The sequence below is a fragment of the Balaenoptera ricei genome, chromosome 2 (genome assembly GCF_028023285.1).
Source record: "Balaenoptera ricei isolate mBalRic1 chromosome 2, mBalRic1.hap2, whole genome shotgun sequence".
NCBI classification, from domain to species: domain Eukaryota; kingdom Metazoa; phylum Chordata; class Mammalia; order Artiodactyla; family Balaenopteridae; genus Balaenoptera; species Balaenoptera ricei.
In genome coordinates, this window is record NC_082640.1 from 15,604,040 (window position 1) to 16,556,683 (window position 952,644).

General features: G+C 36.4%; 2 protein-coding genes and 1 pseudogene across 2 annotated transcripts; 1 reads left to right on the plus strand and 2 right to left on the minus strand.

The window, feature by feature from the left end:
• Window positions 1-26,665: 26,665 nt before the first annotated feature.
• On the minus strand, window positions 26,666-627,114 carry MALRD1 (MAM and LDL receptor class A domain containing 1). The gene is made up of 40 exons (XM_059909182.1): window positions 626,751-627,114; window positions 615,224-615,364; window positions 597,704-597,798; window positions 597,454-597,615; window positions 575,180-575,276; window positions 563,364-563,465; window positions 562,560-562,706; window positions 558,853-559,019; window positions 553,639-553,731; window positions 550,857-551,064; window positions 542,090-542,239; window positions 528,387-528,484; window positions 520,534-520,707; window positions 512,609-512,729; window positions 473,943-474,095; window positions 472,943-473,048; window positions 472,097-472,464; window positions 468,075-468,487; window positions 441,011-441,098; window positions 427,334-427,510; window positions 424,680-424,842; window positions 391,185-391,341; window positions 387,254-387,364; window positions 383,265-383,478; window positions 349,221-349,468; window positions 345,384-345,675; window positions 288,165-288,410; window positions 286,425-286,582; window positions 233,962-234,145; window positions 202,040-202,168; window positions 193,431-193,592; window positions 174,191-174,348; window positions 147,407-147,608; window positions 131,710-131,973; window positions 122,913-123,038; window positions 116,143-116,209; window positions 56,762-56,841; window positions 56,573-56,669; window positions 29,791-29,866; window positions 26,666-27,073 (listed from the first exon to the last, which is right to left on the minus strand). The coding sequence occupies exons 1-40, from the start codon at window positions 627,112-627,114 to the stop codon at window positions 26,993-26,995; spliced, it is 6,639 nt and encodes a 2,212-aa protein (XP_059765165.1). The 3' UTR covers window positions 26,666-26,992.
• Window positions 627,115-850,329: 223,215 nt separating this feature from the next.
• Window positions 850,330-851,245, plus strand: LOC132360259 (zinc finger protein 771-like; annotated as a pseudogene).
• Window positions 851,246-923,740: 72,495 nt separating this feature from the next.
• Window positions 923,741-946,086, minus strand: ARL5B (ADP ribosylation factor like GTPase 5B). The gene is made up of 6 exons (XM_059915306.1): window positions 945,774-946,086; window positions 933,779-933,839; window positions 932,062-932,209; window positions 929,505-929,588; window positions 928,030-928,181; window positions 923,741-925,840 (listed from the first exon to the last, which is right to left on the minus strand). Exons 1-6 carry the CDS (start codon window positions 945,820-945,822, stop codon window positions 925,792-925,794), a joined length of 543 nt encoding a protein of 180 aa, XP_059771289.1. The 5' UTR covers window positions 945,823-946,086; the 3' UTR covers window positions 923,741-925,791.
• Between the last annotated feature and the right edge of the window lie 6,558 nt (window positions 946,087-952,644).

The following is a 952,644-nucleotide window of genomic DNA, read 5'->3' on the forward strand; positions in this document are numbered from 1 at the left end:
CTGGTTTTGAAACGAAGAATAGCTCAGTCAATAGAAAAATTTAAATACGTCTTTCTGATAACTGAAGAATGTTGCCATTTATATGTACTTTATCCCAAAGAAACCTGAAAATATTTTTTACCTTGACTTATTAATATTGAATCTGTCTTGATACATACAGTTAATTACACTACACAAATACATTTTTATACTTGCCAATGCAGAATATTTAAATTATGTTGATTATTCCTATTTTACAGAGGTGACCAAACTTGTCATACAACTGTTTCAAAATATCCATTGATTAGAAGGAAAGGAATAAAAGTCTCATAAATATCTATGAGCTCCTTTTCCCTCATCTACAAAAGAAAAAGGTGGTGAGAGAATTCTGACATTACATCCTGTGAGAAAGTTTTGTATCATGAATTTCTCAAGGCATAACCCAATCCCATCAGTTTTCAGTGTTTTTGGATTTTCCTTGAAAAAACAAAAACTACGGCTGCAGGCACACACAAGGCTAACTGCAATAGCTCCTTCTCAGGGAAGAATTTGTTAAAGGAAATAGATTCTAATGAAGGCATGGTCCTTCTGCTTGTTCCCCCTATATCCCTTTCCTTCCTTGCTTCTCAAGGACTTTTCTTCTACAATTATATTCTCTCAATTGACAAAAATGTCCACTAGTTTTCTCCTACAAGTGACTAAATGTTTAAATTCTAATTATTTAACCAAGGTGTTTAAGGTCAGCATTAATAATGGTGCCTACTTGTGTGTGTGTGTGGAAGGAGGGGGTGGAGTGGGGGGGGGCTGGGGACATGGGAGAGAGGGATGTAGACTTGGCAACTGGGGGACAGAGACGGGAGAGGGCTTCTCACTGTTTATCTTTTAAATGCTTTTTGGTCTTTGAAGCACATAAGTATAGACCCTTAACAATCAATCAAGCAGTCCATCAATCAATAATACCTAGTAACAGCAACAATAACAACATAACTGGAAATTTTTAAAAAATTGTTCTCCAATCTCTGTAGGATTATTAGAGCAGAGCTATGTAAGAGTTGTAACATGTAGCACAAGTTGCTGGTTAAATCTGTGTAAATCAGACACGAAACTTCAATTGTGGACTTTTTCCATAAAATATTCAGTGTCTGCATTTTTAAAATTTGTTCTTATCATGTTTTTAAATATTCACTAATCTGCCACGTTAACACCATCGGCCATCTTTCCCCACGGGAAACACCTCAACCCTAATGCCGTCACCCTTTGAGTGAAGAGCACCAACCCAACTCCTCACAGCTTCAACTATGAAGGCTGCTGCATTAGCTCAATGTATTGCAATAACTTACCGCTCTGCATACTAAACTGGTGTCTGGACGCAGGTGGAGGCGCCGGAGCGGTGCAAGGGACTCGTCGCAACCAGAGGGGACCCGGAGGAGAAGAGGGACGTGCGTGGGCAACCGGCCACGGCTCAGGCTCCTAGGACCGTCAGGCTTTGAAGACACGAGGCTCCCTGCGTCCATGAGGAAGAGCGACTGCTCCGGCAGCCCTGCCTTTTCCATGGTACTGGAGGCCAAGAGCCTCAGGCCACGGCAGTACGCGCAGGTGACTTCAAAGGGTGGCCTGCTCCTCTCAACCCGCATCCAGGCCTTGGACGCGCCAAGAGACGGGCCCTTCTACGGATCTGCCGGGACGGAGCGAAGGGGGAGAGCTTGCGGTCTCTGCAGGCTGCACCGGCCCGCTGGGCCCAGTGCACGAGAGCTGTCCAGAAAGGTGGCTCTCCTCGTCCACCACCAGCTACTGGAGCTCTGCCACACGGTGTTTGTGGCGGAGAAGTGGCCCAGACCCTCACAGGCGGTTTGAAAACCCCAGGGCCTCGCACAAAGGAGCAGACATTCTGCTGCGACCAGGCCCGCTTCCAGCTCTTCACGCCACTGGCCGCCATCTTCGCTGGCAGGGCCGGGGCGGGGCGCGGGCTACTTCCGGCTCCGCCTCCGCCTCGAGGCCAGGGGCTCACGCCTCACCCTAGACCTCTTCACCGCTTACAGCCTCTGACGCCGCTTACAGCCTCTGACGCCGCTTACAAGCCTCTGACGCCAGTCTCCTTCCGCTGCCAAGTCCAGCTGTGCTCCGAGTGGGGAAAGTGCGCTGAAGAGCCCGGACATGCATGGCTTCGAGGCACCCAGCTCAGCTCGCTGGCGTCTGGACTCCTGAAGAAGGCGGCGGCGGAGGAGACGCCATGAGAAGGCCGGGCTGGCAGGGGCAGAGGCAGCTGGTGATGCCCTGGCGTTTGGAAGGACGGAAACTGCTTGACCCTTCCTGCGTGGCTAGAACGCTTCTTAGGCCGAAAGATGCCAAGCAGAGCCTATTTTGTGACCCTGTGTGAAGATATTTTCAGGTATTTTTGCGCACCGTTGTACATAAGGAGGGCAGATGGACGTGGTCGTGAGCTTCCGACGGAGCAGGTACCCAGATCTCATTCTAAGGTCCATTTGGCCCCTTCCAGGCCAGCAGGTGTGGCCACAGGTGAGATGAGGGTGCCCATCAGGCGGGGAAGTTACACAAGCCTCTTGCGCTTCTCTGCACCGCAGGCTTGACACCTTCTGTAAATTGCACCGCATTTCAAAAACCCACCCCAATGAATAAAAGGAGACCTTGCTGGGGAAAAAAAAAGTGTTCAAAGTCAACAGCATCCATACATCAGTCAGGCATGATTTTGCATATGATAATTCACAAAAATCAACATTTTTCAAGCGTTTTCTGTTTTAGAAAAGCTCTGTTTCAATGATTTCTTAAAGAAGAGTCCTTTTCATCGTCTTATTACATATTGTTTTTCTAGTGAAGAAAATATTTTAAGAACTTTTGCCATTTCTAAGGTCGAAGAAGAGTGCTAGATAAAAAGCACTGGGTTGGTTATTGTGGCTGCTATAATGCCTCACATCTCTAGAAAGTCTTCCATATGAAACTTCAAATACGTCACATTTATAGTGCTATAGTACAATCTTTATTTAATGAATGGAGGAAAAAAGGCTCAGGAGGCTGAGGGGCTCATCCACGATCACAGAGTCAATAGGAAAATAAATTCTCAGAGTGAACCCTTACTGATGCACTATGCTGATGACATCTGACCACAGGGTAGAGAGAATGGCTTCTCCAAGTGTGGAAATGAGTTCATGTATAAAGGGTTAATCAGTGATCTTACTATTGGAGAGGTTTTCCAACTCAAATATACATCTTTCCAGAGCCTCTGTTCAAACTGAATCCTGTGGCTTGTATGCCTTCTCCTTAGGCATCATTTTCCATTAGGCACCACAGGAACAGTGCTTGGTGACTGTGCGTTTCCCAAAAGTCTAAAAATGTCAATGGAAAAAAGATATTATACTAAATATAAGAAAAAATAATCACAAAATTGAATTAATAAACATTTCATTTGTTGTCCAAAATGTGGCCTTACAGCATCTTCAAATACAATCCAACTCATATGATTATGTATAAATTATAAAGTACACTTTAGTGTCTGATATGGTCACATTTTAAAAGTGTTTGATGTGACATTAAGTACTTCAAAGAGTATCTAGAATTTACAGAGAACCTCTTCCCCAGGCCTACCTGGAGACAACTATTCAACTGTCAAATGCCAGCTTAAGTGCCACTTTCTCTGAGAGGCTGTTTATTATTCTGCATTTCTGCTTCCTCTAGGCTAAAGAGCTAAGAATTTATTTCTCTGTGCCCTGATGATAATTTGTTCATATTATTAGTAGTTTATTATAGTTTTTGATTGTTTGCTGGTTTGTTGGTTGGTTGGTGTGCTTTAACATACTGCCTGGATTCAGGGACCAGGAATTACTCATCTCTGTATTCCCAGGATCAGGAACAGCACAGGTAATATGGTAGGTCCCATAGTTGTTTACTGATTTAAATTCCTTTTCTGTGCAGATGTCAGAGCATCTGAAATTCTACCATTACAATTATACTTTTTGGGGGGGGGGGGCCAAGTATGCTTATCATAAAATGCACATAATGTTCGGATTTATATTGGAGTGTTTTCCCCATATCTTTTTGAAAACCTAATAGTTTTTCCTAGGACTGGGTAGACATAGAATGTTAGAAGCATATTTGACCATTTAACTTTTCCTCAAAGGATGACAGCTAGCCTGAAATTCCCCCAAAATGCTCTTTGCCTCCATTTTCTTTTTCTGTTTCTTCTATCCATCATAATATTTTTTTCCCTCTTTACTCTTTCCATTTTGGACCTATCAATAAAGGTTTTAGCTAGAACCAATTTTCCTGAAGGTTATTTTTATGACAACTCTGAAGACTCAAGCTTTTCTTTTATATAAAACTTTTCTTAATTTATTGATACTTTCAGGAGGTTTGTTTTCTCTTTTAGTGGAAGGGGAAAAAAAACAAGAGACAGAGCATGCTTATCCTCATACTTAATATTTTTACACTTACCCATTCTTAATTAATTACAATGATATGCTGCAGATGTCCAACATAAACTGGATCATTTAATGCATAATTATACCTTTTAGATGAATCTCAGATCTATTGCTGTTATTTTCCATGGGCTGGAGCTGTTATGTGCCTGAACAGAATTAAGTTCCCATCATCCTGTGCCACGGAAGATGAGAGTGAAAAAGAAACTAGCTTGAGGAGAAACTGTTCTTATAATAGCAAAAGTAGCAGTTGAGGTTCCTGGAAGACAGCAAACTTCCAAATGCCACTATTAATTCATGTAAAAAATAAATTCCGTTTTACAGATGATGAAACTGACTGTTCACATGGTAACGAATAATGCCACTAAAAGAGTAGGTTTTCAAGAAATGTTGTATCATACACTTGGTAACAAAATACTGTTCCTATGCTTAACTTTCTTCATATAACAGGAGTACCTATCTTTTAAACCTAAGAAAAAAATTTAGTGTTGAACGGATAAAAGGGTAAAAACAAAAAGTCTTATAGCACTTTTTTTTTTTTTTTTTTTTGCTTCATTTTAAACTTTATCATATGGCATAGAGTTAACAAGATGTGTGTTTTCCTGTAAGGGTAAGTATTATTCAAGACAGCACTGAATATGTATGGCTAAATTTTTAGAGATAACAGTAACCTTTTAAAATTTTGATTGATTTAATGCCATAACAGCATCAGAATTTCAACACTGACTCTGCAAAAAATCAACATCACCTATATCTCCAAAATATTTAATTGAATTGTGCACTTGACAGCTTAATTTGGTTGTAGTTTATGAACCTTTGTCTCCCTCTTGGAGATTTCTTTTTTTAACAGGGGTGATAAACTACTGATGTGCTTTCAAGATCAAAAAGCTTGTTTATTAGGGCTGCCTTCCAAATACAGTATTTCACAGAGCTATTTTATTGAGGTCCAGGGCAAGTTCCACAGTAAGAGGATGAATGTTGAGCCACTGAGTGGCAGATTTTATGTGGGAGAGATGTAGGCAAAGAGTCAGAAGCCAGGCTTGCAATATCAGTTTCATAACTATTCTTTGTGGCTGATCTTAGGCAGGTTAAGTCATAAGCCTTATAAAATTGAGATGATAATATCTGCTTCAAAGGATGACTTTTTTGAGTTTGATGCTACACGGGAAGGCACTTTGAAAAGTGCAAAATTACACAACTTTTAAGCTCTAGATTTTCTCTTGATCTGCTATCCAAAGTATCAAACTTAACCTGAAGTTGGAGTATTTTGCTAACCCACAGAAAATGTACCTTGAAACACTTCTTTGGACTTAATTTCAGATACATTACGTACTCCCTCTGGATGATTTAATTCATATCTGTTAATCCAAATAACTTCAAAAATAAATAGCAACAGAGCTGTCATTTATTGAGGCACTGTGTATATCTCATTTAATTACCCACTACAAACTTTATGAGGTAACTAGTATTATCTGCATTCTAAAAATGAAATTTAAATAACTTGTTTAAGAAAACCAGTATGTAAATTTTCTGTTTTCATCTTCACATTGTCCTGGAGCTGGAGACCCATATTACCTACTGTTTATTAGACTCTTCACTGGGATATCTAGGTTACTCAAATTTAACATGTTCAAATCTAAACTCATTATTTTCTTTCCCAGATCAGTTTCTTTCTATTGCATTCCTAATTTAGTTAATTATATCAATATCTACTTAGCTTCCCAAGTCAGAAGCCAAGGATCATTTTACATTCCTTCGTTTCCCTAACCTACTGTAGCCTAATAATCATGAACTTGCCAATTATACCATAAAGGTGAGTCTTAAAAATTTTCTATCTACAGAGCCATGTTTTTACTCCAAATCCAAATAATTGTTGGTACATATGACAGCCTTTACATTGGTCTCACTGCCCTATCCAAAACCATCTACCACACTGAAACCAGAGTTATTTTCCTAAAATAATAATTTTCGAAAAAGTGTGGTTATGCCACTTCCTTGCTAAAATAACCACCACAGGTATTCTGGCCGATATAGGCTAGAATCCAAACTCCTTATCAAGACACAGTATCCTTTATTAATTTGCCTTGACTTATGTTTCTGGTCTTATTTCCTGCCTCTGTATTGTGTATTTCATGCCTCACACTCATTCCACTCTCCTAGAAATTACAGTGTTTTTCTATTTCTGCACTTTTGTTCTGGCTTTTACCTTACTATACTTTCCCAGTACTTCTTGCTTTAAAAACTCTTGTTCATTCTTCAGACTTAGCTCTTGCTATCACCTTTATTAAGTCTTAAAAATTTTTAAGTTCTCTATCTTCTTCTGTCCAGCCCCATTCATGGAACAGAGACTCTACCTTGGTGCAGCATGCTTAAATGGGACTCTCATCTCTCTTGCCCTGACAAAGTGGTGGTTTCACACTAGAAGAGGAAGGCAAGAGGACCCCACCCACTGAACTCTGGGTTTCTAGAGCAGGATGTCATTCAGAAGATTGCAATTGTCCCCAGCCCTAACTCCAGAACATTGGCTCAGAGATTTTGCCTGGGGGGAGAAACAGGCCAAAAAAACAAATCATTACTAATTTATTTCCAAGGAATTGCCTTCACTTGCAACAGAGTAAAGAAATTCCAGCCTAAAGGCACTCTCAAGAAGAGTTCGGGTTGTGGTGAAGGCAATTGGGAGAAGATTCCAGCTTCAGGCTAAACTGTAGGTCAGATAATTTGAAGGAGAGAAGTAGGAAATAATACAGCTGGGTTGAGTCCTCCTGGTTTCAGAACAAAAATCCAGCTGTTCATATCAGAAACTAGTCCTTCAAAGGGGACACATGTTATTAGATTGGTTTAATAATGCCCCAAGGCATTATTTTAAAATGATAGAGCAATCAGCTGGTAATTAGTATAGTTTAATAGTTAGGGGTAGTCAGGGAAAAGACGTGAAAAGAATCCTACCAGTGCCACTGTCATCCCAGTGTGTTGTGGGCATACCCAAAGTTATACCACCCTGAGGAACAATGTCAGAGGCTGACACTGAGGGTGGGGGGAAATCAACTTCAGTGAAATGAACCAATCAGTTACTAGACAAATAAATAATAATAATGAGGTAGTACTGAAAGTTGCTACAATATATTATATAAAATGTCCAGTTTCCAACAAAAAAAAATTGTGAGACATGTAAAGAAACAGGAAAATATAACCGATACACTGGAAAAATATTCAGGTAATAGAAATTGCATATGAGAGAGATCAAATATCAAATATATCAGAAAAAGACTACAAAGTAGCCATTACAAACATGTTCACAGAACTAAATGAAACCATGATTAAAGAAGTAAAACAAGGTATGCCACATAAAATATATAATAAAAATAGAGATAGAAATTATAAAAAAGAAGCAAATGGATATTATGAAATTGCCAAGTACAGTAATTAGAACATTCACTGGAGGGGCTCAATATTAGATTTGCTTAACAGGCAGAAGAAAGAATAAGGAAACTAGAATATAGGTCAATAGAAGTTATGCAAGCTGAAGAACAAGAAATGAGGAAAAATGATGAAAGAATCAGAGAAATGTGGGAGGCTATTAAGTATACCAACAAACATGTAGTGGAAGTACCAGAATGAGAGGAGAGAGAGAAAGGAGCAGAAAAATATATGCAAAAAGATTAATAATAATGGATGAAAACTCCCCAACTTTATTGAAAAACAATATTATACACCTTTAGGAAGGTCAATGAACTCCAAGAAGGATAAACCCAAAGAGAGCCACAAACAGACATGTCATAGTAAAAATGATGAAAGTTGAAGACGAGGAGAAAATCTTGAAAGTAGCAAGAGAAAAACTACTCACTACTTAAAAAGGAACCCCAATGAGATTAAAAACAGACTTTATGGTAGAAACAAGAGAGACCAAAGTGCAGTGGCATAACATATTCAAAGTACTCAAAGAAAAAAACTGTCAACCAAGAATACTATATCCAGAAAAACTATCTTTCAAAAATGAAGTCCAAATAAAGACTTTACCAAATAAACAAAAACTGAGATGATCTGTTTCAGGCAAACCTACCTTCTAAGAAATACTAAAGGTACTTCTTCAGGCCAAAAGCCAGTGACTCTAGGTGGTAATTTGAATACATGAGAAAAAACAAAGAGTACCAGAGAACATAATTATGTCATTGTAAAAGACAATAGATATACATATTTTTTTCTCTTAAATGATTTCAAAAGCAATTGTATAAAATATGTGCATAATGTAATCTTGGGCTTATAACATAAATAAATGTGCCAATAACAGCACAAAGGAGGTGAGTGGGAGAAACAGTGTTTTGGGCTAAGGAAATGACTAGATTGTAGAGTAATAATTGTAGCAGTGTATTGTTGGGTCTGTAATATTAACAGATATAATAAGTATAAAAATAGTACCTCAAAAAAGGGAAAGAGAACAGAGCTATATAGGAGTAGTATTTAGATATATATGGTAAGCCCTGAGCAACTACTAGAAAAACAACCAACTAAAAAATGTAGTGAAAAAAAAAAACCATTAGAGAACTTAAAATTGCTACATTTGAAAATATTCACTTAATGTTTAAAAAAGTCATAAAGGAGGAATAGAAGAAAAAAGAGGTGAGATATATAAAAAACAAACAGAAAAATGGAAGATGTAAATCTATCATACTAGTAATTACATTAAATGCAAATGAATTAAACTCTCCAATTAAAGGTAGGAATTTTTCAGATTTGATTTAAGAAACTGCCACAGTGAACATTCAAAAATGCAAACATATTGAAAGAAAAAAGATAAAAAAGATGTATCAAACAAACAGCAACCACAAAAAAGCTGGGGTGGCTATACTGATATCAAGCATAATAGACTTTAAAATAAAAGAAGATACTAGAGATAAAGAGGGATGTTTTATACTGATGAAAGGGTCAATCCATCAGGATGATATAATGATTTTATATGCACTCCATGACACTTCACTAAAATACATGAAACAATACTGACAGAAATTAAGGGAGAAATAGACAATTCAACAATAATCATCTGAAACTTGAATATCTGATTTTAAATAATGGATAGAAAAACTAGACAGAAGATCAGCAAATAAACAGAAGATTTGAACCACACTATAGACCAACTAGACCTAACAGACATTTATAGAACACTCCCAAATAACACAATATACATTCTTCTCAAGTGTACGTGGACAGTTCTCCAGGATAGGCCATATGCTAGGCTATAAAACAAACCTCAATAACTTTAAAAGAACAGAAATTATACGAAGTATGTTCTTTGGCCACAATGGAATGAAATTAGAAATCAGTAGCAGGAAAAATTGGGGAACTCATAAATATTTGGAAATTAAACAACACACTCCTAAATAACCAATGGGTCAGAGAAGAAATCAAAAAGGAAATAAGAACATATTTTGATATACATAAAAATGAAGACAATGTACTGAAACTTATTAGATGAGACTAAAGCAGTGCTTAGAGGTAAATTTATAGTAGTAAATGCCTATAATAGGAAGAAAGATTGCAAATCAATAGCCTAAACTTTCACCTTTAGACACTGAAAAAGAAAAGCAAAGTAAACCCAAAGCAAGCAGAAATAATAAAGAATAGAGCAGAAATGAATGAAATAGGGAATAGACAAACAATAGATAATAATCAAAACCAAAAGCTGGTTCTTTGAAAAGATCAATAAAATTGACAAATCTTTAGCTAGATTGACCAAGAAAAAAAGAGAGAAGACTCAAGTTACTAGAATCAGAAATGAAAGAGGAGACATTACCATTGCCTTATAGAAATAAAAAGGATTTAAAGAGAATACTATATACACTTGTATGCCAACAACTTAGATAATTTAGATGAAATGGACAAAATTTTTAAAATGTGTGAACTACTGAAATTGACTCCAAAAAATAAAAGGCAATCTGACTGGACCCTATAACATAAAGAGACTGAGGAAATAGTTTATTTAAAAATCCAACAAAAAAGCCCAGACTCAGATGGCTTTGCCACTAAATTCTACCATACATTTAAAGAAAAATGGAAAACAGTTATTCACAACTTCTTCTTAAAATTAGAAGAGGAGAAAACACTTCCCAACTCTTTGTATGAGTCCAGTATTACCCTGATATCAAAATCAGACAAAAACATTTTAAGAAAAGAAAAACACAGACCAGTATCTCTTATGAACATAGGTTCAAAAAGCTTCAACAAAATACTAGTAAACCAAATCCAGCAACATAAAAAATGAATTATACACCATGACAATGGGATTTATCCCAGGAATGCAAGGCAGGTTCAACATTTGAAAATAATACATTACATCAATGTAGTAAAAAATAAAAGTCACATAGTCATCTCATTAGATGCCAAAAATGCATTTGACAGGATCTAATACCTTTTGATAATAAAGACACTCAACAAATTAGGAATAGAAGGGATCATTCTCAACTTGACAAAGGGCATCTATTGAAAAATCACAGCTAATATCATAGTTACTGATAAAAAGCTGGATATCCCCTAAGATCAAAAAAACATAAAGATATCCTTCCTCACTGTTTCTATTCAACATTGTAGTGGAGGTTTTAGTAAGGGCAATTAGGCAGGCAAAGGAAATAAAAGTCATCCAGATTGGAGAGGAAGAAGTAAAACTATCTCTATTTGTAGATGACATAACCTTATGTATAGAAAATCCTGACGAATTCACTAAAAAGAATTAGAACTAATAAATAACAAGACAAACAAGTGAACTGAAAGAAACAATTAGAATAAACAAGTTCAGTTAAGTTTGCAGGATACGTTATCAATATACGAACATCAATTTTATTTATATTGACTTGCAATGAACAATCCAAGAATGAAATTTTAAAAATCTTTTTATGATAGTGTCAGAGAGAATTAAATACTTAGGAATGAATTTAATAAAAGAAATATAAATCTTATACTCTGAAAATTACAAAGCAATAGTAAAATAAATTAAAGAAGATGTAATAATTGGAAAAGTTCCTTGTTCATGGATCAGAATACTTAATATTTTATGATGGCAATACTTCCCAAACTTATCTACAGATGCAACACAAACCTCATAAAAATTGCAGCTGACTTCTTTATAGAAATTAACAAGCTGACTCCAAAATTCATATGGAATTTCAAGTCACCCAGAATAGCCAAAATAATTTTGAAACAGAATACCAAAGTTAGAAGATGCATACTTCCCTATTTCAGAAGCTACTGCAAAGTTTGAGTAACCAACACAGTGTGGTATTGGACCAAGGATAGACATATAGATCAGTAGAATAGAATTCAGAGTTCAGATATAAACCTATGGTTTATAGGTTTATAAACCTATATATGGTCAACTACTTTTCAACAAGGGTGCCAGCACCATTCAATGGGAAAACAATCACCTTTTCAATAAAAATGGCTAAGACAACTGGATATCCATTTGCAAAAGAATGAATTTGGTCCCCTTCCTCACACCATATACAATAATTTACACAAAATGGATTAGTCTAAATGTAAAAGCTAAAACCATAAAAGTCTTAGAAGAAAACATAGAGATAATGTTAATGACCTTGGTTTTGGCAGTGGATTCTCAGATATGACTGCTCCAAAAGCAGGTGCAACAAGACAAAAAATAAATAAATTGAACTTCTTGAAAATTAAAACTTTTGTGCTTCTAAGGGCACCATCTAGAAAGTGAAAAGACACCCGCCAAGATGGCAGAAGATATTTGTAAATCATGCTGATATTGTTGACCATGAAGGTGGAGCAAGAATACGGAGAACTTCTGGCACCTTTGTTCCCATTCTAAGCATGAGGTAATGATAACCAACTGCTATATGTGTTTGAAGTCTGTGGGAAAAGGTTAGGAGAGCAGCAACAAAACCCAAAACAAGCCAAGTCCTGATTAGAATAACAACCCCACACAATAGAAGCATGACAAAAGAAGAGGTATGCTCATTTTCAGGCATAAATACTATTTACTTTAGTCTCTGCTATTCTACATATGATATCCAGCATTCAATGCAAAATTATCAGACAAAAAAGCAAGAAAAGCCAATCCATAATCGAGGTAATCAGAAGATCCAGTTTCAAAATGACAGAGATGTTAATCTGATAAGAGAATTTAAAATAACTATAATTAGTATAAATCTTGCTGAAAAAGTTGATAACATGTATGAACAGATGCAAGATTCAGCAGGCTGAAAGAAACTATTTTAAATCTCAAATGAGAATACTAAAAATAAAACATACAATGTCAGAGATGGAGAATTCCTTTAATGGTATCATCAGCAGACCAAACACAGCTGAGAAAATAACTAAATTTGCAGGTACATCAATAGAAATTATCCAAAGAGAAACTCAGAGATAAAAACTGGGGGAAAAAAATAACTCAAAACAGAACAGAGCACCCAAGAACTTCAGGACAATATCAAATGGTCTAACATACATGAAATTTGAATCTCGAAAGAAGAGAGAAAGAATGAGATAGAATAAGAGAATGAAGAGATAATGGCCAGGAAATTTTTCAAAATTTATGAAAAAAAGCCACAGATCCATGAATCCCAAAGAACCTCTAAAAGGATAAATTCCCCAAAACACACCTACACACATTAGAGTCAAACAGCTAAAACTCAATGATAAAAAGAAAAATATGGAAAGCAAACAGAAAAAACAAACAAAAAAATACATTACATAAAGAGGAACAAAGATAATAATGTCACCGCTCTTTTCATTAGAAACTATACAGCCTAGAAGAATATGGAATGGCATCTTCTTCACTCTTCTTCAAAGTAATGATAGAAAAATCTCTCAACACAGACTTTGATACTCAGCAAAAATATCTTTTAAAAAGTGAATGCAAAATAGAGACTTTTTTCAGGGAATCAAAAGCTGAGAGAACTTATGGCCATCAGGCCTGTGTTAAAAGGAATGTTATAGAAAGTTATTTAGACAGAGAAGTATGATGTCGGATGGAAATTGAGACCTACCTAGAGAAATAGTGGAGTGGAAAGGGTAAAAATAATGGTAACTTACAGTAGTTTTTTTCATAATTTTAGTTGCTTTAAAAGATAATGCAGAAGAATTAACAGTGCATTGTGTAGTTTTGACATATATAGATGTAAAAATTATGACAAAAATAGCATATAGGATTAAGAGGGAGGGAATGGAAGAATACTATTGTAGGGTTCTTACACTATACATGAAATTATATTTCAAGGTTGACGTACATTCTAAACTCTACAGCAATCACTTAAAAATAATATAATAATTTACCTATGTAATACAGGAAATCTCTTGAATAAAAAGTGCTATACTTTAAAAAAATCTTGTTAATTAATGAAGACTGATGCCCTCTTATAAAGCATTTGCTATAAATTGAAAGAACAAATATATTTTAAGTGTTTAATCCTAAAGTCAGTAAACTTTATCTTTTTTCTCTTTACAAATACAAATATAAAATAACTGGGATTAATATAGTAAAGACAAGGACAAGGTAGACAATATTTTGTTCTATATATACTTTCAGCACTATGGAACACAGTAGTGGAAGTTTAAAAGTATTTTATTCTAAGCAACAAGCAATAAGATGAAATGTTCCACTTTCTATTCCTTACCATGGTAGGAAAAATAATAAACTTGCATTATAAAATCACCTTCCAGCGTATCATGTTTCAAAATATACCAGACAGTGTGAAGAGCCCAAGACAATAAGAGGAATTTTAAATGTAGAGCTTTTATTGGAAATAACATTGTTTATTTGTTCCTAATACGTTTTACTTCATTTTCATTTATGCTGATATTTTGGATCCAAAAGCATAGGGAAAATAGAATATTTGTATTTTGAGTTGCCATAAAACACATTTCCATTCCAACAAAACAAAACAAAAACACTTGAGCTTTTAATCCTAATATAAACCTTCCTATTTTTTCAACTTCCAAATTATAGTTATTGCTGTAATATGATTGATAGAAACACATCAAGCACTGGCCGTTTTCTTGCATTAATTGAACTACATTCATTCTAATCTTTGGGTTGCTAATGGTTTATGCTCTGCATCAGAATGAGCAGTCACTGGGCTAGTTTTCTGAAATTCCCATCCCCCTTTCTTTCTTTTCAGTTCTGCTTTTAGATGCTGCAGTAGATCAAAGCTTTTCAAAAGCAGCAACATGCTCATTGTCTTTCGAGTCATGGTATGATAGAGAGTGACGAAGAGGAACAAGAGTGTTTGGAACAGCTACAATAGTATCCATTATGCATCAATCATAGAAGGACGAGCTGGATTGTGCGGAATTGATATGTGCCTATTGTCGAAGCTTTTTCTGTAACATCAGCTAGAAATAATCATTCCGAGGCAGGCTTTCCTGGGAAAGATATCCTCTCTCTTTTGGACGTGTATTTTCAGTATGGTAGGCGGTGCTGCGGTTAATGTAAGGCACATCAAATGAGTAATCCAGTTTCAAAGAATTGGTTTTAATTGCGGTGGCAATGCTAAATGACCAAGCATTGGAATGTATAATACCAAGCATGGAACTGGCACTCCTTTGAATTAGAAATTGTCTATTTTCATATTTCTATCTGGCAAGCACCTTAAGTATGGAGAAATGCAAATGCTTCAGGGAGCTGCAAATGGGGATCTGCCAAATAGGTATCCATTAAGAGCAAAATGTCTAGCATTCTTGAGAGTCTTGAAATTCGTTTTCAGAAATCTCTAGATCATGAAAATCCTACCTGGCACAGGCCTAATTTGTCTTGTCTTTATACTTAGGGCACTGGATACTTCACACCATTTTCTCCTGCTAACATTTATAATTTTAATTGATAATGTTCAATATTTTATTCTACTTAATTTTACAATATAATATCTCTGATTATGCTGTACTTCATCGAATGTGCTTCAAAAAGTGAAATTCCAAAGTCTTTTTCAATAAAAATTTCCCAGGGGATTCGTTTTGTAGAAAGATGTAAAAATTTATTAAAAACTAGGGGGATTTTTATAGTTTTATAGGCACTACAAAAAACCCATAAATTTTCTGATAGGCACATTATTAAAAATGTAAGTCAACCGATTTTAAGTTTATAGCTTCTCTGTAAGTTCCCTAATGTTTTTTACACGGAGGGGAAGATCTGCCTCCAGTCTGTTGCAGCGGATTTTCTTGAGGAACAGAGCCCCCTGAACCCAAGAACTGTGCAGACAGAGAGGAGGTCACCTAAGAATTTGACCACTAGAAGCACTCCCTGTCTTGGCTCAGCTGGGCAGGTGTGGAGAGGTGACTTCTTTCCATGATGGCCATGGTAAAGCTGTCTTAGATTTGGATAAAGTAGAGAAGGTAGCAAAAGAAAGGATTAAGGCCTCAATCTTATGATTTGACACAAACCAGAGTGATATGATCTCTCTCTCTCTCTCTGTATATACACACACACATCTATATACACCCATCTGTATTTGTATCTATAGCTATCTACATCTATCTCTATCTCTATCTCTACATTGTTCTTAAGAGCCTAACTTGCATCAATAGTTTGTTTGCTCCATCATTGCAAATCTATTGAATTGCATGTTGTCTGGACTGAGGACGGTTCCTTTCTCTCCATACAATGTAACACCTATGTACAGACACAGGATAGAATTATTCATGGGCCTGAGTATGCTACTTACCTACCTGGACAGAATTAATCTCATTTAAATGAATACATTTCCTACTTAGTACACTGGGAAATCATTACTAAATTGTGGACACACTTAAATAAATTATTATCATCCTTGATACTAACGTCATTATAATGTCAAGTTCTATCATAAGTCTGCTTTAATTTAGCACTAAATACCCTCCACTTCTTGAAAATTGTTGCCATGTGAAGATTAATAATGAATATTGAGACCTTTATTTTATTTATCTTGTTTCCAAGTTTAATACAATTCAGTACTTAAAATGTTTACATCTGAAATAAAAGTAAGGCCGTGTAAATTGATTTCTGAGTAATAATATATTTCCTAATCTTCACCACGAAATGTTTATTAGGAAAGTCAGAGTTAAGTGGAATTGTGTTCATTGGGAACAAATACAATTTGGCAAAGTTAAGAGGACTTGTGTTCTACTATATCAAATCTATGAAAAATTTGGCAAATAAATATTTTTTGTGATTCTTCATGACTTAAAGAATTTCAAAAATTTCACTCAGTGTTAATTAACCTTCTATGAGTTTTCATTTTTAAAAGTTTCTAAAACTGAAGTTTCTAAAAGTTAACCATCCTGCTCTTGCAGTCTGTTCTCATATCACAGAATGCTTTCTGAAAATCTATAAAAATAATATTTTTATATTACTTTAATGATATTTTTATTAAAACAACTTTTCATTGATATGATTAATCCCTAATAATGGACAATATACAGACTGTATCTGTAAAAAGGAATGAAGGAATTACTAGAAAGCTGAAGGGATAGATTTTGTAATCCATTCTTGGTCTACAATCACAGGTCACTGTCTAAATGAAGATCTGAACTTTACATTCTTATTCTATTATTTTCTCAGCCAATTCTTAATATGTTTCCCACACCTATGATCTATGAAAAATGTAACAAAAAACCATTGCAGGTCCCATGTAACAGCACTGTTATGGACTGAAAGTTTGTATTCTCCAAAATTCACATGTCAAAACACTAACCATAATGTGATGGTATTTGGAGATAAGGCTTTGCGAAAGTAATTAGGTTAAGATGAGGTCATGAGGGTGGGGCCTCATGATAGGATTAATGCCTGGAAAAGAAAAGGCACAAGGAGAGTTTATTTCTCCTTGTCTCTGCCCTAACACAAGGAAGAGGTTGTGTGAGCACACAGATAGAAGGCAGCTGCCTATAATCCAAGGGAAGAGACCTCAGAATGAAACCTACATTGCTGGCACCTTGATCTTGGACTTCCCAGACTCTAGAACTGTAAGAAATAAATTTTTGTTGTTTAAGCCACCCAGTCTAAAATATTTTTTGTTACAGCAGCTCAAGCTGACGAAGGCAAGCCCCAATTTATGCTTCAGTTGGTTTTCTTTGGTTGTTAACAACAGAAACTTACCCTGACTAACTTAAGCAAGACAAAGGTATATTGCTTAATAGACTAATTCCCATCAGAAAAAAATCAATTAGCCTGCCTGAGAGTTGGTTAAATTTAATCCAGGACTTTGGTATCAATTTTTATAACTAACATGAGTCAAAATTATATTTTTCTTTGCTATTTGCTATTTGTGATCTCTTGAATCAATTTTTATAATTGGCATTTCCCTAGAAAATTATTAATTTTATCCAGGTTTTCAAATTCATTAATATTCACTAATACAAATTACTTTATAAAAATTATATTTTTTACACTTTTATTAAAATATAATTGACATAAGACATTGTATTAAAGTGTATTACATAATGATTTGCTGTATGTGTGTACTGTGAAATGCTAACCACAATAAGTTTAGTTAGCATCTGTCACCACACATAGTTACAGTTTTTTTTCTTGTGATGAGAACTTTTAAGATCTACTCCCTTAGCACGTTTCAAATATGCAATACAGTGTTATTAACTATACTCACCATACTGTACATTATATCCTCAGAACTTACTTATAACTGGAAGTTTGTGCCTTTTGACCACTTTTACCTATTTCCCCTACCTCCCACTCCAGCCTCTGGCAACCATCAAACTGTTCTCTGTATCTATAAGTTCACTTTTGTTTTGTTTTATTTTGTTTTTAGATTCCACATGTAAGTGAGATCATACAGTATTTGTCTTTCTCTGGCTGACTTATTTCACCTAGGTCACAAACAACCAGAGGAGAAAAAAAAAAAAAGAAGATATACAATGGCCAGTAAGCACATAAAAAGATGCCCAACATTATTAGTTATTAAGGAAATCCAAATCAAAACCATAAGATACCTCTTCATAAAAACTAGGGTAGCTATAAAAAATATATGGACAATAACAAATCTTCGTGAAAATGTGGAGATACTGGGACCCTAAACATTGCTGGTAGAAGTGTAAAATGATGTAGCAATTATAGAAAACTGTTTGGCTGTACCTGAAAAAGTAAACATAGAGTTAATTTATGATCCACAATTTCACTCTTTGGTATATACAAAAGAGAGCTGAAATCATATGTTCACATAAAAACTTGTACATGAATGTTCATAGCAGTTCTACTCAGAAAAGCCAAAAAGTGGAAACAATCCTGATGTCCATCAATTGATGAATGGATAAAAAAATGTGGTATATCCATTCAATGGAATATAAATCAAAAATGAAAAGTAATGAAGTACTTACACATGCTGCATGATGGATAATCTTGAAAACATTATTCTACGTGAAAGAAGTCAGACATAAAAAAGTCACATATTGTATGATTCCATTTCTATTAAGTATCCAGGTCAAATCTGCAGAGACTGAAAGTAGATAAGTGATTGCCAGGGGATTTGAGGAGCCGGGAATTGGGAATGACTGCTAAAAAGCATACAATTTCTTTTGTGGGGGGTGATAGAAATATTCTGGAATTAGTGAGCGATGATGAATGCATAGTAGTTGAATATACTAAAGACCTTTGAATTTTACGATTTAAAATAGTAAATTTTATGGTATATGAATTATATCTCAAAAACATTTAAAAATGCATAGTTCATGAATTATCACAAAGATCATACTTGTGTAACAGCACCTAAGTCAAAAAGAGTAGGGCATTGCCAATATTGCATATCTCCTTTCATGTTTTACCTTCTGGACTTTCACACCTAAATACTGTTCCTAATATATATGATATTTTTGCATCTACCCTATTTTACTCAACATTATGCTCGTGTGATTCACCACTGTTGTTGCAAGTACCTGTAGTTTGTTCACTTTCATTGTTATATATTTTTCTAGCTTATTAATATGCTACACTTTATTTAATATATGTATATACAATGGACAGATATTTGGAATTTTCCCTATTACAAATAATGCAAGAATCATCATTTCTTAATGCACATACGTATGCAATTTTGTTGATTGCACATTTTATTGGATGCATATATTTATTGGATTCACATATGTATGCAATTCCTGAAGAGGGTGAATTGCTGGGTTATGGGGTATGCATATGCTCAGCCTTAGTAGATAATTACAAACAAATTTACACCATCCCCAGCAAGTATGAAGGGTTCAGTTGCTTCATTTCCTTGTCATTGTATACTTTGTATAGGCAGCATCCTTGGTATTTGCTCACTGTCTTAGTTAACTCAGGCTGTCATAACGAAATACCATAGACTGGGTGGCTTAAACAATAAACATTTATTTCTCACATTTCTGAAAGCTGGGAAGTCCAAGATCAAGGTGCCAGCAAGGCAGGTTTCATTCTGAGGCCTCTTCTCTTAGCTTGTAGGCACCCACCATTTTACTTCGTGCTCACATGATCTCTTCTTTGTATGCTTATGGGAGGAGAGAGAGCGGGCAAGCTCTCAGGTTTCTTGTCTTATAAAGTCACTAATCCCATCATGAGGGCCCCCCACTCATGACCTCATACTAAATTGCGGGAGAGGGGCACAGATATTCAGTCCGCAACAGCAACATTTGGTATTGTCAGTCTTAAAACTTCAGCCATTCTATCTTGCATATAGCAATCTATATTAGCCTAACATCTAGTGTTACCTAGTGGCACATTTAGTTTGGATTTGCCTGATGACTTATAAGGTTAAGGATTTATTCATATGTTTATAGACTCATTTTCTTTTGTAGACTTCCTATTCAAGTGGCTTGTCAATTTTTCTTTTTCTTTTTTTTTTGATTTATAATGTTTTAAAACATATTAGACATATAAGTTCTTTTTTTGGGCTTATGGGCTGCAAATAACTTCTCACACCTTGTGTTTCATTCTTCACTGTCTCAATTTTGTTGAGCAGAAGTTTCTAAATATAATGTCATCCAATTTATTGATTGTTAATTATGGTTAATTTTTTGGTTGTTTAAGAAGTCCTTCCCTTCTTGGAGATAATAATCACATTTTTCTATATATTATATTCTAGGTCAGTCTGGGAGGTTAATTGTTGTGCCTTTTACCTTTACATATACAGTAAAATCCACCTAGAGACGATTTTCATGTAAAGTTTATAGTGGGAGTCAGATTGCCCTTATTTTTCTAAATTGAAACAGAAGTTCGAGCCTATCATTGAAAATGTCCTCCTTTTTGCACTGTTCCACAATGCCACATGGGTAAGTCAGGTACCCATATATATAGTATTTGTTTCTGGGATCTCTATTCTGTGTCATTGGTCGATTTGGTTATCTTTATGCCAACACCACAATGCACTAATTATTCTAACTCTGTATATGATATACAGTAAAGAACTCCTCAGACCATATTCTTTCAGAGTTTCCTGGCTAAATTTGGCCCACTGTGTTTCCATATAAATTTGAGTCAGCTTCTCAGGTCTTAACCATCTGACAGGAATTTGATGGGGATTTTATTGACTTTACAGATTAATTTGGAAAAATCAAATATTGTATCTATTTATAGGCCTATTTTAGTATCTCTCAATATTTTAGGCCATATATGTCTTTTGTAAGATTTATTATTCCAATGTATTTAAAATTTATTATAATAGTTTCATTTAAAATAATTTGTTTTCTGTTTGTTCAAGATATATATTCAATTGAAAATTATATATTATTCTTGTATCTAACAAACTTGTTATACTATCTCTAATGACAATATATTTTTTCCTTTCCAATACTTATATATATATTTTTTTCTTTTTTCATGTCTTATTTTCTCACTAGGATCACCAGTAAACAGTTCAAATATTTTAAAAGAAGCAGTAATAGTGGCCATTCTTGGCTCATTCCTAATACCAAATTGAAATCAACATCCCACCATTAAGTATAGTTGTGAGTATTTTTGTAGCCGCTTTTTATCACATTAGGAAAATTCTCTTTTTAGTCTTCTAAGATATTTTTTATTATGAACAGATGTTGTAGTGACCAAATGCTTTTTATGCATATATTAAAATGATCATGTGCTTTTTTTCTCATTCTGTTAATGATTGATTTTTAAAGTTAAACTTAGATTCATGGAATAAATATGAAAACAGTAATATATTATATTCATAACAAAAAATATATATTTAGTACTTCACATCTGTTTTTATGAGTAACACTGACCTAAAATTTTCCTTTATTGTGATGTCTTTGTCAGAGTTTGTATCGAAATTTTGCTGTCCTCATAAAATGTGTTAGAAAGCATTATCTCTTTTCCTGTTCTCTTGAAGTGTTTATATGTCTGGCATTATTTATTTTTTTGAAGTATTATAATATTTGCTAGTGAATCTTATGAACCGAGAGTTTCTGAAGGAAGATTAAGTATGGATCAGTTACCTTAACTGGTATAGGATTACTTAGGTCTTCTATTTCTTAAGTTTGTTTTAGAAATTTGTAATTTTCCAGGAATTTGTTTATTTCCTCTAGAGCTTGATATTTTTATATTTTTGGTTGTAAAGTTCTTTTGTCTTTTTTTTTTTTTTTTTTTACAATAGTGTCATTACCCTCTTATTTCTAGTATCTGTAATGATTTTATCATTTCCATTTCTGACACTGGCTATTTGTACATTATCTTTTTTCTTTGATTTGTTTCCTAAGGGCTTTTTCATTTTATGCTTTATTTCCCCAAAGTTTCATCAGGGGGTTATTACTCTTCTTAAAGAAACAACACAATTTTATTGATCCACTTCGTTTTATATATGTTTTCTATTTTATTAATTTCTTACCTTAGATATTTGAAGAAACTGGGGTGCTAACAATGTAGAGAAGAGTTATGAGATCAGCATCGAGGGGAGGATAGAAGTCCCAGATGGGATGAATCCACATTATATAGAGTGTTTGTTACTTACCTCTCCTCTCACTGTCTCACTGCCTTGTCTCACTTCTTTCACTGTAAATATTTCTTTACAGATATTTGTTGAACAAATTAATGACAATATAGTTATCCTACAGTGACTAGTTTTTTTCTTTAGCCATTAGTTTATGGTTAGTGATAGACTAATTGTCTGTTATTAAAAATAAAAAATAAAAAGCTAGATAGAGAAACAAGGTTTCTTATTCCTGATCTCTTATGCTGACATTTCTTTTATTGGCCCCAAATTATATACTGACTGCAGATAATTATGCTAATTTCCTCAGCTGATTTCTTAGTACCACAACTCTGGGAAAATATTATAAAACTCTGAGGAAGTTGTCTTGAAAGGGGCAAGAACCACGCCTAAATAAATAAACATTTAAAAAATTAGAATAAAAAGCTCTTTATTATTGCTTCCACATTCTAGAGAAGAGAATGTGTTCTTTACTCTCTCAGAATGTTTAATGACATGTATCAGTGTGAATTTTTAAGTGGATCTTTAAGTATCATAGTCATTCATTCATTCTTTTATTTATTTGCATGCATACTTTGATTCATAGTTAATGAGTTCTTTAATTCAAGATATTTCATGTAACCAGTTTCACTGAAATTTCACAAAGTGGGTGCTTGTAGAAAGTGGTGTCTTTTCACCTCTAATTATTTAAAGAGCAAGGTCTTGAATTTGATGATTACTTATTTTAGACATTAACCCTTGAACTGGTTTTCTAGATACAACAGCAAAGAAATCCCAAGCGTTCTGCAAGTTGATACAAAGAAAAGCAGAATAACTACTTTTAAGACTCACAAAGCTGTCATTGTTCAGACAGTGAAATATATACTTGAAATCTTATTTTTTAAAAGGCTTTTTGGAAAAAAATTCAGAGTCCTTTTATGGATGTTCCCTGGTTTTTATTTTTAAGAATAAAGTTTAAGACTACTTATTGCGAAAGACATTGCCATGAATATAGTAGTTGGTTTACCTAAAGTACATGCCCTTAGATGCAAAATACAAGGCGGTTATTATTTAAAGGAGTCATGAATCTTCAGTTCTTGGTGTGATAAATGTGAAAAATGACAGTCATGAAGATGAAAAGGGAAAAGCAAATTTTTACACAATTCTTTCAAAATGCCATCTAAATGTAGAAAAAAGTAGGCAAAGATGATATGGGTATAACAGAATGATATGTTATATTTATATGCCAAGAAAGCACTATTAAAATATGCTTCTTTATCGCATATGTTTGCTAGTTTGCTTACAGCTAAACATGCTTTGTCTTATTTATAACATTACTATGCTAAAATTTGGATGATTCTAGTTAAAATATACATACTGGGAAATATTTTTAGTGCTTATTAGATTTATAGAGATTACTGCTGTGCTATTTACAGGAAAATATTTCAATATTGTTCTAAGCCAGTGCTCTCGGAGAGAACTTTATGTGATGATGGAAATGTTCTCTGTGTTGTGAAATACAGTGGCCACAAGCCACATGGGGCTACTGAGCACTTGGAATGTGGCTAGTACAACTAAAGAAATGCATTTTAAAATTTTATTTAATTTTAGCTAATTTAAATTTCATATTAAATATCCACATGTGGGTAACATAATATACAGCACATTATTTCCATGTATGTGAGTTAAAACACATAAACTACTTTGAACAGTATTTGGCAGACAATTAGTACTTATTAGCTTGTTATTAATGTTGCTATTGTTATTAATATGCTTAAAGTATATTTTGGGAAAGAGCAGGTTGGTCACGTGAATCCAGTTAACGATAAGATATTGTCTTAAGTATTTGTGCACTCAAAGTCCTAAGAATCTGTCAGCACTACTCATTAGTATCTGTTCTCCTTACATCCACCAGCTTAAAAAAAAAATTGTTTTCAATAGATTCTCTGTCCATTGTGAATTCTGAGATGTTTTTATGACTTAAAGCTGAGTTATATAATTTGTGGACTCTGTATACTTCCTGTTGTCCCTTCCTCTATTTTTCTTCTTCCTTTGCCTATTTTAAAAATCACAATGGTGCAAATCTGGACTTATATCAAAAAGTTTTCAGAGGAAGAAATATGCAAATAAAAATAAATTTTTTTCTAAATCTTACATTAAATTATGAAAACAACATAAGCATCTACCTCTTCTACTTATTGGAAAAGCAAAATCAATTTTATTCTTTTAGTATCATAGAATTGCCATATTTGATTTAAATATTTTAGAGCACATTTAACTTGCTCCCGAAGAAAATTTTGAACACTTTTAAGAGTATCTTAATTTTTAGGCTCTGTAGATTTTCTGTCATTAGTCTCAATCAGGAGCTACATATGTTATGAATTCCCTCAATATTCCTATAAAACAAGTCAATTTAAGTTGGATAATCATTTTTATTATCTCTTTTGCACTTTCTCTACATTTTTCATGCAGTAGCTTTGAGGTCTTTACTAAAACCATACCTGAATTTTAATTCACTGCTTCTTTAAGAGGTTAGGCAAAGATCCTGATTATATTTGTTTTGTTTTTAACAAATTTATTGGAGTATAATTGCTTTACAGTGTTGTGTTAGTTTCTGTTGTATAACAAACAAAATGAATCAGCTATATGTATACATATATCCCCATATCTCCTCCCTCTTGCATCTCCCTCCCACCCTCCCTATCCCACCCCTTCCCACTAGCTATCTATTTTACATTTGGTAGTATATATACGTCAGTGCTACTCTCTCACTTCGTCCCAGCTTACCCTTCCCCCTCCCTGTGTCCTCAAGTCCATTCTCTACGTCTGAGTCTTTATTCCTGTCCTGCCCTTAGGTTCATCAGAACATTTTTTTTTTTTAGATTCCATATAGATGTGTTAGCACGCAGTATTTGTTTTTCTCTTTCTGACTTACTTCACTCTGTATGACAGACTCCAGGTCCATGCACCTCAGTACATACAACTCAATTTCGTTCCTTTTTATGGCTGAGTAATATTCCATTGTATATATGTGCCACATCTTCTTTATCCATTCATCTGTTGATGGACACTTAGGTTGCTTCCGTGTCCTGGCTATTATAAATAGAGCATTGTGGTACATGACTCTTTTTGAATTATGGTTTTCTCAGGGTATATGCCCAGTAGTGGAATTGCTGGGTCATATGGTAGTTCTATTTTTAGTTTTTTAAGGAACTTCCATACTGTTCTCCATAGTGGCTGTATCAATTTACATTCCCACCAACAGTGCAAGAGGGCTCCCTTTTCTCCACACCCTCTCCAGCATTTATTGTTTGTAGATTTTTTGATGATGGCCATTCTGACCCGTGTGAGGTGATACCTCATTGTGGTTTTGCTTTGCATTTCTCTAATGATTAGTGATGTTGAGCATCCTTTCATGTGCCTGTTGGCCATCTGTATATCTTCTTCGGAAAAATGTCTATTCAGATCTTCTGCCCATTGTTTAATCGGGTTTTTTTTTTTTTTTTTTGATATTGAGTGGTATGAGCTGTTTATATATCTTGGATATGGATATTAACCCCTTATTGGTCATGTCATTTGCAAATATTTTTTCCCGTTCAGTAAGTTGTCTTTTCATTGTGTGAATGGTTTCCTTTGCTGTGCAAAAGTTAAGTTTAATTACGACCCATTTGTTTACTTTTGCTTTTTGTTCCTTTTGCCTTAGGAGACAGATCCAAAAAATCTTGCTACAATTTACGTAGAGTGCTCTGCCTACATTTTCTTCTAGAAGTTTTATGGTTTCAGGTCTTACATTTATTTCTTTAATCCATTTTGAGTTTATTTTTGTCGATGGTGTGAGAAAATGTTCTAACTCCATTCTTTTACATGTAGCTGTCCAGTTTTCCCAGAACCACTTACTGAAGAGAATGTCTTTTCTTCATTGTATATTTTTGCTTCCTTTGTTGTTGATTAATTGACCAGAAGTGTGTGGGTTTATTTCTGGGCTATTAGGTTCAGAACAACAAAGCTTCTTAACATATATTTTAGCAATATTTTTTATATCTATGTAAGGATAGATGTTAAATGATTATTTGAATGAAAGGAAGTTTAGGATGATAATTTATCACATTTTTTCCAAAATGCAGAAATAAATTTTACTCATGGTTATGTTGTTAGGATTACTATGATTTGTCCACCCACTCCTGCTAGTTAGTTTGTATACTAAGTCAGTTCAACTTTGTTTCTAAGGTCAATGGCATATAAATAAGCATTTTAAAACTTCTTTATATTCAGGATCTGAAACAATTTGATTCATCCTTTAAAAAAATAACCATAATAAAATGAAAGGAAAACAAGAAACTTACGTGGAACATTTTATTAAAATATTCACATATATAATGAAGATAAGGTTCTGATTCAGATTCCATGAAAACATTCAATATATTCCATAAGAAAATTTATTTGTAAATGTAATAATTAGAGTAGTATTCTGAATCCCTCCTATTTTTACTACTGCATGAGTTTCTATCAGATTTCATGGACTGGAATACAAGATCATACTTGATCTTTTTTTTGTTTGTTGGTTGGTTGGTTGGTTTTTCTTTTTCTTGCCATACCATGCAGCACGTGGGATCTTGGTTCCCCAACCAGGGATCAAACCTGCGCCCCCTGCAATGGAAGCGCAGAGTCTTAACCACTGGACCACCAGGGAAGTCCCAAGCATACTTGATCTTGATGGTACTATTTGAGATGATTAGATACAGTCTCCAGGCTTCCTGATGTTGTGTCATATAACGGATTTGAGAAGGAGTATATAGAACTCTAAAGAAAAACACATTGAAAAAAGTTACGATTTTAGGCGTTAAAATAAGAGACTTCTTTCCAGATCATGCAGATTGAGGTGAATTTTTAATGGATTTTCACTGCAGTAATAACTAGAGCATCGCCAGCTCCTACTTCAGTACCTCCAGTCCACACTGCCTGAACCACTGACACAGGCCTAGTCTTGGTGTATGCCCAGCGTCCTCTGGTGGCATAGGAGCCACTGCCTCATCCTCACCTCTGGTGGGATGGGGGAATGTAGTGGCCAGGATCTTGACTGCTTCTTTCTATGGTGCTGGTTTCTCTAAGTCTGCTGTTTTGATTATAGTTAGGTTAAACAAAACAAAACAAAAAATTTTTAAAAAACAACAACCAACAGCTTTCAGCTCAGAGAATTATATTTTGCAGTGTATATTAGAAAATCTAAAACATGGAAAGTTGTATAGGACAAACAACCTCATTTCTTCAACAAATAAACTGCAAGGGGGAAATAAGAGAGAGAAAATGAAACCTAGAGATTAAAAGAGACTTAAGAGACATGTCTACCAATTTGGATGCATATACCTTATATGGATCATGATTTTAAAAATATAGCAACAATAACAAAGTATAAAACCCCCTACTTACTTATGAGACAATTGGGGTAGGTGGAACACTGATTGAATATTTGATTGTGTCAAGGAATTATTATTAAATGTTTAAGCGTGTTACTGTGGTTACATATTTTTTATGTTCTTATCCTGGTACAACTGAAGTCTGTACAGGTAAAATTAAATGATATCTGGAATTTGCTTAAAAACACTCTGGTTGACACCAAGAGTGAACCATAATGTAAACTATGGACTCTGGGTGATAATGACATATCAGTGTAGGTTCATCAATTGTAAGAAATCTACCCCTCTGGTGGTGGATGTTGATAATGGGGGAGGCTATGCATGGGTGGGGGCAGGGAGTATATGGAAAGTTTTAGGTTCTGCCCTGAACCTAAAACTGCTCTAAAGAAAATTTAGTCTATTTTAAAAAATATCACCACCATTCTGGTGGGTGAAGGGAATAGATGGCAGTAGAGGTGAAACAAGAATGACCACAGGTTGATAATTGTTGACGTTGGCTGATGGGTATGTGGTTTTCATTATACTATTCTCTCAATTTCTATATCAGAATATGAGAATTTTCTCTAAGAATGTTCAGAAGAGTATTTTCGGGGAAGTCTATTTTTCTGTTACAATGTCAGGGAAGGTGCACTTAGTTTAATTAATACAAAGTCATTTGTTTCTGAAACAATAGAAATCAAAATAGCAACAAAAGTCTAGAGCTATGACAGGATTTCTTCCTTAGCCATTCTTAATGGAAAGAAAAAAACATGAAAGAGGAATGATAAATATAAAAATGTCAAATTTAAAACACATTTTAATTCCTTACATCATTTGTAAATTTCAGATACTAAAAGTTAAACTAAGCTAAAGATTAAAAAGATTAAGTTTTCTTTTCTTTAGTAAAAATGAAAATAGGTTTATATTACACCTTCCTACTTTGTCAAGAAGATGTATTACATTTTGTTTCTTAAATATTCATTTATTTATTTGCTTATTATCCATTAAGTAGGGCTACATTTTCATTTTTAGTCTATGACTTGACTGACTTGGCAAATCATCCAAATTAATTCTCTCTGTGTTCTGGGAAATATCTTACTTCTTCCTTTCATTCCTAACAAAACAATACTAAAAGTGTATATGACATCATTATTGAAGATGCAATGTGCTTAATTTCTCCTTTCCTCTTTTTAAGTTATCAGGTAACAGAAATAAAAAAGTCAAGGGTTGTGTTAGACTTCAACCACATCACTCAAAATACTAGAAACCACCTGATCTGAAACCTTTGCTACTCGGTTTCAGCAACAGTAACAACTGTTTTATGGAGGATTTTCATTAAAAGAATAATAGGAGAAAATGAAAGCTGGCTTTCTACCTGTTCACTTTCACAAGAGAATGAATTTGATACAATATTTCTAAAATCAGATGTAAGGAAGCTTTCATACAGAAGAAGTGATGTGTTATGCCTAATCCTGTTTTATACCCAGATGGATGCTCATATTACCTATTTAAGAAAGGGATGAGAGAGATTTTATTATACTTGCCATTTTCTCTCTAGCCTACTTCATATTGCACTGATAAGGAGTAGCCCTAAAAAAGGCCAAGAAAGATGTAACACACTTCACTTTCTCCTTTCTCTTTCTAAGTTATCAGGTAACGACCCTCACAGCCCACACCTGAATTTCAATTTCAAAGAGAGCACAGAACGCTATTTTCCCTTTTGTGTTTGGGAATAAAATATGAAGAACAGTCAATGAAGAGTTACTGTGAGTAGATGACTAATACTTTGTGGGTTAAACTGATATTTTCCAGATTTGTCAGCTCTATTTGGGTATGAACAGTGACCACAAAGCCATTTAACAGTGAACTGATTCTACAAGCAGATTGAAACCATCCTGAAATGGAAAATTCTCATTGCATATTTAGAGAGACTGAAACTCCTTCCCATCCCACCTCTTTAGTGGAGAAATAACTCCACTAAAACACATCTTTTAACCATGATATGGGAACATGTCCAGACAACACTGTGTGTGTGTGTGTGTGTGTGTGTGTGTGTGTGTGTGTGTGTGCGCATGTGCAGGCTTGTTTCCCCGTTCTGAAACAATACAGTTCATTACCACTTACCTCTGTTTTCTCTGGGTTGCTCCAGTTCCCATAAATTGGATTAACAAGTGCACAGTTAACACTTCTTTTCGTTTTCCTTAAAGCACCCAGGGCCACAAAAAGAAAAGTAAGTATTAAAATGCACCACAGGACATTTTCAGGCTATTATCTGATAGAAATCTTTGGGAGACACATTATCTAGCCAGTGTACTTATTTTTATGAAGGTATTTCCATAAGTAAAGACTTTTTTGCAGGATGCCAAGGCAAACACATTCTTGAAAGTAAATGTAATTTGACCTCTGAATATTTAAATCCAAAAAAACCCAAGCACATAAAAAAAAGTTGTTCTTAAAATTGATTGCTTAAATATTATTCAAGTAATACCAAGGTATACAAGATTAGAAAGAACAATGTTATATAAAGTTGAATTGGTTATAAGGAAAGGCCACCTTGAAGTCCCATCGACTCCAAAAGTTGCCAAACCCACCACATCCTGAGGACTATTTTCCATGACAGTGTCTGTCATAGAGATTTGTATGTAGTGCATGTCATAGTATTTAACATTTTAAACAGCAAATTTAAATATGAGCATTTTGAAGAGATCTTTATGTTAGTATTTCCTTTCATGGATCATAGAGGCATGTCCTTGGTAATCTCACATACTGGTCTAGATCTGCATAATTTACTCTGATTAACTGAGCTCCTAAATGATCATTTCCTTTTTATACTTCAGTTACTTAAGAGTCAATAGACTTATCAGAAGACAACTAGCCCTGGTATAGCTGGTCACAACTGATGAAGAAAAAATGCTCATCACAGGAAAGAAATAAATATAACCAGATAACTAAATACATCCTATTGAAGATATAAGGAAAATCCCAAATATGCACACACACATACACATGCATGCATACACACACACACACGTACACATACACATAGTGGAGAATGGAAGACCGATTCCAGGATGATTGCCAGTGTCTTGAGGAGGCAACCAGGAAGAAAAAATATATAATGCATGACTATTTTTGACCAATCAGAGTATAATGACAATAAATGTTTGTCAGTAATGTACCCTTAAATCCTAAAAGAAAAGATAATAAAGAGGAAGTCTTACTGATTTACTCTTTGAAAAGAAATTGTCAGAGGTATGACCTCTTATTTCATCTACCAAACCGCATGGTCCTCTTCTAAAAAATAACAGTGTTCATGAGCCCAATAGCATAATCAGGGTAATTGTGTTTGGCTGACAATACATTCTCCCTGTGGATTCAGTGTCTTCTAAGCTTCCTGACCTCCGCTGTTTCTATGTATTTGGCTTAAATATTCAGTAGTTTAACCAGTTCACCTTCATTGCATCTACATTTTGGTTATTGATGAAGAGGGCCATAGCAGCCATTTTTTGTGAGTTATTTTGTGAAAAAAAAAAATCATAGATATACTCTTAAATGGTGAGGCAACAAGTTAATTCCTTAACCACTAATTGAAAACTTATGAGTTGCTCTAATTAAATTGAATGAGTGGTGCTTGATTCTTTGCCTTTTCTCTCTCCAAGATTAGTCAATGTTACGTTCTCAGAGTAGTAAGCTCAATAATTGGCATAGTTAGAGCAAGAGCCTAGACAGTGCTGCTCTCAAAACTGAGACTGGGTGGGACATGAAGTGGTGTTTTGAAATATGTCAAAATGTGAAAGCAAAGGCTGGTACAGGAGAAACAACATGCAGAGAGGGAGGATTAGAACAAAATGGAAATTAGGAACTAGGTAAAGACGGGACAGCCACAAACACCGACAGCTCAGAAAAATTATTCTTGGCTGAAATCAGGCATGAAGTCGGGAAACAGGAGGAAACCCAAACCATAAGACTAGACAGGACAGATGGTCCAAAGACTGGGCAGGCAACCAGGAACTGGAGGGACAGGCTCGGCTGTCAGGTGGATAGAATTGAGGCACATGCAACACAAAAGATTTCGAGATGAGGTGATTATTTTTGGCTTTGAACTGCTGAGACCCCAGATGACCTAAACCAATATTGGCAGGCAGAAGCCAAGTAAATTGATCAATTTTCCAACCCTATTGATTCAGCTATTGAAGCTACTTTTCTTCTGAAGGATTTTAAGTCTTAAATAATTTTCTATTAAAATTAAGTGGCCAGCCTTTGGGGATTGGGTGACTATAAAGAAAGAAGGGTGATACATAAGTGTCAGGATACGGAGTTGTAATAAAACAAGAAAGGGTCACAGTAGGAGTAGTGGAAGGTGAGCAAATTTGTTTACTTCAAATTATGTTTATTAGTAATCTCAAACTTTTATTTTTCCTAGATCAAGTGTATGTCTCCCAACATTGGATATCCCTGAATTGTTGGGCTTAATTCTTAATGTCTTTCCTATTTAAAAGGTAAAATATTACCCACTGCCCATAGATACTTCCATTAAGAAAAATTTTAAATGTCAGCTCCATATATTTACCATTTCAAGTTCTATGATATAATTTTCCACCTTCATCAATTATATAAATTCAAACATAAACAATTTTACTTAAAATGATGGATCCTGATATGAGGAAAACAAAATGTTTGACTATGAAGTTTTCTACCACTTCTAACACTGTATGCTGCAATGATAGTCTGCATTAGGATAAAAAATGCTTGTTTAACTTACTGTATCTGTCATTAGGCAGACAGCTCTTTAAGAGCTGAGGTCTCAAAGAATGGAGCGACCTCTAGGAACCAGCAAGGCATTGACTTAGAAGCTTAGAGTAGAGGAAAGGAAGCTGCATGCATCACATGAGTTTTCCTCCCCTAACTTGTGATGAATTCACTTAAATCATTATTAAGCTCTGGCTACATCCAATATGTGCAGGCACTGTATAAGGTGGCATTGTGAGGGGGCTAAACAGAGAAAATGTTTCTGATGCAAGTTTCCAATTTAAATTTAGTGAGCATATGAACACCTCTAAAGGAATTGACTTCATGGCTTATTAACTAACAAAATTGTTTTAGTGTTGATTAAAAACATGAAAGTATTTAAAATAGATACCTGAAATCACTGTAGATGGGCAATGAAGAAAAACAAAAAATAAAACGAAACTTATCTATGTTGCATCCAGTAAACATGACTTTCACACACCATACACTTCACCCATTTAAAGAATATAATTCAAGTTTTTTAATAAAATTAATTTTATTAATTTAAAAAACTGTAAAATATATATAACAAAATTTGCCATTTTACCCACTTTTTAAAAGTGTACAATTCAGTGGCATTCACTGCATTCACAGTGTTGTGCAACCATTACCATTACCTATTTCTAAAACATTTTCATCAGTAGAAAAGGAAATTCTATAGCCATTAAACAATAAAAACTGTTCTCCTCTTCTTCCAGCCCCTGGTAACCTCTAACTTACTTTATGCCTCTATGAATTTACCTAGTCTAGGTACTTCATATGAGTGGAATCATACAATATTTATCCTTTTGTCTGACTTATTTCACTTAGCATAATGTTTTCAAGGTTAATCCATACTGTAGCATGTATAAGAACTGCAATAATTTTTATGGCTGAATAGTATTCCATTGTATGCATATGCTACATTTTGTTTATTCATTCAACTGATGATAGACACTTGAGATGTTTCCACCTTTTGACTATTGTGAATAATGCTGCTTTGAACATTGGCGTATAAGTATCTGGGCCCCATTTCAACTCCTTTGGGTATATAACTAGGAGTGGAATTGCTGGGTCATATGGTAATTCTATTTTAAGTTATGAGGAGGCACCGAACTGTCTTCCATAGCAGTTGTACCATTTTACATTTCCACAAATAATGTATGCAGGTTTCTATTTCTCCACATCCTCACGAACACTTGTTATTTTCTATTTTATTATTACTATTATTGCCGTCCCAAAAGGTATGAAGTGGTATCTAATTATAGATTTGATTCACATTTCCCTAATGACTAATGATGTTGAGCATCTTTTCATATGGTTATTGGCCATTTGTATATCTTCTTTGAAGAAATGTCTATTCAAGTATGCTTATTTTTTTTAATTGGGTTGTCTGTCGATTTGTTGAGTTGTAGGAGTTTTTATATATTCTGTGTATTAAACTCTTATCATATATATGATTTCAAATATTCCCATTCTGTAGGCTGTCTTTTCACTTTCTTAAGACGCTTTGATGCATGAAAGTTTTTGATGAAGTCCAATTTATTTTTTTCTTTTGTTTCTTATACTTTTGGTGTCATATATAACAATGCATTGCCAAATCCCAGGTTATGAAGATTTACTCCTATGATTTCTTCTAAATGTTTTATGGTTTTAGCTCTTATATTGAAGTCTTTGATCTGTTTTGAGTTAATTTTTGTGTGTGGTATGAGGTAGGGGTCCAATTTCATTCCTTTGCATGTAGAAATCCAGTTGTCCCAGCAACACCTGTTGAAGAGACTGTTCTTTCCTTATTGAATGGACTTGTCAAAAATCAACTGGTCATAGATGTATGGGTTTATATTTGGATTCTTAATTATAACCCATTAGTCTCTATGTATATTCATATGCCAATACCATATTGTTTTGTTTGCTGTGGCTTTGTGGTAAGTTTTGAAATCAGGAAGTGTGAGCCCTCCAACTTGATCCTTTAACAAGACTGCTTTGGCTTTTTGGTGCCCTTGCAATTCCATATGAATTTGAGGATCAATTTTCCATTTCTGCAAAAAAGGCTGTTGGAGTTTTAATAGGCACTGTGTTGAATCTGTAGATTGCTTTGGGCAGTATTGACATCGTGACAATATTGCCTTCCTATCCATAAACTCGAAATGTCTTTCCACTTATTTAGGTTTTCTTTAATTTTTTTCAGTAATGCTTTGTAATTTTAAGTGTAGAAATCTTTCACCTCCCTGGTTAAATTTATTCCCAGGTATTTTATCCTTTTAGATGCTATTCTCAAAAGTGATTGCATTCTTAATTTTTTTTTCTGATTGTTTATTGCTGGTATTTAGGAGCACACCTGATTTTTGTGTGTTGATTTTGTATATTGCAACTTTGCTGAATTCATTTATTAGCTCTAGTAGCTTTTTGGTGGATTCTTTGGGATTTTCTGTATATGCATGATCATGTCATTTGTAATAGATTTATTTATTCCTTTCTAATTTGGATAGCTTTTTTTTTTCTTTTTCTTGTCTAATTGCTCTGGTTAAGGTTCCTTATTGGTAAACACATTTATCTCTAGCTTAGTGGTGCTATAAAACCTTCATTAATATAAAAATAAATTGTAATGCTAGTGTATGAGGCAAAGTATTATGGCAACGTTTGGACAGTTTTGGGTAGAGTCTGATTGTCACTTAATGTGAAACCTTTAGACTGGATAAGTGAATAAACCTTTATCTAGGTTGAAAGAAAAACAAGGTGACAGTGAGCATAGGTGTCACTCTGCATGTTGAAGAATGGCTATCAGGAGGGTTACAAAGAAAGAATGACAAGACAATGCCTGAATTGTTTTTATTGACAAGTCTATACTTCAAAAGAAACATCAATTTACACATATTTTAAGTTTATTAATTAATAATTTTAATCAGCTTTTATAATTTGTCTTACTGAGTATGTCTTATTAATTATTAATTTTATTTACTAAATTAATTGTTGTTTTGGTTATCAATCAGTGGTTTACTTTCTTTCTGTTAAGAACAGACATGTTTTTCTCCAATTTACTGGTATGTCATTTCGTGTGTCTGAGAAACTACTCACACTTCTTAGTCAAATCCACCAAACACCAAGTGGTAGTCCCCACTACCATCTCATGGGAGTAAATCTGTCACAATGTATTCGTATTTAAAAATAGGCTTAGAAAATATTCAGATGAGCTCAAAACTTTAGCACAAATTATAAAAGTAAGGTGGTATGCCATTTAAGATGGCCATGCATGATGATTCCTGTTACATCCAGGTGGATTGCATTATAAAACTCTACTGTAAAAACCTGTCTACTAAAAAGTATGGAGAACAACACTTTCTGAAATTGGGTAATCCTAATGCAGCTATCAAGGTGATTTGAAGAGATAAACATGATAATTTATTTACCAAAAGATATTTGCTGTGCATGTGTGTGTGGAGGAATTTGCTCTCATGCTTCCACTAAAGAAATGATTTCTATATTTGTTTCTAAATGCTGAAGAACATTCTAAGATCCAAGAAATAACTGTCCTGAGTTAAGGGCCTGAAGGAAAATGATGTCTATAATGTGGTGACTCACTCCTTAAGGTGGTGAAATGCTAGAATGCTGATTATGTTATTTATCATCTTTCATGTTTATTTAAATTTATCCAACATTTCTAGGACACATACTATTTATCAAACACTGTGTTAGGTCCTATACTTACGAAGTTGATCATTATTTGTTCCTGCCTGTAGAATTTCTTTTGGAGGGTGGCAGCTTGCTAGATTTCTGTCTCTTAGATTAAATTACATTTATAAAATGCCTACCACAAGTAGATGCCCACTAACAGTCCAGTGCTATTCTTTTACCTTCTTTTCTTAATCACAGCACCTAATACAGTACCTAGTGCGGCAGGAATCAACTGAATGTTTATAGAAAGGATACCTTAATGAATGCACATAGTCCGAAGGCTTAATGATGGAAAAAAAGCCACTAACCAGCTCTCTACTCTGTTCTTCCATGCCTACTCCCAGCAATATACATCATCAATACTCAGAGAGAAAAGACATTCATTTTTACTATTGTTACCATGGAGTCACATTTGTATTTAGATTTCTGTTCCACTTAGCCCAAGACTTTAAGTGGGCCAGGAGCCTACTTTTGACCTCTGTCTCTTTCCATTTTTGTTTTTTTTTTTTCAGCTGGTTAAGTGCCAGCCCAGAGGAGCAGCCTGGGGGCTTTCCTGAAGATGAGCAGAGTATAATAGAATAGGGATGGTCCTTCTATCTATTTCATTACATGGAAACTGAAAAAGTCATATTATTGGAGAAAAATTAATTTGGTACAAGTAACTCATTTTACAATATTTGAAAAATAAAGGTCTGTGTCCCTTATATCTCATATATATCTCTGAAAAATAAGAGGTATGAAATATCCATGTATAAATATCAGGGGTTGATGTGAGTTTTCAGGCTATGAAGTATTTGATTTGTTACTGCTGGGGAAAAATGTTTTCTAACCATAAAAGTACATGTGACATATTTTTTTAAAAAAGGGCCCATCTAAATTATGAAATACAATCATTTCACTGGTGGAAATGGAATCCATTTATTCTGGGAGTCATGCCTATTATATTAAATTTTGCTTAGCCTGATAAATGGTGAATCTGGAGTGTCTCAGAGAAGTAAATCTCAATTCTACTCTACTCATTTCCACCTATGTCATTTTAAACTCTTCAATTAGGTTTTTCCAGATATTTCCAGTCCTAAAACTTTCTATGAAGTCTTTCTGAGTGTGCTGATCTTTCACATAAAGGGAAAATACATTATAAAATCCTAACAAAAATAATATATTTCTGGTCCCCACTTTTACTCATACCTATTTTTAATGTTCATTAAACATATTTCTGTCAAGAAGAGATCTTTTTAGAAATGTTTGTTTCTTTGGGTACTAATAATTTTTTTTTCTCTGTCTCATTATAAAAATTAATGAGTAATGCTCTAATTTTTGCTTCCTGATTTTAGAACCTGTAAAAATGAGTTATTCTTTTTTTTTGGTTTGTTCATTTTTAACTTGTAGTAATAGGAGGAGATTGGTGCACTGCATTTCCTGTGCAATTATCGGTGCCAAACGATTCACATACATCATCTTTCTTTTCTCAAAACCTTAGACAAGTTTTATTTTATACCTGGTCTCTGACTGTTTCCAGTCCAAATTTTAGCCTGTCTGAATAGACTGTTTTTAAGGAGAGGTATCACACATTTTTTAATTTAGACACTACTTTGTCCTTTTTGTAATGAGAGCAACTTTATGGCAGTTTGCAAAGATAAGCACAATAGAAGAATATAAACCAAATGAGAAGGGACTTCCCTGGTGGTGCAGTGGTTAAGAATCCGCCTGCCAATGCAGGGGACATGGCTTCAAGCCCTGGTCTGGGAAGATCCCACATGCTGCGGAGCAACTAAGCCCATGCACCACAACTACTGAGCCTGCATTCTAGAGCCCGTGCTCTGCAACAAGAGAAGCCACTGCAATGAGAAGCCTGGGTACCACAACCGAAGAGTAGCCCCCGCTTGCCACAATTAGAGGAAGCCCACATGCAGCAATGAAGACCCAACACAGCCAAAAATAGATAAATTAAAGAAAAAATGAGAAACAGATAGGAAGTGGAGAAAAGAATTCTTAGAACTGGAAAATAGAGTTGAGCCAGAGGGAAAGAGATGGGGACAGTATATGACATCGGTATGGTAAGAGTCTATTTACTTACTTAATGTAGGATACAAATTTGACTTTAAGATTCTCCAATTAAAATTTAAGCAGGACAAAAGAATCAATCACATAGGTCACACTTTCAAAAACCAAACAAACAAACAAGAAAAAAAAACCCGTTGCTTAGAAGCACATCTTCACCAACTCAGGAGAGAAGACTTTTATGGTATGCATCCTGTCACTATACTCTAGGCTAAAAAGGTAACAAGTGCCCATAACATTATTTTAGGAAGACCAGCAATGGGTTTCGCTAGGTTGTTTCAATAAATATCTTTCAAAATATCAGACTGAGACTATGACAAAGTGTGCCTCAGTAAAACTATCTAGGAGAGGGTGGTAGCAAGAAGGGAGAGGGATTAAATGGAACACTTGAAGCACAACAGTGTGTTACAGAATTTGATTTGGGGAGCATTTTTTTTTTTGGCTGCACTGTGCAGCATGTCGGGTCTTACTTCCCTGACCAGGGATGGAACCCAGCCCTTGGCAGTAAGAGGAAGGAGTCCTAATGACTGGACAGCCAGGGAATTCCCATGAGGGGCATCTTAATATGGTTGTGTTTATCATAAAAAAGCCAGCACCAAGATTACAATTTGTAGTGTGTAATTACAGTGTGGCACATTAAATCTGTTATAAGATTCTATAGATAGTAAAACTGTCACTGTCTGCAGATGACATGATACTTTACATAGAGAATCCTAAAGATGCTACCAGAAAACTACTAGAGCTAATCAATGAATTTGGTAAAGTAGCAGGATACAAAATTAATGCACAGAAAGCTCTTGCATTCCTAAACACTAACGACAAAAAATCTGAAAGAGAAATTAAGGAAACACTTCTGTTTACCATTGCAACAAAAAGAATAAAACACCTAGGAATAGACCTACCTAAGGAGACAAAAGACCTGTATGCAGAAAACTATAAGACACTGATGAAAGAAATTAAAGATGATACAAACAGATGCAGAGATATACCATGATCTTGGATTGGAAGAATCAACATTGTGAAAATGACTATACTACCCAAAGCAATCAACAAATTCAGTGCAATCCCTATCAAACTACCAATGGCATTTTTCACAGAACTAGAACAAAAACTTTTACAATTTGTATGAAAACACAAAAGACCCCGAATAGCCAAAGCAGTCTTGAGAAAGAAAAACAGAGCTGGAGGAATCAGACTCCCTGACTTCAGACTACACTACAAAGCTATGTAATCAGGACAGATTGGTACTGGCACAAAAACAGAAATATAGATCAATGGAACAGGATAGAAATCCCAGAGATAAACCCATGCACATATGGTCACCTTATCTTTGATAAAGGAGGCAAGAATATACAATGGAGAAAAGACAGCCTCTTCATTAAGTGGTGCTGGGAAAACTGGACAGCTACATGTAAAAGAATGAAATTAGAACACTCCCTAACACCATACACAAAAACAAACTCAAAATGGATTAAAGACCTAAATGTAGGGCCAGACACTATAAAACTCTTAGAAGAAAACATAGGCAGAACACTGTATGACATAAATCACAACAAGATCCTTTTTGACCCACCTCCTATAGAAATGAAAATAAAAACAAAAATAAACAAATGGGACCTAATGAAACTTCAAAGCTTTTGCAGAGCAAAGGAAACCATAAACAAGATGAAAAGACAACCCTCAGAATAGGAGAAAATATTTGCAAATGAAGTAACTGACAAAGGATTAATCTCCAAAATATACAAGCAGCTCATGCAGCTCAATATCAAAAAAACAAGCAACCCAATCCAAAAATGGGTGGAAGACCTAAATAGACATTTCTCCAAAGAAGATATACAGATTGTCAACAAACACATGAAAGGATGCTCAATATCACTAATCATTAGAGAAATGCAAATCAAAACTACAATGAGGTATCACCTCACACTGGCCAGAGTAGCCATCATCAAAAAGTCTACAAACAATAAATGCTGGAGAGGGTGTGGAGAAAATTGAACCCTCTTGCACTGTTGGTGGGAATGTAAATTGATATAGCCACTATGGAGAACAGTATGGAGGTTCCTTAAAAAACTAAAAATAGAACTACCATACGACCCAGCAATCCCACTACTGGGCATATACCCTGAGAAAACCATAATTCAAAAAGAGACATGTATCACAATGTTCACAGAAGCACTATTTACAATAGCCAGGACATGGAAGCAACCTAAATGTCCATTGACAGGTGAATGGATAAAGAAGATGTGGCACATATATACAATGGAATATTACTCAGCCATAAAAAGAAACGAAACTGAGTTATTTGTAGTGAGGTGGATGGACTTAGAGTCTGTCATACAGAGTGAAGTAAGTCAGACAGAGAAACACAAATACCATATGCTAACACATATATATGGAATCTAAAAAAAAATGGTTCTGATGATCCTAGGGGCAGGACAGGAATAAAGATGCAGATGTAGAGAATGGACTTAAGGACACGGGGAGGGGGACGGGTAAGCTGGGATGAAGTGAGAGAGTAGCATTGACAAATAAACACTACCAAATGTAAAATAGATAGCTAGTGGGAAGCAGCTGCATAGCACAGAGAGATCAGCTCGGTGCTTTGTGACCACCTAGAGGGGTGGGATAGGGAGGGTGGGAGGGAGACGCAAGAGGGAGGGGATATGGGGATATATATATACATAGAGCTGATTCACTTTGTTACACAGCAGAAACAAACACAACATTGTAAAGCAATTATACTCCAGTAAAGATGTTAAAAAAAAAAAAAAAGACTACTGTACTCACTTTGAATGGTGACAGGTGGTAACTAGACTTATGGTGGAGATCATATTTTAATGTGTAAAAGTATCAAATCAGGTGTGTTTTACACCTGAAACTAATATAATACTGTGTGTCACTTATAATTAAATTAAATTTAAAAATAAAAAGGACAGTTAAAAAAAAAGAATCTATAGATAGAATAAAATTGCACATCATAAAGCATTATAAGAAAGAATAAACTGAGTCTATAAATCATCCTTTTCTCATTGAATGTATACTCCTGTAAAATACTGTATTACCTGACCACTGCTAAAGAAAAAAGGGAAGACATCATGGGAGTAGTAAACAAAAATATTCACCTATATAATGGTCTCTACCTTTGGCAAGATGATGACATTTTTTTAAAAAAAGAATTACAACATCAATCTGTAACACAGGACAGAAAGAAAGAAAAGAAGCAAGTCAATTTGAAAAAGCAGGGATAATTTAGGGGGGATGTCCATGAGCTCAAGTTTTCATTTCCCAGTCCTTAAGGAAGAAGCTGAACCCAATGTTTTGGGTGAAAAAGTTCAGAAAGAATTGGGCTTGGAAATATAACCAGAAATGCCCCAAAAGGGAGAGGAAAGGATTAATCATCCGGGGTCACAAACCACTGGGACACCAAAGTTTGCTAAACTCATTCACATGATACAGCAGCTGCCATATTTTTCTCCTACTCTTTTGAGGCAGGAAATAAATATCACTAACCACAAAACATGTCACTGTTTAATACGATCTTGCTGTGGCAGAGTGCTTCCATGGGAACATGCCCAGGAACATGGAAGCAATTAGTATGAATAAAGCTGACCCAGGTTCCTGTAGCTTAACCCTAAGGAGACCCCATGTTGCCAACGGGAGGGCAGTCTCCACTGACTTCTAGCACATGCACAACCACCTAACATGAACCGGACACACAGTGGAACACAGATTTTCAAGATGAAAGGTGCATGTACATGTGTGCACATTGATAAAAGTTTGGAAGAAGACACATCAAAATGGTAACAATCTCTATCTCTGGGTAGTGACATTCAATGTAATTTTTAATTCTTTTCTGGCACTTTGTTGTATTTTCCAAATTCTAATCATTAGGCTGCTGTATATCAGAATCTTGGGAGTGGGGTGGTGATTTTACAATTTGGAAAAGATCATGAGGTGTTTCCCCTGCACGAGCTCCTCGCCTCCACCCTGCCCTGGCTCCTTGTAAATCATTTGCCTGAAAGGTAAGATCCCTACCGCAATCTTTCCTGGCTCCTCTGTTTTCAGCATTTCTTCTCAACATCTACCTGCCGTCCCTGCTGCACTTCTTAGGGGTTTTAAGTAGGTCATAATTCCTGTTTTTGCTCTTAAATACCCTCCTCACTGGCTAGAGCCTTTGCCAGCTCTGGAGCCAGATAAACCGTTTCTCTTCTTTGTACTCCTCTGTGCAGTGTGCATTTTACTATCAGGATATATGGTATTTTTGTTAATTGGAATGAAATATTTTTCCCTGTAAATTGCTCCATATGAAAACTCACTCTAATTTCCTTATTGAATTCCCTTAGACACGTAATCTCTTTGCTTAAAAACCGATTGCAGTATTGAAGTTAATTATCAGTCTTTGTGATTTTCCCTATTAATCACCTAGTGACTGGCTTCTTTCTAAATCTTTTGACAATTTAAAGTTGACAACGCTATGTAAGAATCTGTCTACAAAAATGAACTTAGTTGCATTTATCTATTTACATTACTGTCTCTCCCACTTGAATGCTAACTTCCTATGGGCAGAGATAAAATCTTTATTTTCCAATTTATCTCAGAAACGTTACTTGAGTCCCAAATATGTGCCATGTACTCTACTGCAGAGCTACTCAGAGTGTGATTTATGTATGGTAATGGTCTTATTCTGTTTATGGTTCCGTGATGAGATAAATACAAAAATTGAGGATAGGTGTTTAGAAATGTTTGTAGCTATTTGACAGAGTAAATTTATGTCTGTTGAGGCTCAGAATAAGAAATTTAGACTAGTATTTTGTGTGTCTTTTAATTTCACTTTTCCAATACTTCTTACAAAAGCATTGGTATGTGATGGATTGAAAACAAAACAAAGCAAAACACATCCGGTCCTTCATCACACAGTTTTGCTGGCTCTGTTCTACTAACACTGGGTGTTCAAATATGAGTAAATACACATTTGCCTGGCTAACTTTTTGCTAGCTACCTCTTCTGAAAATATTTTCTCTTCCTTTCTCTTTGAATGAATGTGATACCTCAAAGTCCCACAGTTGGAAAGGGCCAAGTACTATATAACTTTCTTCGATCAGAATGAAATATTTTTTCATGTAAATTGCTCTATATGAAAACACCCTCCAATTCTCTTATTGAATTCCCATAGACACATAATCTGTTTGATTGAAACTGATTGCAATGTTGAAGTTAATTATCAGTCTTCGTGATTTCCCTTAGCAGTCACCTAGCAACTTGCTTCTTTCTAAATCATTTTAGACAATCTAAAGTTGACAACACGATATGACAATCTATCTAGAAAAACTTACTTATTTCATTATGACTTACAAATACCTACAAATTCCTTTAAATATACCCTATTTTGGATTTATTAATACATTTACTTAAAACTCTCTTTGGTCTATGAATTAGTTCAGCTTATAATACTTAAAATTTGAAAAAAGCAATAAAATTGCATTTTCTTGTAGTTATTTTAGAACAACTTATTTTTAAAACATAAAGAGAAATTATAAGTACACAAGCACATGATTAGCATTCTATACAGATTTCTTAAAAATAGTCTATCCCTGTTGTTTCTCAGTAAATTTCCTATCATTTTTCCTTACCTGACCTATGTTTTATTCACACTAACCACACCATTCTCCATTACAGCTTGTGCCTTGACACAAGCTGTTCTGTCTGCTCTTCCTCATTTTCATCTTGGGGATTTCAATCCATGAATTCAGACTTGAGTGATGCAGCATATACTCACTAAATCCTTCCTCAATTTCCCCACCGTATTATTTTCACCTCTGAAAGAGACTTGGCCTCTCTTTTACCTGTGTTTCTCCAGAGCTTTGTAGGAAGCAACTGCATGTGTTTCATATATGCTTGTTGAAGAATTGACATTATTTGCTTTTCTATATGCTGTCTCCACCAGAGTGTAAATTATCATTTATTTCTATATTCCCAGCGACTAGCACAGTGCCCAGCACATAATAGATGCTTAATAAAATTTTGCCAACAAGTACATAAATGAATCGCTGAGAGTTTCTGATATATGTGTTTCTTGTCACAAAGACAAAAATAAGCTGGTCTTTCAGGTTCTCTTGTCATTCTGTCCTTTGATTCATTAGTGAACTAGAAATTCCAACACAGTAAACAGATTGTTGAACTTGTAAGAGTGTCCCTAAGGATGCTGTTAAGGAGAAATTGTGTGAAACATAATTGAAAGCAGAAAAGAGTCTATCAGGAGGATGGCAAAGCAGTTATGAAGAAAAATTATGAAGCTGATCCCATCTTCCCCTCTTTGAAATTCCCTACCCTCTAGTAACATTAATAAAGAACAACATTTAGAATTCTGATTCTCCAGCAAAAGGAACGAAATGTATTTGCTACATGCCATAGCAGAGCTAAATGATTTGCTAATAGCACGCTTTTCTTTACTGCCTGCCTGTCCTTCCTCATTTAAACAGGTTACGTCTTTCAAGGAGCAACTCTGATTTCCTACAACACATTCTTCTACTCTGATTGCTTGGATATGAAGAAACACATGCAACACTGAAATATTTCAGGACTGAAATGCTGTCTTCCTGCTAATGTAAGATTTATAGTGAACAGAGAGAAGACGCTGAAAAGGGCCTTGAATCCTGCCCTGGGGACTATTTCTGCCAAATAGTCACCTGTATTAAAATGGCAAAATAGCTATCTTCAGATCAAATAATTAGAACATGGGGCTATTATACAGTAAAGTGCTCTTTATATTTTTTACACAGAATTTATTTCTTAGACTATTTGGAGTCTGTATCCAATGACAATAGATTTGAAACAACTTGGGAGAGTTTGCAGTGACAACACACACACGTACACACCAACGAAGCTTGCATTATTCCAGACTTATATTCCTGACACATTGCATGTAAGCTGATTTTGCATAGTCAAATAATATAATAAATGACCAGGGAACTGGTTATTTAAAGAGCTACTACTTATTTAGTAAAAATAGCAAATCATTTTGAAATTCATGTGAAATTTCTAATTTTGTTCATTTGATAAATATGAATATTACTTTAAGAGTTAATCTGTGTACTCACGAAAGAAAGTAGAATGAGAGTAATAATATCCTTATAAATAAAACTGGTAATTAGATTACCAGTTATATTGATTAGATTCGATTGTCAGATGCCAGGCACTGTTTTCAGAAACTTCAGGGTGAAATCTGTCACACATATAGATATCCAAATTAAATGGTATAGTGTGAGGACAATATTGAGAGGAGTGAATATCGTCACTTTTTAAAGTAAATTGAATTTCCTGCCTCCCTGACATGCCCAGGTGTTTTGATGCCCAGTTTCTTCCATAGATTATGAATGTTCCTACTTGTAGGTTTTTGGTATTCTCTAATGTCCTTCATTAATATTCTAGGATGTAAGCTTCTGACTATGGGCTGATTTTGTAGCCCATCATGGACCCCAATAATGATTTTGCTAAGGGTACATGTAGAGCCATACATGTAGGGCTCATTTGGGATTCCTTTATTTGCTTTCAGCTTCTGTAGAATGGCATGAAGGTCAATCAAGTTAGATTGAAATTCTTCAAGAATACCGAACAATGATATCCTAACTTTAAGAGTCATCTGTGAGTATTCTAGTAGGAATAAATCCTGGAGCATTGAGGCTGAGTAAAATATTTCTTGGAAAATAAAATGTTCATTTGGGCTCAAACATCCTACTGGAAACAGGCTGAGACATTTGATTTAACAGATATTTTCTACGATGAATTTCTAAGGAATATCAATATAAATAGGACAAGGACCCTACCACTAAGAGGCTCACAATCTGTTATGGGAGACATCAAATCAAAAGTCAATGTGACGAGGGAAAAACAAGGCTGAGAACAAAGCGCTTTGGAAGCTCAGAGGTAGGAGTGCTTACTTTTTGTCCAACATGACTTCGGAAAATTCGCAGATGACACAACTTCTGTGGTTAGCCTTTGCGAAAGTTTTCCCTTTTTATGTTTTATTTTTATGGCAAAGGAAGAAGTAAGCCTAGCACTTCTGAAAATTTGTTCTATCTTCCTTTGATCAACAAGTTCTTCTTGGCCATTAGAGTCTGGAAAGAGGCAGCTGGCACCACTCATTCAATGTCTTGGGCATAATCAGCCCTTAGAGCCTGAATTCCAAGACTTTGATGTATTACTGCAAATCTACAGATCCTAGCCATCTTATTTTTCATCTGCCCTACATGTTACTTATGAAATGCACACTGTGTGTTAGGCAAGGAGCAGAGTAAACAGACACTGCTGTCTCTGCTTCCCAGAGATTTTATCAGTGGATAGAATTATAACCGAGTCCCAGATATTGCTGTTTTTAACCATCAGTCAGTTGCATGGTCAAGACCACCATACAGAAAGATTTGCCAAGTGCCTGGTTTAATATCGTAAGTTAGATACTTTAAAATTTTTAAAAAATAAGCATTAACTCTCTCAGAATGCAAAGATAAAGGTAGGACACTACTCAGTCAGGTAAAAGGCACTCTAATAGCTGAAAGGCTTAATGCAGTTACATTACAACTAGGGAATACTCAGGGCCCAAAGGACCAAACTCTTAAGTCTATTTAAAGATAAGTAAATAAATAAAAAGAATAGTAAACATAATATATAGTCATGCCCTAAATTGTGGAGGTGGCCTATATACATGACACACATTTGGGAAAAATTTAGTTCAACTTCCTCATTTTATGTATAAGAAAATACAGAATGTCAGAATAGTTTTCTTCCCTGTTGCCCAACCTGTTTTTCTTCCTGGATTTTTGGATCTCTGTTAGTGGCATTACCAACTGTGCAGTTGCCTAGACATGACATCCTCGGATCAACTTTGACCCCTGCTTTTTCCTCACCTCCTATGTTAGGTCAGTCATCACTGCTCAAGTTCAAGTTCTCACTGTCTCTCATCTAACCTCTCAAACAGGCTTATGTCCTCTAGACTGCAGATTGCTCTCTTAATCTTTTCCTAATCTGTTCTCATGCTCTGCATTCATTTTTTTAAGCATAGATATGATCTTGTCATTCTTCTTACATTCTTAAAACACTTCTTGTCATTCTTAAAACACTTCCCTGGCTTGCATCAGTTAAGGCCCTAGCAGGAAATAGCTGACATACTCAAACTGGGAAATTTGAGGAGCGTTTGATCAAGTGACAGTTTGCAAAGGTTTGGCCAGAATATAAAGAAACCAGTAGCAATGGTGCAGTAGGCTGGGCCAATGACATCATGCCTGTTACCACCCTAGGCTGGAAGGAGGCAGACTGAGAAGGGTACAGCTGTGGAATGCATAGGGGCTCCTCATGGACCTGTCACTGCCAGCAGCCACCTGGAACCATGCTGCAGGCAGGAGCCAGGGTTATGAATACACAGCCCCCTCTCTCTTTCCTCCCTCAAGGTGCTCCACTTTGGCCAAACATATTATAAATTCAGATGAATATAAATTCAGCCCGTTAATGCAGTGCATAGAGGTCAGGTCTCCAGATCCACCTTCTACCCTCTCCATCCTGTTTGGTGGAGAAGTGTAGAGGGTGGACTTGGGGGGACAGACAGAAGATAGCCAGCACTCAGCCCAATTTTTTTAAATAAGTTGAAATCTCCTTAAAATAGGCATTCAAAACTTTTAACCACCTCTCTACCATATCCTTTTCTAAGTGTAATCTAATTTGTTCTCCCACCCCCATTCTATAGCAATGTCAGCCAATTTGAAAACCATAAGTTTCCACATTCTCTTTTATTTTCAGGAACCCTCTTTCTTCATCTCTGCCTGGCTTCTCCATCCTTCAAGTCTTTATACGATTGCTACCTTCCCTTTGCAGCCCTCTTCATCCATCTGAATTGCTGGCTCCCCAGAATATATCACCTCTATGTGATATGCCAAGGCTTGCCCCGGTGCACTACTCACTCCACTCTGAATAAGAGGAGTTCTGACTTCATGAAATTCCCGGCCACAGGGTAGGGAATGGGACTCTTCTGAGAGGAGCAGAGATGTGATCACTTTGGGACAAAGACTCTTTTTTCCTCTGAGGCCTCTTTTATGGGCCTGTTCTACCATTTCAGGATAAAATAACAAACAAACAAAGGTGAGGATGAAGGGAAAAGTATAAAAGAATAGGCTGCATAAGATTCTTATTTAAAAAAAAAGAGAGAGAAGAAAAAGAAGGAGGAAGAGGAGAAATCATCATTATCACACATGGTCCAATCCCGTTTTTAAGGGGAAGATTTCGAAACCCTGCTCTCCATTTGGCTTTTCTAGCTCAAAGTAAACATTTAGCAGGGTTTGGCGGAGCATGGCCAATGTATGCACAAAGGACTGAGACTGGGGAGTTCGGTTCGTGGATCTTAACAGCTGTACTTCTTGAGGGCAAATGCACATGTGGAGAGAGCAAATGTTCGCAAGCGTTATGAGACGACCTTGGTCATTGCCGCTAGTGGAATTCCAGTTTGCTAAGACTAAGTATTCATTTCAGGGACCAAGGACAGGCTCACTAGTGACATTCTAGCTGCAAGAGCAGCTGAATGCCTTGAGGCAGAGAGTAAGTAAGGTTTTGATTTTGACTAAGAATAAATACCCATCGCTGGGTCCAGGTTAGATCTATGCCAGGATCTCACACTGGAAGAGAAGCAAAACTTCTCCCTCCAAAGAGCCACATTATCATACAGGGTGTCAGCAGTGGGAAAGGGTCTGGGAGAAAGAATAATATTATAGAGATAGATATTTTATTTGGAAGTCAGGGCCACTTATTCATAAATCTCAAACAAGAACACCTGTAATCCTCATGGGCAGCTGGTATAGCTTTTGGGATCCTAATAACCTTCTTTCTTATCAGAAATATAAACAACAGTCATTCTTTTGATCCTTCTTTCCTTCCATTTTACCCCCAAAGTATTTTGTTTTACATTTCTACCATTACACATGCCATAGTCAAATACATATTATAATGGAGTTATGAGTCAGAAAGCATATAAGATGATAATCTTATATACCTTTGAGCTTTCTCAAGACTAGCACATGTTTGTGGCATTGAATAATGAGGCATTCCCAAGATCACATTCAGGTCTTATAATTTCCTAATCAGCAATCTTTTTACTGTTGCACATACATACAATCCTATGAAATTATTTAGAAAATTTTTAGAAAAGACATAGACATATCTTATTTCTCAGCATAACTGAATGAAATAGGTTTGTTAATTTTTAACTTTGGTTAGTGTATTTATTAAATTAACACAATTCTTTAGAAGTAAGTACAACAATGCAGCATAATAAACAGCAACTTATTGCATATTTTCCCCCAGGCAAAGATGATATAATCCAAAATAGGAAAGCTGTGGGTGTTATGTGGCTTCAGCAAATTAAGAATAAATAGTCCACTATTTATTTTGTATCCTTTAATCTAGATTTCTAGGTGTAGGCTGGATTGTCACATCTACTTTGTATGAACCACAAACAGCTCTAGAAGGCTGCTACATTTGTTGCTTCCTCTAAAGTGTCATGAGTAAAATTCTGGTGGATTTTGGACCATGGGGACAGGTGTAGTGGATACCTTTATACCTTTCAGAGGCCTTTCATGATGACCCCCCCCAACCCAGCAGCCATGTTTGTACTATTGATCCTGCCCCATAGCTCACCCACAGTTGATTTGACCAGAAATGGGATCTTGACCCAAGTGGGCTAATCAGAGGGTTATCCTTTGGAATATGGAACGGAGACGTAAAAACAAAGATATAGTCTCTCCACAGATCTGGGGACATAATGAGTAACAAACATCCATTCTCTAGTCCACACCTTTTTCTTATATAGACAGAGAGAAAAGGAAGTATGTCTTCAGAGAGAGAACCAACAAGAATGAAGCAAAAAGCAGCAGAGATGAGAGGCAGATGAAGAATACTGCTGGGTCCAGGCCTTCCTGAGGTCTGATCTCTTTATTCCTACCCTTGTGCTCTGGAAGACATGTGCATTGTTACACTAAATTCTTTATTTTGATTAAGGTGCTTGAGATGCTTTCTTCCCCTGCAATCAGAGTGTCCTCACTAATACATTCAATGGCAAGTAGCTAACAGAAAGGTCAGAGAATGTATAATAAAATCCAAGAACTGCATCTCTAAAAACAACTTTAAGAGTCTCGTTGCTGTGCTTAGCATTGTCTGAGCATGCAGTGCTCCATCCTATGTTTTTAAGAAATTAATACAAAAACGTTTCTTTCAAGTCACTGTAGGGCCTCTTATGCTACAGATTCTTTTTATAAAATCTGATGAAAAATCTTAAGGTTAAGGTTTATTTAGAAAGGATGATGAATTTCCTGCTTACATTAATTCCTGCCTATCTCAAAGTTTTGGTATTATTTTCAAGGTGAGTCATTTTTATCATTTAGCCATCTCTTGGCCAAGCATTCTAACTTGCTTTAGGGCTTAAAAGATTTCATGCAAAAAGACATTTTTTTTTTTTTTCAAAAAGACATTTTTTAAAAGTTAACGTGCAACATTTTAATTTAAAAGTAATTAGTAGACAGGAGCAATGTTTTTGGTGATGGTCAGAAGTATGGATAATGTTCAATAAAGTATAGATAGCCTTCAGTGGGCGTGTATTGGGTATCAGTTATGCATACAATGCTAGAAACTGGGGATGTAAAGATAAGAACTGGTTAATATGGAAATAGTTTAGTAGTAACACTACATAATGGAGCTATAACTGTCTTCTTTAGGATAACATGCTGACAACTCAATGACTAACCCTGAAGGGATGCCAGGATATTTTTGCTTAATATCAAAAATACATGAGTTTGTATAGCTCCACCAGGCAGAGGGTGTGAAAAGCCATGCACTTTGGGGAAATGGTGAGACTTTTCCCAAGGCTAGGGTGTATGTGGAGGGTGCAGATGGTGGAAAATTAAACTTGGTGGGGTGGTCTTTGAACCCTGCCACTTGAGTTTTCCCTAAAATAATTTAGAAAAATACGCATCTCCTTTTACATTTTCATGTTAATATCTAAAGTTTTTATGATAAGTTTAGTGGTTGCAAAGAATATAATTTCTGAAATATTTTATATTGAGTTCTTTAAAATTATGGAATTTGTCTGCCATCTCATCTAAATGACAAAGCCAGTCCTGCTAACTATCCAATCAACCAAATCAAACTTAATTTTCAGAAAAAGACTGACTTCATTGTTAAACTCAGATGCATATGTTAAAATGTGTCCCAGGGAATCTAAAAGAAAATGGTACAAATGGACTTATTTAGAAAACAGAAACAGACTCACAGACATAGAAAATAAACCAAAGAGGAAAGGGTGGAGGGAAGGGATAAATTAGGAGTTTGGGATTAACAGATACACACTAGTGTATACAAAATACTGTACTGTACTACTGTATGGCACAGGGAACTATATTTGATACCTTGTAAAAACCTATAATGGAAAAATCTGAAAAAGAATATATGTAATATGCACATATAACTGAATCACTTTGCTGTACACCAGAAACTAACACAACATTGTAAAACAATATACCTCAATTAAAAGAAATCATGATTTCAAAATCTAAGTGGGAAAGGAGAGAAAGAGGAAGAGAGACAGAGAAAGATTGGGAAACTGAGAAGATAAATTTGGCAAAGATTCATCTCCTGTTCCCCTTTCAATATTGCTTATCTCAAATCTCTTTTGCTACAGGGATCTCTTTTTGGTGAGTTTCAGGATAAGTGTAAGGTAATGAGGACATCTGGGAAAGAAGCAACAAGAGAGGCAATGCCCTGGGGCCAAATGCACCTTTCTTAGCCAGAAGAGAACCTCTGAAGTTTGAGCATCTGTAAATTGACTCCCTGAAACTATTTGTGCCACAAATCCTTGAGAAGTCTCTGAGGCCTCAGGGTAAACCTCCCCCAGTCCAAAGGACTGGCAGAGGGATCGTGGTAGCTCTGGGTTGGGTCTTCCCCACCTTTGGGCCGAGGCAGGTCCAAAGTAGGAACTTCCTCACTGTGGCCTCTGGGGCAGGGTGTGCAGTGAACAATTCAGGAGATCACTTACAAGAGAAAAACAAATATCACTGTCTGGAGTGATATTTGTTTGGGGGAGTTATAGGGAATAAAAGCACTGTCTTGAGATTTTGGAAATCAGAAGAGAAGGTACTAGTGAGAGAGAAGAGGGCAGGGCGGTAACTCAGCAGTGAGGAGCAAAGAGGAAGAGAAAGTGTAAACTTACAGAAGAATGACAGAAATGGAAGAGAGAAAGGAGAGGCGGCTCTGTCAGGCTGGGCTGTGCTGCCACCAACGTTTGCCTGAGAGGTCTCTCCCTAGCCCTGACGGTACAGGCTGTCCAATAGGAATCTGGAGAAGGTGTGAAATTTAGGGTTGTTTCTGAGGACTCCCACTGGTTGTGTTAATATGACAGCTTATTTATATACTGCAATGATTAATTTTATGTGTCTACCTGGCTAGGCTATGGAGCTCAGCTGTTTGCTCAAACACTAGTCTAGATGTTGCTGAGAAGGAATTTGCAGATGTGATTAGCATTTACAGTCAGCAAACTTTAAGCAGATTACCCTCCGTAATGTGGGTGGGCCTCATTCACTTATTTGAAGGCTTTATGAGAAAAGACTGAGATTTCTTGAAGAAGAAAGAATTCTGCCTCAAGCCTGCAGCAGAAAATCCTACCTGTGTTTCCAGTCTGATAGCTTGTCTGGCAGATTTTGGACTCAAGCCTGCACCATCAACTCTTACTTGAATTTCCAGCTTGCAGGCCTGTCCTGCAAGTTTCAGGCTTGCCAGTCCCCACTATTACAGGAGCAAATTCCTTGAAATAAATCCCTCTCTCTTAATATATTACATTATTAATTTTCTTATTAATACAATTAAAATATTGATTAATTATTTCATTAATATTAATATAATTTATGTAACTAATATTACATAAATGTAATATATGAATATGTAATTCTTTATATAGAGATATATGTTAATTTGAGATATCTTTATATATTATATATTATATACTGATATATTTAAACATGATAAGACAATATAGTAATATAACAATAACCAATGTATTAATGATATATACTGCATAATATATTATGTTTATACATTAAGTATATATTATGTATTTGATATTTAAAGATATATATATACACAGAGAGAAAGAGAAAAACAATAGGATATCTAACCAGCTACCTAGCTTTCTATCTATCTATCTATCTATCTTATCTTTCTGTTTCTCTGGAGAATGCTAATACATGTATTTCCTAGCACAAAACCAGTATTTCACTTAGTAGCTTTGTTTCTGTTTTTCCCCACTACGTTAAGTCCAGACTGATTTTCATTCATATTTGTATCCACACTGTCTGACATATTTTAGGCACATAAGAAAGCACTAAAAAATTAATAGGGGTCTTCCCTGGTGGCGCAGTGGTTAAGAATCCGCCTGCTAATGCAGGGGACACGGGTTCAATCCCTGGTCCTTGAAGATCCCATGTGCCATGGTGCAACTAAGCCCAGTGTGCCACAACTACTGAGCCTGTGCTCTAGAGCCCGCAAGCCACAACTACTGAGCCCACGCACAGCAACTACTGAAGCCTGCGCATTCTAGGGCCCGTGCTCCACAACAAGAGAAGTCACCACAATGAGAAGCCCGCGTACCACAACAAAGAGTAGCCACCGCTCAGCACAACTAGAGAAAGCCCGTGTGCAGCAACGAAGACCCAACGTAGACACAAATAAATTAAAAAAAAAAAAAAAGAATTAATAGATGAGTAAGATCTTCTTAATAGTAATGGATTAAAATGTTGTATTTTTTTTCTAATGAACACTATAATTCTATAATAAATTTGCCTTAATTGATGATATCAAGATTGGTGTCTGCTAATTAACATGATTGCAGACTGGACATCTGAGGAGAATTCAAGTGGGAGCACATACAAGTTGGCACCAACGAAAATGCAGTTATCCAGTGCTCTGTGACACAGTGATCTGCAGCAAATCTAAATCTCTGACCACAAACTCAGGTGTGCAAGAGATGATGCATTTAAAGGAGGCAAGGACATACAATGGAGAAAAAACAGCCTCTTCAGTAAGTGGTGCTGGGAAAACTGGACAGCTACATGTAAAAGAATGAAATTAGAACACTACCTAACACCATACATAAAAATAAACTCCAAATGGATTAAAGACCTAAATGTAAGACCAGACACTATAAAACTCTTAGAGGAAAACATAGGAAAAACACTCTTTGACATAAACCACAGCAAGATCTTTTTTGACCCACCTCCTAGAGTAATGGAAATATAAACAAATGGGACCTAATGAAACTTCAAAGCTTTTGCACAGCAAAGGAAACCATAAACAAGACGAAAAGACAACCCTCAGAATGGGAGAAAATATCTGCAAATGAAACAGTGGACAAAGGATTAATCTCCAAAATATACAAAGAGCTCATGGAGCTCAATATCAAAAAAACAGTTCAGGGCTTCCCTGGTGGCGCAGTGGTTGGGAATCTGTCTGCCAATGCAGGGGACACGGGTTCGAGCCCTGGTCTGGGAAGATTCCACATGCTGCGGAGCAACTGGGCCCGTGAGCTACAATTACTGAGCCTGCGCGTCTGGAGCCTGTGCTCCTCAACAAGAGAGGCCGCGATAGTGAGAGGCCCGCGCACAGCGATGAAGAGTGGCCCCCGCCTGCCACAACTAGAGAAAGCCCTCGCACAGAAACGAAGACCCAACACAGCCATAAGTAAATAAATAAATTAAAAAAAAAACAAACAAAAAACAGTTCAATTAAAAAATGGGCAGAAGACCTAAATAGACATTTCACCAAAGAAGACATACAGATGGCCAACATGCACATGAAAAGATGCTCAACATCACTAATTATTAGAGACATGCAAATCAAAACTACAGTGAGGTATCACCTCACACCAGTCAGAATGGCCATTATCAAAAAATCTAGAAACCATAAATACTGGAAAGGGTGTGGTGAAAAAGGAACCCTCCTGCACTGTTGGTGGGAATGTAAATTGATACAACCACTATGGAGGTTCCTTAAAAAACTAAAAATAGAACTACCATATGACCCAGCAATCCCACTACTGGGCATATACCCTGAGAAAACCATAATTCAAAAAGAGTCATGTACCACAATGTTCATTGCAACACTATTTACAATAGCCAGGACATGGAAGCAACCTAAGTGTCCATTGACAGATGAATGGATAAAGAAGATGTGGCACATATATACAATGGAATATTACTCAGCCATAAAAAGAAGTGAAATTGAGTTATTTGTAGTGAGGTGGATGGACCTAGAGTCTGCAATAGAGTGAAGTAAGTCACAAAGAGAAAGACAAATACCGTATGCTAACACATGTATATGGAATCTAAAAAAAAAAAAAAAATGGTACTGATGAACCTAGGGGCAGGACAGGAATAAAGACACAGACGTAGAGAATGGACTTGAGGACATGGAGCGGGGGAAGGGTAAGCTGGGACAAAGTGAGAGAGTAGCATTGACATATATACACTACCAAATGTAAAATAGATAGCTAGTGGGAAGCAGCAGCATAGCACAGGGAGATGAGCTCGGTGCTTTGCAATGACCTAGAGACGTGGGATAGGGAGGGTGGGAGGGAGGCTCGAGAGGGAGGGGATATGGGGATATATGTATGCATATGGCTGATTCATTTTGTTGTACAACAGAAACTAACACAGTATTGTGAAGCATTTATACTCCAATAAAGATCCATTAAAAAATTTCATTAAATCTTATTCTTAGCCCTTACCTTGTTCAGGTTATGGGAAAGTCAATCGCTTTCATTATTGGGATGATGTGTTTCCCATACAGGTGATGGGAAGATGGGTATTGGGTAGGAAGCCCCAGGGTCCTGAAGGGCACTGTAGGTTGTGAGGTCTTAGTTATGCATGAGCCCAGCCCACAGAGGTCCTCCAGGTGCAGCAGCTCTTGGCCTCTGTTCTGTATGTTGGCTAGAACATGGGAGTCTTGGTCTGGAACACTGGTGCTTAGAGCCAGCCTCCCTAAGCAAGTCAAGAAAGGATCCCTTTGGCAGTTCTGCTGCCTTCCCCAGGGGCTACCAGAGAGTGGGACATCCATCGCCTCATGCCTTTTTAATTTGGGGAGAATGTCGGATTCTGTTTTCTGGTGTCATCAAAAATGTTCCTAATATAATTGGAAAAGTAAACTTAATGCTTCTTATTTAAAACAAGAGTGATTATCATTAAGTAGCTCTTGCTTTCTACCCAGAAAAATAAATCCATAAAGTATGGAAAACTAAAGTTACCAGTATGTAATATGGGGTGAAAGAAAATATAGCAAATGAAATGTTTCAGAAAATTGGTCTGCCACAGCAATCAAAGGCATCACTTACCTTACTGGTACTTTTCTCTTGGCAAGAAAACACAAGACCACTACTGTTATATGAGTCGTCAGGAAAGCTAATCCAATACCCAGGAGGGTCCATATATCTGGAATTTCAAACCAATGAAAAATGTAAATATTCAGTGAAAAATATTAGAGACTCCAAAACTCAAGTGACTGTGGTCACAATGTAACCTACTGTTCTGAGTGTCCGTGAAATCAGCAATGGGAGGGTTAACCTTGATATGGCAACGATTTCCCTTCCATCCTTGTCCACATCTGGAAATGAGATAAAATGTAATAGTTGGCAAAAAAAGAAGTGGAAACATATTTTAGCAGTATTGTCATGGAATAAAATGATGAATGTCAATAAACAGTGAGATACCAGGAATGTGGGTAACTTTGATACGAAACCAAAAATGTTAAACCAAAGCAAAAAGATAATTAAATTGTATTCTTACATTATTGTGTAAGATGATTTTTTTAAAATATTTATTCCCTTCTTAACTTTATCTGTAAGGTGGGGACTTGATTTCTTTATCTATAAGGTGAGAACAAGGCTAATTTCTTGTTTTCAAGAATTGACTTCACTTTTCACCAGTGTCAAATATTACTTTACTTTTTCATTTGACTCAAACTCAAAAGCTAGCACATTTTTCAACAGTGAATGGATTTCAGTTCTTTCAGATACCAATAGAGAATATTCAAATTATAGATTAACATAAATATAAATCAGTATTTTTATTTCTCATTACAAGGGGATGATCCTTCAAGTTCATAGATTTGGAATCAGGTTATGGGTCAAATTGGATATACCATCAGTCCTAGAGGATTTCACTACCTCTGCTATATTTAGGGACATACATGATGAAACTTGTAACACTAGGGACATCTCCTCTGATATGGATGGCCTTCAGAAAGTTCAGAATTGGAGACTAGCTTGTGCCTCAAAGGGAGACGAGGTTTATTTCTAAGCAGTGAATGTGTCAGAATTTCTCTGGCAGAATGTGTTTGCATATTAGTGTGAAAGCTCATGTATACATTCTTGTTTACCAAAAATAACAGGATACAAATTAAGAAGGGTTTGGTTGAATTTCCTGCCAAATTCATGGTACAGGCTATAAAATAGGATTAAAAACTAGCTTTTGAATGTGTGTGCTTAGAAGTGGTGTGTTAGAAGCAATGCTTCTTCAGCACACAGTTAATTTTTTTTTCTCAGTCTCTCTTTTGAATTTGAAAATCTGAATGACCAATAGCAATTTCTTCAAAAAAGCAATAGCTTGTCTAAATATAAAAAGCTTAGTGGTTCAAGGAGGCCCATAAGAATGCCTTCTTTCCTTCGTAAATACTCTTTAAAAAGTAGAAATTTAAGATAATTTGATTGTTTTTGATGTCTCTGACATTCAAATTAAAATAAATTAGAATGTTTAAGATTGGAGTATTTGTTTTTTATTCTCATAAACCTTAATATGTATTCCTTATCAGTTCTCAGGTTGGCAATGTGAATCTGCATGTAAGTCCTTCACATTTTGCCTGGACTCCCTTAAAATCTTCCTGAATGGGGTGGGTCCTCAGTGCTTGTCTTGGAACACGGAGACCTGCAGTGATGGTATGCTAGAATTGGCACACTGAAGTTCCTTTCGCTTTGACCAATGGCAGTGAAAGGAGTTTCTCTGGTCCCATCTCCCTGAGGACTGCAAGCTAGAAGTGAAAATTGAGCATCCTGTCTGCTCTACAGTTTGGTGGACTCATCTCCTCCAAGGTGACCACAGATCTGTATTAAAGATCACTGAGACGTTTTAAAAAGAAAAGGCTAGTCATCTTCTCTATTACTTTTCACAGGCAATCTGGGTAGGGAAGCGTAGACATTTCACTCAACTATTTATTTCTCCTTAGCAAATCAGCAATATTAGCATACCAAAGGAAAAATAAGAGACTGACTTTTCCTGAAGAGATAACGCAAAGATTGTTGTTTTTAGTAGTAGCGTGTTGGGTAATATTATAGTTGTTGGGGGTGAAGGGCGAAGGCTCTTGTGGGGAGAAATCAGATAGGGTAAGTGGATGAGATATTGGGAAGAACTGGGTGTGCTTTGGCTAAGTGGACGCCAGCCAACCAGAGCAGACCAGTCTCAGTGGCCATTCCAGCCACAGCAGTGGGAAAGCTGGGTGGCTGTTAGAGTCCGGTGGGTGTGGGGAGTGCTGCATAATTGGTGCCAAGAATGAGGTCCCTAAAAGAATGGGGCAATGAGATTCACCTTATTTGCTTGACAATTAAGGACTAGATAGCGCTTTTTAGGTAATGTTTTAGCTATTTTATGAGTAAACAAGATCAAATGCAATGGTGATTCCACCTCTTGTGTAATCCAAAAGGATCCATAAGGACGATAAACATTTTATAATATTTGTGCTAAAGACTAGGATACCTCAGTCTAAATTAGAATGCATGTTCGTTTTGTTTTAATGTCAGGAAAAAAGAAATGTTAGATGTGATGAAATTATTTTGCAGGTCTTTTTCATAATGAGTCATAAGAACGGTTTAATGAAAAAAAATTAACTGATAGCTTGACAAAAGGGAAGAAAATGACTTGTTTTTATTCAGAAAGCACCCATAAGAGAAAGCTTTTAAGGAAAATTTGATTTATTCTGAGCTAATCTGAGGCTGTGTGTTTTATCACTTATTTCATATACCTGATGAGTGTAAGTCTAACACTGGAGAATTTCAGCCTTATTTTTAGAATGATGGAAGTTCACACTACCACTTAATTATCCCCCAGATTCATTTAACCACCCACGCTCCTTCCCTTCCCTCCACCAAATCATAAGCATTTCTATGGTTTGGTTGGGATGGAACCACAACCTGACCTCTAGAGTTAATCTCATTTTTCTTGGTGTAGCCTTTTGCCTCAGGACCCTGTCCAATGCATTCCTAATCAACAGTGATTGGTTCATAGAGAGACATGGACGTAAGTTTGTCCAGTAAGAATTTTGTCACCAGTGGGTACATATTGATGGATATTTGTGGTAAGAAATATCCTCTGCCCAACTCTGATGTGAAAAAGGAAGAGTATAGCCCTGTGAAGCTACCATTTTGTTACAAAAGCAAGCCTGAGGATAAAACAAACAGGAAGACAGAGCCTAGGAAATCATGGAGAAATGGAGGAACAAACTTAATGGCATTGAAAACTTTTCAATCCATTCCTGTTTCAAGCCTGCTCTGGGTTTAGACTTTTTAGATACATGAGTCAATAAATTCTTTAATTGTCTGAGCCAGTTTGAGTTTGGTCTTCTATTACGAGCACACACACAAAACCAGTTTTCCTACTCTTTCATTTTGATCCCTGAAGTTCTCCTCATTAAATCAATAATCCTTTATTCAAAAAATATTTATTGAATGTCTACTATGTACAAGGTAGTCTGCTAGATATAAAAAGGATGGGCAAGACATGCTTGAGAATTTGTAGGAGCATAAACTTGGGAGATAAAAAGCACATTTAAAAATAAGTAAGAGACAAAGCAGAAAATAAAATATATGAAGTATAAGAAAGGTAAAGAAAAGTGCTAAAGAAGAAGATGAAAAAAATAGCTTCAAGAATCTATTTTTCCAGAGCCAGAAAGTGAAAAAATGTGTAGTCTCAACTAGACATGAACGGAACAGGTGATATATTAAGTTATATTTATTCCAAAGCATTATAAATTTATGTATGTATTATATAACAATGTTTCAGAGAAAAATGGTCATCTAAGTATACAGAAATCATCTATGACTGATGGGATCTCGAGAGATATGTTTGAATTATGTTCAGATTATTAATGGGATGCTAAACTAACCTCTGGATTTCCCAATTCTTTACTGCAGTATATTTTTTAAGCCATACTTACTCTAATTTTATAGTTTTTTATGTCTGTAGAAGGAAAATCCCTTCATAAGGAGCATGCATTTTGAATATAGTCCAGATTAGATTTATCATTTAGCATTAGAGCAGTAGACTTGTTTTTCTTTTTATTAGGCATGTTTACAGCAACACGTTATGATTATTAAAATCATGAATATCATTTTTGTTTATAGAAACCAATATCATCCTACAATGACATTCATGCTTCAGAAAACTACAATATACTAAGCCCCATAGAGATTGAATTGAACACCTGCTGTGTGCTAAACAATATTCTAAATGCTTTAATGTATTACTTGTGAAACACTAATGTTACAAGATACGAGTTATTTCCCCATTTCATAGTTGAGGAAATAAAGGCCCAGAGTGGTTGAGCAGTAAGTCACCAGAGGTACACTCTGAACTAGACTTTAAACTACATCTCTGGCTCTCGTGTTATGCTCTGTTCACTACACGGTTTTGCTTCCCATGGTCTTCCTAAAGTTGGAATATAGTTGTTTATAATAGCAGTCAACTTCGCAATTTTTGTCTGTTAGGAGAGAAACAGTGGGGATATTCCTGAGCCTCATGGTCTGAAAACTCCCATTTATCACATTAAGCTTTACCTTGGAAACATCTAGGTGTAGGGGAGGCAGATGTAGAGCTGGGAAAAGAGTAAGTAATGAGAGTCAGGGCACCTGGATTTCAGGCTAGACTCTGCCACTTTCTAGCTATGTGGCTTTAGGAGAGTCAAATCACTTCAGTTTCCTATTTATAAACAGTAAGAATTACAACTTACCTAACAAGATGTGTAGGAGAATTAAATAAAACAATGCATGTGAAAGTACATTGTTAACTGTAAAGTGTTATCTGTGTCAGGCTCTTTGATACCCAGCCTTTTGCTTTCTGGTGTAAATCATGGTCCTGACCATTCCCTGCCCTAACATACTGGCCCTCCAGGGAGCTGACCTTTGACAACTGCCCTGTCTCCATCCCTGCCTGAGCATCAGTAAGACTTAGGGAGCAGTGAAAAGACATTGCCACAGCTTCTGTTTTCATGACTTATTAATTATGCCATTTAAAAAGCATTTTTACATCTGAATATGCCTGGAGGTTCTTGAGCCAGTTATACAGGGAGGGGAAGGAAAAGCAGGTGTTTAGGATGCTCGCTGCTTGTGATGAACATTTCTTCCCCCCACCCCGCCCCGCCCCATCCTCTGTGGTTTCTACCCGTCGGAAGTACTCCAAGGGGGAGAAAGCCGTGCCATCCCAACTTTGCATGAAAGCATCAGCTCAGACCGAGTACTTTCTGATCCTTAGGCTGAGCCTGTGCCAGCAGAAGGGGAGTGGGACAACTGAGGTAGCCCCTAATGGGCCATCCTTGTTGTCATGGATGAATTCATTTTAACAGAAAACAAGAAAGCAGGAGAAGCCACTAAATAATCTCTGAGTCACAAAGCAAGCACTGAAATTCCACATTGAGTACCAGTGATTAATTTGCTTGGACTAATTTCCTCCTTGACTAATTAGCTGCAGCATATTTTATAACATATAGAAGTATTAGATAGAGCCCTCTTGAAAGAGAAAGATAAACTTCCCACTCTATCCATGCATAAGGGCCTGTTTTCTTAACACAAACAGGAGAAAGGGAGAAATAAAATGTGATTAGACTCTTTCAGCCAGAGCCAACACCCTAATCTTTCCTAACTTCTAACAGGTCTTCTGCTACTAGTAGGTAATAAGTGAGGATTTATAATAAAATAACAACTTATTTCTGGGTGTGCTTGGGAACACCCATTCATTACTAACACCTGGAACAAAAAGATCTCCCATCCTTTCTGTCATTTGTGTGCAGGTCCCAGTTCATCTGTCTCATTGCCAGGAAAAACAAATGAGGAGCCACACATTTTCTAAGAATGTGTTCATGGATTAATTTGGTGGGAACCAGCAGAGGGTTTACTCTGTCCTTTTTAAACTACTTGAATTGTTCAAATAAGTGTAAAGTAACAAAAGACAAATTTTATTTGTCAGTTATTTCATAGCATGTTGATATTTGAATATTTAACTTTAGATTTTAATTAGCTGACCTCATCCAATACTTTTTACTGATTCAGGATAATGGGGAGAACACATTGGATTTTTTTCTCTTTTTTTTTTTTTTTTTTTTTTTTTTTTATTTCTGAACTTGAATTTTTTTTTTTTTTACAGTGTTCATGTATTACAACTATTCAAGAGAAATAAAAAGTACAGTTTTTTAAAATGTCATACATTGATAGTTTTGAAAAGAATTATTTTTGCATATATTGGATTTTAATTAGCTGACCTGATCCAATACTTTTTACTGATTCAGGATAATGGGGAGAACACACTGGATTGCATTTTTCCTAACAATTATGAAACCCTTTAAAGGGAATCTTAATCTTATTTTGAAATATGACATTCCAAGCATCAGAAAGAGATAAGAATTTTATGTTTAAAAAAAAAAAGATGTATAAGTTTAAAAGTTTCTGAATCCCCATATCCATTCTCCACTTCATCATCTCAATCACCAAAATTTCATCAATTTACCTGCTAGACATCTCATACATACATCCTCCTGCCCCATCCTGCTTTGGCCACATGGCCAAAGGCCCTCATGGCTCCAGTGCTGTAACAGGTCCGTAACTGGGTTTCCTGCCTACAGACTGATGTCACATCATGTAACTTCCCTGATTCTACGCCTTCACTGCGTTTACACAGCTGTGAGAATCCTGTCTAGATGAAGTGGTTTCATACAGAGGCTCTACTCCAATAGGGCCTCTTGATGGCACAGCAGGTTCGATCTCAATTCTCCCTTTGCTCACACACCCTTTACTCTTATTTGAAACCCCTTCACTTAAGATACTCTTTCACACTCCTAGGACTTTCTAGGACACCCATTCTCATTAGCTGGAAGATGGCTTCACTTCTTATCAATCTAGCCAACTCATGTTTATCCTTAAGGACACAGACCAAATAACATGTCCCCCTGGAAGCCTTCTTTATGCTCCTGCCTAACTTAAATGGACCATCTTTGGTTCTGGGACACTCTGCAAACTCCCATGACAGCACTTAACACACAGTACTGTTAATTGTCGGTTTCCTTACAAATTTTTCTAGACTATAAATTTTTCTAAGGTAAAGACTATACCTGTTATACTCTTGTATGCTCCAATGAGCACAATCCTGCTCATAGATATTTACTGAAAATATTCACAGTCATCACAATAATGGCAGTTAAGTGGATAAAGTGTTACAGTTATCAAAGCACTTTCATTTTAATTAAAGTCCAAATAGTCCAAATGGTATCTTGTTTAACCATGGTAACAGTCATTTACAACTTTAGTATGTAACAGAATCACCTGGAATGTTTGCTAAAACAGATTGCTGGCCCATCCACAGAGTTTCTGATTCAGTAAGTCTGAGGTGACTCCAGAATTCCATTTCTAACAATTTTTTAGGTGACACTGACTCTGCTGGTCTGAGGCCACACTTTGAGAACCACTGCCTTAGAACACCCCTTGAGGTTAAGTGTTATTGTTCTCAGTGTACAGAGAGGAAATGGAAGCTCAGAGAGCAATGGTTTTGTAAGTGGTGAATTCAGGTTCTCGAAACTGCTTTGCCTATGTTCTTGTCATTGCACCATATGAATATTTGTAAAATTCTTACTATATTCCATTTCCTAACAAAAAAAGCAGCGTATATATGATCAGATTTTGTCCTTAGGGGATGATTACTTGAAAATACAAATCACATGCTCCTGTGTGTCTTTTACGGCTATTTCCACTTGGATTGGTAGTCAAGTTGCACAGAATTGCAAATGTAGGAAGGAAGCACATTCATGTTATTTCAAATGATTACAATAGAAACAACTTTAACTACTTCAGAGATGAAATAAAGCAGATAAAAATTGTCCTTCTTTTTCCCTTTTGCTCATACAGATAGCTGATGTGACACTAAAAAACCCCCAGAAAACTCCCGAAATTGATGTTTTGAGCTTCCCACTTCTGCTTTTTTTCGCAACTGTTATGAAGCATTATTTCCCTGGAATTGGATGGAAGGGGGCAAAAAGGAAGAAGAAATAGAAAAGAAACTAAATAATTCACAAACTGGGCAACTGAAAATGGCTGCAAGTCAATAGAAACCAGTCTTGTTCTAAGATGAAGAAGATAAAGGCATTAAAGTTTTGCTGTGGAGTGTAAACTAGCAAGAAATAGGTTTCTGAACTTTTTCTCCTGTCATCCTATGAAGTGTGAAAGAATTTTCCTTTAAAACATAGATTGTGACTTAATTCCAGCAAGGCTTTATTCTTGTTTTCTCTCCTTCATTGAATATATGTGCTTTGAAATACATACGAAAACACACAAGATGGTAAGGCTGAAAATTAGAAAGAACAAACAATGAATTGTCAGCCACTGGAAGGAATGTCCACTAACCAGAGTACTCACAAAGCCCAGGGTGAGAATCCACGGGTGTTTAGGACTCACTTTGACCTTTTGGTGAAGTAACAAGGCCCTCTACTTGCTCAGTACAAAACAAAGAATCTTCTAATGACTTTCCAGTCAACTGAGAAAAAAGTCTAAACCCTGCACTCTTTGCTCAGTGAGTAATTATTGAACACCTTCTGTATGCTAGGCCTTGTTCTAGGTGCATCATAATCTATTAGACCACATGTTGTCTGGTAATGCTCTTCCCTAAACACACTAAGCTTGTTCTTGCCTCGGGGACTTCATGTTTTCTGCTTTTCCTGACAGTTAAGTAGTGTGCCCAAATCTTGGAATAGCTTGAACTTTCATGGAATTGTGATCTTGACTCAAATTACACCTTCTCAGAGGGGCCTTAATCAGCAAGTTTATCTAAAATACATCACTGCCATCATCCCTTCCCCGTCCCTTCCTAGCAACCTGCTTACCCTAATGATTTTTCTTCATTGCACTTGTTACTATTCAAATTTAATGCACACATGCACACACAAGCATATATATTATACATGTGTGTATATTTAACATATATTTGTAAGTGTAAATATATATAGATTATATATAATGTATATAAAATAAATTTATTTATGTATTATGTGTATATACATACATATTTATATACTAAGCTCTATAAACAGAAACTTGAAAACCTCAATGAAATGAATGATTTTGCAATGATACTATAAATTATACAATTAATGTAAGCAGTAGAAATCTAGAGTAGTTCAATAACACATACGATATTGAAAAAGCCTTAAAAACTGCTTCAAGACCAGGCTATTTGGCTGTTTTGTCCTCTCCAAGTTTCGAGAAAAGGTAATTCTCATGCTTTATGTGCCGTTTCAGAGAATAAAAAGCTACCCAATTTACTTCAGAGATCTAATGCTTGTCTGGTAACAGAACCTCAAAAAATATTATACACAGAAGAAAACCTGGGAGCAATGTCACTTATAGATGCCAAAATCCTAAATAAATTACCAGCAATCTGAATATAAGAGTACATTGTGCTGTAAGATTTATTAAACACTTGCTTTTCACTGGGTATGTAGTTTTAACTCATGGGTAAAAGGCAAATCAATCTGTACAAGAAGCAGAGGACCCTGTGAGAGAGAAGTAAAAATAGTAGAAGAACCTATTGTTCTAAATTATCCACAGGTTCCTTTCAATAAAATTTCTATCTCTGAATCACTATACTGATGAACTTTCTAAAGTTGTTAATGAATAAATAATCCTCATGTTATATAAACTCTTCTAAACATAGAAAATGGATAATAACAATAGAACCATTCTGTTATTAATGAAAAATCTCCTAACATAGTTCCTGGTTTAGATCAATTTACTGGTGAATTCTCTCAAATGTTTAATAAACAGATAATTCCCAGCTAATTATCTCTGCCAATTACTTACCCTCAAATTTCTTTATAAGATTTGTAATTAGAAATTTATAAAATTTCTAATTCCCTTCTAAACATATGAAAAAGGAAGGTTAACTAATTTGTTCCATAAAGTTACATATCTCTGCTACATAAATCAAGTATAGCACACCCACAAAATCATAGATCGATCTCACTCAAAGATATGCAAAAATCCCCAAATACAATACAGAAAAAAATTATTACACAAACACATATATTTCCATTGTTTATATATCTTTGTTGTTAGAGTATGTGATGATCTCTTAAAACTTCACACCCTTAGACATAATGAAGAATGTTGGTCCTTCATGTGTAACACCTGGTGAGGATGGAGCTCTGGATGACCGCCTCTGTGGGCGGAACCTCTGAATAAGAATAGGGTGGTGCAGCTGGCAACGGAAGAAAAATGACTCTGTTAGAGGCTATTTCACCTTGTGAAAATCTCATAAATTTTAAGGATAATAGGTCGTTAACCACCTGGCTTGGGATACTCTAGGTACATAGCAGGAGAAAGAAATTGGAAAAAAGAAAAAGTCAGGGCAAGAACAAGCTGGTGATGTTGATGGATCTTTACCAAAGAGATGTTGCCTCGTCTCTCCTTAGGTTTCAGCAGTTTCTGTTACAATAAATCCTGATATTAGATGATTTTGTGACACCCCATCCACAGAGCAATAAGCATTTCCCGTTAAATTTAAAAAATATATATAGTTTAAATTATTTCTGAGCACGTTACTACATTTGCAAGGAAATAAACATGCACTAAAAATGGAATTTTTAAGCAATTAGAACTGACATGTAGCATGTATTGGTTGTGATTACGTTACTAAATATTTAACTATTTTAGTAGGATGTTTTATTTATATATATATAATATAAACACAGATTAGTGCAAAATAATTAAATATGTCTTTTCATTTGATTTGCATTGCATATTTGTATTAAATCAAATGTTTTTTAAAAAAGTATTCAAGTAACTGTCACGCTGTATGTCCAATATTGTGTACCATATATTATGCACTAAAATCTTTTTAAAAATCATTGTGTTGTTTTGAAACAAAGATTTGATACTTAATTCATTTGTTTGAAGATATTTATTGAGGGCCAGGTGCTATGTCCAAAGTGTTGGGATAGCAGCATAAAAGCCAAAGTCCTGCCCTCACAAAGTGTACATTTTATTGAGGGAGGGGGTTGTAGAGAAAGACAATAAGCAAATATATCAGTAACTACGTTTATGGTGGAATTAGAAAGGTTGCAGTGCCAATGGTTGCAGTGCCAATGGAAGGACCAAGTTGGAGACAGTGAGCGTGGACACCACTTTGAAGAGGATAAGATGGATTTATTGGGAGCTGGAATAGCAAGTGGGAACAAGTGAGGGTTGTGTTGTCTTCTCTTTTATAAGGGTATAGCTACAGAGCATGTTTGTTGATAATTCAGTAGATATGGAGAGGTTTCTGTCTGATAGAGAGAGAGGGGGTGATGAAATTCTTGGGGTGTCGAGAAGGAATGGGCTCCAGAGCCCATGGGGAACAGGGTCTTTTCTGAGAGAGGATATGGATAAGAATGGGTCATTTGCTGATGGAAAGACTTGGGAGTTCTCCGCTAACAAATCTTATAAAGAAATTTGAGGGTAACTAATTGGCAGAGATGGTACTTTGGGGTGGGGGGCTTGAGGAAGAGAGGAAAATGCGTGAAACTGGAGTAATTTCTGACTCAAAAAGCACTCAATCTAGAAACATATAACAGCATGTTCAAGCAGTGCTGAGTGCTCATTTGAGGTCATAAATATGACCTCAAACAGTTGGGGTTACGGTTAGGGTTAGTGTGTGTATATGTGTGTGTGTGTGTGTGTGTGTGTGTGAGATCAGGGGGATTTTGTTATATTTATATTTTCATTACAGTATTGCATGCATATGGTTCAAAAACTCAAGTTGCACTAAAAGTCTTAAGCTCCTAAGACAAATACTTTCAATCTCCTTAACTGTTTCTTCTAGTGTGAACCTCTATTTTTATTAATGATACACATATGTGGTGGTTTTTATCTATTTTATTGTTATAGCTAAAAATTTCATTGTGTTATAAAACCAGCAGCTCCTTACTCACTGCCTCTTAGAGCCCTCCCTCCACCACTCCATATAATTAAATCCATATTCAGGGTTTATAATATTATTACTACATAAATATTGCTGTTAACTGCTGAGCCAATAGTGTATGAAAATTAACCATCCGTTTACTTTTTTTTTTTTTTTGCTTTTTTCCTGGAGCTAATTATCCAATTTATTTTAATTTGCTAAGTTTTCTAGGCTTTATGGCTGATCCTTAATCTCTCCAATAACTTCTAAATACAATTTTCCACTAGATTAAAATATCAGACAGACTATTAATACACTATTTCTTTTGGAGACTTCCAAAGTCCCCTTTGGGTTGATTCTTTGGGCCAACCTGGACTGCTTACTCTCTAGACCTGCTTTCTAGGGACTTTCCTGGGACTTCTCTTGAACATCACCCCGGTGTCCTGGATCCCATTTCCTCCTCTTCCTTGGTTTCCTCCTTCATTTTTGCAAGGGCACAGACTATGTGGGATGTTCATTTTTTGAGATCTTTTGTTTGAAATACTACACTCATATTCAATTTTTACTTTGGAACTCAGTTTTGAACATCATGTTACCTAATAAATAAGCCAGAAGATGTATTGTCTTCTGGATCCCTCCATTCTCTTCTAGTTTCCAGTGTGTCTCGGATTATTCCTCATTCTTTGTATGTGAACTGTGACATTCATGGAGAGTGTTGTCATCCCCAGGTTTTCTGAACTTCCCCCATGGAGAGTCTTTGTAGGGTTCTTTTTTCACTCACTGTACCTGACACTTCATCAATCTGGGGAAGTTTTTGCATTATTTCTTTTACAATTCTCTTCCTACTTTATTTTCTCTGCTCTTTCTTTCTGAAACTCTTATTTTTTAGATACTAACCTTCTGAATTGATCCTTAAATTTTCTTATTTTTATCACATATTTTCTTTGTCTTTATATTCTATTTTTTAGGAGAATTCTCTGCCTTTATCTGCCAACATTTTTATTAATGTTTTAAAATTCTGAGAGATATTTTAAATTTCTTTAAGCTCTTTTTTCTCTAATTATTTATTTTTTATAGACACCGGGTATAATATATTTCCTAACTCTCTGAGCACATTAAATGGAATTAAACATTTTTCTTTAGATTCCCCACACTGTTTCTGTTTCATATGAATTCCATTTTTCTACTTGAATCTTTTGATTTCTTAGTTTTATCTGTCTTTTATATTAGCATCTTTCCTCTACATTTGGTTATCCTTAGCTTTCTAGGTGTTAAGAGTAAAGCCCTGAAAAGATCATCACTGGGTCTCTAGCATGGGCTGAACTGGTTGACTAATGGGCTACATTTTAAGGCAACAAGCCTCCTTTTCTCGGCACTGCCCTATTATAGAATTTGTACGTCTTTTTTCTGGTGTCATTTAGCCTCTCAATTGAGCGAGACTTCAGTCTTTCACTGTGTGGTGGTGGTGGAAGTTTGGCATGGGGAAGATATAAAATTAACTGCTGGAGTTTTGGGGGCTGTGAAGGAAAAGGAAAAGAAAAACAAGGCCTTCATCATTAAAAATGCAAACTGGCAATTCTTGAAGCAGCAGCTCATGCCTGTTCTCTGCTGAACCTACTCTTCTTGCATCCAGGGTGACACAATTTCTCCAGAGAATACATCTCCTGAATGGGTGGGTACAGCTGGGGTTTGGATATCTAACAACTCCTTACAGGCTTTCAACAAGTTATTTTCCAACGTAGTGCTCCATTCTACCATTGAGGTACTCAGTTCTCCAACTGTTGGGCCCTGTTGGGTGTCTATGGGGTAAATGCACTTATGCCTCATTGGAAGCCCCTTCTGCAGGTGCTTAGGCTTCAGCTTGTTCCACTCAGATAAGTCATCCTTCACCTACGTTTCCCTTTTAAAATGTTATCAACTTCTCCTATCTTTTGTTGTCTATTCATCACTGCCTCTCCTTGTGGATTTATATGGCTTTTATTCTTTGTTGATATTTTGGTGATTATTTTTTTCTCCCTAGGACTTAGAACAGTATGTGCTAATTATACTCTTTCATATTAAAGTAGTCTGTGATTGTATTAACAGATGCTACATTTTTAAGATACATTTTCTTTTAAAGGAAATAATGAAGGAATGGATGTTACATTGAATCCATCTGTAGGTTGGAAAGTTATTTCAAAACCTCAAATTTTCTATCTGAAGCACCTGTTTTGTCTATTGTGGTGCCAGCCATGGTACCACAGTGGTATATGCACTGTTTCTCACAATAGAAAGTGAGGCTGTCTCCCTTGGTTTGCTCACTGTGATTACATTGTTGTTAATATCAATCTGTCATTTGTTTTCCTTTCTACCAAAGAAAAATTGTGTGTTAGGAATGATGGCATTGGAATAACTGATGTTATCTACCACCTCCTCCCACATGGAAACAAAAGAACCTGGGGAAAGATAGTTTAACAAGAAAGTCCAATTGTAAAACAGTTCTTTAAAGAACTATGATCACTGTAGCTAATTAGTTTCCTTTTTTAGGAAAACGTAGGGAAGTAGAAAAACCTTCTAGAATTAATGCCACTATTTTCATAGCATGCTATTTTGTTTGATTGGGAGCTTATGGGAGAAAATATTTGATGCTTTCAAGTGATTACAATTACTGTGAACTCTCAAAAGCAAAGCAAACCAAAGAAAAAACAGAACTGTTTTTTTCAAATAGAGAAAGGTGAAGGTAGCTTATAAAATAATTTGGGCATTTTGAAATGATACCTGACTTCGGTAAATACACCTGGTATCCTCTTCTTCCATTTTCATACCCTCATCACGAATACGTAATAACTAGTTAAGAGCGTCTTTTCCCTCCCCGCCTCCAAGGCCCAGGATGGCAGCAGTAATGACTGTCTTGTTCACTGCTTTATCTGCAGCCTGGGACAAGAGGTGCTTTGTGGTCACTCAGTACCCACATTTTGAATTAAACTATGCTGAATGCTTATAACTTCTTGTATGGATATCTCTGATGACCCCCTAAAAGAAGAAAACTCAGAAATCCCAAACTAAAATTGATAGTCCACCTGTTGCCAGAGACTGGGAGAAATTTCTTCAAATAACAATTCAGGCAGATTACAACAAACATACCCAAGCTTCGACATCTTGTGTAAGCAGACTTTAATTGTAAGCTTAGTCTGTGCCTAGCAGAGAACAAGGAGTCATTTTATTACTGCCAAGGTGTGCTTTCATCTCTCTATGTCTTTTCAGTGGAGGGAACCCCCAGAAAGTACCATGACCCAAAGATACTGATTTTGGGGCACATTATGTCCTGTGAGATAAAGCCCTCACAGCAAGTCACAGAAGGTGACTATGGAATTAGGTAGAAAATCCTCCAATAGCTCAGGCTATGCTGTGCGTTGTATCTTAAACAATTCAGCATCAAGTCAGCAACACATTCATCAAGTCGGCAGATCCAAGGGCCAGTTAGCATCATGAAGGAGAGCTGAAAATGGGTTGGCTTGTGCTCATCACCAAACTCCCCATTTGATTGGAGACGGGCTTCATATCACCCAGGCAGAAGGGGAGTGGGGACGTGGGCGCCTGATATACTCTGTTTACTGACCTCAGTCCACAAGGAAAAATAAATATGCCACCTTAAATATTATGTTAGGAAAAGGTGAAAGGAACATTATCCTAAAGATCCAGAGAATGATCTACTGTAAGAAGAAATGGCTTCTATGAAGCAGACAAGTGGTGGAGAGAGAAGAAAATGAAATAAGTATGAACAGGGATAAGATAAGGAAGAGTATGTGGAAATTTAAAACAAAAGAGTTAAAAAATTAAAATTAAATTATATGTTGGAGGTAATGAATATAGAAATAGGCATTTCAAAAAATAGTTTATTGATAAAGAAAATAAATTTGAGAATCTCATCCAGTATGTAGAAGATAAAGATAATTACTTAATTTGTGCTTCAGTTTCCTCATCTGTAAAATACATAAACATAATAACACCTATATACCTTAGGGCTTGACTCACTTAATATATGTCAAAGTGCTTATAATTGTACTTGATACATATTAAGCATTCTGTGAATGTTAGCTATTATCATAAACAAATATTTTATTGAGCTCCTAATATATGCAGTGTGCAGGGCTAATTATTAGAAATATAAAGGCTAAAGCAACTGACATATTGATGAAAAGTTAATCAAACGACTAGCAGAGCAAATATCAAAAGACTGAAATAGATAGGAAAGAGCTCCCTATCCTAACATGACACTGATGGCTAAAGAGTAAAAAGTAGGAAAATACACAGACGAGTCGTTGTTATAGTCAGTTCAGCAAACAGGCAGATTTCTGCTTTGCCAATTAAAACACTTACAAGATATCAAACCATTTGTCTTCCAGAGTAAACATTTAGCTCAATTGATTTTTCATTTGTTCTTTAAAAAAATCATGATTGTTTTTAACGGCATTCCTCTAACAAAGCAGTGCAGCAATATGATTACTTACACAGGTAAACTACCAAGAGACATGTAGAGTTTTTTCACGTGTGGTCAACATGACAGTGAAAAATAACTGGTATGAAATTAGAGGCTGTGCCGTGTACCATGGTGGGTAAATAGGAGAGGGCGGTAAAAATCCGCACTGGAAGGGCCCTTATTGCTCTTCTGGTCCAAGTTGCTGTCCCCGTTCCCATTTATATATAAGGAAATTGGAGATCAGAGAAGTGAATTAACTGCGTAGAAATGACCCAGTTGGGACTACAGCCATCACAGCCCACAACTCTTGACCCTCAATATCAAGATCTCTATCTACATTATTTTGTCAAGTTCTCAAAATAGCCCTATGAAGCAGTCAAGACGAACACTGTCATCCCATTTTAAAGATGGAGAAATGAGTGTTTATAGAAGTCTCACAAGCAATAATAGCAGAAGACAAGTGTCACCTAAACTCTTAGTGAGGGGGATCATGAAGGTTTTTAATGATTCATGATGTGTACATTTTGAAAGTAGTGGTATATTTAACCGATTGTTGAATAAATGTGTATGTAATCTGTAATATTGATTCCTCTCTCTTAATTCCTTTATTTCTAAAGGAAACAAACAAAAACAGCTCTTCATTTGTCCTTGCAGTCATTTCTTGGTGACTGAAATGACTAGGTATTTCAATCACCAAGGTGGGGCTTGGTGGGGCTTCACCTTGACTAGGTATCTGGACCACCAGTACAGAGGTCCCGGATGTGGACACTGGAAAATGCTTTCATTGGGTTTTCTGGAGAAGCCACCCTGAACTCTGCATTCTCAAGAAAGAGAGAAGCAAAGGTCTGAGGATTGTGTGGGAGAATGCACATTGTTAGGATGTGGAAGAGGGAATGAATTCAATGAAAAATAAAAATCCAATTAGTGCAAAGGCCAAATCAGTCAACAAAGCAAAAGTTGAAGACAGGTTAAAGAGAAAAAGGATTGGATTAGATGATCAAGGGTGGTTGAACAACTGTGCCAGCACACCAAAAGACATGGGGTAAAGGTATGAAAAGATTGGGAGGGAATGAGGATAGCAGGTTGAATGTACAAATGGAGAAATTTGGTGACGGAAGGTAGGAGATACATAAAAACATCACTAACCATTTTGGCCAAACATTGTTTGATCCATATCTATACTAGTATTATATATTGATTCAGCAGCAACTATTCTCTTAGATCCTATAAATTAAAAAAAGCCTGAAGAGATAGTTCACAATAGAATAGAACTCCAAGTGTTTGTAAGCAGATTGAGGAAAACCAACTGAGCGAAAAAGATTGAGGATGTCATACAGAGAAGAGTCCCAAAGGAAAATGGTTCATGAAGACAAGGTCAAGAACAGTATTGGGCAATCTGATGGACAACCCTAATGAATACATTGTTGTCTGCTGTAAAATCATCATGCTACACATAAAGCAGGTATATAGCTTAGAAACATTTCCTAGAATGCCAATTTTCTATCTATTTGGGAAGCTTTTATAAGATTACATGGAGGTTACAGATAAACAAATGCATGAGGCTGGAGGTTAGTTCTGAGTCAGACAGAAAAAACAAAGTTGGTGTGTGAAACATTGCCAGAGTTCCCTAGATCACAAGAGCAAAAGGAATACAGAGAATGAATGGTGGCAATTCAGCAAGAAGAAATTTGCCATTAATAGTATTTTAAATTCTATTTAATAAAGAAAAACATTTATTTATAGAATAGTAAATTGGAACTTTAGGTGAATCTGTTTCATTATTGTCTCAAAAAATATTAACTATAAAAGCTATATATTGGCCTTTGTGGACAATACCAAATAAAGCATTCTAAAAGAATTGATCTATTATAGATATTTTTTTCAAATATGAGATGATAAATGGTTAGCACAATTAAACATAAAAATGACCTGGGATGCTTAGACACTCCAATATATATGAGGTTTAATATTTGGGTCAAGACGTCAGATACTCTGATTTTTGATAAGCTCTGTTAAAGGACAGAGTTTTTTCTTAGTGCCAATCTACCAAATAATTATAATAGCTGCAAGAATCCAGCACTACCTATGTACTTGGCATTGTTTCAGATGTTCTATCAGTATTAGCCCAGTTAACCTTTATACCTACATGATGAGGTAGGTGCTGTAACAATCTACAATTTACACATGAAAATAGTGAAGAGAGAGTAATTAACTTGTCCAAACTCCTGCAGCCAGCTAGTATCAGAGCCAAGATATCAACTCAGACACCCTGAACCTTAAATTCTATACACTTAATCATGACACTGTACTGTCTCAAATCAAGTTCACACACAATTAAGGTAAGTGGCCCTCTAGTGGAGCAGACGTGTGCAGAAAACTGTAAGAAGGGAAATCAGAAAGGCGGTAACAGGTCTTCCTACTAGAGTCACTACCTACCTTAAAAAATTGCCTTATCCTACTGGTGTTATTTTCAGCAATGGGTATGACATATGTCTAGATATATCTCACAGAGCAATCATTTTATCGCAGTTAGGTATAATGGGAATAATTGTGGATAAAACTATTGTCTTATCTCCACAAATGCACGTGCCATCTTGGGATCTCTAGGTTCTGTGATATCAAGTGTATCTTCAAATCATCAACAGTTACATTGAAGAAAGTCAGGCTCAGAGTAGTAAATATATGGACAAATCAAGGCCAGAAATGGTTTATAAAATCACTTCCCTCTTCCTGCATACAAAGGTCAAAATCCTAGAAACAGACCCTTCCAAGTCTTACTGCAGAAATTTAAAAGTCCTTCAATTTGCATTTCATTTTTAGAATTAATTTGACCAGAAGACTGAGGGAGAAGTATAACAACAAACCCCCAAACTGAGGCACATGTTTCTTTTTGATCTCAGATGCAGCTTCTGTAACTTTTGCAGCATTATTCTGTCTACAAATTCCCACTATTTGTAATTTTTATCCCACACAACAGGGCAAAATATTGACCAACTATGTCATGTTCTTTGTTCTTTAAAATGAGTCTTCAGATTCACATAAATTCTGTGATTATTGTAAAGTTATTACCAGTGGAGGACTGATTTTTTTCTGTTAAATAAACAGGAAAAAAGTTGCAGTTCTTTACGTTCTACCAAAGCCAAATACCTCAAATCTTCATAAGACTTTCGTGTAGCAGGTGGGGCAGGAAGCTGAAACAGTCCATAAATATTCAAGCCCTCAGTCCCAGCACACACTGCTGTGTCTATCTTTTACATTTCTTGCTTGCATCTAATTCTCTTGATAGTCACTTCCTGATTTCCTCTCTGTATGAGGATATTTTCAGCTTCAATTTTCATCCTGCCTCATTTTCTCTTTTACTGTATTCAACGACAGAGGTAGTTTCTTTTGGGAACTTTGTTCCCTAACCTCTTTTTACTTTAAGAACACTGAATTTTAGATTCATCTGAAAGTTATTTGTTTGCAATTGGGAGTAAGTGAAAGCATACAAATGTAGCCATTTATTACAACAAAGGTTTCCTTTCCAAAATATAGTGAGAACAAGAAACTGCACTATTTAATATGATTCTCCTTTTGGGTTCACCTACGTAGAAATATGGATAATGGTCATTTGTCCCAGCCAAAGACAGCCTTTATATCTGTTTTCCCTGGTGCTTACCATATAAACCAGCAAAGCATGAATAACATGAAACAGGCCTTCACTTAAAGGCTTGAACGATGACTGTGCTTGGTGAAATGTGTTATGCTACACATCTTGCTAATAAGATGCATAAAAAAAAAACTCCCCATTTTTTGATGAAATTTTTTTCTTTCCCTTTTCTTAATCTTGGTTTAGTCTTTTATCCATCAAAATTGTTTCTTCCCACCGGAGGGAGCATGCAAGGGGAAACATTACTCCTGCCAGGTGGATGGCAGTGCATATGGGAGGTGATAAATCATTTTGTCATTTTGAGGAAATCACAAATTCATCTGCCCCACAGGAGACAGTATTATGCTGTAAAGTCTATGGCTGCCTATTCTTAATGCTGTACATGTCAGGAAGCCACTCAGTATATCCATGATAACCTTGCTCATTGTTAACAAAAATATTCATTAAACTGTTAACATGAGATTATGGTCCCACTTGGATTTACCCATCTGGGTGACTGTTGGAATCAAGGATCGTTTCTCAGCAACAAAGACATGTTCAAATCTCTCTCCATCAAGGATTCAAAAAAAAAATAGAGGAAGGAGAAAAGACCTATATGATATTTTAGGATCCTTTCTATAATCTATACACGTCTTTCTCTGTATTTCTATTATCCTGTTTCATTCGTTATAAAGTTAGTTAATTAATTTATTGGCTAATTAAACCCTGGACTGTGAGAGCTGTAATGGTGAAAAAAAGTCACATTTATCTTCATGGTTAGCTGCTACGTCAGTGAATTGAGAGGCACCTGGGTTTAAGGGAATGACGCTCGTAATTTGTAGAATATCCAAAGGGTGCCACAGCAAACGAAACTAGCTAAAGTCTTTAGACAACTGAAAACTTTATCCTGCATACATTTGCATATATATTCATAATGATAATTAGGAGCCACCAGCAATGTTGTGGAATTCAAAAGTTTTTTTATTATTAATGGAAAAACTGTATTAAAATGGATCACCATGGACCACCAAAGAATAACCTAGATATTATTCTGAAGTGTAGACAGACTGTTCAGAAGTTACCTTTGAATTATCTGCATAGAGGTAAAGAAGAACAAAGTCTTCTTAAAGTACAAAGAAAAAGAAAAGAAATTAACAAAGGTAAACATGAATAGAGGAGGGCAAATGAACTTTAAACTCTTACCCAAGGATTCTTCTCTGCTATCTTTTCTTCCCCATTTTTAAACCTACAGAAAAATGCAACTTTGAGGAAAAATCATATTTAGTAATTGTTTAGGTTTATTCTTGCTAGGGATCAGAGGATTCTTTGCATTTTTAAACTGAAAGTAATTTTCATTTTTAAGAAGTGTCATTAGCTTCTAATATTTACCCCATATGTTTTATTTTTGAAACACTTGTCAGGTCTATATCTCATGTACCTTCCCAATTCACTGAGCCTGCTCTACGTAAGGTGGCTGGTAGCATTCTAGTTGTTCACAAGTGGACGATTTCTAGGCTTTATCTTACTGGGCTCTTCACCATTTGACAGTTCAGACAACACTGGTTGAAATTCTCTAAGATTCTCTGGTTGAATCCTCCCTAGGACTTCATGACATCAACCCTCCCAGATATCGTCCTTACTCAGATTCTTCCTTATATTCTTTTCTGCATTCTGCCCATCCTTTGTGTTTATGTACTGATGATTCCAAAATTAAAACCTCTAGTTCTAAGTGTTGAGAACTACCTGCACATCATGATTGATACACATTATCTTGTTCTTTATATATATGAACCCTAGAGGTAGAAATTATTCTCATTTTATCATTGAAAACCTGAGGTTCAGAGAGGGTAAGTCACTTGCCTAGGTCATACACCTAGACAATTAGTAGAGTGATAACATTTTTTAATTACTAGAGTGGTAACTCAAACCAAAGACAGTTTGTCCAAAAGCTTCAGCCCCAGCCATCACACCACACTGCTTCTGATCAAGAATCTCATCTAAGTGCCAGACGCTCATACTGAATTCCTAGAGGATCCCTCCATATAGATATTCCACAGGTGCTTCAGAATCAGCATATCCAAGGTGGAATTCAACAACATCCTGCAAAACCTTCTAATGCACTTGCCTTTCTTAGTTCAGAGACTCTTATTCCTTGCAACCTAGTTCTAGAAATCTGAGTGTTATCTTTTTTTTTTTTTTTTAGCCACACCATAGGCATGTGGGATCTTAGTTCCACAACCAGGGATCAAACCTGTGTCCCCTGCAGTGGAAGTGTGGAATCTTAACCACTGGACAGCCAGGGAAGTCCTCTGAGTGTTATCTTAAGCTATTCATTTTCACTCATCCCTATATCTGATCAGTTTTCAAGTCTCGCTGATTTCTCTTTTACATATTTTTATTTTTGTAGCTTCCTCTTTGTTCTCAGAGCCATAGCCATCATCCAGGCCCTCATCTTTCCCCACCTGAATTTAATTCAGTGGCCTCCTAACTGATACTTCTTGCTTCAGTGTACCACTGACACACACTCTATTCCCAGAGCAACCCCTATTGTGCATAGGGATTTGTGTAACATTCAAATCCAAGAATGTCCCTTCCCATTTCTCCCAGGCTTACCCTCCTATGTGGCACACAGGAACCTTCGTGATCTGGATACTGTCTGCCTTTAGAAGTTTAGCTCCCACGCCTTTCTCACATGGGCCACGTACTTGATCAGCACATTGAGTAAATACGTCTTTACACATTTGCTCCCTTCTTCTTAGAATATGTAACTCCTTGCCTGTTTAGTAAACATCGATTTATTTTTCAAGATTCACCTCAAAGGCACTTCATATAAGAAGTGAGAGGCACAGCACACATCCCACATCCCATTATAGAAATTGAACACTCCAGACTTTTGCTTTTCCAGTTTCCATGGCAGCTAAGATGTCAAATCCTGGCTTTGTTTGCTGCTAATGTTGTGACTTCTTTCAATGTTCTCATCCATAAAATGAGGATATCTATAGTATTACCCCACAGAGGAGTTTTGAGAATCAGTTGAGATAATGCATAAAAAGTGCCCAGCAAAATGCCTGGCACTGAAAAACTCTAAAAAAAAAAAATCATACCATCTAAATCATATGGATAACCTCCAGGAAAACAAAAATGGGTCTGCTTTCTGAAAATAAAAACCTATATTATCAGAACTGTATTTTAAAAAAACTCATGTAGAAAGGATTCTTGTCACTCTTAATGCAGCATTAATAATAAGAGTGCTTATTCTAAATGGAAGGCTCACTATTTAGAAAGAGCTATGACAAAATCCCGGTTGGCAATAAACCAACAGAATATGTTGGCAGAATATAACTAGGAATGCACAAGGATATTCACCATCTACTTATATTGTCCATTTTATAAAAAATAGAAACGTAAATTAAACCTTAACTTTAATTAGCCTGACTAGAGGATTTTGGGTTTTATGGATCTTTGCAAAGAGCCATCTTTTCATTGATTTTCCCTATTGTTCTGTTTTCAAATTCATTGATTTCTGCTCTAATTCTTATTATTTCTTTTCTTCTACTTACTTTGGTTTTAATTTGCTCTTCTTTTTAGTTTTCTAAGATAGAAACAGATTATTAATTTCAGATCTTCCTCTTTTCTAATATATTCATTCAATGCTATAATTCTCTCTAAGCACTGCATCCCGCAAATTTTGATGTTATATTTTTTTCACTGCATCCCACAAATTTTGATGTTATATTTTTGTTTTCATTTAGTTCAAAATACTTTCCAATTTCCCTTGAGTTTCCTTCTTCGACCCATGTGTTATTTAGAAGCACATTGTTTAATGTCCATGTATTCTGGGATTTTCCAGTTATCTTTCTGTTACTGATTTCTGTTCTTTCAAATTTAAGGTGTGTTTTATGACCCAGAATGTGGTCTATCTTGTTGAATGTTCCATGTGAGCTTGAGAAGAATGTGTTCTGCTATTGTTGGATGAAGTAGTCTATAAATGTCAATTAGATCTAGTTGATTGATGGTGTTGTTGAGTTCAAATATGCCCTTCTGATTTTCCTCTTGCTATATCTGTCCATTTCTGATAGAGGGGTATTGAAGTCTCCAACTATAATAATGGATTTACCTGTTTCTCCTTGCAGCTCAATCAGTTTTTGCTTCATGTATTTTAACACTCTATTGTTAGGTGCATAATAATTAAGGATTGTTATGTCTTCTTGGAGAATTCACGCCTTTATCAATATGAAATTCCTTTCTTTATCCCTGATAATTCTCCTTGCTCTGAATGAAGTCTGTTGTGTCAGAAATTAACATAGCTACTCCTGCTTTCTTTTGATTAGTGTTAGCATGGTATGCTTTTCTCTATTCATTTACTTTTAATCTATATGTGTTTTTATATTTAAAGTGGGTTTCTTGTAGAAAACATATAGTTGGGTCTCCTTTTTGATCCACTCTGACAATCTCTATCTTTTAATTGGTTCATATAGACCATTCATGTTCAAAGTGATTATTGATAGTATTGGAATAATATCTACCATATTTGTTACTGTTTTCTATTTGTTGCCCTTATTCTTTGTTTCCCTATTTTTTCTTCTACACTTCTGCCTTTTTAATTAAACATTTAAATAACTGAGTTTTCTCTCCTTTCTTAGCATATTGGTTATACTCTTTTAAAATTCTTTTTAGTGGTTGCCCTACAGTTGGCAGTATATATTTGCAGTTAATCTAAGTCCACTTTCGAATAACAGTAAGTGGTAACTTCACGAGTAGTGTGAGTATCTTTTAATAACAAAATAATCCTAATTCTCTTTCCTGCCCCTTGTATCATTGCTGTTATCTATTTCACTTATATATAAACATATATAATCAAATATATTGTTGCTATTATTTTCAACTGTCATCTGTTAGATTAAGAATAAGAAAAATAAAAGTTTTTATTTTAGTTTCACTTATTCCTCCTTTGATGCTGTTCCTTATTTTGTGTAAGACCCTAGTTTCTAACGTATATTATTTTCCTTCTCTCTAAAGGACTTTTAACATTTCTTATAAGGCATGTCTTCTGGAAACAAATTTCCTCAATTTTTGTTTGTCTGAGAAAGTCATTATTTCTCCTTCACTTTTGAAGAATAAATTCATGGGACCCAGAATTCTAGGTTGGTGATTTTTTTCTCTCAACACTCTATTTCATTCCACTCTCTTCTTACTTGTGTGGTTTCTGCGAAGTCAGATGTAATTCTTATCTTTGTTCCTCTATAGGTAAGGTATTTTTTTTTTCCCCTGACTTCTTTCAGAATTCTTTATCTTTGATTTTCTGTAGTTTGAAAGTGATATGCCTAGGTGTAGTTTGAAAGTGATATGCCTAGGTGTAGTTTTGGGGGCATCTATTCTGCTTAGGGTTCTCTGAGCTTCCTGGATCTATGGTTTGGTGTCTGGCATTAATTTTAGGAAATTCTCAACCATTTGTTTTTTTCAAATGTTTCTTCTGTTCCTTTCTTTGAGTATTTGAGAATTCCCATTATGCATATGTTACACCTTTTGTAGTTGTTGCATAGTCCTTGGATATTCTGTTCTGTTTTTTTTGAGTCTGTCCTCTTTGCTTTTTGATTTTTGAGGATTCTTATGATATATATTCTAGCTCAGACATTCTTTCCTCATCGGTTTCCAGTCTGCTAATGAGCCCATCAAAGGCATTCTCCACTTCTGTTACAGTGTTGTTTTTATTTTTTCTAGCATTTCTTTTGGTTCTTTCTTAGAATTTCCATTGCTCTACTTACATTGCCCATCTCTTCTTGCATATTGTTTGCTTTATGCATTAGAGCCATTAGCACATTAATCATAGTTGTTTTAAATTCCAAGTGTGATAATTCCAACATCTCTGCCATTTCTGGCTCTGATGCTTGCTATGTCTCTTCACATTGTGATTTTTGCCTTTTGGTATGCCTCGTAATTTTTTTGTTGATAGCCAGGCATAATACACAGTAAAAGGAACTGCTATAAATGAGCCTTTAGTAATGTGGTAGTAAGGTGTGGGGGGATGGGAAGCATTCTATAGGTCTATGATTAGGTCTCAGTCTTTCAGTGAATCTATACCTCTGGACTGTGAACTTCACAAGTGTTTTTCAGGTGTTTTTTTTTTTCTCCCCCAGGTGAGACAGGATAGCTAGAACTGGCTGGAGTTAGCTATTTCCCTTCATCCTGGTCAGTTAGGCTCTGGTTAACTAGTTTCCCCTGAGGGCAGGCCTTATTAAGAAGGACTGAGTGCTCTGGAGTATTCAAAATAGTTCCTTTTCCCCTCCCTCTGCTGGAAGCATGTGTGGATTTTTCTCTGACATTTATTGTGGGAAACTTGTTGAGCTCCTGGAGATAAATCTCACAATATTGTGGGGGCTCCCTGTGACTGAGTCCCTCTGGAGTTTTCAACTCTCAGACAGGTCCACACTGAGTCTCTGAAAATCTGTCAATTAAAATTCAGGCTTTCCTACCCCAGCACTGGTTCCTGCAGTGGTTTCTGCTTGCTAAACCTCGACTGCCTGTATTTGCCTGTCTCTGCAATCTTGGGAGCATCAGTTTGCCTTGTCCTCCCCTCTTTTAAGCTCCAAAAAGAGTTGTTGACTCTTCAGTCTGTTGAGCATTTTACTTGTTGTTATTATCTAGTCCATCTCGAATTTTTAACTTAGTATAGGTTCCAAATGTCTGTTCTGCAGTTGTTGGGTATAGCATTCTATAAATATCATTTAGGTTAAGTCGATTGATAGTGTAGTTCAAATAATCTTTATACTTATTAAATTTTTGTCAACTTGTTCTATCATTTACGGAGTGTGAATTTATCTATTTCTCACTTTAGTTTAGCCACTGTTGGCTTCATGAATTCTGAAGCTCTGTATTAGTTGTACATGTATTTAGATAATTAAATCTTCTTAGTTAATCCCCCTCTTATCATTATAAATGTGTTTCTTTATTATAGTATTTTTTGTCTTGAAGTCTATTTTATCTGATATTAATAGAACCAAGCTTTCTCATTCTTACTGTCTGTATAGTACATCTTTTCCAATTCTGTTACTTTCAATCTATTTGTGTCTTTTAAATTACTGAGTATCACCTGTAGACAGGATACAGTTGGGTCTTGATTTTCCATCCAATCTGAGAATCTTCCTTCTAATTTGAATGTTTAGTCCATTTACATTTAATGTAATTTTTTTTTTTATTAATTAATTAATTAATTTTTGGCTGCATTGGGTCTTCGTTGCTGCACACAGGCCCTCCTTAGTTGTGGTGAGTGGGGGCCACTCCTTGCCATGGTGTGTGGGACTCTCACTGTGGTGGTCTCTCCTGTTGCAGAGCATGGGCTCCAGGCGCACAGGCCTCAGCAGTTGTGGCACGTGGGCTCCAGAGTGCAGGCTCAGCAGCCATGGCACATGGGCCCAGCTGCTCTGCGGCATGTGGGATCCTTCCGGACCAGGGCTTGAACCCACGTCCCCTGCATTGGCAGGCAGACTCTCAACCACTGCGCCACCAGGGAAGCCCCATTTAATGTAATTTAATGTGACTATTGATAATGTTATTTGTTTCCCATTTGTTCCTTCTTTTTGTTTTGTTTTTGGTTCTTTTAATGCTTCATCCCTACTTTTGCCTCCTCTGAATTAATTGAATATTTTTTGGTAGTCCATTTTAGTTCTTCTATTGACTTTTTAGCTATACCTTTTTAAAAAAATTGTTTTAGTAGTTGTTTAGGGCTACAAATATGCATCCTTAACTTATCAATTTCTAATTAGGGATACTTCAACTTCCACTTCTCAATTAAATTTCCTATTTCCATTTCACAAATGTAATAAACTCACAACTCCGTTTACCTGCCTCACCTGGTCCTTTTGCTATTGTTATTTACCTCACTGTATATCTCTTATTTCCTAACTTATAATCTTACTGTTTTGCTTTAAACAGTCAGTTATCTTTTAAAGAAAAATGAGGTGGGGGGGAAACTTTGTCTTTTATATATACTACTTAGTTGCCACTCCTAATGCCCTTATTTTTTCCCCATAGATGCAAGTTTCCATCTCATATTATTTCTCTTCAGCCTGAATGATATTTTTTTGCATTTCTTATAGTACATAGCTGCTGATGACAGATCTTCTTAGTTTTTGTTTATCTGACAATATACTGTATTTCACCTTTGTTTTGAATGGTATTTTTACTGAACTGTTTCTTTTTCTTTCATTACTTTAGATTTTGGTTCATTGTCTTACTGCTTCTGTTGCTTCTGACAGGAAGTCAACCTTCATTTGTTTCTTTGTTTCTCTGTATATAATGCATACTTTATTTTTCTCTAGCAGCTTTTAAGATTTTTCTTTTTTTTTTTTAATTTATTTATTTTTGGCTGTGTTGGGTCTTCATTGCTGCACCTGGGTTTCCTCTAGTTGGGGCGAGTGGGGGCCACTCTTCATTGCGATGCGTGGGCCCCTCACTGCAGTGGCCTCTCTTGTTGCAGAGTGCAGGCTCTAGGTGCACGGGCTTCAGCAGTTGTGGCACACGGGCTCAGTAGTTGTGGCCTGCAGGCTGTAGAGCGCAGGCTCAGTAGTTGTGGCTCATGGGCCTAGTTGCTCTGCGGCATGTGGGATCTTCCCAGACCAGGGCTTGAACCTGTGTCTCCTGCATTGGCAGGCAGACTCCTAACCACTGAGCCACCAGGGAAGCCCCTAAGATTTTTCTCTTTAAGTTTGATTTTCAGCAGTTTTACTATAATGTGTTTAAATGTGGGCTTCTTCATATTCATCTTGCTTGGGGTTTGCTGAGTTTCTTGAATCTATAAGTTGATGGTTTTCACTAAATTTGGCAATTTTTTGGTCTTATGTCCTTAAATATTTTTATGGACAATTCTCATGCTCTTTTTCTGGGGCTCTTCTTATAAATATGTTAGATAATTTCATATGTTATACTATTTAACACATCCCTAAGGTTCTGTTCACTTTAGTTGTCAATCTTTTTTTCTCCGCATTTTTCAGATAGGATAATTTCTATACTCCAGGTGACTGAATATTTCTTATGCCACCTCTAATCTCTTAATCTTATCCAGGGAATTTTTTATTCCAGATATTGGACTTTTACATTCTGTAATTTCCATTCTGTTCTTTTTTATATTCTCTGCTGAGATGCCATGTCTGCTTACAAATTAAGACCATATTTTCCTTTAATTCCTTGAACTTATTTATAATAGCTGCATTAAAGTCTTTGTTAAATGCAAAAGTCTTTGTTAAATGGAGTATTTGGGGGTTGGTTTCTGTTGACTAACTTTTCCCTTGATTGTGAGTTACCTTTTTCTTCATCTCTGCATATCTGTATACTGGGTGTTGCTGATTATATATTGATGAGACTCTGGTCATCTCCCTCTGAAGAGTATTGTTTGCTTTTTTTTTCCTAGTAGACAGCTCAATTATTAATTGATTACCTTGAAACTCATTAAGTCTTGATTTTAAGCTGTGTTATATTTTATGGTTGATCTGTGGGAAACCTAAGGAGTTCCCCAAGCTCCTCTAACTTGGCATGACTCAACCTTCAACTTTCTCTCCTTGGCACATTTGTCAAGGTTTGGTTTTAGGCCCTGTTGGGATGGTTTAGATTAGGCCTTATTCTGAGATATGGTCCTTAATGCTAAAATGAGGCTTTATCTCATGTCTGATTTTACGTATCTCAGATGAATAACAGTGGTGTTAACAAGGTGTTAATAAGGTCTTTCCACTGTGACTGAATTGGACTCCCAACACCCCACCCTTGACTTCTAGAATTTCTTTTCCATTTTTGACCTCATAACAGTTGTTCTCTGGTAATCCTTGAGTAGTTTCACACTGTGCATGTAGAGCCCAACCTTCACAGACTTCCGGACCTCTCATCTTCATAGCTTCCTTCTAACTGGTGCCTTGCTTTGTAAATTCCAGTAGCCTCAGTTGCCCTAATCATCATGATCTGCTTAAACACCTGCTTTCTGTGCCACAGTTGGGAAATTATGTCCAGGCAGAGAGTCTATGAAATTGTGAGCCTTGCCTCAAGAGTGTCCCTTCTCTCAGGGTTTGCAGACTTGTGCTGCCTATTAGTCCAATGTTTGAAAATATTTGCATCATGTATTTTACCCAGTTTTGTCATTGTTTACAACAAGATGGTTAGTCTGGTATCAGTTACTCCATAATAGCTAGAAGCAAAAGTCCTAATATTTTATATTGTTGATTAAAATATTCTATTTAGTATATTTCTGCAGTATTTTTTTTTTTTTTTCTGCAGTATTTTTGATACATAAGGTATCTATATCCCAGGCTAAATCCTCTTGCTTTACCAGTTGCCCAATTTACTTTGAATTTCCATATATAAATTAGATTACTCTATGTCCTGGTGTGATACAGTAAGAAATATGTATTTTGGTCTTTGTCCTTAGTTTCTGACACAGAGTTTCTAAAACCTTTGGAGTTGCCTTAGTAACAGGGTTGACAGGAGCATCTTTTGATATTCATAACAACTCCTTTTGACCACATCTGAGTTTATGCTAATGAGGTGACTCCTGGTGGGCCCCTAGATAGCGTCAGCATTCGGTGTGGTTGCCAGAGGAACCAACCACTGGATTAGATGGTTGGAACTTTCAGCCCTACCCCTGGACCTCAGGAAGGGGAGAGGAGCTGCAGATTTGAGTTCAAACACCAATGGCTAATGATTTAATCAACCATGCCTAGGTATTAGAACCTCGATAAAAACCCCTAAATGGTGGCGTTTGGAGAGCTTCCAGGTTGGTGAACATATGGAGGTGCTGCAAGGGTGGCATGCCCAGAGAGAGATGGATACTCCATGTCCTTCTCCCATACCTTGTCTAAGACATGCATTCTATTTGGCTGCTCCTGAGCGGTATCCTTTGTAATAAACTGGTTATAGTAAGTAAAGCGGTTTCCCAAGTTCTGTGAACTGCTGTAAGAAATGATTGAATTTGAGGAGGACATTGTGGGAAGCCCCAATTTATAGCTGGTTGGTCAGAAGTATGGGAGGCCCAGCACTTGTGATTGGTACCTGGAGTGGGGGCTGTCTTGTGGGACTGAGACCTTTAACTTGTAGGATCTGGTGCTAATTCCAGGTAGATGGTATTAGAATTGAATTGAATTGTTGGACACACAGTTGGTCTCTTGAGAGTTGGAGAAGTGGTTGGTGTCAGGAAAATACAACAGCTGGTGTCAGAAGTGTTGTGAATGAAGACAGTTCAGACCTGATTTACCTGGAGCAGTCTTAGCTAATTTATCCTGCTTAAATTGTGCCCACTTTCACATTCCAACATGTTCCAGTTATGAGAATACATTATATGGTCACCTTACTTACCACCTATACATCCCTGCTCAGGTACAGCCAATCCATAATAGTGACTTTCCTATGGAAAGTTAAATTGCCATGTACTCCTAAGGAGAATGGGCACGTGAAACTCCTTTAGGTTGGTATAATAGTGGTGTGCTAAGGAGAACACAAAACATGATAGAAATGCTATACCTAATTTTATGGGCATCAATTATACTAAAATAATCTTGAAAAACATTGCTGTGTATATGGAAATAGAGATATACCATGTATGCATCTCAAATTTTGCTAACTTTTTAAAGATAAAGCAGCAGACTATCAGAAAATGTCACATTTGCAGTAAGCTTCTACAGGCTGTACTCCTAAACTTCTCCAGGGATATGCTTTTGTTTCTTTCTGCTACTAGGGCTTTTTTGATGAAAAATTTGAGGAACACTTACCTCTAGGTCACCTGAGGACATTTTTCAAACCTTATCCAGCTGTTAAAAATCTTGTCTGTGCCTTTCCCCTGTCTGCCCGTAGGTCTTTTATCACTCAGTGCTCAGCACGGTTCTTATAAGTTTTCTGTTAAGAACTACATATATGGGGCTTCCCTGGTGGTCCAGTGGCTGGGGCTCCACACTCCCAATGCAGGGGGCCAGGGTTCGCTCCCTGGTCAGGGAACGAAATCCCACATGCTACAACTAAGAGTTTGCATGCTGCATGCCACAACTGAGGATCCCGCACACCGCAACTAAAGATCCCGTATGCTGCAATGAAGATTCTGCGTGCCGCAACTAAGACCCAGCTGAACAAAATAAAAAAAAAAAAAAAAAAAAAAGAACTACATATATATCCAGCACATTTTATGTCTTAAACAATAAAGCAGCACACACTTCTGTCCTTTTTTACTCCTGAACCAGGACAAGTGAAAGGCCGTACATAGGTAACCCCATTCAACAAACCAATGGCTTTATGAAAAAAATGTATTATCATTTGCTTTATTATTTTTTTAAAGCATGCATGTGCCAACAGTGCCCTGAGTGCCAGGGACACAGACATAAACAGTACTTAGCTCTGTAACTGAGAAAATAACAGAGGGAAGCTTTAAAACCTACTTTAAACCTAAAATATTTTATATTCTACAAATATGTTGGGCCATTGGTTAACCAAAAGTTGGAAACAATGTAGTAGCTGAGACGTGGAATGAGCTTTCCTATTAATAATCCCAGCCAGCGGCCACATGCCAGCAGCCTCCCTAATGAACTGCTGAAAAAGGAAATGCTAACCTTTGGATGTGTCTCAGAGAAAATAAACAAAAGAAGAAACTGTCGTTTTTTAAGAAGAAAAGAAAAGAAAATTGGTGAAAACTGGATCCATATTTAACTTCGCAAAACTTTGCTTTTCCTTGTTTACATGAGCTACAAAATTTGCATTTTAGTCAACAAAGAAAACGCCAATAAAGGAAAACCAGAATTTGTTTTCGTAGGAAAAAAGATACACCATTGTTTAATGTACTATTTGGGAGCTAAGAAAATAATTTGCTTCCTACCCATTTTTTAATATACTGAATTCAGAGATCATTGTTTAAGATTTTACAAGATATAATGGCACCGTTAAACAAGAAAAAAGGAGGAAAATTATCTGATAATGTCCTTCAATTAGAACTGATACATAGTTTATTCCAAGTTATAATCAGTACAAGATAATTATTTATATATTGTTATCAAAATACAATTTTTACTTATCCCCAAAGACAACGTATAGCTTTATAAATGGTTGCTTTTCTACATATGCACCAGAAGGCTAATTATAAGGGTTAAGGGTTAGGAGACTATTATTTATAGTCAGAATGGGTTTACTTTCTGTTGCTTGTTAGCTGCATGACTTTGGGGAAGACACTAAATGTGTTCGATCCTCAGGTTCATCATCTGAAAACAACACCCTCATGGACTTTCTATTCTTAAAATTAAAAGAGACAGTGGTACCTGACCCATAGTATTCAAAAGTGATGGCCATTTATATTATTAAATGATAATATGTATCCACTAACACAACTGTTTTGGTCTTGTCCTGAGCTCTTGTCATGAGATAAGACCTTGCTAAGTGCTAATTTTTAAGGTGATCCTCACTTAAGAACTCTGTTTTATTACATAGAATCAGATGCTGTCTTGCCTGTAAACATAAAGGCCATATATTTACATAGAGCCCACCCCCCTCCCCCATCACCGCACATGATCCAGTTGAATGAACTGCTCTGATGTCCACAAGCAGAGCAATTGGAAGGGTAAGTTCCCTTCAACACAGCAGATTGATAGGCAGTTGTGGTGAGCATCTCCTAAGCCTTATCTCTTTCAAATGAATAACAATGGGGTTTCTTTATTAGATCACTTACCTAAAGTGAGCTCAGAAGATAGTATCCCACAGGATCCCTGGTTCGTGTACTTCCAGGACCTAAAAGCCTACAGAGCACTACCTTTGAGTCTTCTCCCCCTTTAAAATCAAGATTTGGGAAGGGAAGTGTTCGGTTAGGCTTTTGGCCGAAAACAGATGACATAGCCCTTTCGGTTCACTGAAGAGAGTTTAGTAAAGGGATATTTTACAAAAATGAAGGCAAGGCTTAGGCAAAGCCACAGGGATAGAGCTGTATATCAGGACAATTAACAGTAGGAAGCTGAAGGGACAAGAGGAGAGAGCTCTTTCCTGAGCTCAGAAATAGAACTGTAGCAGAGGAGGGTTCCTGGTCAGAAGCTATGTCTTAGAAGGTACAGCCAGCCTGCAACAACCCAGGAGGTAGGGGTCCAGGAAAATAATCTCATTCTCCTTCTGCTCTCCGCTCTCTACCAGTGCATCCCCACAGCTGAATTCAATTAGAAGCCAAAGGGCAAGGGAGCCTGTTGACACAGTCCAGGAAGGTCAGCATTGCCGGAACAGAGCGTGGGAACAGGGAGTGGAGAATAGATATGGGGGCAAGTGGAATACGTGCTGCAATGAGGGGACAGAATATGCAAGTATTCCTGGTCTTGACACTGCATACTAATAAATACGCCTCTTTTCAAAAAATCCTAATGTCAAACATTTAATTTGATCTGTTAGTGGAGTCAGGGGCCAAAATAAGAAGAATGGGTGCTGATTTTCCCCCTCTATTAACAGAATTCATATGAGATTACATTAAAAAGTATGTTAAATTTATTGGACAATTTAATCAAGTACAATTTTGGTTAACTGAAGAAATAATATGCACAGTCTTATTCACATAAACTTACATCATTTTATCTTACCCAAACGACTAATAATTACCATACTAGTTGGTATGCAAAATTTTTCCTACAAAGGAGAGAATATACAAAAGAAATGCAAAGGCAAACTAGACTTGACCATTACCCACAAGGAGATGATAAGAAGCTATGTTCAAACTAACTACAAAATTCTTACAGCTACTAAGTCACAATATGAATCAAGTTCAGTGAGAGCCTGAAGAGACAGCTTTCCGGAGGCAATGGCAATGGCTTTGTTTGCATAACTCTGAGACCACTCCTTGAAAGCTCCCTCTAACCTCACAGCCATATCCCCTTGCTGAGTAATACATGGGTGCCAATTATCTTTAGTTCTTCCACTCTAGACTCTCAAACTTGAGGCATCTAACCGAGGACTTCAAATTTTAAAAGGCCCAGATCTTCGCATAGGAATGTTACCTAAATTGAACTTGAGGATTTCTGTGCAGATTATATATTTTTTGTTCTTAGCTCTTTCTAAATTACTCAGACTATTGCACCTAGCCTTAGAAATAGGTTTGTTCAGTTGGATTATATGTGTATTTACAGTACTGATTATTTTGATCTTTTTCCCCTGCCATTCTATTCAATAAACTTCTTCTAGCTTGTTTTTATATTGTTTATTTTACCTTTGTTTCTTTTTTTGTTTTTTTTGTTTTTTTACTTTTACTGAAAAATTGGAAGTAACAATGTAGGAGAGTCAACTACGTAGGTAGGTAGAGTTTTAAATAAAAAAAAAAAAAACCCTCAATATGTTTGGTTGCTTAGATTAGCTCTTTATAAGTAATTTCTATACCTCTAAATGGATTTCAAAAGAAGCGGCACCAAGCCCCACTCAAAAATGTATCCATTTTGCTAACTCTGAAGATCACAGAGTTCAATATACCTTCACAGAAGAGTGATAAGATTAGCCACTAAGACAGTCCAATAGATTTTCTGAAATAGTCTGTTATCCTGTTTCTACAATGATTCAAGCCAATATAGGGAGATGCATAAATATACAAACAAAAACATTGTTTTGCTGGCCTAACCCTTAAAAACAAAGTATGTGGTAAAGTTTCAATAAATTTAGTCTGGGGTTGAGTTTGACATATATCATTCAAAAATATCTTAAAACTGTGCCACAAATGATGACAATTAGTTTTAATTTTAAGGAAAAGTATGCATTAACCTTTATTCACTCAAAGATAATCTCCAGTTCCTACCAGTATGGGCTTACTTGTTATTATCAATAACAAAAGGACAGGGTTTAGATGTATGGACTGTAATACAACTTGGGTCATTTAATATATGTTGAATTTACAGTTTAACTCAGAGGAAGTCATGTCTAGTGGTTGGGAAATATTTTGTATATATACTTGTAATAAAATTTTGTACCAGGCATTAAAAATCAACTGATGAGCTTGCATAAGAGACAGGCAAACTCACATTAGATTGTAAGGTAGCTACAATGCTCATTCTCTCCTAACAAAGTATTTTCACTCCAAGAATATAACAAATGGTTTCTATCATTCCTTAAAGGTCTTACTTTTTCCATAATTTGTCTGTTGGATCCTATAAGTAATCTGTAATGGAGAATTAGAGCCCCACAAACAAAAGTTCTAAACAAAGTCTAATACTGTACTGGGGAAAAAACATTTGGTCAAAAAGTAAAACAAAACTATTAATGTCTTAAGATGCTGCCTTTGCTTGTAAGACCATACTCTTTTATAAAGTATTATCCACTGCCATTTCCTTTCTGTATTTCAGAATTCACTTTTCCCTGTGAATGTAAAGCCTTTGATGATCAAAAAGCAATGGGTGTACATATAATTATTGCTTGGTACTGCAATACATATAGTTTATTTATAATATCTTTAGTGGTATTCATTATTCACTTCAACCATTTTATCTAACAATAAGATTTTGAATGTTAATTCTAGAATATCCTTATGTATTACTTGCTGTTTATAAGATTCATCATACTATATATGCTATCATATAAAAATATAACCCACCATCATAGGATTTATACTACATTAAACATACCTTTGGGATGTTTAAATCTGATCATTTTCTCTTTTTTTCTCTTATTTAAACCTATTTTTATCTTCCTTTGGGACCATTAGTAAAAATGAATGTCTAAGATAAAAAACACAGATGGCATTAAGATGATAATATGAGTAGAAAGCAATTCCTAAATGATTTCTAGTTGGATATGAAAATAAAATGAAAACCACATAGCACTATTTTTTTTTTCAAAGACAAAACTCCATTATTCTGACAAATTCCTTCTTCATCTTTTTTCCTTTTCATATGAAAAACAAAAAATTATTATAGAATTTCCACATCTCAGCTCTTTTGCTGTGTAATACCATGAATACAGTTATTTCTGGATTGTGTAGAAAGGGGAAAGGGGGAAACTAGATAAGTTCAAGAAACAAAATGACAGGAACTTTTTAACCACAGAGTAACAGTGACCCAGAGAGATACAAATTAGAATTAGATGCTGTTGGATACCACATTTTCCAAAATAGTCTAGTGTTATGAGAATCCATAAAGTATCAGAATATTTTAAGTACAGAATATGGTTAGGGTAGAAAGGAACATTAATAATATGTTGAGTGTTAAGTTTCAATTGTGGTTTTTGAAAGACCCTATAGACGTTTATCTATTTAAAAAATTAAAACAGACTTTCTTTTTCTCCTTCTTCTTTCTCAGGATTGGAGACACCCTTGGATACCGCAACAGGACTTCAGGAAATAGCAGCTGAGGAGTAGGACACAATGAAGCAGTACCCCCTGGTGGGCATCATACTCAATGGGGGAATTACTGCAGTACTTTCAAGTTGAGGGGAGGGGAGGTGACTTGCGCTAGTTTCATTTAATTTGCCCAGCTCTACTGTGAAAATCACCTCCATCTCTACTACCATCACTCCTAAAAAACATCCTATATATTCTGATATATGTGATATATAGACACAAAACCACACATTGACTCTTTAGGGCAATAGCAACTCTGAGGTTTATTTAATGGTGACTCAAACTATATCCTACCCTGCTAAGCTAAAAACATACAAATTATCTGTATTCTGAAAGTAATATGGTGGTTAGCTGCTGGCCAGATGTGTATACATTGCAAATATGATCAGAGAAAATGTTAATGTTCGATGGTTGTATATTCATACTCTTATTTAATGCCTTCTGCCAATGAAATAATTTGTATCTGCCATTTCTCACACTGATTTTATGGTGGAAGACTAGAGCTGTATGCTCAGGCTCCTGTGCACTCAAGGAATGGAACACTGAGATGTCAGTGACCCTTTCAGGTATACTGTGGAGGATCAAACTCGATTTTGAAGTGTTATTTATTTACTTATTTTTGCGTATTTCCCAAACGTATGGTGTGAGCTGGGGAAAAGTTGCTTTAAAGGGTATGGGAACCTCCATGTGTGATGGGCAGAGTTATTTTACAGGATTCTTGTGGGGATCAAAGACAAGTGCCTGTTGAATTTGAACTACTTCATTTCAGCCATTTTTCTATTCAAGGGCATGTAAAGATGACTACATCCTGCCAGCATCCTAGAGACAAATAAGCACATGAGTTTCATCCATCTATGTAGGATTGAACTCTATTTGGTGATGCCATGGATGCTTTTTCTAAAATAAAAGTGCAGTATCAAGATTAAATGTTTTTCTTTGCTATACAATTTTTAAAAGGAGAATAACACTGTATATTTTTGACACTGTATTTGTTTCTATGTTTGAACTTCTGGACCATTCCTCACTTCGACATCCTAACTTTTACTTTCTGTATAGTTGTGTACCTTATGGAGCTCTGAGCTATTTCTTTTTTTTTTTTTTTTTTCCCCCTCAGATAAAGCAAAGTTTAAGAATTTAGTTTTCATGAGGCTTCAATTAAGAAGAAAAAACCCTAGCCTTCCTGTTACTGTGGTCACCCACATGACAAAAAGGAAGTTAAACTGTTTGCTGACATGTCTCTTATGGTTTGAGTCTGGGCTTCCTTCTCTAGGACTCTTGCCAAACACTCAGCTTCCACAGACAATCTTTTGTGGGAGGTGACCTCATTGGAATCTAAGAGCAAAGGCTAAAAAAAATGCCATAATAATTGCAAACAAACCCTAGTTCTGGGGAGGGATTGGTTGGTTCACATTCCTGAAGTAGCTGGAAATATACTTTCTGAAGATTTAATAGAACAGTAGGTCTCTTCTCCTGAAAACAACTCTTCTAGACTCTCAGGTTCCTGTTTACAGTACCACCACTTTCCAAGTTGTTAAAAAGGGTTAGGGTAATCTTTCATTCTTCCTTCTTCTTTATCATCTATCTCTCATATTTAATTAATTAGTAAGTTCTAAAATCTCTTTTCCAAAATTAATTTTCTGCTACTCCCTTAATGCAGTATCACTTTACTTTTAGGCGAATGGTGTGCCTGTAACTTTTATGATTAATTTCAGTCTCTTTAAGCATTCTCTCCACTTTCATCCCCACCTAACTTTTTGTCCTGTGCCTTTAACACACTTCACATGTTTTCATAGTCCATGGAGAGAAATCAATAGAGGAAAACATGTGTCCACTGGCATATGACCTTATTCACTGCCTTTGTTTAAACATTTAGCTTTAAATATCCTTGGCTTTCCTTTTGTTGATCTTTAGGACTAAAACTTTTGCCTTCTCTCCTGAATTCTTTGATCTGTTATGTGATGCTGTCTTTCTCATACTGAGTGGTTCCTCTCTGGGAAAGTGATCCCAAATTTGTTTTGGAGATTACATCTTGGCATACTAGTATTGTGACTTAACCCCACGTGCCCATCCCAGCATGTGGCTGGTATGTTTGCTGATTCATTTCTTATTTCTGTAAATAAAATGGGACATTAACCTTCCTAAAACAGAACTTTGACCATATGACTAATGTGGTTATAAACCATCAATGACTTCCCTTTGACTCTGGATCTGGAACCAGGTAGACCCGATATCCAGTTTTGTCATGCACTAGCACAGTGGCAATCTCCTGAACCTCACTAGGAATAAGTTACTTTATCTAGTAACAATTGATAAATTCAGTTTATGAGTATTTCACTTTTGATTTTTGCCTTTGTGTTTAGAAGTAAACGTGCTCTACGCTTCCTCTGATTTGTCCTTATCCATCATTGGTATCAATATTATCCTAAGTCTCATAAAGTAAATAGGATGGTTTTTCTATTTCCTTTTATTTTTCTGAAGTCATTAGTATAAAATAGGGATAATTTTTCCATGAAATTTTGGTAAAGCTCATTTTTAAAACCATCAGATATGGGAATCTGCTTTGTAATTGTTTTTTAAATTAACATATGTTTTCTTCAATTTTCTAAATATACGATATATTTCACATTAAAAGAGGAAAGAAAAAAACTTGTCTGGTTTCAGTGGCCACTTGATGGGAATACCTTTGGTTTATTTGATTTATCTAAGGTGATTATTTTTGTTTCTTCGTAAGTCATTTTTGGAAATTTAATTTTTTGAGATAAATCCCAATTTTATGTATTTTTAAAAAGGTATTAGCAATGCAACATAGTAATCTCATACTCTAAAAAATTAATTCAATCATGGAAATGAAGTTTCCTTGTAACTTGATCAATTTTTGCTATATGTATTTTGATGCTGTCTTGTTATGTGCATTTAGGTTCATGAGGAATTATTCTTTTATTCACCTTTATTCCTATATAATACTTTTTTCCCTTTTCATTCCTATTTTAATTTTTTGCCTCATTTTTATTTAGTTTACTTCTATAGCAGCTTTATTTTTATTATTTTTTTCCTGGGTGTGTTTTACATCCCCCCTTTTTCTCTTCAAACTTTTTGTATATATCCCCTTAAGTAGCACGTAATTGGATATTTTTTAAACCAATAATATAATTGATACCATTAAATAGTCAATTTTCATCTGTTTAAATGTATTGTGATTACTGATGTTTCAATATTTTTATTATTTTATTTTGTGTTTCCTGTTTAGTATTGCTTTTATTTGTTTCATTTTTTTCTCCTCTTATGGTTTTTGTTGGTTGGTAGACTGCCATTTATTTTCTTCTATCTTTTTCTTGGAAGTACACATTTTATTTTTATTCTTTGCTGGCTATCTTTATATTTTAAAATATATTCATAGTTTGAAAGCAGGAACTCTAACAGATATTTATATACCCATGTTAACAGCAGTGTTATTCACAACAGCCAAAAGGTATAAGAAACCCAAGGGTCCATTGATGGATGAATGGATAAACAAAATGTGGTAGGTATATCCATATAATGGGATATTATTCAGCTTTAAAAATGAAGGGAATTGAGACACATGTTACAACATAGACGAACTTTGAGGGCATTGTGCTAAGTGAAATAAGCCAGTGGACAAATACAATATGATTCCACTTATATGAGGCACCTAGAGTAGTCAAATATATAAGAGACAGAAAGTAGAATGGAGGTTGCCAAGGGATGGGGTTAGAATGGAAGTTATTGTTTAATGGGTACAGAATTTCAGTTTTATAAGATGAAAAGTGTTCTGCAGATGGATGGTAGTGATGGTTGCACAACAATGTGAATATACTTAATACTACTTAACTCTACACCTAAAAATTGGTTAAATTTTATGTTATGTATATTTACCACAATAAAACTATGAAAAAATATATTCATAACTAATATTTCTCAAGCAAATCCTAAAGTAATTTGGAATGTTTATCTTCTTCTGAAATGAAAAAAGAATTTAGCCCATATAACTACCTTCTGAACTCTCTCTTTCCTCTTTAATGTTATTCCTTTCCAGATTTTAGCTCTGACTTTTAAAAACAGTATTATTTTTAGAGTTAATAGTTAATAAATTTATAGAAGGGTTTACCAACTTCTTTAATCACCATTGTTTTGTGAATCTACACTTTTCCTTTGGGATAAAGTTTTCTCTTTGTTTAAGTACTTACCAAGGAATTGTTTCTTTTACTGGAAAGTCTATGGGTAATAAATATTCCTGATCTTCATATGACTGACACTGTCTTTATTTCACTCATGGCTTATTTTAAAGAGTTTACTAGGGCATGAAATTCTAGTTTGACAGTTATGTTCCCTCGGCATTTTCCATCTGTTGTCATTTGGCATCCTTAGTCTTGAGAGAAATCCATGGTCAATTTAATTGCTAAAGATTTATAAGTACTTTGTATCTTTTCTTCCAAATGCTTTTATCAATAAACTATTCTCTTTCCCCTGATATCCTGCAATTTTTCTATGACTCATTAAGGAGTGGATTTTCTTTTTTTGTGTTGTTTTTCATATTGTGTAGTACTTCATGTGTTAAATTTGAAGTCAATTTTACTCAAATGAAAAATATTCTTAGCATTTTTACTCTTTCAATATTGCTTTTCTAATATTCTATTTTTCTATGTTTCTAGAAATCATAGTGGTGTATATTGAAGCTCATCAATCTGTCCTTCATATATCACAACTATTCTTTCATATCTTTAATCTTTTTGTTTTTCTGTGTTGTATTGAGTTAATTTGTTAATAATATCTTCCAATTTACTTATTCTCTCTTCAACTGTGTTCAACTTAGAATTGGATTTTATTTTAAATTTCCATGACTAGTTTTCAGTTCATTTTTTGTTGAATCATAGTAGCCTTTTTACTTGAAAAAAATTATTTTGCTTTTTTGTGGGTCATACTTCTTCCTTTAGGTTTTTGAGGCTCTTTAACATACCTATTTAAAATTTATTTTAAATTGCTTTTTTATTTCACCAGGAGTATATTTCCAAATTGTTGATTTTCCTTACTCTCTCTCTTATGATTAGGTTTTCTTATTGCCTTAGAGTGTTATTTGGTGAGCTCATCATGAATTAGAGTTCTCTCTCATGATTCTCCCCTGTGTAGTGGTTTTAGGTTACTTTTCTTAGGTTGCCTTTCATTCTCCTATCAAGTCTTATTGTTTCAAGGCTACTGTGCTGTCATGATACCAGAGATCTCAAATTTGTAGTTCTTGCTCCCATAGGTGGCTTGGCCCAAGTACTAGATGCAAGGCAATCTGTGCTCTTTGCTGTGATAGGCATTCAGCTTTATAAAAGGTGCAGATCAAAGCCACAACTGCAATTTTCTTTTATCCTAATTTCATGAGTGCAGAATCTTGCTTTCATATCTCATTTCATATATTCTTCCACCAAACTGGAAGTATTTCTGGTACTGATTCTTCTTCAGGAGTTAAATGTCCAGTCAATTTTGCCCATTTTATAGCACTTTTTATTTGGCTCTCACCAAATAAGTCTCTGGAACCAAACTCTTCTTACTAAATTTTTATAGTTTACTTGCCTTTTAATAGCATATTATTTCTCATAGCTGTGCAGTCATATTTGAGGACCCTGAGTCTAGTTCATCCTGTTCAATCTGCATATGAGTTCTATAGAAGAAACTTCTGGGCACCATATCTGTTCTCTCCTCATTCCAAAGCAAACAAACAAAGAAACAAAACCCTGAAAAATGCCCAACTGAAAACTAGTAAACCTGTGCATTGCACAAGCATGGCTTTTGGAATATAATAAAAATAAAATCCATTTTGTCTTCCATGGTCTTTAAATCTAGTACAGGTAAATAAAAATTCCAGTAGCCCTCATGACTTTCCTACTCACTTTAGGTAAATCAATAATGTGATGGTCACTTTCAGTGCCTTGTTTTGGTGATTTGAATGCTTAATCTTATGTAATAATCAAAACCCCAAACTTAAACTTGTGTTTCTTCCCCTCCCTTAGCAGGGGCCAGCTTTAAGAGGGCTGCCCCACTGGAGAAAAGGTGAACTGGCATTTTCTTTCTCCCTCAGCTCCTCCTCTCCCAGCTGCTTCTGGTCTACCTGGCATGGGAGTCTGGGGAAGGCCAGGGGAAAACAGATAAAGTATATTCTTACTTGAGTTGTTCTTCCAGTTCTCTGGGCCTGGCAAGTGTTTAAAGAATCTGGATTTTTCAGAAGGCTGTTTTGCAGTCCTTTCTCTTTGGGGTCCCCTCAGCTTCTGGCAAAACCACCTTGAGGAAACCATTTTTAGAACCACTAGGCTGACATTACTAACATGAGTAGAACATTCTGTCTCCAGGATTTGTATACTTTTGACTTACTTATAAGAGGAGGAATGCAGCTGTTTTCCGATGTCCCCTCTACTGCTTCACTCTGCCCTGACACTGTAGGACAACAGCCACTACCAACCACCTGTAGGTATCTCATGTGCCTGACAAACTCCAGTCTATGAGCTCTTAAACGATAGGAAACATATCAGTGCTCTCCAAGAGGTCTCTTTGAAGCCAATTTCACTGTGCTTTGCCTTGAGGGATGGAGTGGGACTCAGCATAGCCAAGAAATCTTCATAAATCCACTCCTTCAAAATTCCCCTCTCAACAATTTTAATAGCCTCAGTGTTGCACAAGGTGTCTAAAAGAATCACAATATCTTAACAACTTGATAATCTTACTGACCTTTACCCCTTAATCTAAACTGCCACTGAATATCTTGTCACTGGTCATTTCTTTGGAAAATGAGACAGATGTGGAAATTGTTAGGTGGGGCTTCTGGTTAAGCCTCTTTTCCCCGTCTGTCCTATCTTTTTTTGAGTTGTCTGGAAAGGGGTCATGATGGAGGACCAGGCCCAGAATGTAAGGTCAGAAGAATCATAGATTTGCTTTTGGCATCTTTGAAGAAGTGAAACAATGCCAGTAGTTATTTATCTCCAGGATTTTTATTATTAAAAAATATTTTTTGTCCTTAGGTTTTTAAGTCACTGTAGTCAGATCTGTATTAGTAGAAACTGGATGGGCTTTCTAATTGATACATATACTATTGTTACTGAGTCTAAGCTCGTACTGCTTGCCGTATGACAGGCCAATAATCGAGAGATGAGTTGTCGGGGCAAGGAATAACGACTTTATTTGGAAAGCCAGCAAACCGAAAAAACAGTGGGCTCATGCCCGAAAGAACCATCTTGCCTGAATTAGAATTCAGGCTCCTTTTATGCTAAAAGGGGAGTGAATCAAACACTTCCTGCTTCCCATCAGCCTCCAGAGGAGATGTGTTCATTTCCTTCTCCCTGCAGTCATTCACAGGCGGGCCTGGTCAGGATGTTTCTTGTGAGCTAAACAAAGATATTTTAGCTTAATGTTCATTACCTGGGAGTCAGGGTTCCCAGAGATGGGCCATTATGTATAATTTAAGCTTATAGGCAACATTCCTTTAGTAATTAGCTTGTTAATAGAATACTACAAAAGGTTCTCCCTTATTACACTATGATAGAGAGAGGTTAAAAGATTTACCGAGGTCACTCTACAGGTCACTCCCTTCTACGTCCTTATCTGTGGCCTGGGATAAGAACCACTATGGGTTACTTCCTTATCTATGGTCCCTGGTTGGCTTTCTGTTGGGTTTAGCCAAGGGGAGACAGAAGTTGGAGTTTGAAGGGCAGGAGAAGAGAGAATTTGCATATGTTTTATCTGTTTCCTCCAGCTTCTCTGCCAAGGCAGTTGCTTCCACAACTCCCACTCCTGCTACAAGGCCCCCTCCCCACAGTTCCAGCTCTCACCAGGAACTGGGTATCTACGACCTACTCCTTGTTCCCTCAGTGTAGCCTTTCTACTGTTGTTAGTCTCTTGGAGTCTCAACATCACTTGTCATTTCTTAAACCTTGCCTATACCTTCATTAAAGTAAGTATTCTTGAAAGTTTTGTTATTTCAGCCATCTGGAGTGAATTGTCTTTTCTGATAGACTCCTGACTAATACTGCTATAAAATTATTAATTGTAGTCAAGGCAGATCTTCTAATTATAAGTCCACTCTTTCTTCTCTTATACCTCACAATATTTCATATACTTGACATTGAATAAATGACTAAGTTTTATGTATTGTGATGTTTTACCATAAAAATAAATTTAAAAAATAGGAAAATACTTGTCAACATGGATATATATTTGTTCCCTAGGGTGATTTATCCTAGTGAAAAATATACCATAAAAAGAATATATTATATATCATCTATCAACATATACCTTTTTTTGTATAGAGCTTGTGTCCCTCCATAACCAATAGGAAAAGACAATGCATTATAACTTACATCGCTACAGAGAAAATTCTTGTAGTATCATTTTAAATTCCAACAAAATGGAAAAGAATAGTATATGTAAAGCCTTGTTTCCTTTATTGAAGTCTTTAGTCAAACTAAACACATTCTCATTCTGACATTCTAACAAGAGAATAGTGTTTTTCAGTTTTATCTACAAAATGAAGAAAGCAATTATTAGAAAATATTCTTACTCCAAAATTAGAATTCCCCATATATATTCAGAAAGCATGTCACTTTAGTCCTCTACATTGTCAGATAGTGGTGACACTAAAACGAAAGTTTTGCTGTGAAGGGATCTTATATGTTTTCATTCTGGATCCCCAAGCAATAAATTCAAAAGGGATACACTTCTCTTTAATACCAAAATGCCTGTTCTCTCTTTTATCTTTTTTTTTGCTACTCCTTTGGTATTTACTCCAGTGTATTTGTGTGGTCAGTCATTGCCCACATAGAGAATGAAAAGGCAAGAATGTCTACAAACACTATCATACTTTCCATAAAATTATTTGTTCCGTATTGTGTGTTACTTTTTCTAGTTTTCATATATCTGACTCTCACAAGTTTTTACGTATCAATACATAGTAAACAGAAGGATAATATGGACCTATAGACTTACAGCTTATATAAAATCTAGCCACTGATAATGAGTAGTGATAATTTAATCCTAAACTTAGAGACATAAACAAGTTCCGTTACCTCCTTCTTCCTCCTGGCAAAAATAAGGAAAATAAACAAAGTCTTTCTCTGAAGAATACAAAGGGATGCCCTACATCTCAGAGTTACAGATGGACAGCAGATTAAGGCAATGGCAAACATAAACTAGGGCTTTCAGAGGATGAGAAAAGTCCCACGGGGGTTTCAAAATTAAAATGCATTGAACTACTTAGATGTGTCAACATTTCACTAGAAAGAGGGAGAAGTTCAAAAAGTTCTACCTCATTTGCTAGATTTTGCTTCTGTAAGGCAGAGATCAGCCACCTAGCAACACCACAAAAGATTCTACTCTGACATAGTTTAACTCATGCTGGCTGAGCAGGAAGAAAAGCTATGTAGGATCAGGGCAGAACTGGATGGCCTGTAGTTCCAGTGCCACTAGGGAGTCTGGTTTGGGAAATTGTGAAATTCAGTCTGAGGAATGACTTTTTGTCAGCATTCTTCGAAGTTCACGTCTCTGAGCACCTCTGCTGGGCTCTTTCTCTCCCATTCAATAGACTGCATTGGAAACACACACACACACACACACACACACACACACACACACGCATCACGCAGGGTGAAGAAAGAAAAGATGTCATTTCCAATCAATGACTACCCCATTAAGGTTCAATTGTGCATATGCTAGGAAAAGTGATAAAGTAAAAACTGTGTCGATTAACAGGAAACATTTTCCTATGCAGCTATTTTAGGATTGGTGAAGTACTGAGCTTTCCCAAGTTCCTGATCTTCACAACATAGACAGCTATCTCTTGTTCTCTCTTTTAAAGCCAGTCCGTTGGCATTAGATCCTGCCCCAGAAATAACCCACCACTTTTCTTCCAGGAGAAGAGAAATATCTACTTAACAGTCAGGTCATACCAGAGACTTTGGAAAATATCTGGATCACAAATCCCTGTCAGCAACGACCAGTGAACGAAATCTGGGCCATGTCCTTCCTTGGAGGATGTCCTCCCTGGATGAGTCCACAGGTCATTCAAGAGGCACTTGCATCAGATTGTCAAAGCAATGCCGTTTTCAGCTGTGAAAGCTTACGGCTGGCACGGAAAGTCTAAAAACAATTGGACAGTTAAGTGTACCAACACATCACGAGGCTTCCTTTCTGGGAAAGGGTCAGAGAAGGAAAATTAGGTATTACTGTGCTTTTGATTTTCATGACTCTCTGGGCGTATGTGAGCGGAGAAGAATCCAGCTCTGGGAGTGAGGCAGGGAGGGAGGCTTGGGGAGAGAGGTTATTTGCTTCATCTTCAATCGCATTCCTGGCCTGCCTGGCTTGTCTGACTCTGCACGAGGCACAAAGTGTGTAATGCTTTCTGACAACAGGGGAGGAAAACCGAGGGACAGGCACATTTCATCTCAGAGCCGCTGCTGAAAGCAGCCAGCTGGCTCTGCCTCTTACTGTAAGAGGTGTTGTTATTTTTTAAATATTGTAACCGTTTTAAAGATCTTTTTGGAAAAAAAAAGTTCTTGTTAAAATACAAATGCAGAAACTAAAATATGAAACTGCCCTTTCCTCCAGAGCCAGCCTCCTTCTAGACAGGTCACTGACAACTCTGAATACTTTGAGGTGTATGCTGTTAAACTTGTTTTGCATTTTCACATACTTTCTGTCCCCTGCATAGTATTTTAATACGCATATTATTTTGGAATTTGCACATTTCACCTAACAACACAGACACATTCCTATGTCGGGATTTATATCTCCATTAAAAAAACTGTTACATAGTATCCTACATTTAAATTTGTTTTCCACATAGTACTGCACAATATCAAAATCAACACATTTATCTGCATATTTCTTGTTAATATGACAGTAGGCTAGATTCCTAGGATTGAGGTGGCTGAGTTTAAGAGTATGAATATTAAAAATCTTGAATGGATATTGCCACTTTGTCTTTCCTACAAGTTTCTTTTCCTAAATGTTGTATGTTTAGTTTCCTAAATATACGGGTTATATTCTTATAATCTGTGTAAAAGTGGGTCAGTGTTTCTACATTCTCACAAATAGTAGATATTACTCAACTTTTTTTTTGTCACTTTGATAGGTTAAACCAAGGTTTCAAAGGTTTAACTTTGCACTTATTTATTAAAGAGGGTTGAATTGTTTTAGATATGTGTTGACCATTTATATTCCTTCTTCTGTGAATAATCTTTGTCTATCATTTATTGTATAATTTTTATTGTTTTGAGGGAACACTACATAGTATAGCTAATCCCCATCTGTAGTATATACGGTATATCTTTCTTGTGGCCTGTAACTGTGTTTTTAAAAAATTTTGTTTATGGTGTCTTTCACCATTACTGCAGTTTTATTTTTGTTTAGAAACCATCCATGTGGTCAAATTTCCAAAGCTGTTCATCTTTTCTTTTATGGCTGCTAGTAAGCTTATAAATGACTTCCATTTGTCAAGATTTTAAGCTATTCCCTTATTGTATATTTTCTCTAAGAATTTTTGTAAGATTTCCCTATTTATACCTTTAATAAATCTGGGATTAATTCCTTGGGTATAATGTCAATAACAATTTATATTTTAAATAAATGGCTAACCAACTGTCCTAACACCAATTATTACATAGTTCAACCCATCCACTCTCATCAACTTGAAATGTCACCTATTTTACATTAATTTCACATAGCTACATCAACCTATTAGTAGACTCTTTACCTGTTCCAATAGTCTCTTTGTCTCTTTCTGTCCCAGCTCCACAATATTTATTACCATGACTTTATGACAAGCTTTACTATGAAGTACAGCAAATACCAATCCTTAATTTTGTCTTTAAATATTATATTTATTTTTCTGGTGAACATTAAGACCCATTGGTCTATTTCAAAAAATAAATAAAACTCTAAAACACTAAAAATGTCCTTTGTTAACTGTCATTTGTACACTACTGAATATGGTTAATTCTAGAAAGTAAGTTCATTTGCTTCTTTCTTATCCATTTGATCAGGTCTTTGAGTGTCCTTCATTTGTACCTTCAGTTTTCTTTATGTGGGTCTTAAACATTTACAGTTAAGTGTAGGCCTGTATATATTATAATAACACAGCTATTTCAGAATGGAGCTCTTTTCTAATTATCTTGCTCAATTATTTTTCCTACTGATGAAAAGGAAATTTACTTAGTCTTGCATATTATCTTGTATCCATCTACCTTGCTGAACCTTTTTTTATCATTCTAATAGTGTCACAGTTAATTTGCTTGAATTTCCTAGACTGTGAATATCTGCAATAATATTTGTCTTTCTTCTTTTTCAATATGTCTCACTCTTACTTCTTCTTCCTTATTCCTTTGGTTAAAACCTCTTGAGTAAATAGAATAATCTCAGTGGCAGCAGATCCTTTTTTTCTTATTCCTGGATTTAAGGGAAAATACTTTCAGTTTTTTAAAATAGATTCACAATTGGAAGAGAGGGACTACATCTTTGCCTTTTAAAATTTCTATTGTGTCATTTAAGCTACTCAACTTTAATACCTCTGCTTGGGCCAATTTTGGTAATTTATATTTTCCCATAAAATTGTTTCTTCCATGTGTTGGATATGAAAAAACTACAACCACATGGCCTCTTAAGCTTACTACACAAAAGATATCTAAATGCCCTCCTCTTTAAATTGACTTCTTGAAACTTTGAAATAATTTTCATTTACAGAACATTCAAGTGTTATTATAAATATATTTGTTAGTCCTTAGCACTTGAGTACTATGTTTGAAAAAAATAAACAGAGGCCATGACGTTAAATTTTGATCATTTGTTCTGTATTCCACCAGTAAAGAACTATTGTTGGTTGCTATGGAGATGATTTCAACAATGTTAAATAAGAAACTGGCAAACGGATTACTAGTGCTTCCCACTTAGATACATTTTAAAAAGTGTTCTTAAGTAAATAAAATGATTATGAATTACACATTTCAGCAGTACAAAAGCTCTTTTCAATTCACAGCTCCATCATGGCGGAGAATGTTGGTTTCTTAGTGAATGTTCATTTTCCCCTCCTCCTTATAAAAAGGTTAGGTAATTTATTCAAAGTCATGGAGTTAGTAAATGGTGGTTGGAGTTCATACCCAAACCCAGGTTTACGTGGTTTTAGGGTCATATCCCTGTCCTCTTTTGTATACTGCATACAGGATACGGCTCATATGCATGTGGGTTCAGGAAAATAGAGAGGAGGTTCTACACAAGTTGGGACATAAAAGATAAATCTGGAGTTTTTCAGGTAGTCAAGGTGAGAAAGAGTAATATGGGCAAAAAGGAACAACATGAACACTCATAAGAATACTAGAAGTGCACAGTATGTTAAAGAACAGAAAACAGCCAAATGCAAATAAAGCTTAGTTCTAGAATTTCTTCAGGCATTTGATTCAAATCTATACTCATTGAATCTTGCAATCATAGAATCACGAGCCACCTAGTCAAATCCCCAAAGAGGCAAAATACCACGATGGTTCATAACTTAGGAGTACAGACACTGGCCAGAAGACTGAGGTTTAAACCTGAACTCCACCACCTTTCTTGCTCTTTGTCTTTGGTAAAATTACTTAATTTCATGGTCTCATCTCCTTACCTGCCAAATTAGACACCATATCATCTGCTCTGTAGGTTTATGTGAAGGCCAAAGGCATACCAAACACTTAAGAGGTGCCTGATGTGTGCCAGTAACATACCTCAGATTTTTAACATTTGTGTCAAATGAAAGAAAAGCCATAGGGTGGTTCTAGCAACTATGACTACATATTTTCATTTTCCTTTAGCCTGCCCCAGGCAACACCTGCCCCACACCTGGTAGAAGGGACACTCCTTAACTGTTCCACATTCCAATTGTACTCTGTTGTGTGGGTGTACCATAGTTTATTCAGCCACTCTCTTATATGTGGGCATTTAGGTTGTTTCCAATATTTTGAAATTATAAAAATGCTTACAGCGAGTAACCTTGTGGACATTCATTCTCATAGTGCTGGAATTGTACCAACAGTATAAATTCTAGAAGTGGAATTGTTAGGTTCAAAAAGTAAATGAATACGTAGTTTTTTTAGATGTTGCCAAATTCATTTCCATAAAAATTATACCAGTTTGCATTTCTACTAGCAAAGTGCTTGTTTCTTTATATCCTTACCAACAGAATACGTTGCTCATCAGAGAGGTGGGGAATAGCATCTTAGTATGGTTTTAATTTGTCTTTATCTCATGAATGAAGTAGAATTATTTTCATATGTTTAAGCATAATTTTACATATTTTTAAACTAATCATTGTCCATTTTCTTAATGTGATGTTTGGACTTCCCCATATTTTAAAACAGCTCCTTAAGTATTAGGGACATTTTCATTTTTCTGAGATATATAATAATACAAGCATTTTCTTTCAGATTGCCAGCTGCCTTTTGATGTTGCATATTGCATATTTTGTGCCAAGCAAAAGATTCTTTCTAACCAAACTTCTATGTAGTCAAATTTATTAGTATTATATTTGATTGCATTTGGACTTGAGTCATTGAAAAAACCTTTATTCTTACATCCAGATTATAGAGGAATTCACCATGTATGTAAATGGTTTTAAATTCACCCTAGCATGTATAGTTTCACTTTGAATTCTGATCTACCTGAAGTTTATTTTTATGTGTGTATGGCGTGAGGTATGGTTCTAATTTTTATCTTTTTCCAAATAGCTAACTAGTTGCCCCAACACTGCTTGAAAGTCTATCTTGTTCAGTGACTTAAGATGCCATCTTTACCATTTACTAAATTTTCATGTGCAATTGGATATATTTCTAGAAGTTTTACTCTATTCTGTTAGTCTGAAATGTCTATAATGCCTATTGAAGTTCCTGTACCACACTGCTTTAATAATAAGGACTTAATTCTGTTTATACTAGTTGGGCTACTCAGCCTCTAGTAGCTTGTCTTTTTCAGTGTTTAACCAGTTAATTCCATGTTTATTTTTCCATAGGAACTTTAGTACCAAATTGTTTACCCCAATTTGTGGGTATTTTTGTAGGGATTGTGTTAAATTTATAGATTAACCTAGGGAGAACCAAGGTCCTTAAGATGTTGCATCAGCTACCCAGAAAAGGAAAATGTCTTTCTACTTGTTTAAGACTTTTGGGATTGTTTTTAAACATACAGGTTTGCTTTTATTTTTTAAATTTATTCCTAAATATTTTATCTTTTTATTTTTGTTGTGAGTAGGGCTTCCTTTTCCACTTTTTCCTCTAGTTTTGTGTATACAGACTATTGATTTCTGAATGCTAATTTTATATCCTCCAAACTTATTGAACTGATTTTAACTTTTGAATTAATATTTATGATTATTTTCTAAGGTTTTCCAGGTATACTATCATGATAATTTAACTTCTTTCCTAATTTTTATGCATCTTTTTTTGTTTTTTTGTCTTGTTTTGTTTTTGGTCAAATTGTGTTGATTACTATCTCTCATAAAAATGTTAAATATCAGTGAAGATAGTGGTCATATGTGCCTTGTTCCTAACATCTTCATGGAAATGCCTTTTGTGACTCTCTATTAAGATACTGAATTTAGGAATAATGAATTTATATTTTATAATATTAAGGAAGCATCAATTGGATATCAATTCCTATTTTCCTTAATGCTTTTTTTGAAAAGACTTAAGATTTTTTTTTAAAACCCTGGAGAAAATCATAATAGGTTTCTTTGTCTCTCTGCTTTCAGAAGTCTAATGCTTGACTAATCCCTTTTCCTTATTATTTGGTCTTTTTCCCTAGAGGTCATGAGGATGTTTTTCTTTGGTTTAGAGCTTAATATTTTTACTAGGCTATATCTTGGAGTTGCTAGGTTTGTGTCAAATTTCCCAGGTAACTTTTGGCCCTTTCATTATGTAAATTCAGGTTTTCTTTCATTGCTGAAAGTTTTCTTGGATTATAGTTTTAAATATTAATTCTGTTCCCTTGTTTGGTTTTTCCTTTTTAGGGACTCAAACTGCAGTTGATCTTTGAACAACTTGGGGTTTAAGGACTCCAACTCCTGCACAGTTGAAAATCCATGCATAACTTTACAGTCGGCCCTCTGTATCTGAAGTTCCACATTCTGAGATCCAAGCATTCATGAAACGTGTTGTACTGTAGTGCATATTTTTTTGGAAAAAAATCTGCATGTAAGTGGACTTATAATCTGCATATAAGTTGTGTGCAGTTCAAATCCATGTTGTACAAGGGTCAACTGTACATCCATATTCTTTGTCTTCCACTTCAAATACTTTCTCTTTGATTCTTTTTACTTTATCTCATTTTCATTCCCTTGGTTATTTCCCCACCTTTGTTCACAATTCCTTAATAAATTTAATTTGAATATGTCCTCCCTTGGGAGAACTGTAATTTAGTGTTTCTTTCTTTTTTATTTAATTTCTTTCCTGAGTTTCATTGATTCTTATTCGATTCTTACTGTTTTGTTGTCCATTTGTACTTAGACTTTGAATTTCTCAATTAAGAATTTTTTTCCAATATCCCTAAATGTTTTTTCTGACAATATTTAATTCACTTTGGAGTTGGGATCTTAGAGTATTTTCTTTTTTGCTTCATCTTTATTTCTTTCTTTCCTTCTTTCTTCCTTCTTCTCTTTCTTTCTTTCTTTCTTTTTTTGGTGGGGGAAGGAGAGTGTTCATAAGCTAAATTTTATTTTAAACAGTGGTTTTGTAGAGATGGAAATTGCATTTATTCTTCATTTCAAGCCTAGGGCTGTAGATTTGAGGTAGTTTACAAGATTCCTAGTTTAAGAGCACCCTCTTCTGTCATTGTAGAATTCCCAGAGTTTCTTTAATGGGTGACAATTTTCTTTTTTGGTGTCCATGCTGTCCTACAAACTGGAGAGTAATTTCTTTTTAGTATAATGAGCACATCATAGGCTCACTCAATATATTGGGTTGGCCAAAAGATTAGTTTGGGTTTCTCCGTAAGATGTTATGGAAAAACCCAAATGAACTTTATGGCCAACCCAATACTTTTTGCAGCACACATAGAAAGTACCCAATAGTTCCTCTGTGGTTGATAGTTTGGGTTATGGTGAGGCCATACGCTCATATCAATAATTTAAGAACATATTTAAAAGTATTGATATTTTTTCCTTGAAACTTCAGAACTTTCTATTTGTATTCATTTGTTCATCCTTCATTCAATATATCATTCAAATGGTTCTTACAATGTCAGGTATGAATTTGGTACTAGTCATGAAAAGGTATGGAAAACATACCTTTTGAAGACAATGGTCTTCAGAATGTTTGCCCACACACCCCAAAAGAGTTTTTGAAAAAACTTTGTAGTCCCTTTAATTTTAAGTCAAAGTTAAATTTTTTTCATCTTAACTTTAAGAAATTGCAAAGGATGCACTCTCCAGGCTACTATAAATAAAACTCTTAGACCGCTCAAATGTAGACACTGAAATGTAAATACAATGGTGATTGGATACACATCATCTTCCAACAAAAAATACATGAAGACATTTGCCTTTAATATTTAGAATTTTTAATAGTTCCTTTTCCTCCTTAAACTCGTATTTTGATTTCCCTTTCCAACTGATTTTTATCCTTCATATCATAGATTATTTTTTTAAATTTTCAGTGAGCATAACTGTCTAGAGTTTATCCTTACATATAGAACTAGTAAAAATTGGGAAAAACAAATTTTGATAGTCATAAAAAATAAAATTGCATTGGAAATATATTTCTTAATAGGATAGGTAGGGCAGGTTTTAAATAGGTAATTTTGTAAAACAAACACTTGTAAAAAAACATAATGAGGGAAGCAAGAGCGGAGCCCAGAAGGAGCAATGAGCCATTCTTCCTGGTTGGATGGGAAATGATTCCCAGAGAAAATGCCATTTATATTGGATCTTAAGCATTAAAAGGCATCCTTTGGGAAAATAAGGTAGAAAAAGAAAACTCTAGGCGAGGGGACAGTGTGTGCAAAGCTTGGAGAAAGAGGAGAAGACGGCCTGTCAAGGCAAAAGATCTTTTTGGACATGTTAAATGTGTGATGCCTATTAGATATCCAGATGCGATCTGGTGTCTTTTGGGGAACTGAATTTAAGAATGTGGAATTTAGTGGAATAGGTTTGGGCTGCTGATAAATTATATTCAAAGCCAATAAATTAACACAAGCTTAGATGAAATCATATAGTAAGTGAGGGTAGGAAGAAAAGAGAAGAATTTCAAGCACTGAGGATTGGAGCACTACAGTATTGCAGGAAAGAGAAGGAACAAGTAAAGAAAAGTGAGTGATGGCCAGTGATATCCCCAAAATCAGGTAAAGGAAAAGGGTAATTCACTCTCAAATACTCCCATGTAGAGAAGGTAAGAAATGAGAAATTACCATTTTTATTGCCTTTTAAATTCCAGGTTAAAGTGCCATTCTAATATAAGGGCCTCCTAGAAATGGTATTTAAAATTTCCAAAAGGTATTTTTTTTTTTGTCACCCGTCTATTTTTTATTTCTTTTGGATATCTAGGAATTTTTGCTTTCTGTATTTTGTTACTATGTCATTTGATACATAGAGATTTTTGCCTGTTGTAACTTTTTAGAGTGTATCACTTTAATTTAACGATATAGCCTTTTAAAAATGTGCTTATACTATAATTCTGTGGGGTTTTTGATATTAATAAGGTCATTACTGTGTATTTTTATTTTTATTAGCCAAATCAATTTTTCTTACCTTTTGTTTCAGTTCTTCTAGATATATTTCTTGTTTAAAATGAAATCATGCATGAAATATAAATATAATATAAAATGTTTATGTAATAAGAATATATATGAAATAAATATATATAGTAAAATTCTATATATGTATGTAATTATATATGTATTTTAAATCTGATGTTGCTTCCTATGTCTCTCTTTTAGCCTGGCTAACTTGATTTTCTTTTCTTTCTTGGAACCTCTTTCCTGCCCTCCATATTAATTTGGAATTTATATTACATAGCTCACTCTATTTTTCTAATAAACATATTGGTATAATTGAAATAATGATCGAGCCTCCTTAAGTGAGGAATAATTTACCTCTTTCGGCTCACGGTTTACGTCTTCAGCCCTCAAACATGCCAAGCTGTTAATGTTTCTCAAGTAATGGAAAACCATGGTTCGCCTAGTAGTTTCTACTCTTGTGGATAATTACAAGCTCCTAGCAACACAAATGACCTTATAAAGTCTCTCTCCTCTGGATTATAGATAAAACCTTAGATTCCAAGAGGAAATCCAAAGGTTTTTGTGAGAGGCTTCCGCAGGAAACCATGAAATTCTTGTATTCACAATGGCCTGGATGAGAGGTGGGCTTTGGCCTTCTGTCCTTACTTCTTTGGGTGACAAAAACAATGAATTCCCACTCTTGGGAATAAGAGAATAGGGCTTGACATAAAGCTAATACCTTTCCACAGTGCCCCATAGTTACTCTAAAACTATATTCTAAAGCTGTCTTCACTTAACCTTAAATCCAAAAATGACTACCTGTATGTGACAAATGAACTGGACACCAAATTTAACTGGAAATGAATCTGACACTAAGTGCAATTAGAAATAATTTCATTGTTATTTGGCATTTCAGTAAGACACATTATGCTTAAAGTAAGGAATTGTGCAAGGACAAGTCAAAGGATGGGTATTGCAAGATACTGTGAAACAAAATATTTAAGAACCAAATGACCAGGACTTCCCTGGTGGCGCAGTGGTTAAGAGTCCGCCTGCCAATGCAGAGGACACGGGTTCCATCCCTGGTCTGCGAAGATCCCACATGCCGCAGAGCAACTAAGCCCATGCGCCACAACTACTGAACCTGCACTCCAGAGCCCACGAGCCACAACTACGGAGCCTGCGTGCTGCAACTACTGAAGCCCACGAGCCTACAGCCTGTGCTCTACAACAAGAGAAGCCACCGCAGTGAGAAGCCTGCGCACTGCAACAAAGAGTAGCCCCTGCTCGCCGCAACTAGAGAAAGCCTGCGCACAGCAACGAGGACCCAACGCAGCCAAAAATAAATAAATAAATAAATTTATTAAAAAAAAATAAGAACCAAATAACCTGTAGTAGGATTAATGGGGTTAATTAAATGATGACAAGCCCATATATTAAATACCGTATACTACACAGCCTAAAACAGTGGCATAGTAATACTGATGGCTAGCATTCCTATAATGTCTTTTATGTGTCAGGCTCTGTGCAGAATGTCTTACATATATTAACCCCTTTAAGTCTCATAACTGCTGTATGAGGTAAGTGCTGTTATTTTCTCCATTTTACCAAAGAAGAAGCAGAAACACAGTCAGATTGAGGGATTTACCCAATATTAGACAGCTGGTAAGTAGTGGATCTAGAGTCATGTCTACTGACGTGGAAGAACAGCATGATATTTCATGAAGAGATTAAAAAAAAACACAGCACAAAGTATATTGCAAAGTGTAATTCACATTTTGGTAAGAAATAAATGTGTGCTCGTGTGTGCATGTTTGTGAAAGGAAAGCCATATGGATATAAGCCATACTACTCAAGAGTAGGATTTAGGTGTTGGGATTTCTACTTTTTGCCTCATACACTATTTTATGCTTTTAAAAAATTTTATTGCAATACACATGTATCACTTTTGCAGTTCACAATTTAAAGAAATAAAAATCTGAATGAAGAGACTACCATATTATACTATGAAAAAAATGTTCAAAAGTCTTTTTTTTTCACCCCTACATAGCGGATAGCACTCAGTCCAGACAGTTATTTTGATGGTAATTACAGTTATTTAGCTATTTGCAAAGTATTATTTACTATCAAAAGTAACATATTAAAATACTTCATTAGCTTTTTGGTTAGTGAATTCCTTTATACATTTTGCTGCATTAATTTCCTTTCTTTGGTCCATCTCTCTGTCAATCCTCCTGTCACATCTTCTCCCCACATTAGAGTTTTCTCACTTGAGAGAAAGAAGTTTCGAACATCACCATCTGGATTTCAATTTTTAAAGTTTATTTAAGTACATGAGGACGTTGCCAAGAACGCAAAACTCTTTGCTTGCTCAGCTGAGACTAAGTACAGTTGGGAGCTTTCTTGTCTAACCATCAGGGTTAGAGAAGACAAAAATTCAAACGTCCTTACTGTAAACAGCTGACATTACCACTCAGTTGATGTTTAATAAACATTTACGCCATCATTCTCAATTTCTTCCAGGAGATTTTTAGCAATTAATATTACTTATTCTGTATTTCCATCAAGTTGTAGTTTGTACTAAGTTAATTTCCATGGAAACCAATACAGGGAAAAGTATAATTTTGCTAAGATGTTGTGAGATAAATTATGTAGTGCATTTGAGAGCCAAATACTTTGAGAAATCCATTAATATTTCCATTTCAGCAATGTTAAAACAGTGTTACATTTCATCATAAAATTTTTTGTTATTGTTTTACTTGGTAGAGGTTTTTGCTTTTTTTAGGGATAAACAACTTTTCCTAAAATATGAGTGTTGACTCAGAAGGATATAAGAATCTAAACAACTATTAATCAGTTTTTTTCCAGATACTTCTGTGTGCTTTGTTATGACTTGAGTATCAACCTGAAACCATTTGTCTAATAAGCAAGGTAATATATCCATCGGTCTGTTAGATTAACAAGTCATAAACACTAATATAATGGAATATGCATCATTTCCTTTAGAATTTATGAAACAGTTTGCACAATTTCCTAAAGGGTGAGGGAAAAAAAAAATCAAGCCATCTTTGATATGCAATATAAATAATTCCCAGAAGAAATCACAGGGACTGTTTTTGTTTATTTTTGCTTTAAGTATGCAAGTACATTCCTTATCTGTACCTTAACTTTAGCTACTCATAAGCATCCATGGAAAAAAATGGAAAAAGGTTTTATTTATGAATTAATTTTATCCTTGTTAGAAAAGAAAAATATGGAATTTGAAATAAAAAGGGAGATAGGAAATACAGACACTAAGCTCATCTGAAATAGGATGATACCCAGATAAAACATTTTTATAACCTGATGTAAATATTAAAAAAAGGAATAATGAGTACTATTAAAGCCATATATCCCATACAATATAAAATGCTGAGAGACATAAAATCATGTGAAATAATTGATATTTTTCTAAAATACACTCACATCTTTCTTTCTCTTATTGAGACAGATAAGTGTAAATGGTGTCATTATCCACTCTTTTTACCTTAATAACCACATGTTCATTCATTAGATCAGCCTCAAGAAAAATAAGACGACAACAATACATGTTAAAAAAAAAAAAGGCAATGGTTCTTACCGACACACAGGACCATTTTTCTCCACTACACAAGTCCCACCATTTCTGCAGTAACCTCTTGGACACTCTAAAACAAAGCATTTGAAAACCCACAGTTAATTATAAATATTACTAGGAAGAAGGAGAATGTATTACTGTTAGTCGTTGCATTAAATCTAATCATGGAGAGTCAATTGCTTCTAGTAGCTAAAAGCACAGAATTCTTTTAGGTTACTTTCCTGTACCCCCCAAATTTGTTCGATGCCGCCTGCTGTCCTGGACGTGTTCATTCTCTTTACATGCGCAGTGCTTGACCACAAGAGACTTTTTTTCTCCCGTGGATTAGGTACAATCTACTTATTTAGAATGTCTGCATGACATATTTGCGATTACACTGAAATGTTTTCTTTACTGAAACATTTCTTCAGCTACACACTGCAGTCACTGTACCACGGCAGACAAATGCTTTGCATGGGTGACTGTCATTTTGACAAGATGTCACTTGTGTGCACACTCTTGTCCTAGCTCCACGTCCGTGACAGATGTCAGCACAGCTCAAATGGATCCTCGATGCCCTGGCCCTGCTTATTTTGCTGCTCGTATATTTCTGAGTTTTAGGTTAGCATGAACATTTATTTTCAAAGGTGGTTTGTTTATAGGTTAAAAAGAAGCTAAATAGTTTCACGTAGTCACGGTTGTAGAAGTGATTAGTGATTTCAGCTCTTTCCTTTACACTGTCTCCTTGTATTGTCACTACAAAATCCTGATCCATTAAGACCTGTCAATTTCCTTACTTAATCCCCTTGTTACTCTTCTTGGCTTTTTTAATACCTCCTCTCTTGTAGGAGACCATTCTTCCCTGGTTGGGCTACCATAACTCTAATACTTGATGGAAACCTACACTGCCTTTAATTTGTAATTCAACACATCTATTCTGAGTCCCTGTTCAATGTCTGGCACTTGGCTAGGCACTGGATATGGAATGATAAATAATATAGGAAGCTTACACAGCTGTTAAGGCTGCGGGCACTGGAGCCAGACCACCTGAGTTGAAATTTCAGCTCAATTTATTAGCTGTGTAATACCGAGTAAGGTAACTAATCTCTCTGTGCCTCAGGTTTCTCTCTGTTAAACAGGGTTAAAAACAGTACCTATCTCACAGGGCTGTTGAGAATGTTAGAACACTAGGCTCATAGTATGTGTTTAAGAAATGTTGATCTAGAAATGATATAGGCACAGTCTCTGCTCTCATTGACCTTCCACCTTCATGGAGGATGCAAAAAAGTGACGAGGGGATTAAAATACAGTATTAAAAGTAGTCTAATTTGGGATGAATGTAACAAGGGTAATGGGAACACCAAGGAGAGCACATAAGTCAAATTTGGGGAATAAGGAAAAGCTTTCCAGAAAAACGTTTATTTGGGCAGGTGTGTGTGTGTGTGTATGTGCGTACCTGTGTGTAAAGGTAAGCATAGAGACACAGAGGCATGAGAAGAGAGTGTGGTGTACTTGAGAAACTGAGGGAAGTTCAGCCTGGTTGGATTGTTGGCAATATGAAGTATAGTAAGTATGAGAGAAGGTCAGAGACACACAGGGGCCAGATCATCTGGGTTCAGTGAAGAGTTTAAACTTTATCCTAGGAGACCAGGATTTTAAGAAGGGAAGTAGTATGCTTTGTGCTTTAGAAAGATAATTCTGGCTACAGAGTTTACAGTCAACAGAAGGGCCAAGAGTAAAATCTGAGAACACAGTTAAGTCTTTGGTAGCAATCCAGGAATGCCTGAATGAAAGGAATGGGGTGGGAGCATTCAGAGTTGTGGGAATTTATAAGATATTTAAATGTTGGGATTGAAACATCTTGGTGATTATTTGGGAAAGTCAAGGATGATGTTCACATTTCTGACCGGGCTACTGGTTAATTGATGGTTTGATTCCTTGAGTTGGGGGATTTATGGGAAAGGAAGATTTTAAAGGGAAAGATGCTGTGTTGTAGGTGCCTAAGGGACATCCAAGTGGAAGTATTCGGTGGGCAGGATTTGTAGGTCTGAAGCCAAGATGAAATATTAACACACAGAGAGAAGCCATTTACTTGGGTAGAGGAAGAATGATGATCGTGAGGCATAGTAGGAAAGTAAAGAGGAGAAATAGAAACATTATGTAGGCAATATTCATTGAAGGAAAACGTGGGAGGATAGGGCGTCTCGAGAGAGTCAGATTGTCATGCCAGTCTCTGAATGTTCAGAAGGGGATAGAAGAGGCATTAGGAAAGAGGAAAATAGGGAAGGAGGGAGGGTGCATTTTGGGAAGAAACTTGAAATATACCATGTGTTTGGTATCTTGTTTGCTTCAAAAGTTTTCAGTGTTTTGCTTTCCCAGGGGTGTATTTCCCATCTTGCCTTCCTCAAATCTTCCCATTTAACTGTAAGAGGGGAGTGCAGTGCTGGAGATGAGTGTAAAGACCTACAGCCCTCAGGCTTCGGGGGCAGACTCAGCTGAACAGAGCAGATGGGAAACTGCCTTCATAAACGAGAAATTAGCTGGTCTGACTAAAAATAGCCCATCAATTTGATAAAGCATAAATAGATACATACCTTGTTAGAGAAACCATTTTATGGTTATTTTGGGTCTTAGGTACAATTTTAATCTTCCTCAAATAAGAGTTGTGTTTTAGAAAAAAATCACGTTTAGAGTGTCTGATACTGCACCACATCAAAATATACACAGCTGCACATTTTTTTCTGGGGTCATTAAAATTTGCTTTGATGCTTGCTTTACATCAGAATGATTCTGTGGGAATCTAAATATGTATTTTCTTGCACGAGATAGTGGAGCACAGTGGAAAGAACACAGGCATTGGCTGCAATAAAGAGTGAATCCTGGTGTGTGGGTGGACAGAAGATTTGTAGATTATCTCTGCGAGAAGTTTTTCTAAGTTTCTGCCTTAGACCCAGGTTCTTTATCCAGAAGATGGAAAGACACAGTACAAGTATTTTCATCTTTAATTTACTCAAAACAATTTACAGCAGAGAGCAGATGAAATGGGGAAAGACATGGGTACACTAGCTAATAATGAAGAGATTAAATATTTTCAGTAGATAATAGTTGGGACCTAGAAATCCATAAGTGTAATATTAGAATTAGCACTATTATTGTCTCACTGCCTTGTACCCTCTTGAATTGGTTATTATGACCATGTGTCTGGAAGCCAATAGGACTCACAGTAAACTACGTGGAAATATCATTCTGTAAAGGATTCACATTCAATCCCACTCTGGTGTGTTACTTTGGATGAGCAGAAAAACACATATAAGCTGGACAAGTGATCAGTATAAAAACAAAAGTAACTTTTAAGCTTAAATCTAAATAATTTGCAGTTAGGCACATACACAAACGTATATATTTTATTTTTTTTCCTTCTAGATTGCATGGAGACTAGGGAAGTGATGGCTATTCCATGTTGGACTGTTGGGAAGACTGATAATCATGTGAGTCCTGGTTTTTCCCCCTGTGATACTCGGTTTAGTTAATGAGTTATGTGTTGTCGTTGGGCTAGGTATTTTAGGTATAATGTTCATCATGTTTAAAGTGAGGGTGACCTTTTTTATAGGACTGTTGGGAGGATAAAATTAAATTTATTTATAACAATTTTACACTAGTGAATGGTATGCATAAAGTATTAAATGATTGTTCTCATCCATCTCTCTATATTTGGAGGTCCTTTGAGCTTGCCATGAAACCTAATTTCTATTACCACTGCTCTCTCTCCAAATTCTTCTCTTTCTTTTATTTTCCCTCTTCTATCATCATGATCACCATCACCACTACTGTTTACTGAAGACTTGCTCTATGTCAGAGACTGTCCCAAGAGTTTTACTGGTGTTACTTCATTTATTCCTCACAACATTATGTGGTATATCCCATACTTACCCTTTTTTTTTTTTTTTTAAACAGAGGAAGAAACTGGTCAATAATATAATTTGCTCAAGTTAATAGCAAGGGAACACCAGATATTCAACTAAATTCTGGTCCTCTAATTTTAAAGCCTGTTAGTATAAAAATGTCAAATAATTATTCAGTTCAGAATTTCTATCACCCCTTGTGTTTCTTGATATTATGGGATCAAGAACCCCTTTGAATTGTATGGTATTTATGCATTGTCATGGATTAAATATATATATATACACAATAAACTGCATGTCGTTTCAGGAGCTCTAAGGATTACAAGAGTTCACCAGAAGCTTGTGAAGCAAACCAAATTCCTCGTGGGCACGGACTATTTCTTTATCTTGAAATCCCAGCACAAGGACTGCAGGAGGGATTAACCATATTTCAGAAACTTGAAGTAGCTTCACAGTACTTGTATGAGAAGTTTTGTGTTATGTTTTGGTTTGGTTTTCAAAAACTTCTGGGGCTTCCCTGGTGGCACAGTGGTTGAGAATCCGCCTGCCAATGCAGGGGACACGGGCTCGAGCCCTGGTCTGGGAAGATCCCACATGCCGCGGAGCAACTAGGCCCGTGAGCCACAACTGCTGAGCCTGCGCGTCTGCAGCCTGTGCTCCGCAACAAGAGAGGCCGCGATAGTGAGAGGCCCGCGCACTGCGATGAAGAGTGGCCCCCGCTCGCCGCAACTAGAGAAAGCCCTCGCACAGAAACAAAGACTCAACACAGCCATAAATAAATAAAAATAAATAAATTTAAAACTGACACTGTTTAAAAAAGAAAACAAAAATCTTCTGAAACATTGTTAAGCTATATTGTTATTATTCATATATTAAGTTAATAATATCTCATCCTATAATTGTATATTTTTAGTGCCTTTCCCTAATTCTCCTTCAAATAGGTGATTATCATAATTATAGTATCACCTTAACATAACCTTTATTAACCTCTACTACTGCAAATGACTGGAAAAAGACTTTCAATTTACATGAACTCGGATGTATCCTGTTCAATAGTTTTCTGTTGCCTAAGCAACCAAAAGTTGCAAATAATATGCCTTTTTAATGTAATTTGGGAATAGATAGGACTCATTGAAATATACTTAACCTGCAACACTCATGCAACGCCTGAGCTTGATGTTTTTGTTAATGACTTAAACCTTGAGGTGAGGAGAGACCAGATGCTCACCATCTGTTGTGTGACCACTGGGAGAATTACTGGATGCTATAAGGACTGGCCTCATAAATGTCTATGAAATGCTGACCTTAAAAGAATATGATGCTTGAAAAGAGAGAGGAAGGTGGAATGTGCCTGGGCACAGCATGGATGAGACTTAAAGGCTTTCTTAAAAACAGTGACTTTATCATATTTGATTGACAAACTAAAAAGCATAGAAAATATAAATAAGAGAATGCATAATGTAATATGGATCTTATTTCTGAGAACTGTTTCACTAGTTCTTTATTTCATTTTAACCCAATAGCTGTGGCAATATGACCTATACTTTGTAAATGAACTAAATGAATTGGTGAGTGACAGAAATGATGGACAACAAAAATGTGTTCTATATTATTAACTACAGGTTGTCTATCACGCAGGATGAATGACAGGTCTTCTGTTTTCTGTTTCTTCGTATTTTTAAATATAGAACATGTCAAAGCAGACAATGAACCGTAATATGTTCTAATACATTTGTTCTCATATAGGTCTATCCTGAAGAAAATCTCATTTTTATGTAAATACATTTGGGTACTGGACATAAGTGCTGTGTCTTAATAGTTTCAAATAATGGAATTATCTCATTAATATCTTTCTTACTCTCTGAAGAGAGTAACAGAATTCCTTTCTGGTATCTAATCTGATGTATAAGCATGCATAGTAGAGAAGTAATGCCAAAGAGATTCATCTTCACATACTTTATGGAATCAGATTTGTGCACTTCTTGATTTCCCCTTGTACTCATAAAATTCAGTGCTGCACAAGTACTCATTTTTAGTAGCATAAAAAAAAAAGATATTTTTTGCACTATGATTTTATTTGAATTATCATGCTTTTGTCACTTATAACATTCTTCTATCTTGAAAGATACAAAAAATATATTCTTTCCTAGTTTTGATATGAAATATCCCTAATTTTTTTAGAAAATATGACTGAATACATCTTTTATCACCAATTTATATTATTGTTTAGTTGTGATGTTTACATTGCCCCTAACTATCTTTTATTTTATATATCTCCTGCATGAAATAAAAATTCAATTACTCAGGAGAGATGTTAACAATGGACTATAATAAATTGAGACTATTAAAGCAGTTTTGATAAAAGTATAATCACAAAAACACATTATCAGATCTTATAAATGTTCTACGGTCAGAAGAAAGAAAAATGTTTAAAAGTTAGTCTGAAGTTAAATAAATTGACTTTTAAGCATGACTAGATCATGCAAATAGGGAGCTCTTATGAAGAAGTGAGAAAAAATTACAATTTAAAAAAATTAATAACATATTAGATCATGTAGGGGTTTCCCTATTATAGAAACCAGCAATTTGCATAGAAGAGATTATTAAATGCTAATGATGTTAAGTTATATTATATTAAATTAAAATGGTTTGATTTTTATTTCATGAGCATGGTTTATGTACAGTATACATGAATTCATTATATTATATACTTGTACATTTTTTATAAATGTAGCAAATTAATGTTAACATTCTTCCTCACCCCAAACCAATAACAGTAATTCAATTATTCCATGCTTGATATTATTTAGAATTTCAAGTTTTAATATTTTTATTGTGGGCAGGTTAAGTTATTGGCTTATATTACAAAGAATTTTAATGGATATACAGTACCTAAGCAGCTGGACTCATCAGGTTGGAAATCCATGCAGTCGGCAAAACCATCACAGCGCTTGTGTACTGGGATACAGCTGTTAGAAGAGGCACACATCAAAGCTCCATCAGAACAGTTTTCATTGGCTGAAAAAAAGAACAATAATTATCACTGTTTTTAAAAAACAAATTTCTTCTAATAAAATAATAAGACAGTTTATTGTTTTACCCCTCATTTTTCTAGCTCTACATTTAAACTATGTATTAGAGCTCTTGGTGAAGAAAACTTCAATTTATTAAATTGAAATTTATTAAGTTAAAAATTTCTTCACAAAATGTTTGTCAATAGAATCATCTCCCAGTTGTGCATTATGTAGTATTATTCATGTATGTGTGTATAAAATGCATTGTGTGTACTATATAGTCCAAACTGATTTTAGACTAGAGTCAACTTTAATATCAAGGCAGATCTCTTCGTACTTCTGTTGCTCCCCTAACATCTCTATATTACGTGCAACTGAACTAACAGAGACTGTAATTTGTTTGAATGTTCATCCTTTTCCAATTGGGTTATAAGTCATGGGTAGTCACTGGGTATCTGTTAGATCTGGGTAGTGATGTAGATCACTGTAGCCCAAGGTAATATGAGTATGTGCCTTTATAGCATTGTCAATGCATGATGTAGGTATTTTACTAATTTCAGAGTCTCTTGCTGGCTTGATTTCAAGGGACAAGCATACGTCTTGTGCATAGCACTTTGGTTGTTTTAGAAAATTGTCCTTATCAATGAACCCATCAATGATACTGACAGTTCAATGGCAATCTAGTTCTGCAACGTACTTGACCTCCCTTGGATGCTACTCTTAGTCCTGTAACTGTTTTCTTGTGTTCCTCCCTCTTGCTCTCTAGTCTCTTCAGGATTACAACTTCCTGTAAGGCAGTGGACTGTTCTACACTCCTTTTACGAGTTAGGGCTAAACCAGAACCCTTCATTCCAGGCCACCATCATGCATCTCCAGTCTCCTGTTTGCTTCAGAACCTGCAAACCAGCAAGCCTGGTTCTATTCCAGTTTTGTTCCAGCCCTATATTAATCATGTCCCTGAGCCTTTTTAGGGTCATTTCTTCTATCTAGCATTGTTATGTGTTTGGAGTAGAGGGAAAGTGTCAAAGAATGAACCTACTGCACCATCTTGTCAGGATTTCTGGATCGATTTCAAAAGCACTAAATAATAATGATACTGATCTAAGCTGCATTTCTATTCCTGTTTCTTTGAGCCCTGGGGTTCTGCAGAGATATGTGGAAGGCAGCAGTGAAGAGCCAGGGCTTTCTGGCACTTACCCCAAGTTCAACAAGAATAGTTCTGCTTCTCTCTGATGTACTTAATGGTTTCATATACAATATCTTATTTGAATATTTTAACCCAAACCTATTGCCAAAAATTTAAAAAGGATTGATCTGGAAAGTTACTTCTACTAGAATAAAGACAATTAAGTTCAAATGTCTCAAGCTAAATTGATAGTTTAGAAGACTCAGGAGTAAATATCCCCATGCATGGGTCTTGCACAGATTTTGTCAGTTATGTCACAAATTTTTCTTTTTTTTAAGTATATTTATGGGCTGGAAGGAGTTGTTTATTTGAGTTATCATAGGTTACTGACAAAGTTCAGTTTGAGAACTGCCTATCAAAATTTATTGTCAAGTGGAACATAAAAATGTTTTTTAAGGCACCCCAATGTATATTGCAGCACTATTTATAATACCCAGGACATGAAAGCAAGCTAAATGTCCATCAACAGAGGAATGGATAAAGATGTGGTACATATATACAGTGGAATATTACTCAGCCATAAAAGGAACAAAATAATGCCATTTGCAGCAACATAGATGGACCTAGAGATTGTCATACTGAGTGAAGTAGGTCAGACACAGAAAGCCAAATATCATATGATATCGCTTATATGTGGAATCTTAAAAAAGGATATAAATGAACTTATTTACAAAACAGAAGTAGAGTCACAGATATAGAAAACAAACTTATGGTTACCAGAGGATAAGGAGGGGGAGGGATAAACTGGGAGATTGGGATGACATATACACACTACTATATATAAAATAGATAACTAATAGGAACCTACTGTATAGCACAGGGAACTCTACTCAATACTCTATAATGGCCTATATGGGAAAAGAATCTAAAAAAAGAGTGGATATATGTATATGTATAACTGATTCACTTTGCTGTACACCTGAAACCAACAGAACACTGTAAATCAGCTATACTCCAATAAAAATTTTTAAAAAAAGTGTATGTATTTCCATTGACTAAAAACGCTGGATCTGAAAAATTAAAGTGTTACTCTTCATTGAGCAATTCTTCCTGCTAGAACATTAATTCACACCAAAAAATTTCATTGAGGTGCCACTATAAGTAGGACATTATGCTTAGCACTTCCACTAGTGAGTGCAGGAGAGAAATTTTTAAAAACAGTAACCAAAACATATACAGCAACAAAACCAAGATAACAATACAAGAATGATTAATGGTTCAAAATAATAATAAGAGAAATGTCATACAGCCAGACTTAGTTAGAAAAGCATTGGTATAGATAAGTATGATAAAAATAAGAGATTCCTTTAGTATAGGGAAGTCTGTAAAGGGTGAAAGTAAGAATAGAGTCTTGAGGTATGTTTTAAATTTTAATGTTTCCAGAGAAAAGCCATTTAGCAGAGTGGGAATCAAGTCTACAGATTGGGAATCAATAAGTTTGATACTGGAACAGTGAGTAAAAGCAGTTTGCCTTGGACTGGGGAGTCTGTGTGAAGAGGTAGGACAGACAAATATAAAAAATGAGGCTGAAACCGGATTGTAGAAATGGCTAAGGTGCCAGGAGAATAGATGACCTTTAAGCTTTTCCAAAGGGTGACATAATTTTAGGATATGTAATACATCAACAAGATAAATAATATTCCAAACCAAGTAAACTAAGAAATAGAATAATTTTCCAACTCCTATAAGATGAAGAGATGTTTGTAAAAAATGAATGTGTGAATATATACATGTCTCAGTATATCCATGTATGTGTATGTATTCATATTTTTTTATCATTGTTTTTCATTGAAAGGAGCTGAGGGACCATACAAGATAATAGTTTTATGGTTTTAAACAATATAATGTGTTGAAATTTGTATACAAAGATGATAGATACTCATCTACTTGTAAAGCATTATTTTGGACCCTTCTTCTCTCAGAAATACTAATCCAATCCATATTCCTTAACCTAATTTCCAGTGTGACTGACAGTTTATTTTCAAGTTGACTGTACAATGAAGAGTTCTAACTTGTAAGCGGTATAAATGCTCAACTATGGCCCAAACAGCATTGAAACACATAAAAAGTGTATAAGAAAATAAATGGTTTCATTTGTAGAAAGTTTTACTTTTTCCTTTTTATCGACAGTTTAGTTTAGATAGTTAAAAATTGGCCTTTCACTTTATGAAATTTGAAACTAAAAGCTTAGTTTCTGTGGCATTTTAAATGGTATAACATTAAAGTTAGTATTTATTAATTTCCTCTTAAAAGTGGGTTGAAAATAAATTATGTATGCAATTAATACTTATTGACACCTATACAGCAAAGGACTGAACGCAGCAAAGCAAATGGAATCATTAGTTTCTTTTTATCCTCCATTATTAACACATATACAACAAAAACATTTTCCAAAATTAGTCCAAACCAGTTATAAATAAAATTTATAGGAAGCTCAGGTTTCAAAACGTTGCCCTGGACAATACCTACTTTTGCCACATTCTCTTTCAAACATTATGGTTTAATGTCTATAAAAATACTTATTTCAATCTGTCATCATCCTAGAGGTTCATACTCTTTCTAATCGAAATAAGCCAAGTAACACAGAGAATTTTATGGCTTTTAGCTCATTCACTCAGGTAGATGATACATTAAAGATAAACAATTCATGAATGGCTCATTGGAGTTACTTCCGTAAAGCAAAATCCCTTTTGAAGATTATAGTTGCTGCATAAGAAATATACACAAAAGTAAGGCACGTATGACTATGGGTGTGTATCCATTTACTACTAAAATGAAACTCATGTATGTAGCAGATTAACGTTTCTAACAGCAAAGAAACTATGATCTTGGCCGTGGGAATAAAGGCTACAAGCCCTTCAAGGCAGACACACACCTAGCATGGAACAGGATGGAAATGTATTCTATCCCTGAACTAAAATCAATCACTACTCTTATTGAAATATCTTAGCAGCTTAAATAATTTTAATAGAACTATAAATATAATTTAAAGTGGAAAGGATAATAATTTATTATGTTTGTATTATGCACTTTACCATATTAATTCATTTAATTCTCCAATACCTCTGTAAAAAAGACTTAATCTCTATGATTTTAATGTTGAGTAAACTGAGGAACACTTTAGTTAGAAGCTGTCAAATGCAGAGGATGATCTTTACAGTGTGATGGAGAAGCACCAAAGGATGCTGAGATCATAGCTAACAAATTGAAAGGCCAATAATAAAACTGTTGATGATAAAGGCTGATCCACAAGTCTTAGGAGCATGATCCATTCCCAATCTTCAGAAGTGACACTCAACTTGATAAGACGTATCAACTACTATTGGAACATAAAGTTAGACAATAGGAAAACTATCCACTTCTCCAACTGTTTTTCCCAGTTATCTCTATTATTGATGGATAATGTGCCTCTCCTGAGCCATTCTCCATCTTCTCTCCCTGCTCTGAGCCCTGGGAGGTTGAACTCTAAGGGTACATCAACGTGCTTCTTTGCCTTCTAGCTTTGGTTGGGTTTGGTTGATAGGTAGCACCAGCAAGAGGTTGATGCAGAGAGAAGAGACTGTGAGATCACCACTGGTTAGCTGCTCCGTAACCAAATGCCACGCCTTTTATCAAGTAGCTCTCCTTGACTCTAGATTCAGGCAACTGATCCCTCCTCTCACATCCTTTGCTCTACGGATGATAAAAGGCCCCGCTGTTACTATTCCTTATGGTTTCCCTATGCATATTATTTCCCTAATAAATAATCCCTTTATTAAAACAATCTCAAATTATATAATATCCGCGTGCCATCCATTTCTTGCTAGGATATTGACCGATACATCTGATGAAATCAAAATCTTCTTGGTGAACAGGAATATCAATGAGAAGAATGCTCCTGGTTTTGCATTATTTTCCCATATAATTAAACCATACTTATTTTTCCATTTATTTTAGGGAAAGGAAATATTTTTGGTAAAAGTATCACTTCAGTTTATAAAAAAACATGTTTCCAGTGGAAAGACAACATTAAATATGAATTATTTTAAAATTTGGACTCATCACATGCTTTGTTTAAGCATTCTGATCACTAAACATGTATTTTTGCAAGAATAAAAGGATTTCAAATATCAATTGCTATCGATTTTCCTGCACAGAATTGCAAACTTTTCAGAATTCTATTCCTACAACATTTAAACATGTGCAAGCCTCACAAAACAAACAAACCAAAGAACCAAACCTCTTATTTTATCCTATATCCCACTCGAAATGCCAGCTTCTTGAAGTTTTCTGTAGTCTGTTTCCCTCTGCCATTTCCCATCTTCTCCACAAAAGACTGACATCACAATTCTGCCCTATCACTCTAAGCATGTTCTTGCTCCAAGACCACCAGCAACCATTTTTGCTATTTCCCAGTCTGTATTTTTTAGTCCTAATCTTACATGATCTCTCAGAAACATTTGAACCTTTGAATATTCTCTGATACATAGGCTTTCTTTCTACCTTTGATTTAAGATCATCACTCTCTTTTGTTTGCCCTCCTATGTCTATGACCACATCTCCGTGTCTTTCGATGTTTGGTTTTTCTTAACTGTCCTTTAGGTGTTCCTTAGGATTCTGTCTGCCACCTTACCTTTTCCCGCTCTCCATTATCTCACCTATACCTGCAGCTTGAATCATCGTATGCTGATAGCTATGTATCTTTTTATATCTTCCTTTAGCTCATTCCTGAGCTCCAGACATCCATTTATAAACACATCCTGAACGTTCCACGTGGATGTGTCACAGATACCATAAAAACAACATGTTTAAAAATGAAGCCGCATTCTTACCCTAAGAGGTCCTTCTCCTCCTATTTTTCCCAGCTCAAGGAATGGCTGATTAGCTGTCTTGTTGCCCACATCAGAAACTTGGAAACTATTCTCGATTACTTTCTCCTCCTCTTCACTTGAATGTCTCTTAAATCTATTCATAATCTTCATACCTCATGCCATTAATCTACTCAATCCCTTTATATTTCCACTGTACCAGCTCCTAACCAGTCCCCCGTCCTCACTGCAATCCATTCCATTTACTACTTAAACACTTCTTCCTGGCATGATGGGGTGGACTCTTCAAGACCTAGTCCCTGCTTATCTCTCCCAACCTATTTCTGCAAAAGTCCCTGTACTACAAACTCCACTCTAGTTATATGAAATATGTTTCAATCAAACAACTTTTTCTCTATTCTTGGAACATTCTCCACTGGAATCAAGCATCTCTACTTGCCTAATGAGTACCTGTCTTTCCAAATTTGGCTCTGCAATCATTTTTCTTGTTAAAATTTATAGACTCCCTGGCACCATAGCTAGGGAGTACCCTATGTTATTCAATAACACTGTTTTTATCTCTGTCACAGAACTTATCACATGGTATTCCAACTATCACTAATCTCCTTCACTAATATGTAATGTATCTGACAACCTGAGCTTGTACCATGTCATGTCCAACTGGATCGTCCATGTCCAATACAACATGTGGCATAAAATACATCCTTAATTAAGATTTGTGAATGAATGAAGGAAGGAAGGAAGGAAGGAGAGTTTACAAAATACCATTCTAAATAAATAGGTGAGCCCAGAGGGGGGGGAAAAAACTGTTATGCTTTCAATTGTTTGGTAAATTGTCACCATCAGATGCTTTTATTCTGTAATTTTGCTCTAGCATTTTGTCCATGGTTTATTTTCATGCAATTTTCCCTACAGAGTCCTAACTCAATAAATATTTTGGACACGGAGAGAAGCAATTCTTTTACAATGCCATCTATTCCTAATGTGGACTTATTTCTCCTTAGGAGCAGAATTTCGTATATTACTATCCCATCAAACACCAATTTTCCAACATATGTCTAAAAGTATAAGGATACAGTACCTTCCTAAGCTTCTCTTTACATAGCATTGTTATTTGAAGTCAAATACCGTATGACTATATTGAACTTAATCTGATGTCTATAAGCCAAATTCCATTAGAGCCTTGATGGGAACAGGGGATAAGTAACTTGGCTTCCTCTTCCTCATTCACCTCCATTTGTTTGACTTGCTCCTAAGAAAATATTATAATACCTCACAAATCGGCTTTATTATAGAAAGAATATACAAGTAGGAAATAACAGGGAGATAGAAAGCCAATCTGCAAACCTAAACCAGCAAAAGAAATTCACTGATTTAAGGTTAAAACCTTCAAAAATCCAAAAGTCATCTTCCTTTTCCTTTATTCATCTTCACATCTTTTCCAATAGTTATCATAATTCTGGATGCCCACACAAAACAGGGCACTGAAATACCCTTCTATTTCTCCCAATATCCCCCTCTTACAGTTACCTTCCAAACTTTACTGCTCCCCCCCCCCCAAACAGTGGCCACTAACATAGGGCTTATGGAGCTCTATCATTGCAGCCCAAATACAGTATGATATAATGTGAAACCAAGCAAACAAGTAATTAAATAAAACGTTAGTGATGCTTTGACTCCACCATGATTATGTGCTCACCTTAAAGATTTGTGTACTTTGTATAATTACTTAATTAACACTCTTCCTTCCCTATCTGACATAGGCTAATTATAATAAAGACAGAAGTTGACGGATGCAGGACTGGGAATTTTACATGCATTCTCTCAAATCTTCACAGCCGTGTAAGTTAGGTATTACATGGATGGTAAGACTGACTCAAATAATGTTGCAGATTGTACAGGTAGTAAGTGATAAGGATAAGGTCAACCCTAATGTCCCACGGATTTACTTCTGCATTAACTCTTTCTGTTTTTTGTTTTTTTTAAATTTATTTATCTTTGGCTGCGCTGGGTCCCCGCCGCTGCGCGACGGCCCCCGCCACCCCCGACCGCGGCGAACCCCGCTGCCGTGGAGCACGGGCTCCAGGCGCACGGGCCCCAGCAGCTGTGGCACGCAGGCTCCGGAGCCGTGGCGCACGGGCCAAGCTGCTCCGCGGCATGCGGGATCCTCCCGGACCAGGGCCCGAACCCGCGTCCCCCGCACTGGCAGGCGGACCCCCATCTGCATTAACTCTAATGACATAACATCTACCCAGGCCCAGGTCCATCCCCTAGCTACATCTATCCACTACAATGGATATTTGCCCATTTGCTCGAGCCATCTTCATGAACATTTAGGGTGGGAAGAAATTATAATTACACGTCTTCAATCCATTCCCACAAACATTTGTTAAAAAGATAATGGATACATAAGAGCATCCCCTATATGAATGACCCAGTTGTAAATAAAAAAGGAAATCAGACATATTTAACGGAGATTAGTGTGACTACAAACAAAATGTTCCCAGAAATGCTAAGCAAGGACAATATGCTTTGTTTAGCAATATAACACAAACAACTATGTTACTGATGACACAATCATGGTAACACTCTAGAGAACTCTGTTTTATCTGTCATGCTCTCTCTATCATTTCCAAACAGCATTTCCCCCCTGGCACACTGGGTGAATGAAAATAACTCACAGCAGCCGGATTCGTCTTCATTAAAGCGACAGTCAGGCACGCCATCACATAGCAGGAGGGAGGGGACACACTCGTTGGCAGAGCACTGGAACTTCATTTGACCGCAGAGCTGAGGAGGGGGGCTGAGGAAACAATCCATTTCATCAGATCCATCCATGCAGTCTTCCTGTCCGTTACATTTCCCTGAGAGGGGCACACACTGGAGCGTGTAGATGCAAGAAAACTGATCAGCTTCACACGGTGACGGCTGTATTGTGACAGGACCTAAAAAGAGAGCCAGTCATTTTCACGTTAGGGGAGTTCTCTCTCTGTCTAGTGTTGAAACATAGGATACTCTCATCTCGCATAAACATGAAACATTTAGCTAATTTAAGTAAATCAATTTTCTATTAGGAGTAATATGAACTCTAACAAAACAGGCCAACATGATTAGAGAATACACCTTATCTTAACCTCAGAAACATTTATATAAAGGGCATCATTACTGTGAAAAAATGACACTTTCAAATTAAAGAAGAAATTTTGATTCATGCTCTTAAATTTGATCATCAGATTTTCCTTGAGGAGTAAAGATACTTTTATACAGTAAGTTAGGCACTTTGAAAAGTTGCAATCACAATTTAAAAATTTAAGTAAATTGGCATTATGTCATTATATCAGTATACAGTTTAGTAACAGTTTCTTAGTGGCCTCAGCTAGGGGAATTTGGTTCCTGAGAACCTGGGGAGGACTGAGTCACAGACCTGAGGTCTGCTACGGTTTTGTCACACTGCTCTTTGCCCTTGAGTCTTGATCACATTTCAAAGGTCTAAAAAGTGCAGATATGTGTAGCCATATCTAAAGTGCAGATGCAATCATAGTTTAAGCTAAGATATTACACTAGTGAGAATCCTCAGGATAATGTGATTCACATCCAACCAACCCATTTTATAGATGAGGATACTGAGGCTCATAAATTTTTAGCGTCCAAAGACATGATGTAAATTTAATGAGATTTTATCATGTGAAACTATTCCATAGCAATGGTTTAAGTCAACACTTAAAGCATGAGCGAAGAGTGTTGACTTGCTGCTGTTTCTAGAGGTCAGGGGATATCTGTGAACATACAGGATTGCACTAATTTGCTGGAACATTGTTATACTTCGTATTGTGGAACAGTATTCGTATTAGTGGAACAGTTCTTATACTTCATATTGTCTCTGGGACAGATGTTGACGGGCTCATCAGTATTTTAAGGGAAAAGAAAATCAAAAGAAGTGGGGACCAGTTCAGGAATACCTTATTTTGTGTTTTTTACATTTTAAAACTACTATTATTTATGGATAATATAAGAATGATTTGTTTTATACATAAGGATGGTGGTGTGAATTCATTTTAGAAATGAAATTTAAAAGTTACTCTCCTTTACCACTCACTCAGTAGTGGTGACATATCTAGAATATATTTAAATTCAAACTCTGTGATGAAAGTCATGTATCTAAGACAATCTTTGTTCATGGAAATAAGCATATTTAAGCGGGAGAGGGATAAATGTATGACTTTGAGACATTTGTGTCATACTCTTATTTAACTACCTAAGTCATAGCAGTGCATGCAATTGCAGTGTTCCAATGGAAACATTCTGAATTCAAACTTAGAAAGTAAATTGGATTTCAATTTTTATAAATTTACATGTATAACTATATATATCTTTTGATATTTAACTATTTAACCATGGTCAAATAGTTTCTCTTCATTGTTTTTATTAATCTCACATTGAAGACAGGGCAGACATCCTTACTTTCGTTTTTTTCTCATATATTTTATGGACTAAACTTTCATCTTTATATACTCACCTCAAGGCTGAACGTCAACTGTAGGTTGAAAAGGCTGAATAAACGTTTTGCATGTGATGAAAATCTTGAACCAACCTTAGTAATACACCTATTACTTAGCTAAGCTAAGGTACCAACCTTTTGTGACAAAACACAAGGGAATAATTTTCTCTATTTCAAGACAAGCTTCTCGCCTTATTCAAAATGAGTTGCATGTGTGTGTTCCTTTATATTTTTGCTTACATCAGATATGCAAAATAAAGTTCTCTTTTATTTGGAGGCAGTAATTCTGTTAAATTCTAGAATCATTTATATCAAAAGATATTCAAACTCACTTGTTCTAGGTCCTTCTTTACAAGAAACCTGGTGGGCTTTATTGTCTGTAGTGGATTCTGTCTTGCATTGTCTGGAGTTTTTTATCAAGATCAAGGCCCTCATGCCCCCAGCTGCTGGGAGGTTACCAGATGACAGCTCACAGCTGAGTCTACCTCTAGGATTTTCCCTCTAAAGTCACACAGCCTCCCAGGATCGGCTCCCTTCGTTGGCGAATTGGGGAAGATGGTCCAGCCCCTAGGCATCAGTTTGGGACCAACGCAGCTCCCAAGCTCCCCACGGCATCAGCGTGAGACCCCCTATGGCACCTGTATCAGCATTCAACCCTCCCTCTGCCCAGTCCTGCTTCCTTCACTTCACAGGGGTTGTTCCTGGGACAATTTCCAATAAACCTTTTGCATAGGAATCAGGGCCTCAGAGTTCACTTCCCTGGGAACCTAAGATACTATCCCACCATCAAAATGCATCTTGTTTTAAATTAAACGCCCTCCCCACACTGCCGAATCACTTCTCAAATTTTCCGTGGAAATACTTTTGATGCAAGAGGAATTTGAACTTGCACTCGTAAAGGGAGTCTAGGTAGACCCTTAGCCAGAAGTAGTTCTCCATAAGCTCAACATTTCTTTTAAGTCTCTTGTTTTATCTGATGAAAATTCTACATTCTACGACATAGGACGTTCAAGCTTTTTCACTATAAAAGACTGCCTCCAGGAATTCAAATAAAATGAATACTCTTGGAAGATGTACTATGTATAGCTTCCGAATTGAATGCCTTCTACTGCATACCCTCTTTGAGAAGTTAAGAAGGTTTCCCTAAAATTTTAATATTAACGTGTTTATTCTTGGGTATCACCCATGGAGTTACCTAATTAAGACAGTTAATGTCTTTCTCATATAATTCTATAAAAAATGAACGATATTAATTGTTCTCTTTTATAACCTGAAAAAGGTTAGCACCACCTTAAATGCATATTACTAAGTGAAAACAGTCAATCTTAAAAGCCTACATATTATCTGACTCCAGCTATATAATATTCTGGAAAAGGCAAAACAGTGGATATTGTAAAATGGTCGTTGGTTATCCAGAGATGGTAGAAAGGAAGGGAGGAACAAGGGGGGATTTTTAGAGCTGTAAAACTCTTCTTCATGGCTCTGTAATGGTGGATACATGCCATGGCACAGACTGAATGTTTACATCCCCCCCAAATTTCGTATGTTGAGACATAATTCCCAATGTGATGACATTTGGAGGTGGGGTTTTGGGAGCTGATTAGGTCATGAGAGTGGAGCCCTCATGAATGCAATTAGTGCTCTTATTAAAACTGGCTCTTGCCCTTTCCACTTTGTGAGGACCCAGCAAGAAGGCACTGTTTAGGAAATAGTTTTGCACCAGACACCAAATCTGCCAGCATATTCGTCTTGGACTTTCTAGCCTCCAAAACTATGAGAAAGAAATATTTGTTGTTTGTAGGCATCCAAGTCTATGATATTCCGTTACAGCATTCTGAACAGATTAAGACATGCCGTTATACATTTGTCAAAACTCATAGAAATTGTAATACCAAGAGTGAATGCTAATGTAAACTATGGGCTTTGGATGACAGGGATGTGTCAATGTTGATTAGTCAGCTGTAATAAACATAACATTATGGTGCTGGAAGGTTGATTATGGGGGAGGCAGGTATACCCAAACTCTCTGTAATTTACACCTAATTTTGCTGTGAACTGAAAACTGTTTTAAAAAATAAAATGTGTATGTGTATGAATCTCAGCACCAATATCCCTCAGAATCTACATTCTAGCCCAAGCTCTTCACTAGTGATGGAAAGGGCGGAGGAGAGACACAGGGCAGTGGATGTTGGGTTACCTACAACATGAAGCTGTGATGGCGCTTGCTCTCTCCCCCAACGCACAGAGGCTGCAGACTCGAAAGAAAATCAAGAATATATTTTCCGTGCTAGGGAAAATCAAGAGCTGAAGAAGCAGAACACATTAAGAGGCCCCCAAAGAGTTATCATTGTTACTCAGCATCAATATTTGCCACAATGATAGTGAATTCCTTCCTAACTATGAATAGTGATACCACTGCAAATGTCTGAAATTGCATAAATGAAGAATTTTCTGCCTTCATATAACCTCAAATAATCTAAAACATACATGAATGTGGAAACATATACAAAAATATGAAATGTTAGAGCAGTTGCTGGTCATTTCCTTCTTGTCATGAGGCCTGGAACCCAGAGAGACCCCAGAGAATAAGAGATACATTCCTCTTTTATCATCTCCAGATGGTCCTACACTATATTTCCTGGTCTGACATATCTGTGCTGGTATGGCCTCTTTTATACGCAATGTTGGGCCAGGTTATGTACTTGACCTAATTTAATGCTATTGTTCACTGATAGCTCTATTCCATATTAACTGAACTTTATTTAATAGTCAAAGAATTCCCCAAATGTTAAACTCTTAACTTCTACTTTAGGGCCAATATTATTAAATAATTCCCCTTTTAATTCCTGCTTCACATTACTTCCAAAATACATTTCCCAAAGGAAGAATCCTGTTCAAAACTGGTTCCCCAATGCCTCACAGGGTGAAGTGCGCTGTCCTTACCAGATTAAGGTCCACTGTCCTGTGGTTATTCAATGACCAAACTCCTGACTCAGCCTCACCTACATTCTCCCAACAAAGCCTAAAATTGCAGAGGAAATCATGACTATTTCAATTATGACTGTATTGTACTCTTTGCTGGCTGGGATGGGGCAGGAAGGAGAACGCTGTTGTCATTCCTGTGAGTGGGAAGGTTTTCACTTACAGATATCATGAGTGGGTGTTTTGGCACCTATGATTACATCTTTGTCTCAGTGTAGAAGGCTTGAGATGGAGAGTGGGAAGCTGTCTCTTCATCACACACCACAAATATACACAATTGAAGGAAATCTAAGAGTCTTAGGCAATCTGTCTGTGAGGGAATATTGCCGAATTTCAAGTACACTTTGGGGACACCTGTTTTACATGTCTCAGGCAGGTCAAAGGAGAGAGAGGCAGGTACTGAGATGGAGATATCGAGGTGGGCAGTAGAGAAGACCACTCAGGAGTTAGACATGGTGGTCTCTCAGAGATCTCCCAGCTGTATTGTCTCGACTGCCTCGATGAAAGAGAAACTAGAGAAAGTGGCTGTGATACCTCATAACTTCCAGTTAACAGGGCATTGGCACTAAACACAAAGACAAATACATACAACTATGTTTAACTTAATATTAACTTCTGAGGAATATGAATAAGTAGCTTTACCTAAAGTTTGGAGTGTTCTACATGATTGAATTAGTTTTATTTTTAAAACCACATAATTTTAAGACTAATTTCTGCCTTTCTAATAAAATAATATAAAATGTACAGCTGTATAGCTGAAACTAACACAATACTGTAAATCAACTATACTCCAATAAAAATTGAAAAAAGGAAAAATACACTTGAAGTCAAAAAGAACTACTAGAAATAGTAGTTCGTTCATTGCTTAATAATAAACAAAAATTGATTTATTGAGAAGATAAAAAAATGATTAATGTGTGTTGGGTTATCTTGCCCCATATGAAACCCTACATGAGGCATACCCAACTAACGTTACCTTAATTACATTGTAATCAGAAAGAGCAGAAAGGGCAAAATGCAAGATCTGGATATTTTAGCACTTGAACTGACCTCTTAATTGATCAATCATCTGCTCCATCGGGCAGAGAAGACCAACCATGGGCCTGTCATTCCTTTAGACCCCTTTTTATTAAAAACTGGTTATTTCTCTAAACTCATGCTTTCTATTTTGACCAAGTTTATATTAGTGAAAATGATAACTCATACATATAAACCTATGTATTTACTCTTTGTTAAGCCAAGAAACTTGGTTTTTGTTTTCTATTTTCCCATTTCCAACTATTTCCACAAAGAGTAACTGGTCTTTTCTGGGTAAAATGTTCTCATATGCCAATAAGATGCTATCAGAAAAACTGGTCATTCTGTTGAAGTCACTTGTTTTCAATGAAAAAAAAAAACTTTTCTTAAAACAGATTTTTTTAGTGAAGCAGTGTCACTTTCTTATTTTATTTCTTAGGCAACAAACAAACAAGCTTGTTTTCATAAAGTCTGAATGTTTTCCAGATAACAACATATGTGTTCCAGGGAATCAGGAAACCCATAATAGAAGTAGACTTTAATAGCCCAAGAGAACAAAACAGGCCCAGATTGACCTTGGCTATTGAAAAACAACCAGAATCCCTCAGACACACTTGGTCTGGTAAAACACTGGCCTGCTGAATATTTCCAAGTAAAAAGAAAAGAGTCAGCAAAGGTTATGATAATTTTCAAAAATGACTATACGGTAGAGAAATGACTAACTCACCATACCATATTTTATTTTAAATATACATGTATATTTATATACTATGGATACATAAATATATATGATTATGTGGTAAACATCATTGTTCATATAAAAGCATTCACCTTTAAGACAGTGTTGGGACAGTGAACTGTGGTTTATCTTCACATTCAATATGAGGAACTTGTCAAACCCAGGCTAATGGAGTATGGTTCCTACTGGGACTGATTTGTCCATGGTTGTCATTTAGATTTCTTCCCCCTAATTCAATAAAATTCCTTCCAGCCTGAAGATCAGCAGGAAACCCAATAAGAACCACCTCACAGTATAACAGACAAGCTCCACCAAATGTAGTTAAGAGGGAATCTAGATCTTACTCCCATAAGCCTGTTTGGTATTAGCTTTTAATGCCATTTTCCAGTTCTTGTGTTTTTTCCTTCTAATCTAATGTCCCTTCCAGGAATAAAGGGGAATTATCCCATCATTTGACAAACTGGGAGGACTTCATGACCTGCAATAATAGATTTAAAACCTAATAATATTCTATAAGCCGATAAGCGAATCAGGATTGACTGATAATCATTTTCATTCAGCTTTTTGTACATTCATCACTATTTGTTTAAAAATTAGGCCCAGGAATCACTAACTGAATCAAAATTATAAAAATGACCCATGCATTAAAACCATGTTCTAAATCATTTATCTACAGTGCTATAATATCTCTTCCGATATAAAATGGATATCTACTCTATATCATACACTTATTTCAAATTTATATTTTTATCAATCAACCTAAAGTTAAAGATACTCATACTCACTAAAATTTTCTTTAAAAGACAAGATAATGACAATGGAGATTTTTCAATGGAGAGGAACTGAAAATGACAGAAAACAAGCTACACATATCACAAAATACCATGTAAGATATATTACAGGAGAGCTGCAAACTTAAGGCCTTAACAATCTGGAACAGAGTTTGGTTTCCTGCTGGGAATATTAAGGATAAATTCATGAAGAAGGTGGCTTTTGCTCTGCCCTTGAAAGTGAAAAAAGGATTTACACAAGAGGAGATAAAGGGCAGGGCATCTCCAGCCTGAGAGCAGTAAGATTAAAGTCAATGAGATGAGAGGACAGAATATGGGACATGACTAGAGAAAGGCAAGAGGTCCTATTTTAAGGGATCATTTCATAACCAGAATCAGAGAGATAAGACAGGAGCTGCGACAAAGGATAAGAAACATATTCAGTAGGCAATTGAGAGCCTCTAAGCATTTTTCTTCTTTATAACTTGTATGAATTTATGTATTTTGATTAGTCTCAGTTTTATTTCATCTCTCACCATTGGAGTATAGATAGAAAATTTATTGTTTCTGGTCAGCTTTGTAAATTGGTCCAAATGGTTGCAGAATATTCAAGCTCGATTATGATTTTTTAAAAAAGAAGAGGAATGGTCGTCATCCAGAGGTGGCTGATGTGGAAATTAGAAATGAAAGTGTAACTTACAAGACTCTGAAGTGTAGACATATGACTTGGGCTTGGTCAACAGTATGCTTCCAACCAGCTCCTTTAATTTTGAGGGAGTGACAAAGGGACGATTAGAGATTACTCATAATGGTGGCAGGAAAGTAGACAGCCCAGCTCTGAAGGAAGTATTCATAGGCAGTGGACTTAGGTAGTTTCAACCTCTGGTTTACTCAGTCTTACTCACTTCCCACTTATTTTTCTGTCTTAGATTCTTAGTTTTACATTTAATTTTTGGAGCAATCCAATATTCTTTCAATAAACTTATTTTCTGCCTTTAAGTTAGCCCGAGTCAGGTTCTGTTGCTTGCAATAAAAAATTCTTTTTGTTATCGTGGTGAATAAGAAAAATGCAAGGTCTACTATTCTGGAACTTACACTATAGTAGGGGCTAGAAGATTAAGTCGGTAGTTACATGTGTGTGTAAATTAGATAAATCTGTTATGCAGACGTAACAGGGATTCCGATGAGTAATAAGAAGGCCTTGAAGTAGAGTTTGAGCTGTAAAGTGGAACTGAGGGGGAAACAAGAAGGCAGAATCTCTGGTTTCAAAGTGGATATTAAGAAAAAGATAAAGCACTAAAAAATTGATGACATCTCTTTATGGTTCATAACCAAGAGGTTTTTGAGCCTTTTTAAAAAAATATCAACTCATACAAATGGTACAAATATCCTTATTATGAGATGTTTTCATTAGCAAACTCTTCATCCATTATGAGAAGTAAATGTGCTCATTCTTTGCCCTGGACCACAGCCATAGTTTTCACTCCTCTGTCCAGCTGGGAGGAAGGGAGCATCATTAACCCTGAGGCTCCTTCCTCTGACGTGTGTGTATGGCAGCCGGTTGTACTGCTTCACCAAAGCTGACTGTGTGCTTTTCTTCTCAAATACACCTTCAGTGAGGTCATACTGGCAACCTGAAATTAACCATGCTGGGGTATTTAACCAAGGAAATAGGGAAATGCTACACATCAGGGATTTTTTCCCCCTTGAGAGCTAGTCTACCAACACACCACTGAATATTTCTCATGAATATTCATTGATGGGGCTTCCCTGGTGGCGCAATGGTTAAGAATCCATCTGCCAATGCAGGGGACACGGGTTCGAGCCCTGGTCCGGGAATATCCCACGTGCCACGGAGCAACTAAGCCTGTGTGTCACAACTACTGAGCCTGCGCTCTACAGCCCGTGCGCCACAACTACTGAAGCCTGCGCACCTAGAGCCCATGCTCCACAACAAGAGAAGCCACCGCAATGAGAAGCCCGAACACCGCAATGAAGAGTAGCCCCCGCTCACCGCAACCAGAGAAAGCCCGCGCACAGCAACAAAGACCCAACACAGCCAAAAATAAATAAATAAATTTATTAAAAAAAAAATCTATATATTCATTGATGGCTCAATAAGTTACTTCCATATACTTGATGCTGCCTTCAAGTCAAATGAAATCATTTTAGAACTATAGTTTTAGAGCTGGAGAGTTTCAAACGCACTTTATAATATTTTAAGCTTCCACGTATGCATCATTATCCCAATATGTCCTTAGTTTGTAAATTCCTGGAGAGCTGGCGATAATATTATAGGCACATATGTCCTTCCAATCTAAATCCAGGGCAGCACACAGTAGATTCTCAACTTTGACTAAATGAAGGGCAGACTTACTCAAGTTCACAAATACAGCAAGCAGCAAGAAGTCTTCTGTGTCTTCCTGCAATGACATTTCTGCCATAACCCTAGATCCCTTTGAACTCCCTCCTCATTCTCTCTGGACTCTCTTCTTTTCTAGGTCATTCTCTATGCCTTCCTTCTGCCTTCCTGATCCTCTTTTACAAACCAAGTCCCATGTGATCATAAGATGGTAGACCTGAAAGGGACTTAAGAGATTGTCTATATCATGTCCCTGATGACAAAACATGGTCTAAGGAGTTTAAATTAGTTTCTTAAAATTATACAAGTATTTAGTGATACAGTCATGATTTAGACTCATGTCTCCAAATTTTTAGTATAGTTGTCATCTTTCTATCACTCAATATAGCCACACAGAATCTACTGGATTCTCTCTGTGTCTCTCTTTGTCTCTGTCTCTGTCTCTCTTACCTCCCAAACAAGGGTTTGAAAATAAGACTGGAGGCAGAGTTCATTGGTGGTAGTGAAAGGAGGTACCATATGTTGATAAATTCAGTTGATGACTTTTACTTATTCATCTACTCATTTGACATATTTCTTTATTCATAGGACATGTTTACTGAGTATCTCCTATATAACAGGACTCTTCTAGGCATGTAGAATACATCACTGAAGATGATATAAATGATGAAGATGATGAAAACAGACAAATGTCTCCATCTTTAAATAATTTGCATTCAAGAGAATATATCTGTCCTGGAAATGCTCCAGAATAATACTTGCTGCTCAAATTCAGAGATGTGAAACAAGAATGAAAATCTCTATTCCAGAATGATGTGAGAGCCACTGTCGTTTAGCAGTGATAATATAAACAAGGAGAACTTGTGGCGGCTTATTCCCCTTGAATGCCTTATGAATTTCATTATTTGTTTGGCACCTTGCTAGTTGCTGTCATTTTATATTTACCAAGTCAATTTAAAAAAGGATGCCCTAGGATAATATTTCTTTTCTTTGGAATTACATTCACTTCCTGAAGATCATTTTCTTTCAATTTAACAAAAAAATCTAGTTGGAAAGTTTGTTCATAAAGTTAATTCCTAAAACTGGAGTTTTCTTAGATTTAAAATCCATAGCGGCGTCCCTTGTTATTTACTGTGTATTTAAATAATGGAGCATCAGACTCAGTGCATTTCAATTAGGAATGTTAATTAGTAGAAGACAATATGTTGCAGAATTATTCTTAGGTTTTTTTTTTTTGACTGAAGTAGTTAATGCTTCACAAAACAGAAGTAAAGTCATGGATGTAGAAAACAAACTTATGGTTACCAGGGGATAAGTGGGGGGAGGGATAAATTGGGAGATTGGGATTGACATATACACACTACTATATATAAAATAGATAACGAATAAGAACCTGCTGTATAGCACAGGGAACTCTACTCAATACTCTATAATGGTCTGTGTGGGAAGAGAACCTAAAAAAAGAAGAGTGGATATATGTATATGTATAACTGATTCACTTTGCTGTACACCTGAAGCTAACACAACACTGTTAATCAACTACACTCCAATAAAAATTAAAAAAAAAAAATTACTGCAACTCTTTTCAGGAAAGGCACATTTCCTAAATCTTGATAATTATTTCATGGATAAGAAAAATGGGGTCAAATGGCTAGTAAGTGTTTTAATGACCATTTGAACCCAGTTCTTGGTTATAAAGTAGACATCAGTGTTCCCAGTTGTATTAGTTTCCTAGGGCTGCCATAACAAAGTACCACAAACTGGATGGCTTAAAATGATAGACATTTATTCTCTCACAGTTGCATAGGCCAGAAGTCTGAAATTCAAGGTGCTGACAGAGACACTATCTCTGAAGGCTCTAGGGGAGAACCCAGTCCATTCCTTTCTCTTAGCTTCTGGTTTTCCTGGCCATCCTTGTCATGCCTTTACTCAGAGATGCATCACTTCAATCTCTGCCTCCTTCATCACATGATGTTCTTCCTGTGTGTCTGTTGCTGTGTCCCTTCTCCTCTCCTTAGAATGACACCAGTCATATTATATTAAGGGCCAACCCTACTCCAGTATGACCTCATCTTAACTCGCATCTTAATTACATCTGCAAAGACCTTACATCCAAATAAGCTCACATTTTGAGGACCTGGGAAGGCCATGGATTTGGAGGAGGACACTATTCAACCCAGAACACCAAAATAATCTGCTTCCTACCTATCATTCCCCTTCCAGCTGTGTCTACTGGTATTTGCCCCCTTATTAGACTCCTGAAAAAAATTCTGTAGATATGCACCATATCTTCAAGTATGCTACATTTCCTCACTCACTCTTACTTCAAATACTGTACAATGTCTTGTATAGTTTTAAATGCAGCAATGTCCTACCAGCCCTGTAAAATGTTTCTTCACCAGGGAGAAAAACGTGTTCCTTCTTGTTTCAAATTATAGAACAAAAATAGAAAACACCTTCCACCCTTGGAAACTCACATGGTTAAAAAAACCAGACTCTATGCAAATAAATGCATTTCTCTGCTGACTCAGAATTGCTGGAGATGCTTTATTGCATCAAGGATGTCTCCATTTAGAAAATGTTTCCCTGGGAAACCTGAAGTAATTAAAGGAAGGATAGAGAAGTAATAACGCAGAAACTAAAGATCTGTGGGGTAGGGGAGGGGTCGCTATTATAGGGCAATCTTCTAAATGGAAAGAAAACTACAGGTAACTTATGGTGACAAATGCTGTAGTTCTACATCCCTTCATATTATGGGAGAGTGTATGTTATTGGGGATGTGTGGGGAGAATGGTCAAAACAACCAAAAAACCTAATATGAGGTTGAAATGAAGTTGAGAGTTTTTAATCTTAGGATGCTGTTTTTAATCTTAGGATGTTAATCTGGACATCAGAAAATGTAATATGCTAAATGTAAAAATCTGGATGTCTTATTATAGATTTGGAGAATATTATCTAAGTCAATTTAGCTTGCTTAGTTCATTTGAATCGAGACTGAGCTAATTAAGGAAAGATGGAAGCAGCAAGTATTCCATAGTTTTGATGGTAGAGTATTTTTCACATTCTCTGAGAGCTGAATGAAGAAGGACACACATAGATGAATACTGGAAACATTTCTCTAATCTTTCTCTTGCTTTGTTCAACAAATATTCATTGTAGAAGGCCCTGTACCATCTGAATTTTCACATTTTTTTACAACTATATTCCATTGGAAAACTGTGTCCCATCCTGGGCATTTTCATTCAATAAAAATAGAATATTTGGAGGGAACTTCATTGAAATTTGATCAGTTTTAAATTTTATGTGATAATAATGCTTCCTTTATACAGCATTACTAGGAAATGAAGTTTTCCCTGCTAAGTGCTAACACTTAAAAGACCATTTTTACCAAACGTTTCTGAGGCATAAATATATAATTGCTATCTTTTTCTTCTTAAAAAAACCTTTAAAAATTCCGTGTGAGGAGAGTGACATCAGAAAGATGGTAGAATAGGAGGTCCCTAGCTCATATCCCTCCAACCCCAAACAACAAACTAGCAGTCATCCATGGACAAAAGTGCCTTCGTGGGAGCTTTAGGATCCTGGCAGGAGTTGTGAAACTCTGGTGAAGCCCAAGACCAAGGAGAGCTGCTTTGAGAAGGGAGGCCCATGCTCTGGTGGCAGGTTCACTGAAAGTGGTCCTGGATACAGACCAAAAGTAGCCCCATTTCCCAGTGGACTCAGCTACAGCCATGCTTGGCCACAGTTCTACAACCAGCCCAACCTGCCAAGAGATGTGGGAGGAACCATGCCTGTCTGTGCCCCATTAAGAGGCCGGCTGACCTTGGACTTGACTGCAGATCCTGCAGCAGTCCTATGACCCAGTTCCAGCCCTGCTCTACTGCATTCCAGGAGTTAGTCTTGCCTACACACATTTGTGCCCCTGGAAGCAGGCCCGCTGACGTCAGTCCTGGCTGTGGACCCTGGAGCTGTCCTGTGACTCAGGTCCAACCCTGTTCTGCCACGGTTCAGTTCCTGCTCACTCAGGAACCAGGAGGAGCACAGTGTGTGCTCCCAGTAACAGGCCTGCTGGCTTCAATCTGACTATGGTCCCTGAGGCAGCCTAGTGACCTGGCTTGAATCCTGTATCATGTGATTTCCAGAGAACAAGAGAGAAAGAGAAAAAGGCAGAAAGTTTACCTAGAGAAATAATGACCAAAAACGTGCTAAATCTTGGAAAGGATATAGAAATCCAGACTCATGAAGCTCAAAAGTGCCCAAACAGGATCAACTCAAAGAAGTCTAGCCAGATACACATTATAATTAAATCATTAAGAGTCAAAGAAAAGAAAGAATTTTGAAAGCAGCAAGAGCAAAGTAACTTGCCACATACAAAAGAACCTCCATAAGGCTATCAGCAGATTTCTCAGCAGGATTTTTCAAGGGTTTTTTCCTGAGACGAATGGTGACAAAAATAATTTGGTTGCAGATACAGGCACATTTGGAGGAGGGAAAGAGAAAATTAAGGAAGTTCGTTATAAATGGGCTCTATTTTCTGTTCAAAGGATATAAGAACATTGGCAGAGTGAAGAAAGTTCAAGGAAGAGATGAGGATTTGAGGATTGTTGTAGAAAAGTAGTGCCAGGCAATGGTCCTAAACGTGCATCTAGGACTGTTGAGAGTCCAGCTAAAGTGATAAGTTGAAATTTTTAGTGGTCCCAATGAGTATGACCAGTAGCAGTTTGGAAAATGCAAATGGCTATGGCTACTGTAAGTCAATTTCAAAGACTGATAAACCCATTATGACAGAACATGAGCTAGATACTTGTATCTATTCTACAGGAATGGTCTGATAAATAAATGTGTTAATACTTGCAAAGTATTTAGCAGAGTTCCTGGCACATAATTAGGACCCAAATTTATGTTAAAATGAAAAAACATGGGACAGAATTCAAAGTGCTTGATAAAGAATGGAATTGAGGTGTTAGATCATTAAATCTGAGACCATTAGGGGAACAGTATAAAGAGGTCGTTTTATGGAAAAAAACAGGAAACATTGCAAATCTAGAGTTGTATTTTTTCTTATTACTTACGTTGGAAAACAGGTTTAGGAGGAGTAATCAAAAAGTAGAAGACATAATAATTAGATTATATTTTTCAACCCTAAATTTTCAGAGGGGATGATAAAGTTCATAATATAACTATGGGAGTTGGTTAATGAGGAAAAATATTTATGAAAGTGACTAGAATTTAAGAGGTCAATGTTTCACACAGTTTGATTCACCTGGAGGTTGAGATTGCCCAGGATTTAGAATCCAGTGGAAAACCATGAGAAAAAGAAGAACCCAGATGTGTGGCTTTAAAAGAGAAGAAAATTTTGGATAAAGCCTGTAAGAACAGAATTTTGAAAGAGGCATGGAGTAGTCTGAAAGGCAATCACCCTACTCTCTAATGTTGATAACGTGAAGAATTTATAAGAGAACAAATAGCCACTTAAGTGGAAGCATCTTAAACATTAGAAATTCAGATTTCAGGTAAGGGGATGATTTCTAAGAAAAGGAGTTACTGACACGATTTTTTTTTTTCTTTATGCAATAGAATAAGAGTTCTAGATTGTAGTGTAGAAACAGAAGGGGAATGGCCCAGGGAAAGGGAAAAGCTAATATGGATGGAAAAGACAGTCTGGAAGATGACAGGTGAACAGAGGAATCTTTACCTCATGCAGTTGCTGTGAACCTTTGGAAATAAAGAAAGTAGACAATAAAGCTATATTGATGGAACTAAATTTTCTCTGGGTTTCTTAAAAAATTTTAGTCAAAGCTATTTTGTTGCCTAGAGGATATGAAAATTTCATGATAAAGTTTCATGGGGAGAAAAACTTTACCTCCTACAGTATATACTGTTCTTTCTACAATGTATGAGTAGGACTGGACGTGAAAAGAAATGCAATGTCTCAGAAATTCCCCATTCTTCTATATTCAGATATTTAAAACAATCCTTGCACATCCCATTTTCTGAAGGGATGGCTTACCTCCAAATATACATTCTGGGGTAAAGGAGATGTCATCAAGGGCAATAAAGATGTTCTCTTTTCCACTCAGATCAGCTTCAAATGCCACCTTAAATGGACTGTTACTGGAGAGAGGTACATGTCCATACATCCAACCGGTTCTTTTACTGCCAATCACTGACCACACCAGGATGTTTAGTCCAGATTCCTCTATAGTATACACCTAAAAATGGGGAAGAAAAAGAAACAAACAGAGAAAAATCAACTCTTCATTGTTTGGATGTTAGAGGCGTATGGGCATCCAGGTTGTTGATGAAAGAATGGAATCTAGCAATGCAACAGCTCAATAATAATACTTTTAATCATACTTGATGTACAATCTGTTCTGTAACATAGTGGACAAGATCCAGCTTATACTCAGGCAAGTTGTGGTTATAAAGTGAGACTATGGATGTTATATTTCCTTTGGTGACTTAGACCTTTGTTTAGTTTTGACATATCGATTTCTGTGTACCAAATTAGACATGGCCCCAAACTGTAACTATCTCAAGTATCTAAAAAGCTGGTGGAGGTGTACAACTAGAATTTTTCACCACTTAAAAAAACTTCATCCATCTCGACTAAGGTGTGTTACTGTAGAAAATCCTCATAGTAAATGAATATGAGAGTAAACAAGTCATTTCAGAAACCAATCTGTGGAAAATATTTAACATTTTGACAGACAGAAAAAATCTACGTGAATTAACTAACGTCAATATTCAGGACTTTTTAAAGTATAAGGACTAACAGATTCAAAAGGAAGAGAAATAGAAAGAGAGCTTGTTTTGAAACCAACCACCATGACAAGTTCTGATCTTTTTTTAAACAATAAAAACAATTCAGAACAAAACAAAAACAGACATTTCCTAGTGCTCTTCAAAAAAAATCTATTTAAACAACAAAAAATAAAGTTGAAAAGATACTTTCCTACATTTTTTTGCACCAAAATTTTATGACTACCATTTCCTTAGTTCTATACATATGTATAATATATACATATATATTATACATATATAATGTAGTTTTAAGGTACTTCAGCAATCACTTATACAATCCTTTCTTTTACGTGGGAAAAATAAGACTCAGAGTAAAGAAAACTCATGGATGGTAATTTTCTTCTATTGCAATATTCTTTTTCTTCAATGACATTTCCCTTTACTGAAAAATCTTACTTCCTCACTTTTTTCTTAGTGTCAAAATTTATCTACAGATAATTTATCCTATAAAAATCTATGCAAAATTTATACTATTAGAAGGCGAGGACAATATCACTCATTCTGTTACACATGATATTATACTGACATTCTAGGAGTCTTACCAAAAACCACCAAATAATTCAGACCAGAAATTAAGCATATTGCCAATGTGCACCACTACAAAAAGTCTAAGGTCAAGTCAGAAATCCAACTCTTAATGGACATTAAACATAATAGCAAAAATAAATCAAGATGACAGACTAAAAAAAAAAAAAGAAAAAGAAAAAGAAAAACTTGCCTGAAGCTTGGAAACCTGAAAAGTGAGACTTTAACACCAACATTTTGGAAAAGCAGACAGTTCTTAAGTAAAAATTACCTTTCATATTTGATTTCTTGAAAAATAAAATAAGCTAAGATTCAATATGAAAGGAATTTGGGTCAGTTGACTGTTTCCCGTCTCACACATAAGCAAACACTCACTCCAAAGAGTCTTCAGTTCCAAGATTTAGTGAATACTTAGTTTTCAAATTCATACAAATCTTCCCCATTTTTTAAAAGTTAAAAATAAATATGTATGAAGCTTCTGACTGACCTTGATAACAGGACAACTCTACAAAATCAAACTAAATTGAGCCCTCCTTTTGCATAAATCCTGGATTACATCACAGAGATTTAAAAAGAAATAGCTTTATTTTATTTATTTTATAACTCTTTTTCTGGGAAAATCATTTCAGAAAACCAAATTTCATGAAAATATAACACAACCTTTTCTGGTTTTATCCAAAACTCTAGCATACGTGTGTTTTATTTATTAATGTATCATTTTTATTGTTTTAACACTTCATTTTATTCTCTGCTTTCAGTCTTTTTAATCTTCAATCGATCCTACATGCTCTTGACAAATTCCCTTTCCTTCCATTCTCCTTTTACTCTACTTCTCAAAACCCCACCATGACATCTCCTGGCCATCTCTCTTGTACCCTCTCATCATGAGCATTAACTCTCCAATATATGTCAACCTATTTTTATCCCATTATTTCATCCTACTACAGTCCAAATTAATTATGGTCGAGTTTACTAACTCATGACTTAATTTCAACAAAACTTTTTGACAAGTTCATTAGTTGTTTCAATAGTAATATATATTTATGGAACCATCAGTGTATTAAATTGAACAACTGCATGTCATGTAAAGTGATTTTTGTAGCCACAATGGCCAATGGAAAAACTAGAAGAATCATTTATGGACTCCTTTTAATGCTGGACTTTATTTATGGCCAATGGGACACCCACTAAAGACTAAAATTATGGTATATATTTTTTGCCTTTCAACAGAAATAATACTCACTGTCCCCTGAGATTTTTTTTGTGTGTATGTGTATGATAATGCTCAGCAAAGTATTTATTTTAAAAAACTTTTAAACAACTATCACTTTGAAAAATTAAAGTGGCTAATATCTTCAAAACTAATTAATTCTAAGTTCGTTTGTTTCTAATTTTGTATTTTATTACACAGATTTTACTGAAAAGCAATTCATGTTGCAATAATAACATTATTTGAAATAGCTTTCTAAAAATCAACTGCTAGATAAATAATCTGGTTACTTCTATTTTGATAGTCTACATTTTGGTTGAACACTCACCATTAATATAATAATTGTTAACATTATATACTTAAAACAACCATTGTTACCCTGATTTTTATTATAAAAGCAAAATGTATTCAAATAATATATAAAGATATAATTAAGTTTATATATTGATATTATAATCAAGTTTATATTATATTCAAAGGTGATATTATAATCCAAGTTTATAATGTAGGGCAGGAAAAACTTAAAGAGAACTTGCTAAATCAAAAACATAGATAGTCAGAATAAAATAATATTATACCATTTAAATACAAATATTATAATATTAACCAGTTAAATTTATGTCAAGGATTTGAGAAGCAACTCCTCAGCATTTATTTAGAATGAACATTCCTCTGGAGGAAAACACTCAGCAACAGGTAATAGAAAATATGGGAGATGATGATTAAATTCCGGAAGGTCTTAGAGACCAGCTTCCTCAACAATATCCATGTATCTAGGTTGTCCAGGTAAAGAATTAAAAGAACTCGACCAGTAGCTTTTCCTAAAGTTCCTCTCCTTCAACTAGTCAGTCTCCAGGTTCCTGAAACATTGAAGGCAGGTCCCAGTGCTGATTTAGAGACTCTGAATGGACACTTTTGGATAACGGAAACATTTATCCATTTCATCACATACTTAGCTCACTAAAGTTAGGGTGTAAAATGCATCAGTGAGAGGAAACCTTGGCTTTACTTGGCCCTCAGTTACTCTCAGCTGTTCTGCTAGGTGTCTGCTCTTTAATCACTACTGATAGGCCAAAGCAATGAACTGAACTGTGCTTAATCCTTAGCAGTGCACAATTTCTCATGGTTTCATTTGAAAACACTCAAATTTTATATGAGAGGAAAGAAAATAATCAAAAGTAATGAAAAGGGAAATTTCCCTCAAAAGGGAGGTTATAGGCTTTACATTCATTTAATAAAGGATAGAAATAACAATAATATTGCCCATATTAATAAAATTTAGAACATTCACATATGTTATGTTATATGAACACTACCACATGTGTAGATGTAGGGTAAGACTATTAACTTCCCTTTACAGATCTGGGGTTAGAAATGTAGAGAGAGGTTAAACAACTCATTACATGTGTACAGCACAGACCTCTAGTCTCCAGGACAGCCATGTAAGGAGCTTGGAAATTGTTACTCTAGTCCTCACGACAAGAGAAAAGCTGAATAAACTGAAAATCAACAACTCTTCTTAAATTCTTCAGTGAATTGAGGTCACAGAGCAATCATAACTGCTGCCTCCAAAATTGGAGGGAGAGACAGGTAGATGCTGAGATCACAACTTACTAAAGCAGAAACCAAGGGACAGAAACCCCTGTGGGGACCAGTAATGAGGTCAAAAAGCCTAAACTGTAGTTGATGAATTGCTGGAGACTCACTGTGGACAAGTTTGAAAGTTAAAAAATCTTGGGTGGCAGGGGGCAGTGGGGAGGATCTCCAAACTTTTGTGTTAGACCTCCAGGAGTCCTATCAGGTCCTCACAGGCAAAAATCACAGAAAAATTTCCCTCAATTTTTTGGCAGGAGGAGGGGAAAATATACCCAGAAATATACTTAGAGCATTCTGTTCTTCTCAGCAAGGCTTACCCTCAAGACAAATTATTTAAAAAGAGCTTAACTGACTAGGTTCATCGGAGCCTAACCAAATTGGGGAAAAGAAAATACCCAACTCCAGTCCCTGGTAGTTTTCCATGCAGGGGGAAATTACCAATTCAGCTCCCTCTAGTCTTCCTGTATAACCTAACGAGTGAAAAAAGCAAAAATCTGAGGGGAAATTATAAAGAATAAAACCCAGGGGTAGTAAAGGACTCACTAAAAGACTGAGACCTAATCGTAGCCCTACAGAGAGCTTTCTCTCACCCCACAACTTACCAACATATACGTAGGGCTTCTATGTAATAATAGGGGGATTCAACTTAAGGAACAGTACATTGTAGACCTTATTAGAAAGAAATCTCTCTGGAAACCCAAAGACAGCAGAGGAGACAAAAACAAGGACAAAAGGGAAAATTAGAGCCCTGATCCTACGGTTAGAGCAAACAGCAAACACAGCTTAACCTCTAGCCAGATGAACATAAAACCTCATACTAAAGGCCTAATTTTTACCCAGTACATCATGTCAGGCTGTCAAGGCACAGACTAAGCATCAGAACCAGATTTAAGTATGGTGGAGATGTTGAAATTATCAGACAGGAAATTTAATACAAGCATGATTAATAAGCTAAGGGCTCTAATGGAAAAAGTGGACAACATGGAAGAACAGATGGACAATGTAAGCAGAGAACTGGAAACTCTAAGAAAGAATCAAAAGGAAATGCTAGAAATTAAAAAAAAAAAACACTCTAACAGAAATGAAGCATGCTTCTGATAGGTTCATCAACAGACTGGACACAGCAGAGGAAAGAATCACTGAGCTTGAAAATACATCAATAGACAATTCCAAATCTGAAATGCAAAAAACAAACAAACAAAAGAATGGAACAGACTATCCAAGAATTGTTGAATGGTTATAAAAGGTATAACATGCATAATGTGAATACCAGTAGGAGAAGAACGAAAGAACAGAAAAAATATTTAAAGTGATAATAAATGATATTTTCCCAAACTTAATGATAGACAACAAACCACGGGTCCTGGAAGATCTGAGAACATCAACACGATAAATACCAGCACTAGAATTTATCTACACTGAGGCACATGATATTCAAACTGCAGAGAATCAAAGGTTAGAGAAAATCTATCTAATGAAAGAAGCCAGAGGGAGAAAACAACTTATAGAGCAGCAAGGATAAGAATTACATCAGACTTCTCTTCAGAAACCATGCCAACAAGAAGACAGTGAAACAAAATATTTAGAGTGATGAAAGAAAAACTCCAACCTGGAATTCCACATCCAGTGAAATTATCCTTCAAAATAAAGGAGAAAGAAAGATTTTCTCAGACAAATAAAAATTGAGGAAATTTTTTGCTAGTAGATCTGCCTTGCAAGTAAAGTTAAAAGAAGTTCCTTAGAGAAAAGGAAAATGATATGGTCAGAAAATCAGATTACATAAAAAAAAAAGAAAAGTGTTAGAGAAGGAATAAATAAAGGTAAATAAAATATTTTACTTTTCTTATTATTAATTGATGTAACAGATAATAGTTTAGTCAAAATAATAATAACAAGAATGTATTCAGTGATTTTAGCTTTGGGGCAAGTGAAATGTATGGCAGCACATTATGAGAAGGGAGGGAGGAATTGAGAATACTGTGTACTTGCACTACTCATGAAGTGGTATAATGTTATTTGAAAGTGGACTTGGATTATTAGTAAATGCATGTTGCAAACTCATGGGCAAACAACAAAAAAAGGTTTAAAAAGAAGACATGCTAAGAGAAGAGAAAAAAGGACTCATAAAAAATGCTCATTTAAAACAAAGGAGGCAAAAAAGAGTATAAGACACGTGCACACAAAAAGAACAAAGTTAACAAATGTAAAACAGTAACAGATATGCTAGGTATTGACTCAACTATCAATAATCACTTTAAATGTCAGTTTTCTAAATATACCAATTAAAAGACAGAGATTGTCAGAGTGGATTAAAAAGCAAGACTCAACTATGTATTGTCTATAAGAAACTTAAGTTAAATATAAAGACACAGGTAGATTAGAAGTAACAGGATGGAGAAAGATATACCATGCTAATAATAATGAACAGAAAGCTGGAAAAGCTATATCAATTTTGGGCAAAACAGACCTCAGAGAAAGAAAACTATTATGGATGAAGAGGGCATTACACAATGAGAAAGTGGTCAATTCTCTAAGAAGACAACAATCCCGAATGTGTATGCACCCAACAACAGAACATCAAATACTTGAGAAAGTACAACTTGAAAAGTGGTACAACTGCAAGGAGAAGTAGATGAAGCCACTCTTACAGTTGAAGACTTCAACATCCCTCTATAAGTAACTGACAGAGCGGGAGGCATTAAATCAGTAAGGACATAGTTGAACTGAATAACATCAATCAACTGGATCTAATTCATTGGTAGACTACGTCATCCAGAAACAGCAGAATACACATTCTTCTCAGACTCATAGGGAACACTCACCAAGATTGAAGACATCTGGGCCATAAAACACACTATAGCAAATTTAAAAGAATAGAATCATACAATGTATCCTTTCAGATCACAGTGGAGTTTAACTAGAAATAAGTAACAGGAAAATAGCTGAAGAAAAATGCCAAATACTTTGAGATTATACAACACGCTTCTCAATAAAACATGGGCTAAAGAAGGAGTCACAAGAAAAACTAAAAGTATTTCAAACCAAATGAAAATGGAAATATAATTAATCAAAGTTTGTGGGATAGTGAAGCCGTGTTTACAGGGAAATTTCATAGAATTAAATTCATAAAGTAGAAAGTAAGAAAGATCTAAAATCAATAATCTAAACTGGTTCTTGGAAGGGAACAATAAAACTGATAAACTTCTAGCTAGGTTACCTAAGGAAAAAAAGAGAGAAGATACAAATATAAATATCCGAAATGAAAGAGTAGCCATCATCATTGATCCCCTGAAAGAATAATAAAGGGTTATTAATTATTAACAACTCCATGCCCACAAATTTGATAATCTAGATGAAATTGATCAATTCCTTGAAAAGCACATCTATGAAAACTCACACAAGAAAAACAGATAATGTGAATAGGCCTTTATCTATTAATGAAATTGATTCAATCATTAATAAACATTCCAAAAGAGAAAGCAATAAGCCCAGATGGGTTTGACGGTGAATTCTACCAAAATTTTAAGGAAGAAATGGTATTAACTCTCTACAGTTGTATCCAGAAAATAGAAGCAGAGGAAACATTTCCAAATTCATTCTATGAGACCAGCTTTACCCTAATACCAAAATCAGACAAAGAGACTACTAGAAAAGAAAACTATAGGCCAATATCTTCCATGAACATAAATGCAAAAATCCTCTCCAAAATATTAGCAGAATGAATCCAACAATGTATAAATGAATTATACACAACCATGAGGTAGAATTTATTTCAGGTATGTTAAATTGGTAAACATTAGAAAATCGATTAATGTAATCTATCATATCAGCAAGCTAAAGAAGAAAAATCATATAATTTTATCAATAGATGCAGAAAAATCATATGACAAATTTTAACATCCATTCATGATAACAACTCTTAAGAAGCTAGGAATAGAGGGGAACTTCCTCAACTTGGTAAAGAACATCCTACAAAGAACCTATAGCTAATCTCATTCTTATTTTTATGTCACCAGTTTTTATTTTTATTTTTTAATGAAGAACATAGATGTTTTATGTTCTGAGTCCTGTTTTTCATTGTCATCACACATTCATTTACCATTTCATTCATTCAGTTAATAAATATTTACTGAGTTTTGGCTAAGTACCATGCATTGTTTCACGTACAGCAGAAAAATCTTAGCTCAGTCTTACAGTCTTACCATAGTAGTTAATTTGTGCTATCCAACTTACTTATAAGCTTCTTTTTCAATATATTTAAAGTTAAATATATTTTTTTTCAATATGTGTCTGAAATTGGAGTTCTTTAAATCACTTTTGCCTGGTATATGCTGAGAAACTGGAGACTTTCCTGTTCAGATCAGGAACAAAGAAGAATGTCTGCTTTCACTGTTTCTATTAAACATTGTACTGAAAAACCGACATAATGCGATAAGAGAAGAAAAGGAAATAAGAGGTATACTGATTATAAAGAAATAAAAATACCTTTGCTTGCATGTGACATGACTGTCTATGTAGAAAATTTCAAAGATGCAACAACAATGAAAAAACTCCTGAAACTAATAAGCAATTATAGCAAGGTTGTAGGATACAAGGTTAATGTACAAAAGTCAATTATTTTCTTATATTCCAGCAATGAACAGTTGGATTTGACATTAAAAACATAATACCATTTATATTAGCACTGAAAAAAGAAATATAAATGTAAAAATGTAACAATAAAGTACATGGTCTATATGAAGAACACTACAAAACTGATGAAAAAACTATCTAAGTAAATGGATGATATTCCATGAGGAAGACTCAACATTGTCCAGATGTAAGTTCTTCCCTACTTGATGTATAGATTGAATTCAATCCCAGCCAAAATCTCAGCAAGTTATTTCAGGGCTATTGACAAATTCATTCTAAAGTTTATAAGGAAAGTCAAAATACTTAGAATAGCCAACACAATATTGAAGGAGAAGAACAAAGTCGGAGGACTGACACTACCTGACTGCAAGACTTTCTATAGAGGCACGTTAATTAAGACAGTGTGGTATTGGTGAAAGAACAGACAAATTGATCAAAGGAACTGACTATAGAGCCCAAAACAGACCCACATAAATATGGTCAACTGATCTTTGGCAAAGGAACAAAGGCAATTCAATGAGGAAGGTTAGTGTTTTCAACACATGGTATTAGAACAACTAGATCCACGTGCAAAAAAGTGAATCTAGATTCAGAGCGTCCATGTTTCACCAAAATTAACTCGAAATGGTTCACAGACCTCGATGTCAGCTGCAAACTATAAAACATCTAGAAGATAACATAAAAGAAACTATAGGTGATCTTGAGTTTTGCAATGACTTTTTAGATAGAAAACCAAAATCATGAACCATGAGTGAAAAAATTGGTAATTGGACCTCAATGAAATTAAAAGTTTCTGCTCTGTGAAAGACACTGTTATGGGTATGAAAAGATGACCCAGAGATTGGAGAAAATACCTTAAAACACATATCTGATAAAGGACTATTACAAAATATATAAAGTACTTTTAAAACTCAAAAATAAGAAAACAAACAACCCAATTTAAGAATACACAAAATGTCCAACAGATACCTCACTAAAGAAGCAATACAGGTGGCAAATAGGCATAGGATAAAATGTTCAATGTCATACGTCATCAGAGAAATACAAATTAAAACAATTATAACACATATTAGAATGGCTAAAATCCAAATCACTGAAAATACCAAATTTTCTCAAGGAGCAACTGGAACTCTTTTTCATTGATGGTGGAAATGCAAACTGGTACAACCACTCTAGAACACAGTTTGGCAGTTTCTCACAAAACTACACACATCCTTACCACATGATCCAGCAATTGCGCTCCTTGATATTTACCCAAAGGATTTGAAAACTTATATCCACACAAAAACCTCCATATTAATGTGTATCGCAGCTTTATTTATAATTGTCAAAACTTGGAAGCAACCAACAGGGTTTTCAACAGATGAATAGTTAAACTTTGGTATATCCATACACTGGAATCTTATTCAGTGATAAAAGAGAAGTGAGCTATCAAGCCACAAAAAAGACATGGATAAACGCATATCTCTAAGTGAAAGAAGCCAATCTATAAGGGCTACATACTGTATGATTTTAACTATATGAATTTCTGGAAAGGATAAAACTGTGGACACAGTAAAAAATGATCAATGGTTGCCAGAGGTGTGGGAGAGGTAGGGAAGGATGAGTAGATTGAGCACAGGGGAATTTTAGGGCAGTGAAACTATTCTGTATGAAACTGTGGGTACACATCATTATACATTTGTGAAAACCCATGGACTGTACAGCATGAAGAGTGAACCCTAATGTAAACTATGGACTTTAGTTAATAATAAAGAGCTAATTTTGGCTCATCGACTGTAACAGATATACTAGAGTAATGCAAGATGTTAATAATAGTGAAAACTTGGAGCTGGGGGTAGTGAGAGTGGGTACTGTATACAGGAACCGTCTGGGCATTCTGCTCAATTTTTCTGTAAACCTAAAACTGCTAAAAGAAATAAAGTCTATGAATCTAAAGAATATTTTTAAAAACCCCAAATATACACAGTAGAGAATGACAGAGCTAGTGTGGAATTTTCCTGATTTGCTTTGATTCACTCAATTGCCTATTCTGTTGGAAAAACACAATTGCCTCATCCATTTCAATGCCAATTAAAGCAATTATTCAAATGGTCACTTGGTCCTCTAAACACATTTATTCACCCTCTTTTTCCTCCCTACCCTCTTTCCATCACACTTTCTATTTCCAATTTTGGACATTTAAAAAAGTCAGGTGGCACATCACCTCTAAGCTTGCCAATGTCAGCTCCTTTTCCCAACTCCCTCTTTAAGACCAAGCTCCTTTGCCTGATCAGAGGCAAGAATTATCAAAGTACCAGGTATATTAAGCTATCAAAGGAGGCACTTAAGAACTCAGTAATAGCAACTTTCTAGAACTGGGTCCCACAACAAAGGTAATAAAAATGTCCTTGCAATGGTATAAAAGTTTTTTCAAGACCTCTCCCCATTCCCCTTCCTCTGTGTCTCCTTACTCTCTCCTCCCTCCCTGTGCTGTAGCCACAAGACTCCCTTGCCCAGCTCCCTAAACCCCACGAACACGCCTGACTTGGGTCTTTGCACTGTTTTTTTCTCTCTGTCTGTTCTCCCACTCTGGGCCCTGTATCTGCGTGGCTCACAGCCTCACCTCCTTCAAGCGTTTGCTCTAAGCTTACACCCTTAAAGCGGCTCACTCTGACCATGCCCAGCCCCACCAATCCTCTTACACTGCTTTACTTTGTCACAGAGTCTTGAAAAAGACTACTCAGCTTACTCACTGATCCCATTTCCTGCTGTTTAATGGCAGTTTCCCCATTATGACATAAATTCTACGAGGGGATTGTCAGTTTTGTTTATTTATGTATGCCTTGAACACTGCCAGGTTCATAATAGGGGCTCAGTAAACATTTGCTAAAGAATGAAAGAATAAAAAAGCTAAAGATTTAAGAACTTTGGAGTTGGACAGGATCTTGGAGATCGTCTAGTCAAAAACTTTACAGGGACTAGAGACCAAGTAACTCGCTGACCAGTGGTGGAAGTAGAAGCCAGCATTCTCATTGTTTCTCACTGCACAAGTTCTACCTTGGCAAATTCATCATTTTATCTGATAAAGAAAACGTATCTACTTATAAAAACCAGGATTATTCAGGTACTGCCATGAGAGCTAGCAATACCCTAATCACTATTTTTTACAAATAGTTCCTTGTTCGCACTAAAACATCACCACAATTTTCTTTCTGGGTTAGGCGCTCAGTGAGTTATAAATAAGCTATGGTGTCTTAAAATTTAAAAATACACCATAGGTAAGTAGGGGAATGGATGATTTAAAAAAAAAAAAAAAACCTTAGAACAATCAGAATTTGAACTGCAGAACAATCTACATTTCAGCTCTGTCCCTAAAGGCTGAGGAAATAGATCACTCTTTTTTTCTTTGCCTTTCTCATTGGAGATGAGAAAAAGGGAATCCAGTTTGTTCTGTAACATCTCAGAGCAAATTAAATGAGTTCACTGACATGAAAACCCTGTTCAAACTATAAAGGACCAGCCAAATTGGCTGGTGAATATTTGTGGTAAAAGGAGGCATTTCTGGTCCCTCTATCATATTTAAAAAGCATATAACTTTCCTTCAGGGTTTTACCTACTTATAAATAAGAAGGCTGAACAGTGTTATGGTCAGGGGCTAGGACCCAGATTCTAATTCTGGCTCTGCCAATGTTAACTGGATGTCCTAGGCTAAATTATGTAATCTTTTCAAGCTTTGATTTCTCTTTTGTTAAATGGAAGAAATATTGATATCTTCCTGATATGTCTGTTATTAGGTTTAAGTTAAAATAATGTATATAAAGTAAGTACCAAGACTAAATACATTTCCTTTTTATTATTATTCAAGAGCTTGCTATTACATATCATATATCATCCATTCAGAAAAAAAGAGTTAATATAGTAGGATGAGTCATGTTAATAAGAAAGTTAACTAGGCAATTTCACCATAACGAGCTGACAGATTCATGGGATTTTAAAAAATGATTTCAGGGCACAATTTCAGGTTTTTCAGATTTTTTACAAATGCATCACTAGGGTGCTTGTAAATAAGGAGAATGAGAACCAGAGAGCTTTATAAACTCTCTAAGTTTCTAGTCATTAGCAACTTAGAAAGCTGGGTCTAGGACATAGGTTTCCAGTCGATTGCCTTTCCTGAACATCACTTGTTTGCAATAAACATCACTGGCTGTATCAGAGGAAGAAGAGCTGAGAAAAATTACAGCTACTATGCATGTGGAAATTGAAGTGGCTGATTTGTATTTAGCTCTACAACATTAACTTCACATTCTTTGAAAGAGACAGACTATTTAGGAGTAATCAGAAATAAAGCACCAACCAAATGTTTCTCAATAGTAGAAATGACCTGTGTAGCATTCAGTGTTAGCCTGATACCTCCATGTTTTTTCTCCCAACTAATCACTGTACAGATTACCTTCAAAATGCCTTCAAAACATCTTCTCTCAAAATGAAGGAAATTTTGGACTGTAAAACAGCAAACAGAAAAAAAAAAAGGGAGTTTACTTTTTTAGTGTATTCTGCAAAATTGTAAATATTTGGAAAAATGGTTCCTGGTTCTGACGGCTAACTGAAAACATATGTTTACTTATACACCTCAAGAATGTTCCACTGCAAAGACAGGAAAAATACTGAAAGAAATCCACAGAAGCACAGGAAAATTAGGAGCACATCTACCAACATACAAAAATAGTAAGGACTTTCTGGAAGTTTTAAACCGAGTGGAAACTGTTGGTTGAAATTACATAAACAAAACTGAGGAACTTGCAAACATCTACAGGTGAAAAAAAGACCAACAAAAAAGTGACTGTTCCCAGTGGAATTCTGGAATAACTCTAAGAGGTGGACAGAATAGAGAAGAAGCTATGCATGTGTCACTAGCTCATAATTAATCAAAGAACTCCATAAAAAGCCAGATCAGTCCTTATGCTAGGAGTTACTGATGCAGGCATTCATACCTAGGACACACAGGGTGGATAAATACTGCTGGCGTTAAAAAGAAATGAAATGGAGGTATTTGTAATGAGGTGGATGGAGTTAGAGTCTGTCATACAGAGTGAAGTAAGTCAGAAAGAGAAAAACAAATACAGTATGCTAACACATATATATGGAATCTAAGGAAAAAAAAAAAAAAGGCCATGAAGAACCTAGTGGCAAGACGGGAATAAAGACACAGACCTACTAGAGAATGGACTTGAGGATATGGGGAGGGGGAGGGGTGAGATGTGACAGGGTGAGAGAGTGGCATGGACATACATACACTACCAAATGTAAAATAGATAGCTAGTGGGAAGCAGCCGCATAGCACAGGGAGATCAGCTCGGTGCTCTGTGACCACCTAGAGGGGTGGGATAGGGAGGGTGGGAGGGAGGGAGATGCAAGAGGGAAGAGATATGGGAACATATGCATATGTATAACTGATTCACTTTGTTATAAAGCAGAAACTAACACACCATTGTAAAGCAATTATACTTCAATAAAGATGTTTAAAAAAAAAAATACTGCTGGCGTGGGAGATCTGACACAGGAGTTTTCACGAAAGGGCACTGAGACCAAAGAAGTGAGGTGGTAGCCTTGTGACTGCCACAAAGTACTTGTACCTCCCTTAACAAATAAACAAGCCAGCAGTACATCAGAAATGTAAGTCCACTAGAAAATGCATCTCCTTTTTTACACCAGAGCAACAAAACTGGAGATCTTGAATTAGAATGCATATTCACTGCTAGGAAAATAAAATTTCTTACTTGGTCTGATGCAATGAAATACACATGGTAATATTATCCAATCTAGACTCATCCACATATAGGAATAGAAAACCAATAGTAAGTAACCTGACAGTTGAGGAAAATTCTGAAAGACAGGAATTAAATTGAGACCAGTACTGACCACCACGAGAACAACTGCTAATAGAATAAATGGGGAAATATATAAAGAAATGTAATTAATTCCCTTGAGAGATTGAAGTGTCCATCATATCTATAAAATAGAACAAACTAATATGAAAAAGAAGCATTCAGAGTTCTTGGAAATTAATGAAATGATTGTTAAAGTAAAGCCCCCAGAGATGAACTGCATAGCAGAATCGATACAGATTAAATTTCACAAAGTGAACTGGAAAACTGAATCAAGTGATCCTCCCAAGACCACAGTGTCAGAGGACCAAGAGATGAAAATTTTGAGAATATATGATAGGGGATAGCAAGGATAGATCCAGAAGTTTCCACATCAGTCTAATAGATGTTTTTAGAAGGAAATAATTAAATAAATTACAGATGAAAACCTCCCGGAGGTGAAAAATGATGAGAGCCCATCAAATTCCCAGGAGAATTTATCAACTCCAAGGATTAAAAGAATATTTTACCCACTTCCTGCGAGAAAAGTAGGACATGTGAAAATCCTGGAGGAGAAATAATCAGTCAGATAGCTGTCTTCTACATGGCAGATAGATACTGGACATTAGAATACAATGCAGGAATGCCTTCAATTACTTAAGGAAAAATAATTTTGAACCTAGAAGTTCATACCCAAACTATCTTTCCAGTATGGATCCATGATATGTTTCTTTCAGTCAATCAGGAACTCAAAAAGCTTACCAGCCATGCACTGTTTCTGAAATACCTATGAATAAAACATGCTATGGGCTGCATGTGACCCTCCAAATTTCATATGTTGAAACCCTAAACCCCAGTACTTTAAAATGTGACTGTATTTGGAGATAGAGCTTTTAAAGAGGTAATTAAATTAAAAGGAGGCCATTAAGGTGAACCCTAATCCAATCTTGCTGGTGTCCTAATAAGAAGAGGAAATTTGTACATTGGAGGAGTTATTAAAATGCACCCACATAGAGGAAAGACCAGGACATGGTGAGAAAGCAACCGTCTGCAAGCCAAGGAAAGAGGACTCAGAAGAAATCAAAACTGCCGACTCCTTGATCTTGGACCACCAGCTTCCAGAACTGTGAGGAAATAAATGTCTCCTGTTTAAGCTACCCAGTTTGTGATATTTTGTTATGGCAGCCCCGATCAAACTGATATACATATCAAACAAAAAGAATCCAATATAGTGGACTGCAGAGGAATTAATAAAGAGTAGTGAGCAAAGGTAACTGTAAAATATATTGTTTTACTTGATAATTATATACCGGTGAGGTCTAAGGCATTTTAAAGAATACAATTGCCAGGAGAGTAGATGAATCATTTACACCATGAATCTAATGTTCCAACAAATTTTAGTAAGTCACAGAGCTGTTTGGGAGGATGAGTCAGGTCAGTAAAATTTTGCCAAAGGTCTTCTTTTATTTGAGGGGTGGGTAGGTTAGAAGTATGCAATTAATTTTCAATAAAAATGGATAAATATTTTGAATAGATTTACTAAAAATTAAATGTCCACCTTAGAAAAAAGATACAGCAATTAAAACGTACAAACACTGGGAATAAGGAGGAATAAAGGAAATACAATCACTCTAATTAAAGGCAGAGGTAAAGGGGAAAATAATGAAAGAAGAAAAAGACTAATGGAAAACATACACGAAAAATGTTTTGTACATATGTGAAAGGACTGAATTGATTTATTAAAAAAAAAACAGAAGCTCAGATTATGGAAAAATATAATCCAGCCATATGCTGTTTATAACTGACATAACTAAAGTCAAGAGTCATGGGATTGTTAAAAATAAAGGGATGAGTAAGATGTTAAGGCATTTATTTATTTTTTATTTTTTATTTTTTTTTAACATCTTTATTGGAGTATAATTGCTTTACAATGGTGTGTTAGTTTCTGCTTTATAACAAAGTGAATCAGCTATACATATACATATAACCCCATATCTCTTCCCTCTTGCATCTCCCTCGCTCCCACCCTCCCTATCCCACCCCTCTAGGTGGTCACAGAGCACCAAGCTGATTTCCCTCAGCTATGCAGCTGCTTCCCACTAGCCATCTATTTTACATTTGGTAGTGTATATATGTCCAGAGCATTTATTTTTTAAATGGTAAGAATGTCCATATTATTAACAGACAAAATAAGATTTCAGGAAAATATAAAGGAGGTATTTAATACTGATGAAAGTTATAATTCCTTGAGCACCTATAACTGTCTTGAATCTTCATGCATTCAACCATATGGCTTTGAAATATAAGGGCTGAGACCAGTAAGAACAGAAAGACAAACTGAGACTTTATACTGGAGGAACTTAAAATACCTTTTTTTCCCTAAATTGACAAATTAAGTAGATAACAGTGAGTAAGGATGTAGAGGATTATGATTCAATTTATCTCTGTGTTTCTATCATCTCTCTGTGCATCTATCTTTGCATCCAAAGATGAAACAATCATTCTTTCATACATCTGTAGAAAATTTACACATGCATATATGAACTTAACATATTATGAAAGCATGTCAAATCAACAGGGGGAGGACACAGTATTGAATCAGGGATGTTGGAAGAATGAGCTTCCTATTTGGAAAGAAAATCATGAATTTCTAACTTCTCACCATACATATGCAAAATCAATTATAAGTGGATGAATGAGTTAAATCTAAAAAATCAGAATTATGAGATAACTTAAAAAAAAAGAGAATATTTTATTTTATGACAGGAAAGGGCTTCCTAAGCAAAGCATTAAGGACAAAATCTACAAAGAAAATAGAGACTGACAGATTTCACAAAATAAAAATGTAAAAGAAAGGTTGCTTTAACTATGAATCTGTTAAATGTTTTTTTTTTTTTTTTTTGGTTTGGTTTGGTTTTTTTTTAAGAAGCAATATTCAGCTTGGGACCCAGACTTCTAAGCGAAGCTGACTTTTGGTTCTTTCTCAAGGTGACTTTGCACCTAGCCTGCTTGTAGGCAGGTGTAAGAAATACCTTCTTTTGCAAATTCCCATGTCTCTGTCCTAAAACTGTGACTTGATTTTAATTTTTAGCAGCATAACTCTTCAACTTGAGGTCACTTTCCTTTTCCTGCTTTTATTATATTCTAAAGGGAAAGTCTAATTTGAAGGTCATATTCGATTAGCTCCTTCTCCTGAGTGTCACCCTTTGCATTTCACGTAGTGCCATCCCAGCCTGATAATTTATACTTTAATAGAAACTTGCAGCAGTGTTTTTTACCATTCTGAGGTTTATTTTTCTATTATCTACAATAAAAGATACACAGCACATGTTAGCATCGTTTCCTCTATCTGTCCTATCCAAGTATCTTTGCTGTCAAGGTCTGTGTGCCCACCTTTGCTAAGTTAACATAAGCTCATGATTCTCACTACGTGATGGATGATATGTTGTGTTTGACACACTATCCTTGGTGTCCCTCATCACAGGGTCCTGAGGGTCATGCAAACTGCTTGACAAAATGCCTGACACATCAGATACAACCTTACCTTTCTTCTCTTCTATTCAATAAGACCTGTCAGATTAAATACAGCATACTGATAAAATATAGGAAGAATCTTGAATCTACACTCAAAAAGGGAGGAAATCACTAAAAAGTACTTGGGTTTATTTTAACTACTGTTCTTGAGTATTACCTGTGTCACATCTTACAAATGACTGCAACACAGCAGTGTGTGTGACACATTGAGAATTACTGCCCTAGTACATTACTAGCCATGTTTATGCTAAATTAGTATGAAATGCTCAAATGTACGGTATAATCTAGAGCTTCGACAAGTCTGTTTAGAGGGCAGAAATGTGCTAAGTATGCTCAATGACTCCAACACATACTTCCAACCTTTTATGCCTGGGGATATCTGCATATATTATTGTTTCTGCTTTTAAACACTATCTAACGTTGTTCTCAAAAGCTGCCTATGATAAGCAGTGTACCACCACCTGTGGAAATAATGACCATGAGGTTTAGCATGTAACAGGAATGAGAGAGAACTGGTTAGTCTGGGACAGTTAAAATGCATATAAAAAAGGAATAAAATTATTGACCGAATACTGATAGTGCCTCTCAACAATTTTCACAATAACATAACATCATTAAAAATGCATTGTTAAATTAAGCACTAATAATAAAGAAAAGGATTAAACAAAAAAATCTGATGTGTAAATTGTCTTAAGCATATGCCATACAAACTAGTAGCTATTTAATTTTGTATATATATTTCTATATGAATACAAGTACATATTCAACTTTTTAAAATATATTTTTTCCTTTTTGAAACTTAACATTTTTCTCCTTTCTTTTTTTACTCAACATATCACTGGAAGAATTTCTAGAGCACTAGTGATAATTAAGAAATGGGCCAGGTCGTCATCTATGTGGTAACATCTCATGGTAATAACCAGAACCTTTGGGGCAAGTCATTAACACAGGTTACCATTTTGTAAATTATTACTTCATTGCACTAAGTGGTAACCCAGTGCCCTGATTAAGTGAATGTAAATCTAAAATGCATTTCCTTTGTTAACTAGGAACTGTTCATACACAATATTTCATTGATTCATTATTCAATTATTTCTGATTATATTATTATATATAGTGATAAGGGTAGTTGCTGATTGAGGCATCAGAGGTCCCTTCCAGCATATCTCGTAGTACCTGGCCCTCGCTGGTGCATTGTGCCTCTGCACCATCCCCCAGAGGGCCCAAGGTCATCCTGCATTTAAGAAACAAGGCTGAATTGAAGTGAGACTATTTTCCTTCTCTGCTAAACTTCCTATTCTGAAGTTCATGAGCCTGGAAGCATCACAGGGAATAAACAGAAGTTCCTCCTGCATTTATCCTAGAAAATGGGTCCCTGAAAGGTCCAACTCTTCTAAAAGGACAGCTATAGGTCTAATGACAAACCCAAGAGGACTCTGAAACTGACCAGAGGAGGCCTGGATCAGTTTGACAAAGAGGATGTATGTCTTCTGGTAGCTCTTATCCGTGGTGAACGGCTCATTCACAAGTTAATCATCAAAAGCAGCAGCACGAAAGGATTAAATGGTATGTCACACAGCCAATTATAGGAAAAAGAAATACCGATAGCATGTCCCACACCACCTCACACACACTACACATTTAGGGAGCACATTTAGGAGGACGATTTAAATAACTGTTACACTAATTTTTTTTGTTTTTTGTTACATTTGTAATTCAAATCAAATTTATACTGAAAACTACAATATGTAGAACCAGAAATATGCAAAGCACCTTTTAAAGAACCAGATTTCAGTAACTATTGGTAGAAAATAAAAGATGATTTTGAATAATAAAATATGGAAAATAAAATACGCCATAAAAAACCCATCTAGTTCTGAGAGGCAGTAAGCATAGTAATTAAAAGCATATGCTGGAGCCATTTTGTAAATAGCTCTGTGACCTTGAACAAGTTCCTGAAGCTTTCTGTACCTCATTTTCCTCATCTGTTAAAATGTAGGTAGGTAATGTCATTACTTGCCTCATGGAAGGTGTGAGGATTAGATCAATCAATACATGTAAACGACTTCAGTGTATGGCATACAGTAACCCTCCTATATTATTCTCAGCTTTTTTCTTTTTTTTTTCCTCTGATCTTACTAGCTTCCTAAATATCACATTAAAACAAAACAAAGCAGAATTCACAAGCATGCGGCCACCGCAATAATGGCTTCCCTAATGGAATATTTACATGCTAAATTCCATAGGTTTTAGCAGAATTCATGTAGTTCTAAAACTCAACTTTAAAATAAAGACCACTTCAACCTGGTGGCTAACTGTTCTGATATATGAACAATAGCCTTCTAGAAGCCCATTTAGATATATTAACCCATCTGTTAACACTGAAAGAAGTTTTAGGGAATAGTTCACTTTTTCCCCCCTGAGCAATTAGAAATTTCTATAAATTACAAAAAGTATTATGAAAAGTATTAATTATAAAAGTTCACTTCCTTTTTGTGTCTTTAAAAAATGAATCTGGAGTAATAAAAGGATATTAGTCATTTGCAGAGACATTCTCTTGTCTTGTGTCAAACTTTACCTCTTTCCATAGATATTAAATAACTCACCTGAGCTAGCATTAAATATCAGAACAAGCCAGAAGCTAGAAAGATGAACTACTGAAACTAAATAATCTCATGGGAAATTAATTTGGTTTCACTTAGGGCTCTTTTGGCAATGTGAATCAGAAAGAGACCAGAACCATTTTAAAGAGTGCTTTTAATTTAATATGTAGGTAGGTAACTGAAAGACACAAAGAAACTGACCTAGAAAATAAAGTATGTGGTAGCATTGTTCCATAATTCGTGAGCCTGTGAATCAAGGGATACTGACGCCTGTATAGATATCTTATTATTCTGAATATTATTCATTCACTATCCTGAATATTATTCACTTATTATACTACCAGGCTTTCCAGTTCCTGTAAAACATTTCCTCCATCATGCAGCACTCTACTTTACAGGTGGGATAAAACTGAATTGTTTGGCTTTTTACCCTAAAAAGTAATAGGGACATCATAATTGAATTTCACTTTGATCTCATCAACTGTATGTCTTCTTTGACTGCACTAGCTTTATATGATGTCCTTCACTAATATACTAATAAAATTAAAGTGTGCTTTATTTAGAAAATAATCTTAATATGCCAGTGAAGATCTAAGTCTTGTTCATTATTTGTAGCAATTGTTTTCCAGTTTATCCTTATACTCCACTTTAATCCAAGCCATATCTTCTCTGCTGGAGACCCCTGGAAATCATCTTCTAACTTGTCTCCCTGTTTCACTTCCACTTTCTGGCCTCCTCCTACCCCCAGGTCCTGTCCTTTTTCCCCTCAGCAGCCAGACAGATCTTCTAAATTTTCAAATGAGCTGTTATTATCCCTCAGTTTTAAACTCTCTGCTATGGACTTAATGAGTCCCCTCAAATTCATATTGAAGCCCTAATTCCCAATGTTTTGGTTTTGGGAGGTAGGGTCTTTGGGAGGTTATTAGCTCATGAGGGTGAGGTCCCTGTGAATGAGATTAGTGTCCTTATAAGAAGAGACACAGAGAGATGATCTCTTTCTGACAGGTGAGCACACAGTGAAAAGTCAGGAAGAGGGTTCACAACAGGAACCAAATTGGCCCATACCTTGATCTTGAACTCCTCAACCTCCAGAACTGTGAGACATAAACTTCTGTTGTTTCAGCGATCTAGTCCATGTTAATTTGTTATAGCAGGCTAAGCTAAGAGACTCTCCAATGACTTCCCGTGATTCTTACAATAAAATCTAATCTCTTTACCATCCTTACAAGGCCCGAAGGAGCTGTTTCCTACCTATCTCTTAGCGTCTCTCGCTCTCTTGCTTATTTTGTGCCAGCTATACTGGCCTTCAGATACCTCCCACTTTTGAGCTTTTCCATTAGCTTGTTTCCTCTGCCTAGAACATTCTTACTTCAGTTATTCACAAGAATGGATCTTTCTGGTTTTTCAAATCTAAATTCAAACTTCATATTTTTCAGAGAGACTTTCTTACCATTCAATATAAAATAACTCTCTCAGCAGACCATGAGTAATTATTTATAACAGAAAACAGTTTACTTTGCTCCAGAGTATTGTATCACATATTGAAGTTTTCATATTTGTGTTTTTTAAATTTCTGTCCCCCCCCTACTAAACAGTAAGTTTTTAATAAGTTAATGTAAGGAGGACAAGTTTAAACTGAATGAAGCTCACTCAAAATTTTTCATTGTTTTATCAGTTAATGTCTTCAAAAGATTTGTGTTTTCATTTGGGTGGGCACTTAGACAGGGCTGAGTTAGAAAATATAAACTAACATATTTCAAATAGAGGAACTTTAATATAGGGAATGGGTACAAAGTTTATGGAAGAGATGAGAAACTACCAAGGAAATTATGAGGCAACCTCTAGATTAGTATGTACGGGAAGATGTCTCCAACCCGAAAACTAGAGGGTCAAAGGGAGGGAGTAGTGAAGCTAAGTTGCTGGAAGAAGATGGCATTTGGCAGGCATCCTTGGTGGGAGCCAGAGCCAGGGAAGCAGGGACTCTCTAGGGGAACTGAGTCACAGATGAGATGCAGCAGAAACTCAGCCAGAGAGACAGAGACAGAGACAGAGACAGATATAGAGACAGACAGAGAGAGAGAGAGACAGAGAGACAGAGAGAAGGAGAGGGAGAGAGACAGAGAGAGGAGGAAGGCTTGTCTCCTCTTTCTGCCCTCAGATCTTTGGCCAGTACCTTCCGTTGGCCAAATTTATTCAGGAATGCAGACAGCAAAGGACTCGGGAAAGTATAGTTCTCTGGGATACAGAACAGAGCACAGAAGGGCAAGGAATACATAGCACTTAATACAATTTCATAAAATTTGTGCTGACAAGAAAGCACTCTCACACAATCTGCAAGTTGAAATTTCTTTTAGGAATACTTTGTTATTTTTATGGCCTCATAGATGCTCTATCATGAAACTTCACTTTAGGTATTTTCTTTGCCATATCCTTTCTAAAGGATTTATGTAATCAGTGTAAGAAATAGTTTCAGATTAGCACAGTTATAATCTACCATATACTCCAGAATTGTATTTGCTATTTATTAACTCAAGAAGTCACCTATTTATGGCATATCCTAGAGCAGTGTCTTTCAACCTTTTCAAACATGAAGACCCTTTAGAAATATATATTTTTCTCATTAGAAAGGTAATACATGTTTAATGTAGAAAAATTATAAAATAAGAGTAAAAGTAATGAAAAAAATATTTTCATTTCACCATGTAGATAATTACTTTTACCATTTCAGTGTCTATCCTTCCATATATTTTTCATATATATATATATATATATATATATATATATATATATATATACACACACACACACATACACAGATACAGATATTTATTAAATTAATATATAGATATAGATATTCATATGTTAACATATACAAAATTAGATATATTTTTATATGGCATTCTAAAATACATATTTGTTAATTTGGTTACTTTGGTTATTAATGAATCATAAATACCTCTCTTTATCATTAATTATTCATTCATAGAATTAATTTCTCCATAGTATTTCATTGTAAGAGTGAATGTACTATATTTCACCAATTCTTAATATTTGACATACAGGTGGTTTCAAATATTTCCTACTATAAACAACAGTGAGATGAAGAACCTTATAAATAAAACATCATGCATATCTATCTTTATTTCTTTAGAAATATTTATAGATGTGGAATGTTTTGGTAGGTAGTATAAAAATTATAAAGCTTTTAATTTCCAAAATGCTCTTTATAATTGCATATTGATAGCAATGACTATCTATTTCTCCACATCCATGCCCTCAGTGGATATTATCATTTATTTTATTCTTTAAAAATTTCTTTTTAATATGAAAAAGAGGAGGTTCTTCCTCACCACAAATCCAGATAATATTAGCTGGACTTCTGGTTAATTTAGAAAATACATGCAGAAAGTTGGGTTCTCAGACCTTTTGTAAGAAGCTATCTGTCCATCAGACTTGCCAATGCTGTAACTACAGATGGTTCTTTCAAATGCAACACATCAGTGGAAAAACCCCACCATAGAAAATGTTGTAAAATGTGACACTGTTATACCCAAATTAGAGATGAAAAGAAAGAATTAACTTGCATGTGAACAAACAGCATGTTGCTGGAAAGCCTTGATTTAAAGGGTAAAAAGAACGGGTTTCCACTTAATCGATTCACTCACATATAAAAATATGGCATACTCAGGAAGTTTTTCAGTCTGGGAATAACTCAAGATTAAAAGCAATAGTTGAGAAAGAGACTTGCCACAGGAACTGTGGTCAGCCAGACATAAGGACACGTTAGGAAAACAGTTTCTCCCTGGGTGTTTGTCACAGTTAGGAATTTTTCAATAGCAAGTAACAAAAAGAATTTTACTGGCTCAGGTAAAGTAGGCTCCAGGATTTAAACAAAGCAGGCACAATTCTGTTTCCTCCTTTTTTTTTTTAGTCCTACGTCTCTCTGTGTGTTAGCTTCTTTCTCACACAATCTCTCTCCCCATATTGGGAAAGATGGCTTCCAATAGCCCCAGATTTAGCCTACTTCCTTGTGACTTGCAACACAGAAGAAAGAGAAAGCCTCTTATAAACATTGCATCAAATACTGTAAATGACTATGATTGGCCCCGCTTGGGTCATCTACGGAAGCGGTAAAAAAAAAAAAAAAAAAAAAGCCATGGTGACAGTCAAACCTACCAAGACAATCTGGAGTAGGGTAGGGCAGTTCCTCTACAAAACCTGGGTGTCAGCCTGACTACCGTTGGCCTCCACTGTTCTTTCCAGTAGACCTCTCTGAAGGCAGCCCAGAGTAGAAAAGCATTGCTACACTTAACTGCTGGCCTCCAGTGAGAAAAACCTGTACTCACCAAAAGCAAGCTATCAGAAATCAAGACTTGAGGCTAACGTTTCCATTTCAAAGGTTATTTGTAGAAGCATGGATTAAAGCAGTGGGCTGTTTAACTAGGTAACTGAACTAGTTGACTGTCTTAGTTAGACTTTAACATTTGAATTTTGGGAGACAAAAACATTCAGTCTACAGCACTGAATGACCAGCTGGTGAAGAGCTAAAGGATATACGGACACTGTTTTTGAATTGAGGCAGCAACATTTTGTTAGAAAGTGACTGGAATCTGCATGCATTCCATTGAATGGTTCATTGGCCTTTCCATTTCTTATTTGCTTCCGTGTGTAACAAATAACCCTTGACTAGTGTCCTCTTCAATTGCAGCATCGATGTTTTAAAATGTTGGTAAAAACAACATGTTAGAGAGTCTTTTTTAAGATCAGTAGTTATAAATTACCCTGGACAAAATTTAGCATAAGCAAAAGGCTAATCTACTGAATATTCACATACTGTATGTAAAAACAATGAAAAAAAATGCAAAGTTTTCTCATGATCTACATAGACTCACATGTATTGAAACTGTTAAAAATGAATCTCTTTTTCTGTTGTTTTTACTGGCTTCTCTTTAGGAAAATGGACATTTAAATAGAATCTGTATAACTCCTCCACTTTCTTTGCATGTTTTTATTTTTACCTGATAAGAGCTCTCTTTCCTATCAATGGCTAGAATTGATAAGGCCATTTATTCTTTCTTTCCCTCATGTTTCTCCTTAGACATCTCTGAATACTGCAGAAAATCTGAGAAACAATGCTGGATAAATGATGTCAGACCTTTGAAATCAGATTTTTGGCTAGTTGTGTAATCATGGAAAAATTATTAAGCCACTTTGAGTTTCAGTTTCTTTACTGAAAATTTGGGAAAAAGATACTACCTCATCAGGTGAATGTGAGAATTAAAACTGATAACACATATAAAGTTAAAATGAACAGCCAGAAAGATAGGAATCACTTAATAATAGCTGTTATTATTTATAAGGGACAATGTTTGAGATAAAGACAAAAATTCCAAATTGTATATATCCCAATAATAAATGACTGTATAATTTCAAAGCAATAACACTACATGTTGTGTTCTGATATACAATCTTTTAATTAGAAATTAAGATTTCAAAATTGGTTCCTAATGAATGAAAAGCTCATTCATTGATCTCTCATGCAATAAGAAGTATAAATGCAGCAACTTGTTTCTTTAAAAACATTTGCATTTGGTGCAGATTCTTATATTAAATTAGTTAAAAATGAAGCAGGTATGTTGTTTTTAGTGTGAGCTGATATATATTTATAATCTTAAGTGTGCTTTGCCTTTACTTTGTGGAAGAAAATTCTCTCCATTATTATCCTTCTCATCACATTTCTTCATTGTCCCTATCTAAGTTATTAGAAGATATATGTAGAATCTGCCCATTATCTTTTATCTCTAGATAGTCTTTTAAATAGCATGAGCCATAATTGAGTTCAGGTGGCAGCCATGAATGAGATAAATCTTGAATGAGATTAAGATGAATGACAGCACTGCTTGCCAAAGTCCCATCGCCCCAGAAAGAAATGAGAAGTTAATAGAATCAGGATGGGTGTTGTCTGACTACTAAAAAAAAAAAAATGTTTAAACACATGCTCTGAATATTTCAGTGAAAGACAAATCTCTATCTTCCTTTTGTACCTTTAATACTCCCATGCTCCTGGGATCGACCATGTAGAACCAGAACCGAACAGTACACATTCCGAGGCTTGCGGGGAAGCATTGAGAAGTAGTGATTCTTGCAGTGTATCCTTCTTTGGGGCCAGATGAGTTGACATACAGGAAGTGCTGGCCACTACCTTGTAACAGATGAATATATTTTTTATTTAGTGAACTATGTTTTATAGCATGAGGCAGAATATATTTAAATCAAGTACAGATTTCATTTTTTCCCCAAACACACACACACACACACACAGAGAAAATTAAACACAACTCATTTTCTTTTTGTCAGTTATAGATCAATAATATTTAATTCTTTGAACCAATATTAAAAAGAGTGTCACTATGATTATGTGATTCATAAAATTCACCTTGGTATGCGACTTGTGCATAAAGTGATCAAATAGTTGTGTTGACTCTGAAAGTGTATTCCTTTTCTCCTAGTTTGCTCAAACCTGTCTGTCAGTTTCAAGTACATAAAATATTTTGTATGCTGTATGTAGAGCAGGTTCAGAGGCTGCTGGGGCTGATTGATATTGTATCTCATTTTTGGTTGTTCCGATTCCCACACTGACCAAAGTAACAGTGAATGGTAGGCAAGAACTGCAAAGTGAAATGTAATTCTGAAAGTCACCACGTTATTTTTCTGAGCAATAGATAACTTCTGTTCTTCTCAACTGCATTAGTGTGTGAAAGATCTCTCCATTTAAACACAATTGGATTTTATTTTTCTGCCGAAAAATTTTATTTTTCATCAAAATTCATCATAGTTATTATTCCCTCTGTGGCATTTACTGGGGGAGAATGAAAAAATATATATATATATACACTTTCTTATGTTAAATATTTATTTGTAGTTCTAAACTAAGGCTATTAACATATTTTCTAATTAAAAATATTTTTTTCCTGTGGTATTTATTATTGTTACTGAGATATATGCTCTTAAATCATAAATTGTGAGTTAACAGTATGCCTTTTCCAGAGTGTCATATAGTTGGAATCATACAGTACATAGCCTTTTTAGATTAGCTTCTTTCAGTTAGCAATATGTATCATTTAAGGCTCTTCCATGTCTTTCTGTGGCTTGATAGCTCATTTATTTTTATCACTGAATAACATTCCCTTGTATGGATGTACCACAGTTTGCTTATCCATTCACCTATGAAGAACATCTTGGTTTCTTCTAAGCTTTAGCAAATATGACTAAAGCTTGTGTAAGCATCAGTGTGTTAAGCTTTTGTGTAGACAGACGTTTTCAACTCATTTGTGAGTATACCAAGGTGCACAACAGCTGGATCTTATAGTAAGACTATGTTTAGTTTTGTATGAAACTGACAACCTGTCTTCCAAAGCTGGCTGTCCCATTTTGCAGTCCCATCAGCAATGAATGAGAGTTCCTGTTTCTTCTCATTCTCATCCACATTTGGTGTTATCAGTGATTTGGATTTAGCTATTGCAATAGCCAATACTTATTGGTGTTCTCTCTTGAGGGCAGGTCTTGTTATTAAGAACACATTGTTCTGGGTAAATTTCAAAATGGCTACTTTTCCCCTCCACCAGCTCAAAGCAGAGAGGAGGTCTCTATCTTCACTGTGAGAAATGGCAGGACTCCTGAAGTTAAAACTCACAGAAGTGTGGAGCCCCCTAACACTGAATCCCCTGGGATTTTTTAATCTCTCAAATGTGTGCACATTGAGCCTGCAACAATTCATCAGTTATAGTTTAGGATTTCCTACCCCAGTTCTGATTCCTGCAGAGGTTTCTCTTCATAAGCTTCTGCCCCAGGAAGCTGTGATTCTGTTTCTCCTGTTTGTCTCCAATTTGGAGGCAGTGGTTTGCCTTTGGCCTCAATTCTCTAACAGATCAGGAAGAGTTGTTGATTTTTAGTTTATTCAGCTTTTTGTCTTGTTATGGGAATGGGAATAATGACTTCCAAATGACTTACATGTCAGATGAGAAACTGAAAGTGACTCGTATCTATTTTTTAAAACATGTTCCTTACTGAAAATATTTCTCTCGCTAAAAACCCTTAGAATGTCTGGCAAAATAAAGGAAAAAATCTTAATCAAGAAAAATAACCAAGGAACATGACATGTGAATTATTATAGCAAGATTTTCCTCAATATAAAAGAGTGGTAGTGGAAATAATTTGAAAAGTTGAAAAGTCTCCCTATTGCATCAGTGAACAGTCTTCTATCTTCATTGTCCTATGAAATATATTTTATGTGCTAGCAAACATTGGATTAGGAAAATTGTACACACTATTTTAATTCAGCAATGAAACAGTTTTCTAAGTTTTCTTTCACATTTCTTTGCAAGGATGTCACTTGTTTGTTTTCTTGTTTGGAAAATGAAGACATATATGTGGCATGCACAACCAAGATACACCTACACTCCATCTGTCAAACCTACCAAGAACCGTGGCTTATTCATTAAGAACATTCTTTAAATCCATGCTATTTTTTAAAATTTAATTTAATTAATTTATTTTTTATACAGCAGGTTCTTATTAGTTACCTATTTTATACATATCAGTGTATATCTGTCAATCCCAATCACCCAATTCATCACACCACCACCATCACCCTCATCACCTTCCCCCCTTGTAAACCCATGCTATTTTGATTAAACAAGAACATCTTAGTATTCGTTCATTTTATTACTTTTTACACTCTTGATGACTTCCAGTACATTTAGACTACACTTTATGAAACATGCTTTAAAACATTACCCTGAATGAGGAAATATAATACAATTAGCTATAATAATTACTTTTTTATATAGTTAAGACTTTATTGAAAATATGGAATCTATTCAACCTATACTGGATGTAAAGAAATAGCCTTGATCTAGTTCCAAACAAGGTAAATTAATGTTCACTATGTTTGTATGAAACTATTCCACATTTAGTAGCTCAGCTCTTAAACAGTATGGCATACATAATGAGACTGATGAACTTCTAACTCAAAAGCAGATTATGTTTAAATCAGACAGCAAATATATTTCATTCTATGCTTTACTGCTAACCTGATGCTGAAGATCAAATATTTAGGGCAGTGGGAAAAAAGTAATTGTGTTCACTGACACAAATTTAATCTGTTTTACAAAGTTAGGAATTCTGATTTAAAACCCTGTATTTCAGTAAATTTATTCCTCTAACTACAAAAATACATTAAAACGTCACTAATTTGGATGTTTCTCTTGAATGATTTTCATCAAAAATATTTAGTTTTAAAAGGTAAATTTTAAGTTTGCCCAGCAACCTGAGTTCAGTCGAACCAAGTTCTCCATTCTTAGTCATTGCCTATAGGCTCCCAGAGTGACTTAGATCACAGCATCCTTAGTGTCCAATACCTTTTTCACAGCAGCCCAGGTGGGGAGCAATACTGCAGTTTTGTTCATTAAGTATTTAAGTCCAAAGAAATTAATGCTTATTGGTATTCCAACAATATTACAGGCATCTAAAAACTAAAACACACAAACTGAAAACAAATTACTTCATTCTTAATTAGCCACAATTACTTTCTATTGGAATGTGTGCCTACTGGGCACACATTATCAAACCTTGAAATCAGATCGAACACCCTCACCTTCATTCCCTATTTCACATTTACCTTCCCCAGTACTTACTTTTTCTTACAGCGACTACTGAAAAGCAGTTTAGCAAAGATACATCACTGAAAAGAACGTGGGACAATCTGATGTTTCTATTTTAGCGCTATATCATGGAACTCAGTGTAAAAAAAAAAAACAGCGAAAAAACTATAGGTCACTGGGGATGATAATTATCCATCATTTCACTGCAGTATACTTATTTCAGTACAAGACAAACAATGTTATATTTGGCGAAACATCAAAGTTAGCAATTCCAATCATTAGTTAGGGGACTCGGGGTGAGTTTCCAAAGCACACCCCACCTGGCCTCTTCTGATTTGCATATTCAATTTTGGTCTTACAAAATCCCACAGTCAAACACAAAAATTAGAAAGTCAATTCCTGTGTGATGTATTAGTGCATGTAAATGTAAAGTTTTATCCATTAAAAAATTTAAGATTGCAAAACCGTGCACGGCAATTTAGAAGCCACCATTGCAAATTTGGTCTTTGGGGATTTTAAATTCTAGAACTCAAGCATATGTAAGTCTGACTTTGTAAATGGAATAGACTTGTTGCAATGTCATATTTTTCTGGAGAATCATCAAGGTGAAAAGTTGCTTAGCCTCTTAAAATTATTAATAGAAATTTATGAATTATCCAGGAACTATGTACTGTATCACAACATTATAAAACCTTACAATGAATTATATTTTCAGAAATAGACTCGTTCTTTATCTAGTAAGCTCAGACTAGACCTGCTTTCGAACATTTATAAACTTTCAGTTGCTTCATTGAGAATTACCTATTTATATCTAGCAAAATCCTTGGGGAAGGTCAATCTAGCCTCCCACACAAAGTTCAGAACTTGTTAAAGCAGATAATAAAACTGAAAAGTCTCAACTGCCACAACATAGTTAGAATTTAATGATAAATCATTAAACCAGCTTTATTTAAATGTAACTATATGGAATGATCGACAACATTCATTCGTGGGACAGATTTCTACAGAAGCAGAATTTTTTGTTTGTTGGTTTGACTTTGGACTGTTTCACAGCTTTCTACTGGGCATTTAAAATGTTACTTAACTCTCATATATTAGACAGTATGCATTCAATTAAGTTTGTAAAATCTATCATACTTTAATTAAACACTACTAGATGTAATACTCTAGAACATAGGCATTCACTAAATATTGTCTGAATTTTACCTCTCCCCATACTTTCTGCCTCCTGACATTTTCTGTAAATTTTCAGATTAATACTTCAATTTTGCTTGTACAGGTGTAATGATTACAAGTTCTTAAGATTCTTAGGGTATAGCTTTTATATTTCACATCTTATTTAGTTAAAATAAGAACTGGATAGAAATTTCTCATTAATGTTCAATTTTTTACCTTAAAAACTTCAAAGAATTGGACATGTTTTCAAAAATTGACTTAGTGTCAAATAGGGCAAATTCAGCATCAAAGTGTACTTTGTTCAAATCACTACTGTTTCTTGACATTAGAGGCCAAAATATATTAGCCACATTCAGAATCCATCACCATGCTTCATGGACATTCTTTTTTAACTTTGGTGTCTGTAGAGAGTAAAGATTCTAATTTGTCTTTTAGATGTTATTAGCTACAATCTTGAGTTTTCAAAAATGTTTCATTGAGTTATTATGCCATAAGGTAATAAATTTGACATGTCTTTTTAAAATAGACAGTTAATACTTTTAAAAGAAAGCTGTATTTTAAAGTGCCCTCAGTAGAATCATACTCGTTTGCACTAGGGTCAAATCATAAAAGACAATTTCCCACTTCAAGTGATCTGAATTCATTCCCTGTTTTAAATTGTAGGCAATTTTCATCTTTTTTTTTCTTGCTCATAAAATAAAGTTGCCTAATGTTTTTTTTTAAAATGCGATGCAATATGTCTCTCTTTCAAGATAGCAATTCTCCCTTCCTCAGAGTCAGACTTACTTAGCTGGGCTCTACATTCTCTATAATTTCTACCTGTCTCTCACTCTAAACTAGAAGGGTGCATAATGACTATCAGTTGAAATGCCCTCAGTCTCTTTTTTTACTTTCATTCCCCCCGCCCCCAGATTTTCAAGGTGCTGGCTATTTGCATCTGCAAGTTTTACAGCCTGTGAAATGTAAACATACTCAGAGAACAAAAGTTTCCTCTAAGTTGTCAAAATGGCAACCACAGATACAGCACCTCTCAAGTCAAATGAAATTTTCTCATGGTATTTGACAGACATTGTCTGTCATTATATCACTTCTACTTGCTTTTTGTAGAGCTGTGCAATGAATAGATTTGGCACTTCTTTATTTTTACCCTTTCCAACAGTTTATTCTATAGACATTATTCTCTTGAGAGTCATTATTACCTATTTTTTAAAACACGCTTTTCAGCTGAATGTCTCATTTCAGTACTATTTACTATTACCAAATTTGGTGCTGCAAGTTTTTCCCCTCAGTATGCAGTGTTCTGATATAAAAGTGAAGCTTCTAGTTGTGACATGCCAACACAGGGTAGATTCATCTTATTTTGAAAGCTTCTAATTTGCTCAGAAGCAAGAATGTCTCAATCACACGAAGATGAAATATGAATGGAATTGGCTGGTTCTTCCTATAAGTAGGAATTTCAAAGGACTCTGTAGTTCTTAATTCTTATACTAAAAGAACACTGAACAACATCTTTATGTGTCTTTTCTTGTCAAGATGCCTTTGGAAATATTATTGGCTTAATAGCATTTCTGTAACTTGATTTCATTTGCCAAGTTGAGATTAAAAAGTAAAATAAAAATATAAATCATAAACCCTTTTCTTTAGGTAAGTGAGATATGGTAAGAACTTTGATTTTGTTTGATCTATTACATGGAAAGCAAATAAGAAGAGAATATTTATTTTTATGGAAACAGAAAACAGGATTACCATATTCTTTTAATAAAAAAATAGCAGAAACTCTGGGCTGGATATTCCACTAGTTAAGCCTGCAGGTACTGGAGGCTTTGATTCAAATCCTGACTCTTCCACTTATTAGGTATGTGACCTTGGGCAGCCTATTTAAATTCTCTAGGACTCAGAAGCAATAAGATAATTATAGTAGATACTTTAGCCTCATGGGGTTGCAGTAAAGATTAAACAATACACTACATGTAAAGTGCTTAGAACACAGCTGCAAATTATTGTTACTCTCATGAAAAATTTAAAGAATAGATATAAATATGATTTTAGCAGTGGAAATAATCATTTAATAATTGATTAAATAATCAATCACAAGTTACTGATTGGATAACTGTTATATAGAAGACACCATGTCTTGCATTTGGATGTTAGGGAGATGGACAAGTTATGACTGGGAAAATATGAAACATATCCAAAAGACTCTAAGAATAAAAGCTAACAATATGTACTATTTAGAAGATAAGCTCTGGGTCAGACTAGCTGGGTTCTAATCCAAACTCTGATACTTGTGAGCTTTATGACTTTGGGTAAAACACTAAATTCCCACTGTCTCTCATATTCATCATCTGTCAAATGGGGATGATAATAATAATAATAATAACAATGATATACAGCTCATTGGGGTTACTGTGAGCATATAATACCAAGTATTGATGTAGATCATAATTGTTATGCAGTTCAACAGATAAAAGATGGCTTAAATTTGGTGGATATAGAAAGACTTCATAAAAGATGGTAGATTATATTAGGATATTAAAGAATACAGTGGAGATGAAGTAGGCAAAGAAAGTTGTATAGGAGTGGGAAAAGATTATTCTAAAAAAAACAACGGGGGAAGACTTCTGGTTTCCAGTCCGGCATGTAAGGAGCTTCGAAAGCATCCGTTTCATCTTCACAGCAACAAAAACTCAAAAAACTCTTCTTAGATCCTTCAGAGAATAGAGATCACAGGGGAAACTTCTGCCCCAAAACTGAAGAGACAACAGGCAGATATAGACAGTGATAACTTAGCAAAACAGAAACCTGGGGAAAGGAACGGTGGCTGGAGCCTGTACTGGGTGAGGAAAAGGTAAACTGTAATTAACAAACTGCTGGAAGCTCAGTGTGGGAAAGCTGGAGGGATATGAACTCCAGGGGGATCAGTCTTAGGGGCACCCCAACAATGTTACTTCCAGGAGCCCTACCAAGTTCTCACGGTGAAGACTGGAGAGAAAAATCTCCTCTGTTTCTTACAGGGAGAGGGGAAAAAGTAGCCATTTGGAAGTGTGCCTAATTTTCTTGGCAAATTCTAGATTTCCTATCTCACCTAAGGGGTCTGGGGTGGGGTGGGGTCGGGTAGAGTGAGAGTAGTCACAGTGAAAGGACGCAGACTCACTAGAAGACTGAGCTCAAACCGTAGGACTGTAGAATGCGTCCATTCCCCTGACCTTACACTCAGCACCTTTCCACCCCATCATCACATCTGTAGGGCTCCGACATACTAACAGGGAACTGTACTGAAAGAGCATCATCTCTTAGACCTTATTTAAGAAGTTTGGGGCACGAAGATACAAGGGAGACAAAAACAAGGACACCAGAGGAAACTTTACCTTCTGTCATCTACGGCTGCAGTAACTAGTAAACACAACCTTACTCCTAGCCAGATAAACAAAAAACCTTATACTACAGGCCTGCTTACCTTGATTCCTTCAAACCAGTTCATCATGTTCACCACTGACACAAAATTACAGGTCATACTAAAAAAATGATATGGCCCAAAGTTGACATTTATAATACCCAAAGCATATTTGAGGGACAAGAACACAGTTTGTAGAAGAATAATAGATGAAATCAGAAATGCAATTTGGGAAAGGACATAGGAAGACTTTAAAGCCAGTTAAAAGGCAATGAAGAGCTTCTGATGATTTGGAGACCAGGAGTCATTATTTAGGGATATTAACCCTGCATCAATGTGAAGAGTGGCCTGGTTTAGGAGAATATTTGCATGGAGATGAGTTGCCTTGACATGTGCAATAGCCCAGGAGTTAACTAAGATGACAGAGGTGGAGATGCAAAGAAAGAAAAGGATATAAGTCGAGAATGAAGAGGTGACAATTTGCAATTCAGAGAGAATTAACTGTGTTGATGATAATGTCAATAACTGCAATAATAAAATCAGGAGTAGGAGATTCTTTCTTTTTTTTCTTTTAAACATCTTTATTGGAGTATAATTGCTTTACAATGGTGTGTTAGTTTCTGCTCTATAACAAAGTGAATCAGCTATACATATACATATATCCCCATATCTCCTCCCTCTTGCGTCTCCCTCCCACCCTCCCTATCCCACCCCTCTAGGTGGTCACAAAGCACCGAGCTGATCTCCCTGTGCTATGCGGCTGCTTCCCACTAGCTATCTATTTTACATTTGGTAGTGTATATATGTCCATGCCACTCTCTTACTTCGTCCCAGCTTACCCTTCCCCCTCCCCGTGTCCTAAAGTCCATTCTCTACATGAGTCTTTATTCCTGTCCTGCCCCTAGGTTCTTCAGAACCTTTTTTTTTTTTTTTTTTTTTTAGATTCCATATATATGTGTTAGCATATGGTATTTGTTTTTCTCTTTCTGACTTACTTCACTCTGTATGACAGACTCTAGGTCCATCTACCTCACTACAAATAACTCAATTTCATTTATTTTATGGGAGATTCTTTCTTAAAGGAAGGTAAGTATGAGTCTGAATATGTGACTTGGAGATACTGGCAATTGAAAATATGGGACGAGGTTGTGGAAATAAGGGCTACATAAATGGAGGAATGAGCAAATTTTGAGCACTGAGAGAATAAAACCTCTAAGTAAGAGAAATATGTAGGAAAAGACATAAAAAGATCAAAGTCAGAATATTGGGTGAGACTCACAATTAGGTCTTAGAAGGAGAAAGAAAAAGCACAAAATATGAATATAACATTAGGGGAAAAACCACAGTCCACTGTACTGAAAACACAGGTGAACACTTCAAGAAGGCGTGGCTTGATCAAACGCAGCATTAGAAGAATCAGGTCATTATGATTCTGAAATCAATAAAGTCCTCAAAGACAGCTAGAATACAAGCTCCATGAGGGTCAGGAATGTCTTTGATAAACAATTATCTCTACAGTTTTACATCAGTGACCAAAAGTCAGTGACCAATAACTATATGCTGAAGAAATAATATTTTTGCAGAAGACAGATTGTAGGGAGTCAAAGAAATGTGTGTAGTGAGGTAGGGGATACAAACAATGTGTGGGAAATGGTAATTGCAGATTAAAAAAATAAAAAACAATAATACTTAGATGGGAAACAAAGTTAAGGTGAGGTAGTTAGGTATTTCATTTTGTTTGTTTTTTAAGGTAAGAGAGAATTGTGATGTTTGAAGGCACAAAGTAGTGATAAAGAGGCAATTTAAGGACACACAAAAAAGGAAGTAAATACAAGGAGGCAAGGTTCTGAGAAGATAGAAAGGGATAAGCTTATGGTTCATTATTTTATTGAGAAATAAAGTCTGTAAATAAATATGCACTTAGTAAATTCCTTTTAGAGAAACTATGATTCCTGGATACTTGTAAAATGATAACTAACCTGAAAGATTTTCAGATTATTTATTCAGGGTTTAATCTTGCCCTACAGGATTCTAAAAGAATTGCTTCATTCACATGCCTTTCACTGAACACCATGTCTCACAGATGATACCTCCTGGCATTTCAAAAAAAAGAAAGCATCATCTGGGTCCTACCTGAAACAATTATTAAGTATTGCTGGAAGTATTTTCAGTGAACACAGACAAAACAAAGACAAAGAAAAGAAAAACAGAAATTAAGATTCTGTTTCTCCCCAGAGGCAGAAAAACATGATATAAATTGGTTGGGGTATTGATTCAAATGGTACATGTGGGGACTTCCCTGGTGGCGCAGTGGTTAAGAATCTGCCTGCCAATGAAGGGGACACAGTTTCGAGCCCTGGTCTGGGAAGATCCCACATGCCGCAGAGCAACTAAGCCCGTGTGCCACAACTACTGAGCTTGCGCTCTAGAGCCCACATGCCACAACTACTGAAGCCTGCATGCCTAGAGCCGTGCTTCGCAACTAGAGAAGCCACCGCAATGAGAAGCCCATGCACCACAACGAAGAGTAGCTCCGCTCACCGCAATTAGAGGAAGCCCACGCGCAGCAACAAAGACCCAACGCAGCCATAAATCAATCAATCAATCAATCAATCAATCAATCAATAAAACACAAATGGTACATGTGGATGATTGGTAGTGGTTCAGGTTTGACACCAGCATTGCTTTTTGGCAACAAAATGGAAATCACTGTCAGATCATGAGAGTTTTTGAAGACACACAGAGGACTTATAGATGATCTGGGCTTGTTCTTGCTGTCTAAACATCACCAAAGTCAAGTTTACCCTTTGTCTCAGAGTAAAATAAGGAAAAGAGGAATAACCCTGGCTTAACCACTCACTTCATGAAGAGAACTGCCCTTGTTCTCTCACTTCATGAAGGTGAAGTGAGAAAGAGAATTGCCTTTATTCTAACTCTGGTTAACAAACAAATGATGAGTGTCATTTATTGCCTTTTTGCAGTGGTTTAGAGAAATTTAAACCTGCAAGACATATTCTGAGATTTATCAGCCAAAAAAGTCTCCTGGTTTTTTTTCCTTGGCGTTGCTGTATATTTGGAGTGGAATGTTTGTAGTTCTAAACAGTAACACAAGACAAAGAGAGTAGAAATGATACTGAATTGTGGTAAGAAAATGGCAACTAGAGTAAATAAGAAATATAGAAAAAAATACTTGTTTGAGCTATTTTATACTGATAAAATGCCATCTTCCAACATTTTTGCGTTTTAGAAGAGAAACTACTGAGTATTCTTCACTTATCTGATCAACACATTTTACATTTCAGGAAGTTTTGAGAATGTCATGTTAAGCCTTAGAGACTAAGGGTTACAAATGTAGGCTTTTGCTTTAGAGAGACATGGGTCCCAGTGCTGGATTCCACAAGTGTCTTCTGTGTGGCTGGGGGCAAGTTATTTATTCTCCCTGTGCACCCATTTCCTCTGCTGTAAAACTTCAAGGTATTGTGAGGATTAAACAAGAAAGCCAGAAGAAAGCCAGGGACCTGGTGATCGGCACTCAGTGAATACCAGCTACATAGACACAACAATTTTTGACAACAAGACTTGTTCTATTTAGGTACATTTAACAATTATCAATTTTTAGTAGTAAAAAGAAATAAATGATAACAATAAAAAACCTCTCTTCATCTGTACTGTATGAAAGTAGACTCTTTAGTACTCTTTCATTCTAAAGTATATAATTACTGAATTAATACATTTTTAGAAAATATCAGAGCCAAACTACCTTTACAAGATGATATTAAAGGTTACCAAAAGTTATAATTAAGTCAGAAAAATATGTTATGCTATTTATTATTACTCATTTTATCCTAATATTCTATGTCTCCTTTTACCTAATGCTTATATGTTTTGGGGGCATCACGAGAGAAAAGTAAAGGGGAAAGAAAAAGGAGGTACAAATAGCAGGAAATGAGAAAAAAATACTAATATTCATAATTTACTTACATTCTATAATGCATAACTTGAGCATAAAGAAAAAATATTGACAACGAAAGAAAGTTAGAATAACTACATAAATATTTTGTAGTTATGCTAAACATAAAGGGATCTGTCTAGGCCAAGTCAAAGAAACAGCTCTAAAATTAAGTAGAACAGAGAAAGCTTTCAAAAGAATCTGAGATAAATTCAGAGATCCCACATGATACCAGATCCAGTTATGGGGATAATGCCGTCTAATTCATTGTTAAAGCAGAGCATACAAAGGAAATCAATTTATACGACCCGTAAAGGCCCAGGTGGCGGCGCTGGCCATGCTGATGATCACGCTGGTGGTCACAGTTGTGGTGATGGTTGTAGTGGTGGTGGCGTTTGAGATTCATGATGCAGTGATTGCCACTATTTTCAACTCAATTCTGTAGTAAGACCAAGTTCTTCCTATTCAAGAAGCTTCAGAATATGGCTGTCTAGTAGTGAAAACCTAGTGTTGATCCTGTGCAGCCCCATGTATGACCCTGTCTCTTTTTCAGGATCTAATTATCTCATGATAATCCTTTCCCAGGCAGGCAGATGCCCAGTTTTCTTTAGATGACAGTACTCTGATTTTATCCTGGGAGAAAAAGCTACTTCTGTGAGCAGTTGTGTTTGAAACACTGGTCCTGGCAGGGAAATACAAAGGGTGGGGCCAGGTTCCCAGCTCAGCCAGGTGTTCTGAGTGCTGTTCCTCAGTCAGTTACTCTCAACAATTCTTCATAACATTTCTCGGTATTTGTAGTAGCTCGGGCTGACATAACAAAATACCACAGACTGGGTGCTTAAACAATAGAAAGTTATTTTCTCACTGTTCTAGAGGCTCAAAGTCCAAAATCAAGGTGCTGGCAGGGTTGGTTTCTCCTGAGGCCTCTCTGCTTGCTTGCAAATGGCCACCTTCACTGTGGGTTCTCACAGGGCCTTTACGCTATGTAGGTGCCTCCTGGTGTCTCTTCCTCTTTTTATAAGGGCACAAGTTCTACTGGATGAAGGCCCCAAATTTACGACCTCACTTGACCTTAAAACCTCTTTAAAGGCCCTTTCTCCAAATGCAGTCACATTGGGGGTTAGGGCCTCAACATCTGAATTTGGGGGGGGGGGGACACAATTCTGTCCAGGACAGTGCTTTTGATTTTAATCTTAGAATATTTGTGTAGCTTCCTTGGGAAGATCTACAGTGGACCATGTTTCCCTAGGATGGGATTTCTGCTGTTTTTACTCCATTCTTTCTGATCCCATCAGCTTTTTTTTATTCCCTTCTGGAATACCTCAAACATTTCTTGTCCAAGGATTGGAATTTTTAAAAATGTGTTACAGTACAGTTATTATCTCTTTCTGCATGTGTATGTATGTGTGCATGAGTGTGTGTGGACATGATCAAAGTGAGTGGTCTGATAAACATGTGATCGAGGGCTGGTTTTTGTGTATAACACACCATATCCCTGACCAAGCCTCCACCCTCCCTACTCTATCAGAGACCAGGGTGAGATGCCGATATAATTCTAGAAGGAATAGAGGTTAAGTGGCCCCAGATACGGATGTTAAGGAGATTCAGACAGAGCTGTATAAGGATGAAGGAAGATAGTGATGTCCTGGGAATGGGCTTGGATGAGGCTCCAAACACCAGGGGTTCATTTCTGGCTTGGCTCCTCAGTATACAGGCTCAGAGAAGACCTTTAACTGCTCTTGTTCCTCATCTCTAGTGTAGGAATAATAATATCTGTCCTGTCTGTCCAATAGGAATCACAGTTATCACCCGTTAGCCTGCAGGGCTCTGTCAACCAAGTACCAACTAAGTTCTGTTTGTTGAACACTTAATACTTTAAACTGCTGTCATACACATTAGAGCACTAGTGTCACTAAGATTGTTTGTGGGTACTTTTTGACCCTGGGCTGTGAACACAGAATTGCACAACAGTAAGCATGTGCGTTATATCAGGCAGCATATTCCATTCCAGTTACCTTCCAAACATTTACTTAATTCAGTTCCCAACACATTGTGTGTGGTGTTTAGTAGGCACTCAGGAAATATACGTTGCCTTAATTAATCCAAAATATTTGCAATAAATACAGAAGGAGATAGATCCAGGTCACATGAGGCCTACACAAGTATTCATCAAGTGCTATTCAAGTTTAAATGCTGGAGAGAATATAAAAATAGCAAAAGATGTGACTTCTGCCCTACCGGAGTTTACAACCTAATTGTGGAGATGGTTAATTTATTATAATATTAAAAAGAAAATAAAGTTATGAGGGAAGGGAATAAAAAAGAGACAGCAGCCTTTTGAATTTTACCTCTGTTAATTCATGTCACGCAAATGTCATTCCTGCCATTAAATCCCGTATATACTAAGCCCAAACACTATTTATTCACGTGCAGACTGGAGAGTGGATTAATGCTTGTAGTTTCTCTCTACAACTTTGGCAATGGCTCCAAAAAGACTCATAAATAGGCCTGTGATGGGCACTGAAAATGTCCTCCTTATGTATCTAATGCTTCATCTTGGTAACAATAAGTGAAAAGAGCCATAAATGCAGCTTTAATTAACAGCGATGTTGTGATGCTTAGAAACAGACGGTAGGCTCTTTGAATCTGCTGGCCTTCTCATAAAGAATTTTGTTTTTCCCAGAGGATCAACATTAATTAATGTCCTTATAATCTATTTAGCAGCCCATTGTCTCAGTGATGCCTAAACAAGTTTAGTGAGCCGTAGTGGTGTAGCCAGGATGATATAATCAGAGTGCTTTGAAAAGAGCACTCTGCAAAAATATACTGTCTTGTGTAGTGATTAACAGGGAGGATAATAAAGTATTCTGTCAGAATGATTAGTTTTCCTTATCTGTGGATGACATTACTTGTATACCATATTGCATAAATAACCAGATGGAAAACTTTTCATGTGGTCTTTAATGAACTCACACAAGCTATAAAAGTTCAAAAAAAGAAAATAAACACAACTATTAATAGTCCTTAATTGTTGCATTAAAAGGTATCGATAGATTACTCATGTTTGTCTTTTGGGACAATGTGTGGAAACTTTCTCATGTCCATCTATTATACTTCTACTTTTTTTTAAACTGAGCCTACAATACTTTTTGTCCCATTAGTAGTATTATACAAGCAGACATGCTCGGTAATTTTCAAATATTGTCTTAAGAGAAGGAAAGATTGCTGCAGATGTTATCAAAAGAACCCACCAGCATTTGTTATCTAGATGTTACTGTCTGGATCTTAGTAGGAAATAAATATTGGTTTATTTCTTACAGTTTCTCAAGGAACAGAAACTAATATTTATCCTCAGGGACTATCAGAAAAGTAAAAAAAGTTCCATCTAAATGTATATTGATTACTGTGATGTTTAATATTAGGAAATAATTTAAGAATTTACCATTAGATAATTTTATAAATTATGGTATATCCAACAAGTAGAATACTATGATATAATAAAAACTATGTTGCTAAACATATTTCATAACATAAACTTGTTCACACTATGTTTTTTAAATTACTAAATCAAGTAGAAACTTTCTTTTTATTGGCCAATATGTGCATTAAGAAAGAATGGCAGGATACACAAATATGAAGCTTAAAGGTGGTTATATTACTCTACTGGAACAACTAGAGTTTTCTTTTTTCTGGTTATTTATATTTTTAAAATTTTAGAAAAAGATGTATTACTCAGTAATGTAAAATTGGTGAAAAGAAATACTGAAGAAAAAAATAAATATTAAAAGAGTGAAATACAATAGTTCAGGCTTTTTAAGGAGTAAAACTTAAAAATATCCACCACATTCTCCACACACACATAAATGTGCTACCATCATGTACGTTAGAGTTTCTTTTGAGGTGTGATTCCTGGTTTCAATTATTTTCTTTTATTTTTGGATTTATTCCTCCTCTCCTCTCCTCCAACCTTATCACCCATCCAAGTAATTCATGTTAATAAATGAGTATGTATCCTTTTTCATCCTCTTTTCCACGTTCACGTAGTTATTCTGGAAATATCTAGGTATGGAGTTATACATATGCACAGATGGGAGGGCAGTCATTGTTTGTTTTAGAAATATTAGATCACACCATATAATCATTTTGCATGTTGCTTTACTCCTTTTAGAATATCTTTTGGAAATCCCTGCAAATCAGCTGTATGGCACTAAACTCTCTTTTTAGTGGCTGCATGATATTGTGTGTTGTGGATGTAACCAGTTATGTTGGCTGTTCCTCTAGGTTCTCAATTTTGGCCCCTTGGGGATAGTTGTCAATTTCTGAAGCCATCTTGAGTTGTCAGCACCCGGGAGAGGAGTGATGCTGGTATCAAGTGGGTAGAGGCCAGGGATACTGCCAAGCATCACGCAGTGCACAGGGCAGCCGCACAACAATTAATTAGATTACCCGGAACACCACTAGTGTCCAGGCTGAGTCACCCACCAGGCACACTCTGATCTCAGGGTGTTTGGCACTGGCTGTCCCTGGGGCTGGAACACTCTTTCCTTAGGTACCTACCTGTATCACTCTCTCACTTCCGTCAAGTCATTTTTCGAATGGCATTTTCTCAGTGCAGCCTATTCTGACCAGCTTATTTAAATTGCCATCCTCCCCCAACCCATCCCCTGGCCTTCCCGATCCTACTTCCTCTATTCTTTCTTTCCTCTAACTTCTAACAGGCCATATAACTTATTTACTTATTATGTTTATTTATTATTGTTTCCCTCTGTCTAGAATGTGAACTCCACTGGGGCAGTGATTTTTGTCTGTTTTATTCACTAATGTATCCCCAGGACCTAGAACAGTGCCTGGCACTTAATAAATGAACAAATAAAAGAACAAAGGAATGAATAAATGATTGTATGAATGATGCATGTTCATTTTATTTCTCATTTTTTTCAACTGCAAACAATGCTGACGTAAATATCCTTACACACGTGTACTTATGTCTTGGTCCTTGTATTTCTATGTGGCCAGAATGCTTTCCAAAACAGAAAATTTCCCATAACCATCAATGAGTACCCTTCTGTTCCCCCAACTCCATCTCTCAATCATCTGTAAGTGGCTTTTGAAAATCTCTTCCCATCTGATTATTTTAATTTGCATTTTTCTGATGAGTTGTGAACTTGAGCATCATTTAATATATTTGTTGATTATCTGAATTTGATCATCTGTGAACTGGCTAGGCAAATCTTTCCTGGTTGTTAAAATTGCCATTTCTAATAAGTTTGTGAGAGTTATCTGTATATATAGTCTACCTGTACCATGTAAAGAAAAAAACTTCAAATCTATTATATGCCTGTTGATTTTGTTTATGAAATTTTTAGATCATAGCTATAATTTTATATCTGGGCTTTTGGAAGTTAGATACTGCCTTTAAATTGCACATAGTTTACCCTATGTTTTCTTGGTAAGAGTTTTATTATTTTAATTTGTTACATCTATATCTTTAATCCATCTGGAATATATGTTGTATATGAAATATATAGAAGAAAAACTGGAATTTAATTTCATTTCCTTCCAGGTGGACAACCAGCTATGCCAGCATCATATTAAATAATACAACTTCTTCCCACTGAATTGGCCTTTGTTATATACTAAATCCTCCTAATTACTTACCTAAGTGTCTTGATTTCTGTCCTGTTCCATTAACCTATAACATGGTGTATACTAATCTCATTTTTTTTTTAAGGAAAAAAAACTTGATGAAAGGCAGAAAAAATACAACTTGACAGGTCGAAAGGAATAGAAATATTCAATCTGAAGCTGAATTAGGAAACAGCTTTAAAATGAGAATGAACATCCGTGCTGTAATTGAACATCATGATATTTTCATGGAATATATAAATGCTAAAATTACTGTTCTCTTTTCACTGGACATAAAATGGCTGAGCCAATCTTGTATACTTTTTCTATGAAAACTTATTTTAACTCCATATGTTCTTGTTCTTTTTCACTGTTCTATGCCTCAGTTTTTTTGAGGAGGTATTAGCTAGTGTTCTCCAGAGAAACAGAACCAATACGATGTTGTGTAAATATAGCCAGGCATTTATTATAGGAACTGGCTCATGTGATTATGGAGGCTGACAAGCCCCACATTTGCAGTGTGGGCTGGCAGGCTGGAGACCCAAGAAAGCCAACAGGGCAGATAAAGTCCAAAGGCAGGCTGTTGGTGAGTTACCTCTTGCTCAGGGAGGCTGGTCTTTTTCGTTCTATTCAGGTCTTCAACTGATTGGATGAGGCCCACCCACATTATGGAGGGTGATCTGCTCCAAGTTCACCAATTTAAATGTTAACCTCACCCAAAAACACCCTCCAAGTTGACACTTAAAATTCACCATCACAAATATTTAAGATTATTTTTTATCCCAAAGAAAAGCTAGATTTTATCCCTAAGAGAAGTTTTGTCCCTAAGAAAAGTTATCACTGAAAAAAGTTATTTTTAATTCCTAAGAAAGTTAGATTCCTAAGAAAAGTGCTGAGTATCAGGCAAGATTTCAGGGTAAAAGTAAACAAGAATACAAGCTTCCTTCTACTCTGACTCTATTAATTGGAAAACCATTTAAGATTACATTGATCTCATGTCACAGGCAGGAAGCAAAACTTGTTCAGAGTTTGCTGATGCTCATTCTTTTTATCACCACTTACCTTTTAAATCTCTGCCCCTGTACTTCAGAGGGTCTGGAATGAAATTGGTGGCAAGCTAGCGATCATCGTGGCAGCATGCCAACTGTACACCTTTGCCTACTGCATGCATTAATCTGAATGTTCCCTACATGTCCCTGCCCCAACTGGGGACTTTAAGGCCACCTTTAGGGTAGGGTACATAAAATCTGTGAGTCTCTTAAATAGAGTCATTGATTTCCTTGTTGTAGCAATATCAGTTCTAGGTCTATTAAATAATTCAGGGGTTACATGGAAGGAACTAACTCTCTTTTCATAAAGGCTATTGAGCTCTACCCCCACAAAGGCATAAGGAAGGTGCTCTGACATTCACTCAAATAGTTAAAGCAAATTTCCAGCCCAGTGAACTACATCTATCTGACTATCTCTATTGCATTTACCTGGTGTGTGATCAAGGTCTGGACTCAATGCTTCAGTAGGAATTCTGCTGCCAATGACCCAATCCAAGTCATCTTGAGAGTCCTGAGTAAGACTGCAAGCTGTGGTCCAGCTTCCTGAAGTTATTTCAAAATTGCAGCTTCCTGTTGTGTTTGTATACTGGCCTAAGGAAACAAAAATATTAATGGAATGTTGTGGAAATGTATGTCACACTTGATATTACACTACATTTGTGATGATTTAAAATTAGTATTTGCATACTCTGTTTATTTAAAAATTTAAAGAACCAGGGTATTTGCACTTATTGGAAATATCAGTTGTACACTGAAACTTTTTTTATCACAGGGTCTAGAAGCAGTGCATGAATACTGTCATTTAGCCATTAAGGATTTACATGGATTGACTAATAACATTTTAGATGATAGATAAAACTGTATCTACACATGAACAATGTACAAAACATTATGATAATATAGATAATTCAGGTCAAATAAATCAATATCTCCAGTTGTCTGGATGTTTAACTCCATCCCTCTGTCCACTCTGGTGTTTGAACAGCATAGACCATTAGAGAGGAAAAGTCATTAGCTAAAGAAAAGGTGCCTTTGGTAGAAGTAGTAAACCATATAGGATGCAAACTCTCTCAGCATACCATACCCATCACCCACGTACAACATTTCAGAGCCAGTCACTAAATAATGAAAGAAGTTCTCTTCTAAAAGTGTTGATTCATAACTCATTAAAAAATTAAGTTGTTCACAATGAGAAAAATTACTAGATAATAACTGATTGTCTACTACCTAGTCATCTGTGAAAAGTGCCTTCATAATACCCTGATACTGCTTTCATTTTTCTTTAATTTTCTTTTTGCATAGCAGTTATTATTTTTGAGCATTCACTGTAAAAACTGTGTTATAGAGACAGAATGAATTATTGGATGGTTTCATCAGTATGAATCAACTGAGATTGTCATTGACTTTTTTTTTTTTTTTAGAAAGATGAAGTTTGTATTATTTTTAATGTTTCTTCTCTAGATGGTTTCTTGTTCGTAACTTTTTTTTTAACATAAAACTATTATTAGCATATATAGAAACTTTGTCAGCAAGGAAAAACTTGCTATTAAAATGGATGCCAAACATTTGGCAAAACAAAGCTTTAATATTTTTATAGAAAATTTTCTGGATCGCTAAGAGTATTTTCATAAAATCTCAGCATTTTACTTCTCTGGCATGATTGCATCTTATCCCTAAAAACTAGAATCGTTTTTAATTATATACATTTCTTTCATTCATTCTACATGACTTATGCTCCATTGGTTTTTATATGCTTATTTATGGGCTCTGTATATCCTTTTTATGCCATGCTTATACATAGGTTTATACCATGCTTATATAATATGGATAAAAGTGAAGAATGTGGTTCTCCAGGTGTTTAGTTAACACAACCGCAAACATGTAGAATCTTCCAATGTTACAAACAAGACAGCCATTGTGTGTTTGTTAGAATGATGTCACACACAGGTTCTATAGTATTTCTGTGTAACTGACTCCCCGACACATAGGCCCTACGATAATTGTTCTTCTTCTATTCTCTGTGACCACTCTTGTCCTTCCTCTTCCACCATATTTAATATATGACTTTATCATTGACTCTAAAGATATCTACACAATCAAGATTCATTCTCTTACATTTCAGCCTCTCTAACTCAAATTATATCACTTTTACTTTTCCCTTTTCTAGGGTTAACCTTGGTTTATGATCTCAACTGCTTACCAAACACTGTTATTAGCATTCCACAGCTGCATTTATTTCGAAGTTATACAACTTTTCCACATCTTTCAATCACACATTCTCTACTAATTCCTTTCTTATATTGCAGAGTTAGCTGGGGTGCCCCTCTTGTTACAAAATTACATAATTTAAAAAAGTCTCACTCTATGTATCTTCACTCATTCTTTCCCATAGCCTTTCATACTTTTGTGCAGATGACCTACAAATCTACAGCTACAATGAAATGCAAGTGTTTATCTACAAATGTTTGTTGAACATTCCACTTGGAATATGCAATTATCATCTCAAAACCAACAAGCCTAAAATGAACTCATCATTTATCCCTCCAAATGGGTTCTTCTTTCTGAGATTATTGATTAATTTCATAGCATGAATCTTCTCTCTCTTTCTAAAGATTCAAACTATGAAGTTATCTTTGATTCTGCATTCTTTATTTCCATATCTAATCTATCACCAACACCTATAGATTACCCTTTCGAGAATTTGTTTAATTCATTCCTTTCTTTGCAGCTCCATAGTCCCTGTTCCAGCTCCATTGGTTCAAGCCCCTGGTTTATGTTAAGAGCCTCTTTCTTTAGTGTAACCTTCATTCTATCAACCTTATACACCCAAACCACATTATTCATCTTTAAGACTGCTCTCATGTTATTTCCCTTGCTCGAAATATTCAGGTGTTCACATTATTTGAAAATGCCCTCAAAACCTCTAGGCTTGAATACAATAACCTTTCTGTTGATGCAATGTTTTTTTAGGCTCAAATCTGTCTTGTCTCCAAAACTGCCTCTACTTCAATGAAATTTTTCAGAAAAATTTCTTTTGAATAAAACTGACTTTTTTTCAACTTTTATGTTGAAGTACTTCTCTCTCTCTCTCTTTTTTTGCATATGTTCTCTAGCAATTCGATGTTCATTTGTCAGTCCTTCCTTCCCTCTCTTGTTCAGGACAGAACTGCAGTTTTATCTAGGAATTCACCTTCTTTCACTCAGATATTTGTTTGAAGAGCGAAAAGGCCCCCTGTAACTCCAGAGGCGGCTCATGGTTTATCTAAGCAATCATGATGCGATGTTCAAACTTCCCTTGTCTTGACTGGTTTAAGATAGTCTTGGGATGCTTTTCTAGACAATGAGACTTACTAGGGAAAAGACACCTAGGAAAAGGTTTCTTTATTCTTAAAAATAAATCAAAAGGAAGAAAACCTATTTGTCCTTTCTCAGGATATCATTGCAAAGATGCGATGCTTGGGACTAAAGAGATTCTATGGGGAGCTGACTTTATAAGAAAATCCATTATCTGAAGATGGCAGAACATAAAGAATGAAGGAGGGCATATAGTTCTATACGTTTGATGACAAAAGCTACTAAATTAACCAACTCTAGAGCTCCCTTGCTTTTGGACTTCTTGCTATTTGAGCTAATACATTTTCCTTATTGTCTGTATCAGTTAGAGATGCATTTAGTTTCAAGTAACTGAAAACCCAAATAATAGTAGCTTAAACAGCTACTATTCATTTATCTCAATTAACAATATGTCAGGAAGGTGTCAGTTTAAGGTTGGCATTGTGACTGTGGTTCAAATGTGTAGTTGTGAAGCGCGTATTTTCCATCTTTCCTTTCTGTCATCTTGTCACCCTCAGGCTCATTCATGGTTGCAAGATGATGCTGCACCTTCCAGCATTGAAAAGTTCACATATTCAAGGCATTGAAAGGAATGGGAAGAGGAAAGAAGAAAAAAGCGTTTTCCTATTCTGGTGCTTTTTCTTTTTTAAAGGGATTCCTTTCCCAAATTCCCACGTATATCTCACTGGCGGGTGAGTGCTCAAGGGCGGCTACAAAGAAGTTTGGAGAAGATGGTACCTGTGGTTAGTCATAACGTTGCCCTGGATAAAACTGCAGTTTTGTTTCTAAGGAACAAAAAGAAATGGACAGGCAACAAGCAGGGACTGCTATGATGTCTACACCTGTCAAGGTTGGAATTTCTGTTACAAGTGTATTAATTAATGTATCTTCTCCATCCCATCTAGCAAATAATACTCTTTCTTGAATGTCCAACTTATGTACTATCTTTCTCTTTCCAGATCATGTCAGTTCTCAGGGTCTGTGTGTGTGTTTTATAACAGTAATCACAGTTATTACTATTCATATGGCAACTTATTACTTCTTTATTTTGCACTGCCACCTTAATTGTTGCTTACCATTGAATTACTGTAAACATTTCCATGTGATCAGGTATTATTATTGAACTGCATTATATAAGCCGTGATTCCATACTAATTACTGAATGATAGATGATATGAAGACTTTGTAATATTAATATTTCTTGATGATTAATATGTATCAGTATTTTCAAAATGGCTATTGCTTTAGAAAAAATATTTTCCAAATTGTGATCTTTATTATGATCCCTTGAATGGATTCAAAGTATTACTAACACTGTTTTAAACGACTGGCATTTTTCCACTGGTACAATATTCAGCCATATTGTTGTAGGTCAGTATAAATATTAATCAACTCAGTTATATTAAAGAGATGGCTCTGTAATTGATTATTTTTAATTCTCACATCCACATAGCAACCTTATTTTGCCATACCATGATACATAACATAGAACTATTAAACAGTTTCTCCTCATTGTGAAATGCCTTCTTGGAAAGCTGCACTGAGAAGGATTTTGGAGAATCTGGGTACAGTGGGGAAGAGTGACATGACTGACTAATGATGTTTATCACTGTAAGATGCAGGAGGGAAAGTACCCATCCCATTCTGTGCATCCCTAGCCTAGAATACAAGGCACACTTACTACATGTTTTAGGCAATAATTTCCTCCAAGAAAAAAGCATATTTTCTAACTTAACTGTTTCTTTTAAAAAGAATTGATCTTATTTGTTATCAACCATGCATTTTTGCAACAAGAGGTAGCGATGCAAAAGAAGATTTTATCTTTGCTCATAACCTAAGGTAAAAATTTAGTCATGAGGAATAGCTGCATTTATTGTCTGATAAGTATAAAGGACATGTAAATAAGGCATTCACAGTGACTGACAAATTTCAAGAGAATATAAAAATAATGGCATGGAAGAAGCTAACATTAATCCTGGAAGACTGAACAAATATATTCTTTACATTATTTCATTTAATTCTCAAAGCACTCTGTATGTTATTATATGTACTATATAGATAAGGAAATAGAGCCTCTGAAAATTTAAATAATTGCCCAACAAATGATGGTCAAAGTCAAAACGAAGACTTCAGTTTAATAACCCAAAGGTCAATTGTTTCCTTATATTTCCCCAAAGGTCACTTTGAAAATGTTGAAATTTATTTCATTATCCACAATAGATTCTCTGCCTGCAGGAATCCAGTCCTGATGCCTCCAATATATCCAAAAGACCATCAATATAAAATATTGATGGAGTCAATTTGCAGCATCAATAAGTCACCTGTATATCTCTGTGTGCTGTGCAATGTTCCTGTTGGAGATGAACAAAATCTATCAAGAAGTTTTAAGAAAAGTGATTATTTCATTTGTCAACATATTGCTTTTATTTTAATAAATTCAAATACTTCTTGCAGTTGTCCATCAAAGTCATGGGTAACACGAACAGACATGGATATGTAACTGACTTCAGTTTCTGATAATCAAAACTGCCTTTGTGTGTTTTATGTCAATACCTCAAATAGCTGTGGGGAAAAATAAAAATCATATAAGGTACTCTGAGAAGAAAAATGAGTGAAGCAAAAAGAACATGGGCAGCATTCACATTTGAAAAACCAAAACACCTGTAACTCTTTCTGATGTTTTTAGGTCTATTTTTATATTTCATATACAGATGTACATACACACACACTTATTTTTCTTCATATGTACTCCCCACATAAGCTGTGATAACCTTATTCCTGATAGCACTTGTTACACTTAAAAAATAATCAGGAATCTTTTCATTTACTAACTACCTTTTCAAAAAGCAAAGAACATTATATTTAATACACTTTTCCCTCTAGTTTTTTTTTTTCCACAGTAGAAAGTGAATTTCTGAAGCCTAACACAATGTGTTGTTCATTTTTATACACCCAATGTTTAGAAAGTTGTTCCTAGCCCTACTAGGAATAGGAATAAATGGAAGAGTATAATTTTTATATAAACATTTTCAATATATGTACATTTTTACATGAGAGGAAGATATTTACTGTCTGTAATAAGTTTTCTACATGCATGTGATAGCTGTCCTTCTCACCCCACTGGATTATGTATGTCAATGCCATCATATTCAAATTATTTTTTCTTTAGAACCTTCATAAATCTGGCCAACTTTCTAATGCTTTACTGGTGATTATTAAATGCTCTATTTGTTATGTCTTGTGGGGAAAATGGTGATTTCAAAATGCTTCAGAGCATTGTTTTAGAACTCTACTGAAATCAATTCCTAACAGTCAATATAAAAATATGTATATTTTTGGTGCACCTAAAAGAAGCTAGAAATAACACTAGAAAGTATTATTTAATGTATTATAAATTTCATTTGAGAATATATATATTATAAAGGAAATAAATATTTTATGAAATTAAGATTATAATACTGTAGTATTCATAATACAGTTAAAAAAAGTGCCAGTCATTTTCACTTTCTTTTATGCTTGACTTAAAATTAAAAGAGGGGATGAATGTTGAGGATAATACGTTAAGTAAAATAAGCCGGTCACAAAAAGGCAAACACTGTGATTCCACTTACATGAGGCACCTAGACTTGTCAAATGCATAGAAACAGAAAGTAGAATGGTGGTTGTCAGGGGCTGGGGGATGGGGAGAATGGAGGGTTCTTGTTTAATTGGTACAGAGTTTCAATTTTTCAAGATAAAAAAAGTTCTGGATATGGGTTCTGGATGCCCTCTAAGGGAAAAACCTTTCTGATGACACTCATGCAAGCTGGCATCAGTGTGACGCTGTGGTGTTGGCTGCACAACGATGCAAATATACTTAATGCCACTGAGCTGCACAGTTACAAAGGTTAGAATAGTAAATTTTATGTTATGTATATTTTATGTATACTTTACCACAATTTAAAAAAAATAGCGAATGCAAGAAAGAGAAATGAACACTTCAGAAGCAAACATCCCGAGGAATAAAAATAATACTGAGCTAAAAATAAACATTTAAACGTGCCTTGTGTAGTACGCCTTCCCTGTGCATGTGTGATATTTTCCCACTGAGAAATGGAGTCTATTCCCTTCCTCTCTTTGAATCTACGCTAGACTTTGTTATTTGAATGACCATTAGGAAGAGCCAGGAGGGACATTCTGGAACTTCTGAGGCTAAGTCATACAAACTCTTTGCTATTTTTCCTCAGGCTCTTGGAACTTTCTGTGAATGAACAATGTTGCCTGCCACGTCAGTAAACAAAGGACACTGTAGCCGTCAGCCACAACCACTGCCCTGAGGGAACTCAGGGCAGAAACAACAGGATGCCATCAAGCCCTCAGTCATTGCAGCCACCCGCAACGGTGCACCCTGAGGGGACTTAGGATGGGAAAACCCTGGATGCTGGCCCTAGATAGCTAAGGTGTATAGCAAAGGAATGACTTCACTGAGCACAGGTTCTTGCATCTTCCCAAACACAGAAAAGCACTGAACTCCTTAACTTGAGATATCTGGTTTTCTTTAATTAACAGTAATCTTTTGATGTTTGGGCTCCCTGGTCTTTGCTGCAAAACTCCTGTATATCCTGGCTCCCCTCCCCTACCTCTTGGGAGCACTCCCTCAGCGGGATCTGAGAGGCTGCCTCCTGGGCTTAAGTCCTCAGAAAGTCTGCCAATAAAACATACTTCTTAACTTTTACGTTGTGCATTCTTTTACAGGTGACACATGGTAAAAGCCAATCCCATGTAAGATGTCTGACTAACCTGTGATAGCCCAAGCCACAGGGATTGCCCTGGAGGTTGATTTCATGTTGATCCAGACAGAGGAACCAAAGAGTACACATGTGCCAAACATGTAGGGGATAAAGGCATCTTGGAAGTGATCCTCCAGGTCCAGCTGTACCAGTTTGAGCCATGTGGATCAGAGACAAGCTGCCTAGCCGATTTCTTCCTGAATGAATGATCCACAAAATTGCAAGCAAAATGAAACTTGTTTAGGCCACTAACTCTTAGGGTAGTTTGTTATGCTGCAAACATTAACGGCAACAGGCAGCCTGTATGGTATCAAGATTCCATATGAATGCTCATCAGTACGATATATGAAAAAAAATTCTTTGGATTTAAATATGTGTTCATATTTAAAAATTACACACTTGGCTTTATACATGAATTTTAAAATCATTTGAATCAAAGTTTGAACAAAAAAACCAAAGTGGTTCTTGTATTCCTCTTTTTCCAGGGCAATGTAATTATTAAAATTAATCATTAAACTAGTATTTATTCAAAGTGTTCTTTTTTCACCTCATCTATAAAATCAGTTATTTTTGGGGGAAAAAGGAATGGAATCAGTAATGAGAACTGATGAAGAAATGTAGGCTCTGCTAGTTCAGTTTCTGCCAATTTTAACCCTGACTCTGCACACGGTTCTATATAATGACATGATGGGAAATTTTGGTAACATGATTTGCTATACATTTGTTGCAGTTTTTAGTCTGGGGGTAAAAAGGATGGAAGGGCTGCCATTTAAATATTGGCATAGAGAAGTTGGAAAAATGTTTTGTCTATTCTAAATCTACTCTGGTGCATGAAAAGAACATTTCTTCTCAGTCATCAATGCCAGTAAGTTACTCTGCTAATAAAGTGAAAATCTGTGCTGAACTCGCAGCGTTACAACAGACAAATACACTTACCACAGTGAGCTTCATCAGACCTATCAGAGCAGTCGGGTTGATAGTCACAGACCTGGTGGGATGCAATACACTTCTTGTTGTGGCACAAGAAATCAGTGGCTTCTGGGCAAATCTCAGAAGTCTCTCCCACTGTGGGGAAAACAAAATAACAAACACAAACATCATTTGGTGATACCGGCATCAAATTTGAATACTCCTTTTAGTTCCCACACTATTAGATAAGTTAAAGATTTTAATTGTTGTCCAAGGTAGACTTGTAGACAACTCCCCATCTCAGTCCCACCTGGAACTGTTCAGCAAGTAACATAGATTGTACTTCCAAAATATCTTTTAATCAGTCAAGGGCTGACCATAAACCCAAACTCCCAATCAAGGCATTAAAAATAGTTTGGTTTTTGGCTCCAGCTTAGTTTTCCAGGCTCATTTTCTGCAACTCTTCTCTTAAGCACCTGCAGGTAAACTATATCCTAGGACTGAGGGCTTCACAAATATGCCACTTGGTCTGCATTTTGCCACGTGTTCACAAATGCTGCTTCCTTTACCTGTACTGACCATTCATTCCCACTTGTGGTCTTGGTGGTCTGTTCAACCTTAGGACTCAAGGAAACAACTTCTCTCTCTACCCTTGTCTTGCCTTTCTCTTTGCCATCCAAGCCTCTGGTCGGACACTCCCTATTTCATGCTGTCTAAGGATACTTTTATTCCTATATTAAATGCTTACCACCTCGTATAAGAGCTGTTTACACTTCTGTCTGTCCTCCCAGACTCTAAGCTCCTTCAACACAGGAGTTTTTGCTGTGTTTTCTTGGGCCTAACACAGCACCTAATAATACAATTTGTGCTTTATAAATGCTGGTTACAATAACTGAAGGCATAATGGTTTCATCTAAAGGGGGCTTAGAAAAGCAAATTGACATAGAATTTTCAAAGCAATTCACATGTTGGCATATCATTTCAACTGATATGAAGTCTAATCATTTCAACTGATATGAAGTCTAATGATAATATTTTATAGCTTCAAAGTGATATACATTAAAGGTCTGAAACTATCTTTATCAAATTCAACAAATTAAATAAAGCTCAGCAATTCCTTTGTTACATAGATTAGTATGGGTTCAGGATAGGGTGTCTGCAGTGCGGGCAGGTTACTCAAGGTTAGGGAGTATTTTCATGAAGGAAAATAGTAAAACTCTACAGATTTCATAAAAGTGCATTTCTATAGTCTTTCCATAGTCATCCCCATAATGCAATAGCTAAAACCTCAATAATTTCCAGAAATAATTTACCAGTAAAATGTAGTCTAAATACGAAGATTGAGAGAGGGCATCTAAAAGAACAGCCAATATTTATTAGATCGTGGGTATCAGTAAGGTGAAGAATTAAAGGTCGTGTTCTTTGAGTGATTTAGAAACTTTGCCACATAATTTTAATTAACACTAGTGAGAATTTACAGTTAACCCAGAGAACTATGTGGACATTGTTTAGTATGCAAGTCTATGCATTGGAGATTATTTTATTTTTCTATGCCATAGGCTGTGGAGTCATAAAATTACTCCACAGAGGATATGGGTTTTGACTTATAATCTAAATAATTGGTTCTTTAGTTTAAAAAAAAATGACTGAAATAGACTCCATCTCTAAATGAGGATTATTACCTTAACAATATAGAATAGAAAAACCATGAAGAGGAATCAAGTCAATGCTTTGAATTATAGTAAACTGAGCATAAACCAGAGTATCTATGGTATATGGGTTGCACGAATTAAAAATAAAAAGAGACTGCAATTCTAAGAAAAGTAGATCTTCTTTAAGACAATAATATAGTCAGTCAGACTGCTGTTAGCAAAAACAGCATGGTAAATAGAAGAGGAACATTATTTTAGTGAGAATGTCTTGCATGTGTTTAGCCATTTTCAATTTTGTCATTTAGCCAAAATGATAAAAGTAGTACCTATTAACCTGGTCAACAAATATATGAAATGAAAGATAATCTAACACATACTATAGTTAATGATATGAGAATGGAAAGAGCATTGGTGCTCATAAGCGAGTTGAAGATGACCTGGCTGGCAGAATACGGCACATGAAACAGACTAAATATTTATTTTAGCTTAAAAAATAAAGGTTGACAGAGTCCAAAAGACCTAAAACTAAAACATGATAAATGGAAAAATCCTGGGAAGAAGAAACTGTCTGCAAAATAATGTAGCCATAAGAATCGAATATTTAATCCACTAAAAGCACGAGGAACATATAGGACTAATCCACTGTGGATTTGAATACACTGTCCCCAAAGTTAAAGTGACGTCAGTTGAAAACTCACATTATTCTTCTTTGAAATAGAAGTTACAGTAAAGAAATCCTTGCTCATATAAATTTGTTTTTGGATTAAAACAGCTTTGTGCACAGGATTCATTACATAGAATTAGATATATTCATTTTACAGATTATATTTGTGGGTACACACTAGTTTTATCATCTCCTTCAAGTGATGATATTCAGTATGCTCTGGGATTTCAGACAGTAAATTTCCCGTGGGCACACATTTTTGGCACCTTTATTTCTCATGCAGAATATTACCACATGAAGGACATAAAAGACGTGATAGCAATGGCCAGACTCCCCCTCACTGAAGACCATGTTATTCAGGCTCCTTAGGCTGAAGGAGACTGAATAACCATGACCATGTCATGTCTCCTTAGGCTTCTCTTCACTGTGACAGTTTCTCAGATTTTCCTTGTTTTTGATAACTTTTACAATTTGGACAGTACTGGTCAAGTATTTTGTAGGATTTCTATTGGAATTTGATTTCCCCCCTATAATTTAGGTAGGATTATGGATGTAGGGGAGGAAGACTACAGAAGTAAAGTGTTATTTTCATCACATCATGACCAGGGCACATACTATGACACAACTTGTCACTGTTCATGTTGACCTTGTCTACCTGGCTGATGTAGTTCTTGTCATATTTCTCCACTTTAAAGTTACTTTCTTTTTTCTATCTCTTTAAATACAATATTTCTTTGGAAGGAAGTCACTGTGTGCAGGCCACATACTGGAGTGGAGATCTATGCTTCCCTCCTTGAGGGTAGAGAATCTACATAAATTAGTGTTCTTACATATGGGAGATTGGTCTTTTCTCTCCCATTTATATATTTATTTAGTAATTTATATCAATATGGACTCAAGGATATTTATTATACAATTTGAGTCATAATACAATGCTACTTTATTTTTTTATTGCTCAAATTGGCAAAGGGGAGCTCTTTCAGTTGGCTTCTATGTCCCTTTGACATACTACCATCAATGTAGCCTTTTTTTTTTTTTTGCACACTGCTTTCTGTTCTAACACCATAAGTTGCTTCAGCCTTACCTTGTATTTTTCCCAGCCCAGTCCTAGAATCAGCCATCAGTCATTTCTCTGAGCAGCCCTGGTTCCTTTTATTGGAGAATGCTGTCGAAAACCAAAATCTGGGTACTAGGTTGCCCCCTGCTACTGGGATGTCATTGTTTCTATGCTATGATAACTTGAGGAGTCATGTCATTTTTAAATTACAGAAAATGATCAATTTTATTTCTTCAAGTACTATCTTTCCCTAAGTCTCTGTTTTCTATTTCTGGAACTTTCTTTTTTTTTTTTTTTAACATCTTTATTGGAGTATAATTGCTTTACAATGGTGTGTTACTTTCTGCTTTATAACAAAGTGAATCAGCTATACATATATATATATCCCCATATTTCCTCCCTCTTGCATCTCCCTCCCACCCTCCCTACCCCACCCCTCTAGGTGGTCACAAAGCACCGAGCTGATCTCCCTGTGCTATGTGGCTGCTATTATAAGTGTTAGATTCACTTAGTCTATCTTCAATGTCTCAATTTCTGTTCATATTTTTTTTTCTCTTTACCTTGCTGTGTTGCATTTTGGTGAGTAAGCTCACACTTATTTGATGATTTATCCTCCAGCTGTGCCTCTAATCTGTTTAACTTTTCCATTGATATTTATTTCAGTTATAATTTCTGGAAGTGAAATTTATTTTATTTAGTATCCTGCCTATTTTATTTTATGCTTTCCTTTTTCTGTATTATGATCCCGATAGCATGTGGTCCTAACAGCATAAATTTACACTGGCTTCATGCATTATCCTTGAAGTTTCAGTGGTTCTAGAAATTTTAATATTAATGTGTTATTTTTTTTTTATGTTAAATTAGATGTAAATTTTATTCACTGTTTATTTATCTGTTTATTATAATAACTGGTGTAGCACATTACAGGTGATAAGTACATCATAAATAATTTCTTTTTTTTTTTTTTAAACATCTTTATTGAAGTATAATTGCCTTACAATGGTGTGTTAGCTTCTGCTTTATAACAAAGTGAATCAGTTATACATATACAATATGTTCCCATTTCTCTTCCCTCTTGCATCTCCCTCCCTCCCACCCTCCCCATCCCACCCCTCTAGGTGGTCACAAAGCACAGAGCTGATCTCCCTGTGCTATGCAGCTGCTTCCACTAGCTATCTATTTTATGTTTGGTAGTGTATATATGTCCATGACACTCTCTCACTTTGTCACATCTCACCCCTCCCCCTCCCCATATCCTCAAGTCCATTCTCTAGTAGGTCTGTGTTATTTTTGAGTTCTCATTTGCACAGCATGTACTATCCTATATGTGGTATGGCACAAGTTTTAGGGTTTTGGTTTCATGTTGGTAGCTCCTGTTCTGTTTATCTATTTTTCTTTAATTTTTTCCAAGTCCCTGGACAGACAACAAATTTCTCTGGGCTTTCTCTGGAAAGGACCAGGCTTTATGCAAGGGTACATGTCTAGCTCTCCTATTCTGATATAGGGTTAAAACTTCCAGTCTCCAGATACCATTTACTATGTCCAGGTTCCCAAGTCCTTTAAGCCACTGGGAAGTTAGCTTCCATCTATGATCTATGTTTGAGTCCCCCTTTGGTTCTGGAACTGGTATATTTTCTTTTCTTTTTCAAATTTCAGTTTGGAGTATTAATAAGTGCTTTTTAAAGATATTTTTATATGTTTGTAGTGAGTGGGAAGCACATCCTATGATATGATTTTGTTAATTTTTCTGTAGTCTAATTTTCAATATAAATTTAATATTTAAAAACTGTTAAAACCTTATATCATGAATTCTAAAAATAATCTCAAGAAAGTCCCATAAAACAATTTTCTCCAAATCATGCTCCTTATTATAAAAAGAAACCCTCTGAAATTGGCATATATCATTTTCTTTATCTTGTGTTCCTATAAAGGTAAACATATATGAACATTTGAGTGCGTTCATTGAAATAGAAACATAAAGATATATTTGTAGTGGCTAGAAGAGGGAACTTTTTCATAAACATAGTTTCTTTCTGTTTGTTAATATATACATTTTCCTCATCATTTGTCTGTTTTAACTTGTTAAATTATCTTTGGATAGTCTTTATTGTAGGTATGCTTCAAAAGTTTTATCATTCTAAGTAAAAGTTTCCCTCTAGTTAAAGCTGGTAATACTGGACAGTAATATTGATTGATTGCTAGTGGAAAGTCAAAATATGTGTGGCCAATGTATTGATCTGAACCTCCATTCTCATGAAAGCTCTGTAACCTTAGGTAACTCATTTACTATCAATCTCTAAATGAAAACAATGGTAATCACTCTCTCATACAAAGTACTATACCTTTAAATCTAGTGACATCATCCATTTAGTATCTTTACTTATTCATCCTAGAAACATATATTGAACAGTTGTCAGACACCATGGTGGATAGTTCTTACCATCAAAGAATTTATAATCTGGTAGTGAAAACTTATGTGTAAAACAGGCTGTTTAGTGCTGTAATGGAAGATATTTAATGGCTTGCTGTCAGAGGACAACAAAATGTAGCCCTAGTTTGCACTGGTATGTTAATAAATATTTAATACATTTATTCAGTGCTGACCTTTCAAAATGCATATCATGTCAGCTTGTCATGTAGCCAATTAGAAAAAGAGGCCAGACCACTCAACTGAGAAGAAGCAGGTCCTTTATAAAACTCCATTCATTTCAGTTTCCTTATCAAGTACATTTGGCCACATGTTGCAAATACAGAAGATTCAATGTTATCTGAAGAATAACACTTGGGTGAAAAAAAAAAGGGGGGGGGGAATAGGCTCAAGAAAAAAATACTTTGGGAAAGATCACGCGCCTGAAATCTTCCTTCACAGATGAACTGCTTATTTCACCTGACGGCTCTCTTGTTCTAGAAATAGGATCAGGGGCAAGTTTGCAAATAAAAGGAAATCTCAACACTGCTGATGACTACATATCTCATGACCAGGATTTTTAAATGTCCAGAAAATAACAATAAATACCTTTCATATTTTCTATTCAGGGTGAGCGTTTAAATCTATCTTATGTTAGAAAAATTGCTAGGTTTCAAGAAGGTCACTGCACATATCAGACAACTGAGAGCAACACATCTGAATGTGTAACCTCTGTGAGCTCAGTGACAGCAAAGTACAGTTTGTGCCAAAATTATCAGAACTGTTATCAGAGTTACTGGACCATGTCTTAGAGGATAGCAAGAGCTTAGGAAAATATAAAAAATACAAATCCACTTGTGCTACACAGAGGCAAGGTGTATACAAAGTGGAAAATATCTTAAAGATCAACTTTTCAGCTTTTTAAGCAAAAAGGTGACTTTATAAACTGATTCTATATTTGTTTGAAAGAAAATTATATATGTCAACCTCTCTTTTCAGACATGCAACTCAGATTTTTATCTTTAGCTTTTTTTAGATCTGGATATATTTTAAGTATCTAGTTTTCTAAATCATTAATTTAAAGGTTTAGACAAAAAACCTTTTTAGAAGGTTTACAATGAAGGAAAAGGAAATAATAAGAAAATAAAGCAAAATCAACAAAACTCAGAAGTGATGTATTTGACAATGACCAGTATGCTTTTCCGCTTTAGGAAGCACTTTTAGTGGGTTAGTGATTCAAAAGTCCTCATCCACCCCTCATCCCTTTTCAGGTCCTAATGCTCCATTAAAAGAACGCTTGCTTCGTTTTCTGGTAATTTCCTAACTACCATTTTAAGAGAAATGTTGACCCTTTCCATTCTGGATTTTACTTCTGCATCTGATATACCAAAAATGTCTTCCTTTCTGTGACCCTCAATTCCTTTAGCTCCTGGCCACCATATTCCTACTACTCCATCACATCTTAACCCTCCTTCTCTCTCTTGGCTCTTTTTCCGGTTCAGGTCTTTAATGCCAATGCAGCAAATTGTGACCCTTTGTTCTTCTTTGGGCATCACATTTACCGTCATGATTTTACCTGACATCTGGGGGTTGATGACCTGATATCTACAACCCAATCTGTCCCTTTTCCTGAGTTTAGTCACTTACGATACATTTCCTGCTGGATTTCTCTATAACATATCAGACACACTAAACGTGACCAAAAAATGCACTTTCTTCTCTCTTTTTGCCTCCTACTTTATCTTTCTCTATTTCTTGACTCACACTAAACCTCACAATGCCCATCTGTGGATGGTCCACAGAAGCATAACATCTTTTCTCACCTACTTTGGTCCTGACTCTTGTTTTTACGCCTTCATCCTGTCTCATCCGTGGGGTGGAGATGGCTGGCTGTTTACAACATACACCTTCAAATTTCTACAGCAGATGGTTGTTGCTGGGTAGCAGCTGCTCAGCCAGGCACTTGACTTCTCAACACCGTGTGCAACCAGGTGGGGCCACAAGGGTGAGTTCTAGCCAGTGGAGTGTGAGTGGGGGTGATAGTCACCACTTCCAGGCAAAGCCACACAAACTTCCACGCACAGCTCGTCACGTTCTTTTCCTCTCTCGGCTGGATAGAAACAATGTGATGTTCACTAGGGTGGACCTTGAAGGTCAGAGACTAAAGACCGGCCTGGGTCCTTGAATAAATGCATGAGAAGAGTGGTCCACCTAATCTGTTCACCTAACTACTGCAAGCTGAATAAGAAATGAACTTGAACTGTGATCTAGCTGTAGCCTCCCCTACTATAACTTGTATACAATGAGGATGATTCTGTTGATGAATATGGTGGCTCTGACTCTTAAGGAGACTAGATTGCATGTCTCATCCTGTTTAAGCACATTACATATATAAACTCATTTAATTCCGAAGATAGCTCCACGAAGCAGGTACTATAATTTTCTGTCTTATTAAAATTACTGAAGGTCACACAACTACTTCATAGCAAAGCCAGAATTCATGCTTTGACTACAGCCTTTACTCAACCAATAAACCCCATTCCTCCTCTCATCCTGCGCAAATATCCAATCCCATAAGCCATAAGTTAAGTGTTACTCTTTCCAAGTCCCATTTATCCATCCAGCTCTGTTGGTGCTCTGGATAATATCAACTATAGCACGTGGTATTGAAATACAGTACACTGATACATTTCCTGTTGGATTTATCCACTATACAACAGAAAACTAGACATGTTTCTTCTGGAAAAAAACGGAAAGAATCCTTAAAGGAAGGAACTATACTGTATTCATTACTACATCCCTAAACCATAGCACAGATCCCAGGGACCTTTTGGTGATTAAGTAACATTTGCTGAACTGTGTTTAATTTGTAAAATTGTCTGGACTTTACCACTACAATCAGAATAGGTGGTTAATTAAACATAAAATAAATTCTAAACATGCTATGAGTACTAAGGACTAAGAATTACATTTAATGAATTTAAACTATATTGGGCAAAATCATTCCTATAGAACTTCACAGTTAAAAATGGTTACAAGAAAACTGTCAACTCTTGAAAACTGTTTAGAGGATAAATAGGTTGCAGGATAATTATTGTCACTGCCTAAGATAATTTCTGAGATGTAATATATACTGTGAGCTTGATAGTCTATATAAGCACAGGTAATGATGCAATTTATTGCTTTCTACAGAGACAAGTAGGCCCACGGTGTGTGATGACACAAGACAGAAAGCAAAGATAATCTAAAGAGAAGCGAGGCACAGGAACCTGGAGTATGGAGACAATAAATACTCTTCGTGAGGAAGACGACTTTGGTGTGAGACATAAAATTGTAAGGAAAGAAAAAAACTCACTCAAGGAAATTGTAATCATCATTCACAAGTGGCCCTTTATTAAGGATGTCTGTTTACATGCTGGATTCCAACTCTAACTTGAAGAAGACCCATAATGGATGGACTATGTCATCTGTTTAGACCTAATTAAAATTTTCTAATTGCTGTATTAAGAGGGGAGTACACACTTTGCTCAAGTTTATCTCCATTCCACTGGAGATGAGGTGTAAGAGGAAATTTGCACATCAAAGCACCAATGTCATATATATCTGATAGAAAATGGCACAGGAGGCAAATGCAATTGCTTGTTTAGCTTTTGTCTCAGAATACTATTTTTTTTCCCTTGCTCAGGTAACTTTTGCATAGAAATTATACAGAAGTACTTGCTGATTTGCTCGAAATATTAATACATAGTAGGGATACAAGCTTATTTAAATATATTTTATAATAAATAGTTGATTCATTTTGACCAAATTGAAAACAACTATTTTTACACATCTTACTACCCAAGTCAGTAATTATCATGTGTGTTTGCTTCATGTTCTCCTACACCTACTATGGAGTGACAGAATAATCATTAAATTGAGAGGCAATAAGCTGTATTTCTGTTCCCACAGTGTCAAACCTCCAAGTAACCTGGAATGAAATCATTCAAACACTCTGGATCCCTAAGGTCTTTCCACTCTAAAGTTCTAGGGGTTTTGGGCCTCCCTGGTGGCGCAGTGGTTGAGAATCTGCCTGCCAATTCAGGGGACACGGGTTCGAGCCCTGGTCTGGGAAGGTCCCACATGCCACGGAGCAACTAGGCCCGTGAGCCACAACTACTGAGCCTGCGCGTCTGGAGCCTGTGCTCCGCAACAAGAGAGGCCGCGACAGTGAGGCCCGCACACCGCGATGAAGAGTGGCCCCCACTTGCCGCAACTAGAGAAAGCCCTTGCACAGAAACGAAGACCCAACACAGCCAAAAATAAGTAAATAAATAAATTAAAGTTCTAGGGGTTTTGAATACTATCTCAAAGACACTTTCTTAGTTAATTCACTAGAAATTCTCTGGTTGCTTTTTAAAAATATAAATGCAAGTACAAAAATGCTGTAACAAGTAATCTAAGATTATTATTTTCAGCCATCCAAAAGCACATTTCTCTTACGAGCTAAAATGTAAGATGAAAATTCCATTAAAATTGTTGGGCATTAAACAGTTAAAAGTTACTCATGTAGAATGTCTCAGCTATAGGCTGCCCCACTCCAATAACTATACTTCCACTAGAATGAAGAAATCAAGAGTTGTATAAAGCCCAAGAGTTTACCAGCATTGATCCTACATAAATAAAATGTGGGAATAACTGGAAAAAACCAAAACACTAACATTTTTACATATAAAATACATAAAAATAATTAGGCAAAAAACTTAGTTTAAGGAGATGGAGAATGTGGAAGTCTGTGTTGAAATGTAGAGACATATTTCTGAAGTGTACATACCTCCCAAGAGCAGATTATGAATCATCTGTGTTTAATGTGTGAGAATATATCACATGGATATAAAACATGAATAGTTAGGGTCTTATAAAATATGTTATAGACTGATGTTCAGAATAAACACAAGGTGAATGAGCTTCCTGGTTCAAGGTGATGACGCAGGCTATGGCAATAGGTCCACCTTTAACATGCATGGGATCTGCAGTGGACACCCCAGTCTGTAGGTACAATCCCATCTTCATCTCCATGGTCATCTCGTAGCTAACCTTGCAGCTCAGGGTATGCGTACCAGCAGTGCAGTCCCTCCATGAGAAGACAGAACTGGGGAAGAGGTGAGGAAAGACCCCTGAAGCCAGCTTGGAGCTGCATGATCAGAGTAATCTGAGATTTAGAACCGGGAACATAGGCTCTGAGTGGGCATGTCCTTTTAGCTCTCAACAGACTCCTTGCCAAATGGGGCGGGGTGTGGCGTGAGGAAGAACAGAAAAGAGCCAGCTAATGTTCATCACCCAGAATCTCAGTGTGGTGTTACATAGCTGATTGATCAAAGGAGAGATAACTGATTAAAGATAAGCCAACAGGATTATTGCATTTGGGATTGAATGTTGTACCAAGACACACAGAAATAGCAGTTCTGGGGGGCACAGGTGTCTAATGGGTACTTCACTGGAGCAACTTTCCATGAGCCCCTGTTACTTAGGTCCTTGGAGCTTATTCTTTTCAAGGATGGCTTACACAATTGTTTCTTCAATTCTCTGATCCATCCCAGAATCTTTAGAAAAAATGACCTCGATTTATTTGATTGGTAAAATTGGTTTCTAGTACGTGCACTAAAAAAGGATATAAACTGTTAGTTGCATCTATTATTACCTTATCTTGGTCCTACTTTAGGAGTGCTGCAACAATAATCAATGATATGTGTAATAAAGGAAAACAATACCACTTCAAGGAAATATACGGCCTCCTAAAAATATAAGATTCTAGAACCTCGTTGATATTGATACCATTAATGAGTTTTAATGAAGAATAAGAGATTTTGAAGTGCTGAGCAATCTGATTCAGACTTCTGAATTAGTTTGTCTTGTCTATTATTTGTATAGTAAGGTCACTGCAGGACACTGTTAAATAGTTTTCAACTTACATGCAAATTCCACCCTCAAACTGTGATCAAGTTATGTTTTTCTGCATAAAACGAATACAAGTAAGTCTAATCACCGCATAATATTATCTTTGACCCTTTCCTTTGAACTCTGCCATATATGTGAGATGTATAAAAATTTAATTTGCACTGTATTTTTGACATAATATTTCATTCAAATCTTCAGAATTTAATAAGTTTACTGTGGACTAAAGAAAAATATTTTGATGCACTTTTTAATTGTTTACAAAGAGTTTAGCCACAACAAAGAAATTTTACGATATTTTTTAACAAAATCTTAAAATCTCCCTGAGTAATATCTCTACCAGTTGTGTCATTTGGCTAAAGTAATTAATCTCTCTGAGGCTCAGATTCCTCATCTGACAAATGGAGATACTGAAGTTACAACATGAATAACAGAGGTGTATGAACATTAAATGAGATCATGTATGCAAAGTTTTCAGTACATGCTTGACATTTAGTAATTAGTTATTTAATGTTACTTTTTCCAAATTTTTTCTTGATTCTTGAGAACCTGCCCTCTCAGAACCTTAGTTTCTTTATCTATAAAGTGGGTTCTTATAAGATTTAGTGAAAGGACTTCCCTGGTGGCACAGTGGTTAAGAATCCGCCTGCCAATGCAGGGGACACAGGTTTGAGCCCTGGTCCGGAAAGATCCCACATGTCGCAGAGCAACTAAGCCCGTGCACCACAACTACTGAGCCTGCGTGCCACAACTACTGAAACCTGCGCGCCTAGAGCCCGTGCTCCGCAACAAGAGAAGCCACCGCAATGAGAAGCCCACGCACTGCAACGAAGAGTAGCCTCTGCTCGCTGCAACTAGAGAAAGCTCGCGTGCAGCAACGAAGACCCAATGCAGCCAAAAATAAAAATAAATAAGTAAATAAATAAATTTATATGTTAAAAAACCAAGATTTAGTGAAGGTAAAGCATATAAAGCTGGTAAAACTGTCCTTGATTTAGAGATATTAAAAGTTCTAATTATTTTTGTAGTCATCCTAGGTCAGCATTCTCTCTACAACAAAACGCTTCCTTGAGAAATCATTAATAACATTTTACACTATCATTTACTTTCTAAATAGTGTTAGAAAATGCTATCAGTATTAAGAGATATTAATTTTTCACTTACAATGGATTGGGTACTGGTTTAATCACTTTGCAAGGATTAAATCAGTAGATTTCCACAATAATTCAATTGTATAGAAAAGGCATAGAGTCGTGAAGTAACTTGTCCCAGGTCACACACCTGAGAAACAGTGAAGTTAAAATTCAAACTGAGCTAATGATTCCAATGCCTATCATGTTATATAACCTCTAAGCTATTGCTTTTCCAATCAAAATGGTGATGAAAGAATATAATTTAAATTGCATATTCCATGATTTTAAGGAAATTTGAAAATGTTTAAAAGTATTTAAAAATACAGGATTTCTTGGAATATGAGATAATTCTTAGACTAGAAACTCCTGGAAGCTCACTTGATCCACTGTCAAATTCAACATAATATTTAAATTGCTTAATATGTTGCATAAGTTATTTTAAAGATAAACTCACCAAATAGTACATTATGTCCAAAAGAATAAAGCAGGACTTGACATCTTGAGAAAAGATGTACATTTTAAATAGCTAAACATTAAAAAATGATATATTTTCCATAAAATACATTATAAAACACTGCAAAATACCTTTGTGTTAGTAATGTATTTTACATTTACATTTTAAAATATTTTAAATAATATTGATAGAAAATCTTTTTTTCACTTCCTTTTTTTGGCAGTATGAGATTTTAGTCACTGTATTAAGGCCAACTGAGAGAAAATATCTACAATCTGTAATAAAATACTGAAATATATTTTCAAATGCAAGACTCTTCAAAGTCAGAAATGAAATGAATTCAGCCAACTGGAATTTCTATTGAAATCTGGAGATAACTTCACGGGCTAAGGACTACCCAGGGCAGGAGATTTATTGGAGGTTCCCACACAAAACTGGAATCAATAGGGTTTATATTTGCAGCTTTAGAGTAAATGAGAAATAAACCTGCCTCTCAGAAGTGGTGGAGATATAGATATACATGAATCACCTGAATATCTATCTCTCTATCTATCTATCCATCTCTATAGATATATACCTATAGGAGATCTCCCTCTCTCTCCCTCTCCCTCTCTCTCTCTCTCTCTCTATATATATATATATCTCCTGAATCTAGAATTTATACAGAATAACAAAAGGCTAACAGGAGCCAAGACACTCCTGAAAAAGAAAATCAAAATCAAGAAACTATATACTTCAGATAACAAAACTTATTTAAACATTATAATAAATAAGAGGTGTGGAATAACAGAGATAGACTCATAGACCAGAGAACATAATAGAATACCTAGAATTGAACCCCATGTGTTTAGATATTTGATTTTTGGCAGACTTGGCATGCACATCAGAAGGGAAAGAATGGATCTATCATGTATAAGCAGTCTTCAGGCTAAGTTATGGGTGCATCAGAGAGTACATAAAAATTGTTGCAAGGGAGATAAAGGCATACAGTTTTAAGGAAATCAATTTCTAGATCTTCGTTTCCAAATATGAAGCTTCCTGAAATTGATGTGCCAAGAATGCACCTATGATCATCTTGGTTCTCCTTCACACACTCTTTCACAACCACACTCCATACTTTATAGAAGGTAGAGCTTTGCATCTTTCCCTCTATTTGACATTCAAAAGTATACATGGGCAAGTTGTGACAGTAGAAACATGATAATGTTTAGCTCATTTAAAGTCTCACTTCTTTTATTCCCTATTTTCAAAGAATGTTTCAGCCTGATGGAGTTTCATGAGATTGAAGGGAAAAAATATTAGCGTGAAACAATTTTATCATGCAATGCTATTTACTAACAATGCATTCATAACTAAAAATAAAGCTATATTTTAAAATGAATAAATCTGAATATATAAGTACAAATATAAATAACTTTGATATTTTTAAGCTCCCATCGAAGTGTGAAAGTTTGATACAAATTAGCATTGCTCACAGTGGAAGCTAGGGAAACATGCACATCCATAGAAAAATGACTGATGTACTGTGAATAGCCGGAAGTTAAATGTTCATTTCAGCATATCAGAAAGTTGATTCCCTGTAATGACATCACTGTGCTTCATGAATGAATGTGACGGCAGAAGCCATTGTTCAACAGAGTGCATCAAAAATCATGGCAGATTAAAATAATGCTATGCCTTAGACCAAAGAAAGGTATGTTACTACTGAGATTACAACAAGCAAAGAAGAGCTTGTTGAAATTTAGACACTTTTGCACAAGTATATTTGGAGTTACATTGGGAATAAGGTATTTTTATAAATGTTTATATATTTGTGTTTACATTTGTTTATTTTTTCTGATATAGCTGCTCAATGACTAAGCAGAAGGGTGCCCTTATTGCTCATATTCATTCCTTTACTCTTTTTAAAAGTATTTGCTTAAAATTCAACAGCAAAAAAACCACACAAATAACATGGACACAGGACTTGAAAGATATTCCTCCAAAAAAGATATACAAACGGCCAAGAAGGACTTGAAAAGATGCTCACCATCACTAATTCAAAGTAAGGAAATGCAAATCAAAACCAAAATGAGGTGTGACTTTACACCCATTAGGATGGCTACTATATTTTTTAAAACCCCCAAAACAAAAAACTCCAGAAAATAACAAGTTTTGTTGAGGATGTGGAGAAATTGGAATGCTTGTGTAGTGTTGGCAGGAATGTAAAATAGTGTAGTCGCCATAAATAATATTGAGTTGGTCCTCAAAAAATTAAAAATAGAATTACAATATGATCCAGCAATTCCACTTCTGAACATATACATAAAATAATTGAAAGCAGGAACAAGAACAGATATTTGTACACCCATGTTCATAGCGGCATTATTCACTATAGCCAAAAGGTGGAAGCAAATCAAGTGTCTATTTTTTTTTTTAAAGATTTTTTTGATGTGGACCACTTTTAAAGTCTTTATTAAATTTGTTACAATGTTGCTTCTGCTTTATGTTTTGCTTTTTTGGCCGTGAGGCATGTGGGATCTTAGCTCTCCCACCAGGGATCGAACCTGCACCCCCTGCATTAGAAGGCAAAGTCTTAACCACTGGACCGCCAGGGAAATCCCCCAAGTGTCTATTGGCAGATGAATGGATAAACAAAAAGTGGTATATACATATAATGGAATATTATTCAGCCTTAAAAAGGAGAGAAATTCTGATATATAGTACAACATGGATGAACTTGGAGGATATTATGCTAAGCAAAGTAAGCCAGTCACAAAAGAAAAAATACTCTTATGATTCCACTTGTATGAGGAAACTAGAGTAGTCAAATTCAGAGAGAAAGAAAGTAGAATGGTGCTTGCCAGGGGCTGAGGGTAGGGGGAAATGGGGAGTTATTGTTTAATGGGTACAGAGTTTCAGTTTTGCAAGATGAAAAGATTTCTTGGATGGATGTTGGTGATGGCTATACAACAATGTAAATATACTTAATGTTACTGAATTGTACACTTAAAAATGAGTAAGCTGGTCAATTTTATGTTCTGTGTATATTGCCACAATTTTTTTAAAAATTAAAAATATTTGCTGATTGTCTACTGATAGGCACTGTTCTAGAAGCAGGTATTATGGCAGAGGCTGACTTTATCCTCTGCTTAAATTTGGAAACATTTTTACTGACAAACAAGCTTTGGATTGCCAAAAACATTTAACCTTGATTTACATAAAATATAGGATATTGCCATTAAAATGGAAAATACTATTGTCTAGGATATTAAACTTTCATATTTAAAAAAGAGATATATAAGGAATAAGGTATAAATTAATATTCAGCAATTATTGCATCTAGAAGTGGGACAGCTGTCGGGAGGATGTGTATTTACACACTTACGTAAATTTTAAAAATATACTCAGGCTTATTATGATGAAAACCAGCTGGTTTGAAAATGAGAACTGTTTTGAATTTTGTCTAAAGCTTTTTCTGCACCTATTGAGATGATCATGTGATTTTTTTTTTCTTTTATTTGTTAATATGGTGTATCACATTGCTTGGTTCGTGATACTGAACCATCTTGGCATCACTGGAACGAATCCCACTCGATCATGGTGTATAATCCTTTTACTGTGTTGCTGAATTCAGTTTGCTAATATTTTGTTGAGGATTTTTGTGTCTATACTCATCAGTGATATTGGCCTGTAATTTTCTTTTTGTGTGATGTCTTTGTCTGGTTTTGGTATCAGGGTGATACTGGCTTCTTAAAATGAGTTTGAAAGCATTCCTTCCTCTTCAATTTTTTTTTGAATAGCTTGAGAAGAAAAGGTGTTATATCTTCTTAAAAGTTTGGTAGAATTCACCTGTGAAGCCATCTTTTCATGTACTTTTGTTGTTGTTGTTTTTTATTACTGATTCAACTTTATTACTGGTAACTGACCTATTCATATTTCCTTTTTCTTCCTGATTCAGTCTTGGGAGACTGTATGTTTTAAGGAATTTATCCATTTCTTCTAGGTTGTCCATTTCATTGGAGTTTAATTGTTCATAGTACTCTAACGATCATTTGTATTTCTATGGTGCTGGTTGTTAACTTCTCTTTCATTTCTGATTTTATTTTACTTATTTATTTTTTTAAATAAATAAATAAATTTATTTATTTTTGGCTGCGTTGGGTCTTCATTGCTGCATGTGGGCTTTCTCTAGTAGTGGCAAGCGGGGGCTACTCTGCAGTGTGCAGGCTTCTCATTGCGGTGGCTTCTCTTGTTGCGGAGCATGGACTCTAGGCGCACGGGCTTCAGTAGTTGCGGCATGCAGGCTCAGTAGCTGTGGCACACAGGCTTAGTTGCTCCGCAGCATGTGGGATCTTCCCAGACCAGGGCTGGAACCCGTGTCCCCTGCATTGGCAGGTGGATTCTTAACCACTGTGCCACCAGGGAAGTCCACATTTCTGATTTTATTAATTTGGGTGTTCTTTCTTTTTTCTTGATGAGTCTGGCTAAAGATTTAACAATTTTATTTGTCTTTTGAAAGAACCAGCTCTTTGTTTCACTGATCTTTTCTTTTTTTTTTTTTAGTTCCTATTTCATCTATTTCTGATCTCTATTATTTCTTTCTTTCTACTAACTTTAGGTTTTGTTTATTCTTCTTTTTCTAGTTCTCTTAGATGTATGGTTATATTGTTTACTTGAGAATTTTCTTGTTTCTTGAGGTAGGTCTGTATCGCTATAAATGTCCTTCCTGGAACTGCTTTTGCTGTGTCTCATAGATCCTGGATTGTTGTGTTTCCATTTTCATTTGTCTCCAGGTATTTTTTTTTTTAATTTCCTCTTTGATTTTTTCAGTGACCCATTGGTTGTTTAGTAACATGTAAAGTATGCTTGAATCATGTGGTGAATAAACTTATTTTATCACAAATAATTGACAAAGGTATATTAAAATTATTTGTTTCAAATTTCTCACATCTTTGAGTATATTATGTTTAAAAAGGAGCCACTAAATGGAAGAGTAAAAAGGATTACTAATAGTGTCTTTTTAAGTCTTGTTACATAAATCATTCTTGGATATTATTCCCACAAATTTATTACAATATACTGACTATATTGTAATAAATGCTTTTATAAGTCAAGTGGTTTCTAATTTGTCGCTTCCAAAAATTTGAACAGTGACTTCGTTTTCAGATGCTAGATCAAAAAATAATTTTTGATTATAAAATATTGTGATTTTTGACTTATATTTTTGGCAATCCAGTTCAAGCACTTGAAGGACGATGCTGTAACAAAATTCAGTCTTAACAAACATCACAATCTTATGTGAATAAGGTGTCTTAGCACTTATTTCAGTAAAAGCAAAAATTAGAAATAGAATTAAATTCTTTCTTATTCTAGGAATATTCATTCATAAATACATAAAATTGAGGTAACGAATGAGTCACAGTTTCATGTGTAGTGAAGAATCTCAAAAATACTTTAGCTAAAAAAGAAGCAAGTCACCAAAAATACATACAATTTTACAGTATGACTCTATTTACATAAAGTATGAAACTGGACAAAATTAAATAATATGATTTAGGAATATAGTTATGCCAAAACTAAAATTAAATTCAAGAAGATGATTATCATAAAAGGCAGGGTAATGATTTCCTCTAGCGGAAAAATATATGATTGGAGAAGTGCATATAAGGATTTCCGAAGTACAGGTAATAAGCATAATTTCTGTAGAGTAACTTGGGGGAATCATTTTATTTTAATATTAAGCTAAAAATACACATTTAAAATACACTTTTATATGTATAATAAGGGCTCATATAGCTGGCTGCACATTAGAATTATCTGAAGCTTTAAAAATTATGGATGCCTGGAGCTCACATCCAGAGATAATGATTTAATTGGTCTGGAATGGGGCCTGGGAAGAGATATTCTTTTAAGCTCCCCTAGAGATTTTCGTGTGAGGCCAGAGTTAAGGGCCACAAACATTGATGCATTTCACAATAGGAAGTAAACCTGGTTAAAAAAAAAGAAAGAAAAAGAAAAAAGAAAGAGTGGGGGAAAAGAGAGAGAGAGAGAGAGAAAGAGGTTGACCAATCCTGGAAAGTTGGAGATTCTGAATTTTTCAGATCATCTAAACACTGGGGCTATGTTTTATGCCTTTTTGAAGGCCTCCATATGCTTTACTGAGCATACGTTATGTTCTCATGATCTCTTTCAGACATTGCATAACGTATTGGGCAATTGCATCCAATGCTCAAAGAAAGCTGTATTCCACTCAACTTCATTTCAATGTGTTTATAATATTTAATATATGAGATAACTTTCAATGATTCAACCCATAAAAATATATCTAGGCATAAAATAACACACTAAAATGACCTAGAAATATATTAACAAGAGTAAAAAATCAATTAATGAATAATAAAATTATTGATTAATACTTTCATATTTTGTTTTCTTTTTTTATTAGTTCAACCAACACATTTAGCTTTTTATAGATTAAAAGACCCTTTTAATACTTTGGGCTATGCTTATATTTAAAGCAATTAAGGAAATGAAAGCATCACCCTTCCAAATGAATTCCCATGAGTCTTTGATAATCAGGATAATCACCTAATTCCACATTTTAATTTCCACTAGATTGGGACAATTAAGAGAATCCTAATTAACCACTAAGAACTAAACAACTGAAATGAATGTAGGGTGTTCCCTCAGTGCAAAGTACAACAGATTAAAAAAGAAAAGAATAGATTACAATACTAGGAAAGTAAAATGTACCAGCATGTTGCAAAGGAAAAAGCAAACAAACAAACAAACAATCTTACAGTGACTTTTCTTTCTGGTAGAACACTTGGGAAGAAGGAATAACCAAAAATATAAAGCATAATTAAAGTTAATAAAAATATATGTGGTGATGAAATAGTATGGTTCAAGAACATTTAAATATAAGCACCAAAATGTAAAGATGGAAAACAGAAAGAAACATGAAGAGTATTTAATCTCAGGGTGTTTCTTAAGCTAAACAACAAAGCAAACTTATAAAGTAAAATCTTGATTAAATTAGATTAAATAAATTGGATGAGGATGTTTTCATCAAAAGTACCATAAACAATATCAAAAGACAATAAAAAGCAAGAAAAGCATACTTATATTTTATCTTATAAAAGAATGTTTATATAATTAGTGAAGAAAAAGCATGTCCAAATCCATACAAGAAGCAAACAGCTCAACAGAAATTTTTGACAAGGAAATGAATGGGCAGTTCTCAAAAGATGAAATGTGAATGACCAACGACAGGCTTACTGGTTTAAAGAAAAAGACTTAACTGCATTATTAACCACATATGTAAATTAAAATGCTATATCATTTCACCTACTAAATTAGAAAAAAACTCCTTGCAGAAATCGAATGAAAACCGATGTTGAGCAGGATTTAAAGAAATAGATAAATTAATTTATCTAAACTAAAAAGTGAAAGCAATCTTGATGGAAGAGATGGGGGTTTAAGAAAGGTTCAAGGTGTTGAATTATGGAGACAGGCGAACATGGCCAAAGGCTGAGGAGAACTAAGCAATAAGCAGCCTTAACAGGTGGCATGTGAAGAAACAGCAAACAACAGCAGATGAAGGGTTGCCAGTAGAAATTTACATTTTAATAATCATTCTTATTGACATTATATATTAAAGTCATAATTTTGTATACCCTTAGGCTGGGATATTACCTGGTAGGAACTGGTGGTAGGCTAGTCATTCTCTAAACAAATGTCCATTTCCTTCCTCATCCTTAGTTTTGAATAAACACATTTCCTAGATTTCCTTCCAGTTTGACCATGCAACAAAATTTTGGCTAATTAGTTATAGGTGGAATTGATGTGCAACAGCTTCAAGGAAACCTTTTAAAGGACAGTTGGTATGTGCCCTTTGCTTTTTTCTCCTACCTTATTTTTTTCCTGCCAGCTGGGAGGTTGACATCATGACTGGAACTAAAGCATCCATCCTGAACTACTGTCTCCCCCGACTAGTTCATTCAGCCATCTTCCCCTCTCTATTTCTGTTGCAATACTCTAGCGCAATTTATTACTTTTTACCTACTCCATTAGACCAGCCATCTATTGGAATAACCAACTCATCTGTGTACTTATTTGTGGAGGTATTGTTTTAGTACTTGTTGAATGAATACTATTCTAAGAATACGTGTTCAGTGAGTCGAGAGTGGACTTGTTTACCCCACTCCCTTCATCTGATGACTCCCCCTCATCCCCTCATCCATATGGTCACCAAGGTGGGAGCTCAGTAGGCATGTTTGTACATATCCCTGACGTCAGACTAGTTAACTAGTCTGAAGATGGCTGTTTGACCCAAGATAGGTCAATTGTAATCATCTACCAGAGAATTTAGAAATATAACTAATGGGTTTTTGCAACAGTGTTTTGAGGCTCTTGAATCCTGCAGTGTAGTCACATTTTCTGCCTATGTATGGTAAAGCATAGAAAGCTGGTTCCACAGAGAGGGGCCCGAAACAGATGTGCAGAGGGAAGCAGTTAAAAGAGACAAGAGGCACAGAAGGATCACAGCTCAAGTTCCCTCTTTTCAATCCCTGGTTTTAGAACCTTCCTGAAGCTGAACTGCGCTCCTGAGCTTGGGTTTACTGAGGTTCCTCATACCCTTAAATAAACTCTTTATATTTGACGCTACTGGCGATTAAACTAGACCTAATTAAACTACAGGCTTCCCAGAAATGATCATGAGGATGTATAAAGACTGAAAGGCCAAAAAGTAAATGAGTGGAAAGAAATCCAAACCACACTTTTTTTTTTTTTTTGCTGAGCTCCTTCCTGACCTTTTAATCAACAGTTTAAAACTGTATTTCCCAGTTCCTCTGAGGTAACTTTCCAAACAATGTGTGTGACTCATTTTGCTCAAATCCCTCAAGAATCCCTTCTGTATTAAACATCTTTATTCCCTTCTTAAAAGAGATGTGCTGGGTCTAGTTTCATGATGTCAACCACAATGGTAGGTGTTCAACATATATTAGTTTCCTTCTATTGTCTTGAAGTTCATGTATGCTACGCAGGTCTCTGTAAAACAGTGAAGTTTGTATGCAACTAATCAGCAAAGGAATTAAGTCAATACAACACAGAATTTGTGTGGATGCCTGCATGATTCTTCCCTCTACAGTAATGTCTTGTGCCTCCAAGGCATAGCAGATGAGAGGGAAGGACACTAACACAGCTGAGCCGGAGAGCCACAGAAGAATGACGGGCTGTTGAGTATGCACCTCAGCCCGTCTTTCTTTTCTCTGTTTCTCCACATGCTCTCTTTTGGAAATGCTTATTTGTTGTATGTTTTTAAAAATTTTTCCTGGTCTTTTGTCACTTTTCCCATGTCTCCATAATTCAACAACCTTAAACTCTTGTTTACACCACCCTTTCATCAAGATTCCTTGCATCGCACCCTACCCACCTTTTTAGGTAAAGTAGTACATTTGCTGAAAAGTTCCTCTATTTATTAGGATTTTAAAATGCTTTAAACTGTGCCTGTATTTTTATTATGGTTGCTTTTGCTTATACTAGTGCTATATAGCTCAGTTATCTATGCTTATAGTGGTTTGACCTAATCCTGTTTTCCCATAAGCCCTTTTATGTGATCATTCAAAATAGGTGATTTTTTAGAAACTCATGCATGCCTCTGTGTATATGTATGTGTGTGTGTGTTTCATCAAATAGATAAAAAATTGGTTTCTGGTCCTGGCCTAATATTTGTGCATGTATAAATACCTGTGGATTTAGTTGAAACCTATTTATGTTTGAACCACCTGGATATAAATTTATTGAGTTCCACATCTACTTATTTTGAGTACACCTGTAGCTTGTATATCCTATATATATATATATATATATATATATATATATATATATATATATATATATATATATATACATTTGTTTCAGGACTGAAGAGTTTATCTTTCAATAGTGTAATGAAAAAAATATATATATATCAGTGTAAAATGGAAGTCTCATTGATAAACATTAATATTCATTTTGATTAGAAAATAATTAATAAAACATAATTCAGTAAAAATTGAAATGCCATATTGTCACAAATTCTCTATGTAATGGTCTTACTGACCTAGATATTAAGTGGGGAAATGTTCATTGTAATTGAAACAAATTCTACTTAGAAATTGCATGAATAGAGGATAATGTTAGGATTCAGATTTACAGTAGCCTTCATTTGAACCTAGGGACATTTCAAGGGCTGTTTAAGGCTTACTAAAACGTATGCTCAAGTAATTATATTTTCTTAATATTATGAACGAGCCAAGTTATATCATTGTGCTTGATTATAATCAAGTATAATCACATTAATTATAATATTCAGTTTATCACTATGATATGATTACAGTTACACCTTTAAATGTAGACCTTTTGACATTGAAATGCTAATTTTATAAAGATTATTGAAAGATAAAGTAATATCTGATATTTTCTAGGTATGTAATAATGGTTGCCTTGAACACAACATTAAAGTAATTAGATCCATTCATGGGTTTGATTTTTTAATTTAAAATCGCTGATTAAAGATATAATAAACTAAATTACTTAGTCCTATTGTCTAAAATATGGTCATGGAACCAGGAATAAGAATCTATTCCCTGATTTTATGAGAAGCAAATAACTTGGCTCTCAGGCTTAATGAAGAACAATGTTGTTGGTTGACCATGACAAGGAAGTCTCTCCCCTGAGGCCTGGCTCAAATCAACTCAAGCAGTAAAGCAAAGTGAGGGCTACAGCTGTCAATGACTGGAAGGAGAGGGTTGATGCCACAAGGACTTTCTCTACTTATTGGTTTTGAATTTTGTTTAGTGTGGACTTCATTTTCTGACTATTTTCCCCGTAAGACTGGAGCTAGGGATGCTGTTAGATGTTCTCTCTTAACATATTTGGAGTATTAGAATCTGAAGGGTACATATATTTTTTATATCATAGCCTTAACTGTAAATAATATTCTTCTATTTAAGGTAGGAAATTGCACGGTGTGTTAGTTAGATCTGACTAGATTATAAGACACTTAAAAAATAATCTCCATATCTCAAAAACACCATTTTTTGGGTCACTTGCTATATATGTCTAAAACAAGTTGGCAGAGGGACTTTCCTCTGCAAACTCAAGGGGACCAGGCAGATGTAGACACATCACCTGGAAAGTGAGGTGTCCTCTACCACAGCAGCAGAAGGGAGACCAGGTGGGTTGTACACCAGCTTGGAAATGCTTCAACCTGGAAGTGACACATCTCACTTCCTCACAGCACTCTGGCCAGAGCTTTTTTACACAGATCCACCTACCTGAAAGGGTCTGGGACACATGGGTCCCAGAAATGGATATTTCGAAAATAGTAAATATCTCTACAACGTACAATGGTAGGTTTAAAAATTTTGTAATAATTTGTTTATAAATCAATGAATTGAGATCACCATTCTTCCCTTTTGATAAAGAATTAAACTTTTGAATCAATAAAAATTAGTTACCTTTCTTTGACTGAAAAGTCAAAATGCTTAATTTCTGCATAATATACGGTATATACTTAGTAAATATGCATTTATGTATGGATGGATATCTTATTGATACTGATATGTAAGTTGGGAGAGGAATATAATCAGGATATATATTAATTATAATGAAATATTTTTAAGCATGACTTTGATACTTTTTGTTAATCAAGAAAAGATATTTGCAGAAATGTAAAGTAGTTACTTCAAGTTAAGACTACTTTTTCATAGTCTTTTTCAGGACTATTTGAGAACCACTGGGCATTTCACCAGCCAACAGATAAAGTTTCACAGAAAGTATCAGGTTTAATTTAGAGATATGAATTGGCTCTGACATACAGAATATATTTAACAAATTACATCAATTCTTGGCAGAAATTTTTAGCCTTATGTACAAAAGGTGTTTAAGAAAACCTAGAATAAAAAGTTATATATAATCAGATAAAGAAAGAAACTGCTGTGAACTGGATCTCATTCAAATCCTGTAACATCCGTTCACAAAGTTTGTTTTATTTTCCCTCCCTCCTCTTACTGAAAAACTTTCTGATCCAAAATAAAACAAGTCTGTAACAATGAAGACTGGTTGAACATTAAATTTTTAAAAAACAGGATATACCATGTTTAAAATATTTCAACTAGTGTTACTAAAACACATCGTTAGGAGTACAAGTGATATGTCTGATATTGCCTGTTTTCTTTCAAGAGCATTTGAAACTACTGGCAAACTAGATGTGGCAGGTGTTGTCTGATTGCTTTTATGCCATAGTATTCATCATGATTTTTGTAGTATTCTATGCTGTTACGGCTAAATATAGCTGTTTCTGTGCCATTAAGCATCAGTAAAGAAATCAAGCTGGCTGGTATTATTTAGCGTAACCTCTGGATCCCTCAATTTTCCAGAGTTGTAATGAAAATTAAATTAAACATGATGGTGAGGATTTCAATGATAATCATGTCTAACATTTACTGAGTAGTTACTACGAAGAGAGTTACTGTTCAAAGCTCTTGGCATATATTAACTTGTGAAATCCTCACAATTACCCTATAAAGTAGGTTCAATTTTTACTGCCATAAAGAAACTGAGATAAAGAGTTGATAAGCACTTATTCAAGGTCACACAGCAACTAAGTGGCAGAGACAGGATTTAAACCTAGGAAGCCAGAGTCTGCTTGCTTACCCTCTGTGCTGTGAGATGATCGTTAGTACAGAGCAGGTGTTTCTGATGACAAAGTTCTGCATGATGAGGCCCACTGCCATCTCCCCACCCTTACTTCCTTCTGCTCCAGCAAAACGCTCCCTCCTAGTAAGTCTGCCTTGCTGGTCCCGAGACCTGGAGTGCTTTTTTCAGGGCATTTGCGTGGTTGCCTCTTAGTACATTTAAGCCTTTGTTCAACTGTAACTTTCAGAGTCTGTTTCTGACTACTCTATCAGGGTAATAATTCTCCCTCACTTTCTCCCTATATCATTCACAGCACCTAATACTACATGACACAATATTACACATTACTTTGCCTATTGTCTGCATCAGTCAGCAGAATGTAACTCAATGAGGGATCTGTTCTGAATTTTCACACATATAACAAGATTTGAATAAATGTTTTCTATCAATCCATCTGTCTGCCCATCTATTTGTCCATCTATCTATCCATCCATCCATCCACCCATTCATCCATCATTTATGTACCCTTACATTATACAGCGCTACATATTATCTAGCCATTAGTTATTAAAAATAAAAGTCACTTTTAATTATTTCTTTAGGGTGAGATATTTATTTTTTCTACTGACTATCATCTTCCTTTCTTTTTTCTTTTCTGACACACATTTACTTTAAAAGGAAACTGTGGGAGACCTAAATGCAGCACTTGGAACACTCACGTGTTGAGAAGAAATACAGCTTTTCATCTAAACTAACTGAAGAAACTAAGTTTTGAAGTCACTCCACAGGGTTCTGTGTATAGATTTATGTATTTGTGAACTCTGTATAGAGCAATCACTGTTTTGTGATCTCCCAAGTTCAGTTTAATTCAGAGTGATGCTGCCCTGAAATCATTATCATCAAGCCACTATTTTTCACTCCAAATCAATTACTGCTGACAGTACACTTAGGAGTCATACACACAGTTTTCAAGGGGTTACAATAAAAAGGAAAGTCTTTTCAAGTTATGTGTGAAGACAATGTACTAAACATCTGAAATTATAATGATTCTGTCTTCTCTTACTTTATCCCCAAGGTATTTCCTTCCTTTCACATTTAGGATTATCTAGGGAACATGATGTGCTTTGCTCTGTATGAATTTAGAGACAGACAGAGTAGCTACTGTGCTACTGTCTACTTAGAAGATTTTATTGACTTCTGGAAGCATTTGCTAGTCCCTGAATTATTTCTTCCTTTTCCCCCAATGGACAACTGGTCATCATTCAGTTGGATCTTCCAGATTTTTCAGTGGAAAAGGCAACGTCTTATAATGTTATTGGCTCCCACCCTGAGGTCCTGGGTTTACCAGTGTCTTGGAGACTGTTCACAGAGCAGTCCTGGCAGCAGAAGGCATGGTGACGGGGGAGAGGCACACGGGGAAGAGGAGGAAATGCCGGGCGTCAAGAAAGGGGCAGTGAGAGTGGAAATGGAAAAATCAGGAAAGCCAAACGCTGTGTGACACAGGCATTTCAGCCCTGCTCCGAGGAGGTGCACACAGTTCATTGCACAGAGTTTTCTGCAGGCTAGCCAAGCGATAAAGGCTTGCTGGACATGTGAACGGAACAGAACAAGCTTTTAAACGTTGATATGTTTAAAGGTGTTGTGCCTAGAACAATGTTAAGATTTTTGCCAATGTTATTCATCTATATTTTAGCCAAAAATATTCAGTGCTTTCTGTACCCCATGCATTCTTCAAAGTACTTCATATAAAGTAAATGATTTAATCCTTGTGAGAGTTCTTTGAGGTGGAAGCAGTATTCTCACCATTTTCCGGCTGAGAAAAATAAGACAAAGGAAGATTACGTAACTTACCTAAAACCATGGAGCAGGTACAAGTGGGTAAACCAGGATTTGCACCTAATGGTCTTGTTGCAAAACTGACATAAATGATATTTAGTATTAATAGTAGACTCAATAAGTGTCAGCTGGATGATTGTATGTAATAAATGATTGCACTTAATAACTAATGTTGATTGAAAATGAGTAACCATTTAAATTTAGAATTGGCACTTTTATAAATTACAGTGATGGAATATTCCTTTCCTCTCTATATGAATTCTCTTTCTACTTTTCTATTCCATAGAATGGTGGTTGCATTTTATAAGATTTTTGTACAAATCATCTTTAAATCAACTTGAATTTAAAAAGAGGAAATACTGAATTCATAATGTCACTTTGTAAAAATGAATAAGCTACTTGCTTCCAAAAAGGAGATATGCTTCTTAATGTATCTTTGGACAGAACAAAGATATGCCTATTCTTTTATTTTATTTTTCTTTTTAGAAAAATACGATAAATTTGATAGTAAATTGAAGATAGCACCATGATGTGTTCAGAATGCAAAGAAATAAAAAAGCGTATATCTAGCTTTATGTTGGCCATGTACTAAATATTATCTAATAAACTGAGTTATATGTTTTTGAATGGAAAGTAAAAAATAAATATGAAGCTCAAGTAGCTTTCTTATTTGCGGGTAAGGTAGATAACCATCAAATATATATCTCATCTATATCCCCTGCCTTCTCCACTTTCACTCTTAATCAATTTAAAACTTTGTTCTGCATTACTTTCAAGTCTAAAAAACTATGCAAAGATTACAGAGTTGTCAGAAAGTCCAAGAAAAATTTCAGAGGTAGTCTGTTAGGACCCTAAAAAGGATTATAAGTCTATAGATTCAATATAAATCTATAAAAAATATGATGATTTGCTTTTTGAAATTTCCTGGCTCTATTCCCCTCCAGCTCTTTGATGTGGGTCTTCACTATCCTTCATCTGTATTTAGTCTATTTAATTTTGATTCTACTCCCAGGGATGTTTTTATTTGTTTGTTCATTTTTTGTTTTGTTTTTGAATGTGGGCTACTGTCCTAGAAAGGAATCCTGATGGATCCATTTGAGTTTTCATGGGGTCTAGACTGCTCTAGCCCCACAGACCTAACCACAGACCCCTTGGACCCACTTATTCTAAAAGTGGGTGAAACCCCTCCCAGTTTTACCTGTCATTCTCAAACCACGTGACTGCATTTTTCCAGTGAATATCTGTTGGCCCTTTCATGATTCTCCTGGCTTCTCTCTTATAGACATAAACAGCATACAGATCCTGTTTATACTGGGTTTTATAGGGATGTATTTTCACTTAATTTTGTTGCATACGTTTTCCATAGCTTATAGGCTTTGTTAACTAGGCTTTGACTTTTTAAAAAAATTTATTTAAAATACTCTTTAAAAATTGAAGTATAATTTACATACCATTAAGTTCACCCATATAAACTTTTCAATTTAATGGCTTTAGTATATTTATGAAGTTGTATTACAATCACAATAAAAATTTAGAATATTTTCATCACCCCATAAAGAAACTCCATATTCATTAGCAGTCACTCCCTACCCCATACTCTTTAGCCTTAAGTAACCACTAATCTACTTCTGTCTCTACATATCTGCTATCCTGGGCATTTCACATAAATGGTATCATACACTATGTGCTCTATTGTGATTGGCAGGATGTGACAGAGAAATGAACTGTCATTTTTTAAGTTCTTCATCTCAAGTGGGGAACAGCAACAATTCCATGATAGATTTTATGGTGACCTGTTTGCATATGATTTGAAGCTGGTTTCCTAATATGGGGCAATAAAGCACCACTTGAAAATATGGCATAGTTAATAATAATGATGATGGAATATAACAATAAAATGTAATACATAAATTTTACTATGTGCCAAGACTATTCTAAGCACTTCTCATATATTAACATATTTAACATTCACAGAAATCTATGACGGAAGTGCTATCTTTATCAACCCCATTTTATTGATGAAGAAACTGAGGCAAAGTGAAATGAAGAAACTCACCCAAGCTAGTCGGTGGCAGAGCCAGATTCCACATCCAGGTAGTCTGACTGGACACCTTGTTCCTAACCACTATTCTACACTGCCTCTCTGATGTTTAGGTGTTTTGTCAGATACCATTCTCTTCCAAATTGGCTATACTAGAAAACAACATAGGGTAACTTATGCTCTAATTTGCTTCCTTTTACTCATTTTTCACAGCACTGCTATTTTACTGGCATATGATTTAAAACTAGGGGGACAAAAAAAATCATTGTTTTTTAGTTCCAAACATAGTCTTTTAAACTTTTGCAAAATACTTTTTTTTCCTATCTTAACTAAAACATAATTTGAAAATCCTCATTATTTGTAGCAGGCTAGCTATTTAAAAAATGGTTACTTCTTCCTAAAATATATTCGACATACAGTTGACCATATTCACTACAATTAACAAAAATTTGCCTTTTTTATTTATGACAAAGAAAGCCTTAAAGTAATATATCACTAAATGTATAAGACATTAAATTATTAGTCAGTATGGTGAATGTTTGATCAACTTGAACGAAATGAGTTATAATCATGTAAATTTTCACAGGACTTTAAGAGAAGAAGGGAAAGAAACGAAGGGAAAGAAACAGTCCACATTTCTACATGAAACTTGGCAGAGCTGGGATAATAACTCTCAGTTTTCTTCTGCCCTGAATCAGCCCATCCAAGAATCATTCTGCTTCCCTTGAGAGGAAAAGAATCTCTCCTGTTTAATAAAAGCTTCTTTCTTTCTAAAAATCTTAGAAAAAGCTTTGAAGAATTTTTCCTTTTGAACTTGCCAGAATCATTTATAAGTTGAGTAACAAACTCTAATAGAAATTTAGCATATTACTAGGAAAGTTACTAGAAAAGAGTTTAAAAAGCATGTTCTAAGATACCTTTTCATGATTATATTTTCAGATCCCATTTTCTGTGGTCCAGGAACCCTCTCCTAAACATCTCCAAGCCCAAACCCTGTCTTTTGCTTGACATAAATACCTGGGGCTCTGTGTTCCCTGTGCTCACCTAGGGCGCATGAATTCTGATTTTATGTAATATATATGTACCTATGTATATGTGTGTGTATGTATGTGTATATGTATGCATGTATGTATATATATATATAGTAGCTGAATATCAGCCGCCTTTGCTGGAAACATGGTGGGGTGTGTGGGAGAGACTCAAACTCCAAAAGACTGACTTCTAAGCAGAATCCTTTTCACCAGCCCTGGTCATAAAGAGAGCAAATGCTTTAACAGCACCAAAAACCAAAGTCACATTTTTGAACTGCCTTGGTGTAGTGATATTTTAATATGAAAGCAGCAACAGAATTAAACAGCATTCAGGTTTAGCTCTTCAGTCCCAGGGGCTTGCTTCTAAGTGAGTCAGTGTAAGAAACCACAGAAGGCATATCTTTCATGGGCAGGATATATCACACTGTACTATTTTGGAAATCAGATAGAATGACTCCTCAGAAAGAAACTTTGCCAGCTGTGAAACTGTACAAATGTATTTATAATTATTTTTGACATTTTCTGGGTAGTTTTGTAAAGAAAATCTAAGTGTAATTATACTTCACATTTAGAAGCATGATAAATGATAGCATATTTTTTCAAGTTACTATTCACTTGCTAGGGTAGCATTTTAAATTCCTTAAGCATAGCTCTCAATTTAAGTTCTGCTTGAATTATACCTGGTTGTATGTATTTCTTATATATCCACTAACTTCCAGCTTTCTAACCCTTTTTACTGATTCATTTAAAATTAATTAAATTACATAAATGTATGTGAATATTAGGCTTATATTTTAAATTTTGTTGAAAATTAATTCAAAGGACAACACTTCTGCATGTTAGAAAGGGGATGATGCAGAAGGAAGAGAGGAATTACTTGTGTAATTAAAGGAAGGAGAAACTATTATCTCTTAACATGTAACTAAGTTCAACCATTATGAAATTATCTCTTTCGATTGATTTTTATATATGTACAAAATACGTAACTGCAGAACAATTTATAAATATGAAGCAAAGATAAAATGGCTAGATTATAAATGTGCTTCCAAATGGCAGCGTTTTCCAGAAACTTACCAGTCATGCAGTTTTCAAATTCAATGTCATCAATTGCAGCTCCTCCTCCCAGATCCCTTGTTCTGATACCTTGAAATATGACTTCAAAATTCCTTAACTTTCCTAGAAGGATGACAGCCTTTTGCCAATGATCACCAGAGTTCTGCTTACTTTCTTGCCATACTTTTGATAGTCCTTTCTCTGTCTGAAGGTAAAGAAGTTTGCATTAGGCAAATAATTAAACACAAAAGAAGGAAAAAACAACAACAACAATTATTTAGAACAGAAGCATTTGATCAGTGAAAACTGATTAAAAAAACTGATAATATTCATGATATACTTTACCTCATCAAAACAGAGGCTCATTAATCTACTAAGTATTCCCAAAAGCAATACAGCAAGATTAGCAGTAAACTTGTTTCGCTATTTTCAGAGACATCATTATTAGAAAGTGGCCTGCTCAGTTAAATCCACTTCTCCTTGCTTGCACACAAAATTCTCAATGGATATTTGATGGAATCTGAACAGTTTACAGAAGCCCTGGGTTTACAGCTCTAGGTACCCTTCCCACCAACTTTCTACTCACATTCTTGAATCATTGGTATTGCACCTTCCTTTACAGAGCTTAAATAACTTACAGAAGGAAAGAGAAAAGAGTGATAAGAGGAGGAATATGTGGGAGAAGTCACATATCCCTGATGGATATGATAAGAAATTGTGAAGTGAATTGAGCACAGAGGGCAAGTGATCATTTCTAGGACCAGATTTCAAAAATTCGATTATATGATTATATGATTTTGGATATGTATAAAATTCTACTATAATTATTATATGAGCACCAACAATAATTATTTTATACCAAATTATTCAATGGTAAAGGAAAAATTAATTTCCTAAGAAAACTTGTTTAAATATCTCCTCTTGAGACAAAAGTTTCCTTCAGCAACAGAATACAAAGAAACTATAAGGGACGCACGCATGCACAGTTGGGGCAAATTATGAACAATAAGATACAAAAAGACTGAAACCCAACTGCCACTTCTGAGGTGCCAGGAGCAAAAGCAGGGGACTGTGCATGATTCCTGCACACAGCACCACCAAGGGGGTGGGCAGACCACCTAAGCCATTCTTCCAGCCCGACCCCATACCCTCACGCCATTTAAGGGACCCCCCCCCCCCTCAGGGAGCGAGCAAGGGAACCTGGCACTTGTTTTCGCTCGCTTGTGCTGTATCATGAGTCCCAATAAAGCCTTGCCTGAATTTCTTGTCTGACCTCTTATCAATTTCTATTGATTAAAGAGTTCAAGAACCTGGGTCAGTAACACTCTGAATGTCTAAGGTTGGTCTGCTAGCAGTACAATATTCTAATATATGAACAATCCTGGTATAACATGACATGACATGACAAGATATGACATGACATGTAGCATAACCCTAATGACACAAAAAAAATGATACCAACAGTAAAACAGAATATAAGTCAGTCGAGCACAAGGACAAGGCTTAGACTGTATGTGTTGCTCTTTGCTATTCTGGGCATAGCCCTTATTGGGAATTAGAGGTTAACACATCATGGTGATGGATATATAGCAAAGAAAGAGAAAAAATATATATAGAATTATGTTTATGGTTAGGCCCCCAAAATTAATATTTCAGGGTCCAGTATTGTGTTTTCATGATGAATTCACAAGTAAACTTTGTTACTGAAGCTTATAATCAAAACAGTGGAATAGAAGAGAATATTTAATGGAACGGCATCTAGAAAAGCAAGCAAGATGTTCCAATTGATTTATAGCACACAACTGTGATATACATAACCTACGGATTTTTTTAAAAAATGTACACTAAAGAAAAACAGAGAAATGCTTGAAGAGGGGATCCAAAAGAGTTACACATTCATAGATCCATGCTTTAGGGAAACTAATGTTAATAAATGTGGCTGACACCTTGTTCTGTTACGGGAGATACAGATCAATCAAGCGGCTCTTCTGTAGAATAACAGAGAGAAAGTAGAACTCTGTATCAGTTACTCTAAAACTAACTTTGCAAAACAACTAACAGTGCATAGATAGAGCTTTCAACATCCTCCCCAAAACAACAAACACATTTTTACACCCAGAGACACACGTAGCTTCTTCATTGAAGGGGATGGGAAAGTCACATCTAATTAATGGAATTTCGTATCTTTTTAATGACTAAGGAAGAGAAGCTTTTTCAACATTAGTCTTTGACTGCCAGTGATGTCTTAGTGATTTGGAACCAAAGGAATTATTAGTTAAATTAAAGATTAAAGTAGAGGGCATCTAACACTTAGCACTATAACAGGCATAGATAAAAGTCTGTTTTAATTAACAAACTTAATTCACTTTGCTAATTTTTCCTATTAGTCGGTTTCAGCAACTCATACACTATGCCAATCCCCAAAAGGGTTTTCAACAAAGAAGGTTGTGTGATCACTTTAACCAATAAAATACAAACCATTTCTTTACTCTGACAACTGGCTTTCTAATAAATGAGATTTAAATAATATACTCATTGTCGTTTTATGTGGTAGGAAAAAAAATGAGGGTTAAGTCTTCAGAAAACCAACCATGGATCAACCTAATGATGGGTTATTGTAATATATCATTCTAATATATTTGCTCTCATTCAACTCTGGATATAACATACCAAATCATATTCCCATAATTATCAAAAGTACTAATCCAAATGTGCAATGGAGATTTATTTATTTATTGACCTATCCAGCCAGTGCTTTTCATCATTTATTCAGCAAATATTTGATGCTCACACAGTTGCCATATACTACATTAGACACCAGGAATAAGAAGGTGAAAAGAGAGGAAGCCTACCCTGTGATGGTAATCATTTAATAGAGGTGAGCTATAAAAGTGAATTACCATAAAATTACTGTAGAAACATAAAACAGAGCAACTTTTAAAGAAGTGGTTATATATCCATTCCCCCAACTGTTGTTCTGCACACATTGTTGCTTTATTTAGTTAAAATTCTGATACCAATTCTTTCTAAATACTTTAAGAAAGAGAAAAATCTCTCAATTCCAACCATGGCTTTGCTACTGCCCAAGGATACATTTATTGCGTTCATGTGGTTGTTACATTTAAGAACCCAAGGCAGTAAACATTTGAAAAGTGAGTAAACACACTAATAACTGTAAAAAATAGACATTAATACAATAATGGTTAAGTTACAGAAATTGAAAAAATACTTTCTTCTTAGAATTCAACATTTTACACAACTTTGAATTTATTTCCCAAAAGTATTATGCATATCGATGATTTACCTTATGTATTGCATATTTGTTTTGGCAGTATGCTTGTCTTCCTGCTTTATGCCAGTCTCATTCCCTTTGGGTTATGTAAAGAAAGGCAATAAAAAATGCTAAAAAGATAGAGCCACTTCAAGTTATAGATATGTATTAATGGAGTATAGCCACTTGGAATTTGTTTCATATGTTTGAGGTAAAGATATAAATTTTCCCCAAATTATGAACCAATATTTCCAAAACCAATTGATCAAAACTCTTTCCTCCACTGACACCTTTAACATATATTGAACCTGTTTCTACAGTTTCTTGATGAATTTCTGATTTCTATTCCTCCATCAATGTCATACTTATTAAGCCACTAGACTTTCTTCTTCTGGGAAGATTTGAGTGGACTTCCTTTTCTATATTCCTCCTGCTATGAACAACTAAAACCCCTGGAGATCATACATAATTATGTATAAACAGAAGAAGACTCTGAAAAGTGGAGAGAAGGCAGATTAGCTAGGGAGCTTGGGACTCAAGGGAGCACAAGGTGGTGAGTTTCCTAGCTTTTCCTTTTGCATCATATATTCCAAAATTGACACAAAAATCTGACAACCTGGAAATGAAACATTAGCAGACTACTTTCTTTAGCCAAGGGACCAGGAAAGGGGAAGTCCAGCGAGAATGAAAATATTTAGATAATAATAGCTCTACAACAGCCAAATACCATAGAAAAATTACTATCTGACCCCCACTCCCAATAGCAAAGGCTGACCAGAGAGCCTAGACTTTCACCTATATCATGCCCCAAGGGCCCCAAGACCTCTCCTCCCAAGATTTTTTTTAAATGAAGGAAAACTAAAAGAATACATCACCTGTAGACCTACCCTACAGGTGAAAGGAATGAATGGTGAAAGGAACATTTTAAACAGAAAGAAAATGATAAAAAAAAGAAATCTTGGAACACCAGGAAGGAAGAAAAAATAGCAAAAATATTAGTAAATACAACAAAATTTCCTTATCCTCTTTAATTTCTAAGTTATATTTGATTGGTTAAGAAAAAATTAAAACACTGTCTAGTATGATTCTAAATGTATATAAAGGAAATAATTAAGGCATAAATATTATAAATGGGTGAGAATAAAGACATGTAAAGGGAGTTAAGCTTTCTACACTTGAGTTGGTTAAATTTTAATGTTATAATTTAATAGGTCACATTTTTATCCTCAATATTTTTTTTATTCTTTTGGTTTTCTCATACATTCACTCTCCCAAATGAATCTTAGAATAATTTAATGCATAACTGAAATATTTAAATATTGAATTATTTTACCCTGAGATATCATTTATGTTTCATCTTGTTTAGGTCTCTTTTTATGCTAACTAAAATTTTATAGTCTTTAATATAAATAACTTAACACTTATTATAAATTTATCTCTAGATATATTACAGTGTGTGTTATAATGGTGATACTTCTCCATTATGGTTTTCGGACTACTGATAATACAAAGAAACAATCATATTGTCAGGATGGTGAGCTAACAATGGCTGGTGGCTCCATCACCCACTATCAATCCTGAAAAACTACAGAATCTACTGGGATGGATGGATTTGGGGAACAGTAAAAGGAAAAGAAAGGGGGGGGAAGGAAGGAAGGATGGAAGGAAGAAAGGGAGGGAGGGAGGGAAGGAGGGAAGGAGGGAGGAAGGAAGAAAAGAAAGAAGAAAGAAAGAAAGAGACAAAAACTGAGAAACACCTGGGAAGGCTATACGTTGTCTTGAACACCGGTGTCGAATAGTGGGGGTGGTGATGGTGGTGGTTTGCAGCAGTCTGGGGAAGAAGGTGGCTGGAAATAGCAATAAGAGTGTAGGTTGTAGTCGAGAGCTCCTGTATGGTCATGTTTTCCTTCCTCCTTGCTTGGAACAATGATTGCCAGACTCTTCAGAAAACAGTAATTCAACTTCAGGCTGTAATATCTGTGAGGTATCAAAGCAGTTAAAAATCCTGCTCAAATGAAGAGGTGATAAGTCCCCTCTTCCTACCCAATTCCCCTTCAAATTCTTAGGGGTGTGAATTACAATCTACAGAGTTTGCCACCTACACTTCTGCTTCCAATATTTAAAGGTTCAAATGATGATAGGAGAAGAGATGCTGCCCAGTGGCAACTAATGGAAGAGATCAATAGTTGTTTTGTGGTCCTTAGGTCTCTCTGCTGTAAGGCTCACCCTTCATTCACATTTCCTTAAATTCACCTGGATGGACACAGGCAAAGGGCTGGTATTCTGCTTTTTCCTAAATCACCAGAGAGCACCTCACATTACTATAGATGCAAGAGTTCACAGGCCAAAGTAACTAGACTCTAAGAGGCCAAATATCTACTAAAGGATGACAATAAACTGAACAACATATAACATCTAAAGCAGAATTTTAAAAACAGATGGAATCAGAGTTTTAACAGGCTTTGTGCAAGGTTTCCTTTGCTGGGCAAAAGTTTTTAAGTTTAATTAGGTCCCATTTGTTTATTTTTGTTTTTATTTTCATTATTCTAGGAGATGGATCCAAAAAAATATTGCTGTGATTTATGTCAAAGAGTGTTCTGCCTAGTTTTCCTCTAGTTTTATAGTATTCGGTCTTGCATTTAGGTCTTTAATCTATTTTCAGTTTATTTTTGTATATGGTGCTAGAGAATGTTCTAACTTCTTGGATAATGATGCCTTTTAAGATACGACAAAACACCAAGGACATGATCTATGAAAAAAATAATTGTTAAACTGGAGTTCATTAAAATTAGAAACTTCTAGCCTGTGAAAGGCAAAATCAAAAGAATTAGAGACAAGCCACAAACTGGGGGAAAATATTTGCAAAAAATACTTCTCAGAAAGACTGTTATCCAAAATACACAAAAATGCTTAAAACTCAACAATAAAACAAACAACCTGATTTAAAAATAGGGCGAAGACCTTAACAGATACCCCTCCAAGGATGATATACAAATAGCAAATACACATATAAAAGGATGCCCCACATTATATGTCATTAGAGAAAAGCAAATTAAAACAGTAATGATATACTACTGCACATATGAGAAAGGCCAAAATCCAGATCATTGACAACACCAAATGCTGGTAAGGAAGTAGAGCAACAGGAATTCTCAAATTGCTAGTGGAAATGCCAAATGTCAAATAGCAGAGCTACTTTGGAAGACATTTTGGCAGCTTCTTACAAAACTAGTCATACTCTTATCATATGATCCAGCAATCTCACTCCTGGGTATTTATCCAAAGATTGCAAACTTATTCCCATACAAAAACTTGCACATGGATGTTTATAGCAACTTTATTCATAAATTATGCCAAAACTCAGAAGAAACCAAGATGTCCTTCAGTAGGTGAATGGATAAATAAACTGTGGTGCATTCATACAATGGAATGTTTTTTTTCAGCGCTAAAATGAAATGAGCCATCAAGCCATGGAGGAAACGTAAATGCATATTACTAAGTGAAAAATGCCAATCTGGAAAAGCTAGGAAAGGCAAAATCATGGAGACAATAAAAGGATCAGTGGTCACCAGCAGGAGGGGGAGAAGAGATGAAGAGACAAAGCACATAGGATTTTTAGGACAGTGAAAATACTCTGCATGGTATTACATATACCACTATAAACTTTTGTCCATACCCATAGAATGTACAACACCAAGAGTGAACCCTAAAGTAATGGACTTTGGGTGACGATGATGTATCCAAGTAGGTTTAATATACTTAGTAAAAAAATGTACCATTTTGGTGAGTGATGTTGATCATGAGGGAGGCAGGGAGTAGATGGGAAATCTCATTTGTTGTAAACCTAAAATTGTTCTTTAAAAAATAGTTCGTTTTTTTTTAAAAAAAGAAACTACCAGAAATCTTAAGGAAGTTTAAGAAGTAGTTGGAATGGGTAATTTGAGAACATGAAGGATTGAGGGATATTAAAAAAATAATTGATTTCAGAAAAAAACTGAACTAGGATTGAAACTTCTAGAAGCCAAATATGAGATATGAAAGATGAAATGGAATTATTATCTCAAAATACAGTATGTGTCATACTGATGTGCCTCCAGGCTCTGAAGTCAGACAGTCAGGTTTAAACCTGAGCTCTGCCCCTACTAGCAGTTATTTCATCTATAAAATGGAGAGTAAATGTGTTTATCTCACAGCATTGCTGTGAGGATTAAAATAAGGAATGTTAACAGAGAACCTACATTAGTTGTTGATATTATATTGTAATAATATTTATTATTAACAAATGCAAAAATGCTAAATGCAAAAATAAAAAGAATTAAACATTATGAGTGAAAAGATAAGAGACGTGAGTAGATTTAGAAAGTCCACATTTGAATGCAAGAGTTCCAGGAAAAAAGAGAGAACAGATTTTGGAGGAGCAATAATCAGAAAGAACAATAAAAGAAAATTTCTGAGATAGGAACAACTCAAGATTTTAAGATCAAGGCACTTCCTGGTGAAATCTCTAAACTCAGAGTTTAAAAGAAAATGTCTCAAACTTCCAGAAATAGGAAGTAGTTTACTTACAAAAAGTGAGAATTATATTGGTAATCAGGGTCCTCTCAACTAAAATATTAAATATAGAAAACAGTGGAGCAAAATTTTCAGGCTTCTGAGGAAAACAAAGCAGAAGCAAAAGAAAACAAAGGATAAACAAAAATGGTGATCCTAGAACCTACACCTAAGCCAACAGATCTGTGTTAACTACAAAGGTAAAAGCACAAAAATTGTGTTCTTGTCCTTTTGAGGTGCTTGTCATTTATTCCTGCTGTGGAAATGTCTAGAACAAATCACACTGCCTTTGCCAATATTCATAGCACCTCTAATGTTAGAAGGATCATTATATTCACTCTAATATACTCCTCTAGAATACCACTGCCATGAAAATTGTCATGACATTCTGGAAAAGCCAGAACTATAGAGATGGTAAACATACCAGTGGCTGCCAGTGATTCAGGGTGTGGGAAGGGAATTGAATAGGTAAAGCATAGGGGATTTTTTAAGGCCATGAAACTTTTCTGTAGAGCATTATAATGGTAAATGTAAGACACTGAGCATTTGTCAAAACCCACAGAATTTTACAGTAAGAAAGTAACCTTAATGTATGCAATTAAAAAAACATCTTTAGGAGGTTGCAATATCCCAGGAAGGAAGGCAAAATGTGACCAAACTATATAAATGTATTACAAATGTATGAAACAAGGTCATTGAGGTTAAGACTCATGTCTATTGCAACAGAAAAATGATATTAAGGAAAAATAGAAGATCTGAATAAAGTATGGACTTCAGTCACTAATAATGTATTATATTGGTTCATTAATTGTGACAAACGTGTCATCCTAATGTAAGATATTAATAATAGGGGGAACTTGGGTGTGGAGTATACAGGAACTCTCTGTGCAATCTTTGAAACAATTACATGAATCTAAAACTATTCTAAAATAAAACATTTAAATAACTGCCATTTAAAAATATATAAATGTATATATTTATATGAAAATATATAGTGTACTTCCCATGAGTAACTAAAAATTATCAAGTCAAATTTGAGAAAGTCAGAAAAAGTAAGAACTATAAGAACTATTTGATCTCCACTCATTTTTAAGATAACAGAGCACAGCTTCCAAATATTCCACTTAAACAAAACTTTCTTTTTGTGTTTGGCATGTTCGTGAGTTATTTTTGCTATTAACTTTTTTTGAAATTTCATCAACTTTTTAAAAATTAAAAATGCTTTTAAATAAACATAATGCTCACAAAAGATTAAGCACATAAATGATACATTAAAAAGATGCAATGTCATACAGGAATCATTCTGAACCAAACAACAACAACAAAGTCATTTAATACATGTTTGGTCCTAAATCACTGGTATAGAAACCAAATTTTGTCTTCTGCCTCTAGATAAGACTAAAATATTGATTAATGATGCCACATGGTATTAAAACCCTTCATTGCCATAATAAAATATTTTTAAATATCTTTTAAGAAATGGAAAGGAGTGGCTAGAATTTAGTATAATATCTGTATCTAGCAGATAAATATTTACAATTCTTTAAATCATCTAAATATTAAGTATTTGAAAAAGTAAATACTAGAAATTTATAGTCTTTAAACCTCCAAACATTTTCAAATGTTTAAAGTTTATATATAGTTTAATCCTATTTTGAATTTTCAAAACTAGAATGAAATCAAGTACAGGCTATTTTAAATGTACATCAAATCTCTTCCACAGAAATATCTTGCAAACAGCTATTTTTCTGGGAGTAAAATCTGTGGTCAGTGGCTCTTGTGTTTACAGGAGGTTTTCTGCCCCGACGGAATGATTTTGAAGTTTTGACTAATATGCTCACTGAATAGACACGTGTGGTTTTAGACGTACATTCATTGAAAACGTTTTAAACAGTATGTCCTCATGTTTTCCTAGAATAATGTTCCTTTAAATTTAAAACATTTATTTCTTGATAATTTTCTTTAAAATTTTAGGCAACTGATATGGGGATCTTAGACAATGTAGGCAGTTTAATGCAAAGCATAGAGATCAGTAAAGCTGCAGTTGTATAATTTCTTACAATCACTTTTTTTTTTTTTTTACCATTCCAATCTTTCTGTTTTCCAGGGTTTCCAACTACAGAATCATAACCTCATTTACACTGTACAAGATAGTTTAGTTTCTCTTTCATTCATACACATACACAAATTTGATATGTATATTTCCCAGTATGAGTGATTATCTTTTTCCTTTCAAATGTCACCTTGGAGAAGCCTTCCCAGGACCTTCAGGGTGGGTTCCATTCTCACTCATATGGCATCACCCTGCTTTAATGTTTATTGCACTTTCACCTCTCATTTTCCAATATCATCTCGTGTTTTAATTATTTCAATAATTCTTCACTGTCTGTCTTCACCACTACAATTTAAAGTCCATGAGGACAAGAACCTTCTCCATCTTATTAACCTCTGCATCTCCCATGCCTAAAACAAGTTTGGCATTGTGTAGGCACTAAAAAAGCATTTGCTTAATCAATGAATACATACTTAATTCAAACTGGTGAATTAAGATGTTGCATGGAATTGTTAGTTCTAGCTGAAAATTGGCTTCTTTATAAAAATTCTACTGGATTTCAGATTCTTTTTCTGATGTAGGTAAAAACTAGTTTTAATGGGTTTACATTGCATAGCTTGTCATAACAAACATTTAAAAATTCACTAACAGATATGTTCTCTAAACAGTGAGTTACTATATTCATAGAGGTAATTTCCTCAGACATACTGTAATTGTTTTAAATCTTAGTTGATACAAAAAGGAGTAAGAATTATTTATAATAAGAAATAGGCTGTGGAGCTGATTGTTCTGACAAAGTTACATTCAGAATGAGTCTTGCAAGGTCTTTACTCACTTTAAAGAAAGGGCTCGCTAACCCAATTAAGCTTCCCAATCTATGATGTTCAAGGTGATTTCCTACTTAGTGGTTGATGGCTTGTTTCTAGTGTCTTTCACACTACCTTTGGTTCCTGAAGGAGAAAAACATTCATATGGTTGAACATAGAAGAACAATGGGAAAAAATTTAAAATGAGGAGCATTTAGGAAGCATCTGACAGGAAGAATAAGAAGAGGTGGCAGCAAGGTCTGGAGCAGAATGTCAGTCATGAATGATTGTATGGCACGCTGCCATTCATGAGGGTTGATAACCACTCGATGCAAACAGAACAGCATTTTATGACAAAATTATTGGACATAACTCAGCTCACTGTCTTCCTCCAGGGGTGGGGAATAATGAGAGAGAAAATAAAACAAATATATGTGTGTGAAACAGCAAATGTGTACAAAGCAATGGCAAACCTCAAGGTAAGATCCTTGTGCAAAGTTTTCTCCCAAAAGGGGCACTGGTATACAGTGTTTATACAACGTGAATAATGGTCTTTCAGTAGAGTATTTAAAAAATAAAATTCTCAATTTAAAATCCTCCGAAAACCAATAGTGTCTAATAGTAGGCACAAAATTATAGGTATAAAGGTATTACTACCCAGAAAAGTATATATTATGTGTGTATAAAGAATGTGAATTTTCTGACTTGCACAAATCATTGGATTCACCAAAACAGGAATGCTGTTTGGTATTTAACAAAGTCAAATATATCCACACTTTTATTCTCAAAATATATTAAAGAAACAAAAAGTGCATTGAAAAAAGGATTACAAACCTAAAATCTGAGCATAAAGATGAAAGATAATACTAGTATGAGAATTAAATCAATAACAAAAGAATAAGTCTAGTCATCAATTCATACAGGATAGGAATTAAGTAGGATAAACAAAGGTTTATTAATTACAGATTAGAATCCCAACATGATAAAATGAATTTATCATTTTTCTACTTACTTAACCCGTATACTGAGTATCAAGTCTAGGTCAGACACCCTTCTACTTGCTGATAAAATGTTATAATGATAGAAACACAACCTAATATTCAGCTTGTTTTACATAATCTCAAAGCAGACATGTTTAACTTGCTCACTACATTTTAATATTCCCTATTGCAAGTAATGAAAGAAATGAATAGCTATGATTCACATGAATGTTGAATTTTAATTTAAATCAATTATTATTAGGTTCTTGTATAGGCCATTAATTGACATGGGTGTCAAGAAGAAAAATAAGAAGCTGTTATGATTTAAGGGACTCACAAATAAATGGAAACAAAACCACCATGCAACTGTTTAACTTGAGTGTGAGCAAATCCTATTATATTACAGAAAAATAATATAGTACTTTGGTGGGGTTGCAGTAAAATGAAGGACCTGTGTGAAATTAGGAAGGTGTAATAAAGGGCATAGCATTTGAAATGGGCTTTGAAACTGAACAGAATATCAACAAGTACATAAAGTATATGAGGACATTCCAAGTAAAGAAAATCACATGACTGCAGACAGTGGGGTATGGAAGTATTGGAATATTTGGGGAACCCTGAATAGTCTGATATGATTAGAATATCAAAAGTATGTTAAAGACTGAGGATGTAAGACTTAGACATAGAGACCAAGACCATACAATGGAAAGTGTCTTTAATTCCATTGTGAGGGTTTAAGAGCTCAATCCTGTAGCCAATGGAAAGCCACCTACAATTTTTTTTTTTAAAGTTCTCCTAACTAGGGATCAAACCTGGGGCCCAGCAGTGAGAATGCCAAATCCCAACCACTGGACCACCAGGGAATTCCCTATAATTTTTAAATAAGGGAGTAACCTGACCAGATCTGCTTTAGAAAAATCTGCTCTTTAGTAGAAAGAGCTGAAGACCCTGGGCAGGATGGATTCATGGCAATTAATCCTGGAGCTATGGAGGAAAGAAATGGATGCAATATACAAGTAGACTTGGATAGGGCAGGTGTCATCAAGAAGGTATGAAATGTGGGGAGCAAAGGCTGAGGGGTCTAAGAGTAGATATTACTATGGAATGAATGGGAGACTTACGGGGCGGCATTGAAGACCTAGTTGAAATTGGAAATCAAATTCCTAATGGAACTGATCAATATAATACACGGCTTTCCCAGTAGTCCAAAAGCAAAACTAGAAATCAGATAAAGATTGTGGAAAATGTGGATGTAAAATGTGTAAAGCAGAGCTGAGAAAACTTAGGGCTACAGCATTTGTCAGAAGAAGGCACATGCTTAGAAATCAGCCTCTACATACAGAGTGACTCTGTTTGAATCTTAGCTATGTCACTTACTAGTGTGTGACTTTGGGCAAGTCACTCAATTCATTCCAGCCTCTGTTTCCTTAGCTGTGAAATGGAGATGACAGCAAAACTCATTCACAACTCTTTATTTCAAACCTCTGTGACAAAAAATGAGATTTTTTAATTCAGAATTTTTCAAAATTTAGGCAGATATTATGGTTCACATACTATATTTTAGGTGTATGTCCAGCAAGTTTTTACTATCAATTCCCTAATAAAATATATGAATACCTTGGAAGTAAAATATATGGCTATTTACGTTCAATGGGATAAATAGACTACCAATAGCCTCATGTCAGTTTGTATCAGGTTTTCATGTTGAGTGAGTTAAAACATTTTAAAAAAAATTTCAGAGCTTTTTATATTTTGAATTTATGGGTAGGGTAGTGTGTGAACCGGTAGCACCTAATTCATAGGGTTGTGATGATTAAAAGAGTATGTAAAGTATATGTAAAGGATTTTGAAGATCACCTACCACATGGGAAATGATAGCTCTTATGATGGGGATGATGGCTGTGACCATGACAAAGAAGAGGCAGAGATTAAGAGAATAAGGAGGATGAGATAGAAGATAATGATTAGTAATTTGAGAAATAAAGTAACAAAAGGTAGTATTCAGAGATTAGTATTTCAGAGTTAAAGAATTCAGAATTAGAGCAATTTCAAGTAAAGAAATGTTTTCTGAGGTGTTGCAGGAAGCAGGTAAACATATTGCTTGTGCTTTATAAAGAAGGAATACCTTTGATGAAATTAACAAAAAATGTAGCATGCAGTGAAAAGTAGGTAAAACTTTTAGAGACTATCCATCCACTCACCTCCTAATCACCAGCACTTCGTCTCCCAAAGCCTCTCTCCCTACCTGAAGAAGACATGAAGGTAGTAATGGAAAGTGATATTAGGTCAAACTGTTCTTTATTCTGTCCACAAGGTGGGGACATTGACCTAGAACAGTAGACACTGGTCGGAGCTTCTCGACAGGTAGTGAGAAAGAGGTCAAGTCTTTCTAGCTCCTGATGTTTCTAGTTCAGGAAGTTATGGTATGTGTTTGGTATTTGGCCATCTTGCACATGTATGTGTATGGTTCTATGTAGTATACATATGTATCTTTTGGGGATGAACTCATTCATGGGAAATTCCATGTCTTATTTCTCTGTGTTCCTCTATCAAAGATGCCTAGCACAACTTGTCTTATATAGAAGATGCTCAATAAATCATAAAATAACTGATCCTCTTTGGCTTTCATGCGTATGTACTGTATATAAATTATAATAATATTAACATAGGAGCTACAATTATACTGGGGTCTTAGATACAGTCTCTATGATGCTCATAACAATCCTGAAAAGTACCTATTATGAATCCATTTTATAAATAAGAAAACTGAGGCTCAGAGGACTTAGGACTCTTGAGACTGAGAACACATACCAAGAAATGTAAGGATAGAGCAGAGGCTGGACTCAGACTTGTCTGAATCTAATGCTCATGCCACCACCTGCTACCTGGAAGAGGAAAGCCACGCTAACCAGAGGTCTAATGCCGCATGGTTTAAGCCTCCGCTAAGCCAAATGGAATATTTCTCTTTAAAAAGGTAATAACAACACTCAGTCTATAATTTATTATCTGAACATTTTAGCTGCTGAAATGCCAGAGTGAGAACTAAAAAATGAAAGTTTGATTTGGTTTAGCCTTTCAATTTATTATGCATATAAAAAATATGAGAGACATGCTCATTAAGGTTTAATACAAAGAGCTGTGCATGTCCCTTGAAGCCTCAGGCAACAGTACCGAGACCCAAATGCCCATGAATGGCGGATTAATTACTCAGCAATAAATTGTAAGAAGTTTACTAAGGACAAGAATAAGAAATAATTATTGCATTTATTTATTCATGTCCTTGTTCCAAGGATGAAAGATGGGGATACTAGAGTATAACAAGATGAAAGTAAGTGATAAAAATGTGGTTAAGGGAAAACTCATGCGGTAAAAATTGGGCAAATCCTAGTACACTGACCTAGACGTTGGCCACAGATATTCCTCATAGCCGCACCTGTTAGTAAACAGAAGCTGCAAACACACACACGCGCGCACACACACACACGATCTAAAAGAGGAGGGTAATTAGAAAAGGGAGAACATATTTAAAAGGATGAAAAAAACATAAAGTTCTATCCATAGATTTGAGGTGCTAGAATTTCCTCTCATCTATTAAAGACTAGTATTCCAAAACTGCTTGTGGGCTTAGCAGTAACGAATGTCACAGCTTCCAAGAATGAGGTTTGGATGGCAGAACACTGCTGCTTTCTGTAGGTATTTCCTATCCCTTAAGCCACATGGTAAGTGATAAATGAATTAAAATGTCTCACTATTTTCAAACTTGACTTATCTATACTTACTTTATTCTGAGCACAATGGAGTATAATGGAAATAACCCCTATCTGTACTAATTAGGTATGTTTTTCAACCACTACGAGCCTCATTTTCCTCATCTGAAAAATGAAAACTATCATATTAACCTTGCAGTCTTTTGTAAGGATTGGAGATAAAGTGCTTGAAGCATCTAACACAATGTCTGACATAGAAGACATTCACATTTTACCAATATATGTTCATACATGAAGATTTTATTAAGATCTCTAGCAAATTAAAAATATATTTTTAAAATATAAATCATAATTGTTTAAACAGTAACATCTCTCACCCTATTTATTTCCAGTGAGATGTTTTGGGAGTGAGATGAAGAAAAATAAAAATAAGAAAAATGTATATATATATATATATACATCTTCATACTCAAGAATTAGATTAGTGCTCTAGGATTTGGTGGGGAGGGAAGACTAATGAATGGGCTGGTAGCTTGTGGCTCAAAGGAGACTCTAAGGACAAACAGTTTCTCTGCAATCATCCCACTCCACAATGCCCAGGACCACAGAGGTCTCCATGTAAAATCCATCTGTCCTCTCAAGAAGTAGAGCCAAATACCCACTGAAGGCCTTTTCCCTCTTATTTCCCTCTCCAGTTCTAAGCAACTCAGGACAATGCACGGAGCTCTTCCTATACAATAGACAGAAAAGGCACAGAATCATTCAGTTTTTGATTCACCCTTGAAGTTCACGACAACCCACCAACAACAATCACACCCTTTTTCTGATTCCACACTTGTCAACCTCTAGTTAAAAAAAAAAAAAAAAAATATATATATATAAACACATGTAGATACGTATGTATACACATACATGTACATACACGTAACACCATACTGAGTATATATACACACACATATGTATATCTACCATAACTTATTCAGTGCTACTATTTCTTGAGAGTCACTAGAAGCCATTCTTTCTTTCCACAGGGGTGAGGCACTAACAATAAAGGGAAGAAGGAAGAAATCATGAATAACAGGTGAAGTCAAAACTGAGGTAAAAATCAAAATAAACAGCCAAACCTCCACTATTAGGCTAAGAATAAGGAAAAGACTGATTTTTTTCTTGACATCTTGATAGGGGTATAATTGCTTTACATTGTTGTGTTAGTTGCTGCTGTATAACAAAGTGAATCACCTATACATATACATATATCCCCATATCCCCTCTCTCTTCAGTCTCCCTCCCACCCTCCCTACCCCACCCCTCTAGGTGGTCACAAAGCACCGAGCTGATCTCCCTGTGCTATGCGGCTGCTTCCCACTAGCTATCTGTTTTACATTTGGTAGTGTATATATGTCAATGCCATTCTCTTACTTCGTCCCAGCTTACCCTTCCCCCTCCCCGTGTTCTCAAGTCCATTTTCTACATCTGCGTCTTATTCCTGTCCTGCCCCTAGGTTCTTCAGAACCTTTTTTTCCCCCTAGATTCCATATATATGTGTTAGCATACGGTATTTGTTTTTCTCTTTCTGACTTACTTCACTCTGTATGACACACTCTAGGTCCATCCACCTTACTACAAATAACTCAATTTCATTTCTTTTTAAGGCTGAGTAATATTCCATTGTATATATGTGCCACATCTTCTTTATCCATTCATCTGTCGATGGACACTTAGGTTGCTTCCATGTCCTGGCTATTGGAAATAGTGCTGCAATGAACATTGTGGTACATGACTCTTTTTGAATTATGGTTTTCTCAGGGTATATGCCCAGTAGTGGGATGGTTGAGTCAATATGGTAGTTCTATTTCTAGTTTTTTAAGGAACCCCCATACTGTTCTCCGTAGTCCGCTGTATCAATTTACATTCCCACCAATAGTGCAAGAGGGTTCCCTTTTCTCCACACCCCCTCCAGCATTTATTGTTTGTAGATTTTTTGATGATGGCCATTCTGACTGGTGTGAGGTGATACCTCATTGTGGTTTTGATTTGCATTTCTCTAATGATTAGTGATGTTGAGCATCCTTTCATGTGTTTGTTGGCAATCTGTATATCTTCTTTGCAGAAATGTCTGTTTAGGACTTCTGCCCATTTTTGGATTGGGTTGTTTGTTTCTTTGATATTGAGCTGCATGCGCTGCTTCTATATTTTGGAGATTAATGCTTTGTCAGTTGCTTCGTTTGAAAATATTTTCTCCCATTCTGACGGGTGTCTTTTCATCTGGTTTATGGTTTCCTTTGCTGTGCAAAAGCTTGTAAGGTTCATTAGGTCCCATTTGTTTATTTTTGTATTTATTTCCATTTCTCTAGGAGGTGGGTCAAAAAGGATCTTGCTGTGATTTATGTCATAGAGTGTTCTGCCTATGTTTTCCTCTAAGAGTTTCATAGTGTCTGGCCTTACATTTAGGTCTTTAATCCATTTTTAGTTTATTTTTCTGTATGGTATTAGGGAGGGCTCTAATTTCATTCTTTTACACGTAGCTGTCCAGTTTTCCCAGCACCACTTATTGAAGAGGCTGTCTTTTCTCCATTGTATACTCTTGCCTCCTTTATCAAGGAGGCAAGAGTATATTATTTTATTCTGTTTGCTAGCACTTTGTTCAGGATTTTTGCATCTATGTTCATCAGTGATACTGACCTGTAGTTTTCCTTTTCTGTGACATCTTAGTCTGGTCTTGGTACCAGGGTGATGGTGGCCTCGTAGAATGAGTTTGGGAGTGTTCCTCCCTCTACTATATTTTGGAAGAGTTTGAGAAAGATAGGTGTTAGCTCCTCTCTAAATGTTTGATAGAATTTGCATGTGAAGCCATCTGGTCCTGGGCTTTTGTTTGTTGGAAGATTTTTAATCACAGCCTCAATTTCAGTGCTTGTGATTGGTCTGTTTATATTTTCTATTTCTTCCTCATTCAGTCTCGGAAGGTTGTGCTTTTCTAAGAATTTGCCCATTTCTTCCAGGTTGTCCATTTTATTGGCATATAGTTGCTTGTAGTAATCTCTCATGATCCTTTGCATTTCTGCAGTGTCAGCTGTTACTTCTTTTTCATTTCTAATTCTACTGATTTGAGTCTTCTCAAATCTTTTTCTTGATGAGTCTGGCTAGTGGTTTATCAATTTTGTTTATCTTCTCAAAGAACCAGCTTTTAGTTTTATTGATCATTGCTATCGTTTCCTTCATTTCTTTTTCATTTACTTCTGATCTGATCTTTATGATTTCTTTCCTTCTGCTAACTTTGGGGGTTTTTTGTTGTTCTTCTCCTTTCTCTAATTGCTTTAGGTGTAAGGTTAGGCTGTCTACTTGAGATTTTTCTTGTTTCTTGAGGTAGGATTGTACTGCTATAAACTTCCCTCTTAGAACTGCTTTTGCCACATCCCATAGGTTTTGGGCCATCGTGTTTTCATTGTCATTTGTTTCTAGGTATTTTTTTATTTCCTCTTTGATTTCTTCAGTGATCTCTTGGTTATTTAGTAGCATATTGTTTAGCCTCCATTTGTTTGTATTTTTTATAGTGTTTTTCCTGTAATTGATATCTAGTGTCATAGCGTTGTTGTCAGAAAAAATACGTGATATGATTTCAGTTTGCTTAAGTTTACCAATGCTTGATTTGTGACTCAAGATATGACCTATCTTGGAGAATGTTCCATGAGCACTTGAGAAGAAAGTGTATTCTGTTGTTTTTGGATGGAATGTCCTATAGATATCAATTAAGACCATCTTGTTTAATGTATCATTTAAAGCTTGTGTTTCCATGGTTATTTTCATTTTGGATGATCTGTCCATTGGTGAAAGTCGGTGTTAAAGTCCCCTACTATTACTGTGTTATTGGCATTTTCCCCTTTTATGGCTGCTAGCATTTGCCGTATATATTGAGGTGTTCCTCTGTTGGGTGCATAAATATTTACAATTGTTATATCTTCTTCTTGGATTGACCCCTTGATCATTATGTAGTGTTCTTCTTTGTCTCTTGTAATAGTCTTTATTTTAAAGTCTATTTTGTCTGATATGAGAATTGCTACTCCAGCTTTCTTTTGATTTCCCTTTGCATGGAATATCTTTTTCCATCCCTTCACTTTCAGTCTTCATGTGTCCCTAGGTCTGAAGTGGGTCTCTTATAGACAGCATATATACGGGTCTTGTTTTTGTATCCATTCATCCAGACTATGTCTTTTGGTTGGAGCATTTAATCCATTTACATTTAAGGTAATTAATGATATGTATGTTCTTATTACCATTTTCTTAATTGTTTCATGTTTGTTTTTGTAGGTCTTTTCCTTCTCTTGTGTTTCCTGCCTAGAGAAGTTCCTTTAGCACTTGTTGTAAAGCTGGTTTGGTGGTGCTGAATTCTCTTAACTTTTGCTTGTCTGTAAAGCTTTGGATTTCTCCATCGAATCTGAATGAGATCCTTGCTGGGTAGAGTAACCTTGGTTGTAGGTTTTTCCCTTTCATCACTTTAAATATGTCCTGCCACTCCCTTCTGGCTTGCAGAGTTTCTGCTGAAGGATCAGCTGTTAACCTTATGGGGATTCCCTTGTATGTTATTTGTTGCTTTTCCCTTGCTGCTTTTAATATCTTTTCTTTGGATTTAATTTTCGATAGTTTGATTAATGTGTCTTGGCGTGTTTCTCCTTGGATTTATCCTGTATGGGATTCTCTGTGCTTCCTGGACTTGATTGACTATTTCCTTTCCCATATTAGGGGAGTTTTCAACTATAATTTTTTCAAGTATTTTCTCAGTCCGTTTCTTTTTCTCTTCTTCTTCTGGGACCCCTATATTTCAAATGTTGCTGCATTTAATGTTGTCTCAGAGGTCTCTGAGACTGTCCTCAATTCTTTTCATTCTTTTTTCTTTATTCTGCTCTGTGGTAGTTATTTCCACTATTTTATCTTCCAAGCCACTTATCCGTTCTTGTGCCTCAGTTATTCTGCTATTGATTCCTTCTAGAGAAATTTTAATTTCATTTATTGTGTTGTTCATCATTGTTTGTTTGCTCTTTAGTTCTTCCAGGTCCTTTTTAAACATTTCTTGTATTTTCTCCATTCTATTTCCAGGATTTTGGATCATCTTTGCTATCATTACTCTGAATTCTTTTTCAGGTAGACTGCCTATTTCCTCTTCATTTGTTTGGTCTGGTGGGTCTTTACCTTGCTCCTTCACCTGCTGCATATTTCTCTGTCTTCTCATTTTGCTTAACTCACTGTGTTTGGGGTCCCCTTTTTGCAGGCTACAGGTTCGTAGTTCCCGTTGTTTTTGGTGTATGCCCCCAGTGGGTAAAGTTGGTTCAGTGGGTTGTGTAGGCTTCCTGGTGGAGGGGACTGGTGCTTGTGTTCTGGTGGATGAGGCTGGATCTTGTCTTTCTGGTGGGCAGGATCGCATCTGGTGGTGTGTTTTGGGGTGTCTGTGAACTTAGTATGATTTTAGGCAGCCTCTCTGCTAATGGATGGGGTTGTGTTCCTGCCTTGCTAGTCGTTTGGCATGGGGTGTCCAGCACTGGAGCTTGCTGGTCATTGAGTGCAGCTGGGTCTTAGCACTGAGACAGAGATCTCTGGGAGTGCTCTAGTCAATTGATAGTATGTGGGGTAGGAGGTCTCTGGTGGACCAGTGTCCTGAACTTGGCTCTCCCACCTCAGAGGCTCAGGCCTGACACCCGGCTGGAGCACCAAGGCCCTGTCAGCCACACAGCTCACAGCTCAGAAGAAAGGGGAGAACAAAAAGAAGAAAGAAAGAAAAATAAAATAAAATAAAGTTATTAAAATAAAAAATTTAAAATAATTATTAAAATTTAAAAAGTAATGAAAAAAAAAGCAACCAAACCAATAAACAAATCCACCAATGATAACAAGCGCCAAAAACTAAACTAAGATAAACATATGAATCAGAAACTAGTCAGTCGCATACAGCAAACCCCAAGTCTACAGTTGCTCCCAAAGTCCACCTCCTCAGTTTTGGTATGATTTGTTGTCTATTCAGGTACTCCACAGATGCAGGCTACATCAAGTTGACTGTGGGGATTTAATCTGCTGCTTCTGAGGGTGCACAGAGAAATTTCCCTTTCTCTTTGTTCGCACAGCTCCCGGGGTTCAGCTTTGGATTTGGCCCTGCCTCTGCATGTAGGTCGCCCTCTGGCGTCTGTTCTTCACCCAACAGGAGAGGGTTAAAGGAGCAGCTTATTAGGGGGCTCTGGCTCACTCAGGCCGGGGGGAGGGAGGGGTAAGGAATGTGGGCGAGCCTGCGGCGGCAGAGGCCAGCGTGACGTTGCACCAGCCCGAGGCACGCCGTGTGTTCTCCCAGGGAAGTTGTCCCTAGATCACGGGACGCTGGCAGTGGCGGGCTGCACTGGCTCCCGGGAGGGGCGGTGTGGAGAGTGACCTGTGCTCGCACACAGGCTTCTTGGTGGCGGCAGCAGCAGCCTTAGCGTCTCATGCCCGTCTCTGGGGTCTGCGCTGATCGCCGCGGCTCGTGCCTGTCTCTGAAGCTCGTTTAGGGGGTGGTCTGAATCCCCTCTCATTGCACACCCTGAAACAATGTTCTCTTGCCTCTTAGGCAGCTCCAGACCTTTTCCCGGACTCCCTCCCGGCTAGCTGTGGCGCACTAGCCCCTTCAGGCTGTGTTCACGCAGCCAACCCCAGTCCTCTCCCTGCGATCCGACCTCCGAAGCCCGAGCCTCAGCTCCCAGCCCCGCCCGCCCCGGCGGGTGAGCAGACAAGCCTCTTGGGCTGGTGAGTGCTGGTCGGCACCAATCCTCCGTGCGGGAATCTCTCCGCTTTGCCCTCCGCACCCCTGTGGCTGCACTCTCCTCTGTGGCTCCGAAGCTTCCCTCCCCGCCCACCCCTGTCTCTGCCTGCGAAGGGGCTTCCTAGTGTGTGGAAACCTTTCCTCCTTCACGGCTCCCTCCCACTGGGGCAGGTCCCATCCTTATTCTTTTGTCTCTGTCTTTTCTTTTTTCTTTTGCTCTACCCAGGTACGTGGGGAGTTTCTTGCCTTCTGGGAAGTCTGAGGTCTTCTGCCAGCATTCAGTAGGTGTTCTGTAGGAGTTGTTCCACATGTAGATGTATTTTTGATGTATTTGTGGGGAGGAAGGTGATCTCCACGTCTTATTCCTCCGCCATCTTGAAGGTCCTCTAATTTCTTATTTATTTATTTATCAGCTGATAGGAACTCTGAAGCTCAGATGCTCTCCTCAGAAAGTTCAAGATTCAGATTCCAACTATGGCACGGATAGCAGCCAACGGCAAGATGGCACAGAGGCAAATTCCACACCTGTCAACTCTACTGCCTGTTGTGGGGGGTCAAGACTGATTTTTAAAGAATAATTGAAAGGGCTGGTGTTTACTTCACATTGTCATTAGCTGTTTAAGGGCAGGTCACCACTGTCTTGCAAAGCCCCTCTGGCAGATGAAAAGATAGGGAGGAAATAGCCCCCAATCATTTTTTTAATGATGTGACTAAATATATAACTACAGTATGTAAGAAGACAGAGCCCCAAATAATTCAGGTCAACCATTCTTACGCTTTTTGGTAAAGTGGTCCCCCTGTTCCAATCCTATCCTCTTACCCTTTGTTGCATTATTTTTAAAATTTTATTTCTTTGAATCTCTTGATATTCAGTTTTAATGAGCCACCCTTTTGTCAGCTAGAGACCCAGACTTCTCTGGTACCTGATGTTGATCTGGTGGCTGGTATTGGCTGCCAAGAAAACTCAGCTCAGAATTTTATCACTTTTGGATAAAGGCCATTTCAAGACTCAGAGAGCAAGAACTAATGTGATTTTTAAAGCAAATGTTAATACTTAAAGCCAACACAATTGGGGCAGTTTTGAGTACAAAAACAGATTATGGTGAACTGTCCATTTCACAAAAGCAGCAAATACCTTTCTGTAATATTTTAATTGTAGCACTGAAAGTGACTTTAGCTCCGGTTTTTGAAGTGTCCCAAGTAAAGAGGCAAACCTCATAATAATGTATGTTTCTGTGTAGGACAGTCAGTGATATCTCTTTTTTAGTTTTGTTTGAGTTGAAATCAGTTAAGATTACATTAAGGAACAACTGTCATCATTCCAGAAATATGAGCTAGATTTCCTAACTCTTGGCTCAATTGATTTAACTGACTGTATATTCTAAACAAATTGCTTTTCTTGTTTTCTTTTGTTTGTTTTCTTTTGGCTGTACATGTTACATCAATCTCTTCTGTGATTGGTTTCATCCATATTTTTATGTCATCCCTGTTAGATGAATGCCCAACATAAATGATTCACATGACATAATCATCTCATTTCACGCTTATTTTTCATCCTGTTCCTATGTCAAACTGTGCTCATTATTAGAATGGTCGTCCTTATGCTGATTGCAATCAGACTTCCTGGTGCATCCTGGCCCCCATGAATGACAGAAGGAAGTGCTTCAGGGTGACATGAAGCTGCAAGGCTTTTTCAGCCTTGTTAATAGTTAGGCTCTTCGCATCACATGGGGAAGGAACACACAGCCTTCCACCCCAGGCCTCAACCCCTGATTTCTCCTCCTTTCATTATTGACACCAAGGTTAGTTGTCTCATCTCTCTAAAAGCATGATGACCTGCCACTAGAGTATCTCAATACTCTGATATTCTTCCATGGACACTCAAAGTGCCACATGTACTATACTTCTTGCAGGCAGAATGACTCAATGCTTACTGCACTTAGTTTAAACTTTAGCATCACCATTGGCATAGAGAACTTCATTGTAGGGTCATTTTTTGTGTGTGATTTTAGTATCATATTAACTTGAAACCCTATTACTCCTAAATCATGATCATTTGAGTTAAACTACCTTAAAGATAATAGAAATAATTATTATGATATTTGTGCCTAGAGTAGTAGTAAATTTCTATCTCCCGAAGAAACAGTTTTACTTAGTAAAACTACGTAAATTTCATTTTACTATGGAATGATGAGAATACACAATATCTAGATCTGTGCTTTGTTGGAAGAGTATAAACAATTACAACTTTATAAAATATTCTAAGCCAGATTTAGCTGAACCTCATACAGCAATTATTAGGCTTCACAAAACTTCTTCAATTGGAATGAGTACTTTTTTTGGTCAAATCTCAGTCTTTCCATTCTAAGGGGCATCTTCCAACCTGACAGCATGGCCCAGGCAGACATGAGTGCAGAGTGAGCACTGCACGGGCTCAAGAATCTCATTATGGGCTCCACTCTCAGTAGTGGATTAGTTACAAACACTACCAGTAGGAGCATAGCCTGATTAGTGATGGAATTGCCCGAAAGTGGGACAGAAAGTGAGTGCAGACCCAAACTACTTCTCCTGGGGGCCTTCTTGGAGCACACGAGTGAAGAATGAAAATGCTATCATTATTGTGCACTTTGCATTTTAGAAATGTCCAGCCCAATTAGTGAGGCTTCATAAACTTCCCACATGGAAAGGAAAATGGAAATTCAGATGAATAAACTTCAGGAAAGCAATCTAGAGAGAAAGTGAAATCTGGCTTAGAAGATTATATAATGCATTAACTATTTTACATTGTTCCAATAAACCATAGATCCAGAATATTCTACATCTCATCACTAGGTATAAAAAAATGCAATTCTCATTTGGTACATTTCACTCTGAACCTGTAGCTTTGGAGCCAGAAAGCAATTACTACACTATGCACAGATATTATGGGGTAATAATTATCTTTGTCATTCTTAAATTCTCTCTAGCAGGCTGGCTCATAAGGCTTCAAGCTTTCATTTCAGGACTTCTCCAAAAATTGTAGCTATGCTGGTTTTAGTCTATGTGTTGCTGTGTTTATTTTTTGCATATGGCGTTTTTACATCTAAAAGATATCTGTCTTGCTAATACTTTTATTATTGTTTTGTTTGAAATTCATTTCTCATACATTGATTATTATGTTCTGGAATAAGGATATTTTATTGATCATAAAATTGCAAAGATATTGCAGAGTGACATTCCATCTCAGGGCTTCACCGTCAATTTTAATGAATATTATTAGTGCCAACATGAGGTTAGGAGAGAATGTAAATGTGACGGAGCCCACAGAGAACCATAAGACTTTAAAAGTTAAAGAAATGGATTTTCCTTTTCAAAATTTCTTCCTGGAAGAAATGTTATGTTTTCTGCACTAGTATCTTTATCGGTCTTCCAGAGGATTTTGTTCATGACTGGAATCATTCACTGTTCTCTGCTGTGTTTTCATTATTTTTTGTCACATCATCAAAGGCAATTTGCTACAGATGGGTCCAGTCATATGCTCCTTCCACCCTTCTTCTTGGCACAAGCACTCTAACCTTGGCTCTGGTCTTTGAAATCCCTGTCTCTAAGCCAAACTCTGGACATGTCTTTCAAGTTAAGGGTTTTAACCCTGTCCTGGTCCAAAAAAAAACGCCATAACAATCTGCCATTGAAGACTAGAAATGGATAGGATGAATTACCAAAATATTCTTTCTTACTGACAAGCTGGCTCTCTGATAGTAGAAAAAGCATAAATAGTATTTTTAGCTATATTAATTTCAGTGGATTATACAGGATATTTTAACTAGAGCAGTAATTAATCATTGCTGCATTTGGTCAGATTTGCAGTCATAAAATGTGGTTCTTTCTTATACTTGTCAGTGTGCAAAGCTTTTAAACATTCTCTACTTCTGGAGTAATTACCCAGGGACACAGTAATTATAGGACTTTGGTGTCTGTGATATCTTGTACTCATTTCACTGTGGCCTCTAATCAAGAATTAAAAGTGCTCTCTTTTACGATTCCCTGTCTTCTCCTACAATGACTTCAGGTGAATCAGGTATTACTTATTATTCCCTATTTAAGTTAGTGAGTTTCTTTACACATCTCCAAAGCCAGGATTATAATGTCAGTGCTTAGAACCAGAATGCATTAGAGAGCCAGGGTTCAAATGCTGGCTCTTATTAGCAGAGTTTCTGGAACATAGTGTATAACAAATTCTAGGTTTAATACATGCACACACACACACACACACACAGACAGAGCCATCAGAAATATCTATGGTGACAGGAAAAGATAACAATGAATATTAAAACTTGTATTCTTCCACTTAATAAAGGGCAGTGAAAGTAACAGATACAATTCTGATTATTGAAATTCCTACAAAATGAGGACTTGCCTTATTCTATACATTAAACACAAGCAAAAGTTTCTTTCAGAGGCACATAGAGAAGATGTCTTCTCCTCTATGTAAGAAAAAAATGTATATTTCTATTCCCAAAGTCATACCTAGAAGTAGTATATTAGGCTGAAAAATATAACCTTTAACTATTTTTAGTTTAGAATCTTCTAAACCATGGCATTTATGTTTGAAAGCAATGCGTACGTGTGTGTGGCAGTGAGGTGGGGCGAGTGGTGTGTATTTTATCCATCTACCTATCCATCTATCTATGTCATTTAGCTAACTAGGTTACTAGATGGCTAGCTGAATATATCTAGCTCCTAAGCGCAAATATAACGATAGCTTATCAGCACACAGTTATTTTTGGAGATCTACATTTATACTAAGATTTTGCATTCTTTATGATAAACTCATAGGAGTTCGTGAATACAGAGAAAGTTGTCAAGACCTTTCATAGGTTAGTATGTTTGCCTTAAGAGAAGTGAATCCATAGGGCAGGGGGCGGTCTATGCATGTGTTTGCTGTTGTAACCCCAGTGCCACGCACACTACAGGTACTCAGTAACTATTTGTTGAAAGGTAAGGAAATGGTATTTCCACTACATCACATACTTACGTGATGTGATATGTAACATAATACATGTTACATTACAAATATACATATATCTAACATATACACACATATATGCTGTATGTACACTATATATTAGATATAAGTTATATATATTACATATACATTTTATATCTGTATCTATATACAGCCACTCTGAACTGAGATCTCTACACTCTACACTGTGGTAAAGGAATGAGTAGAAATAGCACTCAGCAACTATACAAATAATACACAAAAATGAATGATGTCAGTCTAGAAAAAGCATATTGTATTCATTTAAGGATATTTCTTAAAGGATATTCTATCCATTTAGATGTGCTATGTATGCTTACTTAAGTTACAGTGTTAGATATTTGTGCTCATTTGAATTATTATAGTAAGGTTAATTAACAACTTCACTTAGAAGTAAATTTGATTCACTGCCTAGAATTGAGACAACCTTTATTTTATAGTGTGTACTTGTCCTGCCATATTGATATATTATTTGATTTCAATGGGCATTAAGCACCAAATAGTTCCCTCTCATTGTGTTATGTGTCATAACAAATATAAAAGTGTAAAATGCATTGTTGAAACTCTATTTACAAGCACTCTGGGAAACATAAGTCATATACACATGAAGCTATTATAAGACCAGGGAACTTAAAAGCATGCACCAAAATCAAAGTTTAATTTGTATATGTTAAACTTATTGGAAATTCAATTCATTAAGTCACTTGATGTGAGACAACGAACAAAACAGTCAACATTTAAAGCTATATGAAGAACAAGAAAACATAAGGAGACTCGAATAAAGAGAATAAGGAGGCAAAGATCCTGGAAGAAGAGTTAGGAAAAGATATGAAGAGGAAAAGATGGAGAAGTTAGAGTATAAACATGAAGGTATAGTATCCCATAAGCTAAGACAAGGAAAAGAAAGTGTTTCCAAGCAAGGATGGCCACAGATGTCAAAGACTGCTGAGCTGCCAAGCAATTTGGGCCTAGAAAAGTGCTAATTGGCTTTGGTGAGATGAAACTGGTAACCTTTCCAAGAGAAGATTCAGTGGCGTTTTGGGAAGATGAATACGAGTTGGTTGAGGAGTGAATATAAGTTGAAGAAATGAGAGCAAGAATAACAACTTCTTAAGAAGTTTTACTGTGAAGGGAAGCCAAGTGAAGAAGTGGTAACTAAAGCAAGAAATTAGATAGATAAAGGAGTTTTAAAAGATTTAAAAAGCTGATTGGATGACGCAGTGAGAGGGTGAGACTGAAAACAGGAGAAAGGGCATCATCATGGGAGCAAGTACAGAAGGAAGGAGGGATTACAATCCAGAACATACCCAGATGCTAACCGGAGAGGAACTGAATGAGTAGGGATGTCAAAGTTGGCCAATGTCAACAGCTGAGAGTAATACCCGAGCTTTACAGGTTTGGTTTTTTTTTTTTTCCCAGCTGGGAATGAGGAACTGCTGAATATACATGAGCAAATGAGAACACTTAGCATTTACATCAATGAAGTTTAAGCTGGGAGTGGATATCAGGATGTCCCTGTGGCAGCCAGCCTCCAAAATGACCCCACTCTCCATCCTCTTGTATTTACTGAGTTCTAGCCTGACCGACCTTTGTGTAGCCCCCTCTCACATTGAAGAGTGCTGGCCTATATAACCATGGGTAATTGTGGAAATGACAGTGTGTGACTTCTGAGGCTAGGTTGTAAAGACATTGTGACTCCTGTCTTGTTCTCTTAGGCAAATTCGTTGACTATAACCAGTGCTATCTTAGAAACATATAGTTTGTTTACAGCCAGAAACAAGCCACAAAACATCCCTTACTTAGATTACATTATTTTTCCTTAAAAACCCCATTTCGTTTAGTAAGTGAATATCTGAGTACCTCTCTTTATCAAGCCCAATTCCTGATGCTTGGGATCCATCTGTGGACAAAACAGACAAAAGTCCCTGACTACTTCAAAACAAAGTTTATTGTCCAGAGATCACAAAGACCACGAGCACACCCTTTCCTATTGGCAGTATTACATAGCCAAGGTTTTCCACTTCTTAAAATTCTTAAACTATCCCCATAAAACATGAAAACTAAACTAGGATCTTTTAAAAAAATACTTCTGTGAAAGTCTGCAGAAATAATCCATTCTCTAGGATCTATTTCTTAATTTTAAAAAAATACCCAACCGTTAACATGGTCTGGTAATTTGTATATGTCCTATTAAAAAAAATATCCTGCTTCCTTGTCTGGTCTACATGTAGAAATGGCATTTTGATTGCCATTTATCAAGTTTAAATATGCTAATTAACTTAATTAGCCTGAAGACAGTGTAATAATACATTATTTATGAAAATACAAATCATCTTTAACAGATTCTCAAGAATCAGAGGGATTATATCTTTGAATTATTGATTTTACCTAATAACTCAGAAGGGGAATCCCAATATCATTAACTATTTTTTTTGAAAAGTTTATTTAACCAACCTTCACTTAAATGAATACAAATCTTCTACAGATCTGAAGGTATGATCAATGCCCAAACAGAAGAATCCTCTTACGGCTGTGTCGTATTAGTATATTTGCTTAGCTGGTTGGCAGTATGTGGGTGGCTATTGAGGTTCTTGTCATGCCCACCCAAGTTCCCCATACCCTGCCCGTTTCCTGGTGGGCATCCATTAATTTTAGCTCTTTGACTCAACAGACTCGTGGACCACCCTTCATGCCCACAATACCCGATTTAGAAGTCTCCTTCTCATCCAGTCCTACTTCTTCGATTTTGAAGATATGATGCTATTTTTGGTAAGAGTCCATAGTGTTCCATGACCAATTCCTTAGAGCATGTCTCTAGAACCTCCATAATGTCTTAAGTCCTATGGTTTAGTTTAAACCTCTGGGATGGAGGAACCTGAACATGGGACTGGGAAGTGCCAGCAGTCTGAGTTTCTTATGGAGGGATACCTGCCTTAGGGAGGGACACAGTGTGAAGATCTGGGACTCAGCTCAGAATCTTCCAGCTAAAAGCTGAGGTCTGGCCAGAGACACAAAATAAACAAAGAATACGTAAATGAAAAAGGAGAATACTGATGTGTCAGGAAGGATCTACCACTGAGGGAGAAAACAAAAAAAAAAAACTTAAGGAAAATACAGAAAAGTAAGATAGAGAAAATCAATCCAAGGGAGAATAAAGAAGGAATTTTTAATTATGAAGGATTAGGGGAGGTGGTTAGTTAGAAAAGTTTGGTGTTTTCAAATAAAAATGTTTCCTTCAATTAAAATCCAAATAAATAAAATGAACCTAATTGTTGATGTGGGCAATATACCAATACCAAGCGGAAAAAAATGAAAAGTGTTGAAATACAATAAACAGAAAAGTACAATAAACATTCAAGGACTTTGAGATTGTTCATGAAATCCCTTTAGTCTCCACATCTCTCCATCTACTTTATCACTCCCAAAATAAATTTAATTTTCCTCACATGTCAACATTCAAAAGTAAATCTAATAATTAGTGATGTTGAGCATCTTTTCATGTGCCTTTTGGCCATCTGTATGTCTTCTTTGGTGAAATGTCTATTTAGGTCTTCTGCCCATTTTTTAATTGGGTTGTTTGTTTCTTTGATACTGAGCCCCATGAATTTGTACATTTTGGAGATTAATCCTTTGTCCGTTGTTTCATGTGCAAGTGTTTTCTCCCATTCTGAGGGTTGTCTTTTCGTCTTGTCTATGGTTTCCTTTGCTGTGCAAAAGCTTTTAAGTTTAATTAGGTCCCATTTGTTTATTTTTGTTGTTATTTTCATTACTTTAGGAGGTGGGTCAAAAAAAATCTTGCTGTGGTTTATGTCAAAGAGTGTTTTTCCTATGTTTTCCTCTAAGAGTTTTATAGTGTCTGGCATTACATTTAGGTCTTTAATCCATTTGGAGTTCATTTTTGTGTATGGTGTTAGGACATGGGATGGGGGAAGGGGAAGCTGGGGTGAAGTAAGAGTAGTAATGACATATATACACTACCAAATGTAAAATAGATAGCTAGTGGGAAGCAGCAGCATAGCACCGGGAGATCAGCTTGGTGCTTTGCAACGACTTAGAGGGGTGAGATAGAGAGGGTTGGAGAGAGGCTCAAGAGGGAGGGGATATGGGGATATATGTATGCATATGGCTGATTCACTTTGTTGTACAACAGAAACTTAGCACAGCGTTGTGAAGCAATTATGCTCCAATAAAGATGTATATATATAAAAAAAGTAAATCTAAAAACTCATCTTATTCAGGGCATGTTTTCCATTTGGTTTAGTTATCTCTAACTCAACACATTTAAAAATCATTGTATCCACCAAAGATTATTCTGACTGTCCCATGTGCTTAATTATATTTTTGGCATTTAGAAGAAAAAAAAGATGTTTTCTATACCTATTATTTTAATTTCAGATGTAGAGCCATATTATGGTTTCAGTAGGGTTTTATAGACTAGTTTCTGAAACAAACCATGATTTACAATATTGTTTCTACAGAAAAATGTGTTGCAAGTCCCAACCAGTGGATTTACTGATGATATTTTGGAAAATAAATCATTCACACATTTGAGGCTGCCTAAGAACAATATGATGTCTGAAGTATTTGGCCTGTAGTAAAGTATTATGGTGCATCAAGATACTCCCTGCATTTTTCATATTTATGTAGAAAACTATGCCATGTATAAATTTTCCAAGCAATTTCATAAGACCCCGATTGTTCAAGAAAATTGCTAGCCTACAGAATTCTTGGGGGGAAGAGGTGACTCAGAGGATGCTGGTTACAATACTGATTATCAATAGCTGTCATTAAGTCCTTACATTTGCCCTATATACTGAAATGTAATCATTACATCCTTTCCCAGAACTTTAATATATTTCTGAGAGTAATTACCAAAATTTCATTTCCAACTCCAACATCTTTCCGGCCACATGTACATAATTCAGATTACAAGCTGTGTGTCACGTAAACACTAAAACACAACCTAACACTAATTCATCAGCTTTGTCCCCCACACTAGGTTGATCTTCTTCCTGATTTCTCTATTTTTCCTACCTATAATTTTTTACCCTAATCACTCACACTAAAAGTTAGGATTGTTGTACCTCTCTTTACCTGGCTTCCCAATTTCAAGTCACAAACCACTTAGTTGACAATGTGTTTTCAAAAATGTATCCTATGGTTTCCATCCTATTTGTGACAAAACGGTTTATCAATTATTACTTTATGACAGTTTGAAATTACACCTGAATGGATTTTACTCTTTCCCCCCTTATAGTGCATCCCATGTGTTAACGTTACAATAACCTTCTGGAAAAGGAGTAGAGATAATTTATCCAGGAGTCTAATTACTGAACACAGTATGCCATCATATAAAACTCTGCATGGTCTAGAACTAGGAGACCTTCACTGAAAAAACTACTAAACGATGTACCACATTTAAAAGGAAATTGAACTCAGAGGGAAGGAGTTAGGAGCAATGATGGGGAAAGAAACTGGTAAACACTCTATTTAAAAAAAAAAAAACAAAAACTTGCTGGCTATGTAGTGGGGGTAGAAAAACAAGGAGAAAATAGAGAAAAATAATCTGGTAGATGGATGGAGAAGGGTGGGGATACACATTAATGTTTCCTAAAATTCTTATATTTTTCATGACTAAAAGAGAAATAGTCAAATTAAATTGTGTCCACTAAATAAACAGATATTTAACATATAATTTTCAAAGCACAGGTCAAAAACTGAAAAAATGAGAATCTCTCAAAATCAATCTAATAGAAAGCAGGAAATTGGCAAAAGAAGCCCAGGGCAAGCATAGTAACTGAGAATTATTATTGAAGTATTTTTTTTTGTGCTTTCTCTGAGAACATAAATCTATCAGTGTCTCAGACCTAAATCTGTAGTGTTGCCAAACAATAAAAAGTTAAAGCCATTTTACAAAATGTCAGTGTAAAATTATTAATAGGCCCCAAATTTCAAAACTATCTAGTAGTAGTTCATTGTTATCACAGGCTATGAAGTCAGAGAGACTTAAAAATTTTGAGCTTAAGTTCCTCATTTGTAACATGGGTAACTGTTTCATGATACTTTTAAGGGAATTATAGTACATCATGTACTGACATATGGTGTGCCTACACATAGAAGGTACTCCAAAACTGATGTTTATTATCACTTTTTTTCCCAAAGGTTTCAATCCATGTATAGGAGTTCAATTTATAGGAATAAAATTATCTTCTAAAATACATCATACAAGAATGACATTTTTTCCCTGTAAAATGAAACCTTTGATCTACATAGCAATAACTTTTAATTTACTCAATGCATTAAGTATCTATACTTAACATTACTAGGAGAGAGAATAAGTAATACACAAATCATGGATTTCCCTAGACAATGAGTAGGATTTTCATGGGAAAAATGGCAAGAGATTACTATTTTTATTAGTAAAACTAACATGGTAATTCTTTGACTTTCTAGTGGCTGACTCATCCTCCTCATGGCTCATTTTCCTACATTGATTTGTGAGTTCATTTCATTAGGTTGTGTGTTTAAATTCTGAATGTGTCCCTATGGGGCTTTAAGTTCAACCCTACAGGTTCCAGTTGTCCTACATTTATTTTAATGCTAATTTCTTAGCTCAGCATGTCTCCATCATGCAGATAGTACACACTGGGATTTCTCTTTGAAGCATTTTACAAATCTGGGTTTTCAAGTTATTTCGGAGACTTTTTAGCCCCACACAAGACTCCTGAAAAATGGCAAACTCCCCTGTTGCTTTTCTTTGCTGGTTGACGGAGTTTTTCTAGTACTGTTTTTATTAATTATTGATTCAATTTATGCAGGGTAATTTATGTGAGCCCAAACCCACTTGCCCTTCTTTAAAAGAGTAGATTCCATTCTAAGCTTTTTCTAAGACAGTCAGGTATTATGCAATTTACTTACACAATGATCAATATGAAGTAAAGAGATCTGAGAACGTGTGTGTACCATTCTCCCACAAAGCTCATACTTTCTTTAAAATTCTTTAATATAGTTTTATAATTAAATAGCAAAATTTTCTCATATCAAACTCCAAATCACTGTTATGCTTAGAGAAGTCTAGGAAAGTATTTAGTGTCTCTTGGTTGTCTGCCTGGTAGTTGTTGAGTGAAGACTGTGTATGGAATTCATAAATCTCTACATCCTACAAACTGAGAGACAGCCTTATGTGATGGTTAAGAGCTTGAGTCCTCAAGCTGGACTGTCTAGATGTACACTCCAGCTCAACCACTTCCTCAATTTAGCAAGTTAATGAGTACTCTGTAATGTAGTTATCCCATCTGAAGAAGAGTATTACAGTAACACCCTTTTCATCAAGTTAGTGTAAAGAATAAATGAGATAATGCATTTAGTTAAAAGGGTGAAGATGTAATACATACACACGATGCATTTAGTTAAAAGGGTGAAGATGTAATACATACACACGATGGAATATTACTCAGCCATAAAAAAAACCAAATGAAATAATGCCATTTGCAGCAACATGGATGGACCTAGAGATTACCATACTAAGTGAAGTCAGAGAAAGACAAATATCATATGATATCACTTATATGTGGGATCTAAAAAAAAAAATGATACAAATGAACTTATTTACAAAACAGAAGCAGACTCACAGACATAGAAAACAAATTTATGGTTACCAAAGGGGAAACGTGGTTGGGGGGGGATAAATTAGGAACTTGGAAGTAACACATACACTCTACTATATATTAAATAGATAATCAACAAACACCAACTATATAGCACAGGGAACTATACTCAATATTCTGTAGTAACCTATATGGGAAGAGAATCTGAAAAAGAATATATATATGCATACATATATGTAGCTGAATCACTTTGCTGTACACCTGAAACTAACAAAACGTTGTTAATCAACTGTACTTCAATAAAAAAACTAATTAATTAAAAAGAAACATTTATCATACTATCAGCTAAAATCTAAAACCCAACATGGGATAATATAGGCAATATGAAAAGCAAAGTGTATGAAAATAATACATTTGAAAACAAGGATTGCTAAAATAAGAGTAAAATTGACCTGTAAGTAGCCACAAATATTATCTGTGTATTAATTTCAGAACATGGTTTATAACAGACACAGAGCAAGCTACCAATTAACCAAAATCTGGAACACCATAAACTAAGATTATTAGTGTCCATTTGTGGTAATATAATGACCTACAGATTCCACAGAGCTAAATATAATGTCATGATTAAGAAGATGGAAATACTTTCACATTGTATAAATTGCAGAGAAAGTTTAGCTGTATATAAAATGAAACAAAATCACCATTTGGATTTGAATCTAACATTTAACGATTATTTTAAATTAAACTTCTTATTCTGAGATAATTGTAGATTCACATACAGTTTTAAGAAATAATACAGAGATAAGCTTTGCTCAGTTCCCCCAGTGAAAACATCTTGTAAAACTCTAGTACAGTATCATCACCAGGATGCTGACATTGGTACACAACATTCTATCACCACAAGGATCACTCCTATCCCTCACTGTCCTCTTGTAGCTGCACCCACTTCTCTCCCACCTCTATCCCTTCCTTAACTCTTAGCAAGTACGAATCTGTTCATTTTTTAATAAATTCATCATTTTAAAAATGTTATATAAATGGAATCATATGGTCTACAAACTTTGGGGATTATCTTCTTTCACTCAGCATAATTCTCTGGAGATAGATCCAGGTTCTTGCATATATCAATAATATGTTCTTTTATCACTGAGTCAGTATCCATGGATGTACCATAGTTCATTTATCCACTCACCCACTGAAGGACATATGGGTTATTTCTAGTTTTTGGCTATGACAAATAATGCTGCTATAAACATTTGTGTACAAGTTTTTGTGTGAACATAAGTCTTCCTTTCTCAGGAAGGAACACCTGGAGGTTTAATGACTCGATCATATGGTAGTTGCATGTTTATTTTTTTTAAATTTGTTTAAGAAACTGCCAAACTGTTTTCCAGAGTGGCTGTACCATTTTGTAGTCTCCTCAGGAACATATGAGTGACCCAGTATCTCTACATCCTTCTTAGCCTTTGGTGTTGACATTTATTTATTTATTTTTGTTTTAACTATTCTGATAGGTGTGTAGTGATATTTCATTGTGGATTTAACTTGTATTTCCCTAATAGCTAATAATGTTGAAAACCCTTTCATAATTTTTTTGTCATCTATTATAGTCTCTTTAGTGAAATGTCTCTTCATGTCTTTTGCCCGTTATCTAAGTAAATTGTTTAGTTTGTTAATGTATTTCACTAATGTATGATCTTCATTGTTTGAACATACCACACGTTATTTGATGGAGTCTATATATGCATTAGGAGGATAGAATATGTGTGATTCCTTGAAAAGACTCAAAGGAGGGTCAAAACTGAAGTGAAGGAGCAAAGATGGGAACCAGAACGTGCTGAAGGAAGAGCATGTGTGAAAGTTTGATATTTGCTTTTCCTTTTGTGCTACGGGAATAGTCATATTCAGTCATTCTTCTATTGACTGACATTTGGGTCAGTCCTAGCTTAGAGCTTTTATAAACTCTCTGCTTTGAATTTTTTTCATGACTCTTGGACACACAAGCAATTATTTCTCTAGAGAATATACAAACAAGAAACAGAGCTGGGTAATGGGATATATGCCATCTCAATTTTACTTACTATTGCAGTTATTTTCCAAAATTGTTATACCAATTTACACTCCTACCGAGAATATACAAAACATTTCATTGCTTGTTCTACTTTCTTGGCAACACTCGGTATTGCCTTTTAAATTTTTGCTCAGCAATTGCATACAAATAATAGCTGCTTGTGTTTCGATTTGCATTATCCTGATTACTACAGTCGGGGAGCATCTCTTCATATGTTTAGTGGCCGTTTGTACCTTCTCTTAGGTGGAATACCTATTTATGTCTTTTGCCCATTTGGCTATGCTTTAGCAATCTGCAGGAATTCTTTATTTATTTATAGAGGAAATAGGGTAAGTTGGTTTAAAGTACAGATTCTGGATCTTAAATCTTGAGACTTAATCCAGGCTTATGTCCAGCCAGGTTTTAGAATGGATGGGGATACAATCAAGACCAGAGGTGGAGGAGTTAGCCTTCATCAGCTAAGAGAGATCCTATCTCATTTAAAATAGGAAGAAAAGTTGTATATGTATATGGAGAAAGAAGGTGGACACAAGGGTTATACATAGAAAACTAAAAAAAAAAAATCTAAAATCATATTAATCATTAGATTATCCTCCTCATATTCAGTGCTTTATTGGAGAACCGGTACTCTGATAACAAAGTGTGGGCATTGGATTTTTTCTCCATACAGAGCTACTGAATGAGTTGTCTATGGCACTACATCATGTTAACACACCTCTATCTGTGAGATATGGTGATTACTTGAACATTTGTCATGCGGGAGATGGGGAATAATGTTTTTTTAATGGACTATGTTGGCATATCTCAATGTCCTCCTTTTACTTTAAAAACAAATATCTTAGTTTTACCTAGGTATGTATTTGTCATGAATAACCCACCTCATGACAACATTCTGCTTTTCTAAACATTATCTCCTAAATGACAGACATCCTTAGCCAGGTTACGGGAAGCAAACAATAACATCCTGTGCTCTAAGCTTAACGCCTGATGGAATCTCATCATGGCTCAGCTATCAGTGAACACAGGCACAAAGTTCTATGCATCCAAACAGACAATGTGTGAAAATAAACACAGATAATGAATTCTGGCATCAAAGAGAAGGACACTTAAATGGAAATAATATGAAAACTCCTGTTTAGACAAGTCACAGAACACATTTTTGGATGATACATATATTCATACAGTTTATTTTTGACAAAAGAACAAAAATAAATATTCTAAATTTTACTTTTTCTCCCTTTCCTAAGCTCACTTTTCATTAGGAATTAATAGAAAAAAATGACCTAAAACTTGTTAAATGCTTTATAGTTTCCAAAGCACACTCTCACCTATTATTATTTGGGTTTGATGATCCTAAAACTGCTTTAGCTCATATTATGACCATCATTTTATACATACACACACACACACACACACACACACACACATATATATATGTGTGTATATATATATATATATATATATATATATATATATATATATATGGTGGCTCATAGATGCTAAGTGATTTACCCAAGTTCATGAGTAATAAGTGGCACATCTGGGATTCAAATCTATGTCTCTCTCTCTGGCTACATGTCCAGTAATCTTCTGACATATCCTGAAGCCCACTGTGAAATTCTGTCAGTTAAATACCTCACACCTTGGGAGATGAGCTGATATAAGTTGTGGTGTCTTTTGATCACTCTGGCAAAAAGGAGAAAAAAATGCATCCAAAGTCAAGAACAACTGCTATGTTTAGGAGTGGTGTTACCTGAAACTGGAGTCTATCTATGCATTGGAAGGACAGATCATGTGATTCCTTGAAAGGCTCAAAGGAAGGTCAAAACTGAAGCAAAGGAGTAAGACTGAGAACTAATTTTGCTTCCCTTCTTACTTTCCAAAATACTCATTAGATCCAACCCTTCTGTAAAATCTATGACATACACCTAAGTCTTGTGTTGGTGGTTTTGTTTTGAATGAATGGATAAGATCAAAGGGGAATGTGGTTTTCTATGTTTAGTGAAAACAGCAAGGTAATTGTAGCAGAGCATCAAGTCAGGGGTCTCAGAGTCCCAGACAGAAACTAGAACAGAATAATCAATGGCTGAAAACATTGGTGAGAGTTTCAGGTAAAAGTACACCATGCTGAGAAGCAGCTTCCTGGTAAGCAATTCACTGGGGGATATAAAAATAATCTCAAAAATATTAGATAATGGTTACCCTTCAAAGGGGAGAGAAAAGGGGAGATGGCCCTTCTTATGAACATAAATTTCCATAAAAGTAATGATTTTGTTCATGCAGCTCCTTCTACATTCTACTTGTAGTTCTTACTTCCTTCTTCAGATATAGCAAGGAAGATTTTTTTTAAAAGATTCTTTTGATGTGGACCATTTTTAAAGTCTTTATTGAATTTATTACAGTATTGCTTCTGTTTTTATATGTTTTGGTTTTTTGGCCACGAGGCATGTGGGATCTTAGCTCCCCAACCAGGGATCAAACCCGCACCCCTTGCTTTGGAAGGCAAAGTCTTAACCACTGGACCACCAAGGAAGTCCCAAGGAAGATGTTTTAAGTATTCGTACCAAATTCAGAAATATTAAGAAAATTAAAGTAATGTTAATACATGCAAAAGACTACCAATGCCTCATTTCCAGTCTCAACTATTCTCAGAAATTAACCTTTTGCAAGATTGATTTTTTTTGTTATCATTATGAAATTCCTACTGAATAAAATGCTAATTATTTTCATGAATACATACATAGACTTTTTATTCACATGGATATATTCATAGGCCATTACAAGGAAAAAATTAGTAAGTTTCTTTCTCTTCTCTGTGTATAGGATTTCATGTATTTTCAAAGCAATTATCATATATGAGAAGGTACAAATGGATGAATTGAGTACTGTGCCTTGTATAATGATTCTGATCCTAGTGATTCACTTTGAAGTTTTTAAATTTAACAGAACTTTTCAAAAGTGCTGACTTAAAAAAAGTTAATACACATTATGTGTGTGCAAAAATATAATATGGAGCTATCACTTCCCCCCAGAGATCTAGGAAAACAAAGTGAATCTACAGTCATCCATCAGTCATTCAAAACCATGCACTGCCATTTATTCGACTCTAGGTCACTGTCCAGCTATGCTTGCATTTATAAAATTTTCTTAGAAATTTAATAGTATCTAAGCTACTCAGAAAAATCCTTTATGTTTGGGGCTAGAAAGTTTGGAGGAAAAAAATGGGAGATTTTCAAGAAAGCAGGATATCTCAGAAACTTCTAATGTGAAATAGAAAATACCACATCTTAGCTACAGATACATTATCTGGAAAAAAATTATCTGGAGCTCCAGATCAACAGTGTGCCTTTAATCATTTTATAAAGTATAAAAATATTTTTCAAGTACTGAGGTATCTGTTTGAAATATTGTATGAGTTTTTGCAAATGATGTTTATTGCTGTGTGGATAGAGTAGTAATAAAAAAGCATAAATGCCCTATAAAATCACTACTAACTGTATATCTGTAAAAATAAAACTGTTCACAATCTTTCCTCATCTAAATAAATTGCAAAAAAAACAAAAATCAACTATATGTCCCCATCCTATTTTGTGCTCAAATGTAGAAAGAAAATGAAAAAGAAAAAAATGTCCTCTAATTTTGACTATTTCTTTTTCTTAATTTATCTTCTGTTTAGACATCTTTAGGAAAAAAAAAAAGAAAAAAACCTCAAAAGGAAAAATATTGCTTGGCACAAACTTAGCTTGTTTAGTGCCATTTGAAGTATTATTTTCTGCTTTTCAATATATGTGTGTTTCCGTATGTATGTTTCTGTATGTTTTTTGACTACAAAGAAAAATTAGCTCTAATTTTAATGAAGCTAAGAAAGTTATTATTTTCATCCTAACTTACAACTTTTCTCAAAAATAATTTAAATATCCTCCCCTGCAAAATTGAGTCCTCCTCTAAACTAAATAATTTTCTCACCATTCTGCCATAATTCAGAAGCCATATGCATCTCTAACTTTGGTGAGATTTTATTTGCTGAATGACCCCCAGTGAAGTCAAAAAGAGTCAAGTTAACTCATTAAAAATATGACCGCTAAAAGTCCTTAGGGCTCATGAATGCTGATGAAAAGAAATCCATAAATTCACAGAAAATATTATTTCACCCTTCTCTTTAACCTCAAGTCTCTATGTCACTTCAATTGCTAGCACTCAGAATAATGATCCCTCAGCTCATAAAACTGAAGAAGTATGCTCTCTTGCCACCAGGAGGTTAGCATAAAAGAGGACAAAGCAATGTACAATGATCATCTGTAGGATGTAGTAAATGGCACATCTTGAATTGAAAATAAAATTGATCCATATTTGTAATCCATAACAGTCTTCAATGACTCAGTCATGAAAATGTGCATGTTAAAGTCATGATATATGACTATATAATATAGGAAATAAAATGTTAAATTCTTGATCCATAAATAAATGGTCTAATTCATAAAAAGAACAGTAATTCAGTGAAGTCCATGCTTATCTTTCTATTTTTCCAGTCTTGAGAGAATGACATCAACCACAACATGATACAGGGTTTTAAATTAGGACCACAAAGGTAGTGGTTTTATAAAGAATAAAGACTCAGTCTAGACTGCATAGATAATTTAGATAATTCCATCCTTATGTCCCACCCCAAATTTTTCCCCAGATCTTCCATTTTGTAAATTCCTTTTATTATATACTTATATATTGTTCCCCTTGTTTATATTTACGTTCACTGAGATATTGGAAATCTGTCTTATTTATTCTAACAAGTATTTTATGTGCCTAAAACAAACTATTTATTATGGAGGAAACAAAAATAAATTGTACTTGTATCCTACTTTCAAGATAGTGGTAGAAAGTGACAAGGGCCAGAAGAATGTAGAAAAAGTCACAGATTTTTAAAAGTTATGGATAATGAAAAGGCATGGATAAGAGCATAGAAGATAAATGTGAATGGATAACATGTGGCACTATTTACTTGATGAGAAATATTTTAAGGGAAAAAGTAAGTTTAGCAATGGTGTTAAAAGTTGGAAAGCTTGCCCTTACAAACGATGAAGAATGATATCCCTCACAAAAGAAGGTTCCCAGAGCACCACAAATGGGACTCGCAGAGAGGCATGTAGGAGGGTATAACATACATTTTTTAATGGGGTTAAAAATTAGTTCTTGGGGAGTAAAATCTTAGATATTATAATGGTGTGTGGCCTTCCAAAGTTCAATGTTACCTAGAAAAATCTTATTCTTCAATATTTAATTAATCTTATTGGGTTTTTTTAATATCACATGAGCAGCACTGACACGGAAAATTACATAAAATGTGTGCAAGACGAGTGCTACAAAATGCTGGTGAATAGATGGTTCTGACTGGAGAACCTTCTCTTGATTGATAGTTCAATCTTAAGGTCATATCATGAGAAGTAACCACTGTGGGCCTATTGGCTGCCATTGACTGTTTTGTCAATGCTGTTTATGTTTAAGCCTAAGTGATTTTGTATATAACTTGGGCTATAAGAACTAAATGAAGAATTTATATATTTTTTATTTAAATCTACAAAAGCTATTCAACCCATCATGTCAATTGCTGAAAAGAAAATAATGTCAACAACGCTTGAATGAATATCTAGCAGCTAAGCTGAAATGTGTTTTCTCATTCAAGCAGAAGTTAAAGTTAAGTTCATTAAAAATAATCTTTAAGAATTTGATTTTTCAATTGATTTTCTTCTGCTGTTCAAAAAGCAGTTTGGGATTATTTTAAATTTGATTAACGCTATGACTAGTGTTTATACAAATTGCTAATCTGCATTTTTAATTTGGAACATTATTTAATATAAATGTATTACAAGTTACTCAATAAATATGGTTATAAAGTTAAAGCTAAAGATAATAAAAAGTCAGAAATGACTGAAAATTACAAAAACAGTAATAGTAAGCAATACTGTATTAAATAACAAAAATAAATTCATAGTACCAGATAAACAAATGTATGCTGTAAACTTTAAAGGGTCAAATAAATGCTTACTTTATTATTATCATTAATATTATATCTTTAATCACTACCTGATAATTGGTAAATTCAGGATCCACTGAATACATCTTAGACTTCTCTACCTTTATGCATTCTTTCATTTGAAATATTCTCCCTTCTTTCCTCTATTTATCCAAATTCTTCTTACCTTTCAAGATCCAGTTCAAATTTCTCTTATTTCCTCTAAACACTTTCATTCCACAAATATTTTAATAGCTTTTGAATTCCTAGAATATTGGATGGTTTGTTCTCTATAGTTGGCATTTAATTATATATGGAAATCCTGTACGTTCACTCATTCATTTCAAACACCTATTATATGTTATACACGAGGCCCTATGCTACATGCTACAGATAAGACAGTAAACAAGGCAGATACAGTCTCTGTACCATGAAAGCTCCCTAGCCATCAGACAATAGAGCTCTACACGTAGACAGTCAGGATGCAGTGTGGTGGGGTCATGAGACGTAGACTCAGTGGTATGGGAACACATGCCACTCATTTAGGACCCACCCTGTGGACCTCAGAGAGCTTCCTGTTCCAGGAATATGGCACAGCAAGTCATAACTCATCTTCTCAGAAAGAGGACAACTTCAAAAGAGGGTAATTAAATATCAAAGAACATTCAGTTTTGGTGGGAGAGCTCCAACTGTTTCTGATAGACTGAGTACCACACTGCTGCTTTTTGCCAACAGTTAAGTCCACTCTAAACTCACAAGCTCCATGAGCGCAAGGCATGTATATTCAGTAGAAGTTCACGGAAGATTGATTTAAATGCATGAATGGAAGCAAGGGGTGAAAAGAGTTGGGACTGAGCTTGCAAAGAAAAGTTGTAGTCCTAAACCAGGAATATTGTTAGTTAGCAGTAAACAGTCTAAGTTAGTACACAGTACATCCAAACTGCCCAGCTTTTCTTTATTTACATCTCTCCCATAATGGGATCCACAGAGGAAGGATCACAGCAGAATTTGCTGCACTGCTTTGTTGACACAATTTACAGATTATTAGAAAAAATTCCTGACTTCTTTAGAAGATGTGGAGAGATGCACCAATCTGGAAAAAGTAAATTAAATATTTCTTCATTGTTAAAAATAGGTTTTAAACATTTGTTGTAACTAAAATTCACCAGAGATTACAGATAGGAATGTGCTACCTATTCACCTCTTATAGAGATAAGATTGCCAACATTATTAGGATTTTCACGTTCATTTTGATAGTACACACAAGGGTGAATCATAGGGTTTTTCTCTACTCCAATTCTGTGATCTATAATTGGTAAAACATATCACCAACCTTGTAGCAGCCTCTGAGTCAGGCGTGTGATTCAGTTACAGCAGTCAGCCCACAGATAAGCAATTCTAACCAATTTTAGTAGAAACGTGTGTTGCAAACTCCAAAGAAAATTAACTGAGCAGGCGTTAAAAATTAATTGACGAGAACTTATGAGTTCCAGAAAGAGTTACTATCAGGTGCTGAAGACTATTTTAATTTTTCATGCACTGCCTCCACTCCCCCAAATGAAATAAAATGAAAAGGAATGTTTTGTCATGGTAAATTGGTTAAGATGCAAATACTATCGGGAAGTAAGCAAAAGGTGAAAGGAAACTAACCTGCCCTCAGGATTCCTCATAGGGCAGTCCATATACAACAATCGCACCTATGAAGTTTCTGTCAGCAGATAAGGAGTAAGCAAGTGAAGCTACGGGCCAATTATACCTTAAAATTAATTTAAACTTTAAAGTTAAATTTAAAAATGAGGTAAGTTACAATATTGTTTTTCTTCCCTTTCTTCTCCCAGATCTTATATTACACAGAAAGTCAATAGCGTGACTACTTACGACATTTGAAAAGACACTCCTGAACCTGGGTGACAAATCTCGCAATATTTTAATCCATCAGCAGTCAGTTTGGAAGTTGCTGACTCTACCTGGCTGTGAGCCTGATAACCAGAGGCTGAAACAGCTCTTTGCTGTGGCAGCACCTAAGCCCATTTAAAACTACCCTGCTCTGAATTTGGTTCAGATTGAATGTTATCTTCATTTTATGTTTATGTTTCAATGCTTTTATGTTTCAATTATTGGGAACTGGAGTTGCTTTTCCATGCAGAAAGTTCCTACTCAGATAAGGTATGTTGATTATAAATGTAAACACTGAACATATAAGGTAGATACCCTTACAAAATAAAAAATTCTCAAGACCCCTTATATACAGAATATTGGTTTTCAAGAGGGTTGGAACATGGATGAGGGAAATACATCTTTATTTTTACTAACTTCAACTAAAATTTGGTATTTTCTTCAATTGTGAATACAGGCAACAAATCATAAGTATTAATTGTACCTGTGACTTTCTCACCAATAATAATAACAAATATTTTAATATCACTTTAAAGTGCCGTGATTATCTCAAAAATATCACTTATGTTTATCACCCTTTGAAATAGTAGCAATTATTTCATCCCCTGCTAGATTTTGTCATTTAACACAAGTTTACTAAGTCACAATTTTGGATTTTAAAAAATATTTTAATAATTAGTATTAATTTAACTTGTTTCTTTGTAATTCTAGTATTTTATGCATTTATAACAGTATGCCGAGAAGTAATTCAGAAGTTCATCAGACTGCCAAAGAAGTCTGTAACACACACAAACACATACACAAACTATTGATTAAGAACCCCTGATCTTGAAGATTTCTGCTTTTACTTTAGAGGTCTCAGTTTTCAAAGAGGGAAAAATAGTTATCAAGTTTGATCATACTAGAAAGCAGAGAGAAAGAGAGAGAGGGAGGGGAAGATTCTGAAAGAATAGATGTTTGCAACAGTTTTAAAGATTTCGTGTTTGAATAAAAATTAAGAGCTTTCATCTAGCTAGTTTTGTTCTTATAAAAATCAAATTACATTGCTTCCAATTCATTCTTTCTTCACCAACATTAAAATGTAACTATTAAACATGATTTTGAAATTTTTGAATTATTTAGATATGAGGTAGAGTGATTTAGATAAATACGGTTATTATTACTAGATGTTGACAAGCTGTTAAAAACAAACAAATGAAACTACAGAAGCTGCTAAACACAAAGTAATCCCCTCCCCTCTCTAACATGTGTGGGGACAGGCCAGTGGATTTATTAATATGCAGAGATGGAAAGCTCTAATTTGTATGATCTCAGAGCCACTGGAAAACTTTGATGAACAGTAATATATTTGCTTCCTGGAAATGAGAATGTTTTAAAATCTAACAGCAGAAGTTGAATGCAGTGGTTTAGAGCATGGATTTTGGAATTAGAATTGGCTTTAATCCTGATGATACCACTTATTATTTATGTGACCTGGGTCTCAATTTCATGGTCTGTTAAATTAGGACAAAATATCTACCTTACAGATTTACTCTGAAGATTAAGTGAATTACTATGTGTAAAAAAAGACTTAGCACATTGTATAGAAAAAAGAAATTGGCCCCGATATGGAAGTAACCTAAGTGTCAATCGACAGATGAATGAATAAACAAGATGTGGTGTGTGTATATATATATATGTATATACACATATACACACAAATGAAATTTTGCCATTTGCAACAACATGGACGGACCTAGAGAATATTATGTTACGTGAAATAAGTTAGAGAAAGCCAAATACTGTATGTTTTCACTTATATGTGGAATCTGAAAAATAAAACAAATGAATGAATATAACAAAACAGAAACAGACTCATAGATACAGAGAACAAACTGGTGGTTACCAGTGGGGAGAGGGGTGGGGAGAGGGGCAAGATAGAAGAAAGGATTAAGAGGTAAAAAGTACCAGGCATAAAATAAATGAGATACATGGATGAAATGTACAGCATAGTGAAAATAACCAATATTTTATAATAGCTTTTAATGGAGTATATCCTATAAAAATATTGAATCACTCTGTTGTACACCTGAAACTTATATAACACTAAATCAACTATACTTCAATTAATAAAAAGAAAAAAGAAATCAGTCAATAACTAGAGGCTTGTCACAAGAGCAGTAGTGGGAACAGAAAGGGAAGTGAAACAGCAGTAATAGTAGTGAGAACAATCTTTAGAGCTGACCATATGAGTCTCTTGAAAAGTAAAACTCTGGGATCAATTTAACTAAGTTGTAAGCATCTTAATAGAAATCTTAATAGAAGGGACTCCACTGGCTGCCTGTGAGTCCTAGTGGGCAGCACTAGGAGGTAAAGGAAGAAGTGAGAATTGAGAAGTTTAGAAAAATCTCACTTAGTCAAAAATAAACCTGGAATACATATTATCATGTTCTCTAAGGAACACTTATTTTACATAAATCATGGCATTGTGATCTTGTGGCAACTAATTAATAAAACTCTGGGTGTGTTGATCTCTTGCAAGGCTATAGCTTGAAATGCAAAGATCAACTTTTCTCCCTTGATTTGGTCAAGGTCACTAATATAGTAGCGCCCAAACTACGCAGATTGAATTGTTAACGTGCTGAAACAATTCCAGAAAAGCAAATAAAGTTCTGGTACTAAAGTTTAATGGATTTACAGCCCCCAATGCACATGACAGTCTTTGAAAAATCGATTTTCTCTATCCAGCTTCCATGTATCCTCTCTACACATATTCTCTACATCCTTTACTCTGAAATAATGAATAAAATCTCAACAATGTGACTAAAATAGCATCAGTTATTCAGTAGGCTGAAGAGATCAAAAGATGCCTAAATATAAAAATCTGTCTGACATACTCTTAGGCACATTAGTATTAGCAATTAGTTGTAAACCTTCTCACATTAGGACTGTGGTGAGTGTGTGTGCCGGGGACAGGGTAGTGGTGGGTTAGGATGGATGGAGAATGCCCACTTTTGTCAGTTGACTCTTAAACCCAACTGATGCTCATTGTTTGCTAGGTTGAGGGTAAAACAGAACCAGAACTTCCAGGCTTCTAAGTAGGCAAAGGAATCTGGCCTTTCCTTTGTTGATCTGACATTTTCCACTGCCTATTGAACAAAATCTGTATTTCCATATTGAATTTGATTTTTAGATAGAATTTCCAGGAAGTATGTAAGAGCTCTGAATTAGAAGTCAGAAAAATTGGATTTACATCTTAACTTTTTTCTTAAAATACCGTATGAGCTGGGACAAGAAATACAACCTCATAATCTTAATTCCTTCATCTGCAAAATGAATAGTTTAAACATATTTCGAAGGACCCCACCAGCTCTAAAATTCTCTGAATCACTAAGCAAGATAAAGCAATAAGCTAATTTAATTACGTTCTTGCAGCATAACTAGGTTGCTATAATCAGGAGGGCTCTCCTGAAATGCATTATTTTTCTCCACTTCTGGCTTGAATATATTATGTTTTCTATCACGATGGCATAATGGATAGTCCTGAATGCCTTCAGTCAAATAGATTCAAATTCCCTACAGCATGCAGTCATCTTGATTAAAATATTAACAGTTTATCAAAGATGGAGTATTTCTAAAACACAATAATGCCCTTCAGGTAGCAGGTGTTCCTGCATTTTATTCACATGGCTAGTTGAAAAGATGCAAAGGTCTTTTGTTTCATGATGAGACTAGATAGACTTTTTACCTATGAAAACACTTTATCAAACAAAAGTAAATTTTAAAATTCCCAAAAAATTCTTTTTAGCATATTAAAATCGACATATTACTCATAATTAATTAACCCCATCAGAAAACAAGTGACGAGAAAAATGTGTAAAATTAAATATATTTGTAAAAACAAGTTAATTTTTATGTTGTGGAACTCTTACTCTACCCCTGAACATTTGTTTCATATTTTGCTTTAAATCTTAGATGGTTTGAAAAGTAATACATTTAAATTTAATGCAAAATTTAATACTGAATGTAAATGAGTTAAATGGTAGGTAAAAATGATAGATGTTATCAAGAACAAACATACTCTTTTAAAAATGAATTATTACTACATTCAGAAAAAGATATGACCCATGAATTTTAATTTAGATTATGAACTTTCAATCTTCTCTCATAGAAAGACAGAAACCAGATTGTGTAACATTCTCATCTTAATTTTTATAATACCTGAGTTCAAGTCCTAGCTCATCCACTTACTTATAACCCTGGACTTCCTACTTAGGCCATCTGAGTTTTGACTGACTCACCCATTAAATGAACACAGTGGAATGGCAGGGGTCACAAGCAATTCCCCTGGACTAAATCCCACTTACAAAGTGGCTTGGCCCAAGCAGTGGGGGATAGCTAATAATCCTTCTACCTGGTAGACTCTTTGTTCTCATTTAAAAAAGCAAACTATTGTATTTTAAAAAGTAATTTCTCTTGAAAAACTGTAGCTACTTCATTTTATTGTGTGTGCTTTACATTTATAACTAAAGCAGACTTCAAGGAAAGAAAAAAATTAAGGTTAATTTCTCAATAAGATGCTCTTTCCCTCTTCTCAGAATTCACCAAACACTTTGACACATAGATTACATTTGATTTAATTACATCTCTTTAGTGAAAAGTAGTCTTCACGTGACTGAAAGCAAGAAATATAGAAGGAAAATATAATACAAACAATATGTAAAATAGTACTGTTCTTTACTCAGTGTTTCCTAAAACAGTAGCTTTGCCTTGCTGGGGTCTCCCTGAATTCACTCCTTTATAACAGGATAGTTTAAGAATCACACATATCCATTATAAGAATCATTATTCATTTTTCCCCTTAAAAAATGATTCTGTGCAATGAATATGGATCTCAGTAAAACAGAATCTCTATTTCATTATGAAGAGTAGAAAACTCAGTATTATCAGTGAGGAACACTGGGGATAAGGGTGAGGGGTGAACACATAAGTTTGGGATATAAACATACCTGGATTCAAACTCCCATCTGTCACTGACTGGCTATGTGGCTATAGGATGATTAGGTTATTTCTATGGGACCCTCTTTAGTAAAATGGGGCTCACTTTATTTACCTCAGAGGGTTGTGCTAAGAATTACCTGAAATAGTGTGTGTTGGTAAATGTAACTCTCAGTATGTATTATTCTGGTTGTGATCTGTAATCGATACTACCCTTTAAAACTAGATTGTCATTAAATTCTTGGTCAGTGGTTACATGCCTTTTGCATCTGATTGCATGTATATATTTCAGACCTAGATTTCAGATTCTCCAGATTAGACTTTAATGTTGTGCATGAGGCATAACAGCCATTCCTGCACAAGGATTATCTCAAACAAGGGGTGTCCTGAGCCCAGCACTGGGCTCTGCAATCCCTTCACCCAGCAGTCCCTTCTCTGAAGAGCTGAGAGACATAATGACTAAAGCCTCAAGGCTTTGCCTTAAATATTTTATAATGTATCTATTGAAATAGAATAAATATAAATGAACAGCCAGTGAGCAGGAAGAATTACTGGAGTTGTGACGGACACTCAGATAAAAAGGAATAATCATGGTGGGCAAAAGCGGTCAAGGAATGTTTTGTGAAAGGCTGAATCTACCAGATTGTGTTGGCCTTGGTATGGAGGGAAGAGGGGAACACAGAAGGAGGCATTCCTGAGGAAAGGCAGAGGAAACTGGGCCATGGGCAACATATGTATAGATTGGGAACATTTTAAAAGATGAGGAATAAAGAAAGAAAGAAAAGGTCGCACCCCTGCCCCTACTGTGTTTGCCATCTGGCTAGGACAATTTCCAACGAATGAACAAGGTAAAAATCCAGCATGGTTCCACACACAGAGAAGCCTAAGAAGTACTTTGTAATGATGATCAAAAATATGTATTGTTAATTACCAAAAATGAAACAATTGACCTAAAATTCATGAATATAAAATCAATATATATTATGAAAGATTTCTCTCCTTTGTAATAAATGTCACTGAATAATAACAGGCATTTTTTTTATGTGTTTTTTTAATACAGTAGGAAAACGGGTCTCTAAAGATGCTGTTAAATGTCCATAGGAATCAATTGGAGGAACCATGGGAGCTCAACGTGACTTGATAGGAAAACTTATACCTCAAAATAGTTTAACTTTGCATTTTATAGTAATATAAAGTTTATTACTATAAGAGAGGAGAAATGTAAATATGAGTGAAACAAATAATAAAAGCAAAATCCAGTGCACCAAGTCCTTCACATGGTACTGTTGAAAAAAGAGAAAAGAGGTTCAAAATGGAGTCACTTGTGCTAAGGCCCCATGACAGGAAACTAACACTTAACACTTAACCTAACTGCAGTTTCAAGTTCCCTCAGGACTGTAATCATAACCAGTCAGCACTAGGAAAGTAATCTGCCCAACAGAACCCTTCCATCCTCCTCCGAAGGGCAACCTTCCCTGAAGCAATGCATTTTTTGCTAGTAATTTCCTTTTTCTGCCTCCTTTCTGCCTTTAAAAACCTCTCCTTTTCCACAACTTGGCAGGGCTCCTTTCTATTTATTTGCTACATGGGATGCTGTCCAATTCTTGAATCGTTCAATAAAGCAATTTGATCTTTAAATTTACTCAGTTGAATTTTTGTTACTGAGCAGTACAGACCATATAATCCAGTATCACATTCAATAGAGTACTGGCAAAATACTCTTACAAGAATTTGAAGCCTTACATTTCAGTAAGTTTTCATATTTAAATATAAGAATAAATCACTGTGGTATTGTTGCACGTATTTTATTAGTCAGGCCTTTCTGCATTATTATAGAAGAGTCCTAACATATAAAGGTAACTCAGGTTTTAGATAAAACATGAACTATGCAGCATTAGCTATTCAGATACATGAGGCCTTTGGTATTCTGGTCAGGCATTTTCTATCAGTGTCAGGGCACTTCACCAAAGCCCATGTGTGATAAAACAGCAATGGCCTCTAGAGCATGGTTTTAGAGTAAGCTTGCTTGGAATTCTAACGAGATTCTTGAAATGAACACACATGTGTGCACACACACACACATACACACACACACACACTTATCTGCTTTTTGCTGCTGTTGTAACTTGCCAAAGAGTAAAGGTATATGAACCACGTCTCATTAATATTAATGTATACTTTGGTATTTTGGTCCCTGAACACTGTCTCTCTGTTAAACGGAATTAAAGCCCTGACAGAAACATCTAATTAACCCACAGTAAGAAAATGCATTACTGTGTCACAGTTAATAAGCAGTTCAATGTAATCATACCTTCATCATTCTCCTGATCGGTTCTGTCCTTTGCATGGTGTGTGCTTAGAACCAGAATGTCTAATATTAATTCCCTTAATGATTGTTCATATATGAGTTAAAATGGATAGCTGCTCTCCTTTCAGATGTACAAATAATCTAGTTTCTTTTACTGAGAAGGACTGGGAAAGAAATACCTAAACTTGTGTGTCTCAGACTAACTGTTACCATAAAAGGAGTCTCTGGGATTCAGTCATAACCACAGGGCATGACACTGGGCTCAAAGCTGCTTCCAACGCCCAGTTTACCAAACTCCACAGAGCATCTGAACCACAAGTAGCAGCTCCCTCTGATGGGAGGAGGCTTCCCAGGGCCAGGTAAGCAGAGTTGTGATAATCTCCTTTTGGCCATGTGCTGTCTCTAGGAAACTTCACTAAGCTCAGAGGCATTGCAGGAGAAGATCCTACCTTAATGAGGACCTGAATGGACCCTGTGGCTTTTCTGGATATAAAATACCAGAAGCTCATGGTACAGGCAGCGCTGGCTTCTTGCCACAGACCACTCTTGAGGTGCGCTTCTTCGCCCCTAAGGCCCACCGGAGTAGCCTCCAGATACAAGAAGTGCCCTGCGAACAAGATGGGATTCAGATAACGCAAAAATGACATTGAGGGGATTATGTTAGCTTTTCCATCTTCGGGTTTTTAATTACATTTCTATGATCTGAACTGCCAAAGGTATTTCTGCTTGAAAGAGAAAGGAAATCTAATAGCGTTGCCTCTGGCTCACTGACAGAACAATTTCCAACTGTCTCTGTTTTAGCAAAGTACTTCACGGTATGCAGATTAACTGATCTGACAGGATATTTATGCCATGGACTCAACAAGAGAGTTATAGAAATTATTTCATGGACTCCTCAAACTCTCCAGTTATTGTAAAACAATGCAAAGATTGTCTATGAAATACAAACAGAGGGATATGACATACTTTCAAAAATTCAGTCATCTGTTGAGTACATAAATGAAATGCTGAGGATTTTAATATATAACACACAAGGAAAGATATTGAGTTTTCTGCTTGTGTATCCAAATATCCAAAACATCTTATGTATGTATAGCTGAGTGTTTGAATGAAACTTACACCTACCTTTCTTTGGCATGGTTGGTCTGGCTTGGAGAGCTCTGTTTTATCACAGGCCTGTGAAATGTCAATATTTCCTACTCTGTAGCATCCAGGAATTCAGGATACCTTCTTTATTCTCCTAATGTCTTTTGCTCCTCGACCAATGAATCTGAGACCTGACCTCAGCTCACTGTAAAAATGAGCCATACCTAGCACCCTTCACATAGAGGATCTTACAGCTACAACTGCACGCCTCTACAGCTTTCTAACTGCTTTCCCCTTCATACAGATCATCTCATTTGGTCTTGACAATCCCTGTTTGGTACACAGGGCAAATTCTATTATCTCCATTGGACAGATGAGAAGTTTGAGAATCTGAAAAGTTAAATGACTCTCTAATGATCAAATGAGTGGCAGAATTCACGGTTATTGATTACAAGCATGTGTCATTTAGGAAAGGTACCTGAGAGCAGCATATATTATCATCTATCTATAATTATCAAAGTAATATTCAATTTTAATTACTCACTGTTATATGTTAAATGGTGTCCCCCCAAAAGATGTGAAAGTCCTAATTCCAGGCCCTGTGACTGTGACCTTATTAGGAAATAGGGTCTGTGCTGATGAGCAAGTTAAAATAAAGTCATGAGGGTGGGCCCTAGTCCAATAAGACTGTTGTAATAAAAAGGGGAAATTTAGACACAGAGATAGACATGCATAGAGGGAAGACAATGCAAAGACAGAAGGAGAGTACCACCTACAAGCCAAGTAGTGTCTGAAGCTACCAGAAGCTAGGTGAGAGGCATGGAACAGATGATTCTCCTTCAAGGACCTCAAAAGGAACTAGCCCTACTGACACCTTGATTTCAGATTTCTAGCCTCCAAAACTGTGAGACAATAAATGTCTGCTGTTTACACCATCCAGTCTGTGGCAGTCTGTTACGCAGTCCCGGGAGACAAATACACTTGTTAAACGTTCAACTTAGTTGCCCTGGCACCACGGTGGTCTCTCCAGATGCTCTCAGGGAAGATAACATGATGCTCACTGTGAATGTGATTAGAGTGCCTGGAACCACCTAATAACCTACCATTTTCATTTCCAAGTGTGTGGTCTCTGGGAGGTCTTAGGCTTCGAGGAGAGCCAACCCCCAAAACCCAATCAAAGTTTTCAGCCAAAGAGTTTTGCCAACCACACCAGCCTTTTTCAAAAGTACAGGAGCTACCGCAGTCATTTTCATCAGTATAATCTCCACAGTCGTCTACAAAATTACAGCTTTGCTCTGGTTTATAACATTTGCCATTCTGACATTCCCGATAACCATATGGACAGTAACCTAAAAAACAGAAAACAAACAAAGAAAGGATGAGGAGACACTCCTAACACATTAGTGAGGTTAAAAGGTAGTAAGAGTAGATTCCCTTTAATGTGTAAATAAACATGGTGTCCTTCAGAGTCTGGGGCATCTGACCCCTACCTCTCTCTCTCCTAATCCCCTCTAGGTTCTGGTCTATAGATCACTCACAAGCATCATTCAAAATGAAAAAAAAAAATTAAGCATCAATTTATTGATCTAGGAAAGTACCCCAATCCTCCTCAAATACAGCACTTCCTGTAAGCTATACTCAAAAAATATAAAAGGCAAAGTGAGGCTTCCCATTTTTTATCCTGAAACAAAACCTTTAGGGTAGTAAGAGTTTATATATTACAGGGTATTTGAAAGTACATTCCATCAGCATCCTTGCACTCCAACATTTATCAGAAGCCAAACATATATGATACTTCCTCAGAAGCAGGGACATGAATATACAAGTAATATCCAACTTTCCAACAGATTTTTTTTTCTCCAAAACACTTATTTATTTGTCAGTTGTTTGGAATTTTAGGAGCAATTTCCTGACAAAGCAATGTCAACCATAAAGACTTTTCCACAGAGTTTAAGATAAAGAGCAATGCTTTTGAACAACTGAGTTTGAACTGATTCTGATACTTATCAGTTATGCGACTTGGATCATACTTACACTTGATGAGGTTTAGTGTCCCTATCTAAAGAGAAAGAAAAATAGTAAAAACTAGAGAAGTTAAGCTAATTAGAGAGACTAGTTTATATCACCAGTGCCTAGAACAGTGCCTGGCCCTTCATAGGCAATCAGTAAATATTAGTTAAATAAATGAATAAGCCAAAGTGTTTTGGAAATGATAAACCAGTTCAACATGCCCAGTCAAGGTACTATTATTGTCCTGCTCCAATATTACAATAGAACATAACCACCATGGGTGACAATATTTCAGCAGGAAAAGTTGTTCTGAGATCCAGCTTGGGACATCAGCTTCACATTTGTTTTGTGACACTATAGTATCTGAAAGTTTTTTCCTTCCCATCTTCCTTGTCTGCCAGTTAGGGGGGCTGGTAATACCACTTTCTACTTCATTTTTAGATGGTAGCTTCCATGGCCTGAGGCAGAGTGTCTGAAGATTGAGGATTGGTGTGCATTAGAGGTAGGAAGTGATTCAGGGATTTAATGGAAGGTGTTCTGGGAATTGGAAACTCCTGCTGATAAAATCTCATAGAAAAGCTTTTATGTTCTGGATCGGTCTCACATTTTAGAAAATAGATGGCTAAGAGAGAAGAAGTGGCCGGAGAGGAATGGAAGGCCATGTAGAAACCACTGGGGAAGAGGCTGGTGTTCTGAAGCCTCCTAGCCATTTTGTGTGCTAAACTCTTCTTGGACTGCACGCTCAAGATTGCCTAATTAAATGGCCTTCACACTTGCAAAGCCTTTGAAAATAAGTTTCAACCATGCATTCTGTCTCTAACAAAACTTTCTTGTCTGGGTTAATTGCTACCATTTTCTTTTCTTGCAGTGTGGAATTAAACTATTTTTATTTAGGTGCCCAGTTCAGCTAGCAGATTGGAGGTTAAGACAAAATACATTTGATGTTTCAATTACAGAGCTTGACTCAGAATTGTAACATTAAAGCATTTTTGAGCTTTAATGGAAATGGAGATCACTTACATTAACCCTCTCATTTATAGATGAGAAAACTGAGGATTATAGATGTAAAATGACTTGCTGATTTTTCAAGAGCAGAAATGCAATTTGGACCCAGGTCTGTTGTCTTCAGAATTATTTTTTAAAAATCCATTGACTTGAGCAGTGATAGGTCAACTATTGCAAACACAAGACCACCGAGGGACAGAAATGGTGGTGTTGACTATTAGATGCAGTATCTCTCATGGATCTGTTGAGAACCTGAGAAATTACTAGATCATTTGATGTTATACGATTGATATTTGTATTGATTCTGTCAATTCCAATTTGTTTGGGGAGTAAAAACAAATTTACTGGTTTTAAAGATCCTTTTCTCCAAAGCAAGTGAATCAAGCTAAAATCCAATTCTTTTAAAACACACAAGAAAATAATTTGGACATGTTTCTAAATGGAAACATAGAGCCTGATATATCCCACAATCAATATAGCTAGTACTTTAAGATAGTCACAGTGATTAAGTTTTATATATCTAAAACATAAATACCTGCATAATTTAAAAACACAGTAATCCGAATATTACCCAAGATTAATTTTGAACAGAAAGCCCTCTATGTTAATAAAGAAAATTTCACTGCTATAATGCATTCTATTCACAAAATAACAAACAACATTTTTTGGCAAACATCAAGGGAAGTTATCAACTAATGTTATTTACCTATTTCTAAATTATTTTCCATGCCTGTTGTTTTGTCCAAAGAAATCAGCTACCTGAAAGTAGGATGTATACCTTTAAATGATTCTGATATTAAGGCTCTTATGAAACTGTGTTCATTTTTACAGAAAAAACTATTGTTTAAATTAGGCAGTGACCCTGTTGATAGGCAGTTTAATTTTGTAAGAAAGAACAGATTATAAAAGTTAAAAACCTCCCATGTAAACCTTAGAGACATCTGAAACTTAATACTCTTAAATTCAAACTCTGATTCTTCCCCTCCAAACTTTCTCACTGAACAGTCTTTCTCATCTGTATTAATGGCAACTCCAGTTATTCAGAGAAAAAGTATCTTGTAAGGAGCTCTGTACGGTAGAGTCTGACTCCACTTTTTGATGTATGACGTGATTGCTGAGAGCCCTTCCCACTGTGTTCCACATCTGGGAAAGCTGGTAAGAAAGTCCAGGTGCTCCCCCTGTTGGTAGAAGATTCAAACTATGCAAGCCCCTACCTGTGCACAGGAATCCTCAGCCAGGTCCCACCACCTAACCACCATAAAACTCTATCCCAGTTTTCTTTCCTCGTTCTCTAAAACTACTTTCGGACATGCCTAGGAGCTACCTTGATTTCCTAGAAAGCCTCATTATGTGAGTAACAGACATTTTCAAACCATCTTGGTGTGTATGTGGCGTCATCAGTCTTGATATCTGAACCAAATTTTGGATGACAGACCATCTTGTAATTGAGGATGGCCCCACGTTCTAGGAGCTGTAATAATAATATACACAACATTTTATCTCATAACTCACATGTAATCTTCCAGTGAATTCTGTCAATTGTCAAGCCTACCATTAGAATATATCTCATTACCTCTACTGTTACTATTTTGGCTCAAGCCACTATCATTTTTTTGTGATTGCATTGCAGTGCTTTCCTTCCTGATCTCTGCACCCAACCCTTGCCCTGTATGGTCCATTAAACAATAAAGAACCATGCTGAGGTTAACAGATATAAGCTATTATATATAGAATGGATAAAAAACAAAGTCCTATTGTATAGCACAGGGAACTATATTCAATATCCTATGATAAACCATAATGGAAAAGAATATAAAAAAGAATATGTGTGTGTGTGTGTGTGTATATATATATATATATATATATATATATATATATATATATACACATAACTGAATCACTTTGCTGTACAGCAGAAATTAACACATTATGCATCAACTATACTTCAATAAAAATATTACAAATATTTACAAAGATATTTACTTGGTGATATTTTAAATAAATTGAATGTTACTTCTCTGCCCCGAAGTCTACGTTATTTAAATACTATTCCCCATTACAAGGAACTAGGTCTTCTTGGGAAAATGGTCTGTTTGGAGCTAAGGAAAAGAAAGTCCAAGATGAGCCTGGGAATTTTTTTGTGTGTGTGCCAAAAATTAATGAAGTTCTCCAAAAATTACATCATTATGATGAAAGGTTGAACTACTGGTCAAATCAGAAATAATTTCAGCATCAAAATAAGTAATGAGAGGACTCTGGTTCTTAGCACACGTAGTAAGAAAGAGTAAGAAGGTATGAAATTATCCTCCAGCCATAAACAACTAGAAACCTGGGGAGAATCTATGAAACAAGTGTTCGCAGACACTGCACAACAGAAAGCACAGGACTGTGATCTCTTAGAGAACGGGAAAAAAAGGCAAATCCTATATAGGATCATGCCAGACTTCTTCTTGGAGGAACTTTCTAGACTGTAGCTCCAAAATGGTCAGCCCAGCAGAAAGTGAGGTTGCAGTGAGTTGAGAAGACAGAGTCTCAGACAGATAGAATTTGCAAGGCAGTGTGGTGGAGGAACAGGAGGTATGTAGCTAAGGAGATCCAGAGATATGCTTAAGGCTTTGCTGAATTCTTATTTTCATGTTTGCAGGGTAAAATCCACAAAGAGAGGCACAGAACAACTTCTAAGAAAACAATAACTAGGAGATATAAGCTGAAAAATTACCAGAATTTACAGAAGGCCAGATATCTTTGAGTTACTGCCAGCCAGAGTGGAGAGTCCTTGGCGAATAAACAGGGCATTCAGTAGGAAATCCAGAAAGGGTACAATTTAGTAACAAGCAAAGAGACTCTAGCAGGAAGTAGTCTCTAGACCATGGATTGGAACTATAGTCTCAGGACCAAATCTGGCCTACCACCTGTTTCAGTAAATAACATTTTATTGGGACTTAGCCATGCCCACTTGTTTATATATTGATATTATCTATGGTTATTTGCACATTGAAATGGTAGTTGAGTAGTTTCAGTCAGGACCATATGACCTGCACAGCTGAACATATTCACTCTCTGAACATACTGTTCTCTTAACCTCAACTTGTTTTTATTTATTTACTTATTGTTATTTTTAATTTTTTAATTTTTTGGTAAGAACACTTAAGTTCAACTCTCTTAGCAAATTAATTTTAATTATACAACACAGTGTTATCAGCTATAGTCACCATGTTGTACATTAGGTTCTTAGACCTTATTCATCTTTTTTTTCTTTTAATATTTATTTATTTATTTGGTTGCACTGAGTCTTAGTTGCGGCAGGCAGGCTCCTTAGTTGTGGCTCCAGGACTCCGTAGTTGCGGCTCACCAGCTCCTTAGTTGCAACACGTGGGCTCCTTAGTTGTGGCATGCGAACTCTTAGTTGCATGCATGTGGGATCTAGTTCCCTGACCAGGGATCGAACCCGGGCCCCCTGCACTACGAGTGCAGAGTCTTATCCACTGCGCCACCAGGGAAGTCCCTCAACTTGTTTTTAAACTACACTGCTTTAAAAAGAAGACTAAATAAAGTTTCCCTTAAGTTAAAAAAAAAAAATTGACTAAAAATTTGCTGACTTCTATCTTAAACCTGTCTTTACAAAAACTTAAAAATAAGACTCAAATGGACCAAACAGAACTGTAAGCAACTTAAGTGTCTCTAGAACAAAGTTCAATGCTTTTTAAAGGAATTTACCAAACTTCAGCACTTAGCAACATAGAATTCACAATGTCCAGCATCAAATTAAAAATTAAGAGCATATGAGGAAGTAGGAAAATGTGATCTAAAACCAGGAGAAATATCAGTCAATAGAAGCAAATATAGATAAAACAGAGATGATGCAATTATCAAAGAAGTTAAAGCAGCTATCATAAATGCGCTCAATGTGTTCACCTACAATTCTATAAAATCTACAAAAAAGCTATTTGTACCAGCAAGTAAGTTTAGCAAGGTTACATGTCATCAATATACAAAAATCAATTACATTTCCATATGTTACAAATAAATAACTGGAATCTGAAATTTTAAAAAATCCTTTAAAATGGCATCCCAAAACATGAAATTCTAGGGATAAATTTAACAAAATACATGCCCGGCCTTTACACTGATAACTACACAATACTGATAGGAAAAGAGACCCTAAATAAATGGAGGTACATATCAGTTTTATGGATTATAAAACTCAATATTGTTAAGAACTCAATTCTCTCCAAATCTAACTATAATTTCAATATAACCCCAATCAAAATTTCAGTAGGATTTTGTATAAATTAACAAAATGATTCTAAAATGTGTATGGAAATGCAAAGCACTTACATTAGCTAAAAAGTTGGCAGACTTACAGTACCTGATTTCTATATACACTATAAAGCTATAAAAATTAACACTGTATATGGTACTGACTTATGTACAGACAGATTGGTTAGTGGATCTGGATATACAGTTCAGAAATAGACTCACAAATATATGATCAACTAATTTCCAAAAAAGCTGACAAGTCATTTTCACCCAAAAATGTATAAACTGAATCTAATTATGAGGAGAAATCAAAAAACACGAATTGAGGGATATTCTACAAAATAAAAGGTCTATACTTCTCAAAGGTATCAATGTCAAAAAAGACAAAGAAAGGCTGAGTAATTGTTATAGATTAAAGAAATCTAGAGATACATAAAAACTAAATGTAATGCATGATCCTTGATTGGATCCTGAAAATTTAGTCAACAGAAGCAAAAATAGATATGACAGAAATGATGGAATTTTCAAAGAAGTTAAAGCAGTTATCATAGATGTGCTTAATGTGTTCATCTATGATTCAGGTAAAAAGCAAAAATTACATAAAGGATATTTTTGGGGCAATTGGTAAAGTCTGAATGAGGCCTATAAATTGGATAATAATATTGTATAAATATTAAATTTTCTGATTTAATCATTATACATTTAAGTGACTGTCCTCTATTTTAGAAAACAGACTATGAATTATTTAGAGGTAAAAGGACATGATGATGTCTGCAATTTACTCTGAAATGACTCAGAAGAAAGTAAGTTTATATATAAAACGAATGGGCAAACTGATAATAATCTGTGAATCTGTATGTAGTGTATGTTTGAGTTCTCTGTATAGTTCTTGCAATGTCTCTCTCAACTGGAAACTACTACAAAATTTTTTAAAATATAAAATTTTGAAAGTTAAAAAAGTAAAATCTTCCCACGGCACCCCATCTCACTCAGAGTAAAAACCTCAATCCTTGAAGTGGCCCACACGTACTGTACAGTCTTGCCCCATTCTCTCTCTGGTACCACTGCCCTCCAGCAAAGGACAACAAGGCACACATCTATAGTCGAAAGCAAGTTGGGTTTGTTACTCATTGTAGCGATGGAGAACAAATAGCCTCGGGAACCACAAGGCAGCTCAGTACGAGAGTATTAGAAATGACTTATTATAGAATTAGGGCTTTGGTTAGGTTATGTTGGGGAGGCTCCAAGAGAGTGGAGTTTTGCTCCAGATTGGGTGCTGTCAGGAAGCAGGGATAACTGGGTGCTGTCAGGAAGCAGGTATCTTAATAATTCTTATCTAACAAAGGGAAGACTAGAATAGACTAAAGTTATAATTGGTTAGGAACAGGTTTCATTCATATGAGTAAAGATAGGGGAATGTTTGGTCATTCTTTTTGCTGAAACAATGTCCATGTTTTGTCTGTGTTCAAGCACAGTCACAGAGTGATCTGGTTTTCATCTTGCTCCATCATGGTACCAGAATGGCTTTGTCTGTTGCTGACACTCTGTGAAACTGTTTACATTAAACAGGAGAAACACCAGCTCATAGCAACCCCAAGGCCTAGCTGACAGTTCCAGGCCAGGTCCTGAGTGTCAGGGGCTGCGTTTCCTTTTCTCACTTTGTGATTCTATTTATGTGGCAAGAGAGTTCAGTGGGGCAGCCAAGCCTTCTAGGTGACATGAGGATAGAAAATAAAACCCTTTGGTTACTGTCTTTGCAGTAGGTAAAGCATGGCAGACCAGTTGCTTTGGGAGATGCTGAAACATTTGAAAGGCCTTCCTATTTGTTATTTTTTAAGCCTCTTGATATTTTCCCAGAGTAACTTGCAGCAAAAACTTGAAAATACCAAGTTGCTGTGGGATCTCCTTTAATGTTAGCATGAAGGAGAGAATACGTGGAAAGAAATTCCATAAAATAGATCATGGTAGCCTTAAAGGATTGACAAAACAAAACAAAACAACAGGTAGAGGAATCATGATTTGCATTAAGAAAAAGAGGAAAGCATGGAAGGAAGTCTAAACAGAAAAGAAGCCTCCAGGGTTCAAGGAGAAGGAACTAACGTGACTCCAACTGACTGTGACTGCAGTATTGCTTAGTTTAGAACAGCAGCATTCCATACTTACGTGTTTCCTGGGCAATGTTTACTAGCCATAGGCTCAGCCCTCAACTGGGAACAAACTGCCTGTTAGCCAAAATATTGTGCCTGCAGCCTCCATGTTCTTCATTCCAAATAGTAGCAATCCAAATACTCAAAGCACTTTCTAACTGTCTTGATCAGCGTGACAAAATTTATACTAACAAAGTTACCACTCATGTTCATTCAGAAAGATATTTTCAGAAAGAACAGTTTATTTCTCAACTTCTTAATTACTCATTTTTAATACTTTACATCGAAGAAATGTTAGGCTGACATTACATGCTAACATTCACCTAATTCTCTCTATTAGAAGAGCACACAAATAAGAAATACAAAGGAACCTATAAAGATAAATGTTTCTTAATAATTCTGACTTGGAGAAAATTTCTAATGTCTTGGTGGTGAACAATTTGCATACCTTGAGTTTTGAGTGTATCATATTTAGTAAGGTAAAGTAATGAGTTTAATCATTAAGCATCATCATCTTCTGAAGTCTTAAATTCAACTATCAGAGAAAGGACATGAAGACAGTCCAGTGGATTATTTTTGCTGTCAGGAAATGTAAACTATAATAATCCTTTGTTTTCTTTCAGTGTACCTAATAGAGGCTTTGCATATTTACAGAGAATTATTTTTATGTAAGACATCGCAAATGGAGCTGCTGCCATAAGACAGAGCTAGAGCCCCAAGTATGACCTACGGCTAAATCTCAAGATAAAAATCACTTTAGAAAAATTATATTTTGTACTTTTATGCAGTCGAATTTTTCAATCCTTCCTTGAATGGGTTTTGACAATCCAACATTAAATAAAAATCTTCCATATGTTTTCTAGTGTTATATGATTACAATAAGATTTCATTTTTTAAAAGATTTTAAACCTTTGATGCACATGAAATTTACTTTGGCTACAAATGAACAACAAGATTTTTAAGGTGAAAAAGAGGAATACATACACAGGCACAACATACACATGTGCCGGTGTATTTATTGAACGTCGCTAGAAAGATACATAAGCAATAAACAATTCCTCTGGAATTAGAAACATAAAGACTGAAGTCAGAAGAAAATGATTTTTTAATCTATGCCCCTTTTTGGTTATACCGTGTGTGTGTGTAATGAAACAAATATTTGTTTTATTTTAAAAAGAAATAGGCTAGAACAAAGGCCTGAACACGCCAGGGCCTTACCCCAGGTTAAAGAAAGGGTTGAAGTGGTAAAGTTATACCATAATTGGGAAATCCAAAGGCTGAAGCTCCTTTGAGGAGTACTAACCTGAAATGAGTGGCAAGAATGTTGACAGTTTTCTGGACACCACGGTTTACGGGAAGTGGAACCCTCCACTCCAGATGGCTATGGAAGAAATGTTGAAATTAAGGGAGAACCAAATTTCAGTTTTCAAAAGGAGATATAAGGAATGAAATGCCCTGTGAAAATATCTAAGATCTATACTAAATATAGGGTAGTTTATGAGTTGCAAAATGTAGAGCAAAAAGGGAAAGTGAGTAGTGATAAAAGAGAACCCAGGAGAAATTCAGTAGTCCCCCTTGATCCCTGTTTCTCCCTCATTTCCCATATTCAATCAGTCACTAACAGTTTCTCATTTTACCTTCTAAATATCTCTTAAATCATCCACTTCTCTCAAGGGATACTCATCTCTCTCCTTGGCTAATGAAATAGCTTCCTAACTGATTGCTCTGCATCTATTCTGGTCCTCCTGAAATTCATAGCCCACGTTGCAAGTCCAGTGATGTTTTCAAAATGCAAATTGGATCACCATCCTGCTTGAAAGCTTTTCATGGGTACCTATCACAGTTAGGGAAAAGACCAAATTTGCTAAGGTGACGGAGAATCAACTCAAAGTCTGTTTGCTCCTCACCTTTCCAGCCTTCTCTCTGATCATGCTCTCCCCCTCAACTCCCCACCACAAACCTACTGGCCTTTTTCCAGCCCTGCCAGCCACAGACACTTTATACATGCTGGACCACCTGCCTCCCGAACTCTCCCTTTGAAAATCTTGCAGATTTCAGCTCAATCTCTACTTCCTGCAGGAAGTCTTGATTGTTCAAATCCCTCTACTATAACCTCTTAACATAACAGGCAGCTCTTCTTCAAAGGACTTTAATAACATCATGTTGTACTTGTCTGCATGGTTATTTGCATTATGACTCTTTCCACCCTAGTCAGTAGGGTCCACAGGGGATAGAAACTGGCATGTATTTCAAAGGACTCACTATACATTTGCTGGCTGAACAAAAAAATGAATGAGTGAGTATGAACGAACTGAATAAAGCAAGGAGGAGGGCATATAGTGAGTGAGTGAGAGCCTCCTCGGAGATGGTTGACTGGAAGATGAGTTGATATTCCGGTTGTTGGACAAGGATGACAGGGATAGGGCTGTGTTTGGATTGATGAACTTTGAGATACCAAGATGGAGGCTATTATACAGAGTCAATCACCTTGGACCTATTTGCTGTGATGAAAATAAACATTTCTGGGTTTTTTTTCCTTTTGTTTTGGAGAGTGACAGTAGCTATTCAGTTTGTTCAAAATATATATTTTTTAATACTTTAAGCAAAGATTTACCTATTATGTCTATAGACAGAATTCATTATAGTCACAATCCCAATTTAATACTACCTTTATGCAATTTGATCCTATAACAAAGCAATTTCCATTTGTAAACACTGCTGACCTGGTTAATAAAAATTCTATGTAATGAAACTGAGACAATTATCTAATTCAAAGGGGAAAATAAAACAGACCATCTAAGCTAAATTCTATTAATAGGAAGCAAAACAAATCCACAGTATTTGTGTGCCTAAATGCTACTCCCATTTGTGCAGTATATTATGTTTAAAATTATGTTTGAATTTGTTTTGGTTTATGTATTTTTGACTTAGTATACATCATTCATAGTGAGTAGAGTGCAAAATCCTTTTAAAACAGGATTAAAATATAGGCTCCCTTTCCTTAAAATATGTATCATCTAACTCGGGTAAGACTAGTTTTCAGTATTTGTGTGTATGTACCTGTGTGCATGTGTATGTGTATATATGCTATGTATGTGTTGCACAATTCACACATATTACATATATACAAGTGTGTATATTTTGTGTATGTACATATGAAAGTATTACATACATGAATATGCACATATATTAAAATATGGTTAAAATGACTGAAGAGCAATTTTAAAGTGAATGGTAAAATTAATCATAATGATAACTACTATTTATTAATCACCTCCTATATGCTGTGCTTTGTGCTAAGGATTTTATATTATATCTAATATTCATAACAACATTGTAAGAAATGTTATCTCCATTTTCAAATGTGGCAATTAAGGATAAGAAGGCTAAAGTACAATTTCCAATGTTATAAAATAAACCTTGCAATCTATATAACATATACACACATATAGTATGTGTCTGAAAAAATTTCCTAAATTTATTAAAATTTATCACACATGTACAAAACAAAATAATACCATATTAATAACAGGTTGTAATGGCTAATGATCGAATTATCAAATATTTAATTCTGTCTGGCTCTGTGGTAGGTGTTTGCTGTGCATAAATCATGTAATCATCAAAATCACCCCTCTGGTACACTGAACATCTATTACAGTGTTGGACTAGACAATGTATCTCATATTATCAAATACCTAATCTGATTAACCCACTCCAATCCAATATGCTCCAGGGAAAGGCTAAAAGCCCTAATCTCAGATGTCCACTTGAGCTGTAAAGTTTGGTTGCTGTGTCACCAATGACTCTCAAGAGCCTAATGGGAATAGTATGACTGTTCCATTCCTTTGTGTGGGGATGATAAGAGAGAGAATATCCAAAGCCCCTTGTTTAACACTGAATGGGCAGCAACAATCATCAACATGGGAGCCCTGAGTGCACTGCTTCCAGATTTGTTGGAGAATCTTCCAACAAAATGCAAGAATAAACAAATCAAGGAGCTAAAATGGTTAGGATCACTAAATATTTCATCCGGCCAATGCCAGCCTCTTGTATTGAGGGCAAGTCATTTTGTCTATTACTTTAAAGCCTGATGAGCTGATACACATGACAAAGAATGAATAAACAGAACCTCAGAGGTTGCTATAGGTACATTCTATTAGTATTTTAATATTTTATTTCTTTTCAGTAAGAACTGAAGTGGCCAAACGGGTAAACTGATGGAATCGGAAGATAAAGAGAAACTAGTACAATGAATCTAGTTACAAGCTTACAACACAAAAATCATCCTGCAGAGTTATAATAATTGGGCTACAAGAGTAGCACTCTGAGAGTATTACAAAAGGGAGGCATAAGGAATTATAAAAAATCAGTATCTGTAAGATTAAAGTCACACTATTTGCTTAGGAGAACCACAGCATTCCCTGACACAAGGTTGTAAAGAAATTTCTCTCATGGGTCTTCAGTATTGTCAAGTATATACATATTAAGAAAATAAAAAAGAAGAAGAAGAAGTAAGCTAAAGCTAAGGAGCTAAGGGAATTAATCTTTATAACAAGCTTTCACTAAGACCAAAAGTATCACAAGAGTCTTCATGCCATTGTTTCATTTATTCCTCTATACAATAAAGAATTAACAGTCACCTCCTTTGTGCCAGGCACACTGCTTTGGCACACAGAGCATAGCAGTAGGGAAGACAGTGTTTGTCCTCATGGTGTTTCTCCTCCACTGGAGAAGAAAGACAATGACGGAACACACATATAGAGAGAATGATAGTAAGTGGAGTGTGGGTGGAAGAGGGGGTGGTCCTTTGTAGTCATCTTTAAAGAAATAATACTTAACTAGAGAACCTGAATAGAATGAAGGAGAAAGCCATGCATGTTGGCTGAGGGAATCACAAGTTCAAGGTCCTATGGTGGGAAAGAGCTTAGAGTCATGGAGGGTCGTCAAGAAGGCCATATGGCTAGATCCTAAACAGCGCGGTTCTGAGCTGTGGGAGGGGATTTAGAGGGGGCCAGGAGGAGGGCTCTATGTTCACAGTAAGGACCTTGGCTTTACTCTGAGATGGGAAGCCATTGGCAGCTTTTGCCTATAATTAATACTACCCAGAAACAAATATTAAAAAAAAAAAATCCTTGACTGGCACATGGAAAGAGTAGCATGAATACCTAAAAGGAGACCCATTAGGAGGCTATTATAGTTAGGGATGAAGTAGGTTCAGACTAGCAGGAATAAGAGTATTAAATAAGCAGCGCCTGGAACATAATGAGTAATCAACACACGTGAGTTGTTATCATTGGCATTAGAAGGGTAGCAGGGTTGATGGGGAAAACTGGTTGAAATCGGGAAATATTTTAAAGACAGAGCCACAGAAATTTCTGATAGATTAAAGGTGGATAACCAGCATGGGAGAGGTCAAGAACTGCTTTTAGGTTTTTGGTATGAAAATCTGGCTGAATGATTTAAGCATTTATTCACGTGCAGGTTTTGAGTAAAATCTGAGGCACAATAAACTTTTTCCATTATTATTTGCAAAAAAAGAGAAATTAATATCATACTAGACAATAACATAAATACCTTATTTTTATAGAACATTAACACATATTATCTTATATTACCCTCATCTCAATTCCCAGGGAGATTAGAGACCAGGATTCCTTTGTATAGATGAGAAAATTGAGGTTGAGGGAGGTGTAAATGGCTTCAAAGACTATAAATCCACCAAGACATATTATTACAGCATAGCACGCACTGGCAAATATTGACTATCTGCTGTTTTCAAGTGTTCTCTCTGGAGAACGATAATGCTGAATCTTCCTTGAAATTTACTGACAAGTAACCATATATATGATGTATTTAAAAAGAGGAGGGTCTTCGCTGGTGGCGCAGTGGTTGAGCATCTGCCTGCCAGTGCAGGGGACACGGGTTCAGGCCCTGGTCTGGGAAGCTCCCACATGCCGCGGAGCAACTAGGCCCGTGAGCCACAATTGCTGAGCCTGCGCATCTGGAGCCTCTGCTCTGCAACAAGAGAGGCCGCGACAGTGAGAGGCCCGCACACCGCAATGAAGAGTGGCCCCCACTTGCCGCAACTGGAGAAAGCCCTCACACAGAAACGAAGACCCAACACAGCCATAAATAAATAAATAATTTTTTAAAAAAAAAGAGAAGGGGGAAGAGTCATACATTGTGTGGGATAGGTTGAGAGATGGAATGAAGGCTGAAACAATTTAAGTAATGAAGCTAATCAAAGGTAAACAAATAATTTCCTCCTAAAGTTTTTGAAAAATACAAGAAAAAACTTAAGTAACAAAGAATCAATGGGAAAAAAAAAATCTAGATTTTTTTCAGGTTGTCTGCTGCATAATCGAGAGGCCAAAAAATTTTGATGACCATATGTAAATGCCAGATAGTTTTAGGACTATGAATTCCAGTTTTGGTGAGAGAAGGCTAATTGCTAATAGTTAACTAAGCATAGCAGCTAAAGTCACCACATTAAGGTCAATTCACAGGCCTTAGTGATTCCAAGTCTGGTCTTAATCACTTCCTTTAACTTTCCTGTACAAAATTTGCCATTACTAAAATTGTTGTTAAAACTGACTTCATTTACAAGGCTGTTTTGAAATATAAATAAATGATTGTAAGATGTTTTGGAAAAAATGGATCACTACTTAAATAACTATATAAAACCAAATTTAGGTGAACACATGCTTTGGTTAAAAAAATGAAAACACCATTTAATAGTCATCACTTTCATTATCATAACTAAAATTAACTGAATGCCAACCAAAGCTGGACATTTTATACATATTATCCCTAATTCTCACAACATTGGAAAATAAATATTATCTTGATTTTACACCAATATTAATTAACTTGTGCAAATTCACATTATTGGTATGTGGCAGAGCTGGGATTTAGACCCAGATGGATCTAACACTGAGGTGTGTGTTCTCTTTCATTATAGCTCATTACATAAAATCCTAAGCCAAATAGAAAAACTAACAAATAACAAGAAGCAAAAGACGACATCTCTGTCCTAATAGAGTTTATAAATAACAACAATGTACACAGTTAAACTAAAGGTTCACTGAGAATACAAATCAGTATATGATGGGAGAACTGAATGGCATAAGTGAATTCTATGAAAGATCAGTGACACCAGGAGACGTAGCACTGGGGTCACCAGCGATGGCTCCACAGAGGAGTGCGGTACTTAACAACCTTAAAAAGAAGAGTAGGATTCATGGAAGAAACAGAGAGAGCAGAAAATGCCTTTCCAGCAATCAGCAAGTGCTATGAATAATGAGAATTATGATTCACAGCATGCTTGTGGATAAGAATTAAATCAACCTTGTTTGAGATCCAAACTAATATTTTTGTAGCATTTATAATTTACAGAGCACTTTCATATGTGTGTGTACCTGTAGAAGTGTATGTGCACGTACATGCATGTACACATGTGTATGACGGTACTTATTCTGCATCAAACCTTAAGAGCAATCATGTAGAGAGTGAACTAGTCAATACTGGAGCCAGAACTCAAAATCTGTGTCCTCTCACTCCAAAATTCATGTATGGAATTAGTAGAGATATGATCATATAGGATTCTCAGCAGTCTGCTTGGTGGTCAAAACATTTCCTCACTCCTCTTCTTTAATGGGATTTAGTCTAAACTCCTGAGAACATCATTCAAAGACATTCACATACCAGTCCCAGCCCATCTTCTAGCATCATTATTTCAAATCCTCACTATAGCATCACCTTTTCATTCAACCAGATATCTCTCCATTCCTCTAAACACACATGGACCTTTATGTCCCTGAGTCCTTGATCATGTTCTTCCTAGTTTTAAGTATATATTTCTCTCTCTATTAAAAGGCTACTATTCCATTAGATCAAACTAATCCCACTTTACCAGATCCTTCATTCTTTAGGAAAAAAATATAAAGAAAGAACCTGGGTGTGGTAGTCTGAACAATGACTCATCATAATGTTCCTGCCCAAATCTCTAGTACCTGTGAATATGTTACTTTGTGTGTGGGGGGTAGGGGTGGGGGGAAGATGTGATTTTGGCAAATGTGATTAAAGGTAAGGATCTTGGGATGGGAATATTATCCTGGATTGTCCAGGTGGGCCTGATCAGATCACATAAGTCCTTAAAAGCAAAAGAGGAAGGCAGAAGAGTGAAGTACAAAAACTGAAGAAGAGGCAGAAAAGAGTCAAATTATGAGAGAGACTTGACCCACTATTACCAGCTTTGAAGATGCAGCAAGAGGGCCACCAGCCAAGGAATGTGGGTGGTCTCTAAAAGCTGGGTATGACCTGCAGCTGATAGCCAGCTAGGAAATGGGGACCTCAGCCCTACAACCACAAGGAACTGAATTCCACCAAAGACCTGAATGAGCAAAGAGGCAGATTCTCTCCTAGAGCCTCTGGCAGGAGTACATCCCTAAAGACACTGTGACTTTTCACTCAGTGGGACCCATGCCAGACTTCTGACCTAAAGAGCTTTAAGATAATAAATTTGTTTTCTTTTAAAGCTACTAAACTTGTGGTATTTTGTTATGGCAACCATATAAAACTAATACAGTGGGACATGGATGTTGTAATTAGGCAAATATGAGTCTGAATCTCACTTTTATTCATACGCTTTTGGGTAAGTCATGTTTTCATTGAGTTATATCATTTGTAAAAGGAAGATAATCTTACACACACAAAAAAATGCATCTAAAATGCCAAACAGTGCCCTGGTACACCTTACATGGCAGACTATCAACAAATGATGGCTGTTATCATTATTACTATTACTTTATTATTTATTTATTTTGGGGTGACTCTTATAACACTGATGTTTATCATAATACTATAGCACACAGTAGGATTTTTAAAAGTCATTATTCATTTACAAGGATGCCTCTTCTACTAAACCCTAAGCTCCTTAGAGAAGAGCAAGAGGCTTATGATATTTATCTTTGCATCACTAGAGCCTAGAACACTTTCATATATACACTGGCCACTCAATAAACATATGTTGAATAGAACCAAAGTGGAATACCCATCTAAGAAGTCTGAACTTTAACTTTTAGCATAGGAAAGCTATTCAGTAATTCTAAGCAGAGTGATGTGGTCAGAGTATTGTTCTAGAAAGTTTAATCTTTTTAAACTGACTGATGAATTGAAATTGGCAGTGATTGGAGGCAGTGAGACTAGTTAGGTTTCAATTAGTTAGTCTCTTTCATTTGATACTTAACATATTAGGAAGCTGATGCAGAGAGGTGAAGGGACTTACTTAAGGCTCTATTTTTAACTCTGAGCTGACAAAGGGCTAAAACTCATTAAAAAAAATTCAAGTCCAATATTCTTCCCACTATATAGCATTGCTACTTGTGGTTCAGAGTCTGATGGTGAACTTTAATGCAGAATCCTAAAAAGCACCTGCCAGACAGTACCCACTTTTCAAAGTATAATGGGAAATTAACCAGGGACAACCTCCCCTGGTCCAGCTTAATTTCCAAGGAAGCACCAATTCAGAGGACTGAAACTGGACATAAAATCATGTAAAGCTATTCCTGTGAGTATATGCCTACAGTAGTTTCAGGTTACATTAGGTCTCATAAGACTAATAATATTAAGAATAATGAAGAACCAAGTATAATAATAATTACTGGAGGCAGAATTATAAATAGAGATCATTTAGCCTAATAGGATTCTTTGAATCAAAGGGAACTGTTGTGGGCCTTAGGATGGTTTTTAGAACAACCAAACCAGGATGCAAATAAACTAGATTATATGTTTCAAATACACTGAGGCAAAATATAAAATAAAAATATTCTTTAAAAATTTTAAGATTAAGTTTAAATTCAGCTATAATAAATGATAAATTCTTTTAAAATATATATCTTGAATTGGAGTCCAATTCACGTTGGACCTGGCAGGAAATGTACAATTTAAGCTATGATCCCTACCTTCTATGAGCTTAAAGTCTTCCTAGTAGAATAAGACATTCATACACGAAACATAAAATAACCAATAAAGACTTGTTTGCCTATATCTGGTCCAAGGCAAGAGTCTTTTAGAGTAGTTATTGGGGCTGGATGGCTGCTGCCACCCAGTGGACATTATCAGCTTTCAGGTTGGCCAAGCCATTGATAAACCAAGTCCACGCATCTGTGAGAAATTCCTGGAAGGACTACCAGGGTGCCAAGGTAGTCAAGGCTTCCTCTGTTATTGATCGAGGGGGAGCTAAAGGTTCTAAAGATGTGCCTGTGACATTTTTACCTAAGGAAGACACAACTGCAGAACCAGATGGGGGTGTCTCTTGAGTATACCATCTCCATCTCATAAGAGAAGACGGTTGAACCTTTCCAACTCCATGGTTAGCACCTGAATGGCCCCCCACGCCGGTATGGGAATATTTGGACACAGTGTTACCTGGAAATCCCCTGAAAGGTACTTGGTCTCCAGAAGTTCCCATCAGCAGCCCGGTGTCTATTTCTTGAATGAATGTACTGGGTAGACCTACAGAGAGGCACTGAGTCCAATACCTAAAGGGAACCTCCAGGCAGAAGCTGCCTCCAATTGCCAGAGGCTGAAATCAGTTCAGTTATCAGTAACAGACACCTGTAGTTCAGAGGGGACCCTGGGGAATTTAGGTCCCAAGAGGAATGATGCTGGGACAGCCTCTTGCACTGTTTCTAGCACTGTGTGCTGCTCAAGACCCCAGCTAAAAAGTTGGCACATTTTCTGGTCAACTTGTACAAAAACCTTAGATGAGGCAAACATTGTTTCTAATACCCAAACAGTCGATTTGGTGCTGGACTTCCTTTTTGCTGGTAGAGGGGACACAGGGCAAGTACATTTATTCTTTCTCATCTTAGGGATCAGTCTCTGAGCCTCAGCTTATATTGTTTCTCAGAATTTGACCTGTATGTCAAGAATTGTGAAGGGTCTGAGATTTCACCTGAATTGCAAGCTAATAAGTTAGCCTGTCCTTGTTTTAATGGATGCTACTTATTAGAAAACAGAAGACTCCTGGATCAGAGATGGACAGTTTATCATTCACAGTAACAGAAGTAGCCAGAGTACCATCACTTTTGCATGTGTTAGTTCTCTGAATCTCAATTTCCACAGGATGAAGTGAAGAAGAATATACAGCACCTGCACAAGTAAAGGGCTGCATTACAAGAGAGGAACTCTGAGCATAAACAACCTGAATCTTGATAATGGGCAGTAAGCACGCCTGCCCTTTGCTTCAGAAAGAGAAACTCGACATTCCAAGGCTCTTAGCAAACCTGAACTTTGCTTTGGGGGGAGACAATGCTTGTATCTTCCAAGGCTGTTTATTATACAAACATCCATATAAAGATGGTTCAAAACAAAGAACAGAAATGTGCAGAAATGCAAGACATCCATGGAAAATTGTCTCCCAACTTTGGGTGATTGGTCCCTAATATTTCACCAGTACTAATGAGTCATTTCTGGGGTCTCATGTGAGTTAGTATCCACTCTAAAGCCATTGTCATTTATTCTTTTTGAGGCCTATCATCATTGTATCATCTATATAATAGAGCCAATTAACCTGTAAGGGAGAGAGCTGTTTGTCCTATGTCTCGGTCCATCCACGGGTGAATTCAAATACTCTTGTTGCTTGCCTGCTTCACTTAAAATAAAATAGGTGAATTCAAACTCTGTTAGCATGTTAATTATGTTTTGGAGGCCTAACCAGGTGATGTCAAATTGATCTTGATCTGGTACCAAAGGGATCAAGACAAAGGCATGAGCAATGGCCCTGGTGGCATAACAGATACTGTCAGTTGTACATTTGCTTCAGTTATAGTCACAATGTCTGAAAAGCTAGGGCTACCTTAGCCACACTAAATTGAACTGGTAACAGTCAACAGTACACTTTTAACTGGGCATGCAGGGTTGATATTTAGAGATATTGCATCTTTCAGCAAGGGAGCTCTGCTGTCTTGAAGTCATTAATGAAAGCTGTGGTCTCCTTTTCTCTCCCTGGAATGCTGTATTGTTTTCAATATAACATGGGAAGCCTATCTGGTGGTCTGTTAGGCACTGGTCCCACTACTGCCTCCCAACAAGATGCTCTTTGCAGTCAGCTAAGCCCCACCTGGACTTGATGAGCACTCACGGGATAAACAGGTAAAACATCAGTGCCGATTATACTTTCAGAGGCATCCATGGTGGAAGACAGCACGTGTCTGAATCATCTTCTCCAAATGGTTGCAGTTACTTCCTTTCCTGATTCTATTTCATTTCCAAAGCCAGCCAAATTGATGCCTGGCTCTCACCTTTCAAGAGAACATGATATTCAAATAACATAAATGTTTGTATCCATCACTTTCTGCCTGTACCCTGTCGTACCTTCACTGGGATGTAGGGTCTTCTGTTTCACCTGGAGATGGGAAACCTGAGGACCACCCTTGATCACCCTTTTCCTTGAAAGCTGTCAAATCAGGCTATTGGGACCTAGGGTCAGATAGTGGAGGAGCTAAAGGAGTAATTTGTTCTAAGGGCCACAACCTTGCCTTAGTTTCTCCAGTATAGGAAGATTCATCTCTATGGAAGAGTTTGGTCCTATAGAGGCACCTTCTGTTTCAACCAGTTGCACAATTGCCTGATTGGCTTGGATTACAGACTTTGCTGGCTTAGGGGACAGTCTATCTTGATTCTGGGCATCTTTTTGCTCAAAATATAACCAAGCAGGATCCTATGGGGCCTTCTGTGACAGACCCCTTCCTCCATGTCCTCTGCCTGCCTCTTGTTTGTAGAAAGCTGTAATCACAAAAGCCTGGTTCAAGAATTAATGATTGAAAGGATGTGAACATGTAGTGACAAAAGTAGCAGTTGGGCCAGGAGAACTGGTAAGAATTTAAACAGTAAATCAGCCATACGGCAGTCACAGAATCTTTAGCTCCTCCCTGAAGTACCCAAATGACAGTATCTGATGCACATTTCCTGTGTTGTTTTACAGATGCTAAAACCCTCAGCAAACAGAAGTTAACTACTTGATGACCATGAGCACATAGCCGTTAGACCTACTGAAGCCTGAGGGTTGATAATGTTGACTCCTGTGTCACTGTCCTATTACCTCACCATCAACAAATCAGAAAATTGTGTACAAGCTGATCACATACCTTGCGACTCCATTCTCTCACCTTGCCATTAAAATTGCTTCTCTGAAACCCATCCAGGAGTTCGGGTCTTTTGAGCATGAGCTGCTCTGCTCTCCTTGCTTGGCCCTGCAATAAAACTTCCTCAGCTCTAAAATCTGACATTTTGGTGTGTTTGGCCTCACTGTATGGTGGGCACACGAACGTAAGTTCAACAACAAAAATGATCACGGCCTCCTACATAGGGTCTCCTGGTACCTACAACAAATTTAGTGGAGTCCTTCACATTGGGGAGTAGGGTGGTTGGAGCAGATCTTAAAATTTATCAATTATTCTCTGTGTGAGGGACTCATGATCAGGGCTGTCATTCTATCAAATTATGTAGCCAGAATGAAGCAGCTTTGACTAACATCCTCCACGGGATTGTATAAAATTTTATTGGCCTTGGAGAAGTATCCCTGTGTTAGTTATAATATAGTCATAGAAAGAGAAATCCAAAGTAGCAAGCTATGTTGTGGGGCGGATTCTGTCCCCAACTGTATCATTGTGGCTTGCAGCATGAGGTCATATATGAGATGACCAAGGTGCTGCCATTCACCCTCTAAGAACATAACCTTTCTCATCTTCTCAGAGAGGCACCAGCCAAGGCTCAAACAGCTCTGCAGTCTATTGTCTAAAGTGGTCCTGGATTTCCCTTCCTTTTCTCTAATTATAGGTCAGCATCTCAGTACTACACAGGCACCCTGACATCCAGTGATGGCTCTACACATGCTACCTCGGAGGCACCTAAGACCTCAGGCTCAACTCTTTTTGAAACAAGCAGCAAACAAGCCAGTTCCTCTCCCCCATGGAGGAACCAGTCATACGATATATAGTCACTCTCTGGTCACTTGACCTACTTAATTGCCTCTGTGACTAGCTACAGAGACTGCTCAACATCAAGGCATAGGTTGGCACACTGAACAAGGACATGAGTAGCGCTGATGGTAGACTTTCTCTCCCAACAATAGATGAAAACTAAGGAGTAGTTGTTGAATTATTTGCAGAAGCAATGGCAAAATGGAGTCAACTATTATCACATGATGCATGCTATGCTAAACTCTACTTTTCTGGATTTTAATACAATATATTGTAATAAAGTTGATAAACTTTGAGATGGCAAAGTAAAGCCAATACAAATACACATCTATAAACTTGAAAAAAGTCCTAATTTTTTAGTTGATTTAAGGGACTTCTTTTTAGTAAAGGATACAAAGTTAACACAAACATTGGTATAAGAATATATGAATTTGTTCCTTTGCCCAAGGGGATAACCAATCACTGCATATGTGAAATGTGCTTATCTGACCCCCTCCTCCCTAAAGCCCAACCCCAACTCCTTTCCTGACACTAAGAAACAGGAAATATAAACAAAACCCAGAAAGGAACCTCCTTTGTCCCTTTCTCACATTTACTTCATAAGACAACAACTTAAACCTACTCATCACCTGAGCCTCTTGTTCCTATTACCTTAAGCAATACCCACCATGCTTCATGACTACAAAGGTATCAGTGAAAAAAAAACCATCTGATACACAATCAAAATGGGGACTGAGTAAATACAAAATATTTTTGATGTATCATTTAAAACCAATATTCCATTTCTAGGATTGTATATGAGGAATTTGATAGCAATTACAGCTCACATGTGTCTTGCATGTTGTAGGCACTCTAAATACATAAGTTGAACTGCAATCTGGTCCTAAGAATATTCACAATTTTGATGAGAATTGCTTGTTGGTCTTGGAGTAGTCAGAATACACATAGAAAATGAGTAAGATGAAACACAATGAATACTAGTCAAACTATCACAAAATATTTTAAGTAGTGCAGTAGATACATAGAAAACCACTTGGAGAGCTATGATTTTCATTCAATTAGCAAAGACAGCTGGGGAAATCTTATGATTTATTTTGATGTTCTTTCAATGCAATTTCCCAAGTGGGTAAGGGTCATGCTTCCAGTTTTACTATCCATAACAAGCATGTATTATTTAAAGAGAGGATAAGAGGGAAGGATGGAAGAGGGGAAAGGCGAGAAAAGGGAAGAGGGGGGATGAGTTTATTTAAAAAAACATACAAACTTATTCTTAGCTCTTTATTGCTGAAATAAATGATACTAACAACCGAGAGTAACAGTGACATGGTACACAACCACATCCTCATCAATTGTAGTCTTCCTTATTTCTGTGACTTTTGCAGTTAACGCTTTGGTGTTTGGTGTGTTTTATGGTTCCTAGCTCTCCAGGCACATGAGGCTTAATTCTATTTCCTGTTATATACTCACTAAATATTTCTCCTCTATAAACATGCCCACCATTTAAGGGTTCTTTTAGAGAAGGAAATGAATGGCAGCATAACCTCAAGCAGGTATTTATCTGGTAGCCTTATACGCTGGTTTTAGTATATAAGACCAACTCCTCTGTGGCTAGTTTGTAAAAAAAAGAGCTCTTGAGTATTCTCCATGGTACATAAAGTCAGAGTGGAGCAATTCATTTACTTCTTATTCCTTTAGTGTTACTGGTCTCTGGGCTGTGCACTCGCTTGACAGGACAGCAAAGGAAAGTGTTCTTACTCCCAACAACAGATTGTACAAAGGACTCAGGAAACATTTTTAGAAGAGTTTGGAATTAGGAGAATTTAGGTAAAATGGACACATTTAAAACTGATTGAGAGATGCATTGGAGTGGCACCTATTGAAATCATTTTGATAGGCAGTATTTTCATTTCAATTCAGTTCAAAATGTTTTTGAGTTTCTCTTGTGATGTCTTCGTTGAAAACTGATTTAGAAGAGTATGACAATTTTGTGTATTTGGAATATTCCAGATATGACAATATTAATGCCTAATTAAGTTCCATTGTGTTTACAGAACATGCTCTGTATGATTTCCATTCATTTAAATTTACTGCGACTAGACTTAGGGTTCAACATCTTGCTGAATGTTCCATGCGCACTTGAAATCAGTGTTTCTTCTACAATTGCATGTAAGTTTTCTATTCTCATGTTACAGATTTCCACAAATTTGGCAGCTTACACAACACACATTTAGCTCAAAGTTCTGGTTATTAGAAGTCTGGACAGGCTATACTGGGTTCTCTGCTTAAGGTCACACAAGGCTGAAGTCAAGGTGTTTGTTGGGCTGGGCTCTTATCTGAAGACTTTGGGAAAAATATTCTTGGAAGGTTATTCAGGTTATTGGCAGAGTCCAGTTACTTGAAACCATAGGTGTGAGATCCCAGTTTTCTTGCTGGTTGTCACCCAGGGACTGCTGTTCCGCTTCTACAAGCGACCTGCACTTCATTCTCAAAATCAACAATAACTTCTACCTACCACCCAGCGAAAATGCTCTGCTTTTAAAGGGCTCACTTGAGTCAAGCTCAGAGGGATAAACTGACTGGAGACTTTCATCACACAGGTAAAACACCTGGATTAGTGTTTGACTGAACAAACATGGAACAGGAATCTTGGTGGGGATGGAAGGGCACCATTACAATTCTTCCAGCCACACACTGGGTGAAGGGTCCCATAACTGTGAATTATGACAAAATGGTTGATAATGTTTTATAAGTCTTCAACGTCTTTACTGATTTATATCTCTTGTTCTTTCAATTACTGAGAACAGAACACTAAAATTTCCTAGTACAATTGTAATTTTTCCATTTCTCCTTTCAGTTCTCTCAGTTTTCCATGTATTTTGAAATTTTGCCATTGAGTGCATACTCTTTTAGGAATGTATCCTTTTCTTATTAGCTGATCCTTTTGTGGTTATAAAATTTCCCTTTTTACAGCTGGTAATATTTCTTGTTTGGAAATATATTTTGTGTGAAATTATTACAGCCACTCCAGCTTTCTTATTAGTAGTATTTTCATGCTACATCCTTTTCTATCCCTTTTTGAAATTTAAATATTTTCTACCATTTTTAAAAAAATTATTTGCTTATTTATTTATTTTTATTTTTGGCTGCATTGGGTCTTCGTTGCTGCGTGCAGGCTTTCTCTAGTTGCGGCGAGCGGGGGCTACTCTTCATTGCGGTGTGCAGGCTTATCACTGAGGTGGCTTCTCTTGTTGCAGAGCACAGGCTCTGGGCGCACGCGGGCTCAGTAGTTGTGGCTCGCGGGCTCTAGAACACAGGCTCAGTAGTTGTGGTGCACGGGCTTAAGTTGCTCCACTGCATGTGGGATCTTCCCGGACCAGGGCTCGAACCCGTGTCCCCTGCAATGGCAGGCGGATTCTTAACCACTGCACCACCAAGGAAGCCCTGTTTCTTTGTTTTTAAAGTGAGTTTCTTGTAGCAGCATGTAGTTGGATCTTGCTTTTTAACCCAATACCTGCTTTTTGATTGTTTAGGGTATTTAAAATAATTGACGATTGTACTTAAATCTCCCTTATTGGACTTCCCTGGTGGCGCAGTGGTTAAGAATCCGCCTGCCAATGCAGGGGACACGGGTTCGAGCCCTGGTCTGGGAAGATCCCACATGCCGCAGAGCAACTAAGCCCGTGCACCACAACTACTGAGCCTGCGCTCTAGAGCCCGTGAGCCACAACTACTGAGCACGTGCCACAACTACTGAGCCCATGTGCTACAGCTACTGAAGCCTGGGCACCTAGAGCCCGAGATCCGCAACAAGAGAAGCCACTGCGATGAGAAGCCTGTGCGCCACAACAAAGAGTAGCCCCCGCTCGCTGCAACTAGAGAAAGCCCACGTGCAGAAACAAAGACCCAGCACAACCAAAAATAAATAAATAAATTAATTTTTTAAAAAAATCTCCCTTATTATTAATTGTTTTCTATTTGCCCCATGGAGTCTTTCTTGCCTGTCTTTCTCACACTTTCCTTAGCTTCTATTTTGTATTTTTTTTATTACACAAGCATTATTTTGCATTTTCTTTCTTGCATTATGTCCTTCATTTCCTTTTCTTCCTCTTTTTTAAGTTTCTTTTGAGTATTTTTTAATAATTCACTTTATCACCTCTATTGACTTATTACTTTACTATATTTTTTACTTTGGTTTAAAATTATGCATCTTTAACTTATAATAATAGTCTACTCTCAACTAGTATTATCTCTGTTCAAATATAAGAATCTTACAAAAGTACGCTTTATTATCCATGCCCTCCCTTGTGCTTGTGTTCCACATAGTTTACTACTTTATTGTTGTTTTTGTTAAATCCCACAATTCATTGTAGATACCATGCTCTTAAACAGTCGATTATATCTTAAAGTCTTTTTAATGAGGAAAAATATGCAATATTTATACACATATTTAGTATTTCTGGTGTTATTTCTTGTTTAGATCTGAGTTTCTAGATGATATTATTTCCTTCCACTTGTGGAAAACCCATAAACAATTCTGTAGTGTGTCTAGGGTGGCGAAGAATTCTCTCAGCTTTTAAAAAAGTTTCAGTTTCATTCTGATGGCTTTTACAATACTTTCTTGATATTGTTTCAGCAATTTTTTTACTTATGTCTTAGTGGCTTTCTTTTTATGTAACCTACTTGGTATTCACCAAGACTCTTGAATCAGTGGGTATACAGAATTCACCAAATATGTGGATGTTGTAGACATTTTTTCAAATTATTTCCTACCCTTTGCTTCATTCTAGGGTTCAAACTACCTGTATTTAATTCAGTTGATATTGTATTGCAGGTCATTAAAGCTCTGTTTATTTATTTTTCAACATTTTTCTCTTTCTCTGCTTTAATTTGGATTATTCCTTTGCTATGTCTTCAAGTTCACTGATCTTTCTTTCTGTCGCATCTAACCTTCTGTTAATCCTACCTACTGAATTTTATTTAGTATTTTTTTCATCTCTATAAATTCCATTTTTTTTCTATGTATCTTCCATTTTTCCTCATTATGTTCATGTTTTTCTTTAAAATTTTGATTATATTTATAACTAATGTCTTTATTTCCTTCTCTACTAGTAATTCTATTATCTCTGTCTTTTTTGAGTCTGTTTCTATTGATTAATTTTTCTTGTTATTGTTCCTTTTTTGGCTTTTTTTTTTATCATATCTAGTAAGTTTTGATTGCATGATGGACATTGAAAATATAACTTTATTGAGTATCTCATTGTTTCTTTCATTTAAAGAGTCTGGCCTTGAGAGTGGCATCAGCAAGATGGCAGAATAGGAAGTCCTTGCCCTTCTCACCCACAGAACACCAATTTGATAATGACATGTGAACCAAAATACCTTTATGAGAATTCTAGAAGCCAGGTAAGTAGTTACAGTACTCCAGGCAAGCACAAAACTGACAACAGCCACGTTGCAATGGATAGCAGAGCAATTTCACTTTACCTGCATCAGCCCCTCCCCACAACTGGCACAGCTCAGTACCAAGAGAGATTGCATTAGCCTTCAATTTCCTTCTTGGGGGAAAGAGAGAGTGGAGTGTGCATCCAATGTCCTAGCCTTTCCCTGCACTGCCTGAGGGACGGGTTTCTATCTCACCTCACACATAGCATTGATACAACTGGCATAGTTTTGATGTCTGGAGGCTGCTAAGAACAAATAAATGGTGCTGGCAGCTTACCGCTGCCAGCATGACTGTAAGATTGGGAGAAGGTGCACACCTTGTGGCTTATGGACGTAGGGAAAGAGTGGAGCTTATCTCCAACATCCTGCCCTTTCAGTGCACTGACCTAGGGACGAGTTTCTGTCTTGTCTCACCTGGAGTGCTGAGGGAATTGGCATAGTTTGGATGTGTTGGAGCAGCTAAAATAAAGTAAAGGGCTGGGAATCTTACTGTATCCACCATGGCTCTGCAAGACTGGGAAAAGGTGCACAACACCTTAGGCTTCTCCCTGAGGCAGAAGCGAAAGGAGTGGAGTATGCTTCCAACACCCCATCCTTTCAGTGCACAGCCCAAGGGACTTGTTTCTATCTCACCTCACCTGAAATGCTGATGGAACTAGCGTGGTTTGGTGGGGGCAAATAAAAACAAAGGAAAAGGGACTGGTAGCTTACCATGCCCAGCACAGCCTTGAAACATAGGGAGAAGATGCAGAACTCAAGGTTCTCCACAAGTGAGGAGGGAGAGCCCACACTACAGCAGTAAGACATGAGAAGGCACAAGAGATTATGGTATCTTGTGAAAAAAGAAACCAGTACATCTTTCTATTTAGGAGTTTATACTCACAGGTCCAGAAAACACAATCCATAGAAAAATTTTGAGAAGCTCCTAGACTCTCTAGCTGTGCTCACTGTTGAAGGTCTTTTCCTGTTGAAACTAGACTATAAGACTGGGAGAGGTGAATATTTCTTCAAAGGAACCAAACAAATTCTGAAGCTGAAGAATATAATAATGTACTGAAAAATTCAATAGAGAGCTTCAGCAGTAGACTTGATCAAGCAGAAGAATCAGCAAACTCAGAGAGAAGTTATTTAAAATTATCCAGGTGAAGGAACAAAAAGAAAGAAAACCAGAAAATTCACAGATATGTGGAATTTAACACATTCTTGAACAACCAATGGGTCAAAGAAGAAATAAAAAAAGAAACTAGGAAATATCTCAAGAAAAATGAAAACATAACAAAATTTGAACTACAGCAAAAGTAGTACCAAGAGGGAATTTAGAGTGATAAATGGCTACATTATAAAGACCAAAGAATTCAAACAACCTAACTTTACACCTCAAGGAACCAGAAAAAGAAGAACAAATTGAGCCCCAAAATAAGCAGAGGTATTAGAGCAGAAATAAATGAAATTGAGACTAGAAAGAAAATAGAAAGGATCAAAGAAACTAAGATTTTTTTTTAAGATAAGCAAAGTTGACAAAGTCTTAGTCTAACAAAGAAAAAAGAAAGAAGACAAAATCTGAAATGAAAAGAGAAGACATTATAGCAAACATCACAGGATCATAAGTGCTATGAACAATTATATGCCAACCAATTGGAAAATCTAGAAGAAGTTAATAAACTAGAAACACACAACCTACCAAGACTAAATGATGAGGAAATAGAAAATCTGAACAGAGCAATTACTGGTAAGGATTCAATTGAAAACCTCCCAACAAACAAAAGCTAAGAACCAGATCGCTTCACTGGTGAATCCTACTAAATACTTAAAGAAAAAGTATTATCAATCCCTCTCAAAACTCTTCCCAAAAGTTGAATAGGAGGAACATTTCCAAACTCATTTTAAGGCCAGCATTACCTTGATACCAAAACCAGACAAAGACACTAAAAGAATAAAACTACAGGCCAACATGCCTGATGAATATATATGCAAAAATTCTCAACAAAAATACTATTATATCAAATTCAGCAGCACATTGAAAGGATCACACACAATGAACAAGTGGAGTTTATCCTTGCAATGCAACTGATGGTTTAAATTATGCAAATAAATTAATATGATATCCTGCATTAATAAAATAGGAGATAAAAATCACATAATCATCTCAGAGGAAAAAAATCATTTGACAAAATTCAAAATCTGTTCACAATGAAAACTCTCAACAAGTTAGATATGGAAGAAAGATACTTCAACATAATACAGGGCATATATGACAAGCCCCCAGCTAACATCATACTCAATGGTGAAAAACTGAAAGCTTTTCCTTTAAGATCAGGAACAAGAAGAGGAAGCCTCCTTTCTATCCAACATAGTACATGTCTGTTTTCAGATGGTATGATCTCATGTTTAGAAAACCTTAAAGACTCCATTAAAAACTGTTAGAATTAACAAACAAATTCAGTAAATTAGCAGGACACAAAGTTAAAAAAAATTTAGTTGTGTTTTTATATTCTAACAACAAACTACCTGAAAAGGAAATTAAGAAATAATCTCATTTACAATAACATCAAAAAGAATTAAATACTTAGAAAGAAACTTAACCAAGGAAGTGATAGACTTGTACACTGAATTATAAAACATTCATGAAGGAAATTTTAAAAGATACAAATAAATGGAAAGATATCCTTTGTTCATGGATTGGAAGAATTAAGATTGTTAAAATTACCACAAAAAGCAACCTACAGATTCAGTGAAATACTTATCAAAATCAATCCCAATGTCATTTGTCACAAAAAAATCAGTCCTAAAATTCAAATGGAACCACAAAAGACTCCGAATAGCCAAGTGAATGTTGATAAAGAGAAACAAAGTTGATGGCTACATATTTTCTGATTTCAATATATATTGCAAAGTTACAGTAATAAAAACAGCATGGTACTGGCATAAAGACAAACATATAGACTGAAGGAACACAATGGAGAGCCCAGAAATAACTCAGGCATATTTGTTCAACTGATCTTCAACATTGAGTGCCAAGAATACACAATGGGAAAAGGATAGCCCCTTCATCAAATGGTTTAATTAATTAAACACTCCCCTAAATTTTGCTAAGAACTTAAATCAGAACTTTTACAAAATCATTGTTTCTCTCAAAAATTTTGTTATAAAACAATGTGTTAGTTTGTATTCTTCCAGAAGGTGACTCAAGACAAGGATTTGCACTGGAGTAGTTTAACTGAGATAATTATTTGAGAGGTAAAGAAAACACCACTAAGTGAGTAGAGAAATAAAAAGGAAAGATAGGCAGGCAATTAAGATGGATAATCAAGCTATTTGCGACTGTGGATAAGAGGTTACGCCCACTCAAGAATATGAGGGCAAGTTTAGAGCATGTTTTAGATATTTGCCCTCCTCCACCGTATGCAGGCAAGAAAGCAGGGTATTTATACACCTGCTCACATCACTCATGGGCTCAGCCTGCTGGGCAGCCAGACATTGAATTCCTGGCACTACTTACCTGATCTATTGGATCGGCCAATAAATTCGTTCGGTTTTAAGTAACTATAAAAGACACATTTTTCATTTTCACAAAGAACTTTATTGAACGTATTCACTAACCGAATGAACTTTCTGGCCAATCCAATACTTGGCTTCTGTGGTCAGAGGATGCTCACAAGCAAAGCAGTGCAAGTTCTGGCATTTGGAAGTCGGGTTTCATACTCTGAAGTAGTAAGGACCAGGGGTTATGGATAGGGGGCTGTCAGGGTCTACTCTTTTGATTCCTTAGTGTTATGTAATTATTCTGAGCGGTGGACTCTTTTTCACACATCCTTACAGTGTGTACCCTTGGGAGACGTAATTCATCTCTCCAAGATTACTTAACACTACCTACCTCATGGAGTTTATACCAAGATCAAATGAGAGGATGTTTATCTCAGAGACAGGCACATAGTAAAAAGCTGATCGTTTTTTGGCCATCTTCTAATTCTTGTTAAGGGAAGTATAAGGATGTTCAGTATTGGGTGTTGTGATAGATTATGTTGGAAATTTCATGGGTCCCTGCTTGATTTTTAATGAATGATCAAGCAACCTTGGGTGGTGACTAAGTGTCAGCAGGAGAGCAGGAAAAAGCACTATTTTTGAGGTTTTCTAGCTGAGAGCTTCATGTCTGTGCTAGAGGATTTTTGTTTTGTTTGTTGTTTGGGTCTCCTGCCACCCCCTATGTTTGACATGGTAACAGAAATTATTGGCGGCCCTATATTTTGACCTGGCACGGCTGTCCAAATTAATTACGAGCAGAAGTGCACAGCCTCTTGTGTCTCCATCCCCAAGTGTCCCCTAAATACCCCCATTGCCTCCTCCATTCCGGCAACTGCTTATAGGAATTAGCAGCTACCACCTGGCTTCTTCTGGAGTCTCTTCCACACTGATGTCCTATATAAGGTGTTTTTGTTCACATGTGTAGAGCATGGGATGAGCTAACCTTTTCTCCAGATGTTCCTCTCTGAAGTACACTGAGAAGAAATTCCTCAGTAAGTCTGGTCTGGACATGCTGCCTGTACCCAGTTTCCAATGCTCATGCAGATTCCTACTCCCCCCCAGCCACTATTCATATTATAGGGACCATGGCAAGAGCATCTGAAGAAGTCCTCCTCTATAATTTTTTAGACCTACTAATTTAAAACATAGTAATAGTGCTATACCATTTTGTACCTAATTCTTCTCTACTTCTTTTCATATTAGGACTTGTCTTTCCAACGTTTCTGCAAGTTCCTTGAAGACCAGTGCATAAAGTTATTTTCTTTATATCAAAGTCAAGCACAGAAGTGTTTGTATAGGTACTTGTCAATGAATATTTCATTGATTATATTATATATTCTTTTTGTTATTGAGTGTAAGAGTTCAGTTACATTCTGCTTGAGGTACAATATGCTCTCTTTGTTCCTCTAGAAAATATGATTAAAATGGGCCTTATTTACCATTAACGCTATGGTCTCCAGATAGTAGCCACTTTGACTCAAGATGCTATAAATTTGTATGGATCTAGCAATAGATGCCTATCTAAGTCGGCTTGGTATTCTAGTATGCATAATAAATAATAGATTGAATATCACTATTGTTTGATTTCAACATCTTGAAGATGCCTTGTCAAACTATTATATAAACACATTGGAAATCATCTTAAAACAAACAAACAAAAAATAACTTTGCTTAAGATGCTCTACACCGTTATTACTGAATCACATCCATACTATCAACTGTAGAAACCTTTAGTGTGCTGTTATCTTAATTGAAAATGTCAATATCATATTTCTTCTTCCTTTATGTAACACTTAATTGAACTACCAATATGTCTCTCTTTAGGACATAAAATGTGTTAAGGAACATGTTGGTTGTGTGTTAAACATGTTAAGCCTTAGATCAGTAGAATTTTCACAAATAATTAAAAGAGATGCCAATGGATACTAACATTTAGTTACCACTAAATACCACTTAAACAAAGGATTCTTCAAAAGTAAAGACTTCCCTTGGTGAGGAAAAAAATTGTATCATGCTTCTTGTCTCTCCATCCTATTTCAATACCACCATCATTAACATAAACTTGAATATTACTTTTCAAAAGAATTATGTGTAAAAATATCTGGTCCATACAATCCACATTGGCTTGTCTACATAAACCAATGCACCCTAGGCTTCTTAGCTCCTCTATCCACTTCCCAGTAAGATTAGTTTACAGGAATTAGAAATAACTACTTCTACTAAGCACAATGATCCCTAACAAAGATTCAAAAATAAAGGAACTAACCAGATATTACTTATGTGTCATGTTTTTTTCTTTTGTGTCTCACTTTGTATGGTGTCTTTAAGATCTTAGCACATTAATCAGTTCTTGCTTTTGCCCCTATAGCAGAATGCTTATCTTTACATCTTTATATCCAATGCCCTTAGCTTTATTTTGTGCTCATTTTTCTTTATTTTCCATTTTCAGATACGCTGTATTTTTATATTTATGCACATTTGTCTGACAAAAGAATTTTTAACTTTAAATTGTGACAATACTCCCACGTTCATTGAACTTAGTAAGAAGAGGAACCAGGTAAGAGTAACTTTATGCTATTGAACTCATTCTATCATCCCTGCAACAAACATTAACTTAGGTCTGTTTGTCCAGAACAATGTTAAGCATAGTGGTTAAAAATACAGAATACTCTATTGTAAAACTGGATTTCTCTAGTATCTGGAGGATTACAAGAATTGCTTGTCTCTATAATGTCTTATTTACATTCAGCCGTAAATATTTCTGACAGTTTTTTTAATCTTCCATGCCTGTTAAGAGATTGAAGCCTATGACTATATTGGAATGGTCATGCTACATAGCACTTCATGGACACAAAATATTTGCTTGATGGCTTCACTGAAAGGTTAGTCATAAAAAATAAAAGAAAATAGCTATAAAATTTGGCGGCCTCATGTTTATGTTTTGTATTAAGCGTTGGCTGTTTTCAGCTTATTCTTGTTGCCTTCACTTCAGGCCTCCTGCCAATTTTTTCTGTCCTTTCAGCTTGGCATGCCTTCGTTTGGCAAATAACCCATACAAAAACATTGTTTTGTAAGTGTGTGTATGCTTCTGTCAATTGTTAAAGGTCAACGTTTACCAAATTGTTTAATGTTTTTTAAAAAATTTTTGCAACTTCCTATTGCATCTTGCGTCTTACATACAAAGCATGTCTGTCAGCAAGAAGCCAAACGTACATGACCATCACAAAGGTAGTGGAATTAGCAAAGGTTTTTTGTAGAATATGCTAGGAGGGGAATTGTGGTTTTGCCTCTGTCTTAGCTCTCTTAATCTGTTTAACACTCAGGAAAATGTCTTTGGTAAACTGTAACCTACCAGTGTATTTGTAAGGACTAGTAAAGGTAAATTTTCTAGCAATGTCGCTGTTATAGTTACTCATGTTTTTTCTCCTCCTTCTCTCCTCACATCATTCTTATGGGGAGGGTATGTGTCTATTATGATGTAACCAAAACTACTCCCATCTAGTTATCAAAAATGCCTCCAGATTTCTGAGGTCACTGTTATGGAAAACCTGGAGATTTCTCTGGATTATAAACATGTGTAATTAATGGATTCCTCACTCACATAAATGCTACCTATTCTCCCTTTTAGTAAAAGTAAAATACAGACTACTATGTTTCTTATGTCAGAAACCCAAGCTTTGTCTTGATTATATCCCAGATTCTACCAATCTCTATGTCCAGTTGCTTCTACAACCTAAGTATCTCTTTAATCCATTTCTCACCATAGTGGGCAACAATCAACTACTCTCTAGCCTATTGCATTAGGGAGAATTATCCAATACTTGAGAATAAAACACAAAAGAGGACTGTACGTCCTTTCAGTATCATACTGGGACACTAATAAGCCCACCCAAAGATTATTTGATTTTTTAGGAGAATGTATCATTTTTGGCTTTGCTATTTACTATTAAGGGATAGACTCTAGGAAATTACATTGTAACTTGTAGGCTTGTGATCAGTAGAGATACAAATAATTTCCGACCAAAAAAAATTCACCAAAAACCCAAAAAAAAAAGTTCCAAAAAAGTTCTCTAGTTTTTTGTCCTTTAGGAAATTAACCAAATTTGTCTCTAACCAAAAAAAAAATTTTTTTTTTGGTTCCTCAAATGCTGTTTGAATTCATTTTAAGATCTTGGTGAGTTCACTCATTAATTTACTGGTTAAATAATTTTGACATTTATTTCTTTTCTATTTCCATGAGAGTTATGTTTTAACTTTTGAAAATTATACTGTGATGACTGTAACAGTCTTTATTGCTCATCCTAATCTGGTTGCCACACTATTGCTGGAGTGATATATCTAATAAGCAAATCTCATCATACATGTATGTGCATATATACTTCAATATAAATATTATTTAAGTGCTTCCTCAAACCAATTATAAAATAAGATGCAACATTAGAGTATGTAACTTCCTCTAAAAATGTACATAGAGCTTCAGAAAATATACTAACTAGATTTGTGATACCTTGAAGAAAACAGCCTATACCATCTGTGCTGCTGGGCTTTATACCAATTTTCAAATCTTTAATGTGAACATTTATCATGAAGAATATTACACTGAAATTTTTTTTTGAAATCCTCTGTCACCTCAACTGAGTGCTTTTTATTTTTTTATTATTATTTTTTTATTGGCATATAGTTGTTTTACAATGTTGTGTTAGTTTTGACTGTACAGTGGAGTTTCCTGTGCTATACAGCAGATTCTTATTAGTTATCTATTTTATACATATTAGTGCATATATATGTCAATCCCAATCTCCCAATTCATGCCACCACTACCCTCCTGCTTTCCCCCCTTGGTATACACTGAAATTTTTATTTTATCTGAAATAGGCTATACTATTAATATAAATTGAAATCTGAGCTGTAGACACTGGCAAGATTATGCAATATAATTTCCAGTATATTAAAATGTTCTCTGTATTATAAGAAAATGGATTTCTGCATCACTACTTTATTGTACCACGCATGCAGTCTAAGTAACTAAAGCATTGAAAGAAATAGTACTGTGTGTTTATAAATGCAGTCTAAGTCATTGAAAACATTTAAAAAGTAGCTAATGCATGCACATATTTAAATAATCTTTCTTTGGAAAGGCAATAAAGATGCCAAAATTAAAGTCCCTTCACAAATAGCTTCTCAAACAACTTCCTGTACAAACAATAATTTATGCTAAGTGAGCAGTAAAGAACTGCAATTCATTTAGTTCAATTGCTTTTGCATTATCCCATGTGAGGGAGAAACAACCTAGTAAGAAATTGTTTTGAATTCACAAATGTGTGTTCTTGTATATTCAGTGCAAATCTAACCAATAGAAAATTCCAATTTTTCAGTTTCCATGCTGACCTATATTTTCACTCTGAAGTCTGGGTCAGAGGCACAAAACAGTGTGAAAACTGCCAAAGCTTCTTGGCCAACTGACATTCATAATTTTTAGAAAAACACTGTAAATAATGTCCAGCCTACAGATCCAAGGGCAATTAATTCAAAGTGAGGAACAATACACATTAAAGTGTGAAGAAACTTAGAAGTCATTTCCTTAAAAAGTGTTATAGAGATGTTTTCCCTTACAGCTTACCTTGTCATTCATTTTTGGTGTGTGTTTAGAATATACTAAAATGCAAAAAGTAGATTTTCTGTAAAAAACTGAGATCAACTTCTGTCTTTCTTTTCTGTCTATTGAAACAACATAAATTTCAGCAATGGCTTATTTTTTTCCACAAAAGTGTAAATTCACCTTTTTAAAGAATTTTAATCTTTAAAAGTCTACTTGAGAATAAGCATTTGGCCAGGGGACTTTAATTCACAAGCATACTCCTTTTATCAACATCAATGGTCTTACTATAGATTATCTATGAAGACTATAATCACAATGAAAAATACATGGTTTGATGGTAATTCCAGTCTTGAGAAACCTAATGATTTTTTTAATAACTAGAACAGTCTTATCTATTCATCATACATAACCTCTCTTATCCTGATAAAATTTCCTTTAAATTACTTGTAATTTTTATTAAAATGATACATAAATGGAGTTTTAAAAGTTGAAGACTATTTCAAGTAGCCCATGTCTCGTTCCATCCTCACTATATTGCCTTACTTTGCATACATTCATTTTTAACTCTTTTCTATTTTGTTTGGTATTTTCTGATGTGTCTAAATAAGATATTTATGATGTTAATTCTTGATTTTTCAATTTTAGGCATAATCTATTGCTTTTGTCCTATGGGGAATAAGGATATAAGTCATGCTACTCCCTTCCCCAACACATATATTCTCTTTCCACATATATTCATGAATTGTTATAATTTTTTGTTAAATTCATACTTATTATATTGTGCATATATGAATATATGTTCATATTATTATAGCTATACAAATATTGTTCTTGACTTAATCACATATGTATATTTACATTTATAATACAGTAAAGTTCTTAAACAATTATTATTTTTCCTGTACTTCACTATTTCCTATTTTTCTTTCACTTGAATATATAAATTAGATATAAAATTCCTCTAAATAGAGTCAAATCTATGAAGTAATTGTCCACTTGTATGTTTTCTGGAAGATATTGCTATTGCAATTTATGCCTCCTGACCCAATCTTAGTTGACTGCCTTGTGGACCTCCTGCATGCCCATATCTGTGGGAGTTTCCCTTGGCTTTCTTCTCAATCTATTTAGGAAATAATTAGTGAGCTCCTACTATGTGACAGGCAGTTAAAAAAAAAAAAAAAAACGGGGGCAATTTAAAATATGCTTTTAAAGCAATTTAAAAAATGCAACTTAAATTTCTGTGAGAGGAAATACAAAGTAAATCTATAAATATATGTGATATATATGCTATGAAAGATGAAGTCACTATAAGAAAAATTACCAAAAAAGGAAGTTACAAAGCAATGCTTTTCATTAATATAAATGCAAAGATACTCAAAAACATTATCAGCTAAAATGTAGCAATATGTAGAGAGGATAATACATTCTAATCAAGTGGGTTTAATTCTAAGATTACAAGGCTTATTCAAGATTTGAAAATCAATTAAGGTAATATCTACAGTTAGACAATAAAGGACAAATATTATATGATTTTCTTCTTCACAGATTCAAAAAGAACATTTGACAAAATTTAATACCCAATCATGATTAAATGTCTTAGAAGATTAGGAATAGGAGGAAACGTCTTTCAACTTTAGATAAAGCTGTACATTAAGCATGCACAGGCAACATCATACTTAATGGAAGAAAGAATGCTCCCTGCTAAAATCAGAAACAAGGCAAAATGTATCTGACCACCACTTATTCTAGATATTGTACTGGATATTCTAGCCAGCAAGAAAAATAAATAAAAGCTTGAAGTTTGGAAAGAAAGAGTAACATTGTGTTTTATCACATGTTCCATGATTTGAAGTCATAAAAAACTTATGAAAAGGATACTATTAGAACTAATATGCCAATTCTGCAAAGATATAAATTTATCACACAAAAATCAATTATAGTTTCATAAATTAGCAATGAACCTCATAAAATAAGATAAAATAAAACATTACCAATAACAATAGCACTAAAATATTTAAAAGTTAGAGGTATTTTTTGGAGAATTTTTGTAAGTAGACAAGATCGATACAATTAAACTACAAAGCATGGTTTAACATCCATGAATCAATCAACATGATACAACACATTAACAAAACAAAGGATAGAAATCATATGATTATCTCAGTAGACACAGAAAAAACTTTTGACAAAATTCAACATTCATTTATGATAAAAACTCTGAGCAAAGTGGGTATAGAGGGAACGTACATCAACACAATAAAGGCCATATATGACGAACCCACAATTAACCTCACACTCAGTAGTGAAAAGCAGAAAGATTTCATCTAAAATCAGAAACAACAAAAGGATGCCCACTCTTGACCACTTTTATTCAACATAGTATTGGAAGTTCTAGCCACAGCAATTAGGCAAGAAAAGAAAAAAGGCATCCGAACTGGAAAGAAGTAGAACTGTCACTATTTGCAGATGACATTATACCATATGTAGTAAACCCCAAACACTCCAGCAAAAAACTATTAGAACTAATAAATGAATTCAGTAAAGTTGTAGAATACAAAATTAATTAATATCCAGAAATTTGTTGCATTTCTATACATTAATAATGACATATTAAAAGAGATATTGAAAAAAATCCCATTTATAATTGCATCAAAAAGAATAAAATACCTAGGAAAGATCTGTACTATGGAAACTATAGAACAGTCAGGAAAGAAATTGAAGATGACACAAATAAATGGAAACATATACAGTGCTCATGGATTGGAAGTATCAATATTGTTAAAATGTCCATACTATCCAAAGCAATCTACAAATTCAGTGCAACCCCTATCAAAATACCAATGAGATTTTTCAAAGAACTAGAAAAAATAAACCTAAAATTTGTATAGAACAAAAAATGACCCTGAATAATCAAAGCAATCTTGATAAAGTAAAACAAAGGTGGAGGTATCATACCACCAGACTTGAAACTATACTACAAAACTATAGTAATCAAACCCATGTGGTACTAGCACAAAAACAGACACATAGATCAATGAAACAGAAGAGAGAGCCCAGAAATAAATCCATGCACATATGGTCAATTAACCTATACCAAAGGAAGCAAGAATATACAATGGTGAAAGGAGAGTCTCTTCAAAAAATGGTGATGGGAAAACTGGAGAGCTACATGCAAAAGAATAACACTGGACCACTTTCTTACACTACATATAAAAATAAACTCAAAATGGATTAAAAACTTGAATAGAACACCTTAAATTGTAAAACTCATAGAAGAAAACATTGGCAGTAATCTCTTAGACATTGGTCTTAGCAATATTTTTGTTGGATCTGATTCCTTAGGCAAAGGAAACAAAAGCAAAAATAAACAAATGGGACTACCTCAAACTAAAAAGCTTTTGCACAGCAAAGGAAACCACCACCACCAACAACAACAAAAAGTGCCACCTAATGAATAGGAGAGGATATTTGCAAATGATATGTTGGATAAAGGGTTGATAGCCAAAACATATAAAGAACTCATACAACTCAGTATAAAAAACAAAAACAAAGAAACCAATTTAAAAAAAGGGCAGAGAAGCTGAATAGACATTTTTCCAAAGAAGCATGCAGATGGCCAACAGGCACATGAAAACATGCTCAATATCACTAATCATCAGGGAAATGCAGTTAGAAAACAGAAGCTATCACTTCACACCTGTCAGAATGGCTATTATCAAAAAGGCAAGAAACAACAAGTGTTGGTGAGGATGTGAAGAAAACAGAAGCCTTTGGCACAGTTGGTGAGAATGTAAACTGGTGCAGCCACTGTGTAAAACAGTATGGATAGCCCTAAAATTTTAAAAATAGAACTACCAAAGAACCCAGAAATTCCATTTCTGTGCATTTATATGAAGAAAACAAAAACACTAATTCAAAAAGATATATGTACCCCTTTATTTATTGCAGCACTACATGCAATAGCCAAAATACGGACGCAACCTAAGTGTCTATCAATAGATGAATGGATAAAGAAATTGTGAATAAGGGAATTCCCTGGCAGTCCAGTGGTTAGGACTCCACACTCTCACTGCTGAGGACCTGGGCTCAATCCCTGGTTGGGGAACTACTATCCCACAAGCCGCATGATGTGGCCAAAAAATAAAATGAAGTGAAATGAAATGAAATGAAATAAAGTAAAATAATAAAGCTTCTTTTTTAAAAAAAGAGATTGTGAATATGACTCAGCCGTTAAAAAAAAAAAATGAAATGTTGCCATTTGTAGCAACATGGATGGACCTGGAGGGTATTAAGTAAAATAAGTAAGACAGAGAAAAACAAATACTGAATGATTTTACTTATATGTGGAATCTAAAAAACCAAAGGAAATGAACAAACAAAACAAAACAGAAACAGAATCATAGACACAGAGAACAAATTGGTGGTTGCCAGAGGGGAGTGGGTTGGGTCGAAGGGTGAAATAGGTGAAGGGGATTAAGACATACAAACTTACAGCCATAAAATAAGTAAGTTATGGTGATGTAATGCACAGCATAGGGAATATAGTCAATAATAGTGTTAACAACTTTGTATAGTGACAGATGGTAACTAGACAATGTGGTAATCATTTCATAATGTATAAAAATATTGAATTACATTAGTTTCATTGTACACTTGAAACTAATATAAAATTGTATGTTAATCATAATAGAATTAAATAAGTAGTTGGACTAGAGTTACTTGTGCTAGTACTTTACTATTTGATTCCTATATAGAGTAGGTTTCAAAAATAATATTTTAAAATATTGTATGATTCCACCTACATGAGGTACCTAGAGCAATCGAATTCTTAGAGATAGGAAGCAAAATGGTGGTTACCAGGGGCTGGGAGCACTGGTAAATGGGGAGCTATTGTTTTATGGTTATAGCATTTCAGTTTGGGATGATAAACAGTCCTGGAGATGGATGCAGCGATGATTACACAACAATGTGAATGTACTTAATGCCACACAACCATACACTTAAAAATAGTTAAAATGGTAAATTTTATGTTACATATTTTTTACCACAATAAAAATTAAAACAAAAAAAAATCTAACAGAAAACAATGGCCAAACTAAATCTGGATATCCAGTGCAACTACCTTTCAAACATTTAATCTAATTAGAATTTACTATCAAAAGATGGTCACCAAAGGATCTTCTTCTAGATATATTTCAAGGAGCAAGGAGATAATTTCAGAAGGAAGATCAGAGATCCAAATAGAAACAAATAAGGAAGAAAACTGGATCTAAAAATTTTACGCCTTTTTCCTTTACTAAAATCTTTTTAGGTAAGAAGATTTCAAAGAAAGAATATGTATATCTTGACACAAAATTTTGTATCAGCAATTTGGGGCTTTTAAATGACATTCTGAATAGATAATTTTATTTTGATTATCTACCCATATGTCTGTTAAAGCAGACAATGTGCAATAATAAGATCAAATATCAGTTAAAATAATAGCACCAGATATTCTAATTCCCAATATTCTTTCCACAAAGTAATAGAAATAATTTATGTAGAAAAAAATCCTGAATTGAATAAAGGACATGTTCTTGGAACAATGATATAGTTAAAAATTAAACTGCATATCCCTCCTCTACTACATTAGTAGAGTAGAGCCAATGGGCATTTCAAATGAAGCTGAAATTTTCCAACATATTAAGTTCATTGGGACATAAAATATATTTGATTTCACACGATCATACTTTTCTTCCAAGAGAAATGTAATCTATGTTGTTTCACTTACATTCAACCATTAAAATAGCTTATCATACAACCTTTCTTGGTTTTTATTTAACTAGAATATACTTCGGGGGCTCAAAGAGTAAAAACAGTTTAATTTTAGCTTGATAACCAAGATAATGCCAACAACATTGTAATTTCTAAATTTGCTTATAATATAAATATTTCAGTAAGGATCAAGTTTATGAGAAACACAAACACATATATTATTTAAGAGAATGCAAATGTAGTGTTTTGTTTTAGAGTTCCTAAGAACCAAATTGTAAATGTAAAGGAACATATCTAAGATACAAAAGCATATTATTGAGAATTATGTAACAATATCACTACTACCAATCATTTAACAGGAAATGAGATAATCATTACAAGCTAGTATAGCAGGCACTAAAATTTAAATCATTTCAGTAGTTATTCAACAAATACAGTGTAAGGCATTACCAGTTCAAAGTCCACAGAACACTGTCTTTAGATAATTCCATCCTTGACTTTCATTATGATCCTAACACTTTAACCAAAAAGAAGTGATTTCCAGGTGCCAATATTTTCTTATTCTCTCATACAAACACTGGGTTTTCCTTCCTTCTCCCATGCTTTTTTTTCTTTTTTCTTTCTGTTTCCCTTCCCAATCTTTTCCATCATGCCCTATGATTCAATTTGTAAAGAAACTCACTATATTTTCAAGGCTGGTGATCCTCCAAACTACAGTCTACAGCCAAAGTTATCCTTTCTAAATGGAAGTCAGATCATGTCACTCCTTTTAAAATGTTGTGTGGCTCTTCACTTCATTCAGAGTAAAAGCCAAAGTCCTTATAATAACCCACAAAACCTACCTCCCCATTGTGTCTCTGATCTCCTATTTCACCACTGCCACTCTGATTCCTCTCCAGCTACACTGGCCTCTTTTTATACATGTCAGGCATGCCCTGCCTTGGGGACAATCGCCTTCCTATTCTTGGAATGCCCTTTGATAATTGATTGGCTAATACCCAAGCCTCCTTTAAGTCTTTGCTCAAATAACCTCATTACATTAAATTTTCATTGTCTGTTTTTATCTGTATTATTTACATGATCTGATTAGATTCAGAAGAAGTGAGGTTCTGTTACCATTAGAAGAAAGTTATTACTAGCACTCCACTCCACTCAGTTATCATTTAAATATTACCTGTAGTTACCTAGAAAGCAGTGTTCATTAAAAGCGAAACTGTACAAATCCAAGTGGTAGTTTCTGTAGGACAATGTGAAACGCATAAGAAATTCAGGCATTACTGGAGTGAGCTGGCCACATTGGAGTTTATAGCCAGAGAGTTTATAAGAAGAAATTACTGGCTCAGAACTTTCAGTTCTTGGTTTAAGGCCTGGTCAGAGATTCAGGATGTTGCCGTGTTGGCCCTAAAGGAATTTCTTTTTGCCTGTAGGCACGAGGTTGATGTAGGCAAAAATCAGACACAGAGTTTGACTTACCAGATTGCAGAATTATAACAGAGGGTTGAAATCAAAGCTGGCAAGCAAGGTTTTTTAAGTGACATTTGGCACACTGGCTGGGAAGAAGTTCTATCATTAGAATCAAAATGGCATGTTTAGAAAATTCATACAAACACAAGTGATCCAAACAATAAAATCAAACGTTTGCTACCAAATGCTGAGATCTAAATCCCCATCCCTATCTTGCCCCTTCCCCCTAACCTCTCCCCACTGATAACCACTAGTTTTTTCTCTATTATCTGTGAGTCTTTTTCTTTTTTGTTAGATTCACTAGTTTGTTTTATTTTTTAAATACACACACACACACACAGATATAAAAAGATGAAATTTTGCCATTTACAATGGCATGGATGGACTTGGAGGGCATTATGCTAAGTGAAATGAGTCAGATAGAGAAAGACAAATACTGTATGACATCACTTATATGTGGAATCTTAAAAATAAAAAATAAAACAATAAATAAAACCATAACTAATTTTAAATACTCTAAAAATGTTGGCTAGCATTTTCAGGAATGTTCTTTATACAAGTTGTAGAGAACTTTATACAATATCTGTTCTACTATATCTGAAATTAGAAGAAGGATAATTTATAAAATATAGTTATCACTAGCAATAGAGAGATTTGGGACATAAGAAAGAGGAGGGCTGGGCAGGCACCTTGCTACCATAGTGAGGAAATTTTAGTTCTCCTTGGAACAAATATGTAAAAAAGCAGAAGGATTTCAGAAAAAAAAAAATGTACTAAAGGAGAAAGGAGAGGCTATACAGTTAGTTAGGCTATTATTATTATATCCATGAACATGAGATGAGTATTTTTTCAACAGACGTAGGTAGCACAAAAGAAATACAGCTTTCAGACTTTAAAAGTCCCAGTTCATCTCTGCCAATTCAAATCTGAACCCTCACAAGTCCAAGTGCTGTCCAAACGTATCTACCATCATGTCCCCTTGAAAACTTCAAGTATAGCTCCTTCCTAAATACCGTTAGTAATGTGTTTCTAAAATTCAGATGTTCTGTTTTGAAATGCTATATCCATAGCCAATTTCCCATTATTTAAGTGTGAAAAATTATAATGCATGACACATCTACCCATCTAACCCTAAGTTCTAAAAATGCAAATGAAACACAGAGGAACACCAATAAAGGTATTATGTTTATCCCCACATTTATAAGAGCCATAAATTCTATCAAGCCAGTGATATCTATCATTTTGATTAGCTGGTGTTTTGAGTCTTCCTTAGACTAACATTACATGTTTACATGAACAAACTTAGTAGTGAATCCTTCAGTGAGATATTATAAGAGCTCTTTAATTATTTTTTAAATCTACGTCTTCGAAGCCAGCTCTTTTGTGAGAGTAAATTCTTTGAAGGGAATAGGAGGGGCAGAGGAGGTCTGAACCTTTGCTTTAAGCAATGAATGGAACACGATGAAGGAAAACTAGCAAGTATACAACATGCTTTTAAGAAATTTCAACGTATGCACACTTTAATTTCATAATCCCTTCAGCAGGGAAGAGGACTTGCAGAAAAAAGGGAGTTAACATTTACAAAACACTGACTGTATGCCAATGGTTGTTTAAAACATACTATACATGATCTCAACTATCTTTCAAATCATTCAGAAATAGATTCCAAGAGCCCCATTTTTATAGATAAGAAAGATAAGAGAGAGGTTAGTAGATCAGGTGACATTTCATAGGTAGTAAGCAGTACAAAAGTCCAAATTCATCTCTCTAAACCTCAAACACATGCACTTTGCACTAAACATTGTGTATAGGGTTCACTAAATTATAAAGCCAAGTATAATCAGCCAGATTTCCCTGACTCAGGACTCTGAGTTGCTATGTCAGCATTCTCATCAGTAGAATGAATAAATTACTGCCAAGTATTTCAAGGAAATACTTGACCTCAAAGAGAAGCTAATCCATTTAGCCCCCATTGCCTTACATACATTTTCTTAAACAAAAGTTGATTCCCATGTTATATCCCAAAATATAGTTGCTGTATAACTCATATTTGGAAATTACTATGGGGATTTAAAATACACATGCACATGCCCACACAAATTAAGACTTGATCCCTGTCCTTATTATACTTAAATTTTTTATTAATTATCTGCCAATAACACAGAGAATATGATAGTGGCTGAATCTGCATATGGACATTTAGAAGAGGAATCTTGGTTACCTTTTTCTTATTAAAATTCTTTAAACAATTATTTTTATCCATCATCATTTAGCAATTAACAAAATTGCCATCAAAATACGCTCTTAAATATAACTTCTAGAGACTCAATAATAACTTAAAATTATTTTTGCTAATAAAACTCTGGGTCTTATTTGACTGATTAGAATCACTGATTCCAGATTCAGTTCAATTGCATCTTCCTAAATATATATGTTTTGCCTCCTCTTGTCTTTTCTATTTTAACCTGTCCTTGACGAAGTTGTTAGCCTATGTACATGAATATAGGTGAAAAGTGTGCATGAATTAAAGTCACTTCCAAAAGTTTAATGGATGTAGCCACTGCTTGTGGAACATAATGCCATTTATCCTTCTTTAAGCTGTGAAAGTCCCAAGTTAAGTGTTTTTGCAGTAATGAGAAATTGAGAAACATTAAACATTTTAAAGATACACACATACATACACATCAGTCATGACAAATCAAAAATACTGAATTAAAGATGTTTTCAATAAATGATAAGATTGAATGATTACAATGTAATATAAAATAATTATATGTTTGTGATCTCTGCAAGAAAGAAAATTTTGCTAAAACAAATGGTAGAAATATATCCTTAATAAAATGCAAATAATGGAGGCTTACACTCAATTGTCTACTCCATCTAAGGAATACTGGTAAAGATGCCCAAAATATAGGATAATGTAAAATGATATGATTTTTATTGAATAAATGCCTACCATATACCAGACATGAGACTAGGCAAATTATGTAGGTGATTACATCTTTTTATTTTTAAGAGTCTAAGAATCTAAGAAATAGGTCCTCTCTGCTTTATAGATGAGGAAATTGAGTCCCAGAGAAGTTGTACAACATATAGCTAGTAAGAAGAAAGTCTGAAATTAGTACCTGGTCCACTAGAACATGGTACCTGTGCTTTCCCATTTAGCCCGGAAGTATATTTTTTTGCTTCTATTCAAATAAGAATACAACTGCAATTCTTGAGAATTCACAAATTTTACCCCGACTAATGGAACCCCATTGTCAGGGACAGACACGAAAGTGCCCTACCATATTCACTTCATCTCCTGTGCTGTCCAATGGGGTAGCCACTAGCCACGAGTGGCTATTGAACAATCAAAATGTGGCTAATCCAAATTGAGATGGGCTGCAGGTATAAAATACACACTGGATTTAAAGACTTAATATGAAAACAAGAATATAAAATACCTCATCATTATCTTATATTGCTTTTGTGTTAAAATGATAATATTTTGGGTATACTGAGTTAATGCAAATATATTCTAAAAATTAACTTCACTTTTTTTAAACATAACTACCAGCAAATGTAAAATTACACATGTGGCTTACATTTGTGGCTTGTATTATACTTCTGCTAAACGTCCGTGATATTCCTGAATTCTCTTACACCAACTTTCATTAATATCAATAAAAATCAGTTTGGCTTTTCCTTTTTATTTGTTCAGGATACCCCCCAAATATATTTAAATACATATATCCTTATATACACAAGTGTATACACATATACACTTATATACATATATGTACACATACATACTGCCTTCCTTTAAAATGTCAGAGACTCCAAAAAGAGTCCTCTGAACTCACGATGCAGTCATAGTTTTCCTGAATCATTTCACAGTTTGCGTCTGAAAATGCTTAGCTTTTCACTTCTACCAAGAGAAAGGCGTATACTTTTAATTTCTGGAGGTACATAAAGGTACATTGAGTAGTTTTTAGGAATGTTAACTCCATAAGCATTTCTTTTATTTGCTGCATTTGAATGTAAGCCTCACAGCTCAGATAGCTATGAAAACATTAAATTATTTCACCTCAATTTTCAGAATGCTCCTGATAATATAAATAATGGCAATTGGTTTTTTCAGTTCATTGGTTTTTTTTTTTTTTTTTTTTTTTTGGCATAGACTCTTTCTACTGCAGCCATCCCTACCAGTTATCATACCTCCTATGAATGAATACTGTATCTCTTTTTGGCTCACTTTGTATTCTTTCATTCTTTTATGTGTGCTTGTTTTCTAAGACCATTCAATATCCTTCCAGTGTATGTTCATTTTGAGGAAGAAAATTGATATTCAAGGTGGTCCCAGTATAGTTCCCGTTTAAAACCCAGTTTAGCTTTATAAAGGAAATTATCTGAGATACTTCTACACAAGGTCCTGCTTCAGTCAAACTACCCGCCCACATCCACCTCCAAGGTTTGCATGACACAATCTCTGCTCTGCCTTGTGCCTTAGGGCCTGGCCACAGTGCTCTCCCCACCTCATTCATTACATGGTCCGACTGTGCTCACACTTGGTCTCCCTGTGCCGCAAAGGGTTTCCCTTCTATGAGCTCCAAGTGTGGTTCCAAACTCCTGCCCATACTGTGCAGAAGTCTCAAACTAGCTCCCTCCACTGGATGTTTTCTTTATCTTCTTTACATCCTCATAAAGTTTTATATATTTCTCCTGGCACTTTATTATATCCAACCTAATATGAGTTATTTGAGATGTTTTTCCTATTCTCCATTACCATGTTGAGATATTCTTAAGAGCAGAGATTCTCTTAATTTCTATTCATTAAAATTTTTAATAAACACCTAAAATAGCAAAAGGATATACAAATTACTCTAGCAATATATACCCTTAATTTTATAATTAATATATAATTTATACCACTTTGTATATATTTTTGAATTTTCCTTTCGGAAGTCTTTTTTTGTTTGTTTAAGAAACTTTATTCCAGATTTCACAGATTTAAAAATTTTAAATTCTCAATGAGATTGGTTTGTTCCTCTGACATCCCACTTAGTAGTTGTTTGCTAAAGTTTAAAGTGGTTCAACATAAAACTTTTGCTCCCTCACTACTTGGATGCTATGAGATTACTTTTTATTATGATCAAAAATTTCTTATTTAAAAGGCCAGACCTGTACAAGAGCTAGCATAGCTGCCAACAAACCTCCTACACAGAATGAAAGGTGAAGGTTTTTCTTAAGAAAGTAGATTAGGGGTGGAGTCAAGTTGGCATACTAGGAGGATGTGGAATTCGCATCTCCTCACAAGTAGGGCACCTACCAGGGACCACAGACACCTAAGGGGACAGGAGGAAGCCCCAGTGACCAGGTAGGATGTGGGGCATGGGGGGAGTGAAGGGGGAGGAGAAGTGGAGGCAGGTGCCCCTGAGGGGTGGCTGGGGGAGGGGAAGGAATCCCATGCCCAAAGGGGGAAATTGGGGAACCGTTGGGTGGGCAGAGGATCAAAAGAGACCATGGCCAGGTTTCCCCTGCCCACTTGGGCCCCCAGGAACCTGTTGGGATGCCAGGCCTGATCCTCTGCCTACCTAGGCCCCCTCCAGCCGCACACGTCCTGAGGGAGTGGGAGGGAGGGAAGGGGGAGCAAAAGTAAAGGCTGGACCTCTGGCATCAGCACGCTTGAGGGGCAGCTAGGGGAGGCGAGGAGTTCCTACACCCAGCGGAACCCACCCACGGTTAGGGGTAGAAGGGCGACTCTGGGGGAGATGGTGGGGGAGGGGCACGAAGGAACGGAAGGGAACACGGCCAGTGCTTTCCCTGTCTACTCAGACACCGGGCAGCCTGTTGGGTTCTGGGGCCTAAACCTCTGCCCTCGGAGCCTACCTCCTGCCACATAGAGCCCAAGACCCGCCCCTACACCCCCACCTAGGGCCCCACCTCTACACTCGGAGACCCCCTCCAATGCGCTGGGCCTAAACCATACCCACATACCCTCACCCAGTGCCTTACCTCCAAACTCCAGAACTCCACACTCCAGAGGCACTCCTTTCGACATGCTGCCTCTCCGCTTCTGCACAGGTCCTAAGCAGAGGCCCCGCCACATACTTGAACATCACTCCCCCACCTGCCTAGGTCCCGCTCCACCCTAAACCGCGCCCCTGCCTAAGTTCCACCCCCGCCTAAACTCCGTCCCCATAGCCAAGGGTTTATTTTTTTATTTTTCCCCTTTTAGACTGGGGTTCTGTTTTACCTTGTAGATTCATTCCTATTGATTCTTTTATATATATTTTTTCCTAATAAATCTTTTATTTTTCTATTTTATTTTATTCTTTATACTTTGTTCTTGCCTATCCTTTTGGCTTGTTCCCCACCCTCTTTTTAAAAAATTTTTTTTATCTTTTATATTTTCTGTTGTGGATTTATTTTACCTTGTTGCAGTTATTTCCATTACAGTTTTATTTTTCCTAATATATTTTTTATCTTTCTAATTTTATTTTGTTTTTTATTCTTTGATATTATACTGCTCCTTTTCTTCTTTCCTCCTTTTTTTTTTTTTTTACCGTGCCACGAAGCTTGCAGGATCTTGGTTCCAGGCCGGATTTGGACCAGAGAGCCTATAGTGGGAGCTCCGAGTCCAAAATGCTGGACTAACAGAGAACCTCAGACCCAAGGGAATATTAATCAGAGTGAGGGCTCCTGGAGGTCCTCATCTCAGCACCAAGACCTGGCTCTATCCAACTGCCTGCAAACTCCAGTGCTGGATGTCTCAGGCCAAACAACCAGTAAGACAGGAATACAGCACCACCCATCAAAGAAAAAAAAAAAAGAAACGACAAAATAATATGTTACAGAAGAAGAAGCAAGGTAAAAACCTACAAGACCAAATAAATGAAGAAGAAATAGGCAACCTACCTGAAAAAGAATTGAGAGTAATGATAGTAAAGATGATCCAAAATCTCAGAAATAGAATGGAGAAAATACAAGAAACATTTGACAAAGATATAGAAGAACTAAAGAGCAAACAAAGAGTGATGAACAACACAGCTGGTGAAATTAAAAATACTCTAGAAGGAATCAATAGCAGAATAAATGATGAAGAAGAACGGATAGGTGACCTGAAAGATAAAATAGTGGAAATAACTACCACAGAGCAGAATAAAGAAAAAAGAATGAAAAGAATTGAGGACAGTCTCAGAGACGTCTGGGACAACATTAAATGAACCAATATTCAAATTATAAGGGTCCAGAAGAAGAAGAGAAAAAGGGTATGAGAAAATATTTGAAGAGATCATAGTTGAAAACTTCCTTAACATAGGAAAGGAAATAGTCAATAAAGTCCAGGAAGCACAGAGAGTCCCATATAGGATAAATCCAAAGAGAAACATGCCAAACACATATTAATCAAACTATCAAAAATTAAATACAAAGAAAAAATATTAAAGGCAGCAAGGGAAAAGCAACAAATAACATACAAGGGAATCCCCATAAGGTTAACAGCTGATCCTTCAGCAGAAACTCTGCAAGCCAGAAGGGAGTGGCAGGACATATTTAAAGTGATGAAAGGGAAAAACCTACAACCAAGATTACTCTACCCAACAAGGATCTCATTCATATTTGATGGAGAAATTAAAACCTTTACAGACAAGCAAAAGTTAAGAGAATTCAGCACCACCAAACCAGCTTTACAACAAATGCTAAAGGAACTTCTCTAGGCAGAAAACACAAGGGAAGGAAAAAACCTACAAAAACAAACACAAAACAATTAAGAAAATGGTAATAGGAACATATGTATCGATAATTACCTTAAATGTAAATGGATTAAATGCTCCAACCAAAAGACATAGACCGACTGAATGGCTACAAAAACAAACCCATATATATGCTGTCTACAAGAGATGCACTTCAGACCTAGGGACACAAAAAGACTGAAAGTGAGGGGATGGAAAAGATATTCCAGGCAAATGGAAATCAAAAGAAAGGTGGAGAAGCAATTCTCATATCAGACAAAATAGACTTTACAAGAGACAAAGAAGGACACTACATAATGATCAAGGGATCAATCCAAGAAGACGATATAACAATTGTAAATATTTATGCACCCAACACAGGGGCACCTCAATACATAAGACAAATGCTAACAGCCATAAAAGAGGAAATCGACAGTAACACAGATATAGTAGGGGACTTTAACACCACACTTTCACCAATGGACAGATCATCCAAAACGAAAATAAAAAAGGAAACACAAGCTTTAAATGACACATTAAACAAGATGGACTTAATTGATATTTATAGGACATTCCATCCAAAAACAACAGAATACACTTTCTTCTCAAGTATTCATGGAACATTCTCCAGGATAGATCATATCTTGGGTCACAAATCAAGTCTTGGTAAATTTAAGAAAATTGGAATCACATCAAGTATCTTTTCTGACCACAACGCTATGAGACTACATATCAATTACAGGATAAAATCTGTAAAAAATACAAACAAATGGAGGCTAAACAATACACTACTAAATAACCAAGAGATCACTGAAGAAATCAATGAGGAAATCAAAAAATACCTAGAAACAAATGACAATGAAAACACGATGGCCTAAAACCTATGGGATGCAGCAAAAGCAGCTCTAAGAGGGAAGTTTAATGCAATACAATCCTACCTCAAGTAAAAAGAAAAATCTCAAATAACCAACCTAACCTTACACCTAAAGCAATTAGAGAAAGAAGAACAAAAAACCCCAAAGTTAGCAGAAGGAAAGAAACCATAAAGATCAGATCAGAAATAAAGAAAAAGAAATGAAGGAAATGATGGCAAAGATCAATAAAACTAAAAGCTGGTTCTTTGAGAAGATAAACAAAATTGACAAACCATTAGCCAGACTCTTCAAGAAAAAGAGGGAGAGGACTCAAATCAACAGAATTAGAAATGAAAAAGGAGAAGTAACAACTGACACTGCAGAAATACAAAGGATCATGAGAGATTACTACAATCAACTATATGCCAATAAAATGGACAACCTGGAAGAAATGGACAAATCCTTAGAAATGCACAACCTTCTGAGACTGAACCAGGAAGAAACAGAAAATATGAACAGACCAATCAAAAGCACTGAAATTGAAACTGTGATTAAAAATCTTCCAACAAACAAAAGCCCAGGACCAGATGGCTTCACAGACGAATTCTATCAGACATTTAGAGAAGAGCTAACACCTCTCCTTCTCAAACTCGTCCAAAATATAGCAAAGGAAAGAACACACCCAAACTCATCCTATGAGGCCACCATCACCCTGATACCAAAACCAGACTAAGATGTCACAATAAAAGAAAACTACAGGCCAATATCTCTGATGAACATAGATGCAAAAATCCTCAACAAAATACTAGCAAACAGAATCCAACAGCACATTAAAAGGATCATACACCATGATCAAGTGAGTTTATCCCAGGAATGCAAAGATTCTTCAATATACTCAAATCAATCAATGTGATATACTATATTAACAAATAGAAGGTTAAAAACCATATGAAAATCTCAATAGATGCAGAAAAAGCTTTCAACAAAGTTCAACACCCATTTATGATAAAAAGTCTCTAGAAAGTAGGCATAGAGGGAACTTACCTCAACATAATAAAGGCCATGTATGAGAAACTCACAGCCAACATCGTTCTCAATGGTGAAAAACTGAAGCCATTTCCTCTAAGATCAGAAACAAGACAAGGTTGTCCACTCTCACCACTATTATTCAACACAGTTTTGGAAGTTTTAGCCACAGCAATCAGAGAAGAAAAAGAAATAAAAGGAATCCAAATCAGAAAAGAAGAAGTAAAACTGTCACTGTCTGCAGATGATATGATACTATACATAGAGAATCCTAAAGATGCTACCAGAAAACTACTAGAGCTAATCAATGAATTTGGTAGAGTAGCAGGATATAATATTAATGTGCAGAAATCTCTTGCATTCCTATACACTAATGATGAAAAATCTGAAAGAGAAATTAAGTAAATGCTCCCATTTACCATTGCAACAAAAAGAGTAAAACACCTAGGAATAAACCTACCTAAGGAGACAAAAGACCTGTATGCAGAAAACTATAAGACATTGATGAAAGAAATTAAAGACGATACAAACAGATGGAGAGGTATACCATGTTCTTGCATTGGAAGAATCAACATTGTGAAAATGACTATACTATCCAAAGCAATCCACAGATTCAGTGCAATCCCTATCAAACTACCAATGGCATTTTTCACAGAACTAGAACAAAATCTATAACAATTTGTATGGAAACACAAAAAACCCCGAAGAGCCAAAGCAATCTTGAAAAAGAAAAACAGAGCTGGAGGAATCAGGCTCCCTGACTTCAAGCTCTACTACAAAGCCACAGTAATCAAGACAGTATGGTACTGGCACAAAAACAGAAATATAGATCAATGGAACAGGATAGAAAGCCCAGAGATAAACCCACGCACATATGGTCACCTTATCTTTGATAAAGGAGGCAAGAATATACAATGGAGAAAAGATAGCCTCTTCAATAAGTGGTACTGGGAAAACTGGACAGCTACATGTAAAAGAATGAAATTAGAACACTTCCTAACACCGTACACAAAAATAAACTCAAAATGGACTTAAGACCTAAATGTAAGGCCAGACACTATAAAACTCTTAGAGGAAACCATAGGCAGAACACTCTATGACATAATTCACAGCAAGATCCTTTTTGACCCACCTCCTAGAGAAATGGAAATAAAAACAAAAATAAACAAATGGGGCCTAATGAAAACTTAAAATCTTTTGCACGGTAAAGGAAACCATAAACAAGATGAAAAGACAGCCCTCAGAATGGGAGAAAATATTGGCAAATGAAGCAACTGACAAAGGATTAATCTCCAAAATATACAAGCAGCTCATGCAGCTCAATATCAAAAAAATAAACAACCCAATCCAAAAATGGGCAGAAGACCTAAATACACATTTCTCCAAAGAAGATATACAGATTGCTAACAAACACATGAAAAGATGCTCAACATCACTAATCATTAGAGAAATGCAAATCAAAACTACAACGAGGTATTACCTCACACCAGTCAGAATGGCCATCATCAAAATATCTACAAACAATAAAGGCTGGAGAGGGTGTGGAGAAAAGGGAACCCTCTTGCACTGTGGGTGGGAACGTAAATTGATATAGCCACTACGGAGAACAGTATGGAAGTTCCTTAAAAAACTAAAAATAGAGCTACCATATGACCCAGCCTTCCCATTACTGGGCATATACCCTGAGAAAACCATAATTCAAAAAGAGTCATGTACCACAATGTTCATTGCAGCTCTATTTACAATAGCCAAGACATGGAAGCAACCTAAGTGTCCATCGACAGATGAATGGATAAAGAAGATGTGGCACATATATACAATGGAATATTACTCAGCCATAAAAAGAAATGAAATTGAGTTATTTGTAGCGAGGTGGATGGACCTAGAGTTTGTCATACAGAGTGAAGTAACTCAGAAAGAGAAAAACAAATACTGTACGCTAACACATATATATGGGGTCTAAAAAAAATGGTTCTGATGAACCCAGGGGCAGTACCGGAATAAAGACAGAGATATAGAGACTGGACTTGAGGACACGGGGTGGGGGAAGGTAAGCTGGTACGAAGTGAGAGAGCAACACTGACCTATATACATTACCAAATGTGAAATAGATAACTAGTGGGAAGTAGCTGCATAGCACAGGGAGATCAGCTCAGTGCTTTGTGACCACCTGGAGGGGTGGGATAAGGAGGGTGGGAGGGAGACTCAAGAGGGAGGGGATATGGGGATATACGTTTGCATATAACTGATTCACTTTGTTATACAGCAGAAACTAACACAATATTGTACAGCAATTATACTCCAATAAAGATGTTAAAAAAGAAAAAGAAAGTAGATTAGTCTGAGGTATCTGAAATGCTTTTACATTAAATTCACATAAGTATACTTATCCCTCAACACAGCCTTGAAATGTTTCTTTTCCTCTGTACTATTCCATATAGTGCTGGAAACATCAGGCAAGGAGCCTGGCTTAACTATGTGTCAATGGGAAAATATTTATCTGGAAACCTACTCTTAACCAAATTAAAACACTCCCTTTAAAATGTATGAGGAAGTTATGGCAGAAATGGCAGTGTTCCCCATTCCACCCACCATGTTAAAAGTCAGTACAAACAAACTAGTTCATTCTTCTTAAAGCACTTTTGTTTTTGTTAATTACAAGATATAATTCATATACAAAATGAATGGCACTTTTACTTTCTACTCCAAACTCATGGTTTAAATATTAATATATGTCATATTATCAACTGATAAAATTTGGTTTTTTGTTTTTGTTTTTTTTGCCACACCATGCAGCATGTGGGAACTTAGTTCCCAGGCCAGGGATCAAACCCATGGCCCCTACATTGAGAGTGCAGAGTCTTAACCACTGGACCGCCAGGGAAGTTCCAAAATTTGTTCTTTTGTCTTTTTAACACTATATACTGCATTTTCATCTCATCCTCTAATATTTTATATGAATTAATGCTACTTGCTATTCCCACTTCTTACAATATTGTCACTGTATGTATTATATTGGACATCTACCAATAATCTAATTATTTAGACAAATTACCCCTAAATTTTTAGGTGAATGGATGGACATATTCAATCATCTAAACTATTTAAATATATAAACTCAACATTCAAATGAATAAAGTATTGGTCTAAAAAGAATACAGTAAATAACGTAACCACAGTAACATCTAATTAAAGTTGAGTAAGTCTGTTCTTGATGTTCTTATATTGTATTAAGAGTGAATTGATATTTACTAAGGACTGAATTCTGAATCAGACTGAAAACAAAGGAGTCTTAGTTTATTGATCTAAGAAGAAATTGACTAAACTAGGAAGTGGGGAACTGGTAAATATACCAAAGCTTGGAGAAATGTTGGAAGGCAAGTTTATGAGTAAAGGCTTGAAAGATAACATTTTAGATTCAAAAAGATTTTTCTTTATGAAAACAATAATTTACTAGGTGTTTATGTCACTTCTTTTCCATTTCCTTCCTTCCCACCTACCACTCTGTAAAAGCACCACACAAACAAATTAAAATGTACCTGCTGGAAGAGGCATGTTGAGTTCCTCTTTCATGGAGTGATGGAATGATAGACAGTTCTTTGTAAGCACAATGTCATCCAGTGCAATATCTCCATGGTGGCCTTTCCCAACTCTGCCTTCAAATTTGAGTTGGAAGTCCTCATCACCAGACAGGGATAGTTCTTCCCGCTTCCAGAAATTGCCTTGTTCTACAGTGAGGTTAAGTAGGACCTTCGTTTGGTTTGAGACTGATACCTGGATCAAAGTGAGCGCTCCAATGCCATGTCCATACATGTGATAATGAAAAATTATCTGTAACCAAGAATCAGTATATTATATATAATTAGTATAATTAATTTCACCTTATTTTCAATTATATCATATTGTCCTCTCCTTTCTTAACAGATTCCTGAAGGAAAATTAGATCTGTATGTTCTATTGCTCTGTGAGTACTCTACCAATGAATGAAATTAGGCCAGCCTTAAATCATATGTTGCAAAACATGCAAAATAGTACAATAAGGATCAAATAGAAACTCAGTTGAAAAATGAGCAGAGTTCACTTCCTTTCTGTGACTTATAAAAGTAGGATTCCTCCAAAAACTCTTAAGATCCACTGTCAAAGGAATAAAAATATCATTAAAAAGTGATGTATTATATAGAAAGACTTTTCATGATTAAGAAATATCAGGTACTAAAGAAAATCATTTCTAATCTCATGAAACTTAAGTCATTTTCTTCAAAATAGAAGAGTACTTTATTGCTTATTCCACCACGTCCTTGCACTTGAAACACATCTTTAGTTCTACAAGATCCTCAGGGCTGTACTATACATAGCAAAACCACCAGAATAGCAATTTCTAAATTTTACTTCAAATGCTTTAGAAGAGCAGACTTGAGAGTTGTACCCCCAAGTAAAAATTAATGTAAGTATTTCCAGGGATTAACATTTCAATGTTTCAAAGAAGGAGTTTATCAGATTTTTAGTGATTGTTACACAGATGGAGAAAGTCAGGGGAAATTCTAGGAGGAAGAAGAATATGAGTTAGGAACAATAGGGACTGAGAGTGTTTTTAAGCTTTTGTCTTGTCTTTTTTATGAATGAGGGAAAAGAGTAATGGTGGGTGATCTTCACACAGGAAAATCACATTTTGGAAACACTAGCACTCATGGATATTATATTCTAGAGAAGAAAAATGAATGTGTTTAAAGGGTAAAGAATGTGATTAGACAATATATGCAATGCATACTTCAAAGAGCACCAAGAAGAGCTAAGCCATGTAAGTAACTCTATGCAAATTTCCTAGCTGATGAATAATACCTGAATTTCAGGTATTATTCTATGATCCAAAAATGTTTCTTCTATTGATTAATCCATTACTGTTGGAAAACATGAGCTCTATGACCACTTTGGCTTGTTTGGGGAGGACTGGTCAAACCTGAGTGTCACAAAGTGAGAAACAAAAAGAGTCTGAGGAAAGTCTCTTGAGCAGCGTCAATAGGCAAGAGAGGAAACTACCCAACAGGCATAGCACGTGTCTGTCTGGAGCCCTTGCAGTCATAGGTGCGGTCGTCCCAGTATTCCCCCTTGTTTTGTCTTCTTATTTGCACAGAAAGTATAAGGCATATGTTTTATGTCACAGTAAATACTTCCTCATCTTCTTGAGGTCATTTTCTGAATGATGCCATTGGGTCAACATGCAAACAAGCATCTAAATACTCCATTTCTACAGAGAACACTTGATGACAATGTAACCTAATCACAGGGCAACATGAGTGAATAAAAATCTCTTAAGTATTAAATTCTTCTAAGGAGGCATTTTCACTGGAACTTCAATCATCATCAATCTATGTCTGCATCCCTTCCTGCCTTCCACCCATCCCTCAAAAGGAAGAAAAATCTCCAATTTGATTTTTTCTGCCTGAAGTTTTCCACAAGGTCAAGTGACAGAAAGGATTTTCATGAAAATATGGAAGGTCACTCTTCTTACCTGATAAACAAATTTTTATATATGAGGGACCCAATCATTCCCAGCATGACCTTTCCTTACTTCTTTCTATTCAATCTATATCATAAATATTCATAAAGTGAACCATTCATCATTAATATTTTGACATTTCTCCTAGACATACTTCATTATTCTCACACAGGTGTTTAAAACAGTGGGAACTATAGTGCTGGGACCAGGGGAAAATAGAGATGAATGAGATCCTTAGTAACTACAGTATGAAAAAAAAAATCTTTTGAACATTCTTAGAGGAAGTCTAAAAAGAAAAGCTAAGGAGTCTGTTTTCAATGTCTTTCAAATTACTCAATACTTTCTTGAAAATAAACCCCAGCATACCAGATTTTATATATGTTGAGTCTCTATCTATAAATCTATATACCCATAGATATTCTGAAATTTGCAAATTAGTTCTAGTCTTAGAAAGCTAATTAAAAATTAAACATGAAATATATACAATTTCAGTTTGACTTATTTGCTTTTCTAAAACTCAACATTTGCCAAACTAATTAAATAAAGTTTAATATAATTGTGTATGATTCATTACATCCATTCTGGACTGCTGACTGAGTTACATCTTTAAAACTCTGAGCGTGTCACTTTCTTGCAGAAAATCTATGAAATTTGCCTGAAGAGAGAAGAGAGATGTGATTACTCCCTGAGAATTAAACTATGAAATCAATTTAAGATGACACAGAAAAGCTCCTAAGACAAACTGAAGGTTTAACATGTATTAAGACTGGGAAAATGGTAGGATGTAAAGGATGGTCAGTATAAAACAGAGGAACAAACATCTGTAATAAGTACAGGTACAGCTGGGGAGCCTTTGAGCAAAGATTTAATATGTCCCCTTCTGGGGTTAGGGCTCTCTATTGTGGAGACAGATACACAAGAATATTACAATTTGAAGATAATAAAGATTTAAATCATGTTATTGTCTCCCAGCCTGATTCTTTGATCAGCTAGCAACTTTCTGAATATAATTTGTTTTCCTTTCAGTGTTCAGACACTGGGGAATACACCAGTCAGAATACACGTGTTCAGAGCTTATGGAGATTGCATTTCTTGCCGTAAATATAAATAAATGGCAAATTTATTCATGCATTAATCTCTTATAAGCAAGATTCTGTGAAATCATCTCTGAGTGCTTAATTTATACGTAAAGATAAATTTAGCCCCTAGCCTAGCTGACTCAAATCCTTTGGGGAATAAAAATAGACAATCATGCAAACAATAAATAAAGTGAAGGTCCTTGCAAATGCATAGCCATCATATGAAGATCTATATTTATACTTTTAACACTCTATAAATGTTTTCTTCAAATTTCCACAGCATAATGGCCAAACCATTTTTTCTTCCTGCCCCTAGAAATTCTACTTTTTAAAGGGTCAATTTCAGTCTTTCCTTTTCCATGAAGACGTCTTCAAACATTTTATCATGGTGCCAACTATGACTCGTATTAGTTCTTGGAAATATTTAACTTTATACTATTTCTCACTGTTTAATTCTCTTTCTTATGGTGAAATTCCCATAATTCCAATAAGTACCAAGTTCCCTGAGTGGACACAACTGATATTTTACTTCTTTTGTTCTACCCATGGTTATGGATAATAACCACGACATTTTCCAATGGTTTCCAAAATTCCTTATCTATGGAACTTATCCACAGGATAAATTCTTCCAACAGCTCTAATGGTCCTTCCCTTTCACCCTTACTTCACTTTCTCCCTCCCTCACATATTCCAAGTTGAATACATTCAAACTCATTTGTTGGTCTGGTGCCGGCCGTTTCATTTTCTGTACTTAACTTCATCAGAAGTTGTTCATAATATTTCTGGGTTTCTTCGCATACCTTGCAGTTTTTGCTTCTTCTGCTTATGACTGGGCTTGAAATTCTGGCTGCTCTCATGGGCTGCTGAGGGAACAAGCTCTTTATGAAGATGTAATGACCAGATGAATTTCGCCAGGTGTGATCAGCAGCTGGCTCTGTGCCCGAGGCAGGGATGCTGCTAGTCTTCAGATTCCAGTCAAAGTCGTCATCCTGCTCCTGCTCCCAGGAGCAAAGATCAAACTCAAAATCACAGCACCCACTGGAGGTACCTGGAGAACATTTCCCAATTTATGGTGGAGAGAAAAAGGAAGTTAGTAGATAAAGCATGCAATCACAAAGTACAGTAATCTTATTAAACACACTCATGTTTCAGGATCTTTGAACTTGCTACTCTCTCTGCCTGGATTCTTTCCCAAATGGCCTGTCCACTCACTTCTATCAGATCTGTATTTGAGCATCACCTTCTCAGTGGGTCCTTATTTATCAGTGTACGTAAAATCTCCTGTCCTCAACTCTGTCCTGCTTCACTTGTTTATTTTTATTTTCGGCACTTTTCTAACACATTATATGTTTTACCTACTTATTTTTTGTCTTCCCCCGCTCCTCACTCATCAGCATGCATGTGTTATAAAGGAGAGAATTTGCTCAGTTTTGTTGTTATATTCTCAGTGCCTGGCAAATAATTGCTCAATTTGTTGAATAAATAAATGAACTTTTAAAAAAGAAAAAAAATACAGTAATCTTATGTAGCTTTTATATATAGAATGGATAAACAACAAGGTCCTACTCTATAGCACAAAGAAGTATATTCAATATCCTGTGATAAACTATAATGGAAAAGAATATAAAAAAGAATGTATATATATGTATAATGGAATCACTTTGCTGTACAGCAGTAATTAACACAACATTGTAAATCAACAATACTTCAATTAAAAAATTGAAAATATTGCAGTAATCTTGCCGCATCATGTAATGTTAGAAATCTTACAATATTATCCTGACAGCAACATTAAAATAGAAAGTTTAGTTTGTTACACACAGCTATTTCCATGGCTCATTTAAGTTTATTTCTTCAATAGTCTGGTCCCTGTGTCAAAATCCATGAGAAAATATTCCAGCATTACACACATTTCCTCCTGCAAACACCTATTTGGCCAATGTAATTTATTTCTTTTCTCTTCTCATCTTTGCTTCTCAGATCTTGGTAGGGAATTTAGGAAGTTTATTATTCTGCAACACAGTTTAGCTGGGAAATCCTTCCTAAAGCAAAAGTTATTAATCATGGTAATTATTTTTTAAAACACAGACTTATTTTAGAGATAAGAAAATTGTGAAACAGAAAAGGTTAAAACTGTAATGATTTATTATAAGTTGCAGAAATTAAATAAGTTGAGTCACATTAAATACCAACTATCTCTTTTAAAAATATTTTATTATTAACATTGCTTAAGTTTTTCTTCCATTTCCAGGATAGTAAGAATTCTAAGTCCAACTATGTCCTTATTGATTTTCTGCCTGCTGGATCTATCCATTTCTGACAGAGGGGTGTGAAAATCTCCAACTATGATAGTGGATTCATCTCTTCTCTTGGCAGTTCTAGAAGTTTTTTATGTCACACAGGTTGACATTCTGTTGTTAGGTACATACACGTTAGGGATTGTCATGTCTTCTTAGAAAAGTGACCCCTTTACTGTTGTGTAATGCCCGTATTTATCCCTGATAATGTTCCTTGCTTTGAAGTCTGTTCTGTCTGAAATTAAAATAGCTATTCCTGCTTTCTTTCGATTCGTGTAAGCATGGTATATATTTCTGCATACGTTTACCTTTAACCTATAAATATCTTTATATTCAAAGTGGGTTTCTTGTAGACTACATGTAGTTGGGTCCTATTTTCTATTCAACTGTTAATTCAGTTTTTTGTTTGTTTGTTTTTTATTTTTTTTATTTTTATTTTTATTTTTTTTTCAGTTTTTAAATTACATTTGAAACTTATTTTGAAAATTTACTCTGTTCTAAAATAGACTGTAATTCCTACAGCCTCTTTTAGTTCAGAATACTAAAGTTCTCCTAAGTATCCTCTCAAAGGACTGGGAAGTAAATCTCACTAAAATAATAATGAACCCCAACTCACCATCTTGTTTATAACCTGAACTCTTATCTTGGTTAAGAATATAAAATGGGGCTTCCCTGGTGGCACAGTGGTTGAGAGTCTGCCTGCCAATGCAGGGCACACGGGTTCGAGCCCTGGTCTGGGAAGATCCCACATGCCACGGAGCAACTGGGCCCGTGAGCCACAATTACTGAGCCTGCGCGTCTGGAGCCTGTGCTCCGCAACAAGAGAGGCCGCGATAGTGAGAGGCCCACGCACTGCGATGAAGAGTGGCCCCCGCTTGCCGCAACTGGAGAGAGCCCTCGTACAGAAATGAAGACCCAACACAGCCATAAAGATAAATTAATTAATTAATAACAACGCTGTATTAAAAAAAAAAAAAGAATATAAAATGAAGTAACTAATTCAGTTGCCCTTATGTTGGAAAATTTAGCAGCCCATGAGGACCAGATTTACATATAGACCAGCATCTAGAAAGGCCATTTGTATAAGGAAATGATGTGTGTTGCTGAAAAACAGATGTTTAAAAAAAAATCATACAAATACTGCTACATGAATCTCTATAGTGTAAATCATATTTCTGCTTTTGATATTTACTATAGTTCTGAACATATATTTCCTTGGAAAGTTTAATTCTAAAATATCAGTGGAGGAAAACACAGCAAGCAGGCCTAAGCTGTTTGAATTTCACACCACTGTGGTAAGAGGGAGCAACTTATAATTTCATTTTCTACTATTTCCCACAGGTGCCATGTGAGACAAGTAGCAAATAGCCTTCTGTGCAGATGCCAATTCCTGGCATTTCATGGAGCAATTAATGCCAGTGCCAGACAGGTGTGCCATCAGGAAGAAAATGATCCCTTTGTCTACAGCTGTACCATTAGTCAAACCAGTTTCTCCCTTTCCAAATGCTACAATTTTTCCATCGATCAATCTTTATAAGTATAAAAATGTTTCATTTAAAACAGACATAATTTTGAAAGAACACAACCTAATGCCTTTTAAGATCCTACCATCAAATTTTTAAAATATATCATTCTATTCATTTCATATAAAATTTTTATTTATTTTTTAAATTGATAGTTTCTGTAAAAGAGTGTATGTTACAGGTGTACAATGTAGTGATGCACAATTTTTAAGTTATACTCCATTTATAGTTATTATAAAATATTGGCTGTATTCCCTGTGTTGTATAATATATCCTTGTAGCTTATTTTACACCTAATAGCTTGTACCTCTGACTCCCCTACCCCTACATTGCCCCTCCCCCCTTCCCTCTCCCCACGGTAACAACTAGTTGGTTCTCAGTATCTGTGAGCCTGCTTCTTTTTTGTTTTATTCACTAGCTTGTTGTATTTTTTAGATTCCACATGTAAGTGATATCATGCAGCATGTCTTTCTCTGTCTGACTTATTTCATTTAGCATAATGCCCTCCAAGTCCATCCATGTTACTGAAAATGGCAAAATTTCATTCTTTTTTATGGCTGAGTAGTATTCCATTGTGTGTGTGTGTGTGCGTGTGTGTGTGTGTGTATATATATATGTACCACATCTTCTTTATCCATTCATCTGTTGATGGACACTTAGGTTGCTTCCATATCTTGGCAACTGTAAATAATGCTGCTATGAACATTGGGGTGCATGTATCCTTTTGAATTAGTATTTATTGAGCATATTCTATAAATAAAGCACATTTAAGAAAATGGGAAACTGCCTGGAAACAGGGCTTCTGTGTATTGAGCATAACGTATACCAGGGCCTGAGTAGTCTCTTCATATGTTTTATTTCACTCAATTCCCACATCTCTACATAATTGTTACTGTTCTTACTTTGGTTTAAGAGATAGCTGGAGTTCAGAGTTAAAGTACTTTGCTTAGTATTACCCTGTAAGTAGCAGAACTATTAGTTGAAGAATGATATGACACAGCCCCTGTACCAGGACTCCCCTTTATAATGTGGTATGCAGCAGTTGGGGATGGCAGCTGCAATAAAATAAATCTACAAATAATGAAGGATAAGAAAATGCATATGTCTATAAAGAAATGCTCTAAAAGACCTCCTCCCCTAGGGTAGGTAGCTACATGAAGATGGCAGTCATCCAGTTTGGCTTGATTCTTCTTGAGGTGGCATGATGTCATTCATCACTTCTTTTAACTCTGTTCATATGAATATGAACGTTCTATGGATGCCAGTTTGTTCTGCAAAGGAAGAATGTTCTTCAAACTTGCTAAGAGAACAGAATATGATAAACCCTATAAATTATCTCTCTCTCTGAGAGATTTAAAAATACACTAGCATATTAAAGGCTCCATGAATTCCAACAATATAGAAACTATTTCTTTATACAACAAGTATATTCCCAATTTATTTGACTAAGGAACCTTTTTACTTACTTGTTTATTAGAACTATGAACATCTTTAGATTACTACACTACTGATAATGCACAGAGCAAGTTCACAAATCCTAATTAAAAACAAACGAGCAAAAAGCATAATTAGAGAAGTTCATTTCCATCAGTTCTGAGTGGGGCACTTTTCTAGCTATGTGACTTTGGGAATTGTATTCATTTCTTAGGGCTGCTGCAACAAAGTACAACAAACGGGGTGGCTTTAAGCAACAGAAATTTATTCTCTCTCAGTTGTTCAGGCTAAAGATCTGAAATCAAGGTGTCAGCAGTACAATGTTCACCTTACCGGCTCTAGGGGAGAATCCTTCCTTACCTCTTTCTAGCTACTGGTGGTTACTGGCAATCTGAGCATTCCTTGGCTTGTCCACACCACTCCAGCCACATGGCATTTGCCCTGTGTGTTATCACATCGTTTTCCCTCTGGGTGACTCTGTTCATATTTCTTCTTATAAGGACACCAATCATTGGGTCTGAACCCACCTAATCCAGTATGACCTCACTTTAATTCATTACATCTGCACAGACCCTGTTACCAAATAAGGTCACATTCACAGGTTCTAGTTGCAATTTATGGGGTACACTATACAACCCAGTACTGGAATGTTTACATTTTTTAAAGTAAATCTCTTGGGCTTTTAAGGTATATAATCATATCATTAGAAAATAATTATAAATTGCGAAGAGAGAAGATCTTAAAAGTTCTCATGACACAAAAAATTCGTAACTATGTATGAGGATGGATGTTAACTAGGCTTACTGTGGTAATCATTTTACAGTATATACTCATATTGAATCCTTATGTTGTACACCTGAAACTAATATAATGTTATATGTCAATTATAATTCAATAAAAAAGAAAATAAATATAATTTGGTATTCCTTTGTTTCATTTTATGTCTTACATATCAACCACGACCACAAAAAGAATACAAATAGTAATATAGTGTCAAGTAGTTCTTGACATGATCTTGATTTTAATGGGAATACTTCCATTGCTTCCTTCTTTAATTTGATATATCATTTTAAATATGTTAAAGTAATACCATTCTATGTATAATAAATGGTTGTTAAATTTAAGTGAATATTTTCAGAACCTATCAGTTTATTGTGACATGTTTCAGTGACTTATTTGTTACATGAACAGTTGTTACTTTAAAATATCCTTAAGATGTTGCAAGATCCTCATCTCAAAGCAGATGATATAATTATTACATTACTGAATTTAGTTTGCTCATATTTTAAGTTTTGCACATTTATATTCACAGGGAATTTTAACTATAGTTTTCATACTTTTCTGATTTCTGGAGGCTTCACTGTCAGTGATACATTAGCTTCATAAAATAAATTCTATATTTCATATGGTTGGAATAGTTTATTTGGACATTATTAGTTCATTAAAATTTGATAGAACTCAGCAGTATCTATCCCAGGAGACAAAATTGGAGGACGTTTGTTGATAACTTTATTTGATAGTTAATGGTCTATTCAGGTTTTCTCCTTCATTAGTTTGATTTTGGTCATTTTTCTCCTAAAAAATTAACCATTTCATTGACATCTCCAAACTAGTGCAGTTATTGGTCTCCATATATTTATTAATTCCCCTTTAGCAAACCTGCATTTGTGTTTTTCCTCCTTTTTTAAAATTAAAAAATTGGAGTTTTGTCTATTTTTAAAAATAACATACTCTTGTATTTATCATTTGAATTGGTTTTGTTTCCACGTTAGTATTTCTTTCTCTTGATTTTCTTAATATGACGTTATTCTTTGTAACATTTTATTTTGAAATAATTTCAAGCTCATAGAAAAGTTGCAAGAATAGTATAAGTATTTTCCATCTATTCTTTAACTAAATTCACAAATATTTCTATTTCCCCATTTGTTCTATCTACATATGGATATACATCTCTATACATGCATTTTCAGAAGGATTTGAAAGTAAATTAGAGATAGTCATTTTATCAACACTTTCATGTTTCTTTCCTATAAACAAAGATGTTTCCTTACATAATGACAGTAAAATCGTAGAACCAGAAAATGGGACATTAATATCTAATCCACAGTTCATATTTAAATTTGTCAATTATCCTACCTAATTCCTTTATAGTTATCTTTTCCCTTGGTTCAGAATCCAATCCAAGATAGATCATACATTATATTAAGTTGACATGAATCTTTTTCTTCCTTTGCCTGGATATAATCCATGAGGGCAGGCCAGTTATTTTAGCAAGTATTTGAATTTGTGTTTGAGGAATCCTTATGATTAGATTCAGGTCATGCATTTTAGCAGGACTACCACCGAAGTAAACATGGATCCTTCTCGCACATGGTATCAGGAGGCATGACATTAATTTGTCCTAATATCCTTGGTGTTCACTTTGAACAACTGGTTAAGGTGGAATCAGTCACATCTCTCTACTGAAAAGTAACACTTTTTCCTTAAATAATTATTAATTTGTATGCAAATACAGGTGACAATGAAAATATGCTTCCCTTGTCAAATATTTAGCAACTAGTTTTAACTTCCACTGATTTCCTTCCTCCCTTCCTCCCTCCCTCCCTCCCTCCCTTCCTTTTTTTCTTGTGGTAAGAACACTTAACGTGAGATCCACCCTCTTAACAAAATTGTACATGTATAACACAGTGTTGTTAACTACAGGCACTACACTGTACAGCAGATCTCTAGAACCTTTTCATCCTGAGTAACTGAGACTGTGTACCCACTGAATAACAGCTCCCCATTTTCCCTCTCTCCCTAGATCCTGCCAACTACCACTCTACTCTCTGCTCCTATGAGTTTGACTCTAGATGCTTCAAATAAGTGCAGTCATGCAGTGTTTGCCCTTTTGTCACTGTCTTATTTCACTGAGGACATTCCAGGTTCATTCACGTTATCATATATGGTAGAACTTCCTTCTTTTTATGACTGCATAATATTCCACTATATGTATATACCACGTTTTCTTTATTCATTCATCCATCAGTGTATATTTAGCTTGTGTCTTTATCTTGGCTACTGCGAATAATGCCGCAATGAACATGGGAGTGCAGATATCTCTTCAAGATCTTTATTTCAATTCTTTTGGATATATACTCAGAAGTAGGATTGCTAGATTATGTGGTCTACCCATTATTTTCTAACAGTTCATTACACATAAGTTGGTTTTCTAATGTAAAGAAGAGCTTTGCCTTCACTTTATTTATTTAATTAGTTAGTTATTTAGTTTTTAATTTATACTTATATTTACATTATTTTCACTCTATTCCCAGCCTTAGGGTGAAAGTATTCAATATTTCGCTTTAAGTATGATATTAGCTATATGTTCTTCACAGCTCTCCTTTGTCAGTCTGAGGAAGCTCCCTTCTACAAAAAGCTCCTTGTTTACAAAAAGTTTTATCACGACAGAGTATTGAATTTTTATTGATGCCTTTCCTGAACCTAAATGAGAAGACCACATGAATTTTCTTCTTTCTTCTGTTAAGGTGTGGATTTTTTTCATTATTTCATTTTTTGAACATTAAGTCAAACATATCCCTTTGTAAAATATATTATTAAAGATTTTTGCGTCTGTGTTCATCAGGGTAATTGATTTCTAAATTTCTTTTCTTATAGCTGCTAGTCTGACTTTGGCATCAGCCTTATACTGGTATCATAAAATGAGTTGGGAAGTGTTCCCTTTTCCTAATTTATGTTCTGAGAGTCCTGGGTAAGTTGGTATTATTTTACAAGTTTGATAGATTTCACCCATGAAGTCATCTGAGATTAAATATAGATATGTGGAAAATGTTTTATTATAAATTCAATTTCTGTAACAGATGTAGTCTTATTCAGATTTGTTTCAGTTTTGTCTTTTTAAAGTTTTTGCTCATTTCTTCCAAGCTGTTGAATTTTTTAGGAATGAAGTTATTATTTATAATAGCTATTCCTTATTATGCTTTTAATGTCAGTAGAGTTTGTGGTGATCTTTACTCTTTTGTTCCTGACATTAGTAAATTGTGTTTTCTGTCTTTAATTTTAATCAGTTTATTCAGGGATTTATTAATCTTTCAAATAAACAATTTTGGCCTTTTTAATATTCTCCTTTTGTTTAAATATTTACTATTTTTAATTTGTGCCCTAATCTTTACTTTTTCCTTCCATATAATTACTTTGTGTTTGATTTTTTTTTTTCAATCTTCTTTATTTGGAAACTCAGATCAATGATTTTTGATCTTCCTCCTCTGTAATATAAATACTTACTGCTATGTATTTCCTTTTAACCACTGATTTAGCAGGAATTGTAACCATATTTTATTCATCTGTGAATTTTAATTATCATTCATTTTGAAATACTTTCCTCTTTATGTTTGCAATTTCTCCTTTGGATGCATTCATTATTTTTCAGTGAGTTATTTCTCTGCCAAAATTTGGACATTTTATAGATATATATTATTATTGATATATCAATTATGGTGTGATCAGATAGCATACTCTGTTAATATTTAATCCTTTGATATTTATTTATACTTGTTTTATGCCTTAGCATGTGGTCATTTGGTGTGAACATTCCATTCACACTTGGAAAAGAATGTGTTTACTGAGGAGTGAGCTATAGCTAAATTAGATAAAGGTAGTTGCTAGTACAATTCAGATTTCCTATATCCTTATGAATATTTTGTCTAGGCATTCTGTGAATTCATGAGAGAGGTGACCAAATTTCTGACTACAATTGTGAATTTTTATATTTTTATTTTAGTTCTGTCAGATTTTATTTCAGGCATTTTGAAGCTTTGTTAAAAATACATATTTTTGATTGTTAACGTCTTCTTGATAAATTGATTGCTTTATTATAATCAAATGTCCCTCTACCATTTCTTATGTTCTTTTTCCAAAAGTCTATTTTTATATTAATTTAGAAACTATGAATGCCTTTTATTTGCTTTTTCAAGAGAAATATTTTAAATATAAATTCAGAGATAGGTTAAAAGTGAAAGGATATCAAAGTACACACCAAGCAAATTGTTGTATCATGTTTTTTAAAAATCCATTCATAAATCTTGGCATTTTAATTGGTGTATTTAGGCTAGTTACATTTGATATAATTAATGTTATTGCAAGATTTAGATCATTCTTTTATTATTTTTATATACATCCATTTCTTAATTATTATCTTCCTCCTTTTCTGCCTTTTTTGAATATTTTTAGTATTCCACTTTAATTCTTTATTGGGTTTTTAGCTATATCTCTTTACATTATATTTTAATAGTTGGTCTAATGATTGTAATATGCCTACTTAACCATCACAATCCAGAGTTAATATTGCTCTTCATGCAAAATTTAAGAAACTTGGTAAAGTTTAGTTCCATTCACCTCCTGTTAATTGTGCTATTTTGTCATATATATCTACATATGATATAAAGGCTTCAATACTGTGTATGTCTTCTTTTAAAAGCATGCCTTTTAAAGAATTTAATGAAAGAAAAGAGAAAAATTTAGTCTTGCATATTAACTCACATAATTATAAACTCTTATTCTCTTTATTTTTTCCTGAAGATTCAAGTTTCAACCTGGTGTTATTTACTTTCAGCCTGAAAAATATCCATTAGCACTTTTTATAGTGTATGCTGAAGTAAGATGGCATCTCCTATTTTCCATTTATCTGAAAATGTTTTATTTTGCCTTAGTTTTGGGAAAATATTTTCACTGGATACAAAATTCTTTGTTGACAAGTCCTCTCTCCAACCCCATTTTAGCATTTTAAATATATTCTTCTAATATCTTTGGGCCTCCATTTTTCTTGTGACAAGAAATAAGCTATCAAGCATATCATTGTTTCATTTTTAAGTTGTTTTTTACTTTTCTGGTGTCTTTCAAGATTTTCTCTTTTATTTTGGTTTTTATCAGTTGAAATAGAAGGTACTAAGATGTGGTGATTTTCATTTTCTTTGTCTTGATCTTCCTGATCATTTTATTTAAGTTTATATTTTCCATAAATTTGGAATTTTTTGATAATTATTTATTCAAATATTTTTCTGTTCTTCCCCCCACCTTATGTTCCTTCATTTACATGTATATACGAATGTTTTATGTCGCCCTGTGGATCACTAAGGCTCTGATCAATTTATTTTCATTTTTTTTTCTTCTTAAGTAATCAGATAACTTCCATTTAGTAGATCTGTCTTCAAGTTCAGTGATACTTCTCCTGTTGTCTCTAATCTGTTTCTAAAGTCATCCAGTAAATTTTTATTTCAGGTATTTCACTTTTCAATTCTAGAAATTCCCTTTGGTTCTTCCTCCTATTCCTTTTTATCCTCCTTCTCCTCTTCTTCTCTCTCATTTCCTCCTCCTCTCTCTCACTTCCACCTCCTCTCTCTCTCTTCATCTTCATTTTTATTTCCTTGCTGAGATCTTCTATATCTGCTTATTCATTATTGTGATATTCTTATTAAGTCCTGGAACACATTTGTAATACCTGCTTTAAATCCACTGTTTACTAAATCTCAGTTTTCCATCATCTTGGAATCAATTTCTATTAATTTTTTTCTCAAATATAGGTCAAAATTTCCTCTTTCTTGATATGTGTAATTTTTTTTACTTGTATGCTGAAATTGTAGATGATACATTGTAGCAAATTTGGGTTATGTCATGCTCTTTAAATGTGTGTTATATTTTTTCTCACAGTTTCTGAGAGGTCTTTTTAGTACAATCAGGCTTAGTTTTATTATTTTTAGGTTAGACCTATTGAAAATTTCAACTTATTCCTAGGTTATGTTGCTTATTAATAAATTGGGTTTTTACTGTAGTATCATTTTAAAGCTTGAAGTGTTTAGTACCATCCCAATTCTGGCTGTGCTGGAATTTTAAAGTGTTCCCAAATTGCATGCCCTCTAGAATAACTACTGATCTCTCAGTCCTGCATCATGTCATCTCTCCTCATGGGGTCTCACTCTGTGCATGTACAGTCTAACTCTTAGCCAAGTTAATCCCCATAAAATCTTCTAGAACAGTTGTTTTGCTCAGTTCTCTTTCCTCAGGTATTCAGCCACTTCAGCAGCCAGGAATTATTTCTCTCTCAGCTTAGTGGCACTGTTACTATTTTGGGGTTCTATCTCTGTTCTGTGGAAGAAGACTTTCATCATAAGAAATGTGACAGTCAGTGGGGGATCATGGAGGTCACCTTTTGTATTCCTGTCTCTCAAGATCACAGTTCTATGCTGCCTGTTGTGTAATGCCTGAAAACATTTGCCTCATATATTATGTCCCATTCTATTGCTCTTGACAAAGAATAAACCCAGTATCAGCTTTTTCTATCATGAATGTATGCATAAGTCCCTCAACATTATTTGATATTCTAATGTCATAAGTTTTCTGATTCTTTCATTAGTAATCTACTGCCATAATAAAAATCTTATATGATACACTCACACATGGGGGGAGAGAGAGAAAGAAAGAGAGAGAGAGAGAGACTGATTCATATATATATATATATATACACACACACACACACACACATATATATATATATATATATATATATATATATATATATATATATATATATATACACCCCTCAGGGTAAAAGTATGCATGCATATAATATGTTATGATATCTAACCTTTTCATATTTATTGTTTTCTTTTAAATATACTTTTTATTGTGGTAAATCAAAAAATTTTTATTTCTCTTTTGTTCTATATTCATTTAAGAGTATAAAATTATGTATCTAACTGACTCAACATTTTAGCTTAAACTTTTAAATTAATATTTAGTTTTATATTTTGACTGTATTTTGATCAAATAATATGGATTATACAACTTTTCTATATGGAATGTATCGACTGTCTCCTAAATTGTGATGAATCTGTAAATATACCAAATATGGTTGAAATAATGCTTTTATTTATAAGGTCCAAAATTTCATATATATATTAATATGTATATAACTCTATCATATTTTATTATATATAAATAAAATATATATTTTATATGACTTATATATACATATAAAATATATATATTTATTATATATATATCATATATATAACTCTATCATATTTTTCCAAATATTCTATGCCTTTATTATTTTACTTTTGCTTATCTTATCAGCAAAAGCCGACAGAGGATTTTGAAATATGATTCAACAACTGGATTTTCATCTTTTTCTTGTTGTACTGCTAACTGTTTTGCTTCATATATTTGGTTATGTCATTTTAAGCAGAAAGCTTCAAAACTGTATTTTCATTCTAGATTTCACCTTTTAACACTCAATAATTTTGATTCAGAAATTAATGTTTAATTGACTACTCTTTAATTGCATCATAAATCTTTGTCCATGTTTCCAGTCTGTTTACATCACTAGCTACACTTTTTAGAGTTCACTAACAATACTCTTTTTATATCATGATTTACTAAGTTCTTATTTAGCTTAATTTTAAGTAGCTTAAATATTTTTAACTTTATGAAAGTTATATTTCTTATATATATTAACTATTATTTATATATATCTATTGTCTATATATATATTATATATATACGTATTATTTATATTATATATATCCACTGTCATCATCACCAGTTACACATAGTATTAATTCTCATCCCCTGTCATATCCCTTATTTCCTCTCAGTCTTTTCATTTTATTGAATATTTCTTCTTTGTGCTGAGACATATTTTCAAATTTGTATTCCTTGGCAACAATTCACTTTTCCATAATGTCATTCCAGCGTAAAATTTCATTTAGGATTGTAATTGCTTTACTTATAATTCTTCCTTGTCTTATCCAATTTCATCTTAATCTTTTCTCTCTTATGGTCCTCTTCTCATATTTCACACCACCCATAATTTCTTATAACATGTTGAATACGCATGACATATATATATTTGATTTATCTGGGTAATTGTAATAAATACATTTTATAATTAGATCCCTCTGACGCTCCTAATTTTTGTTGTTGTTTTATTGGTCCCCATTTAAATAATGTTCCAGAGCTGGTTTTTGTCAAAAGATGGAGTGTGTAGCTTTCCTTTGGCTCATTTAATATAATTTGTTCATTTGTGGAAGCCCTTTCTCAGAACTATGCCTAGAGTTCATGCACTGTTCACATTGCAATTTCTAGTACACAGTAGATTGTAATTAATGTAATGTTTTATAATAAGGTGGAACTATTTCTTACCCCACTTCCTGGCCTATGACTCTTTAATCAACAGAACACAAAACAATCATAACAGCGACAACTCAGCAAACCAGAAAACCTACACTTATAACTTGCACCAATTCCTAGCATGTTCTTGACTGCATCCTTATTCAATTCCTGTATTTTAAATTCAAATGACAGTCCTCACTAGTCCTGTATGAGTCAAATGCAGCCTCTTCACTTATTTTGTCTCTCACTTCAGGGAATCAATAATTTGGGGATAACAGAAATATAAATAGGTCTTCTTTTGATAAAATTATGGAGGGAAAACTGACTCTTAAGAAACTGGACACTAGTTCATGTTACTAAAAAAAATGTAGTTATCTTTATATTGACGAGTGTAATTCAAAAGCTGTAGATATATAATTTTATTTCTCTTCATATAGGTAGAGGAAACACATTTGATTTTTTAAAAATATTTAACTGAAGGAAGGTTATGGAGGGTATGTAAATATACAAGTAGACTGTTTACATTGATTACATTAGCCTGGATAAGCTCAGTGATTGGTAGAAACCAAAATAATGGAATTTTAATATGAAAAAATGGCAAATCCCGCCTTTCAGTTTAAAATGTAAATGGTTGAGACAGGTGTGGGCCAGGGTGACTACAGGTGAGGAAGAGATTTAACACCATTACATGTGAAAAGTAAGGTCCAAACCTATATTGCCCTCACATTCTAACACTGACAAAGTGATACCAATTACCTTCTTGTTATTAAATATAATAGAAATTTCTCAGGACTTATATTATTTGATGTTTACACACTTGACAATGTCACATATTTCTTTTTAGAATTATAACTTTCCTGACCTTCTGTGACACCAATGTCTGTTCTTTTCTTTTCCTTCCAGGCACTCTCCTTCTGTCTGCTTTGTAAGCATCTTTGTCTTAAATATCGGTGTTAGTTGGGGTTCTATTCCCATGCTATTCCTTCTTTTCCCACTGTATCTACTTTCCCTATGTGATATTATCCACTTAATGGATATATATATATCAATATCAATCTATATATATATATATATATATCCACTATATATTGATGTTCCCCAATTCTTTTCTTTTTTAACATCTTTATTGGAGTATAATTGCTTTACAGTGGTGTGTTAGTTTCTACTGTATAACAAAATGAATCAGCTTTATGTATGCATATGTCCCCATATACCCTCCCTCTTGTGTCTCCCTCCCCCCTCCCTATCCCACCCCTCTAGGTGGTCACAAAGCACCAAGCTGATCTCCCTGTGCTATGTGGCTGCTTCCCAGTAGCTAATTATTTTACATTAGGTAGTGTATATATGTCCATGACATTCTCTTACTTCGTCCCAGCTTCCCCCTCCCCATGTCCTCAAGTCCATTCTCCACGTCTGTGTCTTTATTCCTGTCCTGCTGCTAAGTCCTTCAGAACCTTTTTTTTTTTTTAGATTCCATATATATATGTTAGCATATGGTATTTGTTTTTCTCTTTCTGACTTACTTCACTCTGTATGACAGACTCTAGGTCCATCCACCTCACTACAAATAACTCAATTTCATTTCCTTTTATGGCTGAGTAATATTCCACTGTATATATGTGTCACATCTTCTTTATCCATTCATCTGTCGATGGACACTTAGGTTGATTTCATGTCCTGGCTATTGTAAAAACTGCTTCAATAAACATTGTGGTACATGACTCTTTTTGTATTACGGTTTTCTAAGGGTATATGCCCAGTAGTGGGACTGCTGGGTCATATGGTAGTGCTATCTTTAGTTTTTTAAGGAAGCTCCATACTGTTCTCCTTAGTGGCTGTATCAATTTACATTCCCACCAAGAGAGCAAGAGGGTTTCCTTGTCTCCACACCCTCTCCAGCATTTATTGTTTGTAGATTTTTTTGATGATGGCCACTCTGACCGGTGTGAGGTGATACCTCATTGTAGTTTTGATTTGCATTTCTCTAATGATTAATGATGGTGAGCATCTTTTCATGTGTTTGTTAGCAATCTGTATTTCTTCTGTGGAGAAATGTCTATTTAGGTCTTCTGCCCATTTTTGGATTGGGTTGTTTGTTTTTTTGATATTGAGCTGCATGAGCTGCTGATATATTTTGGAGATTAATCCTTTGTCAGTTGCTTTGTTTACAAATATTTTCTCCCATTCTGAGGGTTGTCTTTTCATCTTGTTTATGGTTTCCTTTGCTGTGCCAAAGCTTTTAAGTTTCATTAGGTCCCATTTGTTTATTTTTGTTTTTATTACCATTTCTCTAGAAGATGGGTCAAAAAGGATCTTGCTGTGATTTATGTCATAGAGTGTTCTGCCTATGGTTTCCTCTAAGAGTTTTATAGTGTCTGGACTTAAATTTAGGTCTTTAATCCATTTTGAGTTTATTTTGTGTATGGTGTTAGGGAGTGTTCTAATTTCATTCTTTTACATGTAGCTGTCCAGTTTTCCCAGTACCACTTATTGAAGAGGCTGTCTTTTCTCCATTTTATATTCTTGCCTCCTTTATCAAAGGTAAGGTGACCATATGTGCATGGGTTTATCTCTGGACTTTCTATCCTGCTCCATTGATCTATATTTCTATTTTTGTGCCAGTACCATACTGTCTTGATAACTGTAGCTTTGTGCTAGAGTCTGAAGTCAGGGAGCCTGATTTCTCCAGCTCCATTTTTCTTTCTCAAGATGGCTTTGGCTATTTGGGGTCTTTTGTATTTCCATACAAATTGTGAAAGTTTTTGTTCTAGTTCTGTGAAAAACGCCATTGATAGTTTGATAGGGATTGCATTGAATCTGTATTGCTTTGGGTAGTACAGTCATTTTCACAACGTTGATCTTCTAATCCATGAACATAGTATATCTCTCCATCTATTTGTATCATTTTTAATTTCTTTCATCAGTGTCTTATAGTTTTCTGCATATAGGTCTTTTGTCTCCTTAGGTAGGTTTATTCCTAGGTATTTTACTCTTTTTGTTGCAATGGTAAATGGGAGCATTTACTTAATTTCTGTTTCAGATTTTTCATCATTAGTGTATAGGAATGCAAGAGATTTCTGTGCATTCATTTTGTACCCTGCTACTCTAAAAATCCATTGATTAGCTCTAGTAGTTTTCTGGTAGCATCTTTAGGATTCTATGTATAGTATTATGTCATCTGTCAACAGTGACAGTTTTATTCTTCATTTCTGATTTGGATTCCTTTTATTTCTTTTTCTTCTCTGATTGCTGTTGCTAAAACTTCCAAAACTATGTTGAATAATAATGGTGAGAATGGGCAATCTTGTCTTGTTTCTGATCTTAGAGGAAACGGTTTCAGTTTCTCACCACTGAGAATGATGTTGGCTGTGGGTTTGTCATATATGGCCTTTATTATATTGAGGTAAGTTCCCTCTATGCCTACTTTCTGGAGACTTTTTATCATAAATGGTGTTGAATTTGTCAAAAGCTTTTTCTGCATCTATTGAGATGATCATATGGTTTTTAGCCTTCAATTTGTTAATATGGTGTATCACACTGATTGATTTGAGTATACTGAATAATCCTTGCATTCCTGGGATAAACCCCACTTGATCATGGTGTATGATCCTTTTAATGTGCTGTTGGATTCTGTTTGCTAGTATTTTGTTGAGGATTTTTGCATCTATGTTCATCAGAGATATTGGCCTGTAGTTTTCTTTTTTTGTGACATCTTAGTTTGGTTTTGGTATCAGGGTGATGGTGGCCTCATAGAAGGGTTGGGGAGTGTTTCTCCCTCTGCTATATTTTGGAAGAGTTTGAGAAGGAGAGGTGTTAGCTCTTCTCTAAATGTTTGATAGAATTCGCCTGTGAGCCATCTGGTCCTGGGCTTTTGTTTGTTGGAAGATTTTTAATCACAGTTTCAATTTCAGTCCTTGTGATTGGTCTGTTCATATTTTCTATTTCATCCTGGTTCAGTCTCGGAAGGTTGTGCTTTTCTAAGAATTTGTCCATTTCTTCCAGGTTGTCCATTTTATTGGCATAGAGTTGCTTGTAGTAATCTCTCATGATCCTTTGTATTTCTGCAGTGCCAGTTGTTACTTCTCCTTTTTCATTTCTAATTATGTTGATTTGAGTGTTCTCCCTTTTTGTCTTGATGAGTCTGGCTAATGGTTTATCAATTTTGTTTATCTTCTCAAAGAACCAGTTAGTTTTACTGAACTTTGCTACTCTTTCCTTCATTTCTTTTTCATTTATTTCTAATCTGATCTTAATGATTTCTTTCCTTCTGCTATCTTTGGGGGTATTTATTGTTCTTCTTTCTCTAATTGCTTTAGGTGTAAGGTTAGGTTGTTTATTTGAGATGTTTCTTGTTTCTTGAGGTAGGATTTTGTTGCTATAAACTTCCCTCTTAGAACTGTTTTTGCTGCATCGCATAGATTTTGGGTTGTCGTGTTTTCATTGTCATTTGTTTCTAGGTATTTTTGATTTCTTCTTTGATTTCTTCAGTGATCTCTTGGTTATTTAGTAGTGTATTGTTTAGCCTCCATGTGTTTGTATTTTTTTCAGATTTTTTCCTATAATTGATACCTAGTCTCATAGCATTATGGTCGGAAAAGATACTTGATACAATTTCAATTTTCTTAACTTACGAAGTATTGATTTGTGACCCAAGACGTGATCTATCCTGGAGAATGTTCCATGAGCACTTGAGAAGAAAGTGTATTCTGTTGTTTTTGATGGAATGCCCTATAAATATCAATTAAGTCCATCTTGTTTAATGTATCATTTAAAGCTTGTGTTTCCTTATTTATTTTCATTTTGGATAATCTGTCCATTGGTGAAAGTGCAGTGTTAAATTCCCCTCTTATTATTGTGTTACTGTCAATTTCCTTTTTTATAGCTGTTATCATTTGCCTTATGTATTGAGGTGCTCCTATGTTGGGTGCATAAATATTTACAATTGTTATATCTTCTTCTTGGATTGATCCCATGATCATTATGTAGTGTCCTGTATCTCTTGTAATAGTCTTTATTTTAAATTCTATTTTGTCTGATATGAGAATTTCTATTCCACCTTTCTTTTGATTTCCCTTTGCATGGAATATCTTTTTCCATCCTCTCAATTTCAGTCTGCATGTGTGCCTAGGTCTGAAGTGGGTCTCTTGTAGACAGCATCTATATGGGTCTTGTTTTTGTATCCATTCAGCCAGTCTATGTCTTTTGGTTGGAGCATTAAATCCATTTATATTTAAGGAAATTATCGATATGTATGTTCATATTACCATTTTCTTAATTGTTTTGGGTTTGTTATTGTGGGTCTTTTCCTCTTCTTGTGTTTCCTACCTGGAGAAATTCCTTTTAGCATTTGTTGTAAAGCTGATTTGGTGGTGCTGAATTCTCTTAGCTTTTGCTTGTCTTAAAGATTTTAATTTCTCCATCAAATCTGAATGTGGTCCTTGCTGTGTAAACTTGGTTGTAGCTTTTTCTCTTTCATCAATTTAAATATGTCTTGCCACACCCTTCTGTCTTGCAGAGTTTCTGCTGAAAGATCAGCTGTTAACCTTATGGGGATTCCCTTGTATGTTATTTGTTGCTTTTCCCTTGCTGCCTTTAATATTTTTTCTATTTAATTTTTGATAGTTTGATTAATATGTGTTTTGGCATGTTTCTCCTTGGATTTATCCTGTATGGGATTCTGTGTGCTTCCTGGAGTTCTTTGACTACTTCCTTTCCCATATTAGGGCAGTTTTCAACTATAATCTCTTCAAATATTTTCTCAGACCCTTTCTTTTCTTTCTTTCTTTCTTTTTCTTTTTCTTTTTTTTTCTGATCATACACGTTCTCTTTTATTCTTTGGCTCAAAGGTGATACCATTGGTCAGAAGCAGCCTCATGTCCTTTCCAAAAGCAAGGGGTCTTGGCGAAATCATCTTTTGTATGTAAAGAATGAAATGAGAACTGTATAATGTCTACTGCAGCCTTTCTTTTCATCAAATACTCTTTTTTTCTGAATTTTATCATATTTATTTTTTTATAAAGCAGGTTATTAGTCATCCATTTTATACACATCAGTGTATACATGTCAGTCCCAATCTCCCAATTCATCACACCACCACCCCCACCACCCCACCGCTTTTTCTCCTTGGTGTCCATACGTTTGTTCTCTACATCTGTGTCTCAATTTCTGCCCTGCAAACCAGTTCATCTGTACCATTTTTATAGGTTGCACATATATGTGTTAATATACGATATTTGTTTTTCTCTTTCTGACTTACTTCACTCTGTATGACAGTCTCTAGATCCATCCACGTCTCAACAAATGACCCAATTTCATTCCTTTTTATGGCTGAGTAATATTCCATTGTATATATGGAATATATATTCCACAACTTCTTTATCCATTAGTCTGTCAATGGGCATTTAGGTTGCTTCCATGACCTGGCTATTCTAAATAGTTCTGCAGTGAACACTGGGGTGCATGTGTCTTTTTGAGTTATGGTTTTCTCAGGGTATATGCCCAGTAGTGGGATTGCTGGATCATATGGTAATTCTATTTTTAGTTTTTTAAGGAACCTCCATACTGTTCTCCATAGTGGTTGTATCAATTTACATTCCCACCAATAGTGCAAGAGGGTTCCCTTTTCTCCACACCCTCTCCAGCATTTGTTGTTTGTAGAGTTTCTGATGATGCCCATTCTAACTGGTGTGAGGTGATACCTCATTTTAGTTTTGTAGTTTTGATTTGCCTTTCTCTAATAATTAGTGATGTTGAGCAGCTTTTCATGTGTTTCCTGGTCATCTGTATGTCTTCTTTGGAGAAATGTCTATTTAGGTCTTCTGCCTATTTTTTGATTGGGTTGTTTGTTTTTTTGATATTGAGCTGCATGAGCTGTTTATATATTTTGGAGACTAATCCTTTGTCCATTGATTCATTTGCAAATATTCTCTCCCATTCTGAGAGTTGTTTTTTCGTCTTGTTTATGCTTTTCTTTGCTGTGCCAAAGCTTTTAAGTTTCATTAGGTCCCATTTTTTAGTTTTGTTTTTATTTCCATTACTCTAGGAGGTGGATCAAAAAGATCTTGCTGAGATTTATGTCAACGAGTGTTCTTCCTATGTTTTCCTCTTAGAGTTTTATAACGTCCAGTCTTACATTTAGGTCTCTAATCCATATTGAGTTTATTTTTGTGTATGATGTTAGAGAGAGTTCTAATTTCTTTCTTTTACATGTAGCTGTACAGTTTACCCAGCATCACTTATTGAAGAGACTGTCTTTTCTCCATTGTATATCCTTGCCTCCTTTGTCATAGATAAGTTGACCACAGGTGCGTGGGCTTATCTCTGGGCTTTCTACCTTGTTCCATTGATCTATATTTCTGTTTTTGTGCCAGTACCATATTGTCTTGATTACTGTAGCTTTGTAGTATAGTCTGAAGTCAGGGAGTCTGATTCCTCCAGCTCCATTTTTTCCCCTCAAGACTGCTTTGGCCATTCGGGGTCTTTTTTGTCTCCACGCAAATTTTAGGATTTTTTTGTTCTAGTTCCGTAAAAAATGCCATTGGTAATTCGATAGGGATTGCACTGAATCTGTAGATTGCTTTCAGTAGTATAGTTATTTTCACAATACTGATTCTTCCAATCCAAGAACATGGCATATCTGTCCATTTGTTGGTATATCTGTCCATTTGTTGGTATGATCTTTAATTTCTTTCATCAGTGTTTTATAGTTTTCCGCATACAGGTCTTTTGTCTCCCTAGGTAGGTTTATTCCTAGGTATTTTATTCTTTCTGTTGCAGTGGTAAATGGGAGTGTTTCCTTCATTTCTCTTTCAGATTTTTATCATTAGTGTATAGGAATGCAAGAGATTTCTGTGCATCAATTTTGTATACTGCAACTTTACCAAATTCATTGATTAGCTCTAGTAGTTTTCTGGTAGCATCTTTAGGATTCTCTATGTATAGTATCATGTTATCTGCACACACTGACAGTTTTACTTCTTCTTTTCCAATTTGTATTCCTTTTATATCTTTTTCTTCACTGATTGCCATGGCTAGGACTTCCAAAACTATGTTGAATAATAGTGGTGAGAGTGGACATCCTTCTCTTGTTCCTGGCCTTAGAGGAAATGCTTTCAGTTTTTCACCACTGAGAATGATGTTTGCTGTGGGTATGTCATATATGGCCTTTATTATGTTGAGGTAGGTTTCCAGAGAGTTTTTATCATAAATGGGTGTTGAATTTTGTCAAAAGCTTTTTCTGCATCTATTGAGATGATCATATGGTTTTTATTCTTCAATTTGTTAATATGGTGTATCACATTGATTTATTTGCATATATTGAAGAATCCCTGCATCCCTGGGATAAATCCCACTTGATCACGGTTCATGACCCTTTTAATGTGTTGTTGGATTCTGTTTGCTAGTATTTTGTTGAGGATTTTTGCATCTATATTTATCAGTGATATTGGTCTGTAATTTTTTTTGTAGTATCTTTGTCTGGTTTTGATATCAGGGTGATGGTGGCCTCACAGAATGAGTTTGGGAGTGTTCCTCCCTCTGCAATTTTTTGGAAGAGTTTGAGAAGGATGGGTGTTAGCTCTTCTCTAAATGTTTGATAGAATTCGCCTGTGAAGCCATCTGGTCCTGGGCTTTTGTTTGTTGGAAGATTTTTTAATCACAGTTTCAATGTCATTACTTGTGATTGGTCAGACCCTTTCTTTTTTCTTCTTCTTCTGAGACCCCTATAATTCGAATGTTGGTGCATTTAATGTTGTCCCAGAGGTCTCTGAGACTGTCCTCAATTCTTTTCATTCTTTTTTCTTTATTCTGCTCTGCAGTAGCTATTTCCACTATTTTATTTTCCCCATCACTTATCCATTCTTCTTCCTCAGTTATTCTGCTAATCATTCCTTGTAGAGAATTTTTAGTTTCATTTATTGTGTTTTTCATCATTGTTTGTTTGCTCTTTAGTTCTTCTAGGTCCTTGTTAAACGTTTCATGTATTTTCTCCATTCTATTTCCAAGATTTTTGATCATCTTTATTATCATTACTCTGAATTCTTTTTCAGGTAGACTGCCTATTTCCTCTTCATTTGTTTGGTCTGGCGGGTTTTTACCTTGCTCCTTCATCTGCTGCATATTTCTCTCTCTTCTCATTTTGCTTAACTTACTGTGTTTGGGTTCTCATTTCGCAGCTGCAGGTTTGTAGTTCCCGTTGTTTTTGGTGTCTGCCCCCAGTGGATAAACTTGTTCAGTGGGTTGTGTAGGCTTCCTGGTGGAAGGGACTGGTGCTTGTGTTCTGGTGGATGAGGCTGGATCTTGTCTTTCTGGTGGGCAGGTCCACGTCTGGTGGTGTGTTTTGGGGTGTTTGTGAACTTAGTATGATTTTAGGCCGCCTCTCTGCTAATGGGTGGGGTTGTGTTCCTGTCTTGCTAGTTGTTTGGCAGGGAGTGTCCAGCACTGTAGCTTGCTGGTCGTTGAGTGCAGCTGGGTCTTAGTGTTGAGATGGTGATCTCTGGGAGAGCTCTTGCCGACTGATATTACATGGGGCCAGGTGGTCTCTGGCAGACCAGTTTCCTGAAGTTGGCTCTCCCACCTCAGAGACCCAGGCCTGACACCCGGCCAGAGTACCAAGACCCTGTCAGCGACATGGCCAGGTACGTGGGGTGTTTCTTGCCTTTTGGGAAGTATGAGGTCTTCTGCCAGCATTCGGTAGGTGTTCTGTAGGAGTTGTTCCACATGTAGATGTATTTTTGATGTATTTGCAGGGAGGAAGGTGATCTCCACGTCTTACTCCGCCATCTTGAAGTTCCTCTGATATTCCCCAATTCTATGTCTCCTGCAGAAATGCCTCTCCCAGGTTGAGATGTCTATTGGCCACATCTCCATTTTTAAGATCTTACGAAATCTCAATCACAAATTAAGCAAAATCACATCTTTTAAAACCTCATCCTTTTGCTTCATTAATTAAGAGTGAATGAAACTGCCAGTTATTCACTTGTCCAACCCAGAAACCCTCCACAGTAAATTAATCATCAGATCTGTAGACTTTTCTCCCAAATATTTATTCACTTCTTTCCATCTTCATTGAATGCACCTTGTCATCATTATCTCTTGAGTGAAATACTGGAATAGTCTCCTGACTGATCCTCCTGTCTCCAAAATTGCTATCATCTACACTGCTCTTCAGAGTGATTTTCCTAAAATCCAAATTTGATTATATTATTCCTCTGTATAAAATCCTAAAATGTCTCTCTGTTACTCTAAGTTAAAAGACATTTCTTAACACAGATGACCAAGTACCCCTGCTTGTCTCTCTGGACTCATTCCTAGCTACTCTCCACTCTCAAATGAAATGCTCCAGACATGCTAAGCTTTGTCTCCACAAACTCATCAGGATCTGTCTTTCCTCTGGTTTTTTGCTACCACCCTTTGTAATTCCTATCATCTGGAACCTTCTTTACTATTCTTTATTTAACCAACTCCCTATTCATTCTTCATAGATATAATCAACACAAGGCTAACTAAAAAAATAAAAACTAAAGTATTAAAATTCTTAAGATTTGTGAATGTTATCTTATGCAAAAAAATGACACAATATTCTGATAATTTACTCATAATTAGAGTACGGTGGTATTTGCTGAATATTTAATTTCCATGTTTATGAGAAACTTTGAGAATTTAAACCATCCAATGAGAGGGAGACTAGATAATAGAGGCCTTGAACTGTGCATATAAAATGCTACTAAAGGATTCTGAGAATATATATATTGACATCATAACTGTGAACATGAGAAAGGGGAATGTGAAAAAACGTGCAGAATCAATGGTACCTGTTTCTGAATCTTAAAGTTGTATTATTATGAAGAACTACAAGTAGTAAGAAATACTATCATCAAAAACCCATACTGAGCAAAGATGGAAACGTAGATTCAATATTAGGAAAATCATTATATCAAGGGGCGCCTGACAGTTGAAAAGGCTTTTTATGTGAGACAGAGTATTCTCTCCTATGAAAGTGTTCAAACAGCAATCAGATGATTTTTTCCTTTCCCACCTCCATTGTCTGCCAGATCAGAGAAGTTATAGAAATGATTCCTTCATTGGTTGGTGACTCATTTACCAATTCAATCAATAGCAATTCAGTAGATGTTGGAACTCATTCATCAATAAATATGTCTTAGTGGAGTTCTCTCATATATTAATAGACTGTGATAAGTGCTAGGATATAGATAAAAAATTTACGATAAATTGTAACTGAGTAAAAGTGAATCCTTCACAGAAGTCTTAGTGTTAGATCCCTGTTTCAAAGAGCATGGAATAACTTCTTTTATTCTCTCCAACTCTATGATTCTTTGATTTTATGATTCAATAACTTGAACTTTATATCATATTTTGACAAGTTGTTTATATTGTATTTATAAAAAGGTTAGTAGCTATACCTATTATTTCTAGATTTTTCTTCTTAATGAATTAGTATTATCAGTCTCAAAGGAATGTCAAAGAAAAGAGAGAGAAGACACAAATTACCTATGACAGGAATGAAACAGGGGATATCATAGACCCTATGGATATTAAAAGGATGATATAAGAATACTATTAATAACTCTAATGCATTAAATTGACAACTTCTATGAAATGGACCTATTCCTTGCAAAGAACAAACACAAAATGATTTGAGCAGCTTTATAACTTTTAAGGAAACGCAACTCATAATTTTAAAATTCCTGAAAAGAAATCTCCAGGCTCAGATAGTCTCACTGGAGATTTCTACCAAATCTTTAAGGCACACAGATCAGAAAGGAAGACCTAAAACTGTCCCAATTTTCAGATGACATGACTGTCAACATAGAAAATCTAAGGAATGTATTATAAAACTTTGAGAACTAATACATGACTCAGCAAGGTTGCAGGACACATGATCCACACATAAAATTAACTGTGTTTTTATATACCATCATTGAATATGTAGAAACCAAAATTTAAAATATAATATCATTTATAATCCCTTAAAAAATGAAATACTTAGGTGTAAATCTTATAAAATATGTACAGGACTTGTAAGCCAAAAACTGCAAAACACAGGTGAAAAGAAATCAAAGTCTAAATAATGGAGAGACAAACTGCTCATGGATTGGAAGACATCCTATTAAAGATGTTATTTCTCCCAAACTGATATATGTATTTAATAAAATTCTTGTCAAAGTTACATCACTTTTTCTGGTAGATATAGAGATGATTTTTTTTTAAATGTGAAAGCAAAGCCAAAGGAACTGGAATAACTAAGGCTATTTAGTTGAAAAAGAAAAATAAACTAGAAGGACTCTCTCTACCTAAGTTTAAGATTTATTATAAAGCTTTAATTTTCAAGACTGTGTGGGACTGATGAAGGAACAGACACTTGGATCAATGGAACAGAACCAAAACAGCTTCACATAAGCACAACCAACTAACATTTGACAAAGATGCAGATGCAGTTAAATGAAGGGAGGACAGCTTTGTTAATGGTGATGAAGCAACTGGATAACTATTGGCAAAAAAAAAAAAAAAAAAAAGACCCAAACCTCACACCTTATACAAAAATTAACAAAATGGAGCATACACTTAAATGTAAAATATAATGCTATGCAACTTTTAGAAGGAAAAATAGAAGAAAATCTGGGACCTAGAACTCAGTGAAGTGTTTTTGACCGTGATATCAAAAGCATGATCCCTAAAAGGAAAGATCAATAAACTGGACTTCATCAAAATTACTCTTTCCCTGTAAAGAGAATGTAAAGATAATCTAAAGCCTATTAGAAAACATTTGCCACTCACACATCTGCTGAAGGACTTATATCTATAATATATGAAGAACTCTCAAAACTCAACAGTTTGAAAAATTCTGATTAGAAAATGGGCAGAAGACATGAAGAAACATTTCACCAAAGAGGATATACAGATAACAAAGAAACACATGATAAGATGTTCAACACCACTAGCTATCAGGGAAAACGCAAATTAAGACCCTGATGAGATATTATCCTATACCTATAAGAAGAGCAATAATAAAAATAAAATAGTTACAATACCAAATGCTCGCAAGGATGTGGACAAACTGGATCTCTCACACATTGTTGGTGGTAACATAAAATGGCATAACCACTCTGGAAAATAGTACTATGGTATGTTACATCCATGCATGGAACATGAGTCAGCAATAAAAAGGAACAAATGATTTACACACACAACAACTTGGATGGGTCTCAAGGAGGTTATGCTGAATGAAAAAAAGACAGTCTCAAAAGGTCACAAACTGCATTTACATATTTATATAACTTTCTCAAAATTACGAACTATAGGGACGGAGAACAAAATAGTGGTTTCCCAAGGTTAGGGATGGTGAGACTAAATGTAATTATAAAGGAATAGCTCAGGGAAGATTTTGGTGGAGACAGAATATTTGATTGTAGTGTGATGATTACACGAGTTTTCACATATAATAAAATGCCATACAACTATACACACATATTGAACCATATTGTTTCCTGGTTTTGATATTATACTATACTATAAAATGTAACCACTGAGGGAAACTACATGAAGGGTACACAGAATTTCTCTGTACTATCTTTGTAACTTCCTATGAACCCACAATTATTTCAAAATTCAAAAAATTAATGTCATGTGCCAATTATTATTGCATGACATCATCAGGAAATTGTGATACAGTGATTTCCTTTGTATTGCCTTATTCTATGAAGTAATAATAATAAATTCTGTAAACAATACTTTCCAAACTGTTTCACAGAACAATTGTTCTATAAGGAGTATACTTATTTCCATGTAAAAAAAAGAGTTTGCGGGTAATTTGGAAAAATCCTACTTATAATACCAGGTTTTCAAAATTTCTCATAATTTTTCCTTCAGTGATGACTACCTGATTTCATAATTCTGAAAATATTACCCTAATGCATGTCACTTTACAACACTGAGTTCATGAGAAAGGGATCAGTGTTGATAATCTTGGAAAGACAGTGAAAGCTTTCTAAGCCTCAGTCACTAGGCTACAGCCTGCAAATAATGAATTCCTGAAGTTTAGGACAGCAGATCCTTCACAGGAAGCCTGGTTTATTAACATTATGATACCTGACCTACTTTTGAACATAATCTCCTAAAGAAAACAAAAGCTATTCATAGTGCATGATTAATAAAGTCTCTGAAAATACACTAGTTGTTTTCAAGGTGATGTAAAAATCCATGCTGGGATTAGTATTTAAATACCCTAACTAAATTATTTCCCCCTCACCCATCCAAAAGTGCTTTGTACTTATTCTAACTCCCATTCGCAAGGTGAATGTTTATGTACCTATTTCTCTAACTAGACAAGAAGCTCCACAATTCTTCAGGTAATATCTTATTTTTCTTTGTTTTTGCTCCAGGGCCACTTATATTAGAGATGCCCAATGTTTAACCAAATAAACAAATGTCCAGTATGCAAGGCTAGGTCAGGATGGTGTACACTGGTGCCAGTAGAGTCCCACAGAGGCACTCTACACCTTTAAATTCATTTTTTGCCACAACTGAGCACAAATTCTGATATGCTAAAAAGTTTTAGATGGAGCACTGGATATGGTGTAGAAGTAACAGCTATAATATAACCTTACTGTGAGTAAAAAGTCACATATATATCATAGCATCAAACAATAGCCCATTCTCCCCCCAAAATTCATCAGTTTACTTGAAACAGAGAGAATTCTGCTATAACAAATGAGAAAGGGTAGTCAGGATGTAAATGAGTCAACTCAAATGTGTCCTGAAGGATAACCGTTTAGGTGAATTACAGTTATACATTCATAGAAATCAAAGGAAATTGTTAGTGATGTGGTGATAATATAGAAAGGACCGTGTTTAAATTATTGCTGACCTTTTAAATGTTTTTTGAATTTTTAAAAAATTCATTCAAATACATCAAGTATCACTTGGCTCAAATCCATTATTTTTTCCATCTTTTTTGTTTGTTTGTTTTTTAACATCTTTATTGGAGTATAATTGCTTTACAATGTTGTGTTAGTTTCTGCTGTAAAGTGAATCAGCTATATGTATGCATATATCCCCATATCCCCTTCCATCTTTATTTAAATGTCAATTTCTCAGTGAGAACTTTTCTGATGGTCCTATTTAAAACTATAACCACCACTCCAAGCATCTTCTTTCTCACTTTTCCCTATTTTACTTTTTGCCAGAGCACTTATCATTATGAAATATGCTGTGTTATTTTACTTACTCTGTTTTGTCTGTGTCCCCTTCTACTACCACCAAACATAATGCAAGCTCCATGAGAGCAGGAAATTTGTCTGTACTGTCCACAGCATTATTCTTAGTAACTAGAACAAACCCTCGCACATAGTAGATGCTCAATAAATATTTGCTGAATAAATGCATAAACGTCAATTCTTTAAAACTTCTTAAAATTGCCAATAAAGTATATCAGGCAATTAAATACATACGTAGGCATTAAATTTTGACTTAACTATAAATGGTTCAATTAAATTCATTAAGAAAATATACACAGAATCATTTTTAATATTTAAAAAGCTAATTATTGCCCCTATTAAAATCCTGATATATTTGTATATGTCAATAAGGAAACAACGAATAAAATAAGAGCTCTTCCTTCTCACCAGAAAACTTTTTCAAATGTTTGTATTGTTTAGATGATTGCTTCTCAAATTTTAGTACACATATACTTGTTAAAATGCAGTTTATGATTAAGTCTGGGGTGGGGCCTGACTTCTGACAAAAATGCTGTTTGTCTCTAGACCAAGATTTGAGTAACTGAGTTTAGATAATTTTTCAGCAGTGTTAAATTGCACATTGATGTAGCATTAAAAAATGATATTTTTAAAAACATTCATCCAATAGGAAAAAATGTGTTTAAAAATATTTGTAATGACTTTAGCAAGGTTACTATAAGTAACTGAGTATAAGAGTTTGACTTATTGTTAATCACGTGTTCTTTCACCAAGAGGGAAACCTAACGTAAACTATGGACTGTGGTGATAATGATATCTCCCGTGTAACAAATCACCACTCTGGTTGGGGACATGATAGTCTGGGGGGGCTGTGCATGTGTGGGGATTAAGTTCTGCTGTGAACCTACAACTCCTTTAAAAAAATAAATTCTATTGAAAAATTTAAAAGACAGCCTCCAGAATGAGAGAAGATATTTGCAAATCATACATACGATAAGGGCTTAATATCCAGAATATATAAATAACTCTTACAACTCTACAATAAAAAACACACAATCCTGTAAAGAAAAGCACAAAGAACTTTGACAGTTCTCCAAAGAACATACACAAATGGCCAATAAACACAAGAAAAGATGATTAACATTATAGTCATTAGGGAAGGACAAATCAAAACCACAATGAGATTCTACTTCATACACACTAGGATGGCTATAATTTAAAAAAAAAGAAAGAAAGAAAGAAAGAAAATAACAAGTATTGGCTAAGTCCCAGATCTCCTTCAAGAATTTGCCCAGGAGGGGAAATTAGATGAAGGGAGTCCAAAGGTACACACTTCCAGCTATAAGATAAATAAGCACTAGGGCTGTAATGTACAACATGATGACTATAGTTAGCACTGCTGTATGGTATATTTGAAAGAGATTAGATCCTAAGAGTCCTCATTTCAAGGGAAAAAACATTTTTTTCCTCTTTTTATTTTTTTGTACCTATATGAGAAAATGGATGTTAATGGATTACCACTAAACTTACTGTGGTAATCATTTCGCAATATAAATAAGTCACAATGATGTATACCTTAAACTTATACAGGGCTGTATGTTAATCATATCTCAGTAAAGCTGTGGGGGGGAATAAATAAGTAAAATGAAAAAAAATTGTTTAAATATCTTTCATCAGGCCTATCCTCATCAAGCTCCCTAATATTGCTATTTGCTCTCCCTCCATTTTTCATCTCCTTTAACTTATTCTATATTTTCTCATAGAAAATGTATCACTTATCACCTTCTGACAAACTCTGTAATATACATATACACAAACACACACACATGGATATTCTGTGTGTGTGTATGTGTGTGTGTATAGAGGGAGAGAGAATATTTTCTGTTTAACACAGGAGAATGGGTAATATGATTTTTGTCTGTTTCATTTATGGATGTACACTAGATGTCTCAAACACTGCTTGACATATACCTTTTCAGTAAATATATGTTAAATTAATTTGATATTTTTGTCTTCTCAATTTCTCTTGATCATTCTTGACAGGGTCTTGAAAATGTTATCAGTCTTTCCAAATCCTCTCTCTCTGACATTTGTGTTCTATTCCATTAATTTGTATTATCAGCTAATTAATTTCTTTGGTAAGGATTTAAGTATATAAATTTTTCACTACGCATTTTCTTAACTAAATACCACAGGTTTTTTAATGCACTATTATTATTATTATTTATTTAAAACATTTTCTAATTTTACTGTAAATTTTTTGGTGGGGAGATGGGTTATGAAAAGTGTCTTCTAACTAACAGGGAATTTTCTAGCTTTTGTCTTACAACTGATTTCCAGCCTAATTCAAAAGATGTAATCCATGTCACTTTAATCCATTTAAAATTATTGAAGTTTGCTTAGTGCTTAATAACATATATTCTGTGTGTACTTGAAATAGATGTCTGCAGTTGGGAAATACAGTATTACATGTGCCCATTAGGTTCAGATTCCTTACTAATTATTCTGGTCAAATATCCTGCATCCTTACTAATCACAGTGCAGAATTAAATTATTTTGAGCATGCCTGAGATACTCTTGTGTATCACCAATAAATATGCTAATTGGAAAGTACAGAGAAACAAAAATATGATTGTTTGCCAAAGGAGCCTCTATACCAATGGCAAAATATGTTCAACTAAGATTTCAGATTTCTCAGATACACAAATCACTTTCTTTTTGACTATGTCCTATATTTTAGCTATATTTATATTATAAAGCAAAAAAAAAAAACCAGTTTAATCTTTCTGCCAAATCTTGCTTTCTGAGCCTATATTGGTCTACAGAAAATTAAAGCCACAGGTACTTTTATTTTATAAAGGATTATTTTCTTTTCCTTTGTCAGAGACAGTCTATGCCTTTACAAAGAGCTCAGCAGTTTCATTCTTTCTTCTATTCCTAGGTGGTGTATTTATACCAAATGATATTTTAGACGTTTTTTTAGAGTTGTGATACATGTTCAGCCTTTACTAAGACTTCTCACACACACAAAAAAAAAACCCAAAACAAACAAAAAAAACCTCACACAAGTTCCAAAGATCATGAAACGTAAGCCTAAATTCTTGGTTGGTTGTCAGCCAAACTTCTGAGATCAGTTGCTATGGTGATTTTTTTTTTAAGTTTTTCTTCCTATTCTTCTGGGTCTAATTAAACATCAAAGTTTATAGTATATGCAGGAAAAATAACAGCACTCATAATTCATATAGCAGGTTCTAGCCACTCTATAATTAAAACATTTAAAACCATTAACATAGGAATACAATTGAATTTTTAAATACATAATAAAATAAGCACTGTTATATAAAAATAAATCATATTCATGTAATAAGAACCAATATTAAAATGTGGGTTACTTTTAAGGTTTGTTCTAACTTTTTTGTTGTTTATTTGTTCTAAGGAGCTGAAAAAATTTTCTTCTTCTTATATAATATCTGGAACTAATTCATCTCTCTTGCTCCAGTATTACTGATATCACAGCCCCATTCAAATGTTACAGTGATTTGGTAATCAGTTCACCAGAAAGCACCTTCTGATAAAACTTTCCCTCCAAGGGCTTGTAATTACTTTTGTCTTTATTTTCCATACAAAAGAACTACCAAGACAATAAATTTCAATACATTTCTCTGACCTTCTTAGTATATTAGTATACCCTCCCAAATACAGATAGAGGATTCCTAGAAATATTTGCAAAGTTATTATCTAAATACAAAGAGTTCAAGGAAAATTTAGCCAGAAATAAAATACTTTAAACATTGAAAAAATTGCATTAAATCACATCTTGGGAAAGAGATAAGTTGGCAACATGACAAATAAAATTCAAAAGCATAATATCTGTTCTGTTCGACTGATAACCTAATAGATTTGTGAGATACTCAAATGAAAATGGCAATGAAGAAAATGTAAAAGCATTTGATGCAGAAAATAACTAAAAACTCAGCAAAAATATTCATAAGATAAAGGTAAAAATTAATACAGAATACAAGATTAGTCAAATAGTTTTGCTTGGTTCATATAATAGTAATAATTGATATTATAAGATATAATCCACACTTGAAGAAACAAATAGTTATTGGATATACACAGGATTTCTACATCTACAACTTTTTTGGTTTTCCTAAGATTCAGTTGTACACAGAGGTGGTATGGTAGCTTGGGCAAAGCAGTGAATCATAAATCAAAGTACTTGGAAACTAGGATCAACTCTGTCAGTACCAGTTTTATGAAATTTGACCAAATCTTAGCCACTCTTGTTCAGCAGCTTTATCCATGGAATGCACTAATAATATCTGCCCCACTTACCTGTCGGGTTTCTGTGAAGATCAAGTGGAGATTAGTAGATAGAAGAGCTTTGAAAGTTAAAAGTTCTACGTAAATGTGAGCTCTTATTATACTGACGTTGTTCTTGTGATTCCAGATTTGGTTTCAAGAGGCAAAAAAAGAGATCAAACTGTAATACGCTAGCTCAGAAATTATTATTGGTAATAGTGGAATAATTTGTCAGCCTTAATTCTGACAATTTGTATTCACCTCATTTGCAATGAAATGAGGCAACAACGCACTGTGTTCCATGATTTTACAGACTTCCCTGAATGAGCACATATGGCCCATTTGGCTAAGGATATTTTAATAGGTGCCGTTTATTATGATCTCTTGTAACAATATTACACAGCTGATATGTATTTCCCTTAGGAGATCACATTGTCTATTTTCTACATTATCTGGATATTGATTTTTTTGTTTTTTTAGCCACTTATCCCAGCTCATAATTGACCCAAGGGAATGACAACTCCCTGAAATCCGTCAAAGCACAAAGGCTTGTCAACCTTGCATGAGTTGCCGTTGATGGACGTTTTGCTTGCCTTCTTTCCCAAAATTTATTTCATATGGAAAATACTTGTTTGCATTCTGTTTGTCTTTGAAGACACCTGCTTTCCAGTTAATCTCCAATTCTTCACATACAAACAGAAAGCCATTGATTAGTTTTAAATGACTTTCGGTTCTAAATTAAGTATTGAGAGGGAGAAAGGAATGTATTTAAGTGGTTAAATCACCTTACCTGCCTTGGCTGCTGAGTTATATATACTCTGTATTTTTCATCAATGAACCCATTGCACAGAGGAAGGTTGTGGGAGACAAAGGCAAAAGTAAGGAGACAGAACACTTCCACTCACCACAGATGAAAGGAGTCTCATCTGAATTATCAGCACAATCGTTCACAAAATCACACAGCTTGTCCCTGGCAATGCAGTGCTTGTTCGCGCATGTGAATTCTTGAGCCGTACACGTTCTGTCTGCGCTAAGTAGGGGGGAACAATCTTGAAAGGAAATATCATCCACTGCTACATCTCCTATGTAACTGATACCACGTTTTGCCCTGAAGACAATCTTTAAAAAAAAAAAAAAAAAGCCAATATCAGTTGACTCGTCCATCAAGAATTCAAAACTTGGGGCAAACAGTAAATACAGTACAGAACTTAAGGGCTTGAATCTGATAAAAATGACCCCGTAATCACTACGATGAAACTGACCCAGGAAGTTTGAGGGATATCGAAGATCTCTACCACACTCAACAGGCAAAGAATGTGGAAGTGGCAACACCACTGTCTCTTGTCTAGATGTTTAGGATGCAGGGCCTAAGAAACGGGCAGGAGTCACCTACCACTGCAGCCTCTGCAACTCGCAGACCCCAAACAAGACCTGCTCACTGCTGACAGCCCCATCACACGTGGAAGCAGGAGGTCAACCAGGTGACGGAATGCACCAAGAGACAGAAGATGCAAGCATACCTTTTACTTTATTTCATCCACTTCTTGCCATTCCTCTGATACGTTCAACTCAACTATTTGAAATCGAAAACATGTCTAACCTCAAAACTATGAATTTTTTTTTTTTTTTTTTATAAGTTTATTTATTTATTTAGGCTGTGTTGGGTCTTCGTTTCTGTGCAAGGGCTTACTCTAATTGCGGCAAGCGGGGGCCACTCTTCATCGCGGTGCACGGGCCTCTCACTGTCGTGGCCTCTACCGTTGTGGAGCACAGGCTCCAGACGCGCAGGCTCAGTAGTTGTGGCTCACGGGCCCAGTTGCTCCGCGGCATGTGGGATCTTCCCAGACCAGGGCTCGAACCCGTGTCCCCTGCATTAGCAGGCAGATTCTCAACCACTGCGCCACCAGGGAAGCCCAAAACTATGAATTTTTTAAATTGGCCACATCTTTGGACTTGAAATGATTGTGATTTGCCTTTGATTAATGTATGTGATGAATGAAATTCTCCTGTGTGCCACTGCTGGACAGTGAGATCCCACTTCTACAGACTTTGATAGAATTGATGAAAAATAGTCACAGGACTCACTAAAGTTTCCAAAGTGAAACTAATTCAGACAGCTTCTATTGAATTTGTCTGCAAGCTAAATATGTATTTGTGTGTTAACATAAGAAATATTCATATATTTTAAAGTAAATTTAGGACAATTAGAGATGTGTTAACAAGAAATACCTATTTACCTCCATGATTTTTATACAGAATAGTTATTGTCATCAAACTCCCAAACATCTTTTTACCAAATCTAAACAATTATTTTTCTTGAAAGAAGTAATTAGTTTTTCCTTAAGATGTGTTATGCTTTTATACTATTGTATGAAAACCTAGTTGTTTTCCTTTTAAGATGAGAGAATAGAATAACTGAAAATCATGCCTTTCACATTATTTTAAAAAAGCAAATAAACGTACAATTTTTATATAAATTCATGTATCAAATTTACATAAAAGGCATACTTTTTTTTTTTTTCTTCAGAACAGATGTGCTGGAAAAGAAAAATAAATTTGTAAGATAGATTAAGAGCTTGGATGTGATTAAGACGAGGTGAAACTAGAAAGAATAATGACTACAACTCTTTTATAAGAAAATTGAGCCCAAGAAAAACATGGATACACAAATTGAAAAAGGTACTGTATTATCTGGATATATCTGAACATTTAATTTAAATCTGTGAGGCAATGCTCTGTGATTAAGAAATCAGATAATCCAATGCCACACGATGTTGGTTAAGAGTCCATAGATTTTAATACTGAACGTGATTAAACTTTTTTTCAAGAGCAATTATGATATATTTTTTTCCAGTAAAATAAAAGCTGGGTCAATCATTTTGTAAAATTTAGGAAGCAATAGAGCATAGCATTTGTATTATGGACTTGTAGATGACCTGCCTGTGTTTAAAGCGTATCACTGCCACTGTAGTTATATAAGTAGGGCAAGTTACCCAAGCTCTAGGTATTTCTGTGCCTAATCTATAAAATGCAGGTAATAAAGGTAGGTACCTCATACAGTTACAGGAGTAAATTTTTTGTTCATAGAACAGAACTTAGCACTTAGTAAGTACCAGGTATGTGATTGCTCTAGTTATAAAAATTATTATAATTAAATGTTATGTTTAAATTGGGGGTTCCCAAATATAACTCTGAAAACTACCCAATGCTGTATACTTTTACTCAAGGGTTAAAGGCACTCATGTTTCTGAGGCTAAAGGGACTGATACTGTAAAAATGGAAGAACCATGGATAGTATGTGTGTCTCACCACCATTTCTCCAGTGCGTAGTAATATGCTCGCACATAGTAGGTTCTTGATATGTTTTTACTGAAGGAATGAATGAATCACATTAAACATCAAATATTCAGAAACCATTAATATTTCATTTTAAGATTCAAACAACATGGGCATATTTCTCTTCAAATTTCAATATGTGAAAAATTAAATTTCAGAAAGGCTAAATTAATAATTGATTCCTCTGCTTAAATCCCTCTTAATGTTGTTTTGAACATGCTTTTACCGTGCAAATATTCTACTTGCACAGGCTAGTTAAGAATTCACTGCCCGAAGTGGAAGCCGATGCCTGGCAGCAGCACAGCCTTCTGCACGTTCTTGCTGATGATTCTTCTTCCCTCAGTTAAAAGGTCTTGGAGGTTAAACAGGTGGAATCCTCTTAATGATAAATTTCGTACTGTGCAAGGCCACTAAATTGCTGTCCAATCTTTTCTTCTTCAGGTTGAACTTACTTCTTATCCATTTCCTAAATTATCTACAAATGACCCATAAGAAAACTGAGTCCCAGCAAGAGGTCAAAAATATATGGGATTGGGGATAATGTTGTATCAGTGCCTTTAAACAGCTGTATCTAGCCTGTGCTTCCAGCGGAGTTGAAAGGGGCTATCTATCAGATATGGCATGTGATCGTAGATACAGTTACTGAATGTTCACAGCTGATTTGGTTACTCTCGCTACATATTGCATTTCCAGTCCTCTGTATAATTAGCAAAGATATTATACCTTGTATCTATAGATAAGTGGCTCTAAATTCAAGGAATTAAGCCCTGTGCTGTTATGACTAAGAAAAAATGTTCTCTGACATAAATGGCTCTGGATTCCCACTCTCCCTTATCTAATCTTAAATCTTAATAGCTAAGCTTTACCTTCCAATAAACACCCCTTCTGCCAAAAACAAAACAAAACAAAACAAAAACTCCAAAAGCAAAAAACACACACATCCATGGAGCTCCTGTTTTCCTGATAATCCATAAAAAAATAAAATTCACACTAAATATTTTGGCACATAATTACTTTCAGTTTAAACCTTTTATTCTATGTATTACTTGTTCTTTTCCTTTATTTTTAGGTCTTATCCTCCTAATATTATTGCAATCTACATGAAGACAAATACAGCATCACCCAATTTTGTGCCTCTGAAAATATTTTTCAGTCAAGTAAATCTGTTTTCTCTAATAAGGTTCAACAATATAGCGTGCTTTCAAAGGTCTCTTTAATTGGGTTTGAAATAAACTAATGTAATTACTCTGCAGTCTCTGAGAATATATTTGCAAAATAGTGGGAGGTGTTCTTAATATGTAGGAGGCTGATTGTGGAGGCAGGAGATGGTTGTCACTAAAATGAGATGTTCCTAGAAAAATGGTTGCCTCTTTGGGAAAAAAAATTAGGGCATTTCAGAACTGCAAATTCCTTATGGAAAATGCTGTATGGAGTGGTAAACGTTCATACAGCACATCAGAAAGGGAAAGAGAGACAAGAAGACAAGGGGTAGAGGAAATAAATTAAAATTAAAGAATCAACAAAACTCAATCATCACCTAAATACTTGGATTACAAACCTGTATATGGGAATGAACGCCTAAAAACACCTCTATTTTTTTCCACTGTGCACCTTGCTGTCCTCTTTGAGCCCACAGTTTAGAAGTAACATTGTCTTTCTTGCTGAGTACCTGCAGAGATAAATCAAGTAAGAAGTGTTGAAATATTTTACCTTGACAAATTCTAAACATGTAGAATTCTCCCAGTAATTTTTTTTCATTTTAATATCAACATGAATCCCTGAGAGAAAAGCTCAGACATTTTTCATTAGATGTCTTTGTTTTCTAGAACAGCACTGTGCCCCCAGGGTACCTCATGAGCTTTGTGTAATAAAGTTGTGCATGAATATCTGTCAGTCAAGTCTGAAGTTATCTGGGCACCATTGGATTAAGAACTCTTAACTACCTTAGTTTTTAAAAATCTGACAGCAAGAACAATTGGAAGTCTCAATATTAAATAATATTCATGTAGTCACATGAAAAGCACAGAATTATTTACTAAACACACTTTTGAGAATGACATTAGGTTCAGTGGGGATGGTGATGTTACAATGGGAGTCCATTCAATTCCAACAGCACATATGGGTGATGTGAGTGGGCACGTACTCATCTAAGCCAGCAAGAGCTCCCCACCCAACAAACTCTCACCAGTACTACTGGACCCTCATTCTAAAGGGAAATTGAGACTCATCTCAGCAGACAAATTATAATGGCTCCTCTTTTAGAATGACACAAAATGAGCCATCAAGAAAGTAATTAAATAGGGAAGAGCAGTAGAGTTCCACATTTTAAAATAACTGACTTAGGTAATGTATTTAATTATTTCACAACACTAATTTTTAACAATACAATGTGTATAACTAATTCATGACTCACATAAAGGGTTTGGGGAGATTTTGACTTTTGAAAGTGAAGGTAAATTTGAATGCTTTCATGATCAGTTTTTTAAAAATTAGATGCAAATGGTTATTTTTATAGAGCTAGAGTTTCTAGAGTCATATAAAAAGTCGTATGTGGCTAGCAAAGATGTCACTAAATTCTTGAATTCAAGTTGAATCAACATATTATTAAAGTCAAGAAAATAGAATTTCTAAAAAATATAAAAATCATTTTTGAAGGATACTAAAAAGAATGTATAGGAATTAATCTTCTTTGTATGAATACTGCTCTATACACAAACCACTAAGGAAAACTGTGTTCATGCAACATAGTAATGCAACATTTAATGTTATTTTACTCAGCTGTGCACAAAATAAGGCTCATATGTATTACCATTTTAATTATTTGATAATTAACTACTTATAAAATTTTAAGGTTGTTTTATAATTTTTCATCTACTAACACAAAATCTTATTCTGAAAAAATGAAAGCCTATTTCAGATAATTAATCTCAACCACAAAATACACCTGGTAAGTAATTCTCATTTTTCTGATGCAAACCCTGTAGTTAGCTGTATTGATTGTTTTGTCTAAAACCATTTTTAAAAACTCAATGCGACACAAATGGTAAATTGCCACATCAATCCACAAGACTACTTGGATGCTTTCAGATTATTAAACATACACACATACATATACACAAACAAGTTTACTCTTAAACTGTTTTTGGTGAGAAGTCTCACCTATAATAAATAAAACTATTCTTCCAAAATTGCTTTATAAATTTAACATGTTTCCAATAAAAAAAAGTAACAGCATTTTTAAAATAAGATATGTTTATCTAATTTGGGGAGGAAAATAATATTTAATATGGCCAGGAAAATCCTAGAATAAGACAGTTAAAAAATGAGAAAAAATACCTAATATTAAAATTACATCAAGCTACTAGGAAAGAAGTGGTTAAGCAGCTGATCTGCAGTCGATTTCTATTTATTGGGGAAAAATAAAGCAGGTAGCCCAAGTGTAATCTCTTTGCAAATATACTAAACATAGACTTCTTGGAAAACAAATTAATGCTATTTGACAGGGGGAGAGACCTTATCTATGGCTGCTTTTGGAGAGATATCCCTGGTCTAAAACTGCTCATGTAAACAATTCTGAAATCTGGGGATTTATTTTTCAGACATGGCTTCTTGGAAAATGTCACGTAAGCTATGACACAGAGTATAAACGGAGATGCTTCAAAATTGAGTTGGCTTCTCTGTGTAAACGATGTGTCTATACATATACTTACAAACCTTATCTATTATATAAGGCATGTCTAATAGGGGAAGACAGGATCTAGGGGATCTGCATTAAAATTGCAGAACCTCTTTCTGTTTTGTCCATATAACTTGGTCGTCCAAAAGAAACCAGGACCCCATGGAAAATAGTTACCTCCAGGGATGGAACAGGATAACAAAAAGATGAGTCTGGAACATCTTCTTGGCCAGAAAGAAAGGAAATGATCAAAGAATGATTGGACTTGTCAAAGAGACATAGAAATCAGTTTAAAGGGTCTCCTATAACTGTATCTGGGACAACTTAAGAACCAATAAATAGTAATAATGTTGACAACAAATTGGATAAAATAGGAATCCATGAGTCCACACTGATATAAATCAATAAATGAAGAATTTTTTTAACAAGAGAAAACCAACCTACAAATGTAGACAGACTAATGGAGTTAGACACAAATAGGCAATCATCATAGTAAAATTAATGTGGCAAAAAATACTAAAGGAAGCAAAAATTAGTGGGTATAATTGAGTTGAGATCAGGATTTTACATACTCTCAAAATATCTCATCGCAAAATATTTATTGATAACAAAGGGAACAAAAGTACTGAGAACAATAGACATCATGTACTAACCAATGGGATGCAATAAAAAGAATACAATATTGGTGATATTACAAGGGGAAAAAATGCTTAACATTGAACAAATCCAATTTGAAGGACATTTCACAAAATGACTGGATATAACCTTTAAAAGTATCAAGATCATAAAGTTTAGGGGAAATGAAGGAATTACTTCAGTTTTAAAGACACTAGGGACTTCCCTGGTGGCATGGTGGTTAAGAATCCACCTGCCAATGCAGGGGACACGGGTTCCATCCCTGGTCCGAGAAGATCCCACATGCCACGGAGCAACTAAGCCCATGTGCCACAACTACTGAGCCTGAGCTCTAGAGCCTGCGAGCCACAACTACTGAGCCCACGTGCCCCAACGACTGAAGCCTGCGTGCCTAGAGCCTGTGCCCCACAACGAGAAGCCACCTCAATGAGAAGCCCGTGCACCGTAACGAAGAGTAGCCCCCCTGCTCGCCACAGCTAGAGAAAGCCCGCACGCAGCAACAAAGACCCAACGCAGCCAAAAATAAAATAAAAATAAATATATAAAAAATAAAAAATAAAAAAATAAAGACACTAGAAAGAAGTAACAGTGGAGTGTGATAAGTAATTCTGTATTGAACTCAATTTTTCCTATAAAAGATGTTATTGGGACAATGGGCAAAAAACAGAATCTCTGAGTGAAAGGTAGAATGCAGTTGTCTGTGAGATTCTTGCAACCTTTTGTGAGTATGAAATAATTTAATTTCTTTTTTTTTTTTTTTTTACAAAAAAACAATTTGAAAGAGAATATTGGAGAATGTAGCACCACTATATCAAAGACAGCAAGAAGGCACATCCGAATATCACCAAAATGTGTATATTCATTTGATTGTGTTATTCTCAGAATACTGATACTGAAACCTATATGACATATTTCAAGGGTAAAACAGTGTTGCATAGAAGCTGCAACCTCAGAATAAAGACCATAATCATAAATAGAATAGTTTAAAGAAATCCTATTAGCCATTCAGGTCAAATTCTACTAAAGCTTTTTTTCAATCATACTGTTTTCAAACCAGTGAAGTGTTGATAACTGCCCATTTTCATTTATTAGCAGACTACATATTTTAATAACACTAAATTATACAATATGAATTTTTGTAGAAGAAATTCAGAAAATGCAATTGCCTAAGCAGTACCTGGAGAGAACCAACTGTGGCACCATTCATATGAGTCCAGAACACCAGGGTACATTTTGGTCCCGTGCGTGAAATAACAGGAGTGAGGATGTCAGCCATGTCACCAAACTTTCCATTTGAGCTATCAGCATACAGGTACCAGCCATCTGTGGTATTTCTGGGGAAAAAATGATGCATTTATCAGGTAAAAAAAGAAAATCATAAAATACAGTTTGTCATTAACCATATTTTAGTGTTCTAAAATTTGTCCTAAAAGTATAACAACGTTTTTAGAACAATGGTGATGCATAAATAATTCTACTATTTTGATTTTGAATCCATGTGTCCATTGGTACAATGTACAAAAATTATGGTAAAGGTTGAAATCATTAGGCCTAATATGTAATAACTTGGTTGATTTTTTTTATAATAATACTGCTGATACTCTGATCAGTTTTGTAGAGTTTTTTTATGTGGGTAAAATGAGACATTGAAGCATTGAATACATTTAGAAGAGGCATAAAAAGAACAAAAATATAAATAATTAAAGTATGAAAAAGAGAAAGGAAACTGTCTTGGAGTTCTACTCACTGGTCTAAAAGGCTTTCAGGTTCAAATTTATTTTATCTATTAATTTAAGTCAGTTTTACTTAAACATATTTTAATAAGCAGGTAGATAACCTTTTAATGTTGTTTTAAGTAAAGAAGGGTATTTATTGGTTCACATAACTGAAAAGTACAGGGGATACACTAGCTTCAGGCACAGTTGGATCCAGGGGCACAAACACTGTTATCAGGACTCAAGTCTCTCCATCATTTGGCTTAAGTGGGTAGATAATTTTTAAAGTGTTTCTTTTTTTTCCCCTAGTTCCAAACCAGAGAGGGAAAAAAATGATGGAAACACTTAAATATCAATGTAATCTTGCCATAAGGGATAGAGTTTATGCCCCCACTTTAATTACCAATTCAAAAAAGAGACAATAAAACATTAAAGACATGTTATGTAACACACAGCTTTTCAAAATATTAAATAAGGAAGTGATTCCTCAAAATTTGGACATTCTGGCACTCTTTAATTATATTTCACCCCACTTTTTCACCACATGTGATACTAGTACTTGCTACTTATTAAAACCATTTTGAAAGTTTTATCATTTTTTTTTGAGGAACGACATGAATCATTAATAGAAAATAGATGGAGAGAAAGAGAGAGGTATTCACTCAGTCACCACGTATTTATTGAGTCAGTCTTTCCAGTGTTACTTGTCCAAGGCACTGGGAATGTGCTGTGGGCAAAAGACATGGCAGGGTTGGCCTCTGACCTCAGAACTTACTAGATGGGCAACATTAGGCAGGTTATTCAACCTCTCTGAACCTATCGGTTTCTTCATTTATAAAACAGGATAGCTCCATGTTATTACTAGGAATTAGAAATAAAATAAGTGGACTTTCTATCACAGTACTGGCCCATCTTATATATTTAATAAATGGTAGTTGTGATTTGTGGTTATGTTTATGTCATTAGTTGCTGCTAATAAAGAATTTAGTGCCCTGTGAACTACACAGGGTATGAATTAAGACTGCTTTTAAGAGCTAGGATTATTATATTAATTTGTCTGAATTGTGTATCAATGAATAAAAAGTTCCAGCTTTGTTCCTTGTGTGTGTTTAATATCCCAGGACCCCACAGATGCTGAGAACAAAGATGAATACATGAATTATTCATTGGTTCACAGATTCACTGTGATCCAGCACAATTTTAGTAGATATATTTTCCCCAAAATTGACACACTGATTCTAACCTTAATATGGAAATCCAAAGGACTAAGAATAGCCAATTTTATCACAAAGGAGAACAAAGTTGGAGAATTTACTCTATCAGATACTGATTCATTATAATGGTAGAATAATCAAGACAGGGTGGTATTGAAGTAAAGATGGAAAAATGGGCCAGGGAAATGGATAAAAGAGTCCTGAAAATTCTACATATATTTATACATCTGATTTATGAAAAGCTTAGCTCTTCAGAGCAGTGAAGGAAAGGACAATCTTTTCAATGTGGATTGAATAAATTAGGTAGCCTTGTGGGGAAAAAACAAACCTTGACCCCTATTTCACAGCATTCAAAAATAATAAATTACAGGTAGAATGTACCTGAAATGTGAAAGGTAAAACAACAAAGCTTGCCTAAGATACGTAACAATATCTTCATGATATGAGACTGAGAATTAATTTTTAATAATATATAAGGATTACTATCCATAAGGGGAAATACAAAAAATAGGACTGTATTCAAATTAAGGATTTCTGTTTATCAAATATATCAATATGATGATCAAGGCCAACCAGTGAATGGGAGAAAACATTTGCATCCCATTTAACGAATGTTACACTTACTATCTACTATATGTCATGCACTATGCCAGATGTTCAACAATGCCTGTGTGTGTGTGTAGTGTGTGTATGTTTTTATACATACATATTATATAACTACATACATACAAGGAAGAACAGAATGAAATGTCCCCAAATGCTAATATGTTTTTATCTTTGTTTGGGGGCCACGGCTATTTTGTTTCCTACACAGTGCCTGGTTCACAGTAGACTCTCCAAAAGTACTTGATAAACAAAATACACAAGGTAGTTTAAAATCAGTGCAGCACATGTGGAAATAAATAGACCAAGGGAGTGACAGAACTGTAGAGTCAGATGAAATTACACAGAAAAAGTTGATAATAATATATTCCAGGCTGGGGGAGAAAAAAACATAAAAAGACAGAACAATGTTAGAGACCATGGAAGAATTAAGTGACTAAAAGTCACAATTCTAGTAATGATAAAAGCATGTACTCAATGGTTCTTCAACTGGAGGTCCCTGCACTAATTTCCCAGAAACTACACGATGAAAAATGTTAATGTTTAATTTCCCCAATACAGTATAACTTGAGAAAATTCAGTCACAATAATAAATTTAAAATAAATTATTGAAACAATTCTTTATAATTATATATCTTTGAAATATATATATTTCAACTGCAAGGAAAATGAAAAAAGGGAGACATGCCAGGAGATCAATTTGAAAAATGCAAATAACAAAACTGCATTTGTGTTTTTACACTGCCCCACAAACACCGTATTAGTGTAAAAGTATATCATTCGGTCGCCAGTCTTTTATGCATTAATTGGGGGCACATGATGTATGTATGGTTCCTAATGGAAAAATGAAGAATTATACGAACACTTGCCTATGTCTGAGATGAGATTATCTGAGCATGTACCTGCAAAGGAAATCCACTGCCCTCCTGGGATGAACACAGCAGTAATGATCACACCTAACAGTGCTGTCACTCATAAAATATCAGCATCTCTCTACCAGCCTTCAAATTTTCATTTCTCATACAGGGCTGGAAGTAGGATGTTTTACAGAAATATGCCTTTCTTAACAAAACACATCATAAACCACACAGGAGTAAAGGTTTAAAGAAAGCAGTGCTTTACACTCAGGTGTTGCAAAAATAAAGATCCCAGGTGATGATGTATAAGTCATTAAAAAGTCATTTATTAAAAGAGATCTGATTTACAGTCCAAGCTATTTTAAAAAAAAGTTGCCTAAGCCTCATAGGATAATCAGTTTCTAAAGTCTTAATATTACACATATTAAGCAATTTAAAAATTGACATTTTTCCCCCTTATTTGAGAATCTCCTGGGTATTCACCCTGATTAAATTAATAAGAAAAAATACCCTTGCATGGACAAATAAAAATATTCTTGAGTTAGGTCAACTAACCTTTAATACTTGTACAGTATAAGGGACATATTCTTCAGGCTTATCCTTTGGGTTGAGATATAGCCTGTGATTGATTATGATAATGTAGGCTGTTATAACATACCTGAAGGGATATGAGCTACTGAAAGTTGTCATGAACTTGATTACTTTCATGAGTAACAGAAAATACAAACTGTTCAACAGTACAATCCTCCTAGGGGTTTCCATAGTATTACCCTCTTGTCTGTGGTGCACCAACCTTGCTATGTGCAACTGCTCCCCGCCCCTCCCACCAACTCCACGGTCTGACCCACCAACTGCTGGAGCTTCTTAAATAAGACGCAACACTCAGAGTTCTTATGTGGGATTTTTAGAATATAAAGTAAGGAAAAAGGAACATTCCTTCTTGAATGTCAAGGCATGCTTCCCCTCCAACCTCCCACCCCACCAACCAAGGTTTGTAACCGGCTCTGTCGGACTCCAAAATTCCACACACGCCCTCTAGACTCTGCTGGAGTATTGCAGAAGAGACCAAACAAACAAACAAAAAAGTTTCTATTTGACCTTATTGGTCCTTTATAATACACATCTGATCCTACCATCCTGCTAGAAATCTTCAACACACCTTTACTGACTCAAAGTGAGATCCTTGAACTAAACTGTATGTTCCTGGATTGCAAGTACATAAGAAGCCTCAGTAAAATACACATCAGTTCATTACACACACTGTCAGATCAGCTGACACTTTTTTACATAGTGAGACTTTCTTGATAATTGAAGCAGTGAATAAATTTGCATTCTGGTGCAAGCTCTTTTATATCGTTATGTATTTGTAACTAACAGTCCACAGGAGGTGGGAGATAGATGCGCCCCTGGGCCAGACAGCTGGTGCTTGTCAAGTGGAGTAAAATTGAAGCTTTGTTCTCACCCAGGAACTCCAAGGACAAAGCTAGTGGCAGAAGCTGAACTCCGCTGAAGTAAAGAGATAAGGTGCCCACTCCTGAGGTCAAGGAAGACTTCCCTCTGCACATGTGCAGGAAGGCTTCTTGGGGGTCAAAAAAGGGAGGGGGACGCCACCCCATAATATGTGTGCACGTGCACCCACAGGCCTCTGTGGTGGGATCAATCTTAGCAAAAAGTTGAGCACGCATGTTGGGGAGGGTCCTGGAAACATTCAGGTGTGAAAAAAAGAAACGAGAAAATTGGCCAAAGGTAAACAAAGACCTGGAAGGACTGTCCTGTGTAAGTGATTTAAATCACGTCTTTACGGCACTCCTCATTCAGGATGCCCCCAGTCCCCTACAGGTGTGTATCCCTGCTTTGCTTCTGACTTACTGCTCTCCTTCTTAGAGAGGACACCATACCCTTTCTCTCTAGATGTGTATTTCTGCCTTGCTGCTGTCTTAAATAAACAAACTGTTTGTCTGTGTGCTCTCCCACATGTTATGCTGTGTCTCCAATAATAAACTTTGTACCTGTTTTTACAGTTTTTGCCTCCTCAAAACATTCTTGCTTTCAAATGGGGGAAAGAGCTAGGGCCACTTTGCTTCTAGCCCCTAGCCCCTGGTGGTCTAGTGGCTAGGATTCCTGGTTTTCATCCAGGCTACCCAGGTTCAATTCCTGGGCAGGAAACTAAGATCTCCCTTCAGGACCACTCACTGCTGTCTCTCCGAGATCACCCAGAGTGGTCTTTCATACTGAATTGGTATATAACCAGGGTCAGAGAATATTTTTCTGTAAAGGCCATACGGTAAATATTTTAGGCTTTGTGGGCCATACGGTCTTTGTTACAACTATCAGCTCTATCTTTGTGGCATAAAAGCATCTATGGACTGCTTAAATGAATGATTATAGCCATGTTCCCAATACAACTATATTAACAAAAACAGGCATCAGACCAGAATTGGCCCACAGGCCATAATTTGTTCACCACCATTCTATGGATAAAATTCTCAGCTCATCAGGATCTGAGAAGTAACTTTCTATACTAATATCCAGCTTCATCTTTCATATATTACTTTACTCAGACACCAAGAGTTATACCCATCGTATGTGTTCATGCAGTTACTTGGATACATCATGTACTTTATTTTCTCTGTCTCCCTTACACTGGTCTTTCTCCTGGGCACACATATAACCTCTACTCTTGGTCTTTCCCCTATACTACTTTGATTTACCTTCCACAACATATCTCAAGTACACTCTCATTTCCAAGCCTTCTTAAATTCCTACACTCAAAATTCCCTGATTGAAAATCACCCCCTCACTTAAAAATTCCATATCATTTTATACATAACTTTTTAGATGCATTTTTCATATTAGATTTTAATTCATTGAATATGAAGTTATATGCCCCACTAGATCATAAATATACCAAGGCACATATTTTAACTTATTTATTAAAGTATCTAGAACACCTTATAAAATGGCTTAAACTCAATGTTTCCTGAATATGTTGCTAAATAAGGAGATATTTCTTTTCTATAACAAAATTCTCCTTTACACATACAATTTGCATCTCAATTTTGAAAAAGGATTTACAATTTTAGCAGCTTTTGAATTTCTCTTTCCTAGTCTTATGAAACCAAAAATGAAGAAAAAGCATTTGTTGAAATTTTATATAACCACCTGTTTTACCAATTCAAATTCAATAACAAAGGTATTACAGTCAACTACTTTAATTAGGAGTACTATTGGTTCTTGTTTCAATGTTGTACGACATTCACTGGAGAACAGCTCTTTGTGAGCCAAGAAGAAACACATTTAAAAAATAACCAACTGATAAATTTAAAACTCTAAGAAATTACACAATGTAGTTATATTTATTTATGATCTAATTCCAAAACAGGAATTTAGAAGGCTCACTAAAGTATGTATATTCTTTGTTAAATAGATTTCAGGTCAAAGAAACACTAGCCTCTACAATGTATAAAATATTGGAATTTTTAGAATCAGTCTTTAAGTTAGTAAGCCTTTAAATTAGGGAGTATTAAATAATAGTTTATTATTTGATACTCACAACAAACCTAAGAAGATAGGATTATACATTACTATTTCATACATGAGATATCTAAAATTAAACAATTTGCCAATGGTAATTCCCTTGGTAAATATTGAAGTCAGAACTGGAGTTAGATTCATCTCCCCATATTTTATACTCTAAACTAGTTGTCCTCTAAGGATGGTGTCTGAACCAGCAGCATCAGCATCACCTGGAAACTTATTTAAAGTGCCAATTCTTGGGCCCTATCTCAGACCTACTGAATCAGGAACTCTGGGGTAGGGCTCAGCAATCTGTTTAAAAATTGTTTCAGCTTATTCTGCTGCATGCTAAATTTTGAGACCCACTGCTCAAAACCACTGACACTAATAGTTAAGAGTATTTCCAATTCCAAGCTGTTAAATCAAGACGCTAATCCAAAAGGAATACATAGAAAAACAGCTATTCAAGCTTTATTATCCTTCCCAGAATAAACACTGTGGGGAAAATAACTATAAGATTAAAGAATTTTTTGACATTTGTTATTACAATACCTCATTTTCCATTACATAATGTGTAGAAAACAGCTCCTATGTTCTAATAGTAGAAGGAGAAGAAGAAGAAGAGGAAGAGGAGGAAGAAGAAGAAGAAGAGGAGGAGGAGGAAGGAAGGAGAAATGAGGAAGAAGGAAGAGAGGAGAAGGAGAAGGAGAAGAAGAAGAAGTAGAAGCAGAAGCAGAAAAAGAAGAAGCAGAAGAAGCAGCAGAAGAAGGAGAAGGAGAAGAAGAAGGAGAAGAAGAAGGAGAAGAAGAAGGAGAAGAAGAAGGAGAAGAAGAAGGAGAAGAAGAAGGAGAAGAAGAAGGAGAAGAAGAAGAAGGAGAAGAAGAAGGAGAAGGAGAAGAAGAAGGAGAAGGAGGAGAAGAAGAAGAAGGGGGAGAAGAAGGGGAAGAAGGAGAAGAAGGAGGAGGAGGGTATTCTGTAGTGGAAAGAACTTGGGGTTTTAGGAGGAGGAGAAGGAGAAGAAGGAGGAGAAGGAGGAGAAGAAGGAGAAGGAGAAGAAGAAAATGGTTGGGAGAATTATGGGTTGAAATTCTTAGTCGAGCGTATTTGAGAAACACAGGGCACAACTCAAGGGTTCCATTTAAACACACACATGCACACACACACACACAGTTTGATGTAAATAGTCCTTCAGGAGTTCTGTAGACAAGAACTGTAGCCATTATATTCTTTTATTTTTTTTTAACTCATGCATCCCTAATGTATTTGAACAACAAGAACAAAAAGTCTGGCACATGCTAAGTACTCAATAAGTATTTGTCAGCTGAGTAAATAAAAAATAGTAATGACTTGTTTTTGAGAATCACTAAATACCTTTTAATAAAATTTTTTGACCTAGCTTTCAAAGCAAGTTAGAATAATTTAAATTTTTGAGAATTTTTAAATAATTTTAAAATTAAAAAAATTCATCATAGTTATAAGAAATGACTCATATTTATGCAAGAATTTACTCACATGTAATTGTGAATGAAAACTCTATTTGCTCCAGACAAAACAGACTTCAAAGTAAAGAAAGTTATCAGGGATAAAGAAGGTATTACGTAATGACAAAAGTTCAATAGTTCAAGAAGACACAACAACCCTCAACATATCTGAGCCTAACAACAGAGTGTCAAAGTGAGGCAAAAACTAATAAAACTGCAAACAGAAATAAATGAATCCACTATCATTGCTAGAGACTTCAACACCCCTTTATCAAAGATGAACACACACAGCAGGCAAAAGAACAGTAAGATACCCATTTGCAAAATAATGAAGTTGGACCTTTATCTTATATCATACACAAATATTAACTCAGACTAAATCACAACCCTAAACATAAGAGCTATAAAACTCTCAGAACAAAGCCTAGGGGAAAAGCCTCATGACATTGAATTTGGAGGCTATTTCTTGGATATGACACCAAAAGCAAAGGCAACAAAAGAAAAAATAGATAAATTGAACTACATCAAAATTAAAGATTTTGTGCATCAATGAATACTATCAACAGAGTGAAAAGTCAACACATAGAATCTGAGAAAATATTTGCAAATCATAACCTGATAAGAGATTAGTATCCAGAATATATAAAGAACTCCTAAAACTCAACAACAAAAAAACAAAAAACCCAATTCAAAGTGAGCAAAAGAATTTAACAGATATGCAAATTACCAATAAGCACATAGAAAGATGGCCAATGTCACTAGCATTAGGGAGATGCAAATCAAAACCACAATGTGATATGACTTCACACCATTATCTTGGCTATTGTAAAACAAAACAAAACAAAAAAATAAATGTTGTCAAGAACGTGTAGGAAGAAATGCTTGTTATATATGTAAAATTTTATGTTACATATATTTTATCATAATAAAAAAATTTTTAAAGATTTATTTTAATAGGAAGCAAATTAAAGATCTTATCACCTTTCAGGAGAGAAAAAGCATTAGCTCTATTCAAATCCAATATTTAATATCTTCCAATACTTTGCTTTATTCCTCTTACCATAATTATATAAAGAAAACATAAAGACTTTTTATCTTAAGTATCATATATATAAATATACCCTCAAATCTCTAATTTACCCAGTGGATATTACAAGTATTATCATTTTCTATAGGTTCCATGTCATGAAAAAGATTGAGAAGCCCAGCTATATTCCAGCTTCCTTTCCTATCTATTGGCTAGTTAATTTAGTTGTAGGAATATAGGAATTGAAAGTCAAAGGAGAAATGAGAGTAAGCAGAAGTATAGCACTCTGTCTCAAAAAAGTAATATCTGTAATGGGGAGATAACAACTGCTTGGAAAATCTTCCTTTGAAAAGCAGTTTGGCTTATTCCATAATCTAAAATCAGTATAAGCCTGCTAATGCCAAGGGGATAAAATCTATGTACAAGCAGTCTACATTAACAGGTAATAGGCTTGTCAGATGTAAATGACAATCACAAGTATGCAAATGAGTCAGGTTTTCCAGTCAGATTCTGACTCCTTCAACATTACCAGGGTCTGAAAAAAAGTGAGCTGTCCTATGCTCAAAATTTAAATGATTCCTGTATTTGAATACTTTTCAAGATGATTAAAGCTATGGTGCCTTGAGATTAAACATTTCTCTCTTTGCACCATTTTTTTCTAAAACGCCACACTGTACTACAGATTAAATTAGTAATAAAGCATGAGTAAGAAGCCGCTATGATGTCTAAAACTACCTGCTCTCCTGTGTTACACACAGAAAGCTGACCCTCAGATTTGTGCATTTGTAGAGAGAGCAGATGATTTGGTTCTGGTTCTTAACCTCCTCACAATCACATTTATCAAAGGGGATTCATGTTGTGCCATTTCTTCTCTGTGAGCTGCCACCAGAGTTCAACATCAGTATTTTAACACCTGTATACTTTGCTAAGGATGATCATGAATTATCATTCTTTGACCTTTACATTATTCTACAGCATTGCTCATCAGCAATTGCTGTTATCAGTTATTTATAGTATCACTGGTCTGTGATGGAAAGGACAATCTAAATTCTGAATATATAAAAGATGGAGATCATGTTAGAAGCATTTGAAAATGTAAACAAACACTATCACAGTGTTTTGTGGCTGATTCTGTTTTTCTAATAACGTGAATACAGAATGTCACAACTGGAATGTATACTAAGGCAATGCTAGTAATGAAACAGAAATGGTACAAGCTATGACAGTTAAGTGCTGTTAAGAGGGAAATCTTTTTTGAATGGAACATGAATAGTGAATGGGTCTAGTCCAGGATAATTCTGGAGCAGATTTTTCCACTTTATAAAAAGCCTCTCATGTCCTTTCATTTTACACTGGTCTTTGAAATACACCAATTCTATTGATTAGAACTACTGGGTGTTCATATTTATGTTTCAGAAATTTTGTTGATAAAAACTGAATTACTGAATTTAATATTTTAATTAAAAAATAATTTAATAGTAAATAAAATAAAAATCATTTAATTTTAAAAATCTACATTTTCTAATTAACTCACTAAAAGCTTTCCCAGAATACTATTTTGAGTTCATGACATCCTAACCAACAGTATAACTGTGTTTGGTTAGAAAACTTTGTATTTAACTTAAAAGAGACTGAAAAGTAATCCCTGGCAGGAAATTTAGATCCCACTTTAAAAAGAATATGAGAAATTTTTATTTTAAACTTAGTGATTTCCCCAAAGAAATTCTAGGTCAAGATATTTCTCTGTGTCTTTCTTCTCTTTTACAAGAAACTGCATATATCTCATGTAAAATATATCCAAAGTTAATAAAAGTAATATATCCGTGCATATAAGTTAAGAACATAACAGATCAGGAAATAATCCATAAAAGCACTATAATTCTATCTATAGCAGCTTAGAAAAGAGAACTAATTTTATCCTCAAAATTTTATTATTGCCACCAATCTCCTCTGGCTTTGCTTTCAGCTTCGCTTTATCTTTTAAGGACTCCTACATTGGTCCAAATATTAAATGTTTCAACTGTGTTGTCTTATCTTTTCATCTCCTCTTTTCTCACAGTCACTTGGTATGAGACCAGCACTATGGTAGGTGTTATAAAACAGTCAAATTGTCAGCACCCTTTTCCTTGAGATACTTACAGTATCATGAAGGAGTTAGACAAGTAAATTAACATTGGTGGTATTCTGGGACACATGCTGAACTACAGCTAATACCCAAAGAAGAACTATTTGGATTTGACTGGAGACAGGAATCAGTGAAAGTTTCCCAGAAGAACTGACTTTCAACTAAGTTTGAAAGGATGGTTAGGAGACTGTCGAATGAAAGTACCATGGCATGACACAGAGTCACATTTAGAGAATAAATAGATTTGCTGGATGAACAGGAGAGTAGGCTGTTGATGATGGGACCAAAATAAGGAGCCTGAGTCAGACAAGAAAACATCTTAATGATGGATGTATTAACTAACCTTACTCTGGTAATCATTTTGCAATATGTACATATATAGAATCATTACATTGTACAGCCTAAGCTTACACAACATAAGCTTATATGTCAGTTTTATCTCAATAAAGTTGGAAACAACAAAAAAATTATAATACCAAGCTAAGGAGATGAAGAACGTCGACTTGGATATTTGCTAAAGAACTCAAAAACAAAATCAGGTATCTTTTTCTGTTCCCACAGAAAGGTCATAATTGGACTTCTGCCAACCCAGGCTTCCAAGTTAAAAACTAACAGTGCTCTTTAGCAGCTCTTTGTATTTTGCCTTGCATTTCCAATTAATCCAACTGTATTGCATTTATGTGATACATGTATTACATCAAATTATATAGCCTTTCCTCTTTTTTGTCCTTCCTAATTTCACTCCTTACTCATCACTTAAGAGTATTTCAACAATGGAATAGCTACCAAGCACAAAGTGACATGCTACTCCAGTCAGTCATTGTTACCAATAACTTTAGAAAAGCAAATCCAAGCACATCTTTCCCTTCATTAACTGTCTGTTTTATCACTCTACTATTGCAGAATAGCCCCAACTCTGAAGGCTGCTATAGAATGAATCACCCAGGTTCCATTAGCTTCTAACTTCCAATTAGAATTGGCTGGTGTAAGACACCGGCAGAAGACTGTAGGGTGGAAGGAAAGAGCATTAAGGGTATTTATTCCCACAACCCCATCCCCTTCCCTCTCTGCCTCACCATGGTTGTGGCAGGGAGACACAAAGTGAAGAGGAGGTGGGCAGTCTACCCGAAAAAGAATTCAGGGTAATGATAGTAAAGATGATCCAAGATGTCGAAAAATGAATGGCGGCTCAGACCGAGAGGATACAAGGAATGTTTAATAAAGAGATAAAAGCTTTAAATAACAAACAGAGATGAACAATACAATAACTGAAATGAAAAATACACTAGAAGGAATCAATAGCAGAATAAATGAATCAGAAGAAAGAATAAGTGAGCTGGAAGACAGATTGGTGGAAATCACTGCTGCAGAACAGAATAAAGAAAGAAGAATGTAAAGAAATGAGGACAGTCTAAGAAACCTCTGGAACAACATTAAACTCACTGACACTCACATTATAGAGGTCCCAGAAGGATAAGAGAGAGAAAAAGGGCCCGAGAAAATATTTGAAGAGATAATAAACTGAAAACTTCCCTAACATGGGAAAGGAAACACTCACTCAAATCCAGGAAGCGCCAAGAGTCCCAGGCAGGATAAACCCAAGGAGGAACACATCGAGACACATATTAATCAAATTGACAAAAATTAATGACAAAGAGAAAACTAACATTTATTACTGCTCCATGATGGGTATAACTGCTACTTTATCTTTGCTTGGTGAATTTCTGTGCAGCTCTTTAAAGCCAGCTCAAAAATTACTTCTCGTAACACTTCTTTTTTCTTTGTGTACTATCAACTCTCCTTCCTCTGCACCCAAATAACACTGTACCTTCTTTATGATCCTTGTATTCTGTTTTAAATGATATTTAATTTTTAAAATTTCTCTTATCTCCTAGATTTTAAAATCCTTGCATCTCCTTCTATTACTTGCATAAAGTATTTCTCATAACTGGTATGCAAAAATATCTCTTAAATTGCATTATAATGTGTCTTCAGAAGTAACACCTCTTAGGGAATATAAATGATGTCATGAATATAGTTTACACACTTATGAGGCTGTGTATGATGGCATTACAGTCATAAAAATTTGACTAGATATATAGAGACAAATCTGAAAAAAAACAATGATGATACAGTTTTTAAAATCTAGAATCTGACCCAAACATTATCCCAGAATGTATTATTTGTACTATTAGGCCACAAATAAAATATCTAAATATTTTGTTGTCTAAAGAAAACATCATTATATATACTTGTTCTTTTAATCTTGTGATTATAGAATTTTAAGAACTCTTTCTAATTATTTTATGCTGAATAGTAATAATGAGGAAAATGGAATTATTTATAAAAATGAAAATAGTTGTCAATAATTATTCCAATTAAAACAAAGTTCACAGAACTAGTACATTTTAGTGAGATCATTCATATTACTTATACTTCCTTAACTTAATTTTTATTGTTAACTCTCACCTTGTTCTCAAAATGTACTGCTATTTACAAAAATACGTGATACGGTATAACATCATAGACTAAAAGATACATATACACAAATATATATATTTTGTTCTTACCTCATATATACATATGAGGTAAGAACAAAAGAAAATAAGGATTCAGACACTAAATGGAGCCACAGGTAAAACTAGATCACAAAATGCATTCTGTAAGTTTTATAGAATCACTAATACTAGATTAAAATTTTCATTCTTTCTGTGAGTCAATATAAACAGGGAAGTATAAATAGCAAAATAATTCAGAGCCTCAAGAAAATACGAAGCCAAAGTGATTGTATTAGCCTTTGGCATCAATGATTTCTTACAGTCACAGGGAACATACACACACTCTTGATGGTCTACCTTTCTCAACATGACAGAAAGTTGATAAAGGTAAAAAAATAAGCAAAGTTAGAAACCCATTTTGGAGCCATTCATGTATGAGTATCAGGGCCAAAAAAAAATAATCCCCAGAGGTTATGTTTTGGGTTATTGGTATCTTTTAACAGTGTCTCCAGGTAAGTCCAATGTGCTGCCAATCTTGAGAACCAGAGCTTGACTAAACAAATGGGTCTTCAAAGCATGGCTGCCAGGCCAGCAGCACCAGCAGCACCTGGGAACTTAAAAATGTAAATATTAGGGTCACCCCAGACCTACTTAATCAGAAATTCTGGAGTGAGCCCAAGATTCCTGTGTTTTAATAAGCTCTCCAGGTGATTCTGATGCGTGCTTGAGAACCTCTGGACTAAAACAATCCCCAGCAAAGCAGAATAAGATTGCCTTATACCAACAAAATTTGTGTTTTGGACATTAAGAATAAAAGAAGGCAAGAATGGATTTGGGCACTGGACATTTCTTATTATTGTTTTCTCTCCAGGTTACCATCACTAACACTTCACCTATCTTCCCTTCCTTTTTCTTCAGAATTATTTATAGAGTACCAGTTTTCTGTTTCTCCATCTCCTGTGGCATAAAACTGCAATCAAATCAGGTCAGAAACACCTAGAGGGGTGGGATAGGGAGGGTGGGAGGGAGACGCAAGAGGGAGGGGATATGGGAATATATGTATACGTATATTCACTTTGTTATACAGCAAAAACTAACACAACATAGCAATTATATTCCAATAAAGATGTTTAAAAAAAAAAATCAAGTCAGAAATCTTAAAAATGTTTGGTTTTTAAGCAGGAGATATTCCCAAGATGTGGGATAGTGTTTAAGAGTACAGATTTGAGCATCTGTGATTTGGATTCAAAGTTTCCAGCTCCCAAGCTTACTAAATAGTGTGCACAAAGGCAAGCTGTTTAACATCTTTAAACCTTGGTTTGCTGACATGTAAAACAGGGATAATTATACAAGCCTGCAAAGTTCACTGGGAGGACTTAATGTGGATTATGTACGAAAGGCAGCCACCTAATGCCTATCACATAATAAACACTCAATTAGTATTGCTTAGTATTGCTTTCATTTCTAAGATGCTTCACTATATGAAAGCTACCACTGCTCATTTGTCAGACCTCCCTGTTAGTTTTGTGTAGTCAAAGAGGACATGCTGGGGAACACAGGCCTATGTAAATATCAGAATTTATAAATTTATAAACTTGGCACTTAACTGTTTAGGTATTATTCTTTGAAATAGGAAAATCAAAGGTAGGTTTTAAGTATAAATTAGATATAATTTTTAATTCTATTTAAAGTTTATTAATCATAAATAAATCACCTGAAGTTTCTGGAGAAAAATGATTTAAAGAAGATATAATTGAACTCATATAACATCCTTCCATTAGCCAATACATTATCGACAAATTGGTGAGCATATTGGCATTAGTACCTATTATGTATAAAACTATGCATTTTTTTAAATAAATACATTTAAAGTATTTTTTTGTAGATACTTTTAAAATAAGCACCGTGGAGTCAATCTATGAAGAGATATATTCATTCATTTGGGCATGAAAAGATAATAGTTATTCTATATGTCATACCTCAATCTTTCATCCTTTGGTTATTTGGCCATTAATACAGAACAAAAATAAAACAAACGTTTTTTTGTAAACTATTTTTAATAAACTATTTTTAGTCGATCTGCTCCACCTGAATAACTCAGGCAAAACTACTCTTCTTGGATAGTAATGTTACGAAGAACTTGAAGAAAATTAGTTCTAAATAGCAAATTTACTGAGCTTTACTCAAACCATGAGATTAAGGAACTATGTTTTGAATTTCATTATGTCTGCAATTTCTAAAAGATAGACTTTGTAACATCAATGTAAATAATTCTTCAGAGAAAGTCTGTGCCAGATAGGATTACTAAATAAAAACTACCTTTGCTCACAGTTTATGGTTGAATTTAAGTATCATATAAACTCTCAGGAACAATTTATGTTCTTAATGTCGGAGATATTTGAGTGGCTACCTTAAAGTCATATCACCTTGCAAATAAATATCTTTTTCAATATGCACACACAGGCATCACATTTAAGCAAAAACCTTCACACCATAAATAAAATGCACTGTCTTTCCTTACTTGTATCTCTGTGTCTATTGAATGAACACACAACAAATATAGGAGACAATAGAGACAATAAAAATAAATAAATTTTTTTATTCTAAAGCCTTATGTAGACTTCGGCAACTCTTGTTCAATTTATTTTAATATCTCAAAACCTAAAGTTTAAATTCAATTCAGTAAGTTTCTTTTAAATGGACAGAAATTTTAAAAAACCACTTTTATGGTAATCCTTTGTGATTGAAAACATTAAACTAAGTTAATAATGTTTAAAATGAAGTTCGAAATGTCAAATTGAAAGTAGAACTAAATCAAGCAGGTTCAGGTGAAGAAATGTTTCCATTAGAATAAAATTACCTAATGAGTTTAAATACAGATTACAGTAAGAGATGAATTTAGCTAAATAGGAAGCCACTTTATAAACTCAAAAGAAGCATCTTCAAAGCACTTTACTTAGTGCTTGTATTCAGGAAAAGCGAAAATACTAAGTGACTGGATTCTAATGAGACTTACAACCTAGTGGAAAAAGGAAAATAAACCCAGATGGATATATGCAGAAAACTCAATTGATGGAATTAATGTTAAATATTTGGAAAGTAACGATAGCCATGAAGAATATTACTGAAATAAATTACAACTCGAAACAGAAAAACGTTTTTCATTCCATCTCAACCACTTCTATCCTCCACTTGCAAATACAGTTTTCTTAACAAATATTCTGAAGTTTAAATGATACTACTTCCTTCCTGGCATCTTGATCACAGCAAAATATGCTCTCCACTATCACCATCAACTTCTGGTCAAGGTTCTCATTCGACTTAATTTTGATATCAATACTCAGTGCCCTTAAACCTTAATATAATGACGTTGCTTTGGGGATTTATAATGTTATTTTCTAGACATATTCTGCACATAATACTTTTTCACACTATTTTCCACTGCTATCAAAGATATGATGCCGACATCAGAAGCATGTTACTGTTACTTTCTCTAGAGTAATAACTTGTTTGCATTTTTTTCCTTTATTTTTGTGAATTTTTCTATTCCCTTTTAGAGAACCATTCTCTTTCCCTTATACCTGATAGTAATTCATACTGTACTGGGAGTGGAATGTGTTACAACATAGCAGAAAATTCTTCTCTATTACCCTAAAGAGGCAATCACTCATCATCAGTGTTAAGCAAAATGGCATTACCTCTGCCCTCCTGAGCTTGCGGTCCAGGAAAGACATACAAGGTCTTTACTTTATAAAAATAGTGTTTCTCTCTAGTTCATGTCAATAAAACCCCTTCACACAGTTGGGAGACATAACTACGTACATCCTAAGAATTTTAAGATGTCAAAAATATTATAAACGGTAACAAAAGACCAATAAAAAATAGGGGAAAATCTCTACAACATTCGTAACAGATAAAAAATCACCTCACTGCTTTAAAAGATCTTATAAATCAGCAAGAAAAAACAAGCACTACAAACTGAAAACCAAGCAAAGAGCACAAACAGGAAACACACAAACAGAAATACACATGGACAAGGTACAAAGAAAAAAAACAGGTTACCCTCTTTTTGAATTAAAGAAATGAAAACATACAATTAGATGCTACTTTAACCTATTAAATTGGAAAATACAAAAAAAAAAAAAAATTAAACATTCAAGTGTTTGGAAAGCATACAGAAAAACAGACACCATCAAGCACTGCTTTCAAAAATGGTATTTTGCAAAGTAACACAAAATTAAAAATCAAATTTTTTAAATTTAAATAACAACAAATATAAAAATTCTACTCTGTACTCTCAGGATATAATTTACAACGTGTGTAAAGCTGCAGAGTGTTCAGTGCAGATTGATTAAATCTCTGTACACCACAGGGCCCACATCACAAAGGTGATGAGAAACCACCTCATACCAAAGGGCCTTCAGCAAAAAGGGGATGAGACACCACCTCACACCACAGGACACACATCACAAAGGGGATGAGAAACCACCACACACCACAAGACCCACATCACAAAGGGGATGAGAAGCCACCTAACACCACAGGGCCAACATCACAAAGGGGATGAGAAACGACCTCACACCACAGGGCCCACATCACAAAGGGGATGAGAAACCACCTCACACCACAGGGCCCCCATCACAAAGGGGATGAGAAACCACCTCACACCAAAGGGCCCCAGTCACAAAGGGGATGTCAAACCACCTAACACCAGTGGGCCCCCATCACAAAGGGGATGAGACACCACCTCACACCACAGGGCCCACATCACAAGGGGATGAGAAACCACCTAACAGCACAGAGCCCCCATCACAAAGAGGATGAGAAACCACCTCACACCACAGGGCAAACATCACAAAGGAGATGAGAAACCATCTAACACCACAGGGCCCCCATCACAAAGGGGATGAGAAACCACCTCACACCACAGGGCCGACATCACAAAGGGGATGAGAAACCACCTCACACCACTGGGCGCCATCACAAAGGGGATGAGAAACCACCTAGCACGACAGGGCCCACATCACAAAGAAAATGAGAATCCACCTTACACCATAGGGTCCCCATCACAAAGGGGATGAAAACCACCTCGCACCACAGGGCCCACATCACAAAGGGGATAAGAAACCACCTCACACCAATGGGCCCACATCACAAAGGGGATGAGAAACCACCTCACACCACAGGGCTCACATCATAAAGGGGATGAGAAGCCACCTAACACCACAGGGCCCAAATGACAAAGGTGATGAGAAACCTCCTAACACCACAAGGCACATATCACAAAGGGGATGAGAAACCACCTCACACCACTGAGCGCCATAACAAAGGGGATGAGAAACCACCTAGCACGACAGGGCCCACATCACAAAGAGAATGAGAATCCACCTTACACCAAAGGGACCACATCACAAAGGGGATGAGAGACCACCTAACACCAGGGGGCCCCATCACAAAGGGGATGAGAAACCACCTCACACCACAGGGCCAACATCACAAAATAGATGAGAAACCACCTTACACCACAGGGCCAACATCACAAAGGGGATGAGAAACTACCTCACACCACAGGGCGCACATCACAAAGGGGATGAGAAACCACCTAACACCAGGGGGCCCCATCACAAAGGGGATGAGAAACCACCTCACACCACAGGGCCCACATCACAAAGGGGATGAGAAACCACCTCGCAGCACAGGGCACACATCACAAAAGGGATGAGAAACCACCTCACACCACTGGGCGCCATAACAAAGGGGATGAGAAACCACCTAGCACGACAGGGCCCACATCACAAAGAGAATGAGACTCCACCTTACACCATAGGGTCCCCATCACAAAGGGGATGAAAACCACCTCACACCACAGGACCCACATCACAAAGGGGATAAGAAACCACCTGACACCACAGGGCCTACATCACAAACGGGATGACAAACCGCCTCACACCACAGGACCCAGATCAGAAAGGGGATGAGAAACCACCTCACACAAAAAGGACCACATCACAAAGGGGATGAGAACCGACCTCACACCAAAGGGACCACATCACAAAGGGGATGAGAAACCACCTCACACCAAAGGGCCCCAATCAAAAAGGGGATGAGAAACCACCTCACACCACAGGGCCCACATCACAAAGGGGATGAGAAACCACCTCGCACCACAGGGCCCACATCACAAAGGGGATGAGAAACCTCCTCACACCACAGGGCCCACATCACAAAGGGGATGAAAACCACCTCGCAGAACAGGGCACACATCACAAAGGGGATGAGAAACCACGTCACACCACTGGGTGCCATCACAAAGAGGATGAGAAACCCCCTAGCACGACAGGGCACACATCACAAAGAGAATGAGAATCCACCTTACACCATAGGTTCCCCATCACAAAGGGGATGAAAACCACCTCGCACCACAGGGCCCACATCACAAAGGGGATAAGAAACCACCTCACACCAATGGGCTCACATCACAAAGGGGATGAGAAACCACCTTACACCACAAGGCAAACATCACAAAGGGGATGAGAAACCACCTCACACTAAAGGGCCCCCATCACAAAGGGGATGAGAAACCACCTCACATCAAAGGACACACATCACAAAGGGGATGAGAAACCACCTAACACCACAGGGCCCACATGACAAAGGGGATGAGAAAACTCCTAACACCACAAGGCACACATCACAAAGGGGATGAGAAACCCCCTCACACCACAGGGCCCACATCACAAACGGGATGAGAAACCACCTCAAACCAAAGGGCTCACATCACAAATGGGATGAGAAACCACCTCACAAAAAAGGGCCCCCATCACAAAGGGATTGAGGAACGACCTAACACCAAAGGGCCCCCATCACAAAGGGAATGAGAAACCACCAAACACCAAAGGGCCAACATCACAAAGGGGATGAGAAGCCACCTCACACCACAGGGCCCACATCACAAAGGGGATTAGAAACCACCTCACACCACAGGGCCAACATCACAAAAAGGATGAGAAGCCACCTCACACCACAGGGCCCACATCACAAAGGGGATGAGAAACCACCTAACACCAAAGTGCCCACATCACAAAGGGGATGAAAACCACCTCGCAGCACAGGGCACACATCACAAAGGGGATGAGAAACCACCTCACACCACTGGGCGCCATAACAAAGGGGATGAGAAACCACCTAGCACGACAGGGCCCACATCAGAAAGGGGATGAGAAACCATCTTACACCACAGGGCCCCCATCACAAAGGGGATGAGAAACCACCTAACACCAAAGGGCCAACATCACAAAGGGGATGAGAAACCACCTCACACCACAGGGCCCACATCACAAAGGGGATGAGAAACCACCTCACACCACAGGGCCCACATCACAAGGGGATGAGAAACCACCTAACACCACAGAGCCCCCATCACAAAGGGGATGAGAAACCACCTCACACCACAGGGCCAACATCACAAAGGGGATGAGAAACCATCTAACACCACAGGGCCCCCATCACAAAGGGGATGAGAAACCACCTCACACCACAGGGCCCACATCACAAAAAGGATGAGAAACCACCTCACACCACAGGGACCAAATCACAAAGGGGATGAGAAACCACCTCACACCACAGGGCCCCCGTCACAAAGGGGTTGACAAACCAACTCACACCAAAGGGCCCCAATAATAAAGGGGATGTCAAACCACCTAGCACCAGAGGGCCCCCATCACAAAGGGGATGAGAAACCTCCTAACACCACAAGGCACACATCACAAAGGGGATGAGAAACCACCTCACACCACAGGCCCCAAATCACAAAGGGGATAAGAAACCACCTCACAACAAAGGGCCCCCATCACAAAGGGATCGAGAAACCACCTAACACTAAAGGGCCCCCATCACAAAGGGGATGAGAAACCACCAAACACCAAATGGCCAACATCACAAAGGGGATGAGAAACCACCTCACACCACAGGGCCCACATCACAAAGGGGATGAGAAACCACCTCACACCACAGGGCCCACATCACAAGGGGATGAGAAACCACCTAACACCACAGAGCCCCCATCACAAAGGGGATGAGAAACCACCTCACACCACAGGGCCAACATCACAAAGGGGATGAGAAACCATCTAACACCACAGGGCCCCCATCACAAAGGGGATGAGAAACCACCTCACACCACAGGGCCCACATCACAAAAAGGATGAGAAACCACCTCACACCACAGGGACCAAATCACAAAGGGGATGAGAAACCACCTCACACCACAGGGCCCCCGTCACAAAGGGGTTGACAAACCAACTCACACCAAAGGGCCCCAATAATAAAGGGGATGTCAAACCACCTAGCACCAGAGGGCCCCCATCACAAAGGGGATGAGAAACCTCCTAACACCACAAGGCACACATCACAAAGGGGATGAGAAACCACCTCACACCACAGGCCCCAAATCACAAAGGGGATAAGAAACCACCTCACACCACAGGTCTCTCATCACAAAGAGGATGAGAAACCACCTCACACCACAGGGCCCACATCAAAAACGGGATGAGCAACCACCTCACACCAAAGGGCTCACATCACAAATGGGATGAGAAACCACCTCACAACAAAGGGCCCCCATCACAAAGGGATCGAGGGACCACCTAACACCAAAGGGCCAACATCACAAAGGGGATGAGAAACCACCTCACACCACAGGGCCCACATCACAAAGGGGATGAGAAGCCACCTCACACCACAGGGCCCACATCACAAGGGGATGAGAAACCACCTAACACCACAGAGCCCCCATCACAAAGGGGATGAGAAACAACCTCACACCACAGGGCCAACATCACAAAGGGGATGAGAAACAACCTCACACCACAGGGCCAACATCACAAAGGGGATGAGAAACCACCTCACACTAAAGGGCCACCATCACAAAGGGGATGCGAAACCACCAAACACCAAAGGGCCAACATCACAAAGGGGATGAGAAACCACCTCACACCACAGGGACCACATCACAAAGGGGATGAGAAACCACCTCACACCACAGGGCCCACATCACAAAGGGGATGAGAACCCACCACACAACACAGGGCTCACATCACAAAGTAGATGAGAAACCACCTCACACCACAGGGCCCACATCACAAAGGGGATGAGAAGCCACCTCACAACACAGGGCTCACATCACAAAGGGGATGAGAAACCACCTAACACCAAAGGGCCAACATCACAAAGAGGATGAGAAACCACCTCACACCACAGGGCCCCCATCACAAAGGGGATGAGAAACTACCTAACACCACAGGGCCCACATCAAATAGGTGATGAGAAAACACCTTACACCACAGGGCCCACATCACAAAGGGTATGAGAAACCACCTCACACCACAGGGCCCACATCACAAAGGGGATGAGAAACCACCTAACACCACAGGGCCCCCACCACAAATGGGATGAGAAACCACCTAACACCACAGGGCCCACATCACAAAGGGGATGAGAAACCACCTCACACCACAGGGCCCACATCACAAAATAGATGAGAAACCACCTTACACCACAGGTCTCTCATCACAAAGAGGATGAGAAACCACCTCACACCACAGGGCCCACATCGGAAACGGGATGAGAAACCACCTCACACCAAAGGGCTCACATCACAAATGGGATGAGAAACCACCTCACAACAAAGGGCCCCCATCACAAAGGGATTGAGGAACCACCTCACACCAAAGGGCCCCCATCACAAAGGGGATGAGAAACCACCAAACACCAAAGGGCCAACATCACAAAGGGGATGAGAAACCACCTCACACCAAAGGGACCACATCACAAAGGGGATGAGAAACCACCTCACACCACAGGGCCAACATCACAAAATAGATGAGAAACCACCTTACACCACAGGGCCAACATCACAAAGGGGATGAGAAACCACCTCACACCACAGGGCCCACATCATAAAGGGGATGAGAAACCGCCTTACACCACAGGGCCCCCATCATAAAGGGGATGAGAAACCACCTCACACCAAAGGGCTCACATCACAAATGGGATGAGAAACCACCTCACAACAAAGGGCCCCCATCACAAAGGGATTGAGGAACCACCTCACACCAAAGGGCCCCCATCACAAAGGGGATGAGAAACCACCAAACACCAAAGGGCCAACATCACAAAGGGGATGAGAAACCACCTCACACCAAAGGGACCACATCACAAAGGGGATGAGAAACCACCTCACACCACAGGGCCAACATCACAAAATAGATGAGAAACCACCTTACACCACAGGGCCAACATCACAAAGGGGATGAGAAACCACCTCACACCACAGGGCCCACATCACAAAGTGGATGAGAAACCACCTAACACCACAGGGCCCACATCACAAAGGGGATAAACCACCTCGCAGCACAGGGCACACATCACAAAGGGGATGAGAAACCACCTCACACCACTGGGCGCCATCACAAAGGGGATGAGAAACCACCTAGCACGACAGGGCCCACATCACAAAGAGAATGAGACTCCACCTTACACCATAGGGTCCCCATCACAAAGGGGATGAAAACCACCTCGCCCCACAGGGCCCCCATCACAAAGGGGATAAGAAACCACCTCACACCAATGGGCCCACATCACAAAGGGGATGAGAAACCACCTCACACCACAAGTCTCACATCATAAAGGGGATGAGAAACCGCCTTACACCACAGGGCCCCCATCATAAAGGGGATGAGAAACCACCTCACACCAAAGGACACACATCACAAAGGGGATGAGAAACCACCTAATACCACATGGCCCCCATCACAAAGGGGATGAGAATCCACCTCACAACACAGGGCCCACATCACAAAGGGCATGAGAAACCACCTAACACCACAGGGCCAACATCACAAAGGGGATGAGAAACCACCTCACACCACAGGGCCCACATCACAAAGGGGATGAGAAACCACCTCACACCACAGGGCCCACATCACAAAGGGGATGAGAAACCACCTAACACCAAAGGGACCACATCACAAAGGGGATGAGAAACCACCTCACACCAATGGGCCCCCATCACAAAGGGGATGAGAAACCACCTCACACCACAGGGCCCCCATCACAAAGGGGATGAGAAACCGCCTAACACCACAGGGTCCACATCACAAAGGGGATGAGAAACCACCTCACACCACAGGGCCCACATCACAAAGGGGATGAAAACCACCTCGCAGCACAGGGCACACATCACAAAGGGGATGAGAAACCACCTCACACCACTGGGCGCCATCACAAAGGGTATGAGAAACCGCCTCACACCACAGGGCCCACATCACAAACGGGATGAGAAACCACCTCACACCACAGGGCCCACATCACAAAGTGGATGAGAAACCACCTAACACCACAGGGCCCACATCACAAAGGGGATAAACCACCTCGCAGCACAGGGCACACATCACAAAGGGGATGAGAAACCACCTCACACCACTGGGCGCCATCACAAAGGGGATGAGAAACCACCTAGCACGACAGGGCCCACATCACAAAGAGAATGAGACTCCACCTTACACCATAGGGTCCCCATCACAAAGGGGATGAAAACCACCTCGCCCCACAGGGCCCCCATCACAAAGGGGATAAGAAACCACCTCACACCAATGGGCCCACATCACAAAGGGGATGAGAAACCACCTCACACCACAAGTCTCACATCATAAAGGGGATGAGAAACCGCCTTACACCACAGGGCCCCCATCATAAAGGGGATGAGAAACCACCTCACACCAAAGGACACACATCACAAAGGGGATGAGAAACCACCTAATACCACATGGCCCCCATCACAAAGGGGATGAGAATCCACCTCACAACACAGGGCCCACATCACAAAGGGCATGAGAAACCACCTAACACCACAGGGCCAACATCACAAAGGGGATGAGAAACCACCTCACACCACAGGGCCCACATCACAAAGGGGATGAGAAACCACCTCACACCACAGGGCCCACATCACAAAGGGGATGAGAAACCACCTAACACCAAAGGGACCACATCACAAAGGGGATGAGAAACCACCTCACACCAATGGGCCCCCATCACAAAGGGGATGAGAAACCACCTCACACCACAGGGCCCCCATCACAAAGGGGATGAGAAACCGCCTAACACCACAGGGTCCACATCACAAAGGGGATGAGAAACCACCTCACACCACAGGGCCCACATCACAAAGGGGATGAAAACCACCTCGCAGCACAGGGCACACATCACAAAGGGGATGAGAAACCACCTCACACCACTGGGCGCCATCACAAAGGGTATGAGAAACCGCCTCACACCACAGGGCCCACATCACAAACGGGATGAGAAACCACCTCACACCAAAGGGCTCACATCTCAAAGAGGATGAGAAAACACCTCACACGAATGGGCCCCCATCACAAAGGGGATGAGAAACCACCTCACACCACAGGGCCCCCATCACATAGGGGATGAGAATCCACCTCACAACACAGGGCCCACATCACAAAGGGGATGAGAAACCACATCAAACCACAGGGCCCACATCACAAAGGGGATGAGAAACCACCTCACACCACAGGGCCCACATCACAAAGGGGATGAGAAACCACCTCACACCACACGGCCCACATCACAAAGGGGATGAGAAATCACCTCACACCACAGGGCCTACATCACAAAGGGGATGAGAATCCACCTCACAACCCAGGGCCCACATCACAAAGGGGATGAGAAACCACCTCACACCACAGTGCCCACATCACAAAGGGGATGAGAAATCACCTCACACCACAGGGCCCACATCACAAAGGGGATGAGAATCCACCTCACACCACAGGGCCCACATCACAAAGGGGGTGAGAAACCATCTCACACCACAGGGCCCACATCACAAAGGGGATGAGAAACCGCCTCGCACCACAGGGACAACATCACAAAGGGGATGAGAAACCACCTCACACGACAGGGCGCATATTAAAAAAAAGAAAAAAAAATCTATGTATAATTAAAAGCAAGTCAGATATCAAATAGTGAGGAATTAAATTAGTGAATTATGGTGCATCCTGTTAATGGAAAACTATTGCCCCATTAAAAAAAGTATTGGTAAATAATTGCTTATAGATTGTAAATAAAATTAAAAGTATATTTAAAAAAATGTGATTGATAGAACCTATTTTTTGCTAAATATATATGTATACATGCACAGTGCTTTTATCATAGTGGCAAGATTATAGTTGTTAACATTACTTCTCTTTCTTATCTATATTTAAATATTTCCCTACAGTAAAAATACATTTCTTCTTTTGTGGAAAAAAAGTTATTTTTGTAACAATAAAAAAGTCAAATTCTTAGAATAATCAGTAAATGGTCTTTACCCATAATATTATTTTTGTTCATTTATATTAGCCACTAAAATTCAAAGTTAGAGAGTCTTTTCAGGTATTATTAAATACAGAGACACAACCAAGATAGACCCATAGACCTGAGGGTCCACAGTGGGCCTCTCTTTCTGCTGGGCATTACACATCTATTCATGTGTGTGCTGGTTTCATGTCTGATTAAGCTTACTATTCTTACAGACCAGATGCTCAGGAAATACATGCCTAATGTAAGAATGAATTGTGTGCCTAGTCAAGGCTACTTCTCCAGACCATAAGAATCTTTGAGTATTTGATGTATCTGCATATATAAATGTCATTAGATCATATTGATATTGGTTCATATGTGATATAGTATATTCATATTTTCAAGTCCTTGTCTTAATATAAGAATTAAATCTAATTTATCTTTACTTAGTTGAGAAAACATATTTTTTCCTCCACATTTTGTATAACTATAACAATTTTGTGCAGGAGTTGGAATGCAAATAAATTTATTTCATCTTAATGTGGTTAAAGGGAAGGCACATTCAAAAATTATATAATGAAAATGAATTTTTAATTTCATTATGGTAACATAACATAAATCATACACTGTATTATGAATACATTCTTAAAACCTTACCATGTACAGCAACTACATATTACCTAACCCCTGTATATATATTATTTTAGTTACGGTTTACAAGTATTATTTTCAGCATAGATTTCTCTTAAATTCCATGTTTTCAAGTCATTGTAGTTAATTTTTAAAATTATTATCAAGCTAAAATACACTGAAATAAAATTAAAGTGATTTAAAACAAATTATTGATATGTATGCAAAAATAAAGAATAGGTGCTTAACTCAAGGTCAGTCTAAAACAAAAGCAATTTTTCTTGTGTTTTAGAGGTGCAATTATGCTTTATATTCAGTCCTGTGAAAACACTGCCAGAAATGCTATTTCCCACCAGTATTAAAACACTTAAGAGAAAATTACTACGGTTAATTTTTATTTTGCCTGTTTGCATTTTTATTTTTATTTTAGCAAAACTGTTTCTAAAGCCTGGTATTTAACCATTACTCTGGATTTTTAAAACTGGATGTTTTAGAAATTATATTGGGAGAGTGTTAAGGCATCTAAATTGGCCTATAAAAAATTGGCTTACCAGAAAAGGCTCCGAGAAAGCAGTAATTCTGGCATTTAATGTCCGAGACTAAAGCTTTGAAAATTGTTACTGCTGCAGAGCAGAAAACATTAAAATATTTTCAGTTTTACTGAAGCTTTAACCACATTTATATCCAGCACTTAGATACATTATGATATGCACAGTTATGTCACAGAGACAGCTTGCATTATTTATGTGGCTTTTAGTTTATAATGATGTCAAGCCTGTACAAATGCATAATGTAGATAGGAATGTAGGTGCATCTGCAGCAGCGGGAACTATAACTCATTTCCACCTGAAAGACAATGATCAGTGTCGTGAAATAAAAAGAAAAATCTAAGAAAAAGTACTTCTACTTCATAAACAAGCAGCACAAAACTGTGTTCTATCTAATCTGCATTTTGAACGAGATGGTTCATATTCAAATAGTTTCTCAACAGTCTGTAAGCAAACCTAAAAATGCAAAATATTTAAAAATATCTGTTTTTTCCAGATGATAATAAAATTGGTATGCTTGGTTTTGATCCAAAAGACAGACAGATCATTTTTTAGAGGTAGAGAAGAGAACACATGGGCAAAAAGATTTGAGAGAAATGGCTGGGTGTTTTACAATGAAAGAGGCAGCATAGAGGGTGCCTTGAGTTACATGTCTTTTATTTATTTTTTTTAATGTATTTATTTTATTTATTTATTTTTGGCTGTGTTTGGTCTTCATTGCTGCGTGCAGGCTTTCTCTAGTTGCGGCGAGCAGGGGCTACTCTTCGTTGAGGTGCGCAGACTTCTCATTGCGGTGGCTCCTCTTGTTGCGGAGCACGGGCTCTAGGTGCGTGGGCTTCAGTAGTTGTGGCACACGGGCTCAGCAGTTGTGGCTCGCAGGCTCTAGAGTGCAGGCTCAGTAGTTGTGGCGCATGGGCTTAGTTGCTCCGTGGCATGTGGGATCTTCCCAGACCAGGGCTTGAATCCGTGTCCCCTGCACTGGCAGGCGGATTCTCAACCACTGCGCCACCAGGGAAGCCCACATGCCTTTTAGATTAACACAGGGTAGAGTTTTCTCCCAAATGATTTCTCAATTATATGTTACTTTATAACACACAAATTTTATTTTTAAGTAAAATCATCTTAGGATATTTTTGTTTCTTGGTTTTTCCTGAAATATTTTGTACTATCTTTTTTAAATTAGTCACTGGATTTAGAGGAAAATGAGTCTGCTCTAATCAAAATTGGAATTAGTTGATAAGAAAGCCACCCTCTGTCTTTTAGCAATACCCTCCCCACTTTCTGCCCTGGAGGGCCCCTAAGAATGAGGTTCTAGAACCACCTAGGAATTACACTAAAAATACAGAGCCCCAGGCTCTATTCCCAAGATTCTGATTCAAGTGTCAGAATCTGCTTTTAAATGTATTACATATTTAAGTATTAATAAACACACAAACATTTTCGGCGGTACTTGATCCACACTTTGAGAAACTTCCCTAAAGCTTCTGTGAGCACAGTTAGAAACCACAGACCCAGAATATGCATACGTACTCCACTAGGTGTACTTCCATATGAGCAATAAATAGGAAGAGCTTCATCTTGCTTGAGGGAATGATTTAAGACTCCTAAGAGGCATTAATATTAAACCTTATTTAACCAATAGATGGGCATTTACTGCAGTCAAATAAAATGGATTTGAGGGCCAAGGGCTCAAAATGTTGCTCTCCTTGGCTTCTAGCTGTGAAAAGGAAGTTGGGTGAAAAAAAGGTTTTCCTATGAGTAAAAAATGATCATAAAATTTATGGTATTTAGGGGCTTCCCTGGTGGTGCAGTGGTTGAGAATCTGCCTGCCAATGCAGCGGACACGGGTTCGAGCCCTGGTCTGGGAAGATCCCACATGCCGCGGAGCAACTAGGCCCGTGAGCCACAATTACTGAACCTGCGCGTCTGGAGCCTGTGCTCTGCAACAAGAGAGCCCGCGATAGTGAAGAGGCCCACGCACTGCGATGAAGAGTGGCCCCCACTTGCCGCAACTAGAGAAAGCCCTCGCACAGAAACGAAGACCCAACACAGCCATAAATAAATAAATTAATTAATTAATTTAAAAAAAAATTTATGGTATTTAGTTATAAGCTAGTTTACCAATTTACATACTAATGTAAAACTGCCTTGGCTTATTGAACTGATTATGGAGGTCAGAGTACAGGATTCTAAGATATTATGAAATTACAAACCACGAGGAATCATTACACAACACTTCCAAATCTTCAATGTTCTAAACATATTTAAATTTGAATTAGCTACAAAGCTCAGATGCTAGGTAATCCAAATACCTTGATTCAATGATAAGCAAATAACAATTTTTTAAAACAATTCTCAGCTGAGTAAGACTAATGTTTTTGCCAAGTTTCCTAGTAGTTCCTGGAGCATGAACGGATATAAACTTGTTTTTCTTCTGTGGTGTGTGTGCGTGTGTTGTTGCTGTTGTTGTTGAACTAGATTAGGGTGCTTTTCCCAAAATACCAAGAAAAGAATTTTTCTATTAAATATTCCCTCTCACTGCATAAGTTAGAGGAAACAGAAATTTCATCCAACTCCAATCTCAAAAGAACATGCAAATTGCAACTGATGATATTTACATTGAAGGGGTTTTACTTTATTTTTTCTCTGGTTGTAGTTGAGAACAATATTTATTTCTAAATAAATATTTAGATTCCAATCCTAGGGAAAAAAATCATGCCAGGTGCCCTTAGTTGGTCCCTGCTGAGCGGGATGAAGAAAGAATCCACTCACCAAGCCCCGTGCTAAGACCATGGCCACACAGAAGAAGCCCTAGAAGAAGAGATGACTATTTCTAATTCATATACAAATGCTGAATGCACCAGCTGTATGGAATGGTGTTACTCTCCCACAAACAAACAAGTAAAAAATAAAGATGCAACCCTTAATTTAGACCCAGAGTGCACTTTAGATCCTCAGGTACAAAGAATAGTCCATTAAAGTGTGAACACAAAACAGTAGATTGTGACTTGGACTATGACTTTACTTACCTTGTTTTCCATCATGGAAATGAAACGGTAAAAGCTAAGACGTAACTGAAGACCCATCTGCACAATGAAAACTTCCCTACATATTCCTACCCCACCATGACTCTTCTAGATGTTTTATTGCTTCATTAGGTGTATGAAGTGAGAGAATATTTTGAAATATAGTAATGTGATTTTTTTTTTCTTTTGCACTTGCTTATGAATGTTCCTTACCAATCCAAGCCAGAAGCAATCTTTACCTTAGGGTGAAGTGGAATCATAGAAAGTGAAGAGAAAGAAAGAACTGGTGTAGAGCTTTTTGATTTTCAAAACTGGTCTTGAAAACTGTTTCAGAGACAGTAGTCTAAAAACCTGGCTTTAAATCTCTAGAGCCAGATACCTGAGAGAGAAAAGCATTTTCTAAATGGAAAAGCTCCCCTTTAAATATAAAGAAAAAAAACCCATAATTTGGACAAACTGAGCTTGGAGTTCTACTATAAGCCATAGAGTAGAATAAATGATGCATAAGAACTATTTGACAAAGTAAAAAATGTCAGACCTTCCTTGGCTGAAGAAAGAACCTAGAGAGAAGGGGAGAGGAAAACTAGAGAAGATAGAAGCTGAGGAACTGCCCCCTTCTCCAGGATTTTGTCATGTAGAGCACATCCATTAAACATTACCTGATTATTAAGTATTCCTATTTAAAATATATTTAATTTTGTGCCTTGTAGCCTTTAATTATAAAGCATAAATATATTGATCCTAATCATCAACTAACTCACTCAACAAATAACTACTGGGACTTAATACATAATGAGCCTTAGAAATAATGCAATAAATGGGAATCACAGTCCTTGAAATTCCTCAAGGAATTTGCAGTCTATTGGAAGCAGGGGGTGAGGGTCAGAGACAAGTTAAAAGCCGATTATATTCCTTTGCTTATATGCTGCCATATTTCTGTTTATACTTTTACCACCTAGAAGTGAGATTCTAGTCTACTTTTTTCTTTACAGAAATATAGTTTATTAATGAAGTATGGCTTATTTGCATGAGCCACAGAAACTTTCTGAAATTACCCTGTACTTTTTTATGTCAGAAGCAGCCCAAGGAAATTTTGTATCCTGAAATTTCAAAAATCACTTGCCAACTGTCAAATGTGATCAAAACAAAGCAGTATGAATATCTACTACTCTATATACTTTGGGCAACCTGGCGGCAGACATTTAAATAAAATGATGGTAAAACTGGAACCATTTTAATAGAACAAAAAGAACAAAAGGGAGCTCAGAAAACCAGGGTGAAAAAGTCAGCCCAGGGAAAGAAAAATCATTGTACACTTAAGATACCGTGGTCCCCTTGAGTGCAAGGTCAAGTTGGCCAGGGCAATGATGGACTGGACAGTGGATATACCTTTAGTTTTCTTTGAAGCAGCAGCCTAGGAACTGGGGGTCATGAAGCTTTAACTGAGGAAAAGTGTGAAGGCATAAAGGTTTGGAAAAGATTCTCTGTAATATAAATGGGGATTCCTTTGTTGTCTTCAGTAACATTTCCTTGAAATCAACAAAAGGAAAGAGGAAGAATGGGATCTTGTAGGAAGTGAGCACTCAATATATTTGTGGACTACAAAACAGGGGAAAGGTATTTGTTATTAAACCTCGAAAGAAAAGACCAAAATAAATGATGATAAAGAGCAAAGACTGGAAGAAGAGGGAAGGGGGCAAGGTGTTGGAGGAGGAGCTGAAAAAGGAAGAAAAGGAGAAAAGAAATTTGGAGGGGAAGGAATGAATAGATAATTCTAAAACAACATATTAACAGTGCTTTTCGATGAGTGGTGATATTACAAATATTTTTTCTTTATTTACTCATGCTTTTCTCTGGTTTCTATGACTTTTATAAGAGCATTTACTATTTTTTAATTAAAAATTTTTTTAATTTTGTAAGAAAGAGTACACTTAGCCCACTTATGTTTTCACTTAAACCTTCATCTTTACAAGAGCACTAACTTAGGGTAAGATGGTGTGGCAGGAATTTGGGAACTGCTTAATAAATAGTCCCTAGCAGACATGTTCCAAATGCGTGGTCACTTACGTTGTATGATCCACCGACGGCCTGTGATTTTCCTCCCCATGATGAATACTGGTTCCATTACCAAGTCCCCACCTGAATATGTTTGAATCTTGAATTACTTTTTCTGAGATTGGCTGGTACCATTTACACAGGCTTCCTTTTTCAAAGCTGCAAACTTCCATAGCTTGAATAGGATGGGACAGAGATAAGATGAGCTAATCACAATAAATGTATTAATAAAAGGCAATTTCCATCTGCATCAGCACTTTCTTACTCTTGGGGTTTCTTTAAATTATAATCTAACTTTTAAGCATAACTGAAATAATTAGGCAAATTGTTTACACAATCACTAGAAGAGTTTTAAAGAAATCTAGGTGTATTATATTCAAATATCTATATTAACTGAAATGTGGAAATAAATGCACATACTGAAGATTCTGCTTTCATAAAGAAGTGAGATTTTAATTCGCTCTGAAAGCAGCAATTTAAGAATTGCCACTCTCTTCTGACACAACACTTACATTGCTTATATGACCTGCAAGTTCTGATAAGTCTGTTCTTTTTTCACAGTATTATCGCAAAGCTAAATCCCAAATTCCAAATTACTTAAATTCAAAGCTATAAGATTTACAACAGCTTTTATACTGAACCTCTTCCGTTGAAAGTTTTCAATATTCTTGTAATGACTGTATTCTAATATCAAACAAAATTAAAAGTCCAGTGATTTTTTAAATACATAAGTTGTGTGTGAAAACAAATGCTCTCTTTTTCTCTCCTCCTCTCTCTCTCCTTCTCTCTCTGATGTGTTCATGTGTCTGTCTGTCTTAAATCCTCTACTTCTTGAATAAAAGAAAAGATTCAGTTCAATGAGGTCTTGTGTATACAATGGAAAGCCTGGTGTGTACTCCAGGTTTTAAATGGCATAAACAGTGATGGCATAGGTTACCACTACTATATCACTTAGAAACTTGGGTTCACGATTTAACATAAAATTTGAGAAGGAAAACTCCATCAAAAAAAGTGATTTTAATCATGACATTCAGGTGTGTTATTTAATCTCTGATATTAATATTGATCATATAATTATACTTATTTTGTGAAGAGATTTAGAATTCAATAGAATCCTGTTCATCATATTATTAAAAAAGAATTTTAAAATTGTAGATTTTTTAAAAATTAGAGAACATAGAGTTTCAGGCAAGCTAAGATCTGCTGTACAACATTGTACCTACAGTCAACAATACTGTATTGTACACTTAAAAATTTATTAAGAGGGTAGATCTTATATTGTATTCTTATCACAATGAAAAAATTACAAAATATGACTGTAGGTGACAAGCAGATTTATCACAATAGTTCATTTTACAAAGAGATGGCGAAGGCAAGACACAAGTTGTTCAGAAATAAACGGTAATAATTCATGTTTAATCAAAATAAATAAATATCCCCATGATTTTAATAATTTAATAGTAGACATTCATTCGGGACATTTACAGAACTTACCAAAACTTCCCATCCAATCATAAATGGCACTACTAAAATTTCAAAGTTGAACTAAGAAGAAAGTCAGTATTTACTAAAGATGCTCACTAGGTGTAATTAATTAGATTTTGTGTAAACTTTTACAAAGACGACTTATGTGTGATCAGAAGAGGATTTTAGTGTCTTCCCATGAGGGAGTCTGAATACCACAGCATAGTCCATTATATTATCTTACATCTGTGAGGCACAGTACATCTTCCTGACCAACTTGAGTTAATTACTGTCCCATCTTATTCACAGAGTGAATTAGCTTTGATTTTATGAGGTTTTCTGGTCTGGATTAGTTTATTGTGTATTTGTATTTTTTAAGTTTTAGAATTCCTTGACGAGGCTGACATGAGACAAATTAGAATTTCACTATACGCTGTATTATCTGTATGTTCTAAACTGTCAGTATTATCAAGACACTTGAGCAATTTTATGGTAAATTCACATACAACTTAATAAAGAGCAAGGAAGGGGAAAAAAAATCACAAGTGTTTATTCCTTATGATCCTGTGTTTTGCCCATTCAGACACAGATTAATTTTTCTCCTCTCAGTTTGTATCTTTGACTGAGAAGTTCACTTCTAAATTAAATAATTTGCCTTGATTCATTTAGGAGAAGCCATAGATTGGCAAGTGTCAATAAATGAAAACCATCTTTCAACAGTACCTAGCCGTTGAAGTGTCCACATGTATTAGGATTGGTTTTCTTATTAACTCTGCACATTTGACATAGTATTCATTTTATGTGTGCAATTTGACAATGGCAAAATTTGAGCAGATTCATCTAATTTGAGGGTATTATGCTTCTTCCCTAAACATTTCTATTTAGTGATTGTGACAAACAGAGACAAAAAGGGGGATGAATAAAAATGATAAATGATAGCTCTGGAATCAAGCTAAGTCCATGAAAACAAGTATTTTGAATTTAAATATTAATTTAAAGACACCTCTTGTTGGACATGATACAAGAATGTATGCTGATTTTTCTATCATTTTCTATACAAATAGTCTTTATGTTAAGAAACTGCTTTAAGCCAGGTTGAAATTTTCTAACTAGGACATTATGCCACGCTACTTGAGATAACACTAGTATTTTCTTATCAGTTTTATGGCTATATTTAATGCAAAATTTAGGAATTCACGTACCGCAGGATGATTCATCTGATTTGTCAGGGCAGTCATATCTAAAATCACATTTCTGGATATCTTCAACACATTGACCATCAGACCTGCAAACAAATTCATTGTCGGTACAGTTGTGTGGAGGTAAGGTTACTGGAACTGAAGTTTCTGGTGGAGTTGGAAGGTCCACTGGCAAATTACCTTGAAATAATAGACAAGTGTCATTTTGCAGATTTTTCCATTTCTTTAAAGATTTCACACAATAAACTTTATTAAGTATGCTTCACACAACATTATAAAGAATATTTGATAGTATTTGCTAATCTGCTGAACTTCTTTATGTAAGCATATAAGTTGGGGTTCATGGCTTTAGTCATGGCAAATAACTTTAGATATCTTTGATTATAAAAATAAGTGAAGGTGCAGATGGAAATTATTGAAAAGCTCTTCAGAGCTCACTGAACAAATGGGAGGCTCAAGAACAGGGCTTGGAAGATCAGCAGGAACCAAGTGAATCCCGGGTGCTGGCGTAGGAACCAGAGTCAAGATCACGTTAAACCTCCTCGTCCACTAGGTGAACAAACTTTGTTCTTCCACTGCTACAATGAACTTAACATCTCCTCTTTGTTTCACATATCCCCACATAGTTGGGATTCAAGGTTGCAAGATAGACCCAAACCAAAATTATTCACCCAGAAATATTTAAATAAGCTATAATTTCTGATATTACAGAGTTTAGAAGAAATTTATAGAAGTTGATTAATTTAGACAGTAAGCTATCCAATAAGCACTTATTAATAACATCTCTGTGTCATATACACGGTAGATGTAGTGGATTTAAAGCCAAACATGCTGTCACTGCCATAAAAGAGTTTACAGACTAGTGGATAAGGCATTCAGGAATTCTTTCATTACAGTCTCATGGGATAAGTTTAGGACAGAGATTTTAACATGATGGAGGCAAGAATGACACCTATCGCTTAACTCCTGTATTCACATCCACAGACCATGGTATATGGTGGGTACACTATCATTGTGAAGTGAGTGAATAGATATACAGATGGATGGAAGGATGAAGGAGAGATGGAAGGATGAAGGAGGGATGGAAGGATGGGAGGAGGGACGGAAGGAAGGATGGATGGATAACAGAGTGAATGAATGAATAGATGAACAAAAGTTAAGATTGTACAGTATATTAAGAGAACACAGGAAAAGTCTGTATCAGATGGGGAAGACTTCCTGGCATGGTGATGTTTAAACTAAGTTTTTAGTTTGGGGTTTTTTTTAATTTTTATTTTATATTGGAGTATAGTTGATTAACAATGTTGTATTAGTTTCAGGTGTAAAGCAAAGCAATGCAGTTATACATATACACTTTTTAGTTTTAAAGGATGATTTGTTGCTGGGTAGATAAAGAAGGGTACAAGGTCTTTTGAGGCAAGGAGAAAAGACTCATGTGAAGACAGAGGAATATATTTTCCTGTTGTTTTCTGGAATACTGTGAGAGCTTGACAAGAAGACTATCTTGGGATATGGTAAGAATGCATCTGATGGAGTCATTAGATACGGGACTAGAGAGGAGAGGGTTATGGGGTCACAGCTAAGTGGGACCAACTAGGATTTTGAAGTAAATATAAAAAGCTGTGGAGAAACACCAAGATATAAAATTTCCACTTCAAGAACTGCTTATCAGGCATTAGCGTGGAGAACGATTTGCCGGTGGCTCTGACATGGGGAAGAGAGAACAGCTGAGCTTTTACTTTAATTCCAGGCAACTAATAAACCAAAGCAGAGATGTTTTGCAGGGGACAGCAAAGACCTGAGCAATATTACACATCCAGTGTCTAGAGGACTGGGGATTTGGGTGCTTTGGGGAATTTGAGGAGAGTCCAATAAAGAGTACTTTATTTCTTAGCTCAGGTTTTGAAGCAATTAAGAACTAAGACTGAAGTGTAGGGCAGCTAGTAGATCAAAATATCAACCTTTTTACGGATGAAGTTGATACTGGAAAAAAATAGCCTATATCTGTAGGCAGGTAATCTTTCAGAGTGTGCAACTCAGACATAAACAGACTAAGTTATAACCTGTGCTGGAAACTTCTATACAGAAGCTGACCATTGTGAACTACAGCAAGGAGGAGCTGAGCAGATCTCATGCCTCCTTCAGCTAACTGTCTCCAGAAAAAGAGGAAACTAAGAGACCAGGTATGCATGTGCAGGCTCTCCTTGCAAACTCAACAATCCATTGTTGCTTTTCCACAGTTCACATTAGCGTTCACTGTTGGTGTTTTACATTCTGTGGATTTTAATAAATGTATAATGACAGGCTTCCCCCATTAGCGTGTCATACAGAATACTTTCACTACACTAAAAAACCTCTATGCTCTATGCTCACTGTCTTGATTACTGTAGCTTTATAATAAGTCTTGAAGTTGGGTAGTGTCAGTCCTCCAACTTTGTTCTCCTTCAATATTGTGTTGGATCTTCTGGGTCTTTTGCCTCTCAATATACACTTCAGAATTAGTTTTTCTATATTCACAAAATAATTTGCTGGGATTTTAATTGAGATTACATTAACTCTATAGATCAAGTTAGGAAGAATTAACATCCTGAATATAGTGAGTCTTCATGCATGTTTTTGTATCCTTATCTCAAACATACATGTTCCATTTCAAATATATACTATTTTGTGTCTTAGAAAATTTTACATAAATAATATTCATATTTCTTTTGAATTTGCAATCTTGACTCAAAACATATTTTTCAGATTTATCTCTATTGTTGCATACAGAATCAATTCATTCATTTAACTGGTTAGGGTATTCAATTAAATGAATACTTGGAGTCAAATATTTATGAATAGTATGAATAGTCTGTAGCTGGTATATCTCTTCTCAAGCAGGACAGTAAGAATATAAAGTGTGCTACAATGGATGTCTTTGTACATTTCTCTTTGCAAACATATGCCAGAGTATTTCCAAGGCAAGGTACCTTGAAATGAAATTTCAAAGTTACAGGGTATGTAATCAGTCAACTTAAGTAGTTGTTTTCAGAGGTGGTTTACCCATTTCCACCCAGAAATGTGTGCATTTCTCAAATTCCAGCCAACAGTTGGCATCATCAGATTTTTTTTAATGTTTGCCAGGGTAACAGGTCTGAAATAATAATTCCTTGATATTCTAACTTGTATTTCCCTAATTATTGAGACTTTTTTTAGGGGCCACACAGTATCTTACTCTCGTTTTTGACTAACTATTCACATACCCTGCTATTTTTCTCTACTGAATCCATTGTCTTTTTCTTATTAATTTACAGGTTTAAATTAATCCCATATTCTCCATACTAATCCTCAATCATTTGTCTAAGTGACAAATATGCTCTCCTAATCGAGTCTTTCCATTTTCTATGGTGTCTTTCAGAATAAAAAAACTCTAATTTTAATATATCAATCATTTCCTTTATGGTTTGTGCTTTAAAATTTCACCAAAAAATAATCTTCCCTATTCTAATATCATAAATATGTTTCCTATAATTTCCATAAAATTTTGATAGTTTTTCATATTTAGATCTTTCCTCCATCCGGGCTCTACTGTTATCTATTATCTGTGATGAGAATCTAAATACAATTTTTTTTCACATGAGTGGCCACTTTTTGATCTATTAATCTATTGGAGCAACTCAAACTTCTCTCACTTATCATTTTATATTTTATTATGAAATATATTATACATATATAAGAATGAACATAAAATATATGCCTGGTTTAAAGAAGAAGAAGAATAGCCATATATTTACCTTCCAGTTTATGGAAATGAAATTCACAAACAGTTTTGAACTCTCCAGTGTTTCCCTGCTGACTCCATCCCCTCATTGGCATCTCTCCTGGTTCACAGTACACTGAAATTTGTGTTTTTTATTTCTTTGCTTTCATTTGTGTTTACATTTTCTTCATTTGCATATATGCCAAATAACGTCTTACAGTGCTTACTTATTAGCTTATGTGACTAACTTACTGTGAAATTCTTAGAATAGTGACCATATACATGGAGCACCATTTAGGTCCTTTTTAAATAAATAAAATGTTGTTTAGATTCAAACTTTAGATGAATGGACTCCATTCTCTATATAATCTGCAACTTGATTTTTTTCTGAACATTGTACATTCATCCAACCAAACTAATGTGTGTTCTTGCAGTTTAGCTGCGTTGACTGCTGTATAATGTTTCACTATATGAATATGTAACATACGTTATATAGCTATTCTACCATCAGTGGTTTTTGAGTTGACTCTGAGGTTTTGTTTCTTTGTACATTTCTCCTGAGGTACCAACGTGTGGAATCGCTTGGTCACAGAGGATGCACATCTAACTTTACTAGATAATGCCAAACTGCTTTCAAAAGTAGTTGTATCAATTTCTATACTTCTCAGTAGTGTATAAACATTCTGGTCATACCACATGCTCATCATCCACTGGTATATCTAGAATTACCCGCACGTTTGCCATTTTCTTTGCTGTCTCTTCCCTTTTGCATCTCAGCCCTTGTTGAGCTCATTCTGTCTCCTTTAAATGTTCACATTTACATAGTTCATTTGGTAGGAGTCTGGTGCAGTGAAATCATTTTTTGTTTGTTTTTGGATGTCATGCTCTGAGTGCCTATTTTCACCCTCATTCCTGAAAGAATTTTGCTTTGCTCTAGACTAACAGTTATTTTTTCTCAGAACTTTGAAAATAATTTCAACTGTCTTCCTACTTCCATTCTTGCTATTGTGAAGTCATCTATTAATCTGATTGCAGTTCTTTTGTAACTGTATTTTAATCTCTGGCTATTTTTACCATAATCTTCTCTTTCATTAATTTTTTTCTAATTCATTTCCATAAGCCTAGACCTGGATTTATTCTAATATTTTGCATGAGGTTGAATAGGCTTCTTAAATCTTATGTTAATTCTTAGCCATTATATCTTTGAAAATTGCTTCTCCTCCATTTTCTTTATTCTCTCTCTGGAACTCCATTAGCTTTTATGATCTATCCTTCAAGTAAATCTATCCCTTCCATTTTCCTTTTCTATCTCTCTCTGCTGCTCCCTGAAATTTCCTCACAGTTATTCTCCAGAAGACTAATCACAGCATTGATTCAGCTATTTAATTCATCCGCTGGGATTTTTATTTCATTGATTTTATTTCTCACTTCACGATGGCCAATTTGATACTTTCAAAATTTTCTGGGTTTTTTTTTTTTTTTTTTTTTGGACAACATCATGCTATTTTCTTATGGCTTAAGAGTCCTTTAATATTTTAAATTATTTATTAGTTTTCTATTTGTTGCACAACAAATTTCCACAAACCTTAGAATTTTAAACTAATAAACACTTATTATCTCACACAACTTCTGTAAGTCTGAAACGCAGAAGAGGCTTAGCTTGGTGGGTTCTAATTCAGGGTCTCATAAGATTACTGTCAAGATGTCAGCCAAGGCTGCAGTCATCTGAAGGCTTGACCGGGGATGGAAGACCTGCTTTCCAAGGGGGCTCATGCCTGGGAATTTAGGCTACTGTTGGCAGGATGTCTCAGTTCCTGGGCTTTCTCCATAGGGCTGCTTGTGTATCCTTCGGACATGGTGTCTGACTTCCCCCAGAGTGAGTGATCCAAAGGAAGACAGCAGAAGCCTAGCTTTGGAAATCATACCCAGTCATTGCCACGTGGGTCATTAGTTACACAGGTCAGTCTTACTCAATATGGGAGGGGCCTGGTCCACAGATCATGAATACCAAGAGGTGGGGATTATTGGGGGCTATTTTGGAGGTTGGCAACCATAATTTTTTGTGCTTGATTTTTATGTGAGAATCCTTTATCATTTAGTTTGCAGAAGAGTCCTTCTAGATTAACTTTGAGTTGTTCCTTTTGGAACCCCACTGGTACCTCCACCCAGGAATGATATACCCCTTTTGGCCCTCCTCTCCCCTTTCCCTGCCTCTCATCCATCCTATATTCTCTTTACTCCTTAACTCTGGCAATCACATTATGCTTTCTGTTCTATTTTTCCATTTTCTATTTCTCTCATGTGGGCATTTCTTTTTTTTAACCTCAGCTTAACATTTAAAAAAATGCATGTTATATTTGATATTTCTAGGTATATGTAGTGTTAGTTTTCAGATCATCTGGTCTGCCACATTATTAAAATCAGTAGTCTTAACTGCATCTTTAGGCCTGGTTTCAATTTATACTAGGAAACAGTCCCTCACTTAAGAAGAAATCATAGACATGCGTGGCTATCTTAGAAAAAGGAGGTAGATGAGTCCATACTCAGGAAAAATAGAGACAACTCATTTTCTATCTCAGAAATGATCCAGGTAAAATGACCTGGATCCCAGGTAGGTAAAAATATCACTACTCTAAAAAAGAAATAGGAAAATCTTAAAATTCTTTGTCCTTTCCTCATTACTCTTTGTTATTCTACCAGAATTAGTGAATCTTAAAAGATAAGTGTAATATGTTTGTATTTGAGAGCACCAAAAGAATTATTGGAAGAAAGTGTTTCTTACTCCAAAGTCCAATTCTGGAAATGGTGGTATAACTGGAAAGATGGAGTTGCCACTGATTCCTTGGGATCTGCCATGTAGAAGTAAAACAGAGCCCAGACACATGGTTAGATCAAGACATCATTTGGAGCCTGAGGCATGGCAAGGACTGCAAGCCTCCTGACACATCTCTTACCCTCACAGATGGTTTATACTTTCATGTAAGGAACACGAGTTTGTCAGTTTGTTTTACTTTGCTATGACTCAGAGCAGTATTTCTTATTAAAGAATCATGCTCTTAACTCAGGTGATACAAGAAATGACTTCATACAGTATATGGATAGACTTCACATTTTTAAAATATATAAATTGTGAACAACCTTAATAGTAAAACATACCTAGAAAAATAAGCCCATCTTAGTCAGTCTGGGCTGCTATAATAGAATCCCACAGACTAGGGGGCTTAGACAACAATTTATTTCTCACAGTTCTAGAGGCTGAAAGTCCAATATCAGGGTACCAATGTGGCTGGGTTCTGAGGGCTCTCTTCCAGGTTATGTCCTTACATGGCCTTCCTTGGTACATGCATGCAGAGAGAGAGAGATCTCATATCTTTTCCTCTTCTTATAAAAGCACTAATCCCATCATGAGGGCATCAACTTCATCAACCCAAATTACCTTCCAAAAGCCCCACCTCCAAATACCATCACACTGGGGGTTAAGGTTTCAACATATGAATATTGGAACATTCACTCCATAGCAAAACTTGTGATTTTTTTTAAACCTATGATTGTTTAGAAGTGCTGAAGTTGGTAGCAATGGTAGAGTTAATACTCTTAAAATAAAAAACACTAAAAGCTTTGCAGATGAGACAAAATTGAAAGGTGAAATGCAAATAACTGAACACCAAGAAGCAGAGATTAGTCTGGTTTGATCTGATTTTCTTCCACATCCCTAAGCCAAAGGGAAACCAACTCACCTGCACAGCTGTCACCCTAGATGACTCAGGCTCCAGATGGACTCAGTGTTCTAATTCCTTGCTCTGTGAATTCCTTGTAACAAATATGATATACTTCATGCTACCCTAATATAATCTTTCTGGTAAAAATAGATTTTCCAACTTGTTTTATACTAGACTTCCCTCCCTACAGCTATTCCCACACTGGTAATTAAACAAATAAAACTGATATTTTAACATCCTGAGCCCTTGATATATTATTGGCAGCTTTAGACATATCACAACTGTGTGAATTACTTGACTAATATGCATGGTTGTTCTTTATCTCCAAGGAACAATGCACATGTTTTTCTTGTGACTTCTGATGTTAAGAAATACATTTAATTTAAAAATCTAAAAGTCTACTTGAGGTTTAAACATAATCAATCTTCAGAAAAAAAATTTGAAATATCTACAGCACCAGGAGAAAAGCGTTTCCTATTTTTCCTATTGCACTTAACATAATAACCTGGAGTTATAACCACAAGCTGAAACGACTATATTTAGCATAATCGTACTAAAGTGTCTGTGCTAGGTCTACTTCCTAGGATAGTAGGTTTTACTGAAACATAGCTACTCTTTGGATATGATTTATTAACAATTGTAACACAGCTCTTTGCCTCATATTAGGCATTGTCTCTTTTTTTTTCTTTATCCAGTAGCAAATCAGCTCTTTTTGAAATATTTTTGCTCTACCACATGGATTCAATAAAATTTTCCAGGTAGCACAATATATTTTCCATTTTTAAAGACATTCTACCATCTTTCAAAGATAGTTATTTGTCAAATTTTATAAACCAAATAAATTCAGTTATTTGTCGAATTTTATTTTCTAGAAATTTATTGGGTTGGCCAAAAATTTCGTTTGGGTTTTTCATAAGATCTTAAAAATAAAATACTAAGTTGCATGGCCCATAGGCTTTGGGCAAAATTTTTCCCTAGGTATATGCTAAATCACTTTATGACACTACACCAAAGACACTAAAACCAGAATATTTTAGATTACAATCACTGAGTCTCACATTTCTTCATTTTTGCCTTGAAGTCTTTTACTGAACTGCAAATATTTCCCACATTTCTAAAACTTTCTTCAGAGTCTGTATTTCCTTTTGAAAAATACGGATAAAAGAGGACCTCAAAGCAAAATGCTTTCATTTAATTTACTATCCTGAAAAAAATGTAATGGATACACCAAACAGCTTAGTGTTAGAAGGTAAAAAGCTGCAGGTGATATCTGAAAAATGAACACAAAAGAACTCACATTTTGCCACTGAAACAAACATTACTCTTTGCAGAAGGAAGGGAGACTTGATCAAGCACAAATAAAGCTGGTGAGATATTGAGGTGAAGGAGGAGGGATGTCAAAAAGTCAATCAACTCAGCCAGTTTAGCAATAACAACAACAAAAACCATTCGGTGGGTAGGGGAGGAACATCATAAAAAATTGTTAAGCGTTCTCTAAAGACTTACCATACTTTCTCAATTTTAAGGTATCATCAGTTGCAAGATATGCCACTGACTTAGTAAAAACTTTCCTGGGAAAAGCAAAACACTAATACCTTAGATAGTGATACTCATTCTAATAATTAGTAGTTCTAGTAACTAATAAATCTAATACACATGCTGAATTCTGAAATTTTAACTTCGATGAAAAGCACGTAGGTATTTTTTTTCAGCTTGCAAACAGTGTGTTGTGATGCTATGTCGTCACAGATTTATTTTTCCAAATAACCCAGCTATCTCACCAATAATCTTGGACACAAGAAAGAAAACTCCTGTTGCATGTGTTCTGCTAAAAGAAACACACTCCTTGCTTTTCTGATGGAAGATGGAAGGAATAATGCAAAACAGATACTTTCTTTGGGATAATATTTTAAAATCTGAATGTCTGGCAACAATTCTTCCTAAATAATCTACTCTGAAGGTCTAATTCAAGGTGAAGGGAAAGCTATTTAACTTTGCCATTATTCCGCATCATTATCTACTCTGGGAACAGACAACATCTTCACACACTGATGCAAAGAATCATAGGATTCTATTGCATGGTTAAGACTGTCTACTTTCCCTAGAAATGTAATTAATCTTGCATAAACAGCCATTTCTCTATTTTCCTCCTGAATTAGATTTAAGATGATAATTTATATCATCAAAGTATTGAAACAAAGGAGATACGATCCATAATTGAGAATGGATTTGAAAATTGTTAGAAACAACTAGAAGTTAGAAAATGAGAGACACTTGACCTAGAGGAGCAAGTAATGATGGTCTAGGACAAAGTGAAAAGTAACTAAGTTTATGGCATAAAAACTATTGAGGAAAATTAATAGAAGTTTGCAGTTAAGAAGCTCAGTCATTCGAGTCAACACTGTTTTGAACCAAGGTCATGGCAGAGGTAATGGAAAAAGCAGAACAGATGTGAGAAATATTTTGGAGTTTAAGGGGAAACTTAAAAGTTTAAAGGGAAAGCCAAAGACGACTATGGTATTTCAATCCTGGGTTGCTCGAGGATACTGAGGTCATCAAAAGGAACAAGGGAGACATAGAGGAAAGAGAAGCTGATTTTGAGGAAATAGGTAAAAATGAAATAATCTACTCCTTTTTATTCACTTTTAGTATAAAATAAAATTACAGGTTACAAATCTGCTCTTTGGACATGAGGTCAATAGTTTGTGTTTTTTTAGTTTTTTATTTGTTTTGTTTTGTTAATCAAGGAGGAAACATGCTGTAGATAATGTTCATATTGAAAGCAAATCAATGTCTGTAAGTGAACCTACACGGACTGATCCCACCTCAGCTAACATGATGTCATGACAAAACACTGACTGATAATCAAGAGCAATATTTCTATTAAAAACCTAATTTTTATTTTTGTTTTCATCTTATGGTAAGATCACATCAGCTTCCTTTATGAAACCTATGGCTTCAGCAGGCTTTGTGGTTTCTGCCCAAAGTTTCTTTTGCTATGAAGCCAACATGAAAACCACGCAGTTGAGTCTTTAAAATTCCATATTTTTCTTCCAAAACTTAAAGCAGAAAATTGGGACTAACGGTGTGTAACTGATACTTCACATCTCTGCCCTTGTTTCTGGCAGCTCTTTTCCCTCTACCTTGGAAACATCAGCCACAGAATGCATGTAGCAGGATAATTAAAGCAGCAACAGTAGCAACCATGACTTGTGTTCCCTTTCTGTATTCCTTTTTGTTCCCCTCTGCCACTGGGGTCACAGCCATTCTCCCTAAGCAAAGAGTGGGAGGCGATTTGGCCCTGAAATCAGACCCCTTAGGTGAAAAATCTCATTCCTACCCTCAATTGTGCATTCTTACCCAGGTCATCGGTGCTCTTTAAGTTTAGTTTTTCACACCCATAAAATGGAAATTGCTTTCTCTTCCTTGGGCGGTTAATGTATTTGATGAACAATATAATAATAGTGATAAACATTATGATCCAAAGAAGCAGACATTGTACTCTGCCACTTTATAGCTAGATAGCCTTGGGCTGGTTATCTCCTTCCCAGTTTGCTCCATAAAATTGGGATAACAAAGGCATCCATCCTATTCAACATTCAAGATCTCTTCACCTGTGATGGACCAGGCACTATTTTATACTCTTAAAAGAAAATAGGATTATATGAGATGATACACAGAGTGATAGATGGTATTAATGTAACCATTTATCAGTTCCCTCCCTTGTAAGGACTTCCTGTATTCTCTGTCCCTGGCAAGCTCCTTGTCTGTGGCAAATACTTCCCTGCGCCATTGTTGGGCTTGATCACTTGACTTGCTCTGACCAATGGAAGTGAATACACATGATGTCCTAATAAAAGCTTTAAGTATGCTTTCTTTTTCCAACCCTCTGACTTAAAAACAGAATGTGTCAGACAGGGACTTGGTCCATCAGCCTGGGTCGCATATAGACAGGACCCACAGAACAGAGATACATAGATTGGAACTACATAGAATTATACAGAGCTATGAACAAGAATTACATGTGTTTGCCGTTATTATTCTACGCCAAACCACAAACTTAAGAGTAAGAAATAAATGCTTGTGGCTGTAAGCCACTGAGATTTGGCTGTCAACAGAAGCTGACATATAACATAGTGTCTTACATATAGAAGTGATTAACATTTTAACAATAATAATAATAAACTAAAATATATAAACACTTAAAAAGATATAAACATCTCTCCACCTATCCAATAGATGTTTATTGAGTATTACTATGTGTCAGATACTGTTTATGCTACTGAAGGTATGGCAGTGATCAGATAAAATCCCTGCTCTCATGCCACTAACATTATTATGGCGGAAATAAAATTTGACTATAAGGGGATACGTGTTGTGGAGAAAACACAGGGGAAGGAGACAGAAAATGTCAGGTAAGGAGATAAGAAGAGGTGTGTGTGTGTGTGTGTGTGTGTGTGTGTGTGTGTGTGTGTGTGAGAGAGAGAGAGAGAGAGAGAGAGAGAGAGACAGACAGATTGAGAGAAGGTTTCACTAGAGAAATTTTCCAGCAGAGATCAGAAAGAAGTAAGGGGGTGAAGGGGATATCTGGGGGAAGTACATTCCAGGAAGAGAGAATAGCAGGTATAAAAGCCCTGAGGCATGAATGGGTTGGAGTGCTCAAGGACCAGCCAAGAGGTCTTGTAGTTGAGAGACATCAATTAGAGGCACATTGGTAGAAGGTAAAGTCAGAGCTGTATGAGAGGGCCGGTCATTTATTCCTTGGAAGTTATTGGAAGAAGTTTGGCTTTGTTCTGAATGAGATGGGATGTCATAGGAAGACTCATGATAGGGTAACATGAGCTTATGTAAGTTTGAAAAGGATCATTCTGGCTGTTGTTTTGAGAAGAGATTATGTGGTTCAAGGGTAGAAGCAGATAGATCATTTACAAAGCAACCACAGTAATCTGTATAGAGACGACAGTGGCTTGGACCAAGGGGAGAGTATCGAGAGCAATGAGAAGCAGTAGACTCCAGATATATGTGAAGGTAGTGGCTGATCAGATTTGTTGATGAAGAAGCAACTGGAGATAAACTATCATTTACTGAGACAGGGAGACGTGCAAGAATGGTCAGATTGAGGGAGCAATGGGTCATCAAGAATTTACTTTTAGACACTGAGGGATAAAGGTAAACTTGTTGAATTCTGATTTCCTTCTGCTGGCTTTCCAGAGAGGGGGTTGGCTTTCTGCAGAGTTTCACAGAAACCACTGCACAAAGAATGGTAATTAATCCTGCCAGAATGATGGGATGGAGAATCAGAGGTGTGACATTAGCTACAGCAGAAAGAACTGGAATCCAGCCCTCTGATTATGTCTGGGGAGAGGCTGGTACTCCTCTGACCAATAATGCTGCACTGTGATGGACCAGGGCTGCAGGTTAAGTTTTCAGCACATGAAAGTGCTCTCCACATGGATTATTGTGATTGATTTTTAAATTATCCAGCCTCTGATCAGTCTAGGAAGGAGACTGTGCTTTCCCTTGTCATGCAACTAAAGAGTCTACAACCTCAGTCCCAGGAGTTTGAATTTCAGCCCTTTCAGATCACTATGCACTGCCTAGAATGAGTTTCCCCTGGGGTGTGTTTGTTTTAGGTTATTTTCCCTAGTTATCTTTGAGATGTCTAGTACATCTAAGTTTGGATGTTGAGTAGGTGGTTAGTATCTAAGTCAGGAGTTCAGGGGAAAGGTTGAGGATGGAGATATAAATCTGGAAGACATGTATTAGATTTTTAATGGAAAGAAGTCTATAACTTGGAAAGCAAATGGCTGGCAACAATCCTCAGGAATATTTAAAGTGCAGCCCGAGAGTAAAACATCACTGAAGGTACCTGAGAGGTTATTAAAGTCTCCAAAACAATGTGATTATAAGGTAACCAATTCTGTTCTTATAACCCCCCAAATATGATGGAATTACAGTTTAACTTCAGACACAATTTCCTAATATTTTGCATATGATAAGACACAAACACAACTGATTCAAACCTCTTTACTATGTTTGCAAAGATTTTAGACTAATTACTAGAAAAGATTCACAACCTTTTCCAGGGTTAATATATTAGTAGGATAGAGTAGAACTGAGAGTATTTTTGAATATTTCTGGAAATGAAATATTGATTTCCTTGGCAGTTTTTCCAAGTAAACAGGTTTGAAAAAACTCATATACTAAAATATCCTTCCTTACCAGGGTAGAAGGTGCAGTCCATAAATGACAAATCATCAATTGCGATGTCTCCAGTGAAGCCATCTCCCACTGAAGCTTCCACTGAAATCTAAGAACAATATAAGAAATTTGTTAATACTGTGAAGGAAATTAATTTCTGGAAACTCATGGTTGAAAAGGAATTCAGAATTTGGCTAAAGAAAACCTTCTTCTGAACCATTAAAAACATACTTTGCAGAAGTCTCCATAAGTTGGTATCTTGTCTCTACCTGAATACTTCCAGTAATAGGAAGCTCCACACCTTACTGGGCCCATTAAATCCATGAAGCCCATTCTGCTTCTGGTGAGTACTGATTTTTTGAAATTTCAGTATATCAGATTGATATCTACTTCCTTATAACTTTCAACCATTAATTCTAGACTGGTCCTGCTTTCTTCTGAGCCTTTAAGTATCTGAAGGCAAATTACTGAACCTTTTCCCACCGTTGCCCCAATAGTTCAGCTGTTTCCAAGGTTAAACCTCTTCATCCTTCAAGAAACCAAATTTGTTGCCAGAGGTACTCTCTAAAATGCACATTTTGAAGAGCTTTAAAATTTTTCTCCCATCGACCTTATTCTGTAACATTTTATGGAACTGGCGAATTGTTATTAGATCTCCTTCAGAACCTCATTAATCACAGTGAACTCAGGTGACATCGGTGTTGTTACAGGAGCTGCAGTTCCACTGAAACTCCAGTAAAATGTGAAATACTGACAAACCACTATAGTATATGGCAGATTGTGATTAGGGCTGAGATTTACTGTAATATAATTAATCATGATGAATTATTTTAATACTCATGCAAATATGTTGCATACTTACTAGGAATCCTGCTATAATTTAATAATGAAGAACATTAAGCAAACTCAAACTTAAAAAACACATTCCTTTTTTCCACTATTATATGAATATATGTTTCTGTTTCATTTTTCCTCACAAATGCTATATGTGGAAGTTGAAATTTTATTTCATTTTTCAAATTCTATCCTCCATTAAAAGTTGTTTCATACATTATTTATTCCTAATTAAAGAAGATAATTAAATGGTCAAATTACTGACCTTAAGCCTCTTGACATCTTCCACCAACTTTCTAGGTTTTCTTGAGAATTACTAGAATTTTCTCCTTTATTTGTCACTGAGGAAATGACTCAATTTGGAAAAGGTTTATTCATTTAATTAATGGGCAAATATAGTTCACCTAATACTGCCTGGGGAACAGGCAGTCTCCTACTGCTTTAAAATGGGTCACTGCAAATATAAAATGCACCCTTCTTTTCACCACCAGCATGATTAAAAGAAATATTATAAGCAGAGAAAACAAAAACACAAAAAGAATACTCAGTACAAAATCATACAATTATTCTAATAAACAAAAAGCCAGCAGTCAGAATTTGGCAGAACATACTGTAATAAAATATCTTCTGTTTCATAGGAAAAAAAAGACTGCAGTTGGGTGAACAATAGGGAAAAGGTGTAAGCAAGGACTGATTAATAACTAATACACTAGTTAATTACAAATACATTCTTTGGATCAATATTTGTCTATCCCAATACAACACACGACATGGTAATAAAAAGCTCAGAAGATGCAAGAAAAAGGAAAAACTAGGATAAATAAAAATAAACACTACCAACGTGACTACACTGCTCATGATTATCTTAGTTTATTCATGAGAAGGGATAGAAAATTGATATAACAGAATCTCAAGTCTATGAAAAGCATACCTGTACATATAAATATCTGTAAGCTAACTTTAGGGATGTATACACATACATAGCTCCATTTGAGTGTGTAGGTGGACTTAACTGTTCCAAAGCATTCCTTTTGTTGTCTTTATATGGTCACAAGTTAAAGAATTGGCCGTTTGTGAAAGTTACAAATTTTCTCATTTATGGTCTACACCAGGTGAGCAGCATTTCTGAGTGGATGTTGTCTACACAAGTAGTATTTGTATTGGAGTTTACTTCACATTACATGATAAGCATTTTGATATTGCTTCTACTAGCATTCATTGCCAAAGGAAAGACACAAATAATCCAAGGCAGTGACAGTTGGGTCTTGCTCTAAGACACAATTTAATCACAATTTTTTACCAAAATATCTTCTATTTTCTAGTCTCTAAATGGTGGCATTCTTGAGAAAGAGTGAACAATAATTTCAAGCTGAGATACTAAAAAATGTCAATTTGCATATATAACTGCAATCTCAGCCTCTTTTGAATATTTAATTAAACCAGCCATTAAAAAAAAGCCTACCTGATAACAAATCACATCTTGAGAAAAAGTTATGAATGCTGAAGTTCAATTTTACTTCTGTCCTGTATTTAATTTAGTCTTGCAAAAAGTTTTGCAAATTACCCTAAGAAACTAGTCACAAAAAAAGAGCAAACCCAAGTGTGTCTATTCTGGAAAATCCACTTTCACTTTTGGTGTTTTTCCAATAAATGGAAGGGTATTAAAACACTAATGTTATTGTATGTGAGGCAGTATTGCCACTCTAGACATTAGGGAAGCCAAATTTTACCCTTCAGTTTCATTAGCACCTTACTGAATGACTTAAAGGGCAATTGAAAATTCCAGTTTGGTCTGAATGACCTGCATTATCTGCAGAGGCCAATTCTACTTACATTAGAACTATTACTGCCATGGAAATTTTCTAAAGTAATCCAGCTATTCTAAGTTGTTCTTCTCATGGGCTGTTGCATGCTCCAAATAAAGATGGAGTGGCCTTGTCAACTACCTTGGAAATTTTAGTTCTAATATAACCAAGGACTCTAATATTAATAAGGCTCTAAAGACTTGTCTTAGCAGATTTTTATTTCTATATTTAGGAAACTTTGAATTATTCATCAAAATATTTAAATGATATGAAAACTATTATCATACATATGTAAGACAGAATTTAATCATAATTTTTACCAATATATCTTTGATTTCCTAACATATATATAATTAACACACACATATATATACACTTATAAATAAAATAGTCTCTATTAACTCATAAGGAAGAAAAATGGAATTGACTCAGCCTGCCACCTAGTTTAACCAACCTGTGTTTGGAAAAAAATATGAAATTCCAGCATAATATACCAATTTTTAATATAACACGTCTTCAGAAAGACTTGAAAGAAAGGAATTGTTTAAAATTTATAAAAAGCATGTATCCTACGTGGAGCAACTGGAACTCCAATGCATTACTGATGGGAATCCAAAATGGTACAGCCACTTTGGAAAATGGTTTGGCAGAGATAAACCCATGCACTTATGATCAATTAATCTATGATAAAAGAGGTAAGAATATACAATGGAGAAAAGACAGTTTCTTCAATAAGTGGTTCTGGGAAAACTGGAGAGCTACATATAAAAGAATGAAATCACAACATTCTCTAACTCCCTATATAAACTCAAAATGGATTAAGGACCTAAATCTAAGACCAGAAACCCTAAAACTCCTAGAGGAAAACATAGGCAGAACACTCTTCGACAAAAATCGTAGCAATATTTTTTTTGGATCTGTCTCCTAAAACAAAGACAATAAAAAATAAACAAATGGGACCTAATTAAACTTAAAAGCTTTTGACAGCAAAGGAAACCACTGACAAAATGAAAAGACAACCTACTGAATGGGAGAAAATATTTGCAAATGATGTGACCTATCACGGGTTAACATCCAATGTATATAAACAGCTCATGCAACTCAACAACAGAAAAACAAATAACCCAATTAAAAAATGGGCAGAAGAACTGAATTTTTCAAAGAGGAAATGCAGATGGCCAACAGGCACATGAAAAGATGCTCAACATCACTAAGCATGAGGAAAATGCAAATCGAAACCACAATGAGATATCACCTCATACCTGTCAGAATGGCTATCATCAAAAAGAACACAAATAACAAATGTTGGTGAGGACGTAGTGAAAAGGGAACCCTCCTACACTGTTGGTAGGAAAGTAAATTGGTGCAGTCACTGTGGAAAACAGTATGGAGGTTTCTCAAAAAACTAAAAATAGAACTACCATATGACCCAGCAATTCCATTCCTGGGTATATATCTGAAAAAAAAAAAAAAATACTGTATTTCTTCTTTGCTAATGTCAGGCTTTACAATATATGGATTGCTAAGAATTTTTTTTTCTTTAAGTGTCTACTTTGGTATTGTGCCAACTGTTTCCTTGGTTACCAAGCAGGAAAAAAGTCTGGAGTTTCTCACCATCAACGACAGAAGAGACTAAATGGTGATGACCCGATTCCCATGAGTTTAGTTTAACCCAAACAGTGCTTTCAAGTAGAATAGTTTGCCAAGTACTTTCAAAGTAAGATATTTCACAAGAAGATACTGCCTGTAGTTGCCACAATCCCCATTACTCCCTATCACACCTAACTCTAAGGCGGAGGGTCAGTTGCCATTAATTATTTTACACCTGAACTACTTCTCTTAATTCACATCCCTTGCTTCCAGGGGCACTTGGGTTTGCAATTCCTTTTGCATACTAGTTAGGTCAGAAACCATGAAGGGTCTGAGACTTTACCCTACTCGCAAGCTAACGTTAGCCTGCCACTGTTTCATATGCATATACTGACAGAAGACACAAGATCCTTGATTTACAGAGATAGCAAAACTCATCAGCCAGAGAAATATCTTCCACTGGTTCCCCACTTCCCACAGGGAAACATGATAAGTGCCAGATGTTTCCCTGCATGAGTGGTGGGTTGCACCATAGAAGAAGAACCCCAACATTAGGAATTTCTAGCTGTTATAGGCTGCTGGCACATCTGAGGGAGAGGGAGGAGGAGAAGGAGGAGGTGAAGCAAGAGGGAAGGAAGGGGAGGGGCAGTAGGTAGGTAAATTACTCCAGAATGTAAGCAAACGTCTCAGGGTAAACTCCATGCAATACATCCTTTGCTCAGAAGCTGAATAATGCAGGACACAAGAAATGCATGGAGAACTGTCTCCCAATGGGGAAGCTGGACAGTGCTACATTGCTGATATATTTAATTTGTGGAAGTATGATGATCCTTTCATGTATGTGTAAATTGAAATGTTTATCTAAATTCAGCCTCCTTTCCTCTTATACCTCATTTTATACTATTCTGAACTGAATGAGTGTAACTTGTTAGAGTCTCTCAGAGATGGCCACCCACCTGCTGTTAGCCCAGGTCCTTTTCCACCCACAAAATCTTTTCCCATCAGAGCTTCTGCTATATTAAGAGTAGAGATTTTTTTTAAGTTTTTTTTTTTTTTAATAAATTTATTTATTTATTTATTTTTGGCTGCGTTGGGTCTTCGTTGCTGCATGTGGGCTTTTCTCTAGTTGCGGCAAGCACAGGCTACTCTTTGTTGCGGTGCACAGGCTTCTCATTGCGGTGGCTTCTCTTGTTGCAGAGCATGGGCTCGAGGTGCACGGGCTCAGTAGCTGCAGCATGCAGGCTCTAGAGAGCAGGATTTAGGGCACAGGCTCAGTAGTTGTGGCACATGGGCTTAGTTGCTCCACGGCACGTGGGATCTTCCTAGACCAGGAATTGAACCGGTGTCCCCTACACTGGCAGGCAGATTCTTAACCACTGCACCACCAGGGAAGTCCGAGAGTAGAGATTTAAAAAAAGAAAAAATAATCAAGGAGGGAAGGATGTGGTTGAAGAAATAAGGTCACTGAAAATTTCATTCATGTTTCTTTATTTAGACAGAATTCTGTTATTCATCTTGAATGAAAGAAACCTAAAAAAAATCATCTCTGAGTTATTCAGGTCATATTAGATTGATTTGCTTTCCACGGTTTTAAAGGGTTGGCAAATCACAAAGGTTATTTCTGCTACGTTTTTCTCTAAGCCATTTTAGATGTACAGGAAGGGCCAAAATTTGGGTGAGTTTTTTTTCCCCCTCTAATTCTTCACAGTGCCTTTGTGGAACTTGCCTAACTGGATTTTAAAAGGGATAAATGTTGATCAATTTGAAATTAATTTGCTACCTAAAACTCTACAAACTCACATGCTATTTTAAAGCATCTTCCAGGAACTCATATAGCACATAACCCATTTCACATCTCATCTATTATGTGATGAAGACAAATAAATAGTTCTCAGTTTCCCTAGTTCTAAGAATTTATACGGAACCTATTTGATTGGAGGTTACAAAGACGCATTTAACTGAAAAAAGCCTGATCAATATTAGAGAGAGAAAAGGGAATTAGAATAATTCTAATAATAATTGTCTGATATGACAATTGCTATGCCAGCTTTCTTTTGATTTCCATTTGCATGGAATATCTTTTTCCATCCCCTCACTTTCAGTCTGTATGTGTCCCTAGGTCTGAAGTGTGTCTCTTGTAGACAGCATATATACGAGTCTTTTTTTTGTATCCATTCAGCCAGTCTATGTCTTTTGGTTGGAGCATTTATTCCATTTACATTTAAGGTAATTATCGATATGTATGTTCCTTTTACCATTTTCTTAATTGTTTTGTGTTTGTTTTTGTAGGTCTTTTCCTTCTCTTGTGTTTCCTGCCTAGAGAAGTTCCTTTAGCATTTGCTGTAAAGCTGGTTTGGTGGTGGTGAATTCTCTTAGTTTTTGCTTGTCTGTAAAGGTCTTAATTTCTCCATCAAATCTGAATGAGATCCTTGCTGGGCAGACCAATATTGCTTGTAGGTTTTTCTCCTTCATCACTTTAAATATGTCCTGCCACTCCCTTCTGGCTTGCAGAGTTTCTGCTGAAAGATCAGCTGTTAACCTTATGGGGATTCCCTTATGTGTTATTTGTTGTTTTTCCCTTGCTGCTTTTAATATTTGTTCTTTGTATTTAATTTTTGATAGTTTGATTAATACGTGTCTTGGTGTGTTTCTCCTTTGATTTATCCTGTATGGGACTCTCTGTGCTTCCTGGACTTGATTAACTATTTCCTTTCCCATATTAGGGAAGTTTTCAACTATAATCTCTCAAATATTTTCTCAGTCCGTTTCTTTTTCTCTCCTTCTTCTGGGGCCCCTATAATTCGAATGTTGGTGCGTTTAATGTTGTCCCAGAGGTCTGTGAGACTGTCCTCAATTCTTTTCATTCTTTTTTCTTTATTCTGCTCTGCAGTAGTTATTTCCACTATTTTATCTTCCAGGTTAGTTATCTGTTCTTCTGCCTCGGTTATTCTGTTATTGATCCCTTCTAGAGAAGTTTTAATTTCATTTATTGTGTTGTTCATCACTGTTTGTTTGCTCTTTAGTTCTTCTAGGTCCTTGTTAAACGTTTCTTGTATTTTCTCTATTCTATTTCCAAGATTTTGGATCATCTTTACTATCATTATTCTGAGTTCTTTTTCAGGTAGACTGCCTATTTCCTCTTCATTTGTTTTGTCTGGTGGGTTCGTACCTTGCTCCTTCATCTGCTGTGTATTTCTCTGTCTTCTCATTTTGCTTAACTTACTGTGTTTGGGGTCTCCTTTTTGCAGGTTGCAGGTTCGTAGCTCCCACTGTTTTTGGTGTTGGCCCCCAGTGGCTAAGGTTGGTTCAGTGGGTTGTGTAGGCTTCCTGGTGCAGGGGACTAGTGCCTGTGTTCTGGTGGGTGAGGCTGGATCTTGTCTTTCTGGTTGGCAGGTCCACATCTGGTGGTGTGTTTTGGGGTGTCTGTGGCCTTATTATGATTTTAGGCAGCCTCTGTGTTAATGGATGGGGTTGTGTTCCTGTCTTGCTAGTTGCTTGGCATAGAGTGTCCAGCACTGTAGCTTGCTGGTCATTGAGTGGATCTGGGTCTTGGTGTTGAGATGGTGATCTCTGGGAGATTTTCGCCGTTTGATATTACATGGAGCTGGGAGGTCTCTTGTGGACCAGTGTCCTGAACTTGGCTCTCCCACCTCAGTGGCACAGCCCTGACGCCTGGCTGGAGCACCAAGAGCCTGTCCTCCACAAGGCTCAGAATAAAAGGGAGAAAAAAAAAGAAGACGGAAATAAAATAAAATAAAATAAAATAAAATAAAGTTATTAAAATAAAAAATAATTATTAAGAAAAAAAATTCTTTTAAGTAATTAAAAAACAACAAAAAAACGGACAGACAGAACCCGAGGACAAATGGTAAAAGCAAAGCTATACAGACAAAATCACACACACAAGCATACACGTACACACTCACAAAAAGAGAAAAAGGGGAAAAAATAATATATCTTTGCTCCCAAAGTCCACCTCCTGAATTTGGGATGATTCGTTGTCTATTCAGGTATTCAACAGATGCAGGCACATCAAGTTGTTTGTGGAGTTTTAATCCGCTTCTTCTGAGGCTGCTGGGACAGATTTCCCCTCCTCTTCTCTGTTCGCACAGCTCCTGGGGATCAGCTTTGGATTTGGACCCGCCTCTGCGTGTAGGTCGCCTGAGGGCGTCTGTTCCCCACCCAGACAGGACGGGGTTAAAGGAGCAGCTGCTTCGGGGGCTCTGGCTCACTCAGGCCGCGGGGAGGGAGGGGTACGGAGGAGGCGGGGCGAGCCTGCGGCGTCAGAGGCCGGCGTGACGTTGCAGCAGCCTGAGGCGCGCCGCGCGTTCTCCCGGGAAAGTTGTCCCTGGATCACGGGACCCTGGCAGTGGCGGGCTGCACAGTCTCCCGGGAGGGGAGGTGTGGAGAGTGACCTGTGCTCACACACAGGCCTCTTGGTGGCGGCAGCAGCAGCCTTAGCGTCTCACGCCCGTCTCTGGGGTCCGCGCTGATCGCTGCGGCTCGCGTCCATCTCTGGAGCTCCTTTAAGCGACGCTCTGAATCCCCTCTCCTCGCGCACCAGGAAACAAAGAGGCGAGAAAACGTCTCTTGCCTCCTCGGCAGTTCCAGACCTTTTCCCGGACTCCCTCCCGGCTAGCTGTGGCGCACTAGCCCCTTCAGGCTGTGTTCACGCCGCCAACCCCAGTCCTCTCCCTGCGATCCGACCGAAGCCCAAGCCCGAGCCTCAGCTCCCAGGCCCGCCCGCCCCGGCGGATGAGCAGACAAGCTTCTCGGGCTGGTGAGTGCTGGTCGGCACCGATCCTCCGTGCGGGAATCTCTCCGCTTTGCCCTCCGCACCCCTGTGGCTGCGCTCTCCTCCGTGGCTCCGAAGCTTCCCCCCTCCGCCACCCGCAGTCTCCGCCCGCGAAGAGGCTTCCTAGTGTGTGGAAACCTTTCCTCCTTCACAGCTCCCTCCCACTGGTGCAGGTCCCGTCCCTATTCTTTTGTCTGTTTTTTCTTTTTTCTTTTGCCCTACCCAGGTACGTGGGGAGTCTCTTGCCTTTTGGGAGGTCTGAGGTCTTCTGCCAGTGTTCAGTAGGTGTTCTGTAGGAGCTGTTCCACATGTAGATGTATTTCTGATGTATTTGTGGGGAGGAAGGTGATCTCCGCGTCTTACTCTTCCGCCATCTTGAAGCTCCTCCAATAGGATTTTAATAGAATAGAATGTAATACTGTCCGAGTGGTTGGTTCACATGTGCCAAAATTAAATTCTCATTTAAGAAACACAGTACTAAAATTCCTAAAGGTTATCTTTCTTCAATTAACACATTTTTTCTACCCTCCACATCATTAAAACTAATATTTAGAGGAAAAGGAGTGGAACTGCAATGTATTATTTTAATATACAGTAAGCCTTTTTATAAAAATAATCATGTGCCCCTCATTCTCCTCATGAAAGGAAGCTCCAAATTTACCCCTACCTCTATGCAGGTGCTTCTTAAAACTGATCTCGACCAAAAGTGAGAAAATCAGATCACTCATTTAAACCCAAATGATAACACACATTTGTCCTTTGTTCTAGTTCTGCATCTCATAATAGCCACCCAATGATGAGTGTGAATTAAAAATCCCATTTCAAGTCTCAGTTTAGATATTACTTCCTCAGAAAGGCCTTCCTTAATCACTCAAGCTGAAGGTATTTTCCTTTAAAAACTTCTCACAATTTTTAATTATATTGGTATGTGTGCATTTCAATGTCTGTCTCTTCTTGGAGATTTTAAGGACAAGCAACATGAAGCTCACTGAGGGACACACAAAGCTGTACACACGGCACCCAGCACCCTGATGAGTGCATAGTGAGCACTTGACTATGTTAGGGAAAAACAAAACTTCTCATTTCAACTAAAACTATAGATGTTACTCTTGATGTCATACTTCATTGCCCACATTTCAAATGGCAAATGATTATTAAAGAGACAAAAAGGTGCAACATATACTGATTTGTCCCAGTATTTCATATGATACACCTAAACTGTTTACAAATCCTGCTTCTTTTTTCTTTTACAACTCCCTGTGTCTTTCTCTTCTTTACACAGCCCTCTTCCTGGATTCCAACTCAGGGTCTACTTGTATTTATATGGTTTTGCTAACTTCTTTCCCCTTTTTCCTAAATTTACTTCTATATTTCCAGACCCTTCTTCCCTTCAGCTTCCAGCTATTCCTCAAGCATCACTTTCTATCTGGAATAATACAAAGCTTATTTATTGGAGGATTTCTTCTAAGCTATCTATACATATTTGATAGCTATATCAATTATATGCACACTTATGCAATATTTTAAAAGATCTTTTAAATTATTTAAATTTAAGTGCAGAATGGGGCCTTACAGAGCATTTAGAATCCAAAACCTTTATTTTCTGTTTGAATAATTGAGACCCAGAAAGTCTAAATAATTCACCCATAGTCTACAGATATGCTCAGTTGGTAAAATAATGTCCAAAACATTAAAAAAAAAAAAAAAAAAAGTCTCATTCTTGACTGGTTTAAAAATCCCAAATGCTTTAATCAAATTTTCACTTTTCATTTTTCCTTCTACTTTTATTAGGCTTCTAAACTTTTTTACTAATCTGATAGTAATGATAGGAGTTAAACAATGGGGGAAGTTATGCAAATAATACAAGACCAATTCAGGCAGTTCTTTGTATTTAGATAATAATGAATCCTGATTATAAATATGTAACATCTACTAAGTGTTTAGCACTGTAATAATATTAATAATAAAATATCTTCTATATGTGTGACACTTTAAGTTTTTGTGGCACATTAATACTCATTATGTCATTTGTATTTCAAAGTCTTAGCATAGATGAGAATGTCCCATATAAATGTTCTTCCAAAGCAAACACTTTTTTCATTTTAGATTTTTAAAGTATCACATTAGTTAAAATAATTGCTTTTGAAACCAGTGCTTTTAATAACATTTTTTTTCTTTAAAAAGTTATGGCATGTCATTTGAGATTTATCTTTTAAGTATTTGCTATTGTCAGATACATGTGCATTTTCTAATTGTTCTTCAAATTTGACTTCTTGAAATAAAAATCTGATTTTATAGTTATCTTTCTTATTACTTACAGGGGGAAATGTAAGTATCCCCATGGGGGATAGTAAAATGGTGTTTGAGTGTATTTTGATTGTTAACTTTAACACAGTGAGCATTATAATGTAGTTTAGGGGGAAAATATCTAGTTCATCAAAATCCATAATTTTTCATATATTTGTGCTTAGGATAAGGCTAAAGTATATAACAGACCTTATTACTGAACCGCAGAATTATAAGAACAGCATACAGGAATATCCATAAGTGTTGCAAACTCTTTAACGTAGTAACTAAATATCACTCCCTAACTGCTTGGAAAGTGGATTATTTTAATTATACAAATCTAAAGCACAATCTACATAGTGTTTTACACCCTGGGAAGTCCTTGCAACCCAAGTTATGCTTGAATATTTAAGAAATATCTTTATTAAGTTATATTATTTCTTACCATAAAAATATTAAGAGAATATTTTAATGAAGCTATTAAATTTTCTATCATGCTAAGGGTCATTAATTTCTTAAGTTTTAAATTTTTTTCTCAGTTTGAGAAGATGTGGTGGCAGCTAGCACAAAAACTACTCTTTCAATGTGAAAGCTGTTCAGCTTTTCTATGTAAAAAATCTTTATACATCGATCTATGTGTAGGAAGAACTTTCTGGATCTTGAGTCTGTGAGATTGGGTGCATTATCTAGTCTGGCCGGGCAAATTCAATTTTCTTGTGCGTGTGTGTGTGTGCGTGTGAGTACTCAAAATTTTGCCATATATTGTTCATAAAAATGTTCACCAGGGCTTCCCTGGTGGCGCAGTGGTTGAGAATCTGCCTGCCAATGCAGGGGACATGGGTTCGAGCCCTGGTCTGGGAAGATCCCACATGCCGCGGAGCAACTGGGCCCGTGAGCCACAGCTACTGAGCCTGCGCGTCTGGAGCCTGTGCTCCACAACAAGAGAGGCCGTGATAGTGAGAGGCCCGCGCACTGCGATGAAGAGTGGCCCCCACTCGCCGCAACTAGAGAAAGCCCTCGCACAGAAACGAAGACCCAACACAGCCATAAATAAATAAATAAAATTTAAAAAAGAAAAAAATGTTCACCAAACGGGGTAGCAGCCCTTCTCACTGCACACATTTGGATAATAGGATTCCCAATGTTGGTCAAAAGCAAAACAAAAACAAACACGATTGATACAAAGCCACATCTTCATATTAAACTAAGTGATGATAGAGAACATCCCTCACTTCTGATGATTTTGCTTAGTAACTTTTTTTTCTAAACTCATAAAGCATTGCATTTTTTGTACAAACAAAAATAAAAATCAAATATCAATTTCTGACAAATTAGTGTATCACTTCCCCTTGAACACAGGGAACTTATTCTCAAAAGCTCTCTCTTTGCACTCTGATGGCTCAGCAGGACAGCTTTCATCCCAGTTCTGCCTGAGGAAAATATCCACACTCAGTCACCTCATCTATATCTGACAGGAGTTAAGCCTAAGTTTTCTTTTTCATTCTTGCCCTCTGGTGTCCAGTCTCTGTCCCCAGGTTTCTTTTTAAGAGGATGAGTTAGTCTCCAGCAGTGCCTCAAACCAGAACTGACTCTAGGGCACTGGGTCAGAAATCCCAGATCAATTTCCATCCGGGGTTTTCTCCTTCATACCGAGCCATTCTGCAGCAGGAAACATGCACTAGTGTCTCAAGCCAGCCTTCTCGCAGTGTCTGCTTCCTGACACAGTCACCTTGGGTCTGGTCTTCAGTGACCCAGGCAGTTTCTCCAGAAACTGAAAATAAACTAAAAATGCCAATTTATTAATGGAAAATAAAAACATAACTAGAAATGTGTCTGACTACCTATGCCAGCTGGTCACCAAATTAAGGTAATCAAATTAAGGTCATCAGGAGAGGAAATCTTGAACAAAATCAAGATCAGAAGCATGTTTGGTGAATAGACAGTAGAGGGAAGGCAGTGTGGAATATTCTGAAGAGACAGTATCAGCAAGCTAACACAGCTGTCTATCAGATAGAAAGGGAGAATGTCCTTTGGCAGAATTAAAAACAGATAAAATCTTCACCAGTAAGCAAAGCTTGTGCTAGAAGTGTAAAACAACATAATTTATTATAATTCAGCTATCTTCTATTAACTACATTTAAGTTGGTGTTTTTAAATACAGTTTAAGAGAGAAAATAGGCCTCTTGATGCCATTTAAGAGATAAGCTTGAATGAATAGTCACACTTACAGTACATCTTCAGGTATTTTTAAAATAAATTCATAAATAAATATAAAATAAATAAATATAAATAATAAATTATTTTTAAAATAAATTAAATAACTGTGACACCTAATTTAGATATCATTTAATATTTCCTAAACTTGTCTTACCATCAGAATCACCAAGGGTTTTTATTAAAAATGCAGGTTCTTAGGACTCTCCTCTGGGGCTTCTGATATAGTACATGTAAAGATTGAGAATCTGTATTTTTTTTTAAATGCTCCAGATGGTTCTAATAATTAGGAACATTTGAGAACTACTAATCTAATCCTAATGCTGTGTTTGAAAGGATAAAGTGGATTCCTAGAGAAATAAAATCCCTTGCTAGATAACTTAGACACTTTACACACACACACACACACACACACACACACATACACACATACACACACACACACACACATGCCTTAGAGATAAAAAGTAGTCTACCTAATAGCTGAGATAAGACATAGTATATGAATGCCTCTTAAACCAGATTCTGTCTACTCAGTGCTACCAGGAGAATGTACATTACGCACAGATTTGTTTCTCAAAAGGAAAAGTTTGCTGTCTTTTTCCTAAACTCTGGAGATCTTTAGTTTTATCTTGTAGCCTCCTGTATATCAACTAAAGCCTTGAGAGAAAATTATTTTCAATTTTGATAAGCCCCCTCTTTCTACTTCCTAAGAATCTATTCCTCTAGGTGTCTACCATCACCTCTGCTATACCTAAAAATAATACTGCATCTCACAGTGAGCTCTCAGCACTCAGGCTTATGCAGAATATGAGCCTCCTTTAACGGTAATATTTCAATGTTGAAACAAAATTAAAACTAGCACAATATGCAAGCCACTTAGTACAGACTTCATTTAAACCTGCTTCTCATCTCCAGGATTTTAAGAGGTATGCTGGGCAACGCTGCAAGTTCACGGATAGAAATCAACAGTTACCCTAATGCAATGAACATCAGTTGAGATACCATCCTCACTGCCCCATCCTCATTGTCCTGGTTCAATGGGGCCTCTGCAGGAGGTACAGACAGGCGTCCACAGGACAGGGACAGCTGTCTTTGTTCTTAACTCACACCCAAGGCCACAATGTTTTCAACAGGTGTTAAAGAGACCAAGACACAAAACCATTAGTCTACATTTTTTCTGGTAGGTAGATGAACTTTGCAATAATTAAGTCTCAAAGTAAATCTAAAATCTAAATATACATATAAAACAGTTTGCTTTCTGAATTGCACGTTGACATATCTGCTGGTTCTGTAGAAAATGCAACTAAGCAACGGCCTTTAAAAACAAAAGTCATGAGCCCTGAAGCCCTCCTAATTTTGAATCCCATGGAAACCAAAGTTTCACCTCTCACTAACCTCTTAAAAATTAATTTTACATAAAATTATCTAAGTAAGCAAGGGAAGGTAAGACACCTGAGGAAGCAGTGAATGGAGGAATAAATGTAGTAAATCATGCGTACAAACGGCATGGTGTGATGTGGTAATACAAAAATCAGTATCACCTAACATCTTAAACCTCGGGTTAAAGAGACTATTCTTTAAAAACTAGACAGTTTAGGACACAGTGTTAGATAGGAGAATGGAAAGTCATACCATACAGATTATTAAAAGTGTTTCCTTTGGTGTAATTTAAGGATAGGACATTCACTTCCATATAATTCATAAGAATCTGAGAGTTAAAAATAAGGTTGCCCTGTCAAACCCTCACTTTCATGCTCTTTTGCATCTCCTCCATCCTTGTGTTAGTGACTTCTTTTCAGCCTCTTCTATTAAGCCTTTGGAAAACATATATTTTGTTTTCACCTCATCAGAAAACCATTACTTCACATCCTAGCCTTCTGAGTCGGCAGAAGACCGTTTGTTTTCCAAGCTTGTTTTTAGTATGTATTCCTAAACCTAGATGATTGGGAAGAATTGAAACAATTCCCCATATACCTTTCAGTTAATAATCAGTGTGATCTGTCTACAGGGTAAGAGAAAAAAGGCCTGAAAGTGTTGTCTAATTATGCAGTCTTTTAAACAAATGTAAACAAATCATAATGCTTGGAAATATTCAAAAGTTATGTTCAAACTGGTAATTGGTAATGAGGCAACATGAGAAAAACAGAAACAAAGAATCATGTCTAAGGATGACATACAATTTCTAAGATCAACAACAACAATAATCCTATTTCTATTATAATATTGAAAGAATATAATGATCTTGTGGAATCCATAGTGGCATATTGTAAAGATCAGGGTTCAACAAAGTCATAAAGTTTTTTTTTCTTTAATTGAAAGCTTCATAAAAAAAAAAGTTTGTTTTCTCAATTGGAACACAGACATACCAATTTTTTTCCTCTCAATTTGTTTTTAAGTCTCTAAGTTGCCTTCATTCTACCATGACTCTGTTGAGTAGTCACAGAGCAACCCTATGGCTCATGGTGCCTAAAATATTTACTACCTCGCTCTTGACAAGAAAAGTCTGCAAACCCCTGGTAGAGATTAAATCTGTTTTGACTGTCAGAATCAATAACAATTGAAAGGTTCTTTCACAGCCTTTCATTTTTTAAGTAAATAATTTAAAAATATGAAAATATCTTAAATCACTGAACCCTGAATAATTTAGGCTAAACTGTTTTGAACTTGCTGTTTTTAGAAACCTTATTTCCCTTCTATCAAAGTCAAAAAGTTTTGTGTTCAATTTAGATCCAAAACCGGAAAAAAAATGTGTTAGGAATATTTGTAGATGCCCTCAATTTTAAACGTCTTAGATGAACTTTTGAAATGCAAAATATATTTTATGTACTCTACTCTTAGGTATAACCTTGGGTGAGCCCTGCTTTTAGGTGAAGCTTACAAAAATGAAAAGCATAACCGTGACAAGATTTTTAAGTATTTTGGAAAATTATAGCTTAATCTGTAAAGCCAAATTTTCTATATAGTAACCTTCCATTTTATGTGCTTTTGGTGGTTTTAGAGGCAGGAGTCTAGGATTTGGAGATATAAATAGAATATCAATGTATTTTACCTAATATAAGGTTAAATACTGAAAGTACATATTTTGAGAAGTTAACTCAGGAAGAAAGAATGAGGAGAGCGAGACATGGAAGGAAGCAAGGCTGCTTATAAGGATGACTTATCAACTTGGCTATCACTGTGATGGAAACTAATGGGCCATGAAAACAAATGCAAAATGTAGCAAAAGACAAATGAGTAAAAGTTAAATTTATTGTACCAAAAATACCACTTAAATCTGAGCTACTGAAAACACAAACTAAAATTAACTCATATTTTACACCAAACAGTAGTTCAAAGTCGATGTAAAGTTCTCCAACACTGCATAAATTGTGGCAGCAGTATAGCACTATAATTTGCAATGTAAGAATAACACTAGGAATTGTAGTTCCAAATGCATAAAGTTGACTTAGATAGAATGACACATAATATACCTACCTTGATCATTAGCAGTTATCTGAGCAAAGATAATGCCAAGAGTTATAGAGGAAGCTGTCACTACCTATGAGAGCAGAGAAGCCAAGAAAGTAGCAAGAATAAATCTTAGAATGTAATCAAATCAAAGATCCGAAAGTCAGGGACAACAACATAGGAGGGGCAATAGAGTCTTGGAGGTCAAAACAAGTAGTTACACAACGTATTTGATAAAGAAAAATACAGCCTTATCCTAAGATAGAGCCTGGGTGCTCCCTAGCTTTTTTGACACTTCCTAGTATATTTTAATTGCTTTTGACTGTGTTATAATTAAGATGAAGTTACAGCCAGGAACACAGTGGGCAAAGGACTGCTCTGTACTGATTGAAGCAATAATTGGAGCCCTGCAGTTAAAAGGATGATCATACTTATGATACATACAAATGAAAACCACAGTAATCCTGCTAATAATAGAAAATATATTTATATGCATTTGCCCATATACATATGTGCATGGAGACACAGAAGTATGCAAATAACCTATACCTGATAAGGATGTATTTATATACAAGGACACACATTCCAGATTTTCCAGAATAGTTCTCATTTCAAATATCATAAAGTAGTCTTACAAACCTCTCAAATGTCCTGAAAATTTCAAAGTTTCCAAATGCAAATAAAATTTCCATAGATAGCAACTCGCAGAGAAATTGGGAAGAAAAAAGTCCTTTGTCAGATATTCAGTGTAAAGGCTTTAGGTACTTCACAGAATTCCCCAATAGATCATAAGTTTGGGATTATGGGGCCTGACTTCTATTTTTCACCATTTTTACAATTTTTCTCCATCTTCATTCTCCACCCTTAATCCTCCTGGAGACTGGTTCAGGGATCAGTAAACATCTTTAACCTTAAACGTTTTTAAGAATTACATTTATTCATGTTTTTTTTTTTCTCCCCTTGGCAGAAGGCTTTATATCATAAAATGTAAAGAACATCTTCTACACAAGTGCAAAATGGGCCTAATCATTTTTAAGTTCAATAAAATGTTCAAGATGGTAACAATGAAATATTGTGTTTCCAACACAAATAATGACATGACAAAGCAAACTAGAATGGGTGTTTGGGTAAAAAAAAAAAATGTTACTTGGAAGATGATTTCTTGAATTTTATTTCAAGAAATTAGCTTTCAAAAGTTTATAATCAGATTTCAGTTTGGCCATAGTTGACAATGCTGTTTTGAAAATAATGTCCATACACGTCCTAGAGCAGTTAAAAACGGCAAGCCTGATAAAAGAGGGGGTAATTTTGCGATGACCAAGAACACAGTTTCTTTTAGACACTGAAATTCTGGGAAGCACTAGAATAATAATCACCTACAATCTCCTTTTATCTTATAAAGGAACACTTTACTAAAAATTTTAATATAAAAATTTGGATTGAACCAAAATCATCAATCTGACATGTTTAAGAAGGAAGAAGGCACTGTGTCCCTAATCTGTTGTGAGTTGATACATTCTATAAACAATTCTGGAAGGAGGCTGCACTCAGAGCATAGATTGGTATATATCGCTTTGTTCTCACAGATAGCAACACAATATTTTCTGCTGAATGCGAAAAAGTTTAAAGGTATAAATCAAGATAAAGCAATCACCTGACAAAGAATTACAAACAGGTCCCATACCTTTTTCTTGGCGAACACTGACACACTGATGTTCTACTGAAGATAAAAGCCAAAATCATGTGTCATTAATATAAGCAAGCAAAACTATTTGGTTCAATATGTTATACTGTTTAAAAAAATCAAAAAAAGAAAACACTTGCAAAGAAAAGGCAAATTTGAAATGTTACACATGATTAAAATAAGTTTGTATCAGCAGAGAAAAACACATTTGAAAGACATTTCATAGAGTTTATTCCTAGAGGGTGAACGATACATCAGAGGGGAATAAACTATTGCTTTTCTTTATCCAGATTAATACACAGACACTGTCTGAATAAGAAGACACATATCCCGTATGCTACCTAGAGAATAGTTTTTAGCAAAATAATTCTGCCCTGATAATCTAATGCACTTTTCCTCATATTGCAGCTTCACACAAGTGTAGTTTAAAACTTTCTCGAAAAGAGACCAGCATGGCAGCTGTTAGCATAGCCAGCACTTTTACGCAAATTCCAAAATGGCAAATAAACCTCACAACTGAGATTTCAACTGCATTCAGAGCCCCTCAGCCGTACAGCCTCGCTATGGCAAAATTTGCAAAATCAGACACAGTGACACCCCCCCTCCACACACACACACACACACACACACACACACACACACACACACACACACACACACTGCGTCTATGTTTTCTCACTCCATTTTACCACTCTAGCCAGAAGGGAGGGTAAAAGGATTTGGAATTGGAAGTATGCATGAGTAGAAAGGACCCAAATGGCTCATATATGCAACACCAGGGACAAAAAGAAACCAAACCAGAGACAAAAGCAAACCAAAGCATAGTTACATGAAGTTTCAAATAGGCCACAGACTGAAAAGGGATAAGACACACTGGAATTAAAACGTTCATAATTACTATTTTTCTAACTTTTGTTTTGTTTTTTTTTACCAACCGATCAGCAATTTTAAAAAGTTAAACCCCACAACCCAAGTCTGTCTTTCTCTTTCTCTGTTTCTTTTCAGCATGGATTATATAAATATTTTGGATACTACTATAGCATGTATTAATTTCTATCGCTTTCTAAATGACCCATAGTATATAATATATATTAATAATATATATAAAGTATATCTCCAATGTTTAATGACCCATATTAATATTCTACTGTAATTTTGGAGGGTCAAAAATATTAGATGCCATTTAGTATTACATAAGTCATAATGAGTAGGATTTTTTTTTTATAATTTTTTTTTTTTTTTTTTTTTTAAAGGAACTCCTTTATTTATTTATTTATGGCTGTGTTGGGTCTTCGTTTCTGTGCGAGGGCTTTCTGTAGTTGCAGCAAGCGGGGGCCACTCTTCATCGCGGTGCGCGGGCCTCTCACTATCGCGGCCTCTCTTGTTGCGGAGCACAGGCTCCAGACGCGCAGGCTCAGTAATTGTGGCTCACGGGCCCAGTTGCTCCGCGGCATGTGGGATCTTCCCAGATCAGGGCTCGAACCCGTGTCCCCCGCATTGGCAGGCAGATTCTCAACCACTGCGCCGCCAGGGAAGCCCATGAGTAGGATTTAAATAATGGATTTATTAAGAAATTAGACTTGCTTTCTGAACCTTGCATTCTTGTAATACTCTCTACCTAAACTTTTCTTCCCTTCTCTACTCACACATTCTTCACACCAGAAACCAAGCTCATCACTTTGTATCAGGATGTGATGAAGAGCTGACACACAAAGCTGTGGTTATATTTGAATTCAGTGGAAGAACTTAGCCCATGAGAAACTTAAGATTGTAAAGTAAGATTTAGTATGCTGTTCAGTAAGCAACAGATCTATGAGTGTTGCTTACACAGGCTTCAAGCCAGCAGATTCTATTCAAAACCTTTCAATGCAAATTCTAGCAAACTCTACACACTTGGAAGACAAATGTTATATGAGGCTGCATAAATAATTTATACTTTTAGCATTTCTGTATATAATTTCGCAAAAAAGTGGGATCAACTTAACATTATTAAATATGGTCCTATTTTATTTGCAACATAACTTATGAAACATTTTCCCTAGAAGTACTGAAAAATGATGCATCACCTAGGATTTAAAGATATATCCCACATATAAAAAAGTAAATTATGATTATGAATAAGATTTTTAAAATCTTTTCACAAAATCCCATCGGGGAAAAATCTCTTTTTCTTTATTACTGAAGGATGTTACCAGAACACTACACAATTCTTTCAGATTTAGTCAGAAAGTTCTGTGGCGTTAAGAGGTCTGGCCAAAGAATATTTTCTTTGAAAGCCCATGTCCTCTCCTTGGGCCTACCTCATACACAAAGATATACTTCAGGAAACGAGGTCATGTCAGGAAAAAGTAAGCAGAAGCTTGTAAATACTGGTTCCTGTGGTGCCAAAGAATTAATAAGTTGCATTAAACAAGGTTTTTTGCAGTACTTATCAGTGACTGCTGCTGATACTGAATCCATGCCAAGAAACTCAATCCTCCAAGAGAAAAGCAAAAGGGAGACAGATTTCAATTCTGAATAAGAAAATATTTTCTGTCAGTGTGTCCAAAGGTAGGATGGGAAAACCCCGTGAAGTAATAAATTCTTAATATTGGAGGTTCAAGAGTACAACTCGGTCAAATACTCAGTGAGAAAGTGCTTGAGCTGATTTTATTGTTAGATAATTCAAAATGGAGTATTTTATGATTCTGATACGGTGCACCACCAATAAAGGCTGCTGAAAACATCAGATAATAGGTATTTGTGTGAAACAGTTACTTCTCATTATGTACCTAGACCCTCATTTAAGTGTAAGTAAAAATGTGATGTGTAGGTGAGAGCAGAAATGGTGAAGAATCTCATTCTGTTCCCTTTGTTAGAAATTGTCCTTTCAGCAGGGCAGGAGAATGATCAGTATTATAAGAGTTGAAACCTCTTTAGAAGCTATCATTTGAGTTTTCTTCAAAATAGTTGTAATAAAGTGTCCCTTCTTTCTCATTTTCATTCAGCAACCTCTACAACTGAGCATGGCTCAAATATTTTTCCTTGCTGACATGCGAATATGATCCTGCAAATAGGGTGCTCTATTAACAAGTTCTGATGCATTGATTTTTCATGGAAATTTCCTGCTGATGGTATAAACTCAGAAAAAAGAGAGATGTCTCCTATCCAAAGTGCATGCTGGGGAAATGAATTAGCAGGGAGTTCTAAGAAATTCTAAATAATGTTTTAAAAAACTGAAGGAAGTCTTTTTTTTTTTTTTTTGAATTGAAGTATAGTTGATTTGCAATGTTGTGTTAGTTTCAGTTGTACAGCAAAGTGATTCAGTTATACATATAAATATGTGTATATATATTCTTTTCCAGACTCTTTTCCCTTATAGGTTATTATAAAATATTGGGTATAGTTTCCTGTGTTATACAGTAGGTCCTTGCTAGTTATCTATTTTACATATAGTAGTGTGCATATGTTAATCCCAATTCCTAATTTACCCCCCCCTTTCCCCTTTGGTAACCATAAGTTCGTTTTCTATGTCTGTGGGTCTATTTCTGTTTTGTATATAAGTTCATTTGTATCTTCTTTTTTTAGATACCACATATAAGCGGTATATTTGTCTCCCTCTGGCTTACTTCACTTAGTATGACAACTTCTAGGTCCATCCATGTTGCTGCAAATAGCATTATTTCATTCTTTTTTATGGCTAATATCCCATTTTATATATATATATATATATATATCCCATCTTCTTTATTCATTCATCTGTCGATGGACATTTAGGTAGCTTCCATGCCATTATTCTCCTACATAAGGCTATTACAGCATAATTTTTTTTTCTGTATTATGGAAATCTGGAAGTGTCCTCTAAAATATATTTAGGAAACATGTAGGGAAAATAGGTACAATTTCACAACATTCATATATTTTGAAAATTAGCCTTTTGGAATCAATCTATCATTCTCCATAAATAAACACATTTTTCAGACCACCAGGGTAGCATTTGGAGAGTCAAAATTATTAGTTTACTAAATTGTGATCTTATTGGAAAAACAGTTTACTCAAGGAATCACTGGATTTACTAATCTTTGAGTTGTTACATATTGAATTTGAAAATCAAAACATTCAAGATAATATTATATTTTTCCGGTTTCCCAGTACCATTTACTAAAGAGAGACTATCCTTTCCCCATGTATTCTTGCAACCCTTCAAAAAGATTAGTTGACTATATGTTTGGGTCCACTTCTAGGTTCTCTATTCTGGGTTCTCTATGTGTATGTTTTTAAGCCAGAAACAAAATGTTTTGAATATAAGTACTGTGTACTACAGTTTGAAATCAGGAGCAGTGATGACTCCAGCTTTGTTCCTTTCTCAAGATTGCTTTGACTATTCAGGGTCTTTTGGGATTCTGTACAAATTTTAGCATTGTTTTCCTAATTCCATAAAAAGTGAATGTCAAGAGAGATTGCACTGAATCTATAGATCCCTTTGGGTAGTATGAATACTTTAACAATATTAATGCTTCCAAATCATGAAAATAGGACATCTATCAATTTACTAGTCTTACAAATTCTTTCAATAATGTCTTATAGTTCTCAGTGTACAGATCTTTCACCTCTTTGGTTAAATTTATTCCTAAATATGTTATTCTTTTTGGTGATATTGTAAATGGGATTGTTTTCTTAATTTTGTTTTCAGATCATTCACTGTTTGCATAGAAATGAAACTAATTTTTGTATGTTGATTTACTATCATACAACTATATTGAATTCATTGATTAGTTCTAAAAGTTCTTTGGTGGAGTGTTTAGAGGTTTCTATATACAAGATCATGCCATCTGCAAACACAGACAGTTTTACTACTTCATTCCTGATTTGGATGCATTTTATTTATTTTTATTGCCTAATTCCTCTGGCTAGGACTTCCAGTACTACCTTGTATAGAAATGGTGAGAGTGAGCCTCTCATTGTCTTGTTTCTGATTTTAGAAGAAAAGCTTTCAGCTTTTCATGACTGAGTTAATGTTATCTGTGGACCTACCATATTTATTATGTTGAAGTATATTCCTTCTGTACCTAATTTGTTGAGAGATTTTTAATAAGAAAAAAATTGCTGAATTTTGTCAAATGCTCTATCTGCAAGTATTGAGATGACTGTATAACTTTTAGTCTTCATTTTGTTAATGTGAGACAACTTTGAGCAGCTTAATTTATGTGTAATTGATGTTTCTAAAGGAGAGGAGAGAGAGGAGGAGAAAGTTCTGGGGACTCTGAGTTAGTTAAAGCTTTCTTAGATACAACCCAAAAGCTTGATACATAGGATAACATATTGGTAAGTTGGACTTCACCAAAATTCAAAAGAATATGCTCTTCAAAAAAATCTCTTAAAAGAATGAAAGGACAAGCTACAAACTAGGAGAAAATACTTGTAATTCATATATAACTGATAAAAGGTTTGCATCCTGAAAATATTTTAAAAGCTCACAATTCAATAATAAGAAAACAAAAAACCCCAATTTAAAAAGAGGGCAAAAGATTTGAACAGACAATTGAAACTAGACATTCATTTGGCAAATAAGCACATAAAAATACGCTCAACATAATTAATGCTTAGGTCAATGCAATCAATACCACAATGAGATAACCACTGTATGCTTGGAATGGTTAAAATTAAGAAGACTGATAATAACAAGTATTAACTAGGATGTGGAGGAACTGGAACTCTCATATTTTGCTGGGAATCAAAAATGGTATACTTTGTTGTGACCACCTAGAGGGGTGGGATAGGGAGGGTGGGAGGGAGGGAGACGCAAGAGGGAAGAGATATGGGGACATATGTATATGTATAACTGATTCACTTTGTTATAAAGCAGAAACTAACACACCATTGTAAAGCAATTATACTCCAATAAAGATGTTAAAAAAAAAATGGTATACTTTGAAAAACAGTGGAAGAGTTTCTTAAAAACTTAAACATACTCCTTCTATATGATCCAGCCATTCCGCTCCTGGGTATTTACCCAAGAGAAATGAAAGCAGATGTTCATATAAATACTTACACACAAATATTCACAGCAGATTTATTTATAATAGCCCAAACTACAAGCAACCCATATTCTGATCAATAGGTAAATGGAGAAGCTGTGCTGTATCCATATAATGGAATACTATTCAGCAATAGAAAATGAAGTATTGATATATTCTGTAATAAGAATGAATCTCAAGATAATTATACTGAATGAAATACATCAGAAAAAACGTACATACTGTACTATTTCACTTATAGTATAAAAGTTTGGGAAGTGTATGTTAATGTATACTGAGAGGAAGTTCAGTGGTTATCAGGGATGGAAGTGAGGGCCAGAAGGAGGTATTACGAAGGGATATCAGGAAAGTTTTAGAAATGCAGTACATTTATATTTGAATTATCTCGATTGTGGTGATGGTTTCAAAACTTTCAATATGTATAGTTTATAATACATCAATTATATCTCAGTAAAGCTCATAATAAAAATTAGAAGTTTGACCTGAAGTTTTATATGCAATGACTTGCTGACCATGCCACGCATAAAAGCAGTGGCTGATTATTTCAACTGACATTAATAAGCCAAACAGTTCCTATACCTGCATGTACAATCTGGTCCTATCCTATGTATTTCATTTTAAATGAATGATCCTGAAAAATCTTTGAATTTTTCTTTTAAACAAATATTTAATGAGTACCTGTTATCTGCTGGGCATGATACCAGGTAATTTCACCTGCAGGATCACAGTTAATGAAAACGTTGGTTGTTGTTGCTCTTGCTCGCTGGAACAGAAGCTACGTATATCCATTTCCCAATGAACAAACACATCCTGTTGCTTAAACTGGACCCAGTCCTTACTATCTTAAACAAATCATCTACACAGCATGCAAAATCTCTGATTTCACCTTTTCATACCTAAAATTCATTGAAAAAAAAAAAAGAACCCTTGGATAAAATCAAATAGAGCATTCTGTGTAAGCCAGGATGGGTTTCAAACCTCAATATTTATGTTTTAGATTCACAACCAAAGGATTCCTTGGTTAGTTCCATGGTCAACTGACTCTGAAGCTGTTCCCGTGTCAAGCTGATTTTCTTCTGGAAACCAATGCTCGACTAAATATCATAAGTAGAGTTTATCCATTAAATACTAGTTAAGTCCAAATTACAGTTGACCTGATTAGGCTAAGAATTAATTTGAAGTGGATAAGCCATTATTAAATAAAAGTCAAAGATCCCGCTTCAATTTCATTTCACACGATTACATGCATCTTACCATCGGGGCTGAACTGCAAGATATCACTCTGCACATGGCAGATTAGTTCTCATGATTTCAGCTTACGTCTATCTGGACAAATCACCAATCCCAATGTGTTCTCTACTGAGCACGTACAATGTACATCCATGATGGCATTGATGTACCAGCTGGCCTGGAGCTAAGTTCTTGGCTACAAAACTGTTAACTCGAGACATTCAGATAAAGACAGTGCTTTCAATTAGGGTAACTGAGAAGTTTGGTATATGTAAAAAAAAAAAAAAAAAAAAAAGTTTAGCCAGTAAAGGTAAGAAGTTTCTTCCAATATATCATACGTAGATCTATTTGGCCAAAAGGAGAAAACAATATTTAACGCTCCTACATGTTACAGGCTGTATGATATATTGGAAGCAGAAAGAACATGAATTAACTAGACACTTGTGGGTTCTAGCCCAAGTCCTTGCTTTCCTGCTTACCATCTATTTGGCCAGGGGTAAACAACAACCTGAGTTTTTTCCTTTATATCTATAAAATTGGCAAAAAGGATCTCTGACTTACCCACTTCAAGGAATTGCTGAATCAAATAGATAATATATGCAAAAGTCCTTCACAAAACTGTAAAAGCCACATAAGCATTTGAACTTTCTATTGCAAGTCTGACTTTCAGGAGAAGGTAGGTAAGATTTAGAGTAAAGAATATTCCACCAGGAGTACGAAACCTAGATTCTGGTTCTGCCCCAGAATAGCTTTTCCAACAAAGCCTGCACTCTTCCTGGATGTTTTTTGCTTACCTACGAAAATGTGAAAAAGTCAAATGATAGATTCAAAATAACAAATTTGAGAGTCTGAACTTTTTGCAGAAGACAAAAGATTGTGTGAAACTCTTTTCCTCCAAGTTTTTCATTTCAGCACAACAATTATTTAAAACTGGAGGAACCTGCAGCTGTGTCCAATGCCATGTGTCCAGCTTTAGAGACTTTAATCACACATTATTGTGGGTAGTCAAGGAGGAAAGCAGCCTAACGAGCTTTGGTACACCCTTAATTAAATGACAAATGTGTGTCAAAGTAACTGATCAAATTTCACTTACTTTTAATTCAAGAATATAGTGATCTTTCATATTCCTTACACATCCTGACGCATTTCCAATACACCTTGTGAAGCTCATTATCCATACCTGAAAAGGCCTCCTGCTGAAAATGTTGAGGTGTTTCCTTATCCAAATGTTGCCTTGATTCCCAAATATCTGCCATAGCAGCTGTCCTCTTGTGTTGTTCCAGATTCGCTGGTAGATGGCCAGCTTGTAAATGTGCTTTCCGAACATGTGGTAATAAAAGCGGAAGGTGCAGCCCTCCACGTCAGTGGCATTAAGGATCGGGCTGAGTAAAGCAGCTCGGTGTTGGAAAACTTGTGGTTCAGAAGATTCTATATAGAGATAGTGTCCTTTAGCTGTGCCCAAAGTATTATCCTTCATCGGCCCTGTATTAAGTGTTGACGTTGGACCCTGGTTCCAGGTCCAATCAAAGTCATCTTCTGTATCTTGTTCCCAGTTACAAATTCCATTTTCAAAGTCACATTGAAGTTCAGGTACTGAAATTGGCATGAAATAAAATCAAAAGATAATCAAGGACGAAAATAGCTATGAATGGGAATACTATCAATAGTAGATACTTTGCTCCTGCCAAGGTAAACCACTTTAATTTTTTTAATGCAACATTAAAGCAAAATGTTTAAAAGAGTAACTAAATCTTAGATAATACATCAAATAATAATATTTTATAGCCAGAAGGTGGAATTACTTTGGCCATTATTTCCCAAATGCCTTTTCTACCCATCCCTTGCCCACTGTTATTACCATAACTCTATGCAAATGATCACTACCCCATGGCTGGCTTGCTGCAACAAACTTCTGGCTCAGCGGATTTCAACTTTAGCTGAATGTTCCAATCACCAGTGAACATTAAAAAAAAATAACAATAAAGCTCAGAATTCACCTCCAGACGTGTTGATTTAATTAGTTCAAATGGTGTAGCCAAACATCAGGATACTTTACTAGCTCACTTAGTGACTCTAACATGCAGGGCTAACAAGAGTCATAATTTAACAAATCTCTATCTTTCAGAATCCCCTGGGGTGCATGGTAAAATTGCTTACTCCACGGTAAAGTCCTGCACAAATACTACTATGTTGGGTATGGAGTGAAGCCCAAGAATCCATATTTTTAACAAGCACCCAAGATGATTCTGATGCAGGTGTTCTCCAGACCTCACTGTGAAATCAAATTCTTCTCTCTGGTTCCATCCTGCCCCAGTTTCACGCATCCCTCCACACTTGTAAAAGAATGACCATCTTTTAAATGGTAGTTTATTTTTTTCTCCTTGGAGAATCATTTAATATTGACTCATTTAATCTCAGCTTAAATCTAAACTTCTCTATCTTTCAAGCTTCACTCTTCCCAGATTAAAATAACTTCCTGTTCGTCCCCAACTACCTTTCCCCTTGGCATGCACCAATTTACCAACGTGCCCTAAACCTCTCACCCCTCTCTCTATCTCTATTTATGCTTATTATTATGCCTGTTTTGCCAGTTCTTAGCTGTGTCTCCTCAGTGGTAATCTTTTCTTCTCACTGGATTGTGGCTCCTTTGAGCTGGTGCTTTTAAACCTCTAACTCCCTTCAGTCAGTAGAAGAATTCAAAGCACTTTTAAAGAATTGACCAGTCCCTTATCAACTGAATACTCTACCTACATTGGTAGGATATAGGAATGTATGCATTTTTCAAGATGTGATGATTTTGTCAACACCAAGTACTTGTTTAGAATAAATGGGATAGAATATACAAATACTGTATTTGTATACAAATGTATACAAATACATTTGACAGTATTTGGGCAGAAGGGACAGGATTTTAAATTAAGGAGGAGTTCCACATTTTAGCTTCATTTACATAAGTTAATATTTTTGAAAGACAAACGTCAGCTGGCCTTTAACCATTCATCTTATAACGGCACTTGGTGCCAAAGTGAACAAATATTCTGAAACAATAAATAAAAGGATATGTGAATAAATGCAGCCAGGCAAGAACAAATCATCTGTCTCTGAAAACCAGAGAACAGGAGCTTAGACCTAATGAAGGGAATCAAGTGAGTAAATGGCAAATGGGAGATGAGCTTTCTTTTGATGTTTCCTCACTTGTGACTAATCAACGCAGCTGGGACGTGAACTGGACCCCACAGGTCCCCTGCAGGTGTCAGTCTTGGGTTGTGCAGAGGAAGGGGGATGTCAAGCTACTGAGGTTTTTGACATAAAACTGGCACTAAAGCCAACAGATTTTTACATTGCCTGTCTTCATACTGACTGCATGCTCAATTTTTATTTCAAAAGGGAAGGCACGTGGCTCCACCCTTAAATGAAAGACCACGTTCTAAACATACTTTAGAAAATAGAGCATCAATTTCTGGATGTCTAACGCATTCTATGTTAATAAATTACTATGTCTAGGGACTTCCCTGGCGGTCCAGTGGTTAAGACTATGCACTTCCACTGCAGGGGGTGTGGTTCGATCCCTGGTCGGGGAACTGAGATCTTGTATGCCGCGTGGCGCAGCCAAGAAAAAAAAAAAAGAAAAAAGTAAAAAGGAAGTCTCCATTTAAAAAAAATTACTATGTCTAGATGGAAGGCTGCGAGAGAAACTGACAGTCACTACTATTTCCTTTCACTGATACTTAGTCACAAGAAGTATTTTGATAATCCCCTTCTACTCAGTTAATGCTGAGAAGTTTGAAGGATAATTTGCTTATTTTCAGTAACAGATCAACGTTTTTTAAGAAGTGGGATTTGAAGTGCATGAAAAAGATGAAAAGGCTTTCTAAATTTGCAAAAATAAATTACTTTAGGACAAGCAACACTTCTTATAACAGCCATTGTCGAAATCATCAATTTTATTTATATGCACTAAAGGTATTAGCTGTGTAACGAGCTGCATGGTAATTCTGACTTTAATGTGCCTGACTATTAAATACCACATATGTGCAAAACTCTCTACAATGGTTTATATGGAAATTTCTCAATGTAATGTTTCCTATGATGTACCAAGCATTTGATGGCTTTACTTTGGTTTATGGTAAGCCTCCCAATTTAATAGGCACATAACTTGAATTTAAAGAATTGTTGCTATTTCTGGGTAAAGAAAGATGCAAACTTTCTCTGACTGATGTTGGTAATTAAAAAGGAAAAACATCTCTTAGCCTCTGACTCATTTTCAGGAGCAAATGCACTAGGCACTACCAGGAGCCAGGTTTATTAAATTGCAAGACATACATAATCATCAGGTACGATAAACTTTTTGGTAATTTAAACCGGAAGCTCGGGGCTTATCTTTGACACCTCACTCTCTGCTCCCTATAGCCAGAAGATTTTTAAACGTCTCTACTAAATATCCCTCCTCCAACTTTAGTCCATCCATCTCCACCACTTGTCACTGCGATACAGGCTGCCAACCCCTCTCCGGGGAACTACTGCCAACGGCCTCCTAGTAAATCTCCTGAATCTACTCTCCCCTAATCCATTCATTACATTGTATCCACAGTGACATTTTTAAATCTGCCAATTTTATTATATTACCTTCCTTCTTAAAAACCTTCAGATGACGGAAAACTTCCTTAAGACGGTCCACAAAGATCTGCTAACCTGGCCTCCACCCCCATCCTTATGTTGCATCCTGTCCCCCCTGTTGCCTTACTCCAGCCGTGCTGGGTATCTTGCAGCTGCCATGCACTCATCTATCAGGGCTTTGCAGACATGCATTTACTTATTATTTCTCAGATCTCAGCTAAGTCACCACCTCTAGAAAGTCCAATGCCATAATTATAGAAAGCCATAGCACCCCCATTTGAAACTCCTGTCAAAACTGTCATTTTACATTTATTTTTTAAATATGTGAATATTTATCTGCTCAATTGGACTGTAAGCTCCCTGAGGTCAGGGACTCTGTATAACTGTGCTCATCACTATATCTCTAATATCCAATTCATAAATGTACATAATAAATACTGACGGCTTGACTAATTAATCACACATAACATTCATTGACTTTGGAACAATGCTTAGGGCCTTTGTCTTGACTGACTAGAGAACAGTGAGCCAATCAAGATCACCACATCAAAATGAGTAAGAGGGACCAGAAAGAAAAGTACTTACCACAGTTGACCTCATCAGTATAATCACCACAATCATCCACCAGATCACATAACTGAAGCTTTTTTATGCAAGTCTTAGTGTGTAGACACCAGAAATGATCTGGCCCTTTGCAGCTCTTCGAAGGGGGTGGGAGAATACAATTTTCAAATCTGACATCATCAATAGCCGAGACCCCATCATAAATGCCAAGGCTGACTTTATGTAGTGACAGATGGAAGGGCTGAGTAAGGCGTCCAAGCTGAACAGTTGCCTGTGACCACTGGTTGCCCTGGTTATATAATACTCTCCAGAGTACTGTGGAGTCACTGGAATTTTCCATGTGTAGCTGTAACTCAGCTGCTCCCACTGATAGGCCATAGTTATAAAACCTGAAAGAGAACAAGCAAAAGAAATGGAAATGATTTATGGAATAGACTAAATATTTAACTTTTAGACTCTTCCACTCAGTTAACAGTCAATTAAAAATGAGTTATAAAAATAGATGCCTTTATTTATTATTGCAGTAATTGTGGCCACCTATTTGCAAGAGCTTATCTGCCGAGGTGCATATTCTGGCTCTCAGGACCCCATGAACCTTTCTCAAGGAGTTTAGTCCAGAACACAGGAAGCAGTGTTAATTAAATTATAATCCATTGTTGGAGGGAGAGTCCCTTTCATCTTAAGAAAGAACACAACAAATACTGATAATGTGCTCCTAAGTAAAATGCTAATTGTGTGGATCTAATGCAATAGCTATTTTTAAAGCAAAGCCAGATTACAGGACAAATTACAATATCTAGTAAATGCCGGAGTATGCCTGGAACCGCCGGGCTGCTAGAGTAGTTGACCATTGTTTTTACTATTTACCAGAAGGAAAGTGTGCATCCAGGTCCTGTCTGGCTGAAAGTTGGGCTCTGGAGTTTAGCAATTTGTGATAAGCTGTTGCTTTTCTTCAGAATGAACATAAAGTGCCCTATTGGGATACAGAAAAGAAACCATAAGTTTAATCTACTAAATTCTAAAATGAGACATCTGTCTGTAAACCCTACACTGAAGATTATACAACAATTAAAAATCAACAAAAGTGACTGTTAGTCAAATTTACTCTTATAAATATTAAACTATTATCTAGAGCTAGGTCAAAATTATGCCAAAAACAACTGGTAATTCCAGTTAATTCAGCCAAAAATGTATCTATATTCTATCTCCAAAACCCATAAAGGAGTGGTTCTATGTTGACAACATAAATATAATCGACAATATTCAACTATCCTACTATTTGTTGTAGTTAACACAGAACTTTACTGCTTCTCCTTCTCTTCTCAGACCCGAGCAAAGGTAAAGTGAACTACAGATCTTCCTTGACTTAAGATGAAGTTACGTCTGATAAACCCATTGTAAATTGAAAATATCAAAGTCCAAAATGCATTTAATACCCCTGACCTACCGAACATCACAGCTTAGCCGAGCCTACCTTAACCATGCTCAGAAAATTTACATTAGCCCACAGTTGGGCAAAATCATCTCAGGGCCTATTTTATACTAAAGTGCTGAATATCTCATGTAATTTTTTGAATGCTGTACTGAAAGTGAAAAACAGAACGGTTGTCAGTGTATCAATTGTCCACCATGGTGACTGCATGGCTGACTGGGAGCAGTGGCTCTGCCTCTGCCCAGCATCAGGGGAGAGTATCACAAGTATACTGCTAGCCCGGGGAAAGGTCAAAATTCAAAATGTGAAGTACAGTCTCTACTGAACACGTATCTCCTTTCACACCATCATAAAGTTGACATATCATTAGGTCAAACCACCGTAAGCTGGGGAAAGTCTGTAGGTACAGAGACACTCACTGTGCATGCTTCTTACCTTGAGATGTGTTGCGAGTGTGATCCCAAGGTGGAGCCTGTTGCTCAAAATCAGCAGAGAGGTTGCTTCTAGAGCTCCAGGTCCAGTCAAAATCATCCTCACTAGCTGCTTCAAACCAGCCACAGCTATTTGCTTCAAAGTCACATTCGGAAACTGAAGAACAAAAACGTAGCTTTTAGGTTGGCTCTCCAAGGTGATCACACACTTTAAGAAGGGTAGACAACCCTTCTTCCCTTGGAAATCACCTTGTTACTCTTCCCTAAGTACATTAAAGCCACAGTTGATGAAAAAAAGGATCCTATCTGATCCTCCCAAAAACTCAGAATTGTGCTTTTCATAATGGAAATTGATAAGGCAAAATTATCAATTTAAGAATATTTTCCAAATATTCTAAGAAACAGCATCATTCAGCCACATTGCTTATAGAATTGCCAAGGTCTGCCTAATTTATTTTGACACTCATGTTAGTTTCTCTGCTGCTATTACATCATCTGGAAGACTGCATTGTTCCTACAAAGTATTTTACACTAAACCATGAAAAGCTACTTCTAAAAAATTTAATGTTTGAAAAATTCAGATCCATTATATTTAATATGAATGTTCACCTCTAATTTTTGTAGAGCTTACTATTTCCCAAAGCATTGAATACATCACCTAATTGGCAGAAGGCAGAATAATTTGACCTACTTTTCAAGTAAATATGAAGAGAAATAGTTAAGTTACACAAATACATTCTGGAGGAGGAAAAGAAGAAAAGAGAGAGAAAGGGAAAGAATGGGATGTTATAATAATAGCAGTATCAAATTATAGCTAATATGTGGTGAATACCTAATGTAATAGACCCTATACTGAAGGCTTTATATAAATCTAGCTTTTACAATAGCTCTTGGGAGAAGGTATTATTATTGCTGCTTTACAGAGGAAGAAAGGAAGGTTTAGGGAAGTTTTTAACTTAACCAACGTCATATAGTTAGAAAGTTGTAGAGGCTGATTGAAATCCAAATATTCTAACTCCTAGTCTAATATTCTTTCTTCAACTGTTGACAATAACTTTTAATTGTCATTAGATTGGAAAAGGGATGAACCAAAAAGGCATAATCTGAATTTGCTTACTGTGGATATTCAGGTGTTACTACAGACTCCAGTGCAAAATAAGATTTGCCCCCATTGATGATTACTACACTGGGATCCTTGGCCATTGGATATTTTTATCCAAGGATATAGTAATAAACTATATAGATTTTCCCTTAAAAAAATAACTTAGGAAGTAAACAATAAATTTAGAAGATAAAAGTATAAAGTAAATCACTCAGTGAGATTAAAAAAAGTTAAATTGTAAAGGCATTTTTACCTAATGATAAATCATGCTTAATTTTGAAAATGCTTCCTTCCACGTGGGGAGGAATGTGAGTTGAGTAGTAACATCATAATCACTATTGATTTTTTTTAAGTTTCTACGAAATATGTGATCTCAAAAAATATTTGTTTTCTATCAGGTCTCCTGGTCCAAAATATGGCCAGCAGAATACTTTCAAATTTTACCAAAAGTCAATGAGAATGCATGAATACACTTTAAAATAAATACTTTAAGAATGTTGCATCAACTTTAATAAGCAAGAGATAACTATATTTCAATAGAGACAAATAGAAATCAGCAAAATGGAGAGACTACTGCTATACCTAGAATAAAGATTTCTCAAGTTTAGAAATCTGTGGTGAAGCAAAATTAAATGCTACTCAAAAGTGAAAAACAATAATGATAAGACAAGTTAGGGATAAATGCTAAGAATATTTAACTCTTCGTATTTTCAACAGCCATCTCTATAAATATAAATAACCCATAAATATATATAGATTCCAGTATGTAGATGCTATTTCAATCCCAGGGAAAGCAAATACTTTTGATTCCTATATCAGATAATCCAAAAAAATAGGATCCCGCAGTTTTTGTTATGCAAATAGAGAAAGAAAACAAGTTATTGCTACTATATATCTATCCCACATAGATCCCTGGAAAGGGAAACTTATCATCTGCTATCTCAGGAGATATTGCTGTGGAAATAAATGAATATTCAAATAGTAGTAAAATTTAAGAAACTATTGCAGCAATTCTGTAGTTCTCTTAGATAAGGCTCTTCAAAGATAGTGATTTTTAAAGGGATGATTATGCTGTTAAAATTCAAATGTGACTTTCTAGTATACTTTGTTCCTATATATTTAGATTTCTCTACACATTAAAACCTCACCTTGATTAATCAGAGATGTAATAATCAGATGAAATTAACCTTCTTGTTAGCCAGGAATCAAATATACACCTCATTAGAACAGTTTTTTGAAAAATATGTAATCTTTTACTTAGAAATACAATATCCTGGGTAAGTTTTAATAATTGAGGTTGAAGGATTTTTCGCTGTTTTCTAGAGCAACATTATGGACTTCCTCAATTATCATCATCATCATCAGAATCGACATTTTGCAATAACAACTGCAGTTATCATTTATTCGAGGTTTATTGTGCACCGAGCTTTGTGCTAGGGGCTGTTACATTCAAAACAGGTTGTCTACTGACACAGAATTTCCAAAAATTATGCTTGTCTATTCTATGGCTATCGATAGAAAGGCTAGTAACTCTAGCAGCTTTGAATTTTTTGAGTAATATTACCCTGTGGCTTCTACTAGTTATGTCAGTATAATTATAGTCTCTGTCCCTGGGGAAAGGATGCTAGGGGGTATTTGGTAGACTAACAAATAGGTCCATCACCCTACACTATCCCTGCCATTTTTAGAGCTTTTCACTGAGGGAAAAGAAGATGAATTTCTGTAGGAGCCAAGAAAACTTGTGGCGGGGGAAACAACAGAATCAGATGCTGTCTCATTTCAGATTCACCGTTTTAGAACTTCTTTGATGGCTTGGGATGATTCCTACCGAGGTTCATGTGTAAGGAATAAACATGAAGTATACAAAGGTGAAATCTGGCTGACAATTTGGGCCTCACATAAAGACTTAAAAATGTATAGAAGAGTACTTATTGGTATTCACCCAAAGGAGTTGAAAACTCTGTACACAGATGTTTATAGCCGCCTTATTCACAATTGACAAAACTTGGAAGCAACAAAGATGTCCTTCTGTTGGTGAATGGATGAATAAACTGTGGTACATCCAGACACTGAAATATTATTCAGTGTTAAAAAGAAGTGAGCTATCAAGCCATGAAAAGACATGGAGCAACCTTAAATGCATATTACTAAGTGGCCAATCTAAAAGGCTACATACTGTATGATTCCAACTATTTGAAATTATGGAAAACACAAAGCTATAAAAAGTCAGTGGTTGCCAGCAGCTGAGGGTGAGGGGAAGGAGGAAGAGGTGGAGCACAAAGGATATTTTATGTGAAAAGACTCTATACGATGCCACAATGATAGTTGTCATTATACATTTGTCCAAACCTATAGAAAGTACAACACCAAGGGTGAACCCTAATGTAAACAATTGACTTTGAGGGATTATGATGTATCAGTGTAGGTTCGTCAATTGTAAACAAATGTCCCAGTCTGGTGGGAGACGTTGATAATGGAGGAGGTTATGGATGCCTGGGGGTGTGGGGTATATGAGAAAACTTGGTGCATTTTTCTCAATTTTTCTGTGAACCTGAAACTACTCTTAAAAAGTCTTAATAGTTAACTACTAATTAATATAAGTGCTCTAAAGAAAACACAAAATTTATAGGCAGAAATATGCCCTGACACATCATGTGGTTAAACTTCAAACTCCCTTTGGTCTTAGCCACACAGGCAAAAGATGCCCAAGTTTAGGGGGAAAAAAATGGCTAAACATGCAGGTGGTAATTGTAAAAAGTTAGAAAACTGGAGCCTACCACTGTGGATTACAGAGAACCAGCAAAGGCACAAATGCAGTGTGGAAGACATGCATTCAATACGTATGTTATCTTACTTATTCCTCCTGAAATATACATATGAATATTGTCCCCAGTTTAGAGCTGGGAAACACAAGGCTGACAGACGAGTAACATATAATTTCTCAGGGCTCATTATTGTTGACACAATTCCTTCCCAGACCTTTGATGTCAAAGCCTGTGCTCTTAAAAAAATTATACTGTTTCTAGTAGTTTAAAAAGTAATAATAATTATATCTAACAATTTTTGGACAATTCTTATATGCCAGGCACGTACTATGTGTTTTTAATGCAAGATCATATAAAATCTAAACATGCATAACCACAGGATATGCTCTGGAAGCAGACTCTAAACTATATAATAAGTCCACTAGATTGGCTCTCCCTGTTTATTTGAAGCTTTTTTTTTTTTCTCTAGCCTTTTGACCTTCCTAAAAGTTCCATGAAGGACAAAAGTTAATTGAGTATTCCAGTATGTTGGCTTCAGTTCACTGAGGTTGTACTTTGTTTGATTAAGCAGAGGTTACTACAAACGTCAAATGCATTAATACTATATATCCAATTTTAAAACATGTTCTCTACTAATTATATTGCTTTGAGCTTCAGGCTTTTCCATTCATTCAAATGGTCATATGTTTGGAATTACGATAAGGTTGAAGTAACTGAACTCTAGACTTCATCAATAGTTAATATTCATCAGTTATTTAAAACATATAATAGTAAGGGAATATTTGCAAAAGTACCATGAAATTTAAAAAGCCTATAAAAATAAATAGCAATAATGAAATATTTTAAAGAATACTAAAGCATAAATAACTAAATAACATTTGGCATTCAAAATTACTGCATTTGAAATAAGAATGATTAATTACATTATTCTACATATGACTTTCAGGGTCTCCTGTGATCTGACCAATAAAGACACTGCTGGAAGACAATTCCCCATAGGTCTCTCATATTTCTGCATGTGTTATAAGCTGAGTCATTAACTGTCTATTTGTTCCAAACATCTTTTCAAGGATGTTTAAACAGCAAATAATCATGAAGAATAGAGATAGTGATTCTGTCTACCAGAGGGCAAGTTCTTACCCAATATAATATAATAAAGATAATGTTTCCCTCTAAAGCAAAGGTCAGACAAATTTGTTTGAATCCCACTATAAAAGATTTGGATTCCATAAGCTCAGGCTTTCTTAACTGTAATGCCAACCCACTTTATATGTATATCCACCTGGGCCCCTCTGTGTTGCCCTGGGACTCAGAAAGCAAGAGGAAACAAGGCAAACATGATGTTTATTATGCTGTTTGTTATACTATTAGTAATAAAGTCCTTTGTCTCTGACCCAGGACTCTCACCCCTCCTGACATCCATAAAACTATGGCAGATAACTTGTTAGCTTATAACTAGGGTAAAGTTTCAGACCCTTCACAGTTGTCAACACAAACTACATTAAACTTTATATGTATAGTACCCACCATTAGGTAGCTTAAAATCTAGCATGGGAAATTTATAAGCAAATAGGCAATTGTAATAGCATAATAACTATCATGTATTCATTCATTCATTCTTCATTCATCTGAAAAATATTTATTGAGTACATGCTATATGTTTGGCACAGATATACAGCCTAAGAACACAGCAGTGAAAAAAAGCGGCGGGGCGGCGGGGGGGGGGGGGGGGGGTCGGAGCGGAGCGGAAGAAACCAGAAAAAAAAATCTGTCCTCATGGACATAAAATCAGAGAGGTTACTTTAATTTTTTGGCTTTAATTTTGAGTCAGATTGCAGAAAAATTGAGATGTTTTAAGGAGAGAAGTGACAAAATCTGACTTAACCTGATCACTGTGGCTGCTGTATTCAGAGAAGACAGAGTGGGTGGGGTGGGCAAGAAAAGAAGCAGGAAGATAGTACAAAAATCCAGACCTGACAATGGTCTGGGTCAGAGTGATTGCAATGAAAATAAGGATGAGTGAGGCGTTCTGGATATATTTTGAAGGTAGACATGATAGGATTAACTGACATCAGATATGGAGTGTGAGAAAGAGAAATGAATCAATATGATCTCAAAGTCTTTGACCTGAAACAATGGAGGTACCATTTTATGAAGTGGAGAAGACTGTGAATAAGTAGGTTTGGGGGGAAGTAGAGGAAGAGGAAATACTATAGTTTCAGAAGTACTAGAGTTGAGATTCCTATTAGGTATTCAAGAGATCATGTCAAGTAGAGAGCTGGATATACAAGTCTGGAGTTCAGATCAGAAGTCCAGGCTGGAGATATACACCAGAAAATAATCAGAGTGGCAAGAATAAAGCATAAACATAGGAGAAAAATCAGAAGAGTGGTTCCTAGTGTCATGGAATCCAAGGCAAGTAAGTGTTTTAAGGAAGCAGGTAATATTATCTCTGTCAAGTGCTGTTGATGGGTCAGGTGAACAATGAGAATAGACCACTGAATCTAGATCACTGCTAACTTCGATGAGAACAGTTTATTTTGAATAGTGACAGCAAGGCCCCCATTGATAAAAAGAAATCAGAAAAGTTGAAGACAGTAAAATACAATTAATTCTTTTGAGGTTTATACTTTGTAAAGGGGAAAAAATGATGTGATGGCTGAGGAGGAAGTGGGATCAAGAGAAGATTTTAAGTCATGAGAAATAAAAACATGTTTTTATGCTGAAGAAAAGATCTCTGGTAGACAGGGAAAATCGCTGGAGCAAGGTTGTTGAACAGGCAAACAGAGATGGATTCTACTTACAAGAGAAAGAGTTGACCATTAGAAGGAGCATGTTATTCAGAGTAAAGGAGAAAAGAGTTTAAAGTGGGTAGAAGGGATACTGGAGCTCATGAAAGTCCTTTTCCGGGTGTTCCTATTTTCTCAGTGAAATAGGCTGTAAAAGCATCAGCTCAAGCTAGGGAAAGGGAAGTAAGACAGATGTTGGAGAAGACAGGAGAAAAATGTTATTCATTGAGAAGAGGGGGAGGGGGCAGAGGGAACGGAGTGGGGAAGCATAATGTGATTCCTAGGGAGTACGAGATTCCATCTAGGGTTGTGAACATCTATTTAAAGTGAGAACAGATAACACTGTTTTGTTTTCTTCTCCAGCCACATTCCGCTATGCAGATTCTGGCTCTGAGAGGGTTGAGAGCCACATTTAAACAGTTTGTGCTTTAGTGACTATGATATACCAGAAGACACCAAGGCAGTTAAAGGACAGTGTATGGCAGTCATTACAAGATTAGACCATGGAGTTTAAACTGCGCAAGAAAGGAAGTGAGTGCATGAGGGGATGAAGGATATAACTGCTTTACCTGGAGGGCTTTTTCTTTGGTTTCAGTTTTAACTGTTGTACTTTATTTTCTTTCCTGTGGCCTCATCTCCTTTGTGTCTAAGTGCTTGACAATGTATATAACAAAAAGTAAAATAATTTGGGGCCTAAGATGTTATCGCCCTTCAGTAAGATTTATGTTTGTTTCTGCAGGCACATAGAGTAAATAATACTTGAGGATTACATCAAACTAACTTCAGGGATTGAGAGTATTTGGGGCTGGGTTTGAGGCCCTGTGAGGAACAATAATTTGCAGTTCACACAGACCTCTTGGATGCAGACTTTTAGGCATTACAGATAAAATTCTGTGGAGTATACCAATCCATATTTATACTAAGCCTGGACTCCAACTTCCAAAGTGCTATAAGATTTCCAAAGTGCTATACTCAGATTCCCAACTACTTGTTCCATGTTGGCATATGAAAGTGGTGTTAAATACCAGGTTCAAATATCAAGGTCTTTATTCTTACTTGGTCACTTAATTTGTCCCTTCCTTTTTACATCTTCAGTGAATTCAAGTAGATTTTTAAAAATCATTTTGTTTAGATTTTCTAGTTGTTCTCAGTTAGAGGGTGTCCCGAATTACTCAATCCACCATAACTGGAAATAGAAGTTCTAGCATTTTTAATTTCCATTTTTAAAAATAGTACTTTAGAACAAATTTTATATAATAATAGTATGTACAGTAGTCCCCCCTTATCCATGGGGGATATGTTCCAAGACCCCCAGTGGTTGCCTGAAACGAGCAGAGAGTATCAAACCCTACATATATTTACTAAGTTTTGTGCTACACATACACACCGAAGATAAAGTTTATCAGTTAGGCACAGTAAGAATAATAACTATATAGAAGAATTATAACAATATACTGTAATAAAGTTATGTGAATATGGTCTCTCTCTCAACATATCTTCCTGTACAAATTTAACGCCTTTCCATCTTAGCTAAGCACTTATCATGCATTGTGGCCATGACTTTTGTAGTTTGAGATGCAACAGTAAACTAGAACTAATTTTTTTCCTTCTTCACAATTTCGCAGATAAAAGATTCATTCTTACTGTAGATCTTAGCATATTTGCATACATTTTTTTTCTTTCCTTATTAAGTCAAGAACTTTCACCTTTTCACTTAAAGGAAACACTTTACAGCTTCTCTTTGGCATAATCCAGATTGCCAGAAGTACTACTTTTGTGTTTTGGGGCCATCATTAATTCAAATAAGAGTTAGTTGAACAAAAGCACTGTAATACCATGACAGTTGACCAGATAACTGAGATGATACTAAGTGACTAAAGGGTGGAATACAGTGAACAAAGGGATGGTTCACGTCCATGGCAGGACAGAGCAGGACAGTGGGAGATTTCATCATGCTGCTCAGAATGGTGTGCAATTCAAAACTTATGAATTGTTTATTTCTGGAATTATCCATTTAATACTTTCAGACCGCAGTTGACCACAGGTAACTGAAACCACAGAAAGTGAAACTGCTGATAAAGAGGGACTACTGTATTAAAATATTTGTGGAGTAATTATGGGTGCATAATGCTCTGGTAGAATTATATAATATTGTGGAATGGGGAAAAGTTATTTTTCCTGATGTCAAATTGTTTATTATGAAATAAAGAACAAAGAAAATATATGTGTGTGTCTAGATGTGTATATAAGGTGCAAAATGACCTATATGTGATACACAAATACATAATACAAAATATTCACTTAGTAACTTTCCACTCTACTTTGTGTATATTATGTTAATAGTTAAACTTAATAAATTTTTGTATTTATATAGATTCTAAAATATTTTATTAACAGGTGTTATAATGGGTTCTCTATATCCAAAACAGTAATTACTATTAAATACATTCATAAGATATTAAGTCAAAATGGATACGTAGTCAAACTTAGTGATAAATGGTCTTTCATTTTTGTTTGGGAAAGGAAAAGAGTGGAAAAAGTTGGAAGAGCCAGAAAAAGCTAAATTTGAGCACTTTAGGATTCTTTTAAAGTCAGTGAATTATTAATGTCAATACGTTTTTCAATTTGAGGTCTCTCCCAAAGCTAGAGCTCCAAGAGGTACTAATTCATTTATCCATGAGGATGAGAAATCCTTAAAAATGCACTCAGTCCCACAATGAATACTGAAAAGCCAATAGTTTTCCACCACATAATAAAAATTATAATTTTAACAAGGAAATGGGATGTAGGAATAAAATAACTTACAAGATAAGCATACAAAATCAAGGAATAAAAAGGCATCATTAAGAAGTGATACAGATAGGAAAATACTAATAAAACTGGACTTGACTTGCATCTTAAAAATGGATAAAATAATAATATAAGTGACTCAGAAGTGACTGAAGAACAGGATATCCTGGGTACTGAAAGATCCCTATGAATTTTAATGAAATAATCTGAGCTTATTAACTCCACAGATAATTGGGCTCTTCCCAAAAAGTACAGAACATTAGAAATCATTAGGTTAGTCAGAGGAAAGAAATATATTAACTACACAAAGAAGATATAAATAAAAATCTAACAGGATAGAAAAAAAATTAACCATTTAAAAAAATTCATTTATTTCTGCCTATCTTAGGCAAAGAATAGTACGACCTTTTACAAACAGTATTTTCTGTTCATTTATATTACTGCAGTATACATTTAAGGTGATTATTATCTCAAAAATTGTTCCTAGAAAGTTCAGGTTAGGGAGATGAACATAATGAGTTTATTACATGCCTGTGCCATGGTTTATTCTTGTTCTGTGGTAGCAGGCACAAAACAAGAGGTTACTGGACATTTTTCCACGTAAATGTGATGAAGCAGAATCTCTGCTCTTATTCAGCAAAAGGTAGGGAGTTCTCTTCATTTATATTTCTGAACTGGGAAGGCCTTGTGATATTCTTGAATTATTACTTAAGGCAGAGCTAGTCTAACACATGGTTATCCTAATCTAAGATTCTCTTAACCTTGCTCAAGTTTTAAAGAGAGTTAAGAATAAGAGAATGAGGTGGAGTCAAGAGAGCGCACTAGGAGGACACAGAATTCACGTCTCCTCACAACTAGGGCACCTACCAGGCACCGGTGGGGGACCACAGACACCTAAGGGGATGGGAGGAACCCCCAGTGACCGGCTGCAGGATCTTGGTTCCCAGGCTGGAGGTAAGGCCCAAGCTCCTGAGGTGGGAGCTCCGAGTCCAAACTGCTGGACTAACAGAGAACCTCAGACCCCAGGGGATATCAATAGGAGTGAGGCCTCCCAGAGGTCTTCATCTCAGCACAAAGACCCAGCTCTATCCGACCGTCTGCAAACTCCATTGCTGGACATCTCAGGCCAAACAACCAGTAAGACAGGAATACAGACCACCATCAAAAAAATAAAAAATGAAATGACAAAAAAATTTGTTACAGACAAAGAAGCAAGGCAAAAACCTACAAGACCAAATAAATGAAGATGAAATAGCCAACCTACCTGAAAAAGAATTCACAGTAATGAGGGTAAAGATAATCCAAAATCTTGGAAACAGAATGGAGAAAATATAAGAAATATTTAACAAGAATCTAGAAGAAATAAAGAACAAACAGTGATGAACAATACAATTACTGAAATTAAAAATACTCTAGAAGGAGTCAGTAAGAGAATAACTGAGGCAGAAGAACGGATAAGTGCACTGGAAGATAAAATGGTGGAAATAACTGCCAAGGAGCAGAATAAAGAAAAAAGAATGAAAAGAATTGAGGACAGTCTCAGCGATTTCTAGGACAACATTAAACGCACCAACAATCGAATTATAGGGGTCCCAGAAGAAGAAGAGAAAAAGAAAGGGTCTGAGAAAATATTTGAAGAAATTATAGTCAAAAACTTCCCTAACATGGGAAAGTAAATAGTCAATCAAATCCAGGAAGCACGGAGAATACCACACAGAATAAACCCAAAGAGAAACACGCTGAGACACATATTAATCAAACTATCAAAAATTAAGTACAAAGAAAAAATATTAAAAGCAGCATGGGAAAAGCAACAATTAACATACAAGGGAATCTCCATAAGGTTAACAGCTGATCTTTCAGCAGAAACTCTGCAAGCCAGAAGGGAGTGGCAGGACACATTTAAAGTGATGAAAGGGAAAAACCTACAATCAAGGTAATTCTACCAGCAAGGATCTCATTTAGATTCGACAGAGAAATTAAAATCTTTACAGACAAGCAAAAGCTAAGATAATTCAGCACCACCAAACCAGCCTTACAACAAAAGCTAAAGGAAGTTTTCTAGGCAGGAAACACAAGAGAAGGAAAAGACCTACAAAAACAAACACAAAACAATTAAGAAAATGGTAAAAGGAACATACATATCGATAATTACCTTAAATAAATGGATTAAATGCTCTAACCATATTCCATGCAAATGGAAATCAAAAGAAAGCTGGAGTAGAAATTCTCATATCAGAGAAAATAGACTTTACAAGAGACAAAGAAGGACACTACATAATGATCAAGGGATCAACCCAAGAAAAAGGTATAACAATTGTAAATATTTATGTACCCCACATAGGAGGACCTCAATACATAAGACAAATGTTAACAGCCATAAAAGAGGAAATCGACAGTAACATAGATATAGCAGGGGATTTTAACACCCCACTTTCACCAAAAGACAGATCATCCCAAATGAAAATAAATGAGGAAACACAAGCTTTAAATGATACATTAAACAACATGGACTTAATCAATAATTATAGGACATTTCATCCAAAAACAACAGAATACACTTTCTTCTCAAGTGCACATGGAACATTCTCCAGGATAGACCAAATCTTGGGTCACAAAACAAGCCTTGGTAAATTTAAGAAAACTGAAATGGTATCAAGTATCTTTTCCGACTACAACGCTATAAGACTAGATATCAATTACAGGAAAAAGTCTGTGAAAAATACAAATACATGGAGCTAAACAATACGCTACTAAATAACCAAGAGATCACTGAAGAAATCAAAGAGGAAATCAAAAAATACCTAGAAACATATGACAATGAAAACACGATGGCCCAAAATCTATGGGATGCAGCAAAAGCAGTTCTCAGAGGGACGTTTAATGCAATACAATCCTACCTCAAGTAAAAAGAAAAATCTCAAATAAACAACCTAAACTTACACCTAAAGCAATTAGAGAAAGAAGAACCAAAAAAACCCAAAGTTAGCAGAAGGAAAGAAATCATAAAGATCAGATCAGAAATAAATGAAAAAGAAATGAAGGGAATGATAACAAAGATCAATAAAACTAAAAGCTACTTCTTTGAGAAGATAAACAAAATTGATAAACCATTAGCCAGACTCATAGAGACAAAAAGGGAGAAGACTCAAATCAACAGAATTAGAAATAAAAAAGGAGAAGTAACAACTGACACTGCAGAAATACAAAGGATCATGAGAGATTACTACAAGCCACTATATGCCAATAAAATGGACAACCTGGAAGAAATGGACAAATTCTTAGAAAAGCACAGCCTTCTGAGGCTGAACCAGGAAGAAACAGAAAATATAAACAGACCAATCACAAGCAGTAAAATTGAAACTGTGATTAAAAATCTTCCAACAAACAAAAGCCCAGGACCAGATGGCTTTACAGGCGAATTCTATCAAACATTTAGAGAAGAGCTAACACCTATCCTTCTCAAACTCTTCCAAAATATAGCAGAGGGAGGAACTCTCCCAAACTCATTCTATGAGGCCACCATCACCCTGATACCAAAACAAGACAAAGATGTCACAAAAAAAGAAAACTACAGGCCAATATCTCTGATGAACATAGATGCAAAATCCTCAACAAAATACTAGCAAACAGAATCCAACAGCACATTAAAAAGATCATACACCATGATCAAGTGGGGTTTATCCCAGGAATGCAAGGATTCTTCAATATACTCAAATCAATCAATGTGATACACCATATTAACAAATTGAAGGATAAAAGCCATATGATAATCTCAATAGATGCAGAAAAAACTTTTGACAAAATTCAACACCCATTTATGATAAAAACTCTCTAGAAAGTAGGCATAGAGGGAACCTACCTCAACATAATAAAGGCTATATATGACAAACCCACAGCCAACATCGTTCTCAGTGGTGAGAAACTGAAACCATTTCCTCTAAGATCAGGAACAAGACAAGGTTGCCCACTCTCACTACTATTATTCAACATAGTTTTGGAAGTTTTAGCCACGGCAATCAGAGAAGAAAAAGAAATAAAAGGAATCCAAATGGGAAAAGAAGGAAAACTGTCATTGTTTGCAGATGACATGATACTATACATAGAGAATCCTAAGGATGCTACCAGAAAAGTACTAGAGCTAATCAATGAATCTGGTAGAGTAGCAGGATACAAAATTAATGCACAGAAATCTCTTGCATTCCTATACACTAATGATGAAAAATCTGAAAGAGAAATTAAGTAAACGCTCCTCCCATTTACCACTGCAACAAAAAGAATAAAATACCTAGGAATAAACCCACCTAAGGAGACAAAAGGCCTGTATGCAGAAAACTACAAGACACTGATGAAAGAAATTAAAGATGATACAAACAGATGGAGAGATATGCCATGTTCTTGGACTGGAAGAATCAACATTGTGAAAATGACTATACTACCCAAAGCAATCTACAGATTCAGTGCAATCCCTATCAAACTACCAATGGCATTTTTCACAGAACTAGAACAAAAAATTGCACAATTTGTCTGGAAACACAAAAGACCCCGAATAGCCAAAACAATCTTGAGAAAGAGAAACAGAGCTGGAGGAATCAGTCTCCTGGACTTCAGACTATACTATAAAGCTACAGTAATCAAGACAGTATGGTACTGGCACAAAAACAGAAATATAGATCAATGGAACAGGATAGAAAACCCAGGAATAAACCAACACACCTATGGTCAACTAATCTATGACAAAGGTGGCAAGGATATACAATGGAGAAAAGACAGCCCCCTCAATAAGTGGTGCTGGGAGAACTGGACAGGTACATGTAAAAGAATGAAATTAGAACACTTCCTAACACCACACACAACAATAAACTCAAAATGGATTAGAGACCTAAATTAAGGTCAGGCACTATAAAAATCTTAGAGGAAAACTTAGGCAGAACACTCTATGACATAAATCACAGCAAGATCCTTTTTGACCCAGCTCCTAGAGAAATGGAAATAAAAACAAAAATAAACAAATGGGACCTAATGAAACTTCAAAGTTTTGCACAGCAAAGGAAACCATAAAGAAGACGAAAAAACAACCCTCAGAATGGGAGAAAATATTTGCAAACAAAGCAACTGACAAATGATTAATCTTCAAAATATATAAGCAGCTCATGCAGTTCAATATCAAAAAAACAAACAACCCAATCCAAAAATGGACAGAAGACCTAAATAGACATTTCTCCAAAGAGGATATACAGATTGCCAACAAACACATGAAAAGATGCTAAACATCACTAATCATTAGAGAAATGCAAATCAAATCTACAGTGAGGTATCACCTCACACTGGTCAGAGTGGCCATCATCAAAAAATCTACAAACAATAAACGCTGGAGAGGGTGTGGAGAAAAGGGAACCCTCTTGCACTGTTGGTGGAAATGTAAATTGATACAGCCACTATGAAGAACAGTATGGAGGTTCCTTAAAAAACTAAAAATAGAACTACCATATGACCCAGCACTCCCACTACTGGGCATATACCCTGAGAAAACCATAATTCAAAAAGAGTCATGTACAACAATGTTCATTGCAGGACTAGTTAAATAGCCAGAACATGGAAACAACCTAAGTGTCCATTGACAGATGAATGGATAAAGAAGATGTGGCACGTATATACAATGGAATATTACTCAGCCATAAAAAGAAACAAAATTGAGTTATTTGTAGTGAGGTGGATGGACGTAGAGTCTGTCATACAGAGTGAAGTAAGTCAGATAGTGAAAAACCAATACCATATGCTAACACATATATATGGAATGTAAAAAAAAAAAAAAAGTGGTTCTGATGAACCTAGGGGCAGGACAGGAATAAAGACACAGACATAGAGAATGGACTTGAGGACACGGGGAGGGGGAAGGGTAAGCTGGGACGAAGTAAGAGAGTAGCATTGACATATATACACTACCAAAAAAATAGCTAGCTATTGGGAAGCAGCTGCATGGCACAGGGAGATCAGCTCAGTGCTTTGCGACCACTTAGAGGGTTGGGATAAGGAGGGTGGCAGGGAGGCGCAAGAGGGAGGGGATATGGGGATATATGTATGCATATAGCTGATTCACTTTGTTATACAGCAGAAACTAACACAACACTGTAAAGCAATTATACTCCAATAAAGATATTTAAAAAAAAAAAGACACATGCACCTCAATGTTCACAGCAGCATTATTTACAATTGCCAAGACATGGAAACAACCTAAGTGTCCATCAACATATGAATGAAGTTGTGGTGTATATATAGTATGTTTGTGTGTATATACACGCACACACACACAGACACACACAAAATTGAATATTACTCAGCCATAAAAAAGAATGAAATTTTGCCATTTGCAGCAACATGTATGGACTTTGAGGCCTTTATGCTAAGTGAAATAAGTCACACAGAGGAAGACAAATACTGTAGGATATCACTTATCTACGGAATCTAAAAAATACAGCAAACTAGTGAAGATAACAAAAAAGAAACTGACTCACAGATATAGAGAACGAACTAGTGGCTACCAGTGGGGACAGGGAAAGGGGGAGGGGCAATATAAGGATGGAGGAGTGGGAGGTACTAACTGTTGGGTGTAAGATAGTCTTAAGGATGTATTGTACAACATGGAGAATACAGCCAATATTTGTAATAAATATAAATAGAATGTAACCTTTTAAAAGTGTATAAAAACAAAAAATTTAATACCTTTAAAAATTATATAAACATACAGAATTTATTTTAAATAAGTAAATAAACAAAACTACGTGTAAAAACAAGAATAAGAGAATGTTTTTCATAATTGACTAAAAATTTCAGTAGTAAACTAAAATTAAAAAGGAAACATGCACATTAAAAATACCCAGACAGGGCTTCCCTGGTGGCGCAGTGGTTGAGAATCTGCCTGCCAATGCAGGGGACACGGGTTCGAGCCCTGGTCTGGGAAGATCCCACATGCCACGGAGCAACTGGGCCCGTGAGCCACAATTACTGAGCCTGCGCGTCTGGAGCCTGTGCTCCGCAACAAGAGAGGCTGCGATGGTGAGAGGCCCGCGCACCGCGATGAAGAGTGGTCCCCACTTGCCGCAACTAGAGAAAGCCCTCGCACAGAAACAAAGACTCAACACAGTCATAAATAAATAAATAAATAAATAAAAGAACGTGAATTTCTTAAAAAAAATAAAAATAAAAAAGAGTTGTCTTTCGTGTCTTTATTAAAAAAAAAAAAAAAATACCCAGACACAAAAATCTAAAGATGGTAATAAAATTAAAATTTTTAAAATAATGTCATCTCAAAGCTTTCTTCTCTTACTAAAATGGTTTTCTTGAAGAATATTAATGGCTCAGATACCAGCAGTATGAATAGCGGCTTCTAAAATGTATGTATACGATTAGCTGAAAAAAGGTGATGAGAAAAATTTGAAGTTTGCTTTTTCTTTTAAACTGAAAAGTAAACACAGAGAATATTCTCTTTATAATGGAACTCAAAGTGGTCTTTTGAGCACAAAAGATGTTTTCACTTCTAAAATGGTGTTCCAGAAATCTGCTCTATATATGTATTGCCACGGATAGATATAGCATGAGCTTTAGAAACAGATAAGCCAAGGTGGAATTTTATCCTTGCTATTTACTAGATTTGTGATTTTAGTTGTTAATCTCTCTGAACTTCAATTTCCTCATAAGTAAAGTGACAACAGCACCAACCTCAGATAAAATACAATGGTATATGACAGCATCCAGTGCACTCTCACAATATGTAAGTCCAAAAATGGTAGATATGATTATTAGTTTTCAAATATGGGCAATAAGAGGATATCTCTTTACTAAATCCTCAAATTAAAAAGACTGCGTATTTGGAGAAAATCACACTGGTGGATGGGGTGTTGGTGCTGAGGAAGAAGGGATGATTTGTAAGAAATCTTAGAAGCCAAGCTCATGTAATTGCTTAGGGAAGTAGTGAATTGAGGCAGGAAAAAATGTAGACACTCAGGGAGAGGTAGAATGAGTCTAGAAGAGAGTTCCTGATCCCTTGACCACTACTCAATAATCTTGTCGAGTACTGAAGTCATAGCAACCCTTTTAAAATCACTGAGAATTTGGCCATTCTGTGGCTCTCCTAGGCCTTCTGTCTGCTACCGTAATAATTTCCTGCTTCGCATTTTCTTCTTTACTCAGTTCCCAACCGTACTCTTCTCAACTCCCAACTAGTAAGTCCTTCTCTGTGTTTCACAGGACAACATTCACACCAGATTCTTACACTATCACTTTGTACAGTAATTTTTATTTCACTTTTCCTTCTCTTATATATCTCCTTGATGAAGTAGACTCCCCATTACTTCATGCTAAATCCAATCTAGTCCAAGGCGGGGAATCTAGTAAGGATTAAAGCAATGTCAGGTGAACAATAAAGCAAATAAAACAACTGTATGTTAATGGTCCACATCACAGTCACTTATAGTTTCTTATTTTCTTTCTAGCCATGCCATCTTCCGTGCTTGGTGGTTACCCAGAAATTTGAGAACATAAATCCAGACACTATCATAATAATTACTGACTGAATATCAACTACATTCTAGGACTGAAAATAGGGCCTGGGAATAAAAGGAACTATAAGTCATGATGCCCCTCTCCCCTACTGGTTTGCAGTCTGGCAGGTCGTAGCATTATTTCCATTTAACATTTTCCAACTTGATTCTTCATCTCTCTAACAAAATCTTGATTATCCTACTTCTGTCTTACCTAGTCCATCTTGCAAGTCTGATAACAATCTACTACATGTTACCAGAGCACTAACGCTCTTCTAATAAGTATAAGCACAGTAATGGTTATTATTAATCTCACTGATTCATTAATGAAATTTCACAATTCAAACATAATTATGGGGGTTCCTCAGAGACTCTGATGAGCCTGACTTAACATATATTTATTTCTAAATATAACTCAAAGAAAATAAATTTAGGTTCTTGAGAATTCTTTAAAAATTTAATATGGGTAACTGTACAGTTTTCCCCTGTCTTTTTGAAATATTTACAATAGCCGATTGACTGCTCTTCCCTTAAGGAGTCTAGAGATAGAAGATCCAAATTAGGACTTATAAACCCAGTGACAACAAGAATGTTTCCTTTTTCATTATCAGAGCTTTGCTACTACTCAGCGGCATCTATTCATCATTATTCCTACAGTTTCTGAAATAAAATTTCCACAATTATCACCACCTTCTAGCATCTGTCTCCATAGATTCCAGCTTCTTTCTGTTACCCTAGATGAAGTGTCCAGGCTCTTGGCCAAGGCCGTTCTCCACTTGTGCACTCGATTCCATCCTCTCTTGTTTATTCAATAGCATCTCTCCAGAAACACACCCCCGCCTTCTGCATCACACATTGTCCCTCTTCTACTGTATTTTCTCCATAAGCCTTTATAAACTTGTCGTTAAGCTCTCTTGACCCCATTTCATATAACAGCTACCACCTCATTTCTCAGTCTTCCTTTAAAAAGTCTTAGAATGAGGTTGTCAAAAGTTATTCTTTCCTCCAATTTTCTACTGAGCTCCCCCAATCAGGTTTTTTACCCATCTTATCAAGGTCCACAATTACCTCATACTGTTATATCCGAAGTCAATTCACAGTTCTCATTTTCTATCAGCAATATTTGACAGTTAACCATGTTTTCCACCTTCTTAAAACATTGTATACTTGGCTTCCAAGACAGTAAATACTCCAAGTTTTCCTCCTTCTTCTCTGGTTGTTCCTTCTCTATCTTCTCGGCTGGTTTTTCCTTTTACTCTGACTTCTAGATTTTTAGCTCTTTCATCTTCACTAGTTTAAGAAACTCTTCTAGCTCAGGCTTTAAATGCCATCTATATGTCGATGTCTTACCAGCTGTAATCTATCCTGAACCTCTCCTTTGAACTCCAGACTCATATACCTAACTCGCTATTAGACAGCTTCACCTGGATATCTAATTGGCATCTCAAACATGTTCTAGATTTCCTGGGTCAGAAATGGCAACACCACTCTTCCAGTTTCTATAGGCAAAGACCTTGGAGTCCTCTTCAACTCCACTCTTTCTTCCTTCCCCCATATACAATTAACAAATCCTTTTACTTCTACCTACTTTCAAAATACATCCAGAATCTGCCTACTGCCTCCACTGCTTCACCCTGATTCAATTTACCATGATTTCTTCCCTCAGTTTTTGGAATATTCTAACTGGTCTCCCTGCTTCCAACCTTGCTCCTGATGGCCATCAGACAGCAGTTTGCCTGGCACTTTCAGCTAGACCTTGGTGTTGCTAGAATCTGGAAATGACAGTAGGGCTACATTGCTCTCCTGCTGAACAAATAGATTTTCACATACCATGAACCAAAGACATTCTGTAGATTGAGAAAAAAGAAGATAAAAAGAGGACCACTCTGTAACATGTCTGAGTACAGGAAGAGTACTGTGCAAATTCAAAAATTGCTCAAATATCCCACTCACCTGGCTGACATGAGTGACTGCTGCATCCTCACCAATTACCATGTTTGTTCTATTTCTCTCACCTCCCAAATAAAATTTATTTAGGTACACAATCACAGAATTATCCTGTCTCTTGAAAACACCCAATCCAGACGGAATTCCTGCTCCCTTGAACCCTCCCGCAAATTACACAACAAAAGCCTAAACCCAATTACAAGTTCCTCCTAACACTCCTGCTGAGATGCCCCACAGGTCTCCATGGTAAGCCATTTTCCTTGTTCAGCAAGTATCAATAAACACAACTTTGTTAGGCGTTTTACTGGTGTTCTTTGATTGATGGGCATTAATACCCTCCTATCTGTTCTCAATATAGAAAGCATAGTGATTCTGTTAAGTCAGATCCCATAAGTCCTCTCTTCAAAGTGCCACAATGATTCCCTCTCACTCATTTAAAGCCAGTGTCCTTACACTGACCTGTAAGGTCTTAGCTGAATGGCACTCAAACTTGGTTGTATATTAAAAATCACATGGGGAGCTTTAAAATTATTAATGCCTGGGTTCCACCTGCAGTGCTTGCAATGTAATTGGCCATGGCAATTACAGCTTTAGAAGCTCTCCAGGTACTTCTCAAATGTCGCCAAGGTTGAGAACCACAGCTCTAGATGGTTTGCTTACCTCTTTGACCTCATGTCCTATTACTTTTTTCTTATAATCACTCTCCTCCAGCCACACAGATCATTTGCTATTGCTCAGACTCACCAGGTTCCTTCCTATCTCAATCCCTTAGTTCTTTCTTTCTGCCTGAAAAACTTTCCCCTGAGATATTCTCCACGCTTATTTCCCTTACCTTCTTAAGTCTGCTTTAAATCACCTTGTCCTTGAGAGCTACTATGAAAACCCTATTTAAAATTGCCAGGTCCCTCCCTCTATCATTACTTTATTGCCTTCACACGGCTTTATTTTTTTTTATAACATATATCCCCTTCCAAAACACTATGCACTTTACTCATTTATCATAGTGTCAGTGTCTCCCTTACTAGGAAGCAAGCTCCAAGAGGAGAGGGATGTCTGTCAGTTTTACTTACCGTGGGACCCATATGCCTGGAATATAGCAGGCACTCAAAACGCACTTGTTAAAAGCATTAGTGACCTTCCTTTTTCCAAAACTTAATTTTTTCTCATTTCTTATTTTCCCCCCAATTCTTGATTCTATTACAGAGTTAGACTACTTAGTTGGTACCCCAATACTAGCCGACTTATCAGCCCTCCACTCCTATTTTTTTTTCACTAGGTTTCTATTTTGGCATAGTTCCCTAATTGTGTGTTTCTCTTTAAGTTCTACTTGACCTTTTATTTTTCTTATTTATATTTGTATTTAATTGCCTCTCGAAGGAGAAGCAATTAAATATCATACTTCACCTGGAATGGAAAACTGCAAGTGGTGTCACCATTTCCAGAGTTTTAGTTAAAAATACTGGCTCTTAGTCCACTCTCTCTCTCTGGTAAACTCCATCCAATATCAAAGCTTCAATTACCTTATTATGTCAATAAAAAGAATCCAATAATTATTTCTCCAACTCACTCCCCTCTTGTTAGTGCCAGAACTGTCCAAACTACGGACAATAATGATCTCCTCCCTCAACCCTACTTCCCCCTCTCACTCTATATTCTGTGACTCCAGATAGAAACTGGTAAGTATTACTTAAAATACCCCTTTTCCCTTTCTTCCAAAATTCAATCAAGTGTTTCTTTATTCTACGTCATAAATTTTTATTATGACATATCTCTACATGTCAGTTCAGTCTATGATAATTTCTCATATTTACTCTTAAATTCTTCCAACTGAAACCATTACTTCCATAGTCTCCCCTTCAATTCATGCTACACACTACCACCAGAGTATAAAAATTTAAAGGCCTTAAAAATTCAAACTTGATCTTGCAACTGCTTAAAAATCCTTACATTGTTTCCCTATTATTTAGTATAATGTCCAAAATCTTTAACATTAAGCTAATTCCCAAGAATCTCTGTGCTTCTCCTGCCCTTATGCTCAAGCTACCTTTATTACTTCAGTTTCTTTAATAAATCAAAAATACTTTCCTCTCACACATTTTAATGCCTTGTCACAGTCTAGTTTTTCTGTTTGGAATCTACTATTTACTTTCACCTAGCTATTCAAATTCTTTCTATCACTTCCCTTTAAAAGTTAATGCAACCCACATAAATATAGTTGATTGAGCTTGACAAAGGAGAAGATAATACAATGAAGAAAAACAGTCTTTTCAACAAATGATGCTGGAACAACTGGATATCCATATGCAAAAATAATAAATCTAGACACAGACCTTACACCCTTCACAAAAATTAACTGAAAATGGATCACAGTCCTAAATATAAAATGTGAAACTATAAAACTCCTAGAAGATAACATAGGAGAAAACCTAAATGACCTTGGGTATGGTGATGACTTTTTAAGATACAACACCAAAGCATAATCCATGAAAGAAATAATAAGTAGGACTTCATTAAAATTAAAATTTTCTACTCTGCAAAAGACAATGTCAACATACAGTATTTGCCTTTCTCTGTCTGACTTATAAGTTACAGGGATGTAATGCACAGCCTAGGGAACATATAACTTTGGTGCATAATCTATAAAAATATAGAATCACTATGTTGTACACCTGAAACTAATATAATACTGTAAGTCAACTAGACTTCAATTAAAAATAAAAAAGACAATGTCAAGAAAAGAATGAGAAGACAAACCACAGACTGGGAGAAAATATTTATAAAAGACACATCTGGTAAAGGACTCTTACCCCAAATAAACAATAAAATCTTAATACTCAACAATAAGAAAATAAACTACCTGATTAAAAAACAACCCAAAGACTTGAAGACACCTCACCAAAGAAGATATACAGATGGCAAATAAGCCTATGAAAATATGCTTCACATTTGTACATCATCAAGGAAATGCAAATTAAAACAACAACGATATACCACTGCAACCTATTAGAATGATCAAAATCTGGAACACTGACAACCAAATGCTGATGAGGATGTGGAGAAACAAGAACTCTCATTCATTGCTGCTGGGAATGCGAAATGGTACAGCCATTTTGGAAGACAGTGTGGCAGTTTCTTACAAAACTAAACATAATCTTACATATAATCCAGCAATCATGTCCCTTGGTATTTACCCAAAAGGAATTGAAAACTTATGTCCACATAAAAACCTGCATATAGATGTTTACAGCAGCTTTTCTCATATGGAGTACTGGACAATGGAATATTATTCAGCACTAAAAAGTAATGCACCTAAAAGCCATGAAAAGACATGGAGAAACTAACACAACATTGTAAAGCAACTATACTCCAATAAAAATTAATTAATTAAAAAAAAGACATGGAGAAACCTTAAATGCGTATTACTACATGATAGAAGCCAATCTGAAATGTCTATACAGTGTATGATTCCAACTACATGACATTATAGAAAAGGCAATAAATACTATGGGGACAGTAAAAAGATGACTGGATGCCAGCAGTTGGGAGCAGGTAAGGGATGAAGAGGCAGAGCACAGAGGATTTTTAGGGCAGTGAAAATACTCTGTATGATACCGCAATGATGGATACATGTGTTTATACATTTACCCAAATCCATAGAATACACAACACAAAGAGTGAACCATGAGGTACACTATGGACTTTCGGTGATTATGATGCATCAATGTAGGTTCACCAACTGTAAGAAATATCCCACTCCGGTGAGTGATGCTGTTAATAGTAGGAGTTATGCATGTGTCGGGGCAGGGGTTATATAGAGAATCTCTGTACCTTCCCCTCAATTTTGCTGTTAACCTAAAATTGCTCTAAAGATTATCTTTATTTAAAAAAAAGGTTAATGTACTAAAAAAAAACCTGATATCTTCACACTAGGGCCAAAGAGTCAATCTATAACTTTCATAGGCCACTCTATAACTTTTACATACTTCTCATTAGAACTGGAATTATAGCTATATTAGTGTAATGTAGTTCTCCCCACTAGATTGTAATCTCTAGGAAGGCAGGAACTACATTATGTCTTGCTCACTCTGTAAACAGCTGTAGAGTCAGTATAGTGCTTGATAAATATTTATTGAATGAATGAACTAACCCCAAGGACAGCAAGTGTTATACAACACCTGCTTCCTATTATTATCTTATCTCTCCACTCTCCCAAAGCACCCACTCGTCTACCCCAGTGATACAACACTAATGCCCCAGGTAAAAACTTTTCTAGCTAACTTGCCTCACTTTACTTTAGCAACAATTTGATTCTGCCATTGCAAACTGTGCTTCTAGCCAACTTCCCCTGTGCCTTATGGAATGTCCAACTGAAGTTGGGATTGACATATATACACTAATATGTATAATATAGATAACTAATAAGAATCTGCTGTATAAAAAAAATAATAAAATTCAAAAACAAGCAAAAAAAATAAATATGTTTATTCCCAAACTTTTCATTAAACCTTCCCCTCAAGCTCCTCTTCTCAGAATCTCATCCATGCCTATCCTAGCCCATCCTTACTGTCTATGGAGCAAAACCAGCTTTTTCTAGTAGTTACATTTTTATGCCTATTTTCATCTAAATTTAAACTACTCACAGCAGAGCAAATATACTAACATCTTTTCATCCTCTGCACACAATTCTTTCAGCAGGTGTTAAGTAGTTGTTTATTATTATCATTATTATTATTAACTAGATTTGACTGGCAATAGATTATCACAGTTTCTTTTATGCACACATGTTTAGATTCTCTCACCAGATTGTTTTTCCCTAAAATAAAACCTCCTTTCTGCGTCTACCATACAAAACTAACAAAGTGTTAGAAATGCTCAAACACTCTTAAAATACAAAGTCAATGGAAATACTAGCCTATTTTAAAGCCTTTCTTGTAAATGCCCATGGGGGTGAAGAGGTTTACATTCTTTGAGAACTTTACAAATTGAATTGCCCTGGAAGACTCAGTAGGCAAAATGAAAACCAACCTGAGGTCCATTTTCCACTCCCACCTCTATCTCTATTGAACTAACTGTGTGACCGTGACCGCAGGAAGAGCCGTGACATTCATTCTCTTTGTGCCCTGCTTTTCTTATCTATAAATTAGCCAATACATATAAATGCATTTCCAACAATGCCAAGTACAAAATAAGTGCTTTATAAGTGTGTGACAGTATTTATATTGAATATCATTATCATACAATCTTTCAGTCTGTTTTAAAATCTAACCCCAAAGATAGGGGTTTATATAAACCCTGGAAGGAAACGTAAATCTCACTATCCACAGTGGTAAAGTTCTACAAGGCAAGGAGACAGGATTGCTAAGAAAACCTGGTGTTGAACAGGAGAGGATCATTAAGTCTCATACTTGTCATCACAAACATCACTAACCTGAAAACAGAAACAAAAGGGACAAGAGTAGCAGGTGTGAAAGAAAAGAGAAGGACTGAAGTAGTTTGGGTATACAAGCAAAACAGAAATGCCACTTATACTTCTAATTTATAATTTTCAAAATGAAGAAGAACAATGATCTTGCTGAAAAATAAAATCCAAATGAGCTCAAAGTAATGACACACACAAAACCTTTCCACAGATACTGATGATCACAGAAAAAGACTTTCTTATTATATACATAGATTTTTATTCTCAATAGAGTTTTCAACTGAGAGAATTTATTATCTACTTTATTGACTACTTTATTATTTTCCTTCTACCGTCCTGATTTCTCAAACAACATAATTATCTACAGCAAAGATTGATCAAAATATCATGGGTTATTTACCAGATTTTACTTGTCTACAAAAATCATTTCTATTTTTTTCCCCCTCAGTGATCAATGGCTCCACAAATGAGAATGAATGGATTTTTTCTCCACTTCTCAGTTTTATGTCACAGAAATGATGAGCCTTCACCAGAACAAACTTCCCATTCCAGTCTTACAATTACCCCTGTCTAAGGAGATTTTTTTTTTTTTTGACTGGCAAACAGTATCTAAATTGTTGAGGACAATATGAAGAAGAGAAAGAGAATCCAGTTCACTAAGAAAAAATAGCAATATAGCCTTCTTTCTACAAGAATGGGCACACTGATGTGCATTTAATAGAAAAGCAAGATGCTAAATAATTAGCAAATTTAGGTTTATTTTGAGACACTTTTTTTCCCTGGAAGTTAGGCCTGTGGAAAACAGCATAAGATAGAAAATAGAAAATAGCAGCTTATTTTCCCATCTTTTATTAAAATAAACAGCAATTTACGGTTATACAGAGAGCTGCATTTCAGGAAGCCTTTAATTCTATAATTAAGTTTAAATATGTTCAATCTCACCAAAAAATACATTCTCAAAAACATTTTTTTTTTAGAAAATAGGCAGTAAAAACACAGCCCTAATTAGATCTCTCTCTCTCACACGCACACACAGACACAAACATACACAAATTCTCAACAAATACAGAGCAGAAGAAACATAGCTATAAAAAATTCAAGCTTTCTCCCAATGCACTTATGTGATGAAAGAAATTTTTAAGACTCAATGCAGAATATAACAATTACTATTGGAAGGTAATCAATTAGTAAAAAAAAATACATGGAGATGGCCTCCAAAGCATCAGCACATAAAATCACTTAGCCTCTACCTTACTGTCAGCTGTGGAAATGCCAGTGCTTAACACATACATTTGTATATTGAGCAGACACAGTAGTTTTGGAAAAATATACAACCAGTATTTAAGTTTGAAAAAGCAAATGAGAAAAATAATAAATCACTCCTTCTTCCTATACTGCTCAACCTGCCTTTGCTTAGACTTTATTGAATTCAAATACTAAGTATTGATGTATGTGGTTTTTCCTGTGAGCAGAGAGAAAAGTAGAAAATGAGAAATTGTGTAGATCTATTTTTAGGAAAAAAGCATATGCATTTCAGACTAACCAATTTTTAAACCGAAATAAATTACAGTGCTCAGAAGATGATGTTTGGGAATATTAAAATACCTTTACAACACACAGAGTTGTTTAAAATTTTTTTGGCTTTCTCATCTATATGATAAACTATTTCTTTTACCAAAATTGGTTAAAACTTACATTTGGTATTTTAGTCTGAAGATATTTCAGAGGCACAGAAAACCTAAATCATAGTAAGTTTAACAACTCTTTTGAGGTAAGCCATAATCAGTCTTACTGTAACGAAAGAGAACTCAAATTGGGTTAGAGATAGTTGTGAAAATGAGAAAATTAGAATAAGTTGCATTAAAATACTAATATTTGAAACTCTGGAGTAGCAAGGTTCCTTTAAGGAGGATTTATGTTTATGAGTAGAATCCTGAGACTGGTATTGTCTTTTTCTCCTTACAGAAAACCTGTGTTTCTTCCAAGCAATTAAGTTTTCTATGGGAAAATTGACAAGTGGGTTAGTTCATGCTAGACTCTCAGCCTAAAATCACTGTGCTTACTTCTCTCCTTTTTTGCTGTAAAGACGACAAAAGACTCCTGCTTTTACTCCTCTAAATTCTTTACTGTGCCTTTACCTCATCTCAACTCACTGCTGGAATCTTTAATGTATGAATTCATAAAAATGGGATGAAGAATTAGCATTTCTATGAATAAACAGATTCCCAGCATAAGATTCTAGAGATCTGGAGTTCATTTGCTATTTTTTTTTAACTCACTTCACCACGATCATGGGTCCGTTGCCAAACAGTGATCTCCATCTTCTTTTTGTGTCTATAAAACAGTATTTTAAGTCCCTGAAACACACTATAGGAAATGAAGGCAATTTAGTACATTTCAGATTTATGAAATGTAATGTGATAAACAAAATAATTACTAAAGGGAAAAGTTTAAGGTTTTTTTTTTTTTTTTTAAAGGACATTAATCCTTTCAAACTTCTAGACAGAATTACTAAATTACCATTTGACATTCTAGGGGCCTAAGAGCCTGATTTCTCCTCCAAAAGTGAAATCTTTCACTGGCTTCAAATTCCCTATTGCTCAAACTGATCAAGGAAGCAACTTTTCATTTCGGGCAAGTATCATTTTCAATTTAATGATGACCTTGAAAGGACAGAAAGGTTGCATAATGTGTGGTTAAGAACGTGTTCTGGGGGCAGATTAACCAGATGTAAGATGGGCTTCCACCAATTATGAACTACACAACATTAGGCACGTGTGCCAGCTCTAAATGTACTGTGTCTCAGCTCCAAGTCTACCCTCTCTGCCCTGCTTTGAGATCTGGAGCTGGACGGTGCAAACATTTCTCTTCTGAATAGCTCACACAATGTTTGGCTTCATTAGTAAAGAGCACAGGATGCCACAGAGCATAGCAGAGGAAGGAGCTTCTCTTTTTGGTTCCAGTGTATGCTTTGTTGTTGCTCTTGGGCCATGACTGCCAGCAATATAAAGCAACCCAGTTACGGTCACCCTTCAGTGAGTTCTGCAGGCATCCTGGTGGATAATTTCTTCCTTGGACACGAAATTGTTAACCAAATCTAGCCCACAGCATCCCAGCAAATTTCTCCACCTTCCAGAGGGTTCCAGTCACACCCTCTCCAGTAAAGTTTAATTCTCAGTGTTGCGATGTGGAGGCCACCCCTCCTCCAAATGTATCCTTTCCTTAATTCTCTGTCCCAATCCTAGAGGTAGTAGCTGCTCCCTACATTTGTTAATTCCTTTCTTCTCTACTGTTCTTTTAGTTCTTTTTGCAGTTAACCATGTCTCAAAAGGTAATAATTCTTCATATTACATTTTCTCTGTTCCAATTACTAGGGTGGTTTCTGTCTCCTGAATGAATACTAACTGATAATGAAAGTCTGTAAAATGAGGATAATACTAGGGTTGAATTCTGCGATTTGTTTTGATGATTAAAAGAGTTTATATAGATAAAGTTCTTAAACCATGTACATTTGGTAACAGTCTTAATGTATATCAGGGACAGGCTTACAACTGTAAAATCCCAGGCAGATATTTCAATAGATAATTCTTCTGATATAGTAAGAAAAACAGAAAATATTTTAAGAAATTCCTACTTGGGTTCTAATACAAGATGGTGACATAGGAAGATCCTGAACTTACATCCTTCCACAGACACAATGAATCTACAGCTACATATGGAGCAATTTTCTCTTGAAAAAAACAAAGAAAACAAAACTAAAGCCTAGGTGAGTGACTCTTACACATTGCGCAAATGAGAAAAAATCCACTACAAAGCGGGTAGAAGAGGCTGAGACACAGTCTTGCCCTAAACCTGACACCCAGCACAGCGATTCACAATCAGGAGGAAACTCAAAACCCAGAGCTTCTCCTCAGGGAGTGAAAGACTGGAACCCTGACATCAGGTACCCCAACTTTTAAGACCTGCACCTGAGAAAAAGCCCCCCCCCCCCCAAACATCCAACTTTGAAAACCAATGGGGCTCACATCCAGGAGACACACAGATTATAGTGAACTGAGAAATGGCTCCTAAAGGGCTCACAGTCTCAGACTCACCCCAGGGACCAGTGCAGAAGCAGTTGATCGAGAGGTGCCTACCTTTATGTGAAAGAGGCTTATATGCTTATCTAAAAAGTGTCAGCCTAAAGGGCAGACGTTTACTTTAACACACATCCAGGGCCGGCTGGGGAACTCCCCAGGAATGGAGGCTGGTAGACGCCATCTTTGCACTAGCTCTCTGTCTCCACCCAACTTGCTGTACCTCTTGGAAATGGCTTGCCCCCTCCCCAGTTCTTGTGCCTGATGCCCAGGGAACACCTCTAAGTCACCTGTCACTGGCTTATGTCACCAGCAGGGCTTATGCTAGGGGGACCCACAAGACTGTAACCAACAGAGAAAAAGTTCTTAATTAGCTACCACCCCCAGGAGACAACAGACAGAGATACCCAGTCTTTCTATGAAAAAAACATATTAGCTTATCTTCATAGCTGTGGCCTGAAGGGCAGGCTTCTAATCACACAAACATGTAAGGGTCCAATCTAATCCACTCCAGAGACCTCAGAGGGTGGGCAATATCCTCATGTCCTCCCTCTGCCTGATTCCAGAATGCCAGTATCTCCCAGAGAGGAACTGCACAGTGTCTGGTGTCCTGGTTTTCATGGCTGCCGCCCAGAGGACAGCCCTTGATTGCCCAGCTCTGGTGGCCACTAGGGTTTACATTGCCAGGTCCTGTTAGACCGTAAACAATGGAGAGACAGAGCTTGGCAGGCTACCACCCCCAGGGCCCTATGCAGACAGCAAACCAAAATACACCCCCAATATTTCTGTGAAAGAGGCCTATTTGCTTGTCCCAGACCTTTGGTCTGAGGGGCAAGCTTCTGGTTTGGCACACTTCTACGGGCCTATCAACGTGCATTCCAGGGATGGAGGTCAGTGGACGCCATCTTTGCAATCTCCTTCTGCCTTGCTCCAGGTCACATGGTGTCTCCCTACAAGAAACGCATCTGGCATCCTGATTTTTTCAACTGCCTCAGAGAGGACACCTCTAGATGGTCTGGCTATGGGGGCCAGGAGGACTTAGGCTTGCAATCTCACAGGAATGTATATATTTGCATACTTTACAAGTTGCTGCCTGGAGGTCTGACTGCCTGAGAGTCTGGCTTCCAATCAGCCTGAATCTAGGTGCTGACTGAGAGCCTCTGCTTTGGGACATTGACAGGACTTAGCACACCCTCAACTACTGGGAGCCACTAAAAATAAAATAGGCTACTTGGACAATCACAAATGTTTTAGAGATAACCCAAGAGCTAGGTTAGGGTTGAACCATAAAGTTCTACACGAGGCTACTTCTTCAAGACTGGGAGAGGTAGCTGTTTTATCCAATGCACAGAAGCCAACATAGACAGACAAAAAAAGTGAAGAAATGGATGAATATGTTCCGAGAGAAAGAACAAGATAAAACCTCAGAAAAGGTCCTTAATGAAATGGAGTTAAGCGACTCATCTCTTAAAGAGTTCCATGTAACGGTCATAAAGATGTTCACCAAACTCAGGAGGAAAATGGATAAACACAGTGAGAACTTCCACAAAGAGACAGAAAATATAAGAAAGTACCAAACAGAAGTCACATAGTTGAAGAATGCAATAATTAAACTGAAAATACACAAGCAGGGTTCAAGAGCAACAGAAAGGATCAGTGAAATCAAAGACAATGCAGTGGAACTCTTCCAATCAAAGCAGAAAAAATAATTTTTAAAAAGTGAAGTTAGTTTAAAGGACTTATGGGATGACATCAAGCAGGCCGACATGTGCATTATAGAGGTCCCAGAAGGAGAAGAGAGAGAAAAGGGGGCAGAAAATTCACCTGAAGAATAAGTTGAAAACTACCCTAAATTGGAAAGGAAACGTCCAGATTCAGGAATCCCAGAAAGTTCCAAAGAAGAAGAACCCAGAGACCCACACCAAGACTATTATAAATTTAAATGTCAAAAGTTAAAGACATGGAGAGAATTTTGAAGCAGCAAGAGAAAAATAACTTGTTAAATACAAGGGAACCCCCATAAGGAAATAAGCATATATTTCAGCAGAAATTTTGCAAGCCAGAAGGGAGTGACACAATATATTCAAAGGGCTGAAAGAAACTTCCACTTAATAATCTACTTGGCAAAGTTATCCTTCAGAATTGAAAAAGAGATAAACAGTTTTCTACCAAGAGCTAAAGAAGTTCATCACCACTAAACTGTCATTACAAGAAATGTTAAAGGGACTTCTTTAAGCTGAAAAGAAAGGATGCTAATTAGTAACAGGAAAACAAATGAAAGTATAAATCTCACTGGCAAAGATAAACACACAGTAAAATTGGTATAGTCTATTCTTGTAAAGGTGGTGGTTTAATCACTATTAAAGATAGTATATAAGTTGCAAGAAAAAAGTAGTAAAAAAAAACTGTAACAACAATAATTAGTTAAGAGACACACAAGATAAAAAGATGTAAAATGTGACATCAAAAACAAGAAACATGGGGGTTGAGAAGAGTGAAAATATAGAGCTTTAGAATGCATTCAAATTTAAGTTATCATCTTAAAATAGACTTAATAAATGTAAGTTGTTACATGTAAATCTCATGGCAACCACAAAGCAGAAACCTATAGTAGATACACAAAAGATAAAGAAAAAGGAACTAAGCATACCACTATAGAAAATCATCAAATCAAAAAGGAAAAGAGCAAGAGAAAATAAAAGGAATGGAGGAGCTACAAAACGGCCAGAAAACGATTAACTTGATGGCAACAAGTACCTACCTATCAATAATTACTTTACATGTAAATAGACTAAATTCTCCAATCAAAAGGCACAGAGTAGCTGAATGGATAAAAAATAAGACCCATCTATAATGCTACCCACAAGAGACTCACTTCAGATATACAAACTGAAAGAGTTAAGCTTTGGAGATAAGTGATATCAGACAGAATAGACCTTAAAACAAAGACTGTAATAAGAGACAAAGAAGGGCATGACATAATGATAAAAGGATCAAACCAACAAGTGGCTATAATGTTTGTAAATATTTATGCATCCAATATAGTTTCTCCTACATATATAAAAATATATTAACAGACCTAAAAGGAGAAATAAACAGCAATACAATAATTGTAGAGGATTTTAGTACCCCCATTTTTATCAATGGATAGATAATCCAGACAGAAAATCAAAAAGGAAATATTTGGACATGTTGGACCAGATGGACTTAACAGATATATAGATATATATGAAACATTCCATCCAAAAGCAACAGAATACACACTCTTCTCAAGTACACATGGAACATTCTCCAGGACAGATGATATGTTAGGCCACAAGACAAGTCTTAATAAATGTAAGAAGGGTGAAATCATATCAAGCATCTTTTCTAACCACAATGGTATGAAACTAGAAATCAATTACAAGAAAAAACTGGAAAAAACCACAACTATGTGGAGGTTAAAAACATGCTACTAAACAACCAGTGGTCAAAGAACACATCAAAAGAGAAATCAAAAAATTCCTTAAGACAAATACATATGGAACTACAACATACCAAACTTCTGGGATGATACAAAAGTTCTAAGAGGGAAATTCATAGGGATAAATGCCTATCTCAAGAAACAAGAAAAACCTCAAATGACCTAACTTTACAACTCAAGGAACTAGAAAAAGAACATAGCCCAAAGCTAGTGAAAGGAAGGAAATAACAAAGATCAGAGTTGAAATAAATGGTATAGAGATTAAAAGGCAATAGAAAAGATCGATGAAACTAAGAGCTATTTCTTTGAAAAGATAAACAAAATTGATAAATTGTTAGCTAGACTAACAAAGAAAAAGAGAGGGCTCAAATAAATAAAATCAGAAATAAAAGAGGGGACATTACAACTGAACACAGAAATACAAAGACTTATAAGAAACTACTAGAACAATTATACACCAATAAATTGGAAAACCTAGAATAGATAAATTCCTAGAAACACACAACCTGACAAGACTGAATTATGAAGAAATAGAAAATCTAAATAGACAACTATGAGTAAGGAGACTGAATCAATAATCAAAAACCTCCCAACAAACAAAAGTCCAGGACCAGAAGACCTCACTGATGAATTCTACCAAAAAATTTTTTTCTACCAAACATTTAAAGGAGAAATAATACCAATCCTTAAACTCTTCAAAAAATGGAAACACTTCCAAACACATTTTCAAGGCCAACATTACCCTGATACCAAAACCAGAAGAGGATGCCACAAGATGAAAAATTACAGGCTAATATTCCTGATGAACAGAGATGTTCATCAAACACCTCAATAAAATATTAGCAAACCAAATTCAAGAGCACCTTAAAAGAATCATACACTATCATCAAGAGTGGTTCATTTCAGGGATGCAAGGATAATTCAACATCAGTGAATGTGATACATCATATTAACAAAATGAAGGATAAAAATCATATGATCATCATATCAATAGATGCAGAAAAAGCACTTGACAAAATTCAACATCCATTTATGACAAACACTCTCAACAAAGTGGGTATTAAGGGAATGTATCTCAACATAATAAAGGCCATATATGACAAGCCCACAACCAACATCACAATCAATGATGAAAAGCTGAAAGTTTTTCCTCTAAGATCAAGCACAGGACAAGGATGCCCACTCTCACCATTTTTATTTAACATAGTATTGGAAGTCCTAGCCACAACATTTAGGCAAGAAAAATAAAATTAAAATAAAATAAAAGAGCATCAAAATCAGAAACAAAGAAGTAAAACTATCACTATTTGCAGATGACATGATTTTATATATAAAAAACCCTAAAGATTCCCAAAAAAACTGCTAGAACCAATCAATGAATTAGTAATGTTGCAGGATACAAAAGCAATATACAAAAATCTATTGCCTTTCTATACATCAATAATGAAGTATGAGAGGTAAATTAAGAAATGAATACCACTTATAGTTGCATCAAAAAACACAAAACATCTAGAAATCAATTTAACCAAGGAGGTGAAAAACCTGGGCACTAAAAACTATAAGACATTGATGAAAGAAATGGAAGAAGACACAAATAAATAGAACAATATTCCATGCTCATGGATTGTAAGAATTAATGTTGTTATAATGCCCATACTACCCCAGGCAATCTACAGATTTAATGCAATCCCTGCCAATATTCCAGGAGAATTTTTCACAAAAATAGAACAAACTATCCTAAAATTTTTATGGAACCACAAAAGACCCCAAATATCCAAAGCAATCTTGAGAAAGAAGAACAAACATGGAGGCGTCTTGCACCCTGATTTCAAACTATATTACAAAGCTATAGTAATTAAAACAGTATGTTATTGGCATAAAAACAAACATAGATCAATGGAACAGAATGGAGAGCCCAGAAGTAAACCCACCCATATATGATCAATTAATTTTCAATAAAGGAGGCAAGAATATACAACGGGGAAAGGATAATCTCTTCAATAAATGGTGTTGGAAACACTGCACAGCCACATGCAAATAAAATGAAAGTGGACCACTATCTTAAACCATACACAAAAATTAACTTGAAAGGGATTAACGACTTGAACATAAGACCTGAAACCATAAAAATTCTACAAGAAAACATAGGTAAGAAGCTCCTTGACATCAGTCTTGGCAATGATTTTTGGAATTGACACCAAAAGCTGAGTCAACAAAAGCAAAAATAAGTGGGATTACATCAAACAGTTTCATCCCTGTTTCTGGCCCAGACTTCCTAAAACCCTTGAAATTTCCAAGGTGTTATGCGTGAAAAAGTTGTCTTTTGTTATGTTAATGGGGTGACTTTGGACAGTATCTAAAGATGGAGGCTGGTTGCCAATGGAGCCAACTATATGATTAGAGGGTTGGAACTTTCAGTCCTACCCCTGACTTCTGGGGAGAGGAGATGGGCTGGAGGTTGAATCAATGGCCAATGATTTAATCAATCATACCTGTGAAATGAAGCCTCCATGAAAACCCAAAGGACAGAGCCTGGAGAGTTTCTGGGTTGGTGAACATGTGGAGGTGCTGGGAGGGTGGCACCTGGAGAGGACAAGGAAGCTCCTCGTCCTTTCCCCATACTTTGCCCTATGTTTCTCTTCCAGCTAACTGTTCCTGAGCTATATTCTTTTACAATAAATGGGTGATCTAGTAAGTAAAATGTTTCTCTGAGTTCTGTGAGCTGCCCTAGCAAATTAATCAAACCCAAGGAAGGAGTCTTGGGAACCTCTGACTTATAGCCAGTCAATCAGAAGAACAGTAACAACCTGGGCTTGAGACCATCATCCGAAGTAAGTAGAAGAAAAGGGGAGGCAGCCTCGTAGGACTGAACCTTAGTCTGTAGAACTTGACGGCATCTCTGGGTAGGTACTGTCAGAACTGAGTTAAATTGCAGGACACCCAACTGATGTCCTGAGCACTATCTGGTGTGGGTAACACCCCTCCCTACACCAGAATTAAGTCCTTGGAACACAAAAGATGGGAATTTATCTGAAGAAAACAAAAACACTAACTCGAAAGGATATATGCACCCCCATGTTCACTGTGGCATTATTTACAATAACCAAGAAAAAGTGGTACATATACACAATGGAATAATATTCAGCCATAAAACAGAAGAGAATCTTGCAATTTGTGACAGCACAGATGGACCTTCAGGGCATTAGGCTAACTGAAATAAGTCTGACAGAGAAAGACAAATACCAAATGATTTCACTTACATGTGGACTCTAAAAAACAAACAAACTAACAAAAAACAATAACAAAAAACCAAGGTCCTAGTTCAGAGGACAGATTGGTGATTGCCAGAGGCAGGGAATTAGGGGGTAGGGGCAAAATGGGTGAAGGGGGTCAAAAGGTACAAAGGTATATTCTAGTTATAAAATAAGCAAGTAAGTCATGAGGATGTAATTTATAGCATGGCAACTATAATTAATAATATTGTATTGCATATTTGAAAGTTAAGAGAGTAAATTTTAAAAGTTCTTATCACAAGAAAACAATTTGTAACTATGTATGGTGATGGGTGTTAACTAGACTTATTTTCATGGTTATTTTTCATTATATACAAATATCAGATCATTATGTTGTACGTCTGAAACCAATATAATGTTATACATCAATTATACCTCAATAAAAATATTTTTAAAATTTAATAACAAAAAAAGAAACATTCTTATTTAAACAACACTCACTTAAGTAACATGCACTTTACATTCAGAGAGTAAATATGCACACACAAATCTTAGTCCAGTCAGTCAGGACTTTCACTCACCACAATTGGCTTCATCTGCTCCATCTGGGCAGTCAGATGTAAAATCAGAGAGCTTGCTGGATGAAATACAGCCTGCATCTTCATGTGGCCCAAATCCAGCTTCAAAATTAAGAGATCAAGAGAATAAAACATCTTTTTTTCTCCAACATAAATGGGATGCATAATTGTTTCATGAACACTAGTTTTTAAATATGCTAAAAATGGCAAGCACAGGAGGATCTCAATAAACCTCTGGCCATTAATATAACATAAGTCCCTATCAGTGGGACGTGATAAGTCCCCTTCCACTCCCGTCCCTAAACTCCTGGCTGGTAATAATACTAAATTCAATGAAGGAGATTCTATAATTGCCTATTGGATAAATTTACAAAAATGGTGAGAAAGCTTTTTTTTCCTTTGTGTAAAATCATTGGTCTTTCAGGAATAATTCATGTAAGTTTGGTCTAATGAGAATTATGCTCTAACCAACTGAGCTGGTGTTCAGATTGATGCACACATAAATGAGTTTTGAGTTAATTTATGAAAATAATTCTCTGTATGTGAGATCGAGTATTCTCAGAGCCTTCCGCTAAGGTTAATTTTAGTGATAATTTAAAATATTTAACCACACTTCTGCTTCCAAATACATTCTCCTCAATGTCAACTCTAATGCCTTCCTACTATTCCAATTCTGGTGATGCAGTATATGATTAGAAGAATGAAAATGTTTAATTAATTAACAGAAATAAGTAATTCTGGTTAACCCTCCAAAACTCATTAATCATTAAATCTGCAGCTTTGCATTCTTTAATGTCTATCAAAACAACTCACATACACAGAGCTTAGAAAGGTTTATTATAAATCCAGGACACACATTCTGAGTAATGTAAATGCATGTTAACACAATACAGAGTTCGGACATAGAATATACAGCCTTACCAATGAAAGATGTTTTTAATAAAGGACTTTTAAAAATTCTTTAACTCGGATCTCAATCCAGAATTGATTCTCCTATATCATCCTTGATTAGTGAGTGCATTTAGCTCCTGTTAAGAATGCAGCTTTTCCTCTCACTAAATATGTTGTTTAAGGAAACGTAACTTCAGAATGTATGACATGCCTGATGTCCACATGCAGTTATTTTTCATGTATGGAGAGTAAGAAAAATGAAGTGTTTCAGTTTTCAGGCAACATTTTTAATATTTATTTCTATTTGTTAATTGAGACCTGACTGTAGGGGTGGTCAGAAAGAAACATCAGTTAGTGTTAAAATAACAAAGTAACTGCAGGCACAATGTATACCATTTCAACACACTCTCAGAACCTAAACTACGGTTAGATTTTCAAAAATGCCTATTCTACTATTTGGGATCATTTTTATGACAATATACCTGTCTCTTAACTGAAATTCTCTACAAAATATTTAGTCAGAGAATTAGCCGAACTCCATCTGTTTCTTGAAAATATTATGTTCTGAATTTAAACACAGAATTTTAGGGTCAAATTTGAAATTTTTCATTGGTCTTAAGTCACTTTTTCAACCATGATAATCTTTTTGAACTCCTGAGTGATTCTGAAACATGAATTTAATTACATATTCACTTGAAGTGTCAAACAAAATTAAAATACAATTGAATTTTTATAGCGGTGTTTTAAAACATGCAGAATATTTTAAATTCATAACTTTTATAATTTAAAAAAAATCTGTATGTGACAATTTTAGCCACAAATGTAGAATGTTATTAGAAGAGAGCCTAAGGCCTAGATTGTGATATAACGTATTTTTTTAAAAAGGTAAAAATATATTTTAAAAAGGTAAAAAAATATGCTTTAGTTTTCAGGGACACGTGATATAATCCACATCTTGGTATTAGGCATTAGTGAACTATATTATTGAAGGATTCTAATATATTTTATATTTTTATATCAAGGAAAACTAATTATTTTAATGTTCAAAACTGCAGCAACCACAAGAAAAAAACTTACCTTTGCTTTGAACGCTAGTACTTGGAAGTGTCTTATATGAAATTTCACATTCCTGGGATACACTGATGTCATCTAAAGCAACGGTAGCATGTGATGATAAAACAGTAGCTTCTAAAATTAACTATAATTACAGAAAGATAAATTATTAAAAATATACTATAAAAGTCTTGAAATAACTTTCTAGGCCCAAAATGGAGCCATTCCTGCCCTGGATGCCATGACAGCAAACCAAAACTTAGACAACTTTCATGCCCCTTTAATGCTCCCCTTGACCAGAAACAGTATATTCAGCAGTCAATTCCCCAACTTCAAACCAACTCTGGGCTCTATATTTCCTTGTTCCTTCTCACCCTAAACAAGGTTGACTATATGGTCCCAGTCAACTCGATATTTTCTGTTTTACTCTTTCTTATTCTTTATTCTTTACCCTATAAAGCTTCCTGCCTTCCACCCCATTTTACAGTTCTCCAAATAGAGACTGTCTGCTTCATGAAGTGCTGAATAAACCTTGTTTGTACCACATAAATTGTCTTCTTTAACCATTTTTTAACAAAAGTAAATTTATTACAATCATACTTTTTGGTGTAGAGAAGCTCATTTGTATCTGTCCCAAACTTCCAAACTAATTTTAGAAAATTGTTTGACCAGAACATTCAAATTAGGAATTTATAAAGTCATAACTGCTTTGACAGCACCTTAGGTAACCCTAATATCTTAGGTAACCTTGTTTCAATTAGAAGTTGTAACATTCATCATGACTGAAGGCTGCCTTCCCATTGGAGCCATTAAGAGTCATAAGCATTTAAAATGAGCTCTTTGGGGTAATCAACTGTGTGGTTCACAACTCAGTTTAATTGAAATATGAATTCATTTATAACAGGTTGGCTGAAGGCAACGATTCATTTCTGTATCAGAACATTTAAATACTTATATATATATTATATATACATATATGGAAACCTACTTAGTGAGGTAAATAACCACATACAGTGGTTAATAACATTCATATGCTAAAGCACTTGGAGGCACCTATTTAAGTTTAATTTATTCTAACATTCTAAATAATGACTGGTATAATTTGTTTTCTTTCTTGTTAATCACTCATATTATTATGTTGTTACTCCACCATGGAAGGAAGGAAGGCAGGCAGGAAGGCAGGAAGGCAGGATGAATTTATATCCAGAGTCTTAAGGATGCATAGCAGGACCACTAGACCAGGACACGGCTAGTAAGTGCATCTCCACGTAGTCAGGGAGGATCTCTGGTCTCAAAGATCTTACAATTTACTTGATATGATACATTAACAACTAAGCTATACCATAAGTACTATATAAGAGAGAAATACAAGATACTAAAAATCAAAGAAAAGCACTTCATTATTTCTGTCAAGAATATGAGATAGAATTTGAAAAAAAAAAAAAGATTTTGCAAAGAGGTAATGTTAAACTTCAGTTTTAATTGTTGCCTAAGATTCTGTTACCATGAGAAACTGGTAACATAACAAGAAAAAAAAAGGAAATGTGAACATGTAGAGTATGTTTAGAAAACTTTGGGCATTGTAGGATGATGGGGTTTAGGACATGCTGTCCCAAAATAGGGCACCTATGCAGCATATGGAATATTTCTAGCCAAAGGAATTTGAGAAATGGTATGTGCAGGATGGACTTTTTGACCTTTCCTCTAAAGCAGATCAAACCCTCATGTGAGAGGAGCCCTCCCTATGCCAGCGATATCCTTATCTCTGAAGACAAAAGGACACAGAGAAGCTGAACAAAAAGGCCTAGCTAAGTTCCCCAGTTTATTACACTGGGCTCATATCTTTGCCCTATCGTACCTTTCTACAACTATCCACTCTTCATCAAACCTCTCACAAAAACACTCAGGTTTAACTATTTCTTCAGGTCTTCATTTCCTTATGAAGGCTCCCACGTCAGATAAAACTAACATTAAATAATTTTATATGCTTTTCTCCTGTTAATCTGCTTTATCAGTTTAATTTTGAGACCCAGTCAGGTACTCTAAGAGGGTCAAGAAAAACTATTTCCTCCCCTATGGTAGGAGTATAGGATTTTTTGCCTAAATGAATTATTGCCTAAATATTTGTTAAGAGAAGAGGACTGATCGCATGAATTGGTGCAACCCAACTGGACAGCAATTTGATGACATCTATTAAAAAGATAAATAGCATAGACTACAAAAATTAAGCCCATCCTCAGGGTTTACCTTAGAGAGACACTCATAGGCACACATATGAAGACCTGGGCAGGAATGTTTGCTTTAATGTCGGTTTTGATAGCAAATGAATCAGAACAACTCAAATGTGAATCAATAAATAAATGGTGATATAGATCATGGACTACTGAGCCAGTTAAAAAAAAATCTCTCTCTGTATGCTAATATGGAAAGACCTTCAACATAAGTTTCTGAGTAAAAATTAAATTACAGAAAAAATTTATAGTATGGTACTACTTAGGCTAAAAATACACATGGTTCAGATTTCTAGATATATGTGGTACATACATACATATTAATTAAATAGAAAAGGGTCTAGAGGTAAAAATAAACTAGTGTTATAGGTACCTGAAGATACAGACTATGATGGAAGGTAACGATGCTCAGGAGGGACTATTTCTTTATCTGAAATTTTTGATACTTTATAATGAGATGTATATAATTTTAATGATTTTTAAAATTCTGATTAGATCTGGTTTCTGTAGAGTCTTAGCCAAGAAATTTGGCCTTCATACAAGAGGCAGAAAATAGTAATAGATTTTAAAGAAGGATTTTGATGAAATGTATACAAGCATTGTGAGAAATAAATTATGCTTAACATCATTAAGTTATTGTAATGTATTTGGACAGCTGTAATTTGGAAGTTTTTTTTTTTTATTCACTATTGTAGTATGTCCTACATTGAAGTCAATTAAAATACAGATGTTTAATTCTTCAAACTCATTAGACAGGTAGTTATGACCACCATATTTGAAGGACTACACTACTCAAAGGAAAGCTGGAAAAAGACAGAATGTTTGTTTGGGGCACTTCTGTGTCCCAGGAGAGGTACATGCTCCTATTCTTTGAATGGAGTGGGTGCGCCCTGGGATGAGCTGAATGATGGGATAGGTCTTTAAAATATGGTTACCTCATTTTGTCCGAAGAAAACCACTAGGCTCTTTTATATCTTCATATTAAAATGTAAGTATAAAACAACTCCCAGAGCAAAATAAAGATGATATTAGGTCATCTACATGTCTGCTTGCTTACTTCTATATAATTAAATTCAGGACCATGTAATGAACGATTATAATTTGACCATTAATTAAAATTTTCCACCTTTAAAAACAGAGAGTAATGTTACTTCCTTTAAAAAAAATATATCTCATATCTGTAAATAATATCACCTGATTATTCCAAAATCATCTTCACTGTTCCTATTTTGTATTACTTGCTTTAACCAAGCTGATCGTTCGATTTGTCACCAAAGGCAGTTCCCTTTGGGAACTACAGTATCAGTTAATAATTGGTATGTGAGCCAGAGGTTGCTCAGAAGAAATGTTTCAATCATTGACAAAGGCAGAGTGAAAACCTCATTTTATAAGTTTCTCAAGGTAATTTGAAAGTTAAAATTTCAAATTATATGTAAATATCTTTCCTTCTAAAACTATTTTTTAGGATCTTGCTGATTTTTGTCTTATCCAATTATATTATATTACTCCCTGAGAGAACAGAATCACTTCTTGTTTTTCTTTCAGGAAGCACAGCAACGTGTAAATATTGTTTATAGTCAAGTGATTACTTTTTAGATCTGCGAAACAGAAAGAAACTTTTCCAGAGAAATACTCAACTAGCATATTTAAATTTTGGTTCTTTGATATCTTGCTTTAAAAAAGAATAATGAGAATGAATAAATATGAATCTAAGAGGAAATGGAGACAATAGGAATATAGTAAGAAGCAGTAAAGAAAAATTCGACTATAGTAATTTTTGATAAATGATGGTGGTATTAAAAATAAGATCAACAGCAAACTTTTATTTAGAGCTTACTGCATGCCAGGCACGTTCACTTATTTTAACACTGTGAAGATGGTGTTATTTTCTTCCACATTTTAAAGCAAAGGAAACAGAAGCTTAGAGAGTTGAAGTTATTGGTTGAAGGTCACATATCTAGCACGAAAAATGTGTGACCTGAGCCATGGATGACTTTGCTGTACTATATCACTATCATGAAATAAAGAGATAACTGGTCTTTAGCAGATACTGCAGAACAGAGCTACCTGGCAAAACAAGATTTAATGAAGCCCTAGGTTAAGAAGGCTGAGGACAGAGCAACATTACAGAGACTAGACCAGCTTTTACTTTGTATTGTAAATCTTACCCTTCACTGAATCTTCAAATAATATCAGGAAATTGTTATTGATCTATCCCATTGACTCTGATCAAGAGCGAACATGGTATCAATCATTGTGGAAATTTTCACAAAAGGGTCATTTTTAAATGAAATCTGAAATATGACACAATTATACTTTAGTAGCAAACTCAAAGACAGTAGATCAACTGGAAATCAATGGACAGTATTCAGAAAAAGTACTACCTCTAGATATGAAATTAAGAAGAGCAGTTAGGAAAAAAGAAACTGTAAATTAAATGAAAATATTTGTGTAAAAAGCTGAACATATAAAATGAGTAGGCCCAGTTAAAACAGATTGAAAAAATTCTATTAACTACTTGACTTACATTCTTCCAATAAAAACTGCACAGGAAATGGAGAGAATATTGAAATGTTGTTAATTTGCTGTTCATACAAAATAAACAGTAAGCCTAATCCTTTTCCACTAGGAAAAATGAAAGCCCTACCTAACCAGGGGTGCTGATTTCCTAAGGAACTCAGAGCAATTTGCATTCTGTTGTGATGTGTACAAGAGACATAAAAGGACCACAATGAATCTGAATTTCATGGCTACAAGAGAACGAACAGAGAGGTCATACAGTCCTATGCCTTTCTCCTTTCCAATGTTTATATAGGATGACTCCATAAAAATACATGTTCAGAGTTTAGTCACATTGAACTGATGACCAGGCAATGACAAAGGTCACCCTTAAGTAATTCAGTCCACTAAATTTAACGTGCCAAAGGAGCCTGTTTCCAAGAAGATAAACTTTAAATATTTGAATATTTAAAAGCTAGACTGACTATTTGTGGGTATAATCTCTTTTCCATTTGCTATTGATAAAAGAATGAAGTAGAACTGCACCTAGCTAGAATCCTCATGCATATTTCCATAGTTTTGAAAATAGACTTAGAAAAATCAGGTTAAAAACAACATATTAGAATTTTTTTTTCCAGTAAAGGACAAGAAATGGAATAGAAAAGGGTACCAAGAGGACAAAAGCTGCATCTTTAGAAGCAAACCTATCAACATTATAAGCAAACAAAATGTTCATATTAGTTCATTCTGAGGTGTGAGTACATGGGTATTTGCCTCTCTATATATTTTCTATTTGTTTGAAAGATTTAATAATATATCTAAGTAATATTAATGTATTAAATAAAACCGTGTATATGTATCTGTGTGTGACTGTGTGTATTTATGTATCTTGTATGCGTGTGTATGTGTATAAAATCTGGACTTATTCATACCAGAATGTTAACACAGGCTCCAAATTCCTTCGCCAAAGTCTTTGAGTCCAGCTGGGTTTTGAAATCTGAATAGTTCAGAGTTGAGGATGTTCATCTAAAATGTATCATGTATATTACTTGATACCCTCAGGGAGACTGGGGGCAGCACTTTATCATCAAACACACCACTAAATGAACTGCCTAACACTGGTTCAGGTCAGGAGAAATTTTGCCTCTAAATTTGTTTTTCAAAAGCTTATTGCTTTCCAAATTTTAATTTTCCAAATTGCTGATTAGAGACTGTGGACTTGTAATGAATGGCCTTCTGAATAGCGACATCTGAGAGAACAGTTCTTATTTTTCTTTTCACTGAACTGTAGTTTCTAAAACAAGCCTGCACTTCGGCCAAGTAACAGGATTACATAAGAAGGAACAGAGGTGCACGCTAAAATCCTTACCTTCTCGGGCTGAATTAAACATGGCTGAGGCTTAGCAAGAACCCAGGACAATTCATTCCCCTCAAAAAGCCAGCACAATTAAGCAGAGGCTGGGAATTCCCTGGCAGTCCAGTGGTTAAGACTCCGCCCTTCCAATGCAGGGGGCACAGGTTCGATCCCTGGTCGGGGAACTAAGATCCCACATGCCGCATGGTGCGGCCACAAAAATACATTAAAAAAAAAGAAGAAGAAAAAGAGGCCAATTGGTGCTGACTGGGAGCCCCCAGGTAGGAGAGAGAAAAGTCAACACGTGGTGCTGATCCAGCACGGAGGGGAGTGAAGACAGAAAACATCACCAATCTGTGGATACCAAATTATAAAATTCCATCAAACCACTGGTCAATTTCAAAACTAGTTAATATGCCCCCAGATAATAAACAGCAGTCTCAATTTGCACCTCAAAACAAAGCAAGACAAAAACCCCAAAAGAAGAAATATTAAACAGGAAAAAAAAAAAAAAACCCAGTGCCGAAACTCTTCAATAACGATGGTAGGTTAATGAGGCCAGGAAAGAATGGCACAAGCTTCAACTCATAATATTTCTCAAATAGCCAGTTCTAAAAAAGAACATTCTGGGTTTTGTCTTTTGTTTTTTTATTAAGACTTTTAGAGCAGTTTTAGGTTCGCTGCACAACTGAGAGGAAGGTACAGAGGGTTCCCACATACCTCCTGCCCCCAGGTGTCCAAGAGCCTCCTCCATTATCAACGTCCTCCACCAGAGGGGGACATGTATTCCAACCCATAAAATAACACTTACACATCATAATCACTCATGGCAAAAGGTTTTCCCCAAAGGATGAGTCCTGTATTCTCTAGCAGTCTGTTGTTCTCTGGGTGGAGCTGTTCGTTCTGAGGTGAGGTATTATTTTAAATACATCTTCTCCAAAATATCTTGTGCTCTCTCTGTTGGATTTCTATATTTACCTCAGTTTGGAAATGAGTACCAGATGAGGTGTGTTATTTTTCAGAGGCTCCTAACACCCCAACAATGTTCTTACTTCCCCACCCCCATTTACAAAGGAAGAATCAGAAGCACGGAAGGATTAAGCAACTTCCCTCTGACTGGACACCTGCGTTTGAACCCCAGGCTCCAGAGCTCATGTTCATAGCTACCATTTTAGCTACATTCTCTTTAATTCAGATTCCTCTCAAGCATTGCTTTTATTATCACTGTGGTTTTCACAGATTGGAAAATTTGAAGCTCAAAGATGTAATGTACACAATCACTTAACAACCCATGGGATGAGCAGAGATGGGAACTCAGACTATGTGACTCCTAAGGCAGTGAGTGTTCCACTATGTTCCACCATCTAATCTAGTTTCTAAACTAGCTCTTTTCAAACATCATCTAGAAGGGAGTCATGTCCAGGAGGGTGGAAGCTGGTGCACCCATTTGATAAGCTACAGTTTCCTTCTTTCATTATTAACAAAGTAAATGACATAAAAGTGTGATAAAATTCTCAGCATTAATGGGCAGCAGAAAATAAGGCAATAGGATTAAAATATGAGTGCAGCCCAGATTTTTTTCACTACCTCATATAATCCACCATCCTCACTTAAGAAAACAAATATTTTCCCGTTAAATTACTCTTCTCTCCGCCATCCTATTCAATTCTTATCTCCATTTTTGCTATGCTTCCACAAGTAAGTCTTGAGCAATTAATCAAGATAACCTCTCTACTCATCCCTGATTGTGAATGTTTATTAATATCAGATACATTTATGGGATATATGTACTATATTATTATCTGGAAAGATCGGCATTAAATAAGCATCTTCTGCTCAGTTGTATTAATTTCTTACGTGCTTACCTGAAAAGGCAGAGTAGATTCTCCAGCCTTCGCCAACAGATCGATTTTTGCTTGTCTCCACTGAGATTTGGAGATTCCAATTAGATCACCTTGCTTCTGCAAATCCCCATCCAGTGATGTTCTTGTAAAAACCGAGAGATGTGAATGCTGAGACAAACGATACCAAAACTGCACCTGGTGAAAAATGTGTTTGAATGATATAAATATTCCATTTACCTGTGTCCAGTAGCTCTTCTATAGTTAAAAATATCCCAAACTACTTCTTAATTCTCCTCCAAACATGCAGACCCAGAAAATGCTAAGTACATCTTCTGCCAGCCTTTGTATTCCCTCCTTAAAAAAAAGGCTCAAGGTAGCTACATTAACTGATATTTTTAACACATGCCATAGAGACATCTAAAGAATTGGGACACTAGCATCCTGCTCAGACAAGTGTGAGGACATATATTTGTCCACACTGTCATGGAAGTTTTACAGGACCTTCACTATTGCTTCTTATGAATCTGGGGAGATACACGTTCTATATCTGACTCAAAAATTACAAAACCATGTATTACTATTCATTCTCCTTGATGTCTCAATCCAAGAAAAAGTTATCTCAAAAACTTGATTTCTCAGGTAAGAGAAAACTGCTATGAATACTTTTCATTAATTCCTTCTCCATTGTGACATTATCAAAAAACTTGGGAGATTATATAATACTGTTCATCAATAATTTAATCCAACTAGAAAATGTTCTTTTTGAGGCTAGGGAGCCTTGACTTGATCAGTTTGGTTCCTACTCACCACCAGTGATGACATAATCTAAACGATTGACAGGTTAACTAGGTAGTGGAGAAAACACAGAGGAGTATTCTAAGGTGCCGATAGCAGTAGCTATAATGTGGAATTCAGCACTATCGTTTATTCAGCAAATACTTACTGAGCATTTACTAAATACTGGGCCCTGTGCAAGGCGAAAACTAATTGCCTCAGTGGTTGGATGACCCAATACAAAATATGTCAAAAAAACCCCACAAAAGCAAGTGCAGACACACAGCAATTTTTTCTTCTTCTCATTATGCCATAGAGAGTTCTAATGCTGCAGATTTCAAAAAAAACACAGTATCATTCAGAGATGAGGCCCCTGAGAAATGAAATCACTCTCTTTGGACTCAAAGTGACTCCTTTTCAGTTTCACTACATTTTAAAGTTTTGGTTTTTTTCCTTTGTCATTGGGCTTTTATTTTGTTATGTGGACAGATGTTATTACATATATTATTTCTTTATTATCCCATTTATTTCACTGTTGGTACCAATTTCAGTGGAGAGGAAAGTTGAAAAAAAATTTTTAATGCTCTTTTAAAAAATTGTTCAAAACATCAAGCATTCTCTGTTCCAATGTGCTACACATTTTTTTTCAATGTCTACTTAATTGCCACCACCTGATCAAAGCATTCTTTCTGACTGTCCATTTCATATTAGATTTACTACCAAGCTCACCTACACTCAGGCCTTTAAGCAAGAAACGCAAAGTCAAACAGAAGTGTTTGATTAAATTCTGTGGAAAGGGAGGATGTATGTTCCTCAACCGCAATTAAACTTTAGATCCCTGCTGTAGCTTCAGCATGTTCCAAGCTTGTAAATATGCAAAATGGAGCTTTAAACCTAGTTGTACAAGAGCTGTGCAAGCCCCATCAGAATTTCAAGCTGTCATATTGTCACTCAGTACATTACCAGTGCGAAGTTATTTTAATAGTGCATTAAGAGTAAATACCAATGGGATCTATATTCAATAAGATAAGAGCTTAGAACTTATATTTAATTTACTTTTTTAAAAACAGAATTGGCATTGTAGAGATTTAAGGAGAATTCTTTAGTTTGGTATAGACCAAGAAACTTTCCAGAGTCTTTTCAAATTTAATATTGGTAAGGGTAAAATCACTGAACAAAAGTTATAAATACAGCTGTGATTTTCGATAGGAACTTAGCCAACATCCGTGGCTCTCACTGTGATACACACTAGCAGTGGAACACTAAGTCTTAAACTCAGAATCACAATGCACGTTGTGAATTCCTCTTAGAACATATCAAGGCACTTTGTATTTAGTAGGTATTCAGTTAATAGGTGTTGAAGAAAAGAAGCACGTTTGAGTGGGACCATCAGCATTCTTGCTAAAGCAAATGTCTATAAACCTTCAAAGAGACACAGAAAGAGAGACCTGCTCTGTGCTACAAAATGTGCAAGGAATTAAGTGTCCTTAAGGACCTCAGAGCTTTATGGGAGAGAGTGAAAAGAAAAGGAACAATTAAGTATAATGCGTATAATGACAAAGGTATGAAAACAGTGTGGCTATTTACATGTAAATGAATTAAACAAAATGAAAAAGTCACTTTCTTGGTTACACTCATCACATTTTAAGTGCTCAATAGCTATTTGTAGCTAGTGATTTCCATAGTGGACATAGCAGAGGAAAATTTCCATCACAGAAAATTCTATTAAAAAGAGATGTTAAAATTATACCAACCATTTAAAATTTATTTACTACTTTTCATTTTAAAGGAAATTACTGTCTTGATTCATGCCTGATTCATTAAAAAGCAGTTATATAAAATGTTAATATTAAAGGCCTGCTTTTATTTCTCCTCGGTTTTCACTAAGTTGTATATATATGTACAACTTGGGTTGTATGTATAGGGTGACTATGCAAGACCGTGAATCATTTTATTCAAGAGAATTTCCTGTGGTTAAAAAACTTCCAACAAAGCAGTTCCTTTAACTGCAAATTGGAAAGAAAAGAAATGAAGCTCAAATTACTTTACTGTTTTTAATTGTATTCTCTGGTTTTATATTATTTGTATATTTTTAGAAATATGGAATCTGGGACATCCCTGGAGGTCTAGCGTTTGAGACTCCATGCTTCCACTGTAGCAGGCACGGGTTCCATCCCTGGTTGGGGAACTAAGATCCCACATGCCACTTGGTGCGGCCAAAACACACACACACACACACACACACACACACACACTGAATCATTCATTTTACTATAAAAAGAAAGGACACCATATCAGGTGACTTATACTACTAGTTACCGAGTGTAGGTGAATAACTAATCTTGCTCTTTGGTTTCTACAGTGCCCTGTGATATTCCCAGAGGAATGGCCAGTTCTACAAAAGAATGTAATTAGGAACAATTAGTAATTACTAATTAGTAAATCTCTGAGACTAAATCCTGCAAAGGACATTAACAGGACATTACTTAGAAGTTCAAAATAATGTCTTCTTTATTTCTCTTTTCTGTTTCATTTTATTTTGGTCTGTCTCCCGTTGGAACTCTTCAAATTTTCTGCTTTTTTCCTCAACTTTCCTATGGTCTTTGTTCCACTTGCTTCCCTATTAGGGAGCTTTTTGGTCAGATCTTCATGTCTTTTCTCAGTTATTCTCCAAATTCTCAGCTACCTCTGCCTTCTCTGCTTCATGTCGACCCCTGTCTGGTATTTGCTACACCTGTTATATCTTCAAGATCTAGAATAATAAAAAGAGTAAAACACAAAAAAGTTTTAAAAAAAAGGAAAAGAAACAAGATATCTGTAACTCCTCAAAACTCAAGTGGAATAAGTCAGTGTAGGGGAGGGGGATCATTCATCTCTCTCACACACACACACACCCCTCATCATTACCATAGTGATTCTTATGACTCCTACTCATTATCATGTTTTTGCCTATTTTTATCTGAACAAGCTTAAGTAAAAGTTTGCAATCTTCAATAAAATATAATCTGTTTTTCTCATCTAAATGATTAATCTTCATGTGTTTTGACAATGTACAACTGGGGAGAATATCTGCTCAACCTTTCCCCAATAAACCATTGCTTCCTCTAGAATCTGTCTCATGCTCTAATACTATCATTGGAGTAAACAAAACAATCAGAGAACAGATCATGAGTGCACCATTCCAAGCCTCATTGCATATTACTTTTTTTTCTAAATTTCACTCTGCTATGAGCTCATCACTCTACTTGGGGGACATTACAAGATATGGCCTTTTCAAATTCATTGAGAGAGTTGTTATAAGTGGGTTATCACTTATATATATGGTTTATACGTATATATGTGTATGTTATATATTATATATAATATATATTTATGTTTAATTTATATATTGTTACATTATATATTATATATATTTACATATAATATTATATATTATATGTATTTTATATTTTTATCACTCTCTGTAGCACTTCACACTGAACTGCTATCAGTATGCCTCACTAAATTCTATATTTTGTTATGGTAAACGTGTTTACATTGTCCCTAGTATAGTCCCAGCATTAAAGGCTATGATGAGCACAGAGTAGGGAAGCAATAGGTGTGCACTGAATCAGAGAAAGAACATTTACACTGGTATGTGTGCAATGAGGGGAGAAGTCTCAGAAGAACTATTTTTGTTTTGTTTTTTACTTCCTTGAATCTGAACCAACTGAGTTCTCACATGTCTCTCTCTGCACTGGCTGCTGGAAAACTTAGATTCAAAAATGTAGCCTGGCCCTCATAAACGTTATTTTTGGAGCCAACCTATCTTTCGTTTCATCTGTCTTTTTCCTGGTATCTCTATTCACTTCTTTTTAATTTTATGAATTTTTTGATTAAAGAGGATTAGAATAGCAAAATGAGTTGGGGAATACAAAAAAACAAAAGACACACACACAAAGTGGCATTGAAAGCGGAAGCTTCATATTACCAGTCCTGCTGTATTTAATTATGAAGTCCTAAAAGTGAGATATGTCTTTTATACAGTAACTCAAATATGAGAGTGAGAAAATATTAATATCCACATAAATCTCCTTCAGATTTTACATTTCCTAATTTATTAAAAACAGTAACAGGGCTTCCCTGGTGGCACAGTGGTTAAGAATCTGCCTGCCAATGCAGGGGACACAGGTTCGTGGCCTGGTCCAGGAGGATCCCACATGCCGCCGAGCAGCTAAACCCGTGCACCACAGCTGCTGAGCCTACGCTCTAGAGCCCGTGAGCCACAACTACTGAGCCCGCGTGCCACAACTACTGAAGCCCGCGCGCCACAATTACTGAAGCCCGCGCGCCTAGACCCCATGCTCCACAACAAGAGACACCACCGCAATGAGAAACCCGAGCATCGCAACGAAGAGTAGCCTCCACTCGCCGCAACTAGAGAAAGCCAGCTCACAGCAACGAAGACCCAACGCAGCCAAAAATAAAAAATAACAAAATAAAATAAATTAATTAAAAAAAGAAAAAGTTTAAAATAAGAAAAAAACAGTAACAGTATTTCGACAGCAATAAGAAATAGTAGCTTCTGGCTCCCATATGTTCTGTTTGTCCTATCTCCTGGCTATTCCAAGGAAAAATGCCAAATTTCCACCAGTGACCAAAGGAGCTTTTGAAGCTTTTAAATAAAAGTCCACATCTTGAACAATGTGTAGTTACAGGAACAATTCTGCATGTTGATGCCATGTGTTGGCTACACATAAAGTACAGGGTAATTCATGCAAAAAGACCCTAAAAAGCTGCTGTTAGAAAAAAGGACTCAAAAGAAAGCTTCATATTCCTTTAAAGTCCTTTCAAACAAATATTCTTAACTCTGTTAGCCTGGTATGATTATGTAGAGAAAAAAATGTAATTTCATAAAATGAAGGCTTTAATCATATCAAAGTGCCCAACTTTGGTTATTTCACCACCCCACTTTACCATTTTATAATAAAGAACATTCGCTATTCCATGAATACAACTATTATCAATCAGTATGTTCCAATTAGGAATATCAGCTGGATTTTCTGATTACTCGAGAAGATAAGAATTTGGTTTGTTAGCTTATTTTGTAACTTTCATGAAAGAAAGAATCCCACATTACCACAAACTTATAAAACAGTAATAGTATATTCTTAGACTACTCCTATGGGAGAGAACTTTGGCCATGTGTATCTCAGACTATAAATAACCTCTAACAATCTAATAGTAATTCTAAGCTGGAAAGTACTATAAAGTAATCCAAATATCCCTCCCTCTAACTCAAAGATTACCAACATTCAAGCAGATATAGATAAAAGGGAAAAAACAAATACCTCTTTGGCAGTCTGTAATACTCTTACTTTTCCACAAACCAAGGCAAACCTCTAAATCAGTATCCAAGGCCTTGGAAGGTTGAGGACTTGGTTCTGAGAGATAAACCACCAAGTATCTAAATTGTCCATTGCTTTCACTGAGGCTCCGCCCCAATAGCTCCCACAGGTAAGCTCCAAATTTAAGCCACAATAGAGAAAAATGTCAAGTAGAAACAATCATAAATTGTGGGTCAATCCCTATGACCACAAATTAATGGCTACCCACATACAACAATGGGAAATGCAGATCATCTTTAAAAAGAAGAAAACTGTATGATTTCTCAGTGAGTCTCAGAATTTCTAATAAGCTCTTAGTGTTAGTGTTCACATTTCTGTAAAAGAGGCAGAATTAACAAATTCTATTCTTTTTTTATCCAGTGTCATTAATGAATTTAACAATAGCAATTGCATTACTTTGGTATATGACCTTAAATTAAAGTTCAGTAAGCCTGTATAGTACTTTTAAAGAGCAAGTAAACGCTTCAGGAGTTCTCAAAAAAAACAAAAAACAAAAAACAAAAACCCTACATCTATCACATAAGATTTAATTAAAATAAACCACAGGTAGGAGACTCCAGAGTCCATCTGGGTGAGGTGGAAGTGGAGTCCAGGCAGTTGCTTTAATCCAAATTCCCACAGAGAAATGGGCAGCAAAAACCAAAGGGGGAAAAAAAAGAGAAGGACAACCTATTAAGAGTTCTGGACACACTCACTGAGAATTATATCAAGCTGAAAGTATAATTAAATTTATACTTTAATTAAAAAGGTCTGATGATCTGTAATTTATCATCAGGAATGCCTGTGTTAGTGCTGTAACCCTGCGTTTCTAGGTAATGAATTTAGTGCATGGCACTATTGATCCCTTCATTATTTTCTGATAACCAAGAAAAAGAAAAAAAGCTGAAATCCTAAAGGCTTAGAGACATGTCAGAACTCTCAAAAGGACGGAAAGCAAGGCAAGCTGAACAGAAGCATCTAATAGGCATTCATGTTACGGAAAGTAAAGGGATTATGTTTATTGAACACCTAATACCTGCCAAGTACTTTTCCAGGTGCTTTACTTAATCACGTTTGAATTCTCACAACCATGTGAAGAAGGCAGGCTAACACTATGCTTCCAGTGTGGACACTGAGTCTCAAAGGAAGCATATCGTTTGTAGCAGAACTGAGATTGGAACCAGGTGGAACTAGGTCCATCTGACTCCAAAGTCCCTCTTCTTTCTTCTCTGTTGTGCTGTGGAAATGACCTGAGTATTTTATCCCTTGGTCTGTGTTTACCTGGCACCAGAAGGACTAACTGAAAAAATAAAATTTTGGAAATGTAATTATTTTTTCTGCACATATTTATCTTTCTTTATTCATCCTTTCATTTTTCTTTCAGTAGAACTTGTTGAGCTGCTTTTATTTTCCTCAACTAACACTGTTGGCCAAGATAACAAGCAGTTTGCGCAACCTGTATCCACAGCTTTAAATTATTGAAAGAACTACATGGAAAGAATGCAAAATGACAGAAATATTTTTGAATAGGCCCCTCAAAAGAAGGGTGTAAGTTATATACTGCAAATGTCTTCTGGAACAAAATGACATTTCATGTTGAAATAGCTCATATAAATCTCTCAGTTCATTGTGAAAATATTAGTAAAACACAGCAGGCATGTACTAGCTAGAGTAACCCAAGCTTAACAGTTTACAACTACAGAATGGCCAATGGAAATTCCAATAATTGGGTACCTGACACAGGGTAGAGGCATTGAGTGATTTTGTAAGAACAGGACTTCCAAGCTTGGCCACTGCAGGTGATCCATGTGCCCCCAAATAAATAAACGATCCTGCAAAAACAAACGTAAAGCCATAGGGATACAAGTTCTACTGTTGGACATTTAGTCGTTCTTTGCACTAACGTGCACACATTCAACTGTCAATCAGATAAAGAAAATTACATTTTTACTTCTTAACCATTAAGCTCTGTAGATAACAAAAAAAGTGCTTTCATATGGATAACATTAAATATCTAAAATAAAACCCAAGTGATGAAAAACAAGCTCTTGATCTAAATCCTCTCAACAAATATGTTTATTGGCTTAACTCACCTCACAGTTAGAAATCAAATTAAATGAAGCTTCTAAGTTTACAATTAGATATTCAACATACCCTTACAAAATTCCCATGAGACATTTGCTTGTAAGTTTCTTCGCGATGTACTGAAGGATAGGAATCTATAGAATGCGTTTGGTTTCTCCTGGGGCTTACATGTTTGACACTGTTGTCTGTGCTAGTGGGGATGAAAGCTTAATTAAAGATCTAATCTAGTGTTAACAAAATAACTGCTTTTAGATTTTAACTACAGTGGATGTGCTCATGGCAAATGTACGCGGGGGATAACATCTCTTAGCAGCTGGAAGGATCACACATTCTGAACGGCTGTCAGGGGTAGCTTCCTTGAATAATGAAAATCTACAAGGAAGGTTATGCTAAACTATGTCAAGTCCTGATCCTGCCCCTTGATAATCATAGAGTGATGGGCAACTTGGAAAGCCAACTATTTTGATGAAAAAAACACATTCAGAAGGTGATTTTGTTAGACACAGATCAACGCTGACTGCACAGAATGAAAAGGATTTCAGAATTAAAACATATTACTTTATAGATACCACCACATGTTTAACCAAACAACCAAGGTTGCAAGTCAGCAGTGTGGTCTCTGAGTGGGAAAAATAGAACCCAGTTTATATGGGTGTTAAATCTCAAAGCCAGTTGGGAAGGATAAAGATCACTGTTCCCCAAATCCAAACTAAGAGTAATAGAAACAGCATATATGAGCTCATTAAATTCTCCATTTCACCTATAAAAGAGTAGAGCAGGAAAAGATGATTTTGAAAAATTAATCCAGCTTAAAAATCCTTTACTTGAAGTTCAAGTAAAACTCAACTGAATAATGTCAAGAGTAATTAAAATTCTAAAATTAACATACATTCAAAGATCTTACTCCCCTGGTCATTTAAAACAATATGGATGATTTCAAACAAGCAGTTAATGAAAGATGAAACATATAAACACTAAAACTCCAAAATCTAAAGGAAGCAAAGGGTTTGAACAAATTGATTATGCCACAAAAGTAACTGGAAAAGTGATAGGAAAAAAATCTACCAGAACATATGGCCCTACAGCTGAATTTTATTTAATTTTATTTAATTTTTAAAGAATAAATACTAGCACATGACTTGCATATATCTCAGGTCTTAGAAAACTATGGAGAGCTCCCTGACTCATTTTATGATGCCAGATATCTCTGTTAAGAATGATGAAAATAGAATAAAAATAGAGCAATATCACTCATGATCATACATACAAAATTCAAATTAAAATGTTTCAATTGCATCTGAAATTCTTATCAAAAAATAATGTATCCTGACGAGTGAGCTTTCCAAGAATAGAGGTTTGGTTTGATTTAACAGACCTATCAACAGTCAATTAGATCAACAAATTAAAGAGTAAAATCATAGATTCATATCAACAAATATTGAAAAGACTGTGAAAAACAGTCAGCCATTCCAAATAACCTCAATAAAATATTTTAAAAAAACAATTAATAAAGATTAATGACCAACCACAAAATAAATAACATTTTCAATGGTAAACAACAAAACTATTTTAATTAAAATGAGAAACTACCTAGAGAATTGTGTCACCATTAGTAATTAGAGGATATATGAGATAATATTAATTATCGTGGACTAGGATTATCTTATAAATCTAGTAAATGTGGAAGTCAAGAGAATAAAATTTCTAGTAAACACAATAGAAAAGTAGAGATAGAGTTCCACAAGTACTGCCAATAATATAATTGTAAAAATAGAAACCCAAACAGATGCTATCTTTTAATAAAGACAAGTATGAATAAAAGAATTTAGTAAGGTAAATAGAAACAGAGAAACACTTTTAAGTCATTTTTATTTATTTTAGCAGTAAGACACGGGATGTAGAGTGGTAAGAAATATTCTACTCACAGTTAACAACAATAATACAAAATACGTAGGAATAAATTTAACAAGAATGGGATAGGACTTATATGAAGAACATTATAAAACTCCATGGAATACTATAAGTCTTCTGATTAAATGAAAAGAGATAACATGTTATTAGATGGAAAGATGATATTATGAAAATATTATGTTAGTAAAAACTGATGTGGACGCTAAATGTAATCCTGAGAGAATTTTAACCAAATATTTGAAAAACAGATAATACTCACTTAAAGTTTATATATGCAGGTTAGGCCTAAAGATACTGAACTCTGACCCCAGACCCATGTACTTCTAGGAATACATCTCTGGATTTATTTTCTTGCAAGCCTGCTCCACAGAATACACTGAGTTAAGAGACCTGTGGAATTACAGTATGCCAAAGAGACTGTTCCTGTTAATCCGAACTGTTCATTGTAAAACTCTTGTACACCCATATACCCCAGACGGGCTAGCTGACCAGCACAGTATAAAAATAAAGAATGGAGGGGTGATTTTTGGCTGTGTTGGGTCTTCGTTGCTGTGCGCAGGCTTTCTCTAGTTGTGGCGGGCGGGGGCTGCTCTTCGTTGTGGTGTGCGGCCTTCTTGTTTTGGTGGCTTCTCTTGCTGCGAAGCATGGGCTCTGGGCACACGGGCTTCAGTAGTTGTGGCGTGCGGGCTCTAGAGCACAGGCTCAGTGGTCGTGGCTTGGTTGCTCCGCTGCATATGGGATCTTCCCGGACCAGGGACTGAACCTGTGTCCCCTGCGTTGGCAGGTAGATTCTTGTCCACTGCACCACCAGGTGTATAGTGAGGAGGAACAAAGATGGCAGAGTAGAAAGACATGCTCTCACTCCCTCCTGTGAGAACACCTGAATCACAACTAGCTGCTACACAATCATCGACAGGAAGACACTGGAACTCACCAAAAAAGATACCCCACATTCAAAGACAAAGGAGAAACTGCAATGAGACGGTAGGAGGGGCACAATCACAGTAAAATCAAATCCCATAACTGCTGGGTGGGTGACTCACAGACTGGAGAACACTTATACCACAGAAGACCACCCACTGGAGTGAAGGTTCTGAGCCCCATGTCAGACTTCCCAACCTAGGGGTCTGGCAACAGGAAGAGAAATTCCTAGATAATCAGACTTTGAAGCCTAGTGGGATTTGATTGCAGGACTTCGACAGGACTGGGGGAAACAGAGACTCCACTCTTGGAGGGCACACACAAAGCAATGTGTGCATCGGGACCCAGGGGAAGGAGCAGTGACCCCAGGGGAGACTGAACCAGACCTACCTGCTAGTGTTGGAGGGTCTCCTGCAGAGACAGGGGGGTGGCTGCAGCTCACCGTGGGGACAAGGACACTGGCAGCAGAAGTTTTAGAAGTACTCCTTGGTGTGAGCCCTCCCAGAGTCTCTCATTAGCCCCATCAAAGAGCCCAGGTAGGCTCCAGTGTTGGGTTGCCTCAGGCCAAACAACCAACAGGGAGGGAACCCAGCCCCACCCAGCCCCACCCATTAGCAGTCAAGCAGATTAAACTTTTACTGAGCTCCACCCATCAGAGCAACAGTCAGCTCTACCCACCACCAGTCCCTCCCATCAGAAAACTTACATAAGCCTCTTAGATAGCCTCATACACCAGAGGCAGAGAGAAGCAAGAAGAACTACAATCCTGCAGCCTGTGGAACAAAAACCACATTCACAGAATGACAGACAAGATGAAAAGGCAGAGGGCTATGTACCAGATGAAGGAACAAGATAAAACCCCAGAAAAACAACTAAATGAAGTGGAGATAGGCAACCTTCCAGAAAAAGAATTCAGAATAATGATAGTGAAGATGATCCAGGACCTCAGAAAAAGAATGGAGGCAAAGATCAAGAAGATGCAAGAAATCTTTAACAAAGACCTAGAAGAATTAAAGAACAAACAAACAGAGATGAACAATACAATAACTGAAATGAAAACTACACTAGAAGGAATCAATAGCAGAATAACTGAGGCAGAAGAACAGGTAAGCGACCTGGAAGACAGAATGGTGGAATTCACTGGTGCGGAACAGAATAAAGAGAAAAGAATGAAAAGAAATGAAGACAGCCTAAGAGACCTCTGGGACAACATTAAACGCAACAACATTCGCATTATAGGGGTCCCAGAAGGAGAAGAGAGAGAGAAAGGACCCAAGAAAATATTTGAAGCGATTATAGTCGAAAACTTCCCTAACATGGGAAAGGAAACAGCCACCCAAGTCCAGGGAGCGCAGAGAGCCCCAAACAAGATAAACCCGAGGAGAAACATGCCAAGACATGTAGTAATCAAATTGGCAAAAATTAAAGACAAAGAAAAATTATTGAAAGCAGCAAGGGAAAAACAACAAATAACATACAAGGGAACTCCCATAAGGTTAACAGCTGATTTCTCAGAAGAAACTCTACAAGCCAGAAGGGAGTGGCATGATATACTTAAAGTGTTGAAAGGGAAGAACCCACAACCAAGATTACTCTACTTGGCAAGGATCTCATTCAGATTTGATGGAGAAATCAAAAGTTTTACAGACAAGAAAAAGCTAAGAGAATTCAGCACCAACAAACCAGCTCTACAACAAATGCTAAAGGAACTTCTCTAAGTGGGAAACACAAGAGAAGAAAAGGACCTACAAAAACAATTCAGAAAATGGTCACAGGAACATACATGTCGATAATTACCTTAAACATGAATGTATTAAATGCTCCAACCAAAAGACACAGGCTTGCTGAATGGATATAAAAACAAGACCCATATATATGCTGTCTACAAGAGACGCGCTTAAGACCTAGGGACACATACAGACTGAAAGTGAGGGGATGGAAAAAGATATTCCATGCAAATGGAAATCAAAAGAAAGCTGGAGGGCTTCCCTGGTAGCGCAGTGGTTGAGAACCTGCCTGCCAATGCAGGGGACACGGGTTCGAGCCCTGGTCTGGGAAGATCCCACATTCCGTGGAGCGACTAGGCCCGTGAGCCACAATTACTGAGCCTGTGCGTCTGGAGCCTGTGCTCCGCAACAAGGGAGGCCGTGATAGTGAGCGGCCCGCACACCGCGATGAAGAGTGGTCCCCACTTACCGCAACTGGAGAAAGCCCTCACACAGAAACGAAGACCCAACACAGCCATAAATAAATAAAATAAAATAAATTAATTAATTAAAATAAAAAACAAAAAACAAAAAAGAAAGCTGGAGTACCAATACTCATATCAGGTAAAATAGACGTTAAAAGAAAGCGGGAGTAGCAATACTCATAACAGACAAAATAGACTTTAAAATAAAGAATGTTACAAGAGACAAGGAAGGACACTACATAATGATCAAGGGTTCAATCCAAGAAGAAGATATAACACTTATAAATATATATGCACCCAACATAGGAGCACCTCGATACATTATGCAACTGCTAACAGCTATAAAAGGGGAAATCAACAGTAATACAATAATAGTGGGGGACTTTAACACCTTGCTTACACCAATGGACAGATCATCCAAAATGAAAATAAATAAGGAAACAGAAGCTTTAAATGACACAATAGACCAGATAGATTTAACTGATATTTATAGGACATTCCATCCAAAAACACAGATTACACTTTCTTCTCAAGTGCACACGGAACATTCTCCAGGATAGATCACATCTTGGGTCACAAATCAAGCCTCAGTAAATTTAAGAAACCTGAAATCATATCAAGCATCTTTTCTGACCACAACGCTATGAGATTAGAAATGAATTACAGGGAAAAAAACGTAAAAAACACAAAACACATGGAGGCTGAACAATACGTTACTAAATAACCAAGAGATCACTGAAGAAATCAAAGAGGAAATCAAAAAATACCTAGAGACAAATGACAATGAAAACACAATGATCCAAAACCTATGGGATGCAGCAAAAGCAGTTCTAAGAGGGAAGTTTATAGCTATACAAGCCTACCTCAAGAAACAAGAAAAATCTCAAATAAACAATCTAACCTTACACCTAAAGGAACTAGAGAAAGAAGAACAAACAAAACCCAAAGTTAGCAGAAGGAAAGAAATCATCAAGATCAGAGCAGAAATAAATGAAATAGAAACAAAGAAAGCAATACCAAAGACCGATAAAACTAAAAGCTGGTTCTTTGAGCAGATAAACAAAACTGAGAAACCATTAGCCAGACTCATCAAGAAAAAGAGGGAGAGGACTCAAATCAATAGAATTAGAAATGAAAAAGGAGAAATTACAACAGACACCGCAGAAATACAAAGCATCCTAAGAGACTACTACAAGCAACTCTATGCCAATAAAATGGACAACCTGGAAGAAATGGACAAATTCTTAGAAAGGTAAAACCTTCCAAGACTGAACCAGGAAGAAACAGAAAATATGAACAGACCAATCACAGGAAATGAAATTGACACTGTGATTAAAAATCTTCCAACAAACAAAAGTCCAGGGCCAGATGGCTTCACAGGTGAAATCTACCAAACATTTAGAGAAGAGTTAACACCCATCCTTCTCAAACTCTTCCAAAAAATTGCAGAGGAAGGAACACTCCCAAACTCATTCTATGAGGCCACCATCACCCTGATACCAAAACCAGACAAAGATACCACACACAAAAAAAATTACAGACCAATATCACTGATAAATATAGATGCAAAAATCCTCAACAAAATACTAGCAAACAGAATCCAACAACACATTGAAAAGGTCATGCACCATGATCAAGTGGGATTTATCCCAGGGATGCAAGGATTCTTCAATATACGTAAATCAATCAATGTGATACACCATATTAACAAATTGAAGAATAAAAACCATATGATCATCTCAATAGATGCAGAAAAAGCTTTTGACAAAATTCAACACCCATTTATGATAAAAACTCTCCAGAGAGTGGGCATAGAGGGAACCTACCTCAACATAATAAAGGCCATATACGACAAACCCACAGCAAACATCATCCTCAATGGTGAAAAACTGAAAGCATTTCCTCTAAGACAAGGAACGAGACAAGGATGTCCACTCTCACCACTATTATTCAACATAGTTTTGGAAGTTTTAGCCACAGCAATCAGAGAAGAAAAAGAAATAAAAGGAATACAAATTGGAAAAGAAGAAGTAAAACTGTCACTGTTTGCAGATGACATGATACTATACATAGAGAATCCTAAAGATGCTACCAGAAAACTACTAGAGCTAATCAATGAATTTGCTAAAGTTGCAGGATACAAAATTGATGCAAAGAAATCGCGTGCATTCCTATACACTAATGATGAAAAATCTGAAAGACAAATGAAGGAAACACTCCCATTTACCATTGCAACAAAAAGAATAAAATACCCAGTAATAAACCTACCTAGGGAGACAAAAGACCTGTATGCAGAAAACTATAAGACACTGATAAAGGAAACTAAAGATGATACCAACAAATGGAGAGATGGGCCATGTCCTTGGATTGGAAGAATCAATATTGTGAAAATAACTATACTACCAAAAGCAATCTACAGATTCAGTGCAATCCCTATCGAATTACCAATGGCATTTTTTACGGAACTAGAACAAAAAGTCTTAAAATTTGTGTGGAGACACAAAAGACCCCGCATAACCAAAGCAGTCTTGAGGGAAAAAAAACGGAGCTGGAGGAATCAGACTCCCTGACTTCAGACTATACTACAAAGCTACAGTAATCAAGACAATACGGTGCTTGCACAAAAACAGAAACATAGATCAATGGAACAAGATCGAAAGCCCAGAGATAAACCCATGCACCTATGGTCAACTACTCTATGACAAAGGAGGCAAAGATATACAGTGGAGAAAAGACAGTCTCTTCAATAAGTGGTGCTGGGAAAACTAGACAGCTACATGTAAAAATATGAAATTAGAACACTCCCTAACACCATACACAAAAATAAACTCAAAATGGATTAAAGACCTAAATGTAAGGCCAGACACCATCAAACTCTTAGAGGAAAACATAGGAAGAACACTCTTTGACATAATTCACAGCAAGATCTTTTTTGATCCACCTCCTAGAGTAATGGAAATAAAAACAAAAATAAACAAATGGGACCTAATGAAACTTCAAAGCTTTTGCACAGCAAAGGAAACCATAAACAAGACGAAAAGACAACCCTCAGAATGGGAGAAAATATTCGCAAATGAATAAACGGACAAAGGATTAATCTCCAAAATATATAAACAGCTCATGCAGCTCAATATTAAAGAAACAAACAACCTAATCCAAAAATGGCAAGAAGACCTAAATAGACATTTCTCCAAAGAAGACATACAGATGGCTAAGAAGCACATGAAAAGCTGCTCAACATCACTAATTATTAGAGAAATGCAAATCAAAACTACAGTGAGGTATCACCTCACACCAGTTAGAATGGGCATCATCAGAAAATCTACAAACAACAAATGCCGGAGAGGGTGTGGAGAAAAGGGAACCCTCTTGCACTGTTGCTGGGAATGTAAATTGATACAGTCACTATGGAGAACAGTATGCAGGTTCCTTAAAAAACTAAAAATAGAATTACCATATGATCCAGCAATCCCACTACTGGGCATATACCCAGAGAAAACCATAATTCAAAAAGACGCATGCACCCCAATGTTCATTGCAGCACTATTTACAATAGCCAGGTCATGGAAGCAACCTAAATGCCCATCGACAGATGAATGGATAAAGAAGTTGTGGTACATATATACAATGGAATATCACTCAGCCATAAAAAGGAACGAAATTGGGCCATTTGTTGAGACGTGGATGGATCTAGAGACTGTCATAGAGTGTGAAGTAAGTCAGAAAGAGAAAAACAAATATCGTATATTAACCCATGTATGCAGAACCTAGAAAAATGGTACAGATGAACCGGTTTGCAGGGCAGAAGTTGAGTCACAGATGTAGAGAGCAAACATATGGACACCAAGGGGAGAAAGCCGCGGGGGGGGTGGTGTTGGTGGTGTGATGAATTGGGCGATTGGGATTGACATGTATACACTGATGTGTATAAAATTGATGACTAATAAGAACATGCTGTATAAAAAAATAAATAAAATAAAGTTCAAAAATAAAAAAAAATAAAATAAAAAAGAATGGAGGGGTCAGTCTCTCCATGTTAAGCTTTCCAGGCCAGCCTCAACCTCGGATGGGCCCCCTTAATACAATGGCCCGGAAGGGACTCCTTACATGCTGTGAGAACATTTATAACGACTTTATAATGAATTTAGGTAAAAATATCACAAATATTACCATTAAGAAGGAAGAAAGAAATCATAAATAAAACCAACGAAAGGAGGTTTGGATCAGGAATGCAAGGATGGTTTAATATTTGAAAAATCATTCATTTTATTAGAAACAAAAAGGATAATATCATGATCATATGATTATCACAACATATGCTGAAAAAAGCATGTGACAAGTTTTAACATGCTAACATACGTGTGTGTGTGTGTGTGTATATATATATATAAACTTAACACACTATGAATAGAAGGAAACATCTTTTTTTTTCTTTTAGCATCTTTATTGGAGTATAATTACTTTACAATGGTGTGTTAGTTTCTGCTGTATAACAAAGTGAATCAGCTATACATATATGCCCACATCTCCTCCCTCTTGCATCTCCCTCCCAGCCTCCCTATCCCACCCCTCTAGGTGGACACAAAGCACTGAGCTGATCTCCTTGTGCTATGCTTGGAAACATCTTTATCTGAAACAAAACAATCTTTTAGGATCTACAGCATTCAAGGCTGAATTACTGACAGCTTTTCCCCTAAATAGGAACAAGACAAGTACAGCAGCTATCACAAGCTCTATTTAACATTTTTCCGAAGTCCTATCTAGGGCGATAAAACTAGAAAAAAACAGAAGGCTTAAGATTTAGAAAGAAGGAAGTAAAATTGTCATTATTTGAAGACAAAGTAATTATGAACCCAGAAAATTTGAAACATTTATAAATTCTTAACTATAATAAAAAAAATTAACAAGGTCATTGAATACAAGGTCAGTTTTTAAAAATATAATTGCACTTATATATACAGCAACCAAAAAAAATAAGGTTTTAAAAGGTGACACAGTAGCTGCAAAAATATTAAAAACCTAAGAAAATACTAGCAAAATATTTTTAAGTCTATGCACTGAAAGCTTCAAATATTTAGAGAAATTAAAGATCTAAATAAATTGAAAAATTAGAAACATCTGAAAAATCATTTTTCAGTGAAAGACAAATCAAGGTTACACACGAAAAATCATTTTATACCCATAGTTTTTTAAAAATTAAGAGAATATAATGTCTATTGATGGTAGGCAAATAGAAAAAAAGCACTCTTTTTTGCTGCTGGAATTTTAAGTATTAAAATTTGAGGGGAAAGTACATATCTTTTGGTAAAAAAATAGGAGTCTCACTTTTAGTCATTTACTGCATAGAATAAAAGTTCCCCATATAAGAAAATGCATATAAGTATGGATTTTGCAGCATTGTCATAATATTGTCACTCAATAAGATTATGGCTAGATATATAATGGCATATCCAGACAAAAGAAATAAAGCAAAAAAACAAAAAGAATTAGGCTTTTTCTGTTTCCAGGCAAGGTTGAGTATCAGGGACCAGATTTAGTCTTCTGTCTAACAGTAGCAAAGAAATCAAAACAATATATACTAAATAATAGTTTTCAAATGTAGGACAATGGGAATGTAGAACCACAGGATAACGATCTCTGAGAGGGGAAACAAATGAACTAAGCCATACAATTTCCCCAGCTTACTGCCTAAACCGCGTTTCCAGCTGCCATTCAGGGAGGGGGAAGCCAGGAGGAGTGTGGTGGTCTCCTCAAGTTGAAAAGATAGCACCTCGGGGAGACTCAAGTGGCTATAGTTCATAAAGCAGAGTTCCAGGAGGGGAGAGCTGCAAAGAGAGAGAGCTCCAGAGATCTCCAGAGAGTTCCCCCCAAATTTCCACCTGAGTACTGACCAGGGCATGGATATAAGGAAACTACCTGAGCTGAGGCTGGAGGAAAACCTTCTAAAAGGGGCAGCTGAAACATTGCCCCAAGGTCACAAAGGGCCAGCAATAGTAGGGTCTTTTCACTAACCAGAGTGGAAATGTTAATTATACATAGGAATTGGAAAGAGTGCTCAAGTTAAATGAAAACTTATATCCAGACAAAACCTGTAGGCAAATCTTATAGAATATTCATAATCACCAAAATTTAGAAACAACCCAAATATTCTTCCACCTGTGTACACCCAACTCTAGTAATATGATATATACTCAATAACTGGTTTGAGAAAGGAAAAAAAAAAAAAACATTATATGAGCTTGGAGGAAATGTACTATTAATACATATAGTTCTAATAATTAATAGTCTCCTTCCTATCATAAACTTTAAATTTAATCCAACCTGTCACAGAATCTTAAGGGAAAAATAAGACTCATTGGCACAAAAGCAAAAATTAAGATCTCACTCCACTGTTAAATAATAAGCTGCATTTATAGTTTTAGATAACGGATAGATAGCCAAAGTCTCCCTCCCATCCCCTAACATCCTCCCCAACTAACCCCAATTTCCAGTGGCTAAAGACACAGTCAACACTGTTAGTTTTCACATACTTCTTTGGAAATCTCAAAGGAGAAACAAATATAATAACGGGGTTATACAAGTGGGGTTATACAAGCTTAAAGAGGATCTACAGTACAGTTGTCTTATTATTAAGTTAATATGATACTAATGTACCTTTGTAATGTTATCCAAACAAAACAAAAACAGAACAAAACCCTTCTGTTTTCCTTGGAGCTTCACAAAGCCTTATTGGAATGCCATATGTAGTTATGGTTGCTCTATTTTAAGGGGATATGTAAAAATTGTACTGCTGATTAAAAGTATACATGGGCACTTAGGTTGCTTCCATGTCCTGGCTATTGTACATAGAGCTGCAATGAACATTTTGGTACATGACTCTTTTTTTTTTTTTTTTTTTTAATTAATCATTTATTTATTTATTCATGGCAGTGTTGGGTCTTCGCTTCTGCGCGAGGGCCCTCCCCAGCTGTGGCAAGTGGGGGCCACTCCTCACCGCGGTGCGCGGGCCTCTCACCACCGCGGCCTCTCCCGCCGCAGAGCACAGGCTTCAGACGCGCAGGCTCAGCAATTGTGGCGCACGGGCCCAGCTGCTCCGCGGCATGCGGGATCCTCCCAGACCAGGGCTCGAACCCGTGTCCCCTGCATTGGCAGGCAGACTCTCAACCACTGCGCCACCAGGGAAGCCCCCATGACTCTTTTTGAATTATGGTATTCTCAGGGTATATGTCCAGTAGTGGGAACAGATGAATGGATAAAGAAGATGTGGCACATACATACAATGGAATATTACTCAGCCATAAAAAGAAACGAAATTGAGTTATTTGTAATGAGTTGGATGGACCTAGAGTCTGTCATACAGAGTGAAGTAAGTCAGAAAGAGAAAAACAAATACCATATGCTAACACATATATATGGAATCTAAGGGAAAAAAGGTCCTGAAGAATGTAGGGGCAAGACGGGAATAAAGACACAGACCTACTAGAGAATGGACTTGAGAATATGGGGAGGGGGAAGGGTAAGCTGTGACAAAGTGAGAGAGTGGCATAGACATATATACACTACCAAACGTAAAATAGATAGCTAGTGGGAAGCAGCCGCATAGCACAGGGAGATCAGCTCGGTGCTTTGTGACCACCTAGAGAGGTGGGATAGGGAGGGTGGGAGGGAGGGAGATGCAAGAGGGAAGAGATATGGGAACATATGTATATGCATAACTGATTCACTTTGTTATAAAGCAGAAACTAACACACCATTGTAAAGCAATTATACTCCAATACAGATGTTTAAAAAAAAAAAGAATAAATATACAAATGAGAAAAAAAAAAAAGAAAAGTATATATGGGGAAGAAGTAAGATTGTTTATTACAAAGAAGCCATAAGAGTGATTACATTGCATTCAAGTATTTGTAGATTTATTTTAAAGATAGTGCTAACTCTCTGTTCTCTGTTCTTAGAAAAAGGATTAAACTATTTTTCTTTCTGTTTTATGAAATTTGGATTGCTCTAAAAAGAAGACCACCCTACTGTACATGATTCATGACAACTAGAGAAAATTACCAGAAGACTTTTCCCCTCTTCATGCCTTCAATCCAACCTTTTAAAAAGTGTAACAAAAAGTTTTGTTATTAAAACAATGCTCCTTTCAGGAAACTCAATTAAGCACAAATTATTAAGTTGATCAGGACAATTTAAAGCAAGACAAACCAGAGTTCCATTTATAAAGTCTATATATAGAAGTGAAAATACATAGTATCATCATTCCACAACAGGAAAGAAAGACAACAATTTTGGGGGAGAAGAAAAAAAAAAAAAGAGGAAAATGTCCTACCATGATTTGTGTTTGTTGTGTTCTCAGCATCAGGAAGATGGCGGTCTACACTCGTCAACCTTTTCACGAATTCCCAGTGTGAATCTTCTTCTGTGAGAAGTGGCTCCCAGCCACAGAAACCAGACTCAAAGCCACACCTGAGATGATTTGCTGTTATGCACGAAAAGAAAACTGGTAAGGAGAAACGAAGGGGAAGCAAGCAGGGAAACATTGACTCTATGTTAGCCAATCCACTTAGGCAGTCAGAACTGTCACTCCACTTCGTAAAGAATGTTTCCTGATCATCAGAGTAGTTTTACTTTTTCCAGCCTCACAAAGTGTTCCATGTGCTGTGTGAGGCATTGCCCTTCTACACTCTTCTGTCTCCAAGCCTGGCACATTCCACCCTGGTTGGCCATCTCCACTGCATTTAATGACACAGGGTGAAACTCTACAGCTTTTCAGAGAGTAACCAATTCACCTGCCAAGATGAAAAAGATTCACCCACCAAGATGGTTAAAAAAAATTTGAAAGGATGGTATTTAAATTAATTCTAGACACCTGAAGAGCTTGAGGTCAGCACCTTAGAATTCATTCTATTATGCTAGTTTGTTTCTCAAAAAAAAAAAAAAAAAATCCCTAGCCACTTTGCATTGCAGGTAAATTAGATATTTTGAACTTTGCTTTGTTTCCCCTTCTTAATACACAACTAAAAAGTTGAAAAATACTTAAGTTCCTACATTTATCACAAAGCACGACTTCTAGAGAAAGTTGGGATTTGGGGTAAGCTTCCTAAGCACCTTTCCTAGCTTTTTCACCAAGTTAGTGAGGAAAAAACAAAAGTTTCAGCGGACTGGGCCATACACCAGAAGTTCTAACAACTTGATTTGTGCTTTCAAGAAATTAGCTTTTATGTGTTTAAATTTTCTTTTCCTGAAATAAGAATCATAGTATCAGCCTATCTTAGTTTGGGGGATAAATTAATACAATTAATTTAAAACGTATTTCCTGGTATTCCTCTTTATGCAGACACATTTTCATAACAGATGGGAGGACAAAATAATTCTTGGTCAGAAAACACCTAAAGTTTTGACAAGCTCCCTAACAACACAATTCTATCATCTTTAATAAAAGTAATAATAGATGTGTTCCCACTGAGCTCCAAGTATGTGTCAAGTATTTTGCATATATTACCATTTGTTTTCACAAATGCCCTACACAGCAAGCGTAATTATCCCCAAAAGATTTTCTTTTTGAAACTTTAGCACTAAGCAACTCACCTATGGTAAATTTTAGTAAATGGAATATCCAAGCTTTGAGTTGTTTGACACCAAAGCTTATACTTTGAAGCCTCCCTGCACCTGGGACTCTGTCTCAAAATTTAAAAGACTGCTTCACTGTATGCTTGCTCTGAACCATTATTTTCAGTTTTAAATAATGTGAGCAATTTTATCAGCATATTGAATAAGCTCACTATATCTTAATAATCAAAGGATCTTCAAATTTCTATAAAAATGGATGCCTGGTTTCATGACCAGATATTTCATCACTAACGTTGTCAACTCTTAAAACACTGAAGTGCACTTTGCAAGTGACAGGGCGACTTAAATTTTCTCTACATGTAAATTAAACATATAGATCTTAGAGCTATGCTTGTTTAGACAGTCATATAATGGATATATAATGAAAGATATTTTTCTTTACAAGCAAATATTATTTTCCCCTTAAATATATTTCCCAAAAAATAAAAACAAGCAAGTTAACTATCAAATAATAATGAAAAACTGTTGCACATCACCTAATGGTGAATCAACATGACAAGGAGATGCTGTTCACCCACATAGTACTTAGCTGGAAATCTATTGCTTCTGGACGTTTTCCTTTTCACAGCTCTGGCTACAGAGTTGATAAGATACTGTTATTGATAAAAAGTTAATGCTCCAAGGAGAGCCTCTTCTGTTTTGTGACAGTCTTAAGAACCTATGACCTAGCTGTGACTGTCTCCCTGGGCATCCAGGAAATCCTCTCATCTAGGTCTTTGGTCCTCTGTGAACTTTGCCACCTGCCAAGCCACCTCCCAGCTCTTCTAAGTCAGTTGGTAGAATGTAGAAATAGACAAGATTTGAAATATATACTTGACCTCTGAAATGTGCTTATAAGTTGCAAATTCTTGGTTGTGAACTTGGTCAAGGAATCCTTCCACCTCCCCCACCATGGGTACCCTCAATTCCTAAAGGCACACATCCTTGGAATAGAAAATCTTCCATCTGGGTTGGCCCAGGATTGTCCCAGGTTACACCCGTTGTCCAAGGATAATAATACCTCTCCTCTCTTTCCTCTCAAGTGACTCTGTTTGGGCAATAAATTATATATTAATTCACAAAGGAAGCAAGTCCATGCAGATAACAATCTTATTGTTATATGCAATGGTGTGAAATAGCTATAAGACCAGTGAGTGTGGAAATGGAAAGTCAAAGTCACCCAAGCATCACCAAACCCTTCCGCAGACTCTTCACATCTGTGCCTGTGTCACTCAACTGCAAAAATGTAAAGAAGATTTCAAGACAAAATAACTTTGGATTGAATAAATGTTGAAATTTGGCTTTAGGAGAAAAGTTCAAACCATTTCTTTCATTACCTGGATGTTTTATCAGTTAAAATGTCAATCATTGCACTTTCCACAGAACACTAAACACCACTGTCCTTTGAAAAATGAAAATTAATTTTTAAAGTCCATCACTATAAAGATATATGAAAGCAAAATGGTGCAATCACCTCTGTAAAAATCTTGGTGAACTTCTCAGGTGTTTTTACCAAAGACATTCGTTCCAGTACACTTCAAAGGACATTTTTTAAAGCTAAATATTCTAGAACTTAACTGCACTATAAAATACAAGTCAAGCTTCAAACCAAAGCTGAAGTTCTTCCATTAATATTTCCCCTACATAATTCAAAACATTTAAGGTGAAGTTATAAATATCTGAAGAAAACCAGGAGGGCCAAACACATTCTGGCATTCTAATAAATGTCTTATGAAACCACATGTGTTAAATGTTTACAAAATCTAAAAAATCATGTATTCATATAAACAAAATGTATTCATTAAAAACAGTGATTTTGATTATGTGGTTTCTTTTATTTAAATTTCTGTGACTACAAAACACATTTCATCATCTCTAATCAGAAGATGAGATATGCCACAGTTCATAATTTTAGTGAAATTTCACTGAGTTCATCAGTTAGAGTAATATTTTTAAATTATGACAAAGCTTTGTCTTGCATATTTAACCACTGAAGCATACTGGCAGAAGAAAAAGAATTTCATTGTGGCAGCTGAGGAAAATTCTGGATCATGAAAATTAAAATATTTATGAACTCTCCAGTTTGGAAGTAAATCAGTTCTCTATTACATAAGAAAAAAGTTTGTATGGGAATGTTCCAGTCAATAAGCACATATTAGGCTTTAATATGATTATAATATATAAACATTTTGTTAATATTTATTGAGAACCCACAAGGATCTTTTCTCCACTAAATATACATGTATTTCCCTTATTCTCAGGAAGTATTTTTAGTATTCAATATTTATTTTTCAAAATATGGAAGACATCCAGAGACAGTATCACAGTAAGGATTAAATGCATTGCACTGGATTCTTGGTTTAAGCTTCTTTCATTTGAATATTGTACCAACTTCTACTTTGAAGTGTAACAATTTATATTCGCAGGTTAAATGCTCTAACAACTCCTATTTATTCAATTAAAAGAGCTTTTTTCCCCATGGAATTGTCCAAATGATTTTGATTTAAACACACATCTGTCAATCCTGCCATCCTTTTTGGAACATACACACAGTCTTTTTCAGTATGTTATGATTGAAAATTAGATATATATATATATATATATATTCGAAATTTTATTGTGGTAAAATATACTTAATATAAAAATTACCTTTTTAACTATTTTTAAGTGTACAGTTGAGTGGCACTAAGCACCTTCACACTATTGTACACCCAACACAATCATGTATCTCCAGAACTTTTCCATCATCCCAAATCCAAACTCCATACCCATTAAACACTTACTCCCCATTTTTCTCTTCCCCTCACCCCTGGCAACCACCATTCTGCTTTCCATTTCTATGAATTTGATTCCTCTAGGTAAGAAGAATTATACAATGTTTGTCCTATTGTGACTTGCTTATTTCACTTAGCATGTCTTCAAGGGTCAGCCACGTTGTAGCATGTGTCTACATGTAAGCATTAAGTATATTTTCTTTGTAAGTTGTTCAGCTAGTCAATGTATACCTTTAGATATGTCTGGCACATGTTATATTTTATTAGAAATGTTTTAAAAATATATTGCATATTTATTTTATTCTTAAATGTCCCTATTTTATACAGGATCATGTTAATAACGATCAAAAATCTATTGTTTGGAATCATGCAGTATTTGTCCTTCTGTGACTGGCTTATGTCACTTAGCATAATGATTCCACTTATATGAGGTATCTAAAATACTCAAACTCATATGTTGTTCAGTTGGTATAAAGTTTCAGTTATGCAAGGTAATGTCTATAGTCAACAATACTGTATTATGTACTTTTTTGGTCAATTGTTTTGCAATACTTAATGCTTTTAAAATACTTTTGCAAAACTTAATACTTGTCAAAAATACAGCCTTTTGTGAAGTATTTTGAGAAGGGAGAAGCAGAAAGGAGGAGCATGAAAAAAAGCTCACTTGTCTGCCACTAACACCGGTTCAGCAGGGCCTTTTTTATGTTCATGTGAACTACGTATCTGAGGCTGAAGGTGCTGTGGAGGACAGGCGTTTCCTGTGCATCTCCTGCACCAATCGTGAGGATGGAGCCTTTTAGGGTGGAATTGGCAAAGTTTTACCGGGCAAGAGCGTCTAGACTGTTTAGAACTTTTACAGGTGACATCCTCCACTCGGTAAGGGTTAGATGACTTCGGACAAGTTCTACAAAACTGCTTGAAGTAAACCTCGTGAGCGCGGTGTACACACCTGGCACCTGCACTTTCCCATCCTTGCAGTAATCACAGCCTTTTTCCTGCTCTAAGAACTGGAAACGCCCGCCGCGCTCCTCGCTGGCTCCGGGCTCTAGCCACCACCTGTTCCCGCAGCGGCCGGCTCGCCTCGGTCACGGTCACGGCCGTCTGGGGCCTCGCCACCGGCGGCGGCTGCTTCGGGCTCCTGGGAGAACGCCTCCCCAGGCCTCCCGCGGCTCCCAGATCACCCGCACCATGGCCCGGGCCGTGTCCTCCTCCAGGGACCACGGCCACTGGGGCGCCTTCCTCGGCGACACCTCTCCTGCCTCGGGGTGTCAGAGATGGTGGCCCTCCCTCTCCCTCCGGCGCCCCCAGCTCCGCTCGCCCTCTCGGCCCCTTCAAGAAAGGTGTTGCGGCGGGAGGCAAGGACTCGGGACAGCGCGGGAAGCGCACGCGTCCCGGGGCACCGCCCTGGGGGGATGCCCTGCTCGGGGAGGCCCCCAACCTGGGTGCCCTGCGGGGGAGGCCGAGCCACCTGCACCCGCACCCTCAGGTCCGGAATCACAGGGGCAGGGGGGCGCGGGTCTGCACAGCCCCATGCACTGTCCCAGCGAGGGCTGCACCGCGATGTCGTGGCGCGTGTTCACCTGCAAGGGCCCATCGAGGCTGCTGACTGCAGGGGGAGGCGGGGCCTCACCTGCGGCAGGTGGTCCGTGAACCGTGCCCGCTGGGAGATGTGGAAACACCCGGCGGCCCTCAGCTCACCGTAGCCCCGGAAAGACCACGAGGCTGTGCAGAGGAAGTGGGAGGGTCGCGCCGGTTTGGGTGCCGCCAGCGGCCCCGCCCAGCCGCGCCCTTGGCTTTGGCTGCCAGCGGATAGGGGTAAGGATCCTAGCGCGGGGGCGCAACCCGGGTACATGCAACCGTCCAGCACCTCGGCTTCCAGGGCACCCATATGCATAGCCCCACCTAGTTAAGAACATAAATCTTGAGTCAAGTGTTCTTACTACAAAAGCGGGGGGAGGGCAGGGGAGGACAAGGAAAACTTTGGAGGTGAAGGATGTGGTGACAGTTTCATAGGTGTATGCATATGTCCAAACTAATCAAACTGTATACATTGATTTTGTGCCGATTTTCGTACAATAATTATACCTTAATAAAACTATTTTAAAATGTATTGTTTGGAATTATAATGATGCCCTTAGGGATTAGCGAAGTACTGGGAATTTTGTTTCTATCATGAAAGGCCTCCAATTGCCTCTTAAAACTACTTTTTTTTTATCGTCACCTGTTTTCTCTCTCAGCCATCTCTTCAATTCTGAAGTCTTTTAGGCACAGTGGTTCTCAAACTTTAATATGCAGGTGAATCACCTGGGACATTGTTAAAATGAAACTCTGGGTTCTGTAAGGCTGGGTTATATATCCTGAAGTTCTGCATTTCAAAGGAACTCTCAGATGCTGCCGCTGATACTGCTGGTCAAGGAAGTAACGCTATAATAGCAAACTCTAGCAAAAACCATTTTCCCTTTACCATTAACTGCTTTTGAAAAGGCACTAGGCTACAGGCTCAACCAACTACATTTGTCAAAATAGTATAAAAGTAAGAGGAACTTGGTAAAGAAAGAACACCTGAATGTGCCTTTTGCAAAAATCACACAGACTACAGATACCATCTGACAATATTCATGAGTTAATATTTACCGAGTCTCCAGAATATGGTAAGTACTCCTGGTGTATTCAAACTATATCTATGAGCTACACCATTCTAGAGATTCATCCTATACTGGGATAAAAAGAAGATATAAAAGCATTTTCCTTGTGCTTCATGAACTTTAAAATTCTATTTTTAAGAAAAATTTGTATAACAAATTCAAATTTGTAAAGTATAAATTTAAAAGTATGTGGAAAATGTTTGAAAGTGGTTTTAAATTTCAAAGGAAAGCCTCTTAATTTGTAATAACATATGTATGCATGTGTATATATGCACAATATGTTAAACACTTTAGTGCAGAAAATATTGTAACATTATATTAATTCTAATAATTCAATTACTATATAAATAATTTCCTCAAAGCAAAAATGATTGTACAAATATTTACATGAAATACTCATGCTGACATCAAAGTATATGGATATTTTGTAATATGTAACATGGCTACCTTTTTTTTTTTGGTCATATCCCTTATATAAAGTTGATCTCAAGCAAGCATGACAGGTTTTCTTTGGCCAAATGAGCTTACATTATTTGGAATACTTATCAGACTAAGAAGTAACACTATCTGTTGATAAGCACAGCCATCTGTCCCTGAATTCACATAAAGGAAATAGCAGGATGGTATCAAGATATACCCTATGGGGAAAATGCCAGATAAGTAATCAATAAAACTTCAATAAAGGAGGAGAAATGGGAAAATATGTCCAAAATCAAATGCTAAAGTATCTACCAATACTCTAGGTGGAATTCGATTAAGAAAACCAATTAAAAGGAGAGTCTTCACCAGAGGAAAAAAAGGAGAAAAGAAGCTAAGTTTCCATATGTAGAATTGAAAAGATAAGAAATATATTTACTTTCAGTTATTGGAATTGAGAGTAATACAAACCATTAGAAAGGTGAATTTCTCCAAAAGAAATGAACCAAATTGTCTGTAAAAAAGCATTTAAATGAAGCATAAAGAGGAATGTGACACTCACATTAGAGAAAACGAATGGTCCTCATATTTTTTAATGAACAAAAAGAGAGCACCGAAAATATCCACAGAGATCATATTGGTAAGGAGATTATTTTGCTTAAATCTATGGTTAAGACCAGGTGTCTGAGGAATTAATTGAATTCCTGCTAACAAACAGGCAGAAGATTTCTCGCTTGCTTTGCCATCTTCTCTTTTCTACACCCCAGTCCACTGCTGTTAATAAAATGCTTACTCGCCCATCAGCAGAAGCATTTTCATTAAAAAGGTGACATTTATCTTAGTGCCATACTCTTCTCTTGCTCAACAAAATATATCACTAAAATAAAACACTGCAGCAAAATAAATGTCAAATTTTTAATAATTAAAAAACCCTCTTGTTTGTGACATAAAAATTGGATGCATGTAGTCTTAATTCGTTTCTAAAGAGACACAAATATCTTAGTTGCTAAGTTACCTCCTATGAGAACCATCATGTAGGTTGTAAATTACATTATATTTCCTTTCTAATACAACTGGGTTTGAATAGTAATGGAATTTCTCGTCATTACTCCTATCAAAGACTCTCCATAAACGGTCTGAAATGAAGTTGTTGGGCTTTCTTGCCTAGTCATGAATACCAACCATGGCTGACATGATTTCTATGTCACCATGGTTGTCTGGAAGGCCATGGCAGCCCTTCTCCTCTTTACCCTTTCCCCACAGCTTCCTACATGATTGGTCAGAATGGAAAAAGCCCTACAATTAATAAAGGTTAGCAATCCATAATATATGTCTCCAAAGAGCAGAGTACAAATAGGTTCCCTCTCCCATCCATTTTCCTCTTTAATCAAAACACACACACAACTAATCACAACTATTCATTTGTTGAACAAATAGAGAGATTTCAAGTGTTAGCAAAAAGCACCAAAACATCATAGAGATGTTAGCATAGAGATGCCCACAAGGAGTAGTACTAATGGCGTCAGAATGAGAATGTACATTCATCTTACTTCATACAAATTAAATGTACCTTGCTCAAGACAAAGACTCTTAAATCCAAGCACAGTCATGAATGTGAGCATAAGAGTGAGTAAACCATTAATTTACTTACAGCAAGTCGCTGGATCCTCGTCACTCTCATCAGAACAGTCCTGCTGAGAGTCACAGACCAGTTCTTGGGCAATGCACTGGCCGCTGGCACAAGGGAATTCATCTGCAGAGCAGAGCTGTCTGGATGGGGCCTGTGCACAGGCGTAGACCCAGAGCTGATCGAGCCCAATAAAACCTTTCTGGCTCAAAATAGTCCCTTCAAAAATAATCTTCAGGGAAAAACAAAGAACAATTTGTGAGCTTACAATCTCTTCAAAAAGACCCAAAAAAGAATAATAGAGATTAAAGAATTATTAAGAAAAATGTCTGTTTAAAGAGCAAGCCAATAACAACTAAGAACAAAGTTCCTATTTGATCAGCTTGACCCACACACATAAGAGTGATGGGCACATTAGATCCACTGAGGCCTCTGAGAAACGACCCATGATCTGAGGAAAGCATCCCATTTAACCACCGACAATGTCCCTGACTGCAAACTTGTTGTTTGGTCATCTTCACAGTCCGCTTACTTTAATATTCAAGGAAAAGAATAAGTGTTATCACTACTTATATGAGAGCTATAACTGCATTTGGTTTTTTAACTACTAAAATTAGTCATTGGAATGCATGAAGGGAAATGTCAGGCAGACAGTAAGATACACAATAGAAGAGAACATTTAAAAGAATAAATTTAAAAATCTATTAATTTTTATAGAAGAATTGCTCTAATAATCAAAGAAGCACTAATTAAAGGAAATGAATCTCATTTTCTCCAATCGAATTGCTAGCTTTCTGAAGGTATACAATACTGGCAAGTGAAACAACCATACATTGCTAGTCTAGTGTGAGACAATGTCCAAGTATTAATATCCCTTGAGGTTCTAACAAGAGCAATGGTTAATTAACACCAAGAGTGCAGGAGAGATAGAAATCAAAGACTGTATAGCAAATAACTAATTATTTGCTGTCCAAACCGGTAGTCACTAACTCCATAGGGCTATTTAAATTTAAATTAACTAAAATTAAATTAAAATTCAGTTCTACACTTCAGTAGTTACATTTCAACTGTTCAATAGCCACATGTGGCTACTGGCTACTATACTGGAGAGTATAGATAAAATTTCCATTAACACAGAAAGTTCTTTGGATCAGCACTGAACTAGATACTGGGTTTTGTTTTGTTTTCATGGGATAGAGCAAAAGTATTTCTTTTTTACTGAAGTATAGTTAATTTATAATATTGTGTTAGCTTCAGGTATACAGCATAGTAATTCAGGGTTTTTTGCATAGATATTGTTAATGTGTAAATAAGATGCTAGGAACAAAGACTGACTCCTTTTAGTCTCTTTCAGCTTAAAGTTTCTGACAGAATTTCTTTTCAAAAATATGAGCAATATATATTTGTTTATTAAGAATTACTTAAGATGAAGTTTGCATAAATATTTAAATATTTCATAAGAACACTTTGTATCTTTCTCCATAATGAATATCTTATATGTTAAAATTATTGGACCTACAGCTGTGTATTTTCATAGCAGCAAGATAACAGATATGCAGAAATGATAAGTTTAGGTTTCAAAAATTTATGCATTTAAACTTTGATCTCAAAAGTCTGCCATTACTGAAAAGCCAGTTACATTTAATATGTACTTGGAAACCTCAGATAACTCCAATATTATTTTCATTATATTTTTTGTTTTATCTTTGAGTTAAGCATAAAAACAAACTTTAATATTCAGCTTATGTAAAAAAGAATAAAGGTCCAATCATTCAGTACTTCCTTCAGAAGTTATAAAGATATCAGCTTAGAAAAATTAAAATAGTGTCAAAATTTTAACTCAACGTGCTATGATATAAACCTCAACTCTTCTGAGATTGCTACAAAAATGCTGATTCATAAATTCCAACTTCAGCAGTAAATTGGATTCTAAAAACCTCCATGGTCACAGTTCAGTATCATTTGGGCTCTCCCTTTTAATACCTAGAAAAATGTATGAGTGTGATATTACCTTAAACGAATGAAATTGGTTCCCTAAGCCACACATACAATTAGCCTCATTATTTTACACTCACACTCCAGCATAAATATATTTATGTACTCTATATACAAAATGGGTGGAAACTTAGAGTACTACACTTCAAAAATAAAAATCTAAATAGCAATTAATTATACCAGTATTTCAATGTTGATCTCTCTGACGCTACTACACTTTGCAATATTGCCATGATATTAGAAAAGAAAGAAATGACAGGCAAACACTTGATATGAAAGTTTAAAAATATTATCAGATACATTTTTCTGTACAATCTCAGCTCTATATACAACACAAAACCCCAAGTTAATATTTTTAAGAGATAGCATTCCCACTGAGCCTATGTTTATTTCAGATGCATCTTTGTACAGGTAGAGTTACCCATGTGTTATAAAGATATGAATTACTGCATTCAAAACGTTTAAATATACTCTACTGATTTTCCAATACCAGTTTATTATTTATCTGCTTCATAATGTACCTGGCTTCCCTGGTTGTACTGCATGGCGTCTGGGGGTCCTAGGGAGGGAACCCATGGAGGGTGAGGATGCTTTAAACAAGAGTAGTTATGCTCTTGCCCCTCCATTCAACAAGATTTGACCTGAGCAGGGCTATAGGTACAATGAAAAGTAATTGCTCTCCCCAGACATACAAGTCAACATCCCTAATTTCAATGCTAATTTAAATGAAGCAATGGGTGATAAATTCATAACTACAAAGCTAAAAATTGAACTCATGATAAAAAAAAATACTTGTTTTTCCCTTTTATACCTTAAATGTCTTCAGTCCTTCTGGTATTAATACATCCGCTTTCACCCATTTTCTGTGAGTTGATATGTTGTAGGTCCAAAATATTTCTTCTTCCTTTGATCCAAAGAAAAAGACATCACTCATTCCCCAAATTCTACTCTCATATTTATATATGTGCTCTCTTAATTATATTTCAGTAGATTTTACCCTACCTGTAGGATATTAAGTACTAAGAAATCTAAAGTATTGGTTAAAAAGCTATATAACATTTTAAAAGAAAAATGAAGAAAAGGAGAGGGGAAGGGATGAAAAGATAGAGCACAGAGGATTTTTAAGGTAGTGAAAATACTCTTTATGATGATATAATGATGGATACATGTCATTCATTATACATTTGTCCAAACCCATAGAATGTACAACACCAAGAGTGAACCCTAATGTAAACTAGAGACTTCAGGTGATGATGACGTGTCAGTGTTGATTCATCAGTTGTAACATGTGTACCATTCTGGTGGAGGATGCTGAAAACGGGTGAGGCTAAGTATGTGTGGGGACAGGGGGTGTGTGGGAAATCTCTGTACCTTCCTCTTGATTTTGCTGTGAATCCAAAACTGCTCTATAAAAATTATTGTTTTTAAAAATAAGGAAATAAAGCATGTCTACATAGTAAAGCTGCCTATTTTTTTTTTCTGATGGAGAGTAAGGACAGGACAAAAATTTGAATGGAATCTTGAATAAAGTACTGCACTTCGAAAAATAAAATTCTAAATAGCAATTAATAAACCAGCTATTTATATCTTAATCCCACTGACATTACTTCATTTTGCAATATTGCCATGATAATAGGAAAGAAAAAATGGCAGGCAAATATTTAACATGAAAGTTAAAAAATTGTTATCAGATATATTTTCTGTACAATCTCACCTTAAATATTTTTTCCTATGGAAGAATTCATTCCAAGTTCCAAATAATACAGTTGTTTTCTGGAGATTATATTTCTATTTGACTCTCCAGTCACTCAATCAAAGACCTTTTCATGTCTTCTAAAGCATGCTATGTCATGCATCTGTATGATGATCATTTTCTAGGTTGCAAAGTGTATCCAAAATTATGTTACTGTATACTATGAGGTCAGATATTCGATAAAAGTCTATAACGTACTCCACAATTTTGCCTATGGTACTAGACTTTATGATTTACGACTGTGCTTTTATGTTCTGAAATAATCCTATTTTTCCTTAGATTTAGTGAAATATATGTATAATGAACTATAGTGAAAATGCAGACAGTGGCATAAATATGTCTCAGGTTGAACTCTGAGACTATCTCTGTGCTCTCCTTCTGCGAGACAGGAAACAGCACTGAAAGGTGACAGCTAGTTGTAATTCAAATGACACATGACACTCATACTTTTTCAGACTCTCGTTAGCCTTTATTTCCTCACTTGGTTTCACTTATTTCATTCATACTTAAGGTTTTCTAAAAATGAATCTATTTTTAACTTAGTCCTTTGCCCTTTGTTATCTACTCCAATTTCCAAGTCTGAAGTATTTCAGAAGATAATCTAAACCAATTAAAATATACTTCATTCCATTACTTGTTCATATCAACGGTTAAGACTTCCACAAGACAATGAAACATACATGGTGGACACATTTTCAGCTGATAGTTTCCAGGTCACATCACAATGAAGTGAAGTTATAAAAAGTTGATACATACAGCAAATTATTCTTTCAATAATTTCTTATGCAACTTCAATTATTTAGCATCCAGACACTACACTCTCCACAGATGCTTTTAGTGACACTACTTGGCAAGCTGCATTCACCATGTCCCCTCACTTTAATTTTATGATGATAATTTACAGCTATTGTGCTCTTTCTTCACAGTGCCTAATTGATTCCCCTCCCCCATTCTACTTGAAGAAGAATGCATTTACATTTTTTTCAGAAAGCTGAGCAGAGTTCTTTCTAAACTTAAGTGGTTTTTCACACAAGAAGTTAATGGTATATTGTGTATGAAATCCAGATTTTTCTACCACATTTTCCTATCTGACAACACAAGCAATGAAAAGGAAAAAGGATTTACCCCAACTAAATGAAATCAGCTTTTATTTTATTTTTGTCCTTACTCTCAGACTCTTATCTAGTTACTTTCAACAGGTGTCAATGTAAAAAAGAAACCCTCAGTTCAGAAAAGCCTTTCAAGGGATGTTCTAATTTTCTATTATCCTAAAATCAATCAAAATTATTTAAATGTCTTTATTCCCCTAGACCAGGATCAATAATGCCATTTTACCTTTCAAGAAAAATATTTATCAGTAGATCTCTTAGAGACCAGCTTATCCTTCCCCCTTTCAATGAAAAAAATCAAGGTATCAAATTCAAGGTTTTTTTTTAAACTACTTTTGATTGCATGTGGTGATAGGACCATGTACTGTGGCAAAAACCTTCCTTCAAGGAGAGCTTATTATAGCTTTAAAATCTGTATCATACTAGAAAAGATATTTTCTAAGGCATTTTCTCTCCTGTCCCAGCTATGTGTGCCTCCTATTTATTTGCCAGTGGGAATTTTAAAATATGTAAAAGCCACCACAAGCTGGACACCCCCACTATCCTTGGCTCACTGACATGGCAGCTGTCCTCAGGATAAAAGATAGGCCGTTGCTATGATTATTTTCTTATAGATGATGGACAGAGACTTGATCCCAAGAATAGTTCAGTGGTACAAACTAGAACTGCTACACACTGAAGCTGACTTTAAAAGTTTCAACTTTTTAGTTAACTTGTCTTTTACCTATTTTCTATTTCTCAAATTCTAAATTACTCTGAAAATAAAGAAAATTATCCTCAGCATTCTCACTAGATATTTCTTGGTTCATCAGCACATTTCATCCTACGGGTTATTTTCGTTATTCTATTCATGGAATATGTAAATGATCATTTTCATCAAGAGCTAATTTTTTAAATGATAGGTTTGAAGTCCTTTTTAACTTTGTGATAAAACATCAGCTTGTAATTTAAATGTACTTTGATGCAGTTTGCATTGGTGACCAACGTTTTATGTGTATAGAGCACAGCAAATAGTGTCAGAAAAGACTGGACACTGCCTTGCAGAATACTGGGTAAACTAATGGATCAAACATCAGTCAATGCTCTCTAAGATGTACCCCCAGTTGGTTCTGATTAACACACTAGGTCGGTTCTCCAGAATTAACTTCTTCTTTTCTTATAATGTGGGAGATGGAATCTTGGTAAGTCTATTCTTATTATATGAGGCGGTATCTGAAGCCAATTTGTTTGCACCTTTTTCTTGTGCAATCCCAGAGCCACCAGAGGAATGATATTGCTCACTTTCAATAATTCAAAACTCCATATCCACATACTGAAACTTAAAATCCATCACTGATGTTCAGGGTAGATTAAAATAATCCTTAGTATTAGAAGATAGATAACAAGTTTCTACTCAAACTTAGGACAGTGATTCACTCAAAATCTAATGACTGTTGATTACCCACCATGTGAAAAACACTATTGTAGGACCGTATATTTTTAAAGCATCTTTAAGTATAATATAAGCTCAACAAAATTATTCCAGACTTTTTTTTTATTATGCCTTTGTTGAAGAAGGATTTGGAAATTACAGAAAATTTCAAATTGCATGAAAGCTCAATGGGCTTGGTTTACATGGCACAGGTGATAATAACTAAAAGGTGCTTAAAGCTTGAATGGTATAACATATACAGATAAAGTTTAACCTATTTTTTGGGTAAAATTTCTCCCAATTATCTGGAAAGTTTGGAGTATTACACAAAGGGCAGGGAGAAGTTTCTGCCCCTCCACCCACCCCACACCATGTCAAATTGAATGAAATATATCAAATAGATTCTAGGGCAGTGGACTGCCAAATATTGCTACAAAAAAAATGTTACAAAATATAGCTACAAAATGCTACAAATTGTGTCTCATCTGTGTAACAAAGGACAATGTATTAGGCCATCTAATGAGAGTATTCATTCAACTTCATGCTTTAGAAGTCTGGAAAACAGAAGTAGAAGAAAAAAGACTGGATATGATGAAAACAACACAAAAGGAAAAGGGAGAGGTGATATGATAGAACTCAGAAGAAAAGGGGAATGCCTCTTGAATGTTCAAGTATCTTGGTAATAAGCAGTCTGATACTTGCGGATTAATTATGAAGTCACTGCAAACTTCAGAAAAGAACAGAAGAAAATGCTGTTGACAGATGGTTAGTGGCACTTGTTAAGTACAGATGACAAACTTTTGTTGAATAATGAATCTGGCTGATGTCATGCAGAAGTTTCAACTGGATTTATCCAAAGCATCCTGAGCCAAAGGAAACTACTTGCTTGGATACTTTTACTGTCTTTCTTTTCCAATGTCAGAATTCCTGCAATTATTGTCAAATGTTTCCCATTTGTAGAATAACTGCTGTTTACCCCTATGATTTTTTTACTCCTACCTATAAATAAATTCTTCTTCACAATAGAAGTTCTCAAAGTGTCTCAAGTGTTTTCCCAATTGTAGAGAATTGTTTTCAGTTAGTTAGGTTAAAAAAAAAAAAAAAAAAGCATGGATTTATTTATTCACTAGCATTACCACTACAACTTTCACTCTGCCCAGCACACCATTTTTTTTTAATTTATATGACTCATTTGGCTGTATTTAATCAGCAATTACCAATCTTTTAAAACTGTATCTACTGTGCCAGAACAAGTAATTTGCTTCCATCACATTTACAGCTTTAAGTATACAGAGATCAAAAATCCAGAACAGATCACATCAGAGCTTCAGTATAGAGTTAATAATATAGAATCCCAAATATATTATTACACCATAGTTTTTAATATATTTTCATGAATTTTACCAATTTTATGAAATATTTTGCAAACTACCACGGTGTACATGACAATATCTCCCTAAACCACCTTCTTAATACTTCTTTTTAAATGTATACCAATTAAACAACATTTGTGCTATTGTATAGCACAGGGAACTATATTCAATATCCTGCAATAAACCATAATGGAAAAGAAAAAAAAAATTCCCCCTCAGAAGCAAAAAAAAAAAAAAAAAAAATTAAAGGTATACCAAATAAAGTCAAGATAAGGAATACCTATAGCCTACATGCAACTGAGAAATAGAAACAAAAGTTGCCAAGAATAGAAATTTCATTTATTCAATGAATTTGAAATTAATGCAAGTTTCTTCTCACCTTTTTATTATACAGTCCTACTCTCAGAACACTGTTTTCCATAGAGTAATAGAATTGAAGATGACAGCTCTTGCCCAAGCAGTGACACACAGAGCTATTTAGATAAGCCCTGCTGTCTAAATGGTTAAGAGTAGAAGCATGCTTAGCCCCTACCCATATATAGTAACCTGAAAAATAAAGGGGAAAAAAAGCAACTTAGAAAAAATTAGCTGCTTTCTGTTTTGAACAAAATTATTGTATTACTTTTCCAAATCAAGCTTGAAACACAAATATTTTATTTAAAAGAATATGATGTTTTTATAAAAGATTGCATCAACTACAAATTACAGATTTTCGTTTCCATATTTGATTTCTAAAATGCATTGTAATCTCCTCCTAATTCCTAAAATCAAAGTTTGACAATACCTTCAATATGAAAATTCAATATTCTTATAAAAAGAAATCTACTGATATAAAAATCTCTGTGCCACCAAATGATGATTCTTTTAAATATAACAATGCAATCTTTCTTTAATCAAAAATTCTTCATCTTTCTTCCCAGAATTATTTTCCCTTTTGATTATTTTTTCTATTCTTCACAGAAAAACTTTTATCGTTTAAGGGAATATAATTTAAACTGCCTTCTTTCTTACCAAACTACATGGAAGCATCATATACTTACAGTCCTACTAAACTACACATATGGATTGTATAGTACATAAAAATATTGTCAATTTTTTCCATCTGATTCTTAAAACCAATTTGGATTACTTTTGAACTCAATAATATATATAATGCAGAGATACAAAGATATTTCTATGTTTTATAACTTCAATTTTCAAAGATAAAGTCTTTCAAATGTTTTATTTCTTTGTAAGAGAGCAAATATTCCTGCAACATCTAAAAACTTTGAACTTAAATTCAGTGAAATTTATTTACTAGACAAGTTAGCCTTTAATCATAGTATATAGTAAGTTAATACTTTTCCTCTGACCTATACGTAAGGAAATGATAAATAAAATGAAAACACATTTTTACAAAAGCAGAGACAGATTAAACAAGATAAAACATCTCAAAAGATAAGGAAAAAATAGATATGCCAAGTGATGAGCAGGGCTGAAACCACAGAACTCTTGGATGTTGGGACCAGAAGCAGGCTGTAGTAGCTAGAATTTTGACTAATTTAAATGTTGCAAAATCCTGGATGAACAGAGTCAAATTCTCTCAATGAGGTCAAAGATTAGGGCTGGAAATCCTTCTCAAAAACTGAGGTGGGAAAGATACTTACCCTCACTGCTGTGGGCTATGGCTAAGTGACAGTATGTGCAAAACTCCAAGCATTACCATCAAGTATGAAACCTTAAACCAGGATTGTTACTCAGATAAGGTTCTGGGTTGCTGAGTAATACCACGATAAAATTGCTGAACAAGGAGGTAGGAACAAAGTAAAAGAGCAGGAAAGAGTAAAGGGGGTTTAGAAAGAGAACAAATCTAATTGAAAAAAAGCCTGCAAAATTTCCAGTTTCTGGACCACCATGAAAGAAGCTTGGAAGTTGTTACTCCTGTCCACTTAGCAAGAAAATACATGAACAAACTGAAAATCAACAACTCTTCTTAGACCCCTAGGAAGATTGAGGTCATGGCACAAACCATTGTGCAAGAATTGGTGAGGTAAGCAGATACAGAGAATCACAACTTTCAAGAGCAGAATCCCAAAATTGTATGGGAAAGTACAGGGATGGAAAAAACTAGATTGTGATTGATGAACTGCTGGAGGCTCAGTGTGAACACATTTGCGAGTTAAAAGCTCCAGGCAGTCCCATCTTAAGGAGGACCCCACTCTTTTGTGAGTTTTACCTTCAAGAGCCCTACCAGGTTCTCACAGTAAGAATCAAAGAAAAATCCTCTTGTGCCTACAGCTGGGGGAGAGGAAAAGTAGTCATTTTGAAATATACCTGGACTCTCCTGTTATTCTTAATAAGGCTTTCACTCAAGAGAAGCTTTACAACCAGCTAACCGACTGGAGATCCTAACTGGGAGAAGTGAGATATCAAATCCAGCAGGTTCTATCCTTCCAGATGACGGAAGCAAAATACCCAGATCCAGCCTCCACTGGATCGAAGACTGAGATCCATTCATAGGACTATAGGATGCTTCCCTTCCCCTCACAACTTATCACCACATCAAAAGTGGTCCTGTATGATAACAAGGAAATATTACCAAAAGAAGTGCGGGTCTCAGACCTTATTTCAGAAGATATCTTTAGAGAAACCCGAAGACAACAGTGGGACCAAAACAAGAACACTGCATGAAATTTTAGCCTCAGACATTAACGGCTACAGCCAACAGCAAACAAAGCCTAATCTGTAGCTGGATAAACATAAAAGCTCACATTAAATACCTATCTACCTTAATTCCTTTTATGCAGTACATTATGCCTGGCTTTCACACACAAAGAAATTATAAGGCATACTAAAAGGCAAAAAATATATAGTCTGAAGAGAAAGAATAGACATCAGAACCAGACCCAGATCTGGCAGGGATGCTGGAATTATCAGACTGGGATAAATAAGTTAAGAGTTCCAGTGGAAAAAGTAGAAAACATGCAAAAAAGATAATGTAGGCAGAGAGTTGGAAATTCTAGGGAAGAATCAAAAAATGCTAGGGGTAAAAAAACAGTATAACAGAAATGAAAAATGTCTTCAAAGGGCTCATTAGCAGACTTGACTCAGCTGAGGAATGAATCTCTGAGCTTAAGGATATGTCAGTAGAAACTTACAAAACTGAAAAGCAAACAGAAAAAAAAAAACAGTGAAGAAAAGGAATGATTCTATCTAAGAACTCTGGGAAAATTACAAAAGGTGCAACATATGCATAATGGAAATATGAGAAGAAGAAAGAGAGAAAGGAAGAGAATCAATACTTGAAGTAACAGTGACTGAGAATTTTCATCCAAATTAATGTCAGACCCCAAACCAGAGATCCTGGAAGCTCAGGAAACACCAAGCAGGATAAATATCCAAGAAACTACACCTAAGCACATTACTATATTCAAAACTGCAATCAAAGACAAGCGAAAATCTTGAAATATTCCAGGAAGAAAAAAATCTTACCTATAGAGGAACACAGATAAGAATTGGATCAGACTTCTCTTCCGAACCTTGTAAGCAAGAAGAGAGTGGAGTAAAATATTTAAAGTATTAAAAGAAGAAAAAAACTCAACCTAGAATTCTATGTCCAGCAAAAATTATCCTTCAAAAATGAAATACAAATAAAGACTTTCTCAGACAAATAAAAATTGAGGGAATTTGTGGCCAGTAGACTTGCAAGTAATGCTAAAGGCATTCTTCAGTAAGAAGGAAAATGATATAGGTCAGAAACTCAGATCTACATAAAGAAAGGAATAGTATCAGAGAAGGAATAAATGAAAGTAAAGTGAAACATTTTATTTTCAACTTGCTTAGTTAATCAAAAAAATAAGTTTGTTCAAAACAGTAATAGTCCTAATGTATTTGATAATTAAATGAAATGAATGACAGCAATAATACGAGGGAAAGGAGGGACGATTTAGGAGTATTTATTATAATGGGCTTGCACTACCCATGAGGAAGTATAGAGTTATTTGAAAGTAGACTTGGATTAGCTGTAAATGTATTTCACAAACTCTAGAGCAACCACTAAAAAGAGTTAAAAAGGAAGCATAATCAATATGATTTTTTATTTGCTACCTTCATCATCACCGCTTTGATCCTGCTGAGGTGGAGACTCTAACACAGAAATTTCTCTTGCTTTTGTGCGCATCCAGGAAGTTTGCCCAGCAGATGTTTCTGATACCCAGTCACACATGTCAAAATCAAATCCACAGGCCTGACACACTAAAGAGAGGAGAAAAAGATGTCGGTGGACTATCACAGTCTACTGGAGTGGCTGCTTAACAATGGTTATAGTTGCAATCAAGGCTTAAACACACACACACACACACACACAAATTCATATCTGGAAATTTTGATTCAGTAAGTCTTAGAGTGTCCTCTACTTTTTAAAAGTTCTTCATTTGATCCAGATGGGCATCCTCTGAATGAGAACCACTACCGCCAAAAAAAAAAAAGATGAAGAGATTTCTACTTTTTCTTGTACCACTGCTTCCACTGTGGTTTTTTAAATGGCGTAATATCTGACCTTACCTACTTTATGGAATTCAGTTAACTTAAATAACTTACTATTCACAATCACGTTGAAATTTTAAAGAAGAAACATTGTATATAATTCCAAGACCTTTAATGTAATTGTTTTACAAAACAACATAATCTTAACATATTTACTGTCTTTCAGTTTTTGAATAAACAACAGACTTGCAATAACACTCCAGCTAAAACCCCAATGATACTCCTGATAAAACTAAGACATAGATGTCAACAGAGTCTGTCAAGTGAGTAGCCCTACTAGTGGTCTGTTATTCCTGTTAGGCTTCTGAGTCTCATGGATGGCCTACACGCTGACAAGGCAGGCAGACATCTCATTTTAACACTTACACCTCAATCCTTCATCTGTAGAATCAAATCTGCAGAGACTTATATCTGGACGGCATTGTTCCTTCTTGGTATTCGATGTTTCTTGACATGGTAAAATTTCATCTGTAAGATTGGCAAGAAGTGAGATGCAGGTGTCACTAGAAAGGATCATTATTTCTGAAAATGTTAACATTTGTTCTACAGAGCATGCTCAACCCAACTCCTCTGTATGGCGGCATCATGCCTTAGGTAGACTCATTACACAGACAGAAAAAGAGAGATCGATTCAGAGAGAGAAGAGAGAGAGAAAAAAACAACCATGCCAGTGTGCTTCTGGATTTTAATCAGATCTCTGTAAAACTCTTAGAGGAAAACATAGGCGGAACACTCTGACATAAATCGCAGCAATACTTTTTTGGATCCATCTCTTAAAGTAAAGGAAATAAAAGCAAAAATAAACAAATGGGATCTAATCAAACTTAAAAGTTTTTGCACAGCAAAGGAAACGATGGACAAAATGAAAAGAAAACCTACTGAATGGGAAAAAATATTTGCAAATGATGACTGCTAAAGGGTTAATATCCAAAATATATAAAAAGCTCATACAACTCAACATCAAAAAAACAAACAACCTGATTAAAAAATGGGCAGAAGAACTGAATAGACATTTTTTTAAAGAGGAAATGCAGATGGCCAACAGGCACATGAAAAAATGCTCAACATCACTAATTATCAGGGAAATGCAAATCAAAACCGCAATGAGATATCATCTTATACAGTCAGAATGGCTATCATCAGAAAGAACACGAATACCAAATGTTGGCGAGGATGTGGAGAAAAGGGAACCCTCATACACTGTTGGTGGGAACGTAAATGGGTACAGCCACTATGGAAAACAGTATGGAGGTTTCTCACCTTCCTAAATATCTGAGCTTTGAATCTTTTGACATCTTGTTACAGTCATCTACAGACACTGGTGCCCTACCCCTCAATCCCTGACTACTTTACCCGTTGGCTCAATGTCACTCTTTGTCATTTCAATGTTCACATTCATCTTGCCCCTCAGTTTCTCGATTTTTCTTACTGATGCTCATGAAGGAGAACTGCTGATGTAAAACCACTTCTGCCACCACTCGGCTGAATATGATCATAACTAATGGTGATAACACTTCCTCTATCTTAATTATGAGGGGCCCACTCCCCAACCATCACTCCTATCTTTCCACTCACTCCCTCTAGTATCTCTACTGTAAAAAATTTTTGACAGCATCAGGACCTACAAGATAATGGTCCTCCAGTTTTGCAATTCCTTTCATCCTCTCTCATGTCCTCATTTCTTTTCTTACTGATGTTAGAAAACAGTCACCTGCTGGCTCTTCTCATGCTTCCACAAACTCAGGACAAAAGCTCTGATAAGTACAATCCTTCAAGTAGTGTAAGTGCGTGACAATTAGCTTTCTTGATTGTAATGTAAGTGTCTGACATCAACCTTTTGATTGCTGAGCCATCCATTTCAAAGACATCCATCTCCAATAAACACATTGCCCCTTACACACTGGATAAAGAGCCAGGCCGTCCCACCCATGAAGTTCCCCTTTTCAAAAGCCCTTGGTGACCTAGATAACTGAGCACTCGAGTGACCCAGCTTTTCCCTTACTGCACTTTAATTCCCACTTGTATGTTTTAAATTCAACTATAAAAAGTAAAACCGGGAAACCCGAGGCACCCCACCCTCGACCCCAACAAAGGCAGAACCCTAGGTTTACTCTCTCTCCCCACAACCTCGCTGTATGGCCCTTGGATGTGCTGGGTACACTCCAGGACCTGTAAGAAGCAAACCTTGTTTTTCCAAAGTTCCCTGATGGTTGTTGCAGAGGTGTGTCTTGTAATCATAAGAACCGCAAGGGCTGGACTAGCCACAGCATCACAACACTGGCTCTGGTCTGGGAAATGTCTGTGGGGACTCACCACATGTAATCTGGGCCCAGGTGAGCGCCTGAGATTCCTGGCAGATAGCGTCACTGTGAATAGGCTGAGACCCACACGACACGCTCCACCTGCATCCGTGCAGATGAACGGGAGTGATGGGTCAACACCAAGCTGACTGAAGTGACTTCATATCCCTGACTACTCACTTCATTGCACTGGGGCCATCCCGCTACATATTCCTAATTCTTTCCTTTTCTTCCATCTCTAGACAACTGTTCAAAACCCTCTACCCACTCCTTAAACCTCCAACTCCTCCTCCCCCTCAGCTAATCATCTTGCTTTATGTTTCATTGGGAAAATGAGAGAAACCAGAAGAAAACCTCACAAGCCCCACCACCTGCACCGCCACCCACATGTCTTTCCTCCTCTTAACTGTGATCAACCAGTCCTGCTCCTCTCTAGGTCCACTCCTTTCATTTACCCAGGAAATGCATCTCCTCTCCCCTATTTTGCAATCATTCCAGCAATTTCCTCCCCTCTTTTACATCCCACATGCTTTCTTTCCCTTCAGTATACAAGAGGCCACAATTTCACCCATCTTAAGAAAATCTCTTAAACCTCCAACTCCCTCCAACTAACTTCTCCAAGTTCTGCCTATTCTGATTCCAGCACCACTTCTTCTCCCCCCATTCCATCTTGCATCTGTTCCAATGAGTTTTTTTTCAATTTTTTAAAAATGAAGTTAAAATTCACATAACCTAAAATTCACCACTTTAACCATTTAAAAGTACACAATTTGGTGGCTTTTATACATTCTCAGTGTCATGCAACTATCACCATTATCTAATTCCAAAACATTTCCATCACTCCAAAATAAAACCCTGTACCCGTTAGCAATCACTCCCATTCTCTCCCCCTCCTCAGCCTCTGGCAACCACTGATCTGCTTTCTGATGACTTTGCCTATTCTGCACATTTTATAAAATGGAATCACACATTATATAGCTTCTTGTGTTTAACTTTTTACTTCTCAGATGTTGTCAAGGTTTATTCATGTTGGTGTAACATATATCAGAACTCTATTCCTTTTTTTTTTTAACACCACTGCGCTGAAACTGCATATATCAAAGTTGACCTCTCCATTGTTAATCTACAATAATATTTAATTTTTCCTTCCCAACATACATGACATATCAGTAATATTGATATCGTTGATCACTCCCTTTTTCTTGAAATGTTTTCTTCACTGGATCCTGGTACATAATTTTCTCCTGGTTTTCATCTTAAATGACTAGCATTTATTCTCATCTCTTTGGCTGGTTTTCCCTCATCTCGTCGATGTTACACAAGGTGACATTAGCCTTGGATCTCGTCTCTTCTCACAATCTTGTTAATATCACCTAGTCTCATGCCTTTAAAACATTTCCAATGCCAATAACTCATAGAACTATAACTTAGGTCCAGACCTTTCACTGGACTCCGACATATCCTGTTGCTGACTTGGCCACTTCACTTGGATAACCAACATGCATTTCAAAAGAAATATGCCTGAAACTAGGCATATTTTCTGATTTTCTCAGCCCAAACTTTCTCCTCCCACATTTTTCTCATCTCAGTCCATGACAACTCCATCCTTCTACTTCAGGTAAAAAGAGTAGAGTCATGTATGATACATCTCTTACTTTCATCGGACATGCCATCCATCAGCAAATCTTTGCTTGATCTATAAAACACATCCGGAATCTCACTACATCGAGGTACTCACTACTACTACCAATTCTCAGTCAAGGGAACATCATTCTTTCTGGATTATAGTTAAAACTTCTTATTTTGCCTCCTTGTCGCTGACCTTGCCCCATTATTATCTTTCAATATCCTCAGACTAAAACAAAATTAAACTACAAATCTGGGAAATCCTCATTTATTCGGTAATTAAATATCATACGTTTAAATAAAACAGACTTTGAAATAACCAAGTATTTTGATCTGAATGAAAATATAACTTACTCAAATTTGTGTCATATAGCTAAAACAGTACTTAGAAGGAAATTAGTAATTATAAAAGTTTTCATCAGGAATGAAAAATGATTGACCTCAAATCCTGTAATTTAACTATCCATTTACAGAAAGAAGGACAAGAAGAACATATTAAAGCTAAATCAAGCAGCAAGTCAGATCATGTCTCCTCTGCTCAAAATCATCACACGGGCTTCTATCCTACAAGAAATGCATGCAAAAGTCCTTTCCATGATCTTCCTCTTACAAACCAGGCTTACTCTTGCTTCAGGACCTTCGCCTTGACACGTGGCTTCCTTCCAATATACACATAACTTGACCTCTCAACTTTTTTTTTTTTTTTTTTTTGCTCAGAAAATATGTTCATGTGACCATGCCTGACCACTCTATTTAAAACTTATCTCCCTCTTACCTGTAGCACCCTTATCTCAGTTTTCTGTTTTATTGTACCCATAGCACATAACACCACTTGACATAAAGTACATTTTTCTATTTACTTGCTTAGCTTCTTTCTCTTTCTGACTAAAATATAGATTCCATAAATTCAGGGATTACCACTTGTTTTTTCACTGCTTCTCCCTCATGTCTAGAAAAATTCTTGACATAACATAGATGCTCAATATATACCTGTTTAATGAATGAATGAATAAACGACCTAAGACCAATTCAATGAACTCTTTTACAACAGCACAGACTCTATATAAATTGTTCACATTTGTATTGGAAATAAAATTGAAGCAACTGGTTGTGAAAATGATTTATGAATAACATCCATAATCTGGTTTCTCATAATGGAAGCTAACAAATGATGAATATGCAAAGCTTCTTGAACATAAGATCCACTGAAAATAAAACTGCATATGCAATTAAGGGAGTGTGGGCAATAAATGAAACTAAGATTGCACAATAACAATTACCATGAAACAATTAAAACTGTAATTTTTGTAGATTCGTATAATAGCTACAAATCTTCAGCCCCTGGAGCTGCATAATTAAATGTTTGCCATAGTTCAATTAAATGTTGTATATTATCTTTAATTTTTCACTATTTATACAATAACCACAAAAGTACTGTAAACAAAAATAGCAAATAGTCAATTATAAATTGCATGGAATTTAAAATTCAGCTTGTGTCAGTTGTTATTAAATATCTTTCACCAATGTTAACCACTTCTACTACCTTTAGTCCCCCAAGTTGGAATTTGCAAGCACAAAAACAATGATATGGGGGGGTTAATAAGTTGTCAATCAACTAATCTCCTGGACAGCTTTTTATTTTAGTGCATTCTATTTCAGAGCTCAAAGCTATTTAAAGATGTCATCTATATTTATATTCATATTCATTTTCTCTCCCTCCCCACACCCTCTCTCTTTCATTTTTATATTGCACCACAATCCAGCAGTAGAAAATTATGTTTGGCATTTTAAAATTCTCCATCGATGATGTACAATCAGCAGGATGAAGCTTTGCCAACAATTTCAAAGTCTCTATACCAATGAAGCCACATGTGTAGAGCCTGCCATCCTTCAAACCTTATCTTGTACAAACAGGTTATGTGAAATTGGCCACATAACTCAAATGGAAGAGAATGAAGTCCAAGCCTCAAGGCTATTGCAGCAAAAGTTATAATTGACATCCACTTTTGATTCCAGGGGCTTTTGACAATTTCTTTATCAGTTTTCTTAAAACAGTAATGAACTTCAATGAATAGTCATTAGATCTTTAACGGTAGCTAGAAGTTAATAAGATAAAAAAAGGTAACTAGTTAAATAATGCTTATTTAACTGGATAATATATAAGCATTATTCAGGTTCTCATTAAGGAATAATTTGTGTATTTGGAATGTTTATAAATGAGACTAAGGCAAAGTCCTGGCAAACCAACCTAAAAATATTCACAGAATATTCATATTTGATTATGAGCCCTAACATGCAATCTTTATAAAAATATACAGTAATTTGTTTAAGAAACAATGTATTTAAGAATCAGTGATTAGCACATTCTTATTTAGTCACAGTCACAAACCTGGGTCTTTTTACACTTTGATAAAGTCTAAACAGGTCTTCCTTTCAATAAATGTACAGTGAATACTCATATCTTGGCAAGGGCAGTAAATAGAAAGATACTGTTTGAAAGTGTGGGAAAAATCTAAAAGATTTCTTTAATATTATAAAAAGAATTTAGTTTTATTTTCCATCTTGAAAATATTCAGAAACCACGAAAATACCTATATTTATAAAGAGAGCTGTATTTCTACAGTAAAGAGTAAGTAGAGAGAATCAGTTATGTTTTTTCCCTAAAGATAATACTGCACTTAATAATCTATATGGTGGACTCCTCCTCATCAGAATTTTTCCAATTGTAAAAAGCTACTATTTCTTTTTAAAATTTTTTTTAAAAATTATATAAGTAAAATTATACTTTTGGGTATTTATTTCCATGAGATTTGACAAACATAGAGCGATGATCTGCAAATCCATCAATATTTCATTTATTCAGTCAGGGCTGTCCCTAGTTGTTTAGTACCTTGCTCTTATAGGCTGAACTGTACCCGCCACCCCCAATTCATATGTTGAAGTCCAAACCCTCAGCACCTCAGAATGTGACCATATTTGGAGGTATACAGAGGTAATTAAGGTAAAATGAGGTCATATTGGTGGGTTCTAATCCAATATGATTGGTGTCCTTATAAGAAGAGGCATTTAGGACATCGACACACACAGAGAGAAGACTGAAGATCCAGAGAGAAGAGAGTCATCCACAGGCAAGGAAAGAAGACTCAAAAGAAAGCAAACTTGGTGACACCTTGATCTTGGACTTCCAGCCTCCAGAATCATGAGAAAATAAATTTCTGTTGCTTATTAAGCCACCCAGTCTGTGGTATTTTTTTATGGTGGTCTTAGAAAACATGCACTGACCCTGGGGTGATTAGGGCAGGTACACAATGGCCCAGAGTGTGAAAGCCTAAAGAAGTGGCTGGGGTGGGTGCTCTGGATTGGTTGGTTTGCATTTGAAAAATACACTGTAAGGTGAGCTGTTTTACTGTCTCTAGGAATTGGCTCACCCTGGAAGAGACAGTCCCTCCAGGGTCAGCAAGACCCCAGACATCAAAGCATCAGAACATAGAAAATAAAAACACAGTAATAGAATTGCTCCCTAGTCTCAAAAAAAAAAAAAATTAGAACAAATTTTTGAAACCACACTGGTTTGAAGAAATAAGAAAATAAAGAAATCTTGTCAGAAAACCTATATATCTTAGAACCATTTTTATAACCAAAATAACCACCAAAAGACATATTACAGCATTCACTTCCAAGCAGTATTCATTTCCAAGTACTATATTTTGGCTATAAAATGACAAAAAAACTATGTTTCTACTAAAATATGGCAAATGCTTATCCCAGATTAATTCACCCCAGATAAAAAATCACATTATATAGTTTGAAGACGTATCTTTATTTTTGATACTAAAACAAAAACCTAAAAATAATATTTCTTAGCATAAGTGTAAGTACTGTTTTAAACATATTCCCATGATATTTTATTTAAACCTGCTTTTTATAGAATGGTGCTGTAGCTTAGAGGAAAGAAGAAGAATTCATACAAAATCCCAAATACTTGATATTTACATAATTGCACATATTCTTTATTCAATCAATTATTTATTAAGTACTTGATCTGCACTCGGGATCCACAAATGAGTAAGACACTAGTAACTTTGCCCTCAAGAAACTCAGCATTTAGTTGTAGAGATAAATTAATACACTGTGTGTGTGTGTGTGTGTGTGTGTGTGTGTGTGTGTGTGTGTGTGTGTTTGTACAGGGAGTGGGAGAGTGGGGGGATTTTCTGTAAGAGAAGGCTTCTCAGAAAAGAGACATTGACTCAGTCTGGAAGGATATCTAGTAGCAGAACAGGCCAAAAATTTTTTTCATGAAATAAGAAGAGGGAGCAAGGTTTGAAAAGATACCCAAGAATGAGCTAACACTGTGTTGCTGGATTCACAGGTAGTTCTTTTTGGCCAGAAGATGGGAATTCTTGGGGAAATTAAGAAGGAAGAAGTTGGGCTGGTGTCTAAGAGCAGGATCCTGGTGAGCTTATGTCATGACAAAAAATTTCAATTCCATTCTGAAGGCAATGAGAGTTACTGATGGATTTAAACAAAATAGAGATTGGTCACATTTGGATGTTAGAAAGTACAATCTGGTGGATAGCAGGTAGTAGTGAATAGTGGGGTGAAATAGACTGAAACTGGAATTTTTAAAAATCCAAGAGAAAAAAAATGGGGCAAACAAAATCAGAGTTGGATAAAGAATAATGAATAAATAAGTGGAGACAATTTGAGAAATATAAGGACATGCTCTCAATAACGTTTTTAACCAAATTAATGTGGAGATGAGAAAAGGAAAGAAGGATTTAAGGACGACTCCTTGGCTCCTGAGTGAGACCAAATAGACGCCAACGACTAAAACAGGGAACGCAGGAGAAGGAACAGAGTTTGAAAGAAGATTGGAATTTAATTCTAAACATACGGATGTTGAGTTTCTGTAGCAAATATATTTGCGCCCTCAACTTATAAACCTGTTCTCCTTGCCTGCCTTTATTACAGAGGCCAAATCTAAATCTTCAGTTTTCTTAGCCTCCCTAGCAACTAAGGTTGTCTGCCTGAAAATCACCTAGCCGATGAATGACATGTCCAAAACTACGTCCCTTCTCATTCCTTCCTTCTTCCTGCCCTGAATGCGAGAGGTTATTCTATGAGCATAAGATGACAAGCATGAGGGAAATACAAAGGAAATCCCTTGGTCCTTGAATTTAGCAGTATCAGAGTTGAAGAACCTATGCCATGACTGGCTATATCCTCTATTAAGTCATCTAAGCACACTTTTCTGCTTTCTTGCTTCCAAATGCATACCTAGCCCTATTGTCCATTGGAGTAGGATTTTCTGATGGAAATGTCCAGAAGATGTTGGGTTGTCTCTGCCTGCTTCCCCTACCTTGGCTGTCACCACCAGGACCACATGAGACTGAAACCACAGACTCTAGTCATCCAGAACCCTGCTCCAGGGCAGTCATTGCCAAGTGCAATAATCAACATGAGACTAGGTCTTGCGGTTCCCAAAAGGTTAGTTCTGTTCTTAAACTTAGGATTGCCTGACTTCACAAAAATTTCCTGAGAACATTACTTTAAATGTAGGCTCCATCCTCAGTGATTCCCATCTAGCAGGTCTGGAGTGAATCCCAGAATCTATCACTCTTCTATGTGATTCTGATGGTTAACTAGGTGTAGTCTATCATGATAGTGCCTGAACGTGACTGGAGAGTCTCATTTGAAAATTTAATGCTACTTAAGTTTACCGCCTCTCACATTCTCACCATTTACAAAATGGAACCCCATCCAAGTGCCAGTCCTATCGCATAATGCTTTATCCTTTTTCTCCATTATTAATCCTCATGCTGCTGTGTTTTCCTCCCAGAAGTTTAAATATCCCCTCAATCCTCCTTCTATTTGAAAAACAAAACTCTTGCACTCTCACCTTCAAAGAGTCAAAGAACACTCTGTGACCTTACCTGAGTACTGGCTTTCCCCAAAAAGACACCACTTCCTTTGTAGCTCTCCCAAGGGGAGACCTTCTTTTCCAATGCCCCATAAAACAAAAGTCCTAAAATTAAAATTGCCATCCTTCTAAATCCCCAATGTTGCTTCTATACAATGATTCATTCTTCCATGTTGCAAAAACATCTTGGCCCATGACATCCAACTTATAGCCCTGTGTCATCCATGCAGGAGATCTGATTTCCATATTCACTTAACACTTCAGTCTTGGATTTCAAAGTCTTCTTCTCTAGGCCCTTACCTTGTAATATTGTATAACTTTAATATCCATGTAAAAGGCCTGCCCAATAATTTAGCTTTAAAGTTCATGTCTCATCTTCAGTAAACTTTATTTCCACACCACCTCAAAATAATACGGTGATAACACTACCTAGAACTATTCTTAGAAATTGTAGACTCCAATATTTTTCTATGTGACCACAACTTTTCCTTGAATGTCCAACTTTCTGATGCTCTCACTCCCACTACTATTGCTTTTTTTTTTACTTCTATAGTGATTTTAAGGAGTTCTTTTAAGTGATAACTAAAAATCTGGCAGTCGTCTTCTGAATAATTATTATGGCCCATCTACACCGGCGTCTGTCCCAGTGTATGGATCATGGGTAATTAGGGAAATGGCTTTGGTTCCCAGAGCCAAAGATGAAGAGTAAGTTCATGTCTGAAATGATAGCAGAGTCCTATTACAAGCGATCTCAAGTCCCAAGCACAACCCAAGCATTCTTCTGTGTAAATCTGTAATGTAAACAAAGTTTCAATAGCAACAGCCAGTTCCTAACTTCCTGATGGTTCAGAAAGTCCAGCCAATAGCTGATTTCACTGCTTTATTCTCCTTTGAGGGTGATCAGCCAGACCGGGCAATAAATAGAACTATTAGGGATCATTTTGTTTGGCAGACCTCAATTTCTGCAGAAACTATAAAACTGAGATATATAAAGGCCCTGCTGAAGTGATCAGGGTCAGGGACTAGGTGTCTCATTAAAAATCAAGCATAAGCAGGCTGTGCTCTGGCCTCAGGAACAACTATGCAGGGTAACAGAAGAGGAATTATTAGGGGACATTTGAATGGCAGATCATGCTTTGTCTGGAGTTAATAATGTATTCTACACTGGTAATATTGATTCTCTTCTGATAAATCTAATAAATATTATCTTCTTTTAGTGAAAAGGCACTGATGTTTATACTTAAATTATTTACTTCTAGGAATGGGTGGAGGTTATAGTCTGTTCCTTTAAAGTTCTCCATTTCAATTTACCTATGTTTCAATTTATCCTATCATGATTTCTTACTAACATATACTGAGAACTGACAGTACAAAGATGAAAGAGACTTTTATGTGTTCCAGTGTTTAGAAGGTGCTGTCATCAGCTCCTGTAAAACCTTATCTTGGTTTGAGTGGCAAAAGACACATACCTGTAAGCTCTTATCATAACAGTAGGAGTGCTTTTTAAACATCAAAGTGCAATACAAACACCCTTTATCAAGTTTCCTTGATTTCTCTTAGGTAGACCAATCCACCTCTTCTGTTACTGGAATATTTTTTACCACGACTACCATATCTTTGTACAAAATTAGAACTGGGAATACTCTCTACAAAATAGCTATCTTTATTCTACTATATCATAATAAAATTTCAAAAGGAAAAATATCAAATATCTATAATCACATATATCTGAATATGTATAGTTATTGCTTATTCGACTAAGTTAATTTTATCATTACCAATTTATATTTTAAACATTGAACATTTCTATTGAGAACAATGTGACTGGTGAATTGAATATTATACAGTTAATATAGTCAAGGGACCGATATGGATAACTTTTTAGATCTGTGTGGTTTATTGATCTAGTTGTTTCAGTCTAAATAGAAAATAGATTATAATTAATATATTTCTCCATCTGTGTCTTTCAGTGGCATAGTCAAATTGATTCTCCAAGAAGACAATTTCAAGTCTATGGAGGCCAGTTTTCTCCCAATCTCCTAGAAGGCATAGAGTTCGCTGGGTAAGATTTAACTAAACAGTGTAAACGTTGCTACAAGGTTCCAAATCTGAGACTAAATTACACCTTTCAGCTCTTTATAGCATCAGCAGTGAAAAATACCATCTTCACCTCTAGCATAAATCTAGTCATTGTTACACAGTGTATTAGAACAATGGAAAATAGCTCACTCTAAAGCATTAAGTAAAAATAAAGAGCAGATCAAAGTCATTACACAATATTTAAACTGCACTGGATTAATTATACAATAAGGATCAAAATAAGAAAAAGTTCTTACCATTTGCAGGCAAGCAGCCTGAGCTGAAGGATATATCATCAATAGCTATGACTTCATCCTGTTCATGAGTTGAAATCATCTGGCCTTCAAAAACAACCTGGATAAGAAAAATGAAATAAAACAAAAACAAAGAGCAAGGAACATTACTACCTCACAGTCTTATAGCACAGAGCCTACAAATGAGAAACATGTCACTTCCTAGAAGCACTTAGGTGACCATGCCAATTCCAAGTGGAAAGAGATCTAAACATACATTCTGAAGAACAAGAAAATGTACAGTCATCTCTATCCCACGTGTCTAGGTTAGGTAACATGTTTGTGAAATGAAGCAACAGTCACCTGGTTTCTGCCCCATATCATCTCCTGAGTTTGGTTCCTATGCGTTCATACTATTTAGTATTTACCAGTTCTTGGACCCATGCTCCATCTTGAACTCTTGATTCTTGGCATTTTTCATCTGTGCTCCATTTCCACCTCTGGTTCTCTGAATTTTACTCACAGTCCTGCCTTGGATGACCTTGTGGTATCCTCCTGCACATTTTCTGCCATCATCTAGACATAGCTTGGGACACTGACTGGAAATCGTTGTTCAGTGACTTATTGTTAAAATGACTGAATGTTATATTGTGATATGAAGCCAGCCCAGTCTCCACCAGGAAATAGTCTGGTATAATGAATCTAGAAACTTGGAAAGATCAAGTAATCCTAATTACTTAAATCAATAGAAAACTGGTGTGTTGGTGGAAAGTATTATCCCACTTTCACTAATGAATACCAATGATGTGTGAGGCTTAATTCATGGATGCATTAAACCTGTGTGCATTGCTCAGCCTTGTTCATAATATAAACATTTTATTATGTCAAAACATCACACTGCTTCTTAGCTTAACAGATGGTCTGCATTTTTCTGTGCTGCATTCTCTTTTGTTTCTGTACAACAAGATGTACTAATACATTTCTTCTTGAACCAGATGCTATCTACTAGTCTATTAAAAATATAAGAAACATCCATAATGTGTCCAGCAAACCGTCAATATGTAGCCCCCAGAAAGTCATCTCCTCTTCACATAAAACAGAATAACCATGTGACTAATTATAAGTCAGGACCATGCTGGAAAAGGTCTATCAAAGTTTGTTACATAGGGATATTTCATATGAGGCCAATATAGCACAGTGATTAAAGTGTATATTTGGAACCAGACTCCTTGAATTCAGATCCCAGATACACCACTTCATAGCAAGAAGACCTTGGAGAAGGTACTTACTATCTCTGTGCCTCAGTTTTCTTTGTAAAAAGGTACTGATAAAAATAATAAGTTATTACCTATATGATAAGGTTTATGTAAGGATAAATGAGTTATTACATGTATAATTGCACTTGGCCTATAGTTGGCATTAGTGTTAGCTATTATTATAACATAGTGATTAAAATATTTAAGCTATTGGATGAATAGTGTCTACCAATTAAAAAAAAATCTATTCTCTACAGATTAACTTTATTCTTCTTGAAAGCTTTCTCACATAGATATACTCCCTAGTTCTTGGCAAACTAAGCAAATACCTGTAGCAGCCACAATTAAAGAGAGAAGTGGAAATAAGTGTTAACTAATCACCAGTCTCTTCTTTTTTCCTCTACACCCTTCCTGCAAACCCATTCACCCTCAGGGCTTTAACTGTCACCCAGGCTGATGACAAATTTACATCAGGAATGTCAACCTCTCTCTTGAGCGCTCCTCCCACATCTCCATAGCCTGCTGGATATTTTCACTCCAATGACGTGAAGTTACTTCTGATTCATAACGTTCTTTCTCCTGAACTTGGACCTCTCCCCTGACACTCAAAACTTCAGAAGACTGCTCAAAACTTCAGTGTTCAAAACTCTAAAATGACCTTCGGAATGACTTTCTCCTCCAGTCACATGTCCAATCAGTCAGGACCTATTAACACCCCCTCCTTTCCATCCTTGTTTTCACTTGTATATCTTCACACCTGATCTAATGAAGTAGATTTTAAATTACCTTCTTACCTTCAATCCTCTCCTCACCAGAGTTTGCAGTATGTATTTATTGGATTCAACTGAAGAAATGTTAGTATGAAAATCAGCTGCCTTTTGAGCCCACTGGCACAGAAAGAGGAAACGTTTTCCTTAGGTAAAGAACTATTTCTCTAACTGTAGGGAAATTACTAATGGATCTGTGTGGCTGTGAAACAGAAGACCCACCAGGCACAATGAGATACTCCAGTTAAATGTATTTAACAAAAAGATTTTCCAGGGATTTTGGCTGGGATCCTGCAAAGAGGGATAGGTTGAATGAGCTAAAGAAAGTGGAACCCCATGATAATTTTCTAAAAAGAGAGGCCCTGTAGTCAGAAGCTGTGTTTGTAATATGGTAGTTGTGTTTCTAAGAAAAGTGATTAACATTCTTTGTTTTCTCCAAAACTTTGGCAAATAAGGATTTCCAAACATCCCCACCTCACTTTTTCTGTGTTAGGTGAAATAAAGAAAAGAAAAGGGAATTTTCTGGTGGTCCAGTGGTTAGGACCCTGTGTTTCTACTGCAGGAGGCAAGGGTTCGATCCCTGGTCAGGAAACAAAGATCCCTCAGGCCGGGGGCATGGCCAAAAAAAAAGAATAGCAAAGTAGCAAAATAAAAGCAGATCACAACACAGGTAATGGAGTTACGAGTCTGGCAAAATCACAAAGTCAGGTATGGCCTGCACTGATGCAAAAATAAACATGAGACACAGAGACCTCTGGGACAACATTAAATGCACCAACATTCAAATTATAGGGGTCCAAGAAGAAGAGAAAAAGAAACAGACTGAAAAAATATTTGAAGAGATTATAGTTGAAAATTCCCTAATATGGGTAAGGAAATAGCCAATCAAGTCCAGGAAGTGCAGAGAGTCCCATACAAGATAAATCCAAGGAGAAACACACCAAGACACATATTAATCAAACTATCAAAAAATTAACACAAAGAAAAAATATTAAAAGCAGCAAGGGAAAAGCAACAAATAACATACAAGGGAATCCCCATAAGGTTAACAGCCGATCTTTCAGCAGAACCTCTGCAAGCCAGAAGGGAGTGGCAGGACATATTTAAAGTGATGAAAGGGAAAAACCTACAACAAAGATTACCCTACCCAGCAAAGATCTCATTCAGATTCAATGGAGAAATCAAAAGCTTAAACACAAGCAAAAGCTAGGAGAATTCAGCACCACCAAGCCAGCTTTACAACAAATGCTAAAGGAACTTCTCTAGGCAGGAAACACAAGAGAAGGAAAAGACCTACAAAAACTAACCCAAAATAGTTAAGAAAATGGTAATAGGAACATACATATCAATAACTACCTTAAATGTAAATGGATTAAATGCTCCAACCAAAAGATATAGACCGGCTGAATGGATACAAAAACAAAACCTGTATACATGCTGTCTACAAGAGACCTACTTCAGACCTAGGACACATACAGACTGAAAGTGAGGGGATGGAAAAAGATATTCCATGCAAATGGAAATCAAAACAAAGCTGGAGTAGCAATTCTCATATCAGACAAAATAGAGTATAAAACAAAGACTACTACAAGAGACAAAGAAGCATACAACATAATGATCAAGGGATCAATCCAAGAAGAAGATATAACAATTGTAAATATTTATGCACCCAGAATAGGAGCACCTCCATACATAAGGCAAATGCTAACAGCCATAAAAGGGGAAATCGACAGTAACACAATCAGTGTAGGGTACTTTAACACACCACTTTCACCAATGGACAGATCATCCAAAATGAAAATAAATAAGGAAACACAAGCTGTAAATGATACATTAAACAAGATGAACTTAATTGATATTTATAGGACATTGCGTCCAAAAACAACAGAATACACTTTCTTCTCAAGTGCTCATGGAATATTCTCCGGGACAGATCATATCTTGGGTCACAAGTCAAGTCTTGGTAAATTTAAGAAAATTGAAATCATATCAAGTATCTCCTCCAACCACAACACTATGAGACTAGATATCAATTACAGGAAAAAATCTGTAAAAAACACAAACATATGGAGGCTAAACAATACACTACTAAATAACCAAGAGATCACTGCAGAAATCAAAGAGGAAATCAAAAAATACCTAGAAACAAATGACAATGAAAACACGACGACCCAAAACCTATGGGATGCAGCAAAAGCAATTCTAAGAGCAAATTTTACAGCAATACAATCCTACCTCAAGAAACAAGAAACATCTCAAATAAACAACCTAAACTTACACCTAAAGCAATTAGAGAAAGAACAAAAAAACCTTAAAGTTAGCAGAAGGAAAGAAATCATAAAGAACAGGTCAGAAATAAATGAAAAAGAAATGAAGGGAACAATAGCAAAGATCAATAAGACTAAAAGATGGTTCTTTGAGAAGATAAACAAAATTGATAAACCATTAGCCAGACTCATCAAAAAAAAAAAGGGAGAAGATTCAAATCAACAGAATTAGAAATGAAAAAGGAGAAGTAACAACTGACACAGCAGAAGTACAAAGGATCATGAGAGATTACTACAAGCAACTATATGCCAATAAATTGGACAAGCTGGAAGAAATGGAGAAATTCTTAGAAAAGCACAACCTCCCTAGACTAAACCATGAAGAAACAGAAAATGTAAACAGACCAACCACAAACACTGAAATTGAAACTGTGATTCAAAATCTTCCAACAAACAAAAGCCCAGGACCAGATGGTTTCACAGGTGAATTCTATCAAACATTTACAGAAGAGCTAACACTTATTCTTCTCAAACTCTTCCAAAACATAGCAGAGGGAGGAACATTTCCCAATTCATTCTATGAGGCCACCATCACCCTGATACCAAAACAAAGATGTCACAAAGAAAGACAATGATGCCACAAGGAAAGAAAACTACAGGCCAATAACACTGATGAACATAGATGCAAAAATCCTCAACAAAATACTAGCAAACAGAATCCAACAACACATTAAAAGGATCATACACAATGATCAAGTGGGGTTTATCGCAGGAATGCAAGGATTCTTCAATATATGCAAATCAATCAATGTCATACACCATATTAATAGACTGAAGGAGAAAAACCATATGATCATCTCAATAGATGCAGAAAAAGCTTTTGACAAAATTCAACACCCATTTATGATAAAAACCTTACAGAAAGTTGGCATAGAGGGAACTTACCTCAACATAGTAAAGGCCATATATGAAAAACCCACAGCCAACTTCATTCCCAATGGTGAAAAACTGACATGATTTCCTCTAAGATCAGGAACAAGACAAGGTTGTCCACTCTCACCACTATTATTCAACATAGTTTTGGAAGTTTTAGCCACAGCAATCAGAGAAGAAAAAGAAATAAAAGGAATCCAAATCGGAAAAGAGGATGTAAAGCTGTCACTGTTTGCAGATGACATGATACTATACATCGAGAATCCTAAAGATGCTACCAGAAAACTACTAGAACTAATCAATGAATTTGGTAAAGTAGCAGGATACAAAATTAATGCACAGAAAGCTCTTGCATTCCTATACACTAATGATGAAAATTCTGAAAGAAAAATTAAGGAAACACTCACATTTACCATTGCAATAAAAAGAACAAAATATCTAGGAATAAACCTACCTAGGGAAACAAAAGACCAGTATTCAGAAAACTATAAGACACTGATGAAAGAAATTAAAGATGATACAAACAGATGGAGAGACATACCATGTTCTTGGATTGGAAGAATCAACACTGTGAAAATGACTATACTACCCAAAGCAACCTACAGATTCAGTGCAATCCCTATCAAACTACCAATGGCATTTTTCATGGAACTAAGACAAAAAGTCTTAAAATTTGTATGGAAACACAAAAGACCCCGAATAGCCAAAGCAATCTTGAGAAAGAAAAACGGACCTGGAGGAATCAGGCTCCCGGACTTCAGACTATACTACAAAGCTACAGTAATCAAGACAGTATGGTACTGGCACAAAAACAGAAATACAGATCAATGGAACAGGATAGAAAGCCCAGAGATAAACCCATGCACATATGATCACCTTATTCTTGATAAAGGAGGCAAGAATATACAATGGAGAAAAGATAGCCTCTTCAATAAGTGGTGCTGGGAAAACTGGACAGCTACAAGTAAAAGAATGAAATTAGAACACTCCCTAACACCATACACAAAAATAAACTCAAAATGGATTAAAGACCTAACTGTAAGGCCAGACACTATAAAACTCTTAGAGGAAAACATAGGCAGAACACTCTATGACATAAATCACAGCAAGATCCTTCTTGACCCACCTCCTAGAGAAAAGGAAATAAAAACAAAAATAAACAAATGGGACCTAATTAAACTTAAAAGCTTTTGCACAGCAAAGGAAACCATAAACAAGACGAAAAGACAATCCTCAGAATGGGAGAAAATATTTGCAAACGAAGCAACTGACAAAGGATTAATCTCCAAAATATATAAGCAGCTCATGCAGCTCAATATCTAAAAAACAAACAATGCAGTCCAAAAATGGGCAGAAGACCTAAAAACTACAATGAGATATCACCTCACCCCAGTCAGAATGGCCATCATTAAAAAATCTAGAAACAATAAATGCTGGAGAGGGTGTGGAGAAAAGGGAACCCTCTTGCACTGCTGGTGGGAGTGTAAATTGACACAGCCACTATGGAGAACAGTATGGAGAGTCCTTTAAAAACTAAAAATAGAAATACCATATGACCCAGCAATCTCACTACAGGGCATATACCCTGAGAAAACCATAATTCAAAAAGAGTCATGTACCACAATGTTCATTGCAGCTCTATTTACAATACCCAGGACATGGAAGCAACCTAAGTGTCCATCGACTGATGAATGGATGAAGAAGATGTGGCACATATATACAATGGAATATTACTCAGCAATAAAAGAAATGAAATTGATTTATTTGTAGTGAATTGGATGGACCTAGAGTCTGTCATACAGAGTGAAGTAAGTCAGAAAGAGAAAAACAAATATTGTATGTTAACACATATATATGGAATCTAAACAAACAAAAAAAAAATGGTTCTGAAGAACCTAGGGGCAGGACAGGAATAAAGACACAGACGTAGAGAATGGACCTGAAGACCCGGGGAGAGGGAAGGGTAAGCTGGGACTAAGTGAGAGAGTGGCATGGACATATATACACTACCAAATGTAAAATAGATAGCTGGTGCGAAGCAGCTGCATAGCACAGGGAGATCAGCTCGGTGCTTTGTGACCACCTAGAGGGGTGGGATAGGGTGGGAGGGAGGGAGACGCAAAAGGGAGGAGATATGGGGATATATGTATATGTATAGCTGATTCACTTTGTTATAAAGCAGAAACTAACACACCATTGTAAAGCAATTATACTCCAATAAAGATGTTTTAAAAATAATAATAAAATAAATAAACAAACAAACAACAAACATGAGACAAATTCCTTTCACACCAAACATTTTAAGAGAAGATGGCTTTTGAAGCGAAGCTTAGGGCTCAGAACACTTGATTTAAATCTTAGAGGAAACTTTGATGGTAGGTGAATAATGGACATAAACTCACTTGGATTACACTAATAACTACACGAACAGAAACCCTTGTAGTTATAGTTACCGTGTGAAAGTTTTCTTAATTAGTAGTACACATTCAATATTATTTCTCAAGCAAACACGTGAAACACAAAAAGATGACAGTAATCTTTTCTCCATCATGTGTTCACACAGTAAGTATTCTTGAATTAAAAGATAAAATGTCTCTCAGATTATGATTTTGAAAAGTTTGAGAGTAACATTAACAGTTTATTATTATTAGTAACATCTTTTGTTCATATCAATAAAGCCTATTGTTTCTGAATAGGAGAGTGGTGAGAACTCTCTGGCATTTCTAAATGGAATATCAAAGAAATAACAAGTAGATAGTAGCATATTAAAAATGCTTCAGTACCTTTTTAAAATTCAGGCACTGACTTCTCAAGAATCCAGACATTCAACTTGCAAACCATAGTCAGTGATATAATTAGTAACATAGTATTCATTCCTTCCTACCCATAAAACCAACAGGTGAACTCCCTTCAAGAACCAGAAAAACACATGGATGAGGGAATTTTTCACTTGAATTTGAGACTAAATTTTTGCTGTACATTTAGCCTATATTCTTTGCTTCTATGAATATTTGAAGACAATAGTAAAATTAATTGCTTATATCTGCAATTTTGAGAAATGTGATTGCAGTTGATCAGCATCATGCAATGCATAGTAATGTTTCATCTAACACAGCAGACAAAAGAATATTTAATGAGTCACATTAGATCTGACCAAATCTAGAGGTTGGAATTTTTTTTCTATATTTTATAAATCCTTATACTGCTTCAACATGATACAAAATTATCACGGCTCAGTGACTAAATGATTGAGATCTGAAATCAAACTATCCTAGGTTCTAATCTTATATGGGATTTGGTAGGTTATTTCATTCTCTAAAGCTTATAATACAAATGTGAACAGTGGGGTAAATTATAGTTCAGAGGACTGCCGTGAAGGGTCAATAAGATAATATACATGAAGGACTAAATGCAGTGCTTTACACATAGTAAGTGATCAATCAATGCTAGATGCTATTCCTTAAACATCTTCAGAAACTTTCTGAAATGCTGCCATCTTTGTGGACTAAATGTGTAAACACCATTCCTTGTTTATTCTCTCAGAAATTAACATACGATTCAGGTTTACTAAGAAATGGACCTAGTCCTTTACAGATGAATGTGACAAAGCCCACACACAAGAGCCAGATCCAGAGGCTTTCTCAGAAACCCATGCTAAGCCAGGGTCCAGCCGGGATTAAAATCTACTATTTGGGTATTTCTAAAGGAAGCATAAACGGCTTTAAAACTATCAGAAGGCACAATGGAGGAGAAATTGCAAAAAGCAGAATAATTCTCGGAGGCCTGTAGATTTATGAGGCAGCAGATATTGCTTGGAGACGCTGATTACAAAATGCCCTCAACTAAGCCTCTTGCTAAAGCTTTTTAGGAAAGAGCCACTACATGGTGGCAGGCAATATTCCAAGCACTGCACATCTCTGTGGCCCAGCTCAACAAAAGCAAATGAACATCTGTTCACTTGCTGACAGGACAGAACTAAAACATACCTACAATCTTAAAGACTGGTGTAGCCAAAGGATCCCAAGAGAGTCATAGGGTTTTCTAATTTTTTACAAAGCCTTTAAGGTAGAAGCACTGTTTTCAAGTCAGCAATAAAGTATTTAGAGAAACAAATTAATATGCTACACGTACATCTGCTTTGGTTGAAGATACTGCTGCATTTTCAAGTGTGCAGGTGAATAACCTCGCTGCCTCTGCTGAAGCTGAAATGCCCTGGAGATAATATATTCGGGAATTTTAAGTTTTATGTTTATCTACTACACATATTTAATCATCAACCCCCATAGTATGCTATTTGGGAATGGACAGCTGAGAAAAGCAAAGAAGTTATTTTAAAAGGTTTAACCTACAAGCAGCAAGTTTCTCCTCTGCCCAGCATCAAAATCTCCCTTGTGCTACTAATAAAGACCTTGACTGAAAGACAGAGACAGTTAAATATAAGAAGGCACAATGCCTGACAAAGACAGCTTAAGACTCTTTTACCATCCACTCTGTTTCAAAGTTGGAAAAGACGTATAAATACTGATAAAGTTTATACAGAGACAAGAGTCCCATCTCAGTCCTTAAAGTTTAGACAAGCGTGCAGAGGGACTTCAGCAAGCCCATCCGTCAGCATCTAGTCAATGTGACTCAGTCCCTTCAAAGGCACTCTTGGCTCTGTTTTGTTGCTCTTGTTGTTATTGAAAAAAGAGAGAGACACAGGGATGTAAAAAAAAAAAAAAAGTATAAGAAATAAACTAGAAACTTCTCTATAGTAATTAATGACACCTGAACATCCACAACAAATTGGATGCATTATTGGTGGCCGGGGGTTCTCATTCTGCACAGCACTCGCCACTAAAGGCAGGGACACAGGGTGTCTCGGCCCCATGCCTGATCAATCCCTCACAGGAGGACTTAAATGCCTGATGGCTTAAAATAACACCTCCCACCCCCATATACACCAATAATATTGGATTTCAAGAGAGTACAATGCCTCAAATGACAGAATTATGTTTCCAACTACACAGTTCTGTTCTCCTTAAGTCCTATGATCTAGGAGTCACTTAACTGCCTACTAAGTGATTTTCTTTCATCTTCTTTGGAACCCCATTTAGTTTTACAAAACCCTGAAAATTCCAAACTTCAGTGATTTTATGACAGATCAATTAAGAAAATGTGCCATTCTTATAGTTTATAATTCAATTTTTATAGTAGAGGTCCTGCTCATTCTCCCATCTTCCCTCTTCGCCACTCAAAATTCAATCCAATTCAATCTCTATATTCAGGCAAGTGCTAACTCCATCACATATCAGATGATTTTCTATTCCATATCAAAATTATAAAATTATTATACTGTTCTAATAATAGATGCTAAAAGAAACCTACTTGGGTTAATTTGGCTCACAAACCAGGTTTAAAAAGCAAATTTGGAGAGATAGCTTCAAGATGGCAGAGGAGTAAGACGTGGAGATCACCTACCTCCCCACAAATACATCAAAAATACATCTACATGAGGAACAGCTCCTACAGAACACCAACTGAATGCTGGCAGAAGACCTCAGACTTCCCAAAAGGCAAGAAACTCCCTACATAGCTGGGTAGGGCAAAAGAAAAAAGAAAAAACAGAGACAAAAGAATAGGGATGGGACCTGCATCTCTGGGAGGGAGCTGGGAATGAGGAAAAGTTTCCACACACTAGGAAGCCCCTTCACTGGTGGAGACGGGGGTTGGGCAGGGGGTAAGCTTCGGAACCATGGAGGAAAGTGCAGCAACAGGTGTGCAGAGGGCAAAGTGAAGACATTCTCGCACAGAGGATCGCTGCTGACCAGCACTCACCAGCCTGAGGGGCTTCTCTGCTCACCCGCTGGGGCGGGCGGGGGCTGGGAGCTGAGGCTCGGGCTTCAGAGATCAGATCCCAGGGAGAGGACTGGGGTTGGCTGCGTGAACACAGCCTGAAGGGGGCTAGTGTGCCACAGCTACCCGGGAGGTAGTCCAAGAAAAGCCTGGACCTGCCTAAGAGGCAAGAGACCATTGTTCCGGGGTGTGCAAGGAGAGGGGATTCAGAGCACCACCTAAATGAGCTCCAGAGATGGGCACGAGCCACAGCTATCAGCGTGGACACCAGAGACAGGCATGAAATGCTAAGGCTGCAGCTGCGGCTGCAGCCACCAAGAAGCCTGTGTGCAAGCACAGGTCACTATCCACACCTCCCCTCCCGGGAGGCTGTGCAACCTGCCACTGCCAGGGTCCCATGATCCAGGGACAACTTTCCCGGGAGAACACACAGCATGCCTCAGACTCTTGCAACGTCACGCCAGCCTCTGCCACCACAGGCTCGCCCCGCATTCCGTACCCCTCCCTCCCCCTGGCCTGAGTGAGCCAGAGCCCCCAAATCAGCTGCTACTTTACCCCCGTAATGTCTGGGCGGGAAGAGACATCCTCAGGTGACCTACACAAAGAGGCGGGTCCAAATCCAAAGCTGAACCCCAGGAGCTGTGCGAACAAAGACGAGAAACCGAAATCTCTCTGTGCAGCCTCAGGAGCAGTGGATTAAATCTCCACAATCAAACTGATGTACCCTGCATCTGTGGAATAACTGAATAGAAAACGAATCATCCCAAAATTGAGCTGGTGGGCTTTGGGAGCAACTGTTGACTTGGGGTTTGCTTTCTGCATCTAACTGTTTCTGGTTTTATGTTTATCTTAGTTTAGTATTTAGAGCTTATTATCACTGGTACATTTGTTTTTTGATTTGGTTGCTCTCCTCCTTTTTTTTTTATATATAGATTTTTCCTTTTTTCCCCTTTTGTGAGTGTGTATGTGGATGCTTCTTCGTGTGATTTTGTCTGTATACCTTTGCTTTTACCATTTGTCCTGGGGATCTGTCTGTCCATTTCTTTTTTTTTTTTAGTATAGTTTTTAGCACTTCTTATCATTGGTGGATTTGTTTTTTGTTTGTTTGCTCTCTTTTTTCTTTATTACTTCTTAAATTTTTTATTTTTAATAATATATTTTTTACATTTTATTTTAATAACTTTATTTTATTTTATTTTTCTTTCTTTCTTTTTCTCCCTTTTCTTCTGAGCTGTGTGGCTGAAAGGGTCTTGGTGCTCTGGCTGGGTGTCAGGCCTGAGCCTCTGAGGTGGGAGAGCCGAGTTCAGGACATTGGTCCACCACAGACCTCCCGCCCACACATAATATCAAATGGCAAAAGCTCTCTCAGAGATCTCCATCTCAACGTGAAGACCCAGCTCCATTCAATGACCAGCAAGCTACAGTGCTGGACACCCTATGCCAAACAACGAGCAAGACAGGAACACAAACACACCCATTAGCAGAGAGGCTGCCTAAAATCATAATAAGTTCACAGACACACCAAAACACACCACTGGACGTGGTCCTACACACCAAAAAGACAAGATCCAGCCTCATCCATCAGAACACAGGCACCAGTCCCCTCCGCCACGAAGCCTACAAAACCCACTGAACCAATATTACCCACTGGGGGCAGTCACCAAAAACAACGGGAAAAACGAAACTGTAGCCTGCAAAAAGGAGACCCCAAACACGGTAAGTTAAGCAAAATGAGAAGACAGAGAAATACACAGCACATGAAGAAGCAAGGTAAAAACCCACCAGACAAAACAAATGAAGAGGAAACAGGCAGTCTAAATGAAAAACAATTCAGAATAATGATAGTAAAGTTGATCTAAATCTTGGAAATAGATTGGAGAAAATACAAGAAATGTTTAACAAGGACCTAGAAGTACTAAAGAGTAAACAAACAACGGTGAACAACACAATAAATGAAACTAAAAATTCTCTAGAAGAAATCAATAGCAGAATAACTGGGGCAGAAGAACGGATAAGTGACCCAAAAGATAAAATAGTGGAAATAATTACCACAGAGCAGAATAAAGAAAAAAGAATTAAAAGAAGTGAGGGCAGCCTCAGAGACCTCTGGGACAACATTAAATGCACCAACATTCGAATTATAGGGGACCCAGAAGAAGAAGAAAAACAAAGGGACTGAGAAAATATTTGAAGAGATTATAGTTGAAAACTTCCCTAGCTTGGGTAAGGAAATAGTCAATCAAGTCCAGAGAGCACAGAGAGTCCCATACAGGATAAATCCAAAGAGAAACACGCCAAGACACATACTAATCAAATTATCAAAAATTAAATACAAGGAAAAAATATTAAAAGCACTAAACTAAAAGCAACAAATAACATACAAGGGAATCCCATGAGGTTAACAGCTGATCTTTCAGCAGAAAATCTGCAAGCCAGAAGGGAGTGGCATGACATATTTAAAGTGATGAAAGAGAAAAATCTAAAACCAAGATTACTCTACCCAACAAGTATCTCATTCAGATTTGACAGAGAAAGTAAAACGTTTATAGACAAGCAAAAGGTAAGAGAATTCAGCACCACCAAACCAGCTTTACAAAAAATGCTAAAGGAACTTCTCTAGGCAGGAAACAAAAGAGAAAGAAAACACCTACAATAACAAACCCAAAATAATTAAGAAAATGGTACTAGGAACACACATATCGATAATTACCTTAAATATAAATGGATTAAATGCTCCAACCAACAGACATAGACTGGCTGAATGGATACAGAAACAAGACCCGTACATATGCTGTCCACAAGAGACCCACTTCAGACCTAGGGAAACATACAGACTGAAAGTGAGGGGATGGAAAAAGATATTCCATGCAAATGGAAATCAAAACAAAGCTGGAGTAGCAATTCTCATATCAGACAAAACAGACTATAAAACAAAGACTACTACAAGAGACAAAAAAGCACACAACATAATGATCAAGGGATCAATCCAAGAAGAAGATATAACAATTGTAAATATTTATGCACCCAACATAGGAGCACCTCCATACATAAGGCAAATGCTAACAGCCATAAAAGGGGAAATCAACAGTAACACAATCATAGTAGGGGACTTTAACACCCCACTTTCACCGATGGACAGATCATCCAAAATGAAAATAAATAAGGAAACACAAGCTTTAAATGATACATTAAACAAGATGGACTTAATTGATATTTATAGGACATTGCATCCAAAAACAACAGAATACACTATCTTCTCAATTGCTCATGGAACATTCTCCAGAATAGATCATATCCTGGGTAACAAATCAAGCCTTGGTAAATTTAAGAAAACTGAAGTCGTATCAAGTATCTCCTCCGACCACAATGCTATGAGACTACATATCAATTACAGGAAAAAATCTGTGAAAAATACAAACACATGGAGGCTAAACAATACACTACTAAATAACAGAGAGATCACTGAAGAAATCAAAGAGGAAATCAAAAAATACCTAGAGACAAATGACAATGAAAACACGACGATCCAAAACCTATGGGATGCAGCAAAAGCAGTTCTAAGAGGGAAGTTTATAGCTATACAAGCCTACCTCAAGAAACAAGAGAAGTCTCAAGTAAACAATCTAACCTTACACCTAAAGGAACTAGAGAAAGAAGAACAAACAAAACCCAAAGTTAGCAGAAGGAAAGAAATCATCAAGATCAGAGCAGAAATAAATGAAATAGAAACAAAGAAAACAATAGCAGAGATCAATAAAAATAAAAGCTGGTTCTCTGAGAAGATAAACAAAATTGATAAACCATTAGCCAGACTCATCAAGAAAAAGAGGGAGAGGACTCAAATCAATAAAATTAGAAATGAAAAAGGAGAAGTTACAACAGACACTGCAGAAATACAAAACATCCTAAGAGACTACTACAAGCAACTCTATGCCAATAAAATGGACAACCTGGAAGAAATGGACAAATTCTTAGAAAGGTAAAACCTTCCAAGACTGAACCAGGAAGAAATAGAAAATATGAACAGACCAATCACAAGAAATGAAATTGAAATTGTGATTAAAAATCTTCCAACAAACAAAAGTCCAGGACCAGATGGCTTCACAGGTGAATTCTATCAAACATTTAGAGAAGAGTTAACACCCATCCTTCTCAAACTCTTCCAAAAAATTGCAGAGGAAGGAACACTCCCAAACTCATTCTATGAGGCCACCATCACCCTGATACCAAAACCAGACAAAGATACTACAAAAAAAAGAAAATTACAGACCAATGTCACTGATGAATACAGATGCAAAATTCCTCAACAAAATACTAGCAAACAGAATCCAACAACACATTAAAAGGATCATACACCATGAACAAGTGGGATTTATCCCAGGGATGCAAGGATTCTTCAATATACACAAATCAATCAATGTGATACACCATATTAACAAACTGAAGAATAAAAACCATATGATCATCTCAATAGATGCTGAAAAAGCTTTTGACAAAATTCAACACCCATTTATGATAAAAACTCTCCAGAAAGTGGGCATAGAGGGAAACTACCTCAACATAATAAAGTCCATATACAACAAACCCACAGCAAACATCATTCTCAATGGTGAAAAACTGAAAGCATTTCCTCTAAGATCAGGAACAAGACAAGGATGTCCACTCTCACCACTATTATTCAACCTAGTTTTGGAAGTCCTAGCCACGGCAATCAGAGAAGAAAAAGAAATAAAAGGAATACAAATTGGAAAAGAAGAAGTAAAACTGTCAGTGTTTGCAGATGACATGATACTATACATAGAGAATCCTAAATATGCCACCAGAAAACTACTAGAGCTAATCAATGAATTTGGTAAAGTTGCAGGATACAAAATTAATGCATTGAAATCTCTTGCATTCCTATATACTAATGATGAAACATCTGAAAGAGAAATTAAGGAAACACTCCCATTTACCACTGCAACAAAAAGAATAAAATACCTAGGAATAAACCTACCTAGGGAGACAAAAGACCTGTATGCAGAAAACTGTAAGACACTGATGAAAGAAATTAAGGATGATACAAACAGATGGAGAGATATACCATGTTCTTGGATTGGAAGTATCAATATTGTGAAAATGACTATACTACCCAAAGCAATCTACAGATTCAATGCAATCCCTATCAAATTACCAATGGCATTTTTTACAGAACTAGAACAAATCAACTTAAAATTTGTATGGAAACACAAAAGATCCCTAATAGACAAAACATTCTTGAGGGAAAAAAACGGAGCTGGAGGAATCAGACTCCCAGACTTCAGACTATACTACAAAACTACAGTAATCAAGACAATATGGTACTGGCACAAAAACAGAAACATAGATCAATGGAACAAGATAGAAAGCCCAGAGATAAACCCACACACCTATGGTCAACTAATCTATGACAAAGGAGGCAAAGATATACAGTGGAGAAAAGACAGTCTCTTCAATAAGTGGTGCTGGGAAAACTGGACAGCTACATGTAAAAGAATGAAATTAGAGCAGTCCCTAACACCATACACAAAAATAAACTCAAAATGGATTAAAAACCTAAATGTAAGACAGACACTATAAAACGCTTAGAGGAAAGCATAGGAAGAACACTCTTTGACATCAATCACAGCAAGATCTTTTTTGATCCACCTCCTAGAGTAATGGAAATAAAAACAAAAATAAACAAATGGGACCTAATGAAACTTCAAAGCTTTTGCACAGCAAAGGAAACCATAAACAAAACGAAAAGACAACCCTCAGAATGGGAGAAAATATTTGCAAACGAATCAACGGACAAAGGATTAATCTCCAAAATATATAAACAGCTCACGCAGCTCAATATTAAAAAAACAAACAACCCAATCCAAAAATGGGCAGAAGACCTAAATAGACATTTCTCCAAGGAAGACATACAGATGGCCAAGCAGCACATGAAAAGATGCTCAACATCACTAATTATTAGAGAAATGCAAATCAAAACTACGAGATATCACCTCACACCAGTTAGAATGGGCATCATCAGAAAATCTACAAACAACAAATGCTGGAGAGGGTGTGGAGAAAAGGGAACCCTCTTGCACTGTTGCTGGGAATGTAAACTGATACAGCCACTATGGAGAACAGTATGGAGGTTCTTAAAAAACTAAAAATAGAAGTACCATATGATCCAGCAATCCCACTACTAGGCATATACCCAGAGAAAACCATAATTCAAAAAGACACATGCACCCCAATGTTCATTGCAGCACTATTTACAATAGCCAGGTCATGGAAGCAACCTAAATGCCCATCAACAGATGAATGGATAAAGAAGATGTGGTACATATATAGAATGGAATATTACTCAGCCATAAAAAGGAACGAAACTGAGTCATTTGTTGAGACATGGATAGATCTAGAGAATGTCATTCAGAGTGAAGTAAGTCAGAAAGAGAAAAAGAAATCTCGTATATTAACGCGTGTATGTGGAACCTAGAAAAATGGTACAGATGAACTGGTTTGCAGGGCAGAAGTTGAGACACAGATGTAGAGAACAAACGTATGGACACCAAGGGGGAAAAGTGGTGGGGCGGTGGGGGTGGTGGTGTGATGAATTGGGCAATTGGGACTGACATGTATACACTGATGTGTATAAAACTGATGACTAATAAGAACCTGTAGTATAAAAAAACAAACAAACAACAAAAAAACCAACTAATACTAAACTTTCTTTCGGTTATTTGTATGGAAATATGTTAATGTAAATGTTTCAGACATTACATGAAATTTCTAAAAATCTTATATGTTCTGGTATAATGTTATAAGTCAGAATTCTAGTTATGACTTTAAAATGTATATCTCAGAAATAACTAATTTTCCTTGTCAATTGCATTATGAATTTTCATCAAATCTTTAACCATGGTCATTTTTAAGTCTTTTGTCATTTACAGACAGTTCTAGGTGTACTCTGATGCTTTTGCAAATATGTTCCTATAAAAGGGTTTCATCTTCAAGGAATTCATGGAAAAGACTCTGACAAGTACAGGTTTCTGGTAACTGACTATACTGCTAAACTGAATGAATAAGCATTTTCAGAACTCTAATGGAAAACTGATGAATTCATAAAAGTGCTAACAAAAGATCAAGATGAAAAAAAAATTAGTTACATGGGACTGAGTGAACTGAGGATGATTATAATTTTTGTGACTTTCTGTTTGAATTAAAAAAAAAAAATCCCACAAGGACTCAGAGGCAAAAAATGTACAAATCAATTTTCACTGCAAAGTAAAGGAGCTGTTACAGTGGAGGATTACTGGACTGAATGTCAATATTATGACATAGTATGAGTGTGTTTCGTGTTTGGTAATTGCAATCATTGCTGCATTTGTTGTGGTCATCCATTTACAATGCTTGGTGTCAGTTTATTTATCTCTTGTAAAAATCAAATACAGTGTGTGTGTGTGAAAAAAAAAAAGGGAAAAGACTCAAATCAACAGAATTAGAAATGAAAAAGGAGAAAAAATGACTGACACGGCAGAAATACAAAGGATCATGAGAGATTACTACAAGCAGTGATATGCCAATAAAATGGACAACCTGGAAGAAATGGACAAATTCCTAGAAAAACACAACCTTCCAAGTCTGAACCAGGAAGAAATAGAAAACATAAACAGACAATTCACAAGCACTGAAATGGAAAGTGTGGTTCAAAATCTTCCAACAAACAAAAGCCCAGGACAAGATGGCTCGACAGGCAAATTCTATCAAACCTTTAGAGAAGAGCTAACACCTATCCTTCTCAAACCCTTCCAAAATATAGCAGAGAGAGGAACACTCTCAAACTCATTCTACGAGGCCACCATCACCTTGATATCAAAACCAGACAAAGATGTCACAAAAAAAGAATACTACAGGTCAATATCACTGATGAACATAGATGCAAAAATCCTCAACAAAATACTAGCAAACAGAATCCAACAGCACATTAAAAGGATCATACACAATGATCAAGTGGGATTTATCCCAGGAATGCATGGATTCTTCAATATACACAAATCAATCAATGTGATAAACCATATAAATAAATTGAAGAATAAAAACCATACGAACATCTCAGTAGATGCAGAAAAAGCTTTCAACAAAGTTCAACACCCATTTCTGATTTTGAAAAACTCCCCAGAAGGTAGGCATAGAAGGAACTTACCTCAACATAATAAAGGCCATATATGACAAACCCACAGCCAACATCATTCTCAATGGTGAAAAACTGAAACCATTTCCACTAAGATCAGGAACAAGACAAGGTTGCCCACTCTCAACACACAGCTTTGGAATTTTTAGCCACAGCAATCAGAGAAGAAAAAGAAAAAGAAATAAAAGGACTCCAAATCAGAAAAGAAGAAGTAAAACTGTCACTGCTTGCAGATGACATGATACTATACATAGAGAATCCCAAAGATGCTACCAGAAAACTACTAGAGCTAAGCAATGAATTTGGTAAAGTAGCAGGATACAAAATTAATGCACAGAAATCTCTTGCATTCCTATACACTAATGATGAAAAATCTGACAGAGAAATTAAGGAAACACTCCCATTTACCACTGCAACAAAAAGAATAAAATACCTAGGCATAAACCTACCTAAAGAGACAAAAGGCCTGTATGCAGAAAACTATAAGACACTGATGAAAGAAATTAAAGATGATACAAACAGATGGAGAGATATACCATGATCTTGGATTGGAAGAATCAACATTGCGAAAATGACTCTACTACCCAAAGCAATCTACCGATTCAATGCAATCCCTATCAGACTACCAATGGCATTTTTCACAGAACTAGAACAAAAACTTTCACAATTTGCATGGAAACACAAAAGACCCCTAATAGCTAAAGCAATCTTGAGAAAGAAAAATGGAGCTGGAGGAATCAGGCTCCATGGCTTCCAACTATACTACAAAGCTACAGTAATCAAGACAGTAGCTTTGGCACAAAAACAGAAATATAGATCAATGGAACAGGATAGAAAGCCCACAGGTAAACCCACATACATATAGTCACCTTATCTTTGATAAAGGAAGCAAGAATATACAATGGAGAAAAGACAGCCTCTTCAATAAGTGGTGCTGGCAAAACTGGACAGCTACATGTAAAAGAATGAAATTAGAACACTCCCTAACACCATACACAAAAATAAACTCAAAATGGATTAAAGATCTAAACGTAAGGCCAGGCACTGTAAAACTCTTAGAGGAAAACATAGGCAGAACACTGTATGACATAAATCACAGCAAGATCCCTTTTGATGGACCTCCTAAAGAAATGGACATAAAAACAAAAATAAACAAATGGGACCTAATGAAATTTACAAAACCTTTTGCACAGCAAAGGAAACCATAAACAAGATGAAAAGACAACCCTCAGAATCGGAGGAAATATTTGCAAACGAAGCAACTGACAACGGATTAAACTCCAAAATATACAGGCAGCTCATGCAGCTCAGTTTCAAAAAAACCAACAACCCAATCCAAACATGGGCAGAAGACCTAAATAGACATTTCTCCAAGGAAGATATACAGATTGGCAACAAACACATGAAAGTATGCTCAACATCACTAATCATTAGAGAAATGCAGATCAAAACCACAATGAGGTATCACCTCACCCCAGTCAGAATGGCCATCATAAAAAAATCTACAAACAATAAATGCTGGAGAGGTGTGGAGAAAAGGGAGCCCTCTTGCACTGCTGGTGGGAATGTAAATTGATACAGCCACTATGGAGAACAGTATGGAGAGTCCTTTAAAAATTAAAAATAGAACTACCATATGACCCAGCAATCCCATTACTGGGCCTATACCCTGAGAAAACCATAATTCAAAAAGAGTCACGTACCACAATGCTCTATTTATAATAGCCAGGACATGGAAGCAACCTAAGTGTCCATCAACAGACGAATGGATAAAGAAGATGTGGCACATATATACAGTGGAATATTACTCAGCCATAAAAAGAAATGAAATTGAGTTATTTGTAGTGAGGTAGATGGACCTAGAGACTGTCATACAGAGTGAAGTAAGTCAGAAAGAGAAAAACAAATGTCGCATTCTAACACATATATATGGGATTAAAAAAAAAAAAAAAAGGTTCTGACGAACCTAGGGGCAGGACAGGAATAAAGACACAGACGTAGACAATGGACTTGAGGACACAGGGAAGGGGAAGGGGAAGCTGGGATGAAGTGAGAGAGTGGCATGGACATATATACACTACCAAATGTAAAACAGATAGCTAGTGGGAAGCAGCCACATAGCACAGGGAGATCAGCTTGGTGCTCTGTGTCCACCTAGAGGGGTGGCATACGGAAGTTGGGAGGGAGACGCAAGAGGGAGGAGATATGGGGATATTTGTTTATGTATAGCTGATTCACTTTGTTATACCGCAGAAACTAACACACCATTGTAAAGCAATTACACTCCAATAAAGATTTTTTTTAAAAAAAAGCAAATTCGTTCAGGATAAAATGCTTTAGGATCCCATTTTTACTGGAAAATTTTGCTTGGCTGTCCAAAATGTTAAAGTGGGCAATACTTTTCCAAGAACTCCCATAATAATTATTAGATTATAATTTCCACCATCCATAAGTTTAATTAGGCTGCATAAGTAAGTTTGTCTTTTATAGGCTTGCATTGGCTTTAATTCTCAAATTTATTTTGGAAAATAAAGGCTGTATTGAATAATTTGACTTTCACCATGAAACGAATATGACAATGATTCCACTTCAACAGCATTTGGAATTAGTATTTAAATCAAACTGTCTATTTTCTCATTACCTAAGATAGTCCCGTTCTCTCAAAAGCATGAGAAAACTTTGGAAGGGAAGTGATTCTTAAGAATAAGAAATGAAAAAAAAGAGAGGATTGGAATAGTGAGAGTTTTTAAGTGGAGGGATTCAAGAAATTAGGAAGAGTATTAGAAGGTCATATTTTACTTATATATCAATATATGTTAGTACATAACAACCTTAGTTTTGATACATAAATTTAAAACTTTTTAAAATTGTCTTTTAGGGTGACTGGCCATCCCAATTTTCTGAATGTTTGGTTTCAGCACTTGAAGTTCTGGCAAATTCCTCAGTCCTCAGACAACTGGGATGATTAATCATCCTGCTTTTAATTCACCTGGTGCAAAACCTCTATACTTTATCGTTTTTCCTTCAAACACAGAAAATACAACGTGCATACCTGAAATCTCTGGGGGCTCTGGATTTTGAGGACAGTCCTCTCCCACTGATTTTGGAGCCCAGCCGTGCTTTGCCATAAATGCCGTGTAGGACCACCACAGGTAGTTTGAAAGCCAACTGTTAATTTGCCATTCATCTGGCTGGAGAAGTAATAAAATGTAATCTGTGAAAAATAATGAATGTCCAAATAATTATAATAAAGAAGTTCCCAAATGTGGAAAGTAATTCAAATGCTGTGTGCTTTCAAATACCTGACAAGCATGTTGGTTATTTGTGGAAAGAAAAACTCTGCTTCGTAAGTTTGAGGAAGGAGAATCCATGTTAGAGACCAATGAGAGGAAGTGAGCTGTTAAAAACAAGGGTCAGTGTGTTAGATGCAGAGCCATCACTGGTAAACTTATTTAATACACCAGGCAATAATTCAGGCCTATATCCACATTGGGTCAATATATTTTTGTTTAAAGAATGAAATATATAACCGTACCATTTATTTTTGCAAATGGTCTGGCTGATATTGTTACTTCAATATATTCCCCAGTAAAATAACTAATTGTGAGTATACTCCCTAAAACACTGTTATGGGCTGTAGTCCATGACCAAATTCATCTCATAACTTAGAAAGTTATAACCCAGCAAAGATGATATCCAGGGAAAACATTATACTGGGACTGCCCACCAAAATAAGTAATTCAATGAAGAATTCAAAAGAGATCCTATTTTGTTGTGTTTTTCTCCGGAATTGGATCAAATAGTCCCAGCTTTTGCCAGGATTATGGAAAACGATACTGAGTCCCGATGTTCTTCTGTATGCTGCAGTACAGACCATGCCGGTCAACTTACTATTTAGAAGCCTATAAAATAAATGTGGAACATTCCCTTGGCTTTCATAGATTTTTTGCAATGCTTGACAAGGTTATAGTGTATAATATGGGAACCACTGTTTCCTGCTCATCTATTTGGTATGCCACTATTTGTCAAAAAGAATGAAAAAATGATGTTGATGATGATTATGATGGCATACCTACCCAAATTATTCAGTGGTATTTAAAAGCTGTCTTGGAAATCAAATTTTATTGTCACATCATTGAGAGAATCAATAGTAAAATTATGAAACCTAAAAAACCTCTTCTTCCTTACAGCTATTCCAAAATTGTACCCTAATGAAGCAGAAAAGAACATTAATGATTGCATATAACATAGTCATAAGCATAACTGAAGTCCCTGCAATAACAGAAAATTGTTCTCAGAATGTACTACCTGGAATAATTTTATAAATATAATTTAGATGAAGAGCTGGTATCATGGTGATACAAGTGGACAACCATTAGTTTGCTCTTGCTTCATATTCAGCAGGGAAAGCAAATGCTAAGCAAGTGAATAATCAAACGAGCATAATAAGCCATATGGATTTATTGTTTGCAGTTTAAATACAATTATTTGCAATACAAATGGTAATAGTATTCAACAGGCCTTCAATTACTGTTTATAAATACTCAGCTACTAAAAAGCATTTGTGATATATACATACAGTAAAAATTATTTTCATTTGTCAAGGAAATCACTTAAATTAACCATATTTATTTTTGAAAGTTTGGTCTTAAAAATCAGATTGATACATTAAGCTATTAAATAATAGAACAGCATTTTCAATAAAATAATAAATTATATGAATATTTAAGCTAGGTGTTTTATAAATACAAACTATGTCATCTGGCACATTTTATGACACTGTAAATTATTCTGTATTTTGTCAAAAATTAAATGAGGTTAACCTTCAGGTTATCATAAAAAGTAAAGTTTTAAATTCAGAAACAACTTGAGATCCTTTAGCATTTGTTCTAGTAATAAGATTTCTTTTCATGGGGTAAAAAAGTATTCAAAATGCACCCAACAGCAATACTTGTTTTTTTTGTTTTTTATTTATTTATTTTTTAAAATTCCAATTTAGTGACAACAGCATTCTTTCAAATGCACACTCAATTTTACCTTGCTCCCTATGAGTATAGAAGTTCTTTAATTCACAGTTGGAAATGTTCCTTAGAGAACATCATCTTATAGAAAGTTATCTTGCTTTCCCTAGGACTTTAGTTATCAGGTCTATGAGTATAAAAGAAAGAAGCAGATCCTTGGCAGCATAAATTTTTCCCTCATGCCCATTCCCTCATCTGATATCCTCTCCTACTGCTGGCTCTAAGCATCAAGAAGAGACTTTCAAAGCTGATAAAAAAAAAAACAAAAAAAGGTATTCAATATTCTCTCCACACACCCCTCTTAGTCCTTGAGGGAGCCTAGTAACATCATACCACACATACACACAACACCATCCTCATCACATGTCTCCTATTAATCTCTACTATATTCATTTCAGTTTGTTCATATGATTCATAAATTCCCATTTTATTCCTGCATCAATAAAAGCAACTGCATAGCCTATCTTTGAAACAGATTTAAAACCACCTTGTGGTGAAGTCGTTAATTATTAAAGCTACAAAATAAGAATTATTAAAATTACAAAATAAGACAGGATGATTTCATTTATAATCTTAAATGTTCATGTTAAAGGGCTTTTTCTTCTTAGTAGCTGGGTGCATGTAGGAGTAAAACCCCAGAAGTATATTAAATATGAAAGCAACAAAAACCATGAATCAAGTTTTGAGGGCTAATTCAATAACTTTGGCAGTGAATTCCACCAACCTTGATCCTTAGAAAAGAAAAGGTAGAATTTTCAGTCTCACTTTCTTCAACTACTGATAGGCAGTCTTGCCTTTCCTCCATTTCCCAAGTTCTAAGTGATTAATGCGAATGAATGTAAGCAGGAGAAACAGAAATCCTATTGCACGCTGTAGAGTAACCAATGGGCTCAAAGGAACTCGAAAAACTGAGTATTTTAACAGTAAGATAATATCCAAAAAAATCAGGCTGCAGGAATGGATCATTGTGACAAGATCCAAGGCCTGAAGCAAAGGTTAAAATGTCAAAACTTCTGGAACAGGAAAAGTGTGTTCATTTGTGACAGAAATATGGCTCAGTTCAGATAACAGAGGTTAAATAACAGTCTTAGATACAAACTCCTTCAAGTTGGTAATTTCTATTTACTAAATTCCATTTTTATTGAATCATAAAGTTTTGCCTCATTCCTGTTCATTAAACTAACAAGTTTGACATAAGCACATAATATTTGTTAAAACTGTATCAAAGGATACCCTCAAATAGTAATCCCCTATAATTGCTAGCAATGTGTAAATAAATGCTGCCATACACATTTAAGTCTGCTTCAGTGATAAAGGGCTAGGTGAATCACTTTAGGGAATCATAAAATATGCAATAAAAATGAGAGTGATATTAATAAAAATGTCAATGTAAAGACCTCTGAAATTTTTCTCCTCAATAAAAGCAATGAAAATATTGGCAAAAATGGCCACAGTAAAGCTTACGGCAAACTGGAGACCTTTTATTCAATAAATAACTGAATCTCAGTAAAAACAGTAAATTTTAGGGGGGGGTTTCTTTTCCTTTTTTTTTTTTAACTTGGCCCTATTCCCACCACTCTCCAGCTCCACAGCAACTATAAAAAATGGCAGCCCACGTTCCTGGTGCAGCATGGCAACCACAGAAATGAGCAGAATAGAGTTAAAACTCTTTCAAACCTCATTACCAAATAATTATCAAATAATTATCATTATTTGATATGTCTGGTGTTTCCTGAAAGACACCACTTATAAGGCTGTATGAAATTGCCCAGTGCAAATAGACTCTTTACAGTAGGCATGTGTTGAAAACAATTACTGCAAGTGTTTTAACTTTACTGTTGCTTGGTGCAGTACATAACATATGGGGCCAACAAGAGACTAACCAAAAGCTTAAAGCAAAACTGGAAACTGAAATGTCCCATAGGAGCTTTGAAATGCTCCAACATCTTCCCGCAAACCTATAGAGACATGTGCATGCATAGGGCTGTACACATGCTCTGGAAAGACCTGAAAAGGCCCTAAGCTCTCATCTCTGGCTGACTTTGAGGCTCTCTTAAGGTAGGAAGTGAAGAATAAGACAGAGATATCAACTGCCTAGGTAAGTATTGAAGATACACCACAATAGAGTCCCTCAACAAACACTGGGAAATTTACTGGTTCCAGGCATTTAAGAAACTCTCTCTCCAGCTGACCACTTAGCTGACCAAGCAGAGAATTCAATGGACACACATGACAGGAATAAAGACTTTACAGAATTATTCCAGGAAAGTCACTAAAGTAAAAAACAACAAATAAAACAAACTACAACAAACTGTAAAAGTGAAGGAAAAAGATATCCACGCTTGCCACATTATATTGTTGTAGATGTCCATGTTTCAAAAGAAACTGTGAGAAATGCAAAGAAACAAAAAAATGTGACTCATACAAAGGAAAAAAACAATCAAACAAAAGTGTCTCTGAGAAAGCCCAGACATTGGACCTACTGAAAAAAAGACTTTAAATCAGCTATTTAAAATATTTCAAAGAGCTAAAGGAAACCATGTCTAAAGAACTAAGAAACCATAAGAATGATATCTTACAAAGTAGAGACTATCAGTAAAGAGATATAAATTATAAAATCAATAACTAATCACTATAATTGATTGTTATACTTGATAAAAATCAAACTCAAAATTCAGTGTTGATGGGCACGCAATATATTAAGATGCAATTTGTGGCAATAACAGCATAAAGGTGGGGAGAATAGAGCTAGGTAGGACAAATTTCTTAAATACTATTGCAATTAAATTGTACTAATCCAACATAGATTGTTGTAATCCCTAAAGCATCCAGTAAACTAGTTCAAAATATTATATATATACATGCAATATATAATACATATAGAAAATATATATGTAACAGAGAAGAAAACAGTAATGGAGGAACAGAGTAACAAGAAAGACATAGACAGAAAACAAATAGCAGATAGCAGGTGTAAATTCTATCTTATCAGTAATTATGTTATATGTAAATGGATTAAAGTCTCCAATCAAAAGTCTGAGGTTGATATATTATATAAAAACATAAGCCAACAATTCAACTACAAAAAAAAAGGCTGAAAATAAAGAAATATAAAAAATATACAAACAACTAAAAGAGAGCTGGAAATTCAAAAAACATATTTTAATGCACAATAAAAATGTTATTAGAGACATAAAAGAACAATTTATAATGAGAAAAGAATCAACCCATCAAACAAATAACAATTATAAATATATATGCACCTAAAAACAGAGCCCCAAAATATAAGAAACAAAAACTAATAGAATCAAAGTGAAAACAGAGAATTCAACAATAATAGTTGGAAACTTCAACACCCCATTTTTCAGAATGAATAGAACAATTAGACAGAAGATCAGTAAGGGTATAGAAGACTTGAGCAACACTATAAACCAATTAGACCTAACAGACACATGTGGAATCCTCTATCCAACAGCAGCAAAATGCATATGCTTCTAATGTGCACACAAAATGTTCTCCAGGAAAGACCTTATTTTAGGCCACAAAACAAGTCTCAATACATTTAAGAGGATGTTAATCATACAAGTATGTTCTACAGCTACAATGGAGTGATTTGAGTCAAGAGCAGAAAGAAATGCAGGAAATTTGCAAACATGTAGACATTAAATAACACACTCCTAATGGGTCAAAGGTGAAAATCAGAAGAGAAATTAGAAAATACTTGAGATGAATAACTAATTTAACTGCATCTCATGCATTTTGAAGCACTGTGAAAATACAATATATCAAAATGCATGAGATGCAGTTAAATTTGTGCTTAGAAATAAATTTATAGCTATAAATTATTAAATTTAAAAAAAAGTTTTAAAATCAACAATCTAAACCTTCACCTTACAAAGCTGGAAGAAGAGCAAACTAAACCCAAAACAAGTAGTAGAAGAAAATAGTAAATATTAGAGCATAAATAAATCAAATAGAGAATAGACAACCAATAGAATAAAATTAAATAAACCAAAAGTTGGTTTTTGGAAAGATCAACAAAATTAACAAATCTTTCACTAGACTGACCAATAAAAAAAGAAGACAACTCAATTTACTGAATGAATAGTGAAACAAGGGTCAGAACTACCAACTTTATAGAAATAAAAAGAATTATAAGGAAATATTATCAACAAATGCAGGCTAACAAATTAGATACCTTGATAATATGAAAAAAATCCTAGCAAGACACAAAAACTGATTCAGGACCAAAACTGACTCTAGTAGAGATAGAAAATCTGAATAGATAACAAAAGAATGAATCAGTAACCAAAAAGCTCCCCACAAAGAAATTCTCAGTCACAGAAGGATGAACTAGTGAATTCTATAAAACATTTAGAGAATTAACACTAACTTCACCAACTCTTGCACAAATTATAAGAGGAAAGACTTCCCGACTCATTCTGTGAGGCCATTATTTCCTTGATACCAAAACCTGGCAAACATATCACAAACATATCAAAAAAAAGAAAATTATAGATCAATATCCCTGATTAACATACATGTAAAAATACTAAACAAAATACTGGAAAGCCTCATCAAGCAAGACATAAAGATATAAAAAGTATTATTCACCAGGACCAAGTGGAATTTATCCCAGGAATGCAAATTTGGTTGAACATATGAAAACCAATCACTATATGAAAAGTAATCACTATAAAACACCATATAAATAAAGGCCCAAAATGACATGATCATCTCAATAGATGCAGAAAACACATTTGACAAAGTCTAACACTTTCTCGGGATAAAAAACACTTCATATATTGGTCAGAGACGTGAACATGCTTACCTGATAAATGACATCTACAAAAAACCCTCAGCTAACATCAAACCTGATGGTAAAAGTTTAAAAAGTTTTCCACTAATGGAAATAAGGATATCTGCTATCACCAATTCTATTCAACATTGCACCCAAGTTTCTAGGTGGGCAATTAGACAAGGAAATGAAATAAAGGGCAGTCAGAAAGGAAACAGAAAGTAAAACTCACTCTATTTGCAAATGACATGGTCTTGTACATAGAAGGTCCTAAGGAACCATGCAATTACATCAGCCCATTTGAACAGTCGATGATAATCTTCCCATGTTAAGATCAGCTAATTGGTAACTTTAATTACAACTGCAAGTCCTTTGATAGAAGTACCTAGATTAGTGTTTGAATAACCAGGGGATGAGAATCTTGGCGGGACATCTTTAGAAATCTGCCTACTACAATCAGTAGTCACTAATTTGGTTCCCTTGTTCCATTTGCTATGCTATAAGGTACTGACCAAAATCTATGAGGCCTAAAGCAGTTATGTTCCTACGAGTTCTCCCTTTACTGATTCGGTTGTAGGACACTGAATCAGCATAACTAATCATCAGAGTTGCGAGACTTCATTTGCAGAGAACTAAAATCTTCTGGGTCCTTTCCAACCACTTTAATTGGTAAAAGTCCCTGCCCACTTTCATTTGGCAGAATCTCAGTCTACTGACCATTTGGCTATGATTCAAAAGGTACATTCTTTGAAATTTGGATCATATTTATTTCAATATACATTTATTTTATTTTATGTATTTCTGTTCAGTGTGGATTCAGTATAAGGCTGAATTAATTTGAATTAATACTCATATAAATTTAACAAATAAGTCACCTGCCTGTAAAGATAAAATTTCTGCCAAAAGGAAAGCAAATGATATAAAGGAAAAAATTCTATGTCTACAGAGAAATTGTAGCACATATTATTTTTTGGCTCTAATTAGTGAAATAATATCATTTACTTTAAGATAGGTTGACTACTAATTTATGTGGAGTAATTTCATTGATGTCATATCAGTTAATTCAAATAATCATCTGGGTTGTCAATTATGATTCCCTGACTGATATATTACCTGAATTTGAAATAAAAGGAATGAGGAAATAAACAAATATATTATCCAATAAAAAATAAGCATCACATTTATAGAAGAATTATGTAAACCTCATGTAGCTTATTTTAAATGCACACACATGCAGGTACACATCAAGAACCCTGATATCATGAACCTCGCAATCAAATAATTTGTGGGAAAGAAAAAAACGGAAGCTCTCTGCAAAACACTACTTGAGGCAGAATGAATTATGAAGTACCAAACGTGTATGCCTTTGAAATTAATTATGTGGTGTGGCTGAGGAGTTGCATTATCCATCAACCCTCTCGTTTCCACTGCCTGATTGGACAGTATTGGTAATTATTGGTAATAGGACCGTCAGCTGTGAAGGAGTTTGGGTAGAGATGCGAAAAGAGGGAAGGAAATGGTACTGATGAGCAAAATCAGTAACCTTTGGGTGACATAATTCCTGACATTCCCAAATACACTTTTGGCCTAATCTTCATTTCCAGAGACAGTATCCTCTAGCCATAGCAGACTGCTATATCATTGCCTGGGCACACCAAGTAACGCTATATAGTCCTTATGTGGTTCTTTCAGTTTGAAATATTTCTTTCACTTCCTTGTCTATTGAAATATCACTCATCTTTCAAGTTCTTTCTCAAATGCCCTTCTCCTTTCCAGTGTCAGAATTTGCCTATAGCCACAGAGCAATCTGCTCAGACTAATATTATAGTACTTTTCAAATTTCTCCCTGTATTAAAATTAACTGGGTTATTCTTGAGACTGCTTTCCAAAGAGATCATAAACACTCTAATATGCACATGTATCTTAAAAGTCTTTATAACATTCACAGCCTTTATCATGATGCCTTACACACACTGGGCTTAATAAGAGCTTTTGAACTGAAATTAACAATTGATAACAACATATAAAAATATATGTTCATAAACGTAATAAATTTTTCATCATTAATTAATTTTTACTTTTAAACTAGTGTAACTACAATATTAAAGATGCACAAGTGGAAAAATACACTGTATACCCACTTAATGAACACAATTCTTATTTTTATTTTTATTATAAGAAACAGGCTTAACTACTGTAACAAAATCTCTTCCATAATTGAAAATTAAGATGAATTTTTAAATAACAGTATAATGAAGTTGATTTCTTTGCAAAATCACAGTATAGATCAAAGTAAGCTTCACCTATGTTTGCTACAAAAATGAATTGAATACTGACCACTAAAATTAAGATTATAACTTATCTGTTAGTGGAGGAATTTTATCCTTTACTTATGTATCTCCATTGCATATTGTCAGATGCAAAAATGCTCAATTAATGTTTATTGAACAGACTAAGGGACAGCAAACTATGACCTGCAGACAAATCTCGCCTTCCACCTGATTTTGCATGGCCTGAGAGCTAAGGATTTTTACACTTTTAAGTGGTTAAAAAAAATTCAAAAGAATAGTATTTTATGACATGTGAAAGTTATATGAATTATAAATTCCAGTGTCCATCAGTAAAGTTTTATTATAAAATAGTCATGCTTTATCTTTAAGTATTGTTTATGGCAACTTTCGCAGTATAGTGGCAGAGTTGAGTAGTTGGGACACAGACTGTATACCCTAAAAAGCCACAATTATTTACTATCTGGCCCTTTAAAAAAAATATGCAGATCCCTGGAATAGAACATTAATGTTCAGGTTAATGTCTCCATTACTAAATTGCAGCTTCACTGGGGACAAGATCTGTGTTCTTGTTCACTATTATAGCTACACATACACAACGTGTGGAATAATATATATGCCCAATAAAAAGTTTTAAAATTAATATATAAAATAATAAACATTACTTTTTCACTAACATCAAAATAAATGGATATTAAGACTATAAAGGCTATAAAAACTTGATCTAGAGAGTGAGAATATGAGACTCTTTTCTATTTTTTGTCTTTTGCTGTTTCTTATTAATAAAAGAATCTAAATCACTGTCTAAATAACACAGCCTGCCAAGTATTGAGAAATAGATTATGGTTCCTAGTGCCCTTCAGAAAGGGCAGCATAGATCAGTTTAGGACATCCTGGTGTTAGAAAACCCAGTGATGGATATAATGCTTATATTAAAAAAACAAGGAAAACCTAAAAGCTTTGGCCTGAGGTTAAGCTACCACTGCAGCTAAAACACTGATAGAAAGGTTGCTATTTCCTTAGCCTGAAGAATCAGGTAAAGAAGCCAGGGACATGCAGGTCCGCCATAAATAAAGGGCAGAATTCTAGAAAGAAAAGAGCCAGAAAAAGGGGTGACCCATGTTCTATGAATAAACTCTACCCAAATCTCTGCCTAAAACTGAAGCATGAATGTGCAGGGAACACTTCTAGTAACTAAAGCTAAAAGAGCTGAATTGATATTTGAACTACTGAATTGATATCTAAACTACAAAACAGAATTCTCAATTTGAGTCTAAGCAAGCTAATCATCTACTTAAATGAAATCAATCATAAATACTCTCAATGAATATAACAGACTCCAGAAACTCTACAGTAGTAAATTTACAATGTCATAGATATGATCCAAAATTATTTGACAGAAAAAGGACCAGGAAAATATGACCATGCCATGGGAAAAGACAGTCAACAGAGGTCAATTCTGAGATGAAGGAGACAAGGATTTTAAAATTACAATTATACTGATGCTCAGTGAAGGACAATACACTCATAATGCATGAAAGGATAAGAAATCTTAGTAGAGAAATTAACACAATTTAAAAGCAAACAAATGAAAATTTTTATAGAATATCTGATATTTTTTAAAAGATCATTGGATAGGCTTATAAGCATATTAAAGATGACACAGAAAAAAATCACAGAACTTGAAAATAAATCAATTGAAATTATTCAACGTGAAAAAAGAGAAAACAATCAAAATGTATAAGACCCTCAATAACAATATGTTAGACATGTTGTCTAACATCATGATGATTGAAGTCCAAGAAGGAGAGGAGAGAAAGAATGAGATGGAAAAATATATCTGAATAAATAAGGGGAGAACACTTTCCAAAACTGGTGGAAAAACAATTTAAAATTCATGAAGCTTATTTAACCTGATTAGGACTTTTAAAATCTCATGCCTAGGCACATTATAGCCAATTGATTAAAACCAACATAAAAGATCTTGATAGCACTAAGAAAAACAAAGCTATATTAAATATAGCAAAACAATCATTTTAATAACTGTGAATGTCACATCAGGGAATAGGGAGGCCAGAAGACAGGGAAATAATATCTTTAAAGCACTAAAAGAAAAATATGTCCATGAACAATTATATATCTAATGAGAATATATTTCAAGAATAAAGGGAAAATAAAGACATTTTCAGTAAAGGAAAACTAACAATTTATCATCAGCAGAACTGGACTACAAGAAACACTAAAGGAAATTCTTTATGCTGAAGAGAAATGATACTAGAGACAAACTCAGATAGTCAGAAGAAATGGAGATTATTGCAAGTAATGAATATGATAAAAGAATATTTTTCTCTTAATTTATTTTTAATAATATTTAAAGAAAAATAGCATTGACTTGTAAGATTTATAACTTACATATTATAGATTATAGATGTAACACATGGGATCACTATAAAGTAAAGGACAATGAGAAAGGGATAAATGACCTATGCTTTTCTCAATTTTCTACATTATAAGTATATTTTACAATATCAATTTTAAGTATACTATAAAGAGTTAAGAGTATATGCCATAATCCCTAGAGTTACCACAAAGTTAAATGTTAAGACATACATCTAAAAAGCCAATTAAAACAGGATTTTTTAAAATATTCAAATAATCCCAAAGAAGGCAGAGAAGGAGACCAGAAGGATCAAAAACAGAATGTTCAAACAGAAGACAAATAATAAAATGTTGAGATAAATCTAACAATACCAATTATTACATTAAATTAAATGGATTAAACATTCCAATGAAATGAATTATCATAATGGATACAAAAACAAGATTCAACTATATGCTGTCTCCCAGAGACACACTTTAAGTATAAAGACACAGACAGGTTGAAAACAAACAAAAGGAAAAAATATCTCGTAAAAACAACATAAGAAAAGACAGATGACTTGCACACTATTTTATCACCTTAACCTAATTGATAGTTATAGACCCCTATACCCAATAATTGCAGAATACACATTCTTTTCTAATTCACCTGGTATTTTCACCTAGACAGATTATATGCTGTATCATAAACTAAGTCTCAAAATATTTTAAAAGATTGAAATAAAAGAATGTATTAACCAAAAGGTAATTAAAATTAGAAGTCAATAATAGTTTGTCAAAACTCCACAAACATAATATTTGGAAATTCAACAGCACACTTCTAAATAATCCATGGACCAAAGAATAAGTTACAAAGGAAATTAGAAAATGTTTTAACTGAATAGTATATATCAAAACTGGTGAACCAAAATTTCCACATCAGGAAATAAGAAAAAAAAAAGAAAAAGAAATAAAAGGAAAATCCTAGGTAGAAGAGAAGAGAAGAAGAGAGGAGATAAAACACAAATAATCAACAGCAGGAATAAGGGGGGTTGTTGCTATACATTCTACAGACATTGAAAGGATAACTGACTCTTAACAACAACTTCATGCCAACAAATTTGACACAGTAAAAATAGAAAAAGTGGATTTCATAAAATTAAAGACTTCTCACTAAAAATATCAATAAGAAGATTAATATACATTCCACAGACTTGGAGAAAATATTTGTAAGCATAAATCTAGAAAGAATGGGAAGCCAAGATACATAAAAACTGGTACAAGGAACTCTCATTTATTGCTGATGGGAATGCAAAATGGTACAGCCAATTTAGAAGACTGTTTGGCAGTTTCTTATAAAACTAAGCATACTCTCACCATAGAATCAAGCAGTCATGTTCCTGGGTATTTATACAAAGGAGATGAAAACTTACGTGCACACAAAAACCAGCAGCTGGATGTTTATGGTAGCTTTACTCATAATTGCCAAAATGTGGAAACAACCAAGATGCCCTTCAGCAGGTGAATGGGTAAACTACAGTACATCCAGACAGTGGAATATTATTCACCACTAAAAAGAAATGATCTATCAAGCCATGAAAAGACATGGATGAAACTTAAATGCATATCAATACATGTCATTATACATTTGTCCAAATCCATAGAGTGTACAACCCTAATATAAACTACGGATGTTGCGTGAAAATGATGTGTCCACGTAGGTTCATTGATTGTAACAGATGTACCACTCTGGTGAGGAAGTTTTGTAGTGGGGGGAGGCTGTGTGTATGTGGGACCATGGGGTATACAGGAAATCTGTGATGTCCATTCAATTTTGCCATGAATGTACTCCAAAATTAAAGCCTATTTTAAAAATTACAACTCATTCATAAAAAACAAGTAGCCCAATAAAAATTAAGCAAAATATGAGCAGAAAATTTACAAAAGAAGATATATTAATAGCCAATAAGCTCATGCAAAAGAGACCAATATCAACAGTCATCAGGAAAATTCAAATTGAAACCACAGTGAGATACCACCACATACCTAGCAGAATGATCAAAATGAAACCAGTAAATAGAAAATATTAACAAAGGTGTAGAACAACAGGAAGTCTCATAGATTGTGGTAAAAGTGTGAAATTGTACAGCTACCTTAGAAAAAGCTCCGGCAGTTCTCATAAAACTAAACATCCATTGACGCAGCATTTCAGTTCTAGGTATTTACCAAAGAGAGTTAAAAACATATATTCGCAATGACTTGTACAAAAACGTTCATAGCAGCTGTATTCAAAATAGCCCAAAACAGGAAGAAAACACAGGTGTCCATCAATAGGAGAACGGACAAGTAAACTTATTCAATTGCAAACTGCTCAGCAATAAAAATGAAAGAACTCATGTTACATGCTACAAGCTGGATGAATCTGAGAGCAAAGTGAGAAAAGCCTTACACAAAAGGGCATATAATGCACTAGTTCATTTATATGAAGTTCTAGAATAGGCAAAGCTAATCTATGGAGGAGGAAAAGGGATTAAAGCAGTGATTATTTTGGGAGCAGAGGATGGGAGTAAGGACTGCTAGGAAGGGACCTGAGGGAACTCTCTGGTGTGACAGTAATGTTTCACATTTTGTTAGGGGTTTGAGTTGCACAGGTGAATGCATTTGTCAGAACTTATCCAATAGTATTGATACACTTAAATTGGTATTTTCATATAATGTAAGTTTTACTTCAAAGGGAAAAAAAAAAAAAAAAAAAAAGAACTGTAATGAATACCTAACTCCAGCACAAGGACAAACTTTTTCTTAAGGGACCAAATAGTTTAGGCTTTGTCGACATATGGTCTCTGTCACAACCACTCAACTCCAAGACTGTAGTACAAAAGCAGCCACAGACAATTTGTGAATGAATGGGCATGGCTGTGTTCCAATAGAACTGTATTTACAAAAATAGGAAAATGACCCACAGGACATGGTTTGTTGATCTCTACGTCTAGTTAATGATACCATGTTGCCGTATTTGCGGTAAAGTTATTCCTGCAACTTTCTCTGAATGCACAGAAAATATGACAGATTGATGGATGGAGAAAGGGATGGGTGGATGGATAGATACTGAAAAACAAACATAGAATAGTAATTTTAATTATATAACCTAAGTGGTAGGTATATGGTTAGTCACAGTAAGTTTTTTCAAACTTTTTCACCTTCTTGAAAATTTTTATAATAAACTCTTGTGGGGGGACATACAAATAAAAAATAAGTGGGTTCATAGATCCTGTTCATAGCTTACTAGGCAAAATGGAGCTAATATGGCCATAAATTAAGAAACACAGTGTAGATGAAACTTTCAAAGCTATTATGTGCTGCCCAACAATCCCACATGACCAAAGAAATGCCCCAGAAATGGGTCCTGCAGGTGTGTCTGTGGAGAATAGCAAAGGACCTCCAGTCCTAGACTATTATCATCATACCTCCCTAGAACAAAATAAAAAGACTGGATGCTGTTTAATAGTGTGTGTGTTTCATAATATAATATATGGGTTTTAGACCCAATTTAGCCATTGGGTAAAATAATAAAAGTTCTCATAATCCCATTTAAACCTAATTTTAAATACCCAAATAAGAAAAACAATCTGTGGTATAAAAGGAAATATTAACTTTCCAAATAAATTCTTTTTATCTTTGATAACCTACACAGTTTAGGTTTACAGAGAACTATACATTTTAAAAACCTCACATATCATCTTTACCATGAGCTGAATTCTAGAATTATTTAAAACTCTTTATTTTTATAAGAATTAAGAAAAACTCATATTTTATAAGAAAAACTTTTATATTCTTTTAAGAAAAACTATTATATTCCATTCTTTTAAAAAAGTTTTACTGGGCTTCCCTGGTGGCGCAGTGGTTGAGAGTCTGCCTGCCAATGCAGGGGACACGGGTTCGAGCCCTGGTCTGGGAAGATCCCACATGCGGCGGAGCAACTAAGCCCGTGTGCCACAACTACTGAGCCTGCGCGTCTGGAGCCTGTGCTCTACAACAAGAGAGGCCGCGATAGTGAGAGGCCCACGCACCGCGATGAACAGTGGCCCCCGCTTGCCCCAACTAGAGAAAGCCCTCGCACAGAAACGAAGACCCAACACAGCCAAAAAATAAATAAATAAATAAATAAAATAAAATTTTAAGAAAATCAAGCATCCTTCCACCATCATGCCCTTAAAAAAAAAAAAAAAAAGTTTTACTATCATTGCAAAGATGTATTTGAATTTCTGTAATGATACTATTTTATCTAATTACAATGCTATATACACTTTTAAAAATCAATATTACATCTTAATCACTCTGCCTCAAGCTTTAGTAGACTTCAAATATTGACACAGTGATGTTTTTAATGTTCTAATAGATTTTCAAACTTAGCTCTGAAAACTTCTCAAGGCATTGATTACATGATAAAAAATATTAATCTGGAGCACTGACAAATTATTTCAAGTGTAAGTTAATCAAAAATTTTATTAATACTCATGAAATAAGGATTGTTGAATGGAGACAAGATTCCAGCATGACTATTTTTTCCATAAACATTTTCAAGCACCTTACATCTGAAGGCAAACCATTTGCTTATTTAAAGCAGTCTCTAGGGAAATACTCATATTTTAACATTTAATTGTAGTTATAAGAGATGCATCACTATTATTAAAATCACTAGCCTTCAATTATTACGCTAGGCAACATTTTGCCCCTCTTTCCCTATGAGGCTTATAGTATTATTATTATTTCTATTTTACAGATGAGGAAACTGAGACCACACAGCTAGCAGGCTAGCAGGGCCAGGGTTCAAACACAACCAGTCTGACTCCAGAGATCTTAAATTAAACCAAGCGATATAGCTAAGATAGTGTCTGCCTATATAACATCTCAATTTTGATGTGAATTGATCCCATTTTATCTCTTTACTAGGCTATCAAAAAATTAGCATGGCAAAATAAGAAAAGAGAAGGAAGAAAGAAAGAGGGAGGAAATGAGAAAAGAAAAGAGGTGGAGACCCTGATGTTGTCTAACTTCAAGACGAGGTGGCAAGAAGAAGAGAATCAGAGCCACATATAACATAAAAAGAAAATACCAAGTACACTGCCCATGATGGAGACTAAGGTAAGTAACTGTACACTGTGAAAAAATCTTCTAAGTAAAAGGAAAAAACAGTGAGGAGGTTCTAAAAGGGAAATGGTATCACAATGGCTAAAATTTGGGAACCAGATTTAATATCACCATCTAACACAACTGTATCCATAATAAATGTTTTACGTAATTCCAGTGAGTCGGTCCTGTTTGTGAGGTATGGCTTCCCCCGTTTTTATTTTTGGTGATAAACTTGGCTTATTCCTAACAATTGTTAAAAATTCTTTTTTAAAACTTATTTTTGTCATCAAAGCCAAGGACAATAAACTCCATTTTACTTACATAAGAGTTAAAATCAGGAACACCAAAATTATTCAGAAATGTACTAAACATCAACTTTTATCAGATATTTTATGACAAGTTCTACTTACAATATCTTAGCTCTCAAATCCTATCTTATGATAGATTTTAGAGTTGAGAAAACCAAAGTTTAACAAAGTAAATTGCTCAAGATTATATAGCTAGTAAGTCACAGCACCAGGATTCTAACCACATGTATAGTATTTATGTAAACATTTCCAAACTACTAACATCTAATCGCTTTAAATTGTCTCTAGGGAATACTCATATTTAACATTTAATTGTATTTATTTGAGAGAAGTATAAATTTTATTAACAAATCACCAGCCTTCAATTAGTTATGCCAGGCAAAAGATTACCTCTTTTCATACCATGTGTAAGCCCATCAGATGAAGGCAGGCACAGAGTCAGGTTTTGCTCACTAAAATATCTTAATCACCTGGTATAAAATGGCAAGTGAATGAACTTCATTAGTTAACAAATAAAGAAATTAATAAATGTCTGGCTCCAGAACTCGCATCAGAGCTTTCTAGTCAGCCGAAGAAAACAAGTATTACTAGAGAAAGCTAAAATCAGTCTAAACAAAAGCAAAGATATTTGACAAATTAATCTATGTAGTACTATGTTTAAATTTCACAGTTTCCTTACAGAGTCAAAATAGCCAGAAAATCCCAATTATTATCTAGATAGACTTTTGGGGTCCCAGGAACCCAATTATAAGAATCTAATATGACATTTTAGAATCATAAATATCTTGAATATAGTTAAAGAATGTATAAAATTAGACATTATCATCATTAATATCTAACCATCAGCCATGATTCTACTGTCCTTATCAACCATTTGACAAAAAAAAAAAAAAAAAAAGAAGTTCAAAGCACTTACCAGACGTATCACCGTTGTGGTCATGCAATGGAGGTGATGGGCCAGTCGTCCCATTCCTCTTTGTCCAGCCGAGTCGCAGACTCTGATCTTGCATCATACTACAGAGTCCATCCTCAAAATCACATCTTTCATAGTGTGAGCCTAATGAGAGAAAAAAGAAATGCACTTTCACAACCCCACATGTGGCTTTTTTTTTTTTTAAATGGGTTTTTTTTTTTTTAACAGGTTATTTTTTTTTAATGTATTTATTTATTTATGGCTGTGTTGGGTCTTCATTTCTGTGCGAGGGCTTTCTCTAGTTGTGGCAAGCGGGGGCCACTCTTCATCGCGGAGCACAGGCTCCAGAGGCGCAGGCTCAGTAGTTGTGGCTCACGGGCCCAGTCGCTCCGCGGCATGTGGGATCCTCCCAGACCAGGGCTCGAACCCGTGTCCCCTGCATTGGCAGGCAGACTCTCAACCACTGCGCCACCAGGGAAGCCCCCACATGTGGCTTTTTAAGAAATAAAACAATAGGTGAAAAAGAAAGCTTAGGAACAAATTACAAAGAGATTAACATCAGGATAATTTCTCACAATTTAAGTCTACTTTATCAATGCAAAGCTTTTTTACCTATGACATTCGAATAAATCACCCCATATTAAAAACCAGTGTGGTCATACAGGAAGAATGCCACACATGAGGTCAAAAGACTGAGGACCTAACCTTGATTTTGTCTCTTATTCACTGAGGGCCTTGCTAAACCACTTAAACACACCAAGCCCTTTTCTTCACCTGTGAAACTGAAATAATGGCATCCTGCCCTTTCTCCCTCAAATGACTGCTGTGAGGATCTTACGACATAATGTATATATAAATACAACTCTTAGGCACCACAAAATGTGAGGCATTATTCTTAAGGGTACATCTTCAAATCCACCTTAATGTTCCAGCCATATCAGAATTTCAGGTTTGGGCAGACCAATTCAGAGAGGACCCTCTGATACAAATTCAGCCATTGTGGCTGTGATGGAGCCCTGGAATTAAGCATAGCACTCCCTGTTGAATCTCAATGTTCTTGAAATCCCTGGTGTTTTTATCACAGCAAGGCGTTTTCTGGCTTTTTTTTTTTTCTTTTCTTTTCTTTTTCTCTTGGTATAAGTGATCCAAGAGGCTTGGGAGAGGGAGAAAGATTTGGACACTTGGTTGCTCACAATAACCCCCCAGGGAGGGCTTTATTCCATTATCCACCATCTGTAAATGTCACTCTAAAAAACAGATTAATTCAACGGCAACTATACCATCCCTGGGTTGTAACTGGAGATGTTCCTTTGACAAGCTTGTTCTTGTGCTAACTGGTTGCATTAGCCACAGTGGTTATTCTGATTAATAGATAGACAGTGCCTGGCAACCCAGTCACAAAAACATAATTTTTATTTAATCACATTTCGGAAAAATATTATTTAGTAATAATACATCTGGTGCATATCCTTGAGAACATCCATGTGAGTACTGAAAGCTGAATTAGAAACTACACTTTTAAACATTATCTAAACCTGCTTTATTACCAATGGTCTATTTTATTATTTTTAGTCCTAGATTCCTTATTTTGAAAGATTTTACAAAGCAGCTGTATTCTGTAATGTTAACAGGTATCTTAATAGCCACAATTTACTGAGGGAGATCAGTGCTAGGCATTCTAATTGCGGTAGTTTATTTACTCCTTACAAAAACCTTATGAAGCAGGCAGCCAGTGAACGTTGGGGCCAAGATTGGAACCAGGTCTTTTTTGACTCCAGAACCTGAATTCTTAAAGCTCTGTTCCAAGGTCTCATTGTTAAGCCACTAACCCATTTTTACCAAAGACCTAGAATTAGAGGCCTGTCAGAGTTTCTAATACTGAGGAAACCAGTATTTCCAGGCAGAATTCATGTCATTCTATCTAAAAGCTAAGAAACTTGATTAGTCTATGAATCATACCGTGGTTAAATTTACAATTGCCTTAAGGCCTTTGAAATATTTAGAATATCCAGAATATCCCAATCATTACCTCATGGACCCCTAGTGGTCCAGGGAAGCTGGTTAAACAGAAAATGAACTAAATTATATAGTTATTTGTATATGAATGTGCATGTCATTCAATTAGTTATGCATGTATCTTCATAAGTATGTATCTGTTTTCAAGTCTCTTTTAGTCCCAGCATTTTTTCCAATGATCTACTTGTGATTACAAAATATTCTAAACTATTTTTTATCACCATATTTCAGCAATTATGTGTATGAAATGTACACACACACTCACATAGGTGTCAGTTTTTAAATACCAAGAAATTACCTTGCATTACAATTACTTAGTTGATATCTGTTTCCAATGTTCTTTGTTCTCTTTAATAAACAAGGATAATGATCATGTATTCTGGAAGTGTTAGGACTGAAAAATAGCTAAATAAAACATTTTTATTTCTGAATAGTCTCAACAGGGGTTCCTTTTGTTACAAAATGAATCTAATGAGCATACATTTTTCAACTAATTGTTATTTAAAAAGCAATCATGAACTTCTATAACGGCCAGATTATTCAAAAATGCATCAGAAAATTTTCTAAGTATTCATTTTCCTCCCAATAGAGAACTGTGTATTTTAAACCATTTGAAAAATTTTTCCTGAATTGTGGTTGATTTGCCTTTTATAATCTCATATCCCACACATTTACATTCAAATCTGATAGTACTTACTAAAGTCTGTCTGCGTGGAGATTTTCCTGCTACCACAGCAGTGCTGCAGTTGGACAACATATGGAACAGGAGGAATGGGATGCAGGAACTTAGGAGAATCCATGTTCCTGGGCTTTTTGAACTTGAGCAACTCATCATTTTGTTTTTAATTTTGTGATCCCACAGGTCCAGCATATTGCAGTGAAAAAGAGAGGGTATCTCCATGTTGTGCTTTGAGGTTGCTTGGAAGACCCAATTATCTTCTGAATTGGCTGCCACCATGCCAGATTCTCTCTTTAAAATTTTACTGCAGAGCCATTCATGGATTCAATCATTGACACCATAAGTGGAGACAAATATTAAACTATATCCTCAAGTGATAGTTAACATAGGGCACACTTCTGAGAAAATGGTAAGGAATAGAAAAAAATTTTAATAGTGGTAGTGGTGAAGAAATTGATGCAGAACTCGGGATTAACTTAGTATAGTATGAGTAGATCATCACAATATAAAGTTCTTAGAAGACAGGGAAACTGTAAGAGTTAGGAGAACTCTAAAAAGGAGAGGTAGAAGGTATTAAAAGCAAACCATTTATTTCACAATTTTGCCTGGGCCTATATTAATAATGCACATTTCTTTTCCTCCTGAAAGTTCTATGAGGCACAGTTGTAGACTTTCCTTAATGTTAAATCCTGCTTTTCTTGGAAAACTGTGCCAAAATACAAAATGCATCATTTTAACCATTTCACGTATATAGTTCTGTGATAAAAACAATAATTCACATTGATATGCAAACATCACTACCATCCAAGTCCACAACTGTTTGATTTTCCCCAACTGAAACTTTTCATTCTTCCCTCCCCTCAGCCCCTCAGAACCACCATTCTACTTTCTGTCTAAAAATTTGACTACTCCAGGTACCTCATATAAGTGGAATCATGCAATATTTGTCCTTTTGTGATTGGTTTATTTCACTTAGTATAATTGTCCTCAAGGTTCAGTCATGTTGTAGCATGTGTCAGAATTTCCTTCCTTTTTAAAGCTGAATAATATTCCACTGTATGTATCTACCATATTTTATTTATTCTTTCACCTGTTGGAGGATACTTGGGTTGCTTCCCCCTTTTGGCTATTGGGAATAAGGTTGTTATCAACATGGGTGTACAAGTATCTGTTGGAGTCCCTTCTTTCATTTCTTTTTGTTATGTCTCCAGATTCGAATGGCTGTATTATACAGTAATTCTATTTCTAATATTGAATGGAATTGCCATACCATTTCCACAGAAGCAAAAAGGCTTTACATTCCCACCACCAATGTACAAGTGTTCCAATTTCTCAACATCTTTGCCAATACTTGTTATTTTCTTGGGTTTTGTTTGTTTGTTTATAATAGCCATCCCAATAGATGTGAGGTGGTATCTCATTGTGGTTTTGATTTGCATTTTCCAAATGATCAATGATATTGAACATCTTTTCATGTGCTTATTGGACATCTGGATATCTTCTCTAGAGAAAAGTCCATTCAGGTCCTTTGTTCATTGCTTGTTTTTTGTTGTTGAATTGTACGAGTTCTTTATTTATTCTGCATGTCAATGTCTTAGATATATAGTTTGAAAATATTTTCTTCCATTCCATGGATTGATTTCTCATTCTGATAGTGTCCTTTGACACACGAAAGTTTTTCATTTTGATGAGCTGTAATTTATCTAGTTTTTCTTTGTGGCCTGTGATTGCCAAAAAATCATTGCCAAATCCAAGGTTATGAAGCTTTTCCCCTGTGTTTTCTTCTAAGAGTTTTATAGTTTTAGCTCTTACATTTAGGTCTTTAACACATTTTGAGTAAATTTTGGATATGCTGTAAGGTAGGGGTCCAAGTTTAATCTTTTTGCATATAGATATCCAGTTTTTACCACACTGTTGAAAAGACTATTCTTTCCCCATTGAATGGTCTTGGCACCCTTGTCAAAAATCATCTGACCATCTATGAGACAGCTAATTTCTAGGCTCTCTATTGTATTTCATTGGCCTATGTGTCTGTCTCTATGCCAATTCCATACTCTTAATTACTGTAGCTTTGTAGTAAGTTTTGAAATCATTAAGTGTGAGGGCTATACGGTGGTTCTTTTTCAAGACTGTTTTGGATATTTAGGGTCCCTTGGGATTCCATATGCATTCTAGGATGAATTTTACTATTTCTGCAAAAAAATATTCTTGGGATTTTGAGAGGGATTACTTTGAATCTATAGATCACTTTGGGTACTATTGACATCTAAACAATATTAATTCTTCCAATCCATGAACATGAGGTGCCTTTCCATTTATTTGTGTCTTCTTTAATTTCTTCCAGCAACAATTTTTTGTTTTCATAACCTTGGTTATGTTTATTCCTAAGTATTTTATATTGTTTGAGGCTATTATGAATGGAATTTTTTTTCTTTATTTCCTTTTTAGATTGTTCATTGTTAGTGCACAGAAATGCAAGTGATTTTTGTGTGTTGATTTTGAATCCTGCAACTTTGCTTAATTTGTTTCTTTGTTCTGATATTCTTTTCATAGACTTTTTAGAGTTTTCTACATTTAGGATCACATTTTCTGTGAACAGAGATAATTTTACTTGTTCATTTCCAATCTGAATTGCTTTTATTTCTTTTTCTTATCTAATTGCTCTGGCTTGGACTTCCAGTACTATGTTGACAGAAGTGATGAAAGAGGGCATCTTGTTTTGTTCCAGATCTTAAAGTAAAAGCTTTCAGTCTGTCACCGTTGAGTATGACATTAGCTGTGGGTTTTTCATATACAGCCATTTGTGTGTTAAGGTAATTTCCTTCTATTCCAAGATTGTTAAGTGCTTTTATCTCTTTCCCTTATTGAGGAAAGCTATTTATTACGTAGTCACAAAATTTTACATACATTTTACTGTTTAGAAAATGATTTCCTTCATGTAGATAGCATATAAAAACATTTGTACAAAGAATTATCTCCCTTACTCTCATTTAATGTAAAAATCAATGGCCAGTTCCTGCAAAGGATGAAATAAATCCAAAATAGTCCAATTAAATGAAAGTAAAATTTATTCTCAAAAGTAGATTTCCATGAAAAAGTGCTATTATTTGGCCTGGCAATTTGAAACCATTAATTAATTTTTATCAGGCAAATGTTTATCTTTCACACTGAACTAATTTTATTAGTTTCATTGAGACAAAAACAGGAAAAACTGTAAATCAGAAAGGTATGTGATAGCAAATGGAATTAGAACTTCCATAGCTCACACCAGAAGTATCTGTTACTTAAGCTGGAATCTTGTCATATAGTTGCCTTTAATCTCAAGCCATTGAGCACATCTTTGGCAAGAATTTGACATAGATACCATCAGTGTCACATGAGAAAAAGATTTCCAAACCATATTTTAACTTTAACACTGTTTCAAGATTAGTAAATTTCAAAGGAGTCCTCCAAGTGTTTGTAATTGTCTGGTGATTTCTGCAGAAATACTGACAATGTGTGGCATTCACTCCAGCCTGCAGCAGTACTCACGTGAGTATTATAAAAGTTGCATAGCTGTTTGCATACAATTCTCTATTCCAGAGTAGCAGCTTGGCCAAAAGATCTTATGACTTTTCACTAGTTTCTATAATGGTGAATACAGGGCCTTAGGAAAGTTATCTCTCTTGCATAGAGAAAACTTCCATCAAGTAAACTAATTCAGGAACAAATGAACTGTCATTTTTTTTCCCCTAAATAGGTTTTCAATTTCTCTCAAAATAAGTATTCTTCCAAATCCAATCAAGCATTTTAAGACTTATTCACTGGAAAGTCACAATTATTTCTGGGTAGTAGAGAACATTATATTCTATTCTTGCTTCTTTGATGGAAACGTATTTAAAAGCTGTGATTCAAGGTCCTTGCCTCCATTAAATTGATAACTTTGACAACAGAATGCAAGCCTTCTCCCAGGATTCCTAGTTAAATCTTTAGTGGCAACACTTACACATAGAAATGATAATCATTGACACACAAAAAAGGTATATGGGATGACAAACATGGCAGGAATTCTATCTATACAGATTGACTTCAGCAGACATTTTGCTTGTGGAAGAAACAGTTCACCATCTGATGTCACTAGGTGTCTTTGAGATTTTTCAAAGAGAGTCACAAACTGAACGTCCTTCTTGGATTATGTCAATTTGCACACTTGAGCCACAAAACAAGAACAGACCACACTGCAAGACTGAGTAGTTCTAGCCAATTCCAGGATGAAAGAATTAGTGCAGATGAGAAATTCAGCCAGTCGGTAAACCAGTAATCAGTCACTCTAATATTTATTGACTCTATGTGTGACTCAGTCTTCTAGGAAATGGGGAAAACTAGGTAAATTTCCTGCCCTAAAAGAGCTAACATTTTGATTTTTCATGACCTCCCTGAAAATATTAAAGAAACTGTTGGCAGCTGTGGAAGGATGGCATCATTTCATAAAAGCATGACTCCACCAAGTTTGCCTGAATTGTTATATGGCTTCTTTTGTTGAAACCATGATAGAAACCCTGTAGGATGGGTCAAGACAAAATTCAAGTTTTAGCTTCTCCTTTGTGAGAAAGAGTCACCATCCAGCCAATTTTCAGAATGCTCTGAGAGTGCCTGATACACTATTATAAACCCACTAATGAAAGTTATTCATTTTCTTATATTTTTCTTATCCCCTTTTCCAGCTATTCTCATTTTTCTAGCTGAACTTGCAAGTCATTTTATTATAGAGTTAAAACTTATCCTGGTTATATTTTGTATTAGAATTTAATTAACATGTAGACTGATTTCACTAAATTGTATATATTTACACCATTGAAGCATCCCATAAAGAAACAGTCTTGTCATGGATCTTTCTTCCAGATATCTGTAATTATTTTTCTAATTTTCTTCAACTAGTCTCCCCATATTTATTATTAGATTTCTTACACTTATAATTCTGTTGTGTTATGGACTGAATGTTTATATCCCTCCAAAATTCATATGTTTAAGCCTCAATCCCCAATGTGATGGTATTGGGAGGTGATTGGGTCATGAGGATGGAGCCCATGAAATAGGATCAGTGCCCTTATAAAAGAGGAGGAGAGACCAGAGCTCTCTCTCCCTCTCCCCACGATGTGAGGACACAGTAAGAAAATAGCTGTCTGCAAACCAGGAGGAAAGCCCTCATCAGACACCAAATATGCCAGCACCAGGATCTTGGATTTCCCAGCCTCCAGAACCATGAGAATTAAATGTTTGCTGTTTAAGCCACCCAGTTTACAGAATTTGTTATAATAGCCCAAATTGAGACATTTTGCTATGATGAATAGGATTTTTAGTTGATTAACAAAAAAAAATACGGCTTCCCTGGTGGCGAAGTGGTTGAGAATCTGCCTGCCAATGCAGGGGACACGGGTTCGAGTCCTGGTCTGGGAAGATCCCACATGCCGCGGAGCAACTAGGCCCGTGAGCCACAATTTACTGAGCCTGCGCGTCTGGAGCCTGTGCTCCGCAACAAGAGAGGCCGCGATAGTGAGAGGCCCGCGCACCGCGATGAAGAGTGGCCCCCACTTGCCGCAACTAGAGAAAGCCCTCGCACAGAAACGAAGACCCAACACAGCCATAAATAAATAAATAAATAAAATAAACAAACAAACAAACCCAAAAGTTAAAAAAAAAAAAAACTAGCACTGCACATATTTCTAAAAAAAAAAAAAAAATGCTTAAAACATTTTGCATCCAATGTAGTGGTAAGATAAATATTGCTCATGCAATCTCACATTTCACTCTATTAATGCTTACCTTCAAGTATTTCAATGAACTTCTACAACTACTTTTAAAAGTAGTTGACATTTATGTCATCCTACTGAAGAAACAATGTACTTACTATCATCTAATTAAACACTATCACCTCTCAGATTTTCTGAATGAACCTCTAATTTAATTTTCACACATTTCACATCCAAATTTAGATTTATATGAAGATCTTTTGAAAAAATTATTATTCCTAAGTCCAAAAAAGTTTGCAAAAGAAGTTAGGTAATACTTCAAAACTTTATATTTCATCAAATCAAAGTATTAAAAATAGACCAAATGGAAATGTTCTTAAGCAAGACATGTAGGTAGGGGAGAAATTATTTAACTGAATATATTTTTCCATTTTGAGTCACAGTAAATTTAGCTCTAAAAGTAAATGTATGGAACAGTTAATGTTAATACTAACTTCAGGTATGCTAAAGTAATTACCTAATTACTGGAGTAATTTCTGAGAAAATATTGGAGTATTTTCTGGTAATATTCCAGTGGTAGAAACCCATTGCAGGGGATATATCTCAACATTGTATCAATAGTACAGATTATAGTCTCATGGTTGACTTCTATCTGAACAGCAACATAAGTAATATTACTGTTTTATTGTTGAGTAAAACTAAAACAGAGTAAAGCCTTTATACATCAAATAATTCTGAGCAATTATTAGAAGAGAAACTAGATTATTGCTGTGCTTAATAGAACGAGGAAGACCAGGCAATGGGGTTCTGTGTAGAAGCAGACATTGCAACACTAGAAACATAATTTTTTAAAAATACCCTGATCAGTACCACAACATGTACTTCCCTGGCTCAGGATATTAATAAATTCTAATAAAGAGAGATTCTTGTCAACATTAGAACCAATAGTTGTTACACCTAAAAATTATTTTTCTTGCTCACGATTTATTGTGTTCAATATTGTGTATAAATAGAATTTATTTCATTGTGAAGATTTAGTCTTTTTAAATCTAATATCTTAAAAAAAATACTGAGTTAAAATAATAGGTTCAAGTATTCTGAAAAACAGGTCCATCATGTAAAATAAAAAAATTTTCAAAAACACTATTAATAGAATCAGTTGCATCTGAAATTCAACTTCAACTATGCCAATTTCATTTAGAAAAGTCCACATATTAATCTATTTCTTTAAAGCTCACACCATTTGGACTTTAAAGAGGGTCACAGATTAATTTTTTCCCAAAATGTGACTACTGAAACATCATTATAAAGTCAGCTTCAGTTAAAAGAAAAAATCTTGTCTATAAGTTTAGCATCACAAATTTTCAAGAGAAAAATTGCTTGGCCATCATTATTCCTCCACAATATCTTCCCCCTAGTGTGGCGTACAAAAGAAACTCATGCTTTAAAGCGATTCTCAATTTTATCTACACGTTATCCCATTTTAAATAAAATACCAAAGTGGAAACTTCTCAGAAATGAAAATGAAAAGCGAAAAAGCCAAAAGGTGACCTCCCAGTGTAACATTTAAAATGAAATTTGTTTATTCGACAAATCTGTTCCTTCACTCTCCTCTAAGGCTGGGGTTATTGTATCTTTCATGCAGCTGAGACCTTTCCCACTCAGCGGCTTTTCCCTTCTTTCGCATTAACCTTTTCCCTGAAGCAGCACTGCGCATGTTATCACAGCAACCATGCTAAAGGAAGCTTCAGAGGGATTAACAATGGAAGGGACTTGGCATTTCTTGTCAAACCAACCGAATGGTTCGTCTTAGCTGCTCACCAAAGAACAGCAAGGGCTTTGCCCAGACAGGCCAGAGAAAGGGCAGCACATCCACATGTAGCGTCTCTGGGGAAATGGGACAAATATAAAATGAATCTCCGTCTTAGGAATTGTTAAACACAAAGTGCAATCAAACAACACGATCACAATCCCCAAACTATGGGAGAAAAATCCTCCACTTGTTTCCTTCTGAAGAGAAGAAATTATTCAGTAATCACTCCTCTTGCTTTAAAGTAATAACACCTGAATATCTGAATAGAATTCCAACAATAGTAAAATCAAACATGTAGAACCTTATGTAGGAGAAGAAAATGAAGAATTCTGTAAACACTAATTAATATAGTATCTGAATAAAAAGTAGAAAATACTTTTGAGCATATTGCTCTAAAATACTAGACTTAGTGCCTCCAAATAATTGAGTCAATAGTTACTGAAAATCAACATGAATGAACCTATTTAATTGTATGATAATGTTTTTTATGAAAGGTGACTGTAGGAAGGGCACTAGTTCCATTGATGAAATGCAGTCTTCTTTCAGGATGTGATATTGCAAATAGAAACTACAGAAACATGCATGTCTCCTACCCGTATCTTTCCTTGGTGAACTTTTTATTAATGTTATACCTGGAGTATTTGCCTGCCAGTGAGATCAGTTCATCTCACTTTATGACCTCCTAATAAACTGGAGGTTCAAGATCACACAATTAGTAGATGGTTTACCCAGGATCCAAGTCTAGGCCCTGCACTCTCTGAGGCTTGCACTCTTTCCTCTGCCTTAGAATCAAAGGATATAAGTCAGAGTTATGCTCTGTGTATGAGAGGTACCAACTCACTTGGTGGTAGTGTCCTATAAGCAAAAATAAAATCTTCTCACCCAACTTAAAATTCATTTCAAATATTCCCATACTGAACTCAAACTTAAGCTCATAATTTCCATCACAGCATTTTAAAACTGCAGTCACAAGCTTCTTTCAAATCCTGTTTCACTGATATACCATTAAAAGCTACCTTTCTACATTTCACTCCTTCTTTATAATCGGTAAAAACTGATTCAAAATACATCCCATTTAGTTAGAATCTTAGCAATTTGATACCATTTAATTAGAGTTATTTTTATTTGTGGATCTGTCTCTTTCTTAAAAAGAGTATTTTAGTTTCTGACTGACTCTAAAGGCATATAAATGGGATCCGTGCAGGGCCAGGTGTCTTAGCCTCCCCAGGCAGCTCAGCAGCCTCTGGACGAAAGGTGAACAGGACTTGGAGGAAGGAGAGGAAGGGAACTTACATTGCTGTTCATCGCTCATGTCGCCACACTGATCTGTGAAGTCACACACATTGTCAGGAGGCAAGGAGACCCCATTGTCACACTTAAAGGCTTCCATTCCTTGCTGAACCAGTACAGAGGTGAAAATGCAGGAAATCCAAAGGATACCAAAAGCTTCATTCTTTGGGAAAGCTAACATTCTGGCCAGGCAGAGGAGCAGTGCTTGATACGTCTTCTCAGAGATCAGGCCGTTGTAATGGGTGGGTTCATAATTAAAAACATTCCTTCTCTTTTCTCTATTTTTTGATTTCCAGATTTGCCTCTTATTACTGAAACTGCTGGTAATTATCCGCAACTCTTGACAAATGAGTCCAAGGCAGTTCATTTACTCTTTCAGGGGAGTGTCTTTAGAAAATATTTAACTTGAACAATTGCACATTTCTCTATCTAGCTAAGCATAGATGTTTATTGCCCTATGTATACCATGTTTAAACAATTTAAGCCCTTATGAGAAATTTTTCTTTCAGGAGATAGCATTAACAACTAAAGGGCAGGCACATAAATGGGAGGAAAATTACAATAAAGTTATAAGTAACATAAAAATGTTCTATATTAATTCCTATGCTTAATCATGTTCATGTAATTTAGAACATTATTGTCACTAAAACTTATACAAATACTTCAGGCCCAATTATTAGAATTGTTTCATGAGAATGAAATGCTTGTCCTCTATCACTGAATGGAAACTTTGCATTGCTTGCTTAGATAAACTGAAAACCACAGGATTTTAAAAACGGAAGGGACATCAGGGATCATTATTTTCCAAATCACATTACTTGGACCCAAGAAAGTTAAGGGATACTTATGAGGAAATACAGTAATTTGGTATTAGAAACTGGAATTCAAATATCCTGCTACCGAGTGCAGTGTTTCTTCCTCTGCAGTACACGGATTTTCATGTCAATTCATCTTCATATGCTTTTACAAGTGAAACATACAATATCAGGATCCATATTCAGAATGAACAATACACTAAAGTTCAGAACACCTGAACTTTATATTATAAATAATAAAATTTTATGAAGGTGAATAATTATAGAAATTATATGGAGTTAAATATTCAAAATATTCCTTTATACTTGATTTCTTAAAGGCATCTTGAAGTTCTATTCAACTATCTTCTTTTAATTTCTGCAATATAACTGCAAGAGATGGAGACACCAAGACTATAAGAAGTGACTGGAGAATGCAGGTGGAAACAACCATAGATCAGGGACAGAAAACGCTTCTGTGCTTTTAAAGAAGATACAAAGAAAGCAGATTTTCCAAATATTCTAAGAAAAAAGACTCAGTAAAAACAATGTTCTAAGGTATGAGCATTCAGGATTCTAGGAGGAAAATCCATAATTTGACCTATTATAATTGACCACTCCACATAATTTAGCATTTCATTGCTCTGTGCTCCGTTCCAATTTCAGAAATATTTATTCTCCTTACCTCTCTGCTTTGTAAGTGAATTCTAAGAAACACATTGCCTACTTCTCTCTCTTTTTGTATCTCTTAAATGTTGACTATCCTTATAGTTCCACATTAGTCCTCCTCTCTGCTAAGATTATACTTTTTTCTAGGCTTTCTCTTCATGCTCATAATTTCAAGTAATATCTGTACATTGTTGTCTCCCAAATCTATATCTGAAGTCCTGATATGACATGTTACTCAAACCAATATCTTAAGTGTTCGTCCGGAACACACACACACACAAAAAAACACATAGCCTAATTCACTTGCCTACTTGAATCAAAAACTAATTTCATCTTCCTTACCCCCACCCAACCAACCAGTCTGTCTTTACCCGCCTATTCTATATTTCAGTGAATGGCGCCTTCTTCTGTCCATCTTGCCAAGCCAAGAACTTATATGTTGGTCCTGGACTACCCTTACCCGTTCTACCCATCAATCATCAAGTCTCACGCATCCTATATATGTCAAGACTCCATAAATTCTCATCTCAGCAATACCCTGAACCAGATGTTTCCACTACCCAAAACTCATTTCCCATTCTTCAGGCAGAGTGATCATTCTGAAGCATAAGGCCACTCCTACATATTTCCGGAAGTGCCATATTTCCTAGCACGGCTTGCAAACACAGCTTATCTTCTGCAGTTCACTGCTGATTACATCTTCCTCTGTGCTCTCAATCACGATCTTACTCAGTTATTACACTAGCAGTTTTCTGAACATGCCACCTCTAGACTCCAAATCTGAGATCCCTTTCCCACGCCAAGCACCAGGTGAATACTAATTATTCTTTAGTTTCCAGCTTCAAGGACTACCTCTAAAGTATCCTGGCTTATTTTCTCAGGCTGAGTTAAATTTCATTCCTGGGTTCTCTCACAGCCTTCTGTTCTCACTGATCTTAGCACTTCTGGGACTGGTGTGGTCATCACATGCTTACTTCAGTGATTCCTCTGTTAGTCTGTAAGATTGAAGCTGGATTGTGACTTTCTCACTATTGTATCCCCAGTTACTAGCAAAGTTCCTGGCAGATAGATGTTGCTCAATAAGTAATTCCTTATTGAATGTAATTTATGAGGGCTTACCATCATTTCAATTTTTGCTAGGCACATGTAAATGAATGCAAGATGTGAAATTTTTAAATGCCATTACATAAAAGATATATAATTCTTATAGGTAAGGACAAGAGAAAGGGCCCAAATTTGCTGTCTCACTGAAATAAGAGGTATTTATCCAAAAAGAAAAAAATAAGATATACATTTCTTGTGTTCAATGTGGCTTTTCTATTTCTAAATCTCATGCTATTTTTAAAGGTCCTTTAGATTGTGAAATCGCAATTTGTGTTTCATTGGCAATGCACTACACCATCCCCCTACACTAAATAGGAATGCATCATGTCAAAGCTCATTCCAGGTTTTCCTTTTTAAGGAAGGAAGGAAGGAAGAGAAGGGAGAGAGTAAAAATGAGAAAAAATTATAAAGAAGAAGGAAGAGAAAGATGAAGCAGAAGAGTGTAAAAAGGCATGCAAACATAGAAACATTTCAGTTTTACATCAGGATTCTGAATTCAGGTCCTGTAACATTTTATACGTTCACTATTTTCCATTTGGAAAAAAAAATCACATATTTCATTGCTGTCATAGCTGTTTATTGCCTAGTTTCAGCTGGGAAACTCCTTTATTAACTGTTACCACCTACTAAAAATAATATTACTCTATACTGTTTCAAGTGCCATTCATCATTCAGACAAGAAATGAACTGGAATGGTGGCACCCAAGGTAAATCAGTATAATCCAGTAGTATAATAGTTTATAAAGCAAATTTATATTTTGTTGCCAAAAGAAAAAATTATATTCAACTGATAATTTCTTTATCACTTTCTCTCTACATATACCAAAAGGGGCAAAAAAATAAACTGATACTGGTAGCAACCAGGGTTGTTTTTATCTAGTTTATTGAGGAAAGCTAACAAGTCTTAGAGATCCAGTGCTGTAACACTGGGCTGCAGGCATCATACATATTGTCTCATTATGTCCAAAACATCTTGCATTGTTCCCTACTTCTACTTTAAATAAATATTACTCAGTTGTCCAAGATCACAAATGATGGAGCTTGACTATATAATTTTAATTGAATTATATTGCTTCTGGATGAGACTTCCAAGAGGCAAAGTGACAGAGCAAATTCATTTTAAAAAGAAATGACATACTGTTTTATCTTTTTTAAAAGATTGAGCACCTACTTTACACTAGATATTGGGCGTAGGGAGATAGGAGAGATACAATGAAAGATAAGACAATATACCTAACTTACAAGAATTTACAACCTGGGAAGTGCATATAAGACCTTTATAAAAAATGTACACACACTGCTTCTAATTTTGGCTTAAAAAGAGTGGATTATATTTTCTATAAAAAAATAAGCCAACTCTCAAGCTACAAAAAAGGTAGATGCTGGATGGAGTGAGATACAAACTGCTTTAAAATATATAAATGAGCCCTGAGCCTACAAAATGCAGAGCAGATTCCCAAGAGTTGAACGGGAGATAGAAGGAGACATAGCCAACGCAACAGAGTTTATTACTGAATGACCGTCCTAAAGAATATTTTAAGGAAAACTCCAGAATTAATGTGAAATAATCATTGAAAGAAGGTATGAGATGCAAGAAGAAGGGGTGAGTAAATACTGAAGCTCTATTGCAGATTAAAGTGACCCAGAACCCTAATCTTGAAAGATGAACTGAGAAAGGTCATTAAAAGATTTCTGTTTACATAAGATAGGGAAATAGAAGTGCTATCACTACAGCAAGCCAGAAGAAGAGTATGCTAGGAAAAAAATTCCTGGCACCTTCAATAAGGATTCCCATAGATTATGACCATCCAAATAAGAGCTCACAGTGAAAAATTAACCAGCAAATGACAAACAAGACTCTATGACTCAGGGCCAGCACAAAAAAATAAGCAAAGGTACAACTAGATAACTGATAATGTCATATATTGGCAGTATGTCATCGTGACTACAAAATAATTATGTATCAAGTGTTAAAAAGATTAAGTTTTTAAAATAAGCACTAGGAAGAAGGGATTAGCCATGCTTTTGTTAAAGTGACCAGGAAAAATATAATCATTGAGAATGAAAGAAAAGTAGATGGTATAAGTAGGAAGAAAATAAACAAATGAATAAAGAATTTAGTGAATTGGAAGATAGATATTTTTTAAATGTACAAAATGCACCATAGAGATGTATGCACACATTTTACAATATAGTTTAAGACTGTGGAACACAGAATGGTAGGCTCCAAAATATGACTAAATGAAACTTACAGGGGAGATTTTTAAAAAAGAATGGAGAGGCAGTATTTGAAATAAAACTTTTCCAGAAATGAAGAAAGTCATGCACTCTGAGGATTCAGATGACTGCAATGACTGCAAGTACTTCGAACCCCTTACCCCTCCCCTCGATAAAGGAAGTAGTCCTTTCAATTATTCCAATTCTCTACAATCTCTTCTAGAAAACAGAAGCAGAGGGAATGCTTCCTAACTTATTCTGTGAGGATAGCATTACCCTATTATCCAAATCAGACAAAGACATTAAAAGAAAGAAAAGTTACAAACCAATCTCTCATGAACATAGGTATAAAAATCCTCAAAGAACTACTATAGAATTAAATCCAAAAATGTATAAAAATAATTATATGTCACTGTATATATTACCAAGTGGAATTTATTCCAGGTATGTAAAATCAGTTCAATATTCAAAAATCAATTAATATAATCCATCACATCAAGAATCTAAAGAAGCTATATGATCATATCAACTGATGCAGTAAAAGCACTGGACAAAATCCAACATTAATTATAATAAAAACTCTCAGAAAACTAGGAATATAAAGAAATTATCAACTTGATAAAGAACATCTACCAAAAACCTATAGCTAACATCATACTTAATGGTGAGAAACTAGGTATTTTCTCCCTAAGATCAGAAACAAGGCAAGGATGTCCTCTCTTCCTATTCAATATCACACTGGAAGACCTAGCTAATGCTGTAAGACAAGACAAGAAAAGAAAAGATATACTGATTGGGAAGGAAGAAAGAAAACTGCCTTTGTTCACAGGTGACATAATTTTACATGTAGAAAATCTTTTAAAAAAATCACACATAAAAAACCCCTGAAACTAATAAGTGATTGAAGCAAGGTTGCAGGATCCAAGGTTAATATACAAAGTTAATTGCTTTCCTATATACCAGCAATAAACAATTAGCATTTGAAATAAAAACACAGAACTATTTTTATTAGCACCCAAAAAGTGAAATGTATAGATATAAATCTAAAAATATATGTACAAGAGTAGTATAAAGAAACCTATAAAATTTTGATTAAAAAAATCATAGAAAATCTAAGTAAATAGAGAGATATCCCATGTTTATGGATAGGAAGACTTAATGTTGTTAACAGCTCTTCCCAACTTGATGTATGGATTCAACACAATTCTAATCAAAATTCCACCAAGCTATTTTATGAATATCCACAAAGTGATTCTGAAGTTCATATGGAAAGGCAAAGACCCACAATAACCAACACAATACTGAAGAACAACAACACTGGAAGACTTCACAAGTGTGAATATGCCACCTGACTTCATAAGTTAGTATAAAGCTACAGTAATCAAAACAATGTGGTACTGGTAAAAGAATAGGCAAATTAATCAGTGGAACAGAATGGAGAGTCTGGAAATAAACCCACACAAATACAGTAAGTTGGTTTCTGACAAAGGAGCAGAGGCAATTCAATGGAGAAAGAATAACCTTTACAACAAATGTGTTGGAAAAACTGGACATCCACACGCAAAAATAATATTAATATAAACACGGACTTTAGAACTTTCATGAAAATTAACTCAAAATAGATTATAAACCTAAACGTAAGAAGTTTGACTATAAATTCTAGAAATTAACATTGAGGAAAATCTAGGTGACCTTGGGTTTAGCAATGACTTTTTAGATATAACACTCAAAGCACTATGCATAAAAGAAAAAAAAAATGGGTGTTTGATTTTATTAAAATTAAAAATGTGTCTCTGAAAGACTGTTAAGTGAATGAAAAGACAAGCCACAGACTGAGAGAAAATCTTTGCAAAACACTTATCTGATAAAAGACTTGTAATCCAATATAACAAAGAACTCTGAAAACTCAACAACTAAAAAAAATCTAATTCAAAAATGGACAAAAGAAAAATGGATTATAGACTTTAATCCAAGACCAGAAACCATAAAACTCACAGAAGAAAGCACAGGGAGTAAGCTTCTGGATGTTGGTCATGGCAATTTTTTGTTTGTTTGTTTGTTTATGGATTGGACACCACAAACAAAGGCTGCAAAAGCAAAACTAAACAAGTGGGACTAGATCAAACTAAAAACCTTCTGCAAAGCAAAGGAAACCAACAACAAAATGTAAAGGCAACCTATGGAGTGGGAGAAAATATTTGCAAATCACATATCAGATAAAAGGCGAATATCCAAAATATATTTTTTAAAAAGCTCACACAGCTCAATAACAAAACCCCCCACAAATAATCCAATTAAAAAAATGGGCAGAAGAACCGAATAAACATTTTTCCAGAGAAGACATACAAATGGTCAAAAGGTACATGAAAAGGTGTTCAACATTACTTGGGAAATGCAAATCCAAATCATAATGAGATATCACCTCACACCTGTTAGAATGGTTGTCATCAAAAGACAAGAGATAATTGTGGGTGAAGATGTGGAAAAAAGGGAACTCTCGTGCAGTGTTGGGAATGTAAACTGTTACAGCCACTCTAGAAAGCAGTATGTAGTTTCCTCAAAAAATTAAAAGTAAAACTACCATATGATCTAGTAATCCCACTTCTGGGTATATATCCAAAGGAAATGAAAACCGGATATCAAAGACATATCTGCACACCCATAGTCATTGCAGCATTATTCACAGCAGTCAAGATATGGAAGCAACCTAAGTGTCTGTCAACAGATAAATGGATAAAGAAGATGTGGTATACGTATACAATGGAGTATTATTCAGCCATGAGAAAGAAGAAAATGGTGCCATTTGGGACAACATAGATGGACCTTGAGGGCATTACGTGCAGTGAGCCAGACAGAGAAAGACAAATAATGTATATCACTTGTATATGGAATCCAAAAAAGCTGAACTCATAGAAGTGGAGAATAGAGTGGTGATTACCAGGGACTGGAGAAGGGGGAAATGAGGAGATGTTGGTCAAAGCATAAAGTTTGACTTAAAAGATGAATAAATTCTGGGGATATGATGTACAGCATGGCAATTATACTTAATAATACTGTATTAATAATACCTGAAAATTGCTAAGAGGATGGATCTTAAATGTTCTCATCACAAAAAAAGAAATGGTAATTATATGACATAACAGAGGTGTTAGCTAATTCCATGGTGGTAATCATTTTTCAATATATAAATGCATCAAATCAACATGTTTTATACCTTAAACTTACACAGTGTTATACATCAATTGTATCTCCATAAATCTGGGGAAAAAACTTTAATGAGGAAAAGGTATGAATAGTTACCTCACCTAAGAAGATATACAAATGGCAAATAAGCATATGAAAAGATGCTCAACATAACACGTGTGCAGGTCACTGTGAGTTAAAACAATGATATAATACTACACATCTATTAAAATGGCTAAAATCCAAAAAAGGAGGAACTCTCATCCCCTGGTGATGGGAATGCAAAATAGTACAGTCACTTTGGAAGACAGTTTGGCAGTTTCTTATAAAACTAAACACACTCTACCTTATGATCCTGCAATCACACTCCTTGGTATTTAACCAAATTATTTGAAAACTGTGTTCACACAAGTTATTTATAACACTTTATTTATAATCACCAAAAACTGGAAAATATGAAGAAGTCATTCAACAGCTGAGTTGATAAACAAATTGTAGTACATCTATACAGTGGAACAGTATTTAGTGATAAGAAATGAGCCATGAAAAGACATGGAGGAAATTAAATACTCTAAGTAAAAGAAGTAAGATTTGATTCCAATTGTATGACATTTCAGAAAAGGCAAAACTACAGAGGAGTGGGATAGAGAGGGTGGGAGGGAGACGCAAGAGGGAGGAGATATGGGGATATATGTATATGTATGGCTGATTCACTTTGTTATAAAGCAGAAACCAACACAATCATTGTAGAGCAATTATACTCTAATAAAGATGTTTTAAAAATAAAAAAATAAAGATTTCAAAGTAATTTAAAAAAAAAACTATAGAGAAAGTGAAAAGATAAGTAGTAGCTAGGGTTCCAAGGAAGGAAGAAACTGATGGGGCACAGAATTTTTAGGGTGTTGAAAGTATCCTATATGATACTGTAAAAGTGGATACATGACGTTATGCATTTGTTAAAACCCATAGTCCTGCACAACACAGAGTGAACCCTAATGTAAACCATGGACCTTAGTGAATAATAATGGCAATATTGGTTCATCAGTTGTAAGAAACATACCACACTAATGCAAGATGCTAATAATAGGAGAACCTGTGGGGGTGAAGCAGGGGAGAGGGGTTATGCCAAACTCTCTGTACTTCCTGTGCAATGAGCAATTCTCGGTAACCCTAAAACTGCTCTAAAAAGTAAAGTCTATTAATATAAAAAAATTAGGCTGAATCCAGGAACTGAGCAAGAGATCATGATTTTAATTGGGCTGACAACCATCAACCTTCTGCACCTCCATTTCTCCCTTTTCTGCTGGCAGATGCGAAGCAACGCCCTCATTGGCTGCCCATCTGTGTTTCCCCTTCCGATGCCAAGCTCTAATAACCATATCCACAACTTCCTGCAGGTCAAGGCCATTCAGCTGCCCCTCTGACCTTGAGGATCATTACGGAACCTCAGTTACAGACTCTTGGCTTCTGGCAGTTAGATCCTGCTACCTGGTCTCTATTACTTCAGGGCCCCACCATTCCCTTGGATAAGAATAAGCCACATTCTGTGACCACTTATCCTATCAAAAGGTCTGGACTGCAAAGGAGAGTCACCACTGAATGTGGCATTGCTGGTGACCCTTTCATCAGCACATTCCTCATGGTCTTGGTCAGTGATGTGCCCTTTGGGCTCCCACCAACCCTCTAGCGTGTCTCCCTCAGCAATACTCTCTGCCCCGGAAACTCGGGCACATCTACTTTGCTTGCCTTTGTCCGTCACTTTCTCCAGGCTTGTAAGCATCACCCGAGAAATGAGCTCACCCCACCCCCTGGACTCTTTGCTAGGGTTTAAAATCTTGTGTTGTGAAAAAGTTCTCCCAAGTCCTTGAATTATTGCTTATTCAGGCTAACATTCCGGCACCTTCAAAATCCAGTCCTGGGGCTCTCTTTAGGCTCTGGATGGTATGGCATGTATGACTGATTCTTACAACTTCTATAGTGTATAATTTCTTTCCTTTTTTATCAAGCCCAGCCCACCCACAGCCAGGTTATGCTGGATTTAACTCTAGTTATGGGCCTGGCAGCCAAGGAGAGGAGACAGGGACAGCTCCTAAGGAGTGCATCTGTTGCCTTGAGGAGAGATCTCTGCAGCACCTTGTAGCATGGGGGAAGCGCTGGCCCTTGGAGGGCCCTCTCCTACTTTCCCCCAGCCCCCCAAAGGAAAGATTTCAGAGAGGGTGGGGGAAGACAATGGGGTAGCATGTGGGGAAAGGAGCACCAACTACAAGAGAAAGTGCCAAGGTGCAGCTGTTGGAGCCGCCCTGGTGAGAGACTGAGTAGAAAAATAGACAGCGACCAGATCACATGGGATGATAGAACTTGACCCACCACTTCTGTGGCAACCAGGCCAGGAAACTAAACCACAACCACTGCAGTAACTGGCACAGAATGGTTAGGACTTGCTCAGTAACTGCCAGCTTCTCTCCTTTTATGCCCCTGCTTCCAACTCAAGATCAACCAAAGAAAGTCAAACACGGTCCCCAAACCAGTCAGATAACATGCCTCACATTTTATTTGTTAGTCCACCTCTGGCTTCCCCATGACAACAACATCCAATGAGGCCACACCTGAAGCCCTTTTTTTCATTATAAAACGTCCCTACTTCCCTGCCTGCCTTTGAGTCTGTGCAAATGATGGCGACTAACTCTATTGCTATACCAAGCTCGGAATAAAGAGTCTCTTTGTGTTCTCATTTGGGTGGTCTTTGTTTATTTCCACATCAGTAAGAAGGTTAACACCCGTTCCCCACGCCTTCATTCTAAGCTGTTCTGCCCATTCTGGGAGAAAGGATGCATGAACTCAGGATTTCAGAGATGAAAGTGCATTAGACGTGTTTAAAGTACAGATACTCAGTGTGTGCAGAAATTTACGTTATTTCTAGCAGCTAGCCACTCTTTTCGTGAATGCCATAGCACTGCCAGCTTGGGGCGGGGACAGCCAGCACACCTGCCGAGAGGGGCTCCCGGCCAGCCCGCTACACCCACAACCAGGAACCCCCCCCACTCCCCATGACTCCAGGGTGGAGAGAGAGGTCAACAGAAGGTCAACCTTCCCTCACCCCTTGACGATACCACACCACCCATAGGTTCTGAGGGTTCGGAGCATTCACGTGGATGTTTTAATCTCACGTTTCAGGGTCTAAGGTTTTCCCAGCCAGGGCGTGACCTTAGAATAGCAGGCCTGCCCGCTCTCACTCTGAGCCTTGAACTGCTTGCTAAGGACCTGCAGTTTCTCATCATCCCTCTGCAGGGCACCAATACCACTTAGCAGTAACCAGTCAACTCTGCTGTCTTTGAAAGCTTTGGTTTCAAATAACCTAATCGTTGCATCCTCGAGGGCATTTATTTCCCGGGTCACTACTGGTAAAATCATTAGCAGTTGGGCTGTCACCTTGTGTCAGGAATTATTTTGCCCCACATACCATTCTGAGTGGTGTCCATTTTACCCACAAGGTCATGAGTGCACCAGTCCCCAAACCCCATCTTACCACCTTTTCTCCTAAGACCATTCTTGTTATGCAGGTCTAAGAGCAGATGCTAAAATGGAAGACAAGATACTAAGTAGGCAGTAGGAGGGGCGGTCCTCATGAAGAATAAAGGGCTGGGAGATGGAGGAGCAGGAAGAGTCTTCTAACACCTTGTAGAGAAGCGAGAAGGGAGCTTGGATAGCAAGAATCTGGGTCTATAGCACAGAAAATTTTCCAGAAACCGTCCCTTCACTGTTTAGACATTATAACGAAGCTAATGACATCACCTTAGAGAAAGTTTTGTGCTATAATAGCCTTTTTTCCCCCAAAACTAAACATATAATTTTTGCCTTTAAGACTTGAGAATGTTTTGCTGACAATTTTGTTCCCACAGGACTTGGGCATATAGTGTGATGATCACATTCTTAGTTGAAGAAGAGCCATCCAGAGACCCTGGCGTAATCAAAATTGTATGATCTCTCAAACTGCGGGGTTCTATTGCTTTCCTCCACAGTGGGGTGGGTGTTTGTTATTACTGGTTTCTGCCATAAAATAAATACAACTCTATAGAGAGCTAACTGTGCAGAAGTGAAGAGGGTGTAAAGAGGTCAGATTTTCCACAAATATTAGAGTATCTCTTTCAAGGTATCTATGAGCACACGGTTAAACTTTTTCTCAACCAAAGTCTTGACAGCAGGTGGAGGCAGGTGATGATCTCAATCGACCACCAACCCCAAGTTCAAAGTCCATCCCACTGAAAAGTGACCTTGCGAGATTCAGGAGCATGTCGGTTCACGTCCCCAGCTCGCAGTCAAGTTTACTGAAATATGATGCCGTAGTAGCCAGGCTGTCTAACATAGCCTTCTGGCCCCACTGGACTCTTCTTTCATTGTATTTAATATTGATTTTGATTTTAAGAAGATCAAACATTGATTTCAAATTTAAGGGAAAGGGCATATTTTGAAATGAATCTCTTCTGATTACTCTCTATTCAACTAGCTTTAAGAAAACTTTATTATTAAACTTAAAGACATATTTTCTAAAAATTATAACCAAACCAGAAACTTACCTCGTGGATTTTAATATAAGGGTACTTAAAAATGGTTTGTGTAAGATAACTTTTCATTAAGCTATAATGAGAATATCAATAGTGGTCTCACAGTCTTGCTGGAAATTCATAGGAATTCTAGTTGCACAGTTGCAAAAAAAAAATGTTTCTATTGGAAATTAAAAGTGATTCTCTGATAGAGTAGGATGGTAGAGAATATCTAAGAAATATCAAGTAGTAAATGAAAGATGAAGGAAATAGGGCCCGTTTTTCTACTAAGGGTACTTTCCATGAGCAGGATGGTCAGCACACAGCTTAAGCTGAGCAACCAGCAAGCACTCACTGGCGCATAGATCCCAGAAGAGGAGAAACTAGACTGCTTGAGGTCCAAGTGTAAACTTCAGGATCTCATGCTGAAGCAACAAGCAAGCTTGATGGGAAGCCTTGCCATATTTCCCACAATGGGGACAGCATATTTGCATAAGGGTAGGATTTGGTAAGGTGGAATAATTAGAGAAGGTAGCCAATCCACAATATTATTTGATCTGAGTTTACCTCATTTATTTAATTTTGTATCAGACTGTGAATGGTACACAGGGAAGAACACTGTTTTAGTATGATAGATATTCCCAGGTAAACATCTATACCAAAGAAAGCTGATGCGTATATGAAATCCCTAAACTTGGCAACACTGAAACCCTGTTTAGGAAAAGGAATTCTATTTAAAATAAAATTCATATAGGTTTACAAACCTTCACAAAGATATTCTATATGATTTAGAAGAATCTCACTCCAGTCTTCTCACAATTTAATTTTTGTACTTAAACCATATATGTAGGCCTCTAGTACAACTCCATCCTTCCACTGAACAGTTATTGAGTATTTGTCTTATCAAAAGCTTTTGTTGTAATGTCTGGGAAGCCAACCCTTGACAAAGACAGCTAGAGAAGAGTGACAACAAATAATAATCATTACAGAGAGAAGGATTAGAAACCAACATATTGGAAGATTAAAGTAGTAAGGCATTAACAGCTTGGCAACATCACAACAGTGATGGACATTCAGATGTTAAGGTGACCAGTTCAGTTCGGGAAATACATGATTATAAATAAAGAAAACAAATTCATTGGGTGTTCATATGTGTCTGTGTTTAGAAAAAAAAGTAGAACTTGGACCATATTATGTTAACTAACAAATGACCAAAACTCTTATCACTCCACATGACATACAGAAGACCTGGCATTGTAGGCTTAAAGACAGAAGCTACACAAATAAATCAGACATGGAATATGCCAAATGTGATTAAATCTTAGTGATGCACGGTTCCTTGACATTTGCACTTTTTTTAAAAAATTTATTTATTTTTTATTTTTAACATCTATGACCTTTGCTTTTGTACTTGCCCTTTACCCTTTGTTCTTTGGCAAGAGTGCAGAGGTAAGGGTGGAAGGGAGGGAGCCATGGGACAGGCTGCTTGTAATTATTAAAAAACTTCATAGAAGGGTGCTTCAAAAACTTGCAGGGCTTCCCTGGTGGCGCAGTGGTTAAGAATCCGCCTGCTAATGCAGGGGACATGGGTTTGAGCCCTGGTCCGGGAAGATCCCACATGCCGCGGAGCAACTAAGCCCGTGCGCCACAACTACTGAGCCTGCGTGCCTAGAGCCTGTGCTCTGCAACAAGAGAAGCCACCACCATGAGAAGCCCACGCTTCTCACAACGAAGAGTAGCCCCTGCTCCCTGCAACTAGAGAAAGCCCACGCACAGCAACGAAGACCCAACGCAGCCAAAAATAAAATAAAAAATAAATAAATTTATTGAAAAAAAAAACTTGCAAGAACAGAAGATGTCCAAGTGAATAATAGAGAATGATTTTTTCTTTTTTTGCTCTTCAGTGGTAAACAAGGACACGTCTGGTATTTCTCATTCTATTCACCATTCTATTCTCTCTTGAACTACTTTTGCTTCAACCTATTAAAGGCCTGTTTGTGTTCAGAGTTCTTAGAATTACAGCTGAATAAAATCCAGTCAGAGAATATAAGATGTGTATGGTATGGGTTTGAAGTGAGAAAGCATGAGTCAGAGACACTTGCTGCAAGACATTGAAAGGTACATTTAAGGCAGATGATTAACAAAAGCAAGCAGGACTAACAGAGAAATTAGAAAGATTCACTAACTAAGGTAAACATAAGATCAAATTATCAATAAGAAGTTGGAATAGTACCTATACAGAAGGCAAGACAACTATCATTGCTTCACTAGTAAGTAGAAAGCAAAATTAGGAAAGGAAAAATGATCATTTATGATGTGTGGGTATGTTGTAGAAACACAGGGAAATTACTTATGAAACAATCCAAAGGTATACAGTTATATAGTAAGTGTAATTTAACACAGCAAATTAGCGTTGAATAGAGTGCATCCAGCCTGAAATAAGATTGAGAATATGATTGTTGTAGACAATTCTGTAATCTAATGAAAAGATATATTTTTGTCAAGGCTCTATTTGGAGTACTTAGAGGAAAATGTAAATGATATTCATTGCTCACTGCCTTTCTTTGGAGAATTGTGAAGTAGTGATGAAAACTAAAGCAGCAGGGGATGGAAGAGCAAAACTGACTATGATAGGAGAGCCAAAAAGTGTGAAAGAGGAGAGAATTTACCCACTGGATCTCATGTCCCAGTGGTGTAAACCCCGGGCTGCACAAGTAGGGATGGGTTCCACAGGCGCAGAGGTCTCCAGGTGGCATTAACCGAAAAGCCTCTTGCAGTGTCTTAGTCCGTTTGGACTTCTGTAACAAAATACCACAGATTGGGTGGCTTATAAACAATAGAACTTTATTCCTCATAGTTCTGGAGAGCGGGAAGTCCAAGATGAAACCACCAGCACATTGAGTGTCTGGTGAGGACTCGTTTCCTGGTTCACAGACAGCCATCTTCTCCATGTCTTCACATGAAGGAAGCGGGGAGGAAGCAATTTGAGGTCTCTATAAAAGTGAGGTCTCTGATTGCATTCACTTTGACCAAATCATGTCCCAAATCTTGGGGATTTGGTTTCAACATATGAGTTTTCAGAGAACACCAACGATCTATGGCATGCAGGAGGCAAAAAACAAAAGGTGCAGGGGTGCAGTTCGAAGGCAATGAAGAGCTGAAACCAAAGAGTCTCTGAGGATCTGAAATGGTACCCGAGAAAAGCTGATGCAAACAATATTGAAGACCATGATGCAGATGAGAGCACCAAGGTAGTGCAAAGAAAAACTTTGAATGCTATTCTACTCCAGCATTTCGAGGTCAGAAAGATAAGGAACAAAAGTGGCAGAGAGGCAACAGTTGGGAAGGTAGGATGAAAGCCATGACAGTGTGGCATTCCGGAAACTAAACTAAAGACGGAATTCAAGAGGAGAGAGTGATCATCTATGTCAAATGCAGCTGAGAGATCAACTAAGAAAAGATGAACAGATACGTGCTGCAACAACGTGAAGCTCATCAGTGCCTGTCAAGAGCAGCAGACAAGAGCCTACTCAGAGTTCAAGGCTGAACGGGAGGAGGGGAATTTGGAGAATTGATTACAGGTAACTCTTTCCAAGAGTTTTATCACAGTGGGGATAGGAGTGGGAGAGTAACTGACAAAAAGATGTGAGATCAAAGGAGTTTCTCTTTTTAAGAAGAGAAATGAAAACTGGTTTGGATGCTTATGAGACTAACCCAGAAGAAAGGGACAAATTAACAATACAAAAGAGGAGAAAGTTGCTACAGGAATATCGCTGAGTAAAGGGGATATGCTCTACTATCTAGGGGAGGAGCTGCTGGGACAGTTGATCCCATATCCGCTGGAGGTGAGGCAGAGTATATACATGGATGCAGATTTAGGAGGACGGGGAATTAACAGTGGTGGAGAAACAAAGTCATGAGCTGAGAATGCGTGTAGGAGAGGAGATACTGTAGGTTCGAGGAGAAAGGAGATGTATAAAAGAGTCCTACAGGAGAGGAGGGGAGAAGAAATGCACCAGGGACAAGTATGTGACAGGGGGCGGCATTCAGAGCCCACTGGGGGATGATGTGGGGCTTCTGGGCCAGATTCTGGAGTCAGAGAGCTTGAATGAGAACCCAGCCGCCAGCACCTTTCACCTATGTGATCTGGGCAAGTTAGCTAAGCTCTCTCTCTAACCCTCCCTTTCCTGCTCCATAAATCAGGAATAATAATAATACTTTCTCATAGAATAGAAGATTCGCTGATTGGATGGATGGATAGATGGATAGATAGATGGAGATAAATAGCATAGAAATGTGCCTGAAACAAAGTTTTATATGATAGCTATTATCTATCCTGATGTTAATGACCATGAATTTAAATTCAAGATAAACACCAAAGATCAACATTTATCAAAGTCACTTAACTCCTTCCTCTTTCACCACCGAATGCAATAAGTTACCAAGTCCTGTTAATTCTAATTGAAAAAAAAAAACAACTTTAAAATATCATGTTGCGTCATATAAAATTACTGATATTCAATTGCTGATTTTCTACAGATCTGTATACAGTTCAACCTATTGTGTTCCCTAACTTGTGTCAGGCTGACTTTAGATGAGGGACCCAAACCCTAATAGACGGTGGAATTTTTGTCCTGCTTTATTGGAAAGTTCCTTCAAATGCCAAAATACATCTACCTTCACAGCCTTCCCATATCTTTTTCTATGTCTATTCCTATTCTATTCTAGAATCTCAGGACACACACATACATACATACACACACACACACACACACACACATCCCTTCTAAAAACTTTCTTTTAAAAAAATCACTGGCAAAGGTATTTTTCTAAATTGAAGAAAGAGGCATCTAAGCCAGTCAGGAGAAAAATGAGTGATGAGCTCTCATGAGCTGAAAGGAAAGTGTTGGATCCACTGAGCAGAAAGTTCAACTGAGGCCTGGAGGGACCAAAGGGAGCTTCAGTAGGGACCATCCCTGCGCCATGCCTGAAACAGATTTCCCAGAGAAATATCATGAAGATGAAAGATGAGGCGAAGCCCTGAGAGGCAAAAACCCTGAAAACAATAACAACCAAACAAACCCTCTAAAAAGTCAACTCTCATAAAAATATATAAATATATCACACACAGAAACCTCAAGCTTGAGACCAAATGACTTGCGTTGTTTTCTTTCAATACATAATGCAATAGGTTCCACTGAATCAAACACTCATCCATCCCGAAAACTTCATAGGATACTGCAGTTACTCCAGTTTCGACCCAAAGAGTCAATTTTTTTAAAGGAACCTCAACCCTTCTGAACAGGCTTATACACCTGCTGGATAATAATTTACCTTTTTAAAAACTATGATCACAATTTCTGAAGAGCTGCAAATATCACTTACATTCAATCTGCTGCTTGGGTGGTAAGTGAGACTGTGTTTGCAGTCCCTCCCTCCGAGCTGCCTTCCTTTAAACCAGTGAGAACGCCGGGCCGACGAACAGGCTGCACAGCCTCCCTGGGCGCCGTGCTGGAGGAGAGCATCTCACAAGCACAAGGGACTTTAAAATATGCAAACCACCGCCCATGTTTACACGGGACAAGTTTATTTTCTAACTTAAAATAGCAAAAATAAGTTTTATCTCCAAGGGGAATTCACTACCCAGCTACTTCATTTTGAAGCTGAGGTGCCAAGATGCATAATGCATATATAATTTATGTGATTTCTACACATTTTAATTGCCAAATTCAAGTTGAATTAACTGTATTCATGAAAACCCAAGCAGTTTCAGTAACCCTTGGCTTAATCCATATTTAACAAGTATTGACAGGCTTTTTTTTTTTTTATTAGGAAGGCAATAATCACACACCATCTGCTGCCAGTTAAATGGAAATAATTCAATTGTTAAATTACAAATGTAAAGGACTGAGTTATAAATATGTTTGATTAAAACAGACACTGGGCAGATTTCTTTTGGCAGCGTCTGGTGCAGCCAACTCTCGATCATTGAAGGGTGGATAATCCATCCCCTTTCCTTTTTTCCCCCCTCATGCTTTAGCAATTTCAGTGTATGAGCACTTTTGTCAGAGAATGAGCAGAACAAGAAGTGATGAATATACATATATCCCTGCCAGGTATATGACTCCACGTTAAAAACAGTAATAACATTCCTTGTTTTAAATGACAAAAAAAGTGACCAAAACGCTAGTCACCTACATGGTAACTATGAAACAGTATTTTTCATTGTACTGTAGTGTTCAGATTCATGAATTTCTAGACATAAACATTTAGTAGATGAAATTGTTATTAATCACTGTTTAGTTCATTCAATTCTGAGTCCATTTATGAAATTTATATTCTCCATGAGTCAGCTTATAAAAATATCTAAGAATTCTCATCACACATGGCAGATAGTCTCTCTGATCCCTAAGCTAACTGATATAAGGACAAAAGACAAAGAGATATAGATACAAAGATATTAGGAAAGGAGATGATAGCAGAAACAAGATCAACAAACTTTGAAAGATGGAAAGTAGATAGAGAAATTGTAAAGGAGTTGGCAGAGAAGAGGAGGACTGAAAAGCTGTATGTCTCACAGAAATCCTGAGAACTTCAGCCACTGGAGACACTGATGATTTGGAAAGCAGAGCTGAGTTGCAGGAATGAAAATTAGGACTTTATTAAAAGCTGGTATACAAATCTTAGACTCTCAGATCTCTCCCTAACCCAGCACATCAGGTCACTGTCCTCAAATCTAGTCCTTTCTCCCTCCATTCACCATAGAGCAGACCAAAGATCAGCCTCTAAGAAATCCTAGAGTCTCAAATTATACAGCATCATTCGCAAATGAGTGCATAGCAAAGGGTCACTAATATTTTAAGGAGGCTCAGTGCTAGATATTCTCCCTTTGTCTCTCAGAGCCACCCCCTTCCATCTCTACCCTGCAGTGTGACCCAGGAGGCCAAGCCCTAGAGACTATACCCAGGCTCCTCAATTCTGCCTCCTATGTGGATTCGGTGAATGGGAGGCACCAGCCAGAGATGGCAGGGCAAGAGTCAAATCTCCCTCTCTGCGGGGCTAAAGGTTATCGGTAGCAACATTCCCTTATTAGACAATATAATATTATTTATTATAAGCAATATAATAATGATTTTTTTTAGTACCCTCATTCAGGCAACCCTCTCCCTGAGCTGCAGCTATAACTAGTGCTCTCTTCAGGTCCCAACAATTTCTCCCTCCATAGCCCTTTAGGTCCAGGGACATTAACAGCTCTTTGCTGCTGTAAACCTCTGCTTTTCACCATCTCTTATTTACCCTAAACCCTGCAAACAGATCTTCCTAAGTGTGACAATAATATCTTCCAAATATTATTACCTACTAGGATCCTAACTGATACAGTCTCTGACTTGAAAGAGAGAGATCAACTCAAACTAGCTTTTTAGAAATAGCTAGTAACATAGGGACAGAAGATACAAAAAATATCAGAGAAATAAGATATTAAGATAGTACATCTAGTAACAAGAACAGAATGTTAGAGAACAGAAACAATCAGAAGGAAAAACTCTTGGAATTTAAAAATTTAACTGAAATAAAATAATAGAGGTGATCGAAAAAAAAAAGAAAATCTCTCAGAAAGAAAATGAAAAACACCAGAACACGAAAATGGGAGAGAAAATAAGGTTTGGGCATTGACCTAGGGTATCCAATATCCCACTAATAAATAATCCAAAAAGAGAGCAGGGAAAACAAAGAGTGAATGATTAAGAATTAAAGAAATCAGGGAATCTGGGTGAGCAATATACAAGAATAATGTGTGTTATTTTTGTGACTTTTCTGTGATTTAAAAGTTATTTCAAAATGAAAAGTTTATATATATATGATATATGTACATACATATATACATAAAATTTTATTTGGCTACATATTCAAGTAAGAAAAAAATGTTACTTACAAAGGATCAACATGGCACTGGACTTCTCAACAGCAACAATGGGGATGTGAAAGCAATGAATTTATAATGTCAAAATTTTGAGGGAAAATTACTTTCAACCTAGAATTTTGAGCCCAGTCAAACTGTTCATCAAGTTATAAGTTTAAAATAAAGAGATTTCAAAAATCACAAGGACTGAAGAAAATTTATCATGGATGCTCTTTTCCTTAGGAAGCTACAGTAGAATGTGTTATAGCAAAACGAGGTAGAAAACCAAGAGAGGAAGACACGGAATTCAAGAAATAGCATTTCTATCCCTGGGGCTAGACAGTGGAAAGCCCCAGGATGACAGCTGGCAGCACACCTAGAGCCGTCGGTTGAGGTGGGAGCAGGGGTGAACGGCTACAGCAGGACATTTGTTTTCCAGGGGAAACAAAAAGGAAGTTGTGGGTTAATTGATGTGTTTGAATATTTTGAAAATTATTGGTCTATTGAGTATTTGGTGGGAAAAGATAAGTAAAAAGAAAACTAAGCAAATGAATGAAAAAGGAAGAGAGAGATGAGAAACAAAGAGACAGAGAGACAGAGACTGCCATTAATTCCAGGAGAAAAAGACAAAAGGCTGTGCCAGAAAGAAGACTATCAACAGTGGTCAAATCATAATAATAATGGTATGCACTGTGAATAATAATAATATGCACTGACTGTTGGCATAAATAAAAACTATAATACAACTCATCAAGACGATGGTGTTGGTGGTAAATGAGTAAGATGGTCTAAGAGAGGCATACTGTCAATCACCACAACAGGAAGCAAATAAAGTCTAAACATTAATAATTAAGAAATCACGGGACTTCCCTGGTGGTCTAGTGGGTAAGACTCAGTGCTCCCACTGCAGGGGGCCCGGGTTCGATCCCTGGTCAGGGAACTAGAACCTGCATGCATGTCGCAACTAAGAAGTCCACATGCTGCAACTAAAGATCCTGCATGCCACAACTAAGGCCAGGCGCAGCCTAAATAAATAAATAATAATAATAATAAAAAAGAAATCACAACATTTGCATGTTGTTTTAAAACATGGATGTAAATGCCAGAAGAAACAGCAAGGGAGTTAAAGGTTATTGCCTTTGCAGAAAGAGACTAAGGGTTGAATGGGGTTAGGGAGGCAGACCCCTGTTATTTAGGGTAAGCTTGGCATTTTAACATTAAGTGCATATATTACTTTGATAAAAATAAAATTAATAACAAATTAAAATACAATGACCAAGTATTCCTTATATGTCCTATCCTTCATGTAAAATATATTTATATCTATATTACTTATATCTATAATTATAGATAAATGTCATTATCTTCAAGGAGCTTTTGGGAAATAAATAACCCATGGAATGGAAGTAATGATGTACCTTAAAATCAGTGAGACCCATGCTCATCTGTTCATACCTCATTAGATTTTCCAGAATAGTTACAATTTCAAATATTTAATCCCACTATTTTGATAAACATGCTTATGCTTTTCAGATAGTGTGACCTAATTTTCTGCTTGAAACTTATTGTTACTCTAACTATATATTTAACCTATCACTAATTGAACTTAGGCATATCAGAGAACTTAATGCTGTGCTATCGTCAACATTTTACACCAGATACAGAAAAATCTATTGCCTATATCTTCAGTGTGATAAATATCACCTTCAGATGAAACAATCATTGTGCTGTTTTAGCCTTGGCATTTAAAGAATTACAGCTACTATTCTAAAAATATAGATCCATTTTGCAATCACCTGTCACCGTGTGCTTAACCTTTTCAGATAGCTAAATCATAAGGTATGTTGCAAGTAAAGTGAAGAGCTTTAAAAGAGAATAAATAAATGGTGGACAAGGAGGCAAAGGGGGAAAAAAGAGACAACAATGTTTTCATATCCATCAGTTCATCGAACTCTCTTAACTGAATGAAGTAGATTACACATTACAGATGAGGAAACTAAGGTTCAGAGAGCTTTCAATTTGCCAAGGATCATAGATGATAGATCAATTTAACTGAACAATTATTGAACAGCTACTGTATACCAGATACTGCACCACCACACACTAGGAATGTTGGTGATGGTTTTCAGGGACCTTACAAAGTCAGAGAGGACAGATGACAAAACACTAATGGATAAGTAAGGTACTATGGCAGCTAACTCAGGCTTCCTGGAAAACTAGCAGCTAAACTGAAACCTGGAAAACAGGTAGGAATTATCTGGGCAAAACGTATTAGTTCTCATTCTAAGTAATATTAACTTAGTATTTGTTGATGAGAATTTTAGAGCATATCCAATATATACAACACATTCTTCCCATCTACTATGGATAAAATGTGTCCCCCCAAAATTTGTATTTTGAAGCCCTAATCCCATTGTGATGGTATGTGGAGGTGGGGCCTTTGGGGGTTAATTAGGTTTAAATGAAATCATGAAGGTAGAGCCCACATGATGAGATTAATGTCCTGAAAAGAAAAGGAAGATAGACAAGAGGTCTCTCCCACCATGGGAGAACACTGAGAAGGCTGCCAGCCAGAAAGAGGGTTCTCACCAGGAATCAAATCAGCCATCATCTTGTTCTTGGACTTCCAGCCTCCAGAACTGTGAGAAAATTCATTTCTGTTGGTTAAGCTACCCAAAATACCTGGGCTAAGCTACTCAGGTATTTTGTTATGGTAGCCCAAGCCAACTAAAACATTTTTTATAAAATTCAAAATCTACCTAGGAAGGCAGAATAAAACCACAAAACAATATCAGAAACAGGCAGAACTGAATAAAGCGACCTGGTTTTGAATCTAAATTCTTCAAGTGGCTAAACCTCTCCAAGACAGAGTTGTCACATCTCTAAATTAATAATCATATTGACCTCATAGAATTGTTGTAAGGATTGAGTTAATAAACATGAAGTCCCTGTAAAAAGTTCAAAAAGTGATAACCATCACCATTATGATAACAAACAATGTCATAAGACTGTCGAAGAAAAATTAATCAGTTGATCTAGAAAAGAAATGGGAAATTTTATTCAAGAAAAATTTGAGGATTATAACCTGGGAAGAGCATCTCAGAAAGCTCCAAGACCTGTTCCATTCATTAGGAGTCAAGGCATAGTTACATAAGCTTTTTGAAGTAGAGGGCTGTGTATTAAATGATGTATTATTGACAGTTCACACAATCCAGATCTAAGTGTCTTGGGCCCCTTAAAAAATCAAGAAGGAATGTTACCTTTTAAGGAGTTGCCTTGTTGCTGCTAGGAGGAGGTTGCTCTTTCTGGTTAAGCAGGTATTTCTGCCGACTGGGGAAGGTTTGGTTGATGCATAAAGCAGATACACAATGCACAGTAGAGGGGAGAGAGGAGGCCAAAGGGCAAAGACAATATTTTATGTTTAAATTTTTCTTGTCTTGCCATAAAATATGAATTTTATTTCACAAGACAATACCTAATTATGTGCCAAATGATTAATTAGTATAAAAAACATGCTCATTTTTCTCTTCAGCATTTTTGCTCCTCCCTCCCTTTGGAACTCACTCCTACCAGCTCTTCACAGCCCCTCACCTCTTATCATCTTTTAGATCTCCATTTAATTACCCACCCCCAGGACTTGCCTCAACTTCCCTGAGCCTAAGAAAGCCTCTCCTTCCTTCCTCCCTCCTATGGCTCTGTCTCAGCCCAGGATTCTTCAAGGACTTGTTACCACAAGAAATCACCCATTTTAATTGCATACTTTTCTTATCTCTCTCCTCCTATGATAATGTAAACTTTATAAAACCAAAGGCATTTTCTTAGCCAATGTCCTTATGCAGAAACAGTATCTGGCACGTAGTAGTGGCTCAATGAACATTTTGAACAAATGACTGACCGCTGTTGGATTAAGAATGCATATATCAGATACAGAGAATTCAACAGTTTCTTGGCAAGTTGGCATCTATGTAGAATCTTAGTATCTGTGGGGGTCACCACAAGGAAAATAATATTCTATCCAGGAAGCTAGTGTCCACAATTTGGGTAGCTGTCCCCATAGGGCATTAGAATTTATCTTGATCTTGACACACAGTATGTTAGTGTGAGATCTTTACATCTCACCCAGTAGCTCTTGAAAAACCACCCACTTTGGGCATATCTTTTTGTTTTATTTTCTCTTGGCTATGGGGTATTTTTTGACAAATGTACACAATGAACAGTACGTACCTGGAGAGTTTTGCTGGCACCTAAGGCCTGAGAGTGAGGGATGCTAGATGTCCTGAAATGCAATGAGCAATCCCTCACCACAAAGAATTACCCTGAGGGGAAAAAAAAACCAACACTACTACTGCTCCCCTCAAAGACAATGCAGGGCAAGGCTTCATAGCTTCCCCAGCTGCTGAGGCTAAGTAGCCGAGAATTTGGTGTTTCTCTTTTTGAACAACTGAACCCGCTTGCTGTCTAGTTTAAGAATTCTCTCCCTCTGCTGACATGTTTACCCTTAGCCAAGAAACTTTTCCTGAGCTGCCTCTTCCAAGAATTCTTCAATTCTGATTAAGGTAAAACTCTCAATTGTGTATCTCACAACTTTAAATCTGTAACATTTTAGTAAATACCTGAAAAGTTGATTTTTTCCCCATGATCTATGGTCTCAAAATGAGTTGAACTGACAGCATTATAGCTCTTAAACAAAATTTAAGAGACAATGGTTTTTAAAAAAAATAAATATACTAAGTTGGTATGAATCCATAATGCTAGGATTTAGGTAGATGTAGGCAGCGGCAAGAGGCCGTATAATCAAGTTTTTTATTTACTCAACTCGTATTTCTTGAGCCACTACGTGTATAGGCACTGGGCTAGGGATACAGGTGACATAAGCATATGTCTTAGTCAGTTTGGGATGCTATAACAAAATACCATAGACTGGGTGGCTTAAACAACAGACATTTACTTTTCACAGTTTGGGAGGCTGGAAGTCAGAGATCAGGGTGCCAGCATGCTCACATTCTTGGCAAAGGCCCTCTTCTTGGTTTGCAGATGGATGTCTGCTTGCTGGGTCCTCACACGGCAGAGAGCAGAGAGAATAAGCAAGCTCTAAATTCTATCGTGTCTCTTTTTAGAAAGCACAAACCCCATTCATAAGAGCTCCACCCTCATGTCCTAGTTACCTCTCAACACCCTACCTCCTAATAGTATCACATTGGGGGTTAGAATTTCAATGTATCAATTTTAGGGGGGACACAAACATTCAGTCCATAATAGCATGTTCGAACCTTGGTCCTTACACTAATGATATTGAAAGAAAATTCCCTATTGGTCTCTCATGATTCTGCACATCTTCTGAGCAGGGGCACCAACTGCTTTTTGTTTCAGACTATCTTTTCAAAGATGTTTGTAGAGTGAACAGGCTTGGAAGACAGAAAGAACAGAGGGCAAGTTTGTTGATTGTCCAGTATAAAAATATGTCTCCTTTCAGAGAGTCTACAAGACTTATTTGTAGCCCACTGTAAAATACTCCCTAAGTTTGGGGTTCCTCTACTGTGGTACAAAGCCCCTGAGTACAAAGCATCCACCTGGGCTTCTCTGTGTTACTCCCATGGGACTCAGGGAGCAAGAAGAACCAACTGAACAAAGCTCATGCTGCCTGCTATGCCATAAATATCAAAGTCCTTTGACTCAGAAGTCTCATGTCTTCTGCCAGAACCCATGAAATTGTGAATTGCTAACTTTTTCGCAAGCAATTAGGATAAATTCTCAGATTATTCATAATACTTGACAATAGGAAATAGCAATCATGGTATAAACAACCATATAGCATACACCTTGAAAAATATAATAAAATTGCATTAGAAGTGAGAGGAAGAAAAAAGTGTCCTCAGTAGACACTCAGATCTTGTATAAGATCTCATAAACAAATGTTTAAATGAATAAAGAAAATAAATTTCAAACAGGAAGAAATGTCATGTGTAAAAGTACAGAACTGAGAAATAGGATACAAGTTTAGGAAGTGACAATTCTTCTGGCTGGACGAGAGAAGTGATGAAAACAAAGCTAAATATAAAGGCATTGCATTCTGGCATGCAGTATTTATTCGGCGGCTTAGATTGGAGAATCAATGATCTATTGCCAATAGCCTAGATTTAATAGTCTAAATCTTGTCCCTTCTGCTTCGGGGAACATCTAGGCTGTTTTCAAGATTAGAATCTAGCTGCATAACTGACTCTCAGACCACATCAGTCCTCACTTGAATGACTGTAACAGCCCCCTAGCCGGTCCCCCAACTTCTACATTTGGCCTACCTACCACACCACTTTCCTGTCTCCATAAGTTGGCCAGAAAAACCTTTTAAGATAGTAAATCAGATCCAATCGCCCTTGATTTAAACCTTCCAAGGGTGTCCAATCATACTTGGAATAAACTCTAAATTCCTATCAATCTAGTCCTGGCCTACCCCCCTCCCTCCCTCATTCTGAAATTTCTAAAGGCTCAGTATGGACAAGTCTAAGAGTTAAAAACTCCAAGGGGAGACAGTTAAGGGGAGCCAGGGGCTCACACTATTTTGAGTTTTACCTCCTGGAGCTCTACTATGTTCTCACAGTGAAATGAGAGAAAAATCCCCTTGGGCCTCAGGGAGTGGGAAGGAAAAAGTGACCATTTTGAAATATGTCAGAGCATTCCGTCCTTAACAAGGTCTGACCTCAAGAGAAACTATTTTATTAGAAACTATTTTAACGTATTGGGCTTTTATCAGAGCCAAACCAACCTGAGGGGAAGGGAAAATACCCAATTCCAGTCCCCTTTAGCCATCCTATACCACCTAATGGGGGGGGGGTGAGAAAGCTAAGAAGCACTTGTAAAGTTCATTCCAGAGGCACAGGGTCACTAAAAGACCAAGCCCTAATCGTAGGACTCTGACACTTCCCCTACTCCCGTACCTTACCACCACATTACTAACAGCTTATTTACTGCAGTTCATCTTATCTAGTACATCATATCTGGCTATCAGGAAATAATTACAAGGCATACTACAAGGCAGAAAGCACAGTTTGAAGAGACTGAGCAAGTATCAAAACGAGAGTCAGATACAGCATGAATGTTAGAATAATCAGATTGTACATTTAGGACAACTATGATTAATATGCTAAGAGCTCTAATGGAAAAAGTAAACAACCTGCAAGAGAAGATGGAAAATGTAAGCAGAGTGACAGAGATCCTAAGAAAGAATCACAATGAACGGGTAGAAATCAAAAACACCATAATAAAAATTTGTAAATGCCTTTAATAGGCTCGTTAGTAAACTGGACATGACTGAGGAAAGAATCTCTGAGCTTGAGGATATGTTAATAGAAACTTCCAAAACAAAAAATAATGGCCAACGATTCCATAAATTTGATAAAAAATGTCAACTTCTAAAACCAAGAAACTCACCAAGTCCCAAGCAGGATAAATACATAGAAAGCACAATTAGACACATCATAATCAAATGCTAAAATCAAAAGAAAGATTCCTGAAGTAGCATGAGAAAAATTATTTTAAAAATTACTGCTAATTTCTCATTAACAACAGAAGAGGCTAAACGACAATGGAACAACAATATTTAAGCACTGAGGGAAAAAGAAAACAGTCAACCCAGAATTCTACCTCCAGTAAGACTATTCAAAAATTAGGGTGAAACACAGACATTTCAGATTATTAATAAAATGTAAAAATTCAGCACTAACAGATATGCTTCCCAAGAAATACTAACAGAAATTCCTCAGGCTGAAAGCAAATGACACCAGGTGATAACTGGTGGAAGAAATGATAAGAATATGACTACATTTTCTATAACAGCCTTACAAACCATCCCAGAAGTTAGTAGCTTAATATAAAAATGTATTATTCTCTACCATGGTCCTGTATATTAATTGAGATCAGTTGGGCAATACTTACTTGGGATCTCTCATGTGGTTTCAGCCAGATGATGGCTGAAGCTAGAGTCATCTAAAGACACAACTTTAGATGACTCACACCATGGCTGCTGGCTAGAAGCTTACCTGAGACTTCTCCATATAGCTTGAGCTAGTCACAGCATGGTGGCTGAGTTATAAGGGGAAATGTTCTAAGAAACACAAACTGAAGCTGCAAGGCTTTTTATGAGCTATCATTGAGAGAATAACATAACTTCCACTGTATTTTATTGATGTAGCATTAAAGTCAGCCCCAAGTCAAGAGGACTGGAAATTAGACTCCACACTTCAACAGAAGTAGTAGCAAAAGTAAATATTTGTGGCCATGTTTAATCCATCACAAAATATAAAATATAATCAATCACAAAATGCTCATTTCTTTGTGTTATATAATAGTTTAAAACAAAAATTATAACACTGTATTATGAAGTTTATAAATGTATGTAATTGTAAGTATATGGTGCAATGGCACAAGGGACAGAGAGGCAAGTAGTATTACACTGATGGAAGATTCCTATACTTTGTATGGACTAGTACAATATTAACTCTAAGTAGATTTTTATTAAAGATGCGCATTGCAAATTCTAGAGTACCACTAAAATGTTTTCAAAGGGGAAGACCTAAAATGTCAACATGATTATCAAAATAGAATATTTTTCAAATATTTGGTTTGCCCTAAAGAAAGTAGGACAAAGGAAGCAAAGGACGAAAAAAGAGTTAATAAAGTGGTAGACTCAAATCCAACCATAACAATTATGTTAATTTTAATTGAGCTGAACTTTTCACCAAAAAGTCAAAGATTGTCAGGCTAGATAAAAAAAAATCAGGGCCCTATAATATGTCTTTAAAAGATGCACTTTAATAGAAATGAAAGGGAGGAAAAGAAGAGTTATCATGGGCTATGTTAACACTGGACGAAACAGACATCAAGACAAGCAGTATCAAAAATAAAAGACTTTTCATCATGAAAAATAGTTAATACATCATGAAGATATAACACTTGTAATGTGTATGCACCTAACTACAAAGCTTCAAACTACAAGAAGCAAAAACTAACAAAATTAAAAGGCAAACTAGATAAATCTAACAATATCAGAGTTGGATAGTCTTGTATTCCTTCTCAGCAACTGGTAGAATTACTAGGCTATCAACCAGCTTGATCTTATTGACATTTATAGACACTATACCCTAAAACTGTAGGATATATTTCTTTTCAAAAGCACGCGAATATTCAGCTAAAGAGACCACATGCTGAGCCATAAAACTCCAGTCATAATCCCAGCAAGATATTTTTTTACAGGAATTGATCATCTATTTCTAAAATTCATATGGAAATACAAAGGACCTAGAATATACAAAACAGTCCTGCAAAAGAAAAAACAAAGTTGTAAAACCTATGTTGTCTGACTAAAAGATTTACCATAAAGCAACAGTAATCAGTTTGAGTTTGGAATACAGGTAGAAAATAGAGTCCAGAAATAGACTCACAGTTACATGGTTAATCAATATTTGACAAAGGTGTCAAAGAAATTGAGTGGGAAAGAAAAATCTTTTCAACCAACAGTACTGAGACAACTGGACGTCCAAATGGAAAAATGAGTAAATAACCTCCACCCTATTTCACACCATATACAAAAATTATTCTGAAATGTAGCAAAGTCCTAAATGTAAAAGATAAAACTATAACACTTTTAAAAGAAAACATAGAAAAAAATCTTTGCAGATTTAAGCAAAGATTTCTTGGAAAGCAGAAAGAAATAATCACAAGAGAAAAATAAAGAAAAATTAGGCTTTCTCAAAATTAAAAATTGCTCATCAAGAGACATCATTGAGAAAATTAACAGCAAATCACAGACTGGGAGAAAATATTCACAAAACATGTAGCTGACCACAGTCTTGTATTCAGAATATATAAGAAATTCTTTTTGACAAATCAACAGTAAGCACATCAAAAAATGCTCAATACCATTTACCATCAGGGAAATGCAAATTAAACCCATAAAGCATCACTAATAGAAATATAAAGTGGTACAACTACTTTGTAGATATGCTTAGCATTTGTTATACAAAAAAACATACACCAACACTTTAGCCCAACAGCTCCATTCTTAAGCATTTATCCAAGAGAAGTGAAAACATATGTCCAAAAAAAAAAAAAAAAAAGACTTAAAGAATGTATATAGCAGCTTTTGAACCATAGCCAAAACCAAACTCATTTCAATTGCACATGAAACATTCAGCTAGATAGACCACATAAAACAATGGCAAATATCCGTTATTGGGAGAATGAAATGACAAATTGCCATATATTCATACAATGGAACACTACAACAAGAAGAGGAACTAATTAGTATTAATACATGTAAAAACACGAATGAATCTTACATTGTTCTGAGTGAAAGCAGGAAAAAATGAAGAATCCCTAACATACGGTTCAGCTTAGAGATGAAGTTCTAGAACAGACGAAACCAAGTTAAGGTGAAAAAAAAAAATGAGAACAATCATTGCCTGGGTTAGGAGGAAGGGGGATGGTGGCAAAAGTAGATTGCCTTGGAAGGCACACGAGTGAACTTTCTGGGCAGATGAAATGCTTCATATCACGATACAGACATGGTATACTAAGGTATATATATTTGTCAAAAATCATACAGATAAGATTTATGCATTTCAATATATATAATTTTACCCACTCTCCCCCCCAAAAAGAATTGTGTCCCCACTGAATTATCAAGCACGGGATAAATAGGCTAAATGATATAAAAATGGTAGAATGATGGTAACTGTTGAAGCTGAGTGATTGGTACAAGGGGCTCATTATACTATTGCCTTTACTTTGTATATGTTTGATATTTACTATGATATTAATTTTAAATTATTGTATAATCATCATTCATTCAACAAACATTGCTTTGTGTTTATGTGCTAGGTGTTCTCAGTTTTGATGATAGAGCAATTAATACAACAAACATTGCTACTGTCATGGAGGTCACATTCTAGTGGAGGAAGATTTTAAAAATAAAACAGTAAATAAAGAAACAATAAATAAGTTAAAGATGAAGTATAAGTGCTTTAAAGGAAAAGTGGACAGAGAGGGGAAATCATGAGTGACAAGGGCCAGTGATGTAATTTCATAATAAATAGAGTGATGAAGGACTCACTGAGATGGTGATATGTGAGGAAGAAATAGATCATGAGAGGGAACAAAACAGGCAAATATCCTAAAGTGGGAGTATACCTGGCATGTTCAAGGGGCAGCAAAGTGGGGAGGGGAACAGGTCATTAAGGAACCTTGTAGGCCAGTGTAAAAACCAGCTTTTTTTTTTTTTTTTTTTTTTTTTTTGGCTGCGTTGGGTCTTTGTTGCTGCGCGTGAGCTTTCTCTAGTTGCTGCAAGCAGGGGCTACTCTTTGATGCGGTGCTCGGGCTTCTCATTGTGGTGGCTTCTCTTGTTGTGTGCATGGGCTCCAGGGGTGTGGGCTCAGTAGTTGTGGCTCGCGGGCTCTAGAGCACAGGCTCAGTAGATGTGGTGCATGGACTTTGTTGCTCCACGGCATGTGGAATCTTCCCGGACCAGGGCTCGAACCTGTGTCCCCGGCGTTGGCAGGCAGATTCTTAACCACCGCACCACGAGGAAAGTCCCAAAACTTTGGCTCTTAATTGTAATGAGATGAGAAGCCATTGAAGGGTTTTAAACAGAGTAGTGATGTGATTTTATTTACATTTTAATAGAAACGTCTGGCTCCTGTGTTGTGAATAAATTTAAGAAGGCCAAGGTGGGAGCAGGGAGAACATCCAGATGAGAGAGAAACTAGATCTGAGGATGTTGGTTTGTACCACAGTGTCTGAGTTATGCAAGTTGCATCAGATCCCGGGCACATTCTTCAGTTAAAGCTGCCAAGCTGTGCAGCTTTATTTCTGAAATCAAGAACGACTCCCAAATATGGCCCTGACAAATATAAAGATGGAACTTCCTTTTTATGGAAATGGGGAAGACTGTAGAACGAGTAGATCTGGGGATGCACTCCATCCTAGGAGGTCAAGGTGGAATCCTGGGGGTTTTAAACATCTGTCATGGTTCCCCCTAAAGGCTCAACATCAGATCTCACAGGTTATAGGGTTTTTCTCAGCTCTTAAGAGAGGAACTCTTCAAGGCAATCCAAATTTTTCTTATGTCTTGTCCAAAAGCTTCTTTCCAAAGAGGGTGAAGGTGGGAAATTTAGAATGGCGTGAGGGAGAAAGGAAATCCAACTCTGTTCTATGGAATGTGAAGCCATGTGACTCTCAAATTTCAGACTGTAGTCTTTTATTGTCCAAAATAAAATTTTAGATTCATAGTGCATAGGAAGAAGGAAGTTAAATAGAAACAGCATTAAGAGATGGTGGAAACAAGAGTGTATCATGGAGAGAATTCAGAGAAATAGAAAACCAAAAAGAAAGAAAGGCAGGTAGGCAGGGAGGGAGATAGTCACCAGGATGATATAAGCAATCAGTGTTTTTGTGTCATTTCAAATATCTTGTGGAAAACAAAAGCTAGAGGACCTTTTCCTAACATCTTGCAAGTCTACCTCTGATGGTTGTTAGTTAATTATCAGCAGTCATTTCAATCCTCCCCTTCCTCCTTTTTGGATGAGGGTTCCCACTGGAGATACTAAAAATATCTATTCCTCCATCGTCTTGCTTCTGAATGCTGTTGGACTGCTTCCTAATGCTTGGAGCTGCCGAAGCTGTCCAGGGATAGGTGGAAATCATGCCCAGTGATATGAGGAAGACATAACCAACACAGTGAGGATGTCACAGAGGATGGAAAGGGTGTGGGCTCTTGACCTTCGTGCCACTGAACAAACTCAGGGACTTTCTATTTCTGGATTTCTGATTATGCAAGATAATGCTTCCTATTGTTAAATCATCTTCAGTCAGGTGTTCTAGTATTTGTTACATAAAGTAATCGCACCTGCAGCACTTCCTCTGCACCAGTGGTTCTCAAAATGTGATCCCTATCCTAGCACTCTTAGTCTCACCTGGAAATTTATGAAAATAAAATTCCCAAGCCCTAGCCTAAGCTCTGGCAATGAGGTCCAGCAATCTATTTTAACAAGGTGATGCTGATACACCTCCATTTTGAGAATCCCTGCTCAGTATTTTAATGAGCAGAAACAGATGGATTAAAAAAAATTTTTTTTTTTTCTTTTTCATTCCACTCCCCTAGATTCTGACTCCTAAATGCAGGTCCTACCAGGGCAGGACTGAGAATCTACCTCAGTTGAAAGATCCACGCTTACATCTTGGAAACCACAAACAAGAAATCTATGGGAATAATTGTGTTAAGTCTGAAGCAACTGTGGTCTTTGCCACAAGTTTATTCTCCAAAGCATAATTATTCAAGAGAGATATTGAAAATTTAGCTACTGGAAGGAGAGGGAGGTAGTAGTTCCTACAAGAGGCCCTACCCCTCAACAGGCCACATCATGGTCAAAGCTAATTTCACAGCCGTTGCTAATACCCTTTCTATATGCATATTTTAACCACCTCACCTATAATCCCCAAACTTGGTTCCCACTGTTAAATTTATGTATCAGTTGCTGGCAGCAGCTAAGTTTTTTAAGCATGGCCAATCATATTTCATACACTCTGAATTTAAAACATTTGAAGCTAATTTAGTGGTTATGTCTAGCATTAGATATTTTAAGTGCAGCAATAAACTCTTATTGCTCTCCTGACTGATGAAACATGTAATACAGTTGCCACTGTGTGTGTTGACTGTCAAGATGATTCATTAGGTCCCACATAAACTTTTTTAAGAAGAGAGAGCAGGTTACGTCAAATAACTTGAATAAAAGTTTAAAACCAAGGTCATCAAAGTGCTTGAGACTCCTTTTAGAATTAATTGAAATTCAGGTACATTCTCTGGAATGATATGAAGTCTCTTCCCAAATATACAAGCCGTCTGAAAGCAACAACTTGCTGCCGCGCTGAGCTGTTAAGCAATTATCAGTGACAGCTGTAACTCAGGGCTACGCCAAGCGGGACCTACACACAGCCAGCTTTTTAATTCTTTCAGCTGACAGTTACTGGATTAATATTTGACACAGTTCAACCAGCTCCACTTTATTGGTGATCCTGGGACCCCAAGATACCGAGAGCCTCCTACATGCCAAACTCTCTGCTGCACAAATTCACACCTATAATCTCACACTCGTTTTTTTTACTACAATTTCAAGCAGAGAAAACCAGAACCCAGAGAAGATAGAGTTTTACCATGACTCTAGGACTAGCCACATATGAATTCAGATGTTTCTGACTCCAAAGTGCTTTCTCCTTGTACAGCACGTTAGGGTTTGTGTGTCATCATTTGCCTAATTCTTAAAACCATCTTGTGATGGGAGAAGCCTAATGTGTAAGAAATTAGACATCTTCCATGTTTCACTGTGCATTTTAGAAAGAGCTGTTCCACTGTAAGCCATTCCTCAACTACACCATAAGTGGTTACACTCTTAAATGGGAAAAGAATTTGAAAAAGAATAGATACATGTATATGTATAACTGAATCACTTTGCTGTACACCTGAAACCATCACAACATTGTTAATCAACTATGCTCCAATATAAAATAAAAAATTTTTTTTAAAAGTGGTTATGTTAATTTCTAGGACCTCTCACTTCCTTCTGTGGGGGAAAGAGAGGAGAGAAAGAATGAGTAAAGAAGGAAGATAAGCCAGGACCCAGGCACTTGCTCAACCCCTACCATGTGGTAGCCATCATGCCTGATTATTTACGCACATATTAACTCATTTAACATTATTCTCCCCACTAGCCAGTGGATTAAATATTTGTTCCAATGGTGAAGCTTGGTCTTCAATTGGTGAGATAATTTGCCCAGAGATTACAGGACTACTCAGAGGTGCAATGGAGATTAAAATTGAGTTCTGCCTGATAAAAAGTAATTGCTTTTCCCATTACATCTTTAAGATATATGCACTCTCTCTTCTCTCCCTTCCTGGGATAAAACTCTAATAAAAGAATTTCAGACAACAGGGCAAGTCCCCTATTCCCCACTATAGACAAATGCCTCTTTTTAGCCACCCTGGCTTTGGTCCGAATTGACATCAAAAACATATATGACTGCGTCACTCAAAAACTTCATTTGTAGCCAAGCACTTGAACCACTATTCTTCCTCTCTTTGCTATTGAGCTTGGTAGTAGGGTTTCACCATCTTTGACGTCCCCTAGGCATCTTCTTGATGGATTCACTGTGAACTAAGTAAGAGGTGAAAAGAGGAAAAGAGTCAACTGAAGAAGTTTATAGTGTTGTGATTAGAAAATTAAATGGAACTCCCTTACAAAAAAAAAGTACATTTTATTTAAAATGCAAATATTCATTACAGATTGATTTACTTTAAGTATTGCATAGGCATTTTCACTAGGAAACTAATGGTTTATAGTTCTTTTGTTGTTACCAAACAGGAAGTTTTCAAAATCTAGGGTGCATTAAAGGGCCTACTTTATATAACAGAGTAGGAAATTTTTCATTGTAATGTTTTCCCCATTTTAATGAGAATCTCAGCAATTCTCAGTATTGTATTTACCAGTGCACATTTATCAAAATAAAAAAGTTTAGACTTTCACATACGGTTAATCTGCAATGATTGTCAAATGTATTCTAATTGATTTAATGCCCATTAAAATTCTATTTTGAAATATAAAACACCCAAACATGAAATAAATGATCAGTCATCTAGCACAACCAGAAAAAAACACATTAATTATAAATTATTCAAGTGAAATGGTGTCTCAGCAAAATCTTTAGGCCATCTCTGTCTGAGAATTAGATAAATAAGGAAGAAAAAAATAAAGGTTTTAAATGGATTTTCATGGTTAAATTGGTATTATGCTTCAAACACCCATTAGGAGTTACTAGAATACTAAAATAAGCCCAATGTTTATATTACTGTTGCTATATTTAATGGAAAAAGATAAAATCAAGAATGTTCCACTAAAATTATGAAGATTATTCATTTTGAGGTTATATGTTAAACAACTACTTTTTCAGGACTGTAATATGCTATGAAATGAATCTTAAATAAGCCTGAAGATATTTTCAAAAAACAAGATTAGTGCTTATGAAAAAAAAAGAAGTCACACAAAGCTTAACAGACTATAAACAAACATACACACATATAGATATAAATAAATTATATAGCTATATCTACATATCAAAGAGAGGCAGGGAGAGAGAGTATAAGAGCATAAAATCTGGAAAGACATCAAAGATTTGGCACATGTGACCATGTTAAGTGTGTTAAGGAACTGGTGAGATGATAATTTGCAAAACTGGACTGGATGAACCTAGTGGCCCTGTGGAACAGGCTGTGTGCTTGCCAGATCGCAACTTTTCAATTACTACTTCTCTTGGGTTATGCTAAATGCACACGAATATCCAGCAAAAAATCAGAAACACAAATCATCTGGCACAATGTACCACATATTCACGTACCGGAATTGATGAAAAAGCTGTGTTAATGCATAGTGTTCATTGTAATTCTGTCCTGCATATATAACTTTCTTTGGGCAAACTCCCTTCCTCTTGTTTTTTAGGAATGGTTTAACCATACCTCCATATCTGGTTCAAGATGTTCAATCTATATCTGAGGTTAGGGTTAACAGGTTATAGTTATTAGTTCAGAAATGGATGAGTGACTCACTTCCTGTCAGTAACATGTAAGAAGTTTACTGTGGATTCTAAGAAAGATGTTTAGCCACCTCTGTGAGAGACCTTCTTGATGGGTCTTTCTCTTTTCCTAGCATTGACAAGAAAGCATGTACCCCTGGCAATGATTGGCAGCATCATTACCTAAATGAGGAAGAATGAGAATAAAGCTGACATTGTCAAAGGCAGACTGGAGAAGTATACATGAACTTGACCCTTGATGAACTGAATGAGCCACTGTGTCAAACCAGCATCAAAGACCCTTTCACTTTTGTACTTTCCTGATATGTGAACCATGAACTCTCCCCACACCCACAGTCTAGGCCAATTTGAGATAGTTTTATTTAGAACCAAATTCATTAAAAATGATATACTCACTTTACAAAGTGTTTTATTCAATCAAAAATATTTAGCTTCTACTTTTAAAAAGGAACTAAAATTTATGAAAATAAAAAAGGTCATAGTTCCAGACTACATCTAGACAATAAAACAGAACTCTGCATCACTCAGCTTTTATTAAGTTACACGATGGCAACAAACTACCCCAAGATCTCCGTGGATTACAATACAGGATCATTTCTCACTTCTGTTGCATGTCCAGTGTGGATCTTCCCCACGTTGTTTTCATTCTGAGCACATAGTGGCAATGGTACCACCCACACGCAGAACCCAGCCTAGAGTCTCACCAAGCAGTGCAGCCCAGCATACAGCCCTGCCTGATTGCTAAAAATCCAGACTCACTCAACTGTGGGGTTCATTTGAAGGCCCTCCCCAACTAGAGAGCCAGACCAGTGACCTCAACCAAAGGCAGAACACAACCAATGGCCTACCTGATTGTAAAGCCCAGCCTGGAGCCCTGCCCAACTTTGGGGCACAGCCTGATGCCCCATCTAACCATGAAGCCTAGCATATAACCCTGCCTGCAGGGACCTCCCTGGCAGTCTAGTGGTTAAGAATCCACACTTCCAACGCAGGGGATGCAGGTTCAATCCCTGGTTGGGGAACTAAGATCCCACATGCTGTGCGGCCAAAGAACAAACAAAAAACCCTGCCTGCATATGCAGTCCAGCCAGTGTAAACATCCAGGCTGGGAGCACAGCCTAAGGCCCCGCCCACCCAAGAGCAAATGTGGAGCATGGCCCACAGCCCTGCCCAACTGTGGAATCCAACCACTGGCACCACCTTGCCAGAGAACACAGCCTGCAGCCCTGTCTGACCAGAGGTGATTGCAGAGCCCACCTGACTGTGGAACATAGCCAGCAGCCCTGCCCAACCAGGAAGCCCACCCAGTAGACCTACTTGAAAACACAGCCCAGCCAGCAGGCCCACCCAACTACAGAGCCCTGCTAGCAGCACTCCCTCCCCCACCCCCCGAAATCAAATCACAGGCTGTGGCCTTGCCCAACTAAGTACCCAAATAGCAAGACTCACCTGCCCACAGATGCTACCAGATGAAACAACAGTACCCCAAGCTGAGTTAATGGTGAGAGTATGTCCCTGCTGAAATGAACTCATAAAGTCTGGGGAAAAAAGACCACTTACTAAAATGCAAACACCAGTGCAAAGATACAAGGATTATGAAAATCAGGCAAACATTACACCACTGAAGGTAGCTAATAAAGTCCTAATAACAGACCCTAAAGAAATAAAGATTTATAAACTGAGAAAGAATTCAGAATAATTCTCTTAAAGAAGTTCAGGGAACTACAAGAACACACAGACAACTAAAGAAAATTAGGAAAACAATGCATGAACAAAATAACAGTTTAGACAAAGAAATAGAAACCATCAAAAAATAAAAATAAAAAACCCTAGAGATAAATAACACAGTGGCTGAACTGAAGAATTTCAACAACAGACTCAAAAAAGAAGAAAGAGCCAGTAAACTTGAAGACAGATCATTTGAAATTATCCACAGGAGCAAAGGAAAAAAAATTTTTTTTAAAGAAAGATAACAAGAGTGAAGAAAACCTATGGGATTGATGGGAAACAAGAAACAATACACTCATTATGGGAATCCTGGAAGAAGGAACAGGAAGAGAAAGGGACAGAGAATCTATTTAAATAAATAATGGATGAAAATTTCCCAAACTTGGAGAGAAAAATGGACACTCAGATCCATGAGGCTCAAAAGACCACAAATAGTTTGAACCAGAAGAGATCTACACTGACACACATTATAATTAGATATTCAAAAGTCAAAACCAAAGAAAATTCTGAAGGCAGCAAGAGAAAACTGACTTGTCACATACAAGGTGGCCCCCCATAAGATGATCAGTGGTTTCTGAGCAGTAACTTTGTAGGCCAGGAGAGGGTGGGAAGATGTATTTAAAATATAAGAAAAAAACTCAATGAAGAAAGTTATTTTTCTGAAAAAGCTGTCCCTTCATGAAAATTGTTGCAGCCATTATAGAAAACAGTATGGATATTCCTCAGAAAGGTAAAAATATAACTATTTCATGATTTAGCAATCCCACTTCTGGGTATTTATCAAAAGGAAATGAAAATACTATCTCTAAGAGACATCTGTATTCCCCATGTAGCATTATTTATAATAGCCAAGGCATGGAAACAACCTAAGTGTCCATAGATGGGTAATTGACAAAGATACACACACACACAATGGAATATTATTCAGCCATTAGAATAAAGGAAATCCTGCTATTTGCATCAGCATGGATGAAACTGAAGGGCATTATGCTAAGTGAAATAATTCAGAGAAAGACAAATAATTTGTGATCTCACTTAAACATGGAATCTAAAAAACTGAATGCATAAAAACAGACACTAGATTATTGCTTGCCAAGAGTGGGGGTATGGGAGAAAGTGGTCAAAAGGTACGAACTCCCAGTTATAAGATGAATAATTTCTGGAGATCTATTGTACAGCATGGTGACAATAGTTAACAACCTTGTATTGTATACTTGAAAGTTGTTAAGAGAATAAATCTTAAAAATTCTCATCACACACAACACACACACACATATGGTAATTCTAGAGGCAATTTTTAACTAAAAAAGAAAAAACGAATTTTCAGAATACCATAGCTATTAAAAGGTCCCACAAGTCTTCAGAAGAAAAAAAAGTATATATATACACAAAGGATCGAGAGCCAGAATGTCATGAGACTTTTCAACCAGAACCCTAGAAGGTAAAACAATTGTATCAGTGCTCTGGAATAATGAAGTACACATTTTTAACCTAGAATTCTACGTTAACACTAAACACTCAATTAAAAGTATGGGGAGAATAAAGATTTGCTACCGAAGCAACCTGTCTCAAAAAGGTTGATTATATTGAGAGGAGTTTTACAGTTTGGTCCAAAACTAAGCCAAAAGCCAAAAAAAAAGTATCTTCCAAGGAAAAAACTATACATCATTGCAAACATTATTATTGATGCAATGTAGTTCACTTGTCAACAATATTTACATACTATCAATATTATTATATTAACAATATTATCAGAGGGTTGGGACAGGGAACTGCTTTTTAATATTATAAGCCTTATGGTACTACTTGACTTTTAAATTATGACCAGCTATTTCTTTGATTAAATTTTTTAATTTAAATAAAAGAAAATAAGGAAAACAATTTAAATGTTTAAAGTTATTTCCAAGGTTTTCATTTTATTTTAAATAAGCTTAATTTCCTGTCTCTAAAATGAGAAGCTGGACCAAATTATTTCTATGTTCTCTCCCAATTCTGTTGTTTATTCTATGAGTCTATGTGTCCATAGACAATTTATTCCATTCCACTGGTGGAGAAGAATTATGAATGTGTAAAGAAATAGAGCATTGAATTCATTTTTTGAGCTCTTTTCTAGAGTTCACATTTGCTGAGTTAATACATTGTTTTCGAGACTCATCCAGGCATCACCCTTAGATTATTATTGATGTAATGTAGCTCATCTTCATCTCTCCACTCCCACCTTTAAGCAGCAGCATATCCTTAAAAGCTGATGAATGTCTGTGAATTTCACGGTAGAATGATCTTTTAAGAAAGAGATGGCTTATTGGGATACAAAGTAGTTCCCATTTTCTGCACTTGCCCATATTTTCCAAATGACTTTTTTTTTTTTTTTAATTTTTTATTTTTATTTATGGCTGTGTTGGGTCTTCGTTTCTGTGCGAGGGCCCTCTCCAGTTGCGGCAAGCGGGGGCCACTCTTCATCGCGGTGCGCGGGCCTCTCACTATCGCGGCCTCTCTTGTTGCGGAGCACAGGCTCCAGACGCGCGGGCTCAGCAGTTGTGGCTCACGGGCCCAGCTGCTCCGCGGCATGTGGGATGCTCCCAGACCAGGGCTCGAACCCGTGTCCCCCGCACCGGCAGGCAGACTCTCAACCACCGCGCCACCAGGGAAGCCCCTCCAAATGACTTTAAAGACATTTTTCTTTTTTTGAATTTATAGTTATGTTTTTGAAAACGAATTTTGTGCTAAGACTAATGATAGAGCCCTGACTGGTTTATGACAAGGTAAATTCCAAAACCAAAGAAGCACAATTTGCTTTTTCACATTAAAGGTCAAATTTACAAAATGTCTCTCAAAGGCACAGGTCTGCTTGTCAACTTTATCAGATAAGACCTAGATGTATTGATTCCATCACCTTGATTGGTAACCCAAATATACAGTATAGGCCCTACTAGGAAGGTTACTGAATGCTATATCACATTCTGCTAACAGATACTAAAGGTAGAAAAGCAGAACCAATTTGGTATAGTTATGCATGAAATCTTTTACAGTACACAAGCTTCAACTTTCTTATACAAAGCATCTTAGAACTCAAGAGCAGTTGTATCTGAACCTTCCCACTGAGACAACTAATGCAATATTACAGACGTGATCGTTTGATTTTTGCCCATGTTGTTTACGGCTAATTCAATCTATTTTAACTTAATGAATGGAGAAGTCAGCGTTTTTTCTTTCAAAATAGAAAAGCATTTTTAAAACACAGTGGAACTGCCTCTGATGTATATTTGTTGTCAAAATATTCTAAGCCAAGGTGAATAGTGTTCTATCTTATTTAAAATATTTTCAGTCTTAAACAGAAATTCGAACAACCAGAAAAATGTATAAGCTAATATTGAAGTAGTATTTGAGCATCTCCTTGGTACTATTCTATGTTTAGTGAGACTTTATAGGGCCAACCACAAACTCTCCACAGGTTAGGAAGGATTCCTAGTACATTCCTCCTTCAAAATTAAATCACTGCCCACTTCCGTCTATATTATGCTAAGCAAGGCAACATGTGAGATTTGATGCTAAAGCATTCATCAGCTCTGAAATTTGGGACTGGCAATAGTTGGGTATCTGCAGCTATTAGTACTCTTAGTTGTAAAATTTAAAAATCTGAATAAAATTAGTATTTTTCATTTAAAAAAGGAAGCTATTGCTAAGACAGCTGAAAACTCCAATCCAGAATGTGAAGCACTGTCACAGGACTCAGTTTCCTTCTCTCCGATCTGTCTTTCCCTGGATTGGCTTCATTCTCAGATTTTATCCTTGGCTAAGACAGCCATTCTTCTTGATTACAGGGAGCCAAATGGAACAATGAAAGCACACGCGTCTCTCCTCCAACAGTCCCAGCAGACATGTTCTTGGCTCTGATGTGGTTTCAAGTCCATCATTAAATCAATCCCTTTGGCCAGTGAAATGTGGTGCTCAGAGGGGCCAAGACTGAGTTAAAGGTCTACTACTCAAGCACCTAGTCTCTGCCCCAGGTCCCTATTAATATTTGGTCTTTGATTCCATTTCCTAATTTCCTAACATAGATCTCCTAAAACCCTTGAAATTTCCTGAGTGACAGGAGTATGTGACACAGGGCTCCTAAATCTCTTGATACTTCCTTGGTGTTAGAAGCATCTTTTGTTCCAGTGAGGTGACTCTCAGTGGATTCTTGGAAAGGGGCTGGTCATCAGAGATCAAGCCATGATTTGAAGCTTGGAACTTTCAGGCCTACCCCCATTTCTAGAGTGGGGAGAGGAGCAAGAAATTGAGTTAAAAATTGATCACACCTATATAATGAAGCCTCCATAAAAATCCTAAAAGTATGGAGTTCAGAGAGCTGTCAGGTTAATAAACAAATCCACTTGCCAGGAGGTGGCACACCCCAACTTCATGGGGACAGAAGTTACCAAAGTTCCCATTTTCAGGACCTTTTCAGACCTTAGCTTAGGTATCTCTTCATATGGCTCTTCATCTGTATCCTTTATTATAATAAACTGGTAAACTATAAGTATTTCCTTGAGCTCTATGAGCTGCTCTAGTAAATTAACAAACCCAAGGTTCCCAAGACCTCCAGTTTATAGCAAATTGGTCAGAAGTACAGGTGACAACCTGAGACTTCAAAGCCCTTACCTTGAGGGATTTGACACTAATTCCAGTAGGTAGTATCAGAAATGAATTGAATTGTAGGACACCCAGCTGGTATTAAAAATTGGCTGATGTGAGAAAAAATCCACACATTTGGTGACTGGACGTAAAGGTACTGAGTGTAACGGAAAGCACAGTTAGATTTTTTTTCTAGGTAGAGAGGAATATATGGTTCTCCAGAAGATAACAGGTGTATTCTCCCCAGAGAAAAATAAATACCCAATGGCAAAACCAAAAGTCATCTATTAAAGTCCCCATCTGGTCTTCATTCTTTTTCTCCCTAAATATAACTTCCAACTCGCTCCATAAGTCAAGGAAAAATTCTGTATGTATACATACTGTTGTTACATATATTGTTGATTCATTAACACTGAACTCACAGCTAACAGCTGATTCATTAACACTAGAACTCATGTCTGAAAGAAACTTATCTAACACACGTATTTTGTCCATAAGACACACCACTGCCTTCTTGCACTTGTGTATAGTAGGCAGTACTTCAGCACTATCCTTGGGGCCAATTTTAAACAACGAAGTCATCAACAAAAAGCACAAAAATGGAACTCCCTCAATTCAAGACGGATTTCCACATAGACCTCTAGGAGAGGGTCCATATCATGGAGGGTGCCTTCAAGATGGCAGAGGAGTAAGAGGTGGAGATCACCTTCCTCCCCACAAATACATCAAAACTACATCTACTTGTGGAACAACTCCTACAAAACACCTACTGAAGGCTGACAGAAGACCTCGGACTTCCAAAAAGCTTTGCTTCTGCCATTTGTCCTAGGGTTCTGACTATCTGTTTTGGGGGATTTATTGTTTTTCTTTTTTTTTTAGTATAGTTTTTAGTGCTTGTTATCATTGGAGGATTGGTTTTTTGGTCTGCTTGCTCTCTTCTTTCTTTCTCTCTTTCTTTTTTCTATTACTTTTTTATCTTTTACTTTTTAGTAATTCTTTTCTATTTTAATAACATTATTTTATTTTAAAATAAGGGTCTTGGGGCTCTGGCCGGGTATCAGGCCTGAGCCTCTGAGGTGGGAGACCCAAGGTCAGAACATTGGTCCACCAGAGACCTCCTGGCCCCACGTAATATCAAACAGCAAAAGCTCTCCCAGAGATCTCTTTCTGAAGCTAAACCCAGCTCCACCCAACGGCCAGCAAGCTCCAGTGCTGGATGCCCCATGCAAAACAACTAGGAAGACAGGAAAACAAACCCACCAATTAGCAGAGAGGCTGCCTAAAATGATAACAAGTTCACAGAAACCCCAAAACACACCACCGGATAAGGCCCTGTCCACCAGAAAGACAAGATCCAGCCTCATCCACCAGAACACAGGCACCAGTCCCCTCCACCAGGAAGCCTACACACCCACTGAACCAACCTTACCCACTGGGAGCAGACACCAAAAACGACGGGAATTATGAACCTGCAGCCTACAAAACGGAGACCCCAAACAGAGTAAGTTAAGCAAAATGAGAAGACAGAGAAATACATAGCAGATGAAGGAGAAAGGTAAAAACCCACCAGACCAAACAAATGAAGAGGACATAGGCAGTCTACCTGAAAAATAATTCACAGTACTGATAGTAAAGATGATCCAAAATCTTGGAAATAGAATGGAAAAAATACAAGAAATGATTAACAAGGACCGAGAAGAACTAAAGAGCAAACAAACAGTGATGAACAACACAATAAATGAAATTAAAAGTTCTCTAGAAGGAATCAATGCAGAATAACTGAGGCAGAAGAAAGGATAAGTGACCTGGAAGATAAAATAGTGGAAATAACTACCACAGAGCACAATAAAGAAAAAAGAATGAAAAGAATTGAGGACAAGCTTCGAGACCTCTGGGAGAACATTAATCGCAACAACATTCAAGTTATAGGGGTCCCAGAAGAAGAAGAGAAAAAAAAGGGACTGAGAAAATATTTGGAGAGATTATAGCTGAAAAATTCCCTAATATGGGAAAGGAAGTAGTCAATCAAGTACAGGAAGCACAGAGAGTCCCATACAGGATGAATCTAAGGAGAAACACACCAAAACACACATTAATCAAACTAACAAAAATTAAATACAATGAAAAAATATTAAAAGCAGCAAGGGAAAAGCAACAATTAACATACAAGGGAATCCTCATAAGGTTAACAGCTGATCTTTCAGCAGAAACTCTGCAGGCCAGAAGGGAGTGGCAGGACATATTTAAAGTGACAAAAAGGAAAAACCTACAACCAAGACTACTCTACCAGCAAGGATATGATTCAGATTCAAAGGAAAAATTAAAACCTTTACAGATAAGCAAAAGCTAAGAGAATTCAGCACCACTAATCCAGCTCTACAACAAATGCTAAAGGAACTTCTCTAGGCAGGAAACACAAGAGAAGGAAAAGACCTACAAAAACAAACACAGAACAATTAAGAAAATGGTAATAGGAACACATATATCAATAACTACCTTAAATGTAAATGGATTAAATGCTCCAACCGAAAGATATAGACTGGCTGAATGGATACAAAAACAAGACTCATACATATGCTGTCTACAAGAGACCCACTTCAGACCTAGGGACACATACAGGCTGAAAGTGAGGGGATGGAAAAAAACATTCCATGCAAATGGAACTCAAAAGAAAGCTGGAGTAGCAATTCTCATTTCAGACAAAATAGACTTTACAATAAAGACTATTATGAGAGACAAAGAAGGACACTATGCAATGATCAAGGAGTCAATCCAAGAAGAAGATATAACAGTTGTAATTATTTATGCACCCAACATAGGAGCACCTCCATACATAAGGCAAATGCTAACAGCTATAAAAGGGGAAATCGACAGTAACACAATCTTAGTAGGGGACTTTAACACCCCACTTTCAGCAATGGACAGATCATCCAAAATGAAAGTAAATAAGGAAACACAAGCTTTAAATGATACATAAAACAAGATGGACTTAATTGATATTTATAGGACATGCCATCCAAAAACAGCAGATTACACTTTCTTCTCAAGTGCTCATGGAACATTCTCCAGGACGGATCATATCTTGGGTCACAAATCAAGCCTTGGTAAAGTTAAGAAAATTGAAATCATATCAAATATCTTTTCTGACCACAATGCTATGAGAATAGATATCAATTACAGGAAAAAATCTGTAAAAAATACAAACACATGGAGGCTAAAGAATACACTACTAAATAACCAAGAGATCACTGAAGAAATCAAAGAGGAAATCAAAAAATACCTAGAAACAAATGACAGTGAAAACACAACAACCCAAAACCTATGGGATGCAGCAAAAGCAGTTCTAAGAGGGAAGTTTATAGCAATACACTCCTACCTCAAGAAACAAGAAACATCTCAAACAACTTAACCTTACACCTAAAGCAATTAGAGGAAGAAGAACAAAAAAACCCCAAAGTTAGCAGAAGGAAAGAAATCATAAAGATCAGATCAGAAATAAATAAGAAATGAAGGAAACAATAGCAAAGATCAATAAAACTAAAAGCTGTTTCTTTGAGAAGATAAACAAAATTGACAATTCACTAGCCAGACTCATCAAGAAAAAAACGGGAGGACTAAAATCAATAGAATTAGAAATGAAAAAGTAGAGTAACAACTGACACTGCAGAAATACAAAAGATCATGAGAGATTACTACAAGCAACTATATGCCAAAAAAATGGACAACCTGGAAGAAATGGACAAATTCTTAGAAAAGCACAATCTTGCGAGACAGAACCAGGAATAGAAAATATAAACAGACCAATAACAAGCACTGAAATTGAAACTGTGATTAAAACTCTTCCAGCAAACAAATGCCCAGGACCAGATGGCTTCATAGGCGAATTCTATCAAACATTTAGAGAAGAGCTAACACCTATCCTTCTCAAACTTCCAAAATATAGGAGAGAGAGGGACACTCCCAAACTCATTCTACCAGGCCATCATCTCCCTGATACCAAAACCAGGCAAAGATGCCACAAAAAAAAGAAAACTACAGGTCAATATCACTGATGAACACAGATGCAAAAATCCTCAAGAAAATACTAGCAAACAGAATCCAACAGCACATTAAAAGAATCATACACCATGATCAAGTGGGGTTTATCCCAGGAATGCAAGCATTATTCAATATATGCAAATCAGTCAATGGGATAAATCATATTAACAAATTGAAGGAGAAAAACCATGTTAACAAACTGAAGGAGAAAAATCATACGATCATATCAATAGATGCAGGAAAAGCTTTTGACAAAATTCAACACCTATTTATGATAAAAACCTTCTAGAAAATAGGTATAGAGGGAACTTACATCAACATAATAAAGGCCATATATGACAAACACACAGCCAACATCGTTCTTAATGGTGAAAAACTGATACCATTTCCTCTAAGATCAGGAACAAGACAAGGTTGCCCACTCTCACCACTATTATTCAACATAGTTTTGGAAGTTTTTGCCACAGCAATCAGAGAAGAAAAAGAAATAAAAGGAATCCAAATCGGAAAAGAGGAAGTAAAATTGTCACTGTCTGCAGACGACATACTATACACAGAGAGTCCTAAAGATGCTACCAGAAAACTACTAGAGCTAATCAATGAATTTGGTAAAGTTGCAGGATACAAAGTTAATGCACAGAAATCTCTTGCATTCCTATATAATAACAATGAAAAATCTGAAAGAGAAATTAAGGAAACACTCCCATTTACCTCTGCAACAAAAAGAATAAAATACCTAGGAATAAACCTACCTAAGGAGACAAAAGACCAGTATGCAGAAAACTATAAGACACTGATGAAAGAAATTGAAGATGATACAAACAGATGGAGAGATATACCATGATCTTGGACTAGAAGAATCAACATTGTGAAAATGACTATACTACCCAAAGCAATCTACAGATCCCATGCAATCCCTATCAAACTACCAATGGCATTTTTCACAGAACTAGAACAAAAAATTTCACAATTTGTATGGAAACACAAAAGACTCCGAATAGCCAAAGCAATCCTGAGAAAGAAAAACGGAGCTGGGGAAATCAGGCTCCCTGACTTCAGACTATATTACAAAGCTACAGTAATCAAGCCAGTATGGTACTGGCACAAAAACAGAAATATAGATCAATGGAACAGGATAGAAAGCCCAGAGATAAACCCATGCAACTATGGTCACCTTATCGCTGATAAAGGAGGCAAGAATACACAATGGAGAAAAGACAGTCTCTTCAGTGAGTGGTGCTGGGAAAACTGGACAGCTACATGTAAAGAGAATGAAATTAGAACACTCCCTAACACCATACACAAAAATAAACTCAAAATGGATTAAAGACCTAAATGTAAGGCCAGACACAATAAAACTCTTACAGGAAAACATAGGCAGAACACTGTATGACATAAATCACAGCAAGATCCTTTTTGACCCACCTCCTAGAGAAATGGACATAAAAACAAAAATAAACAAATGGGACCTAATGAAATTAAAAGCTTTTGCACAGCAAAGGAAACCATAAACAAGACAAAAAGACAACCCTCAGGATGGGAGAAAATATTTACAAACGAAGCAACTGACAAAGGATTAATCTTCAAAATATATAAGCAGCTCATGCAGTTCAACATCAAAGAAACAAACAACCCAATCCAAAACTGTGCAGAAGACCTAAATACACATTTCTCCAAAGAAGATATACAGATTGTCAACAAATACATGAAAGGAGGCTCAACATCATTAATCATTAGAGAAATGCAAATCAAAACTACAATGAGGTATCCCTCACACATTCAGAATGGCCATCATCAAATAATCTAAAAACAATAAATGCTGGAGAGGGTGAGGAGAAAAGGGAACCCTCTTGCGATGTTGGTGGGAATGTAAATTGATACAGCCACTACAGAGAACAGTATGGAGCATCCTTAAAAAACTAAAAATAGAACTATCATACGACCCAGCAATCCCACTACTGGGCATATACCCTGAGAAAAGCATAATTCAGAAAGAGTCATGTACCACAATGTTCATTGCAGCTCTATTTATAATAACCAGGCCATGGAAGCAACCTAAGTGTCCATAGACAGATGAATGGATAAAGAAGATGGGCCACATATATTCAATGGAGTATTACTCAGCCATAAAAAGAAACGAAATTGAGTTATTTGTAGTGAGGTGGATGGACCTAGAGTCTGTCATACAGAGTGAAGTAAGTCAGAAAGAGAAAAATAAATACCTTATGCTAACACATATATAAGGAATCTTAAAAAAAAAAAAAATCATTCTGAAGAACCTACGGGCAGGACAGGAATAAAGACGCAGAGGTACAGAATGGACTTGAGGACACAGGGAGGGGGAAGGGTAAGCTGGGACGAAGTGGAGAGTGGCATGGACTTATATATACTACCAAATGTAAAATGGATAGCTCTTGGGAAGCAGCTGCATAGCACAGGGAGATCAGCTCGGTGCTTTGTGTCCACTTAGAGGGGGGATAGGGAGGGTGGGAGGGAGACACAAGAGGGAGGAGATATGGGGATGTATGTATATGTATAGCTGATTCACTTTGTTATACAGCAGAAAGTAACACACCATTGTAAAGCAATTATACTCCAATAAAGGTGCTTTAAAAAAAAGAAAAGAGGGCTTCCCTGGTGGCACAGTGGTTGAGAATCTGCCTGCCAATGCAGGGGACACGGGTTCAAGCCCTGGTGTGGGAAGATCCCACATGCCGCGGAGCAACTAGGCCCGTGAGCCACAATTACTGAGCCTGCGCGTATGGAGCCAGTGCTCTGCAACAAGAGAGACCACGATAATGAGGCCTGCACACCGCGATGAAGAGTGGCCCCCGCTTGCCGCAACTAGAGAAAGCCCTCGCACAGAAACGAAGACCCAACACAGCCAAAAATAAAAATAAATTAATTTAAAAAAAAAGAAAGAAAAGAAAAAAAAGCACAAAAATGTGATAACTCCATACCATTTTGCAGAGCAGTGGTACCATTTTGCAATTCCACCCAGTCATCCTAACAGATGTGGTGTTCATTTGCACTTCCCTGATGACTAGTGACATTGAGTAAGATGTGGTACTAAATAGACCATGAAAAGGGTATTTTTTGTTGTTTTGTTTACAGTTTGACAGCTGAACCAAGAAGGAAGAATATCACCTGTTCAACTTCAGTTGAGAACATGAGCTTCAGCCAACTCAAATATTTCACCACTCTGCATTTCCACAAATGATGACAAACGCAGAGTAAGTATTAATTTGGGGGTTACAAATAATCTTTGGCAAGTAGGCAAATTTGCAAATATGATATCTGTGAATAATGAGGATTTATTTTATCTCCTATCCATGAGTTTTTGAGTCCTTTAACATCTTACAAAGTCCTTGTTTTATTCTCAGCTATATAGGTCAGTATTTTTTTTTTTTTTTTTTTTAGTTTTTATTTTTATTTTTAGGCCAGTATTTTATTTGTTGTAAATTTATTTCTCTCAAAGGTTTCATAATAATTTTAGTTATTCCTCTCTATTTTTTAAGGCTGAACAAAACATGTTTTATTTCTCATTATTTCATATTCCATTTCCATTTTGAGGAACTAGAAAAATGTATATTACCCTATTTGTTAATGCATGACACATTATCTTACTCCAGCTTTTCACATGTCATTTGCTGTTTCTGTATTAATAGCTCATTTCATGCTGCAAATTGGACATTGGTTGAAATTTTTAGTGTTCTATAAGTGGCAGCTTCTGGGTGCTTGAGGTTAAAATGAGATTTGCATGATATTGCATTTACAGATTAAAAACAAAGCTGGAATTGAAAGCTTATTTGGGAGGAGCTTCTGCAATACTACTTCTTTCTTCTAAATCTAGGTTGAAAACAGAATCAATAGATACCTGAAACTAGAAATATAAGGTCAAGTAAAAACTCTGAGGTATTTCAATCCTCTCCATAATAAATATTTTTTTCCTTAACTTTATATTTGAGGACCAGGAAGTGTCACAAAACTATTAGAACCTTTAAATCGAGTCCCAAAAATCACCTTAACACCTGCTATAGCTCTTTTCCAATTGCCTGTGCTAATTAGGGATATAGGGGGAAAAGGAAGAAAACAATATCTTAATTTTCAGTAAAAAGTAACCTATAATTTCAAACTACCATTCCTTTTTACCAAACCATTTATTTGTAAGAGATTAAAATAGTTACTTTGTGTACAATCTGGATTATACTTTGAAATATTAGCCTTAATAGATGCAAAGAAAGAATTCTTTGGCTGAAATGGTGTTAACAGTTTCTTGAATTTTTTGGATAGCCCTTGACTGTTTCTTAATGTTTTCTTTTATCATTTCTCCTTCCCACTGACAAATGCTATTTTTTGGCCTGGTGTCATTTCACTTGCCACTTAGTAAAACTAAGATTTTATCACCAAGAAGCAGCAGCAGATCAAAGTTCAAATATATGTTGCTTTATCTTTGTTCCTTGTGTCTGAACCTTGGCCTAATAAATCCACAGCACTAATTATAACCACAGGGAAGATCAAGATGAGGATAAGGGTTGAGTTAGTGTTATAAAAGAATCAAAAACAACATTGATAGTGACTTTCATTTTAAAGTAATCAGTCTGTTGGTGGTTTTTATCTAAGTTGCAGTTTACCAGTTATTAAACTTGGATGTTCTGTTTTCACGTTTTACTATTTGGGGAAACAAATTTCTCTCTTTGCTGTTGAAAATCCAATCTTGGGAATTATTATGGAAATTATTATTTTAGATGTCAAATGGTTGTTTATTTAAGGAAGTCAAATAAATTTGAAATAAGAATGTATGCTAGTCTATATTATCTCTACATAAAAGTCCTCCAAGTTGAAGGTATAATATCACAAAGACAGAAACATCCGTCTCTCAGAGTAACTGGCTTCAGCACGGAGTAAAACCATGGCTCAGTAGATGCATTTCTTAGGTGTTAACCCTTCTGATTTTTCCTTTCAGTGTATACAATGTGAAAATCACAAATTGCCCCAGAATCTAATGAGTAATTATTTAGTCATCTGTGATCAAAAAATTATCAGACAAACACTGCTCCAGTGTGTCTGAACTGGAGACCCAGCTTCCTTTACATTGTTGACTGTCATAGCTGGTCTCAATCTCACAGTCCAAGATGGCAACATCCAAAGAGTAGGATGGAGGAAGGACCAAAGAAGAGAAGGAGAAAGACATAAATCTGCTGTCTCCAGGAAAGGATCCCAGATGATTATAAGCTATTACCCAGAATGTGGCCATACCAAACTGTAGAGGGGGCTGAAAAATAATTTTTATCAACTATCTGTATCTAAAGATTACATGATTTTCTCCCTTCTTATATTAATGTAGAAAACCATACTGATAGATTATCTAATGTTAAAGTTAAATCATTCTTAATTTTCTGAGATAATTCTATTTGATCATCATGTATTCTTCTAATATATTGCTGAATTATGTTCACTAATATTTGATCTAGGATTTGAGGATGATAATGAGTTAATCTATGTAAAGCATTTAGAAAACTATCTGGCACATAAAAACAGTAACTGTTAGCTTATTAAATTTGTAAGTCAGTTTGTCATAATTTTTTCAAGATAATAATAGCCCTTTAAATGTATAAGTTTTTTTAACTTGAAGTTTACATAAGTTTGTATCAGCATGTTCTTTATGAGTAAATTTCTAAATATCAATTTAAATTTTATTTTAAAAAGATGCTGGGGGCTTCCCTGGTGGTGCAGTGGTTAAAAATCCGCCTGCCAATGCAGGGGACACAGGTTTGAGCCCTGGTCCAGGAAGATGCCACATGCCGCGGAGCAACTAAGCCCATGCGCCACAACTACTGGGCCTGCGCTCTAGAACTTGTGAGCCACAACTACTGAGCCCACGTGCCACAACTACTGAAGCCCATGCGCCTAGAGCCTGTGCTCCGCAACAAGAGAAGCCACCGCAATGAGGCACCCGTGCACCGCAACGAAGAGTAGCTCCCGCTCGCCGCAACTAGAGAAAGCCCGCGCACAGCAACGAAGACCCAACACAGCCAAGAATAAAAATAATAAATTTATTTAAAAAAAAAAAAAAAAAGATGTTGGTTTATTCATGGTTTTCTCTTTCTTCATGACAAGTTTTTGTAATGCATGTTTTTCTAGAAAGTTGTTTATTTCATCTATCTTCAAATTTGTGAGAAAAAAAGCTATCCATGGTATTTTCTCATTGTTTCTGAAATCTCCAGAGTGTTTGTGAGTCATTTTCATTCCTAAAACTCTTCATCTGTAATTTCTCATTTTCTTTATAATTTTTGATGGCATTTTCTGTTTTACTAGTGTAAATGATTTTATTGCTTGCAACCATACAGTATTGAATGTTATTTTCCCACTGGTTTTTCCCTTCATAACATCCTGACCTGATTGCATACCATTTAAGTTAGTATACATATTTTTATTTATCTCAGTGATTTATTTTTAAAATATTTAATCTCAAAATTAGTTATCACTATATTTATTGTTATTGTTGGGGTAATTCTTACTGCCTTTTGTTGTAGTCAATAGTTATATAGAATTACTCATATACTGAACTGGTAAATACCAGTTCTCCTTACACATGATTGCTTCTTGAACCCCACTTCTTACTTCTGGGTTCAAGGTCCTGCTTATTGAAGTGCAGTCTTTATCAGCACTTCTGGCAATTATCTGTAATTAAAAGGTTTTGAGTTTTAGGTTCCAACTTCCAAAGATATTGTTCCTGTTGGGACACTCTAGAGTTAACAGTCTGTTTTTGATATATTTGTCATTTTTAAAATAATTGTCTTTTCTCTGATTGCTTTTAAGTTTTCTCATGTGCCTGGTGTTCTATTGCAATGTATCTAGGTAGGATCTGTTTTATTTATCGTATTTAAGAATCAGTAAGTATCTTCAGTTTAGATTCTTGTTCATTCAATAAAATTTCTACCAATTATCTTTTACTAAATCTGTCTCTCTCTCTTAGTCTCTATTTTCTCCTTGTAGACTTCTAATTGATTGTATTTGGTGATCTATGTACAACATTTATACTTTTAAATCTTTCATATTTTTTCATTTCTTTGTCTTTCTGGAGTCTATTCTGAATCCCTTAGCTATATCTTCTAATTTATCAATTCTCTCTAAAGCATTGTCTAATATTCTCTAAAACCATCAGATTGTTAATTTCAGATTTTGTCAGGTTGTTAATTATAATGAACATAGTTTTCATTTCTAGATGTTCTGGTTGATACTTATAACAATACTGTCTATTCTTTCTTCATCGTGTTTGGCTCTTCAATATAGTTCCAATTTATTTTTTACTGCTTGAAGAATTTCAAACATGTTGTATTCTTAGATTTTATTTATAATCTTGAGAGCATCAATTCTCCCATTATTTTATCTGTTGACTTTACCTTCTGATGGTTCCCTTCCTTGTAAGGTTTATAATTTTTTAACTGTGAGATAACCTTTAACGCAAGGTTTTTATTGTGAGAGTCCAGTGTGCTCTAGTTCATGCATATGTCTATATATAGACGGTTTTCCCCTTATTTTTCTGGAGATTTTGTTATTTTTCCACCTCTGAACTAATGTTTATGTTTACAGTTTAGCTTGGATTTCGCACAGCAAGTATATTGTGTAAAGTCAGACCTCACTTCCATATCTTGATGTTTGACTTCTCTGATGGAAATTCTGTAACTTTTTTTTTTACTGAGCATCTGAGATATCACTACTTAGCCATGGTCCTTAGTTTTTTTACTCTAGCTCACTGACTGGAAAACACTTCCAAGAATTCAACTTAAGACAAATAAAACTGGTTGCAGCTCTCCACTCAGTGCGGAACAAGGGCCATAAGCCCTGTCCCCATATTCTGGTTAAAATTAGAACGTCCTTCCCCAAAGGTCAACATCCAGGTCTAATGCCTCATGGATTGTTTTAACATCAACTATAATTTGCAACTATTCCTTTCATTTTTGTCTTTTGCATCTGGAAATGCCTCCCCTACCTTGTCTCTTGAACTTGGTAATATTTAAAAAGTGTATTGTACTGTACTGTATTGTATCCAGTATTTCTATGTATTTGTACCAGGAGAATACTTATATATCAACTCAAACCATTCTGTTTCCTTAACATAGACTTCCTCTTTTATAAAAGATTTTCAGATTCCCCATTCCCTAAAACACACATGTAAATCAGAGAAGCGAGATTCAAGTGACAGACACCATGATGTATTTAGTATCACCCCACACATGATAACTGCTCTAATTTGTGGCGGGTCAAGATTTTCTGCCTAACTTGCTCTGCCTTTTGGAACAGTTCTCAAGGAGGCATCTCAGTCCCTCAGGCAAGTAGGATTTTAACACACATTCCCTATTAGTTTTCAGACATGTCTGAGTATCACTTATAGGCTAGCATTAGCTCAATCTGGGACCCTCTTCCATACGTAGAGATCACCTCACAAATAAAATATGTATGAACAAAGTTAGTGATATGGGTCCTGAATAAAATAGTGTACATCATAGTAAAGAAAAAAAAGAAATAAGACAATGTGGACCGTGAAGGAACACTGCAAAAATTATCTTAGTCACTCTGATTAAATGATACCACAACAATTTCCTTAGTGATAAGGAACTAGACACATTAAAATTCAATACAGGTCTTTTATTTTTCAATCTGGTCTTCCTTCCAGCTTCCCTGTGAATGACTTTATCATCTTTTCAGCTGTGCAACCAAAATCCAACACTGGATTTAATTAATCCTTGGTTATTGGTCATTATCAACCTATGCATGGCCTTACATTTAGTCAATTTAAAAAATATAATGACCAATTTTAATTTACAACTCAAACTAAGAACTAGTAAATTAACAATAACTTAAATCTACCTACAAGCTCCTCTTCTATCCCATCTCTCTTTCTCCTCCTTTAAACCCCTCCTGGAGATAACAACTAATCTAAATTAATGCTAATCCCTCTATAGATGCCAAACAATACGTTGCTTAGTGTTTCCTGTTTTTGAACTTTATATCCAGCACATAGTCTTCTGGGACTTGATTTTTTCTTTCAAAACTATACAACAAATATTATCTATGCTGTTATTCATAGTTGAAGTATTCTATAGTGGGAGCATTGCATAATTTATCACTCTGATAAAAAAATTAGATTTTTTCCCCCAATTTTTTGCTCTTAAGAATAGGAACATTATTTTTTATTTTTCTTGGAGCATGTGAGTAAAATTTTCTCTTGAATTTATAGCTAGGATTGGAATTGCTGCATTATAGGGTAAGGGATTAAAATAGAATGGCCAATGTTTTTAAGTAGTTTTACTAACAGCATATAAGCTACCAGCAATGTATAAAGGATCCAGCTAATCCATATCTCTAACACTGGCAATTGTCAGCCTTCTCAATTACTGCCAGTACAAGTTTCTCCTTCTGTCAAACATTTATTCATATATTTTACCCATTTTTAGTATATGTGCTGCTGAAGCGAGAACAATTTTACCCATTTTTATGCTGTGCTGTTTTGTGTTCCTAATGATTAGTAGCAGTTAATTAAATAATCTGGTTACTAGTACTTTGTCAGATATTTGTAATATAAATATCTCTTCCTAGGTGTAGCCTCCCTTTTCATGCTCTTCAAGGTGTTTTTAGTAAACAGAAGTTCTTAATTTTAATGTAACAAATATACCTATAATTTCTCTACTGGTTGACTTGTTTGTCTTAAGAAAGCCTTTCTCATGCTAAAGACAGCAGGGCATTTCCTTGTATTTTCTCCTAAAAGTTTTAAATCTTTACTCTTCATATTTATGTCTTCAATCCATTAGGGGTTGAATTTTTATTATTGTTTTCATATAGTTAACCCATTTTCCCAATCTCATTTATGAAATAGTATCTCCACTATAAATCTGTTTTGTCACCTCTGCCAAATATCAAGTGCCAAGTATGCATGGTCTATTTCTAGTCATTCTATCCTTTTTCATTATTCAATGTGTCTACCTCTGCACTAACACCACAGGGTCATAATTACTATAGCTCCAAAGAATCCTGATATAGGGTAATGCAAGTAATTTTTTTTTTTTTTGGAGTGTTTTGACTTTTCTTGACCCTTTGTTCTTCCCTATAAACAAGAAAATTACTTTGTCCAGCTCCATGAATAACTCTGTTGCGATATTTATTGGCCCTGCATGGACTCTATAAACAGATTGGGAAAAACTGAATTATTAATGATATAAAGTCTTCTCATTCCTGAATTTGGCAGAACTCCCCATTTTCTGAGGCTTATTTAATGTTTTTTATAAAGTTTTGTAACTACATATCTTGCTCATCTTTTGTTAGATTCATTTATGTGTTTTCTAGTTTTTGTTGTTACTATAAAAGGTGCTCAAAAAACGATTTGCTGGTGAATGAGGACATAATTGATTTGTTCATATTGACCTTGCATTGAGTCAGCTTGCTAGCCTTTCCTTTAGATCTAATAATTTGTAATAAGTTGTTAGTAGATTTAAAAAAATTTTTATGTAGACAATTATATCAAACAAAATCAATAGTTGTATTTCCTCCTTTCTAAACTTTATGCTTTTAATATTTTTTCCTTGACCTACTGCATAGCCAAAACCCCCAGTAAATTGGTGAATGTAAATAATGGCAAGGGAACATCTGGCTTTTGGCAGATTTTTTTTTTTTTGGCAGATTTTAAAAGAAATGCTTTTAATGTTTCTTCACTTAGAAAGTTGATTGTTGTGTCCATATAGTAAGTGCTATTCAACTATTAGCAATATTTATTGCCATTTTATTGTTAGCCACTTTTACTGCATTGACTTGATTTTATGCAATTGTATTCTATTCCTTCAAATAATTTGTATATTTTCACCAGTATTTATAGTGAATATAGTATTTATATACTAGAATTTACAGTATAATATAGTAAATACTATGTATTATAATATTTTTGTCTGCCTATCATCCCTCCTTCCTTCTTCTCAAATATAAACACTTTTCATCACGAAGAACAAAATTTAAATGTTTTGTGTGGGGATAAACTATCACCTGCTCCAAACACAGGCATGAATAACCCATCCTTCCAAGCCATAGTAATTGCCAGTCCAATAAGAAGCCATCTGAGCTGGGACAATAGAGAAAGGAACATTTATCTGCTTCTGAGATCATTGGTGCTAAGAACCATGTAAACCTGCAGTACAGAGTCATCTCGTCTAAGACATAGAGAAAGCCTGTCTGATAAACTACCCAAGGTGAGCAAAGCTGGGAAATGGAGAACAGCAGTCCATTGGTCCCAGAAGGTCTGAAAAATAACCTCCACTTTTCAGTTATGTGCCAAAAGTTCCTACCCACATCTACCGCTTTTATCTCCACCATGTTGATTTTCCATTTGTTCTGCTTACAATCAAAAGAATCCTATATATCACACAGATGGTATTTATTCTCTTTATATCCTAGTCCATAAACTAGGAAAACAGAAGCCATATCCATTTCTACCCACAGTACCCACCACAATGGCTGGCACATAGAGATAGTTCATTTTTGAGTGCATCAATGACTAGACTAATGAGTATGTAAAAATTGTATTTCGTTTTCTATATAGAATATAAGCTGATATATTTTGTCACATCAACCTAAATTTATTTTGACTACTTAATATTTTATGTACAACCCAATAATGATATACAAATTTTTATGAATCTTTTTCCATCATTTTAAAATTGTCACTCTTGTACATTTTCTCCTTTTATTAAAAGGATATAAACTCTTATTACTAGTCTTATTCTCCTCTCCTTTAAGCATTCATTCAACAAGCAGGTACCCAATGCCCATATGACACCATGTTAGATAGTCCAGGAGGTTCAAACTGAATAAGGTATGGTCACCACCTCCAAAAATCTTCCCCATGAATTCAAAATGTCTTCAGTGTACTTCATAGAAACCAAGTATAAGTGGGGAAGAGTACTGTGGTCATTCAATAGCTTTCTAGTAATCAAAAAAAACAAAAAGCTCTAAGTATATGATCCTGCCTAAGACAAGTGCAAAAGTAAAGAGGAAAAACAATAGCAAGAAAAAAAGTAGCATAATGAAGAGGTAAAAATAAAGAGAAATGAAGACAGCCAGAAGCATGTAATTAGAACTGAAACATGTTGAATTACCAGCAGCATCTTTAAAATCACATTTACAAACCACCAATCATTTCTAAAATCTTTATCTTTGAGCATCATTTTTCAGACAAATTGCCTACGTATGGCTATAACTTCAGGAGTTTGCATTTATGCCAGGAGACTCGAGAAAGCAAAGCTCTTACACAGCATTCAAGCTGTTGTTCTTGCCATTATTAATCTGGCCATTTATACTGGTGAACCGAAATGCAGCCCGCAAAAAACTGAACTTCAATTTACTCATCTGTCAATGTAAAATGTAGAATTTCCAACATCCTAATTCACACTGATGTTGGGGAAATTAAAGAAGATGATGCATTTGAAAGTACAACATTGGGCTTCCCTGGTGGCGCAGTGGTTGAGAATCCGCCTGCTAATGCAGGGGACACGGGTTCGAGCCCTGGTCTGGGAAGATCCCACATGCCACGGAGCAGCTGGGCCCGTGAGCCACAACTACTGAGCCTGCGCGTCTGGAGCCTGTGCCCCGCGACGGGAGGGGCCGCGATAGTGAAAGGCCCGCGCACCGCGATGAAGAGCGGTCCCCGCACCGCGATGAAGAGTGGCCCCCACTTGCCTCAACTAGAGAAAGCCCTTGCATGAACCGAAGACCCAACACAGCCAAAAATAAAATAAAATAAATAAATAAAGTAGAAAAAAAAAAAAAAAAAAAAAAGTGCTCCATTAAAAAAAAAAAAAAAAAAAAAAAAAAAAAGAAAGTACAACATACACACAGTGGACTTGATACAATTAAACGGTGAAAACTGAGAGGCCACTACAGCAAGAGAAATATTTTCTATTAACACAAAAGAAGTGTCATAAGTTCTTTGTGCCAGACAAGACTTTTTCCAGGTTACTGTCAAGTCCAGAAGTTGCTCTTTTCTTGTCCAAATCCTATAAACTCCTCCCACTGGCACAGCACAGATCAGCAAGTTCACAAAGATCAGACTAAACTCCATAGTGGATAGAAACCCATTCCTAGGATAACAGGCTACAGGTATTTCTCAGGAACTTTAATGAAGAATCTTCTTATGAACCATCTTTCCTAAGATAGTCACAAGTCAACAGAACGGAGGAGACACCATTAGCTGATTCTTAGCAACCTGCAGAGACCCTGAGCTCAGATTAGTGCTGTTTCCTAGTGGCGCCACCCCACTATCCTGCTAGGTGCCCAGACTCGATAAGCTAAAGCTGAGCTTTCCTGTACACGTATTAAGAGTTGACCAAAAAAAGGGACAATATGGTATGAAGAGGAAGATCAGAGGATGATGGCCCAGGATCAGACTACAGAAGTGGGAATAATACTGCATACTCACTAGTTATGAATGTGTTAAATATTTGTTATATATGTGATTACATGTATATGCATATGTATATAATATACATACACAAAATATACATAATTGTGTATACATACATTCATACATATGTATATATATTCACATTTTAGCCAGTTGATAATAAGTTAATTGATAAGTAAAAATAAATAGTGCTTATTTCATTGAGTGGACTCATTCTAAGGATGTTTTTAAAATTCTTACATTAAGAACACCCATATTTTTTTTTCTTAATTTGTCCTAAATGTAGTGCTGCAATTTAAAATGGTGTGTAGGCACCAACACTTCAGTTGTCAGATCCGTAATGGTGAGAATATTCAGGAGGGTCTCGACAGCTTGGAGGGAGAAGGCAGGGGAAGAAAGCTACTTAGGAGGAACAGGGAATTATTTGAATATTTCAACAACTACTTGACTGGGTCAGTCTGTACTCTAAAAGCACCTCCAATGAACAAGTGCAGTTAAGATTATGGCACCCAGAGTAAACCAACCAAATAAGCAGCATCCCTTACAGCACGATGACTGAATAAGGCCTGCCCCTGCTTGAGTGAAATCTACTGTATAGGAGAGGCTGTTATATGACCCAGCAGAAAAATAAAATATTCACTGTAAATACATGCACATTCAATACAACCATGCATGTGTTGCCCAGGTGTTCTGGGCAAGAAGAAAAAAGAATAAAGATACTGTTAACCCACCAAGGATCAGAGCTTAATCCTGTGTTTAAATCTTTTTCCAACAATGATGCTGCTCATGTGTTTGTTTCCAGACTCCTGCAATTTCCCCATGGTAACCAGCCACAGCCTTTTCATCAAGTGGCCAAGAGAAGGTTTCAGCATGTCTTGTGTTCAAACAGAAGTAGACCTTGAGCAAGTATTCAAGTACCAGTAGTTTGAGAGGTGCAGGAAATTCCTATCAAGGAGTGAGGATATAACAGCAAAGGGAAGGCAGCCAAAAAAGGCTCCAACACCAAGCCAGATACCAATGTGGATAATAAATGATGCAGAACACACCCTCAGAGTTATTCTCCAGAGGCCAGGAGTCAGACACCAACAGCCAGTGGTTGAGAGCTTTAAGGGTTGAGAGAGCATTGGTTAATTTCTTGGCACTTCTCAGACTGCAGACTGAACTGCCTTTGGATGCTTCAGAGAAATTTCTCAGACAAGGTGCAGAAAATGGTTATTGAACCTGACCTTTAGGCAAGAAGTGGTGCTTTAGCTTAGGCTGCCACAACAAAATATATAGATTGGGTGGCTGAAACAATAGAAATTTATCATCTCACAGTTCTGGAGGCCAGAAGTCCAAGATGAAGGTGCAAGCATGGTTGGTTTCTCGTTCCTGGCGTGTAGATGGCCAACTTCCCATGTGTCCTTACATGTCTGGGAGACAGCAAGCTCTCTGGTATCTCTTCTTATAAGGGCCTTAATCCCATCATGAAGACCCACCCTCATGACCTCATCTAAACCAAATTATCTCCCAAAGCCTTATCTCCAAATACACTGGGGGCTATGGGTTCAACATATGGATTTGAGGGGTACACAATTCAACCTATAATATTGGTAAGGTCCTTAAGACAGGACACAGGCTACCAGCATATTTCCAGACCTAACTTGGCCATATGGAAACAGGCTACAATCTTGATCCATTAGCCTCTTGTCTAACCATATGCAGTCATAAGATACCAACCTTTGCATTAAGGGCAGACTTGAAAATTAGCCCTCTCTAAAGTGATTTAAATCATACTTCCTCAAAAACATTTTACTTATAATTATTCAGAAATAGGATGAACTGAATTACAATGTCCCCAATTCCCTATGCAAATGTAAACTTCACAAGAATTAAGTGGAATATTTTTTTTAATTTAATTAGCAATGAACCTTGTCTTATCCAAAAGAGTATTCCTTTTTATGATAAAACAAAAAGTAAAAATATCAGTGAATATGGTTTAAATTGGAAAATCATTCACTGTGTAAGAGAAGCATCAAATGGATTTGTAGATGGAAAATAAATGAGCTGGAAATGAAGGAGTCATGCATTAGGGATGTTATTCTTTATGGAATACATTTCTGCATCTGATGGAATCTGAATTGACCACCTCTCCAATACCTCATGAGATGGAAATGCCAGCAAAGAAGAAAAATGCTAGAACTAAAATTCTTATTGTCCAGGGTATTCACTGAACTCTTATCATATGAAACCTTAGAGTTTCAGTTATCTTTCTATGCACACATGTATTATCTTCCTGCTACTAAATTATAAACTGAGGTCCTGGAGGATTAAGGTCATATCTCAACAAACCATATCTTTCCTTTTTTCAAACCGTTTAACTATTTCAACCTTAAACCAATTAAGAATACACAATGATGACCCTTAGTACAACCAAACTAACACTTGTACATTTTTTGTCTTCCTTTGAATATTCTCATCCATATTCACACAGATTTATAGTTATCATGATGGCTTACATAGAATTTCATGTTGCCAAGTAGCTAGACTGTCTTCAAATAATCCATCAAGTTGATTTAACAATTTCTATAACTGTTTCCCTTTATCCCTAGTGAGACAGTAAGGATCTTAAAAGTCTACCAATTGAACCCACTGGATGAAAATAAATAGCTTGCATTACCAGGAGGAAGAATATAGGATAATTTAATAAATTGAGGAAAATGAAATTTAGTTTTAAAATCTAAAGATCGAATCCATACAATGTTTTTTTGATGGTAATATAGTATCGTGTGGTCTTGGGGCATACTGCTCAGAAGGTGGCTGTCCTCTGACCCAAGTCCTGGCCCTCCACACAGTCATCCTTGGGCCTGAACCCTGGGGGTTCCACCTCCTCAGCTGGCTTCCCAGAGTTTCAGTACTAGTGGCTGAGACTCTGCAGTCAAATACAATTAAATCTCATCCCTTCTGGGAAAGTTCTCTCTTTTCTTCCTCCCCATTTAAGAAAAATTAGCCAACAAAATAAACTTTTTAATAATGTCTTACACCTCTGCTATTCTGGACTCTGCTAATTGGAATTACAGATCACACAGGGTAGAATACTTTGTTATGTCAGTAGGAAAACTATGTTTTGATGGGTAAGCAGGACCTCTTTCATGGTACCTTTCTAAATATGACTTACATGTGACTGCCTGGCCCACCTAATTATGTATAAAAAGACTTACTTTTATGTGAAGTCTATTTAGTATCTCATAAATAATTCTAAATTAACAGCATGAAAGAAAAATAGAAGCTCCTTCACTCTTCTTCGCAGTTATTGCATTTACAGGCATATTAAGGAGGCAGAATAAGAAGCTACTTAGACTAGGAGGACTTCAAGCAAGCCCAGGGGTCACTGCACAGCCAAGAAAAAATGGAACAAGTAACCTTACAGATTGCTGAGTGGTATAAATTTATATAGCCCTTTTGAAAAACAATTTGATACTACCAACAGGCATTTATAAAATGTTTTCTTATCCTTTGATCCACTGAATTCACCTCTAAGAAAAATCCTAAGTAAATAATCTCATACATAAAACGTTTCATGCCCAAAACCTTCTTCTTGGAAATATTTATAGCGAGAAAATTATAAACAGCTTAAATGTCCATTTATAGAGACCTGAGTATGAATCTTGGTTCTGCCACTTTCTGCCTGTGTAACTGTAGACTGTAGGCAAATTACTTAACTTCTCCTGTGTCTGTTTCCCTGTCTGTAAAATGGGGATAACAATATTACCTACCTCATAGCCTCATGAGATTGTGGGAATTATATGAGCGAATTAGTGTAAAATGCAAAGAGAATGTAAAGATGGCAGATAAGCACATGAAATGATGTTTTAACCCCATTCGTCATTAAGTATACGCAAATCATGATGAGCTACTACTCCACACCTATTAGAATAACTAAAATTACCTTTAATACTAAATTCTGGCAATGATGCAGAACAACTAGAACTCTGATGCTTTGCTGCTGGGAATGCAAAATGATACAGCCACTCTGGGAAAGTTCGGCAGTTTCTTACAATATATAAACTGCTGGGTCATATGATAATTGAAATCTCACTCCTGAAGAAAAGAAAAATTATTTTGCAAAAAAAACAGATGTGAATGTTTATAAAAACATTTTTATAATCCCTCTCCAAACTGGAAACATAAATGTCCTTCAACTGATGAATGGAAAAAATAACTGTGGTACAGCCATACAATGGAATACTACCCAACAATAAAAAGATGTACACTATCAATACACACAACAAATTGCATGATTATCAAAGGCATTAGGATGAGTGAAAGAAACCAGTCTCAAAAGGTTATGTACCATATAATTTTATACATATGTTGCTCTACAAAAGACAAAACTAAGTTCAGTGGTTGCCAGGGGTAAAGGGCAGAAGGAAAATTTGACCACTGAGGGGTAGCAAAAGGTTGTTTTGGCGGGTGGGGAATAATGAAACTGCTGCATATCCTGATTGTGGTGGTAGTTACATGAATCTATACATGTGTCAAAACTCCTAGAACTGTATACCAAAAAGTCACTTTTACTATGTAATTTTTTAAAGATTTTTTTTGCTGTGGACCATTTTTAAACTTCATTGAATTTGTTACAGTATTGTTTCTGTTTTATGTTTTGGGTTTTTGGCCGTGAGGCAAGTGGGACCTTAGCTCCCCAACCAAGGATCGAACCCACACCCCCTGCATTGGAAGGCGAAGTCTTAACCACTGGACCAGCAAGGAAGTCCCCAATATGTAATTATTTAAGTCAAAAATAAAAATAGTAAATATAAAGTACTTAGAAATGTACCTGGCACATAGGCGCTTTATATATGTTAGATACTTTAGACCATATATCAAACGGGATATTAAGCATTAATTGTAAATGATGTTTAAATGACTAGATGATATATGCAAAAGCTTATGAAATCATGTTGCTTAGAAATATTCGTCTATGTAGTATAATAGTAACTGTAGTATAAAATATTTAAATTTTTTGTTTATTTCTAAGACTTGTTCAAACTAGTTCAACTTCACAGCAAGATTCAAGGGAAGGTACAGAGATTTCTCACACTCTCCTTGCCCCCACACATCCGCAGCCTCCCCCCAACTAACACCATTTCCCACCAGAGGGTGCATTTGTTACAATCGATGAGACTATATTTACACATCGTAATCCCCTAGAATCCATAGTTTACATTACAGTTCACACTTGGTATTGTACATTCTATGAGTTTGGACATTTGTATGATGACATGTATCCATCTTTATAACATCATATGGAGTGTTTTCTCAGCCCCCCAAAATCTTGTGCTCTGCTATTCATGCCCTTCACCCCCAACACCTAGCAATCACTGATCTTTTTACTGTCTCCACAGTTTTGCCTTTTCCAAAACTTCTTATAGTTGAAAATCATACATTGTGAATATACTTAATGCCACTAAACTGTATGCTGAAAAATGTTGGATAGTCATTTTTATGTTAGTTGTATCTTACCATAGTGAAAAAAATCTCAAAAATAAATAATATCACAAGGGTTCTGAATAACAAAATTACTGCTTTGTTCTTAGGGAACACAGATAATAATTTGGTCAAAATACTAGATTAAAAATGAGATTATTCTAGAAGATGTATTGTTTAAGTGAAGAGGAGGGATTTCTTCACGATAGTTTTTTTTTAAACAGATCTTTATTGGAGTATAATTGCTTCACAATACTGTGTTAGTTTCTGTTGCACAGCGAAGCGAATCAGCCAGATGCATACAGATGTCCCCACATCCCCTCCCTCTTGCACCTTCCTCCCATCCTCCCCATCCCACCCCTCCAGGTCATTGCAAAGCACAGAGCTGATCTCCCTGTGCTATGCTGCTGCTTCCCACCAGCCAACTATTTTGCAGTCGGTAGTGTACATATGTCAATGCTACTCTCACTTCGACCCAGCTTCGCCCTCCCACCCCCTGTCCTCAAGTCTATTGTCTAGGTCTACCTCTTTATTCCTGCCCTGGAACTGGGTCCATCAGTACCATTTTTTCTTTTTTTAGAGTCCATATATATACATTAGCATATGGTATTTGTTTTTCTTTCTGAATTACTTCACTCTGTATGACAGACTCTAGATCCATCCACCTCAGTACAGATAACTCAATTTCATTTTTTTTATGTCTGAGTAATATTCCATTGTATATATGTGCCACATCTTCTTTATCCATTCATCTGTCGATGGGCATTTAGGTTGTTTCCATGTCCTGTCTATTGTAAATAGTGCTGTAATGAACACTGTGGTACATGTCTCTTTTTGAATTTCTCAGGGTATATGTCCAGTAGTGGGATTGCTGGGTCATATGGTAGTTCTATTTTTAGTTTTTTAAGGAATCTCCATACTGTTTTCCATGGTGGTTGTATCAATTTACATTCCCACCAACAGTGCAGGAGGATTCCCTTTTCACCAAACCCTTTCCAGCATTTACTGTTTCTAGATTTTTTGATAATGGCCATTCTGACAGGCATGAGGTGATACCTCATTGTAGTTTTGATTTGCATTTCTCTAATAATTAGCAATGTTGAGCATCTTTTCATGTGCCTCTTGGCCATCTGTATGTCTTCCTTGGTGAAATGTCTATTTAGGTCTTCTGCCCATTTTTTAACTGGATTGTTTTTTTGATATTGAGCTCCATGAGCTGTTTGTATACTTTGGAGATTAATCCTTTGTCCGTTGTTTCATTTGCAAGTATTTTCTCCCATTCTGAGTGCTGTCTTTTTGTCTTGTTTATGGTTTCCTTTGCTGTGCAAAAGCTTTTAAGTTTAATTACATCCCATTTGTTTATTTTTTGTTTTTATTTCTGTTACTCTAGGAGGTGGGTCAAAAAAGATCTTGCTGTGGTTTATGCCAAAGAGTTTTTTTCTTATGTTTTCCTCTATGAGTTTTATAGTGTCTGGTCTTACATTAAAGTCTTTAATCCATTTGGAGTTTTTGTGTATGGTGTTAGGTAGTGTTCTAATTTCATTCTTTTACATGTAGCTGTCCAGTTTTCCCAGCACCACTTATTGGAGAGGCTGTCTTTTCTCCATTGTATGTTCTTCCCTCCTTTGTCATAAATTAGGTGCCCATATGTGCATGGGTTTATCTCTGGGCATTCTATCCTGTACCATTGATCTATATTTCTGTTTTTGTGCCAGTACCATACTGTCTTGATTACTGTAGCTTTGTAGTATAGTTTGAAAGTCAGAGAGCCTGATCCCTCCAACTCCGTTTTTCTTTCTCAAGATGCTTTGGCTATTCGGGGTCGTTTGTGTTTCCACACAAATTGTAAAAATTTCTGGTCTAATTCTGTGAAGAATGCCATTCGTAGTTTGATAGGGATTGCACTGAATCTGTAGATTGCTTTGGATAGTAGTCATTTTCACAATACTGACTCTTCCAATCCAAGAACATGGTATATTTCTCTACCTGTTTATGTCATCTTTGATTTCTTATATCAGTGTTTTATAGTTTGCTGAGTACAAGTCTTTCACCACCTTAGGCAGGTTTATTCCTAGGCATTTTATTCTTTTTGTTGTAATGATAAATGGGAGTGTTTCCTTAATTTCTCTTTCTGATTTTTCATTGTTGGTGTATAGAAATGCCAGAGATTCCTGTCCATTTATTTTGTATCCTGCAACCTTACCAAATTCATTGATTAGTTCCAGTAGTTTTCTGGTGCCATCTTTAGGATTTTCTATGTATAGTATCATGTCATCGGCAAACAGTGACAGTTTTACTTCTCCTTTTCCAATTTGTATTCTTTTACTTCTTTTTCTTCTCTGATTGCTGTGGCTAGGACTTCCAAAACTAGGTTGAATAACAGTGGTGAGAGTGGACATCCTTGTCTTCTTCCTGATCTTAGTGGAAATGCTTTCAGTTTTTCACCACTGAGTACGACGCTTGCTGTGGGTTTGTCCTATGTGGCCTTTATTATGTTGAGGTAGGTTCTCTCTATGCCCATTTTCTGGAGAGTTTTTATCATAAATGGGTGTTGAATTTTGTCAAAAGCTTTTTCTGCATCTATTGAGATGCTCATATGGGTTTTTTTTGTTTTGTTTTGTTTTTTTTAAAGAGCTCCTGACTTTATTTATTTATTTTAATTTTTTTGGCTGTGTTGGGTCTTCGTTTCTATGCGAGGGCTTTCTCTAGTTGTGGCAAGCGGGGGCCACTCTTCATCGTGGTGCGCGGGCCTTTCACTGTTGCAGCCTCTTGTTGCGGGGCACAGGTTCCAGATGCGCAGGCTCAGTAGTTGTGGCTCACGGGCCTAGTTGCTCTGCAGCATGTGGGATCTTCCCAGACCAGGGCTTGAACCCGTGTCCCCTGCATTGGCAGGCAGATTCTCAACCACTGCGCCACCAGGGAAGCCCCATATGGTTTTTATTCCTTAATTTGTTAATGTGGTGTATCACATTGATTGATTTGCGTATATTGAAGAATCCTCGCATCCCTGGGGTAAATCCCACTTGATCATGGTGTATGATCCTTTTAATGTGCTGTTGGATTCTGTTTGTTAGAATTTTGTTCAGGATTTTTGCATCTATGTTCATCAGTGACATTGGTTTGTAATTTTCTTTTTTTGTGATATCTTTTTCTGGTTTTGGTATCAGGGTGATGGTGGCTTCGTAAAATGAATTTGGGAGTGTTCCTTCCTCTGCAATTTTTTGGAAGACTTTGGGAAGGATCGGTGTTAGCTCTTCTCTAAATGTTTGATAGAATTCTCCTGTGAAGCCATCTGGTCCTGGACTTTTGTTTGTTGGAAGATTTTTAATTACGGTTTCAATTTCATTACGTGTGATAGGTCTGTGTATATTTTCTCATTCTTCCTGGTTCAGTCTTGGAAAATTGTACCTTTCCAAGAATTTGTCCACTTCTTCGTGGTTTTCCATTTTATTGGCATATAGTTGTTTGTAGTAGTCTCTTATAATCCTTTGTATTTCTGTGGAGTCAGTTGTGATTTCTCCTTTTTCATTTCTAATTCTACTGATCTTGTGTCCTCTCCCTTTTTTTTCTTGATGAGCCTGGCTCATCAATACAAACTGGGAACACTTTTATAAAAGCCTTCTAAAAATATCTGACTACTGACTTTACATATACGTAAAATCATCAATTGAGGTTACACAACAGAAGGTCACCCCCAAAATTGGAGATAACAGGCAAACACAGATGATCACAGTATACCAGGAGCAGGAACCATCCTAGGAGCCAGTAACTGGTAGGAAAAGTTAAAGGGTAATTAATGAATTGTTGCAAAATGAGCAGGGACAAGATTGAGAGATAAAACTTCCTGAGAACCCAGCCTTAGGGAGATTCCCCACTTCCACCACTTTCATGAGTTGACCTCTAGAAGCCCTATCAGGTTCTTAGGGTAAAGACTGATGAAAAAGCCTCACATATTTCCAGCAGGGAGAGGGAAAAAGTAACCACCTTGAAATACTCTCAGAGGGTTCTGTTCTCCTCAACAAAGACTTGCCTTCAAGGAAAACTATTTTACCAGATCCTAATTAATGTAGGTTCCACCACAACCTAACCAACTCCAGCCCCCTCTAGTCTTCCTGTCTCTCCTAGGAGGGTGTGAGGGGTGTGGATGGCTGAGAAGCATTTGGACAAGTTTAAAGTCCAGAAACACAATCAGACATTGGTATGATAGCAGGTAATTACAGCTCCAAGAACTAGAAATCTCAGACCCTATTTGAGAATTTTCTAGAGAAACCCAAAGACGACAGAGGAGACAATAACAAGGCCACCAGAGGACATTTTAGCCTCTGAGACCTCCAGCTACAGCAAAGAGTAAACACAGCCTAACTTCTAGCCAGGTAAACATAAAACCCCAAACTAAAGGCCTGTTTACCTGACCTTTTACCCAGTTCATCATGTCCACCTTTTCACAAAATATTACGATAATGCTAAAAGTAAGCACATACTGAAGACATAAAGCAAGCATGAGAAGCAGACTTAGATATGGCAGAGATTTTGGAATTATCAGATGGGGAATTTAAAGAACAATGATTAATGTGCTAAGATTGCAAATGGAAATTCAAGACTGAAGCACAGAACAAAGTCAGAGGACAGGCTCTGCCTGACATCAAGACTTACTATAGATCTACAATAATCAAGACAGTGTGGCAGAGCCAGAAAAACAGACAAATAGACCAACAGATCAGAATAGAGAGCCCAGAAACAGATATACGCAGATGTAGTCAACTGATCTTTGACAAAGGAGCAAAAACAATTCAATGGAAAAAGGAGTCTAATAGTGTTGGAACAACTGGACATCCACATGCCAAAAAAATCTACAAAGAATTAAGAGATATAAGCTACTATAAAATATACAAAGATGTTATGTACAAAACAATATTTGACAATAACATTAAATGAAGTATAATCTATAAAAATATTAAATCATTATGCTGTACACCTGAAATGAATGTAACATTGTAAATCAAGTATACTTAAAGTTTTTTAAAGTATCTAGAAAGAGATTTTACACCTTTCATGAAAATTAAGTCAAAAATGGGTCATAGACCTAAATGTAAAATACAAAATGATAAAATTTCTAGAAGATAACATAGTATGAAAATCTACGTGACCTTGAGTTTGGTGATGACTTTTTAGATAGGATAACAAAAGCATGATTCATGAAAGAAAAAAACGGATAAATTAGATTTCCTTAATAAAAATAATCAACTGCCCTCCTAGGTATTTACTCAAATGAGTTAAAAACTTATGACCACACAAACACCTGAACACAAATGTTTTTTTAAATGCTCTAAAAAATAAAGTCTATTATAAAAAACTAAGGGAGTAAAAACAAAATAAATGTGGGAACTGCGTAAGTTATAAAGGGTAACATTAAAATCACCTTTAATAATATCCCCCAGAGCCAACTGCTCTGATTTTTTTCTACTTCCAATTAATATATTCTGCTCTACTTGGTGGAGCATGGTCATGCCATATATTCATGCCTCTATTCTGTTTTTTCCATTTAACATCACACCATGTTTTACTATGTGTGTAAGATGTTTCACCAAGTAAAAATTGCGCAAAAATGTCAGTTTTTATAAATTTTATGAATGTAATAGGTTATTCTTTTTCTATTGCTGAATATTTAATTGTATCTTCATATATAAGTAGTATTATAAGCAGATAGGGTAGGGGGTCCCCAGAGAAAGAACCAGGCATGCTTTCCTGACATAAGAGAAGCCATTTTTGACCTAAGCCATTTTGTGATCTAAGCCTGGCTTCAATGATTGTCCTTGAACAGGTCTCAGGAATTAGTGATCTTAAGGGAACAATTAGTGATCTTAACAGAAACAAACTGTTATCAGGAAAGAGAAGTAACAATAGCAAAGATATGTATCAGTTGTAAAGACCCCCAGTTCTGTTTCAATGGTGAAGATTAGCCTGAGGCTCAACTGCCAGATCAACTGGCACCTAAGGGATGATGATGTTGATCTTTTCTGACCCTCGCGACTTCAATCAACTAAAGCTTGGAATCTGTCCCCCATCCAGGCCCCTTCATGAATATGCATGAACCCTTAGCTTAAAACTTCCAATTTTGCAGACTGGGGAGACATTGCTTTGAGAAAGATCCCTGGTGTTCTCTTGCTGCAAGTAATAAATCCTTCATTCTCCTGCTCTTTGCCTTGGTTGTGCCTTCTCGTTCAATGACCACCAAGAGGTGAACGCAGTTTTCAGGTAACAGTTTCTACCTATTTATTCGTATCTTGAAACAGTGATGTGGCAAAAATCTTTGACCACAATTTTGCCTGTTTTTTTCATCTTTTAAAAAAAATTAATTTATTGAAGTAGAATTAGTGTGGCTAACATTCAAGGAATTACTTAAGAGGCTATCTGCACACTTAGAAAAAGTTTTATGAACATTTTAACAAATGTGTAAAGCCTTTCACACATAAGACATTACTAGTATCTGGCAAGAGTGTGCCATGTCATGGTCATGCTCTGATTTTTCCCATTCTTTCTCAATTAATGAAAATGTGAAGCTATTTCATTGCTCAAAATACAATTGTAATGCCATATTGCTAAATACTAATGTAAATGAGAACTTTATAAATAGTTACATGTTTAACTTAAAAAAATTTTATATCAGATTTTTGACATTGACAGTATATAGAGAAATAAATTAGATCAGGACAACTAACAGAGATTAAGCATTCAAAAGAATTAAAACTACAAAGTACCTGGATGTTTTCATTCAGAAAGCTATCAAAGTGTCTGTCACTGAACATTTTCATCCCACTTTAAATTCAGGATCTCCAATCATAACAATCACCAAAGTAAAGTGTGCAAAACCATTTCTATTAAAATTTCCTATTTTCACTAGCATATAACTCCTCTGAACAATCTCTGCTGGTTTTACACTTTACCTTTCCTGGTTACAGTTTAATGGTAAATTTGAGAGATGTGGTGAAAATCCTTTCAGCTATAATTAATTTTACTTGTTAGATTTACTATCAAATTTTAAAAGTGAGACTTTTCTCAGTTTTTTTCAAATTCTTGGAATCAGTAACATAACGAGGCATTGATAGTTTGAGGAAGGAAATAAACAAGGAAGATAATGAAAACATATCAGGTAGAAACAGAGGTACTGTTAATGCTTACAGATAGCACTATGTACCATATGACTTTCCAACTGGAGTCAATTACACCAGAAAAATCCATGCCATTCATTCCTTGTATGAATGAGTACTTAACTATTTGCAGAGTACTATGCTGGGTGCCAGGAATTTGTGTGCAAAGGCTGATAAAAACCCAGTATGACTTTTCAGTAGGACATGTTATGTCTTTATGGAATGATTGAAAGGTTAAGTCACTTTAAAAGTCATGTTGTCCCGCCTTCTCAAATGACAAGGCCCTCAGAGATCATGTGACTTGCCCAACACATATTCCCCATTTACCAGATGTCCCCAAATGTTCACATCAAAAACGAAAAGTTGGGGCTTCCCTGGTGGCGCAGTGGCTGAGAATCTGCCTGCTAATGCAGGGGACACGGGTTCGAGCCCTGGTCTGGGAAGATCCCACATGCCACGGAGCAACTGGGTCCGTGAGCCACAACTACTGAGCCTGCGCGTCTGGAGCCTGTGCTCCGCAACAAGAGAGGCCGTGATAGTGAGAGGCCCGCGCACCGCGATGAAGAGTGGCCCCCGCTTGCCACAACTAGAGAAAGCCCTCGCACAGAAACGAAGACCCAACACAGGCAAAAATAAATTAATTAATTAATAAAAAAAACAACAAAAAACAAAAAAAACCAAAAAGTTTCCCATTGATTTCAAATAATTTACCCCCACCCACCCAAATCCCACCTTGAGATCACTGAATTTTAGCTTCCTATTTTTTTTTCTTTGTATCAGGCATAGTCAAAAGAAAGTAAAATGATTAGTTGGGGTTTCAAAAGGGGTCAAAAATATGCAAGATAGAGAATGAACAAAATCCATTGCATTACAGTCATTTTAAAATAAAGACTTATCACAGGAAATCAAAGAATTGGATTCTATTATGTAGAAGCACTTCTGCTCTCACATTAAAGGAAATATGAGCTCAAGGCAGAAGACTTAGGAGAAGGAAATAATGGAGAAATGTCCCAGCACTGCAAATAAAAAGCAGGTCTTTATCAAATTTCTAGCAGAGGAGAAAAGCTGCAGGTTATCCTCATTTCTTGTCGAACAACAAACCAGGAAATATCTTTGAAAGTGTTTAACTTTCTTTTAATGATTTTGTCTCACAGTTTACTACACCATATAGATTGATTAGTTAATCAAAAAGGGGGCCTTTACAAATACTTGAATGTTTTCTCACTGCGTAAATGTCCTCATGAACATCACCAGTCTCCTGTGCAGTTTCAGCATCTTTCCCTTGCCTTATCAGGACCAAGGTTCTGATAATTTTTCACTATCAGTTTTCTGGACAACAGCTTGTCTTCCTTATCAGTAGGTAAATCAAACCCTGCCCCATTAGTCAACCTTTATCTCTAGGGCTAAACTTTTCAAATAAATCAGGTCTAAAGTAATGCTAAGGGCTTGAGTGTCATCAGGCCTTTTTTCCCAGATCCTACCTACATACCTAACACTCATTTGCACACCTATGTATTTTCTTCACCTGTGTGTCCGAAACTCTACCCACTGCCTAACCTAATAGGGCTTACCCTTCAAGTTAAAAACCAGGGTTCCTAATCTTATCTACCCTATACTCTCTAAAAAATCATTATTTTGTAGTTTAATATAATTTCTTATCCTCACAATTAAATTATTCATCTTATTTTGCATTTCTGAGTGCCTAAGTATGGCAGTAAACAGTTAAATACTATTTGGTTGATTTGATCAAGGTAATTCTTCAACAGCAGCCATTTTGTTTCCTGCATGCATTTCCAGGTAAATGGTGGCCTTATTTTATTAAACGTGGAGAATCAAATTATGTCCTTCTAAGAAGTATAAATTTTAAATCTTCATCTTAATGTGGTATTAAGTAAATTGCCATTCTACTCCTCTTAAGAATTACTTGAAACCCTCCTGCTATTTTTATTCCCAGAAAGGGCACGCCTGTTAAAGCTGACCCTTTTATCTTTTCCCCTGCACTTCACCACTATTATTACTTTATTTTTCCTTTGGGTAAAATAAGTGTGGACTACCTGACAAGATGTGATATACGTGTGTGTGTGTGTGTGTGTGTGTGTGTGTGTGTGTGTGTGTGTGTGTGTGTGTGTGTGTACGTTATTTGGGAAGGTGATAAGTAAAATATAATTCTACATTAGCCTTAAGTAATCCTTTTTTGAGTAAATTCCACATAGATGCAAAATACAAAAGACATTTAGATAACGCTGGTCCTTTTATTTTTCTAAATGTGTACAAAGACATGAAGAATATAGGTACTGAATGATTTACTTTGAATTGATTTTATTGGAAGAAAAAAACTCTTTCGGGCCTAGACCTAAGTATTTATTTCATTATGTTATTTGTTAGAAATATTTTATGGGAGTGTCTTTGGGTGCTACCTCAAATGATTCCAATAACTCTGAAAATTTTGAAAAAAAATTAGAAATAGGAGAAAACTACAACTTTTAATATCATAGAACACTATAATAATTTCAATTAATATTGTTACCGGCAGTTGAGCAGAGCAAAATTATAAGTCTCACAATGCCCTTGCCCACATTTGACAAACAAAATAGTAAGAAGACATAGCAGATTATTACTTAGAAGGATACTGAAGCTTGAAGCACATGTATTAAATTTGGGCAGTCTTGGTGAAAATGAGAATAGGTTCCTCATTATACAATCTGACATCCTTCACCTAAAACCAAATGAGATAATAAAGAGAAACGAGACATATTTTCTGCATAAAGAACCATATAATCCTTTACCTCATTTAAATAATAGATCCATACTTTTATTCCAAGTAAACTATTCTGTGAAACAAAAACATGCTTGATAATGCCACATGCCCAAAACATACATGATATTCCTATATTATTATTATGTGCACAAGTTCTCACATATTTTGATTTTGGTCTAGACATTTTTATGGAGTTTTTCATGTGCCATATACTATAAACTAGAGGAATAGAAGGAGGTAATTTTCCAAAAATAGGATGATAAACAGTTTTTAATATAAAACTGACAGTCAAAGAGATTGAACTGACAATATTTAATGCACCTATTGAAATGTTAAAATAACTAAAGTGTACCATTTCTGGAATATCTCATTTAGAAATAGGATTTTTCTTGGAGATAGAAATAACTTTCAAGAATCAACTCAAATTTTTAAAGATTTCATTAAAATGTAATTGTTACTTACTGTGCTTTCTTATGTTTAAAATCTTTTCCAAATTCTGAAGCTAAATAACTGATAGGCAAATAATATTCATCCTATTAGTCTCTACACTTTTCTGTACCCTTGAAATCCTTCATTACATAGAATTTATTCAATACTTTAAAATTTTTCATTCCACAACAACAAAATCTCTGAAACTTAGAATTTTACGATTATACCTTCATATTCAAATATTTAATACAAATATATAAACATAAATTTCAAGTAACATAGTCTATTATGCCTAGTACAATATTATACTTTTAAGTATGAACTAGCAGACACATCCCAATCCTAACAACTCTATCAGTTTCTCCCTGAAATTCTTAGAAGCAAATAGGAAGCATAAAAATTAATCAGTTTTCCAAGACTGAGTAAAAAGGGTAATAAAATTTAGTTACCTAGCTATTCCCTCTTTCACATACCCTTTATGAAGACACAAAACACAAATTCCTTCACTCAGTTCAACAAACACTGAATAAAGATAGGGACCTTGCACATAGGAATTCAAAAGCTAATGGGGCCGTCGTAGTATTACACCAGCCGATACTAATAGAAGTGTTTTCATTAACTTGGTTTTATACTCAATAACTCATATTAAATACAGTTCACTTTTATTGAGCTACATTCTCAAAGTTTTAAAACAAACAAAAAAATCTATCTCCAAATTCAAAATGAGGAGGAAAGCGGTTCCCCAGCAGCTGTGAGGTTCTCAACAGCCACAGGTGTCAAGGGGGAATCTTGGGCTCCAGCAAAGGGACAGTAACACTTATCATCCTCTTTCTTCTTCCAGACCGATCAGCATCATTATAATGACGTCTACATTACATCCCTCTCTACTCTAAATACCCAAAGTGGTTTCTTTTCTCTGACTAGACACTACTGACTGATAATATGAAACAGATCCTTCTGTTTTATTTTCAATTTATCTGGGTAGTTGGTATATATGAAAGAAACTAGAAAAATATCAACAATATTACAACTATGGATTATTCTTACTGTCATTTCATAGAAGTTGCATAAAAAGGAATGGAAAAACACAAGGTCAAAAAAAGAGTAAAGTTGGGAATAAAGGGCAATTGCACAATATGCTATATTACAGACAATTTATCTTCATATTCATGATCAACAGTCCCAGTACGTATTAGGTGAAAAGAAAACAATGAGCATTGGGGTGGTCTTTTCCTAAAATAAGTCTTGGGTTGGTATCCACTCACTGACACACAGCCCTTCTAACAAAATCCTTGTCAGTCAGAATAATTGCAAAACACAGAACTCTTCATCATACTGTGTAATAGCTGCCAGAAACAGTAAACAAACAGCAAATCTAAACAAGTTAACATATGTAATAAAATTCTACAAAAAAAGTGGGAGGGATAAATATATTTAGGTAGGTCACTGAAAGTTATTATATTTGAAAATTCTGATGGAGTGTGCAAACATGAAATGGATTGCTCTTATTCTATGAATTTTTTCTCATTGACAGTTTATTAGCTAAGAAATATTAAGACAACATTTAATAACATTTTAGCATTCACTCTCCATCAATTTAATGCAACATTTATTGATTTCCCACTATGAGCTAGGAATTCCAAATAGAAAAACCAGAATAGTACAACCATCACCTTAAGATTCTCATAGCCTCCTCATTTTCCCCTTTAAACAATGGTCTCCTTAGCTATGTTTGAATTTTAAAATTTGAAACTGTTTCATTTTCAAAGCAGGAGATCTTAGTTTTTAAATTTAATATTTTACTTCAAGAATAAAGTTTTTTCGTATCCAATAAATTATGATAGTTTAAAGAGGAAATTTATCTAGAATTGAAGTGTTCATACAAAGACTATATGGCATGAAAATAATGTGTAAAGTGATAGAAATGATAAAAATCCAATGATCTAAATTATTCTTCATTGCTTGAAAAATATATTTATAGTAAAAAACACTTTTGGGAAAACATATTTTTTGATTTTTACTGTGAGTCAGGTACTGTGTTAGACACCAGAGTACAAAGGAGTATGATACAGTTCCATCTCCAAAGTACTCATTCTAATCTATCTTTACATACAAAACTAGTCACTTTAAGACATCTCAAAAAGAAGAATGCAATATTCTTAATAATTGACTATTGTTTCCCATACAAATTCATAACCAGATATGCCTAAAACATTGAAATTTGCTCTTTTTGCTTCTCTTCAACAACCTACAAAAGCATATATTCATAGTAAGGAAAAGTATATAATGACTCTGGTTAGTTTGTTTTTAAACAAATACATATTATAAAACTCGTTTCATAAAAATTACAGCCTTCTTGGCAAAAAAGGCAAAGAAAAAGAAAATGTGATTTAAAAGAGAGCAAAAGGTCACCTTGAATCCATTTTATTCATCCAATGTAACCAAACATTAGTTGGCTTCAGTGACATGAGAAAGGAAATAGCTCGTCATTTCAACCAGGTGTTTTGAGTAACTTACCTATACTCATTTCCAGTTTCCATATAAATAGTTTCAAAAACACAAAACATTTTTCCATACACTAATCCTAAGGCTCCAAAGTCCATGTTGCCATTTTTTTTACATGTTTTTATTGACCCATGAACTTTCAAGTCCACATATAAATCTATCCATTGATAAACAAGTACTCATCACAAGGTTCAGCTTTGCTACAAATTAGCTGATCAGCCTTTGTTTTTTTCTAAACACACAGTACTTACTATGTGTTTAGGAGAAACTACATTAGGCAACAAGCTAGAATATCTATAATTGATTTATTTCACAGTGTGAACTGGATGAGTTGCAAATAGAAAACATTTATTGTTTGATTGATTGTTCATTTAAAAAATAATAATCTGTGGCTTCAAAAATGCTTTTTGGCTTTTCTTTCCCAAGATACCTTAAGACAGATTCCATAATTTATGGCTACTTTAGCATACTAAAAATCAGTACAGATTCTTCTTCCAGTAATGGCAGAGTGGATAACTCTCCCATAGATAACAATTATAAACTCTAGACAAAATGTGAATAAAAAAATCATTCTAAGTTAAGGGACTAGAAAGTGAGCAAAACTTTCAGAATTGAAGGAGAAAAGACTTTTGAAAGAGTAACTGCAGTGTGTGAAATTTATGTTCACACAGCTTTTTCTGTGAGGGCACTTTCCAGCCTGAGCAGCTCAGTACAATGTGAACTCAGATCTGAGAGAAAACTGCCTATGAAGAGAGCTATAAAGGAGGGGGACTAAATCTGTTTACAGACTCTACCCCAATCCTTCTCTGATCCCTGAACTACATGGACGTCAGGTCACCAGGTGAAAGAAATAGGTGGACGCTTAAAGAACTGAGAGGGAATTTCGGCAACTTGCTCACCAGAAAGGTTACAGAGCTGGGAGCTGCAATTCATATTACATTAAAATGCCTGCTAGGACAAAAGCCAAGATTCTACAGTGCAAGACAAAATCCACAACCCCAACAATATATCAACAGTAATGCCCATTGAACAACAACAACAACAAAATACTTGACATTAAAAAAAAAACATAGAAAGAAATTAAACAATCTCATTTACCACTGCATCAAAAATAATAAGATACCTAGGAATAAACCTATCTAAGAAGGCAAAAGACCTGTACTCCAAAAACTATAAGACACTGATGAATGAAATTGAAGATGACACAAACAGATGGAAAGATATACTGTATTCTCAGATGGGAAGAATCAATACTGTTAAAATGACCATAGTACCTAAAGCAATCTACAGCTTCAATGCAATTCCTATCAAAATACCAATGGCATTTTTCACAGAACTAGAGCAAATAATTTTAAAATATGTATGGAAACACAAAAGACCCCAAATAGCCAAAACAACCTTACCAGACCTAGAGGAATCATGCTCCCTGGCTTCAGACTATACTAGAAGCTACAGTAATCAAAACAGTATGATACCAGCACAAAAACAGACACATAGGTCATTAGAACAGGATAGAGAGCCCAGACATAATGCCATGCACTTATGGTCAATTGACCTATGACAAAGGAGACAAGAATATAGAGAAAAGACAGTCTCTTCAACAAATGGTGATGGGAAAACTGGACAGCTACATGTAAAATAATCAAATTAGAACATTCTCTAACACATATAAAAAAAGAAACTCAAAATGAATTAAAGACCTAAATCTAAGACCAGAAACCATAAAACTCCTGGAGGAAAACATAGGCAGAATACACTTTGACATAAATCATAGCATTATTTTAAACCTGTTGCCTAAAACAAAGGAAATAAAAGCAAAAACAAACAAATGGGACCTAATTAAACTTAAAAAACTTTTGCACAGTAAGGGAAACCATTGACCAAACAAAAAGACAACCTACTGAATGGGAGAATATATTTGCAAATGATATGACTGACGAGGGGTTAATATCCAAAATATATAAACAGCTCTACAACTCAGTATCAAAAAAACAAAAACAACCCTATTAAAAAATGGGCAGGGCTTCCCTGGTGGCGCAGTGGTTGAGAGTCCGCCTGCCAATGCAGGGGACACGGGTTCAAGCCCTGGTCTGGGAAGATCCCACATGCCACGGAGCAACTGGGCCCGTGAGCCATAATTACTGAGCCTGCGCGTCTGGAGCCTGTGCCCGCAACAGGAGGGGCCGCGATGGTGAGAGGCCCGCGCACCGCGGTGAAGAGTGGCCCCCGCTTGCCACAACTAGAGAAAGCCCTCGCACAGAAACGTGGACCCAACACAGCCATAAATAAATAAATTAAAAAAAAAAAAAATCACACACACACAAAAATTCTAAAAAAAAAAAAAATGGGCAGAAGACCTGAATAGACATTTTTCCATAGAAGACATACAGATGGCCAACAAGCACATGAAAAGATGCTCAACATCACTAATCATCAGGGAAATGCAAATCATAACTACAACAAGGTATCACCTCACACTTGTCAGAATGGTTATCATCAAAAAGAACACAAATAACAAATGTTGATGAGGATGTGAAAAAAGGGAACACTTGTATACTGTAGGTGGGAATGTAACTTGGTGCAGCTGCTGTGGAGAACTGGGTGGCAGTTTCTCAAAAAACGAAAAATAGAACTACCATCTGACCCAGCAATTGCACCCTGAGTATATAGCTGAAAAAAACCAAAGACACTAAGAAGATACATCCACCCCAACGTTCACAGAAGCACTATCTACAATTGCCAAGATATGGAAGCAACCTAAGTGTTCATGAACAAATGAATGGATAAAAAACATGTGGTAGGGCTTCCCCAGTGGCGCAGTGGTTGAGAATCTGCCTGCCAATGCGGGGGACATGGGTTTGAGCCCTGGTCTGGGGGGATCCCACATGCCGCGGAGCAACTGGGCCCGTGAGCCACAACTACTGAGCCTGCGCGTCTGGAGCCTGTGCTCCGCAACAAGAGAGGTCGCGATAGTGAGAGGCCCGCGCACCGCGATGAAGAGTGGCCCCCGCTTGCCGCAACTAGAGAAAGCCCTCGCACAAAAACGAAGACCCAACACAGCCAAAAATAAATAAATAAAAATAAATTAAAAAAAAAAACAAAAAACCTTGGCTAGTTTAACAAACCACAGTACAAAAAAAAAAAAAAAAAAACATGTGGTATGTAATATATACAATGGAATACTACTCAGCCATGAAAAAGAATGAAATTTTGCCATTTGCAGCAACATGGATGGACTTGGAGGGTATTATGCCAAGTGAAATAAATTAAACAGAGAAAGACATACTGTATAATATCACTTATACGTGTAATTTAAAAATACAACAAGCTAGTGACTATAACAAAAAAGAAAAAGACTCACAGAGAGAACAAACTAGTGGTTACCAGTGGGGAGAAGTTAGGGGGGAGGGCAACATAGGGGTAGAGGAATAGAAAATACAAACTACTATTTATAAAATAAGTAAGTTACAAGGATATATTGTACAACACAGGGAATCTAGCCAATATTTTATAACAACTATAAATGGAATATAACCTTTAAAAACTGTGACTCACCACATTGTACACCTGTAACTTAAATACTGCACATCAACTATACTTCAATTTTTTAAAACTCTTAAAAATTAAAAAAAAAAATAATGTAAAACTAGTATTCACATCAACCAAAATATACTTTCGAGAACCTGGAATTCATAAGATACTTTGGAGGAAAAAAAAATTCAAAACAAAAAATTGTCCCACAGTCAAGAGGAAAACCATTCAAGAGAAACCAACTCTAAGATTACCCTGATGTTGGAATCAGCACCTAATTCAGAGTGGCTATGATAAACATGTTTAAAAATGTAACGAACATTTTTTTCAAATGAACAGATGAAAATGTTATAAATTTGGAAACCATAATAGTAAACCAAATAGCAATTATAGAATTGAAATTCACAATATTTAAAATTGAAATTTTGTTGGATAGTCTTAATAGCGTATTTGAGATTCCAAATGACTAGAACAAACTTGGAGAGATAAATTTAAATATTCCAATCTAAGGAATAAAGAGAAAAAAGTATTTTAAAAATCTTTGAAATCATCTTTATTGAAATTTCAATGGCATTTTTCACAGAAATAGAACAAATAATTCTTTGCACAAAACCATGAAAAACCCTTGAATAGGCAACACAATCTTCAGAAAGAAGAACAAAGATGGAGGCATCACACGTCCTGATTTCAACCTATATTACAAATATATAGTAATAAAAATAGTATGGTCCTGGCATAAAAACAGGCACACTAATCAATGCATCAGATTAGAGAGCCCAGAAATAAACCCACACATATATGGTCAATTCATTTATGACAAAGGAGCTAAGAATATACAATGGGTAAAGGGTAGTCTCTTCAATAAATGATGCTGAGAAAACTGAAAAACCCCATGCAAAAGAATGAAACTGGACCACTATCTTGCACCATATACAAAATACAACTCAAAATGGACGAAAGACTTGAACTTAAGACCTAAAACCATAAATCCTCTGGAAGAAAACAAGCAGTCAGCTGTTGATATCAGTCTTGGCAATGATTTTTTGGATTTGACACCAAAAGCAAAGACAACAAAAGCAAACTTGAACAAATGGGACTAAATCAAACAAAAAAAAAGCTTCTGCACAGCAAAGGAAACCATCAACAAAGGGAAAGGGCAATCTTCTGAATGGAAGAAAATATTTGCAAATCATATATCTGATAAAGGGTTAATATCCAAAATATTAAATATTAAATACTTAACTCATACAACTCAATACCAAAAAACATCTGATTAATAACTGGGCAGAGGATTTGAATAGACATTTTTCCAAAGAAGACATAAAGGTTAACAGATACATGAAAAAGTACTCAGCATCACTAATCATCAGGGAAATGCAAATCAAAACCACAATGAGATATCACCTCATACCTGTTAGAATGGCTATTATCAAAAAGGTAGGAAGTAACACATTCCGGCAAGGATATGGAGAAAAGGGAACCCTTGTGCAAGCTGTGTCTAGCTTATTTCACTTAGCACAATGTCCTCTAGGTTCATCCAGGCTGTCACAAATGGCAGAATTTCCTTCTTTTTAAGCCTGAATAATTTTCCATTGTATATACATACCACATTTTCTTTACCCATTTATCCATTACAGGAGACTTAGGCTGTTTCTGTGTCTTGGCTATTGTAAATACTGCTGCAATAAACATGAGGGTGGAGGTATCTTTCTGAGCTACTGTTTTTAGTTCTTTTGGATAAATACCCAGAAGTGGGATTGCTGGATGATATGGTAGTTCTATTTTTACTTTTTGAGGAAACTCCATAGTGTTTTCCACAATGGTTATACCAATTTACAGTTCTACCAACAGTGTAAAAAGTTTTTTTTCTCCAAAATCCTCAACAAAATACAAGCTAATAGCACAATTCAACAGCACATTAAAAGGATTACACACCATGATCAAGTGGGATTCATCCCCGAGTTGCAGGGATGATTCAATATACACAAATCAATGTGATACACCACATTAACAGAATGAAGGCTAGAAATCATACAATCATCTCAACAGATGGAGAAAAAGCATTTGACAAAACTCAACATCCTTTTATGATAAAAACTATCAATAAATTAGGTATAGAAGGAACATACCCCAATATAGCAAATGCCATGTATGACCCACAGTTAACATCATCATACTCAATGGTGAGAAGCTGAAAGCTTTTCCTCTAACATCAGGAATAAGACAAGGATGCTCACTCTTGCCACTTCTACTCAGCATAGTACTGGAAATCCTACCCAGAGCAACTAGGCAAGAAAAACATATTAAAAAGACATCCAAACCACAAAGAGTCCAACTTTTTTTTTTTTTTTTTTTTTTTAATTTTTTTATTTATTTATTTATGGCTGTGTTGGGTCTTCGTTTCTGTGCGAGGGCTTTCTCTAGTTGTGGCAAGTGGGGGCCACTCTTCATCGCGGTGCGCGGGCCTCTCACTGTCGCGGCCTCTCTTGTTGCAGAGCACAAGCTCCAGACGCGCAGGCTCAGTAGCTGTGGCTCACGGGCTTAGTTGCTCTGCGGCATGTGGGATCTTCCCAGACCAGGGCACGAACCCGTGTCCCCTGCATTGGCAGGCAGATTCTCAACCACTGCGCCACCAGGGAAGCCCGAGTCCAACTTTTTAAGCATTTAAATAATACAAAGTATGTTATCTGACCACAGTGGAATTATTATAAAGTAGCAATCAGTAACAGAAAGAAAAATGAGAAACCCCCAACTATTTGAAAATTAAACAACACCTTTAAATAATATATGAGCCAAAGAATTCACAATGGAAATTAGCAAATTTCTTGAACTGAGTGAAAGAAATCATAATCTATCAACCTTCAAATAATGTAGCTAAAGTACCCAGATTTGACCACATTAATCTGTAGAACTGTGGCTCAGAGAACCTGGATGGGGGGCAGAGAATTATGGAACTATGGCTATTGTTATTGTGAGTAATAAACTGTCCTTTGCCTCTGGCTCACGTGACTTTTCTCCCTGAATCTATAAAACTGTGGCAGACTCTCTTGTTAACTTAGAAGTAAGGTAAAATCTCAGAGCCTTCATAGTTGTTGGAAGAGAAGTGTAAAACCCAATTCAGAAACAGATCTAGTGTATTTGAGAAGTTACTGTTTGACAAAGGAGGAATTTTATTTCAGTGAAAAACTGACATTTAACAAATGCTATCTGAACAACTGGCTTTCCATCTGGAAGAAAATTAAAGCAGATTCATTCTTTCCTCATAAACAAGTTTTAGAAGAACAAAAAAACTTAAATATAAGACATAAAACAATAAAATCCCTGCACAATATAGAATCTAAGGAAATATTCTTTACCATGGATAGAACTCCATCCAATAGCTATAAAAGATAAACGTATTTGAGAATTAAAAGTTTTACAATTTTGTATGATAGAAGATATCACAGCCTAACAGATGAGTAAGATTTTGAAAATATCACAATCCAAACAAAGGATTAATGTATAATGTAGTGTAATTTCTTACCAACAGCCAAGGAAAAGATAAACTACCTGCAGAAAATGCACTAAGGATACAGGAAGGCCATTCACAAAAGATTTCATCCAAATGACATAAGATAGATTAGAAAAAGATGTCCAACTATAGTAGCAGTAAGGGAAGTGCAAATTAAAGTTACTGTGAGATATCATCTTATCCCCATAAGATTGGCAAAAACTAAAAATTTTTTTTTTATCATCTCTTACAGGTATAATGAAAAGGAAAGGGTACTCTGACACACTTTTTATGGAAATAGGGCCTCTTACTACCTTATTGTAAGCCTTTTGGAAAGCAATCTATCAACAACAATTAAACTTAAGAATATTGTACCCCTTCAACACAGCAACCATACAAAGACATATGTATTATAATAATGTTAAATCAGCACTGCTGATAGTGGCTAAAATTGCAAACAAACTGAAATGCCCATTGTGGAGGGAATACTGTACAACTTATAGTATGCCCAACCATGATCTAACCTGTAGTCAGTAAAAAGAATGAATGAGAAATAAAGCTTAAATTAGGAGAGATTTCCAGACTGCATTATTAAGTGAGAAAAGTAAAATGCAGACAACTGTGTATATTATGTAATTATTATTCATCTTCATGTATATGTATATTTTAAATGGTTATTTAAGCATGAAGAAAATAGGAAGAAGATGTCTTTAGCATTGGATACCTGTGTTACAGGTGGAGGATCAGAGTGATTTGATGGGAGAGGGAAAAAACGGCAGAGGGGAAGCTCAGAAAAAAAAAAGAGGAGGATGCATAATATAACATGAACTTATGGAATGCCCACGTGTGTATGCACATGTGAAGAATTTAACCAAAGAACAGTTTTAATAAATTATCAGAAAATAATAGACTCTTTAAATCACTACAGTAAAGGAAGAAATGTATTCATTTCAATTAAGTGACCTGGCTTCAGATTTTGCCTTTGCCACTATGGCCAAGTTAAATAACCTCCCAGACCCTCAGTTTCTTCATTTGTAAAATTTAATTAGAAATATCACCCATAGAGGTACTTCCGCGAGGTTGTTACAAAGGTTTAACTCTATAATGTACATATAATTTTAATAAATTGCAAAATTTGCACTGCATGACTGTTACGGTTGGAATTACATAAATTATGAAAATGTCAGGATGAAATCTATACGTCACTAAAGCCATCACTAAACAGGAATTACCCAGTCTTACTTCCAAAGTAATAATTTCACCAAACTGGAAAATGAAAATAATCATAAACATGGCACCAGACCGTATTGTACTGTAAGCTTTTCCTACAAGTACCACCACCATTGCCATCACCACTTACCCTCCCACATTTTAGGTTAAATACAGGGCAGCCTGAACTCCTTCCTTCAGAAATGCTAGTCATGCACAATTTGTATTTGACCTTGTTCATAAGAAAATGGAATACTTAACATATACTATTTTTCTAACTCTACATTACTACACCTCAAGGACGATCAATGTCACAGGCATCCTGCATCAGGGAGACAAGGATGTGCGTGGGTAGGTGATGTTAACAGTAGGCAAATAAAGGATGACTGTTTTTGAAGTGATCCCATTTGGACCCTCCCGCTACCTCATGTACCCTCATGAGACTTGGAGAAATACAGGTTACATTACACAATATTTCTATGTTTTTCCTTCTAAGACAGAATCTGAATGTGGTTAATCCATTATTTCTTAAAGATGTCTAAATTTATAGGACAAAAGAGTTTCTATGTATTCAGCACATTTGTCCACTTGGAAGCACAAATACAGGAGATTGACTTACATAGTGCTAGTGGTAATATTATAGTTAACGAAAGAATCAGCTTTCATCTCTTAAAGCTATTTTTCCAGGATGACAAAAAATGATTGCTAATGTTATCTTGTTTTTAGACTACATTTTTTCTTGTCAGTGGCAATGAAAGCATACTTTTTAATGAAGATTTTAAAAAGATGTTTTCCATATTCTTAATTGAATTTGGTGATTATATAATCATTTCTCCTCTAAGGGAGACCAACAGCACTGTATTTTTTTTTTTTCCTACTCTGAACTAAACCCCTGCAATCAAATAGGGAGGAGGCAGGGCAAAAGGGTATATTCATTTATAAGTAAAATAAATTGAGCCTTGACTTTTAGAAAGTGCAATTTGAGAACAGAAAAATTACTTTCTTCATATAATGGCTTGGCATTTCTCATCCTTACATAAATCTGTTCCTTTTAAACTCTTAGCTTTTAGGCCTTGGCTGCTCTCATTATATTCAGGAAAATTGTCTTCAATTACATGACCCCAAATAAGGCCCTGGGCTCTTTACAAATCCATTTCTAATGTGTTGATCTGTATGCCGTACCTTAAGGGCTCATATCTCAGACTGAATGGAACTGCATCATGGTGGAGAATTATTATTCCCAGCATCTTAGACAATGAATGAATAGTGAAGCAAAAGAGAATCCTCATGATGTAAAACTGTCCCTGAGAAGCTAAAGTACAAGATTTTCCAGATGCCAACTATCAGCTCAGCTTCTCCCATCATATAATCTCCCTTACAGAGGGCTTATAGCATGTGTTGTAAACAAGTTTTTGACAATTACTCAGAAAAAATGTATTAAACACCTACGACATTCTAGGCACTGATCCATCTAGGGGGTTAGAACATGAACAAGATATATGGAATTGTTAGTGATTATATTTGTCTCAATGTAACTTAATTGATTCTACCTGTAGATCCAAGAGGAAAATAACCACGTACGCCAAATTAAAAAAAAAAATTTAATGAGACAAGGTACCAGTTATTCTGGCATCAACAACACGTGAAAAAGAAAAGTATAGAATAAAGTACAGTGTTCACCTGACATTAAGTGTTATTCAGTTCCTTAGCTCCTACTTCTTATTGTACCCCATTTTAAATCATGAATAGAGACAAAAGAATTGAAAGAAGCATGGCCTTCACTCTTTACTGATTCAATAGTAAGTCAAAAGCTCAAGCTGAGGACACAAAATGTTGCTTCCCAAAGCAGAAAACAGTAAAGTGGGGAAGCAACCTTTTTCCTGAACTTAGATTAAAAGTCTCTTACCATAAACACTTTCTCTTCCTTTCACTGAAAAATAAAATTCTAGATTTTCTTGGAATGTATTCCTATTTAAAATTTAAATGTGGCCATAATGTATTTATATGTAGTAACATGCTCTTCACAACAATGTTTGTAACAGTGAAAATGAGAAGCATTCAATGTCCATCATGGGGGTCAGATTAATAAATGCTGGTATGACCACGGCATATTAAAATCATGTGGAGATTCAAGATGGTGGAGGAGTAAGAGGACGTGGAGTTCATCTCTCTCCACAGATGCATCAGGAATACACCTATAGATGCAACAATTCTCACAGAACACTGGCTGAAAACTAGCAGAAGACCTTGGACACTGGAAAGGACTAAAGATCCCTGCATAACTGGGTAGGATGGGAAAAAGAAGGGAGAAGGAGGAGGAGAGGAAGCAGGACGGGACCTGCACCCTGGGGCAGGGGAGCTGAAGCAGAGGAGAGATTCCCGAATTTGGGGAAACCCCCTCTCTGATAGGGAAATCGACTGGGACAGAAGGAAAGCATTTGAGGCTGCTGGAAGAGGATGAATTGGGCAATCGGTAGCAGACGGGACAGAGTGAGAAATACAGATGGTCTGTACCACAGCCATATGTGCCCCAGACTGGGACGTATGTTCACAGGTGTGAAAGGGGGCTGGAAGCTGGAGTGTGGGATTGGAAAACAGGCCCACAGCAAGAACTGCCATCGACTGTGGGGAGACGGACTGAGGGGACGGGAGGGAGGAAATCCACAGCAGGGAATGCCTACAGAGAAAGACCGGTCTGTCATGGAAGCAGGGCACTACTGCTAAGTCACACGCAGGGGGTGGAGCCACTATTGTAGCCTCTCTCTCCCCGCACGCCAGCGCCTGCCAATGAACGATAAAAGAAGCCCTCTCAGGGCTGGCTCTTGCACACCAGCTACCTAGCAATAAAAAAGCCCCCTCAGGGATGGCCCTTGCACACCGGCTGCCAGGCACCAGAAAAAGCCCGGCCAGGGCTGGCCCTCACATGCCTTATTCTGAGTGCCAGAAAAGACCCTCACTAGGGCCATATCTCTTGTGCCCGTGGCCACCAGCTTCCCTGTGAATTTGGTGCTGCCAGCGTTCCCGCAATCCAAGCAGTCATACCACCCTGTGCACTGTCCTCACTGAGGCAGACCTACGAGCTCCAAGGCAGCCTCAGGACCAGACTCCTGTGGGTCCTGAGGTGGGGATAAAACCAAAGCTGAACCCCAGGGATGGGGTGACTAAGGAAGAAGATAGAACATCTTTCCATCAGCTGTATCAGCTGCAGATTAAATCCCCATGATCAGCTAGGCAGACCCTGCATCTATGGAATCTGAGTAGACAATGAGTATTCCCACAAAGGAAAATGGTCTAGCTCTGGCAGCTGTGGACTTTGGGGGCAGCACACACAGGAATTGGGCCAGATCAGAGTGGTCCCCACAGGACCCACAGCAGGTCCAGAGACCAGCCCAGAGGCAGAGGAGAGCCTCTTGGGGAGGCAGAGGTGGGCTGTGGCTCACAGCATGTGCAAGGACACTTTCAGCTGAGACCCCAGGGAAACATAATTATTACCATTAATTTCATTATGTTTTGATTCATTCTGTTGTTGGTTCTGGGTTTTTGTTTTCTTTCTTTTTCTGTTTGTTTGTTGTTGTTTTAGTATTTTTTTATTTAGTCTTTTGGGGATCTTCGTGTTCTATAACATTCTTAATTTTTTTATTTTTATTTATTTTATATATTTCTACTTTTACTTTTTCTGTTGTGCTGTATTCTTTTCCCGTATTTTTTTCTTTTTCTTTAATATATTCTTTAATCTTTCTTAAACATTTCCATTTCTACTTTGTTTTCCTGTGTTTCTTCCCTATTTTATTTTGTTATTTTTTAATCATTTTTATCAGATTGTTATATTTCCTTGCTTTATCCTTCAGTTGGCACACTGCTTTGGTTTTGTTTTTAGGTTTTGTGTTGTTAGTTTTGATTCTAATTGTTTGATTTCGTTTTTGAGTTCTTCTGTTTGTCTGGTTGTTCTCTTGTTTTTGTTTTATTTGTTTCTGTTTTTGTTTCTTTTGCATGTGTGTGTGTTTCCCTGTTTCTGTTTTTGTTTGATTTTGTTTTTACCATTTCCCTGGGGTTTTGTTGGGGTTTTTTTCTTTAATATATTTTTCTATTTTATTGTTTTTATATTTCTATTTCTATGTTGCTTTTCTGTTGTACTGTCTTCTTTCCCCTCTTTTTTTTTGCATCATTTTTGTTGGTTTGTTTTCTTTCTTTGCTTCATTCTTCAGTTGGCACTCTGCTTTGGTTTTATTTTTCGGTTTAGTGTTTTTTTTGTCACTTTTCTTTTTTTTTAAGTGTTTGATTTCATTCTTGGGTTCTTTTGTCTGGTCGTTCTCTTGCTTTTTGATTTTTTGGTTCTGTTTTTGTTTCTTTTGTGTGTGTACTTGTCTCCTTGTTTCTGTTTTTGCTTGTTTGATTTTACTTTTTACCATTTCTCTGGGGTTTTGTTAGTCATGTCTTTTTTTTTTTGATTCCCTTTATTGCAGGGACAAGTGACTTGTGGGGTCTTGGTTCCTTGACCAGAAGTCGGGCCTGAGCCTCTGGGGTGGGAGTACCGAGTCCAGGATGCTGGACCACTAGAGAATTTCCAGCCCCAAGGAAGATAAATCACCGAGAACTCTCATGGAGGCCTCTATCTGAATCCAAGACCAGCCTCCACCCAACTGCCAGCAGCTCCCTGCACTAGACACCTCACACCAAACAACAAACAAGACAGGAACACAAACCCACCCATCAACACAGAGACTACCTAAACTCATACTAAGCTCACAGAAATGCCAAAACACACCACCTGACATGGCCCTGCTCACCAGAGGGAAAAGATTCAGCTCTACCCACCAGAATGCTGGCACCATTCTCTCCCATCAGGAAGGCTATGGAAGCCACTGGACCAACCTCACCACTGGGAACAGAAGCAAGAAGAACTACTACCCTTCAGCCAAGGGACAGGACACCTCAAATACTGTAAATTACATAAAACGAGAAGAAAGAAATATCTTGCAGGCAGTGGAGCAAGATAAAAACCCACAAGAACAAATAAATGAAGAGGAAATAGGTAAACTACCTGAAAAAAAGAATTCAGAGTAATGACAGTAAAGATGATCCAAAATCTCGGAAATAGAATAGAGAAAATACAAGAAACGTTTAACAAGGACCTAGAAGAACTAAAGAGCAAAAACACAGTAATGAACAACACAATAACTCAAATTAAAAATACTCTAGAAGGAACCGAGAGCACAATAACTGAGGCAGAAGAATGGATAAGTGAGCTGGAAGATAGAATGATGGAAATAACTGCTGCAGAACAAAGAAAAAAGAATGAAAAGAATGGAGGACAGTCTCAGAGACCTCTGGGACAACATTAAGCACACTAACATTCTAATTATAGGTGTCCCAGAAGAAGAAGGAAAAAAGACAGGGCCTGAGAAAATATTTGAAGAGATTATACTCAAAAACATCCCCAACATTGGAAAGGAAATAGTCAATCAAGTCCAGGAAGTGCAGAGAGACTCATACAGGATATACCCAAGGAGAAACACGCCGAGACACATATTAATCAAACTATCAAAAACTAAACACAAAGAAGAAATATTAAAAGCAGCAAGGGAAAACCAACAAATAACATACAATGGCATCCCCATAAGGTTAACAGCTGATCTTTCAACAGAAATCTGCAAGGCAGAAGGGAGTGGCAGGACATATTTAAAGTGATGAAAGGGAAAAACCTACAACCAAGGTTACTCTACCCAGCAAGGATCTCATTCAGATTTGATGGAGAAATCAAAAGCTTTACAGACAAGCAAAAGCTAAGAGAATTCAGCACCACCAAACCAGCTTTACATCAAATGCTAAAGTAACTTCTCTAGGCAGGAAACACAAGAGGAGGAAAAGAACTACAAAAACAAACCCAAAACAATTAAGAAAAGGGTAATAAGTACCTATTGATAATTACCTTAAATGTAAATGGATTAAACGCTCCCACCAAAAAACATAGACTGGCTGAATGGGTACAAAAACAAGATCCATCTATATGCTGTCTACAAGAGACCCACCTCAGACCTACAGACACATACAAACTGAAAGTGAGGGGACGGAAAAAGATATTCCATACAAATGGAAATCAAAACAAAGCTGGAGTAGCAATTCAGACAAAATAGACTTTAAACTAAAGACTATTACAAGAGACAAGGAAGGACACTACATAATGATCAAGGGATCAATACAAGAAGAAGATATAACAAATATCTATGCACCCAACATAGGAGCACCTCAATACATAAGGCAAATGCTAACAGCCATAAAAGGGGAAAACAGCAGTAACACAATCATAGTAGGGGACTTTAACACCCCACTTTCACCAATGGACAGATGATCCAAAATGAAAATAAATAAGGAAACACAAGCTTTAAATGACACATTAGACAAGATGGACTTAATTGATATTTATAGGACATTCCATCCAAAAACAACAGAATACACTTTCTTCTCAAGTGCACATGGAATATTCTCCAGGATAGATCACATCTTGGGTCACAAATCAAGCCTTGGTAAATTTAAGAAAACTGAAATCGTATCAAGCTTCTTTTCTGACCACAACTCTGTGAGTCTGGAAATCAATTACAGGAAAAAGCTGTAAAAAATACAAACACATGGAGGCTGAACAATACACTACTAACAGCCAAGAGATCACTGAAGAAATCAAAGAGGACATCAAAAAATACCTAGAAACAAATGACAATGAAAACATGATGAACAAAAACCTATGGGATACAGCAAAAGCAGTTCTAAGAGGGAAGTTTATAGCAATACAGTCCTACCTGAAGAAACAAGAAAAATCTCAAACTAACCTAACCTTACACCTAAAGCAATTAGAGAAAGAAGAACAAAAAAACCCAAAGTCAACAGAAGGAAAGAAATCATAAAGATAAGATCAGAAATAAATGAAAAAGAAATGAAGGAAACAGCAAAGATCAATAAAACTAAAAGATAGTTCTTTAAGATAAACGAAATTGATAAACCATTAGCCACACTCATCAAGAAAAAAAAAGACTCAAATCAATAGAATTAGAAATGAAAAAGGAGAAGTAACAACTGACACCACAGAAACACAAAGGATCATGAGAGGCTACCACAAGCAACTATATGCCAATAAAATGGACAACCTGGAAGAAATGGACAAATTCCTAGAAAATCACAACTTTCTGAGACTGAACCAGGAAGAAATAGAAAATACAAACAGACCAATCACAAGCACTGAAGTTGAAACTGTGATTAAAAATCTTCCAACAAACAAAACCCAGGACCACAGGTGAATTCTATCAAACATTTAGAGAAGAGCTAACACCTATCCTTCTCAAACTCTTCCAAAATAAACTCTCCCAAACTGATTCTATGAGGTCACCATCACCCCGATACCAAAACCAGATAAAGATGTCACAAAAAAAGAAAACTACAGGCAAATATCACTGATGAACACAGATGCAAAAATCTACAACAAAATACTAGCAAACAGAATCCAACAGCATATTAAAAGGATTATACACCATGATCAAGTGGGGTTAACCCAGGAAAGCAAGGATACTTCAGTATATGCAAATCTATAAATGTGATACACCATATTAACAAATTGAAGGTGAAAAACCATATGATAATCAATAGATGCAGAAAACGCTTTTGACAAAATTCAACACCGATTTATGATTAAAACTCTCCAGAAAGTGGGCATAGAAAGAACGTACCTCAACATAATAAAAGCCATATATGACAAACCCACAGACAACATCATTCTCAATGGTGAAAAACTGAAAGCGTTTCCTCTAAGATCAGGAACAAGACAAGGGTGCCCACTCTCGCCACTATTATTCAACATAGTTTTGGAAGTCTTAGCCATGGCAATCAGAGAAGAAAAAGAAATAAAAGGAATCCAAACTGGAAAAAAGGAAGGAAAACTGTCACTGAGAGTGATACTATATATAGAAAATCATAAAGATGACACCAGAAAACTATGAGAACCAATCAATGAACTTGATAAAGTAGCAGGATACAAAATTAATGCACAGAAATTTCTTGCATTCCTATACACTAACAATGAAAAATCAGAAAGAGAAATTAAGGAAACACTCCCATTTACCACTGCAACAAAAAGAATAAAATACCTAGGAATAAACCTACCTAAGGAGGCAAAAGGCCTGTATGCAGAAAACTATAAGACACTGACGAAAGAAATCAAAGACGATACAAACAGATGGAGAGATATACCATGTTCTTGGATTGGAAGAATTAACATCGTGAAAATGACTATACTACCCAAAGCTATCTACAAATTCAATGCAATCCCTATCAAATTACCAAGGGAATTTTTCACAGAACTAGAACAAAAATTTTTACAATTTGTATGGAAACACAAAAGACCCCGAATAGCCAAAGCAATCTGAGAAAAACAGAACTGGAGGAATCAGGTTCCCTAACTTCAGGCTATACTACAAATTTACAGTAATCAAGACAGTATGGTACTGGCACAGAAACAGAAATATAGATCAATGGAACAGGATAGAAAGCCCAGAGGTAAACCCATGCACATATGGTCAACTTATCTTTGACAAAGGAAGCAAGAATATACAATGGAGAAAAGACAGCATCTTCAATAAGTGGTGCTGGGAAAAGTGGACAGCTACATGTAAAAGAATGAAATTAGAACACTTCCTAACACTATACCCAAAAATAAACTCAAAATGGATTATAAAGATCTAAATAAATGTAAGGTCAGACACTATAAAACTCTTGGAGGAAAACCTAGGAAGAACACTCTTGGACATACATCACAGCAAGATCCTTTTTGACCCACCTCCTAGAGTAATGGAAATAAAAACAAAAATAAACAAATGGGACCTAATGAAACTTAAATGCTTTTGCACAGCAAAGGAAACCATAAACAAGATGAAAAGACAACCCTCAGAATGGGAGACAATATTTGCAAATGAAGCAACTGACTGACAAAGGATTAATCTCCAAAATATACAAGCAGCTCATGCAGCTCAATATCAAAAAAAACAAACAAACCAATCCAAAACTGGGTGGAACAACTAAACAGACATTTCTCCAAAGAAGACATACAGATTGCCAACAAACACATGAAAAGATGCTCAACATCACTGATCATTAGAGAAATGCAAATCAAAACTACAATGAGGTATCAGCTCACACCGGTCAGAATGGTCATCATCAAAAAATCTAGGAACAATAAATGCTGGAGACGGTGTGGAGAAAAGGGAACCCTGTTACACAGTTGGTGGGAATGTAAATTGATACAACCACTATGAAGAACAGTATGGAGGCTCCTTAAAAAACTAACAATAGAACTACCATATGACCCAGCAATCCCACTACTGGGCATATACCCTGAGAAAACCATAATTCAAAAAGATACATGTACCACAATGTTCATTGCAGCACTATTTACAATAGCCAGGACATGGAAGCAACCTAAATGTCCATCGACAGATGAATGGATAAAGAAGATGTGGCACATATATACAATGGAATATTACTCAGCCATAAAAGGAATGAAATTGAGTCACTTATAATGAGGTGGATGGACCTAGAGTCTGTCATACAGAGTGAAGTAAGCCACAAAGAGCAAAACAAATACCGTATGCTAATGCATATATATGGAATCTAAAAAAACGGTACTGATGAACATAGTGGCGGGGCAGGAATAAAGACACAGATGTAAAGAACGGACTTGAGGACTCGGGGGGAAGGGGAAGCTGGGACCAAGTGAGAGAGTAGCATTGACATATATACACTACCAAATGTAAAGTGGATGGCTACTGGGAAGCTGCTGCATAGCACAAGGAGATCAGCTCACTGCTTTGTGACGACCTAGAGGGGTGGGAGGAAGGCTCAAGAGGGAGGGGATATGGCGATATATGTATACATATAGCTGATTCACTTTGATGTACCGCAGAAACTAACACAACATTGTAAAACAATTATACTCCAATAAAGATGAAGAAAATAAAATCATGCTGCATTTGTATTGTGGTAGACTGTATTAGTTATGTCAATTTTTCACATCTCCCAATACTTACATCTTTATTTGTATGTTCACTAATTCTGCGCTTAGCCTTGTGATACGCTTTGGGACAAGAGCAAATGTGATGCAAACAGAAGCCTGACAAACTCTTGTACGCTTCTTCAACTCTGATTCCTGCCTCCACAATTATAACATGCATGAGCTAGCCTCTTGAGATGTGTAAGACACATGGAGAAAAAGGCCATGTCTTTCTATCTGACTTATTTCACTGAGCATAATACCCTCAAGTGCTTAGCAATGGATGAATGGATAAAGAAGATGGTATAGTATATATATATACATATATATATATATATAGTGGGTGGGCTTTCTTTATGGAAATTTAAAATATAAGAGCAGGAATTTAACATGCAGGAAGACAAAAAATAGCCCAACTGGTCGGCTATTAAAATCAACCAAGATCTCTAAAACAAAGGAACCTCAGTTGGGGGAGGCCACCTGGCTCTCTGCCTAGTCATGAACCGGATGCCTCAGCAATCATAGCTTAAGCCAGGCACCTGCTTTATCAAAGCAAAAAAAACAAAAACAAAACACCCCCCCAAAACTGTCAGGGCTTACACTACAATACAATCTTTATTTAAATTTTCTTCTCAGTGAGTATATTTTCACATATTACTGACAGAATTTTAAGAGCATCTTTAAAATAAAACATAGCTATAGCAAACTTGCACAAGGAGGTATTTTCTCTTCTTAGCCCATTTGTTAAAAGAACATTAGGCTACAGCTGATAAATATTTTAGTGAGTTTCATCTGACTTGCAGAACACTTCGAAAATCTAGGAACTTGAAAGAGTCTCTTCAAGAAAGGCATAGTTAAATGGGTGGACAACAGACCTAAGGGTAGATCCCTGGTTGACAGAGTTGTTGATACTATTTAATGGTGGCCTTAATTGTGGTAGATGAGAAACAAGACAGAGCAACACTCAGAATCCTATTGAACTACCTGGGAAATCCTACCTCGTCACCATACTGGATATAAACACCATTTCCTTGAGCCCAGAATTGTCTCCAATATTTGGCGATGTGTCATTCTAGGGCACCTAATTCTTAAACATCTCTATTAAAGAAGTTTCCATTAAGAAAGTTGTTACAGCCTGAAAGTTTGTGTCCCTCCAAAATTTATATGTTGAAATCTTAATGCCCAATGTGATGATATTAGGAGGTGGGGCCACTGGGAGGTGCTTAGGTCGTAAGGGTGGAGTCTTCATGAAGGAATTCATGCTCATATACAACACACTCCAAAGAGCTAGTTCATGGGGTCCACTACTTGCAGATACAAGAAGTCTGCATGCAACCTGCATGGGCCCTCACCCAACCATGCTGGCACCCTGATCTCAGACTTCCAGACACCAGAAGTATGAAAAATACATATCTGATGTCTAGAAGCTATCCAGTCTGTGGCATTTTGTTAGAGCAGTGTGAAAGGACAAAGACAAATGTCACAGCTTTTCAGTTAAGGAATCCAGTTTTTTCATCCCAATTTGTTCATTTTCTCAGTCTTTTTTTGACTTCTATTTTTATCGGTGCAAAAGCGTGAAATGTTACGCTCTCGCAAGATAACTGTGGAGATTAAATACAATACGTAGGGGAGGAAAAAGTGTTCCTCAACCCTCTTAGAGTCCCTGGCTGGGTCTGAAAATTAAATTGGCAATGAGAGATTAACAGGAGAAAAGTATACAAATTCATTTAATGTAAGACCTACATGACATGGGAGCCTTCCTAAGAAAATTAAGACCCAAAGAAACAGAGCTGTGTATTTTTATGCCATGTTTGATGAAGAGTGGACAGTTATGGAGAAATACAATAGGTAGGCGAGTATGAGGTAAAATGGGTAAACTGAGAGAAACTTATCAAGGACAGTTTGTTCTGATTATTCTCGGTGCCCCTTTGTTTTCAGAGATAAGGATGCTCCTTTTCCTCTGGGTGTAAAGAGGGCACCTTTCACACGAGTGTTTTATGACCTGTTTCAGGGTCATAAAGGGAAGGGTCGGAGAGAAGGTCTGATTCTGCCATTTTCTCAAATTCTTTCAGCTTAAAATATTCAATATGCCAAGGTGCCGTATTTTGCAGTAACATGTCCTGACCCCCATTCGGATACCTTTCCCCACTGTATAAATAAATGGAATTATATCATTTAAACACCATTGGAATCCACCAATGAGGCACACAAGCAGACCATCACCCATGTGATAAGGTTTCAAGAAAACCAGAGATTACGTTTCTGTTCCTCAATACCATCCCTTTTCAGTTATTCTGGATTATTGAAATTTTGCATTACAGAATCATTTAATTGGATTAAAGAATGTTCCTTTAAAAATCTAAAATCCCCAAGGGGTGGGGAAGTGAAACCATAATGTGAGAATAGTGAATCAGTACTAGCTATATAATGATGACTACAGTAAACAACTTACTTTGCCAATTTGTAGAAATCAAATTAGGATGCTCAATATGTAATGCCTATTACAAACCTGGCTGACAGAGAGCAATAAACATCCTGTTGGTCATTCTGACAAGTGTAGTCATATTATAGTAGATTCCTAAAGCCTTTATAATGAGTCTGAAAAAAGTAGCTTAACAGAGGTATAATATATATACTTAAAACACGACCACCAGATAGAGCTGTTAGATAAACTTGTATTGAGGTGCTGCCATCTCCCAAGTACTATAATAGGCCCTACAAATCCAAAGTCAAATAAAATAAAAGTAACTTTCTCCCCAAAATTCACTCTCTGGGTCCAAAAAAAGTTTAAAAAGAAATAATGTCGGGCTTCCCTGGTGGCGCAGTGGTTGAGAATCTGCCTGCCAATGCAGGGGACACGGGTTCGAGCCCTGGTCTGGGAAGATCCCACATGCCGCGGAGCAACTGGGCCCCTGAGCCACAACTACTGAGCCTGAGCGTCTGGAGCCTCTGCTCCGCAACAAGAGAGGCCGCGATAGTGACAGGCCCGCGCACCGCGATGAAGAGTGGCCCCCACTCGCCGCAACTGGAGAAAGCCCTCACACAGAAACGAAGACCCAACACAGCCAAAAATAAACATAATAAATAAATAATAAATAAAATAAATTTAAAAAAAAAAAAGAAATAATGTCATTAAACTATATTAAATGCAAGAGCATACCTAACTGTATGTGTGTCCAGGGTGCTATGAAATTAGCCAACACAACAAAGCCAGATCTCTACACCAGTGCTATCTACTATGGTAGCCACACAGGTGGCTTGGTGAGACTAAAGGGCTGATTTTTTATTTTATTTTTATTAATTTTAAATAGCCACGAGGCTGGAAACTACCATAAGGAAGAGTACAAATTTAAACATGTCCATCTCTACAGAAATTTCTATTGAACAATAGTGCTGTAGACTAGGGATTAGAAAATTTTATCTGTAAAAAGGCCAGATAATAAATATTTTAGGCTTTGTGAGTCATATGGTCTCCATCACAACTATTCAACTCTGCCACTAGAGTTCAAAAGCCATAGACGATACATAAACAAATAAGTGTGGTTACACTATTTGTACAATACAACTTTGTTTATGGACAATGAAATTCGATTTGCATATAATTTACATGCCACAATATTATTCTCCTTTGGATTTTTTTTTCCCAACCATTCCAAAATGTAAAAAACATTCCTAGCATCAGACCATACAAAAAACAAAGAGTATGCCTCACTCGTCCTGCAGACCATCCAATTCCTACTCTAGATGTTCAACAATGCATCCAAGAGGGGTTTTATTTCGTTGAAACCTAAAGAAGTAGAACTCATCAGGATAATAATATTCTGGAGGAAAAAAAGGAAGCAAGGACAGAGGGAAAGGAGAAGGGAAAAAAGAGGAAGAGAAGGAGGAAGAAGAAACACATAACAAGATATGAGGATGAAGTATAACACATTCAGAGAACTACAAATAGAACTGCTGTATAAGATATGAATTTGAGTGGATGGAGATAAATGCGGAAAGCAGGAATAGGAACTGGTAAGTCATTGCCATGTCCCCTCTTGTTGATCTTTGAGTTCAGCTAAACCATCAAGCCCACAGGACTGTAATCATCTATGCTTGGCATAAGATTAACTTAGAAGGACACGGACATGCCAGCAGGGCAGTATCAGGCATATTTCCTCAGAAGAAGCCCTCATGGCCTTACAGAGCTTAGTGTTCTTTGGCCCCATCCCAACCAATACCCTGGTGCCAAAGAGTGAGGTCTTATTGGTGAGTGTAGGAGTCACAACAGTTTAGCAGCCCCATGACCCACACAGAAGCCAGTATCTCTTGTAACAGTTCTATAGACAAAGCTTCCAGGGAGCCAGAGACAAGTCCAGTTACAAGCACCACCACACTTGAGGAGCCCAAAGCTATGGTTTTCCACTCAAAACTCTCCTGGACGAGATGCAGTATCCCAGTGACAGGCGACTTTACCATTAGAAATACTGCCTCGTAATACAGCTGACATTCTACCTTTACCAAGTTTTCAGGGGGAAGGAAGCACTTAATTCATGATAAATTTCTCATGTAGAAGAGAAAAGAGTTTTGTTAACACTTTACTCACAACCATGCTAAGGAACCTGGTCTTCATCTTACAGGCAACAACAACAAATAACAAAAGCAAGCTTGCATTTTAGGAAGGACATTCTGGTAGCAATGTGGAGTAGGGACAGAAGAGGAAGGGGAGGCTTGGATTTTGAGAAATCAATAAAGAAGTTGTTGCAATAATCCACAGGGTCATAAACTAAGGCAGAAATAATAGAGAGAAAACTGAAAGTACTTGAGGACTAATTCAATACGGCAGGTAAAAGAGAGGCATATGTCAAAGATAACCCACACATTTCTGGCTCACAGGACTAAGAATTTAGTGACTTCAGTCACTGAAATAGAAAATATGGATAAAAGAATGCTGCCAAAAGTTGTATTAAACGTACAAAAGAAAATAATAGCAATTCAGCACCATTTGTAAAGGAAAAACACAAAGCATTCTTGATTTATGAATCTTGTGTGGTATCTTGACCCAGAAAGAATGCTTAATTTTCAGCTTAGGGTTACCTAAATATAGAGAGTAGTGCTACAAAATGCACTCACCTAAACAGAATATTTTATATTAGAAGTAAGGAAAGATGGTAGTTTTCTATTCAACTGCTCACCTACAGAATAGATTTCCATAAATCCAACTTGATGTACTAATTTAGAGCCCCCCCATTAACAAAATAAACAATGATGAATCTGATGCTAAAGCCAAGATCATTTCTAGTGCTTCATTCACGTGCACTCATGTAAACACATGTACTCACCCCATATCTTCAAGGTTTCTCCTTTTGAATAACACATATGCTTTGCCCTTGAAAGTACCCTTATAATAAGGGATAAATCTTATCATTGTGCTAAACAGGCAATGGTACGGTGTGACTATATCAAATAGTATTATCCTTCTAGACCACAGTTACTTCATAGTCAAGTCAGATCAGCACTTTCCAACCATTTTTCCATCATGATATACCTGTACAAGGAATACTGGAGTAAATGAAAGGCCTTTCCATGTCCAGTCTGGCAACACTACAGTGCACTGGTTTGTGAGTTCTGCATTAGATTATACATGGAATTTTCACTTTCTAGTATCTCTCTAGCTTCCATTTCATTTAAGACCCAAAGTCAACTGCATAATCTATTTGAAAAAGATTTCTTCAAGGTCTGATGGGCCTGAGCTTTGAGAAATATCCTTGGACCATCACCAAATTCATACCTTTTCTGTTACTGCTCCATTTGTAATACATTTCTATGCCTTGACCATCAAAGGGGCAGGAAAGTAAGGCTGACTCAAAGAAGGAAGTCTTCTTTTAACTAATATTTCTTATGGATTAATTAATCCCTCATGAATTCTAGAAGGATACACAGAACAATTCTTTCCTTCAGCTAGGTCATACATTGTTATCCACATAGAGTCCATCTGGAATGGGTTCTCTATGCTTTTCAACTTGTCCCACTAGAACCTTGACAATCCAAGGAAGACTTCCATCCTGTTCCTCAGGGTCACCCAGAAACACAGCACCTTTGCCATGCACTTAACATTAGAATGGAAATAGGATACCATCCATAAATTCTCCTAAAGTTCTTCTGACAGCTAACATATTACAACATTTGGGTCTGCACAGATGTGTAGAGCATTCTTTCACTACAGGTTCATGCCACATTAAAATCCATAAATTACCCTATTCAGTTCAGTCCATCTGCTTCGTACAAACCTAACAGGCCTTCACTTTCAACTGTAAATATTCCCCAATTTTCTTTCCTCCATTCTCTTTTAAAAGGATGTTTCTATGTCCTATAAGCACTTGTTCACTCAGTTTCTTTTCCTCGTCAGTGAAGACATTTTGTCTCCAGCAAACTTTTTTTTATTTTTTTCTTTAGAAAGTTGCAACCATATCCAAAAGAATACAGAAAATGAGTGAAAGAGGGAGGAAGAAGATTGGAGGAACTCAGAAGAGAGATTAGTTTCAATATATAATATAAAAAAAAAAGTTTTAATCCGGGAGAAAATGGAGAATGAGACAAAGATCTACAGTGCAGGCCCCGACATGTGTTGTTCCCGGGGAGTTGTGGATGGGGGCAGGGGGGAGGCATTCGGCACAACACAGGCCCTTCACACAAACCTCAAGGCTTCCTGAGGCTTTTTTTTTTTTTTTTTTTAACATGCTTATTGGAGTATAATTGCTTTACAATGGTGTGTTAGTTTCTGCTTTATAACAAAGTGAATCAGTTATACATATACAATATGTCCCCATATCTCTTCCCTCTTGCGTCTCCCTGCCTCCCACCCTCCCTATCCCACCCCTCTAGGTGGTCACAAAGCACTGAGCTGATCTCCCTGGGCTATGCGGCTGCTTCCCACTATCTATTTTACATTTGGTAGTGTATACATGTCCATGCCACTCTCTCACTTTGTCCCAGCTTACCCTCCCCCCTCCCCGTATCCTCAAGTCCATTCTCTAGTAGGTCTGCATCTTTATTCCCGTCTTTAACCCTCTTCCCCTTTGTGACAACCACTCATACCTGTCTGCCCAGACAGACCTGTCTGCCCACTCATACCTGCTCTGCCCAGGCAGAGACTGTCTGCCCAGGTTAACTCTCACTGCTGAGTAGCAAACATTCAGGAGCTGTTTCTCTCTGCTCCTGTTGATGCAGACAAAGGGCTTTGTCACTGCAGGTGGGAGTCTGCGGACCACCAGGGAATGAAGAGGCACTGTAAGAACACTTCTGCACAATTCTGCCCAAACAGGTAAATTAGAGGGCTAATTTAAGACTTAAAACCTCACGAAATCCCCTTTCCCTAATGGAAATAAGTTGAGCTATTACTATTAACCATGTTTCCAGCTTCTGTAAACTTGATGTTTTACCATCTGCCCTACATGCATATGCTGGACATGCCTTGTTCTGGACAACAGGACAATGTGCTCGATTCACTTCCACTTGGCCCCCCGCCTCCTTCAGCATCCACTCTCCTTGCAAGGAGTCCTACTCTCAGAGGGTGCACTTTTCAAATACAAACCAACCCATCCAGGGTCCACACTCCCAACCAACTTCCTTTTTGGGCTCTCACATTCCAGGCCACCATACACCTGCCTAATCACCCCGGAGCCAGGTATCCAACAACTAGGGACAGCCCCTGTGCCCACCTGCCGATCCTAAACCTGCTTGCTCTGCCTCAGCCATTCCCTCCCACGGAAGCCACAGTAAAGGTCCGTGCGCACAGTCCCCCCACCCCCACCAGCCCTCAGCCTCATGACCCCCCCCCCCCCCCGATGCGGCCCCAGGTGGTCCCTCAGGGCATGGCATGCCCTCTCCCCTTAGGAACTGTGAGTAATAAACTACCTTTTTAATGAACGTTGTGTGCCGATATGTTATAGCCTTACTACACCTCAAGTTTTCTATTAATCCAGAGCATTTTAGAACAGCTGCTCATAAAAAGGAATGAAATTGAGTTATTTGTAATGAGGTGGATGGACCTAGAGTCTGTCATACAGAGTGAAGTCAGCCAGAAAGAGAAAAATACCACATGCTAACGCATATATATGGAATCCCACAAAATGGTACTGATGAACCTGGTGGCAGGGCAGGAATAAAGACGCAGACGTAGAGAATGGACTTGAGGACACGGGGAGGGGGAGGGGAAGCTGGGAGGAAGTGAGAGAGTGGCACTGACATATATACACTACCACATGTAAAATGGATGGCTAGTGGGAAGCTGCTACATAGCACAGGGAGATCAGCTCGGTGTTTTGTGACGACCTAGAGGGGTGGGATAGGGAGGGCGGGAGGGAGACGCAAGAGGGAGGGGATATGGGGACATATGTATACATATAGCTGATTCACTTTGTTGTACAGCAGAAACTAACACAACATTGTAAACCAATTATACTCCAATAAAGATGGAAAAAAATCACAAAAAAGAACAGCCGCTCTCACTATGAGGTAGCAATGGAGGAGTGATCACAGTGATTAGATGGGGAATGTATAAACCAGACACTAAAGCTAAGACGTCACTCCCCAGTAACTGTCATCTGGAAGAGAAGACCAGCAGCAAGCAACCCATCTCCCAAGCGGCCCCATGCTTTGAAGCATCACCTCTTCCTTCAGAAGGACAGAGTAGGGTATCAAGAGTCTAACCCCTCAAGTCTTACAATCCCAGACTGGCTCCGTTGCTGCCCTAACATATCTGACCATCAGTTTCCTTGACTGTAAAATATGAATAAGATAATGCTTGCAAACTCATGGTGTGTGTGAGAATTAAAGAAGTAACAGCTGTGAAGTTCCTGTTACATTACTTCATACATAGTAGGTACTCAATAAACAGTAAATGTTATTACCGGTATTATTAATATCACTGTAATTATTTTAAAATTTTTGTTTCATGTCTCATTTGCTGCTGAAATGGTAGTTAAGATCCAACAAGGCCCCACATTTCTGAATTACTTCAAAATTTTAAAAAGTAAATGAGTCTTTCATCAATGAAAAAACACAAGATTTGGCACTTCATCACTCAAATATTCTGACTTGTTTTCACAGTAACCAGCCAGCCTGTCATGTTATAGTCAATACAACTTGTAAATTGTTCACTCCAAAAGGGAGAGAAATCATAATGATTGTGACAAGGCAAGGAACCATCAAGCATTCAGTAATAAAGAGGGGTGAACCTAACTATGAAATGTTTTAATAAAACATTTAAACATCAATAAATCTCAGTCAAAAATATGACAGAATATAGAAACTGGTTATGCATAGTGTTGATGTTATGTCTGATGGTTTCCATGCTGTGCGGATTAATTTTGTGTGTCAACCTGAATGGACCATGGGGCACCCAAATATTTGGTAAAATATTACTCTGGGTGTTTCTATGCAGATGTTTGGGGATAAGATTAACATTTAAATTGGTAAACTAAGTGCAGCAGACTGCCCTCCCTAATGTGGGTAGGCCTCATCCAATCAACTGAAGGCCTGAACAAAAACAGAGTAATAGGCCTGCCTGTATCTTATGCTGAATAATAGAGAATTCCACCTACCTGACTGCTTTCAGAATGGGACATCAGCATCTTCCTACCTTTGGACTCAAACTGAAACATCAGGTCTCCTGGATCTCTGCCTTGCTGATTCACCCTTACACCTTGGGACTTATCAGCCTCCATAATTGTTTGAGTCAATTCCTTAAAAAAAAAAAAAAATCCTATTGGTTCTGCTTCTGTGGAAAACCCTAAGTAATACACATGCTCAAGAGCATGAAATAACAATGAGAAGAAATAATTACAGAATGTTTACTATACAGCAAGCACTGTCCTAGGCCCTTTATAAAAATTTCCTCATCCCTTACAAACAATCCTATGAAGCAGATACTATTGATATTTACAGGAAAGAAAGGCATAGAGAGGTAGAATAACTTCGAAGAGCTCATACAACCAGAACTTGAATCTATGCACAATGGCTCCAGAATTTGTGCTTCTAACCACGATGGTACCCTGCCTTTTATATTAAGAAACAAAATACTTGGGATGAAGCAGACCATCATTGGAAACCCAGTATCACCGTGGATGATTCAATGTGATGTCAGGCCCATATTCCTGCCTTTTAAAAAATAACTCATAGGATTTCATAAAAATTGAATATTCAGTTCACAATATCAATGCCTACCATATTTTCCTAAGAGAGGGTCAGTACTCAGTTGTTAATTACTTTTCCCATCATGAATGAAATCATTTTGATTCTATTTTCATTAACATAGACTATATTGACCTGTGAGTATTTCTTCTCATCAGAAAGCAGTACACTACTATGTGCTTTCATTCTTTCCTTCTTTGATGATGTATTTCCCCATACACTTTCAAAATTAGCAGTAAACATAAAAGTGACCCAATTTTAATACCCACATTTCTATCAAGTTATACTATGCTTTCCATGTTGTAAAACAAATTTTCATAATTTCATTATCATAAAAAGAAAAAGAACTTGCTTTCTGACATTAAAATAATATACCTTCTCTAAGAGCTCTAATTCCAGCTTCATAAATGTGACAGGTTATTTTTTTATTCTGTTCATACTTTATGTGGGGAATTTACTTGCTAGTCAAACTATATATAAATTGCATTGTTCATTACTGCTTACAAGACAGAAATCACAAGTGCTCATAATTTTTGTAACATGTGAATTGGTATCAGTGGCACTAATGTTTTGTATACTTTGCATTTCTTTACAGAAAGCTGGCTGCATTAATGTCATTAGTACAGTTTCATCTAGAGAACAGTCAAGGTCATCACATAGGCTCACTTGTCTGCAGCCAAGGAAATGCTTATGTTTTTTCTCACCTTTTTATTCTTACTCGGCTTTAGTTTGAATCTGGATATATGAGCAAATATAATTTTTTAACAGATTTATATATATTGCCATTCAATAAACTATATGTTTTACTATATAATTTGATACGTTTGGACATATGTGTACACCCATGAAACAATCACCACAATAAAGTGATATATCCATCACCTCCAAAAGTTTCCCTCTGCCCCTCTGTAAGTATATCCCCCATTTCAGCAGTCTTCCTATCCCCAAATGTGGTGGATAGACTGAGGTGGCCTCCTGTTGTTCATGCCCTTGCATAATCTCCTCCCCTTGAGCGTGGGCTAGACCTGTGACTTGTTTCTAACGAACAGAATACGGCCAAGGTGATAGGATGTACATGATTGTGCACATAGATTGTAATGTCCACCTAATCTCTCCCTGGCTAGCCTTGAGGAAGCAACCTGCCAATTTGTGAGCTGCCATATGGAGAGGGCCATGAGGCAAGGAACTGAGGGCAGTCTCCAGTCCAAAACCAGAGAGAAAGTGATGTCTTCAGCTCAGCAGCCTGCAAGGAACTGAATGAACCAACAACTACATGAAGTTGGAACCTGATCCTTCCCCAGTCCGGCCTCAAATGAGAGCCAATTCCTGGCCAACATCTTGACTGCAGCCTTGTAGAGGACCCAGTTAAGCTGTGCCCAGACTTTTAACCCACAGAAAGCATGAGATAATAAATGGATGTTGTCTTAAGCTGCTAAATTTTGATGATATTGTTATATAGTAAGAGATAATGATATACCAGGCAACAACTGACCTGCTTTCCATCACCATGGATTAATTTGAATTTTATATAAAAGGAAACACAGAGTACGAACTCTTTTTGTCTAGCTTCTTTTACTCAATGTATTTGAAATGTATCCATGCTGTTTGATGTATCAATAGGTCACCCCATTTTACTACTGAATAGTATTCTATCGCATAGACACACCACAGTAGATATCTGGGTTCTTTCTACTTTTGGGTAATTACAAATAAAGGTGCCATGAATGTTTATGTGCAACTCTCTGTGTGGGTATACATTTCAATTCTTCTTGGGTGAGTACCCAGGAGGGGAATGGATAGGATCATACGGTAGGTCTATTTCATATTCCTACCAGCAGTGTATGAGTTCCAGTTCTTCTCCCTCCTCACCAGCATTTGATATGCTCAACCTTTTTAAAAGGTGTGTTTAAAGTTGTATCCATTGTAGTTTTCGTTTGCATTTCCTTAAAGATAAATGATGTTGAACATCTTTTCAAGTGCGTATTTTCTATCTGTATGTCTTTTTTGTTTAAATCGCTAGCCCATTTTTAAAATTAGGTTGTTTGCTCTATTATTGAGTTTTGATACTTCTTTAATATATTCTGGATACAGGTCCTTTATCAGACATGTTATTTTAAAATATTTTCTCTCAGTAAGTCTTTTCATTCTCTTAATATCTTTTGAAAAGTAAACATTTTAAGTTTTGATGTCTAATGTATCAATTTGTCATTTTATGGGATCATGCTTCAAACTAGTCTTCAAGTTGGTCACAGTTCCAAGAATTTTAACTAACCAGTGTATCTTTCTACTTTTAAAAATCATGATACTATTCAAGTTCTACTTCTACATTGAGACCTAATCCCATCAGTCTTCAGCAATAATGACTTATTTCAAATCTATGAAGCTTATTTGGCTGCGTTTTCTATTTACAGATCACTTGTGCAATCAAATACAGTGATTACCTTATCAACTCTTCCAAGAAAGTAGTGACAATATCTGTTTCTGGTCTCTACTGTATCATAAGTTCCTAAGGTAATATCTGGCAAATAAGTGATCAACATTTGCCTTTGAAAATATAATCTGATTTTGTATTTCTAATACTTAGTGCTAGGTGGGGATCAAATAATGTCAGTTGATGACTATGATTAGAAGAGAAAAATTAGAGAAAGTAGGGAGAGATCTAGCAAAAGAAAACAATAGGATTGGTGGAGAAATGCAGTGAGTGCTTTTTTTCCTGCCAACTTAATGTTCATTTTTTTCCTTTTACTTAATGACCATTGCAATCATTTGATATTGAATTAAGCCCTGTTTTATACCAGAAAATACTAGATGATTTGTCCTTATTGTTGAGCAAAATATTTAAACTCTCATGATCTCACTTTTACGTGGAATCTAAAAAACAAAACAGAAAAACAAAACAAAATGAAAACAAACTCATAGATAAGGAGAACAAACTGGTGGGTTGCCAGAGGGGAGGGCAGGTGGTGGTAGAGGTAAAATATGTAGAAGGGATTAAGAGGTATAAACCTCCAGCTATAAAATAAGCCACAGAATGTAGTATACAGTGTAAGGAATATGGTCAGTAATATATTAAGAACTTGGTATGGGGACAGATGGTTATTAGACTTATGGTGGTGATCATTTCAAAATGTATGTAAATGTCAAATCACTGTGTAGCTCACCTGAAACTAACAAAATTGTACATCAACTATATTTCAATTAACTGATATATTATATCAGTTAATATATATATTATATATATATTATATAAATATAATATATATATTTCAAGAACTGATCTCAAAACTGCAGCTTGTGCTTCCTATCAGGTCAGATCAATGTACATCTATTGAGCACTGACTATATGACAGTTGTGTTTAGGTACTGGGGATAGAAGATGAATAGGAATGGTCACTGTCCTTGAGGAAATTTTATTTGCACTGTGGACTTAGAAACGTAAGTAGAGGATTCCAATGCAATGTATTAAAGTACAATGAGTTATCAAGACGATACAACTTCAAGGACTTAAAACCTACATAGTAGGCAAGTGGCTGTGTTGGAAAGATTTGTTCTCCAGGTTTTATCAGAAATATTTCCACATGACTTTGCTATTAAAAATCTGTCACCCTGCCAACATAAGCCCCAAAATCAAAATGTATGAACTACAAGAAAAGAGAATTTGAGGACAAAATCAAGGGGAAAAAATCAAACCAATTTTTCTTTTATCATCATCCTCAGAGTCCTATCTCTACTCAATATAAAAGGTCCGTACATTCTGTTGAATGGCTAATGATATTGGAATGAGGCAGAGGAAAAGCCTTCTGATTGTCCTAATGAGATGTTAGAAGTTCAATGTTATAAGTTTTAAAAAAGATATAGGAAAGCTGCGTGTGGGCTTTCTCTAGTTGTGGCGAGCGGGTGCTACTCTTCATTGCGGTGCACGGGCTTCTCATTGCGGTGGCTTGTTGCGGAGTATGGGCTCTAGGCACACGTGCTCAGTAGTTGTGGCACGCGGGCTCAGTAGTTGTGGCTCGTGGCCTCTAGAGCGCAGGCTCAGTAGTTGTGGCACACGGGCTTAGTTGCTCTGCAGCATGTGGGATCTTCTTGGACCAGGGCTTGAACCTGTGTCCCGTGCATTGGCAGGTGGATTCTTAACCACTGCACCACCAGGGAAGTCCTATTTTTTTTTTTTAATTCTACATTACAAGTTGTATTTAGATGTAGAACTAGAAGAGACAGGATAAATGCAGATGAAGAGGAATATAGCACACCAAGCTTCTAAATGGTTCATGGTTTTGCAAAAAGAAAAATGAGGTATGGAAAAAAGTGTTTCACCTTTGTTATAAAAATTAAACTAAGGTCAAAGTATGCACTGTTCAATTTAAATTGCTTTCTTTAAAAATAAATTGATTACAGTTTAAAATCACAGAAAACTCAGATTTAATAACACTAAGCATACATGGAATAATAAGTTCACTTAGCAGTTGCTGTGGTTCATTTCACTTAAAAGTGAAATTTATATTTATTTAGTTCTTGTAGTGACAATGCAAACTTTCCTGCAGAGAAAAACCAGAAAGCTGCATAAAATGTTTTAAAGATCTATAATCAGCAACAAGTGGCTAAAGAGGCATTAAAAAAAACCCTGCATGGCCAAGACCTGGATAAAGAGGAATATCCAAAGAGACGAAGCTAACATTTGAAGCTATTTCCCCCCTGGGGATATTTTCTAATTCCAAAAGAGGCAGAAAAGAGGAAGAGTAGCTGAGCAGGGCTTTACAAAGATTCATGAGGCTAGTGGACCAAAAATTGGAGTTCAAGATCAACTAAGAAGGGAATATCAACCTGAGTGCTTTTCCATGGTCCTTCCACCTGACTTGAGCTTGTCGTATCATGCTAAGTGAATGCCAAGAATAAGCATCTTCATGGATAACATGCCAAGAGACTCAGATGGAAGCTGCAAGGCTTCGTGCGACTTAGCCTCAGTAACAATATGGCATTATTTTTGCCATAGTCTACTGGAAAAATTGAGTCAAAGTGTCAGTCTAGACTCAAAGGTAGGGGAATATGCAATGCTGTGAATACTGGGGGACATGATTCACTGAGGAGGACATCTTTGGAGACTGCTTACTATAGAAGAACTTTACGTCATAGGAAAGAACTTAATTGATCGACAACCCCAGCTGAGCTCCCAACCAGCATCAACTGCTGACCATGTGAGTGAACCATCGAAAACACCCAGCCCAGTTGAGCATTCCAATGATTCTAGCTCTAGTCATCATCTGACTAGAACCGTAAGAGAATCCAAGTGAGAATTCTCCAGGTAAGTCCAGTCTCCACAGAAACATGAGACTAATAATCAATTATTGGATTAGGGCATTAAGTTTTGTGATGGTTTTTTGTGCAAAATTAGATAGCTGAAACACCTTTCGTTGTCTAGACATTAAGAATAAGGTAGGGCTTCCCTGGTGGCGCAGTGGTTGGGAGTCCGCCTGCCAATGCAGGGGACACGGGTTCGAGCCCTGGTCTGGGAAGATCCCACATGCCGCAGAGCAACTAGGCCCTGAGCCTGCGCGTCTGGAGCCTGTGCTCCGCAACAAGAGAGGCCACAACAGTGAGAGGCCCGCGCACCGCGATGAAGAGTGGCCCCCGCTTGCCGCAACTGGAGAAAGCCCTCGCACAGAAACGAAGACCCAACACAGCCATAAATAAATAAATAAATTAAAAAAAAAAAAAAGAATAAGGTAAAAGTGTATGCTGTAATATAATACCTAGGGTAAAAACTAAAATAGAGAAATGACTATATAACTAAAAATCCAACAAAGAGGGGAAGAAGGATAATAAAAATAACCAATCCAGACGAACTTTAGTTTATAGGTATTTCACAGCAGGCCAATGCTCCTGCAGCAACAACTAGTAAAAAATTAATTATTCAAAGCGTGTTTTTAAAAGGTACTCAGAATCTGTGGAAGCGAAGAGTTAGATGAAATAAAATTCTAAGGAGAATTCTAAGAAGTATCTAAGAGGAGAAATTCTCTTAGGGGAGCTAATAACATCCAATTACTTTTCCCATGGAACATGAAATAATTTCTGTTGTAGACTCAAGGTCTGATTTATCCAAGTTTCAAGTTTGCCTAAGAACAGAGCCTCTAATGGGGAAAATGTAAAGTGAAAAGCTTTGAGTAATTAAAGAAATAGTGTGGCAAATTGAAAACTTGAGAGAAAACAATAGTTCATATATTCAACAGGAGATTTTCTGAATTTTGAGGCTATAAAGGTATAAGAAGACATAGGTCAAAATCTAGAAGCAGACTGAAATTCTTAGTTTCTCAGTGCTTAGGCAAACAAAAACTTGCTTCAAGCACACTGTCAAGTTTTTCTTTCAATATTTGTCACATTTTGAAAATATGCAGGGTGTGAGCCTGGAGATTTGGCTCTGAAGCACAGAACTGGAACTACAACAATATTTCACACCTAAGAAAAATAAGACCATCCAGGCTCTAAACCAGAGGTCTGGGAGAGCCATATCCTTGAACAAAGATGAGCCAGAGGTAGACTGTGTAACTTAAACTCAAAGTCAGCTTCAACCCAGTTCAATTTTTAACTGTATTGAGATAACAAGATTCTCACTCTTATCTGCACAACATAAGAAAGAATCCTCTCTAGTGGAAGTTTGTAACATCAGGAATCTCTACCATTATTTATATGCCCAACATATGTAAATGGTGAACATATAACTTAAAAATTACTAGAACAGCAAAGAAGAAAATGTTACTGAAATTGAAAAAGAAATGGTAAATAGAAATGGAAATACAGATAAACTATAGAGTTAGTAAAGACTTTAATATGTTAAAGAAACAAAATATGGATCAACTAGATAAAAGAATGGAGAAATTTAATGGAAAATTGGAATCTACAAAACAGAATCAAATGGACAATCTAGAACTGAAAATTGCAAAACAGAATATATAAAATAAAGAACTCAGTTGATAGGTTAAATAACAGACTGAACACAGAACATGAGAATAGTAAATTGTAAAGCAAGTCAATAAAAATAACTAGATGAAGAGAAAGAAATGGGGGAAAAAAATAACAGAGTAGAACAGGCAAATGTTAAATGCTCAAAAAATCTATCATATGTATAATTGGTGTACCAAAATAAGAGGAAAGAATGGAGCAGGAAAAAAAATACTTGAACAGTTAATGCATGAGCTAACTCCAAAACTTATTAATATAAGACTTCAATCCACAGATTCAAGAAGCTCTGTAGATCCTAAGCACAATAAACCAAAGACAAATAAAACTTAAAAGTAAACAATGTGGGAAAATATACCTTCAAAGGAACAACAATGACAGAATGTTTAACAGTGATGATAAAAATAAGAAGGACGTGGAAAGACAATTCCAGAGGCCTAAGACAAAATAACCCTCAACGTAGAATTCCATGTCCATTGAAAATAATTTTTAAAAATAAAGGTTAACAAAGAAATGTGCAACCAATGACTGAGTTTTTCTTCCTTGCAGTTATGAAAAAAAGTAATAGTAATGAGGCTTCTCTGGCAGAAGAAAAATTATTCCAGAAGAAAATGTGTAAACCAAGAGAAAATGAAGATCACCAGTAAAAATAACTATAAATGAATACTGGATATATATGAACATATAAATAAATGTTAATACTATGCAAATAATATATATGAATGAATAAGGATGAACCCAGATAATTGACTATAATTGTGATATTTTGTGAAATTTTAATTATATGTAGAAAAAATACAAAAGAATAAAAGGTAGAAAGTTGGTAAAAAATGTTAGAGATTCTAAGATTCTATCCATATTAGGGAAATGGTAAAATTAATACTTTTTTTAGTTAGTAATAAGGCAATGATGTATAGTAGCATTTCTATAGTAATCAGTAAAAGAATATTAAAAGAATGTATAATAATTTGTAGTACAGGGAAAATAACAAAAATATTTAATACAAAAAGAGAAGGAAGATAAAAGGAACATTAAAAATATGAATCAAATAGAAAATAAACAACTCCAAACCTAACTACCAATTAAAATAAATTTAAATCGACTAAACTCATCAAGGATAAGACTAATATTGTCAATCTGGAATTAAAATCAACAAAAATTGTATGTTGCTTACAAGAGATTGACTTTAAATATAAGGATCCATAAAGGCCAAAAAATAAAAGGATGGAAAAATGTATACCATGCAAACACCAATCAAAAGAAATCTTAACTATTTTAAGAAATTATACATGTATATATATATATGAAATAAATTAACTATAGCTAGTCACAAAAATTTGGATGAATCACATTAGCATATTAGTCAACAACAACCACAGCCACATAATAAACATATGATTCCAATTATATAAATATACTAAAGCTGATAAAGGTGAAACTAAACCATAGTGTTAACAGTCAAGATTGTGGTTATTTTTAGAAAGAAAATAGGGAGATTGAGAGAGGACATTAAAGGGTCTTATGTGATGTTGGCAAGAATCAGTTTTTTTACTTAGATGGTGGTTATACACTTGGTGGTAATTCCTTAAAGTGAGCATGTATAATTTGTTGGGTGTTTGGGGGATGGGTATGTCAATAGAGAAATGTCAAGTCATAAAAATAGATTTGTTTTTAAAAGATAACATTTTTATGGGAAAGAACTAATTAGTGTGAGGGTGCTAATTAGAAGCAAGAAAACATGAAAAAATAAATCTCATGGGAAAGATAAATATATAGTAAAGGCAGTGGATTAGTCATTTATACAGCTATTATAAAAGACAAAAGTAGTATAAAAAAGCTACAGTTACAGTAATTATTTAAGGGATACACAAGATTAAAAGATGTAAAAATATGGCATCAGAAACATAAAAATGTGGAAGAAAGTAAAAACACTGAACTTTAGAATGGGGCCAAACTTAAGTTGCTATCCACTTAAAATAGACTGTTATAGATATAAGTTGTTATATGTAAGCCTCATGGATTAAATGAATGTTGTTAAAATGTCCATACTACCCAAAGCAATCCACAGATTCAATGCAATCCCTATCAAATTTCCAATAGCATTTTTCAAAGAAACAGAAGAAATAATCCTAAAATTTGTATGGAAACACACACACGCACACAAAAAAAATAGCCAAGGCAATCTTGAAAAAGAACCAAGCAGGAGGCATCATGCTCCTGATTAAAAACTACTTTACAAATCTATAATAGTTAAAACAGTAGGGTATTTGTATACAAACATATAGATTAATGAAACAAAATAGAGATCATAGAAATAAACCCATGCATATATGATCAATTAATTTACTACAACAAAATAGACTCTTCAATAAATGGTATTGGAAAAACTGGACAGCCACATGCAAAAGAATGAAATTGACCACTCTCTTACACCATACACAAACTAAAATTGATTAAAGACTTGAAACTATAAAAGACCTAGAAGAACTTTTCACTACATCAAATCACAATATAAAAACATGAAAATAAATTGAGGTTTAAGAAACACTTAAGAAAAACATTTTACCGAATTGTTTTTCTCATCCACAGAAATTCATTTGACTAAGCCTGGTGACATAAACAGTCACTACCAAGTATACAATCACGAAATTTAGGGCTGAAAATTATCTGAAATCATATTTAGAAAGTAATATGATTTTGAGAACACCAATATATAATTTTTTATTGGATTATTTGAATAATTGTGTTGGAATTAGGCTTAATGAATGCTAAAGAGAGCAAGGAGAGAGAGAAACTTCATCGTTATTCAGTTGGACCTTTCCTTAGTGGTAGTGCTGATTACATAAATCAGGACTCCAGAAGTCCAGGTCTCTAGACCTCCAATTCAAATATCACTCACCAAAATAACAGTAATAGCATTTAATATTCCTGACACTATGCTACAGTAGGGAAACAAAAATGAAATACAACATAACGTTATAAAGTGTACTATGTTAAAATAGAGCTATGATCATCTAATTATACTCAGGCAAAAACAATCTGTGATACTGTAGGAAACTGTGATACTGTGATTGTATTGTGTACAATCTGTGATACTGTAGGAAATACATGAGCAACCTCTGTTCCAGTTCATAAATTTAGTGGTTTCTTGGCTTACTGTGCTTCACAACTTACAGATATATTACATATTTTTGTATATATCGTTATATATTTTTTTAATGTAGTGTTCCTAGAGAAATGCATTTTTAGATTAGATTACTGAATTGACATGTCTTTAGATTAATGTGGCTTAGGGGAAATGTCATTGTACCAGCCCTTCTAAGGTCATGGCTTGCTTTTCATCAGACCAGCTACGCTAATTACCTGGTCCCAATCATGGGGAAAATCAGCAGCCTCGGCCTAACATAAATTAAGAAGAAAGTAAGAATGACAATAACAGATACTGAAAATAGTAGGTATATTAGATTCCTAGGGCTGCTGTAACAAAGTACCACAAACTCAGTGACTTTAAACAACATAAATTTATTATCTTAAACTTCAGGAAGTCATAAAGCTTAAAATAAACTGTATTGGCAACACTGGTTCCTTCTAGAGTTCCTGAGGGACAATCTGTTCCATGCCCCTCTCCTAGCTTCTGGTGCTTGCTAGCAATCCTTGGTGTTGCTTGGCCCGTAAATACATCACTCTGATCTTTGCCTCTGTAGTAACATGGCCTTTTTATAAGGACACCAGCCATTGGATTGGGGACCTCTATTTCAGTATGACCTCATATTAACTAGTAACACCCACAAAGATGCTACTTCTAAGTAGGGTCACATTCCTGGATTCCAGGTAGACACAAATTTGGGGGAAAAACCCTTCACTCCATTACCATTGGTATGCCCCAAAGAAGGGGATTATGCTTCTATACTAGAATACAGAAAATTCTTAAAATCATCATGACAGTATTGGCAAGTACATTGTTTAGGGACCATTCAGGAAGACAGAAACCACTCCTAATATTTAAAATAGAATTAATTTAATAAAAGTAATCGGCTACAGTGGCATTTGGAAGGTTGAAAAAATCAAACAGGATGATGAGGTGACCCAGACACTAGCACAGAAGAAGTCCCTCCCACTCCCCCACTGGAGAGACAGGGGAAGTGATGTTATCAGAGTCCAGGGATGCCAATCACCAAGTAGTAGCTAAAGCAACAGTGAGCCTGCCAGGCATAAAGGGGACGCGTGAGGGGATAGAGCAGCTGGCAGAGATAGATCAGGGGTGGGCACAGGGGAGAGAGCAGTATGGGGATACCCTGGCTTTTTCTTCCCACTGCCATCTAATCCCCGCCCACTGCCCCTCCAGCCTCCCATTTGCCAGGCCCAGCTGGAAGCCAACATCACCTGGGGGGGGGGGGGGGAAATCAGCCCGACGATGTTGACCCCTACACTGCCAAGCAAGAGAAAGGCTGGGAAGGAATCAGAGAGCAAACAGGCCATGGCCAGCCCAGCAAACATGGACAGAGGTTAAAAAAAAAAAAAAAAGTCAATTCCTCAGATACCATTAATTCAAATTTAAGATTAAAATTAAATATTTTAGGAGGTAGTCATGGCTTTAAATGCTTCCACTCTCTTCAGTCTTCTCACTGACAGGAAATGTTGCTGTATTATTAATTCTTGGAAAACTTACCATTTAATAAAACAGTGAATGGACTTAGGAAAATCCTTAAAAGAGCTTAGTACATTTTTTAATGTGTGCAGCCTCATATGATAAATATGTTATTGACCTAAAATTCTAAATATCTGTTTTCTAACTTTACCTTTTCTCTAGGCTTGTTATGAGCGCATATAAAAGCATTTTCCGTAGGAGAAGCCACATTAATAAAGCAAGTAACTAACAGTTTCCTTTTCCTTTCTCCTTCCTCCCCATTAGAATTAAGAAAATTAAGGAACATAAGAGTATACTCTTCCTTGAAAAAAAATCCACTTACACATTCTGATTCCAACTTTCCAAGCAATTGTAAACTATTACAAAGCATTCTGATTCTCCTATAAAAGTGCAGAAAAAGTGGTTTCACCGTGCACTGATTTATTAAAAAGTATGAAAATGCTATCAACATTTATATTTTGTGAATTATCTATGACCCGAGTATAATTCAGTATCTCCAGTAACAAAAAGCTTAAGAAAGAAAAAGAAAAGGAAAGAAAAAGAGTTTTGAAAAAAAATCCTGCCCTCTTAAAATGCTTACTGATACTTTAATAGCTTTGATGCAAACCCATCCGCACAATGACAGCACAGCGGATGATTAGGATTGTGGCCATTCTGTTGGACTTTAGTGTTAACAACATAACACGCAGAAAGACTGAACAAAATGAGACTTAGTTGGAGGATTTGTAACCTAAAGCTTAGCAAACAACATCCTTGGCAGATGGCACAAAATTGTCAAATCATCTTTGGAAAGTAGCAACAGATTATTTAAAGCTGCCCTTTAGATATTAAGGACTTGGTTGACAGCAAGGACCCACAGGTGTGAGGGGTTTTGTTTTGTTTTTACTAGCTAAGGTTCTGCTGGTCATTTGGCTCAATCTCAGTAAAAGCACGAACAAATGGCTAAAAAAGTGGCTCATATATTATTTAATAAAGGCATTTATGGAAAGTATCAGTGAAATGATCTTTTAACAAAAAATGTCCAAAAGTCATTTAGACAAATTTATTGTCAAGTAATCTTGAAGATTTTCTTAAAATTTAAATAAGTAACAAATTTGTGCTTTCAAGCTATAAAAGAGATGTGTTCTGTGCCCTGTGGTCTCCAAAGGTATGAATATACTTGAAGTGCAAATTAATGGACTTTTAGGCCCAGTAAAGTACTTTCTTTCCCTTTCAGTTGTGAAAAGATATTATAGTCACAATTGTTTTTACACAGATGAAAGTATTCTGAGAGTAAGAAGAGCCAACGGAAGACCCATTTGAAATATAATTTGCTGACCAAACAGGAAATTTCACTATACATTTAAGCATCTGGTTACATAACAAACAATTAAGCATAACTGAATTATGCCTTCGGTTTGAAATTGTAGTTGTTTTAAGGGGTGTCTTGACTGGACAAATACAGGCCTGCAGAAGTTAGGAATCCAGGCTTTGGAGTCAAGTACACGTGGCTTAGAAACTGAGCTCTGACACTCACCACGTGTGTGACTCCGGGAGTTATTTAACCTAAGCTTCAGTTTCACTGTTTTCAAAACAAGATCCTCAGTGTATCGCATGCGTTTCTTCTAAGAAATAGTGTAGAGAGACTGCTCAGAGCCTGGTACTGAGTAATTGCTCAGTAAGTGATTTTACTGCTGTTTTAATATTATTACTGAGGCATAAGACCACCGACCACACGGTTTTAGCCAAACTAGGGCTAAAACAAGTCAATCGTGTCAGTTGAGTTGAAAAGTATGTCCTCAAAATACCTAAAGAAAATCTTTTATTCCTTTGGAAAGGAGAAAACCCAACCCCTATTCTGAGAACTGTTTGTTGTCCAAATTCTCAGAAGGTTCAGGGAAATAGGTTGGGTTAACCATGGGGCTGGGCACCAGAAGTAAGACAGCAGCTCAGCAGCTGTTAGTGGACAATTTGGGTTTTAGCAAGAGGGTGGGGAGAAACATTTAGGGGCCAAGGTTGTGTAAAGGTCGTACCAAAAATGTTTAGTTGTTCAGGGTCTTTTCAACATATTTTATGATGACAACAAAATAATTACTTCACAACTACTGCACTTACACTAGAGAATGAGCTATAAACTAAGTGAACGTAAACTTGTGGTTATAGTTTTAGGGTTAACACAGAACAAGGTGGAAGCAAACAGAACAGTTAGGAAACAAAATGTGACAGAAAGAGTTTCAGCAGAATATTTAAGGCTGGGAGGAAGTGGCAGGAGTGTTTAAGGTGAGAATAATTCCTTCATGAGGTTAAGGATGAAGCCCTTAGCCACGAATGGCTAGGGTGTACCTACCCACTCAAGTTATTGTCTAGTTTTGTTTGTTGGCGGATTAAGACCACAGACTCTGGAGTCAAGTGTAGAGGTTTGAAGACCTTGGGCTAACCCTCAGTTTCCACCCTTGCAAAGTGAGAATAAAAATACCTGCCTCATAGGACAGGCTTTGAGGATTAAAGAAGATAATATATAAAAACCCTTGTACGAATTAGTAGTCACTCCAGTGATCACTATTATTTCATTCTGTGTCAGCCATTGATGTGCTTCTATAATTCATGTCTGAACTTCTCACATTTGCATTTGAAAGGAATAATAAAAGACTCTCCACCTCTTGAATTTCCTACATTCTCAAGAAAAATACAAGAGCTGTTAGGAAGAAAACTAACTAGAAATGACCCATTCATTTCTCTTCTAGTAATATTTCCTCAGGGAATAATCTGAAATATTAGCAAAGGTTTACATACAGACAGGAATATACTTAAAAATTATGCTTACCAGAGTTTTAGCCAGAGGAAAGTTCTAATATTGCCTGTGAAAAATGACTTGGAATTTTATCTGCAGTCCAAATTCAGCTATTTTAAAATGCACAGAGAAAAAGACCGCCTGGAGACAAATGTGCTTTGAAACAGACCTCTAACTTCTACACGATCCCTCCCACCACAGACTTTCTTTTGCACAAGGTGATGTGTTTTTTAGACCTTCCTAGCTTTAGGCATGGGCATTGTATCCTCCAGGCCAAATGTTGCCTGAAAGAGTGTCTTACATTTTTCAGAATCTTATTGCTTTATGATTGTTCCCTATTATTTGCAATTACGCCTGGCCCAGCTCAAATGGCTGATGTTAAGAGCTGTGTTTTTGCTACAACAGTGCATTGTAATACATGAAGTGGTATTTATCCCATGCGGTAGAATTATTTCTTTGATGACCTTAGAGTAAGATCTAGAGGACACCAATCCCCCAGCCCCAGCTCTCTCTGAACAATCCTCACTGCCAACACTCTCCAGGCTCTTCCCACCACTGAGCCTTTACACCTGCTTTGTCCTCCACCAGAAACATTCTTCTCCACTTACCTCCCAAAATCTCATGGCTTTCTCATTCACATCATTCAAATTTCTACTCAAATGTTACTTTCAGAGAAGCCTTCTCCAACTACCCTGTCTGAAATAACATCCTTCTCACCTTTTGACCACACGTTATTCCTTTCCCTGATTTTTTATTTTTGTAGCATTTATTTATATGATTCAGAACATTTGTTTTCTTGGTGGAGATTAAGTAAATAAATAGTGTCTAGGTCATATGTAAAAATAGAACTCTGACCCACACTCTGTAGCAACTAGCCCAGGAAGCCAACCTATTTTCTACAAATCAGACTTGTCGGAAGTCAGACTACAATCTCTAACAGCCATTCCAGGAAGCCAAACAATAACCTCTGTAACAAATTGGCCCCTAAATGACCAGTGTTAATAACTGCTTCCCTAATTGTTGACCCACTTCCAACTTAGGGTCAACTGGACAAAGCCAAACATGTACCCCTAGCTAACCCCATAAGGTGTCCACTTTTATTAGCCTGCCTACAGCTTCCCCTGCCAACAGCCTTCAATCAGGGCACATATGAAGCCTTCCCTTTTTCTCTATTATAGTTTTCCCACTCTTCTGCCTGTCTCTGGGTCTCTGTCAAATTCAAGTGATGGCAGTGGCTGACTCCCTTGCTATAACAAGCTCTGAATAAATAGCCTTTGCTTATTCTGAATTTTCATTGTTAACAATGCAGAAACAAATGAAGACCTATCTATCTCAATAAGTTTATAAACTCCATGAGGACAAAGCATGTCTATCTTGCTTATCACTGATTCTCCAGCATGTAGAGTGGGGCTTAGAGCATATGCTAAATAAAAATGAATGATCAAATGAATAAATGAATGAGTTTTCCTGAATATGACAGCCACAATGCACCCCTTATTTCTCTGTAATCCCATGTAAACCAGCCTCGATCACCTGTGTGGACCCTAGCAGTCTGCTCTGTAATGTAGTAGCTTGTGCCCCTGCATTATCTTCTCCCTACTGTAAATTACTTGAATACAGAGAATGGTGTATATTTTTTTTTTCCCAAAGTAAAAGCTCATGCTATCCTTCAAACATGCCTCGATTGTTTTGTGCATGTCCATCTCATCTCTAAACAGGACTGTCCTCATTTCTGTTCTCTCTTAACTTACGGCGTGGCCTCAGGTGAATCAGAGCTGCTCTGAACTGTAGCTTGCTTGTGCATAAAAGGAGTTGGTTGGACCACATGATCCAAAGCCCCTTCTAACTCTAACAAGCTCTGATTATCTTCGGGCCTGAAGGTAAAAGACGAAGAGGGCAGAAAGTTCAGGTTTCTAAATGACTTTCAGTTTAGTGTATTCCATTAATAAGTTATAAAGTCAGCTGTTACCTATTGCAGGTAAAGCTTATTTATATTCAGAGAATTAGGGAAGCTTCCATGTAGAACACAAGAAATGTCCAGCATGCTGATGAAGTGTCTGTCCTTTGAGGACAATCCAACTTGAATTGCTAGGGGTAAAATGTGTCAGGGGTAAAATGTGTCAATCTTTTATGTCTTAGGGCAAAAACACTACTAAGGAGTTTCCCACCAGATATAAATAAAATCTTTAATACAGATATAGTTTTACGGTCTCCACAAATTATGTAACCTGAACACCGAAGGAAAATGCATTAGTATTAGATGTAGAATTTCTGACTTGTGTGTTTAAATTTTTCTTTAAACAGCTACCTGATATTATGTTTTCAAAATATATTTACTGACTATCTACAGCCCAGCTCTGGGCTCTGCATTACTAGCTAAGCGAGTCTGAGCAAGTTATTTCATTTAACTTGTGCCTTAGTCTCCTCATTAGTTGAATGGGGATAGTGATAGAGCCCAGTAGAGAGTTGCTGTGTGGATTAAATGAGTTAATACATACAAAACCCTAGAACAGAGACTAACACACAGTTAACACTACTGAAGTGATTTATATTGTTATTGGTGTTACTGCTGTTGTTCTGTTATTGTTACTTTTCCATGCAAGGCACTCAGCTAAAGATGTTAGAGAATTTAAAAAGAGATGATGGGGGGAGAGAGGGCTGAATAAGCAGAACACAGAGGATTTTCGGGGCAGTGAAAATATGCTGTTTGATACTCTAATGGTAGATACATGTAATTATATATTTGCCCAAACTCAAAGTACAACATCAAGAAAGAACCCGAACGTAAACTATGGACTTGGTGTAATTTTGATGTTTCGATGTAGGTACATCAGTGATAACAAACGTACCACTCTGGTGAGGGAAGCTGGGGGGGGGGTTGGTGGGGAAGGGGTAAATGGGGTATCTCTGTCCCTCCCCCTCAATTTTTCTGTAACCTAAAACTGCCCAAATAATTGTCTTAAAAAGCACACAACATAATATCTATACTTTGCACCTCAAAAAGTTTGAAGTCATAAAAGTCAGAGGAGAGAACTACTAAAAGGTGAAAGTAATAATGTCATGAGAGATAAAGATAAAATACCATGAAAACTGAGAAAGAGAAAGGATCACTTGTATAAATTTCCACTTTAGCCCTTACCATACCATGTGATTTTTTTTTTTTAAACACGCTTTCTGTCCCTCCTACCCACCCCCATTGGGTTGAAAGTCACCTGGAAGGTAAGTACCATGGCGAATCCATCTTTGACTCACTTTGCCTTGCACAGAATAAAACATAAAGGAAGACTTCAATAAATCTTGATTTAATGGGGGTAAGTGTAACTAAGCTCAGTTCAGATAGGTATCATTTGACTGTAAACTGAGCATCCGCATAGAAATTTCTGGCAAGAAGTTAGAAACAGAAATTAAAGTTCCTTGAGTAAAGGAAGGGTCATGTACTGAGATGGGTACTTTAAGAAAATACAGGCTTCCCTGGTGGCACAGTGGTTGAGAATCTGCCTGCCAATGCAGGGCACACGGTTCGAGCCCTGGTCTGGGAAGATCCCACATGCCGCGGAGCAACTAGGCCCGTGAGCCACAATTACTGAGCCTGCGCGTCTGGAGCTTGTGCTCCGCAACAAGAGAGGCCGCGATAGTGAGAGGCCCGCGCACCGCGATGAAGAGCGGCCCCCGCTTGCCGCAACTAGAGAAAGCCCTCGCACAGAAACGAAGACCCTACACAGCCATAAATAAATTAATTAATTAATTAATTTTTTTAAAAAAAGAAAATACTATGATAGTTGTCTGCAGGATGAATTGAAAAGGCAGGAGGTCATTTAAATTTTCCAGTGTTATTCCAGTGTCAAGAAATTTAACTCAACATATTTTCAGTTTTCCCTGAGTTTTACATCTTTAATAAGATTTTTAAAAACACTTTAATTTCATTAATGGAGTGGTATCACTTGGTTCATTATTAAAATTAAGTCAGGACACTCAAAATGTGAGCCTATTCAGCAGATACTGAATTTTATCAGTTCTAAGATAACATTCATGTCGTAGATAGTGTCAGAAAGAAGAATCTTAGAACAGAGACTTGGCTAAGAAAATTTTATTACAGATTCTATAATTGAGATTTTCTATACATCTAGTCCTCTCCATGAGGATTTGACTATAATCTATAGCCCTTAGAAAGTAATTTAGGGCAACAGTTCACAGTTAACAGAGAACAGAATTAATGAATCAACCTCTTCTATCCTGCAGGCATTGCAGAAGCTGTGGTTACAGTAAAATGTCTTCTCTTAATGATATTTAGCCATACCACCTCCCAAAATGTTAAGATATTTGCAAAGTATCTTCCCACATTGCCAGGCAATTATTTATTTCCTTTATTTCCTTCTTCTCCAGAAGCTCAGAGTAACTGAAATGTTGTTTCATATATATTTCTGGAAAGACACTGAGACATCTGTTTCTGGCCGTTTGGGAATTAATACTCTGAACTCACTAGGCCAACCTACTGCATTAAAAAATTGATATTTGATAAAATACAAAATCATATTTTTAAAATGCATTGCTCTTCTAAAAAGGAAGTCTGGGAAAATCCCCAAGAGGCAAGAAATAATGATGATAAGCTAAAAATAGAGTGATAAAGAGAATATGAAGCTGGAAATGTTCTGGTGACAAATACCAACAACAGGAGTCTAGAGCTCCACCATGCTGATATCTGAGGACAGGACCTTTGCAGATGGAAACTGGATAGAAGTCCCCCCCCAGCCCCAACAAAGAAACAACCAGAGGGAAAGAATGACTTGACAACTCAGCCCTGCAGCAAAGGGAGCTAAACCTGTCTGTCCTAGTCTTGGTTCTAGGGGAGAAATAAAGGAGACAAATGGTCTCTCATAAAAATAGTTTAGCCATGGACCTACCACCACATGCATCTTGGGCTTGACTTCATATCACACATATGATCTGTGAAGTAAAAGCCAAAATATTTATTCAAGTGGACCCAGGATGATCACACAAATCCTCTCTGGAGGAAAGTATCCTCCACTTAGCTCCCATAGGATTTTCCCACAGTCAAATATTAGTCCAAAATAATTAGCAAATACATATGAAAACCAGTCATCTTGGGTGAGAGCCAGTAGAAACAAAGACAGCAGATTTAGATCCCCGAGGAATCTAATACCAGAATACATAGAAGATAAAAACAAGCAATAAAATGTTTAAAGAACAAAGAATCAAACCATAGCCAAGGATCAAGACACTATTAAAAATGACCAAGCCAATTTGACAAAGAACCAAGAAAAAGGTCTAAAAAAGATAATCACTGAAGTTCAAGACTCAAGGGAAGTTAAACAGCACATGAAACAAAACCAAAGAGAGAATTAATAAAGCAGAATAAATCTGAAGAAATGACCCAGATGCAGCGCAATTAAATAGGAGAATTTAAGAGGTACAGAAAATAGAATGAGAAACTTTGAAATATATTGAGTCACTCTTCCAGACAGAAAGAATACAGAGATTGGACTAAAAACCATCTCAAGAATGTCATCTAATGCACACGTAGAGAATGGACTTGAGGACACAGGGAGTGGGAAGGGTAAGCTAGGACAAAGTGAGAGAGTGGCATGGACATATATACATTACCAAATGTAAAAGAGATAGCTAGTGGGAAGCAGCTACACAGCACAGGGAGATCAGCTCGGTGCTTTGTGACCACCTAGAGGGGTAGGATAGGGAGGGTGGGAGGGAAATACAAGAGGGAGGAGATATGGGGATACATGTATATGTATAGCTGATTCACTTTGTTATAAAGCAGAAACTAACACACCATTGTAAAGCAATTATACTCCAATAAAGATGTTAAAAAAAAGAGAATGTCGTCTAAGAATTTTCTAGACATGATAAAACACAAAACACACAAACAGGATTTAAAAATATAGAAAATCACACTCCAGACACATCCTATTAAAAATGCAGAAAACCAAAGATGCAGAAAAGATTCTTTAAAAAGTCATTTGGAAAAAAATCAAAAGAATAAACCAAAGAAAGATAAAGGAGAGAATCAATAGCAGAATGAAACAGAAACTAAAAATAGAAATGCAAAAATTTTCAATTTATCCCTGTCACACCAATGAACACGTGGCTCCCCAGTGGGGCCCTCAGGAATAAAAAGCCCTAAAATTGACCCTTATATACAAGGAAACATGATATATGACAGGGAGGCAATGCTGATCAGTAGAGATGAACTAGGAGCTTAAATAATGATGGAAAATGGATTAATAAAACAGTGATGTTGGAATACTGATTAAACACATAAAAAAACAGAAATGGGAATTCACACCATACAGAAAAATCATTTTTAGAAGATCAGATACTTAAATATGAAAACTTTTTTTAATTTAAAAATTAAATATAGATGAAAAAAGAAAAAAATGAAAAAGAAAAATAAGAAAAAAAATATACAGATGAATATCTTCAGGACCCTGTGAGCATGACTTTCTTAAACAAGACACAAAAGCATAAATCATGATTGAAAAATAAACTTGACTCATTACAACTAGGATCTTTCACCAGAAAGTATTTTACAAGAAAATGTAAAATCAAGTTCCAAACCTAGAAGGTATTTTTGCAATTCATAGAGCATAAATCAAAATATATAATCAAGTCTTGTAAACCAAAAAGAAAAAGATAAACAACCAATTGAAAGATGAGCAAGAAATATGAATGCCTTACAAATAAATGAAAATATGCCCAATCTCATTTTTAACCAGGGATATGAAAATTAAAACTGAGAGAATATTTTACATACATCAGATTGGTGAAAACTTAAAAACCTAACTTTTACATGTAATGATAAATAAAATGAACAAACAATACACCATTAATGTGAGGTAACCTCAGTCAACAATCTTGGTAAACTTATTTTGCCAAATTATACCACCACTTGCCTGCGATCTACATCACACTCTACTTTAATGCTTACCCAATATAAAATTGTTTTCTTTCTCTTCTGCCTTCGTGGACAGGTTGCCTGGGTTGGCAGGAGATTTTGTCTTTAGCTACATTTCCTCAACAATTGCAAAAGCAAATCACAGAAAAATACGGAGCAGGATGCAATTTACAGATGGTTCAAGATCCAGAATTAATAAATATATTGTTAAGAATATGTACTATGTATTTTAAAAATGCAACCGACAATGGAATTATAATACAAAAATCAGAATAGATTTCATTGGGAAGGGGAAGAAGAGGATTTGAAAGGAGAAAAGATATCTAGTAAGCCACAGTGTTACTGGTTTTTTTTATTCTCCTCCTTAATCTGGATGGTGAGTACCTGGATATTCCACCTCATATTCTTTGTACCCGTTATATACTGTTGCTGGAGTTCAGTACATGGGACACCCTTGCCTTGCTGTCTAGACAGAGCAACCCTCTGAGGTGACAACTCCTAGTCCTTCATGTGTCTTGGCACAAGTCACCCCTGCCTCTCCACACCCCTCCCTGTGCACCTCGACTTCCACCCTGGACGTCCCCTGTTTTTGCTGAGGCACACGATCAATGATGCAGGACAGAAAATGCAAGGAAAGTGGCACTCTGACAAGATAAACTTTATCAACTGAGTTCTTCCTCTCATTTGTCAAATTCTTTTTTCTTGCCCCCAGTAGACTATCTGTTGGACAATAGCTTCATGGAGCCCCTCCGAGGACATCAGGGCACAAATGACCATTAGGCTCCCTGAGAAAGCTGTGAGCATCAGTGACCTACAGCTTCGTGTTTGCTCACCCTTCTTCCCTGTCTCACACGCCTTTGTTCAGTCCCCATAAAGCTTAGCACAGAAAGCTTTTGCCTCGGGCTCTATTCTGCCTGCAAACAAGAACTAAGACTATTATTTTACATCTGTTTTTTATTATTACTATTAAAATTTATATTATCTTATATATTTAAGTTTTTATGTAAATCTATATAGTTTTAGGAAACGGTAACAAAATTATTTTAAAACAAAAATAATGCTAACAGTATACAAGATGAATATAGATAAATTGTCCCAGGGAAAATGGGATCCAGAGAACAAGTGGAAAGGTTATTTCAGGAATAACTACTCAGTTCTAGAACTGGATGGAAGGTTGGGATGAGAAAAGAATATGAAGAAATAAATAAGAACTTGGGCAGAGGAGCTCATGTTTCATCCGTCTTTCTCAAACAGAAATCTTGGCCATTTACTGAGATTGATAGTGACAAGGAGAAAATTGAAAATTGAAGGAAAGAGAAGGAAAGTTGCTATTGTAGGTGCAGCGTGCATCCCTAGGAAGGGTCGGTTCAGGGCAGGAAGAGTTGGTCAATGGGAATCTGAAATGGACAGGCTGTGGTAGCTCTTGGGCTTCCACCAGCAGTGATCAGTTCATATATCATGGCAAATTAAGTGACCTGCCAACATGGCAAGGTAGCATGGAGCTGCTGATACCTCTTCCCAAAATTCAACTCTGGAGAATATATAGAATTAGGAAGGAAACAGATTCCAGAACAAAAAACCAAATCAAGTAAACAAATGTGACAAACTCCCAGTAAGAATGCAAGCTGTCTCGAATTGGGGTACATTGGTGGGGGAGTGACAGCTGTAGGAGGAAGGCCCTTCCTCTCCCTTGTGCTGCCCTGGACACCTGTTATATCCACACTTGCAGGAATTTGCAGCAATAGCCTAGGCCCCTGGTGCCAGTTAGGGAGGGGGCTGTCTAAGTAGCACAAACAACACCTGCTACAACACAAACAACACCTGTTAGGGGTTGATGCAAACAGGTAGGACCTCCTGCATTCCTCCCTCCACTTCTTCCAGTTCAAGTCTCCCAGGGCTGGAGAATTAAAACCTGAGAGATCTCTATGGCCCAATGCTGTTTCTCTGTCAAGGAATAAAGTTGGTTCTGGGTGTGGATATGCCATGTAGAGTTCCATAATAACCAGTGTTCTCTCATCTCCCCTCTCCTAACAGTATCCCAGAATAACAGGGATAAGATCCTGAGTTTTTGCTATCCCCAAATTCACATTGCCAGAGGGTACCCCAGATAAACAAATACAGACAAAAATAACTAGACAACTGAAGCTTAAGATGACATCAAATGAAATCGGATGAATTAGCAACATATAAAATCTACAGCAGATTTACTGTCAGGAGGACCAAGAAATTGAGTTGAAAATTTTTGGAGTGATATTCAAAGAAATGACAATTGGAAGGGAGAAAAAGTAGTCACAAGAAGGGCCAAGTGTAATATTAACTCTGAAAAATACTATATTTGAAATAATGAAGCAATACATAATTTAAGCAATAAGATGAATGTTGTTTTTATTTTTAAAAAACAGAACCAAGATGGTAGAGTAGAAGGACGCGCTCTCACTCCCTTTTGTGAGAACACCAGAATCACAACTAGCTGCTGCACAATCATCGACAGGAAGACACTGGAACTCACCAAAAAAGATACCCCACATCCAAAGACAAAGGAGAAGCCACAGTGAGATGGTAGGAGGGGCGCAATCAGAGTAAAATCAAATCCCACAACTGCTGTGTGGGTGACTCACAGACTGGAGAACACTTATACCACAGAAATCCACCCACTGGAGTGAAGGTTCTGAGCCCCACGTCAGGCTTCCCAACCTGGGGGTCTGGCAACGGGACGAGGAATTCCTAGAGAATCAGACTTTGAAGCCTAGTGGGAACTGATTGCAGGACTTCGACAGGACTGGGGGAAACAGAGACTCCACTCTTGAAGGGCACATACAAAGTAGTGTGCTCATAGGAACCCAGGGGAGGGAGCAGTGACCCCAGGGGAGACCGAACCAGACCTACCTGCTAGTGTTGGAGGGTCTCCTGCAGAGGCTGGGGGCGGGGGGTGGGGGTGGTGTGTGGCTCACTGTGGGGACAAGGACACTGACAGCACAATTTCTGGGAAGTATTCCTTGGTGTGAGCCCTCCCAGAGTCTGTCATTAGCCCCACCAAAGAGCCCAGACAGGCTCCAGTGTTGGGTTGCCTCAGGCCAAACAACCAACAGGGAGGGAACCCAGCCCCACCCATCAACAGTCAAGTGGATTAAAGTTTTACTGAGCTCTGCCCACCAGAGCAACAGTCAGCTCTACCCACCACCAGTCCCTCCCATCAAGCCTCTTAGATAGCCTCATCCACCAGAGGGCAGAAGCAAGAAGAACTACAATCCTGCAGCCTGTGGAACAAAAACCACATTCACAGAAAGATAGACAAGATGAAAAGGCAGAGGGCTATGTACCAGATGAAGGAACAAGATAAAACCCCAGAAAAACAACTAAATGAAATGGAGATAGGCAACCTTCCAGAAAAAGAATTCAGAATAATGATAGTGAAGATGATCCAGGACCTCAGAAAAACAATGGAGGCAAAGATTGAGAAGATGCAAGAAATGATTAACAAAGACCTAGAAGAATTAAAGAACAAACAAACAGAGATGAACAATACAGTAACTGAAAGGAAAACTACACTAGAAGGAATCAATAGCACAATAACTGAGGCAGAAGAACGGATAAGTGACCTGGAAGACAGAATGGTGGAATTCACTGCTGTAGAACAGAATAAAGAAAAAAGAATGAAAAGAAATGAAGACAGCCTAAGAGACCTCTGGGACAACATTAAACGCAACAACATTCGCATTATAAGGGTCCCAGAAGGAGAAGAGAGAGAGAAAGGACCAGAGAAAATATTTGAAGAGATTATAGTCGAAAACTTCCCTGACGTGGGAAAGGAAATAGCCACCCAAGTCCAGGAAGCGCAGGGAGTCCCATACAGGATAAACCCAAGGAGAAACACGCCAAGACACATAGTAATCAAATTGGCAAAAATTAAAGAAACAGAAAAATTACTGAAAGCAGCGAGGGAAAAATGAAAAATAACATACAAGGGAACTCCCATAAGGTTAACAGCTGATTTCTCAGCAGAAACTCTACAAGCCAGAAGGGAGTGGTATGATATACTTAAAGTGATGAAAGGGAAGAACCTACAACCAAGATTACTCTACCCGGCAAGGATCTCATTCAGATTCGATGGAGAAATCAAAAGCTTTACAGACAAGCAAAGGCTAAGAGAATTCAGCACCACCAAACCAGCTCTATAACAAATGCTAAAGGAACTTCTCTAAGTGGGAAACAAAAGAGAAGAAAAGCATCTACAAAAACAAACCCAAAACAATTCAGAAAACGGTCACAGGAACATACATGTCGATAATTACCTTAAATATGAATGGATAAAATGCTCCAACCAAAAGACACAGGCTTGCTGAATGGATACAAAAACAAGACCCACATATATGCTGTCTACAAGAGACCCACTTCAGACCTAGGGACACATACAGACTGAAAGTGAGGGGATAGTAAAAGATATTCCATGCAAATGGAAATCAAAAGAAAGCTGGAGTAGCTATACTCATATCTCACCACTATTATTAAACATAGCTTTGGAAGTCCTAGCCACAGCAATCAGAGAAGAAAAAGAAATAAAAGGAATACAAATTGGAAAAGAAGTAAAAGTGTCACTGTTTGCAGATAACATGATACTATACATAGAGGATCCTAAAGATGCCACCAGAAAACTACTAGAGCTAATCAATGAATTTGGTAAAGTTGCAGGATACAAAATTAATGCACAGAAATCTCTTGCATTCCTATACACTAATGATGAAAAATCTGAAAGAGAAATTATGGAAACACTTCCATTAACCACTGCAACAAAAAGAATAAAATACCTAGGAATAAACCTACCTAGGGAAAAAAAGACTGGTATACAGAAAACTATAAGACACTGATGAAAGAAATTAAAGATGATACCAACAGATGGAAAGATATATATATCATGTTTTTGGATTGGAAGAATCAATATTGTGAAAATGACTATACTACCCAAAGCAATCTACAGGTTCAATGCAATCCCTATCAAATTACCAATGGCATTTTTTTTTTTTTTTTACAGAACTAGAACAAATCATCTTAAAATTTGTATGGAACACAAAAGACCCCAAATAGCCAAAGCAGTCTTGAGGGAAAAAAAGGGAGCTGGAGGAATCAAACTCCCTGACTTCAGACTATACTACAAAGCTACAGTAATCAAGACAATATGGCACTGGCACAAAAACAGAAACATAGATCAATGGAACAGGATAGAAAGCCCAGAGATAAACCCATGCACATATGGTCAACTAATCTATGACAAAGGAGACAAAGATATACAATGGAGAAAAGACAGTCTCTTCAATAAGTGGTGCTAGGAAAACTGGACAGCTACATGTAAAAGAATGAAATTAGAACACTCCCTAACACTATGCACAAAAATAAACTCAAAATGGATTCAAGACCTAAATGTAAGACTGGACACTATAAAACTCTTAGAGGAAAACATAGGAAGAACACTCTTTGACATAAATCACAGCAAGATCTTTTTTGATCCACCTCCTAGAGTAATGGAAATAAAAACAAAAATAAACAAATGGGACCTAATGAAACTTAAAAGCTTTTGCAAAGCAAAGGAAACCATAAACAAGATGAAAAGACAACCCTCAGGAATGGGAGAAAATATTCGCAAATGAATAAACGGACAAAGGATTAATCTCCAAAATATATAAACAGCTCATGCAGCTCAATATTAAAGAAACAAACAACCTAAACCAAAAATGGCAAGTAGACCTAAATAGACATTTCTCCAAAGAAGACATACAGATGGCCAAGAAGCACATGAAAAGCTGCTCAACATCACTAATTATTAGAGAAATGCAAATCAAAACTACAATGAGGTATCACTTCACACCAGTTAGAATGGGCATCATCAGAAAATCTACAAACAACAAATGCTGGAGAGGGTGTGGAGAAAAGGGAGCCCTCTTGCACTGTTGGTGGGAATGTAAATTGATACAGCCACTATGGAGAACAGTATGGAGGTTCCTTAAAAATCTAAAAATAGAATTACCATATGATCCAGCAATCCCACTACTGGGCATATACCCAGAGAAAACCATAATTCAAAAAGACACATGCACCCCAATGTTCATTGCAGCACTATTTACAATAGCCAGGTCATGGAAGCAACCTAAATGCCCATCGACAGACGAATGGATAAAGAAGATGTGGTACATATATACAATGGAATATTACTCAGCCATAAAAAGGAACGAAATTGAGTCATTTGTTGAGACGTGGATGGATCTAGAGACTGTCATACAGAGTGAAGTAAGTCAGAAAGAGAAAAACAAATATCGTATATTAACGCATGTATGTGGAACCTAGAAAAATGGTACAGACGATCTGGTTTGCAGGGCAGAAGTTGAGACACAGATGTAGAGAACAAATGTATGGACACCAAGGGGGGAAAGCCACAGAGGGGTGGGGATGGTGGTGTGCTGAATTGGGCGTTTGGGATTGACATGTATACACTGATGTGTATAAAACTGATGACTAATAAGAACCTGCAGTATAAGAAAAAAAAAAAACAACCAATACTAAACTTTCTTTGGGTTATTTGTATGGAAATATGTTAATATAAATGTTACAGACATTACATGAAATTTCTAAAAATCTTATATGTTCTGGTATAATGTTGTAAGTCATAATTCCAGTTATTACTTTAAAATGTGTATCTCAGAAATAACTAAATTTCCTTGTCAATTGCATTATTATGAACTTTCATCAAATCTTTAACTGTGGTTATTTTTAAGACTTTTGTCATTTACAGACAGTTCTGGGTGTACTCTGATGCTTTTGCAAAAATGTTCCTATAAAGGGGTTTCATCTTCAAGGAATTCATGGAAAAGACTCTGACAAGTACAGGTTTCTGGTAACTGACTATACTGCTGAACTGAATGAATAAGCATTTTCAGAACTCTAATGGAAAACTGATGAATTCATAAAAGTGCTAACAAAAGATCAAGATGAAAAAAAAAATTAATTACATGGGACTGAGTGAACTGATGAGGATGATTATAATTTTTGTGACTTTGTTTAAATAAAAAAAAAAATCCCACACGGACTCAGGCAAAAAATACACAAATCAATTTTCACTGAAAAGTAAAGGAGCTGTTACAGTGGATTACTGGACTGAATGTCAATATTATGACATAGTATGAGTGTGTTTCGTGTTTGGTAATTGCAATCATTGTTGCTTTTGTTGTGGTCATCATTAAAAAAAAAACAAATTAGAGAGCTGGAAACAAACTGAGAAACTGAGAAAATAGCTGGAAAGGATAAAGAGGTGGAAAATTTTTTTCAAAGTTAAAGAATTTGGAAATACATAAGGCAAGATACAGATGTAAGAGTCATGAGAGAAGAAAAGTAAAATATTGAAGGGGCAAAGTATGAGAAATAGAGATAAATGTTTCAGAATTGAAGAGGGGTGAAAGAACTCAGTTCAAAAAGGGCTCAGAGTACCAACTATGAGAGAGAAAAAAAACCCAAATAAAACAAACAACAGTACGTTTTAAGAACATCAAATAGAAAGTTCTAAAAGCCTTTCAGAGAGAAAGAGCTGATCATCTACAAAAGAATAAAAATCACTGAGTGAGGCCCAAGAATATGCATTTCTAACAAGTTCCCAGGTGATATTAATGCTGTTGGTCCAGGGACCACACTTTGAGAACCACTGTAATATATTTCACTCAGAAACTATCAAACAGAAAAAAAAAAAATTCAGAGACATGGAATAGCTAAATAAACTAATATGTTATTACATACATACAGAATCTATATCTAACAGTGAACACACATTCTTTTCCAGTACATGAAGGAAAATAAAAATAAAATAAACTATTAGGCCCCAATATAAGGGAGCCTCAATAAATTCCAAAGCAAAAATGTTGTGCACACTCTTTTCCAAACATAATGCCAAAAAAATTTTTTGTAATAATAATTAACTCCTTTAGAATGAAACTGGTGGTGCTGGACTGCAGTCAGATTATCATAATGTTTTTAAGATAGAGAGACAGAGACAGAGGGAAATGCAAATGTGTGTATACATGGGTTACTACATATACATGTATTTCCTAGTTCTATTTACTGAGGGGTATTAGAAGCAATGAAACCAGTAAAAAATAACACATCTGAGTACTCAAATCCTGGTTTCCAAATATTGATACCATCCTCCAACACAAGGAGCAAGTCCTTAGAAGACTGGTTGATTTCAAGGGTAGGGATTATAAGATTGAGTCTAGAGCATTTTCTGGTGTCAGAAACTAAAGAAGAAAAAGGACGATAGCATATCAAAGAGCATAGGAATAAATCTGGATGTTAAAAACAGGGTATTAGACTCAAAGCATCTCCCCCAAAATACTCAGTAATTTCAAAGGCAAAATAGTTACTTGTCTATTAGAAAATCCTGACAAAACACCTTAATCGAGTGATCAAGATTAATATCACTATTAATATACAGACATTAAAGACCCCTGATACTATGTTCTGATACATCAGTGGTATCCTTCTCAATTATGCATAACCACATTCTAGTCATGCAGAATCATTTTCTCAACCCAGATTGAGGGACATTCTACATGACCCACACTTTGGAAGAGCACTGGTTGAAGTAACACAAGAAAAGACGGAGGAACCGGCACAGATTGGAAGAACTTAAAATACACAGAATTAAATGTGATGCAGAATCCAGGATTGGATCCTGGCAATAGAAATAGGGCTTTACTAGAAAACTGGTGAAATCCAAATATGTTCTGTATGTTGGTTAATAGTATTATACTTGGTCAATTTCTTAGTCTTGATCATTGCTCTGTGGTTACAGTAGATTCTGACGTAGGGGAGCAAAACTTGCCACCCTGAAGTATCTTTTTGGCATGAATTTTATTTCCAGCTGAAAACAATCAAGGCCTAAAAGACTCGGGAAGAATCTTTGACCTTGCCCCTGACTGCCTAAAGAGTGTAGGTAGAGGACCTGTTCCAGGAAGGGCACTCTCACCGTAGACAACTATAATATGAACTAGGTGTGGTAGACAGGGAAGGACCTAGCAAAGTCTGCTAAAATTCCTCTCTGCCCATTGTCTCAGCATGGCCCAGCAAACATTTGTTTACCAAATATTTTCTTTCCATCTCTATGTAAATTGCCTTCCTCCCTGTTGAGGTCCCAAACCATTACCCCCAACATCCTCTTTTGTCTTGAACTGAAGATGGCATTCAAGGTGAGAATTTCAGCCATTTTGGCAAGTTACTCAGTTCTCCTGGGTCTCTCCTGTGTACACATATTAAACTTTTTTCTCCTCTGAATCTGTCTCATGTCAAATTAATTCTTAGACCATCCAGAAGAACCCAGAAGGGTAGAAGAAAGTTTCTTCTTCCCCAACACTGACATAAGAAAAGGCTGAATGAAGGGCATCCAAATACTCTGTTCTATTTTTCTGCAACTCTTCTGTAAGTCTAAATTACCTCAAAATTAAAAGTTCATTAAAAGTTAAGTCATACCTAAAACCTCAACAAAATGGAAAATTTTAAATTTATAGCTGTGCCCATAATGGAATTTAACACTCAAATGCACTTTTTCATTTTTAAATTATCAGTAATTTAATATATACATCAGATTTTTGTTTTCATGGCTTTTCAACTCATTTCACAGCAATTCAAAACCAACAGAAAATCTAAGAGTAAGTATGGAAATGTTTTGTGTTGCCAAAATATTGAAAGTAAAATTCGAGAAAATGTTAAAGAACAGTATTCAATAGGCAGCGTTTGTAATTCTTGTCCCCCACCCCAACCCCCGCCCCTTGCCTGAGAACCTTCCTTTAGCACCTTCTTGCCATGGCTGATGAAGGCTGGGGTAGACACCTGAGCCTCAAAGAGGCTCCTCTGACTGGCCTGATTCACTCAGATTCTCTCATGTGAATGAAAAATGTTGCCTGCCAAATCAGTAAACAAAAGATGTTGCAGCCATCAAGCCACTACAGTCGTCCCCAGTAGTGAGCCCTGATGGGACTCAAGATGAGAAAGAATAGGAGACTGGCCATACATAATTAAAATACATATCAAAGGAATGATTTCAATAAGCCCAGACTCTTGCATCTTCTCATACATAGAAAAGCGTTAAATTCATTAACTTGAGATATCTGGTTTTCTTTAACAGTAATCTTTTGATGTTCCCACTACCTGGTTTGTGTTGTAAAAACCCCTATATATCCTGGCTCTTCCTTTACCTCTTCAGAGCAGTCCCTCAGAGCTATCCCAGAGGCTGCCTCCCGGGCTTGAAGTCCTCAGAAAGTACAGGGAATTAAACATAATTCTCAACTTTTAGGTTGTGGGGGTTTTTTTTGTGGGGGGGGGGGCCACACCATGAGGCATGCGGGATCTTCCCTGACCAGGGATCGAACCTGTGCTCCTTGCAGTGGAAGCTTGGAGTCCTAACCACTGGACCGCCCGGGAATTCCCAGGTTGTGCTTTTTTAGTTGACACTCTATCCAGTGATTTAGAGTCCAGACACCAGACACTCTAGTATCACATTTCATTGATGCTAAGATGCACATTTTTGCACATTTTATAATTTATAAAATCAGAAGGCATCTTACAGAAGCTTGTGCATCATATTTGATAGGCAATATATTTTCTTAGTAATACACAAAGTAATGGTGCCTCTTAAAGTATTTGGGATATAGTATGTGTCTCCTGTACACTTGGGTGGGAGACCACATAGGTCTGGAGCTGTTATGAAGATAAAGAATGAAGCAAACATATAGAGGAAAGACAGATGAGAGACCTTGTGGCCCCAGAGAGAGACAAGAGAACATTTATGTGGGATAGTAAGAATCGCTGCTTTGGCTCCTGACAATATTCCATTTTGCTTATCTAAGCTTTTGCATGGCCCAGTGACACTTTCATTATTAGGTTCTGCAAGTTACTTTCATACACTTAAGTTATTCTTCACTAAAAAATATACACTCAGACACCTAGGTTATTCAAGGACACCAAAAAGATTAGTAAATCAGCCAAATCTTCCAGGATTTCAGGAAGAAATTTGTCATATGCATGTGTTTAATGTGAAATGTGCTACTGTTTGGTATACATTCATCTTATCAAAGTGGTTATTACCAGGCCAGAGCAGGACAAAGATCACATAGCAATGTTTAAAGATGAAGCCAAATCTTATTAGGAAAAGACAAAGGCAAAAATAAGAAATTAGGAAGAAAATGCAAGAACATAATTGTGTTATACATAAATTCAATTAAGCTGCTGAAACAAAGATTCCAACCATTATGTGTTCTCCCTTTTAAAAACATTGCTGGGGTAGTGAATTCTTTGCTTCCCATATTTTCTTCCTCTTTCATAACAGTGGTGCTTCTAATCTATTCTGTGGTTTTAGTTTTTCAATTCTATAAGCATGGAGAGTGAATTCCACATGAATTTTACATATTCAGTAGCACCATTTTTATGGGTTGACTTGTGTACTTGAATTTAGAATTGAGCAAATGAAAAACACTCATAGGGCACAAATCATTGACGAGTTTTTTTATTTCATATACCATCATGCTTACTTGTAAATATCTCCATGATGTCATTGCCATGGAGATTGGATAGAGTGTTGTGCAGCACACATTTTGCATAACAAAATAAGAAAAGCAGCATCTCAAAGGCAGTGATGGAGAGCCCAGTGAACAACTAAGGTTCTCTTGTGTTTAGGAATACTTGAGAACATGATCCTTCCTGCCTTTGCCCTTTTTCCTATCTTGGCTCAGTTTCCCCCAAAAGACAGAATCTGAGACAAGAATTTACATGCAGCTACTTTAGTCTGGAAGGTAATCAAAAGAAACAGAAATGGGAGACTGGGAAAAATAAAAACAGAAGGTATGAGATCATAAGAAATAAATATTTGGTCTTTGTCCCCAGTTCCTGACAGAACTTCTGAAACACTTGGAAGTTCCTGGGTGATAGGGGTGACAGGAGCATCTTTTGTTATTCATAACAAGCTCCTTTCAATCATACCTGAGCTTATGCTAATGAGGTGACTCCTGGTGGGCCCCTATATAGTGTCAGGATGGGGGCTGGTTGCCAGAGGAACCAACCTTGTCTTAGAACCTCCAGGGAGCGGAGAGAGAATGGAGATAGACCTCAATCACAAATGGCCAATGATTTAATCAATCATGCCTATATAAAGAAACTTCCATAAAAACCTTTAAACAATAAGCTTCAGAGGGCTCCCCAGTTGGTGAACACACTGCGGTGCTGGGAGGGTGGTGCACGCAGAGGGGCATGAAGTTCTGTGCACTCCTCTCCCCTTGCCCTATGCATCTTTTCCATTTGGCTGACCCTGAGTTATATCTTTATAATGTCAACTACAAATTGGCAATTGCCATCTACCTCTACAAGTATTAAATCATGTGTTGCTGCAGCTGCTGACTTTCAACACCCCCTGAAAGGAGTTCTGGGTGGAAAGCAGAAATAAGGCATTCTGTGCTCTAGGAAAAACTGGCAGAACAGGTCTTCAGGTAGATATTTTCAGGAGCCGACTTTATGAGCCCAGCTCTTGTATCTCCTCATATCTAGAAAAGCACTAAAATCCTTCATGGTGATGTCTGCTCCTCGTGACTAGCAGTAACCTTCACAAGACTAGCAGAAACCTTCTGCTTGAGTACATGTACTCCCCCTTCACCAAAATCACATATATACTGACCTTCCCCCCTACCCTTTGGAGCAGTTTCTTAGAGCTATCTGAGTTGCTGTCTCCCAGGCTATAGTCCTCATTTTGCCCCCAATAAAACTTAACCCACAACTCTCACGTTGTGCTTTTTTTTTTTTTTTAAGTTGACAATAATATACCAGTAAACATAAGTATTTCCCTGAGCCATTCTAGCAAATCATCAAACCTGAGGAGCAGGATTGGGGGAACCGCCTCACTTTATAACAAAATGGTCAGAAGTACAGGTGGCCCAGTCTTACAACTGGCATCTAAAGTGGGTGCACTTTTGTAGAACGGAGCCCCTCACCTGTGGGGTCTGTGCAAACTTGAGGTAGTTAGTGTCAGAACTGAACTGAATTATAGGACACTCAATTGGTGTGGGAGAATCGGTTGATGTGGGGAAATAAACCTCACATTTGGTGTGAGAGTGATGGAATAAAAACACATAGGAGGAGGAAAAGCCCATCTCAATGTGCATTACTGAGCTGACCACAACTGTGGGTGGTCCTGCTATCCTTGCTGAATTCACTTCAGAATTGTTTACATGAAGAACAGAAAAGAGAAGTATTCATATATAGGTTTCTGCTCATTCGTGAAGGGCTACCCCCATGAAGTGTTCATTCTCTCACCCTTGCAGATGTATGCATAGGTCCAAGGGGCTGAGTATACTCCAATGGAATCCAACACAACCATAGCAGAATAGTCCTGAGGCAGCAACATTAGATCAGCTGAGACAAAGTTGTATCAGGTTATACGTCCATACAACCATTGCCACAGCAACAACTGGAGTAAAAAGGTAGGTCATGAGGATATAAACAAGGGGGGAGTGGGGGCAGACACAAGAGGTGAGCAACACTGCTGATTTCCTATCCCTTTTAAACATCATTTTAATTATATTTTCAAATATATGCTGTATTTAATAAAGCTTCAGATGAACTATTTTAAAAAATAAATTATTTCTCTCACTATGCACTAAAAAAAGCAAATATAAGTATATCTTAAAAACATTATGATAATCTGACTAGAGTCCAGCACCACCAGTTTCATTTGGTCTTTCATTTTAGTAGTGTAAGTATCAATGCATTTACTCTTAACATAATTGTGCATGATATTATGGCAAAAGCAATTAGTTTAAAGTATAATCCCAAATCCTTATTGGATGTGGCTGTGTTTGTTTGTGATTCACAAGACTCTTTCAACAGATGATTATTTCTCTACAATATTTCTGTTAGTACAAAAGGCAGGCTTAAACTTACCATGGACAGCAAGGAGGTAGTTTATGCCAATAATGAAAAGCAAGTAGAACTATACAAAATGGAATGGACTGCTTTATGGAATAGAAAGATCCATATCCATTCAATGAATTATGCTATTATGGCATATCAAGTGAAGGAAATGCACACATAGCGAAATAAACCATAACTGACAGGAAAATGCCACCACAGGTGACTGCTAATTGCCAGGAGCACAGAGAGAAGTGTCAAGGAATTAGGTATGCTTGAGGAATTAGAAAACCCTTCATGGATGGTGACCAGAATACAAGCTACTCTCACATGACCATCTCCTTCCTCCTCAGAACTCCTGGAAGGTGATGGGCCACAAGAGATTGCCCTTGCTCTTATAGGAATCTTCAGGATTTAGCTTTGGCTAGTATTTTCAGTGCCCCATATTAACTTCAATTCCCCCTTATTTGACTCATAGTTTTTCCCCCCAAAAAACTCTTCCCATTTTAGATTATTTCATGTCAAGTTTATGTATCGTCCAACCTCAACTGTTCTAAAGCTATATTTGCGCTAAAGCTTTTGAAATTGTGCTTCGGTGAACATTTTTAAAGACTTGAGGCCATTCTTCTCGCTCAGTTACTCCAACTCTCTCTCAATATCCAGAGCTGCTTAAAAATCCTGCTACTCTACGCCGAGCTAACGTTCACAAAGGCCACTCTACCCCAATGTGTGGAGCGTTTTCTCTACCTTGATTGTGCCTCCTGCCCTTTCTTGCTGAGGACGCTTATCAGTGACATTGATTAGGAAGGTGTGAATGTCATATAAATACAGGTGTATGAGCACAATTTATCAAAAACTGACCACTAGTTCTGCTTTGGGCTTTCCTTGTGCCGATGCATTGATATCACATTGAATAAGAATTTCTCAGTAACATGTTTTATTTTTCTTAATTCAAATCATATTGCCTATTTTTATGAGAGCCTTGAATACTTTTAGATAGGTGGCAACAAATAGGTGGCATTTTTCTTCTGTTTTATAGTCTTTTTTTTCCCATTTCCTCCATTAGAATTTCTTACATGAATGTATGAAATAAACAACTCTGAAACCGAGCAAAAACCTACAGGGACCCCCAAGTACAAAGGCCCCTCCACGTCCCCTGCCTCTTGTTTGTAGAAAAGTTGAAATCCCCCAGGCCCCCCTGAGTCACAAAGAGCAGGTTCAAGCAGTTAAAGATTAGGACAATAGGGTCACAGACTCAGTGTCGGATGCACATTCTTAAGTCTTCTTACAGATACTATAATTGCCACCAGAGGGAAAAAGCTAACTGATGACCAGACTGTAGCCATGACATAAGTTGCTCCATCTTGAGCACTACTGAGTCTATGGCTAACACAATTCCAAGAACTGGCCTCAAGGGAATGGGATTAACACTATTGCTCATAATAATCTGTACCTTAGTGGGCATCAAAATAATTGTAGCTTGCTCTACCCATATATGTAAGCAGGAAACTGAAATTGTCAGCAAAGAGATGCTACAGACCCATGTCGACATCTTCCACTCGAAGAATATGATGCCCATGTGAGCATGAAGAAGTTACAGAAGACTGCTCTTCACCCCTAATCTCACAGAACTGGAATGATGTCTGACAAGTGGGGATTTGTAAGCAGCTCTTTTTTTCCTGTCTATTTCTGTTCCACGTAAACCTTAATTATAAAAATGAGATCACTAGGTAACATTTAACCTAACTCCTGACTTCTGGTCTACTGAATGTACACAATGCCTTGCCTAACCTGTTGATTCCTTTCCTGGATTAAAAGGGGTAAGAACAAAGAATTAAGTAGTTAAAAGAATGACTGACTCTCTACACCCAGCTTCCCCCTTAGAAAATCTGCAGGCAGACCACACAGGCAAGATAGCATCCAAAGGAAAATCACAAGTCAGCAGGTCTGCACACAATGGAAAAATGAAGAATCTGATCTTCTGCCTCAAAGACTAACAGATTCTTTCCCCCTTTTTCCCCTTAAAAGTTGTCATGGTTGAGCATCTTTGGAGTTGGTTTCTGGGGACATGAGTCAAACCTGAGTTCAGTAACAACTCTAATGGTGAAGGCAGATGTAGGATATCAAGTGATAATTCATGTTTTTATAGGGAAAAAGAGTTAAACACTGGGAAGGCTATGTGCGATGGTCCATGATATATTGTCAGTAATTCAGAAACCATCTATAGGATGTGGTGGTTGTTTTGTTTTGTTTTATACTCCTCTCATTGAAAGGTAGCATCTGTGTTCCCTCCCCTTGAACTGGAGATCTGTGAAAACTTGAAAAATACAGCAAAAGCAACACCGCATCTGTTTCTGAGCCCAGGTTTTATGAAACTGGCAGCTTTCACTTCCTGTCTCTTGGCATACTTGCTCTTGGAACCCAGCCACCATGCTGTGATGAACTATAAACTGCCTATGGAAAGGTCCAGGTAAACAGGAACCAGAACCCCAGTCCACAGGACTGATTGAGTTCCCAGACAGTGGCCTGTACCAACTTGCTAGCCATGAGACAAGAGCTAGCAAAATGGATAAAAATGGACCTGCAAACCTCCATACAAGCAGCCCCAGCTGATATCCAGTAAAGATGAGCTGCCCTCTTGCAAGTTCTGCCCAAATTGCAGGCTCATTAAGAAAAAAGGGGGCGGCAACATTGTTGTTTCAAGCCACCAAATTTGGGGGTGATTGGGTAACCCCTTAATAAACTCTTAAACGCACAAAATTTTAAAGAATTAAAATTAATAAATAAATACATATACATTTTATGGCCATATGTCAGATATATTTACATATATCAGTTTAAGAGATGTTCATGTGTTCTCATTATAAATAAGATGGTCACCAAAAGGTTAAGAGATTTGCCCCAAATTAAGAATGTAATGAGGAAAGTCATCAAGATTAAAATACAATCCTCCAGCCTTATACTTTAATGTTTTGCCGATAAGTTGTGCCCCTCTGCAAATGTTTGAAAGGTATTTATTTTCTAGGGCAGGTTGCACTTAATTGGCATTCTTCAAAAGATAATTCCAGCACTAATCAGGGCAAAGGAAACTAACATCATGCAGAAGTCAAATGCATGTCCCAAACAAACATTTTAATATCAAAGTTCCTTTTCTAAGCCTTAAGAGTAGTATTTATGAATAATTGGCAACAGCACTCTATCCAAACATCTGGGCAGTACAGTCAATTATACCATTAAGCAAGGAGAACAGAATAGCGTCAACTCCAGCAATAACAACAACAACAAAATAGCCAGCCAAATTAAATGTTAAAAGTTAGCAAAAATGTCAGATGATAGGCTCTGATTGTATGCAACTCGAGAATCCACTGATCCATCTGTAAAAATAAATTTAAAAACGTATACCCACCTACCATTCCAGAAAATATCATGTGATGTTTCCACTTTTAATTTACTGAGAAGGGACCCTATGTAACTGGTATTTCCTACACTGCTTGCATATCATTAACACTCAGTAAATATATAACAACAAAATCAAAGAATAAAATACCACGTGGAAGAGGTTAGACAAACCTGGGAAAGCCAAGCACACAAAGGAGAAAATGTAAGCAGACTATCAATCTTGTTTATATACTCAATGAAAATACTGGAAGCACTGCTCAGGACTCCCTTCCACACCAAGCCAATGAAACAGAAAACCTTTTGTCCTTCTGCCTAGCAAAATAAAATAAATATTTCCTTCTCCTGTCCCAATGTTTTGGGCCAGATGAATCAGATGAATATATAAATCTAAATCATTGTTCGTGTTTCTGGCTTTCCTAGCCAAACAATCTCAGCAGCCAATAGACAATGTCCAGGCCTGGATGGAAGACATTTTTTATATCAAATTTCCCTCTAAAAACAACTTCTATAACTACAATGACAGATGTCTTTTCTGGGGATGTTCTCAGCTTTGATTTCTCTGGCCTTAGCACAATTGTGTCTTCTAAGAGTAGTTCAGAATACGCTTTAAGGATATGTTGATGAAGCTTCTCCCATAAATTTTAACTACTAGATGTAAAACACCCATTATAGATTATACCAGATACTCCATGGATTTGTAATAATACAGTGGTTAACAATTCAGGATTGGGAGTTGGAGAGGCCTTGGTTTGAATCCCAACTCTATCTTCTATTAGCACTATGACACTGGGCAAGATACTAAACCTCTCCAATCTGACCTGCTTTTACAAGGAGTAAATTGGATTAAGTACGAAAAAAATTTTGAGGATTTTTAAAATTTGCCCATGGATGAAGAAACAGCCCAATTAGCAATAAAACTTACTGTTGTCTGTCTCCAAAGCCCCACTGTATCTACTGCACAATACCATTTCTAAAAACATGTATGAAATGCGTACTGCAGTACATGGCACAGAGCTATTATTCTATGCAGGAAATTTTTTAAACCAGCATTTAAATATATTGTCATTGCAAAACTTCATGCATATGATCACATTTTCTGGAAAATACAGCAACATTGCTATAAGTGCTTCTCATGAGAAAACATCCCCTCATAACAATTGTTGGAAGACAATTCTCCACAAGGCCTTTACATCTCTGAATGCCTTGCAAGCAAGGTACTAACTGTCCTTTGTTCTGGACTTCCAAGGATATCTCATTGAAAAATAGCCTTGGAAGACAGATAATTTCCCCCTCAGGACCAAAGGAGAGTAGGTTTGCTCCCTTGGCAGACAGAAATAGTATCTTTCTCCAGAGCAACTGTCCAAAATAGAAGATGCAGATTCCCTGCAGGGTTCCTCTCCTGCAGTGCAGTCCATTATGTTTGCAGGGATCTTCGGACTCTCTTCACAGCACCTGGTAGGAAAGGAGGCTGGGAAACTGGTGTAAAAATGCTTATACTCTGTTACTACTATGAATAATAGCATTATCTCTGACCCAGGATGCTGGTTTGTTCTACCAGCATCCATGAAACTCTATTAGGCTGACTTGTCAGTCTGCAAGTACAGTAAAATCTCAGACTATTCACAGCTCTTGACAACAACCTACAATACATGTTTAATATAATGCTCAAATTTTCATATTGAACTTCTAGGTAATGATAGCAGAGTTAAGCTGGACCACAGATTTCCTCCTCATAAAACTAATGAAATTAATAAAAAGTAGCAGCAATAGGTATACCCCAAACTCAAAAGATCTCAAAGAGTGGTATGTCGAATGGAGAATAGAAAATTCTGGCTCTGTGTGACTGCTAATCTCACTAGCAACCTTTAGAGAGGGTATTGGTGAAAGAAGAGAATACTAAAAACTCTATTATTCTCAATCTTAAAAGAAACCTGTCATGGGAGAAAGATGGAAACCCCCCAAAATGTCAAGAAAAAACTACTACAATCGCTATAGGATATTCATGTTTGCAGTGAACACTAGCAGGATTCATCATTTCTATGACTGGTATAGGTTGGATTGTCTCCCCCAATAAGATGTGTTAAAGGATTAGCCCCCTGTACTTCAGGATGTGACTTTATTTAGAAATTGGGTAGCTTCAGAGGTAATTAGTTAAAATGACGTCATACTGGAGCAGAGTGGGCTCCTAATCCAATATGACTGATGTCCTTATGAGAAGATAAACAGACAGGAAGACAGCCATGTGACAATGGCCACAAGCATTGGAGAGATGAATCTACAAGCCTAGGAACACAAGGATTATTAGCCACCACCAGAAGCTAGGAAGAGTCCAGGAAGGGTTCTACCTAAAGTCTCAGAGGAAGCATGACCCTGCTGACCCTTCATTTTAGACTTTTGTTCTCCAGAACTTTGAGAGTTTTTTTTTTTTTTTTTTTTTTACATGTTCAGATTGTGGTACTTTGCTATGGCAATCTAGGGAACTGACGTGATGACCACAGTAGAGGAACAACCTATATCTTGGGGACAACAACCTATATCTTGGGACTACACCCATGAGCACAGAATATACAAAGCCACATAAAGGCCAAAGTGAACTTCAACAGTCCCCCACCTACCATGCCCAGCCACTCCATCCTACCACCACCCCAACAAGACAGAAGGGGTATAGGACAAAGTGTGCTGTTCTGCAAATCAGAAAAATAGGTCTTAGGTTAATCTCTCATTCCTCACATCCAATCCATCATCAAATCCTCCTTCCATCCAAATACATTCAGAACCCTCCACCCCTCACCAACACCACCACAATCACCTCTCCCATTTCCACAACTATCTCCCAACTGCATTCTTGCAGCAGCTTTTTAACTGATCGCTCGTGTCCTTATACTCTATCTCTTCCGTTGCAAAAAGAGCAATCCTATTAAATATAAATTGGATCGTGTCACTCTGCTCAAAATCCTTCAATGGCCTCCCATCTTTCTTAGCATAAAAACCTAAGTCCTTACAAGAACCACAGGGTCCCACATAATCAGCCATCTGCTACTCTTCGACGTTCCCTCCTACTGTTCTTCCCCTACACTGGCTTACTTCGATGACCTTCAAACATGCCAAGCTTCCTGGTGTGTTCCTCTGCCCAGAACACACTTCCTCCAAACAGGTAACTTTGTGGTTTATTCCCTCACATTCTATAGATCTCTGGTCAAAAGATCCTTTTTCAAAGTTGCCTCCCTTAATCACTCAAAAATGGTAAATCTCTCTTCCCTACATTTCCTTACCCTGCTTTATTTTTCTTAATATGTCTTTATATGTCTATATCTAGAGATATATTGACTTACTGGTTTATTGTTACATTTTTATTGGTTTTTTATCTGGTTTCTCCTACTAGATTGTAAGCCCCTTGAGGTCAGGGACTTTGCCTGTTTTGTTCATTATTATATCCTCAATGCCTAGAACAGTGCCTGGAACATAATACCTGTTGAACAAATATTTGTTGTTAAGTAGGTGAAGATCAGTTCCGTGTACTATCTAGTGGTTATCTTTGTAAGAGTAACTAGGAGGTCTGGACAGATGTCCCACATGGGCCAAGTAAGATGAAATGTGCTGTGCTTAAAAAATAAAAATAAAGGAAGGAATACAGCCTATAGTCCTCAGAAGAGGGATGGCAAAAGAGAGAATGTATGTCCTATTTACTCTGACTCATGATTTTTAATATACATTTGTTTAAGTAACTGTGTTTTATGAATATCACACATTCTAGCAATAGTTAGGTCAAAATGGAAATTTATGTTTCCCTTCCTATAGTCTATAATATCACTCTTTTTCTCACTCAAAACAACCAATATTTGTAATCATTCACTCATTCATAATCCCATTCAGTAATATGGAAAAATTCATCTTCAAAAAAATTGATCCTATAGACAATGTCACAAAAAACAATTTCAATATCTAAAATGAATGCAAATTTAGCAAGTAGCTTTCTTTCAAATTTGATGTTTTACTCAAACATAGGTATATATTCACAGTAATTATTAATATGCCTAGTGTGTTCATTAACCCTCACCAATACATTTTTCTCAGAGTCAAATTTACCTTTTTTAACTTTCATGCTCTTACTAACTATGCATAAACTAAAACAACTGCGCTAATATTTTACAGTTCCTTCTAATTTTCATTACCCCCACAAGAATGTATAATACCCCTCAAAAATAATTTTAACAGGCATATGTTAGGGAGTAGAATTTACCATGACGTTCTTCAAACTAAATTCTAAAAGTTTTTGAAAAGAGTAAAATATTCTTCAAAGCAATGATTCCACACCTTGAAATTACACAAACATAGAATTCCAATGTATGGCTAAACTAACACATGGCCAATGGGTATGCTCTCCACTGTGTGAAATCCTATTGCCCAAAGTTAATGTATAAACTTGTCAAATATAGTAATGAGCCAGACACAACAGTGTACATCACAAGCCTAGCAAGGCATTTACAAGTATATAAACTGTTGGGATAAATTATTTCCTTGACTTCTTGGATTACAATGTTATTGGAACTTGGCATTTGGGGGAATTGGAACTTAATGAACTTTAGATGAACTGGGATATGGGCGGTTGACTCTAATCAATCACTGTGACAGAGGCTTCTTTCCTCCCCACCCCCTTTTTTTTTTTAATAGGAAAGTGAGCTGGGTGAGAGTCACAGTTTATTTCCATCAAAAGCTCAAAGAGGATTTGCAAGCCTTTGTTTTGATGAATAGCTAAAAGGGTTCACTGGCTGAACACTAGATATCCAAACGTTTGCCAAGCATCTAGAAAATAGAACCTTCCACTGTGTTTTACAAAATACACTTGGAAGCAATTTAGAGTACAACGATTCTCCAAAACAGTTCATCAGTCACAAGCAACCTAACTTCCCACTGGCACACTTTCAACATCAACCCAGGGAACTGCCCTTCAGTTCTCAGGCATGAGAAGGTTTTGCTTGAATTTCTAAGAAAGGAATTCCAAGGCAAAATAAAAATGATGCAATTACACAATTCTGGACCTCAAACCAAAAGATAAGAATTCTGACATCAACTGACCCCCCCTGAGAAGAATTTCACTTATAAGTGATGATTTCTGTGTACCCAATGTCTGACTCAGAGTATCACACTTCTTAACAAAGGAGACAAATTTTATTCTACCACATACTCAGTTTTCCCTCCTTTTCTCCTTTCCCTCTTCCTACCAGCACCACAGCTGTATGTAAGTTTGCATCCCTATCCATTTGCCTTTGAATTACGGGGTAACAAAGGTACCATTTAAGTCCCTAGAGCAGGCACGAAAACCACTACTAACCATATAAGCAATTAATCTGAGTGTAAGTCGCATAATATCCTGAATATACATAGGGAACTAAAAAAAAAAAGATCAAGAGGAACATCTTCCTTATGCCATTTTTTTTTACTCTGCTCTACTCCAGATCAAAGAACGATGCTTATTAACGACTGAGATATTATGTAGTTTAAAGTAACATGATGATCTGGTGGACATGCTCCAGGCAGAGCCCAGCACATTTGAATTCAGCATGGCCGAAACAAGGTCTACCTGGCAGTTACAAAGCCTCTAGTTTCATTTCCCCCGAAAGGCTTTTCAGAGGCTGACCCTACCAATTTATACTACCATTCTCAATCGTACACATCATTAGGTTAGCAGCCTCTTAAACACAAGCAGGCTAAAGTCTGCCACTGATTTCTGAATTTTCTCTGCTTTCTTTCTGACTTAGCAGCTCAGACTACAGGAGAGATAGACCCAGATAGGCCACTGCTCTAAATGATGTTGGTGCCGTCACACAAATATTTGCTCTCCTTGTGGAGATGGAGATCAAAAGATAGAGAGGGGTGGGCTGGCTGGTGACTAGGAGGCTGTAACTTCTATATCCTTTCGTCATATCACCAGTCATTCTAGTTACTTACCAGTTGCTCTCCCTAACAGACTGTACCAGTTCTGGAGCCAGACCATCTGGGTTGGAAACCAGCTTCACCACTCTCGGTCAAGTCACTTGTCCTCTCTGTAACTCAGTTTCCACATCTGTAACATGGGCATAATACTTACTAACCTCATGGGATTGTTGTTCTATAAGAACTGATTCAGTTATTCATTACAGATCTATCAAATACTTGATGGTGGTGGTGATGTTGAAAAGGACCAAATCTTTGTGTCTATACTCTCGAAGACTCACCCAGCGTTTAACCCATAAGAGAGACTTGAAAAGTATGCTAATTGTGTAGCCTTGGGCAAGACATTTAAATTCTGAGCTGTAGGAAAGGAAAACATGGTAGAGATGCAGGAAAGAAAGCACAAATGAAACAAGATTGGCAAGTATCAGTAATTCTTAAATCTGGATTTCATGGGGTTCCTTTACACTATTTTCCTTATTCTTGTGTATCTTTGAATATTACTGTAGTAAAATCTAAACAAAAAATTTTACCTGAGCCTCATTTCTTTCACCTGGAAAACGATACATTGTCCTTGTTGGTTATCTATTCTATATATAGTGGTGTATATATGTTAAACCCAAATTCCTAATTTATCCCTCCCTCCACCCCCATTTCCCCTTTGGTAACCATAAGTTTGTTTTCTATGTCTATGAGTCTCTTTCTGTTTTGGAAATAAGTTCATTTGTTTTTTTTGTTTGTTTGTTTTTTAAGATTCCACATATAAGCAGTATCATATGATACTTGTCTTTCTCTGACTTATATCACTTGGTATGATATTCTCTAGGTCCTTCCATGTTGCTGCAAATGGCATTATTTCATTCTTTTTATGGCTGAGTAGTATTCCACTGTGTATATATAACACATCTTTATCCATTCAGCTGTTGATGGACACTTAGGTTGCTTCCATGCCTTGGCTATTGTAAATAGTGCTGCTATGAACACTGGGCTGCATGTGTCTTTTCAATCTTACACTCATTCTAAGTTGGCTGCCACACTCATAAATGCTACTCTCCACCTCAGGTCACTCATGACCTCACTGCCTATTAAATGTTAGTAATACAACATTTTAGTCTTAGAGTTTTACTATCCTATTTCACATCTCCACATCATTCTACACTGATGTCCCCTCTTTCCTTTCTAAAGCCATCTTTTCCCTGACATCACACTATTCTGGTTACTTCTTCATGTTCTGGCCTCACCTTTGCAGGCTCATCCACCACTCACTGCCTTTAGAGGTTATTATCTGGCCAGGCTCAGTTCTACCCCTTTCTTTCACCATTATATGCTCTCTTCCTAGATTCACCAGTATTCCCTAAGTTGACATTTCTCACCCAGAACTCTTCTCTGAATTTCACAACTACATAAGCACCTATTTGACATCTCTAAGATGTCACAGTTATTTTGTAATATATAAAAAACTGTATTCATCATCCTGCCCTCAACCCAACTTGCCTCCTGTGTTCCCTACAAGACCTAGTTCTACATGCCAAAAAAGAAAGTTTCCCTGACATCTCCTTTTCATTGATTTCTTCATTTCATATACATGCATCTGTACTTGTACACATGTGTATGTGCGTGCATGAGAGAAATAGCCTCCTAGGAGCATTGATGGATAGTTGAGTTCCTATTTGAAGTTTTTGGTAATTAAAGTGAAATCAGTCAACAGAGTATGTGATTTGCTCTAGAAACAATAAACTGCTCAGAGCAGGTACAGAGGTCAAACAGTTGAGTTTAACAGGAGGTTAGGCTTTGCAAGATGAGTATCATGCAAGAAGAAAAGGGCAAGGGATTGGAGAATTTAAAGAGAGTAACTATAATGCTGGATCATAAAATCTATGTTGAGTAGTAGAGAATATAAAAGGGAATAAGGATTGATAGAAATAATGGTGAAATCAATGGATTAGAGGTGAAATCAATGGATTAGAGGTGAAATCAATGGATTAGAGGTGAAATCAATGGATTAGAGGTGAAATCAATGGATTAGAGGTCTCCATGGAGTCAAAGAAAATGAATGGAACAGGTTAGAGATCATCAATGAAATGCTTAAAATTGAGAGCTTGAGAGGCCAAGTTTTGAGGAAGGAGAAGAAATATGTTAAAGTCATTGTTAACCATGATAGGGGAGAAAGGCATCACCAAATCAAATTCATTCGTTTTTACCACAGCACCCCAGGATATGTTACCATGTATGGAAATGTCCAATAATATTAATACCAGATTATTATAATATACATAATTTTTATATTTACTTCTAAGGGCAGGACCAAAGTTATTTCTAAATTACCTATAGCAATATTTTTCTTAGAATAAAAAATAAGTATACCTACTGAGGATAATATCAATGTTCATTGGAGTCATAAAAAATAAATAAAATTAAAATGAACATTACAAGAAAACAGCTATAATATACACATTAGTAAAATTCTGCACATGTAAAAAGTCTGGGAGAAATATCTAAAAATATAAATTGAAAAAATTATATTCCTGTAGTAATAGCTTAAAAGGTAAATGTGGATAAGCAACATAATCCTCAATATGTTTTATTCTGCAGAAATACCTTATAGGGACTTCCCTGGTGGCACAGTGGTTAAGAATCCACCTGCGAATGTAGGGGACACAGGTTCGAGCCCTGGTCAGGGAAGATCCCACATGTCATGGAGCAACAATGCCCATGAGCCACAACTACTGAGCCTGCACTCTAGAGCCCACGAGCCACAACTACTGAGCCCGAGAGCCACAACTACTGAGCCCATGCGCCTAGAGCCCATGCTCTGCAACAAGAGAAGCCAACACAATGAGAAGCCCGAGCACTGCAACTAGAGAAAGCCCGCGTGAAGCAACAAAGACCCAATGCAGCCAAAAATAAATAAATAAATAAATACATTTATGTGGGGGAAAAAACTTTTAAAAAATACCTTATACATGGCATTGTAAAATAATGACACCTTATCTAAGGTTAAAAAAAATGCAAGAATTTGCGTTGGTAGTAAATAGCTACGGCATGGGAGATGCAATTTAGTGCCTCTCATAAGGCAATAGAAACAATTATGTTTACATTACGTTTCTTCTTTAACCAAAAATATCTGAGTTGGCAAATGAACGAATCATGTAGTAGAAACTCTATGACAAAGTTGGCTAAGACATTCTGGCAGATTGTAAAGATATTCCAACTACTCATAATTGTATGATTTCTGGTCAAGTACTTCAATTAACACTTTTATTTTAAAAAAGAATATTTTAGAAATAAATGTTTTGTTGTATATAGTGAACAGTAATATTTCAAAACAATTTTTAAAAACCACAATGTGTCCTGATCACCTCTAAAGTACATTTAGCTCTCTTATGAATACAGTTCTATAATTCAGTTATGTTAAGATTTCATACATTTTTCAAAATTCCCTAAATTAGTGTTATTAGAGTGAGATTCAGCACTACTGTCTAAATTACTCAGCATAGCACCTACCAAAACCAGCAGTATAAATATGATTTCTTAGTAATGATATAAAAAATTTAAGCCTATGACCTGCAGACAAAATGATCAGTTTTAAATGTCTACAGAAATGCTTCTAAAGAAAAGGAACTGTTCAGTTACCTTATAAGCATATCCTTTTAAGTAGAATTATCCTTTTAAATTGCCAGACCTGGATGATAAAATATGCCAGGCCAAGTTCCACCTGTACAGATAAACTCTTCAAAATACAGGTTTTGCAGTGCTTTAAAAATTTTTTATTTCAATGTAACTGACAGACCAAGAACAGATTCGAAATCCAAAGATATGAGAACCATATCTTATCACCACTTCCCTTGAAGTTTAATCACAGAAACAGCACTGAGAGCACACAGATTGGTCTTTCCTATTTTTGAGACTACATGGGAAAAGGCATTTTTCTAAGGTAACTAAAGTCCAATCACAACATTTTTTCATTTAAACTCAACATCTCAAATTGCAACCTGGAGGAGAGTCACAAAACTGATATAATGCCTGTAAGCCTCATACTTCAAGGAGATGGGCCAGAATGTCCAAATTAAAGAAAGAGTGATATTTCCCAGATATCATAAGGCCCTTGCCTGAACAGAAAGGAAAGCCTTAAAATGCAAACGATACTTTGTGAGATTGTTTTAAGCACCAGAAAGTGTATTGGGGGAGGAAACTGCAGAGATTATAGAAACGAAAAAATAACTAAAGCGGTTTCTCTTCAGATGTCAGGTGTTAAAAGCACTACTGATACAGTATCAATCGTTCAAAAAATTTTTTAATATTTCCTAAATTTTTAAACATAAAACTTAGAGAAAAATAGCATTTCAAAAGTGGAAGTCATACTTTTCCAACCTTTCCATTGTTTGGCTACTCGTTACCAGAGAACAGGTTGGAAACAAGTTAGATCTCAAACCAGGTAAGCTTTGCTACTTACTCCTAGTTTCCAAGAATGTTTTAGGGGTGGTGGGCAGGTGTGTCATAGAAAGGATGGCTTATGGTAGAAAAGTGACTAGATGAAAGTAGAGAGGTACTTATGATTCTGGTCTACACCTTCCTGTCCAAATACCATAGAAATATTGTCTTGAATTCTAGTCATCTGATATTTAAGGAATAAAAAGGTAGACACCCTAACTAGATAACACACATGTACTATGGGGCTAGCAGGTCCTAACCACAAGGCAGTACCATTGTGTAACTATCACCAAGTATTGTAATAAAAGGCTTTGACTAAGTAATAATTTTAATTACAGTTAAATGTCTTTAATTCTGTTATTTTTAGATGTTCAAGCTAACTCCCCTAAAACAACATATGGAAGTAGAGAAGGGGCTAGACGTGAATAAAGCTTGCAAACACACTTGATTCACATTTGAGTCACACTGAACACTAATTCTTTGTGAAGAGATTCTCTTGATTTGTAATTTTTTTTCTTTTTAACAGTGTGTGGTCTGCATTTATTTCTAATTGTATAGATGACTGCAATGTGACATTAAAATAGATGTTTCAGCTGACACTCAAAAACAGCGTTTCTCAGTGGAGATACCATTGATATTTGAGGTGCAATAATGCTTCAGACTTGGTCTACGAAATCCAGCCTCAACATCTCTGAACTGGAGCAGAGACCACAGGGATGGGATACCAGAGAACTGGGCTTTCAAAGGAAAAGCAATGGACCAACACATCACTTCCTGTTCCCTCTCATTCCTCCAAATCCCCCACTGTGCCCTCAGGCCACTGCTGATCTACCTTCTGTCACTATAGATTAGTTTACATTTTTTGAGAATTTTATATAAATTAAATCATATAGTGCATAATATTTTTTATCTGGCTTCATCCACTCAACATAATTATTTTGAGACAAATCAGTGTTGTCGTGTGTAATAAGAGTTCATTCTATTTTTCTACTGACTAGTATTCCATTGTATGAATATACCATGATTTGTTTATCCGTTCATGAGCTATAGACATTTGGGTTGTTTCCAGTTTTTGGTTATTACAGAAAAAGCTGCTATGCTATGAACATACACTTACAAGTCTTTGTACGGATGTATGTGTTCTTTTCTCTTGGGTAAATAGCCAGAAGCAGAATGCACAGGTTATATGGCAGGTGTATTTTAATTCTGTAAGAAGGTGCCAGTTTTCCAAAGTAGTTGTAATATTTTACATTCCTATCAGCAGTTTATGAGAGTTCCAGTTCCTTCACACTCTTCGAACATTTGCTAGTCAGTCTTTCTAATTTTATCCATTCTATTAGATACCCAGTGGTATCCCATTGAGACAATTCGCATTGCCCTAAGCACTAATTATGATAAGTATCTTTTCATGTATCTGTATACTATCTGTATAGTTAGTTTTATCCAATCTTACAACCCTTGCCTTTTACTGGGATAATTATTCCACACTACTGAGGCAAGACCCTCTGAGTACTCTACTCAGGGCTCCATAATTGTAAAGTTTTCCAGTCTAGCTGATGAGACAGGCACTATTTTGACCTTGATTGCCACATAACTGCCCCAGCTAATCCCTTCAAATGGTTTATTCCCTCAACTCAGGTTTGTTGGTTTCTCACATGATGAGCTAGTCAATACTCTGCTAAACACTTACAATAATCTTCTTGCAGATCAAGGATTCTTTCTTTGTACAAGGCTTTTACAACTCTTTTCCAGGACTCTGCCCCATGGACTCAAGCTGATTTGGTCACCTTGAATTCTCAGTTATATTTCTTCAATTCAGGGAGTCAACTGGATTCTACCTGAGTTCCCCCACTCTGCACTACAGCCTAGGAATTTTCTCAAGGCTACTGCAACAATCATAGGGCTCAACTAATTTGTTTTCTGTCCGTCATCACTGTCTCTCCATGCCTGATGCTCAATGCCTTCAAAACTGTTTCATATATTTTGTCTAGTTTTGTTTGTTTCAGGAGTTAAAGCAAATCCAATAGACACAAGACATATTTAATTTTAGAAATTTATGACTTAAGTGATGGTAGGACTTTCTATTTCTTAAGAGTCATCAGATAAGGGCTCCCAGGGTTTTCAGTCAGGGCAGAGGACAAGTCAGACCCACCAAATAAACGTGGAGGGACCATTAGAGAAAAAAAAGAGAGAGAATTACCTTTTCATTATATCCCACAAATTGTTTCTGTTCATTGTACTAGTTATTCAACTACTAGAAAAACTTAGATGACTCTATGTATGGGATTCACTCATTCATGCAATCCTTTACTGCTATTAAGTATAACTGCAACCTCCCTCTATTCAATGATAATTGTGAAACTTTCTCATAGAATGAGGCATTTACTTTGTCCTTGTAAAGTTTACCAGTCAACATTTCCTGCCCATCAGCTGCCACTGGAACTTAAAGGAAACCTGTTACACCCTGGTCATATTTACTGCTCACACAAAAGGATTTGACAATGGAATCAGGCTTCACCCTGCAAGTTGTTTTTGCAGGGTCACAGATAGAAGAATCTTTACAATATCACCAAATTGGATTCTACTGCTCCACACACTGTGTTTGATATTCCTCTGACATAAACCTACCCTGGTCTATGTCTTTGACTCCATGGAAACACTAAATAAAAGCTTTCAGTCAAGAACTTTTTTGTACTGCAGCAATAAAAATGCTTCCAAAGGCAAGCAAAACATTGACTGGTGGGCTCATTATTGTATAAAAAGGAACCCTTGAGTCCTTTCCTTGTTTCAAGATTTTTAGAATTTTTATTTCACTTGAAGCAGCCTAAAAATGTTTAAACACTTGATGCTTCAGTTAAGATGTCTATTAAGTATCTATTTAGTGATGGGCACTATACAGTGCACTGAGAATATAGAAGTGAAATAAATCCATTCTGCCTTTAAGATGCTTGTGGTCTGGAATGGGTCTCAGGATTATATAGGCAAATAAGTGCAAAATTATAAAAATTTGTTTTGTTTCCATAAAAGGTCGTATCCAAGATGAGCTATTACAGAATTTTTAAAGTATAAAATAATCAAGTTTTTAAAAGTCACAGAGATAGAGCTTACTTGTTATCACTCCTCTTAAACTCTACCAAGCAAATTTTCAAGTCTTACACAGGAAAGTGTTATTAGCCCACAGGGTTGGCAAACTATGACCCAGGGGTCAAATCCCACCTGCCTCCTGTTTTTAAATAAAGATTTATTGGACACAACCATGATCATTTACATATTGTTTAAGGCTGTGTCATCCTACCACATCAAAGTTGAGTAGCTGCAACGGAGGTCACATGGTCCCCTACACTAAACATACTTACTACTGACGCTTTATAGGAAAAGTTTGCTAACTCCTACATCAGATGATTAACTCATCAGACCTGTATCTAAACAAAGAGCTCTACCTAAACAAAGATTAATACTTGGCTGCTTTGAAATCTGTATTAAAGGAAATGAAACAACCCATGAGCCAATTTTATGTTCAACAGTGGCTTTCCTTCCACTTAGCCCATCCTATCTGTTTTGTTTGCTTGTGTAATACCTGCACCCACAGTGGAGGTGGTGAACACTTGACCATTAAACTCTTCATTATAGTCCTCTACATGTTTCTTTATATGCCACCCCTTCCCTCAAAAGCCCAAGTATTTCAAGGTTCTTAGAATCATCATAATGCAAAAGACTCAGTGAAAACCGTGACTCCAATCCCACCTGCCACGTGCCTCTCCAAATAAATGAATCTCAGTAAATCGTTTTCTTTGCATACCCTGTTTTGGTAAATGTCATTAAAAAGTATCAGCTGGGACTTCCCTGCTGGCGCAGGGAAGAATCCGCCTGCCAATGGAGGGGACACGGGTTCGAGCCCTGGTCCAGGAAGATCCCACATGCCGCGGAGCTACTAAGCCCGTGTGCCACAACTACTGAGCCTGCGCTCTAGAGCCCACGAGCCACAACTACTAAGCCTGCGTGCCACAACTACTGAGCCTGCGCTCTAGAGCCCACGAGCCACAACTACTAAGCCTGCGTGCCACAACTACTGCAGCCCGTGTGCCTAGAGCCTGTGCTCCGCAACAAAGAGAAGCCACCACAATGAGAAGCCCACACACTGCAACAAAGAGTAGCCCCTGCTCACCACAACCAGAGAAAGCCCCGTACACAGCAATGAAGACCCAACGCAGCCAAAAAATAAATTTATTAAAAAAAAAAAAAGTATCAGCTATTTCTAATACTATTTTCTTGAGAGGTTTTCTTAGAGTCTTTTTATAAGAAGGGAATTAGTCCCTCAATATCAATTTCTCACATTCTGCTTTTCTAATTTCACCTTTTGCCAATAAAACAGGTGTTCTCATTTGTTTACAAATACTTCGAGATACCAAACAACTTACCATGACACAGCAGATTTCTTAACGCCATTTACTTTGGAATTGCTTGCATGAGGTAGAGCTGCCTTAAAATATTATCAATTACTCCCAAATCATTAGGCAACTCAAGCTACAATAACTTACAGTATCAAAAAAAATCTAAAGAAGTTCAAAAGAAAATAGTTAACTATAAATAAACTTCCTTAAAAAACAAGAAGTCAGTGTTAACAGGTGTTCCTCTTAAAAGTGTAATAGAGAAAAAGTTTTTATATATTTCTGTACGGACAGGTTGAAATTGGTAGTTGTCTTAGTTAGTATGGGCTGATATAACAGAATACCACACACGGGAGGGCTTAAACAACAAACATTCACGACTCACAGTTCTGGAGGCTGGAGTTCTGAGTTCACGGCGCCAGCGAGGTCAGGGTCCCAGGCAGGACTGCCTTCCTCGTAGGTCCTCACGCTGCCACGCTGCCCCGCTCCCCGGGTGCATGCTGGGAAAAGCAGCGAGCCCGTGTCTCTTCCTCTTTTTATAAGGGCGTTAGTCCACGTGAGGGCCCAGCCTCATGACCTAATTACAGCCCAAGGCCCCACCTCCAAACGCCATTCCACTGGGGATTAGGTTTCAATCCATGAATTTAGAGGAGACACAAATATTCAGTCCACAGCAGTAGTAATTAGCCGCTATGATAAAAATACCCTTAGATAGGAAATCATCTTTACAGACCCCATGTTTTTAAGTGAGCTTTATTTCTGCTTCACTCAACCTACTCCCTCCTCAAGTCACTTCTGGAGTCTCAGAGGATACTTGCAAAATGAGATTGCCTCAAGGGTCCCCAGCTGAAGCAACTACACAGAAAGAGTTCAGATTTTTCTATTTATCCAAATGGGTCGATCAGTGAGTAAGCCGACTTCCTCAGTGGCTATTCCCCAGGCCCAGCCACTGTATTCTTTAAATGTAATTAGAGACATTAAACACCTTTGTGAGTTTTCAGGGGAGTTTATGCTGTTGCTCTTGTAATATTGTACTTTAAATATTTTAAACGAGGTTATGTCTAGTCACTGAATTATTTATGTTACTTCTTAGAAAAGTCAAAAATTCACCCTGAAGCTTCAAAAAAAAAAAGGCAGAGCTAGTTTTCTAGCTTGTGGTATTTCCTTATTTCAAGGTAATAGGATGCAGTTCAATGAGACGTTTTTGGTTACTTTTATATTTTTACACAGCAACACTTAACATACATTATACGGAATAATATGCAATAATAAGACAAATGTCACCACTCCAGCTGCTGTCTTCATTTAATAAATTAATTGCTCCATGGTTTTACCTAAAAAATGCATTCTGTTTATTTGGCAATTAGTTTACTTTCCATTCCTGTTTCTCTTCTGAACTCTCATTTTAAGTAAATATTTATCTTTTTCAGTTTAAGTACCATCAGAACTACCTATAAAAATCCATTGCCTTCTCATATTTCTAGATTTGTTATTTAAAAAATCACTGGATAGAGATCATTAGTTTTCCTTTTATATTTTTTATTTTCTTGACGAGGCCCTCTAATGAGAACAGCTTTAGAATAATAGAGAGAAAATAAGTAGCATAGGCTGCTTTCTCTCCAACAACTTTACATGTAAGGATGTGGTATCCATGACAAAGAAAGCATCATGTAAACCACTGAAATATCAATGTGGCTTGCCAGTCCCTCACTCTAAGTACTGACCACAACAGAAACATCAAGGCCTCCACATAAACCCCTTTTGACATTGACTACTGCCCTCAAACTGATTTTTTTAAATGTCGAGCCTCTCCCTAATACAAATTCATATTCCAAAAGATTTGTTTAAAGAGTTTTACTGGAAATATTAGCAAAACACATCCATACAGGAAAATATAAGGACTTTTTTTTCTAGTAGTATTTACTTGTACAACTCTGGCATCATAGCTTCTGTTTTACAAATTATTGCTACAGGGCTTCCCTGGTGGCACAGTGGTTGAGAATCTGCCTGCCGATGCAGGGGACACGGGTTCGAGCCCTGGTCTGGGAAGATCCCACATGCCGCGGAGCAACTAGGCCCATGAGCCACAACTACTAAGCCTGCGCGTCTGGAGCCTGTGCTCCGCAACAAGAGAGGCCATGATAGTGAGAGGCCCGCACACCGCGATGAAGAGTGGCCCCCGCTTGCCGCAACTAGAGAAAGCCCTCGCACAGAAACGAAGACCCAGCACAGCCAAAAATAAATAAATAATAATAAAATTTTTTTTAAAAAAAGAAATTATTGTTACATCTAGAAAGGATGGAATTTAATAATAACAATGACAATGATAATAATAGCTATCATTTAATAAGCACTAAAATGTGCCAAACTTGTACTAAGTGCATTAAATATAATCTATTTAATCCCCACAGCAATCCTATTAATATTTCCTTTTTGCAGTTAAAGAAATTGAGAACCAATGAGGTCAAATGCAATGACCAAGGGCAGGTAGCTAATAAGCCTCTGAGCTAGAACATGCGTCAGTACCTGAATCCCGACCTCTATACAACGTGGTCTCTCATTAAAAATGGCTTCACTTGGTTTTAGACTTTTAGAGGTTTCTATATTAGAGGCAAAAGAATAGGCTAAACATTTCAGAGTAACCCCTCATAATCTCTCTAAATTAATATAGTAGTGAATAGAAAATTCAAATGGCAAATATATCTTCAGAGTAACCTGAGTCTGTTATGAACATCCCTCACTTACTTTACCATACTGAATGTAAAAATTTAGATTGTGAGGCTAGATGTCTCTTATTTGGGGTTTTAGAAATTTCTGAAAACCATCTGACACTTAGCATCCTCTCCTGAGAGATCTACTGCCCTTTGCTATTTTGCTTACCTTCCCTCTCACTCCTCTGTGAAGGCATTTTCTAGATCATTTCTGTTGAATGCTAGAAGGCAGTATTATCATAAGTTGGTGGATCCACATAGCACTAAGCATTGAATTTTGGTGGAACAAATAATGTATTTAACACATGTACTTATTGCATTTCAAATAGATTTTAGTGATTAATACACTACAAATTTTTTGAATGTATTTTAAAATTCATAGCATTTTTGTCAGGTCAACCACCATAAAAATTATAAGTAATATAACATGAATGTTTCTATTAATGTCTTACTTTAAAAAGAACTCCTCAATAAAAATAAGAAAAAAATAAATAATTTTAAAAAAGAACTCCGCATAGTGAAAAAGTCGAAAATCAATACACGTCCTTGAGCAGTAAAATTTTCTTTCTACCAGGTCTATCACGATTTGAACATTAAAAGTAGTCTGACATCTTTTCCATAATTGTGCAAGACTACAGCATTAGACAAAAGAAAAAACCCACAAGCAAAAGAATGAAAAGAATGAAAAAGAATGAAAATAGAATAGCTCATTGACTTCACCCAAGAAATTAATGCAAGAATGTAAAAGAACAAAAAGCACTAATACTGACTCTTAGGATACCCCTCTGTCTTCTCTCCCAGCATAAATAATAGCCACTGCTGCAGCCCCTTAATGCGAAGAACTGGGATACACAGTCTGAAAAGAAATGTAGTCTAGACTGTGCTTCTCCTCAGTTATTAGTATGTGCTTTTTAAAGGACTTAGCAGCATAAAAGTGAGGCATGGACATTTTAGGCAAAATATTCAAGAGCCACTCTTTAATTAACTTCACCAAAGATATTCAGCATTATACACCAGTAATTAGAATGTAGAGCTATTTGCTCTGTAATATTAAAGAATGTCAAGACTTCCATTATTTATAAAGCTCTATTTTTTTCAGCTTTTCATTTCACTTGCTCAAATGGTTCTGAAAATATATTTAAAAGTATCTAGCTTCACCATTAAGCAAAATCATCTCAGAATTCCAGTGTGTTTTCATTGCTAATAATGGTCACCCCTAAATAGATACTTACTCCACAAGTAAGTATTGACCTTGATGTGATTGACCATGATGAACACTGACATAATGTCTCTCCAACAGTTACGTGAGAAACAGAATGCTGCCTGTCGGCTAGTCTTTGATCCACATCATTTCTCTTAGTCTTTTATCCAAAACCAGTAGAAAGAAGTTAACTTCAGAGTTAAATCTATCTGCCAATCCCAGCTCTGTTACCTACCATTGTTTCATTTAAGGCAAATTGTTCACCTTCTTTGAACCCCCCCCTCCCAACAAAATTTACTTCATTATCTAATGAGAATTACATGAAGTAATGTTTCTTTATACACAACTGACGAAAGCATGATTTAAACCAGCATTGTTTTATTCCCTCAAGTAGCCCACCCCCACTCTCCTAAATGTTTTTTTATTCACATCTCTTCCTCGGCTCTGAACACTCCTTTCAGTCCACACTGCCCAGTGGCTTTTACCTTGCCCATGAAATATGGGGACTAGCTAGAATCAGGTAGAAGCTAAGCAACTTTTCTAAGAAAAATCTACCTCCAAAGTATTTCCTTTAATCATTGCAGTCTTCTGCCTCCCTCCAAATTAAAAATTTGATCAATGTTGGGAGTATATGATCACACCCTGAATCCCTATTACAAGTTTTTGCCTCCTTATAATTATCATTGGCCTATCCTCAGGTTGTAAAAGGAAGATCAGGAGAAAAGAACTGAGTCTTCTGGCAAATGTTCATATCCAGGCTAATTATAACAATTATATCAAAAATCACCTCTATCTTTAGAGTGTTTGGTACACCAGAAATAGGCTAAATTGGCTAAATTGGCTAAAACAAGAATAAAGTAATTGCACTGGAGGAATCACACTGGAGAATCTTGAATGCAAGCCAACTAGTTTAGTCTTTATTATCCAGCAATCACAATAATAAAGAACCTTTAAAGAACCTGACAAAGAAGTTAAGAACATGTGCATGTGGTCAGGTATCAGTTTGAGCAACAAAAATATAACAAACCTGTAGTAGTCAGTGGTAGGCAAGAGGGATTCCAGGAAACCACAACTATTTGGAAAGGTCCACCTCATCTGTCACAAGGGTCAGGACATCATTATTCCCATTCTAGCCTTCTGCAATGCAAAAATCCTAATAAGCAATAACAGTTGGGTTCACTTTGAAGGGAAAAGACAGTTCTGCATTTTAATGCGAACACTCATAACCACGGAACCACTGGTTTCTCTGAGTCCTTGAATTCATTCTCAAGACAAAACAGAAAAATGCTATTGTCTTTCAATAAGAGCCTCCTGGTAATACACAGGCAAACATTTTTCCCTCAAGGATGTGTTCCAGGCAGACCCTCAAATGTGTTCAACAGCTGCTTTTCCACATCTGCATTTGACAGCCAAAGACACATGGACATTACTCACTTTGGTGCTAATGGGTTTAGGGCTTGGTAGCTTGAGTTATGTGTCTCTAGTGGTAAAATTTCTGTAGGTGATCGCCATTCTCATGTATCCTCACATTTTTCTACCAAAGAACATATCTTAGAAGTGCTTCTCAGAGCTGACTACACTTCAGAATCCCTGTGGTTTTCTTCCACACATGCCCAGGCTCCAATTCCAGAAATTTTGATTAATGGGTTTGGGGTAGAACCCGAGAAAGTACTTTCTTTTCCAAACTCCATGGGTGACTGGTGCATAGCAAGGTGGAGAACTATACCACTGCAGAAAAAAGGTTGATAGTAGTTAACAATTTTTGCATGCTTGCCATGTGCCAGGTGCTTGGCTGAGGGATTTACATGTCTCAGCACACTTGATCTCCATAATAACCTTCCGATACTGGGAAAATTATTATCTCTATTTTTCAGTTAAGAAATCTGAGGCAGAGATAAGTGGAATAACTTTCGCAAGGTCACAGAGGAAATGCATGGTGGAGCTGGGATTTAAACCCAGGCAGTCTTCGATAGAGAAATAGATAGATATTGATATATATATATGTGTTCCTTACATCAAATAAGAAAGAGCAATTTTTTTCTATAGCCCTTGTCACGGCTTAAGATCTTAAATCTTATAATCTTAAAGCTTAAAGACCTTAAAATTTAAATGAGATTGGCTTGAACGTCCATTGTATTATCTGTGAAAGTCTTATTACCTTCCCCAAATTTCTACACAGGGTCTTAAAGTGGTGAGTTCTAACTCCAAGCCCTGACCTTCACTGAATTAGTCCATCCTGCGCTTGGTCTTGCCCTTCCTTATGTTTTATTCTTTTTTGGCCCATGAGACAACCATACATGGTAATCGGCCAATTCCCACTATTTTAAAAAAGAAAAAACTAAGCTAAATAAGTCATAATATGTTTAATAAGGCAGTATGTAGCAAACTACTGATTTCTTGGGTGAGACAGAGTTTGTTATTTTTTTTTAATTGCAGGAAGAGAAACAACTTAAAATTGAATAATAATGTTCTTTCTTTGAAATTTCCCCAGCCACCTACTATGTTCAGCCATACTCTGCTTTCTTCTGTTTTTTTCTCACCTCTCCACTCTCAGGTTCTATCTCATCCAGCCTTTACTTTGTCCTCACCCCTGGATTTCTCTTCATCTCTAAAGCAAGGATATTTAACAAGCTTATTGGTTGCCTCAGGTGTATCCTTCTACTAATACCAACTTCAGGTTCTCACATTCCATCATAAATGATTTATCAATTATTTTCTTATGCAAAGATAGTGCTTTCTCTGAGTGGTATCTTCTCCTGCCTCTTTTTTTTTTTTTTTTTTTTTTCACCTTTATGTACCTTCTCTTTGCCAGGGACTAGGCTGGGTTCATCGTTATACAAAATAAGTTTGAGATACAATCCCTAATCAAAGAGTTGACAATTTAGTGGTGAGGCAAGACCTGTGTAAGATAATTTGATAAGGAATTAATATATAAATGTGTTCTAATACTATAAGGGTATAGTAAACTTGGAAATTCAGATTAAGACAAAAAAACAGACCAGAGATATGGATGAAAATTTTACAGAGAAGAAAACACTTTAGTTAAGTAGGATTCAGATCAGGGATATAAAGTAGGAAGACACCTGTGTCCCACCCCAGATCAATTCAATCAGAATTTCTGTGGATGGCACCTGGAGTATAGTTTAATTTTTCAAACTCTCCAGGTGATTCTAATACAGCCATGGTTGATCATCACTGTACTATTTAGTGCCTCATGGCTTGACTTGTTAAGAAAATATCAAGCAAAGTAAATGAAATTCAAATTTTGATGAGATAATTTCCCCAAAGTTTTAATTGGCCTTTACACTATACACACAGTAGGCTTGAAATATTGCATTTTATAATGCTTTACTAAACATACAGTATATTCTATATTATAATCAGAATATGAGTCAAAGAAGTCTCCTGAATTCTCATCTCCTAATTTTATTGTTTATCTCTCTTCTAGTTATTACAGCAGTAATTACAGCAGCATTAGGAATGGGGTACCTGTCAACCAACTGTGAGATGGACAGAGCTTTCCACTTAAGAGAAATATTGTATAAAGCAATGTATTATTTCAGCTTTAGTGGATCATGAATTGTTTTTGGTAGAGCAGGGGCAACAACAAAATCAATGTGATTCCACAAAAATGCTGGAGTTTGTTTTGAGGGAAAAAATCAATGAGCTTCCAGACAAAGCCTCCATGAAAGACTTCTACTTACAGCTATGGGGGACTAGCTGCTGTCAGACCATTCTCTACTGAAAACAACTAGAAAAGCTGGGTAGATTTTTTAAAAAAACAAAAAACCTGAAGGCAATGTGCTACCAAGGCAGCAAGGACTTGAGGAGGAGGAGCCAATATCCCCGAGAAAAGGAAAGTACAAAGAGGTAAGGCCCAAATTCATCATTATATTTTCCCTTCGGTCATTGGCTTTTTACAGGTGGTGGCCAAGAGGCTGAAAAGTCAAAGAGGCAGCAACTCAGAGGCCAAAAAGCTGAGTAGAGTTCAACAGAGAGTTCAGTGGTCTCAGTGGACTAAGAAAATAAAGATGAGATCCCACCAAGGGGAGGATCCTAGTAAACACTCCTAGCTTTCACTTAGGACTCATCAGGAGCTGTGCTATAGGAATAAGAGCAACTTGAAATAGAATAGTTTTCAAAAAAATTTAAATACAGCTGCAAATCAACTCATTCCCAGATGAGTCTGAAGTACTCCTCCTCTAACTTCCTGCATGCCAGAAGCAAAGGTAAATTCTCTCGGCAGGAGGATAGCACGCAGAGCCTCAAAATCACGTTACAATTTTTCACACACAACTACAAGAAATAGTCATTTCTGTAAAAGGGGCTAACAAAATTTACCCTATGCTGTAGTTATGAGGCATGTAGAAGATGTCTGTAAATGTTCTGGCACACAAATGGTCAACAAATGATAGCTCTAATAGTGGGCACTGAGAAAATATAAAGTGTGTCATGTTTTTTTTAAAAAGTACGCTTTTATTCTTTCTGCCAGAGACACTGGGGTGTTGACTGATAACTTTGTTATATAAGAGAAAATGATGTGCTGGATTTAAGATTAGATTAACATTAGTATTAGAAACTAGAGATGGACACTTTTCCCTTGTCAGTTCCACAGCAAGTAACCAGAAGTCAGCAAAAATGACAGTTCCACATTAATGAAATAAGCACAGCTTGGAAAGCACTTAAACCTGGCTTTTCTAGCCATTGTCACCATGTCATCCCAGGTTGTTCTGTTGATAATTAAACAAAATTTCTGCATACAGCATCACAACCTAATGTTTCATAATCAAGGGAAAATAATTACCTTTTACTATGGGTGTTCTTTAATGGCTGAAAATGGAAATGCATTATCCACGCTTTCAATGCTTCTAATTTGTACCGCACTTGGAACATCAGAATGTACTGTTGATATTAGGAATTAAAGGCACTTCAAATTGATAAAGTGTTTTACAAACATATGTGTTCTTATTTTTATACCCTTAAGTAAGGATTGGGTTTTTATACGTATACACATATAAATATGAGGCCTAGGAAATCTAAATGCCAGTAATAGCCCCAGTGATACTAAATTGGGGTAAAATTATGGCTAAATTGAGCAGAAATAGTGGTTTTAATTTTCCTTGTGCCATTTAGTCATGAGGTTTTTTTTTTCTTTTGCCAAATGGCAAATCAAACATTTGTTTTTTTTAACATCTTTATTGGAGTAGAATTGCTTTACAATGGTGTGTTAGTTTCTGCTTTATAACAAAGTGAATCAGATGTACATATACATATATGCCCATATCCCCTCCCTCTTACATCTCCCTCCCAGCTTCCCTATCCCACCCGTGAGGTGGTCACAAAGCACCCAGCTGATCTCCATGTGCTATGCGACTGCTTCCCACTAGTTATCTATTTTACATTTGGTAGCATATATAGGTCAATCCTACTCTCTCACCTTGGCCCAGCTTACCCTTCCCACTCCCCATGTTATCAAGTCCATTCTCTACCTCTGCATCTTTATTCCTGTCCTGCCCCTAAGTTCATCAGAACAATTTTTTTTTTTTTTTAGATTCCATATATATATGTGTTAGCATACGGTATTTGTATTTCTCTTTCTGACTCACTTCACTTTGTATGACAGACTCTAGGTTCATCCAGCTCACTACAAATAACTCAGTTTCATTTCTTTTTATGGCGGAGTAATATTCCATTGTATATATGTGCCACATCTTCTTTATCCATTCATCTGTCAACGGACATTTACGTTGTCCCATGTCCTGGCTATTGTAAATAGTGCTGCAATGAACATTGTGGTACATGACTCTTTAGGATTCATGGTTTTATCAAGGTATATGCCCACTAGTGGGATTGCTGGGTCATATGGTAGTTCTATTTTTAGTTTTTTAAGGAACCTCTATCCTGTTCTCCATAGTGGCTGTATCAATTTACATTCCCACCAACAGTGCAAGAGGGTTCCCTTTTCTCCACACCCTCTCCAGCATTTATTGTTTGTAGATTTTTTAATGATGGCCATTCAGACTGGTGTGAGGTGATACCTCACTGTAGTTTTGATTTGCATTTCTCTAATGATTAGTGATGTTGAGCATTCTTTCATGTGTTTGTTGGCAATCTGTATATCCTCTTTGGAGAAATGTCTATTTAGGTGTTCTGCCCATTTTTGGATTGGGTTGCTTGTTTTTTTGATATTGACTGCATGAGCTGCTTGTATATTTTGAAGATTAATCCTTTGTCAGTTCCTTCATTGGCAAATATTTTCTCCCATAATGAGGGTTGTCTTTTCGTTTTGTTTATGGTTTCCTTTGCTGTGCAAAAGCTTTGAAGCTTCATTAGGTCCCATTTGTTTATTTTACTTTGTATTTCCATTTCTCTAGGAGGTGTGTCAAAAAGGATCTTCCTGTGATTTATGTCATAGAGTGTTCTTCCTATGTTTTCCTCTAAGAGTTTTATAGGGTCTGGCCTTACACTTAGGTCTTTAATCCATTTGGAGTTTATTTTTATATCTGGTGTTAGGAAGTGTTTTAATTTCATTCTTTTACATGTAGCTGTCCAGTTATCCCAGCACCACTTACTGAAGGGGCTGTCTTTTCTCCATTGGGTATTCTTGCCTCCTTTATCAAAGTTAAGGTGACTGTAAGTGTGTGGGTTTATCTCTGGGCTTTCTATCCTGTTCTGTTGATCTATATTTCTGTTTTTGTGCCAGTACCATACTGTCTTGATTACTGTCACTTTGTAGTATAGTCTGAAGCCATGGAGCTTGATTCCTCCAGCTCCATTTTTCTAAGTATTGCCTTGGCTATTCGGGGTCTTTTGTGTTTCCATACAAATTGTGAGATTTTTTTGTTCTTATTCTGTGAAAAATGCCATTGATAGTTTGATAAGGATTGCACTGAATCTGTAGATTGCTTTGGGTAGTATAGTCATTTTCACAATGTTGATTCTTCCAATCCAAGAACATGGTATATCCCTCCATCTGTTTGTATCATCCTTAATTTCTTTCATCAATGTCTTATAGTTTTCTGCATACAGGCCTTTTGTCTCCTTAGGTAGGTTTATTCCTAGGTATTTTATTCTTTTTGTTGCAATGGTAAATGGGAGTGTTTCCTTAATTTCACTTTCAGATTTTTCATCATTAGTGTATAGGAATGCAAGAGATTTCTGTGCATTAATTTTGTATCCTGCTACTTTACCAAATTCATTGATTAGCTCTAGTAGTTTTCTGGTACCATTTTTAGGATTCTCTATGTATAGTATCATGTCATCTGCAAACAATGACAGTTTTACTTCTTCTTTTCCAATTTGGATTCCTTTTATTTCTTTTTCTTCTCCGATTACTGTGGTTAAAACTTCCAAAACTATGTTGAATAATACTGGTGAGAGTGGACAACCTTGTCTTGTTCCTGTTTTAGAGGAAATGGTTTCAGTTTTTCACAACTGAGAACGATGTTGGCTGTGGGTTTGCCATATATGGCCTTTCTTATGTTGAGGTAAGTTACCTCCATGCCTACTTTCTGGAGGGTTTTTATCATAAATGGGTGTTGAATTTTGTCGAAAGCTTTCTCTGCATCTATTGAGATGATCATATGGTTTTTCTCCTTCAATTTGTTAATATGGTGTATCACATTGTTTGATTTGCGTATATTGAAGAATCCTTGCATTCCTGCGATAAACCCCACTTGATCATGGTGTATGATCCTTTTAATGTGCTGTTGGATTCTGTTTGCTAGTATTTTGTTGAGGATTTTTGCATCTATGTTCATCAGTGATATTGGCCTGTAGTTTTCTTTCTTTGTGGCATCTTTGTCTGGTTTTGGTATCAGGGTGGTGGTGGCCTCGTAGAATGAGTTTGGGAGTGTTCCTCCCTCTGCTATATTTTGGCAGAGTTTGAGAAGGATAGGTGTTAGCTCTTCTCTAAATGTTTGATAGAATTCGCTTGTGAAGCCATCTGGTCCTGGGCTTTTGTTTGTTGGAAGATTTTTAATCACAGTTTCAATTCCAGTGCTTGTGATTGGTCTGTTCATATATTCTATTTCTTCCTGGTTCAGTCTCGGAAGGTTGTGCATTTCTAAGAATTTGTCCATTTCTTCCAGGTTGTCCATTTTATTGGCATATAGTTGCTTGTAGTAATCTCTCATGATCCTTTGTATTTCTGCAGTGTCAGTTGTTACTTCTCCTTTTTCATTTCTAATTCAATTGATTTGAGTCTTCTCCCTTTTTTTCTTGATGAGTCTGGATAATGGTTTATCAATTTTGTTTATCTTCTCAAAGAACCAGCTTTTAGTTTTATTGATCTTTGCTATTGTTTCCTTCATTTCTTTTTCATTTATTTCTGATCTGATCTTTATGATTTCTTTCTTTCTGCTAACTTTGAGGTTTTTTGTTCTTCTTTCTCTAATTGCTTTAGGTGTAAGGTTAGCTTGTTTATTTGAGATGTTTCTTGTTTCTTGAGGTAGGATTGTATTGCTATAAACTTCCCTCTTAGAACTGCTTTTGCTGCATCCCATAGGTTTTGGGTCGTCGTGTTTTCATTGTCATTTGTTTCTAGGTATTTTTTTATTTCCTCTTTGATTTCTTCAGTGATCTCTTGGTTATTTAGTAGTGTATTGTTTAGCCTCCATGTGTTTGTATTTTTCACAGATTTTTTCCTGTAATTGATATCTAGTCTCATAGTGTTGTGCTCAGAAAAGATACTTGATATGATTTCAATTTTCTTAAATTTACCAAGGCTTGATTTGTGACCCAAGATATGATCTATCCTGGAGAATGTTCCATGAGCACTTGAGCAGAAATTGTATTCTGTTGTTTTTGGATGGCATGTCCTATAAATATCAATTAAGTCCATCTTGCTTAATGTGTTTTTAAAGCTTGTGTTTCCTTTTTTATTTCCATTTTGGATGATCTGTCCATTGGTGAAAGTGGGGTGTTAAAGTCCCCTACTATGACTGTGTTACTGTCGATTTCCCCTTTTATGGCTATTAGCATTTGCCTTATATATTGCGGTGCTCCTATGTGCATAAATATTTACAATTGTTATGTTTTCTTCTTGGATTGATCCCTTGATCATTATGTAGTATCCTTCCTTGACTCTTGTAATAGTCTTTATTTTAAAGTCTATTTTGTCTGATATGAGAATTGCTACTCCAGCTTTCTTTTGATTTCCATTTGCATGGAATGTCTTTTTCCATCCCTTCACTTTCAGTCTGTATGTGTCCCTAGGTCTGAAGTGGGTCTCTTGTAGGCAACATATATATGGGTCTTGTTTTTGTATCCATTTAGCCAGTCTATGTGTTTTGGTTGGAGCATTTAATCTATTTACATTTAAGGTAATTATCGATATGTACGTTCCTATTACCATTTTCTTAATTGTTTTGTGTTTGTTTTTGTAGGCCTTTTCCTTCTCTTGTGTTTCCTACCTAGAGAAGTTCCTTTAGCATTTGTTATACAGCTTGTTTGGTGCTGCTGAAATCTCTTAACTTTTGCTTGTATGTAAAGGTTTTAATTTCTCCATCAAATCTGAATGAGATCCTTGCTGGCCAGAGTAATCTTGGTTGTATGTTTTTCTCCTTCATCACTTTAAATATGTCCTGCCACTCCCTTCTGGCTTGCAGAGTTTCTGCTGAAAGATCAGTTGTTAACCTTATGGGGATTCCCTGTGTGTTATTTGTTGTTTTTCCCTTGCTGCTTTTAATATTTTTTCTTTGGATTTAATTTTTGATAGTTTGATTAATATGTGTCTTGGGGGCTTCCCTAGTGGCACGGTGGTTGGGAATCTGCCTGCCAATGCAGGGGACATGGGTTCGAGCCCTGGTCTGGGAAGATCCCACATGCCACGGAGCAACTGGGCCCATGCACCACAACTACTGAGCCTGCGTGTCTGGAGCCTGTGCTCCGCAACAAGAGAGGCCGCGATAGTGAGAGGCCCGTGCACCGCGATGAAGAGTGGCCCCCGCTTGCTGCAACTGGAGAAAGCCCTCGCACAGAAAGGAAGACCCAACACAGCCAAAAATAAATAAATAAATTAATTAATTTAAAAAAAATGTGTCTTGGCATGTTTCTCCTTGGATTTATCCTGTATGGGACTCTCTGTGCTTCCTGGACTTGATTAAGTATTTCTATTCCCATATTAGGGAAGTTTTCAACTATAATCTCTTCAAATATTTTCTCAGGTCCTTTCTTTTACTCTTCTTCTTCTGGGACCCCTATAATTCGAATGTTGGTGTGTTTAATGTTGTCCCAGAGGTCTGTGAGACTGTCCTCAATTCTTTTCATTCTTTTTTCTTTATTCTGCTCTGCAGTAGTTATTTCAATAATTTTATCTTCCAGGTCACTTATCCATTCTTCTGCCTCAGTTATTCTGCTATTGATCCCTTCTAGAAAATTTTTAATTTCATTTATTGCATTGTTCATCACTGTTTGTTTGCTCTTTAGTTCTTCTTTAGGTCTTTGTTAAATATTTCTTGTATTTTCTCCATTCTATTTCCAAGATTTTGGATCATGTTTACTATCATTATTCTGAATTCTTTTTCAGGTAGACTGCCTATTTCCTCTTCATTTGTTTGGTCTGGTGGGTTTTTACCTTGCTCCTTCATCTGCTGCATATTTCTCTGTCTTCTCATTTTGCTTAACTTACTGTGTTTGGGGTCTTCTTTTCGCAGGCTGCAGGTTCATAGTTCCCATTGTTTTTGGTGTATGTCCCCAGTGGGTAAGGTTGGTTCAGTATCTTGTGTAGGCTTCTTGGTGGAGGGGACTGGTGCCTGTGTTCTGGTGGGTGGGACTGGATTTTGTGTATCTGGTGGGCAGGGCTGTATCTAGTGGTGTCTTTCAGTGTGTTTGTGAACTTAGTATGATTTGAGGCAGCCTCTCTGTTAATGGGTGGGGTTGTGTTCCTGTCTTGCTAGTTGTTTGGCATGGGACATCCATCACTGGAGCTTGCTGGCCGTTGGGTGGAGCTGGGTCTTAGCTTGAGACAGAGATCTCTGGGAGAGCTCTCACCAATTGATATTATGTGGGGCCGGGAGGTCTCTAGTGGCCCAATGTCCTGAACTCAGCTCTCCCACCTCAGAGGCTCAGACCTGACACCAGGCCAAAGCACCAAGACCCTGTCAGCCACACAGGTCAGAAGAAAAGGGAGAAAAAAGGAAATAAAAAATAATAACAAATTTTTAAAAAGATAAAATTATTAAAGTAAAAAAAAAATTATTAAAATAAAAAAATTTAAAAAGGTAATCATCAAAAAAAAAAAAAGAAGAGAGCAACCAAAGCAATAAACAAATCCACCAATGATAACAAAAGGTAAAAACTATATGAAGATAAACATAAAAATCAGTCTAGAGACTGTCATACCGAGTGAAGTAAGTCAGAAAGAGAAAAACAAATATCGTATATTAACGCATATATGTGGAACCTAGAAAAATGGTACAGATGAACCGGTTGCAGGGCAGAAATAGAGACACACAGATGTAGAGAACAAACGTATGGACACCAAGGGGGGAAAGCGGCGGGGGGAGGAGGGTGGTAGTGTGATGAATTGGGCGATTGGGATTGACATGTATACACTGATGTGTATAAAACTGTTGACTAAAAAGGACCTGCTGTATAAAAAAGTAAATAAAATAAAATTAAAAAAAAAAAAAAAGTCAGTCACAGACAGCAAATCCCAAGTTTACAGTTGCTCCTCAATTTTGGGTTGATTTGTTGTCTATTCAGGTATTCCACAGATGCAGGGTACATCAAGTTGATTGTGGGATTTATTCCACTGCTCCTGAGGTTGCACGGAGAAATTTCCCTTTCTCTTCTTTGTTCGCACAGCTCCTGGGGTTCAGCTTTGGATCTGGCCCCGCCTCCGCATGTAGGTCGCCTGAGGGCGTCTGTTCCTGCCCAGACAGGGCGGGGTTAAAGCAGCAGCTGATTCGGGGGCTCTGGCTCACTCATGCTGGGGGGACGGGGCGGTACAGAATATGGGGCGAGCCTGCGGCGGCAGAGGCCAGCGAGACATTGCAACAGCCTGAGGCGCACCATGTGTTCTCCTAGGGAAGTTGTCCCTGGATCACAGGACCTTGACAGTGGCAGGCTGCACAGGCTCCCAGAGAGGGTGTGGGGGTGTGTGGACAGTGCCCTGTGCTCGCACACAGGATTCGTGGTGGCGGCAGCAGCAGTGTTAGCGTCTCATGCCCGTCTCTGCTGTCTGAGCTGATAGCGACGTCTCGCGCCTGTCTCTGGAGCTCGTTTAGGCGGGGCTCTGCCTTCTGTGAGCAGACAGGGAAGAAATCCCCTTTCCTTGCACACCCCAAAACAATAGTCTCTTGCCTCTTACGCAGGTCCAGAGTTTTTTCTGGACTCCCTCCTGGCTATCTGTGGCACACTAGCCCCCTTCAGGCTGTGTTCATGCAGCCAACCCCAGTCCTTTCCTTGGGGTCTGACCTCTGAAGCCAGAGCCTCAGCTCCCAGCCCCCGCCCGCCCCGGCGGGTGAGCAGACAAGCCTCTCGGGCTGGTGAGTGCTGGTTGGCACCGATCCTCTGTGCGGGAATCTCTCCGCTTTGCCCTCCGCACCCCTGTGGCTGCGCTCTCCTCCGTGGCTCCGAAGCTCCCCCACTCCGCCACCCGCAGTCTCTGCCCGCAAAGGGGCTTCCTAGTGTGTGGAAACTTTTCCTCCTTCACAGCTCCCTCCCACTGGTGCAGGTCCCATCCCTATTCTTTTGTCTCTGTTTTTCCTTTTTTCTTTTGCCCTACCCAGGTACACGGGGAGTTTCCTGCCTTTTGGGAAGTCTGAGGTTTTCTGCCAGCATTCGGTAGGTGTTCTGTAGGAGCTGTCCCACATGTAGATGTATTTCTGATGTATTTGTGGGGAGGAAGTTGATCTCCACATCTTACTCCTCCACCATCTTGAAGGTACCCCTAGTCATCAGATTTTTAAGGTGACTTTAAACTAGATTTCAAATATCCAAGCATTATTTTGAATAACTGTGCCCAAAATTTTAGATATACCATACCACAGCGTGGGAAGTGTATTGATCTGACAAAATTAAAAAAGAAAAAAATTAAGATTAACAAATTTTTTCTACTTCCCCCTACCACCCCACTTCTTCCACATTGCTGCCCCAACAGGACCCAGCAGGGCAAGGAACACAGCAGGACAAGGGACACTGCAGGACAAGTCAACCAGGATGGCCTGCGGCCCTGTTCTACCATGGCGCCAGCATCCTGCACCTCCGCTTCCAAGTCACTAGCCCAGACAGCTCTAACAACATCTTTAGCCAGTGGTACCTGGAGGTGAATCACTTCTGTAAGGAGGTGCCCATAATCGTGGGCTGAAAGACTGACCTGTGCAAGGTCATGTTGCTGGTGAACAAGCTGAGGTAGAATGGGTTTGGAGCCAGTGACCTACCAGAGGGGCTAGGAGATGGTGAGGGCCGTGGACACAGGGTCTTCGTCCAGTGCTCAGCTTGCCTGCATAGAACATCTATGCCATCTTCCAGGAAGTGGTCAAGGTGGCCTTCACCCGCAGTTGCCACCTCTGGCGCAGGATTACGTGGAGTTTTTGCACGGTAACCCGATGGCCTTGGGCCCTCCCTGCTGCAAAGGACCTGGCAGTGTGGGAAGAAGATGGTCACCGACCTTCTGTCCAGTTGGCAGGGCTGGACGCCATCCCCACTGTGACAGCTGAACTGCACCTCAAACAGATGGGCACCACTGAGGCCTGGCCCTGGCCCCGAAGCTGGGCTCCCTGGACTGGAGAGAAACCCCACTGAGGCTAAGGCCTGAGGGAGGGGGGTTCCCAGGCCCACCAGCCCTGTAGAGGCCCGGCCCTGGAGTCTCCTGGAATTGCTGACAGATTCCAGCTCCCAGCCCCAGATCGTGCATCCCAGACCGTGCATCCTGGAGCGACCTGTGCAGCCTGGCGCCACCTCACGGCTGTTTCTGGGTCTGCACCTTCAGGACCTGTACGCCTAGGACATAAACCCACAACCTGCCCCATTCCCCTTTGCCCTGCCCATCCCAGTGGTAATAACAACTAAAATGATATCACTTGTCCAAAAAAATTTGTTACATGAAATAAACAATCATTTATTTCACAAAATAAACAACTGTCAGCAAACATGATACCCCAAACCCTACATTGGTAGTGACACACTTGAAAGAGGACACTATATGGGAAGAATTGTGATTACCTGAGTCAAAGCTTTCTTGGTGTTCTTATTCTTTTGCTACAATAACACATTCCAAGAAGTAAGGTGTCCTTAAGTACAATAAAACTTTTGTACTCCATATGATGAGTTTCTCTTTCCCCAAGGCTGGCAAAAATAAAGTCAGAAAAATGGAGAGAAGCAAAGAAGGTCCAAGACCTCTGATGAGCACCAATAAACAGACAAGATCTGAAATTAAGAACAAGGAGATATAATAAAAAGGAAATGACAGTTACAAACATTGGCAGTTTTAAGTGGTGTTTGTTTTATCAAGCAAAACATTTTTTATGATAGGAAATAAAATATTGGATTCTTGATTTTTAAACAGTTTCAAAAAGCCACTTACATATTAAAATATATTCTGAGACTTGCAGACCACGATATGATATCATATGATATAGAAGTTGGATAGTTCAAGTAAATAACAGTTTTTAACTGAAGCACTATTTTTCACTTTAAGAAAAATCCAGTTTATAATAGCAACAAAAACTGTAAAATACCTATGAATTAACAGGAGAATTGATGTACAAGAGATATATCAAGAAAGCTATTAAATTTAAACTTTATTCATGGACACAGACAAGACCTGAAAACATAGAGAATTATACCATGTTCAGGAGTGAAGGTAAAAATATTGTAAGCCTATTAACTTCCCTTAAATAAATACATAAAATCAAAGCAATCTTAATCAAATTTAAAACAGAAATTTTGTGGAACTTTACAGTGATTCTAGAATTTAACTGAAAAACTAAATGTGCAAAATAAGTTATAAAAATCTTAAAGAAATAAAAAAGAATAGTGAAAGAGTGATTCATCTTCCAACTCCAATACCAAAACAATAACAAAAAGTTTCAGTACCTAAGAGAGTCTGATTGTCTTAGAAATGGTAAAGTAGATAAATGGAACCAAATACTGCAAAGCAGACCTATCCACACAAGAATAAGTAATATATGATAGTGTTGACATTTCAGATAATTGAGAAAAACAGCATTTAAAAATGTGACTACCCATTTGAAAAACTAAAGATAGATCACTATATCACAAATTCACAAAAATAAATTTCTGTCATACTAAAGGCCTAAATGTAATTGTCAAAAACTACAAATTTTAGAAGAAAATATAGGAAATTTTACTATGTTTTTATAGAAAAAGTCTTCTTAAACAAAACTAAAACCCAGAAGCCATAAAAAATTTGTATAATTTAAGAAAAAAATTTTAGTAAGAAAAATCCCTTAAACAAAGTAAAAATGAATGAGAGAATAAGGATTATAGTGTACAAAGGATTTCTACGCATTTATTTTTTTTTAAAGAAATAGAAATGTCTTTAGGACATATGAATAAGCAAATCACAGAAGAATAAATACAAATCTCAAATCACCATTTATGATCAAATTAGTAAGAACCTTAGGAATTCAAGTTTACCATCAACTTGGTATAAAGTGAAAAAAACTAATAAAATCCAATGTTTGCATGCTCTTATACTATTGGTAAGACTACACAATGTTACAACCATTTTGAAGGACATTTGACAAAAGCAGTCAAAATGTAAAAATGGGCACAGATATAGATCCAGGTACTTCAATTCTTCAAATTTGTCCCTCAGAAATACTTGAATAAGTGTACAAGGGAATATGTACAAAAGCATTACTTAAAGCATTGATTATAACAAAAAATTAAAACAACTTAAACGTCTATCAATTAAAGAATTTTTATATATCATGATAATCCATTTTACAAAATTACGTGTTAAGAAAAGGGAGACCTATGTGTTCTAACACAGAAAATGCTCCCAAAATGTCAGTAAAATAATTGAGGTGATACATAATGTGTACATTAAAATACATTTTATGTTTAAAAAATACAGACATATACATATATATGCAAATTAGTAGAAAGCTATATGGAAGTATAACACCAAATATTAACAGTGATTCATCTTAGCGAGAGGTAAATGACTAATATAACCTATTTTAAGTGGTAAGAACTTATAGCCAATCTACTTCATAACGTTGTAATATGTATCTAACAAATATTATACTGTCAATACATAATACAAGTGTAACTGATTCTGTATATTGACTTTTTATTAACACAGAAGAAAAGCAATACTAACATACATCCACAAAAATACAATCAATAAAACTACTTTCTTTGAGTTTGCATTTAGATTCCCAGTCTTTTAGAAATACATGGGACAGTTGTTTTTACATGAATAAATAGCTAGATATGGAATCGAAATAAAACCAAGCTTAAAATTATCATCATCCTTATCAATTCTATAATATCAGGTCTAAAATTAATCTTGCCAAAGGTTTGCAAGAGCCAGCCTATATGTATCCTAAAAATCGTTATTTTGCTCTTATGTCTGTAGAGACCCACAAGATAAACTTAAATAATAACTGTAGTTTTGCAGAGTTATTTATTTTAACCAATATTTCAAGGCATTTCAAAAATTTGCATTGCAAGTGTCTGCCATACAATACAAAAAGAAGTCTATGAGAAGGTAAAAACAAACAATTTAATTAACTTATCCAACTGAAGCTCATCAGAATTATTCAGGGAAACTGAGGAACAAGTCAAAAAATTATACATTTTTGCTTCATGAGACCAAACTACCCATTCAGATGTGATCAGAGATGAACTATCATTTCTCTTAAACACCACTCTCAAACATTTTTGTGACAGAATTCCTAGTGATCTCAAGTTGTTACATCCATATTCCGTGTTCCAAAGTCCCCCGTTAGGAAAAATAATATGGACGAAGTGCAAATTGCATTAAGGATGACTGAACAAATGTTAAATTGCCTCCTGGGGCAATCAAATCAAGGCATTTTCACAGTATCATTGGAAAGGAAGAAAGATTTGAGTTTCACAAGTGAAAGGCCCATTGCCAGTTAGTTGCTATCTGTGTAGCCTTGAATACTCTCCCTGGAGTTTATTTTCTTGTCTGTAAAATGAAGTGATTGGACTAAATGATCTCTAACATGATCCAACTCTTTATTCATTGAGCTTATGGGCCAAGCCTCCAAGCTTAAAAGCTCCAGAGAAAGGGCATCAATAACAACCATAAAAGTAAAACGGGGATTGAGGTGATGGGGATAAAATTAGTTATCAGTTAATTTCAGTTAGTATCAGTTTATACTGCATAACAAACCACCCAAAACTATAAGGTTTGAAACAACAAATATTTATTATTCCTTATGATTTTGTGCTTTGGCTGGATGGTTCTTCTGGTCTTCGCCAGCTTGCCTGGGATTGGACGGTTTAGGGCAAGAGTCAAAAAACCTTTTCTGTAAAAGACTTGGTAGACCATGTGATCTCTGTTGTAGTTACTCGACTCTGCTTTTGTAGCACGAAAGCAGCCATAGACAATATATAAGTGAATGAGCATGGCTGTGTTTCAATACTACCTTATTGAAAGGTAATATACCTGCTATACAAAAGCAGATGGTGAGTTGGATTCGACCCACAGATCATAGTTTGCCCATCCCTGGTCTACGTGGTCTAACACACATCTGGCTGGTTAGCTTAATATCAGCTGAGATGCTTCGGTTCTTTTCTACATTAACCTCTCATTCTCCATGAGGCTAGCCTATGTTCATTCACATGCTGCACTTGGAGTTCCAGATGCAACAAGATAGCAAGTCAGATTGCAAAATATTTTTCAAGCTTCTGCTTATGATATTTTTTCCCCATTGGCCAAAGCAAGTCATGTGGCCAAGCTCTGAGTCAAGAAATGGTGAAATAGACTCCACCTCTTGATGGGACCAATGGGCAAAGTCAAAAATATAAAGTACATAAAGATGGAAGAGATCTGTTCCCATTTGTATAATATGCCACAGGGAACTATGTAAAATATAACCGCAATGAATCCAAATTTCTAATCATTTAGATTTAACTAACCCCAAGTCAATTAGAAAGATAACATTTTGAGATAACATTAAAAATATTTTATTTCTCCTAAAAATAAGTTTAATCTTGTGATTATTTCAAGCTTCTCCACATGGAAAGAAATATTATCACCTGAGGAACTACAGAGTTCCTCTGACAATATAAATTGTAATTTATATGGTGGTGGAGATTAGACCGTAAAAGAGTAGATTAATAAAATCTTTTTAAGTTGGATTTTTTTCCTATCTTTATATGAAAAGAGATGTCTATAGCCTACAGCAGTAAGTGAAGAGTACATTTATCACTTGAGAATAAACATACACACTTCACTCCACCATTTTCACTCCAGTTTGATATCTATCCTCTAGGCAACAGAGGCTTGCAATGATAGAGGCAGTGATCACTTCCAAAATTGACTGGTGTTATTTTATAGCAGGAAAGTATCTGAGACAGTGGTCTAAGAAAATGAAGAAGCACCCATAGAAAGCCAAAAGTGGAATTTCCCCTGAACATTTTGTCAAAAATATAGACATAAAAGTGAGAATGTTGGGCTTCCCTGGTGGCGCAGTGGTTGAGAATCTGCCTGCTAATGCAGGGGACACGGGTTCGAGCCCTGGTCTGGGAAGATCCCACATGCCGCGGAGCAACTCGGCCCGTGAGCCACAATTACTGAGCCTGCGCGTCTGGAGCCTGTGCTCGGCAACAAGAGAGGCCGCGATAGTGAGAGGCCCGTGCACCGCGATGAGGAGTGGCCCCCCACTTGCCACAACTAGAGAAAGCCCTCGCACAGAAACGAAGACCCAACACAGCCATACATACATACAATACATACATAAAAAGAATGTAAGCAGACAAGAATAGCATTAAAAAATAAATAAATAAAATAAAATTAAATAATAAATAAATAAATATTCCATGGTATTTGAAAGAAATCTATATTAAAAAAAAAAAGTGAGAATGTTTAGTTATTTGATATGGCTTTTTAAATAATAGATGGACTATTACAGCAGCCATGGTTGAAACTCGTCCTAAGACACATTTTTTTTTAATATTTTATTTATATTAAAGTAGATCATCAATCTGTCAGCAACAGAGAAGCAGAAAGATATACAAAATAGAGAGGCATCTGAAATAAAAGTGAAAGTTTCCTGTGCATGAGTGATGCCTTCTGTGTTTGGCATGATTTTATTTGACATTCTCAATGATTAGCTTCGTGAGAAAACGGACCCCTGCCTACCTTCTAACTCTCAGGAAAGAAAAAATAAATTTTCAGGTAACCTTTTCAGAGAAGACACAATCAACATTCTTAAGCATGAAAAGAACAGCACGAATTATTTTATAGATTACCTACTGGGGGGAGGTCAGAGAATGGAATGAATTCACCTAAAAACAGGGGTCTTAAAGTGTGGTCCCTTACAACAGCATCAGCATCAACTGGGGATGTGTTAGATATACAAGTTATCTGGCCCCACACCCTACTCAGTGAATCAGAACCTCTAGGAGGGAATTCCCTGGCAGTCCAGTGCTTAGGACTCCTCCCTTCCACTGCAGGAGTCACAGGTTCAATCCCTGGCCAGGGAACTAACAACCCACATGCCAAGTGGTGCAACCAAAAAAAAAAAAAGTTGGAAAAAAAAACAAAAACAAGAACCTCTAGGACTGGGACCCAGCAATCTGTTTTAACAAGCCCTCCAGTTGATTCCGATGCACATTAAATCTGGATTATTCGAAGATAACCCAATTTGATTATTACATTAAGAGGGACCACTAGAAGCCAATCATGTCTGATGATTTTAAGCTATCTGCTTTCAGCAATCTTCATGGGCCATTCACTTTTTTTTAAATTAGATATTCAATCAGGAATTTCTAGTTACAGGAAGACAAGTTAACTATGGACAACAGGCTTGACTGGCAAATCACCATGCTGTGAATGCCTACACTCATTTCTTATTCAAGTCAGGTAGGATCCATGGAGCTAAGGAAGCATTAGTTAAATGAACAAAGTTAGGACATGAAAATTAGATAAACTTCCATTTCTTTTTTCACTGTAGTTTTCAGGAGGTGTGTACTTCCTATGACTCCAGGGGGTCAATTTAGATGATAAGAAGAGTAACAGAAAGGTGTCATTCTGGGTCATTCAATGCTATTCTATTTAAAGCATTGAAATCACACAATATAAGTCCAACATATATAGATTAAAAAAAAAAAAAAGATTTTCTCACTTACCCAGGAAAGTACAAGTGGTATGTTTCTTGTTTTAAGGAAAAAGTTCAAAATAAACAGACACTTGAAATTATTAGAAAGACATGGAAAGGAAGATAACAGACTAGATAAAAAAGCAATCTAGCAAAATTGAGGACAAAATGATGGCTGGAGGGTAAACTGGGCATAATATGGAGTAGGAAAGAGCTCCAGAAATTCAGAATGTTTTCACCTATGTGGTGGGCTTCCGTGATTTCACAACTGTATTTAGTTTTGCTGTTTTCTACCTTCATGGAAGACGTTGTGAATAGCCAGGACACTGAAGGTACAGGTAACCTGTTCTTTTCTAACCAGCCCTCCATCTGCAGCTACATTCTACATTCTGTTCTCATTTTTGAACATGGTGTTTTGGTAGAAATCCATATCTCATGGATTTTCTAACAATGAGTAACTTAATTGTAATCGCTTTCCAAATACTTCTCTACCTAATGAAGCACGAGGATGACATTTCCAAGTGCCTTTACCAGCCTGTGGGAAATCTTAAGCCCAAATAATGTAGGGGTTGATGGGGTTCAAGATACCAAAATATGGGGGCTCACTACCCCAAAATATTGGGCATATTGGGCATATTGAATATTTTCAGCCGAAGGAGTTTGAGAAAATGGCAGAAGCAGAAGGGGCTCTCTGACCTTCCTCTCACTCTTCTCGCCCGAAACAGGTCTTAAAACCCTCACAAGAGAGGTGCCTCCCTGTACCCAAAGGAAAAGGGCATCCTTATCTCCAAAGACAGAGGGACTCCAAGCATAATCTTAACACATCAGGCCTTGCTAAGTTTTCTCCAGTTTATTACACTTATACTCCTTAACGTACTAAATTTCTACCTGACTACCTACTCTTCAAACCTCACATAAAAATACACAGGTCTGACTGTTTCTTTGGGTCTTCATTTCCTTATGAAGGCTCCCATGTCAGGTAAATTTTATATTAAATACATTTGCATGCTTTTTTCCTATTAATTTGTCCTTACCAGTTAAGTTTTCAGACCCAGCCAGGGACGCTAAGAGAGTCATGGAAAACGTTTTCCTTTCCAACAAGATTATAGAAACTCATGAGGGAAAAGGTCATCTTAAAAGCAAAAAATTGGTCTTTTCTGTATGTATATTTTATATAGTTGGTTGTCTAGAACCATAACTAATCAAGGCAGCTTCAGAGGTGACTGTTGCTGGGAGTACGGCTTCCTGAAATAAAGGTGGGAATGAGAGACATTTACTAATTTAGATTACCTCAAACCTAAAGCAAAACATCACTAACTAGTGCTGGTCTCAAATATTCAAAACAGAAATTTCTCTTTCCAAAGTAAGTCTCAAACTTAGAAATGATATTTTATGTAGAATTATTAGAGGAATTGACCTAATAATATGTTCTTCTTTTATATTGCATGAAAGATGATTGGTTTTTACATCTTTAAAAAACAAAGACGCTATAAAACATTTACACTAATGAGAAACAGGATATTTCATGATGCATTATATTGTTTGACAAGCTTCCTGCAAATAATTATATGCTGATTTTTAAAGCTTTGTACATGAATGACAATAATCTACCAACTGTGAAGACATTAAAAATATAATTTCCACAAAACCAAACGGAGACTGAGAATCCAAATCATTGCCTGAGTATTCCTACTTAGTTAAGTAGTAGCTGTTTAAAAATTGTAAAGCATAAACATGATTTTAACCTCGATCTATGGATGTGATCCATGACTTATAAGCCTTATTGAACTTATTAAAATGAAATTTTTCTCAATTGATCAGCCTTATTGTCTTTTTATGATTTGTATCCACAAATAAAATCTAAGTTACATGTGCTTTTTGTGGAAGGAAAAAGGGGATGTTGAGGTTGATAAAAATCCAAACGATCAAATTATGTAGGATTCATCAATGTTCATAGCAGCATTATTTGCAATTGCCAAGACATGGAAACAACCAAAGTCCATCAACAGACAAATGGATAAGGAAGAAGCAGTATACATACATAAATATATATAATGGAACACTACTCAGCCATAAAACAGAATAAAATTGTGCCATTTTTGCAACAACATGGATGGATTTTGATGGTATCATGCTAAGTGAAATAAGTCAGACAGGAAAAGATAAATACTGTATGATATCACATGTGAAATCTAAATAATACAACAAACTAGTGAATATAACAAAAAAGAAGCAGAATCACAGATATAGAGAGCAAATTAGTGGTTACCAGTGGGAAGAGGGTGGAGGGAGGGAACATAGGGGTAGGGGATTAAGAATTACAAACTATTAGGTATAAAATAAGCTACAAAGATATAATTGTACCATACAGGTAATAGAGCCAACATTTTATAGCAACTATAAATGGAGTATAACCTTTAAAAATTGTTACTCACTGTATTATACAACTCTAACTTATATATTATTGTACATCAATTATACTTCAATGAAAAAAATTAAAAATCAAAATTAAATAAACAAAAATTATGTAGGATGCAGTGAAAGCAGTGCATGGAGTGAAATTTATGTCATTGAATGCATATATCAGAAAAAAAGAAAGATCTAAAATCAATAATATAAACTTCCACCTTAGGAAACTAGAAAAAGAAGGATAAATTAAATGCAGAGTAGGCAGAAGAAAAGAAATAATAAAAATTAGATATCAATGACACTGAAAACAGAGAAGATCAATGAAATCAGTAGTTGGTTCTTTGACAGCACCTCCCTGGCAGTCCAGTGGTTAAGACTCCATGCTTCCACTCCAGGGGGCACGGGTTCGATCCCTGGTCAGGGAACTAAGATCCTGCATGCCGCATGGCCAAAAAGAAAAATAAAAGTTGGTTCTTTGAAAAGATCAATAAAATTGATAAACTTCTAGCCAGAAAAAAGAGAGATGACAAAAATTACTGATATTAGAAATGAAAGAAGAACTATTACTACTTATCCCATGTACATTCAAAGAATAATAAAGAAATATTATCCATCTCTACAAATTTGATAGATGACATTGACAAATTCCTTGAAAGATAGTTTATCAAAACTTGCACAAGAAGAAATAGATAATCTTAATATATCTATATCTATTAAAGAAATTGAATAAATGATTAATAATCTTCTAAGAGAGAAAGCACCCCTCCCAGATAGGTTGACTCATGAAGTCTACCAAACACTGAAGGAAGAAATTAAACCAATTCTCTACAACCTCTTCCAGAAAACTAAAGCAGATGAAATAGTTCCTAACTCATGGCCTAACTGAGGCCAGCATTATCCTAATATCAAATCAGACAAAGACATTACAAGACAGGAAAACTACAGGCCAATATCTCCCATGAACACAGATGCAAAAATCCTTGACAAAATATTAACAAATAACAAATCAAATCCAACAATTTATAAAAAGAATTATATACCACAACCAAGTGAAATTTATTATAGATACAAACGGCTGCTTCAACATTTGCAAATCAATTATTGTGGTCCACCATGTCAAAAGGTTAAAGAAGAAAAATCATATGATCATATCAATAAATGCTCAAAAATCATTTGGTAAAGTCCAAAATCCAGTCATGATTTTAAAAACTGTCAGCAAACTAGATGTGATGGTCAGTTTTATGTGTCAAGTTGGCTAGGCTATGGCACCCAGTTGGTTGTCCAGACTTCAGTCTAGATGCTCTGAGATCCCCTGGAAAGGAAGTTATTCTGCTTCCAGACTGCTTTTAGACTCAAGACTGAAACATCAACTCTTCCCTGAGTCTCCAGCCTACACTACAGATTTTCAGTCTTCCCAACCCTCACAATCACGAGTCAATTTCTTACAGTAAATATATATCCTGTTGGTTCTATTTCTCTGGAAAACCATAACTAGTACACTAGGAATAAAGATTAACTTCCTCAACTTGGTAAAGACAATCAACAAAAAAACCTACAACTAACATCACACTTAATTATGAGAAATTGCATATTTTCCCACTAAGATCAGGTACAAGGCAAATATATCCACTCTAACTTCTCCTATTCAACATTGTACTGAAAGTCATAGCTAATGTAATAAAACAAGAAGAGGAAATAAAGGCATACAAATTGGGAAGGAAGAAATAAAACTATCTTTGTTCACAGATTACATGCAGGAAATCCCAAAGAAGCAACAAAAAACTCCTGGAACTAATGAGTGATTACAGCAAGGTTAAAAGACACAAGTTGACATATAAAAATCAATTGCTTCCCTATATACACAATGAGCAACTGTTATTTGAAATTAAAAACACAGTACCATTTACATTACCATCAAAAAATGAAATACTTAGGTATAAACCTAACAAAATATGTACAAGATCTATATAAGGAAAACTACCAAAGTCAGATGAAAGAAATCAAAGAAGAAAGACCTAAATAAATGGAGGGATATTTCATGTACTTGGATAGGAAGGCTTGATATTGTTAAGCAAACAGTTCTTCCCAACTTTATCTGCAGATTCAATGCAATCCCAGTCAAAACTCTGGCAAGCTATTTTGTAGCTATTGACAAACTTATTCTAAAGTTTATGTGGAAGGCAAAAGACTCAAAGTAGCCAACATATCAATATCGAAGAACAAAGTCAGAGGACTGACATTACCTGACTTCAAGACTTACTATGAAACTACAGTGATTGAGACAGTGCAGTATCAGCAAAATAATAAAAGAACAGATGAATGGAACAGAATAAAGAGCCCATAAACTGACCCTCACACATAGAGTACACTGATCTTTGACAAAGAAGTAAAGACAAGTCACTGGAGGAACGATAGTCTTTTCAACAAATGGTCCTGGAACACTAGACATTGACATGTAAAATAATGAATCTAAACACACACCTTCCATCTTTCATAACAGTGAACTCAAAATGGATCATAGATCTAAATATAAAATGTAAAACTATAAAACTATACTATCTTCTATGTAGAAGATAACATAGAAGAAAATCTAGGTGACTTTGAGTTGACAATGACTTTTTTAGACAGAACATCAAAAACACTAGCCAGGGAAAAAAATGGAAAAATTAGACTTTATTAAAATTAAAAACTTCAGCTCTATGAAAGCACTAAGAGAATAAAAAGATAAACCACAGACTGTGAGAAATTATTTGCAAAATACATATCTGGTAAAGGACTGGTATCAAAAATACAAAAAGAACTCTTAAAACTCAATGATAGGAAAACAAAGAATCCAATTTTTTAAAATGGGCAAAATACATGAACGGATACCACCCTGAAGAAAATAGACAAATGTCAAAGAAGCATATGAAAAGATTCTCAATGCCGTATGTCACCAGGGAATTGTAAGCTGGCTATATGTATACCATTTTGTTATTCACCTCTGTGAAAGAAAAACTTCTGTCAATTAATGTATAAATAACTATACAATAATAAATACAATGTATATTACAAATGAACATAAACAAATATATAAAAACAAATAATGCATTTATTACTTAGAACTACAATTTTGCACTAATTGAAACTCATAAATACAATACTTAGAAATTGGTTGTTAATTTATAACAATTGTGTGCGTGCCCTGAGAAAAGGAAAAGAGAAATAAAATGGTAAAGATATCCTCAGAACAAAATTTCTTCACATATGATATTGTCCTCTATGCCATCAAGAGGATTGGCGAGACATCATTTATTAAAAGATTATCAAACTTGTCTCCAGAATTTCCTTCCAAGCTGCTGACATTCACCCTGCAACGTTTCATGTCAGTGCTTTCTTAATCTTATCTAAAGATGTCAACAGAAGGTTTTCAAACGGCACAGACTCAGATTTCTTTCAAATGATCCTTAAAGATTTGTTGACTGAAACATCAAAGGGTTGCTATAGCCAAATCATGCCACAAAGAATACTAAGCAAGTTGCACTGCTTAGTGGCAACTACATCATAAGTGTTGCCTAGACATGTTATAAGGTATTTTGAATTTCAGAGTTGACAAGTGTGAAAATAATATGCATCTTAGAATGAATGAAACATAGTATTTGGTTTCATTTTCTTTAATGAATCTCAGAGATTGTGTTAATGGATTTAAACCCATCTCTATTCATAATTATTAGTAATGTATGTGGACATAGTTCTGCCACCATATTTTGTGTGTGTTTAAAATGGTAACAGGAACTTTCAGCTTCTATGCAATCCAACATTTCATACATGAATTTTCTAAAATCCACTCTTTTAAAAAAATTCCTAATGCATAATAAAAAAATAAAAATATCCTTTAATTATTCGTTGTATCCTAATAGCTCACTTCCTAATGAAATGTAAATTTTTGCTTCAATTAGTGATGGAAAATAAAGTGACCAAATAATTATTGTTTGATGATGCAGATGTAAAATACGTAGATGGGGGGAAACCACACTATTTCTGCTTTTAGTATAAGACATGTACCTCATAAAACTGAAAGGTAAATTTTTCTGAATTGTGAAGTGTCTATATTAGGGTGATTCCTAACAGCAGAATGTACTCCCTATGGGAATACAATATTTGCACTGAGTCTTTACTATGTGTCAATTTAATTCAACTAAAATCCCTCCTGAATGAAATACTTAATATTTCACCTGGAAATGGATTTAATTATCTGTGTTGTCATTTTTACTTTCTGAATAATCCTCATAAAAAGATAAAATTTCAAAAACATTATAAAATTCTAAATCCAAAAATGAAAACTTATTTGGGTACAGCTTGGAGAGTAAATGTCAGATACCTGCAGGAGATATTAGAATGACTGCACTTACTATTTACTTTAAACTATGACAATGTTTTTCAGGAAACTTTAAGGTAGAAAACAGTAAGTCATTTTCTTTGAGAAAAATGTAGTTTTATTCTGATGGTTTTTAAACCCAATCTTTCTTCAAAAGAACACTTTGCTTTTAAATACAGCTCATGATTATTCCCTTTAAAAAATGCAAAGAATGGTGTGAAACAGGAACGGATTATTATTTCTACTTTGACTATTATTCCTTCCCCTTACACCACTAAATGTGTGAGCAAAGGAAGAACTTCAAGCAGGAAAACAAGCACAGAGACTGAACAAACTATAATGAAAAATAATACACATAGGGCAAGTTTTTTTTTTTTCTCAGAATCAGGGTCTCATTAAATGCCATCTAACTTTAACAAGTTTAGTAAGTTGAAAATCACCTTTTGTGTTATCTTACTGTACACCAAATATTCTTTATACACTACAGACTCACTGAATACCAAAAGGCACAGAATCTCCTAGGATAAATAGACAAAATCTTAGGGAAAAACCACTGTCCATTTTTCTCTACAAATATTTCAAGCATAGGACATAAAAAGCATCAGGCCACCCTTTCTTTAATTATTTTGGATTGCAGAAAATAAGTAGATTGCCTATTTCAGGCTTCAGTGACATTACGTAAATTACCTTGCCAAGCTTGGACACTGAAAAGGAGAAAAATTGTTTAACCTCCCATACAACATAGACATAAAGGATGATAGCAAATGGCCCAAGTAAGGTATCGTTCCTTCTCTTTTAACTCATTTTCAAAGCTGCAGAGTGGTCTTCATCCAAGAAAGTTCACTGAAAACAAAACAAGGTTTTGTCTTATTTTTCAATGTATCCACAATGCCTTGCAGAGAGTTGAGTTGTATCGTTGACAAATGTGTGATGTCTGTTGTTTATTGAAAGAAATTTTAAGTGAGCTGACCCAACTATATAGGAAAATAAGGACTTGCCATCTCTCCTTGATTTTTACCTCTTTCACACACACACACACACACACACACACAAACACACACACAGACACACTTTAAAGAAGTCAGCAATAATCATTTTACTTTGTTAATTCTCTTTTCCTTTAATATAGCAACTACATTTCCATGTGTCCTCACATGAAGCTTTCTACAGTTTTCTAATTACGCTTCCAGAGAGTCAAGGGGAAAGAGAGTTTAGTTGAGGAGGCTCTCTCTTTGATTTGTGCTATAAATTACCTCTGACAATGACATTCATACTTGCCAGAAATTCAGTTGGGCAATATGACTACCGTGGCAGTGTAAATTTATGCAAGGCTATATAATTGCTGATGATGGGGGAAAGATAATTGAGCTTAATATTTAATGAGAAAGACAGAAAAATTATGATCCTTTCTAGTCCCCAATATGCTGAGTTCCCAATTATCAGGATTTGAAGCTGAGTGCCACAATAAAATGAAAAAAATAATAACAGTGGGGAGCCTCATCAAGAATTATAACCTAGCCATGGGGACAGATTAGGGCCTGCTAAAGATAGGTGAAGAATTGGTCCAGGAGATTCAGCCCAGATAGAAATCAGAATACACAGAATGCCTCTAAATCACAGAGTAAAAGACAAGACTGTAGCTGTAGGAAGGACAGGGAGGGTAGAGGGATGGGGTAATAACAGGAGCAGCCAGCATGCCAGAACAGCTCAGAAAAGACAGTTTTGAGCCAATGAAGTGTGGAAGGTTTTTCATTTCCATTTAAACCGACCACTGGCCAGTGAATCCAGTCCTGTATGTGCAGCAGAACCCAGGATTGATACCTGGCTCTTGGACTTCAGAGGTGATCAAATCAGCTTCGCAGGCCATGATGCTTTGCTCTGGACGTGAGAAGAACAGACCATCCTCGGCATCAATGCACGTGGACTGATTCCTCCTTGATGGTAATTCCGTCAATGGACAGTCTTTAGTATTAGTGAAGTATCACCTCCCAAAATAAATACAATTTTATGCACACATCCATTTACTTCAGCCTCCATAAGACTTTCAAATTTTGAAATGAAGGTTTTACTCTGACTAGACGGAGTAAATCAGAGGCAGAAGCTTTGGGGTGTGAATGGGAATTTAGAAGTAAATAAAAGTTAAATATCATCATGTGGTCATGACTGTAGAGACAGATATTTTTTTTCTGAGCCAAATGACGTTCCAGCATGCTCATTTAATCACCACATATTTGAATATGTCCATATTTTGTTTTATACCTTACAAATTCCTGCTAAAAGATATGATACTTTTTTGTCTTTTGCTTCTTGTCAAATTCTACCAATTACAAAAATTTGCCCTATGGCATATCAATATGTAGGGCTAGATAATATCTGAAAGTATTTTCTGAGTGATCTATAAGGGTCCATGACCATTTTTTACTTTACAGGGGCCAGAGAGGAGTATTCAGTGGCCTTCCGTATCTGAAAACAAAATTTACCCCGGGACTTGCCCACCCTACTGAGGGAAGCACTCCAATCAAAAAACTACAAGAGGACTTCCCTGGTGGCACAGTGGTTAAGAATCTGCCTGCCAATGCAGGGGACACAGGTTCAAGCCCTGGTCCAGGAAGATCCCACATGCTGTGGAGCAACTAAGCCCGTGCGCCGCAACTACTAAGCTTGTGCTCTAGAGCCCGTGAGCCACAACTACTGAGCCCGCATGCCTGTGCACCTAGAGCCTGTGCACCTAGAGCCTGTGCGCCACAACAAGAGAAGCCACCACAACTAGAGAAAGCCCACGCACAGTAACAAAGACCCAACACAGCCAAAAATTAATTAATTAATTAATTAAAAAAAAAAACTATAGGAAAACCAATGACCAGCCTTTATGTCGTGCCTTAGAGGTAAGTGGATAAGTCTCTGTGACTGTAAAATTATGTTGCTAATGGATACAGACTATAACAAAAATAAGTATGGGGACATTACAAACATTACAAAAATCTTTTATGTCATGGTTCCTTGGATTACCTCGAGGTTAAAAAAAAAATCCATTCAGACAGATATTAATCCCTGGCATACTTAGGACAATGGCCTTTGTAGGAAAGTGTCATTGAAATCCTTGAGCTTTAGGAGTGGATCTGACCAGTGGAAAAACCCGTAAAAGCACTCAGACGCGTGGGGAAAAAAAAAAAAAACAAGGAAAACATGATGTTATTTTTATGCTATCCACGCGTTTCAAAAGAAAACAACGTGATAGCAAGGGTGAGAAGGGAGAATCGCTGTGTAACAGACAGAGCCAGCTGCATAATTTGCAAGGCCCAGTGCGAAATGAAAATGCGGGACCTCTTGTTCACAAAACTGGCAGAAAGCTTTCTCCTACATTTCCCCGTCCGTCTCTCAACCAGCCACGGTGTTTTTTACTTGCTGTTCAATGTTGCACTCTCCTGGGAGAGCCGAGACCTCACAGCCCCGCCCCGCAACTGCGCGCATAGGGTGCTTCCCAACTCCAACTATCCCACCCACGCCCCCACCCCCCTGCCGGTGGAGGCCACAGGGCGCATGCTGGGAGGGACAGGAGAGCAGGTGCCTGAGCGTCTGTCCTGGGAGGCACTGAGGTGGCAGGAGGCGGCCCCCGCCTGAAACAAGGCTCCAAGCCCCTCCCCACCCCCCGCATATTCCATTGCTCCATCAGAACTCACTTATTTAGCACAAATTCAAAGATTAAGAATTTCAAGGTGGCAATTGCAGAGCATTAAACCGCAAGTTGCCTGCACTGGTCACACACAGGTCCTGATAACTCACAATGGTCCAAACCGAGGGCATAGGGAGTAATTAAATGATGACAAATTAGAGCGGACAGAGCCAGTGGAAGTGGCTACTTTGGCCCAGGAAAATCCTCCTTTCCTTACCTTTCTCTGCTCTGGTGAGCTGCCAGGGAACAACAAAGGAGATTTAACCAAATCTGCGAGGACGGTGAGACTTTCTGGGAAACGCTTCGCGTTGGCTCATTTTTTTTTACTATTATTGGCGATACTATTATTAACAGAGTTCCTGTTACCGGATAACTATAAAATGTTAAGGAAGTAAATCTTTTTTTTTTTTTTAACCTCTTTCTGCCTCTTTACTCAAGCCACATATTTTTTTGTTCACTGTAGTGCCAAGGAACTTCACAAATTTGAAACAAATTTTGATTGAATTTAATTCTCCCACTAGTTGAAAGTTAACTGATAAAAGAATATAGAACTATGTGCTTGATATATGATAATGAATCAGAACAATTTTTTTTTAATTTATTTTATTTATTTATTTATTTGGCTGTGTTGGGTCTTCGTTTCTGTGCGAGGGCTCTCTCTAGTTGTGGCAAGCACGGGCCACTCTTCATCGCGGTGCGCGGGCCTCTCACTGTCGCGGCCTCTCTTGTTGCGGAGCACAGGCTCCAGACGCGCAGGCTCAGCAGTTGTGGCTCACGGGCTTAGTTGCTCCTCCGCGGCATGTGGGATCTTCCCAGACCAGGGCTCGAACCCGTGTGCCCTGCATTGGCAGGCGGATTCTCAACCACTGCGCCACCAGGGAAGCCCAGAATCAGGACAATTTTGCCTGGTTATTTCGTGTATCTGCTGGGGCAGCCTAGCAACATCTTTGTATATTGCTGAATTTTTTTCATCTGCTTGGTGAAAATTCACAGTAGAGGGATTGAAACTCATAAATTTCACAAAGAGGGCAGTTAGTGATTTTTTTAAAATTCTAACTTCTCTTTGCCAAACTCAGAGAATCTAGAACACATTAACCAAATCATCAAAAAGATTAAATCCCCAAAGCTAGAGGAAAATGTCAGTAACAAAGGGCTGCCAACGAGATAGTCAAGTTTTATCACAACTTCCTACAGTTCTTTCAAAATTATGAAATGATTTATAAGGTTCTGACAAGGGAATAATATAGAATCAAATGCAGTCTTAGTAACTGTAAGGTATCTAATTCTTGAACAGATGCAGTATCCCTATTCAATCATCTCCAGGGGCTAACTCAACACCACAGGGTTTAATTTGAGGGAAAAAGAGAGTACCTTTTTGGTTCTTAATATCATAGTTTCAGCCTGCTCTGCTGCTCTGTTTTAAGAAAAGGACACAGGAAAATAGCCCTGTTTGAGTCCCAGCAGCAAAATCACCTGAGAGGATGAATCCTTCCCAGGGCTTTTGCCTATTATTATTTTCAACCCAACTGTAGAAATCTGGGAAGATCAACATAGAATCTACAGTGGATAAAAGCATAGTGAAACTGAGTTTCTAATGGGGCAGACATTCAGCAGGAGACAGGATTCATAATCTTTGCAGAGCCAACCTGCTAACAAAAGATTCCTGGAAAGAAAAATAGGAATTGTATTCTTTAGAATGAGCTCTTCAAAGCAGCCCTAAATAGTTTCCTTTTAATTTCAAGCAGAGCAAACAGAGTAAATAGAATTGTGGACTTATATTTGGCAAGCTTATCACACCTATAATGACAAATAAATGAACCTCAGTTGTTCACTAGATGTGCTTCAGAGAAAATGTATATTTGTGCAATAGCTGTCTCCTTAATCAACATCATTAAAGGAAACATTAGGTGGCTCTGATAATAAAACACAGTTCTAAATTCTGATCTTTCTTGTATGTTTCACATCCCCCAACTCTGACATGGGAGCCATTTATTAACTGCTCTTTACCCTGTGAGGCATATTATTATGTTGACTGCAGGAATGTTCTAGAGGAGATTATTCCCTAGAGAGTCCTCTTCAAGAAGATGCATAAAATAAAATTCTCTCGGGCCCATGTACATAGCAGAAATATGGATGTATGACATTTAGCAAGTTATTTCTTTTTATTCTATGATCATTAAAGAGCAAGTAACCATCGTTAATCATCAGGGAAATGCAAATCAAAATCACAGTGAGATACCACTTCACACCCACTGTGATCGTTAGAATCAAAAAAAATCAGATAATAGGGGCTTCCCTGGTGGCGCAGTGGTTAAGAATCTGCCTGCCAATTCAGGGGAATATGTTCGAGCCCTGGTCCGGGAAGATCCCACATGCCGCAGAACAACTAAGCCTGTGCGCCACAACTACTGAAGCCCGCACACTTAGAGCCCGTGCTCCGCAACAAGAGAAGCCACCACAATGAGAAGCCCGCGCACCGCAACGAAGAGTGGCCCCCACTGGCCGCAACTAGAGAAAGCCCGCGCAGCAACGAAGACCCAACACAGCCAAAAAAAAAAAAAAAAAAAAAAGGATAATAAGTATTTGCAAGTATGTGAAAAAACTGGAACCTTAATACACTGGTAATGGGAATGGAAAATGGGGCAGCTACTTTGGAAAACAGTCTGGCAGTTCCTCAAATGATCAAACACAGAGTTACCATGTGATCCAGCAACTCCACTTGGGTATATACTCAAGAGAAGTGAAAACAAATGCCACACAGAAACTTGTACACAGTGTCTAGGGCAGCATTTTTCAAGATAGCTAAAAGGTGGAAATAATCCCATTCATCAATGGAGGAAAGGCTTTTTTAGAAAGCAGCATATCCATATAATGAAATAGTATTTGGCCATTAAAAAAATGAAGTATTGATAATATTCTACAGCATAGATAAACCTTGAAAACATTATGCTAAGTGAGGCAAGCCAGTCACAAAACACCACATACTATGTGATTTCATTCGTATAAAATCCAGAATAAGGAGATCTATAGAGACAGAAAGTAGATTAGTGGTTTCTTATTGCTGAAGATAGGGGGTAGGCTGAAGAACCGAGAGGTAAAAGCCAAGGTATACATATTTGAGGTGATGAAAATGTTCTACAATTAACTGAAGTGATGGGTGCACACATCTGTGAATATACTAAAAACCACCAAATTGAATATTTTCCAAGTGTGAAGTGTATTGTTCTATCTCAATAAAGCTGTTAAATTTTTTTAATTAAAAAAGAAGAAAATGATATAACATTTTTATCTCCTACTATGAAGAAGTCAGTCAAACTTGTGTACGACTCCAGTAAATGTATAAACTTTACAGATTATGTTTTTGGATACTAATTTCATCCCAGCTTTATCTGCCATTTTCTTGCCCTTGTCTTTTCATCTCTCCTGTCCCCAACCCTCTAGATTTGATTTATTCACTTATTTATTTTGCATCGATTTAGTCTCCAGGTAAACTTGTACACTGTCTTATTTTCTCTCTGGAATGATCACACTATTCACCATTAATTAAGCTGTTATTATTAACTTAATTAAACTTCGTTCTTTTAACCAACAGGTTTGGGCATACCTAGTCTATAGTACCAATGTATACCAGATTTACAGTTTTTTAGAGGAGACAAAATTAAAATTCCTACAAAAATGTAATTTACTGAGTTTCACATATTTGAAAATCTCATCTTCATTTAATTATAGGGTAATATTTTCCCTTTGTGGCTAATATTTTAAGAACACTGGTCATGTCTGTGCCATCTCAAGGAATTCTGTACATTTGAAACAGAATAACCAAAAGAACTACCAAAAACTTTTACCTTGAAGCAACTATTAACTTGAAGAATCGATTGCTTAAACTACAGCTATTTTTACTCCTTCTATGACGTATTCAGTTTTGGCAGGTAATACAAAATGAGCACAGCCTGATCTAAAATCAGTTTGCTTTTGTTACAAAAGGATTGTGTAAAGTTAAGCAAAACTTTCACATAAAAGTCTAGTATATAAAATTTAAATGGAAGATAAGTTAACACGATTAAGCTTCTTAGGAAAAAAAAAGTTGTACAAGAATAATATTTTTGTCAAAAACGTGAACATCTGCACAACCACATCTTAGTTCTCAAAAATCAGACGTCTCTTCCTGCATCCCAACAGAAGGCAGGAAAAGAAAGTTATGAACTTCACAGCAGCAAACATGACTAAAACAACATTTATTATCACATTTTCTTCAGTTTGCCAGTTTCAGCTTCATGTCCAATTTCATAAAAGCACAATGCAGAGATTCTCCTGAAGGAATGTAATTAATCCTACTTACCAGGGTACAAGGCACTTTTATGACTTTGCTTTTTTACCCTTTTCATATTACTCAGCCACTGCTAACTGTGAGAAATGTTAACACTATCGAAAATCCAGTTAACATGCTCCCTCTGCTGGTAATAGCTGTCTTTCTCAAAGCATAAATTCATCATCTTTTCCTCTCATGTGCGTTTCCTTTCCATATTAGATTTTCTATTTCACGTTTTCTTATAAAGAACCAAGTTACCTAAGGAGGCTATGAACAAACTAGTAAATGAAAACTTTTAAATGAAAACCATAGGTTTTTAGTGAACTCATTATAAGCAAAACCTTCCTTCTTGCCAAATTCCAACAACTTTGAAGAATTTACTAACACTATCCTATTGTGACCCTCCTTTCTTACATCTCCCACAAACTAATCTGTGAAAAATACTATTTTTCCTTCATTTACAATAGCCACTTCTAAAAACTTCAACTGAAGTCTTCTCGCTTCTAAAATAACTAACGACGTAACCGCTGATACCACAGAAGGCTTCCTAAAATATTTGGAACGTTAAACATCAAAATTTAAACACACACAGAAAATGACTCATTGCATTTCATTCATTTAAAAATGTGTCTTCAGTTAATTAATGAGCAATACCTTCCATTAATAGCTTTAATCTCCATTCCTACAGCTGCCCTTTTAGTCCAGGACGTCTTCATTTTATATTTACATTTCTCTATTTCCAGCTCTTTCCTGGCTCCAATTATTTGTCATACTGCTACCAGGAAAATTTCCCGAAAGCAGGAAAATATCCTTAAACACAGTGTAACCATTTCAGTCCCCTGCTCATAATAAATAAGTAGTCATTTTGAAACCAACTACTTCTGCTTCATTTCCTCCATTAGTCTTGAAAGAAGTTGTAAATCCCTAAAATTAAATACAAAGTTTTGCATTTGTATACATATACATTGTTCTGGAGAAAAGACTGCATAGGTTTCACTAGCTTATCAAAAGGACTCAGGACACCCCTCCAAATTGTACTAACTTCTTCTGTGTCTGCTATACCCCGTCCCTCTACACATACATTAATCCACATTCCACATTGGCCTCTTTGCTCTGCTGGGGCTCACACGTGAATGCCCTTTTATTCCACACTCCTCTATCCAAGTCCCATTCTTTTTCAGGACCCACCTTCTGCATAAAGCTTATTCCAATTGCTTCTCAATTCCTATTACCCTTTAAACAGCAGCACTCTACTTTCCCCTTAATTATTCTGTAATAATTCTCCAACCATGGTCAAATAACAACTTCCTAATATTTGTGTCACGTGTATTGGTTTTATTTTCCCAACTAGACTGCACATATGTTATCTTATCACTGAACATGTCTTTTCCATTCATTCAGTGTGAACTCCCTGAGGGCAGAAAGCTATTTGTGTATTCATTCCCAATGACCAGTATTGCATCGTGTAGAGATTCCCTAAATGTGTGATAAACAGAAATACAAATGTTCTGAAGGAAATGTAATATCTCATTATTTTACTTCCTTCAATTATACAGGTATTTCAAAATACACTTATTTATGGACTTTTAAAAGATTTTGTGAAAATAATTACAATCTAAGGTTTTCCTTACTTTGATAATTAATAAATAAATTATTTATTTATTTATTTAAATAAAGAAAGAAATATGCTGTGTCATGTCCTGGAAGTTATAAGGCCTAAGGCCTAAATACTTCAGTCTCTAAGGAAGGTGCATAATTCACTACAAATATACACATACACACACACCATGGAATATTAGCCATAAAAAAGAATGAAATAATGCTACCTGCAGCAACATGAATGGACCTAGAGATTATCATACTGAGTGAAGTAAGTCAGGCAGACTAAGAAAAATATCATATTATATCACTTATATGTGGAATCTAAAAATTATACAAAGAAAATGGATAGCAAGACACAATCCCAAATCTTGGTTTTTTGGGGACTATATCCTTATTTCCCATTGATGATGTCAGAGCTTGGTGGTAAGTGCTCAGGTTACAAGGTACAAAGTAATGTCTTATCACATTGTTTTCTTTTTTACCTCCATGAAACAGTTTACCATCTCATTAAAGTCTATCCTATAAAATATAAATTTTTGCATTAAAAAGATATGAGAAGCAACAACAAAAAACGGCAGAATGCAAAAGATCTCAGTCCTAACTTTAAAACATGAAGGCCTCAGTGACAAACAAAATGAACTAACTAGTTATTCTTAAACCTGAACACCATTAGAATCAACTGGAAAGCTTTCAGAAGAATATACATAGCAGGACTCTAGCCCCAGATTTAATTACTCTGAGGTGGAGTCCAGGCTTTTTTTTTAAGCTCCCCAGGTAAATCTAATGTAAGGTTGGATCTGAGAAATTCTGCCCTAAACCTAATCACAATTGTATCTTAGGGTTTACTGAGATAAATTATACAACTCAGTAAACTGAATTCTGTAATAGAGATTCCAAGCATGAATGAAAAAAGGGAAGGCAGGGAGTTAGGAAGGAAAATGAAAAGAGAAGACTAGAAGGTACTAGAGAAGATTGTTTCGGCTGTCTTCAGACCAACAATTAGAAAAAATATTTCTCTAGAATTCTACCACTTCCCATATGTTAGCTTGAGATCTACTGCCTATTCAAAAGATCATTTTATTAAATTGTCTCATAAATTCTTTCTTCCAAAGTCCCTTGAAATTTAGATGACTGGTTCTCAAAGGTAGCCAAATCATCAGATTCGATTCAGATTTTTCTTTTAAATACAGGTTTCTTGTCCCACCTCCAAAAGATTCTGATTTGATAAAATTGCAATGAAATTCAAGGATTTATATCATTAAATGTTTCCCAGGTGTTTCACAGTCAGGATTGAGAATTACCGGTCTATATTATGAGATAATAAACTCTTTTTCAGCAAGAGTGTGCCCATTTCAGGGGTTCTCAAATAGACCTGTTCAAAATACTGTGGGCCCTCTATAACTGCAGGTTCTGCATGTGTGGATTCAACCAATGGCAGATCAAAAATATTTGAAAAAAAATCCAGAAAGTTCCAAAAAGCAAAACTTAATTTTGCCTCACCCTGGCAACTACTTACATAGCATTTACATTGTATTTACAGCTACTTACATAGCATTTACACTGTCTTAGGTTTTAGAAGTAATCTAGAAATGATTTAAAGTATACAGGGGAATCTGCGTAGGTTATATGCAAATACTATGCCATATTATACAAGGGACTTAAGCACCTATGGATTTTGGTACTGTTGGGGCTTGGTGGGGGCACATCCTGGAAACAATCCCTTGTGGATACTGAGGGACGACTATATACACATTCAGACTCAACCTAAGAGATACTCATTCAGCAGGCAAAGAGTTTGGGTTGAAACATTTGTATTTTTTTAAAGCACCAAAGGTAATACTGAAGCACCCAAAGTCGAGAGCCCCCAGCATAACATATAAAATTTCAATGAATAGTTGTTGAATAGATCAAAGAATGATTGGCTATAAATCTCTTTGACTTTTCATCTTATAACTCATCTTGCTTTTGATTTATAATAGTATTTTTTGTTGTTGTTTTGGCTGTGTTGGGTCTTCGTTGTTGCGCGTGGGCTTTCTTTAGTTACGATGAGCGGGGGCTGCTCTTCGTTGCGGTGCGCGAGCTTCCCATTGTGGTGGCTTCTCTTCTTGCGGAGCATGGGCTCTAGGCGCACGGGCTTCAGTAGTTGCGGCACACAGGCTCAGTAGTTGTGGTTTGCGGGCTCTAGACCGCAGGTTCAGTAGTTGTGGCACACGGGCTTAGTTGCTCCACTGCATGTGGGAGTTTCCCAGAACAGGGATCGAACCTGCATTGGCAGGCAGATTCTTAACCACTGCGCCACGAGGGAAGTCCCTATAATAGTATTTTTATACCTCTTTCTCAATTCAGGTACAGGATGTTCCTTCACAAATACTGGTCTCTTAATTCATAGGAAGACGATGAAAACAAGACCAATCTGACTTAGATATTTTCTTCATGAAGCCAGGACTCCAACTGGTGGTAGATAATATCATGTCTCAATCCTGTCTGAAAGGTGTACTTCATTCTTCAATGAAAGCATAGCAGAATCTTGACATTAGTAGCTATCTTGGAACAAAAGGTATGGCTTGATAATTCCTCAAGTCCAGCATCAATAAGACAACCAAGTACTTAAATAGTATGCATCCTTATATTATCCACTTACTAAATCAGAATCTTGGGACAGGGGAGAATATCCTGGGACTGGGTTTTTTTTTTTAACAAGCACTTGCAAGTAATTCTGTGATTAGGCAAGATTTGGAAACACTGAATAAGGGGAAAAATTAAAATCAGTCAAGACATGTAGGAAACAATCAGTGCTTAATCCAATAGATAAGGAAAGGCAGCTGATGATCACATTACCTAATGTAGATTGTAAGTCATTAAAACCATGCCTTAGATGTAAAGAAAAAGGAAGAAAATATTTCACCAGAGCATATAGAATAGTCAATAAATGCAACTTTTAAAAGTGACTTATTCTCATTGAGTCCATCCATTCTTTCCAATTCAAGAAACGACTTGGGCTGGCTAACAATAAAATACAAATACATGGACATTTAATAATTATTATAAAATTTAAATGCCAGTTTATAAAGATGGAAGATAACAATTAACATCCATAAAACTCTGACGGATGAAAGCTATAAAAACTGAACTCAAAGCTTTGCCCTGAGCTTCCTAGCATCATAAGTAACAAGGAAATTTTGATCTGTTATATACCTCTCCTTGTCTGGTAGGAGAAAGCACATCAGTTCATCAGAAGAAACAAACTTTTTCTCAAATCTGAGTGTTATGAAAAATTGGTCCCAAGGGTCTTTATATAAGGAACATTGAGAATGTAATGGGCTGTGAATGCTAAAGCAGTAAAGAATAAAGAATGTTGTTATTCAACATATGGCTATTTTTCAATCAAAGCATCAGTGAAAGCAAAGGACATAGTAGTAATGATCTTGTAAAGATATGCAGACTTCTGGTAACTTCTTCTAACAGAAGAGTGATGAGTATCACATTATCCTCAGAAAATCTTGAGAAATTAACAAGTCCATTAAGCCTGTGTTTCCCCTAGTTAATCATATGTAAGAATTACACAAGAGCAGTTGAAAAATGTAAATTCCTATACTGGTCCCTAGATTTTGGAGTTGGGATCAGAAATCTACACATAGAACAAATGATTCTCAAGTGATTGTGGAAAACCACCTCCTAGAATTGCCACTTTCAAAAATCAGTTGCCATTGCTGGAATTGTTCTGATTCAAGGTAGAAGACCCCAGTCAAAGTTTGGCAGGTACACTGGTTGAAAGTAGGAGGAACCATGGTCTCCAAGATAAGTTTGCCCATTCCTCTTGGTAGCTTCTAAAAATATATATTTTTAAAACTCATCCCAGAGCTGGAGAATCCCTCTGTTAGTGGTAGAATTCAGGAATCTGCATTCTAACTAATACTGCAGGTGATTCTTTGCACAATAAAATTTGAAAAACTTTGTTATAGCCTTTGTATAAATCTTTGTTACATTGGACATATAAATGGGGGAGAAAGGATTAAAAGATACTTTAGTATGAGAAGTAAAGTTCCTGACTTGAAATATGACCACAGGGGAAGCCTGCTGGAAGAATTCTTACAAGTTGTGCCGAGATTTCCTAGAGAGAAATTTCAGATCTGTTCCCATGCTCAAACCAGAAATCAACTGAATGTTGTACCATCTGTGGCAAGTAATTAATTTCAAGTTTCCAGAAACTTTTAGCTGTAGGAAATGTCCTAATATGGCATCAGTGGGCATTGCAGACCTATGCTTCCAAATATAATCATCCTTCCTCTGAAATCCTTCTTAAATAACACTCAAGCCAGAAGAGACTTTCCAGTTTATCTAATTAAATTCTCTCAATTTGCAAATGGAAAAAGCTGAAGACTAGAGGTCACGTCCAAGGTGACATGGCTAATTTTGGCACATTTAGCTCAAAACTCTGGGCCCCTGGTACTACCATAACCCAATTCTTTCTCTTACACACTTGCCAATGCAAACCATTTTAAAGAAAGGCTTAATTTAGAGGCAATGAAAGCAAGAAGACAATTCTTTTAATATGCTATTTTTCATAAATTATCCTCCATAAATGTTGATTCTCTTTTAGGGAACGCATGTCAAGAGTCTGCTGACATGTAAGAAAATACAATTCCTTGTGCTAAGTGCTAGAAGATGTTTAGATGCTAAACATCTTCTTTTGGTCTTGGTTTTGTCTTGCTGTTTTTTGTGTTCTGTTCTGGGTCGAGAGATAATATTTTGGTTGATCTAACTACTCTCTTTACCCAGAACCCAGGTTTATAAACGTCCCACTGTGAGTACAGGTTAAACCTGGGCTTTTGAACAAACTGACCCCAACAGTCTGCTCATTGATCTTCAGTATAGCTTTGACCTTTGTGCTATGATGTTTTAAAGTCAGAATGGCTCTGGGTCAATTAGAAACTTACCCTTCATAAAAACAGTTCCCTCCTGACATTTTCTAAAATTAATTTCTAAATTAATCCTGGCTGTAAATGAGTTTTAGTCCCCAAAAACTCAACTATAAATCTAACCCTTATGTTACACATTCTGAGTTTATATTCATAAAGAACTCAGGAAGAAATGTGCTTTTTCTCTGGAGTTTTTCTTTGCAAACGTGTTACCCATTAGTCTTCCTAATGAACTACAAATCTGCTTTTAAGAAATGTCTTCAAAGGGAAAAACTAGAAGCAAACACTAATTATTTTCCAGAGACACTTTAGAGTTTGTGTGTATCTGTATACACTTTTTCTTTTTCATTTTACCTTTTTCTGAGCAAGGCCTTGTTAGAGTTTGATTGGAGTGGTCCTAAAAGCCTGTTAATGGCAGCTATGAGGAAGAGAGGCATTAACACACATTTCAGAAAAACAGGCTGAGCAAACAAGTCCCTACACTTAACAGAGGATGAAAAGTTCTTCTACTGGAAATGCTGTTTCACTTGAGATTCTATTCAAGGAAAGGACATTTTTACTAAAACACAAGAAAAAGATGTTGTGAGCAGACATTCTTTGTTTAGATTTATGGAATTTAAGAAAACCTATCAAATGGAACAATCATAATTAACAAATACTGCCAAAAAATGTTGAAATTGGGTGTGATTTCTGTAGTCTTGAAAAAAGTGTCAAGTAAGATAGGTGGAATTTATTTTTTTTAATTTTGGTCCATTATGATTAAAGTTTTAAAAATCCACTTACATTTCAGGAAATATAGTCAAAAATAGAAGGTTTTCACCCAATATATCATTCATTGATTATTTCCTAGCTGCCATGCACTGGTTACCATAAACCAATTGGAAAGAATTTTTTACAGTAATTCAACAACCATTTCCTGTAAGTCTTCTTTGCTTCTGGGACTAGAAACACAAAGAAGAATAAGAGCTGAGCTCTTCCTGTCAAGAGTCTGTTGACACGTAAGAAAATAATTACAATTCCTTGTGGTAAATGCTAGAAGATGTTTAGATGCTAAGTAAGTCCTTGAAACAATCAACTCTTTTCCTGGGATGAAAACAGAGATTTATTTCAAAGCCCTCTTCAAACTGACATTTATAGTATAAGGAGTTGATCAGGATATGTGCACATCCTAGAAGGCTTTCCCAGCAGAGAAAAATCAGGACTACATGTGCAAGGGCAGAGTCACGAACAGACTTAGCATGTACAGAAGATGATTAATATTTTGTTGTGTGTGTCTATGTTGAGGAAGGAGATGGTAAGAATGTGTAACCAAGCAGGACCCTACAGGGACTTCCCGGGACAGACCCACACCACACACACACACCATGTCCTCTGCCTGATGCTTGTTTGTAGAAAAATTTTAGCCACCTAGGCCTTCCCCGAGTTTCAAAGAACAAATTTAATCAGAGAAGTGAGAAAAGGCAGAAACAAAGAAAAACCATCTAGCAAGACAAAATAATAATAATTTAGCAATTAAACAAAGACAAACACCTTTAGTTCCTCCTAAAGGGCTATAGATAATGTTCTGAGCCATACCCTTTATTTTGCAGATACTGAAACCCCCACCAGGTGGAAGAAGTTAACTGCCTGCTGACCATAAGCACATAGACCCCAGACCAGTCGGAACCAGAAGGTTGATGATGTTAACTCCCAATTACCTCACCACGAACCAATCAAAAGAATGTCCGTGAGCTGATCACATACCCCACAAGCCTCTCCCTTACCCTGTCTTTAAAAACCCTTCCCTGAAACCCATCTGGAAGTTCAGGTCTTTTGAGCATTAGCCATCCATGCTCCTCGTTTGGCGCCTGCAATAAATGCTGTGCTTTCCTTCGCCACAACCCAGTGTCAGTAGATTGTCTTTACTGCGCTTGGGCAAGTGGATCCAAGTTTGCCTCAGTAAAAAATGGTAGGAGATTAGAGTAGAAGAGCAGGCAAATGCCAGATTATAAAGGCTTTATATGCTCAGTATTCTATATAACTTTTTTTAACTTTACCCCATAAGTGTTGGGGGTCAAAGGAAGTGAAGATAAAAAAAGATGAGAAACATGTAAGAAGTATTTATATATCTGATTGTAATATAAGATAAACTGTTTAGTTTCACAAAAAATATGACTACATTTATAAAATTAACACATCTGTGAACATAGGTAAATTTGAGGCTTACTTTTACTCGTGATGGTGAACTTAATTTAAAACTATAAATATGGGGATGTTTTTGGAACAGCAAATGACAGCTATTATGTCCTAAAGCTAATATTTATGCATTCACAAAACTAAGTGCTTCTATCCTTTCATGCCTGTAGTCTATCTTGGTTCCACATTTTTATCATTTTGTATTCTGGCTTCTACCAGCATCCTGCTGCAGTCTGGCTTGAATGGGTCCTGAATCATTACTCTTGCTTAGCATCACCTAGAGATTTCCTCTGTGGAGCAGTTCAGGTGAATGTCAATTGAACACTCACCTAAAAATAAAATAAAAATACATAAATATGCATTGAGAGCTTTAAAAATTGAACTGTAAACACCTAATGCTAAAACAGAACAGAAATATAAAAATGCAATTTTGTAAGGGCTTTTCAAGGTCTTAGAGAAGTAATTCTCATAGAATACAGATTGATAAAAATACTGACTTCGAAGGAGGCTCTTCCAGGGCTATTTTAAGTTTCATCCTGTCAATAGATAGTGTATCAGTTACAGATGTCAATCCATACCCTATTTTAACACCAGTTACACACACACACACACACATACACATATACACATGCATGCACATATGTTTACAGTTAATAGGAAGTTATCAGGGCTGGTCAAAATTGTAATGGAAGTGACATGTGTATTTTCTTTTGTTCTCCACTGATTCTTTCTTTTATTTTTAATTTATTTAATTAATTAATTAATTTATTTATTTATTTATCGCTGTGTTGGGTTTTCGTTTCTGTGCGAGGGCTTTCTCTAGTTGCAGCAAGTGGGGGCCACTCTTCATCACGCTGCGTGGGCCTCTCACTATCGCGGCCTCTCTTGATGCGGAGCATAGACTCCAGACGCGCAGGCTCAGCAATTGTGGCTCACGGGCCTAGTCACTCCGCGGCATGTGGGATCTTCCCAGACCAGGGCTCGAACCCGTGTCCCCTGCATTGGCAGGCAGATTCTCAACCACTGTGCCACCAGGGAAGCCCCCTCCACTGATTCTTTAACATTTTTCTCTTTTATGAATGTTTTCTCAGTCCAAAGCTGCTAAGTCATCTCTTTCTCTCACACCTTCAGTCACACTTGTTAGTATGCTCTATTGGCTCTACCTTCTGAATATCTCTAAAATCTGACCTCTTATCACTACTTTCATTTATAACCCCCTTTTCAGAATTTTGTGATAAAGAGATCAGGAAAATGGGATGGGAGGAAAGGAAGTTTTATGATGTGCATGTACTTGGTGAAAAGAAGGTACTACCAAGGGGAAAAAAACTGTCAGTGGAGAAATAATCCATAAAAAAAATTTTAAAGCATTTACTATTTACTTATTGTCTCCTTAATAACATTTGAGTAACACAAGTAAATATTTTAATTACTTTGACTTAGACTTGGTGATACCTTATGCTGCTGGGTTATCACCCTGCTTTATGTCTGGGCTATCTGAGTTCTAGCTTAGTAGCATTACTGTAGAGTCTTCCTTGGTTGTTTTCAATCATTCCCATGACTTCTATATTCTCCTTATATAGATTAATATATTTATAACTCTAGTTCTGCTTTCTGCCCTGAGCACCAATCTTATATTTTAACTGCCCACACCTCAAACACAATTTCCTTAAAGTTAATTTGCCAGAGTTTCTTCTCAACTTTCTCCTGGTTTTCTGGTCTCTGTAATAGCCTCTATTTACTAGTTAAACAACACAGACTTTGCCTCTTCCCCTCCTCTGCTCCAACATAGTCAGTTGTCGAATCTTATCATTTCTGCCTTTGCATCATCACATCGATAGTGTACTGATTAGGTCTTGTCAGGAACTAGGATGACACACTCAAATTGGGCAATTTGAAGAGAGGTTAATAAAGATACAGATGCAATAATGTGGAGGGAGGGGGCAGAATCTGTTACTACCCCTAGGTTTAAAAGGTGAACAAGAGTAGAAAATTGTTAATGGAGAGAGGAAGCTACTTGGAGAAGGCTACCTAACGAGAACTATGGCCTTGGGTCACAGTAAGACCATGACAATCCCTGACAGAAGGAGCTGGTGGTGGTGTTGGGGAGTGGGGGGGAAGGAGGTATAAATACCCTGAGCTCATCCTCTTTCATTCCTCTGATGTCCAGCCAGGGCACATCATTGTCTGAACTTAATTAGAAGTCAGAAAGTAAAAATACTCATTGATATAGTCCAAACTGTTCAGCTTCTGGATTCTAACACTCTGTAGAACAGGCTCTGGAGAGACAAATGGAAGGTATCAGCCCAGTTGGCATCCCCTTTATCTCCCTTGTTACTCCATTAATTCAACACCTTGTTTTCTCTCACCTGATCTGCTCTCTTCTAAAGATCTGCCTCCTTCCTCCTAGCATACCAAATTTATTCCAGAAGACACTATGTCTACTATGTTTATTCTATGTTCACTATGTTTACAAACATCCTGGAAAATAGTCCAGAAGAGCCTAGATCCTCTCAATAACCATGCATCAGAAGTCTGGTCCCTTGTCCAAGACGGAGCACAAGAAAGCCCAATTCATCTCCTTTCTGGATTTCTATGGTATGCTCTATCCCATGTCGGCTTTTGAAACCATCAAAGGAAGAGCATCTTGGTATCTGAAACTAAAAACTGAATTTATTGTTTAGCTAAGTAAGGGAGAGCTATGCTGACCAAGCACAGTCTTACTGGACAAAATAAATTGCTGATTTTATACAGGGTTATAAGGAAGCATTCATTTCAGAGCTTTGTTGGTTATGTTAGCAGGAATGAGTTGATGTGGACATGTTTTATTTTGGTTACAGAGATGGGACTGGGTTACCATCAGCCTCTTAGAAGCATGATCATCAGAATGACTCCACCATCAATTGTCCAATTTTCAAAATGTGAAGCTGTCATTCATGGCTGGCTTTTAGATGTGTGTTTAACTGAAGTGGTTTGTTATTAGTCGACTAAAGAGACGTAAACCAGGTCTGTTGGTTGTTACCATGCCTATAGAATTGTCATTGACTGGTTAAACAGCTTGAAAACAAATTTTGTTGGTTTACTAGTTTCCTTGAATATAGAACAATCAGCCCTTTCAGTAAGTGTATCTAATGTGAAATCCTCTTTTTATGAGAGTTTTGGCTCCATGACTTCCCAGATGACATCTCCATGGGCTAAAGGCTCATAATCTTGTCTCACATCTGAGGTAACCTTTTCTGAGTCTCAGATATGACTGTACTTCCTTCCTGCCATACAACTGATCAGAGCAGATAAGTTAACTTCAAATGCAAGAAACAGCTTTAATTTCACTCAAGCTTTTAGAAAGACTATTGCACCATCCATTTGTCCCTGGTGCAAATCAGAAACTATGCCAGAGGATATATCCTTTCAGGGCATCTCTTGGTCCCCAACCCTGCTATATCACAGCTCCTGCTACTATTCTGTCCACCTCGACTACTGCTCAGTCCTTCAAGAGCTAAGGTGTTTGACAAGAAGATAAAGGGACTGTATTTCAGCAAGTCTAGGAGAGGCACAGTACCACAATTGATAGGTCTCCCAAAAGAAAGGAGACTATAAATCAGAGGGCAATTCTGGAGTGATATTCATCTCGGAATATCTGCTCTTTACAGCCCTGATGGAGTATCAGTGTTTGACTAAACCGGAGAGCCCAGGGGTTTTGCCTCATGTTCCCTTCCATTCCCACTGCCACCTCCTTGCCTATCCATCCTGTGTCCCACCAGACCCTCTAAGTCTGGGAGTCTTCCTTTAAAGTTACAACTCATTCATAGAAATTTCGTTATATAGTACAGAGAATCCTAATAAGGTTGTAAGTTATAAAATGGGTTTTAGAGAATGTTGGGATTTTGGATCTTACTCATCTCTTTCTTTCCATTCTTACATTATTAGTAAGAACAAATTCAGTTCTGAAAATCTTCATAAACTATTCCTGGTTTACCAATTCATGAACACTAAATGTCCCTGCATACTTAATAGCACAGGAGGCCCTGATGTTACTAGTGAACAAAACCCATCATTTTGCCAAATAAATGCATGGCTCATCAGCCACTTGAATCCTCCACTGCAGATCAGGGTCCAAACTCTCATACTCATCAGAACAGCTTTGTGCAAGTGATACAGAGACCTCAGCTAAACCCTGGAGGTGAGTGACATAAAAGCAGCATTGTGAAACAATTACAGAAATGGAAACTTAGGTTAAATTACTTCTAAATCCATTGTGTTCCATTAAGTCATTTGCAGAAGCCTGAGCATAAGTAGGAGCATAAGTATGCTCTGTGGAGTTATTCAAATGAAACACTTTCTGGCCTAAGGCAGTATATAATTTAACGGAAAGTGAATAAACAAATAAAAAACTGAATAATGTGAGAAAAAGAAAACCTAAGTACAGCTAAATACAATCATCCATCTTCAGTTAAATGCCAGTTCTTTAAAATTTCCTAATCTCTATTATTGTTCTTCCTCTCAGAGCACTGTTATAATTTCCTTCATTTGATGTGCCAAGTCGTTAAGTTTTGTGTGATTATTTGATGAATGTATATCTCCTGTGCTGGACTGTAATCATGTAGGTGGAGCCCATGCCTGCTTTTTGCTCACCATTGAACCCTAAAACCTCATTTAGTGCCTGGAACCTAGAAGTACTACTCAGTAAGTATTTCTGAGTCAATGATTGGGTGTAAAATGTTTCCATTATATTTTTACCACTAGTTATAACATTGAAATAGCATCCAATGGTGGAAATAATCCACTATTGTACTGACACTAACTTACTAGGAGACCCTGAAAATATCACTTCCTTCTCTGTCTTTGCTTGTACTTCCTCAGCACCAAAATGAGGATTAAAACCATCTGAATCACCTACCTTTCTTTATATGGTTGCTGTGCCAGTTACTATTGCTGCATAACAAAAGCACTTAAAACTTAGAGGTATAAAATAATTGTATGATGTTCACAGTTTCTGTCGGTCAGGAATTTGAACAGGGCAGAGTGGACTTTATTGTTTCTGCTCCAAGATGTTTGCAGCACACCTGGGAAGACTCAAAGATTGGAGATGACTCTTTGGCTGGGAGGTGGAATTATCTGGAGGCATCTCCACTTACATATTTGGTAATTGATGGTGGCTGTTGACTAGAATCTCAGCCGGGCTGTTGGCCAGAAAAGCCTATGAGTGGTGTTTCCTGGTGTCCTCTCAAGTGGACTAGTTTGGACTTCCTTGCATCAGAGAAGCTAAGTTCCAAGGGTGAGCATCAAAAGAGAACCAGAAAGAATCATTTTCTATGATCTAACTCAAAAGTTACATAGCCTCACTTACACACCCAAGTCCGCCCAGGTTCAAGGTGATGGAGTTCACAGACCCTACCAATTAACGGAAGGAGTGTGAAATTCACATTGTAGGAAGAGCATGTAGATTGGAAATATTGTAGCATTTTTGGAATGTACACAGTTGCTTTGATGACCAAAGAAGGTGCCAGGAGAAATACCAAACTTCACCTTTAAGAGTTAATTTTTGTACAAATCTAGACCCTTAGTTAATCTAACAAAATCTTTGAATTATGCATTTCTGAGGCTTCTTTATGGTTTTTATTGTTATCTTTATGCTGTTGTATTGGTTCTTAATGGAAATTCAAATTCCAGGAAAGAAATGAAACACTGATTAAAACAAAATGGATGGACATAACTATGAATTAGAAGTGAAAAAAAATGGTTAATAAACATGAGAAAATTATTAACTAAAATGTGCAAATAAAACAATAAGATGATTTTTATCTGCCAAATTAGCCTACAAATGACAATGTCAGCAAGGACTCTATCCCAACTGCTGGTAGGGGTGGGTATTATTTATCTATTGATGTGTAACAAATTATTCCAAAATGTAGCAAGTTAAAACAACAAATATTTATTATCTTACTTGGTTTCAGAGGGTCAAGAATCCAGCAGTGGCTTAGCTGGGTGGTCCTGGTGCAGGAGCTCTAGTGAGTGGCCATCGAAGTGTTGGCCAGGACTGAAGTCATCTAAAGGCTGAAACAGGGCTGGAAGGTCTGCTTGCAAGATGGCTCACACCTACGGCTGTTGATGGAGGCCTCAGGTCCTTGCTGGCTCTTGGCAGGAAGCCTTAGTTCCTTGCCACGTGTACCACTCTTTGGGGCTGCGTAAGTGTTCTCATGATATGGCACCTGGCTTCCTCTAGAGCATGGGATTTAAGAGACAGCAAAGGAAATGCCACAATGTCTTTTATGACCAGCCATAAAACATTTCTATAATAAAATATTGATTTACACAGGTCAAGCCTATTCATTATGGAAGGAATTAGACAGGGCATAAATAACAGGAGGTAGGTTTATTTGGCATAATCACCAATAAATTGGTATGACCACACTGGATAGCAATTTTATAATATGTATCAAAAGCCTTAAAAATGTTTCATAGCAGAAAGCTGGCTTTCAAAGAATGTTTGCTCAAGGAATCATTAAGTAAATAAACAACCCAGTAGTTTCAATTCTAGGAATCACTCTAAGGAAATAATGAGAAGGAGATGACAAAGATTTATACACCAAGATGTTAATTATACATAAATTGTTACAGGATCAAGTAGAAATAAACTAAATGTACAAATAACAGAATCAAGTAAATTATAACACACTATCTTTTTACTTTTTTTGAATTTTTGAATTTTATTTTTTTATACAGCAGGTTCTTATTAGTTATCCATTTTATACATATTAGTGTATACATGTCAATCCCAATCTCTCAGTTCATCACACCACCACCACCACCGCCACCACTTTCCCCACTTGGTGTCCATATGTTTGTTCTCTACCTCTGTGCCTCTATTTCTGCCCTGCAAACCAGTTCATCTGTACCATTTTTCTAGGTTCCACATATATGCGTTAATATATGATAGTTGTTTTTCTCTTTCTGACTTAGTTCACTGTGTACGACAGTCTCTAGATCCATCCATGCCTCTAAAATGACCCAATTTCGTTCCTTTTTATGGCTGAGTAATATTCCATTGTATATATGTACCACAACTTCTTTATCCATTCATCTGTCGATGGGCATTTAGGTTGCTTCCATGACCTGGCTATTGTAAATAGTGCTGCAATGAACATTGGGGTGCATGTGTCTTTTTGAATTATGGTTTTCTCAGGGTATATGCCCAGTAGTGGGATTGCTGGGTCATATGGTAGTTCTATTTTTAGTTTTTAAAGGAACTTCCATACTGTTCTCCATAGTGGCTGTATCAATTTACATTTCCACCAACAGTGAAAGAGGGTTCAATTTTCTCCACACCCTCTCCAGCATTTGCTGTTTGTAGATTTTCTGATGATGGCCATTCTGACTGATGTGAGGTGATACCTCATTGTAGTTTTGATTTGCATTTCTCTAATAATTAGTGATGTTGAGCAGCTTTTCATGTGCTTCTTGGCCATCTGTATGTCTTCTTTGGAGAAATGTCTATTTAGGTCTTCTGCCCATTTTTGGATTGGGTTGTTTGTTTTTTTGATATGGAGCTGCATGAGCTGCTTGTAAATTTTGGAGATTAATCCTTTGTCAGTTGCTTCATTTGCAAATATTTTCTCCCATGCTGAGGGTTATCTTTTCGTCTTGTTTATGGTTTCCTTTGCTGTGCAAAAGCTTTTAAGTTTCATTAGGTCCCATTTGTTTATTTTTGTTTTTATTTCCATTTCTCTAGGAGCTGGGTCAAAAAGGATCTTGCTGTGATTTATGTCATAGAGTGTTCTGCCTGTGTTTTCCTCTAAGAGTTCGATAGTCTCTGGCCTTACATTTAGTTCTTCATTCCATTTTGAGTTTATTTTTGTGTATGGTGTTAGGGAGGGTTCTAATTTCATTTTTTTACATGTAGCTGTCCAGCTTTCCCAGCACCACTTATGGAAGAGGCTGTCTTCTCCACTGTATATTCTTGCCTCCTTTATCAAAGATAAGGTGACCATATGTGTGTGGGTTTATCTCTGGGCTTTCTATCTTGTTCCATTGATCTATATTTCTGTTTTTGTGCCAGTACCATACTGTCTTGATTACTGTCACTGTGTAGTATAGTCTGAAGTCAGTGAGCCTCATTCCTCCCGCTCCGTTTCTCATTCTAAAGATTGCTTTGGCTATTCAGGATCTTTTGTGCTTCCATACAAATTGTGAAATTTTTTTGTTCTAGTTCTGTGAAAAATGCCACTGGTAGCTTGATAGGGATTGCACTGAATTTGTAGATTGCTTTGGGTAGTATAGTCATTTTCACAATGTTGATTCTTCCAATCCAAGAACATGGTATATCTCTCCATCTATTTGTATCATCTTTCATTTCTTTCATCAATGTCTTATAATTTTCTGCATACAGGTCTTTTGTCTCCTTAGGTAGGTTTATTCCTAGATATTTTATTCTTTTTGTTGCAATGGTAAATGGGTGTTTTCTTCATTTCACTTTCATATTTTTCATCATTAGTGTATAGGAATGCAAGAGATTTCTGTGCATTAATTTTGTATCCTGCTACTTTACCAAATTCATTGATTAGCTCTAGTAGTTTTCTGGTAGCATCTTTAGGATTCTCTATGTATAGTATCATGTCATCTGCAAACAGTGACAGCTTTATTTCTTCTTTTTCGATTTGGATTCCTTTTATTTCTTTTTCTTCTCTGATTGCTGTTGCTAAAACTTCCAAAACTATGTTGAATAATAGTGGTGAGAGTGGGCAACCTTGTCTTGCTCCTGATCTTAGTGGAAATGGTTTCAGTTTTTCACCATTGAGGACGATGTTGGCTGTGGGTTTGTCATATATGGCCTTTATTATGTTGAGGAAATTTCCCTCTATGCCTACTTTCTGGAAGGTTTTTATCAAAAATGGGTGTTGAATTTTGTCAAAAGCTTTCTCTGCATCTATTGAGATGATCATATGGTTTTTCTCCTTCAATTTGTTAATATGATTTATCACATTGTTTGATTTGCGTATATTGAAGAATCCTTGCATTCCTGGGATAAACCCCACTTGATCATGGTGTATGATCCTTTTAATGTGCTGTTGGATTCTGTTTGCTAGTATTTTGTTGAGGAGTTCTGCATCTATGTTCATCAGTGATATTGGCCTGTAGTTTTCTTTCTTTGTGACATCTTTGTCTGGTTTTGGTATCAGGGTGATGGTGGCCTCGTAGAATGGGTTTGGGAGTGTTCCTCCCTCTGCTATATTTTGGAAGAGTTTGAGAAGGATAGGTGTTAGCTCTTCTCTAAATATTTGATAGAATTCGCCTGTGAAGCCATCTGGTCCTGGGCTTTTGTTTGCTGGAAGATTTTTAACCACAGTTTCAATTCCAGTGCTTGTGATTGGTCTGTTCATATTTTCTATTTCTTCCTGATTCAGTCTCGGAAGGTTGTGCATTTCTAAGAATTTGTCCATTTCTTCCAGGTTGTCCATTTTATTGGCATATAGTTGCTTGTAGTTATCTCTCATGATCCTTTGTATTTCTGCAGTGTCAGTTGTTACTTCTCCTTTTTCATTTCTAATTCAATTGATTTGAGTCTTCTCCCGTTTTTTCTTGATGAGTCTGGCTAAAGGTTTATCAATTGTGTTTATCTTCTCAAAGAACCAGCTTTTAGTCTTATTGATCTTTGTTATCATTTCCTTCATTTCTTTTTCATTTATTTCTGATCTGATCTGTATGATTTCTTTCCTTCTGCTAACTTTGGGGTTTTTTTGTTCTTCTTTCTCTAATTGCTTTAGGTGTAAGGTTAGGTTGTTTGAGATGTTTCTTGTTTTTTAAGGTAGGCTTGTATAGCTATAAACTTCCCTCTTAGAACTGCTTTTGCTGCATCCCATAGGTTTTAGGTCATCGTGTTTTCATTGTCATTTGTTTCTAGGTATTTTTTGATTTCCTCTTTGATTTCTTCAGTGATCTCTTGGTTATTAAGTAGTGTATTGTGTAGCCTCCATGTGTTTGTATTTTTTACAGTGTTTTTCCTGTAATTGATATCTAGTCTCATAGCGTTGTGGTCGGAAAAGATACTTGATAGGATTTCAATTTTCTTAAATTTACCAAGGCTTGATTTGTGACCCAAGATATGATCTATCCTGGAGAATGTTCCATGAGCACTTGAGAAGAATGTGTATTCTGTTGTTTTTGGATGGAATGTCCTATCAATATCAATTAAGTCCATCTTGTTTAATGTATCATTTAAAGCTTGTGTTTCCTTATTTATTTTCATTTTGGATGATCTGTCCATTGGTGAAAGTGGGGTGTTAAAGTCCCCTACTATGATTGTGTTACTGTCGATTTCCCCTTTTATGGCTGTTAGTATTTGCCTTATGTATTGAGGTGCTCCTATGTTGTGTGCATAAATATTTACAATGGTTATATCTTCTTCTTGGATTGATCCCTTGATCATTATGTAGTGTCCTTCTTTGTCTCTTGTAATAGTCTTTGTTTTAAAGTCTATTTATTTTGTCTGATATGAGAATTGCTATTCCAAGTTTCTTTTGATTTCCATTTGCATGGAATATCTTTTTCCATTCCCTCACTTTCAGTCTGTATGTGTCCCTAGGTCTGAAGTGGGTCTTTTGTAGACAGTATATATATGGGTCTTGTTTTTGTATTCATTCAGCCAGTGTATGTGTTTTTGTTGAAGCATTTAATCCGTTTACATTTAACTATCGATATGTATGTTCCTATTACCATTTTCTTAACTGTTTTGGGTTTGTTATCGTAGGTCTTTTCCTCCTCTTGTGTTTCCTGCCTAGAGAAGTTCCTTTAGCATTTGTTGTAAAGATGGTTTGATGGTGCTGAATTCTCTTAGCTTTTGCTTGTCTTTAAATGTTTTAATTTCTCTGTCAAATCTGAATGAGATCCTTGCTGGGTAGAGTAATCTTGGTTGTAGGTTTTTCTCCTTCATCACTTTAAGTATATCCTGCCACTCCCTTCTTAAAAGAAAAAATAAGTATTAAAATTTTTTTTTTAAGTAATAAAAAAACAAAAAAAAAGAAAGAAAGAAAGAAGAGAGCAACCAAACCAAAAAACAAATCCACCAATGATAACAAGTGCTAAAAACTGTACAGAAAAAAAAACAACGGAGAGACAGAACCCTAGGACAAATGGTAAAAGCAAAACTATACAGACAAAATCACACACAGAAGCATACACATACACACTCACAAAAGGAGAAAAAGGGGGAAATATATATACATCGTTGCTCCCAAAGTCCACTGCCTCAATTTGGGATGATTCGTTGTCTATTCAGGTATTCCACAGATGCAGGTACATCAAGTTGATTGTGGGGATTTAATCCGCTGCTCCTGAGGCTGCTGGGAGAAATTTCCCTTTCTCTTCTTTGTTCCCACAGCTCCTGGGCTTCAGCTTTGGATTTGGCCCCACCTCTGCGTGTAGGTCGCCTGAGGGCGTCTGTTCCCGCCCAGACAGGACGGGGTTAAAGGAGCACTTGATTCAGGGGCTCTGGCTCACTCAGGCTGGGGGAAGGGAGGGGTACAGAGTGTGGAGCGAGCCTGCAGCTGCAGAGGCCAGCATGACATTGCACCAGCCTGAGGCGCGCCGTGCGTTCTCCTGGGGAAGTTGTCCCTGGATCACAGGACCCTGGCAGTGGCGGGCTGCACAGGCTCCCGGGAGGGGACGTGTGAATAGTGACCTGTGCTTGCACACAGGCCTCTTGGTGGCGGCAGTAGCAGCCTTAGCGTCTCATGCCCATCTCTGGGGTCCGCGCTGATAGCCGTGTCTCATGCCCGTCTCTGGAGCTCCTTTAAGCGGCGCTGTTAATCCCCTCTCCTCGCGCACCAGGAAACAAAGAGGCAAGAAAAAGTCTCTTGCCTCTTTGGCAGCTCCAGACTTTTCCCCAGACTCCCTCCCGACTAGCCATGGCGCACTAGCCCCCTTCAGGCTGTGTTCACGCAGCCAACCCCGGTCCTCTCCCTGGGATCTGACCGAAGCCCGAGCCTCAGCTCCCAGCCCCTGCCCGCCCCAGCAGGTGAGCAGACAAGCCTCTCGGGCTGGTGAGTGCTATTTGGCACCGATCCTCTGTGCGGGAATCTCTCCGCTTTGCCCTCCGCACCCCTGTGGCTGCGCTCTCCTCCGTGGCTCCGAAGCTTCCCCCCTCTGCAACCCGCAGTCTCCGCCCGCAAAGGGGCTTCCTAGTGTGTGGAAACCTTTCCTCCTTCACAGCTCCCTCCCCGAGATGCAGGTCCCGTCCCTATTCTTTTGTGTCTGTTTTTTCTTTTTTCTTTTCCCTACCCAGGTACGTGGGGAGTTTCTTGCCTTTTGGGACGTCTGAGGTCTTCTGCCAGTGTTCAGTAGGTCTTTTGTAGGAGTTGTTCCACATGTAGATGTATTTCTGATGTATTGGTGGGGAGGAAGGTGATCTCTGCATCTTACTCTTCTGCCATCTTGAAGCTCCCTCCAACACTATAGTTTTGCAAATACAATATTTCTATAATCAGAAATAGTACATATTTGAATGTTCATTTATTGCTCTTCCTTCTCATGCACATTCTTCTCAACAATTCATGCAACCCTACACAGTCTTGACAAAAAAGACATAACTAAAGTTTTGCACTTTCTATTATGTTAATATTTAAATGTTACGCACATGGAGAACTAAGTAAGTTCCTTATCCTAAGGTCTATGATCACTAGAAAGTCAGCAATCTGCATAGCAACTTATCAAACTATATTTTTGCTATTATAAATCGGGGATCGTTTTTATTTGCATGTCACAAAATTATCTATTCTGGAAAATATTGCTATTAAAATCATAGAGATCACTGAGTAAATATACAATGAATACCATTTGGAGACAAACATCCTTTTTTTTTTTTTTTTTTTCTTTTCCTTTCGCCAGATAATTCTAGTGACTTTAGACTCTACAAATAATCAGTCTGGTGTTTTATGTCCCAGCAATTCTGAAGTTCACTTTGTCTGTTCTGTCTGCATGTCATAGATTCACTAAAATCTTTCACCCATAAATTCTAAATCTTTTTACAAATGGTGTATTAAGACACATATCCCTGCAAGGAAATGAAATAATTTGATTGTATAAGTAAGGTAACACAAGCAAGAGTTAAATGACAAACAGTACTCCCAAAGCAAATTTTGGAAAGCCCTTGAATGAAGAGGCTTTTTCCTGAAAGATCAGCCTCTTTCATCAAGAGTCTTTAGGGCTTCCCTGATGGTGCAGTGGTTGAGAATCTGCCTGCCAATGCAGGGTACACGGGTTTGAGCCCTGGTCTGGGAAGATCCCACAAGCCGCGGAGAAACTAGGCCCGTGAGCCACAACTACTGAGCCTGCGCGTCTGGAGCCTGTGCTCCGCAACAAGAGGCCACGATAGTGAGAGGCCTGCGCATCGCGATGAGGAGTGGCCCCCGCTCGCTGCAACTAGAGAAAGCCCTCGCGCAGAAACGGGGACCCAACACAGCCATAAATTAATTAATTAATTAATTAATTTAAAAAAATAAAAAAGAGTCTTTAATATTCTTGTCCTTCTTTGCAAATAACCATAAAGAAAGAACTTGAAACTTTGCACTGGAATATTCAATGTGTCCAAAACATCTCAATGCAACAAATGAAAAATTCAAATAAAAATTTAAAATAAGAGCTATCATATTCCATTACACATTAATAAGACCATTTTCTGTACTTCTTTAAAAATTAATTAAAATCAACCAATCCGAGTTGAAATAAATAAATATATCCTTGCTGTATCTTCCTTGTTTGAAAAAAAATGCTTCAAACTAAAAACCAAGTTAAAAGAAATTATAATTGGGACAAGACCAATAAAATGTTTTCATACATTCATTTTGAGGTCATTAATATTTTCTCTCTCCCATCATTAAACTCAGAACAAGTCCAGTCAGATATGATATTAATTAAAATGCTCTACACTTCTATCAGTGTTGATTAGTTACTAATACAAGTGTTAGAATTTTTATGAAACAACTTAAAAATTTACCCCCAAAGAAGATGGAAACCACATATTTAATAACAGATGCCAAATATGAGATTGTTCTCTCTTTAGAAGTATAATTCACCACTTAAATACTAAGAACTGGAGAAGTGATATACTCTTCTCTATGGGTCTTTTTCTGTCTTCAGACATAAGGACTGAGGACTCATCACAGTGAAGCTGAAAACAGGTTATTGGCACATTAGTAAGTTACCCAAAAGCTGTTCGGCAAATTGCCCACCGTATAAAGGAAAATGTGTGGGTTTTGCTACAAAACCTACAATCAATTAATCTAATATGTAGAAGAGTCCTCCTTTGGAGTCTGTATATAGTATGAATCAATCACTTACGTTTACAATTGCAAATAGTAGGTCTGATAAATCGACATCTCAAAATACAAAATTTATATCTGGAAAATATAAACTATCATTTTAGAGGCATTTGAATAAATATATGGACGTTATCTCTGCTCTTTTAAAAGCAAATCAAGGAAGAAAATTTTAAAATTTATCTGTCATCATTCTATTTTGAAAGTATATTATCTATCCTTAACTCAAACAATATGCTATGTTGAAGAAACAATTAAATGCTACCCACGGGATAGAGATGGCACTGTCTCTCTTCACATTCAATATAGAATTTCCAAATGCTATCTAAATTTCTTCATAAACACGCCTTGTACCCATTGGAGAGAGAGGCAATGGGATTTAGCAGTTAAGAGCAGAGACTACCGTCATGGATGATTATAATAGTACATACCCCATAGTTTTTGCAAGGAATAAATGAGTAATGTAATAAAGAACTTGTTTTACTTATTTATCTTTTGGCTGCCTCGTGTGGCATGCAGGATCTTACTTCCCCGACCAGAGATCGAACCTGTGCCCCCTGCATTGGGAGCGTGGAGTCTTACACTGAACCACCGCATTAAGTCCCCAAAGTAAAGAACTTAGAAAAGTGTCTGCCACATCACAAGTGCTACATGGGCCCGGCGCCCTGGCCTGGGGCAGCGCGAGCGCCCGAACCTGCGGCTGGACACCAAGATGCCCGGTGAACAGCAGACAGAGGAGGAGGAGGAGGAGGAGGAGGAGGAGGAAAGGATGCAAGAAGAGATGGTGCTGCTGGTGAAGGGTGAGGAGGATGAGGGTGAAGAGAAGTATGAAGTGGTGAAACTCAAGATCCCCATGGACAACAAAGAGGTCCCGAGCGAGGCGCCAGCGCCGTCAGCGTACCCGGCGCGCCCACATGCATGCTGGGACTGCGGCCTTGCCTCTGCGCGCCGCTCCACATTGGCCAAGCACGTCCGCATACACACGGGCGAGCGGCCCTTTGCGTGCACCGAGTGCGGCCGGCGCTTCTCGCAGAAGTCGGCGCTGACCAAACACAGCCGCGCGCATACGGGCGAGCGGCCTTACGAACGCCCGGAATGAGACAAACACTTCTCAGCCGCCTCGAACCTGCTGCAGCACCGCCGTCGCCACACGGGCGAAAAGCCGTACGCATGCGCACAACGCAGCCGCCGCTTCGCGCAGAGCTCCAACTATGCACAGCACCTGCGCGTGCACACGGGCGAGCGGCCGTACGCATGCGCCGACTGCGGCACGCGCTTCACCCAGAGCTCGGCGCTGGCCAAGCACCGGCGCGTGCACACGGGCGAGAAGCTGCGCTGCTGCGCTGTGGGCGGCCGCGACTTCGGCCACCGCTCCAACGTGGCGGAGGATGCGTTCACGCACACAGGCGAGCGGCCCTACCCACGTGCCGAGTGCCGCCGGCGCTTCCGCCGCAGCTCGCACTTCGTCTGCCACCGTTGCGCGCACACGCACCGTCTCTATATCTGCGCGGGCGGCGGCCGAGACTTCAAGCTACCCGCCGGAGCCACTGCCACCGAGCGCTGTCCAGATTGTGAGTGCAGTTGAACCGCCATTCTTGTCTCCGCAGGGTGCGAACTGGGGAGGGACGCGCTGGTATCCCGACCTGGGGCTGCGTTAACCTGGACAGCTCCCCGCTCCGCCACCTGCGTCTCAGGGTGGGACGGCGGCCCTGGCTGCCCTGGAACTGGGAGACAGGGAGGATCCCCTACCGGGGTCCCTGGAAACGCGCCCACCTCCCCCTCATTACATCTCCTCGGCCCGTGTTAGCGTGAATAAAGTATTATATCCTCACCCCACCCGTGCCTGTGAATGAGGTGGGTGGGGTGTGAATTAGGAGGAAAGTTGGGAGTCTCCCCAGGCTTAGGTGATTTAGGTGAATTGTCATGGAGTCAAGTGGGGCTATAAGCCCAAAAGTGTTCCAGGAACTGATTTTGTGTGTGTGTGTGTGGAGTCATTACACGCTTGGCCCGTGTGTGGAGTCATTACACGCTTGGCCCTTGGTTATGTCTTCATGACCTCAGACCTAGAAGGGTCCATAAATTTAGCGCGTTCGTGATCAACAGGCAGTGCATTCTGCAGAGCTTTGAGTGAGCCGGCATGAACCTCATGGAACTCAGTCTAGTAAAGAGGAGCAATAGTGGAAACTTTAGCACTAGGTTAAAGAACTTGAGTGCTACATTATTATTAGCTCATTTTCATCCTCAAAGCATCCCAAAGTTAGGTAACTCTTTTACCTCCATTTCTGCAGGTGAGTAAATAGGTACTGACAGCCAGTGAATGGCACAGTGGGGACAAGTACACAGGCAAGTGCAGTCCCTTGTCATTGGAACTCTAATGGGGGAGTTGTTGGATAGGAGAGGTCTTCAGTGCAATCTTGGAGTTTAGAGAGGCTCTTCTCAGAGGTGGCATTTAAGCTGGTCTTAAGGTCAAGAGAGTTGGGGTTGGGGACCTATGGAGAGAACCCCTGAACCTGCATGCCAGACTTGTTAGAGCTTGCAGATGTCCTCTGGGGTGGAAGGTAGGGACAACAAGCAAGGACGTTGGCAGGAGACAGACCACTGAGGACCCTGGAAGCCAGGGTAAAGGTTCCAAGGCCACAAAGAAGCCTTGAGGGATTAGAGGGGAGGGAGGGATATGGCATATTATTGAGCTAGAATTAATAGGAGTTAAAGTGGACGTGGGGAAAGGAGAGATGGGGCTGATTTCATTTCTTAGCTTGGGTGACTGCAGGCAGTGTCATTGAGATGGGGACACGGGATGAGGCGCAGGACCAGAGTTGAAAAAAAGAAAAAAAAAGAAAAAAACCCAAACAAGTGCTACCTGTTAGCTTTTTTTTCCCCTGATCATTTCTGTTCTTGTTGACACAACTAGCTCACCAAAACTTCCTGTATTACTGTGAGTCCACGCTAATGTGACCTGCTACCCATACATAAATACTAAAATTCCTTATCTGGGATGCTCATTTGGGTCCTTTGTCATACACTGCCCTGAATTTCAGTATTTCAGGATATAATTCTGATATAAATGTGAGACAACATCATACCTCATTTTTAGCATTCCTCTCAAACAATTAGCCTGCTTTTCTGAGGATCAGGACTGTGTTTTACTCATCTTTTATCGGAGCCACAGCCAAGCACATAACAAGCACTCATGGAACTGATTTGAATATTTATGATCCCCATCTAAGCCAACATCATCATATTAGCATATTAGCATCTGGTAACTGACAAAAAAAAAAAAAGAGGGGGAAACTGCTGGGAAACTCATGAAAAATTGCACAAAATTCACTAGTTGATTACCCAAGTTTTGTCTTTGGAGCAAGAGGAATATATTAGAGCAAACATGGCGACTGTGAGCCCTAGCAGCTGTCTTGGTGTCCCGTAGGGAATTCCCAGTGGCCGGGATTTCACCTAGAAATCTTAACACTAATCCCTGTCAAAGGTGTGAGGCTGTGACTCCAGTGGCAACATTGTGACTACTTTAACTTATTGCTGTCCAATGCCTAGATTGTCTGATTTTATTTTTCTTTCCATTACTTGGATTGTATTTGAGCAAATGGATTAGAAGTTTGTGTATTGTGAAGCCAGCACCTTGGGGTTCCGTCAGTGCCTTGTCCCCAGCCCCTGCAGAACACTGGGGAAAAGTTCCACCTCAACAAGTCCCAGCAAGCCACCTAAAGAATGTCTGCATTCTCTCTAATCTGAAGCCTCAGGGATGGAGACACAACACTTCCTCCTCCCAGCAAGCCCCTCCCAGTGTCTTCCCACATCATACCCTCAGCAGCTCTTTTCAGGACATCCCTAATTTGCTAGAGTATCAGATTGCACCATAAAGGTAAATGACAGATAAAGCCAAAATTATTTTTATACTTGAGGACTCTTATGGTGGAGGGTTTGTGTAAAGAATTAATAGATATGGAATGTTTTTAAAACCATTATCGTAAAATACGTGTTCTAAGCCATAATTGCTATCCATCTGTCCAGACAACCAATGTAGCCACATCCCTTCCTAGAAGGCTTTGGAGCCACCACTTTAATTATATGTATTTCAATAATATATATAAAGACTATACCACTCTACTATTTTTAGTGTTTATTTTCTCTTCTTTGCTACTGTTTACTGTTTTATTTTCCTATTGGCCATTTATACTCCCTTTATGTCCTCTACTCTCTTAAAAGTGTTGAACTCTAACTTATTTCTGGAACAATCTCTTTTTCTATCCCTGTGAAGACCCAGATGGAAGTTGAAAGAGGGGACTGTCCACCAACTGGCCATTATGGGAAGATAAGGAGGATATGCAGCCTCACAGGAGGCCTGCAGGGAGTAATCGCAGAGCTGCAGATGTGGGGAGAAGGCTTAGCTAGCCCCACCAGCGGTAAAGATTTTATCTCAGTGAGTTGTTGAAAGAGACATGCAGATCATCAAGTGAGGCAGAGGCCAAGAAAGTCATAGTAAAAAGTCTGATCACTCCAAGAGATGCATATAAGGTGATCAAGGGCAAGATAATGGCCACTTTCTGAAAGTGGAGCTGGACAGGAACCACCCAACCCTGCCATCTGCCAAGACATCAGGCTCAATTCCCAGCTGCCACTGGGCGCTAGTGCCCTGGAGATGGGGAAGAGGAAGCACCTGTTCCTTCATAGACTAGGACCAGGCAGCAGCCTGGCCACCTGCAGCAGAGACTCAGTGTAAACAGCCGGAGCATCGTCCATCCTCCAGCAACCGTAGCGAACTGCCTGGTGCCATGGCCCTGTGCTTTCGCGTGAGATGTCCCCTGTGCCTGGAATTTCAAACTTTACTCCTTAAATTGGAAAAAGTGCATTTATCTTTTAATCTCAAGTGTAACCTTCTCCCTCCACCTCATGGATAAGGTGTCCTTCCTCTGTGCTCTGACAATAATCATATTGGAGTTGAATTACCTATTTGTTTATCAGATCAATAGACTGAGATTCCCTTGAAGACATAATTTTTTTTCATCTCTGTATTCCCAGAAATGCCCTACACGTTGTGCTCAGTACATACATGTTGATGAGCAAGTGAGTAAGTCAACAAATAAAAGAACGAAAGGATGAATGGATCCTTGAGCATTTGTGGTTTTGACAGAGAGACAACCGACTGTGGGGACCCTTCTGGGACTGAGGGTTTTGGCGGGTGGGATGAAGCAATGATATGGAATCCTGCCGTCTCACTGAGCCTGAGCAAGGGACAGAGCTGCCTGCAGGACACCAAGCACCTCGGAAACACAGGGACGGCACCTGGACACATGCATCACTTCTGATAATAGTGACTTCTCAGGGAACCAGAATCTCTTTCCTCTTCTTCCTACCTCCAACCAGAGTTAAGAAATAAGAAACCGCATACTGCTGACATTTCTCCTTTAGAATCTTTTACACTAGAATGGACTTTCCTGCTTGGGAAGTAAGCCCTTTGAGAAATAACAGCAACTGTATTCTGTCTAGCAGAAAGCATGTTATCACCATGGAGATAACAGCAATGCCACTTCTGAGGCTAGTGATAAGTTTAAACTTCTCCAGAGAACTGAGATTAAAGACAAGAATAATTACAATCTTTGGGGGCAAATCTACAATTTTGAATAAGGGAAATAAAAGATCTCAGGTAAAGCCTCTTCAGTCAGTGATTTCAGTGGTGTTTTATCCTTATTAATGAGCTTATTCTTACACAGTATGTTGGGCTATATTAAAATGATTGTGGGGAATTCCCTGGTGGTCCAGTGGTTAGGACTCTGCACTTGAGCTGCAGGGGTCCCGGGCTCAGTCCCTGGTCAGGGTACTGTACTAAGATCCTGCAAGCCACGTGGTGCAGCCAAAATAAATAAATAAAATTAAATGATTGCATTTTATAATGAAGAGAAGGGAATATTGCTACCACAAAGCAAGGACCTGACTCTTTTTCACTTACTAGTTTGTTCAAACAGTGTTTCCTAGAAATCATGTTTAGAAACGTCTCATCTAACTCCCCCACCTCAGAAAGTACCACTCACTTTTGTGCTTTCAAACATCAGTTTGTCAGACCGTATCAGAGAAATTAATAAGTCTAGTAACACTCTCAAGCCTAAATGACAGAAATGAATGAATGGTATTATTAGACCATATGATCTGCATATATGTCTTTATTTTTTAGGGTATAAAGCAAGTTTTTAAAAGTTTAATACCATAACTTAGAACATAAAGAACCAAGATCAAAGTCTAAATACAATCCACATTCTTCATTCCCCAACCGGAAACATCTAAAGTGACATACACATATGTATATTTTTTGATTATAACAAAAATAAGCCTGATGCTGTTACTCTGTCTTACAGGTTTAGAAAGCTTAAGCTCAGAATCATGAAGCAGGATGCCCAAAGTCATATAGTTCACATGCAATAGAATTTAAATTTGAACTTCATCCCTTGAATTAGTGAAATGTAAATAAATAGGGAGTTCTGGTAGATGGATAAATTAACTTTCATTGGACTATGGGCATTATTAAAATTCTGTATGGTTTTTTCCTTCAAAATAAATAAGAACATGATTCATCATAAATGTTAAAAATTACATAAGGAAAGTTCTCCAAATAATGTGAAAAAGCAAATAGGTTCAAAGAAAGTCTCTGCAACAACAATAAAAATTAGGATATCCCTTTGGGCAGTATTTTTCAAACTGTGCTCTTCAGAACACTACTTTCACAGGATATTAAGAGATAATTATATGAGGGGCGGGGAAGGATTCACCAAAAATTAGTTTATTTCTATTTAATAACAATGAACAACCTCAAAAGGAAATTAAGAAAAGAATTCATATTTAAAATAACATTGGGAATTCCCTGGTGGTCCAGTGGTTAGGACTCTGAGCTTCCACTGCCAGGGCCTGGGTTTGATCCCTGGTCAGGGAACTAAGATCCTGAAAGGATCAAAATAAATAAATAAATAATACCAAAAATAAATAAATAAAGTAGCATCAAATTATATGAACTAACCATACTGAAGTAATCATTTCACAGTATATACATGTATCAGATCATCATGGTGTACACCTTAAACCTACACAGTGTTAGATATAATGTTATATATACAGATATATATATAAAATTTACACAATGTTGTGCACATATAAACAACGATTTTGAAAAAGAAGAACAAGATTGGAGTTCTCACACTTCCTGATTTCAAAACTTACTAAAAAGCGACAGTAATCAAAACAGTGTGGTACTGGCATAAAGACAGACATATACTCCAATGGCACAGAATAGAGAGCCAAGAAATAAATGTGGTCAAATGGCGTCGACAAGACTTCCAAGACCATTCAATGGAGAAAGGACAGTCTTTCCCGCAAATGGTGCTGAGAAAACTGGATATCCACAAAACAATAAGATTGGTCCCTTACCTTATACCATATTCAAAAATTAACTGAAAATGAACCAGAAAGTGGCTCCTCCCACACTGTTTTGTATCTCAATAAATGGCAATCCCCTCTGACCAGTTGCTCAAGCAAGAAGTCTCAGTCATGGTTGTCTTCTCACTTAACATCATTCAGTCTATCAGAAGACCTATCAGCTTCTAAATAGATCCTGAATCTGACCACCTCTACTGTTTCCAAGCTAAGGTTACCTCTCTTTTGTACAGAGATTGCTAACTGGTTTTCCTTTTTTCCTTCTCATTTTATATTGTCTCTTTATACAGTCAATTTTCCTCGCTGCAGAGTCACTCCCTTAAAGGAAACCTGACCACGTTTATCCTCCAGTGGAAACCCTGTCTTGGATTCTAATCTCACACTAAGTAAATGCCAAAGTCATGACAGTGGTCTAAAAGTCCTACACCACCTACACCCCCACCACCCTCCTTAACTCATCTAACACCACTCCTGACCCCATTCACTCTGCCCTAACACATCTGCTTCATTGCTTCCCTGGACAATACCCAGAATGTCTCCACCTCTACACCTTGGCACTTGCTATTATTTCACCTGGAAGTTCTTCTTCCACAGACCTGCAGGCTGTTCCCTCCTCCCCTTCAGGTCTTGATTCTAATATCTCAGACTTGGAAGATTGTCTATGACCACCTTATATAAAACAGGTCTGCCTACAGTGTTCTTTTAGTTTTTATTTGTTTGTTTTTTACTGTGCATACCAACATTTGAAATTTTATATGTATTTACTCGTTTGGGATCTAGCTTAAAATTAGTTATGTATTTTGACGGTGGCATTCACTGCTAGAGAATAATATATTTTTAGCAAATATTAAAAATTATCTATATTTTTCCATCCTCAGGATTTATTTGAAGTGGCATATTCAATATAATTTCTGTCATACCATACCATACATCACAAAAATCCTATGAAATCTTGAATTTCTAGCAGTATAATGTATGCCTCTGATTGACATTTTATTTTGGCTGGAAGTGATTTTGATAAGCACTAAATATCCAATAAAAATATTAACTCCAAAGTCAAATTTGGACAATCTGGCCACAGAGGAAACATTTTCAATATATCCTTGCTTTAGAGCAGTTTACCCCCAGCATCCTCCCATAAAATAACACAGTAATGAGTCTACAAAAGAAGGTTCCAGAAAATAATTAGATGGAGTTGAAAATAAATCCTGCCCTTGTGAAGAAGTGACCAAAGGGTGCTGATCTTGTTCAATCCCTGATCTATCACTGTTGGAGTAGGAGAGATCTTCAGTGGTGTTGCAGAGGAAATTTCTCTAAAATCATGTTTCTTGATAGCGGTGGATCAATTTTCCAGTAGAACTCCAAGCAGGAAGAGAGTCTTCTAGCAAAGCCCATTTAGAATGAATCTTCCATTACCCTGTATGAGCTCAGCAAAGGAACAAAGAGGTAAAGAGTCATAGAGTTGATTAATCGTAGAGCCACAACCAGCATTTTATAGATTTTAAATAAGAAAATCAAATACTTCCATACCGATACACTGAAAACCATCTACTATTTCTTCTGTTCGTTCATTGAAAAAAAAATTTATTGAGCACCTGCTGCAGGTCAGGTACTCTTCTAACACTGAGACTATAAATGCAAAATAAGGGGGGGGGGAGTGGTAAACCCTGCTTTTAGGGAGCCTACATTCTACTGGAGAAAGGCAATGATCAGTCAACTGAATCAATAGGTAATTAATGTTGATAGGTACTCTAAGGAAAATAAAGGCAGGTAAGAGAACAGATAGTTAAAATGCTGGCAGGGCTCATATGTTTGATACAGGTTCAGGGAAGGACTCTTGGATCAGGTATCATTATATAGAAAACCTGAAATGAGAGTGAGCTATGAGGCGAGCGCATTAATGCTTCTGGCGGAAGCATCCCTGTGTGCCAAGGCCGAGGGCACTTAGCATGATTGAGATGCCACAGGGCCGCAAGAGTGGCTGAAGGCGAGTGAGTGAGGCCAAGATTGGCCAGAGATGCAGATAGAGAAGCAGGTGAAGACCATTTCATAGAGAACGTTACTTGCCAAGGTAAGCACTTGGTATTTCATTTGTAAGCTCTTACTGGGGTGGATGAGCACAGAGCAAGAGGAGAAGCTGGGGGACACATTACAAACCTGATGCAACAGTCCAGGTGAGAGACGATAGAGGCTTGGACTAAAAATATTTAATTGATAGCTCAAAATTAGAATATATTTTGAAAGTAGAGCTGACAAGATTTTATGATAATTTGAAATATGGGGCTTAAGGGAAAAACAGATAACATTTGAGAGTCAAATCTCTGGGTCAAGATAAGTCAGTTGAGTGAATATAGACAGAGAAGAGGAAAGATCCAACAACGATACCCTGAGAGACTCCTATATTTGAGGTCTTAAAGCTGAGTAGGATCCAACAAAGACAACAAAGAAGCAGTAGTCCAGTAAGGTAGGTACAAATAAAAAGGGAATGATATTCTGGTGACCAAAGGCAGACACAGTTTCAAAGAGGAAGGGGCAACTGATGATGTCAAATGCTGCTGCTGCATCAGTAAGATGAGGGCGGGGAGTTGACCGCTAGATTTAGGAGCATGGAGGACATGGATGAGAAACAGCTGTAGGAGGATGTAGAAAGAAGGCCCTGCTGGAGGGGGTTCTGTAGAGAATGAGAAAACAGAAAGTGCTCATTACCATTTTAAAGAAGTTTGCTAGTGAAGGACGTAGAGAAATTGGACAAGACCTGGTGGGAAATGTGGAGTCGAGAAGGTTTTTGGATAGAAAATATTTCAAGCAGCTTTTATGTTTTCAAAGATGTGAAAAGATCCATTCTTATATTATCCCTTGGCAAATATCAGAGTTTTGTCGCTTCATTATAAAGTCAAAGGGGGAAAAAAGCCAAATAGGTATTTTTCTCAATCCTATCATTTCCATGGCAATCTTTAAAGCATATTTTTTAAGGACTCTTTAGGGTACACTCCCGTTACAAAAATGCTAGCCATTTGAAGAAAATATAGTTTTCAATTCTTGATATACATCAGTTAAGCACAAAATTTAACATTTGGCTTCCCACAAAAAATAATAAAATTATTCATGAAATGGAAAAGAAAGAAAATGATTGCTACCAATTTGTTTCTTATTTTCAGGAGAGAGAAAGTCTCCTGCCAGTAACCTCATTCAGAATATTTAACAACATAATGAATATTGCTAAATATTTAGTCCATGTGGCTTTTTTTTTTATAACAATCTTCTGAAAACAAAACCTTAGGACATATTTTGTAATTTTTTGTGGGAATTTCTACAGAAAATTAATGTCATCTAAAGCATCAATCCAACTTTCTGGTGGTATTACATTAGAAAATCCAGAAAATTCATGATACACTTATCTCTTGGACCAGATCTTTGGAGACTTTTTCAGACCCACACGTGTCCCTCCAAATGGCCTTGAACAAGCCTATCTACAACTGCAGGAGACCAAGGACTTGGTATCTCTGCATACCCTCAACCCACCTGTGGAAATACCAGTTGAGAAGAACCTTAGATGATGACTCTCAAACATGAAGTGTCTTCATCTGTCTTTTGAGAGAGAAGAATAGTATAATCCAGACCAGACTCTCTGACAAGCACCTAAGACACAAAATAAAGATCTCATTTGCTTTAAGTACCTTTGTATGCCAGGGACTAACTTGGATTGTTTCCATAAAAGTTTACAAACCACATTGATTGAAAATAATCTCAGCGTAGGCACTCTAAAATGTCACATTTGTGAGGATTATCAGAGTCCAGTACATCCACTTTTGGGGAGATGACTATGGTTTAATGGCTTATAAATTCCACTGGGGAAAGTACAAGAATTCCCACTGTATTCCAACTGTTTTATTCATGTACTGCTATATACCACCATATTTCCCATGCTTAGAATGATGCCTAGCTTACAGTAAGTACTCAATAAATGCCACTTCCAAAATTATTCATTCAATGAATATTTTATTGAGCACTTACAACACACCAGGCACTGTTCTAATATAGCAGTTCATGACTAGAACACTTGGGATGAGCTATGGATAATGGAAATCTGATACTGATAAATTCTACCAAAACATTTTTTGGCCAGAGTTAGATACTGAAATACTACTGGGGAAGACTTAGTCTACAGAATCACTTGCTTTTTTAAAGAGCTCTTTCAGTTCATTTGCTTCAACCTTCTTCATTCGACATAACAGCCTTAAAAATTGTCATACTCATAGAAACAGAATAGAAAAGTATTTGCCAGGGACTGGGTGGGGAGAGGGGTTGGGAAATAGGGACAGATTGGTAAAAGGGTATGAACTTTCAGCTATAAGATGGATAAGATCTGAGGATCTAATATAAAACATGATGACAATAGTTGATAATACTGTATTGTATAATCAAAATCTTCTGAGAAAATAGAACTTAAACGTTCTCACCGAGAGAGAGAGAGAAATATATAAGGTGATGGATGTGTTCATTAACTCAATAGGGGAATCCTTTCACAATGTATACATGTATCAAATCACCACTTTAAATATCTTAAAATTTTATGTGTCAGTTATACCTCAATAAATCTGAAATTTAAAAAAAACCAGGCTGATTCTTGGATCATCCCCACTGGGATTTAGCAGCCTCCTCAATGATCATCTGCTCACCCTTTCACACCAATGACCACTTATTTTGTTGGAAATATCAAAAGTCCTCCCAAAGCAAAATATAAAACTGTAGCATTTTCCTCAAATGAACAAGAAAATGAATAAGCAAGTTCACTTTTCTATGGAGAGCATTTTTTATCTGTTCAGACTAAAATAATGCAAATATGTCTCCTCTACCCTCCTATTTCTTCAGAACACTTATAACAACTGAAAACATGTTTTGCTTAACTTTTTAGAACCATATTGCTTTCTTCCAAATAAAACCAAAAGTAAGTACCCAATAGGATACAGAGCCTTTTCAATTTAATGATTATAGGAAAATGAATCTAAAAGAGAAGTATCTGCAGCCATGTATTATGCAATGATGAAAAGAGCTAAGTTCAGGATTCCAAAAGAAATGTCTTTGTTCAGAGTACCTAGCGTGTGCTGGGAAAGATGGAGGAAGAATGAGAAGCTGACACTGAAGCTGAGAAGGGATGCTGCAGCTGAAATATAAAAGATGAAAAGGATATGAGAAGACTGTTATTTACACTCCTAGAACAAGGCTAAGTCCATGAAGCTAAAAACACCCACAAAAATGAAATACCATCAGCACCCAGAATTAAGTCAAGTATATTTTATCGAGTTCTACCACTCAGTGTGAAATGAACTCACAGAGGGATTACAATCCAGGCTCAGATGCTTTAGATCACCAGTTTTCCAAGTGCTAGGACTTGAAACATTCATCATCATGTTTGCTTTAGAGGATTTTTCATATATGCAGTTTCCTAGTAAGCCTGGGTTTTTACATTTCTTCACTATTAATGTACACATATGTTGAATAGAGAAAAATCATTAATAAGAAATAGCATCTATCATTATAAAACAAAACAAGGTTGTTTCCAGATTTTGTGCTCTCTAAAGGGATAAATGTATTATGTCAGTTAAAAACTCATGGATGATCTTGGTCTTAGTACTCACTTAGTTGCAGTCTAGCTTCGTATCAGTCCTGGGCCTTAGCCAGGACATAAGTACACACACACAACTTATTATATCCAACTTCACTTGCTAAATTTTAGAGCATTCAGAGACAACAAAAACAAAAAGAGTGTCTTTTGGAAATGATTCAGCTCAGATTTAGAAAGTTAACATAGGATTTCCCTGGAGGTCCAGTGGTTAAGACTCCACGTTTCCACTGCAGGGGCTGCGGGTTCATTCCCTGGTTGGGAAACTAAGATCCCACATGCCACACAGCGTGGCCAAAAAAAAAAAAGTTAAAATCAGCACAGATGTTTTACTGCCAGGGAAGCAATCCTATTACAAGTATTATTTGCAAGGCCCACAGGTTTTTGCTATCACTTTATTATGGGGATGCTTGTAATGGGCTGAGGCAATGATAAACAGGCACTGTGACTCGAATGCTTTTCTCTAAGTATTAGTCGTATTTTTATGCCTTGTAGTACTTTATAAAGTGAATGTTGTGGGCATTCAGTAATAATTTTTAAATTATTGCATGGAATAAAATCAGTGTAGCATAAATCATTCACAGATCATGGTGTTCATTTGAGAGAGGCCAAGTAGGCCTGATGAATCAAGGATCAAATTCAAAACCAAACAATTTGTCAACATTTAGTAATGTAAATACCCATGTCTGCTCTTGCTCACAAAATATCTTCACAAGAAGATGCTTGAGATTCAGGCTTTGAGACCCTTGCTGTAATGGCCATGAAAAACATTAGAAGCAGTTTTCACATAGATGAAGGTATAGAATGCTTAGGTTTAACAAAGCCAATATTCCTAACAATCGCTCTGGTCTAAAGGGTTAACCACATTTACGCAGACCTCTCCCTTGCCATTTAGAGATAGGCAAACAATTTAGATGCTATCCTTGTGACTGAGTAGATTTGTCCATATGAGCCCTTGATGAATGTTTTAGGTCAGCTATTCATTTGCTCTGTCATGAATAGTCTCTCACTAAGTTCCCTGCCACTTACCCTCAGTCTTCTACACAGTTCACCAAGTTTATCTTTCATACATGCACACCAGGATTCATCATACTTCTACTAAAGACTGCCAAGTTTCTCCCCTGCCAACAGAGTAAAATCCAAATGTGTTACAGTACTAAACACTTTTAGACAAACCTAACATTTTAGTCTAATATCCCCGTTTTAAATACACACATGCATATCCAACTCCAGACCCCTCTGATTCCTCAGTTGTTTCCCAAGTGTCACAATACTCCTGCTTCCAAGCCTTTGTTTGTGCTATTTTTTTTCCTAGAATGCCCCTTAAGACCTGAAAACACCTATTCATTCTTCAATGCCCAGGTCTAACATTGTCCTCATTGTGAAGCCTCCAGACTTCCAGGCAGAATAAATCAGAGTTTTCTTTGTTTCCATAACTCTTGGTATCTGTGTCTTGTAGTAAGATAATATAGTTATCTGTCTGTCTTCCTAGCTTGATTTTAAAGTCCTTGGAAATGGAGAATTCATTCATTCAAGAAATCATTATTATTATTATCATAATTATTTTTAACATAATTATATTTATTATAATTATTATTCAGTACCTACTAAATGCCAGGCACTACTCCTGGAGATGAGGATATAGCAGTGAACACAACAAACGAGATCCCTATCCTAATGGAGCTTATATTCTAGTCTGAAGAGAGATAAGAAACAAAAATAGTACAATAGAATGTGATAAGAGCTATGAAAAGAAAATTAAGCAAAGAAGCAAGGTAAGGAGTACTGGTGTTGATGGTTGCAATTTTAATTTGGGTGAGCAGGAATGGACTCACTGAGAAAGCAATATTTGAACCAAGGGGGCTTCCCTGGTGGCGCAGTGGTTGAGAATCCGCCTGCCAATGCAGGGGACACGGGTTCGAGCCCTGGTCTGGGAAGATCCCACATGCCACGGAGCAACTGGGCCCGTGAGCCACAATTACTGAGCCTGCGCGTCTGGAGCCTGTGCTCCGCAACAAGAGAGGCCGCGATGGTGAGAGGCCCGCGCAACGCGATGAAGAGTGGTCCCCACTTGCCACAACTAGAGAAAGCCCTCACACAGAAACTAAGACCCAACACAGTCATAAATAAATAAATAAATAAATAAAAGAACGTGAATTTCTAAAAAAAACTAAGACCTGGCGCAGCTAGAATAAATAAATACATAAGTAAATATTAAAAAAAAAAAAAAAAAAAAAAAAAAAAAAAAAATATTTGAACCAAGATACAAAGATGATAAGGCAGAATGCCATGCAGATATTTAGAGGAAACTTACTGGAGGCAGAAGAAATAGCAAGTACAAAAGCCCTGAGGTAGATCATGCACATTTGAGGACCATCAAAGAAGTCAGAGTGACTGGAGAGGAGTGAAAATAAAAAGTAATAGAAATAAAGTGAAAGAGGTAATGGTAGCCAGATCATGTAGGACCCCTTAACCCCTTGTACAGAGTCAGCTGTTTTTCCGAATGAGAAGTTAAGCCATTGGAAAATTTACAGCAATAAAGCAATTTGATTCTTACATTTTAACGAGCTCACTGTGACTGCTGTGTGTTCACCAAATAATTTTATTTCCTCCCTGTATTCACATTCAATGCAATTTCTTAGCTTCTCTTGCAATTAGATAAGACCATGTGACTGACTTCCTGCCATGTGAAGCAGTCAGAAGTGATGGATGCAGCATCCAGGCCTGGCAAGAAAACTCACACATTGTCCACATTCTCTGCCACATGCAGAGAATCCAGTGGAGAATTTCATGTCCTAGAGAAAGATGGAGGAATCCTGGGTCCCTGAATGACCATGTAGGTCAGCGCCCCTTCACCCACTCACTGTCATGTGAGCAAGTAATCAACATTTGTTGCATTAAGCCACTGAGATTTTGGAGTTGTTACAGCAGCTAATGCCATGACTAACACGGGAGGCTATTGCAATAATCCAAGTAAAATATGATGATGGCTTGGATCAGAGTGGTAACAGTGATAGAAGCAGTCAGAACCTTAATATATCTTGAAAATGAGCCCCATTGGTTCATACAGTACTGAGAGATTGTATTGGGGATGAGAGCTTAAGACACTAGTCAAAGGTGACTCCAAGATTTTTGGCCTGAGCAACTAGGAGGGTGGAATTACATCTCTCTGAGCTGGAGAAGACAGAAAGGACCAGGCTTTGGGGAAAATCAAGAGCTCAGTTGAGGAAATGTAAAATTTGAGATCCAAGTACAAATGTTGTCTAGACTGTTAGACACATAAGATTGAAGTTTAGGGGCAAGGTCTGGGCTGAGATGTTTAAACCACATAATATATAGCACATATTTAAACCACAAGATAACAATATTTATTATTATTATATGATATTTAAACCACAAGACCATATATATCTCCAAGTTTGTTTGTGTAGATGGAGAAAAGGGGCAAGGACAGAGCTCTGGGACATTCCAATTTCAAACCTCAGGGAAATAAGAAATACCAGGGAGTAAATTGGAAAAGAAAGAGAGTGAGGTAGGAGGGATCCAAGACAGAATGAAAAACAAAGCGTTTCAAAGATGGCAGAGTAATTAACTGCAGCAAGAGCCAATGATAGATCACTTAAGAATATTTTTGTCATCTTTTTACTGTTTAGCACAGTACCTGATACACAATAAAAATGAATAAATATTAATAAATTTTGGATGATTCTAAATAATAGCTATAAATTTGCTTCAAGCAATGGGAAAGATGAAAGAATGGCATGAGGGACACAGGAGTCCAGAATTATGCTTAAGGGAAGTGATAAAATGAAATTCACCTAAAAAGCTATTTTTAAATTAAATGGTACTTTCACCAATCCCCAGCAGCAAGACATATTTTTATTATCTAAATGGTAGGAGGGGTTACTTTCTGGTGGGGAGAGAAGCTTGAGAATGCACAAAGTACTCAGTTTTAAGCATTATGATGTATAACCTCATAAATAGTCTTTTTTGTGATGTATATTTTTATTTTGGAAAAAAGGCTGTTTTTTCTTAAAAGCCTGACTATTTGAAACTATTATATAAAGAATAGTTTGAATTTTACATGAGTGAGTAATTATTTCATGCATAGCTCTGTCTTCTGTGATAACTACCATTATTAAGCTTTCCAATCTTTGCACACTTCCCATTTTCTTTCTCCTTAATTCTCCTCAATATGTTGAAAATACAACACTGAATTTTAAACTAAGATATTCCTAGGGAATTAATACAAAAGTGAACTAGCATTTCCAGAAAGTTGATAATAAGAGAAATATTATTTAGAGGAATTATCTACTTACATATATACCAAGACACAAAGGATATGAAGCACTGACAAGTACTGACAAACTGACAGCTTAATTTAATAAAATAAAATATTGGGTTGGTCAAAAATTTCATTCGGTTTTAAATAAAAATAAAAGACACATTTTTCATTTTCACCAAGAACTTTATTGAAAAACGTATTCATTAACCAAATGAACTTTTTGGCCAACCCAATATAAACAAGTGAATATAAAACAAGGTCAGAGAACTATAAGATAAACCTGAACTATAAGACTAAACATTAGTATATAGTTATGGATGTTAATAGGTTCTAAAGTTATAAAAATTGGGCCACATATTAATTCTAGAACTTCCTGATGGCCAACAAAGGAATAATTTTTAAGTCTATAATTCCCTATATGTGCCTTGGGTCTTCCTTACAAGGGCCACTCAGTGATGTAGTAGATGATATCTTCAGCTGCTTTCCCAACTGCTTACAATAAATGAAAAAATATATGCATCCTATAATGTAATTTATGGGAGGGCATATGCAAGAGAAATTTAAAAGGAATTTTGTAAGGAAACCAAAATAATATGGACCACTCCATAGCTCTTTGATGCTCTGGCTTAGTTCACAGAAAAGAATGAGTTGCTTCAGACAATCCTCCATAGAAATCATTTATCTCAGTGGGGCTTAAGAAATACTAAAAATAATAAGTTCTTGAGAATTCGTTGTGTGCTGCCTTCAGTTTAACATCTGTCCCAATTGTGTGTCTTCAAATTTCTTGGAGATAAGAACTGTCATTTTAACATAATTATGTAAGTGCCTAACATGACATCTTGCAGGGGCAGAGGTTTTCAAAATACAAAAATAGATGCATTCCTTCATCTAAAAACTTTCTTTGACAAAAAAGTGATAGAGTGCCTCCTCTCAGCTAAGGTGGTTGCTTTCCTCATTGTTCACAACTGGTCCTTGATTGTCACACAATGAGAGTAAATAGAATGGAGAGAGATACTCAAGTTACCATTCCTACCATGAACCTCTAGAAAAGTGCCACTAAGGCTGTAACCATAAAGTCTTTTTTATAGCTTTAAGCATAAGTTGTAGACTCATTAGTTCTTTCCCCACAAATTAAATAAACTTGAGCTAATGAGCAGAATTGACCCAAAAATAGAAAAGCTAATTTTTTGAGTACCTGTGTTGCAGTCATCACATATATTTTACTTAATCAATATAAATAACAACCCTGGGTAATATTCAACTTATTTTACATTTAAGCTATTTGAAATTTGTAGAGATGCAATGTTTTTCTGGGGCTACATATCTGGTGAACAGCAGAGCTTGACTCAAATCTCAAAATTTACCCTCCTTCTATGATATCAAATACCGCTCTCAGTCTTCCATACTATTTTCTGTTTAGAGATATAAAGGAATGCTTATTAAAATAATACTTTTTTCAGAAATAGAGCCTTATATAAAATTATCATGCATCTGAAATACAAATGCACAACTAACAAACTTTAATGTGCATTGCAAGAAGTGACAACTTAGAAAAGTTTTATTCAAAAAAAGTAAGAATGTCCTCCAGAATGATACATAATAAGGTATAATTTAAAAATCTTCTTCATTAAAATATATCAAACAAATATATTTAGGACATTGATAACAGTAACAAAATAACACAGACATCTAAATTAGTTCATTAAAATGCTTAAATAAATCTTTCAGAGCTAAAAATCAACAATGCATATTTCATTGATATATACGCTTATGTATGTATGTGTGTGCATGATCAATTTGACAACCTATAAGTACAGTTATTCCCCTGGGAGATTTGGGAAACAGCTAAAATTGTCTTACATAAGCAGAAGATAGCATGGTGGCCAATGCACATTAGGAATACTGAAGCTCAAACTTGATTAACACCACCACAATATCTGAAATTCAAAGGTTCTATAAAATAAAGTAAAATGACTATGAAATGACTAGGTATCAAATTCCTAAATATTGAGAATAACTTCTCTATTGAATACAGGTTTAAATTGTCATAGTTTAATAATAATAGAGTTAAAACTTTCTATCAATAAGTTCTGTCATTTCTGAAATATTATTTCACCAACCTAGAGAAATGAATTGTTCCTTTTTCTTTTAATATTGCCCTGTCTCAGAAGATCTTCTTCACAGCTACCAAATTTTGCTTCGTGTAATTTTGAGATCATTTTGAAATACAGATACAATTTCTAATGTGAACTGTTAAGAAACAGTGCACCCTTTGCAATATAAACTCTTGTTCAATTTACGTCTTTGGTTTCATTGCAATCTCATTGGAAACAGACCTCAGATTATTCAATACCACTAAAGCAAAATTTCTTCAGGATTTTCTGATGTGTTTTGTGTTTATAAAGTCTCTTTCAGCTTATGAAAACATCTTTAGACCCTGAGCTATGTAGTGATTAAGGGATAATTGTTAAACAAGAATTTAAATATTAATGGATATATCATGATAAATTTTCCAATGACATCATCTGTACCATGCAGTTCCTACTCTACTTCTGACAGTAGAGACTGGGTTCCATAACTGATCTTCTAATTCAAAACAAGTTAAAATGATAAGTAAAATATATTTTAAAATCTTTTCAAATGCCTAAGTCCAGCAAGAAAGTAAGGAATATTCAGATGCCAAAAATTAAGTGAGGGCAGAAACCCAGCTAGGTACTAAGAACTTAAAACAGATTATTCCTTGAAGGAAGCCAATTTCTGAGCTTAGGAATTTTAAGCTTTGGTTTCCATGGTTTTAAAGGTGCAGGAATAAAAAATAATGCCCAAATAAAAGAGTTTAATAGAAGGAGAGGAGAAAGAGAATGAAGTAAAGAAAATATTTGAAGAAATAATGACTTCAGCTTTCTAAAATTTATGGGAGACCCCTCACCACAGAATCAAAAAGCCTCAAATATCAAGCAAAATAAAGAGAAATCCACATCACAATGAAACTACCAAAAATCAAAGAAAAAAAAAAGGAGCCTTTAATACAATCAGAGGGGGAAAAAAAGACAGATTACCCTAAAGAGAATCATAATTACTAATAATTACATTGACAGCTGATTATCATCTATAACAATGGAACCCAAAAGACAGTAGAATTACATGTATAGAGAGTTCCCAGTTGATGATGATTTGATTTATGATTCTTTGACTTTACAATGGTGTGAAAGCAATCCACATTCAGTAGAAACCATACTTTGAATTTTGAATTTTAATCTTTTCCTGGGCTAGCGATATGTGATACGATACTCCCTTGTGATGCTGGGCAGTGGCAGTGAGCAGCACCTCCCAGTCATGAGGTCACAAGGGTGAACAACCAATACACTGACAACCATTCTGTACCTGTGCAATCATTCTTTTTTTCACTTTCAGTAGAGTTTTCAATAAATTACATGAGATATTCAGTAAGTTTTGTGTTAGATGATTTTGCCCAACTGTTGGCTAATATAAGTGTTTGAGCATTATTAAGGGATGCTAGGTTAAACTATGATGCTTGGTAAGTTAAGCATATTAAATGCACTTCAATTTAGGATATTTTCAACTTATCATGGGCTTCTCAGGTTGTAACCCCATCATAAGTCGAGGAAGATCTGTCTGCTAAGAAAAATTAGCTGTTAGAATTTGAAACCCAATTTAAATCACATTTATTAATCACATTTATTGATGTAGAATGTATTTAAAATGAACTGTATACATTTAATAAAAACCCAACTCAGTGGTTTTTTTTTTTTTTTTTTTTTTTTTAATTTATTTATTTATGGCTGTGTTGGGTCTTCGTTTCTGTGTGAGGGCTTTCTCTAGTTGCGGCAAGTGGGGGCCACTCTTCATCGCGGTGCGCCGGCCTCTCATTATCGCGGCCTCTCTTGTTGCAGAGCACAGGCTCCAGACGCGCAGGCTCAGTAATTGTGGCTCACGGGCCCAGCTGCTCCGCAGCATGTGGGATCTTCCCAGACCAGGGCTCGAACCCGTGTCCCCTGCATTGGCAGGCAGACTCCCAACCACTGCGCCACCAGGGAAGCCCCTCAGTGGGTTTTTATAGATTAGCACAACTGTAAAACAACTGCCACAACCAAACTACAGAACATTTCTATCACCCCAGAAGTTTCCTCAAGCCCTTTTGCAGTATATCCCACCCTCCACCAGTAGCACCTGATAACTACTGATATATATTTTTTCTAATATAGCATTTTCTATTCTTTTTTACATGAATGGAATCATACAACATGTATTTTCATATCTGGATGCTTTAACTTAGCATAATGATTTTGAGGTTGATCCATGTTGTAATGTGAATCAGTGGTTCATTCTTTTTTATGTCTGAGTAATATTCAGTTGCATAGGTATACCATATATTTTTTATTCATTGATAGACACTTAAGTTGTTTCCACTTTTTGACCATTGTTAATGAAGGCTTCTAAAGGAAGTGAGTTGCAGTAAGGGGACAACTAAGTAAAACTATTGCTTTTTAAATAATTAAGGCATAATCTACACACAGTAAAACCACTCTTTTTAGTGAACAGCTCTGTGAGTTTTGACAAGCACATATAGTTACGCAATTTGCACAATCAGATATAGAACAGTTCCATTACCACCAACCCCAAATTCCCCTTCCCTCTTTGTAGTGAATTCTCCCTGCACCCCCAGCCCCTGGTAACTACTGATCTATTTTTTGTCTTTTGAGTTTTGTCTTTCTCAAAACATCAAGTAAATGGAATCAAACAGTATGTAGCCTTTCAAATTTGACTTCTTTCACTTAATGTATAGGAGATTCAGGCACATTTTTATGTATATCGGTTAGTTTGTTTCCTTTATTGCTGAATTATACTCCATTATATGTGAAGCCAAAATTCCAATTCATAAAGGAAAAAATGTGATGAGTTAGACTTCAAAATTAAGAACTTCTGCTATCTAAGGGGATCAAGAGGTACAAACTTCCAGTTTTAAGATAGATAAGCCAGGATGTAATGTACAGCATGGAGAACACAGTCAATAATATTGTTTTAACTTTCTATGGTGACAGATGGTATCTAGACTTATTGTGGTGATCGTTTCACAATGTATATAAATGTCGAATCACCATGTTGTACACATGAAACTAATATAATACTGCATGTAAATTGCACCTCAATTTAAAAACTTATAACCACATAAAAAAGAACTTCCACTCCTTGAAAGACACGTTTAAGATATTAAAAAGACAAGGCATGGACTAAGAAGAAATATTTGCAAATAACATATCTGACAGAGGACTTGTATGCAGAATATATAAAGGGCTCCTAAAACACAATAATATTTAAAAATTATTTAATGGGCAAAAGACTTGAACAGCTACTGCACCACATAAGATATATGGTTGGCAATAAGACATGAAAAGATTCTCAACATCATTAGTTATCAGGGAAATGAAAATTAAAACCATAATGCAATACCACTAAACACCTATAGAATGGCTATGATTTTTTAAATTAACAATAACAAGTGATCAGAAATATGCAGAGCAAATGTAACTCTCCTCAATTCCTAGTGGGAATACAAAATGTACACCCACCCAATTTAGAAAACAATGTGGCAGTTCCATTAAAGTTAAATACACATTTACTGTACAACCCAGCGATATTTATCCAAGTGAAACAAAAACTTAGATTCACATTAAAAGCAGTATAAAAATGTTTATAGCAGCTTTATTCATAATCACCAAAAACTGGAAACAACTCAAATGTCCTTCTACTGAGGAAGAGGAATAGATAAAAACTATTATTTTTCAATGCTAAATTAGGCCATTTATGGGTATATAACAAGGGTTCCAAAGTTTGGTATATGGACAAGTTATCTCATATGAAACTGTAACCTTAGTTCTACACGACTGTTTTAGAAAGTAAAGTTTGCTATTTTGTTTTCAATTTCTCATTTTGTTGAACTATCACTTCTCTTCAAGGAAACAGTAGAAAGAAGAGAAGAGAGTAGATATCTGGTGTGAATGTGTGATATTGAAATATTTGTTGGGCTAAGAAAGATTGTGAGACAGATTACTCCAGATGAGACAGTCAGCCACTGGCACTAAGCAATTCAGCTGTGCCCTAGATTCCAAAAGCAAAGTCAATACTGAGCACAACACTTCTTCAAAAGCTCATGAAGGTCTTATTGACAACTGGGCTCTCACAGTGTGTATCCATTTCCCAATCATTAGGCCAAAGTTGCACGCTATTAATACATTCTTAGTTCAAGACAACATTATATGTGAGCCATTCAGAGTTTTGACGTACCTAGGCATAAACCTAAACTACTTGGTTTTAAAGAAATGCTTGTTGAATGCTATCTTTGTCACCCTTAAGTTTATTTCATTTTTTTTGAGTTATATTTGACATATAACATATTAATTTCAGGTGTATAACATAATGATTCAATATTTGTATAATAAAATGATCACTGCAATAAGTCTGGTTAACATGCATCACCATATATAGTTACAAATTTTTTTTACCTGTAATGAGAAATTTTAAGATCTACTCTCTTAGCAGCTTTCAAATATGTAATACAGTATTTTTAGCTACAGTCACCATGCTGTACACTACCTCCCCAGGACTTATTTATCTTATAGCTGGAAGTTTGTATGCCACCCTTAAGTTTAAGTGCTATATTTTTTGTCCATTTCCAATTTTTAATTAATGCTTCATTTTTTATAATTAATTTTTAATTTTCTCAAATTATTATAGAAATTCCCAATTTAATTCTCCACAACCTACTTACAGAAGTCTATGTTATACATTAGTAAGTGCAAAGCTTGTCACCTATGTGTTGTAAAAGCTTTGACAAGACCTGTGTCTCATCTGGTGACAGAATCCTAGGGAGGTGGTTGGCCAGAAATATAAGGAAAAAAGGGACCAGATTTCAGGGAAGAGGGGCTGATGCAAGATAGAAGGTTCTCAACCACATCTGGGGATCATCAGAATCATTCAAAGGCACACACTGGTGGTGGGGGATCAGTTTTACATCCTAAAAGGAGTTCCCACAGCACAGTGAGAATGTGAAAACGTAAAGCCGTCATCACCTACTGCAGGAGACAGAAGTCAAGCCATCTCAGCGGCTGGTCTCAGGTAACTACATGGAGGCATCTAGCATAGATAACATCGGCAACTGAGCTGTGGAGAAATGCTTGACTGGCACAAGCTCCAGGCTTCAGATTCTTAGGGGGCTCCTTAGGTAAGCACTTCAGAAGTGTGACATGCCTGACATCAATTGAAACACAGAAGATACATAGCAGTTTGTGTAACGTCTCAAGGACCACCAATCCCACCCCCAGACATAGAAAGAACTGTAGAGAGAGGCTAGGTTCCAGCGACCCCTGGAGGAGACAAACTGACCTGCATGGTACCAGGTTCATACCTGATCCCTAGAGTCTCAAAATCCTGCAACCAGGACAGACAGCCGTCAGAAGAGTAATATTTTATTGCTTTTTAGTATTCAGCAAAGAGCAGACAGTTCATTGAAGTATTTACTTTATCTATATGCATGGTAAAGAGCTCTCAGAACATGTCTCCCAAAGCAACCTTGGGCTTATCCTCACAAGTAAATGAAGTCCAGATTTAAAAAGAGATAGTATCCAGTGTTAATTTTCCCTTGTCACTTCTTATATTCTATAATGTAATTGGAAACTAATTGCACTTTAATGGTGAAAGAAATTGAGTCACAGGCAATCGATTCTATTTTGTTAGGTTGAAAACATATTTGCTGAGGGCACAAGATGAACAGGAAAGGTTAACACACTATTTTGATCTTTCTTAAAAATCAACTACATTGACTTAGGTTTCTCCGCAGATTAAACAATAAATGTTTCCCTACCAAGGTTAACTTTCTATTAGAATTTACTGGGTAAAAATTATAGGAGAAAACAGAAGGAGAATACCCTGGATGGACCAATCTTTTAGAAATAAAAATGGATTGTCTCATATTGTCAGAAGAATTTGAAATTAATTCTAAATTGCATCCATGTTCTAAAATAAAATGGTATTTGGAAATAGGAGTCAACTGAATGACTCTTTTTTCTTTGGATAAAACCATCAGAAAAGCAACATTTTGAGGAGGTAATATACCACAACAGTTAATGACAGTCTTTAAGGTCAGTAAATCTGAGTTGAAAGCCCACCTCCTAATAACACCTCAAATTAAGTATGTCTTCTTTAGCAATTTCCTTCTTTGCTCTAAGCTTCACTTTCCCACCAACAAGAAGACAGTGTTAATACCTACCTCTCAACTGAGCAAGTCAATTAATCTTTGTGATCTGCAGTTCCTCTAGCTATAAAAATGGGCTGTTAATGCTGGTCTCAGAGACTTATTGTTAGAACTGAATGAAACCGGTTAAAACACATTAAATATAAAGAACTATGTAAATATCATAATTGAGTTGCTTCCTATTATTTGTGGAACATGGTGTTGTATAAATTAGTAAGTAATTAAATACTGTTTAAATATAAAATGGAGATCAGACTTGGAAATTCTCTGAGCAGACAAATATTTGAGAGGGATGGGAGAGTGGAGGGGGAGTAGGGAATACCTTGAGACAGTGTAAAATCCTACTTCTGATTAAACTTTTACCCACTAGTTTTAACACCCATTGATGAGTATTACCTGAAATTCTTTTTTCTTTTTTTTTTTTGCCGCGCCGCATGGCTTGTGGGATCTTGGTTCCCTCACCAGGGATTGATTCCAGGGCTATGGCAGTGAAAGCACAGAGTCCTAACCACTGGACCACCAGGGAAGTCCCACCTGAAATTATTATTAATGTGGTGGTTACCAAGTGGTGATTTTCAAAAATTTTTTATCAGTCCTTCTATAATTTATTAACTTGAAATTAATTTGTGATACATGTAAACCTGGTTGATATTTTAAGATATCACAATAGGTTTATTGATTTTTTGAGAGAGAAGTTACATTTTTAAAATTTTTACTGAGATATAATTGACATATAACATTATATTAGTTTCAGGTTTGCAACATAATGATTCAAAATTTGTATATATTGTGAAATTATCACCACAATAAGTCTAATTAACATCCATCACCATAGGTAGTTACAAAATTTTTTTTGCTTTGTGATGACAACTTTTACAATCTACTTTCTTAGCAACTTTCAAATATGCAAGACAATATTATTAACTATAGTCACCATGCTGTATGTTACAAACAAATGACATTTATTTTATAACTGGAAGTTTCTACCTTTTGAGCCCCTTCACCCATTTCACCCCCCCCAAACCCTTGCCTCTGACAATCACCAGACAAAATCATTTAAGCCATATAAGCAAAACTAAATCTAGTTTATTTCAACATAAGTGAAACTTAACTTAGATTATTTCTTGCAAATACCTCTGATAATCATGAAAGAAACTTAAATCATCATCCTAAAAACGGTATAAGATAATCACTTTTAACCAATCTCCTGCCATATGGAGACCCCTACTGTGATAACCAATCATTGTACAGTTTAATGGACTTCCTCATTTTCACTTTATAAGCCATCCTGTAACTCCATGCCCCTGAACTTCATATCAGTTTTGAATTTCAAAGCTCCCAGTTCAAAAACTGTTCTTACATGCACAATAAACTTTTACTAAATACTATTTTATTGATCTGGTAGTTTTAATTTTGCTACTTCTGGAGTTTTGACAATACATATAATTATTAACATAATTAGCAGAATTATCTAGTCAATTGTCAGACAGGGCCTTATGTAAAATAGAAAAGCTAATTTACATTTGGAAATGGCTTGTTTGCACTATTCTTGTCCTTTCATCATTGAGTGGGTTTGTCATGGAGATAAATGTCTACCAGGCATGAACAGACAAACACAGTTTACCTCCTGACCTGGTCAAATATGAATGCAGGTGGGCATGTGAGGTAAAAATGCAGCTGAACCTTGGCACTCACTAGTCCTGCTTCATCAGTTTTCACCTCACGTTTCTCCCAAAAGAAAGTTTATTTTTTATTGCTTCATCTCTGCTTCTGAAACCCTAGAATATAACATTTCTAGAGATTTCTGCACAGCGATGAGGATTTTTCCCATACAAAAAAATTGTCTCAGACTTCTGTTGTTCTGACATGTTCTTTAAATATATTTCTCCTTCAGACATCAATGCTAAACTCGAGGGTCACTTTATTTAAACTTTTTAAAAATATTTCACAGTCATATAGAAAATTTTAATACACTTACAATGTCCCTTAAATCTTCATTTTTAATACCCCCATGTGATAGCATTCACTACTCTCACTTTTATTACAGTTGTTAAGGATGGGATGTTATTCTTAAATGGGACTTCAAGGGACTATATTACTATATGTTATATATATCTATATTATATATATAGATACTACTATATTGCTGTATATTACTTTAAGGTACTATATTACTATAGACCTTAGACTTCATTGTGTTCAGGAACTGACAAATTCCTGATATTTAAGTATTTTTATGAGTCTCTGCCTGAGCATGTTGTCATCTTTGGAACTTGTATAAGGCAGGTGTAATAGCATACATAAAGGCAGAATATTTTTAATTTTTATAATAAAATATTTAATACATACAAATGTACTATGTATACAGTGTAAAGAATAATACTAAAATAGGCACAATATAGCCACCACCCTACCTTTTTTTTTTTTAGTTTTTATTGAAATATAGTTGATTTACAATGTTGTGTTCGTTTCAGGTGTACAGAAAAGTGATTCTGTTTATATACATATATATATATATATATATATATTCCTTTTTAGATTCTTTTCCATTGCAGGTTATTACAACATATTGAGTAGAGCTCCCCGTGCTATACAGTGTTCCTTGTTTGTTACCTATTTTATATATAGCAGTGTGTGTCTGTTAATCCCAAACTCCTAATTTATCTATCCCACCACCACCCTACTTTAAAAATAATATCAATATTTTAAAATTTTCCTCTTTGTCCATTTCATGTATCAATTACATATCCCTCCCTCCTCAATAAAACCTCTGAATTTTATGAACTGTCGTATTTATATTTAAAAGGTTGTGTTATGAATAACTTATCATTGAAAAACACTTGAAATACCCATGGAAAAAGAATATAGTATCAAAACTAATATCTAAAAGCTGTTACTTTCTAAAGTAATTTTACATTTTATATTTAAATCCAATTTTAATATTATAAATGATATGCAGAAAATGTTGAAAGAGAGGGAAAATTACAAGATAAAACAAAATTTACAGGAAAATATATTTCTTAAAGGCAATTATTTTTCCCCAGCTTTATTGAGGTAAGATTAACAAATAAAAATTGTATATATTTAAGGTGTACAATATGATAATTTGGTACACATATACTTTGTGAAATGATTACCGCAATCAAGACAATTAACACGTCTATCACCTCATATAGTTACCTTTTTGTGTGTTTGGTAAAATCACTTGAGGTCTACTCTCCTAGTGAATTTCAAGGATATAATACCTCATTATTAATTATAGTCACCATACTATACATTAGGGTTCCAGAAATTATTCTAATTGTAGTATTGGGATAATGCTGACCTTATCGGATAAGTTACAAAGTCGTGCCTCTACTTCTATCCTCTGAAAGAGTTTGCAGATAATTGATATAATTGCTTCCTTAAATGTTTGGTAGAATTCACCAGCGGGCCCATGTTGGCCTGGTACTTTCTGTTTTGGAGGGTTATTAATTATTGATTTAATTTCTCTAATAGATATAGGCCTATTCAGATTGTCTATTGGTCTCTCTTTTTTGACTGTTCTTTATTAGAATTTTAGTATTTTCTTATCAATTTGCAAAAAATCCATATTTCTTTTCAACAGCTACTATACTCCGGGCCATTGGAAGCACTGATTTTCATGCATGCAGAACTTAACTGGCAGCTTATTAATGCCAAATTATCACAGGTACCTTCTCTAGAAATCTCTTTTTTTTTTTTCTTTTTTAAAGTCTATAGGCAGAGCTTTTTTTTTTTTAATTGAACCATCTTTTTCCCTTTATTTATTTATTTATTTATTTATTTATTATTTATGGCTATGTTGGGTCTTCGTTTCTGTGCGAGGGCTTTCTTTAGTTGCGGCAAGTGGGGGCCACTCTTCATCGCGGTGCGCGGGCCTCTCACTATCGCGGCCTCTCTTGTTGCGGAGCACAGGCTCCAGACGCGCAGGCTCAGTAGTTGTGGCTCACAGGCCTAGTTGCTTCGTGGCATGTGGGATCTTCCCAGACCAAGGCTCGAACCCGTGTCCCCTGCATTAGCAGGCAGATTCTCAACCGCTGCGCCACAAGGGAAGCCCAAAATCTCTTTTTTTTAAATTTTGGCTGTGCCGCGGGGCTTGTGGGACCCTAGTTCCCCAACCAGGGATTGAACACAGGCCTCGGCAATGAAAGCCCAGAGTCCTACCCACTGGACCACCAGGGAATTCCCCTAGAAATCTTAATATTAAAGTTATAATGGACCACACCAACTGACTGATCTAATGCCTTCAGGTTCCAGATGAGAAGAGGTCACAAGGCCAGGCCAAAGAAAAAACATAAAATGAAAGTAATATTTGATGAATACTATAAAGGAAACAATTATCACTTACTTATCCAACAAATATTTCCTGGCAGTATTACATGCCAGGCACTGTGTTAGATGCTGGGGATTCAGACAGCTCTCCCAGACCTTATACAATTGTGGACATGACAAACAACAAACATGTAAACAGGTAGTGTGTTACAATAATTTTAGTTTTTGGTATGTGCTCTGAAGAAAATTCAAGCAGACTAGAGGGATAGAAAGTGGTTGGAGAAAGAAGATGCTATTTTGGAAAAGGTGTCAAGCTGGGTCATTCTAAACTGATGACACTGAAACAGAGATTTATATGAAGTGAAGGAACAAGCCATCTCATTTCATCCTACAAGAAATAGCAAGTGAAAAAGCAAAATCCCTGACCCAGGAATGAGCTTAGTAAGGTTGGAGACAACTAGAAGGCCAGGGAGGCTATAATGGAATTAAAGAGAACAGTGGAAAGAGAGATGTCTAACCATTTAGAGACAAAGGACACCAAGCAGTTTAAGATCCGTGGCCCAAATATTAGCAAGAGCATAATGGTCACGTGTCAAATTTTTCCTAACAGAGCATGTATCTCAGTTTTCTGCCTGTAGGCAAGTGTGCTCTGCCGGGACCTGAATCTCCCTGGTCACACTTCTGTTGCTTTTCAGAAAAGAAGCTTCAGGTCAGAGAGAGGTTCCCATGAGTTGTCCCACCCTTGGGGCAGGACTGTCCAGCAACATTGTTGTTTTTGTTGCACTTTTGAGTCCTGCCACTCAAAAGCAAAATTTCTGAAGCTAATGGAATACAGAGGAAGGCATCTTTTAAATCTAATACAGAATATCAGGTCCTGGTGGATGGTAGAGTGGCCAGCAGGGTGTAGGGATTAGGGACCACTGGATGTATATCCCTGGTGGCTTCATTACTGCCCTGAGGTCCTGTACCATCCAGTATTCCCCAGTGGGTATCTTTACGGGGAGAATGGGGGTATTACAGGCTGATTGGCCTGGTCTAATAAGGCCCTGCTCAATTAGGTCCTGTATAACAGGGGCGATGTCCAACAAGGCATCCAGATAGGGTACTGTTTTCTATTGGGCGATGTATGTCTGGGTTTTAGATGGACTATCAAGGGACTGGCTCTTCCAGCTTGTCACACCCATCCCTGGGCCCAGACCCCAGGATTTACTCTGGGGAGATCGACTTATTCTGTCTGGGGAGGTTTGTCCTCAGTCATTAACATTATCATTTGTGCCCTTTATCTAAAGGGATGCCAATCTCCAACTTGTCTCCCATTAGGTGGATAGTAGCCCCCAACTTACGTGATATCTCTTCTTATCAGGGGTAGAAGGCATTCAGGGACATACAGGAAGGAATGGGTGAGTAGTGTGTATTCGTCCAATTTGCATTCTAATGACTCTATGAACGCCCGTTCTTGGGCCTTCCTTGATAGCTGCATAATTTTACAACTCTTGTGACCGAGTTTGCCAGGATCTGGTGTTCAGAATGGAGTAATGGCACCAGTGTAGACTAAGAATTTGACAGGCTCTCCCGCTATGTCCCATGTCAACCAGGGCTCCTCCAGGGTCAATCAGAGTGCCTGCTTAGGAGCCCCTGGCCCCGCCATTCTTCATCTATTTGGACCACCTGCCTTTGAGGGTAGTGGCCGGGATCTGCTGTTTCTGTCCCCCTTCGGGGGTGGCAAGGACAATCTCCCTTCCAGTGTCCCTCTTGCTTACATATGATGTACCGATTGGGTCCTAGTTTCCTTGGCTTGCTGTCCCTCACTGGGGGCTGGGGGTCACTCAGCAGAGTTGAGAGTCTCCGTGGCCAGTTAGTCCAGATTCCCATGCTGACCGGTTGAAACTGGAGAACAACAGCCCGGAGATGGGTTTGCCTCCAGGCCTTTTGATCCTCTGACCTTTCCTCCTCTAGATCTCGGTTATTAAACACCCAACAGGCGAAAGGTAGTGGTATCTGGTTCCCTTTCTAGTTTCCGGAGTTTATGCCTAATGTCAGAAGTGCTTTAGGAAATGAAATACGACCTCAGGATTGCATTCCCTTCCAATGACTCGGGGTCAGCGGTAGAATAGATTCAGAGGCATCCCCTGAGGTGCTCCAGGAATGCCGAAGGGCTTTCTATTGGCTCCCGATTGACTTCCCTTATCTTATTCCAACTGGTTTCTTTCCAGCTGCCTGGATTCCCTTTGGGATCATATTTTTATCAGCCTCTGTCTCCACCCCTTCTCCATTGTCTTGGTGGTCCCAGTTTGGGTTCGTTAATCTGAAACCGCTTGATCTCCTGGTCTGAAAACAGGATGACCTGCATTGTTTCTGTTCTCTTTGTCGGCTTCCTCTTGGTGGCTTTTCTTCCCCCATTAGGGGTACATTGAGGAGGCTCTGGATGTCAGCCCAGGTGGGGTCATGGGTCTGAGAGGTGCCCCTAATCAGATTCAGGAACCCCTCCGGATCTTCCCTCAACCCCTTACTATGACTTTTCCAGTTATATAGATCAGAAGTGGTAAATGGGATGTGTACCTGGATGAGCCATCCTTCTCCACTGGGGACCTGCCTCAAGGGGAATACCTTTCCTGGCAAGTTGTTGGACCCTGGCTGGTAATTAATCCTACTTCATATACTTGCTGGTCTGGGCTCTGGGGTAGGGGGCTGGTATGGAGGGGGGGCCTCGGACCTGTGGCCCAAATCGGGTTATATAAAGGAAGGAGGGAGGGAGGGAGCAGTAGGAGGAGGGTTAGGCAGGAGATCAAGAAAGTCCTCAGGGGACAGTCAAGGACTGGTGTTACTGTTACCTCAGTGGAGGAGAACCCACACCCCTTCTGAAAGCCTTTGTTCTGCTGTAAGGCCACAAAAATCTGAACATGGGGAATTTCATCCATTTATTTTGTCTCTGGCATAGTAGGCCCAATTATAAAATGGTGTTGTAATTTAGACACCTACTGATGGGCCAGCTTTCTCCATCTCCCAGCAGGTATTGGGCTAGGCTGTATTACATAGGATTTCTGGTTTGGGAAATTTGGGACTAGCACCAAACTGTTAATGGATTCCTCAAAAGTCCAAAATAGGAGGCATCCAAATGGCATGAACTCTGATATAACTGGGGGTCCCCCTTGAGTTTGTAAACAGCCTGTGGTTAAGATAGGTAGTCCCTCCTCAGTCAGAATAACCTACAGGAGGTTAGAGAGGACTGCCTCTGGCCCAGGGAAGCTTAGACATGTTGGTTCCTGACCAACTTGGTCCATTAGGGAGAGGCACCCCAGATCGAAGTGCCAGGTGCAGTATCTCTGCACACACATCATCACCATCTTGAAATGAGTGTCGTGCAAAGCACTTCTGCACACACCTCACCAAGTTGAAGTGTTGGGCGCAGCCATTTCATGTTATAAACTCTGGTCTGAAGTGCTAGGTGCAAAGCATCTGCACACAGCACCCTATGAGCAAGTGAAACTAAACTAAGCACAAAGGAAGAGAAAAAAAGGTTAGACTTTGTTGTATTACCCAGATTCTATTTTTATTTCCCAGGAATTGTTGGTTTTTTTTTTGGCTGCATCGGGTCTTAGTTGCGGCACACGGGATCTTTCATTGCGGTGTGCGGGCTTCTCTCTAGTTGTGGCTCGAGGGCTTCTCTCCAGCTGTGGCTCACGGGCTCCAGAGTGCATGGGCTCTGTAGTTGTGGCGCACGGGCTTAGTTGCCCCTCGGCCTGTGGAATCTTATTTCACTGACCAGGATGGAACCTGCGTCCCCTGCATTGGAAGGTGGATTCTTAACCACTGGACCACCAGGGAAGTCCCTCCCAGGAATTTTTAATGGGCTTCGCTAATGACAAGACGGCATGGAACAGGTAGCAAAGGGAGTGGAAAACACTGGGGTCATAGTTAACAGACAGAAAGATAGTCAGCACTTCCTTAGCTCCTTTTTTTCTCTCTATGGTTGTATGTACTACTTAAAAAGGCACCATGTCAGGTGGGAGAAAATAGACACAATACATTGTTATGTAAACCGCTTTTACAGATTAGACATTATATAAATTAGACTAGCCATTTGACGCTTTCATAAAATGAGTGTTCAGTAAACATTTTTTGAAAAAATGAAAACACAGTTTTACATTTGCACACTTTATCCTCACAAAAATCCTCTGAGATAAAGAAAGGGAAAGTGGCCCCCAGAAGTGATTCTTTCTGATCAAGAGATGTTATCTTTCAGTTTACTAGGGGTAAGGGAATCATTTCTAAAATTTTTGCTTCAAAGACAAAGGCATTATTTTTTCCTACTGCTTACGGCATAGTTTCTTTCATATCAAACAGACATAAAATTTATCATTTTATCATGTAATGCTCTTTTCTTTGATTAGGTTACTTCTGGGCTTCTCAGAAAGGAATAATAGAATGACACTTGGGTATAATAAATGACATCAATTATCTGATTAAAAAGTGTGAAAGGAAAATAAAAATGGAGTCGGTATTGCTAAGAGAGCTGTCTAAAGTGGAGCCAGGAGGCATTGAGAGAGTGTAGCTTACACATGTCTCAGCCTGGATGGAATCTGAACTTTGACCACTTATTGTCTTAATGCAGGCATCCAGAACATCTGCCCAATGTTCCAGAGATTTTTTGAACGCTTACCCTAAAATAACTCGTGATAGCCTATGCCCTAAGGACAGATATTTCCTTTCTTGAATGAAAGTCAGTCATAATTCTTGCCAGACAACTCTAACAACCTTGCGGCTTTTGCTCCTATAAGCCCCTGACTTTCTCTTCCGCAGAACAGTCTTCTGGTTTTACCCAAATCTGTGTCTCCCAAACTGTGATTATTAGACCCCATATAAACTCTTCTCTTGTTTGCAGCCTTCTGCATTTCTTGGTTGACAAAAGACACTAATTTTCTATTAGAAAGAATTTCAGTATGCATGCTTATACATTTATGAAATACAAAATTATAATGGCTTAATAATAAAGCACTTTGTAAGATTAGTGAGTTTTTCACTTAAAAACCTTCAGAATGACAATTGATAAATATTAGCCTGATTACTATTCTCTGGTTCCTCAGGACACTTCATACCCTGCAAATTCTTAGAGAGAGGTAAGCGCTCCAACCAGACCGCTGTCCCACGTGGTTTACTCAAAACTCCAGGTCAACATTCTCACCATGGAAGGAGAGTCCACTTATTTTTGAGAATATTTTGTCTGACTGATTCCAAATATCATCATTAAAATTTCAGATTTGGGGAGCCAAACAGAGAATAAGTCCATGAAGCTTGTTCAGATATTTTTCAGAGGGTTCCCTCACAGAGTAAGCAAATCTTGACTCGGATACACAGCAAAACTCTAGTTTACAAAAAAATTCACTCCCTAGTGGCCTGAAAGAGTCACTTCAGCTTCCAAATATGATTAAATTACTCCCACTATCAACACTGGGAAAATTATAACTGATAGGATTTCATGTCTTGAGATCTTTTAAGTAAAGGTTTTTATTTTTATTTTAGAATTTTAATATCTGAATGGATTCTGAATCACTTAATATTTCTTGTCTTGAATTTGCTACATTAAATTTAGACAGATTCAAATAGATACCCGAGTCACTAGATAGCTGGCTTCTGTCCCACGTTGTCCCTATATGAGGTAAACAGTTCCTATATAAAACTGTATATAAATTTAGTCACCTTGAGAATGGTATTAGAAAAGCAATCTCTGGTTTGACAAAGTTCCCCTAAATCTATCCAAAACGTCATAACTAACAACATAATTTCATGGGATTTTTGGATTTGTAATGTATAAATGAATGGCTTTCTAAGAGTAAAATGTTCTAAGAAGGTAAGGTTATGACTAAAGATATTATGGTTTAAACTGAAATTTTCATTTTAAAAATACATAAAGGGGGAATTCCCTGGCGGTCCAGTGGTTAGGACTCAGCACTTTCATTGCCGTGACCCAGGTTCGATCCCTGGTCTGGGAGATAAGATGCTGCAAGCCGCGTGACATGGCCAAAAATTTTTTTAATTAAAAAATAATAATAAGTAAGGAACTAGACCTTTCTGATACAGTAATTATTTGGCATAAGCAAAATGGGCCTTTAAGTTCTAGAATTCTGGCATGAGGGGTGAGTGAAATGGGTGAAGGTGGTCAAAAGGTACAAACTTCCAGTTATAAATAGATAAGTCATGGGGATGTAATGTTCAGCATGGTGACTGTAGTCATTAATATTGTTTTCTATATTTGAGAGCTGTTAAGAGAGTAGATCTTAAAAGTTCTCATCATAAAAAAAAATTTTAACTATGTGTGCTGGTGGATGTTACCTAGACTTATTGTGGTGATCATTTCACAATATAGACAAATATCAAATCATTATGTTGCACGCATGTAGCTAATATAATGTTATTTGTCAATTATATCTCAATTTTTAGAAAATTCTAGAATTCTGGATACCAATTTCTCATGGATGGTGTATGTATGCGGGTGAATGCATACATACAGCTCTCTTTCTCTCCTTGGCTCTGATAAGCAATAGGTTTGATGTCTGCTCACGTTTACAGTTTGTTGGAAAGTGAGTAATGGAGGTTAGTCTCACCACTGGCCGTACATGATCTTGAAAAAAATAGCAAAAATCCTCAAAGAAATTAATACTGGAAAGTAAGAAAGTAAAGTCCTTGGAAATCAGATTATTCAGCTCTATGACGACCTTTCTAAACTTTTCACATTCTGAATGCTCCCTGGGTTCTGGGAGGCATCAGTAGCTAAAGTGAAGCTGAGAACGACGTGGTGATGCAGACACTTGGGACTAGAAGGTGACAAGATCTTGACACCTAAAGATCAGCAAAAGCCAAGTGGCCGTTGAGTGTCAGAGCACGGGAAAGGCTTGCTGTAGATGCACTGAGCCAGGGAGTGGCATGCCCCAGGGAAGGGGGGACAGATCTGCCTTTGTTAGGATACTCTCCAGGCTGGCCAGAGTGGACGGAGTTTGAGTGACAGTTGGCTTCTGGATGTTAGTCCTGTCTTATCAGATAGTAACTTGGAGTGAATAGCCCAAGAGGTCTCCCAGAAAGAATGTGGGGTGTACATTTGAAGGTGTGTTGGGGCTGATAGGTTTCAGCCCCTCTTCGAGGAGGAGTGTCAGGGAAATTGAAAGAAACTCAACTGAAATGAAGACAGTTGGTAGGAAAGAACAGTGTCAAGGATTTTCAGCTTCTGCTGGGTCAGATGAATGGAACCAGTTCTCTTTTTTCTATTTTAAATAGGTCATTTTGTTTGATATAAACTCATTGGTATATATATATATATATATCTTTTAAATTCCCACAAAGTACAAAAAGAAAAATTCTCTAAACACACAAATTGACCCAAAGGTTACATAGCTCTCAGAAAAGAAAAGAGTACGTGTTTCTTATCTGTTATTGAATAGGGTGTGCTAGTTTCCCATCTTATCTTTCCAGGGTAAGTAAAGGATAACATCATTATATTTGTGAAATCTGATTTTCCCAGGATATAGGCAACTCCCTGGGTTAAGAGACATGAACTTGTTCAGGCCTAGGTGGCAGTGTTTATTTAAAAGCCTCCCTAATGATTTTTTAAAATTAACACATCATCTGCAAATACCAAAATCACTAACTGAATTTAAGGAGCCACAAAAGTGTCTTGGTACTTGTGATGTTGGGCTAGAACAATGCATTCTACCCAATAACTGAAAGATTTTGAGCCCAAAGCTCCAGGACAAAAAGCATCGGATGTTTTAGAAAGAATTTCCAATAAACACTTGTGAGTTTTCACACAATAGTATTTCACAAAAAGTAGTTGTTCCGTCATTCTAAACTGCAATAGTAATTGTAGTTACAGGCCCCCCAAATCTTTTGTTAGCAAACCATTGTGTATCCACCACAAAATGCATATTCACAATGTTTTTGTGCTTACAGTGAGTGTCAGCATCCATTGACTTTTTTAAAACAAGAGTAAGAATTTAAAAAATTGTTTTTCCTGGGCTTACAGTAGCATAAAAGAACACAGAGAAATAACACATTTTCAAAAGCACTTCCGTCACACTTTCACCTTCTAATAGTAGCATCTGCCCACGAAGATGACATTTTTGTCTTTGCTTCTCTACTTTAAATTGTTTGCCATCACAGTGTCAATCAAAAGCAAATTTTACACCCCAGGAAGATGCAAAGCATAGCTTTTTCCGTAGTATTTTCGAAGACATGGAGTCATTTGTCTATCAGCCAAAGTCTATATACAGTCTTATTCACACTGCAACAGGAACTTGCTTTTCAGAGTTGCTGATAGCCATAGTTATTTTCTGCGTAGCAGGATCGCTCCCTCCTAGACTGTAGAAAGGCTTTTACCTTTACCAAACTGTAGAAAGGCTTTTAGTTCCAATTTTGCCCCCTTGGATCCCCTTGCTTGTTACTACCTGAGCGAGTTTTCTCATAAAAAGTGTAGCATTGGCAAAGCCATCCAGCAGAGGATCCTGCTTTTTAAAAAATCTCAGATCCCTTTGAGAATGCAAGAAAAACTTACGAATAATTCCCTAGAAATAAAAACACAAAGGGGATAATTGCAAACGTGTACGTGGTTTCAGGAGTTCACATATTCCTGAAGTTCACCCGTGGACGCCTGGTTAAAACTCTTGCCCACAGCTTTTGAAATGGGTTCAGTTGCCCAGGGAGGTTATTGTGCGTCTGTTTTATGCTCCCCATGTCTGCTTAGTGGCTTAAGAAGGTGACCAGTGGACAGAAAACATTTGACTATGAACTACTGTTCAAAGTGGCTGGAGTTTCATTTCCCTACAACCAGTCCCCAACACTGCATTCCATTTCTCACCCATAATTATCATTAAGGACCAAGTTTGAGATAGCCTCTTTCTCCCTCTACACACAACCTTTATTTTTAGAAACTTTTTCACCCTTCCAGGAGGCCCTTAGTATCTATTTTAGCTGTGTTTTACCCCCTAGGCTACACACACAGAGACTCACTCTCTAACCCTTTATGAATTGCTCTACCACTGCTTCCCCAACTTTCTTTTGTGGAAAAATTTCCCTTACTGTAGATTAACTGCTGGTTTAACACAGAGATTGGCTTTCTTGCTATGTGTCCCACATAACTCAGTTTTCCTGGTACATCTAGAAAGCATCAAAGAGTCACTGCCAAGCCCTCTGTCAATGTCCTTTCCCCATTCTATCTTGAGACCTTGACATTGAGAATAAGGATTCTGTTGGTTAATCTATGTATCAGGTCTACCCTGCAACCTCTCTGGAACTCCCCTCATAGCCTTCTTTTTAATTTGTACTGTATTATGTTGTATTTAATTAGTGATTTGTATTGTCTGATTGACTAATCTGAAGAGACTATACTCTGAATAAACCAGCAGCATTTGTTTTTTCTAGACACAAAGGTCTACTCTTAGGTCAAAGGCCAGAGAAACCTGATCTCCTAGGAGTTGATGACGCTAATTGTCAAACTCTCTTCTTTACTACTGTGCAGTATCTGTGGGTTATCAATTAACCAACCAAGAAAAGAAGAAAGAATTTATTCATTTACTCATCCAAGAAATATTTATGTAGCTCCAGACTGTTATCAGACTGGAAGTATGGGAGTAGGGTGGGGAGATAGACAATGGCCCTTCTCTGTGGAGATTACATTCTTGTGGAGGGAGAACAAAAATTAAACAGAGGATTGAACAGGATAATTTCAGATAATGAAAAATAGTATTTAAAAATAAAGGCCAGGTGACGTGATGTTAACTGGGATCAAAGTTACCTGTAGGTTTGGAAAGCAAGGAAGACCTTACTGGGGAGATAACATTTGAGTGGAGACTGATTAAACAGCCAGTCATGCAAAAACCAGGGAGCAGGGTTTTCAAGGCAGTGTGAACAGCAATGACAAAGATCTAAGATAGGACTGAAGCAGGCAGTTGAAAGATGGTCTGTATGATTAGAACAGAGATTAGAAAGAGCCAGTGGGAAAGTGTCATGAGATGAGCTTGGAGAGAAAGGGTTCATTCTTTTCAGCTTCAGAACAAGAGTAAGGGAGTTCAAATTTTAAATACAAACCAATGGAAAGTTAAAGCAGAGGGTGACATAATCCTATTTACATTGAGAAGATTACTCTAGTTGTTATATGCAAATAGACTATACTGGGGTAAGAGTAGAAACAAGAAATTCGAGAAAACGAAACACAACTACTCTGTATTAAGGAGAAACTATTATTCCTCACCCAATTTTTGAAAAGTGAATTTGCTTGGCCTCCTAACAATACAAATCCATACAACAAAAGTCACCACCAAATCAAAACATTATAATGATAAAAACTCAAATTGTCCCTACTGTCTAATGAAATATTTTTGAATATCAAATCAAAAGGGAGGACCCTTTTTACATGACCTTGTCAGCCAAGTGTTCCTTGTGGGACCTTGGAGCATTTAACTTTCAGATGCAGACAATTACCTAATGTTAATAGCTGCTTTGCAGGTTTTTATCAGTTGATTCATTTGAAATAAAGCATATATAATATGATATTTTAGTTGTGTTTTGACTATAGATTTTAAGCTTTTAATAACAGTAGATTGCTTATAATATTACATAATTGGATACAGACTTTTAGGAGTTTCCAAATTTTATGCAGAACAGGGATCTAAGTCTGGGTAAAATGGTTTCTACTGCTATTACTGTTTCAGTCATATTAATTGCATTTTGAATAGAAGAAACTGCAGGCACAGCTAGTAGTGAAAAAAAAGAAAAGAAAATGCAAGAATGTGCTGATACGATAAAAGACCTATTTTTCATTTAACACCCCTGAATATCAGAATCTTCCAGATCCACAGTTGAGCTCTTGCTCTAGAAGGTTTAGTATATTTATTTTTGTCCATCCTTCCACTTGCAGCAGAAGTAGTCCCACCTTTTTCATCATTGCCTACTGCCCAGTGCATCCTCATCCTATTTTAGTGAGTTTTTCTCACTGCTGGGAGGAAAACCGGTAATCTAGAATTCTGATGGTTATTAATGTTTAAGATATTCCTCTGTCCTGATAACAAGAGCATTCAGCAACACAAATTATGATGCAAAGATATGTGTCATTTTAATGACAGAAACTGCAGACATCACTGAATATTCCAGAAGTATAGTGATGGAAGGAGGCCCCCCATGCTCTGCACAGATCCTACCTCTAAAGCCCTACTCATGTCCTGCATGGGAATTTACCTCTATCAATTGCCACGGCCATCACTATCATTCCCACACATAGAAAAGGCTCAGTATTTGAATGTGGATCAGCTAGAGGAGAATCACCATGCAACAAGCACTGCCATATTTTTCTTCCTTACAGTTCAATCTTCCCCCAAAGTGCTATCTTTGTAACTTTAATGACTTCTTCCTCTTACCCAGTCCTTTTCCACACATCCCCTTTCTAAACTCTCAGCTCTCACAATGCTAAACAGCACTGTAAATTTTTTAGCTAATTTGCTAGTATTTTCATAATTCAGATCCGACAGGCCGAAATAAAAAAATTTAATTTCTGTCTCTGATGACATATAAGAAAAGCCAAAATATGGTGAAACGGTGGCTTTGTCAGTGCTTAATGAATACTGCATGAAAGGAATATCCAGATTTTTTTTCCATCAATTAATAGGCACACTCTCCATTTTTATATTAATCCACTCTGCATTCAGACCTAGAATTGCAGATTAAGGCTTTCAAGCCTCTATACTCATTTCCCAACGTGCTCTATTTGGTAATGTGTTTTTCCTAGACATTGAGCAATTGTCAGTCATCCCTACATTTCACTAGCTCTCTGCTAATAAGTTATTTGCTGACATGCTGATCTTTAAGTAATGTATGAAGAGAGGCACAAGTGTGTGTTTTCAATGAGTCACAAAAAGCTTGAGAAAATCCAGCAAAGGGTGGTGAGCAAAGGAACACTAAATTAGTTCAAGCGAAACTGACTCAGAGAAAAATGCTAATTTACTGACTCTACCAGGATCTGATTTTCTTGAGAACAGACTTCCGTGGCTGTTTCATCTAAGCTAACTTTTGACTTTTAAATTACATTCGTGACTATAGACTGTCACAGGCTCCACACTTTAGAGCCAGGATTGGCATGGGGTTGATGACAGAGAAGAGCATCCGGGCAGGAAAGCCAGGCCTGGCTCAATAGGGGCTGTTCTCATGGTCAACCCCAACAGGGCTCCTACATGGGGGTAGGGGGGAATGTCACCTACAGCTGAGAAGGCATAACAAGCAGATGGGAGCAGCTGAGAAGGCGTAACAGGCAGATGCCAGAGTTGGTCCTAATCAGGATGTCGAAGTGCAGGTCTGGGCTAGTTGGTGAAACAAATAAAGGGGTCAATGTGAGGCAGGTTGTGTCCATTTCAGATGCTGGTTGGGGACGAAAGGTTTTCTTCTACCCACGTTGAGGTGACTTCAGGAACCATGGGTCAAGTGAGAATTATATTGTGATCTGAAGGAAATTCTTCCCAGTATCTCTGAAGAAGCACCTGCCTTGATAAGTAAAAGTGTCTTAGGGCAGGTTGACAGGCGAAAACCTGAGGCTCCAGATAAAAAATATAACGAACATTTTCCTCAGAGCCTTCATGGGAAAAACACCTTGCCAGGGTGATTTTCAGTCCCGAGGACTAAATCCCAAGATGGCTGTGTGGGTCTCTCTGGAGTCTTGTCTGTTGAAACACGGTTCTTCAAAATAACAGGCTCCTCCTCTCCTCCTTCCTGTTTCCTGTGGGGAATTAGCAGCACTGAGGCCTTTGAGGGAAGAGGTGCAGAAGTGGTGGACTGGGGTGACAGCAGTGCGGTCAGGAGATTGGGATCATAGAAGGCGGTTGAGCAAACAAGTCAACCTATCGGGGTTAATGGAAGCCAGGTTTCTCACTATCGGACAAGGAATTTACAGATACAGAAAGTTGGAAAGCCATAAAGAACCCAGGTGTTGAGTTGGAATAAGGGTTACTGGTGTCAACTCATGACTTTTAATATGTACATATACATGAGAAGAGATGTAGAAATAGACACTGCTGTATTTGTGTGTATGAGTGTGCATATGTATGTATACACATATATACGTATATGTATACACATTTTTTCTAGCCAGTTCTCCAAATGTGGGGCAGGGAAAATATAAGATGGGCACCTTTTGAGGCTAGAGTGTAAGAAAGTACTCGAGATGAGTTAAAAAAAAAAAAAAAAAGCAGCAGGATGGGGACATGTGAACAGGATACAGGAGACAACCTTAAAGATCTCCCAGTGCCCAGAGCTGGGAAAATTTGAGCAAAGCAATAAATAGTAGTAGTGGATGATAACACAATAAAATAAATATCCATGACATGAGTAAATGATTGAGTACATAAATAAATGGGAACAAAACTTTTTTTACAAAAGGATTCCAAAAATAAATGTAGCAGAAATGACAGAAATAGAAAACCATCATTAGAATGCCACAGTGGTTATTGCTGCAGGAAAATTCCACTGATGGATACTAAAATTAGTGGGCAAAACTTTAAGGAGAAACAGGATATTAAACAGGATATTAGCATAGCCTCAAAGTATCACCCCACAGTATTTATTAATTATTGCGGTGCCTGTTAATTAGTATGGTTCCAAGAGGTGGAATGGGGTCCAGATTTAGTGACTAGCCTCTAATGAACAGAACATGGAATGGGAAATTTTGTAACTTTACAGGAGAGAAACCTGGCAGACACCACCTTAACCAAATGATCAAGGTTAATATCAACAGTATGAGTCATGTTGATGTCATGCCCCCATTAATATGTCAAGATCAGAAGGGCACCTTACCTCTGTGGTATTCTTCCCAAAACTCCATTACCCCAGTCCAATTAATCATGAGAAATTGAGACATATTCTACAAAATACCTGACTGGTACTCAGGTAAAGGTGTTAAAATCATGAAGTACAAGGAGGGACAGAGAAACCATAAAAGTTTGGACACTACGGAGATGTAACAACTAAATGCAATGTGATATCCTCTGTGGGATCCTGGAATGGAAGAAGGACATTAGTGGAAAAGCTGGTCAAATCCTAACAGTCTGCAGTTTAGCTAAGTGTTGTTCTGATGTTAATTTCTTAGTTGTGATTATGTATCAATGTTATGTAAGATGTTAACATTAAGGGAGGCTGGGGGGAAGGGTAAACCAGGACTCTGTACTAACTTTGCAATTCTGCACATCTAAAATTATTTCAAAATACAAATGTTCTTTAAAAGACTAGAAAAGCGGGGACTTTCCTGGGGGTCCAGTGGTTAAGACTCCACGCATCCAATGCAGGGGGTGCAGTTTCGATCCTGGACCTGGTGGAGCACCTAAGATACCACATGCCAGCGCAGCCAAAAATTTTTTTTTAATTAGGAAAAAAAAAAAAAAAAAAGGACTAGAAAAGCAATCAAGTCACTTAGTATTTTTCAGCGAAAATTTAAAAATATAAACCAAAACACTACACCCTTCTTTGGTTTTTCAAATGTTGTTTCTTGTCACTCTGTTTTAAGTTTCTAATTTAATGTTTTTCTAATTAAAAAAACATTTTTTTAGTTTAAAAGATTGACTTAGGTCAGGAGAATGAGAAAACAAGCCACAGACTGAGAGAAATATTTGCATAAGATATACTTGATAAAGGACTGTTATCCAAAATATACAACAAACCCTTAAAATTCAGCAATAAGGCAAATAAACTAATTAAACAATGAGCAAAAGAATAGACAGCTGACCAAAGAAGATATGCAGATGACAAGTAATCATATGAAAAGGTGCTCAACACCTTACATCATTAGGGAATTGCAAATTAAACAGCAATGAGATACCACTACAGATCTATTAGAATGGCCAAAATCTAAAACACTGACAACACTAAATGCTAACAAGGATGTGGGACAACAAGAACTCTTATTCACTGCTGGTGGGAATGTAAAATGGCACAGACACTTTGGAAGACAGTTTAGCAGTTTTTATAAAACTGAACGTACTCTTACAATACAGTCTAGCAATTGTGCCCCTTAGTATTTATCCAAATGAGTTTAAAACTTATGTCCACAAAAAAGTCTGTACACAGATGTTTATAGCAGTTTTCATTTTTATTTATTTATTTATTTTTATTTCTTGGCTGCATTGGGTCTTCACTGTGATGCACGGGCTTCTCGTTGAGGTGGTTCCTCTTGTTGCAGAGCAAAGGCTCTAGGCGCGTGGGCTTCAGTAGTTGTAGCACATGGGCTCAGTAGTTGTGGTTCATGGGCTCTAGAGCTCAGGCTCAGTAGTTGTGGCGCACAGGCTTAGTTGCTCCGTGGCATGTGGGATCTTCCTGGACCAGGGTTCAAACCCGTGTCCCCTGCATTGGCAGGTGGATTCTTAACCACTGTGCCACCAGGGAAGTCCACAGATGTTTATAGCAGCTTTATTCATAATTGCCAAAACTTGGAAGCAACCAAGACGTTCTTCAGTAAGTGGTTAAGGATTTAGTAAACTGGGCATCCATACAATTGACTATATTATTCAGTGCTAAAAAGAAAGGAGCTGTCAAGCCATGAAAAGATATGGAGGAAACTTAAATGTATATGACGTACTAAGTGAAAGAAGGCAATCTAAAAAGACCGTATGATTCCAACTATATGACATTCAGGAAAAGGCAAAACTATGAAGACAGTAAAAAGATCAGTGCTTGCCAGAGATTAGGGGGAGGGAAAGGATTAAAAGGTCCAGCATAGAGGATTTTTTAAAAATGGACTTTATTTTTTAGAGCAGTTTGAGGTTCCTAGCAAAACCAAGAGGAAGGTACAGAGATTTCCCATATACGCCCTGCCCCACTCACACACAGCTTCCCCCACTGCCAACATCCCCCACATCTGTTTCAATCAATAAACCTACATGGGAGATTGGTTCAAGATGGCGGTGTAGTAAAACGTGCACTCACTTCTTCTTGCGAGAGCGATGGAATCACAACTAACTGCTGAACAGTCATCAACAGGAAGACACTGGAACTCACCCAAAAAGATACCCTACATCCAAAGAAAAAGGAGAAGCCGCAATGAGATGGAACAAGGGGCACAATCACAATAAAATCAAATCAAACCACTGGGTGGGTGACTCACAGACTGGAGAACACTTATACCACAGAAGTCCACCCACTGGAGTGAAGGTTCCGAGCCCCACGTCAGGCTTCCCAACCTGGGGGTCCGGCAACAGGAGGAGGAATTCCCAGAGAATCAGACTTTGAAGGCTAGCGGGCTTTGATTGCAGGACTTCGACAGGACTGGGTGAAACAGAGGCTCCACTCTTGGAGGGCACACACAAAGTAGTGTGCACATCGGGACCCAGGGGAAGGAGCAGTGACCCCATAGGAGACTGAACCAGACCTACCTGCTACTGTTGGAGGGTCTCCTGCAGAGGCAGTGGGTGGATGTGGCTCACTGTGGGGACAAGGTCACTGGCATCTTTACTCCAATAAAGATGTTAAAAGAAAAAAAAAATAGTATATTTGCAATATAGGCAATTTGAACATCACTAATCATTAGAGAAATGCAAATCAAAACTACAATGAGGGGCTTCCCTGGTGGCGCAGGGGTTGAGAATCTGCCTGCCAATGCAGGGCACACGGGTTCGAGCCCTGGTCTGGGAGGATCCCACATGCCGCGGAGCAACTGGGCCCATGAGCCACAATTACTGAGCCTGCGCGTCTGGAGCCTGTGCTCCGCAACAAGAGAGGCCGCGATGGTGAGAGGCCCGCGCACGGTGATGAAGAGTGGCCCCCACTTGCCGCAACTGGAGAGGGCCCTCGTACAGAAACGAAGACCCAACACAGCCATAAATAAATAAATAAATTTAAAAAAAAAAAAAAAACTACAATGAGGTATCACCTCACACCAGTTAGAATGGGCATCATCAGAAAACCTACAAACAACAAATGCTGGAGGGGGTGTGGAGAAAAGGGAACCCTCTTGCACTGTTGGTGGGAATGTAAATTGATACAGCCACTATGGAGAACAGGATGGAGGTTCCTTAAAAACCTAAAAATAGAACTACCATACGACCCAGCAATCCCACTACTGGGCATATACCCTGAGAAAACCATAATTCAAAAAGAGTCATGTAACACAATGTTCACTGCATTACTATTTACAATAGCCAGGACATGGAAGCAACCTAACTGTCCATTGACAGATGAATGGATAAAGAAGATGTGACACATATAGACAATGGAATATTACTCAGCCATAAAAAGAAATGAAATTGAGTTATTTGTAGTGAGGTGGATGGACCTAGAGACTGTCATAAGAGTGACATAAGAGTGAAGTAAGTCAGCAAGAGAAAAACAAATACCATATGCTAACACATATATATGGAACCTAAAAAAAAAAAAATTGTTCAGAAGAACCTAGGGGCAGGACAGGAATAAAGACGCAAATGTAGAGAATGGACTTCAGGACACGGGGAGTGGGAAGGGTAAGCTGGGATGAAGTGAGAGTGGCATGGACATATATACACTGCCAAATGTAAAATAGATAGCTAGTGGGAAGCAGCCGCATAGCACAGCGAGATCAGCTCAGTGGTTTGTGACCATCTAGAGGGGTGGGATAGGGAGGGTGGGAGGGAGATGCAAGAGGGAGGATATATGGGGATATATGTATATGTATAGCTGATTCACTTTGTTATAAAGCAGAAACTAACACACCATTGTAAAGCAATTATACTCCAATAAAGATGTTAAAAAGAAAAAAAAATTATCATATGACCCAACAATCCCACTACTGGACATATACCCAGAGAAAACCATATTTCAAAAAGACACATGCACCCCAATGTTCATTGCAGCACTATTTACAATAGCCAGGTCATGGAAGCAACCTAAATGCCCATTGACAGATGAATGGATAAAGAAGATTTGGTACATATATACAATGGAATATTACTCAGCCATAAAAAGGAACAAAATTGGGTCATTTGTAGAGACGTGTATGGACCTAGAGGCTGTCATACAGAGTGAAGTAAGTCATAATCAGAAAAACAAATATTGTATATTAACGCATATATGTGGAATCTAGAAAAATGGTACAGATGAACCAGTTTGCAAGGCAGAAATAGAGACACAGATGTAGAGAACAAACGTATGGACACCACGGGGGGAAAGTGGGGCTCAGCGGGTTGGTGGATGAATTGGGAGATTGGGATTGACATATATACACTAATATGTATAAAATAGATAACTAATAAGAACCTGCTGTATAAAAAAATAAAATTCAAAAAAATAAAATAAAAAAATAAAGCTGCATTAACACATCATCACCCAAAGTCCATAGCTTGCGTTACAGTTAGCTCTTGGTGTTGTATATTCTAAGGGTTCAGACAAGTGTATAATGACATGTATTCACTATTACAGTATCATACAGACTAGTTTCACTGTCCTAAAAAATCCTGTCAATGTAGGTTCATCGATTATAACATATGTATCATATTGGTGGTGTATTCTGATAGTCAGGAAGGCTGTGCATGTGTGGGAAGGTGGTTTTGGGAGAACTCCCTACACTTCTGGTCAACATTCCTATAAATCTAAAACTGCTCTAAAAAAAAAGTATATTTTTTAAAAAAAAGATTGAAGTGGGGTAATGAATGAAGAAAATTTACCAAGTAAAGAAAACAACTTCATCTTTATTGATAAAGTAGTAGATTTACTGGCAAGCAGAGTTTGCTGTATCAGGCATATTCAAAAAGCTTAGTGTACATAACTTACTTAATAATCGAATTTATTTAATCATCACATTTCGATGAGGTAGCTACTTTTATAATTACTCCGGTACAGGCAAGGAAACAGACCAAGGAGGTTAAGAGAGTTGCTGAAGAGGCAGAAAAATATGGAAACAGGTGAAGTCTGGTTCATACTTTCTAAGGAAACAAGAAGACAGAAACTGAGGTACATTAAATTTACAAGAGATTATTTGAGCAAACAACCATTTGAATCAGGGAGTGCCAAATAGAAGGCGGTTAGGAGCACTCCATGGATAGAATCTAGGAAAAAGGCTTTTCTAGGACAGAGCAGAAGTAGAGCAAGGAAATTATCTGATTGGCTATAGCGTACTTGGTTGCTTTATTTGGGAAAACCTAATTGGCTGTTTGTGATCGGTTGTTCCTAAGTTTCCTTTCCTTAGATTCGAGTGCATTTTCTCTGGTTTAGGTTTCTGTTTGCTTACATAGGCTCCCAAGGTATTAGAGCCACCTCAGTCTAACGGTCTCCTTATTTGATTACTTTAATATAATACAGCTAAATTTGGGGGCATTAAATAGAGTCCTACTCAAGCAAGAGTTTGGAAATTTTATATTTTTATACTAAACTGTAATACTGACCAAAGAATCAATTTACATGGAAATAAAGTTGACCCTTGAAAAATAAGGGTTTGAATTGCGAGTCCACATATACGTGGATTTTTTTCAATAAATGTATTAGAAAACTTTTTGGAGATTTGCAACAACTTGAAAAAGTTTGCAGACTAACCGTGTGGCCTAGAAATATCAAAAACATTAAGAAAAAGGTTTGTCATGAATGCATAAAATATAGGTACATACTAGTCTATCCTTATACAGGCATAAAGTGAGTGATATTTAATATAAAATTAATAATGCATCTGTTTTTTACTGTTTTGTAACTATGCCTCCAAAGAATTACATTACCAACCAATATGCCTCTGTCTCATAATTAGAGAAACTGCTTATCAACCGACCATCACAGGTAAGTGATTTTTTTTAAATGTAACAATATTTCCAATACTGTATTACGAATATGACTGTAATGCTGTCTGCCATAAAAGTTTTATAACAATTCATTCATTAATGTATAAGCTACAGTGAAGCAATCATACCAATGACACCAGGCGACCATAAAGCAAGCATACTGCTGCTTTTTTGTTATCAATGCATGAATCATTATACCTGTAAATAAATATGAATTTCTTTTTCACATTATCTTTTCATTTTTGTTGTCTAGTGTTGTAATATGTACAACATCTACAATGTTTTGTATCATATAAGACAATATTGATGTAGGTACACACAGAATTCATCTTATAAACAGGCTTGGTAAACTTATGGTATCAATAAACACAGTACAGTCCTGTAAATGTATTTCTCTTCCATATGATTTTCTTAATAACATTTTCTTTTTCCTAGCTTATTTTATTGTAAGAATACAGTATATTATACATATAACATACAAAACATGTGTTAATTGACTGTTAATGTTATCGGTAAGGCTTCTGGTCAACAGTAAGCTGTTAGTAGTTAAGTTTAGGGGGAGTCAAAAGTTATTTGTGGATTTTTGACTGTGCAGGGGTCAGCACCCCTAACCCCTGTGTTGTTCAGGGGTCAACTGTAAAACAGAAAATCTCATTGTTTTTTGTAGATTCAGAATGCAATTTTCTTTCCATATGTAGTTACCTTAAACTTGTGCTTATTATAGAGTTGTAATGCGAGTACTCAAAAAGGGAGCACTAGTTCAAAAGAATGCCTATTTTATGCTAATATAAACCAAAATCCACTAATTAGCTTACATTGTCAACATTTGACCCAAGGCCAATTTGATCTACAATGTTTTTATTCAAAAACTAATCACTGAAGAAGCTCAAGTCATTAGAATATATATTATCGAGGATGTTCTTTTTGCATCTGTCACTGAGAATATGTAGATGTAAGTTAATATCCCCGAGAGTAAACAACCTTAACAGAGGATATAGTGCTCCCTGTGCAGAGAGTTATGGCAAGTCTAGTGAGGCAAAGGGAAGGACTAGGTGGGACTGACCTAGTGCTTTAACGAAAAGCAACCCTTTAATCAGTGGTGAAGATGAAGAAGGAACAGGAGAGGGAATAGAACAGAAAGAAAGAAAAAACAATGAGCTATTTTTCCCCTTCTTGTTCTTAACTTTTGATGGCTTCTCATTAAGAGTAAAATAAATTTCAAAGTCCTTAACATGTCATGCTAATTCCCTAGGAATCACTAATTCCTGGGCTGCATTGCCAACCATCATTACATAGGTTCCAATTTCAAAGAATTACTCAAATTCTCCAGACTCATTCTTTGCTTACAGGCCTCAGTGCCTTTGCTCATGTGTTCCGTCATCTTAAAATGTCCTCATTCAAGATCTAATGCAAAGTCCATTCTGGCTGAAAAGCTTTCCTGGATCATATTTCATTCTCCTATTGAAATTTATCTTTCCTCCCTTTTCCAGTATTACCAATGCATTTTATACTTTTGTAAGAACACATCACATTCTGCCTAATGCAGCAATTAGCTAAGACTGTCCTACCTCCTTTGCAGGGCTGTAATCTGAGAGTAGAGAACACATCTTACTACTCATCTTGTACTTTCCAGCATACCTATTGCAATGCCTGACATGTAAAAGAATCCTAGAACCTTAAGCTCATAGTTGGAGGGAAACTTAAAGATCAAACAGTAAATGTTGTAAGGTATTTTAAGAAATGTTTGATGCAAGAGTGATGGAGGGCAGATTGAGGAAAAGGGTTAGGAAAAGAAAACTAGAAAGGGCAATAGTAAGAATAAATATTTATTAAAAACTTACTATGTACCATGCAATTAGTGTATATTATCTCATTTAATTGTCACAATTCAACAAGGTAGGTATTGTTATCGTTCTCATTCTAACAGAGGAGCAAACCATGACACAAAGAGGTTAAATAATTTGCCTAAAGTTGAGCAGTTAATGAATGATGGAGCCAGAATTCAAATCCAGGCGGTTTGACTCTAATGTCTATACTTATCAGTAAAATACAGTTCAGTAAAGGGGCTTTTCACACATGCCACAAGGAGAAGGAACCTTCAGGAACTGGCGAATGAAATGTTTCCATCTTGCTAACCTTTGGATGCCCACACTAGGTACAATGGGTGTAATTATCTTGAAGTTAAAATCCGTATCCAAAATGGTCAACATTCACATAATGTTATAAAATATTCATATAATATGACATATTCAGAGAACACCTTTCTGTGATTTTTAATACACAAATCTCCATGAAAGCGACACATTTAGTAACCAGCTCAGGATTGTAGCCACAATAGAGGAAACTCAGTGAATTTAATCAAAAGTATGTACCCAGCCATCAAGGCCCCTTCGGGAATGCTTGCTAGAAAAACCACATGTAGCTTTCATTTTCTATCATCTGGCCCTAGCATAGCCCTTGTTTTTTTCTGCTTTGTAATAATTCAAAGCACGTTGCCTGTAGGAACAATTTTTAAAAGACTAATTTTTTTGTAGCTTTGATGCTAAGCACATTTTTAAAATTGTCCCATTCTAATCAAATCTCAATAAAATATTCATGAACTATTGAGGCTGATAGTTTATATTTTTCCTTTTTTAACCAAATGGAATAATGCTGAGTATTGATGTCACATACGTTCTCTGTGGTCACAATATGGAGAAGTTGTTAAGACTATTTGACGGTAGGGAATATGTATGTCAGCTCAGGTTTCAGAAACCTTCTTAAACTCAGCCCAGTGTAATAGTAGGGTAAATTTTAAAGTTGAGCATGGAAATGCCTCGAAAACTGCAATAAGAAGTATTTGACAAGGAAGCAAAATATGTCCTCAGTTCATCTTCAATTGAACACAAACACACAGACACACACACACACACACACACACACACTTTGCCCTGACTCCCTGCCCACCACCATGTTGGGCACTTCTGGGCACACCATTCACAGTGTAGTCTAAATAAATGCTCCTACTTTGTGTTCCTCCTTTTCTTTCTTGTTTATAGCCTCTTCCACTCTTTCCCAGTGCCCCCTTTTCCTGGGAAAACTAGATCTCTTGCCTTTCATTCATATTATACAAATACCATGACTGATTTAGAGCTTAAAGATCTACCCTTCCTGCATTATAACAGGAGGAAAAAAAATACTTTGACAAGATTAGAGCCTGAGGCTGAAGGCTTTGGAATTTCAAGCATCAGTTAGCAGGTAGAAGAAAATACCTGGGGATGTCCAAGCATCTCATCTGTAGGGAAGCAAAACTTGCCACCCCAAAATGTCTCTGGCATGTGGATTATTTTGAGCTGAAAACAAACAAGGCCCAAAAGACTCAGAAAGAAACTTTGACCTTCCCCCTTAGCTGCCTACAGAATTTAGATTAAGGGCCTATTACAGGACTAGAGCTATCACCATAGATAACTATAGCATAAACTAGGTGTGGTAGACAGAAAGGAACCTAGCAAAGTCTGTGTTAAAATTCCTCTGTGTGTCCCACTGTCTCTGCAAGGCCCAGCAAACATTTGTTTACCAAACATTTGCTTTTCCATGTCACTTGCCTTTCTCCCCATTAAAGTCCCAAATCCCTACCCTCAATGTCCTCTTTGTCTTTAGCTGAAGATGGTATTTAAGGGTGAAGGTTTCAGCCATTTTGGTGAGTTAATCAGTTTTCCTGGGTCGCTCCCATGTATACAAGCTATTAAACTTTGATTTTCTCCTGTTAATCTGTCTCAGTTCAGTTTAATTCTTAGACCAGCCAGAGGAAGCTAAAAGCATAAGAGGAAAATTCCTTCCTCCCCAACATATCCTTGGTAAAAAATCCTATAGATGAGCACCTAGTCCTCTTATATTTAGCCAGCCTTGCTTCCTATTTTTCATGAAAGTTCAGGGTCCTCCTCCCCTTGGTTTCTTCCTTCCTTCCTTCCTTCCTTTCTTTTCTTTCTTTTATACTGAGAACAATTTTTTTAGAGACTTTATTTATTTATTTTCTTTTTGGCTGCACCGTGCAGCATGCTGGATCTTAGTTCCCTGACCAGGGATCAAACCCATGCCCCCTGCAGTGGAAGCGCAGAGTCTTAACCCCTGGACCGCCAGGAAAGTCCCTGTCCCCTTGGTTTCTGTTGGCGAACTGGAAATATGGTGCAGGGTAAAGACATATGGGTGGAGAACCAAAAGACCTGGGTCCAGTGTCAGCCATTCCAGCCTCAGCCTCCCCATCCTTAGGCCCTGTATGGGTGGTTGATTCATTTATTCATCCCCTGTTTCTAAAGCTCCAAATGTAAAATGAGAATAGTAATGACTCTCACAGGGCTGTGGTGAGATTTGGGATTCACACATGTAAACATTGAGCACCATCCCTGTGGCACTCCATAAATGCTAACTAGTATTGTTAAAGATCTACAAAGTTATACGGAATTTGATCTCTAAGGAAAATGCCCCACAACTTCTTGTTTACAAAAGCTCACATTTACTCTTCCCCAGCTTTTCATTACTCTGTTCCACTGAGATGACAGGACTCCAGATGTTATTTCTCTTCCTCAGATTACATAATACCTTTGACGCCTCACTTTCAATCAGGACTAATATGCTCTAATTGCAGACATTATCGATGCGAATGGCACTGCTTCCTGATAAATGAGCTGCCGGCACAGGGTGTCCGCCACAACATGTAGATGAGCCCAGGGAGAAGCAGTGTCATTCTGCAAATCACTCTTGGCACCCAGGATTTGGTGGATGGCACCTGGCAGTCTCCATGTTTCAGGCTACATGGCTTTGCCAGTCACTGATTGTCATCAAACAAAATACTCTCATATTATTCTACGGTTTGCTTTTACAAAGAGATCATTTCTAAAACAGTCCAATTGATTCATTTCCAGGCCACTAGCAAACATAATCACATAGTGCAGACAGAATAATAGAACATTTTGGTAGCTCTCATGTTTTCCAGAATGAAATCAGGAGAAAGTAAAAGACTGTGTTTTGACTAAAGTTTGAGGATGAGAGTTTCCAGGGTCAGAGGAGAGACACAAACATGGCTTTAGAGTGAGAATTTTACAAGGACTTTGAATCCTCTGATTAACCTTCACAGCGAAAATTAAGCATCATCTTTACCACGGAATTTATTCTACAACTGTTTAAAGCTTGAGCATTTAACCTCTCAACTTCCCCAACGTGTTAATATGTCACTGATGCTTCTAAATAAATAAAATGTCCAGGAATGGGGAGCTTGAGCCAAGTATTGATACAATAAGCTCAAGCATCAGTGAAAGTTGAAAAAGAAAAAAAAGAAAAGAGTGCATTTGATCAACTTCCTTTTCGAGAACACGGACAATATTGAAGAGAGCAGTCAGAATCAGAAAGGAAAAAATTCTTTCATTTTCTCTGTTGAATTTGGAAACTTCTAGTCAGGAGTCTATTTCTTCTGCAAAGCTTCTCTGACCGTGATAAGATGCTGCTGGCAATATTAGGCCCTGGAAGATCCACCTGCCTCCATCCTGGTCTTATTTCAGTTCCTCTAACTCATTCAGTTTTTCCTCACCTCAGAGCCATCACACTGGTCCTCCTCTCAACCTGGAACATTCTCCATGCTCTCCCCCCAAAAGCTAACTCCACTTCTCCTTTAATTTCAATTTAAACATCACTCCCTCACAGTGATTATCTCAGACAGCGCCCTCTTACCCAGGTTTCCTTCCCTCACACCCTTACACTTTCACTATTGCCCCCAGACCTCCTCTGTAATGCTCTTCATACTTGTAATGGTTTTTCAGCGTGGCTCTTTCCCATGACCTATATGGTCCATGATGACTGAGACCCAGTCTTCTTTATCTTTTCATCCCTAACCCTTAACATAGGGCCCATCACATTTTAGGCACTTGATAAATATTTGTTGAATTAGTTGATGAAACATGAATGGATGAATTCAAGCATGTTGATGCACTTTTACAGGTGGTTGTGAATTGGCACCAGGAGACAGTTGCTTTTAGAAACATGATATCATAGGGCTTTCTCCATAGAACATTCCACGTCTAGACACCCAGGCGTATAAATGTGGCCTAAAAGATAAAAGTGAAACCAAAAGCCCCACCTTTTATATGGGGTTGTTTCCACACCAATCAAGGCTAGGAAGGAATGTTCTTTGTTAAAGCACATAGTTCCCGTGCCTTTGGCAGTGAAAGTGCAGAGTCCTAACCATTGGACCACCAGGGAATTCCCTAAAGCACATAATTCTTTATTAAAGCAGATACTTTGACCATTTGTCAGCTTCTAAAGAGCTGAAGCGATCCAAGAATTTAACTATATCCTAAAGGGAAAGCAAACAAGCACACAGAATAATATTAAAAATACAGAAGTTTCATATACAAGTAAACCAGTTGTCAAGTTTAGATGGAAATGAGCAGAAATGCAAGTGACATCAATTTCCATGGCACAGATTGCATCTCAGTCCCCTCTGGACTATGTAACCAGATCATTGTGGAGGACGAGAAGAGCCTTCCCAATTGGAGAAAAACGAAAATACACAATCTGTCCTACAAATTGGACTAGTGATACTGTCTCCACATATAGATCAGTCAGAATACTTAGAAACTGCATTGTGACTATTCCTGGGTATAGTAACCAGGATCTGCAATAGGCTACACTATGGTAACAAATAAAACCTGAAATCTTAGTGGCTTAATTCAAGTTTATTTCTCCCTCTTGCCACATGCCTCTTCTATCCTGGAGTCTTGCCATCTCCTGGCTTAAAGATTAGTTGAAATATTGGGGGAAGGAATAACCCCAGATGTAAAACAGTTTACTTCTACTTACATTCCATGGGACAGAACTCATAACATGGTGAATCCAACTGTAAGAAAAGATGAGAAATGAAGAGGGAACATGTGAATATGAGTGTTAACTGTTTCTACCACAGTACAGTTTGGTCTTATCAAGCAATTCTGCTTTTTGACACATGGTCTTGATGGTTTAGCTAAAAGGACTATTTCCTTTATGATAATTGGATTTAGTCCAGACACTTTTAAAATATACTCTCAGAAACCCATAGCTTTGCATTTATATTCTTTGGCACTGTATGCTAGGATATACTTAAAGTATCATATTGTTTATTTCTACGTAACAAATGACCTTAAAACCTAGCAGCTTGAAACAGCAAACATTCATTATCTCACAGTTTCTGTGGATCAGGAATTTGGATGTGGTTTAGCTGTGTGCCTCTGGCTTAAGACCTTTCTTGACCTTGCAGGCACACTGGCGCCTGGGGTGAGGACACATTGGGAAGGTCTGATTAGAGGAGGGTCTGCTTCTCAGGTCACTTATATGGTTATTGGCAGGATTCAGTTCCTCTCAGGTTGTTGGGCTGAGGATCCAAGTTCCTCACTGGCTGTGGGCTGGAAGCCTCCCTCAGTTCCTTGCTAAGTGTGTCACCATAGGACAGCTCACAACACGGGCACTGGCTTTTCCCTCAGAGCAAGTGAGAGCAACCAAAGATGGAAGCCACAGTCTTTTGTAACCTAACCTCAGAAGTGGCAGTCATATATGTCACTTTCTATTCATTAGAAGTGAATCCCTAAGTCCAACCCACGATCAAGGGGTGAGCATTACACAAGGGCATGAACACGAGGAGGCAGTGGTCACTGGGGGGCCATCTTGGAGGTTGCTTACCACAGATGTTCTTCCAGGCCATCTTATTTGGGGTTATCCTTTTTCAACTCTTTTATTTTGTTTCATATTTTCTTTTCAAGTTTAGGCCAGTAGGGTCACTTTAGTGCTATGAATCAGATAAGTTTTGGAACCTTGGGTGTGACTTTCTTTCCTGGTCATGATGTTGAACGTGGCCCAAAGATGATGGAAATAGTGAAAACTCAATCTTTGAAAACTGCAGTAGATCCAAGTTGTAAGTCACCTAAAAAGTAAGAAGTAGAGCTTTTCTTCAGCTATCTAGTGCTGTTATGTTATATATACTTTCCTAATAACTCTCTTACAGGACTTGATGGTTTTTAAAATCCCACCTGATAACTACTCTGTCAATAACAGTATCTTTGGATAAGTGAAATGGCCTATTAGCCAAATTGAATGAAAGTGTGACAATTTATTAGCGATGACATTTAAATGATATTTCCACTCATAGAGAACTTTGTTGCCCCTATCAGGATGTAGGTTATATGGACTAACAAGTAATCTTAAATTTTAAGTGGCATAAAACTACCAAGATTCATTTCCTGTTCCTACTGTATGTCCTCCAGAGCTGAGATGGAGGGAATGAGGTTGGGCAGGGGGGTAGAATTTGCTCATTGTTGCTACTATGAGACTCAAGCTGATTGGGAAACACTACCCCAAGTATTGGTCTCCATGCCAGGGGAAACAGCTCTGGAATATCTTGTATGAGCATTAAAGGTTTGGCCCAGAAGTGATGGGCATCATTTCTACTCTCAGTTCATTGCTCAGAATTACTAATGTGGCTTCCCAATCACAAGGAGTCAGAAAGTCCCATTTTTTTCATGTGCCCAGAATGGGAATGAACTAGAAATGTTTGCAAATAACACTAATGACAACATTGCCCCCCTACCCCCAAAACCTCAGCAAATATCACTGTGAGGAAACTTTTATCTTTGTTTTCCAACTTGAAGGTCAAATAATCCTACTAATATGTTCAAACTGGGGGTTTGTAATAATAACAATTAATATTCTTTCTTAACACCCTATATTTTCTTGGAACTGCCAGCCAAACTGCTTAGACATTCAGGTGCCCAGATGTAGGTTTTGTTGAGGCCTGGACGTATTTTCATTTGTCCCCCGTAATCTCAAACTGAGCATCATTGGTGTCTATGCAGTCTGGTGAGGGGCCTGGGTGTTTCTTTTGTACCTAAATTAAGAAATTACTGGGGACTTCCCTGGCAGTCCAGCGGTTAAGACTCCATGCTTCCACTGCAGGTGGGCGCGGGTTCGATCCCTGGTCAGTGAACTAAAATCCCGCATGCCACGTGGTGTGGCCAAAAAAAAAAAAAAAAAAAAGAAATCACTGTTTTTTATATGTTCTTTAAATTCTAAAATATCATGTGATATATGTAGATGTTTGAGTTAGACAACATAAGACAAGGGCTAGCAAGCTTAGAATTTCTTAAAAAGTGTGTGGATTTAACCTCTAAGTATTTTGACAATAATATATATATATAATTGTATATAAAGTATTAAAATATTTTAAAATAGAATTTTATGATAATTTTTATCACTCTTTACAGTAGAGTTTTATTATCTGGTCTCCATGCTTACTCTCATTTCCTCCCTGGCCTTTACTCTATTGATGTGAATATTTTAACACAAATTCAGATTGTACCTTTCCCCTGTTCACAACCCTCCAATATGCCCCAAAAGGCTTGGAATAAAAGCCAAAGTCCTTACCATGGTTTCACATCTGGCTACATGTCTAATTTGTTATCTTACCACTTCCCCTTAGGGGCTCAACAGAATTGGATCATGTGGCTCCCTCCATGATCATTGCACTCACCCAGCATGAGCCTCAGCTTGTATCTACTGCCCCTCTGCACTCTTCCCATAGGTCTTCACATAGGTGTCTCCTTCACTTCATTCATATCTCTGCTTAAATTTTAAAAATCTACAGAGAGACCTTCCCTGACCAGTTTTCCACTCCTATTACCTTCTCCTGTTTTTCTTTATAGCGTGTATCACTGATATTATACCATATGTATATTCATTTATTCTTTCCCCTAAAATGAAAGACTTATGAAAGCAGAAACTTTGTCTGTTTTAGTCACTGCTGTGTTCACAGCACCTAGAATAACTGCTGGCACATAGGTGGAGTAAGTGGACACAGAAGAGCCATTCAATGAAGTAATTTTAGAGGAACTCAAATCTAAAAGGAAACTCCAGAAGGGCAAGGGTGTTTTTTCCCAGCAATGTGAATCCCTCACCTAACAAAGTGCCATGCTGCATAATAGTTTTTAAACAAGTATCTGTGGCTGAGATGAATGACCAAATTCCTCAGTTGAAAAGAATCAGTGCTACTGGTCCTTAAAATGTGTAATGAGATATATTTCCCAGCTAATACCTTCTACCTGCATGTTAACCAGGGAAGAACAAAAAAACAAAAACGAGCAATTGGTGAGAAGCCTGGCAAAGCCTTCAGAAAGGCATAAAGAGATTAGAAATTTGGAATTGTTCATCTCTAGCCTAAACTATAAGCAGAGTGGACTCAAAAAGACCTCTTAGTGGAGCTAGTCTAATCATGCAGTCACATTGTTGAATTCCTTTGAAGAAATGAACTTGAAATCCCTCTGATAATGCAGCCAGAACCCAGATGAGAAGGCAAATTTGTGTTCCTGTCCCTCCTCCCTGCTCTTTCACATGACAGAAAATGCTCATCAATCATAGTGTCCTTTCCTTCTGAAGCGAGACTTGGCCCCAGAATCCTCAGCAATGCTCTCTTAAACGCCATAGCTGTCATTACTCTAGACAACATGTATTTGTCATTTTTGCTTATTTTAGTCAGTCTTGGGCAAAATTATCAGAGACTGAGAAAGCACTGTTTCACTACCTAAAACAAAAAATATAGAACGCAGACCTCAATATATGTAAAACTAAAATCCAGAAATTAGCCTTGATTACTTTACCTCCCTGTTAGTGGAGAATGATCTTCATTTGGGAAACATGAGATCCAAGCTTTCTGTGGCAGAAAGATGATCCTCTGTAAAAGAAAGATTAAACTTGAACTCTCAAGTACATCACCTTGGATATTTCAGATCAAAGCTGTGAACGTGACTTGTATTTAAGTCTGCTCATATGTATAAGTATTTATTGTGTCTGCTGTGGAAAATATATTCCCTGGTAGGAATAGGTTATTAAGAGATGGGAAAGCTAATAGTCCCTGATGGCAACTGTATTCAGAGATGACATTTCATAATATCATAAACTCTTATAAATGATGATTGCTTAAGGAGCCTTATGTAAATTCCATCTTTTGGATGTGACATCCAAAATTCCTAATAACAAAGCCAGGTCTATTCTGAAGTTTAGTTTTGAACGTTCTTTGGGGGAAAAAAATGTGTCATTGAGCAAATTTGCAACATAAAGGGAAATGTAACAACATTTTAACCTAGAGAGTAAGAGAATAATTTTCAAGGACTCCAGTGACATTCATTAAGTCGAAACAATAAATGTCAATTAACAAAAGGTCTTATCTATCCTTTAAAGCTGGTAGAGTAGGATCTACATTTTGGCAAGATAATTAGCAATTTATTCAAGATAACATGCAACTTGAGAACATCAAATATTTTGGACTTTTAAAAAATGTATTGTTCAGGGCTTCCCTGGTGGCGCAGTGGTTAAGAATCCGCCTGCCAATGCAGGGGACACAGGTTCAAGGCCTGGTCCAGGAAGATCCCACATGCTTTGGAGCAACTAAGTCCATGAGCCACAACTACTGAAGCCTGTGCGCCTAGAGGCTGTGCTCTACAACAAGAGAAGCCACCGCAATGAGAAGCCCACGCACCGCAAGGAACAGTAGCCCCCACTAGCCGCAACTAGAGAAAGCCCGTGTGCAGCAATGAAGACCCAATGCAGCCAAAAATTAATTAATTAAATAAATAAATAAACAAATTTTTAAAAAAAGTAATAAAAATAAAAATGTATTGTTCAGATTTTCCATTAATGTACCTTGCCTCTCATTCCTGTGACTTTGGATAGGTGAGATGTTATCTGTAAGAAAAGAAATTTTTAAACACATATTGAGTCTTTCAGATAACTAAGAACTTTCCGCAATAGGAAACTTCAATTAAATAGCCAAGAGGATTCAACTGTGCAAAATGAAATCCTGTTCTGCCATCTAGAGGACACACACTAATGGCATAGAAAATATTTTGTCTTTAATGGCCCCTAAAGCTTAAAATAAAAAAAGATATTGTTTTAAAAAAGGGTGGAGGGGAATATTTTGCTCTACGACATTATATCAGATTTCACCATAGAGAAGAAAATAACATTTTTAAAAGCAATTAAAAAAAACCCTGTGGATTAGATATGCACCAAATTGAGGTTTTACACTTTACCAAATTTGCTTGGCCCCATCTGGCCTCCAAGGCATTGGCCACTTGCAAATGCAGCACCCAGGCCACAGCTACATCCCCTAAGAACACATTCCTGGCCACCATAAGGTAAAGAGCACAGCCTTCGTTGTGCCTGCCAGGGGGTTACCAGAGTTATCTGGGGCATCCAGGTTTGACCTCATCAGACTCAATCAGCAATCTCAAATATTTCTGATAATATTCTAACTTGACTCTCTCCAAATGATTCATTCCAGAATTCCGCAGCAATTTCTCATATTGCTAAGTGCAAGAAAACAAGGTGTGCCTGTACTCAGAGAACTTTATAACTGAAACAACAGTAAACATGATCTACTTTAATTACTTCATTTTTCAGTAGAAGAAACTGAGATCAAGAGGTTCTATAACTCTAAGATCACATGCTAGTTATTAGTGGAGTTTTCATGATAACACACATTGCCTACTTTTTTTTTTTTTTTTTTTTTTTTTTGGCTGTATTGGGTCTTCATTTCTGTGCGAGGGCTTTCTCTAGTTGCAGCAAGTGGGGGCCACTCTTCATCGCGGTGCGCGGGCCTCTCATTATCGTGGCCTCTCTTGTTGCGGAGCACAGGCTCCAGACGCGCAGGCTCAGTAGCTGTGGGTCACGGGCCCAGTTGCTCCACGGCATGTGGGATCTTCCCAGACCAGGGCTCGAACCCGTGTCCCCTGCATTAGCAGGCAGATTCTCAACCACTGCGCCACCAGGGAAGCCCACATTGCCTACTCTTAAATCCGATGTTTTTCATTTCGTGTATCCATTCATCCAACAAATACTTAGCGCTTACCTACTAAGTTAAGCATTGTAATAGACACTGAGCAGGAAATGCCGCGTGAAAAAAAAAACACAGCCCCTGCTCTCTAGAATCTAACAGTCTGCTGGAGATGAAACATTAATCAGAGCCATATGAAATTATGAAAGTACAGGGGACAAAGAAAGAATTTAGTGGGAACAAAACTTGGTCTGGTCCAGAAGAGCAGGTATGATTTTTCTATAGAAGTTACTTTCAAATAGAGATCCAAAAGATAAATAGTTGTTATCTAAGCAAAGCAGAAAGAAAAGTGCATTCCTGGGAGAGTAAACATCACTTGCAAAGGCCTTGAGGTAGGAGAGCAGCTTGATGCTCTGGTGGAACTAAAATATCAGTGAGAAACAGGTGTGAGATAAGTCTGCTTAGGCTGCATGGAGTCTAATCATCTGGAGACGAGGAGGCCACATGACAGACAATGAGCAAGCTTTGGAGAGTTTCAGGAAGAGGATTTAGATAATCAGATTTGTGCTTTTGAAAGATTGCACTTGATCCAGTGAGTGCAGAGAGAAAGAAAGCAAGAGTAGACTGTGCACATGCCCAATTAGGGGACAAATATGACAATAGCTTGCACTACAGCAGTGCCTGGCGCTAGAGAGGCACCATGGGATTGTGCTTTACGTTAGCAGGGTCTCCTGGATCGGGCAGCACACTCCCTGCACTGTGGCACTGTAGCAAAAGGACAGACTTCTTTTCTTGAATCTGGAGCATAAAAACTTTTTATTCTCACCTTCATGGGCATATACGCAGATTGTTCCTCCCCTTTCAAAAGCAGGGGTGTCTGGTTTCTCCCAAAAGGATGTGCATCGAAAGTTGTCTCTTAGCAGAAGATATCACCAAGGGACTCTCACTAGAAATGCAGGGGTCTACGTGCAGATGGAATCCAGTGGGGGGGGGGTCTTTGGAAGTTATAACTCATTGGCATCCACTGCTACTGAGGATTTCCCCATTAAGTAACATTTATCAGCGTCAATTGTTTTGATTCTCTTTGTTTTTCTCTGTTAGCTCAGATCTGAGTTATCTCCATGTCTCAAGCTCCAGGAAATAAAAGGGGCAAATAGGAGATCAAAATCTTTCCCCTGTTAGATTTCTCCTTATCCCTATATCTTATACCCATCACTGGGGAGCTCTGTGGGTTCTTTGGGGGGAGGATCAGTCACAGCCCTAAGCCCACCCTGGGAAAACTTTGGAGGTAGAAGATGGTCTTAAACACATTGAATGAGAGTGGTAGCCATGACCATATGAAGGTGTTTGTTTCCAGGGGGGAATTCTGCATGGACCAAGAGGACAATGACAAGATGTGGGTACATATGTTCATTCTATTAAGTAGTGCACATTGTTTTATGAACTTTATTAAAGTTAAGAATTCACAAAAAAGGAAATTATAACACTAATGAGGAAGGAACAAAAAAGACCTGGTTTACGTTTGCTTTTTGTTTTGTTATGAAGCAGAAGAATCCAGAGTCCCTATTTAGCTCAGTGAGGCATACAACTGATTTATCCCCAGAATATGAAATCCTTCTCCAAGCCTTTTCTGACCACAGGGTCTCTTTTTTGAATCCAAACTCTCTTGGCTAGACAAGGGATTTCCATTATGCCTGTGCATCTCCTGAACCTTCTTTTTGGGCAAAGCATATCCGCAGGGAATTCTTTCATTTCCCCTTCATTCTGTTGATAGGAGAAAATGAATCCAGAGCTAAAGTTTCTAGAACCTTCTCCATTGATAGTTAACAGCTTTAAAATGACATATACCTCTTTTGAATCCTGGCTCTGCCACTTACTAAACTTGTGACTTTGGGCAGGTCACTTTCCCTCTCTGAGTCAGTTTCCTTATTACAGACTAGGAATAAATACATTTACCTTCATAAGGTTATTGTGGAAAAATGAGTTAATGTAATAGAGTGGTTAGCATAAGGCCTGGTGTGTGGAATGCTCAAAATAGTAGATGTCATTGTTAACTTATGACAGTTAGTTATCTGATCCTCTCAACACATTCTTAAATACTGTGGCTTGCATCTCATCTCTCCACCAGTTCCACAGTAACTGGCTATATTTGACTTCCCATCTCCTGTTGGCTTAGCAGCTGGATCCAGTGCCAGAAATAATCTCATTTTCTAGTTAGGCAGAATTCAATAGGCTCTAATTTAAATGGAATGTGAAAATAATTCAGCATAGAATCAAGCAATAGATAGATTAGATGATTCCTATCGAGTTAAGATGTACCCTGACTTTGAGTTATACCTCATCTACCAAAATAAAGTGATTAATTTGAAAGAAATGATGAAATAACCAGCCCCATTTGGAGGGCATTGATCCTCTGTCATAGAACTCATGTTGCCTTTGTTACTGCTGCAGAAGAATCCTCCTAGGTGACTACAGCACCACGTCTCCAAATCCCCACAAAAATCTCAGGTCAGAGATCTCAGCCCACTGAAATGGTAAATCAGCTTTGCTTAGGATTATATAATTGTTTTCTCAGTGAGAAGGGTCTGTTTGAATAAAGAAGGGTCTTTTAAACCAAGACTCAATATATGAAGGATTAAGTAAATCAAACCCATAGTATAATGCTTTCGTGTTAGGTTTAAGAATATTCCATGCCTATTTAGTATGTAAAATAGATGTAATATTTAAGATTTGTTATATTAGAGACTAACATACTAATTTATGATTCTAACTTAAAATGCATAAACGGATGATTGATGTTAGATTTGTTGATTTTAAGGTAAAAGTTATTAGAAAATTTGCTGAGAGTGAATATTTAAGAAAAGGAGGATCTATTACATTAACTACATGTTAGATTTACTAGAATTATCTAAATATGTGAGAAGGTTTAGTAAGATTTGAAGTATTTCCAATATTCAAATAATTTAAAAGTACATTTTAAAATTATTTAAGACAATTCAACTATGTTTAATAATGGGATAAACAATAATCTTGAAAATAACTGTTAATAGGTAAATAATTTAGTCCATTTTAACAGTTATTTTGAAGATGAACTTAAGATTTATAAGTGGAACTTATAAAGGTAGACAAAAGGTACAAACTTTCGGTTATAAGATAAATGTGTACTGGTGTTTCTTTTTTTTTTTTTTGTATCTGTATGAGATAATGTTAACTAAACTTTCTGTGGTTATTAAATAATTACCACAATACATGTAAGTCGTTATGCTGTACACCTTAAACATACAGTGCTGTATGTGAATTATATCTCAATAAAACTGAAAGAAAAAAATAGTTGAACTTAAAGATGTAAGGAACAATTAGGTTTTAAAATTTATAAACCTCAATGTAATACCCACACAGCTTTTTCTGTGAGTAAGAGCTATGGAAACCACAAATTGACTGCTTCACCCAAGTAAAACCTCTGCTAGACCTTCTCGTTCACGGATCTCAAATAGTTTGGGAAAGCAAATGTGGTCCTCTTTTAGTTTCCTCTTACTGATGTAACTGATTACCACAGATTTAGTGATTAAAAACAACAAAAATTTGTTCCAGAACTGTATTCTAAAATCAAGGTGCCAGCAGGGCTGCATTCCTTCTGGAGACTTCAGGGGACAAGCCTTCCTTGCCTTTCTCAGAGGCCTCCTGCATTCCTGGGCTCCTAGCCCCTTCCTCACCTCACTCCAAAATCTTGCTTCTTTCTTCACCTCTCCTACTCTTGATCCTGATCCTCCCGGGCCCTTTTTTTAAGGGCCCTGGCAATTACATTTAGGTTTACCTAAACCGTCCAGGATAATCTCCCCGTCTCAAGATCCTTTTACCATGTAAGGTAGCATAGTCACAGGTTCTGGGGAATGAGTCAGTCCTTCATGTGAGCTAAAGGAACGTCCAGAATCAAAACAATCTATCTATCGTGCTGGTACTTGGCCACTTTCTGACTCAATTGTAATTTGGGAGAGTGTAGGTTAGTAACCAAACCACTGACCAGAGTTCTCTAGTTTGATTTCCCAGCAGCTGTTGGTTGCAGGAGATTCTCTGCATAATCAGCCTAGTTTGAACCATCCTGCGCTTTGAAATGGTAAGTCAGAGAACCTGTTCTGCACTAGTTAGTATTTACATTGGATTTCAGGAACCAAAAAAGATCTGTCTCTGGTTGGTTGATTCCCTTCTTTGCAGCCCACTTTGTATTCCATATTTTGATGGACCAGAGTTTTAATAAAATGAAAAAAAAATTTTTTTAATTAATCCAAAACTTAGAAATAAGGCAAAAAGATTACCATACTCTTTCAAAGTCATACTAGGGCACTGTCCACCAAGTCCACTGAAAGATCATCTAATTTTTCTAGAGGAAGATGTAACTGACTTCTGCTTACTATCACTTAGGCCCCAGACTCCATAAAGTTCGATGGTAATGTGTAGAAAATTAGTTTGCAAGTTTTTCAGATTTATACTCCTTTGAATCAGCTTTGGAGCCTGCTGGTTCCTTAATCCTGACTTAAATAAATCTTTAAGTGATCACAATATAATTACATAAGTTGTGTTTAACTTTTTAAAATTATACTTTGACATCAGGCTTCCCTGCTAAGGAAAAACAAAAAATTTTGCTCCTATGAAGTATGTTCCAAGCAAGCTTGGGTTCACTGTTAGAAAACCGCATGGATATTAAGAGAACTATATAAAAATTACATGTGGAGGCTATATAGGTATCTGTTAGGTAAATTTAACCATGTGATTAGCCATAATCCACATTTTGATGCTCTTATATTTGGTCATCTGTAAATTAAGAAGTAGTGTTAAAAATAGGCAGAATGTTAAAAAAAGATATTAAGAGAATGAAAAGGCAAGCCACAGACTGGGAGAAGATTGCAAATAATATATCTGATAATGGCTTCTGTGCAGAATAAACAACTCTTGAAACTCAATCATAAGAAAATCCAATTAAAAAATGAGCAAAATATTTGAAAACTTTGCCAAGATCTAAAGATGGCAAAAAAGCACTTGAAAAGATGTTCATCATCATTAGTCATTACAGAAATGCAAAGTAAACCCACAACGAGACACCAATTAGAATGTCTAAAATCAAAGAGTGACCAGATCAAATGTTGGTAAAAATGTAGAGCAACTAGGACCCTTATACACCAATAGTGGGAAATGTGAAATAGTACACTTTGAAAAAGTTTGCCAGTTTCCTAAAAAGTTCAGTGTACACTTACCATATGTCCCAGCCATTCCACTACTAATTTTCTTAGTTTCCCCAAGAAAAGTAAAAGTAAATGTTTATACAAAGACTTACATGTAAACATTCTAGCAATCTAGCAGCTTCATTTGTAATAGCTAGAAACTGGAAACCACCCAAATGTGCACTAACAGGGAGTACATAAACAAATTGTGATACATCTATACAATGGAATACTACTCAGAAATAAAAAGGAATGAACCATTGATACAATGAAATGAATAAATCTCAAAATAATTGTGCTGAGATTATATACAATTCTATGAAAGTAAAGCAACAGAAAGCAACTCAGTGGTTATCTGGAGGTAGATAGTGGAATTGAAGGGAGGAATTACAAAGGGCACTAGGAAAATTGGAATGATGGATATGTTTACTATCTTGATTGTGGTGATTGTTTCACAGGTGTATACACACCAAAGCTTTTCAGTTTGTTCACTTTAGGAATTCCCTGGCGGTGCAATGGTTAGGACTACAAGCTTCCACTGCAGAGGGCACGGGTTCAATCCTTGGTCGGGGAACTAAGATCCCACATGCCGTGTGGCTCAGCCAAAAAAAAAAAAATTGTACACTTTAAACATGTACAGTTTAATATGTGTTAGCTATATCGACATAAAGCTGTTAAAAAACAGGCAGGATGAAACCTTATTTGGGTATGTTTCTCAGAAGAAATCGGAATGTTCAGCCACTGAAGTCCTAGAGCATAGCAGAACTCTTAAGTTGAAGTACCTTAAATTCCTAAACTTCCATACAAAATGTGAACTTTGTACATATGTGTAATTCTTCAACGTAGGTATCGTTCATCATATTCTCAGAGGTTTTTGAAAAAAGGAGTTAAAAATCACTACTTTAGAGGAATCTATATGAAGAATATAATGAAAATTGCTTATCCCACACAAATTAGATTACATCTCTACTTTTTAAATAAGAGCACAACTTAAGTACAATGTGTAGATTATCCCAATTATCTGTCAATGGAGTACATACTCCATTGTGTTTTTTTCCAACACCACCAAGCAATTCTCCACTTCTCAGCAGACACTGATTTGATGTCCTATAATTTAACTCAATTCTGACACAATTTACTTGGATATAGCATCAGATCCCACAGCTTACAGGCTGTACCAAAAACCTTCAACACCCACTCCCCCTCACATGCCGATCCAGAGTTCAGATTGCTACCTGTGCTTCCAACCGAACATAGGGGCTACTCTTCATTGCAGCACACGGGCTTCTCGTTGTGGTGGCTTCTCTTGTTGAGGAGCACGGGCTCTAGGCACACGGGCTTCAGTAGTTGCAGCACGTGGGCTCAGTAGTTGTGGCTTGTGGGCTCTAGAGCACAGGCTCAGTAGTGGTGGCGCATGGGCTTATTTGCTCCGCGGCATGTGGCTCTTCCCAGATCAGGGCTCGAACCCATGTCCCCTGCACTGGCAGGCGGATTGTTAACCATTGCGCCACCATGGAAGTCCCACCTCATTCTTTCTTTCTTTCATTCATTCATTCATTTATTTATTTATTTATTTATTTATTTATTTATGGCTGTGTTGGGTCTTCGTTTCTGTGTGAGGGCTTTCTCTAGTTGCGGCAAGTGGGGACCACTCTTCATCGCGGTGCGCGGGCCTCTCACTATCGTGGCCTCTCCCGTTGCGGAGCACAGGCTCCAGACGCGCAGGCTCAGCGGAGCACAGGCTCCAGACGCGCAGGCTCAGCAATTGTGGCTCACGGGCTTAGTCGCTCCGCGGCATGTGGGATCTTCCCAGACCAGGGCTCGAACCCGTGTCCCCTGCATTGGCAGGCAGATTCTCAACCACTGCGCCACCAGGGAAGCCCCCACCTCATTCTTAATCATAAAAATTCCTCTGTTTGTTTGCCTAGGTGAGTTTCTATCACTTGCAGCAAGATTGTTAAAACAAATTTTATCTTAAAAAAAAAAACACGGTTCACGTCATATTGGAAAAGTAATTATTTATTATGACAAAAATAAAACTGTTGACTGAAAACAAATGAATGTTACACTGTATTGCACCATGACTGCAAATGAGCCAAAACCTGTCTAAAAGATGAACATTCCAGAGCAAACAGCATCCTTTCACTTGGGTAAGTAGGCATGCAAGCAACTCATTACAGCATAATTGCAGAAGTAAAAAATTATGAGTACCAGTAACCTAAACTTAACATATAGAAGCATTTTATGACAGTAATAAAGTTATTAAAAATTTAAAACATGTCTTTTCAACAACCCACCATTAGAAGAACGTGCTTTGAACCACTTTCAAGAAGTGATGATGTGAATGCATTAATTTGTTTGTTCTTTTAATTTTATTAATGCTTATATATTGAACCAACAGCACACATCTCAGTTGTTTGGTTGGGTTTAAGAAGCACAGTTTGTGGCTCTGAAAGACATTTTTTTCCTCTGTACGATACCAGGGGGCCCCCAGAGAGATCCAATTCATAATTTTGGCCTTATTAACACCATCTTCATTTGACCAAGCTGATTAGCTAAGATATTGTTACAGTGTTTGCAGAAAGCCTGAAGCTTGATGGATAACAATAATTTGTATTTAAACCTTAAGAAATGAACATAAATATAAATAGACACTTTAATGTAGTTTTACATTCTGAGGCAAGAAGTATATAGGGCCTGCTGTTTCCTCTTTAATGCTCTAAAGCACCAATTTATATTAAGATGGCAATGTGTAATTATAATCATTATGTTCTGATAGAACAATCGCAAGAGCAAGGCTGTAACTGCTTTTAGTTTTAGTTTTTGTTTTTTTAACCATGCTCTGTACAATAGATGAATAGGGTAAAATTTATAACTATTACATAATTGGAAATATCATAACCGTCATTTTATTTCACACTTTTAATGAAATAGCAGCTCAACTTTTTAAAAAAGTCAAAATGAAAAGTTTTCATAACTACACTGAACAGTTTACTCCAAGAGAACAAAATAGGGGCTGTAGAATCCCTGCATTTCCTGAAGGAAAATGTAAGAAGATTAAAATGATTATAGTCTCTTATGAAAAGGGCTAAAATATGCAAATAAATTATAAACATAACCAACACCAACTGATAGTCATTTGATATCTTACCAACACTGATGGAAATATATTCACAGTATAATAAAATCAATCAAATTTTAGAGTTTTTCCTTTCCCTTACTTGATTTTAATTAAACTGATTAAATATTGACTATGCACTTGCCCATGTGCTTTAATGAAGACAGTATGTGGATCTGCTACACCATGTTAGCCCTGCTAGTGGTAAACAAGAGTAAAAGAAAACAAAATCTCCAAGGAATGCTATCCCTTAGTTGTGAATTTTGCATATTTCAAATACAGTTTGGGTGAAGGGGATTTTTATGGGATTGTGCAACATCCCACAGACTGGAGCAAAGCACCTTATGGACTGAAAAATGAGGTAATTTTTTAATTAAAAATGTACAAGTTTGTGCAAGAGAACATTTCCATTCTTCTAGAATTTTGTTTTCTATTCCAAAAGATAGGCACAGCACATTTTATTATTTCTCCATTTCTAGGGAAGAAGGTAGATTACTGGTTTATAAAAATGCAAAAGGTGCCACTCTCTGACTACACTCCCAAATTCTAGAAACCTGATCAGTCTTCAGTCCTTTGGTCACATTAAAAATAATATAGGCCATCCAGTTCTATAGTAAAATACTGAATTTTCTAGTAATTTTGAGTCCTTGAATGAGGGCAATTCAGTGTTTTCATTCAAATTTTCTATTGAAGATTTTTTATCTCATATTAATCTTTACTCTCAAGTTCTCTGACTTTTGTTTCTAGGTATGCCTCTAAACCTCCAATTAACATTTCCCAAACATTTCACTAGACCTTATACATTTAAAGCTGATTTTAGGTCTGTGGAACACAATATTTTTTCTACTTTAAATTTAAAACAAAGTAGCTGAAAAAAGATTTTTTTTTATTGGCCTTCTCTATTTAGCTCTGGTTACCTGAAACTCTTAAAAAATACTTTTTGGGAAACTGGCTTTTAGATTTCAGTCGTCACAATAATGCTAAATGAATAAGGATGAGACATTACTGAAAACACTAACCTTGAATATAAACTACTTTCAGATTTATACAGACATCTGTAAAATATTGACATCCTCACTGCACTATCCTTTTCAGTACTGGAAAGTCAAACAGAACTGGAGCTTGGGGCAGCCTCTAAAGCCAATAAACTCTGAACAAACTAACCACTTGCATCCAGTTAGTAAAAGCCAGGAAAATAAGCAAGATATTTTCTAGAAGAGAGTATTTCCAATATACACTGGTGTTTTATAAGTAGATTAAATATCATCTTCTTAGCAATATGGCTTATTTTCTTATTTGCATTGTCAGTAACTATTAGCTCAATTTAAGTGGAGTAGCAGTTACTAGTTGATGCTTTGTTTTCTTATTTGATTGTATTCATATACTAAATGAAATGATAATGAGGTGGGAATCAAATAATAGATAAAAATAAACGTAATTTCATATTACATGTCTTTCCCTCATTTGGTTTGTTTTTTTTGTTTTTTGTTTTTTGTGTTTGTTTTTTAGTTTTTAGTAGTAGTGTATAAAGGTTCAGGATTTTAAAGCCAAAAGATGTGTTGGTGCTCTAGTTTAAGTTCCTCAGTATGGGAAAAATAGTAGGAAGGCCATGAACGATAGTAATTGTCTAAGGTAAAACAGGTCACGGCCAAATTAAGATTCAAACCTACTTCTTTAGATAGCCAGCACAATATTCCACTAGATACAAGTCATCATGCTGTATCTTGAAGTGACTTTACCCTGACAAAATATAAAAGATCCTTTAGAAGGGAACTAGATATGAAATGTTTTGGATCCAAAGCCATAGATGAAAAGTTAGGTTCATTAAGTTGGTCTTCAAAGATAAATGTCAATGGAATTCATCTATTCTAGGTATGATACCAGTACATTTTTCTACTGGTATTGTTTTACATAGTTAAGAATTAAATGAGTGCTAGTCAGAGACAATTCCATTTATAATTTGTCCTAGGATACTACATCAAAAATATTTTTTTAAAAATAAAGCTTTTATTGTTCTAAAATTTTCTTTGCCTTGTGACTCCCCATAACTCTTCAGAGAATAATGTTTACAGCACTGCCTATATCACTCACTGTTTCCATAGGAAAATAATTATTTTCTCTTTATGCTATAGATAATGAAAGTTAATTTATGCTTAATCAAAATGACTACAGCTACAGAAGTAGCATCCATTTTAAAAATGATTTTTAACAATGAAATTTCAATTTATTATCATTCCTCTAATGAATATAGAATAAAATTATACCTTTAAGCATACTACCAAAGAACCTAAAAGCAAAACTTTGTATTTAATCGTGTTATTCAATAGATTATAGATATATTATTTCAAATTTTAAGGAATTAAATTACACTAACAATACAAAATATGCAGTATGTTCCCATATAAAAGGGCTTATTAATTCTAAAAGAGTTCTCAGATGGGCTTCAATAAGAAAGATGGGTTTAAATATGAAGAATGCAACATGTTCAAAATTAAGAAAAATGCCTTGAACTTACAAGGGTAGCAGTTACATTTTAGTTATAACAAAAGGTTTGTTAAAATTTAGTTTCTTTATCTTCAAATTAAAAACAAAATGTAGAAAAATCTCCCGAAAGTAACATGGGTGGATCCCCTGCTTTCCACCACTTATTAGAAACTTCGCTAGGCAATTGAGGGATTGATTGGGGAGAGTGAAAGCCAAACTATTTCATTGTTAAATTAATTACCTGCTAATATGACTTCTAAAGAACAGGTATAATACAAAATTGAGAACTTATCTCAAAATATGAATAAAGGCACTAATCACAAATTTACATTTTTCATCAGACAATATCTTATAGTTGGTTGATTTTCAATAAATGTCAGAATCAATGCTTTAGTGTTAGATACGTGCTTGAGTCAAAATATTCTCTTGGAGTAAAGGGTAATCAGTTTTCATATTACTGTAAGAGGAAATATCTAATGAGAACCTATAAAATACTTTTAAAAAGTCTTACATGAATTTTCTAACGAACTTTTCCCAATCGTTGGCATAAAACCTAGTTGGATGTTGATTTCATCTTCAACACACAGCTAACATAAATTATTTCTAATCCAAAAACAACAAACTGTTTTTCAAAAAGGATTTAGAAAATAAAATAAATTGTATTTTAAAAATCAAATTGAAAACTTGAGTTTATACTAGTAGTTTGACAAAATACAATCAACTATTAACACTTTCAATATAATGCTGATGCGGTAATATAAAAAAATAACCATATAATTTGACAGAAGAAAATGGAGCCAGCCAATCTTATTAGATACAAGAAAGATTTCATAACAACAAATACAGGAATATTAAATATGATTTTTCTCAGGACAGAATTCAGAGAATTATCCTCAGTATTCATGGCTAAACTATACAACCAAGATAGAAATTCTGGCAAAGTGTGCTATCATAATTTCTCCTGCCCCACCACCACATACACACCACAAAGCATCCATATTGATTCATGTCTGCTTTTCTCTCATGTTCTTGATTATGCATTATATTAAAAACAAAATTTATCCTCTACCTGGTATAGAATCACTAAGAAAAAGGTTCAGAACAAGGTTAATGAACAACTGCTTCCCAAAGCCCAGAAAGCTTTCCTCTGGTCACTTCCAGTTCCAGGGTGTGCTACCACTAAACAGAAATCAGAAAAATGCTACCACATTCAACTAAATTAATTAGACTAAATATAATAAATCAAGTATAACTGAAAACAGCAAAATTTAAACCAACTTATGATAAAAAATATTAAAATTAAAGTATTACTTTTGAACAGGTACTGATGTTCTTATGAACACTGAATCCTATTTTTGACCCAGATGAAAGAAAAATACTGTAAAAATAAAGTAGTATTCTCTATGTATGTGTTTTATCCCTTTCATAATAGCAAAATCACACATTTGAAATAAAGAGGATCAAAATTACAATACCTGTCCTCCCTCTTAAGGTATGCACTATTTAGATTATTGTTCATATTAGACGACTGCCTTGAAAATGTTTTAATGCTATCCAATAAGTATACTTTTGCTAGATTATGAGTTTTTAACTGTTTAAAAAATTTTTAAGTTGTTAGTGTATTAAACTTGAGTCTCACAGTAAGATTCTAAAAGCCATGATTAAATTCAGCAGTTTCCTATTATCCAGCAAAAGATTTTAGAACATCAGGCATAATTATACAAATGTCAGTTGTTTCAAGCGTATTACACTACAACCTCAAACAAATTCAAGGAAAGCCATATGGTTTTTTAAGTAATATACTGCTGGTGGTAGAAATGCTGTAATAGATACAATTTCAAATTCTAAGAAATAAAATGAACTGCTTGTATTCCTGCTTTAGCTATTGCCCAAAGCAGATGTGGTGCCCCTTGCAAATGGAATAGTTGAAATTTTTGCTGATAATAAAGTTGTTTGTAATTGATAGTAAAATATATTCCAAGTGTCTTGTTTTAATTTTAGTGCTGGTATGCTTTAGTAACTTCCGATTGTTATATATGCATTGAATAATGTGACATTCTTAAAAATACCAGATTTATTCAAAATATTTACTATCAAAGTTGGGCTTTGAAATAAGTATTTTATTTTGATTAGTTTTTAATCAAAACTAATCCTGTGCTGCAGGCAGAAAAGTGAACTTAATTCTTTTAGATAAATAGCCTACTTAATTTCCATGCTAATAGAAACTTAAAATTATTCCATGACTTGCAATAATGTGGGGGACATTAACTCATTTAAAGGCAGTTCTCATGATGTTTCATCCTCCCCCTTATATATATATCTTCTAGGCATATTTCTGTCTCATATACAATAAGTTCTGTCCAAATGATAAGTAGTTTACAGAGGGAGCAAATATTTAGTGCTGGGTAAGTTTGCAAACAATACCTGATAATTTCCACTACTAGTCTGTCAAGCCAGTAATTATCTGGTGGGGGGAGGGGGCAGTCAAGAAATGAAAGAAACTGGTCATTAAAGTTATTACAATACTTCAGAAAACATTAAACATATGATAAACATTTCTAACAAGGCAGTCGTTGAATAATTAGAATAAGCAGTCAGAAGAATTCTGTTGCTGAAAATAGTTATACATTATGTTCATCCAACTGAAGATTAGTGCATTAAAAAAAAAGTTAAGAAAAAATCTTTTATGTTCCAGTTCAGCTGCACTTGATTCAAGTGTTGCTCATAGAGGTTTGTGTTGTTATAAATTAAACATGCTGCTGCCTTAGCAGCCAAAGGTACTAGGAAAAATGTTCATGTCACAGAATAAATAGAGAGTCTCTTTCGAGCAAAAAGTTATCTCACACCAATCCGGGAGGTCATCCACTCTAGACCTTGGCATAACCTGAAACAAAAGACAAAGGTATTTTCAAAATGAAAACCTTTATACTTAAAAATTGAAAGCATACTTATTATTTTCAAGTCTTACGCAAAAGTTGGTATTACAGTAATTATTCATACATTTAACTGCCCACATTCAGGTAACACTATAATAAGTAGACTTTTTAAGTGTAAGATTATATAAACAAAATGGTACTAATCAGTTGAGATTTGTGAGAAACTGCTTTAGTCTCATCTTGAAGATACAGCTTTGGGGGTTTTGCCATTAAGACTATAACTATCCCACCCCCGCCTTAAGATTAACTAAACTGAGGGCTCAGGGTTTGGGGGTCTCTGCTCCCAGCAGCGAGGTGCGCCTGGAATGGCAGATGTCGCACTGCATGCTTGGTGGCTTGGTGAATGGATGCGGGAGAAAATGGTGGCCACGTGGCTGAGTGACCAGCCGGGGGTCTCCCACGCTGCAGCCACCTTGCCCAGATCAGGCCTCTGCTGATCCTGATGTGATGCCGCCTCCCTGGTCCTCCTCCTTGGAAACTTGTGCGAAGAGCTACAGCCATTCCATGGCCAGAAGATGGAGGCACCAATATTTGGATGCAGTATACATTTTTACACTGACACTTCTCTGTCTGGACTGATTCCCCTTTTTTTTAAATTTTAATTTTACTGAAGTATAGTTGATTTACAATGTTGTGTTACTTTCTTCCGTACAGCAAAGTGACCCAGATATATATATATATATATAAATTTTTTCATATTCTTTTCCACCATGGTCTGTCACAGAATATTGAATATATAATAGTTCCCTGTGCTATACAGTAGGACCTTGTCATTTATCCATCCTATATATATCCATCCTATATATATGTTTGCCTCTGCTAATCCCAAACTCTCATTCCCTCCCCTCCCCCCAACCTTGGCAGCCATAAGTCTGTTCTCTATATCTGAGTCTATTTTTGTTTTGTAGATATGTTGATTTGTATTGTATTTTAGATTCCACATATTAGTGATATCATATGATATTTGTCTTTCTCTGTCTGACTTACTTCTCTTAGTATGATAATCTCTAGGTCCATCCATGTTGCTACAAAGGGCATTATTTCATTCTTTTTAATGGCTGAGTACTATTCCATTCTTTTTAATGGCTGAGTACTATGTACCACATCTTCTTTGTCCATGCATCTGTCGATGGACATTTAGGTTGTTTCCATGTCTTGGCTATTGTAATGTTTCCCTTTTTTGAACCATCAGACTGTGAATTCATCAGACTGTGACTACAGATGAGATCTTATTCATTTTGATGATCCCAGAACCCAGCGCTAGCACTGAGTATTTATGTTTAATATTAAGATTTATTAATAAATAAATGCTTATTTATGAAAAATTTAAAAAAATTAACTAAACTGAAACCACTAATAGAAAGATGGCAGGAATTTCACCCTACTCTCCTAAATGCTAAAGAATGGAGTGCTTATGGCCTAGTCTTAAAAGTACAGGTCAAAAAAGTCAACATACAGCTATTACATTACAAGCTATTTCTAGTATGAGAAATAATGAGAAGGTCAGTTTGATTTGGAGATGAATAAGTTCCTAGAAATAAACTGGGTAAACCATATATAACACACTGGGTTCTCCTTGGCCTACTATGTCCAATCTCAAATTCTTAGGAAAGGAGGAATACATTAGAATGGCGTTTATCTTAAATGTTTGTTGTTTAGAAGCATGCCTCCCAAAATGACTCCTGATAATAAAGAAGATGCACTCTTGTGGAAAGCTGGGAGTTTAGGCTTAATTAAGCCCTTGCAGAAAACGTGAAATTTTTTTGAAGCTTCCTCTTTCATTCAGGTGACATTACAGTTTTTTCCCAGTTAGTGAATGATAAAAGCAAGAAATGAACAACAACTGAAAATCTAGATGGTGAAAACTTAATTCAAAAGTTTGTTCTTGCCCTTTTTTGGTGAAACATTCCATTTACACTAAACGTTACAAAAAATTTGTCAGTAACTTTGTTAAATTGTAATTTAACAATAGTAATTGACTAAAATTATTCCAACCTTGTAAGCCTGAGACACAATATAAAATCTATCTTTAAGAACAAAAATGGAACAGGATTCAAAGAAGAAAGCAAGTTGGCCGAAAAAAGTTGCAAGAAATTTGAAAGAAGTCATACCTCCGCTCACACTGATGAGTACTTACCCTTCTCCTGTTAAAGCACAGCAGGACTGAATGTGCCATGGATGATCCTTAATTGAACTGAGGGTGAGGTATTTAGAGATTTCAGCTGCTGTCATACACCCTTTCATATCCTGTTTATTGGCGAAGATAAGGACTGCAGCTTTCCGTAAATCCTGCAATCAACATGAAATATTTCTAATATGTGAAATATCACAATTCAAATTAAAGTAATGAAGCAGGAGGATAAAATATGCCCTACTGAACAATTATAATGAAATCTCTCTACTTTAAAATAATCAGGCACTACTATGTAATATAAAAATTTTGTTGAAATAAAAATAAATGACCTCAAATAACCATGATTTAATGATTTACTCTAACAAAGACAGATTAATATAAACTAGATATTAAAAATTATTTTTCTACTATTGGGCCAAATGGGTCAAACTAAAAGTAAAATAAACCTGAATCTGAAATAATGACTTAAAACTATACGAGCAATATTCTAATAGGCAAATACAGTATACACTGCCAAATACTACAGAATTTCTCCAAAATTTAAAGGAGAGTACTGAAGGTAAGGGCTGGGCAATACTTACTACTTAAAGTCTTTGTACAACCTAAGCTCAGTGATTAATGTTCACTGCAGAATTGTTTATACTATCAAAACATTAGAAGTAACTTAAATGTTCATTAATAGAAGAACAGATCAAGTGTGGTATCTTCTTACAGTGAAATACTATGTAGTTGTTAAAAGGAATGAACTAGAGTTGTACGTACTACCATGGATAAATCACTGTGTTGTGCAAAAACCCTCCAAAACCAAGTTACAAAAAGACTACACACACAAACACACACACACAATACCATCATACAAAGTTTTATGAACATGAAATACAATATTCTGTAGAACTGACAAGTACATAAAAACGTAGTAAAAAATATAAAAATACGCACAGGAATAATAATCACTACTTTTAGGATGGTGGAATTCTTTTAGCATTCTCTGAGAGACAAGGGAAGGAAATCAGACTGAAGAGGTCTCATAAGATAATTAATACCTTATGTTGACTAGTGGGTGCATGAATGTGTTTTATTATCTAAGTCTTTCATATATATGAACTATTTAGAATTAAATGATCCCAAATTATTCACTAAAGAATTTTCAGTTATTATAAACTGTAGGGAGGAAAAAAACCTTAAATTTTCCTTTCTCTTGCCTCAATTTATCAGACTTTTAAAGGCATGACTAAGTAGTTCTAACTTAGAAAAATATTTTCAGTAATGGTATTAGTCTCCAAATTAATGTGTTGGGTTTTCTTAAGTTTGAAAAAGTATTACAAATTTTTGACTGCATGACTTTAATCAATTTGATATATAAAACTTTGTTAATGATGAAATAATCAACAGCAGAGGACATTAATCTTTGTGAAAAAGCTAAACCAGTGTACAGATATCTTACTCCATTTGTTTTACGTTTGCTTTTCAAAATTTACCTCGTGAGCCAACATTCTGTATAATTCTTCTTTCGTAATAGCTAGTCGTTCCCTGTCAATGCTGTCAACCACAAGAATGATGAACTAGAAGACAAGTAAAAAGAACGAAAATTAAATAGGATGTTGAAGTTTTCTGCAAAACTAAGTGCTAGAAGTACTTTCTATTATGACAACATCATCACTATAAAATGGTCCACTGCTTTTTCATCATAAAGAGTTTATATTATACTGAATCACATCAAGCAGTAAAATCCAAATGTTAATAAGAAAAATAACTCAAAACTTCAACAAATAAAAACCATGCTGGAAAAGGTGATGTTTGAATATACAATATGCCCTAATATGTACTAAGATTTATTTTAAAATGCAGGTAAAAAAATTTTTAAAAAGAAAGTCACAGTAATTTATTCTTTCACTAAAACTTAAAAGTACTCTGTAGTCATTCAAGCAAACAATAATTATTTAAGACAGTCTCCTGCCTATTAGAAAGAAGTTAGTTTCAAAGAAAAAGAGAAACACATTTTTAAAACAACTAATGAATAAGACATTTTTACATAAAATATCAACAATAAAAAGGCAAGAAAAATGTGGTAAATAGAAATATATATATACTTGGTTGTTAATAATACTCTAAAGAAGATGCAGGTGAAATTAAAGAAGAGTGCAAAGAGAACAGGAGAAAGCTATTGGTAATGGTGTAAATGAAAAAAGGTGTGTTACACATTCAAAATAAAGCATCTTTGATAAGAAAAATAAGAAGATACAGTGAGAAAGGGCCCCTAAATTGAAAATTTTATGCAGAAGAAAAAGTTAAGAAATGAGATTAAGTGGTTTTGAGGGTTATAGAAGAGGAGTGAGTAAAATAAACAGACAGGAAGGGTAGAATCAGATTGTTCAAATGACTTTACAATTAGGGAAAGAGACAACTAGAGTAACCTGAATATAAACTAACAAGGGCTTAGAAAGAGATAAAAGGAAAGAAAATAGAGGGGATAAATATAAGAAACATGGCAAAGTCAGAATAGACAGAATATGGGGAAGTAACTCTAAATTAATGAGAGGAAGGTGTCAGAAATTAGTCAACAACTGTAACTTGCTGTATTAAAAGGGAGACATTTCAGCTTTTGGATGATGCCTCCATGCAAAGAATTTAAGAAGCAAGATAAGAAGGGTGAACAAAGTGGTCAGGAGAAACACCACATAGATAAGATCCCTACCTGGAATCTAAGACTGCAAATGCTGTGTGCCATGCTGGTGTGCTACATGAAAGGTCAAAGGATCTTTGTAGTAATTTTGATATTCTTGTAGAAATAGTTTATAAGAACATTTCATATAAATGGCGTCACTAACAATGTATGTCTTTCTGGACCCATGCGAAATCTTCTAGAGTGTTGATAATTTCAAAAAACTACCATTTAGTAATGCTATCAATATACATGGATCAGTTAGAACCAACTTTGACCTATTCACCAAAGATAACTGCTCTTTTCACACTTGGGGTTAATTCTGAGCTCTGAAAAATAACAACAGTTATGCTAAAATGTTGTTCTTCCCTCACTCTCTAACACATTTTAGTTTCAGAACGTTATTTTACTGTAGAAATATATATTAAACTAACCTATAACCATAAATATTAGCTTACCAACCTATCCTCCCCCGCAAATAGAAAAAAAATTAAGTGCTGCCACAGCTGCTGGTTATCTACGATATGCCATCTGGTTTGACCAGTCATACACTGCACTGGAATATATACACACATACACGTAGGCTATTACAATATAAATCTAGAGGAATACATGTTTTTTATTTTAAAAGGCAACTTATTCACCAAAAATTCCTTGCATCAACACTTCCACCTCCTCTGCAATCCCCCTCAAAAAAAAAAAACCAAGTTTTAAGAGGTTTCATTATAGAAAAAGTAATTGGTTTGGTGTACCTCTTTGAAAAGAAAAATTATAGATGCAATTGTGCATTAGTATTCCTGAAGATAAACCTCTCTCAATAGCACTGCATGGTTTAAAAAAAAAATCTGAGAAGAAATAAAAACAGATATAGAAGATATTCCAGATTTGTTCCCCAGGTTGACTCCAATGATGAAAATAAGTGACAGAGAATGCTAGGGGGATGGCTTGCAAATCATTTGCTTTTTAATTATAATCTCACCAAAAATTTGAATGTGCAATTCATGTTATTTGAAAATCCTATATTAAATTATTCTTAAAATATTTTATTCCTCCTCTAACTAACTAGGGCCTCTTATAAAGTTGGGGAAAGTTATATAATTTATCTTAGTGTCCGCTTTCTCCAACAATGGAGAGATTATAGTGTTGCCCTGAGGATGAATTGAGAGAGCCTGACAACAGTAAGCACTCCACTAATAATAGCTCCCATTACTCTTCTGACTTGCCTTTTTTCTTTTATTTGAAAACCTCAAATTCCTTACAAAAAACGATCTTATTAAAAGGGAGCTGTCACTATGCCTTATGTACAGCCTATCTATCTTCTGGGTTTACCCCTTAGTTCTTTTCATTCAAATTCGGAAGTAACTTTAGTATACCTCTGTGTTTGAGTAATACGTGTTCCAGGATGATCGCAGTGACTCTTGACCACCAATATCCCACATAAGAAAATGAGTGTTCTTCACAACTATTTCTTCAACATTGCTTCCTATGGTTGGAGATGTATGAACCACTTCATTCATTAAGCTGTTAAAAGACACCATAAAAACTCTTTTGTAAATCTTGAGAAACTGAAGCATGTTTTATCTCTATTTTTATACGAATCAATCTTCCTTACCTGCACGAATGATGGTAATCACTAGCAACAAGACTAGAACCTTGGAGAACATTTGTGCAAACAAATACCTAGACAAAGAACAACTCCTGAAGAAAGGCAGTTTTTTTGTTCTCTTAATGGAATAAACTACAGGCTTGATCTGGATAGAAGGGAACTGTGTGGTGTGAGTTTGCATTTTCGTGGCCAAAATGCCAATAACCCCATGCCCTGTTATCAGTTAGAGCAGAACCAATCCCCCATCCTGAAAGAGCAAGTTTCCAGGTGACTGTGTCATCAACACTTGCAGAGTAGTAACCACTGAATAGCAGGCTATCATTTTAAAGACTCTCTATGTGAGAAAAGACACTTGGCTCAACCATAAAAATCAGTGCATGCCTATTAACCAAAACTACAGTCTATGGGCAAATGAAAATTTATTTAGAACACTGATGCTCATATCACATGTATTATCATAATCATTGGTTAAGCATTAATTCATTCAACAAATACATATTTGCCTATAACATGTCAGTACTATGTTGGAAGAAGCTTGCAACTCTCATTTGGGTTTAATATATGTATTTTTGAAGCTGTGTGCAAAACTATTTCAACAATGACAGGTTTCTGAAATGTTTATTTCTAATGTCCAAAGACTGTGTCAATATTAAATTACATAATGGCCAATGAATGAATGTTTTAAAGAAAAACAAGTAGTTATTCAACTCTGAAACAACAAGCCATAAGTTCGTGGCTTTTTAGCAGAGTAGCTGAAAAAAACATTAAGTACTGCTTAATTGAAGTATTTCTGGAGAGCTGTCAGCTGATGTACTTAAGATGAGGTGGGAAGAGATAAGAAGCACGCAGAGCACTGTATTTTATAACTATTTGTTAAATGCCTGGGACACAGATCCATTTCCACTGTTTAACAAGGATCATTTCATTGGCACTGAAAGGATAATGGGAGGTTGTCTGACAAGTGGCTGTTAAAAAATTTCCTTAAAGTATTAATGTATTTCTCTGAAAGTCTTAAGCCTCTCCCTGTTGCAAGCTACCAAAGCAATATTTTCAGGGGCGATCTTCATTTCTTTTGATTTGACAAGTCTGGGTATGTTAAAGAATTCCAGAACTATTAGTCAGGAGAGTAGCAATAGCTTCCTAGATCGATATCAATCTATTTACATGGACTTCAGTGGGGGAAGAACTAAGCGAAATGTACTTTATTCCTTCCTTCCAGCACTAGAATGTGTGCTTCATTTATTTTTAGTTTAATATTAATTCTTTCTTTCAAGGCTGGAAAAAGATGAATGTTTTTGACTGTAGCAAACATACAGCAGTTTACCTTACTCACTTTTTAATAAATTTTGTGTTTGGTAAAACACAAAACCATGTGTTTAAGTTTTCCCATTATATTATAATGGTATCTCATTCTTTTTAATGATACAAAATTAGCTCCAATAACAAAAATAATAAAAACTGTTTAAATAAACACCCATACTTACAATTGATAAAGAATGGTGGTTTTCCCTGCGTTATCCAGTCCCACTATAATTACTTTGTGTTCTACAAAAAGAAAGCAAACCATAAGCATTTAACACTGCTGCATACTTCAATTACATGCTTTCAACAATGATTGTTAGTTAGCTCTCTAATGAGAATCATTCACTGGATGTTTATTCCTGGAATAAGATACCAGAAATAAAGAGAACTTCATGATGTCAAGGCTACTTGCCTTAAGTGAGGCAATCTATTATGATGTTCTCTCTTATAAAAGAATGAGGGAGATGGCTAAGAGGGAGGCACAAGAGAACTCTGTCACTTTTGCTGAGTTTGGGGGGAAAAACCCAAATACTAAACTTGACGAGACATTATGACTTAAAATGTAAGTAAAAAAAAAAAGTGTTTTACACACCTGCTTGCCCTCTCTACCAATCAGATTAGCTTTTTATCAAGTTGTTTTTACAGCCAGATGTTTTCCAACCTACATGTACCAAGATTTTTTCTTTTCACTTTAAAATACAATTGAAAACATAAAACTAAAGAGTTTTCCCTGTCAATAATAAGACACATAATTTCAACCAGTTTTCATTCCTTCCATTAATTTACAGATAAATAAGCAATTACTTAGTCTTCAAGGCTTTTTCAATCTGGGTTTTATAACTCTTTTGAGCAGATACTCTTTCCACTCTTTGTATACAACAAAACCTCTTCAGTTCCCTCTGGTGCCATGGGCTAAAAGTATCATTTCTTTCATAAGGATTTTTAAGGCCCATCTAATTATTCTGTTACTTGGTAGATATTTTGAAACGTCCTTAGAACTCAGAGGTCATCTTTTCTAGATTTTAAACTATACAGAATACATTGAAGTTTCCTCTTCCCCAGGACAGAATGCTTAAAAAGTTACTAGTGAAACTCAGCAGGGTATGCAAGGAAGTCACCATAAGAACCTCTGCACATAATCAACTGATTTGTAGTGAATTTGACACATTTCATACCAGATCCCTGCTGCTCTTGTTAACCTCTAATGAATATCAAAATTCTGATTATACATCTGATCAAATATCAGCTGATATTCCTAAAGTATCAATATTGCATCAGTCAAAAAGAGGAGCCATAGTTCACAGACAAGTTCTTATATGACAAACCATCTTTCTATCTTCTCATGACCTGCATGCTGTAGGCACTGTCTATACTAATGCAGGACAAATGACATGGTCCTCTGGAAGGGCTATTTTCACTATGGCAGGCGCTACTTTGTAAAAAAAGAAATAAAACTTGTTTGCTTATTATAACTCACTATCATTCTCTCTTTCTGACTCTTTTGATTTGTATCCCCTAATTTCTAATGGAGCCAATCGAAGTGTTGCCCTGTTTCTGTCCCTTACAGTGTAAGAATGAGAGCACTCTTATCAGTGGAGGAAAAAACATTCTAAATTTTGGTGAAATTTTGGTGACAGCTGGAAACTCCACCTATCCAGGATCTGGAGACCACGTGGTCCCAGCGGCTTGAGAAGGAAGCCACTAGTATAAAGGTAATCTCAACCTGGGTGCAGATACTCCTGCTGGGAGGAGGGAATGGCAAGATAGTCCCAGATAGTACCATCATTGTTGAACTCAAGTGAACACCAGGGCCATTTTCAAACATGCCTGCCCCTGGCTTCACATTTGTATTATAATGATGATCACAGTACTGAAGGCCTGTGATGGTAAAACTCATAAATAATGCATCATTTTGAAAGATTGGTCCCCAGTTTAAACTAAGTCAGGAATGACAAACCCTGAATGTAGATAGAGTATGAATTTCATTAAAGTTTCAAATGTTTGATTAACTTAAGGTTTTTTAAGGTGACTTTTCCTCCTCATTGATAGGAAAGTTAGGGGTTAAGACAAAACACAAAATTTCAACTCTGTCTTATGATGAAGGTATGTATATCTATCCTTCAGGTAAACTGAGACCTATCTTCTGATGTTAAAATTGAGTTTATATAAAAAAGCACCATTAACAATAAAGGAACAGCTAAGTGCTTAAAAGCATGAAATAACCAGAAGTTTATTTTAAATCTTTTCTTTGAAAAATGTCTTTAACATTATCTATACAATAAGAGTAAAATCAAGTTCAAAGAGCATTTACTAAAAAACCAAGTACAAAATAAAAGCTGTTTGTACTCTATGCACAACTGTAATTCTTCCTTCTTTTTTCAAATGCCTCTGTTGTACTTAGCGGCTACTTGAGTATGTCAGTGACCAAAGACTTCATTCAGTTCACAAATGTTAGTAAAGTTTTTACGTATTCAAGGAACAATGAGAAAAATATGGAAAGTGACACATATTCTCCTTTTATTGAAAATAAAATTAATATGTTGCTTTAAATGTCCCCAAGTGGTGTCTAGATTAATCAAGTATAAAGTTTCTTGAAGGTATCATTGAATCACAGTGCTCTATCAAATTTTCACATCAATACATACCAAAAGCATAACTACGATCACACAGTAGTGCATATTACTTGATGTTAAAAGGGGGCCCTCACGCTTGAAAAACATGACACAGGGGTGCTTGTTCTGTACTGCTGTCTTTCTGGTTGGGCATAATCAACAGGCCATATACAAATCTTATTTTATGTACTGAAACACAAAAGATCAACTAAGCTATGTAACTGTCAGAGTGATTTCCTATAGAGTAGCTTTGATAAAAACAATTTCCTTTGCCTGTCATAATTAACTAAAGCAGATGTGGAAAGATGGTTTATTATGTATTTATCTAATAGGTTAAAAAAAAAACTTTCAAAATATATCAGTTATGGTTCAAGTCAGTCTCAAATTAAGGTGAGAAAGCCTTTATGCCAAAGGTCAAATTGTGAATTGCTGCCACTGAGAAGAACATGAAACGTTTTAACATCATTTTTATTTACAGAGCAGGAAGCAGAGATTTCCACTTCACTAAAATTGAAATTTCTAAAGTTATGAGGAGAAAATTATACAATTGTATACTTTTACAACTTCAACTGCTCCTCAATATGTGTATGTAAGCCATATATTCTTAACTTCCAACTCTTCAAATTACTCTCCATGAAAACAAAATATTTAGTTGATGGATTGAAACAGTTATTTCTCAGTTAACCTTAAAGAGGGCAAACTATAACATGGGTAATACTAAATTCTTTATTTAGAACGGACTTCACAAATGTAATTATAGAAAATTTACTTTTTCCCAATGTTTTCCAATAACATTATGAAAAAAAATATGATGTTAGAGTAATAGGCTGACCATGCTTAGGGGTAGGAATGTGTGTGTTGGGGACGGGGTGTGTACAATTTAAGACGATTTGTGGATAGCTGAATAATTTTGGGTTAAGCATTACCGTAAGAATCAGTTATAAGGAATCCAAATGTTTTAAAAGTATGTCTGCAAACCACAAGATGGTCACTTTGGGCATCTTATTTCACGAGAAATCTCTTCCAGGAGACCAAGCTGCACCTCTCCTCACAACAAAGGTGTGAGAAGAGTATTTCCAGTGTTACTAACGATGCATCTCCAGAGCCCAACACAAAGCAAGTTTATTTACATCAAATGAAGGAAAAGGTCCCATCACAGAGCTTTTGTTTAATTTTGACCAAGTGTTTACACATAAGTTTCTCTATTGGCTTGGCTTTGGTGTTTAGTCTCTTGGATTTCCTTAAAAGCTGGCTTTACTTTTCTTTTCTTTTCTTTTTTTTAGGGAAGGCATAAAGACATAAATACTATACAGGATGAAGCTTCAAAGAAAATTAGTAAGCTCACTTGCTTGTAGACAAATACAGGTTAAATGGCTAACAAGAAAAATGATGAAAAAGGAACTTCAAAAAAAATAAGTAGAAGAAAAAAAAGTTTCTCCCTTTACCCAATTAAAAAAATTCTTTTATAAACTCTGTTTGTAGTTTTAGTACAGATACCAAACAAATAGAATTTGTAGTTTTACAATGAAAACAGACTAACATGAGAAAAGCATTAGAGAAGCACTAAATATTGGCAGTGTTAATAAACTGTGAAATAATATGTTAACATTTATTTTATCATGTTAAAATTGGATATTGTTAAAATGTATGACAAAATGACTAACTTTTAATTTTGAGATATAAGATAGCCACCCAAATATCATGAAATAGGGATTGCTACCTTCTAGATACATAATACCTGCACTAAAATTGTTATATAATGAGAACAAGCCCTATGTGAACAGAGTATGTAAACAGCTATATAACTAAACAAATAAAAATGCCCTATGCCAAATCTGGTGACTTAAAATTTGAAATATTGCATTTACAGAAAATAAGTTTGCATTATTGCAATAGGTAGGTAGTAAAATGTCAGAGGATATGATGTCACAACCTGAGACCTGAAGGCCTGGACAGCAACGAGGAGCAGTCTGCCTCTTGGAAAGAACAAAAAGAAAGAAAAAGGAGAGCTATAAAAAACTCTGTCTTATATTATACTAATTATAGAATCATAAAATATCATAGCTTAGAAGAGACTGCAGAACGTGAGATCTACTCCTTCTCTCCCACTTCTTCATCAACAAATGTGTTACCTATATGGCAACTTTGAGGAACCCAGGTCTCCAAAAATGCACAAAACTACTGACCTGGGCCACCTTGCATATTTTACAGATAAAGAAATTACAGGCCTATGAAGTTAAAAAAAAAAAAAAAAATCAACCCAAGATGCTATTTTCAGCAAAAATACACTTCAGGAATGAAGGAAAAAAAAGACATTTTCAGATAAAAGAAAACTAAGAGAATTCATTTACCTGCAAAACCACACTACAAAAATGGTAGAGTTCTTCAGCTTGAAAGGAAATTCACAAGATGGAAATTCAAAACATGAAAAATAGTAATGTGGGTAAATATAAGAGAAAATTTTACCCTCTCTTAAAACTTTAAAGAACATGTGATTGTCTATGGCAAAAATTATAACACTGTATTGTGCAGTTTATAACATATGTAGATACAATACAAATAACATGTAAGCTGTATGGTTATAAATGACAAGGGAAGAGAGTATCCAACGACATATACAGTCTCAAGGTTCTTACACTTTACAAGTGTTACATTATTAACTCTAAGTAGACTGCAAAAAGGTAAGAATGCATGTTGCGATCCCTAGAAGAACCATAAAAATAATGTGAAAAGGAATTGCTTAAAAAGTCAATAAATAAATTAAAATAGAATTCTTAAAAAAATTAACAGTCAACCCAAAAGAAAGTGGGATAGGAAGAATAGAGTAATAGCAAAACAAACACAGATGGGACAAACAGAAAACAAATGATAAAACAGTATACCTTAACATTTCACCATGCCATAAATCTAAGCACACTAATAAATTGGATAAACATTCCAATTAAAAGGGAGAGAATTTCACACCAGACAAAATAAACAAGATCCCAACATACGCTCTCTATAAGAGATACACATAAAGATATAAAATATCTAAACAAAATTAACAACCACCTTAACCTAATAAACATTTATAGAACATTGCAGACAAATGCAGAATGCACATTCTTTTCAAGCGCAAATGGTATATGCACCAAAACAGACCATTTAGATGAACTATAGAAAGTCTCAATAAATCTGGGGGGGAAAAAGAAAGGAAAGCTTACAGAGCGTGTTTCTGACCACAATGGAATTAAATTTGGAACCAAAAATAATCTATCAAGAAAAACAAATATGTGGAAACTATAACAACACTCATAAATAAGCCATAGTTCAAAGAAGAAATCAAAAAGAAAAAATTTTTGAAATGTTTCCAACTGAATGAAATACAATATATTAAAATCTATGGAATAAAGCTAAGGCAGTACTTAAGAGGAACATTTACAGCTGTTTATATATGAAAGGAAAAAGAAACAAAAACAATGATGTTTATATATGAAAGGAAAAAGAAAGAAAAACAATGACACCCAGCTAACCCTTAAGAAGGTGGGGGGAGGGGAGTAAAGCAAACTCAAAGTAAGCAGATGGAAGGAAATAAACAACGAGAATTAGTAAATTAGAAAACAGAGAAACAATAGAGAAAATTAAAATCTTTTCTTTGAAAAGATTTAACAAAACAAAGATGGGACTGACACCACCTTTAAAATTTACCGTGAAGTCACTGCAAGAGAAGAGAAAGTCTAGAGATAAGAATCATCTGAGTTTCAACAAAAACTCCAAAGTAATTCACTGGTAAAGAAAAGTCTTCAGTAAATTATACTGGGACAAGCAGATATCCGTGTAAAAAGATAATGAAGCCCAACCCCTATGCACATCATAACCTCAAAATAATCTGAGATGGCTCACAGACCTAAGCATAAAAGCTAAAGCTTCTAGGTGAAAGGAACAGGACACAGAAAGTAACAGCCATTAAAAAAAATAATAATATATAGAGAAATTAGACTTCACCAAAACCAAAAACTTCCACTCAGCAAAAATCGCCATTAATAAAATGAATAGGGAAGCTGCAGGCTGGGGGTGGGGATGGGGGTATATTCACAAAACATATCTGACAAAAGACTCAATTCTGGGATATAGAAATAATTATAAAGAATAACTTTTTTGACCCCAAAAAAAAAAAAAAACTGGCAAAGGATTTGAACATTTTGCAAAGGAAGATATACAAATGGCCAATTAGCACATGAAGAAGTGTTTAACACCCCAAAATCATCACAGAAATGCAAATTAAAACCAAAATGAGATAATAACAGTACACATCCAACAGAATAGCTAAAATTAAAATACTGGCAACGAAGCCTCAAATGTTGCTGGTGAAAGTATAAAAATGGTATAACCACTTTAGAAAACAATCTAACAGTTTCACAATATTATAACTCATCATGATGCAAATGAATAGACAACTGTGGTATATTCATGCATGGAATTACTTATAACAGATCTATGGGGAAAGCTTCCAGTGTGAAGGGCTAATATAAAAATAAATAGAAACAGAAAAAAAAAAAAAAAACTAAGACACTTAGAAGACAGCATTATGAAGCAACGCCACAAGAATAAAAAAACTTAGCAAATAAAAAGTTTTTATAAATTAGAATTATGATAGCTGAAAATAGTCAATAGGATTGGAAGACAAAGGAAATATCCCAGAACTCAAAAAAAAAGAACCAGAAAAATGGAAAAGGATAATTGATAATCAATTTAGTGCCATATGACCAATAAGATTTCCAGAAAAGTAGAGGAAGAAATCCTAAATTTAAGAAAGGAAGGAAGGAAGGGAGGGAGGGAGGGAGGGAGGGAGGGATGAAGGAAGGAAAGAATTCCTACAATGGAAAAAGGTGCAACTTTGTGTTGAAAAGGTCCAATGAATGAAGACACAATAAGGCACACCTCTTTCAAATTTAAAAATACCAGGGATAAATGGAAAATTCTAATATCTACTACAAAGAGAGGGAAAAAATCAGAAAAGAATGATACTGGTCTTAACAACACTGGAAGCTGGAGGACAATGACAGTACCTTCAAAATTCTGAAAGAAACGTTTTCAACTTAACTATATCCAGCCCAATTATAAATCAGAAGTGAGGACAGACCAATATATCTTCAGATATTTGGAATCACAAAAAAAATGACCACTTTGGGCAACTTTGCAGGAAATTTCTGAAGGATGTACTTCATCAAAGTAAGGGTAAAGCAAGAAAAACGTAAGTTCTAATAAAACAGAAAAGCAAAGGAAATTCCTAGAATGATAGCAAAGACAAGTCCAGAACAGCTGTGTGGCAGGCACAGAGGAAAAACAGGTCCAGTTTGGAGCAGGATGGAATACTGAGGGGGCGGGTAGGAAAGATAAATCATCTGATAGGTGTGATGTGTGGAAACTGTACAGAGAGCTTTTGGATGTCACGAAATGACTTAGCCAAATGTACAAAGAAAACTAAGGCAATGAGATATGATTATGTACTCTAGGGGGAAAAAAGCTGTAGAAAAAAGGGAAACATAATTACAGCACATTGTGGCTCAGTAGTAACAAAACTTTATAGTCACAAAAATGAAAAGATAGAGTGTGGATTAAGCCAAAATACTATACTGGGATAAAAAATATGTTATATGTTGATTATATCTCAATTCTTAAAAAAAAAATTACAATGTTTAAAATTTCCACATACGTATATTATCCAGAAATGTGGAAGTATATGTTGGGAAAAAAGTTAAGAGATTAAAGAGATCTGACAAACACACATCATTTTCAGACTTTAGCATTATATAACTTTTTAAAAAGAATATGTATGTGTTACTTCGATATAAAATTTTTATGTTTGAAAAACAAAACAAAAAATTGAACAAAAGCTTTTGTATTGGGGATATAACAGCGAATAAGACAAAGTTCATGCCTCAAAGAGTTTATTTCTATTGAAACAGACAACAAGTAAACAAATAAACTTATATGATTACAGGTAGTGATAAACGTTACTCAGAAAAACAAAGGGTTAAGACATAGAGACTGAATGTTGGGGAGGTAAGAGTGGTCAAGGAAGGAAAGGGCTCTCTGAGGAGTGACATTTGATCAGAAGTCTGAACCATTTGAAGGTATGAATAAAGCGGGTTCTGGAAAACAGGGAGCAGACAGTGGTAAGTTTAAGTTTGGTGTGTTTGAAACTAGCAAAAAGAACAGAATTAAGAGCAGAATACTAACAGGAGACATCAGATGTAAGCCATCAGAAGTGAAGAACAATAACGATGACATACAAATTGGATATCAGTGCTCAAAATGATACCATGAAATTCACCAATGAGAAAGAAATAATGAGATAATGAAATTAAGTTAAAATGTCATTGTTTTTGGTTCTGAAAATGAACTACAATTAAAATCATATTCCATTCATTCTTAATTCTGGATAAAACAAGAAATAACTGACAGAAAAAGACCAAGGTCTGTGAAAGTTTAAAAAGAAGTTTAAAAAAAAGGAACGCTCAACTTCTGAGGTGAATCTAAAGATAGATATACACGTATGTATTTTATATAGGCATAACCTCATTTTATTGCACTTTGCAGATATTTCGTTTTTTACAAATTGAAGGTTTGTGGCAACCCTGTGCTATCAGATGACAGCAATTTTTAGCAATAAAGTATTTTTAAATTAAGATATGTACATTGTTTTTTAGACATACTGCTATTGCACATTTAATAGACTGCAGTATAGCCTAAACATAACGTTTATATGCACTGGGAAACCAAAAGAAATTGTGTGACTTGCTTTATTGCAATATTCGCTTTATTTTGGTAGTCTGGAACCGAACCCACAGTATCTCTGAGGTATGCCTGTACAACACACATAAACAAACACAAAGATATATACAATAATATCTGCAAAGATAATCAGATTTGAAATTATTTCCTTCAATTGATAAGTGCATTGAAGTAATCAGTCTTCTAGCTTAAAATCAAGCAATACAAAATCACAGAGACTAAGAACGTAGTTTGTAACAGCTTTATTTAGACGATACATGCTTTAGTATACTTATTCCCAGAAAGGTATCAAATTTATGAGAAGATGCTTGGTGCTCTAAAATACTACAGGGAAAAAATGTTGGAAGAAAGATAAGGGAAAGGAGTATTTAAGGTAATATAAGCCATCGTCAACTCTGCCTGTACATTTGAGTCATCTTGGCATTGATGCCCAGGGCGCTCCACCCCATTCTGATTTAACTGATCTGAGGTGGGGCACTGGGCATACTATGTGACCAAGACTGAGTGATTTGAGTATCACTGGATTAGATGTGTCACAGTGGTAAAAATGGAAAATGCTGAGATTGTCAGGTGATACATATCGAAAGTAAAAATACAGGACTAAAGTATCAATCTGATCACATTATTCCCCTGCTTTAAAAACAACATACATGACCAAACTCTAATGGCTCGGCTCCCATGGCTTGCAGTTCAACGTCTTAGTCTACACACAAGGCCCTCTGTGATCTGGTTCTCCTAGCTACCTCTCCAACCTCATCTCCTCTGACTCCCCCACAGGCAAACTAAAATACAGCCAAACTAAACTATTTTCAGCTTCCCTCAATGCACCAAACTATTTCATTCCTCTCCCATTTGCGTATTAGTCCTTCTGCCTAGAATAACATAGCATGCCTTGTAAACACCTACTTACCGCTAAAGTTCAAGTATACCTTTTTTTGTAAAGTCTTCCAGGAACCACCTGAGAAAAAATCAATCACTTCCTTCTTGTTGACCATCACCATGCTTTTATACATACCTGTGAAATAATTTACCATGCTGCATCTTTTTTTCCCCAATCCGTCTCATTTACTGATTCTTGAGTACTTTGAGAGCAAGTAACTATGTAACTTTTCTGTATTGTAACCTTTGCCGTCTGCTAGGCCTAACTCTGATGACTGGGTTAAGGCCTATGACTAAATGTTAGTTGCATGAATAAATGGGAATAAAATGACAGAATAACCACTATGTAGTTCTAAATTTTCAACAAGGAAGTTAAAGGGAAAGAAAAATTCTAAACAGTAATGGGGATTTACGAGGACTAAACAATTATGTGACTACAAAAGTAGCCCATGAATGTCTTTCATCATCTGCCGAATTTTCCCTCTACATCCTTCATTCCCTTCTAGTCTGATTAAGAAAGACTAAAAAAAAAAAAACAAAAAGATAAACAACAGTAATAAAACAGAGAGGAGAGAAAAGGGAATGGGACAAGTTACACAGGGAGAACCAACGACTTTGGTAATGTTTTATTTCTTAAACTATGGGAAAAGATAAGCAGGTGATTATTAATCTTTATACTTTTAAACATGTCTTAAAAAGCTGCTTTACATAGTAAATTCATGTAACAAGGATTAGAAAATATAAGCTACTGAAAAAAATGTGTTAAATTTATGGATAATATCTATATGGAGTTAAACTCTGGCCACTTTGAAATCACTTGATAAGTGCTATCTGCAGTAATTTCGTTTATACACACACATGTATATGCGTATACATGTATATGCGTATGCATATATCTATCTTTATTAACTTGTAACCTTGAAAAAGGCTATTTTAGTATTCTTATCGACCTACGGAACAAGTGACTAAAACCATTTCATTCTGTTCATAACTTCTTAAATCCAGAGAAAAAATACCGCATTAGCAGTAAAAAATTGGTATCATCATAAAACACTGGCTTTTATTACGCCCGGGTATTAAATGCAAAATGAAACTATTTGAGTTTTAAAACTGGTTTCAGTTTCTGAGAAAACACTCCGTTAAAAGAATGACTAAAACTTTACCTATTCCCGGCCCTTTCTGTCTGGGTATTTTCTCTCTTCAGAAGCCATCACATCTCATTCACTCTGACTCAGAACAGGTTTTACAACTTCTTGGCCCTTTGGACTTGCAACTTTTAGACGTCTCTGAACCAGTTCTAGACTAATTACGGATACGCAATATCCTACATAGAAACAAAAGCATTTCGTTTTCCAACATCGAAGAAAGGAATAAAGGGTTTAGGACGAAGATTTCCAGAAACCGGTGTATCTCAATAGGACAACTCATTCCCGAGTCCTGGAAAGCAGGCGAAATCAGAGAGAGCGTGAAGGCGCACTGGCTTAAAGAGCAGGGCGCAAAACAAAAAAGCATTAGTAATTAAAAAAAAAAAAAGTTGATTGCTTTCTGGGTGGACACTTATCCTGGGGCAAGACTTAGGATGCTTAATAGAGATGGAAAAGGCCCTCCAAGTGCCTCCGGGTATCATTAGGTGCTTTCCGCTTTCCTTCGCTAAAATCCCCAAATTCTTGGTTTGGATCCAGGGACACCAAATGCCCCCTCTTCTGACATTCCATTTCTCCCAACCATCACGTTGCACCTTCTTCCAGCCTAAAATAGTGAGTTTCTACCCACCTCCTCGACTAAGTCACTTCTCTGAGTCTCAGAACGTTTGTGTCCACCTAGAAACCTGTCTCCCCTCGGCTGTCCCCTTCGGGGGCTAGACCCTCTGCCTCGGATTCGAGCCGTTGCGCAGCTCCATCCTTCTCACCTTGGTTACAGAAGAGGCTCCACAGTTTAGCGAAGATCAGCCCCATCATGAGCACCTGGGCGGGCCACGGGGTTCCCTCAGCAGCAGGTGCCGCTGCGCCGGGCCCCCCACCGCGGCGCTGGCCGTGGGGAACCAAGGAGAAACCGACTGGGACCACGCGGCGACAGCACTGGTTGGCGGAGAAGCCGCGATCGGCCGCTCAGCTACCCGTCAGAAAACGCCGTGCCGAGTCCCTGCCCGAGAGTCCTTTGTTCGAGTCCACTGAGCCCAACGCCGACCCGTAGTCCCTTCGGTCTGAACCCACCTACCCACCAGAGCCTCAACCAGCCCCAAGCCCCGCCTCCGCTCCGCCTCCCCTCCCGATCCCAGGACCACCCATCTCCGGAAGGACGGCGCCGGAAGTCGGCGCGCTTACGTCAGCCCACTCCTTCGAAGTGGCGTTTCCTCAGTTTTACTTCCGGTGGGCGGGCTCCGAGGTGCCAGAGGGGTGGAGGCCGGGGGTGTGCGTGGGAGTCGCGGAGTTTCCCTGGGTGAGCGTTTCTTCCCTTGTCCTGTTTAGAAGCGGTTGCTGGTTCCCTTTCTTGAGTTTCTGCTGTCTAGCTGGTGCATCCCTGGCCCCTAAACCTGGAGACAGACTGCAGTTATTCTGAGCAGCCGCCGTTTGCTGCATTTTTGCTACACAGAAGTGGGGGGTGTTTTTTCTCAACTATCACCCAGTTCAGGCTGGCGAGCAGGCTTGGGGTTCTGCCGTGATTCTTAGTTCTGGATAGAATTGATTGCGAGACGATCCATGGAATGCCAGTAGCCACAGAGTTCAGCTATGTGATTAAATTAAGGTCCCCCAATTTTGCTGTTATTCGGTATTTTCTTGGATTCCTCAGTCCACAAAATAAGAAAACGTATTTTGTGAAGTGTTGGTTGGAAATAACTTCCTTTAATTAAAATGGTATTCTAGGAATCGCTCTTTCCAGTTCAACAAAATAGAAGAAAAAGCTACAAAGTGCAAAACAGAAACTGAAATTTCAACGAAAAAATTTGAACAATTTGGGAATTTAAAAATGCATATATATAATATTTAGTAAGAACTACTGTAAACTAATTTCAGAAAATTCTTGGAATAACTGGCTGCACCTGGAATTGAATTCAATTTATTACTCAGTTAACTAAGAAGTCTGCTTATATATAAGACAATTTGCTGCATAATAGTTTCATTTCCATTTTCTTTTCCGTGGTTAGGGTCTAACAAATTTAAAAGCTTCACAGACTAGGATGAAACCTAACAAATTCCCCTGAAACCAGTTGAAGGAGAGAAATTAATTGAAAAGACTATGGACGTAAGTCAAGTGGTAGATTTGAACCCTGGCAGCGTGGGCTTTTAACACACCAATAGTTTCGTTACCTGTACAAGTAAAAGTGTATGACTTATGATGTCTTCCCGGTGTTATGGTTCAAAAACCCTTTAAGACTTATACGTAAGGCAGTGTGCTTCAACATTCTGATATTAAACATTCTGATACTAAAGGCAAGTATGTACTAAGCCTATGAAAATTAATTTAACATTCATGACCATGAATTGGCCCATTATATTTATGGGCCAATTATATATATTATATATATAAATTAAATGATTTTGTGTTTGTGTAAATAGAGGCTTAAAGGGACATTTCTAGTCCTAGTTTCAAGAAAAAAAAAGTCAAACAACTAGGGAATGAAAAAATTTTGAAAAGTACGTATATCTAATATTCCTCAGAATGAACTATTACAAACTATAGATAAAACTTCGAAGAACTGGCTACAGCTGGAATTGAATTCAATTTATTACTCAATTAACTAAGAAACATTGCGTGCATGCATAGAATGTTCACTGTGACTTTAGAATTCTCCATGAGTCTTTTCATGTTTCTGCATATCTTCTGATACCTTTTTGTTCTGGACTATCTTTTCAAGGATATCTGTATAGCAAATAGTTTTGAGAAATTTAGCCTCTCTCTCTGGGGCAGAGGACGGATTTATTGGCTGATCATGATAACAAAGGCAATGTCTCCCACCTGAAAAAGGATGAGAAGGTTTGCTAGCAGCGTTTTCAGAGAAGATTAGGGATAGGGTGGAGGGAAGCTCATGGGTGGGGCCGTGAGCTGCGTGGGTTTAGTCACTCTACCCCATGGCTCATGGAAAGGTGTGAGACTAGGGCCAAAATCGGCCCCAACAGGGCCCTCCTTGAGCTTCAGGGAGGTGAGTTCCCAGAGGGGTGGGGGGGAAGATCGGAGTTTCCTAAACAGGGTTCCTCTCAAGGCACCTAACTCACTGAGTGTACAGGCATCAGCTGGCCACTGTTGCTTTGCTCTACAGGAGTCAGGGCTTCGGGAACCAGCACAAATGTTGTTACTCTGGCTGCTGCTATTGCTGTGATTAATAAACTGTTCTTTGTCTCTGGCCCAGGAGTCTCATATCTTCTGCCAGTGTCTATGATACTGTGGTAGGCTGACTTGTTTTCTAACAAATAAGGAAAACTGTAGACCCTTCACAGTTCTTGACAGTTTCAGTGACGAAGATGGAATACTGACACATCATGGCTTCCTGGAACAGGAAATACAAGAGAGCCTCTCCACAGTCCATTTAGTTCACTTAACATGATTTGAGGGAAGTCCTTGGATTTAATAACAGCCATATTATTCAATCCAGCAATAAGTAATCCTCCACTCCATTCTCTGTCACTGAGGAGGAATTAGGGAGATGGCTGCAGGCTGAGTACTGGGAGGCAGGTTCATGACTTGATTCTTGTTATCTCTCCTTGGGGTGAGGGCTAGAGGGTCGATCCGATGGTCAGCCTCACACCCATCCTATGATAACAACCAATGCTAAGATCCACCCTGGGTTAGAGGAAAGTTCTGATCCTTTCATACAACAATTACAGAGACACTCACCAATGCCAAATGCAAAAAGAGGGAAATTTATGTCTGCTATGGGCAGAAATCTTGCAAATCTATAGAACTTTGGCTGGTTAGCTTGGGAGATAAGGGGAAGGCACACATATTTGTTAAGGAGGGATGGGAATAGCTTGGCCCTCTTAAGCTCAACTTCTCCTGAATTCTATCAAGCCAATCTTATATCCTTTCAGAGATGACAGTAAAAAGTCAGAGTTTTCTTGAAGTGGGTTTTGACCATAAAGGCACTCTCTGGCCCTCTTAGTTAAAGTTCCTGAGATAGAGAAAATCACATGGGAAATCACAGATGAAGCACTGTACAGCATTTGGGCACTTATTGCCCTGCGTTGCATTTATACTCTCCCCTGTACTGGCCCCCACAGGCTGAAAGATGGGGATATAATGGGTCTTTATAAGTTTTATGAAAATCCTCTTGTCCCTCTTGCTCCTGACTGATTCTTCCAGATGAAAAGTTTGGGTGAAAGTAAAGGATTATTGGAAAGAAATATCAATAGTTTTTGTTCCTGGAATGGGACACATTTATTTTGTGGCAATGGAAGGATAGAAAAAACAAGCACCTGGGGAGGGAGCACCTTAAACACTGGGAAGTACAGGGAAATGAAGGGACATTCATATTCTTTTGTCTTTTAGAACAGCTCCAAGACTCTTCCTCACAGAGGAAAATGCCTTAGTGCAGCTCTCCCAAACTATTGCAAGATCCTTGAATTTAACTGACTCCTGGGTTGCTATCTGATACACAGATTTGATTGCAGTTTGATTGCTATTCTCTTAATAGTACTTCTCTGTATTGGAAATAGCAGCAAATGGCCCCAGCTTCTTCACCTCCCATGGGTATCTTTAAAATTCCATTTTAGCGCCTTTTTATTTTTGAGTCACTGGCTACAACTCTTTTCTGTTTTATTTTATGGTTCACTTTAGGTTTTAGAGTATACATCTTTAACTTATTACATGTATTAGTTTCTTATGACTTCTGTTACAAACTATTACTTGGTGGCTTAAAACAAAATAAATACTCTCATGAAATGTGAAATATTTCATTGGGCTAAAGTCAAAGTGTTGGCAGGGTTACACTCCCTCCAGAAGCTCTAGAAGGGAATTTGCTTCTTTCCTCTTCCAGTTCCTGGTGGCTGCTGACATTCCTTGACTTATGACCACGTCACTCGCGTCTTTTGCCTCCCTGGTAATACTGCATTCTCTTTTTCTATGTCACATCTCCCTCTGCCTCTTTTTTTTTTCTGGCTGTGCCATGCAGGATCTTAGTTCCCTGAACAGGGATCAAACCCGTGCCCCCTACAGTGGAAGCGTGGAGTCTTAACCACTGGACAGCCAGGGAAGTCCCCCTCTGCCTCTTTCTTATAAGGACACTTGTGGCGCCCAGATTATCTCAGATAATCTCCTCATATCAAAATCCTTAATCACATCTGCTGAGTCTTTGCCGTAAAAGGTAATGAATGTTCGCAGGCTCTAGAGTTTAAGACCTTTTATCTTTGGGGGCCATTATCCAGCCTACATCACAGACTGCTTTCAAGTGGTATTATAACAGTTCACATATAGAATAAGAACTTTACAGTGTTATATTTCCATTTCTCCCAATTGGCTTTTGTGCTATTATTATTATACATTTTACTTTCACCTATGTTCTAAATTCTTCATCACATTGTTACTGATTTTTCTTTAAACAATTACCTTTGAGGATTTAAATAAGAAAAATATCTTTATGTTTACTCATGTAGTTTCCATTTTTAGTGCTCTTCAATTCTTTGACAGATCTAGATTTGCAACTGGTATCGTTCTCCTTCTGGTTGAAAGACTTCCTTCAATATTTATTTAGTGCAGGTATGCTGTTGATTAATTCTTTCAGCTTTTGTGTGTCTGACAAATTCTCTGTTTCACCTTGTTTTTTGAAAGATAATTATTCTGGCTAAAGAATTCTAGATTAACCATTTTTTTCTTTCAGTACTTTAATAATGTTGCTCTGTCATCTCCAGTATTGCATTTTATAAATTTTGAGGGAATTTCCTTGCAGTCCAGTGGTTAGTACTCCGCGCTCTCACTGCTGGGGCTTGGGTTCGATCCCTGGTCTGGGAACTAAGATCCCATAAGACATGGGGCAAGGCCAAAAAAGTAAATAAATAAATAAAGTTTTGATACATTTATATATTGTAACATAATTGCCACTGTGGCAATATTTAGCACCTCTATCACGTTACATAATCATAATACAATATTATTGTCTGTATTCATTATACTTTGCATTAGATCTCTATGGCTTATCTACTACTAAGTTTGTACCCTTAAACAACATCAAACTATTCCCCTATCCTCTGGTAACCATGATTTTACTGTTTTTTTAAAAGTTTGACTTGTTTAGATTCTATATGTAAATGATACCATACAATACTTGTCTTTGTCTATCTGGCTTATCTCACTTAGCATAATGTTGTCTTGTACTGTTTTGGACAAAAACTCTGTTGTCATCTTTGTCTTTGTTACTTTATCTTTGTAATGTGCCTTTTTATCCTTATGGTTTATTTAAAGATTTTCCTTTTTTCAATGCTTTTAAGCAATTTGATTATGATGTGTCTTGTTTCCTTCATGTTCATGTTTCCTGTGCTTGGTGTTCATTGAGCTTCTCAGATCTGTGGAGTTATACATTTCATCATACTTAGAAAAATAGTTAGGAACCCATATGCATGTATATTACGTCATTTGAAGTTGTTCTGTGGCTCACAGAAATCCTGAATTTTTTTTTTCCCCGCACAGAATCTTTTCTGTATCTTTCTTTCTGGGTGGTTTATCTTGCTATTAGGTTCATGAATCTTTTCTTCTGTGATTGCTAACTTACTGTTTCTCTTAGCCAGTGCATTTTTTCTTCTCAGACATTGTAATCTTCATTTCTGGAAAGTTGATTTGAGTGCTTTCATATCTTCTATCTCCCCACTTAACATGTTCAATCTTTCCCCTAGATTCTTGAATATATGGAATACAGTTGTAATAATTATTTTGTCCTGTCTACCAGTGCTATCATCTGTCATGACTGGGGTCATTTTGACTGATTGATTTTTAGCCCGTTACATTAGTATATCGTATTTTCCTCTTTCTTTGCATGATTTACAACATTTTGTTTTTTGGTTGTGCTGCACAGCATGTGGGATCTTACTTCCCAGACCAGGGATCGAACCTGTGCCCCCTGCAGTGGAAGTGCAGAGTCCTAACCACTGGACTGCCAGGGAAATCCCCTGCAACTTTTGATTGGATACTTGACAGTGTGATTTTTACCTTGTTGGGTGCTGGATGTTTTGATATGCGTATAAATATTCTTGAGCTCTGTTCTGGGTCTCAGTCAAGTTATTGGAAATGTTTGATTCTTTCAGGTATTACTTTGAAGATTCATTTGTCAGGTCCAGAGAAGTGTTTAGTGTAAGACTAATTTTGACCACCTCCTGTGGCAAAATCCTTGTGAGTACTTAGGGAGTACCCATAAATTATAAAGCTTTTCACTCTAGCCGGTGAGAATATAAAATATTTCCAGGTCTTTGTGACCTGTGAGTATTGTACCCTTTGATGCTTTTAGGTGGCTCTTTCCCTAGCCTAGCATGTATGTGCCCATACATGCATATGGTGACATTAATCCGCTGTGGACTTGAAGGGGGTCCCTCTGAGAATTAATGGAGCTCTCTCACTCTTTTTCAATCTCTTCTTTAGTATTCCCTCCTCTTAACTCAAATTTCCTTGGCCTTACTGGACATCTTTTCTTCAACTCAGGGAGACTTCTGGGGTCTCCCTGGGTTCCCCCCTCTTTGCATTATGATTTGGAAACTCCTCTCTTCAGGAAGTAAGTTTAGGAAATCACAGGACTCATCTTGTTTGTTTCCTGTTACCCAGGGATCACTGTCATTAATTGCCTGATAGCCAATATCTTGAAA

What these genes read in the sequence shown, in the direction of transcription:
- ARL5B (XM_059915306.1), bottom strand. Translation starts at nt 945,822, where the DNA reads ATGATGGGGCTGATCTTCGCTAAACTGTGGAGCCTCTTCTGTAACCAA. An exon ending in GAGCCTCTTCTGTAACCAAG is followed by an intron (nt 933,840 to 945,773) that starts GTGAGAAGGATG and finishes TTCTTTTTGTAG; the next exon opens with AACACAAAGTAATTATAGTG. An exon ending in TGTGCTTTAACAGGAGAAGG is followed by an intron (nt 925,841 to 928,029) that starts GTAAGTACTCAT and finishes CTTTTGTTTCAG; the next exon opens with GTTATGCCAAGGTCTAGAGT.
- MALRD1 (XM_059909182.1), bottom strand. Translation starts at nt 627,114, where the DNA reads ATGAACTGCCTTGGACTCATTTGTCAAGAGTTGCGGATAATTACCAGC. An exon ending in TCAGCAGGAGGCCTTTTCAG is followed by an intron (nt 441,099 to 468,074) that starts GTATGGATAATG and finishes TATTGTTCTTAG; the next exon opens with ATTTCAGTGGAAGCTTCAGT. An exon ending in GGAGCATGGGAGTATTAAAG is followed by an intron (nt 147,609 to 174,190) that starts GTACAAAAGGAA and finishes CCCCATTTTTAG; the next exon opens with GTGTATACTATAGAGGAATC.